The following is a 1,153,433-nucleotide window of genomic DNA, read 5'->3' as shown; positions in this document are numbered from 1 at the left end:
TTACTTCAGAATAACGGTGAGTGTTGTTAGCTTCACCATTATTCTTCATGGAAAATCCAGCTCATTAAAATTAGGGCTGATTTATTTCTTCATAAATTTTGCAATACAATTGCCACTGCAGTTTTCAGATTGTCTGAATGCATTTGTTCCGTCCCAAACTTTTGAGTTTTCTTTTTCTTTTATTCTATATTAAATTGAACAAAGAATGAGGTGTAGTTTAGTAAACAGCCAGGCTTCTTAAAGTAGGAGTGCGCTCAGTGTTTATTCATAAACAAAGACCTAATCCCACCTGAGGTGATACAATGCGACAGTAAACATAAATGAAGTGTGCTTTTACTTAGTGGGGAAACCAGTCATTAGCCTTTAGGGACTTTAACCAATAGCAGCAGATGTGAGTTCTTTGATAGCAGATCAGTATATTGATAACAAGAGGTGAGTTTACAGGGGCAAGCTTGTATTGTTATGAAATTCCTCAGGCTCATAGATAAACTAGCAAGATTTTTGTTTTGACAAGGCAAATGCAGAACAATCTTACTTTGGAAAGAGGAGGCACACTAGAGACCCAGGAAAGAAAGAAAGAAATAATTTTCCATTTATATAGCACCTTTCCCAACCCCTAGATTTTCCAATCCAGTTTACAGTCAATTAACTACTATTGAAGTGTTGTCACTGTTACATTATTGGAGACTATCAGCTGTGGCTTAGTTGGTTGCATTTTTGCTTCTGAGTCAGAGGTTGTGGGTTCTCTTCCAGAGTCTAGAGCACAGAATCCAGGCTAATGCTGTAATGAAAGAGTCCAGTACTGTCAACGATGTCATCTTTCAGACAAGATGTTAAATCGAGGCCACGTATGCTCTTTTGGGTGAGTGTAAAAGATGCGATTCAGAGAGGGCAAGGAGGTATTCTGCAGTATCCTGACCAATATGTCTCCCTTAATCAATGTCACTAAAATAAACAGATTATCTGGACTGACCCACATCCTGTTAGCTCAACTCTATTCGCAATAAACTGCTGATCACCTAACTTCCCTTTGCGGCTCCCATGTCAGCTGATAATGTTCTCTCTCCTCAATACTGGCCCTCTCCTTCAAATCTGCTACCTTCACCCTGTCCTTATAAAAACAACCCCTCGATTCTTGCAAATGACCATCCTGTCTCCAACCTCCCTTTCCTCTCCAAAGCCCTTGAACATGTTGTTGTCTCCCAAATCCATTCCCATCTTTCCTGGAATTCCATTTTTGAATTCCTCTAATCAGGTTCTGTCCCTGCCACAATACTGAAACGGCTCTTACCAAAGTCACAAATAACATCTTATTCGTCCATGATCATGGTAAACTATTCCTTCTTGTTATTCTTGATATGTTTTCAGCCTTTGACATGATTAGCCACACCATCCTCCAATGCCTCTCCACCATCAACTGTTGGGTGGGACTGCACTTACCTGGTTCCATTCTTACCTGGCCAATCGTAGCACGAAAATCATTTGTAAGGGTTTCTCTTCCTACTCCTGCAGCGTTACCTCAGCGTTACCACCCAAGGATCTATCCTATTTCTCATCTACAAGTTCCCTGCCCCTCAGTGACATCACCTGAAAAACATAGCATCAGTTTCCACATGTATGCTAACAACACCCAGTTCTACATCACTACCACTACCTCTTTTGAGCCCTCCATTGTCTCTAAATTGTCAGACAGCCTGTCTGATATCCAGTACTGGATGATCAGAAATTTATTCCAATTAAATATTGGGAAGCTTGAAGCCATTGTCTTTGATCCCTGCCACAAACTCCATTCAGGCAAAGTTCTCCCACACGTGCTCAGTAAAGCCCAAGAAATGCAATATGGGTCACCGCTCCTCACTCCTCTCCTGAGCACTCCAGGAACTATTTCTTAGAGGAGGTGATGCTTGCCTGCGCCAGCTGGAGGTTGTGTAATCATGTACAATTGATGATTTCTGTGTGCTAAGCTGGTACTGTGGCTAATCCCCAAAGCCTGGGAGGAAAGGGGTGAGTGTCCACAGCAGTCCTAGATGCAGCTCAAAGATGCAAAGATAGGTCATATTTTTAATTTTTTACATTTCACTCTAATCTGGAAGATACTCTGACTGATTTAGAATCTATGAACCAATGGAGGTCATAAACAGAAGAATCTAGTCACTGCTGGAAGTGATTACAGAGAGAGGAAGGGGTGAGGCCATGGAGAGAATTGAAAACAAAGATGAGAATTTTAAAACTGAGACTTTTTAAAATCTTTCATGGGATGTGGGCGTCACCGGCAAGGCCAGTATTTGTTGCCCATCCCTAATTGCCCTTAAACTGAGTGGCTTGCTAGGCTATTTCAGAGGGCAGTTAAGAGTCAACCACATTGCTGTGGGTCTGCAGTCACTTGTAGGCAGATTTCCTTCCCTAAAGGACCTCAATGAACCACATGTTTTTTTTTATGACAATTGATGACACTTTCATGACACCATTACTGAGACTCACTTTCAATTTCAGATTTTTATTAATTAATTAAAATTGTATTAATTAATTGAATTTAAACACCACCAACTGCCATGGTGGGATTTAAGCCCATGCTCCATAAGCCAGGTCATTGAATTACTAGGCCAGTGACATTACCACTATGCCACCATCTTTTCACTTGGAGCCAATGTATGTCTGCGAGCACAGAACTGATGAGTGAATGGGGCTTGATGTAAGTAAGAACACGGACAGCAGAGTTTTGGATGGCCTCAAGTTTACAGAGGGTGGAAAGTAGATCTGGCCAGGAGTGCATTTGAATAGTCACATCTAGAAGTAACAAAGGCATATAACAATAGTAAGGTTTTTCATTGGCAGCAAGGCTGTGCAAAAAAATTACCCTTTGTTGTTATGTTTTTCTTTTCCTCCCACTAATTTTGAACAGCTTGTGTGTGATTTTGACCCATGACCCTCATTGTGTGGCGCCTTCAGTCAAAACGTTTGAGCACAAGACTGAGAGTTCAATGATTGCCGCTGGTAATAGGAATCACCAGACTTCATATAAAAATAGATAAAAGAATTTCAACAGTGCAGTGCGCTTAGCGGCTATGACAGGTTCCAGCTCTTCAAAGTGAGTTTGAAACCAGTCTGCATTCTGCTTCTCACGTTTGCCAAAGGTGGTCATTGCTGAGTCATAGATGGCATCTCTGATGTGGGCCCATTTGGTCTCGGAATCCCCTGCAGGAGTGTTTTGAAGGGCTTTTTCAAGTGAATTTAGAAACTTATATAACAGCTGTGGATAAGAAATTCTGTCAGTGTTGATGCGCGGGCGGCCCTTCTGCTTGGAGTGATGTCGCTTCTTTGGTTTGAGTCTAACTTTGCTGCACACCAGGGAGTGGTTGGTGTCGCAGTCCGCACTGTGGAAGCTGCATGTAATTTGGACACTGTTTATAGAGGCTCGCCTTGTGACGATGAGGTCCAGCTGGTGCCAACGAGGTGATCTTGGGTGCCTCCAGGAAACCTGGTGACAGGATTTAGTATGAAAGAACGAGTTGGTGATGCAGAGGTTATGATAGGTACACAACTCAACCAGTCTCTGTCCATTCTCATTCATCCTTCCAACACCATAGCACCCAAGGCAGGAGGGCCATGAGTCATGGTCAGCCCCAACCCTGGCGTTAAAGTCCCCCAGCAGGAACAGGTGTTCGGTATTAGGAATGCTACTAATGATATTATGGAGTTCCTCGTAGAACTGGTCTTTAACTTCAGGTGGGGAGCAGAGTGTTGGAGCATAGATGCTGAGTAGGTGTACTGGACCAGAGGCAGTGAGCAGTTGGATGGACAGTATGCGTTTCGAGCCATTTGAAGGTGGCTCTATCATGCTGAGCAAAGAGTTTCTGATGGCGAAGCCCACTCCATGCTGTCTGGTTTCTGCAGGATCCCTACCCTGCCAATAGAAGGTGTAGTCTTGCTCTCTTAGAGATCCGCTCGCAGGGAGACGTGTCTCCTGAAGTGCTGCAACGTCCACATTGAGTCTACTGAGCTCGTTGGTAATGATGGCGGTCTTCCGAGAGTCGATGATTTGTGTAAGGTATTCCGACAGGCCAGGACACATAGTTCTGACGTTCCAGTTTGCAAAACGAAGGGCTGGTACCTTCTTTCCTTTTGTTGTCGTGCTGTTTGGTGCAGTGTTACAGTCCACTTGTCGGGCAATGACCCTGAGCTCCAAGCACCCATTGAAGCAGGTGGACTGTGGCGGGACAAAACCTTTCTGACTGAGGACTGCCTGGTTTGAGGGGGGCAGTAGCTGTCCAGTGAGATGCGATGACCTCTCCCACCGACAAAGGCAACTCATGGAGCCCAATCTCTACGCCAATTGAGCTGGACTTATAACCCATAACTGCTGCCTTCTATGCTGTTTTGGTCGCTGTGAGGTGACTATGGAGTGACCTCTCCATGGCACATGCCTGGGTGGAATGTATGGAGGTTGTGAGTTGACCCTCTCGTGGAGTCCAAAGGAGTGCAGAGCACGACATTTGGCACGGGTATGGCTGCAGGAACTGCCAAAACCATGCCAAAGGAGACACACTGTTGAAATTCAAGAAAACCTCCAGCTAGCTAACATCTGTAGCACTTAAAGTAGCCAGAAGCACTGCACAAAGAACAGCCAGGCGCTGTGCAAATGACTACTGGCAACATCTATGCAGTCATATTCAGCTGGCCTCCGACACCAGCAACATCAGAGGAACGTATGATGGCATTAAGAGAGCTTTTGGGCCAACCATCAAGAAGATCGCCCCCATCAAGTCTAAATCAGGGGAAACGATCACTGACCAACACAAGCAAATGGACCGCTGGGTGGAGCACTACCCAGAACTGTACTCCAGGGAAAATGTTGTCACTGATACCGCCCTCAATGCAGCCCAGTCTCTGCCAGTCATGGATGAGCTGGACGAACAGCCAACAAAATCAAAACTCAGTGATGCCATTGATTCTCTAGCCAGTGGAAAAGCCCCTGGAAAGGACAGCGTTACCCCTGCAATAATCAAGACTGCCAAGCCTGCTATACTCTTCAGCACTCCATGAACTGCTTTGTCTGTGCTGGGATGAGGGAGCAGTACGACAGGACATGCACGATACCAATATCATCACCCTCTATAAGAACATGGGTGACCGCGGTGACTGCAAAAAGTACAGTGGAATCTCCATGCTCAGCATAGTGGGGAAAGTCTTCCCTCTAGTAGTTTTAAACAGACTCCAGAAGCTGACTGACCGTGTCTACCCTGAGGCACAGTGCGGCTTTCGAGCAGAGAGATCCGCCATTGACATGCTGTTCTCCCTTTGCCAGCTACAGGAGAAATGCCGCGTATGACAGATGCCCCTCTACGTTGCTTTGATAGATCTCACCAAAGCCTTTGATCTCGTCAGCAGATGTGGTCTCTTTAGACTACTAGAAAAGATCGGCTGTCCACCAAAGCTACTACGCATCATCACCTCATTCCATGACAATATGAAAGGCACAATTCAGCATAGCGGTGCCTCATCAGACCCCTTTCCTATCCTGAGTGGTGTGAAACAGGGCTGTGTTCTCGCACCTACACTGTTTGGGATCTTCTTCTCTCTGCTACTCTCACATGCGTTCAAATCTTCAGAAGAAGGAATTTTCCTCCATGCAAGATCAGATGGCAGGTTGTTCAACCTTGCCCATCTTAGAGCGAAGACCAAAGTATGGAAAGTCCTCAACAGGGAACTCCGCTTTGCTGACGATGCTGCATTAACATCCCACACAGAAGAGTGTCTGCAGAGACTCATCGACAGGATTGCGGCTACCTGCAATGAATTTGGCCTAACCATCAGCCTCAAGAAAACGAACATCATGGGACAGGACGTCAGAAATGCTCCATCCAACAATTTTGGTGACCACGCTCTGGAAGTGGTTCAAGAGTTCACCTACCTAGGCTCAACTATCACCAGTAACCTGTCTCTCAATTCAGAAATCAACAAGTGCATGGGAAATGCGTCCGCTGCTATGTCCAGACTGGCCAAGAGGGTGTGGGAAAATGGCACACTGACACGGAACACAAAAGTCCGAGTGTTTCAAGCCTGTGTTCTCAGTACCTTGCTATACGGCAGCGAGACCTGGACAACGTATGTCAGCCAAGAGCGACGTCTCAACTCATTCCATCTTTGCTGCCTCCGGAGAATCCTTGGCATCAGGTGGCAGGACCATATCTCCAATGCAGAAGTCCTCGAGGTGGCCAACATCCCCAGTATATACAACCTACTGAGCCAGTGGTGCTTGAGATGACTTGTCCATGTGAGCCGCATGTAAGATGGCAGGATCCCCAAGGACACATTGTACAGCGAGGTGGTCACTGGTATCAGACCCACTGGCCGTCCATGTCTCCGCTTGAAAGACGTCTGCAAACGCGACCTGAAGTCCTGTGACATTGACCACAAGTCGTGGGAGTCAGTTGCCAGTGATCGCCAGAGCTGGCAGACAGCCATAAAGGCGGGGCTAAAAAGTGACGAGTTGAAGAGTCTTGGCAGTTGGCAGTTGGCAGGAAAAAAGACAGAAGTGCAAGGGGAGAGCCAACTGTGTCACAGCCCCGACAACCAATTTTATCTGCAGCACCTGTGGAAGAGTCTGTCACTCTAGAATTGGCCTTTATAGCCACTCCAGGCACTGCTCCACAAACCACTGACCACCTCTCGGCGCATACCCATTGTCTCTCGAGACAAGGAGGCCAAAGAAAGAAAGATAAAAGAATAACCACATTTGTGCCTCCAAAATCACTTATTGTTTAATGATTCACCCATTTGACAGTCAACACTTTGAATTAAAAGATGTTCTCCTGGTGTAAGGAAATTTGAGTGTTTATAGGGCAGAAAGCATGCCAATTCTGCAAGTTGGCATGGGTCAGGTTAAACAAACGCTGTGCTAACTCAGCCGTATTTGAACCAAATCAACATTGATTCCTTGATTGCAGTGCTTCATGCTTCAAGTCCTCCCAGACCCGCATGAAGGCACTTTGTTGTAAAACTTTCGTGAGATCAGAGACAAAAGAAAAAGAGTGACAATCCTTGCACTTGCAAATTATTCAATAACGTTACCTCCTGTGTCTAAGGCAGGGGAGGAGGGCAGAAGGGAACAGGCATGTGTCACGCTTGTCACAGTGGCGTCACATGCCAGCGACGTGATGACAGTTTTGCATGCAATGACGTGCTTTAATGTGAACTTTGTCATGGTGTTACAGATGCTAGGCAAAATAAGGCTTGCAAACATGTTTTTCAAAGAAAGCACTACACCTTTGAGAAGTGTCCATCAAGTTCTCGGGATGTAGGCGTGGCTGGAAAGGTGGCCTTTGTTTGTCGATGGTGGGCCTTTCTCTTTGTGGTGTTTTGATACAACTGACTAACCTGCTTAATGCAGAGGGTAATTAAGAGTCAGCCACCCTGAAGTGGGACTGCATATAGGTCAGACCAGGTAAAGACAGCAGGATTCCTTCCCTAAAGAACATTAGTGAACAAATTGGTATTTTCCAACAATCCAACAGCTTCATTGTCACTTTTACTGATACCAGTGTTTTTCCCTATTTACAGATTTAAAAAAAACTGACATCAAATTTTCAATCTGCCAATAACGCATTTCCAAATTATATTAGCTGGATTATTTACCCGACCTCAGAATGGGTTAGAGGTCTGGTTAATATTGTAACCAGAAGAATCAAAAAATGAAACAGTATAGAAGGAAGCCATTTGGCCCATCACAGTTCATGTAGAGTAAGTTTGGGACCTCGATAAAGAGGGCATTTGAAAAGTCAGGCCTAGAGGTACCAAGGCATGAACGTGGGCTTTGAAGTGGATGGGTGCGAGATTGGGTTGGAGGAATGTGATGCTCCAGATGGGGGTAATAGTTGGTCCTGGTAACAGATTGAATGTGGGTGTTGGAAGGTCACTTGTGTCGAGGTTGTGAGACCCAAATTAAGCAAGCAGCCCAAGAGGCGAGGATGAATTAAAAGTCGAGGATAGGGAGCTACTGATGAGCACTTCGGTCTTGCTGATATTTCATTAAAGGAAATTTAACTTATTCAGACTGGATTGTGGACAGGCAACCCAACAGCACAATGAGTGCAGAGATCATGGTGGGTACACTCAGTATATCAATAGATCCTGACCCCATGTGTAGAAATACTGTCACTGAGGGGCCATAGGCATGCAAGGAAATGCTCTTTTAATGAGCACCACAATGAGCAGTGCAGTTACCCACAGAATCGCTGCCTCCGGAGAATACTTGGCATCAGGTGGCAGGACCGTATCTCCAACACAGAAGTCCTCGAGGCGGCCAACATCCCCAGCTTGTACACACTACTGCTTGAGATGGCTTGGCCATGTGAGCCGCATGGAAGATGGCAGGATCCCCAAAGACACATTGTGCAGCGAGCTCGCCACTGGTATCAGACCCACCGGCCGTCCATGTCTCCGCTATAAAGACGTCTGCAAACGCGACATGAAATCCTGTGACATTGATCACAAGTCGTGGGAATCAGTTGCCAGCGTTCGCCAGAGCTGGCGGGCAGCCATAAAGACAGGGCTAAAATGTGGCGAGTCGAAGAGACTTAGTAGTTGGCAGGAAAAAAGACAGAGGCGCAAGGGGAGAGCCAACTGTGCAACAGCCCCGACAAACAAATTTCTCTGCAGCACCTGTGGAAAAGCCTGTCACTCTAGAATTGGCCTTTATAGCCACTCCAGGCGCTGCTTCACAAACCACTGACCACCTCCAGGTGCGTATCCATTGTCTCTCGAGATAAGGAGGCCCAAAAGAAAAGTAAGGGAACTACTGAAGCAATTGGTATTAAGCAGAAAGGAGAGATTTTCCAATACCTTCAGAGCTCAGACTTTCATCACACTGTTGGAACACAGTGAAAGGATCCACCTCACTCATTTTCTATGGTTAGCCCATTTGAATAATTAAGTGTAGTTTGATCTTGTTGCTTAGGCTAAAATGCATTTATGATGACAAACAGGAGGAACTCAAGCATTGGAAGTTGGCGAGGTTGGTGAGAAATGGGCAAAGGATAGCAATGGATGGCCAAGGAAAGGGTTACAGAGCAAATGGGGTCAGTTATGAGGATAGCCCAGAACAAATCTTTCAAAAAATGAGTCAAATTTTGACTGATGATGCTCCTCTGAAGCTCCTTGGGATGTGTTATTATGTTAACGGCACTATATAAATGCAATTTGTTATCGTAACGGTGTGGCAGGTGCTGAAGGATGCTTTGCTGACTTTAACGCTTCTGCACAAATCTATTGCTCCTAGACATGGGTGCAAGAGGAGGCATTCCCCTTGGAATACAGTGTCAGAATAAGTAGAGGCCATGCAGAGCAGGACAAGCTGCTGGAAGAGGAGGAGGAGCAGGGGTAGGCCTCCCAGTAGGAGGTCATATCTGCCCAGCGTGTTGGGGAGCAATTCTCCTACCTGAGTCCCAGCGAAGAACAACATATGGGACATCTGTGCTTCAGTAAGGATGTCGTCACTGAAATCTGCCACCTTCTGCTGGCAACCTCAGAGCAGAGCAAGAAAGGTATTTTCAGTGACTGTGAAGGTAACCATGGTGATGGACTTTTATGAATTTGGCTCCTTCCAGGCTGGAGCTGGAGATCGTTGCAACATCTCTGAGTTTGCCATTCACTGTCAGTGAGGCTCTTGTTACAACCCGGTGAGAAAGGGGTCTAGGGGGCCCTCTCAGCTTTCACCTGGTCTGACTGTAACAGGGTTTTATTTTTAAACACACTGTGTTTTTAGCTACCCCTTGGTGAATCTTTGTTCACTGCTTTTCAATTATAAGGCAAAGAAATCAGCACAAACAAGTTTTCTCAGGATTAAAGAAGAAAAGTTGGAAATTATTAAACTTGAACTTAAACTCTAACTCAGTTGACGCCTACGGATACACGAGGCACCCATGCTAGCATGCATACGTGATACACACATGCAAATAGAGTCAGAAAGGAGCAGAAGAAATAAAGTGGAAACGTTTGAGGCAACATCTGAAGTGTTTTGTTACGGTTCTTCAAGCTCACTGTAGAGTCCTTGATTGTAGCGTAGTTCTTGCTTTTCGTTGGGGCCCAGTATTCTTCTTAAACCTTGTTCGCTGTAGGAGACTTTTCTCTCTTGGGGTTCATGTGTCTTCAGAGGATTCAGAGGCTTGTGAGAAAGAGATGGAAGCAGACAGGAGAGAGATCTTCTCAGTCCAGGAGCAAACAGTCTTTTTTAGTTCAAACTCTCTGTGGTCAGTTCAAAAGAATACCTGGAACAGCCAGTTAATCATATGACCAGCTGGTCAACCAGTCCTGGCCTTAGTGGTTTGTATTCTCCTTAGCAGGCCCTGGAATGCGCTTCCTCACCTTCAATGTCTGTTAGTATGTAAATGTTTTTTTCCAGCCATAGCTGATCTGTTAAACAAGTCATTTCCTCACTCCAACAACAGTTAAAAATCAATGTTCATATGCGTCCTTCTTGGCAGGTGGGGGCCTAACACGACACCTCGACACTGCAAAACTGCGTTTTGGGAAAAGCGCATTTCATTAAAAGGGTCAAGAGAAAATATAAGATACAGAAAAAAACAAGCATTTCTCTCATTCATTCGTAATCCTAAAACTTATTCAAACTGCCATACCACCCCATTTTTTAGCATCCCAGTAAACATGCGGTTCTTTTTGGGGATGTTTCTCTTCCGTTTGCCCATTTCCATGGCTGCGTAGGGTAATTGTTCCTGCTGAGGTAATTTTTTTTTCCAGGACAGTTAGTAGTGGGTGGGTCTATCCTGAACTCTCTTTCAGTGCTTTGCTGAGTCATGCAAAGGCTTTCGACTTTGGGGGATGGGTGGTTCTCTTTGGTTCTGACTGTGGGGGAGGATTCTTTGCTAATCTGCTGTTTGTCCCAGACGACACTCCTGCCTGCATGTTTTTGTGCAGACTATACTGCATGCCCCTGTGGCACTTCGACTAGGTGAGGCATTACCCTCATGGTTTCTCTGCCCCCTAGAGGTCTTTCTTTGTCTCTTCAGGTTCCTATAAATGCTGTTAGCGACTCTGATGGGGTGCCTCTAGTGTCTGCATTTACAGAGAAGGATTTGGGGTCTAACTTTTCACATTTTTCGGGGTTGGCTGAATGGACAGTAAGGGTTTTCATCTGGGATTCCTCCCAGGCTTCCTTTAACCTGCCCTCTTAGTCACTTTTTCCCCTTCTAGTTCTAAACTTTTGCCAGCCTTGTGTCTTCCTGTCCCTTGTTGTTCTTGGTGGGGGTCCCTTACAGTTCACCAGCCCTCTAGTCGAGGGCCCTCCGAACACCAGTACAGGACTTAGGGGTGCAGATTGGGATTTCCCCTCAACCTGGCACATGTGGCAACTACTGCAGTACTCCACCACATCTTTGTGAAGTTTTGGCTAGTCAAACTGCTGTCTTATCTGGGCTTTGGTCTTTCATATACCGGCATGTACAGCTACTGTAGTCTCGTGGGCCCTTCTTAATATTTCTCTCCGGTACCTCTGTGGCATCACTAACTGGTGAATTACTGTCCACTCCTTGCTCTCTGGTCTGTGAGGAGAACTCCATTTCCTCATCAGTACCTCATTCTTTAAATAGTAGCCATCAGGGACTCCCTCTGCTTCACTTTCAGACTGGGCAGCCTGTGCTGACTCTGGGAACACTGGGTTGGCTCACTGAGCCTCAGCAAGGGAAAATTTATTTAATTCACTTCCTGGATCTTCCAAATTCCCAAAGAAAGTCTCAGAGAGACAGACGTCATGGTCATTTTCCTGCAGTGCCAATGCAGTCTCCTCTGGGGGAGCTGGTTTGATCATGACCTCACTCATTACACATTAAGGGAAACTGCAGGGGACTGTCTCCTGCCGCTGCCCTGTCTCTCTGACCTCCTGCGGTCTTTCTTTTACTACTGGGGGGGGGGCTACCACCTTCACCGCTGCCAGATCATTATCTATGAGCAGGTCAACCCCGTCCAAAGGCAAACTCGGGACAATCCCTACAGTCACCGGTCCCGAAACTAGGTCATACTCCAAGTGCACCCAGTATATAGGTACAGGCATACACTGCCCTCCAATACCATTCACCACCATTCTGGTATTCACTGCACTCTCTGGGGGAAAGGTTAGGCCTTTTCCCAGTAAAAGGGATCTAGTGGCCCCTGTGTCCCTGAGAGTTACTGTGGGCTTGCTTGCCCCACTTGAGGGGTATGAGGTTACTCTCCCTTCAGACACAAAGCCCAGATAACCTTCAGGAATCCTAGTAGCTTTTCCTGCACTTGCAGCCTTAAGCTTCCTGGGTCTCACTCTTAATGCAGTTAAAGCCACAACTTGTTCTGCTGTGCTTTCCATCAGGTTCCTGTCTTCACTGAGTGGGTGGGCCCTGATTAACCGACAGGATATCTCTTTACTTTCCAGCATTCAGCTTTTAAATGCCCTGCTTTATTACAATGGTAGTACACAGGTCTCCAGGTATCACTCTCGCTCACAGCACCTTCCCTTTTGGCGAGAGGAGGGCACCCTGTGCCTCCTGTTTTCCCTTCTCTCCCAGGACTTCTTGGGCTCCTATCACCTTCCTACTCTTTGTCCCTTTCTGGTTTGTGGGGGTGACTAGGAAAGATTCTCCCCTGGGAAGCCGACTTATAAATTAAAGAAAACTCATCAGCTAGAACAGACGTTTGCCAGGTTCTCTGAACCCACTGCTCCTCTAAATGGGTCTTTAAGGAGAGTGGGAGGGAGTGTTTAAATTCCTCTAACAGAATTATTTCTCTGAGATTCTCAAAGCTGAGCTATACTTTAAGAGCCCTCAGCCACTGGTCAAAAGCCAGCTGCTTACTTCTTTCAAACTCCAGATAAGTTTGATTAGATTGCTTCTTGAGGGCTCTAAACTTTTGGCGATAGGCTTCGGGTACTAATTCATATGCCCCGAGGATAGCACTTTTTGTCAGTTAATAAATTGATGAACTGTCATCTGCCAACAGGGAATAAACCTTATGGGCTTTTCCAGTGAGCTTGCTTCGCAGCAAAAGAGGCCAAGTCTTAGCTGGCCATTTTAGCTGCCTTGCCAGTTTCTCAAAGGACACAAAAGATTCTTCTACATCCTCCTCATTGAATTTTGGAATTAGTTGAGCTAATTTTAACAATTCTGCACCCAGCTCTGAATTATGCTCCTCCATATTGGCCATGCTTTCATTGGGTTTACTCTGTCGCCCCCTAGTTAACTCAAGCCACCTTAGCTCCCTTTCGCCGCATTCTTTCTGGAAGGTTCTTTACCCTCTCACTCTCCCCTCTCTCTCGTTCCTTCTCCTGTCTTTCTTTTTCTTCACATTCCTTCTGGAAGGCTCTCTCTTTCTCCCTCCCCTGTCTGTCTCTTTCCCTTTCTCTTTCCCTGTCTTCTAATTCAAATATCTTTCGTTCCAACTGTATCTAGGTGGACCTGGGAGGAGGCTGATCTGGAGCGAGACCTGAAAAAGAGAGCGCGGGGCTTGAGGCTGTCACTTACGTGGAGATCGGAGAGGCGGCAGTCGGCAGGCTCTCTTTCTCTCTGTGCTGGCGCGCGCTGAGCTTCGAAAGATGGGAAAAAAACTTACAGTGACATCACGGGAAATCTGCAAGGTGATTGGTTGGGTCAATAACAGCTGTTAGTGCATTTAAATAGCTTAAAAAAGGGGAAGTTTTTTTTTGAAAAAAAAACCTGAAAACCTACCATATAAGTGACAAGGTGAGTACTATTAAAGTGTGTTTTTTTTTAAATTAGTGTAATTTATTAAGAACTTTAGATTGTAGTGGGTAGTGTTTGGAGTAGAACAAGGCCCCGAGAGTAATTAGTATTTTTTGTAGGGAGTAACTAATTAATCTAAAGGTAAGTCATGGCAGGAGAGCTCGCACCTGTGATATGCTCCTCCTGAGCTATGTGGGAAATCAGGGACGCTTCCAGTGTCCCTGATGACCATGTGTGCAGGAAGTATATCCATCTGCAGCTATTGGCTACCCGCATTACGGAGCTGGAGCTGCGGGTGGATTCGCTGTGGAGCATCCGCGATTTTGAGGACATCATGGATAGCACGTTTAGTGAGGTGGTCACACCGCACGTAATGGCTGCACAAGCGGAAAAGGGATGGGTGACCACCAGGCGGAGTAGTAGGCGCAGGCAGGTAGTGCAGGATTCCCCTGTGGCCATCCCCCTCTCAAACAGATATTCTGCTTTGGATATTGTTGGGGGGGGGATGGCCTCCCAGGGCAAAGCAGCAACAGACAAGTTTGTGGCACTACGGATTGCTCTGCTGCACAGCGGGGGGGGGGGGGGGGTGGAGGTGGGGGAAGACTGGGAGAGCCATAGTGATAGGAGATTCAATTGTAAGGGGAACAGACAGGCGTTTCTGTGGCCGCAAATGACACTCCAAGATAGTATGTTGCCTCCCTGGTGCTCAGGCCAAGGATGTCTCGGAGCGGCTGCAGGACATGCTGAAGGTGGAGGGCGAACAGCCAAATGGTACCAACGACATAAGTAGAAAAAGCGATGAGCCCCTGCAAGATGAATTTAAGGAGTTAGGAGCTAAATTAAAAAGCAGGATCTCAAAGGTAGTAATCTCAGGATTACTTCCTGTGCCACATGTTAGTGAGTATAGCAACAGGAGAATAGACTAGATGAATGCGTAGCTGGAGAAATGGTGTAGGAGGGAGGGATTTAGATTCCTGGGACATCGGGACCGGTTCTGGGGAAGGTGGGACCTGTACAAGCGGGACGGATTACACCCAGGCAGGACCGAAACCGGTCCTCACAGGGGGTCTGCTAGTGCTGTTGCGGAGGATTTAAACTAGAATGGCAGGGGGATGGGAACCTGAGCGGGGAGACTGAGGAGGGGGAAACAAGGATAGAAACGAAAGACAGGAAACAAAATGCAAAAGTGGAAGGCATAGAAATCAAGGGCAAGAAACAAATAGGGCCATAGTGCGATATAATGCTAAGATGACTAAAAAAGTTAAAAAGACAAACCTAAAGGAGTTGTGTCTCAATAAGGTAGGTGAATTAACCGCACAAATAGATGTAAATGGATACGATACAGATGCGATTATGGAGATATGGCTACAGGGTGACCAAGGATGGGAACTGAATATTCAGGAAGGATAGGCAAAAACGGAAAGGAGGTGGAATAGCGTTGTTAGTAAAAGAGGAACTCAGTACAATAGAGAGGAAGGATATTATCTCAGAGAATCCTGATGTGGAATCTGTATGGGTGGAGCTAAGAAACAACAAGGGGCAGAAAACGTTGGTGGGGGTTGTATATAGACCCCCAAATGGCAGTGGTAATGAAGAGGATGGCATTAAACAGGAAATTAGAGACGCATGCATTAAGGGTGTAACTGTAATTATGGGTGATTTTAATAGAGGAGCAAACCAAATTAGCAATAATAATGTAGAGGAGGAATTCCTGGAGTGCGCACGTGATGGTTTTTTGGACCAATTCGTTGAGGAACCAACTAGAGAACAGATCATCCTAGACTGGGTATTGTGCAATGAGAAAGGATTAGTTAATAATCTTGTTGTGCGGGGTCCCTTGGGGAAAAGTGACCATAACATGATAGAATTCTTCATTAAGATGGATCGTGAGAGAGTTGATTCCGAGACTAGGGTCCTGATTCTAAATAAAGGAAACTATGAAGGTATGAGGCGCGAGTTGGCTATGATAGATTGGGGAACGTTACTTAAAGGGTTGACAGTGAATAGGCAATGGCTAGCAGTTAAAGAGTGCATGGATGAATTACAACAATTGTTCATTCCTGTCTGACGCAAAAATAAAACAGGAAGGGTGGCTCAACCGTGGCTGACAAAAGAAATTATGGATAGTATTAGATCCAAAGAGGAGAAATATAAAATGGCCAGAACAAGCAGCAAACCTGAGGATTGGGAGCAGTTTAGAATTCAGCAAAGGAGGACAAAGGGATTGATTAATAAGGAGAAAATAGAGTATGAGAGTAAGCTTGCAGAGAACATAAAAACTGACTGTAAAAGCTTCTATAGATATGTGAAGAGAAAAAGATTAGTGAAGACAAATGTGGGTCCCTTACAGTCAGAAAAGGGTGAATTTATAATGGGGAACAAAGAAATGGCAGACCAATTAAATACATACTTTGGTTCTGTCTTCACAAAGGAGGACACAAATTACCTCCCAGAAATGTTGGGGAACATAGGGTCCACTGAGAAGGAGGAACTGTATGAAATCAGAATTAGTAGGGAAATGATGTTAGGGAAATTGATGGGATTGAAGGCCGATAAATCCCCCCGGGCCTGATAACCTATATCCCAGAGTACTTAAGGAAGTGGCCCACGAAATAGTAGATGCATTGCTGGTCATTTTTCAAAATTCTATAGACTCTGGAACAGTTCCAACGGATTGGAGGGTAGCTAATGTAACCCACCATGGACCGGTTAGCCTGACATCAGTAGCGGGGAAATTGCTAGAGTCCATTATAAAAGATGTAAAAGCAGAGCACTTGGAAAACAATGACAGGATCGGACAAAGTCAACGTGGATTTACAAAAGGGAAATCATGCTTGACAAATCTACTGGAATTTTTTGAGGAAGTGACCAGTTGAATAGATAAGGGAGAACCAGTGGATGTAGTGTATTTGGACTTTCAGAAGGCTTTCGATGAGGTCCCACATCAGAGATTAGCGTGCAAAATTAAAGCACATGGGATTCGGGGTAAGGTACTGACATGGATAGAGAACTGGTTGGCAGACAGGAAACAAAGAGCAGGAATAACCGGGTCTTTTTCCAAGTGGCAGGCAGCGACTCGTGGGGTACCTTAGGAAGCAGTGCTAGGAACCCAGCTATTCACAATATATGTTAATGTTATAGATGAGGGAATTAAATCTAATATGTCTAGGTTTGCAGATGACACAAAGCTGGGTGGGAGTGTGAGCTGTGAGGAGGATGCAGAGAAGCTCCAGTGTGATTTGGACAGGTTGAGTGGGTGGGCAAATACATGGCAGATGCAGTATAATGTGGATAAATGTGAGGTTATCCACTTTGGTGGCAAAAACAGAAAGGCAGATTATTATCTGAACAGCGATAGATTGGGAAAGGGGAAGGTGCAGCGAGACCTGGGTGTCTTTGTGCACCAGTCGCTGAAAGTAAGCATGCAGATGCAGCAGGCAGTTAAGAAAGCAAATGGTATTTTGGCCTTCATAGCGAGAGGATTCGAGTACAGGAGCAAGGATGTCTTGCTGCAATTATAAAAGGCCTTGATGAGACCACATCTGGAGTATTGTGTGCAGTTTTGGTCTCCTTATCTGAGGAAGAATGTTCTTGCTATGGAGGGAGTGCAATGAAGGTTCACCAGACTGATTCCTGGGATGGCAGGACTGACGTATGAAGAGCGATTGAGTCGATTCAGCCTGTATTCACTGGAGTTTAGAAGAATAAGAGGGGATCTCATAGAAACTTACAAAATTTTAACAGGACCAGACAGACTAGGTGCAGGAAGGATGTTCCCAATGGTGGGGGAGTCCAGGACCAGGGGTCACAGTCTAAGGATAAGGGGTAAGCCATTTAGGAATGAGATGAGGAGGGATTTCTTCACCCAGAGAGTAGTGAACCTGTGGAATTCTCTACCACAGAAAGCAGTTGAGGCCAAATCATTAAATATATTTAAGAAAGAGTTCGATATAGTTCTTAGGGCTTAAGGGATCAAGGGATACAGAGAGAAAGTGGGAACAGGGTACTGAGTTTGGATGATCGGACATGATCATATTGAATGGTGGTGCAAGCTCGACGGGCCGAATGGCCTACTCCTGCTCCTATTTTTATATGTTTCTATATGTTTCTATGTTTTCTAACAATACCCTGTTGGAGTCTGATTCTAACCCTGCTTGTGCTTCTTCAGATTCAAGGGCAAAATGGTTAGCATTAGTCTTTGGAGTTTAGACTTTCTAGCCTTGCCACGTACAGTGATCCCAGCCATTTTCCTCAACTCCTCCATAGACAGTGCTTTTAACTTATCCCAAGTTACTTCACCCTGCCTTGGGGAGTTACTAGCTTCAGTTACAGACATGTTAGTATTCAAGCACACACAACCCCAAGAAAACCTGTATTGAAATCTTGCACTTTTTTTTGATTGGTAACAATTTTGCTTTCCACTTCCAATTTCTGTCATTTGTCTATGGGTCAATTCCGGATGCTAGCACCTGAATTTCTGTTATGACCTGGTGAGAAAGGGGTCTAGGGATCCTTCTCAGCTTTCACCTGGGCTTACTGTAACAGGGTTTAATTTTTAAACAAACTGTGTTTTTCGCTCCCCCTTGGTGAATCCTTGTTCACTGCTTTCCAATTATATGGCAAAGAAACCAACACAAACAGGTTTTCTTAGGTTTAAAGAAGAAAAGTTAAAATTTATTAAACTTGAATTTAAACTCTAATTCAGTTGACGCCTACGGATACACAATGTGCCCATGCTAGCATGCATACGCGATACACACATGCAAATAGATACAGAAAAGAGCAGAAGAAAAATAAAGTGGAAAAGTTTGAGGCAGTATCTGAAGAGTTTTTGTTACAGTGCTTCGAGTTCACAGTAGAGTCCTTGATTGTCGGTAGTTCTTGCTTTTCGTTGGGGCCCAGTATTCTTCTTAAACCTTGTTTGCTTTCTTTTCTCTCTTGGGGTTCATGTGTCTTCAGTGGATTCAGAGGCATGTGAGAAAGAGATCAGAGCAGACAGGAGAGATCTTGTCAGTCCAGGAGCAAACAGTCTTTTTTAGTTCAAACTCTCTGTGGCCAGTTCAAAAGAAAATCCTGGAACAACCAGTTAGTCATGTGACCAGCTGGTCCAACCAGTCCTGGCCCTTGTGAATTGTACCCTCCTTCGCAGGCCCTGAAATGCACTTCCTCACCTTTGATGTCTGTTAGTATGTAAATGTTTTTTTCTAGCCACGGCTGATCTGTTTAACAAGTCATTTCCTTGCTCCAACAACAGTTAGAAATCAATGTTCATGACAAAATTGATGTGCCTCATTCTTGGCAGGTGGGGGCCTAGCATGACACTCTCTATTTAAAATTAGCTGAATACATTCCATTCTCTCTTGGCAGAGAGAAGCAGACAGAGTGGGCATAGAGTGCAAAGTGCTGACTATACACACATCGCTTTGCAGGCGCCGCATATCAACTCTGCCCTATAGCAGAACCAAAAGGGATTCCATTTCATTAGTGTCCAGCTAGCATGTGATCATAGGCAGTACATCGTACAGGTCAATGCCTGGTATCCTGGCAGCTGTCACAATGTCTTCATTCTGCAGCATCCGCTGTGCCAGGTGCATGTGAGTCATCAAGGTTAACCAAACAGTAGCAACTGGACAACAATGACTATCCACTGATGATATTCAAATCAATAAAATGAATACATTTAAATAGACTTACCTGCGATCTTGAGGGCCCGCTGCGATCTTTGGCGTGGCGGCTGACACTCACACGCCTTCAGATCCCCATCTGGGGAAACGCGGTGCCACACTGGTGAGAGGCAGGAGGAGGTATGTTTGTCAGTGTGGGAGTTGGGGAGAAGGGGTCAAATACATGTAATGGGTGTAGGGGATGGTGGGAAGAGTTGAACTTTAAACTTTGTGTGGTTTTGGAGAAGGAGGGAAGGTCAGATGTAAAATATAATTTCTTTTTGGGGGGAAGGGCAAATAGTTAATGTAATTGTTATAGAGGGTGGGAAAGGGGTGTTATAAATGTATTTATTTAATTTTAGGTGGGTAACTTCTTTAAAAATTTAAATGCGCCGGCAGGGCTGGCTGCCCTTTAAAAATGGCGCCAGTGCACAGACAGCTGACGTCATTGCCGGGGATGCACTGCCCGCCCCCTCCATGTGATTGGGGTGGGCGGGCCGGCCAGCCAGCCATTTAAATGAGCCACCACACTGAAGAATGCGGCGGCTCTTCCATTTTTTGAAAATCCAGCCAGTGATACTCCTTTGTGTGCTGTTTGAGTGGAGGGAATTACCCATCTATTTTATACAGATTAACAACTTTATTAAAAAAGCAGCCGTAGGAAGCTCATACAAATGTATTAAGCATTCGTCCAACATTATCTCCAACAACAATTTACTTAGAGATACAGCACTGAAACAGGCCCTTCGGCCCACCGAGTCTGTGCTGACCATCAACCACCCATTTATACTAACCCTACACTAATCCCATATTCCTACCACATCCCCACCTGTTCCTATATTCCCCTACCACCTACCTATACTAGGGGCAATTTATAATGGCCAATTTACCTATCAACCTGCAAGTCTTTGGCATGTGGGAGGAAACCGGAGCACCCGGAGGAAACCCACGCGGTCACAGGGAGAACTTGCAAACTCCACACAGGCAGTGCCCAGAATTGAACCCGGGTCGCTGGAGCTGTGAGGCTGCGGTGCTAACCACTGCGCCACTGTGCCGCCCTAATTGTTCTGTATGTTATTAGTTCTTGGGATGTGGGCATCGCTGGCAAGACCAGCATTTGTTATCCTTCCTTAATTGCTCTCAAGCAGGTTGTGGTGAGCTGCCTTCTTGAACCGTTGCAGTCCATGTGGTGTAGTTACACCTACAGTGCTGTTCGGGAGGGAGTTCCAGGATTTTAACCCAGCAACAGCGAAGAGACGGTGATATAGTTCCAAGTCAAGATGGTGTGTGAGTTGGAGGAGAACCTGCAGTCGTGGTTCACCCATCTGCATGCAATCCTTGTTCTTCTAGGTGGTAGAGGTCATGGATTTGGAAGATGCTGCGAAGAAACCTTGGTTAGTTGCTGCACTGCATCTTGTCGTAGGTACTCACTGTTGCCACTGTGCACCGATGGTGGAGGGAGTGAATGTTTAAGTTGCTGGATAGGGTGCCGATCAAGAGGGCTGCTTTGCTGGATGGTGTTGAGCTTCTTGAGTATTAGAGCTACACCTAGCTAGGAAAGTGGAGAGTATTGCATCACTTGTGACTTGTAGATGGTGGACGGGCTTTGGGGAGTCAGGTGATGAGCTACTCACTGCAGAATTCTTAGCATCTGACCTGCTCTTGAAGCCATGGTTTTTATATGGCTGGTCCAGTTAAGTTTCTGGTTAATGATGACTCCAAGATATTGGTGGGGGTGGGTGGGGTTAGGGAGGTGGGGGGGTGGTGGGTGAGTGGAATTTAATGTTGGTAATGCCATTGAATGTCAAGGGGAGATGGTTAGATCCTCTCTTGTTGGAGATGGTCATTGCCTGGCACTTGTCTTTGCAATTTCTGTTTTTATTTGGTATTTCAAACCTCATGTTTAAAGGTATTAAAAATAGAAAGTCCCATAAATTTGGGTATGCCCATTTCCGGATTGCAGGGGTGGGGTGGGGGGCCCAGGGTTAGTTCCCTGTGCCTGAATGGTGAGGCCCAGGGCTCCCCGATATTGGAACTCAGGTCTTATATTAACAGAACCGGAGAGCGAAACGTGCCTGCCGGTGATGAGGAGTGTAAGATTACAGCAGTTGCTCGCATCGCAGCAGCCCTCAGGTAAGTAGGTCAGGGGATCAGGGCCAGGCATCAAGGTCCATGCCAGGCATCACAGGGGCTGGAGGTTAAGGGGGCAGGGGGAAAGAGATCGGCTCCACATTCAGGTAAGTTACTTAGTTGGACCTAGCTGTGATCCCCATATCTGACTTCCCTTCGTAAAGCTAGGACTAGTAGCCCAGTTCTTTATCAGAACAATGCTCTTAAGGTATTGTCACAATGATATTGACGCACCCTTATCCATATGCAACTACTTTAAAAGTATATATATATACATTTATTTAAAGTAAACGCAGCTTGTTGTTATTCTAGGTAGCTCCTCACCTATCTTCCTTTAGCCAGAGGGCCCTGGGACAGAGACAGGTGCAATACTAAGCTAGTCCTGTCTCGTGAAGATAGAATGCACAGCTGGTTGAGATTACAGTAGGTATGTACTGTAAAGCTTGTTAGTTTGCAGGTTAAAATGATGCATCCAGGGTTAGATTCCTGATGACAGAGCTGGACCCTGTACAATTGTATTGAACTCTTACAACAACTCATTTTTATAATTTTTAAAAATCTGCTTGCCTTCCAAGGGATTTTTTTTTAGTTTGAAAGGTAGAATTACAGCACTGGTGGAAAAGGCACCAAATAAAGTGATAAAAATTGAACTTTTAGCAACAGAAGAACAGAAGTAGGCCATTCAGTCCCTTGAGCCAGTTCTATCATTCAATTAGTTCATTCAGTCCGACTGATCTGTATCTTAACTCGATCTCTCTGCCTTGGTTTTGTAACTCTTAGTACACTTACCACACAAAATCTACCAATCTCAATTTTGAAATTTTGTAGATCTGTGCTAAAAAAAGTTTCATGTCTTCCGCTGTCACATTGACCTTCAGTAATTTCTAAATCCACCACCTATGAACTACTGAACTTCAATGGGCCAGCAGCACTCTCCTGCATCCTAGGAATGCTACCGCACTGCAGGGCCTGAATACATGCACAGTCTGGGATAAAAACCTTATTGCCCCTCATCAGTTGCCCTGAGAAGGTAAAGGTAGTCCTTATTCTTGAATGGTTTCATGTAGAGTGATATTAGAACATGAAATGCTTTACAATGTGGCTATTTAAGGTTGTTTTATCACTTAAAAGGCTGAGAATTTGAAAAGTAAGAATACAGAAGGACATAACAGAAGTGGGATCAGAATGGTTAGCTCCTGTTGAAAAGCTAGTCCTGGTGTAAGTGTGATGGGTTGAATGACCTCCTTTTGTGCTGTAAATTATATAATTTAAATTATTCAGAATTTATAGGCATGTAATGGAATGACTTCCTCCAGCCATGTGTGATATCTAGAACAAGGTGCCAGGTGGTTATTTATGACAAAGTGTGGAAGTATTTGCAGTGAAGGGAACACTCTGGACAACAATAGCCCATCACTGAGAGTCTTTGGGATGAAAATCAACCAAAGTCCTCGCAAAATGACCCAGGTCGTGCCGTTAATGATGAATACGATTGAATGGACTTTGATATCTGGAACATGAAGGTGGTTGGTGCGTGGCAAGCCAACCTGTGAAGGTCCTTCCACTATTCTGATGATAGATGTTGTTACGACCAGGTGAGAAAGGGATCTAGAGGTTCCCTCTCAGCCTTTGCCTGGTTTGACCGTAACAGGGTTTAATTTTTAAAACACTGTTTTTAGCTCCTCCTCAGTGAATCCTTGTTCACTGCTCTCCAATTGTAATGGCAAAGAAATCAACCACACAGGTTTTCTTAGATTTAAACAAGAAAGGTGTAAGTTTATTAACCTTAAAACTCTAATTCGGTTAAAACTACTATGAATACGCAACCATGACCACGCGAGCATGCAGACGCGATAAACACACACGCAGATAGAGACAGAAAAGGAGCAAGAATAAAGGGAAAATGTTTGAAGCAACAGCTGGAACTCATTTACTGTCCTTTGAGTTCAATGTAGAGTCTTTGATTGCAGTTAAATCTTACCATTTTGTTGGGGACCAGTGCACGCTTTCAATCTTGTTTCAATGTAGGAGTCTTCTCTCTTGAGGTTTAAGTGGCTTCAGTGGATCTGGAAATTCATGAGAGAGACAGCCAGTCAGGAGAGAGGCTCTTTCTTCAAGTTCAGTTGCAATCTGACCCAAACTGTTCTATGAGCAGTTCAAAACCAAACCTGGGCCAGCAGGTTAGTCATGTGACTAGATTTTTTTTTAACAAGCTCTCCTGCATTTTTGTGGATTCCTTTCATATTAGCAGACACCCACAGTAGGTGTGGGGGAGGGGTGGGGTGGGAATGGAAGTCTGGCTTGTTCCACGTTCAGTATCTGGTGATCAAAAAACATTTGGGTTATTTGGATCAGGGAGCAGTTCCATTGTCTTTTCCTGGGGAACTGTCTCTTAGAGTGCAAATGTTTCCAGCCACTGCTGATCTCTTCAGTCCAGCAACAGTTTAAAATTACTGTTTCATATGATGAAATTAATATGCCTCATTTGTGGCAGGTGGGGTCTTCATGACACCGCCACACCCAGTGGAATGAAATGTGATTGTTAAAAAAGCATTTCATTAAAAGGGATTAGAAAGGAGAGTAGGTACTGGAAAACACACATGCATCTCTTTCATTCATTCTCATCTATTCAGATATCAAAAAAATTGTTACAGCCTGTCTTTTCTTGTCAGCAGTGCTGCTTTAAAGTGCCCTTTTTGGCATCCCAATAAACATGTGATTTTTGGGGAAGTTTTTCAGTTTGCACATTTCCAGGCCTGCCTAGGGTGTCTTTCTTCCTGTTGCGGTCTGTAGGTCTCTAATTAGCCCTAAGTTGGAGTTCTGCTCATGGGCTTCGGCAGCGGGTGGATCCATGCTGATCTCTCTCTCAGTGCTTTGATGAGTCATGCAAGGGCCTTTCATGTTCGGGGATGGTTGGTTCCCTTTTCACATGACTGTGGGGGTGGATTCTATGCTAATCTTCTGTTTGTCCTCTGGGACACTCCTGCTTGCTGGTATTTGTCCAGATTCTACTGCACTGCCCTGCAGCACTTCGACTATGTGAGGCATCACCCTCATGGGTTTTCTTCCCTCTTGAGGACTTTCTTTGTCTCTGCGGGTTTCTGTAAATGCTATTAGCAACTCTGGCGGGGTGCTGCCAGTGTCTGCATTTACATAGGAGGATGTGGGGTCTACCTTTTCAAACATTTCAGGTTGGCTGCCTGGACAGTCGGGGTTTCCATTTGGAATTCCTCCCGGACTTCCTTTAACCTGCCCTTTTTGTCCCCTTTTCCCCTTTCCTCTCTAAACCTTTGTCAACCTTGTGCCTGCCTGTCCACTTTTGTTATCAGCAGAGCTCCTTTACTGCTCAAGAGCCCACTGCTGAAGGGTTCTCCAAACACCAGTACAGGATGTGGGGGGCAGATTTCACCGTCGGTTGGGGTTTCCCCTCAACCTGGCACATGTGGCAACTCCTACAGTACTCTACCACATCTTTGTGGAATTTTGGCCAGTCAAACAGCTGTCTTATGTGGACTTTGGTTCTTCGTATACCGAAATGTACAGCCACTGTAATCCCATGGGCCACTCTTAATATTTCTCTCCAGTACCTCTGCAGCACCACTAACTGGTGAACTACTGTCCACTCCTTGCTCTCAGGCCTGTGAAGAGAACTCCACTTCCTCACCTGTACCTCTTTCTTTGAATAGTAACAATCAGGGACTCCCTCTGCTTCAATTTCAAACTGGGCAGCCTGTGCTAACTCTCTCAATACTGGGTCAGCTCGCTGGGCCACAGCTAGGGAAAATTCATTTAATTAATTCCCTGGGTCTTCTAACTTTCCAAAGAAAGTCTCAGACAGACAGACCTGGTCATCCGCCAGCAGTGCCAATTCATTCTCCTCTGGGGGAGCTGGTTTGATCATGGCCTGATTCACTACACATGCAGGGAAACTACAGGGGACTGTCTCCTGCCACTGCCCTGTCTCTCTGACCTCCTGCAGTCTCTCTTTCACTACTGGGGAAGCGACCACTTTCGCCCATGCCAGATCATTACCTAGGAGCAGGTCAACCCTGTCCACAGACAAACTAGGGACAATCCCTATGGTCACAGTTCCCGAAATTAGGTCGCACTCCAAGTACACCCGGTGTAAAGGTACAGGCATACATTGCCCTCTAATACCATGCACCACCATTCTGGTTTTTACTGCGCTCTCTGGGTGAAAGGTCAGGCCTTTTCCCAGTAAAAGGGATCTGGTGGCCCCTGTGTCCCTGAGGATTATTATGGGCTTGCTTGCCCCATTCAAGGGGTATGGGGTTACCCTCCCTTCAGACACAAAACCCTGATAACCTTCAGGGATCCGATTATATTTTCCTGAACTTGCAGCAGTAAGCTTCCTGAGTCTTACTATTACTGCAGTTAAAGCCACAGATTGTCAGTTATGCTTTCTATCAGGTTCCTTTCTTCTTCACCGAGCGGGTGTGCCCTGATTAACCTTACAGGTTTTCCCTTTAGTTTCCAGCGGCCAGCTCTTAGATGCCCTGCTTTATTACATTGGAAGTACACAGGTCTCTGGGTCTTACTCCTACATACAGCAATATCCTTTTTGGCTGGAGGAGGACCCCTGTGTCTCCTGCTTTTCCTTCTCTCCCAGGACTGCTTGGGCTTCTATCACCTTCCCACCCTTTGTCCTTTTCGGATTTCTTGGGGTGACTAGGAAAGATTTTCCACTGGGGAACAGACTTATAAATGAGAGCAAACTCATCAGCCAGCACTGCGGCTTACCGGGCTCTATGAACTTTCTATTCCTCCACATGTGTCTTTATGGAGAGTGGGAGAGAGTTTTTAAATTCCTTGAGCAAAATTATCTCTCTGAGATTTTCATAGCTGGGCTGCACTTAAGAGCCCTCAGCCACTGGTCAAAAGCCAATTGCTTATTTCTCTCAAAGTCCAGGTAAGTTTGATCAGTTTGCTTCTTGAGGGTTCTTAACTTCTGGCAATAGACTTCCAGTACTAACTTATGTGCCCTGAGGATAGCATTTTTTGTCAGTTAATAACTGGATGAACTCTCATCTGGCAACAGGGAATAAACCTCATGGGCTATTCTGGTTAGCTTGCTTTGTAGCAGGAGAGTCCAAGCCTCAGTCGGCCACTTTCACTGCCTTGCAAGTTTTTCAAAAGATACAAGAAAGGCTTCCACATCTCCCTTATTGAATTTTGGAATCAGTTGACTAAATTCTAACAATTCAGTACCCAGCCCTGAATTACAATTCTCCATATTGGCCATGCTTTCACTGTGGTCACTCTACCGCCTTCTGGTTAACTCAAGCCACCTCAGCTCTCTCTCTTTGCATTCCTCTGGAAGGCTCTCTCTTTCTCTCTCTCCTCTCTCTTTTTCTTCACGTTCCTTCTGAAAGGTTCTTTCTTTCTCCTGTCTTTCTCTTTCCTCACTTTCCTTCTGGAAGGCTCTTCTTTCTCTTTCTCCTGTGTCTCTCTTTCTTCAAATTCAAGTTTCCTCTGTTCCAATTGTATCTTTGCTCGCAATATCCTTTTGGAGTCTGATTCTAACCCTGTTTCTGCTTCTTCAGATTCAAGGGAAAAATGATTGGCCACTAGTCTTAGGAGTTCAGATTTCCTAGCCATGTACAGTGATCCCACACTGCTCAGCCATTTTTCTCAACTCTTCCACAGACAGTGCTTTTAACTTATCCCAAGTTACTTCACCCTGGCTTGGGGAGCCATTAGCTTCAATCGCAGACATGATAGTAATCTAGCACACACAATCACAAGAAAACCTGGATTGAAATCTTGCTCTTTTTGATTGGGATCAATTTGGCTTCCCACTTCCAATTTCTCGTTTGGCTGTGGGTTGAATCCCAGACGAGCCCCCAGATTTCTGTTATGACCAGGTGAGATAGGGGTCTAGGGGTTCCCTCTCAGCCTTTGGATTGACCGTAACAGTGTTTAATTTTTAAAACACCGTGTTTTTAGCTCCCCCTCAGTGACTCCTTGTTCACTACTCTCCAATTGTAAGGCAAAGAAATCAACCAGACCGGTTTTCTTAGATTTAAACAAGAAAGGTATAAGTTTATTGACCTTAAAACTCTAATTCAGTTAAAACAGTGGTTAGCACCACAGCCTCACAGCTCCAGCGACCCGGGTTCAATTCTGGGTACTGCCTGTGTGGAGTTTGCAAGTTCTCTCTGTGTCTGCGTGGGTTTTCGCCGGGTACTCCGGTTTCCTCCCACCACCAAAAGACTTGCAGGTTGGTAGGTAAATTGGCCATTATAAATTGCCCCTAGTATAGGTAGGTGATAGGGGAATATAGGGATTGGTGGGGGTGTGGTAGGAATATGGGATTAGTGTAGGATTAGTATAAATGGGTGGTTGATGGTCGGCACAGACTCGGTGGGCCGAAGGGCCTGTTTCAGTGCTGTATCTCTAAATAAATAAATAAATGAATATGCGAAGCGACCACGCTGGCATGCATACGCGATAAACACACATGCAGATAGAGGCAGAAAAGGAGCAAAAATAAAGCAGAAAAGTTTGAAGCAATAGTCCTTTGAGTTCAATGTAGAGTCTTTGATTGCAGTTAAATCTTGCTGTTTCGTTGTGGCCTAGTGCATGCTTTCAAACTTGTTTCAATGTACAAGTCTTCTCTCTTGAGGTTTAAGTGACTTCAGTGGATCTGGAAATTCATGAGAGAGAGAGAGAGAGCCATGGAGAGAGGCTCTTTCTTCAAGTTCAATTGCAGTCTGACCCAAACTATTCTGTGAGCAGTTCAAAACCAAACCTGGGCCAATAGGTTCATCATGTGACTAGTTGTTTTTTAACAAACTCTCCTGCATTTTTGTGGATTCCTTTCATCTTAGCAGACACCTGCAATGGGGCAGGGAAATGGAATGCTGGCTTGTTCCACATTCAGTGTCTCGTGATCAAAAGCCATTTGGGTTAATTGGATCAGGGAGCAGTTCCATTGTCTTTTCCTGGGCAACTGTCTCTTAGAATGCAAATTTTTCCAGCCACTGCTGATCTCTTCAGTCCAGCAAAAGTTTAAAGTTACTGTTTCATATGACAAAATGAATATGCCTCATTCGTGGCAGGTGGGGTCTTCATGACAATGTCTGTCACATAGCTGATGAGCAAACTCTGAATTTTGTGATGTCAGCTACTGGAAGGCACACTTATGTATAATAGGCTCAGTATTTACCATGATTGGGGTTGCTAAAAGTGATTAAGAAATCCCACCCCCATAGCATTGTGTATGACTTCTAGGCTGATGCTCCCACTTCATGGAATGCTGCATTGCCGGAGGTTTTGTCTTTCAGATGCAACATTAAACCTAGTTGTCTTCTGCTCTCTCAGGTGGGAAAAAAAGATTCCATGGCACAATTTTGAAGAAAAGCAGAGTAATTCTCTGTGGTGTCTTGATCGATATTTATCCCTCAACCAATAGAAGACAGAAAATCCCGTCATTAGCATATTACTGTTCGTGGGATCTTGCTGTGCACAAATTCGCTGCCTTGATTCCTGCATTACATCAGTGACTATGCTTCAAAAGCTACTTACTTGAATGCAAAGCACTTCGGGATGTCCTGAGGTCATAAAATGTACAGTATAAATGCAAGCTCTTTATTTCAGACCACTTACACTGAGACCTACTGCTGGCTGTGCCACTCGTGAGGAGCACTTGATATCTGAGGTTGGACAATTAAAGCTACTGGATTGCTGTTAAAAAAAAATATTTCACTCATGTCCCGAGTAACTGATATCACTCCTATCTGGTCTGGCTTACACATGACTCCAGTTCACACTATTTGTTTAAGAATTAATACCCTCACTAGTCATTTTTCATTGCACTATAGCTGCTGTATGCAGAAGGCCCACAACCATCATCTAGGGATGAACAATAATTGTCAGCCTTGCCAATGATGCCCATGTCCTGATAATAAATTAAAAATAAATAAGTAATTAAATAAAGTAAAAACAAGTCTCTGCAACAGGCTACTTCTGTGTGATCTATTATACTAAAAGAGTTAATATCTTTTGGGGCGAGGAAATGGGGTAATGTAAGGATATTGTTTTTGCACAAAGATTGCTCTAGGCTTTAACTGATTTTGTGTTAAAGGACTCCACATCTTACTGTAGTAACTGTAAAAGTACTATTTTTCCATCAATCATATCAGACTACAGAAGATTTCAAACTTCAATATTCATATTTACTGTCATGGATATATTTCATATGCAAAGGGAAGATCTTATCACAGACTGTCTGGTTAATCAGTTAAAAGTTAAATACAACCACTTACTGTCACCAAACCTCATCTTCAGGAGGCAATTAAGAAATATGTTGGCAACATGACCTGAAGGGCATACTGCAGAAAAGAGCTCAGAGGAACCTGCAATAAAATCACTCTCATGGGGCCCATCTTCAAAAGAAAAGAAAGATTTGCATTTCTGTAGTGCCTTTCAAGACATCAGGACATCCAAAGTGCTTTACAGCCAATGAAGTACTTTTTGAAGTGTACTCATTGTTATAATCTAGGAAATGCAGCAATCAATGTGCACTCAGCAAGGTACCACAAACAGCAACATGATAATGACAGGATAATCTGCTTTTAGTAGTATTGGTAAAGGGATAACAACTGGAAAGGAGAGGGGGCAGAACTCCCCTGCTCTTCCTCAAAACAGTCCTGTGGAATCTTTTACCTCCTTCTGACAAGGGACACTGGGTTTCAGTTTAACATTTTATCCAAAAAAAACAGCACTTTTGACAGTGCAGCTCTCTCTCAGTACTGCATTGGAATGTCAATATTGTCAAGCATTTACTCACACAGCACCAGCCACAGACCCACACCAGATATGAAGGGAGAGAGCAACGGAGTTTCCTCCCGAATCACAAGATGACTCTCTCTGTTTTAGGACCCTGCTCTTTTATTTTTGCCATTTGTGAAATGTGACCATTGCTAGTAACGCCAGCATTTATTGTCCATCCCTACCTAATTGCCCTTGAGAAGGTTGTGGTGAGCTGCCTTCTTGAACCGCTGCAGTCCATGTGGTGTAGGTAAACCCAGAGTGCTGTGAGGGAGGGAGTTCCAGGATTTTGATCCAGTGACAGTGAAGGAACGGCCATATAGTTCCAAGTCAGGATAGTATGTAGCTTGGAGGGGAACTTGCAGGTGATGGAGTTCGCAGCTGCCCTAGTCCTTCTAGGTGGTAGGGATTGTGGGTCTGGAAGGTGCTGTCAAAGGAGAGTTAGTGAGTTGCTGCAGTGCATCTTGTATATGGTACACACTACTGCAACTGTGCACCAATGGTGGATGTTTAAGGTGGTGGATGGGGTTCCAATCAAGCGGGCTGCTTTGTCCTGGATGGTGTTGAGCTTCCTGAGTGTTGTTGGAGATGCACCCATCCAGGCAAGTGGAGAGTATTCCATCACACTCCTGACTTGTGCCTTGTAGAGGGTGGGCAGGCTTTTGGGAGCCAGGTGATGAGCTACTCACTACAGAATTCCTAGTCACTGACCTGTTCTTGTAGCTATAGTATTTATATGGCTGGTCCTGTTACGTTTCTGGTTAATGGTGACCCGCGGGATATTGGTGGTGGGGGTATTCAGTGATGGTAATGCCATTGAATACCAAGGGGAGATGGTTAAATTCTCTCTTGTTGGATATGGTCTTTGCCTGGCATTTGTGTGGTGCACATATTACTTGCTACTTAGGCCGAGTCTGAACATTGTCCAGGTTTTGCTGCATCTGGTCACGAGCTGCTTCAGTATCTGAGGAGTGACCAGATGCAGCAAAGCCTGGACAACGTTCAGACTCGGGTTAAGTGTGAATGGTACTGAATATTGTGCAATCTTCAGTGAACATCCTCACTTCTGACCTCATGTTGGAGGGAAGGTTATTGATGAAGCAGTTGAAGATGGTTGGGCCTAGGACACTACCCTGAGGAACTCTTGCTGTGATGTCCTGGGACTGAGATGATTGGTCTCCAATAACCATAACCATCTTCCTTTGTGTCAGTTATGACTCCAACCAAGAAGAGTTTTCCTCTGATTCCCATTGACTTCAATTTTGCTAGGGCTCCTTGACGCCACACTCAGTCAAATGCTGCCTTGATGTCGAGGGCAGTCACTCTCACCTCACACCTGGAATTTAGCTCTTTTGTCCACATTTGGACAAGGTCTGTAATGAGGACTGGGGCCAAGTGGCCCTGGTGGAACCCAAACTGAACATTGGTGAACAGGTTATTGCTGTGTCTCTCTTTTCTTAGGTAGTCCCTTGGGAATGAGGATGACTTTCTTCCACTCCAGGGGTCCTTAGGTGACTGAATAGTCCAATTCTGGATCTGCACACTCTGTCACAGGTGGGGCAGATGGTGTTTGATGAGGCCAATGAATGGCATGCTTGAATTTCCGAACGCTCCTTCCACTGTTTGCACGGTTGCTGCCTGAGCATGTCGATGTTGTTCGAACTGGCTGGCACCTTCGCGGATGCTTCTTGTCCATTTTGGGCAATCTCGGGCAAGAGATTCCCACAAATTAGTGGAGAATTCAAGTTTTTTCAGGTCAGGGAGGCTTTAAGGACATCCTCATTGCGTTTCCTCTGCCCTCCTGGTAGCCTCTTGCTGTGACAGAGCTCAGAGTAGAAAGCTTGTTTTGGGAGACTTGTGCCAGGCATACGGACTATGTGGCCCGCCCAGCGTAACTGACTAGCCATGATCAGTGTCTCGATACTGGGGATGTTGGCCTGAGAGAGGACACTGATATTGGAGCGCCTGTCCTGCCTCTGTATTTGCAGGATCTTGCGGAGGCACCGCTAGTGATATCTCTCCAGGGCTTTGAGATGTCTGCTGTACAGTGTCCATGTGTCCCACGCATACAGGAGGGCAGGTAAGACTGCGGCCCTATAGACCATGAGCTTGGTGCCAAGTTTGAGATCTTTGTCATCAAACACTGTTTTCCTCAGATGACCAAAGGCTGCGCTGGCACGCTGGAGGCAATGCTGAGTTTCATCATCGATGTCTGCCCTTGCTGAGAGGAGGCTCCCAAGGTATGGGAAGTGATCCACATTGTCCAGTGGTTTGCCATGGATCTTGATAATCGGGGGGGGGGTGGGGTGGGGGGGGGTGGCAGTGTTGCGCTGTGGGAGCTGGCTGGTAGAGAACCTTTGTCTTCCGGAGATTTAGCTTAAGGCCCATTCTTTCATAAGCCTACGTGAATGCATCGACGAGAGTTTGAAGCTCGGCCTCTGAATGTGCGTATACACAAGCGTCATCAGCATACTGCAGCTCGATGACAGAGGTTGGAGTGGCCTTGGTTCTGGACTGGAGGCAAAATAGTTTAAATAGTTTCTCGCTCATCCTGCAGAGTAGATCTACTCCGGCAGGGAACTTCAAGGAGATGAGGTGGAGTGTTGTGGCGAGTAATATGGAAAAGAGCGTTGGTGCGATGGCACAGCCTTGCTTGACCCCAGTTTACTCTTGGATTGGGTCAGTGGCAGATCCATTGGCAAGGATTACAGCTTGCATGTCGTCATACAACAGATGAATGATGGTGACAAATTTCTCTGGACAGCCAAATTTGAGGAGGATGTTCCATAATCCCTCCCGGTTGACTGTGTCAAAGGCCTTTGTGAGGTCAAAGAAGGCCATGTATAAAGGTTTCTGCTGCTCCCTACATTTTTCTTGAAGTTGTCTTGCTGTGAAATCATGTCCACTGTGCCTCTTGATGGACGGAATCCACATTATGATTCCAGTAGGAGCTCTTCAGCCGTGGGGAGGAGGCGGTTGAGAAGGACTCTTGTGATGACCTTCCCTGTGGCTGACAGCAAGGATACCCCTCTGTAGTTACCGCAGTCAGTCTTGTCACCTTTATGAAGACGGCCACCATTACGGCAACTTGGAGATCCCCTGGTATGCATTCGTCCTTCCAGATGAGGGAGATGAGACCATGTATTTGTGTCAAGGGTGCCTCTGCACCATATTGTAAAATTTCAGCGGGAATTCCGTCTACACCGGTGGCCTTATTGTTTTTTAGCTGTCGGATGGCCCTTTCGATCTCTGTCGGGCTGGGGTTGTGCTGAGGTTGTAGTGGGTAGCATACTATGGAATGTGGTCAAGGGCATTTGCATCAAGGATTGAGTCGCGATTGAGGAGATCTTCGAAGTGCTCCTTCCAACGAGCGCTGACTGCCTCTCTTTCCTTGAACAGCGCCACTCCATTCTTTTCTCTCAGCGGGGTAGGCCCTTGGGTACTTGGGCTGTAAATGGTCTGGACTGCGCTGAAAAATCCATGCATGTCATGGCTGTCAGCAAGTTGCGGTACTTCCTGCGCTCTTTCAGCCCACCAGCTGTTCTTTAGGCCACAGGTTTTTTGTTGAACCTCGGCCTTCAATTGTCTGTATACCTGCTTTTTTTCCCCTCCAATTTTGGTGATGCTTCCAGTTCAGGAACGCCTCGCGTTTGTGATTTAGTAGCTCCTGGATCTCCTGGTTGTTCTTGTCAAACCAGTCTTGATGGTTCCTGGTCAAGAAACCAAGAGTATCTTCGCAAGTGCTGATTATGGTAGCTTTGAGGGCAGACCAGGCATTGTAGACATTCTGTGGTTCCTGTTTGTTGAGCGTTGCCAAGTTGCTTGTAAGACACTGCCTGAGTAGGTCTTTCTTTGCAGAGTCCTTTATACCATCGACATTGATTTTCCTGCGGCAATGCTTCTGCTGCCGCTGCTGTTTTTGGACTGGGTTTATGGAGATAGTAGCTTGAATTAGGCGATGGTCAGTTCAGCAGTCATCAGCTCCTATCTTGGCACAGGTGATGCGAACATCCTTGTGGTCCCTCGTTCGGACAATGATATAGACAAGCAAATGCCAATGTCTCGAGTGAGAGTGCCAAGAGGTCTTGTATTTGTCTCTCTGATGGAATAGGGTTTTCGTTATGATCAGGCCATGTTCAAGGCATTTCGTCAGAAGGAGGACTCCGTTGGTGTTAGCTCTTCCAAAACCTTACTTGACAATCACACCGTTCCAAAGGTTTGTATCCCTCCCAACTCTGGCATTGAAGTCTCTGGGGAGGATCAGCTTGTCTTCCTTGGGAACACAGGACAGCAAGTGATCAAGGCTGGAGTTGAATTCCTCTTAGGCCTCATCTGTTGCTTCTAGGGTTGGGAGGTACACGCTGACAACTGTGGCATGTTGTTTCTGGGTTAGGGTGAGCCGAAGGTTCATGAGACAATCGTTTAATCCACAAGGGGGCTCGCTGAGGCGGTCGGCTAGTTCTTTTTTTATGGCAAAGCCAACCCCGTGGAGTCGGCGCTTTTCTCCTGGTTTACCTTTCCAGGAGAAGGTGTATCCACCACCTTGTTCCTTCAGCTTGCCTTCTCCTGCCCGCCGTGTCTCACTCAGGGCAATGATATCAATGGAATTCTTGGTCTATGATAGTGGTGTGACGCTACTGCGGTTGTCCATTAAGAGTCCTGAAATTCCAGGTCCCGAAGTTCATTTTGAAGGGGAGTGGAAGATGCCTGTGTGTGGGTTCTTTTAGCGTGTACACCAACTACCACATGGTCCAAATGAAGCAAGGTCTTTGTCCGATGGCAGGGATGGTCAAGACGATTGGAGACCAGGCTCTTCTACATGGACGGGAACTAATACACACATATGGCCAGGATGTCCAGCTGACGAGTCCAGTAGCAGGCCGTGTGAACCTGCGTCAGGGTGTTCTTGAAGGGGTTACTCAAAGCCTGCTCCAAGGGGTCCTGTGATAAGGGCTCCCAGGACCCCTCATGGAGCTGGCAGGAATAAGCTGAAGTAGAAAAACCAGTATAACCAATGGCCAAATACAGGGTCAGGAGGAGGCTGAAATCTCTCAATCACAGCAGTGGTGGGGGAGGACAAGATGCATTGCTGTGTAAGTGCTACTTGATAGCACTGTCGACGACACCTTCCATCATTTTGCTGATGATTAAGAGTAGACGGGTGGTAATTGGCCAGAATGAATTTATCTTGCTTTTCGTGGACAGGAGATGCCTGGGCAATTTTCCACATTGTCGGGTAGATGCCAGTTTTAACGCTATACTGGAACAGCTTGGCTAGGGGCATGGCTAGTTCTGGAGCACAAGTCTACAGTAATACTGCTGGGATGCTGTCAGGACCCATAGCCTTTGCAGTATCCAGTGCTTTCAGCCCTTTCTTGATATCACGTGGAGTGAATCGAATTGGCTGAAGATTGTCACCTGATATGATAAGACCCTCAGGAACAGGCCAAGATGGATCATCCACTCGGCACTTCTGGCTAAAATTGGTTACAAATTTTTCAACATTCTCTTTTGCGCTGATGTGCAGGGGTCTCCCAGCATTGTGGATGGGGATGTTTGCGGAGCCTCCTCCTCCCATTAGTTGTTTAATTGTCCACCACCATTCACGACTGTTTGTGGGATTGCTTAGCCCTGCCTGTAGCATGCTGCTTCCACTGTTTAGCAGGCAGGTAGTCCTGTGTTGTAGCTTCACCAGGTGGACACCTCATTTTTAGGTATGCCAGGTGCTGCTCTTGACATCCTCTCCAACACTCCTCATTGAACTAGGGTTGATTCCCCCAGCTTGATGGTAAAGGTAGAGTGAGGGATATGCTGGGCCATGAGGTTACAGATTGTGGTTAAATACAATTCTGCTGATACTGATGGCCTACAACACCCAGTTTTGAGCTGTTAGATTTATTCTGAATCTATTCCATTTATTGGTATCTCTTGCAGGCAAGGATGATTGTCTTCCATGAGTCCAAAGATGAGTGATGAGGCTAATTCGGGATCTACAGACTTTATGGCACGTAGGGCATTTGTTGTCATGTGGGATGTCTGGTTGTGTACTTTTAGTTTGGATCATAGCTTGTTCTTTTCGCCGCTCTTGCATTTCCTCTTCATTTTGTCGTCATTGGTTCTCACAATGCTGGGATCGTTCTCACAGACTCTGCCTCCATCTGGTTCAGTCCAGGACAATGGTCTCCCAGGAGTTGATATCAATGTTGCATTTCTTCATGTTGGCTTTCAGCACATCCTTGAAGTGTTTTTTTTTTACCTCCTCTGATGCATCTGCCCTGACTGATCTGAGAGAAGAAGACCTGCTTTGGGAGCCTGATGTCTGATGTCTGAACTATATGACCAACCCAACAAAGCCGATGGCGGATCATCACAGCCTTGATGCTTGTGGTGCCTGAATATGAGAGGACACTGATGTTGTTGTGCCTGTCCTCCCACTTGATATGTAGGATCCTCCACAGGCAATATTGATGAAATGACTCCAGTGCTTTGAGGTGCCTCCGGAACATTGTCCATGTTTCAGTCCCATACTGTAAGGTAGGGATCATGACCGCATGGTCGACCATGAGCTTGGTTCAGTTTTGATGTTGTGATCTTCAAACACTCACTTCCTCAGGTGGCCAAAGGCTGCACCAGTAGATTACAGATGCTGGATTTCTTTGTCAATATCAGCCTTCTGTGAAAGATAACTTCCAAGGTACTGGAAATGTACCACATTTTCCAGGCACTCATCATGAATCATAATTAATGGAGCTCGGGCATGTACATTTGGAACTTGCTGATGGAGGACTTTCGTCTTCCGAATATTGAGTGTAAGTCCCATCTTCTCATATGCCTCAGTAAATACAATAAAAGATTCTCTGAAGATCTGTTTCTGACACAGCACTTACTGCAGTACGATCAGCATATTGGAGCTCAATGACTGAAGTCGGGTGGTCTTTGTTTTTGATTGGAGTCATTTGAGATTAATTAGTTTACAATCCATTCAATAAATAAGCTGCACTCCAGCAGGGATCTTGTCTCCAGTCAGACAGAGTATGGCAGCTAGGAAGACCGAAAAAAGGGTGGGGCACCCGTTTGACTCCTGTCTTAACCTCAAAGGGGTCTGTAATGAATCTGTTGCTAAGGATCACTGCTTGCATGTCATCATGAAGCAGGGGAAGGATGGTGACAAATTTTGGAGGATATCCATACTTCAACAGAATCGACCAGAGTGCTTCAAGATTTAATAAATAAATAAAATAAATAATAAATAAAGCCCTTTGTCAACTTCTCAACATAGCTATCCCATTTAATAGTGTTAATGCCACACAACATGATGGAGTGCGTCCTCAGTGTGGAGATGGAACTTTGTCTCCACAAGGATTGTGTGATGGTCATACTTACGAATACTGTCATGGACAGATACATCTGCGATAGGTACATTGGTGAAGATGAGGTTAAGAAGACTTTTCCTTCTCATTGGTTCTCTCACCACCTGCCAAAGGCCCAGTCTGGCAGATATGTCTTTCAGGACTCAGCCCGCTTGGTCAGTCGTGGTGCTACCGAGCTGTTCTTGGTGATGGACATTGAAGTTCCCCCACCCTGAGTCCATTCTGTGTCCTTGCTACCCTCAGTGCTTCCTCCAGGTGGTGTTCAATACTGATTCACCAGCTGAGGGAGGGCGGTCGTTGGTAATCAGTAGGAGTTTCCTTGCCCATGTTTGACCTCATGCCATGAGACTTTATGGGGTCCAGAGTCAATGTTGAGGATTCCCAGGGCCTCTCCCTTCCGACTGTTTACCATTGTGCCGCCACCTCTGGTGGGTCTGTCCTGCTGGTGGGACATGACATACCCAAGGAAGGTGACTCGTCATCTGGTTTTTGATACCTGTGACCCAGCTTCTTGCACTTGTCTATTTAGATAGTGAAGAGAAACTGGCTATTGTACTGCAAGAGGCTTTCTGATCCTGTCCTCACCCACACACTTTCGAGCAGTGGTCGTCAGATAGTGATCGAATCAGATATTTGCCTCTTGGTCAAGAAACTCTCCCATAAAAAAGCCTCCAGTGCCTACAATTCAAATATAACCTAACATGCACAATATTTACCAATGTAGTGTTGTTTTAGGTCAAATAGTGGAACATGATACGTAATTTTTTCATTGGAAAATGTTGGAAGTCAGCTTGTGTTCTTCTAGTCTCTGGATATCAGAAGAAAGATGGTGTGCATAGGCTGCAATCTGCGAATTAGGTTTATTTGAAAAGTCAAATTTAATAACCAAAGATCAACACAGCCAATTCCAGTTCATCAAGTGGAAATGTAAATCTCCTTACTTCAGAAGATAATAAGTCATAAAACTTCACTAGCTTTCCTAATAACACAGAATTTGCATCAGATTCAATGTGAACTTGTATCCCTCACTGTGTGTTCCCATGTTTAATTTACACAAACTATAGGAGAACAAAAGAGGTGATGACCAGAATATAATTGTCTCTCCCATTGAACTCAGAAGAGGGAGAGATGAATGGTGGATAGATATCAACAATAAAACACTGCTATCCAATTAAAATAATTGTTTCTAGGCCTCAACAGAGGATAGACATAAATCAATCCACACTTCGTTCGAAATTTGACAATTTGACAGCAGACAGCAAACAATCTGCCTCAAAAGGACTACTAAAGAGCTTCTCAGTAAAATTCTTGGAATCCCAAAACATATAACAGATCAAAAATGTTTTGTTCCTTCAAATATTTATGATGACTACATTCCAACCAGGTGTAAGTGTATATTTGCTTTGCAGGAAACACATCAAAATAATTCAAGCACACTATTCATCTCTCAGGCGTAGATATGAAATATATAGTTCTATAACAAGAGTGCAGAGCTCTAATATGTCACAGCTCACTTTAATTTAATCTCTTACATTTGAGTCATGGGTTCAAGCCCCATTCTAGAAACTTGAGCACAAAATCGAGGAGAATGTTCTGTTGCAGCACTGAGAGTGTGCTGCATTGTCATTGATGCCATGCTTCAAGTAAGATGTTAAATTGAGGCTTTGTCTTCCCTCTCATGTGAATGTAAAAGACCCATGGCACTATTTGATGAAGAACAGGTGAGTGCTCCCTGGTGTCCTGACCAATATTTATCCCTCAATCAACATCATTAAAAGCAAATTACCTGGTTATTATCACATTGCTACTTGTGGTTGCTGTTTTTCCTTCAGTGAAGTGACTTCACTTCAAATGTAGTTAATTGTCTGTAAAGTGCTTTGGGACACGTAAGTCCTGCATAATTCCAAGTTCTTTCTAACAGAACAGCACCTGTGTTTCAGAAAAACACTGGGATTTGAATGTCACATCACTCAGAATTAGAAAAGAATTGCCAGCCATATACAAACTAAACCGAGCAATCTCTCTCTAGGCTGTATTGTATAAAACAGGCAACATTGCATCAGAATAAACCTGGTACAGAAATGTGAATTGCAGTTGTTATGTTTTATAAGCTTTCTTGTATACTGTGATCAAATTTAACCAAATAGCCACAAACTAAAACCTGACAAAAACCACTTCATTTTTGTCCCATTCACATAAAATGCTCTTCATTACAACCAGGGAAGATAAGTTATTTAAGTAAGATTGTCATAAAAATAATGTAAAAGTGAAACATTTTGCAGTTATAAGGCAAGGCTTCATTTTTTGTCAGTCCCTAGTTGACCTTGAGAAAGTGGTGATGGGGCTTGTCCTTGAACTGTTGCAGTCCTTCTGCTGATGGTAGTCCCACAATGTTGGACTGGGAGCTCTATGATTCTAACCCAGTGATGATGAAGGAACAGCGTTATATGTCCAAGTCAGATCGTGGGAACTTAGAAGTGGAATTAGTGGTGTTCCTACAAAATTGCTCTTTTTGTTAGTGACAGAGGTTGAAGGAAGGAATAGGGCTGTTAATAGGGCTGAATATGCTGTAGCATACCCAATAGATTGTACACACTTCAGCCATGGTGCGTCAGTGATAGAGGGGTGAATATTGATTCCAGTGGCAAGGGCACCACACAAGTGAAAACTGTTCTACCTCTGGATGATGCCAAGCTTCTTGAGTGTTGTAGCTGCACCCATCCTGTTACATACTGAATATTCCTCACATGCTTGCAAGTGTTGGAGAGGCTTTGGGTGATCATAAGGGCGGCACAGTGGCACAGTGGTTAGCACTGCAGCCTCACAGCTCCAGGGACCCGGGTTCGATTCTGGGTACTGCCTGTGTGGAGTTTGCAAGTTCTCCCTGTGTCTGCGTGGGTTTTCTCCGGGTGCTCCGGTTTCCTCCCACAAGCCAAAAGACTTGCAGGTTGATAGGTAAATTGGCCATTATAAATTGTCACTAGTATAGGTAGGTGGTCGGGAAATATAGGGACAGGTGAGGATGTTTGGTAGGAATATGGTAGTGTGGGATTAGTATAAATGGGTGGTTGATGTTCGGCACAGACTCGGTGGGCCGAAGGGCCTGTTTCAGTGCTGTATCTCTAATCTAATCTAATCTAAGATGAGCCATTTGTTGACGTGTGCCCACTCTCTGCCACATAAAAGGCTTTATATATATGTAGCTATAACGCTGGGTGGGGAACAGAATATGTGTAATGGAGTTGTACATATAGATTCCATGTCAGTCTGTTCCACTCTTTGTGGTTCATCCATTTCATGTTTTATTATCCAATCAGTCAGCTGGGTGATTGGGCACAAGCAGAGATCAGAGAGTAGGGATGATCTTGACTTTGTGTGATACTGTAATAGAGATGGTAGTGAGTTGACAGCCTATTTTGCATCTCTCCTGATGTTTTAAGTAAATTGAAATGGAAACGGGGAGAGGTGTAAAATGGGCTTGTGACTCACCATCATATGTTTTACGCTATCGCACAAAATCCAGATCTACTCCAGTGTGCGAGCTGAAGCATGCGCCTGAGGAGAGTGGTGCAGTAAGAGCAGTTACAACCTATTAGAGGTGCTTTGAAGAGAAGCATATGATGTAAATTTTGATGTGGTTTGGTTGATTTTTGTAAGCTTTTGATTTAATGCATTTTTTGCCAATCTATGGCATTTGAAACATTGCTGCCTATTTTTGGAATAAATAGTAGGTGAACCATTCCCAGGGTATGTAGCATTGTTTAAAAGAAGAAAAAATGCCTTTATGTATTGTTTAAAATGAGCAGTTCCTGTTCAGAGAAGCATGCTTTATTCTGTCTGCCTCTGAACTCCATTTTGTGCCTTTTCACAAGATATCCACAAGGTGTAACATTCATTACTGTTCATTAGAACATCTACAGTGCCCAGTTGGAGACAGTGCCTGTGAAGGATTGCTACTGATTAGCGACCAATCTTTCAGGTGGCAATAAAAGTGAAGCTGACATTTTTCAAGGTTTGCACTATCTTCCCAATTGTGAGAAGTGAGGGTCTTAACACTCAGTAAGTCACCTTCACCAGGGGATGGATACTTCCAAGAAAATCGAAGCAATACATTATAGTGGACTGAGGGTATTTACACGGGTTGCAGTGATAACTGACTAACTAGTTTGGCAATGACAAAATAATTATTCTTTCAAGCTTTGTATTAGTCTTTGGGCTAGACGCCAACTTCCTTATTAAGCAGAGTCGCATTGAACAGAGTTTTCCTTCCCTTTGAACTTCATTTGAACTCATTGCACTGAAACAGTCATGTCTTTCAGCTTCTATAACAACGCTGAAAAAATATTTCTCAATGATGTCATCCAATACCAGCTAGTTGGCTGTTGGATTATTCAAACACAAACTGCCAAGAACTCCAACAAACTGAAACTGCAGGATTGAGGCAATCTTATCTGCTGTTGCATTGTATTCACTTAATTGACCTTGTCAAAGCCAGGATAAGCTTTCCTTAAGAGTTGAGCTTGCTGCCCATTTCACTTGGATATTAATACTGCTGTACTCTGAAGCAGGGGCCATGAAATTGGGCTACTGCCAGTGCTATGGAAGCACCAAAGTCAGCAAATGGAGTGTGCAGTGCTTTCGGCTACTTCTGACGTGGCCCGCTCATGGCGAGAAGGGAGCTAGTGTGGGTGATCCATCAGGAGTGCTCAGATTCATCAGCTGTTTTGGTTGAGTTTGCATGTGGTTTTGAAACTTGGACCATGCAGGTACACTGAGCGCCTGTGCCAATCACTCACAGCTGATCATGATTCAGATGCACAAGGGACACCACACCCCACCCTCTACTCATGTTATTTAAAGGGCCAACTTACTTCAGCTACAGCAAAGTTTTTGGAAATACCATGGACTGTTTTTGGAGGTGTTGTGGTGAGTTGGTGCAGATGCACAGGGAGGGAAGAGGATTTGGTCAACTGTCCACACCAGTTCTGCAAGAGGCTGTAATTGCAGTGCCTCTTGGTCTACAACATGACAGAAAAATGGAACTGAGGCTGCAGAGAGGGGAAGCTCTGTGCAGAGGGAGGAGGAGTTTTCAGGGAGCACTTCTCTTACCTCGGCCTTACCCAGGAGCAATGCCTGAGGTGCCTCAGGTTCAACATGAAGATGGTCAGAGAACTGCATCTCCTCATTTAAGAGGACCTGTGGCCTCAGACCAAGGCGAGGATGGCTTTGCCAGTGGAGTCAAGGTCAAAGTTGCTTTAAACTTTTATTCAACTGGATCATTACAGGAAGGATTAGACAATATAGCAAATATCTCCCATTACGCTGTCCATCATTATATCCAGAGGTGACAGAGGGCCTGTATGTGAGGACAGGCAATTTAATTATGTTGTCTCTAGTAGGGAGGAGCAGGTGAGATGGCATGTTGCTTTGCCAGGATAGCAGGATGCCTGATGGTGCAGGGAGCCATCAACTGCAGGGGCCCCATGCCAAGAGGGAGAGGTACAGGAACTGCATTAACTCCACCAATGTACAGTTGGTGTGTAACCATGCACAGACTATCATGCCAGTGATTGCCCGCTATTCTGAGAGCAGCCATAATACCTTCATCCTCAGGCAGTCTGCTGTTCCTCCTGCCACCAAGAAGAATCCAAGGGTGGCTGCTCAGAGACAAGGCATCCCCCTCTACACATGGCTGATGATCTCCCTCCGCCACCCGACCATGTGAGGACAACGGTGTTTAATGAAAGACATGGAGCCACCAAGAAGACTGTGGGACAGCCCATCGGCGTGCTTAACCAATGGTTCTGGTACCTGGACTGCTCAAGGGAGTCTCCAATACTCTCTGGAGTGTGCATCAAAATTTGTGCTGGTCTTCTGTATTCCCCACAATATCACTATAATGAAGACACAGCCGTTTCCACCTGGCATCCGGAGGCTATGTCAAAAGGAAGAGGAAAAGGAAGGGGAGGAGGCAGGAAGGAGGCATCACTCTGGATGGCTGTTCAAGACTGCCGACTCAGACTCTACTTTATAGGAGATCATCCATTCACCACCATGACTCCACTATTCCCACATTGCTATCCATCTAGGATGCCCCATCACAGCATCTTCTGGGCCACGATGTTGTAATTAAAGACACCAGCAAGACCCTTTCCATAACGTCATTATCCAACAACACATCCAATTAAAGAATCAGAAATGAACTATTCACCCTTGTGCATTCCTTTAGTTCCTGTCTTGCGGGTGCCTTTGCATGGCCGAGTGCTCCTATACAGTGCTACCTCAGAGGCTGCAGCATGGCTGGTGGAAGGCAGCTGACCTTCACTGGCAGAGAATGCAGGTGGCCTCAGAGGATGCTCTTGAGCAGCTCTGAGACTCAGGGGCCTGGTTTAGGACTGCACCACCTCAGCATGGGCAGCAACAGTCTGGGATGGCTGCCTGAGAAGCAACAACAATGTCACTGGTTGAGTGTCCATGAATGCTGCCATCCTGAGGATGTGGTGGCATAGTAGCAATGTCACTGGACTAGTAATCCAGAAGCCTAGGCTAATGCTCTGGGGACAGTCCTAGCAGATTGGAAAACAGCAGATGTGACGCCACTGTTTAAAAAGGGAGGTAGACAAAAGATGGGGAATTATAGACCGGTTAGCTTAACCTCTGTCGCGGGGAAGACGCTTGAGTCTATTATCAAGGAAGAAATAGCAGGGCATCTCGATAGAAATTGTCCCGTTGGGCAGACGCAGCACGGGTTCATGAAGGGCAGATCATGCTTGACAAATCTTTTGGAATTTTATGATGACATTACAAGCAAGGTGGACAATGGGGACCCAGTGGATGTGGTGTACCTAGATTTCCAAAAGGCCTTCAACAAGGTGCCGCACAAGAGGCTGCTGCATAAGATAAGGATGCATGGCGTTAGGGGTAAAGTATTAGCATGGATAGAGGATTGGTTGACTAACAGGAAGCAGAGAGTGGGGATAAATGAGTGCTATTCTGGTTGGCAATCAGTCACTAGTGGTGTGCCTCAGGGATCGGTGTTGGGACTGCAATTATTTACAATTTATATAGATGATTTGGAGTTGGGGACCATGTGGAGGGTGTCAAAGTTTGCAGATGACACTAAGATGAGTGGCAGAGCAAAGTGTGCAGATGACTGTGAAACTTTGCAGAGGAACATAGATACATTGAGTGAATGGGCAAAGGTCTGGCAGATGGAATACAATGTTAATAAATGTGAAGTCATTCATTTCGGTAGGAGTAACAGTAAAAAGGATTATTACTTGAATGGTAAAAAGTTGCAGCATGCTGCTATGCAGAGGGACCTGGGTGTCCTTGTGCATGAATCGCAGAAGGTTGGTCTGCAGGTACAGCAAGTAATTAGGAAGGCAAATGGAATTTTGTCCTTCATTGCTAAAGGGATTGAGTTTAAAAGCAGAGAGGTTATGTTGCAGCTGTATAAGGTACTGGTGAGGCCGCACCTGGAGTACTGTGTGCAGTTTTAGTCTCCTTACTTGAGAAAGGATGTACTGGCACTGGAGGGGGTGCAGAGGAGGTTCACTAGGTTGATTCTGGAGTTGAGGGGGTTGGCTTATGAGGAGAGACTGAGTAGATTGGGATTATATTCATTGGAATTCAGAAGAATGAGGAGGGATCTTATAGAAACATATAAAATTATGAAGGGAATAGATAAGATACAAGTCGAGAGGATGTTTCCACTGGCAGGTGAAGCTAGGACAAGAGGGCATAGCCTCAAGATTAGAGGGAGCAGATTTAGGACTGAATTGAGAAGGAACTTCTTCACCCAGAGGGTTGTTAATCTATGGAATTCCTTGTCCAGTGAAGTAGTTGACGCTTCTTCAGTAAACGTTTTTAAAGCTAAGGTAGATATCTTTTTGAACAATAAAGGAATTAAGGAATACGGTGAGAGCGCAGGTAAGTGGATCTGAGTACACGAAAAGATCAGCCATGATCTTATTGAATGGCGGAGCAGGCTCGAGGAGCCGGACGGCCTACTTCTGCTCCTAGTTCTTATGATCTTATGACAGGGTTTGAATCACACCACAGCAGCTGGTGAAATTCAAAATCAATTAATAAATCTGGAATTAAAAGCTAGTCTAATGGTAACCATTGTCAATTGTTGTAAAAACCCATCTGGTTCCTTGGTCTGGCCTACATGTGACCCCAGACCCACAGCAATGTGGTTGACTGTTAAATGGCCTAGCAAGCCACTCAGTTGTATCAAAGTGTAAGAAAAAGAATCAAACTGGACAGACCAACACAAGAAATAGGAGTAGACCATATGGCCCATCAAGCCTGCTCCACCATTCAAAGCGATCATGGCTGATCTTAGCTTTCAACTCCACTTTCCCACCTGTTCGCCAAACCCCTTGATTCCCTGAGAGACCAAAAATCTGTCTATCCCAACCTTAAATGTATTTAGTGTTGGAGCATCCATGACTCTCTGGGTTAGAGAATTCCAAAGATTCACAACCCTTTGAGTGAAGTAATTTCTCCTTATCTCAGTCCTAAATGATCAGCCCCTTATCATGAGACTGCGCTCCCGTGTTTTAGATTCCCCAACCACTGGAAATAATCTTTCAGTGTCTACCCTACCCAGCCCCTCAGAGTCTTATATGTTTCAATGAGATCACCTCTCATTCTTCTAAACTCCACAGGACACAGGCCCAATTTACTTAGTCTCTCATCACAGGACAACCCCCTCATCTCAGGGACCAATCTAGTGAAACTTCACTGCACTGCTTCCAATGCAAGTATATCCTTTCTTAAATGTGGAGACGACCTGGCATCAACCTAGGCACTGGAAACGACAACGGCAAACCCAACCCTGTTGATCTTACAAAGTCCTCCCTACTCACATCTGGGGGCTTGTGCCAAAATTGGGAGAACTGTCCCACAGACTAGTCAAGCAACAGCCTGACATAGTCATACTCACAGAATCATACCTTACTCTGTCCCTAAAACCACCATCACCATCCCTGGTTAGGTCGTGTCCCACCGGCAGGATAGACCCACCAGAAGTCGTGACACAGTTGGGAAGAACTGGGACTCCTCAACATTGACTCTGGACCCATTGAAGTCTCGTGGCATCAGGTCAAACATGGGCAAAGAAACCTCCTGCTGATTACCACCCACTTTTGGCTAATCAATCAGTGTATCTCCATGTTCAACACCAATTGGAAGAAGCACTGACTGTAGCAAGTGCACAGAATGTACACTGGGTGGGGGAACATCAATGTCCATCACCAAGAGTGGCTCGGTAGCACCGCTACTGGCCGAGTTCTAAAGTACATTGCTGCCAGACTGCGTCTGCGGTAGGTGGTGAGAGAACCAACAAGAGGGAAAAACCTACTTGACCTCATCCTCACCGATCTACCTGTCGCAGATGCATCTGTCCATGACAGTATTGGTAGGAGTGACCACTGCACAGTCCTTGTGCAGACAAAGCCCCATCTTCACATTGAGTATACCCACTATGGTGTTGTGTGACACTACCACCGTGGTAAATGGGATAGATTTCAAACAGATCTAGCAACTCAAAACTGGGCATCCATGAGGCACTATGGGCTGTCAGGAACAGCAGAATTGTATTCAACTGCAATCTGTAACCTCATGGCTCGGCATATCCCCCACTCTATCATTACCATCAAGCCAGGAGACCAACCCTGGTACAATGAAAAGTGCAGGAAGGCATGTCAGGAGCAGCACCAGGCATACCTAAAAATGAGGTGTCAGCCTGGTGAAGCTACAACACAGGACTACATGCATGCCAAACAGTAGAAGCAGCATGCGATAGTCAGGGCTAGGCGATCCCACAGATCAAAGCACTGCAGTCCTGCCACAGCCAGTCATGGTTGTTGGTGGACCATTAAACAACTAAGAGAAGAAGAAGGCTGCACAAATATCCCCATCCTCAAAGACGGGTGAGACCAGCACATAGATTCAAAAGACATGTCTTAAGCATTTGCATCCATCTTCAGCCAGAAGTGCTGACTGGATGATCCATCTCTGCCTCCTCCTGAGGTCCTCAGGATTACAGATGCCAGTCTTCAGCCAATCTGATTCACTTCACGTGATATCAAGAAATGACTGAAGGCACTGGCTACTGCAAAGGCTATGGGCCCTGACAACAGTCCAGCAATAGTACTGAAGACTTGTGCTCCAGAACTAGCCGTGCTCCTAGCCAAGCTGTTCTAGTACAGCTACAACACTGGCATCTACCCAGCAATGTGGAAAATTGCCTGTGTGCAAAAAGCAGGACAAATCCAACCCAGCCTATTGCTGCCCTATCAGTCTACTCTCGATCATGAGCAAAGTGATGGAAGGGGTCATTGACAATGCTATCAAGCAGCACGTGCTTAGCAATGACCTGCACAATGATGCTCAGTTTGGGTTCCACCAGGGCCACTCAGCTCATGACCTCATTACAGCTTTTATCCAAACATGGACAAAAGAGCTGAATTCAAGAGGTGAGGTGAGAGTGACTGCCTTTGACATCAAGGCAGCATTTGACTGTGTATGGCATCAAGGAGCCCTAGCAAAACAGGAGTCAATGGGAATCGGAGAAAACTCTCCACTGATTGGAATCAAACCAAGAACAAAGGAAAATGGTTGTGGTTGTTGGAGGTCAATCATCTCAGTCCTAGGACATCACTGCAGGAGTTCCTCAGGGTAGTGTCCCAGGCCCAATCATATTTAGCTGCTTCATCAATGGCCTTTCCTCTGGTCAGAAGTGGGACTGTTCGCTGATGATTGCACAATGTTCAGCACCATTCACGACTCCTCAGATACTGAAACAGTCCATGTAGAAATGCAGAAACACCTGGATGACATCCAGGCTTGGGCTGATAAGTGGCAAGTAACATTCGCACCACACAAATGCCAGGCAATGACCATCTCCAACATGAGAGAATCTAACCATCTCCCCTTGATGTTCAATGGCACTACCATCGCTGAATCCCCCACTATCAGCATTCTGGGGGCGACCATTAACCAGAGACTGACCTGAACCAGCCATATAAATACCGTGGCTACAAGAGCTGGTCAGAGGCTGGGAATTTTGCGGCGAGTAACTCACCTCCTGACTCTCCAAAGCCTGTCCACCATCTATAAGGCACAAGTCATGAGTGTGATGGAATGCTCTCCACTTGCCTGGATGGGTGCAGCTCCAAAGACACTCAAGAATCTCGCCACCATCCAGGACCAAGCAGTCCACTTGATTGGCACCCCATCTACCACCTTCAACATTCACTCCCTCCACCACTTATGCACAGTGGCAGCAGTGTGTACCATCTACAAGATGCACTGCAGCAACTTACCAAGACTCCTTCGACAGCACCTTCCAAACCCTCTTCCACCTAGAAGGACAAGGGCAGCAGATGCATGGGAACACCCGCCACCTGCAAGTTCCCCTCCAAGCCACACACCATCCTGACTTGGAACTATATCGTCATTCCTTCACTGTCGCTGGGCAAAAATCCTGGAACTCCCTTCCTAACAGCATTGTGGACGTACCTACACCACAAGGACTACCCTAACCCTTAGAAATCCGAAGAACCTGCTGGAGCACAGATAGCTGTACTGCTGTGTGAGCCTGAATGCCCCTTTGAGACTGGTATCCGTAGCCATGATGGCAGCAGTCTGAGCCTGCATGACAGTAAGCATGGATCTATGACCTCCTTCTGAGCTTCCACCGTACTGTAATGGAAACTGAAACAACATCCACCAGATGCTGCATCACGTTGGGTCCACAATTGCTTTCATGGAGTTGGCTACCATTTCCACACTGGAAAAGATAGGCTCCCACTTCTGGGCAATGCCCTCTGTCACATTGGAGCCAGACTCCTCCATGCTCCTTGACAGTAACAACAGACTTACTAGCAGGTCAGCCAATGCACCAACAATCACAGTGTGCATGCTCATCAGCATTCTCCTGTAGGCCGCTTTATCAATGTCCTCATCTGAGTGCTCTCTAGCAGAACCCATGTGCGACCTCTCCCTCCAGCGAGCTGGCACAGCCACTGTCCTTTCCCTCTTACCTGGCTGCAGCCCACTTGTGTCCGGTGACTCACTACATGCGGATCCTGACTCTACACTATCCTCTAAAGTTCACACAGTGCCAATATCTGATCTGCTGGCTACGATCATCAGATCAGGTGACAGATATTCTTTATCAGGGTGTGGTGTTGCTCCCACCCTTTCTCCTGAGGCTGCTATGGTTGGGCAGGCTGCAGTTCTTGAGTGTCTGAAAGCAGACTAACAGAAAGGGAGGGTTGGGGTGAGGGAAAGGGGTTAGAGTGGAAAGCAAGAGGTCCTTGGTCACACCATCTGCAGCTTGCACTCCACTCCAGATAGCAGGGTGAAGGTGAGGTGAGAGTTGAGAAGGCCATAAGGCAAGAACACACTGTCATCCTCAACCTTCTTAGCGACGCTGGTTGCAACAGACTCTGTTGCGGCCGAGCCCATGATTTGGTGCATCATCTGCTCTATAGGCCTCTATAGGGCTCAGGAGGTTTAGATGACCTTGTCCCCTACCATTTCTGCTCTGTTCCCTCCAGTTATGGGTCACCTTGTTATATAAGAGAGAGGGTTCATGATTGTGTTGCACTGTGTTTGAGTGATGAAGCTGTGAGCGGTTGATGCGAGGCTGGCATCGTTGGATGATGTGTGAGGGTGAGGTGCAGCATCTGAATGTTAGGCATGAGTCCTGATTGCTGATAAGTGCGTGATAGACCTGTGTTACATTAAGCAGTGTGAGAGGTTGGTTGTGCAGTGGGTAGGAGATGTTCTTTGAAGATGTATTCACTGAGGTTGACTACCTGCATAAGGCCATTGAACTTCTTGTGGCACTGGTACCAGGTTCTCAGGGCAGCATTCTGGGAATTGACCTCCCTTGCCACCTTCTGCCATTCCTTTGAAGGCTGTCCCTTGAGGGCCTGCTGGCCCCCTGCAGAAACATGGCCTTTTCCCACCGTGAACCTGGAAGACCTTTCTCTTCCCTCGTGCTCCATTTTATTTGCTTCCATTTGCAACCAATCCACTTCATGCAGTCAGCAGCAACTTCCTTGTAATGAGTGTAGCTCCCCTCTAAGTGGAATAGGCTATCTTTAAGAGCTGGAGGTTAGCTGCGACATGTGCTAGCCTCACACGCTGTCCAGTCCCTGCTGAGCATTCTGGCAGCCAGCAGCACCCGTGGGGCTTGGCTGAACACTACAATCAGGCAAATGAGGATGCAGCATGAAGCTTGCGGCTGCCCGCCTCAATGTGGCTGGGCGTGGGAAGATCATGAATCACAATTCCTGTGCCCAAAAATGGGAACAGTCGAATTTTTAGCCAAACCTGTGTCCCCTGTCCACCCCTCATCACCTGCACAGAGCTCCAGCAATCTGGCCTTCAAAGCCATGACAACCCAATCCTATTTGCATTTTTATCTCTTATTGGCTGGTTTGCTATTTTGAGTTTTGTGGGCATTGCGGCCGAGATGGAAAGAGTTGCTTTTTGCACTTATTGGGAGATTTTCAGCTTGCTGCCCGGTGTAAAACAATCAATGTGGATTGACTGCCCATTATAGAAACCACCCAATACTCTTCTCTAAATGGAATAATCCTTAATGTCAGTTTTATGTCCAGGTGCCATGATCAAAGTCTACCCCATTATCTCATTGGTGAATAAATCCAAAACAGGACAACCAGATTTGTTTGTATCAGCAGCTTGAGAGTTATGGGAATTAAAGTGAGTATCAATTGCAAATTTTATATACTTGGCCCTGATGATTCATGTTACATGCCTGTGTGGCCTACAAAACAAAAAGCCTGGAGACCACTGCTCTGATTCAGAAGTTGATGCTGCATTGTACCTTTTCTCAACCCTAAGCTTGCAGTATGATTTCATAAAACTGGACAGCCTTTTGTCACTAAACCTGAGCCAGAAATCTGCCTCGATAGTATTCCTAAACTGCTGACCACCTGACTTCCCTTCCTGGCTCCCACCTTAGCTAATATTGTTAACGGTTCTCTCGCCTCAGGTACAGCTCCCCCCTCCTAAAATTCTGCCGACATCATTCCTCTCCAGGATTTCCTCTAATTTCTTTTGGAGTGCACAGATGATTTATTAAAGCGTGCAGTCCCGTTATGGTTTTTTTGAACGGCCATGAAAGCGAGGTAATTTAAAGAGGCCGACTTGTGCATGGCCTACGCGGGACTTTTGTGTTGTTGCACGGACATGCAGCCTACAGGGAACGTTGCCTTTCTACTCAAAAATATTAAGCATCCGCTCCTGCATAGTACCAAAAGGCTGCTACCAAAGTCACAAATGACATCCTGTGTGACTGTACCAAAGGTAAACTATCCCTCCTCATCCTTTCTGAACTTTGACTGCACTATCCTCCTCCAACGCCTCTCCATGTTGTCCAGCTTGCTGTGACTGCAATCGCCTGGTTCAATTCTAACCTATTCAGTTATATCCACAGAATCACCTGCAATGGCTTCACTTTCTATACTGTTACCTCTGGTGTTCCCAAGGGTCTATCCTTGGCCCCCTCCTATTTGCTACCCTTTGGTGACATTGTCTGAAAACAGTGTCAGTTTCCACATATTTGCTGTCAATACCCAGCTCTACCTCACCGCCACCTCTCTCAACCCCTCCACTGAATTGTAAGACTGCCTGTATGACATCCAGTACTGGATAAACAGAAATTTCCTCCAACTAAATATTGGGAAGACCAAAGTCATTTTCTTCCGTCCCTGTCACAAACTCTGTTCTCTAGCCACTGGCTCCATCTCTTTCCCTGGCAACTGTCTGAGGCTGAACCAGAATTTTCACAACCTTGGTGTCACATTTGACCCTGAATGAGGTTGTGACCACCTATTGCGCTATGACTAAGACCACCTATTTCCACCTCCCCAACATTGCCGACTACACCCCTGCCTCACATCATCTGCTGTGAAAATCCTCATCCATGCTTTTGTTACCTCTGGACTTGACTGTTTCAATGCTGTTCCGGCTGGCTTCCCATCTTCCGGCATTCATAAACTTCAGCTCATCCAAACTTAGCTGCTCATGTCCTAACTCGCACCAAGTTCTGTTCACCTATCACCTCTGTGTTCACTGACCTATGTTGGTTCCTGGTTAAGCTGCGACTCAATTTTAAAATTCTCATCCTTGTTTTCAAGTCGCTTCACATCTCCTTGTCTCTGTAACCTCTTCCAGCCCGACAATGCTTTGAGATATCTGTACTCAAATTCTGACCTCTTGAGCATCCTCGATTTTTATCGCTCTACAATTGGCAGGTGCTTTCAGCTGCCTGGGCCCTAAGCTCTGGAATACCTTCCCTAAACCTCTCAGACTTTCTCTCCCTTTAAGGTGCTCTTATAACCTGCCTTTCTGACCAAACTTTTGGTCTTCAGCCCCAACATCTCCTTATGTGGCTTGGTGTCAATTTTTGTTAGATAACACTCCTGTCAATTGCCTTGAAGTTACTATATAAATAAAAGTTCCTGTTGTTTTGCTTTAAAAGAGTCATTAACATTATTGTTTTAATCAGATATGTTGTTAGATAAAGGTTTGCAGCAATTTTACATTAAATGCACTTCTTGGAATTCCTTGATTCTTCATTGAATCGTAGGATGGTTACAGCACAGAAGGAAGCCATTTGGCTGTCCTCTCCATGTTAGCTCTCTGCAACAGCAACTCAGCTAGTCACACTCCCCTGTTCTTTCCCTGTATCCCGGCATTTTTTTCTCTCTTCAGATAATTATCCATTCCCTTTTGAAAGCTTTGATTGTATCTGCCTCCACCACATTCTTAGGCAGTGCATTCCAGATCCTAAGCAGTCGCTGCATAAAAAAGTTTTTCCTCATGTCGCCATTAGTTCTTTTGCCATTCACCTTAAATCTATGCCCTTTGGTTCTCGGCCCTTCCACCACTGGAAACAATTTATCTCCATCTCCACATGTGGAGTACTGTGTGCAATGTTGGTCTCTTTATTTAAGGAAGGATGTAAATGCATTGGAAGCAGTTCAGAGAAGGTTTACTAGACTAACACCTTGAATGAGCCGGTTGTTATGAGGAAAGGTTGGACAGGCTAGGCTTGTATCTGCTGGAGTTGAGAAGAGTAAGAGGCGACTTGATTGAACATATAAGGTCATGGGGGGTCTTGACAGGGTGAATGTGGAAAGGATGTTTCCTCTCATTGGGAGGATCTAGAACTAGGGATCACTATTTAAAAATAAGGGGTTGCCCATTTAAGACAGAGATGAGGAGAATTTTTTTTTCTCTCGGAGGGTCCTGAGTCTTTGGAACTCTCTTCTTCAAAAGGTGGTGGAAGCAGAGTCTTTGAATCTTTTTAAGGCAGAGGTAGATAGATTCTTGATAAGCGAGGGGGTGAAAGGTTATTGTGGGTAGGTGGAAATGTGGAGTTGAGGTTACAATCAGATCGGTCATAATCTTGTTGAATGGCAGAGCAGGCTCGAGAGGCCAAGTGGCCTATTCCTGCTCCTAATTCGTATGTTCGTATGTATACGTTTCTACTCTGTCCAGACACCTCATTATTTTGAACATCTCTGTCAAATCACCTCTCAACCTTCTCTTCTGTAAGGAGAACAACACCAGCTTCTCCAATCTATCCACATGACTAAAGTTCCTCACCCTTGGAACCATTCTCGTAAATCTTTTCTGCAACCTCTCTAAAGTTTTCACATCCTTCCTAAAGTATGGTGCCCAGAATTGGACACAATACTCCTGTTGAGGCCAAACCAGATTTTTAAAAAGGTTCATCATAACTTCCTTGCTTTTGGACTTTATGCATGAATTTATAAAGCCCAGGATTTCGTTTGCCTTTTTCAGCACTTTCTCAACCTGCCCTGCCACTTTCAACAATTTGTGCACATATACCCCCAGGTCTCTCTGTTCCTGCACCCACTTTAGAATTGTATCCTTTATTTTATATTGTCTTTCCTCATTCTTCCTACCAAAATGTATCACTTCACACTTCTCTGCATTAAATTTCAGCAGCCTTGTGTCTGCCCATTCTACCAGCCTATGTCCTCCTGATGTTTATTACCATCCTCCTCACAGTGCACAATACTTCTAAGTGTTGCATCGTCTGCAAATTTTGAAATTGTGCACTGCGCACCCAAGTCTATATATGCACACATGTTAGAGGGTAAACTCATTACACAGTGCAGCATTGAGTCATAGAGATCAAAGGTTAAATTCTCAGGCATTGCCGAGGTCATGAACAGAGGCAGATTGAGCCCGAAAATTACAAGGCTGGCCAGCGTGCCCATTTCCCGAACCCATTCCCGATGTCAGCCATTTTGGCCGACACAGGTGTGGGGCCTGGGAAAGCCGCAGGCCCCCACAAGGCGGGCAGACAATTAGGTTCATTAAGAGCCTTCTTAACCAGGGATTTAAAAAGCTGACTGGGATTTTCCACTCGGTCTCCAGTTTCCTGACGTGACGGGCACCACGTTAACTACCTGGAGGTGGCAACCCAGTGGTAGGCTGGGGTGCCAGTGCTCCAGACAGGTCTGCAGGCCATTCCTGCCTGGCTGAGTTGGTATGCAGCCAAAGGCTGTAAAGGGGCTCCCCCTCTCCTACCCCATCACCACCCAGTGGTGGCCTGGCTGATTTTTGTAATGTTTAATTAAAGTTTTTAATATGTGACTGAGAGGGCACCTTCTTATTGAAGCACCCTCCTAGTTACTTACCTTTTACTGCATCTGGGAGCTTCCCTGAAGCTTGAAGGCCTCTGATTGGCCCCCCAGCTTCAAGAGTCTACTCTCCACCCTTAATTTGACAGGCAACATTTTTTTAAAATTCATTTATGGGATCTGGGCTTCGCTGGCGAGGACAGCATTTATTGCCCATCCCTAATTGCCCTTGGGAAGGTGGTGATGAACCTGGCTCCATACCAATAAAGGGGGCACCCCAGTCAAAATTCCAGGTCAGTGACCTTGGAAACACTCCCAGCTCCTGTTTCTCACCTCCAAGGTGAAAACTCATCCACAGAATAGCATTGGATTCAATCACAGAGCTGTTTTGGGTTCACTGATCTCAGCTGGCCCACAATAGCAGTTAGTTTAAGTGGCCTCACTCCACATGAGGGGAAGAGATAAACAGGTGGTTTCCTCCTGATTGCTATCCAGTAACCTCTGTTGGAAGTCCAAGTATGGATGTTTGGTGGATGAGGACAGAGGTACTCCACAGTCAAATGGCACTCACAATGCAGGATCTCTCTTGAAGAATGGCCACTCGAATGATATACTTGAGGGCAGAGGAGGTAAAGGAAACATTGACTTTGCTCTTAAGAAAAATTAATTTGCAAACCTATATTTGTTTTTATTTGGAAGGGGCAAGAACTATATATCACCAGTCAGTAAATGTATCTCAAGCAATAGTTGACTTCAGTCTTATTTTTATTACTCCACTAACCATTTGGATAAACACAAATAATGCATTGCCAGACATGCTTTCACAAAGATAGTATCTGTTTAATTTTTTTCAAGTTTGAATATAAAAAAAAGTATAGAACAGTTCTCTCAGTCTAGTGTTTCGCCTGATCAAGTCTGAAATTGAAGTTATGTTATGCAAGTAATGAGAAAATTCTCTACCTTGGGTCCACGGTGACAATCTGTCCCTGAGCAGAGCTCGATACATGCGTAGGGAAAGTAGCTACCACCTTTGGCTGACTTGCGAAACACGCATGGGATAACACCAAGCTGACCCTTAGGACCAAGCTGATGGTTTATAAGGCCTGTGTACTCAGCACCTTGCTGTAGTGTGAAACATGGGCAACTTACAGCTGCCAGGAAAAGAAGCTCAATAAATTCCATCTTCACTGTCTGCAGCACATTATGGGTATGTCCTGGCAGGACAAAATCACAAATGAAGCAGCCCTGTCAAAGGCAGAGCTCCCAAGTGTGTTGGCACTAATCAAACAGAGACGATTTCAGTGGATCGGACATGTCCGCAGGATGGAAGATGGTCACATACTCAAGTACCTTCTGTATGGTGAGGTAGCTGGGGACAGACGATCAATGGTGCCCCCAAAAGAGGCAGCAGCAACGTGGATATGAAATTGGTTATGTGACAGGAAACAGAGAGTAGTGATTAATGGCTGTTTTTTGTGCTCGAGGAAGGCTTGTAGTCGAGTTCCCCAAGGGTCAGTGTTAGGATCCTTGCTCTTCCTGATATCTATTCATGATCTGTACATTGGTGTACAGGGCTCAATTTCAAAATTTTCAGATGATACGAAACTTGGAAGCATTGTGAACTGTATGGAGGATAGTATAGAACTCCAAAAGAACATCGACAGGTTGGTGGAATTGGCAGACAAGTGGCTGATAACATTCAATGTGGAGAAATGTCAAGTGATTCATTTTGGTAAGAAGAACATTGAATGACAATATAAAATAAAGGGGACAACTCTAAAGGGGGTGCAGGAGAAGAGGGACCAGAGTGTATCTGAATATGTATATGTATATTGAAGGTGGCAGGACAGGTTGAGAGAATGGTTAATACAGCATCCAGTATCCTGGGCTTTTTTAATAGGGGCATAGAGTACAAGAGCAAGGAGGTTATGTTGAACTTGTATAAAACACTAGTTCAGTCTCAGCTGGAGTATTGCATCCAGTTCTGGGCGCTGCACTTTAGGAAAGATGTGAAAGCATTGGAGAGAGTACAGAAAAGATTCACAAAAATGGTTCCAGAGATGAGGAACTTCAGTTATGAAGATAAATTGGAGAAGTTAGGACTGTTTTCCTTGGAGAGGAGAAAGCTGAGAGGTGATTTGATATAGGTATTCAAAATCATGAGGGGTCTGGACAAAGTAGATAGAGAGAAACTGTTCCCACTCGTGAAAGGATTAAGAACAAGAGGGCACAGATTTAAAGTGGTTGGCAAAGAAGCATGAGGAAAAGTGACATGAGGAAAAACTTTTTCACGCTGTGAGTGGTTAAAGTCTGAAATGCACTGCCTGAGAGTCTGGTGGAGGCAGGTTCAGTCGAGGCATTCAAAAGGGAACTAGACTGTTCTCTGAAAAGAAAGAATGTGCAGAGTTATGGGGAAAAGGCTGAGGGAATGGCACTAGGTGAATTGCTCATTTGGAGAACCGGTGCAGATACAATGGGCCAAATGGCCTGCTTCTGTGCAGTAACAGTTCTGATTGATTAAAGGCCCGATATAAATACATGTTTCTGCTGATGCTCAAATGCTGCAGCTTGCTGGGCCATCTCTTAAGAGAGCTTCATCCTAGCAATATCCTACTGTGGCCATTGGTTTTACTCACTGCTTCCTTATAAATTCAAGTGATCTCCTGAATGACCAGGAGAAAGTGAGGTTTTTCTGGCGAAGAATTTGGCATGAAATTATATTCTAGATGCCTCACTCCATGTGCTAGTGAGAGCACCAAGACTACTCCTGAAATATAATAGTATCATGAGATGGAATCGCACTGAGGAGCACATCACGCAGGTAGAGAAATTCAGTTAACTAGTGGGGCAGGGGATGGGCTATCTGTGGGCTGAAGGAAGGAAGTACAAAGGGAAGGGAGCCTATGTGAAGGGTGATGAGTTGATGTAGCTTTTAAAGATGTAATGGCCTGCCCAGTCTATTCAATATGGATGCCACTTGTCTTTCCGCTAATATCTTTGTTCGAAAATCTATCTATTGTGAAGTTTATAAATAAAATGTACCATTTTTAATTATAAACTGTTCTGGAGCATTAATTGCCTGAACCCCTTGTTTGTAGCATGGGGGCAGGTTTTTGGAATAAACTGTGTATAGTTTTGATTTGCTGCCTTTGACTTTGCCTCCATTTTAGAACGAAATGCAAGTTCCACTGTTCCTGAATCAATGGGGAAACAAATCAAATTCTCATCACTAATCTGTGTACAGGTTATGGTTTTATATTTTCATTTCTTTTCCTCTTCTCGATCTTCCTGTTCCGCATCAGGCGACCTGTTCCTCAACTACTGTCAAGTTGTGACCAATTACAACATGATGCACAAGAGTGACCAATATGACTTGCCATTGATTTCACTTTCCCTGTCTGGGAGCTTCTGTCCTCTCCATATTGTCTCCTTTTGGCAGAACAACTTCACTGGGAGCTTGTTGAGCAAGGAATAGTGGAATTGAACTGACAACCTAGCACTCTATGATGCAACATGTCAATGGGAGAGGAGAAACTAGACAAATGCATGAGGGAAAAAGGAATAGAAGGATATGTTGATAGGGTTAAATGAAGTAAGGTGGGAGGATGTTGGGGGGAACTGCTTCTGTGCTGTAAATTCTATGTAATTCTATCTTCCCTATATATTACATTGTGCGACAACCACCTACACCATTAGGAGCAAATTCCTTCATGATTAAAAAAATAATTTCAATTTGCATCCTTCCTTCAAGATGTGGTGAAACCTACCCTGCAATATCCTCTGCACTTCTTGGACTACATTTTGACAGTACCTGGGTCAATTAATTCATGACCAATGGAAAATTGCAGGTGAAAGTTGAGGGCAATTCAAAGGAGTGGAAAAGACAGGACGAAGAATGATTAGGATATAAGATTTGTTGCGTTAACCATGTTATCACTTAGAAACCAGCTTCTCGGATTATTTATGCAAAAATGTGGTTCTCGGGCAAACTAATCATGATTTATGCAGTAATTGTCGATATTCCATGTATTGAATTCCCAGTCAGTCCGAGTCTGTTCTAAAAAGCATACAACGCTGGTTACTTGCTCAATTGAAAAGTCTAATGGAATGTTGGCCTTTCTCTCAAGGGACTAAGAATATAAAGAGCTGAATTTTTTCTCCCGGGGCAGGCGAAATAAATGACAACCACGCCCACGGGCCGCAAGCCACTGTGATCTTGAGCCTAGCGGGTCATTAAAATATGCAGGGTGGCTGCCCCCCAAAATCACATGGCGGGGGGTGGCCTTGATGACACCGTGAATGGCGCCATTTTTAGAGGACTGCCAGTCCTACTGACAGAATACAGAGTTGCCCCCCACCAAAGTACACTGAAAATAAATGTTTGCCCCGTTCCCCCTCCACTACACTGAAATTGCAGAGCTGACCCCTTCTCACCCCAACTGCACAAAGACCAGACTTCACCCTTTCCCCCCAACACTACAAATGCAGAGTTGATCCCATGCCCCCCTCACTACACGACAAATCCTAAATTCCCCCCTTCCCCAACTTGGTGGCGCCAGCTTTCCCTGGATGGGAAAGTAAAGACTCGTGAGTACCGCCCGTCGCACTGAAGATCCAGAACTGAAGGTAAGATCGTTCTGGATTATGTTTTAATGCATGCAAACACCTCATTTGAATATTTAAAGTCGGGTCCCGTCACCGAGCGACGAGGGGCCGCCATGTAGCCTCGCTGCCGCCGGGAAGATTGGGCCCAGCAATCACGACGTCAGGCTCCGTGGCGAGCTGCTGCCACTCCAATCTTCCGGTTCCCCCCATTCCCGCCCCCTGCCACGGAGCCTGACGCCGTGACAGAACAAAATTCAGCTCAAAGAGATAGACATTTTGTTCTAGCTGTACAAAGCTCTGATTAAACCCCATCCCGAGTACTGTGTTCAGAATTGGGCACCACACTTCAGGAAGGACATATTGGCCTTGGAGACAGTGCAGCACAGATACACCAGAGGGATATCAGGCTAGAAGCATTAGATTATGAGGCCATGTTTCATACACTGGGCTTATAGTTCCTTAAATATATAATGGGTAATCTAATAGAGGTGATTAAGATGATTAAAGGATTTGGTGTTGTATATAGACAGTGACTATTTCCTCTGGTGATGGAGACTATAATAAGGGTGAATAACTTTAAGATTAGAGCTCTGTCATTCAGGAGTGATATCGGAATCTAGTTTTTAGATTTAGAGATACAGCACTGAAACAGGCCCTTCGTCCCACCGAGTCTGTGCCGACCATTAACCACCCATTTATACTAATCCTACACTAATCCCATATTTCTACCATATCCTCACCTGTCCCTATATTCCCCTACCACCTACCTATACTAGTGGCAATTTATAATGGCCAATTCACCTATCAACCTGCAAGTCTTTTGGCTTCAACAGTAACACCAACTTGCTTTCATAGAGCACTTTTAATGCAGTAAAACACCCCAAAGCACTTCATAGGAGCATTATAAAAAAATGTTTGCCACCAAGCTGCATAAGAAGATATAGTATAGGTGGAGTGATTAAAATCAGGGATATGTGAGAGGGCAGAAATTGGAGGAACACATCGATCTCAGAGGGTTGTGGGGCTTGAGGAGGTTACAGAGATATGGCGGGGTGAGGTCTTAAAGGTATTTGAATTCAAGGATGATCATTTTAAAATCAAGACGTTACTGGACTGGGAGCCGAAGTAAGTCGGCGAGGACAGGTTTGATGGGTGAAAGAGACTTGGAGTTAGTTAAGATACAGAAAATAGAGTTTTAGATGAGTTTAAGTTTTGGAGGGTGGAAGATGGAAGGCCTGCCAGGAAAGCATTGGAATAGTAAAGTCTGAAGGCAATGAAGACATGGATAAGGGTTTCAGTGACAGAGGAGCTGAGACAGGGGCAGTGATAGATGATGTGGAAGTAGGCAATCTTGGTGATGAGACCATTAGGTGATCAGAAGCTCACTCAGGGTCAAATAGGACACCAATATTGTAAACAGTCTGGTTCAGTCTCAGACAGTGACCAGGGAGAGGGATGGAATCAACAGCTAGGGAACAGACTTCTTGGCAAAGACCAAAAACAATGCCACAGGACATAATGGCAACCTGAAACTGTCTCCCCCAGAAAGCTGTTGAAACTAGGTTCATTGAAAATTTCAAGATTGAGTTCAGTAGATTTTTGTTAGGCAAATGTTTCAAGGGATAGGGAACCAAAGTGGGTAAATGAAGTTGTGGTACAGATCAACCATGATCTAACTGAATAGCAGAACAGGCTTGAAGGGCTGAATGGCCTAGTCCTGTTCCTACATTCCTTTCAAAGTCAATTTTAGCTGTGACCTACAGCTCGTAAACTATCTCTGGCTAAGAGTTCAGATGTTCTTGTTGCTCCAAAGCAAAGCTATTTGGAATCCTCCCTTGGTGCAACATTTCTTTGTTGAGTAGGTGCCAACGATTCTACAGATTTTCAAGAAACATCAGTGTAATCCCAACGAGAGCCCTTGGCAGTGCCCTGCCCTATCCTCTCCATAGACAGTAAAGTGCCTGACTACATATGAGGAAAACAGTTGTAGACATCTGTTGTCTACATCCAGGATGTAGACATCAATAAAAGGCAACAAATTTAACAGCCAACTTGAGAATGGTACAGATCACAGTAAATGACTAGCTTGGTATTAAAAGAAGCAATCTACATATTGGGAGCAAACTGCCTGCCTGCCCTCTTAACTGGGGAATAGCACCTGGCACAAGGAACCCTAAAGGGCAAGATGTTAAAACTGGACATAGCAAGTCAGTTAAAAAAAGGATTACCTGAGATTATGCCTCACTTTGTTTGTGTTTGTGTTCATCCTGGGCTGTCTAATTGAATCAAATAGCCAAGTATCAAATCTTCAAATCATTCAACAGTGGCTGATCAAATTAAATTTTTTGGCATGTCTAAAACCAGTGAACTCATCACCACATTTGAGTCCCTAAACTAAGCGATTGAGAGGTTAACACAGCTAGAGTTTCTGAATTCCTGATCCACAATACACATCCTCTTTTCCCTGTAGAGAGCAACATCCCATCGACCTAAGCCCAAAGATCTTAAGTAAAGGTTAGGCTAAGGGACCCCAAAGTTTAAACTAGGATACTTTTGGTGTTTAACCAGCGAAAGCTAAAGGGAGCCGGGAAAAATTCCCTGCTTCTCTACCTAGGACTACCTTGCCCATTGGGGCATTGGTTTAAAGGAGCCAAGTGGGAAGAATCCCATCAATGATCCTGGCTGGCGTGTCAATCATCAACAATATCACAGATGACTGTGCACCTGCTTGACTTAGCTATTTGATTCTCTAATCAGCCACAAAAGGTTGGCTCAGTTCCAGTCTCACATTATGGAGCCCCCTCTGTCCAATCTGTCATCTTAGAGCCACCTCAACGCCATAGAGACTCTGCCTAACCCTTTCCCTATCCCCCTGATGTCTTTTATATATGTATACATATCTTGAAGATTGAATATCCTTTTCCAGGAAGGAGATTCCCACCTCTCAAGTATAAGAATACTCACCAATAGTTGTTTTTATTCCATTTGAGAGTTTGTAAAGACTGCTGGGAAGAACCAGGCTGGTGTGATGGAATCAGGAGTCATGAAATTTGAAACACTAACTTCAAAAAGAAAATCATCTTTGGTATCTTGTTAATAATTTATAGAGAGGATAAAAATCTGAACCAGATCAAAGCAATTGGAGAGGATAGAGTCACTGGTTAAGGAGTCGATGCCCCATATGGTGTGGTGCTGACCCATACAGACCAGGAAGCTTTAGGCTTAAGTTCCAGTCTGAATGAGGTGATCTCAGAAGGACAGTATGAGATGGCGCTACAACTGCATTTTGCATTGCCAGGTTGAGCCTTGGTTCTTGGCTGTGGCCCAGTGAATCCAAATGGAATGTATGCATATGGGGGAATCAAAGGAGGACAGAATCAGACTCAACTGTGATATTCCCCCCATGACCAAATAGCCTGATGACACACACTCCAGGGTCACGACAAAAAATAGCCAGTTGGCTGATGTTCTGGAAACCTGGTGGAACCGTACTTCAGTAAGAATGAATACCTTCATGACAGGAGGGAATAGAAAAATGTCTGTTTGATCCATGGAGCTTTGAAGATATCTCCAAGACGTCTATTGTACTGATTCATCTGTAAGCTTATTTCATTAAAAATTTAGAATCAGTGCTTTAAAATCTATAACTGCTGAATGATTATGCAAATTCAAAGTATTTGCTTTCATATGGATTTGTAGTACAGTCAGTGATGAGCAAGGAAACAAAAAAGCACTTTCAGATAGTGCAGAGAAAGAAATTTTTTTTAAAGATCTTTTTTAAATGTCCTCTGCCGAGCATCTGCCTGGCTGCTCCAGGCTGTGGAAAGTGACCTGAAATTGGCAAAGTGTTTATTCAGAAGTGGGTGTGTTGGAGTAATTATTTCTTTTAAAGAAAGGTACTTTTGTTTTCCTGCTCCGAGTGGTAACTGTATAAAAGCCTATTTGCATTTATTTGACTGTAAATTATCGTTTCAGTAGCTCAGCAGAGATAAGGTTTTGTTTAACATCAATACCATGTGACACCTTAATTATAGTGAAAACCAACCATACAATCGTTGTCGCACAAGACATGTTGCCTGCATCACAGAAGTTGGTTTCTGAAGTTCTCTAACTTCTTTATGAGAGAGGAATTTCACCACGCTGCACCTTTCAATACAAAGATTTTACTTTCCTTTTATTTCCCAATATTCCCACTGGCCACTGGCAGGGCATCAGTGAAAGATTTATCCTATGAGTTATAATGGATCCGCATCATTTCATTATGTTACTACTTTCTGCAGCCACAACCCGCTCACCCCCACCTCTACGCCCCAGTCCATCAGGAGCTAACTTGTACTGGGGTACAGTCCCAGATGTTGTTAGCCTATCTTTCTGTACCTCACCCAAATGGCAGCTCTTCATATGTATTTGGGCTTAGGCAATAAGCCATTCATTGAGATTGAGTGGCTTGCTAGGCCACTTCAAAGGATGGTTAAGAGTGTTCGACTGGAGTCATATATATAGGTCAGAACAGGTAAGGACAACAGCTTTCTTTCCCTGAAGGACCAGTTATGTTACTTAATGACATCTTCATGGTCACAGCGTCACAGCTGTTCCTTTCTTTACCCAATGTTCCTGTGCACAAACTTTCCAGCAGCGCCATGAACAGGAGCTGTTAGCAGCACTGGGCATTTACTGTTTCCAGATGAAATCAGTTAAACTTGGCTCTGGCCAAGATTCAAAGGTGAGCAGCTTAACAAAGATCTTTATGATTAGCAATATTTGTGTCAGCCATGTCTCAGTTAGTAGCACTTTCACATCTGATGCAGAAGGTTGGGGGTTCAAGTCCTCTTCTCGAGACTTGAGAACATAATCCAGGCTCACGCAGCATGCAGTACTGAGGAAGGTGGCCAAAGATGCTGACTTTTGGATGAGATGCTAAACCGAGACCCGTCTGCTCACTCAGATGGACATAAAAGATCCCATGGCACTATGACGTAGAGCGGGGGAATTTTCCCCAATGTCCTGGCCAATATTTATCCCTCAACCAACATCATTAAACAGACGATCTGGCCATTTTGTCACTGCTGTTTGCAGAACCTTGCTGTGCATAAATTGGTTGCCGCAATTCCCACATTACAACAGTAACTAGATAAATTACATTATTGGTTGTGAAGCACTTTGGGATGGCCTGAGGTTGTGAAAGACACTTTAAATTGAATTTATTTATTTATTTCCTCCCTCCCTTCCTTCCTTCCTTCCCTCCCTCCCTCCCTCCCTTCCTTCCTTCCCTTCCCTTCCTCCCTCCCTCCCTCCCTCCCTTCCTTCCTCCCTCCCTTCTACCTCCCTCCCTCCCTTCCTCCCTTCCTTTCTTTCTTTCTTCCTTTTTTTTTCTTCCTTCCTTCCTTCCTTCCTTCCTTCCTTCCTTCTTTCCTTTCTTTCCTTTCTTTCCTTTCTTTTCTTTCTTTCCTTTCTCTCTCTTATCAGGTTTGGAGACCCAAAGCCTAACCTGTGCTCATTATAATGAACACATGGAATTGAGGACCAGAAGCACTTATTGCACTAGGAGCCTGAGCACCGACTGTGTAAAAGGCTTTTTAAAGACCCAAGTTTCATTGACATTAGGGGATGTCTTGCTAACGCAGCTGCAGCACCTGAGAACAATCGAGATACCTTAGGCTGGAATAAAAAAAAATAGTTACGTTTAACTCCTTTGTGGCCCTCTCCTTGTCAAAGAGCTACTTTTCCTTCATCCTGGAATTTTTTAATCATAGGGTTACCTTTCCTTTCTTCTGGCTGGTCTTCCCCTTCTTAAGTGGCTCCCCTGCCTTTCTCCTGGTGTCTTCTCTTTCTTAAAAAGGCTATTGTTCTTTTTCCTGGCTGACCATCTCCTCGTCAGAGGACTACCCTTCCTTTCTTCTGGCCGATAGTCTCCTTGCCATAGGGACATCTTTATGTAATTTGGCTTTTACATAGCTTCAAAGGCCAATTTGTGAAGGTGTCTTGGTAGTCGAACATAGAGAGTGTCACAACACATTTCCACCCAAAATAAGGGATTGTCACTCATAATTAGTCTGTGGGGCTAAAGGGGTGTCACCTTCTGTGATAGTATGGGTGATGATATCTTCTTAGGCAGCCCTTCAGGAATGAGAATGACTTTCTTCCACTCCAGGTTGTGGTTCCTTACGTGACTGAATAGTCCAAACCTGATACTCCAGGTCCCGAATTTCCTTTTGAGAGGGTGGAAGATGCCTGTGCATGGGTTCTTTTAATGTGGGGTGGCTGGTGCACACCGACTACAACACGGTGAAAGCGAAGCAAGGTCTTTGTCCAATGATAGGGATGGCCGAGAGGATTGGAGACCAGGCGGGCACTAATACACACACATAGCCAGCATGTCCAGCAAGCAAGCCCGGATGCAGGCCGTGTTGATCTGCGTCAGGGTGTTCTTGAAGGGGTAGCTGAAAGCCTGCTCCAAGGGTTCCTGCTCCAAGGGGATGATATACAGTGTTGTTGAAACAGCAGACCAGTAAATAGGTAGATCAGTAGATAGGTGTTTGAAAGAAAGAAGACTCAAGGGATCCGGAAACAGGGCAGGCACATGGGATTAGGAACTTGAACCAACAGTTTACTAACTCAGAGGCAAGAGTGCCACCCATTAAGCCATAGTTGGCAACTGGTAGGTGTGCCATCAATCCACGATGTAAAGGAAGCCACTTAGGACTGAGATGAGGGTTGTGAATCTTTGGATTTCTCTATCCCAGAGGGCTGTGGAAGTTCAGTCAATGAGTACGTTTAAAGCAGAGATTGACAGATTTCATAAAGGGTGGCACAGTGGCGCAGTGGTTAGCACCTCAGCCTCACAGCTCCAGGGACCTGGGTTCGATTCTGGGTACTGCCTGTGCGGAGTTTGCAAGTTGTCCCTGTGACCGCGTGGGTTTTCGCCGAGTGCTCCGGTTTCCTCCCACAGCCAAAGACTTGCAGGTTGATAGGTAAATTGGTCATTGTAAATTGCCCCTAGTGTAGGTAGGTGGTAGGGGATATGGGATTACTGTAGGGTTAGTATAAATGGATGGTTGTTGGTAGGCACAGACTCGGTGGGCCGAAGGGCCTGTTTCAGTGCTGTATCTAAAAATAAATAAATACAAATGATATAAAGGGAAGTGGGGATAGTGTGGGAAAAAGGCATTGAAGTGGATGATCAGCCATGATCGTATTGAATGGCGGAGCAGGCTAGATGGGCTGAATAGCCGACTCCTGTTCCTAACTAAAGCAGGCCTGGGGATTCACGCTGGAAATTCTGCCTGTGATGTGAGCGAGCAGTTAATCAACACCACCATGGGCTGAAATAAAAACAGAAAAGGCTGGTAATACTCAGCAGGTTTGGCACCATCTATATAGAGAAACAGTTAGGCTGAATTTTCTTGCAGACTTTGGGACCCTGATGTGGGGACCAAGTGACGTCCTAAGGTTATACTTGCTGCCAGCGGGACCGGCTTGGTGATTGTCCAGGAGGCGTCCTCCTAACTGCCCGCCTCTGGGCCTGCCATCCAATTGAGGAAGGCCGGCAGGTTCTTGATGCTCTCCAAACAGAGGGCCGGCAGCTCTAAAGCATCAGCAATCCCAGCGGGAGAGGAGGCTGATGCTGAGGCAGGTCAGAGATTGAGACATGCATCCACATCAAGGCATCTTTGGACAGGTAATGATAGTTCAAAATTCAGGATGGCAGAGGGCAGCAGACTCCACTGATTGGAGGGGAAAGCCCTCCAGTGGGATCGTTGGGTTCATGGGTGCGGACTTTCCTGCCCGCAGCCCCTCTGTTGGGAATGGCCCTGTTGGGCTGCTGCAGGAATAGGTGGTGGCTTTGTGGTAATGTCACTGGACGAATAATCCAAAGCCCTGGCTGATGCTCTGAGGAGATGAGTTCAAATCCCAGCATAGCAGATGGTGAAATTTGAATTCAATTAATAAATCGGGAATTAAAAAGCTAGTCTAATGGTGACCATGAAACCATTGTTGATTGTTGTAAAAACCCATCTGGTTCACTAATGTGCTTTAGGGAAGGAAATCTGCCATCCTTAACTGGTCTGGCCTACATGTGACTCCAGCCCCACAGCCCCACACTATTAAATGTCCTCTGAAATGGCATACATGTCACATAACTCAGTTCAAGGACAATTAGGGATGGGCAATAAATGCTGGCCTTGCCAGTGATGCTCACATCCCACGAACAAATATATATTAAAAAAATAAAGTTGGTGGCCTCCCCACACGGCAGTGGAGGCGGGGAGCTACTCAACCGGTGGCAAAATGCCAGCAGCTTTCCTTCATGGCCCCTGACTGGTTCTTTAATTATGCAAATCAACTGCCCGTCTCCTTTCCCAGCAGTGGGACTGAATTGGCGAGTCCTGACACGGCTCGCTGCTATTTCACTGCCCACTCCCCTCCCATTCCCACCACCTGTAAGCCAGTAAATTTCAGGCCAACATTTCAGGTCCATGAACTGGTTGGGCCAAATAGCCTGCTTCCAGGCTGTAATTTCTATGTTACTGCACCTCATTTTTTTTTCTCTCTGAGGAGTCCGGGATGTTTTGACAGTCATGCACCTCATTGCTGCATTACAAATTTTTCATGTCAGTCAGATGTTTTCTCCAACCATTTTTCATGATAATTTGAACTTATGTTAATTGTCAGGTGACGTCCAATGAATGTTCTGGGATCAGCATTCCCTGCCTGGATATTAGATCACATTCTATGTGAGTTGCTTATAAAAAACAGCGAGCACAGGTTAAAACCATTCATACAGGAAGTGTAGGAAAGCAGTGAATCTGCTTCCAACTCCATTATGTGCATCCTTTCTATATTTGTTTTGAGTATAAAGGACACATACAGAGATGTCATATTTGGCAATTTCAGCTGGCTAATGAGAATATGCCTCTTGCCGCAAGCATGCAGTTCTGGTATTTTAACACTTTTCCAAATAATTTGCATGCATTTACCTTTTCTCGCTCTTCCTCTTTATCTTTATCTTTCTCTTTCTCTCCCTTTCTCTCCTTCTTCTCTCTGTCTTTCTCTTCCCCTCTCATGAAAGATAACGGAGTAACGAGGCTAGATTCATTAACAAACATCAAGTGAATCACTTCCATTTCATAAAATTTATGATTTTGCACAATTTTCAGCCGAGATATGATTAGGATTGTCAGTGCAAGAAATATGAAACACGACATGTCAGTATTTTGGCAGCAAGTCAATGGAGGTAATTGATTGCCAAACGAACAAGCTTTTTAATAGCTTCAAGGTGGGAAAACTAAGATCTTATCACCAGCTGTAGGTTGTTAAATTCAAGTTGATTCAACGACTTCATACTAATAGAGCAGAGGCAAGCCTCGATTTTAACTCAGAGCATGAATCAGATAGTGGGGTGGGACGAGTGGTCAACCCCATGATATTTTTGGCACGAGGCAAGGGCTTAACAGGCTTCCCCATGATCACGTGGCCAATCAGATGGCTCACCCACATCACAGGCACAATTTCCAGTGTGAATCCCCAGGCCTGTTTAGATAAATTTTTCCTTTACATTCCTGATTGATAGTGCAGCCACTAGTTGCTCGTTGTGGCTTAGTAGGTAGCACTCTTGTCTCTGAGTTAGAAAGTTGTGGGATTAAATTCCACTTCATGACAGTTGAGCCTATAATTTAGGCCAACACTTCAGAGCACTGTCTTATGAATGAGTCATTGAACTGACTCATTGGCTGAAATTTTAACTAGTCCAATCGGGCATCCAAGGAGGCGGCCGAAGTGAAAAATGGTGGGCGATGATGTCAGGTCAGGTCCTCGACGTCATTAGGCCGAATCCCCATTTATGCTCATCGGAGGGCGGGTGAGACGGAAACGCCGCTTGCCATCCGATTAAAGGCCAACTGAAGTCATTAAATAGGCAATTGACAGCCATTTTATGTCGACTGTTCGATTTTACGTTGTGTGAACGGGTCAAATGGGGGCTCACAAACCCAGCAGCTTTAAAAAGCAGCAACTGCTATATCAGTGAAAGAGTTGGAGGTACTTGATATTTAATTTCTCTCTGTTTTATTTCTGAGTTAATTGCAAGGTCAGGGCTGATATTGCTGGCTCACCATGGCTGACCGGAGTGAGTGAAACTCCTGGTAGGCCTACAGCATCTGTGATTTATCCTGGGTAGGGGAGGTTGCTAGTGCAGTAGCAGGCAGCAAATTGCTGTCCCCAGTACATATTTGGGACGCTGCAGCCATGGGCATTGTCAACTCTGGAGGAGGGTCTGCCAGCGAGGAAGCGAACGCGACAAGGAGGGACGGGGGACAAGTGGCCAGGGAAATCAGAGACCAGCTGGCCAACTGCAGCCTGGTGATGGGGGAGGGGCAGAAGGCCACAGAGTGCACTGGGAGCAAACACCTGTGAAGAGGCGAGTTTACCCAGTAGGCAGGGTGTACCGGCAGTGGCTGAGCTTTCTGCAGATGTCAGAGTGCCAGTGCTATTGAAGACTGTCACATCTCTGTGTGAGATGATGGCAGCAGAGATCAGCTCCAACTGCGTGGATGGCCATCCAATGCCAGTGGCTCTAAAGGTCACAGGAGCTCTGAACTTCTATGCATCAGGCTCATTCCAGGCTTCCACAGGAGACATGTGTGGCATTTCACAATCATCAGCGCAACACTGCATTAAGGCGGTAACTGATGCCATATTTAAGTGTGCCAACGAGTTCATAAAGTTCCAGAAAGACGCTGCCAGTCAGGCTGAGAGAGCCAGAGGCTTCAGTGCCATCGCTGGGTTCCCCATTGTCCAAGGCATGATTGACTGTACACATGTGGCCATTCGAGCACCTGCAGGTCCGTCAGGGGCCTCATTAATCGAAAGAGGTTTCACTCGATGAATGTGCAACTTGTCTGTGACCACTGTAAGGGTATGTTGCAGGTATGTGCTCATTATCCAGGAAGCAGTGACGATGCATTCATTCTCCGGAACTCCCAGGTGTCAGCACTATTCAGCCGCCCCGAGTGCCTGGAAGTATGGAAACTTGGCGACAGGGGTTATTCGCTGAAGACATGGCTGATGACTCCGGTGAGAAACCCACAGAATGAGGCAGAGGAACATAGAAACATAGAAAATAGGAGCAGGAGTAGGCCATTCGGCCCTTCGGGCCTGCTCCGCTATTCAAAAAAGATCATGGCTGATCGTCTAATCCCCTGTGGCCACTTTCTCCCCATATCCCTGGATCCCTTTGGCATTAAGAAATATTTCTATTGCATTCTTAAATATATTTAATAGCTTGGCCTCCACTGCCTTCTGCGGTGGAGAATTTCACAGGTTCACCACCCTCTGAGCGAGAAATTTCTCCTCATCTTGATTCTAAATGGCATACCCCGTATCCTGAGACTGTGACCCCTGGTTCTGGACTCCTTAGCCATCAGGAACATCCTTCCTGCATCTAGCCTGTCAAATCCTGCCGGAATTTTATAGGTTTCTATAACGTCCCGTCTCATTCTTCTAAACTCGAGTGAATATAGGCCTAGTCGGCCCAATCTCTCCTCATACGTCAATCCTGCCATCCTAGGAATCAGCCTAGTCAATCTTCTTTGCACTCCCTCCATCCTTCCTCAGATAAGGAGACCAAAACTGCACACAATACTCCAGATGTGGTCGCACCAAGGCCTTGTATAACTGCAATAAGACACCCTTGCTCCTGTATTCAAATCCTCTTGCAATGAAAGCCAACATACTATTCGCCTTCCTAACTGCTTGCTGCACCTGAATGCTTGCTTTCAGTGACTGGTGTACAATGACACCCAGGTCTAGTTGAACCTCCCCCTTTCCCAATCTATTGCCTTTCTGTTTTTACAACCAAAGTGGATAAGCTCACATTTATCCATGTTATACTGCATCTGCCATGCATTTGCCCACTCACCCAACTTGTCCAAATCACATTGGAGCCTCTTTGCATCCTCCTCACAGCTCACATTCACCCCCACCCCCCCAAGATTTGTGTCATCTGCAAACTCGGAAATGTTACATTTAATTCCCTCACCCAAGTCATTAAGATATATTGTGAATAGCTGGGGCCCAAGCACTGATCCCTGCGTTACCCCACTAGTCACTGCCTGCCACCCGGAAAAAGACCCATTTATTCCTACTCTCTGTTTCTTGTCTGTCAACCAGTTCCCAATCCATGCCAGTATATTACCCCCAATCCCTTGTGCTTTAATTTTGCACACTAACCTCTTATGTGGGACCTTATCAAAAGCCTTCTGAAAATCCAAATACATGACATCCACTGGTTCTCCCTTATCTATTCTACTAGTTATAGCCTCACAATCTCCAGTAGATTTGTTAAGCATGATTTCCCTTTTGTAAACCCATGCTGTCTTTGCCGTATCCCGTTTATGCTTTCCAGTTGTTCTGCTATCACATCCTTTATAATAGACTCTAGCATTTTCCCCACTACTGATGTAAGGCTAACTGGTCTGTAATTCCCTGTTTTTTCTCCTCCTTTTAAATAGTGGGGTTGCATTTGCCACCCTCCAATTTGTGGGAACTGCTCCAGAGTCTGTAGAATTTTGGAAGATGACCACAAATGCATCTACTATTTCCAGGGCCACTCCCTTTAATACTCTGGGATGTAGATTATCAGGTCTTGAGGATTTGTCAGCCTTTAGCCCCATCAATTTCCCTAGTACTTTTTTTTTACTAATACTGATTTCCTTCAGTTTCTCCCTCTCATTAGACCCTTGGTTCCCTAACATTTCTGGGAGGTTATTTGAGTCCTCCTTTGTGAAGACAGAACCAAAGTATGTGTTTAATTGTTCTGCCATTTCTTTGTTCCCCATTATAATTTCCCCCGTTTCTGACGGTAAGGAACCTACGTTTGTCTTCATTAATCTTTTTCTCTTCATATATTTATAGAAGCTTAGGACCATTACAATGTGAGTCATGTGACCACCAGAGTCACGATAGAACAACCCATTGGTCTTCTACAAATGAGATTTAAGTGCCTGGATCACTCAGGTGGTGCCCTTCAGTACTCTCCAGTAAGGGTACTCGCATTGTTGTCATCTGCTGCACCTTACATAACCTGGTGCTGCAGAGGGGGGAGGCCCTGGATGCTGAGGACATTGTTCAGCATAAGGCATCCTCAGATGAGAAGCGTGAAGGGGTTGAGGAAGAGGAGGAGGAGTGGGGGGCAACTATCTGAATGGGGATAGCAGTTGGAGGTTTGCAGGAGTTGAGTGTAAGGGAGGCTCGGGAGGCTCTAATACTCTGGCAAATCTCCTGACCGAAAGTTCATGAGCCATGTAGTCTGCCAGCAACTAACATGTCAATCTGAATTCAGGCATTCACATCAGCTAGAAGCGCAAAAGCATTCACGTGAGGTGCTAATCTCAGCTACAAAGGTCCATCTTTCCATCTCACACACCATGGCCCAATGAGGCACCTCCCACAGGTCTCCATCTCATGCAGAAGAGAAAGATCACCTCATACATTATCATTGACTTGAGACATATAATTAAGTCGTGAGAAATTTAATACATTTTGCAGACAATAGCACATAAATTAACATAATTCTAAATTGCACCAGTGAACCCTAAGTGCAGTTAATGTGATTTCTTAAAATGTTTGCGAGTGCTCACATGTGTCGATGATCCCTTGCTGCCAGCCATGGCAGAGGCAGGTGGCTCTTCATGACGCCCCATTGGTACGTGTCCTTTGATTGCCCGAGGCCATGCGGACCACAGTATGTTGAGGTGACCCTGAGCAGTCTCAGGACCACCCTCTATCATCCTGGGATTCTGAGGTGCTGATATCACTGGCAGAGGGGAAAAGGAGCCGCTGTACACATCAGGAGCACCCTGAGAGGAGTCCCCAGATGCCCGCAGCTGTTGCTCCTGTGCCCTCACGAGGCTCAACTGGGCCTCCCTGCTGACCTCAGAGGGTAAGCACCTGGAGGATACCCCCAGGAGCCTCCTCGACAGCTCATTGAGGCATTGCTGCATAGAGCTCACTGACTCTGTGAGGGTTTTCAGGTCTCTGCGTATCTCCGGCAGGCTTTGGATGTCCTGCTGGATCAGGCCCTCCACTGCGGCCACCAATCTGTCAATGGAGGAAGCCAGTTGCACAGATGACAGAGACTGTGCAGAACTCATGGCCTGGAAGGAAACCTCCAATGTCCAAGCCAGAGCCCACATCGTCTCTGTAACACTGCCAGATCTCCACGCACCTCGCACTGCACCTGCAGCATCTCCCGCCTAAGGTATGTCCTCAGAGGCTCATCATCAGCATGGAGCTCAGCTCTGGCCTGGCCTCCCACAGTCCTCTGAGAGTCAGATGCATCAGCCAATACTGCTTCTGGCAGCTGCTGCAGTGCTGGCACCAGGTTGTGACCATGAATCCGAAGACGCAACCAGCCCAACTGAGGTGACCGTATCTGAACTGGCGCATGGTGCGGGCAAAGGATGTGACACTGCACCCTCTGAGGTCCCCTCCTCCTCCTCAGAGGTGGACGGATGTGCCCTAGAGACGTCAACTGGCCACTACTGTGTTTCACCTGCCGGGGAAAACAGAATGATCAGATGTGAGCAACACTCTGGACTGAAGAACATGTCATAGACTGCAGTGTGGCCACATGTCTGTGAGTTTGAACTCATGAGCAATCTTCATTGCTTGAGACAGCCCCACCCCACCCCGCCCACACTCTGGGGAACTCACCCTCCTGGCCAGGTGCTCCAGTGGCAACTGAGCATTCTCTGTCCTCCCCAGCAAGTAGCAATGCCTCCTCCTCCATACTGGTGAGAAATGCTAGATTGACAACGCTGCCACCAATCCGTGCCCTCTCTCAGGCATTCTGGGCCCTCTTATCCTATGGGGACACATGGCAATCAGTTCAGTTACTTGACTTGAAGGAGCACCCGCTCATCCCTTGTGCTGCCTCTGGAACCATTGTCATTCAAGTGTACGGTTGGTACACTTCTGGTCCACTGTGCAGCTCAGGTACGCCCAGCATATGCCCCACAACAGGGCTGCAGTCATTCACTCCAGATGGATGGGTTCCACTTTGCAGCAACAAAACCTGGTAATCCACCCGTTTAAGTACAAAAAAACAATGACTGAGACATGCCCCTTTCACTAGCAGAGCGGAGAAGGTCGTTGACCTGCTTGCGGCACTGGATCCATGTCCTCCTGACTACTCCCCAGCTGCTAACCTGCTCCGCTACTTCCATCCAGGCCCTTTTTGGTGACTTGGGGAGGCCTCCTCCTTCTGTCTGTTGGGAAGAGGACCTCCTGCCTTGCCTCAGTCACCTGGAAGAGGAATGCAGGGAGTCATCTGTGAACCTTGGGGCCATGCGGTTGGCTTTCTCTGTCATTGCTGCAAGCTGGTTCTGGTCTTCCAAGGTCTCAGCTAGCTTGATTGAAATGACGGTGGGTCGCCCCTTTAAGTGAAAGGACAGCTCCTGTTCCCCTCAGCCTGGTATCTGTCTGATCTTGTATTCTTGCTCCTCCCACCATCCTCTGTGAAGCAAGCAGCCTTCTCAGAGACACTGAGGGTGCTGACAGCCCTTTTAAATGGCTTTCAGCACCTTCTTCTGGCTCTTGTCCTGCCCCTGCTAATGCTAACCTTCCTGCCTACCCGTGTGTGCCTTATCTGATCAACAATCTGCCGCCGAGACACTAATTGGTCAGTTAACGTTCAATCGGGGTGGCAGTTGAGAGTGGAGCAGGAATGCTTTCGGCACCCATTTCAACCTCTCAGACCGCAGCCCCGCCGGTACACGGAAAATTCCGGCCATTGAATACAAAGGGGAAGAAATGATGCTTCAGCTGCATACGGCTGCGGTCAAATCCCATCTACGGCATTCAGTTCCAGGCACCGTGTCTCAAGAAGGATATACTTGCCTCAGAGTGGGTGCCCACATATTTACCAGAATGATACCTGTGATTAAAGGGTCAAATTATGAGGCCAACTTACATAAAACTTGTCTTATATTCCCGTGCGTATAGAAGATTGAAAGATAATCTGATTGAGGGATTTAAAATGTTAAAAAGGTAGTTACAGAAAAACCATTTCCTCTGGTTGGGGAATCAAAAACAACCAGACATAATCTTAAAATTAGAGCTGGGGCATTTAGGAGGGAAATGAGGAAGAAAAGGGTAGTTGGTATTAGGAATTCTCTTCCCCAAAAGTTGTAGCTGCTGGATCAACTGGAGCTTTTAAGACTGAGATTGTGTTTTTGTTAGGCAAGGACATCATGGTACAAAGGCAGGAAAATAGATTTGAGATACAGATCAGCCATGATCTCATTGAATGATGGAGCAGGTTCGAGAGACTAAATGGCCTATTCCTATTCCTAATGTACATATGCTCCGATGCTCAATCTCTCCGACAATTCATCCTTTAAAGTCCTTGTTCCCAATACAATCTTTACGCTGTCTCACCTGGGTCAATTCCCTTGGTGCAATCCCCATCTTCACTCCTTCAAACCCAAAAGGCACAGCCTTGATTGTATCTGACATACAACTAGTTTAGCCACTCATCATCAGACCTGGTGTCCTCTGCCAAAACTGCTCACTTCTCATTGTAAGTGGTTTCCTCTCCTCAGGTAATGTCTCCCTACTTTTCAACATTGCCCAAAAAGCTCACTCTTGACCCCTCTGTTCTTGTAAACTACCAACCCATCTCCACCCTCCCTTTCCTCTTCAAAGTTTGTGTTGTCGTCTTCAAAATTTGTTCCCATCTTTCTTGCAACACCATGTTTGAACCTTTACAATGTCCTTGCTACAGTGTTGAAATGATACTAATCAAAGTCACAAATTACATCCTCTGCTACTGTGACCATAGTCTCAGTGACAACTCTTTGGCCTCCTTGACCTCTCTGCAGCCTTTGACACACTATCATCCTTCAACAACTCTCCTCCATTGTCCAGCTGATTGGGACTGCCCTCATTTAATTCTTCCACCACTTTTAACATCTCTACTGCCTCTATGTTGTCAGCCTGCTTGTCCAGCATCCAGCCATGATGGATTGCAATTTCCTCCAGTTAAATATTGGGAAGACTAAAGCCCCTGCCACAAACTCTGTATCTTCACCATCGATTCTATCCCCCTCCCTGGCTGCTGTCTCAGATTGAACCTGATTGTTTGTAACGCTTCTGACCATCCTTTCTGAGCTAAACAAAACTTTTGACCTATGTCCTCTCCAACACCTTGCCCCAATCCAACAAATCTACTGCTGAAAACCTTGCCGATTTCTCCATCAGCTCCTATTTCAATGTCCTTCTTGCCTGCCTCCCATCCTCCAAGACTTTGCTGCCCAGTCCCGATGTTGCACCAAGTGCTGCTCACCCATCTCTCCTCACTGACCTATATTGGATTCCAGACATCCAATAACCAATTTAAAATTTTCACTTCTTGTATAAGTCCCTCATTGGCCCGATCTCTGTAATGTCCTGTAATCCTAAAACAACTCGCTGAAGTCTATCTTCTCCTTTAAGACCCTCCTTAAAACCCACCTATTTGACCAAATTTGGAGGAAACACCTCCCCACACCCCCATCATCTCTTTCTCTGGCTTGGCATCCATTTTTGTCTGATTTATAAAGAAAGATTCACATTTATATCACACTTTTCATGACCTCAGAATGTCCCAAAGCTTTGTATAGTCTATTAAGTACATTTGAAGGGTAGTCATTATTGTAATGTAACCAGATAATGTGTTTTGGGGATGTTGGTTGAGAGATAAATATTAGCCAGGACACCAAGGGAATCTCTGCTGCTTTTGATTGAAATAGTGCCATGGAATCTTTTACACTCACTTGACAGAGCAGACACAGCCTTCGTCTAAGATCTCATCAAAAGACCTCTTATAGTGTAATACTCACTCTATACAGTACTAGTGCTTCAACCTGGATAATGTGCTCAAGTCTCTGGAATGGTGCTTGCATCCATGATTTTTCCTATCTTAAAGGTGAGAATGCTACCACTGAGCCAAGACCAACATTGTGCTGCTCTGATAAAGTTTCTATATAAATGAAATTTGTTGTTGTAGAAAACCAATTGGTAACATTGCAGTAACCTATTCTGTGATCAGATTTCAGTTTCAATAGATTGTAGGAAGTAGTTTAGTTGAAGCAGACATCCGTAAAGTGGAAGTTCCCAAGACGTATTCTTTTACATTTCTGTATCTTTTAATTCACAAAAAAACAAACGGTCAAACAAAAAGAAAGGTTGCTTTTCGTCATCATTCTTCGACAGCTGGGATTCATTGTAAATAAGGACTTTTGCTTTGGGCTTGGCCTCAACATACCTGGTATGTGGAAATATAAACAGACAAGAGAAAGTAAAAAAATAATTAGGAGAGCGAAGAGGGGACATGAAAAAACACTGGAGGGCAAGATAAAGGAAAATCCCAAGGCATTTTGTAAGTATATTAAGGGCAAGAGGATAACCAGGGAAAGAGTAGTGCCTATTAGGGACCAAAGTGGCAATCTGTGTGCGCAGCTGGAGAACATAGGTGAGCTTTTAAATTATTACTTTTCTTCTGTGTTCACTATGAAGAAGGACGATTTAGATGTAGAGATCAGGGAGGGGGATTGTGATATACTTGCACAAATTAGCATTGAAAGGGAGGAGGTAATAGCAGTTTTAGCAGGCTTAAAAGTGGATAAATCCCCGGGCCCAGACCAGATATATCCCAGGCTGCTATGTGAGGCAAGGGAGGAGATAGCAGGGGCTCTTACACAAATTTTCAAATCCTCTCTGGCCACAGGAGAAGTGCCAGAGGACTGGAGGACAGTAAATGTGGTATTATTATTCAAGAAGGATAGCAGGGATAAACCAGGTAATTACAGGCCAGTGAGTCTAACATCAGTGGTAAGGAGACTATTGGTAAAAATTCTGAGGGACAGGATTAATCTCCACTTGGAGAGGCAAGGATTAATCAAGGATAGTCAGTATGGCTTTGTCAGGGGGAGATCATGTCTAACAAATTTGATTAAATTTTTCAAGGAGGTAACTAGATGTATAGATGAGGGTAAAGCAGTTGATGTAGTCTACATGGACTTTAGTAAGGCTTTTGATAAGGTCTCACATGGGAGATTGCTTAAGAAGGTAACAGCCCATGGGATCCAGGGCAATTTGGCAAATTGGATCCAAAATTGGCTTAGTGGCAGGAGGCAGAGGGAAATGGTCGAGGGCTGTTTTTGTGAGTGGAAGCCTATGACCAGTGGTGTACTGCAGGGATCAGTGCTGGGACCCTTGCTGTTTGTAGTGTACATTAATAATTTATAGACATGAGTATAGGAGGTATGATCAGTAAGTTCGCAGATGACACGAAAATTGGTGGAGTCGTAAATAGTGAGGAGGAAAGCCATAGATTACAGGACAGTATAGATAGGCTGGTTGAATGGTCCGAGCAGTGGCAAATGCGATTTAATTCTGAGAAGTGTGAGGTGATGCATTTTGGGAGGACTAACAAGGCAAGGGAATATACAATGGATGATAGAACTCTAGGAAGAACAGAGTGTCAGAGGCACCTTGGTGTACTTGTCCATAGATCACTGAAGACAGCAGCATAGGTAGATAAGGTGGTTACAAAGGCATATGGGATACTTGCTTTCATTAGCCAAGGCAAGGAATATAAGAGCAGGGAAGTCATGATGGAGCTGTATAAAAATGCTAGTTAAGCCATAGCTGGAGTACTGTGTACAGTTCTGATCGGCACACTATAGGAAAGATGTGATTGCACTGGAGAGGGTGCAGAGGAAATTCACCAGGATGTTGCCTGGGCTGGAGCATTTCAGCTATGAAGAGAGACTGTATGGGCTAGGGTTGTTTTCCTAAGAGCAGAGAAGGCTGAAGAGGGACCTGATTGAGGCATACAAAATTATGAGAGGCATTGATAGGATAGATAGGAAGAATCTTTTTCCCTTAGCGGAGGTATCAATAACCAGGGGATGTAAATTTAAGGTGAGGGGCGGGAGGTTAGAGGGGATTTGAGGGAAAATGTTTTCACCCAGAGGGTGGTTGGAATCTGGAACACACTGCCTGAAGGGGTGGTAGAGGCAGGAACCCTCACAACATTTAAGAAGTATTTAGATGAACACTTGAAATGCCATAGCATACAAGGCTATGGGCCAAGTGCTGGAAAATGGGATTAGAATAGATAGGCTTGATGGCCAGTGCGGACACCGTGGGCTGAAGAGCCTGTTTCTGTGCTGTATAACTCTATGACTTTAAGTACTCTTAACAAATGAGCACGATTTTCCTGAGACAGTCACTTCCCCCTGTTATGTTTTTGCTAGATATTTTAGCTCAAACCAATGCAGATATGACACTAATTCAAAACAACAACAGGTTTCTTTACACTACTTTAAAATATCTCAGCACTTACAAGATTTCAGTACAATGTCTTTCTCAGAACACAGTTTCTGTTTTTACTGGAACTTTCCAGCCCTGTCTTTTAGTTGCAGTTTCAACAATTCTAAGCTTAAGTAATCAAGTACAGTGAAAACTGATCAGTGAACAGACTAATACAATCAAATCCAGATCAATCAAACCATTGAACATTACACCCCCCTCATACCCCCTCCTCACTCCCACACCTCAGTCAATTTGCTTCTTGCTTGGCAAAGTGATTACACCTGGAGACAGGATTAGTGATAGTACTTCAGCCAACTGGAAACTGCTTGGTGATGGTTGGGGGGTGATGATGAACAAGAAACCCTGTACGCATAGTTTACGATGAAGCATTCGCGCAGTGGTCATAGCTCCAGTGACCCGGGTTCAGTTCTGGGTACTGCCTGCGTGGAGTTTGCAAGTTCTCCCTGTGACTGCGTGGGTTTGCTCCGGGTACTCTGGTTTCCTCCCACATGCCAAAGTCTTGTAGGTTGATAGGTAAATTAGCTATGTTTTAAAAAAAAGTTGCCCCTAGTGTAGGTAGGTGATAGGAGAATTGAGGGAAGGTGGGGATGTGAGAGGGAAAATGGGATTAATGTAGGATTAGTATAAATGGGTGGTTGATGGTCAGTGTGGACTCGGTGGGCCGAAGGGCCTGTTTCGGTGCTGTATCTCTCTATGACTCTAAATGGTCTTATCACTCCTTCTGTGCTCTTTGTTTGTTCATTCTGTGACGGATTGATCATGCTCTATGGTTCTTACATGATGCACAAACTACACGATTTCCCTAATGTTCATTTGAAGTGTGAGCTGGCAACCTCTAGTTCCCAGAAAGAGTGGATGCAGTTTTTCTGGGTGCTAGGGGGGTTAGTTGGTGAACTCTAGTGAGAAATACAATGGATAGATCTTTCACTGTTACAGGGGATTAATGGAGATTACTTTCAAACACATGAATGCTTTTGTTATTTCCAGAATTGACTATTCCAGAGGTCGCCTGACTGGCTGCCATATTCCATCATCCAACTTGAGCTATTCCAGAACTCTGTCGCCTGTATCCAAACTCTCAGCAAGTCCTGTTCATCCATCACCCCTGTGTTGACCTCCAGTGGCTCCCGATCTGGCAATGCCTCAAATTTAAAATTCTCATCCTTGCATTCAAATCCTTCTATAACTTCACCCCTCCCTATCTCTGCAACCTGCCTTCAGCCTTACAACACTTCAAGAACTCTGTGTTCCTCCAACTATAGCTTATTGTGCATCTCCCACTCCTTTTTCCCCATCATTGGCGGTCGTGCCTTTAGTCATCTAGGCTTTAAGCTCTGGAATTACCTCCCAAACTCTCTCCTTCTTTAAGATACTCCTTAAAGCCTATCTCTTTGACCAAGTTCTTGGTCACCTGTCCTAATGTATCCTTTGACGCTGTGTCACTTTTCGTCTGATTATGCAATGACGCACTTTTGGACATTTATTAGGTCAAAGTTGCTACGTAAATCCAAAATGCTAATGCTATCGTACTTTATAAAATTAATGGCAATGGTAATGGTACTTTTCCATTGCCTTTCTCCAGTCATTGCCCCCAGTGAGAATAATGCTGGTATCATTTCGAGAGCTCATCATAAAAGTGATGTAGTCTGGTGGTTATGAAAACTAGCTACTAGGCTGAGGATTATGAGATCAAATCTTACCAAGGTAAGCTGTGAAATTTAAACCAATAGCTTTTGAAACTTGGACAGAGATCATGCAGTACACTTGAAGCTTTCTGTGGTTAATGCTGGTTGCAGATTGCATCATTGATGCTGGCAATCAGGTTTTAACTCAGCACAACAGATGCAAATTTATTCTGTTGTGGCAAATCATATTACTGGTTCCCTCCTCTCAAATAGGTGTTTGTAATATATTTTTGGCTGTGGGTACTCGACCCTTTCAAAGTAGTCCGAACTCAAATGCTGATCACATTGGGTTCTTTGGGTTTTGGACCGACTGGCCTTCTGTGAGAACAAGAACAAACGCGACAACAGTGTAGATTGTTCTTTGATAGAGCGAAGTATTATTGATGTGAGAACCTAGTGGTTTGAAGCAGTGAGCCAGAAGTCATGAGTTCAGATTCCACCATGAGGAGTTGAAGCCAATAAAATTAACAATGACCACAAAAGCTGATTCTTTTAAAAAAAAACAATTGGATTCACTGTCATCACAGAGACAGAGCGGGGGAGGGGATTGTCATCACAGAGACAGAGCGGGGGAGGGGACTGTCATCATAGAGACAGAGCGGGGGGTCCTTCCAGGAAGGGAACCTACCTAGTCTGGTTTATGTGCGAGTCAGTCCCATACAATATAGTTGACTTTTTGGAATCATAGGAGCATGAGTAGGCCATTCAGTCCCTCAAGCCTGTTCCTCCATTCAATTAGATCACAGCTGATCTGTATCTTAAATCCATCAACACACTTTGGTTCTGAAACCAGCGGCTGGATTGTAAGTTGCCGAGGCACTGGGACTGGAGGATCTGGTAGCAGAAGTAAGTGCAACGTGCCTGTTAGTGTCTTTTTAAACCAGCCACTCGAATAACATATTATTTCTGGGTTTCCCACTCAATTAGCTTGAGCAATTGTCATTACAACCCACATGAGTAGATTTCAACTCCACTATTTAAAGGGATATTGCAAACATGAAATTTGATACATTCTGGAGTTGGGAGCAGAACGCAATGAAGCAGTGATAGGCACAAACATGTTGCACCACGACATTTAAAAAAAAATATTCACTCAGCCATGGACATGGGGCAGATTCATCTGTATATGAGGTATATATCCAATCTAATGCCATCGAAACACAGTCCAATTTAAAACGCATTTCTCCCTATAAATAAAGTAGCCAATACAAATATCATTGGCGAGCAGCACAACTGTATTAGCTAGCTAGCAAGCAAAATAATATACAATGCCAATACGAATTACTTTTGCAATTACTTTTGAAGCTAGGTTATTTTAAAACACAAGGTTAAAGGCTTGAAGCAGCGGTGCCCAACATTTTCGTATCGGGTCCACATTACAGTTTTTGTCTTATGTCGGGGGCCAGTGAGACAATTTCGGAAAGATAAAGGTATTAAAAATGTATCTAACTATTAAACAAAACAACAACAAAGGTGCATTTTTGTGAAGTAGCTTTAAATGAGAAGAATATTTTATTGACTTACTTTCTGATCACTATGTTGGACACTGTTTTAGTGAGACACCTGGCATTTTTTTTACTTGCACTAGCAGTCAATGTTTTTCCTGCACACTTGTTGTAGCCATGCAGAATATTCGGCATAGATGTCCATTGTCAGGAGTGATCATGATCGCTCTCTCTCACTCTGTCTGTCTCTCTCTTTCTCTCTCTCTGTTACTCTTTCTCGCTCCCTCTCTGTGTCTCCTTCTCTGTTGTTCCTCTCTCTCACCATCATTCCCCTCCTTACTCTTTGCCCCCTTTCTCTCTTTCTGCCCCCTCTCTCTCTCTCCCCCCCTCTCTCTCTCTCCTCTCGCCCCTCTCTTTCTCACCTCTGGTGAGCACAATGGAACATTCAATTACATGTGTGCATCGTCCCAACACCCTCACTATGCTTTCCCAAGCCTACTCCTGCACATCACTCCTCAAACCAACTTGCCTTGCAGGTGCACCCATCAATCTTTGTCTATGCACTTGCTCACATCCCCAGCTGTCCATCTATCACTGGCACTCACCCTCATCTTCATGCAATTTCATGCCTCTCCCTCATAGTGACCCTCAACAAATGCTTTCCACCCATCCATTCAACACATGCCATTACTCTTACTCTTCTTTCCCTCTGTGCAGGAGAAGTGAGGATAGGACACGAGGGAGAGGCAGAGATTGGAGGTGGCCCTCCAGCTATCTCACAACTGGCAGCTGCAGAGGAGGATCTGCTGGACATCAGCGGAGTCTTGGTAACAGAATTAAATATGATCATCTGCATAATAATCACTTAAAACATTCTTAACTTGACAGTTCTAATTCATGTCTTTAATCTGCCACAGGGCCTTCAGGTGTCCCACAGGAGATGTTGCAGGAGAACGACTCCTCAGAGGTGGTCACTTACTCTGAGGGTGCACTGTCACAGGACTCATCCAGATGATGCACCACCTCAGACACTCACACTTCAGTGGGATCAGTATGGCAAATGGTTTGGTTTTCACCTGAAGACATCACAGGTGATCAGGAGCAAATGTTGGAGACAGCAGTGGAGAGTTGGAGTTGGAGAGTGCAGGACACTCCAAGCTCTGCTCAGCTGGAAGCAGACGCTGAACTTCAGGGGTCATCGACCAAGTGGATACTTCCAGAGCAGCAACAAAGAATGTGCAATATACTGGCAGGCTTTCCAGGTGCACTATGTACGCTTAAGAGAGACTAGAGGAGTCCATCTCAAGCATGTTTGGTGTGATGTCACAGGCCTTTCTGGTGATGTCTTCATCCATAGAAAGAGTGGCCACCTGCATGAAGCATCAAGCACAACAATCAAACAAGTGCATCAAGCCCTTCACCAATGGCTTGCATCTATGAATGACACCTTAAGTAGGATGAATGATTCCCTAGCCTTGGCTGTTTATCACCTCGCTGATCTACAGCAAAGTGTTCTCCAGCTCATTGTTAGCAGGGAAGTGTGGGTGGGCAATGAGAGGGATGATGGTGAAAGAGGACATGGAAGTGGGGACTCAGCTCAAAGCGCTTCTGCATCTCACCCGCTGCCTTCCCCGCAACCCCCCACATCACATTTCTCCTCCTCTGAAAAGGCTCTGTGCTCTGTGTCATGTTCCTCCTGTCGGTCCAATGCAATGTTATGCAGAGCGCAGTACAACACAACCATTCTGGAGACCCTGACTGGTGCATATTTAAGGGTGCCTCCAGATCTAACCAGGCACCTGAAGTGTATCTTCAGCATACTGATAGTTTGTTCCATAACACGTCCAGTTGTGATATGGCTTTCACTGTACCAATCCCAGGCCTCATCGCTTGGGTTCCTCATGGGTGTCATCAGCCAGAAGGTATTGCTTGTCTCTCAGCATTCAGCCCGCAACTCTGTTTGCTGTACAAAAGGATCAGGGAGGCCTAACTTGTGCAGGAAAAAAGTATCATGGCAGCTGTCTGGGAATCTTGTGCACACCTGCATAAACACCTTATTGTGGTTGCACACCAGCTGCATATTGATAGAGTGGAAGCCCTTACAGTTGATGAATAGTCCTGGGTGATCTATTGGTGTCTTAATTGCCACACGCTTGCAGTCAATAACCCTTTACCTGTGGGAAGCCAGACATCCTGACTGGCAACAACAGTGGTGAAGTTGCCATAATTGCCCATCCTGGCAAACAAGCCATTGGTCACCTATCTGAGGCATTTGTGGGCTACTGACAGTGAGATCTGCAAATCTCGACAGTAGAGCCCTGGAGGAGCCAGAGGCAAAGGAGTTGAGGGTGGAGGTGACTTTGACAGCCACTGGTAAAATGTGGCCATATGGCAGCAGGCTGCAAATGTCTGCCACCACCTGAGGCAAGACCCTGAGCATCCTGAGATATTGGTATTCCGAGATGTTGAGGGAGCTTACCCTCTGCCTGTCAGCTCTGTAAGTACCTCTCTGCTTATCCTTTCTCCCCTGTGGAGTGGCAGGTCTTGAGGAGCAAGTTGCTGCTCCTGCTGCAGCTGCTGCTGGTCATCTTGGTCCTCCCCTGAAGTCCAAAGTAAAACAACATAAGGGGCACCCACGCTGATCTGATAGATCTGATAGATCACAGCTCCAAAATGGAGATCAAATGTACAAACCTCCAAAGTTGTTTTAGTCACCTTCAAAGGTGTGAAAGAAGCCTCTCTGAACAAAGCCTTTTACACTATCAGGCGAGAAAACCACTGTGAAGTTTCAGTGCTTATTGGCATATTTCCCTGCCTTTAGCCCCCTCAATTGTTGCTGTGTTCTCACCTTGCTTTCAATGATGAGTTCCAGGAAGCCTGGGAAACCCATGCACTCACAGTTACATTCCCAGAGCCATGTTACTATCACTCTAACTGAGTGAATAATATTGAAATTAACAATAAATAAGAACAGAAAATGCTGGAAATACTCGGCAAGTCTGGCAGCATCTGTGGAGCGAGAAACAGACTCAACCCCTGAAGGGTCAGTGACCTGAAATGTTAACTCTGTTTTCCTCTCCACAGATGATGCCTGACCTGCCGATTATTTCCAGCATTTTCTGTTTTTATTTCAGATTTCCAGTATCCGCAGTATTTTGCTTTCCTGTTGAAATTGAGAGCACGCCTCACCCAAGGAGGTTGCTCACACATGGCCTAACGCAGTTAAATGCAGAAGTTGACAGGTTGGAGACGGCTTCCTGAAGAGTTGTCAATTTGTGACCTTTCAACCCTCTCAAATCACACACTCTTTGGATAAGCTAAAATTCACCCTTGCATTTCTGTTAATTTATCTAGCTTGCTTGCCTTAAATCAAATATTCAAGTTTAAAAAAACAGAGGGTATTTTCTCTGCACCAGCCCATGCTCATTCTCTGCACAAGACATTTTTTTTGTGTTTCTAGATGTGTCCTCAGGTCCCAGAGATGAAACCCACTGTGCTACCTAATCCCCAATTAACCTTTAACTCATGTTAAGTCTAAAACTAACCATTAATTTAACTCTAAGCCTGAACCTTGCACAGTTCTAAAGTTGTAACAATAAATTTGACCATGGCCAATGCAGGGAAACCATGATTAGCTTTATTTCTTTAAGTAGGTGTTTCAGTGATAGTTGAGGAATGAATATTAAACAGGACATTAGGGGAATCCGTTGCTTTTCTTCAAATAATACCATGGAACCATTAACATCCACTAGGACTAACATGGCTTTGGTTCAACATCTTATTGGAATGACAATGCCTCCAATAGCACAGCATTCCCTCAGTACAGCAATAAAGTGTCAAATTATGTGCTGATTTCTGGAGTTTGGCTTGAACTCACAACCTTATGACTGAGAGGTAAGAAGAAACTCAGGGAAGACCAAGAAAGTCAAGTGAAACTTTTTTTTAATCATAATGAGCAATTAGAGTTGTGGAATAAATTACTATAGAAGGATATGGAACCAGCCATATTACTGGAGTCAAGAGGAGTCATACCTAGCACAAAAGAAAATGGTTGTGGTTGTTGGAGGTCAATCATCTCAGCCCCAGGACATTGCTGCAGGAGTTCCTCAGGGTAGTGTCTTAGACCCAACCATCTTGAACAGCTTCATCAATGACCTTCCCTCCATCATCAGGTCAGAAGTGGGGATGCTCACTGACGATTGCAGTGTACAGTACCATTTGCAACTCCTCAGATACTGAAGTAGTCTGTGTCCACATGCAGCAAGACCTGCACAACATTCAGGCTTGGGCTGCCAAGTGGCAAATTACCTGCATGCCATGCAAGTGTCAAGCAATGACTATCTCCAACAACAGAATCTACCCATCTTCCCTCAACATTCAACAGCATGACCTTTGCTGAATCCCCCACCATCAACATTCTGGGGGTCACCATTGACCAGAAACTTAACTGGATCAGCCATATAAATACTGTGGCTACAAGAGCAGGTCAGTGACTAGGAACTCTGCAGCGAGTAACTCACTTCCTGACTCCCCAAAACCTGTCCACCGTCTACAAGGCACAAGTCAGGAGTGTGATGGAATGCTGTCCACTTGCCTGGATGGGTACAGCTCCAACAACACTCAAGAAGCTTGACACCATCCAAGACAAAGCAGCCCTCTTGATTGGCATCCCATCCACTACCTTAAACATTCACTCTCTCCACCATCGGAGCACAGTGGCAGCAGTGTGTACCACCTACAAGATGCACTGCAGCAACTCACCAAACCTTCTTCGACAACATCTTCCAAACTCGCAACCTCTACCATCTAGAAGGACAAGGGAAGCAGATGCCTGGAAACATCACCACCTGTCAGTTTCCCTCCTAGTCACACACCCTCCTGATTTGGAACTATATCACCGTTCCTTCACTGTTGCTGGGTCAAACTCCTGGAACTCCCTCCCGAACAGCACTGTGGGTGTACCTACACCACATGGCCTGCAGTGGTTCTAGAAGGCAGCTCACTGCCTTCTCAAGGGAAATTAGGGATGGGCAATAAATGTTGGCCTTGCTAGTGATACACACATCTCATGAACAAATAAAAAAAAGTAATTTGATGTGTTTCTGCAGAGCGAAAGGATTGATATGATGGTAGGTAGGTGGGGTCAAAAGTGACAGGCTTGTTAGACCTAAATAGTGTTTCCTGTTCTTTAAGTTCTGTGCTGTCAACAAATCTAGTAAGTTTTATTTTATTTGTTCATAGTGTGTGACTTGGATGGGAACTTGCAGGTGGTGGCGTTCTCATGCGCCTGCTGCCCTTGTCATTCCAGAAAGTTGAGGATGTGGGTTTGGAAGGTGCTGTCAAAGGAGTTTTAGCAAGTTGCTGCAGTGCATCTTGTAGATGGTACACACTGTTGCCACTGTGCACCATTGGTGGAGAGAATAGATGTTTAAGGTGCCGATCAAGTGGGCTACTTTGTCCTGGATGGTGTCGACCTTCTTGAATGTTGTTGTAGCGGTATTCATCCAGGCAAGTGGAGGGTTTTCCATCACAAGCCTGTGCCTTGTAGATGGTGAAAAATCTTTTGGCCATTGGGAGATGGGTTAATGGCTCTGACCTGCTCTTGTATCCATAGTATTTATATGGCTGGTCAAGTTCAGTTTCTGGTCAATGGCGACCCTCAGGATATTGATGGTGGAGGATTTAACCATTGAAATGCTATTGAAATTCAAAGGGAGGTGATTAGATTCTCCCTTGTTGAAGATCATTGCTGTTTGCCACTTGTGTGGCATGAATGTTATTTGCCACTTATCAGCCCAAGCTTGAATGTTGTCCAAGTCTTGCTGCATGCAGACACAGCCTGTTTCAGTACCTGAGGTGTTGTGAAAGGTGCTGAACATTGTGCAATCAACAGTGAACATCCCCACTTCTGACTTCTTGATGGAGGGAAGGTCATTGAGAAGGTAGCTGAAGATGGTTGAGCCTAGGATACTGGAACTCCATCAGCAGTGCCTTGGATCTGGGATGACTGGCCTCCAACAACCATCTTCCTTTGCTCTAGTTATAATTCTAGCCAGTGAAGAAATTTTCCTCCTGATCCACATTGACTTCAATTTTACTGGGGCTCCTTGATGCCACACAGTCAAATGCTGCCTCGATGTAAAGGGTAGTCACTCTCACCTCACCTCTGGATTTGAGCTCTTTTGTTCATATTTGAACCATGGCTGTGATGAGGTCTGGAGCTACGTGGTAAAGCCTGGCTCAGGTATAAAATTAAAACCTAACCTGAGCCCGTCCTGATCACAGCCAACCCAAACCCGACCCGAGCCCAAGCCCTTTAACTTTTTTATTCACTCCCGACCCGAAATAAATCTCCTTCATCTGTTCTGGCAGCAGGCTATTCCTGCAGCTGGAGTTGTGGGGAATCATGGGTAAGCCTGATCCTGTGACTTCCTGGAAGCAGTGTCCGGTCCAACCCGACCCAAGCTCAAATGCTGGACTCAGAATTTCGACCCGACCCGAACCGAACCTCGCACATGTAGTCGGGTCTAGTCGGGTTCGGGTCGGGTAGCCAGAACTTTACTGCATGGTTCTGACAGAATCCAAACTAAGCATCAGTGAGCTGGTTATTGCTGTGTTGATGACCTTTTCTATCACCTTGCTTATGATTGAATCTGATCTGAATGAGCAGGAGATTGGACTCATTGAAGAAGACACTAGTTACAGAGATACAGAAAAGATAGGATCATAGGGCCTCTCTCCCTGTTCAACTCTCCCAGTGAAAAGCAACGATCATAGGGAAAATTGAATGAGAGATTGTGGGCTCACACGCCTTGATTTTTCTGTGCATTCAAAACAATGCACAGGAAAATCAGGCATTGCCAAATGAGTCCTGTTCATTGAGACATATCCTGTGACTGCCGTTGGATTAATTTACCACTGTATTGTGGTAGCAACAGACAATCTAAACTAATTAATTGGAGTATGTGTTTGGACCGTACAGACACAACTAAGTTTTGTTTATGGAGCCCAACTCTAATTAAAAAACGATTAGTTGATGTGATTCTATTTATTAATATAAGTACTGGGAACATCAGTACATTTTCCAAAATTTACAAAATTCAGCTATTACAATCCCACAAGATGTAAATCAGAAAAAAAATCATAAAATAATATATTTGGATGTAGTCTGTTTGTAATTTTGATATGGCATTTGATGTGTATTGCTTGCTTGGGAATCAGATGTAGGCCAGAATGGAGGTCATTAATAAACTAGTTCGGTTTTTAGCACAGACTGACAGTTTTCATGGTTTTTTTGGTGCAAACCCACAGATTAGTAAATTTATTGGTACAGATTTTGCAGCCAGCAGCAAATGAAGGAGGCTTGTTGTTCATTACACTTACACGGGGCGGCACAGTGGCGCAGTGGTTAGCACCGCAGCCTCACAGCTCCAGGGACCCGGGTTCAATTCTGGGCACTGCCTGTGTGGAGTTTGCAAGTTTTCCCTGTGTCTGTGTGGGTTTCCTCCGGGTGCTCCGGTTTCCTCCCAACTGCCAAAGACTTGCAGGTTGATAGGTTAATTGGCCATTATAAATTGCCCCTAGTATAGGTAGGTGGCAGGGAAATATATAGGTGGGGATGTGGTAGGAATATGGGATTAGTGTAGGATTAGTATAAATGGGTGGTTGATGGTCGGCACAGACTCGGTGGGCCGAAGGGCCTGTTTCAGTGCTGTATCTCTAAAACTAAAACTAAAAACTAAAAACTTGCCAACAGAATTTCTGTGGGCTTTTGCACTGGAAAATGCAGTTTTTAAAAATTCAAAACAGCACAGCACTCCCAACAAGACATCTGGGACCTGTGTGAACAGGTTCCTTCTTAACCAATCAGATTGAAGAATCCTTAATGAAACACACACGGTGGGATTTTATGAGTCCCGCGGCATTCCCGACGGAAGTCAAAAGTTGGCGTAACCTCCGCTTCCACCATTTTTCCCACTTCACATGCGATTTTATATGTAACTGAACGGTGTGGTGATGGGCATGGGAGACACATGCTATCATGCGGCGGGGATGGCCTTTAATTAATGAAACCCACCGTCATTGGGCTAAGCACCATGATCACCACAGCTACAAAGCATTCTGTGCTTGCAGCCCCAAGGATCAGCAGCCTTCCTGTCATCTACGTCTCAGCATAGGAACCTAAAGTAAAGCTTGTACTTAATTCAAAATGCTTTTGCCTCCCTTAATTTTTGTAATCTAGCACCAACTTCACATCAGTTTTTTTCTCTTCCTCAACAGCAAAGAAAATATCAGCCAGCAGGTAGCATCCCGCCTCACGGTTCAGTGATGCCTCCCTGTAGGTTCTCCTCCAGGCCATCAGAAAAAGGCGGGAGGTCCTCTTCCCTGCAGATGGAGTCCGAAGACCCTTCTGCCTGACCAAGGCGGCCTGGATAGGGGTGCAGAGGAGACCTCAAACCGCGTGGTGACATGCAGAACCTGTGTGCAGTGTTGCAAACGTATCAATGACTTGCTCAGATCGACGAGGGTAAGTGGCTTTGGTGAGGCTGTTCCATTGTTTTTCTCCCTGGCTCTGTCTCTTTAAGACAGAGGGCAGACAAGGCATGCAGTGGAATGCGTGAGCAGCCTTGGTGCCATACAAGTACTGAATGTGTGCAAAGGTGACGATTGACATTGTTGATGTGCTTGGATGTGTCATGCAAAAGCCAGTCCTGAATGATTGATGTCAATATATGTTTGCAATTGGTCTGATTCATCTTTGACATGTCATTAAATCTGCACTGTCTCCTGCAGGATAAACGCACCCACAACCAGCGCGGTCGTGCAAAGACAAGTGGAGGTGTCCCAGACATCAGAGTACTGACACTGGCTGAGGAGGAGGCTGCAGAAGTTGCAAGAGAGGACGGAGACAGGACAATCTCAGATGGTAAGGCAGGATGCTGAAGGTGTAAGGATGAAATGTCATCTTCAGTCTTGCAGCCATAAGTGCACACCATGGGAAAGTGTGTGAACTCATGTTCAGCTGATTTTTAATGAGCCTCTGTTTGTGCCTCCATTGTAGGCATCGGCACTTGAGCAACGGAACATCGCAAGGCCCAAGACTCCCCCTCTGGGGAGGAAGATGAAGCCAATGCCCCAGAGGTTGCATCGTCACCTGCCTCTTCTTCCACCTCCTCCAGTGCAGATACATCCACACGGTCCACGAGGGGTTCAAGGTTAGAATCTGGGTCACAAGCTGGTGGTCATGACACAGAGACATCCCAGCAGCTGAGGGAGCATGTGCCAGCCAGGTCCTCTGACAATCGGAGGATTGCTGAGGACCAGGCCTCTGCTCAGCCCCATGCTCATGATGATCCTCTGTTTGTTGCTATGAGAAGTCATGTGTGGCTTTGCACATGCCATGGAGGAGTCAATGCAAGCCATGACGTCTGCCATGTCCCAGGCATATGAGCATATGGCTTCTTCAGTCAGGAGTCTGGCAAGCTCCGTGGCAAGTCGGGTTGACCACTCAACCCATATAAGCTCTGACCTGCACTCCATCACTGTTGCCACGAGCTCCATACAGTACAGTCTAAGTGAGAGGAGGACGAGGAAGCTGGAGCGCCCTCTGGGTGCTTCTTCCCCTCAGGGAGACAGGCAGAAGCCATCATGCACCCCGACGGAGAATGAGCACATGCCAGCTGCCCCGGGGCCTTCTTCTCAGGACACCCCCAGGGGAAGCGGTGTCTCGTCCTCCCCCCCGACATTGACCCCCTTACCTCCAGCAGGCGAGCACATGGGGGAATACTCAAGCACCAGTGCTGCGGACCCTAGTAGGATGGAGCCATCAAGGCCTCCAGAGGAGGCCTGGCATGGTCATCCACAGCAATGGGGCACCACACTGAGCAGACTGCCTCCACCTCATCAGGATAGCACCTAGACGTAGTGGTAGAAAACATAAAAAGTAACAGTTTTGAGCACGAAGGTGGCACGGTGCTGTAAATATTGTGCACATATTGCAGAAGTTTAAATATATCTTTATTTACTTTAATAGTTGATGCTCTCTCGTAAATCATTTACTTTGTTTCAGATGAAAAGGAAAATGTTCATTGGAGGCCCATAACAGGAATACATTCATGCTTGCAAAGCATTTCAAAAAGTGTCCAGTGTCCATTTGTCATTTGATGATTTTTCATTTATTTCACTACCAACATGCCTTACATTTGTAGTTCTGTGGTCACCACTTTACTTTCCTTGCATTGGTGTGTTTTCAGTTCCATCGTAGCCCTGAGAAGATTTGATCTGCCGGTCACATCAAAGTGCAGCAATGTTGTAGCTTCCTGTGTGTGTGGGTTAATGCCTTGATGCAGGACAATTTTTCCAATGGAGACACAGGACTCTTGAATGAACTTGATAGCATACAGGCTGTCACACACATCTCCACTGCAGATTCATGTGCTGTTGTCAGAAGAGCCCTTCTTTTTCATTACAGCAGTGAATAAGACCTCAGGCGTATGTGAACATATTTGGAGAATTTTTTTTTGTCTCCTACCAATGTTTCTTGATGAAGTGGCTTATTGTTGGCTGAAATGTGCAAATATGAGTTTCTCCCTTGTATGTCTCTCAATGACCTTCACATCTATAACAGCATCGTTGTCATTTGTTCTCCTCCTCCTCACCCTCTTCATAGTCATCCTAATCTGAGGAGGACTGGTGTTCCTCCTGTTTCTCCGCCTGCAGAATGTTGCCGCGTCTAATTGCAAGGTTGTGCAATGCACAGCAGACAACGATTATTTGTGAGACCCTCTGTGGCGCGTACTGACGAGCCCCTCCAGAGCGGTCAAGGCAGGAGAAGCACATTTTCAACATGCCAGTGGTGTGTTCGATGATGGCTCTGGTGGATGCGTGAGCAGCATCCTATCTCTCTTCAGCTGCACTTTCGGGATGCCGCACTGGTGTCATCAACCATGTACAAAGGGTCACCCTTTGTCATCCTTGTCACCCGGGATCCAGCTGTCTACTTCAGATGAATCCTCAAAAAATCTAGAAGCTGTGAGTGCCTCAAAGAGTATGAGTGGTGACAGCTCCCTGGAAAACATACACAAAAATGCACTATTCTTCTCCTGTGGTCACAAACCAGTTGTACGTTTAAAGAGTGAAAGCCTTTGCAATTAGCAAATGCAGCAGGCTGGTCCCAGGGAGCTCTAATGGCGATAGGAGTACAGTCCATCACCCCTAACATTCTAGGGAACCCAGCGATGGAGCCGAAGGCTGCAGAACTTGCTGTCTTGCTGTCCTCATCTACAGATAAGTCGTTGAAACCATTGGCATGTTGAAAAAGGGCATTGGTCACCTCCTTGATGCACCTATGGGTCGCAGACTGCAAGTTGCCTCAAATGTCACACGTTGACCCCTGGAAGTCCCCACGAGTAAAAATATTGAGTGCAGCAGTCACCTTGAGGGCAACTGGCATGGGATTCCCACCGAAGCCGAGCAGCTGCAGGTGTTGCGCAGGATCCTACAAATTTCTGTGACCATTTCATGTGACATCCTTAGGTGTCTCTGGCATTGCCTCTCTGATATTTGAAGGTAATTTGTCCTTGTCCTGAGGATGCGATGATGTGCCAGTGCCCGTCTTTGATAAGGCCGTTCCTCAATGTTATCATTCGGAGCTTCCTCACCTTCCAGTTCTGCCTGTTTGTGGGGCTCAGGCATCGTGAGTTGAGGGAAAAGAGCCCTCCTTAGTCTCTCTCTTTGTTCTTCTTCCTGTGGTACTAGACAAATTAGGTGTATGAGACCAATGTTGCTGAAGTTTAAATAATCAGGGTGTTGCAATTCAGCCCTATGTTGCCAGTCAGCTGAATGATCGAGACAGTGAGTAGTTCACTTTTATGTGCCTTAGAATTGCAGCCAGGTGAAAGACATACCCACTATCATTTGTCTCCTCTCACTCTCCTTGTGATCCTTGAGTGGCCACGTGCTTTGCATTATCATTGGAGAAAATGCTGTGTGTACAATTTGGGCAAGTCTCCCCACCTTCCAACCTCCTCCTGCAACCTTCTAACCTGAACCCATTACCCTTGACCCACCCAACGTAATCATAAATAAAAACTGGAAATACTCAGCAGGTCTAGCAGCATCTGTGGAGAGAGAATTACTGAACTCATTGTTCAGTCCGGCAGGCTGTAGTGTGCCTAATCGGTAAATGAGATGCTATTCCTCGAGCTTGCGTTGATGTTCACTGGAACACTGCAGCAATCCCAGGACAGAGATGTGAGCATGAGAGCAGGGGCGGGTGTTGAAATGGCAAGCGACCAGAAGCTTGGGGTCATGCTTTCGGACTGAGCGGAGGTGTTCCGCAAAGCAGTCACCCAGTCTGCGTTTGGTCTCCCCAGTGTAGAGGAGACCACATTGTGAGCAGAGAATACAGTATACTACATTGAAAGAAGTACAAGTAAATCGCTGCTCTCATGCTCACATCTCTGTCCTGGGATTACTGCACTGAACATTTAGTTCAATAATTTCAGAGCATGATGGGCCCCCGATTTTGCTTTTATTTTTAGTTATTTTTTCTTTTTTTTTGTGTTTATTTTATTTTATTTTATCTTAGTTTGTTCAGTTTGCCTACCCACGGGCTTTTTTTCATGCTTGTACTTGTGGCTGTTCAGTTCTATCCCTACAACAGTTCAACAAGTCCAGAGATTTCTCGGAATGGTAAATAAGCTAGCAAAGTTTTTACCTCACTTAGCACAAATAACTGATCCACAGAGACAACTTCCTCAAAAACAGCTAACATGGTGTTGGGATGCCCACCAGGAACAAACATTCCAGAATATTAAAGCGATGCTAATTCCTCTGGACGTGTTGCCACACTACAATCCTACACTGCCTACGACAATAGCATCAGACACCTCTTCAGACAGCTTGGGCACTGTTCTTTTTCAGGAGCAACATGCTGGTTCCCATAGGCCCATATTCTATGCATCAAGAGCACTGTCAGATACAGAGACATGTTACGCAGTAATCAAAAAAGAAGCCCCAGCTGCCACATTGGCATGTGAAAATTTTTCAGACTACATCATTGGAATCCGTGTGGTAATCAAGACAGACCGAAAGCCACTGGTTTCCTTATTAGAAGAAAAAGAAATCACAAAAATGCCTCCGTGTATACAAAGGTTTCGTCTCAGATTAATGAGGTACACATATGAAACTGTATACATCCAAGGGAAGTTCCAATCATCAGCCAATGCATTATCGAGGGCAACTGTATATCATCCATCACAGGAAGATGCAAATTTCATATGTGGCATAGAGTCATACTCACAACACACAGCACAAAGTTGGCCAGCAAGAACACAGAAGTTACGGGAAATATGACAAGCACAGAAGAATGACGAGGAGTAAATTCAAAACAGACAATGTTATACACATGGGTGACCACAAGAAAGTCAAGGAGAGAGAACAATGAAGATGTTCCATGAGCATAGAATTTTTTTACCATTTTATTGCCAACTTATTAGTTTACAACGACAGAACTGTTATTCCTACTTCAATGAGATCCATTATCTTAGATCGATTAAGCTAAGGCCATTTGGGTATAACCAAGTGTAGAGCGAGGGCATAATATTCGGTATGGTGGCCTGGGATATCTAAGGATATGGAGACCATGATCAACAACTGTCAGACATGCATGATACAGAGGCTACAACAGTGCGAACTGCTGTTGACTACCCAATGTCCAACTAGACCTTGGCAAAGGCTAGGCATGGACTTATTCATGTTTGGTGGGAAGTCATATATCATCATTATGGACTATTTTTCCAGCTGGATTCTAAGACCACCAACATAGTTATCAGAATCCTTACGAACATCTTCACGACACATGGAATTCCGGTTGAAATATCATCAGACAATGGACCACAGTTTGTGAACCAGTGTTTTACCCAGTTTGCCATGAAGATGGGCTTCCAGCATCTTATGAGCTCACTGAGATATCCACAGTCCAATGGCGAGGCAGAACGAAGTGTGAGAACCATAAAATCTTTACTCAAGACAAATGAAGATCTTCCTATCTCATGCCTGGTTTATCATTCAACGCCACTGCTGTGCAGATTATCACCAGCAGAATTACTAATGGGAAGGAAGTTAAGAACACAGTTTCCAGTATTGCCTCAACAATTAATGCCTGGACTGAAGACTCAAGCCTACAAGAAAGTGCGAGAATGAGAAAACTCCGACAGAAGGAAGCAAACCAGGAATTACAATAGGAGATTTCGAGTGAGAAGCTTACCCAAATTAAACAATGTCAAAAAGTTTGGATACGTAACCTGGAACGAGAAGGTACAGTAATCCATAAATATGAGAACAATCAACAATCGTATGTTATATGAATCAATGAAGGTCACGTATGAAGGAATTGGAGGAATATCATTCCTATTCTGCAAAAGTACATCCAATAATCCATCTACAAGATCCAGATGAAGATGAACAAACCCAAACTGAATGGAATACTACAATCCATAGAAACGAAAAACCAAGTCAGCAACCCAGATTCTTACGAAGACTACTGATCGTCCCACACAGATTACAACCAGGTCGGGGAATTTTCAAACCTCCTATGAGACTGAATCTGTAACGTCAGAGACTTGGGGGGAGAGAGAGTAGTATAGAAGTCATAAATGTATATATGTTTGGAAAAATGTTGGACAAAGACTTGGGAGAGATGTAGTATAAGGAATAAAGGGTTATTACTGAAGACAGTGAAAGAGACCCCTCCCACTGTATGAGTGATGATGCAACAGTCACATGAGATAGACTTGAGAAGAAGAAGGTATAGCAGCATGAAAGATATTAGCTTAGGTGGCTTGCTGAGCTGTAAATAATAATGAGTTATTAGTTCATCTTTACCAGAGTCTAATACTTTCTCTAGAATGCCCTACAATGCTACTATTACAAACCCAACAACGCAACACTCTGTCCCCTGCTCCTCCATGTACACACCCCCATGCCTTCGCCGCCATTCCCTGAGAAGAATCACCCTTGCTGCTACCGAGCCTGGAGGCAAACATCCATTCCACTGCTAGCAGTCATTTTCCAATGGGTGCAAGAAAGAAAAGCACTGACCTCAGACTCAACTTCACAAAGCCAACTGTTGCACGCCACGTAGAAACAAACATGAACCGGGTGGCATAGGAATAGCGCTCGCCGTTCACTTAATCTGGCAGGTAGGACTTAATTATAACTAACTGTACAGCAATGAGTATTCATGGAATGTAATCCACCACCATGTGGGGGGAACCCTGGAACACCGCAAACATGCCGTCGACTTAATTTCATTAAAAAAAAACCATTGGGAATCAAAAAAAATACCTTCCACATAATTAAATCACCCTGCACACCACCAAATCCACTCTTGCAGGCCACAAAATTCCACCCACACAGTCTGAAACGCGAGGTATAAGTTGAAATGGTTAATTCAATGCAATATCATTTATTGAAAATTAAATAAAGAGAGGGAAAGAAAGATGGAATTAAGAGACAGCAGACAGAAAGAAAAACTAAGAAAAAAGTTATTTATTTTTACATTTTTTTTATCTCTGCAACAATAAGTAAAATCTGAAGGAATGGCATTTTGCACAAGTAAAAGTAAATTTTCAGTGCCAGAGAGGTTGTTTGACAGCGTTTAAGACTTACCCAGCTGATAAAAATTCACTTACACTGGAATGGACATGTCCTAACTTTTTCTGGCATGTTTAGTGGATAACAATGGATTCTTGGTTGACAAGGGAGCTAAAGGTTATAGGGGATAGACAGAAAAGTAGGGCTGAGGCCACAATTAGATGAGCCATGATCTTATCAAATGGTGGAGCAGGCTTGAGGGGCCAAATGGCCTACTCCTGCTCCTAATTTGTATGTTCAAATGAATGTTCATACAAGCTGCGTGTAGACCCTAATGTGCCCCCCGTCACTGGTGCCGAATACCAATTCATGTCAGGAAGCAGCCAGAGAAGGAACTTCTACGCCTACTTGACCTTGACATTATTGAGCAAGTTGGGGATGAGCCTACACCTTGGGTCTCACCCGTACAAGTCATCAAGAAATCCAAGAGCGAGAACCAGATTAGAATTTGCATTGATATGCGATCACCAAACCAAGCTATGCAATGAGAAAGACACTTAACACCAACAACCGATGATATCATAGAGAAACTGAATGGTGCTAAAGCACTTCCTGTGTGGAGTTTGCAAGTTCTCCCTGTGTCTGCGTGGGTTTCCTCCAGGTGCTCCGGTTTCCTCCCACATGCCAAAGACTTGCTGGTTGATAGGTTAATTGGCCATTATAAATTGCCCCTAGTATAGGTAGGTGGTAGGGAAATATAGGGAAGGTGGGGATGTGGTAGGAATATGGAATTAGTGTAGGATTAGTATAAATGGGTGGTTGATGGTTGGCACAGACTCGGTGGGCCGAAGGGCCTGTTTCAGTGCTGTATCTCTAAACTTCGCTAAACTTGACCTCAATGCAGCCTGCCATCAAATTGAGCTTGCAGAAGAATCGAGATATCTTACTGTATTCTCTACTCACATCGGTCTTTTCGATACAAGAGGCTCAACTATGCAGTCAGCTCAGCAGCTGAGGTATTTTAGCACTTGATTAAGTCCGCACTTCAAGGATCTGAAGGCTCACTGAATATCACAGATGACATTCTCATCTACCGTCACATTGAAAGTGAACTCAAGACATACCTACATGCCTGCTTACAACATCTCAGAAAATGTAACCTCACCTCGAGCAAAGACAAGTCATTGCTCAATGAAAGCAGAATTGAATTCTTTGGTCATCTGTTCAGTGGTGAAGGAGTATTCACCAGATCCATGGAAAGTCGAAGCCATTTCCAACGCTGCGGATCTTACAAACGTGCAGGCAGTCCGGAGTCTACTAGGAGTCATCACATACTGTAGTGGCTTCATTCCTGACATCGCTATGCTATCTGCCTCTCTATGCATTCTGACAAGAGACCATCAAGAGGCAATGGACTAAATCACACAAACAGGCAGTACACCAGATCATACAATGGTTGTCAGCAAGTTGCACAAATGCCTATTAAGACCCTGAGAAAACCATCCAACTAGTCGTGGATGCAAGCCTGGTTGGCTTATGTGCAGTTCTCATACAGAAAGACAAGATAGGTAACCCATCAATCATTGTGATGGAAAGCAGATTGCTAATGCCTGTAGAGCAATGGTATTTGCAAACAGACAGAGAAGCGCTCTCAATCACATGGGCTATCTTACACTTTCATCTCTACTCATATGGAAGTGAGTTTGAAGTAATAACTGATCATAGACCACTAGTAACCTTGTTCAACAATCCACATAGCAAACACAGGAACACAAGAAATAGGAACAGGAGTAGACCATATGGCCCATTGAGCATGCTCCGCCATTCAATTCCGATCATGGCTGATCTTAGGCTTCAACTCCACTTTCCCGCCCACTTGCCATATCCCTTGATTCCCTGACAGACCAAATATCTGTCTTTCCTAGCCTTAAATATAGTCAATGATGGAGCATCCACAATCCTCTGAAAATTCCAAAGATTCACAACCCCTTGAGTGAAGTAATTTCTCCTCATTTCAGTCCTAAATGATCCTTATCCTGAGACTGAGCCCTTATGTTTTAGATTTCCCAACCAGCAGAAACAATCTCTCAGTGTCTACCCGATACAGCCCCTTCAGAATCGTATATGTTTCAATGAGATCACCTCTCATTCTTCTAAACTCCAGAGAATATAAGACCAATTGACTCAGCCTCTCATCATAGGACAACCCCATCCCAGGAATCAATTTCGTGAAAATTCACTGTACTATCTCATATATCCTTTCTTAAACGTGGAGACCAAAACTGCACACAGTACTCCAGATGTTGTCTCACTAAAACCCTGTACAATTGTAGCAAGCCTTCTTTATTCCTGTACTTCAATCCCCTTGCAATAAAAGCCAACATGCCATTTGCCTTCTTAATTGCTTGCTATACTTGCATGTTAACTTTCTGCACTCCTTGTACAAGCACACCCAAGTTTATTTGAATATCAACACTTGCAAGTTTCACACCTTTTAAAAATATTCTGCTTTTCTCTTCTTATGACCAAAGGAAATAACTTCAAACATCCCTAAATTATACTCCATCTGCCATCTTGTTGCCCACTCACTCAATTATACCTCTTTGCAGCCTCTCTGTGTCCTCCTCAGAGCTTACCTTTCCACCAACCTTTGTATCATCAGCAAACTTAAGATAGATTACTGACTGTCTCTTTAACTAAGTTATGAATATAGATTGTAAATAGCTGAGGCCCCAGCATTGACCTGCGGCACTCTACAACTCGCTGCCTGCTAACTTGAAAATGCCCCGTTTATGCCCACTCTTTGCTTCCTGTCTCTTAACCAATCCTCTCGTCATGCTAATATAGTACCCGCAACTCCATGAGCCCTTATCTTGCCGATTATCCTTTTGTGTGACACCTTATGCCTTTTGGAAATCCAGGTATACTGGATATGACTTATCCACTCGAATAGAACGTTGGATATTCAAACTACAAGAGTATGAGTTCATTTTGAGTATCTGCCAGGCAAGCTTAACCCAACGGATTATCTTTCATGACACCCGTTGCTGACAGTCAGTCCTACTAGTCATGAGGAAAAGATTGCCGAACAACATATTAACTATGTAAGCCTAAAAGTGGTGCCAAGCTCACTAAAACCAGCTGACATCAAAGTAGCAACATAACAAGATGAGGCATTGCAATTATATGAATCAAGAAACTGGATTAAGAGAGTGTCTTCAAACATAGATAGATGCATAGATAGAGTGGATAGTCAGAGACTTTTTCCCAGGGTGGAAAGGGCTATCACCAGGGGGCTTAATTTTAAGGTGATTGGAGGAAGGTTTCGGGGAGATGTCAGAGGTAGGTTCTTTACACAGAGAGTGGTGGGTGCGTGGAATGCGCTGCCAGCGGTGGTAGTAGAAGCAGATACATTAGGGGCATTTAAGCGACTCTTGGATAGGTACATGGATGATAGTAGAATGAAGGGTAGGTAGTTCGTTTGATCTTAGAGTAGGTTAAAGGTTCGGCACAACATCGTGGGCCGAAGGGCCTGTACTGTGCTGTACTGTTCTATGTTCTAAAATTGCTCACACATTACAAGGTCTTTTTGATGTTTGAAATTGGCTCACTGTTACAACCACATCTGATCTTGTGTTACGCAACTGTATTTTCATTCTACACTCATTGAGGGAATGTGTTATCAACAGAGCACATGAAGGTCACCAGGGAATTGTCAAAACCAAACAACTCCTTCGGGAAAATGTATGGTTCCCAGGAATTGACCGCATGGTAGAGCACAAAATCAACCAGTGTTTGATATGTCAAGCAGCCAACACAAAAAGGATCAATGATCACTTCTAAGTCTGTTTCGCAAATCATCACATGAAACAGGTTACTCTTCAAAGCACTGAAAACACCATTCGCAAGCATTGAATCCGATTCCGACTTTGACATCTCATGAGTTAAATGAAACTACATTTGATGTCAAATGATATCCTACTCATGAGAGAAAATATCCACCATACATAAGTGGCTACGTTACGAAGTGAACTATTATCAGTTGGTGAAAAAATCTTTCATCTCATTATATACGACTGAGTGCATTGTTAAATTAATACAAAAGTTAGAATATGTAATAGTGCTACTGGTAAAGTTGAATGTTCAAGTTATGCTTAACTTTATTGTTTACACTTTTGGAACCAAACCATTGAAACATGGTATGTCTCATTTACTAAGAAGGGAAGGGATGTAGTGTTTTAAAAACTGCTTTGTGTATTTTGCCCACTTAAGGCTATCATGTACATGTATACGAACAGAGGGTGTCTGTAAGGGAATAAAGGAATCCATGCTTTTGACAGCATGCAGCAATTCTGTGTTTTACTAAGTCTGACTGAATAATACTGTTCAGTACCAAGAACATCACACCGATAGAATTATTTGCCTTTCTTTGAAACCATCCATTCAACTGCTTCTCCTTGCCCACAAAGTCAAATTCCCTACCAAGCCCTCCCCTGCCTGAGCCCTGAACCCATGTCTCTCTCTCTCATTAGTTCCTCCCCCATCTTCTCTCATGCCCTCTCTGAGCTCATCTCATCCGTAAAACCCACCTACTGCTCCTTTGATCAAATTTTCACTAAATTGCTGACTATCCTAATTCTTTTTCTGTCCCCCATGGTAGCTTCCCTCCTCTCAAATATTGTTCCCCCTCCCTTTCTGCAACCATGAGCCTCTTCTCTCACAAAAGAAACCCTCCCTGAACACCTTGCTGCCTCACAAATTAAGTAGTCACCAATGATATTATGTATTGCTGTGACCATGATTCATTATCCCTCCTCCTTCTCCATGACACATTTGACCACACCATCTTTCTACAATGACTCTCCGTTTCCTGCTGAAGGGCAAGCCCCTTGTTTGGATCCACTCTTATCTATCTGTTCATAGCCAAAGGATCTTCAGGATTGGCTTCTCTTCCCATCCCCTGAGTCTTTGATAAGTTTCAACAGTAACTAGTTTATTACTTATTAAAAAACTATATACAGCTCTACAGAAGCATGTCCAACTCCACTGATGCCATGCTGCTTCTTCTTCTTCTAGTGATCTCTTACCTCATCATAGTGGGACGTGTTACTCACACTGTCCCAAACATTAACCCTTTCAAACCCTTATACTACACCTTGCATTTGGTTTCAGGCATAAGCACCTACAACGCCCTCAAGGGAAGAACTTTGTTTGCATGCCATGTTGAGTGCATCTCTCTCTCTCTCTCTCTTTGTCTGTCTCTATTTTTTCCATTTCATTCTCTCTCTCTCTTTCAGTTTTTGTTTGTCTTTCTCTGGCTCAATCCATCAGTCCAGGCCTTGTTGTTGGTAGGCCTCAGTGTCCTGGACCAAGGAAATCGGCCATGGCCTTAAGACGCTCCAAAGTGCTTTAAAGTAAATTAACTGCTTCTGAAATGTAGTCACTGTTGTAATGGAGGAAATGCGGCAGCAATTTGAAAACAGAAATGTGACAATGGTCAGATACACCATGGATAACTTTCATGATCTTCTTTGGAATAGTGACATGGGACCTTTTACTTTCACCCGAGAGGGCAGATTGGACCTTGGTTTAACATCTCATCTGAAAGATAGCACCTCCGACAGTGCAATGTTCCTTCAGTACTGCAGTGGAATTAACACCTTAGATTATGTGCTCATGTATCTGAAATGTGACATGATCTCACGGCCTTCTGACTCAGTGCAAGAGTGCTACCAGCTGACACTGAAATACTTACCTTCCATTTTTTGGGGGGGGGGGGCGGTGGGTGGGTGAGGAAGGGTGGCAACCTCTAATTAAATAATATGCTGTGGCATTGAAATGATAATTTTATTTATTTCAAAGGAAAGTTTAGCCACAGCTAATGTTCTTTAACCTCCTTCAGCGTGTTAATGTGCTCTATGTGTAATTTTGAGAGCCACAGGGAGAACAGAACTCTCATTAAAGCTAGCAGGTATTGTCTAGCATTTCACCCCGTGGCACATGTTTGCTGTAAATAGACAAAGCATGCCAGCCTGATGTACCCAGATTAACTCTTCACATTGCAGCAATCTTTCTGGTCTCTTATCTCAGTCTTGGGAGGTTCTGTTTTTTTTTCTTATGAAGATGGCGTAACAGCTATGGAAGTTACATGAAACATGAGACTGACTTAGGATTTAGTAAGACTTTTTTCTCACAATATCTTCACAACAGCCAAAAAACTACAAAATTTAGAAGGGCTTTTGTTGCCACTATGACCCACATGACTCTTGTTGAATGAGGCAGGTTCAATAAGCCCTATCCCATAAGGGGAGAAGGTAGGTTTGGGGGGGGTGGGGGATGTGGGGGGGAGGTGGAGACAGGAGAATGTAGTTCAAACAGGTTAAGGAAGGGATGTATTTATTTTGTGCTAAACATTCAAAAGCTAAATTTAAATAGGACGAACAGTGAAGATTTTTATCAAATTATATATCACACACAGGTATCCCCAAAACACCAGATACAGAACATTCTGCAAATCAAACCTATTAATCATAAATAGTCATTCTGCTGAGTGATTTCCAGGCCCCATGTTCCTGCACATGGGCCTAAACAGAAAAGCTAATGTTCGTATTCAATATCTCAGGAAGAAATTGAGATGAGGTCTCCTCTTGTCCATTAAATTCCAAGTTTGAAAGGTTTGCCTCCACCAATGCTCAACTACAGACCTACCTTCAATATATCTTCACAATCACGTGACTGAACAAAATCTCATTTGCATATTTCCTCTGTGTCATGTTATTCTGGAAGTCTTAGCTAAGTCTGAGAACTTGCCCGACTCAGTAACTTCCATAGCCCTTGCATTGCCTTGTGTTGTATGTCTGGTTAGTCAAGCGAGGAAAGAACACTGAGTCTTTGATAAGTTTCAACAGTAACTAGTTTATTACTTATTAAAAAACTATATACAGCTCTACAGAAGCATGTCCAACTCCACTGATGCCATGCTGCTTCTTCTTCTTCTAGTGATCTCTTACCTCATCATAGTGGGACGTGTTACTCACATTGTCCCAGACATTAACCCTTTCAAACCCTTATATTACACCCTGCTTTTGGTTTCAGGCATAAGCACCTACAACGCCCTCAAGGGAAGAACTTTGTTTGCATGCCATGTTGAGTGCATCTCTCTCTCTCTCTCTCTTTGTCTGTCTCTATTTTTTCCATTTCATTCTCTCTCTCTCTTTCAGTTTTTGTTTCTTTGTTTCACTGTTTGTCTTTCTCTCTTTGCTCCATCTCCATTTCCTTCTTGCCCTGTATGTCTGAATCTCTGTGTGTCTCTCTCTTTGTCCCTGTCTGTATCTCTCATCTCTGTCTTACTTTCTGTTTTCCTCTCTGTCTCTGTCTGTCTCCCTCTTTTGCCTTACTTTCTGTTTCTCCCATGCTCTATGTGCCTGTGTCTCTCTGTGCCTTTTCTTTGCCTATGTCTGTATCTCTTTTTTGTCTTGCTGCTTTTCTCTCTTCCTGTGTCTGTCTTGTTTGTCTGCTCCTCTCTCTTTTCTCTACCTGTTTCTTTCTTTCCCTATGTGTCTGTGTCTCTCTGGTGCATATAACAACACCACAAGTCCCAGCCTGAAGCCATCTCCCTGCCTGACTCTGCCTTCCTGTCCACTCCCAAAGGACCCTGTACTCCTCACCTCTGGCATTATAGCAGTTACTACACATCAAAAAGCACTTGATCAGCTGTTAAGCCCTTTAAGACATCCTGATGCCCCGAAAAGCACTATATAAATGTAAAAATTTTATTTCTTAAAGTCTATTAAAAAAGATCAAATCAATGCCCTTTAGAGAGTTATTGCTTTCACCACATCATAATCTACATATTCCAAGCTATCATATATCCACATTTACTGAAAAATATAGTATCTGGAGCAATAATCAAATGTTACACTTCACTAAAGGTTCTGTCTGATTTAATTTCCTCCCAGATTTGAAGAGCATGGAGTTCTCCTGATTGCCTGGCCAGCACTCTTCCCTTAGCCAAAACCCATCAAAAGCAGGGCAGAGGTTGGCTACTCTGTGGCAAAGGACTCATCTCTCAACCCTGAAATCTTCTCAATCATTTACAAGGCTCAAGTCAGGAGTGTGATGGAATACTCACCAGTCACCTGAATGAATACAGCCTCAACAACGCACAGCAATTGGAGCAGTTCACTTGAGTGCTGTGCCTGTCACTGGTCTTAATATCCACTCCCTCCACTACTGGCGTGCCATGGCTACAGTATACATTAGAGTAACACACAGAATTTGCAGCACAGAATCAGGCCATGTGGCCCAACTGGTCTATGACAGTGTTTAGGTTCAGTATGAGCTTCTTTCCACTGTACTTAATCTGAACCGATCAGCATATCTTTCAGTTCCTTTCTCCCATATTTATTTAGCTTCCCCTTAAATGGATCTTTGCTGTTTGCTTCAACTACTCCATGGGGAGTTTGACATTCTAACCACTCTCTGGGTAAAGAATTTTCTCCTGAATTTCTTATTGGAATTATTAATAACGCACTTATATTTATGGATCCTAATTCTAGTCTCACCTGCAAATGGAAACATCTTCTTTACATCTACCCTATCAAACACTTTCATAATCTTCAAGACCTCTATCAGGTCATCCCCTCATCTTATGTTTTCTAGAGAAAAGAGCTCCAGCCTGTCCAGTGTTTGCTGATAGTTGTACCCTTTCAGTTCTGCTATTATCCTTGTAAATCCTTTTTTGCATCTTACAGTGCCTCCATATCATTTTTGTAGTATGAAGACCAGAAATGTGCACAGCATTCTAAATGTGGTTGTTATGACCAGGTGAGAAGGGATCTAAGGGTTCCCTCTCAGCCTTTGCCTGGTTTAACCGTAACAGGGCTTAATTTTTAAACACTGTATTTTTAGCTCGTCCTCAGTGAATCCTTGCTCCAATTGTAAGGCAAAGAAATCAGACAAGTTTCCTGAGATTTAAACAAGAAGGGTAGAAGTTTATTAATCTTAAACTCTAGTTCTGTTAACGACTACGAATATGCGACACGACCACACTCACATACATACGCAATATTCACACAGATAGAGACAGAAAAAGTAGAAAAAAATAAAGGGTAAAAGTTTGAGGCAATATTGGGATTATAATTACAGTCCTTTAAGTTCAATGTGGAGTGTTTGGTTGCCAGTAAATCCTGCTGTTTGTTAGGGCTCAGTTCATGCCTCAATTTGTTTCGATGTTGGATTCTTTTCTCTCTTGAGGTTTACGTGACTTCTGTGGGTCTGGTGGCTTGGGAGAAAGTGAGAGAGAGAGAGACAGCCAGGAGAGAGGCTTCCTAGTTTCACTTCAGTTGCAAAACTGCCTCTGTTCCTTTCTGTGTGGCACAATTCAACTCCAAGTTGGCCAGTAGGTCAGTCAGGCTTAACCACTCCTGCTTTTGTGGATTGTATCATGTTAGCAGTCCCTGGAATGCGCTTCCTTACACCTTCAATGGCTGGTGATCAAAATCCATTTGGGTTAATTGGATCAGGGAGTAGTGCTTTGTCTCGACAAGCACCTTCTCTTAGTATACAAATGTCCTCAGTCAAAGGTCTGGTGATCTCTTTAACAAGTCATTTCATCACTACAGCAACAGTTTAAAATCAATGTTCATATGACAAAATTAATATACCTCATTCTTGGCAGGTGCATGACAGTGGTGAACTCACAAGGTTACTTTGACAGCACCTCCCTTCCCTGTGATATCTAACATCAAGAAGAACAAGAGCAGCAAAGTTGGGGGAACGTTCACACCTCCCTCCAAGTCATGCAGCATCCTGACTTGGACTCATATTGCAGCTTTTTCAATGTCGCTGGGTCAAAATCCCGAACTTTCCATCTAATGCTATCATCACAAAGATTGGTTCATGAGGAAGGTCCACCACCATCACCGCCTCAGGGCAACAAGAGATTAGGCTGTGATGCCTTCCATGGTTGGATATCCTAGTAGCATCCACTGCTTTGGCTCACACAGAAAAGATGGGCACTGAGGGCTGCTGATGGCTATGAAGTAAAGATTCTGATGCATCCATTCCTGGCATGCTCAAAGAATCTTTACTTCCATGGAACTAAAAACCTTGGGAATGAAAGGAGGAACCTTGGAGAGAAACAAGAATTAGAACAGGTCATTCAGCCCATCATATCTATTCTCTCTGATACTCCTCCCAACCCATTCAATCTACAGAAGAAGACAGCCGAGCCACGAACAAAGCTTAAAGCAAATCAAACTGTATAAAATTCCTTCTTGACTGTGAATGTTAATACTGTAATGTGACAGCAGGACAGCAATCCAAGTGCATAACGCACATTATCCAATAATGACCAGATGCAGTTGTACTAATTACATTTCCAGCAGCACAGGAGCCATCAAGTACTGAGCCAATGTGTGAATCATCAACATAACTTAAACATTACTACATTGCTGTTTGTGTGTCCTTAGAGTCATAGAGAGATACAGCACCAAAATAGGCCCTTTGGCCCACCGAGTCCATGCCAACCATCAACCTCCCCTTTATACTAATCTGACATTAATCCAATTTTTCCTCTCACATCCCTACAATTCTCCTACCACCAACCTACACTTTGGGCAATTTTTTTTTTTTTACAATGGACAATTTACTTATCAACCCACAAGTTTTTGGCATTTGGGAGGAAACTGGAACACCTGGAGGACACCCACACAGTCACTGGAAGAACTTGCAAACTCCATACAGGCAATGCTCAGAACTGAACCCAGGACACTGGAGCTGTGAGGCTACAGTGCTAACCACTGCACTGCCCCTTGCTCTGCTGAAATTGGTTGTCATGTTTCCCTGCAGTACAAGAGTGACTGCACTTCAAAAGTACTTCAGTGACTGTAAAGTGCCTGAGGTGTGAAAATCACAAGTTGTTTTATTCTCTTTTTGTCTTCTTGTCCTTACAACTTTCAGTCTCACTTTTACACACAGGCTTACCGAGAATCTTATTCCAATAGCAATTATTCAATGCTTTGGCTGGAGATCTATTCCATATATTTATTATGTTGTCCAATATCTACTTTCAGTTGTAGCTTTTTGACTTTGTCCTCTGGCTCCGTTATCGCAGTTCAAGGACACTTCAATACCCTCATGTTTATAAAAGAGTGAAGCAATCCGTTTCAGAAGGGACTTTTTCTTAAACCAAGTGAATTTGAATTTCAAAAGGTAAGGTCAGGATTGTTTTTTTAAAGTTTTACATGAACAGTTTGATTTTTTTTTAAATACGGTGCTAGGAGTGGAAAATCATCAATCATATTGTCAGCACACGAAGGTCACTTTGCGTTCTTGATTATGGATTGCTCGACCCTCCCACTATCTCCTGTGCAAGGGTGATGACAAATACAGATAACATGCCAGGTGCTTTAATTTTTTTTGTTTCTAAACTATTTGGCAATGATACTTAATGGAGGCATTGTTATAATATAGGTGAGATGGGTGCTTGCTTGGTCAGGGACTGTTGGCATTGTGGAATTGGTTAGCCATGGGCAGGCTGCACTCTTGTGAGTGAATAGGAAGGGGGGATGGGAGAGAAAAGGAGCAAGGGAGGAGAAGAGAGGAAGGAGAGAGAGATACAGGGTAGCAGAGAGAAACTGACGAAACTTGATGGGGAGAAGGAGAAGAGGATGAGAACTGGGTTGGAAAATACTCTCATTGGCTGGGAGAATTTGATTCAGACTCTTGCACTGGGGAAGAATTTATCTTAGTTAAACAGAAGGAAGGTGTTCTTTGTCTTCTTGCCATTTCTCTTCTGTAACCTTCCCTCCTCCACCCAGATGTTCTCAGGTTTCTCTACTGTAACCCCCAGATTTTTTCACTTTTATCCTTACGTCCTTTTGAAAACACCTGGTGTTAATGTTTCTTCAATAAATCCAGCTTTTGTTTTATATTACAAGATGGTTGAGCCTTGTTTCTGAGGTTATAGTACATGGAGGTCTTCAGCTATCTTTGGTATTAATAGTTATAGCTCCAGAAAGAGTTGGGGGAGGGACGCACCCCAGAAATTCAGCTCAACGGGAGGTGGGGGATTGTCGAGTCCAAGTACACCATCTCCATTGTGGGGAGAGAGTTTCTTGCGAGGGGTGTTGGTCTAACCCATTGGACATACTTCATGGGGAATTTTTCAGGGTGGATCAATTGGCAGGGATTACCAGCTGTGAGGGCATGGTGAAGGAGCAGGGTAAAGGCATCAAGGCCACAGGGAAACTTTGATGGATCAAGTGATCAAAATAGAGAGCAATGAACTACCCAAGCAATGGCCATGTCTTTTTCTCAAAAGAACGTTCAATAAGGTGGCAGAGAAACCATGTTTCTGAATCTCCATTCAGCGCTTTTGTTACTCACAGGGTCACACTGGGCTGAATTTGATGGGCCTCCTAAGAACAGGAATGGAGTCGGGGGTGGGCCCACAAAATTAAATGGATAGATGTAGGGGTGAAGTGCCCATCGACTTCACGATGCCTTCCAATTTAGTCCAGGACAGGGAAGGCCAAGATCGGCCTTTCTGTCCGAGGCCAATTGAGGCCCTTAAATGGCCAACTAATGGCCCCTTAATGGTCTCCACCTCAATTTAATAGAAGGCAGAGGGACCTGCTACCACAGGGAGACACCACCAGATAAAATCTGGTGGCCTCCTAGCAAAGTCAGGGGAGGTCCCTCCTTTGGGAGCAATCCAAGGCCCCCGGAGACCCCTGTCGACAATGGTCACCCCATTCCCACCGGTAAGACACACTACCCTCACTAACACCCACCCCAATCCTATCGCCAGGGCCTGACTGAATGGCCCCAGGACCCAGACCCCACTCACCTGTCCCGGGGTCTTTACCACTCTTCTCCCCTGCAGGGCCTCCTACAGTATTGGCAGTGGTTACTGCTCCCTGTGGCACTGCCGGTACTGCAGAGTTGCCGGCTCTTCGATTGGCTGGCAGCTCTTGGAGGTGGAACTTCGTCCCTTTAGTGCCCCTGACTGCGTTGCCTGCCCACTATTAAATAGGAGCAGGGGGTCCAATGGAGGGCCAAGGCGGGGTCTCCCCTGCCTTCCGGCCCACCATTGGTACCCCTATCACTGGAATAAAATCTGGCCTGTTACATCTGCTTTATCAGGTATGTTGCTTGAACTGATGTTGCAGGAACTCCGGTACAGCCCTGTCAAAGCACCACCTACAGGAATAATTGGTGCTGCATCCATTCAAACAGGATTTTCCTATAGCCAGAGCTATAAGTTTTCAATGAATTTCAAAAGAATTTTAATTGGATTACTACAGCACAGTTACAAACTATTTAGCTGAACTTGTCTATGCCAGTGTTTATACTTCGCATGAGCCTACTCTCGCTCTTCCCATCCTTTCCCCTGTATCCTTCCATTCCCTTCTCCCTCAAGCCTCCCCTTAAATGTATCAATGCTATCTGCTACAGCCAATTCATGTGGCAGCAAGTTCCATGTTTATGCCACTCTCTGTGTAAATAAATTCCTCCTAAATTCTTAAAAAAAAGACTTGCATCTATATCGTGCTTTTAATGGCCACCAGACATCTCAAAGCACCTTTATAGCCAATAAAGTACTTTTGAAGTGTAATCACTGTTGTAATGTAGGAAACTAATTCTTTTAGTATATAATAAATTAATTAGGATTGTCAAGCACTTAAAGAAATACATTTCAATTAATCTCACAATTAAACATTTTAAGCTCAGGTAATTTTGGTTTTAATTCATATCATTTAATATCATTACTGCAGCCTTTGCATTCCAGTTTGCTTTATGACTAATACCCAGTATAATCCTTTGCACAAGTTGGGGTATGTTGCTGGAGAGACTGGAGAAACTGGGATTATTATCCTTCGAACAGAGGTGTTCAGGGGAGATTTTATCGAGATATTGAAAATTAACTCGGGTTTTGGTAGCATAAATAAGGAGAGACTGTTTACACTGGCAGAAGGGTCAGTAACCAAAGAACCCAGATTAAGATCATTGGCAAAAATAAATTCAGGAGAGGGAAATGAACCCACACTCTTTTGATTTAAAGGCAAGAGTATAACCACTGAAGCACAAATGACACCACTCAGCACACTATCAGCGAAAATTAAAAGTACTCTGTGACTGAGTCTGAGGAACATTATTTTGACAGAGTAGAGGGAGGGAGCTTCAGTACTGCAGCTTAATTGTGCTTTTACCATAGCTGGATGTGCTGATATGCAATAATGATATGGGAAATGTTCCTTTCTCCAGCGCTAACAACCTTCACCTCGACAAGTACAAACATTAATTCAAAAATAATAACAACAGTATGACAGAGATAAACTAACCCCAGCTAAACTAACATATAATTAACAAACAATTGGCAGCTGGCTCTGTTTGATTATTCAAGTCTATGAAAGTGGAGCATTAATTAGCTGAAGAGCAGGAATGTGTCACATATGGATTTTTGACCAATTTTTGAGAGAAAAAATTTGGAAAAGAAATACATTAGAAAGTGTTTTTAAAGTAATGTGTATTCCCACAATAAAAACAAAAAAAGTGCTGGAAATACCCAGCAGGTCTGGCAGCATTTGTGGAGAGAGAAGCAGAGTTCACTCTTCAGGTCAGTAACGTTTCATCCCGGTGGCGCTGCCTATATTGCTGTGCTGCTGGCCTTGTGATCGGCAGTTCTTAGGGATGGGATCCCCATCCAGATTAAGTCTTTAAAGGGACAGGGATCCCGCCTCCTTAAAATTTGACCACAAAGGACGAGAGGATTGCTCCAGGAGTATAAAAAAATGCAGAGGTGGGGTGCCCCCATTTTTTATGGCCCAGCGCCAGGAGCCCCACCTCCTCACAAAATCCAGCCCTATATGTTGAAAACATGGCATCTGTGCACATATCCTATGTGTAAAACTAAATTCCTGTAACTGTTCTATCTGTCACAGTCACATTTTACCTGTCACACCATGTCTGTCATGCTTTTCTGTCAGATTTTCCTATTGTTTTTACTGACCCCTGGTTGAATCTGACATTTCTTGGTCTCTAAGGCAGGTGGCGCTATTGTGTAGTTCCTTTTCAGGACTCCTTTTCTCACTGCTGACTGGTGATGCCATGACAAAAAACTTCAGGCCACATCAGCCTCCTGACATTTTTTTAAATTGGTAAAATACTGTTAATAATGTGTATCTTTCACATAGTCCCTGCGTTGTCTCACCAGCAACAGTTCCAACTTTTCCTTTGGCCTTACCACCCTTGCTGTTTGCAGAACCCCTGACTTGGCCATTTCCTGCCTGTTAGTGGGCCTCCCTCTCTTGCACCAGTTGTTAATTTACCCCACCCCATTTCCTGGAGATTGAGTTTGGGTCACCGAATATGCTGTAATGCACGACAGACACTCTTCAATGCAAGATGCCCGTTTACCTCACAGATTGGGGAATCATTCAATTTTTAAAGTACTCAAAAACAGGCAACAAAATAGAGTTACCAACCTTTCAGGATTGTCCTGGAGTCTCCTAGGATTAATCTCCAGAACATTCCTGCAAGCAGCAAGGGAGAAAAATCACAGGGGTTTTTTTTTAAAAAGTGTTTTATAATTTTCTTTGAACACTTTCATTTATTAGTTATAAAAATATTGGAGATGGGAATAAAAGGCAGTTTGACAAACAGTCAAGACTAATCCAATTGGTTAAAAAAGAGTCTGTTTGCTTTCTAATTGGCATTGGAAATGCAGTGCCTGGTGGAGGGACGAATGGAGGAATGGTGGAAGTGTGGAAGTGGGGTGGCTCAAAGGCAGGAGGTCATGTGACAGAATCGCTAGGCTTATTGCCAAGGTTTAGTATCGTGCAAGCACAATTGAGGAAACCCAGCATATCACAAGGGCTTGAATCAGTGGGATTTATAACAGCAAGTATGGTAAGCAAGAGGAGTTAGAGATAAGTGGGGGTTCAAGATCCAGTTGGGCTGGAGCAGAGTGCAGTAGCCAGTTGCAGCTCTTGCTTGGCCTATAGCCTTGGCTGGGTCCATCACCCGACTGGCACTCAAAATCTGTTGTTGAAAAACATGGCCTTCTGCCCTTGGAAGTTCACTTCTCCATTACTCAACTCATCATCTCCCACATGAAAGGCATGAACAAAAGAATTGAGAGAAAGAACACAAAGACAAGAGAGAGAAGAGGGAAGCCATATGCTCCAACTCACCATAAACAAGGCCACTTTAGATCGATTAGTCATTTCTTTTCAACAAGGGTGAACTGCTCCTGATGGTCTAATGGATAAAGGTACTTCCGAGAATATCAATGAGCCAGAAAGTACCAGGTTTGCTTCACAGTCTGTGCTAAATTCGAAGACCTGAGTTAGAATGTTAAATTGGAGGTGTTGGTAGATCAGGAGTTAAAGTAGATCAGCAAACACAGGGGTGATAGAAGAGCTGGACTTGGTGGAATATAAGCTATGGCAGCGGAGTTTAGATAAATTGAAGATTATGAAGGATGGGCAGCCAAGCATTGGATTAGTTTTGGATTTGTCACAAAAGACCTTGCATTTATATAGCACTTTTCATGATCTCAGGATTTTTGAAAGCACTTTACAGCCAATGAAGAACTTGAAGTATCATCGGTGTTGTAATGTAAGAAATGTGGCAACCAATTTGCCCACAACAAAGTCCCATGAACAGCAATGTGATAATGACTACTTTTAATCTGTTTTTGTGATGATGATTGAGAGATAAATATTGGCCAGGATACACAGAACTCCCCTGATCTTCGAATAATGCCATGTGATCTATTGCATCCATCTGAAAGGGAAGTAGGGGCCTTAGTTTAACGTCTTATCCAAAAAATGGCACCTCTGGACTGTGAAACACTCCCTCAGAACTGCGCTGGAGTTTAGCCCAGATTATGTGGCCAAGGGGGGAGAAATACGTTTGTGTAGACAAGACATGGAGGGGTAGAGCAGGGTGTCATCAACATAAATGTGGAAGTTGGCCCGGTCTCTGTGAGTGATGTTACCAAAGTTAGCATGCGGATCAGAGCTGCCCAACAGAAATCACAGACTAGCCACAGGTGTTGCCATGCCAACACCGTTTTAGTCACATGCACTAAATTTAGTTGAAAACGCCTTGCATACATTCACACAAAACAGCTAAATCCATTTGATATCTGTATATTTACTTTACAAATATCTACCACCATTCTGTTACCAAGAAAGCGCTCACAGTGATAAAAAGACGCTCTGCTTTTCATGTTACTATTTTACCAACAAACACACATAAAGATTAAAGTTCACATTCTCACACAATTTGAATATGAGTATTGAGATCACAGGCCCAACAATGGGTGTATATTATTCATTTTTTATTTTCTAAAAATCTGGATTCCCAATTAGTCACACGTGGCTAGTGGTTAAAGAATTGGATTTCACTGACCCAGATGAGGAAGAGGAGTAAAGTAAAGACAGATGGACATCATGGTACTGGAGTGGGAATGAGAAACCCTTGCTGGATATGTTTTGGTTAAGATCGGATAAATAAGTGGAACCAATTGAGATCATTCTCACCAAGTTGAAGGCAAGGTGTTGGAGGAGGATGGTGTGGTTGACTGTAAGAAGGGCTGCAGAAAGGACAAGGTGGTATAATGTGTGTTTAATGGAATAAGTTGTGGTAAATACTACATGGTGCAGAAGTGCCTGTTGTAGTGTTGTAGTATTTTGAAATTGCAATTGCATTGCGCATTGTGTACACTTGGGACTGCTTAGAACACGCATGCTAGCAAAGGGAAAGTGAAAGTAAAACAGAATAAAGAAGACGCCATTATGTTTAACAGCTTGCTGCTTCTGGCTCAATCTCTGTCTCACATATCCTGGCTGAACTTCACGCTAGGCCTGAGAGACATCACAATGTCAATGAAGTAAAAAGAAAAGGATGGTGAAAAATTGAAAACATTTTGGAAGATTTTTATCTACTTTTACATTTTAAGTTGGAAACTGTGTTAGACTGACAGATAGGAAGCTTGTACAGTGTATACTCACACACGGATCTCTCCAAAATAACCATCCATGCAAAACAAAGTATTTAATCTCGGATCACTGCGCAAAATTTTTCTCTGAAAGGAAGGTGATCCTGGATCCTTTATCACTATATTGCTGATCAGTATTGTCTGTGCCTAATCTACCACCTTTTAATGTGTATTCAGAGCCATCATCCATATTCCAACATTGGCAAACGTGGCTGTGATATCTTGAAGGAGCGATGACAGATTTTGCAATCACAGATGACACAAGGAGAAAGGTCTTACTTCCCCACTATGGAGATGAAGAATTAGAAGATATCTTTCAGACACTTACACCTGAGCAAAATGACTATGACCCAACAATAAATGCACCAACGACCTACCTCACACCTAAGATAAGCACCATCAATTAAACTATTGTATTCTGACGCACTAAGTAAAGAGCAAACAAGACAATTGACCAATATTGCACGCGATTGAGGCCACTAGCAACCAAATGTGACTTTGGTGATGTTGAGCATGTCAAATGGGAAATCAAAACACAAATAGTCAAAGGCTGTCTCTCCAGTCAACTATGCTGAAAAGCACTAAAGAAAAACAGAAATGTGCCAGAGCTGCTGGAGTTAGCAAGATCACTATCGTTCTTGCCTCCAGAGCTACTGAAGTTGAAGCTGCTAATAGTAGCTACCACACTCAAAGTTCAACTTCTGTGAATAGTATTCATCACTCACATGCTGGGAAACCACCTGCAAAGCAACAACAGCTGTCTCACAAACAGAGTTGTGACTTATCCAAAGAATGTTTCCATTGTGGCAGTGCTTACCCACACCAGACAGAGTGTCCTGCTACTGGTAAGCAGGATAAAGCCTATGGAAAACCCAACTACTTTGCTCGTGTTTGTCACTCATCAACAAAATCAACTATTAAGACAAATACCAACAGTAGGGTGTCCTGTGCGAATACCATAGCAAAAAGGTGAGAGAATGTAGCTAATGCAGAGGCAGAGGACACTGAACCTACTTAGTTCTCAGTCTCAGACACAACAAACAGCCAAGTGTGACAGTGACCATTGGCTGCTCAGATGCAGATGCTCTCATAGACACAGGAGTATCTGTCAATGTCATGGGGGAAGAAACATTCAATAAATTTCAGTATTGCCCCATTCTCTGAAAACCAGAGAATATGAAAATTTTCCCTTACAACAGTGAAAAACTGCAAAATTCTTGGAACTTTTGAAATGCCAGTCTCATTCAAAGACACTAGAGCGAAAACTGTATACTACGTCATATCTGGAGAATGTGACATGCTTATCAGTTTGCACACAGCAACAGATCTGCACTCGATTGCAGTCACATACACGATTTCTTCGCATAACAAAAACATTCTTGAACTGTATGCTGATTGCTTCACTGTTATTGGCAACATGAAAGGTGTGACACACAAGCTGTATGTAGACCCTAATGTGCCATCAGTTGCATATCAACAGCGATGAATACCAATTCATGTCAGGAAACAGACAGAGAAGGAACTTCAACACCTACTTGACTTTGACATTATCGAGAAAGTTGGGATGACCCTATCCCTCGGGTCTCACCCATACAAGGCATCAAGAAACATAAGAGCAAGAACCAGATTAGAATCTGCATTGATATGCAATCACCAAACCAAGCCATACAACGTGAAAGACACTTGATACTGACAATCGACGATATCATAGAGAAAGTGAATGGTGCGAAAGCACTTCGCTAAACTGGACCTCAATGCAGGCTGCCATCAAATTGAACTTGCAGAAGAATTGAGATATCTTACTGTATTCTCTACTCAAATCCGTCTTTTCTGATACAAGAGGCTCAACTTTGGAGTCAGTTCAGCAGCTGAGGTATTTCAGCACTTGATTCAATCTGCATTTCAAGGACTTGAAGGCACGCTGAACAATAGTGATGACATTCTCATCTACAATCGAACCGAACATGAACTTGAGACACTCCTACATACATGCCTACAATGTCTCGGAGAATACAACCTCATCTTGTACAAAGACAAGTGATAGTTTAATGAAAGCAGAATTTAATTCTTCCATTATGTGTTCAGTGGTGAAGAAGTATCACCAGATCCATGGACAGTTGAATCCATTGCAAACGCTATAGATCCTACAAGCGTACAAGAAGTCTGGAGTCTACTAGTTGCTTCATTCCTGACCTCGCTACGCTATCTGACCTCCTACAGGATCTGACAAAAGAGCCCACCAAGTGGGAATGGTCTAAATCACACAAACAGGCGATACACCAGATCAGACAACGGTTGTCAACAGTTGCACAAATGCCTATTTCAACCCTATGAAAACCACCCAGCTAGTTCTGGATACGTGCCTTGTTGGCTTAGATGCAGTTCTCGTACAGAAAGACAAGACAGGTAACCCATCAATCATTGCAATGGTAAGCAGATCATTAATGCCCATAGAGCAACATTATTCGCAGAGAGAAGCACTCTCAATCACAAGGGGTATTTTATGCTTTCATCTCTACTTATATGTAAGTGAGTTTAAAGTAATAACTGATCATATACCACTAGTGAGCTTGTTCAACAAAACACATAGCAAACCACCCACTCGAATAGAACAAAATAAAAGCAAAATACTGCGGATGCTGGAAATCTGAAATAAAAACAAGAAATGCTGGAAATGCTCAGCAGGTCTGGCAGCATCTGTGGAGAGAGAAGCAGAGTTAACGTTTCAGGTCAGTGACCCTTCTTCGTTGGATACTCAAACTACAAGAGTACGAGTTCCAGATTGAGTATCAGCCAGGCAAGCTCAACCCAGTGGATTACCTTTCACGACATCAGTTGCTGACAGTCGCTCCTACTAGTCATGAGGAAAAGGTTGCTGAACAACATCTTAACTACATAAGCATAAACGCAGTGCCAAAGTCGCTAAAACTAGCTTACATCAAAGAAGCAACAAAACAAGATGGACTTTGCAATTATGTATGAAAGCTATGGAATCACAAAGCTGGAAAGACGTGATCAAGAAATAGTCAACAAACAAAATTGCTCACACACTACAAGGTCTTCACAATGTTTGAAATGAGCTCACTGTTACAACCACATCTGATCTCATATCACACAGCAACTGTAATGTCATTCTACACTCATTGAGTTGTGTTGTCGATATAGCACATGAAGGACACCAGGGAATAGTCAAGGCAAAACAACTCCTTAGGGAAAAAGTATGTTTCCCAGGAATTGACCGCACGGTAGAGCACAAAATCAATCAGTGTTTGCCATGTCAGGCAACTACAATGTCAGATCTTCATGATCCTCTCAAGGTGTCCAAACTACCTCCAGGACCATGGATTGAAGTCAGCGTTGACTTCACAGGTTTGCCCACAGGTGAACACCTACTTGTTGTGACTGACGACTATAGCAGATTCCAATCATGGAATTAGTTATGTCAACTTCAATGAAAGCAGTCATCCCTAAGCTTGACCAGATCTTTGATTTGTTTGGAATCCCTCAAATGGTAAGAAGTGACAATGGACCCCCAGTCAAGAGTGATGAGTTCAGCAAATTTGTAAACTACCTAGGGTTCACTCATAGGAAAATCACACCCCGTTGGCTCAGAGCTAATTGTGAAGTCGAGAGATTTATGTGAACCTTGAAAAAAGTGATACGGACACCTACAGCTGAAAACAAATCATGGAAGCAAGGACTCTTTCACTTTCTTCATAATTACAGTGCAACATCTCACTCGACTACTGGAAAACCTCTAGCTACACTCATCTTTCCTCATTCTATATGTACCTACTAACCTGAGCTACCCTGTGGAGCTACTGATCAATATGTATGTAAATGCGATCAGGAACTGAAGGATTGAATGAAAGAAAATGCAGAGTGAAACCTGAAATTTAGAGCTACACCGCTAAAGTCAGGAGATAAAGTACCTGTGAAACGTGATGGTCATGTTGGAAAATGAACAACTCCTTATGCCATACAACGATTTGTTGTGATCAACACAAAAGGATCAATGATCACTGCTAAGCACAGTTAACGAATGATCACAAGAAACACATCATTTTTCAAAACACTGAAAACACCACTCACCAACATTGAATCCGATGTGACATCACATCTCAGATGAAAAACGTGAGTCAAATGAGACTAAATCTGATGTTAGACGATATCCTACACGTAGGTGAACGCGCCCACCAATACATGATAGAATTCTTCATTAAAGATGGAGAGTGAGAGAGTTGATTCCGAGACTAGGATCCTGAATCTAAATAAAGGAAACTACGAAGGTATGAGGCGCGAGTTGGCGATGATAGATTGGGGAACATTACTTAAAGATTGACAATGGATAGGCAATGGTGAGCATTTAAAGAGCACATGGATGAATTACAACAATTGTTCATTCCTGTCTGACGCAAAAATAAAACAGGAAGGGTAGCTCAACCATGGCTTACATAAGAAATTAGGGATAGTATTAGGTCCAAGGAGGAGAAATATAAAATGGCCAGAACAAGCAGCAAACCTGAGGATTAGGAGCAGATAAGAATTCAGCAAAGGAGGACAAAGGGATTGATTAAGAAGGGGAAAATCGAGTATGAGAGTAAGCTTGCAGAGAATATAAAAACTGACCGTAAAAGCTTCTATAGATATGTAAAGCGAAAAAGATTAGTGAAGACTAATCTGGTTCCCTTACAGTCAGAAACGGGGGAATTTATAATGGGGAACAAAAAAATGGCAGACCAATTAAATACATACTTTGGTTCTGTCTTCACAAAGGAGGACACAAATTACTTCCCAGAAATGTTGGGGAACATAGGGTCTAGTGAGAATGAGGAACTGTATGAAATCAGTATTAGTAGGGAAATTGTGTTAGGGAAATTGATGGGATTGAAGGCTGATAACTCCCCAGGGCCTGATAATCTACATCCCAGAGTATTGAAGGAAGTGGCCCTAGAAATAGTAGATGCATTGCTGGTCATTTTTCAAAATTCTATGGACTCTGGAACAGTTCCAACGGATTGGAGGTTAGCTAATGTAACCCCACTATTTAGTTTAGTTTAGTTTAGAGATACAGCACTGAAACAGGCCCTTCGGCCCACCGAGTCTGTGCCGACCATCAACCACCCATCTATACTAATCCTACACTAATTCCATATTCCTACCACATCCACACCTGTCCCTATAATCCCCTACCACCTACCTATACTAGGGGCAATGTATAATGGCCAATTTACCTATTAACCTGCAAGTCTTTGGCATGTGGGAGGAAACCGGAGCACCCGGAGGAAACCCACGCAGACACAGGGAGAACTTGCAAACTCCACACAGGCAGTACCCAGGATTGAACCCGGGTCGCTGGAGCTGTGAGGCTGCGGTGCTACCACTTAATTTAAAAAAGGAGGTAGAGAGGAAACAGGGAAATATAGACCGGTTAGTCTGACATCAGTAGTGGGGAAAATGCTATAGTCCATTATAAAAGATGTAAAAGCAGAGCACTTGAAAAACAATGACATGATCATCAAAGTCAACATGGATTTACGAAAGGGAAATCATGCTTGACAAATCTACTGGAATTTTTTGAGGATGTAACTAGTAGAATAGATAAGGGAGGACCAGTGGAGGTGGTGTATTTGGACTTTCAGAAGGCTTTCGATAAGGTCCCACATAAGAGATTAGCGTGCAAAATTAAAGCACTTGGGATTGGGGATAAGGTACTGACATGGATAGAGAACTGGTTAGCAAACAGGAAACAAAGAGTCGGAATAAAAGGGTCTTTTTCCGAGTGGCAGGCAGTGACTAGTGGGGTACTGCAGGGATCAGTTCTAGGACCCCAGTTATTCACAATATATATTAATGATATAGATGAGGGAATTAAATGTAATATATCCAAGTTTTCATACGACACAAATTTGGGTTGGAGTGTGAGCTGTGAGGAAGATGCAGAGAAGCTCCAGTGTGATTTGGACAGGTTGAGTGAGTGGGCAAATACATGGCAGATGCACGATAATGTGGATAAATGTGAGGTTATCCACTTTGGTGGCAAAAACAGAAAGGCAGGTTATTATCTGAACAGCGATAGATTGGGAAAGGGGGAGGTGCAGCGAAACCTGGGCGTCCTTGTGCACCAGTCGCTGAAAGTGAGCATGCAGGTGCATGCAGGCAGTTAAGAAGGCAAATGGTATGTTGGCCTTCATAGCGAGAGGATTCGAGTACAGGAACAAGGATGTCTCGCTGCAATTATACAGGGCTTTGGTGAGACCACATCTGGAGTATTGTGTGCAGTTTTGGTCTCCTTATCTGAGGAGGGAGTGCAGCGAAGGTTCACCAGACTGATTCCTGGGATGGCAGGACTGACGTATGAAGAGAGATTGGGTCAATTAGACCTGTATTCGCTAGGGTTTAGAAGAATGAGAGAGGATCTCATAGAAACCTACAAAATTCTAACAGGACTGGACAGACTAGATGCAGGAAGGATGTTCGTGATGGTGGTTGAGCTCAGGACCAAAGGTCACAATCTAAGGATAAAGGGGTAAGCCATTTAGGACTGAGATGAGGAGAGATTTCTTCACCCAGAGAGTGGTGAACCTGTGGAATTCTCTACCACAGAAAGCAGTTAAGGCCAAATCATTAAATATATTCAAGAAAGAGTTAGATATAGTTCTTAGGGCTAATGGGATCAAGGGATACAGGGAGAAAGTGGGAACAGGTTACTGAGTTTGGATGATTGTATTGAATGGCAGAGCAGGCTCAAAGGGCCAAATGGCCTACTCCTGCTCCTATTTTTCTATGTTTCTACTTAAGTGACTATGTTATGAAATGAACTATTTAAGTTTAAATTTATTGTTTACATTTTTGGAAACAAGCCATTGATACACACAATGTCTCTCATTTACTATGAAGGGGAGGGATGTAGTGTAGTATTTTGAAATTGCAGTTGCATTCTGCATTGTGTACACTTGGGGCTGCTGTTGAACACGCATGCTAGCAAAGGGAAAGTGAAAGTACAACAGAATAAAGAAGACTCCATTATGTTCAACAGCCTGCTGATTCTGTTTCATCCTCTGTCTCACATACCTTAAAGCAAACCCGGCTAAACCTCACTCCAGTCCGAGGACATCACACCTATGTTACATGCTCTTTTGAAAGCAACAGATTATGACAGTACAAATTAAAGCCCAAAACACAGGCGTAAGTTAGATTCTTGGTACACTGCAAATTACTCAATCAGATGCTGTTTGAAAACACTGCAACTATTTTGGCATCAGACCCTCGCAAATTCCCTGAGTGACCAAACACAAATCAGATCTGCTGAATGAGTCAAGGAATGAGCAGAGGGAGGAAGCAATCTTTCTACCTTAGTCATTGATTCCATCCACCTCGCTGGCCATTGTCGCAGTTCAAACCAGACTGTTTCCAAACTTGGCGTCTTATTTGACCCTGACTAAAGCTTCTGATGCCATATTTTTGGCTTGCTAGGCCATTTCAGAGGGCAGTTAAGAGTCAACCGCATTGCTGTGGATCTGGAGGCACATGTAGGCCAGACCAGGTAAGGACTGCAGATTTTCTTCCTTAAAGGACATTAGTGAACCAGATGGGTTTTTATGACAAACAATGATAGTTTTGTGGCACTATTACTGAGACTAGCTTTCAAGTCCAGATTTTTATTAATTAATTGAATTTAAATTCTACCAGCTGCCGTGGTGGGATTTTAACCCATGTCCCCAGGGCATTAGCCTGGGCTTCTTGATTACCAGTTCCATGACATTACCACTATTACCACTATGTCACTACCTCCCCCTAATATCCAATTCCCTTTGAGAATTACTGTTGAATCCTCTGCAATACATTTTCAGGCAGTGATGTTGGGCAGTACTGCACGAAGTGTCTGCTCAGATTATGTGCTTAAGTCATCTGGTTTGTGACTTGAACCCACAACTTCCTGACTCAGAGATGAGAGTGCTTCGACTGAGCTGCAGATGACACATCATTAAATTCAGTGTCGTTATCAGGCAATTTTAAATATCAGAGAAACTCTCCCAGTGGCATATTGGGTAAAAGAACTGTTGAGTGCAGCAGGAAGTTCCAGGTTCTATTCCCATATATGGCAGTATTTGCGGTGTTACAACAACTTCCATTTATATAGCACTTTTAAGCTAGTGAAATGTTCCAAGGCACTTTGGTGTAGCATTATCAGGCACAATCTGTCACCAAGCCACATAAGAAGATAATAGGACAGACAGTCAATAGTTTGGTCAAAGTGGTAGGTTTTAAGGAGTGGCTTAAAGGAGCGAGAGAGAGAGAGAGAGAGAGGAGGGAGGTTTAGGGAAGAAATTCCAGAGCTTAGGGCCTAAGCAGCTGGAGATGGCTGGATCAGGGAACTAGGGTGAGCTGGGAGTCAACGTTGGCCAATGAGCACAGAGGTGATGGGTTAACAGGACTTGATAAATTATCAGGAGGGAAAAGGTGGTGGGGGAAAATAAATGGTCTGTGAATAGATGGAGGAAGGGATATGATTAAAAGACAGAAGCGATGATGGCATAAGATAAAAGAAAGCAACATCGAGAGAAATTAGTGAAATAAAAGGTGTAACTGAGTCCCAGAGGCTGTGCGGATGGATTCAGCAGAATAGCAGATGGGGAAGGAAGTGAGGGAAATCCAGCAAAGCAGAGAAGGTTCCAGTATCCTGGAAGTGTGATGGAAGGAAAAGGTAGATCGATCCCAGAGGCACAAGACATTTGACATCCCAGTTTCTCATAGAACTGACTATATGAGGCATATCAGTGGCTAGATTCAATCACCTCTCCCCCCAATCCCTCACCTCCCAATACATCCTTCACTTGCCATCATATTCCTCACATCTCCCCAAATCCTACACCTACCACCACATCCTTCACTTTCCATCACATCCTTCATCTCCCCCCAAATCCCTCACTTCTCCCGAAATCCCACACCTCCCCAAATTCCTCACTTCTCCTGAAATCTCTCACTTCCACCCAAATCCAACACCTCCCAAATCCTACACTTCCACCCAAATCCCACACCTCTACCCATATCCAACACCTTTACACAAATTCCATACTACCTCCAAATCCCTCGCACCCTAAATTTCTCACCTACACCCAAATCCCTCACCTCCCACCACATCCTCACCGACACTCAAATCCCACACTTCCCCCAAATCCTTAACTTCTCCCAAAATCCCTCACCTCCACCCAAGTCCCACACCTCCCCCAAATCCCTCACTTCTCCTGAAATCCCTCACCTTCACCTAAATCCAACACCTACCCTTCCAATCCACAATTGTAAAGGAAACTAACATCATGGGGGGAAAAAATCACAAAAAATGCAAATACATTGGCTAACTTATCACATTTGTTTTGAGGCGGCTGAAACAGAAACACAGTTGCAAGCACAGTATGTTCCCAGTCAATTAACACAGACAGGGAGGTTCTGCGGAAGAAGTTATTAGCCGCAGAGCTTGGGAGATTGCACTATATGAAGTTTCTTGGGTGAGTGTTAGCTTTCAAAATAAATATGTGGTAATGACAGTTATACAATTACTTTGGATGCCCTTTCTTTTGGCTCTAAACCAACTGAATGTTCCCGAGATTTTATCAATGCTGATGTAGAACGCTTGAAGCGAACTGGCAGTTATTCACATTACCCTGTTCATTGCCTCAAGTACCTTCCAACGGCTGGTTGTTAAGGTTTTAAATGCACACATTTTGGATATATGACACCATAGGATCATTAAAGGATGGAGGTATCCAGTCACCTTCTTTCTAACGTAATCCATCTTTTTTTTAAATCAATACGACTGTGTTCATTTCTCTTCTGAAATTTCTTTCTCGTTCTTCTTCATAAACTCTGGAAGTCTCTTCTTAAACCTCTCCACCTCACTACCTTTTTTCCTTCTTTAAGGCACTCCTTAAAATTTACTTCTTTCTGATAACATTCCTGTGAAGTGCCTTGGGATGTTTTACTACATTAATGGTGCTACATAAATGCAAATTATTTTTGCTATTAATCTCCAAATACGGAGTTCTACATACTCTTCCTCCTTCCTGCCTCAACATTGTGTTTAACTTCAATCCATGGACTTGCCCTGCCCAGTTTCTGTAACCTCTTCTAGCTTTACAAAGCCCCTCCATCAACCTCTCTGTTCCTGTGCCTCCAGGCCTCTTGCGCATCCCCCTCCTTCACCATTGCCATTTGGTAATCTTGTCTTCAGCTGCCTATGGTCCACTGCCTGAAATTCCCTCCCTAAACCCGTCCTTCTCTCCATCTCCCCATGCTTAGTATGATAAGCTGATAAAAGACATTCATCATGGATTTGTGAAGAGTAGCTCTTGCTGACTTTAGGTAGGGGTATCGAGTGATTTAGAGAAGAGGCGGGTAAAGGAGTTGAGGTACAGATTAGCTGTGATCGAATAGAATGACAAGATAGGATCGAGGAGCTGAATAGCCTATTCTTGTCTTTCTGACCTCCTTCAAAACCCTGCTTAAAGCTTCTTTTAATATCTCCTCCTTTCTCCTTTGGCTCCAGTTTCCTCACACCTAGAGTCATTTATTTACATTTACAGCAGACAAAGAGGCCATTCAGCCACTGAGTCCATGCCAACTCTCCAGCCAGTCCCACTCCCCCACTTGATCCCAGTAGCCCTGCAAGTTTATTTCTTTCAAGTACCTATCCAATTTCCTTTTGAAATCATTGATTGTCTCTGCTGTGAAGTGCTTTCGTATGTTTTGTATATGATGAACTTAACTCCTCACATCCTCATTTGGATCCTCAAAAATGCGATGACATAGTGATTTGCACTTGGGTGGAAGTGACCTTGTGAGTTCTCAATATTGACTCTGGACCCATAGCTTCAGGTCAAACAATTGCCACTTACCACCTTCCCTCTCCCTTTAGCTGAAGGATCAGTACTGTTTCATGAACACTTGGAGGAAACTCTGAAGGAAAGAAGATTACAGAACACACCCTCATTTGGGCACTTCAATGTCCACCACCAAGAGTCACTTTGCAGTACCACTACTGCCCTAGCTGGCTGAGCCCTGAAGGAAATGGTTGCCAGACTAGGCCTACGTCAGGTGGCGAGAGATCCAAAAGTAACATACCCAATATTGTCCTCACCAACAAGCCTGTTCCATGCATGCATGTTCAAAATAGCTTTGGCAGAAGTGATGAAGTCTCATCTCCTCCATTATGCAGTGTGGCATTACCGCTATGCTAATTGGGACAGGCTAAGGACAGATCTAGCAGTCAAAAACTGGGCACCATGAGGTGCTGTGGCCCATCAGCAGCAGCAGCATTAGAATTGTACACCACCACAGCCTGTAAACATATGGCCCCATGCATCAATCACTTTTCCATCACCATTGAGACCAACCTTGGTTCAATGCAGAGTGTAGAAGGGTGTACCAGGAGCAACAACAGGCATACTTAGAATAAGGCAACCATTGGTAAAGCTACAACACCAGGCATGCTAAACACCGAGGCCTAAGTGGTCCCACAACCAACGGATCTGAGCAAAGCTATGTTGCTCTACCACATTTAAGCAAGAAATGTGGTGGGTAAACAAGCAACTAACACCAAGAAGAGACTCTATGGACATTTCCATCCTCAACTATGACACAGTCCAGAACATGGGTACAAGAGGCAAGTGTTTTCAAGCATCTTCAGCCAAAAGTACCAAGTGGATGATTTTAATCATCCTACTTCCAAAGACTCCACCATCATAGATACTAGTATCCAGTAAATCCAGTTCACTCCACATGACATTAAGAAGCAACTTAGTACCCTAGACATTGTACTATTCTGCTTACTGTTAGACTAGTACAGACTATCTGAAGAGTCAGATGGGTTAAAAGGAATAGGAGCTTTATAAAACATGTCTTACTACTATGGTTTACATCTTCCAAGCTTGTACATGAGGGTTCCACACATGTGGTGTAACATCACTTCTTGTGATAAGGTATATAGTCTGATTAGCATATGTTACCCAGTAACAACCCAATGTCCAGTATACCATATTATACTACATCTCCCCCTAAGTCTCTGACTTCCATTTTTTACCATAGACAATTGCTGTGACGTTTTTGCATGCCTACCATAACGAGTCCTCTTTTCCTTTGAAGGGGATTGAAGTTTCGAGTCCTCTAAATGTGGTCTGTATGACTCTAGTTCTTCATTCTGGTTGTCCTCTGGATTGGTTGATGAATGCAGCATCTCTGATAACTGATTTTCCTGGCTAGAAGGTTGCTTCTGTATGGTTCGCAATGCACATCTGTTTCGTCTCACCATGCTCTGTCTGGACGAGGTAGGACCATGAATGTGGTGTCTGCTGTACCTTGGTATCTTGGTGAGCTAGTGGTATGAACGAATCCATATGATACTGCGAACTCTTTGAAGTAGTCGTTGGCAAACTGCAGTCCATTGTCTGAAAATACAAAGTCTGGGATTCCATGTGTTGTGAATATCTCCTTCAACACTGTAATCACTGCTTCAGAAGTATGACCCTGCAGTTGCTTGATTTCTATCCATCTTGAGTAATAGTCTACTACAATCAAGAATGTTTGTCCTCTACATTCAAAATGATCCATCCTAAGGCATTCTTGATAGAAAGGAAGATTACATCAATGGTTCTCTTGTATCCTGATGATGAATAAATAGCACAAGTAATACTTCTTGATATCATCTCTTCTAGTGATTTTGAAAAACCTGGCCACCAGAGAGAATTTCTTCCTCTGGCTCGACATTTTGTGATGCCCAAATGTTCCTGGTGCAATCTTCATCGAATATCTGAACTCTTGGAATGACCAATCTCTCGTCATAGATGAGTAAATCATCAACTACACTGAGATGTCCTCTCTGTTCACAGTACTGTCTGAGAATAGGATTGTGTGGCATGTATGCTGTCCATCCTTTGATGCAGTACTCTCTAATTTAAGCACATTCTTCAAGATTTCTGATTTCATTCAGTCTCTGAGATGTCGCTGATAGAGTTATGGTTGTTGTTGATGCAAAGATTTATAGCTCTTCAATAAGGGATACATCACCTTGTTCCAGTCTTGTGAAAGGGATGTGACACAAAGGATCCGCTGTGATTTGCTGCTTTCCTGGAACATACTATTTTTGCATCAAACCTCATCATCCTCAGTCTGAATCTTTGTACAAATGGAAGCATCTTTGCTGACTCCTTTGCACTTAAGAGAGTTACCAATGGTTTGGGGTCTGTCTCTATCTTGAAGTGAAGACCAATAACACAATCTGCAAACTTTTCACAAGCCCATGTAGTCGCTAAAGCTTCTTTCTCTATCACTGCATATGTCTCTGTTAGTGAATGGAATGTGTAGTAAACTGGCCTGTGCTTTCCATCTGTCTGTATCTGAAAGAATACAGCTCTCAGTCTTGTAGAAGATGCATCTGCAGCAATGATAGTGGGTAGCTCCGGGTCATAGTGAGCTAACGCATCAAGTGATATCAGCATTTCATTGATTTTGTCAAAAGCTCTCTGTTGTGCTTCCTCCCAACACCATCTATTGTCTTGTCTTAACATTTAACGTAGTAGCTCATTGACTATAGCTAGGTTGGGCAGAAACTTTCCAACGTGATTTACTATTCTCATATATCTCTGCAACTCAGTCATGTTCCTAGGAGCTGGAAATTCCTTGATTGCTCTTGTCTTCTGTGGATCAACTCTTACATCAGATCCATCTACAATATGTCCAGAAAATTTGACAGTTGGCTGTTGAACTCACATTTATTATTGAGTAAAAGTCCTGCTTTCTCTATGTGTTGCAACACTGCTCTCACTCGAGTGTCATGTCCTGTATGAGTGAATCCACCGATCATCCATCTGACATACGACTCCATTTAATCCTTCTGGGATGCTTGACGTTGTCTGCTGGAACATATCAGGCACTGATGTAATACCAAAGGATATCTGTTGAAACAAAACCTTCCAAATGGGGTGATGAAGGTTGTGAGCAATTTCGACTCTTCATTGAGGGGTTATTGCCAAAAAACACTATTTACATCCAGCTTCGTGAAGACTGAGCTCTTCCCTGATTTAGCCAAGCTCTCAACTACAGACAACATCAGATGGACTTCACGTTCCACTGCTTTGTTGAGCTGTATAAGATCAACACAGCTTCTAATAGATCCATTTGGTTTTTGTACTGGGACCATATCTGAACACCAGCTGGTAGGCTCTGTCACAAGTGAAATAACTCTTTACTTCACCATAGAAACGATTTCTCTCTTTACCTTTGGCAAGAGTGGGTGAGGAACTTTCCTGGGTGTGAACAGGCACACTGCCTTCACTTCTAGCCGTAGGGTTATCTGGTGCGGTCTTCAGCTTCCCTAATCCCGTGAACAGCTTTGGGAATTCAGCTTTAAAACTTCTGGGCTGATCTTCTCTGATTTCCAGTTCCCCCACTCTGCAGATTAAATACAAGTCGGTGCAAGCTTTCCTGCTCAAAAGTGAACAAATGTAATTTTGAATCACATAATATTTCTGTGATTTATTTTGCTTTACATTGGAGAGTTGCTATCAGTCCTCCTACGGCTTTAAGTTCTATGCCCTCTGACCCATATAATTTCTTGCCTGATGCTTGAAGAGCATTCTTCTCTAACTACAGTTCGGCATCAGAAAGGACCAAAACTGCTGCCCCAGTATCCAATTTAAAATTGTCTTGTTTCCCTCTACTAGAATGTCTGCACTCCAGCAACTCATACTTGGCTTCTGGATCTCTCCCAAAAAAGGAATCTTAGCATCATGGATGTCCTCTACTTCTTGGATTAGAGCCATAGAGTCATAGAGTTATAGAGTACAGAAACAGGCCCCTCGGCCCATCGTGTCCGTACCGGCGATCAAGCGCTTATCTATTCTAATCCCATTTTCCAGCACTTGGCTCATAGCCTTGTATGCTATAGCATTTCAAGTGCTCATCTAAATACTTCTAACATGTTGTGAAGGTTCCTGTTTCTACCGCCCCTTTGGGTAGTGTGTTCCAGATTCCAATCACCCTCTGGGTGAAAACATTTTTCCACAAATCCCCTCTAAACTTCCTGCCCCTTACTTTAAATCTATTCCCCCTGGTTATTGACACCTCCGCTAAGGCGAAAAGTTTCTTCCGATCCATCCTATCAATGCCCCTCATAATTTTGTATACCTCAATCGGTCCCCCCTCAGCCTTCTCTGCGCTAAGGAAAACAACCCTAACCAATCCAGTCTCTCTTCATAGCTGAAATGCTCCAGCCCAGGCAACATCCTGGTGAATCTCCTCTGCACCCTCTCCAGTACAATCACATCCTTCCTATAGTGTGGTACCCAGAACTGTACACAGTACTCCAGCTGTGGCCTAACTAGCATTTTATACAGCTCCATCATAACCTCCCTGTTCCGATATTTTATGCCTCGGCTGATAAAGGCAAGTATCCCATATGCCTTCCTAATCACCTTAACTACCTGCGCTGCTTCCTTCAGTGATCTATGGACAAGTACATCAAGGTCCCTTTGACCCTCTGTACGTCCTAGGGTCCTGCCATCCATTGTATATTCCCTTGCCTTGTTAGTCCTCCCAAAATGCATTACCTCACACTTCTCAGGATTAAATTTAATTTGCTACTGCTCTGCCCATCTTACCAGCCCATCTATATCATCCTGTAATCTAAGCTTTCCTCCTCACTATTTATGACACCACCAATTTTTGTGTCATCTGCAAACTTACTGATCATATCTCCTATATTCACGTCTATTTGCTGCCCTTGTCCTTCTAGTTGGTAGAGCTCGTGGGTTTGGAAGGTGCTGTCTAAGGAGCCTTGGTGCATTGCTGCAGTGCATCTTGTAGATGGTACACGCTGCTGCCACTGTGCATCGGTGGTAGAGGGAGTGAATGTTTGTGGATGGGATGCCAATCAAGCCGGCTGCTTTGTCCTGGATGGCGTCGAGCTTCTTGAGTGTTGTTGGATCTGCACCCATCCAGGCAAGTGGAGAGTATTCCATCACACTCCTGACTTGTGCCTTGTAGATGGTGGACAGGCTTTGGGAAGTCAGGAGGTGAGTTACTCACTACAGGATTCCTATACTCTGACCTGCTCTTATAGCCACGGTATTTATATGGCTACTCCAGTTCAGTTTCTGGTCAATGGTAGCCCCTAGGATGTTGATAGTGGGGGATGCAGCGATGGTAATGTCATTGAATGTCAAGGGGAGATGGTTAGATTCTCTTTTGTTGGAGATGGTCATTGCCTGCACTTGTGTGGTGTGAATGTTACATGCCACTTATCAGCCCAAGACTGGATATTGTCCAGGTCTTGCTGCATTTCTACACGGACTGCTTCAGTATCTGAGGAGTCACGAATGGTGCTGAACATTGTGCAATCATCAGCGAACATCCCCACTTCTGACCTTATGATTGAAGGAAGGGCATTGATGAAGCAGCTGGCGATGGTTGGGCCTAGAACACTACCCTGAGGAACTCCTGCAGTGATATCCTGGAGCTCAGATGATTGACCTCCAACAACCACAACCATATGGCCTCATTTGAGGAAACTTCTAAGATATTATCCCTCCTTACTGCAGTAATTGACTCCTTGATCAACAGTGCAATGCCACCTCCTCTTTTATCCCCTCTCCTGTAGATTCTATATCCTGGAATATTAAGCGGCCAGTCCTGCCCCTTCCCTCAAACATGTCCCTGTGATAGCAATAATATCATATTCCCATGTGTTAATCAACACCCTCAATTCAGCTGCCTTACTTCTAAGACTCCTTGTGTTAAAGTAGATGAATCCAGTCTTGCATTATTCGCTTGTGTCTTAACAGGCCTATAATTACTCTGCCTTCCAGACTGACTTAATTTCTCTTCTACATTTGGCTGTGCATCACTCCCTACTGTACCTCCACTTGGTATCCCAGCCCCCTGCCAAATTAGTTTAAACACCCCCCCAACAGCACTAACAAAGCTCCCAGCAAGGATGTTGGTCCCGTTCTGGTTCAGGTGCAAACCGCCCAACTTGTACAAGTTCCACCTTTGCCAGAAACAGACCCAGTGATCCAGGAAACTAAAGCCCTCCCTCCTGCACCATGTCTTCAGCCACACATTCATTTGCACTATCCTCCTATTCCTATACTCACTAGCACATGGCACCGGGAATAATGCAGAGATTACAACCTTTGAGGTCTTGCTTTTTAATCTGCTACCTAGCTCCATAAATTCTAGTTGCAGGATCTCATCCCTCTTTCTACCTATGTCATTGGTACCAATGTGAACCATGACCTCTGCCTGTTCACCATTCCCCTTCAGAATTTCCTGCAGCCGCTCTGTGACATCCTTGACCCCTGCACCGGGGGTGGCAACATACCATCCTGGAGTCACGTTCGTGGCCACAGAAATACCTATCTGTACCCCTTATGATAGAATCCCCGATCTCTATAGCTCTCCCACTCTTTTACCTCCCCTGCTGTGCAGCTGAGCCACCCGTGGTGTCATAGACTTGTCTCTTGCTTCATTCCCCGAGAAGCTATCTCCCTCAACAGTATCCAAAGTGGAATATCTGTTAGAGAGGGAGATGGACCCAGTGGACTCCTGCATTACCTGTCTAGTTCTTCTACTTTGCCTGGCGGTCACCCGTTCCCTTTTTGCCTGAGCAATCTTTACCTGCGGTGTGACCACCTCCCTGTACGTGCTATCCACGATAATCTCAGCCCTGCAGATGCTCCACAGTGTCCCCAGCCACTGCTCCAGATTTGAAATGCGGATTTCGAGTAACTGTAGCTGGAGTCACTTCCTGCACATGTGTTCGCCCTGGATCTTCCCACTTTTCAAAGGTTTCCCTTTTTGCTGCAGCACATCACCCGGAAGTGGCCCTTTTTCCTGCACGAATGGCATTCGACCTCTTTAGCGGGACAGTTTTCCCGCCTGTGTCTCACTCGGCCACACCTACTGCAGTTAACCTGAACTCACCTACTGTAGGTAACCTGGGCTGTTGCTGGATGCTCCTTCTGTCTCTCTTGCTTTTTGCATCCACCTTTCCCCTTCTCATGCCTAACAAACTCAACTGAATCGGCTGCCCTTGCGACGGGACTCTCCCTGTCACCTCGGACTATGGATCGGTTTTGTTTCCTGACCTTCCTTGTCCGCTCAGTTGGATTGCCTTTGCTAAAGTTAGACCATAACTCGACTGCAAGTGGTCAGACAAGGCATTATCAAACACTCCAACAACAATCCTATCCCTGATCAGCTCATCCTTCAAGGCACCATACCCACAGTCTTCTACATGTTGTCAAATACATTCACACTTTCCCCTTGATGCTGTGTGCATTTGTTAAATCTGGCACGATCCATGATAATATTCTTTCTCAGATTGAATTATGCATTGAGTGCTTTGATAATTTCATTGTATGTGGCTTTCTTCTCGTCAATACTTTGCATTACGAGACTATTATCCGCACAGTCACCCATTGCAAACAATAACGTCTTAACCTATTCACTGCACGGTTTCATAGCTAGACCTGACGCGGTGTGATACCTGGCAAATCTTCGATACCACTTTGGCCATGCCTCAGGTTGTTTTAAGCTTGCGACTTTTTCGAAGCTTTCAGGTAAAGGTAGGGACTTTTCCATCATTCTAGTTTACCATTGTCATCATATAATATTCTGCTTACTGTTAGACTAATACAGAATATCTGAACAGTCAGATAGGATAACAGAAACTGGATTTTTAATAAACGCATCTTACTGCTTTGGTTTCCATCTTCCAAGCCTGTACATGAGGCATCCACAGAAGGGGTGTTACATCACTTCCTGTGATGAGGTATACAGCCTGATTAGCATATTTTACCTGGGAACAACCTAATGTCCAGTATACTACATTATACTACAGACACCACAAAGTCTATGGGCTGTGGCAACATTCTGCCCAACCCAAGAAAAGCAGAACACATCTAATCTGTACAATTTACTGCCTTATCAGCTTTCTCACACTCATCAGCAAAGTGATGAAAGGAGTCATCAAATGATATCTATTCACCAATAACCTGCTGGATGATACTCAGCTCCATATCTCATCATGGCCTTGATCCAGATCTTGATGGAAGAGCTGAATGCTGGAGGACAGGCGGGAGGAGCTTCCTTTAGCATCTGAGTATGACACCAAGGTCCCTGGCAAAACTGAGGAGTGTGGGGAGTTATGGAGAAAACCCTTCAGAGGCTGGAATCATACATGGCACATACGTGGTTTTCAGTGACCAGTTATTACTGCTTCAAAGCATTGCTGCAATAGTTTCTGAGGGCAGCGTTCTAGGCCCAATCATCTTCATCTGTATCAACAGTGACCTTCCCTCCATCATAAGGGCAAGAGTGTTTTCCTCACAATTTTACGTTGTCCTCATCCATGTACAACCTCAACAGTAATGGAACTGCCCCTGGCAACCGATAGTAGATCCTGACCTGTATGCCATCAGGGCTTGGACTGACAAGTTGCAAATAACATTAGGACTACAGACCAGACAATAACCATAATTAACAAGAAAATGGCAAAACACCTCTCCCTGACCTTCAATGGCATCAACATTGCTGAGTCTTGAGTATTGTGTTCAGTTCTGGGAACCGTACCTCGGGAAGGATGTATTGCTCTTGGAGGGGGTACATCACAGATTTATCACAATTATAGCAGGGCTAAAAGGGTTATGTTATGCGGGCAGGTTGCATAGACTAGGATTATTTTCGGCCCCTGCTGCAAAACCTGTTCTCTAACTACCATCTCCTTCCATCTCCCTTGTACAGTTTGAGATTAAAGCAGACTTTTCCCAACTTTGGCATCATATTTGACACTAAGATGAACTTCCGACTTCATATTTGTGCCATTACTAAAGCCCCCTATTTCCACCTTTGCAACATTGCCCAAATTTGTCCCTGTCTCAGCTCATCTGCTGCTGAAACTTTCATGCATGCTTTCGTTACCTCTAAACTTGACTATTCCATCACACTCCTAGCTGGTTTCCCACATTCTACCCTCCGTAAACTTGAGGTCATCCAAAACTTTGCTGCCTGTGTCCTAACTCACAGAAAGTTCTGCTCACCTATCAATCCTGTGCTTTCTGACCTACGTTGGCATTGGTCAAGTCTTCATTTTAATACTGTCATCCTTGTTTTCAAATCCCTCCCTGGTCTCATCCACTCCCTATCTCTTTAATTTCCTCCAGCCCCACAACCCTCCGAGATATCTGCGCTTATCTAAATCTGGCCTCTTGAGCATTTCCAATTTTGATAGCTCCAACATTGGTGGCAATGCCTTCAGGTACCCAGACCCGAAGCTCTGGAATTCTCTCACTGCAGCTCTCTGCCTCTCTACTTTGCTTTCCTCCTTTAAGACACTCCTTAAAACCTACCTCTTTGACCAAGCCCTAATATCTCCTTATGTGGCTCAGTGTCATATTTTGTTTTATAATGCTCCTGTGAACCATCTTGGGATGTTGTCTTACATTAAAGGTGCTATATAGTGTCATGCAGACCCCCACCCACGAAGAATGAGACATTAATTTTGCCACATGAGCATTGATTTTTTTAAACTGTTACTGGAGTAAAGAAAGAACTTGTTTAAAAAAATAAACTCTGGAAAGACATTTACATAGTAACAGTACTTGGAAAGGACAAAGGGGTACTTCCTGACACATTCAATCCACAATGGACTTTTGATTATCAGACATTGAGGGTGGAGGGGCTCGTGTTCCAGGTTAACTGCTAAGATGACCGAATACACAAACAGATGTGGTCAGACCAGTTTAGTCACATAACTAACTGGCTGTTGGAGTCTTTTGAATTTGAACTTGCCACAGAGTGTTTGAAACTCAGAAAGCTGTTTGCTCCTGGACTGAAAAGACTTCTCTCCTGTCTGCTCCCATCTCTTTCTCATGGAACTGAGGACCTATTGAAGACACCTGAACCCCAAGAGAGAAAAGTCTCCAACAGTGAACAAGGTTTAAGATTACTGGGCCCCAACGAAAAGCAAGACTACCTACAAAAGGACTATAGTGAGTTCAAAGCACAGTAACAAGTAGCTCTTCTGATATTGCCTCAAACCTCTCTACTTTATTTGTTCTTCTCTTTTCTGTCTCTATTTGCACGTGCGTATCGCTTATGCATGCTAACGTAGGGTGCGACATGTATCCGTAGGTGTTAGCCGAATTAGAGTTTAAGTTTTTATAAATTTCACTTTTCTTCTTTAAATCTATGAAGGCCTGTTTGTGCTCATTTCTTTTCCTTATAATTGGAAAGCCGTGAACAGGGATTCATCAAGGGAGAGCTCAAAATACAGTTTGTTTAAAAACATAAACCCTGTTACAGTAAGGCCAGGTGAAGGCTGAAAGAGACCCCGAGACACCTTTCTCACCTGGTGGCAAAAATAGATATAAGTGGTAGTAGTTGTTTTCCCTTGAGTAGAAAGGACCAAGGTATGATTGGGGAGACATTGGCGTAGTCGTAAAGTCACTGGACTAGTAATCCAGAGGTCCAGGGTAATCTCACCATGGCAGCTGGTGGAATTTAAATTCAATTAGTTAATAAATTCAATTAATGAAAAAACAAAACCTGGAATTGAAAGCTAGTCTCTAGTGCCATGAAACTATCATTGAGTGCGATCAAAACCCATCTGGTTCACTGATGTCCTTTAGGGAAGGAAATCTGCTGTCCTTACCTGGTCTGGCGTACATGTGGCTCCAGGCACACAGCAATGTGGTTGACTCTTAACTGCCCTCTGAAATGGCCTGCCAAGCCACTCAGTTCAAGGGCATTTAGGGATGGGCAACAAATGCTGGCCTTCCAGTGATGCCCACATCCCATGAAGAAATAAAAATAAATGATGCAGTGGTTTAACAGGGTAGACCCTGGTATAAATAAGAAGTAATTGAAGAAGTTACATTTATATAGCAGCTTTCATGATCTCGGGATGCCTTAAAATTCTTCACAGCTAATGAATTGCAGTCAAGGTTACAATATAAGAAACATGGTAGCCAATTGCACAAACAGCAATGAGATAATGACCAGATCATCTGTTTTTTAATGATGCTGGCTCAGGGATAAATATTGTCCAGGGTACTGGAGAGAACTGCCTTGCTCTTCATTGAAATAGTGCTGCAGGATCTTTTACGTCCATCTGAGAGGGCAGGTGGAATCTTGGTTCAACAGTTCATCTGAAAGACCGCACGTTCGACAGTGTAGCACTCTTTCAGTTCTCGACTGAAATGTCAGCCTAAATTATGCACTTAAGTTTCGGGAGTGGGCCTTGAATTTTCTGACTCAGGGCCCTGAGTGCTACCAACTGAACCAAAGCTGATACATACATAGATATTACACGGTTCTATATTACACAGTTCTTTCATAGGAATACTGTCCTGGGCTGCCTAATTCTGATGAAGTGTTGGAATTTGACTTGAAGGATTTAACATGATTCAACATGAATGAGACACACGTGCATTATTTATTTGTCGATAAACGTCCTTTCAGCATATTATTTACTCTTCCGAGGGGCAAAGAGGAATGGGCAATAAGCCATGAACCAGGATTCCATGAACGAATAAAAAATAATCACTGTGAGCTAGGTTGGCGTTGGCTTTATAAAATAGAATTGGTTGATGATTTCAATGAAGCCAAAACAGTTGAGAAATACTGAACTGAAGGGAGCAATGGGAAAGAGCAATAGTATTCAACAGTCAGAAACACATTTAAAGCATTTTTAAATGTTTAAGAGGAATGGGGCAAGGTGCACAGGATAGAGGTGAACACAAATAAATGATAGTTGGAATTAATTCTCTTGACAAATCAAAATGTTTTTACATTAATCTTAGGAACATAGGACCAGGAATATGCCATTCAGCCCCTTAAGACTTTTCTCTTGATACCTTAACAAAAATCTGTTCATCTCAATATCCATCATTCATATTAACCCCCAGCATCCGCAGCCTCCAAGGGGAAGCAAGTTCCCGATCTCCACTATTGAATGCTATAAAAATTTTACAAACTTAGATGAGATCTTCCCTCAACCCTTTCCACTACCCTTTGTGTGAAAAAGGGAATTCAGATTTCTCTCCTAAATGTCCAACTTTAATTTTAAGATTATGCCCCCTAGTTTTGCATTTCCTCCACCAGAACACTTTGGCCATGAACTTGAGTACTGAAGACATAAAATGGTGCTAGCCATGCTGCTGGCAATTTGCAGCATTCCTGCACAGTGCCCTGTGTTGGGCAGGGCTTTAATGCAGGCGTGCCACGCATTCGTTGGTAGCATGAGGAGCGGCCTGATAGTAATGTCAATCAGCTATTCCAACTGGTTTGATGCACATCTTTCAAACTTGGTCTGCGCAGGTCCACTGAACAGCTGTGTTAATCACTCTCAGGTGAGCATGTGTTCAGCTGCACAAGGGACCCCACCAGCGTTATGTAAAGGGACAGCCATCACACTTGCACGGGAGGTGCTTTTGACTTATCTCTGCTGTGCAGGTTGTGGAAGTACTGTGGCTTGTTTTAGGAGGTCTGTTGGTAAGCTGGTGCATCCAATCAGGGAGGGCAGGAGATTTGTCCATCCAAGTCTGCAAGAGGTAAGGGGACTGTAGCTGCAGTGCCTCTGGGTCAGCAGCACGACTGAGAAATGGAGGAGAGGCTGCAGAGAAGGGAAGATCTGCGAAGAGGGAGGAGGAGTCTCCACAGAAGGCCCTACCCAACACAAGTTTTCAGACAGCACTTCGCCTACCTCCACCTCATCGAAGAGCAATGAGGCAACTCAGATTCACCAAGGATTAGTATAAATGGGTGGTTGTTGGTCGGCACAGACTCGGTGGGCCGAAGGGCCTGTTTCAGTGCTGTATCTCTAAATAAATAAATGAATAAAAGGAGCTGGACACTGAACAGTGCCACCTCCTTCAACATGACCTGGAGCCTCACACCAGGGTGAGGACAGTGCTGCCAGTGCCCATAAAAATCACAGTTACATTAAACTTCCAAGAAATGGGATCATTTCAGGTGGGAGCAGAGTGACATATCCAACATCTCCAAGTACACCATCCATCACTGAATCCAGCTGGTGATGGAGGCCATGCATGTGAAGAAAAGCGATGACATCATTTTCACTCTAAGCAGGGAGGAGCAGGATAAGAGGGCACGTGGCTTTGCCAGGATAGTAGGATTCCTGATGGTGCAGACAGTGGCTCGGCAGGCCCCCATGTCAATGGGAAGAGGTACAGGAACTGCATTAACTCTATCAATGTGCAATTGGTGTAAGACCATGTATGGACCATAATATCAGTGAATGGTTGCTATCCTGACAGCAGCCATGATACCTTCATCATGAGGCAATCTGGTGTCCCACCGTCTTCAGGATTCCAGAAGAAGCTGAGGGTGCCCGCTTGGAGACAAGGGAAACCCATGCTATGCCTGGCTGATAAGCCCCCTCCACTACCCAATCACGTGAGGACAACAGACGTATAATGAAAGCCATGGAGCCACCAGGAACACTGCAGAGCTTACCATCGGCATGCTTAAACATTGGTTCCGATGCCTGGACCACTCGGGAGATCCCTCCAGTACTCACCAAACTGTGTCTCCGAGTTTGTGGTGGTCTGCTGTGTCCTCCACAACATCACCATCATGAGGGAACAGCCAATGTCAATCGGCATGCAGAGGCCACCTCGGGAGAAGGAAGAGGAAGAGGAGGAGGAGGACTTGGAGGAAGAGAAGGAGGCAGAGAGGATGCATCCTGGACCCCTTCGCTCCAGATGGGCTGTCCAAGAATGCATGCTCAGACTCCGATTTCTGTAAGGGAACTTTCCTTCAACACCATGGCTCCATCATTCCCCTTACCATCTGCATGGGATTCCCCATCACACCGCCCCCTTGGCCACGATCCTTACATAAACACAACCAATAATATACTTGTGCATTCACTTAGTGCCTGTCATGTGGGTGCCTTTGCCTGTCCTAGTGCTCCTATGCAGTGCTATCCCAGTGGCTGGTGGAGGCTACTGACTTTCATTAACGGGCAGATGGCAGACAGCCTTGCAGGATGTCCTCGAGCAGCTCTGAGCCTGGAGGGTTCGTCTTCAGACCGCACCACCCCGACATTGATGCCAGCAGTCTGGTCTGAATGGCTGACAGGCAACAGCAAGTGCAGTGGTGGAGTGGAAGTCGGCAGCACAAATGCTGCCATCCTTAGCCTTGTGCTCTACGGAGTCACTGTCACTTCACTAGCATTTCTAATAATATGCAGGAGCAGAGATTGCTAGATTGCCATGAGAGCCTGCATGCGTCTTTGAGCACTGCTATCAGCAGCCATGATGGCAGTAGTCTGAGCCTGCATGGATGCCGCTTACGGGTCTCGATTGACCTGGGGCGGGCGGGCCGTTTTCACCCCCGCCACCCTGCGTAAGGTGGCGGCTGAGGCGGGAGCGGGTCGGGAAGGGCTCCCGGAGCCTCCCGTTCCATTTTAAGTCACCCCCACCTCCCATCACCATTCTGCTCTTTCGGGTGGCGTAAAATTCAGCCCAAAGAGTTGTCAATTCTGTGATTCTCCAAATCTGGCCTCTTTGGCATTCCTGATTGCCTTTGTACCATCTTTGGCATCCATGCCTTAAGCCATCTATGCCCAAGACTCTGGAATAGTCTCCCTAAACCTCTCTGCCTCTCCACCTCTTATAAGGTGCATATTAAAACCCACCTGTCACTTGACCTAATGTCTCTTTCTTTGTCTTGGTGTCAAGCTTATCTGATGGTGCTCCGAGCAAGCACTTTGGGATGTTTTACTGTGTTAAAGGTGCTTTATAAAAGAGTTACTGCTATAGATGTGAATGAGGACAAGTTCTGGAAAAGAATGATCAAAAGACAAGAATAAATAGTCAAGGACCCAAGTAAGGAACAAGGGGAGAGAGAGAGAGATTCAAAAGGATGATAAATAGAGACTGGCAGGACATCCTAACGTGAGAAGCGATTGAAACAAGAAGATAGGCTGGAAAAGATACAAGAAGATCAGAAGAGCAAGTGTGTTGGTAAAGGGAAATATATTAGGATTGGAGCAGTATAACTGAGATGAATGTGACTGCTTTCCAAACTCTACTGTGCCAACACCAGTCACTTCTACCCACCCCTGTCCTCTAGGAAAGTGTCAAACTTAAAAGTGCCCACCCCGCCATCCCCCACCCAATGAAAGAGCTTGTGTGGGAGTCAGGAAAAGTTCAGGTGACACTGCCTGCGACATACTTCGAAACCAACACTGATCCATCCCTTCTCTAAATGTATAATCTTTAAGGTCTGTTACTTGGTACTAGCCTTAGCTTGTACTTGACCTGGCATCATTCTTCTTTGCATAACAGAACTGATTTAGTTACCTATTGACAGCAGCAGCTGGCAACATTCATTTAATCCTTTTTTGCATACTGTTAGGTTGCTAACTATCTGTTTCTGGTGCTATGCCACAGGCTGCCAACAATTAATCTTCTTTTGCATGAAGACAGTGGGATTGCTTCAGGCCCGGCTTTGGTTTCCAATCTCTCCAAGTACTGAAAACTGTCCAGCACGCAGTGTTTTGGAATCTCCCTCCTTTAATTAGTCATCTGAAATAGCTTTATCTCATAAAACTTAGCTCAAAGGCAATCGAACAAGCTCAACAGTATTAATCTAACATTATAATTTGCATCACTTAACCCAGTGAATTATACGCCAGAAATGATGTGGAGTGCAAGGTGAAGAAAAATGATTGCTACTTAGGAGGAAGCTGCATGCAAAGCAACGATTTCACTCCATGTGACCAGTCCCTCCGTGTGCGTTCTTAGGGGATGTCACTCAAACGCCAGCAAATGGCATTCCTCTCACTACCATTTTTAACTTACTTTTTCAAACTGATCAACATCTAGAAACACAGGAGCAGGAGCAGGCTATTCAGCCGCAACAAAGTGAAGCATGGGTTAGCGCCAGATGTTCCTTCATGGCTTCACTCCTGCCTATCTTATCTGTGCAACCCAGGGTTGTCCAACATATGGCCTGCCAAAGGTTTCCATCCAACCCGTAGGTGTATTTCAGAGCTGAGAAATTTCCCATTGTCTTCTTCTTTCAGATTGGCTTTTTATGACATCACAAGGCAGTTTCACAGCTGACAGTTGCTGCATGGGAGCAGTGACAGTACTTCCATCTATAAACAGATTTGGGGTTTTCTGACTTTTTTAAAAGACTGCTGGAAACCCCCGCATCTGTCCAATGTTGGGAAACTGCTGGTCCCAATGTCAGCAGCTGTCAGCTGTGAAACACAGTGCAATTTTCTTTTTAAAAAACTTACCAACCACAAAGTTGCTATGCTGAGTGCTGCCGTACTCTGCAACAGTCAGAGAAAGAGGTAGCGGGGGGGGGGGGATGGACAGAGAGAGACAGGAGGCGGGAGAGAGCAGAGAGTGAGAGAGAGACAGAGAGTGAGAGAGAGGCAGAGAGTGAGAGAGAGAGGGAGAGAGAGATGGAGGGAGGGAGAGAGAGGGGGGGTGAGGGGGGATAGAGAAGGGAGAGAGACAGAGAGGGGACAGAGAAAGAGAGACGGGGACAGAGAGCGAGGAAGAGAGAGAGAAGGGAAGAGAGGGGGAGAGAGAAAGGGTTAGAGATGGAGGGAGGGAGGGGAGGAGAGAGAGAGAGGGGGAACAGAGAGAGAAAGATGGGGGCCGGGTTGGGGGGAACAGAGAAAGAGAGAGGGCGACAAAGAGAGAGGAGGACAGAGAAAGGGAAAGAGAGAAGGGGAGAGAGAGAGGGGCAGCAAGAGTGAGGGAGAGAGAGGGGGCAGAGGCAGAGAGAGGGGGCAGAGAGGGAGGAACAGAGAGAGAGTGGGACAAAGCAAGAGAGAGAGGGGAGGCAGAGAGAAAGAGGGGACAGAGAGAGAGGGAGAGAGAGAATGGGAGAGAGGGGGGAGAGAAAGAGGGGGATAGAAAGAGAAGGAGACAGAGAGAGAAAGATGGGGACAGAGGGGGAGACAGAGAGAGGGGGGACAGAGAGAGAGAGGGGGACATATGGCCTGCCAAAGGTTTCCATCCAACCCGTAGGTGTATTTCAGAGCTGAGAAATTTCCCATTGTCTTCTTCTTTCAGATTGGCTTTTTATAACATCACAAGGCAGTTTCATAGCTGACAGCTGCTGCATGGGAGCAGAGAGGGGGACAGAGAGAGAGAGAGGGGGAACAGAGAGAGGGGACAGAGTGAGGGGGACAGAGAGAGGGGACAGAGTGAAGGGGACAGAGAGAGGGGGATTGAGAGAAGGGGACAGAGAGAGAAAGGGGCATCAGAGAGAGAAAGGGGGGCCACAGAGCCAGGATGACACGGGGCAGGGGGGAGGAATAACACATAGAGGTGGAACACAGAGAGACAGAGAGGGAGAGGAAGTGATAAAGCTCCTGACAGATGGACATCTATCTGGAATATTCTGCAGCATACAAGTGACTACCTGTGTAAGCAAAAAAATGCCAGATATCTCACTAAATCAGTGTCCAACATAGTGATGAGAAAGTAAGTCAATAAATTAATCTTCCCATTAAAAGCATCTTCACAAAAATGCACATTTGTTGTTGTTTTAATTAATAGTAAGATAAATTTTTAATGCCTTTATCTTTCCGAAATTGTCTCTCCAGCCCCCTGTGTCAGACAAAAATTGTAACGTTGCCTCCCACGGGAAAAGGTTGGACAACCCTGTTGTAAACTCTTCCAGCCCTACAACCCTCTAAGATGTCTGTGTTCCTCAATTCTGGCCCTTTGAGCATTTTGATTTCCTTCTCTCCACCTTTGATGGCCATGCCTTCAGTTGTCTAGAGCCTAAGCTCTAGATTTTCTTCCCTAAATCTCTCCTACTTCCTTAAAACCTACATCTTGGTCACCTTGTCCTAATGTCTCCTTATGATGGCTCAGTGTCAGATTTTGCCTGATAACACTGCTGTGAAGCACATTGAGAAGTTTTACTGTGCTAACGGTGCTATATAAATGTGGCTGCAGGACCCACAGATTTGTACCTAATGAAGCCACACATTAAAGAACAGGTGGACATCTTGCACTGCTTTGGCAATCTTCAGTGCTCTCTACATTGCACAACATCTGGACAGGCAAGAGGCTAGCAGGAAGTCCATTAGGAAGCATGTGGCAGCATCATCAGCATGACAATAGGTGGGGCTGGTTCCTGAGAGCAGAGGACTAAAGCACAGACATGGTTTTACCAGCCAATGCTCTGTCTGCTGCTCTGGAGATCTGGGCCTTCAATTAAGACTTCAAGAGGCTCAGGATCATTGAGAGAAGTCCAATGGAATGCTTCATTGGTCTAAATGGTGGCTAATGGTTTGACCCCACCCCTCCATTCCCATTCAATCAACTACATGAGGTGGCCAGCAGCTGGGTGCATGGCAGGAGGGTGCACATCATGTGGCAGTTTGTGGACTGGAGTGGTAGGTAATGGGAGGATGGGGTGTTAGGGAGCCAGAAGCAACCAACCAGTACAGGCACTGAAGTTTTGATAATAACTGCAGTGCTGTCTCATGAAAGAGGTGCAGTGCCACAGGCATTTCTAGAAGCCCCCATGATAGAGGAGCAGGCTGCCATTGTACTTACTGCTCTCAATGAGGGAGCGCTTAAAAGTAAATAGAATTGTATTGAAATTACAACACCAAAACAGGCCATTCAGTCCAAACAGGCCATGGTGTTGATCCTCCATTAAAGCAGAGGTCTTGATCCCAGTTGCCCGCCTTGTCCCCACATCCCTTCACTCTCCATTCTCCAAGCACTTCTCTGATCTTAGATATTGACCTGATCTCTCCTTCAATTACTTACAGGAAGAGGCCAAAAATCACATGGAGTTTCTTGTGAGGCTCATTTAAAGTAAAATTGCAGAAATTAGTCTTGTTTTAATAAGGTAAGGGCATGCTCTTTACAAGGCCCCCAGAAAAGCTGAGCACCTTGGGATGGAGTCTTTAAGACCCGGTGGAATCAGGCACTCACTACAATTTGTCCAATTCTCCGGGGTAAGTGGAACATATGGGTGCTTTCACTGAACGCACCATCATGAGCTCAGGGGTTTACAATAAATCCTGAATCTCTGGTTGTTTCATGGGTTGATTCTGATACTCTATACGCCGTCTGTGTAATTATTAGGTTGCAATTTGCAACCATACTATAGGTTATCTTGCAGATCAGTCGCTGCTACGCTATGAATACAGGCATGCAGACCTTTTCCAGACACTCTTTGCCATCTACTAGCAGTTCACATGCACAGACAGGATCACGGTTCAGGCCTGCCAAATAGCTCTTTTCAGAAAGGAGATTTGCAAACCAAAGACAGAACGCTGCCTGACAATCAAAACACAGCAGTCACTTCGAAACTAGTCCAGCGGCAGATGCCAGAGGAAGGATAAAGTCAGAGTTAATGTTTTGTCTTCTAAAAACAGTCCACTGTTACTAGCTACGGAACTAATAGCTGCTGCAACAGAATATTGGAGAACTGCAAGAAAGCAGCGAGGAACAAGAGAGAGAGGACAAGAAGGGGCAGGAGAGAGAGAAAGGGAGGGTGGGGGAGGAGAGAGAATGAGAGAAATAGAAGGTGGGGGAGAAGAGAGAGAGACGGAAGAGCTAGACAGGACACGAGTGAGAGAAAAAGCGAAAGGACAAAAGGGGGAGAAGGACAAGATGGGGTAAGACAGATAGAGAGAGGAGAAGACACTACCTGAGCTGCTGAGTATTTCAAGCATTTTGTTTTTATATTGCAACATTAACTTGTGCCTTGAATTCCTTTAATGCTCCCAATGTCCCAATGCCAGGATTGTTGAGCTGCCAATAGGACAGGGAATGAAATGGAAGCTTTGCTGTGAGCTGAGAAATAATAAGAGCCAATGTAACAAGAATCACTGGAAAGCTGCATATACTGTAAACAGCAAATGGGCTGTCTGAACCTGCAGCCCATTGATGTGTTTATACTGCTTGAGCAAATGTAATTAAAATCACTTTTATTTGTATTGAATTTGCTGTTGCAAGTGAGTCATCCTTTACGGCTTTCAAAGCAATTAGGGAGCAACTCGTGCTGCGGAGATAGAGAACGCAGAAGCCTTGTGAAAGGGGGATATCAAAGGACGAATTGAAGGAAACTTAGTTAACCATGAATTAGAGTTTTTAAAAAATTAATCCTTGGGTTATGAGTGTTGCTGACAAGGCCGGCATGTATTGCCCACCCGGACTCGCACTTGACAAGGTGGTGGTGGGCTGCCTTCCTGAAACACTCCAGTCTGTGTGAGGAAGGTGCTCCCACAATGATGTTAGGTGGGGAGTTCCAGGATTTTAACCCAGTGCAATGAAGGAATGGTGATATATATTTCAATGTCAGAATGGTGAATGAGTTGGAGGGGAAACATGGAGATGATAGTGTTCCCATGCATCTTCTACCCTTGCCCTTCTAAGTGGTGAAGGTCACAAGTTTGGGCAGTGTTACTGAAGGAGTTGTGTTGGGTAGAAACACATGTGGGACTTCAATGGAACTGAGCTACATTAGATAGTTAAGGACTAGATCGCCATACTGGGACGTTATAACACACTTGAACTCTGATCTTTAAATGCACTCTGCCTTCCTACCTCCTATCTGTAACAATTAACAAACTCCTTATTAAATTCTTGTTGGCAGGAGTCTGAGGCACACATGAATGGGTTCTCTCTGTTCATGGGTCTCTCCGTTCTTGGGTCTCTCTGTTCTTCGGTCTCTTTCTGTTGTCAGGGTCTCTCTGTTTATTGGTGTTTCTCACTTGTTGTTGGGGTCTCTCTCTGTTCTTGGGGTTTCTCTCTGTTGTCAGGGTCTCTCTGTTTATTGGTGTTTCTCACTTGTTGTTGGGGTCTCTCTCTGCTGTTGGGTCTCGCTCTGTTCTTGGGGTTTCTCTCTGTTCATGGGTCTCTCCGTTCTTGGGTCTCTCTGTTCTTCGGTCTCTTTCTGTTGTCAGGGTCTCTCTGTTTATTGGTGTTTCTCACTTGTTGTTGGGGTCTCTCTCTGTTGTTGGGTCTCGCTCTGTTCTTGGGGTTTCTCTCTGTTCTTGGGTCTCGCTCTGTTCTTGGGGTCTCTTTCTGTTGTCAGGGTCTCTCTGTTTATTGGTGTTTCTCACTTGTTGTTGGGGTCTCTCTCTGTTCTTGGGGTCTCTCTCTGTTCTTGGGTCTCGCTCTGTTCTTGGGGTTTCTCTCTGTTGTCAGGGTCTCTCTGTTGTGGTGTCTTTCTCTCTGTTGTTGGGGTCTCTCTCTGCTGTCAGCGTCTCTCTTTGTTATCAGGGTCTCTCTCTGTTGTTAGGGTCTCTTTCTGTTGTTGGGGTCTCTCTCTGTTGGGATCTCTGTCTGGCCTCAGGCCTCTAATTCCATCCCGCTGGCCATGGAGTCAGTCGTCTCTCCTAATTCTATCTGCTTTTCAGTGTCTATTTCTCTCTATGAAGTAGCTTGTAACATTTTCCGCACTGTAAATTCCTAATCTATTCTTATTGATGTTGTGATAATGCAGCACAAATTTGTCCATGTGCTTAAAAATCTGAATCTAGATCTTCTCTCAAACTTGGCTTCAAATTGCTGGGTTTCTCTGAATATAAGCACATAGGAAATAGGAGCAGGAGTAGGCCATTCAGCCCTTCGAGCCCACTCTGCCATTCAATGAGATCTTGGTTGATCTACTTCAACACCATTTTCCTGCACTATCCCCATAACCCTGATTTTTTTTATATGTAGAAATCTATCGCTCTCAGTCTTGAACATACTCAAGGATTGAGCCTCCACACCCCTCTGGGGCAGAGAATTCCAAAGATTCGCCACCCTCTGAGTGAAAAAGTTCCTCCTCATCTCAGTCCTAAATGGCTTGCCCGTTATTCTAAGACTGTGTCCCCTCATTCTGGACTCCACAGCCAGCGGAAAGAACTTTCCTGCATCAACCCCGTTGAGCCCTGTTGAGCAACCATGCTTCTGCTCTGGCCTACACTGGCTATACTGTAAGGGCCAGCTTCTGTCTCTGATCTGCTGCTCTCCTGCAATATTTTAAAGTAACTTTGACCAGTTTGCAGCCCTTTCCCACCACTGCTGTGACTGAGAGACTTCAATCTCCTGCTGAGCCTGTGATTGGCCACTGGTTATTCTGTTTTTTTCAGCTTCAGTCTGTTCCTGGCCAGAAACTCACTTGTCTGTTGCTTCTGGATTTTATGGTGTCCTCCCACTTTGCCATCATCTTTCTAATCCTGTAGCTGACTCTGTATGCCTCCTGGATCTTCATTCCCACAAAAATACTACCATTAATACGTCCTCTGATGCTCTACCCTCAAATTGCTTCTGGACTTCACTCACTGTGCCTATCTCTGAACTCGAACAACAGTTTGTCAATGCTCCATGCTGACTGCACTCTACCTACATCAACGTTATCCCACAGGACTTCCGACTTTAACTCTGGGCTCCCTCCTATTATTTCCTATCTGTTTCCGATTTCCCATTTACTATCATGGCAAAAACTCTTCCTCAATTCACCTACAGCTGCACTTTCAAAATCTAAACTAAGGAGCATTTGGCCCTCTGTTTGCCACAACATTTCTGCAGCTACTGATTTGTTCAGCTGCATCCTCACCTCCACCTTTAATAGCCTAGCCCCCAATAAAATCATGACTCTCTCTGGCTGTTCATCTTCACTCCCTTAAGTCCAAGGGACACAGACTTGAAAGGACACTAAAGCTAGTAAAGCACTCACGTGTCATCTCTTGTCTGCTAGAACTGCTCACTATTCCAGGATCAACCCCTGGCTTCTTTTCTCACTGCAAGCCTTTATCTTAAATGCCTCTCCCCTGCCCCCTCTATCCTCACCTCTAACAATAAGTGCGAAGAGCTCATGAAATTCTTTGTCACCAAGATCGAGACCATCCGATCTGCTGTTTCCCTCTTTTCCGCTTGCCCATAGGGTAGCTCTAAAATTTCCCACTGCCCTAGCCCTGAACATGTATATTCCTCCAGTTGCTTTCCTATATCCCCTCACCCTTTCCGAGCTCATAGTATCCATGAGACCCATCGCCTGCTCCCTCAAATCTATTTCCACCAAACTGCTGATCACCAACTTCCCCTCCTGGTCCCCATGTTAGCTGGTATTGTTAATGGTTCTATCTCTTCAGTGTTGGAATCCATCCAGTCAGGCTTCTTCCCCTGCCACAGTACCAAAACGTCTCTTAACACAGTCACAAATGACATCCTATGTGACTGTGACAAAGGTAAACTATCTGTCCTCGTCCTTCTCGACCTGTCTGCAGTCTTTGACATGGTTGATGACACCATCCTCCTTCAAGGCCTCTCTACTGTCATCAGCTGGGTGGGACTGCACTTGCCTGGTTCTATTCTTATCTACCTAATCATACCCAGAGTATCACTTGCAATGGCTTCTCCTCCCATTCCTACACAGATACCTCGGGTGTCGCCAAGGATCTGTTTTTGGCTCCCTCCTATTTCCCATGCTGCCCCTAGATGATGTCATTCAAAAGCACACTATTAGTTTTCATGTGTACACTGATGGCACCCAGCTTTACCTCACCACCACTTCTCTCAACTCTTCCACTGTTGCTAAGTTATCGGACTGCTTACCCAACATCCAGAACTGAAGCCATTGCTTTCACTCCAAATTCTGTTCCCTAGCTATCAACTCCATCCCTCTCCTTGGAAGCTGTCTGCGACTGAACCAGAGAGTTTGCAACCTTGGTTTCATATTTGACCCCGAAATGAGCTTCCAACCACATATCTGCTCCATCACTAAGACTGCCTATTTCCACATCCGTAACATCACCTGACTTTGCCCCTGCCTCAGCTCATCTGCTGCTGAAACCCTCATTCCTACCTTTGTAACCTCTGGACTATTGCAACACAATCCTGGCTGGCATCTCACAATCTGCCTCCATAAACTTGAGCTCATCCAAAACTCTGCTGCCTGTGTCCTTACTCTCAGCAAGTTTTATTCACCTATCACCCCTCTGCTTGCCCACCTACATGCTCCAGGTAAAGCAATGACTCGATTTTAAATTTCTCATCCTTGATTTTAAATCTGTCCATAGCCTCACCCATCCTATCTCTATAATCTTCTTCAGCCCCACAACCCACCAAGATATCTACATTCATCTAATTATGGTCTCTTGAATTTCTCTGATTTTAATTTCGCTGTGTCTTCAGCTGCCAAGCCCCTAAACTCTGGAATTTCCTTGCTAAACCTCTCCAACTCTCCACCTCACTTTCCTCCTTTAAGACACTCCTTAAAATTACCTCTTTAACCAAGCTTCTGGTCATCTGCACTAATATCGTCTTATATCACAGTGTCTAATTTTGCTTTATAATGCTCCGGTGAAGTGCCTTGAGGTGTTTTATTATATTAAAGGTGCTATATAGATATAAGTTGTTGTTGTTGTTATCGAGCTCTCTCTAATAGAGGTTTGGCTGTGCTTTGGGCAATCACTTTGTTGACATGTTGTGACACTCCTCATTGTTAAGACCGAGACGGGAGGAGTGCACTGTTTATTCCAGTCCCACATCTCCACTGGTCACAACAAATATTTAAATTTTCCCACTTAACCAACACGGTCAATCACACTAACCAGGTTTCTTTAATAAACAGCAAAATTACCAGTTTATTATAAAACAAGTCTTAACCAGTAATGAAATAAAGCATAAAGACACAGATTGAAATTTTAAAGTTCCCTTTTTACTTAGCCCCTCACAGTAACATACGCATTCCAGTTAACCGGAAAAACAAAAGGGATTTTTGTTCAGAGCCCTGTTACAGATTTTAAAAAACCACTTGGGTTGAATACTTGTTCATTCCTGAAGAAAACAGCGGATAAGATATGTTGTCTTCCAGGACTAGCATACAGTATGGCCTCCGAGTACACGTAGATGGGTTACTGGGATCTTTTAGAACAGTTCTTCTTAGGCAGCGTTAAGTATTAATTTAGCAGGCTTTTCTTAAAAGACCGGATATGAGATGAGTTGACACAGTGGACTTCTCAGCGCCTTTTAGAGAGGTGCTGGAAAGCTGAGCTGGGTTGTGGTCTTCTCTCCTTCCTTGGGAATTCTCTTTTCCTTCTGCAGACTTGACTCTTTAAACACTCAGCAAGAATCTGGTCTCTTCCTCCGTGACACTTCTTCAGCAGCAGGAGCTAACTTTATCTCATTCCAGAAGGTAAACACACTGACACTAAAACCAAAAGCTTGTGAGTTTTCTACTCTCTCACTGTGCACTGCTGCTCCTGGGCTTGTCCTAGTTTCTGTTCTATTTTTTAACTTGAGTCATGTGACAATCAATAAACGTTGTTGCCAAACCAATTCTTTCAGTGCCCTCTTGATGATCCTCTTGAAAGAAAAACTGGTCCAGCTTTTCTTCATTTTGACTATGAATTCCTCAAAAAATATTTTATCAAAAACAGAATCACTTTTATAACACCTATACCCGTGGCAAAATGAAACACCATTTTTTAATGATGAAAAATTTTAAAATACATTTTCATACCCATACTCATTCAGTCTTTTCTTGTAATTAATCCAGTTCTGCTCTGTACCCTCTTTTCATTCAGATAACTCAAACAACATTAGATTCCCAATAAGGCACCTTCAATTATATTATTTTTCCCATAATGTGGATAATCTTTAAAGATAAGGTTGTAATAGTAAACTCCATCGGAATAGTCTGGCATTCTGGTTTTTAAATTTTTCCATAAATTTTATCACCAAATCAGCTGACTGCAACCTTCCAAACAGAGTCCCCCCCCCCCCCCCCCCCGTTGTTACAAGTGAGGAATTGAGTATGTGTTTGTCTTTGTTACTGCATTAACTTTTCTACAGTCTATGCAAGGTCTATTTGAACTGCCAGGTTTAGGCACTAATACAATTGGTGAACTCCAGCTGCTTTGACAGAGTTCTATTAGGTCCTCCAGCATGTATTGGATTTCTGCTTTTATCTCGGCCTGTTTCTCTGGACTTCAGTGGTAAGGATGCTATTTTATAGGAAAGGATTCCCCTACACTCATGTCATGTGTGGCTAAGGTTGTACATCCTTGTTACAAAAGATTTTATTTTTGTACTCAGAACTTAGAATTCTCTGTGTGTTTTAAAAACTGATAAAAGGATTTTTGCTCAGTGGAAGACACTTGGAATTCCTGAAATGTTTTGAAAGGAAGTTCATAACAAAAGTTGTACTTTATGGGTGCTTTGAAAGGAAGTTGAACTTGTACAAGGACAGGAAAGCCAGCAACTTCAAGGAAACCACAGGGGTTTGGCCTTCCTCAGAGCAATTTTTTTGAATGACAAGAGACACTGTGAGTGGACATGTGACTCTGTTCAAGAAGGTTTTTTTTCACTTTGGACCCTTTAAAAAGCCGGTGAGTTGGATAAAGGGCAGGCATTTGAAATCTTTGATTTAACCTGCCTGGAGCAAGAGAGGAAGACCCAGTGAAAAAGGCCTCTCTCTGTAAAGGAATCCTACATCTCTTGAGAAGAATCCCTGCATCCAGTGTGGCTTCTGCTGCCTCCTGTGTTTTGGGAGACCCTGAAATCTGAAGAATTATTCTACTGCTAAACTGCTGCTTCAAAACCCAAGCAGACCTGTTGCTACACCCCTGATGGAAGACCTATGTGATGCCTGCTGCAGTTAAATTGCTATGAATACCTACCCATCACAGACTGGTCATCAACCTCGCCTGGAGAGACTTTGAGTGGCATCCGCCTATTCTACTCTGGGACAGCTCACTGTACCGAAAACATCCTACCAGAACATGATAAACTCAATTATTTTTATGATTCCTTCTCATCCTAAGAAACAGCTGTAAACCAAAAATCCTTTTTCCCTGGTTAACTTTTTTTCATGTCTGTGTGTATGCATGCGGATTAAGGAATTGAGGAGTTTCTCATATATATATAGATAGATTTATCTCATTAGTAGTTAAGGCTATTATTTCTTTTCTAATAAATAGTTCATGTTGTTGTTGTTTAAAGAAACCTGGCTTGATGTGCTTTATTCTGGGGGACAAATAGAGTGTCTAATTTGGTTATTCTTTGGTAGGTGAAAAACTTTCTTGATATGGTGCGACCTGTGGAGTAGTGGGACTGAATTAACAGTGCATTACTCCCGCCTTGATTGTAACAATCCTAGTTTATCCCTACAAACACCTTTAAATGCTGTGAGTAGCCTTGTTAGATCTTCTTGTTGTTCTGCGTCTAAATATGAAAGCATAGTATCCAATCTCCCTAGCAATTCAGTATTAGCTAACCAGATAGTAGGAGGTTCAATCTGAGAATTGTCTAGGTCTCCTTCTGCCTCATCCTCAATATCCCTTTCATCCTTCACTGTCCCTACGACCTGACATACCTGTACTTGCTTAACCTCCTCCCAGTGATAATATTGTTTTAACATATTGATATGACACAGGCAATGATTTTTTCGGTGATCTGGGGTGTCAATCAAATTATTTACTTCACCAATTCTCTTAACCACTTTATATGGACCACTGAATCGTACTTTCCACGTTTCTCCCTGTAAAGGCATTAATACTAACACTTCATCCCCTGGTTGAAATGTTTGGGTTTTAGCATGCTTGTCTGACCATTTCTTCATGGTTGTTTGGGAAATTTTAAGGTGCTCCTGAGCGACTTTGCAAGCTCTCGTGAGCCGTTCCCAGAACACAGATACATAACCTAGCATAGAAGATTCATCCCTCTGTTCTAAAAACCTTTCTTTAATTAGTTTTAGAGGACCTCTTATCTCATGTCCATAAACTAATTCAAAAGGACTAAAACCAGTAGATTCATTAGGTGAATCCCTAGTGGCAAACAAAAGAAATTCTAGCCCTTTATCCCAATCATGGGGATATTCATTATAGCATGTTCTGATCATCGTTTTGAGGTTCTGATGGTACCTCTCTAAAGCTCCTTGGCCGGGATTTTACCCTTGGCGGATAGGAGCCATCCAGTGACTGAAAAGTCAATGGTGAACCCGCTTCTGCCTGGCCTGGGGATCTGACCCATATTTTGCGGGTCCCTGAGCTTTAATTTGTCTGAGGCGGGACATCCACCCACTTGAGGTAGGAAGTCCCACCTAATAGAGCTGCCGGACAATCAGCGGGCTGGCAGCTCTCTGTCTCAGGAGCGCCACCGGGAATAGTGGTGACTGCTGGGACTACAGTCCAGCTTTGTGAGGAAGATATCGGGGATCCCTGGAACATAGGTAATTTTTTGTTACCTTGCTGGGGGTGATCGGTCGGGCCCCGCCGAGGCAAGAGTGGTCAATTGGAGGGATGGGGGGCGTGTTAGGTGTGGGGGGTGGTTGGTGCAGCAGGGGCGGCCCTCCATCGGGTACAGGGTGCCCAATCATGAGGGCCGCCCCCTCCAGGACATCAGAGAGCCACTGCTTTTAACAGGTGGCTTTTCTCGGCTCTAGCCACCCGACCAGCCATGTGTAAAATCCCTGTGGAGGTGAGCGGAGGCCCTTAAGTGACCGTTAAGTGGCCACTTAAGGGCCTTGATTGGCCTGGGACGGGCGGGCCGTTTTTAGCCGCTGCCGCCTGCGTAAAGTGGCGGCGGGGCGGGAGCGTGTCGGGAAGGACCCTCTGAGCCTCAAGCTACATCTTACACCAGCGCCCCTCCCCCCGCCACCTTTCTGCGCTTTGGAGGAGGCGTAAAATTCCGGCCTTTGTGTCTGTGGTGGTGTGCTGAAGACTTTAACTATGTTATACTCAAGTTATCCATTACTACCTGAAAAATCTTAGACATTAAATAGGAACCTTGATCCGACTGAATCTCAATAGGTAATCCATATCTAGTGAAGAACTGGATTAACTTCTCTACCATTACGCTAGCAGAAATTGTTCTCAAGGGAATGGCCTCAGGGAACCGAGTAGCCATATGCATGATAATGAGCAGATATTGGTGTTCCGCTTTTGTTTTTGGTAAAGTCTACCAACACCCTTCTAAATGGTTCCCCAATAACTGGTCTGGGAATTAGAGGTGCCAGTTTTATGGCAGGTTGTGGTTTTTCCACAATCTGGCACGTATGGTACATTTTACAAAACTGCACCACGTCCTTGGAAAGAACTGGCCAGTAAAAATGTAGATTTACACCTGATTTGGTCTTCTGGATCCCCACATGTCCTGCTATAGGAATTACATGCGCCATTCTTAATAGTTCCTGGCGATACTTTGTCGGTACAACTATCTGATCAACTACTGTCCATTCTTCATCTGCAGGTCTGTGAGGAGGTCTTCACTTCCTCATCAGAATCCTATTTTTAATATAATAGCCTTCTGGAACTCCTTTTGTCTCAGCTTCTGTTAGAGCTGATTGTGTCACTTTATTTAACTCTAGATCAGCTTGCTGAGTCGTGATCAGAAAATACTTATTAAACATTTCCTTTGGATTATTCAAATCCCCCAAAAAAGTTTCAGATATTCAGCTTTCTGATGGTGGCGCTTGTTTTACCTCTGACAATAGAACTTGTTTAGCCATTGCTCGGGTGACTTCACATGAAGGAAACATTCCTGGAACCTTTTCCTGCAACCGTTCTGTCTTTTTAACTTCATTTGGTTTTTCCGTGACCACTGGAGAAGCTACTACTTTTACTCCAGCCAAATCATTCCCCAAACATAGGTCATCTCCATCTACTGGCAATCTATGGACAATTCCTATGGTTACTGTTCCAGGCATTACGTCACATTCTAGGTGCATCTGATACAAAGGTTATGCCGTTCCCCCACAAAATAGTTTGGGTGGCTCTTGGATCCCTAAGTATAACTATAGGTTTACCTGCCTCACTTGCGGGATAAGGAGTTATTTTCCTTTTGACAAGAATTCCCTATAACTCTCAAGTATCTTATTCACAACCCCTGCACTCACAGTGGTTTTTGTATTTAGTCTTAAAGCTGCAGTCAGAGCTACAGCCTGATCTGCTGTACTCTCAGTCAGGGTCTCTTTCTCAGCATTGCCTTTGTATACCCCAATAAGTTCCATTGGTTTACCCACAACTTCTGGAATTCTGCACAAAGATGTCCCACCTTGTGCTGATGGTAACACTTCACCTTGTGGACCTCACTTTCACCCTCAGCACTTTCCTTTCTGGCCTGAGGAGCAGATCCTGGGGCATTTCTAGCTGTTCCTTCTTGTCTCTGGCTACTTGCCTTCCTTTCACTCTCCCACCTTCTATCCTTCACGGGTTTGTGGGGATGATGGACAAAGTGTTTGAGTGTATACACAAGATCATAGTCATCAGCAATTTCTGCTGCCTGTCTGGTTGTTGAAACCTTCTGGTTGTCTACATGGATTCTTACTAACAGAGGAAGTGACTTTTTAAATTCTTCAAGGAGAATTAGTTCCCTAAGGTTCTCATATGTGGCTTCAATCTTTAGTGTCCGTATCCAATGATCAAAATTAATTTGCTTTACCCTCTCAAATTCTATATACGTCTCCCCAGACAGCCGCTGGAGGTTCTGAAGGTTGTGTCAGTAAGCTTCAGGAACTAACTCATATGCAGCAAGAATAGGCTTTTTTGCCATCTCAGAATCTGCAGAAGCCTCTTCAGAAAGCATGGCATAAACTTCATGAGCTCTGTCCATCAACCTGCTTTGCACAAGCAGTGTCCAGCTTTCCTTTGGCCACTTCATCTGTTTGGCTATCTTGTCAAAAGAAATGAAAAATGCCTCTACGTTCCTTTTCTCAAATCTTGGGAGGGCTTGCACTAATTTAAACTGCTTTCTACTGGGTCCTGGGCTGGAGCCAGATCTTTCCTCACCAGAACTTTCACTGGAGTCAAGACCACTCTTTTGTCTTAATTCCATCTTTTTAATTCGAATTCCTTTTCTTCTCTTTCTCTTTCCCTTTCCTTTTCCTCAAGTTCATGTTTTTTAATTGTCAATTCTTTTTCAAGCTCAAGATTTTTCAATTATATTTCCTGCTCAAGCTCAAGCTGCTTCATCTGTAACTGAATTTTAGCTAATTCAACTGCACTACACTCTGGTTTACTTTCTTCTTCTTCCAACTATAGATGCTGTGCAATTACTTCAATTATGTCTGCTTTCTTAGCTCCTGGTTTTAACTCTAACACTGACATTTCTGCCAAATCCTTTAGTTTAACCTTGGTTAAGTTCCTCAAATCACTCAGGGATACATCCTCCTTCCCCATAAATGTCGCATCAACTGTTAAAGACATTCCGGTCGAGTAAACAATATTCTATTGCACAAGAAACCTGTTTTTTTTTTCTTTTTCAATTATTATTACCCCACTTACAATTGTACATCATCAGTGTTGGGTTTATACCAGCAAGAGAGCTCCACAATTAGATGTTACAACTGAGGTGGGAGGAGTGCACTGTTTATTCTAGTTCCACTTCTCCACAGGTCACAACATATGTTTAAATTTTCCCACTTATCGATACAGTCAATCATATAGTCTATTTTCCCACAAAAAAACACACTAACCAGGTTTCTTTAATAAACAACAAAATTACCAGATTATTATAAAACAAGTCTTAACCAGAAATGAAGTAAAGCATAAACACATAGATTGAAATTTTAAACTTTTACCTTAGCCCCTCACATTAACACATACACACACATACCAGTTAACTGGAAAAATAAAAGAGATTTTTGTTCAGACTGCAGTTACAGAATTAAAAAAAATACTTGGGCTGAATACCTGCTCATTCCTGAAGAAAACTGCAGATGAGATATGTTTGTGTTCCAAGACTGGCATACAGTATGGCCTCCGACTACAAGTAGACAAGTTACTGGGATCTTTTAGAACAATTCTTCTCAGGCGGTGTTGAGAATTAATTTAGCAGGCTTTTCTTAAAAGACCAGAGATGAGATGAGTTGATACAATGGACTTCTCAGGGTCTTTTATAGAGGTGCTGGAAAGCTAAGCTGGATTGTGGTCTTCTCTGTTTCCTTGGGAATTCTCTTTTCCTTCTGCAGGCTTGACTCTTTAAACATTCAGCAAGAAGCTGGTCTCTTCCTCTGTGACACTTCTTCAGCAGCAGGAGCTAACTTTATCTCATTCCAGACGGTAAACACACTGACACTACAACCAAAAGCTTGTGAGTTTTCTACTCTCTCAGGTGTGCGTTGCTGCTCTTGGGCTTGTCCTATCAAGACGTATGACTGTCAAATCTCTGCCTATGTCTTCCCTAGTTACCAGGATTTCTGTTCTATTTTTAACTTGAGTCCTGTGACAACCAATAAACTTCGATGCCAAACCAATTCTTTCAGTATGCTCTTGATGACCCTCTTGAAAAGAAAACTGGTCCAATATTTCTTCACTTTGACTATGAATTCCTCAAAAAATATTTTAACAAAAACAGAATCACTTTCATAACATCATATTTTGCACTATTTTTCTCCAGTGTGCATGATACAGAGTACAGAATGATGAACACTGCATCTTATGACTGGCAAACAGCTGAGTTAAGAGAGGCTCCATCTGTGATGTTCCTTCTTCCTGCTACATCTGCCTGATGCAGAGATGTCAAAGTCTATTGAACTTTTTTTGTACTTTGTTTTGCTTAATTCCTTAGGGAGGTGGGTTGGCAAGTTAACGGTCTGGGTTGGCATATGTCCCTTTGGGTTGGCAACAATCACACTGGGTGATTGCACGTCCCTCAGGATTACTGCACAGCCCGTTTGATTTGTATGTATTCCTCCACATTGGCACCCATTCCTTTGGTTTTCACTTATCCTACTTGCTTGGTAATTGCTCTTGAAATAGTTTCACATCTCTTTGGGCTGGTGAATGTTTCCCTGGGATGGTAGTTGACCGTTCATGGTGGCACGTCCTTTTGGATAGGTTTGGACTTGGCTCCTCAACCGACATTTCATTGAAAAAAGCCTCACTTATTCATGTACTAGACTGCAATTCATACTGTTACGACCACAGTGGGAGCAACACACTGTTAATTCAGTCCTGTAACTCCACAGGTCGCAGCATATTTATTAATTCACTCTGCTAATAATTTAAAGCATTTTTATACCATCGCCATCGATATGAGTGAACATAGTTAAATTTGTGACAAAGCGTCAGCTTCCCCAAAATATGTACAATCTTTAGAAGATAAGGCTGTAACAACAAACTCCATCTAAAGGTTCTAGCATTTCGGTTTTTAAACTTTTCTACAAAGGTTAATGGTTTATGGTCAGTGTACATTTGTATTTCTTTATAGTCCTGGTAGACATTTACCTCAAAATGCTTGAGAGCCAACAAAAGTCCCAATGTTTCTTTTTCTACAGTAGAATACTATTTTTGATGGCAATTTAGTTTTCTTGAAAAATACTCTGCTGCTTCTGCCTCATTCTCACTATCCTTTTCCTTCTCAACCTCCCCGTTTACCTGGCATACCTGTACTGGCTTATCCTCCTCGCTGCAATAATATTGCTTTAACATATTGATGTGACACAGCTGGTTCTTCTTCCAGTGATCAGGGGTGTCAATCAAGTAACCTGCCTTACCCACTTTTTTTCTCGCTCTATATGGGCTACTGAACCGTGCTTTTAATGGTTCTCCCTGTTACGGTAACAACACCAATACTTCATCCTCAGGTTGAAAATCACGGGCTTTTACATTCTTGTCTGCCCATCTTTTCATATTGGTTTGGGATGCTTTAAAGTGTTCCTGAGCCACACCACAAGTTTTTGTGAGCCTTTCCCGGAACACAGATACATGGTCTGGTATCGAAGGATCGTCCTTCTGTTCCAACAATCTATCTTTGATGAGTTTTAGAGGGCCTCTTACTTCATGTCCGTAAAACAATTTGAAAGGACTGAAGCCTGCAGACTCATTTAGCGAGTCTCTGGTGGCAAATAAAAGAAAGTCTAGTCCTTTATCCCAGTCATGCAGATATTCGTGATGGTATGTTCCAATCATTTTTTTGAGAGTTTGGTAGAATCTCCTTAAAGCTCCCTGTGACTGTGGGTGATAGGCTGAAGATTTCAACTGTCTAATCCGCTAATTGCCCATGACTTCTGCAAATATCATAGACATGAAATTAGAACCTTGATCCGATTGAACTTCAAGTGGTAACCCATATCTCGTAAAGAATTGGGTTTACTTTTCTGCTACTATTCTAGCAGTAATTGTCCTCAAAGGAATGGCCTCTGGAAATCGAGTAGCCATATCCATGATAGTAAATATGTATTGATGTCCTGCTTTTGTTTTTGGCAAGGGTCCTACACAGTCTACTAATACCCTGCTAATTGGTTCCTCAATTACTGGTATGGAAACTAGTGGTGCCGGTTTTATGGTAGGTTGCAGTTTTCCCACCATTTGTCATGTATGGCATGTCCTACAAAATTTTTTCACATCCTTTGTAAGACCTGGACAGTTTATGTGTGATTTGGCTTTCTGAATTCCCCTATGTCCTGAAAAAGGAATGTCATGTGCTACCCTTAATAATTCCTGGCGATATTCAGATGGTACCACTATCTGTTCAATAACTGTTCAACCTTCGTTTGCAGGTCTATGAAGCGGTCTCCATTTCCTCCTCAAATCCCTGTCTGTCATATAATAGCTTTCTGGAACTCTTTTTGCCTCAGCTTCTGTCATAGTTGTCTGTGCTATTCGGTATATCTCCGGATCAGCTTGCTGTGCTGCAATGTTAGAAGATCTGTTAAACATCTCATTTGGATTATCTAAATGCAGAAATAAGGTTTCAGATACTTGTCTATCTGTTTGTGGTGCCACTTTTACCTCTGACACCATTGCTCGGGTGAATATACAAGCAGGAAATATTCCCGGTACTTGTTCCTGTAATTGCTCCATTTCCTTAGTTTCACTTGGTTCCTCTGAAATTATAGGAGAAATTGATACTTTTGATCCAAACAAATCATTTCCTAGGAGTAGATCAATTCCCTCTGCTGGCAAACTGTGGACAACTCCTACACTTACCAGATATTAGGTCACTCTCTAGGCATACTTTATATAAAGGTATGGATATATGCTCCCTGCCAATTCCATGAATTAAAACTTTAGCATTCAAGGCACTTTCTGGTGGAAACATTATATCTTTCCTCAGCAAGAGTGTTTGGGTTGCTCCTGTATCCCTGAGCATAATGATAGGTTTTTCTGCCTCACTTACAGGATATGGAGTTACTTTACCCTTTGACAAAAAAAATCATTGTAACTTTCGGGTATCTTATTCTTAAACTCTCTTTAGTCTTTGTATCTGGTGTTACAGCTACCACTAAAGATATAGCCTGGTCTGCTATACTCTCAGTCAGAGTCTTTTCCTCTGCATTAGCTTTGCGTACCCCAACAAGCCCTATGGGTTTACTGAGCAATTTCTAGCATTCTGACCAAAGATGAGCTGTTTTGTGGCAATGATAATACTTCAGCTTGTATAACACTTCTACCCTCAGCACCTTCCTTTCTGGCCTGAGGAAGTGATCCTGGTGCATTCCCAGCTTTTCCTTCTTGTCCCCAGCTACTTGCCTTCCTTTCACTCTCCCACTTTCTATCTTTCTCGGATTTACGGGGGTGACGGACAAAAGGTTTCGGTTTATTCACAAGCTCAAAATCATCAGCAATTTCTGCTGCTTACCTAGCTTTTGAATATTTCAGGCTATCTACATGAATTCCCACTACTGAAGGAATGGAGTTTTTAAATTCTTCCAAGAGAATCAATTCTCAAAGGTCTGATATGTTTCCATCTTTAATGCCCGTATCCAATGTTCAAAATTAATTTGCTTCACCCTCTCAAATTCTACATTTCCGTTAAGTTCCGAAACTTCTGACAGTTTCAGGGACTGACTCATATGCAGCGAGAATAGCCTTTTTGCCATCTCAGAATGTGCAGAAGCCTCTTCAGGAAGCATGGCATAAATGTCATGAGCTCTGCCTACCAACCTGCTTTGCATAAGCAGTGTCCAGCTTTCCTTTGGCCATTTCATCTGTTTGGCTATTTTTTCAAAAGATATGAAAAATGCCTCTACATCCCTCTCCTCAAACTTAGGAAGAGCTGCATAAATTTTCCTTGGAGTCAAGACCACCCCTTTGTCTTAGTTCCATCTCTTTTAACCTAAATTCTCTCTCTTCTCTTTTACTTTCTCTCTGAAATGCTCTCTTTTTTTGCCTTTCCTCTTTTCCAATTCAAGTTTTTTTTATTGCTATTGCTTTTTCTTTTTCCTATTGAAGCTCCAGTTTTTCATTTCTAACTGAATTCTAGCCAATACCACTGCATTACTGTCTGACTTACTACCTTCTTGGTTCTCGTCTTCTTCTTCTTCTAATTCCAGATGTTGGGCTATTAGGTCAATTATCACTGCTTTTTTGGCACCTGATTTCAATTCTAACCCCAATTTTGCCACCAATTTTTTTTAGTTCATTCTTAGTTCAAGTTATCAAGTCACTGAGGGAAACATTCACCTTACCCAGAAACTCTGCTGTAACTACTAATGCCATTACTATGGTATAGCCTGCACCTTATTATGCAAGAAACTGGTTCCTTTTATTTTTTGTAATTGGCGTTAGATCTGTATCCCAACAATTGAGTTTCTAATTAATATGATGCCAGACGCAAAACATCAATTTATACATTATCCCAGAGATGAGTAATAAATATGATTCCAAACACAAGCCCCCCAATTAGTCTGATTCTGATCCCAGATGCTGCCGACTAATTAAATATGATCCTGATCATGGATGAGAGCCCCCAGTTAAAAATATGTTCCAATATGGCGGGAGCAACGCACTGTTAATTCAGTCCCGTAACTCCACAGGTCGCAGCATATTTATTAATTTTTACTAAAATCAGAAAAACAGCCTAATTAAACACTCTAGTATCCCTAGAATGAAAGAGACCAAACCAGGTATCTTTAGACAACAACAAATTAACTATTTATTCTAAACAACTAAATCTTAAATGCTATTAAGATAAACCTATATCTAAAGATCTTATAACTGCTTAATTTAATCTACCGCCCGCATGCACATACCTACATTCAAAAACAATAATGGTGCAGTTTTAAAGGTAGAGGTTTTTAAATTAGCTGTCTCTTGAAAAATAAAATAAATCAGTAAGTTTTTGCGTTTTACGTTCCCGGTGACTGAGGTCTTCTGATGTGAAGATAATCACAGTTCACTTGAATTCTTCACTTGGATTTGATGAAACAGTCTGTGTTTGATAGGCATTCAACAGTTCGGTCAGTAGTATTAAATGGTTCTTTCAATGATGAACATAACAATACTAATAATTTGTTAAGAAATCAAAGCTTTTTTTATTTACTTAGGGAATTAATTTGGTTTGTAGCCATGTAGAATTTTCTTGAGAGAGAATAGAACAGCTCCTTTCTTCAGATTGCCTCGGCTGGTAAGCTGTCAGCACCAGCTGCTTCAAACTGGTTTCTGATAGCTCTACACACAGTCAAAATGGACAAATCATCCCATGTGACCTCTCTCTCTGCTGCTCTTGCTCGGTAACCAAATTGCAGCTGTGGTACACTGTGTCTCCAGATTTCTAGAATCTTCTCCCGCTTAAAGGTGCACCGCTTTTACCAGAGTCTTAATGGCATACACACTTTTTTTTAATCCGAGAAGAAAAAATAATTCAAGTCCCTGACAATGCGAACTCCACATGATGCTGAAAGAAAATTGTAAGAAACACGTTTATATCTTAATGCACATTATGGGCTGGATTTTAAGAGCCCGCCACTGATCTCAGCGGCAAGCTCATAAAATTGTGGCCCAAGTCATGTGGAGGGGGCGGGCTGTTCATCCCCGCAATGGCGTCAGCTGCCTCTGTGCAGGTGCTGCCACCATTTTTGAAGGGTAGCTAGCTCTGCTGGTCAATTTGGATTTTTAAAGCAGTATCCCCCCAATATTTACACAATAAATTTCTAACACGCCTTTGCCACCCCCCCCCCCCATAGTCAATTACATTAACTATTTGCCAATTCTCCTCCAAAAACACTTACCTTTTAAATCTGCCCTTTTCCCCCAGACTGCACAAAGTTTAAAGTTCACCCCTTCCCACCATCCCCTACGCCCATTGTGTTTATTTGACCCTGTCTCCCCCACAGAAAATATTAACTCCTCCCCCCTCCCCACCAGTATCACGCCAGCTTTCCACGGACGGGTATTTGAAGGCGTGGGAGTGCCGGCTGCCACGTCGAGGATCGCGACAGACCTGGAAGATTTAAGGTATGTTGATTGAGATTTATGCATGTCTGCAGTTTAAATATTTTAATCCTGTTCCCGTTGCCCGGCAGCAGAATTTCGTGGCAGGCCTCTGCCGGAACAATCTTCCACGCACCCCCCCCAACACCACCACGCCATGGAGTCTGACATCGTGGGCTTGGTAAAATCCAGCCCGATGTGAGAGGCAGCTTGTCGAGTTAAATGTTGATTTATTAGATGGGTTACATAGATATTTAAATTCCATGGAAATATGATAGGAACCTGCAGGTAGCTGTCAACAAGCCATCAGCGCAACGGAAAACCTACTCAACTGGCTCTGCTGTATTATTGATTCAACATTATCAGTACACAAGGGTCAGGAGGCACATCGCTGCAACAATAGGAACCTATACAATGAAAATGAAACACAACAAGAATTAAATACAATTTCTTCTCTCATCTTTAATGTTTCAATCCCATCTTACAATTACATATATAATCAACATAAATAAGCATAAAAATAAATCACAAACACACAGTTAACCACAAATATACACACGGATCCACTACAGAAATGTACACACATTCACCATAAAAACGCATATACATTCACCACAAATATACACACACATTCACCACAAATATACACAGATTCATCACAAATATACACACACATTCACCACAAATATACACAGATTCATCACAAATATACACACACATTCACCACAAATATACACACACATTCACCACAAATATACACAGACATTCACCACAAATATACACACATTCACCACAAATATACACACACATTCACCACAAATATACACAGATTCATCACAAATATACACACACATTCACCACAAATATACACAGATTCATCACAAATATACACACGCATTCACCACAAATACACACACACTCACCACAAATACACACACACACTCAACACAAATACACACACACATTCACCACAAATATACACACACATTCATCACAAATATACACAGATTCATCACAAATATACACAGATTCATCACAAATATACACACACATTCACCACAAATATACACACACATTCATCACAAATATACACACATATTCACCACAAATATACACACGCATTCACCACAAATACACACACACTCACCACAAATACACACACACATTCACCACAAGTACACACACACTCACCACAAATACACACACACATTCACCACAAATACACACACACATTCACCAACAACTGTAAGGCACAAGTCAAGAGTGCGACGGAATACGTTTCACTTGCCTGAATGAGTATAGTTCCAATAACACTGAAGACGTTCGACACCATCCAGGACAAAGCAGCTCACTTGATCGGCACCCATCCACCACCTTAAACATTCACTCCCTGCATCACTGCTGCACAGTGGCAGGAGTGTGTACCATTTACAAGATGCACTGCATCAACTTGCCAAGGCTCCTTCGACAGCACCTTCCAAACCCGTGATGTCTGCCACCTGGAAGAACAAGGGCAGCAGATGCATGGGAACACCACCACCTGCAAGATCCCCTCCAAGTCACACACCATTCCGACGGGGAACTATATCGCCGTTCCTTCACTGTTGCTGGGTCAAAATCCTGGAACTCCCTTCCTTACAGCACTGTTGGTATATCTACACCCCAAAGACTGCAGCGGTTCAAGAAGGCAGCTCACCACCACCTTCTCAAGGGCAATTAGGGATATGCAATAAAAACTGGCCTTGCCAGCGACCCTTGCTTGCATCCCATGAACAAATGAAAAAACACACAAGTACAAATATACATTCCTCACAAATACACATTCACATCCACCACAAGTATGCACACTCACTCCCTACAAATCCACGTACACATTGGCCAGGCTTTTATCTGGACGACGGGGGTCTTGACCTGTGGCAAAAGTGCCGCAGGGAACCCGCAACTCGCTCTGAGGCTCCATTTCTAAAGGCAGATGTGCAGCGTTCAGGCAGGCTGCAGACACCATCAAGGTGTTGGAAAGGGATCTACAGCAACGGAGGCAGTGCAGAAAAGACTTTAACACAGGGAAGGGTTTCTCCACGATTCAGCAACACCTCCCTGGAGGCGCTCCTGCTGGCAGTCAGAGAAAGGAGACAAGTCCTGCTTTCAGCAGGCAGAAAGAGGAGGAGGCCAGCGAGCCTCACCAAGAAGGCCTAGTTGGAGGTGGCAGACATCGTAATCAGCCGTGGGGTAGTTGCAAGAACTTGAATCCAGTGCAGGAAGAGATTTAATGACCTGCTGTGGTCTGGAAAGGTGAGTGGCATTTAGAATTGCAAACTGGAAGCCCAGCATGAATTTAAATGTGCCCATGAAATGTGTGACCAGGTGATTGACCCACGCATGGGGCAACACCAGGCACCAAAGTCCCCATTGAGGTGCCCAGTTCACATGCACCCGAGCCCCATGGTCAGTGATTGGTGAAGACTGCATTTAGATGGCTGGATGTCTGCCTCACAATGTCATTCCAGTGACACAGTGCTGCACATTTACAGAGTGCCTCAGAGTGACCAACACAGATGGGCAATGAGACAGGAGTGACACTTCATGTGTCTATACTTACAGGAGAAGCATGCTCAGAATACCAGTGAGTGTCAACGAATGGGAGGTGGAGTGCATTTCATCACCATGGTGACACAATGGAGCAGGAGGCCATAGAGTTCAGATAAGGCACAGCAGGGCAGCCTGTCACTGAGGGAAAGGCAGGTGTGGAAGCTATGGAGAGTGAATAGAGCGATGGTCCAACATTCCCTAGATTATGTGAGGCCTGTGGCACCTCCGTAGGCCTTGAACACCAGTGGTACCTCCTGACCAAGGTGGGGCACCAGGGATTGGTTGAAGGAACAGCTGTTTCACTTAAATCCTGTCTCTCCACTATGTACAGCAGCTGATGAGGAATAGACCAGGATTCCTGCTACACTGGAAAGCTCAGAGGTTGCAATTCCATCTCAACACACTGCGTCACTTTATTCCAGTGCACCCCCCCAACTGTGGAGATGCACTCCCATCAGTGGGCTTTGTTGCGCTTGGCACAACCTGGTGATCACTGCGCTGTCGAGGAGGTGGAGGCAACGGAGGCAGTGACAGCTGTGGCCATTTCTCCTCGGAAGAGTGAGGAGAGGCCCAGCACTGCTCAGCTCCATGCAGTTGGTGAGCCTCGGGTGTCATCAGCAAAGTAGCAGATGCATCAGCAGTAGCGTGAACATCAGGAGTTTCTAGTGGCAGTGAAACCCCATGCACAAACGATGGAGGAGTCCATCCATGCCTAGAGTTCCGCTACTTCACTGGTATGACAGCATGTGGCATCCTCCATTGAGAGAGTGGCACCAAATAGTGCAGGGGGTGCACACAGACCTCTATAGAATGGCCTCATCTATAAGGTCCATGGAGAGATGAGCGGGCAAGATGGGCCAGCCACGCATCTCCCCATTGCCAGGAGCTGAACCACTCCAAGCAACCATGGGAGTGCATGTAGGGCCTGTAAAGGCAGAAGAGGGGCAGGCTGAAGACAATGGGGGCTCCTCTCAAAGTGCTTCGATAGCTGAAGGCAGATCTTCATCCCCTTTGAAGGTGACACCAAACCTGCATGCTGGTCCGCTGACTGAGGCGGCCCCTGCACAGATATAGGTGGCCCCGAATATAGGACCCAGGCACCCAGAGGACGCAGGCCACAGTTATCTAATGTACCAGAGCAAGAAAGGCAGGAGCATCCCCGCACATCAACTCCAGGTGCAGGGAGAGCACCCCATAGAAGTGACAGTGACTGTATGCAAGCATGTAAATGCATGGACCAGCACTTGGGTAATAATAATTTGTTAACAGCAGAAGTCTTTATTGTCTTACGAGAGATAAAGGTGTTGACATTCAATGTATAATGACTTGTATATTCATTTTTGTGCACCAGTTGACAGTGACCAGATGTGGAATCAAATATGCTCTGGAAAGGCGAGTGCCTCATGAGAGCTTGTGTTGACAGAAGGCCTTGGCATCTAGTGCTGACGAGTACAGAAAGCTGGTGAGGGCCTCTTAAAAAAAGGTCGGCAAGGCCGCCTCTGGGAAAGAAATTCATGGCTCGGTGGCCCCTTGCACGTGTTCTCATGAGAAGCGACTGCTGATCGAAGAGTCGGGAATCTCCCTGCCACACACGTCACTGTGCTGTGAACTGGGCCCCACAGCGCCATCTTCGCAAGCTAGCAATTATTGAGTTGCCTCATGTTGATCCTCCTCCTCTGAGAATTCAGCTTGCTCAGTGTCTTCCTCTAACTCCAGCGTACTCCTCTCTGGAATGCCAGGTTGTGTAAGCAGTCGACATTGATGCAGGATACCCTAGAAGATGCGCATGAAGGGCTCCCCCAGATCTATCGAGGCATCTAAACGTCATCTTATAGTCATATGGCTGTATGTGTCCTCTGCCTGTGTGTTGCGGTTGTGTACAAGGATCAGAAGCCATGTCTTCAGTGATACCCCTTGTCCCCCAATATCCAGCCAAAAAGGCATTCGGCTGGCTTGAAGAGTTGAGGCAGTTGGGACTGTCTAAGGATGTAGGAGTTATGACAGCTTCCTAGAAACCTCATGCATGGAGATCCCATGGCCGCTACACAGGTGCTCCTTGCAGCTGCATCCCTATCTCTGTGCCACTCTCCTCCTCACTGAAGGAGTCAAAGTCTGAAATCATTGACCTCATAGTCAGACGAAACCTCCACTGAGTCTCTCAAGAACCTTGTCCAGCCTCCAAAGGCTGCTGTGGACCTGGGAGACACCTTTCCACAAGCAGCACTTCATCTGCAGTGCCTCCAAACTTGATACTGCCACTTCTTCAAGACACAGCGTGCAGATATTTACAGTATGACTGCCAGTTCTCTCCAAAACTCAACTGCAGCTCAGATCTCGCCTCCTTTGAGTAGGCGAAACTCTGAGCCTCCATCCATCCTATGCCTTGTTGTTAAAATCATAAAAAGGTAGGAAATTACCTCATAATTGTCTTATTTTCCTGCCTGCCGCAAATGTGTCTGTCACTGATCCATCCCACCACCCGCCTCTTGTAAAATTGCTCAGCGTTGGGACAATGTTGGGGAGACAGCCCGACGCGGGCCTAGGCCATTTTACCGGCCTACCTGCTCCAGGATCAGCTGAAGCCTTAATCAACAACTTGCCTCTCACCCCCTGCCACGTGATTGGGAGGACCTGCACCTCCCCTGTGCAAAATGGGCACCCGCCGCATAATTGCAATAGGGTGGGTGCCCACGTGACGGATGGGAACAGCATCCTTTACCAGACCCACTGCCGGGATCAGCGACGGGCTCAATAGATTCAGCCTGCAGCTTCACTACAGAGATGCACACAAAAGGCTAAATTTTGTCACTTTGTCATTGGTTCTGGCAGTGGACCTGAAAGCAGGTGCCGTCGCCGCATGTCGTGTGTGCAGCCAGCTGACCGTGATCATGCGACAGGCGGCCACTTACCATAAAGGAGGCGCGGATCCCATCCAATTGCTTGACGGTGGGGGGCTCCGAGGTGCTGATTGCGGCATCAGATGACTCCAACGCAGGTGCTAACACCATATTTAAAGCCCTGCCAGCCCTGCTGTTATTGCTGCCTCCAGGCTGCAAGGGAAAGGTGGGAGGTCCTCTTTCCAAGTAATAGCAGGAAGAGATCCTCCCACCTGACCAAGCAAGCCTGGGTGGAGATCGCAAAGGAGGTCAGCAGCTGTGGGGATCACCCACAGAACTGGATCCAGTGCCAAAAAAGAGTCAATGAGCTCCCTCACTCCACCAAGGTGGGTGCTGCATACCTCTCTCCTCTTTGGGGTATGCATGTGCCATGCGGGAGGGAGCTCAACATTGCGGGGAGACATCACAAAGGCGTTGGCAAGGGGGCTAGGCATCACCACATCCTGGGAGATGCATGGCTGAATCTTGATGACATGCCACCTTCTTTCAGAGCTCATCCCCATTACATTCCCTGAGAGCAGACGTGGGGAGGGGCCATTTAAGAAACACCAGCAGGGGACAAGAGGCTGCCATTAGCACAACTATTCTCTTGCTCTACCTGCAAAGGCTTACTATGTCCCTCTTCCTACTTGCAGGACAAACAGACCCATAACATGAGGGAGATCTCGAGGACTGACAAAAGCATCTCAGATCTTCGGCCTCTATCGTTGACTGAGGAGGGGGCACTGGAGTTAGCAGGGGCCCAGTGTGGCCATTCAATGAGACAGGAGTCTCTGCGCAATGGAGTGAGGAGACATTGTGTTCATGTGTCCATCACATTTCTGGAGATCCACATTGCGTATAGTTGGCATGAGGAGATTTGCACAACATAACATACACATGTTTGTGTTCTCTCATGCAGGTCGTCATCCGCAGGAGGCTAGTGCTGATGCTACGACAGGGGGACAGACGTCGTGTTCTGTGGAGGAGGAGCAGTCAGAGGTTGCACCATCACATCATTCTCCTGCACTTTCCACCAGCACAGATAATTTTACCTCAGTGGGTTTGTGTTCAAGATTAGATTCAAGGCACAAGCTGGTGAGAATGCAGCACAAAAGCAAAATAATGCAGATACTGGAAATCTGAAATAAAAACAGAAAATGCTGGAAATACTCAGCAGGTCTGGTAGCATCTGTGGAGAGAGAAGCAGAGTTAACGTTTCAGATCGATGACCATTCACCAGAACTGGCAAAAGTTGGAAATATAATAGGTTTTCAGCAAGTGAACGGGGTGGTGGCGCAGGGAGTGGGGTGGGGGGAAGAAAAATGAAAGGGATGGTCTCTGATAGGATGGAGGGCAGGAGACATTAAATGAAAAAAGGTTTCATGGTACAAAGCCAAGTAAGGAAACAAAAGATGTGTCTGGATGACGTGTAGATGGTAGAGAGCACTACACAAATGTCCAAGCAGTTGACTGGCGCTGTGATATCTGAGGCTACTGACAGTGGGAGGACTGTGGATGGCCAGGTCCATGCTGAGCCCCAGGCTGATGATGAGTCTCTGCTGTCAATAATAGAGGGCATGCTGGAGCTGCAGAGAGAGGTTCGGCAACATCTGGCAGAGCCGCCAGAGGCCATGCATGACTGTGAATGACAATTGAGAAGTCCATCCAAGCCACGACTGCTGTCCTGTCTCAGGCGACCCTCATGGAGAGCGTGCAGACCTGGACATCAACGCCTCGGCTGTGACTCAACGCAGCAGTGGCAAGGTGTGCGAAGGATGAGGTGCCTGGAGTCTTCTCCAGGCCATTAACCTTCTCTGGTCAGCAGCGAGGTTCAAGTGAGCTTTGAAAAGGAGGAGGAGAGGCTGACCTTCACAGCTGGGAGCTCCGCTCAGGGCACTCTGAGTGTGGACAGTGGCTCCTCAACCCTTCCGCCAGTGAGCCCAGCTCCAGAAGCCGCAACAACTGAGGAGAACCCTGCACCCATGCAGCAACCGCTCAGGCAGCCAGAGGATGGCCACCAAAGTCATTGCAGGCCAAGGGGCAGCCTGATCAGCAGCCTGTCTCCAGCCCAGCTGCTGGCACAGGGTCACACATCATAGAAGCACTCGCAAACATATAAAGAAGAATACCTAGACGCACTTGGGGATTCACGGGAGTAAACTTGCCCTCTATATTGCTCTTTGCACTTTTATCATAAATAGAGTTGACATTCATTATTGTGAAATGCTCACTCTTCCATGTCTGAATTGGGAGATACTGCCATCAACATTGATCCCTCATTGGGCTGTCAATGTAGGCACAGGCCGTGTTTAGTAAGCACATCAATTGTGGCAGAGCACGTGGTGCAGCTGGGCTCTAGGCACGGAATCGAGATAGAAAGGAGGCAACAGGTGGAATACAATGAGCTGTGTCTTTATTGAGTTCACTTTGAAAGGCCATCATGGTGGCCGGAAGCAGGTATGTATGAAATTGTACCTTGTCTCCCTTGTGCTTCTGTCATTGGCCCTGGTTTCCGGTGCAAGGGAAGCAGGATCCAATGCTGTCTGTTCATTCACCTCCTCCATGTCCCCCTTGTCAGTTAAGGACTGGCGATCAATCACATCCTCTTAATGCAAGGCCACTCGCTCTCTGCAGTGCTTGATTGTGCAGGGCACAGCAGACCACCACAATACGCAAGACCCTCGCTGGGGCACACTGCAGGACTCCAACAGATCAACTGAGGCAATGGAATCTCATCTTCAGCAGCCAAATGGACCACTCAATGGTGGCTCGGGTGGAGCTGTGGCAGGTGTTGTACTCTTCTGCTTCAGTGCGAGGATTCCTCACAGGCATGAGTAGTTATGTCTTCAATGGGTAGCCCTTGTCCCCGAGAATCCATCCCTGAAGGCAAGCGGGGGTGGGGCCTGAAAAACACTGGCACCTGGGACTGCCAGAGTATGTACGTGTCGTGTCTGCTTCCTGGGAAGTGGGAACACACATGCAGGAAATGTTTTCAGTGGTCACAGACCAGTTGAACATTGATTGAATGGAAGCCCTTCCTGTTGATGAAGGCGACTGGCTGGTCTGTCAAATCCTTGATGACCACATGCGTACACCCGGTGAAATCCAGTAACGGCTCCGAAGCCGATGACCCTCTCCACCTGACTGTCAGGGCCAGTCCGTTAGTGCACATAGTTGTTGGCCCTCTTGAATAGAGCATTGGTCACCTCCTTGATGCTGTGGTGGCTGCTGCCTTAGAGACCCCATACATGACCCCAGTGGATTTGTAGAAACAACCAGAGGCATAGAAGTTTAGTGCCATGGGCATTGGGTGTCCAGAGAAGCCCATGGATCGTAACTCGTCCTGCAGCATGATATAGTCATTGACAGTCTGCCTGGAGAGCTGCAGTCTTTACTGACACTGCCGCTGGGACATTTGGAGGTAGCTGAGGCGAGTCCGGTACACTCTCTGGCAGGGGTATGCCCTTCTTGGTGCGTCCTCCTGCTGCCACTCTCCTCTTTGAGCTTCATGGGAGGACACAGTTACATTCTGACCCTCCCTCCCTCTGAGCTGCTGCTGTGTGGCACGGGGGTCAACAAGGATAGGGTGTATGAGACCCATGGCAGCTGATCAGTAGCCCTCCAGAGCATTGTCCTTACAGAGACAAACTTTTCGTGGCACTGTTCACTTTGCTGCTCCCTTCAGAATACGCGCCAGCCTCCTGAGTGCCAACCCTTGCAGATAGCCCAGCATCTGAAATATTGGAAGACCGTGCAGAGAGCCCGATGCTATGCCCATCAGACCCTTGCATCCAATATATATCCCAACCAGGCAGAGAGCTCAGCAATGCAGGCTGATAATGGTCTCTGCTCTGCCCCAGCTTCCCTTATCCACTGCTCCCCATGGCTGCCTTCCCACAGCGTCACTGAGGCCTCGCCTTGGTGCCACCAGCTTTAAACAGCCAGCACTCAGAAGGCATTTGATCCCCATTCGCCGTTGACAAAATTTAAACCCCCCCCCCCCATAAAATCACGATTACGTCCATGCAAATGTTTTATAACTCGCTGTTCAGCAATTTAAATGGCAGTCCCGCTGTGTCAGTGCGGCAATGCTGCCTCCGAGCTTTCCCGCTGTTGACAAAACACGGAACCCGTCGGGTTTCTGGGCGAGCATATCTGTCCTGATTTTTCAGCCTCCGCCCCCACCCCCGTCCCCACGTCTCCACTCCCACTCATTCTGGCTGCACAAAATTCAGTCCAGATTTACCAGAAATAAGCAGACATTCATCACAAATACACACACACATTCACCACAAACAGACACAGAAGGCTGAATTTTGTCCACCCAGTGCAGCACGGGAAGAGGGTACCGTTACCGCACGTCACGTGTGTGGCCACGCAACCGCGATCTGCATCAGCCAATTTCTATAACTGAGGAGCTGGGCCCAGCCTATTGCAGGATGTGGGGGGGCGGGGGAGGAGGGGGGTGGGGGCGAGCTACGAGGCATTGATGGCAGTATCAGCTGACGAAAACACAGATGCTGCCCCCATCTTTAAAGTTCTGCCAGCCCTGCTTGTACTGCTGCCTTTCACTCATACAATGACTCCCCTCTACTGTTGCTTTTACTGGACCCTCCTGTGCCCCTGCACCAGGACTGAGAACCCAACAGACGGACAGGGAGCCAACTGGGATCATGTCTGAGATAAGACATCGAGTGGCTGCACAGTTTAGCGATGCCTCCCTGGAGATTCTCCTCCAGGCTACAAGGGAAAGGTGGGAGGTCCTCTTCAGAATTAATTGCAAGAAGAGACCCAAGCAAGCCTGGAGGAAATGGAAGAGGAGGTTAGCAGCTGTGGGGTCACCCCCTGCCCCAGACCTGGGTTCAATGCCACAAAAGGGTCAATAACCTCTTTTGTTCCACCAAGGTGAGTCCTGCATACCCATCTCCCCTTTGGTACTTGCATGTGGCTATGTAGGAGGGAGCATGACATATGAACATAAGAAATAGGAGCAGGAATAGACCATACGGCCCATCAAGCCTGCTCTGCCATTCAATAAAATCATAGCTGATCTTCAGCTTCAACTCCACTTTCCTGCCCGCTCCCCATATCCTGAGAGACTAAATCTGTCTATCGCAACCTTAAGTCGCAACCAACAATGGAGCATCCGCACCCTTTGGGGTAGAGAATTCCAAAGATTCACAACCTTCTGAGTGTAGAAATTACTCCTCATCTCAGCCCTAAAAGATTGCCCCCTAATACTGAGACTGTGCCCCTGTGTTCTAGTTTTTCTAGCCAGGAAAAACAACCTTTCAGTGTCAACCCTGTCAACTCCCTTCAGAATCTTGTAGTTTCAAGGAAATCACCTCATTCTTCTAAACGCCAGAGAAATTAGACCCAATTTAGTCAGCCTCTCATCGTAGGACAACCCTCTCATCCCAGAGACTAATCTAGTGAACCTTCGCTGTGCTGCCTCCAAGGTAAGTATATCCTTCCCTAAATATGGAGACCAAAACTGTGCAGGGTCCAGATTTGTTCTCACCAAAGCCCTGTACAATTGTAGCAAGACTTCTTTATCCTTGTACTCCAATTCCCTTGCAATGAAGACCAACATGCCATTTGCCTTCCTAATTGCTTGTTGTAAACTGTATGCTAACTCTTTGTCTTCCTTTTACGAGCATACCTATGTCTCTCTGAACATCAACATTCACAAGTTTCACACCTTTCAAAAAATATTCTGCTTTTCTATTCTTACGACCAAAGTGAACAACTTCACACTTCCCCACAGTGTACTCCATCTGCCATCTTGTTGCCCGCTTACTTAACCTGCCTATATCTCTTTTCAACCTCTTTCTGTTCTGCTCACAGCTTACCTTTCCACCTAGCTTTGTATCGTCAGCAAATTTAGATAGATTACTGTCTGTCTCTTCTTCTAAGTCATTTATATAGATTGTAAATAGCAGATACCTCAGCATTGATCCTTGTGGCACTTCAGTAATCACAGCCTGCCAACTTGAAAATGCCCCTTTTATCCTATTCTTTGCTTCCTGTCCATTAACTAATCCTCTATCCATGCTAATATATTACCTCCAACTCCGTGAGCCCTTATATTGCATATTAACCTTTGCGCGGAACCTTATCAAATGCCTTTTGGAAATCCAGACATACTACATCTACTGCATCCCCTTTATCTACCCTACTAGTTACATCCTCAAAAAACTCTAATAAATTTGTCAAACACGATTTCCCTTTTGTAAAATCATGTTGACTTTGTCTGATCATAAAGTGCATTGTTAAAACTTCCTTCACAATTGATTCCAGCACTTTCCCAGGGAAGGACTAGCCTAGGTGGCAAAGGGGGTGTGGCATCAGCACTTCCTTTCAGATGTATGGCTGCATCTTGGCGACAGGTCGTCTTCTTTCACACCTCACCTACACTATGTCCCCTGAGAGCAAACATAAGGAGGAACCATTTGGAAGACCCCGGGTGGAATCGTATGGCCCTGCAAGAGCAGTTTTGGTGGCTTGCAGTGTGTTTTAATTAGGCGTGAGTTGTTTTTTTGGATTTCCGACGGCAGGATTGTTTTCCAAATTTCAGTCAGCTGCATGGTTGCGGTGGTCCGGGGTTCACCCCACATAGTAGCGGATTGCAGTTTTGCATTTATTTCCATAGCATGAATATTCTTTACCCTACACCTAGGTCAAATTAAGTACTACCTGCCAGTTCACCCAGTTCACGTTCATTTAAACGTGGCATAACCAGTTAGCTTTGTGTAGTTGTGTCTGAGGTCCGTGGTTTACTTTCTTGAACTCATCAGCACAAGGATGGTTAACGTTGGAATGGATGTTTGGCTCCAGGCTCGGCACCAGCAAGGGTGATTCTTCTCAGGGGATGGCAGCGAAGGCATGGAGGGGCCAGGGAGGATTCTCGAGGAGGACAGGGTGAGGTTACCGGGTACATGGAGGAGCAGGGGAGGAAGGTGAGGAGGACATGGTAGGGTGATCAAGTGCATGGAGGAGCAAGGGAGGATTCCTGGGGAGGACAGGGTGTGGTTACCAGGTGTATGGAGGAGCAGGGGAGGGAGGGGTGAAGCGTCCAGGGTGTGTAGTTGTTGTATTGTTGCTGAAGCTGGATGTTGGCAGCTGTGGGGGTGGTGGGTTGATTTGAGTTTTACAGTCAACAGATGGTCAGGAAGGGCCTAAAGGGAGGAATGAGTGCTGTCCATGTCGGGGACCTGTGGGGTGAATTCAGAATATTGGCTGACAGAGGGAACGGTCACAGTCAATAGAGGCAAATGGATTCTGTCGGGGTGAAGGTCGAGACTTACGGCATTATAGGGAGGGGAACGGGACTTGGCAACAATATTAAGGTGCATTTCAGGAGGACCAAGGGTCAGACTCGGCATGTCGATGGTGCAGTGAGTAGGAATGGGGGGAGGAATGGCATGAATAAATTGATTGTGACACTGTCCAAGGTAATAGGGGGAGGTTCAATGGTAACAGAGGGAAGGGTTAAGGTTACATTGAGTGGGTCAAGGGTGATGGGTGCAGGCTGGAAGGTTGCATGAGGAGGTTGGAAGGTGGGGACAGTTGTCCTGAATTGTACTCGCACCATTTTCCCCAATGATAATGCAAGCCACGTGGCCACTCAGGGATTGTAAGGCAAGTGGGAGGAGACAAATGATATCGAGTGGGATTTCCACCTGACTGAAATTTGAAGGCACATAAAAATGAACTGCTCATTGTCTTGATGGTTCAGCTGACTGGCAACAGAGGGCTGAAATGGAACGCTCTGCTTATTTCATTATTTGAAAAGCTGCAGCAACATGGGTCTCATACACCCAATTTGTCCATCACCAAGGGAAGAAGAGGAGAGGGAGAGACGGAGGAGGGCTCTTTTCCCTCAACGCATGATGTTTAAATGTCAGCAACAGGCAGAAGAAGAAGGTGAGGATGCTCCGAATGATACCATTCAGGGACGGCCTTATCGAAGACCGGTACTGGCATGTCATTGCATTCTCAGGACAAAGACAAATTAACGTCAAATGTCAGAGAGGCAATGCCAGAGATGCCTAAGGATGTCACATGAAGTGGTCACAGAAATTTGTAGAATCCTTCAGCATGACCTGCAGCCGCTCGGCTTCAGTGGGAATCCCATGCCAGTTGCCCTCAAGGTGACTGTTGCTTTCAATTCTTTTACCACCAGTGCCTTCCAGGGATCAATGGGCAACATATGAGTCATATCACAGTCTGTGACTCACAGGTACATGAAAGAGGTGATCAATGCCATTTTTTGACATGCCAATGATTACATCTACCTACCTATAGACGAGGAGGGCCAGGCAGCAAGGTCTGGGCCTTCAGCACCATCGCTCCTTTCCCTAGAGTGTAAGGGGTGATTGACTGTACTCATGTGGCCAGTAGAGATCTCTGGCACCGGCCTGCTGCATTGTGAATCCCAAAGGTTTCCACTCTTTGAACATACAACTGGCTTGTGACCACAGGAGATAAATAATGCAGGTTTGTGCATGTTTCCCAGGGAGCTGTCATGACTTTTGCATTTTGAAGAACTCACAGCTGCCAGGAATTTTTGATGAACTTGCAGAAGTGGACAGTTGTATCCTGGGTGACAAAGGTTATACCCTTTGTACAGGGTTGGTGACACCAGTGCAGAATACAGAAAGTGCAGCTGAAGAGAGAAAGAATGCTGCTCACGCATCCACCAGAGCCATCACCGAATACACTATAGGCATGTTAAAAACGTGTTTCCGCTGCCTTGACTGGTCTGGAGGGGCTCTTCAGTACACGCCACAGAGGGTCTCACAAATAACCATCTGCTGTGCATTGGACAACCTTGCAATTAGACGTGGCAACATTCTGCAGGCGGAGGAACAGGAGGAACACCAGTCCTCCTCAGATGAGGATGACTATGAAGAGGGTGAGGAGGAGAACAATGCCAACAATGCTGTTATAGATATGAGGGCCATTGAGAGACATGAAAGGGACATCAGGCAAAACCTCATTTTTGCACATTTCAGCCAACAATAAGCCACTTCATAAAGGAACATTGGGAGGAGAAAAAAACATTTTCCAAATATGTTCACAAATGCTGAGGTCTTATTCATTGCTGTAATTGAAAAGAAGGGCTCTTCTGACAACAGCACATGAATCTGCAATGGAGATGTGCCTTACAGTCTGTATGCTTTAAAGCTCATTTAAAGCAACCTGCATTTTCATTGGAAACATTTTCCTGCATCAAAGCATTAACCTGCATACACAGGAAACTACAACTTTGCAGCACTTTGATGTGACCAGCAGATCAAATCTTCTCAGGGCTACGATGGAACCAAAAAAAGACCAATGCAAGGAAAGTAAGGTTTAGACTGCAGAACGACAAATGTAAGGCATGTTGGTCGTGAGAAAAGTGAAAAATCTGCAAACGACAAACAGCCATCATTGAAGCGTGAAGGCTCAACAAACAATGATAAATGGACAATGAACACTTTCTGAAATGCTTTGCAAGTATCAATGCATTTCTGCCATTGGTCTTAAATAAACAGTTTCCTTTTCATCTGAAACAAAGCAAATGATTTACAAGTGCATCAAATATTAAAGTAAATAAAGATGGATTTAAAATATGTGCACAATATTTACAGCACCTGCACCACCTTCATGTGCAAAACTGTTCCTGTTCCTTTATACGCTTTCGACCACCATGTCTAAGTGCTACCCTGGCATTAGCAGCTGAGATGGAGGCAGGCTGTTCAGTGTGCTGCCCCGTTGCTGTGGATGACTGTAGCAGGCATCCTCTGGAAGAGCGGGGGTCTGCAGCAATTGTGCATGAGTACCCCTGTCTGCTCGCCTGCTGGAGGTATGGGGTCAATGTCGGGGGAAGGACGAGACGCCTTACCCTGGGGATGTCCTGAGAGGAAGCCCCAGGGCAGCTGGCACATGCTGTTCCTCCATCTGGGTGCATGATGGCACCTGTCTGTTTCCCTGAGGGGAAGGAGCAACCGGAGGGAGGTCCAACTTCCTCGTCCCCTCTCGCTTAGACTCTGCTAAATGGAGCAGTTGGCAACAGTGATGGAGTGCAGGTCAGAGGGATATGGCTCAAGTGCTCAACTAGACACGCCATGGAGTTAGACAAACTCTCGATTGAAGAAGCCATATGCTCAGATGCCTGGGACATGGCAGACGTTATGGCTTGCATGGACTTCTCCATGACACGCGCAAAGCCACGCATGACCTCAGGCATCTCCGACATATTTTCCACATGGCTTTGCTGCACATCCAACAGACTTCTTGTAGCAACAAACAGAGGATCATCATGACTGTGGGGCTGAGCAGTGAACTGGTCGCCAGCAATCCTCTGATTGTCGGGGGACCCGGTTGGCACATGCTCACTCAGCTGCTGGGACATATCTGTGTCGTGACCACCAGCTTGTGACCCAGATTCTAATCTTAAACCCCCTGCGGACCATGTGGATGTATCTGTGCTGTGGAGGTGGAAGAAGAGGCAGGTGACGGTGCACCCTCTGGGGCATTGGCTACAGCTTCCTCCCCAGAGGAGGAGTCTTGTGCTTTGCAGCGTTCTGTGACTCGAGTACGGGCACCTGCAGTGGGACATGAACAGAGGCTCATTAAGCATCAGCTGAACATGAGTTCACACACTTTCCCTTGGTGTCCACATATGGCTGCAAGACTGAGGATGACACTTTATCCTTACACCTGGAGGATCCCGCCTTGCCATCTGCAATTGACCCGCCTCCCTCCTCTCTTACTATTTCTGCAGACTCCTCAGCCAGCGTCAGGACCCTGGGGTCTGAGACACTTCCATCTGTCTTTGCCCGCTCACACTGGTTGTGCGTGCATTTATATGGCAGGAGACAGTGCTGATATAATGGTGTGTCAAAAGATGCATTGCAACCATGCATTGACATCACTCACTCAGGACTGGTTTTTGCACAACACATCCAAGCACAACAACAATGTAATTCGCCAACTTTGCACACAATCATTTAATGTGTGACCCCGAAGCCATTCCACTGCATGCCTTGTCTGCCCTCTATCTTAACGACATGGAGCCAGGGAGAAAAACAATGGAGCAGATTTGCCAAGACCACTTACCCTCGCTGATCTGAGCAAGACATTGATATCTTTGTGACACGAAACCCACAGTTCAAGACCTTCTCTGCCAGCTCTATTCAGGCCGACTTGGTCAGGCAGAAAGGTCTTCGCACTCCATCTGCAGGGAAGAGGATCTCGCGCCTTTCCCTGACGGCCTGGAGGACAACCTGCAGGGAGTCCTCACTGAACGGTGGGGCCGGGGCGCTGCCTGCTGGCTGATATTAACTTTGCTCTTGATGCAGTGAAAAAAAAATGACGGGGAGTTTGTGCTGGATTTGAAAAATTAAGGAAGGAAAGAGCAGTTGCAAATAAGCTAAAGATTCAACTTTGGTAACACTGAAGCTCCTTGAGGCTTGAAACACAGAATGATTTATAGCCGTGGAGCACATGCTGCTTGAGCGAGTGAAGGCAGGTTCCACCAATGAAAGGCCATCCCCGCATATAATTGCATGTGTCTCCCATGCCCATCATTGCACCGTTCATTTACGTATAGAATTGCCTGGGATACCGGAAAAATGGCGGAAGCAGAAGTTACACCAACTTCCGGCCCCACCGCGTGGACACCATGGGACTCAGAGAATACTGACCCCCATCCAGGGACGAAGGGCTGCCACTAGGATAAGTGTCTAGTTATTCTGCATACGAGGTCTAACTGTGTCCCTCCTTCTGCTTGCAGGAGAAACGGGCCCGCAACACCAAAGACAGCGAAGACTTGCAGTCAGATCCCTGAAGTGCATCATCTGACGTCAGCAGAGGAGGAGGCTCTGGAGCTAGCGCGGGTCCAGAGCAGCCGGAAAATCACGGACAGTGAGACTGGAGTGTCTGCACAAGGGAGTGAGGAGACATTGTGTTCATGTGTCCCCCACTACACTTCTGGAGAACCACATGGTTGGCATGACGAGACCTGAACAACCTAACCCACAAATGTTTGTATTCTATCATGCAGGTCATGGCGCCTCAGAGGCAAGCGCAGCCTCTGGGACGGGGGCCTGCTGTTGACCTCTAAGGAGGAGGAGGAACAGTCAGAGGATGCACCATTACATCATTTCCCTGCACCCTCCACCAGTGCAGATACTCTCACTTCAGTGGGTATGCACTCGGGCTTAGATTCAGGGTCACAAGCTGGTGAGAGAATCACACACGCATCTGAGCAACTGGTAAAGGCAAGGCCACTGACATTCGGTGGAATGTGGGAGGCCAGACCCAGGCTGCTGATCAGCCTCTGGTGTCAGCAGCACAGAACATGCTGGAGTTGCAGAGGGGTAAGAGAACATGCGGCAGAGCCGCCAGAGGATATGCATGGCTATGAGCGGATGATGGAGGAGTCCGTCCACTGCTGTCATGTCTCAGGTGTGTGAGCACATGGCTAACTCCATCAAGAGGTTGGTGACCCTGATTAAGAGCCAGGTTCTGCAGAGCCGCACAGACCTGCCAACCGGTGGCTTGGCAATGCAGCAGTGGCCAGACAAGAAAAGGATGCAGTGCCTGGAGTCTCTGCTGGGTCCTCGTCCTTCTCAAGTGACCAGGGAGGTTCAATTGAGCCTTGAAAGGAAGAGGAGAAGCTGCCCTCCACATCTGCAGTCTCCCCTCAGGGTGCTACAAGTGTGGGCAGCGGCTCCTCAGCCCTGCTGCCAGTGATATCGGAACCAGCAGCCGCAATGACTGAGGAGGGTCCAGAACCTGCGCAGGAACCCCACAGGCAGCTGAGGCCTTCCAGGCCTCAGGCAGCCAGGGGATGTCAGACAAAACCATCCCTGGCCAAGGGACGGCAGGTTCAGCAGCCTGCCTACATCTCAGCTGCCTGCACAAGGTTCGCACCACATAGAAGCACACAAAAGCATGAGCACACAGACGCACTTGGGGTTTCACTGTGCATTAACTTTAGCCTTGTTATCGGTTGCTCAAATTATGGACAAAACCATTGTTGCACATGTACATGTTTTCATTGCTGCCTTGTCAGATGCCACCTTCACCCCTGCTCCCTCAATGGGCTGCCAGCGTAGGCACAGACCGCATTTGGTCAGCTTCTCAGATGTGTCAGAGTGCATGGTGAACCTGGGTGCCAGGCACTGGAGTGGGATAGGAAGGAGGTGACAGGTGGAATACAGTGAGGTGAGTCTTTATTGACTTCACTTTGAAAAGCCATCACGGTGGCAGGAAACAGGTATGTATGAGATTGTTCCAAGCCTTCCTTGTGTGTCTCTCAATGGCCCTGGCCTCCGATGCAAGGGAATCAATATCCAGTGGTGCCTGCTTATTAGCCTCCTCCACGTCCTCCTCTTTGGATGAGGACTGGTGATCAATCATGTCCTCTTCATGTAAGGCCTCCTCCTGCAGCAGTGATAGATTGTGCAGAGCATCATAATACATGAGACCCTCGCTGGGGAAACTGCAGGGCACCACTGGATCAATCTCATCTTCAGCAACCCAATGGCCTGCTCGATTGTCGCTCGGATGGAGCCATGGCAAGTGTTGTACCTCTCCTCTGCAGCATTGTGAGGGTTCCTCACAGGCGTCAGTAGCCATGTCTTCAATGGGTAGGCCTTGTTCCGGAGAATCAATCCCTGAAGGTGAGTGGGGGCCTGAAAAGCTGTGGCATCTGGGACTGTCGAAGTATGTAGACGTAGTGGCTGCTTCCCAGGAAGCGGGCACACACCTACAGGATGCGCTTTTGGTGGTCACGGACCAGTTGAACGTTGATGGAATGGAAGTCCTTCCAGTTGATGAAGGTGGCTGGCTGGTCCATTGGAACCTTGATGGCCACATGCGTGCAGTCGATGACACATTGCACCTGGAGAAATTCAGCAATGGCCCCGAAGGTGATGGCCCTCTACATCTGAGTTGTTCCAGCATTTCTTGTTTTTATTTCAGATTTCCAGCATCCGCAGTATTTTGCTTTTATTATACCCCAATTTAGCACCTTCACCCGAGGACTACTCTTATCCTTATCCACAAGTACCTTAAAACTTATGGAATTATGGTCACTGTTCCCGAAATGCTCCCCTACTGAAACTTCGACCACCTGGCCGGGCTCATTCCCCAATACCAGGTCCAGTATGGCCCCATCCCTAGTTGGACTATCTACATATTGTTTCAAGAAGCCCTCCTGGATGCTTCTTACAAGTTCTGCCCCATCAAAGCCCCTAACACTTAGTGAGTCCCAGTCAATATAGGGGAAGTTAAAATCACCCACCACTACAACCCTGTTACCTTTACATCTTTCCAAAATCTGTCGACATATTTGCTCCTCTACCTCCTGCTGGCTGTTGGGAGGCCTGTAGAAAACTCCCAACATCGTGACTGCACCCTTCCTATTCCTGAGCTCCACCCATATTGCCTCGCTGCACGCCCCCTCCGAGGTATCCTCTCGCAGTACAGCTGTGATATTCTCCTTAACAAGTAATGCAACTCCCCCACCCCTTTTACATCCCCCTCTATCCTGCCTGAAGCTTCTAAATCCTGGAACATTTAGCTGCCAATCCTGTCCTTCCCTCAACCAAGTCTCTGTAATAGCAACAACATCATAGTTCCAAGTACTAATCCAAGCTCTAAGTTCATCTGCCTTACCTGTTATACGTCTCGCATTGAAACAAATGCACTTCAGACCACCAGTCCCGCTGTGCTCCGCAACATCTCCCTGCCTGCTCTTCCTCTTAGTCTTACTGGCCTTATTTACTAGTTCCCTCTCATTTATTTCACTTGCTGTCCTACTGCTCTGGTTCCAACCCCCCTGCCACACTAGTTTAAACCCTCCCGAGTGACGCTAGCAAACCTTGCAGCCAGGATATCTGTGCCCCTCCAGTTTAGATGCAACCCATCTTCTTTTTTACATTTTTTACAATCTTTTTTTTGCAATTATTTCATTTCATCTTAGTTTGTTCAGTTTGCTTACCCACTGTTTTTTTCAGGTTTGCACTTGCTGCTGTTCAATATTCTGTCCGTTAATACCTAATCTGTACGAATGCTTTGTCTTTCAACACACCACTAACATATTGTTTGCCTTTGCTCCATGACTTTTTGGTCAGCTATGCGGCCTTGTCCAATCTACACATTTTCCTTTGTTATCTCTTGCCCCACCCCCCACCTCACTTGCTTATAACCTGTGACTTTTCTAATATTTGTCAGTTCCGAAGAAGGGTCACTGACCCGAAACGTTAACTCTGCTTCTCTTTCCACAGATGCTGCCAGACCTGCTGAGTGGTTCCAGCATTTCTTATTTTTAGTGCTAAATTGGGGGAAGGCTAATTATAACAATATTAGGCAGGAACTGAAGAATTTAGATTGGGGGTGGCTGTTTGAGGGTAAATCAAGATCTGACATATGGGAGTCTTTCAAATGTCAGTTGATTAGAATCCAGGACCAGCATGTTCCTGTGAGGAAGAAGGATAAGTTTGGCAAGTTTCGGGAACCTTGGATAACGCGGGATATTGTGAGCCTAGTCAAAAAGAAAAAGGAAGCATTCATAAGGGCTGGAAGGCTAGGAACAGACAAATCCTTTGAGGAATATAAAGACAGTAGAAAGGAACTTAAGCAAGGAGTCAGGAGGGCTAAAAGGGGTCATGAAAAATCATTGGCAAACAGGATTAAGGATAATCCCAAGGTTTTTTATACGGATATAAAGAGCAAGAGGGTAACTAGGGCAAGGGTTGGCCCACTCAAGGACAGAGAAGGGAATATATGTGTGGAGCCAGAGGAAATGGGCGAGGTACTAAATGAGTACTTTGCATCAGTATTCACCAAAGAGAAGGACTTGGTGGATGATGAGCCTAGGGAAGGGAGTGTAGATAGTCTCAGTCATCTCATTATCAAAAAGGAGGAGGTGTTGGGTGTCTTGCAAAGCATTAAGGTAGATAAGTCCCCAGGGCCTGATGGGATCTACCCCAGAATACTGAGGGAGGCAAGGGAAGAAATTGCTGGTGCCTTGATAGAAATCTTTGCATCCTCATTGGCTACAGGTGAGGTCCCAGAGGACTGGAGAATAGCCAATGTTGTTCCTTTGTTTAAGAAGGGTAGCAAGGATAATCCAGGAAATTATAGGCTGGTGAGCCTTACGTCAGTGGTAGGGAAATTATTAGAGAGGATTCTTCGAGACAGGATTTACTCCCATTTGGAAACAAATGAACTTATTAGTGAGAGGCAGCATGGTTTTGTAAAGGGGAGGTCATGTCTCACTAATTTGATTGAGTTTTTTGAGGAAGTGACAAAGATGATTGATGAAGGAAGGGCAGTGGATGTTATCTATATGGACTTCAGTAAAGCCTTTGACAAGGTCCTTCATGGCAGACTGGTACAAAAGTTGAAGTCACACGGGATCAGAGGTGAGCTGACAAGATGGATACAGAACTGGCTCAGTCATAGAAGACAGAGGGTAGCAGTGGAAGGGTGCTTTTCTGAATGGAGGGATGTGACTAGTGGTGTTGCGCAGGGATCAGTGCTGGGACCTTTGCTCTTTGTAGTATATATAAATGATTTGGAGGAAAATGTAGCTGGTCTGATTAGTAAGTTTGCGGACGACACAAAGGTTGGTGGAGTTGCGGATAGTGATGAGGATTGTCAGAGGATACAGCAGGATATAGATCGGTTGGAGACTTGGGCAGAGAAATGGCAGATGGAGTTTAATCCGGACAAATGTGAGGTAATGCATTTTGGAAGATCTAATGCTGGTGGGAAGTATACAGTAAATGGCAGAACCCTTAGGAGTATTGACAGGCAGAGAGATCTGGGCGTACAGGTCCACAGGTCACTGAAAGTGGCAACGCAGGTGGATAAGGTAGTCAAGAAGGCATACGGCATGCTTGCCTTCATCGGTCGGGGCATAGAGTATAAAAATTGGCAAGTCATGCTGCAGCTGTACAGAACTTTAGTTAGGCCACACTTAAAATATTGCGTGCAATTCTGGTCGCCACACTACCAGAAGGACGTGGAGTCTTTGGAGAGGGTACAGAAGAGGTTTACCAGGATGCTGCCTGGTCTGGAGAGCATTAGCTATGAGGAGAGGTTGGATAAACTCGGATTGTTTTCACTGGAACGACAGAGGTGGAGGGGTGACATGATAGAGGTTTACAAAGTTATGAGCGGCATGGACAGAGTGGATAGTCAGAAGCTTTTTCCCAGGGTGGAAGAGTCAGTTACTAGGGGACATAGGTTTAAGGTGAGAGGGGCAAAGTTTAGAGGGGATGTGCGAGGCAAGTTCTTTACACAGAGGGTGGTGAGTGCCTGGAACTTGCTGCCGGGGGAGGTGGTGGAAGCAGGTACGATAGCGACGTTTAAGAGACATCTTGACAAATACATGAATAGGATGGGAATAGAGGGATACGGTCCCCGGAGGTGCAGAAGGTTTTAGTTTAGGCAGGCATCAAGATCGACGCAGGCTTGGAGGGCCGAATGGCCTGTTCCTGTGCTGTACTGTTCTTTGTTCTTTGTTCTAAACGGCCAGGGATCTGCCGACACAAGATCCCTGTGCGCCGTTGCCAAGATTTAATCCGCCCCATAAAATCAGCATCAATTCAATGCAAATGCTTTCTAACTAATTGTTCATCAATTCAAATTGCAGTGCACACACACACACAGATTCACCACAAATACACCACACACACACATTCACCACACGTACAGACAAATTCATCACAAATGCAGACACATTCAGCACAAATACAGACACATTCATCACAAATACAGACACATTCACCACAAACACAGCCACATTCACCACAAATGCAGACACATTCACCACAAATGCAGACAAATTCATCACAAACACAGACACATTCACCACAAACACAGACACAGTCATCACAAATGCAGACACATTCACCACAAACACAGACACATTCACCACAAATAGACAAATTCACCACAAAAACAGACACATTCACCACAAATGTAGACACATTTACCACAAATACAGACACATTCACCACAAATACAGACACATTCACCACAAATACAGACACATTCATCACAAACACAGACACATTCAGCACAAACGCAGACACATTCAGCACAAATACAGACACATTCACCACAAATGCAGACACATTCACCACAAACACAGACACATTCACCACAAATGCAGACACATTCAGCACAAATACAGACACATTCATCACAAACACAGACACATTCAGCACAAATGCAGACACATTCAGCACAAATACAGACACATTCATCACAAATACAGACACATTCACCACAAACACAGACACATTCATCACAAACACAGACACATTCACCACAAATGCGGACACATTCACCACAAATAGACAAATTCACCACAAAAACAGACACATTCACCACAAATGCAGACACATTCACCACAAATGCAGACACATTCACCACAAATAGACAAATTCACCACAAAAACAGACACATTCACCACAAATGCAGACACATTCACCACAAATGCAGACACATTCATCACAAATGCAGACACATTCATCACAAATACAGACACATTCACCACAAATGCAGACACATTCACCACAAATAGACAAATTCACCACAAATGCAGACACATTCACCACAAATGCAGACACATTCACCACAAATAGACAAATTCACCACAAATACAGACACATTCACCACAAATGCAGACACATTCACCACAAATACAGACACATTCATCACAAACACAGACACATTCAGCACAAACGCAGACACATTCAGCACAAATACAGACACATTCACCACAAATGCAGACACATTCACCACAAATACAGACACATTCACCACAAATACAGACTCATTCACCACAAATGCAGACACATTCACCACAAATACAGACACATTTACCACAAATGCAGACACATTCACCACAAATACAGACACATTCACCACAAATGCAGACACATTCACCACAAATAGACAAATTCACCACAAAAACAGACACATTCACCACAAATGCAGACACATTCACCACAAATGCAGACACATTCAGCACAAATGCAGACACATTCACCACAAATGCAGACACATTCACCACAAATAGACAAATTCACCACAAAAACAGACACATTCACCACAAATGCAGACACATTCACCACAAATGCAGACACATTCACCACAAATGCAGACACATTCATCACAAATACAGACACATTCACCACAAATGCAGACACATTCACCACAAATGCAGACACATTCATCACAAATACAGACACATTCATCAAAAACACAGACACATTCAGCACAAATGCAGACACATTCACCACAAATAGACAAATTCACCACAAATAGACAAATTCACCACAAATGCAGACACATTCACCACAAATGCAGACACATTCACCACAAATAGACAAATTCACCACAAATAGACAAATTCACCACAAATGCAGACACATTCACCACAAATGCAGACACATTCATCACAAATGCAGACACATTCACCACAAATACAGACACATTCACCACAAATGCAGACACATTCACCACAAATACAGACACATTCATCACAAACACAGACACATTCAGCACAAACGCAGACACATTCAGCACAAATACAGACACATTCACCACAAATGCAGACACATTCACCACAAATACAGACACATTCACCACAAATACAGACACATTCACCACAAATGCAGACACATTCACCACAAATACAGACACATTTACCACAAATGCAGACACATTCACCACAAATACAGACACATTCACCACAAATGCAGACACATTCACCACAAATAGACAAATTCACCACAAAAACAGACACATTCACCACAAATGCAGACACATTCACCACAAATGCAGACACATTCAGCACAAATGCAGACACATTCACCACAAATGCAGACACATTCACCACAAATAGACAAATTCACCACAAAAACAGACACATTCACCACAAATGCAGACACATTCACCACAAATGCAGACACATTCACCACAAATGCAGACACATTCATCACAAATACAGACACATTCACCACAAATGCAGACACATTCACCACAAATGCAGACACATTCATCACAAATACAGACACATTCATCACAAACACAGACACATTCAGCACAAATGCAGACACATTCACCACAAATAGACAAATTCACCACAAATAGACAAATTCACCACAAATGCAGACACATTCACCACAAATGCAGACACATTCACCACAAATAGACAAATTCACCACAAATAGACAAATTCACCACAAATGCAGACACATTCACCACAAATGCAGACACATTCATCACAAATGCAGACACATTCACCACAAATACAGACACATTCACCACAAATGCAGACACATTCACCACAAATACAGACACATTCATCACAAACACAGACACATTCAGCACAAACGCAGACACATTCAGCACAAATACAGACACATTCACCACAAATGCAGACACATTCACCACAAATACAGACACATTCACCACAAATACAGACACATTCACCACAAATGCAGACACATTCACCACAAATACAGACACATTTACCACAAATGCAGACACATTCACCACAAATACAGACACATTCACCACAAATGCAGACACATTCACCACAAATACAGACACATTCACCACAAACACAGACACATTCAGCACAAATACAGACACATTCACCACAAACACAGACACATTCACCACAAATGCAGACACATTCAGCACAAATACAGACACATTCATCACAAACACAGACACATTCAGCACAAATGCAGACACATTCAGCACAAATACAGACACATTCATCACAAATACAGACACATTCACCACAAACACAGACACATTCATCACAAACACAGACACATTCACCACAAATGCAGACACATTCACCACAAATAGACAAATTCACCACAAAAACAGACACATTCACCACAAATGCAGACACATTCACCACAAATGCAGACACATTCACCACAAATAGACAAATTCACCACAAAAACAGACACATTCACCACAAATGCAGACACATTCACCACAAATGCAGACACATTCATCACAAATGCAGACACATTCATCACAAATACAGACACATTCACCACAAATGCAGACACATTCACCACAAATAGACAAATTCACCACAAATGCAGACACATTCACCACAAATGCAGACACATTCACCACAAATAGACAAATTCACCACAAAAACAGACACATTCACCACAAATGCAGACACATTCACCACAAATGCAGACACATTCATCACAAATGCAGACACATTCATCACAAATACAGACACATTCACCACAAATGCAGACACATTCATCACAAATGCAGACACATTCATCACAAATACAGACACATTCAACACAAATGCAGACACATTCACCACAAATGCAGACACATTCACCACAAATAGACAAATTCACCACAAAAACAGACACATTCACCACAAATGCAGACACATTCACCACAAATGCAGACACATTCAGCACAAATGCAGACACATTCACCACAAATAGACAAATTCACCACAAAAACAGACACATTCACCACAAATGCAGACACATTCACCACAAATGCAGACACATTCAGCACAAATGCAGACACATTCACCACAAATAGACAAATTCACCACAAAAACAGACACATTCACCACAAATGCAGACACATTCACCACAAATGCAGACACATTCATCACAAATGCAGACACATTCATCACAAATACAGACACATTCACCACAAATGCAGACACATTCAGCACAAATGCAGACACATTCACCACAAATGCAGACACATTCACCACAAATAGACAAATTCACCACAAAAACAGACACATTCACCACAAATGCAGACACATTCACCACAAATGCAGACACATTCACCACAAATAGACAAATTCACCACAAATGCAGACACATTCACCACAAATGCAGACACATTCACCACAAATAGACAAATTCACCACAAAAACAGACACATTCACCACAAATGCAGACACATTCACCACAAATGCAGACACATTCAGCACAAATGCAGACACATTCACCACAAATGCAGACACATTCACCACAAATAGACAAATTCACCACAAAAACAGACACATTCACCACAAATGCAGACACATTCACCACAAATGCAGACACATTCACCACAAATGCAGACACATTCATCACAAATACAGACACATTCACCACAAATGCAGACACATTCACCACAAATGCAGACACATTCATCACAAATACAGACACATTCATCACAAACACAGACACATTCAGCACAAATAGACAAATTCACCACAAATAGACAAATTCACCACAAATGCAGACACATTCACCACAAATGCAGACACATTCACCACAAATAGACAAATTCACCACAAATAGACAAATTCACCACAAATGCAGACACATTCACCACAAATGCAGACACATTCATCACAAATGCAGACACATTCACCACAAATACAGACACATTCACCACAAATGCAGACACATTCACCACAAATGCAGACACATTCACCACAAATAGACAAATTCACCACAAAAACAGACACATTCACCACAAATGCAGACACATTCACCACAAATAGACAAATTCATCACAAATACAGACACATTCACCACAAATGCAGACACATTCACCACAAATAGACAAATTCACCACAAAAACAGACACATTCACCACAAATACAGACACATTCAGCACAAATACAGACACATTCAGCACAAATACAGACACATTCACCACAAATACAGACACATTCAGCACAAATACAGACACATTCACCACAAATGCAGACACATTCACCACAAATAGACAAATTCACCACAAATACAGACACATTCACCACAAATACAGACACATTCACCACAAATACAGACACATTCACCACAAATGCAGACACATTCACCACAAATAGACAAATTCACCACAAATACAGACACATTCACCACAAATAGACAAATTCACCACAAATACAGACACATTCACCACAAATGCAGACACATTCACCACAAATACAGACACATTCACCACAAATGCAGACACATTCACCACAAATAGACAAATTCACCACAAATACAGACACATTCACCACAAATAGACAAATTCACCACAAATACAGACACATTCACCACAAATAGACAAATTCACCACAAATACAGACACATTCACCACAAATACAGACACATTCACCACAAATACAGACACATTCACCACAAATGCAGACACATTCACCACAAATAGACAAATTCACCACAAATACAGACACATTCACCACAAACACAGACACATTCAGCACAAATACAGACACATTCACCACAAATACAGACACATTCAGCACAAATACAGACACATTCACCACAAATAGACAAATTCACCACAAAAACAGACACATTCATCACAAATACACACGCATTTTCCACAAATACACACACACAAATTCACTACAAATACATGCACACATTCACCACTAAAGAAGCAAATATTCATCACAAATACACATACACACTTTCACTGCAAATACACACACACATTCACCACAAATACACTGATATTCACCACAAATACCCACACACATTATTCACAAATACATACACACACAACCACAAATACACACACACATTCATCACAAATGCACACACATTCACCACAAATACACAGATATTCATCACAAATACCCACACACATTGATCACAAGTACACAAACACATTCATCACAAATACACGCATATTCATCACAAATACACACATATTCACCACAAATACATACACACATTCATCACAAATACACACACACATTCACCACAAATACACACACACACTTTCACCACGTATACACACACACATTCGCTGCAGAAGCACGCACACATTCACCAGAAATACACACACACAGTCACCAATATCCACAAGGCACAAGTCAGGATTGTGATGGAACACTCTCCACTTGCCTGGATGGATGCAGCTCCAACAACACACAAGAAATTTGACATCACCCAGGACAAAGCAGTCTGCTTGATTTGCACCCCATCCACCACCTTCAACATTGACTCCATCCACGACCGGCGCACATTGGCAGTGGCCTCTACCACCCAGATGCACAAGGGTAGCAGACCCATGGGAACACCATCAAGTCACACACCATCCAGACTTGGAACTATATCACCGTTCCTTCACTGTCGCTGAGTCAAAATCCTGGAACTCCCTTCCTAACAGCACTGTTGGTGTACCAACACCCCAAGGACTGTGGTGGTTCAAGAAGGTAGCTCACCACCACCTTTTCAAGGGCAATTAGGGATGGCCAATAAATTCTGGCTTTGCCAACAGTGCTCACAATCCATGAATGATTTTAAAAAATACAATTTCACATGCACATTCATCACAAGTACACACACACATTCACTACAAATAGACACACACACACATTCACTACAGAAACACACATATTCACCACAAATACACACAGCCTAGGGCTCAGCTTGGGCCTGGCCACCCACAGTCCTCCAATTGTCAGTGGCCTCAGCTGTCACAGTCTCTGTCAATTGCTCGGATGTGTGTGCGTTGCTCTCACCAGCTTGTGACCCTGAATCTAAGCCCGGGCGCATACCCACCAAAGTGATAGTATCTGTGCTGGTGGAGGGTGCAGGTGCATCCTCTGACTGTTCCTCCTCCTCCTCAGAGGTTGACAGCAGGCCCCCTGTCCCAGAGGCTGTGCTTGCCTCCGATGTGCCACAACCTGCATGAGAGAACAGAAACATTTGTGGGTTTGGTTGTTCAGATCTCCTCATGCCAACTATGCGTGATGTGGATCTCCAGAAGTGTGATGAGGGACAAATGAACACAATGTCTCCTCACTCTCTTGTGCGGACACTCCAGTCTCATGGTCCGCAATTGCATGGCTGCCCTGGGCTCCCATGAGCTTCAGAGCCGCCTCATCTGCTGACATCAGAGGACACACATCAGGGATCACACTGCCAGTCCTCAGTGTCTCCCTGGTGTTATGGGCCCATTTCTCCTGCAAATAGAAAGAGGGACACAGTTAGACCTTGTACGAAGAACAACAGGACACTCATCACCTTATCCCCTGATGGGGTCTTCTAAATGGCTCCTCACCACATCCGCTCTCAGGGGATGGAACGGGGCGAGCTCTTAAAGAAGGCGACCTGTCACTGAGATGCAGCCATGCATCTGCTAGGATGTGGTGATGCCTCACCCCCTTGCCGCCACCTTTGTGATGGCTCCCTCCCGTGTAGCCACATGCAAGTCCCAGAGGTATGGAAGACTCATCTCAGCAAAGCGAAGGAGGTCATGGACCCTCTTGCGATGCTGGACCCAGTTCTGGTGGTGGGGGGGGGGGGTGACCCCATGGCTGCTGACCTCCTCTCCATCCAGCCTTGCTTGGTCAGGCAGGAGGACCTCTTCGTGCCATCCCTTGGAAGTAGGACCTGCCGTTTTCCCTTGCAATGTGGAGGAGAATCTCCAGGAAGGCATGGCTACACTGTAGGGCCACCCAGTGTCTTGCCTCGGACATTGTCCCAATTGGCTCTCGCTCCATCGTTTGTCCACAGTGCTGGTACAGGGGCACAGGGAGGTGCAGGAGTCACAACAGCAGCAATAGTCGAGGGTGTTCAGCAGCACAAGTAGCAGAGGGGGCTCCAGCAGCAACAACAACAGCAGTAGAGAGAGGTCCAATATCAACAACAGCAGTAGAGGAAGGTCCAACAGGAACAGCAGGAGAAGAGCGGGCTCCAGAGTGGGCTCCTGCAGCAGCAACAGCAGCAATTGGTGGGGTCAGGGAGGGCAGTCCAGCAGCATTCCAGACTCACTGTATCAGTGAAAGGCAGCAGTACAAGCCAGTCTGGCAGTGCTTTCAAAATGGCACCAGCACCTATGTTCTCGTCAGCTGACGCTGCCATCAATGCCTCACAGCCCGTCCCCATCCTGCAATAGGACCTGGCCCATGCCTCGGTTATGTTAATTGGCTGGCCACCACGTGATCATGTGGTGACTGCACCCACTTCCAGGGCTGCTAACGGGAACTGCGCCAGGCTGTCAAAATTCAAGCCACACATTCAATCCAATTACACACCCACCTTTACCACAAATACACACACACAATTACCACAGAAACACAGATGTTCACCACAAATAAGCACGCATTCATCAACAATACAAGTACATTGATCACAAATACGCAAATATACGAACAAATGTATGAAATTCAGCAAAATTATGCACAAATGTTCAAAATCACTCACATTCACCACAAATACACACAACTTCATTACACATGCATTAGGATCACTGGGCTTTTCAACGATTGAGGCTTTAGCTTAATGGAAGTGAGTACACAAGTTTCATAAATTTGGCGGCTTCACTTGGGCTGGTGTTCCCTCAGTTGATGTACCTGGATTGGGCTAACTCCTGGATCAGTGGGTAACTGCACTGGCCAAGAAATCCCAATTTGAATCCTTGATCTGTGTTGTGTTGTTTTTTTTTACTGCAACGGTGTTGGGTTGCTATAGCTAGTAACTAGGCACGCTTGGGATATGTAGGAGAGAAAAAAGAACAGCTGGGACTCCCAAATCTAACCGTGTGCAGTGAGAACTGTCTATGGAGAATGGCAAAGGACAGAATCAGTGATGGCAGTGATGTCACCTCTTTGGGGAATCAGCCTGCCAACTCTGAAGCCCCAATTTTAACCCTGCCTGACCAGCTGGGAAGGAGCAGAGTTAAAATGGCAGCCAGTTGGTACCCACTATGTTCCGAACCCTGCAATTTTAGCCTGTCAGTTTTGCAGAAAAGGAAGAAAGGCTATTATTCCTATATCCCTTTTCATGACCTCAGGATGTCCCAAAGCACTTTACAGTCAGCAAAGTACTTTTTTGAAGTGCAGTCACTGTTATAATGCAAGTAAACTCAGCAATCAATTTGCTCACAGCAAGGTCCCACAAACAGTAATGCAATAATGACCAGATAATCTGCTTTTTGTGATGTTGGCTGAAAGATAAATATTGCCCAAGACACAAGGAGAACTCCCCTGATCGTCTTAGAATAGTGCCATGGCATCTTTGACATCAACCTGAAAGGGCAGGTGGGGCCTCTCATCTGAATGATGGCTCGGAAGGCGAGGGTGGGACTTGTATCGTGGAGCTGCGAGTGGGTTTAGCTGCGCGTGGGGCAATTAACGTGAACAAGAATGTGTTTACATCCGGAAGCCGGCTCCAAAAACCCAACTTCCGAGTTTAACTCAGGCATATTCAGCAGGTTGCACGTAACCCCCTCCAGAGAGGCAGATTACCAATTTAAACAAGTTAATCGCTGCATCGTTCGAATTTTTCCCCCACATTTGAATTTGACAGCACATCCATGGGCCTCACAGGCTTCCTGAAATAGGCTGTTGAAACCAAGGTGAGAATACAGCAGCAATTCATGGGGCTCATTAGACATAAGACAGATACTGCACGAAATACTCAGTGCTCACGGCTGCTTCCTTCCCCACCAGTGAAGACGATTGTTCAGAGTACTTGTGGTGAGTGGTTAGTTGATACACTGCGGAGGTTTTCTGACTCAGATCGGGATTGGCAGCAACTTGGCTCTGTTAGAGTGAACGTTTGACAATTCCAGGAGGAGGGAGAGGAAGATTGTGTCCCCGAAGCAGCTGAACACAGATGCTGTACCCTAGGGCCATTGATAAAAAGGATAATCATTGACAGACAGCAGAAAAGCTGTGCTGAACTGGCAGGCCTTCAATGCACACGATCCTCTCCTGGCCAGTCTACCATCTTCCATCTGCCATAAACTTAAGCTCATCCAAAACTTGGCAGCCTGTTTCCTCACTCACACCAGTGGAGGCAGTGGCATAGTAGTAATGCCACTGGACTTGTAATCTAGAGCCCAGGCTAATGCTCTGGGGACATGGATTCAAATCCCACCATGGCAGATAGTGAAATTTGAATTTAAACAATAAATCTGGAATTAAAAGCCAGTCTATTGATGGCCATGAAACCATTGTCGATTGTTGTAAAAACCCATCTGGTTCACTAATGTCCTTTAGGGAAGGAAATCTGCTGTCCTTACCTGGTCTGACCTACATGTGACTCCAGGCCCACAGTAATGTGGTTGATTCTTAAAATGGCCTATTAAGCCACTCATTAGGGATGGGCAATAAATGCTGGACTGTGAACAAATAATTTTAAAAAGTCCCATCTTGGCCTATCTTGGCACTTGGTTAAACCACACCTCAATTTTAAAATTCTCATCATTGTTTACAAATTCCTCCATGGCTTTGTCCCTCTATATCTCCATATCCACCTCCAGCCCTACACTCCTCTGAGCTATCTGCACTCCTCCAATTATGGCCTCAGACACATTCCCGATTTTGATTATTCCACCCTCAGTGGCTGTTCCTTGAGCTGCCAAGGTCCTTTGCAATTCCTTTTTGAAATTTCTCTTTCCATGTTTAAGATGCTCCTTAAAACCTACCTCTTTCACCAAGCTTTTGAACATCCGTTCTAATATCATCGTATGTGGTTGACAGGGCCCTCAATCGTGACCTTCCCATTTCCTGCACCTATATTCTTACCCCTTTCCCTCCATTCTAGAACCACGATAGTGTTCTGTAATATACTGTCTTAAACTGGCTGATTATATTGTAATAACTATACTGCCTCTCTGTTGGGAGGTGTAAGTAAAAGCTTCAACATGGTTGCACGCCCACACCCCCCACCCCGCCCCTCTTGCCACCTCCTGTAAAGACCTCATGTAGTTTCACTCCATGAATACACAACAGAAATATAATGACGAATGGATGGGATTGATTTGTTTTTACATTTAATTCAGGAGATTACAGTCTGAAGAACATTCCGACACACTTTTTGGACCTCCCAAAGTCTATTTTGAGGAAGTTTGAGCAATTTGAAAGATTGCTTTGTGTGTCTGCAATTAGTGTTCAGCTGCAACTCAGTGAGTAGGTAATTTAAAAAAAATAGCACTGAAGACATAGTTTGGGACAATGGGGGAATTTAAACCTAACAAAGAGGATTGATGTAATTATGAACAAAGGCTACATATTTGACATAAAGCTAACAAAATCGTAGATCAGGATAAAGTGAATTTTCCCTCACTATGTTGGGACCAGATGCATTTGAGGTGGTGTTTAACCAATGTTGCGAGACCCCAGTCTATTCTGAAATAAATGAGATTCTGGACTCATATTATGTCTTGACTAAGAACAAAATCATGCTCCGAGTTACATTTCGTGAAAGGAAGCAGTTGCTAAATTAGTCATAGGGTATACAGTCATAGAGTCATTTATGGCACAGAAGGAGGCCATTCAGCCCATTGACTCCATGCCAGCTCTCCACTGAGCTACGCAGTCAGTCCCACTCCCCAGCTCGATCCCCGTAGCCCTGAAAGTCTATTGCAGATTATATTCTTGAATTAAAGAAACTCTCTCACCAGCTTTGTCTATGGTGCCAACTTAGAAGTAAACCTTAGAGGCACATTAGTTTGAGATCTAAAGAACAGTAAAATCCAGGCTAAGCTTTTGTGTAAAGGCAATAAGCCAATGCGGAAGGAGACCTGTAACGAAGCCACAGCCATAGAAATGGCAGGAAGAGATAGCTGCAGATTGCAAGGAAGTTCTTTTCTGAGCTGGCAGGGGATTTGAGCAGGAACCAGAGCACGGCAGCCAATTTCACAGAATGAGAGTCAGAAATTTTGATGCTATTGTTGCCATGGTAGCCACTAACCATCCAAATGCTCCCATTTACAGTCAAAATGCTATGCCTGTGGGAAAGCCAGTCGTATCCACTCAGCATGCAGGAGTAGAGGAAACAGTAATGCTCCAGGTTGCAGCAATGCACCAGGTTGAGATCATCGTAGACCAGGCTAGATCAGGCTCCTGGAAGTTCTCAATGCATGTATGGTGGATATAGAAACAGAAGTTGTTGTTATCGAGCAGGAAGATCAAGAGTTGTACTCAATCAGAAAGCAAGAAAAACAGCACATGGAAATTCAGAGAAAAGGGCTGAAGATATAATTCCAGCACCCAGGGTAAGTTGAAGAGTCACAACTTACCTTCATGATTGATACCACTGCAGCAGTGTCTGTTATCTCAGAAGGAAAGTACAAAAAGTGCCGAAGTCACATTCTCTTACGAAAGACTGGTGTGAAGCTGACTAGATATTCCAATAACAGTATTCCAGTGTTAGGTGAAGTGAATATTAAGGTGGAATAAAATGCAGTGTTACTTGCCATTGGTAGTAGTAGGATGGAACAAAGTCTCCCTGATGGGAAGAAATTGGTTTAAGAAAATATGTTTAAACTGGGCCGAGATATTTACAGTAGTGATCAGTAAGAGTACGTCTGGCATTGAGGAAGTGCTAAGAGAGCACAAAGTGATCTTTGAGCAAGGAGGACCAAATGATCCAACCAAGGTTCCTTTTATTCTATGGTCAAACAGAAGAAAACCATGGGAACAAGTGGAAGGTAAAGAGTATTTTGTTTTGCTGAATAGCCAGAGCAAGTGAATAAATGTTGCGTTTATGCCCAATGCTACAAGTGCCAAAACTGATAATGTTTTGAGAAGTTGGATTGCAATTTATGGGCTGCCAGAAGTTTTGTGTCACCCATCTAGACCCATTTGTGTTGCGATGCTTTTTGGAAATGCTTGCAGATGCTCCTACGTGGTGCCACATCTGCGCTAGCAGCTTGACTGCAGGAAGGCTGCTGATGTGATGGCCCTTTGGCTGTGGATGACTTTGGAAGTTGTACCCTGTGTGCACGAGGCCCCGGCTGGCTGGGAGAGTGATCGTTCATCCCCTTCTGGCCTTGGACCCTTTGACGCTGGATAGCCCACGGCTACTCACCTCCTCTGCCATCTCCAGCCAGGGTTCCTTGGTCAGGTGAGAGGGCCTTTTCTTACCATCGCTGGTGAAAACTACCTCCCGCCTTACCCGCACAGCCTAGAGGATAGTGACCAGGGAGGCTTCGCTGAACTGTGGGACCACCCTAGAGTACCCCTCTACCATGCTCGACTTTTGGCGTGGTCCTTTAAGTGCAAAGGTGACTTCACCGTGTAACTGCTCTAACTTCTGGCTGCAAGGTTTGTCTTGCACATGTTTGATAACCAATGCAGGACTAGTAAGGAAATCTGTGCTGTTGTCATGGTTTTTCAACGATTACACATCAACACATGTTCACAAACACTTTGCTTCTGCAGCAGCTGACCATAGTTATTGGTGTAATGTTTCTAGTTGGCAATGCAGCAAGAATGTGTTTTTTTACAAAGATCATTTAATTGCATAGTTACATGTGTTTTCACATAACAGTTAGCAGAGGAATTAATACAGATTCCAAATGCATATTAGCCTGTGGCTTTTCACAGTCAGATGATTAGAAGCCCATATTCTTAAATATTCTTTTTATTTCTGTTGTGCATTTGCCTTTTATGGTACGTTTAAGTCTCATGTCCTGGAATGTGCAAAATTAAGATTTTTCACCCAGATGCCTACAAGAAGCAATGTAACACTTGAGTGGGAGAAGAGAATTGCAACTTCACAGGACACTGAGATGCAGCAGGATAGATATGTGGTAGCAAAGCAGAAAGTGCTGGGGCAAGTCAGCAGGTCAGGCAGCATCTGTGGAGAGAGAAGCAAGGTTAACTTTCAGGTCTGTGAACTTGGTCACTAGGGAACTACAGTTGCTTTGACTGGGTTCAATTAGGTGGTTTTCCAACATGTATTGGATTTCTGCTTTCACCTGGGCCTGTTTCTCTGGACTTAAGTGATGAAGGTGCTGTTTTATAGGAGAGGATTCTCCTTCATCCACCTCATGTATGGCTAAGGTTGGACATCCTGGTTTGTCCCTACACACTCCTTTCAATGTTGTGAATAGCCTTGCTAGGTCTCCCCGTTGTTTTGCATCTATATATGAAAGCAGAGTGTCTAATATCACTAACAATTCAGTATTAGCTAACCAGATAGTAGAAGGCTCAATTTGAGAATTGTCTAAGCCTCATTCTTCCTCATCCTAACTATCCCTTTCATCCTTCACTGTCCCAACTACCTGACATACCCAGTCTTGCTTATCCACCTCCTGACGATGATATTGTTTCAACATATTGATATAACACAGCCAATATTTTGTCCGACGATCTAGGGTGTCAGTCAAATAATTTATTTTACCAATCCTTTCGACTACTCTAGATGGTCCACTGAAACGTGCTTTCAGCAGTTCACCCTGTAAAGTCAGTAATACTAACACGTCATCCCCTGGTTGAAATTTAGTTTTAGTTTTAGAGATACAGCACTGAAACAGGCCCTTCGGCCCACTGAGTCTGTGCCGACCATCAACCACCCATTTATACTAATCCTACACTAATTACATATTCCTACCACATCCCCACCTGTCCATATATTTCCCTACCACCTACCTATACTAGGGGCAATTGCTAATGGCCAATTTACCCTTCAACCTGCAAGTCTTTGGCATGTGGGAGGAAACCGGAGCACCCGGAGGAAACCCACGCAGACACAGGGAGAACTTGCAAACTCCACACAGGCAGTACCCAGAATTGAACCCGGGTCGCTGGAGCTGTGAGGCTGCGGTGCTAACCACTGCGCCACTGTCCCACTGTTCAGGTCTTGGCATGCCATTTCTTCATGGATGTTTGGGAAGCTTTTAGATGTTCCTGAGCCACTTTACAAGCTCTCATGAGCCACTCCCGGAACACGGATATATAATCTAGCACAAAAGATTTGTCCCTCTATTCTACAAACCTTTCTTTGATTAGTTTCAGAGGACCTCTAACCCCATAAACTAATTCAAAAGGACTAAAACTGGTAAACTCATTAGGTGAATCCCTGGTGGAAAACAAAAGAAGTTCAAGCCCTTTGTCTCAATCATGGGAATATTCATGACAATATTCCCTGATCATTGTTTTGAGAGCCTGAAGGTACCGTTCTAAAGCCCCTTGTGTCTGTGGGTGGTATACTGAGGATGTTAACTGTGTTATAACCAGATTACTCATAACTACCTGAAAATTTTTAGACATAAAATTGGAACCTTGATCCAACTGGATCTCAATCAGTAATCCATATCTAGTGAAGAACTGGGCTATCTACTCGATCACTATCGTAGCAGAAATTGTTCTCAAGGAATGGCCTCTGGGAACCGAGTAGCCAGATCCATAATAGTGAGTATATATTGATGTCCCGCTTTTGTTTTCAGTAAAGGTCCCTCACAGTCTACCAACGCCCTACTAAACGGTTCCCCGAAAACTGGTATAGGAATTAAAGGTGCCGGTTTTATGGCAGGTTGCGGTTTTCCCACAATCTGGCACATAAGGCATATTTTACAGAATTGCACCATGTCCTTGTAAAGATCTGGCCAGTAAAAATGTCGACTTATATGTGTTTGGGTCTTCCAGATCCCCACATGTCCTGCCATAAGAATTCATGGACTATCCTTCATATTTCCCAGCGATACTTGGGCGGCACCATTATCTGGTGAACAACCGTCCATTCTTCATCCGCAGATCTGTTAGGAGGGCTTCACTTCCTCATCAGAATCCCATTTTTAACATAATAGCCTTGCAAACTGCCTTTGATTCAGCTTCAGTTAGAGCCGATTGTGCCACTTTACTTAACTCTGGATTGGCTTGCTGAGCCTTGATCAGAGAAGACTTACTGAATATTTCCTTCAGATTATCCAAATCCCCCATAGGTATTCGGCTATCTGACTGTGGTGCCAATTTGACGTCTGACAATGGAACTTGTTTAGCCATTGCTCAAGTTGCTACATATGAAGGAAAAAGTCCTGGAACCTTTTTTTGCAACTGCTCTGTCACTTTGACTTCATTTGGTCATTCTGTGACTTTTTTTTATTCATTCATGAGATGTGGGCGTCGCTGGCCAGGCCAGCATTTATTGCCCATCCCTAATTGCCCTTGAGAAGGTGGTGGTGAGCTGCCTTCTTGAACCGCTGCAGTCCATGTGAGGTAGGTACACCCACAGTGCTGTTAGGAAGGGAGTTCCAGGATTTTCACTCAATGACAGTGAAAGAATGGCAATATAGTTCCAAATCAGGATGGTGTGTGACTTGGAGGGGAACTTGCAGGTGGTGGTGTTCCCATGCATTTGCTTCCCTTGTCCTTCTAGTTGGTAGAGGTCGTGGGTTTGGAAGGTGCTGTCCAAGGAGCCGAGGTGCGTTGCTGCAGTGCATCTTGTAGATGGTACACACAGCTGCCACTGTGCGTCGCTGGTGGAGGGAATGAATGTTTGTGGATAGGATACCAATCAAGCAGGCTGCTTTGTCCTGGATGGTGTTGAGCTTCTTGAGTGTTTTTTAAGCTGCACCCATCCAGGCAAGTGGAGAGTATTCCATCACACTCCTGACTTATGCCTTCTGGATGGTGGACAGGTTTGGGAAGTCAGGAGGTGAGTTACTCACTACAGGATTCCCCGCCTCTGACGTACTTTTGTAGCCACGGTATTTATATGGCTACTCCAGTTCAGTTTCTGGTCAATGGTAACCCCTAGGATTCAGCGATCATAATGCCATTGAATGTCATGGGGAGACGGTTTTATTCTCACTTGTTGGAGATGGTCATTGCCTGGCACTTGTGTGGGGCAGATGTTACTTGCCACTTATCAGCCCAAGCCTGGATATTGTCCAGGTCTTGCTGTATTTCTACACGGACTGCGAATGGTGCTGAACATTGTGCAATCATCAGTGAACATCCCCACTTCTGACCTTATGATTGAAGGAAGGTTACTGATGAAGCAGCTGAAGATGATTGGGCCTAGGACACTACCCTGAGGAACTCCTGCAGTGATGACCTGGAGCTGGGATGATTGATCTCCAACAACCACAACCATCTCCCTTTGCACTAGGTATGACTCCAACCAGCGGAGAGTTCCCCCCACCCCCCAATTCCCATTGACTCTAGTTTTCCTAGGGCTCCTCGATGCCATTCTCGGTCAAATGCTGCCTTGATGTCGAGAGCAGTCACTTTTACCTCACCTCTTGAGTTCAGTTCTTTTGTCCATGTTTGAACCAAGGCTGTAATGAGGTCAGCAGTTGAGACGCCCTGGCGGAACCCAAACTGAGCGTCACTGAGCAGGTTATTGCTAAGCAAGTGCTGCTTGATAGTACTGTTGATGACACTTTCCATCACTTTACTGAAGGTGACTGCCGGAGAAGATGCTACCTTCGCTTCGGCCAAATCATTCCACAGTAGTAGGTCAACTCCATCTGTAGGCAAACTATGGACAACTCCCACGGTTATAGTTCCAGACATTTGGTCACGCTCCAGGTGCACCCAATACAGAGGTATGGGTATATACTCCCCGCCAATACCGTTCACTAAAACCTTGGCATTCAATGCACTCTCTGGTGGAAAAGTTATGCCTTTTCCGAGCAAAAGAGTGTGGGTAGCTCCTGTATCCCAAAGTATAACTATAGGTGTACCTGCCCCACTTTTCCTTTTGACAAGAATTCCCGATAATTCTTATGTATTTTGTTCACGTCCCCCGCACTCACAGCAGTTTTTGTACTTGGCCTTACAGCTGCAGTCAAAGCTACAGCCTGATCTGTCGTACTCTTAGTCATTGCCACATTCTCTGCATTAGCCTTGTGTACCCCAATAAGTCCCGTGGGTTTACCCCGCAACTTCTGGCAGTCTGCACAAAGGTGGCCCACCTTGTAGCAATGGAAACACATAGGCTTTCGGACCTTAGTTCCACCCTCAGCACCTTCCTTTCTGACCTGTGGAGGAGATCCTGGGGCATTCCCAGATGTCCTTTCTTGTCCCCGACTACTTGCCTACTTTTCACCCTCCCACCTTCTATCCTTCTCGGGTTTGTAGGGGTGACAGAAAAAGAGCTTGGGCTTGTAAACAAGCTTGTATCCATCAGCAATCTCAGCTGTCTGTCTGGCTGTTAAAGCCTTCTGGTTCTCTATATGGGTTCTAACTAACGAAGGGAGTGTATTTTTAAATTCCTCCAGGAGAATTATTTCCCCAAGGGTCTCATACGTGCCCTTTACCTTTTGTGCCCACATCCAACGATCAAAGTTAATTTACTTTACTCTCTCAAATTCTATATAAGTCTGTTACCGGAGGTTCTGAAATTTCTGCCTGTACGCTTCAGGTACTAACTCATAGCAGCAATAATAGCCTTTTTTGCTACCTCATAATCTGTAGAAGCCTCCTCAGAAAGCATAGCATAAATTTCATGAGCTCTGCCCATCAACTTGCTTTGCATGAGCTGTGTCCAGCTTTCCTTCGACCGCTTCATCTATCTAGCTATCTATTCAAAAGAAATGAAAAATGCCTGTACATCCTTTTCCTCAAACTTTAGGATGGCTTGCACAAATTTAAACAGCTCTCCACTGGGTCCTGGGTTGGAGTCAGGTCTTTCTTCACCAGAATTTTAATTGGGGTCAAGGCCACCCTTTTTTAATTCTAGCTTTTTTAAATTGGAATAACCTTTCTTGCTCCCTTTCTTTTTCTCTGACCTGTTACTCTGCTTGCTCCATTCAAAATTCTTGTTCAAGTTTTTTCATTTCTTTTTCTCTTTCAAGTTCAAGCTGCTTCATCTGCAACTGAATTCTAGCTAGTTCAATGGAACTGTCATCTGGATTTCCTTTTTCTTCTTCCAATTTCAAATGCTGTGCTTTTACTTCAATTCTGTCTATTTTCTTAGCCCCTGGTTTTAATTATAACTCAAACCTTTCTGTCAATGCTTTAGCCTAGCCTTGGTTAAGATTTGTTAATCACTCAGGGGTAAATCCTCCCTTTCCAGAAAGGTTGTAGCAACTGACAAAGCCATTTCAGTAGTGTAAACTTTACACTAATGCACAAGAAACCTAGTGTTTTCCTTTTCCCCTTTTCAATTATTATTACCCCACTTACAATTGTGTGTCATTGGCTTTCGGTTATCCCACACAGAGCCCCAGTTATATGTTAGAACTGAGGCTGGAGGAGTGCGCTGTCTTTTTCTAGTTCCACTTCTCCATGGATCACAAGATATATTTTAATCCAGTTTAACCAGTTAACGATACAACCAATTATATACGATATTTTTATTTCAGTATAAAATCCACCAACCAGGCTTCTTTAATAAACAACAAAATTATTAATTTATTATAAAACAAGACTTATTCAATAAAGATGCAAAGCTGAGAATCAAACAGGTTGAAATATGAAAGTTCTCTTTTAAATTAACACAACATACACCCGCGCACACACCGGTTAAATAAGAAATAAAGAAGTTTTCTCTGCTGAGATCTCTTTACAAAAAAGACAAAAAAAAAACTTTGGCCAAATACTTGCTAATTCTTGAAGAAAGAAAGGGTAAGATATGGACTGATCTCAGCTGTCCCTTTTAGTCTGGCATCCTGATACATGTGGACAGCTGGCACCGGGATCTTTTTGGAGCAGTTCTCTTCAGACGACATCGAGGATTAGTCTGGCAGTCTTTCCAGGAGAAATACTGCATCAGGGGTTTCAGCTATCACACTGGGTTCTCAGGTTTCTCAAAGAGGTGGAAAAAAGCTGAGCTGGTGGTGGCTTCTGTCTTAGTAGGCTTACCCCCAACTAAACCAAAGCAATATCCAAAACGAAACCAACTCTTGACCACCATAAATCTTGACATGTCACTTCTCTGTAAACAACTCCCCTAGTCACCAAGGCTCCTGCTGTTTACTTAACTAAAGTCATGTGACTTCCAGTAAGAGTGTTTATAAGTGAGTCCTTCCAGTGACCATTTAAAAAACAACAAAGTCCAGCATCTATGGAATCTCTTCAATCTTTCAAATGAATCAATTTCTACAATTTTTAAACACAAGTCCTCAAAACATATTTAAAACATGGATGCACTTTCATAACAATATTGTATTCTGGGAAATTATGTACACGAACCATTTTACATTTAATGTAAATAAAATTAAGTAAGGAGGGAATGTATGATATTATGTTAAACTGGCTGATTGTGTTGTAATAGTTATACTGCTATACTGCCTCTCTGCTCCCCACTCTGTTGGGAGAAGTAAATAAAAGCTTCAACATGGCTGCCCCAGTAAAGATGTTTTACTCACCCTCCACCCCACCAACCTCATTTGCAAAATCATCCTCCCCCATTTCCATCACATCCACTGTGATGCCACCACCAAGCACATCTTTCCCTCCCCTTCCCTTTCAGAATATTGAAGCAACCATTCCCTCTGAAACCCTGGTCCACGCTTCAATCACCACCCCGCACCCTGTAGCCCCTCCCTTTCCCATGGCACTTTCCCATGCATGTGCAGGAAATGCAAAATCTGCCCTTTTATCTCTGCCCTTTTCACCATCCAGGGCCCCAAACACTCGTTCCAGGTGAAACAGTGATTTACTTGTACTTCTTTCAATTTAGTATATTATAATCACTGCTCACAATGCGGTCTTCTCTACTCTGGGGAGACCAAAGGCAGATTGGTTGATCGCTCTGCATAACATCTCCAGTCAGTCCACAGGCATGAACCTAAGCTTCTAGTCAGCTGACCTGATTAGGTTGTTAAAGCGCTTCCTGCACTAGATCAAGGAGTGTGCCACAATGTTTCTGCACCTGATCTCTTGGGCCACCTCAATCCATGCTTTAGTTTCAGCAGCAGTAGATTTCTTCCTAACATTACTGGGGAAGAGTGTCTCTCGTCATCTCCTCATAGCCCAAACCAATACATCAAGGGTAGCGTCATTAAAGTGGGACTTTGAGAATCCTAAGTCCATATTCTGTAATTCGTGTGTCTGTGCCAAACCTTCCAACTCCTCCAAGTCACATCTTTGGATGGTCCTTATAAATACTCAAGTGATGTCATGTGATCTGTACCATGCCCACTGCCACAAATTCAGCACCAAACGCAAAAGTAAAATTGTCATGAGATGCCTGAATCAAAACACTGGAGATTGATGTGCTCGTATTCCTTCTGGGTTTCCCACGTGATATCGACCACCAACCCCCCCCACCCCCCCCCCCCACCCCCTACCACTCCTCAACGTACCTCAAATCTAATATTGGGGCTGGCACCTCCAACAGTGCATCACTCCCTCAGTACTGCACTGGAGCATTTGTTCCTTGAGTGGGTCTCGAACCCTGACTGTCTGACTCAGGTGCATCAGAAGGAAGCCTGCAGCAGGCAAACATGACTGATAAATTTTGGAATGTCAGGGTCCAATGATATCATTCAGACCCTGATGTTCTGTGTAGCCTCCAAGCTGACAGTGGAAGCAGGACTGGTCCAGGTTAAGTAATGATTTTTTACATTAATGTACAGTTTAATGTTGGTCCATGAAGACCAGGAATGCTTGGGCCTCTTCTGACCCTGAGTTATTCCCTGCACCCACCACCCACCCCCCCACCGACTTCCATTGGCTGTGATCTGTCCCTCTCCTCCCCACTCATCCCCACCCCACCAACATATCTTCCCAGGCCATGGACCACTTCCCGCCCAAATTCCCATTCCTGCCCAGCCAGCCATTACTTCACTCATGACATTTTCTGGCTGGAGACCGACCTGAACTATTTAAACAGGAGTTAGAATGTCCTGCATTTCACTCCGAGGAGTGCATGGGCCTTTACTTCGCAGTCATCAGACATCATCAGACTCAATCTGCATATTTAAAACAGAACCCTGCTTCCTTCCTGCAGTGTCCTGCTTGCTCAAAACAGCAGCTTAACATGGGGACACGACAGGAAGGAACAATTGGCAGTAAGTGACTCCCTTTATTTCATCATTCCCCCAAACCAGTTTCTTCCAGTTGGGATCAGTTAAATTTGGACCCAGGTTATCTGCCTGCTCTTAAATCAGTTGGTGAGTTAAAGTACGATAAAGAGTGGAAAGTTTATTTTTACTTGCCAGAAATTCCTATCTTCCCTTGAGGGTCAGTAGGCAGTACATCAAAATTAAAGAGTTCCCTAATTAATCTTTTCGTGTTTTTGTGAGGTTTCTCACAACAAAAGAACAGGTGTGTGGTGACTATACAGATATATATACAGCAGGTGTCCACTAACCAGTTTGACTGGGTTGACAGCCTTGTCACACACTCCATTTACAGGAAGCTGAATAACCTAGGAAATAAAAAGACTCCTTTGAGAATCCCACCCATTTGGAAAGTGTGAATGTGACTAATGTGGTTTGTTTCTTTGTCGTTATAAGCAGGGTTACCAACCCTCCAGGATTGCCCTGGAGTTTCCAGGAATGAGATTCATTTCCTGGACATTGCTGCGAGCAACCCAGGAGAAAACCCATAGGGGCCATTCAAAACAAAATCTAAAACACTTTGACTATGAATAATAAAAGTATCTGAGATGGAATAAAAGGCTGTTTAACTCTCAGTCAAAAATCAGCCAATCAGTTAACGAAGAGACGATTCACTTTCTGATAGGCTATGGGGAAGTGTGCTGCCCGAGGACGGATGTGTTGGGCAAACAACGGTGGAAGTGTGGGAGGTGGAGTGATTGGAGGCAGGAGGTCATGTGATGACACCTCAAAGAATACATCCAACCATAATCATAAACACAGTTGAAGGGTGGTCAACCGTCTGATTGGTCAAACTTTAAATAACTTGTTGCAGTTATTGGAATAACTGCCCATCCTCCGTGTTCCCACTTTCAATGTCACCCATCACAGAGCACTCTCAGGTCAGTGTGGGTGATAACAGGAAACAATTATTAAAGGGTTGGGGTGAGTCAGAGGTCTTTGGGTTCAGAGGCTGATGACGACCATGAAATTTGCCTCCTGCTGCCTTCACTTTTGGAATCACCAATGTTCAAAGTCCTTCATGTTCCAGTGATGCTCTAATATTTTTCTGGGCTTCGACACAAAGACTATACTTTTGGAATCCTGATCCTGTCCAGTGGTGGGAGGAGGTGGCGAGGGGAGAGAAACGGGGGTATGAGGTGAGTCAGGAAGATCTAACCTGAATTTTGCTTGCATAACTTTGCGGAAAGCTAATAAAATGGACATTGTTGTTATGTTGCTGTAAAAGATGTTAAAGCCCTGTTACTCAACAACAACAACTTGCATTTATGTAATCCTTTAATGGAATAAAACGTCCCAAGGCATTCCACAGGTATGTAGCCAGAAAAAAACTGATACCGAGCCAAAGAAGGAGACATTAGGGCAGGTAACCAAAAGCTTGATCAAAGAGGTAGGTTTTCAGTTGGTTCTTAAAGGAGGAGGAGGAGAGAGAGAAATGGAGAAGCAGAGAGGTTTAGGGAGGGAATTCCGTAGCTTAGGGCTGAGACAGCAGAAGGCAGGAATGTAAATGAGGTTAGAGTTGTAGGAAGGCAGAGTTCTCAGAAGATTCAAGGGGTGGAGGAAGTTACAGAGATTGGGAGGATTGAGGTCATGGATGGACTTGAACAAGAGTTTGAGGGCTGTATTTTCACTGGGGGCCTAGAAACAGGAGCCAGAACTGTTTCCGGGTTCCAAACCACCCCCGGGGGCATGAAGTCACTGCTTGGACTTTTGACTGGGTTCTCCCTTAATTAAAATGAAGAAAGATTCCCTGTCCAATTAAGAGTGGAGGACAGGCTCTCGAAGCTATAGGGCCAATCAGAGGCCTGCTAGCTTCAGAGGAGCACCTGGCTGCAGTACAAGGTAAGTAACTGAGAGGGCTCTTCAAAAAGAAGATACGCTCTCAGCCACCTTTTAAAAAAATGTAATTAAAAAAATACAAGAAGCAGCCATGTCACCACTGTTGCTGGGGAGATGGCCCTCTGTAGGGTAGCCTTTGGCTGGAACGCCATGCAGGCAAGCAGAGAGGGTCTGTAAGCCAGCCTGGAGCACTGGCACGTGGGCCTCTGGGTGTCTGCCTCCAGGCAGTTAAACTGCCCCCATCACATTGGGAAACTGCAGGCTGACTGTCCCGAAGGCCGTGATCGGTCTGTGCACCTTGATAGCAGCGGAAGTGAGCTCTGAATGCAATAATGGGCATCTGATGTTGGTGGATCCCAAGGTCAATGTGGCCCTGAATGAATCTCTACACCCCAGGCTCATTCCAGAGGTGCACTGGAGACATGTGTGGCATCCCCCAAGCAGCCACACATCACTGCATCAAGGTAGTGGCAGATACCCTCTTCAGGTTCAGAACCGATTTGAAGACCGACAGAGGCAGAAACTTTGGTGCCGTAGCTGGATTCTCCCAGGTGCAAGGTCTCATAGACTGCACGCATGTAGCCATCAAGATTCCCACAGGCCAGCCAGGGACCTTCATCAATTGGAAGGTATTTCACTCCCTCAATGTCCAACTCATCTGTGACCACTGCCACCAGATCCTGCAGGCATGTCCTCATTTCCCTAGGAGCAGTCACAACACTTACATTCTCTGACACTCCCAAGTGCCACAGCTTTTCATACCCCCACGAACACACCTGCAAGAATTGATACTTGTCGACAAGGATTACCCACCGAAGAGATGTCTGATGACACCAGTAAGGAACCCAAGGGCTGAGGCAGAGGAACGCTGTAATGCAAGCTACACTATGACCAGAGTGACCATCGAGCAGACCATCAGTCTGCCTAAGATACCATTGAGGTGCTTGAACCGATCAGGTTCAACGTGCCCCAGCAAAGGTCTCCCTGATAGTGGTGGTTTGCTGCGTTTTGCACAGCCTAGCACTGCAGTGGGCAAGGCCCTGGCTGCTCGAGACACAGTGGAGTGTGAGGCATCTACAGATCAGGAGGACAGGAATGAGGGGCTGCTTGGAAGGAGCCAAGATCTTGGCACAAGTAAGGCTCGGGAGGCAGTTATCCTCACTCGTTTCTCCTAACACTGAATATTGAAGGGTACATGGCATTTAGGAAGGACAGGAAGCTAGGAAAATGTGGAGGGGTAACACTGTTAATTAATGATGGTATTAGAGCAATAGAGAGGGATGACCTACATTCAGGAAGCCAGGATGTAGAAGCAGTTTTGGTAGAGCTGAGAAATCATAAAGACAAGAAGTCACTTCTGGGAGTGGTATACAGGCCACCTAACATTAACTACACTGCAGGATGGGGTACAAAGGAAGAAATAATGGCAACTTGTCAGAAAGGTACTGCGATAATTATGGAGGATTTTAACCTACACTTAGACTGGAAAAATCTAATGGGCAGAGGTAGCCTAGATGAAGAGTACGTAGAATGTTTTCGGGATGATTTCTTGGAACAGTGCATTCTGGAGCCAACCAGAGAGCAGGCTATACTAGACCTGGCATTGTGCGATGAGATAGGATTAATTAATGACCTCCTAGCCCCTAGGTAGCAGCAATCATAATATGATTGAATTTTACATTCAGTTTCAGGGAGAGAAGAGTGGATCCAAGACTAGTATTTGAAACTTAAATAAGGGCAATAATGAGGGCATGAAAGCAGAGCTAGTTAAAGTGAACTGGCAAATTAGGTTAAGGGATCGGTCAATAGAGATGCAGTGGCAGACATTTAAGGGGATATTTCAGAATACAGAGAATAGATACATTTCAACGAGAAAGAAATATTCCAAGGGTGGACCCACCATCCGTGGTTAACTAAAACAGTTAAAGATAATATCAAACTTAAATAAAAGCCTATAATTGCACAAAGTTGGAAGGCAGGTCAGAAGATTGGACAGAATATAAAAAACAGCAAAGAATGACTAAAAGATTGATAAGGAAGGTAAAATTAGAGTATGAGAGAAAGCTACCTAGAAATATAAAGACAGATAGTAAGAGTTTCCATAGATATTTAAAAAGGAAACAAGTTAACAAAGTGAGCGTTGGTCCTATAGAAAGTGAGTCTGGGAAATTAATAATGATAATAAGGAGATGGCAGATGAATAGACCAGATATTTTTCATCAGTCTTCACTATTGAGGATACAGGTAACATCCCAGTATTAGCCGTAAGTCAGGAAATGGAAGGGAGGGAGGTCCTCAAGAAAATTACAATCACCATGGAAGTGGTACTGAAACAAATTGTTGCAGCTGTGGGCTGACAAGTCCCCTGGTCCTGATGGGCTTCATCCTAGGGTCTAAAAAGAAGTGGCTAGTGAAATAGTTGATGTGTTGTTTTAATTTTCCAAAATTCCCTAGATTCAGGGAAGGTTCCTTTAGATTGGAAAATATTCAAAAAGGGAGGGAGACAGAAAGCAGGAAACTGCGGGCCAGTTAGCTTAACATCTGTCTTAGGGAACATGTTAGAAGTTATTATTAAAGACGTTATAGCAGGGCACTTGGAAAAATTCAAGGTAATCAGGCAGAGTCAATATGGTTCTGTGAAAGGGAAATCATGTTTAACCAATTTATTGGAGTTCTTTGAGGGAGTTACATGTGCTGTGGATAATGGGGAACCAGTGGATTTATTGTACTTAGATTTCCAGAAGGCATTTGATAAGATGCCACATCAAAGATTATTGCAGAAATTAAAAGCTCATGGTGTAGGGGGTAACATATTGGCATTGATAGAAGATTGGCTAGCTAACAGGAAACAGAGATTAGACATAAACAGGTAATTTTCTGGTTGGCAAGATATAACCAGTGATGTGCCACAGGGATCTGTGCTGGGGCCTCAACTTCTGGCAATTTATATAAAAGATATGGTTGCTAAATTTTGCTGATGACACAAAGATAGGTAGGAAAGTAACTTGTGATGAGGACACAAGGGGGCTACGAAGGGATATAGATAGGTTACGTGAGTGGGCAAAGTCCTGGCAAATGAAGTATAATGTGGGAAAGTGTGAAATTGACCACTTTGGCAGGAAGAATAAAAAACAAGCATTTTATCTAAATGGTGAGAGATTGCAGAGCTCTGAGATGCAGAGGGATCTGGGTGTCCTAGTGCATGAATTGCAAAAGGTTAGTATTCAGGTACAGCACGTAATTAGGAAAGCGAACAGAATGCTACCATTTATCACAAGGGGAATTGAATACAAAAGTAGGGAGGTTATGCTTCAGCGATACAGGGCATTGGTGAGACCACATCTGGATACTGTGTACAGTACTGGTCTCCTTATTTAAGGAAGGATGTAAATGCGTTGGAGGCAGTACAGAGAAGGTTTACTCGACTAGTACCTGGAATGAGCGGGTTATCTTATGAGGAAAGATTGGACAGGCCAGGCTTGTATCCGCTAGAATTTAGATGTGTAAGAGGCAACTTGATTGAAACATATAAGATCCTGAGGGGTCTTGACAGGGTGGATGTGGAAAGGATGTTTCCCCTTGTGGGAAAATCTAGAACTAGTGGTCACTGTTTAAAAATAAGGGATCACCCATTTAAGACAGAGATGAGGAGAAATGTTTTCTCTCAGAGGGTCGTGAGTTTTTGGAATTCTCTTCCTCAAAAGGCAGGAGAAGCAGAGCCTTTGAATATTTTTAAGGCAGAGGTAGTTAGATTCTTGATAAGCAAGGGGGTGGAAGTTATCGGGGATAGGTGGAAATGTGGAGTGATCAGTCAGCCATGAACTTATTGAATGGCGGAGCAGGCTCGAAGGGCCAAGTGGCCTACTCCTGCTCCTAATTCATATGTTTGTATGTTCATATGGCCCCTTACCACTTCAGCTAACCAAACAAGATCCACACTCCAAGCACACAAAAGCCACTCACATCTGCTGCAAGCCCAGACCCCATCGTCCACTAGCACCTGTTAGCTCTGCCATGTTCACATGATGAGCACACACCATGATACACCAGTCAGCCTCTGGGTCTACACTTCCCACCCTTGTACTTCTGGATGGCCGCCATCACTGCTTTGAGGCAGTCAAAAGCAACATTTAACATTTATTATATTGGCACTTGAACATTAGTGATTTATCATTACTTTAAGTACTAACTGTGAAGCCCAAGTGCATCTAAATGTTTTCTTAAATCTCTTATGCGTGCTCCTATGTGCTGCTCCCGCTTTGCTGCCAGCTGCAGTGGAGGCAGGCTGCTGGCCTTGTTGTGCTGTGGCTTGGGATGACCTTGGTGGCCATCCTCTGTCTGCATAAGGCCGGGTGTCACTGGCGGGAACCTCCTCTGTTGTCGCAACTACCTGCGGTGCTGATGTTACTGGCAGATGAAGGATGGCGGCAGACAGATGAGGGTTGTTCTTCATTGACTGATTAGGGTTTCATGCAGATGAGGGCTTCTTTGACATGCCAGACTTCCTCCTTGAGCCATCTGCATATAGACATTGGGTGCTGGCGACCCTTTAAATATGCTGCCAGCACCTTCTTCCGGGTCACGGAATGACGCAGCTACCGCTTTACCTCCCATACGTGGTTGTGGATTCGTTGGCAACTCTGCTTGCTAGCCACTAATTGGCTGGCCAGCACACGATGGTCACGGGAGTGGAGATTGGAGCAGGAGAGCCTTTGCCACCTGTTTTCACTTCCACCTCTGCAACCGCGCTGCTAAAGGTAAAATTCCAGCCATGGTGTAACTGATAGGGTATACAAAGGGGAATCAGTGAATATAGTATATTTAGATATTCAGAAGCATTTAATAAGCTGCCACACAAGAGGTTGTTACACAAGATTAGGGTTCATGGGATTGGGGGTAATGTATTAGCATGGATAGAGGATTGGTTAATGGACATAAAACAGAGAGTAGGAATAAACGTGTCATTTTTGGGTTGGCAGGTCATACCTAGTGAGATGCTGCAAGGATCAGTGCTGGGCCTCAGCTACTTACAATCAATAGTGATGACCTAGATGTAGGGATTGAGTTTAATGTATCCAAATTGCTGACAATACAAAGCTAGGTGAGAAAGTAAGCTGTGAGGAGGATGCAAGAGGCTGCAATGTGATTTAAATAGGTTGAGTGAGTGGGCAAAAACATGGCAGATGGAATATAGTGTGGAAAGACGTGAGGTTAACCACTTTGATAAGAGGAATAGAAAAGCAGAATATTTGATAAAAGTGAGGGACAAGTAAATGTTGGTATTCAGAGGGATTTGAGGGCCCTTGTACACAAGTCACAGTAACTTAACATGAAGATGCAGCAAGCAATTATGAAGGCAAATGGTATTTTATCAGTCATTGCAAGGGGGTTGAAGTATAAAATCTGGCTGCCGTTATACAGGGTTTTGATAAGACCCCACCTCGAGTACTATGTACAATCTTGGTCTCCCTACCTAAGGAAGGATATACTTGCCTTGGAGGTGGTACAAAAAAGGTTCACTAGATCAGTTCCTAGGATGAGAGGGTTGTCCTCTGAGGAGAGTTTCAGTAGAATGGGCCTATACTCTCTGGAGATTAGAAGAATGAGAGGAAATCTCATGTAAATGTATAAATTTCTTAGAAGGCATGACAGGGTAGATTGTGAGAGTCTGTTTTTCCCTGGCTAGAAAGTTTAGAATTAGAAGTCCTGGTCTCAGAACAACATTTCAGGCATTTGGGACAGAGATGAGGACACATTTCTTCACTCAAAGGGCATTGTGAATCTTTGGAATTTTCTAACCCAGTGATCTGTCGATGCTCAGTAGTTGAGTCATTTGCCACTTATCAGCCCAAGCCTCAATGTTGTCCAGGTCTTGCTGCATGCGAGCATGGACTGATTCATTATCTGAGGAGTTGCAAATGGTATTGAACACTATGCAATCATCAGTGAACATCCCCACTTATGACCTTATGTTGGTGGGAAGATCATTGATGAAGCAGCTGTAGATGATTGGACATAGAACACTACCCTAAGGAACTCCTCCTGCAGTGATGTCCTGGGTTGAGATGATTGGCCTCCAACAACCACAACCATCTTCATTTGTGTTAGGTATGACTCCAACCAGTGGAGAGTTTTCCTCCTGATTCCCATTGACTTCAGTTTTGCTCAGATTCCTTTACCATACTCAGTCAAATGGTGCCTTGATGTTGAGGAAATCACTCTCACCTGACCTCTGGAGTTCAGCTCTTTTGTCCATGTCTAGATCAAAGCTGTAATGAGGTTTGGAACTGAGTAGTCCTGGAAGAACCAAGCTGCGAATTGGTGCGCAGGTTGTTGCTGAGTAAGTGCCACTTGATAGTTTTGTCGGCGACACCTGCCATCACTTTGCTGATGATCGAGAGTAAACAGATGGGACAGTAATTGGCCAGATAGGATTTGTCTTGCTTTTTATGGACAGGATATTCCTGGGCAATCTCCACATTGTTGGGCAGATGCCAGTGCTGTAGCTGGAAAATGTTTCCTTCATCAGCATAATTTCTCACATCACAGATGCATATGGCTGAATTTTCTTCTTGAGGGCGGGTCCCAAACCCACCCCCGTGGGGAAACTGTTACTGACCTGGAATTTTGATTGGAGAGTCCCATTAATTGGCATAGAGAGAGGTTCCCTGTCCGATTAAGGGTGGCGTGCAGGCTCTCGAAGCTGGAGGTCCAATTAGAGGCCTTCCAGCTTCAGAGGCGATACAGTTGCAGTGAAAGTTAAATAACTGAGAGGGCATTTCAACAGGAAGATGCCCTCTCAGCCAGGCTACCACTGTGGTGGGAAGCCCCTCTACAAGGTACTTCATTGCTGCCCCCCCATCCAGGCAGGCAGGCAGGGCCTGTAGGCCTGCTTGTAGCACTGGCACCACAGCTTGCGACTATGTGCCCACTTCCAGGCAGTTTACCTGCCCCCCATTGTATTGGGAAACTGGAGGCCGACTGGAAAGTCCCAGTTGGCCTCCTTAATCCCTGGCTAACAAGGTTCTTAATGAGCCTAATTGGCTGCCCGCCTTATGGGCTGAGTGACCTTCCTGGGGTGCGAACCCATGTGGGCCAAAGTGGCCGATGTCAGGAACAGAGTCGGGAAACTGGACACACCAGCTGTCCTCATAATTTTTGGGTCCCGGCCCGTCACCATTCCCGATCTCAGCGGGGTCCGAAAATTCCGCCTATAGACTCTTACAGCCCAGAAGCAAGCTATTCGTCCCATCGTGCCTATATCAGCTCTTTGAAAGAGCTATCCAATTAATCCCACTCTCCTGTTCTTTCCTCATAGCCCTGCAAATCTTTTCTTTTCAAGCATTTATCCAATTCCCTTTTGAAAGTTACTATTGAATCTGCTTTCCAACACCCTTTCAGGAGCACATTCCAGATCCCAACTTGCTGTGCAAAAAAATTTCTCCTTGTTTTTCCCTCTGGTTCTTTTGCCAATTATTTTCAATCTGTGTCCCCCGGTTACTGACCGTCCTTCCAGTGGAAACAGTTTCTCCTTATTTACTCTATCAAAACCCTTCATATTTTTGAATACCACTATTCAATCTCCCCTTAACCTTCTCTTCAGGGGAATAACCCCAGCTTGCCTAGTCTCCCCTCATAACTGAAGTCACTCACTTTGATGAACAATAAAAGCAACTGATGAAGAATTAGTGGTACGAAAAGCAATTCATGGTGAGAAAGATAAGGGCAGCCCAGATGACTTTTAACACTGGCGATAACTAAAGGTGATTGATGTGACATTGACAGCCCACACTCCGAGGAGATAACTCCTTGTTATCTTATCAAACAACCTTTGGATTTTAGAAATGAGATTCTTATTCTGTCCCGTGCAGCTGCGACCGGTTTTCACCTGGTTGCAGCAGCCTCCGGAGAGTTAAATGAAAACATTGTTCGTGTGTTGGGTTTGCTGTCGGAGGCTGGTTCAGGCAGATGCATTCCACCTGCTCACTCCAAGCTCACTGCTGGCACTGGGCAGCAACTTCCTTTCCTGCACCCAAAACAAACAACACCAAGAGTCCTATTAATTACAGCAGGAGTGCCTGATGGCAAATATACACAGGGGAAAGCCTGAACAAAATATTGCCACATGCTTTCCAAGAGACACTGATCTATTTGTGCTTTCTGCATGTGCAGCAGTATTTAATGACTATTTTGTCCTTGTAATGGTTTCAACAACATGCAGGCAGAACAATTTGACTTTTTTTCAAACACTCCATTTTCATTGGGATTCGGTTTGAATTGGTCTACTGTTTTCATGGTCACTGCTCGTAAACCCATCCCAAAGCGCTTCACAATAGCATAATCGGATAAAATAAATTGACACCAAGCCAAAGAAAAAAGATATTAGGACAGGTGAAGAAAAGCTTGGTCAAAGAGGTAGATTTTAATGCTTTAAAATAGAAGTGGAGAGGTAAAGAGATCCAGGGAGGTTTTTCCACAGCTTAGGATCTAGATGGCTGGAGGCATGGTAGTCAATGGTGGGGTAAAGTAAGTGGAGGATGCACAAGAGGTCAGTGTTTGAGGAATGCAGAGTTCTCAGAGGGTTGTCGGGCTGGAGGAAGTTACAGAGATAAGGACGGGTGAGGCCATAAAGGGATTTGAACATGAGGATACAAAGTTTAAAATCAGGACGTTAGTGAACCGGAGCCAACGTAGGTCAATGAGCACAGGGCTGATGGGTGAACAAAACTTTGTTCGTTAAGATGACTGAGGTTTTCAGGATGGCCAGTTAGTGGAGAGCACAAACTCATAGTATGAGTGTTTCACAGAAGGTAGCCAGAACTAGTGTAGCAGAGAGGCAGGCTGAACTGTTTCTTATCCAGCAGTTGGACATTATATTGGAGATGGGACAGGTTGATGCTTTGAACACTACCATTTGACAGATCTGGTTCTGACCATCTGAATCTGAGTCTAAGATTTTCATAGAGTAGGCAGGGAGAAACTAATTCCGTTGCAGTGAGGGTCAGTAATCAGGGGACACAGATTTAAGGTGAGACAAGGAGTTTTCTGGTTTTGAGCAGCAGACTGTTACAATCTGAAATGCACTGCCTGAAAGGATTATGGAAGTAGATTTAACAGTAACTTTCAAAAGGAAATTGGATACATATTTGAAAAAAAAATGTAGGGTTATCGGGTAAGAGCAGGGGCAAGTGGGACTAATTGGATAGCTCTTTCAAAGAGCCGACTCCAGCACAATGGGCCAAATCGCTTCCTCTATGGTGTGCTCTTGGACAGCATTTCCATTTTTACTTCAGGATTTCAACATTTGCAGTTTGTAGTTTTTTGTATCAATCCCTGGGTTGTTTACTTCAAACAAAAAAAACTTTGCTGCAATGATTTATGGAAACACTGAATTGGGGTTTACTTTCACCCTGGTGGGGGGGGGGGTGGATTTCATGCTCTCCCCACAGCGAGTTTGGAGGCAGGGACAGCATTTAATCAGGCGGGATGATTAGGTGACAAGGGTGACCCCGCCACCTTCGCGCCTTCATCCCAATTAAGTCTGTGGTGGGAAGGCCCATGGATGGCCTTCACACCCCGACACCAATTGAGGCCCTTACTTGGGAAATTAAGGGCCTCATCCTGCCGCCGCCAGTATTAGCCCAGCGGTGGATAGGCCAGTCGCCATGTGTGGTGCATGCCAATCAAACCTGTGCAGGTAGCTTGCCAGCTCCGGTTGGGGGTGGTTTTCGTTAAAAGGCACTAAGTGCCTGAACAAGGGTCCCGGCATTGAGAAGGGGGGAGCCTGCTGGGAGCCATCCCCCTGTCCTTGCTGCCGACCCCCTACAAACCTCTCCCCCATGACCCTCACTCTATGAAACCCCTCCCCTCATGATTCCGCTGTGGCCTGGACCCCTTGACACTCCTCCACCTCGGGTGGGTGAATTACCAGAGGCAGCCACTGCCTCCATGGTGGCACTGCTCAGTAAAAGAGTTGCTGGCCTCTGATTGGCCGGCAGCTCTCAGGAGGTGAGACCTCTGTCGCCGGGGTCCTTAATACCGGGGAAGGCCCATCGCTGTCTACATAAGTGCCTAATTGACACATAACGCGGCTTCCCCAGAGCAGGCGATGCAGGGCTGTCACTGACTCTTCATCCAGTGGCTGAGACCCTCATCGCCTACATAAAATGCCCCCCTTAGGGTTTAATATTACGGAAGTGGGGTCGATAGTGTAGTGGCTATGTTACTGAACCAGTAACCAGATAACATGAGTTCCAAATCCCGTCATGGCAGCTCAAGAATTTGAAAATTAAAAGCTGGAGATAAAAAACTGTAACTGGTTAAAATGATCTTGCAGCTGTCAGATTGTCATAAAAGCCCAGTTGGTTCATTAATGCCCTTAAGGAAGTTGACCAGACTGGTCTATACATGACTCCAAACCCACATCAACATATTTGCCTCTAACTCCCCACCATTGTATGAAACTCAGAACAACTAGGACGTGGGCGGTAAACAGTCAGTGATGACCACATTCCAAGAACTGTGGAACACATGCCAGGAACTGTGCCAGAAAAGTGGCACAGGGCAAAACTGGGCAGAGAGGTGTTGGAAGGGAATGCAATAATCAACCATGTAGAATGACTTAGAGGAGTTCAGGGATGGAGGGATAATGCCCCACAATCATGGTCACAGAATTAGGAAGGGCTGTATTGGTGCTGTGAAGTGGGCATGAACTGGACTGGATGGGTTCAACCAGGATGCTCTGGGAAAGATGGGCACAGAAATAGGTACTGACAATATGGTCAGGGCTCTGGGTCTTACCAACAGGCCAAAGTGCAGCTCAGTAGCAGTTTCTTACGGCAGAAGTATGCACAGGTATGATAGAATCATTTGATAGCCCCAGGAGACAACAGAGCCATCTGACATCTATACATGTCACTCTAAAAATCCAGTCAAGCAGCATTTTGTAAACCTACCTAATGTGGGTGTACCTAATGAATGAAATAAATTACCTAACTGTACACATTGCTTGAAGAAATAGAAGGAACTAGTGAGTTGGGGGATTTTTTTATTCATTCATGTGATATGGGTGTCGCTGGCTAGGCCTGCATTTGTTGCCCATCCCTAATTGCCCTTGAGAAGGTGGTGGTGAGCTGCCTTCTTGAAACGCTGCAGACCATGTGAGGTAGGTACACCCACAGTGCTGTCAGGAAGGGAGTTCCAGGATTTTGACCCAGTGACAGTGAAGAAACGGTGATATAGTTCCAAGTCTGGATGGTGTGTGACTTGGAGGGGAACTTGCAGGTGGTGCTGTTCCCAACCATTTGCTGCCCTTTTCCTTCTAGGTGGTAGAGGTCGCGGGTTTGGAAGGTGCTGTCTAAGGAACCTTGGCGAGTTGCTGCAGTACATCTTGTAGATGGTACACACTGCTGCCACTGTGCATCGGTGGTGGAGGGAGTGAATGTTTGTAGATGGGGTGACAATCAAGTGGACTGCTTTGTCCTGGATGGTGTCGAGCTTCTTGAGTGTTGATGGAGCTGCACCCATTCAAGCAAGTGGATAGTATTCCATCACACTCCTGACTTGTGCTTTGTAGATGGTGGACAGGCTTTGGGGAGTCAGATGGTGAGTTACTCGCCACAGGATTCCTGCTCTTGTAGCCATGGTATTTATATGGCTCGTCCAGTTCAGTTTCTAGTCAGTGGTAACCCCTAGGGTGTTGACACTGGGGGATTCAGCGATGGTAATGCCATTGAATGTCAAAGGGAGATGGTTAGACTCTCTCTTGTTGGAGATGATCATTGCCTGCACTTGTGTGGCGTAAATGTTACTTGCCACTTATCAGCCCAAGCCTGGATATTGTCCAAGTCTTGCTGCATTTCTACATGGACTGCTTCAGTATCTGAGGATTCACGAATGATGCTGAACATTGTGCAATCATCAGCGAACATCCCCACCTTATGACCTTATGATTGAAGGAAGGTCATTGATGCAGCAGCTGAAGATGGTTGGGCCGAGAACACTACCCTGAGGAACTCCTGCAGTGATGTCCTGGAGCTGAGACAATTGGCCTCTAACAACCACAACCATCTTCCTTTGCACTAGGCATGACTCCAACCAGCGGAGGGTTTTCCCCCTGATTCCCATTGACTCCAGTTTTGCTCAGGCTCCTTGATGCCATCCTGAGTCAAATACGGCCTTGATGTCAAGGGCAGTCACTTTCAACTCACCTCATCTCTTGAGTTCAGCTCTTTTGTCCATGTTTGAACCAAGGCTGTAATGAGGTCAGGAGCTGAGTGGCCCTGGAGGAACCAAAACGACACCTTCCATCAATTTACTGATGATTGAGAGTAGACTGATGGGGCAGTAATAGGTTGGACTTGTCCTGTTTTTTGCGTACAGGACATACCTGGGCAATTTTCCACATTGCAGGGTAGATGCCAGTGTTGTAGCTGTACTGGAACAGCTTGTCTAGGGGTTTGGCAAGTTCTGGAGCACAGGTCTTCAGTGCTATTGCCGGAATATTGTCAGGGCCCATAGCCTTTGCAGTATCCAGTGCCTTCAGTCGTTTCTTGATATCACGCGGAGTGAATCAAATTGGCTGAAGTCTGGCATCTGTGATGCTGGGGACTTCAGGAGGAGGCCGAGATGGATCAACTCGACACTTCTGGCTGAAGATTGTTGCAAATGCTTCTGCCTTATCTTTTGCACTGATGTGATGGCCTCCCCCATCATTGAGGATGGGGACATTTGTGGAGCCACCTCCTCCAGTTAGTTGTTTAATTGTCCACCACCATTCACGACTGGATGTGGCAGGACTGCAGAGCTTAGATCTGATCCGTTGGTTATGGGATCGCTTAGCTCTGTCTATCGCATGCTGCTTATTCTGTTTGGCACGCAAGTAGTCCTGGGTTGTAACTTCACCAGGTTGACACTTCATTTTGAGGTATGCCTGGTGCTGCTCCTGGCATGCCCTCCTGTACTCTTCATTGAACCAGCATTGGTTGCCCGGCTTAATGGTAACGGTAGAGTGGGGAATATGCCGGTCCATGAGGTTACAGATAGTAGTTGAGTACAATTCTACTTCTTCTGATGGCCCTCAGTGCCTCATGGATGCCCAGTTTTGCATTGCTAGATCTGTTCGAAATCTATCCCATTTAGCATGGTGGTAGCGCCACACAACACGATGGAGGGTATCCTCAATGTGAAGGCAGGACTTCATCTCCACAGGGATTGTGCGGTGGTCACTCCTACCAATACTGTCATGGACAGATGCATCCGCGGCAGGCAGATTGGTGAGAACGAGGTCAAGTATATTTTTCCCTCTTGTTGGTTCCCTCACCACCTGACCCAGCCTAGCAGCTATGTCCTTTGGGACTCGGCCAGCTCAGTCCGCCGTGGTGTTACCGGGCCACTCTTGGTGATGGACATTGAAGTCCCCCACCCAGAGTACATTTTGAGTACATTGCGAGTGTTATGGGGCTTTGTGTGAGATTTAAATTATCTTTAGATCAATTTTCTTTACATACTTAGAGGGTGATTTCAGCTAAATAAGGTGAAGGGCTCTGGTGTTGCAGAGTGGCAAATAATTACACATTTATCACTGAGCATCAACATCAAGTCCTCCCAGATCAGGTACAAAGAGCAAATTTCCCTTTACACTGTGCCATCTGTCAGGTACAGCACAGATTGGATACAGAGTAAAGGTTCCTTTGCACTGTCCCCATCAAACACTCCCAGGACAGGTACAGCACGGGGATTGGCTCCTCTGTGATTGGGAATACTGAGTGCTGAGTGCATCAACGAGGTGCAGCTGACAGTGCTGCAGTCAGTTGCTGGAGAAGGAGTGCTGAGGAGGGAACTGCAAAAACTTTTCAACAACTTTTGCTGCAGAGGAGGAAAGACTTTGAAAAAGGCTGTATTTCGAGGTGGGTGTTGAGCACCAAGCTTTCATTTCATTTGGACTGTTGTGGGAGGTGATGGAGGCCAGAAGAACAAGGGGTGGGGGCTATACAATTCTGTAGGGAGCTGTGCAGTTGCATTAAAGTTGCAGGGAAGCTCCCTCCCCACCCCAATTGCCCAGCCTGAGTCAGCTGAAGCTGCCTGGCTAATAGAGACATCAGGATCGAACGAGAGCCTGGGCAGCTTTCGGCTGACCCAGGTGAAGACCCCTCCCACAACCAGAAGACCGGAAGACCAGAAGTGTTTACAGTGCTCTGAGTACCACCCTTTAAGGGGAAAAAAAAGCAAAGTCATCGCTTGCAGCCTGTCTTTCCCATTTCCTGTGTACCCTCAGCCTCTCCCCAAACCTCCTAGTTGGTTTCTTTGTTTGTTTCTTTGCTTACCTGCAATTTGGGGGTGGGTTTGGCTCTTGAGCCATGGCAAGTCCATCATCACCGGTGGCGGGGCCTTCTCATACCTACGCAGCTGCAGCTTCTGTGGCTGCCCACGTGGCCCCGTCACCCTTTAAATTATTGACATGCAGCCATGGGGTGAAGAGCTATCCCCACCCCAACATGTCTATTGAGGCCTGCGTTAAGGCAATGGCCGTGGTTGTCGGCCCCTCGGCCATTGTTGCGGCCTCAAAGATGTATGGGAAGGCTGTGTTCTTTTTGAAGACCGAGCGGGCGGTGTCCCTGGCCCTGAGTAAAGGGCTCACTGTGGGGGGGACCTTCCTGCCAGTGGACCCTCTGGGGGCCACTGCGCATCGGATAATGTTGTCCAACGTCCCACCCTTCATTCCCAGTGAGCTCCTCCTCCCCCATCTGCACCATCTGGGGGAGGTGAGGTCGGGGATCACCCCAGTCCGGCTTGGTCTTCGGGAGCACAGCCTCCAACATGTCTACTCCTTCCGCCGCCAGTTATTTATGCAGCTGGCGCGGGAGGAGGACACGGAGGGCCAATTTTATGTGGAGTTCCAGGGGACGGCCTACCGCGTCTTCTGGACCTCGGATGGGGCGCGGTGCCACGTCTGCAAGGGGGTGGGGCATGTTCGTAAGAACTGCCCCAACCTCCCGGCCGCCAGCTCCACCTCGGCGGCCCAGAGTGGTTCCACAGCACCTCCTCCCACTCCCCCCGCAGATCCAACAGACACCGCTCAGTCGGTTCCGGAGGCTGTGGTTTTCACAGCCTCTGGCGGGGAGGGGAGCGTCCGTCCGAGCGGAAGGAAGACGCGAGGAAAAAAGAAACATCGTGAGGCGCGTCCCCTGGACACTTTGACTCAACCCGAGCCTGAGCTCAGCCCAAAGCCCATTCCCATGGAATCCACCTGTCCCAGGGCTGGGCTCAGGCCCAGGGTGACTAAAAAAGGAAAAAAGGGTGCGGAGGCGGAGGCCTCTGATGACATGGAGGTCTCTGAGTCTCCGCGCCCAAGTGCGAAAAAGAGGAGAAGGCACCCCTCCACAGAAATAACACAGGGCCCTGAGGTGCAGGGCCCATCTGTTGGAGGGGAGCTGCCTCCTGTTTCTGGTCCTCAGGTTCCCCCTACCGCCACCACCAAGGCTGCAAAGTCCGGGCAGGAGCACTCTATTCCTCAGGATGGAGGGGAGGGGATGGCCCCGGTACGTGAGGCCCCTCCTAAAGGAGTAAGTGGGGCCCTGCTTGTGGTGGGGGAGCCTGGGGAAACCGCCCATTCCGCCACTGCTACTGGGTCGGGTGCCCTGAATGAAGGGGAGGGCGAGGCCCCAGAGGGTCGGGCCTCCCAGCCGGAGTCCACCACCAACCTGGAGACACCCGACCCAGTTATAACTGAGAATGCTGCCCCATCTGCTGGGCCTGTGGGTGCTGGCGGAGTGGGAGATGGCCTCCTCTCGCCGCCTCCAGTCTCGGCTCCGGCTGGTTTCCCGGAGTCCGGAACTTCTGTCTCCCCTGGACCACTCATTGGCCTGGGGATGGAGGTGGAGGGGGGTCCTGAACCGCTGGTGCCTACAGGCTCCAGTTTCACAATAGAACCCAGAGAAGACTCCTCCGCCATCGATCCTGGGGGTGGGATCGTGACGGAGGCTGGACCAGCTGGCGCGGCCGAGACGTCCGCCCCACAGAGTGTGGTGGATGTGTCGGCCGCTGGCGGTGACGACCCGGAGGAGGATGGGGATTCGGTGCGGGGCACGGAGGATGATCTTGATTCCATCGCCAGTGAGGTGGTGGAGTCCCTCGTGCCTCCCACCGAATCTCCTCTCATCCCCACGGCGGAACTCCGGGATTTCCTCGCGGCTTGCAGAGGTTGCCGCAATAAAGTTCAGCTGGCCCTCCTCGACCGTTGGTCGAATCTGGCGCTGATCATCCAGTCCGTCCGTGCCGCCCTTAAGATAGCGGGCAAGCGCTCGGACGTGAAACTGGTTGAGAGGCGCCGTTTTAATGTGTTCCTCAATGGGTTGCTGGGGGAGTGGAGGGCCAGGTGCACTTCCACTCCCTCCTCACAGTGAGGTGTTGGTGACGGGTTTTAAGTACCTTTGACATGAAGATAACCATAGCCAGCCTCAACATCAACGGCAGCAGAGGGGCTCACCGCAGATTTCACAATCTCTCAGTCCTTAGGGAAGGGAGATACGCGGTGAGCTTTCTGCAGGAAACCCACACCGTTCCGGGAGACGAAGCCACCTGGCTCCTGGAGTGGCAGGGTGGGGTCTACATGAGTCACCTCACCCCTATTTCTAGTGGGGTGGCTATCTTGTTGGCCCCGACTTTTCAGCCGGAGATCTTGGGGGTCAAGGAGCTAGTGCCGGGCCGCTTGCTCCACCTCGCCGTTCGCCTGGGTAGCGTGCCGCTCCACTTTGTGAATGTGTACGCGCCCAGGCCCGGCGCTTTGCAAGCGCGCTTCTTTGAAGAAGTGTCCGCTCTCTTGAGCTCCATCGATAGCGGCGAGTGCATCATCCTCGGGGGGGATTTTAACTGCACCCTCGAGGTGGGGGATCGCTCCGGTCCCCAGCGCGGCCAAGCGTCGGTGGAGAAGTTGAGGGGACTGATCAGCTCCCTTAACTTGGTGGACGTCTGGCGGAATCTCAATCCCGACTCCAGCGCCTTCACGTGGAGGTCTGGAGGAGGGGGGTCGCGAATCGACCGCCTCTACATTTCGCAGGCGTACGTCTCCCGCGTTTCGGCGGCCTCCATGCGGCTGGTGCCGTGCTCGGACCACCGCCTGGTGTGGGCGGAGTTCACTCCGCTCCGCACGCGGGCGGGGTCCGCGTACTGGCACTTTAACAACCGGCTGCTGGAGGACGTGCGATTTCGGGACTCGTTCTGTCGATTCTGGGCCGACTGGAGAAGGAAGCAGGGGGGCTTCCCCTCCTTGAGGCTATGGTGGGATGTGGGCAAGACTCACATCCGCGTCTTCTGTCAGGAGTACGCGAAGGGGTCGACCAAGAGGCGGGAAGCCGAGATCGGGCGCCTTGAGAGGGAGGTGCTCGACTTGGAATCCCGCCTCGGTCATGCCGTCGCGGACCCGGCCCTGTGGCAGGCGTACAAAGAGAAGAAGGGCGCGCTGAGGAACCTGCAGCTCATAGGGTCCCGAGGCGCGTACGTGAGGTCGCGGGTCCAGATCCTGGAAGATTTGGACCGCGCCTCACCCTTCTTCTACTCGCTGGAAAAATGGCGGGGGGTCCGTAAGCAGCTCGTCGAGCTGCTGACCGACGACGGATCCTCCATCACGGATCCGGAGTGAATGGGCCTCCTGGTCCGGACGTATTACAGTGCGTTGTTCTCTCCGGATCCGTCCAGCGAGGATGCGCGCAGAGTTTTGTGGGAGGACCTGCCGCAGGTCAGCCCGGAGGGCACCGAAGGATTGGAGGCTCCGCTCACGTTGGCGGAGCTGACTGGCGCCCTCCACCAGCTCTCGAGGGGCAAATCCCCAGGGCTGGATGGGTTGACCGTGGAGTTCCTCAGGGCGTTCTGGGACGTCCTGGGGGACGATTACGCGCGGGTCCTGGGGGAAAGCCTGGCGACCGGGGAGATGCCCCTCTCGTGGCGCAGGGCGGTCATCGTCCTGCTGCCGAAGAGGGGCGATCTCCGCCTGCTTAAAAACTGGCGTCCGGTCTCCCTCCTCAGCACGGATTATAAGATCTTTGCCCGGGCTATGTCTACCCGCCTGGGCTCCGTGCTGGCCCACATGATCCACCCCGACCAGTCCTACACGGTCCCGGGCCGGTCCATCCAGGACAACATCCACCTGGTCTGGGACCTGATCCATCTTTCCCAGAGGACTGGTCAGTCGGTCGCCTTTCTCTCCCTCGATCAGGAGAAGGCGTTCGACAGGGTGGATCACGATTACCTTTTCGGGACTCTGCGCGCTTTCGGACTCGGGCCGCATTTCGTGGCCCGGGTCCGACTTTTATACGCCGCCGCAGAGTGTCTAGTCAAAGTTAACGGGTCCTTGACGGCGCCCCTTCGATTTGGGAGAGGAGTGCGTCAGGGGTGCCCCATGTCCGGCCAATTGTATACCATCTGTGTGGAGCCCTTCCTGTGCCTGCTTCGCAGGAGGTTGACGGGATTGGCTCTGCGCGAGCCGGCCATGCGGGTCGTCCTCTCGGCTTACGCCGACGACGTGCTCCTCGCAATCACAGATCCCGTTGACTTGCGGAGGATGCGCGACTGCCAGCAGACCTTTTCTGCCGCGTCCTCCGCGAGGATCAATTGGGAGAAATGTTCCGGACTCCTGGTTGGTCAGTGGCGGGTGGACTCCCTGCCGGAGGAGATGACACCTTTTGCGTGGAGCACCACGCACCTCCTCTATCTGGGAGTCCACCTTAGCCCCGCTGAGGAAGCCTGGCCGGCAAACTGGCAGGAGTTGGAGGCGAAAGTCACCGCTCGGCTGGGGCGCTGGACAGGACTGCTCCGAGTGCTTTCCTACAGGGGCCGAGCATTGGTCATAAACCAACTGGTGGCCTCCATGCTGTGGTACCGGTTGGTCACTTTGGCCCCGCCCCCTGTATTTGCCACCAAGATCCAGAAGAAACTCGTCGATTTCTTCTGGGGCAAGAGGAAACACTGGGTCTCTGCCGCGGTCCTGAGTCTCCCGATCGAGGAGGGCGGTCAGTCGCTGGTGTGCGTCCGCACCCAGGCTGCGACTCTCCGCCTTCGGACCCTGCAGAGATACCTGTACGTCGAGCGTCCTCCCAGATGGTGTGCGCTGGCGACGTATTTTTTCCGCCAGTGTCACTGCCTTCAAGACGACACGCAGCTCCCGGTGGAGTCCGTTAGCCGCGCCTCTCTGAGGGAGTTGCCTGTCTTTTACCGGGATCTTTTCCGAGTCTGGAACATGGTCGCCTCCAGTCAGGGCGCTCCCCCGTCGGCGGAGGAGAGCGCCTCGGCTGTCCGGGCGGCCGACTCCGGGGACGGTCCGGCGGGCGGAGGAGTAGCCGAAACCCCCGGGACGCCCCTCACTGCGGGTGGCGAGGGGGCTCGGGAGTGCGGAGCGATCCCGGCCGAGCTGACCCCCGCTGGGCCGGAACTGCTCATCGGACCCAGGCCCCGAAACCCTCCTCGGGAGCCGGTCCCGCACAACCCGAGCCGCCTCTCGGAAATGCCCTCCGTGCCATTCCAATCGGCGCGGAGGGGTTTCCTGTACGGGCTGCTCCTGCACACTTTCCACTTCCTCGCCCTCGTCAGCCGGCCGGACACGCCCTGGCGGTCCGCGTTGCCATCTGGCGGCGAGGGGAAACCCCGATGGAGGTCTCTCTACGCGGGAGTCTTCCCCCTTTACATCGGGGACCTGGGGTGGAGGGTGCTGCACAGAGCAGTCCCGTGCAATAGGCTTTTAAGTAGGTTCACGGACTCCCAGGCCAGCTGTACTTTCTGCGGCCTGGACGAGTCCGTGTTCCACATTTATATGGAGTGTGCGAGGTTGCAGCCCCTATTTGAGTATCTGAGGGGGGCTGCTCCTCAAATTCTGGCTGCACTTCAGTCCCACGCTCCTGATCTTTGGGCACCCGGTGCGGAGGGGCTTGGGCCGGGAGGAGGATCTCCTCGTCGGTCTGCTCCTGGGCCTGGCCAAGGTGGCAATTCACAGGTCCAGGTTGCGGGCCGTCGGGGGGTCCGTCCTCCCTGATTGCCTGCCCCTCTTCCGCGGTTACGTTCGCGCCCGGGTGTCCCTGGAAAAGGAGCATGCGGTGTCCGCCGGTACGCTTGAGGCCTTCCGCGACCGGTGGGCACCGCAGGGACTGGAGTGCATCGTCGACGCCGAGAATGGCATTTTAATTTGAGTTTTTTTTGTTTATTTATCTGGTTTTAATAAAGTTATTTTAAAAATATAAGTGTGTATATAAAGGGGGCCTGAGGAATAAAGGCCCCCTCGACATAAAAAATATATAAAGGGGGCCTGAGGAATAAAGGCCCCCTCGACATAAAAAATATATAAAGGGGGCCTGAGGAATAAAGGCCCCCTCGACATAAAATATATAAAAGGGGCCTGGGGTATAAAGGCCACCTTATAAAAAAAAACAGAAAAAAAAAATGGGGGTTAGATACAGAGTAAAGCTCCCTCTACATTAAAAAAAAAAACGGGGTTAGATACAGAGTGAAGCTCCCTCTGCACTGTCCCAAAAAAAAAAAAAAAAATGGGTTAGATGAAGAGTAAAGCTCCCTCTACTGTCCTATCAAGCACTCCCAGGTCAGGTACAACACAGGTTAGATGTAGAGTAAAGCTTCTTCTATACTGTTCCATCAATTATTTCCAGGTCAGGAACAGCACAACAACTTTCATTTATATAGCACTTTTAACATCGAGGGCAAAAAATTGGTTACGTCCCTTTTTTCTGACATGGGGATTGCGGGGTTGTCATTGAGGCAGGCAGCACGCAAACTTGGTGCCTGCCTGATTGTAGCATTGGTCTGAGCAGGTCCGGCTACTGGCTGCCTGAGTGTTCAGCAGGGGACCGAGCAGCATGCACTAACATCCCATGGTGCAGCCAGACAGCTCCTCTTAAAGGTCTCTGTCACTCTTAAAAGGGAACTGCACTCAGTGGAAGGGAGCTGCTGCTGGCTGCCTGTATCTGTTGCATTTTGTGTAGTAACACGAACACACCAATCATGCAGACAAGATCGGTGAATACAAAAGGTAGTTTCTTTTATTGAAGATACTAATTTGCACACTGCAATACTGGGAAGGTGCTTTACATCATTGTTGCTGCTTGCAGCAAGTGCTTGAAGGTCAAAAGGGTCCGTGCATCACAGTCTGCCTGGTGATAGACAGCCATTTCAGATACGCCTGTTAAAGCAATGCTGTAGCACTTAAAGGAATACCACAGTACTGGCACTGGCTGAATGCAGGAGCTGCACAAATGCAAAGGAAGAGAGAGGGCTCCTAGATTCATGGATGTAATTTTGGAAGCCTAAGTCATGGAGGTGGGGAGGAGGAGGTAGAATCATAGAATCATAAAATTGTTACAGCACAGAAGAAGACCATTCAACTCATCGTGTCCGTGCTGGTTCTCCGAAGGCGCAATTCACATAATGCCCCACCCCGCCCTCCCTCACATCCCTGCACATTCTGCTTTTCCAGATGTTTAGAATATTTAGAATATGTTGAAAAATTTATGGCACAGAAGGAGGCCTCTCTGTCTATTGTGTTTGTTCCTACTGGAAAATGAACTACCCAGCTTTGCACTTGGTCCAGATCACTGGAGGTTATGGGACTTCAAGTGCATGTCCAGGCACCTTTTTAATGAGTTGAGGGTTTCTGCTTTTACTACTCTTTAAGGCAGCGAGCTCCAGACCCCCACCATCCTCTAGGTGAAAAAATCTTTCCTCAACTCCCCCCTAATCTTACTACTTTAAATCTATGCCGCCTAGTCGCTGACCCCTCTGCTAAGGGAAATAGGTCCTTCCCATGTACTCTATTCAGGCCCCTCACAACCTTGTATACCTCAATCAGATCTCCACTCAGCCTCCTCTGTTTCAAGGAAACCAATCCCAGCCTATGCAACCTTTCCTCATAGCTGCATTTGTCCAGTTCCAGCAACATCCTCGTAAATCTCCGCTGTACCCTCTCTAGTGCAATTACATCCTTTCTGTAATGAGGTGACCAGAACTGCTCGCAGTACTCAAGTTGTGGCCTAACTAGTGTTTTATCATGCTTCTGCGATGGGTCAGGCCGTGCTCAAGGACCACCCTCCAAAGAGAATGGGAGCAGGTGGCCAGGAAGGTCAATTCACAGAGACCGGCCTCAAGGACTTGGCAACAGTGCCACGAAAATTTAATATCCTCACATGGGTAGTTAAGGTTCGTGAATGCATCTTCACATGACACCTCCTCCTCCACCAGCCTCTCACACTGCTCAATGCACCACACCCTCATCATTCACCTAGCGGCAGTCTCTGGCACTCAAGCCTATAACCAACTTCTGCTGCTTACGCATACCTCCAGCTATACAGCTGTGGCAGGCACAACACCCAAGCACAGTGCAGCACAATCACTGAAATTCTGTCCCCTCTCTCACAGGACAAGGTGGTCCATAACAGGAAGGAGCAGAGCAGAACCGGTGAGGGACAAGGACACCTACATCTGCTGAGACCTATGTAGGAGATGGTTCTCCGCATCATTGGTCTGGCTGCGACAGAGCCAGTGGCATCCAGCGTCACCGAGAATGTTGTGGATGACAGTTTGCTATTGCTTTATGCTCATTCTTAATTCCCAGCTCACTGTCATCCTGCTATCTAGCATGATGTGCAAGCTGCAGATGGTGTGACCATGCACCTTTGTTTTCCACCCCAACCCCTTCCCTCACCAAGTTTCTCCTTTCTGATTTTCTGCTTTCAGCTACCAAGAATTTCCACCTATCCAGCCACAACACATCCAAGAGGAAGAGAGGAAGCAACACCACAGCACTGATGAAGAGGCTCCATCACTCGCAGCCACCATCTCAGATACTGGCATTGCTTCGAGGCTAGTACAGAGTTAGGATCTTCACGTGATGAGGCACTGGGCATGAGTGGGCTGCAGTAAGAGCAGGGGAAAGGAAAGGGTAAGTTGGCAGATGAGTTCTGCTACAAGGGACTCAGATTAGCATTTTGACGGGGCAGCATGCAGGAGATCGCTGATGATGCACACCGAGATGCTGGGTGCATTGGCTGCCTACCAGACAGCCTCCTGTCACTGTCTTGCCCACCTCACTCAGAGGGCCTCCACATCCATAACGCCACCTCCAGTGATGCTTGGGATTCGAACTTCACACCCAGAAAATAGTCCCAAGTCGCTTAACAGAAATGCAATCGCATGAAAGTGGATCCGCTCCAAAGTAATAGGGATGAATTGAAGGTTTGTCAGGTAGTTGGGTGTCAATGAGGCTCTTAAAGGAGAAGACAGAGGTGGAGAGGATTTATGGAGGGATTTCCAAAGGGTGAGACCTTGGCATCAAAGTTATGGCTGCCAATGGTAAGCAAAGGAAGAGGGAATGTACTGTAGGTTAGTGTTAAAGGAATGGAGAAGGGTCAAGCTGCAAGAGAGTAAAGAGATAGGGAGCTGTGAGGGCTTTGAACATAAAGATAACAATTTTGAAATGGAGATATTTGGCACCTATATAGGTCAGCAAGGAGCAGGGTGATGAGTGAGCTGGACTTTGTGCTAAATCGGATACGGGAAGCAGAGCTTTGGATGACTTGAAGTTACTGGAAGGTGGGGAATGGAACGCTGGTCAGGAAAGCATTGGAATAATTGAGTCTGGAGGTGACAAAGGCAACAACGAGAGTGTTAGCAGCAGATGGGATGAGACAAGGCAATGTTAAAGTGGTGGAAATAGGTGTTTTTTGTGATGAAGAGAAATGGAGGAGGGAGCTCAATTATTAAAGGACACCTAGATTGCAAACAATGTCTGAGCCAATGGCTGGGAAGGGGAATAGAATCAGTGTTAACGTAGTGGCAGGAGTCGAAGACAATGGCTTTGGTCTTCCCAATGTTTAGTGGAGCCAATGGCTGCTCATTCAGGACTGTACATCAGGTAAACAGCCTGGCAGAACAGAGTCAGTGGAAGGGTTGAGAGAGGTAATGGGGAGGTGGAGCTGGAGGTCAATAATGTAAATGTGGAAAATAACTCCATATTTGTAGTTGATGTTGGAAAGAAATTATGAGGAAGAGGACCAAGTCAAGAATAGATCGTTTGGGACTGCTGAGGTAGCAGAGCAGTGCAGTGCAGTACAGAGCTGGGAAAGGAAACCATTCCTGGATAGGAATGAGTGGAGCTAACTAGGGAGAGCCCAATTGAGCTGGAAAGGAGAGGCCTTGGAGGCGGATGTTGTGGTCCAGTGTATCAAACCCTGAAGAGACGTCAAGAAGGATGAGGAGGGATGGAGCATCACAGTCACTCTCTAAGCAGATGTCATTTCGGACTTTGATTAGGACTGTGGCAAGGATTGATGAGATTGAAATATGAAGTTGCTGGAAAGATGGCCACAAATTCGGGAAGTGACCACACGTTCAAGAAAGGAAAGGGAGGCTGGAATTGTAACGGCAATTATAGGTGGGTCTTTTGAGGATAGGGTTGATGATGACAATTTCAAAAGGGAAGGGGAATCAATACCTGATGAGAGGGAACCAGTTACAATGTCAGGTAGCATGAGAATCAGGAAAGGAAGCAGGTGATTAACAGATCGTGAGTGCAGGAGCTGGGACTTCGGACAAGAGAAACACAGAGAGGGCAGGAAGGGAAATAGGACAGAAACTGGAGAAAGGACAAATTTGAGGCAGAGCAAAGCTCCCTCTACTGTCCTGCAATGGAGTAAGAATTTCTCTGGTTTGTGAGACCTGAATTTTACTGCATGGTGGGTGATGTATCATTGACCCTGGTGGTGTATTAGATGCAACCTTATTTGAATTTTTATGGTGGGCTCCCAGTGGCATTTCTTCCCATAATGGAGAGCCCACCACAGTGGACTGAATGAAATCCCTACAGCAGGACCAATTTACCTGGAGCCAGGAGGTTGGATCAATAGGCCCGTGACCGATTGCACTAAGGTGGGCCATGTAAAAATGTTAAATGCCTCTACTAGGCCTTGTACAATTAAATGCCTGCAAAATGCTATTGTCTGGTGTTGCTGAGGCCGTAATCAAAGAAAATGTGATATATAACATCACTCCCTCATTACAGCCTCATTTGAGTAGGCTTGACTATATTTGGGTTGGTGCTTCTGATGCCATGATGACTGAAAATAGAGACAGGAGCAGAAAAAGTCAGGAAATGACAAGAAAAACTTCCCTCTGAGGTGGCCTAGTAAACCACTCAGTTATATCAAAACCCTAGAAAAAAAAACAGGAATAAATCAGATGGATCATTTGGCTGAGACCTAGCCAATGAATTAGCACTTCAGCAAATTAGTATTTCAGTAAATCCTGTAAAGATCAGCTCACTCACATCTAGGGACTGCTGTCAGTGTTGGCAGTGCACTTACCTGAGCTCCGGGGTACCAACGCTGGGCCTGGATCCAAGGCATCTGCAGTACCGGCTCCCAGTGGCGCTGCCGATACTGCTGAATTGCCGGCCCTCTTATTGGCCAGCAGCCCTTGGAGGCAGGATCCCTGTTTTAAAGCAAAATGATGGAGGATCGCTCCAGGAGGGCACGAAAAGGCTGAGATGGGTCTTCCCCCGCCTTTTCGGCTCAGCACCAGGAGCCTCATCCCCGCCCAGCGTTAGTACCCCGGAGCTCAGGTAAGTGAGGCGGGGTCACTGGGGCCAGTCCGGAAGGCCCCAGCAAGTGGGTGTGTGGTGTGAGCGTGAAGACCAGGGAGATGGAGTTCTGATGAAAGGTCAGAGGTCTGAAGCGTTAACACTGCTTCTCTCTCCACAGATGCTGCCTGAACTGCTGAGTACTTCCAGTACTTTCTATTTTTATTTCAGATTTCCAGCATCTGCAATGTTTTGCTTTTATTATGGAGCTTTGCTGGCAGGGTCCTCCGTGGGCTACAAATTGCCCACGAAGGAGGGACCCTGCCCCCCACCCCTCCACCCACCAAGCCCGCAGAGAGGGCTCCTCGTTTTACAAGGTGACAGAGGCGTCCTCCATTGCTGGTTAGATCCCAGATCAATTGGCTTCTGGGTGGGAAGGCCGTCATCAGCCTATTCCGCCTCCAGTAAAATCACTTGACAACGGGGTGGCGACAGGGTGGCGATGGGCCCTCTGCCCCTGCCGCCCATCGTGATTTTATGGGCCCCCCCACCTCCAACCTTGCATCAGGGGAGTCCATAAAACCCTGCTCCAAGAGTGGATCAGTAGCACCACCAGTACCAAAACTAGTTAAATCCTGAAGGACATTGTTGCCAGAGGGGGCTTGCAGAAGGTGCTGAGAGAACAAACCCGTAGATTACATAGAATATGTCGCACAGAAACGGGCCATTCAGCCCAATTAGTCTGTGCTGCTGTTTCTATTCCTCCCATTCCATCGATCTCATCTCAATCTTTCAGCATATCTTTCTATTTCTTTTTCTCTCATGCACTCATCTAGTTTCCTTCTGAAAGCTTCTCAGCTATTTGCCTCCACTACGCCCCATAATAGTGAGTTCCACATTCAAACCACTCTCTGAGTAAACAAACTTTTCCTCATTTTCCTATTGGATTTATTAGTAGCTATCTTGTATTCATAACCCCTAATTTTGGATTCTACCATGAGTAGAATATTCTCTCACGTCTACCCTGTCTAAGATGTTCATAATTTTAAAGACCTCAATGAGTTCACCTTTAGATCTCTTTCCTAAAGAAAGAAGCCCCACCCTGTTCAATCCTTCCTGATAGCTGTAATCAGCCTTGATGGAATAACCTTCTTAACCTTGTCCTCACCAATCTATCAATTACAAATGCAAATGTCCATGACAGTATTGGTAGGATTGACCACTACACAGTCCAAGTGGTGACTAAGTCACATCTTGACACTAAGGACCCTCTCTATCATGTTGTATGGCACTACCATCTTGCTAAGTGGGATAAAAAGCAGATCTATCTGTTTAAAACTGGACATCTGTGAGGCAGGTTTGGTCATCATCAGCAGCAGAATTGCAATAGACCACAATCTATAACCTCATGGTCTGGCATATCCCTCACTCCCCAATTTTCATGCCAGATTAACTCGAGCTCAATGAGAAGAGCAGCACCATGGTACATAAAATGAGGTACCAATCTGATGAAGCTACAACACAACTACATTCATGATAAATAGCGAAAGTAGCATTCTATAGTGTCATGAAGGTGAGGACTTGTGTTTAAAAGTCTATGGCAAATACCTGAGAAGATGCCTGGACATTTTTTACAGGGTTACTGGGAGGCCACTTGGGACTTTGCTTAAAAAAAAATTTACTGGAAGTCACGTGTCTTAAGCTAAGTTAACAGGCCATATGGACTATGGAACTGTTTGGACTTAGATAAATCGCATCTCTGGGTTTATAGCTGGCAGAGGTTTTAGTTTCGTTTTTAGATATTGTTTGGAGTTCAGTTGGTGTGTATCCTGCTAAGAGAGAACCCACCCAACTCATCCTTTCCCACCTGTTTTGAAAAAGCTTCTGAGAATCCAGTGTGCTAGCTGAAACAGGGATGCAGTAATTCTCCCGAAAAGCCTGCAAGACTACTCCTCAAAGACTCCTAAACTGAACTGCTCCAGAAAGATCCCAGTGACAGCTATCCAAGTGTACCTGGACGCCAAATCAAAGGGCCATCTGGAACATTCCATATCTGATCCTTTTTCTTCAAGAATTGATGATAACTTGGCCAAAGTATTTTTTTTAAAGTTGATCCCTGCAGTTAGAAATTTTTGTTTATTTTTTCTTTAACCAGTGTGTGTGTGCGTGTGTATTAGGATATTTTAAAAGAGTAGATATTTATACTTTCAGTTTCAAACTATGCATTAATAAACTTGGAATCTTTAATGAATGAATCTTGGTTTATAATAAATCAACAATTTTGTTGTTTATTAAATAAATCTGGTTGGCGGATTTTTATTCTGAAACGAATAAACTAAAAGAAAGAATGGGGTTCGGGGCCCTTCACCTACCTGACGTCCAGGGCAGCAGCAGGCTCTCTGACTGTTTCTGCGCGCCCTCTGTTTGGATTAAGTGGAAAAAAAACAAATAGTGACAGCACTGTAATTCTGTGCGCTGATTGGTCGGTGGGCAGCAGATGTTATTGCCTGGGGATAGCTGAGATAGATTGGTGTAAAAAAAAGGTTCCTTTTTTTCCCTGGCTGGGGGCGGTGGAAGGTGTTCTTTGGTCTTTTTCTTTCTCAGCCTCAAAGGTACAGGGGATAAAGCTGATTGTAAATAGCTGGTAAGTTATTACACTAGCAAGTTTTCATTGTAAAGTTAAGTAATGGCAGGGCAGCTCGGCCAAGTGGAATGAGCCTTTTGTGCAATGTGGGAAGTCGTGGACGTGCCATGTGACCTTGGTGAACATGTCTGTAGTAAGTGTCTCCAGTTGCAGAAGCTTGAGCTTTGGGTTTCGGAGCTCAAGTGGCGGCTGGAGTCACTGTGGCACATCCGCGAAGGTGGAGGTCTACGTGGATGGCACATTGCAGGAGGTAGTCAAGCCTAGGCAAGCACAGTTGGGGGGCAGGGGTGGGGGTGACTGAGTGGCTGCCAGATGGACAGAGAAGTCAGGGCAGGTAGTGGAGGAGTTCCCAGAGGACGTTCCACTTTCTAATCGGTTTTCAGTTCTGAGTACCGATGGGAAAGAGGGTTCCTCTGGAAAGTGCACCGAGAGTCATAACCGGAACATCATGGGTGACTCAGCTGTGCTGGGATGGAGAAAAAGGGACAAGAGGGAAATAGTGGTAGGGGATTCCATGGTTAGAGGAACAGATAGGCATTTCTGTAGTCGCAGACGTGATTCCAGGATGGTAAGTTGCCTCCCTGGTGCAAGGGTCATGGATATCACAGAGCGGTTACAGAGTATTCTGGAGAGTGAGGGTGCACAGCCGGAGGTCGTGGTCCACATTGGGACCAATGACATAGGTAGAAAGAGGGATGAGGTCCTGCAAAAATAATTTAGGGAGCTGGGTAACAGATTGTAACCTCTGGGTTTCTTCTGGTGCCACAGGCTAGTGAGTATAGGGATAGGAGGTTAGAGCAGATGACTGCGTGGCTGAAAGATGGTGCAGGAGGGAGGGCTTCAGTTTCCTGGATCACTGGGCCTGTTTCTAGCGAAGGTGGGTCTGTATAAATTGGATGGGTTGCATATGAACTTGAACGGGACAAACATCCTTGCTGGGAGGTTTGCTAGTGCTGTTTGTGGGGGGGTGGGTATTAAACTAATTTGGCAGGGGGATGGCATACAGAGTAGAAGCACAGTAGGGGGCGATGTAGAATCAAATATAGAAGAGAAGCTAAGTCAGTCTGAAGGTCTATTAAGTTCTGAGAAAATAATGCAAGGCTGGATTGTATCTATTTTAATGCAAGGAGTCTTACTAGTAGGCAGATGAATTGAGGGTGTTGATTAACACATGGCAATATGATATTATTGCTGTTACTGAAACACGGTTGAGGGAAGGGCAGGACTGACAGCTTAATATCCCAGGATATAGAATCTTCAGACGTGATAGGGGAGGGGTAAAAGAGGAGGTGGCATTGCACTGTTGATTAAGGAGTTAATTACTGCAGTAAGGAGGGGTGATATCTTAGAAGGTTCCTCAAATGAGGCCATATGGGTAGAACTTAAAAACAAAAAAGGGGAAATCTCTTGGCTGGGAGTGTACTACAGGCCGCCAAACAGTCACGGAGAGATAGAGGAACAGATAAGTAGGCAAATCTCAGAGAGGTGTAAAATTAATAAGGTAATATTAGTAGGGGATTTCAAGTTCTCCTATTTTAGAAGGGATAGTATTAGTGCAAAAAGCTTAAAGGGGGCGGAATACTTCAAGTGCATTCAGGAGAGCTTTTTGAGCCAGCACGTAGAAAGTCCTGCAAGAAGAGTAGCGGTACTGGACTTAATCTTAGGGAATGAAGCCGGACAAGTGGTAGAAGTGGCAGTGGGGGACCATGTCGGGGATAGTGACCATAACTCTGTAAGATTTAAGGTAGTTATGGAAAAGGACATAGAGGGACCAGAAATAAAAGTACTGAATTGGGGGAAGGGCAATTTCAATATGATAAAACAGGATCATGCCAAAGTGGACTGGGAGCAGCTTCTTGTAGGAATGTCTACATCAGACCAGTGTGAGTCATTCAGAAAGGAAATAATGAGGGTTCAGGTCCAACATATTCCCGTAAAGGTGCAAAGTAGGACCAACAAGTCCAGGGAACCCTGGATGTCAAGGGATGTAAAGGATTGGATAGGGAAAAAAAAGGAGGCTCATGGCAGTTTCAGAGTGCTGAAAACAGCGGAGGCCCTAGCGGAGTATAGAAAATGTAGGGGGATACTTAAAAAAGTCTTAGGAGAGCAAAGAGGGGGCATGAAAAATCACTGGCAGACAAGATAAAGGAAAATCCCAAGGTGTTTTATAAGTATGTTAAGGGCAAGAGGATAACCAGGGAAAAAGTGGGGCCCATTAGGGATCAAATAGGCAATCTGTGTGTGGAGCTGGAGGACATAGGTGAGGTTTTGAATGATTACTTTTCGCCTGTGTGCACTATGGAGAGGGACGATGTAGGTGTAGAAATCAGGGAAGGGGATTGTGATATACTTGATCAAATGAACATTGAAAAGGAGGAAGTATTAGCTGTTTTAGTGGGCTTAAAGGTGGATAAATCCCCAGGCCCAGATTAGATGTATCCCAGGCTGCTATGGGAGGCAGGGGCGCTGACACAAATTTTCAAATCCTCTCTGGCCACAGGAGAGGTACCAGAGGACTGGAGGACAGCGAATGTGGTACCATTATTTATGAAGGGTAGCAAGGATAAACCAGGCAATTATAGGCCTGTGAGTCTAACATCAGTGGTCGGGAAATTATTGGAAAAAATTCTGAGAGACAGGATTAATCTCCACTTAGAGAGGTAGGGATTAATCAGGGATAGTCAGCATGGTTTTGTCAGGGGGAGCTCATGTCTAACAAATTTGAATTTTTCAAGGAGGTGACTAGATGTGTAGATGAGGGTAAAGCAGTTGATGTAGTCTACATGGACTCCAGTAAGGCTTTTGATAAGGTCCCGCATGAGAGATTGGTTAAGAAGGTAAGAGCCCATGGGATACAGGGTAATTTGGCAAATTGAATCCAAAATTGGCTTAGTGGCAGGAGGCAGATGGTGATGGTTGAGGATTGTTTTTGCGAATGGAGGCCTTTAACCAGTGGTGTACCACAGGGATTGGTGCTGGGACCCTTACTGTTTGTAGTGTACGTTAATGATTTAGACATGAACATAGGAGATATGATCAGTAAGCTTGCAGACGACACGAATATTAGTGGTGTCGTAAATAGTGAGGAGGAAAGCCTTGGATTACAGGATGATATAGTTGGGCTGGTAAGATGGGCGGAGCAGTGGCAGATGGAATTTAATCCTGAGAAGTGTGAGGTGATGCACTTTGGGAGGACTAACAAGGCAAGGGAATATACAATGGGTGGCAGGACCCGAGGGAGTCAGAGGGACCTTGGAGTGCTTGTCCATAGGTCACTGAAGACAGCAGTACAGATATGTGAGGTGGTTAGGAAGGCATATGGGATACTTGCATTTATTAGCCGAGGCATAGAATATAAGAGCAGGGAGGTTATGATGGATCTGTATAAAATGCTAGTTAGGCCACAGCCGGAGTACTGTGTACAGTTCAGGTAACCACACTATAGGAAGGATGTGATTGCACAGGAGAGGGTGCAGAGGAAATTCACCAGGATGTTGCCTGGGCTGGAGCATTTCAGTTATGAAGAGAGACTAGATAGGCTGGGATTGTTTTCCTTGAAGCGGAGAAAGCTGAGGGCGGACCTGATTGAGGTATACAAAAGTATGAGGGGCATTGATAGGATAGATAGGAAGAAACTTTTTCCCTTAGTGGAGGAGGGGTCAATAACTAGGGGGCATAGATTTAAGGTAAGGGGCAGGAAGTTTAGAGGGGAGTTGAGGAAAAATGTTTTCACCCAGAGGGTGGTTGGAATCTGGAACAAACTTCCTGAAGGGGTGGTAGAGGCAGGAACCCTCACAACATGTAAGAAGAATTAAATGAGCACTTGAAATGCCATAGCGTACAAGGTTACGGGCCAAGTGCGGGAAAATAAGGATTAGATTGGATGGGTGCTTGATGGTCGTTGCAGGCACATTGGGCCAAAGGGCCTGGTTCGGTGCTCTATAACTCTATGACTCTAATATAGACAAAGTATATAATTGGCTGTATTGGTAACTGGGTAAAACATTGAAATATATGTTGTGACCAGTGGAGTAGTGGAACTAAAGAAAGACAGTGCATTCCTCCAACCTCGTTGTAACAATTGACAGAACTAAGCGATTCCACAACCAATGGATCAGGTCAGTGCTCTGCATCCCTGCCACATATTCAATTGTAAATTTCCTCATTTCTCATCTACACGTTACCCCTTGGTGACATCATTTGAAAACAGCGTCAGTTTCTACATGTATGTTGACGACACCCAGCTCTGCCTCATCACCACCTTTCCTGATGGTTCCACTGTCTCTCGGTTCTCAGACTGCTTGTCCAGCATCCAGTGCTGGAGAAGCAAAAACTTCCCCCAATTAAATATTGGGAAGCAGTAAAACATCCCACGGTGCTTCACAGGAGTGTTATCAAAAAAATTTGACACCAAGCCACATTAGAAGATATTAGGGCAGATGACCAAAATCTTGGTGAAAGAGGCAGGTTTTCAGGACAGTCAAATCAGGGAAGAGAATTGAAGAGACAGATAGATTTAGGCAGGGAACCCCAGAGCTTAGGGCCTTAGCAGCTGAAGACATGGTGGAGTGAACATGAAACCTTAGCTCTGTTTCTTTCTCCACAGATGCTGCCAGACAGGCTGACTTTTTCCAGCACTTTCTGTTTTTATTTCAGATTTTCAGCATCTGCAGCATTTTGCTTTTATTCAAGGGATATGGGGAACAGGCAGGAAAGTGGAGTTGAGGCAGAAGATCAGCCATGACCGTACTGAATGGCAGTGCAGACTTGAGGGGCTGAATAGTCTATTCCTGCTCCTATTTCTCATGCTCTTACATTTTCAGTTAACAGCAGGCAGCAGCAAAGAACTGGAAGAGGATAAGTGTGCCTGCATCCTTTCACCCCCATGGAGGAGACAGTACTGGCCATCATGGGAAGGGGCATTGTTGAGGTCATGTCCCCTGCTCCAGATAAAGTGATCAATGATGAGGATATATGCATACTTAACCCTCCTTCTCACTTTCCAATTCTCCCTCATCTCCCAATCTCTTCTAACTTACGACGGGCATTTGATGCAAACATCCACTTCTTATTTTCTCTCTTCCTTCACCACACCCCAAACCGCGTCCCCTTTTCTTTACAGATACTCAAGAACTGAAGCCTTCCCAGACAGTGGAGGAAGAGGAGAAGACTGTGAAGATGAAGAGACACTGTTACACAATCTTACACTGACACCCACCAGCTCAGACACTGATACTGTGCATATTTTAGAGGGTAAAATAGAGATGACAGCTGCGCCTGGTGAGAAAGTGCTCAGAGGAAGCATCGTTGAGGGCATGATTGGGCCAAGCTAAAGGAAAAGACTGATAGGTTTACATAACCAAATGCTTGGTGCACTGGGAAGCCTGTATCCAATGTCAAAGAGCATGAAGGAATCCTAAACCAATTTGGTATCGGGCTTTACACAGAGCTTTCCAAGATGGAACGGCTGCTCATCTCCATCAGCACGTGTGGAAACCGTAACGATGCAGCGTCTCAACGCTGATGCTACAATTTCCATTTCAGCCCATCAATTTCAATCAACGGCCTGAGTGCTGTAGTGGAACTCAGATTTCTACCTTACAGGCTCAGACTGCTGCCATCATGGCTATCAATACCAGTATTCAAAGGGGTTTCCAGGGCATCACAGGAGTCCATCAATCTGTCCTCCAACAGATTACTAGGGTTGCCTTGACACTGTTCTGGGGGGGGGTCTGGCAATGCTTCCACAGAGCATGAACCTGCTTTCCTCTCTCAGGAGGACAGCATTACTGCTCCTATCCCTACCACTCTGCTAGTATTCTTGCTGTCCCCTCTCAGCCAGCCAGCCCACACTGCTAGTCCAGGTCGATAAGGTGCAGTCTGAAACTAGGACCTCTAGGCCCAGAGCTCCTCGATGTCGCCCTCCAAAGCCATCTGTGTAGTCCTCAAATGAAGGTCATCAGTCTTCCAGCACACATATAGCAGCCATTGGGGAGCACCTTTTAGAAGCAGAGGAGGCAAAGGTGTATGGAAGAGATGCTAAGAAAATGCACAAGGGTGGTTAGTTTATTTTTGTATGTATGTAAAGAGGAGCTTCTAATTTGGAATTATAAATTGGACGAACTTCAATGGGATGAGAGGGCATCCAGTCAGGATAAAATGGAACCAAAGACTGACAGGAAAAACTAATGGGGCAATGGGAGATCTTTAAGGAGGAAATATTTCAGGTACAGGCTCGGTTCATTCCAATAAGGACAAACAGTAGAGGAACCAAAGCCAGGGCTCCTTGGATGATGAGGGAGACAGAGAATATGATGAAACAAAAAAAAAGAGGGTGTATGATGCACGTGAGGTGAATTCTTCAAGCGAGAGCCAGACCAAATACAACTAGTTGAGAGGGGGAACTAAAGAGTAAAATAAGACTGGCAAAGAGAGAATATGAGAATAGAATAGCAGTCAACATAAAAGGGAACATAAAGATCTTCCATCAGCATGTAAATAGTAAGCGGATAGTAAGAGGTGGAGTGAGGCCTTTAAGGAACACAAAGGGTGATATATGCTTAGGGGAGCAGGACAAGGCAGGAATACTTAATGAGTACTTTGTATCAGTGTGCTGATTCTGACAAATTATCAGTAGAAGTGAAGATGGTAGAAGTAATGGATGGGGTGAAAATTGGGAGGAAGGATGTACTAAGAAGGCTGACTATGCTTGGAGTGGATAGGACTGGATGGCTCACATCCCAGGTTACTCAAGGAAGTGGAGGTGGAGACAGCAGAAGGGCTTCCCTGGATACAGGGGAGATGCCAGAAGGATTGGAGAGTGGAAGATATGACACCCTTGTTCAAAAAAGGGTGTAAGGACATTCCTAGTAACTACAGGCCGATCAGTTTAACATCAGTATGGATAAGGTTTTAGAAACAGTAATCAGGGAAACAAATTAACAGGCACTTGGGGAGGTTTGTATTAATTAAGGAAAGCCAGCACGGATTTGTGAAAGGTAGATCATGTTTGACTAATCTAATTGAATTTTTTGATGAAATAACAGAGAAGGTTAATGAGGGGAATGCAGTTTATTTATTCAATATGGATTTTAATAAAATGTTTGACAAAGTACCTCATAAAAGGCTCAATAACAAAATTGAGGCTTATGGAATAGGAGGGTGAGTGTCCAAATGAATAAAAAATTGGCTTAAAGACAGAAAAAAAGTGAGTCATGGTAAATGGTTATTTTTTAGACTGGAGGATGGTAGGCAGTGATATTCTCCAAAGGTCAGTGCTAGGACCTCTGTTTTTTTTATATACATATATAAATGACTTGGATACTGGAATACAGAGTAAAATTTAAAAATTTGCCTATGATAACAAATTTGGAAGTGTGACAAACAGTGAGGATGATACCAATCAACTGCAACAGGACTTAGTGGGCTAGCAGAAAGGGAAGACATGTGGCAGATGGAATTTAATACGGAGAAGTGGGAGGTAATGCATTTATTACAATTGAAGCAGGAGGAGTGCACTGTTTATTCTAATCCCACTGCTCCACAGGTCACAACACATATTTAAATTGTTCCACTTACCGATACGGTAAATCATTTACTCTATATTTCCCAGAATAAAACACACCAAACAGGTTTCTTTAATAAACAACAAAATTATCAGTTTATTATAAAACAAGTCTTAACCAATAATGAAATAAAACATATACACACAACTTGAAATATTAAAGCCCCTTATTTATCTTAGCCCCTCATAGACATACACACACATATACATACACCAATTAACTGGGAAAAATAAAAAGGATTTTGTTAATAGCGCTGTTACAAAGGAAAAAAAACCCACTTAGGTGGAATACTTGTCCTTCATTTTTGTTTGGTGTCCCAAATGTGTACAGACGTCTGTCACTGGGATCTTCCTAGAACAATTCTTTCCGGACAATGTTGAAGATCAGTTTGGGCAGGCATTCCAAGAAAAGCAGCTACAGAGGTTTCAGATAGGTCTGACAGCAGAAATGTGGCAACAGGGTTTCAGTTCCCACACATTCACAGGGTTTGTTCAAATACAGTTGGAAATCGGAAACTAACACACTGTATGCAGTATTTCTTTTCAGGAGAGAGAGAGCTGGGTCTTCTTTTTTGGCAGGCAGAAAACAATTGTCTTTTGTAACAGTTCAAAATGAAACTAAAAACAGTCCAGAAGTGAATTGTCTGACCTCTATACATCTTGACCTGTCACTTCTTTGTAAACATCTCCCCAAATCAAAAACAACCTCTTCTGGGTGATTATCCACAGACTGATGCCTTCCAGTAAGAATTGTTCCCAAGCCAAATCCAGGAACCTTCTGGTGACTTCTTTAAAAAAAAACAAAGTTCAGAATCTCTTCAAGATTCCAGATGAATCAATGTCCATAATTCAACTATAAGTCCTTAAAACATATTTTACAAAAAAAAAGTACTTTCTTAACATATTTTGCAGAAGGAACAGGGAGAAGCAATATAAAGTTAATGGACCTGCCGAGTGATTCCAGCATTTCTTGTTTTTGTTTCAGATTTCCAGCATCCGCAGTATTTTGCTTTTATAAACTTAATGGAACAGTTCGAAAGAGTGTGCAGGGAGAGAGGGACCTGGGGGTTCATGTGCATAGATCTTTGAAGGTAGTAGGACATATTGAAAGAGAAGTTAACAAAGCATACAGGATCATGTGCTTCATAAATGGATACATCGAGTACAAAAGCAGAGAAGCTGTGCTGAACCTTTAAAAGCTCTGGTTAGGCCATAACTAGAATATTGCATCTAGTTGTGGTCACCACACTTTAGGAAGGATATGAGGTTCCTTGAGAGATTGCAGAGAAGATTTACCAGAATGGTTCCAGGGCTGAGAGATTTTAACTACAAGGTTAGGTGAGCAAAGCTGGGGTTGTTTCTCTGGAGCAAAGTAGATTGAGAGGAGATTTAATAGAGATGCACAAGATTATGACAGGTTTAATTAAGGTAGACAAAGAAAAGCTGTTCCCATTAGTTGATGGTACAAGGACTCGAGGATGATTTATGATTTTGGGCAAAAGATACGCGGGGGTGTTGGGGAGAACTTTTTTACACAGCGGGTGGTAATAACCTGGAACTAATTGCCCACGAGCGTCGTGGAAGCAGAGACAATCAATGATTTCAAAAGGAAATTGAATGAGCACCTGAGGGAAAAAACTTGCAAGGCAATGGGGATAGAACAGAGGAGTGGGACTGACCAGATTGTACTACAGAGAGATGGGCTGGATGGCCTCCTTCCATGCTGTAATGACTCTATTACACTCTTCAGGCTTCATATGTTTTAGACACACAATTCATTCCTCACTCCCCTCACACACAGTCTTCAGTCCTCACTCATCTCACACAGTTTTGAGTCCTCACTCCACTTACACACTCTTCATTCCTCACTCCCCTCACACACTCTTCATTCCTCACTCCCCTCACACAGACTCATCAGTCCTCACTCCCCTTACTCATACACTCTTCAGTCCTCACTCCCCTCACACACTCTTCATTCCTCACTCCCCTCACCCACACTCTTCAGTCCGCACTCCCCTTACACATACACTCTTCAGTCCTCACTCCCCTCACACACTCTTCATTCCTCACTCCCCTCACACACACTCTTCAGTCCTCACTCCCCTTACACACACACTCTTCAGTCCTCACTCCCCTCACACATTCTTCATTCCTCACTCCCTTCACACAATCTTCAGTGTTCACTCCCCTCACACACTCTTCAGTCCTCACTCCTCTCACACACTCTTCAGTCTTCACTCCCTCCACATACTCTTCAGTCCTCACTCCCTCCTCATACTCTTCAGTCCTCACTCCCTCTTCATACTCTTCAGTCTTCACTCCCTCCACATATTCTTCAGTTCTCACTCCCTCCACACACTCTTCAATTCTCACTCCCTCCTCATACTCTTCAAACCTCACTCCCTCTTCATACTCTTCAATCCTCGCTCCCTCCACATACTCTTCAATCCTCACTCCCTCCACATACTCTTCAATCCTCACTCCCTCCTCATACTTTTCAATCCTCACTCCCTCCTCATTCTCTTCAGTTCTCACTCCCTCCACTCACTCTTCAATCCTCACTCCCTCCACATACTCTTCAATCCTCACTCCCTCCTCATTCTCTTCAGTTCTCACTCCCTCCACTCACTCTTCAATCCTCACTCCCTCCACATACTCTTCAATCCTCACTCCCTCCTCATACTATTCAATCTTCACTCCCTCCTCATACTCTTCAATCCTCACTCCCTCCTCATTCTCTTCAGTTCTCACTCCCTCCACTCACTCTTCAATCCTCACTCCCTCCACATACTCTTCAATCCTCACTCCCTCCTCATACTATTCAATCTTCACTCCCTCCTCATACTCTTCAATCCTCACTCCCTCCACACACTTTTCAGTTCTCTTTCGCCTATAAACACTGTATTCTTTGTACCTTCAGTTTGCCATTGCTAAATAAATTCATCAGCCTCGGCCTACACTCTGGGGCTCTCTCCTTAAACTAAACTGAAGTCAGCAGGAATGAGAATCAGGAGTAAAATGGACGTCTGATCTGCTGAAGCTTGTTTTTCTACTCCTTGGTAAAAGTGAAAGTTTAGTTTGCGATCGTCAGATAAACAACCAAAACAAAATAAACAATTTTGCATAATTTATACAATCATACAGTCTTATAGCACAGAAGGAGGCCATTTGGCCCATTGTGCCTCTGCCAACTCTTTGTCAGATCTATCCAATTAGTCCCACTCCTCCCTGCTCTTTTCCTATAATCTGGCAAATTTTTCATTTTCAAATATCTATCCAATTCCGTTTTGAAAGTTACTATTGAATCTGCTTCCACAATCTGGTCAGGCAGCGTATTCCTGATCATAACAACTCAGTGAGCAAAACAAATCCTTCATCATCGCCCCTCTGGTACTTTTATCTTAAATGTGTTTCCTCTCCTTACTGCCAGTTGAAATAATTTTAGATATTTACCTTTCACCTGTGGGGCTAATAAAAACAAAATACTGCAGCTTTTGGAAATCTGAAACAGAAATAGAAGTTGCAGGTAACAGTCATCAAGTCGGATGCAGTGTCTATAGACAGAAGCCACTAGCTAACCTAACAGACATTGTCTTCCATCAGAACTGGAACCGATTACAGATGAACAGATTATTATCAGCATTACTAAACAAGTAAGATTATCTAGTCATCATCACGGTTTGTGGGAGCTTGCTGTGCAAAAATTAGTTGTGTGATTGCCTTTAATCTATTCTTGTAAAGTTCATAATCTCTATCCATGTGTAAATAATTTTGATGTTATCGAATGTTATGTTTTTTACTATTGGCGTATGAGATATATCTTTGAAAAGAAGGGGGATGTTGTGTGATTACCTTTAGGAGTAATGTACCTTTAAGATCTTAGTATGTTAATGAGCTAAGTGCCAGGATGTAGTCACGTGATTACATGCCAGTCTGACTCTGAAACTGTAACACCAAGAGGCAAGAGCTGCAAATAGATAGCTCTGTACTATATATAGTTGTTAGCTGTTTAATAAACCTGTTTGAGATCTTCAACTTCCTGAGCTCCACGCATCTCATTAATGTTGCATCAGACAACATAAAAAGGTTCTTTTTGCAAAATTCACTGCTATGTTTGTCACATGACAACAGTGATTATACTTCAAAAAGTACTGCGTTGGCTGGAAAGCAATTTGGGGTATCATGAGGTCATGAAAGGCGCAAAAGAAATGCAAGTTTTTTCCTTTATGAAAAAACAGTAAGAGGGAAAGGGAGGAAGAAAGTAAAAGATAAAGGAAGATACAGAAGAGATCAAGTGGAGAATAGGAGAGGATGCTTCCTCATTTTCGCAATAGTTGGCATTTAAAGGAAGATTTTCTGCTCGTGGACAACGTTAACTCCCAGCTCGTGATTTTCTGTTCGTGAACATAAAATCCTTGACTGGAGTGCGGATTATCCAATTGTGTGCTGCTGCCATCCTCTGGAGTAGTGTTAATATAGAAAATCTCCCCTCTAATAAGCAATTCCACCCAGGGAGGCCAGGGTTGGGCTGGTGCAGGAAATGGAAAAGAATCCCATTGGTCCATTAGAGGGCGCTGAGTCAGACAGGAATTTCAACCTGGTGGTTTACATGGGTTTGGGTGCAGGTGGGGGAGTTAAAAATGAAAACTGTGAGCACGTCGGCAATCTGGCTCCAACAAGTGGACTTCAACATTTTACTGGAGTGCATTAAACTGCTCACATGCAACAACGTAGTAGCATATGTTAATCACTCCATTGGAGCGATATTTCAACACACTTTTGAATATAACATTGGGTCCATGGGTTTCCAGGGTCTTCTGAAAGGCGCCAGTCAAAGCAAAGAGAGTGCACAGCAGCAACTGAGATGCCTGATTAAAGATCATGGAAATATTCCAATGCTCAGTACACACAGCAGCTTCCTCACCCATGAGTAGGAACGGGTTTGTTCACAGTACTGTCTACATGTTGGAAGTTTTCTGATTCACATCAGGATGGGTGGTGCCTTGACTGCCTTAGATTGGACCTCGGATGAAGAGTATTACGAACAGTGCCACCAGTAGCTTACTGTTGAAAGTCCCACAGTTGGACAGCAGAGAGAAGAGCAGCAGAGAGGGGAGCAGAAGAGAGGAGAGAAACAGAGTAGGTGCAGCAGTGAGGGCAGCAGAGAGAGGGGATCGGCAGAGAGGGTGCAGCAGAGAGGGTGCAGCAGAGAGTGGAGCAGCAGAGAGGAGAGAAGCAGAGAGGGTGCAGCAGAGAGAGGGGAGCAGCAGAGAGGGTGCAGCAGAGAGGGGAGCAGTAGAGAGGGCGCAGCAGAGAGGTGAGCAGCAGAGAGGGGAGCAGCAGAGAGGGGAGCAGTAGAGAGGGTGCAGCAGAGAGAGGGGAGCAGCAGAGAGGGTGCAGCAGAGAGGGTGCAGCAGAAGAGAGGGGAGCAGCAGAGAGGGGAGCAGCAGAGAGGGTGCAGCAGAGAGAGGGAAGCAGCAGAGAGGGGAGCAGCAGAGAGGTAAGCAGCAGAGAGGGATGCGGCAGAGAGGGGAGTAGCAGAGGGCGCAACAGATGGGGAACGGTAGAGAGGAGATCAGCAGAGAGGGAGCAGCAGAGAGGGTGCAGTAGAAGAGAGGGGAGCAGCAGAGAGGGTGCAGCAGAGAGGGTGCAGCAGAGAGGTGAGCAGCAGAGAGGGAGCAGCAGAGAGGGGAGCAGCAGAGAGGGAGCAGCAGAGAGGTAAGCAGCAGAGAGGGTGCAGCAGAGAGAGGGGAGCAGCAGAGAGGGGAGCAGCAGAGAGGTAAGCAGCAGAGAGGGTGCGGCAGAGAGAGGGGAGCAGCAGAGAGGGGAGCAGCAGAGTGGTAAGCAGCAGAGAGGGTGCAGCAGAGAGAGGGGAGCAGAAGAGAGGGGAGCAGCAGAGAGGGTGCTGCAGAGAGGGGAGTAGCAGAGAGGGAGCAGCTAAGAGGGTGCAGCAGAGAGAGGGGAGCGGTAGAGAGGAAAGCAGCAGAGAGGGAGCAGCTGAGAGGGTGCAGCAGAGAGAGGGGAGCGGTAGAGAGGAGAGCAGCAGAGAGGGGAGCAGCAGAGAGGTAAGCAGCAGTGAGGTAAGCAGCAGAGAGGGTGCAGCAGAGAGGGGAGCAGCAGAGAGGTAAGCAGCAGAGAGGGTGCAGCAGAGAGAGGGGAGCAGCAGAGAGGGGAGCAGCAGAGAGGTAAGCAGCAGAGAGGGTGCGGCAGAGAGAGGGGAGCAGCAGAGAGGGGAGCAGCAGAGAGGTAAGCAGCAGAGAGGGTGCAGCAGAGAGAGGGGAGCAGAAGAGAGGGGAGCAGCAGAGAGGTAAGCAGCAGAGAGGGTGCAGCAGAGCGGGGAGCAGCAGAGAGGGATGCGGCAGAGAAGGGAGTAGCAGAGAGGGAGCAGCTAAGAGGGTGCAGCAGAGAGAGGGGAGCGGTAGAGAGGAAAGCAACAGAGAGGGAGCAGCTGAGAGGGTGCAGCAGAGAGAGGGGAGCGGTAGAGAGGAGAGCAGCAGAGAGGGGCGCAGCAGAGAGGGGAGCAGCAGAGAGGTAAGCAGCAGTGAGGTACGCAGCAGAGAGGGTGCAGCAGAGAGGGGAGCAGCAGAGAGGTAAGCAGCAGAGAGGTAAGCAGCAGAGAGGGGAGCAGCAGAGAGGTAAGCAGCAGAGAGGGTGCATCAGAGAGGTAAGCAGCAGAGAGGGGAGCAGCAGAGGGGAGCAGCAGAAAGGGGAGTGGCAGAGAGAGGAGCAGCAGAGAGGTTAGCAGCAGAGTGGTAAGCAGCAGAGAGGTAAGCAGCTGAGAGGGTGCAGCAGAGAGGTAAGCAGCAGAGAGGTAAGCAGTAGAGAGGTAAGCAGAAGAGAGGGGAGCAGCAGAGTGGGAGCAGCAGAGAGGGGAGAGAAGAGAGAGGAGATCAGCAGAGAGGGGAGCAGCAGAGAGGGGAGAAGCAGAGTGCGACAGAGAGGGGAGTAGCAGAGAGGGGAGCAGCAGAGAGGGTGCAACAGAGAGGGGAGCAGCAGAGAGGGTGCAACAGAGAGGGGAGCAGCAGAGAGGGTGCAACAGAGAGGGGAGCAGCAGAGAGGGTGCAACAGAGAGGAGAGCAGCAGAGAGGGTGCAACAGAGAGGGGAGCAGCAGAGAGGGGAGCAGCAGAGAGGGGAGCAGCAGAGAGGGTGCAACAGAGAGGGGAGCAGCAGAGAGGGGAGCAGCAGAGAGGGTGCAACAGAGAGGGGAGAAGCAGAGAGGGTGCAACAGAGAGGGGAGCAGCAGAGAGGGGAGCAGCAGAGAGGGGAGCAGCAGAGAGGATGCAACAGAGAGGGGAGCAGCAGAGAGGGGAGCAGCAGAGAGGGGAGCAGCAGAAAGGGGAGTGGCAGAGAGGAGCAGCAGAGAGGTTAGCAGCAGAGTGGTAAGCAGCAGAGAGGTAAGCAGCTGAGAGGGTGCAGCAGAGAGGTAAGCAGAAGAGAGGGGAGCAGCAGAGTGGGGGCAGCAGAGAGGGGAGAGAAGAGAGAGGAGATCAGCAGAGAGGGGAGCAGCAGAGAGGAGAGAAGCAGAGTGCAACAGAGAGGGGAGCAGCAGAGAGGGGAGCAGCAGAGAGGGTGCAACAGAGAGGGGAGCAGCAGAGAGGGGAGCAGCAGAGAGGGGAGAAGCAGAGAGGGTGCAACAGAGAGGGGAGCAGCAGAGAGGGGAGCAGCAGAGAGGGTGCAACAGAGAGGGGAGCAACAGAGAGGGTGCAACAGAGAGGGGAGCAGCAGAGAGGGGAGCAGCAGAGAGGGTGCAACAGAGAGGGGAGCAGCAGAGAGGGTGCAACAGAGAGGGGAGCAGCAGAGAGGGGAGCAGCAGAGAGGGTGCAACAGAGAGGGGAGCAACAGAGAGGGTGCAACAGAGAGGGGAGCAGCAGAGAGGGGAGCAGCAGAGAGGGTGCAACAGAGAGGGGAGCAGCAGAGAGGGTGCAACAGAGAGGGAAGCATCAGAGAGGGGAGCAGCAGAGAGGGTGCAACAGAGAGGGGAGCAGCAGAGAGGGGAGCAGCAGAGAGATTAGCATCAGAGAGGGTAGCAGCACAGAGGGAGCAGCAGAGAGGGAGCAGCAGAGAGAGGAGCGAAGAAGAGAGAGGAGATCAGCAGAGAGAGGGGGCAGCAGAGAGGGGAGCAGCAGAGAGGGGAGAAGCAGAGAGGATGCAGCAGAGAGGGGAGCAGCAGAGAGGGGAGAAGCAGAGTGGATGCAGCAAAGAAGGGAGCAGCAGAGAGGGGAGAAGCAGAGTGGATGCAGCAGAGAGGGGAGCAGCAGAGAGGGGAGCAGCAGAGAGGGGAGAAGCAGAGAGGGGAGAAGCAGAGAGGATGCAGCAGAGAGGGGAGCAGCAGAGTGGGTGCAACAGAGAGGGTGCAACAGAGAGGGGAGCAACAGAGAGGGGAGCAGCAGAGAGGGGAGCAGCAGAGGGAGTGTATTGCTCACAGGAGGTACTCCTCTCGTTACAAGGTTTACTGGCAGATGCTGAGTTTCCTGGACATACCTGAAAAGCAATGTCTCAGGAAGCTCCGGCTGTCACATCAGGTGGTGGCAGACAACTGCAGCCTGCTAGAAGTTGTTCTACCCCCTGCTGAACTACTGACCATGCCTTACCAGAGGTTGTCATCATGACCACTGGCATCAAATTGAGGACAATGAAGCCCTGGAAGGAGGCAGCTCATTGGGGGAGGAGTAGGAGATAAGAGAGGAGCAGGAAAACAAGGCGGAGGGGGATAACTCTGAGCAAGGAGACGCGACTGCTGCATGACGAGGTGGCCTCCTCCTGCCTCCCTCCATTAAGACGGCCTCCCTCTCTCCTTCACAGCCTCCAGAATTAGATCCAGGTGGGCATCGATGAAGTGAGAGTCTGCCCTGTCCCCAGTGCCAAGCCTTCAGTTCCCCTGTGACATCTCACTTCCCGCTGGTGCAGTAGTGTTGGCACAAAATGCAAATCTGTCCCTCAGGGTAAACAGCAAAGTGAAACTAAGACAGAATAAAGGAGAAGCCAAACCATAATCAAGTCCTGAGGACAACACAGTGTGGGAGCAGGAAGAGAAGCCATTGCAGGAGATTCTCTGGCTGCAACTGGATAGATAAGAATAGAACCAGGCAAGGACCGTTATGCTCAGATGGACAATGGAGAGGAGAGTGTGGTAAACCATATCAAAGGCCATCCTGCATAATTTATAAAACACTATTAAACCCTCTCTCGCCTTATCTTTTCTGATGAAAATAGTCCTAGCATGTCAAGGATTTCCACATAACTGCAGTTTACCATCCCTGGCATCATCCTGGTGAATCAACATGATACTTTCTCTTTAGCTTTAATGTCCTTTCTATAAGGAGGCCTTCAAAACTGAGCATCATACTCTCACTGCAGCCAAACTATTGTCTTTTACTAACATTAAGCTGACAGCCAATTGTGACTGAACAAGCTGTTGCTGAGGATATTGAGCGCCTTAAAGGTATATCACCTTTTACTGTTCACTTACTGCTGGAGCTTTGAAGAAGACTTTTGAAACACATTCGGTATATTTCTGGGACACTTTGTCAAGACTTCACCAAAACTCTAATATAATTTAATCCAGAAATTCTATGAGGACTTCACCAAAAGAAAGTAAGTTCTGTGCTACTCTCCCTCATTGGACACCTTATAGGAGTTACTTAGAGAAAGGGAGTGCTTGGTCATGGGCATCTGTGATGTTCTCGGGACTGGAGTGAGCTTTAGCCAAGTTTAGCATAAGATATGTGAGGCAAAGATTGAAACAGAAGCAGCAATAGTACTGAAGACCTGCGCTCCAGAACTTGCCGCACCCCTAGCCAAGCAGTTCCAGTACAGCTACAACACCGGTATCTACCCTGCAATGTGGAAAATTGCCCAGGTATGTCCTGTACACAAAAAGCAGGACAAGTCCAACTCAGCCAATTACCGCCCCATCAGTCTCCTCTCAATCATCAGTAAAGTGATGGAAGGCGTCATCTACAATGTCATCAAGTTGCACTTGCTTAGCAATAACCTGCTCAGTGATGCTCAGTTTGTGTTCCGCCGGGGCAACTCCGCTCCGGACCTCATTACAGCCTTGGTTCAAACATGGACAAAAGAGCAGAACACAAGAGGTGAGTGTGACTGCCCTTGACATCAAGGCAGCATTTGACCAACTATGGCATCAAGGAGCCCGAGCAAAACTGAAGTCAACAGGGGATTGGGGAAAACTCTCCGCTGGTTGGAGTCATACCTAGCACAAAGGTTGTGCTTGCTGGAGGTCAATCATCTGGGCTCCAGGACATCACTTCAGGAGTTCCTCAGAGCAGTGTCTTAGGCCCAACCATCTTCAGCTGCTTCATCAATGACCTTCCTTCAATCATAAGGTCAGAAATGGGGATGTTCGCAGATGATTGCACAATGTTAAGCACCATTCGTGAATCCTCAGATACCGAAGCAGTCCGTATAGAAATGCAGCAAGACCTGGACAATATCCAGGCTTGGGCTGATAAGTGGCAAGTAACATTCGCACCACACAAGTGCCAGGTAATGACCATCTCCAATAAGAGAGAATCTAACCATCTTCCCTTGACATTTAATGGCATTACCATCACTGAATCCCCCACTATCAAAATCCTAAGGGTTGACCATTGACCAGAAACTGAACTGGAGTAGTTATATAAATACTGTGGCTACAAGAGCAGGTCAGAGGCCAGGAATCCTGCAACAAGTAACTCACCTCCTGACTCCCCAATGCCTGTCCACCATCTACAAGGCACAAGTCAGGAGTGTGATGGAATACTCTCCACTTGCCTGGATGGGTGCAGCTCCAACAACACTCAAGAAGCTCGACACCATCCAGAACAAAGCAGCCAGCTTGATTGGCACCCCATCTACAAACATTCACTCCCCTCCACCACCGACACACAGTGGCAGCAGTGTGTACAATCTATGAGATGCACTGCGGCAACACACCAAGGCTCCTTAGACAGTACCTTCCAAACCCGTGACCTCTACGAACTAGAAGGACAAGGCCAGCAAATGCATGGGAACACCACCACCTGCAAGTTCCCCCTTGAAGTCAAACGCCTTCCTGATGTAGAATTATATCGCCGTTCCTTCACTGTCGCTGGGTCAAAATCCTGGAACTCCCTTCCTAACAGCACTGTGAGTGTTCCTCACATGGACTGCAGTAATTCAAGAAGGCAGCTCACCACCACCTTCTCAAGGGCAATTAGGGATGGGCAATAAATGCTGGCCTAGCCAGCGACACCCACATCTCATGAATGAATAAAAAAAAACTGTTGAACACAAAGGCTTCTTGTTTATTCTGTTTTACTTTCACTTTCCTTTTGCTAGCATGTGTGTTCTACAGCAGCCCCAAGTATACACAGTGCAATTGCAATTTCAAAACTCTACAACCCTCCATCCCTCCCCTTCTTGTTAAATGAGAGACATAGCATGTTTCAATGGTTTGCTTCCAAAAATCTAAACATTAAGCTCAAGCATAAATAGTTCATTTTGTAACATAGTCGCTTAAGTATGGTGGGCATTTTCTCTCACGAGTTGAATATCGCCTAACATCAGATGTAGTCTCATTTGACTCATGTTCTTCATCTGAAATGTTGATATTGGAATCGTATTCAATGCTTCGAAATGGTGTTTTCAGTGCTTAGAAGAATGACGCAATTCTTGTGATGATTTGTGAATCACGCTTAGTAGTTGTAGTATAATGTACATAAGCTGTTGCTGGGTAGATTATGTTTATAGACTTTAAGCATCATCACAGTGTATGATGTCATGAATCTGTACCTCGTGTTGCTCGGTGTTCATGTAGATACCTTAGTGAGAAAACCCCTGTAAATAAACTGTTACTTAGACCCAAAGTCTACTATCCTCATTCTATACTAATAGCACTGACAATATAGTATATGATGTCAACAGTAAAAACAACTTTTACGTCATAAGAAAACAGAAGAGATTGGAAATATCAAGGAGACATGGAAAAGTCGATACCATTACCAGAGAGCTTCGAGCGAGTGGTGGGGCCCAACCAGGCTGAAGCGTGGCCGATAATGGATTCAAAGAATTGGCAGGTACCATTCCCCATCAGGTTTAACAGCACAACCGGACAAAGAACAGGTCAGTGTTTTGCTTTATGCTATGGGAGACAGTGCGGACGACATTCTGACTACCCTGGGGATCGATGATAAAGAAATCCCATATGGCGAAGTGGTTAAAGCATTGGAGGGATACTTTCAGATTAGGAAAAATATAATCGTGGAAAGGGCTAAGTTCAACAAGTGCACCCAAAAAGGTGGTGTACAATTCGATTCATTTATTAATGATCTGTATAAAGTAGCTGAGGATTGCGACTATGGGAGTCTGTGAGATGAACTGATTCAGGACAGAATAATAGTTGGGGTTATAGACGAAGCACTGCCAGATCAGCTTCAGTTGAAAGAGGAATTGATTTTGGGAAAAAAACATTTTTTATTGAGCAGGCAGACAGGAGTACGAAAGAGAAATCGACTACTGGTTCGGGGGAGTCCAGCCTCAACAATTCTGGAATCAGTCGGGTCCATTCAGAAAACAGAGAGCAATGGCGCCAGAAAGCTTGAGAGGCGGGAAAGACACCTACAGGCAGCAACACTGAATTGCAGTAGGTGTGGCCGGGAGTGGCACCGGCAGGAAAATTGCCCAGCCCGAGAAGCTGAATGTTTCTGGTGCAAGAAAAGGGGACACTTTCAGCATGTCTGTCACAGAAGAAAATGAATGCTGCAAATGGCTAAAAATTTAGAGAAAATAAAGGAGGGTCAAACAATTAATACTCCCTTCCTAGGAGAAGTGCAAGGAAAAAATAAAGATTGCTGAGAAGCAGAAATTTTAGTGGAAGAAAATAAAACTAATTTCAATTTAGATACAGGAGCAACGGTTTCTATCTTGTCTGACCAAACACCTTGACTGAGAAAGGAAACATTTAGGAAAACCAGCAAGAAAGGATACAGCCCAGTAAGAATTCAGCTGAAGGTTGTGGGAGAAATACAAGCAACCTTAACACATAGAAACAACACCATTCGGGAAACCCTGTATGTTATTAGGAACCAAGCCTGTTTGCTACTCAGTAAGAAAGTTTGTCCAGCCATATAGAAGTCACGCAGGGTAGAAGCAGATTGCCCTGGAAGACTCTTCATTGGTGGTCTGAACAATGAAACAAATGAAAAGGCACTTGAAGCAGTGTTTGGCAAATATGGAAGAATAGTAGAAGTCCTGCTGATAAAAAATGTGGAAACAAATAAGTCGAGAGGGTTTTGCTTTTGTTACCTTTGAAAGTCCAGGAGCTGTGAGGGATGCAGCCAGGGATATGAATGGAAAGAATTTAGATGGAAAACTGTTATGTTTACCCCAGGTTGCTGGATATATATCAGGTTAATCTCAGAGCAATGCAGATATCACACTTGTATGAAGTCACCAACTGGATATTTACAGCACTTTAAAATATCTTAGCTCTACAAGATCTCAGTGCAATGTCTTCTTCAGAACAGTCTCTGTTTAGCAGAACATTTTATCTCTGGCTCTTTTTAGTTTCAGTTTCAACTCTTCAGCTCCATCCATAGGCTTAAGCAATCAAACACAGTGAACACAGATAAGTGGACTGACTAATACAATCAAACCCAGATCAATCCAATACTACATTTCCCCTCTTTTGACTAAAGACATTATTTTTGAATTAAAGTATTCCAAACAACAAACATATATACATAAAGTTATTTCTTAGTGTTCAACTTGTCTGTTTTCTCTAAGTACAGAAATAGTCTTTGAGATAGGAAGGTCTCTTAGGTCTGCAATTAGATTTATGAATTTGACATTGTGGATCTGTTTGATCAGCTTGATGTGGTGGATGATCAATATCACTCATAGGAGAAGGAAATGTATTCTCTTAATCACTATCCTCAAAATATCCTGGTCTGCTCCTTATCCAATGTCTCGCATTCCCCTTGGTGTTTTCATGCAGCAGATAAGCATAGGTACCTAACAAACATTTAATTTGCTTTGGACCTGATACTGACGAGGCAAGATTGTGGTCTCGATTTGGCCACTTGATTCAAACCCAATTTCCAACCTTAAATTGTGGTTCCCTTGCGCCTGTATGTTTGTCAAAGTATGCTTTTGCTTTATTTTGTTGCTTTGCAATTTCATTTCACAAGTAGAATATCGTCTGACCTCGTTGCTTTGCGATTTCATCTGCTGTTGTTCTGACATTTTTGTTAACTGGTAGCAATGGCTTAAGAATGGTCAGTGGCATGCGAAAGTTACGGTCTTTACTCCAGCTGCTGTCACTCTGTAACCTAGAAAGTTAATCTCGGGTGCCACAAATATGCATTTCTCCTTGTTTTGTAAAAAGTTGTGTTTTGCAAGGCAAGTGAGCACTGCTGATAATCGTTGATCATGTTCAGCTTTGTCCCTTCTGTGGACAATGGTGTCATCAAGTAGGTTGAGCGATCCTTAGCATCTGAAAAGACTGAAGAAACGATCTTCTGGAATGCAATGCTGAACTTACTCCATTTGGCATTCTGCGATACTGAAACACACCTTCATGGGTAAGAAAAGCTGTAAGATATCGGCTTTGTTCTGCCACGGGTATCTGATGATAACTCCATCGCATATCAAGCTTTGTGAAGACTGGGGAGTCATGAAATGATGCTTACAGTTCTTGAATTGTAGGAAATGGACACTTATCTGATATGATAACTTTGTTGACTGCCTTTAGGTCAATGTATAGTCTAAATTCACCATTTTTTCATCGTGTGTTGACTAGATTTTATATGCATGGCGATGAGTCGATTCGTTCAATGATACCGTCTAATCGTTTCAGTTCCTATGATACTTCAGCGTGGATTGTAAATGACAACCGTCTCAAATTTTCTGAAACTGGTTGAATTGATCTGTCAACACGAGGAGCATGATTGTACACCTTGATCTCCTGAAATCCAGTAAATAAGGAAGGACACTGGTGTGTATAATCTTCATTATAAATCCCCTTACTGTGTGCTCTGGTGAGGTCTTCAAGTTTGAATCCAAGCCTATTGAAAAGGTTTACCCCATATGGCTTCGGCCTTTAGCTACATAGAGAGTGAACCTATCTCAGGTGACGTTTTTGTAGTGTAATGGAACTGTGATCGTCCCCGAAACTGGAACGATAGTGTCGTCATAAGCTTGAAGAGTGTCTGTCGCAGGAGTGAGAGAGAATTGTGAAAAATACCGATGGCAGAGTTTATCACTCAAACCTTCGTGCCAACATTTATTTATTTATTTTTTTTATTTAGAGATACAGCACTGAAACAGTCCCTTCAGCCCACCGAGTCTGTGCCGACCAACAACCACCCATTTATACTAACCCTACAGTAATCCCTTATTCCCTATCACCTACCTACACTCGGGGCAATTTACAATGGCCAACTTACCTATCACCTGCAAGTCTTTGGCTGTGGGAGGAAACTGGAGCACCCGGGGAAAACCCACGCAGACACAGGGAGAACTTGCAAACTCCACACAGGCAGTACCCAGAATCGAACCCGGGTCCCTGGAGCTGTGAGGCTGTGGTGCTAACCACTGCGCCACTGTGCCGCCCCTCAATAAGAAGTTACACTGAAATGCCTGCAATCTCGACTGAGCACTCCTTAAAGTGACCTGGTGCTTTAGACACTGTACTAGTATCAAATAACCATTCTATCAAAAACAAATCTTGGATCATTGCAGAGACGTTTCCTCTGAAAGGAATATGATTACAGATGCCTGATCACGCTTTATCACTGCATTGCTGATCAATATGGCATTATCTATGCCCAATCCACCATCTTTTGATGTGCATTTAGAGCCATAATCTGTGTCCCCACAATGGTAAAAGTAGCTGCAATGTTTCAAAGGTACAATGGCAGGTTTTGCAATCTCAGGCAACACAAGAAAACAGGCCTTGCTTCAACACAATGGAGGTGAAGAATTAGAAGATGTCTTTGTGACACCTATGCCTGAGCAAAATAACTATGACTCAGCAAAACATGCACTGATGACCTATTTCACGCCCAAGAGAAACAACATATTTGAATTCATTGTCTTCTGATGCACTAAGCAAGAAGAAAATAAGACAATTGACCAATGTTACACGTGATTGAGGCAACTAGCAACCAAATGTGACTCGGGTGATGTTGAACATGTCGAATGGGAAAACAAAACACAAATAGTTGAAGGCTGCCTCTCCAGTCAACTACACCAAAAAACATATGAGAAAGACAGAAAGCTGTCAGAGCTGTTGGAGTTAGCATGATCACTATTGCTCTCAGAGTCAGAACTATTGAAGCTGAGGCTGCTAACAGTAACTAACACATTCCAAGTTCAACTCTTGTGAACACTATTCATCACTCTTGTGATAAGAAACGACCTGCAAAGCAACAACAGCCATCTCACAAACAGCTGTGACTTTTCCAAAGAATGCTTCCACTGTGGCAGTGCTTACGCACACCAGAGTGTCCTGCTACTGGTAAACAGTGTAAAGCATGTGGAAAACCCAACCACTTTGCTAGCATGTATGTTCTACAGAAGCCTTGAGAGTACATAATGCATAATGCAATTGCAATCTCAAAATACTACAGCATCTTGCCAGAAGTCCCCCTTGGTCTGGAGGAGGAATGGGAGGAGGAGATAAGGCCAGGCAGAGCAGCACCAGCTGCTAAAGAAGAGGAAGGACAAGAGGGTGAGGAGAGCTACTGATTTGTGGTGACTTTCTGTATGCTCCACAATCTGGTGATCATGAAAGACCAGCCATTACCACCCACAATTGTGCCAGAGGGTCAAGTTCAGGAGCCACAAGAGTAGGAGTAGGAGGAAGAGGGGACTGGGGAGGAGAGAGCACAGGAAGATGAGGTGCGCTCCTTACCCCCTGCAGGTACAAGATATGGCTCCTCCTCTGAACTTCCTCCACCAGAACCCCCAGTACCACATCCGAGAACCTGTGTGCTCTCTTGCTCAGTCCCTGAACCATCCTGAAATATGCCAATGTGTGTCAGTCCCACACATTTCACAACGCGGCCGGGATTTTACTTGTAGAGGGCAAATGTGACCTTGACTGAAACAGGCTATGTGAGCATTTATTTGGTTGGTGCTTTTAAGTCCTTGCTGTGCACACACATTGGTTGCTGCATTTATCTACATAACAACAGTGACTACACTTCAGAAGTAATCCATTGTTTATAAAGTTTTTACATCACAACCAGTGATATGCTAAGTACAATATAGGTGAGTTTTTTCTTATATTCTTGCAGTTTACTAAACATTTCTGTTTAATTCAATCATTGCTTGATCCTATGCATTCTAATTTCTAACCCATTACCATCTTGGATTTGCTCTTTCCAGTGAGGGACAGACCATTTGTACTGACTGAACATTTTTAAAACTTACTCAGTTTTCCAGTGTTTTATATAAACATGCATTAGTAAACATTAATTTGGATGTAATGTAGAGTAAAGGACATTGCAAGGTGAGGTGATTCAATTGTATAGCCAAGAGCATTCAAAGCAGATGGAATCTAGTTCACCAGTCTGACTAATACATTTCCCGTCATATTGCTCAATAGATTACAGTTTCTAATGTTTACTGGAGTCTTGCTACAAGTTAAATATGACAGCATATTTCCCAGTTGCTGCAATACAGCAAGTTTACTGAATAAATCTATCAAATGATTGACACAGGTAAAAATATTATGCACTTAACTGTTGCTAAAATGCTTGGGGATAAAATATTTCTGATGCTATTTACCTATCACTGAAACCAACCAATTAATGATGCATGGAATCTTATTTGTTCTTCATTCCCCAAACCTTTCATTATCACTTATTAAAACCCTCCTTTCTGTCTCTGTTATTTACATAATTATTAAAGGAAATTTTTTCTTCCCCTTTCTCTCCCATGATGGGTTTGCAATTCTTGCTGAAGATGTCACTTGTGATACTGCACGTCAAGAATCTTTCTTCTGCAGGCAAGTGTCCAACAAGCAGCAGCCAATAAAGGTCATCATTTACATAGGCATAAAAGAAAAGCTATAGGATGTTTGAATTTTACCGTGCAAACAGAGGCTGTTTAGTCCATTGTGCCTGGGACAGTTCTCTAAAAAAAAGTTATGCATTTAGCTCCAGTTTGTTTTTATATTTTATTTTATTTAAAGGTATAGCACTGAAACAGACCCGTTGGCCCAACAAGTCTGTGCTGACCAACAACCACCCATTTATACTAATCCTACATTAATCCCATATTCCCCATCGTTCTCCTACCACCTACCTACACTAGGGGCAATTTACCTACTAACCTGCAAGTCTTTGGCTGTGGGAGGAAACCAGAGCACACGACAGAAGCCCACACTGTCACAGGGAGAACTTACAAACTCTGCATAGGCAGTACCCAGAACTGAACCCAGGTTGCTGGAGCTGTGGTGCTAATCGCTGCACCACTGTGCCATAGTTTTCCTGTGCCCAGTTAAATCTTTCCCTTTTCAAATATTTATCTTCCTCCCCCCTCCCCTCCCTCCCCCCTTTAAAATGTATCTTGCATTCTGTTTTCACTACTGTTTCTGATTGGGCATTCTGTGCTCTAACAACTTTCTGTGTAAAAAACAAACCCCAAACTTCTCTCTTCATTCTTTTGTTATTGAGTTTAAATTTATGCCGATTCACTATAACAGCAACTAATATTTATAGAGCAGCTTTAACATCATAAAATGTCCCAAGGTGCATCTCAGGAGCATTATAATGCATTATCTGACACTGAGCCGCATAAGGCATTGTTCGGGCAGATAGCCAAAAGCTTGGTCAAAGAGGTAGGTTTTAAGGAGCATTTTAAATGACGAAAGAGAGGTAGAGAGTCAGAGAGGTTTAGAGAGGGAATTCCAGGGCCTAGGCAGCTGAAGCCAAGGCTCCCAATAGTGGAGCAATAAAAATTGAGAGTGCTCAAAAAGCCAGAATTAGCTGAGCGATGATATCTCAGCGGGTTGTGGGGCTGGAGAAGATTACATCAATCGAGATGGGCGAGGCCACTCAGGGATTTGAAAACAAGGTTGAGACCAGGAGCCGATGTAGGCCAGTGAGCAGAGGGGTGATAGGTGAACAGGACTCAGTGCGAGTAAGGAGAGGGACAGCAGAGATTTGGATGACCTCAAGTTTACAGCAGGTAGAATGTGAGAGACCTGCCAGGAGTGCGTTGGAATAGTTTTGAGGTCACAAGGCAGGATTGAGGGTTTCAGCAATAGATGAGCTAAGGCAGGGGTGAATCAGGCCATGTTACTGAGGTGGAAATAGGCATTCTGAGTGATGGTGCGTATATGTGGTCAAAGCTTATCTTGGAATATGACACCAAGGTTGCAAACAATCTGGTTAAGTCTCAGACAATTGCTAGGGAGAGGGATGGAGTCAGTAGCTTGGGAAAGCAGTTTGGAACAGGGGCCGAAGACAGTGGCTTCAGTCTTCCCAATATTTAATTGGAGGAAATTTCTGCTCATCCAGTACTGAATGTCAGATAAGCAATCTGACAATTTAGCGAAGGTGCAGGAGTTGAGAGAGGTGGTGGTGAGGTAAAGCTGGTTGTCAGCAGCAAACATGTGAAAACTAACACTGTGCTTTTGGATGGTATCGCCGAAGGGCAGCAAGTAGATGAGAAATAGGAGGTGACCCAAGGATAGATCCATGGGTAACACCAGAGGTAATGGAGCGGGAGCAGCAAGAGAAGCCATTGCAATTGATACTCTGGCTACGATGAGATAGAAAAGAATGGAAAGAATGGAACCAGGTGAGAGCAGTCCCACCCAGTTGGACCACAGTGGAGAGACATTGGAGGAGGATATTATGCTCAACTGTATTAATGGCTGCAGACAGGTCAAGAAGGATGAGGAGGGATAATTTATCTCTGTTGTTTTGGTACTGTGGCAGGGGCGGATAGCTAATTGGAGGCATTTAAACATGGAGTTCTGGAAAAATGGACATGGATTTGGGAGGCGACAGCACATTCAAGGATTTTGAAGATGAAAAGGAGGTTGGAGATGTTGTGTTAGTTTGCAAGGATGTTGGGGACAAGGGCTGTTTTTTGAGGAGAGGGCTGATGATGGCAGATTTAAAAAAGAAAGGGACAGCACCTGAAAAGAGAGAACCGTTAACTATATCAGCTAACGTGGGGACCAGGAGGGGAAGTTGGGTGGTCAGTTTGTAAAGGGGAGATAGGAGAGAAACTAGAGAAAGATGCAAGTTCAGGGAAAAGGTAGGGGAAGCTTTCGAGGAATTTAGAACCATTGGTTTAGTGGATAGGAGGGATATGGAAGAGACTGCTGACTGGATGGTCTTGATCTTATTGTTGGAGTTAAAGGTGGAGGATTCATAATGGATCACATGTGCTTCAAGGACTCCTCCATTGCCTTCCCCTAGCTCCACAATGCCTCAGGATCTCCAACATTCGGGAACTCATCTGCCTCAGATGTTCCAGAAAAAACGTCCTTGTTTGTGAGACCAGGGGCCCGGCTTCTTTGCCCAGCAGAGCATGTCTGTGTCTGCCCTCTGTCCTCTGAGGGGGGCTACCCACAGCTGAATCTGTCTCATTCTCCTCCTCCTCCTGCTCACTCTTGATGTATGACTCACCCAGTGCTCCCCATTCTAATCTTGATTGAGGCCCAACCAAAGTGAGTGTGTCTGTGCTGGTGGAAGATACAGAGGAATGATGTGATGGTGCAGGCTCTGGAACATCCCCCTCCTGCCTAGAAGGCCAGTGATAACTGGACTGAAACACTCTGCTCCCCCTCCGCAACTGACCCTGTGGGAAACACAAGGTGGTGATGAGAACGCGGGCTGCTCAGCAGGTGCCTCAGCACAACTGACCCCATAGATGAAAGCAGTTGTATAGCCATAGTGTGCATTGGGCAGGAGTTTCCTCCATGCCCTTCACCTGAAGATACAGCTATCAAATGACCCTGCTCTTCACAGCTTTCATCATTGCCCATGGCCTGGCACAATGGCACCTTCACAATCTTCAGCGCTTTCTCGTCCATTGGGGTGAGAGTATGGAGCTGCAGCACACCACCACCTGTCCAAGTCATCTCCCTCGAATCATGCACTCTCTTCTCCTACAAGATGAAGAGAGAAAGATTCATGAGCATGCTGCCCTCCCTCACCTATTCCAGCAGGACATCCACATTAGATGTTGTGCTCTTCAGTGATGCCCCTGTTCAACTGCAGTCCAGATGTTAGGGTCACTGGTGCCTCAATGATCTGACAAAATTAAGGAGGACTATGGGCACTCAGTCTACTCAGCTCATGTGCATGCTGGTGTTTACAGAGTTAGAGACCTGTCACATGGGTGCTACTGGCCACTCATTTTTTCAGACTTTATCAGGTCATGGAATCGCTTTCTGCACTGTGCCATGTCCTTCTGATGACTCCCCGGCTGCTAACCTTCGGCCCCACCTCCATCCACACCCTCTTTGTTTCTCCAGCTGGATTTCTTCTTCCGGTTTCTGGGAACGAAACATCTCACCTGTCGGAGACTGAATCTGTTAAAGTCTCAAGGCATGCATTCAGAAAGCCATGGTGCTGCCCGGGGATGTCTGCCCATGCCAGAGCAGGCCCTCTAAGGTTCCTACTACTCCACTGTGTCAGGGAACGGTAAGCCCAGTCATGGCTGCCATTTGCCTTTCCAAAGGGCCCTCGGTTACTGGGTCTCACCTCCAGGCCACACCCAACACCACTATTTAGCTGCTGAATTTGCTCCCGGGACATTTAGGCCCTTTGCATTTCAAAAGCACAGGGATCGGAACCTGGAAATGATCCAGGCGCCAAGTTTCCAACACCAGATTGAAAATCCAGCCCTTCATGTTTCCTGTTTTCCGCCTATCACAGTCCTTCCCTTTTACTCTTTTTCCACCCTTCCCCTTTAATTTGCTTAAACCCTATTACATCTCTAACTTTTCCCAATACCGATCAAAGGTCATCAACCTGAAACATTGGTCAGAATCCTACCTTCAGAAAGGGGCAATCCTCAGAGGCAGGGGGAATGTAAAATGGCGGGTCATGTCGTTGGAACAGGCCCCCGACAGCATGATGCCAGAACACCATTTTTCGCGTATCGGACAGCAAGCAAAATGGGAACTCTACTCACCATCTGACTAAAGTCCTATTAAAGTGATTAAAGAAGCAATTAACTTCAATTTTACGTGGCCCATGCCATTTAACAGGATGCACACAGGCCACATGGTGGGTGGAACCTCAGCAGGTTTAAATAAGCAGCAATGGTTCTGAAGATGAAGGGGTTTGAGGTACTGGGGCTTGTAAGCTTGAGGCTTTCAGGTAAAGAGGAGTTAAAGCTCAGGGCTTAAATTGCTGGCTCCCCAGTGCCATAGCTGAACAGATTTCTAAGAGGGGTTTGGGATTACCTATCCTTTCAACAATCACTAGAAAACTCTCCACATTAGACATTTTGGCGCACTTCTTCCATGGGCATCGTCCATTCTGGAGGACGCTCCACCAGCGAGGAGGAGATCCAGAGAAGGAGGGACGGGGTGCAGGCAGCCAAGGACTACTGCAACATGCTGGCCACCTGCAGGTGCAGCCTCGTGATGGGGGAGGGGCAGAAGGCCACAGAGCGCACCGGGCGCAAAGACCTCTGAGGAAACGAGGCTACTCAGTAGTCAGGGTGCACTGGCAACAGTTGTCCTTCCTCCAGATGTCAGAGTGCCAGTGTCTTTGAAGATTGCTCCTGTCCTGAGAGACTGTGACAGCTCTGTGTGACATGATGGCAGCGGAGCCCAACTCTAATTGCGTGGGTGCCCATCAGATGCCGGTGGCTCTAAAGATCACAGTCGCCCATAACTTCTATGCCACAGGTTCATTCCAAGGTGTCACTGGAGACATGTGTGGCATCTTCTAATCAGATACACATCATTGCAGCAAGGTTATGTCTGAAACCCTTTTCAGGAGGGCCAAGCAATACATCAAATTTACAACCAACGTGGACAGTTAGGCCAACAGAACCAAAGACTTCAGCACCAGTGCTGGATTCCCCATTGTCCAAGGAATTATTGACTGCATGTATGTGGTGATCAGGGTTCCTACAGGCCAGCCAGGAGTCCTTCCGTATCCACCAGCAAGGGTATCTCGGATTATGGCTGTCTTCTGCACCTTGCATAACTTGGTGCTGTAGAGGGGCCCTGCTGCTGAAATCATGGTGGAGCGCCAGGCATCTTCAGACAAGGAGGGTGAGGAGGTTGCCGAAGAGGAGGCACAGTTACCTGGCCAGCCTGAGGAACCGCTTAAAGGGTCTTAAGAGTGGTATGTCAGGGAGCTCGGGAAGCTCTAACACTCAGGCGTTTCTCCTGAACTGCAGTACGTCAACGATCTTGTCTACCAACAATATACATTTCAATCCAACATCAGGCAATCGCATTTGTGTTACAGACAGGTGGGAGATGATAGGGATGGTTTCCCTTTTTCACCTCTCAATTGACCAAAGACAACACTTTTTTAAAAAGTGTTTTTAACCCTGAGCATTTTAATGGTCAACAAACAAATAACAAGTTTTCTCATGAGTTTAAAAAGAAAGATAAATGTTCATTGTACAACACCTGAAAGTATTCACAACTTCATCCACTCTCACACGCATACAGATACACATGAAAAGATAGCGATTAAAAGATAACATCCATTTAGGTCTGATGGTTTTAAAAAGCACTAAAAGCACCATAAAACATGCTTTCTCCCTGAGGTGAAGACTTGAAATGATGCAGGCCCGTTTTTCCTTTTTTATGGTTCACTGAAGAAAAAGTTTAAAAGGTTCAGGAGGACGGAGGCATTGTTGCAGACTTCTTTGGTTATCTCTCAGTCACAGTTCAATGGCGGAATCCCTAGTATGCTTTCTCAGGCTACTCCCAGTCTTTGCCTTCATGTAGCTTAAAGCTGGTAACCTGAGGCAGGGTCCTTTCTCTTTTATGGCATAGATGGAATCTCCTTTATCTGCCCAGAATGTCTTTTACTAAAATGCCTTATCAGAAACCTGTTTTCTGTCATGTGACCAGACTTTCTCTCATTTTTCTACTAAATGGTGTCTGATGGTGACAGTGGAGTCTGGGGTGTCACCCATTATCATTCCATCTTGATAAAGTAGTTTTCACATCCATTCTCTTGAGTTTGGATTTGGAGTCACCAAATCTGCAATGCTATAGTTGACCCAATTTGTTGGAGAGAAGTACCCATGATCACAGAATTGGTTATTTGCATTTTCCATGTGTATTGCCAGTACAGGATAAAGTCACCTGACCTCTCAACTCCATTTTGTTTTGTAGCAAAAGTGTACATTTCAGGTTTGTTTCATAATTTCATTATATAGTTGTGATGAAAACATACTTTATGTCAAATGATTTTTAATCCACCGGCTGGAAACCCAAACCAAATTTTAAAAAAGGTGACTGGATGCTTGCAGCTACAGATGGCCACCCCAACTTTCATCACTGCACCTTCCACATTCTAATCCATTGAGATGGAGACACCATGTCTGCAAAAAACCATCAAGGATAATGACCTGGGGAATCTAAGTGAACCACATATGTTCTCCCCATAAGCAAGGCATCAAGGCAATCACCTGAGGTATTCAACTGGTGGAGATGAACCAATAAACCTAATCATTTAAACAATGGAACCGTTAGCTATGAGAAGGGGATTCCCAGGCATGAACTAATTAAGTTGCAAGGGGGAATACACTAGTAACAACAATGTTTGAATCACTGGTGATGGTCATGTGACAGGCCCACCCTTCATGTGCTTAAGATCCTGTTTTCTCTGCAGTAAAGAGACAAGCAGCGAGGCCTTTCTCTCTCTCCAACCCACCTTGCAAGCTTTGAACCCTGTTTGCTGACCGTGAACACCCAGGGATGCCCCTGCTACAGACAGAGACTCCTTGAAGGAAATCGACCCCGCATGACTGTCGCCAGGCGAACAGCCAAATCGGCCGTTTACATCTTCAAATCAAAAGCATCAGGATCATCAAAGGAAAGTTGCATGACCACTGAATTTAGCCTGAAGCCAGCCAAGTCACCAATCTCCATAGAATGCATACCCCTTTTATTTCTCTGGACTCTAATTTGACCAATATATCCTTCCCCGCTCACTCTATAATCTATTTGTGTGCATGTGTGAACTTGGAGTGTGTGTGTGTGTCTGTATGTGTGAAAGTCAGAGCGTATTTTATTATTGTACTTAGGAAGGTTTAAGTATAATAAAGCTAACCTCTCTCTTTGTTAAGCTCAAGAAGACCTGTCCGATTGGTTCTTTTTATGATCACAGCATGTAAAAGGTTAAACACTCATTGAATTGGCAAGCATTTCCTTTTCAAAAAATAAGTAAACCTGTTGCGGTCAAACAGGTAGAGGGAAAAGAGGGGAAGCATTCAACCCCTCCTCACCTGATTGTAACAGAGTTCATAATTTCTCCTTGTGTGAGCGTGACATCTGCTGGAACCCCATCACCACTCACCCATCAGCATAGCACTTTGGTGATGGTCCATTTGATTAGCTCACACACAATGGTCCATTACTACAACCCCCTGAGTCACCACCTCACACACAATCATAATTGCAGTGCACAGCATCACTGAATTGAGACATTCATAAGCAAAAAGAGACATTTAATAAAGGCTCAGCACACTAATCAGAAATCCACACAAATCAAATTCATATCCATGAAACCCAAGTGCTGATACAGTTATTTCTTAAATCTTTTTGAGTGCTCCAACGTGTCACTCTCCCTTGGCCAGTAGCTGCGGTGGAGGCAGACTGCTGACCAAGTTGCCCCTTAGCTTTTGATGACCTTGGCAGTTGTCCTCTGGCTGCCTGAGACTGTGAGGGCCCCAGCGTAATGATGTACTCCTGAGGAGTACCAGGAGTACTGTCTGTCCTCTTGGAAAACTGAGGCGCTGGTGTCACTGACAGAGGGGCTAAGGAACTACAGTCTGCATCTGGAGTGCCCTGAAAGGAGCCCCCAGATGTAGACTGCTGTTGCTCCTCCACCATCACAAGGCACAACTGGACCTCCCTGCTGCCCTGAGAAAGATGGGAACCTGGCTTCTCGTTCCTTTCTCACATTGCCACTGATGCATAGACTCACGGATGCTGCGATGGTGTGCAGATCTGTGCGCATTTCCAGCAGCCATTGGCTGGTCCGCTGCATTGGAATCTCCATGAGAGTCACCAATCTGTCAATGGAGCAAGTCAGGTTCACAGATGAGTTGGAAATCACAGCACTCCTGGCCTGGATAGATTCCTCCACTGTCCGAGCCAGAGCACATATACCCTCTGGTATCTCTGCCAGATCGTCACACACCTCACACTGCACCGCCAGCATTGCTGCCTCATGGAAGACTCCAGATGCTTGTCATCAGCCTGGGGCTCAGCATAGACGTGGTCTCCCACAGTCTTCCGAGTATCGGACACCTCGGCTGAAATTGCCTCCGACAGCTGGTCCGGCACTTGTGCGGTGCTAGAACCAGGTTGTGACCACGAATCTCTATGTACACTTTGCCCTACTGAGGTGACTATATCTCAGCTGGCGATAGGTGCGGAGACAGAATGTGTCACTGTACCCTTTGAGGTCCCTTCCTCCTCCACAGAGCTGGTCTGATGTCCCTGGGTTATGTCACCTGGCTATTGTTGTGATTCATAGTTGGGTTCCACCAGGGCTACTTGGTTCCTGACCTCATTACATCCTTGGTCCAAATGAAAGAGCTGAACTCAAGAGGTGAGGTGAGAGTGACTGCCCTTGACATCAAGGTAGCACCTGACCAAGTATGGCATCGAGGAACCCTAGCAAAACTGAAGTCAATGGAAATCAGGGGGAAAACCCACCACTGGTTGGAGTCATACCTGGCACAAAGGAAGATGGTTGTGATTGTTGGAGGTCAATCATCTGAGCGCCAGGACATCACTGCAGGAGTTCCTCAGGGTAGTGTCCTAGGCCCAACCATCTTCAGCTGCTTCATCAATGACCTTCCTTCAATCATAAGGTCAGAAGTGGGGATGTTCGCTGATGATTGCATAATGTTCAGCACCATTCACGACTCCTCAGATACGGAAGCAGTCCGTGTAGAAATGTAGCAAGACTTGGACAATATCCAGGCTTGGCTGATAAGTGGCAAGTAACATTCATGCCACACAAGTGCAAGGCAATGACCACCTCCAACAAAAGAGAATCTAACCATCTCCCCTTGACATTCAATGGCATTACTATCACTGAATCCCCCACTATCAATATCCTGGATGCTACCATTGACCAGAAACTGAACTGGAGTAGTCATATTAATACCGTGACTACAAGAGCAGATCAGAGGCTAGGAATCCTGAGGCGAGTAACTGACTTCCTGGCTCCCCAAAGCCTGTTCACCATCTACAAGGCACAAGTCAGGAGTGTGATAGAACACTTGCCTGGATGGGTGCAGCTCCAACAACACTCAGGAAGCTCGACACCATCCAGGACAAAGCAGCCCGCTTGATTGGCACCCCATCCACAAATATTCACTCCCTCCACCACCAACGCACAGTGGCAGCAGTTTGTTCCATCTACAAGATGCACTGCAGCAACGCACCAAGGCTGCTCAGACAGCACCTTCCAAACCCGCGACCTCTACCAACTAGAAGGACAAGGGCAGCAAATGCATGGGAACACCACCAACTGCAAGTTCCCCTCCAAGTCACGCATCATCCACTGTCGCTGGGTCAAAATCCTGGAACTTCCTTCCTAACAGCACTGTGGGTGTACCTACCTCCCATGGACTGCAGTGGTTCAAGAAGGCAGCTCACCACCACCTTCTCAAGGGCAATTAGGGATGGGCAATAAAAGCTGGCCTGGCCAGCGATGCTCAGACCCCATGACTGAATTTTAAAAAAAAATTCACTCCCTCCATCACCAGTCAAGTACTTTTACTTTTGAGTATTCTCTGCCCCTTTTCAATTTTTAGATTGAACTCACTTATGCTTAGGGTACCAGTTCCTAAATGTTCCCCTACCCATCCATGACCTACTTGGCCCACTTCTTTTCTGAGAACTAGACCCAACTCTGCCTCTTTCCTCATGAGACAGAAAATCCAGAAAGCAGACCTGCATTGTAGAAGCTCTTCCCTTTCTTTGTATTTACATTACTTTAACCCCAAACTATTTTTGAATAATGAAAGCGCTGCCGTTGGAGTATTGTTCGCTGAAGGGCCTCTTACTGTGTGTTTATCCTATGTAATCCCAAGTAATCCCTTAAAAGTGGCTGTGGAATTTAGGTTCAGTAACTGTCATACAGGAATTGTAGACTCAGTACCTCAGCAGTCGGGATGTAGCCCCTTCCTAAGCTCCAACATTTTCATAAGTAGATTTGCATAGATTCTTTAAGGTTGATTAAACACCCTGAATGCAAGGAGAAAATAGCTACATCAGAAAGCTAAAGAATAACCTTTAAAATAGGGCACCAACATTTGTTGCACTATCTAATTTTCAAGTATCTTTAGATTGCAACTGCACTTAAGAGTACTGTGTCCTGCTTTCTCCATATTACAGAAAGGATATAGAGGCACTACAGAAGATAAAAAAAAGATTTACAAAATATTCGATCAGAACTGAGAAGATATAACTATCAGGAAAGACAGAGCAAGCTAGGGTTCTTTTCTCTAGAAAAGCAGAGACTGGAGGGAACTAGATAGCAGTCTTTAAAATTATGATGGAATTTGATTGGGTAGAACTAGGGAAGATGTTTCTGCTATGAATATAAGATAATAACTTACTAAATCCAATAAGGAATTCAGGAGAAACTTCTTTATCCAGCAAATGGTTAGAAAGTGGAACGCACTATCATAGGGAGTAGTTAAGGGGAAAGCTAGACAAGTACATGAGGGAGAAAGGAATAGAAGGATATGCCGATAGGGTGAGGTGGGTGGTGGCTTGCATGAAGCATAAATGCTGAGACAGACTAGATGGGCTGAATGGCTTGCTTCTGTGCTGTAAATTCGCCGTAATTCCAAGTAAAGTTGGTGCTTGTAATAGTAACTTCCCCTTGTAGATTGCATAAACTTGCATTGATACAGCGCCTTTCACATCCTTTAACAGCTACATTTAAAGCTAATGAAGTGCTTTTTGAAGCGTGATCACTATTTTCTTTTAGGAAACGTGGCAGCCAATTTGTACACAGCAGATTCCCACAAACAGTAGAGATAATGACCAGATAATCTGTTTTTAGAAATGTTGATTTGAGGGATATATATTGGCCAGGGCATCTCAGAAAACTCCCCTGCTCTAGTTACATAGTGCCGTGGGTTTATGTCAACCTGAGAGGGTAGACTGGGCCTTGGTTTAATGAGTCTTTCAAAAGGTGGTGCCTCTGACGGTGCAGCACTCCCTCAGTACTGCATTGAAGTGTAAGACTAGATTTTGTGCTTGGGTCTCTGAAGTTGGCTTAAACTCACAACCCTTCTGATTCAGGGGTGAGAGTGATGCCGCCAAGGCTGACATCCAGATACACTATAGTCAATAGCCATTACCATAAACATAGGTAATGCACACAGATGCAAGAGCATTAAGTATGAGCAGATAGAGGCTAGATTAGATGTGATGTAGAGACAGAAAGACATCTATCAGCACTAGTGAGCATAATTAACCATGTCAGCCTGGAGTATGCGCTCAAGTCTTTAGATTGTCACTTCAACTTAGTCATCTAACTTAGTCAACTTAGTCAACAAGTGCAACCCACTGAACTAATGCTGGCACTGCCAGCTGCCAATGAGCCAATGTGGGGCACATATGCACAAGCAGATTGTGGGGCATTTCAGGAAAGGAATTTGAGTAGACCTAGTGGCCAACTTGTCCAACCAATCCGAAGCAACAATCAGCAAAGCCAATAGGATATTGAGTTACCAAAATAGTAGAATGCAAGACAGAGGAAGTTATGATTAAACTGTACAGTGCCCTGATCAACCCACACCTTGAGCAATGGCCACTGAGAAACAATTCATACATTCAAATGCTGGAGGCTGTGCTGAAAATGGTGCAAGACAAATCCCCGGTGTCAGGAGTCTGAGTTGTGAGGAAAGACTGGAGATACTTGGGCTTTTCGACCTGACAAGAGGGCATCGGAGATGTGATCCCATAGAGGTATATTCAAGAGTAAATGATATGGAAAGGTTTAATCTAGAATGCTGCTTTAAATTTAAACAGTGCAAGTAGGACAAGAGGACATGGGTTCAAACTAGTAAAAGGTGACGTTAGGAATGATGTCACTCAAAGAGTGATCATCATATGGAATGGACACCAAGCTGAGTGCTGGATGCAGAAACTCTGGAATAAATTTGAAAATGAGAGGTACCAATGGGGTAGTACAGGGTTGTTCTGGATGAATGGATTAAGATGGGCCAAATGGATTCCCTTTTCTGTGATTATCTGATGAGGAGCAGGAAATGCTGTTTTTTGATCAAAAATAGAAGTATGTTTTAAATGCTTCTTGGACCTGTATACATACACCTGACAGACATAGAAAAATGGAAGGTGGAAAGCATTTGAAGAAATTATTTGGACAACGTGGCCAGTTTTATGATACTTGCTAGGTGATGAATGTAAATTTAGGGAAAAATCTGAGAAAATTGATTTCTGCTGGTAATTCATTCCTACTGGATTCTTCACTGTGACTTCTTAAGTCAATTGGATGTTTGATTTGCAAATCACCAAATAAGTGCTTATTTCAGGCAATAGTTCAGGATTAGCCTTGATTCAGTGGGAGCACTCTAGGCTCTGAGTCAGAGAGTCACTCCAAGATTAAGAATATAATCTAGGTTGATCCTTCAGTATGGTACTGAGGGAGTGTTGTACTGTCGGAAGTGTCGTCTTCTGCATGAAACATTGAACAAAAGGCTTTTCTGCTCTCTCAGGTGGGTGTACGATCCCATGGTAAATTAATGAAGAGGTGTAGGGAGTTTTCCCTGTTATCCTGGCCAATATTTATCTCTCAACCAACATTAAAAATAGATAATCTGGTCATTAATGTCATTGTTTATGGGACCTTTCTGGGAGCAATTGGGCAGCTGCATTTCCCTACATTACAACAGTGACTACACTGCAAACCTACTTCATTGGCTGTGAATTGCTTTGTGACGTTCTGAGGTCATGGAAGGAGCTATATAAATGCCAATCCTTTCTTTTCCTTATTCTATGGATGTAGGTTGTGTGGGAGTGTGACAGCTCTGTGGTGTGACATCTGAAGCCAGGGCGTCGGGTTTGGCACCTCCAAAAGGTGCGAACGACAGCTGCACATTGGGCATGACCTTTTATTTATGCTGATTGACAATGTAGAATTAATCTTTACACAGCAACACAAACAAGAAGCTCCTAGTTTCAGTCTGTGGTCTGTGTTGGGTTTGCCAATCTCAATTGGGGGACCAGTGGTGGCACTCAGGGGGTGATTTTCTCTGACTACTTTAAGCACGAAAGAGCCTCCAAAGTGGCCAAAATGGGGTCTTATGCTGGTTTCACTCACATTTAGTGCAGGACATCATTAGGTAATGGCAATGAAGTTTGCGATAAAAAGCACTTAAATTGCCTGCAAGCACTCATTAATGAGGCTGCATTGTATTTTGGTGTCTAACACATAATCAATTGCCCTAGCCTAACAGTGACAGGTGATTGGGAATAAACTAGTCATTGCAGAGGATTTTGATTGCTACTTTGGACAGTACCTCTTGCCAATTGTGCCAATTTAGCCAGCACATGCGCAAGCTCCGATGTTATCTGAGTGTGTCGGCAAATTTGCCACCTTGCCAGGATGAATGCGCACAAGCGCACGTTGAGGTCAGTACTCGCGCTATGTCCAGACGGGAGCAAGGGAGCGACCGACTCCAATGTGCACCGAGCAGCATTTGCCAATGCAGAGTTTATTGCTTTTCTGCAGAAGATTGAACAGCGCCATCTTTATTACAGGCAGCTGTCTGAGACATCGGTGACATTTCAGTCAATGATACTGCATTTGCACAGGTGCGGGTAGTGTGCCATCTAGTGGTTGCGTTGTCAACAAAATGTCCTGTCACCTTTTGCTGTTCACTTGCTGCTGGAGGTTTGAAGAGGACTTTTGAAACACCTTGGGAGACTTCCTGGGACACTTTGTCATGTCTCACCAATACTCTATCAACATTTATTATGGAAATTCTTTGGGGACTTCACCTAAAAATAGTGACTGCTGTGCCACCCTCCCTTTTTGGACACTTTATAGGAGTCACTACGAGAAAGGGAGTGCTTGGTTATCAGAGTATCTTGCTAGGAGTCCCCATTGGTCTGCAGGAGAAATGGGAGGAGGAAATGAGACCTGGCAAAGCAGTATCAGCTGCTGCAGAAGAGGGGAACAGAGGGACAGGAGGGTGAGATGGACTCCTTCCCTTCTGCATGTTTAAGATATCGCTCCTCCTCTGGACCTCCTCCACCATGACCTCCAGCGCCATGTCGGAGAACCTGTGTGCTCTCTCATTTAGCCCCTGAGCCATCCTGAAACATGCCATTGTGTGTCACACAGTGCACTCAACATCTTCAGTGGGGCTGGATTTTATGCTGGAGGTGTGGCTCCTGGAGTTGGGCCGCAAAGGCAGAGCGATCCTCTGGTCTTTTTAAATCCAGGTTTCAGGAGCCGGGATCCCATCCCTTTAGAGATAGGGAGCCTGCATCCAAGAGCTGCCAGCCAATCAGAGGGCTGGCTGCTCAACAGCATTGGCAGTGCCACCGGGAGCAGTGGCCACTCTTGGTACTGCAGAGGCCTTGGATCCAGGTCCAGCACTGGATCCTCAGACCAGATGTAGGTGAGGTGGAGTCACTGGGGCCTTCTGAACTGGCCTCCAGTGAGGTCAGTTGGGGGTGTGGTCGTTCAGCCCAGGGGGAGGGGATTCCCAGGGGTAAAGTTGTTCCCAATGGCTCCACAAATTGTCGGCGGAGGAGGGACCTCCCCCGCACCCCCAAGCCTGCAGGGAGGGCGCCCCATCTTGTAAGGCTTCCTCCCCGCGTGGCGGAGGCACCTCCTGCCGCTGGTAAGATCCCAGCAGTGGTGGAAAGAGGCCCTTAATTAGCCATTCAAATGTCACTTAAGGGCCTCAATTGGCCTCTGGGCAAGAAGGCCGTTGTCGGCCTATCCTGCCCCAGGGAAGCTGGCTTGACAACGGGGAGGCAATGAGCCCTCCACCCCACCGCCCACCACCCCAACCCATACTCTATGCCTCCCCCCACCCCGACCCTGCCTCAGGGGACACACAAAATCCCAGCCATGATGTTCCATGGAAATTGCATCCAAACAGCACTTGAGTGTAATTCTGCAGGTGCCTGAGCACTCCAGGCAAGTTCAAATTATGGTAATCAGCAATTAGCAATTGTATGTTAAAACCAGACTTTCAAACAGGTGTGTCTTATAAGGGGTAAGCCATTTAGGACTGAGATGAGGAGGGATTTCTTCACCCAGTGAGTGGTGAACCTGTTGAATTCTCTACCACAGAAAACAGTTGAGGCCAAATCATTAAATATATTTAAGAAAGAGTTAGATATAGTTCTTAGGGCTAAAGGGATCAAGGGATACAGAGAGAAAGTGGGAACAGGGTACTGAGTTTGGATGATCAGCCATGATCGTATTGAATAGCAGTGCAGGCTCGAAGGGCCGTGGCCTACCCTTGTTCCTATTTTCTATGTTTCTATAATATGATAAAATTTGAGTCTACTCCTCTCATTTCAGGTCTCACCAATGGAAGGTTCTCTAGGCTGGCGGCATTTCCCCATAGCAACAGGAGAAATGGTTATGTAGAAGACCTGTTAATGCATGCCCATGTTGCACAAGTCCTGAACAGAACAGAACCGATATCAATCTGTTAAAAGGGTGATCACACTACAGGATTTTGTTTTTGACCGTATCTCAGCAGAAAGATTTACATATAAGATGCTGTTATTGAAGCAAAGAGCATCCACACACGTTCAATAAAAAATTCTCATAAAAATAAAAAGTGCTTGAAATACTAAACAGCAGCCTTAAACATATAGTAAAAAATAAAATAAACTTATGAGAATCAAAAGTGCTCAAAAAGTTCTATTCCAAAGGTCAAAAGGTCTTTGAGTCTGCTTTCTTTGTTGTGGTAGCAAACATACCGTGCATTATTTTCCAATTCAAAGGCAGACATGTTCCCAACATTACATCAGCTGTTTCCTGGGTGCAGCCTGTTTACTAAACTTTGCAGCTGTGTTGACCGTTAAGTCAGCCCCTTGTGATTGCTTAACTCTACCATTCTCACTGGGATTTTGCACTGCTATCCTTCATAAGGAGGCAGTCATCACAGTGGTGAAAAGTCCCAAATCCTGTAAATATCAGCTGATTCTACTTTCCATTCGGATCATCGTGACATTCTGCAGGCTCCTGACAAAGGCAAGGTCATTTTGTTTCCATTCCTTCCTGTGGCTGAATTGCAAATTTACCTCCCGACCTTCATCAATACCACTCTCACCCTACTGCACAGCAGTGGACAACCCTGGCTAAACAACTCTCCCACCCCTCAGGAGCAGCCCAGGCCCCACCAGCCTCACTCCCCACCCCACCCCCCTCCCCAGCGCTGAATGGTTCTGTACAGTGCTAGACCTTAAGTTGGAGGCTTGAATGTGAAGACTGAATTTAACTTGCTTAATCGGGAGCAGAACGAACAAAGTCTTGGACTGATGCATAAGAATTTTGGACCCGACATCTTAGACCGACACTACCTACTTCCACTTTGCACGATTGCTTGATTCCAGCTCTACCTCACCTCTCACTACTGTCAAAACCCTTATCATGGCATTTGCCATCTCCACACACAAATTCTCCAATATCTCCTTTATGATCTCATAATCTCCACCCTCCATAAACTACAATTTGTACAAAACTCATCTTTCAACATCCTGTCCTACACTGTCCTGCTCACCCCTCCCCTGTTCTACGCTGACCTATCCTTTTTATATTGGCTCCGTGTCTCCTTGTTCTTGTCTTCAAATCCATCCATGGACTTGCTCTAGCCTAGTTCTGCAACCTTCTCCAGCCTTACGCTCCATCCTCTGGCAATCAGTTCCATGGATGCTGACCTCAGTATAGACACTTTCTGGGGTGCACTTCCATGGGTGCTGACCTCTCCATCTAGACTCTTGCTGGGGTACACTTCCATGGGGGTGCTGACCTTTCAATGCAGAGTCTTACTGGAGTACACTTCTTTGGGCGCTGACCTCTCTGTCTAGACTCTTGCTGGAGTACAGTTCAACAGGTGCTGACCTCAGTACAGACTCTTGCTGGTGTACAGTTCCATGGGTGCTGACCTCTCCGTCTAGACTCTTGCTGGGGTAAAGTTCCATGGGTGTTGACTGTAAAATTTAGGTTACAGAGTCACAGATACCCAAAGAAGGGAGGCACAGCTCTTAATGTGATTTTATAGTAGCTTATTAAGAAGCAACAGTTTAAATATAAAACACAAGCTAAATAAGCAACAAAGACATACAACACTAACAAGTGAGAACGATTTACCGATCCTGGATCGGATTAAGGGATGGGAGAAGGAGGCAAATGCTGATCTCTGTAGCTGGCAGTGGCAATCTTGGCGAGGCGGTGGAGTAGTGGTATTATCACTGGACTAGTAACCCAGAGACCCAAGGTATTGATCTGGAGACATGGGTTTGAATCCCACCACAGCAGAAAGTGGAATTTGAATTTAATTAATAAATCTGGAATTAAAAGCTAGTCTAATGATGGCCATGAAACCATTGTCGATTGTTGTAAAAACCCATCTGGTTCACTAATGTCCTTTAGGGAAGGAAATCTGCTGTCCTTACCTTGTCTGGCCTACATGTGACTCCAGACCCACAGTAATGTGGTTAATTCTTACATGCCCTCTGAAATGGCCTAGCAAGCCACTCAGTTGACCTAACCGCTATGAAGTCAATAAAAAGTAATGAAACCGGACGGATCACCTGGCATCGACCTAGGCACCGGAAACGACAATGGCAAACCCAGCCCTGTCGACTCTGCAAAGTTCTGCTTACTAACATCTGGGAGCTTGTGCCAAAGTTGGGAGAGCTGTCCCACAGACTAGTCAAGCAATAGCTTGACATAGTCATACTCACGGAATCATACCTTACAGACAATGTCCCAGACACTGCCATCACCATCCCTGGGTATGTCCTGTCCCACCAGCAGGACAGACCTAGCAGAGGTGGCAGGACAGTGGTCTACAGTAGGGAGGGAGTTGCCCTGGGAGTCCTCAACATCGACTCCGAACTCCATGAAGTCTCATGGCATCAGATCAAACATGGGCAAGGTAGCCTCCTACTGATTACCACCTACCGCCCTCCCTCAGCTGATGATTCAGTACTCCTCCATGTTGAACACCACTTGCAGGAAGCACTGAGGGCACAAAATGTACTCTGGGTGGGGACTTCAATGTCCATCACCAAGAGTGGCTCGGTAGCACCACTACTGACCGAGTACGAAAGGACATAGCTGCTAGACTGGGTCTGCGGCAGGTGGTGGGGGAACCAACACGAGCGAAAAACAAACTTGACCTTGTCCTCACCAATCTGCCTGCTGCAGATGCTTCTGTCTATGAATGTATTGGTATGAGTGACCACCGCACAGTCATTGTGGAGATGAAGTCCCGTCTTCACATTGAGGATACTGTCCATCGTGTTGTGTGGCACTATCACCGTGCTAAATGGGATAGATTTTGAACAGATCTAGCAATGCAAAACTGAGCCTCCAAGAGGCGCTGTAGCAGCAGAATTGCACTCAACCACAATCTGTAACCTCATGGCCTGGCATATTCCCCACTCTACCATTACCATCAAGCCAGGAGAGCAACCCTGGTGCAATGAAGAGTGCAGGAGGGCATGCCAGGAGCAGCACCAGGCTTACCTCAAAATGAGGTGTCAACCTGGTGAAGCTACAACCCAGGACTACTTGCATGCCAAACTGCATAAGCAGCATGCAATGGACAGAGCTAAGCGATCCCATAACCAACGGATCAGATCTAAGCTCTGCAGTCCTGCCACATCCAGTGGTGAATGGGTGGACAATTGAACAACTAGCTGGAGGAGGTGGCTCCACAAATATCCCCATCCTCAATGATGGGGGAGCCCAGCACATCAGTGCAAAAGATAAGGCTGAAGCATTTGCAACAATCTTCAGCCAGAAGTGCCGAGTTGATGATCCATCTCGGCCTCCTCCTGAAGTCCCCCGCATTACAGATGCCAGACTTCAGCCAATTCGATTCACTCCGCATGATATCAAGAAATGACTAAATGCACTGGATACTGCAAAGACTATGGGCCCTGACAATATTCCGGCAATAGTACTGAAGACCTGTGCTCCAGAACTTGCCGCACCCCTCGCCAAACTGTTCCAGTACAGCTACAACACTGGCATCTACCCGGCAATGTGGAACATTGCCCAGGTATGTCCTGTACACAAAAAGCAGGACAAGTGCAACCCGGCCAATTACCGCCCCATCCGTCTACCCTCAATCAGCAGTAAAATGATGGAAGGTGTCATCAACAGTGCCATCAAGCAGCACTTGCTTCGCAATAACCTGCTCAGTGATGCTCAGTTGGGTTCTGCCAGGGCCACTCAGCTCCTGACCTCATTACAGCCTTGGTTCAAACATGGACAAAAGAGCTGAACTCAAGAGGTGAGGTGAGAGTGACTGCCCTTGACATCAAGGCAGCATTTGACCGAGTATGGCATCAAGGAGGCCTAGCAAAACTGGAGTCAATGGGAATCATGGGGAGAACTCTCTGCTAGTTAGGGTCATACCTAGCACAAAGGAAGGTGGCTGTGGTTGTTGGAGGTCAATCATCTGAGCTCCAGGACATCACTGCAGGAGTTCCTCAGGGTAGTGTCCTAGGCCCAACCATCTTCAGCTGCTTCATCAATGACCTTCCTTCAATCATAAGGTCAGAAGTGGGGATGTTCACTGATGATTGCACAATGTTCAGCACCATTCATGACTCCTCGGATGCTGAAGCAGTCCGTGTAGAAATACAGCAAGACTTGGACAATATCCAGGCTTGGGTGATAAGTGGCAAGTAACATTCGCGCCACACAAGTGCCAGGCAATTACCTCCTCCAACAAAAGAGAATCTAACCATCTCCCCATGACAATCAATGGCATTACCATCGCTGAATCCCCCATTATCAGCATTCTAGGGGCTACCATTGACCAGAAGCTGAACTGGAGTAGCCATACAAAGACTGTGGCTACAAGAGCAGGTCAGAGGCCAGGAATCCTGCGGCGAGTAACTCACATCCTGACTCCCCAAAGCCTGTCCACCATCTACAAGACACAAGTCAGGAGTGTGATGGAATACTCTCCACTTGCCTGGATGGGTGCAGCTCCAACAACACTCAAGAAGCTCGACACCATCCAGAACAAAGCAGCCCACTTGATTGGCACCCCATCTACAAACATTCACTCCCTCCACCACCGACGCACAGTGGCAGTAGTGTGTACCATCTACAAGATGCACTGCAGCAACGCACCAAGGCTGCTTAGACAGCACCTTCCAAACCCGCGACCTCTACCACCTCGAAGGACAAGAGCAGCAAATGCATGGGAACATCACCACCTGCAAGTTCCTGTCCAAGTCACACACCATCCTGACTTGGAACTATATTGCCGTTCCTTCACTGTCGCTGGGTCAAAATCCTGGAATTCCCTCCCAACAGCATTGTGGGTGTATCTCCCTCACATGGACTACAGCGGTTCAAGTAGGCAGCTCACCACCACCTTCTCAAGGGTAATTAGGGATGGGCAATAAATGCTGGCATAGCCAGTGACGCCCACATTCCATGAATGAATAACAAAAAAATCTCTTCTGCTCTCAGTCTTCTTGAGCTAGGCAGAGTGTTAGGCTGGAGCCAGTATTGATCCACCTTGACAAGCTTTTTTCTGTACAAAGTCATTTTTACCTCTTGGGCATCTGTGTATGTATGTTATTTCTAGGGGACTGCTGGTAGATCCCTCCCATTTCTGTTCAAAATCCATAAAGTCTTCTCATGGCTTATCTCTTGCTAAGACATTCTGTTTAACCTTTACTCATGAGGTCCCATCTTATCAGGCTTAGGAACGGCTTGTACCAGAACCTGTGCTAGAATCATGTCCTTGACAGAGATAACAGAGATAACCTTGTCCTGACTGCCTGCTATAGAATCTTTTTTAAGAGAGTGAGAGAGAAAATAAGCCTCCTTCCAGACAATACTATTCCTACTAATTCTCTAACAAATCAATAATATTCTTAAAAGATGTCATATCTTACAACTCCCCATTTTGAGAAGGAAATATCCTTATTGACTTCTCACACTCGGCCCGTTACTAACCTAGCTCTTTCTCTAAGTTATTATCTTGTTTTCCTAACTTCATCATCAGGCAACATGAGTACCAAAATTATCAGAATTAGCAACATAAACCCTTGAGCTGCCACCAAGAATAAATGTAAAAACCTTTTTCATTAAAATGTAATCACTATTGATTCACATTGGCACTTCCCACCAGCAATCATCTTACTCAATTTTAAATTATGGGTCAAACAAAAGATCATGCATTGACTTAAAAGATTCTCCAGTTCTCTGTTCGCTTGTATCCACCTTGTGGATAGTTCTTGCTAAATATTAGACCTAGCCTTCAATTTCCTTAATCCTTCTTTGCATTCTATCCTGATTATTTATGAGCTCTGGAGGAACTTTACTGTGCAATACAATATTCTCATAATATCTTTACATTCCCCAGTGATCTCAGTTACTAACACATTTGTTTGTTTGTTCTTTATTTTAGATGACCTTTTATGCTTCAATAATTTTGAAATTTTCCAAATTCAAACAGCAGTGTTGTTGGGCTGACAGGTTTTGTCAATGTTCAATTTGTTTCTCCCCCCCCCTCAAAAAAAAACTTCTTTTGATACTCAGAAACCACCTACACTGCTTTTCCATCAGTTTTATTTGTTGAATGAAAATTTGATTATCCCCTTAAATTTCAAGTAATTTTCCCTTTTAGTGCTTGAATTAGCTCTTATCAATTTATTTTAATTGAGTTAAGTATCAGAAATAGTTATGGCCAAGCGTGATGGTTAAACATTTTGAAGAGGCTTCAATATTTCCCCTTCTCAAACACTTTGTCTTGGAAGATGACAAACGGCTTGAATGGGTTAAACCCAATTCTTTGAAAGGCAAAGCCTTTAGTCCAAATCACCACCATGCTCTGACATTTGATGTCTGCAGATAAGTTCTTAAATTCTTTAAAGAAACTGCTCGATCTCTTGTTGATTTATCAGTACTCAGGTGGCCCTGGAACCCATTGTCACCTGTTAAAGAAAACACAAAGAATCTATTGTGGCGCTGCTTAAGAACCCAATGGGTTAATATCTCCAATCATATCTGTCAATTTAGAAACTTAAAATTTAATAATGCCCAATATATAAATTTACACTCAGCAATATAAACATAAACTAAATGAAAATAAAAACTGTCATCAGAAAAGGTTAACTGCTCTACTCGTTTTCATTGGGGGATCCAAACATTCTCAGATGCACGCAATTGTGTCACTTCACGTAACTTTTTTTCAATCGAAGATGAAGCAAACACTATTTTAAAATGTTTTCCCAAGTTTTTAAACTAGCATGAGTTTTATTTTTATTCTTCGGAATTGAAAACAACAAAAATCAGCAGTAACATTATCAACTTCAAAGGAATACATTCTCATCAGGGAAGACAGCATTTTAGATTAAATTCCAATTGTTTCTAAAATTATTAGCTTCTTCTTCAAACCAATTTTCCAATTTCTGATGTTTGCTAACAGCACACTGTTTTTACAATGACATGGCAGTGACTCGAATATACGATATACTCTCAGCTGCTTAAGAGTACTGCCTCATTGGAGCATATCTGCTAATATCTTCACGTTTGGTTATGTTTCCACAATCATGTTTATGAGTTGTGAATACACGACCTCTGGTATCAACAGTGCAGACCACCGGTCTCCCACTACCATTGTGTTGGAGAAGGGAAACCATCTCTCTGTGGGAGGCCTGCTGGAGTCACAGGTGGTCTGTAGTTAATTGCCCGAGTACCTGATGTACCGCAGCAACTGGCCAAGCTCTGTTACTAATTCGCATGACCTCTATTGCTGCCTCCATCCTCTCCAGCTGCTGCTCGACAGGGTTGGGACACCGCTGTACAGGAAGAGAGGGAAGGCAGAGCTCACTGTTACCGTCAGCCTCCACATCATGCCTATTATGGCAGTCACAGTCATAGTGGCCCAGACTGTTGCAATTAAAACAGTGCATCGGGGCAACCCTTCTCGGCACCAAGTTCCTGGATGGTTCAGATTTATGGTTAGGCAATGGGTCCTCAACAGCCGCTACCTTAGCCTTCATGGGTGCTAGGGGGATGCTACTACAGATCTGTTCCCAGATCGTATGGGAATGGGGGAGCAACTCGCCCCAGGGTGTTGTCTTGCTGTTATAAATGTCCAATGTGCTATTGACTAATGGATGGAGACCATTCAAAAAGAGGCTTTTGAAGCTTGGGGAATCCCTCGTGCGCAGATGACAGTCATGCAATCAATCTGTGAGGTTCTCAACTATATTGTCCCAACAAGGGCCGGGGTTACTTGCTCTGGTTTTGGAGACAGCAGCCACCACAGCCTGCTGTTGGCCGATTTGTGCCCGGAGTTGGCAGATTTTAGCTGTTCAGGGGAGGTTTAGTTTAGTTTAGAGATACAGCACTGAAACAGGCCCTTCGGCCCACCGAGTCTGTGCCAACCATCAACCACCCATTTATACTAATCCTACACTCATCCCATATTCCTACCACATCCCCACCTGTATCTATATTTCCCTACCACCTACCTATAGTAGGGGCAATTTGTAATGGCCAATTTACCTACAAACCACTGACCACCTCCAGGCGCGTATCCATTGTCTCTCGAGATAAGGAGGCCCAAAAGAGAAAGAGAATTTACCTACCAACCTGCAAGTCTTTGGGCTTGTGGGAGGAAACCGGAGCACCCGGAGAAAACCCACACAGACACAGGGAGAACTTGCAAACTCCACACAGACAGTACCCAGAATTGAACCCGGGCCGCTAGAGCTCTGAGGCTGTGGTGCTAACCACTGCGCCACTGTGCCGCCAGTTTGACAGTTTGTTGCTGAACTAACTCCCTCAAAGCCTCCCTTGCATCTTCCAACTCCTCACTTAGTCTGGTATATTCTGCCTGCAATTCAATATTTTGTTCCAGTATTTACTGTAGCTTTTTCCTGTGTAATGCGCTTTTGTTATGTGCTTCCTGTTCCCAGAGTAACTGTTTGTGCAGGATAGCAATGCTCTCTTGCCAAACTTTACTTTCTCTTTGTAACTTACTCACTTGCTCTCTTAGTTTTTGTTTTTTGTTACTTAACTATGAGACACATAAATGTGCCCCATAGGCCAATTTTTCCGGCCCTTTTTTAACTTAGGTTTGTATTTCTGAACCTCCTACCGAGAATGCACTTGTAATCGCCATCTCACTCCTCTATGATCCCCAGTATATCTTTTGCTCCCGATGTCCCAGTTTCCTCCATCAAGCTCTCTATCAGTTGCTCTCTAGCATATGCCAATGGCATTGTAACTCCTAGTTTCGCTTAAGGACTACAAATTAAGACTGTTGTTTCTCAAGTTTCAAGCCTATGATATCTTGACCAATTTGAATCCCACTTCTGACAGCACTGTAAGATTTAGGTTCGAGAGTCACAGATACCCAAAGAAGGGGGTCGAGTTCATAATGTGATTTTAAAGTAGTTCATTAAGAAGCAATAGTTTAAATATAATACACAAGCTAAATAGGCAGCAAAGACATACGACCCGTAACAGGTGAGAGCGATTTACTTGTCTTGGATTGGACGAATAGATGGGGGAAGCAGGCAGATGCTGATCTCCATAACTGGTGGTGGCAGTCTCTTCTCTTCTGCTCTCGATCTTCTTGAGCTAGCCATGGTGTTAGTCCGGAGGTAGTATGGATCCACCTTGAGAAGCACCTTTTCATCCGGTGATTTTTACCTCTTGAGAGCCTGTTTATAAACCTTATTCAAAGGGGGTTGCTGTTTGTCTTATGCCAATCACAATCAATTGTCCATTTAGCGAGGGACATATACTCGAGGTAGATCCTTCCCAATTCTGTCTGAAATTCATGAAGTCTTCTCATGGCTAGCTAGGACATTCTGTTTAACCTTTAATCATGAGATCCCACTTTCTCAGGCTTAGGAATGGCTTGTACCAGAACCTGTGCTGAAATCATGTCCTTGACAGAGATAATCGGCCTACACTGTCCTAGCTGCCTGCTATAGAATCTTTCTTAAGAGAAAAAAGAACAGCTTCCTTCCAAGCAATCACAATATTATACCTACTGTCATGCTAGGCCCCCACCTGCCAAGAAGGACATTAATTTTGTCATGGACATTGATTTTAAACTGTTACTGGAGTGAGGAAATGACTTGTTAACCAGATCAGCCATGGCTGGAAAAGACATTTGCATATTAACAGACGGTGCTTGTGTAGACAAAGGACCATTCCCTGATACATTCAACCCACAATGGATGTTGAGCACTGGACAGTGAAGGGGTGGGGAAGCACATTCCAGGGCCTGCTGGGGTGATGCAATCCACACGGGCCAGGACTGGTTGGACCAGCTGGTCACATGACTGGGTGTTCCAGGGGTCTTTTGAACTAGCCACAGAGAGTTTGAACTCAGAAAGCTGTTTGCCCCTTGACTGAGAAGATCTCTGCTGTCTGCTCCCATCTCTTTCTCACAAGCCTCTGAATCCACTGAAGACACATGAACCCCAAGACAGAAAAGTCTCCTACAGTGAACAAGGTTCAAGAAGAATACTGGGCCCCAACGAAAGGCAAGATATACCTACTCAAGGACTCTACAGTGAGCTCGAAGAACCGTAACTAAAACTCTTCAGATATTGCCTCAAACTTTTCCACTTTATTTTTTTCCTTCTGCTCTTTTCTGTTTCTATTTGCATATGTGTATCACATATACGTATCAGTCTGGGCGTGTCGTGTATCCGTAGGTGTCAACTGAATTAGAATTTAAGTTCAAGTTTAATAAGTTTCAACTACTCTTCTTTAAATCTAAGAAAACCTGTTTGTGCTGGTTTCTTTGCCTTATAATTGGAAAGCGGTGAACAAAGATTCACCCAAAAAAGAGCGAAAAACACGGTGACCGGAACATTACCGTTGAAACACGGGCGTCTTACGAGGCGTCCGAGACGTAAAATGGCAGTCGATGATGTTGGGTTGGGTTCCCGACATCATGACACACGAATGCCATTTTACGATGGCCAGACGGCAGGCGAGATCGAGGCACCGCTCGCCGTCTGCATACAAGCAATTAAATGGCAATTGAGGTATTTAAAACACCAATTGACAGCAATTTTACTGTGGCTGTCAGATTTTGCGGCCATTAACAAGTCAAGGGGTGTCTCGAGAATCCAGCAGGTTTAAAAGCGTGGCATACAGTGAATTGGTGTGGGAGTTAGAGGTACTCTTATGTTGGCTGGTTCTTCAATTTTTTTTTAAGTTTGTGTGACTTTACAGTTTGTGGTACTTTCAGCTTGTTCATCAGGGTTCATCTGAGTGTTACTCCTGATCGGGCCCCAGCAGTATTGATTTCTTGGTTGAGAGGGAGGGGGTTGTGTGTGCCTTTCCTCGCAGCAGGCTATAAGACCTGAAGTAATAGCAACTGTGGAACACAGCAGCAATGGGAATTATACACTCTGAAGGCAGCTCATCTAATGAGGATGACTATGCCCCAAGGAGGGACAGGAGGACAACTGGCCAGGGGAACACGCAACGTGCTGGCCCAGTGCGGCCTCGTAATGGAGGAGGGGGAGAAGGTGGCAGAGTGGCCCGGGTGCAGCCACCTGTCAGGAAATGAGCCTACCCAGCAGGCAGGGTCTACCGCCCGCTTTTGAGCTTCCTGCAACTGTCAGAACGCCAGTGCCGAAGAAGACTGTACCTGTCACGGGAGACTGTCACATCTCTGTGTGAGATGCTGACAGCGGAGATTGCTTCAAACTGCATGGGTGGCCATCCAATGCAGGTTGCACTGAAGATAACAGTAGCGCTGAATTTCTATGCATCAGGCTCTTTCCAGGCTTCATCGGCAGGCATGTCTCCCACTGCATAAAGGTTGTTACTGAAGCCATTTTAAGGGATGCCAACCATTTTATCAACTTCAAGACGGACACTGCCAGTCAGGCCAAGAGAGCCAGAGGCTTCAGCGCCATTGCTGGGTTCCCAATGGTCCAGGGCATAATAGACTGTACGCATGTGGCCATTAGAGCACCTGCAGGCCAATCGGGGGCCTTCATTAATCGCAAGGGGTTCCACTCAATGAATGGTCAGCTCGTCTATGACCATCATAAGGGAATCACGCTGGTGTGTGCATGTTACCTGGGAGCAGCCATGATGCCTTCATTCTCCGTAACTCCCAGGTGCCAGCATTATTCAGCCCACCTGCATGCCTGCAAGGATGGATACTTGGCGACAGCGGTTATCCTCTGAAGACATGGCTGATGACACCAGTGAGGAATCCAAGGAATGATGCAGAGGAACGTTACAATGCAAGTCAGTCGACCACCAGAGTGACAATAGAGCAGACTATAGGTCTTCTCAAAATGAGATTTAGGTGTCTCGATCACTCAGGTGGAGCCCTGCAGTACTAGCCAGCAAGGGTCTCCAGAATTATTGTCATGTGCTGCGCCTTACATAACCTGGCGTTGGAGAGGGGAGAGGCCCTGGAGGATGATGAAGGTCAGCGCGAGGCTTTCTCAGACTAGAATTGTGATACGGATGAGGAAGAGGAACTGCAGCTACCTGAACAGCGGGGAGATGGAGCTGAAGGTCAGGTGAAGTTGAGTGCAAGGGAGATCCGGGAGGATCTAATACTCAGGCGTTTCTCCTGCACAGAGCCCCATCAACTATAAACCGACGTGGCAGTCTGAGAGGAGTCAATGACAGGAGCTGGAAGGGCAGAGGCACTCACCTTCAGGGGGAAATCTGATCTGAACCGGGACACCATTCCATCAAAGACCACCCAGCCCAAATATGTCACATCTCAAATAACCCTTCTCATGCAGTGCAACCATATCACCGACAACAGCAGCAATGACATTTGACATGTAAAAATACCAAGTGAAAAGTTTAATTACTTGTAGTGCGTTGATACATGAAATAAAAATGTGCACATTGCACCATTAACCCCGGAGTACTGTTAACTGTGATTTTCTGAAACGTTTGTGAGTGCTCACGCATGTGGACAACCCTCGCCACCAGCCGCACCAGAGGCAGGTGGCAGAACAGGCTGCCGCATTGGTCTGGATGACTTTGGTGGGTGTCCTCTGCCTGCCTGAGACAGTGCGGGCTGCAGCATCTCAGGGTGACCATGAGAAGCCTCAGGAAAACCCTCTGACAACCTGGGAGTATGTGGTGCTGATGTCACTGGCAGAGGGGACAAGGAGCTGCAGGAGACAACAGCAACAACATGAGAAGAACCCCCATCTGAAATCTGCTGCAGCCCCTGTGCCCTCCTGAGGCTCGATTGGTCCTCAGTGCTAACCTCAGTGGGATGAGCAGTCTCAAACTGTCGCCTGTGCATCAGATTCCGTTCTCTGATGCACTGGTCCATGGAGGCCACTCTCGTTGTGAGGTGATGCATTCCATCCAGGATCGGCCCCTCCACTACAGTCACCAATCTGTCAATGGAGGAGACCAGATGGTCAGATGACAGAGAATGTGTGGCACTCTAAAATGGACCGGGTCCGGAGGGACACGATGTTCAAATCTCTGGACATGGGCGGGAAAAATGTACCCAACGTGGCCCTCATCCTGATGACCACCTTCGTGTGCAGCTGCATCAAGCTATGTGTAGATCCCCAGTACGCAAACTCCAACTGTCACTACGTGCTGAGGTTCTATCTGTCCCCGGTGTTGCGAAGGATGGGCCTGGTCACATTGCCGCGGAACGCTCCGTGCAGTTGGGACGTGCCGTACCACCTATCCTTCGTGGAGCAGTTTCTGCGGAAAAACACATTTGACCACCGGTCCATCAGGCAGTGGTCTGCACGGAATGTCCTCAAGGCCCTACGGGAAAAGGAAACGGTGGATCCTGTCGGATGGTTCCCCGAGCAGACCGTCAAAGTCATTTGGCGGAATGCCTCATCACCAGAACTTTCAAACAAGCACCAAGACGTAGCTTGGCTGGTGGTGAGAAGGGCCCTCCCCGTCAGATCCTTCATGCACACCCGAAGTCTCGCCCCCTCCGCACAGTGCCCCCGCGTTGGCTGTGGTGGGGAAGAGACGGTCGCCCACCTCCTCCTGGAATGTGCCTTTGCAAAGCAGGTGTGGAAAGAGATGCAGTGGTTTTTGTCAAGGTTCATCCCAAGCAGCTCTGTAACACAGGAGTCTGTGCTCTACGGGCTGTTCCCAGGGACGCACACCGAGACAAACATCAACTGCTGCTGGAGGACTATCAATTCGGTGAAAGACGCCCTTTGGTCTGCCCGAAACTTGCTGGTCTTCCAGCGCAAAGAGTTGTCCACCACCGAATGTTGCAGACTGGCACATTCCAAGGTCCAGGACTACGTGCTGAGGGACGCACTAAAGCTTGGGGCAGCCGCAGCAAAGGCTCAATGGGGAAAGACCACAGTGTAAGGTTCCCCCACCAAGCTAGACTGAGGGGCTGGATCCATGGGAAACCCCTCGAACTGTATCGTTAATATTCTGAATTGCTGTAAATGTAAAACTGTAATTGACATGACAATTGAGAAACGGAAGGGTTGGGAAGAAACTCATGACAGTATTGAAGGAAACTGATCTCCCTTGCAATGTTTGTATTTTTTGGTGCTGTTTGGAAACTGTTTGGCAATGTAATTTTTACAGATTTTTATGAATAAAGTATATTTTGGAAATAAAAAAAAAAAGAATGTGTGGCACTCAGGCCCTGGATGGACATTTCCAGTGTCTGAGTCATAGCACGCAGTCTCTGGTAACTCCGCCAGATCTCCACGCACTGCATGCTGCACTTGCAGCATCTTCCACTAAATGGATGTCATCAGAGGCTCATCATCAGCTTGTGGCTCTGCACTGGCCTGGCCTCCCACAGTCCTTCGATTGTCAGAGACATGGCCGGTACTGCCTCTGGCAGCTGGCCTGGCAATTGCTGCAGCCCCTGAGGTCCCCTCCTTATCCTCAGAAGTGGACGGATGAGCCCTGGAGACGCTTCCTGGCTGCTGCTGTGTTTCACCTGCAGGGAAAATCAGAATGATCAGTAGTGATCAGCACTCCTGACTGGAGAACATATTATAGACTGCATTGTGGGCACAGCTGTGTGGTTTCATGTTTGGGAGCACCCTTCAGTGCCTGAGACAATTGCCACGCCACATGCCCCCACCCCTCAACTGCAAACTGGGGAACCCACTCTCCTGGCCAGGAGCACCAACCTCACCATCGCTGTAGAGCATCCTCCGTCCTCCCCTGCCAGCATTAATGCATCCTCCTCTGGTCTGCTCAGATATCTCAGGTTGGCCACACCACCACCGGTCCGGCACCTCTCTCGGGCATTATAGAGTTATACAGCACAGAAACAGGCCCTTCGGCCCATCGTGTCCGTGCCGGCCATAAAGCACCTATCTATTCTAATCCCATTTTCCAGCACTTGGCACTTAGCCTTGGCGCTTTAAGTGCTCATACAGATACTTCTTAAATGTTGTGAGGGTTCCTGCCTTTACCACCTCTTCAGGCAGTGTGTTCCAGATTCCAACCACCCTCTGGGTGAAAAAAAATTTCCTCAAATCCCCTCTAAACCTCCTTACCTTACCTTAAATCTATGCCCCCTGGTTATTGATACCTCCGCTAAGGGAAAAAGTTTCTTCCTATCGACCCTATCTATGCCCCTCATAATTTTGTATACCTTAATCACGTCTCCCCTCAACCCTCTCTGCTCTAAGGAAAGCAACCTTAGCCTATCCAGTCTCTCTTCATAGCTGAAATGCTCCAGCCCAGGCAACATCCTGGTGAATCTCCTCTGCACCCTCTCCAGTGAAATCACATTCTTCCTCTCGTGTAGTGACCAGAACTGTACACAGTACTCCATCTGTGGCCTAACTAGCATTTTATACAGCTCCATCATAACCTCCCTGATCTTATCTTCTATGCCTCAGCTAATAAAGGCAAGTATCCCATATGCCTTCCGAACCACCTTATCTACCTGTGCTGCTGCTTTCAGTGATCTATGGACAAGTACACCAAGGTCCCTCTGTAATTCCTAGGGTCCTACCACCCATGGTATATTCCATTGCCTTGTTAGTCCTCCCAAAATACATCACCTCACATTTCTCAGGATTAAGCTCCATCTGCCACTGCTCTGCCCATCTTACCAGCCCATTTATATCGTCCTGTAATCTAAGGCTTTCCTCCTCACTATTTACAACACCATCAATTTTCATGCCATCTCCGAACCTACTGATCATACCTCCTAAATTCACATCTAAATCATTAATGTACACTACGAACAGCAAGGATCCCAGCACTGATCACTATGGTACGCCACTGGTCACAGTCTTCCAATCGCAAACACAACCCCTCGACCATCACCCTCTGCCTCCTGCCACGAAGCCAATTTTGGATCCAATTTGCCAAAATAACCCTGGATCCCATTGGCTCTTCTTAAGCAATCTCCCATGCGGGACCTTATCAAAAGCCTTACTGAAGTCCATGTAGACTATATCAACTGCTTGACCCTCATCTACACATCTAGTCACCTCCTCCAAAAATTCAATAAAGTCTGTTAGACATGAGCTTCCCCTGACAAAGCCATGCTGACTATCATTGATTAATCCCTGCCTCACCAAGTGAAGAGTAATCCTGTCCCTCAGAAATGTTTCCAATAGTTTACCTATCACCGATGTTAGATTCACTGGCTTGTAATTACCTGGTTTATCCCTGCTACCCTTCTTGAATTATGGTACCACATTCGCTGTCCTCCAGTCCTCTGGCACCTCTCCTGTGGCCAGAGAGGATTTGAAAATTTGGGTCAGAGCCCCTGCTATCTCCTCCTTTGCCTCACATAACAGTCGGGGATGCACCTCATCTGGGCCTGGGGATTTATCCACTTTTAAGTCCGCTAAAACCGCTAATACCTCCTCGCTTTCAATGCTTATTTGAGTATTTCACAATCCCCCTCACTGATCTCTACACCGACATCATCCTTCTCCAGAGTGAACACAGATGAAAAGTATTCATTTGAAGCCTCACCTACATCCTCCAGTTCCACACACAGATTGCCACTTTGGTCCCGAATGAGCCCTACTCTTTCCCTGGTTATCCTTTTGCCTTTCAGATACTTATAAAACTTGGGATTTTCCTTTATCTTGCCCGCCACTGTTTTATCATGCCCCCTCTTCGCTCTCCTAATTAATTTTTTAAGTATCCCCCTACACTTTCTATACTCCACTAGGGCCTCTGCTGTTTTCAGCTCTCAGAATCTGCCATAAGCCTCCTTTTTTGTCCTTATCCAATCCTCCATTTCCCTTGACATCCAGGGTTCCCAGGACTTGTTGGTCCTACCCTTCATCTTTACGGGAACATGTTGGCCCTGAACTCTCACTATTTCCTTTTTGAATGACTCCCACTGGTCTGGTGTAGACTTTCCTACAAGTAGTTGCTCCCAGTCCACTTTAGCCAGATCCTGTTTTATCATATTGAAATCGGCCTTCCCCCAATTCAGTACCTTTATCTCTGGTCCATCTTGCTCCTTTTCCATAACTACCTTAAATCTTACAGAGTTATGTTCACTATCCCTGAAATGCTCCCCCACTGACACTTCTACCACTTGTCCAGCTTCATTCCCTAGGATTAGGTCTAGTACCACTCCTTCTCTTGTAGGGCTTTCTACCTGCTGGCTCAAAAAGCTCTCTGTATGCACTTTAAGAATTCAGCCCCCTTTCAGCCTTTGCACTTAGAATATCCCAGTTAACTTTGGGGAAGGTGAAATCCCATACTATTATTACATGATTATTTTTGCACCTCTCTGAGATTTGCCTACATAACTGCTCCTCTATCTCTCCCTGACTATTTGGAGGCCTGTGTTACACTCCCAACCAAGTGATTGCCTCCTTTTTGTTTAAAGTTCTACCCATATGACCTAATTTGAGGAACCTTCTAAGATATCATCCCTCCTTACTGCAGTAATTGACTCCTTGATCAACAGTGCAATGCCACCACCTCTTTTACAACCCCCGCCCCGGTCACGCCTGAAGATTCTATATCCTGGAATATTGAGCTGCCAGTCCTGCCCTTCCCTCAACCATGTATCTGTGATAACAATAATATCATATTCCCATGTGTTAATCAACGCCCTCAATTCATCTGCCTTACTTGTAAGACTCCTTGTGTTAAAATAGATGCAATCCAGCTTTACATTATTCGCTTGTACCTTAACAGGTCTATATTTGCTCTGCCTTCCAGACTGACTTAGTGTCTCTTCTATATTTGGCTGTGCATCACCCCCTACTGTACCTCCACTCTGTATCCCATCCCACTGCCAAATTAGTTTAAACCCCCCCACCCCCCCGACAGCAATAGCAAACCTCCCAGCAAGGGTGTTGGTCGCGTTCCGGTTCAGGTGCAACCTGCCCAACTTGTACAGGTCCCACCTTCACCAGAAACATACCCAGTGATCCAGGAAACTAAAGCCCTTCCTCCTGCACCATGTCTTCAGCCATGCATTCATTTGCTCTATCCTCCTATACTCACTAGCACGTGGCACCGGGAGTAATCCAGAGATTACAACCTTTGAGGCCCTGCTTTTTATTCTGCTACCTAGCTCCCTAAATTCTTGTTGCAGGACCTCATCCCTCTTTCTACCTATGTTGTTGGTACCAATGAGAACTACGACCTCTGAAAGCTCACCCTCTCCCTTCAGAATTGCCTGTAGCCGCTCCATGACATCCTTGACCCGAGCACCAGGGAGGCAACATACCATCCTGGATACATATTTGCAGCCATAGAAACACCTATCTGTAGCCCTCATGATAGAATCCCCTATCACTATAGCTCTCCCACTCCTTTTCCTCCCTTCCTGTGCAGCTGAGCCACCCGTGGTGCCACAGACTTGCCTCTTGCTGCATTCCCCTGAGAAGCTATCTCCCCCAACAGCATTCAAAGCGGAATATCTATTACAGGGGGAGATGGACCCAGCGGATTCCTGCACTACCTGCCTAGTTCTTCTACTCTGCCTGGCGGTCACCCATTCCCTTTCTGCCTGAACAGTCTTTACCTGCGGTGTGACCACCTCCCTGTACGTGCTATCCACGATGATTTCAGCCTCGCGGATGCTCCACATTGCCCCAGCCGCCGTTCCAATTCCAAAATGTGGATTTTGAGCAGCTGCAGCTGGAGTGTCCTAGGCCCAACCATCTTCAGCTGCTTCATCAATGACCTACCTTCAATCCTAAGGTCAGAAGTGGGGATGTTCGTTGATGATTGCACAATGTTCAGCACCATTCGTGACTCCTCAGATACTGAAGCAGTCCATGTAGAAATGCAGCAAGACCTGGACAATATCCAGGCTTGGGCTGATAAGTGGCAAGTAACATTCGCGCCACACAAGTGCCAGGCAATGACCATCTCCAACAAGAGAGAATCTAACCATCTCCCCTTGACATTCAATGGCATTACCATTGCTGAATCCCCCACTATCAACATCCTAGGGGCTACCATTGACCAGAAACTGAACTGGAGTAGCCATATAAATACCGTGGCTACAAGTGCAGGTCAGAGGCTAGGAATCCTGCGGTGAGTAACTCACCTCCTGACTCCCCAAAGCCTGTCCACCATCTACAAGGCACAAGTCAGGAGTGTGATGGAATACTCTCCACTTGCCTGGATGGGTGCAGCTCCAACAACACTCAAGAAGCTCGACACCACCCAGGACAAAGCAACCCGCTTGATTGACACCCCATCTACAACATTCACTCCCTTCACCACCGACGCACAGTGGCAGCAGTGTGTACCATCTACAAGATGCACTGCAGCAATGCATCAAGGCTCCTTAGACAGCACCTTCCAAACCCGCGACCTCTACCAACTAGAAGGATAAGGGCAGCAAATGCATGGGAACACCACCACCTGAAAGTTCCCCTCCAAGTCACACACCATCCTGACTTGGAACTGTATCGCTGTTCCTTCACTGTCGCTGGGTCAAAATCCTGGAACTCCCTTCCTAACAGCACTGTGTGTATACCTACCCCAAATGGACTGCAGCGGTTCAAGAAGGCAGCTCACCACCACCTTCTCAAGGGCAATTAGGGATGGGCAATAAATGCTGGCCTAGCCAGTGGCGCCCACATCCCTGAATGAATAAAAAAAAAGACACTTCCTACACACGTGTTCGCCCTGGACACTGGAAGTGGCCCTGACTTCCTACATTGCACAGGAAGAGCACTCCACGTTGCTGAGCTGCCCTGCCATGACTTACCCTTAATTTACTCAAAAGAATTGAGATTATTTGCACTAGGGCCCTTGATTCCCTAAAAACTGCTACTTACTATAGAAAGAGATTACTAGAAATTATGAATAAATGGCACTAATTAAAAACAAAAAGCACAGTTTCGTAGCATTAAACTTATCACTTATAAAGTAGGTTTTGAGGTTTTTAAATAAAGAACTTTTCCCTGATTTTTTTAAGCTACTTACTGGCACTAACAGCTGTTACTTACCCAACCAATCAGCTTACAGATTATGTGCCCTCTTCTCCTGTGAATACACAAAGGATTTAGTTACGACATATCACATGGATGATCACGCACTCACCCCACGGGCTAAGCACTGTATCTCAAACTCATGCCAGTGAAGTGCACGGATGGAACACATCTGGACCACTGAGCATCACAGATGTGGCCATTATGCGGCCAGGCCATGGCTTCCACATTGCAGCTTCAGCATTCATTGACCCTCCCATGTCACATAAAAGATGAGATGAGTGCGGAATGCCCCTTACGCAGGCAGAGCACATAAGGTTATTAACCTGCTTTCGGCACTGGAGCCATGTCCTCCTAACAACTCCGTGGCTGCTGACCTCCTCTGCTACCTCCAGCCACGCCTTCTTTGTGACTTGGGAAGGCCTCCTTCTTCCATCGGATGGGAAGAGGACCTCCCGCCTTGCCTCAGCCGCCTGGAGGAGGATCTGTAAGGATTCCTCTGAGAAGCGAGGGACCATTCGTCTACATCTACCTTATATTCCTGCAATTTGTTTCAGGTGGGATTCTGCTTTTTCTGAAGTGTTGCCTTGATGAGCAGTTTCATATTTCCGACAAGTCTTGGAACCTTGTTTTTCCCTCGCGTGTGTTCAGTATCTCCTATGAATTATTTCCTTCTTGCTTCAGCTAAGCCTTTATGAGTCACAGAGATTGAGGAAAACTTTTGAAATGGCTTTCAGCAGGCTCATCCAACTCTCGCCCCATCGGAAGTACGCCGTAGGGCCGCTAATTGGCTGCCCTGCACGTGATAAGGGCGGCAATGAGTTGTGGAGCAGGTGTGGATTATTCACCCGCTACTGCCTCATCAGACACTGTGCTGCTATCAACGGGAAAAGTCCAGCCAGTGTGTTTAAAATTAAACCCTCTTACAGTAAGACCAAGTGAAGGCTGAGATGGAACCCTAGACAACTTTCACAACTGTTCATAACAATATTAATTTTATAACAATTCTATAATATTCTTAAAGGGTGTAATTTATTACCTCACTTCTCAATACAGCCTCCTTCTGGAGAACAATTCCATTGGTGCTGACCTCGATACAGACTCTTTCTGGGGCACAATTCCATGGGTGATGACCTCAAGACAGACTCCTGCAGGAGTATAATTGCTTGGCTGCTGACGTCAATACAGACTCTTGCTGGAGTGCAATTCCATGGGTGCCAACCTCTATGCAGACTCTTGCTGGAGTATAATTTCATGGGTGTGACCTCAATACAGACTCTTGCTGGAGCACAATTCCATGGGTGCTGACCTCCATACAGACTCTTGCTGGGGTACAATTCCATGGGTCCTGCATCAATGCAGATTCTTGTTGGGGTAGCGTTCCATGGGTGCCAACCTCTATGCAGACTCTTGCTGGAGTATAATTTCATGGGTGTTGAGTTTAATACAGACTGTTGCTGGAGTACAATTGCATGGGTGCTGACCTAAATACAGACTCTTGATGGAGTTCAATTCCATTGATGTTGACCTCAATACATACTCTTGCTGGAGTATAATTCCAAGGGTGATGACCTCAATACAGACTCTTGTTGGGTTACAATTCCATGGGTGCTGACCTCAATACTGATTCTTGTTGGGGTAGAGCTCCGTGGGTGCTGACGTCAATGCAGACTCTCGCTGGTATGTAATTCCATGGGTGCTGACCTCAATACAGACACCTGCTGGGTATCCATTCCATTGATGTTGACCTCAATACATACTCTTGCTGGAGAATAATTCCATGGGTGATGACCTCAATACAGACTCTTGTTGGGTTACAATTCCATGGGTGCTGACCTCAATACAGATTCTTGTTGGGGTAGAGCTCTGTGGGTGCTGACCTCAGTACAGACTCTTGCTGGAATGTAATTCCATGGGTGCTGACCTCAATACAGACTCTTTTTTGGTTACAGTTCCATTGTCGCTGACCTCAATACAGACTCTTGTTGGGGTACCATTCCATGGGTGCTGACCTGAATACAAACTCATGCTGGAGTATAATTCTATGGGAACTGACCTCAATGCAGATTCTTGTTGGAGTAGAGTTCCATGGGTGCTGACCTCAATTAAGAATCATGCTGGTGTACATTTACATGGATGCTGACCTCAATAGAGCCTCTTTCTGGAGTACAATTCCACGGGTGCAGACCACATTATAGACTCTTGCCGGTGTACAATACCATGGGTGCTGACCTCAATACAGATTCATGCTGGTGTACATTTACATGGATGCTGACCTCAATAGAGCCTCTTTCTGGAGTACAATTCCTTGGGTGCAGACCACATTATAGACTCTTGCCGGTGTACAATACCATGGGTGCTGACCTCAATACAGATTCATGCTGGAGTACAATTCCACGGAAGCTGACCTCAATACAGACTTTTGTTTTGATGCAGATCCTTGGGTGCTGACTCAATACTGTCTCTTGCTGGAGTATAATTCCATGGGTGCTGACCTCAACACAGAGTGTAGCTGGAGTTCAATTCCACAATTCCATGGGTGCTGTCTTCACTAGAGAATGCTGCTGGGTTACAATTCAATGGGTGATGACCTCAATGCAGACTGCTGCTGGAGTACAATTCCATGGGTGCTGACGGCAATACAGACTCTTGCTGGCTTATAATTCCATGGGTGTTGACCTCAATAGAGACTCTTGCTAGAGTTAAATTCCAAGGGTGCTGACCGCAATACAGAATCTTGCTCGGGTACAATTCCATGGGTGCTGAACTCAGTACAGATTCTTGTTGGGGTACAATTCCATGGGCTCTGACGTCAATAAAGATTCTTGTTGGGGTATAATTCCATGAGTGCTGACCTCAATACAGACTCTTGCTATGGTATAAATCCATGGGTGCTGACGTCAATTCAAACTCTTTCTGGGGTTCAATACCAGGGGTGTTGACCTCAATGGAGAGTTTTGCTTGAGTAAAATTCCATGGTGATGGCCGCGATACAGACTCTTGCTGGGATACAACTACGTGGGTGCTGACCTCAATGCAGATTCCTGTAGGGGTAGAGTTCCATGGGTGCTGACCTCTATGCAACGTTTTGCTTGTGTATAATTCCATGGGTGCTGACGGCAGTACACACTCTTGCTGAAGTACAATTCAATGGGTGCCTACCGAAATACAGACTCTCGCTGTGGTATAATTCCATGGGTGCTGACCTCCATACAGACACATGTTTGAGTCTTGGTCCACGGGTGCGTACCTCAATGCATACTCTTGCTGGAGTGCAATTCTATGTCTGCTGGACTCAATACAGACTCTTTCTGGAGAACAACTCCATGGGTGCTGACAGCAGTACACACTCTTGCTGGAGTACAATTCCATGGGTGTTGAACTCAATACAGATTCTTGTTGGGGACAGTTCCATGTGTGCTGACCTCAATACAGAGACATGTTGGGATACAGATCCATTTGTGTTGACATCAATACAGATTCTTGCTGGAGTACAATTCCATGTGTGCAGAAGTCAATACAGATTCTTGTTGGGGTACAATTCCATGCGTGTTGCACTCTGTACAGACTTGTGCTGGAGTTCAATTCCATGGGTGCTGACCTCAATACAGACTCTAGCTGTAGTATAATTCCATGGGTGCTGACCTCAATGCAGACTCGATGGAGTTCAATTTCATGGGTGCTGACATCAATACATAAACATGCCTGAGTGCAATTCCATGGCTGCTGACCTCAATACAGACTCTTGTTGGGGACAGTTCCATGGGAGCTGACCTCAATGCAGATTCATGCTGGAGTACAATTCCATGGGTGCTGACGTCAATAAAAACACTTGCTGGAATAGATTTCCATGGGTGCAGACTGCAATACAGTGTCTTGCTGGGGTAAAATTCCATGGGTGCTCGCCTCAATACAGAATCTTGCTGGAGTACAATTCCTAGGGTGCAGACTGCAATACAGTGTCTTGCTGGGATAAAATTCCATGGGTGCTGAACTCAATACAGACTCTAGTTGAGACATTTCCATGGGTGCTGACCTCAATACAGATTCATGCTAGAGTACAATTCCACGGATGCTGACCTCAATTCAGACTCTTGTTGGGATGCAGATCTGTGGGTGCTAACCTCAATACAGACTGCTGCTGGAATACAATTCCATGGGTGATGACCTCAATACAGACAATGGCTGGAGGGTGGCACAGTGGCGCAGTGGTTAGCACCGCAGCCTCACAGCTCCAGGGACCCGGGTTCGGTTCCTGGTACTGCCTGTGTGGAGTTTGCAAGTTCTCCCTGTGTCTGCGTGGGTTTTCTCCGGGTGCTCCGGTTTCCTCCCACAAGCCAAAAGACTTGCAGGTTGATAGGTAAATTGGCCATTATAAATTGTCACTAGTATAGGTAGGTGGTAGGGAAATATGGGAACAGGTGGGGATGTTTGGTAGGAATATGGGATTAGTGTAGGATTAGTATAAATGGGTGGCTGATGTTCGGCACAGACTCGGTGGGCCGAAGGGCCTGTTTCAGTGCTGTATCTCTAATCTAATCTAATCTACAATTCCATGGATGCTGGCGGCAATACAGAATCTTGCTGGAGTACAATTCCATTGGTGCTGACCGTAATACAGAATCCTGCTGGGGCACAATTCCTTGTGTGCTGACTGCAATACAGACTCTTGCTGGGGCATGATTCCATAGGTACTGTCCTGAATACAAACTCTTGCTGGTGTATAATTCCATGGGTGCTAGCCTCAAAACAGACTCTTGGTGAAGTACAATTCAATGGGTGCAGAGCACACTACGAAATCATGCTGAGGTACAATTCCATGGGTCCTGACCTCAATGCAGATTCTTGTTGAGGTAGAGTTCCATGGGAACTGACCTCAATGGAGAGTCTTGTTGGAGTATAATTCCAGGGGTACTGAAGGTAATACAGACCCTTGCTAGCGTAAAATTCCATGGGTGCTGACCTCAATACAGAATTTTGCTGGAGTAGAGTTCCATGGATGCTGACAGCAATACCGACCGTTGCTGGAGGACAGTTCCATGGGTGTTGACCACAATGGAGAGTCTTGCTGGAATAAAATTCCATGGGCGCTGGCCGCAATACAGACTCTTGCTAGGGTATAATTTCATGGGTGCAGACCCCTATGCAGTCTCTTGCTGGAGTATAATTCCATGGGTGCTGACGGCAGTACACACTCCTGCTGGAGTACAATGCCATGGGTGTTGAAATCAATACAGACTCTTGATGGAGTTCAAATTCATGGTTGCTGACCTCAATACACACTCTTCCTTTGGTAGAATTCCATGGGCGCAGATCTCAATACAGACTCTTCCTGGGGTTCAATTCCGTGCACACCGACCTCAATACAGACTCTTGCTGGAGTACAATTCCATGGGTGCTGACCTTAATACAGAATCTTGCTGGATTACAATTCCATTGGTGCTGACCGCAATACAGACACATGCTGGGGTACAATTCCATGGGTGCTGACATAAATACAGACTTTTGTTGGTGAACAGTTCCATGGGTGCTGACCTCAATACAAACTCTTGCTGGAGTCCAATTCCATTGGAGCTGACCTCAATACACACTCTTGTTGGCAACAGTTCCATGGCTATTGACGCCAATACAGATTCATGCTTGAATAATATGCCACGGATGCTGACCTCAATTCAGACTCTTGTTGGGATGCAGATCCATGGGTGCTGAGCTCAATACAAGCACTTGCTGGAGCACCATTCCCTGGGTGCTGACCTCAATACAGACTCTTGGTGGAGTACAATTCCATTGGTGCTGACCTCAAGACAGACTGTTCCTGAAGTACAGTTCCACAATACCCTGGGTGCTGACCGCAATACAGACTGCTGTTGGAGTACAATTCCATGGGTGATGACCTCAATGCAGACTCTTGCTGGAGTACAATTCCATGGGTGCTGTCCTGAAAACAGATTCTTGTTGGGGTACAGTGCCATTTGTACAGACCTCGTTGCAGACTCTTGATGGAGTACAATTCTTGAGTGCTGACCTAAATCTTAGTTTAGTTTAGTTTAGAGATACAGCACTGAAACAGGCCCTTCGGCCCACCGAGTCTGTGCCGACCATCAACCACCCACTTATACTAATCCTACCCTAATTCCATATTCCTACCACATCCCCACCTGTTCCTATATTTCCCTACCACCTAACTATACTAGGGGCAATTTATAATGGCCAATTAACCTATCACCCTGCAAGTCTTTGGCATGTGGGAGGAAACCGGAGCACCCGGAGGAAACCCACGCAGACAAAGGGAGAACTTGCAAACTCCACACAGGCAGTACCCAGATTTGAACCCGGGTCGCTGGAGCTGTGAGGCTGCGGTGCTAACCACTGCGCCACTGTGCCACCCTTGTTGGGGTACAGATCCATGGTCGTTGTCCTTAACACATACTCTTGCAGGGGTATGATTCAATCGGAGCTGACCTGAATACAAACTCTTGCTAGTGTATATTTCCATGGCTGCGAGCTTCAATACAGACTCTTGGTGGAGTACAATTGCATGGGTGCTGACCTCGATACAGAATCTTGCTGGATTGCAATTCCATGGGTGCTGACCTCAATACAGACTCTTGCTGGAGTACAGTTCCATGGGTGCTGACATGAATACAGACACTTGCTGGAGTACAATTCCATGTGTGCTGACCTCAATACAGACTCTTGCTGGAGGGCAATTCCATGTGTGCTGACCTCAATACAGACTCTTGCTGGAGTACAGTTCCATGGGTGCTGACCTCAATACAGACTCTTGCTGGAGTATAATTCAATGGGTGCTGACCTCAATACAGACTCTTGCTGGAGTACAGTTCCATGGGTGCTGACCTCAATACAGACTCTTGCTGGAGTATAATTCAATGGGTGCTGACCTCAACGCAGAATCTTGCTGGATGATAATTCCATTGCTGCTGACCTCAACACAGACTGTTGCTGGAGTACAATTCCATGGATGCACACCACAATACCCACCATTGCTGGAGTTCAATTCCATGGGTGCTGACCTCAATACAGACTCTTGTTGGGGATAGTTCCATGGATGCTGACTTCAATGAAGATTCTTGTTGGTGTAGAGTTCCATGGGTGCTGACGCTTGCTGGAGTATAATTCCATGGGAGCTAATGGCAGTACATACTCTTGCTGGAGTACAATTCCATGGGTGCTGACCTCAATACAGACACTTGCTGCAGTGCAATTCCATGGGTGCTGACCTCAATAAAGACTCTTGCTGGAGTGCAATTCCATGTGTGCTGACCTCAATACAGACTCTTGCTGGAGGGCAATTCCATGTGTGCTGACCTCAATACAGACTCTTGCTGGAGTACAGTTCCATGGGTGCTGACCTCAATACAGACTCTTGCTGGAGTACAATTCCATGTGTGCTGACCTAAATACAGACTCTTGCTGGAGTACAGTTCCATGGGTGCTGACCTCAATACAGACTCTTGCTGGAGTGCAATTCCATGTGTGCTGACCTCAATACAGACTCTTGCTGGAGTACAGTTCCATGGGTGCTGACCTCAATATAGACACTTGCTGGAGTGGAATTCCATGTGTGCTGACCTCAATACAGACTCTTGCTGGAGTGCAATTCCATGTGTGCTGACCTCAATACAGACTCTTGCTGGAGTACAGTTCCATGGGTGCTGACCTCAATACAGACTCTTGCTGGAGTGCAATTCCATGTGTGCTGACCTCAATACAGACTCTTGCTGGACTGCAATTCCATGTGTGCTGACCTCAATGCAGACTCTTGCTGGAGTACAGTTCCATGGGTGCTGACCTCAATGAAGATTCTTGTTGGTGTCGAGTTCCATGGGTGCTGACACTTGCTGGAGTACAATTCCATGTGTGCTGACCTCAATACAGACTCTTGCTGGAGTACAGTTCCATGGGTGCTGACCTCAATACAGACTCTTGCTGGAGTGCAATTCCATGTGTGCTGACCTCAATACAGACTCTTGCTGGAGTACAGTTCCATGGGTGCTGACCTCAATACAGACTCTTGCTGGAGTACAGTTCCATGGGTGCTGACCTCAATACAGACTCTTGCTGGAGTGCAATTCCATGTGTGCTGACCTCAATACAGACTCTTGCTGGACTGCAATTCCATGTGTGCTGACCTCAATGCAGACTCTTGCTGGAGTACAGTTCCATGGGCACTTACCTCAATACAGACTCTTGCTGGAGGACAGTTCCATGGGTGCTGACCTCAATACCAACACTTATGGTGCTATAATTCCATGGGTGCTGACCTCAATACAAACGCTTGCTGGAGAACAGTTCCATGGATGCTGGTCTCAATGCAGATTCTTCTTGGGGGAAAGTTCCATGGGTGCTGACCTCAATACAGATTCATGCTGGAGTACAATTCCACGGACGCTGACCTCAATACGGGCTCTTACTGGAGTACCATTCCTTGTGTGTAGACCTCAATACAGACACTTGCAGGAGTGCAATTCCATGGGTGCTGACCTCAATACGGGCTCTTACTGGAGTACCATTCCTTGTGTGTCGACCTCAATACAGACACTTGCTGGAGTGCAACTCCATGGGTGTTGACATCAATACAGACTCTTGCTGGAGAACAATTCCATGGATGTTGACCTCAATGCAGATTTATGTTGGGGTAGAGTTCCATGGGTGCTGACCTCAATACAGATTCTTGCTGGTGTAAAACTCCATCGGTGCTGAACTAAATACAGACTCTTGCTGGAGTGCAATTCCATGGGTGTTGACCTCAAAATAGACTCTTGCTGGAGTTCAATTCTATGGGTGCTGACCTCAACATATTCTCTTGCTGGCGTATAATTCTATGGGTGCTGACCTCAATGCAGAATCTTGCTGGATGATAATTCCATTGCTGCTGACCTCAACACAGACTGTTGCTGGAGTACAATTCCATGGATGCACACCACAATACCCACCATTGCTGGAGTTCAATTCCATGGGTGCTGACCTCAATGAAGATTCTTGTTGGTGTAGAGTTCCATGGGTGCTGACGCTTGCTGGAGTATAATTCCATGGGAGCTAATGGCAGTACATACTCTTGCTGCAGTGCAATTCCATGGGTGCTGACCTCAATAAAGACTCTTGCTGGAGTACAATTCCATGCGTGCTGACCTCAATACAGACACTTGCTGGAGTACAGTTCCATGTGTGCTGACCTCAATACAGACTCTTGCTGGAGTACAATTCCATGTGTGCTGACCTCAATACAGACTCTTGCTGGAGTACAGTTCCATGTGTGCTGACCTCAATACAGACACTTGCTGGAGTACAATTCCATGTGTGCTGACCTCAATACAGACTCTTGCTGGAGTACAGTTCCATGTGTGCTGACCTCAATACAGACTCTTGCTGGAGTACAGTTCCATGGGTGCTGACCTCAATACAGACTCTTGCTGGAGTACAGTTCCATGGGTGCTGACCTCAATGCAGACTCTTGCTGGACTGCAATTCCATGTGTGCTGACCTCAATGCAGACTCTTACTGGAGTACAGTTCCATGGGTGCTTACCTCAATACAGACTCTTGCTGGAGTACAGTTCCATGGGTGCTGACCTCAATACCAACTCTTATGGTGCTATAATTCCATGGGTGCTGACCTCAATACAAACGCTTGCTGGAGAACAGTTCCATGGATGCTGGTCTCAATGCAGATTCTTCTTGGGGGAAGGTTCCATGGGTGCTGACCTCAATACAGATTCATGCTGGAGTACAATTCCACGGACGCTGACCTCAATACGGGCTCTAACTGGAGTAGCATTCCTTGTGTGTAGACCTCAATACAGACACTTGCTGGAGTGCAATTCCATTGCTGCTGACCTCAACACAGACTGTTGCTGGAGTACAATTCCATGGATGCACACCACAATACCCACCATTGCTGGAGTTCAATTCCATGGGTGCTGACCTCAATACAGACTCTTGTTGGGGATAGTTCCATGGATGCTGACCTCAATGAAGATTCTTGTTGGTGTCGAATTCCATGGGTGCTGACGCTTGCTGGAGTATAATTCCATGGGAGCTAATGGCAGTACATACTCTTGCTGGAGTCCAATTCCATGGGTGCTGACCTCAATACAGACACTTGCTGCAGTGCAATTCCATGGGTGCTGACCTCAATAAAGACTCTTGCTGGAGTGCAATTCCATGTGTGCTGACCTCAATAAAGACTCTTGCTGGAGTGCAATTCCATGTGTGCTGACCTCAATAAAGACTCTTGCTGGAGTGCAATTCCATGTGTGCTGACCTCAATACAGACACTTGCTGGAGTACAATTCCATGTGTGCTGACCTCAATACAGACTCTTGCTGGAGTACAGTTCCATGGGTGCTGACCTCAATACAGACTCTTGCTGGAGTATCGTTCCATGGGTGCTGACCTCAATGCAGACTCTTGCTGGACTGCAATTCCATGTGTGCTGACCTCAATACAGACTCTTGCTGGAGTACAGTTCCATGGGTGCTGACCTCAATACAGACTCTTGCTGGAGTACAGTTCCATGGGTGCTGACCTCAATACAGACTCTTGCTGGAGTACAGTTCCATGGGTGCTGACCTCAATACAGACTCTTGCTGGAGTACAGTTCCATGGGTGCTGACCTCAATACAGACTCTTGCTGGAGTACAGTTCCATTGCTGCTGACCTCAACACAGACTGTTGCTGGAGTACAATTCCATGGATGCACACCACAATACCCACCATTGCTGGAGTTCAATTCTATGGGTGCTGACCTCAATACAGACTCTTGTTGGGGATAGTTCCATGGATGCTGACCTCAATGAAGATTCTTGTTGGTGTCGAATTCCATGGGTGCTGACGCTTGCTGGAGTATAATTCCATGGGAGCTAATGGCAGTACATACTCTTGCTGGAGTCCAATTCCATGGGTGCTGACCTCAATACAGACACTTGCTGCAGTGCAATTCCATGGGTGCTGACCTCAATAAAGACTCTTGCTGGAGTGCAATTCCATGGGTGCTGACCTCAATAAAGACTCTTGCTGGAGTGCAATTCCATGTGTGCTGACCTCAATAAAGACTCTTGCTGGAGTGCAATTCCATGTGTGCTGACCTCAATACAGACACTTGCTGGAGTACAATTCCATGTGGGCTGACCTCAATGCAGACTCTTGCTGGAGTACAGTTCCATGGGTGCTGACCTCAATACAGACTCTTGCTGGAGTATCGTTCCATGGGTGCTGACCTCAATGCAGACTCTTGCTGGACTGCAATTCCATGTGTGCTGACCTCAATACAGACTCTTGCTGGAGTACAGTTCCATGGGTGCTGACCTCAATACAGACTCTTGCTGGAGTACAGTTCCATGGGTGCTGACCTCAATACAGACTCTTGCTGGAGTACAGTTCCATGGGTGCTGACCTCAATACAGACTCTTGCTGGAGTACAGTTCCATGTGTGCTGACCTCAATACAGACTCTTGCTGGAGTACAGTTCCATGGGTGCTGACCTCAATGCAGACTCTTGCTGGACTGCAATTCCATGTGTGCTGACCTCAATACAGACTCTTGCTGGAGTACAGTTCCATGGGTGCTGACCTCAATACAGACTCTTGCTGGAGTACAGTTCCATGGGTGCTGACCTCAATACAGACTCTTGCTGGAGTACAGTTCCATGGGTGCTGACCTCAATACAGACTCTTGCTGGAGTACAGTTCCATGGGTGCTGACCTCAATACAGACTCTTGCTGGAGTACAGTTCCATGGGTGCTGACCTCAATACCAACTCTTATGGTGCTATAATTCCATGGGTGCTGACCTCAATACAAACTCTTGCTGGAGAACAGTTCCATGGATGCTGGTCTCAATGCAGATTCTTCTTGGGGGAAAGTTCCATGGGTGCTGACCTCAATACAGATTCATGCTGTAGTACAATTCCACGGACGCTGACCTCAATACGGGCTCTAACTGGAGTAGCATTCCTTGTGTGTAGACCTCAATACAGACACTTGCTGGAGTGCAATTCCATTGCTGCTGACCTCAACACAGACTGTTGCTGGAGTACAATTCCATGGATGCACACCACAATACCCACCATTGCTGGAGTTCAATTCTATGGGTGCTGACCTCAATAAAGACTCTTGTTGGGGATAGTTCCATGGATGCTGACCTCAATGAAGATTCTTGTTGGTGTCGAATTCCATGGGTGCTGACGCTTGCTGGAGTATAATTCCATGGGAGCTAATGGCAGTACATACTCTTGCTGGAGTACAATTCCATGGGTGCTGACCTCAATACAGACACTTGCTGCAGTGCAATTCCATGGGTGCTGACCTCAATAAAGACTCTTGCTGGAGTGCAATTCCATGTGTGCTGACCTCAATACAGACACTTGCTGGAGTACAATTCCATGTGTGCTGACCTCAATACAGACTCTTGCTGGAGTACAGTTCCATGGGTGCTGACCTCAATACAGACTCTTGCTGGAGTACAGTTCCATGGGTGCTGACCTCAATGCAGACTCTTGCTGGACTGCAATTCCATGTGTGCTGACCTCAATACAGACTCTTGCTGGAGTACAGTTCCATGGGTGCTGACCTCAATACAGACTCTTGCTGGAGTACAGTTCCATGGGTGCTGACCTCAATACAGACTCTTGCTGGAGTACAGTTCCATGGGTGCTGACCTCAATGCAGACTCTTGCTGGACTGCAATTCCATGTGTGCTGACCTCAATACAGACTCTTGCTGGAGTACAGTTCCATGGGTGCTGACCTCAATACAGACACTTGCTGGACTGCAATTCCATGTGTGCTGACCTCAATACAGACTCTTGCTGGAGTACAGTTCCATGGGTGCTGACCTCAATACAGACTCTTGCTGGAGTACAGTTCCATGGGTGCTGACCTCAATGCAGACTCTTGCTGGACTGCAATTCCATGTGTGCTGACCTCAATACAGACTCTTGCTGGAGTACAGTTCCATGGGTGCTGACCTCAATACAGACACTTGCTGGACTGCAATTCCATGTGTGCTGACCTCAATGCAGACTCTTGCTGGAGTACAGTTCCATGGGTGCTTACCTCAATACAGACTCTTGCTGGAGTACAGTTCCATGGGTGCTGACCTCAATACCAACTCTTATGGTGCTATAATTCCATGGGTGCTGACCTCAATACAAACGCTTGCTGGAGAACAGTTCCATGGATGCTGGTCTCAATGCAGATTCTTCTTGGGGGAAAGTTCCATGGGTGCTGACCTCAATACAGATTCATGCTGGAGTACAATTCCACGGACGCTGACCTCAATACGGGCTCTAACTGGAGTAGCATTCCTTGTGTGTAGACCTCAATACAGACACTTGCTGGAGTGCAATTCCATTGCTGCTGACCTCAACACAGACTGTTGCTGGAGTACAATTCCATGGATGCACACCACAATACCCACCATTGCTGGAGTTCAATTCTATGGGTGCTGACCTCAATACAGACTCTTGCTGGAGTACAATTCCATGTGTGCTGACCTCAATACAGACTCTTGCTGGAGTACAGTTCCATGGGTGCTGACCTCAATACAGACTCTTGCTGGACTGCAATTCCATGTGTGCTGACCTCAATACAGACTCTTGCTGGAGTACAGTTCCATGGGTGCTGACCTCAATACAGACTCTTGCTGGAGTACAGTTCCATGGGTGCTGACCTCAATACAGACTCTTGCTGGAGTACAGTTCCATGGGTGCTGACCTCAATGCAGACTCTTGCTGGACTGCAATTCCATGTGTGCTGACCTCAATACAGACTCTTGCTGGAGTACAGTTCCATGGGTGCTGACCTCAATACAGACTCTTGCTGGTGTCCAGTTCCATGGGTGCTGACCTCAATACAGACTCTTGCTGGTGTACAGTTCCATGGGTGCTGACCTCAATGCAGACTCTTGCTGGACTGCAATTCCATGTGTGCTGACCTCAATACAGACTCTTGCTGGAGTACAGTTCCATGGGTGCTGACCTCAATACAGACTCTTGCTGGAGTACAGTTCCATGGGTGCTGACCTCAATACAGACTCTTGCTGGAGTACAGTTCCATGGGTGCTGACCTCAATGCAGACTCTTGCTGGACTGCAATTCCATGTGTGCTGACCTCAATACAGACTCTTGCTGGAGTACAGTTCCATGGGTGCTGACCTCACCACAGACTGTTGCTGGTGTGCAGTTCCATGGGTGATGACCACAAAACAGATTCTTGTTGGGGTACAGATCCATGGTCGTTGACCTAAATACTGACCAGGGCGGCACAGTGGCGCAGTGGTTAGCACCGCAGCCTCACAGCTCCAGCGACCCGGGTTCAATTCTGGGTACTGCCTGTGTGGAGTTTCCAAGTTCTCCCTGTGTCTGCGTGGGTTTCCTCCGGGTGCTCCGGTTTCCTCCCACATGCCAAAGACTTGCAGGTTGATAGGTAAATTGGCCATTATAAATTGCCCCTAGTATAGGTAAGTGGTAGGGAAATATAGGGACAGGTGGGGATGTGGTTGGAATATGGAATTAGTGTAGGATTAGTATAAAAATGTGTGGTTGATGGTCGGCACAGACTCGGTGGGCCGAAGGGCCTGTTTCAGTGCTGTATCTCTAAAAAAAAATACCGACTATTGTTGGAGATAGATCCATGTGCGCTGACATCAATACAGATTCATGCTGGAGTACAATTCCACGGATGATGACCTCAATACAGACTCTTGTTGGAATGCAATTCTGTAGGAGCTGACATCAAGACAGACTCTTGCTGTAGTCCAATTCCATGGGCGCTGGCCGCAATGCAGACTCTTGTTGGGGTAGGGTTCCATGGCTGAGGACTTCGATGCAGACGCAAGCTGGAGTATAATTCCATGGGTGCTGACGGCAGTACTCACTCTTGCTGGAGTACAGTTCTATGGGTGTTGACCTCAATACAGACTCTTGATGGAGTTCAATTCCATTGGTGCTGTCCTCAATACAGACTCTTGATGGAGTTCAATTCCATGGGAGCTGACCTCAGTAAAGTCAGTTGCTGGTGTTCAATTCTATGGGGGTTGACGTTAGTACAGAATCTTGTTTCAGTATAGGTCCATGGGTGGTAACCTCAATACAGACTTTTGATGGAGGTCAATTCCATTGGTGCTGACCTCAATACAGACTCTCGATGGAGTTCAATTGCATGGGAGCTGACCTCAATAAAGTCAGTTGCTGGTATTCAATTCCATGTGTGTTGACGTTAGTACAGACTCTTGTTTCAGTATAGGTCCATGGGTGGTAGTCTCAATACAGACACTTGCTGGAGCACAATTCCATGGGTGCTGACCTCAATATAGACGCTTGCTGGAGTTCAATTCCAAGGGCGCTGACCACAATACAGACTCTTGCTGAAGTACAATTCCATGGGTGCTGACCTCAATACAGACACTTGCAGGAGCACAATTCCATGGGTGCTGACCACAATACAGATTCAGGCTGGAGTACAATTACTTGGGTGCTGTCCACAGTACAGAATCTTGATGGAGTACAATTCCATGGATGCCGACGAAAATCCAGAATCTAGCTGGAGTACATTTCCATGGGTGTTGACCTCAATACGGACTGTTTTTTCTTATTCATTCATGGCCAGGCCAGCATTAATTGCCCATCCCTAATTGCCCTTGAGAAGGTGGTGGTGAGCTGCCTTCTTGAGCCGCTGCAGTCCATGTCGGGTAGGTACACCCACAGTGCTGTTAGACAGGGAGTTCCAGGATTTTGACCCAGCGTCACTGAAGGAACGGCGATATAGTTCCAAGTCAGGTTGGTGTGTGACTTGGACAGGGACTTGCAGGTGGTGGTGTTCCCATGCATTTGCTGCCCTTGTCCTTCTAGTTGGTAGAAGGTGCTGTCTAAGGAGCCTTGGTGCGTTGCTGCAGTGCATCTTGTAGATGGTACACACTGCTGCCACTGTGCATCGGTGGTGGAGGGAGTGAATGTTTGTAGATGGGGTGCCAATCAAGTGGGCTGCTTTGTCCTGGATGGTGCCGAGCTTCTTGAATGTTGTTGGAGCTGCACCCATCCAGGCAAGTGGAGAGTATTCCATCACACACCTGACTTGTGTCTTGGCGATGATAGACAGGCTTTGGGGAGTCAGGAGGTGAGTTACTCACCACGGGATTCCGAGCCTCTGACCTGCTCTTGTAGCCACAGTATTTATACGGCTACTCCAGTTCAGTTTCTGGTCAATGGTAGCCCCTAGGATGTTGATCGTGGGGGATTCAATGATGGTAATGTTATTGAAGGTCAAGGGAGATGGTTAGATTCTCTCTTGTTGCAGATGGTCATTGCCTGGCACTTGTGTGGCGCGAATGTTACTTGCCACTTATCAGCCCAAGCCTGGATATTGTCCAAGTCTTGCTGCATTTCTACACGGACTGCTTCCGTATCTGAGGAGTCACGAATGGTGCTGAACATTGTGCAATCATCAGCGAACATCCCCACTTCTGACCTTATGATTGAAGGAAGGTCATTGATGAAGCAGCTGAAGATGGTTGGGCCTAGGACACTACCCTGCGGAACTCCTGCAGTCATGACCTGGAGCTCAGATGATTGACCTCCAACAACCACAACCATCTTCCTTTGCGCTATGTATGACTCCAATCAGCGGAGGGTTTTCTTCCTGATTCCCATTGACGTCTGTTTTGCTAGGGCTCCTTGATACCATACTCCGTCAAATGCTTCCTTGATGTCAAGGGCAGTCACTCTCACCTCACCTCTTGAGTTCAGCTCTTTTGTCCATGTTTGAACCAAGGCTGTAATGAGGTCAGGAACTGAGTGGCTCTGGCGGAACCCAAACTGAGCGTCACTGAGCAGGTTATTGCTAAGCAGGTGCTGCTTGATGGCACCATTGATGACACCTTCCATCACTTTACTGAAGATTCAGAGTAGGCTGATGGGGCGGTAATTGGCGGGGTTGGACTTGTCCTGCTTTTTGTGTACAGGACATACCTGGGCAATTTTCCACATTGCCAGGTAGATGCCAGTGTTGTCGCTGTACTGGAATAGCTTGGCTGGGGTGCGGCAAGTTCTGGAGCACAGGTCTTCAGTAATATTGCTGGAATATTGTCAGGGCCTATAGCCTTTGCAGTATCCAGTGCCTTCGGTCGTTTCTTGATATCACGGGGAGTGAATCGAATTGGCTGAAGTCTGGCATCTGTAATGCTGGGGACTTCAGGAGGAGGCCGAGATGGATCATCAACACGGCACTTCTGGCTGAAGATTGTTGCAAATGCTTCAGCCTTATCTTTCGCACTGATGTGCTGGGCTCCCCCATCATTGAGGATGGGGATATTTGTGGAGCCACCTCCTCCAGTTAGTTGTTTAATTGTCCACCACCATTGACGGCTGGATGTGGCAGGACTGCAGAGCTTAGATCTGATCCGTTGGTTATGGGATCGCTTAGCTCTGACTATCGCATGCTGCTTATGCAGTTTGGCACGCAGACAGTCCTGTGTTGTTACTTCACCAGGTTGACACCTCATTTTGAGGTATGCCTGGTGCTGCTCCTGGCATACCTCTTGCACTCTTCATTGAACCAGGTTTGGTCTCCTGGCTTGATGGTGATGGTAGAGTGGGGGATATGCCGGGTTATGAGGTTACAGATCGTGGCTCAGTACAATTCTGCTGCTGCTGATGGTCCACTGCGCCTCATGGATGCCCAGTTTTGCATTGCTAGATCTGTTTGAAATCTATCCCATTTAGCATGTTGGTAGTGCCACACAACACAGTAAAGGGTATCCTCCATGTGAAGGCGGGACTTCGTCTCCACAAGGACTGTGCGGTGGTCACTCCTACCAATACTGTCATGGACAGATGCATCTGCGGCAGGCAGATTGGTGAGGACGAGGTCAAGTATGTTTTCCCCTCTTGTTGGTTCCCTCACCACATGCCGCATACCCAGTCTAGCAGATATGTCCTTTAGGATTTGGCCAGCTCGGTCAGTGGTGGTGCTACCGAGCCACTCTTGGTGAAGTCCCCCACCCAGAGTACATTCTGTGCCCTCGCCACCCTCAGTGCTTCCTCCAAGTGGTGTTCAACATGGAGGAGTACTGACTCATCAGCTGAGGGTGGGCGGTAGGTGGTAATCAGCAGGACGTTTCCTTGTCCATGTTTGATCTGATGCCATGAGACTTCATGGGGTCCAGAGTCGATGTTGAGGACTCCCAGGCAACTCATTCCCTACCGTATGCTACTGTGCCGCCACCACTGGTGGGTCTGTCCTGCTGGTGGGACAGGACATACCCAGGGATGGTGATGGCAGTGTCTGAGACATTGTCTGCCAGGTATGATTCTGTGAGTATGACTATGTCAGGCTGTTGCTTGACTAGTCTGTGGGACAGCTCTCCCAACTTTGGCACAAGCCCCCAGATGTTAGTAAGGAGGACTTTGCAGGGTCGACGGGGCTGGGTTTGTCATTGTCGTTTCCGGTGCCTTGGTCGATGCCGGGTGGTCCGTCCAGATTCATTCCTTTTTATTGACTTTGTAGCAGTTAGATACAACTGAGTGACTTGCCAGGCCATTTCAGAGGGCGTGTAAGAGTCAACCACATCGCTGTGGGTCTGGAGTCACACGTAGGCCAGACCAGGTGAGGAAGATTTACTTCCCGAAAGGACATTCGTGAACGAGATGGGTTTTTACAATAATCAACAATGCTTTCATGGCCATCATTAGACGAGCTTTTTTTTAAATTCCAGATTTATTAGTTGAATTCAAATTCCACCTTCTGCTGTGGTGCGATTTGATCCCATGTCCTCAGAGCAATACCCTGGGTCTCTGGGTTACAGTCCAGTGACAATACCACTATGCCACTGCCGCCCCTGTTGCTGCAGTACAATTCCACGGGATCTGTCAGCAATACAGACTCCTGCTGAAGTACATTTCGCTGGGTGCTGACCTTAATACAGACTCTTGCTGGGGTGCAATTCCATGCGTGCGGACGTCAATACTGACCGTAGCTGGAGTACAATTCCATGGGTGTTGATCCCACTAAAGACTCTTCCTGGAGTACAATTCCATGGGTGCTGACCTCAATACAGACACTTGCTGGGTTACAATTCCAAGCGTGCTGGCATCAATACTGACTCTTGCTGGATCACAATACCATGTGAGAAGACCGCAATACAGACTCTTGCTGGGTGCATTTCCATGGGAGCTGACCTCAATACAGACCCTTGCTGCAGTCCAATTCCATGGGAGCTGACCACAATACAGATTCTTGCTGTGTTACAATTCCATGCATGCTGACCTCAATACAGACTCTTGCTGGAGTATTATTCAATGGGTGCTGACCGCAATACAGACTCTTGCTGGAGTACAATTCCATCGGTGCTGACTTCAATACAGAATCTTGCTGGAGTACAATTCCACAGGTGCGTACTGCACTACTGACACATGCTGGAGTACAATTCGATGGTTGCTGACCTCAATACAAACTCTTGCTGGAGTACAATTCGATGGTTGCTGACCTCAATGCAAACTCTTGCCCGAGTACAATTCCATGGGAGCTGACCTCAGTATAGAATCTTGTTGGGGTACAGTTCCTTGGGTGCTGGCCGCAATACAGACTCTTGCTGGAGTACAATTCCATGGGTGCTGACCTCAATACAGACTCCAGCTGGAGTGCAATTCTGTGGGTGCTGACCGCAATACAGACGCCTGCTGGAGTACAATTCCATGGGTGCTGACCACAATACAGACTCTTGCTGGAGTTAAATTCCATGGAATCTGACCACAATACAGAAACCTGCTGGAATACATTTCACTGGGTGCTGACCGCAATACAGACTCTTGCTGGATTACAGTTCCTTGGGCGTTGACTTCAATACAGAAGCTTGCTGGGATACAATTCCGTGCGTGCTGACCTCAAGGGAGTCTCTTGATGGAGTACAGCTCCTTGGGTGCTGACTTCAATACAGACTTTTCCTGGAGTATAATTCCATGGGTGCTGACAGCAATACAGACTCTTGCTGGAGCACAATTGGATGGATGCTGACCTCAGTATAAACTCTTGTTGGGGTACAATTCCATGGGGGATGAACTATATACAGACTTTTGGTGGGGTACAATTCCATGAGTGCTGACCTCAATACAGACACTTGCAGGGATAAAATTCCATGGGTGCTGACCTGATTATAGACTCATGTTGAGTACAATTCTATAGGTGCTGACCGCAATAGAGACTCTATCTGGAGTACAATTCCGTGGGTGCTGATCTCAATACAGACTCTAGCTGGAGTACAATTCCAAGGGATCTGTCCGCAATACAGACTCCTGCTGGAGTACATTTCGTTGAGTGCTGACTTCAAAGCAGACTCTTGCTGGAGTATAATTCTATGGGTACGGATCTCAATACAGGCTCTTGTTGGAGTACAATTGCTTGGGTGCTGTCCTCAATACAGACTCTTGCTGGAGTATGTTTCCTTGGGTGCTGACCGCAATACAGACTCATGCTGAAGTAAAATTCCATGGGTGCTGTCCACAATACAGAATCTTGCTGGAGTACAATTCCATGGGTGCTGATGGTAACACAGACTCTTGCTGGAGTATAATTCTGTGGGTGCTAACCTCAATACAGACTCTTGCTGGAGTACTTTTCCATTGGTGTTGTCCTCAATACCGTTTCTTGCTGGAGGACATTTCCATGGGTACTGACCTCAATACAGACTCCTGCTTGAGTACATTTACATGGGTGATGAACTCACACAGATTCTAGTTGAAGTACAATTCCATGTGTGCTGACCTCAACACGGATTCTTGCTGGAGTAAATTTCCATGGGTGATAACGGTAATACAGACATTTCCTGTACTTCTGCCCTCAACCCTTCCCCTCCCTCCCAGAACCGTGACAGGGTTCTCCTTGTCCTCACTTTCCACCCCATCAGCCTCCATATCCAAAGGATCATCCTCTGCCATTTCTGCCACCTCCAGCGTGATGCCACTACCAAACGCATCTTCCCCTCCCTTCCCCTGTCAGCATTCCGAAGGGATTGTTCCCTCTGTGACACCCTGGTCCACTCCTTCATTACCCCACCACCTCATCCCTGTCCCATGGCACCTTCCCCTGCAATCGCAGGAGGTGTAATACCTGCCCATTTACCTCCTCTCTCCTCACTATCCCAGGCCCCAAACACTCCTTTCAGGTGAAGCAGCGATTTACTTGTACTTCTTTCAATGTAGTATACTGTATTCGCTGCTCACAATATGGTCTCCTCTACATTGGGGAGACCAAGCGCAGACTGGGCGACCGCTTTGCAGAACACCTCTGCTCAGTCCGCAAGCAGGACCCTGAGCTTCCGGTTGCTTGCCATTTCAACACTCCCCCCTGCTCTCATGCTCACATCTCTGTCCTGGGATTGCTGCAGTGTTCCAGTGAACATCAACGCAAGCTCGAGGAACAGCATCTCATCTACCGATTAGGCACACTACAGCCTGCCGGACTGAACATTGAGTTCAATCATTTCAGAGCATGACAGCCCCCCATTTTACTTTCATTTTTAGTTTTTTTTTCTTTTTTCTTTTTTACAACCTTTTTTTGCATTTATTTCATTTCATCTTAGTTTGTTCAGTTTGCTTACCCATTGTTTTTTTTTCATGTTTGCACTTGCTGCTGTTCAATATTCAGTCCGTTAACACCTTTTCTGTACTAATGCTTTGTCTTTCAACACATCATTAACATATTGTTTGCCTTTGCTCCATGACCTTTTGGTCAGCTATGTGGCCTTATCTAATCTACACCTTCTCCTTTGTTATCCCTTGCCCCACCCCACCTCACTTGCTTATAACCTGTGACATTTTTAATATTTGTCAGTTCTGAAGAAGGGTCACTGACCCGAAATGTTAACTCTGCTTCTCTTTCCACAGATGCTGCCAGACCTGCTGAGTGGTTCCAGCATTTCTTGTTTTTATTTCAGATTTCCAGCATCCACAGTATTTTGCTTTTACAATTCCATGGGATCTGACCGCAATGCAGACTGCAGTTGGACTACATTTTGCTGGGTGCTGACTTCAATACAGATTCTTGCTGGAGGACAATTCCATGGAAGCTGACCGCAATACAGACTCTTGATGGAGTACAATTCAATGGGTGCCTACCGCATTACCGACACTTGCTGGAGTACAATTCTATGCGTGCTGAGCGCAATACAGACTCTTGCTGGAGTACAGTACCATTCCATGGGTGCTGACCTCACAAAACACTCTTGCTGGAGAACAATTCCAGGGGTGCTGACCGAAATACAGACTTTATCTCGGGTAGCATTCCATGGGTGCTGACTGCAATACAGACTCTTGCTGGAGTACAATTCCATTGGTGCTGGCCACAATACATACCACTGCTGGGGTACAGTTCCATGGGTGCTGACCTCAATACAGACTCTTGCTGGATGACAATACCATGGGTTCTGAGTGCAATACAGAATCTCACTGGAGTACAATTCCATGGTTGCTGACCTCAATACAGGCTCTTGCTTGTTCACAATAGCATGGGAACAGACCGCAATACAAACTCTTGCTGGGAAGCAATTCCATGTGCCCTGCACTATATACAGACTCTTGCTGGGGTGCAGTTCCATGGGTGCTGAACTCAATACAGACTCATGCTGGAGTAAAATTCCATGTTTGCTGTGCTCAATACAGACAATTGCTGCAGTACAATTCCATGGGTGCAGACCGCAATACAGACTCCTGCTGGAGTACAATTGCATGGGTAATGACATCAGTACAGACTTCAACTGGTGTACAATTCCATGGCTGCTAGCCACAATACAGACTTGCTGGGGTACAATTCCATTGGTGCTGTCCACAATACAGACACTTGCTGGGTTACCGTTCCATGGGTGCTGACCTCAATACAGACTTTTGCTGGAGTACAATTCCATGGGTGCTGAATGCAATACAGAATCTTGCTGGAGTACAGTTCCATGGGTGCTGACCTCAATACAGACTCTTGCTGGATCACAATACCATAGGAGCAGACAACAATGCAGACTCTTGCTGGGGAGCATTTACATGGGTCCTGAACCATATACAGACTCTTGTTGGAGTAAAATTCCTTGGGTGCTGCCTCAATACAAATTCTTGCTGAAGTACAATTCCATGGGAGCTGACCTCAATACAGACTCTTGCTGGAGTATATTTCATGGGTGTAGTTCATAAAACGGACTGTTGCTGGAGTACAATTCCATGGATCAGTCCGTAATACTGACTCCTGCTGGAGTACATTTCGCTGAGTGCGGACGTCAATACAGACTCCTGCTGGAGTACAATTCCATGGATACTGACCTCACTACAGGTTCTTGTTGGAGTACAATTTCTTGGGAGATGACTGCAATACTGAATCTTGCTGGATTACAATTCCATTGGGTCTGACCGCAATACAGACTCCAGCTGGAGTACAATTCCATGGAAGCTGACTGCAATACAGACTCTTGCTGGAGTACAATTCAATGGGTGCTGACCGCAATGTGCCCTGAACTATATACAGATTCTTGCTGGGGACAATTCCAAGGGTGCTGACCTCAATACAGACTCTTGCTGGACCACAATACCATGGGAGAAGATTGCAATACAGACTCTTGCTGGGGAGCATTTCCATGGGTGCTGAACTTAGTAGAGACTCTTGCAGGAGTAAAATTCCATGCATGCTGCTCTCAATACAGACACTTGCTGGAGAAAAATTCCATGGGTGCTGACAACAATACAGACTCTTGCTGGAGTACAATTCCATAGGTGCTGACAACAATACAGACTTCATCTGGTGTACAATTCAATGGGAGCTGACCACAATACAGACTTCATCTGGTGTACAATTCCATGGGAGCTGACCACAATACAGACTCTCGCTGGAGTACAATTCCATCAGTGCTGACTTCAATACAGAATCTTGCAGGAGTACCATTCCATGGGTGCTGACTGCAATACAGACGGCTGCTGGAGTACAATTTCATGCATGCTGACCGCAGTACAGACTCTTGCTGGAGTACAATACCATGGGCGCTGATCTCACTAAAGACTCCAACTGCAGTACTATTCCATGCGCGCTGGCCTCAATACTGACCCAAGCTCCAGTACAATACCATGTTTTATGAATTCAATACAAACTCTTGCTGGAGTACAATTCCATGCATGCTGACCTCAATACAGACTCTTGATGGATTATAATTCCATGGGTGTTGACCTCAACACAGACTCCAGTTGGAGCACAATTTCATGGGTTCTGACAGCAATACAGACTCTTGCTGGAGTACTATTCCATGTGTGCTGACCTCAATGCAGACTCCTGATGGAGTAGAGTTCTATGGGTGCTGATTTCAATACAGACTCTTGCTGGAGTACAATTCCATGGGATCTACCCTTAATACGACTGCTGCTGGAGTACTAGTCCATGTTTGCTGACAGTAATACAGACACTTGCTGGAGTCCATTTCCATGGATGTTGACCACAATACAGACTCTTGATGGAGTACAAGTCCATGGGTGCTGACCTCAATGCAGACTCTTGCTGGAGTAGATTTCCATGGGTGCTGACGGTAATACAGACTCTTGCTGGAGTCCATTTCCATGGATGTTGACCACAATACACAGTCTTGCTGGAGTATATTTCCATGCATGCTGACCTCAATAAAGACTCCTGCTGGAGTACAATTCCATGGGTGCCGGCCTCAATAAAGACTCTTATTGGAGTATATTTCCATGCATGCTGACCTCAATAAAGACTCCTGCTGGAGTATAATTCCATGGGTGCCGGCCTCAATAAAGACTCTTATTGGAGTATATTTCCATGCATGCTGACCTCAATAAAGACTCCTGCTGGAGTACAATTCCATGGTTGCTGACCTCAATACAGACTCTTGTTGGAATACAAGTTCATGTTTGTTGACGGTAATACAGACACTTGCTGGAGTACATTTCCATGGATGTTGACCACAATACAGACTCTTGCTGGAATACAATTCCATGGTTGTTGACCGCAATACAGACTCTTGTTGGAGTACAAGGCCATGTTTGCTGACGGTAATACAGACACATGCTGGAGTACAGTTCCATGGGTGCTGACCGCAAAACAGACTCTTGTTGGAGTACAAGTTCATGTTTGCTGACGGTAATACAGACACTTGCTGGAGTACATTTCCATGGATGTTGACCACAATACTGACTCTTGTTGGAGTACATTTCCATAGGTGCTGTCCTCAATACAGACTCTTGCTGGAATACAATTCCATGGTTGTTGACCACAATACACACTCTTGCTGTATAACAATTCCATGGTTGTTGACGGCAATACAGACCCTTAGTGGAGTATAATTCCATAGGTGCTGACCTCAATACAGGCTCTTGCTGGAATACAAGGCCATGTTTGCTGACGGTAATACAGACACATGCTGGAGTACAGTTCCATGGGTGCTGACCGCAAAACAGACTCCGGCTGTAATAAAATTCCATGGGTGCTGACCTCAACACAGACACTAGTTGGAGTAGTATTCCATGCCTGCTGACCTCAATAAAGACTCCTGCTGGAGTACAATTCCATGGATACTGATCTCAGCACAGACTCTTTTTGGAGTACATTTCCATGCGTGCTGACCTCAATAAAGACTCCTGCTGGAGTACAATTCCCTGGGTGTTGACCTCAACACAGACTCTAGTTGGAGCACACTTCCATGGGTTCTGACAGCAATACAGATTCTTGCTGGTGTACTATTCAATGGGTGCTGACCTCAATGCCGACTCTTGCTGGAGTAGATTTCCATGGGTGCTGCTGGTAATACAGTCTCTTGCTAGAGTACATTTCCATGGGTGTTGACCGCAAAACAGACTGTTGCTGGAGTACATTTTGCTGACTGCTGATCTTAATACAGACTCTTCCTTGGTTACATGGGTGGTGACTTCAATGCAGATGCTTGCTGGGGTACAATTCCATGGATGCTGACTGCAATGCTGACTCGTGATGGAGTACAGTGCCATGGGTGCTGACCTCAAAACAGACTCCTGCTGGAGTACAAGTCCATGTTTGCTGACAGTAATACAGACACTTGCTGGAGTACAGTTCCATGTGTGATAAACACAATACAGACTCTTGCTGGAGTACAATTCCAAGCCTGCTGACCTAAATAAAGACTCCGGCTGAAGTATAATTCCATGGGTGCTGACCTCAACACAGACTCTTGCTGGAGTACAATTACATGCGTGCTGACTTCACTAAAGACTCCGACTGGAGTAGAATTCCATGGGTGCTGATCTCAATAAAGACTCCGGCTGGAGTATAATTCCATGGGTGGTGACCTCAATACAGACCCTTGCTGGTGTACTATTCAATGGCTGTTGACCTCAACACAGACGCTAGTTGGAGTACAATACCATGGATTCTGACAGCAATACAGACTCTTGCTGGTGTACTATTCAATGGGTGCTGACCTCAACACAGACTCTTGCTGGAGTCCAATTCCATGGTTGTTGACCTCAACACAGACGCTAGTTGGAGTAAAATACCATGGGTTCTGACAGCAATACAGACTCTTGCTGGTGTACTATTCAAAGGGTGCTGACCTCAACACAGTCCCTTGCTGGAGCACAATTCCATGGGTGCTGACCGCAATACAGACTCCTGCTGGAGTACTGTTTATTGTGTGCTGACCTCAATGCCGACTCTTGCTGGAGTAGATTTCCATGGGTGCTGACGGTAATACAGAATCTTGCTAGAGTACATTTCCATGGGTGTTGACCGCAAAACAGACTGTTGCTGGAGTACATTTCGCTGACTGCTGATCTTAATGCAGACTCTTCGTTGGTTACATGGGTGCTGACTTCAATGCAGACGCTTGCTGGGGTACATTTCCATGGGTGCTGACTGCAATGCTGACTCGTGATGGAGTACAATGACATGGGTGCTGACCTCAATACAGACTCTTCCTTTAGTACATTTCCATGGGTGATAAACACAATACAGACTCTTGCTGGAGTACATTTCCATGGGTGCTGTCCTCAATACAGACTCTTGGAGTACAAGTCCATGTTTGCTGACGGCAATACAGACACTTGCTGGAATACATTTCCATGAATGTTGACCACAATACTGACTCTTGATGGAGTACAATTCCATGGGTGCTGACCTCAATACAGACTCTTGCTGGAGTACAATTCCATGTTTGCTGACAGTAATGCAGACACTTGCTGGAGTACATTTCCATGGATGTTGACCACAATACAGTTTCTTGCTGGAGTACAATTCCATGGGTGTTGACCTCAATACAAACCCTTGTTGGAGTATAATTCCGTGGGTGCTGACCTCAACACAGACTATATTTGGAGCGCAATTCCATGGGTTCTTACAGCTATACAGACTCTTGCTTGTGTACTATTCAATGGGTGCTGACCTCAATACAGACTCTTGCTGGAGTAGAGTTCCATGGGTGCTGACCTCAATACAGACTCTTGCTGGAGTAAAATTCCATGGGTTCTGACATCAATGCAGAATTCCATGGGTGAGGAACACAATACAGACTCTTGTTGGAGTACAATTCCATGGGTGATAAACACAATCCAGACTCTAACTGGAGTTCATGTCCATGGGTGCCTACCTCAATACACACTCTTGCTGGAGTATAATTCCATGGGTGGTGAACACAGTACAGACTCTAGATGGAGTACAATTCCATCGTTGTTGACCGCAATACAGTTTCTTGCTGGAGTAAAATTCCATGGGTGAGGAACTCAATACAGATTCTTGCAGGAGTACAAGTCCATGTTTGCTGACGGCAATACAGACTCCTGCTGGAGTACAATTCCATGGGTGATGTCGTCAATACAGACTCTTGAAGGAGTACAATTCCATGCGTGTTGACCTCAATACAGATTCTTGCTGGAGTACAATTGCATGGGTCCTGACCGCAATACAGACTTTTGCTGCAGTACAATTCCATGGGAGCTGAGCGCATTACAGAATCTTGCTGGTGTACAATTGCATCGATGCTGACATCAATACACACTCTTGTTGGTGTACAATTCCATGAGGATACACTATATACAGACTCTTGACGGGGTACAATTCAATGGGTGCTGAACAGATTATAGACTCATGTTCAGTACAATTCCATGCGTGCTGACCTCAGTACAGACTCTTGTTGGATTACAATTCCATGGGTGTTGACCTCAATAAAGACTCTTGCTAGTGTACTATTCAATGGGTGCTGACCTCAATACAGACTCTTGCTGCATTACAATTCCAAGGGTGTGGACTGCAATAAAGGTTCTTGCTGGAATAGAATTACATGGGTGCTGATGTTGCTACAGACGCTTGCTGGAGTACAATTCTATGGGTGCTGACCTCAATGCAGATTCCTGCTGGAGTACAGTTCCATGGATGTTGACTTCAATACAGTTTCTTGCTGGAGTACAATTCCATGCGTGCTGACCTCAACACAGACTCCTGTTGGATTACAATTCCATGCATGCTGACCTCAATATAGACTCTTGTTGGATTACAGTTCCATGGGTGTTGACCTCAATAAAGACTCTTGTTGGAGTACAATTCCATGGGTGTTGACCTCAATAAAGACTCTTGCTGATGTACTATTCAATGGGTGCTGACCTCAATGCAGACTCTTGCTGGAGTGCAATTGCATAGGCGATAAACACAATGCAGACTCCTGCTGTAGTACAGTTCCATGGATCCTGACCTCAATCCAGACTCTTGATGGAGTACAATTCCGTGGGTGATATATTCAATACAGACTCTTGCTGGAGTACAGTTCCATGGGTGAGGAACTCAATACAGACTCTTGCTGGAGTACAATTCCACGGGTGCTGATCTCAACACAGACTCTTGCTGGAGTACAATTCCATGGGTGATGAACTCAGTACAGACATTTGTTGGTGTATAATTCCATGGGTGCTGACTGCCATACAGATTCCTGCTGGTGTACATTTTGCTGGGTGCTGACCTCAATACTGACTCTTGCCGGAGTAAAATTCCATGGTTGCTGATCTCAAGACAGACTCTTGCTGGGGTACAATTCCTAGCTGGAGTACATTTCCATGGGTGTTGACCTCAACAAAGCCTCTTGCTTGGGTACAATTTCACAGGTGCTGACATCAATACAGACTCTTGCAGGAGTACAATTCCTTGGGTGCAACCTTCGACACAGACTCTTGCTGGAATACAATGGCATGGGTGCTAATGTCAATACACACTCTTGTTGATGTACAGTTTCAAGGGTCCTGGCCTCAATACAAACTCTTGCTGCAGTACAGTTCCAGGGCTGCTGACTTCAATACAGTCTTTTGCTACAGTAATATTCCATGGTAGCTGACAGCAAAACCAACTCTTGCTGGGGTACATTTCCATCGGTGCTGACCTCAATACAGATACTTGTTGAGGTACAATTCCAAGGTAGCTGACCGCAATAGGGACTCTTGCTGGAGTACAATTCCATTGGTGCTGATTGCTGTCCTGCTGGAGTACATTTCCCTAGGTGCGGACCTCAACACAGCCTCTGACTGTATTTCCATGGTTGCTGACCTCAATACAGACTCTTGTTGGAATACAATTCATTGGGAGCTGACCTTAATACAGACTCTTGCTGGGCTACAATTCCATGTTATCTGACCACAATACAGATTCCTGCTGGAGGACATTTCGCTGGGTACTGAACTCAATAAAGACTCTTGCTGGAGTACAATTCATTGGGAGCTAACTTCAATACAGACTCTTGCTGGACTACAATTCCATATGATCTGACCGCAATACAGACTCCTGCTGGAGGACATTTCGCTGGGTGCTGTCCTCAATACAGACTCTTGTTGATGTACAATTTCAAGGGTCCTGGCCTCAATACAAACTTGCTACAGTACAGTTCCATGGCTGCTGACCTCAATACAGTAATTTGCTGGAGCACAATTCCGTGGTAGCTGATGGTAACACAGACTCTTGCTGGAGTACAATTCCATGGGAGCTGACCTCAATACAGACTCTTGCTGGAGTACAATTCATTGGGAGCTGACCTCAATACAGCCCCTTGCTGGACTACAATTCCATGTGATCTGACCGCAATACAGACTCCTGCTGGAGGACTTTTCGCTGGGTGCTTACCTCAATACAGACTCTTGCTGGAGTAAAATTACATTGATGATGAACTATGTACAGACTCTTACTGAGGTACAATCCCATGCGTGCTGACCACAATACAGACTCTTGCTGGAGTACAATTGCATGGGTGCTGACGTCAATACACACTCTTGTTGAGGTACAATTTCAAGGGTCCTGGCCTCAATACAAACCTGCTGCAGTACAGTTCCATGGCTGTTGACCTCAATACAGTCATTTTCTGGAGCACAATTCCATGGTAGCTGACGGTAAAACAGACTCTTGCTGGAGTAAAATTCCATTGATGATGAACTATGGACAGACTTTTACTGGGGTACAATTCCATGGGTGCTGACCGCACAACAGAATTCTGCCAGAATTCTCCAGAAGCTGGCCGAGCGCGTCTACCCTGAGGCACAGTGTGGCTTTCGTGCAGAGAGATCGACCATTGACATGCTGTTCTCCCTTCGTCAGATACAGGAGAAATGCCGTGAACAACAGATGCCCCTCTACATTGCTTTCATTGATCTCACCAAAGCCTTTGACCTCGTCAGCAGACGTGGTCTCTTCAGACTACTAGAAAAGATCGGATGTCCACCAAAGCTACTAAGTATCATCACCTCATTCCATGACAATATGAAAGGCACAATTCAACATGGTGGCTCCTCATCAGAGCCCTTTCCTATCCTGAGTGGTGTGAAACAGGGCTGTGTTCTCGCACCCACACTTTTTGGGATTTTCTTTTGGGCGGCACAGTGGCGCAGTGGTTAGCACCGCAGCCTCACAGCTCCAGGGACCCGGGTTCGATTCCGGGTACTGCCTGTGTGGAGTTTGCAAGTTCTCCCTGTGTCTGCGTGGGTTTTCTCCGGGTGCTCCGGTTTCCTCCCACAAGCCAAAAGACTTGCAGGTTGGTAGGTAAATTGGCCATTATAAATTGTCACTAGTATAGGTAGGTGGTAGGGAAATATAGGGACAGGTGGGGATGTTTGGTAGGAATATGGGATTAGTGTAGGATTAGTATAAATGGGTGGTTGATGTTCGGCACAGACTCGGTGGGCCGAAGGGCCTGTTTCAGTGCTGTATCTCTAATCTAATCTAATCTGCTGCTTTCACATGCGTTCAAATCCTCTGAAGAAGGAATTTTCCTCCACACAAGATCAGGGGGCAGGTTGTTCAACCTTGCCCGTCTAAGAACGAAGTCCAAAGTACGAAAAGTCCTCATCAGAGAACTCCTCTTTGCTGACGATGCTGCTTTAACATCTCACACTGAAGAGTGCCTGCAGAGTCTCATCGACAGGTTTGCGGCTGCCTGCAATGAATTTGGCCTAACCATCAGCCTCAAGAAAACGAACATCATGGGGCAGGACGTCAGAAATGCTCCATCCATCAATATTGGCGACCACGCTCTGGAAGTGGTTCAAGACTTCACCTACCTAGGCTCAACTATCACCAGTAACCTGTCTCGAGATGCAGAAATCAACAAGCGCATGGGTAAGGCTTCCACTGCTATGTCCAGACTGGCCAAGAGAGTGTGGGAAAATGGCGCACTGACACGGAACACAAAAGTCCGAGTGTATCAGGCCTGTGTCCTCAGTACCTTGCTCTACGGCAGCGAGGCCTGGACAACGTATGCCAGCCAAGAGCGACGTCTCAATTCATTCCATTTTCGCTGCCTTCGGAGAATATTTGGCATCAGGTGGCAGGACTATATCTCCAACACAGAAGTCCTTGAAGCGGCCAACACCCCCAGCTTATACACACTACTGAGTCAGCGGCGCTTGAGATGGCTGGGCCATGTGAGCCGCATGGAAGATGGCAGGATCCCCAAAGACACATTGTACAGCGAGCTCGCCACTGGTATCAGACCCACCGGCCGTCCATGTCTCCGCTATAAAGACGTCTGCAAACGCGACATGAAATTGTGTGACATTGATCACAAGTCGTGGGAGTCAGTTGCCAGCATTCGCCAGAGCTGGCGGGCAGCCATAAAGACAGGGCTAAATTGTGGCGTGTCGAAGAGACTTAGTAGTTGGCAGGAAAAAAGACAGAGGCGCAAGGGGAGAGCCAACTGTGCAACAGCCCCGACAAACAAATTTCTCTGCAGCACCTGTGGAAGAGCCTGTCACTCCAGAATTGGCCTTTATAGCCACTCCAGGCGCTGCTTCACAAACCACTGACCACCTCCAGGCGCGTATCCATTGTCTCTCGAGATAAGGAGGCCCAAAAGAAAGAACATTCCCATGCGTGCTGACCTCAATACAGACTCTTGCTGGTGTACAATTCCATGCCTGCTGACTTCAGTACAGATCCTATCTGGAGTACAATTCCATGGGTGCTGACCGCACAACAGAATTCTGCTGGAGTACATTCCCATGTGTGCTGACCTTACTACAGTCACTTGCTGGGGTACAAATCCATGGGTGCTGACCGCAATACAAAGTCCTTCTGTTGTACATTTCCCTGGGTCCTGACCTCAATACAGACTCTGACTGTATTTCCATGGGAGCTGACCTCAATACAGACTCTTGCCGGAGCACAATTCCATCGTGCTGACATCAGTACAAATTCTTGCTGGGGTACTATTCCATGTGTGCTGAATTCAATGCAGGCTCTTGCTAGGGTACAAATCCATTGAAGCTGACCTCAATACAGACCCTTGCTGGAGTATATTTCCATGTTTGTTGACCTCACTACAGACACTTGCTGGGGGACAATTCCATGGGTGCTGACCTCAATGCAGACACTTATTGAAGTACAGTTCCAATGATGCTGACCTCAATACAGATGCTTTCCAGACTACAATTCCATGGGTGCTGACCTCAATGCAGTCTCTTGCTGGACTTCAGTTCCAATGGGTGCTTACCAAAATACAGACTCTTGCTGGAGCACAACTTCATGGTTACTGATCTCAATACAGACTCTTGCTGGGGTACAATTCTGCTGCCGTTCAACTATGTACCAACTATGGCTGCGGTTCAATTCCATGTGTGCTAACCTCAATACAGACACTTGCTGGAGTACAGTTCCATGGCAGCTGACCTCAACACAGACTCTTGCTAACTGGTGTACTATTCCATGGGTGCTGACCTCAATACAAACTTTTGCTGGAGTACAATTCCAATGGTGCTGACCTCAAGACAGACTCTTGCTGGAGTAAAATTTCATGGGAGCTGACCTCAATGCAGACTCTTGCATGAGTACAGTTCCATGGGTGCTGGCGTTCAAGGCAGATTCTTGCTGGGGTGCAATTCCATGCCTGCTGACTGCAATTCAGATCGTATCTGGAGTACAATACCATGTGTGCTGGCCTCAATACAGACTTTTGATGGGATAAAATTCCATGGACGCTGAACTATATGCAGACTCTTGCTGGGGTAGAATTTCATTGGTGTTGACCTCAATACAGATACTTGCCGAGGTATAATTCGATGGGAGCGACTGCAATAGAGACTCTTGCTGGGATACAATTCCATTGGTGCTGAACTTCATACAAACTCTAACTGCTGTACTATTCCATGGGGGCTGACCTCAATACAAACTTTTGCTGGAGTACAATTCCAAGGGAGCTGACCACAATACAGACCCTTACTGGAGTAAAATTGCATGGGTGCTGACCCCAATTCAGACTCTTGCTGGAGTACAATTCCAGGGGTGCTGAACGATGTACAGACACTTGATGGGGTGCAATTACATGGGCGCTGACCTCAATACAGACCCTTACTGGAGTAAAATTGCATGGGTACTGACCGCAATTCAGATTCTTGCTGGAGTACAATCCCATGCGTTCTGCCCTCAATGCAGCCTCTTGCTGGAGTACTGTGCCTTGGGTGCTGACATCAGTACAGACTCTTGTTGATATACAGTTCCATGGGCCCTGGCCTCAATATAGACTCTTGATGGGCTATATTTGCATGGGTGCTGACCTCAATACAGACTCTTACTGTAGTAAACTGTCATGGGTGCTGGACTATATACAGACTCTTGCTGGGGTACCATCCCATGGTATCTCACTGCAATAAAGACGCTTGCTGGGGTACAATTACAGGGGTGGTGACCTCAATACAGAGTCTTGTTGGAGTACTATTCCCTGGGAGCTCACCACAATACAGATTCTTGCTGGGCTTCTATTCCATAGGTGCTGACCTCAATGCAGACTCTTGCATGAGTACAGTTCCATGGTTGCTGGCCTCAAGACAGATTCTTGCTGGGGTGCAATTCCATGCCTACTGACTTCAATACAGATCCTATCTGGAGTACAATACCATGTGTGCTGACCTCAATGCAGACTCTTGCATGAGTACAATTCCATGGTTGCTGGCCTCAGGACAGATTCTTGCTGGGGTGCAATTCCATGCCTACTGACTTCAATACAGATCCTATCTGGAGTACAATACCATGTGTGCTGACCTCAATGCAAACTCTTGCTGGGCTACAATTCCATCGGTGCTGACCTCAACACAGATACTTACCGAGGTACAATTCGATGGGAGCTGACCACAATAGAGACTCTTGCTGGGATACAATTCCATTGGTGCTGACCTTATTACAAACTCTGACTGGTGTACTATTCCATGGGTGCTGACCTCGATGCAGATTCATGCTAGAGTACAATAGAATGGGTGCTGACCTCAATCCAGACTCTTGCTGGAGTACTCTTCTGGATCTGTATGTATAAAAAACGTACCTCGGGGATTCGCGGCCTGCATCCAGGGAGAAGACGCGGAGGGCGGAGTTCCAGACCTGTAAGTATAAAAAAACTTACCTTGGGGATTCGCGGCCTGCATACAGGGAGCAGACTCGGAGGGCGGTTCCGGACCTGTAAGTATAAAAAACTTACCTCTGGTAAAAAAAAACGAAAAAAAAAGCTGAAAAAGTGACATCACAAGAAAACTGTGACCTGATTGGCTGGTAGGGAATCTGTACTGAATTTGAAAATAAAATATTGATAAAAATTGATTAAAACCCTAATTAACTAATTAATTAATAAGTAGAGTAACAAAACCGCAGGGCGGAGATTGCTGTATTTAGTTAGCATTCAATATTTATAGTAGAAATCTAGCACGAGGGACCATATAGTTAATTGTAACATAATTTAGTAAGGATTTAATAAGTATTTATTTATTCCAAATTAATTTATTAATTAGTGCCAGAAATGTCAGTTAGAGGGGTGAAGTGCTTCACCTGTGAGATGTGGGAGGTCCGTGACGCTTCCAGCGTTCGGACGACTACATCTGCAGGAAATGTACCCAGTTGCAGCTCCTCACAGACCACATGGATCAGTTGGAGCAGCAACTGGATGCACTTAGGAGCAGGCAGGTGGCAGAAAGCATGATAGACAGGATTTTTAGAGAAGTGGTTACACCCAAGGTGCAGGCAGATAGATGGGTGACCGCTAGAAGGGGCAGGCAGTCAGTGCAGGAATCCCCTGTGTCTATCCCCCTCTCTAACAAGTGTACCGTTTGGGATACTGTTGGGTGGGGATGGCCTATCAGGGGAAAACAACAGCAGCAGCCAGAGCAGTGGCACCACGGCTGGCTCTGTTGTTCAGCAGGGAGGGACAAAGCGCAGAAGATTTATTGTTATAGGGGACTATATAGTAAGGGGCACAGATAGGCGCTACTGTGGACGTGAAAGAGACTCCAGGATGGTATGTTTCCTCCCTGGTGCCAGGGTTAAGGATGTCTCTGAACGGACAGGGGGCATTCTGAAGGGGGAGGGTGAACAGCCAGACGTTGTGGTGCACATCGGTACCAACGACATAGGCAGGAAGAGTGACGAGGTCCTGCAGTGGGAGTTTAGGGAGTTAGGTAGAAAGTTAAAAGACAGCACCTCTAGGGTTGTAATCTCAGAATTACTCCCTTTGCCACATGCCAGTGAGGCTAGAAATAGGAAGATCGTACAGCTAAACATGTGGCTGAACAGCTGGTGTAGAAGGGATGATTTCAGATATCTGGTTCATTGGGATCTCTTCAGGGACAGGTGGGACCTGTACAAGAAGCAAATGTTGCATCTAAACTGGAGGGGCACAAATATCCTGGCTGCGAGGTTTGCTAGCGTCACATGGGAGGGATTAAACTAGTGTGGCAGGGGGGTGCAAACCAGAGCAGTAGGACAGCAGGTGAAATAAATGAGGGGGAACTAGTAAATAAGGCCAGTAAGACTAAGAGGAAGAGCAGGCAGGGAGATGTTGCTGAGCACAGTGGGACTGGTGATCTGAAGTGCTTGTTTCAATGTGAGAAGTATAACAGGTAAGGCAGATGAATTTAGAGCTTGGATTAGTACTTGGAACTATGACGTTGTTGATATTACAGAGACTTGGTTGAGGGAAGAATAGGATTTGCAGCTAAATGTTCTGGGAGTTAGAAGCTTCAGGCGGGATAGAGGGGGATGTAAAAGGGGTGGGGGAGTTGCATTTCTGGTTAAGAAGAATATCACAGCTGTACTGCGGGAGGACACCTCAGAGGGTCATGCAGCGAGGCAGTATGGGTGGAGCTCAGGAATAGAAAGGGTGCAATCATGATGTTGGGGGTTTACTACAGGTCTCCCAACAGCCAGCGGGAGGCAGAGGAGCAGATATGTAGACAGATTTTGGAAAGATGTAAAGGTAACAGGGTTGTAGTGGTGGGTGATTTTAACTTCCCCTATATTGACTGGGACTCACTTAGTGCTAGGGGCTTAGATGGGGCAGAATTTGTAAGAAGCATCCAGGAGGGCTTCTTGAAACAATATGTATATAGTCCAACTAGGGATGGGGCAGTACTGGACCTGGTATTGGGGAATGAGCCCAGCCAGGTGGTAGAAGTTTCAGTAGGGGGGCATTTCGGGAACAGTGACCATAATTCTGTAAGTTTTAAGGTATTTGTGGATAAGGATAAGAGTAGTCCTCGGGTGAAGGTGCTAAATTGGGGGAAGGCTAATTATAACAATATTAGGCAGGAACTGAAGAATTTAGATTGGGGGCGGCTGTTTGAGGGTAAATCAACATCTGACATATAGGAGTTTTTCAAACGTCAGTTGATTAGAATCCAGGACCAGCATGTTCCTGTGAGGAAGAAGGATAAGTTTGGCAAGTTTTGGGAACCTTGGATAATGAGGGATATTGTGAGCCGAGTCAAAAAGAAAAAGGAAGCATTCGTAAGGACGAGAAGGCTGGGAGCAGACAAAGCCCTTCAGGAATATAAAGACGGTAGGAAGTAACTTAAGCAAGGAGTCAGGAGGGCTAAAAGGAAAAGTCATTGGCAAACAGGATTAAGGAGAATCCCAAGGCTTTTTATACGTATATAAACAGCAAGAGGGTAGCCAGGGAAAGGGTTGGCCCACTCAAGGACAGAGGAGGGAATCTATGTGTGGAGCCAGAGGAAATGGGCGAGGTACTAAATGAGTACTTTGCATCAGTATTCACCAAAGAGAAGGACTTGGTGGATGATGAGTCCAGGGAAGGGAGTGTAGATAGTCTGGGTCATGTCAAAATCAAAAAGGAGGAGGGGTTGGGCATCTTGCAAAGCATTAAGGTAGATAAGTCCCCAGGGCCTGATGGGATCTACCCCAGAATACTGAGGGAGGCAAGGGAAGAAATTGCTGGGGCCTTGACAGAAATCTTTGTATCATCATTGGATACAGGTGAGGTCCCAGAGGACTGTAGAATAGCCAATGTTGTTCCTTTGTTTAAGAAGGGTAGCAAGGATAATCCAGGAAATTATAGGCCAGAGAGCCTGTAGGGAAATTATTAGAGAGGATTCTTCGGGACAGGATTTACTCCCATTTGGGAACAAATGAACTTATTAGCGAGAGGCAGCATGGTTTTGTGAAGGGGAGGTCGTGTCTCACTAACTTGATTGAGTTTTTTGAGGAAGTGACGAAGATGATTGAGGAAGGAAGGGCAGTGGATGTTGTCTATATGGACTTCAGTAAAGCCTTTGACAAGGTCCCTCATGGCAGGCAGGTACAAAAGGTGAAGTCACACGGAATCAGAGGTGAGCTGGCAAGATGGATACAGAACTGGCTCGGTCATAGAAAACAGAGGGTAGCAATGGAAGGATGCTTTTCTGAATGGAGGGCTGTGACTAGTGGTGTTCCACAAGGATCGGTGCTGGGACCTTTGCTGTTTGTAGTAATTATCAATGATTTGGAGGAAAATGTAGCTGTTCTGATTAGTAAGTTTGCGGACGACACAAAGGTTGGTGGAGTTGCGGATAGTGATGAGGATTGTCAGAGGATACAGCAGGATATAGATCGGTTGGAGACTTGGGTGGAGAAATGGCAGATGGAGTTTAATCCGGACAAATGTGAGGTAATGCATTTTGGAAGATCTAATACAGGTGGGAAATATACAGTAAATGGCAGAACCCTTAGGAGTATTGACAGGCAGAGTGATCTGGGCCTACAGGTCCACAGGTCACTGAAAGTGGCAACGCAGGTCGAAAAGGTAGTCAAGAAGGCATACGGCATGCCTTCATCGGTCGGGGCATAGAGTATGAAAATTGGCAAGTCATGCTGTAGCTGTACAGAACTTTAGTTACGCCACACTTAGAATATTGCGTGCAATTCTGGTCACCACATTACCAGAAGGACGTGGAGGCTTTGAAGTGGGTACAGAAGAGGTTTACCAGGATGTTGCCTGGTCTGGAGGGCATTAGCTATGAGGAGAGGTTGGATTAACTCAGATTGTTTTCACTGGAACGACAGAGGTGGAGGGGTGACATGATAGAGGTTTACAAAGTTATGAGTGGCATGGACAGAGTGGATAGTCAGAAACTTATTCCTAGGGTGAAAGAGTCAGTTACTAGGGGACATAGGTTTAAGGTGGGAGGGGCAAAGTTTAGAGGGGATGTGCGAGGCAAGTTCTTTACACAGAGGGTGGTGAGTGCCTGGAACTTGCTGCCGGGGAAGGTGGTGGAAGCAGGTACGAAAGCGACGTTTAAGAGGCATCTTGACAAATACATGAATAGGATGGGAATAGAGGGATACGGTCCCCGGAAGTGCAGAAGGTTTTAGTTTAGACAGGCATCAAGATCGGCTCAGGCTTGGAGGGCCGAATGGCCTATTCCTGTGCTGTACTGTTCGTTGTTCTTTGTTCTTTGTTCTCCAATTATATGGGTGCTGACCTCAGTACAGACTCCTGCAGTCTCTTGCTGAAATACAATTCCATTGATACTGAACTGAATACAGACTCTTGATGGGGTACAATTTAATGGCTGCTGACCTTAATACAGACACTTGCTGTAGTAAACTTCCATGGGTGCGGAACTATATACAGACTCTTGCTGGGGTACCATTCCATGGTAGCTCACCGCAATAAAGACTCTTGCTGGGGTACAACTACAAGGGTGGTGACCTCAATACAGAGTCTTCTTGGACTACTATTCCCTAGGAGCTCACCACAGTACAGACTCTTTATGGAGTACAATTCCATGTGTGCTGATCTCAAGACAGATTCTTGCTGGGGTTCTATTCCATGGGTGCTGACCTATATGCAGACTCTTGCTTGGGTACAATTCCACTGGAGCTGCCCTCAATACAGACTCTTGCTGGAGTACAATTGCATGAGTGCTGATGGCAATACAGACACTTGCTGGAGTATAGTTCCTTGGGTGCTGCCTCAAAACAGACGCTTGCTGGAGTACAATTGCATGGGAGCTGACATCAATACAGACTCTTGTTGAGGTACAGTTCCATGGGTCCTGGCCTCATTACTGACTCTTGCTGGGGTATATTTGCATGGGTGCTGACCTCAGTACAAACTTTTGCTGGAATACAATTCCATTGGAGCTGACCGCAATGCAGACTTTTGCTGGAGTACAATTCCATCGGTCCCGACCTCAATACACACTCTTGCAGTGGTATAATTCCACGGGAGCTGATCGCAACAGAGACTCTTGCTGGGATACGATTCCATTGGTGCTGAACTTTAGACAAACTCTGACTGGGGTACAATTCCATGGGAGCTGACCGCAATACAGAGTCCTGCTGGAGTACAATTCCATGGGTGCAGACGTCAATACAGACTCTGACTGTATTTCCATGGGAGCTGACCGCAATACAGACTATTGCTGGAGTACAACTCCATCGGTCCTGACATCAATACAGATTCTTGCTGGGGTTCTATTCTATGGGTGCTGATCTCAATTCAGATTCTTGCTGGAGTACAGATCCATGGGTGCTGACCTCAGTACAGACTCTTGCAGGAGTACAATTCCATGGAAGCTCACCGCAATATAGACTCTTGCTGGGGTACAATTCCATGTGTTTTTTTTTATTCATTCAGGGATATGGGCATCGCTAGCTAGGCCAGCATTTATTGCCCATCCCTAATTGCCCTTGAGAAGGTGGTGGTGAGTTGCTGTCTTGAACCACGGCAGTCCATGTGGGGTAGGTACACCCACAGTGCTGTTAGGAAGGGAGTTCCAGGATTTTGACCCAGCGACAGTGAAGGAACGGCGATATAGTTCCAAGTCAGGATGGTGTGTGACTTGGAGGGGAACTTGCAGGTGGTGGCATTCCCATGCATTTGCTGCCCTTGTCCTTCTAGTTGGTAGAGGTCGCGTGTTTGAAAGGTGCTGTAAGGTATGATTCCGTGAGTATGATTATGTCAGGATGTTGCTTGACTAGTCTGTGGGACAGCTCTCCCTACTTTGGCATGTGCCCCCAGATGTTAGTCAGGAGGACTTTGCAGGGTCGACAGGGCTGGGTTTGCCGTTTTCGTTTCCGGTGCCGAGGCCGATGCCGGGTGGTCCGTCCGGTTTCATTCCTTTTTATTGACTTCGTAGCAGTTAGGTACAACTGAGTGGCTTGCGAGGCCATTTCAGAGGGCATGTAAGAGTTAGCCACATTGCTGTGTGTCTGGAGTCACATGTAGGCCTGACCAGGTAAGGACAGCAGATTTCCTTCCCTAAAGGACATTAGTGAACCAGATGGGTTTTTACAACAAACGACAATGGTTTCATGGCCATCATTAGACTAGCTTTTAATTCCAGATTTATTAATTAAATTCAAATTCCATCTTCTGCTGTGGTGGGAATCGAACCCATGTCCCCAGAGAAATACCCTGGGTCTATAGGTTACTAGTCCAGTGATAATACCACTACTCCACTGCCTACCCTTGTACAATACAGACTCTCAATACAGACCTCATAACAGACTCTTGCTGGAGTAAAATTGCGTGGGTTCTGGAGAACCCACTGGAGAACAATTCTATAGGTACTCACCGCAATAAGGTCTCTTGCTGGATTACAATCCCTTGGGCGCTGACCTCAAGACAGATTCTTGCTGGAGTAAAATTGTGTGGGTTCTGACTGCAATACAGACTCTTGCTGGACTACAGTTCCTTTGGCGCTGAGTTCAATACAGAATCTTAGTTTTAGTTTTAGTTTAGTTTAGTTTAGTTTAGAGATACAGCACTGAAACAGGCCCTTCGGCCCACCGAGTCTGTGCCGACCATCAACCACTCATTTATACTAATCCTACACTAATCCCATATTCCTACCACATCCCCACCTGTCCCTATACTCCCCTACCACCTACCTATACTAGGGGCAATTTATAATGGCCAATTAACCTTTCAACCTGCAAGTCTTTGGCATGTGGGAGGAAACCGGAGCACCCGGAAGAAACCCACGCAGACACAGGGAGAACTTGCAAACTCCACACAGGCAGTACCCAGAATTGAACCCGGGTCGCTGGAGCTGTGAGGCTGCGGTGCTAACCACTGCGCCACTGTGCCGCCCACAATCTTGATCAAGTACAATTCCATGGGTGCTCACCTCAATACAGACTCTTGCCGGAGTACAATTACATGGGTGCTGATATCAATACACACTCTTGTTGGGGTACAGTTCCATGGTACTGACCTCAATACAGACTCCGACTGTATTTCCATGCAAGCTGACCGTTAAACAGACTCTTGCTGGAGTACAATTCCATCAGTGCTGACCTCAATACAGACTCTTGATGAAGCAGACTTCCATGGAAGCTGATCACAATGCAGACTTTTGCCAGAGTACAATTTCATGCCTGCTGACCACAATACAGACTCCTGTTGGGTACAATCCATGAGTGCGGACCTTAATGCAGACTCTGTCTGGTGTACATTTCCATGGTAATTGACCTCAATACAGACTCTTGCTGATGTACAATTCCATTGGCGTTGAACTATATACCAACTCTGGCTGGGGTACAGTTCCATGGGCTCTGACCTCAATACAGACTCTTGCTGGATTACAGTTCCATGGGTGCTGATCTCAATACAGACTCTTGCTGGAGTAGAATTCCGTGGGACCTGGTCACAATAAAGTCTCTTGCTGGAGTACAATTCCTTGGGTGCTGAACTATATACAGACTCTTGCTGGGGTACAATTCCCTGTGTGCTGACCTCAATGCAGATGCTTGTTAGGGTACATTTCCTTGGGTGCTCACCTCAATACAGTCTCTTGCTGGAATACAATTCCATTGATGCTAACCTGAAAACAGACACTTGCTGGGGAACTATTCCATGTGTGTTGACCTCAATACAGACTCTTGTTAGAGTACAATTCCATAGGTGCTGACCTCAATACAGACTCTTGCTGGAGCACAATTCCATTGGGACTGAACTATATACAACCTCTGGCTGGTTTTCAATTCCATGGGTGCTGACCTCAATACAGACTCTTGCTGCAGTACAATTCCATGGGTGCTGACCTCAATGCACACTGTTGTTCAAGTATAGTTCCATGGGTGCTGACCACTATACACAGTCTTACTGGGGTACAAATACATCGGTGCAGACCTTAATAAAGACTCATGCTGGAGTACAGTTCCATGGGTGCGAACCTCAAAATGGACTCTTTCGGTGGTACAGTTCCATGGCAGTTGACCTCAATACAGAATCTTGTTGGGGTGCAGTTCCATGGGTGCTGACCCCTATACAGACACTTGATACTCTGCATAATTTCACCATTACTCACTGTGCATCTGTACCAGGTCAATTGTTTGTTCATGTGTGAGCTTAAAGCATCAAGATTGACATGGTCTTTCGTCCATTGAGGATTTTATAGCCAAGCCCTAACCTGGCCTCACGCAAAATCTACTTTCCCTTTTTGCTCAGTGGGGTTGACTAAATAGCGAATAAGTGCTCTTTGTACGTTACAGTTTTAAGGCCACTCTGGTCAGTTGAAGCTTCCCCATCGTGACCATAGTTGTGATCAGTGACATCAACACACCAGAGATTGATTAGTCTTGGGATTGTATACAACACTCGGCAATGCATTTTACAGCAGAGCCATTATCATTAAATGGCTAATCGCGGTAATTTTAACCTTTAGGTTGCATTCTGAACAAAGTCAGTGGAGAGGTGAAAAATAAAGTATTTCTGTTTTTTAGATGATGTTTACCAGTGAAGATTCACAATGTCATGATTCCTCTCCACATTTGCACAGCGTTAACAAATTCTGTCAATCAGACTCTGGGATGTTCCACTATTTTATAATCACAGATGTGAGCTAGTTATGGAAAAAAAAGTCAGGCACTGAAAACTGACATTTATTTAATTTGAGGGCCTTACATAATGCAAGAAAATACAGGGAAAAGTGTATTTTGGAATAAAATATTATCATTGTCAACAGTCATGGCTATGTATCTGCTTTTCGAGATATTCCAGATAGTAATGGTCACTGTTACTGGAGGAGCTGAACAATATCAACAGGCAACAAGCAATGTTTCCCAACTATGCACCATAGTTAGCTGCTAAAATGTGAAATTGTTTGTGCTCATTCTGTATGCTCACAAACATGCCTGGGCTGTAGACCAGCTGAGAGCCAAGCTGGAAATGCCAGTGGATCAAGGCACCTTGCCTGTGTTGTCCTATTTTTGATGGAAATCCATGGCAAACATCTTTACTTTTAAAACAAGGTGGGTAGAAAAAACTGATAGATGGAAATGTTTAGTTAACTGCATGGCTAAGGTCACGCTTGTGAGTTTAGAAGAGAGAAGGTGAACAGTTTACATATAACTACAGATATACAGAGGGTGATGAATGTATGAAACAGATTGATTGAGATGGCTTTAACCTTCTACCATCTCAGAGCGTCCAAAAGAGCTTTACAGCCAATGAAGTACTTTTGAAATTTAGTCATTGTTGCCATGTAGGAAACACAGAAAGTTCCCCAAACAGCAATGTCATAATGACTAGGTAATCTGTTTTAGAGATGATGGTTGCAGGAAAAATGTTGCCCAAGAGACTGAGGATAAGTCCCTTGCTCTTTTTTGAAATAGTATCATTGGATCTTTTGTGTTGAACTGAGAAGACAAATAGGGAGTTGTTTTAATGCTTCATCCAAAGGACAGCACCTCTGACAATGCAGCACTCCATCAGAACTGCATTGAGGTGATAACCTAGATTATGTGCTCAAGTCCTTGCAGTCGGACTTGAAAGAACAACCAACTGCCTCAGAAGTTAGAGTGAAAAGAAAAAAAAAGAAAGTTGTATTTCTATAGCAACTTTGATAACCTCAGAATGTCCCAAAGTGGTTGACAGCCAATGATGTACTTTCAAAGTGCAGTCACTGTTATACTGTAATGCTAACCACTGAGCCACAACATTGTCAACAAATTGAAGAGGGATATATATTTGTAAGGGAAAGTGATTGGGGGAATATGACAAATAGCACTGCATGGGATTTTTCAAAATTTGGAACCCAGATACAGACCCTATTGTCTCTTTTGGCTGTCCACATGCCCATGTCCTTATGCCTTATTGCTTGTATTCGTGATACTGCTTGAAATTCAAGGCTAACGAAGCATTTGACCATGATCTTATATTCATGCTCGAACTAACCCTGGCACAGTTAGAACAAGAACAAAGAACAAAGAACAGTACAGCACAGGAATAGGCCATTCGGCCCTCCAAGCCTGCACCGATCTTGATGCCTGTCTAAACTAAAACCTTCTGCACTTCCGGGGACCGTATCCCTCTATTCCCATCCTATTCGTGTATTTGTCAAGATGCCTCTTAAACGTCGCTATCATACCTGCTTCCACCACCTCCCCCGGCAGCAAGTTCCAGGCACTCACCACCCTCTGTGTAAAGAACTTGCCTTGCACATCCCCTCTAAACTTTGCCCCTCGCACCTTAAACCTATGTCCCCTAGTAACTGACTCTTCCACCCTGGGAAAAAGTATCTGACTATCCACTCTGTCCATGCCACTCATAACTTTGTAAACCTCCATCATGTCGCCCCTCCACCTCCGTCGTTCCAGTGAAAACAATCCGAGTTTATCCAACCTCTCCTCATAGCTAATGCCCTCCAGACCAGGCAACATGCTGGTAAACCTCTTCTGTACCCTCTCCAAAGCCTCCACGTCCTTCTGGTAGTGTGGTGACCAGAATTGCACGCAATATTCTCAGTGTGGTCTAACTAAGGTTCTGTACAGCTGCAGCATGACTTGCCAATTTTTATACTCTATGCCCCGGCCGATGAAGGCAAGCATGCCGTATGCCTTCTTGATTACCTTATCCATCTGCGTTGTCACTTTCAGTGACTTGTGGACCTGTACGCCCAGATCACTCTGCCTCTCAATACACCGAAGGGTTCTGCCATTTACTGTATACTTCCCACCTGCATTAGATCTTCCAAAATGCATTACCTCACATTTGTCCGGATTAAACTCCATCTGCCATTTCTCCGCCCAAGTCTCCAACCAATCTATATCCTGCTGTATCCTCTGACAATCCTCATCACTATCCGCAACTCCACCAACCTTTGTGCCGTCAGCAAACTTACCAAGCAGACCAGCTACATTTTCCTCCAAATCATTTATATATAATGCAAACAGCAAAGGTCGCAGCACTGATCCCTGCGGAACATCACTAGTCACAGCCCTCCATTCAGAAAAGCACCCTTCCACTGCTACCCTCTGTCTTCTATGACCGAGCCAGTTCTGTTAATCTTGCAAGCTCACCTCTGATCCCGTGTGACTTCACCTTTTGTACCAGTCTGCCATGAGGGACATTGTCAAAGGCTTTACTGAAGTCCATATAGACAACATCCACTGCCCTTCCTTCATCAATCATCTTCGTCACTTCCTCAAAAAACTCAATCAAGTTAGTGAGACACGACCTCCCCTTCACAAAACCATGCTGCCTCTTGCTAATAAGTTCATTTGTTTCCAAATGGGAGTAAATCCTGTCCCGAAGAATCCTCTCTAATAATTTCCCTACCACTGACGTAAGGCTCACTGGCCTATAATTTCCTGGATTATCCTTGCTACCCTTCTTAAACAAAGGAACAACATTGGCTATTCTCCAGTCCTCTGGGACCTCACCTGTAGCCAAAGAGGATACAAAGATTTCTGTCAAGGCCCCAGCAATTTCTTCCCTTGCCTCCCTCAGTATTCTGGGGTAGATCCCATCAGACCCTGGGGACTTATCTACCTTAATGCTTTGCAAGACGCCCAACACCTCCTCCTTTTTGATAACGACATGACCCACACTATATGCACTCCCTTCCCTAGACTCATCATCCACCAAGTCCTTCTCTTTGGTGAATACTGATGCAAAGTACTCATTTAGTACCTCGCCCATTTCCTCTGGCTCCACTCATAGATTCCCTCCTCTGTCCTTGAGTGGGCCAACCCTTTCTCTGGTTACCCTCTTGCTCTTCATATACGTATAAAAAGCCTTGGGATTCTATTTATTTTGGGATACAGCACTGAAACAGGCCCTTCAAGTCTGTGCCAACCATCAACCACCCATTTATACTAATCTTACATTCATCCCATTATCCTCTCATGTCCTCCACCTTCCTCTACCTATACTAGGGGCAATTTATAATGGCCAATTTACCAATCAACCTGCAAGCCTTTGGCCGTGGGAGGAAACCGGAGCACCCGGCGAAAGCCCACGCAATCACAGGGAGAACTTGCAAACTCCACACAGGCAGTACCCAGAATTGAACCCGGGTCGCTGGAGCTGTGAGGCTGCGGTGCTTACCACTGCGCCACTGTGCCACCCAAATTTGCCTTAATCCTGTTTGCCAATGACTTTTCATGACCCCTTGTAGCCCTTCTGACTCCTTGCTTAAGTTTCTTCCTACTTTCTTTATATTCCTTAAGGGCTTCGTCTGTTCCCAGCCTTCTAGCCCTTACGAATGCTTCCTTTTTCTTTTTGACTAGGTTACTTGGACTTCGAGCAGTAGAATTGCAACTGGTAAAAGGATAAAAGTCCAGGTTTGGTATGAAGGAGGAGCTGGTCAGTTGGATGCAGAAGGAAGCAAGAGATGCCAAATAGTGACATTTAGCAAAAAGCCAACAGAGAAATATAACATCTGAAGACTGCGGATGGGGAGGAAAACACTGAGGTACTTTGTAGACTGGTTACTCTAATTTTGGTGACGCTTTTCTCCTTTTTCATCGTTTCTTCTCTGTAATGGATGGATGATCTGTTTCATTAGGTTACATCCCTCCCAAGTGGTGAAGGTGTAAATCTTCCCTCCAAGACACATCGCACTATTTCTTACCCTACCTATTGAGAGTAATTTTGATTCTGTGCGATAGCTTCAACAGCCAATATCAGATCACCCACCATTTCTCCATTTCTGTTGAAGACAATGGAAATGAAACAAGGAGAGATATAAAATGAGCTACCAGTTCACTATTACCCATTTTACACTATCGCACAAAATCAAAATAACACACATTCATTCCTAAAACTTCAAAAGAGTTAATCTCTTTTGCCTTCCTCATGCAATTGACCTGTTTATTAAATACAACTTTGACATCATCAAATTACCATTTCTTGATTTATCTCGTCTGTCATGCTAATCCCACCCGAAACCTTCTTAGTGAGTTTTCTCAATTAAAAAAGAAGTGAAAGCCTGCACATTTCTGTCAAAAATGTTACATCTCATCTAGGATGGAATTTCTAACAATGTAAATTAACTCAAAATATTAGATGAACTGTCTTTACAGAAATAGTACAAATTGACTAGTAATTATATAGAATTACCATGGGCTGTGTTGATCAAAGATATTATTACGGCACTAGAAAGAGTTGGTGAACTTGAGGGTTCAAAGACTGATTGTATTTAAGTAGAATTAAGGAACTATTATGCTGATGAGTGTATGTTATAGGCCACCAAATAGTTGGAAATAGGTAGAGAAGCAAAATTGCAGGCAAATTGCAGAACGATGCAAGAACAATAGTGTAGGGATAATGGGGAGCCTCAATTATCCTAAAAGACTGTGTAAATAAATACGTGCAACAGGCAAAGAGGGGAGGAATTCTTGCAATGTATATGAACTTTCTTGATAAGTATATTTTTACCCCAAAGAGAAAGAAATCAATGCTGTATCTAGTTCTGGGGAATGAAGTTGGCTGAGTGGAGCACTTTTCAGGGGGGGAGTATTTGAAAAATAGTGATCACAATATCATTAGCTTTAGAGAAGTTACGGGGGAGGAAAGATCAATGATGAAAATATTCAGCTGGAGTTCAAGTAAATTCAATGAGTTGAAAAGGGCTCTGGTTCAGATAGATTGGGATCACAGAGTAGCAGATTGAACTAAATGAGCAATGGGAGACCTTCAAAGTGAGGACAGTTGGGGTACAGAGTAGACACATTCCCATAAGGTAGAGTATCCAAAATCAGAGCTCCTTGGATGACTAAAGATTTAGAGATTAAAACAAAACAGTAGAAAGAAGCTTATGATAAATGTTGGGTTCATAATTTAGTAGAGAACCAAGCTGAATACTAAAGTACAGGGGAGAACCATAAAAGGAAGTAAGAGCGGCAAAGAGAGCTTACAGGAATTGATTAAGGGGTAACATAAAGGGGAACACAAGATTCTTTTATAAACATGTAAATGGTAAAGGAGCAGTCAAAGGAAGGGTCGGACCAATTTAGGACCAAAAAGGTCCTTGTGGACACAAAGGGCATGGCAGAGGTACACAATGAATACTTGCACCTGCCTTCACTAGAGAAAGGGCAGTGGCTGCATGGATGCAAAATTGGCTAAGGGACATAAAGCAGAGAGCAGTGGTGAATGAAATAAAAACAGAAAATGCTGGAAGTACTCAGCAGGTCAGGCAGCATCTGTGGAGAGAGAAAGAGAGTTAATGTTTCAGTTTGGTGATCTTCATCTTTTCTGACAGGTGATATAAACAAAATAGTACAGTTTTAAAAGGGGTGCAAGAACAGAGAGGCCTGGGGGTATATATACATAAGTCGTTGAAGGTGGCAGGTGCAGCCAATCCTGCAGCAAGAATGCATTCAACTTAAAATAATTGGACATTAAGAATTAAGCGCCTGAGCTGCCAAGGCAGTTTGTAAATTGATAATCGCCAGAAAAGGGCCAAGTTTTATATTCCTGGAACCAACAGGATTTTTAACTGAACTTTTAAAACAAGTTGGGAATTGAAATGAAACAATACACAATCGCGCAAGGGCTTAGTGAAATTTGGAGCAGCCAACACTGGTTCATTAGTCAAAATGGCTTTCAAATTCTCAAAAGATGCTTGGCACTCCCCTAACCCATGCCTTGATTTTCTTTTTCTGGAACAAATCTGTTAGTGGAGCAACTATAGTGCTAACATTTGGTACAAATTTTCAGTAGAAACCACACATCCCCAAAAACCTCCTGATTTCTCACTTAGTCTTATGGGTAGGAAACTCCACCAATGCATGTAATTTTGTGGTTCTTGGCAATATCTGTCCTTGCCCTACTATATGCTTGAGGTAGGTCACTTTCGCTTTTGCAAATTCATTTTTGGTTTGTTACTAAAGCAGACAATTGTAATTTTTTAAACAGAGCTTCTAATTGCTTCAAGTGGTCCTTCCATGTGTCACTGTGTACCAGAACATAATCAAGCAAACTACACAGTGAGGAAAACTGGCTACCACTTGGTTCATTAGTCTCCGAAAGGTTGCTGGGGCATTTTTTAGCCTGAATGGCATCACTCAGCACTGGCAAAGACCGTTCGGTGTGACAAGCCGGTAATTCTTTACCTTGGGGTGTTATTTTTGTAGACATGGCACTGTCAATCTGTCAATTCAATCTTCCAAGCGAGGAACTGGGTAAGGGTCTGCCTAATTACTGCATTAACTTTTCTGTAGTCGATGCAAAGTCTAGTTGAACCATCAGGTTTAGGCGCGAATACCACTGGCGAACTCCAGCTGCTTTGCCTGGGTTCAAATTGCTGGTTTTACAGCATGTATTGGATTTCTGCTTTTACCAGGGCCTGTTGGTCTGGAGTTAAGCGGTAAGGATGCAGTTTTGTAGGAAAAGATTCCCCTACATCCACATCATGCATGGCTAAGGTTGTATATCCTGGCTTATCCCTACAGACTCTTTTAAATGTTGTGAGTAACCTTGTTTGGTCTTCTCGTTCTGCATCTAAATATGAATGCATAGTGTCTAATCTCCCTAGCAATTCAGTATTCGCTAACTGGATAGTAGGAAGTTCATTTTGAGAATTGTCTAGGCCTCCTTCTACCTCATCCTGACATATCTGTGCTTGCTTATCCTCCTCCCGGTGATAATATATTGTTTTAACATATTGATATCACACAGCCAATTTCTTTTCCAGCGATCTGGGATGGCAACCAAATAATTTATCTAATTAATTCTTTTGGCCACTTTATATGGACCACTGAACCGTGCTTTCAACAGTCGATCCAGTAAAGATAGTAATACCAACACTTCATCCCTTGGTTGAAATGTTTGGATCTTTGCATGCTTGTCTGTCCATTTTTTCATAGTTGTTTGGAAAGATTTAAGATGTTCCTGAGGCACTTTGCAAGCTCTCGTAAGCCGTTCCCGGAACACAGATACATAATCTATTACAGGAGATTCGTCCCTCTATTCTAAAACTCTTTCCTTAATTAGAAACATAGAAACAAAGAAACATAGAAAATAGGAGCAGGAATAGGCCATTCAATGCTTCAGGCCTGCTCCACCATTCAAAAAAGATCATGGTTGATTGTCTAATGCAGCACCCTGTTCCCGCTTTCTCCCTATATCCCTTGATCCCTTTGGCATCAAGAAATATATCTTACCTTCTGGGAACAGACCTGTGGGGAGAACGCCGAGAGCGGAGCCTATAAATCCAACCCAAGGATCGAGGCCCAGTCTCTTACCTTCCAGGAGTGGAGCGGAGCGGAACGGAGTGGAGCGGTGGGGAGAACGCCAAGAGCGGAGCCTATAAATCGACCCCGAGGATCGAACCCAGTCTCTTACCTTCCAGGTGCGGAGAGGAGAGGAGCTCTTCCAGCGCATCAGAGTTTTGAAAAAAAAAGCCAACAGTGACGTCAGAAGAGAGCTGCAAGGTGATTGGTTGGTGAGTCACTGCTGTTAGTGTATTTAAATATCATAAAAAAATATGGGGAAAGTTTTTTTTTGTTGAAATAAAAACCTCTGGTGATAAGGTGAGTACTACTAAAGTCTTTTTTTTTGAAGGACTTTAGATTGAAGCGGGTAGAACAAGGCCCCTAGTGTAATTAGTATTTTTTAATTCAGGGAGTAACTAATTAATCTAAGGGTAAGTCATAGCAGGAGAGCTCAGCCCCGTGATGTGCTCCTCCTACGCTATGTGGGGAATCAGGGACTCTTCCAGTGTCCCTGACGAGTATGTGTACTGGACGATTATCCATCTGCAGCTACTGGCTACCCGCATTATGGAGCTGGAGCTGCAGGTGGATTCACTGTGGAGCGTCTGCGATACTGAGGACGTCATGGCTAGCACGTTTAGTGAGGTGGTCATACCACAGGTAATGGCTGCACAGGCAGAAAAGGGATGGGTGACCATCAGATGGAGTAGTAGGCGTAGGCAGGTAGTGCAGGAGTCCCCTGTGGCCATCCCCATATCAAACAGATATACTGCTTTGGATACTGTTGGGGGGGATGACCTCCCAGTGGAAAGCAGCAAAAGCAAAGTTCGTGGCACCATGGAGGGCTCTGCTGCACAGCAGGGAAGGAAAAGGGGTGGCAGAGCTATAGTGATAGGGGATTCTTTCGTAAGGGTGCAGATAGGTGTTGCTGTGACCACAAACTAGAGTCACAAAAAAATGGGTGGCACAGTGGTTAGCACCGCAGCCTCACAGCTCCAGCGACCCAGGTTTGGCTCTGGGTACTGCCTGCGTGGAGTTTGCAAGTTCTCCCTGTGACCGCGTGGGTTTCCTCCGGGTGCTCCGGTTTCCTCTCACATGCCAAAGACTTGCGTGGTGATAGGTAAATTGGCCATTGTAAATTGCCCCTAGTGTAGGTAGGTGGTATGAAAATTGAGGGAAGGTGGTGTTGTGAGAGGGAAATGGGGTTAGTGTAGGATTAGTATAAATGGGTGGTTGATGGGTCGGCATGAACTTGTTGGGCCAAAGGGCCTGTTTTGGTACTGTATCACTCTATGACTCTATATCTATCTCCTTCTTGAATATATTTAATGACTTGGCCTCCACTGCCTTCTGCGGTAGGGATTTCCACATATTCACCACCCTCTGAGTGAAGAAATTTCTCCTCATCTCGGTTCTAAATGGCATACCCCGTGTCCTGAGACTGTGATCCCTGGTTCTGGACTCCCCAGCCATCGGGAACGTCTAGTCCTGTTAGAATTTTATAGGTTTCTATGAGATCCCCTCTCATTCTTCTAAAGTCTGGTGAATATAGGCCTAGTCGACCCAATCTCTCCTCATACGACGATCCTGCCATCCCATGAATCAACCTAGTAAATCTTCTTTGCACTCCCTCCATGGCAAGAACATCCTTCCTCAGATAAGGAGACCAAAACTGCACACAATACTCCAGATGTAGTCTCACCAAGGCTCTCTATAACATGCAGTAAGATATCTTTGCTCCTGTACACAAATCCCCTTGCAATGAAGGCCAACATACCATTCGCCTTCCTAATTGCTTGCTGCACCTGAATGCTTGCTTTCAGCGACTGGTGTAAAAGGACACCCAGGTCTCGTTTCACCTCCCCGTTTCCTAATCTATTACCATTCAGATAATAATCTGCCTTTCTGTATTTACAACCAAAGTGGATAACCTCACATTTATCCACGTTATATTGCATCTGCCATGCAGTTGCCCACTCACCCAACTTGTCCAAATCACATTGGAGCCTCTTTGTATCTTCCTCACAGCTCACATTCCCCCCAGCTGTGTCGTCTGCAAACTTAGAAATGTTACATTTAGTTCCCTCACCCAAGTCATCAATGTATATTGTGAATAGCTGGGGCCCAAGCACTGATCCCTGCGTTACCCCACTAGTCAATGCCTGCCACCCAGAAAAAGACCCATTTATTCCTACTCTCTGTTTCCTGTCTGTCAGCCAATTCTCAATCCATACCAGTATATTACCCCCATTCCCATCTGCATTAATTTTGCATACTAACCTCTTATGTGGGGCCTTATCAAAAGCTTTCTGAAAATCCAAATACACCACATCCACTGGTTCTCACTTATCTATTCTACTAGTTACATCCTGAAAAATTTCCAGTAGATTTGTCAAGCACGATTTCCTTTTCATAAACCCATGCTGACTTTGCCCAATCCTATTTATGCTTTCCAGGTGTTCTGCTATCACATCCTTTATAATTGACTCTAGCATTTTCCCCACTACTGATGTAAGATTAACTGGTCTGCAGTTCCCTGTTTTTTCTCTCCCTCCTTTTTTAAATAGTGGGGTTACATTTGCCACCCTCCAATCTGTAGGAACTGCTCCAGAGTCTATAGAATTTTGGAAGATGACCACCAATGCATCCACTATTTCCAGGGCCACTGACTTTAGTACTCGGGGATGTAGATTATCAGGCCCTGGGGATTTGTCAGCCTTTAACCCCATTAATTTCCCAGCACTTTTTTTTTACTAATACTGATTTCCTTCAGTTCCTCCCTCTCATTTGATCCTTGGTTCCCGAACAATGCTGGGAGGTTATTTGTGTCCTCGTTTGTGAAGACAGATCTAAAGTATGTGTTTAATTGTTCTGCCATTTCTTTGTTCCCCATTATAAGTTCCCCCGCTTTTGACTGTAAGGGACCTACATTTGTCTTCACTAATCTTTTTCTCTTCACATATTTATAGAAGCTTTTACAGTCAGTTTTTATGTTCCCCGCATACTCCATTTTCTCTCATACTGTATTTTCCTCCGCTTAATCAAACTCTTTGTCCTCCTTTGCTGAATTCTAAACTGCTCCCAATCCTCAGACTTGCTGCTTTTTGTGTCAATATTATATGCCTCCTCTTTGGATCTAATACTATCCCGAATTTCTTTTGTAAGCTACGGTTGAGCCACCTTTCTGGTTTTATTTTTGCGACAGACAGGAATGAATAATTGTTGTAATTCATGCACACGTTCTTTAAATATTATCCATTGCCTTTCCACCATCAACCCTTTTAGTAAAGTTCCCCAATCTACCATAGCCAATTCGCGCCTCATACCTTCGTAATTTCCTTTACTTAGATTCAGGACCCTGGTTTCAGATTCAACTACTTCACTCTCCATCTTAATGAAGAGTTCTATCATGTTATGGTCACTCATCCCAAAGGTATCCCACACAATGAGATTGTTAATTAATCCTTTCTCATTGCACAATACCCAGTCTAGGATAGCCTGTTCTCTAGTTGGTTCCTCAACGTATTGATCTAAAATCTGTCAGGTACACACTCCAGGAAATTCTCCTCCACAGTATTATTGCTAATTTAGTTTGACCAATCTATATGTAGATTAAACTCACCCATGATTACAGTTGTACCCTTATTGCATGCATCTCTAATTTCCTGTTTAACTTTACCCCTTACATCTCCACACCTGTTTGGGGGCCTATGGACAACCCCCACCAATTTTTCTGCCCCTTGATATTTCTTAGCTCCACCCATACAGATTCCACGTCATGATTTTCCGAGCCAATATCCTTCCTCACTATTGCATTGATTTCTTCCTTTACTAACAACACTACCCCACCTCCTTTCACTTTTTGCCTGCCCTTCCTAAATATTGAATACTCCTGAATGTTCAGTTACCATCCTTGGTCACCTTACAGCTATGTCCCCATAATCGCTATTGTATCATAACCGTTTATATCTATTTGCCATGTTAATTCATCTACTTTATTGCGAATGCTCTGCGCATTAAGACACAATGCCTTTAGACTTGTCTTTTTAAAATTGTTAGTCATCTTAGCTTTATTTTGCACTATGGCCCCATTTGTTTCTCGCCCTTGTTTTCTCTACCTTCCACTTTTGATTCTTACCTTTCTGTCTTTCATTTCTATCCTTATTTCCCTCTCCTCTGTCTCCCTGGTTAGATTCCCATCCCCCTGCCATTCTAGTTTAAACCCTCCCCTACAGCACTAGCAAACACCTCCCCCAACCCCTGAGGAAATTGGTCCGGTCCTGCCCAGATGCAACCTGTCCAGCTTGTTCTGGTCCCACCTTCCCCAGAACCGGTCCCAATGTCCTAGGAATCTGAATCCCTCTCCCCTACACCATTTCTCCAGCCACATATTCATCGATATATCTTGCTATTTCTGCTCTCGCTAGCATGTGGCAGTGGTAGTAATCCTGAGATTACTACGTTTGAGGTCCTACTTTTTAATCTACATCCTAACTCCTTATATTCAGTTTGTAGGACCTCATCCTCTTTTTGCCTATGTCGTCGGTACCGATATGTACCATGACAACTGGCTGCTCGCCCTCCCCCCTCAGAATGCCCTGCAGCCGCTCAGAGTTTTAGTTTTAGAGGACTTCTTATCTCATGTCTGTAAACTAATTCAAAAAGATGAAAACCGGTAGACTAATTAGGTGAATCCCTAGTGGCAAAGAAAAGAAATTCGAGCCCTTTATCCAAATTATGGGGATACTTATTACAGTATGCCCTGATCATCATTTTGAAGTTCTGATGGTACCTTTCTAAAGCTCCCTGTGTTTGTGGGTGGTAGGCTGAAGACTTTAACTGTGTTATACCCAAATTACTGATAACTTTCTGAAAATTTTTGGACATAAAATTGAACCTTGATGCAACTTAATCTAAATCGGAAATCCATATCAATTGAAGAACTGGATGAACTTCTCTGTCACTACCCGAAATACATTTTTCTCAAGGGAATGGCCTCTGGGAACTGAGTAGCCATATCCATGATAGTGAGCATATGTTGGTGTCGCGCTTTTATTTTTTTGTAAACATACAAACATACAAATTAGGAGCAGGAGTTGGTCACTGCACCATTCAATTAGTTCATGGCTGAACTGATTACTCCACATTTCCACCTACCCCTGATAACCTTCCACCCCCTTGCTTATCAAGAATCTATCTACCTCTGCCTTAAAAATATTCAAAGACTCTGCTTCCACTGCCTTTTGAGGAAGAGAATTCCAAAGGCTCACAACCCTCCGAGAGAAAAAAAATTCTTCTCATCTGTCTTAAATCGGCGACCTCTTATTTTTAAACAGTGACTCCCTGGTTCTAGATTCTCCCACAAGGGGAAACATCCTTTCCACATCCACCCTGTCAAGACCCCTCAGGAGCTTATACGTTTCAATCAAGTCGCCTCTTACTCTTCTAAATTCCAGCAGATACAAGCCTAGCCTGTCCAATCTTTCCTTATAAAACAGCCTGCCCATTCCAGGTATCAGTCCAGTAAACCTTCTCTGCACTGACTCCAACGCATTTACATCCTTCCTTAAATAAGGCGACCAGTACTGTACACAGTACTCCAGATCTGGACTCACCAATGCCCCGTCTAGCTGAAGCACAACCTCCCTACTTTTGTATTCAATTCCCCTCACAATAAATGTTAACATTCTATTAGCTTTCCTAATTACATGCTGTACCTGCATACTAACCTTTTGCGATTCATGCACTAGGACACCTAGATCCCTCTGCATCTCAGAGCTGCGCAGTATCTCACCATTTAGATAATATTCTTCCTTTTTATTCTTCACACTTTCCCACATTATACTCTATTTGCCAGGTCTTTGCCCACTCACTTAACCTATCTATATCCCTTTGTAGCCACCTTATGTCGTCTTCACAAGTTACTTTCCGACCTATCTTTGTGTCATCAGCAAATTTAGCAACCATACCTTTGGTCCCTTCATCTAAATCATTTACAGAAATGGCCCCAGCACAACTCCCTGTGGCACACCACTCGTTGCATCTTGCCAGAAAATGACCCATTTATGCCTACTTTCTGTTTCCTGTTTGATAACCAATCTTCTATCCATGCCAATATGTTACCCACTACACCATGAGCTTTTATTTTCTGCAGTAACCTTTGATGGGACACCTGATAAATGTTTTCTGGAAATCTAAGTACAATACATTCACCGGTTCCCCTTTATCCACAACAAATGTAACTCCCTCAAAGAACTCCAATAATTTGGTTAAACATAATTTCCCTTTCACAAAACCATGTTGACTCTGCCTAATTACCTTGAATTTTTCTAAATGCCCTTCTATAACATCTTTAAGACTAGCTTCTAACATTTTCCCTAAGCTAGCTGGCTTGTAGTTTCCTGCTTTCTGTCTCCCTACCATTTTGAATAAAGGAGTTTCATTTGCTATTTTCGAATCTAAAGGAACCTTCCCCGAATCTAGGGAATTTTGGAAAAATGAAACTAACGCATCAACTATCTCACTAGCCACTTCTTTTCAGACCCTAGGATGAAGTTCATCAGAATCCAGGGACTTGTCAGCCCACAGCTCCAACAATTTGTTGAGCACCACTGCCCTGCTGACTGTAATTTTCTTGAGTTCCTCCCTCTCTTCCGTTTCCTGACTTACAGCTAACACTGGGATGTTACTTGTATCCTCTATAGTGAAGACCGATGCAAAATATCTGTTCAATTCATCTGCCATCTCCTTATTATTCATTATTAATTCCCCAGACTCACTTTTTATAGGAGCAATGCTCACTTTGTTAACTCTTTTCCTTTTTAAGTATCCATAGAAACTCTTACTATCTGTGTTTCTATTTCTAGCTAGCTTTCTCTCATACTCTAATTTTACCTTCCTTATCAATCTTTGCTTTTGTTTTATATTCTGTCCAATCTTCTGACCTGTCTCCCATCTTTGCACAATTATAGGCTTTTTCTTTAAGTATGATACTATCTTTAACTGTTTTAGTCGACTACGGATGGCGGGTCCAACCCTTGGAATTTTTCTTTCTCGTTGAAATTATCAATTCTGTTTACTCTGAAATATCCCCTTAAATGTCTGCCACTGTATCTCTATTGACCTATCCCTTAACCTGATTTGCCAGTTCACATTAGCTAGCTCTGCTTTCATGCCCTCATAATTACCCTTATTTAAGTTTAAAATACTAATCTTGGACCTACTCTTCTCTCCCTCAAACTGAATGTAAAATTCAATCACATTATGATCGCTGCTACCTCGGGGTGCCCTATGAGGTCATTAATTATTCCTATCTCTTTACACAATACCAGGTCTCATATAGCCTGCTCTCTGGTTAGCTCCAGATGTATTGTTCCAAGAAATTATCCTGAAAACATTCTATGTACTCCTCATCTAGGCTCCTCTACCCATCTGATTTTTCCAGTCTATATGTAGGTTAAAATCCCCCATAACTATCACTGTACCTTTATGACAAGCTGCCATTATGTCTTCCTTTCTACCCTGTCCCACAGTGTGCCTAATGTTAGGTGGCCTGTACACCACTCCCACAAGTAACTTCTTGCCTTTGTGATTTCTCATCTCTACCCAAACTGCTTCTACATTCTGGTCTCCTGAACTTAGGTCATCCTTCTCTATTGCGCTAATACCATCATTAATTAACGGAGCTACCCCTCCACATTTTCCTAGCTTCTTGTCCTTCCTAAATGCCATGTATCCTTCATTATTCAGGTCCCAATCCATATCATCCTGCAGCCATGTCTCTGTAATGGCTATCAGATTGTACTTATTTATTTCTATTTGTGCTCTCAATTCATCTGTTTTGTTTCGAATGCTAATGCATTCAGATACAACACCTTTAGCTGTGTCCTTTTATTATTTTTGTAACCTCCAGCCTTATCTGTTGATTTACTCTTAGATTTGTATGCTCTGTCCCTTCCTGTCACAGTCTGTTTATCATTTCCCATATTAATACCTTTCTCGCTTGCCTTGTCTCTACTCCTTGATTTACCTTATCTTCCCAAATTTGATCCCTTGCCCCCACTACTCAGTTTAAAACCCTCTCTACTTCCCTAGTTGTGCAGCTCACTAGAAAACCGGTCCCAGCACGGCTCAGATGTAGACAGTCCCAAACGTACAGCCAGCACTTTCCCCAGTACTGGTGCCAGTGCCCCACAAACTGGAACCCACTTCTACCACACCAATCTTTGATTCACGCATTCATTTCTCTAATCTTATTTGCCCTATGCAAATTTGCACACGGGTCAGGTAATAATCCAGAGATTATTACCTTTGAGGTTCTGATTCTTAATTTGCCGCTTAGTTCCTTATTCCCTGAGCAGATGTCCCGAACCCTGGCACCAGGCAGGCAACACAGATGTCTGGACTCTCACTTTTTGCTACAGAGAACAGTGTCAAGCCCCCTAACTATACCGTCCTCTACTACCACTACATTCCTTTTTTCTCCCTCCACTTGAATGGCTTCCTGTGCTATGGTGCCATGGTCAGGTTGCTCATCCACCCTGCAGCCCCCACTCTCATCCAAACAAGCTAAAAGAACCTCAAACCTGTTGGACAATCGCAAAGGCTGAGTCTCCTACACTCCTGCCCTCTGGGTCCCCTTACCTGCCTCAGCTGCAGCCACACTCTCCTGTACCTGACCACGGACCAAATCAGAAGACCCTATCCTAAGGGGTGTGACTGCCTCCTGGTACAAAATGTCCAGGTAACTTTCCCCCTCCCTGATGTGTCGCAGTGTCTACAGCTCAGACTCCAGCTCAATGACTCTGAACTGAAGCTCTTCGAGCCACAAACACTTACTGCGGATATGTTTACCCTGGATCACACTGGCATCTAGGAGCTCCCACATGCTGCAGCTGTGACACATCACCTGTCCTGCCATCCTTAATGTGTTTTAATTAACTACTGAATTATTTTATTCAATTATTTATTTTATTTTCCCTTTTTTTTATTATATTTCATTAAGCTTACCACTAGTTCCTTTACTATTTTAAACGTTAGGATTAGAATGGACCTTAATCACTTACCAGATGCTCACCAAACAGGTGGCTTCTTCCCTGCTCTCTCTGTTGATTGTGACGTCACTCTGGTGTCACTTTTCGATTTTTCCCCTGCTCCACTCCCACTCTGTCTGGCTCCGGTCTCCGACTCTGTGATTTGGCGCGCTTTTTAAACCTCCACTCCTCGGGCTGTGCTCCTATCTCTGTCTGTCTCAGGTCCTACACAGTGTACCAACACCCTACTAAATGGTTCCCCAATAACTGGTATGGGAATTAGAGGAGTCAGTTTTATAGCAGGTTGTGGCTTTCCCACAATCTGGCACGTATGGCATGTTTTACAAAACTGCAACAGGTACTTAGAAAGCCCTAGCCAGTAAAAATGTCTACTTACACATGATTTGGTCTTCTGGATCTCATGTCCCACTATAGGAATTTCATACACCATCCTTAATAGTTCCCGGTGATACTTTGGCAGTACCACTATCTGATGACCTACCGTCCATCCTTTATCAGCAGGTGTGTGAGGAGGTCTCCACTTTCTCATCAGAATCCCATTTTTAATATAATATCCTTCTGGAACTCCTTTTGCCTCAGCTTCTGTTTGAGCTGATTGTGTCACTTTATTTAACTCTGGATCAGCCTGCTGAGTCATGATCAGAGAAGACTTATTAAATATTTCCTTTGGATTATCCAAATCCCCAAAGAAACTTTCAGATATTCAGCTCTCTGTCTGTCTTGCCAATTTTACCTCCAACAATGGAACTTGTTTAGCCATCGCTCAGGTTATTACACATGAAGGAAACATTCCTGGAACCTTTTGCTGCAACTGTTCTGTCTCTTTAACTTCACTTGGTTTTTCTATGACTACTGGAGAAGCTACTACTTTCGCTCCAGCTAAATCATTCCGAAGGAGTAGGTCAACTCTGTCTACTGGCAAACTATGAACAACTCCTGCAGTTACCATTCCAGACATCAGGTCACACTCTAGGTGCACCCGATACAAAGGTACGGGTATATACTCTCCACCAATACCATTTACTAAAACATTAGCATTCAATGCACTCTCTGGTGGAAATGTTGTGCCTTTCCCCAGCAAAAGAGGTGGCTCCTATATCCCCAAGTATAACTATAGGTTTGCCTGCCTCACTTGAGGAATAAGGAGTTACTTTTCCTTTTGTCAGGAATTCCCTATAACTCTCAAGTATCTTATTCACAATCCCTGCACTCACATTGGGTTTTGGGCTTTACAGCTGCAGTCAGCCTGATCTGCTGTACTCTCGGTCAGGGCCCCTTTCTTTGCATTTGCTTTGTGTACCCCAATAAGTCCCATGGGTTTACTCCGCAACTTCCAGCATTCTGCATGAAGATGTCCCACCTTGTGACTTAGGTTTTTGGACCTCACTTCCACCCTCAGCATCTTCCTTTCTGTCCTGAGGAGGAGATCCTTGGGCATTCCCAGCTGTCTCTTCTTATCCCCGGCTATTTGTCTTCCTTTCAACCTCCCACCTTCTATCCTTCTCAGATTTGTGGGGATGACAGACAAAGGGTTTGGGCGTATACACAACTGCATAATCATCAGCAATTTCCGCTGTCTGTCTGACCATTGGAACCTTCTGGTTCTCTACATGGGTTCTTACTAATGGAGGGAGTGAATTTTTAAATTCTTCCAGGAGAATTAGTTCCCTAAGGTTCTCGTACATGGCTTCCATCTGTAGTGCCCGTATCCAACGATCAAAATTAATTTGCTTTACCCTCTCAAAATCTATCTCAGTCTGCCCAGACAATCCCAGGAGGTTCCGAAAATTTCTGTCAGTAAACTTCAGTGACTCATACGCAGTGAGAATAGCCCTTTATGCCATCTCATAATCTGCAGAAGTCTTCTCAGAAAGCATGGCATAAACGTCATGAGCTCTGCCTAACAATTTGCTTTGCATAAGCAATGTCCAGCTTTCCTTTGACCACTTCATTTGTTTGGCTATCTTTTCAAAAGAAATAAAAAAAATGCCTCTACATCCCTTTCCTCAAATTTCAGGAGGCCTTGTATAAATTTAAACAACTCTCCGCTGGGTCCTGGGCTGGAGTCAGAACTTTCCTCACCAGTCAAGTCCATCCTTTTTAACTTCAACTTCCCTTTCTTCTCTTTCTCTTTCAAATTCTTGTTTAAGTTTCTTTTTATTGTTAATTCTTTTTCCTGCTCAAGCTCAAGCTGCTTCAGCTGTAACTGAATTTTAGCTAATTCAACTGCATTACACTCGGGTTTGCATTCTTCTTCTTCCAATTGCAAATGTTGTGCTTTTTCTTCAATTATGTCTGCTTTCTTAGCTCCTGGTTTTAACTCTAACCCCAATTTTACTGCTAATGCTACTGGCTTAACCTTGATTAAGTTCCGCAAACCATTCAGGAATACATCCTCTGTCCCCAGAGAAGTCACAGCAACTGTTAAAGACATTCCAGTGGTGTAGACTTTATACTATTATACAAGAAACCTTGTTCCTTTTATTTTTTCTTTTTCAATTATTATTACCCCACTTATAAATGAATGCCGTCGGCATTGGTTTTATCCTGGATGAGCCCCCAATTATATGTTATGACTGAGGCAGGAGGAGTGTACTGTTCATTCTAGTCCCACTTCTCCACAGGTCACAACGTGAGCTGAATTTTACAAGCCGCTCGCATCAGGGGCCGTGGTGGGGAGTGCCTGTAAAATGCTTGCAGGAGCATCCCGCCACGACCCCTGACGCCAAAAAGGCCCCGTCGCATGTTACCGGCGGTGATGAGACCTTGGTGCGGGTCCCCCCCAGTGGGGCCTTCATTGAATTATTAAAACTAGATTAATAAGCATGCAGATGAACCTACCTGCTCCTGGTGGCCATCCCACGCTGATATTACAGGCTCCGACCTCAACTCGCGCACCTTTGGAACTCCGTTTGGAGTTCTGAGCGAAACACTGGTGGGGAGGTGGGAGGACTGAAATTAACAGGGGTGGGGGGGAGTGGGACTAACACATCTTATTGGCTGTGGGGATGGTGGGAAGGGGTTGAAGGGCAAATGTTAAGAGGTTTGAGGGGGGCAAGTGTGGGTTGCTAGTAAAAGGAACTTTTATGATAATACTCTGTAAACAAACATTGGGAGGGGGGTGGGAAAGGGTCTCCATTATTTATTTAATTTTTAATTTCACCATATTTCATTAAATATTAATTTCTCCTAAGGGCTTGCAGCTCTTTAAAAATGGCGACGACACCTGTGCCGCGGCACCGGACGCCATTGCTGGGGATGGAGCAGCTGCCCCCGCTACATCATCGGTAGGGTGGGGGGGGTGGGGGCGCTCCGCCGCTCCATGAAAAATATCGTGTGAAATATCGCGTGGGCTCAGCGACAGCATTTCTATGTCGGAAGGCCACCGAGTTCAAAGCGCGCCTTTGCGATGTGCGGCGTGGTCACAAAATTCAGCCCCATATATTTCAATTTTCCCACTTACCAATATGGTCAATCAAATACTCTATCTTTCCCAGAATAAAACACACCAACCAAGTTTCCTCAATAAACAGCAAAATTATCAGTTTATTATCAAACAAGTCTCAGCCAGTAATGAAATAAAACATACACAAATAGATTGAAATATTAAAGCTCCTTTTTTGCACACACACACACACACTAACCAGAAAAATAAAAGGGATTTTTGTTTATAGTGCTATTATAAAGAAAACTGGAAAAAAAAAACACTTAGGCTGAATACTTGCTCATACTTGAAGAAAAAAAAAGAAGGTATGGAAAGATGTTTTTTTGCTTTAGTTTGGCATCCCAAGTGCTGTCACTTGGATCTTCCTTGAACAGTTCTTTCTGGGTGATGTTGAAGATCAGTTTGGGTAGGCATTCCAAGAAATGCCACAGAGGCTTCAGATAGGTCTTACAACAGAATGCAGAAACAAGGTTTTCAGTTCCCACACAATCTAAACGTACGGTTTCTTGAAATACAGTTGGACATAGGAAACTGACACACTGGAAATGCAAAGTTTCTTTCCAGGAGAAAAAAAGATGAGGTGGGTCTACTTGGGCAGGCAAAAACAGCTGTCTGTTGTAGCAACTCAGATTTTTTTTTTATTCATTCATGGGATGTGGGCGTCGCTGGCCAGGCCAGCATTTATTGCCCATCCCTAATTTCCCTTGAGAAGGTGGTGGTGAGCTGCCTTCTTGAACCGCTGCAGTCCATGTGGGGTAGATGCACCTACAGTGCTGTTGGGAAGGGAGTTCCAGAATTTTGACCCAGCGACAGTGAAGGAACGGCGATATAGTTCCAAGTCAGGATGGTGTGTGACTTGAACGAGAACTTGCAGGTGGTGGTGTTCCCCTGCATATGCTGCCCTTGTCCTTCTAGTTGGTAGAGGTCGCGGGTTTGGAAGGTGCTGTCTAGCGAGCCTTGGTGCATTGCTGCAGTACATCTTGTAGATGGTACACACTGCTGCCACTGTGCTTCAGTGGTGGAGGGAGTGAATGTTTGTAGATGGGGTGCCAATCAAGCAGGCTGCTTTGTCCTGGATGGTGTCGAGCTTCTTGAGTGTTGTCGGAGCTGCACCCATCCAGGCAAGTGGAGAGAATTCCATCACACTCCTGGCTTGTGCCTTTTCGATGGTGGACAGGCTTTGGGGAGTCAGGAGGTGAGTGACTTGCCGCAGGATTCCTTGCCTCTGACCTGCTCTTGTCGCCAAGGTATTTATATGGTTCAGTTGATAGTGGGGGATTCAGCAATGGAAATGCCATTGAATGTCAAGGGGAGATGGTTAGATTCTCTTGTTGGAGATGGTCATTGCCTGGCACTTGTGTGGTGCACATGTTATTTGCCACTTATCGGCCCAAGCCTGGATATTGTCCAAGTCTTGCTGCATTTCTACACGGACTGTTTCAGTATCTGAGGAGTCACGAATGGTGCTGAACACTGTGTAACCATCAGCGCACATCCCCACTTCTGACCTTATGATTGAAGGAAGGTCATTGATGAATGCAGCTGAAGACTGTTGGGCCCAGGACACTACACTGAGGAACTCCTGCAGTGATGTCCTGGAGCTCAGATGATTGACCTCCAACAACCACAACCATCTTCCTTTGCGCTCGGTATGACTCCAACCAGCAGAGAGTTTTCCCCCTGATTGCTCGGGCTCCTTGATGCCATATTTGGTCAAATGTTGCCTTGATGTCAAGGGCAGTTACTTTCACCTCACCTCATGAGTTCAGCTCTTTTGTCCATGTTTGAACCAAGGCTGTAATGAGGTCAGAAGCTGAGTGGCCCTGGCGGAACCCAAACTGAGCGTCACTGAGCAGGTTATTGCTCAGGAAGTGCCACTTGATGGCACTGTTGATGACACTTTCCATCACTTTACTGATGGCTGAGAGTAGGCTGATGGGCTGGTAATTGGCCGAGTTGGACTTGTCCTGCTTTTTGTGTACAAGGCATACCTGGGCAATTTTCCACATTGCCGGGTAGATGCCAGTGTTGTAGCTATACTGGAACAGCTTGGCTGGGGGCGCGGCAAGTTCTGGAGCACAGGTCTTCAGTACTATTGCCGGAATATTGTCAGGGCCCACATCCTTTGCAGTATCCAGTGCCTTCAGTCGTTTCTTGATATCACGGGGAGTGAATGGAATTGGCTGAAGTCTGGCATCTGTGATGCCGGTAACTTCAGGAGGAGGCCGAGATGGATCATCAACTCAGCACTTCTGGCTGAAGATTGTTGAAAATGCTTCTGCCTTATCTTTCACACTGATGTACTGGGCTCCCCCATCATTGAGGATGGGGATATTTGTGGAGCCACCTCCTCCAGTTAGTTGTTTAATTGTCCACCACCATTCACGGCTGGATGTGGCAGGACTGCAGAGCTTAGATCTGATCTGTTGGTTATGGGATCGCTTGGCTCTGTCTGTCGCATGCTGCTTACACAGTTTGGCACGCAGATAGTCCTGTGTTGTAGCTTCACCAGCTTGACACCTCATTTTGAGGTATGCCTGGTGCTGCTCCTGGCAACCCCTCCTGCACTCTTCATTGAACCAGGGTTGGTCTCCTGGCTTGATGGTAATGGTAGAGTGGGGGATATGCCAGGCCATGATGTTACAGACTGTGGTTGTGTACAATTCTGCTGCTGCTGATGGCTCACAGCGCCTCATGGATGCCCAGTTTTTCATTGCTAGATCTGTTCGAAATCTATCCCATTTAGCACGGTGGTAGTGCCACACAACACGAAGGAGGGTATACTCAATGTGAAGGCGGGACTTCATCTCCACAATGACTGTGCGGTGGTCACTCCTACCAATACTGTCATGGACAGATGCATCTGCGGCAGACAGATTGGTGAGGATGAGGTCAAGTATGTTTTCCCCTCTTGTTGGTTCCCTCACCATCTGCCGCATACCCAGTCTAGCAGATATGTCCTTTAGGATTCGGCCAGCTTGGTCAGTAGTGGTGCTACCGAGCCACTCTTGGTGATGGACACGAAGTCCCCCACCCAGAGTACATTCTGTGCCCTTGTCACCCTCAGTCCTTCCTGCAAGTCGTGTTCAACATGGCGGAATACTGACTGATCAGCTGAGGGAGGGCGGTAGGTTGTAATCAGCAGGAGGTTTCCTTGTCCATGTTTGACCTGATGCCATGAGACTTCAAGGGGTCCAGAAACGATGTCGAGGACTCCCAGGGCAACTCCCTCCCAACTGTATACCCCTGTGCCGCCACCTCTGCTGGGTCTGTCCTGCCAGTTGGACAGGACATACCCGGGGATGGTGATGGCAGTGTCTGGGACATTGTCGTCAGGTATAATTCCGTGAGTATGACTATGTCAGGCTGTTGCTTGACTAATCTGTGGGACAGCTTTCCCAACTTTGATGTTAGTAAGGAGGACTTTGCAGGGTCGACAGGGCTGGGTTTGCCGTTGTCGTTTCCGGTGCCTAGGTCGATGCTGGGTGGTCCGTCCGGTTTCATTCCTTTTTGTTGACTTTTTAGCAGTCAGATACAACTGAGTGACTTGCTAGGCCATTTCAGAGGGCATGTAAGAGTCAACCACTTTGCTGTGGGTCTGGCGTCACATGTATGCCAGACCAGGTAAGGACAGCAGATTTCCTTCCCTAAAGGACATTAGGGAATTAAACTAAACCATTGAAACTAAAACAATTCCAGAAGTCAAGCCTCCTGACCTCCATCAATCTTGACCTGTCACTTATTTATAAATATCACCCCAAGTCAAAAACAACCCCTGCTGGGTGATTATCCACAGACAGGTGCCTTCCAATAAGACTTGTTTACAAGCCAAGTCCAGGAACCTGCTGGTAAATTATTTTTAAAAACACACAAAGTTCAGCATCTCTTCAAAATTCCAGATGAATCACTGTCCATAATTCAACTATAAGTCTGATAAATATATTTCACCAAAAAAAATAGAAGCGCTCACATAACAGATGTTACAATCAAAAGTAGGAGAGATTTGTGTCAATCATTGCCTCAATGTAATTATGTGACTTTGTACGATAAGAAATATGTGTTCAGGGGCAAGAGCAACGACTTGTAAAGTAACGGTGGCTGCAATTAATCATTCACACTGATGGGAGCGTACTCCTCTGACTGATCAAGAGGGTGCCTGCAGTTTGGAAGTTATGGGACTATGTTTGTGAGTATTGATTTAATATGGAGGGAGCAGGATAATGATGTTTGTGTTGATTTAACTTGAAGGGAGTAGGGTACAGATGTTTGCAAGTCAGCGGTGGTACAGTAAAATACCAAGTGGAATGAGTTGTGAGCCTTGATCATTTTCTCCTCCCAGACAGGTTCAGGTCAGACTTTAGAGTTACGAATAAAAGAGGGGAAGTGCGGGTTCACCTACCTACAGATTTAGTGGTGCCCATCGTGAGGCCTGATAAGGGAAAATGGAAGACAGAGTAGAGCATTATTTGGATAACAACTTACCTTTGAAAGGGGAATGGGTACAAGTCATCAGGGCTAAGTCCAACACTCTAAAAGAAGCCGATGAATGAGAGGAAACTCCCATGGCCAAGAGGAAGGCCAATTGGGTACACCGTGTGAGATTGTTGGCATATAGGCGTAAAACACAACAGTTCGCACAGGAGCATCAGCAATATGAAGAAAGATTGCAGGAGAAGGATGAAAAGCTGTAGGAAAAGGATGCAGTAATAGTGAGATTGATGAAAGAATAGTCAGAAGCTGGACAAGGGAGAGTAAAGGAAAAAAAATAGGGACAAAGTGCAGTTACTTTGAAGTACAAGCAGTTGATTGGCAACACCAGTACGGACAATTGCAGGAAGAAGGGGGCAGTGAACTGAAGAGTGTCTCAGGAGTGTGGTGATTTAAAGCCGGCATTCCGGGTGCTGCGAGATTAGCACAAGGAGCTCGAGAATTATGCTGATCATTCAACCAGCGAGGAAGAAATCGAATGGCTCCAACAGAAACAGAAACAGAGAAATATTATCTGTGCTATGGCAGGGGCTGTGGAGGAAGAGAATGTGTTAGATAAGTGGAGGGAGGAGGTCGTGGAAGGTGAAGAGAAAGGTTGTGGTAATATAGGGTGAGGTGTAATGTGCCTGGTACAGCAAACAAAAACAACACTGGTAGCTGCAGGACCCTGTATTGTTGTATTCTGATGAAGCTTATACTTCCTCACAATTAAGAGAATCAGCAAGGAATTTAGGAGTCCTCAGACGGGGAGGAGATATAGAAGGGAATTTTATATGTTTAGAGAGGATGGCTGCGATGCAAAGTTTCGAAGAGTCTGAGAGATAGAGATGTTTGCTTTTTAGTCTGGATGGGGCGATCCTGGCTGGGCTACCCCAAGACAAAACACACCAAGTATACTCGACTGACAGTAACTTGGGACAATATTATGCGACACGTTAGAGCATCGTGTGGGTACAGAAGGCGTGATCCATTTACAATCATGGCACAAACTATACAGGGAGAGGAGGAACACTCAGAAGCATTTGTGAGCAGATTGTGGCCTGTTTATAATGAAACACGAGGAGAAGGGTTGGATCAGAATCAACTGGAAGGAGACGATCTCCATCGATGATTAAGAGCTCTTCAAGCTCACACAGAACCCATTACTAATACAGCCATGTCAGGGTTAGATTGGGAGACGCAGATATGACAGAAGCATGGGTGCTGAGGAAGTTGATTATGTCTTTGGAGGATAAACAGGAAAAGCAGGATGGGAATAAGGTGGAAAGTGGGCAGAAAAGAAACGTACAGGAAATGAAACCCAAGGTAACTTCAGCCCTTATCCCTAAACAGAGCCGGGGAGACAGCAAAGAAATGAAAGAGCAACACCTGTGGAAAAAGTGAATGTAGGTGGCCAGCAGGTAGAGAAAGCAGGGAATGCTATAAATGCTGGAAATTCTGTCTAGCATGGAAGTGTAATGCTTCAAGGAACAGGGAAAGACTGAGAATGAATACTGAGGGTGGGGGATGTCAGGATGCATTTGTGCGTCTGGCTCATGCCTTGGAGAAGGTAGTAAGCCAGGCTGGAGATAAATATAATTCCACCAAGGGAGGAGATGGAGGGGAACCTAAGCTGGAACCCTCTGCACCCTATGAGCAATGCAGGACTGTAAAGGCCAGCTATCACACCTGTGACCACTCAACTCTGACAAGATGGAAGTAGAAGGAAAGAAAAAGGAATACTTGCTAGATACAGAAGAATCACATACTGTGGTCCATGCAAAGGATCAATGGAGGTCCAATTGGTCTAGCAAATCCTATATTTTGAGAGCATGTACGGGAAATATGCTGGCTAGCACATTATCAAAACCTCATTGCATACAGGTGTGGCCACTCGAACCAAAGTGGGTATTCATATTATTGAATTGGGGTGAGGAAAGAAGAGTATTGAGATCAAAATGTATGCAAGCAAATGTGTTAGTGATAGATCTAGTTAATCACTGTTTATGGAAGGGGAATGAAGGACAGTGTATTCTGCTGGATGGGCAATGAAAGGTGTGTGTGGTATCAGGGAAGTGATTATACAACTGGGAGACATTAGTGAAAAGAAGCCCAGAGTGGAGTAAAGCCATCAGAGAGCAGGAGACGGGAGAGTTTGCCCAATGCAAACATGATTGCGATAGAATACCAGGAGTAGAGGTAGTTGTGGAAGGAGAACCTATGAAAACACCGCAGAGGCAATATAATTTCCCCAAAGAAGCAGACAGGGACATAGAGGTAGCAGTAAAGATCCTCGTGGATTAAGGGGTCTTAAGACCTCTGGCTCGCCACTGGTATCAGACCCACCGGCCGTCCATGTCTCCGCTATAAAGACGTCTGCAAACGTGACATGAAATCGTGTGACATTGATCACAAGTCGTGGGAGTCAGTTGCCAGCATTCGCCAGAGCTGGCGAGCAGCCATAAAGACAGGGCTAAATTGTGGCGAGTCGAAGAGACTTAGTAGTTGGCAGGAAAAAAGACAGAGGCGCAAGGGGAGAGCCAACTGTGCAACAGCCCCGACAAACAAATTTCTCTGCAGCACCTGTGGAAGAGCCTGTCACTCCAGAATTGGCCTTTATAGCCACTCCAGGCGCTGCTTCACAAACCACTGACCACCTCCAGGCGCGTATCCATTGTCTCTCGAGATAAGGAGGCCCAAAAGAAAGACCTCTGGCAACACATGTACCTTCACTGATTTGGCCTGATAAGAAACCAGATGGATTATGGAGGATGACAATGGATCATAGGATATTAAATAAGAACATTCCAGCAAATGCCCCAGAAGTCACTGCTGTTAGAGATTTAATTGACAGTATACCAAGTTCCATGAAAGTATGCACTGTACTGGATATTTCTAATGGGTTTTCTGATGAGGGAAGATCAGCAGTATAAATTTGCCTTCACCATTAAGGGGCAAAAGTATACGTGGACACGTCTGCCACAGGGGTTTCATAATAATCCATCAATATTCCATCAGTAAATAGTTAAGTGTTTGGAACGGGTCTCTGGCAGGGAGAGGCTGATCCAGTATGTGGATGATTTGTTACTATTCACACAGACTCTTGAGGAACATATGGTGCTGCTGAAGGAGTGAGTACAGCCCCGAACGCAGTACAGGTTGAAGGTAAACCCTAAAAAGGCCCATAAATGGCAACAGGAGGTACAGGTTTTGGGGCTTACCGGGAGACAGTGGCATAGATGAGGCAAAAAGGAAAGTGGTACAAGAGTTATTGATACCAGAGGATGTTTTGACTTTAAGATCATTTTTAGGACTGGTGGAATATTGTGATGAGTTTATAGAAAATTATGCAGGTATAGCTAGACCATTATACTCATTAACATGGAAGTCAGCCAAATGGGAGTGGGCAGAGAAATGTGAGAGGGCTTTTCACACACTTTAGGAAACGTTGCAAACAGTCCCAGCTTTGGGAACAATAGACTCTTCACAGATTTTCTGGCCAGTGTGCACAGCCACGGAAGCTAGTTTAAGTGCAGTGCTTTTACAAATATCTCGTCGGAAACATAGACCCAGTGGTGTACGCCTCTCGGACATTAACTCTGGTATAAATGGAATACTCATCCTGTGAGAGACAACATTTTTACCTATTGGACAGTTAAGCACTTTGCTATATTTATAGAAACTGCCACAATAACCCTGACAACGGGACATACTCCATTGAGATTATTGGTAGACGGGAGAATTAAAGAAGGGATGGTATCCACCCCTACTATTAGTAGATGGACTGTGTTATTGGGGTCATATGATCTGAAGGTGGAACCACTGAACCACCCAACCTGTGCAGTAAATATAAGGTACATGGAGACATGTCTTTGTAGATGGATCCAGTTATATAAAAAGGGAGAAAGGCAGAAGGGATGTGGAATTTGGGATATGAGTAATGAGATAGCTGTGTCCCTGAAATTACGGAATTATCTGCGTGCACAGCAAGTAGAGTTATCTACTGTAGTATATGTAGTTACCCAGCCAGCCGCATTCCCACCACCATATACTGTCTGTTTGGATTCTATGTTTGTTTGTAATTTACTGATGGAGCTTCTGGCTGTTTGAGAAAAGCGAGCCCGAAGGTATCTGGGGCACAGCTACACAAGAAGGTAAAATAGTTCTACATCAACCAAATGAAAGTGTACATACCCCAAAAGAAACAACAGAGAGCGGAAGGGACTGTTATGCTTGAGATAAAATGGTGGGCCATGGAAGATGAGCGTGTACCTATAGTGATGCAGCCACAGGAACAGCCACAAGAGCCACCAATATCAGTCCAAGCCCCTTGGAAAATGACAACAGGAGATGCAAACAAGGAGGGAGAGAGCCCAGAGAATGCTAGCCCCAGAGGTCCAAAATATAACTTGAGAAGTCATAAATTCTAAGGGCATGCATGTAAATTCTGCTATTTAACTAATTGGATCTGTGCAGCCTGGATAATAGGGGCCAATGCAATGCAAAACTTTGTTTATTTTTATTTTTCAGAAAGAGAAAGGAAAAGGAGAAAATTATTCTCTTGGGAATCGTGTGGCATGAAATTGTGACCTCCGAATAGACTGGTGTGCATTCTAAGGAACTGTATTTTACATGTCCTTTTGACAGTAATAACGGCTCTGAAAAAGGGGCAACAGGATGCAACAATAATTTAGCTTTGGTAAAGGAGATAGAAGTAAAGGAAGGGAGATTAATTTGTGCAAAATGTAGCTTTGAGTCACTCAGAGATGGTGACAAGTGCATTATACCCAAATTACATAATATCACAGACATTATACTGCTCACACTTGCATCGGAAAATCGAGGGTACAAGGGTTAAATGTAACACCGGCTGTATCTGTAAGATTGTATGAGAACAATCACTCTGTAAGGGATAGTATGGTCTCATTCTGGCCAGACTGAAATAAGCAATCTGAAGACATATTATTGTGAGCATCATGCATTTGACAATAATGTTGCAGGAAAGGGTGCAAGTTAACCATCAAACAATAATAATGTATCAGTTAAAAACAGCAGCAAAGAAAAATCCTGAATTAAAACGAAGACAAAGTGAGGTGAGGAAAGATATACGAAACATTAAAATTATCACATGCTGAGAACAATTATGGAATTGGAGAACTATGGTTGAGATAAATCCTGAGATAAGAATTTGTCTCATGTGTTGGTCATAATCCAATTGATCATTGTGATCTATTTACTATGTCTGGCAATGGGAGAGAAAAGACGGCAGAAGAAGAGACAGCAAAAGTTAATGCGTGAGGTGCTGGCTCAGCAAGAACAGAAGAATTATTTTAAATTGACTGATCTTCTGAGGAGTCAGGACATCAGTCACTTCATGGTGGAGTCCTGTAGCCAGTCCTGCAGCAAGAACACATTTAACTTAATGTAACCGGACATTAAAGGATTAAGCGGCGGCAGTTTATAAATTGACAATCGCCATAAATGGGCCAAGTTTCATATTCCTGGAACCAATAGGACATTTAACTGAACTTTTAAAACAAGCTGGGAATTGAAATAAAACGACACACAATCGAGCGACTTCATGAATATACGAGTCAAGAGATAGTTGAAGCAATCAGACCACACAATGGTATGCGTCTATCCAGGTTTAAATCACTTACCGCAATTTGAACTTGTGTATCCAGACTGTAAATAGCACTTACAAGCTAATGAGCTTTGAGCGGGCACTCACGTCCCTTGCTAATCCCAAAAACTTTCATTAGAGCGAAACGCATTCTCTAATCTGATGATGCTGATAAACTAGAATCTTGCCCATCGAAACACCTTCATATGTTAATGAGCTATTCATGAAGACAACAGGTAGAATTGTAGCAAGATTTAAGAAGTTACAGTCAAAAGTGGGAGGGATTTGCATCAATCATTGTCATCACTGCGGGCGGGATTGATCACAGATGGGAACGTACTCCTTTGAGTGATCGAGAGGGTGCGTGCAGTTTGGAAATTATGGTGTAGTGTTTGTGAGTATTGATTTAACTTAAAGGGATCAGGGTACAATGTTTGTATGTTAGCGGTGGTACAATAAACTGTTAAAAGAATACTGAGTGTACTGAGTCATGAGCCTTGACCATTCATTTTCTCCTGCCGGACAGGTTCAGGTCAGACTTTTAAGAGTTAACCATAAAAGAGGGGAGGTGTGGGTTCATCTACCTACAGATTTAGTGGCACCGAATGTGGGGCCTGATAGGAGAAAATGGAAAAGAGGGTAGAGCAGTATTTGGCTAACAAGTTACCTTTGAAAGGGGAATGGGTACAAGTCATCGAGGCTGAGTCTGACTCTCTAAAAAAGCAGAGGATTGAGAGGAAACTCCCAATGGCCTACAGGAAGGCAAAATGGGTACACCGTATGTGGTTGTTGGCATATAGGCAAAAACCACAACAGTTAGCGCAGGAACATCAGCAAGGTGAAGAAAGGTTGCAGGAGAAGAATGAAAAGCTGCAGGAGAAGTATGCAGTAATAGTGAGATTGGTAAATGAATAGCCAGAAGCTGGACAAGGGAGAGAAAAATAAAGGAAAAAGATGGATGCAAAGTGCAACTACCTAAAAGTACAAGCAGTTGATTTGCACACCAGTGCGGACAATTGCAGGAAGAAGTGGATAGTGAACGGGAAGAAAATAGTCGAGTGTCTCAGGAGTATAGTGACTTAAAGGCGGTGTTCTGAGTCCTGTGAGAGCAGCACAAGGAGCTCGAGAACTGTGCTGATCATTCAGCGTGCGAGGAAGGAACTGAATGGCTCCAACAGAAGCAGAGACAGATGTATTGTCTGTGCAATGGCAGGGGCTGTGGAAGAAGGGAATGTGTTAGATAAGTTGAAGGAGGAGATAGGAAAGGAAGTTGTGGAAGGGGAAAAGAAAAGTGGTGGTAAGATAGGGCGAGGTGTAATGTGCCTGGTACAGCGACAAAGAACACCGGTAGCTGGGGTAAACCCGGTAGTGTTGTATTATGGTGAAGCTATGCTTGCTTGTAGTTTACTGGTGGAGCTTCTAGCTATTTGGGAAAAAGCGAGCCCAATGGTATATACCGTACAACTACTCAAGAAGGTAAAATAGTTCCACATCAATTACATGAAAGTATGAAAACCCCATCAGAAACAACAGAGAGTGGAAGGGACTGTTATAAATGAGATAAAATGGTGGGCCATGAAAGATGCGCAAGTACTTATGTGATGCAGCCATGGAGCCAATCACAAGGGCCACCAGTATCATTCCCAGCCCCTCGGAAAATGTCAACAGGAGGTGCCAACAAGAAGGGAGAGAGCCCAGAGAGCGCTAGCCACAGAGGCACAAAATATAACCTGACAAGTCATAAATGCCATGGGCATGCATGTAAATTCTGCAAATTAATAAGTTGCTATTTAACCAATTGGATCTGTGCAGCCTGGATAATGTAATAGGAGCCAATGCAGAGCAAACCTTTATTTATTTTTATATTTCAGAAAGAGAAATGAAACGGAGGAAACGATGAAGAGTATGTTAGCGCTTCTCTTGGGAATCGTGTGGCATGAAATTGTGACCTCCAAATACACTGGTGTGCATTCTAAGGAACTGTATTTTACATGTACTTTTGACAGTAATAACAGCTCCGAAAAAGGGACAACAGGATGCAACAATAATTTAGCTTTGGTAAAGAAGATAGAAGTAAAAGAAGGGAGATTAATTTGTGCAAAATGTAGCTTTGAGTCACCCAGGGATGGTGACAAGTGCATAATACCTAAATTACATAATATCACAGACGTTACACTGCTCACATTTACACCAGAAAATCCTAGAGTGGAAGGGTTAAATGTCGCACCGGCTATATCTGTAAGATTACATGAGAACATTCACTCTGTAAGGGATGGTATGGTCGATTTCTGGCCAAATTGGGATAAGTCAGATATTATTGTGTGCATCGTGCATTTGAGAATAATGTTGCAGGAAAGGGTGCGAGTGAACCATCAAAATATAATAATGTATCAGTTAAAAACAGTACCAAAGAAAACACCTGAATTAAAGCAAAGACAAAGTGAGGTGCAGAAGGATATACAAAAATTAAAATTATGCCATAGTTGGATCAATTATGGAATTGGGGAACTATGGTTGAGATAAATCCTTAGATAAGAATCGTGTCTCATGTGTTGATCATAATCCAACTGATCATTGTGATCTATTTACTTTGTCTGGTGATGGGACAGAAAAGACGGCAGAAGAAGAGACAGCAAAATTAATGCGTGAGGTGTTGGTTCAGCAAGAACAGAAGTTGATTTAAAAATGCCTGATCCTCTGAGAAGTCAGGACATCAGTCACTTTGTGGTGGAGTCCTGTAGCCAGTCCTGCAGCAAGAACACATTTAACTTAATGTAACTGGACATTAAAGGATTAAGCGGCGGCAGTTTATAAATTGACAATCGCCATAAATGGGTCAAGTTTCATATTCCTGGAAGCGACAGGACATTTAACTGAATTTTTAAAACAAGCTGGGAATTGAAATAAAACGACACACAATCGAGCGACTTCATGAATATACTAGTCAAGAGATAGTTGAAGCAATCAGACCACACAATGGTATGCTTCTATCCAGGTTTAAATGACTTACCTCAATTTGAACTTGTGTAGCCAGACTGTAAATAGCAATTACAAGCTAATGAGCTTTGAGTGGGCACTCACATCCTTTCCTAATCCCAAAAACTTTCATTAGAGCGAAACTCGTTCACTAATCTGATGATGCTGATAAACTAGGATCTTGCCCACCAAAACACCCTCATATGTTAATCGGCTATTTGTGAAGACAAGAGGTAGAATTCTTTCAAGATTTAAGAAGTTACAAAACAAATGTAGGAGTGATTTGTGTCAATCATTGTCATGAGCTTGACTTTTGAACTATAAGAAACCTGTTCAGAGACAAGAGCAGCGACTTGCAAGGTAACTGCGGGCTGGATTGATCATTCACACAGATGGGAACGTACTCCTCTGCGTGATTGAAATGGTGCGTGCAGTTTGGAAATTATGGGACAGCCTTTGTGAGTATTGATCTAACTTGAAGGGAGCAAGGTTTTGATGTTTGTAAGTTCGCAGTGGTACAATAAACTGTTCAAAGAATACTGGGTGTACTGAGTTGTGAGCCTTGACCATTTTTCCCACCTGGACAGCTTCAGGTCAGTCTTTAGAGGTAAGAATAAAAGAGGGGAAGTGCAGGTTCATCTACCTACAGATTTAGTGGCGCCCAACATGGGACCTGGTAAGGGAAAATGGAAGAGAGAGTAGAGCAGTATTTGGCTAACAAGTTACCTTTGAAAGGGGAATGGGTACAAGTCATCGCGGCTGAGTCTGACCCTCCGACCCTTGAGGGCGGCACAGTGGCGCAGTGGTTAGCACTGCAGCCTCACAGCTCCGGGGACCCGGGTTCGATTCTGGGTACTGCCTGTGTGGAGTTTGCAAGTTCTCTCTGTGTCTGCGTGGGTTTTCTCCGGGTGCTCCGGCTTCCTCCCACAAGCCAAAAGACTTGCAGGTTGGTAGGTAAATTGGCCATTATAAATTGTCACTAGTATAAGTAGGTGGTAGGGAAATATAGGGACAGGTGGGGATGTTTGGTAGGAATATGGGATTAGTGTAGGATTAGTATAAATGGGTGGTTGATGGTCGGCACAGACTCGGTGGGCCGAAGGGCCTGTTTCAGTGCTGTATCTCTAATCTAATCTAAAAGCAGAGGAATGAGAGGAAGCTCCCAATGGCCTAGAGGAAGGCAAAACGAGTACACCGTGTGTGGTTGATGGCATATAGGCAAAAAACAAAACAGTTCACACAGGAGCATCAGCAATATGAAGAAAGATTGCAGGAGAAGGATGAAAAGCTGCGGGAAAAGGATGCAGTAATAGTGAGATTGATGAAAGAATTGTCAGAAGCTGAAAAAGAGAGAAAAAAGGAATGGAAAAAGATGGAGGCAAAATGCAGCTACTTAGAAGTATAGGCAGTTGATTTGCAGCACCAATGCAGACAATTGCAGGATGAAGTGGATAGTGAATGGGAAGAAAATAGTTGAGTGTCTCAGGAGTGTCGTGAACTAAAGGCAGCATTCCGAGTGCTGCAAGACCAGCACAAGGAGCTTGAGAACTGTGCTGATCATTCAGCATGTGAGGAACAAATTGAATGGCTCCAACAGAAGCAGAGACAGAGGTATTGTCAGAGCTATGGCGGGGGCTGTGGAGGAAGGGAATGTGTTAGATAAGTAGTGGGAGGAAGTAGGAAAGGAAGTTGTGGATAGTGAAGTGAAAGGTGGTGGTAATATAGGGCGAGGTGTAATGTGCCTGGTACGGTGAACCAAAATAACACCGGTGGCTGGGATAAACCCGGTAGTGTTGAATTATGGTGAAGCTTATATTCCCAACACAATTGAGGGAAACAGCAAGGAATTTAGGAATCCTCAGACAGGGAGGAGATGTAGAAGGGCACTTTTTGCATTTAGAGACAATGGCTGCAATGCAATATTTCTATTAATCTAAAAAAAAGAACTGTTTGCTTTTTACTCTGGATCGGGCAGTCCTAGCTGGGCTACCCCAAGACACCAAGTACGCTCGACTGATAGTAACTTGGGACAATACTAAGCGACATGTTAGAGAAGCTTGTGGGTACAGAAGGGGTGATCGATTTAGCACCAGAACACAAAATACACAGAGAGAGGAGTAACATTGAGAAGTGTTTGTTAGCAGATTGTGGCCTGTTTATAATGAAACACAAGGAGAAAGTTTAGATTGAAATCAATTAGAAGGAGGCAATCTCCATCGATGATTAAGAGCCCTTCAAGCTCACACAGAAGCCATTACTCATACAGTCATGTCAGGGTTTGATTTGGGAGACGCAGACATGACAGAAGTGTGGGTGCTGAGGAAGTTAACTAAGTTTTGGGAGGATAAACAGGAGAAGCAGGATAGGCAAAAGATAGAAACGGGGACGAAAGGAAAAGTACAGGAGATGAAACGCCAGGTAACTCCAAACCTGACCCCAAAACAAAGCTGGGGAGACAATTAAGAAATGAAGGAGCAAAACCTGTGGGAAAAGCAAATGTAAGTTACTAGCGAGGTAGAGAAAGTAAGGAATGCAATAACTGCTGGAAATTCAGTCATCAAGCGTGGAAGTGTAATGCGTCGAGGAACAAGGAAGGACCTGGAAGGAATACTGAGGGTGGGGGATGCATTGGTGCATCTGGCTCATGCCTTGGAAAAGGTAATAAGCCAGGCTAAAGGTAAATGTAATTCCGTCAAGGTGGGAGATGGAGGGGAACCTATATTGGAACCCTCTGCACCCTCTGAACAATGAAGGGACCGCAACAGCTAGCTATCGCACCTGTGACCAGTCAGCCATGAGAGTAGTCAAGACTGACCATAAATATAATAGTAGAAGGAAGGAAAAAGGAATACCTGCTAGATACAGGGGAACTAAAAACTGTGATCCATGCAAAGAATCCACAGAGGTCCAATTGGTCTAGCAAAACCTATATTTTGGAAGGATTTACAGGAAATATTCTGGCTAGCGCGCTATCAAAACCTCTTCACACACAAGTGGGGCCTCTTGAAACAAAATTGGTATGCAGGGTAATGAACTGGGGTGAGGAGAGAGGAGTATTGAGTTCAGAATGTATGCAAGCAAATGCGTTACTGATAGATCTAGTTAATCACTGTTTATGGAAGGGGAATGAAGGACAGTGTATTCTGCTGGATGGGCAATGAAAGATGTATGTGGTTTCAGGAAAGGGAGTATATGATTGGGAGGCATTAGTGAAAAGAAATCCAGAGTGGAGTAAAGCCATTATAGGGCAGGAAAAGGGAGTGTTTTCCCAACACAAACACGACTGGAGGAGAATACCAAGAGTAGAGGTAGTAGTGAAAGGAGAACCTATGAAAACACCACAGAGGCAATATAATTTCCCCAAAGAAGCAGAGATGGATATAGAGGTAGCAGTAAATTTTGACACAACCAGGTGAGAAAGGGGTCTAGAGCTCCCTTTCTTAATAGTTCTCTCCGGTACGTCTGCAGCACCACTAACTGTCGAACTACTGTCCACTCCTTGCTCTCACGTCTGTGAGAACTCCATTTCTTCACTAGTACCTCATTCTTTAAATAGTAGCAATCAGGGACTCCATCTGCTTCACTTTCAGACTGGGCAGCCTGTGCTAACTTTCGCAATACTGGGTCAGCTTGCTGAGCCTCAGCTAGAGAAATGCCATTTAATTCATTCCCTGGGTCTTCTAACTTTTAAAGAAAGTCTGAGACAGGCAGACCTTCTGGTCATCTGCCTGCAGTATCAATACAGTCTCCTCTGGGGGAGCTGGTTTTATCATGGCCTGATTCATTATACATTCAGGGAAACTGCAGGAGACCATCTCCTGTCACTGCCCTGTCTCTCTGACATCCGGCGGTCTTTCTTTCACCGCTGTGGGGGCTACCACTTCACCCCCGCCAGATCATTACCTTGGAGCAGGTCAACCCCGTCCACAGGCAAACTAGGGACAATCCCCATGGTCACCAGTCCTGAAACTAGGTCACACTCCAGGTGCACCTGGTGTACAGGTACAGACATACACTGCCCTCCAATACTATTCATCACCAATCTGGTGTTCACTGCACTCTCTGGGAGAACAGTCAGGCATTTTCCCAGTAAAAGGGATCTAGTGGCCCCTGTGTCCCTGAGAATTACTATGGGCTTGCTGGCCTCACTCGAGGGGTATGGGGTTACTTTCCCTTCAGTCACAAAACCCTGATAAAGTTCAGGAATCCTATTAACTTTTTCTGTACCTGTAGCAGTAAGCCTCCTGGGTCTCACTCTTACTGCAGTTAAAGTCACAGCTTGTTCTGCTGAGCTTTCCATTAGGGTCACATCTTCACTGAGCAAGTGTGCTCTGATTAACTCTACAGGTTTTCCCTTTAGTTTCTAGCAGTCAGCTTTTAGATGACCGCCTTATTACAACTGAAGCACACAGGTCTCCGGGTCTCACTCCTGCTCACAGCACCTTCCTTTTTGGCTAGAGGAGGACCCCCTGTGTCTCCTGCTTTTCTTTCTCTCCCAGGACTGCTTGGGCTCCTATCATCTTCCCTTTTCGGATTTGTGGGGGTGATTAGGAAACATTTTCCCTTTGGAAACCGACTCATCAGCCTGAACGGCTGCTTGCCGGGGTTGCTGAACCCGCTGCTCCTCTACATGGGTCTTGATGGAGAGTGGGAGAGAGCTGTTAAATTCCTCTAACAGAATTACTTCTCTGAGATTCTCATAGCTAAGCTGTACTTTAAGAGCCCTCAGCCACTGGTCAAAATTCAGCTGCTTACTTCTTTCAATCTGCAGATAAGTTTGATCAACTTGCTTCTTGAGGGTTCTAAACTTTTAGCGCTAGGCTTTGAGTACTAATTCATATGCCCCGAGGATACATTTTTTGTCAGCTCATAATTTGGTGAACTCTCATCTGGCAACAGGGAATGAACCTCTTGGGCTTTTCTGGCTATCTTGCTTTGTAATAAAAGAGGCCAGGTATCAGCTGGCCATTTTAGCTACCTTGCCAGTTTCTCAAAGGACATAAAAATGCTTCTACATTCCCCTCATTGAATTTTGGGATTATTTGAGATAGTTTTAAAAATCCTGTACCCAGCCCTGAATTATGCTCCTCCATAGGGGGCATGTTTTCTCTGGGGTTACTCTGCCGCCCCCTAGTTAACTCAAGATACCTCAGCTCTCTTTCTTCACATTCCTTCTGGAATGCTCTTTCTCTCGCCCTCTCCTGCCTTTCACTTTCTTCACGTTCCTTCTGAAAGGCTCTTTCTTTCTCCCTCTCCTGTCTTTCTCTTTCTTTATCCTCTAATTCAAGTTTCCTTTGTTCCAATTGTATCTTTGCAACAATACCCTGTCTGGGTCTACTTCTAACCCTGTTTCTGCTTCTTCAGATTCAAGGGAAAAATGATTGGCCACTAGACTTAGGAGTTCAGACTTCCTCGCCTTGCCACGTACAGTGATCCCACACTGCTCTGCCATTTTTCTCAGCTCCTCCACAGACAGTGCTTTTAACTTATCCTAAGTTACTTCACCCTGGCTTGGAGAGCTATTAGCTTCAGTTGCAGACATGTTAGTATTTAAGCACACACAACCACAAGAAAACCTGTATTGAAATCTTGCTCTTTTTTGATTGGTAACAATTTGGCTTCCCACTTCCAATTTCCGTCATTTGTCTGTGGGTAAGATCCAGGATGGTAGCCCCCAAATTTCTGTTATGACCAGGGGAGAAAGGGGTCTAGGGTTCCCTCTCAGCTTTCACCTGGTCTTACCATAACAGGCTTTAATTTTAAACACTAAATTAAAAGCAAAATACTGCGGATGCTGGAAATCTGAAATAAAAACAAGAAATGCTGGAAATACAGTTCTGAAGAAGGGTCACTGACCTGAAACGTTAACTCTGCTTCTCTCTCCACAGATGCTGCCAGACCTGCTGAGTATTTCCAGCATTTCTTGTTTTTATTTAATTTTAAACACATCATTTTTTTAGCTCCCCCTTAGTGAATTCTTGTTCACTAACTTCCAATTATAAGGCAAAGAAACAAGCTAAACAGATTTTCTTAGGTTTAAAGAAAAAAGGTTGAACGTTATTAAACTTAAAAACTCTAATTCAGTTAACACTTACATATATGAGACACGCCCACGCTAGCATGCATGCACGATACACACACGCAGATAGAGACAGAAAGAAGCAGAAGAAATAAAGTGGAAAAGTTTGAGGCCATATCTGAAGATGGTTTTAGTTACTGTTCTTTGAGCTCACTGTAAAGTCATTGATTGTAGGTAGGTCTTGCTTTTTGTTGGGACCCAGTATTCTTCTTAAACCTTGTTTGATGTAAGGGACTTTTCTCTCTTGAAGTTCATGTGTCCTCAGTGGGTCCAAAGGCTTGTGAGAAAAAGATGGGAGCAGACAGGAGAGGTCTTCTCACTCCAGCAGCAAACAGTCTTTCTTCTGAGTTCAAACTCTGTGGCTTGTTCAAAAACCCTGGACCAGCCAGTTAGTCATGTGACCAGCTGGTTTAACCAGTCCTGGCTTCTATGGATTGTCTCACTTTAGCAATCTTTGGAATGCTCTTCCTTACATCTTCAGTGTCTGGTGATCAAAATCCATTGTGGGTTAAATGTGTCAGGGAATGGTGTTTTGTCTCCACAAGCACTGTCTGTTAGTGTTTTTCAAATAAGTGTCTGGCAACCCTTGTAACAGTTCTTCGCTTCTTCCCAGCATCAGTTTAAAATCAATGTTCATATGACAAAATTAATATACCAACATACGAACATACGAATTAGGAGCAGGAGTAGGCTGCTCGGCCCCTCGAGCCTGCTCCGCCATTCCATAAGTTCATGGCTGAACGGATTTCTCCACATTACCACCTACCCCCAATAACCTTTCACCCCCTTGCTTATCAAGAATCTGTCTACCTTTGGCTTAAACATATTCAAAGACTCTGCTTCCACCACCTTTTGAGGAAGAGAGTTCCAAAGACTCACGACCCCCTGAGAGAAGAAATTTCTCCTGATCTCTGTCTTAAATGGGTGACCCCTTATTTTTAAACAGTGACCCTGGTTCTAGATTCTCCCACAAGGAGAAACATCCTTTTCACATCTGCCCTGTCAAGACCCCTCAGGATCTTATATGTTTCAAGCAAGTCACCTCTTACTCTTCCAAATTCCAGCGGATGCAAGACTAGCCTGTCCAATCTTTCCTCATAAGATAGCCTGCCCATTCCTGGTATCAGTCTAGCAAACCTTCTTTGAACTGCTGTAATGCATTTACATTCTTCCTTAAATAAGGAGACCAATACTCTACACAATACTCCAGATGCAGTCTCACCAATGCCCTGTATAGCTGAAGCTTAACCTCCCTACATTTGTATTCAATTCCCCTCACAATAAATGATAACATTCTATTAGCTTTCCTAATTACATGCTGTACCTGCATACTAACCTTTTGCGATTCATGCACTAGGACACCCAGATCCCTCTGCATCTCAGAGCACTGCAATCTCTCACCATTTATAATAATATGCTTCTTTGTTATTCTTCCTGCCAAAATGGACAACTTTGCATTTTCCAACATTATGCTCCATTTGCCAGATTTTTGCCCACTCACTTAACCTATCTATATCGCTTTGCAGCCTCTTTATGTCTTCTTCACAACTTACTTTCCTACCTATCTTTGTGTCATCAGTAAATTTAGTAACCATACCTTCGGTCCCTTCATCCAAGTCATTTATATAAATTGTAAAAAGTTGAGGTCCCATTAAAGATCCTTGTGGCACATCACTCATTACATCCTGTCAGCCAGAAAATGACCCATTTATGCCTACTCTCTGTTTCTTGTTAGCTAGCCAATCTTCTATCCATGTCAATATGTTACCCTGTACACCATGAGCTTCTATTCTTTGCAATAACCTTTGATGTAGCACCTTATCAAATGCCTTCTGGAAATCTAAGTACAATACGTCCACCGGTTCCCCTTCATTCACAGCACTGTAACTCCCTCAAAGAACTCCAATAAATTGGTTAAACATGATTTCCCTTTAAGAAAGGCATGTTGACCCGGCCTGATTTCTTTCAATTTTTCTTAGTGCCCTGCGATAATATCTTTAATAATAGCTTCTAACATTTTCCCTAAGACAGATGTAAGCTAACTGGCCTGTAGTTTCCTGCTTTCTGTCTCCTTCCCTTTTTGAATAAAGGAGTTACATTCGCTATTTTCCAGTCTAGCAGAACTTTCCCTGAATCTAGGGAATTTTGGAAAATTAAAACTAACACATCAACTATCTCACTAGCCACTTCTTTTCAGACCCTAGGATGAAGTCCATCAGGGCCCGGGGACTTGTCAGCCCGCAGCTCCAACAATTTGTTAAGTACCACTTCCCTGGTGATTGTAGTTTTCTTGAGTTCCTCCCTTCCTTCCATTTCCTGACTTACAGCTAATTCTGGGATGTTACTTGTATCCTCTATAGTGAGGAGAGATGCAAAATACCTGTTCAATTAATCTGCCATCTCCACTTTTCTCTCCCTCATATTGAATGTAAAATTCAACCATATTATGATCGCTGCTACCTAGGGGCACCTTTACTATGAGGTCATTAATTAATCCTATCTCATTGCACAATATCAGGCCCAGTATAGCCTGCTCTCTGGTTGGCTCCAGAATGTACTGTTCCAAGAAATTATCCCGAAAACATCCTATGTGCTCCTCATCTAAGCTACCTCTGCCCGTCTGATTTACGCCTCATTGTTGTCAGGTGGGGGCCTGCATGACAAGTTCCTCATGGATTAAGGAATCTTAACACCTCTGGCAGCACACATACATTCACCAACTTCGCCTTTTAAGAAAACAGATGGATCATAGAGGATGGCGATAGATTACAGGATATTAAATAAGAACATTCCAGCAAGTGCCACAATGGTCGCTGCTGTTGCAGATTTGATTGGCAGTATACCAAGTTCCATGAAAGTATGCACTGTAGTTGATATTTATAATGGGTTTTGGTCTAATCTGATGAGAAAAGAAGATCAGTACAAATTTGCTTTCACCTCTGAGGAGCAACAGTACACATGGAAATGTCTGCCACAAGGGTTTCATAATAACCCATCAATATTCCATCAGCAAATGGCTAAGTGTTTAGAAGGGATCTCTAGCAGGGAGAAGCTGATCCAGTATGTGGATTATTTGATACTGTTCACACAGATTCTTGAAGTACATATAGTGTTGCTCAAGTAGTTGTGGAAGCTCCGAATGCGATACGGGTGAAGGTAAATGCTAAAAATGCCTAGTCAGGGCAACAGGAGGTATAATTTTTGGGGCATACACTGAGACTGGGAGAGAGAGGCATAAATGAGGCAAAAAGGAAAGTGGTACAAGAGTTTCCGATAGCAGAGGATGTTTCAGCTTTAAGATCATTTTTAGGACTGGCAGGATATTGTCATAAGTTCATAGAAAATCATGCAGGTGAAGCTAGACCATGATACACAGTAACATGGAAGTCAGCCAAATGGGAGTGGACAAAGAAATGTGAGAGGGCTTTTCACACACTTTAGGAAAAGCAGTAAACAGACCCAGCTTTGGAAACAATAGACCCTTTGCAGAATTTCTGGCCAGTGTGCACAGCCATGGAAGCTAGTTGAAGTGCAGCACTTTGACAAACAGCTCATGTGAAACTTAGAAAAGTAGTGTACGCTTTTCGGACATTAATTTTGATATAAATGAGATATTCATCATGTGAGATACATCTTTTATACCTATCGGACAGTTAAGCACTTTGCTGTATTTATGGGAACTGCCACAATAACCCTGACAATGGGACATACTGCAACGAGATTATTGGTAGACTGAAGAACTAAAGAAGGGATGGTGTCCAGCCCTCCTATTAGTAGATGGACTGTGTTATTGGGGTCATATGATCTGAAGGTGGAACCACTGAACCACCCAACCTGTGCAGTAAATATAAGGTACATGGAGACATGTCTTTGTAGATGGATCCAGCTTTATAAAAAAGGGAGAAAGGCAGACGGGATGTGGAATTTGGGATATGAGTAATGAGACAGCTGCGTCACTGAAATTACCGAATCATCTGCATGCACAGCAAGTAGAGTTGGCTGCTGTAGTATATGTAGTTACCCACCCAGCTGCGTTCCCACCACCATATACTGTCTATGTTTGTTTGTAGTTTACTGATGGAGCTTCTAGCTATTTGGGAAAAAGTGTGCCCAATGGTACAACTACTCAAGAAGGTAAAATGGTTCCACATCAATCAAATGAAAGTGTACAAACCCCAAAAGAAACAACAGAGAGCGGAAAGGACTGTTATGAGTGGGATAAAATGGTGGGCCATGAAAGATGAGCAAGTGTCTATGGTAACGCAGCCACAGGGACAGCCACAAAGGCCAGCAGTCTCAGTCCCAGCCCCTCGTAAAATGCCAACAGGAGGTTCCAACAAGGAGGCAGAGAGCCCAGAGAGCGCTAGCCACAGAGGCCCAAATTATAACCTGACAAGACATAAATGCCATGGGCATGCATGTAAATTCTGTAAATTAATAAGTTGCTATTTAACCAATTGGATCTGTGCAGCCTGGATAATGTAATAGGAGCCAATGCAGAGCAAACCTTTATTTATTTTTATATTTCAGAAAGAGAAATGAAACGGAGGAAACGATGAAGAGTATGTTAGCGCTTCTCTTGGGAATCGTGTGGCATGAAATTGTGACCTCCAAATACACTGGTGTGCATTCTAAGGAACTGTATTTTACATGCACTTTTGACAGTAATAACAGCTCTGAAAAAGTGGCAACGGGATGCAACAATAATTTAGCTTTGGTAAAGGAGATAGAAGTAAAAGAAGGGAGATTAATTTGTGCAAAATGTAGCGTTGAGTCACCCAGGGATGGTGACAAGTGCATAATACCTAAACTACATAATTACATAATTACACAGACATTATACTGCTCACATTTACACCAGAAAATCTTAAGGGTGCAAAGGTTAAATGTAGCACCAGCTATATCTGTAAGATTGCATGAGACCAATAATTCTGTAAGGGATGGTATCGTCGATTGCTGGCCAAATTGGAATAAGCAATATGAAGGTATATTATTGTGAGCATCGTGCATTTGAGAATAATGTTGCAGGAAAGGGTGGGAGTAAACCATCAAATGATAATAATGTATCAGTTAAAAACAGCAGCAAAGAAAGCACCTGAATTAAAACAAAGGCAAAGTGTTGTGCAGAAAGATATACGAAACATTAAAATGATCCCATGCTGGGAACGATTATGGAATTGGGGAACTATAGTTAAGGTAAATCCTTGGATAAGAATCGTGTCTCATGTGTTGGTCATTGTGATCTATTTGCAATATGTGTCGATGGGAGAGAAAAGATGGCAGAAGAAGAGACAGCAAAAGTTAATGCGTGAGGTGCTGGTTCAGCAAGAAGAGAAGTTAGTTTAAAAGCAACTGATCCTCTGAGGAGTCAGGACATCAGTCACTTCGTGGTGGGGTCTTGTAGCCAGTCCTGCAGCAAGAACACATTTAACTTAAAATAACAGGACATTAAAGGATTAAGCGGCTGTACTGCCAAGGCAGTTTGTAAATGATAATCGCCAGAAGTGGGCGAAGTTTCATATTCCTGAAAGAAACAGGACTTTTAACTGAACTTTTAAAACAAGCAGGGAATTGAAATGCAACGATGCAGAATCGAGCGACTTCATGAATACATTAATCAGGACGTAGCTGAAGCAATCAGACCACATAATGGTATGTGTCCATCCAGGTTTAAGTGACTTACTTCAACTTGAATTTGTGTAGCCAGACTGTGAATAACACTTACAACCTAATGGGCTTTGAGTTCCAGTACGTCTAGATGGACACTCATATCCCTTGGTAATCCCAAAAACTTTCATTCGGGTGAAACTCAATCTGATGGTGCTGATAAACCAGATTCCTCTCCACCGAAACACCTTCATATGTTAATGGTTATTCATAAAGGCAAGACATGGAATTGTTGCAAAATTTATGAGGTTACGATCAAAAGTGGGAGGGATTTGCACCAATCATTGTCATGGGAGCGATTTTTGTACCATAAGAAACATGTATTTAGCGACAAGAGCAGAATCTTGCAAGGTAACCGTGGGTGGAATTGATCGTCTGCACAGATAGGCATGTACTCTTCAGAGTGATCAGGAGAGTGAGTGCAATTTGGAAATTATGGGACAGTGTTTGTGAGTATCGATTTAACTTGAAGGGAGCTGGGTACTGATGTTTGTAAGTTATTGTTGGTACAATAAACTGTTAAAAGAATGCTGAGTGTACTGAGTCATGAGCCTTGACTACTTTCCCCACCTGGACGAGTTCAGGTCGAACTTTAGAGTTTAAGAATATAAGAGGGGAGTTGTGGGTTCAACTACCTACACAGGGCAAGTTGAGAAGACTGTGAAAAAGGCAGATGGAATCCTTGACTTTATAAATAGAGATACAGAGTACAGAAGCAAGGTAGCTATTCAAAAGCTTTAGAAAACACTGGTTCGCTCCCAGTTGGAGTACTTTGGACAATTCTGGGCACCACACTTTAGGTAGGATGTCAAGGAGTTATGGAGGAGATTTACGAGAATGGTATCAGGATGTAAAGCTTCAGTTAAGTGCAGAGACTAATGAAACTGCGATTATGCTCCTTAGAGCAGGGAAGATTAACAGGAGATTTGATAGAGATGTTCAAAATTATGAAGTGTTTTGTTAGAGTAAATAAGCAGAAACTATTTCCTGTGACAGGAGGGTTGGGAACCAGATGATCCAGATTTAAGCTAATTGCCAAAAGAACCAATGGTGACATGAGGAAAAATAAATATATGGAGCAAGTTGTTGTGATCTTGCATGCACTATCTGAAAAGTTGGTGGTATCAGATTTCATAGTAACTTTCAAAAGGAACTTGGATAAGTACTCGAGCCTGGAGTTTCTGCTATGTTGTACTGTTTTTTTCAGCGCATTTCACCCGAAATTGCCCAAAGCAGTGCAAAAGATGAAGGAATTTCAAGCACAAATTACATCCAGTGCAGATTGAGTTTCCACAATCTTCCACAGTTAAAAAATATCGCACTAGAAGCAGGCCCCACCCACAAAACTGGCCATGTCCCCTGGTAGAATTATTCACTATTGGGAGTATCCACTAATTACACTTGTTTGCAGGTCTTCCAGGAGGATCTAAAAATTAAGATTTTTTGTAGGCACAAACTTTTGGCCTTGAAGTGGAAATATCTGAGGGGCAATGGGGACACAGCAGGGGAGTGGGATTAATTTTGTTGGCATACCTTAAATCTTTTTAAATATTTATAGCGATACTGGCTACATACATCAATATAACTAACAAATAGCTCTGTGTAGTGTTTAAAATTTATTTTGAGTTATTTAAAGCCAGATGGTGGACCAGGCTGTATCTCTAAACTAAACTAAACTAAACAGGCACTCTGATTAAAATTCTTGTTTTTTATGATAAACCCATTTTCAGCTTTATTTAAAAAACAGTGCATCAGGTTACCTCTCCTAAATATATCAAGCAATACGTTTTAACACAATTTTAAAGTTCTAAATCACATTTTAAGATGCTGCCCAATTGCGCTGGTTCATTTGGTGAAACACAAGTGAATTTGAACAGAAAACTTGAGCAAATAATGCACTTCTCAAAAGTAATGCAATTTTCGGTGCAATTTGAGCCCAGATCGTCAATTGCACTCAAAGTGGAAACCTTTGGACTTGAAGTGGAAAGATTTGCGGAGCAATGGGAACAGAGCAGGGGAGTAGGACTAATTTCAAAGAACCATCGCACACCTACTGTGCTGTACCATTCTGTGATTCTCTGATACATAGAATGTACAGGACAGAAACAGACCATTTGGTTCAACAGGTTCATGACAGTGTTTTGGCCCAACTACTTTAACTGACTGTTAATTTTATTTACTATACAGGACAAAAAGGAGCTTCCTAATGGCTGCATTGCTAGAAGAAGGATCTAGCTGTAGGCATAGGAGTCAGAAGATCCCAGATTTTATCACTGCTCTGAACTATCACTCAGCCATGATGGCAGCTGAGGGACTAGAATCAGCTTCTGTACTCCGGGGTTCCCGTTTCACATTGCCATCAGGTATTTCCTGCTGGAAAGTGCATGGAATAATTGTTGGGATGAGGGAAAGAGCAGGCAAACCTGTGGTGCACCACTGACTCAAATAGCCCACGCTTGCATTTGTTAAGCAGCAGGTATGCCATAACATGTAGTCCTGTTATACAGTAGGGATCAAAGTTCTCAGGAGAACAAGAGAGAAGCTGTCTCTCATATTACCATAACCTTGTACAAATTGAAAAAAATATAGCTGTACCTACAAATAGTAATGGCTAGAGGCAACTTTCTGGTTTCATAGCTGGGAAAATCCCTTTAACCAGGGAGGTGAAATTGGAAAGTTTACTCCTTTTGTCTTTGCATGTGGTTCTTCTGAATGCAAATATTTTGAGAATTCAAGTTTCCTGGGTCCTTGTTTTGTAATAATTTTTGGCTCTGTGTTCGAAGTCAGTGAAACCATGAAACATCTAAACTTACAGCAGAAAGTTTGCAGGTGAGACAATAGCTGACCCCAAAGCCTTTCAAGGAACACTGGGGTATTTTGGGAAGTGATGCGTTGTGTGCCATGTTTGGCAAACTGTGCCCAACCCAAGTTGTGGAGTGAGTCAGTTGTCTGATGTTTGAAGTAATAACATATCTCTTGTTTGCTGTCCCTTAATGTACCACAGAGACCCAAAAGAAAAACAGACAAGATATTATTTTCCTCGAAGTGCTGGGGTTATGTTTTGAATTCACATAACTCTCTCAGGATTACCAATGCTTGTGAAGTCTAGTGTCAGCAATGAAATAGGTTCAAACCTTGAGGTATGACCTTTGTTTGACTGCTCCTGAAAATTCCTAGAGAACTTTAAGAAGTAACTCCTCATTATCATAAGAAGCAGAAAAATTGGAAAAAAGGCTCTTGTTTTTAGACTATTAGCATATGAAATACTTTACTGCAAGTGACTGTTGAAGCCCAAACCAAGGGGAACTAGAATATTTTTGAAGAGATATATTAGAGAGTTTAGGGAAAAAACGGGAAACAAGGCTTTGAGGAGATATCACAACCATAATGAGCTGGGTTGCCTCCTCCTCTGTGTTGAATTTTCTATGCCAAAGAGAAAGGAAAGAAACTGCATTCATATAGCGTCTTTCACAATGTCAGGATGTTCCAAAACACTTTACAACCAATGAAGTACTTTTGAAGTGTAGTAACTGTTGTAATATAGGATGTCATTTACAAGAGGATTTAATTGCCTCTAGCAACACTCTTTTGTAGAATTATTTGATGTGATATACTGAAGACCAGAGCCCATTTCTGTTTATTTAGCTCAATATATAGAATATTCATACAGGCTTCTTACTGGCTGCTTAGCAGTACTTGTCCCTATTTAGCACCTAGATAGATTGGCCCCCATTTCAGATAAGTTACCTTGCTGATAGAGATTACTCACATACAGACTTTCTATTGAGCAAAGGAATCTGAAACAGGTGCTCTATCCTTGAAAACCCAAGGCTGAAACACCAGCTCCACATGCCCTCAAGAGTGATATGGTGGGTGGGTTTCAAGGTAGTTGGCAGTTCCCCACATGGTGCAATTATGAATTTACTCAGAAGACAGAAACACACCAAATAGAGGGCCTTCCTGTCTGGTAACTGTTTCAGTCAATATCTCCAATGATGTCAGTACACCCCTAATGATGTGATTATTGAAGTCAAAGGTAAGAAAATAAAAGATATTAAAGTTAATGCAGTCTTTATCATAGTGCAATTTTAAAAGAGTTACTTGTTGAAGCTATACCAAACTGTAGTTAAAGTGCCAGACAAGTAAACATATTAATCATTCTGAGGATTTCATCATTGAGAAGCTAAGGTGAAGGACCAACACTTGAATAGAGTAGGAGAGAAGATGAGGTCCATCAAGAAGTTATCTGATGCCAAGCTTTAATTTTGAAAGCTTGTGGATCAAAGGGAAGATCAAGCGAGGTGAGAAGTTCCACAGTTTTGAGATCCTGAGTCGGAATGAGTTCCAGAAGAAAACAGTAAGATTAGCTTTGACAACAATACAGCAAGTGCTAGTGCTACCTAATAATTATTTAGAATACAATCTGAGGAATAACACCGCGAGGCATGTGCAATCGCCCAACTCACCACATCTTGGTTATCAAGTCAACAAAGTATAGATTTAACCAGTAATCATGTTGTAGGCAATTAATAAGCGATAGACATGAGGTGACTAGAACTTTTGTACAATATTGGTGGCTGTAAATAATTCTGTGGAAGCTCATTTTTTGCAATTGAAAGGTCTGTGGTCAATATCTGAGATCAAAACTCTTAAACAGAATAATTGGAGATTGGCTTCCTTCGATGGCTCATTTAGTAAAACAATCAGTGCTGGTGTAAACTGGAAGGTCCGAGGTTTGCTCTAAAACTTGTGCTGGGCCAGCTAATACTACCCATGATGGCAGTGGAGAGATGGGGGATACAACTAGCTTGCAGCTGCTCTCTATCTAACAACAATAATAACTTAAATTTATATAGCACCTTTAACATAGTAAAACATTCCAAGGCATTTCACAGGACCAGTATCAAACAAAATTTGGCATTGAGCCACTTAAGGAGATGTTAGGGCAGGTGACCAAATGCTTGGTTAAAGAGGTAAGTTTTAAGGATCACATTAAAGGAGAGAGCAATGTAGAGAAGAGAGGTTTAGGGAGGGAATACCAAAGCTTAGGATCTAGACAGCTATTAGCATGGCCGCCAATGGTGGAGTACTGAGAAGCAGGGTTTTGCAACAGATCAGAATTGGAGGAATGCAGAGATAGCAGAGGCTTGTAGGACTGGAGGAGGTTACAGAAATAAAGAGGGATGTGGCCGAGAAGGGGTTTGAAAACAAGGATGAGAATTTTAAAATCGAGATGTTGCTGGACTGGGAGCTAATGTAGATCTGCAAGCATAGGGGTGTTGAGGAGCCCTGACAGGATGTATGTGTGAATGTGTAAGGGGGATGAATGTATGATTGGGCTCAGCTACGATGTCCCTCACAATTTTTGATGGTCTTTGCCAAGGCGGTATTTGGGTAAGCTATCCAACACCAGTGAAACTGTAATTCAGTACAAATTACTGTCTTCATGAGGGGAAAGGTGCACAGAGGATGCCGCAATGAAGGAGAGAAAGTAAATAGCATTTAGATTGGAAAATGGACTGGTAAATTGAAGTGAGCTGATTTGTTTTTCAAGGGCAAACACTTTGTCTGCTGTTTACTTTTGTTTTCTGAGAGGCTGATGTGTTGAGAGAAATGGGCAGTAAACATTAGGGTATGTTATTATTCTAAACACTGGGCAGCTAGCATTCTCCACCAGTTTCAAGCTACTTAAAGACTTTTGTCTTCTTTTTTTTTACCCCTGTACAGTATGGTCTTGTTTAGTTCTAAATACAGTCAGACTGCAGAGACACGGTTTCCAATGAGTGGGCAAGGGTTAAGTGAGTGGACAAAACTGTGGCAGATGGAGTTTAATGTGGGGAAGTGTGAGGTCATCCATTTTGGACCTAAGAAAATAGATCAGAGCATTTTCTAAATGGCTGAGAAGCTAGTAACTGTAGAGGAGCAAAGAGATTTAGGGGTCAATTGACAGAAATCATTCAAAGCTAGTGGACAAGTACAAAAACAAAATTTTAAAGGCTAGTAGAATAGGAACATTGGAACATCACATAATAAAGTAAGAACTCAAGGAGTAGGTCATTTGACCCTTCAAGCCTACTCTGCCATTCAGCAAGATCATGGCTGATCAACTGCATCAACTGTACCTTCCTGCACTCCCCATATCCCTTAGGTCCCAAAAGTCTATCAATCTCCGTCTTGAATATACTCAACGACTGAGTATCCACTGCTCTCTGAGATCGAGAATTCCAAAGATTCACAAGCCTTTGAGTGAAAAAAGCTTCTGCTCAACTCAGTCCTAAATGGTCAACCCTTCAATCAGCTCCTTGAGCCTGTTCCACCACTCAAGTAAATCATAGCTGATCTGTATCTTAGCTCCATCTACTCGTTTTGGGTCTGCAACTCCTAGCACCTTAACCTAACAAAAGTCCATCAGTCTCAATTATTAAATTTTCAATTGTCCCTGAGCCTCAAATGCATTTTGAGGGAAAGAGTTCCCCAAATTCCACTGCCCTTTGTGTGAAGAAATGCTGCCTGGCATCACTTCTGAACAGCCTAGCTCTAATTTCAAGGTAATGACTCCTTGTTCTGGACTCTACCAAAGGGAATAGTTTTTCTCTATCTACCCTAATACTTTATCTCAAAGGACTGGAATACAAAGGGGTAGAAGTTATATTGCAGTTACATAAAGCTCTGGTTAGACCCCATCTGAATTTCTGTGTCCAGTTCTCAGCACCATGCCTCAGGAACAACGTATTGGCATTGGAGTGGGTAGAGCACAGATTCAGCAAAATGACACTCAAGCTAAAAGGATTAAATTATGAGGACATAGAATTGAATTTCTTTGACTTTATTTGCAAACCCTTAGATGTTCTTATCCTTGACTTGATTGTTTAAGGGCACAGCACAGAAAAATAAATAGAACAGTGGGCACTGAAAGAGAGATGAAGAAGAAACAACATACTGGCAAGAAGATAGTAATGAAATTAACATTTTACTGTTGAGTTAACCTTGTGACTATCCTGGACAATCCTGCCCCTTCCTCTGATCAGTTAGTTTTGTATCACATCCTTTATATGTCACTCCATGTCCCATTGGAAGAGGCAGTGATGTTACATCGTGAGGTCCTGCACAGAATTACCAGGAAAGCATCTCCTTCAAACCTCAGGGCTCATACATGTCTCTGTTTTTTGTGCGTATAACTTCTGTGTTATGTTTCCCAAAAGGTCTGTGGTATCTGGTGGTGTAAAATATTATTTTATCCGACTACATGATCATGTATTCCCAGAAATAGATTTCAATTTGCTTTTATATCATTATTTCCAGCTATCTTTTCCCAAATTTCTACTCTCCTCTCCTGAAAGTATTAATATTTAACATAGAATTGACAGTATAATAACAAGTCATTCTGCCCAAGTGTTTATTCCCTTCAAGAGCTTCCTCCCACCCTACTTCATGTAACACTATTGGCATATGGGTGTAGCATTATTAGTTAAGGAATCAATAACAGCTTTGAGGAGGAATGATATGCTAAATGAATCATCAAATGAGGCCATATGAGTGGAGCTCAGAAATAAAAAAGAGGCAATCACACTACTAGGAGTGTACTATAGACCCCCGAATAGTGAGAGGGAGATAGAAGAACAAATATGTAGGCACATTTCTGAGTGTAAAAACCATAGGGTGATAATATTTAGGGATTTCAAATATCCCATTATCAACTAGGATGCAAACAGTGTGAAGGGCACAGAGGGGACAAAATTCTTGAACTGCATTCAAGAGAACTTTTTTAACCAGCACGTAACAAGCCCAACGAGAGTGGGTGCAATTCTAGATTTAGTCTTCCGTAATGAAGCTGGGCAAGTGGAGGAAGTAACAGTGGGTGACCATTTTGGAGATAGTGACCATAATACAGTAAGTTTTAGCATAATCATGGAAAAGGACAAAGATAAAACGGGAGTAAAAGTTCTAAATTGGGGGAAGGCAAATTATAAGAAACTGAGAGGTGATCTGGCGAAAGTGGACTGGATACAGTTACTTGAGGGAAAATCAGTAGCAAACCAGTGGGAGGCATTCAAAAGCAAGATACTACAAGCACAGTGTAGGCATGTCCTCACTGAGATAAAGGGTGGTACTGCCAAATCTAGAGACCCCTGGTTATCTAGAAGCTTACAGGGTAAGTTAAAGCAGAAAAACAAAGTTTATGACGATCACAAAAATCTTAATACTTTAGAAAGCCTAGAGGAGTATAGAAATTCCAGGGGTGAAGTCAAAAAAAAGAAATTAGAAAAGCAAAGAGAGGACATGAAAAATTATTGGCGAGTAGAATCAACAAAAACCCAAAGATGTTTTATCAGTACATTAAGAGCTAGAGGATAACTAAGGAAAGGGTAGAGCTGATTAGAGATGTACAAGGGAACTTATGCATGGATGCAGAAGATGTGGGCAGGGTTCTTAATGAGTTTTTTGTCTCTGTCTTCACAAAGGAGAGGGTTGATGTAGACATTGTAGTTAAAGAGGAAGCGTATGAAATATTAGATACAATAAGCATAATGAGAGCGGAAGTACTAGAGGGTCTGACATCCTTGAAAGTGGATATATCACCAGGGCCGGATGGATTGCATCCCAAATTGTGAAAGGAAGCCAGGGAGGAAATAACGGATGCGCTGAGGATCATCTTCAAATCCTCACTAGATACAGGAGAGATACCAGACGACTGGAGGTTTGCGAATGTTGTACCATTGTTTAAAAAGGGTGCGAAGGATAGGCCAAATAGTTATAGACCGGTCAGTCTGACCTCGGTGGTGGGTAAATTGTTAGAATCTATTCTGAGGGACAGGATAAACTGCCACTTAGAAAGGCATGGATTAATCAGGGATAGTCAGTATGGATTTGTTAAGGGAAGGTCATGTCTTACTAACTTAATTGAATTTTTTGAGGAAGTAACAAGAAGGATTGATGAGGGTAATGCAGTGGATGTGGTCTACATGGACTTTAGTAAGGCATTTGACGAGGTCCCACATGGCAGACTGGTCAGTAAAATGAAAGCCCATGGGATACAGGTCAATGTGGCAGATTGGATCCAGAATTGGCTCAGGGACAGGAAACAAAGGGTAGCAGTCGACAGATATTTTTGTAATTGGAAAGCTGTTTCCAGTAGAGTTCCACAGTGTTGGGTCTCTTGCTGTTTGTGGTATATATTAATGATTTGGACATAAATGTGGGAGGCATGATTGGGAAATTTGCAGATGACTCAAAAATTAGTCGTGTAGTTGATGGTGAAGAGAATAGCTGTAGACTTCATAATGATATCAATGGTTTGGTTGAGTGGGCGGAAAAGTGGCAAATGGAATTCAATCCAGATAAGTGTAAGGTAATGCATTTGGGGAGGGCAAATAAGGCGAGGGAATAATGGGAGGATATTGAGAGGGGTAGAAGAACGGAGAGACTTTGGAGTGTATGCCCACAGATCCCTGAAGATGGCAGGACAGGTAGATAGAGTGGTGAAGAAGGCATATGGAATGCTTCCCTTTATTGGCCGAGGTATAGAATTCAAAAGCAGGGATGTAATGCTGGAACTGTACAAAAAGCTGGTTAGGCCACAGTTGGAGTATTGCGTACAGTTCTGGTCACCACATTACAGGAAGGACATCATTGTTCTGGAGAGAGTACAGAGGAGATTTACAAGAATGTTGCCAGGGTTTGAAAGTTGCAGCGATGAAGAAAGATTGGAGAGGCTAGGGTTGTTTTCCTTAGAACAGAGAAGGCTGATGGGTGACTTAATTGAGGTGTACAAAATTATGAGGGGTCTAGATAGAGTAGACAGGAAGGACCTGTTTCCCCTAGCAGTGATGTCAATTACCAGGGGGCACAGATTTAAGGTGATTGGTAGAAGGATTAGAGGGGACAAGAGGAAAAACTTTTTCACCCAGAGAGTGGTAGGTGTCTGGAAGTCACTGCCCAGATTGGTGGTGGAGGCAGAAACCCTCAACTAATTTAAAAGGTACCAGGATATGCACCTGAAATGCTGCAAGCTGCAAGGCTATGGACCAGGTGGCAGAAGGTGGGATTAGATTGGGCGGCTAGTTTCTATTTTTTCTTCTTGGCTGGCACAGACACAACGGGCTGAATGGCCTCCTTCTGTGCCGTAATTATTCTATGGTTCTATATCCTTCTAAAATTTATACTCGTACTTTGACTTGACTCTATGCTTTACCCAGTTTCTCACGCAGACTGAACTGAATGACGTGCACCTTTAGTGTCCTGTTCATCTCTGAGCTGTGGTCCAAGTCCCACCCTCGAAAGATCGTTATCTCACTACCCTTTCCTCACTCCCAGTGTTGAGTCAACTTCTGTAATTTCCTCCTCACTGGCCTCCTATCCATACCCTACATAAACTCCAATTCATTCAAAACTCTGTTGCCTATATCCTGTTTTACACTAAGTCCAGCTGGCCTGCCAGCCCCAGTCCTTGCTGGCCTCCACTGGCTCCCCAACACCTTGAATTGAAAACATCTCTCCTTATTTTCAAATCCCCCAATGGCTTTGCCTGAGCCAAGATTTGCAACTTCTTCCAGTCCTGAATCCCAGCCCGTGCTCCCTGGTCATCTAACTCTGAGATCCTATGTGTACCCCACTCTCTCCATTGGCCCATCTATGGTGTCAGCTGTGGCTCAGTGGTAGCACTCCTGCTTCCAAGCCAAAAAGCTGTGGATTCAAGTCCCACAAAATGCAGACTGACACTCCAGTGCAGTCTAGAAGGAGTGCCGCACTGTTGCAGGTGCTGTCTTTTAATGATATGTTAAACTGAGGTCCCGTCTGCCCTCTCGGGGATGTAAAAGATCCCGCAGCACTATTTTGAAGAAGAGCCGGGGATTTGTCCCAGGGGTCCTTGCCAATGTTTATTCCTCTACCAACATCATGAAAGCAGATTATCTGGTCCTTATCACATTGTTTGAGGGGCCTTGCTGTGTGCAAATTGCCTGCTGCATTTCCTACATTATAACAGTGACTGCAGTTTAAAAGTACTTTACTGGGGGTAAAGCACATTGGAGCATGCCGAGGCTATGAAAGGCACTCTGTTTATTTTCAATTGCATAACCATCTTGGCCCTGTGCTTCCAGGACTCTCTCCCTGAACCCCTCTGCTTTGCTGCCTCTCTTCCTAGCTTGAAAGGCCTCTTGTAGGCCAATGTTTACAATCACATCTGTGGCCATCTCTTTAATTCTTCTATTGCTACTCGATATCTATTTCTCCTCCGGGAAGCTGCTTGGAACAGTTACTGTGTTAAAGGTGCTATATAAATGCACATTGTTGTTATATGGATTTCACACATTCTTGAAGTGCCCCCCACCCCCCCGATACCTCATCAAAGTGACGATTCTTTAAGCATGTACCTAGCCAGTGAGTGTCAGCAGGCCAGTCATCCATGAAAGGCCCAATAACCCAGTTCGATTCTGCATTTATACACTGTAGACCAATCTCTAATTATTTGCACAAGAAAATGCGTGAAAGCATTTATTCTGCCAGTACGTTACACCATGCAGTGAAAGTTAACATCATTTCTGATTGCAAGCTTCTTTCTTAACTCAGCAAAAGCACGAAACCCAGACCTTAAAGGGATTTACTGATTGTGAGTTAAACCCAATCTGTGCTCAGCCTTAACTGGATACAACTTTACACTGCAATGCTAAAAATCCTAATGTGCATTAAAGGTCTTTTGCAGCAAAGACAGCTGGGTGACCTCGGTGATCCTATACTGTTCTTTCACCTCTGGGACCTTAATTTAAATACAGCTACATTGGTGAAATAAGAATGTTCTCTCGATCCTTCTCTTGTTCTCTGCCGGCTGTAAGGAACCTCCTGAAATATTATGTGAACAGTCTCAACTCACTTGTAACTAATTGGAAATCTCACTTACAGGGGCTGTAAAGGAGGATAGTGTAAAACGTGCCAATAGAGAATGCTGTTTCAAAGTACATTAAATGACAGTGCTTTATATACATATATTCATTCTCAGGATGTAGACATCAATGGCAAGACTCAGTCCTAGTTGCCCTGTTTGACACAACTGAGTGGCTTGCTAGGCCACATCCGAGAGCAGCAGGTACGGGACTGGAGTCACACATAGTCCAGATTGGGTAAGGCAGCAGGTTTCCTTCCCTAAAGGACATTCGTGAACCAGTTGGGTTTTTATGGCAATCCAACAGCTTCACAGTCACTTGTACTGGCAGCAGGTTTTTATTCTGAATTTATAATGAATTCAAATTCTCAAGTTGCTTCAGCAAGATTGGAACTCACATTCTCTGGATTACTATTGCATAACCATTAGACCACACTACCCACTAATCAAAGCTTGATGCTGTATTTAATCTATAGTGTAACTGCCCCGGGACTACATATTGCTGATGTTTAGCTTTGAAGAGTGCTCTATTTCCTCAAGGTCAGCTGTCTTTATTTTAATGAGGGCAGAAAGTTCACAAAACAAACGAAAAAAAAAGCCTTGAAATGATTGGTGGGTAACGGCACGGCTGGAAGATGCAGTGGGTCAGGACTTTCATGATCTGCCTGTGGAAGTTCTAACTCCATCCGCAATCCCAGCAATGTGCAGTTCCTTGCTTCCACCAAAATGTCATCCTGGCAAGCAAAGTACACCAGCATCATGCAGTCACATCTGCCTGGGGCAGTGGTGCAGGGGGAGGAACGGAGGTGGTACTGGCCAGATTTCGGACAGGTGATAGCGATCTGCCCGTCTCACCTCCTCTTCTGATGTGAGCACAGGGGAGTGGGAGATGCAAGAGCATAAGAACATAGGAACAGGAGTAGGTCATTTAACCCCTCGTGCCTGTTCGCCATTCAGTGAGATCTTGGCTGATCTGTGACCTAACTCCATGTGCCCACCTTTGTCGCATATCCCTTAATACATTTGGATAACAAATATCGATCAAACTCAGTTCTAAAATCAACAATTGTTCTTACATCACTTGCCCCTCGCTGCCATTGGAATTTCATTGAATGGGGCAGAATTCATATGTGAAAGGATCCCACCTCAAGTTGCTCCCCTGCCTGTCCAGATAACAGCAATGCTACAACCCTGGATTCTAAACCATTGGCCCAGCATTTCCTGGGCTCCTCCGTCATTGTATTGACCTTTCTACAAAGTAGGGATCCTTGAATGCTGCAAAAGAGAAAGGAAATTATGGAGCAAGCCATTTATACCATTCCTTAGTCTGCACTATAATTCCCTAGGACCTCTGCACTGCTGTGCCATTTCCCACACTGTTAGAAGGTAATTATCACAGCTTTGCTCCCGTTTAAATAAAGGCTAATCACTATTTTCCTGGATTAATGCCAGTTTTCACACTACTGCCATTTATCCTCACTGTGATTTATTGACTTTCAACTCATTCTCTGAATGCACTTAAGCTAGGTGCTAATGTGTTTCCTGTTTGGGACTTGTTGAAAGACAGGTTCATGAACTACTGGACTCTCATGTCCATAAAAATATATTATTAATGATTTTTTTCTATCTTAAATGTGTTTTAACTATGCTTCTTTTTAAGCATGGATTGTTGCTATAAAGAGGATAATTGTTTTGAAATAGTGGCAGAAACACTTGAACAAATAAACTGGGCCAGAAGGTGCAGCAAAAGCTGTTACAAGAATATTGGTCCTTAAAGTCAAGAAGTTGAAGGACTCTGATGATGATGCTGGCTCCAACTCTTCCCTTCTTTAAATAAGGAAAGAACTTTGATTTGTATAGCACCTTTCATGACCTCTGAATATCCCAAATCACTTTGCAGCCAATGAAGTACTTTTGCAGTGCAGTCACTGTTGCAACGTAGAAAACATGGCCTCCAATGTGCGCACAACAAGATCCCACAAACACTATCCGTAAAACTGTTGCAATTTATTATTAAGAAAACCAATTTTTGAGAAAGATTTTAAGCCTCAGTTGATCCTTACTTCTTGGTGCCCTCAAGCAGTAAAGAGAGAGATAAAAAGAGCTGGTACAAACCTTGAGCAGATTGTCTGGTTGGATTGTATCTTCCAGTAGGCTGAATGTGTGATTGACCTCTGCACCAAACTATACTTAAAGTCTTGACTTCTCTGGTGTTTAGAACTTGAGTGCAACCTTGTGTTTATCCAACACTTCAGCAATGGTCAGTCGTTATCAGACATTGCCCAATTACGGATTCATTGGAATACAGTTTACAACACAGGAAACAGAGGCACGAGATTGTAGCTGGTCGCGGTGAAGTACAAGGGGTAATTCAATACATTAGTTCTGAATGACCCATAAACTGCATGAACAAATGGTTTTGGAATGGCAACAAAACCCTGAGGTTGGTGATTCCCTATTAAGCTTTTAAATTTCAACCTTACGCTGTGGCTCACCTGGCAGTCAGCCTGCCCAGTGTATAACTGGGCCAATCAGACCAAGAGGCTCAAAGATTGGTCTGTACTGCACGTTAGCTGGCCTCAGCCTGCCATTGGTCTCAGTAGCCCTGGGCTAATGAGGGGTGGGGGGTGTTGGGGGGATATCAGCTGGGGATTTCCTGCAGTGACCTCTGCTGGAGTGTGAGTGCATGCATAGCTTAGGTGATCAGAATTGGCTGCGATGCTTTCCTCAAGAGAATTGCTGTTGACTCTTGGCTGCTAGGTTTGTACGTGACTATAGGGCAGCTGGTAGCCTTGATAGAATTCTATACCAGATTGAGCCACAGCCATTAAGGCAGCAGGAGTGGGATAAGCATTCAGATTTCTTTTGCTTTTACATCATATTGTGATAAAGGTACACAGATAATAGATAACCATAACAACCGGATGGTATATGGTTTGCAAATACAACACTCTTTTCCAGTTGCATGTTCCCAACCTTTTGTTGTCAACCCTCCAGGGTTGCTGTGGAGTCTCTGGCAATTGAAGATTAATCTCCAGGAAATTGGCAGGGATATTAAAAAAAAATTGTGAACATTTTTGTTCATTAGTTTGAAAAATGTTGGTGATGGGAACAAAAAGTCTGTTTGCTTTTTGCTTGGCACAGTAAGGCATTAAGCCATGAAAATGGACAGAGTGGGTGACCAATAGGGGGAGGGGCAGTTGGAGGGAGGAGGTTATGTGCTGTAACCTCCAGGAATACATTCATCCAGAGTTGGCAACCCTATCCAGCCAGCAACCACGTCCACCAGGAGCGCCTATCGATATATAGCTGGCATACAGCACAAGATTTTTGATTCGCTACACACGTGGTTTACAAATATATTCTCCCAATGCGCAGTGCGTCATACCAGGGGCACCCATGTGGAAAATGTACCCTTCGAACATTCTGAAGGGTTTTTAAAAATTTGTGACAGCACATTACAGAGAAATAAAACTAATCTTGTTGATGGTCACTGCTACAATGCTTCGTGCCTCGTTGGTGGAACGGTTGCTCTCTTTCTCCATTCATAAATTCTTTCCACATTTCCATTCTAACAGGTCAAGCAACAAGGTTACTAGCACGGGTATTCCTGAATGGAGAGAATTTGACATGAACTCGCAAAACAAACTACGAATTCAAAAATAGGCAAAGTGTGCATGGAATGGGAATGGGTGAGGGAGAAGTAGAGCGAGGGTCAAATGCAGCAAAGAGGTTGAGGATGAATGGCTATTTCTTTTTTAAGCGTGGATCATTTTCTGTCGGATTGGTCCAGCTGGCCATTGTTGACTATTCTATCAATGCTACACCACAGGAATAATACACCTGGCAGGATATCCTGGAATTCTAAAGAAGGGTTTTGATAAGAGTAAATGAGGAGAAACTGGCAGAAGAGTGGATAACTAGAAGACAAAGATTCGAGAAAACTGATCAAAGAGCCAGAGGTGAGATAAAAAGTATGTTTTCCACAGCAAGTGATGATCTAGAATGCACCATCTGCAAGGGCTGAATAACAACTTGCAAAAGGGAATTGGATAAATACTTGAAAGGGTAAAAATTGCAAGGTTATGGGAATAAAGCAGAGGAATGGGATTAATTAGCTAGCTCTTTCAAAGAGCCAGCACAGGCACGATGGGCCAAATGGCTTCCATCTGTGCTGTAAGATCCAATGATTTTACTAATTGAAGGGGATAACATAGAATTCCTGTTAGATAAACTGTGAAACCACCAAAGCACCGTAACAAGTGATCCATATTGTGACCTTGTTTGATGTAAATATACACGCCTCACTTCAGCCAGCTAGTCGACCACACAACTTGCCTTTAAAAAGGCTACGCAATCTCAGCTTCTCCATTCAGAAAGACAGGAAGGGGAAGGAATTGCTCACTTAGTGTGAAGGATGACACAGGCGGCTTTAGTGGCTGACATTTGATCACAGTCTTTTTCCCCATATGTGAAACAAACAAACTAAGTGCAGTTACTCTTACAGCCTGACTGAAGATAACTTCCTTCCTTCAATATTACCAACTCAATCCAAGCATTTCAGATCACTGATGTAATGAGGTAGTGTTGGGAAAGATTTTTGCCTTCGTGATGAGCAGGTATTAATGCTCCACATGTGCATCACTTGGAGTTCTAACCCCCCAGTTACATGCACTTCTCCCTCAACCATCTAGTGTCCATACACTAGGAGCCAATGTATAAATATCACTGTTTTCATGTTCTGTTAACTATCTCAGATGAAGCTCTTTACACCCGATTGTTTCAATCTCACACTGACCGCGCAGTCATGCACATGCATCCTTTGGGAGAGTCTCTGGTTGCTCAAGAGAGAGGCTCAAAAATACTTCAGTATTTTTTTTTAATCTAGTTGACTAGTAGTGACAAAAAGCTACACCAATCCTGTGGTGGAAAAAAAAATTGAAGATTTAAGAAAAAATAGTGCAAATGATAGGGGCATGCACCATAGCTATCAGTCAACCTGCTGAGCAGGATAACATGTATAATATTGCCAAATCAAGACCAGACATCTCCTAAAAAACCCACTTCTCCTGTGAAGTCCCTTAGCCTAAAACTATAAAAGCCTCCGTATGATTCCTCCATTTGTATTTTAGCAGAGACATTAACTGCCAACAGAACAGTGTTAAACAAACACAATTAGATTCATAATAATATCGAGGTCACATCGCTCACTATTTTAACTTGACCTATTGCTTATATTTTTCGGGTATTCATGTCTGTGTTTGTTCTCCCTTCCCTCTCCACCCCCTGTCTCTTCCCTTTCCTTCCATTCCCTTCCCCCACACATTAGTCTTTTGGGGTCTCTTCCTCCCCTAGCCTCAGCCCATATTTTATTGTCTATGCATTTTACCATCTCTGGGACTTTTCTCCTTCTGTTCCCCCTCTTTGTGTCTAATTTCTACGTACATTACTCTCCCGGGGTTTTGTTTCTTTTCTGTCATACACGCTCTTCTCCCTCCTCCACCCACCACTTCCCACCCCCTATTTCCTTTTTTTGCTCCCTTTGTTTTCTGTGTCTATTGGCTGACTTGTAGGATAAGTTGTGTGTGCCTAACTTCTAAAAAGCTTGACTCGGCAGTACTAAAGTTCGGTTTCAAGTGTCAGATTGTCCCATTACCAGCCAAGTGCAATATGGTTGGGTAAGTTGATTGTCATGGTATCAGAGGATGTAGTACAATTCATTTGAGAACTTGTCCACTTGGCTAGTGACCATTTGGTGAAAAAAGTAGTGAAGGGAATAAAAAGCTCAAGGGAATTAATGATGCCGTTTAGGGAAGAATGTGAAGAGAAGGGAAGCATTTTAACAGCCGCAAGTACTAGGTGCAGTGGATTGTAAGAAAAATAAAGCTGTGGCTCAGTGGTAGCTCTCATCGCTGAGTCAGTAGGTTGTGGGGGTTCAAGTGCTACTCCAAGAGCAAATAATCTATGCTGCCGCTCCACTACAGTATCGAGAAAGTGCTGCACTGTCAGAGGTGCTGCCTTTCAAGCTGCTAAACCGAGGCCCCTTCTGCCCTTTCACGTGGATGTAACAGATCTCATGGCACTATTTGAATAAGAGCAGGATAGTTATGCCCTGTGTCCTGGTTAATATTTATCCCTCAACAGCAAACAACAACTTGTATTTATATAGCATCTTTATTGTAGTCAAAATGTCTCAAGGCCCTTCACAGGAGCATTATCAAAAAACTTTGATACCAAGTGATATAAGGAGATATTAGGGCTGATGACCAAAGGTTGGTCAAACAGGTAGATTTTAAGGAGCATCTTAAAGGAAGAAAGTGGGGTAGAGAGGTGGAGAGGTGTAGAGAGGGAAATCCAGAGGTTATGGCCTAGGCAGCTGAAAGTACGGCCACTATTGGCGGAGAAATAAAAATCAGGAATATTCAAGAGGCCGGAATTAGAGGAGCACAGACATCTCAGAGGATTGTGGGGCTGGAGGAGATTACAGAGATAGGGGGGTGTGAGCCCATGGAGGGATTTGAAAACAAGGATGAGAATTTTAAAATCAGGATGTTGCTTGATCAGGAGCCAATCTAGGTCAGCAAGCACACGGATGATGGGTGAACAAGACTTGGTGCAAGTTTGAACATGGGCAGCAAGGTTATGGATGACCTCAAGTTTACACAGGCCGGCCAGAAGTGCTTTGCGATCGTTAAGCCTCGAGGTAACAAAGGCATGAATGAACGTTTCAGCAGCAGGTGAGCAGAGGCAAGGCCAGGACGATGTTCAGCAGATGTAAATAGGCGGCACAGTGGCGCAGTAGTTAGCACCGCAGCCTCACAGTTCCAGCGACCCGGGTTCGATTCCGGGTACTGCCTGTGTGGAGTTTGCAAGTTCTCCCTGTGTCTGCGTGGGTTTTCTCCGGGTGCTCCGGTTTCCTCCCACAAGCCAAAAGACTTGCAGGTTGATAGGTAAATTGGCCATTATAAATTGTCACTAATATAGGTAGGTGGTAGGGAAATATAGGGACAGGTGGGGATGTTTGGTAGGAATATGGGATTAGTGTAGGATTAGTATAAATGGGTGGTTGATGTTCGGCACAGACTCGGTGGGCCGAAGGGCCTGTTTCAGTGCTGTATCTCTAATCTAATCTAATCTAAACTTAGATACAGATATGTGATTGGAAGTTCATCTCAGGACCAAATGTGTCAACATGGTTGTGAATAGTCTGGTTCAGTCTCAGACAGTTGCCAGGGAGAGGGTTGGAGTTGGTAGATAGAAAATGGAGCTGTGGTGGGGACCAAAGACAATGGCTTCAGTCTTCCCAATATTTAGCTGGGGGAAATTTCTGCTCATCAAATATTGAATGCCAGACAAACAGTCTAACAATTTAGAGACAGTGGAAGTGTAAGAGAGGTGGTAGTGAGGTGATGGAAAATGATGATGTGTTTTTGATAATGCTGCCAAGGGGCAGCATGTAGATGAGAAATAAGAGGGGGCCAAGCATAGGTGCTTGGGAGGCACCAGAGGTAAAGGTGCAGGAGTATGGCGATAAGTCATTCTTGGTGATTCCATGGCTATCACTAGATAGTTAAGAATGGAAGGAGGTGAGTCCCACCCAGCTGGATAACAGTGGAGAAGCAATGAGGGAGGAAGGTGTGGTCAACAGTGTCAAAGGCTGTAAACAGGTTGAGAATGATGAGGAGATATAGTTTACTTTTGTCGCAGTCATATAGGGTGTCATTTGTGACTTTGATAAGAACTGTTTTGGTACTGTGGCAGGCTGGGAAATGTAATTGGAGGAATTCATAATTGATACAATAGCGGTAGTTAGACCACGTGAGATGGCAAAGTCAAAGGAGTGGCATGAATATGGCTTGGGGCTTTTACAGGGAAGGAGTGATTTATAGAGGATAAGAGAGCAGTGAACACAGAGGAGAGAGAACATGAGATGACGTTAAAATCATCGAGGATGCACCGGTGCAAAGGCTGAGAGACAAAAGCAGTGAAGTTATCTAAGTGAGAAAATATTTATGGTACTTGGGTGGCTGATAGAGAATGAGGACTTCAAAGGGTGGAACAATGTGAGATGCTCAAAGGAGCAGAAAGTGCTAGAGGAGTAGGGGGTCAGACCAAGGAGTGATTTGGTGATAAAAGCCACACCATCATCATGTACGTCTGGGAGGGGCAAGTGGTGGAAAAAATAGCCAGGTGGGGAGTCATCAATTAGGGGAAAGGTGTCAACACCTCTGCCAGGTTTGAATCAAGACCATTATGTCAGTGTAATCATCCACAATAAGCTCAAGGACCCAGATGAATGGACATTTTTGAGAGAAATGAGGAGAGGGGCAGTGATAGCTGATCCGCTGGAAAGGTCAGCAGTGGGAGAGGTGAGTTGGACGGGAAGGAGATTAGCAACATTAGCCCCCAGTGGGCCATTGGGTGGGATGGTCGGCGAGAGAGGAGGATGGGGCAGTTGGGGCTGCTGCTCAACCAACATCAATAAAACAGTTCATCTCATCATTATGCTGTTTACAGTAGTTTGCTGTGTGTAAATTGGCTGTGTGTATTTCCAACATTACAATAGTGATTACACTTTAAAAGTACTTCATTGGCTGTGAAGTGCTTTGAGAAGTCCTAAACTCATGAAAAACCCTAGATAAAACCAAGCTATTTTCGTTATATTCCACTAACTGCTTCCAATTGGCCAACTTGCAAGGTGTAGATGATACTACATGTTGGCAGTGCCGTAGTTGGATTTCCCTGCATTGACTGCAATCCCGTATACAACAGCCCAGGTTTCAGGAACCAACAGCAACACAGATCCACCATATTATGTATGTCTATGATTCTGCCAAATGGCTAAGGGAGTCAGTCTTATTCCCATGGACTTTCTTCCTGTGGGTGTCCATTAAAAGTGGTATCACCAGAATAAAACCAGTACTTAGAGGGTTAAAATTATGAGAACAGGTTGCATAAACTCGGCTTGTATTCTGTTGAAAATAGAAGATGGAAGGGTGATCTAATTGAAGTATTTGATATGTTAAAAGCATTCGATAACATAGATACAGAGATATTTCCTCTGTTGGGGACAAGAACAAGGGAACTTACATTTAGAGCTAGGCCATTAGGAGGGAAATCGAGAAGCACTTTTTCTCACAAAGGCTAGTGGAAATCTAAACTCTTTTCCCTAAAGGTTGTGGATGCTGGAGGTCATTTGCAGCTTGAAGATTGAGATTGATCAGATTTTTGTTAGGTAAGGATACTTAGAGATATGGAGCAAGGGTGGACAAATGGGGTTGAGGTATAGATCACCCATCATCTAATTGAATGGTGGAGCAGGCCTAAGGGCCTGATCCTGTCCCTATGTGCCAGCATTATTAAGGTGATCAGATGCCTGGTCTGACCATTAAGTATATATGGTTTTCCAAAATTGGATGCAGTGTCAAGCGCAAGTTTTAAAAAGTCTCATCTGTCTCCCAAAGCACGGCGGACAACCTCAAGTAAAACCTCCGAGAGATAGAGATTACAAAAATGTCATTTTACCCTCGATCTGATAGAATCATTTTAATCAGTGCATAGCAACAAATGAACATTAGCAATTTTTGGACTCAGTTTAGAAATGAAGGTTCTGAAACTTCACTGAGTCTTGACATTGGCTTCACCCTTCAAAGTCCAGAACCTGGAGAAATTCATTCCTTGCAATGGAGAGGTTCTTGTTGCCGTGTTGCTGCAGCAACCCTCACTGCCTTTGGAGGATGAATGCTGTTTGAGAGGTAAAATTATGCCAGAACCATTCATAATGATTTATTCTTCAAAATTTCAGTAGATCAGGGCCAACGCTACTGAAAGTGAGGGCTTTTATAAACAAAAATGGATTCCGTGAGTCACAATGATTGTGTACCGGCAAGGTTTCAAAATGGTTTCTGTTTGCAAGGCTGTGATCAAGATGGACCTCCGATTGCATCTTCAGGCCCCGGATCTCTCTGCACCGATGAGCGTCCATTCAAATTCACAAAGGTGAGCTTATTCTCAGATTACTTGCTGTCTTCTGTGCCTTTTGAAGTCAGCTGGATGGGAGGGGGATATAGAAAAAATGTCTGTCAGATTTCTGATGTGAAGATTAAGATAAAGTAAGGAACACAACAGTTCTGATTCTAGATGTTGTGATTTAGAAACATAGAAACATAGAAAATAGGAGCAGGAGTAGGCCATTCGGCCCTTTGAGCCTGCTCTGCCATTCACTATGATCATGGCTGATCATCCAACTCAGTAACCTGTTCCCGCTTTCCCCCCATACCCTTTGATCCCTTTAGACCCAAGAGCAAATCTAACTCCTTCTTGAAAACATATAATGTTTTGTTCTCAACTGCTTTTTGTGGTAACGAATTCCACAGGCTCACCACTCTCTAGGTGAAGAAATTTCTCCTCATCTCAGTCCTGAAAGGTTTACCCCGTATCCTTAGACTATGACACCTGGTTCTGGACTCCCCCACCATCCTTCCTGCATCTACCCTGTCAAGTCCCGTTAGAATTTTATAGGTTTCTATGAGATCCTCCCTCACTCTTCTGAACTCCAGCGGATATAATCCTAACTGACTCAATCTCTCCTCATACATCAGTTCTGCCGTCCCAGGAATCAGTCTGGTAAACCTTCGCTGCACTCCCTCTATAGCAAGAACATTCTTCCTCAGATAAGGAGACCAAAACTGCACACAATATTCCAGGTGTGGCCTCACCAAGGCCCTGTATAATTGCAGCAAGACATCCCTGCTCCTGTACTCGAATCCTCTCACTTTGAAGGCCAGCATACCATTTGCCTTTTTACCGCGTATTGCACCTGCATGCTTACCTTCAGCGACTAGTGTATGACAGCACCCAGGTCTCGTTGCATATTCCCCTCTCTCAGTTTATAGCCGTTCAGATAATAATCTGCCTTCCTGTTTTTGCTGCCAAAGTGGATAACCTCACATTTATCCACATTATACTGCATCTGCCATGCATTTGCCCACTCACTCAACTTTCCAAATCACCCTGAAGCCTCTCTGCATCCTCCTCACAACTCATCCTCCCACCCAGTTTTGTGTCAACTGCAAATTTTGAGATATTACATTTAGCTCCCTCATCTATATCATTAATATATATTGTGAATAGCTGAGGTCCTGGCACCGATCCCTGCGGTACCCCACTCGTCACTGCCTGCCATTCAGAAAAAGACCCGTTTATTCCTACTCTTTGTTTCCTGTCTTCCAACCAATTTTCTATCCATCGCAATACACTACCCCCAATCCCATGTGCTTTAATTTTACATGCTAATCTCTTACGTGGGACTTTGTCGAAAGCTTCTGAAAGTCCAAATAAATCACATCCTCTGGCTCCCCCTCATCAACTTTACTAGTTACATCCTCGAAGAATTCTAGTAGATTTGTCAAGCATGATTTCCCTTTCGTTTGGTAGAAGCAAACATGCTCTATAAAGAGCATTATAACTCCCCTGCCTTAGGCTTCCCGCCTCCTCCACCAATGCCTTGCAGATACCACTTCTAGCTACTTACCTGGATGCCAGGGGTTTGGTTTCTCCCAGCCCCCAGAAGTGGCAGTGTCCTGTAACCCAAAATCCGTACCACTTGCACTATGCTCAGGCAGGAGTCTGACCCGGGCCATGCAGGAGTGGCCTTGGAAATTAAGATGTTTGAAGCATTGACGTATTTAAGGAGCAGTTTGATGGATACGTGAGGGGGAGGAGAACTGAGCGATACTGGGTGGATGGAGCAGGGTGGGCAGAAATAATCAGATTGGGAGGACACTAATGTGGAGTATAAACCTGTTGGGCTGAATGGCCTGTTTCTGTGTCATAGATTCTATGTAATTCCGAGATTTAAAGCCTTGGCTCTTCCTTTTAGTTTCTAATGTTATTGAGGAGATGGTATAAATCCGGTTCAGGTGCAACCCGTCCAACTTGTACAGGTCCGACCTTCACCAGAAACAGACCCAGCGATCCAGGAAACTAAAGCCCTCCCTCCTGCACCACGTCTTCAGCCACGCATTCATCTGCTTTATCCTCCTATTCCAATTCTCACTAGCACGTGGCACAAGCAGTAATCCAGAGATTACTACAGTTGGGGACCTGCTTTTTAATCTGCTTCCTAGCTCCCTAAATTCTTGTTGCAGGATCTCATCCCGCTTTCTACATATGTTGTTGGTACCAATGTGAACCACAATCTCTGACTGTTCGCCCTTCCCCTTCACAATGGTCTGTAGCCGCTCTGTGGCATCCTTGACCTGAGCACCAGGGCGGCAACATACCATCCTGGAGCCCATGGGATCCAAGTCAATTTGGCAAATTGGATCCAAAATTGGCTTAGTGGCAGGAGGCAGAGGGTGATGGTCGAGGGTTGTTTTTGCAATTGGAAGCCTGTGACCAGTGGTGTACTGCAGGGATCAATGTTGGGACCCTTGCTGTTTGTAGTGTACATTAATGATTTAGAATTAGAATTAGAACATTACAGCGCAGTACAGGCCCTTCGGCCCTCGATGTTGCGCCGACCTGTGAAACCATCTGACCTACACTATTCCATTTTCATCCATATGTCTATCCAATGATCACTTAAATGCCCTTAAAGTTGGCAAGTCTACTACTGTTGCAGGCAGGGCGTTCCACGCCCCTACTACTCTCTGAGTAAAGAAACTACCTCTAACATCTGTCCTATATCTATCACCCCTCAACTTAAAGCTATGTCCCCTCGTGTTTGCCATCACCATCTGAGGAAAAAGACTCTCACTATCCACCCTATCTAACCCACTGATTATCTTATATGTCTCTATTAAGTCACCTCTCCTCCTCCTTCTCTCCAACGAAAACAACCTCAAGTCCCTCAGCCTTTCCTCGTAAGACCTTCCCTCCATACCAGGCAACATCCTAGTAAATCTCCTCTGCACCCTTTCCAAAGCTTCCACATCCTTCCCATAATGCGGTGACCAGAACTGCATGCAATACTCCAGGTGCGGTCTCACCAGAGTTTTGTACAGCTGCAGCATGACCTCGTGGCTCCGAAACTCGATCCCCCTACTAATAAAAGCTAACATACCATATGCCTTCTTAACAGCCCTATTAACCTGGGTAGCAACTTTCAGGGATTTATGTACCTGGACACCAAGATCTCTCTGTTCATCTACACTACCAAGAATCTTCCCATTAGCCCAGTACTCTGCATTCCTGTTACTCCTTCCAAAGTGAATCACCTCACACTTTTCCGCATTAAACTCCATTTGCCATCTCTCAGCCCAGCTCTGCAGCCTGTCTATGTCCCTCTGTACCCGACAACATCCTTCGGCACTATCCACAACTCCACCGACCTTAGTGTCATCCGCAAATTTACTAACCCACCCTTCTACACCCTCTTCCAGGTCATTTATAAAAATGACAAACAGCAGTGGCCCCAAAACAGATCCTTGCGGTACACCACTAGTAACTAAACTCCAGGATGAACATTTGCCATCAACCACCACCCTCTGTCTTCTTTCAGCTAGCCAATTTCTGATCCAAAGCTCTAAATCACCTTCAACCCCATACTTCCGTATTTTCTGCAATAGCCTACCGTGGGGAACCTTATCAAACGCCTTACTGAAATCCATATACACCACATCCAATGCTTTACCCTCATCCACCTGTTTGGTCACCTTCTCGAAAAACTCAATAAGGTTTGTGAGGCACGACCTACCCTTCACAAAACCGTGCTGACTATCGCTAATGAACTTATTCTTTTCAAGATGATTATAAATCCTATCTCTTATAACCTTTTCCAACAGTTTACCCACAACCGAAGTAAGGCTCACAGGTCTATAATTACCAGGGCTGTCTCTACTCCCCTTCTTGAACAAGGGGACAACATTTGCTATCCTCCAGTCTTCCGGCACTATTCCTGTCGACAATGACGACATAAAGATCAAGGACAAAGGCTCTGCAATCTCCTCCCTGGCTTCCCAGAGAATCCTAGGATAAATCCCATCTGGCCCAGGGGACTTAACTATTTTTACACTTTCCAAAATTGCTAACACCTCCTCCTTGTGAACCTCAATCCCATCTAGCCTAGTAGTCTGAATCTCAGTATTCTCCTCGACAACATTTTCTTTCTCTACTGTAAATACTGACAAAAAATATTCATTTAACGCTTCCCCTATCTCCTCTGATTCCACACACAACTTCCCACTACTATCCTTGATTGGCCCTAATCTAACTCTAGTCATTCTTTTATTCCTGATATACCTATAGAAAGCCTTAGGGTTTTCCCTGATCCTATCCGCCAATGACTTCTCGTGTCCTCTCCTTGCTGTTCTTTAGATGTGACTATAAGAAGTATGATCAGTAAGTTCGCAGATGACACGAAAATTGGTGGTGTCGTAAATAGTGAGGAGGAGAGCCTTAGATTACAGGACGATATAGCTGGGCTGGTAAAATGGGCGGAGCAGTGGCAAATGGAATTTTATCTTGAGAAGTGTGAGGTGATGTATTTTGGGAGGACTAACAAGGCAAGAGAATATACAATGGGTGGTAGGACCCTAGGAAGTACAGAGGGTCAAAGGGACTTTGGTGTACTTGTCCATAGATCACTGAAGGCAGTAGCACAAGTAGATATGGTGGTTAGGAAAGCATATGGGATACTTGCCTTTATTAGCTGAGGCATAGAATATAACAGCAGGGAGGTTATGATGGATCTGTATAAAACGCTAGTTAGGCCACAGCTGGGATACTGTGCACAGTTCTGGTCGCCACACTATAGGAAGGATGTGATTGCACTGGAGAGGGTGCAGAGGAGATTCACCAGGATGTTGCCCGGGCTGGTGCATTTCAGCTATGAAGAGAGACTGGATAGGCTAGGCTTGTTTTCCTTCAGAGCTGATAGAGGTATACAAAGTTATGAGAGGCATTGATAAGGTAGATAGGAAGAAACTTTTTCCCTTAGCAGAGGCATAGATTTATGGTAAGGGGAGCAGGTTTAGAGGGTATTTGAGGAAAAATCTTTTCACCCAGAGGGTGGTTGGAATCTGGAACGCACTGCCTGAAGGGGTGGTAGAGGCAGGAACCCTCACAACATTTAAAAAGTATCTAGGTGAGCACTTGAAACGCCACAGCATACTAGGCTAAGTGCTGGAAAATTGGATTAGACTAGATAGGCTTGATGGCCAGCATGGACACAGTGGGCCGAAGGGCCTGTTTCTGTGCTGTATAACGCTATGACTTTAACATTTAAGAAGTATTTAGATGAGCATTTGAAACGCCATAGCACACAATGCTACGGACCAAGTGCTGGAAAATGGGATTAGAATAGACAGGCTTGATGGCTGGCGCAGACACGGTGGGCTGAAGGGCCTGTTTCTGTGCTGTATAACTCTATGACTCTATGATTCCATAGAATCCCTCCTGTTAAAACTAGAATCAGCTAACAGAGTACATAAGAACATAGAACATAAGTAATAGGAGCAGGAGTAGGCCATTCAGCTCTTCGAGCCCACTGTGCCAATCAGTGTGATCATGGTTGATCTTCTGCTTCAACACCATTTTCCTGCACTATCCCCTATCACTCGATGTTTTAAATATGTAGAAATCTATTGATCTCAGTCTTGAACATACTCAATGACTGAGCTTCCCTAGCCCTCTGGGGCAGAGAATTCCAAAGATTCACCACCCTCTGAGTGAAGAATTTCCTCATCTCAGTCCTACCCCTCATTCTGTGACTGTGTCCCCTGGTTCTAGGCTCCCTAGCCAGGGGAAACATCCTTCCTGCATCTAACCTGTCGAGTCCTGTAAGAATTTTTAAAGTTTGAATTAGATCACCTTTCATTCTTCTAAACTCGAGAGAAGAAAGGCCCAGTCTATTTAATATTTCTTCATAGGACAATCCCTCCAGCCCAGGAATTAGTTTGGTGAACCTTCGTTGCATTCCCTCTATGGCAAGTATGTCTTTCCTTCGGTAATGAGACCAAAATTGCACACAGTACTCCAGGTGCTGTCTCACCAAAGCTCTATATAATTGCAGCAAGACATCTTTACTCCTATACTCAAATCCCCTTGTAATAAAGGCCATTTGCCTTCATAATTGCTTTCTATACCTGCAGGTTAGCTTTCAGTGGCTCATGAATTGGGACACTGAAGTCGCTCAACACTTCCCAGCCTCTCACCATTTGAGAAATACTCTGTATTTCTGTTTTTCCTACCAAAGTGAATAACTTCACATTTCTGCACATTGTATTCTATCTGCCAAATTTTTGCCTACTCGCTTAGCCTCTCTAAATCCCCTTGAAGCATATTTGCATCCTCCTCACAACTCATATTTCCACCTGGTTTTGTGTCATCTGCAAACTTGGAAATATTACATTTAATCCCAGCATCCAAATCATTGATCTACATTGTGAATAGCTGAGGCCCAAGCACTGATCCTTGCAGTACCCCAGTAGTCACAGCCTGCCAACCTGAAAATGTATTCCTACTCCCTGTTTTCTGTCCGTTAACCAGTTCTCAATCCATGCATGTATATTCCCCCCATTCCCATGTGCTCTAATTTTGTTTACTAACCTCTTGTATGGGATCTTATCAAAAGCTTTCTGAAAATCAAAATATACCACATCCACCGGTTCCCTCTTACCTATTCTGTAGTTACATCCTCAAAAAATTCCAACTGGTTTGTTAAATATAATTTCCCTTTCATAAATCTATGTTGACTCTGCCCAATCGTACCATTATTTTCTAAGTGTCCTTTTATCATATCCTTTATTATAGATTCTAGCATTTTCCCAACGACAGCTGGTAGACTAATAGGTCTGTACTTGTCCGTTTTCTTTCTCCCTCCTTTCTTAAATACAATTGCCACCTTACAAACTGCAGGAACCATTCCAGAGTCTATAGAATTTTGAAAGGTGATCACCAATGCATCTACTAGCTCGATCGCCACCTCTTTCAACACACTGGGATGTAGATCATCAGGTCCAGGGGATTTATCAACTTAATTTCTGTAGTACAGACTAGGGGTTTTCAAATTTGGGCACCATAGCTCAGGAAGGATACATTTACCTTGGAGGGGGTACAGTGCAGATTCACCAGAATGGGGCGGCACAGTGGCGCAGTGGTTAGCACCGCCGCCTCACAGCTCCAGGGACCCGGGTTCGATTCCGGGTACTGCCTGTGTGGAGTTTGCAAGTTCTCCCTGTGTCTGTGTGGGTTTTCTCCGGGTGCTCCGGTTTCCTCCCACAAGCCAAAAGACTTGCAGGTTGATAGGTAAATTGGCCATTATAAATTGTCACTAGTATAGGTAGGTGGTAGGGAAATATAGGGATAGGTGGGGATGTTTGTTGGGAATATGGGATTAGTGTAGGATTAGTATAAAATGGGTGGTTGATGTTCGGCACAGACTCGGTGGGCCGAAGGGCCTGTTTCAGTGCTGTATCTCTAATCTAATCTAATGATACCTGGACATAGAAAATAATCAAGGGTTGGGACCATTTCTGGGTTTTGGCATTGCTAGTGTCTGATGTCTGCACGGCATCATGATCTGAAGGGAGGTGGTCAATTAACAAGCTGTCTCCGCATTCACAGAGGATGGTGGGCAGAACAGAGACACAGCGGCCCAATGAGAGGGCCCGCAGGACTGGCAGGCTAGCAGCCCTACTGGGAGAGGGGGCAGTGCTGAGACAGAAGGTGAGAGCGAGAGTAACTCAAAATGGAGGCCCTCTCGAAAGGCTTCAGTAGCTTCCATAACAAAGAAGGCCCAGAGCTGTGAGGGCCATCAGTGTGGAGGAGGAACCTATACACAAGAATGATTTTGGCCATTGCAGCCTTGTGGCTCTGTCATAGGGGCATCGATAGCAGGCTGTGACGGCCCTCAGGCCTTCCAATGGGAGCCCACCTCCAAATCGTTGCCAGGCTCCGGAGTCAGCAGTGGGCCTGTCTGCTGCCAGAAAAGTTCCATCAATGTGGGAAAATGGCCTTTTATTGGGGCCTTAACCTGTAGAATAGGTTGCCAATTCCCATGGCAGCCCGCCCCTGGGACAATCACCCTGAGGAGGCACAGCATCAGGGCGCTATTCTGATGAGGTTTTCTGCTATTTTCCTCGCACCCTTCCCCCCCACCCCCACCTCCAGAGCCACCTCCAAGGGGCCAAGAACATTTTGGCCAAAGAGTTAAATTATAAGGCTAGGTTGCATAAACTTGGCTTGTATTTCCTTGAGTTTAGAAGACTGATGAGTGATGGGAGTTATGGAGAAACCATTTCCTCTGTTCAGGAAATCCTCGTTAAGTAGGCACAATCTTAAAATTAGAGCTAAGCCATTTTGCAGTGTCACCAGGAATCACTCTATCACACAAAGGGTCATGGAAATCTGAAACTCTCTTCCCCAAATGGCTGTGGATGCTGGGGAACAATTGAAATTGAAATCTACTGAGATAAACAAATTTTTGTTGGGTAAAGCTATCAAAGGCCAAGTAAATTGAGTTGTGGTACAGATCAGTCATAATCTAAATGAATGGTGGAACAGGCTGAATGGCCTACTCCTGTTCCAATATAAACTGGCATCTTCCTGGCTGCCATGACTCATTATCACAGCATATAATATCATTTAGCCATTAGAGAGACTCCTCCCACCCTATTAATGGAGCTTGTCCCTGCTTAGCTTTGAGATTCGGTGCAATAGCAATTAGCTATTACCAGCCTAAATCCTCAATCGTATGTCACTTGTAAAATATTGAGCATTCCATGAGTTCAGTCCAAAATAACAAAGACTCACCCGGTTCTTAAAGAATGATGGTTTTTTACTTTTGGGGGTGCTCTTTTTCTCTCCTTCATTCTCATCGGGGGAGAGACCAAACATCGGCTGGCTCATCCTTTTCATTGCATTCTGGTCAAGGGTTTGTTCTTCACTTCCGTTTGCCACAGCAAATATCAGAGCTGGAAAGGATTTGAAAAATATTGAAGACTTCAGTCCTGGTAAAGGGAAAGTATTTGAAGAAATGTCCTTGGTTCTAAGTAAATTGACAATTTCGAGGCTACTTAAAAACCAGACAGTTTACCACAGTGATATTGGCTACTTGGCATTTGGCACTATGCTCTAACACTGCTGTATGCCAGTTTACAGCTGGTGTTAGTTGCACTCTCACCTCGGAGTTAGAATATGGGTTCAAATTCCACTCCAGGGACTTGAGCCTAAAATCCAGGCTGACACTCCAGACCAGTATTGACGGACTGCTATGCTGCTAGAGGTGATGTCTTTTGGGTGAGATGTTAAACCTAGGCCCTGTCTGCCCTCTCATGTTGATGTAAAGGATCCCATGGCACTGTTTTGACAAAGAGCAGGGGTGGTCTCTTCAGTGACCTGGCCAATATTTATCCCTTAACTTAAGTATTAAAACAGTAGATTGTTTGACCGCATATAAATCTGATAAAAATTGGTTGAAGCTGATAAATAACTCAGACAACTCGCTGCTTAAAATGTAATTGTCCTAGATTAGCTAGTGGAACTAATTGGGATACAGGCGTCATGCAGACCCCCAACTGCCAAACTTGAGGCATATTAATTTTGCCACATGGATATTAAATTTCAAACTGTTGTTGAAGTAAAGAAAGGACTTGCTTTAAAAAAATTGCCAGATCATGGCTGGAAAGACATTTGCGTATTAACAGACAGTATTTGGAAGGACAAAGCAGCCATTCCCTAATATATTCAACCCACAATGGACCGTTGGCTGGAAAGACATTTGCCTGTTAACAAACAGTGCTTGGAAAGGACAAAGGACCATTCCCTGACACATTCAACCCACAATGGACTTTTGATCACCAGACGTTGGAGGTGGGGAGCTCACATTCCAGGTTGACTGCTAAGATGGCCGAATACACACATGGACATGGTCAAACCTGCTGGGCAACCTGAGTTTTTTGAATTTGTACAAACAGTTTGGGCAGAAAACAGATTTCTCCTGGACTGAGAAGATCTCTCCTGGCTGGCTCGCCACAGCCTTTCCTGTCTGCCTGCTCCCATCTCTTTCTCACAAGCCTCTGAATCCACTGAGGACACATGAACCCCAAGAGAGAAAAGTCTTTTACAGCGAACAAGGTTTAAGAAGAATACTGGGCCCCAACAAAAAGCAAGATCCTCCTACAATCAAGGACTCTACAGAGCTCGAAGAACTGTAACAAAAACTCTTCAGATATTGCCTCAAACCTTTCCACTTTATTTTTCTTCTGCTCTTTTCTGTCTCTATTTGCATGTGTGTATCAATTACGCATGCTAGCATGGGCACGTCGTGTATCCGTAGGCATTAACCAAATTAGAATTTAAGTTTAATAAATTTCAACTTTTCTTCTTTAAACCTAAGAAAGCCTGTTTGTGCTGGTTTCTTTGCCTTATAATTGGAAAGCGGTGAACACGGATTCACCAAGGGGAGCTAAAAACACGGTGTGTTTAATATTAAACCCTATTATGGTAAGACCAGGTGAAGGCTGAGATGGAACCCTAGACACTTTTCTCACATGGTCATAACACAGTATATGAGTAATTTGAGACATGACATGTAAGTGCAGCATGCTTAGGAGGAAGGTAGTTCCCAAAGCTCTACCCCACTGGGGATTTGCTTGCCTTATGACTGGATCTGTTGTAAACTAATTGATGGAGTTTGATTGCTATGATTAATCATTATCATTGTATCATATTGACTAATAGGATCGGCAAAGGTGAGCTAAATGGTTTTCTTTTATCCAGAGATTCTTATATTCCTAACTGGAGAGAATGTCATTGAGGATCTGAGTTTTTTTACAGTAACCTTGTGTAGATGTCACAGTTTCTCTGCACGGTACCTGGAATTGTCGGCACGGACCTGCTGGCAAAGCTCATCTGCTTTAGCACTGAAGCTGGGCGCTTCTCAGCTTGGTCCGACAGATTGGTGTCACTCCTGAACTCCTGCTTCCTTGACAGCTGAAAATGACAAAAAAACTCGTGAGCTAGCATAGGATCACAAAATTGCAGGAATTATATGATCATCAAGGTAAAAGAATTGGTTGTGGTGAATGAAACTCTTTCTGTTTCGACAATCATTGCCAATATTAAATGCTCCCAAATCGGGAATAGTGGAGTTAGATACAAAGTGAAGCACTCTCAACACTGTCCCATCAAATACTCCCAAAGCAGGTATAGCATGGGCTAGATGGAATAAAACTCCTCTTACACTCTCCTAATCATCACCTGTAGGGCAGGTACAGCATGGGCTAGATAGTGAGTCAAGCTACCTCCACACTGTCCCATCAAACACTCACAGGTCAGGTACAGCACCAATTTGATACAGGGTAAAGCTCTCTCCACTCTGTCCCTTAAAACATCCCTAGGGCATGTACAACATGGCTTGGATACAGAGTAAAGCTCCCTCTACATTGCACTAAAGTGTCCCAGCCCCAACCTCAGAAAAGTGTCCCCTGTCGCAACAATGTGAAATTTCTCCATTTCCCACACGACCAAACTGTGGCATTGGAGTGAGATTTTCCAGTAATGTTGAACCGGGAAACGACTTTTTGAGCTGTGGCCCAACCAATTCCAGTAGGAACTCGTTGAGTCTGCCCCAAACTCAAGTGAGTTTTTAAGCATTGCTAATACTTTTCCTTTGATTTAGATTTGTGTGCACACATCATCGAAAGAGAAACTTGAAGATATCAAAGAAAATATGAGGCTGGAGAATTAAGCTCGCACTGAGCTGTCACTGGGCTTTAGTTGTGCCACTGATAATCTGTAAATTAAATCTTCACTATTCAATTCCATTAGTGATTAAATATAACACAAATCTCTTCAAGCCAATACTTTAAAAGCACCTGGGGGGAGAGAACTCATCACTGAAACGTTAATTCATAAATTAAATGAGAAGTTGGATCTCAGGTGCCACATTTTCATACTGGCAGTTGAGAAGTGAAGGTTTAATGATATGGTTGATGTCGACCCCTTCACGGTACTCTATTATAGTGTAACAGCATCAGATTTTGACTTGTTGATATGTGGGATGTGTTGGGTTTAGTTGTTTTTGTATTACCATTGTAGGGTGTTCTAGAGGAAGTCTTAGACTCCGGTAAGAGTTAACTAACAACACTTTATTATATACAGATACTATATATACTCTTCGCAAGCCACCTAAGCTAGCATCCTTCATGCTGCTATACCTTCTTCTTCTCACGCCTATCTCATGTGACTGTTCCATCATCACTCATACAGTGGGAGGGGTCTCTCACTGTCTTCGGCATTAACCCTTTACATCCTTATTCGAGAGGATGTACTTGGAATGGGAGTGAAAGCGCTACTGATGCAGTGTGCTGATCGAGCAGCGAATGCATGGATATGGGCCTATACGGTGGGGGGTGGGGGAGGGGGTTTGGGGGAGTAGTAGGGGGTAGAGAGAATCAGCGACCATCCTGTGTTGTCCACCTGAATTTGGAATGTACGGTCAGTGTGGCACATTCAAGGATGCCAAATGGGCACCATCTTTGAAAAATGGAGCTCATTTTGTCTATTTCTGTATCTCATAAAAGTGCGGAGGTGTTAATTGTCAAGGATTTCAATAAATCCTACTCATTGCCTCTGAGAAATGAGTTTAAATTATTACTAAGAGAGAGAGTAGAGGTTCAGAGAAATGTCTTTCCATGGAGAGTTGTGGGAGCAGGGAATGCTTGAAGCAGAGACCATTGCACCTTTCACAGAAAAAGTGGATAAACATTTGAAGCGGAGGAAGATACAAGGCTGCAGGGGGAATGTAGGACAGTGGGATTAGCCTTGGATTGTTGTAGCAAAGAATCACCACAAGACATCAATGTGCCGAACAGTTGCTTTTCTGCCGTAGACTTCAATTATGTCAGGGTCCAGCTTAGAACCTGGATGAACTGCTGTTTATGGGCGAGCTACTGTTTGCTGCACTGTGCTTAACCTTACTGCTTACCCGTTTAGAGTCTGAAGGCTCTGTCTTGTGGTCTGCAAACACCACGCTGCTTCGTTTCTGTCTCTTTCTCTCCCTCCTTAACCTGACCTCCCCTTCCTCCTTGATGGCCCGATCTGCTGCCTTTTCTTCCAACCTGGGAACTGGTGTCCTCGGCCTGGGGCTGTCAGGAATCACACTGTTGAAAGCAACATAAGGAACACTCATGTGTGGTCAGCATGAACTTATGCATCTGATCTTAAAAGCTGTAAAATAATTTAATCAACATCCTAGTGAATCAACTGGATTAAGTGTTCACTATTAGAACATGCCTGGACTATATCTTTGCCAGCCCAAGGTGAGGGGAACTTAAACTGGTGAAAGGGATGTTGAAGACACGTCATGGAAGAACTTTTTCACAGCAGGAGCAATCGAGACCGGGAACAATTTTCTAAGAAGGGTAGTGGAGTCACAAATCTTAGATCCACTTACAGGGTATTTAAGCGATGTGATGGGGAAAAATCTAAACCTTTTGTTCAAAATATGTGGGCCAAGAAGCCTCCCTAATCCGGATGTACCTTGGAAACAATGGATGGGCCTGTAGCTCTACAACAAACCTAACTTTGGTTATTTCAAAATGCTTTGATGTTCATTATTTGCCAGATTTCTGTTGCAGCACTCCACTGAGAATATGGTGAGGGCAGTCCTGGTAAAAATGGATTCCCTCAGTTTCTTTTCTCTTCAAATACTTTGTGCCCAATCTTCCTTTGTGAGGCTAGATGATGAATATGTGCAGGCTATTTAACTTTGAGAAGCATCACCACTGACCTTAGTCCAGCTTTAACCCAATAAATCCAACAGAGGAAGATACAATGCTATGGAGAGTGCAGGGCAGAGGGAGTAGTCTTGGATTGCCCTGTGTACACACACACACACCACAAACACAGACACATACACAGGCTGAGATGAATTAACTCACAACACAGATTAAACCTGGGACCTTCTTGGTGTGTATGGCTCATCGACTGACCACCAGACAAACTCAGAGTTACTGAAAAGTAGCAACGGGGATATAGTTCCAAATCACACACCATCCTGACTTGGAACTATATCGCCGTTCCTTCACTGTCGCTGGGTCAAAATCCTGGAACTCCCTTCCTAACAGCACTGTGGGTGTACCTACCCCACATGGACTGCAGCGGTTCAAGAAGGCAGCTCACCACCACCTTGTCAAGGGCAATTAGGGATGGGCAATAAATTCTGGCCTGGCCAGTGACGCCCACATCCCATGAATGAATAAAAAAAAACTGTCTTTCCGACTGTCCATATAATGCCGACTCCAATATTCTGATTCAATTAATTACAGTTCAGCAGTTAGGCTATGCATTCAATCCACATGATAGAACTGCAGCACTGATAAAATAGATCTGTGAATGTTCTTCAAACACAAAGAAGCTCAATGTTTAAGCAGTTAGCCTCTTGGGGTCAGGAGTCAGGGCAGAGCTTTCTTCATCAAAAGAGGAAATCAAAGTAGATGACATCAATGGGTTTAAGGAGTAATTAAATGCATTTCTAGTGAAGGAGAAGAACAAAAATAGGGTGAGAAAGTAGGAATGAGGGTTACAGTAGGCAGGAGTGAGCAATAGGCTGGGTGAGTGGGTGTGAGAGATGGGCTGGGTGGGTTGAGGGAGATACTGGGTGGGTGGGAGAGAGAGGCTGGGTGGGTGTGAGGGAGATACTGGGTGAGTGGGAGAGAGAGGCTGGGTGAGTGGGAGGGAGATACTGGGTGGGTGGGAGAGAGAGGCTGGATGGGTGGGAGGGAGAGGCTGGGTGGGTGGGAGGGAGAGGCTGGGTGGGTGGGAGAGAGAGGCTGGGTGGGTGTGAGGGAGATACTGGATGGGTGTGAGGGAGAGGGTGGATGGGTGGGACGGAGAGGCTGGATGGGTGTGAGGGAGAGGTGGATGGGTGGGAGGGAGATACTGGGTGGGTGGGAGAGAGAGGCTGGGTGGGTGTGAGGGAGAGGCTGGGTGGGTGGGAGGGAGATACTGGGTGGGTGTGAGGGAGAGGCTGTGTGGGTGGGAGGGAGATGCTGGGTGGGTGGGAGAGAGAGGCTGGGTGGGTGGGAGAGAGAGGATGGGTGGGTGGGTGGGACTAAGCGAAGGGTAGGGTAAGCAGGTATATAGATGGTGTTAATTACAAATGAGATGGTTTTGTTGGGTCACTGTCTTTTGTGTAAATTCAGGGAAGGAAAACTGCAGTCCTTACCTGGTCTGGCCTACATGTGACTCCGTACCCACAGAAATGTGGTTGACTCTTAAATACCCTCTGAAATGGCCTAGCAAGCCACTCAGTTGTATCTAACCGCTAAAAGGTCAATAAGAAATGAAATCAGACAGACCACCCGGCATTGACCGAGGCACCGGAAACGACAAGGGCAAACCCAGCCCTGTCAACCCTGCAACTTTATATCAAAGTTGGAAGAGCTGTCCCACAGACTAGTCAAGCAACAGCCTGACATAGTCATACTCACCAAATCATACCTTATAGACAATGTCCAAGACACTGCCATCACCATCCCCGGGTAAGTTCTGTCCCACCGGCAGGACAGACCCACCAAAGGTAAGCGGCACAGTGGTATACAGTCATGAGGGAGTTGCCCTGGGAATGCTCAACATTGACTCCGGACCTCATGAAGTCTCATGGCATCAGGTCAAACATGGACAAGGAAATCTCCTACTGATTACCACCTACCGCCCTCCCTCAGCTGATGAATCAGTACTCCTCCATGTTGAACATCACTTGGAGGAAGCACGGAGGGTGGGTAGGGTGCAGATGTACTCTGGGTGGGGGACTTCAATGTCTATCACCAAGAATGGCTCAGTAGCACCACTACTGACCGAGCTGGCCAAATCCTAAAGGACATAGCTGCTAGGTGGTGAGAGAACCAACAAGAGGGATAAACATACTTGACCTCATCCTCACCAATCTGCCTGCCGCAGATGCATCTGTCCATGACAGTATTGGTAGGAGTGACCACCGCACAGTCCTTGTGGAGACCAAGTCCCGTCTTCACATTGAGGATACCCTCCATTGTGTTGTGTGGCACTACCACTGTGCTAAATGGGATAGATTTCGAACAGATCTAGCAATGCAAAACTGGGCATCCATGAGGTGTTGTGGACCATCAGCAGCAGCAGAATTGTACTCAACCACAATCTGGAACCTCATGGCCCGGCAAATGCCTCACTCTACCATTACCATCAAGCCAGGTGACCAATCCTGGTTCAAAGAAGAGTGCAGGAGGGCATGCCAGGAGCAGCACCAGGCATACCTCAAAATGAGGTGTCAACCAGGTGAAGCTACAATACAGGACCATCTGCATGCCAAACAGTGTAAGCAGCATGCGATAGACAGAACTCAGTGATCCCATAACCAACAGATCAGAACTAAGCTCTGCAGTCCTGCCACATCCAGTCATGAATGGTGGTGGACAATTAAACAACTAACTGGAGGAGGTGGTTCCACAAATATCCCCATCCTCAATGATGGGGGAGCCCAGCATATCAGTGCGAAAGATAAGGCTGAAGCATTTGTAATAACCATCAGCCAGAAGAGTCGAGTGGATGATCCATCTCAGCCTCCTCCTGAGGTCCCCAGCATCACGGATGCCAGTCTTCAGCCAATTCAATTCACTCCGCATGATCTCAAGAAACGACTGAAGGCACTGGATACTGCAAAGGATATCGGCCCTGATAACATTCCAGCAATAGTACTGAAGACCTGTGCTCCAGAACTTGCCGCACCCCTGCCCAAGCTGTTCCAGTACAGCTACAACACTGGCATCTACCCTGCAATGTGGAAAATTGCCCAGGTATGTCCTGTACACAAAAAGCAGGACAAATCCAAACTGGCCAATTACTGCCCCATCAGTCTACTCTCGATCATCAATAAAGTGATCAATGGTGTCATCAACAGTGCGATCAATCGACACTTGCTTAGCAATAACCTGCTCAGTGACGTTCAGTTTGGGTTCTGCCAGGGCCAATCAGCTTCTGACCTCATTACAACCTTGGTTCAAACATGGGAAAAACAGATGAACTCAAGAGGTGAGGTGAGAGTGACTGCCCTTGACATCAAGGCAGCATTTGACCGAGTATGGCATCAAGGAGCCCGAGCAAAACTGGAGTCAATAGGAATCGGGGGGAAACTCTCTGCTGGTTGGAGTCATACCTAGCGCAAAGGAAGATGGTTGTGGTTGTTGGAGGTCAATCATTTTAGCTCCAGGACATCACTGCAAGAGTTCCTCAGGGTAGTGTCCTCGGCCCAACTATCTTCAGCTGATTCATCAATGACCTTCTTTCAATCATAAGGTCAGAAGTGGGATGTTTACTGATGATTGCACAATGTTCAGCACCATTCACGACTCCTCAGCTACTGAAGCAGTCCGGGTAGAAATGTGACAAGACCTGGACAATATCCAGGCTTGGGCTGATAAGTGGCAAATAACATTCACTCCACACAAGTGCCAGGCAATGACCATCTCCAACAAGAGAGAATCTAACCATCTCCCCTTGACATTCAATGGGATTATGATCACTGAATCCCCCACTATCAACATCCTGGGGGTTACCATTGACCAGAAACTTTACTGGAGTAGCTATACAAATACTGTGGCTACAGGAATAGGTCAGAGGCCAGGAACCCTGCAGCGAGTAACTCACCTTCTGACTCCCCAAAGCCTGTCCACCATCTGCAAGGCACAAGTCATGAGTGTGATGGAATACTCTCCACTTGCCTGGATGGGTGCAGCTCCAACAACACTCAAGAAGCTCGACACCATCCAGGACAAAGCAGCCCACTTGATTGGAACCCCATCAACAAACATTCACTCCCTCCACCACCGACGCACAGTGGCAGCAGTGTGTACCATCTACAAGATGCACTGCAGCAACACACCAAGGCTCCTTAGACAGCACCTTCCAAACCTGCGACCTCTACCAACTAGAAGGACAAGAGCAGAAAATGCATGGGAACACCACCAGCTGCAAGTTCCTCTCCAAGCCACACACTCTCCTGACTTGGAACTATATCGCCATCCCTTCATTGTCGCTGGGTCAAAATCCTGGAACTTCCTTCCTAACAGCACTGTGGGTGTACCCTACCTCACATGGATTGCAGTGGTTCAAGAAGGCAGCTCACCACCACCTTCTCAAGGGCAATTAGGGATGGGCAATAAATGCTGGCCCGGCCAGTGACGCCCAAATCCCATGAATGAAAAAAACCATTATGTTCCTATTTCTCGGATCCAGTCAATATTTACATCCACGTTAAACCCTCATTCTCAAAGTTCGAGCACTTTTACCAGTTCAGGCCCATTCAGTTACGGCAATCCCAATACATTTGGTTCCCAGAACATAGATTCCACACATGGTACAAACGTAATCTTTTCAGTTTGAGGTTAAATGGTAAAGGAGTTTGTTACCCGTGAATGCCGATCACTAACTGTATATTCAACTGTCAGCAGTGAAGTCAATGTTTGTGCCTTACCTTTCGACAGTCACTTTGGTTGGCGTGTTGCACTCAGCATTGATGGAGGAAAGGGAGATCATAGACACTTGTCGGTAGGATCTCAGCATGGACCTTGGTCGGCTTGTTCGTCTGTCCTCAAATTCCAGCTGCAAGACAAATTCAGGAAAGAATGTAGGAGTGAGAAGTCAAAGGATGCATTGTTCATCAGCCTTCGCTCAATGACAGTACTGTTGCAATCGAGTCAGATGTTTGTGGGTTAAAGTCCTACTCCAGGCTGACACTCCAGGTGCAGTATTGAGGGAGCGCTACACTCTCGCAGTTGCCATCTTTCCAATGAGACTTTAAACTGAAGACCCATCTGCCTTCTCAGATGGATGCAAAGATCCCAGTCCACTATTAGAAGAAGAACAGGGAGTTCTCCCAATGTCCTGGCCAATATTGATTCCTCAAGCAACTCCACTATAAAACAGATCATTTAGTCATTTATCTCCTTGCTGTTTGTGGAACCTTGTTGTGCACAAAATTGGCTGCTGCATTTCCCACATTATAACAGTGACTACACTTCCAAAAAACTTTGCCTATAAAGTGCTTTGTAACATCCTGAAATCATGAAAGAAGCTATACTAATGCAGGTTCTTTCTTTTTATAGAAGCAACAACTCATGTCCGGAGTGTCTGCAGGGTGGAAGATTATTGGGTTACTAAAAAGTACCTAACCAGGATACTAATTGTTAAAATCCAGCTATTATAAATTAACAACTAACATTATCATAAACTAACGTTTAGCTATATTAGAGCCCTTCTTTGTAGTATGGTGAGTGGGAAAACTTAGGAAATAGACAAGATGTAAAGACAAGATGTCAAGGTAGCGGGATTCTGGGAGATTATGTCAAGTTTTAAAGTGCTTACTTGCAGTAAAAGGGTGAGACCTTGAGAGCAAACTGTTAAAACACCTTCTGTGAGAACAAAATGTAGATGTGTATTGTAATGAGGTAAGGGATCAAGAAATGTAAAAGCATTGCGATAAAGTAGTTAACACAAAGGGGTATTACCTACATAAATCCAAAACATTAGCAACAGCGAAAAAAATTATCTTTGATTGGTTAAGAAAGGTGTCCTTTAATACAAGACAAATCACTGATTGGGAAAAGAGAGGGTGAGGGTTAATTGATAGCAGCGAGGATAAAAGATGTCTTGTCTGTGCCTCTGTACAGCAGAGACTTTTTAAACAATGAAAGACAAGGCAGAGAGACCAACCAAAAACCTGAAGACCAGAAGCTGCAAGAGAAAGAGTTGTGTGCTCTGCCATCCAGTGTCTAATACGGGTAGCAATTTGTGTTAGACCGTTAATCACTGCCTGAGTTTGTGACTTTGGTTTATCTGAAAACTTAATAAACTTGTCCTTACCTTTATCTGAATAAAATTGATTCACAATAAGCTTTGTGCTGCCAAATCTGTTCCCACCTTAGAGGGGGGAATGAACCACCATTGTCTTATCAAATCTTAAAATGGAGTGAACTCCCCAAAATTTGGTCATTTTCAATTGACTAGATCTTTGCAAACTTTGGAGTGTTACCATCAGCATTGGAGGATATCCTTTTGATGCCACCATTATGTATTTGTATGGCTTTGCTTCACATGACACTTATTGTTAACTGCTGGAAAGACGGGGTTTTTACTGAGAAACACAATCCTCAATCTTCTCAGTGCAGACTTTCCAAAGAGACGTAAAACAAGGCCCTTTTCAAGTGGATGTTCAAGATCCCACGGCACTATTCAATGAAGAACAGGAAGTTACAGTCTCCTGACCAACATCCATCCCTCAACTGACACCACCCAAGAAAAAAATAACTTTTCATTCATCCTCTGCTAATTTGTGCTATCTTGGTTGCATTTATAAGCAATTCCTTTCCCTTCTATTCGCGATATAAAATCTTTACACATTTCAAGCCTGCTGAGTGATGAATGGGTCAAGGCTTTTGTTAAAAGAGTGGGCAAAGAAATTTTATACAAATATTTTGACCCACTCATTACTAATATCAAGAAAGCTCTACTTACATTGACAAAAGTAGCAAAACTGAACAAGGTGGTGCCAGGCTTGAGGCCTATCAACTTGTTGATCCGGCTCCCCATTTCAGCAATCATTAAAAAAGTATTCAAAGCTTGTTACTATTAAGCTGCAGCTCAGTAATGGATCACCGTTTTCAGAGGAGGGAGTTTGAAAACTTCCAGGGTCAAAGAAGGGGTACAGTTGCACCGATATTACTCTCTCTCCTGCCTCCATGCAAGGTGTGTGTGAAGAAACACAAAATTCAGCAAAGAGGACAGGCTATGGGGTTGCTCATTCCCTCGCCTTCAGCAAAAGGGAACCAAAGTACCTTGATTCCAGTCCACTTACCAGCTCCCTTGTCCCATATTCCTTCTCTACTTTAATTTTTAACTGTTTGAAACATTCTTCCATCCGGTCATGGAAAGGCCGAAGATCATCCAACACTCTTTTCCCATGAAGTTTTATTCCTTTTTCAAGCAATGGGACCTTGTGCAGAGAAAGAGGAGAAAATTCTTGGCACATTGGTACTCAGAATGCAGCAGAAGAAACATTTCCAGTCTGGCCCTTCCCACTCCCATCCCATTTACTTATGTCAGGCGGTGGGATTTTGAAGGAGCTGGCTGTCTCCTCTCTGAAATGTGAGTGAAAGGCCAAGTGAGGCAGATCTATTTAATCCTATATTTCATCTTGGGATAGAGTTGACACGGCAAAGGCCACATTTATTGACCATCCCTAGCTTCCCTGAGGCAGTGACTTCCATTGTAGCGATAGCTTGACCATCCTTAGTTGCACTGAGATGATGGCCTTCATCGCAGTGTTGGCAAATGTTGCTAATTGATGTTCCACTGTTATTCACCATTTACATGAACAATTTGGACCAGGGAATCAAAAGTACAGTTTCAAAATTTGTGGACGATGCCAAATTAGGAATGTCATTAAAACAGAGGAAAATAGCATCAAAATACAGAAAGATATTAATAAACTTGCAGAATGGCCATGTAATTGGCCAATAACTTCCAGAATAGATAAGTGTGAGGTCATACATTTTGGTGAAGTGCATAGATGCATTTAAAGGGAAAACACATGCGGGAGAAAGGAACAGAAGGATATGGGGTCAGGTGACGAAGGATGGGAGGTGGCTCGTGTGGAGCATAAACACCAGCATGGGTCTGGTGGGATGACTGGCCTGTTTCAGTGTTGTACATTCTGTGTAATACTTTGTCGCGATCTCTTTTACAATTGGTTGGCTTTCAAGGCCACTTCAGCATTAATGAGTTAATCATGTAGTGAGCAATTGGAATCAAGCGTAGGTCAGACCAGGTAGGACATTTGTTAACATTTTTGATGGACATTTTATTTTCTATGGTCACAAGGCACTTGTCTCAGTGGGAGTGGAATTCAGCACCTCAATGGGGTCAGCCCAGCATCATAACCACTGGACTAATGCATAGCACAGAAAAGCTTGGTAACAGTTCTCAGTGCCACACCTGAAATCTGGGGGCTCACCACTTTGGGAATGATGGGAGCGGGGTGACGTCCTATTATTCCATAACGTGGAATGTTGCCTCAGCACTGTAGCCTTCAAGCAAGACATTAGTTAGGATTGTGACTGAATGGTACAGAGTAACTTCAAACCAACCGACAAATATGCAAGAGCTGCTTTTTATTCTGAAGAATATAGTGGCAAACTACAGTCACCGACTGCCACCTGGTGGAAAGTGGTTGCTACTGCAGTATATTGGATGGCTGGGGTTGAGCAGGGAGAATGGCAGAGTGACAGGCAAAACTCACTTGCCAATGATGATGTTCAAAAAACAGGCCTAAAATAACAAATTTGCAAATCTGAGAGGTGCATTCACTGCACAATTCGACGTGGGCAAGGCAGACAAATCTGTATATACATGGAGAAAAAATATTTTTCACTGATGTGATTAAACTCTAAAAGAAACATTCACCAAGGCTCTGAGAGACAGGGCTACCCCACCGTATCTCCAATTGTCGGACCTGTGCTCCCATCTGAGAAGCCTTATTTATAGTGAATCCTGACTGAAGGATTAAGGTAGTCGAATCTGCAGGATTGTGCTGGAGTCTCCAGCAATTGGTGATTAATATCCTGCATACTGCTGCGAGCAACAAGAGACAGATCATAGGGACTTTAAAACAAAAACATGCTTATTACACTTGTTCTTTGAACAGTTTTGTTTATTAATTATAAAGATATTGAAGATGAGGGAAAAAGACTGTTTGATGGGTGGCACTGTTGGAAGCAGGAGGCCATTTGATGTAACTTCCAAGAATACATCCAGCCAGAGCTGGCAACCCTGTTGCCCACTCAGGCATTGTTGATATTCAGTTCTTCATAATTTGTTTGCTATGGAGATACACAGCGATTTTGAACGTAATCTATACAGAGATTGTGAATGGGTTTGGGAGTTCTGATTCGATATGGAGTGTGTTAATGGGTTTGGGAGTTTAGATTCTATACGGAGTGTGTTAATGGGTTTGGGAGTTTAGATTCTATATGGAGTGTGTTAATGGGTTTGGGAGTTTAGATTCTATACGGAGTGTGTTAATGGGTTTGGGAGTTTAGATTCTATACGGAGTGTGTTAATGGGTTTGGGGGGTTTAGATTCCATATGGAGTGTGTAAATGGGTTGGGAGTTTAGATTCTATATGGAGAGTGTAAATGGGTTTGGGAGTCCAGCATCTGCATGGAGAGTGTAAATGGGTTTGGGACTATAGATTCTATATGGAATGTGTCAATGGGTTTGGGAGTCGAGATTCCATATGGAGTGTGTAAATGGGTTTGGGAATTTAGATTCTATATGGAGAGTGTTAATGGGTTTGAGAGTTTAGATTCTATATGAAGCGTATAAAAGGGTTTGAGAGGTAAGATTCCATGTGGAGTGTGTTAGTGGGTTTGGGAGTTTAGATTCTAAATGGTACATGAAAATGGGTTTGGGACTTTAGATTCTATATGGAGTGTGTTAATGGGTTTGAGAGTTTACATTCTATATGAAGGGTGTGAATGGGTTTGAGAGTTTACATTCTATATGGAACATGTTGATGGGTACGGGAGTTTAGATTCTATATGGAGTGTGTTAATGGGTTTGAGCGTTTACATTCTATATGAAGGGTGTGAATGGGTTTGAGAGTTTACATTCTATATGGAACATGTTGATGGGTACGGGAGTTTAGATTCTATATGGAGTGTGTAAATGGGTTTGGGAGTTTAAATTCTATATGGAGAGTGCAAATGGGTTTGGGAGTTTAGTTTATGTTTAGTTTAGTTTAGAGATACAGCACTGAAACAGGCCCTTCGGCCCACCGAGTCTGTGCCGACCATCAGCCACCCATTTATACTAACCCTACACTAATTCCATATTCCTACCACATTCCCACCTGTCCCGATATTTCCCTACCACCTACCTATACTAGGGGCAATTTATAATGGCCAATTTACCTATCAACCTGCAAGTCTTTGGCATGTGGGAGGAAACCGGAGCACCCGGAGGAAACCCACGCAGACACAGGGAGAACTTGCAAACTCCACACAGGCAGTACCCAGAATTGAACCTGGGTTGCTGAAGCTGTGAGGCTGCGGTGCTAACCACTGCGCCACTGTGCCGCCCCTTTGGGTTTGGGAGTTTGGGAGTTTAGTTCTATATGGAGTGTGTAAATGGGTTTGGGAGTTTAGATTCTATATGGAGTGTGTTAATGGGTTTGGGAATCTCGATTCTGTATGAAGGGTGTAAATGGGTTTGGGAATTTAGATTCTATTTGGAGTGTGTTAATGGGTTTGAGAGTTTAGATTCTATATGGAAAGTAGAAATGCGTTTGGGAGTTTAGATTCCATATGAAGGGTGCTAATGGGTTTGAGACTTACATTCTATGTGGAACATGTTGATAGGTGCGGGAGTTTAGATTCTATATGGAGTGTGTTAATGGGTTTGGGAGTCTAGCTTCTGTATGGAGAGTGTAAATGGGTTTGGGACTAAAGATTCTATATGGAAGGTGTCAATGGGTTTGGGAGTCTAGATTCTATATGGAGAGTGTAAATGGGTTTGGGAGTTTAGATTCTGTATGAAGGGTGTGAATGGGTTTGGGAGTCTAGATTCTATATGGGGTTTGTAAATGGGTTTGAGAGTTTACATTCTATATGGAACATATTGATAGGTGCGGGAGTTTAGATTCTATATGGAGTGTGTTAATGGGTTTGGGAGTCTAGCTTCTGTATGGAGAGTGTAAATGGGTTTGGGACTAAAGATTCTATATAGAATGTGTCAATGGGTTTGGGTGTTTAGATTCTATATGGGGTTTTTAAATGGGTTTAGGAGTTTAAATTCTATATGGAGTGTGTAAATGGGTTTGGGAGTTTAGATTCTATATGGAGTGTGTAAATGGGTTTGGGAATCTAGATTCTATATGAAGGGTGTAAATGGGTTTGAGAGTTACATTCTATATGGAACATGATGATGGGTTTGGGAGTTTAGATTCTATATGGAGTGTGTTAATGGGTTTGGAAATCTAGATTCGATATGAAGGGTGTAAATGGGTTTGGGAGTTTAAATTCTATATGGAGTGTGTAAATGTGTTTGGGAATCTAGATTCTATATGAAGGGTGTAAATGGGTTTGGGAATTTAGATTCTATATGGAGTGTGTAAATGTGTTTGGGAATCTAGATTCTATATGAAGGGTGTAAATGGGTTTGGGAGTTCACATTCTATATGGAGAGTGTTAATGGGTTTGAGAGTTTAGATTCTATATGAAGCATATAAATGGGTTTGAGAGTTTATATTCCATGTGGAGTGTGTTAATGGGTTTGGGAGTTTAGATTCTATATGGAACATGAAAATGGGTTTGGGAGTTTAGATTCTATAAGGAGTGTGTAAATGGGTTTGGGAGTCTAGATTCTGTATGAAGGGTGTAAATGGGTTTGAGAGTTACATTCTATATGGAACATGTTGATGGGTTTGGGAGTTTAGATTCTATATGGAGTGTGTAAATGGGTTTGAGAGTTTAGATTCTATATGGAGTGTGTTAATGGGTTTGGGAATCTAGATTCTATATGAAGGGTGTAAATGGGTTTGGGAGTTTAAATTCTATATGGAGAGTGTAAATGGGTTTGAGAGTTTAGATTCTATATGGAGTGTGTTAATGGGTTTGGGAATCTAGATTCTATATGAAGGGTGTAAATGGGCTTGGGAGTTTAAATTCTATATGGAGATTGTAAATGGGTTTGGGAGTTTAGATTCTATATGGAGTGTGTTAATGGGTTTGGGAATCTAGATTCTATATGAAGGGTGTAAATGGGTTTGGGAGTTTAAATTCTATATGGAGACCGTAAATGGGTTTGAGAGTTTAGATTCTATATGAAGCGTATAAATGGGTTTGAGAGTTTAGATTCCATGTGGAGTGTGTTAATGGGTTTGGGAGTTTAGATTCTATATGGAACATGAAAATGGGTTTGGGAGTTTAGATTCTATATGGAGTGTGTTAATGGGTTTGGGAGTTTAGATTCTATATGGAGTGTGTAAATGGGTTTGGGAGTTTAGATTCTATATGAAGGGTGTGAATGGGTTTGAGAGTTACATTCTATATGGAACATGTTGATGGGTGTGGGAGTTTAGATTCTAAATGGAGTGTGTAAATTGGTTTGGGAGTTTAGATTCTATATGAAGGGTGTAAATGGGTTTGGGAGTTTAAATTCTACATGGAGTGTGTTAATGGGCTTGGGAATCTAGATTCTATATGAAGGGTGTAAATGGGTTTGGGAATTTGGATTCTATGGAGAGTGTTAATGGGTTTGAGAGTTTAGATTCTATATGAAGTGTGTAAATGGGTTTGAGAGCTTAGAGTTTGTATGGACTGTGTAAATGGCTTTGGGAGTTTAGATTCTCTATGGAGTGTGTAAATGGGTTTGGGAGTTTAGATTCTGTATGGTGTGTGTTAATAGGTATGGGAGTTTAGATTCTATATGGTGTGTATGAATGGGTTTGGGAGTTTACATTATATATGCAGTACGTGAATGGGTTTGCCAGTTTTGACATTATATGGAGAGGGTGAATGGATCTGGGAGTTTAGATTCTGTATGACGGGCGTAAATGGGTTTGGGAGTTTAGATTCTATATGGAGTGTGTAAATGGATTTGGGAGTCTAGATTCTAAATGGAGTGTGTAAATGGGTTTGAGACTCTAGATTCTATATGGTGTGTGTTAATGTGTTTGGGAGTCTAGATTCTATATGGACTGTGTAAATTGGTTTGGGAGTCTAAATTCTGCATGGAGTGTGTAAATGGATTTGGAATCTAGATTCTTTCTGGAGTGTGTAAATGGGTTTTGGAGTTTAGATTATATATGGAGTGTGTTAATGGGTTTGAGAGTTTAGATTCTATATGGAGTGCATTAATGGGCTTGAGCGTTTAGATTCTATATGGTATGTGTTAATGGGTTTGGTTGTCTATATTCTATATGGAGTGTATTAATGGGTTTTGGAGTTGACATTCTATATGGAGTATGTGAATGGGTTTGGGAGTTTTGACACTATATGGAGAGTGTGAATGGGTTTGGGATTTTGGATTCTATATGGAGAGTGTTGTCACTGTCCTGTGTTTTTTTTGTCTCTCCTCGGAAATATTGTGGTGCACATATAAGACTGTAAAAAGAACAATGTACCTTTAAGAATTCTCCAGAAGCTCAGTGAGCCAAGGTGCATTCTGATTGCCATGCAACAGCCAGAGAGAGAGAGGACGAGATTCAATGTTGCAGTTTGACTTTTGAAAACTAGCTGGAAAAAAACTGGTTTTAAGCAGAGTTCTGAGGTGATTTTAAACTGAAGGAGCCGTATTTGCTCTCTCAATATTCTACCGAGCAACAAGCCAAATTAATTCCCTAAGAAAGTATTTTCTTTTCTAACAAAGTATCGGCATTGCTGTGTTTATCACGGAAGGGACAGGTAATCTTACAACAGCTGAACTGAACTGCTGAATTCCTATCTTGGAAAGACCCTTTTTCTCATCAGACCTTGAAAGACTGTCAGTGAACTTTGACTGTGTTGTATTGGAACCCCTTTGTCAGGATCATAACTTACAAAGACTTGTTTATTTGCTTTAGTTCTGAGAAAAAGCAATTAAATAAAAATCTACATTCTTTAAAACCTGAACCACTGTTAATTTGAGTATATGTATGCAAATGCAGGAGATAGATTTTAAATAAGAAGTTATAAGGTCTTTAGATATTGGTTTATCTTGTAATGTAACATTTTTAGTTTTTTTAATAAATAGTTAATTTGTTGATATCTAAAGATACCTGGTTTGGTTCACTTAATTTGGGGGTTACTAGATCTTCAATTTAGCTGCTTTCTTTTTTCTGGTTTGGAAATCTTAAAGAAATATGCTGTGACCAGTGGAGCGACGGGACTGAATTGACAGTGCGTTACTCCCACCATGATTAGAATCAGATATTTTGATTGGGGGCTTTGTTTTGAGTAGTCGTAACAGTTTATACGGAGAGAGTGGATGGGTTTGGGATTTTGGATTCTATATGGAGAGTGTGAATCATTTTGGTGTTTTGGATTCTATACGGAGAGTGTGAATGGGTTTGAGATTTTAGATTCTAAATGGCGTGTGTGAATGGGTTTGAGATTTTGGATTCTATACGGAGAATGTGAGCAGGTTTGAGATTTTGGATTCTATACAGAGAGTGTGAATGGGTTTGAGATTTTGCAATCTATATGGATTGTGTGAATGGGTTTGAGATTTGGGATTTTATACAGAGAGTGTGAATGGGTTTGGGATTTTGGATTTTATACAGAGTGTGGGAATGGGTTTGGGAATTTGGATTTTATACAGAGAGTGTGAATGGGTTTGGGATTTTGGATTCTATAGAGTGTGGGAATGGGTTTGAGATTTTGGGTTCTATACAGAGTGTATGGTGGATGTGGTTCATTGAGATCAATGTTTTGTTCTTACCTGCCAAGCTATGAGATCCTTGAGATGAGCCAGTTTCTCCCAATCCTTTGGATGTTCTTGTGAATAAGCCTCTGTAAAGAAAGCCTGAAAAGGTGCAACAATTAAAAATGGAGTCAAAACCAGACATTGCCTCCACTTAAATAATAGCCAACACTCCCTAATTGACAGCCAGCACCAAAGAGTTTGTGTGTGTTTTTTATGTCAGATACAGAGTTATAAACAGCTAATTTGTCACTATGCAGTTTAATTTAGAAAAAGTAAATTGAATCTTTGTTTCTCACAGTGACTGACAGAATTTTAAAAAAAAATATTAAGAGGGCAGATTATTTCTCTAAATAGCAAGTGGAAGTTAGTTTTCAATTAAATTCAGTAAATGTTCCTTAAAATTAAAAAGAATGTTGGTGTGTGATTATACATCTGCAGTGTCTCAGTGTGTGATTATACACCTTTATATACACAGTATAGGTGTATAATCTCCCACTGACACAGTACAGGTATAATAATATCACACTAATACACTACAGGTATATAATCACACACTGATACAGTACAGGTGCCTGACACAGTACAGGTATATAATCACACTCTGACACAGTACAAGTACCTGGCACAGTACAGGTATATAATCACACACTGATACACTACAGGTGTATAATCACACAGTGACGCAGCACAGGTGTAAAATCACACACTGATACAGTACAGGTACCTGACTGTGAGATTATTACACAGGTATATAATCACACACTGATACACTACAGGTGCCTGACACAGTACAGGTATATAATCACACTCTGACACAGTACAAGTACCTGGCACAGTACAGGTATATAATCACACACTGATACAATACAGGTGTATAATCACACAGTGACACAGCACAGGTGTAAAATCACACACTGATACAGTACAGGTACCCAACACAGTACAGGTGTACAATCACACACTGATACAGTACAGGTACCTGACACAGTACAGGTGTACAATCATACTCTGACACAGTACAGGTACCTGACACAGTACAGGTATATAATCACACATTGACACAGTACAGGTGTATAATCACACACTGACACAGTACAGGTGCATAATCACACAATGACACAGTACAGGTAGCTGACACAGTACAGATGTATAATCACACACTGACACAGTACAGGTGTATAATCACACAATGACACAGTACAGGTAGCTGACACAGTACAGATGTATAATCACACACTGACACAATACAGGTACCTGACACAGTACAGGTATATATTCACACATTGACACAGTACAGATGCATAATCACACACTGACACAGTACAGGTGTATAATCACACTCTGACACAGTACAGGTACCTGACAAAGTACAGGTATATAATCACACACTGACACAGTACAGGTGCATAATCACACAGTGACACAGTACAGGTGTATAATCACACACTGATACAGTGTGTGTAATATCATACTGATATAATGTAAGTGTGATAATCTGACAGTGACACAGTAGGGATGTAGAATCTCACACTGATACAGTACAGTGTATAATCACACACTGACAAAGTACAGGTGTATAATTACAAACTTATCCAGTGCAGGTGTATAATCTCACACTGTTATAATGGAGGTATATAAGTTCACACTAACGCAGTGCAGGTATATAATCTCATACTGACAAAGTACAGGTGTAATCACCTCACACTGATGCAGTACAGGTGTAATAATCTCACACGATACAGTACAGTTGTTTAATCACATTACTGATGTATAATCACACACGGACACAGTGTAGGAGTATAATCTCTAAATGATACAGTACAAGTGTACATTCTCACACTGATCCAATACAGGTGCAATAATATCACACTGATAAATTACAGGTATACATTCTCACACTGATACAGTACAGCTGTAATAATCTCATACATATACAATACAGGTTGTTATGCTAGGCCCCCACCTGCCAAGAATGAGGAACATCAATTTTGTCATGAACATTGATTTTTAACTGTTATTGGAGTGAGGAAATGACTTGTTAAACAGATTAGCCGTGGCTGGAAAAAAAACATTTACATACTAACAGACATTGAAGGTGAGGAGCGCATTCCAGGGCCTGCTAAGGAGGATACAATCCGCAAGGGCCAGGATGGTTAGACCAGCTGGTCACATGACTAACTGGTTGTTCCGGGGTTTTCTTTTGAAGTAGCCACAGAGAGTTTCAACTGAGAGTGACTGTTTGCTTCTGGACTGAGAAGTTCACTCCTGTCTGCTCCCATCTCATTCTCACAAGCCTCTGAATCCACTGAAGACACATGAACCCCAAGTGAGCAAAGTCTCCTACAGTGAACAAGGTTTAAGAAGAATACTGGGCCCCAACAAAAACCAAGATCTACCTACAATCAAGGACTCTACAGTGAGCTTGAAGAACCATAGCAAAAACTCTTCAGATATTACCTCAAACCATTCCACTCTATTTTTCTTCTGCTCTTTTCTGTCTCTATTTGCATGTGTGTATCGCATATGCATGCTAGCGTGGGCGCGTCGTGTATCCATAGGTGTTAAATGAATTAGAGTTTAAGTTTAATAAATTTCAACTTTTCTTCTTTAAACCTAAGAAAGCCTGTTTGTGCTGGTTTCTTTGGCTTTTAATTGGAAAGCAGTGAACAAGGATTCATAAGGGGGAGATAAAAACAGATGTATAATCTCACATTATAATCTATAGGTATAATTATCTCACAGTGCTACAGTACAAATGTATAGGGCTGCATTTTACCAGCTCGCCACCAATCTCAGCAATGAGTTCAAAGATGGCAGAGCGCATGCACGGTTTACTCCGCAGAGCTGCCATGATATTAAACGCAGTGGCTCATTTACATGGCCGAGGCAGACTGCGCAGCTGCCGGCACAATTTCTAAAGGGCTTAGAGTGCTAAATGAGTTTATATTTTTAAAGAAACATTTCCAGCCCCTCTCCCACCCCCCAATAGCCTTACATATCATTCCTGCCCTCCCCCCACCAAAATATTTACCTTCAGTACCTGACCTTTCCCCCGCACCCCCAAAGTTCAGAAACTTTTACCTTTACCCCTTCCTATCATCACCTCGACCAATCAGGTCAGTTTGACCCCACTCCCCCTCTCCCAAACAGAAATACTTACTTACGTCCTCCCCCCTCCCACCAGTGTCCCGCATCGTATCTCTGGTTGGAGATCAGATGGTGTGGGAGTGCCGTAATATCGGAGCGAGATGGCTGGCGGGACAAGGTGAGTAACTATTCTTTCATTTACATCTCTTAACATATTTAAATGGATGTCCCATCACCGAGCAGTGGGAGGGGGTGGGTTCGCCACGAGGCCTCACTGCCGCTGGTAATATGGGGCTGTGCCTTCTCGGCATCAAGGCCCATGGCGGGTCTCTCCCGAAAGTATTTTCCGAGCCCTCTGCCATGCCCCCGATGTCGGTGGGTGAGGGGCCGGAAAATTCAGCCAATGATCTCATTCTGATAAAGTACGGGTGTATAATCTCACACTGATACATTGGGAGTGGAGATGTTTACATAAGATCTAGGAGCAGGAGTAGGCAATTCAGCCCCTCGAGCCTGCTCCACCATTCAATACGATCATGGCTTTTTTTTTATTCATTCATGGGATGTGGGCGTCACTGGCCAAGCCAGCGTTTATTGCCCATCCCTAATTGCCCTTGAGAAGGTGGTGGTGAGCTGCCTTCTTGAACCGCTGCAGTCCATGTGGGGAAGGTATACCCACAGTGCTGTTAGGAAGGGAGTTCCAGGATTTTGACCCAGCGACAGTGAAGGAACAGAGATATAATTCCAAGTCAGGATGGTGCGTGACTTGGAGGGGAACTTGCAGTTGGTGGTGTTCCCATGTATTTGTTGCCCTTGTCCTTCTAGTTGGTAGAGGTCGCGGGTTTGGAAGGTGCTGTCTAAGGAGCCTTGGTGCATTGCTGCAGTGCATCTTGTAGATGGTACACACTGCTGCCACTGTGCATCGATGGTGAGGGAGTGAATGTTTGTAGATGGGGTGCCAATCAAGCGTGCTGCTTTGTCCTGGATGGTGTCGAGCCTCTTGAGTGTTGTTGGAGCTGCACCCATCCAGGCAAGTGGAGAGTATTCCATCACACTCCTGACTTGTGCCTTGTAGATGGTGGACAGGCTTTGGGGTGTCAGGAGGCGAGTTACTCGCCTCAGGATTCCTAGCCTCTGACCTGCTCTTGTAGCCATGGTATTTATATGGCTACTCCAGTTCAGTTTCTGGTCAATGGTTGCCCTTAGGATGTTGATAGTGGGGGATTCAGTGATGGTAATGCCATTGAATGTCAAGGGGAGATGGTTAGATTCTCTCTTTTTGGAGATGGTCATTGCCTGGCACTTGTGTGCCGCGAATGTTACTTGCCACTTATCAGCCCAAGCTCATCTCGGCCTCAACTCCACTTTCCTGCCCGTTCTCCATAACCTTCACCCAATCCTAATTAAAAATCTGTCTATCTCCTCCTGAAATTTACTCAATGTCCCGGCATCCATCGCACTCTGGGATAGTGAATTCCAGACTCATGACCCTTTGAGAGATGTAATTTCTCCTCATCTCTGTTTAAATCTGCTACCCGTTATCTTAAAACTATGACCTCTCGTTCTAGATTGCCCCACCAGAGGAAACATCCTCTCTACGTCTACTTTGTCAATCCCCTTAATCATCTTATATATCTCAATTAGATCTCCTCTCATTCTTCTAAACTCCAGAGAGTAAAGGCCTAAACTGCTCAATCTCTTTTCATAAGACAAACCCCTCATCTCTGGAATCAATCTAGTGAACCTCCTCTGAACTGCCTCCAACGCAACTACATCCCTCCTCAAGTAAGGGGACCAAAATTGTACGCAATACTCCAGGTGCAGTCTCACTAATGCCATGTACAGTTGCAACAACACTTGCCTACTTTTATATTCTATTCCTTTAGCAATAAATGCCAAAATTCCATTTGCAGTCCTTATTACCTGCTGCACCTGCATACTAGTTTTCTGCAATTCATGCACGAGGATACCCAGATCCCTCTGCACTGAAACACTCTGAAGTTTCTCTCCATTTAGATAATAATTTGTGGATAAATAATTTGTGGATAAATAACTTTCCTTTCAGTGCAGCAGCTTTTTCGGGAGCAGCGTGTGAGCGAGTGAGCAGCTGGAAAAGTCAGTTTGAAAGTAAATTTAATTTCCTTTTGTTTTTCGGCGGAGGCCAGGGGGCTGCTGGGTAAGTAAAACACTATATATTTGGGCGGTTTCTGAACCCGAGACACCACACTTGTAGTGTCTCCCACCCGCCCTCCTCCTCTAACCAAAAAAAAGGACTCGGTGGGGTGTTTATAAGGTAAGGCTTTTTCGATTTCTCTGGTTTTATTGTGATTGGTAAAAACTTTTCGTTCCTTTTTCATTTAACTAAGTTTAAACTTAAGATTAAAAATGGCAGGAGATCTCAGACCCGTATCATGCTCCTCTTGCTCAATGTGGGAGCTCAGGGACATGGCTGATGACCCTGGCTCCTTCACGTGCAGGAAGTGTGTCCAGCTGCAGCTCTTGTTAGACCGCATGACGGCTCTCGAGCTGCGGATGGACTCACTTTGGAGCATGCGCGATGCTGAGGAGGTAGTGGATAGCACGTTTAGTGAATTGGTCACACCGCAGATTAGGATTGCTGAGGGAGAAAGGGAATGGGTGACGAAAAGGCAGAGAAAGAGCAGGAAGGCAGCGCAGGAGTCCCCTGCGGTCATCTCCCTCCAAAACAAGTATACCGTTTTGGATACTGTTGAGGGAGATGGCTCACCAGGGGAAGGCAGCAGTAGCCAGGTCCATGGCACCGTGGCTGGCTCTGCTGTTCCGAAGGGCGGGAAAAAGAGTGGAAGGGCTATAGTCGTAGGGGATTCGATTGTAAGGGGAGTAGATAGGCGGTTCTGTGGTCGAAAACGAGGCTCCCGAATGGTATGTTGCCTCCCAGGTGCACGGGTCAGGGACATCTCAGATCGGCTGCAGAACATTCTAAAGGGGGAGGGTGAACAGCCAGTTGTCATTGTGCACATAGGCACTAATGATATAGGTAAAAAATGGGATGCGGTCCTACAAGCAGAGTTTAGGGAGTTAGGAGCCAAGTTAAAAAGTAGGACCTCAAAGGTAGTAATCTCAGGATTACTACCAGTGCCACGTGATAGTCAGAGTAAAAATGAAAGAATAGTCAGGATGAATGCGTGGCTTGAGAGATGGTGCAGGAAGGAGGGGTTCAGATTTTTGGGACATTGGGACCGGTTCTGGGGGAGGTGGGACTATTACAAATTGGACGGTCTACACCTGGGCCGGACTGGAACCAATGTCCTTGGAGGTGCTTTTGCTAACGCTGTTGGGGAGGGTTTAAACTAATGTGGCAGGGGGATGGGAACCAATTGAGGTCAGTTGACAGTAAGGAGGTAGTAACAAAAGCCTGTAAGGAACTAGATAATGAAGTCAGTGTGACTAAGGGGAAGAGCAGGCAGGGAGCAGATGATGAATATAAAGGGACTGGTGGTCTGAGGTGCATTTGTTTTAATGCAAGAAGTGTAGTTGGTAAGGCAGATGAACTTAGGGCTTGGATTGGTACCTGGGAGTATGATGTTATTGCTATTACTGAGACTTGGTTGAGGGAAGGGCATGATTGGCAACTAAATATCCCAGGATATCGATGCTTCAGGCGGGATAGAGAGGGAGGTAAAAGGGGTGGAGGAGTTGCATTACTGGTCAAAGAGGATATCACAGCTGTGCTGAAGGAGGGCACTATGGAGGACTCGAGCAGTGAGGCAATATGGACAGAACTCAGAAATAGGAAGGGTGCGGTAACAATGTTGGGGCTGTACTACAGGCCTCCCAACAGCGAGCGTGAGATAGAGGTACAAATATGTAAACAGATTATGGAAAGATGTAGGAGCAACAGGGTGGTGGTGATAGGAGATTTTAATTTTCCCAACATTGACTGGGATTCGCTTAGTGTTAGAGGTCCAGATGGAGCAGAATTTGTAAGGAGCATCCAGGAGGGTTTTCTAGAGCAGTATGTAAATAGTCCAACTCGGGAAGGGGCCATACTGGACCTGGTGTTGGGGAATGAGCCCGGCCAGGTTGTTGAAGTTTCAGTAGGGGACTACTTTGGGAATAGTGATCACAATTCCGTAAGCTTTAAAATACTCATGGACAAAGACGAGAGTGGTCCTAAAGGAAGAGTGCTAAATTGGGGGAAGGCCAACTATACCAAAATTCGGCAGGAGCTGGGAAATGTAGATTGGGAGCAGCTGTTTGAAGGTAAATCCACATGTGATATGTGGGAGGCTTTTAAAGAGAGGTTGATTAGCGTGCAGGAGAGACATGTTCCTGTGAAAATGAGGGATAGAAATGGCAAGATTAGGGAACCATGGATGACAGGTGAAATTGTGAGACTAGCTAAGAGGAAAAAGGAAGCATACATAAGGTCTAGGCGGCTGATGAAAGACGAAGCTTTGAAAGAATATCGGGAATGTAGGACCAATCTGAAACGAGGAATTAAGAGGGCTAAAAGGGGTCATGAAATATCTTTAGCAAACAGGGTTAAGGAAAATCCAAAGCCTTTTATTCATATATAAGGAGAAAGAGGGTAACTAGAGAAAGGATTGGCCCACTAAAGGACAAAGGAGGAATGTTATGCTTGGACTCAGAGAAAATGGGTGAGATTCTAAACGAGTACTTTGCATCGGTATTCACCGAGGAGAGGGACATGACGGATGTTGAGGTTAGGAACAGATGTTTGATTACTCTAGGTCAAGTCGGCATAAGGAGGGAGGAAGTGTTGGGTATTCTAAAGGGCATTAAGGTGGACAAGTCCCCAGGTCCGGATGGGATCTATCCCAGGTTACTGAGGGAAGCGAGAGAGGAAATAGCTGGGGCCTTAACAGATATCTTTGCAGCATCCTTAAACACGGGTGAGGTCCCGGAGGACTGGAGAATTGCTAATGTTGTCCCCTTGTTTAAGAAGGGTAGCAGGGATAATCCAGGTAATTATAGACCGGTGAGCCTGACGTCAGTGGTAGGGAAGCTGCTGGAGAAGATACTGAGGGATAGGATCTATTCCCATTTGGAAGAAAATGGGCTCATCAGTGATAGGCAACATGGTTTTGTGCAGGGAAGGTCATGTCTTACCAACTTAATAGAATTCTTTGAGGAAGTGACAAAGTTGATTGATGAGGGAAGGGCTGTCGATGTCATATACATGGACTTCAGTAAGGCGTTTGATAAGGTTCCCCATGGCAGGCTGATGGAGAAAGTGAAGGCGCTTGGGGTCCAAGGTGTACTAGCTCGATGGATAAAGAACTGGCTGGGCAACAGGAGACAGAGTAGCAGTGGAAGGGAGTTTCTCAAAATGGAGACGTGTGACCAGTGGTGTTCCACAGGGATCCGTGCTGGGACCACTGTTGTTTGTGATATACATTAATGATTTGGAGGAAAGTATAGGTGGACTGATTAGCAAATTTGCAGACGACACTAAGATTGGTGGAGTAGCAGATAGTGAAGGGGACTGTCAGAGAATACAGCAGAATATAGATAGATTGGAGAGTTGGGCAGAGAAATGGCAGATGGAGTTCAATCAGGGCAAATGCGAGGTGATGCATTTTGGAAGATCCAATTCAAGAGTGAACTATACAGTAAATGGAAAAGTCCTGGGGAAAATTGATGTACAGAGAGATTTGGGTGTTCAGGTCCACTGTTCCCTGAAGGTGGCAACGCAGGTAAATAGAGTGGTCAAGAAGGCATACGGCATGCTTTCCTTCATCGGACGGGGCATTGAGTACAAGAGTTGGCAGGTCATGTTACAGTTGTATAGGACTTTGGTTCGGCCACATTTGGAATACTGCGTACAGTTCTGGTCGCCACATTATCAAAAGGATGTGGATGCTTTGGAGAGGGTGCAGAGGAGGTTCACAAGGATGTTGCCTGGTATGGAGGGCGCTAGCTATGAAGAGAGGTTGAGCAGATTAGGATTATTTTCATTAGAAAGACGGAGGTTGAGGGGGGACCTGATTGAGGTGTACAAAATCATGAGAGGTATAGACAGGGTGGATAGCAAGAGGCTTTTTCCCAGAGTGGGGGTTTCAATTACTAGAGGACACGAGTTCAAAGTGAAAGGGGAAAAGTTTAGGGGGGATATGCGTGGAAAGTTCTTTACGCAGAGGGTGGTGGGCACCTGGAACGCATTGCCAGCGGAGGTGGTAGATGCGGGCACGATGGATTCTTTTAAGATGTATCTAGACAGATACATGAATGGGCAGGAAGAAAAGAGATACAGAACCTTAGAAAATAGGCGACATGTTTAGAGAGAGGATCTGGATCGGCGCAGGCTTGGAGGGCCGAAGGGCCTGTTCCTGTGCTGTAATTATCTTTGTTCTTTTGTTCTTTGTTTATTCTTCTGACCAAAATGGATAACCTCACACTTATCCATGTTAAACTCTATCCTTCCCATTCACCTAACCTATCCATATCTATTTGTACATTTCTTATTTCTTTATTGCAACTTACTATCCCACCTATTTTAGTGTCATCTGCAAATTTGGCTATAGTACCTTCTATCCCTGCATCCAAGTCATTAATATGGATTGCAAATAGTTAGGGCCTGAGGACCGAACCCTGTGGCACCCCACTAGGTACATCTTGCCAACCAGAAAAGGACCCATTTATCCCGACTCTCTGTTTTCTGTTGGTTAGCCAATCCTCTATCCAAGCTAATAAATTGCCCCAACCCCATGTGACCTTACCTTGTGTATTAACCTTTTGTGCGGCACCTTATCAAATGCCTTCTGGAAGTCCAGAGATACTACATCTACAGGATCCCCATTATCCACTTTACTTGTTACATCTTCGAAGAACTCTAGCAAATTAGTCAAACACAATTTACCCTCCATAAAATCATGCTGACTCTGATGGATTGCGTTTTGACTTTCTAAATGTCCTGTCATTACTTCCTTAATAATGGATTCTAACAATTTCCCAACGACAGATGTTAAACTAACTGGTCTATAGTTTCCTACTTTCTGCCTCCCTCATTTTTTGAATAAGGGCATTATATTAGCATTTTTCCAATCCACTGGAACCATTCCTGAATCCAGGAAATTTTGGAATATTATAACCAATGGATCCATTATCTCTGCTGCCACTTCCTTTAAGACCCTAGGATGAAGATCATCAGGCCATGGGGACTTGTCTGCCTTCAATCCCAATCGTTTGCTCAGTACTTTTTCCCTAGTGATGATAATTTTTCTAAGTTCCTCCCTTTCTATAACCTCTGCATTACTTGTTATTATTGGGATGGTACTAGTGACCTCCACCGTGAAAACTGAGGAAAAATACTGATTTAGTGTCTCCGCCATTTCTGTGTTCCCTACAATTAACTCCCCAGTCTCATCCTCCAAGGGACCAACATTCACTTTAGCTACTCTCTTCCCTTTTATGTACTTACAGAAGCTTTTGCTATCCGTTTTTATACTTTACGCTAGTTTTCTTTCATAATTTACCTTTGCTCTTTTTATTACTTTTTTAGTAACACTTTGTTGGTCTTTAAAAGTTTCCCAATCTTCCAGCCTGCCACTGGCCTTTGCAATATGGTATGCCTTAGTTTTTGTCTTTATGTTATCCTTAACTTCCTTGCTTAGCCATGGATGTTTTTCCCCCCTCTTAGAATCTTTCTTCCTCTCTGGAATATACTTTAGTTGGTAGGAATTGAATATCTCCTTAAATATCTGCCACCGCTCATCAACTGTCCTGCCTTTTAGTCTTCCTGCCCAGTCCACTCGGGCCAAATCTGTCCTCATGCCTATGTAATTACCTTTGTTTAACTCCAGAACACTAGTGTGGGACTCCAGTTTCTCACTCTCAAACTGAATTTGAAATTCTAGCATGCTTTGATCACTCTTCCCCAGAGGATCATTAACTATGAGATCATTAATTAATCTCACCTCATTACACAATACCAAATCTAGAATAGCCTGCTCCCTGGTTGGTTCCACAACATATTGCTCCAAAAAACAATCTCTAATACATTCAATGAACTCTCCCTCGAGGCTACCCTTGCCAATTTGATTAATCCAGTCTATATGCATATTAAAATCACCCATGATTATTGCCATACCTTTCTTACAAGCCCCCAGTATTTCTTGGTTTATACTGTGCCCCACTGCGGAACGACTGTTTGGGGACCTATAGCTTACTCCCACCAGGGTCTTCTTTCCCTTGCTATTTCTTATTTCTACCCAGACAGATTCTACGTCTTAATCTCCAGTGCCTATATCATTTCTCACTACAGCACTGATCTCTTCCTTTACTAACAAAGCTACACCACCTCCTTTTCCTTCCTGCCTATCCTTCTGAAATACTGAGTACCCTTGGATATTCAATTCCTAAACCTGGTTTTCCTGCAACCACGTCTCAGTAATAGATCATACCCATTCGTCTCTATTTGCGCTGTTAACTCATTAATTTTATTCCGAATACTTCGTGCATTCAGATACAAAGCCTTTAAGTTTGTTCTATTATCAAATTTCCCTACTCTTGTACGATTCCTTGGTGCAATATGATGTTTACACGTTCTGTCCCTTCCTTTTATTTTCTGGTAACACAATCAACCTCATCACTAACCTGCACTCCTACCTTCTCCTTTAACTTTGACTTCCTGATTTTCCATGCAACTGAACCCTGCACCCCCCCCCCCCCCCACTATTTAGTTTCACGCTCTATCTCCGGCCCTAGTTATGCAATTCCGCCAGGACTCTGGTCCCAGCATGATTCAGATGGAGCCCTTCCCATCAGATCAACACCCTCCTTCCCCAGTACTGGTGCCAATGTCCCATAAATTCGAACCCATTCCTCCCACACCAGTCTTTGAGCCACGTATTTACCTCTTTAATCTTATTGACCCTGTGCTCATGGCTCAGGTAGTAATCTGGAGACTATTACCTTTTTGGTTCTGCTTTTTAATTTAGCCCCTAGCTGCTCATATTGCCTCAGCAGAACCTCTATCCTTGTTCTACCTATATTGTTGGTACCTACATGGACCACGACAACTGGATCTTTCCCCTCCCACTCCAAGTTTCTCTGCAACCCAGATGAGATATCCTAAACCCTGGCACCAGGTAAGCAACAGAGCCTTCAGGACTCTCGACCCTAGCCACAGAGAACAGTGTCTATGCCCCTAACTATAATATCCCCGATTACGACTACATTTCTCTTTTCTCCCCCCACTTGAATGGCTCCCTGTACCACAGTGCTGTGGTCAGTTTGCTCATCCTCCCTACAGTCCCTGCTCTTGTCCACACAGGGAGAAAGAATCTTGAACCTGTTGGACAAGGACAAGGGCTGAGACTCCTGCAACACTATCTCCTGGATCCCTCTACCTGCTTCACTCATAGTCACACCCTCCTGTCCCTGACCACTGGGTGAATTCACGGTAGTTAATCTAAGGGGTGTGACTGCCTCCTGAAACACAGCGTCCAGGTAACTCTCCCCCTCCCTGATGTGTTGCAACGTCCAAAGCTCAGACTCCAGCTCATCAACTCTGAGCCGGAGTTCCTCGAGCAGCCAACACTTGCTACAGATGTGGTCACTCAGAACCACAATGGGGTCCACCAGCTCCCACATCATGCAGGTACAACACATCGCCTGACCCTGCACCTCTAATTTTATTTAATTAGATTTTAATTTGTTTTTTTAATTTTCCGAGTGGTCTTTAGTTTTTAATCTATAAAATAGTTTTCCTATTCACCTTTAATCTGAAATCAACTTAGAATATATAATTAAAATTAGCAGTTACTTACCAACCAATGAATTTATGGTTTTCCTATGATGTCACTCTTTGTTTTTTTTTCACTCTGTTTTTACTCCCTTAAATTACCCAAAAATTTGATTATGAACACTAGGAACCTTGATTCCCTAAAAAAAAAACTACCTAATATGTTGAAAAAGCACTGTAGACCTTTCTCTTTAATTACTTACTGAGCTGTTTAGAGTTATTCCCTAACAGCTGTTACTCAGCAACCAATCACCTTGCAGCTTTCCTGTGATGTCACTGTTGACTTTTTTTTCAAAACTCTGGAGCGCCTGGATTGCTCCCGGAAGGTAAGTTTAATTACACACGGATACATTACTGATGTATAATCTCACACTGACAAGTACAGGTGTGGAGTTTTGCTAGATGTGAGTTCAGGCCGCAGACTAGACCTTATTGTCTTCTTGCCCTGCCTTGATTTCTACTCCTCTGCAGTGAGGCTCCTTATCTGGAGTGGATCATGCCAGAATTACGCCTGTGCTGGTTTTGTCTCTTAGCTGTTAGGCATGAATAAATAAATCAATGTCCTCTTTACCTTTTCATATTTAGCAAATCCACCCATGACTGCTGGATCCACAATACCATTCAGCAACATAGAGAGAGGATTGATGGGAAGGTGGTCGTCCCCGTGGTATTGGCTGATCAAGGTGAGGATCTTCTCGTTGGTTTTCTGCATTGTCTCAATTGCATTTTCCAGGGGGCTGATGGTGTTCTGTAATAACAAAAAGAAATAGTTGATGGGGTTTTACTTTTTACATTCTGGAACGTAGGATGCGAACTTGGAGTCTCGGGGAATAAAGGGATATGTCGATTGGGTGAGAAGGTGGAGTTGAGGTCAAAGATGAGTCATGATCTTATTGAATGGTGGAGCTGGTGTGAAGGGCTAATATGGCTTACTCCTGCTCCTACTTCTTATGTTCTTATGAATCATTCAAGAAGGGACGATCTAGAAACTCTGAATTCAAGATTAGCTTACGCCAATCATTTTTGTACCTTTTAATTCTGGAAAACTGTGCTGTAGTCTGTGCTATGATACTCCCTGATGCTTCACTGAATAAATGCACTGTACAGAGTAGAGGTCAGTCGTAGATATCAGGAAGGACTCCCTGTTTAAAGCTGAATTAACTGATCTCGGTCATGTGGCATTGTGTGCTGCAATTAGGTTTGCAAGAACAAATCTTTCAATAATACATCATCAATCAGCAGATTGCCCCAGCCTCACATATCCACCATATCATAAACACCAAGTGAAAGGTCATCCATGTCTATGTTGGTGTTTTGGGAATCATAGAATCTTACTGCACAGAAGGAGGCCATTCAGCCCATTATGCCTGTGCTGGCTCTTTGAAAGTGCAGTTGTACCGTGTCCCACATCCCTGTTTCTGTCCTTAACCCTATAAGTTCCTCATCCTCAAGTACCTGTCTAACTCCCTTTTAAAATTATTAATGGAATCAGTTTCCACCACCTTTTCAGGTATAGTAATAAATCTGGGCGATAAATGTTCCCTTCATTGTCCCTCTAGATCATTTGTCAATGATTTAAAATCTATGGCTTCAGGTTGTTGACCCACTCGCTAGAGGGAATAGTTTATTTTTCTATCTACTCTATCAAAACCCCTTATCATCCTGAAAACCTCTATTGGGTCACCTATTAAACCTCTCTGCTCCAAGGAGAACAGCCCTAACTTTTCTGACCTCTCCTCATAACTGAAGTCCCTCATCCCCAGAGTTATCCTGGTAAAACTCCTCTGTACTCTTTCTGAGGCTTTTGCATATTTACTGAGGTGCGGTGACCAGAATTGTTCACTTTGCTCCAGCTGAGGCCTAACCAATGATTTACAAAGAGCTAGCAAGATCTCTTTTCTTTTATATTCTATGCATCAATTTATAAAGCCAAGTAATCCATATGCTTTTTACCAACCTTATCAACTTGCCTTGCAACTTTTAAGGATGTGTGTATATGGAGACCAAGGTGCCTCTGCTCATCTACACTTTTCAAAATTGTGCCATTTATCTACCGCCTTCCCATATCAGTCCTTCCAAAGTGCATCACTTCACACTTTCATACATTGAACTCTAACTGCTATGCTTCTGCCCATTTAACCATCCTGTCTATGTCATTGAGAAAGCTACAACTTTCCTCACCACAAACTACTACGTTGCCAAGTTTTGTACCATCTGCATGTTATCATGTTGCTTCCTACATGTGAGTGTAGGTTGATTATACAAATTGAAAACAGTAATGGACCCAAAACTGACCCTTGGAGAACACCACTGGAAACCTCATAGTCCGAAAATCATAATTCCACCACCATCACCCTTTGCTTCCGTTCACTGAGAAATACTGTATCCATAACACCGCTTTCCCCTTAATTTCATTGGATTCCATATGAAGCATCATAACAATGGTATTTGCACATCGATACTGTGCTGTTTTATAGTATTCTCACACTGATATGGTACTGATGTGCATTAGAACACAAGAAACATAAGAAATAGGAGCAGGAGTAGGCCATGCGGTCCCTCAAACCTGCTCCACTATTCAATAAGATTATGGCTGATCTTCTACCTCAACTTTACTTTCCTGCTCTATCCCCATTTCACTTGATTTCCTTAGTGTCCAAAACTCTATCGACCACCATCTTGAATATACTCAATGACGGAGCATTCACAGCTCTCTGAGGCGGAGCATTCCAAAGATTTTCAGTACTCTTGAGTGAAGAAATTTCTCTTCATCTCAGTCTTAAATGGCTGGCCCCTTTTTCTGAGACATGACCCCTAGTTCTAGACTCTCCGGCCAGGGGAAACAGCTTCTCAGCATGTACCTTTCAGAATTTTATATGTTTCAATGAGATCATCTCTCGTCTTTCTAAACTCCAATGAACATAGTCCCATTCTACTCAATCTCTCCTCGTAGGACAGCCCTCTCATCCCAGGAATCAATCTAGTGAATAAAAGCAAAATACTGCGGATGCTGGAAATCTGAAATAAAAACAAGAAATGCTGGAAATACTCAGCAGGTCTGGCAGCATCTGCGGAAAGAGAAGCAGAGTTAACGTTTCGGGTCAGTGACCCTTCTTCGGAACCTAGTGTACCTTTGTTGCATCCCTTTTAAGGCAAATATATCCTTCCTTCGGTAAAGAGACCAAAACTGTACACAATATTCCAGGTGTGGTGTCACCAAAGCCCTAGATAATTGCAGCAAGGCTTCCTTACTCTTATACTTCAATCCTCTTGCAATAAAGGCAAACATACCATTTGCTTTCCTAATTGCTTGCTGTGCCTGCTCACACTGATACAGTACTGCGTGTATATTCACATTATTACAGTAATAGTGCATGCGCTCTCACAAGTATGGTGACAGTGGATATGTGTCCAGAGCCGATTTCTGCATGGTTTTGCAGGCTCAGTTACCAATTGAGCGTGGAGCTTCCTATCAAGGGTTCCTATGAAGGGTTGAATCCCAGCAGCACACATTAGGAACAAGTTAATACACTCGTGTCGCTCAAAAGGATACTGTACTCACAGTGGAATAGGAACTGACTTCAAACCAACACAGAATGCCAGGTAATTTATAAGCTGTGATAAAGGTAGTCCTCTCAATCCACATTGACTGTAAGACATAAATAAATGGATTTAATAAGATAAATGAATGCTGTGTTCTATGAACTTTGTCTCGACAGAATGATGCACACACTGTTTGTACTAGCAACGGTCCAACAAGGGAGGACAGAAAGGGGATAGAGCAGCCATATCAAGGCAACCAGTGATTTAATGGGGAAGGGTCATGGAGCACTTAGGAGAGAGGCAGCTTTACTCCCAATACATTATATAAAAATTTTGCCTTCTTTTTTCGTGTCACCCCTATTTTTTTGTATTCTTTCATGTGATGTGGGCATTGCTGGCAAGGCCAGCAATTGTTGCCCATCCCTAATTGCCCTTGATGGTAGTGGTGAGCTGCCTTCTTGAACCACTGCAGTGCATGTGATGCAGGTACACCCACAGTGCTGTTAGGGAGGGAGTTCCAGGATTTTGATCCATCGACAGTGAAGGAACGGCAATATATTTCCAAGTCAGGATGATGTGTGGCTTGGAGGGGAACGTGCAGGTGGTGGTGTTCCCATGCAGTTGCTGCCCCTTGTCCTTCTAGGTGGAAGAGGTTGTGTGTTTGGAAAGTGCTGTCGAAGAAGGTGTGGTGAGTTACTGCAGTGCATCTTGTAGATGGTGCACACTGCTGTCACTGTGCGTCAGTGGTGGAGGGACAGAAGGTTGCAGGTAGTGGATGGGCTGCTAATCAAACGGGCTGCTTTGGCCTGAATGATGTTGAGCTTCTTGAGTGTTGTTGGAGCCGCACTCATCCAGGCAAGTGAAGAGTATTCCATCACACTTCTGACTTGTGCCTTGTAGATGATTGGACAGGATTTGCAGAGTCAGGAAGGGGTTTACTCACCACAGAATCCCCAGTCTCTGACATACTCTTGTAGCCACAGTATTTATGTGGCTGCTTCAGTTTAGTTTCTGGTCAATGGTAACCCCCAAGATGTTGATAGTGGGGTTTCCGCGATGGTAATGTCTTTGAATGCCAAGGGAAGATGGTTAGATTCTCTCTTATTGGAGATTGTCATTGCCTGACACTTGTGTGGCATGAATGTTATTTGCCATTTATCAGCCCAAGCCTGAATGCTGTCCAGTTCTTGCTGCATGGACAGGGATGGTATCGGAGGAGTTCCGAATGGTACTGAACATTGTACAATCATCAGTGAACATCTCCACTTCTGATCTTATGATTGAAGGAAGGTCATTGATGAAGCAGCTGAAGATGGTGGGGCTTGGGACATTACCCTGAGAAACTCTTGCAGCAATGTCTTGGGGCTGAGATGATTGGCCTCCAACAACCACAACCATCTTCCTTTGTGCTAGGAATGACTCCCGCCAGTGGAGGGTTTTCCCCCTGATTCCCATTGACCTCAGTTTTGCTAGGGCTCCTTGATGCCATACTCGGTCAAATGCTGCTTTGACATCCAGGGCAATCACTCTCACCTCACTTCTTGAGTTTAGCTCTTTTATCCATGTTTGGGCCAAGGCTGTAATGAGCTCAAGAGCCAAGTGGCCCTGGCAGAACCCAAGTTGAGCATTGGCAGCAGGTTATTGCCGTTTAAGTGGCACTTGATAGCACTGTTGATGACACCTTCCATCACTTTGCTGGTGATCAAGAGGAGACTGACAGGGCGGTAACTGGCTGGATGGATTTCTCCTCCTTTTTGTGGAGAAGACATACCTGAGCAATTTTCCACATTGTCAGGTAGATGCCAGTATTGTAGCTGTACTGGAACAACTTGGTGCAGCTAGTTCTGCAGCACTAGTCTTCAGTACTACAGCCAGGATGTTGTCAGGACCCATAGCTTTTGCAGTGCCCAATGTCTTCAGTTGTTCCTTGGCACAAGATGGAGTGCATCAAATTGGCTGAAGACTGACAGCTGTGATACTGCGGACCTCAGGAGGAGCCCAAGATGGATCATCCACTCGGCACTTCTGGTTGAAGATAGTTGTGAATATTTCACCCTTTTCTTTTGCACTGATGTGCTGAGCTCCCCCATCATTGAGAAGGGGGATATTTGTGGAGCCTCCTCATCCTGTTAGTTGTTTAATTGTCCACCACCATTCAGAACTGGATGTGGCAGGACTGCAAAGCTTTTATCTGATCTGTTTGTTGTGGGATTGCTTAGCTCTGTCTATTGCATGATGCTTCTGCTATTTGGCAGGCGAGTAGTCCTGTGCTGTACCTTCACCAGATTGACACCTCATTTTTAGGTATGCCTGGTGCTGCTCCTGGCATGCTCTCCTGCACGCCTCATTGAGACAGGGTTGATCCCCTGGCTTCATTGTAATGGGAGAGTGAGGGACACGCTGGGCCATGACATTACAGATTGTGTTTGAATATAATTTTGATGCTGATGATGGTCCTCAACACCTCATGGATGCCCAGTTTTGAGTTGCCAGATCTGTTCTGAATCTATCCCATTTATCACGGTAGTAGTGCCACACGACACGATGTAGGGTATCCTCAGTGTGAAGACGGGGCTTCATCTCCACAAGGATTATACGGCAGTTATTCCTACCGATACTGTCATAGACAGATGCATATGCAATAGGTAGATTGCTGAGGACAATGTCGAGTAGGTTTTTCCCTCTTGCAGGTTCCCTTTCCATCTGCTGCAGATCCAGTCTGGCAGATATGTCCTTCAGGACTTGGCCATCTCGGTCAGTAGTGGTACTACTTTGCCACTCTTGGTGTTAGACATTGATGACCCCAACCAGAGTACATTTTGTGCCCTTACCACCCTCAGTGCTTCTTCCAAGTAGTGTTCAACATGATTCATCGGCTGAGGGAGGGCGATAGGTGGTAATTAGCAGGAAGTTTCCTTGCCCATGTTTGACCCGATGCCATGAGACTTCATGGGGTCCCCAGTCAATGTTGAAGACTCCCAGGGAAACTCCCTCACAACTGTGTTGCCACCACTGGTAGGTCTATCCTGCAGGTGCGGCAAGACATACCAAGGAACGGTAATGGTGGTATCATGGAGATTGGATAAAAGGAATGTTTCTGTGAGTATGACTATGTCAGGCTGTTTCTTGACTAGTCTGTGTGACAGCTCTTCCAATTTTGGCACAAGTCCCCAGATGTTAGTCAGGAGGACTTTGGAGAGTCGACAGGGTTGGATTTGCCATTGTTGTTTCTGGTGCCTTGGTCGATGCTGGGTGTTCAGCTCAATTTTATTCCTTTTCAACTTTTGTGCAATGGTTTTGTACAACTGAATGACTTACCAGGTCATTTCAGAGAACAGGTAAGAGTTAACCACATTACTGTGTGTCTAGAGTCACATGTAGGCCAGACCAGGTAAGAATGGCAGATTTTGTTCCCTTAAAGGACATTACTGAACCAGATGAGTTTTCATGACAATTGATGGCAGTTTTGTAGTCAACATTGCTAACTAGCTTTCAATGTCAAATTTTTATTAATTAATTAAATTTATTGATTATAGCTAAAGTCCACCAGCTGCCATGGTGGGATTTGAATCCATGTCCCCAGAGTATTAGCCTGGGTCTCTGAATTACTAGTCCAGTGACATTATCACTTGGCCACCGTCTCCCCCAGCATTATACATGACAGTATAATAGTCACAAAAGTGCTTTGGAAAAGTTATAAATACTTGTACTGCTGCCCCCAATAGCCCAGAGGAGAGAATTATTCCCTCTGCCTGAAGAGGTGGTAGAGGCAGGAACCATCACAACATTTAAGAAGCATTTAAATGAGCACTTGAAACACCATAGCATACAAGGCTACGAGCCAAATGCTGGAAAATGGGATCAGAATAGGTAGGTGCTTGATGGCCGGCACAGACACGATGGGCCGAAGGGCCTGTTTCTGTGCTGTATGACGCCATTTCCATTTGCAATGCTTTGTGCTCAATGTCTAATCTTTCCACTTGTACTGCAAAGAAAGGCCTCTCTTCAGTCTCAATAATTACTACAATATTTCTTTCCTTGCTGTTCTGTTCATTCTAGGTTAATAAAATAAATATATATCTTACAGCAAATTCATTTTCTGGATCCACCGTTCCCTTCCGTACCGGTCGTGAGTACTGAAACTTCTGCACGTAATTTGCCTTGTAGAAGCTGGGAAAATCAAAGACACAAAATGACTTGCACAATGACGCACAACTAAGCTTGTAATCCCCTCTCTCTTAATTAGGTCGCCTAGCTTTATTAATAGATGGGTTACCAGATCAATTTAACTATAGGTGGACCACTAATTTAGTGAATGTTGGGTATTCACCTCATTGGCCCTTAGTGTAGGAGTAAGTACAGTGAATGGGGGTATTTGCTCATTACTCCTTTAGTATACGTGTAAATATAATGACTGTTGGGCATTCAGCGATCAATCATTTGGAGAGCATTGGGCATTTTTGTAGTGGACCGAAGGACATGATTGGTGGGGATGGATGAATATTGTGGCATTCTGCCAGGGGCAGAGTATTCATAAAGAACTTTAACTGAGGACATTAAATGGGAAGGGTAGAGTTAACAGCAGGGTTGCATTTAAATGGGCTAAGTCAGGACTGGGCTTCCAGATGGAGTCACTTTCTCTTGTTCCTAGCTGTCTTATCTTTTGAGCCACAGGTCTGAGTGTAAGGAGAGTTGCAGTGCAGTAGAGGAAGTGCCTTTGAATTTTATCAACATTGTCTTGCCCTTTTTTCAACTTACCAATTCCAAAGCCAGAAACCATGTCAAAATGTGATGATATAGACAAATCATGATGTTAGTAGGTTCAAGCTTTAATTTTCTCTTCAAATCTAATCACTATTTTGATATGCTCCTCCAATTCTGTTATTCAAACTCCAGCTGTAGAGTTACTGTTCCCGATTCACGTGGTATGTTAATGCTTATTAACATTGCTCAGCTGCATCCAAGCTAGCTCCTTACAGTAATAAATACAGGGATAAAACAATACAGCAAGTACATCACGTATCTATCTGGAATCACAGAGCTGAGCCTTGGAAGCAGTGGAGCTGGTTAACCATAATCTGAGTCTGTCGAATATTAGTGGTGTCAAAACCCCTGAGGTGCTTTTGTGGGTGGAAGCTGCTTCATGAACCTTCACTGATTTATTACGAGGGAAAGCGAGCTCACACCAATAACTGAGTTCTCTGCAGCACTGGTCATGTGAACAAAAAAATTGTGAGTGGTTTACAGGGAGGATGGGGGGACACAGTGCAGTGGGCTAGTAAGGGGTGGGGATGAGAAAGTGGCAATTGTAAAGAAAAGGGAGCAGCTGTTTTCAGGAAGTTTATCAAAACAGGAGGATCTGGGAAGGTGGAAGGATTTTGAAAAGGGTGCTCCAGAGGGAAGGGTTGCAATGGGTAAAGAAGAACAAAGAACAAAGAACAAAGAAAATTACAGCACAGGAACTGGCCCTTCGGCCCTCCAAGCCTGCGCTGATCCAGATCCTCTATCTAAATCTGTCGCCTATTTTCTAAGGTTCTGTATCTCTTTGCTTCCTGCCCATTCATGTATCTGTCTAGATACATCTTAAAAGACGCTATCGTGCCCGCGTCTACCACCTCCGCTGGCAACGCGTTCCAGGCACCCACCACCCTCTGCGTAAAGAACTTTCCACGCATATCCCCCCTAAACTTTTCCCCTCTCACTTTGAACTCGTGACCCCTAGTAATTGAATCCCCCACTCTGCGAAAAAGCTTCTTGCTATCCACCCTGTCTATACCTCTCATGATTTTGTACACCTCAATCAAGTCCCCCCTCAAGCTCCGTCTTTCTAATGAAAATAATCCTAATCTACTCAACCTCTCTTCATAGCTAGCGCCCTCCATACCAGGCAACATCCTGGTGAACCTCCTCTGCACCCTCTCCAAATCATCTACATCCTTTTGGTAATGTGGCGACCAGAACTGCACGCAGTATTCCAAATGTGGCCGAACCAAAGTCTTATACAACTGTAACATGACCTGCCAACTCTTGTACTCAATACCCCGTCCAATGAAGGAAAGCATGTCGTATGCCTTCTTGACCACTCTATTGACCTGCGTTGCCACCTTCAGGGAACAGTGGACCTGAACACCCAAATCTCTCTGTACATCAATTTTCCCCAGGACTTTTCCATTTATTGTATAGTTCACTCTTGAATTGGATCTTCCAAAATGCATCACCTCGCATTTGCCCGGATTGAACTCCATCTGCCATTTCTCTGCCCAACTCTCCAATCTATCTATATTCTGCTGTATTCTCTGACAGTCCCCTTCACTATCTGCTACTCCACCAATCTTAGTGTCGTCTGCAAACTTGCTAATCAGACCACCTATACTTTCCTCCAAATCATTTATGTATATCACAAACAACAGTGGTCCCAGCACGGATCCCTGTGGAACACCACTGGTCACACGTCTCCATTTTGAGAAATTCCCTTCCACTGCTACTCTCTGTCTCCTGTTGCCCAGCCAGTTCTTTATCCATCTAGCTAGTACACCCTGGACCCCATGCAACTTCACTTTCTCCATCAACCTACCATGGGGAACCTTATCAATGCCTTACTGAAGTCCATGTATATGACATCTACAGCCCTTCCCTCATCAATCAACTTTGTCACTTCCTCAAAGAATTCTATTAAGTTGGTAAGACATGACCTTCCCTGCACAAAACCATGTTGCCTATCACTGATAAGCCCATTTTCTTCCAAATGGAAATAGATCCTATCCCTCAGTATCTTCTCCAGCAGCTTCCCTACCACTGACGTCAGGCTCACCGGTCTATAATTACCTGGATTATCCCTGCTACCCTTCTTAAACAAGGGGACAACATTAGCAATTCTCCAGTCCTCCGGGACCTCACCCGTGTTTAAGGATGCTGCAAAGATATCTGTTAAGGCCCCAGCTATTTCCTCTCTCGCTCCCCTCAGTAACCTGGGATAGATCCCATCCGGACCTGGGGACCTGTTCACCTTAATGCCTTTTAGAATACCCAACACTCCCTCCCTACTTATGCCGACTTGACCTAGAGTAATCAAACATCTATCCCTAACCTCAACATCCGTCATGTCCCTCTCCTCGGTGAATACCGATGCAAAGTACTCGTTTAGAATCTCACCCATTTTCTCTGACTCCACGCATAATTTTCCTCCTTTGTCCTTGAGTGGGCCAATCCTTTCTCTAGTTACCCTCTTGCTCCTTATATGTGAAGAAAAGGCTTTGGGATTTTCCTTAACCCTGTTTGCTAAAGATATTTCATGACCCCTTTTAGCCCTCTTAATTCCTCATTTCAGATTGGTCCTACATTCCCGATATTCTTCCAAAGCTTCGTCTTTCTTCAGCCGCCTAGACCTAGAAGGGTGTTATTTTCTAGATAGCCAGTTAGTGAACGATAGTACAAGAACCATCCTTTACCCAGACTTACAATTATTGACTGAGTTAAACATTACAAGCATTCACCTCCTTAACTCTACCACCCCACAGTTTCAGTAAGTGTCTCTTTATATGCTTAAGTGAAACCCCAGTTAATGCCCACACAATTAATATACAATTAACAGATTCCCTTCTTTCTCTTTAAATAAAAATCAGATTTTATATGTCCAACCAAAATTTTAAAAGAAATCAAACCAAAAACCTCCATATTCTGTACAAAGCATTACTTTGCGAAACACTGCTCCTCTAAGACCATTAACGATTTCTTTGTATAAATGTTTCTTTTTATAAAACAGACATTTGATGACTTGCATACACCCATTTAATTTTAGAGATTTCCTTTCTCACCAGCGTTTGATTCAAGCCAGCAAGGTCAATCCGTAAACTTTACTCACTCACACTTTTCATCGAGTGTACATTTTCCCATAGTGAACGATTATCTACATGACATTCAATGGGTATCTTCAGCACACCCATTGTACAGAATCTCATCTAAAATATTTGACAAATAGAATCCTATATCCACTGCCTCCACATGAGTCAGTATTTCAGCAGCTAAAGTACATTTAATAACCATTTTTATTTTCTTAGCTTCCCAAGCTAAAGGACAACATTTCCTGTTCTCACCCATCAGAAATATTATGAAATCAGCTGCACTAGAATACCCATCAGGAAGATCAGCTTGTGAAGCATCAATAAAAATGACTAGTTTCATGTTCTTTGGGTCACCTAAGGATGGGAACTTAAGTATACATTTCTCCAGATTCAATTTTTAATGTTTTATTTGCCTTAAAACGTTCTCAACTTTACAGTGCTTTTTAGATATAACATCATTTTTCCGTGATGACCTGGCATGATTAACCGGGATGGAAGTAACATTCTCTAAATAGGATTGCTGGTTTAAAGTTATTCCAGACCTGCTCTGCTAATATCTAAACCAATATATTTTAAAACCCAACAAGCCCGACTTCTAATTTTAAATTCTATTCTAATCTTATTAGTAACACATTTCTCAAATTCTACAGTACCACCCCTAAGAAATCATCAACATACATCATGAAGGTGCCTGAAAGTTTCCCTTTATGATGCTAATAAAACATTGCGGGATCTGCTTTTAGTTCAAAACAACTTATTTTCAGTAAAACAGATTTCACTGAAAAATACCACACCACAGAAGCATCACTCAGGCCAGAGACATATTTGTTTCATTTCCATTGTTTTCCTTCTGCATCTGCAGCTTCTTTGGGCAGTTTCAGAAACACTTCTCTCTGAAAAGTATCGCCCTGCCAAAATGCAACTTTTATGTCAATTGATCTACATGCCCATGAAAATGTGGCTAAAAGAACTAAAACAATTTTCAAGATTACCTTTCCAGCTGTGGGAGAGATCATGCCAGCATCTTTATCACCCAGTCACTCTTCAAAATCCCCAGTAACTAGGCTCACTTTAGCCTTATAAGTCCCATCTGCAAGGACCTTTGCAGTACAAATCGAACTATGTGGCAAAGCTGGTTGCCCCCTATCTAGTAGCTCAGAATAAATTCCAAACTCTCTCCAACTATCTAATTTCATTTGTTTTGTCTATCTTATTAGTTTAGCCTCAAGTTTATTGACAGCCACCAAAACTGTGTGACCACGGGGACTTCTACTTCTAGTTATGTTCCAAGACTGTTCTGTGGCCTTCATTTCATTGTGTAATCTATTCAAGCTACGGCCTCTACTTGCACTTTTACATCTGTGAAGGCTGCTATTGTCAGATTTCCTTCTCGCACAATCGGAGAGTTTTTCTCCAGTCAATGATCATTTTCTGATGGAAGAATCCCACGTCCACTGTCAGTACTATCAGTACTTGCACTGCACTTTCTTGTTCTCCTTTCTTTCATCTGATTCTGCCAGTCTATGGACCTTTCTTCTTGGCCATCTTCCTGAACATTGAACCAGTTCTGATGAAGGGTCACAGGCCAGAAACGTTAACTTTGTTTCTCTCTACACAGATGCTGCCAAACCTGCTGAGTATTTCTGGCACTTTCTGTTGTCATTTGAACTTGCCAGTAGCTTTTCCTGCATGTCCCACAATTGTCCCATCCCTCCATTCACTAAACCCCTCTGGAATATGTGTTAACTGAGGACCCATTCTGGGCAATTTGATTCTGAATATGATAGCTTCATCCAGTGTGTCATGATCACCCACATTACCATTATCCGGCCCTTTATCGACTGTATTCTGTTCCTCAGGACATACATCACAAAACACACGAGCATTTGAGGTACAAGGTGCCTTGTTTCCTTCTATCAACTGCTCAGAGTCTGAGATTTTGTAATTAATCCTGATAATCATGAGGAATGAAGCTTAGCAACTTGACTGCCATGTTTGATAATTACTGTCCTATCATCACGACCTATTACCTCACCAGGGCCTTTCCATTCCCTATGACCCTATCTTTGATAATACACCAAATCTCCTGAATACATCTGTCTTGGATGGTCTTACATGATGTCTCAGAGCTCTCTGAATTTTCTTTGAGACCTCAGACTTGATGAAAGCCCGTCTCCCTGCATGTAAAGCATTCAAATATGCAGAACAAAATTGCACTAATTGTAGCATCTTTGAGAGTAGGAGCACTACTGCACAGCACAGACGGCAATTTGGGATTCCACCCATTGACCAACTGATAGGGATTATACCCTCCAACCATTTGGTGTGAATTCTTTGCATGAAACACTCATGTAGGGTCAGTTGTCAACTTGCAGTCTGGTTGATCAGCTAAGATTTTAGGCAGCATTTCATTGATCACCGCAGTTCACAGTGCCCATTGCTGAAAGAAATTTCTCATGACCATAATGTTCATGTTTTTACACATGTCTCTGAACTTGTAATTGGCAAATTCCCCTCCATTATCAGTCAGAAACTTTGCTGGTGCCTCACGTCTGGTCCCTATCAATTTCTCCATGATTTTGTCCATAATAGCCCTTTTGTCCTTGCTAAATCTGGTCGCTAGGTCTAAAAAATGAAGAATGAAAATATTTCTCTTTGTCCAATACCTTTAAAGCCACAGCAACTACCTCATTAAAGTCATGTGCCAATGGAAGGCTTACAATGGGATGTGGTGGCATCCTCCAATACTTTTCACAAATTTCACATTTCTCACTGACCTCTTCCATTAGCCTCATATACTCTTCATTAACCACACCCGCATATTTAAGCTGTATTTTTAACCTGGACAAGTAGGGTGAGCAAATTGTCAATGTAACTTTAGGTCAATTTGCTTTTTTTTCTCTCTGATTCTTATCACCTGATGCCATTAGTACTTGTCTAACACACTGATGAGAAACATCAGGTCTGGTTAATGTCCTGATTGAGTAAACTGCAGAGCCACTGGCTTTCCAAAAATAATTGCCTTATCATGCTCCATATCAGGTTTTATTTGTACCTTTTTCATGGGTTTACTTAACAGCTTAGGTATCTCACTAAAGACTAAACAGTACTGATAAAATGGCTTATTCCAGCTTATTTATTTGGAAATAAGACTCTCTTTAATGACACCAATGTATTGCCATCACCAAACCTAAAGCAAGTTGTATTTAATACTCCTTAACCTTGCATCTACCTTCACTACTTAGTGAATCTAAATAACATTTAACCAATTTGTTCCACATACTGTCGAAGTACATGTACTATCTAGCATGGCACAGTTAAGCGAGTTTGCGACTAACACATTCATCACAGGACCAAAATTCCATGTGACCAGTACAATTCATTCAGGTACATCATTATCTTCATCTTCTGCCTCAGAATTCTCTGCATCATGTGTCATTTTGAGGGTCTTGTTTCTTCGCTTCGGGTAGTTCACCACATAAGGATACTTCGAGTCACACCTGAAGCACCAATTGACTGTTCCTTGGGCATTTTTGGGATTCATTCACCTATTATTGCTGTTCCAATTATGTCGTCTGCTGTAATAGACAGATCTGTTAAAGGTGCTTTCATCCTCATTTTGCCTGTCAGTAACCCTTCCATTGTATTGACACCTGCATCCAGTATCTGACCATTTCAAAATCCCGCAATCATTGAGTCCTCTGTTCTTTGTGTTATTGCTGAATGCCCCATTTGTTCCACCAAGGCTGTAGGAAATGACTGTTACCACAGGAATTTTTTTCAAGGCAGCAGACATCTGATCCAACAGGGAGTCTCTCTCTGGGAATTAAATACCAGTTAGAACCAGTAGCCGGGCAATATGAGATACCCCAGCATAGTCAACAATGTAAATGCTAGCACTGAAGCAGGGATCTTTAAATTGAATTTATTCGATCTTTTATACAATCTATTAAAGCCCATGATATACTCTTCCATAGAATGACCATTTGTTTTCCGAAATCTATAAAAGTCTGACCATGTCTCGTTGGCATTTAATAGATCATCTTTCTTGTAAATTTCATCCAAGAACTCTTATAGAAGATCCAAACCTTCATCAGTATTCAACTGATGAGCATCTAGTTCACAAAATACTTTACTTCTGATTTCACTTCTGGTCGGAAGCAACAACACCAAGGCCACACCTTCCTCTTCATTAGGGACATAAGATATAACCCGCGTCCACATATGCACTTCATTCTTCCACTGGTCATATGGCTCAGACTCTGAGAACATCAAAGGGTAATCATACCCTTACAATTTACATTTGCTTTCTGCCATTTCTCACAATGGTGACTAGCATTGTAGTTTTTACCTGGTTTTTTTTCTTGCTTCACCTTTAGGCATACTGTAAAGGTAATGGGTCCTAACGACATTCCAGCTGTAGTAGTGAAGACTTGTGCTGCAGTATTAGCTGCACCCCTAGCCAAGCTGTTCCAGTACAGCGACAACACTGGCATCTACCCGACAATGTGGAAAATTGCCAAGGTCTGTTCTGTCCACAAAAAGCAGGACAAATCCAATCCAACCAATTACTGCCCCATCAGTCTACTCTTGATCATCAGCAAAGTGATGGAAAGTGTCATTGACAGTGCTATCAAGCACCATTTAAATAACAACAAGCTGCTCGCTGATGTTCAGTTTGGGTTCCACCAGGGCTAGTTGACCTCGTTACAGCCTTGGTCCAAACATGGACAAAAGAACTGAACTCCAGAGGTGAGATGAGAGTGATTGCCCTTGGCATCAAGGCAGCATTTGACCAAGTGTGGCATCAAGGAGCCCAAGCAAAATTGAAGTCAATGGGAATCAGGGGGAAAAATCTCCAGTGGTTGGAGTAGCACAAAGGAAGATGGCTATGCTTGTTGGTGGCCAATCATCTCAGCCCCAGGACATTTCTGCAGGAGTTCCTCAGGGTAGTGTCCTAGGCCAAACCATCTTCAGCAACTTCATCAATGACCTTCCCTCCTATCATAAGGTCATAAGAGAGGATGTTCGCTGATGATTGTATTATGTTCAGTACCATTCACAACTCTTCCAATACTGAAGCAGACCATCTCCATATGCAGCAAGACCTGGACAACATTCAGGCTTGGGCTGATAAGCGGCAAGTAACATTCGCGCCAGACAAGTGCCAGGGAATGATGATCTCCAAAAAGAGAGAATCTAACCATCTCCCCTTGATATTCAACAGCATTACCATCACTGACTACCCACTATCAACATCCTGGGGGTTACCATTGACCAGAAACTGAACTGGAGCAGCCATATAAGTACTGTGGCTACAAGAGCAGGTCAGAGGCTGGGAATTCTGTGTCTCCCCAAATCCTGTCCAACATCAACAAGGCACAAGTCAGAAGTATGGTGGAATACTCTCCATTTGCCTGGAAGAGTGCGGCTCCGACAACGCTCAGGTAGCTGATACCATCCAGGACAAAACAGCCCGCTTGATTGGCACCCCATCCACTACCTTAAGCATTCACTCCCTCCACCACTGACGCACAGTGTGTACCATTTACAAGACTCACTGCAGCAACTCACCAAGCCTCCTTTGACAGCATATTCCAAACCCTGTTCCATCTCGAATGACAAGGGCCCCAGATGCATGAGAACACAACCATCTACATGTTCCCTTCCAAGCCTCACAACATCCTGACTTGGAAATATACTTCCTCACTGTTGCTGCGTCAAAATCCCGGAATAAAAACAAAAATCCTTATCCACCAGGTTATTGTCTAGATAGCCAGTTAGTGGAGAACAGTACTGGAACCAATATTTACTCAGTCTTACATTTATTTAGAGTTAAACAATGCAAACATACACCTCTTAACTCCGCCACCCCAACCGCTCACACACACAGGGCTGGATTTTAAAGAGCCCTCGACAATGGGATCTGTAGTGGGGTGGGGGGGGGGGGGGGGGTGGTCCTGAAGATGGCCCTGGATGAGGCCCGCCACAGACCTCAACCCGGCCCGATATTACCAGTGGCAGCGAGGCCTCGTGGCGGCCCTCCCGCTACTCGGTGACGGTACCCCAATTTAAATAAATTAAAATAAGTGAATTATTTATCTCAGGTCGTCTCCTGATATCCTGCCGCGATCTTCAGCCTGGTGGCTGGCACTGCTGCGCCTTCAGATCCCTGTCTGGGGAAACGAGGCAGAACACTTGTGGGGAGGAGGGAGACGTACGGTTATCAGTGCAAGGGGGGTGGGGAATGGGGTCAAATTAGCGTCATGGGTGGAGGGGATATTGGGAAGGGTTGTAGTTGAAAGTTTGTGCAGTTTGGGGGGGGGAAGATCAGACGGTAAAGGTAGGTTTTTTGCGGGTGGAAAGGGCAAATAATTAATGTAATTGTTATTGGCGGGTGGGAGAGGGGCAAAAGAGATGTATTTATTTATTTTAATTCCATTTCCCTTTAAATATTTAAAGTTCCCAGTAGGGATAACAGCCCTTTAAAAATGGCATGGCGCTGCGCCTGCGCACAGGAAGCTGATGCTATTGCCGGGGACGAACAACCCACCCCCTCCATGTGATCGGCGGGGCGGCCCGCCCCAGCTATTTAAATGAGCTGCCGCGCTTGGAAATGCAGCGGCTCTTTGGCGTGCAGCCCACACGGGCGGGCTGCATTTTTTTTTGCCCACCGCCAATTTCCTGACGAAATTCAGCCCACAGTTTCAGTCAGTGTCACTTCTTACGTGCTCAAATGGAACCCCAGTTAAGGCCCACCAGCTACATACAATTAGACACAATTAATATACAATTAACAAAGAGGGAAAATGCTTGATATTTGGGCATTTCTTCTCTCACAACTGCTCTAATAGTGCCCTAAAAGGAAGGGGCTGTGTATGGTCTAGAGTCACTTAGTTGGTTTTAAAATGGCTACATATGCTTCTGCACAATCCCAAGGGCACATACTGCTCGTAAAATGTGCAATGTGGCCAGCATGTAGTGTGCTTACCCCAGGATGGGCTAGCTCAGTGTGAGAACAAGGAACTTGAAATGGTAGGTTTCGGTTAGGGCAGGAAAACTGATACTGAACTAGCCTCTTTAAACAGGACTAATGATAATGGTTTGTTTACACAGGGAGGTGATAACACAGCCCCATTACATGGGGAAGTGGTAACACAGCACATTTTGACACGGATAGTGTTATCGCCATTACCTATCTTAAACTGTAGAATGCAGCACTTGTCCAAGTCTACTGTCACGGTTGTATTTGGACCACAAAGCTCTTTGCAGCCTTTTAACATGACAGCAGCGACTTCTGCCATTAAATGAAGTTCGACACAGCAACCTGCTGGAAAGAGATTGTAGCATCTCAAACTGGGGGCCCCATAACCTGTGCAATATGGACATAAGACTTGCCTTTTCCTGTGATTTTTCCTGAAGTCAAATAGCTACAGTTCCGAAAAATATTCCATAGAGCAGGCACCAGGTGGCAATGCAGGTTTAGAAGTTCAAACTATTGCTGGTGAAAGAGTGTATGAACACTGTGATCAAACATTTTGCACAAAATGTTGAGCTGGCCTATTTTGGCAGGGCCCATGAGAAATAGCCTGCCTACATCGGGCTTCTGGCACAGAAGCCTTGTGCAGAGAGTTGGAGTTGTATGCAAACGCATGGATTGACCCCGAAGCATAATTCCTCAGCAAAGGCCTCAGCTTCATCCCATGATTACCAACTCATTGGATATATTCTAGAAGACTCATGACATGACCTTCTGCCTCCTACTGCACGCCCCCCTCCCCCCCACACCGCCATTCTCGTGCTGCCCAGCTTTCTCACATAAATTGGAAAGCAAGCAGAATCGTCCTTAACTAATTGACTGGTTCTAGACTGTCTTTAAAAAAAACAGCCTTTTTTCCCCAGCTTCAGTATTTTTTTTAAACTGATAAACAAATGATCACTGTAAATGAAAAAAAAAATCACTTAAAAATAAATTCCCTCGATTCTTCTCCTGGATTCCTTACAGCAGTGACCTGGAGATTAATCTTTAATTCCTGGAGACTCCAGGAAAATCCTGGAGGGCTGGCAATCTTACCATATCTCTTTAAGCACCATCCCCGCCCCCCAATCTCCCAGCTTGCCATGAATCCTAGCTCTTCTGCCACGGAGGCATCCCCCCCCAGCACCCCCACCCAACCGCATCTCATGTCTTCAGAATTCACATCCAGTTTGGACCCTTCCTTTTGTCCTCCTGCCCCCTCTCAATTTTGATTGATGGAGTAGTTATCTCAATTTCCTCTCAGTTCTGATGAAAGGTCCTTAACCTGAAAAGTTAATGCTCTTTTTCTTTCCACAGATGCTGTTGGATAGTTACTGTTTCTATTCCTCCTTCTGCCTCAAGCACAGTGCAATTGGTTTATGTTGGCTCAAAAACTCAGGTCTTCACAACATTGGGAAGCCGAGATTTCGACCGGTGTCTGAGGATCGCATTCTCTGATTTTGGGGAAACAAAAAGCCACCAGCACAAAGATTGTACAATTCAATCCATCAAGTACTTAATTCAACCCATTTAATCTACTGAGGTAAAGTTCTGCAAAAAATACTCCAAAGGTCATCAAAACATTCATCCAGTCTTGAGATGCAACTCTGACCTGCTGCACTCAACAGGTCGTTTTCCAGGGATCAGGAGAGCACCACCGTGATGTGGATAGTATTAGATTATCTCAGTGTGTGTTGTGCTGGTGTCTCTGATGGGAAGTTAAACCATTTGGGCAAAGATAAAATATAAACTAGTTCTCTTAGTGCTTGTTGATGTGAGTCAACCCATTCGGAGGTTTGACCTACTAACATAATAGCTTTAAGCTCGCTTTAAGCTTTAAACAAATAGATTTGACACCTTGCTTAGTTACACCAGTAATCCAGCTTTAACAAGAGTCATGAGAGGATCAAATAAATTTGATTACCTAACCTAAAGGGCATCACTTCAAACAGTCGATGAAGAATTTAAGGAAGTTTGATAAAGTATCACATAAAAGACTTGTTAACAAAATTGAGGCTCATGGAATAGGAGGGTCAGTGTCAGCTTGGATAAAAAAAATTGGCTTAAGGACAAAAAACAGTGAGTTGTGGGAAAAAGTTATTTTTCAGACCGGAGGATGGTTGATAACAGTGTTCCCCAAGGTTCAGTGCAAGAACCACTACTTGTTGACAGATATAAATGACTTGGATATTGGAATAGAGAGTAACATTTCAAAATTTGCCACTGATACCAAACGTGGAGGAGTGGCATTCAGTGAGGATGATACAAATCGACTACAACAGGACATAGATAGCTAGCAGAATGGGTAGAAAAGTGGCAAATGGAATTTAATAGAGAGAAGTGTGAGGTGATGCATTTTGGCAGAAGAGATGGGGAGAGGCCATATAGACTCAATGGCAAAGTTCTAATGAGTGTGCAGGGGCAGAGGGACCTGGGGATTTATGTGCATAGATCTTTGAAGGTTGCAGTACATATTGAGAGAGTGGTCAGCAAAGCATATGGGATCTTGGACATCATAAATATAAGCATTGAGTACAAAAGCAGGGAAGTAATGCTGAACCCTTATAAAGCTCTGGTTAGGCCACAACCAGAATATTGTGTCCAGTTTTAGTCACCACACTTTAGGAAGAATGTGAGGGTCCTTGAGAGGGTGCAGAGGAGATTTACCAGAATGGTTCCAGGAATAGGGGATTTTAGCTACAAGGTTAGATTGGAGAAGCTGGGGTTGTTCTCCTTGGTGCAAAGCAGATTGAGGGGAGATTTGATAGAGGTGTACAAGATTTTGACAGGTTTAGATAAGTTAGAGAAAGAAAAACTGTCCCCATTAGCTGATGATACAGGACTACGGGACAAAGATTTAAGGTTTTGGTTAAGAAATGCAGGAGGGATGTGAGGACGAACTTTTTTACGCAGCATGTGGTAATGACCTGGAACTCGGTGCCAACGAGGGTAGTGGAAGCAGGGACAATCAATGATTTCAAAAGGAAATTAGATGGGCACTTGTAGGAAATAAACTTGCAGGGCTATGGGGATCAAGCAATGGATTGGAATTGACTGGATTGCTTTACTGAGAGCCGGCATGGACTTGATGGGCCGAATGGCCTTCTTCTGTGCCAGAAATGACTCTATGACACTAAGCTAGGTTTGTGAGTCCCTAAAGCATTACTGCTTTTGATCAATTTTCAAGGTGATTGCAGATTGTCGAGTTAAGATGTCATTGAAAGTAAGGAAGATATTCATACAGAACCCTTTCATGATCTCTGAATGCCTCAAAGTGCTTTACAGCCAATTAAATACTTTTGAAGTCACTGTAGTAATGTAGGAAACAAAGTAGCCAATTTGCGCAAAGCAAGCTCTCACAAATAGCACTGAAATAAATAACTAAATCATGTGTTTTCAGTGCTGGTTGAGGGATAAACGTTGGCCAGGACACCGAGCGGAACTCCCTGCTCTTCTTCCAAATATTTTATGCCCATCTGAGAGGGCAAAGCAGATCTTGATTTACAGTCTCATTTGAAAGGCAGCACTTCCAACAATGCAGCACCCACTCAGTCCTGTACTGGCGTGTCAGCCTAGATTATGGACCAAATAAATGACTTCAATAGTGCTGTTATTCTTCATGCCTGAGTGCCTGCAGGAATGGTGTAATAGCCAGATCACAAACCAGAGCTAGTTTATAAATTTTGAGCTTTTTCACTCACAAAGGCAAGGGATGAATGTTGGAGAATGGAACATTTCAGGAAACCCATTCATTAGCAATTGGCCCAAATCAGGGAAAGCACGGCTATGTGCAGAATAGTTTCCTCTACATTGCAACAACAATTCACCTCAACCCCAACACAACAGCTTCCTCTATTTAGTGAATGGGGCCCCTCTGTCTTTGCCTACTGCTGGTATATAAACACTGCCTTCTAATAACATGCCCTTGTTGCTTCTCAGCAGACAGTAAGTGAAGAGGGAGAATCCCAACTCTGGTGTCATCCCACAATTAGATTAGATTAGATTAGAGATACAGCACTGAAACAGGCCCTTCGGCCCACCGAGTCTGTGCCGACCATCAGCCACCCATTTATACTAATCCCATATTCCTACCAAACATCCCCACCTGTCCCTATATTTCCCTACCACCTACCTATACTAGTGACAATTTATAATGGCCAATTTACCTACCAACCTGCAAGTCTTTTGGCTTGTGGGAGGAAACCGGAGCACCCGGAGAAAACCCACGCAGACACAGGGAGAACTTGCAAACTCCACACAGGCAGTACCCAGAATCGAACCCGGGTCCCTGGAGCTGTGAGGCTGTAGTGCTAACCACTACGCCACTGTGCCGCCCAATTAGAAAGGATATAAATGGAGCTTCAGAGAAATGAGAACCAGCGAGTCTGTCAAGACAGTGTTATCAGCATTGGACCAATGGTCAGGACAAGAAGCATGATCAAAAAGAATGAGTCAGGTCACAAACCATTTAAATATGTAGACCCCCTGAGGACGAGCATAAACCGAAATGAGTGCTTCTCAATCCAAATGAATGGCGGCTAAGAGGGCTGGCCACAGGTAAGGCGGAGATAGGCCACAAGTTTCCCTGCACCATATTAAGAGCACCATTGAATTGATGTTATACATACTTCATGACTTGGTCCGGCACTGGCTTGTTCTTGAAGCGGGATGGTTCCTCTAGGACTGGCTGGACAGTGAAACACTGAATGACTGTATGAGAGTCAGGTTAAGGATGTAGTAAGTAATATGTAAACTGCCGTAGTTAGTGTGCCTCATCATTCCTGTTCAGGAGGTTGGGGAAAAGCATTAGTGGACAAGTTATTATGTGTATGTGATCTAGCGGGACTCCAGCTTATGGTTAAGGGTTGTAGTAGTGAGAGAGACCTAATTTCAGGGCCTGATTCCAGGTAATGAATTTGATGTTTAAAAAATCCTATCAGATCAGGTTTTTGTAACTAGAAGTTACTGTGTGCAATATTACTTCTCCCAGTATATGAGGACATATATACCTTCTCTACAAAATGACCTAGAAACCAAATGGCCAGCTGCTGACTCTTCTCGGGAGGTAAACTGGGTGCCTTTGTGGTCAAGTTGGCTGGCAATAAAAAAAATGGAACTGAGTCAACCCACAGTGGGCAAATATGATAGTAGGCATGTGGGTAGTTCTCCAGGGCACCATTGGTAATTGGGCAACCAGGCTGGCTCACTCGTGGAATCTGGCGGGGTAATGTTGTCACTGGGGGCTGGGACCTTCACACTCACTACTGCAACAGGTAACACTATAAGCCAATGCTGAAGGAGTAAAATGTCCTAGTTAGACAAGCAGTGAGATGCTTTTTAGTGCAATATGCTGGTAATCTGCACTGTTTAGGTGGGTTAAACTCAGGCAGGATCCCTGTGTTCACTTTGAGGGGAAGGAGTTCCTTCATTTCAACTCTGCTAAACTGTGTCTGGCATCATTGGACTTTAGAAAATGAGATGGATCCATTTGGTGGTTGTGTACTTTAAATTCTGCAGTCATTTTGTTCTCTGTGGATTTCTCTGTAGTTTGGGTTGGAGACACTTAAATGTTGTAGAGTTGATCTTATAGAGGTAAATAAGCCTCTTCCATTCCAGGTTGAAAAGCCTATTTGTCTGTAGCCTTGTAACTCAGACCTCTGATACTGCGGATCAGCCTTGTGGCTTTTATCTGCACTGCCTCCAATACTCGAACATCTCACTTCTTGATCAGAACTAGATGCAGTGCCCTGACTAGACCTCTATAAAGTTGGATTATTACCTCCTCTGATATATATTCTACTGTTTTGACTATGTAGTTCAATATTCTATTGGCTTTATTGATTGCTGCTCTTCATTGGTTGGACATGTTTAGTATTGAGTTCAATAAGACTCCTCAGTCTCTCTTTCAGCTTCACCCTCAATTATTTAAACGTGATATATAGAGCGTGAAGCTGCCCTTTTTCCTTCCTATGTGCAATACTTTACATTTGTTTGTATTAAATTTTATCTTCCATTGTTTTGCCTGATAAATTATTCTTCTCCAACTCATTCTGAAATTTCGGACCTGCCTTTTCCCATTTTATTGCTCCTCCTTGTTTGGTATAATTTTCAAATCTGTACATGTTGTATTGAGTTCTGAATTCAGGTCACTGATGTAAATTAGAAACAGTAATGGTTCCAAAACCAAGGCCTGAGGTATCCTACTCAATGCTTCCCCACCCCACTCGAACAGAACTCCTCTAATAAGTAGTCATGCTCTACTCTTCAACCAGTTTCTTGTCTATGCCCAGGCTTTATCCTGAATCTCCATAGCTTCAAATTTAATTGTAGCTTTTCATGTGGAACTTTTAGGAAGTTGAAATATTTTGTAAGGCTTACCACAGTGCACTTGGGTTTCACTTCCTCAAAGAAATCAAGGAGGTTAATGAGGCAGGATTTTCCACTTCTGAATCTATGTTGACTGCTGCTAACTGGGTTATTGTTGTGCAGGTTTACTTATGATAAACAGTTATTTACATGTACTGTCATCTATTTTTAAACATAGACACTGCGTTAACCTCTTTCCAATCATGTGGTACCTCTTCAGTGTCCAATGACTCCCTAATAATGATTGCCAATGGTTTACAACTCTCCTCCCTTGTATTTCTTAGCAGTCTGAGATAAACACCATCTATCCTTAGTGCTTTGTTTATTTTGAGGCCATTTAGGACGTCCAAAACTTGCATTTCACTGATGACGACATCATTGGTTGTACTTGAGATACCTATATCTGGTGAGGGAATCTGCTCATGTGTTTGCTCAAGTAATAGTGTGTTTCAATCTCACAAGAGCACCCTCCAACTGCAGAAGTATGACATTTCTATTTCCTACTCCAGCCGACCCCATGGCTGTTATGAATATGACTCCCAAATGTACATGGTGGGATGATGACATTTGGAATTACTATGGATGGGGTAGCCTGCTTTGGACCTCTGACACTGTGCTCTTTGGTCAATCATTAGTAAACAAAGCACTGGGGTTCCTTTTGAGATAGAATTGAAAAACAGAGAATTTATGTTAAGACTTGGAGTATTGTCCACAGTTCTGGTCACCTTATTATGAAAAGAAGATAGAGACGCGGAAGAAGGTGCAAAAAAGATTTGCAAAGATGATACCAGAACTGAGAAGAGAAAAGAAAAAGCTGCGGGGTGACCTGGTAGAAGTCTTTAAGATTATGAAAGAGATTGATAGGGTAGACATAGGGAAAATGTTTCCATTTCTGAAGAAAATAAAAATAGTGGAAGGGCCATAAATATACGATAGTCACTAATAAAACAAATAGAGAAGTCAGGTGAAACATCTTCTTCCAGAGAGTAGTTATAATGTCAGAAAAAGTAGTAGAGATGAATAGCATAGATGCACTTAAGGGGAAGCTAGACAAACACATGAGGTAGAAAGGAATAGATTATGCTGATAGATTTAGATGAAGTGGGATGGGAAGAGAGCATAAGCACCAGCATGGACCAGTTGCATCAAATATTATGATACTATTATGAACATTCTATGTATTTAGGAGGGACAAACCACTTGAAGGTCACCACTGTCTAATTTTTCCATCTTAATGTCTCCTCTCACTCCCTCAAGCAAACAGAGGGGGAACTACAGCCTTTGCTTGATGTCATGCTATTAGCTAAACTGGGAAGCTGAGCCAAATAGCAACCCGGACCGGCCTCTTCAAACTGCACAGTTAGTGCCAGCAAACCACTCACCAGTCATTATTATTGCAGAATTCCCAAAACAGCAGAGCTCTTCCAAGTCATTAAGCAGCCTGGTTACTACTCAGCTAGTTACAACTAACTGGAATTTAACAGGCATTAAATGGAAACCTTTGACAAACCCCACCCCCCACACACTACCACCCCTTACATGTAGATAGCACTGCAACAAGTCATTGGATAAATTATAAAGGCTCAGATCAATTTCCTTTGGTCCAATTTGTTACAGTTTCTCTCTGATTCTACCACCATGCTGACCTGTTTCTCTTTTAGTCTGCTGTCATTGGTATTTTTGTTAGGGCCACAATCTCAACCAATGTCTTGGCTGATGGCTGCTCTCTGAAATACTGCACAGAGTGAATGACACACAGCTCTGTACCTGCAGTTCCCTTCAAGGTTGAAGGGCTGATTTCAAACACCCCCACTGTGAGGATTGCCCAGTGGAAAGGCAGGCACCTCCCCACTGCAAGTGAAAATACGCATTAAGACCAAGAGGTCCCTCTTAATAGGCTCTGGGTTTTTTCATTTACTGTACGGAAGATGGAATATTCCTGTATCCTAATAACACTCCCTTGCTACAACCTTTCTCAAGTGGAAGGATGCTGAATCCCGGTTTGGTCAATATCTCAAAACCTGCAGGTGACAAGGCTGCCAAGGGTGATAACTAATGGGGAAGGAGGCTGAAAAAGGGCCTCAGTACTATTGATTTGGTCAGTCTTGCAGTCTTTACTATTTCCTCTTCACATGGAAGGGGCAAGAGTCTTTGACATTATGCTGGTACAGCTCACTGCAGTGGAATGGCACAATGAATGTTACACAGAATCTGGAGCACAGAAACAGGCCATTCTGTACAACTGGCCCATGGCGGTGTTTATACTTCTTATGACTCTCCTACTTAATTCCCTCTACCTACCTTGCAAACACCCGCACCACCATATCACTTTCCTGCCTTTTCCCTCATGTATGCATCAAGCCTCCCCTTAAATACCTTAATGTTATCTGTTAGAACCACTCCATGTGGCAGTGAGTTTCAAATTCTCTGTGTAAAATTTTTTTTTGCTTTGTTAGCGGCTATCTTATATTTACAGCCCCTTGTCTGGACTGACTCACAAGTGCAAACAGTTTCTCCATATCCATGGCAAGCTGCTGTTTACTGTAATGCCAGCGCTGGCCCTCCTATTAATGCCCTAGCTGCGACAGGTTGAGTCAATAATACCCCAGGGACTGAACTTGGGACCTTCCTAATCTGTGTGCAGCGGTCACCCTACATGGCAATGCATATACATGCTGAACCCTCACAGCAGCTCTCCTGAGTTCATTTGCCTAAAGAAGGCAGAGTCAACTTTGCAAGGTTGCACTCCAGCATGGAGTCCAACTAACAGGAGCAGAATCACATGAAGAAGGTGGCGTATTTAAGTCGCAGAGCTTCAGATTTTCTGTTAGTTAAGAGGGAATCACTGGAAAACTGGCAGTGTCGTGGATCCAGCCGGCTGACCTCCTCACCAGATCAGGTGCTCCCATTGGGGGAGGTCCTTTCACCGGGTACTTCGGTTCACAAAATCTATCACAACATAGTTGAGCAATTACCTCAATAGTGTTGACCAAAACAGACATGTGAACATCTCTCCCCAAAAATAGTTAATCTCAGGCGAAGGAACAGATTGTAATCCACCTACTGATGCCACTTATATCACCGCCAATACCAAAGGATACACTGTCCAGGGGAGTTTTTGATGCTGCTTGAAGGAGGTGACGTCGTGTTCATTCTCTCTGCATTTGGAAACTCAGTCATCAACTGTCCTTGAAAATCTTCTCTCCGCTCATACTCCTTCCCCCGGTAGATGAACACCTTGTTCTGTTATTAAAGACAAAAAGAGACATTTCTTTAGCCTGTCTTTTTGTTGCTTAGTCATGAGAAATGGGTTTGGTCAGTCTCAATGCAGTTCCTAGTGGATGTGAGGTACACAGCAGAGACTCTTAATGTGCAGTTAACAAGCGTTACATCGACAATCTCACAAACAGGATCTTCAGTAATAAAAACAAGAAATGCTGGAAATACTCAACAGGTCTGGCAGCATCTGTGCAGAGAGAAATAAAGTTAACGTTACAGGTCAGCGACCCTTCTTCAGAACTGATAAATATTAGAAATGTAAAAGGTTTTAAGCAAGTAAAGCAGGAGTGGGGCAAGAGATAACAAAGGTGAAGGTGTTCATAGGACAGGGTCACAGAGAATAACTGACCAGAAGGTCATGGAACAAAGGCAAATGGTATGTTAATGGTGTGCTGAAAGACAAAGCGTTAGAACAGAGAGGGTGTGAATGACTGAAAAGCACGAGCACTCCAAGCACAACATAAAAAAACACATTTTTAAAAAAGTAAGCACAGTGGAAACAAACTAAACAAACTGAAAACCTAAAACAAAATAACCAAATAAAAAAGGAAAAAGAAAAAAAGAAAAATTAACTAAGTATAAAATGGGGGGCCCGTCATGCTCTGAAATTACTGAACTCAATGTTCAGTCCGGCAGGCTGTAGTGTGCCTAATCGGTAAACGAGATGCTGCTCCTCGAGCTTGCATTGATGTTTGTTAGAACACTGCAGCAATCCCAGGACATGAGAGCAGGGGGGTGTGTTGAAATGGCCAGCAACCGGAAGCTCGGGGTCATGCTTACGGACTGAGCGGAGGTGTTCCGCAAAGCAGTCACCCAATCTGTGTTTGGTCTCCCCAATATAAAGGAGACCACATTATGAGCAGGGAATACAGTATACTAAAATTGAAAGAAGTACAAGTAAATCGCTGTTTCACCTGAAAGGAGTGTTTGGGGCTTTGAATAGTGAGGAGAGAGGAGGTAAATGGGCAGGCATTACACCTCCTGTGTCTGCAGGGGAGGTGCCATGGGAAGGGGACGAGGTGGTGGGGGAAATGGAGGAGTGGACGAGGGTGTCGCGAAGGGAATGATCCCTTCGGAATGCTGACGGGGGAGGGGAAGATGCGTTTGGTAGTGGCATCACACTGCATGTGGCGGAAGTGGCAGAGGATGATCCTTTGGATCTGGAGTCTGGTGGGGTGGAAAGTGAGGACAAGGGGAACCCTGTCGTGGTTCTGGGATGGAGGGGGAGGGGTGAGGGTAGAGGTGCGGGAAATGGGCCGGACAAGGTTGAGGGCCCTGTCAACCACAGTGGGAGGGAATCCTCGGTTGAGGAAAAAGGAAGACATATCGGAAGCACTGTCATGGAAGGTAGCATCATCAGAGCAGATGCGTCAGAGATGGAGAAACTGGGGGAATGGAATGGAGTCCTTACAGGAGGCAGGGTGTGAGGAAGTGTAGTCGAGGTAGCTGTGGGAGTCGGTGGGCTTATAATGAATATTCGTAGACAGCCTATCTCCAGAAATGGAGACAGAGAAGTCGAGGAAGGGAAGGGAAGTGTCGGAGATGGACCATGTGAAGGTGAGAGAAGGGTGGCAATTAGAAGCAAAGTTAATAACGTTTTCTAGTTCCGGGTGGGAGCAGGAAACGGCACTGATACAGTCATCAATGTAGAGGATCTACAGGATGGCTAAGGTGGGAATGTAGAAAAATGTCTCATTTGCACAGTAAAAGAGTTTACATTTATATAACACCTTTCATAACCTCAGGATGTTCCCAAAATGCTTCACAGCCAATGAAATGTAGCTGCTACTGGATATAGGCAAATACAGCATTCAATTGGCACACAGCAAGATCCCACAAATAGCAATAAATGACCAATTAAACTTTTTAAACAATGTTTTTAATATTGATAAGGACAGCGAAAGTCTATTTCCTGTGATTGAGAAATCTTCTACTAAATCTCCACTTAGCATTTTCTGCAGCAATGGAAATTGTTCTAGCATCTTGAGTGTGCTCAGAATTGTACTGATCCCTTGCTGGCACCATCCTACTAAATGTACACTCTATGCTCTCTATGGCTTCAATGGCCTTTCTATAATGGGATACTAAAAACTATGCACTTATTTGAATTGCAGATTAAACATTGTCTTGTACAAGTGCATTATTTCTTTGCTCTTGTACTGCATGGAGAAAACAAAAATAATTGGAGGAAATCAACAGTAAACTGATCCAATTTGCATTAACTAAGTATCTGCAATACACAAATTATGTCAGTAATTAATTACCAAGTAATATCAAATCAAATCAAACTTATCTGTCAGCTAGTTAATACTAGACCTCAAGTGATTCAATTGATTCTAAATATAAATTACTGATAATTAATAAATAAATGAAGGTTGGAGGTGCAGTTTGTGTGTGTGTATGTGGGAGTTTGTGGATAGTGAGCTGTTTGGATTGCTATATCTGCAGTAAATGTCTCTGGCTTGTGATATTCTGGCTCAGAATCTTTGAGCTGGTGTGTGAAATAGAGACACTCTGACTCATAAGGCAGGGGGAATGAGTTTTTTGGATAGTTTTCTCCAGAAAACAGTCACACCTCCGAGGAAAACACAAGTGCAGGAAGTGGAGAGTGTGACTGTTTGTCAGCACAGAAAGGGCAACCAAGGGGAGATAGAGAAGGCACTGATCCTGTTCAATAGGTACAATGAACTTGCTGCCTGTGAGGATAAAGATGCAGGCTGCGGGGTAGACAGCCAGGATACTAACCATGTCACCATGGAGCAGGAGGAAGTCCAAGTGGGGAAAGAGCAGAATAGAAAGATTGTAATCTAGGGGATTCAATAATTTGGAGAATAGATTATGTCCTCTTCTGTCACAACCGAGAGTCCAGAGGATATGTTGCTTACCTGGAGCAAATGTAAATGATATCTCAGAGCATCCAGACAGGAATTTGGAAAGGGAGGGGGGAGGTCCATGTTGAAACCAATGGCATAAGGAAGAAAAGAGAACAGGTCCCACGAAACGAATAGGAACCAAATTAAAGCAACAGGACTGCACGGGTGGTAATTGGCATTGTTAATTTGCAAAGGGTTAGGCTGATCAGAGAGGAAAATGTGTAGTTGAAAGATTGGTATAGTAAGGAGAGGTTCCCTTTCATGGGTCAAAGGCACCAACACTGGGGCAGAAAGGAGCTATACCACTGGGACAGACTCCACCGAAACCCAAGTGGGAGCAGTGTCCTGGCAGAAAGGATGTATAGGGCTGTGAATAGAACTTTAAACTAGTAAAATGTGAAGAGGGATCTGTTGAAAATAATGTAAGTCAAAAAACAAAAGAAATAGGAGATGAGAGTGAAGGTCAGATCAAGGTAAGGAACAAAGTAACATAAAAGATCAATTTACAAATATAGTTATGAAACAGGAGTATAAAAGGACTGTTGAAGCTAAAGTGAATGGAACAATGCACACAGCAATGCAGACAGCATCCAAAATAAAACAAGGGAACAGCAGGCAATAATCTGTGAAGAACCAGATGTAGTCGGAATCACTGAAAGGTAGCTGCATAAAGAACAGGATTAGCAACTAAATATTGTAGGTTACAGACAATCAGATAGGGTAGGCAAGAAAAGAGACGGGGAAGTGGTGAGCTCTTTGTATTAATTATGGATAACACAAAGGCAGTAGAAAAAAGGGATATAACTAACAAGATTAGAAACAGCATCTATGTGAATTGAAATATAAAACAAGGGATTAATCATGCTACTAGGCATATACTACAGACCACCTAATAGTGAAAAGGAGGTAGAGGAAGAAATGTGTGAACAAATAAGTGAAATGAGTAATGAGTAAAGGCAATAAAATAATAATCATGGGAGATCTTAACTACCTCCAATAAAATAGTTCTGGAGGACTGGCAGACAGCTAATGTGATTCCGCTATATAAAAATGGAAATTGAACAAGAACAGGGAACTATAAGCTAACTAGCTTAACGCTGGCCATAGGAAAGATAATTAGATCCTTACTCAAAGATGCAATAGAAAACCATCTAGAACCTGAAGATATAATAGAGTAGTCAGCACAGATTCCAGAAAGGAAAGTTATGCCTGACCAACCTTATTGAATTCTTTGAAGAAGTAACAGAAAGAGTAGATAAGAATGTTGTGATAGACATAATATACTTGGATTTCCATAAAGCTTTGATAAGGTACCGCATTGTAGTCTAATGACTAAGGTCAGAATATGTGGAGTCAGGGGACAAGTAGCAGAATAGATAGCAAGCTGACTATGAAACAGAAAAGAGAGAGTAGGATTTAAAGTTACTCAGATTGGCAAATGGTGGGAACTGGTGTTCCACAAGGATCGGTGCAGGACCACTGCCGTTCAACATTTTCATAAACAATTTGGACTCAGGAATCAGAAGCACAATTTCAAAATTTGCAGAGGACACCAAACTGGGGGTGTGTAGTCAATGCAGAAGAAGATTATAATAAAATACATGAAAGTATTAATAAACTTCAAAATGGATGTGCATTTGGCAAATGAATTTCAATAATAAGTGGAAGGGAATAAATTTTTTGTAGACAGAATAAGAAGGCGACATACATCCTGGAAAATAAATATCTAATTGGAATAGAGGAACAGAGGGACCTGGGGGTAGAGATACTCAGATTATAATAAATAGAGGCAAAGGTTAATAAGGGTACAAATTAAACAAACAAAGCACTGGTGTTCATTTCTAGATGGAAAAAATTGAAAAACAGAAAAGTTGTGCTAAATTTGTATAGAACCCTGGTTAGACTACACTTGGAGTACTGTGATCTGTTCTGGTCTCCATATTTAAAAAACAATATAGAGACACTGGGGAAGATGCAAAAAAGATTTACTAGAATGATACAAGTACTGAGAGGTAACACCTACTAAGAAAGAGTGAACAGGCTGGAGATCTTTTCCCAAGAAAATAAGTGACGGGGTGATCTGATAAAGATCTTCAAGATTATGGAAGGTTTTGAGAGGGTAGATGTAGAGAACATGTTTCTATTTGCAGGTGACACCAGAACTAGGGGGCCATAAATATAAGATACTTGCTAATAGGAAATTCAAGGGAAACCCCTTTACCCAGAGAGTGGTTAGAATGTGGGACTTGCTACCACAGGGAGTAGATGAAATGAATAGCACAGATGTATTTAAGGAGATACTAGATAAGTCCATGAGGGAGAAAAGAAGGATATGTTTACGGGGTTAGATGAAGAGTGGTGGAAAGACCCTTGTGTGCAGCACGAATTGGCACGAGCCTGTTGGGCCGAATGACCTGTTTTTGTGCTGAAGGTACTTATAACTATTTGATAATACTTTGGATGCCCCTGATAAAATCTAAAGTGCTGCTGTGAGTCATTCATCTCAAATTGGCTGCACAATTTACCTATATAGCAGTAACTGCACTTCAAAAGTCATTTGAAATGTCACTAAGAGAGTGAGGAGAGAGATTAAGAAAAATGTCTTTACAAATGAGTTGGTATATGGAACATTTTACAATAGGAATGATTGAGACACGGCAATGCCTGCTTTGCATTGAAGTGGCAGCCCTGATTGTGTTCAAGGCTATGTAATCTTTCTTGTTTCCAAAGTCTTCTAACACAAAGGCAATAGAACCAAGCTAACAGCTACTTGGAGGACTGTGCATAGTTCTGTTCTCCATATTACAAAAAGGATAAAGAGGCACTGAAGAAGGTGCAAAAAAAGATTTGCAAGGAAGATACCAGAAATGAGGAGGTTATACCTATCAGGAAAGACTAAACAGGATTAAACCGCAAGCAATAGCTGAGGTGAATAGCATAGATTTATTTAAGGGGAAGGTAGATATACACATGAAGGAGAAAGGAATAAAATAGGGTTAGATGAAGAAGGGTTGGAGGAGGCTCACGTGGAGCATAAACACCGGCATGAACCAAATGACCTGTTTCTATGGTGTACATTCTATGTAATTCCATGTCAAATTGACCTTGACAGTCACTTCAACCTGCCAGTTGCCTGGCCTTCCACCACTCTGGCCTATCAATGTGCCTGGCCCATCACCAACCTGCCTATTACCACTCCATTTGAGGTTGACCAACTTGACACGGAACAGCAGTCAATGTTGTGCTCCTTCTGCTCTGTATGACTCAATTCTACACAAGGCAGTGCAATACTAAATGAACCATTTGGGATCCCCATGACTTGGGCTATTGAGAGAGTCGTTGTAAAAATAAATTGTACCTGACATACAGAACGATGTGCAGTCTCATTATAAATAAAGACCACATCACCACAACCCATTGTTGTATTGAACTGCCTCTAATTTTTGAAAATATTGCAATTATACAAATACTTTTCCAGTTGAGGCTTGAGCAACATTTACACTTACAATTTGATTTGGAGGCCGAAGTTAATTCAGTTGAAGTTTCTACACAGGAAAAGCCATTTAGAATTAGAATTAGAACATTACAGCGCAGTACAGGCCCTTCGGCCCTCGATGTTGCGCCGACCTGTGAAACCATCTGACCTACACTATTCCATTTTCATCCATATGTCTATCCAATGACCACTTAAATGCCCTTAAAGTTGGCGAATCTACTACTGCTGCAGGCAGGGCGTTCCACGCCCTTACTACTCTCTGAGTAAAGAAACTACCTCTCACATCTGTCCTATATCTATCACCCCTCAACTTGAAGCTATGTCCCCTCGTGTTTGCCATCACCATCCGAGGAAAAAGACGCTCACTATCCACCCTATCTAACCCTCTGATTATCTTATATGTCTCTATTAAGTCACCTCTCCTCCTCCTTCTCTCCAACGAAAACAACCTCAAGTCCCTCAGCCTTTCCTCGTAAGACCTTCCCTCCATACCAGGCAACATCCTAGTAAATCTCCTCTGCACCCTTTCCATAGTTTCCACATCCTTCCTATAATGCGGTGACCAGAACTGCACGCAATACTCCAGGTGCGGTCTCACCAGAGTTTTGTACAGCTGCAGCATGACCTCGTGGCTCCGAAACTCGACCCCCCTACTAATAAAAGCTAACACACCATATGCCTTCTTAACAGCCCTATTAACCTGGTTAGCAACCTTCAGGGATTTATGCACCTGGACACCAAGATCTCTCTGTTCATCTACACTACCAAGAATCTTCCCATTAGCCCAGTACTCTGCATTCCTGTTACTCCTTCCAAAGTGAATCACCTCACACTTTTCCGCATTAAACTCCATTTGCCATCTCTCAGCCCAGCTCTGCAGCCTACCTATGTCCCTCTGTACCCTACAACGTCCTTCGGCACTATCCACAACAATTTAGCATCATCAAAAAATGGGATGTGTGTTAGAACCTGGTTTTATTGCATCTCTTCTGCATTACCAAATGTCAACTCTGTTGTGGATCCTGGCTGACATAGAAAAGTGAAAGATTCACCTCCAGTAGGTATACTTTGAATCCAGCTAGGATTGACAAGTCTCTCAGACAGTCACCATGACAACAATGATGCTTTATTAGTGCTGTTATTTTGGAGGAGTGTCGCTGAGTACAAGCACCCGGTTCTACCAGCCTTCTGCCCAGCCTCTTGGAAACTGATGTTGACACAAAGCCAAAATGATGTCTTCTGCAGTTGAGTTAATCTTCTCTTGTTCTGGACTTCCCAGTGGACTGAGCTTGTTTGGTATGTTAACATGATCGGATAATAATGTGAATGCCATGTACTTATTGTCAGCCAAGGCTCAGTGGGCAGCACACTTGATTCTGAGTCAGAAGTTGTGGGTTCAAACCCACTTCAGAAACTTAAACGCATAAACTTGACACCTCAGTGCAGTACTGAGGGAGTGCTACACTGTCCAGGAGGCTGTCTTTCGGATGAGACATTAAACCAAGGTTCCAGTTGCTCTCATGTGAATGTTAAAGATCCCATGGCACTATTTTGAAGAAGGAGATGGAAGTTATCCCTGCTGTCCTGGCTGCTATTATCCCTCAACCAACATCACTGAAACAGATTATCTGGTCAGCATTATATTGCTATTTGTCGGAGCTTGCTGAGTACAAATTGGCTGCCATGTTCCCGATACTACAAAAGTTTTAAAAAGTATTTCATTGGCAATAAAGCACTTTGTGATGCCCTGAGATCATGAAATGTGCTATAGAAATACAACTCTTTTTCTTTCATATGGTAAGAGTCTTCTTCTTCTTTGGCCTCCTTGTCTCGTGAGACAATGGGTAAGCGCCTGGAGGTGGTCAGTGGTTTGTGAAGCAGCGCCTGGAGTGGCTAAAAGGCCAATTCTAGAGTGACAGACTCTTCCACAGGCGCTGCAAATAAAATTGGTTGCCGGGGCTGTTACACAGTTGGCTCTCTCCTTGCACTTCTGTCTTTTTTCCTGCCAACTGCTAACTCTCTTTATCTCGCCACTCTTTAGCCCCGCCTTTATGGCGGTCTGCCAGCTCTGGAGATCACTGGCAACTGACTCCCACGACTTGTGGTCAATGTCACAGGACTTCATGTCACGTTTGCAGAAGTCTTTACAGCAGAGACATGGATACCAGTGACGAGCTCGCTATACAATACATCCTTGAGGATCCTGCCATCTTCCATGCAACTCATATGGCCAAGCCATCTCAAGCGCCACTGGCTCAGTAGGGTGTATATGCTGGGGATGTTGGACGCCTCGAGGACTTCTGTGTTGGAGATATGGTCCTGCCACCTGATGCCAAGGATTCTCCAAAGGCAGCGAAGATGGAATGAGTTGAGACGTCGCTCTTGGCTCATATACGTTGTCCAGGCCTTGCTGCCGTAGAGCAAGGTACTGAGGACACAGGCTTGAAACACTCGGACTTTTGTGTTCCGTGTCAGTGCTCCATTTTCCCACACCCTCTTGGCTAGTCTGGACATAGCAGCGGACGCCTTTCCCATGCGCTTGTTGAATTCTGCATCGAAAGACAGTTTACTGGTGATAGTTGAGCCTTGGTAGGTGAACTCTTGAACCACTTCCAGAGCATGGTCGCCGATATTGATGGATGGAGCATTTCTGACGTCCTGGGCCATGATGTTCGTTTTCTTGAGGCTGATGGTTAGGCCAAATTCGTTGCAGGCAGCTGCAATCCTCTCGATGAGTCTCTGCAGACACTCTTCAGTGTGGGATGTTAATGCAGCATCGTCAGCAAAGAGGAGTTCCCTGATGAGGACCTTCCATACTTTGGTCTTTGCTCTTAGACGGGCAAGGTTGAACAACCTGCCATCTGATCTTGTGTGGAGGAAAATTCCTTCTTCTGAAGATTTGAACGCATGTGAGAACAGCAGTGAGAAGAAGATCCCAAACAGTGTGGGTGCGAGAACACAGCCCTTTTTTACGCAACTCAAGATAAGAAAGGGGTCTGATCAGGCACCGCAATGCTGAATTGTGCCTTTCATATTGTCATGGAATGAGGTGATGATACTTAGTAGCTTTGGTGGACATCCGATCTTTTCTAGTAGTCTGAAGAGACCATGTCTGCTGACGAGGTCAAAGGCTTTGGTGAGATCTATGAAAGCAACGTAGAGGGGCATCTGTTATTCGCGGCATTTCTCCTGTAGCTGGCGAAGGGAGAACAGCATGTCAATGGTGGATTTTTATTTTTTATTTTTTTTTAATTTAGAGATACAGCACTGAAACAGGCCCTTCGGCCCACCGAGTCTGTGCCGACCATCAACCACCCATTTATACTAATCCTACACTAATCCCATATTCCTACCACATCCCCAACTGTCCCTATATTCCCCTACCACCTACCTATACACGGGGCAATTTATAATGGCCAATTTACCTATCAACCTCTTATCTCTCTGCTCGAAAGCCGCACTGTGCCTCAGGCTAGACTCGCTCAGCCAACTTCTCGAGTCTGTTTAAAACGACTAGAGCGAAGATGTTTCCCACTATGCTGAGCAGGGAGATTCCACGGTAGTTGTTTCAGTCACCATGGTCACCCTTGTTCTTATAGAGGGTGATGATATTGCCATCACGCATGTCCTGTGGTACTGCTCCCTCATCCCAGCACAGGCAAAGCAGTTCAGGGAATGCTGAGAGTATAGCAGGCTTGGCACTCTTGATTATTTCAGGGGTAATGCCATCCTTCCTAGGAGTTTTTCCACTGGCTAGAGAATCGATGGCATTACTGAGTTCCGATTTTGTTGGCTCTTCGTCCAGCTCATCCATGACTGGCAGAGACTGGCTGCCTTGAGGGCGGTATCAGTGATAACATTTTCCCTGGAGTACAGTTCTACGTAGTGCTCCACCCAGGGGTCCATTTGCTTGCGTTGGTCAGTGATCATTTCCCCCGATTTAGACTTGAGGGGGGGTGATCTTCTTGATGGTTGGCCCAAAAGCTCTCTTAATGCCATCATACATTCCTCTGATGTTTTCGGTGTCGGAGGCCAGCTGAATACGACTGCATAGGTGTTGCCATAAGAGTACCAACACGTTAACAAGATGTGTAGAATTTTATGGAACAAAAGCAGGCCACTCCACCCATCAAGTCTGTGCCTGTGTTCTTCTCCACAAGAAGGCTGGTATTGACCAACTGGGCACCTTGTGAGGTGTCATGCATGAAATACTAGTCCAGAAATCATGGGTCCTCAGGCTCTGATATTCCATAAATCCATTTAAATAAAGAAGCAATGTACATTTATATCATGACTTTCACAACATCTCAAAGAGCTTCAGAATTTGAAGCTTTGGAAGTACAGTCACTGTGGTAATGTAGGCAAAATTGCAGTCAAAATTGCACAAAGCAAGATCCCACAAGCAGCAGTAGGATGCAACTGACCAGATAATCTGATTTTGCTGATGCTGCTTGAGGGATAAATGCTGGCTATGAAATTGGGAGAATTCTGTTCTTCTCCAAATGGTGCCATGGGATCTTTTATGTCCATTGAGAGTGCAGATAGATCTCAGTTCAATATCTCATGCAAAAGACAACACATGTGACAGTTCAGTACTCCCTCAGTACTACGTGAAGTGTCGGCCTAGATTATGCACTCAAGTCTCTTGCCTGGGTGCTTGAACCCATGGCCTTCTGACTTATGGAAGAGGGCTACCAACTGAGCCAAGGCTATAACCTAGGTCAATGTAAAATCTGGGGGTGAGGAACAGGAGTTTCCAATGAGTGCTCCTTGCAAGTGCCACTCCTTGCCAGGAAATCCCGGTTGGTGAATCAGCCCAGAGATGTCACCTTCTTGCCTCAGCCAAGTTCTTCAATCCTGTCGATGAAACTCTGGCTCAACAGGTCCTTTCCATGGTATGTCTGGAGATTGGATGATAAGTCTGATTGGAGGAATGAAGACGCCGCTAAAAAATAATCGAGATTGGCACTTGAGTACAGTACTGAGGCATCATCTTCAGATGAGGTATTAAACTGAGGCTCAGTCTGCCTGTTCAACTAATGTGGCACACATTGAAAAGTGATGTGTCCTAGTCAACATTCCAGCCTCAACCAACATGACACAAAAATAGATATTCACTTCATTTTCTATTTGTGGGACCTTGTTGTGTCCTGATTGGCTTTATCTTTGCTTACAAAGCCACAGTGACTGCACTTCAGACTTAATCCACTGGCTATGAAGTTTTGAAACATTCTAACGATGTGGTAAGACGCTACAGAAATGTAAATTATTCCTTTTCTTGCCACTGTCATTCATGAGAGGTGTATGATCGGGCCAGACTTTGTTGTAAAAATAACGGTGAGGCTAACAACACTCACGATTATTTATTCTGAAGTTAGACAGGCGATTGCAGATGTGCAGTTAAACCCAAAAATCCAAAAGTTGCTGTCTGTGATGTGCCACTCTGCCACAAAGTGAGCTACTGCCTGTTCCAGCCCCTGCCTCTTGATGCTCTTAGCTGAGTTTCCTGGGGGTCCATGGGTGGGACTAGCTGAGTTGCTTTTGCAGAGACCCAGCACGGACACAATGGGCCAAATGGCCTCCTTCTGCTTCGTAACCATTCTATGATTCCATGACGTTCTGTAAAAGTGGCATCTCATCATCTGGCTCCCCATTCAAATGTACATAAATGACCTGAAAATCCTGTACTGATGACACACATATGGAGTAAACTCGCCACAGAAAATTAGGGTTTGTCCGTTTCGGTTTACTTTTTAATGGTGTGTTAAGTCTTAATTACTGCCAAAGAACCTTTCTCAGCTGATGAATCAGCACTCCTCCATATTGAACACCACTTGGAAGAAGCACTGAGGGCAGCAAGGAAATAGAATGTTCTCTGACTGGGGGACTTCAACGACTGAGCCAGCCGAGTCCTGTAAGAAATAGCAGCATCTCTGTCTAAATACAAAGTACCACCTGACCTGTCTTGAAATTTCTAACATAATAGAATGAACCAGCTTACTGTAAAATTATTTAAATTAAAATTAGGTCTTTAAAAATTATGAAGCGTCTTGATCACAGAGAAAATCTTTTCACTTGTGGGGGAAATCAATAGGGAATTTTGGAGAAACATCTTTAACCAAAAGAGTGGTAAGAATGTGGAAATCTCTACCACAAGGAGTTGTTGAGATGAATAATATAGATGCATTTAAGAAGAATCTAGATATTCACGTAAGGAAGGAAGGAATAGAAGGGATGGTGACAGAGTGAGATGAAGAGGGGTAGGAGGAGGCTCATGTGGAGCATAAGCACTGGCATAGACCAGTTGGGTCAAATAGCCTGTTTTTGTGCTGTAGATTATATGCCATTCTCTGTACTATCACTCGAAAATTCTTGAAGCATATTTCAGGTCTTTCTCTGCCTCTTGAGCAAATTTACTTCGTAAAACAAAGCTCCTGATTGGTCAAGTTTTTCTTTCGTTTCCACAAACTATACACAACGAACAGCTGGGAGGACTGTCAGATGATAAGCTCCCAATCTTCTGCCCAGTACTACACTTCTCTGCAGAAAGGAAGTAAGGACTCCATGGTGAATTTACAAAAGTAATGATTGTAAGGCAAGAAAGACATTACAAGCCTCTATAAATTATGCTTCCTGGCACTATGCAGCTCAGTTAAAATCAAACTTGCCAAACAAGAGTCCAAGGGCTAATAGTTGTGTTTTTTAGAAGATGATGTAAATTATAACTGAGAGAAGCATTCACACTGCCACTGATTGGGGCAGGAATTGGCTCTTAACAGGCTATCAGACCAGTATTTTGTTCACAGGAGATTGACTCAAAAGAAATGCACAGTCACTGTTCTTTGCCTCATTCCTTCTATATATATAGGGCCCTACCAAATTCACGGTCAAATTTTTACAAATTTCAGGGTCACGACATTTTAAGAATCATGAATTTCACAATTTCATGAATTTAAATCGTAAATTTCATGGTGTCTCAACAAACCATGAAAATGATCTAATTAAAACAAAAAAAAAGACAAGGGAGGTTTCTGGTTTCAAATGCATACTCAAAAACTATTGTAAAAAGCTGAGTATAAACACGTTACATTCTTTATTCACTGACGTCAGTATATCACCATCAGCCTGCAGAATTTGGCTTCCAAATTCTTTCACTCTATTTGCTGCAGTAATGGATGTGGCCGTTTTTGATTTGCTCATTCTGGCATTCTCACTTGTCCGTTAATACTTGAGACTGCTTCCCTCAAAACTGCACCGAACACCCTCCCTCATCTACCAACCAGCGAGGTGAGCCTTGTGTCAATCGATAAAACGCAACATTGACGTTCGCAACATGCCCAGCAATCAGTGAGGTGAGATTTGTGTCAATGAATGAAATGCACAAAGTTCGCAAAATAGCCAATTTCACAGAGGATCTGAGATTTCACGGTCTGTGACATATTTTTCATGGCTGTGAATTTGGTAGGGCCCTACTTATATGAGTGTCACCCTGACTGTCATCTCTGAGACCGAAGGTTGTAGATTCAACCCCCACCTACAGACATCAACCTCACAATGCAGGTGGACCATTCAGCGTAGCCCTGAGGGAGTGCTACACTATCAGAGATACGATTTCGTGGAACAGAAGTTTGCCTTCTTAGGGAGACATAAAATATCCCACAGCACTTTTCAAAGAAAAGCAGGGAATTCTCCCAGTATACTGGCCAATACTTATCCCTCAACCAACATCCCTAAAGAAATAGATCATCTGGTCATTATCACATTGCTGTTTGTGGGAACAAGCTGGGCTGAATCTTCTGTGTCTGCGGGCGAAAGAAACGGCAGCCCGCCTGTGTGGGCCACATGTCGCGAATCCACTGCAATCTTCCGTGTGGCAGCTCATTTAAATAGCGGGCGGGCGGGCCCCCCCACCCCCACCCCCCCACCCCCACCCCCCCACCCCCACCCCCCCAATCACATGGAGAGGGCAGGCTGTCCGTCCCCAGCAATGGCATCAGCTGCCTATGCGCAGACGCTGATGTCATTTTGAAAAGGCTGTCAGCCATACTATGAAGTTGAAATATTTAAAGGTACAGTAAATTTTAAAAATGAAGACATTTCTTCTGCCCCTCTCCGACCCCTCACAACAGCCATAAAATTAATTATTTGCCCCTTCCTCCCTGCAAAATGCTTACCTTGTCAATCTGACCTTCCCCCCCACCCCCCAAAACTGCACAAACTTTAACATACAACCCTTCCCACCATCCCCTACACCCATGCCGTTAATTTGACCCCATTCTCTTCATTATCTCCTCCCCCCTCCCACCAGTGTGGCGCCTCGTTTCCCCAAACAAGGATCCGAAGGCGCGGGAGTGCCGGCCACTGGGCCGAAGGTCACAGTGGAACATCAGGTGGCGACGTATCATCAATTCATGCATTTAAATTTATTTAAATATTCAAATGGGGGTCCCGTCGCCGAGTGGCGGGGGGACCGCCACGAGGTCTCATCGCCGCTGGTAATATCGGGCCGGACCTTCCCAGCATCAGGGTGTGTGGCAGCCCTCTTCCGAAGGCATCTTCAGGCCCCCGCACCCCCGTCACGGACTCCAAAGCCTGGAGGAGAACAAAATCCAACCCGCTGTTGCAAATTGGCTGCTGGATATATTGCATTACAAGTGACTGCACTTCAATAGTACTTTGTTGGCTGCAAAGCACTTTGGGACATCCTAAGGTCTTGAAAGGCACTATAGAAATGCAGGTGATGAACAGAAAGAAAGCTTTGATTCATGACATTAGAAGCCGCTGTTACATTTTCTCTCTTTGCAACTAGCTTGACAATCCAAGCTGGAACTGATAAAAGCTGTTGCACAAGGGAAAGAGCATTGCAACCTTTGGATTAAGTACAATGAAGCAAATCCGCAATCAACACAGGGATCAGTTTAGAAAAACAGCAAGGAATTAAACTTTGCAACCTTTCATAGCACAAACAAAAAAGTTCCTATTAGAGGCAAGAGGTGAAAAGTACAGTTAACAAAGGATTAAGACTCGGGATAAATGAAATGTGACTGAGAACTGTTCAGAATGCATCTGTTTGAATAATGCATTTCTACCAGAATTCCCAATTCCTACTTACAGCCATGTAAAATTATAATTTTCTTCCCCCCTCCAGTTATCTCTCCTTCTCTGTTCTCTGTGCTCTGAGGATAAGTGATGCTTGTGATGGTGAATGAAACAGCTTTCTGCACCTTTTTATATTCATTAGTCACCACAAGTACACCCAGGTTGGGTGCAGCACGGCATAGATTTTAGGTACTGAACTCTCTCAGTAAATACTGTGTTACTGAAGGAAAATCCTCTCCATTTCTCACACCAGCCTCTTTAACTGTGTCAAAGTTATAGACTCTTATAGCATAGCAGGAGGCCATTCGGCTCATCATGGCTGTGCCAGCTCATTGAAAGAACTAATCAATTAGTCCCACACCCTGCTCTTTCCCCAGAGCCCTGCAATTTTTCCTTTTCAAGTATACATGCAAAGAGCGAGGCCATGTTCTTTGGGAACTGGGCTGACTGATCCTTTGTCCCCTTCACTGTCAGGTCAGACTACCTGAAGGTGCTGGTGATATGGTTTGGAAGGGCCAGGGCATGCGTCAAAAACTGGAAGGAGTGTGTAGCCATGGTAAAACAGAAACTGGGCATGTGGGAGCAGCATTCTCTCTCCATTGCGGATAAGAACCTGGTCATCAGGTGCAAGGCGCTCTCGTTGTTACAGGCCCATACCCCACCTCTGTGCCATGGTGGTCACCCAAGCCATTTCCCGCTTTATCTGAAGATCAAAAATGGACCATGTCTGCAAAGATACGATGTTCAAACCTCTGGATAAAGGGGGAAAAAACGTACCCAACGTCTCTCGCATCCTGATGGCCACCTTTGCGTGCGGCTGCATCAAACTGTGCGTAGAACCCCAGTACGCAAACACCAAGTGTCACTACGTGCAGAGGTTCTATCTATCCCCGGTGTTGCGAAGGATTCTGGCCACATTGCTGTGGAACGCTCCATTCAGTTGGAACGTGCCCTACCACCTATCCTTCTTGGAAAAGTTTGTGCAGAAAATACCTTTGACCACAAGACCATCAGGCAGTGGTCAGCACGGAATGTCCTTAAGGCCCTGCAGGAAAAGGAAATGGTGGATCCTGTCGGATGGCTCCCCGAGCAGACTGTCAAAGTTATTTGGCAGAAGGCTTCATTGCCAGAACTTTCAAATAAGCACCAAGATATAGCTTGGCTAGTGGTGAGAAGGGCCCTCCCCATCATATTCTTCCTGCACTCCAGAAATCTCTCCGCCTCCGCACGCTGCCCTCGAGGTGGCTGTGGTGGGAAAGAGACCATCGTCTACCTCCTTCTAGAATGTGCCTTTGCAAAGCAGGTGTGGAAAGAGATGCAGTGTTTTTTGTCGAGTTGCATCCCGAGCAGCTCTGCAACACAGGACTCTGTGCTCTACAGTCTGTTCCCAGAGACGCACACCGAGATAAACATCAATTGCTGCTGGAGGAACATCAACTTGGTGAAAGACGCTCTTTGGTCTGCCCAAACCTTGCTGGTCTTCCAGTGCAAAGAGTTGTCCACGATCGAGTGTCGCAGACTGGCACATTCCAAGGTCCAGGACCAGGTGCTGAGGGACGCACTAAAGCTTTGGGCAACCGCTGCAAAGGCTCGATGAAGAAAGGCTACTGCGTAAGGCCCTCCTGCCATAGTTTACCGAAGGGCTGGAACCTGAGTAAAAACCCCTCAGGCTGTATGCACCAAAAATATTTTTGCTGGGTAATGCAAATGTACATTGCATATAAAATGGAATGGCAAGAGTACATTTCAGATCACAACTCAATGCATAAAAAAATTCTCCTCTCTGGCTTTTTTGCCAATTATCTTAAATCTGTGTTCACTGGTTACCAACCCTCCTACAAATTGAAACAATTTCTTCCTATCTACTCTATCAAATCCCTTTAAAATTTTAAATACCTCTATTCAATATTCTTTTAACCTTCCCTTCAATCCCAGCTTCTCTGGGCTCTCTGCACAACTGAAGTCTCTCAACCCTGATACCATTCCAGCAAAGCTCCTCTGCACCCTCTCCAAGGATTGAACTGTGGACAGTTTTGTGTTGTGAATCTACATCCACTTGGGATGAAATTAAAATAGCGACACACACACTCTGGCCTGGATAATAAGAGAGATGAATTGTGTACACTGGGGGAAGGGTGGGCATGGACTTTCGGACAGGATGGGGGTGGGGGGGGAGTCTCGATCCTGGGGTTCTTTGTATGGGATTGGGGGCTGGGGGAAGCATTCCTGTGTCTCCTGGTCCACAAGCAATGCTGTAAAGGCATTACCTTCTTCCCTAAACTGTCCTTTAGCTGTTGTGTCTTCCAAGGCAGGGAAACCCAGCCAGCCACTGTTAAACTTACAAAGCAGCTTAAATCAGAGGCTTTCAGTCTAATTTAAATATTTAAATTGCAAAACTGCCTTCTCAGAGCAGGTTGGCTGCCAACCCCTTGTGCAGCCTCCGTAAAACCTAGAATTTGCAGGCTGCGGTTGGGTTTCAGATTTTAAAATTTTAACATCTGACTCGACCCCAATCCATCTGTTTTTGGTGCTTAAAATTCACCCCTCATGCCTTAACTGAAGATGAGGTTAAAAGAGATCCATCAGCATGCTGAAGTACAGGCTAGAAATTACACTACTGCATAAATACATAACACATACTACATTTGTCTCTCCACTATTTCAATGGAGATGCTAACCTTGTGGAAATAAATTATATTCTCTGGCCTGCAAGATATGCCATTGACTGTCGATAAAAATGGATTCAGGTTTGAAGTGGTGATGGAGAATTAGCTAAATTGCTGACAATGAATGAAAACCTTTCCTCCTAGCCCTGTCCATTTGATTACTGATTCATGAATAGCTGGAATTTTCGTGACAGGAACCTGACACCTGGAACATTTCCGAGTCCTGACCCCATGCTGTGTCAGCATGCTATTTTGAAATTCCATCTCGTTAATTGGTCTGGGTGTGAGTCCAGCACCCAATTTGAGGCACCAGAGGTGTCTTGGTGGTGGGGCCTCGTCACTGAGGGCAATTTTAAAAGGCAAGCCAAGACTGGGCTTGCTATTGCTTTCAGCGATGTAGCACCGGGGTGATTGGATGGCCTCTGTGAGCATGGGACTGCGTCCCTGGGTGGGCAGCACAACATTTCTCTGCTGCTTCTGTGAAGGCACTCAGTCATGCAGTGTTACAGAGGAGAGAGCTGTTCTTCCCAGCTTCAGGAAGGAGAAGTTTTTTTTTATTCGTTCATGGGATGTAGGCTTCGCTGGCTACCCAGCATTTATTGCCCATCCCTAATTGCCCTTGTGAAGCTGCCTTGTTGAAATGCTGCAGTCCATGTGGGGTAGATACACCCACAGTGTTGTTAGGAAGGGAGTTCCAGGATTTTAACCCAGTGACAGTGAAGGAATGGCAATTTAGTTCCAGGTCAGGATGGTGTGTGGCTTGGAGGGGAACTTGCAAGTGGTGGTGTTCCCATGCATCTGCTGCCCTTGTCCTTCTAGTTGGTAGAGGTCGCGGGTTTGGAAGGTGCTGTCGAAGGAGCCTTGGTGAGTTGCTGCAGTGCATCTTGAAGATGGTACACACTGCTGCCACTGTGCATCTGTGGTGAAGGGAGTGAATGTTGAATGTTTGTAGATGGGGTGTCAATCAAGCGGACTGCTTTGTCCTGGATGGTGCTGAGCTTCTTGAGTGCTGTTGGAGCTGCACCCATCCAGGCAAGTGGCGAGCATTCCATCACACTCTTGACTTGTGCCTTGTAGATAGTGGACAGGCTTTGGGGAGTCAGGAGGTGAGTTACTCGCCACAGAATTCCCAGCCTCTGACCTGCTCTTATAACCACAGCCTTTATGTCACTGCTCCAGTTCAGTTTTTGGTCAATGGCAACCCCCAGGATGATGATAGTGGGGAATTCAGTGATAGTAATGCCATTGAGCATCAAGGGAAGATGTGTAGATTCTCTCTTGTTTGGGATGGTCAGTGCCTGCCACTTGTTTGGCATGAACGTTACTTGCCACTTATCAGTCCAAGCCAAGATATTGTCCAGGTCTTGCTGCATCTGGACGCGGGCTGCTTCAGTACCTGAGGAGTCATGAATGGTGCTGAACATTGTGCAAACATCAGCAAACATACTGCATTGTCATTGATGAAGCAGCTGAAAATGATTGGGCCTAGGACACTACCCTAAGGAATTCCTGCAGTGATGTCCTGGGACTAAGATGATTGACCTCCAACAACCACAACCATCTTCTTTTGTGCCAGGTATGGCTCCAACCAGCGGAGAGTTTTCCCTCTGATTTTCACTGACTCCAGTTTTTCTAGGGCTCCTTGATGCCATACTCGGTCAAATGCTGCCTTGATGTCAAGGGCAGTCACTCTCACCTCACCTCTTGAGTTCAGCTCTTTTGTTCACATGTGAGGTCAGGAGCTGAGTGGCCCTGGCGGAATCAAAAATGAGCGTCACTGAGCAGGGAGACCAAGAGGGCATGACTGATAGTGAACACAGAGCTCAGCAGCTGAGGATCCACCAGGAAGACCTGGGTCCAGTGTAGAAAAGGTTCAATGACCTCTTGTGGTCTTGTTAAGGTGAGTGGGAAATGGCACCCACTTCATTGGGCACCAACTCTCTTAGCACCAGAATGTATGCTAAGTGATCTCACAGAATGTCCATAGTTCTCTCTCACATTTTCAGATTAGGTCAATGGTCGCTACACTGAGAAGCAGCCACCCTCACATATGGGTGACATTCAGATGGGAACATCACTGAGGGGAACATCAGCCCATGTGTTTGTCTTGCTGGAAAGATGAAGGAGGACAGCTTACTCATGAATCTTTCTCCTTTCATCCTGCAGGAGAAGACAGTCCATAATATGCAGGAGATGGCCAGCAGTGGAGGAGGTGCCGTTGGAAGATCGCCAGGGTACCATTGAGGCATTCGGTGGCAGATGGCGAGATGGGAACCATGAGCAACAGAGTCATTGGAGGCTGTTTCTTGAGGTGAAGGGCATGGAGGAGACTCCTACCCAACGCGTGCTATGGATCTTAGATCATTGTCATCTGAGGGGTTGGTTGTGCTGTGGCACTTGCTGTGTACCATTTCCTTGTGTCTCCCGCACGGCCAGTTACAAAGGGGAAGCTAAGTGAACTTGCCATATCGGCGTCAACATCCTCCCTGGGTCGGAGGGGGGGTGGTTGGGGGGATCTCCACGGAACCTGCACCGTTACATTATGCCTCCGCACCTTCCACCATGCAGACACAAGCATCTCAGTTGAGCCACAGATTAGTGTAGAAAGGGGAGCACTGGGTGAACCACACATCATTTATGAGCAGGAGGAGGGTGAGGCAGAATCAGCTGAAGTCAGTCCCCCTTGGTGGAGGAACAAAGGACACAGCGATGCAACGCTGGGTGAAGATGCTGTGCCTTAGGTGTCACAGGGAATGAGGGCCTTCCTCGAGAACCAGAAACAGCTAAGTTCCTGTCTGTCAGAGTTCACTGAGGCCTTGCGGAGCCATGGGTAGTCAATGAAGGAGTCCATACAGCACATGTGCTCTGTCATGAACCAGGGATTTGATTGCATGAGCTCCTCCATTAAGAGATCGGGCAACTTCTTGCACAAACAAATGCAGCACCACTCTGAGTGTGTGCAGAAGCAGTGCGCTGATATTCACAAAATGAGTAAAACTCTCTGTACCACTGAGCATTCAGTATTGCTGATGTTGCAACAGTGCTCAGAGTGGATGCCAGCTGCCTCACAGTTGGTGTTGCTTCCAGCATTCACGGGCGCCAAGAAAGGGCTGAGATGGTCATTGTGGCAGATGACAGGGCCAGCCCTCGGGGGCATCAGTGCCACCCTTCAGTTCCTCCACCCCTCTGACTCAGAAGCCATCTGTGTGCCAGGGCCCTGTGACAGAGGCAGCTCCTGCCATGATGCAGGCATGGCAGCCTATGGAGGAGTCCCCACGGGCACCTCCAAGACAAGGATGGAAGCCACGGGCTTCTCAGCCGATGGCAGAGAGTAGGGAGCAGGCTGCCTCAGCTTCATCCTCTGCCACAGGGGGAGAATCCCGTTAAGTGTTAGAGAGAAGAAGTTGGATTGCTTAATGGGTCACCTAGGTGCTATTGTCTACATCTGTCTGTTATTCTGTTTGCCTCACAGTAGAACTTATTTATTTTACCACTCTGACAGGTGTGTTTTTGATGTCTCATCTCTAAAGGGGAACATCGCATTGTGGGGTAGGTGGCAGGGATATGGGGTCCTGAGAATGTTATGTGCCCATGCCTTGTGATGTTGAACAATGCTGGATGGAGGAACCCTCCATCTACATGTTTGTAGCTTCCAATGGGACCTCACAGGTAAGGGTCATAGTAATGAAATAGCTCTGTATACTGGAAGGTGAGTTTTGGGGTCTTCAGCTGCAAGGGCGGTGGGGAGGGTTGAGATTAGTTGAAGCGTTGTTGAATCAATGTAGCCATTTCTGCCATGCCATCTGTAGAGTTCACCATGAGGTCTGGGACTGCATTGACAGAAATCCTCTGCTGTTTGGGCTTCTGCCGTCTCTGGAGCGATCCCTTCCTGTTCCTCTTCCGCCTCCGTTCTCCTACGAGGTGGAGTGGAGTTCCAGCTCCTCCTCCTCCAGGCCCTTTTACAGTGACATGTTGTGCAGGATGCAACAGTCGACCACAAAACGGGACACTCTAACTTGCTCGTACTGGAGGGCACCACCTGATCGGTCAAGGCAACAGAAGCGTATCTTCAAGAGGCCAATGGTCTGTTCAATGCAAGTTCGAATTAAGAGATGGCTCTGGTTGTAGCGCCTATCCCCATCCATATCTAGGTTTCCATTGGGCGTCAGGAGCCAGTTCCTTAGGAGATAACCCTTATCCCCCAGTAGCTACCCACGGAGTCTGGATGTGGCCTTGAAGAGGTATGGCACGTGGGACTCTCACAAGATGAAGGAGTCATGACAGCTGCCCGGGAACTGGGCACAGACCTGTAAGATTTGCTTCCTGTAGTCACAGGCCAGCTGGACATTCAATGAATGTTAGCCCTTCCTGTTGAGGTATCTGACTGACTGGTCTGTTGGTGCCTTGATGGGTATGTGAGTGCAAATGAAGACTCCCTGGACCTGAGGAAATCCAGCAATGGTGACAAAGCCCAAAGTCCACTGTGCCCGCGCAGGCCTATCTGTGTCAAAGTGGATGTGTTCCCCTGCCCTCCGGAATATGGCATCCATCACCTGCCTCGTGACCCCCGCCACCTATGACCTGCGAGATGCCACATAGGTCCACAGCTAATCCCTGGAACGACCCAATGGCATGAGGCAACTAGAAGACGTCATGGATCAGATTTAGTGCAATGGTGACCTAGACGGCAACAGGTAAGGGATTGCCATGGGGGCCACAAGACCTCAGGTCATTGCGGATCAGAGCGCAAATATCTGAGGCTATCTGCCTAAATAGGCATAGCCTCCTATGGCACTGGCGCTCTGTTATTTGCAGGTAGCTGACTCTTGGGCTGTGCGTCCAAGGTCTTGGGTAGTGCCTTCTTCTACTTGCAGCTGCCGACTGTGCTCCTCTGGCCTCCTGTTGTCCAGGAGGTTGCATCTGCTGAAGCTTATTGTGGCTGCTATGTCCAATGTCAGAATAGCCTGTTCCCATCTGAACTTCCTCAACTGGGCTTTGTGCATTCACCAGGCCTTCCCCTGCCAACCCAAGCTGCCCCAGTGATGGCAGCAGGCTCACGTCCATATCCGGATTCCTACCACTCACCACTGAGAAAAGTAAGTGTTACAACTCCACCAATGACCATTCTGTGGCACTTTTGGAGCAGCTGAGCTTTATTTTGTTCCTCAGCATCATTTTAATCAGCCCTTCCCATAGCCCTCATGGACCCCGCATTGTACATTCGGCCATGTTCCAGACATGGCGGTTTCCCGTGCCCTTCCTTAGAAGATTGTAAACTGCTGCTGACAAACCTATTAATGTGCTCCACAATGAACTCCACAGGTACTTAATTGGAGGTGTATGGGGTTGTCATTCCCTACCTCCCGCTACCCTTTTTAAAATGGCTTTGCGTTCCGGAGACAGTGGGACCTAGTGTTGACCTCCAAGAACGCGATCTTCAAATCACGTGCGCACATGCTCCCACCCCCAGCGGCCTTTAAGAATCTGATCCATGACGTCTTCTAGTTGCCTCATGGTATTGGTTTTACTTTTCTTATTTTTCCTGTTCCCTTTCAGGGAAGAATCTAAATTTGGACAAGGTAATAATTCAACAGTGAGATCTTCTGTGCCTTCATTTTCACTCATGGAGTAACATGGTTAATAAAGAGTTGGCATCAGAATGATCAATATGGGAAACATGCTTCACAGTAACATAGTGGAAATAAAAAAAAATCAGTCATCAAAATCAAGTTGGATGCTATGGTGCATGACTGTGGATTTTTTTTCCTCAGGTGGATGAATTGACTTCCTTGTCTGTATTTATCTTGTGAAGCTGCCCTAGACTCATTTCAATTTGAGCTCTTACTGCCAGCAGAAAGAGGAGACTCATCCCATCAGTCTGAGCTGGATTCAAACCCAAATTGAAGTGGTGAAAGTCCAGTGGCTCAATCCACCACAGGAATCAGACTTTATTTCATTTTTTTTTTCTGGTTTTCATGTTGCGCTCAACATCTTGAAACTCATTCGGGCCCATTTCCAAGATGGTTGGAGCTGCTCTTGGCTGAGGTAGAGACCATCTGCCCAACCTTGATGTTCATCAGCCATGGAGTTAGATCTTGTTAGCACTTTGGAGTAAATGTGATGAGCTGCTGCCACTGGCACAGTGATGGGCATGTGCATCAAGAATTCACTCTTGTCACTTAAAAGCTCGGCGCTAAATCTCAAAATTTAGCCCATTTTATTGACTATTAATGACAATATAATTGACATGAATAGTAGGATGGTACCAGAGATGAGGAACTTCAGTTGTGTGGAGCGACTAGAGAAGCTGGGGTTGTTCTCCTTCGAGCAGAGAAAGTTAAAAGGAGATTTAATAGAGATGTTTAAAATCATGAATGATTTTGATAAAGTAAATAAGAAGAAACTATTTCCAGTGGCAGAAGGGTGGGTAACCAGAGGATAAACATTTAAGATGTTTGGAAAAGGAACCAGAGGCAATATGATGAAACACAGTTTTACACTATGCACTTGGGTCTAAAGGGATCAAAGGGTATGGAGCGAAAGCAGGAACAGGTTACTGAGTTGGATGATCAGCCATGATCATAATGAATGGCGGAGTAGGCTCGAAGGACCAAATGACCTACTTCTGCTCCTAATTTCCATGTTTCTATATTTTTTATGTTTCTATTTTGACCCAGTGACAGTGAAGAAACAGCAATATAGTTACAAGTCAGGATGGTGTGTGGCTTGGAGGGGAACGAGGTGTTCTTGTGCATCTGCTGGACTTGTCCTTCTAGGTGGTAGAGGTCACGGGTTTGGAAGGTGCTGTCGAAGGAGCCTTGGTGAGTTGCTGCAGTGTTTTTTGTAGATGGTACACACTGCTGCTGCTCTGTGCTGGTGTGAATGTTTAGTGCTGTAACCCTTAATACTCTTGTCTAACAGAACAATCAATCTCAGTTTTTAAATTTTCAATTGATCCTGAGTTCAACTATTTTTTTGGAGGAGAGAGTTAAAAATTACCACTTATGTGAAGAGGTGCTTCCTGACATCACCCCTGCACAGCCCAGCTCTTATTTTAATGTTATGCCCCCTTGTTCTGGATTCTCCCACCAGAGAAATAGTTTCTCTCTATCTACCCTATCACAACCTTTAATCATCTTATACACCTCAATTAATTCACCCTTTAATCTTCTGTACTCAAGGGAATACAGCCTAGTCTATGCGACCTGTCCTCATAATTTAATTCTTTTAGCCCTGGTATCATTCTGGTGAATCTCTGCCACACCCCTCCATGGCCAATATATCCTTCCCGAGAGGTGGTGCCTCAACTGTAGAGTAAAAACAACTCAATAGTACAGCACCTCTTGAATCGGTATATAAATGGGTATGGGATGAGAAGGATATTCGGCCCCAAATTTTCCCAGTTGAACTCAACTCCTGCAGCCAGATGTATCAGCTAATTTTCTTTTTATTTATTCATTATTGGGATGTGGGAAAGGCTAGCATTTATTGACCATTCCTTGTTGTCCTTGAGAAGGTGCTGGTGGTGGGCCTTCTTCTTGAACCACTGCAGCCCCCTGTGGTGAAGTTGTTTCCACAATGCTGTTAGGTAAAGAAAAGCTGGCAAACACCTGGAATGGACTTCTGGATAAAGTCAGAGATGAAAACCCTGGAATTATTTAAGAAGCGACGTGATGATTGTGATGGATAGACAACCGGACGGTCTTGCTGGATGGTTGAGCAAAAATGAGTTGAATGGCCCTCTTCATCTGTACCCAGGTAATCTTATGAGATGCAATGATTCATTATTCAATACAGAATTGATCCAGTAAGTGAAGGAGAATGAATATTCATGAGGCATAAAGCACTGTTTGCGTGGGTTCCACTCACTGGTCTGTCAAAATTCCCTATTCAAGATCTTCCCACTAAATAATCTGTTTACGATTCAAAGCAATGTCATATCACCTTTTGTTTTTATTATTAAGCTAATTATGTTGTACATTGGACTATTATAAATTCAGAAGGTGGTTTAAAATCTTCTACAACATTTTGTTGCCAATTTTCTCCCCAATTATTTGGAAAGTGATGAGTCTTGTTGAATGGTAACAGATCATGGACAGGGGATGGGGGTGGGATGGGGAAGAGAATCATGGCTGAGTCTGGTCCTAGTCTCACTCAAATTCCATGCACACTAAACACTTTTCAACACTGGACAGCAAGCAGGAACAGGAGCCATAAGCGATCATCCCTTTCTTTGAGATCAATTGTGGCACCCCAACTATTGCCTGAGCTGAGATCAGCGAGCAAATGGCAGAACAGGGGGTCAACCCTGGGACAATCTGATCTGCATTGCTTAGCAATGAACTGCGAGAAGTGTTTCCTTCATCATGCCATGGGGAAAAGAGGGAAAATTGATACCTTCTGAATTATTAAGGTAGGTGACTATCGTCTTAAGTGGAAGATTTTGTCTGCCATTTTGAAAGCTTTATTGGAGGAGATTCAATATTGAAAAAGTTGCAAGGCATCACAGTATCATCAGAGACAGAGGGACTGAGAATTTGAACATGTGTGAACTGAGGGAGTCAACATGGATTTGTAAGGTAAGTCATGTCCATTAAATCTAGTTGAATTTTTTGAGGCAGCCACTAACATGGTGGATAAGGATGTGCCTGTGGATGTTGTCTATATGGACTTCCAGAATTCATTTGATAAGGCTCTGCACATAATTATTAGAACAAATGAGTGGTGTTCCCAGGGATCTGTACTGAGGACAGCTTTTCACCATGTATAGTAATCAGTCACGATCTTATTAAATGGCAGAGCAGGCTCGAGGGGCCAAATCGCCTACTCCTGCTCTTATTTCTTATTTTCTTACCTGGATGAACATACGAACATACAAACATACGAATTAGAAGCAGGAGTAGGCCATTAAGCCCTTCGAGCCTGTTCTGCCATTCAATAAGTTTATGGCTGAACTGATTACTCCACATTTCCAGCCACCCCCGACAGCCTTCCACCCCCTTGTTTATCAAGAATTTATCTACCTCTGCCTTAAAAATATTCAAAGACTCTGCTTCCACCACCTTTTGAGGAAGAGAATTCCAAAGACTCACCACCCCCGGAGAGAGAAAAAAATTCTCCTCATCTCTGTCTTAAATGGAGGAAGAGAGAGTTTCAGATCCACATTTTCAGATGACTCCAACATCGGAGGCACAGTAAGTTGTGCAGATGGGAGCAGGCGGTTACAAAGGGGCTTAAACAAATTAAGTGAGTAGGCAAAATTATGGCAGATGGAGTTAAATGTGAAAAAGTGTGAGGTCATTCACTTTGGATCCAAGAAAAACAAATCAGAATATTTTCTTAATGGCGAGAAACTGGAGAAACAAAGGAATTTGGATGTTCAAGTGCACAAATCACTAAAAGCTGGTACACAGGTACTATAAGGAAGCAGGGTGGATGGTAGAACTTCATCTTAGAAAGCAGATTGGAGCGAACAAAGGATTCATAAATTTTGTATGATACAATATTACATTAGAATAATTTCCAGGGGGAAAACTCTCCACTGGTTGGAGTTATATGTAGCACAAAGGTTGTTGTTGGAGGCCAATCATCTCAGCCCTAGGACATCGCTGCAAGAGTTCCTCAGGGTAGTGTCCTAGGCCCAACCATCTTCAGCTGCTTCATCAATGAACTTCCTTCAATCATAAGGTCAGAAGTAGGAATGTTCACTGATGACTGCACAGTGTTCAGCACCTCCTCAGATACCGAAGCAGCCCATGCCTGCGTGCAGCAAGACCCGGACAATATTCAGGATTGGGCTGATATGTGGCAAGTAACATTCACCCCACAAGTAGTAGGCAATGACCATCTCCAACAAGAAAAAATCTAACCATCTCCCCTTGATGTTCAATCTCATTACCATTGCTGAATCTCCCACCATCAACATTCTGGGGGGTACCATTGACCAGAAACTTAACTGGATCAACCATATAAATAATGTGGCTATGAGAGCAGGTCAGAGGCTGGGAATTCTGTGGTAAGTAACTCGCCTCCTGACTCCTCAATGCCTGTCCACCATCTACAAGGCAGAAGATAGGAGTTTGATGTAATGCTTCCAACAGAGTAAGTAGCATGGAGTCCACTTCAACACAGTACACATCGACAGAGTACTTAACTTGGGAATTTGGTGAGGGAGTGAGGGAATTCAAAATGTTTTAATGGTTAATCTCCTTCTAAAATCTAGTCGAGTTTTACATTTAGCATTTAACTTAATTTTAACCCGAACTTGTCTCTTTCCCAGCGTTAGTCATTGGTAAACAAGCTGCCTGCTAGTGGTAGCTACACTGTTAGTTAATTAGGTGGCTAGTTAGAGCTGGTTACCTGGTCAACCAGGGGTTCACTCAAGTCTTTGGAATTCTTACCAGTGTAAATACAGGAAGCTGTTGCTAACGCATGAAAAAAATAACACGGAGTTTACTTTGATGGAATATGTGACTACAGAGCACTTAACTCAGGAATTTGGCGAGTGAGGGAATTTGGTACAGTGGAGGGAAGAGGTGCTGTTCTGGTCTTTTAAAAAAAGGCTGCGTTTGCTGACAATGCAACCACTAGGTGGCACATGTGCAAATGTAGCCTCATCGACTGAAACGTCACTGTCTGTGACGTTTCAGGCAGCTGCCAGTAATAAAGATGGTGCTGCTCAATTTGACACAAAAAGACGAATTAAAACCAAACCTTCTCAATGGCTGTGATCGCCACCTCCAACCCATCACCAAGAGTACCCTGCTCCCTTCTGCCATCTCCGCTTCTCTTCGCCGCTCCCTCTGGCAACCGTCTGCTCACTCCCTGCCTCCTCCCCTCAGCTGGTCGCTCCGCACCTCACCGCCCGGAGAAGCCGTGGGGCTGGGAGGTGAGCAGCCAAGGGGGGGAAGCGGGGAGGCAGGAAAAGCAGCGAGGCCAGGTGTGAGCGTCCAAGGGGGGAAGCGGTGATTGAGGCGAGGATGGCAAGAGGGAGCGGGATACTGTTAGGGGGAATGGAGGCGGCAATCGCGGTTATTGAGGGGTGAGGACATCATTGCTTGGTGACATCAATACGCGCAGGCGCGCATTCATGCTGGCAAGCTGGCAAATGTTCGCAAACACGGATGACGTCCGCAATCGCTCTGCACATACTCTGCATTGTCAGGAGTCACTCCATTTAAAAAACAAGGAGTGGTCCAAGAGAGGGAGCCAGATCATAGATCTAGAGCCATTATTTCGATGAGCGGGTAGGTGTTTGGTTGGTGAGTTTTATGTTTTGTTTTGTTCTCTAAACTAGGGCAGTAGTTTAAACTAAGACTGGGGAGATGTAAGTACTGTATAAAATTTATAGCTTAACTAGTTAAGCTACTTAATATAGCTATAATCATTAACAGATATTTCAAAACTTGGAACCCAAATTAGTTAAATAAAATACAGTGGGCATGGGAGGGCAGGTGATGCGTTACAGCTGAATCATGTGGGAGCTGGTGGACACCAGTGTGATCCACAGCAACTATATTTGCAGGAAGGGTCAGCAGGTCGAGGAACTTCGGCTCCAAGTTGATAAGCTACAATCTGAGCTTCAGACACTGTGATGCATCAAGGAGGGAGGAAGTTATCTGGATGCTTTGTTCCAGGAGACAGTCACATCCCTTAGGTTAAGTACTTCAGGTTTGTTTTATGGTCAGGGACAGGAGGGTGTAACTTTGAGTGAGGCCGGTATGGGGATCCAGAAGGTAGCACTGGAGGAGCCTCAGCCCTTGCACTTGTCCAACAGGTATGAGGTTCTTGCAGCCTGTGTGGATGAGAGCAGGGACTGCAGAAAGGATAAGCAAACTGACCGCTGCACTGTGGTGCAGGGAGCCATTCGAGTGGGGGGAGTAAAAAGAAATGTAGCAGTAGTAGGAAATGATATAGTTAGGCGGGCAGATACTGTTCTCTGCAGCCGAGAGCATGAATCCTGGTGTCAGGGTTAAGGACATCTCCTCGGGGCTGGGAGGAACTTAGAGTGGGAGGGGAAGGATCCAGTTGCCATGGTCCATATAGGTACCAATGATATAGGTAGGACTAAGAGTGAGGTTCTACTAAGGGAGTACGAACAGCTCAGGGATAAATTAAAAAGCAGAACCGCAAAGGCAATAATCTCTGGATGCAGCATTTTTAACAAGATAGGTGAATTGATGGCACAAATAGAAATAAATGGGTATGAGATGATAGACATTACAGAGACTTGGTTGCAAGGTGACCAAGGCTGGGAACAGAATATTCAAGGGTATTTGACATTTCAAAAGGATAGGAAATAAAGGAAAAGGAGGTGGGTAGCTCTTAATAAAGGATAAGATCAGTACAGTAGTGAGAAATGATCTTGCCTCAGAAGATCAAGATGTAGAATCAGTTAGCGTGTAGATAGGAAAAAGCAAGAGAAAGTCACTGATGGGAGTAGTTATAAGCCCTCGAACAGTAGCTATGCTGTAGGACAGAGGATAAATGAAGATGTAATAGGGACTTGTAAGCAAGGTACTGTAATAATCGTGGGCAATTTTAATTTTCATAAAGATTGAACAAATCAAATTGGCAAAGGTAGCTTTGAGGACAAGTATTTGGGACAGTTTCTTTGAATATTACATTGTGGAGCCAAATGGGAAACAGGATATTTTAGACTTGGTAATGTGTAATTAGACAGGATTATTTAATGAACTCATAGTAAGGGATCCTCTTGGGAAGAGTGATCATAATATGACAGAATTTCACATTCAGTTTGAAGGTGAGAAACTTGGGTCTGAAACTAATATCTTAAACTTTATTAAAGGCAATTACAAAGGTATGAAGACAGTTGGTTAATGTGGACTGGGAAAATAGGTTAAAAGGTAAGACAATAGATAAGCAGTGGCAGACATTGAAGGAGATATTTCATAACTCTCAACAAAGATACATTCAATTGACAAAGAAACACTCTATGAGACGGAGTAACCATCTGTGGGTAACTAAGGAAGTTAAGGATGGTATCAAATAGAAAGCAAAGGCACACAATTCTGCCATAATTGGTAGTAGGCCAGAACATTGGGACTAAATGCTGACAAGTTCCCCGAATGTGTTGACCTGCATCCTAGGATCGTAAAAGAATTAGCTGCAGAGTTATGGAAGTATTGGTTGTAATCTTCCAAAATTCCTTAGATTCTGCAAAGGTCCCTGCGAATTGGAAAACTGTGAATGCAATGCCCCTATTCAAGAAAGGACGGAGACAGAAATCAGGAAATTATAGGCCAGTTAGCCTAACATCTGTCATTGGGGAAAATGCTGGAATCCATTATTCATTTTAGAAAATAATAAAACCATGTTGACTCTGCTTAATTGTATTATGAAAGAGAAATCGTGTTTGACAAATATATTAGCGTTCTTTGAGAATGTAACAAGCATGGTGGATTAAGGGGAACCAGTAGCTATAGTGTATTTGGATTTCCAAAAGGTATTTGATAAGATGCCACATAAAAGGTACTACACAAGATAAGAGCTCATGGTGTTGGGGGTGATATATTAGCATGGACAAAGGATTGGCTAACTAGCAGGAAACAGAGAGTCAAGATAAATGGGTCATTTTCAGATGGGCAAACTATATATAGTGGAGTGCCACAGGGATCAGTGCTGGGGCCTCAACTATTTACAATCTATATTGATGACTTGGATGAAGGGACAGAGTGTATTTTAGTAAAAATTGCTGATGATATAAAGATAGGTGGAAAAGCAAGTTGGAGGAGGACACAGAGTCTGCAAAGGGATATAGATAGGTTAAGTGAATGAGTGTAATGTGGGGAAATGTGAAATTATCCACTTTGGTAGGAAGAATAGAAAAACAGAATCTTATTTAATTGGAGAGGGACTACAGAATGCTGCAGTACAGAGGGATCGGGGTGAACTCGTACATGACTCACCTAGAGTACGGCGTCAGTTTTGGCCTCCTTATTTAAGGAGGAATATACTTGCATTGGAGGCAGTTCTGAGGAGGTTCACTGGGTTGATTTCTGGGATGAAGGGGTTGTGTTGCCAGGAAAGGTTGAGCAGGTTGGGCCTACACTCATTGGAGTTTAGAAGAATGAGAGGTGATATTGAAACATATAAGATTCTGAGGGGGCTTGACAGGGTAGATGCTGAGAGGATGTTTCCTCTTGTGGGGCAATCTAGAACTAGGGGGCACAGTTTCAGAATAAGGGGTCTCCCATTTAATACAGAGATGAGGAGGAATTTCTTCCCTGAGGGTCATTAATCTTTGGAATTCTCTTCCCCAGAGAGCAGTGAAGGCTGGGTCACTGAATATATTCAAGGCTGAGTTAGACAGATTTTTGATCTACAAGGGAGACAAGGGCTATGGGGGGCAGACAGGAAAGAGGCCATGATAATGGAATGTTGGCCTTTATCTCAATTGAGATTATGAAGGGGAGGAAGTAAGTTTCAGTTTTACAGAGACTTAGCCAGACCCCATCTGGAGCATTGCATTCAGTTCTAGGCATACCACTTCAGGAAGGATATATTTGTCTTGAAGGGGATACAGTGCAGATTCACCAGAAGAAAACCAGAGTGGAAAGAGTTAAGTTATAAGGGCAGGTTACATAATTTGGCTTGCATTGCCTTGAGGATTAGAAGGTTGAGAGGGTGATCTAATTGAGGTTTTTAAAAGGATAAAAGGATTCGATAGAGTAGAAACAGAAAAGCACTTTCTTCTGGCAAGGAAACTTAGAACCAGGGGACACAATCTGAAAGTTAGAGCTAAGCCATTCAAGGCTTGATATCAGGAAACACTTTTTCACACAATTTATTCCTTCACAAGGGCAATTACGGATGGGCTGTAACTGCCAATGGTCCCTACATCCAATGAACAAATAAAAAAAAACATAAAGAGTAGTAGAATTTGAAACTCTCTTCCTTGACTTAACTATTCCAATGCATTCCATTCCAGCCTCCCACATTCTACCTTCTGTAAACTTGAAGTCATCCAAAATCCTGCTGCCTGTATCCGAACTTGCACCAAGTCCTGTTCACTCATCACTATGCTTGCTGACCTGCACTGGCTCCCAGTTAAGCAACACCCTTTTCAAATGCTCACCTTGTTTTCAAGTCCTTCCACGACCTCACCCCTCCCAGTCTCTATAAACTCCTCCAGCCCCACAAACCTTTGAGATATCTGTGCTCCTCTAATTCTGGCCTTTTGAGCACCCTGATTTTAACTGCTCTACCATTTGTGTCTGGCCTTCAGCTTTCCAGGCCCTAAGTTCTGGAATTCCCTCCCTAAATCTCTCTGGCTCTTTAACTCTCTTTCCTCCTTTAAGACACTCCTTAAAACCTACCTCTTTGACCAAGCTATTGGCAATCTGTCCTAATATCTCTTTAGGTATCTCGTTATCAAATTTTGCTTTATAACACTTTTGTGAAGCACCTTGGAATGTTTGATTATGTTAAAGGTGCTATATAAATACCAGTTATTGTTTTTCTTTAAAAAGTTGTGGATGCTGGGGTCAATTGGAGCTTCAAAACTGAGATCGATAGATTTTTGTTGGGCAGGGATAGCAAGGGATATGGAGCTAGGATAGCTAAATGGGGTTGAGGTACAGATCAGCAATAACCTAACTGAATGATTGAACAGGCGCAAGGGACTGAAAATCACCTCCTCCTGTCCCTCTGTTCCTATTCATTCTCGTATATTTTGATAAGTTGTCATGGAGATAGTTTAAATTAGTTGTTTTTTGACTTTTTGCCTCTCTCCCTATTAAAAAGATATAAATATATTTCCTCATCAGCATCATTGCCCTGACACCAACAGCCAACTCATTCTGTGATTCAGTTCACACCCTGCACTTTAATTTAAAAATATCTGTATTTGCACTGTTAAAATGTGGAAGAAATATACATTTAAACTAGGCCTGAAGACAAATTATTATAGAAAATATTTTTTTGGAAAATGCACTGTGGGATGCATAGAATTAGGAATTAACCGCTTTCTCAGTGCAAACACAAAATCACATCTATTGAACCATACCCAAAGAACAACCAGTGGGGATTGGATCGTCCTCGAGCACAGGCATGGAGATTGTGATGGGTGAGTAACCCACAACTTTTCAATATATTGCAGGCAGCACGCCAACTTCTGCTTATCTGAATGTTTGCTGCTTTCAGCCAGCACTAACTGAGCTGTTCCTTGACTGAACAAATCAACCGGGAGCCCAAAATTATAACTTACTAGCACCAATGAAAGCTACTTAAAGCTAGCATGCACCTCTTACAGGGAAGGGGGATTTTGGCTGGATGCTGGCAGTCTTGTAGGAAGTGAATCTGACCTGGGAATCTGTAAAAAATTGCAGAACAGGGGAGATGGCAGGCTCCAAGGCTGTTGGACATGCACTGGAGGCATTGGTGGAGGAGATGGAAAGGAGGAGATACTCTGTATCCACAGGGTCCAGAGGCCTCAAAATCATGGTGAGAAGGCAGCAGGAGCAGACAACCATGGACATCAATACTAGGAGTTTAACCCGAAAGACCCAGATGCAACGCTGCAAGAAGTTAAATGACCTCACATGACCTCAAGGTCAGTGAATGCATCTTCAAAGGCCATATCCTACCAATTGCACCATGAACCTCAGATACTGCTCAATTCACCATACCCCAAATCACTCATTTATTAATAACTTCTATCAATCAGGACTCATTTAACATTCATAGCTTCACCTCACCCTCACCCCCTTAGCACCACTTCAAGCTTCACACTCACATCTCACAGCTTGCACATACTACCAGTTATTCAACCATGACAGCCACATCAGCCAAACAGATTGCATGATCCTCAGTGACACGATTCCTTCCTTTCAGGAGAAGGTGGTGCACAACCAGAGGCAGCAGGAGCTATTCAAAAGGAGATAGGTGTGACTGTATGTTCTAATTCCCATGCAGGAGACAGTACTGGCCATTACTAAGATACCCAATACTGAGCCTGTAGCCGGCAGTAGGGCTAAAACTATTGAAGCTGACAAAATCCTCATGAACAGTCCTCCTGCTCACATCCCTTCTCGTCCTCATCTCACACTCTCTTTTAATTTACAACCTGCAGATGGTGTGGACATATATGTCTTGCTTTCCCCTGCTCCCTGTACCACAAGCCTAGCTTTGTGCCTTTTTCATTTCAGATACCCAAGAGGTGCAACCTGGCCAGGCAGTGGAGGAACACCAAGAAGAGTGATGATGAAGACATAGCACCATCACTTGATTTTGCATGTGCAGTCACCACCTCAGATACTGACATTGTGTGTATCTTAGAGGATAGACTTAAGAAGGGATTGGCACGTGGTAAGACACTGGGCGGGAGTGGGCTGCAGCCAGGGCAGAAGATAAGAACAGCACAGGTGTCAGTTCGCCAGAGTATGAGGTGGCACAGGGGTTCTGGTGCAGAGAACTCAGATGAGCATTCTGATGGAGCGGCCTACGGCAGAAGGTTGATGCGGGTGTAGAGTGAAATGCTTGGTGCACGGGAAGGCTTGAAGAAAGCCTCCGTGCAACGTCAAGGAACATGGAGGAAACTGGCAGCTACTTGGCATGGGGCTTTTTGCAGAGTTTGGGGCCTATCCTTTCGAGCATGGAAGTGATGGCTAAGTCCATTCGCATACTTGTGGACCCAACTATGATGCAGCATCCAGTGGTTGGTGTCACAGCTTGCATGGCAGCACAAGCAGCAGCTTTGTCTGTGTGCAGCCATCCAAACTCAGACTGTTGTCATCATGGCTCTCGATTACAGTGTACAATGGGGCTTGCATGGTGTCACTGTAGTCCAGTATTCTGCCCTCTAAATTACGAGGATTGCTCCCACATGAGTATCAGTGGCTCCATGGACAACAAACCTGCTGCCCTCTCTCAGGAAGACAGCATTTGTCCTCCTACTACAGACACTCCGTCAGTGCCCTTGCTGTTGCCTGTCAACCAGCTAGCACAGACTGCTGCTGCTCATGCTGAGATGGTTACATCTGCAGCCAGGCCTTCTAGGCTCAGAGCTGTTCGAGGTCATTCTGCAGTCTCCTCCACTGAAAGTCAGTATCCTTCCACCAGCCATGCTGGGGTAGCACTGTGTAAGAGCACTAGGACAAGCAAAGGCACACAGAAGAAAGGCAGTAAGGGAATGCACAAGGGAGATTAGTTGATTTTTGTATACAATATGGCACTATCGCATTTATAAATTTAGTCTGGAATGTTTATTTTGTGGTGGCTTTTATTTTTGCGTTGTGGCCAAGCACATGCTGTGGTGGTCAATAACAGAGGGAAGGTAAGGCGTGGGATGGTCAATGAATGGGGAGCTGGGTGGTGATGACTGGTATTGCACTAGGATGTGTTCTGCACTTACAGTCTAGGCAGAAATGTGTTGGCTAGATTGCTTCCTTTCCTTTATCTCCTCAGGCTCCTGCTCCTGAGTTGCATGCCATATAGCTGAGCAGCAAATCAGATGGGCAAAGGTAGCCTAGATGAGAAGTTCATGGAATGATTTCGGGATAGTTTCTTAGAACAGCACGTTCTGGAGCCAACCAGAGAGCAGGCTCTACTAGACCTGGTATTGTGCAACGAGACAGGATTAATTAATGACCCCACAGTGAAAGTGGTGCTAGGTTGCAGCAATCATAATATGATTGAATTTTACATTCAGTTTGAGGGAGAGAAGAGTGGATCAAAGACTTGAATTTTAAACTTAAATGAGTGCAATAATGAGGGCATGACAGCAGAGCTAGCCAAAGTGAACTGGCAAGTTAGGTTAAGGGATAAGTCAATAGAGATGCGGTGGCAGACATTTGAGAGGATATTTCAGAATACACAGAATAGATACATTTCAACTAGAAAGAAAAATTCCAAGTGGAGAACCCACCACCCGTGGTTAACGAAAAAAGTTAAAGAATAGTGGCTGGGATTTAACCTGGGTTGACGAGAGCTGGCCACTGACTGAAGAGTCGGCGGCGAACCCTCATCCGCCTCGCCTAGGGATCCAAACCGTATTTTGTGGGTCATTGGACTTTAAATGGTGTGAGGCGGGACTTCCACCCGTTTGGGGTAGGAAGTCCCGCCTAATAGAGCTGCCAGCCAATCAGCGGGCTGGCAGTTCTCTGCCCAGCAGTGCCACTGGGTGCAGTGGCCACTGCTGGGACTACAGCCCAGCTTGAAGAAGATAATGCCGGGGAGCCCGAAACAAAGGTAAATTTTGGTTGCCTCGCCGGGGTGATCAGGTGGGTCCAGATGAGGCAAGGGTGGTCGACTGGGGGGGAAGGGGGGCGTGTTGGGGGTGGCCCTCCATCGGGTGCAGGGTGCCCGATCATGAGGGCTCCCCCCGGGCTGTCAAAGAGCCACCTGCTTTTGTCAGGTGGCTTCTCTCGAGCCTCGGGGTAAAAGCCACTTAAAGACTTTGATTGGCATGGGGCAGGTGGGCCATTTTTCACAGCGTCACTCTGCGTAAAGTGGCGCTGGAGGTGGGAGTGGGTCATGAAGGGCTCCCAGAGCCTCCCACTCCATTTTATGCCACCCTCTCAACCCTGCCACCATCCCGCTCTTTGGGGGCGGGGAGCATAAAATTCAGCCCAGTATCAAATTTTTTTTTTAAACGCAAAGATGGGTGGCAGGTCAGCAGATTGGACAGAATATGAAAAACTGCGGAGAATGGCTAAAAGATTGACAAGGATAGAAAGATTAGAGTACAAGAGCAAGCTCGGTAGAAATATAAAAATGGATAGCAAGACTGTCTATAGATATTTTAAAAAGAAGAGTTAAAAAAGTGAGCATCGGTGTAGAAAGTGAGTCTGCGGAATTAATAATGGGAAATAAGGAGATGGCAGATGAATTGAACAGATATTTTGCATCGATCTTCACTACTGAGGATACAAGTAACATCCCAGAAATATCTGTAAATCAGGAAATGGAAGGGAGGGAGGAACTGAAGAAAATTACAATCACCAGGGAAGTGGTACTGAACAAATTGTTGGAGCTGTGGGCCGACAAATCCCCGGGTCCTGATGAACTTCATCCTAGTGTCTTAAAAGAAGTGGCTAGTGAAATATTTAATGCATTAGTTTTAATTTTCCAAAATTCCCTAGATTCAGGGAAGGTTCCATTAGATTGGAAAATAGCAGATGTAACTCCTTTATTCAAAAAGTGAGGGGGGCAGAAAGCAGGAAACTATAGGCCAGTTAGCTTAACATCTATCATAGGGAAAATGTTAGAAGTTATTATTAAAGACTTTATAGCAGGGCGCTTAGAAAAATTCAAGGTAATCAGGCAGAGTCAACATGGTTTTGCGAAAGGGAAATCATGTTTAACCAATTTATTGGAGTTCTTTGAAGAAGTAACATGTGCTGTGGATAAAGGGGTACGGTTGGATGTACTGTACTTAAATTTCCAGAAGGCAGTTGATAAGGTGCCACATCAAAACTTACTGCAGAATGTAAAAGCTCATGGTGTAGGGGTAACATATTGGCATGGATAGAAGATGGACAAGCTAACAGGAAACAGAGAGTCGGCACTAATGGGGCATTTTCTGGTTGGCAAGATGTAATGAGTAGTGTGCCACAGGGTTCAGTGCTGGGGCCTCAACTTTTTACAATTTATATAAATTACTTAAATGAAGGGGCCGAAGGTATGATTGCTAAATTTTGCTGATGACACAAAGATAAGTAGGAAAGTAACTTGTGAAGAGGACATGAGGAGGCTATAAAGGGATATAAACAGATTAAGTGGGTGGGCAAAGATCTGGCAAATGGAATATAATGTGGGAAGATGTAAAATTGTCCATTTTGGCAGGAAGAACAAAAAAGAAGCATATTATCTAAATGGTGAGAGATTACAGAGCTCTGAGGTGCAGGGGGATCTGGGTGTCCTAGTGCATGAATCGCAAAAGGTTAGTATGCAGGTAATTAGGAAAGCTAATAGAATGTTATTGTTTATTGTGAGGTGAATTGAATACAAAAGTAGGGAGGTTATGCTTCAGCTATATTGGTGAGACCACATCTGGAGTACTGTGTACAGTATTGGTCGCCTTATTTAAGGAATGATGTAAATGCATTGGAAACAGTTCAGAGAAGGTTTACTAGACCAATACCTGGAATGGGTGGGTTGTCTAACGAGGAAAGATTAAACAGGCTAGGCTTGTATCCGCTATAGTGTTGAAGAGGAAGAGGTGACTTGATTGAAACATATAAGATTCTGAGGGGTCTTGACACGGTAGGTGTAGAAAGGATGTTTCCTCGTGTGGGAGAATCTAGAACTAGGGGTCACTGTTTAAAAACAAGGGGTCGCCTATTTAAGACAGAGATGAGGAGAAATTTTTCTCACAGAGGGTCGTGAGTCTTTGGAATTCTCTTCCTCAAAAAGCGGTGGAAGCAGAGTCTTTGAATATTTTTAAGGCAGAAGTAGAATAGATTCTTGATAAGCAAGGGGGTGAAAGGTTATCGGGGGGTAGGCGGGAATGTGGAGTTGAGGTTACAATCAGATCAGCCATGATCTTGTAAAATGGTGGAGCAGGCTTGAGGGGCCGAGTGGCCTACTCGAGTGGCCTATTCCTGCTCCTAATTCATATGTTCGTAAGAGCTGCCCTCATATGATGGCGAGGCTATACAGCATGCTGCAAATCACCACAAATCTTGACACACGCTCTGCAGAGTCCTGCAGAGTTCCTACAGAGCGGTCCAGGCAGCATTGTTTCAGCATTCCAATGGTCTGCTCCATCACATTTTGTGTGACAGCATGACTTTTATTTTATGCATGCAGTGCGCATGAGGATCAGCCATGACATCAACAGACAGCCCTTGTCAACCAGTAGCCATCCTTCGCTTTGCCGTTATGGATCAAAAGCAGTTGGCACAGCAGACTGCCACAGAATGAAGACAATATGCCTGCTGCCAGGATACTGGCACTGATCTGCACGATCGCTGCCTATGGTCACACACCAGCTGGGCTTTGACTGAGTTAAATCCCTTTCAGTTTTGGTATTGGGCAGAGTTGACATGCAGGTTGCACAGACAAGGCTTTCTTCCCTTGAGTATAGAAGATTGTGATCTAATTGAGGTGTTTAAGATGATTTAAATGTTTAATAGGGTAGATGGAGAGAAACTATTTCCTCCAGTGGAGGAGTTCAGAATAAGAGAGCATAACATTAAAATTAGAGGTAGGCCATTCAGGGTGATGTCAGGAAGCAGTTCTTCATGCAAAGGATAGTGGAAATCTAGAACTCATGCCCCCAAAAAACTGCTGAGGCTGGGGGTCAATTGAAATAAAATCAAGACTTAGACTGAGATTTTTTTTTAGATAAGGGTTTTAAGGGTAACGGAACAAAAGCAAGTAAACAGAGTTAATATGCAGATCACTCATGAGGAACATAGGAATATAGAAACCGGAGTAGGTCATTCAGCCCATCAAGCCTGCTCTGCCATTCAATTAGATCATGGCTGATCACCTACTTCAAAGCCACATTCCCGTGCTATCCCCATATTCCTTGATGTTGTTAGTATCTAGATAGCTATCAATTTCTGCCTTTAACATGCTCAATGACTGAGCTTCCACAGCCCTCTAGGGTAGAGAATTCCAAAGATTCACAACCCTCTGAGTGAAGAAATTCCTCCTCATCTCAGTCTTAAATGGCCTACCTCTTATTCTGAGACTATGTCTCCTGGTTCTAGAGCCCCAGCCAGGGAAAACATCCAATCCACATCTATCCTGTCACGCCTTGTAAGAATTTTGTAAGTTTCAATGAGATCACCTCTCATTCTTCAAAACTCTAGAGAATACAGGCCCAGTTTCCTCAATCTCTTCTCATAAGACAATCCTGCCATCCCAGGGATTAGTCTGGTGAACCTCAGTTGCACTCCCTCTATGGCAAGTATATCCTTCCTTAGATGACAAAACCATTACTGTACACAATATGCCAGGTGCAGTCTCACCAAGGCTCTATACAATTGCAGCAAGAATTCTTTATTCCTGTACTCAAAACCCCTTGTGATGAGGCAAACATACCATTTGCCTCCTAATCGTCTGCTGCACCTGCACACGAGCTTTTTGTAACTCATGAACAAAGGCACCCAGGTCCCTTTGGACATCAACACTTTCCAACCTCTCACCATTTAAAACATACTCTGCATTTCTGTTTTTTCTACCAAAGTGGATAATTTCACACTTATTCAAATTATATTCCATCTGCCATTTCTTGCCCATTCACTTAACCTGTCCAAGTCCCCTTGAAGCCTTTTTACATCCTCCTCACAACTTACATTCCCACCTAGTTTTGCATCATCAGCAAATTTGGAAATATTACATTTGGTCCCCAGATCCAAATCATTTATATAGATTGTGAACCGCTATGGCCCCAGCACTGATCCTTGCGGTATCCCACTAGTAACAGCCTGCCATTCTGAGAATGACCCATTTATTCCTACTCTCTGCTTTTTATCTGTTCTCAATCCATACCAGTATATTATCCCAATCCCATGTGCTCTAATTTTATACTAACCTGTTGTCTGGGACCTTATCAAAAGGCTCTGTAAATCTAAATATACCACATCTACTGGTTCTCCTTTATCTATGCTACAAGTAACATCCTGAAAACTCCAACAGGTTTGTCAAACATGATTTCCCTTTCATAAATCCATGTGGACTTTACTTAGTCATATTATTTTCTAAGTGTCTAGTTATTACATCCTTTATAATAAATTCTAACATTTTCCCTACTAGTGACGTCAAACAGGTCCAGTTCTCTGTTTTCTCTCTCCCTCCTTTCTTAAATAGTGGGGTTACATTTGCTACTTTTCAGTCTACTGGAACCTTTCCAGAATCTATAGAATTTTGAAAAATAACCACCAATGCATCCACTATCTCTATAGCCACCTTCTTCAACACTCTGGGATGTAGCTCATCTGGTCCAGGGGATCTAGCAACCTGCAATCCTGTTAATTTTTCAAGTACTACCTCTTTATTAATACTAATTTCTTTCAGTTCCTCATTTTCACAAATCCCTAGTAATTCTGGGAGATTTTTTGTATCTTCCTCTGTGAAGACAGACACAAAGTAATTGTTTAGTTTCTCCTCCATTTTCCCTATTCTTCATTATAAATTCTCCTGTCTCCACCTGTAATGGACTCCCATTTGTCTTTGCTAATCTTTTCCTTTTCACATACCTAAAGAAGCTTTTACAGTCTACCTTTATGTTTCTCACTAGCTTGCATTCATATTCTCTTTACCCTTTCTTTATCAATTTCTTGGTCATCCTTTGCTGGATTCTAAATTGCTCCCAATCCTCAGGCTTATTACTTTTTCTGGCAACCTTATAAGCTACTTTCTTTTGACCTTCCTTTGAACTTCTTTTGTTAGCCACAGTTGATTCATCTTTCCTGTTGCGTTTTTGTATCTTAGAAGAATATATATTTGTTGCAGACCATGTGCTACTTTTTTAAATACTAGCCATTGTCTGTCTACTGTCAAATCTTTTAGTGCATTTTCCCAATCCACCAAAACCAACTTGCCCCTTATACCTTCATAGTTTCCTTTGTTCAGATTTAAGACCCTAGTTTTAGAATGACCAATATCACTTTCAAACTTAATGCAAAATTCTATCATATTATGGACACTATTTCCTAAAAGCTCCTTTACAGCAAGGTTATTAATTAGCCTTTTCTCATCACATAATACTAAATCTAAAACAGCCCAATCCTTAGTTGGTTCTTCAACATACTGCTCCAGAAACCCATCTTGTACACACTCCAGGAATTCATCCTCCACAGCATTCGTGCTGATTAGATTTACCCAGTCTATATGTAAATTGAACTCGCCCATTATTATTACATTGCCCATGTTACATACACCTCTAATTTCCTGATTTTTACGGTGCCCAACATTACCACTGCTGTTTGGTGGCCTATAAACAACTCTCACCAACATTTGCTGCCACTTGCTGTTTATTAACTACACCCAAATTGATTCTACATCTTGATCCTTCGATCTAAGATCCTCTCTTACTAATGCACTGATCTTGTGCCTCATTAAGAGCTCTACCCCACTTCTTTTTCATTTTTGCCTCTCCTTCCTAAATGACAAATATCTTTGAATATTCAGTTCCCAGCCTTGGTCAGCCTGTAACCATGTCTCTGTAATGGCAATTAAGTCATATCCATTTACCTCTATTTGTGCTTTCAAAGCATCTATCTTGTGAGTGCTGTGAGCATTTAGCTAGAGTGCCCTTAACTTTGTCTTTTTAACATTATTTCGCATTCTGATCCTATTTGATGCTTGCCTTCACTTTGTCTGTCTTCCAATTCTGCTTACTACATTTCTACTTTGCTACCAGTTTTGTTTCCCTCTGATCTGAGCTCCCTGTCAGGTTCCCATTCCCCTGCCAATCTAGTTCAAATCCTCCTGAACAGCACTAGCAAATCTCCCTGCAAGAATGTTAGCCCTGGTCCTGCTAAGTTGCAACCATCCATCATTTATAGGTTCCACCTGCCCCAGAACCAGTCCCAATGCCTCAGAAATCTGATGCCCTCCCTCCAACATCAATTCTCTATCCATGTGTTCAATCACTCAATCCTCCTATTCCTATGCTCACTACCACGTGACACTGGGAGTAAATTGAGATTACTGCTTCGGAGGTCCTGCTTTTTAATCTCTTTCTTAGCTCCCTAAAATCTGCTTTCACGACCTCAACCCTTTTCCTACCTATGTTGTGGACCACGACCTCTGGCTGTTCACCCTCCCCCAAAATGACTGTCCTGCAGCTGCTTTATGACATCCTTGAACCAGGCACCAGAGAGGCAACATACCATCCTGGAGCTGCAGAAATGCCTGCCTGTTCCCCTAACTAATGAATCCCTTATCACTATTGCTCTTCCACTTTTCTTCCTATGCAGCTGAACCAGCTATGGTGCCACAGACTTGGGTCTGGCTGCACACCTCTGAGGAATGATCACTCTCACCAGTATCCAAAATAGAAAACCGGTTAACAAGCAAGATCGTCTCAGGGAACTCCTGTACCACCTGCCTGGTTCTCTTAGATTACCTGGCAGTCACTCATTCCCTCTCTGCCTGCATGCTCCTAACCTGTGGTGTGACCAGCTCAATAAACGTGCTATCCACATAGTTCTCTGCCTCGCTGGTGCACCACAGTGACTCCAGCTGCCGCATGAGTTCCGAAACCTGGAGCTCAAGCTTCTGCAGGTGGTGAAACTTCCTGCAGATGTGTCTGTCTAGGACACATGGTGCATCCATAACTTCCCACATGCCACAGGATTCCACTCAGCAGAGCTGCCCTGCCATACCTTAACTTTATAAACTATTTATTATAAGTAGAATACTTAACAGTTACTCACCAATCAGTTTCTTCCCCATACCTGCAGCTACAGAAACCAGATTAAATTAGCTACCTAATTAACTAATTACAGCTGGTATCCAGCTTTTTTTTTTCTTTGGGCCTCCTTATCTCGAGAGACAATGGATATGCGCCTGGAGGTGGTCAGTGGTTTGTGAAGCAGCGCCTGGAGTGGCTATAAAGGCCAATTCTGGAGTGACAGGCTCTTCCACAGGTGCTGCAGAGAAATTTGTTTGTCGGGGCTGTTGCACAGTTGGCTCTCCCCTTGCGCCTCTGTCTTTTTTCCTGCCAACTACTAAGTCTCTTTGACTCGCCACAATTTAGCCCTGTCTTTATGGCTGCCCGCCAGCTCTGGCGAATGCTGGCAACTGACTCCCACGACTTGTGATCAATGTCACACGATTTCATGTCGCGTTTGCAGACGTCTTTATAGTGGAGACATGGACGGCCGGTGGGTCTGATACCAGTGGCGAGCTCGCTGTACAATGTGTCTTTGGGGATCCTGCCATCTTCCATGCGGCTCACATGGCCAAGCCATCTCAAGCGCCGCTGACTCAGTAGTGTGTATAAGCTGGGGGTGTTGGCCGCTTCAAGGACTTCTGTGTTGGAGATATAGTCCTGCCACCTGATGCCAAGTATTCTCCGAAGGCAGCGAAGATGGAATGAATTGAGACGTTGCTCTTGGCTGGCATACGTTGTCCAGGCCTCGCTGCCGTAGAGCAAGGTACTGAGGACACAGGCCTGATACACTCGGACTTTTGTGTTCCGTGTCAGTGCGCCATTTTCCCACACTCTCTTGGCCAGTCTGGACATAGCAGTGGAAGCCTTACCCATGCGCTTGTTGATTTCTGCATCTAGAGACAGGTTACTGGTGATAGTTGAGCCTAGGTAGGCTTTAGGCAGGGATAAACTTAAACCTTACTGAAACAGTAAATTTCAGTTAAATGCTAAATGCAGACAAGACTAGATTTTTCGAAAGAGATTGACCCTTAAGATTCTCTCACTCACCAAACTTCCAAAGCTGCAATGCGCACCAGCTAATCAACTCACCGCTTTCCTGTGATGTCACGGTTTGATTTTTTTTTGAAACTCAAGTGCAAAGGGGTAGTAGGTTCCTTGCAGGTCTGCTGCCACCACTCCCAAATCTCTGCAGGTAAGTGGAAGGCCCTGAGCCTGGGTCTCTCTTTTATCTGCTCCCAGTAGTAGGTTCCATGCAGGTCTGCTGCCGCTACTCCTGACTCTCTCCAGATAAGTGGAAGGCCCCAAGCCCGGGTCTCTCTTTTATCGGCTCACAGTAGTAGGTTGAAGCAGGTCTGCTGCCACCACTGCTCCCGACTCTCTCCAGAAAGAGTATTTCATTGAATAGCAGAACAGGCACATGACTTAGTGGCCACTCCTGTTCCTACATTCCTATGTCCCTCGGCTAGGTAGAGTAATAAACTCCTGCTTCTGATCACTATCCAGTCAATGAGCATGTGTGGACATGGAGTCGAGACAGGATCAGGCTCAAACATGTGTCACCCATGATCAAATAGGCTGTTGACACTCAGGCCCCGATTTTGGGCAGGTGGGTTGGAAACTCCACCATTGAGCAGAAGCAAGGCCCAGACTATTTTAACTCCAGGGTCACATTTAAATTCAGCCACAGTGGCTTCCTCGCTCAAGTTTGATTTATGATTAAAGGTGAGTCCAGATGACATCACTCGGATGCAGGTCCTGGAGCAGGTTAAATTCACAGGCGGTGTTATCTTGGCAGAGTTCTGGTGAGTAAGTAACCCAGGCAACGTTAAATGCCCACTAACCTGGTATCAACCAGTCGGGTAGGATTAAAATCATCCTCACTGTCTCGGCTAACCCATGAAAAATGGCCTTTGAGCAATATATCAATGCCAATGGAACTGTACCCCAGCCTGAGTCAGAGCTTTAGGATTGACATAGCAAAGTGTTTTGGTACATGGGGCCTTGGTTTAGCATTTCATCTGAAAGTCAGATCTCTGGTGGTGCAACATTTCCTCAGTGCTGCACTGCAGTGTCAGCCTATATTTTGGGCTCATGTCTCTGGAATGGAGACTTGAAACCACAGCCATCTGAATCAGGGTGTGAATGCTACCCACTAAACCATGTCTGACACTTAAGAAGGGTACAAAATGTGGAAAAAAATATAAAATTTAAAAATAGCATTAGAGAGTGGGTATAACTATTGACAGCAGAAGAGGTGATGATATAACTCGAGTGTGCTAGAACTTTTTTGCACTTTACTGGTCCCTTTACGGTATTGGAGCTGATCCTTGATATTTAATTGTCTTTCACAAGCTTCAAACCCTTTCATAATGTGCACTCAGAACTGTGCTTTGTATTGTCGACATGGAGTGTTTATATAAATAATGCAGTATTCTGTGGTCTCTTTCTGTCTGAAGTGAAGCTGCTCAGGGCTAATGTACTACAGTGTATTTACTTAGTAACATTGTCAGGCTTGATCGCGATCTGTCCTGTACTACAAGCCTCAAACATGCCAGTGATTCAGATGGACAAGCAGGCAGCATCTGAAATGTATTTCAGAAATCATTTCAAATAAAAGTTAGGAGACCCTCACAAAAAACTCTTGATTAAAATGTAATTATAATTAATGTTAATGTCCTTTTAGTAATCTTAATTTTTAAATGTGTATTTAATTATGGTACTGCAGATGATGTCGTCTGGAATCTTATGGGATACTGATCTTGATGGTGATATCCTTCCTTCCTTCCTCCCTCCTTCACTCTCTCCTTGCCTCTCTCCTTCCTTCCCTCCCTCTCTCCTTCCCTCTCCCTCTCCTTCCTTCCCTCTCTCACCACTCTCCTTCCTTCCCTCTTTCCTTCCTATAAGGCCAGCAATATATCCATCAATACTCCAGCTGAGATCAGCTCACTTGGTGCAGTCCAGAACCTGGACCTTTGAGCTTTGTGTTGCTCAGTACACCAGCAGAAGTTGCATCAATCCATTAAACCACCAGCAGAAAGGAGGGAGAAAATGGGTTGTGGAGAAAGGGAGGGAAGAAGTATCATACATAGCACAGCCATTGACTCTTTAAGATCAACTATCCATTATGCACTGGTAGTGCACCTGTGAAGCTGCTCACCTTGAGTCAAAATAGTGTTTTATACCAATAGAGTTATTGTCAACAAAAAGTGGACAAGACATAGGTATTATTCTTACAATTGGTGCGTGATCCAAAGCTTGGATTTTTCTCCTCCAATCAGAAGTAGATTTGGGCAGGACTTCTGTCCATCTACCCAACCCTGCGGTCACCTGTTTTCTGGATCAATGCCCATCACATAAGTAGCTTCAGTATCGCAGCTCTTCAGAGGATGTGCAGCACCAGAAATGAGCAAGGTTGATGATGAAGAGAGCAGCACTCCCCTAGATAATGCTAAATGAAGTGTGGAAGGGACTTTGAACACAAGCTCAGCATCAATGCTTTAGCTCAATGAATGGTATGGGAAACAAAGAGGTGGCCATTTCTTGCCTGTCAGTAAGTCTTCCAGTCGCCACTTTTCCTTGCCCCAACACCCACCTCCCCCACCCCACCGGCATTGCCCAAAATGCTTCTTTACTTCTGTTCTTGTGGTCAGCAGCGGGGAAACGGGAAGAAAGGAAAATCAGCTCAAGGTTCCAAGTCCCATTCCACCTCCCACCTCCAACCCCTCACTGCTACAGGCAGGTAATGACAATGGGAGCAGGGAGAATAAGTTCAGACGTCAGATTTAGTGGCAGAAATTTAGTGGTAGGCCCACCCACCCTAGTTACCTTGGAATATCACTTAAGGATCATCCCAAAATGAGAGCAAACTCTAGGACTCAATATGTTACAGACAATGAATAAAGCCATGCCTAATTTGCATCCTTTTTATTCCAGATAAAACATTTCTAAATGCTGCTCTTTTTTGCAGAAACAAGAACAACAATAACGGAGAAAGAAAGACAGTCATTGATCTGGATCCTAAAATTTATACACAGCTAACAAATGCATACTGAATGGCCTCAAGAGTTTAGAACCACTTATGATAAACTGTATTTGCCAATTTAGATCAGTTGCTCCAAGGAGTACTAAAGTGCTGACCTTTCAGAAAGAGGCCCGGTTAGCAGTTAAACATAGAAACCACACTCCTAATTACCCACAAGCAACACCATTGGAGATTGCACAATGCTCGGAAACTGCTTGAAATCTATTGAGACCAGTTGCCAGGCTTGCTTATTCTGTGTTAGAGAGGGCAGGGAGGAAGTTTGCTGTTTCCCAGGCTGTTGGTGAATGCTTAGACCATGCCGAAGGCAGAAGGTGAACTGGAAACAATGACCACTGATGCCAGTTTTACAGGAGAACGTTTAAGCTGCGAGAATAATTGATAGCTAACCCAATGTAAAGTAAAGCCTGGCTCGGGTATAAAAGTAAAACCCGACCTGGGCCCGACCCGACAACAGCCAACCCGAATCTGACCCGGTCCCGAGTCCTTTAATTTTTTTAAATGCCCAACCCGTCCCAAAAATAAGAAGCATATTATTGAAACCGAAAAAAATCGTAGATTTAAACGAAAACAATACAAAACAGAACAGTACAGTCCAGCCCGACCCGAACCTGAATGCTGGACATAGAATACAGACCCGACCCGATCCGAACATGTAATAAGGTTTGGTCGGGTTCAGTTCGGGTAGCCAGCTTTAATGTAAAGCCTTGGCAATTGGCGTTCTCGGCAGTCAGTTGATTTGTTAAATATTTTGTCGCACAGGTTGCCTCTGCTGCTAAACTGTGCAGCAGATCATCTGAGGGAATGGATGAGTCCAAGGGTATTGCATTAAAGCATATCTACCTCATAATACCACAGCAAGCATAACTACTCTGGCAATCTGTTTGTGGGACTATTTTAAAATTTTCATCCTTGTTGTCACATCCCTCCAAGACCTGGCCCCTCCTCATCTGTGAAGCCTCCTCTTCCAACAGCTCTGCACTCCTCTAATTCTGGTCTCTAGTGCATCCCTGATTTCCTTCGCTCCACGATCGGTGGCTGTGCCTTCAGCTGCTGAGGCCCAAAGCTGTGGAATTCCCTGCATAAACCTCTTTGATTCTCTATCTCTCTCTCCTTCTTTAAGATTACATAAAATTACATTGGACATGCAGCAATTTCAACAGGCCATTCCCCATTCTGCCCAACCAGTCCATGCCGATCCTCCTCCCATCTTGCCTCATCTAAATCTATCATCGTAACCCTTTATTCCCTTGTCCCACTTCCCTTAAATGCATCTATACTATTCGCTGCAACCACTCACTGTGGTAGTGAGTTCCACATTCTCATCACTCTTTGGGTAAAGAAGTTTCTTCAGATTTCCCTATAAGATTTCTTGGTGACTATCTTATACTGATGGCCTCTAGCTATGCTCTTCCCCACAAGTGAAAACATTCTCTCTGTATTCACTCCATCAAAACATTTCAGGATTTTAAAGACCTCTATTAGGTCACCCTTCAGCCTTCTTTTTCCAAGAGAAAAGAGACCCAGCCTGTTCACCCTTTCCTGATATTTATACCTACACAATTCTTATATGGAAACTAGATCTGTACACAGTACATTGTGGTCTAACCAATACAGGTTTAACTTAGCTTCCTTACTTTTAAATTCTATCCCTCTAGAAATAGAAATAGTGCTTGTTTTGCTTTTTCTATGGCCTTGCTAACCTGTGGGGCAACTTTTAGTGATTAGTGTATTTGTACTCCGAGATCCCTTTGTTTCTCTACCCCACCTAGACTTACACTTTCCAAGTAATGTGACCTCCCTATTCTTTCCATCAAAATGTACTATCTCACATTTATCTGTGTTGAACTTCATTTGCCAAGATGCTCCTTAAAACCTATCTCTTTGACCAAGCTTTTGGCCACCTGTCCTAATATCTCCATATGTGGCCCAGTGACAAATAATGTTAGATGATGTTAGATGAAGCACTTTGGAGCATTTTACTACATTAAAGGCTCTACATAAATCAAGTGGGTTGAAAGCGCTTTCTTTCCTGGGACAAACTGATGGTGCTGCCAGCATAGTAAGAAACATACATTCTCCATCAAGGTTCTCTTCGCCTACTTCCTCCCAGGCAAACTAATTTGCAGTTAACATGGAGGTTCAACAGCCTGTCTTCTTACACCAGGATTATTGCTTGACTGGTCAGTTCAGTCCAGTTTTGTGGGTTGACCCGCTAGATGTTTCGAACATGTAAGATGGATGCCAACAATTAGATCTTGCCCAGTAAACGAGCTGACATTGGCCATGACTGATTGGAGTTTAGCTACACTGGATCTCCATCCATTTAGCACCCCACTTGACTTTCCAGTCATATAGAAGGAAAAAAGAACTTGCATTTATACAGCAGCTTTCACAACCTCAGGACAGAGATGAGGAGAAATGTCTTTACTCAGAGGGTTGTGAATCTTTGGAATTCTCTACCCCAGAGGGCTGTGGAAGCTCAGTCATTGTTTAAAGCAGAGATTGACAGATTTTTAAATACAAATGACATAATGGGATATGAGGATAGTGTGGGAAAAAGCCATTGAAGTGGATGATCAGCCATGATCATATTGAATGACGGAGCAGGCTAGATGGGCTGAATGGCCTACCCCTGCTTCTATGTTCCTATGTCCCAAAGTACTTTTGAAGTGTAGTCACTGTTGTAATGTAGGAAATGTGATGGCCAATTTCACAGCAAGCTCCCACAAATAGCAATTGATAATGACCAGATATTCCGTTTTATTCATGTTGTTTGAGGGATAAATACTGGCCAAGACACCAGGGCGAATTCCCCTGCTCGGTTTAACATGTCATCAGAAAGAGGGCACTGCCAACAGTGCAGCACTCCCTTAGTACTGCGCTGAATTGTGCATCTGTTAGATTAGATTATGGTAATTTAATCTGCAGGCTAAAATCCTTTGAATAACTTCCTTATAACGTGTCCATTTTATATTTCTAGGACAATTTTTGACTTTGCTGATTCACCAGGGGAAATAATCTTTCAGTATTTAGCCTCTTAAAACTTTCCATACTTTTGCAACCTTCAACTTCTCAACTCCAAAAAAATACAGTCCCAATTTTCAAGTTGGATTATGTAGCACAAATTCTAATATGCTTAACTGGCCTTAGGTCAAGAAATGTCTGATTAAATGTTTTAAATGAAGTAGATTTTATGTAGGTGATAATAAAGGAGACTCTGTACTGCTGATGCATTTCTAGGCATCCTCCTCTGCAAACATTTGCACTTTTACACTTTTGGTTAAATGTAATCATTTTGATGCTTCAGAACTGGAAGCTCTTCAATCTTAAACAGAACTATTTAGGTTTTCAATAGGCCAGCCAAACCCAGGTTCCCTGTTCTTGCTCCCAGTTTTCTTAACCCTGAATTGGGAAATGGACAGATTCTTTGTTATCTGACTGGATGATTCCTGATTCTTAGCCAAACAGCCTTTTTTCCCATCTCAAATATTTTTATAACTAATCAATGAATGTGTTCAAAGGAAGAAAATACAATTGCTATTTAATGCTTCAATGATTTTTCTCCTGAGTTTCTCGCACCAACGTCCTGGAGATTAATCCAACATTCCTGGAGATTCTTGGTTAATCCTGAAGGTTGGCAACCCTTCCTCCCACCCAGCCTCCCTATTTTCTGCTTCTCTCATTCAGTACAGATTCCAGCTTCTCCTCCTTCACATTTCCCTCTTTTTCCACAGTTACTGGCAAGATTAGACAACACACTTCATTCTTCTTGTATCATATGACTAGAAGGATGGTAGAAGGTGGCCTAGAAGGACCTTGGCCTTTATTAGTCCAGCAATTTCTATATTCGTAAGAACTTTCCTGGTCTTCTTTGAATAGTGCTACAGGATCTTTTATGTCTAACTGTAAAGGGAAGCAAGGGCTCAGTTTAATGTTTCATACGAAAGCTGCATGAGACCATTAAACTGACATTTTTAAGAGTTGGATGCTGTGGTGGGAGGACTGTAGGTGCTCATGGATGAGCCGAATGGCCTTCCACATTCATATGGCATATAGTTCAGCTCTGGGAACCCACATCACATATGGTTGGAATGACAAGATCTATTCATCCTAAACCACACGTTTCTGTTCTCTCTTGCAGGTCAGTCACTGCAGGAGAATTCAGTGGAAGCGGAACAAAATTCCACCTCTGTGGCAGATCAGCAGTCAGAGGATCCACTGTCCCATGACTCTCCTGCACCTTCCACCAGCGCAGATACTTTCACCTCAGTGGGTTTCCACTCGGCTGTAGAAACAGGCTCACAGGTTGACGAGAGCACCACATACACGCCCGAGCAGCTGGCTGAGGCTGAGGCCACTGACAGTTGGAGGACTGTGGTGGGTGGGGTCGTGCTGAACCCCAGGCTGATGACGAGCTCAGGCGTTGACAGCACAGAACATGTTGGAGTCGCAGAGAGACATAAAGCAACATCTGGCAGAGATGCCAGAGGCAATGCGCAGCCACGTGTGGACGATGGAGGAGTCCATCTATGCTATGTGTGCTGCCATGTGTCAGGCATGTGAGCGCATGGCCTCCTCTATCGAGAGGGTTGGTGACCCTCATGGAGAGCCAGATCCCACAAATGCATGCAGATCTGCCCACCATGGCCTTGGCCATGAGCTCGACACAGCAGTGGCAAAGTGGGGAGAATCACGGGTGTCTGACACCTAACATGTAATGATTTAGATAAAGTTCTTTTGTTCAATTAATCACTGTGTAAAAGTCATTATTCCATAATGCCCTCATTGTGAGGTGCTAACTACCCCCTTCCCCCTTAGTGGAATGCCAGTATTGCCACAGTCCTCATTTACATATCATTTCCCATGGGCACTCGTGCATTTTGCAACTGGGCACAAGTCAGGGAACACAAATGGAAAGGAGGCAGCAGACTACATGCATTGAGGTCAGTCTTTATTGGTTTCTCTGTGAGTGGGCATCAGGGTCGCTGGAAGAGGGTGATTGTGAATTTGTCTCTTGCCTTCTTGGTGCACTGCTCGATCAGACTGGCCTCCAGTGCAAGGGCTTCAACATCCAGTGGCACTTTCTCCTTTCCCTCCTCTGTGTCCTCCTTGTCGATAGAGGAGGGATGCTCATTCATCTCATTGTCATGTCAGGTCTCGTCCCTCTGCAATGCTAGATTGTGCAATGTACAGCAGACAACCACTGAACAAGAAACCCTCACTGGGGAAATCTGCAGGGCTCCACCAGATCCATCCAGGCAGCGGAATCTCATCTTCAGCAGCCCAATGGCTTGCTTGATGGTCGCTCGGGTGGAGCCATGGCAATTGTTGTTCCTCTCTTCCGCTGCATTGCAAGGGTTCGTAACAGGCGTGAGCAGCCATACCTTCAACGGTTAGCCCTTGTCCCCGAGAATTCATCCTTCAAGGTGAGTGGGGGGCCTGAAAAGCTGTGACACCGGGGACTGTTGAAGTATGTAGGCGTTGTGTCTGCTTCCCAGGAAGTGGGAATTCACCTCCAGGAAATGCTTTCAGTGGTCACAGACCAACTGATTGTTGATGGATCGGAAGCCCTTCCTATTGATGAAGGCGGCTGTCCGGTCTATGGGAGCCTTGATGGCCACATGCATGTAGTTGATGACACCTTGCACCTGGGGAAATCCAGCAATGGCCCCGAATCCAATGTCAGGGTTGGTCTAGTCGTCCAGATAGTCGCGGCTCTCTTGAACAGGACATTAGTCACCTCCTTGATGCAGTGGTGGGCTGCTGCCTGGGAGATCTCACACATGTCCCCAGTGAATCCTTGAAATGATCTAGATGTGTAAAAGTTCAGTGCCACTGTGAATTTTAGGGCCACTGGCATAGGGTGACCCCGCAACTCATCCTGAAGTAGGGCGCATACGTCAGTGACTGCCTCCCTGGAGAGGCATAGTGTTCACTGGCAATGGCGCTCAGACATTTGGAGGTAGCTTATTTGAGTCCGGTACACTCTCTGGCGCAGGTGGGTCTTTCTTGGCATGGCCGGCTGCAGCTGTTCTCATTGTGGAGCTTCATGGGCAGGCACAGCTGCCTCCTGGCCCTCCCTCCATTGGAGATGTCCCATTACATCACGGGAGTCCAAAACGACAGGGTGTACGAGACCCGTGCCAGGTGATCAGTGGGTCTACAGAGCACTCCCAATGCAGAGATGACCCTGCCTTGGCAACTGCGCTTTGGACACTTTTCCCTGCGGAATTACTGATGGCACTCACTGCTCACCCTTGCTGAGAGCTGACCCTCTCAACCAGTAGTCTGGGCAACGAAAGATCTCACACAGCAGTTTGGTCACTCAATATCCAACCAAACCCAAGCACCCCACCTTGCTGAGCCCCTGAGAACACAACACCCATATCATAGACCCCAACACCACAACCTCCCTTGCAGAACGCACAGCAACACAGTCCGACAATGGCTTGCACCCCCCCCCCCCCGCCCCCCCCCTCATCCCCTCTGCAGCACTGTTCATGGCTGCCTCCCCATCACAGCACTGAAGTCACGCCTCGGTGCTGCCAATTTTTAATGGCCGTGAACCCAAAGGCCAACTGTCCCCTAAGTAACAATCTCACAATTAAATTGAGGTGGATTAGATGCAAATGTATTACAAGTATTTGCTCAGCAATTTAAAACAGCTTTCTGTCGTGTCGTGGTGGCACTGCTGCCTTGGTGCTATTCCGCCACTCACAAAACCCATAAATGGTGTCACGATGCCAGATTTCTGGGCAGACGGTTACAACATGATTCTCTGACCCCCCCACTCCACCATTCCCTCTTTAAATGGCCAAATAAAATTCTGCCCCCTCAGTGCTGCATTGGACTTGAAACCACAAGCTTTTAACTAAGAGATGAGAGAGCCATCACTGAGTCACAGCTGACACTTTATTAAAGGGACAGGGAAAAAGATTATGACTGAGTGACTAAGTAGTCAAGATTTAAATGCAGTATTCCATGGGAATCCACATCCTCTGGTTGGCAAAACAGATAATGGAATTTAATATCATATATTAAAGGACAGATATTGGAATTTAGGCAATTTCATTAGGTGCGGAAGTCATTGTTAGATTCCTCTCTGCAACCTCGATTGAGTCTCAATGTTGGACCTGTGTGGTATTTACTGTGTTCCAATTATCTTCTTTTTGCTTCAGAAGGTGCTGTCTCGTGCTAAGCCTCAGTCAATGAGATCACCAACCCAGAGCCAATTAGTGATGTCAATGCAAGCTATGATTTTATGTCTTTGCTTCTAGTCCCTATACTACATGCATGTATCGCTCAAAAATGTGCTTCCAGGCTAGTTAGCAAAAGAAGAAAGAAAATACAAGCCATCATGAGCCTACTTGGATAGGCTTGGGTCGCTTGGCCAGAAACATAGTTGCCTGGGGTAAAGTCTATGGGGTTTTAGAAACTGAGGTGGAAGTCACAACTTTGGCAGTTTGGTGAGTCTGCAATTCCACCCTGTTCAAGGATCATTTTTTTTCTTTGTCAACATGTACCGTCTAATGACCCAGAATGAAGGGATAAAGCAGACCACAGTTCATTACATAGTAAATAATCCCTGATAAATAGACACAGGAGGGTAGGCTGATGGTTTTAATGATACCATCCATCATGTGGGATGTTTACATTGAAACAAAATTGGTAATCTCCAGAACATGCTACCGATTGCAAACAATTAGAACAGTAAGTGGCCTACAGGAACAAAGGGTAAAGGCATGGCCTAGTGTAACACATGATTTCCCTTTGCTGCAACTTGTGTGTTTGTACATCAGATGAAGATAGGATTGGACTTGGCCTGTTATACCCCATGCAGTCAAATAGCCAGCCACTGTTGACTGCCTAGGCTAAGATTAGCAGTAGGAGGCTGTGGGGATCTGTGCCTCTCCAGCTCAGCAAGGCACCAGGATGGAATGGAGAAAATTAAAGGAACATTTGATTGATTTTTCATTCCACAACAGATTCCTCTTTTACATCCAACAGGAGCCATCATTGTAACTTTGACTACATACAGGCTCTTTGAGTTTGTATTTATTCACATTGTCAGTCAGAGGGTTTGTAAGAACTGGAGCACACTGCCAAGTAAGTAACATCAGCGTCATTAACCTATCACCATTGGGTGACTCTGGGAGCACTGGGAAAGTGATTAACAGTTCTGAGGTGAGTTCTCAGCATCTGACAGTACTTTGCGGAGGAGGGGAAAAGGGGAGGGGGGATTAGGATCTGCAACAGCCACAGAAATCAATAGGCCAGTTCATAAGCAGATGCCATAGCAAGAGCAACAAATGTGACTTCTCAGAAGCTGAGCTATCAGACCAAATAATGGAGTTGGTGATTGCATCAACACCCATTGAAGCATTTCAGAAGGACCTCTTGGGGAAAAAGAAAGGTCACAGCATTGATGCATTGGTGGAAGATGGCAGAAAATACAAAGCCATTGTAACTGGACGACAGCACCTGCAAGCACTTGGTGCTGCCAGCCAAAAGTATCGGCAAGATAACCAGGTCAAAAAGAGCAAGTAAGCTGTGTGGTAAGTGTAGTTGGTCCCACTCACTGCAACATTGCCCTGCATTTTGGGACCTGTGCAAGGTGTGCATTGTAAAAGGACACTGTGCCCACCTATGCAGGAATTCTGTCTCCAAAGATACAGCCAGAAGTCACAGTAGGACACAAGCCAACAGAAGACAGGTGCAGCAGCACCGTAGCAAAGAAAGCGCCAGAGACATACATAATTTCAAGCCGATACATGAGGTCCACAGAAAAACAGACCTGAGACAAGACTCAGAGAGAAGTTAGTCTCAATCAGAAGACAAGCAAGCATTCCACATTGGTGAACCTGGCACATCATGTTGCTGAAGTCAAGCAACTGGAAGCTTTCATCACTATCAACATCAAGTGCCCAAAGAATGCTGGCAAAGATACACTCAAGGTCAAGATTGACACCGACACTAGTGAAAATATCCTACCAGTCCGAATCCTCAAAGATATGTACCGGAGTCAATGGAAGTCTAAGACACAACCGACAATGGCCAAGTTATCTGCATACAACAGGTCACCCATCCTGTGCAGTGGCACATTAACAATGCAATACAGCTATGGCAAGTCATCATGGAAACCACAAATGTTCTATCGAGTAGACACGAGTGGACCAGCAGTGGCAGGACTACCAGTGTGTAAGGATCTCAACATCATCACCATTAACAACAGCATTGCCAAGAGGAAATCTCCAAGGACTGGAACCCGCTCGCAGACTCTGAACAGCATCAAACGGTGCATTTGAAAACCCAGCAACAGCACAAATATGCCACGCCTTCACTTCTGCTCACTAGAGAACTGCCAGCACGACAACAAGCCAGAACGGGCAGGTATCTCCATGAGACCAAGTAGTCTGCCCCCAACAAGTCCTCAACCTTGAGCCCCAAGCCTTCAGACATAGAAGATGAAGAGAGGCAACGGACACACAATGCCCTAAAGAGGCAGAGGAGGAATAAGCTGAAGCATTGTCTGGTAGCTCTTCGAGATGAGGTGGTGGAACTTTCCAAGAATGACAAGGCCTCAAAGGAGAAAAGCAACAGAGTATATTAGCAGGCTGAAGGCAGAGCAACAGAAACTGAATGCAGAGAGGGAGAAACTTCAGAAAGAACAGCAACAGATGAGACGCAAAGTCCCCGATCAAGAGTTAACAAACTACCGAGATGCCCTATGGATTTATGAGCCTCTATACTTGTAAAGTTCATAATCTCTATACATGTGTAAATAATTTTGATGTTTTCTAATATATATTTTCACCATCTGCATACAAGACTTACCTTTGCAAAGAAGGGGGACATTGTGTGATTGCCTTTAAGAGTAATGTACCTTTAAGATCTTAGTATGCTAATGAGCTGAGTGCCAGTATGTAATCATGTGGCTACATGTCAGTCTCACTCTGTAATTGTAATACCGAGAGGCAAGGTCTTGTAAATAGTTAGTTCTGTGCTGTATATCATTGTTAGCTGTTAATAAACCTGTTTTGAGATCTTTAATCAACCTGAACTCCATGCATCTCATTTATGTTGCATCAGACAACATAAACAACCTCCCCATTGCAAATACTAAGGAAGGAAACACTATTGAGAAGGGTTCTGAGAAAATTGTGACAGGTCCTGGAGTCAATAGGTCCTGTGATTTAGGGACATAGGAACATAAAAAATATGAGCAGAAGTAGGCCATTTGGCCCTTTGAGCCTGCTCCACCATTCAACTAGATAATGGCTGATCTTCTACCTCAATGCCATTTTCCCACACTATACCCATATCCTTTGATATATTTAATATATAGAAATCTATTGATCTCAGTCTTGAATATACTCAATAACTGAGCCTCCATAGACTTCTGCGTTAGAGAATTCCAATGATTCACCACCCTCTGAGTGAGGAAATTCCTCCTCATCTCAGTCCTAAATAGCCTACCTCTTATTCTGAGACTGTGACCCCTGGTTCTAGACCCCCAGCCAGGGGAAACATCCTTCCTGCATCCATCCTGTCGAGTCCAGTAAGGATTTTATATGCTTCAATGAGATCACCTCTCATTCTTCTAAACTCCAGAGAATATAGACCCAGTTTCCTCAATCTCTCCTGATAGGACAATCCCCCCAACCCAGGAATCAGTCTGGTGAACCTTTGTTGCACTTCTTCTATGGCAAGTATATCCTTCCTTAGATAAGGAGACCAAAATTGTACACAATACTCCAGGTGCAGTCTCACCAAGGCTCAATACAATTGCAGCAAGACTTCTTTACTCCTGTACTCACATCCTGTTGCAATAAAGACCAATATTCCATCTGCCTTCCCAATTTCTTGCTGCACATGCATGCTAACTTTCAGTGACTTGTGAACAAGGACACCTAGGTCAATGTGAACAGCAACACTTCCCAATCTCTCACCATTTAAGAAATATTTTGGATTTCTGTTTTATCTACCAAAGTAGATAACCTCATTTTCCACATTATATTCCATCTTCCATGTTCTTGCCCATTCACTTAGCCTATCTAAATCTCCTTGAAGCCTCTTTGTATCCTCCTCACAAATCTCATTCCCATCTAGTTTTGTGTCATCAGCAAACTTGGAAATATTACATTTGGTCCCCACTCCCAAATCATTGATATAGACTGTGAATAGTAGGGGCCCAAGTACTGATCTTTGTGGTACTCCACCAGTCACAGCCTGCCAACTTGAGAATGGCCCACTTATTCCTAATCTTTGATTTCTGTCCGTTAACCACTGCCTGCCAACTTGAAAATGCCCCATTTATGTTCACTCTCTGCTTCCTGTCTGTTAACCAATCCTCTATCCACGCTAATATATTACCCCCAACACCATGAGCCCTTATCTTGCCTATTAATCTTTTATGTGGCACCTTATCAAATGCCTTTTGAAAATCCAGTTATACTACATCTACTAGATCCCCTTTATCCAACCTACTAGTTACATCCTCAAAAAACTCTAATAAATTTGTCAAACAGATCTCCCTTTAGTAAAACCATGCTGACTTGTTCTAATCATACTTTGCTTTTCCAAGTGAATGATAAGACTACTTTAATAATTGTTTCCAGCATCTTTCCAATGACTGATGTTAGGCTAACTGGCCTGTAGTTCCCTGTTTTCTCTCTACCTCCTTTCTTGAAAAGCGACATAACATTTGCCAACTTCTAATCTGACAGGACTATTCCAGAAATGTCAGAAATGCCCCATCCATAAATATCGGTGACCACACTCTGTAAGTGGTTCAAGAGTTCACCTACCTTGGCTCAACTATCACCAGTAGCCTGTCTCTCGATGCAGAATTCAACAAGCGCATGGGGAAGGCTTCCTCTGCTATGTCCAGACTGGCCAAGAGAGTGTGGGAAAATGGCGCACTGACACAGAACACAAAAGTCCAAGTGTATCAAGCCTGTGTCCTCAGTACCTTGCTCTACGGCAGTGAGGCCTGGACAATGTATGTCAGCCAAGAGCGACGTCTCAATTCATTCCATCTTCGCTGCCTCCGGAGAATCCTTGGCATCAGGTGGCAGGACCGTATCTCCAACACAGAAGTCCTCGAGGCGGCCAACATCTCCAGCATATACACCCTACTAAGCCAGCGGCACCTGAGATGGCTTGGCCATGTGAGTCACATGGAAGATGGCAGGATCCCCAAGGACACATTGTACAGCGAGCTCGTCACTGGTATCAGACCCACCGGCCGCCCTTGTCTCCGCTTTAAAGACGTCTGCAAACGCGACATGAAGTCCTGTGACATTGATCACAAGTCGTGGGAGTCAGTTGCCAGCATCTGCCAGAGCTGGCAGACAGCCATAAAGGCGGGGCTAAAGCATGGCGAGTCGTAGAGACTTAGCAGATGGCAGGAAAAAAGACAGAAGTGCAAGGGGAGAGCCAACTGTGTAACAGCCCCGACAACCAATTTTATCTGCAGCACCTGTGGAAGAGTCTGTCACTCTAGAATTGGCCTTGATAGCCACTCCAGGCACTGCTTCACAAACCACTGACCACCTCCAAGTGCTTAGCCATTGTCTCTCGAGACAAGGAGGCCAATGAAGAAGAAGATTCCAGAATATAAGGAATTCTGGAAATTCATAGCCAATGCATCCACTATCTCTGCAGCTATCTCTTTTAGAACCCTCGGATGTAGGCCATCTGGTCCCGAGGACTTGTCAGATTTTAGTCCCTCAAGTTTCTCCAATACTTTTTCTCAACTGACATCAATTTCCTCAGTCTTTTTAGCCCCTAGGTTATTGCCTATTTCTGGTATGGAACTTGTGTCTTCTACTGTGAAGACAGACACAAAATATTTGTTCATTGCCTCTGCCATTTGCTCATTCCCCATGATGATTTCTCCTGTCTCTGCCTTTAAGGGACCAATGTCTACTTTAGCTACTCTCTTCCTTTTTATGTATTTATAAAAGCTTCCTTTTTATCTACTTATAACAAGTGTCCTTGCTGTTTCCTGTCAGCCAGCCAGCCCAGATTGTTGCTGCCCATGCCGAGATGGTGCAGTCCGAAGCTGGAGAAGCTCAAGGTCAACCTCTAAGGCTGTCTGCGGTCTCCTTCACTGAAAGTCAGTAACCTTCCACCAGCCATGCTGCAACCACTGGGGTAGCATTGTGTAGGAGCACTAGCACAGGGAGAAGTACATGAAAGACAGGCACTAATGGAATGCACAAGGGTAATCAGTTTGGCCCCAATGCAAAAATAAAAGCTAGGTGATGTGATGGTCAGTGACAGCAGGAAGAAAAGGAGTTTGGGTCTGTTGGTGAATGGGGAATTACATTGACAGTTATTGATATTTCACTCAAATCAGTTCTTCATGTACTGCCAGGACAGAAAGGGGCTGTCTAGGTTGCAGCTTCCCTTTCTCTTCTTCATCTTCCACCTCCTCCTATTCCTTCTTTTAGCTGCTTGTTCTAGTTTTCCCAGCCTCTGCTCATTCTCCCAGTAATGCTTGATTCCAAGAAGGCCTACTACTGCACCTACGTCTGGTCTCAACTGGTTTGGGCAGAAACATTGAAGTCAGTAAAAAATACTTCAGTACCTGCCACACCATTCCTTGTAGATTTTGAAATTGGAAATAACCATGGAAAGCACCAAAAACATGATTGACTTCACTACTTGCCTGCTCTGCATGCTTCTGGTGGACATTAAGTATGTGCATGCTGACCCCATTACCAACATGGTATCCAGTGAGCTTTGCATGAGGAGTGTGCATGCACACCTTAAAGTACTCATGGTGCTCAAAAACGACACTACCCGAGCCCAATTTCACCCTCAACCACTGTGTTTAGGCATGTTGATATTATCATACTATTGTGCACTTGCCGAAGAGACTCATGTAGTTGGGGAGCAAAGCAACGTAAGTGACCAAGGAAGCTAATTTTTTTTAAGTGATTTACAAACGTAATTATGCTAACACCTAATTTCCTCAATCTTTTATGCCTGCCGGCTCTGTTCCAGGTTACATAGAAAATAGGAGCAGGAGTAGGCCATTCAGCCCTTCGAACCTGCTCCGTCTTTCATTATGATCATGGCTGATCATCCAACTCTGTAACCTGTTCCCGCTTTCGCCCCATACCCTTTGATCCCTTTAGACCCAAGAGCGATATCTAACTCCTTCTTGAAAACATACAATGTTTTGGCCTCAACTGCTTTCTGTGGTAGGTTAAAGACACATGCACATGAATATCCTGAGTGTAAAGTTGTGCCCAGATTTTAAAGTGCAGCTTAGGAACAAAGGAACAGCAGTTGGGCACACAGCCCCTTAAGCCTCTTCCACCAGTCAATGAGATCATAACTAATCTGTATGCTAATTCCATCCACCTGCCTTGGCTCCATATCTCTCAATGCCCTGAACAAAAATCTATCCATGCCCTGATTTAAAATTTCTAAGTGAGCTGGTATATAATGCTTTAAGTGGGAGAGAGTTCCACAATTTGACCACCCTTTGTGTGAAGAAGTGTTTCCTAACTTCTCTACTGAATGGCCTGGCTCTGATTTTAAAATAATTCACCCTTGTCCTAGACTTTCCCACCAGCGGGAAAACGTTCTCTATATCAATTCCTTCCAAAGTTCTGAAAACCTTAATCAATTCACTCCTTAACCTTCCATGTTCTGGGGAATATAAGTCTTGTGAATCAGCACTGCACTCCTTGCAGGGCCAATATATCTTTTCTAAGGTGCAGTGTCCAGAAAGTACACAGTACTGCAGATGCGGTCTAATCAGGGCTTTGTATATTCTAGCCTTCTAGATAAGGTTAACGTTCTATTAGACTTTTTGATTTTTTTTGTACTTGGCCACTACATTTTAATGATCTGTGTCCGTAGATCCCTAAATCTCTTTTAAACTACACTGTATCTAGCTTTTCATCATTTATAAAATGTTTGGATCTATCCTTTTTTTGATCCAAAAGAGTTGGCCTCACACTTGCCTACGCTGAAATCTATCTGCTACAATTTGGCTCATTCACTTAATCTAGCAATATCTCTTTTTAATTTTATGATCCCATTTACACTATTTACTCTGCCACCTGTCTTTGTGTCATTGACAGATTTGGATATATGGCTCTCTTTTATGTTATCTAAGTCATTCCTAATTATAGTGAATAATTGAGGCCCCAGCACTGATCCTTGTAAGATGCCACTAGTAACTTCTTTCCAATTTGAGTACATTCCTACTAAATACACAATAAAAGCAAAATACAGCGGATGCTAGAAATCTGAAATAAAATCAGAAAGTGCTGAAAATACTCAGTAGGTCTGGCAGCAGCTGTGGAGAGAGAAACAGTTAACATTTCTGGTCTGTGATCTTTCATCAGAACATCATCTGATGAAAAGTCACAGACCTGAAACGTGAACTCTGTTTCTCTCTCCACAGATGCTGCCAGACCCATTAAACCTATTCTTTTTGTTTTCTACCACCTAACAAATCTCATAACCAGGTCAATAATTTGTCTTCAATTCCATGAGCTTTAATTTTAGGTAACAGTCTCTTATGTGGAACCTTATTAAGTGCCTTCTGGAAGTCTGTGGGCCTAATTTTACCGACCCTCCGACGTCGGGGGTTGCGGTGAGGGGGGGTTCTGGGGGTCTGGAAAATGCCTCCAGGAGAGGCCTGTCACAGGCCTTCACACCTGGAAGGCCCGGCCCCATATTGCCAGTGGCAACGAGGGCTCGTGGCAGCCGTCACCACCACCCCCCCTCCCCCGCTGCTTGGCAATGGCAACAGAACTTAAATATGTTAATTAATTCAAAGTCAGGAATTAATGACTTACCTGCTCTCCCCGGCCAGTTGCTGGGACTCCCGTGCCTTTAGATCTCCGTCCGGAGATCCAATGCAGGACACTGGTGGGGAGGGGGAAGGAGGTAAGTATTTCATTGTTGAGGGGGGGAGTGGGATCAAACCAATATGATTGGTGTAGGAGATGGTGGGAAGGGATAAAGATAAAAGTTTGTGAACTTTGTGGAGGGGAAAGGTCAGTTAAACAAGGTAAGTATTTTGGTGGGGTGGAAAGGATAAGGAATGAGCTGTCTGGTTATTGGGGGGGAGGGAGTTGGGAAAGGGACTAGAAATGTTTCCTTGTGTTTCTTTTTTTTTTATTCATTCATTCATGGGAAGTGGGTGTCACTGGCTATGCCAGCAGTTATTGCCCATCTCTAATTGCCCTTGAGAAGGTGGTGGTGAGCTGCCTTCTTGAACCAGTGCAGTCCATGTGAGGTAGGTACACCCACAGTGCTGTTAGGAAGGGAGTTCCAGGATTTTGCCCCAGTGACAGTGAAGGAACGGCAATATAGTTCCAAGTCAGGATGGTGTGTAACTTGGAGGGGAACTTGCAGGTGGTGTTGTTCCCATGCATCTGCTGCTCTTGTCCTTCGAGGTAGTAGAGGTCGCGGGTTTGGAAGGTGCTGTCTAAGGAGCCTTGGTGCGTTGCTGCAGTGCATCTTGTAGATGGTACACACTGCTGCCACTGTGCGTCGGTGGTGGAGGGAGTGAATGTTTGTGGATGGGGTGCCAATCAAGTGGGCTGCTTTGTCTTGGATTGTGTCGAGCTTCTTGAGTGTTGTTGGAGCTGCATCCATCCAGACAAGTGGAGAGTATTCCATCACACTCCTGACTTGTGCCTTGTAGATGGTGAACAGGCTTTGTGGAGTCAGGAGGTGAGTTACTCGCTGCAAGATTCCTAGCCTCTGACCTGCTCTTGTAGCCACGGTATTTATATGACTATTCCAGTTCAGTTTCTGGTCAATGGTAGCATCTAGGATGTTGATAGTGGGGGATTCAGCAATGATAATGCCAAGGGGAGATGAATGTCAAGGGAAGATGGTTAGATTCTCTCTTGTTGGAGATGGTCATTGCCTGGCACTTGTGTGGTGCAAATGTTACTTGCCACTTATAAGCCCAAGCCTGAATATTGTCCAGGTCTTGCTGCATTAAATTTAAAATGCATCTAACCTTAAAAAGTTAAATTAAATGTAAGGGCTGGAAGCCCATTAAAAGTGAGGTCGGCGCCTGCGCAGTGGCATGGATGCTGTTGCCGGGGACGGACCGCCCGCCCCCCACAAGTCATCGGGGAGGGGGGCGGTCCGCCCGGGCCATGTAAATGAGCTGCTGCGTTTAATATCACGGTGGCTCCGCGGAGTAAAGCCTGCGCATGCGGGCTGCCATTTTATATGGGCACCGTCGATTACAGCGGCGGCAACATAAAATCCAGGCCCATATAACTACATCCATAGACATTGCCCTGTTACTATTTTAGTTACTTGCTCAAAAAATTTGATTAGGTTTATTAGCTGTGACCTATCCTTTATAAATCTATGTTGGCTCTTTCTAATCAGCTCAAATTTCTCTAAGTGCTCAGTCACTCTTTCCTTAATTATAGATTCCAGCAACTTCTCCACAACAGCTGTTAGATTAACAGGTCTATAATTTCCTGGTTTCTCTCTCTCAACTTTTTAATTAATGGAGTTACATTTTCAATTTTTCAATCTAAAGGGACAATTGCTGAATACAGGGAACTTGGGAAGATTATGTCTAAAGCGCCTGCAATTACTTCACCTTTAAAACCCTCAGGTGGAAACCATCAGGGCCTCCAAATTTGTTCGTCTTGAGTGTCATTTTTTTTTCAAATATTGTTTTCTTATTTATGCTAATTTTAGTGCGTTCCAGTCCTTGATTCTTTATTGGTTTCCCTGAAATATCAGGTATATTATATTCTTCCTCCACTGTGACAACTGACACAAAGTAATTATTCAACAAGTCTTCCATTTCCTTCATTTTATTTGCAGTGTTACCCTTTTTCTTCTAATATAATTGTAAAATCTTTTTATGTTAATCTTGATATCCCTCGAATATTCATCACATTTCCTCTTTGCAGTTTTTACTGTCTTTTTTTGTTTTCCTTTGCTGTTCTTTATATCTTTTCCCAGTCACCTGAATCTGCACTATTCTTTGCACTTCTCTATGCTCTTTTCTTTAGTTTTGCGTTAACTCTCACCTCTTTTGGCTATTTTATTTGTTAAATAGAGCTCTTTCCCCATACAGGTATATACCGGCCCTGTATTAAGATTTTTGAACACCTCCCACTGTTCATCTGCAGTTTTACCTGATAACGGTTTTGACTAGTTTGTTGTTGTCAGTCTCTGTCTCATTCCATTAAAGTTAACAAAATCTAGAATCCTAGTCACTGTTAAGTTGCTTCTTTCTCAGCCAATATTGAAACCAATAATTTTATTACCACTGTTTGCTAAATGTTCACTTACTGTTAGCTTATTAACTAAATCTAGCCGTCCTATTGGTTCTAGAATGTATTGCTGCAGAAAGCTATTTTGATTGGACTCACACTACTTTTCTGACTTGAGCGACTCTGCTCTTCCTAATTTATATGAAAATTAAAATCTTCCATTAAAACAGCTCTGCTTTTGCTAAAAGCAATTCTAATCGCTGAATTAATACAGTCTGTCGCTTCTGCCACTTCATTGTTGCTATCAAGAGTACTATAGACAACTCCTATTACAGTTTTAAGCCCTCTCTTATTCTTTAATTCTAACCGTAGAGTCTCTACTGATTGCTTTCCCTTTCCGATATTCTCTGTTACTAATGTGTTAACAGTATCTTTAATCGCTAAAGCTAATCCTCTTCCAGTTTCCCTATCCTCTTTAAAGACCCTATAACCTGGGATATTTAACTCCCAATCAGGAAGCAAAGTCATTTTATTGCAATGATTTTAAGCAATTTTAAATTAAAAATTCTCACTGAGACTTGCTCTTTATTTTCTGTCTCTTAATACATTTTTATGGCATTAGAATGACTCATATTAAAAATTGAAAAGCTTCCCCAGTTGCAGGTTCTTAAACGTGAATGATGGTTAGATGGCTTGAAACTTTAATTTTCACACCTAAATAAGGAAGGTATGGTGAGAGTGTGCTGCTTTCCTCAGGTCCCAAATGTTTGCTCTGATTTTTACTTTCTATGCTAATGAGATTGGCAAGGAAGTTAGGCTGCAAATTGACATTGGCAAAACGGGCATAGTTTTGAGCATAACTTTGTGATACCTGCCCAACACCCCCGCCCGCGCCCCCCCCACCCCCCACCCCACCCCAACAGGAAATTCCTCTGTGGGAACTTATAGTTGCCGGTACTTTATTAAAAAGACTGCTCCTACATATCTGTTGCCCCATCCACAGCCCTCTGGGGTAGAGAATTCCAGAGATTCACCACTCTCTGAGTGAAGAAATTTCTCATCTCAGTTCTAAATAGCCTGCCCCTTGTTCTGAGATTGTGTCTCCTGGTTCTCGGCTCCCCAGCCGGGGGAAACATCCTTCCTGCATCTACCCTGTCAAGCCCTGTAAGAATTTTGTATGTTTGAATGAGATCAGCTGTCATTTTTCTAATCTCCAGAGAACAAAGACACAGTTTATTTAATCTTTCCTCATAGAACAATCCAACCATCCCAGGAATTAGCTTGGTGAACGTTCATTGCACTCCCTCTATGGAAAGTATATCTTTCCTTAGGTAAGGAGACCAAAATTGCACACAATACTCCAGGTGTGGTCTCACCAAGGCTTTTTATAATTGCAGCAAGCCATCTTTACTCCTATACTCAAATCCCCTTGTAATAAAGGCCAACATACCATTTGCCTTCATAATTGCTTTCTGTACCTGCATGTTAGCTTTCAGTGACTCATGAGCAAGAACACCCAAGTCCCTTTGAAGTTCAACATTTCCCAGCCACTCACCATTTAAGAAATCTTCTGTATTCCTGTTTTTCCTACCAAAGTGGATAACCTCACATTTCTCCACATTGTATTCCATATGCTAAATTTTTGCCCACTTGCTTTGCCTCTCCAAATCCCCTTGAAGCGTCTTTGCATCCTCCTCACAACTCACACTTCCAACTAGTTTTGTGTCATCTGCAAACTTGGAAATATTACATTTAATCCCCACATCCAAATCATTGGGATAGATTGTGAATAGTTGGGGCCGAAGCTCTGATCCTTGCAGAACTCCACTAGTCACAGCTTGCCAACCTGAAGATGCCCCATTTATTCCTACTCTGTTTTCTGTCCGTTAACCAGTTTTCAATCCATGCCAGTGTATTCCCCCCCCCTCAATCCCATGTGCTCTAATTTTGTTTACTAACCTCTTGTGTAGGACCTTTCAAAGCTTTCTGAAAATCTAAATATACCTCATCCAACGGGTCCCCCTTATCTATTCTGCTAGTTATATCCTCAAAAAGCTCCAACAGGTTTGTTCAACATGATTTCCCTTTCATAAATCCATGTTAACTCTGTCCAATCCTACCATATTTTGTAAATGTTCTGTTATCACATCCTTTATTATAGATTCTAGAATATCCCTACGACTGACATTTGACTAACAAGTCTGCGGTTCCCCATTTTCTCTCTGCCTCCTTTCTTAAATAGCGAGACTACATTTGCTACCTTCCAATCTACAGGAATCATTCCAGAGTCTATAGAATTTTGAAAGATGACCACCAATGCATCTACTATCTCTACAGCCGCCTCTTTCACCACTTTGGGATGTAGATCATCAGGTCCAGGGGATTTATCTACTTTAAGCCCCATTCATTTCTCTAGTACTTTGTTTTCACAAATATTAATATCTTGCAGTTCCTCGTTTACACCAGTCCCGTGATTCTCCATTATTTCTGAGAGGTTTTTAGTATTTTCCTCCGTGAAGACAGAAATGAACTATTTGTTTAGTTTCTCTGCCATTTCCTTATTCCCAATTATAAATTCTCCTGATTCCACTTGTAATGGACCCAGATTAGTTTTTGCTCATCTTTTCCTTTTCACATACCGATAAAAGCTTTTATAGTCCATTTTTATGTTTCTCGCTGGATTACTCTCGTAGTTTATTTTCCCTTTCTTAATCTTTTTCTTGGTCTTCCTTCGTAGAATTCTAAAATGCTCCCAGTCCTCAGGCTTACCATTTTTGTTCGGCAACTTTATACACCTCGTCCTTTGATCTAATACAATTCTTGATTTCTATCGTTAGCCACGGTTGGAACACTTTCCTTGCTGGGCTTTTGTGCATGAAAGGAATGTATTTTTGTTATAAACTATGTATTAGTTCTTTAAATGTTAGTCATTGCCTGTCGACCATCATACCTTTTAATGTAGAGGTGACTGGTTTAATTGTATAGGGCGAGGGGTGCAGAGGTATTTAGCAAAGTACCCCCATGAACAGACCACAAGGTGTGTTTTTAATCTCCTTAACCTTTGTTCATTTACTCAACTCCTGTTGGTCTCCCACAGGCATTAGGTCCCCAATGGGTATATTTTTGGAGCTGCCATCACATAACTTCCTGCTTCTGGTGACCCCTCCCTCACACTCCTACTATTGGTCATTCAACAGATCAATACTTGCGGCACACTGCCATCCTATGTCAGTTGGAAAGCTAACAGGCTCTTTATTACCCCATTGACTGACAGTAAAAAGTCATCCAAACGGCCCATTCCCCTCGCCCCCCCAGTCAAATATTTTTTATAACAAATAAACAGAAGTGTTCAAATAATTTTTTAAAAACCGTTTTTAATGCCTTTGTGATTATTCTCCTGGGGCTGCTTGCAGTAGTGCCCCGGACAATAGTCTTCAATTTCTGACAGAGTAGATAGAGAGAAACTGTTCCCACTCATGAAAGGATTGAGAACAAGAGGGCACAGATTTTAAGTATTTGGTAAGAGAAGCAAAAGTGAAACGAGGAAAAACTTTTTCATACAGCGAGTGGTTAAGATCTGGAATGCGCTGCCTGAGAACGTGGTGGAGGCAGGTTCAATTGAAGCATTCAAAAGAGAATTAAGCTGATGTATGATAGGTATGACAGATATTCGCGAGAGGAGAGCAGTCCCAGAGCTTCAAAACAGCGTGAGAGGACAGCGGTCTGAGAGCTGGGGCTGGGGCTCAGTTTGTGAGCGCATCACAATCGGAGAAAAAAATAAAAAGTTGCGTCACAGGGAAACAGGTAAGTGAGTATTTTGTTATTTTTCTCATTCATCTTTCAAAACTCAGGTAATTTATCAGTAATTGTAAGGTTTTATTAGTATTAATAAAGTTTGCTGGTGGTAATTAAGCTTATTAGATTGTAGTGTACAGTGTTTGGAGTAGAACAAGGCCCCTAGCGTAATTAGCATTTTTTAATCAAAGGGAGTATCTAAGCAATCTAAAGGTAAGTCGTGGCAGGAGAGCTTGCACTCGTGATATGCTCCTCCTGCACTATGTGGGAAATCAGGGACGCTTCCAGTGTCCCTGACCACCATGTGTGCAGGAAGTGTATCCATGTGCAGCTACTGACTACCCGCATTACGGAGCTGGAGATGCGGGTGGTTTCACTGTGGAGCATCCACGATGCTGAGGTTGTTGTGGGTAGCACGTTTAGCAAGGTGGTCACACCGCAGGCAAACGCTGCAAAGGCAGGAAGGGAATGGGTGACCACCAGGCAGAGTAGAGGAAGACAGGTAGTGCAGGAGTTCCCTGTGGCCATTCCCCTCTCTAACAGATATACCGCTTTGGATATTGTTGGGGGAGACGGCTCAGGGCAAAGCAGTAAAGAGCCAAGTTCATGGCACCATGGGTGGCTCAGCTGCACAGGAGGAGAGGAAGAGTGGCAGGACTATAGTGATAGGGGATTCTATCGTAAGGGGTACAGATAGGCATTTCTGTGGCCACAAACAAGATTCCAGGATGGAATGTTGCCTCCCTAGTGCTAGGGTCAAGGATGTCACAGAGCGGTTGCTGGACGTTCTGAAGGGGGAAGGTGAACAGTCAGAGGTCGTGATTCACATTGCTATCAACGACATAGGTAGAAAGAAGAATGAGGTCCTGAAAAAAGAATTTAGGGAGCTAGGTAGCAGATTAAAAAACAGGACCTCAGAGGTTGTAATCTCTGGATTACTCCCGGTGCCACATGCTAACAAGTATAGGAATAGGAGGATAGAGCAGATGAATACGTGGCTGAAGAGATGGTGCAGGAAGGAGGCCTTTAGTTTCCTGGATCACTGGGTCTGTTTCTGGTGAATGTGGGACCTGTACAAGTTGGACGGGTTACACCTGAATCGGAACGAGACTGACATTCTTGCTGGGAGGTTTGCTAGTGCTGTTGGTGGGGGGGGGTGCGTTTGAAACTAATTTGGCAGGGGGATGGGATACAGAGTGGAGGTACAGTAAGGGGTGATGCATAGCCAAATATAGAAGAGAAACTGAGTCAGTCTGGAAGGCAGAGTAAATATAGACCTGTTAAGGCACAAGCAAACAATGCAAGGCTGGATTGCATCTATTTTAAGGCATGGAGTCTTACTAGTAAGACAGATGAATTGAGGGCATTGATTAACACGTGGAAATATGATAATATTGCTATCACAGAGACATGGTTGAGGGAAGGGCAGGACTGGCAGCTCAATGTTCCAGAGTAAAGAATCATCAAGCGTGACAGAGGAGGGGGGAAAAGAGGAGGTGGCATTGCACTGTTGATCAAGGAGTCAATTATTGCAGTATAGAGGGTTGAGGCCATGTGGGTAGAACTTAAAAACAAAAAGGGGGCAATCACTTGGCTGGGAGTGTACTACAGGCTTCCAAACAGTCAGGGAGAGATAGAGGAGCAGATATGTAGGCAAATCTCAGAGAGGTGTAAAAATAATAGGGTAATAATAATAGTCGGAGATTTCAACTTCCCCAATATCAGCTGGGATAATTTTAGTGCAAAAGACTTAAAGGGGACAGAATTCTTAAAGTGCACACAGGAGAGCTTTTTCAGCCAGCACGTAGAAAGTCCTACAAGAGAAGGGGCAGTATTGGACCCAATTCTAGGGCATGAAGCCAGACAAGTGATAGAAGTGTCAGTGAGGGAGCATTTCGGGGATAGTGACCATAACTCTGTAAGATTTAAGGTAGTTATGGAAAAGGACAAAGAGGGACTGGAAATAAAAGTACTGAATTGGGGGAAGGCAGATTTCAATATGATAAAACAGGATCTGGCCAAAGTGGACTGGGAGCAGCTACTTGTAGGAAAGTCTACATCAGACCAGTGGGAGTCATTCAAAAAAGAAATAGTGAGAGTTCAGGGCCAATATGTTCCCATAAAGGTGACGTGTAGGACCAACAAGTCCAGGGAACTCTGGATGTCAAGGGATATAGGGGATTGGATAAGGAAAAAAAAGGAGGCTTATGGCAGATTCAAAGTGCTGAAAACAGCGGAGTCCTAGAGGAGAATAAGAAGTGTAGGGGGTACTTTAAAAAGTAATTAGGAGAGCGAAGAGGGGACATGAAAAAACACTGGCAGGCAAGATAAAGGAAAATCCCAAGGCGTTTTATAAATATATTAAGGGCAAGAGGATAACCAGGGAAAGGGAAGGGCCCATTAGGGACCAAGGTGGCAATCTGTGTGTGAAGCCAGAGACTTAGGTGAGGTTTTAAATGATTACTGTTCATCTGTTTTCACTATGGAGAGGGATGATATAGGTGCAGAGATCAGAGAGGGGAGTGTGATATACTAGAACAAATTAGCATTGAAAGGGAGGAGGTATTAGCTGTTTTAGTGGGCTTCAAAGTGGATAAATCCCCAGATCCAGATGAGATGTATCCCAGACTGTTATGTGAGGCAAGGGAGGAGAAAGCAGGGGCAAATTTTCAAATCCTGTCTGGCCACAGCAGAGGTACCAGTGGACTGGAGGACAGCGAATGTGATACCATTATTCAAGAAGGGTAACAGGGGTAAACCAGGTAATAACAGGCCAGTGAGTCTAACATCAGTGGGAGGGAAACTATTGGAAATAATTCTGAGGACAGGATTAATCTCCACTTGGAGAGGCAGGGATTAAATAGGGATTGTCGGCATGGCTTTGTCAGGGGGAGATCGTATCTAACAAACTTGATTGAATTTTTCGAGAAGGTGACTAGATGTGAGATGAGGGTAAAGCAGTTGATGTCATTTACATGGTCTTCAGTAAGGCTTTTGATAAGGTCCCACATGAGAGATTGGTTAAGAAGGTAAGAGCCCATGGGGTCCAGGGCAATTTGGCAAATTGGATCCAAAATTGGCTTCGTGGCAGGAGGCAGAGGGTGATGGTCGAGGGTTGTTTTTGCGAGTGGAAGCCTGTGACCAGTGGTGTTCCGCAGGGATCAGTGCTGGAGCCCTTGCTGTTTGTAGTGCACAGTAATGATTTAGACGTGAATATAGGAGGTATGATCAGTAAGTCTGCAGATGACACAAAAATTGGTGGTGTCGTAAATCGTGAGGAGGAAAGCCTTAGATTACAGGACGATATAGATGGGCTGGTAAAATGGGCAGAGCAGTGGCAAATGGAATTTAATCCTGAGAAGTGTGAGGTGATGTATTTTGGGAGGACTAACAGGGCAAGGGAATATACGTTGGTACGACCCTCGAAATTACAGAGGGTCAGAGGGGCCTTGGTGTACTTGCCCATAGATCACTGAAGGCAGATACACAGGTAAATAAGGTGGTTAGGAAGGCATATGCGATACTTGCCTTTATTAGCCGAGGCACAGAATATAAGAGCAGGGAGGTTGTGATGGATCTGTATAAAGTGCTAGTTAGGCCACAGCTGCAGTACTGTGTACAGTTCTGGTTACTGCACTATAGGAAGGATCTGATTGCACTGGAGAGGGTGCAGAGGAGATTCACCAGGATGTTGCCTGGGCTGGAGCATTTCAGCTATGAAGAGATACTGAATAGGCGAGGGTTGTTTTCCTTAGAGCAGAGAACAAAGAACAAAGAACAGTACAGCACAGGAACAGGCCATTCGGCCCTCCAAGCCTACGCTAATCTTGATGCCTGCCTAAACTAAAACCTTCTGCACTTCCGGGGTCCATATCCCTCTATTCCCATCCTATTCATGTATTTGTCAAGATGCCTCTTAAACGTCTCTATGGTACCTGCTTCCACCACCTCCCCCGGCAACAAGTTCCAGGCACTCACCACCCTCTGTGTAAAGGACTTGCCTCGCACATCCCCTCTAAACTTTGCCCCGCTCACCTTCAACCTATTTCCCCTAGTAACTGACTCTTCCACCCTGGGAAAAAGCTTCTGACTATCCACTCTGTCCGTTCCACTTATAACTTTGTAAACCTCTATCATGTCGCCCCTCCACCTCCGTCGTTCCAGTGAAAACAATCCGAGTTTATCCAACCTCTCCTCATAGCTAATGCCCTCCAGACCAGGCAACATCCTGGTAAACCTCTTCTGTACCCTCTCCAAAGCCTCCACGTCCTTCTGGTAGTGTGGCGACCAGAATTGCACGCAATATTCTAAGTGTGGCCGAACTAAAGTTCTGTACAGCTGCAGCATGACTTGCCAATTTTTATACTCTATGCCCCGACCGATGAAGGCAAGCATGCCGTATGCCTTCTTGACTACCTTATCCACTGCGTTGCCACTTTCAGTGACCTGTGGACCTGTCCGCCCAGATCTCTCTGCCTGTCAATACTCCTCAGGGTTCTGCCATTTACTGTATACCTCCCACCTGCATTAGACCTTCCAAAATGCATTACCTCACATTTGTCCGGATTAAACTCCATCTGCCATTTCTCCGCCCAAGTCTCCAACCGATCTATATCCTGCTGTATCCTCTGACAATCCTCATCACTGTCTGCAACTCCACCAACCTTTGTGTCGTCCGCAAACTTACTAATCAGACCAGCTACATTTTCCTCCAAATCATTTATATATACTACAAACAGCAAAGGTCCCAGCACTGATCCCTGCGGAACACCACTAGAAGGTTGAGGGGGCGGGGGGGGGAACCTGATTGAGGTATACAAAATTATGAGGGGCATTGATAGGATAGATAGGAAGAATCTTTTTCCCTTAGCGGAGGGATCAATCACCAGGGGGCATAGATTTAAGGTAAGGGGAAGGAGGTTTAGAGGGGATTTGAGGAAAACCTTTTTCACCCAGAGGGTGGTTGGAATCTGGAACACACTACCTGAAGGGGTGGTAGAGGCAGGAACCCTCACTATATTTAAGAAGTATTTAGATAAGCGCTTGAAAGGCCAAAGCATACAAGGCTACGGGCCAAGTGCTGGAAAATGGGATTAGAATAGTTAGGTGCTTGATGGCCGGTACAGACACGATGGGCAGAAGGGCCAGTTTCTGTGCTGTATAACTTTATGACTCTAATGTGTCAGGTCATGGGGAGAAGGCAGGGGAATGGAACTGAGGGAATTGCTCTTTCAGAGAGCCTGTGTGGACACGATGGGCTGACTGACCTCCTTCAGCACTGTAACGATTCTGTGATTCCAGGACAATCCTGGAGGATTGGTCCAACCCTACCAAAGGAGTTGATTTTTGAGTATGGCCTTAGGCAGTGAATCTGTTCAAGAGGCATCGCAACCAAACCCAGCGCCTGTGCATGTGCATTTTCAGGCAGTGGTTAATGGGAGGTGATCAAGAACAGAAGTGCTTTTGTGTGTTTCCTCCTTAGTACAATGTGTTGAAGGCATTTAAAACTTTCCTTGCACCCACTCCAGTGAAAAAATTTCTTAAGTGAAAAATGAATTTCACCCCAGATGGGACTCCAGTGAAGCTCAGCTAAATCAGTGCAGGCCAGGAATTGTCAGAGTACTTAACAGGCTTGAATCAACTAAACAGCTGATTTTAACATGCCCCTCCTCCACTCCATCTGCTGGAAAACATGACACGAATGGGAGTCTGAGGCAGTTAAAATGGAGCAGGGATTTACAAACTCATTTCCTGCCCAACGTGACCGACTGCACTTTTAGATTGCTCGAGCTGGTGGAGTCGTCTTTAAATATGCAAATTAGGTTTCAGTTATAGCAACGGGGCCCTGTCTGGACCAGGAACTCAGGCCAGAGGATGGCCCAGTAAAGTGAGTTTTAAAATGTTCTTTTTTGGCAGGTTTCATTGTGGCCCAAGAGGAGCAGGCGTAGGGATGTGGTTTGCAACCAAGACCGGGATATTAAAATTGGCTGCTTCTCCCCATTACCTCTCCTGGATGGACCTGCCTCTTGCTAGTCCGCATTCATGGCCGGGAGTCCAAATCGCACCAAAGAAGAATTGAATAATGTAAATGGACCCATCCTCACAATGTTGAAATCATGTCTCATTGCACTGTGTCCTCTGCTAACTCATCGTTTCTCTGTCACCTTCCCTTAGTTTTTTTCTTCCTTCTACTGTCTGCCAGAATTTGAAGCTCACAGTTTGACATCACCTAATCACAGCTTCCCAGTTGACCTTATCTCTTCCTCGGGCAAGCTCACCAATCTCAAGCTCCCATCAGCAAGTCACTGTCAAAGGGAGCATTGTTGAGGGTTGCGGGAGGTGGGGGAGGTGGCAGTGAAGGTGGGGCTACCACACGACAGCCCCAATTTTCTGACCTGCACTCTCTTTGGGTGAAGCTCTCCACTGGAAGTGTGGGAATTAAGCTTTTACCCTTTTTCTTTTCAATCTTGGCGCTTTCTCAAACCTTCGCCCTAGGTCTCTGGTGTGCAAAGCAAGTGTGCAATCCTGGTAGCCATTTTGTAATTTGCCACGTGATGAAGGGAGCAGCTTTATGTACATGCTTTTCTGTGTTTTTTTTTTTAATTTGCTTGTCTGGCAGAACACTCTCCCCTACCAATCTTTTAAAAGTTGTCATCACCTTGGGGATTGTTGTAGTAAAATGGACAGCAACTCAAAACAGAGACAATGAAACAGCAGTAGACCATTCAGTTTCTTGAGCCCGCTCCTCAATTCAATTCAATCATGATTGATCTGCAACTCAACTTCATTTCCCCAAACTTTGCTCCCTATTCCTTGATGCCCTTACCCAACAAAATGTCTTGAAAGCTCCAATTGTCACCCAGCAGCCAGGATCTTTTGGGTGGAAAGTTCAGATTACTACTACTTGTTCGAAAAAATTGCTTCCTGATTTCCCTCCTAAATGGTCTACCTCTAATTTTAAGATTTTGTCCCCTTCTACTGGATTCCCCACAACAAAGGAAATAATTTATTTTCCATTACAAAACATCTTTTTAAACCTCTCCTACCTCCTAGGTGCTCACTTCCCAACAACGTGCAAAGGATCTCATGGAGTTCTTTGTTATTATAACTGAGATCATCCCTTAATTAGCCTCTGCGGTTTCTCTCAGTTCTCCTAGCCAACTGGGCTAAACTTCCCCAAGGTTCTTTGAACCTCCATTTTTCTCTACTTTCTTTCCCCTCATGCCCTTTCCGAGTTCATCTTATCCAGGAGATTCACCTTCTGCTCCCTTGACCCTTTTCCCACCAAAATACTGACCACTCAACTTCTCTTCCTGGCCCCCATGATAGCTAATATTGTTAACAGTTCTCTCTCCTCAGAGCCTGTCCCTCTCTCTTTCAAGTCTGCCATCATCAGCTGTCTCCTCCAAAAAATACCCTTGACCCCTCTGTCCATCAAACTGCCAGCCCATCTCCAACATCCCTTTCCTCTCTAAATCTCCTTGAATGTGTTGTCGCCTCCCAAATCCCTGCCTTTATTTCCGGAACTTCATGTTTCAATCCCTCTAATCAGGTTTCCACAGGACTGAAACAATTCTTATCAATGTCACAAATGACATTTGTCGTGAGTGTGACCATGGTAAACAATTTCTCCTCATCCTACTTGACCTTTCTGCAACCTTTGACACAGTTGACCTCCTCCAATGCCTCTCCACCACAGTCCAGCTGGGTGGAACTGCACTTGCCTGGTTCTATTCTTATCTATCTCATCGTAGTCAGAGAATCACCTGTAGCAGCTTCTCTTCCCACTCCTGCACCATTAACTCTGGAATCCCCCATGGATCTATTCTTGGCCCTCTCCTATTTCTCATCTACATCCTGCCCCTTAGCGTTATCCTCTGAAAACATGTCAGGGTCCACAGGTATGCTGACAACATCCAGCTCTACCTCACTACCACCTCTCTCGACTCCCTCATTGTCTCTAAATTGTCAGACTGCTTCTCTGGCATCGAGTACTGGATGAGCAGAAATTCCCTCAGGCTAAGTGTTAGGAGGACTGTAGCCATTTACTTTGGTCCTTGTCACAAACTCCCTTTCTTATCCATTGACTTCATCCCTCTCCCTGGCAACTGTCTGAGACTGAACCAGATTGTTTGAAAACTTCTTGTCATTTTGACCCCAGGATGAGAGCTTCCGACAACGTATCTGCACCCTCACCAAGACCACTTACTTACACCTCCGCGACATCACCTGACTCCACCCCCGCTACAGATCATCTGCTGCTGAAATCCTCATCTATGCCCTTTTTTTATCTCTACATGACTATTCCAACACACTCCTGGCTGCCTCCCACATTCTACCCTCCATAAACCTGAGGTCATCCAAAACTCTGTTGCCGTGTCCTAACTTGCACCGTCCTGGTCTCCTATCACCCCTGTGCTAGATGACCTACATTGGCTGCCAGCTGAGCAATGCCACCATTTTAAAATTCTCATTATGTTTTCAGATCCCTCAATGGCCTCTCCCCTCCCAATCTCCGTAACCTCCTGCAGCCCTACAACCCTCCAACATCTCTCGGATCCTCCAATTCTGGTCTCCTGCACATCTTCAATTTTAATTGCTCCACCATTGGCACCCATGCCTTCACTTTCCTAGGCCCTAAGCTCTGGAATTCGCTGCCTAAACTTGAAGGTCTCTTCTTCTTTCTCCTCCTTTAAGACACTCCTTAAAAGACACTCCTTAAAAACCTACCTTTTTGGCTGTTTTTGGCCATCTGTCCTAACATCTCCTTATGTGGCTGAGTATCAAGTGAGCTTTTGTGAAGCACCTTGGGATATTATTACATTAAAGGTGCCATATAAATGCAAGTTGTTGTTTATACCCTATCATGATTCTTAATCATTTTAAACACCTTGATCATATTGCCCCTCAATCTCCTAACCTCCAGGGGTTGCAAGCTGAGTTTACAATCTGCTGTTGTAATTTAGCCCTCTCGTCCTGGTACCATTCTAGTCAATCTGCACCGCACCCGCTCTGAGGCTAAAGATTCAGATGTCAAAGACTCACCCTGAGAAATAGTGGAAAACCACGGCCATAAAAACCAACAGCGAAATAATCTGGAGTCGGCCGCAGGATTTTCATGATATTCTCATAGAAGGTGGCTTGCTGTTTCTGCAAGTAGACGAATAAGGCCGTCAGTTATTTACAAACTCATCACACCATAAGCGGAAAAAAATGCTACAAAAGTGCAATTAACTTTCTCAAATGTTATTAGAATGCTTTAAGATGATTTAATGTCGCAATGCGTGAAGATGATTCACGAGTCACACGATTCCAGAACCCTTTCACTTAGGTTTGCATTATTATGCATTAATATGGGAGGAAGAGCCCACAGAATCTTGTCTCTGTTCCATCACAGCAAATACCACAGTAAGAGATAGGTTATGCACCTACTGCGCTATAAACAAAGCTTGTAGCACAGAGACAAAAGTTGAATAGATTATAAATTGTGTAAACACCTTACAATGCAGAATCTGCACTTTTCCAAGTTATGGGCAGATAGAGCTTACGTTAGCACAATTGTATAAGAATGGAACATATTCCTTCGATTCGTCCCATTAACATCTCATGGGCAGACAGAGACCCACAACCACACTGACAGCCGAGAGAGGGAGTACTTCAGGTCCAGAAAACCAGGTTGTAATTTTTGCATGTCATCTTATGATTTAATATAACAATGTAGAACAGTTATATAAAGTCTAATGCTGTTATTAGTCAATGTAACAAACCATGTTATTAGAAAAACCACTCATGTGTAGAATCATAAGCAGAGTTATTGTCATCGAATTAACAAACCTTTGTTGCAAAGGGAACTATAAAGTCTGCTAACATATGTTTACAGTATTCAATGTGAAAACATGCAGGCCTGGAGTTTACTCCTTGGGCACAACCCGGTCCATGCACCTGAATTACGCCATTTTGCCGATGTTAATTTACATCCAAGGATCATCCAAATCTTATTAGAGCATGTCCAAACTCCAAATGTGCATGAATTAGCAAAAATCAGCAGAAACAATTGGTGCTCGATAAACACTGAACCTACCGTCTAGAAGTACAAGGAAGCTGGTGTATGAGAACACTATCACCTCCAAGTTCCCCTACAAGTCACACAAAATCCTGAGTTGGGTATATATCACTCTTCCTTCATCATTATTGGGTCAAAGTCCTGGAATTCCCTACCAGCTGTTTTGTGGGAGCACCTTCACCACATGGATTGCAGAGTTTCAAGCAGAATGTCCACCTTCTCAAGGGCAACTAGGGATGGGCAATAAATGCCAGCGACACCCATATCTCCAGAATGATTTTTTTTTTATAAAGGACTCTATTTCTTTTTTGAGTCTCAACATTTCATGGTTCAACTCATTGAATTATCACTCATGCACATCAGGCGCAGCACGTTTAAGAACTTGCAATCGGAGAAGCTCTTCAATTCATGTACAGCCTCCTCAAGGGCAGAGGAACAAAGTCGTGGTCACCTGGTGGGGAACTGTAACCATTTACACCAGAAATGACCCTACTTTCCATCCCCAGTCTCTGCTGAGTTGGTGGATCTCAACGCTACTGGGGGAGTGAGGGTGGGAGGGAGGGCAGCTGGGTCAACAGTAGTTGATTCTGAGCGGGCGGGAAGTGGTGAAAAACAGGTCAGCCGAGATTCTTGTTCGCTGTCCTGTCGGAAAGTGTGTTTTCAGAATTAAAAAAAAAACTTAAGAGACTACAGTAGAGGGTTTGACAGAGTAGATGTTGAGAGGCTATTTCCCCTCGCTGGAGAGCCTAGAACTAGGGGTCATAGTCTCAGGTTAAGAAGTTGGCTATTTGGGACTGAGATGAGGAGAAATTTCTTCACTAGGAGGGTTGTGAATCCTTGGAATTCTCTATCCCTGCGGGCTGTGGATGCTTAATCAACGAGTATACTCAAGGTTGAGATTGATACATGTTAGACACTAAGGGAATCATGGAACATAGGGATAGGATGGGAAAGTGGAGTTGGTATAGAAATTCGGCCATGATCTTATTGAATGGCAAGCAGGCTTGAGGGGCCATAGGACTGACTCCTGCTGCTGTTTCTTATGTTCTTATGTCAATGTGCATGGTGGCTGAGGATAGTGGGACATGACTGAAAGGTTCCCCCATTTACCAGTAGCCTGTTTGTGTTTGTTGTACAGGCTGACACAGGAGCAATGGCACTAGGATGAGGTAGAAGAGGAACCTTACTCCTAACAAGAGATGGACACTGAGAAGAGAGCAGGAACATTCAGAGCTTTTTGCCCAAACTATTTTGAAAACTAACTGATCTGCGGAATGATAGATGAATCTGACTCTTCACCTGGTGAGCCACTGTTGCGTCCAGTCTCCGTCATCAGCGTGCTACCCTAGGAGTTCTGCCTCAGTAAATGCAAGTGGGCCCGTGTCTATCTTCAGCACAGGGGTACTGTTCAAATCATAACTGTGATGTGAGAGGAGTGGTGGGTGGGCGTTTTTAGCCCCCTGCCTCATTTTTGTGAGGGCTTGATCATTGAGATCCCTGGCTTAGAGTGGGCCTTATTTTTAAAAACATTATTCTCAGGAAGTTGACATCACTGGAAAGACCAGCATTAATAGCCCTTGAGAAGGCGCTAGTGAGCCTTAATCTTGAACCACTGCAGTCCCTGTGGTTAATGTATTCCCACAGTCCCATTTAGTAATGAGTTTCAGGATTGTGACCCAGCGTTGATTAAGGAAACACAGTAATATGTCCGAGTAAGGATAGTGTGTGCAACTTGAGGAGAAATTGGAGCTGATGGTGATTCCATGTATCTGCTGCCCTCGTCCCCCTGGATGGTGGAGGTCATGTGTTTGGAGGGTAGGCAGGGCTGCGATAGAAGCCTTGGAAAGTTGCTACACCTCAGTCTCTTGAGATTCCTTCGAGGAATGGTCAACCACTAGAGCATCAGCCAGTATTTAAGGAACCAGCGAAGGTTAGCAAAGAAAGTTAGAAAAATATACATTACCTGGTGCCTGGCCGCGAGACCTCTGCTAACTGGGGATGAAGACAGAACAGGACGAGTTTTTAATTTTATTTATAACCCCTCCTCCAACCCCGGGTCAAGCTGAAGTTCGGGGGAGGACTCCATCCGGTGGCTGCACTTGGGTCAGGTAGACAACGGGCACCAAAGGAGAAACATCAAACCTTGGATCTTTTAAAGTTGTTTTCCGAATGGACCGCTTGACCATTGGCCCTTTGGAACATGTTGTCATGGCAGGCTGCCTGTGGGCACTTACCAAGTTCTGGCTCAGAAGCTCGTAGTCAAAGATTTCCATTTCAAACTGTTCTGCTAGCTCTTTGCAGAGCTTCAGGGCTTCCTCCCACATCTAAAAGAGAAACAGCATCCATCAACAAGTAGCCACTGGTTTGTGCCAACAGTAAGAATTTGCAGGTATGGGAAGGGGGAGGTGATGATCTTAGCAATAGTGAATCTTTCTGTGTTCTCTTCCTGTGTGTGCTCAGACAATCAATCCCTTCACCACTGACAATTGGGTTTGTATCCAGTTCAGACTGCCGAGAGAGAATTCCCCCCATTCTCTCATTAAGGGCTGTTGTCAGGAGTTGTATTTTCCCCTGAAGCTTATGACACCACAATGCTTTGCATTTGGCATGCATCATCCAGCTCTTCACTTTGGGGAAGCTGGTTGCAATTTCATCAGGAACAGTCCCTGGCAATCAGTGGCAGGTGGGGTGATGGTGCTCCATGACACAATTGGGAAGTGTGGGGGTGGTGGTGAAGGCTGAGAGATCGAGGCCATGATCAGGTGGAGTGGTGGGGAGTGTGAGAGTTCGGGGGAGGGTGGGAGTTTGGAAGGAAGCAAGATCCCCCCACCCCCGATGTCTCACAAGGCAAGCTTCAGCCCCAAAATCTCAGGCTCCCCAACCACCCCCAACTCGCTTCCCCAATCTCTCAGACTTGAGCACATAACCCAAGCTAGCACTCCAGTGCAGTGCTAAGGGAGTGCTACACTGTCAGAAGTACCATCTTTCAGATGAGACATTAAACCAAGGCTCCATTTGCTGCCTTCAGGTGGATATAAAAGATTCCACAGCACTATTCGAAGAAGATCAGGCAAGTTCACCCCAGTGGCCGGCCCAATATCACTAAAAAACAGGTTATCTCGTCATTATCGTATTGTAGTTTTTGAGACCTTGCTGTGTGCAATTCCTACATTCTAACAGTGACTGCACTTCAAAAGTACTTCATTGACTCTAAGATTCTTTGGGATGCTGTGAGATTGTGAAAGGTGCTTTGCAAATACAAGTTCTTTATTTACTGCTTTCTGTTCTTAATAAAACCTAATTTTTGTAGTTTGTAGCTTATGATATTTGACCTGTTATTTGTCTGTTCAGTACTGTGTAAGGCATTCCTTGTGTTTTTCAGTTGGTTTATCACCTGTAAGAAAGGGTTTATTGCTCACCTGAGTGTGTTATATTATCATATGCTTTCCACACAGGGTTATGCTTGCTAGGGACAGAAGTCCTCTGCATTTAGCACAAGAAGAAATATCTGTTGAGAGCACTAATGGGAAGACCCATGCTGGCTGGCACATGTTCAGTCCAAAATTACATTACCCTTGCTGGTTGGCACACGTTGGGTCCAAAATTATATTACCCTTGCTGATTGGCACATGTTGCATCCAAAATTATATCACCCTTGCTGATTGGCACATGTGGTGTGTCCAAAATTATATCACCCCTGCTAGAGATTCAATCTCATCCGTTTTGCACTTACCTTTCCCTGGTCAAAGTAATTAATGATGGTTTTGTACAGGTTTTCTTTCAGCTGCCGTTGTGTTTGGGTATTGTGAAAGTCTCTTGGCATAACATGGGACATACATTGCTCATCCGACCACTAAAGTAGAGGATAAAAACTGAGTCAGTCCACACATGAATAATCGTTTCTTGCCTGTAAGAGATTTCTTTTGAGGATGACATTCCTTTTATTTTCTCTCCTTTTTTCAATGTTCTTGGTTTCCCTACAGCAACACCAGCAGGTGCAAGAGAGATCCATGAATACTCTTCCCATTTAGTTTTTTCCCCCTCCCTGTTGGGCAGTGTATAGTTCTGTGCTACATCCCCCCACTGTTACCACATCTAAAGATTAGCGAACCTGCTTCTAGATGATTGGAGTATTAAGCAAGTGGCAACAGGAGCCCACTTTCCCCTCACAGGTAGCTTTTTGGGAAGAATTAGTTATTACTGTGTCTTTTGCGCCTCTATTCAAACCCTGCCTAGCTGTAGGTTTTGACTGAGCTGGGATTCTTGGATGCACTCTCTTCTGTTCTTGGGAATGCTCTTAGGAAACACTTTCCACACATTGAGTGAAAGGACCCTGCTATTTAACCCAACAATTGGGCCTGTCAGGAGGTGGGGGAAGGGTTGTCTTCCTGTGGGGTGGTGCCTGTCCTCCACTTAGCAACTGCATCAGAGTCATGATTGAAATTGGGAAGTTGCAATGTAGAAAATCACAGGCACCAACCACAACTCTTCAGACACTCCGTGGTAGAGCTGCTCTGCAGAACTGACCCTGAATGAAACATTATAGTTGGTGATACATGAGATAGCTCAGTTAAGTGCGGAGGTTGAATCTTGATAAGGTTCATTGATCTAATGGGTTTCCAGGAAGGCTAGTTGAGACCAGTATACTGTCCCATTTAAGAATTAGGTCAATGCTATGATGGAAAGACAGCAGGATTGGTATTCTGGGAGAAAGAAGTCATTCGGACTTCCTCCCTTATCTGGCCCTATTTTACGTGAGCTACTAAATCAATGGCAGTATCTTGAAGGACATCACTTAATGATATTCACTAATCTCTGATTCCTAGAACAGCCAGGAACAAGATAATCCAGAGACAAATAAAATTCCCACAGAACATTTGGTCCTTCCTCATTCCTGGCATTATCTCACTCCGCTTTCTCATGTAATTTATGTTTGATTCAAACTACCAGGTCTTCTGTTCCTACAGACTTTGCCATCATAACAATTTAAGGCTGCTGAAAATGGGACAAATTTCCAAACAAACAGTAAAATGAAACAAGGAGAATAATTGACAGGGGTGAAGATGGGGTGAAACTTTCACATAGAATTCCTCAGTTTAGGAACATACAAACATATGAATTTGGAGCAGGAATAGGCCACTTGGCCAATCGTGCCTGCTCCACCATTCAATAAGATCATGGTTGATATGATCGTAACCTCTACTCCACATTCCCGCCTACACCTGATAGCCTTTCACCCCCTTGCTTATTAAGACTACTGTTTATTTTATTTTATAAATTTGTTCTTGAGAGGTGAGCAATGCAGGCCAGGCCATACTTGTCGCCCACCCCTAGTTGTCTTGAAAAGGGGTATTGTGCTGCCTCCTTGAGGGTCAGACTAGGTAAGAACAGCAGGTTCCTTTCCCTGAAGGGCATGAGTGAACTACTAGACAATCTGGCAGTTCTCCATAGTCATAATGTTACTGTGCCTAGGTAAAAAAAGGAAACAATTTCATACAGGTGAATATGTGCACTTAATATTACCTATACTACAAACTGTGTTTCCAACTGTTACGACCAGATGAATAAAGGTGTCGAGGGGTCCCTCTCAGCCTTTATCTGGTCTTACTGTAACAGGGTTTAATTTTAAACACACCATGTTTTTAGCTCACCCTTGGTGAATCCTTGTTCGTTGCTTTCCAATTATAAGGCAAAGAATCCAGCACAAACAGGTTTTCTTATGTTTAAAGAAGAAAGATTGAAATTTCTTAAACTTAAACTCTACTTCGGTTAATCCCACGCTAGCATGCATAGGTGATCCACATATGCAGATAGAGACAGAGCAGAGCAGAAGAAATAAAGTGGAAAAGTTTGAGGCAATCTCTGAAGAGGGTTTTTGTTATGGATCTTCAAGCTCACTGTAGAGTCCTTGATTATAGGTAGATCTTGCTTTTCATTGGAGCCCAGTATTCCTCTTAAATCCTATTAGCTGTAGGAGATTTTTCCCTCTTGGGGTTCATGTGTCTTCAGTGGATTTGGAGTTCTGTGAGAAAAAGATGCGAGCAGACAGGAGAGACTGTGGTGAGCCAGCCAGGAAAGATCTTTTCAGTCCAGGAGCAAACAGACACTCTGAGTTCAAAAAATCTGTGGCTAGTTCAAAAATTCTGTGGCAAGTTCAAAAAACCCTGAACCAGCCAGTTAGTCATATGACCAGCTGGTTTAACCAGTTTATGGATTGTATCACCTTAGCAGTCTCTGAAATGCTCCTCTTAGACACAATACCTGGTGATAAAAGTCCATTTTAGGATAACTGGATAAGGGAAATAACCTCTCTTGTCCCTATTGGTATGCAAACGTCCTCCATCCAAGTCTGGCAGCCCTTGGAACAGGCCTTCTCTTCTTCCCAGCAACAATTTGAAGTTTAATGTCCATATGACAAAATTAATATGCCTTATTCTTGGCATGTGGGCACCCAACATTTTTTGATACATGGAACTTAATTTTACCTCCAGCACCTATGTAGATTCATCATATAGCTTGTGAACTCCATTTTTCCAAATTTCTTAATGTCCCGACAGAGTTGAACTTTATCCAGAGGGTGGTTAGAATGTGGAACTCACTATCAGGCTGAATGGTCAGTTCTGTGATGTATAATTCTACGTAATGCTATGAAGTGAGTATTGAAATATAAGGAACAATGAGACACAGATCTTTAAAGGCGAGTTTAAGGGAGCAAAGAATTATTTTCTTCGGGAAAATTCAGGGTTTCTCTGGTGTCCGTATCATAAAAAGGATATAGAGGGACTGGAGAAGAGGCAAAAAGAAATTTAGAATGGCACCAGAACTGAGACGTTACGTCTATCTGGTAAGATTAAATAGGCTGGGGCTTTTCTCTTCATAAAAGAGAAGACTGAGCAGTAACCTGATAGAAATCTTTAAGATTTTGAAAGGATTGGATAGGATTGACATGGAGAAGATGTTTCTTCTTGTGAGGGAGACCAGAACTAGGAGCCATAAATAATAGATAGGCACTAATAAACTGAACAGAAAATTCAGGAGAAACATCTTTATCCAGAGAGGTTAGAATGGGGAACTCTCTACCACAAGGAGTAGTTGAGGTAAATAGCATAGATGCAGTTAAGGGGAAGCTGGATAAGCAAATGAGGGAGAAAGGAGTAGAAGGATATGTTGATAAGGTTAAATGGAGAGGAGTGGGAGGGGGCTCATGTGGAGCACTATCACCAGCAAGGACCCATTGGACCAAATGGCCTATTTCTGTGTTGTAAATACTTTGTAATACTTTGTAAAGTGGGATCTTGTGAATGATTAGGATTAAATTGGGATTCAAGGTAGGATTCCCACTACATTTTAGAAAGAGTCACCTCAACCAGCAGGAGATTGAGAAGAGTGGGTGATTAGAATGCTGGCCAGCTTTATACCACTTATATTGAAACTACTTTGGATTAAACTGTGACAGCTTTGGCAAAAACGTCACTGTTGAAAGACAAATTCAAAACCGATATTGGGAAGTTCTGCACAAAAAGAGTGACAGAGATGTGGAATGAACTTCTGAGTTTTCTTAAAATTAGAGTAAGCCCATTAAGTAGTGAAATGAGGAAGGTCAAGGTGACAGAAATATGGAAATCAACTGTGAATGCTGGAGCTTTCAGCACTGAGAATAATAGAATTTTGTTAGGCAAGGTTATCAAGGGATATGGAACAAAGCCAGGAAATAAATGGAGTTGAGGTGCTGTTCAGCCATGATCTAATTGAATGGAAGAGCAGGCTTGAAGTGCTGAATGTCCTACTCTGTTCCTAATGTACCAAAATATTTTTATGAGGCATACAGTGGCACAGTGGTTAGCACCGCAGCCTCACAGCTCCAGCGACCCGGGTTCGATTCTGGGTACTGCCTGTGTGGAGTTTGCAAGTTCTCCCTGTGTCTGCGTGGGTTTCCTCCGGGTGCTCCGGTTTCCTCCCACATGCCAAAGACTTGCAGGTTGATAGGTTAATTGGCCATTATAAATTGCCCCTAGTATAGGTAGGTGGTAGGGATATAGGGACAGGTGAGGATGTGGTAGGAATATGGGATTAGTGTAGGATTAGTATAAATGGGTGGTTAATGGGCGGCACAGACTCGGTGGGCCGAAGGGCCTGTTTCAGTGCTGTATCTCTAAATCTAAATCTAAACTAAACTATATCCTGGAATCATTTAGGAAACAGTTGGGTTCTGTTATGAGGAGTGACAGTGGGAATAGGCAGGATTTTCTTGCTGGGTGATCTAAGATGCACCATATGGCTCTGCTCACCAAAATAGTCCAAATTGCTTTTTTCAAGATTAGCTATCATTTGATCATCTCCATGAGATGTTTTTTAAATTTCATGCAGATACCATGACTGAGGACAGAGCACTGTGGGGTCGGGTTGGCTGATGGTCGACAGTAACGTCACCACATTTACTGTGAATTTCCACATCAGTGTAGTTACAATTTCAATTCACACTTAAAACTCTGATGGTCTGGTTAAAAGGCTTCAACACTCTGCTGATCCAGGCTCAGTCATAAGTCAACTATACTTCAGCCAACCCCTTTTCCTTGCATACACATGGTTAAATCACCTAAGGGACGTCGAGGGCTGGATTTTATAAGCTCGCCGCTTCAAAGATGGTGGTCCGCCCTTGCGGACCGCACATCGCGGAGCTGCCATGATTTTCAGTGCAGCGGCTCATTTAAATGGCCAGGTCAGACTGCCCACCTCAGTGAAGTGGAGGGGGTGGGCAGTCCGTCCCCAGCAATGGCATCAGGTGCCCATGCCATTTATGAAGGGCTTCAAGCTCTACATCTCAATTTACATATTTAAAGGACTAGTGAATTAAAATAGATTTGGAAAAATTAAATAAATGTTTCTAGCCCCTTTCCCACCCCCCAATAACCATATAATTCATTCCTTGCCCTCTTCTCCCCTCGAAATACTTACCTTGTGCACCTGAACTTCCCCCCACAAAGTTCATACACAATGCACTTTACCCCTTCCCACCATCCCCTAAACCAATCAAAGAGTTTGATCCCACTCCCCTCCCTCCCGCACTGAAATACTTACCTGCTCCCCCTCCCCGCCAGTGTCCTGTATTGGATCCCCAGATGGATATCCGATGGTGCGGGAGTGCTGGCCAGTGGCAGCAATATTGCTCCTGAACGGATGGCGGGAGCAGGTAAGTAATTTATTCTGTCATTAACATTATTTTGCATATTTAAATTTGCCTTCCATCGGCGAGCAGTGGGGAGACCGCCACGAGGCCTCACCACTGCCTGCAATATCGGGCCAGGCCTTCCCAGCGTCGAGGCCTGTGCAGGACTTGCCAAAGGCATTTCTCAGGCCACCCCATCTGGAACCCCGATGTCGGGGCGGCTGTAAAATCCAGCCCCGACAGTCAGTTTTGCTGGGCTGAGCTAGAAACTGAAGGGCTATCAGCATTGGACGCCTTTCCTTAGATGCTTCCCCACCTAAGCGCTTCCCCTGTTAGCTAACTCCCCACAACCAGCATACCAAACGTTAGGACAATGAACATGGTAAATTATATACCAGTAGGCTTCCTGGCCCATTTTTGGCCTCCATCCAAGTCTGGCAGCCCTTGTAACAGGCCTTGTCTTCTTCCCAGCAACAATTTGAAATTTAATGTCCATATGACAAAATTAATATGCTTCATTCTTGGCATGTGGGCGCCCAGCATGACATAACTCATTAAAGTCATTTTTTGATACATGAAACTTAATTTTACCTCCAGCACCTATGTAGAATCATCATACAGCTTGTGAACTCTAGTTTGCCAAATTTCTTAATGTCCCTACAGAGTTGAACTTTATCCAGAGGGTGGTTAGAATGTGGAACTCACTTTCGGGCTGAATGGCCAGTTCAGTGCTGCATAATTCTATGTAATGCTATGAAGTGAGTATTGAAATGTAAGGAACAATGAGACACAGATCATTAAAGGCAAGTTTAAGGGAGCAAAGAATTTATTTCTTCGGAAAAATTCAGGGTTTCTCTGGTGTCCATATCATAAAAAGGATAGAGAGGGACTGGAGAAGGGGTAAAAAAAAATTTAGAATGACACCAGAACTGAGACGTTACATCTATCTGGTAAGATTAAATAGGCTGGGGCTTTTCTCTTCATAAAAGAGAAGACTGAGCAGTAACCTGATAGAAATCTTTAAGATTTTGAAAGGATTGGATAGGATTGACATGGAGAAGATGTTTCTTCTTGTGAGGGAGACCAGAACTAGGAGCCATAAATAATAGATAGGCACTAATAAACTGAACAGAAAATTCAGGAGAAACATCTATACCCAGAGAGGTTAGAATGGGGAACTCTCTACCACAAGGAGTAGTTGAAGTAAATAGCATAGATGCAGTTAAGGGAAAGCTGGATAAGCAAATGAGAGAGAAAGGAGTAGAAGGATATGTTGATAAGGTTAAATGGAGAGGAGTGGGAGGGGGCTCATGTGGAGCACTATCACCAGCAAGGACCCATTGGACCAAATGGCCTATTTCTGTGTTGTAAATACTTTGTAATACTTTGTAAAGTGGGATCTTGTGAATGATTAGGATTAAATTGGGGTTCAAGGTAGGATTCCCGCTACATTTTTTTTAGAATTAGAACATTACAGCGCAGTACAGGCCCTTCAGCCCTCGATGTTGCGCCGACCTATGAAACCATCTGACCTACACTATTCCATTTTCATCCATATGTCTATCCAATGACCACTTAAATGCCCTTAAAGTTGGCGAGTCCACTACTGTTGCAGGCAGGGCATTCCACGCCCCTACTACTCTCTGAGTAAAGAAACTACCTCTGACATCTGTCCTATATCTATCACCCCTCAACTTAAAGCTATGTCCCCTCGTGTTTGCCATCACCATCCGAGGAAAAAGACTCTCACTATCCACCCTATCTAACCCTCTGATTATCTTATATGTCTCTATTAAGTCACCTCTCCTCCTCCTTCTCTCCAACGAAAACAACCTCAAGTCCCTCAGCCTTTCCTCGTAAGACCTTCCCTCCATACCAGGCAACATCCTAGTAAATCTCCTCTGCACCCTTTCCATAGCTTCCACATCCTTCCTATAATGCGGTGACCAGAACTGCACGCAATACTCCAGGTGTGGTCTCACCAGAGTTTTGTACAGCTGCAGCATGACCTCGTGGCTCCGAAACTCGATCCCCCTACTAATAAAAGCTAACACACCATATGCCTTCTTAACAGCCCTATTAACCTGGGTAGCAACCTTCAGGGATTTATGCACCTGGACACCAAGATCTCTCTGCTCATCTACACTACCAAGAATCTTCCCATTAGCCCAGTACTCTGCATTCCTGTTACTCCTTCCAAAGTGAATCACCTCACACTTTTCCGCATTAAACTCCATTTGCCATCTCTCAGCCCAGCTCTGCAGCCTATCTATGTCCCTCTGTACCCTACAACATCCTTCGGCACTATCCACAACTCCACCGACCTTAGTGTCATCCGCAAATTTACTAACCCACCCTTCTACACCCTCTTCCAGGTCATTTATAAAAATGACAAACAGCAGTGGCCCCAAAACAGATCCTTGCAGTACACCACTAGTAACTAAACTCCAGGATGAACATTTGCCATCAACCACCACCCTCTGTCTTCTTTCAGCTAGCCAATTTCTGATCCAAAGTTCTAAATCACCTTCAACCCCATACTTCCGTATTTTCTGCAATAGCCTACCGTGGGGAACCTTATCAAATGCCTTACTGAAATCCATATACACCACATCCACTGCTTTACCCTCATCCACCTGTTTGGTCACCTTCTCGAAAAACTCAATAAGGTTTGTGAGGCACGACCTACCCGTCACAATACCGTGCTGACTATCGCTAATGAACTTATTCTTTTCAAGATGATTATAAATCCTGTCTCTTATAACCTTTTCCAACATTTTACCCACAACTGAAGAAAGGCTCACAGGTCTATAATTACCAGGGCTGTCTCTACTCCCCTTCTTGAACAAGGGGACAACATTTGCTATCCTCCAGTCTTCCGGCACTATTCCTGTCGACAATGATGACATAAAGATCAAGGACAAAGGCTCTGCAATCTCCTCCCTAGCTTCCCAGAGAATCCTAGGATAAATTCCATCTGGCCCAGGGGACTTATCTATTTTCACACTTTCCAAAATTGATAACACCTCCTCCTTGTGAACCTCAATCCCATCTAGCCTAGTAGCCTGAATCTCAGTATTCTCCTCGACAACATTTTCTTTCTCTACTGTAAATACTGACGCAAAATATTCATTTAACACTTCCCCTACCTCCTCTGATTCCACACACAACTTCCCACTACTATCCTTGATTGGCCCTAGTCTAACTCTAGTCATTCTTTTATTCCTGATATACCTATAGAAAGCCTTAGGGTTTTCCCTGATCCTATCCGCCAATGACTTCTCGTGTCCTCTCCTTGCTCTTCTTAGCTCTCCCTTTAGATCCTTCCTGGCTAGCTTGTAATTCTCAAGCGCCCTAACTGAGCCTTCACGTCTCATCCTAACATAAGCCGCCTTCTTCCTCTTGACAAGCGCTTCAACTTCTTTAGTAAACCACGGCTCCCTCGCTCGACAACTTCCTCCATGCCTCAAAGGTACATACTTATCAAGGACACGCAGTAGCTGCTCCTTGAATAAGCTCCACATTTCGATTGTTCCCATCCCCTGCAGTTTCCTCCCCCATCCTACGCATCCTAAATCTTGCCTAATCGCATCATAATTTCCTTTCCCCCAGCTATAATTCTTGCCCTGCGGTATATACCTGTCCCTGCCCATCGCTAAGGTAAACCTAACCGAATTGTGATCACTATCACCAAAGTGCTCACCTACATCTAAATCTAACACCTGGCCGGGTTCATTACCCAGTACCAAATCCAATGTGGCATCGCCCCTGGTTAGCCTGTCTACATACGGTGTCAGAAAACCCTCCTGCACACACTGGACAAAAACTGACCCATCTAAAGTACTCGAACTATAGTATTTCCAGTCTATATTTGGAAAGTTAAAGTCCCCCATAACAACTACCCTGTTACTCTCGCCCCTGTCGAGAATCATCTTCGCTATCCTTTCCTCTACATCTCTGGAACTATTTGGAGGTCTATAAAAGACTCCCAACAGGGTGACCTCACCTCTCCTGTTTCTAACCTCGGCCCATACTACCTCCGTAGACGAGTCCTCAAACGTCCTTTCTGTCGCTGTAATACTCTCCTTGATTAACAATGCCACACCCCCCCCTCTTTTACCATCTTCTCTGTTCTTACTGAAACATCTAAATCCCGGAACCTGCAACATCCATTCCTGCCCCTGCTCTACCCATGTCTCCGAAATGGCCACAACATTGAGATCCCAGGTACCAACCCATGCTGCAAGCTCACCCACCTTATTCCGGATGCTCCTGGCGTTGAAGTAGACACACTTTAAACCAGGTTCTTGCTTGCCAGTGCCCTCTTGCGTCCTTGTAACCTTATCACTGACCTCACTGCTCTCAACATCCTGTACACTGGCACTACATTTTAGGTTCCCATTCCCCTGCTGAATTAGATTAAACAGAAAGAGTCACCTCAACCAGCAGGAGATTGAGAAGAGTGGGTGATTAGAATGCTGGCCAGCTTTATACCACTTATATTGAAACTACTTTGGCCAATAAAAGCTATAAAGTATTGGCAATAACTACCCAATAATCAACACTATCCATGCCCTTGTGCAATGCTATCTCAGTTGTCTGTAAACCTCTCTATTGAATCAGAGAGCTTTATATACCCGAAAAAGAACTCTGTCTTACTTTAAATAATAATAAATATTAGAAGCTTCTCCTGGTTAATGTTGTGGGTAGATGAACAGAACAGACTAGGATGGTTCTGATGCAAGCTCACAGACCTGAAACATTAGCTGGAAGTTTATGGCCCCTCCTTAACGAGCAGGCTGGTGGTGGGGGGGGGAGCACAAATTTGAGTGGGAGGTAGAGAGAGGGCTGTTCCCGATGCCTCCCCGCCTCCGCTGCAATTTTAAGTGGCACGGCGGTGGCGAGAAATGGTCCAACCGCCCCAGACCAATCAAGGCCGTTAAGTAGCCACTTAAAGGCCTCTGCCCGCCACCACTGGTATTTTACCCTCAGCTGCTGGACAGAAAAGGCCCCAAGAACCCCACTTGGTAAAACCAGGTGGCCTTCTTGCAGGATGGGTGGGGGACCTTCCTGATTGGGCACCCTGTGCCCCACGGAGGGCCACCCCCGAAGCCCACCCCCGAAGCCGCAACTGCTCCCAGCGCACAACACTAACCCCCCCACACGCCCAACCGACCCCCTTTGCATCGCCGGGGAAAGCCTCTTGTCCCCGGTGAGGCCTCAAAACTTACCTGAGTTCCGGGGCTGTCCTTCATCTTGCTTTCGATGGCTGGGTGTCGCCCCAGCAGTGGCCACCACTCCTGGTAACACTGCTGGGACTACGAGCTGCTGGCCCACTGATTAGACGGCAGCTCCATTAGGCAGGACTTCCTGCCTCAAGGAGGTGGAGGTCCCGCCCAAGACCAATTAAGGGCCTGGGGAGTGAAAAATTCCGGCATGGCTTCCCAGGGCAGGCAGAGGCGGGCTCACCACCAACTTTATGGCCAGTGGGCAGGGCCTCCCGCCCAACTTAAAATTGCAGTCACTAACTCTGTTTTTCTCTCCATAGATGGTGCCTGACCTGTTGAGTATTTCCAGCTTTTACTGTTTCTGTTTTAGACGAGGATGGTGCCCGGTTCAATGCCTTCTTTATGTTGAGTCAGCTGATCTCCATCAGGACAGAAATGGGGTTCCATAATTGGCTTTGTGCCCTTGTGTTGGGGACTGTAAAACCTTCTACCCAGCGACTCCTGCTCGAAACTGCGTATGCACGGAGTCTGGCCAAGGACAGGAATTGGGTTTGATCTTCCTCTCCGTTTATGGCCACATGCCTTCCAGCACTCACTGTCTTATAATTCATTCTTGAGATGTGGGCATCGTTTACATGGCAGGCATTTATTGCCCATCGATAGTGGCTCTTGAGCTTGTAGCTTGAACTGTCGCAGTCCAAGTGGTTAAGGTGCTCCCACAGTGTTGTTGGATGGAGAGATACAAGAGGTTGATCCAGCAAAGATGAAGGAATGGCAATATATGTCCAAGTTCTGCTAGTGTGTGTCTCGTAGGGGAACTTGGATGTGATGCTGTCCCCATCCACATGCTGCCCTTGTCTAGGTGATGGAGGTCATGGGTTTGGGAGATAGGGTGCTACTGAAGAAGCCTTGGTGAGTTGCTGCGGTATATCCTGTCTCGACCTCCTGGAGGAATGGCCAACCACTGGAGCACTAGTCAGTATTTGAGAAACCAGTAAGATTTGACAGAGGAAGCGAGAAAAATATACGTAACCAGAATTGGAGGTGGTTGATCTATACAGGAAGACTTGTAAGAACAGAAGTAAGCCATTCAGCACCACAACCTGTTCTGCCATTCAATTAGATCATAGCTGCTCTGCATTTTAATTCCGTCTGCCTGCCTTGGTCGCGTGACCCTTAATAGATTTGCCAAATACAAATCTTACCAATCGCAGATTTGAAACTTTCAATTGGCCCCCAAGCCTCAACATCCTTTTGGGGCAGAGAATACCCTTGTGTGAAAAGGTGCTTTCTGATATCACCCCTGAAGGACCGAGCTCTAATTTTAAGGTTATTCCCCCTTTTGCTTAGGACTCCCCTAACAAATAAAATGGTATCTCTCTACTTACCCTATCAACTGCTTTGATCATCTTAAACAGCTGAATTAGATCACCTCTACTCCAATATATTCCAGGAAATACAAACCTGAGACTATGCACTCTGTCCTCCTAAGTTAACCCTTTTAACCCTGATATCATTCTGATGAATCTGCTTGGCACCCATTCCCAGGCTAAAATATCCCTCGTGAGGTACAGTGTCCAGAACTGAACACAGCTAAACCAGATGGTGTCTAACCAGAGCTCTGTACTGCTCAAACATAACTTCCACCCCATTTTATTCCATCCCTCTTGACATAAAGCATTCCTGTCCAGTAGCTTTTAGCAGTTTTATCTTTGGACCCCTCTCTCTGCTCCTCCACAGTTCCTAACTTCTCACCATTTAGAAAATACTCTTATCTATATTTCTTAGGTCCAAAGTGGATGACTTCCGCTATTGAACTCCATCTGCCACAGTTTTGCACGATGATTCATCAAATGGAGCATTTGGATGTGAATAGTTAAACACTGGCTCCTTTCCCACCTCTACACTCAGTGCTGCGTGTTTTTAAATTAAAAGGAAAAGTTCCTAACCTTGAGCAGCTTGGCATGCAGGAGGAGTGTGTAGGCAGCTTCAGTATAGTTTTCACAGTCCAGGTGCAGATCTCGAAGCTTATAAAGATATCTGCAGAGCACAAACAAAACAGTGAGAAACGCTGAAGATTACTGTTATTGTCCTGTAATTACGAAGCTGTAATTAACTCTGGAAAAAAATTATTAAATTATATGATTTTGGATAGTTGCAGTGATGGGTATTGTCAAAATAACATTCATTAGTGCACATAATTGTTCCCAAAGGATGCAATACTCGGATAATGTTTAGTAACAAGGCTTTGTAGAATAACCAGCTAAATACTGGAAATTACTGTCAGTGATGCTATTGTGTGAAGGCATTACATGCTCACATGAAGTTCCCCTCTCCATTTATTTTAAATGGGCTATTGCCTCCATTAAAATGGCAGAGAGAGAGGAATTTAATCTGAATGCACTCAGCATTTCTCTGATAACATCACTCAGTGTAATTTTGAGTAAATGTCTTTGCTTATTCTGGCACCCTGGAGTGCTCGGTGACACTGCATAGCATATAATTCTGCAGCAAGTTCCTTTCACCTTGTACAAAAGCAAAATATCGCAGGTACTGGAAATCTGAAACAAAAAACAGAAAATGCTGGAAATACTCAGCAGGCCAGGCAGTATCTGTGGAGAGAGAAACAGAGTTAACATTTCAGGTCGATGACAGAACTTCTGCGGCCTCAGCTTTTCACCATACATATCAATGATTTGGACGAAGGAATAGTGATATGTATATCCAAGTTTGCAGATAACACTAAGTAAGGTGGCACAGCAAGTTTATCTCCCCTCACCTATCTCCCCTTCTCTTTTATGTTCCCTTTAACTTCCCTCCTTTCCATTCCCCTCTCCCTCCTCCACTTCTTTTATATCCTCAACTCCTATATATCCTCTCTTCTTGCTCCCCTCCTTTGTGTCCCCTCTCTTAGCTCCCCTTCTTTTCTTACCTATGCCAGTTCCCCAACCACCTCAATTTTCCTAGCTCCACTTCTCCTTACTTGTCTCCGCACATCCATCCCCTTGTTCCCCTTACCTTTATAGTCCCTTGTTTAGCTCTCCTCTTTTGTGTACCCCTTCTCCTAACTCCATGTACCCACATCCATATCCCTCAATATCCTTATTAACAAAAATCCATCAAGCTCAGTTTTGAAAGCACCAATCATACTAGCATCCTTTGGGGCCAGAGAATTACAGATCTCCACTATCTTTTGTGTGAGGAGGTGCTCCCTGATTTCACTCCTAAATGGCCTGATTGTGCCACCTTGTACTGGATTTGTCACCAGAGGAAAAAGTTTCTTCTGTATCTACCCTGCCATTTTAAAGTCATCAATTAGATCACCCTTCAACCTTCAAAACTCAGGGAAACGCAAGCCACGTTTAGACAACCTGTTGTCAGAATTTAACACTTTAAACCCTGGAAACATGCTGGTGAAACTGCAATGCAGCCCTTTCCAAAGCCAATATCTCTTTTCTGAGTTTCAGTGGCCAAAATAATTATTTGATTAATGCTCTGTAAATATAAAAACAAAGAATAAGCTTCAAAAGTTGGGAATAGAAAATTCTGGAAATATATAGGTCAGTCAGCAACTGTAAAGAGAAAGAAAGATCAGCTTCTTCTCTTTCAAAAACTTGGAGACCAGCGTATATCAGCATTTTCTGATTATTAGTCAAACTTTTGACTCTTCTACTTTATTCCCAATGACTTCTCATCAATTATGTGAAGATTTTAAGGATTCTGGTCAAAAATCAATTCTACATGATGTTTAATTGCATGCAGTATTAAACTCCTTCCATGGAGGTCTCCACCCAAATTTGATATATATTCTCAGAAACATCGCCACTAGGTTACTTGACTGTAGCAAATGTGACCCAATAAACACAACAACAACTTGTATTTATATAGCACCTTTACTGTAGTAAACATCCCAAGGCATTTCACAAGATTTGAGACCAAGCCACAGTAGGAAGTCTTTGGTCAGGTGACAAACAGGTACGTTTTAAGGATTGTCTTAAATGAGGAGAGAGAAGTAAAGAGGTTTGGATGATGGAATTCCAGAAATTATGGCCTAGGCAGCTGAAGGCATGGCCGTCAATGGCAGAACCATTGAATTCAGGGATGCTCAAGAGGCCAGAATTGGAGGAACACAGAAATCTCAGAGGGTGGTAGTACTGGAAAAGATTATGGAGATAGAGAGGAGCGAGGTCATGAAGGGATTTGAAAACAAGGATGAGAATTTTAAAATCACAGTGTTGCTTGAACAGGAATCAATGTCGGTCAGTTCAAAGTCATAGCAGTTCAATGAGACACAATCTCAATTCTGCTCTAAGAAAAAAACAATAAGGCTTATAGAGTTGTCTGCGCATATTGATTTTCCATCAGAGTCACTAGATGATGGTCAGGAGCAGGAACCCAGGCTGTTATTTTTTTAAATTTCTCTTGTGTTGTGGGTGGGTGAGAGATGCAGGAATTGCTCAAAGTAAGATGTTTCCCTTGGTTGGAGAGTCTAAACCACAGAGTTATAGTTTCAGGATAAGAAGTCACCCATTTAGGACTGAGATAAGGAGAAATTTCTTCACTCAGAGGGTTGTGAATCTTTGGAATTCTCTACCCCGGAGGGCTGTGAATGCTCAGTTGATGAGTATATTCAACACTGAGATCAATAGAATTTTGGGCACAAAGGGAATTAAGAGATATGGTGATAGCATGGGAAAGTGGAGTTTATGTCAAAGTTCAGCCATGGTCTTACTGACTGTCAGAGAAGGCACAAGGGGCTGTATGGCCTATATTTGCTTTTATGTCTGATATTTCTATGAACTGCTGCTCTACCTGATATCAGTGAACTCAGTTAAAGCCCTGTTCCTTGATGCCAGCAAAAAGCTGTGCTTAAAGGGCATGCAGGTCCGAGATATGATAACCACACTGCCTGATTGTCGAACCTACCCTCCCTGTGAACATAACACCAAGAGGATTGTTGGATTGCAGAATTAACCATCAGGAATCGTACCTTGGGACTGACAAATACTAAGATTGGAGAGGTATTTCTATAAAACATACTGTACCTTACTTTGAATCTGACAAAAGGGGTTTAAAAATAAACATTTTAAAATCGAGATATTGTTGAGCTGGTCGCAACTTAGGATACAGGTGTTTTGTAGCCTGTGCTTTTGAACAAACCACTCTGGAATCTGTTAATCATTGTGATATAAAGCAAAACCTGTATTTCTATCGCATTTTTCAAAACCAGAGCACTTTACAGCCAATGAAAAAGAGTCACTGTTGCAATGTAAGATATGCCATACTGCACAGCAAGCTCCCACAAATAACAATGTGATAATGACTGGAAACTCTATTTTTGTGATTTTGGTTGATAGTGCCCAGGAGAACTCTCCTATTTTTCTTCAAATAGTGTTATGGGATCTTGAGAGGGCAGACTGGGCTTTGATTTAGCATCTCAACTGAAAGGTGGCACCTCTGACAATGCAATACTCCTTCAATATTGCGCTGGAGCGTTGGCTGAGATTATGTGCTCAAGTCTCCGGAGTTGGACTAGAGCTCACAAGCTTCTAACTTATAGGCACAGCGTGCCATAGCTGCTATCCCAGAAGCCTCTGATAGACACCATTTTCATTGGCAGCTGAGAGTTTATTATGCAGAGTTAACTGTATAACTGGAACCCTTCACACAGCTCAGTTGAAGCTCAGCATGGTCCTCAGTCTTACTACACATTGTGGTGCCAAATAACAATGGAGGGCAAGGAAGATGGATGGCAGGACTGCCATAATTAATGTGCATCTTTTTTAATGTTTTTCTCACAGTTCCTTTAGTGAAGTTACAGACTCTTACTGTGGTGCAGAGTCTGCTGCCCTTTGGCACATCACCCAGTTAGCCTTCTTTGTGTATATACCTAGACAAGACTGTTCAACTGTAGTGCATCACAGTGCTGCAGGATCCTACACTGGTCTGCCATGTCCCAGAAGAGATTGTTGCGATCAAGACCAGAAATCCCCTGGCTGTTTTTCCACTTCTGCAGTGCAGAGGCCACAACTTACACCCTGGTTGAGACAGATGCAGGCTGATGGGAGGGGAAGACATGGGGGGTAGAACCTGTGGCCACCCCTGATCTGCAAGGCTCTGGACTACCGCAGGTGCTGCACTGACTCACGAGTTGTCGGGGTTACTGCAAGAGTTTCATGAAACACGAGAGCAAAACAAATGGAAGGAAACACATCCAATAAAGCACAGGAGACAATGGAAGGAGATGACGAATTAGTGAGAGATTTCACTTGTTTATATTTAATACCTAGGAGTGATTACAAGGCAGTAATCTAATTGAGAAGCTCCGATTACATTAGAAAGCGTGGCAGCGGAACTCCAATATGTTCCACTCGGGCGCTGGGATTAGATTATTGTCTTCACACAGCAAACTTATTGTTGTATAATATACGTGCTTTCAGTTTTACGTGGGAGTTTAATTTTGGTTTGAGCTGGAGAAGACTGTGACTGTCAGCTCACCTGCCTGTGTCACTAACATACAAGTGAGGTTTGCAAGAGAACTTAGCAATGGGGGAACCAACACTGAAGAGCTGATCGAGAAATCATTTACATATGAACACCGACGAACAGGAGAAGACCCTCTAGTCCATCCAGCCTGTCCCACACAATTGTGATACCTTGGCTTTTGTTATGACCAGGTGAGAACGGTGTCTAGGGTTCCCTCTCAGCCTTCACCTGGTCTTACTGTAACAGGGTTTAATTTTAAACACACCATGTTTTTAGCTCCCCCTTGGTGAATCCTTGTTCACCGCTTTCCAATTATAAGGCAAAGAAACCAGCACAAGCAGGTTTTCTTTGGTTTAAAGGAGAAAAGTTGAAATTTATTAAACTTAAATTTAAACTCTAATTTAGTTGGCATCTACGGATACATGACACACCCACCCATATAGAGACAGAAAAATGCTGAAGAAAAATAAAGTGAAAAGTTTGAGGCAATATCTGAAGAATTTTGTTACGGTTCTTCGAGATCACTGTAGAGTCCTTGATTGTAGATCAATCTTCCTTTTCGTTGGGGTTCATTATTCTTCTTAAACCTTGTTCGCTATAGGAGACTTTTCTCTCTTGGGTTCATGTGTCTTCAGTGGATTCAGAGGCTTGTGAGAAAGAGATGGGAGCAGACAGGAGAGTTCTTCTCAGTCCAGGAGAAAACAGTCTTTCTCCTCAAACTCTCTGTGGCTAGTTCAAAAACACCTGGAACAGCCAGTTATTCATGTGACCAGCTGGTCCAACCAGTCCTGGCCCCTGTGGATTGCATCATCCCAACAGGTCCTGGAATGTGCTTCCCCACCCCCTCACTGTCTGGTGATCAGCATCCATTGTGGAGAATGTGTCAGGGAATGGTCGTGTGTCTACACAAGCACCGTCTGTTACTATGCAAATTTTTTTTCCAGCCACAGCTGATCTGTTCAACAAGTTATTTCCTCGCTCCAGCAACAGTTAAAAATCAATGCTCATATGACACACCTCATTCTTGGCAGATGGGGGCCTTCATGACACCTCCATACCCAGCGGAATGAAATGTGATTTGAGAAAAGCGCATTTCATTAAAAGGGTCGAGACAAAATATAAGATACAGGAAGAAAAACATGCATTTCTCTTAGTCATTGATAAATCCTAAAACATATTACAACCTATCTTTTCTTGGTGCCACTGCTGCTTTAATTGCCTACTTTTTGGCATCCCATTAAACATGTGGCTCTTTGAGGAAGTTTTTCTTCAGTTTGCCCATTTCCGTGGCTGCTTTGGGTCTTTGAGATGGTTAGGATTACTTTGCCCTGAGGTTGGAATTTGTTTTTCAGGACAGTCAGTAGCGGGCAGGTCTATCCTGAGCTCTCTTTCAGTGCTTTGCTGAGTCATGCAAAGGCTTTTGACTTCAGGCAATGGGTGGTTCACTTTTTTCCTGACTGTGGGGATGATTCTTTGCTAATTTCCCCTTTGTCCTTTGGGACACTCCTGCCTGCAGGCATTTGTGCAGACTCTACTGCACTCCCTTGTGGAACTTCGGCTAGGTGAGGCATCACCCTCATGGTTTCTCTGCCCCCTAGAGGTCTTTCTTTGTCTCTGCATGTTCCTGCAAATGCTGTTAGCAACTCTGGTGGGGTGTCTCTAGTGTTTTCATTTACATAGGAGGATGTGGGGTCTAACGTTTCACATTTGACCAGAGAGTAGGGGTTTTCATCCGGGATTCTTCCCGGATTCCCTTTAACCTGCCTTCTTGGTTGCTTTTTCCCCTTCCCTTTCTAACCTTTTGCCCCACTTGTGCCTGCCTGTCCCCTTTTGTTCTCAGTGGGGTCCCTTACAGTTCACCAGCCCTCTGCTGGAGGGTCTTAGGGGTGCAGGTTTCACTGTAGGTTGGGGTTTCTCTTCAACCTGGCACATGTGGCAACTCCTGCAGTACTCCACCACATCTTTATGGAGTTTTGGCCAGTCAAACAGCTGTCTTATGCGGGCTTTCGTCTTTCATATACTGGCATGTACAGCCACTGTAGTCTTGTGGGCCCTTCTTAATATTTCTCGCCAGTACCTCTGCAGCACCACTAACTGGTGAACCACTGTCCAATCCTATCTGTGAGGAGAACTCCAGTTCCTCATCAGTACCTCATTCTTTAAATAGTAGTCATCAGGGACTCCCTCTGCTTCACTTTCAGACTGGGCAGTCTGTGCTAACTCTTGCAATACTGGGTCGGCTCGCTGAGCCTCACCTCGGGAAATGCCATTTAATTCATTCCCTGGATCTCCAAACTTTCCAAAGTAAGTCTCAGACAGACAGAGCTGATCATCTGCCTGCAGTGCCAATTCAGTCTCCTCTGGGGGAGCTGGTTTGATCATGGTCTGATCCACTGCACATTCAGGGAAACTGCAGGGGTCCGTCTCCTGCCACTGCCCTGTCTCTCTGACCTCCTGCAGTCTTTCTTTCACTACTGGGGGCGCTACCACCTTCACCCCCACCAGATCATTACCTAGGAGCAGGTCAACCCCGTCCACAGGCAAACTAGGGACAATTCCTACAGTCACCGGTCCTGAAACTAGGTCGCACTCCAGATGCACCCGGTGTACAGGTACAGGCATACACTGCCCTCCAATACCATTCACCACCATTCTGGTGTTCACTGCACTCTCTGGGAGAAAGGTCAGGCCTTTTCCCAGTAAAAGGGATCTAGTGGCCCCTGAGTTCCTGAAAATTATTATGGGCTTGCTTGCTCCACTCGAGGGGCAAGGGGTTACTTTCCCTTCAAACACAAAATGTTGATAGCCTTAAGGAATCCTACTAACTTTTCCTGCACTTGCAGTAGTAAGCTTCCTGGATCTCACTCTTACTGCAGTTAAAGCCACAGCTTGTTCTGCTGTGCTTTCCATCAGGGTCCCGTTTTCATTGAGCGGGTATGCCCTGATTAACCCTATAGGTTTTCTCTTTAGTTCCCAGCAGTCAGCTTTTAAATACCCTGCCTTATTACAATGAAAGCACACAGGTTTCCGGGTCTCACTCTTGCTCACGGCACCTTCCTTTTTGGCTAGAGGAGGCCCCCCAGTGTCTCCTGCTTTTCTTTCTCTCCCAAGACTGCTTGGGCTCCTATCACCTTCCCACCCTTTGACCTTTTCGGATTTGTGGGGGTGACTAGAATAGGTTCTCCCCTTTGAAATTGATTTATAAATTAAAGCAAACTCATTGGTTAGAATGGCTGCTTGCTGGGCTCTCTGAACCCGCTGCTCCTCTACATGGGTCTTTATGGAGAGAGGGAGAGAGTGTTTAAATTCCTCTAACAGAATTACTTCTCTGAGATTCTCATAGCTGAGCTGTACTTTAAGAGCCCTCAGCCACTGGTCAAAAGCCAGCTGCTTACTTCTTTCAAACTCCAGATAATTTTGATTAGCTTGCTTTTTGTTAGGGCCCAGTATTCTTCTTAAATCTTGTTCGCTGTAGGGGAATTTTCTCTCTTGGGTTCATGTGTCTTCAGTGGATTCAGAGGCAGTGAGAAAGGTGTCCAGGGGTCCCTCTCAGCCTTCACCTGGTCTTACCGTAACAGGATTTAATTTTATACACACCGTGTTTTTAGCTCCCGCTTGGTGAATCCTTGTTCACCACTTTCCAATTATAAGGCAAAGAAACCAGCAAATACAGGTTTTCTTAGCTTTAAAGAAGAAAAGTTTAAATTTATTAAACTTGAACTTAAACTCTACTTTGGTTGATGCCTACGGATACATGACACGCCCATGCTAGCATGCATACACGATACACACAGGAAACAGCAGAAGAAAAATAAAGTGGAAAAGTTTGAGGCAGTACCTGAAGAGTTTGTGTTATGGTTCTTCGAGCTCACTGTAGACTCCTTGATTGTAGGTCGATCTTGCTTTTCATTTGGGCCCAGTATTCTTCTTAAACCTTGTTTGCTGTAGGAGACTTTTCTGTCTTAGGGTTTATGTGTCTTCAGTGGATTCAGAGGCTTGTGAGAAAGAGATGGGAGCAGACAGGAGAGAGATCTTCTCAGTCCAGGGGCAAATAGTCTTTCTCTTCAAACTGTCCGTGGCTAGTTCAAACTGGAACAGCCAGTTAGTCATGTGACCAGCTGGTCCAACCAGTCCTGGCCCCTGTGGATTGCATCACCCCAGCAGGCCCTGGAATGCGCTTCCCCACCCCTTCACTGTCCGGTGATCAACATCCATTGTGGGTTGAATGTGTCAGGGAATGGTCCTTTGTCAACACAAGCACTGTCTGTTAGTATGCAAATGTTTTTTCCAGCCCCGGCTGATCTGTTCAACAAGTCATTTCCTCGCTCCAGCAACAGCTAAAAATCAATGTTCATATGACAAAACCAATCTGCCTCATTCTTCACAGCTCTGTCTGCATGACACCCTCAAAAAGTATACACCTTTTTTGTCACTCTGAGTCCCTACATAGACCCTGTCTGCTCTCTCAGGTGGACAGAAAAGTTCCCACAGCATATTTGAAGAAAAATGGGAAGTTCTCCCAGTATCTTGGCCAATATTTATCCTTGTTCCAATAGAGTTGTGAAAAGCACTATAGAAACACAACTTTTTTTTTCTTGCATGTTTACAGTTTTGCGCACAGTGGCATGTCTCTTAAATACATCTAAGCAGCCATTATCCACATGTGACTCTGGTGAGTGAATGGCGATGGGCTGTTCCACCATCGGGAGGGCATTCATGGCCCAGCATGTGACATACATATGTGTAAAGCAAGGGTCATTTCGGTACAGAAATGGTCAATTTAAAAAATAAACATATATCGTGCTGATTCGGGTGATTGAAACTTTTCTTGTTTTCTCAGGTAACACAGCAAGATGCTAGTAAAGCTCCCTCAACTCTGCAGCAGCAAAGTGCCTCAACCCTCGCCCCCAACCAAAAACCTCCCAGTATTCTGTACTGCATCAGTGGGAATTTCCACCCCCCCCCCACCGCCACCACCTCCTGGCCCCATTTCTCACACCAGCCTTCCCGTGTGAAAGTGAAAGTGGTGCTGAATGAGGGACAGTTTTGTGCTCAAGGCCTAAGACCCACTAGGAACAGGATCAAGACTGGCCAACCCACTTCACACAGGATCATTCCAGCCAGCAGAGAAAGGACTCTTCCCTCCTATCAGCTGAATTTCAACTCAGGCCCCAGAGATGAAAGAGCAGTGTCAAAGGCAATATTCCCCTCCTCCATCCCCAGAAAGAAGTTGAGAACAAATCTTGATTCTTTGGTCTATAAACTAAATATTAGACCAGACAGTGTCTTTACCTATAAGACTCTATTCAGTCTTGGAAGGACTAGTTACATTGCAGTTATTTGTGTCAGAGCAACAATTTTCAACACAGATTGAGGTTTAACTGGGGAGAGAACTAACCAACTAACTAGTGCATCGAACTGGTACTAGTGCCAAAACCCTTCAGAGATGGCTGTAGGATAACTGTGACATGAGAAGAACTTTATTGATTTCTGCTGTCACTGGTAAGACCAGCACTTATTGTCTGTCCCTCCCTAGTTGCCCTGAGATGGTGCTGGACCATCTTTCTGAACTGCTGTAGGCTTTGTGGAATTTTCATCGCAGTGTGATACATCCGAGTGGCTTGCTAGGTTCAGAGGGCAGATAAGAGTCAACAACATTGGTGTGGGACTGGAGTCACATAGAAGACCAGACCAGGTAAGGATGGCAGGTTATTTTCCTTAAAGGACATCTGTAAACCAGTTGGCTTTTTACGACAATCAACAGCTTCATGGTTTCTTCTACTGATCCCAGCATTGTATTTCCAGCTTTTTCTTTGTCAAATTTAAATTCTCAAACTGCAGTGGGATTTGAATTCATGTTCTCTTGATTATTAGTTCAGACCTCTGAATTACTAGTCGAGTACCATAACCGATATACAACTGTATCCATATTAGCATGAACTGCTGAGAATGTTTGTTTGTCATTGTCTTCCTTTTTATATTGTGCTTACCTGACCGCAGCATGCATCTCCCATATATGTCACATGCCCTCAACAATCCATACATCAAACTAACAATCTTCTGATTAATTGTGAGAAGGATTCTATGATGAGCTGGAATTGCATGCACTTTCTCACAATGGATTCTGAGCTCGATCTTTATTTACATTGCTGCTCGATTAATATTGATTGTAGGGCTCAGTGACGAAGACGAGTGATAATTTGTATTTTTTAATGGTCCACTGAGTGACCTGAATCCCATGTTCAAACTGACCAATATGAACAGATAGCATTCTGACCCTATGAGCTTTCAGATGCTGAGCAAAGCTGCCTTTCGGTCCTGAGTCTCGGCAGCTCAAGGAAGGGCTAGAGATGGGATGTTTCAGATGAGGGTAGATTTTCGAGGATGAGATGCAAAGGCACACTAATGAACTTATCTGTGATCATTTGCGATTTATCTTTGTTTTGGCTCCTATTTGTTCCCTCTTTGCCCAATTATTTGCTGCATTCCCAATTTGAATTTTAAAACAACATGCAGACTCCATATTGTTGCTTCTCAGCAAACATAAACTCTCTCCTTTTCACTTCAGAAAACACAGATGAAGAGATTAGAGAAGTCAAGTGTCATCTGTTGTGAATGTACATCTTTAAGAGGTGTGGCTACAAGATCATGTTAGTCATGTAAGAGCTATGATGTAACACACCATGTGATTGAGTGTTTAGCAGTCTTGAGGAAACATCTGTACAGTGAACACCTCTCAGTTCTCAATAAAGAATGTCCAATATTGTGTTACTGATCCCATCTGAGTGGTCAGTCTTTGTGTACAGTCTATAAAAACAGAGGTTCAAGTGAGATTTTTGAACAACGAAAGATGTTTTTTCAAGGAACTAATCTGAAGAGAATACACTTTTTTCCTCTTGGAAGATCATAACACGTCAGCAACGATCTGGATCTCCAACACCCCGGCACTTTCAGCTTTCTTACCTTCGGTGCGGTGCAGTCTGCAGCAGCTGGGGAAACTTCTTTTCACATTGGGTTGTGAAGTCAGGTGGCTACAAACTCCTGTTGACACAATTGACAGCAGGATTCTGAGAACAGTTTCTCATTGGGAGCAACTTGAAGAAGTCTGGGTGAGTGAATGCTGTATAGAGGTAACAGACCCTGGGACATTTGAGAAATGTGTTGGATGGTTCAGCGCCACAGCAGTGGGCTACTAAGTTGAGCACAAAATCGGCATATTTTCAGTATGGGGAGTGCAGCGATCCATCGATGAGCAGCAAAATGGGTGACAGTCAAGACACAGAGCGGAGGAGAGGTTTTCGTTGTGGTTTCAGAAGGATGCATCACTATTGCTGATTTTTGAGGGAAAATCGCCATTACAGTTTTGGGCCTTCGATTCTTCTTCATGCCAAATCCACCCTTCATAGGCAGGACTAATCCAAAAAGCATGCTAATTCAGCAACAGCGCCACAACCTCCAAGTCTGTCCTTTAGTGGTATTGCAACAAGTCGCCACAGCAAGAGACAGCGCCACAACTTCCAAAACAGTTCACCAGTGGAACCGCAACTCTTTTTTCATTGCAGATGACAGCACCACACTATCCAAGTCTGTTCAGAAGTGAAAAGACTGCAAGTCTTTCCATTATTTGCTTTCGTAGCTTCTCTTTTCTTCTGTAGGTGCAACGACACAGAGGTATTGCAATCATGGCAACATTTTTTCCAACTATTAATTGGCAAGCACCTGACCTGCTTTCAGAGTTTCTTCTTGTCAAGCAGAGAGTCAAGCTTTGTTTCGACGACCTAGCCATTGATGATCCACAGGAGCAAGCAGTAAAGGTACTCATAGTCATTGGCAATGAAGGACTTTTAACACTTCTGACGAAGAACAGAAGGATCCTGTAAAGATTTGGCCCACTCGAGAAGACCAATTATGTCTCAAGCTCAATTTTTGAGTATACCGACTCGAACTCATGTCTTTCAGACAACAGCCTAGCAAATCCATAGACTGGTTTGTCATTCGTGTCATGCCAAAGGCTGAGAATGTGATTTTACCGACTCGGAACTGGCAGATCACATGATCGAAGTTATGATTGCATCCACACCAATGAAACTCTACCTAAAAGATCATTTGGACAAACCCAAACAGTACACAGTTGGCGTATTACTGAAGGATGGCTGCAAATTTGAGCCCATCATCGCAGATCAATAAAGCCTTCAATCTTTATATGTAACAAATACCATAGGTGCATAAAATAGCGATGCCAAATTCAACACACCATGTACAAGGTGCAGACTTTTGTATTCGCCTAAAGCCTGTCCAGCACTTAGATCCATTTGCAAAGCATGCGGTGTCAGAGGTCATTGGAAACGACAATGTCGCAAAGCCAAGACAGACACTGCGGCAAGAATCCTAAACACAAACAGTTGAACCACAGGACAGCTTTGCACCCTGACAAGCTTCGCAATTCTTCATCACGACACAACCAACTCATCCACGAAGTTTTGAGTGACACTAACACCACTGACCCTGAAGATCAGCGTAGAAGCACGATTGAGCGAGCTGAACAGACATTCCATACCATCAATGTTTCCAAACACAATGATTCGATTAATCCGCTAGAAGCTCCTGCATCCATTCATATTTCCTGGCCAGGAAAAGAGGTGATTTGCTCTGGACAAAAGTGGATATGGGTGCCAGTACAAAAATTTTACTCCTACACATCTTAAAATGCATGTATCTGGGTAAATAGCATTCCAAGATAACTAGGACCAACGCTCAGCTAACTGATTACAATGGGTCCCCGATCCCATGTCTCGGATCCATTATGATTAAATGCTGTTACAATGATTCGAATTGGATACCCCAACTTTTCTACCTTGTTCAAACAAATGGACCTGCTATCACTGGATTGCAAACATGCAGTGATCTAACCTGGATAACCATCCACTGCATCGGGTACTGCCAAGCACTATCTCCCTCCAGTCCTCAGACGGTGACCAGAAGGAGCCTTGCAATGAAGAAGTGCAATGTGAGCCATGGTGCCTGTTGTTTTCCAATTCTGCCCATACTGTGGTCAGAAGATAGAAGCTCTTTTCAACTTTTGCGCATTTTTGTGGTTCAAGATTCCAAGGACGAGAATGAGGTTGAGGCACAGCCTGTTACATTCAACATACTCGCCTCCAAGTGCGAACTGTATCCACTGCATGAAGTTAGAGATTTTCTTCTAGAACAAGGCAGGAAAATGAAAGAAATGCATGGCAATCACGCTGGGAGTGAACTTCCCAAATTAACTATTGGTCAGCAAGTTACCACCAAAAATCCTGTCACTGGAACATGGAATTCTGCAACAGTATCCAAAGTTTGACCTGAACCATGTTCTTATGAAGTAACTACATCTACTGGCGCTACATTGGATCATAGCCGAGGTCAAATCAGAACTGTTCATAATTCAAGTCCATGGAAGACTCCATTGCAACTCGTACAAGAGTAAAGACTATATCTGAAGCAGAGTCTACATTCTTCTTCTATGACATCCAATACACAAACAGCTGCTCCAGCGTCTGAGGACTGCTACTCTGTTACAAAATCTGGCAGAGTTATCAAACCAGCCTTATGTTTTTGCATTTGATGTTCTTGCATATTCCTTTGTAGTATATCATAATACTTTTCTGTATCTGTAGATAATTAACTTTTACTTACCTAAAAAAGATGTTCAAATTTGTAAAATGCTTTTTTTCTTTGGGAAAACAGGGGATGTTGTGTGTGTACACCTCTAAGAAGTGTGGCTACAAGATCATGTTAGTCATGTAAGAGCTAAGATGCAACACACTTGTGATTCTGAATGTTTAGCAATCTTGAGGAAACCTCTGTACAGTGAACATTTGAATGTATTAGCTGCTCTCTCAGTTCTCAATAAAGAACCCACAATATGATCCCATCTGAGTGGTCGGTCTTTGTGTACAGTCTCTACCAATACAGAGATGCAAGGAACATGCAACATAATCATACTACATCAAGTGAAATGTGAGTCTGCAATGCTGAGCTTATAAAGAAGACAGATCACATGGTCATGACTGAACGTTATTATTTACATACCTTATGTACATCTCTTCCCGATTAATATCCTTGTAGAAATTCTGTGGGCAGAAACAATAGCGTCTGGTTATTTAAACAACACACACAACTTGAAATAGCTTCAAGATCCTGCAGCAGGGTTCAGTCTCAAGGCCAAAGCAGACTAAGACAGCCCGTACCGGAAGTAGGTCTGTAAAGAGGGAAGAAAGGTTAATGTTTTGGGTATGGTCCTTCCCTCAGAAGCTAGAGCTGAGCAGACAATCACTTCTGTTTTTCTGGTTGCTGTTCACACATGGGGAGAGGTGTCTCAGCACTTTACTTAGACGTGGGGGAGGGGAATAGAACAACCTGAGAATTGAGGGCTGACGGAAAAACGGAAAGGTTTGGCGGGAGCGTGAGAGGCATGGGTAAGAAAAAAGGCTTTTAAGGAAAATTGTGGAGCAAGAAGGCTGGTGTCAATGCCAGGGATTTAATGGAAGAATTCCTAAGCATATGGGATATAGTTGCTGAAAGAAGTCATTGATGGTGGAACTAGGAGTAGCCAGAGAGGATATGGAGCTCTGGGCCTGGTTTAGGTCACTATGGTAGGGTGAGGTGAGTCACGGGGACATCTGAAAACAAAGTCCAGGATTTTGAAGTCTATTTGACGAGCTGCCGGAGCTTGGAAAGGACGGGGCTAGTGGAGAATGTGTGACTTAGTGTAGTGAAGGCATGAGACTTGACATTCTGGCCGAGTTGTAATTTGTGGAACCAAGAGAACATTGGAGTAGCCAAGGGTCAAGGTGACTAAAGTATGAATTAGGATCTTGGCAGTAGTGGAGACGAGAGACAGAGGTACAAGAGTGAACCAAATGAAGGGAAAGGAACACCAACAGGGAAAAGTCAGGAGTCAACTATGTTGGGTCCATCACAAAGCGGCAGCTAATGAGTTTAATGTTCAATAACCTGCAGCTGGATATTTTAACAAATTGGAAAGAAGTGAGAAAGTGCTGGAATGAGATCAAAATTCATCTCTCAATTTTTTGCTTTACTTAGACCATTATGAGTTTAGAAATGTTCTCTTTTTTGTGCTACTTGCACATGGTAGCAGAGATTGTCTGGGAATCATGGAACTACACTTCAAACTCTCTCAGGTGATGTACAGATCCTATTTCATGATTTGAAGAAGAGCAGGGGAGTTCTCCCCTATGTCGTGGCCAAAATTTATCCTTCATCCAACATCACTAAAAAACAAATTAGCTGGTCATTATCTCACTGCTGTTCATGGGAGCTTGCTGTGTGCGAATTAGCTGCCAAATTACAATGCATTATAATTTCACATGTTAATTTTGCTAAGAATCAAATCAAAGCAATAAAAAGTAATTGAAGTGCAGTGGAGCAGCAAGATATTTCTCCGTAGGCTATCTGTGTGCATTGGAACTATATCCATGGCAGATGTGTTCAAACACAATCCACTTAAGATTATTCCTTCCGTTGGAATAAGGGGCTCCAAATTAATTTTGATGAATTGAAGTGGTGAGGGCAATAGTGTAGGACATGGATAAGGGTTAGAAAGAGGAGACAAGAAATTATGTGGGATGTCAAGGCTGAGTGGTGTCAAGCTAGGGTTTAAAAATTGACAATTCCAAGAAGAAAGTTTGAATTAAACAATGAATGAGAACAGGAAGCTCAGAAGTGAAATGGATTCAAGCTGTCAAGTGTCCACTTGTGATTTAAAATAATTCAAGGAGAGAGATTTCACTAACTTTTTGGTGTCAGCGGGAGATAAAGGCAATTTTTAAGCTTCTGATATATTGATGTCATTTTGAATTAGCGTGTTAAGAATACACCTTTAATCCCAACAATGGTGGTTTTTCATCATGATTTAGTGGGCAGTCATGAGGGCAGTAAGAGCAAAAGTATCCACACAAGGCAAGAAGTCAACTTCTCTTGTGCTCCTCCTAGTGGCTAGTGTCAGAGCAGCTTTGAAAGAGGCCAGTTCCAGGAACATCTTGGGGCTTCCACTGAACAACCGAAATGGTGGAGTGAAGGAACCCACGAGAAACTTTATCCCCCTAGAGTAGGACACACATCTGCCATATTTAGCTAGGGGTAGTGAGAAAAAGAACTTGCATGGATACAGTGTCATTCACAATTTCATGATGTCTCAAAGCTCTTTGCAGCCAATTAAGTACTTTTTTAAGTGTAGTTACTGCTGTAACATAGAACATAAGAACTAGGAGCAGGAGTAGGCAATTCAGCCCCTCGAGCCTGCTGTGCCATTCAATACAATCATGGCTGATCTCATCTCGGCCTCAACTCCACTTTCCTGCCTGTTCTCCATAACCCTTCAACCCATTTCTAATTAAAACTCTGTCTATCTCCTCCTTAAAGTTTCTCAATGTCCCGGCATCCACCACACTCTGGGGTAGTGAATTCCACAGACTCACAACCCTTTGAGGGAAGTAATTTCTCCTCATTTCTGTTTTAAATCTGCTACCCCTTATACAAAAACTATGAACTCTCACTCTAGATTGCCCCACAAGAGGAAACATCCTCTCTATGTCTACTTCGTCAATCCCCTTAATCATCTTATATACCTCAATTAGATCTCCTCTCATTCTTCTAAACTCTAGAGAGTAAAGGCCTAAACTGCTCAATCTCTCTTGAAAAGACAAACCCCTCATCTCTGGCATCAATCTGGTGAACCTCCTCTGAACTGCCTCCCATGCACTACATCCCTCCTCAATTAAGGGGACCAAAACTGTATGCAATACTTCAGGTGCAGTCTCATTAATGCCTTGTACAGTTGCAGCATTACTTCCCTAGTTTTATACTCTATTCCTTTAGCAATAAATGCCAAAATTCCATTTGCCTTCTTTATTACCTGCTGCACCTGCATACTAGTTTTCTGCAATTCATGCACGAGAACACCCAGATCCCTCTGCACCGAAACACTCTGAAGTTTCTCTCCATTTGGATAATAATTTGCCTTTCTATTCTTCCGAGCAAAATGGATAACCTCACACTTAGCCACGTTAAACTCCATCTGCCAAATTTTGGCCCATTCACCTAACCTATCCATATCCATTTATAAATGTCTTATTTCTTTATTGCAACTTACTATCCCACCAATTTTAGTGCCATCTGCAAATTTGGCTACCATACCTTCTATCCCTACATCCAAGTCATTAATATAGATTGTAAATAGTTGGGGCCCGAAGACCGAACCCTGTGGCACCTCACTGGTTACATCTTGCCAACCAGAAAAAGACCAATATCTCCCGACTCTCTTTTTTCTGTTGGTTAGCCAATCCTCTATCCAAGCTAATAAATTGCCCCTAACCCCATGTGATCTTACCTTGTGTATTAACTTTTTATATGGCACCTTATCAAATGCCTTCTGGAAGTCCAGATATACTACATCTACAGGATCCCCATTATCCACTTTGCTTGTTACATCTTCGAAGAACTCTAGCAAATTAGTCAAACACGATTTACCCTTCATAAAATCATGCTGACTCTGATGGATTGCGTTTTGACTTTCCAAATGTCCTGTCATTACTTCCTTAATAATGGATTCTAACAATTTCCCAACGACAGATGTTAAACTAACTGGTCTATAGTTTTCTACTTTCTGCCTCCTTCCCTTTTCGAATAAAGGCGTTATATTAACTTTTTTCCAATCCACTGGAACCTTTCCCGCATCCAGGGAATATTGGAATATTATAACCAATGGATCCACTATCTCCGCTGCCACTTCCTTTAAGACCCTAGGATGTAGGCCATCAGACCCTGGGGACTTGTCTGCCTTCAACCCCAATAGTTTGCTCAGTACTTTTTCCTAGTGATGATGATTGTTCTAAGTTCCTCCCTTTCGAAAACCTCTGCATTACCTGTTACTATTAGTGTCCTCCACCGTGAAAACTGAGGCAAAATACTTTTAGTGTCTCCACCATATCTGTGTTACCCTCTATTAACTCCCTAGTCACATCCTCCAAGGGACCAACATTCACTTTAGCTGCTCTCTTCCCTTTTATACGCTTATAGAAGCTTTTGCTATCCGTTTTTATATTTTGCACTAGTTTTCTTTCATAATTTACCTTTGCACTTTTTATTACTTTTTGAGTAACCCTTTGTTGATCTTTAAAAGTTTCCCAATCTTCCAGCCTGCCAGTGGCCTTTGCAATATGGTATGCCTTAGTTTTTGTCTTTGCGTTATCCTTAACTTCCTTGCTGACCCATGGATGTTTTTTCCCCCTCTTACAATCTTTCTTCCTCTCTGGAATATATTTTAATTGGGAGGAATTGAATATCTCCTTAAACACTGCTCATCAACTGTCCTACCTTTTAGTCTTCCTGCCCAATCCACTCGGGCCGAATCTGTCCTCATGCCTATGTAATTACCTTTGTTTAACTCCAGAACACGAGTGTGGGACTCCAGTTTCTCGCCCTCAAACTGAATTTGAAATTCTAGCATGCTATGATCACTCTTCCCTCGAGGATCCTTAACTATGAGATCACTAATTAATCCCACCTCATCACACAATACCAAATCTAGAATAGCCTGCTCCCTGGTTGGTTCCACAACATATTGCTCCAAAAACAATGCTACCCTTGCCAATTTGATTAATCCAGTCTATATGCATATTAAAATCACCCATGATTATTGCCGCACCTTTCTTCCAAGCCCCCAGTATTTCCTGGTTTATACTGTGTCCCACTGCAGAACTACTGTTTGGGGACCTATAGATTACTCCCACCAGCGACTTCTTTCCCTTGCTATTTCTTATTTCTACCCAAACTACGTCTTAATCTCCAGTGCCTATATCATTTCTCACTACAGCACTGATCTCTTCCTTTACTAACAGAGCTACACCACCTCCTTTTCCTTCCTGTCTATCCTTCCGAAATAATGAGTACCTTTGGATATTCAATTCCCAAACCTGGTTTCCTGCAACCACATCTCAGTAATCACCACTAAATCATACCCATTCATCTCTATTTGTGTTGTTAACTCATTTATTTTATTCTGAATGCTTCATGCATTCAGATACAAAGCCTTTAAGTTTGTTCTATTATCAAATTTCCCTACTCTTGTACGATTCCTTGGTGCAATATGACGTTCACACATTCTGTCCCTTCCTTTTATTTTCTGGCAACAACCAGCCTCATCACTAACCTGCACTCCTACCTTCTCCTTTAATTTTGACTTCCTGATTTTCCATGCAACTGAACCCTCCCCCCGCCCCCCCCCCCCCCCCAACTATTTAGTTTAAAGCCCTATCTACAGCCCTAGTTATGTGATTTGCCAGGACTCTGGTCCCAGCATGATTCAGGTGGAGCCCATCCCATTGGAACAGCTCCCTCCTTCCCCAGTACTGGTGCCAATGTCCCATGAATTTGAACTCATTTCTCCCACACCAATCTTTGAGCCACGCATTTACCTCTTTAATCTTATTGACCCTGTGCCAATTAGCTCATGGCTCAGCTAGTAATCCGGAGATTACTATCTTTTTGGTTCTGCTTTTTAATTTAGCCCCTAGCTACTCATATTCCCTCAGCAGAACCTCTATCCTCATTCTACCTATATCGTTGGTACCTATGTGGACCACGACAACTGGATCTTTCCCCTTGCACTCCAGGTTCCTCTGCAGTCCAGATGAGATATCCTGAACCCTGGCACCAGGTAGGCAACACAGCCTTCGGAACTCTCAATACTGGCCAGAGAGAACAGTGTCTATGCCCTTAACTATACTATCCCTGATTACGACTACGTTTCTCTTTTCTCCCCCCACTTGAATGGCTCCCTGTACCACGGTGCTATGGTCAGTTTGCCCATCCTCCATACAGTCCCTGCTCTCATCCACACAGGGAGCAAGAATCTCAAACCTGTTGGACAAGGACAAGGGCTGAAGCTCCAGCAACACTACCTCCTGGATCCCTTTACCTGCCTCACTCATAGTCACACCCTCCTGTCCCTGACGACTGGCCGAATTCAAGGTAGTTAATCTAAGGGTTGTGACTGTCTATTGAAACACAGCATCCAGGCAACTCTCCCCCTCCCTGATGTGTCGCAATGTCCGCAGCTCAGACTCCAGATCATCAACTCTGCGCCAGAGTTCCTCGAGCAACCAACAATTGCTACAGATGTGGTCACTAGGAACCAAATGGGGTCCACCAGCTCCCACATCATGCAGGTACAACACATTGCCTGGCCCTGCATCTCTATTTTATTTAATTAGATTTTAATTTGCTTTTTAAATTTCCGACTGGTCTTTTGTTTTTAATCGCTTTAGTTTTTATTTTATATACTAATAAATCGATCAAGTCTTACTCTATATTTGATTTCAGTTAAATTAAAAGCTTACCCGAATACTGACCCCAGTTGCTTTCTGTTTCCCTGCTCTCACTGTTGAATGTGACGTCACTCTGATGTCACTTTTCGATTTTTTTTTCCCCCTGGCTCTGCTCCCGCTATGTTTTTTCTCTCTCTCTTTCGCAAGTGCCAATTTGCACAAAGCAAAGCAAGATTCCACAAACAGCAATAAGCTAACGACCAGATAATCAACTTTGATGAACAATGGCATGGGATCTTTTACGTCCACCTGAGACGGCAGACCATTTAGTGTCTCATCCGAAAGATGACACCTCCGACAGTGCAGCACTCCCTCAGTACTGCACTGAAGTGCCAGCAATTATGTGTTCAAGTCTCTGAATGGGGCTTGAACCCATGACATTCTGCTTCATGCAAGAGTGCTACTAACAGATCCCAGCCTAAGGAGACACAAAAAAGGGGAAACAGAGAGAGGAAAAAAATTCCCTTTATTTGAAAAATCTTGTAATGATATACGCTTCTTAAGCATTGGAACAGTGAGCTGGCTAAACTGGTTCAGCCATTTACAGCCCAGGGAAGTCAAAGATTTGACCCAAGTTTTGGCTGAGCTAACTGATCTCACCCAAGGTATCAGTAGGGGATAACAGTTAGCCCTCAGCACTGCTGGGTTAGGCAAGAGCAGGGGCTCTGCTCCTAATTGCCAGTGTGTTTTGTTGTAATATCCCAACAGTTAATAGCCACACGCTTGGGCAACATACCGGAGGGTGACCAGTGCATGCAGAACTGGACGCTGGCTACAGTGAACAGCATCAGGAGAAAATACAAGAGCAGGAGAAAATTGACAAGCAAATCTGTTTTTAAAATATGCAACATAAGCAAGCTGTCAGGGTTGGTTTAACCTCGCTAAATAATGCAATCTCAGTGTTCATTCACCTCAGTCTCTCAATGTCAGCCTAGATTACATCATCAAGTCTCTGTAGTGGGATCTGGAGTGGTCTCTCAGAACTGGTTTTTGATCACCTTATGTGCTCAGAGAGGAATTTTCCAGACTTTTGTTCTCCCGGAATTGGCCTTGGGTCTTTTTTTAGATCTGTTTTTTCCTACCTCTCCCAAGGTTTACCTGGCTATGGGGCGGCACAGTGGCGCAGTGGTTAGCACCGCAGCCTCACAGCTCCAGAAACCCGGGTTCAATTCTGGGTACTGTCTGTGCGGAGTTTGCAAGTTCTCCCTGTGACCGTGTGGGTTCCAGTTTTCTCCCACCGCCAAAGACTTGCAGGTGATAGATAAATTGGCCATTGTAAATTTCCCCTAGTGTAGGTAGGTGGTAAGGAATATGGGATTACTGTAGGGTTAGTATAAATGGATGGTTCTTGGTCAGCACAGACTCGGTGGGCCGAAGGGCCTGTTTCAGTGCTGTATCTCTAAATAAAATAAAAAATGATTGGGAAGGTACACTTGGCTGTCTCAAGGCCTCGTTGCTTTGGGACTGCAACTGGCTTGATGGATCAAGTGGCCTTTTCGTGTCCGTCTTTTAAAGAGCAACCTCCTGGCTCAGAGGCGACTATGCTGCTACTGGTGCAAAGCTGACACCTTGGTTAAATCTCCATTCTTCATTTTGTGAGCCAGCATTGGTGGGTTATTTAACTTTTCAGCAGGAATCCATGGATAGCAAAAGGGGACAAGAAACAGGACTGATGTTTTCCTTCCCTGCCCTCTTTGTAGGCCAGTTGTAGCTCGTCTTTAGAAGCATATCAAGACCGCAGAGAGGGTAGAGAAGAGATTTACCAGAACAGCACCAGGGATAAAAGGTGTGGAGAGACTAAAAAAGCTGAGATTGTTCTCCTTGGAGCAGAGAAGGTTATGTGAAGGTTTAATAGAGGTGGTCAAAATTGTGAAAGGATTTGATAAAATAAATAAGGAGAAACTGTGTCCACTGGCAGGACAGTCGATAACAAGTGGACACAGATATAACTGCCAAAAGAATCAGAGGAAAGATGAGGAAAAGTTGATGTATGCCACTCATTGTTCTGGTCTGGAATGTGCTGCCTGAAAGGATAGTGGAAATAGATTCAAAAGTAACTTTCAAAAAGGAATTGGATATTTACTTGAAAAAGGGAAAAAAAATCTTAGTGCTATGGAAAAGGTGAAGGGGAGTGCAACTAATTGGATAGGTCTTTCACAATGGGCCGAAAGACCACTTTCTGCACTGTAGTGTTCTATAATTCAGTGGCACCAGATCAGACTGATGATTGAACCTTGCTGCTCAGTGTGACTCAGTTCTACACAAAGTATCAGCTTTACCATTCAGCTATGGAAGCAGCACCGACTGCATATGTTTGTTTAAACTTATTGTTTAAAAGGCCCCGAAAACACGCACGGGGATTGCGATGCAAAATTAACCCCCGCCCATTTCTTCTGTTGCTGGCAGCAAGCAAACGTCGTACTGCCTGCTCATGTACATGCTTGCTGTGTGCAGCCAGCACTAACCGCACTGTCAAGTGCCTGCACTCCTCAGCAGGGGGCCCACGTTCATGCAAGGCGAGCACGACTTAAAGCCAGCCTGCACCTCTGAAAGGGGAGGTGCACTCTGGCTAATGCAGGTGCTGGAACTGTTTGTGGAAGGGAGTCTGAGCCGGAAGAGTGAATTATTCAGCAACAGGGGAAGAGAGCATGCTGCAAGGTTCTCTGGCACTGCACTGCAGGTGATGGAGAGGATGAATGATGTGGGCCGAGATTTAACCCTGGGCGGGAGTTGGAAATTCGGTAGCGAACCCGCTTCCGCCTCGCCTGGGGATCCGACCCGTATTTTGCAGGTTGCCAGGATTTAATTGGTGTGAGGCAGGCCTTCCACCCGCTTGAAGTAGGAAATCCCACCTAATAGAGCTGCTGGCCAATCAGAGAGCCGGCAGCTAACTGTCCCAGCAGCGCCACTGGGAGCGTGGCCACTGCTGGGACTACAGCCCAGCTTGAAGAGGAAGATATCGGGGAGCCCGGAACAAAGGTAAGTTTTCGTTGCCCCGCCGAGGTGATTGGTTTGGCCCCGGCGAGGGAAGGGTAGTCGACTTGGGATGCCGTGTGGCATGTTGGCAGAGGTTGGGGCAGCGGGGGTGGCCATGCATCAGGCACAGGGTGTGAGATCATGAGGGCCCCCCCCCCACCCCCCGGGCCGTCAGAGAGCCGTCTGCTTTTGTCAGGCGGCTTCTCTTGCCCCTCGGCTGCCCGACCTGCCATGGGTAAAATCCCCATGGAAGTGGGCGAAGGCCGTTAAGTGGCCATTTAAGGACCTTGATGGCCTGTGGCAGGGGGGCCCTGTGTAAAGTGATGGTCGGGAAGGGCTCCTGGAGCCACCAACCCCCCGCACCCTCCCCCCCCCCCCACCCCGCCATCATCCCGTGTGCTGATTAATAGAGATTGTTGGTAAGTGAGTGATGGAGGTGTTGTGCATTAAGCAGTATCTGATGCTGGTGATGCACTTGGTGGGATATGGCACTTGAGGATGCATTCACTGACTTTGACCACTCGTGTGAGGTAATTGAACTTTTTGCGGCACTACATCCAGGTCCTCCTGGTTTAACTTCTGGTTTTGACTGATTTTAAGATTCCCATCCTTATTTTCAAATCCCTCCAAGGCTTTTCCCCTCCCTATCTCTGTAATCTCCTCCAGCCCCACAACCGTCCAAGATACATGCGCTCCTCTAATTCTGGCCTCTTGTGCATCCCTGATTTTAATTGTTGCACCATTGGTGGCCGTGCCTTCTGTTGCCTAGGCCCGAAGCTCTGGAATAACCGCCCCATCCCCCCACCCTCCATACCTCTCCAACTCCTTTAAGACACTCCTTAAAACTTACCTCTTGACCAAGCTTTTGGTCATCTGACCTAATATCTCCTTTGTGGCTCAGTGTCATACTTTATTTTATAATGCTCCTGTGAAGCACTTTGGGATGTTTTATTACATTAAAGGTGCTATATTAGTTGTTGACAGTGAAAATGAATCTGGGAAATTAATAAGGGAAAATAAGGATGTGGAAGATAAATTGAACAGGTATTTTGCATCAGTCTTCACTATAGAGGATACAAGTAATATATCAGAAATATCTGTAGTTCAGGAAATGGAAGGGAGGGAGGAACTCAAGAAAATTACAATCACCAGGGAAGTGGTACTGAGCAAATTGTTGAAGCTGTGGGCTGACAAGTTCTCGGGTCCTGATGGACTTCATCCTAGGGTTCTAAAAGAAGTGGCTGGTGAGATAATTGATGCGTTGTTTTAATTTTCCAAAATTTCCAAGATTCAGGGAAGGTTCCATTAGATTGGAAAATAGCGAATGTAACTCCTTTATTCAAAAAGGGAGAGAGACAGAAAGCAGGAAACTACAGGCCAGTTAGCTTAACATCTGTCTTAGGGAAAATGTTAGAAGCTATTATGAAAGACGTTATAGCAGGGCACTTCGAAAAATTCAAGGTAATCAGGCAGAGTCAACATGGTTTTGTGAAAGGGAAATCATGTTTAACCAATTTATTGGAGTTCTTTGAAGAAGTAACATGTGCTGTGGATGAAGGCATTGGGGTAGCACTGCATAGAAGCACTAGGACAGGCAAAGATACATAGAAAACAAGTAATAAGAAAATGCACAGGGGTGATCAGGTGATGTCTGCATGCATTATAGCATGGTCTGATTGATAAATTTGGTTTGGAATATTTATTTTGTGTGTTTTTTATTTCAGCATTGTTGTGAAGTGAATGCCTTGATGGTCAGTAACAAAGGAAGGAAAGGTGTGGGACTGTTGGTAAATGAGGAATTGGGTTCACTGATATTGCAGTCGGATGAGTCGATCATGAACAGCACAGCCAGAATGGGGCTACTTGAGTTGTCCCTTCCTTCTCCTCCTTTTCAGCTGCCTAGGTCCTAAGCTCTGGAATTCCCTCCATAGAACTCGCTGCCTCTCTACCTCTCTTTCCTCCTTTAAGACGCTCCTTAAAGCCAACCTCTTTTAACAAGCTCTTGGTTATCTGCCCTGATAGGAAATAGGAGCAGGAGTAGGCTATTCGGCCCCTAGAGCCTGCTCTGCGATTCAACTAGATCATGGCTGATCTTCTACCTCAAAGCCATTTTGCTGCGCTATCCCCATATCCCTTGCTATCTTTAATATCTAGAAATCTATCGATCTCTGTCTTGACTATGCTCAAATATTGCCCTTATTGGCTCGATATCAAATTTTGCTTTGTAGAGTCCTTGTGAAGTGCCTTAGGATGTTTTATTACATTAAAGGTGCTATATAAGGGCAACTTGTTGTTGTTGAATTCAAATTCTTAAACTGGGTCAGTTGGGCCTTCAGCCTGATGAGTAGTAAGGGTCATGGAGAGAATTGGATGCAGGGAGAGAATTTTTAGCATTCCAATTTTTTTTTTAAGTACCACTTTTCACCTCAGAGCACAATGTTCCCTCTCTCCTCTGCCTGCTTCTTTCAGCAATTAAAGGCAGAGCAGAGGTGAAGGTAGAAAACATTACACTGTGACACATTTGAATATATTACCTCCCGAGCTATTCCAAACTGTCTGTCTATGATTTATTCAGCTTGTTGCCTCTTGAGATTAAATTAAGCAAAGCAGCTCCCTGATGTCAGGGAGTTATGTACAAACTCTCCAACATGAATCATTATTAAAACACGCAGCTAGCTAATTAAGATCAGGTACTTCACTGTGCTAATTCACGGATTGCCAGTTGGAATTTCAGCAACCTAATGAGATGCTAAGTTATGCAGATACTGGAATAAATACACTGTTCAATTTTGGCTTGGTAAAGCTCCTGGAACATTCTGTAAATTCACGTGAAGTTTCATCTGAGATTATTTGTCACGAGTTAAATGCTGGTGAGGTCTGTCATCCTCTGATTGGCCACAACTCCTGGGAGCTGTATTTTGTTTTCTCTCCCTACATTACTGACCCTTGCTCGGGTCAACTTCCACAGAGACCAGCCAGTTTCAAATTCCTCCGCCAAGTTACCCTTGAGCCTGGCACCATGTCACCAGCCCGTGCAACTGCGGAGAGGCATTGCCTGTGTTCTGGGCACTCGTACTTTGCACTGAGATCATCAGGAGTTGGCTAGTGATTATTCCCTCCCTAACAGCACCTCAATACAGACTAAGAATTGGAACAGGGATCTTCCTTGTCTGTGTAGCTCAGCCAAACTCACATTCTGATGGTGTCTGCTGCTCAAAACCCTGATCACCACAAGTCTAACGCTGGGTCAGACTATTAATGAGAGGCCACTGCAGAACCCTGTTGATTTGCCCACAAAAGGCCTGTGGCCTTGTCCCAAAATGGAGGCCTTGAGATAATGCTGTGAGTTCCAAGTGGGCAACCGCTGAACATCTTAGTATCGAATTTTCTCCCTGCTGCATTAGAGGAAACAATAACCCCTTTATTTTAAATCCATCAATGCTTTGGCTGAAATCACAGAAAGAGGGGAAATTCAGAGCACCAAGTTACGGCATGCATATAGAAACATAGAAACAGAGAAAATAGGAGCAGGAGTAGGCCATTTGGCCCTTCGAACCTGCACCGCCATTCAATACGATCATGGCTGATTGTCCAAACTCAGTACCTTGTTCCCTCTTTATCCCTGTATCCCTTGATTCCTTAGCCCTAAGAACTATATCTAACTCTTTCTTGAATATATTTAATGATTTGGCCTCAACTGCTTTCTGTGTTAGAGAATTCCACAGGTTCACCACTCTCTGGGTGAAGAAATCCCTCCTCATCTCAGTTCTAAATGGCTTACCCCTTATCCTTAGATTGTGATATACGGTGGTTAGGGTTGCCAACTCTACTTGGACATATTCCTGGAGGTTTTATTATATGACCTCCTGCCTCCAACCACCCCACCCCAACACTCCTTGCCATTGGTCATCCAACATGGACAGCCTTGCAATGCACCACCTTGCCACCTCAATTAAAATGTGAATAAACTTATCACCTAATTGGATGATTCTTCACTGTTAATTAACAGTCTTTTTCCCTACGTCTGATATTTTTTTAAATTAATAAACAGAAGTGCTCAAGGAAAATTTTTTGAAAACTAAATTCCTTATTATTTTTCTCCCGGGTTACTCACAGCGGTATCCTGGTGATTAATCTTTAATTCTGGTAGACTCCAGGGTAATTCTGGAGGGTTGGCAACCCTAATAGTTGTTCCCTTATGTTACTGTGTGCTTCTTATCAGCATTAGTACTTTGTGCCCTTATGTGCCCTTATCACAATGTGCAAGTAATTTTCCATTAATTTGCAAGTTGCTGATATTAATAGATCTTGGTGTGACTGATTCAGAGTTTATTCAGTGAATAGTCAAATACAGCTACTTCCAAATCTCTAAGTCTGCCAAATTTAAAACATTCAGACCAGCAAGTGCAGACAAGACAGAGATGCCTGGGCCTTGTGGGCCCAGGTCTTGAGGCCTGGTTGTGGACAACAGATTGTAGTTGGAACAGAAACTTTGCACTCTGTTCTCTTAGATACAACCCCTAACATTGTCATCAAACCTGCTGACAAGTGTGGTGCTGTTGTTGATTGGCGTATTGACCTTGACTGAGTGAAAGCTGAACACCAACTCTCTGACACTTCCTCCTACCTCCCCTGGACTATGATCACACAACAAACATCAAGTGATTGTTTCCAGCACTGTCACTGACTTCACCTCCTCTGGGGATCTTCCCTCCACAGGTTCCAACCTCATAGTCTTCCAACCCCAAAAAGCCCATTTCGACATCCTTTCCAAGATCCACAAACAGGACTGCCCTGGTAGATCCATTGTTTCAGCCTGTTCTTTCCCCACTGAACTGACTTCTTCCAATTTCTTCTATTTTACATCCCCTTGTCCAGTCTCTTCCCAGCTATATCTATAATTCTTCCGATGCCCTCTTCCACTTTAACAGTTTCCAGTTTCCTGGCCTTAAATGTTTCCTGTTCACCATGGACGTCGAATCTCTCTACACCTTCATCTCTCACTTGGATTGCCTGAGGGCTCTCTGCTTCTTCCTTGAACGGAGGTCCAACCAGTCTCCATTCACCACCACCCTTCTCTTGCCTTCACCGCCACCTTCTCAAGAGCAAACTGGGATGGACAATAAATGCTGGCTTTGCCAGAAATGCTCACATCCTTAGAATGAATAAATAAAAATAAGTTCCATGTTCAACTCTTCCCTTCTCTTCCTTGACTTCTCTGTTTCCATTTCTGGGGGGTGGGCTTTCAATATCTTCTATAAGTCCACTAACTCCCAAATCTATGTTGACTACACTTGCTCACACCCTGCTTCCTGTAAGGATTCTATTCCATTCTCACAGTTTCCCTGTTTCCATCGCATCTGTTCTGACGATGCAACCTTCCATACCAGCACTTCCGATTTGTCTTCCTTTTTCTTCAACTGATGAATCCTGCCCACAATGTTGACAGGGCCCTTGCTCATGTCTGTCTGTTTCACACACTTCAGCTCTCACCCCCTCCCTCCCAGAACCATGATAGGGTTCCCTCTGTCCTCACCTTCCACCCCGCCACCCTCTGTATTCAATGGATCATCCTTTGCCAATTCCTGTACCTCCAGCAGGATGCCACCACAAAACACATCTTCCCCTCCTCCCCTCTTTCAGCCTTCTGAAGTGACCATTCCCTCCGCGACATCCTCACCCCTTCCCATGGCACCTTTCCATGAAAGCACAAGAGATGCAACACCTGCCCTTTTACCCTCTCCCTTCATCACCATGTAAGGCCCCAAACGCTGCTTCCAGGTCAAACAGTGATTTACTTGTACTTCTTTTAATTCATTATACTGTATTCGCTGCTCACAATGCAGCCTCTTCTACATGGGGGGACCAAATGTAGATTGGGTGATTGCTTTGTGGAACACCTCCGTTCAGTCTGCAAACACGACCCAAAACATCCAGTCGCCTGTCCTTTTAATTCTCCATCTTGCTCCCACTCTGACCTCTCTGTCCTTGGCCTGCTGCAGTGTTCCAAAGAAGTTCAAGGTAAGCTTGAGGAACAGTACCTCATCTTTTGACTGGGCACTTTACAGCCCTCTGGACTCAACACTGTGTTCAACAATTTTAGATCTTAATTTCTGCCCCTATTTTCTTTTCTTTTTCTTTGCTGCTTTGTTTTTTGTTTCTCACTTGTTATTCTCTTGCTTTACATTTTTTTTTGCTTTTGGACAGCAGCTGTGCATGGTTCTGCCATTCACAGCTCCTCCAGACACATCTTTTGTTTCTTTAATTGTCCTATTACCACTCCCTTTAGCCTTCACCATGAACCATTTTGTCATGTAATCATTCTTGTCTTCCAACCTATCACAGATCTTCCCTTTTGATTTTTTCCCCACCCTCCCCCCTTTCACTTGCTTAAAACCTATTAGATTTCTAACTTTTCCCAGTTCTGATGAAAGGTCACTGACCTGAAACATTAGCTCTCTCTCTCTCTCTCTCTCTCTCTCCCCCTCTCTCTCCCTCCCCACAGATGCTGCCTGACCTGTTGTTTATTTCCAGCATTTTCTGTTTCTATTTCAGATTTCCAGCATCTGCAGAATTTGCTTTTTGTGTTGTTGTTCTAGTTTGGACATCCCTGAATTAGAGACAGTCCTTTCCACAATCAGTGCCTGACAATGCTTCAGCTTGATCAAACTTGATCAGTCTGCAAGTTGGAATTTATAAGCTGCCCTTGAGTTGTTTTGTACCTTGGTCAACCTTTAACCTAACCAAAAACAAGAAATGCTGGAGTCACTCAGCAGGTCTGGCAGCATCTGTGGAAAGAGAAGCAGAGTTAACGTTTCGGGTCAGTGACCCTTCTTCGAAACGTTCCGAAGAAGGGTCACTGACCCGAAACGTTAACTCTGCTCTTTCCACAGATGCTGCCAGACCTGATGAGTGACTCCAGCATTTCTTGTTTTTGTTTCAGATTTCCAGCATCCGCAGTATTTTGCTTTTACTTTAACCTAATCATTCAGTCTTGGACTTTAATGAATCCAAAGATTAGCTCAACACAAGAACTAAACAGTGGATGAAGTATTTTTTTTTCTCTGTTGGGGTGTTATTAACACTGGACCTTGTAACATGATTATGTCTTAAAAATTGCGATTTTTAAAAGTTCAAGTTCAAATCCAGAGGTCAGCTGGCCTCACCTCCACTCTGCGAAAGATTACCAGGACAACAGAGAATACAGATCAAAGACTGTCTTCTGGAAAACAGAGACTACAGCACTAACACCTCCCAGACTTTCTCGTCATAAAACAAGGAGTCGGTTAATCAGAACATGCAAATGCACCAGGCAGATGTTAGGATCTGCGGCAATGGGAAGGCCCGAGTGGCTTTGTGAACCCAGACATATGGGACTGGATTTTGAAAGCTCGCCACCGATTTTGGTGGCGAGCACCAAAAAAGGCATGGCGCATGTGCAGCTTGTGTGTCGCTGAGCCACCTAACGAGCAATTTGAATATTTAAACCAACATGGAGGGAATATTTAAAGTTATAATTTTAATAATAGGTCAAAGCCTCTCTCCCACCCTGACAATGACCATTTAATGTCTTTTCCACACAGAAAAAACTTTTCTTCCAGTTACCAAATTTGCTCTCCCAACTTCATTACCTTTGCCCTTCAATCCTTTCCCACCATCCCCTCAGCCAATGGAAGAAGCTTTCCCCACTCCTCTCCACCCTGGAAATTTCACTATTTTCCCCCCCCACACCCCCCCCCCCCCAAATCAGTGTTACGCCTCGGCTCTCCGCGCGAGAGAGAGAGAGAGAAACTGCTTTCTGAAGATAGACAGCAAACGCCTGTGAAGACTAAAACCGGTTTTGAGAGTTCAAACCTGCAGAGGAGTAAAGGACCCATGGGATCACTGGAAATTACATTATTCACGGATGTCCAGGTCGGAAGTGCTTGGAGGAGTGAGCGAAGAGCATATTGATTTTTGAAAAGTCTGGGAGATCCAATCCATTGTAACTGTGAGGAGTTTGGGAGTTTTAACCACAAAGAATTTTGTCATCAAAAAGAACTGCATGACGTGCAAGCATGGTGTGAGGTTTTCAACTGTTTGAATAAGTAGTAGAAAATTCTGTTATTTGCAATTTGGGGCATCAGATACTTACAAAGTACTATTTAGTTAATGGGAGAGTTCTTTTAGTTTAGTTGTTATAATAAGTCTTTAGAATGTGGAATCTTGTCATGTAGTTCATTATATTGGTCTGAGGGGTTCATATCTTGTATTTTTCATGCTAATGATCTCTCTCTCAGCTCGTAACATGGGGATTGTAATCAATCATCCCCTGGTCCCTTTACAGTGCCAAGTTTTTGTAAAAATGTTTGGCAAAGTTTCATTTTTAAACCAGGCACTGCCAAATAAATCCAAAAAGCAATGAATCCTTACCCAGTGCTGACATTTGCTGGGGATATTGCGGGGGACATTTCCCTCTTTTGGAGATCTGCGCAAAGTGAGCATGCTCCCTTCCAGCAAGCCCAGACTCTGCCAATTCTCCCACTCCCTACCCAAACAGGACCTCAGAAAGTCATCAAATCGTTCCCAAATTCTATCCAGTAGGCAGCTTTCTCTTTCCTTTTCCCCTGCACATCACGTTGTTTCTCATGTGCTCTGAACCCACCTCAGCCTAACAAAGACCAATACTCATCCTTGTATAATGCTACCTAATGGAACTGGATATCCTCTGTAGCTGTGAGTGATGTATGACTCATGTACTTTGACTCACCCTCTAGAGTGTTTCACACTTTGATGTTCCAGAATGGAACAAGCATTACACCTTGGCCATTTGCTCCAATCTGAAGCAGAACACAGACTCGCATTTATATGGTGTCTTTCATGTAAAATGCCCAAGGTGTTTCACAGGAGTGTGATTAGAAAAAATTGACACCAAGCCAAAGGAGAAGATATTGGGATACGTGACCAAAAACGTGGTCGGAAAGGTAGGTTTCAAGGAGCATTTTAAAGGAGGAGGGAGAGGGGAAAGAGGCAGGGTGGTTTGGGGAGAGAATTCCCGATGTTAGGGCCTACACAGCTGATAGCATAGCCGACAATGATGGGGCGAGGAGAGCCGGTATTGAGGGAGATTGACAAGAGTTAAGACCTTAAGTGCAGTAGCTGAAGGAAAACTCGTTATACGTACCAGCAGGTTAACTGTGCAGCTCATACGGTTCCTCTTGCTTTCGTCACTCATCACCGACCTGTAATCCAGGAGTTTTTCTAGGAGACCCTTGACCAGGTTGACGAAATGTTGCACTAACTTCGCAATGTTCGGGTGTTTCGAAGCACATTCCAGGAGGCTGAAGGAAAGAGTTGCAAGATATTCTATGTAAAATAAAAGCAGAACAGCTTCCCTGTTGACCCAGCAGGTAATTTGAAACATGTCCCTCTCTATTATTTTGTTTTTATTATTCATTTTCAGGATTTGGGCATCACTGGCAAGGCATTGATGGGATTAATTCAAACTCATTCCAGATCATCAAATACCTTTACACATGTTCCCTGTGTGGCCTAAGCTGGGAATGTGATGAAATGGGGAGGGTGGGGTGGGGTGGTGGTGGAAACTACAAGACGCCTGCACCCTTTAAAGGTCTGTGGTCACTTAAAGGGAAATGCATTGATGTATGAAGCCCTTGGAAGATGTTTACAATTTTGCTCACTTTGGATAAAGCGCCAAATGGAAAATTTGCTCTGGCAGCTCCCCCTCTTTCACCATATCCCCTTGCACCTAGCCTAATTATGTTAACTACTCTGGCCCCAGAAAATTAGGCAGGGTCAGGATGCAGGCTAGGGACTGCTCTGAGCCCCATCCTACCAAAGAGCCACAACCACTATAAGGAAGAGGGGAAAATCCAGCCCAGAGGTATAATGCGTACAGACATCGGTTGAGAGCCATGGACTGTGGAGGCCAAGAGTACGACCAACCACCATCTGAAGGAGAAAGACCAAGTTAATGGTTCAAGCGGGACTCCTCATCAGAACTGATAGGGTTATAAAATGCTGAGATTCTCTTTACAGATGCTGCTGTGCACGTCCAACATTTTCCGCCTTTAAGTACGGATTTCCAATGGTCAATGTTTTTCCTCCTATCAGTTCTCTACACTTGAACATGTGAAAGAGCTTGCAGGAGGGGCAAATAATACCAAAATAACACAATAAAATCCCGAGCAAATGATTGGTTCTTGCCATTACCCACAACGCTACACTTATATCGAGGGCCAGTGCTGTAACCTGGCATCAGTTAGGTAAATTTTGTGGTGAAATGGAGCTTCGCACTGTGGGAATGTACATCAGGGGATCCAGACCCACAGAATCAGGCAGATTGTGAAACGGGTGCAAAGGTCGATTCTCGAAATATACAAAGCTCAGCACTGGGAGCCCCGAATCAGTAAAATTTCAGCCAGTGCGGGCTCAGATCATCTTGGTACTTTGAGGTTGGAGAACCATACACATTTCAGGTGATTAGGATTGCTAACCCTCCAGGATTGTCCTGGAGTCTCCAGGAACTGAAGATTAATCTCCTGGACACTGCCTTGAGCAACTACAGGAGTCAAACCAGGGAGCATTAAAAAAAGTTTTTTTTCCATTTTCTTTGAACGCATTTGTATATTAGTTATCGAACGGTGACTGGAGTCACTGTGGCATATCCGTGAGGTGGAGGACTACGTGGATGGCATGTTTCAGGAGATGGTCAACCCGGTGCCTAGGCAAGCACAGTTGGAGGGGGACTGGGTGGCTGCCAGATGGACAAAGAAGTCAGGGTAGGTAGTTCAAGAGTTCCCAGAGGGCATCCCACTTTCTAACCGGTATTCAGTTCTAAGTACCAATGGGAAAGAGGTTTCCTCTGGAGAGTGCACTGAGAGTCATAACCGGAGCATCATGGGTGACTCAGCTGTGCTGGGATGGAGAAAAAGGGACAAGAGGGCAATAGTGGTGGGGGATGCTGTGGTTAGAGGAACAGATAGGCATTTTTGTGGTCGCTGACGTGATTCCAGGATGGTTCAAGGGTCATGGATATCACTGAGCGGCTACCGAGTATTCTGGAGGGTGACGATGCACAGCCGGAAGTCGTGGTCCACATTGGTACCAATGACATAGATAGAAAGAGAGATAAGGTCCTGCAAAAAGAATTTAGGGAGCTAGGTAGCAGATTAAAGAGTAGGACCTCTAAGGTTGTAATCTCTGGGTCTTTCCCGGTGCTACGGGCTAGTGAGTATATGAATAGGAGGATAGAGCAGATGAATGTGTGGCTTAAAAGATGGTGCAGGAGGGAGGGCTTTAGTTTCCTGGATCACTGGGCCTGTTTCTGGTAAAGGTGGGATCTGTATAAGTTGGACAGGTTGCACCTGAACTGGAACGGGACCAACAACCTTGCTGAGAGGTTTGCTAGTGCTGTTGGGGGGAAGTTTAAACCAATTTGGCAGGGGGATGGGATACAGAGTGGAGGTACAGCAGGGGGTGATGTACAATCAAATATCGAAGAAAAACTGAGTCAGTCTGGAGGGCAGAGTAAATATAGACCTGTTAAGACTCAAGCAAATAATACAAGGCTGGATTGTATCTATTTTAACGCAAGGAGTCTTACCAGTAAGGCAGATGAATTGAGGGCGCTGATTTATACATGGGAATATGATATTATTGCTATCACTGAGACATGGTTGAGCGAAGAGCAGGACAGGCAGCTCAATATTCCAGGATATAGAATCTTCAGGCGTGTCAGAGGGGAGTGTAAGAGAGGAGGTGGCATTGTACTGTTGATTAAGGAGTCAATTACTGCAGTAAGGAGGGATGATATCTGAGAAGGTTCCTCTAATGAGGCCATATGGGTAGAACTTAAAAACAAAAAGGGGGAAATAACCTGGCTGGGAGTGTACAACAGGCCTCCAAATAGTCAGGGAGAGATAGAGGAGCAGATATGTAGGCAAATCTCAGAGAGGTGCAAAAATAATAGGGTAATAATAGTAGGGGATTTCAACTTCCCCCAGATTAGAGGAGATAATATTAGTGCAAAAGGCTTAAAGGGAGCGCAATTCTTAAAGTGCATTCAGGAGAGCTTTTTGAGCCAGTATGTACAGAGTCCTACAAGAGGAGGGGTAGCACTGGACTTAATCCTAAGGAATAAAGCCAGACAAGTGGCAGAAGTGGCAGTGGGGGAGCATTTTGGGGATAGTGACCATACCTCTGTAAGATTTAAGGTAGTTATGGAAAAGGACATAGAGGGACCGGAAATAAAAGTACTGAATTGGAGGAAGGCATATTTCAATATGATAAAACAGGATCTGGTTAAAGTGGACTGGCAGCAGCTTCTCGTATGAAAGTCTACATCAGACCAGTGGGAGTCATTCAGAAAGGAAATAGTGAGGGTTCAGGTCCAACATGTTCCCGTAAAGGTGAAAAGTAGGACCAACAAATGCAGGGAACCCTGGATGTCAAGGGATATAGAGGATTGGATAAGGAATAAAAAGACTTATGGCAGATTCAGAGCGGTGAAAACAGCAGAGGCCCTAGAGGAGTATAGAAAGTGCAGGTGGGGAATTAAAATAGTAATTAGGAGAGCGAAGAGGGGGCATGAAAAAACACTGGCACACAAGATAATGGAAAATCCCAAGGGGTTTTATAAGTATATTAAGGGCAACAGGATAACCAGGGAAAGAGTGGGGCCCATTAGGGACCAAAGTGGCAATCTGTGTGTGGAGATGGAGGGCGTAGGTGAGGTTTTGAATGATTACTTTTCATCTGTGTTCACTATGGAGAAGGATGATGTAGGTGTTCAGATCAGGGAGGGGGATTGTGATATACTTGAACAAATTAGCATTGAAAAGGAGGTAGTATTAACTGTTTTAACGGGCTTAAAGTTGGATAAATCCCCAGGCCCAGATGGGATGTATCCCAGGCTGCTATGTGAGGCAAGGGAGGAGATAGCAGGGGCTCTGACACAAATTTTCAAATCCTCTCAGGCCACAGGAGAGGTACCAGAGGACTGGAGGATAGCGAATGTGGTACCATTATTCAAGAAGGGTAGCAGGGATAAACCAGGTAATTACAGGCCAGTGAGTCTAACGTCAGTAGTCGGGAAACTGTTGGAAAAAATTCTTAGAGATAAGATTAATCTCCACTTGGAGAGGCAGGGATGAATCAAGGATAGTCAGCATGGCTTTGTCAGGGGGAGATCGTGTCTAACAATATGATTGAATTTTTCGAGGAAATGACTAGATGTGTAGATGAGGGTAAGGCAGTTGATGTGGTCTACACGGATTTCAGTAAGGCTTCCGCATGGGAGATTGATTAAGAAGGTAAGAGCCCATCGGATCCAGGATAATTTGGAAAATTCGATCCAAAATTGGCTTAGTGAAAGGAGGCAGAGGGTGATGGTCGAGGGTTGTTTTAGCGAGTGGAGGCCTGTGACCAGTGGTGTTCCTCAGGGATCGATGCTGGGACCTTACTGTTTTTAGTGTACATTAATGATTTTGATGTGAATATAGGAGGTATGATCAGTAAGTTCACAGCTGACATGAAAATTGGGGGTGTCGTAAATAGTGAGGAGGAAAGCCTTAGATTACAGGATGATGTAGTTGGACTGGTAAGATGGGCAGAGCAGTGGCAGATGGAATTTAATCCTGAGAAGTGTGAGGTGATGCATTTTGGGAGGACTAACAAGGCAAGGGAATATACAATGGATGGTAGGACCCTAGGGAGTCAGAGGGCCCTTGGGGTACTTGTCCATAGATCACTGAAGGCAGCAGCACAGGTAGGTAAGGTGGTTAGGAATGCATACGGGATAGTTGCCTTTATTAGCTGAGGCATAGAATATAAGAGCAGGGAGGTTATGTTAGAGCTGTATAAAATGCTGGTTAGGCCACAGCTGGAGTACTGTGTACAGTTCTGGTCACCACATTAAAGCAAGGATGTGATTGCATTGGAGAGGGTGCAGAGGAGATTCACCAGGATGTTGCCTGGGCTGGAGCATTTCAGCTATGAAGAGAGACTGGATAGGTTGAGGTTGTTTTCCTTGGAGCGGAGAAGGCTGAGGGGGGACCTGATTGAGGTGTACAAAATTATATGGGGCATTGATAGGGTAGATAGGAAGAAACCTTTTCCCTTACGAAGGGGTCAATAACCAGGGGGCATAGATTTAAGGTAAGGTGCAAGAGGTTTAGAGGGGAGTTGAGGAAAAATATTTTCATCCAGAGGGTGGCTGGAATCTGGAATACACTGCCTGAAGAGGTGGTGGAGGCAGGAACACTCACGACATTTAAGAAGTATTTAGATGAGCACTTGAAACTCCATAGCATACAAGACTATGGGCCAAGTGCGGGAAAATTGGATTATAATGGATAGTTGCTTGTTGGTCGGCGCAGACCCGTTGGGCCGAAGGGCCTGTTTCTGTGCTGTATAACTCTAAGACTCGAAAATATTTGAGATACAAAAAGAGGTTCTTCAACTGACGCTCATGAATCATCCAAAAGGTAACAATGAGTTTTGCATCACAGTGATTGTGTTGCCCCAGGTAAGTGTGTCCAGGGGTCAGGAAACAGGAGGCGAGGAGTGGGCATTGGAGACCAGGGTGGGTTGGAGGATTGAAGGCCAAGGGTTGGAAGGTGGACGCCAGGACAGATGTAAGAGGCTTGGCGGGGGGGGGGGGGGGGGGGGTGGTGGTGGTGGGGGGAGGGGGGGCGGGGGTGTGGTTGGGAGGGTGGGGAAGAGGGGGATCGAGAGCCAAGGATCAGGAGATAAGATGTGTTCAAGCCACAAATGGATTTGTTCCAGTTTGTTCTTATGGTCTTTAGTTCTGAATCCAAAATCCTTGTCATCTTCTGCAAATCCTTCCAGGCCTCTTTAACCTCTTCCATTAGACCAACTTAAGGCCCGCCTCTTCTTTCCACTCCACTTACAGTTCAGTCTAAATCTTTGGTACCTTTCTCCACCCCATTTAAAGGCCTTCCCAAAACTGAGCTTGTTGCCTAACACTTTGGTTCCTCTCCCTCTATCTCTTCTGCTAGATTGCTACCTATTGAAGCATTTTTTATAACAAGGATCTAAAGAAATGCAGGTTGTTGAGCTCTGTTCTATTTTGTTCTGGAATTTCTCAGTTCTCTGTCATTCAGGTGACCTGTGCTTCTGATTCTCTCTATATTTATCTTCTCGCTGTGATTTTTCTATATCTGTGTGCTAGTGTGCACACGCGCGCGTTGGTTGAAATTTGTAAACGCGAGGGACCTTACATTATCTGTAAGAGCTGCATGTACTGCTCGTCACCACATCCTCCCTCCACTGCGTGATCCAATCTCAGGATTATTTCATCTTCAAACTGTTAAAAAGATCATTAGTTACTCAAGACATCCAAAAGCACACTGAATAAAGCAGAGGACGAACAATATTTGTGAAACCATTATTAGAAAGATGGAAAGCACTCCGAATAGTGAGAGACATTTAGATGGTGGAAATGATATTTGTTATCAACCAGTAAGCTGTTCAGTTGTTATACTTCCCAATACCTCCTCTTTATTTCACAGCTGCTCCTTTTGGATTGGTTCCCATTGTTTTTACTTTCATGGCGCTTATTGTTATTTCTACAGAGCCTTTATCAAGATGTCCTTCAGCAGCCAGCATCTTAATTGGCAGAATACGCTTGCCCACAGAAAATGTAGGACGGACTAGAAAGGCTATTTCGTCAATCCTCGCTCATCCAATAAGCACAAACCTATAGCTTTCCTGGTCCCTTTCCTGCCCTCATCACAGGTTCCAGCTGTTTTCCAACCGATTCCAGTATTCCCCCACCACATCACACCACGCCACCCCCAACACCCCACAGCCTCACCAGCCTATCCAGATAACCCCTTAAGGTGCGGATCACTCTTAGTGTGAAGAAGAACTTTGTGACATCAATCCTACCTTTATTTGTCATTGATTTGAACCTGTGCACCCTTATCTCACTGTTTGGGTTTAATCTAACAGAGTCATAGAAATTGAAGGAGGCCATTCAGCCCATGGTGCCTGTGCTAGCACTCACCAACTGAAGCTCAAATGGCATTTTTTCTGCTCATTATACTTTTTTTCAAATATTTATTACTTATGCAAATATAGTTTCTGCTTCAATTGCTGCTTATGGTAAAGCATTCCCTGTTGTAATAACCCACTGACAGCATAAATTTTCTTCCAAGTTCCCCTTCTGTTCTTTTAATGTCATGTCCATGCTCCCTTGTCCCTGATTCAAGAATATATTTATTAGATCCCCTTAAGCTTCTGCCTTCCAGAGTTTTTTTTTTAAATTTGTTCATGGGATGTGGGCATCACTGGCTAGGTGCTCAGACAACATTTATTGCCCATCCCTAACTGTCCTCGAGAAGGTGGTGGTGAGCTGCCTTCTTGAACTGCTGCAGTCCATGTGGGGTAGGTACACCCACAGTGCTGTTAGGATGGGAGTTCCAGGATTTAGATCCAGCAACGGTGAAGGAACAGCAATATATTTCGATGTCAGAATGATGGTGTGGCTTGGAGGGGAACTTGGAGGTGGTGGTGTTCCCATGCATCTGCTGTCCTTGTCCTTCTAGGTGGTAGAGTCATGGGTTTGGAAGGTGCTGTCTAAGGAACCTAGGTGCATTGCTGCAGTGCATCTTGTAGATGGTACACACTGCTGACACTGTGCGTTGGTGGGGAGGGAGTGAATGTTTGTGGATGGGGTGCCAATCAAGCGGGCTGCTTTGTCCTGGATGGTGTCGAGCTACTTGCGTGTTGTCGGAACTGTATCCATCAAGGCAAGTGGAGAGTATTCCATCACTCTCCTGACTTGTGCCTTGTAGATGGTGACAGGCTTTGGGGAGTCAGGAGGTGTGTTACTCGCTGCAGGATTCCTAGCCTCTGACTTGCTCTTGTAACCATGGTATTTATATGGCTACTCCAGTTCCGTTTCTGGTCAATGGTAACCCCCCCAGTATGTTGATAGTGGGGGTTCAGCGATTGTAATGCCACTGAAAGACAAGGAGAGATAGTTACATTCTCTCTTGTTGGAGATGGTCATTGCCTGGCACTTGTGTGATGTGAATGTTACTTGCAACTTATCAGCCCAAGCCTGGATATTGTCCAGGTCTTGCTGCATTTCTACACGGACTGCTTTAGTATCTGAGGAGTCACTAATGGTGCTGAATATTGTGCAATCATCAGCAAACATCCCCACTTCTGACCTTATGATTGAAGGAAGGTCATTGATGAAGCAGCTGAAGATGGTTGGGCCTAGGACACTACCCTGAGGAACTCCTGCAGCGATGTCCTGGAACTGAGAAGATTGACCTCCACCAACCACAAAATCTTCCTTTGCACTAGGTATGACATCACCCAGCGGAGAGTTTTCCTCCTGATTCCCATTGACTTCAGTTTTGCTAGGGCTCCTTGATGCCATACTAGGTCAAATGCTGCCTTGATGTCAAGGACAGTCACTTTCACCTCACCACTTGAGTTCAATTCTTTTGTCCATGTTTGAACCAAGGCTGTAATGAGATCAGGAGCTGAGCGGCCCTCGCGGAACCCAAACTGAGTGTCACTGAGCGTGTTTTTTGCTAAGCAAGTGCTGCTTGATAGCACTGCCGATGACACGTTCTATCACTTTACTGATGATTGAGAGTAGACTGATGGGGCGGTAATTGGCCAGGTTGGACTTGTCCTGCTTTTTGTGTACTGGTCATACCTGGGCAATTTTCCACATTGCCGGGTAGATGCCAGTGTTGTAGTTGTACTGGTATAATAAAGCATTGCCTGATTTACCTTTCTCGATACAGCTAACTGTTTTTATACCTCCATCAGATTTCCTCTCAGTCAACTCCTTCAAGTTTCTCTAATCTTTCGGCCTAACCCAGTCTTTTGATGCTCAGAATTAGGGTATGGCCAAGGTCCATAACCAGACAAGATGAAATTTTAAAATGGCATCCTGTCATGTTGTCTGGAGGGAAGAACTCCCAAACAGAGGACAGGAATTTTAATCCCAGCCTTGGCTGGCCACTTGCTTGTCTGTCATCACTGAGCCATTTTTGACCACCCTGGGATGGAGTGCTGGATTTTTGCTTGCTCATGAAAGTGCCCTTTGAGATTATGATTCACTTAGCAGCAGTGAAGTATGTTTGCTTCTGTTCAAAGAATTAGTTGGAGCAGTGTTCCGCCCATGCAAGCCATGCAAGTGTACAGGTCAGACAGGGTGGATAGTCTCGAAACCAAACCTTTTCATTTGGGCTCTCACATGGCAAATACATGCACACCCCGTCCCCAGTTCAAGGTTGCCTCCATCATCCTTGAAGATGCTGATTTGTACAGGGTCAGCAACTCACTCGAGCCACATCAAGGACCATACATACTTCGTTCACACTACGTAATTCGTGTCTGTCTATATACTGCTGTTTGTTATGTTCAGCTGCAGAAACCTTAGGCTCGATTTTGCATTGAGATGCAATTGAAAACGTGGCCATTCACAGTAAGTTACTTTGACCCTCAATTTCTGAACCAGATGGCTGGTCAAGATTGACAGTGGAGAAATAGATGCACACAGTTCTGGGGTGTGGGGTGTTAGGGAGGGTGGGAGGTCAAGAGTGGTTATATCAGGAGGTATTCTACTGCTTGGTACAACTTAGTGCACAGTGGCCTCAAACATTAGGAAGATACCAAAAGCTAGATTTTCACGACCAGACTGATCATTGCTTGTGTTTGAGGAATTTGTTGGTAGATACTGCCCTTGTCATGTGGATTAGCAGAGGAACTTACTCAGGTACTCTGACTAGTGGACCCTAATTAAATGAAACAGAGTGCCTCTGATGTGCAATTTATTTAATGAACCATCTAGGTTTACTGATGCTTCATGTTGGATTGGAAATCATGGGCGGTTTTTTATGCTCTCCCCCGTGTCAAGTTTGGAGGCATACAAAACATTTAATCAGGCAGGATGATGGCAAGTGAGGACCCTGCCACCTTCCTGCCTCCACCCCGATTAATCCTGTGGTGGGAAGGCCTGTGGATGCCCTTCGTCCCCTTCTGCCAATTGAGGCCCTTAAGTGGGCAATTAATGTCCAGTTAAGGGCCTCTTCCTGCCATCGCTGGTATTAACCTGTGCAAATTGCTTATAGTCTCCCAGGAGGGGGGTCCCCCATTCAAAGGCACTCAGTGCCTGATCAAGGGAGCCAGCATCGGGAAGGGGGAGCCCGCTAAAAGCTTTCCCCCCTCCCCAGCCCTTGCTGCCAACCCCCAACACCCCCGTCTACCGTGACCCCCACCCTGTAAAACCCCCCATGCCATCACTTACCTCTGGCCTGGGCCACTCTGCGATTCTGGGCCTCCGGCGGGAAGGCACTGCCTCCCTGGTCGTGCTGCTAAGCAAAAGAGCTGCCAGCTTCTGATTGGCCTGCAGCACCCGGTGGATGGGACTTCCAACCCCAGGGTCCTAATCCCATGAAAAGCCTGCTGGTGGCCTGTTCATTGCCTGACTGGCTTGTAATACAGTGGGCCTTCCCCAAGAGGATGCAGCTCGGGTTTCTCGCCGGCTCTCCAGCTGGCGGCCAAGACACCAAGCGCCTCCATAAAATTTCCCCCATATGTTAGGTTCACTCATTGATTCTTATTGCATTTGTGAGCAATTTAAGCCCTTCCACACATGTGCTTGTGGCTTTGTTTTTGAATATCCGACTGCTCTCTGCTTTTGCATCTGGTCGAGGGTGGGTGGTTTTGGTTTATTCCTGGAATCAGCGACAATTTAAAAATTCTTCCAATCATTTTTTTAACAGGAAGGGGCAGGACCTTTCTCTCTGGAATAGATTGCTTGAAAGGGTGGCAGCAGATGATTCAGTAGTAAATTTTAAAGGATAGTGAGATATATACTTGAAAAGGAAAAAATTATAAGACTATGGGGAAAGGGGAAGTGGGACAAATTAGATTGCTCTTTCAAAGAGGAGGTCGAGGCATGATGGACCCAAAGGCCTTTTTCTGTGCCGTAACATTCAATGTTTCTACGCTTTTCTGTGTTCCAACAAAACTCATGTGGTGTGTGTTCAGTCAGGTACAGTATCGTCCATCACTAAGAACTCACACAAGCACAGCTATTTCAAGCAAGAGATCTTGCTAATCAGCTGAAATTGTTGATACCATCCTTACTATTACAGTGGGCGGACATTTACATGGCCATTCCCTCCACCCCCCCAGCCTCCTTTGGTTTCTGTTTACCAAACATTCTCGAGAACCATGCCGCTTTAACTATCTTGTGACCTTTAATTATCTCCCACCATACTGCTTCATGTAGAATAGGAGATGGTCATTTGCCTTCATTCATACCTTCCTGAACTTATTGAACATGGTGTACTCGCACAGCATCATATCAAAGAAGATTGGAATCGTGGCTTTGCGGAGTTCAGTCTCAGGGATCAGAGTGATTTCTAGGATTGGGCCAACCATCTCTGGGATGAAGTGTATCTTGTTTTGTGCTGCCATTCAATAAGATAAATAAAATCTGATTAGAAAGCAGGATGCCTGGAAATATTCCTCACAACAAACTTGACCTTAATTAGTAACGTGGGCTTTACTATTTGTTCGAACTAACTTGCATTATCTATGCTGTGTTTTTGTTTCTGATTTTCTTCCCTCCTCTTCTGAAGCCACTGGCTCAGTCCCCTGGGTATTGGTTACCATCCAGTAATCAACCTGAGTGTCTGTTCTCCATGTATGATCTTAGATAGAGGGTCATGATTAGAGTGGGGCATTACAGCAGACCCATATCCTGTTGCCCTGTCACCCGCTCGAGCTCACCCACTGAAGGATGAACAGTGAGTGACTGAAGTGGAAAGCTTGTCCCCACTGGCTGGCAATCAGGGATGAGATGCTTGGTCCCACTGGGTTGTGACCAGGGCTGGGAACTCTGGCTGATTTTTTTACCCCTCCATAGCCCAAAGGCAGTCAAGCCATTTATAATATTGCCATCACTGCTCTAGCTGAGAAGAATGCGAGCTTGACAGAGACTGGGGATCTGGTTGGGGCTTTGTAGCTCAATACCACATCGGGTGAAGCATGCACCCATTGAGCCAGTGGGGTCCTATACTCAATGAATGTGCATTGAAAAGCTACTTCATTCAAAATGATCATGAACTAATATTTCACACACCAAGCTTGTACCACATGTCACGAGTATTGAATCCGATTAGGCGCCTCATATCCCCGTACCTGAAAAAAGAAGTATTTTAATTTAATATGTAGTACAACGACTAAAAGTTGTAAATAAAAATATTTTTGCCACTTTAACTCATTATTACTACAGCTCCCTCTCCATGTTTTCCACCTTCCTTTAGGATGGCAGTGTATCCTGTGGTACTGATTTATTCACTGATAACTAGTTCATTCCTTCTCAGTCTCAGGATAAGGGGTCAGTCATCTAGGACTGAGATGAGAAGAAATTTTTCCACTCAGGACATTGTGAATCTTTGGAATTCTCTACCCTAGAGGCCTGTGGATGCTCTTCCATACATACCAAACTGAGAACAATAGATTTTTGGACACTAAGGGAATCAAGGGATAGGAGGATAGGGCGAGCAAGTAGAGTTGATGTAAAAGTTCAGCCATAATCTTATTGAATTGCAGAGGAAGTTCTAGTGGCCATATGACTCCTGCTCCTATTCTTCTGTTCTCAGTGCCATGCTTACCTCTCCTCAACCACAGGAGCTGCTCTCCCCAGCAGCCTAGTCAAAAAGCAGCAAAGGTAAGACAGTAGAGACCATCTATATCAGGGTGACTACAGAGATTTAGTCTCAGCCACTCACCCTAGGGGTCTGCAGTTTTAAGTCTGGATCTATGAGGAGACATGATCCAGTTCATTAAAATGCTGAGGCAGATTTAAACAGGACTATTAATATGAAACCGGAACTGGTGTCAGTCTTTGCTATACCTGCCAGCCTTGGTTGTGACAGCACAGCACTCTCGCCTCAGAATCAGAACGTTATGGGTTCAAGTCACACTCCAGAGATTTGAGCCCCCAATCTGCTGCACTCACATAGGTGCTATCTTTCAGATGAGATGTTAAACAGAGGCTCTGTCTGCTCTCTCAGGTGGTGGTAAAAGGTCCGATGGCACTATTTCAAAGCAGACTTCTCTGCAATATTTATCCCTCAACCAACATCACTAAAACAGGTTATCTGGTCATTATCACATGGTTGATTGTGGGACCTTGCTGTTCACAAATTGGCTGCTGCATTTCCTACATTATAATAGTGACCACACTACAAAGAAATTGACTGTAAATTACTTTGGGACACCCTCACCTTGTGAAAAGTGTGATATAATATAAGCCTTTCCCTTTCTTTGGTTCACTCATGAATAAGCCAGGAGGTAGATTGTGGATTCTAGCAGTCCACTTGATTTTCTGTCCATATAATAAATGGAAGGAAACTCATACAGAGCAGTCTGACCTCTGTACCCCTGTTCGATGTATACACTCCTAACATGTAAAACCCTGAGCTAGGAGTGTTAACTATATGCAACAAGGAGATTGAACAGTTTAAACTGTTCCCTTTCTGGGCCAGAAAAGTTGATTGGCATTGCATTGACAACTATCATGTTGTTAAAAAGATACTTATGCTGTTAAATCCCAGCCCTGACTTTCTGCAGTGATTTTAATGGACAATTAATGTGAAAATCCAGCAAGCTGTTTAAGCTACTGATTATATGAAACAGGTGGCAGCAGAAAAACGTAAACTGACCAGCAAGTTCTGCAGATTCACAACTCAAAGTTTATCTCTTAATCGTTAAGTTTGCTGGTAGTTAACATACTGTTACTTTTCCAGCAAGATGCAGCCTATGGTATTGATTTACTGATTAAATTATCAGCTGGTTAATTATCAGCAGGATTGAGGACCATGACAACAATTCAACTGAAATTATATATACTCCATGGACAAGCTAGTTCATGCACTGCCAAGGTTGAGGGGAGCACCCTGCCAGGATAGAATAGTGTTGATGTGAACATGGATGGATGTTCTGGAGTTTGGTTTGATTATCTCTTCAGGGAATATATGTGCAAAACTATTCCAGTGGAGAATAAATGGATGGGATAGAGTCCATCACTGAGTAGAGTAGGATGTCTAAGTTTTTTGTTTATCAGCATAATAGCATGGTGCTTCATCTGCCTTGTACAAAGTTTAAATCTGTGCCCCATTAATTTGCCAATTTAGCATGGAGCTTCACCAACATGAAAATTTCATTCATTTGCAACTAACAGAGCTTGGCGTTCTGATTTAGGATTTAACAACTACAGCTGTCATTTATATAATGCAACAAAAAAGGCCCAACTATGTCGCAGAATCAGATAAAACAATCCTATGCCGATCCAAATAAGGATTGGTAAAGATTAGGAGGACGTAACCAAAAGCTTGGTCAAAGCACTGGGTCTTAAGGAGGGTCTTTCAAGAAGAAGCAGGAGGTGAAGAAATAGAGGGTTTTAGAGAGGGAATCCTATCGTGTGTGGCCTAGCTGGCCTTTGTCACCAATGGTGAGGTGAAGGGCATGAGGAATGCACCTGAGGCTGGAGTAAGAAGAATAGAGGGTTTCTCAGGGATGCTATAGGGTTGGAGGCATTGGGGAGGGATGAGGCCATGAAAGCATTTAAACACATGCATGAAACTATTAAATCTGAGATGTTGAAGGACCGGGAACCAATATAGGTCAGCAATACAGGAGTGTTGCGTGAACAGGAGATAGGATATGGACAGCAGAGTTTTGGAGAAGGATGAGTTTATAGAGGGTGGATGATGCGAGGTCAATCATGACAATATTAGAGTATTTCATTTCAGAGATGACAAATGTAATTAATCCATCATTGAATCAACATGACTAAGAACAGCCATTTCAAACATCCAGACTCACAATATTAAAGACAAACCAGCAAGTAAAAAAATGAGTGCTGATAGGATTGAGTTCCTAAGACTTTGAGGGCTGGATTGTCCTGGCCCTCTTGTAACCCATATGGGGCTTTCTGGACACACCATGGGTAGACTGTGCATGGTCTGTAGCAAGAGCTGGGACCGAATGGCTTTTTCTTGTTTCATGGTCTCTTCTCTTTGGACCATCCAGCATTAAATCACAAAACGTTAGTGAAAAACACTTACTTGTTCAAGATTTTGGTGCATTTTGCCTGAGAAAACTGTTCCAGCTGCAGTGAATTTTGGGTAATGAAGCATACAGCCAGATGGAAGTAAGTATTCCACAGCTACAGATAAAAACATAAAAAATTACACAGAAACATAATTAAATTTTACTACATATCAAAACCATCGCTATTTAAATAGCATCTCAATGTTATGTCTTAGCCTAATATTTTAAATTATTCAGAGAAAGTTTACATTTTAAAACAATATAATGAAACATGTTTAATATTTCCAAACTCCTATCAACCTAATTGTCCCAATAATATTTGTTATAGAAGATGTTTGTGGAGGTGGGATCGGGGCCAGCAGGGCCACCTGCCCGCATGTGGTGAGTAGCCAATCAGGCTCATTAAGAGCCTAACAAAGACCAATTAAAGGAGGTGGAATGGCATTTTCCAGCTGGTCTTCAGGTTCCTGCACCATTGGGGACCAGTTTAAGTGTCTGGAGACAGGCGGAAGGCAGGGTGGGAACTGTGCTCCGGTCAGGCCGAGAGGCACTCCAGCTACACACCACCCTGCAGAGGGGTTCCCCGCACCAACAGTGGTGGCTAGGCAGCTGAATCTTTTTTTCCTTGGTTAAAAATTTGAAAACATTGGAGAGAGGGTGGCTCCATATTGAAGAGCCCTCTCTCTTACTTATCTTCCATTACAGCCTGCTGCACCTCTCAAGCTGAAAGGTCTCTGATTGGCCCTCAAGCTTTGAGATCCCGCCCACCATCCTTAATTGGACAAAGAACCTGTCTCCATGCCAATTAAAGGATGAGCCGTGACTGTTTTCCCCTGGGGGTGGGTTCAGAATCCAGAAACAGTATCAACCTCAACTTCCACCTCCCTGCACACCCCTCACCCCTGCCTCCCCCACCCCCACCAACACAGAGGGAATATCCAGCCTAGAAAGAATTTGCAGTCTATTAACTTGGAATTCTTACTGTTTTTGATGTCAAGGTCTCTCTCAAGCAATCTCCTCACTATTTGCTGTAATCCAATTATACACTACAACACACATAAATATTTAGAGTGGCTGAATTAAAAGATGTTGGGAGTTCCGTAAAGAAAATCCTCAATGACTGCTGCTCATGCTGCACTAAACCTGGCAGAAGCTTTGCTCCTCTTAGTGCCTCACAATGGTTGTAACACTCAGCTGCATTTTGTTGAGCAGCACAGGGAACTGGAAAGGCCGAACACCTCTTGGTCCCCTCTGCCTCATAAACAGAATGATAATGGTAGTTTGCAACAGGAGGTCAGAGGTTAGGAGATTAATTATACTTTTAAAGCATTGTTATATTTCTGAATACATTATCTTTGTAATCCAATATATCTGTTTTCCAAAATACAGCTCTTTGTAGGTCCTATTTTAAGTAAAGTGCTGTAAGTAGGGGATTCAGGCATAGGTACAAGTGTCAGCCATGGCTTAGTGGTAGTGTGCAGCCAGAAGGTTGTGGATTCAAGTTCTGCTCCTGATACTTGAGCACATAATCTAGGTAGATAGTTCAGTTCAGCACTGAGAAAGGATTGCAATGTCAGAGCTGCCATCTTTCCGATGAGACGTTAAATCAAGGTACCGTCTGCCCTCTCAGGCGGGTGTTAAAGATCGCCTTGCACTATTCAAAAATGAGCAGGGGAGTTCATCTGAGGTTCTTGACAATAATTATCCCTCAACCAAAATCACAAAAACTGGATTATCTGGTCATTATCTCATTGCTGTTTGTGAGCTCTGTTCAAATTGGCTGCTGTGTTTCCTACATTACAACAACGACTACACTTCAAAAAGTAAATCATTGGTTCTGAAGCATGTTGGGATGTCCTGAGGTTGGGAATGGTGTGCTATAGAAATGAAACTTCTTTCTTTAAATGTGAACACATGGAACATTTTCACTTTGGGCCTTGCTTTGTTCTCATCACATCATTGAGAAATGCAATGGCTCTGCATTGAATTGAAGATAATTCAATAAATCATAGAATCTTACAGCACAGAAGAAGGTCATTTGGACCATTGTGCCCATGCCAGCTCTTTGTAAGAGCTATCTGAATAGTCACACTCCAATGCTCTTTCCCCACAATCCTGGTTTTTTTTTTCTTTTCAAGTATTTATCCATTTTCTTTTGAAAAGCAACTATTGAATTCCATCACCCTTTCAGACAGTAACACGCCAGATCATAACAAACTGCTGCATTTAAAGTAAAATCGCATCATCTCCTCTCTATGTCTTTTGCCAATTATCTTAAATCTGTGACCTCAGGTTATCGATCCTCCTGTGAATGAAATCAGTTTCTCCTTATTAATTGTATCAAAACCCCTCATAATTTTTAACACTTTTATTAGATTTCCCTTAGCCTCTCTGCTCGAAGGACAAAAATCCCAGCTTCTCTAGGCTCGCCACATTAATAAGGAATTTATCTATCAACATTTGCTTAAAGACGAATGAACTTTATCTCATATCCTACACCACTCTTAAAAGCCATCTCTTTGACTAAGCTAATGGACATCCCAACTAATCTCCTCCTTTACCTCATTCTCCAATTTCCTCAAGCTTCTGTGAAGCATCTTGGGCATTTTTTTCCACAGTTATGTCACCATATAAATGCACATTGTTATCTGATCATCTTATGCTCATTGGGTCATCTTCAAATAAGGTATGGGGTCCTGAATACTCTGGATGCTTGAGGCAGTAAGGCCCCGTTCAGACTGGAAACCACAGTTACCATTTAGCTACACCAGAATGAGCATGTAACTGATGTATCTAATGTTGACTAGTGCACTCTCCTACCTGTTGCTCGAAGTTCATATTCTCCAGGAATTTTTGGTTCATGGTTTCTGCAAACTTGTTAATGGCTCGTAGAAAAACTCTGTAAAAATCAAAACAATCAATTCATTTTAATTTATTAAAATGCAAGTTTTCTAAGGGTGAGTGAGGAGATACAATGGAGCATGGCTGGGATCAAATTTAGCCCAGACAGGTCGAATAACTGTCTTCTTTCTCTGCAGACTGCTAAAGATCTAGGTTAATGAAGTCGGTGGGGGGGTGGGGGGGGGCGGTTCTCAATCTAATGGGAATGGGAGCTTTCAATTTTGTGTCATGCTTGGCACCTCCACCTGCCAGGAATGAGGCACATTAATTTTGGCATGAACATTGATTTTAAACTGTTACTGGAATAAAGAAAGTACTTGTTAAACAGATCAGCCGTGGCTGGAAAAGACATTTGCATATTAACAGACGGTGCTTGGACGGACAAAGAAGCATTCCCTGACACATTCAACCCACAATGGACCTTGATCACCAGGTATTGTGTGTCAGAGGAGCATTCCAGAGACTGCTAAGGTGATACAATCCAAGACGTGATCAGACCAGTTAGTCACATGACTAACCTGCTTGGCAAACTGAGTTTTTCTGAATTGTACAAACAGTTTGAACTCAGAGTCTCTGTTTGCTCCTGGACTGAGAAGATCTCTGCTGTCTGCTCCCATCTCTTTCTCACAAGCTTCTGAATCCACTGAAGACACATGAACCCCAAGAGAGAAAAGTCTCCTAAAACAAACAAGGTTTAAGAAGAATACTGGGCCCCAACAAAAAGCAAGATCTATCGACAATCAAGGACTCTGCTGTGAGCTCGAAGAACTGTAACAAAAACTCTTCAGATATTGCCTCAAATTTTTCCACTTTATTTTTCTTCTGCTCTTTTCTGTCTCTATTTGTATGTGTGTATCGCATATGCATGCGAGGGTGGGTGCGTCGTGTATCCATAGGGGTTAACCGAATTAGAGTTTAAGTTTAAGTTTAATAAATTTCAACTTTTCTTCTTTAAACCTAAGAAAACCTGTTTGTGCTGGTTTCTTTGCCTTATAATTGAAAAGCGGTGAACAAGGATTCACCAAGGGGGAGCTAAAAACATGGTGTGTTTAAAATTAAACCCTGTTATGGTAAACATAGAAACATAGAAAATAGGAGCAGGAGTAGGCCATTCGGCCCTTCGAGCCTGCACCGCCATTCAATATGATCATGGCTGATCATCCAAACTCAGGACCCTGTTCCCGCTTTCTCCCCATATCCCTTGATTCTTTAGCCCTAAGAACTATATCTAACTCTTTGTTGAATATATTTAATGATTTGGCCTCAACTGCTTTCTGTGGTGGAGAATTCCACAGGTTCACCACTCTCTTTGTGAAGAAATCCCTCCATAATCTCAGTCCTAAATGGCTTACCCCTTATCCTTATATTGTGACCCTTGGTCCTTGACTCCCCCGCCATCAGGAACATCCTTCCTGCATCTAGTCTGTCCAGTCCTATTAGAATTTTATAGGTTTCTATGAGATCCCCTCTCATTCTTCAAAACTCGAGCGAATACAAGCCTAATCGACCCAATCTCTCTCCATACGTCAGTCCTGCCATCCCAGGAATCAGTCTGGTGAACCTTCACTGCACTCCCTCCATAGCAAGAACATACTTCCTCAGATAAGGAGACCTAACCTGCACACAATACTCCAGATAAGGTCTCAGCAAGGCCTTGTATAATTGCAGCAAGACATCCTTGCTCCTGTACTTGAATTCTCTCGCTATGAAGGCCAACATACCATTTGCCTTCTTAACTGCCTGCTGCACCTGCATGTTTACTTTCAGCGACTGGTGCACAAGGACACCCAGGTCTCGCTGCACCTCCCCCTTTCCCAATCTGTCGCCATTCAGATAATAATCTGCCTTTCTATTTTTGCCACCAAAGTGGATAACCTCACATTTATCCACATTATACTGCATCTGCCATGTAATTGACCACTCACCCAACCTGTCCAAATCACACTGGAGCTTCTCTGTATCCTCCTCAGAGCTCATATTCCCACCCGGCTTTGTGTCGTCTGAAAACTTGGATATATTATATTTAATTCCCTCATCTATATCATTAATATATATTGTGAATATCTGGGGTCCTAACACTGATCCCTGAGGTACCCCACTAGTCACTGTCTGACACTCAGAAAAAGACCCATTTATTCCCACTCGTTGTTTCCTGTCTGCCAACCAGTTCTCTATCCATGTCAGTACCTGACCCCCAAACCCATGTGCTTAAATTTGCATGCTAATCTCTTATGTGGGACCTTAACAAAGACCAGGTGAAGGCTGAGAGGGACCCCAGACACCCTTCTCACCTGGTCATAACAGGATTTGGGTGCTAGCGTCTGGAATTGACCCACAGGCAAACAAGAGAAATTAGAAGTGGAAAGCCAAATTGTTTCCAATCAACAAATGGCAAGATTCCAATACAGGTTTTCTTGTGGTTGTGTGTGCTTCAATACTAACATGTCTGCAACTGAAGCTAGTAGCTCCCCAAGCCAGGGTGAAGTAACTTGGGATGTTAAAATCACTGTCTATGGAGGAGTTGAGGAAAATGGCTGAGCAGTGTGGGATCACTATACGTGGCAAGGCTAGGAAGTCTGAACTCCTAAGACTCGTGGTCAACCATTTTTCCATTGAATCTGAAGAAACAGAAATTAGGTTAGAAGCAGAATCCGACAGGGTATTGTTAGCAAAGATACAATTGGAACAGAGGAAAATAATTTAGAAGACAGGGAAAGAGAAATGGAAAGAGGGAGACAGGAGAGAGAGAGAGGGAGAGAGCCTTCCAGAAGGAACACAAAGAGAAAGAAAAAGAGGAGAGAGAGAGAAAGACAGGAGAAGGAATGAAAGAGAGAAGGGAGAGAGAGAGAGAAATGATAATCCATAAGGAATGCGAAGTAAGAGAGCTGAAGCGGCTTGAGTTAACTAGGGAGTGACAGAGTAACCCCAGTGAAAGCATGGCCAGTATGGAGCAGCGTTATTCAGGGCTGGGTACAGAATTGTTAAAACTAGCTCAACTAATTCAAAAATTCAATGAGGAAGATGCAGAAGCCTTTGCTCTGTCCTTTGAGTAACTGGCAAGGCAGCTAAAATGGCCAGCTGAGATCTGGCCTCTTTTACTACAAAGCAAGCTAACTGGAAAAGCCCAAGAGGTTTATTCCCTGTTGCCAGATGAGAGTTCATCAAATTATGAACTGACAAAAAATGCTGTCCTCAGGGCATATGAATTAGTACCCGAAGCCTATCACCAAAAGTTTAGAGCTCTCAAAGAGCAAGCTAATCAAACCTCTCAGTAGTAATTCTGTTAGAGGAATTTAAACACTCTCTCCCACTCTCAATAAAAACCCGTGTAGAGGAGCAGTGGGTTCAGAGAGCCCGGCAAGTGGCCGTTCTGGCCGATCAGTTTGTTTTAATTTATAAGTCGGTTTCCCAGAGGAGAACCTTTCCTAGTCACCCCCACATATCCGAAAGGGACAAAGGGTTGGAAGGTGAGAGGAGCCCAAACAGTCCGGGAGAGTAAGGAAAGCAGGAGACACAGGCGACCCTCCTCTAGCCAAAAAGAAAGGTGCTGTAAGCAAGAGTGAGACCCGGGGACCTATGTGCTTCCATTGTAATAAGGCAGGGCATTTAAAAGCTGACTGCTGAAAACAAAAGAGAAAACCTGTAGGGTTAATCAGGGCACACCCGCTCAGCAAAGATGGGACCCTGATGGAAAGCACAGCTGAAAAAGCTATGGCTTTAACTGCAGTAAGAGTGAGACTCAGGAAGCTTACAGCAGCAAGTGCAGGAAACGTTAGTTGGATTGCTGGAGGTTATCAGGGTTTTGTGTCTGAAGGGAAAGTAACCCATACCCCTCAAGTGAAGCAAGCAAGCCCACAGTAATTCTCAGGGATACAGGGGCCACTAGATCCCTTTTACTGGGAAAATGCCTGACCTTTCTCCTAGAGAGTGTAGTGAATACCAGAATGGTGGTGAATGGTATTGGAGGGCAGTGTATGTCTGTACCTGTACACAGGGTGCACCTGGAGTCTGACCTAGTTTCAGGACCGGTGACCGTAGGGATTGACCCTAGTTTGCCTGTGGACAGGACTGACCTGTTCCTGGGTAATGATCTGGCAGGGGTGAAGGTGGTAGCCCCCCCAGTAGTGAAAGAAAGACCGCCGGAGGTCAGAGAGACAGGGCAGTGGCAGGAGACAGACTCCTGCAGTTTCTCTGACTGTGTAGTGTATCAGGCCATGATCAAACCAGCTCCCCCAGAGGAGACTGCATTGGCACTGCAGGCAGATGACCAGGTCTGTCTGTCTGAGACTTTCTTTAGAAAGTTAGGAGACCCAGGGAATGAATTGAATAAGGTTTCCCTATCTGAGGTTCAGCGAGCCAACCCAGTGTTGCGAGAGTTAGCACAGGCTGTCCAGTCTGAAAGTGAAGCAGAGGGAGTCCCTGATTGCTATTATTTAAAGAATAAGGTACTGATGAAGAAATGGAGTTCTCCTCACAGATCTGAAAGCAAGGAATGGACAGTAATTCACCAGTTAGTGGTGCCACAGAGGTACCGGAGAGAAATATTAAGAAGGGCCCACGAGACTACAGTGGCTGTACCTGCCGGTATATGAAAGACCAAAGCCCGCATAAGACAGCAGTTTGACTGGCCAAAACACCACAAAGATGTGGTGCAGTACTGTAGGAGTTACCACATGAGCCAGGTTGAGGGGAAACCCCAGCCTACAGTTAAATCTGCACCCCTACGTCCTGTACCGGTGTTAGGACGACCCTTCAGCAGAGGGCTGGTGAACTGTAAGGGACACCCGCCGAGAACAAAGGGGACCGCTAGGCACAGGGCTGGCAAAAGGTTAGAAAGGGAAGAGGAAAAAGGGATCAAGAGGGCAGGATAAAGGAAGTCCGGGGGGAATCCCGGATGAAAGCCCCGATTGTCCGGTCAGCCAAACCTGATAAATTTGAAAAGTTAGACCCCACATCCTCCTGTGTAAATGCAGACACTAGAAGCACCCCACCATAGTTGCTAACAGCAGTTACGGGAACCTGCATAGACAAAGAAAGACCTCTGGGGTGCAGAGAAACCGTGATGATGATGCCTCACCTAGTCAAGGTGCCACAGGGGAGCGCAGTAGAGTCTGCACAAATACCTGCAGGCAGAAGTGTCCCAGAGGACAAAGAAGAGATTAGGACAGAATCCTCCCCCGCAGTTAGAAAAAAGAAAACCGCTGATTCCCCCAAAGTCAAAAGCCTTTGCATGACTCATCAAAGCAATGAAAGAGAGTTCAGGATAAATCCACCCACTATTGACTTTACTGAAAAAAAAATTCCTCAGCAGGAACAAAGATCCAAGGCAGCCATGGAAATGGGCAAGCGGAAGAGAAACTTCCCCAAAAAAGAACCACATGTTTATTGGGAAGCCAAAAAAGGGGCGATTTTAATAAGTTTTAGGATTCGTGAATGAATGAGACAAATGCATGAGTTTTTTCTGTATCTTGTATTTTCTCTCAACCCTTTTAATGAAATATGCTCAAATCATGTTTAATTCCACTGGGTGTGGATTTGTCATGCTTGGCCCCTCCACCTGCCAAGAATAAGGCACATTAATTTTGTCATGAACATTGATTTTAAACTGTTACTGGAGTGAAGAAAGGACTTGTTAAACAGATCAGCCATGGCTGGAAAGGATATTTGCATATATACAGACGGTGCTTGGAAGGACAAAGGACCATTCCCTGACATATTCAACCCATAATGGACCTTGATCACAAGGTATTGTGTGTAAGAGGAGCATTCCAGAGACTGCTTAGGTGATACAATCCAAGATGTGGTCAGACTAGTTAGTCACATGACTAACCTGCTTGGCAGCCTGTGTTTTTCTGAATTGTACAAACAGTTTGAACTCAGAGTGTCTGTTTGCTCCCTGGACTGAGAAGCTCTCTGCTCTCATCTCTTTCTCACAAGTTTTGGAATCCACTGAAGACACATGAACCCCAAGAGAGAAAAGTCTCCTACAGCGAACAAGGTTTAAGAATACTGGGCCCCAACGGAAAGCAAGAGCTACCTACAATCAAGGCCTCTACAGTGAGCTCAAAGAACCATAACAAAAACTCTTCCGGTATTGTCTCAAACTTTTCCACTTTATTTTTCTTCCGCTGTTTTCTGTCTCTTTTTGCATGTGTGTATCACGTATGCATACTAGAATGGGCGCATCATGTATCCATAGGCGTTAACCAAATTACAGTTTAAGTTTAAGTATGATAAATTTCAACTTTTCTTCTCTAAAGCTAAGAAAACCTGTTTGTGCTAGTTTCTTTGCCTTATAATTAGAAAGCAGTGAACAAGGATTCACCAAGTGGGAGCTAAAAACAGTGTTTAAAATTAAACCCTGTTACGGTAAGACCAGGTGTATGCTGAGAGGGACCCCTAGACACCTTTCTCACCTGGTCGTAACATTTGGCATTCCCAATGCACATCAGCAATGTATATCTGTATGCATGTACATATATAAATATTCAACCAGCATCGCTAAAACATCATCTGGTCATTCGCACATTGCTGTTTGTGGGACCTAGCTGTGTATAAATTGGCTGCTGCATTTCTCATTACAGCAGTGACTACGCTTCAAAGATATGTTCATGACTGTGAGGTACTAGGGGATAGTCTGAGGATGTGAAAGGCTATATATAAATGCAGGTTTGTTTACACCTCTCCTGTATCATTTGCAATTTTATCAACTGTTCTTGCATTAGCGCTGTTACATGTGACTAGTTAAGATGGCCATCAACTGGGTTGGACCAATTATAAATCACTACCTCAGCACTGAGTAAATGAAGGAAAAGAAACTGGTGCAAGAATCGTTGTAGGATGACCTTAAGAGTGGACTACCTTAAGAAGCTGTAAGTGAAGGTCACCAGAGGAATTGATGTCATGTTACACATGAAAGAGGGAGATGTGTTTAGATGTGGCTCATGCAGTAACTGTTTGTGTATATATATGTTCTAGTTTAAAGTATAATAAAAACGCATGTTTTCTTTGGATACTACGTTGAGTCCTATGAGTCTTACAATAGTTCACATATCAAAGGAACAAGTAATATTTTATGGTGGCAACATTTGGGATGTATTTTTTCTGAAGACCACCAAGTATTGCATAGTGCTTTTTTTCTGAAGAACACACTAAGAGAGAACTAAGAACAGCTGATTGCCTACTTGGAGTGGATGAAGAACCTGGACAGTAGCTGTAGGAGACCATACAGCAGTGCAGCAAGCTAGCACCACAGATAGGACCCTGGGAGGTGTTGAAATTCTGTGAGTATAGCAGGCAATTTTCCAGAGGATCAGAGCTTTCAACTGGTCTGGCAGTGGGTCAAAAAATGTGAAAAGCAGTAGCTGAAGCCATATCTGTTTCAGTTTTCCTTTTTTTTGCTTCATGGGTGGGGCATAAGCTGAAAAGAGAGGGAAGAACTCAACAATGCCACTGCAGGTCCACAGCACAGTGAGAAAGCCTGGTTGTGGCAACTGCCAGCACTGCAAGATTCAGCTGCCTGCAGAACAAAGAATATTCAGTATAAAAAGGTCACAGTTCATTAAAAAACCTATGTAAGCAATGTTGTCTCACAGTTTAAAAAAACAAGCTGTATAAATAGAAAGCAACTGTGATGTCTCACTCTTAAAGGGGCAGGCCTGCAGAAAACTAATCTGTGAAAACAAGAAGAACAGAAGTGTGCCTGTGAAAAAGAAAACCTGTAAAAAGTCTATATTGATAAAAATGCAGGATCATTAAGACAATGGCTCTCTGATAGCCAGTTATAGATTTGAAGGTGTCGATCATAGCATCTGAATTTAAACTGTTTTGACAGTGAATGGAACTGTGTTCCCTGGATAAAGAAGTGAATGAACCAGTGAAACAAGTTTTCAAAATCAATATCACACTGGGCAATGAGGGCTTGCAACGGATCAATACGTCAGGATTGTCACTGAGGATCAGAAGGACACTAGCAAGGTATGGACATTCTTGGAGCAGCAACTCAAGGTGAAGGTATATTTCTGAGTACATAGGCTTGAGCTTATGACCTACTGGCAAAGGCAAGATGAGTCCATTGACCAGTTTGTTGCAAGGTGCTGAGCCAAAGCTCAGCAACCCGTCTTTCGAGATATTGAATTGTCAAAATGGGTTATAGAGTTAGAAAACACATCTACCCCATTTAAAGGCCTTTCAAAAAGACCTGCTAGAAAAGGAGAAAGGGCATACCATAGATGCACTACTCAATGATGGAAGGAAATTTGAAACCGTCATGGCTGTGCAGCAACTGTTACAAGCATTGGGGGTAGCTACAACAATTGGTATGGTAACCAAGACTGAGAGGTCTGCTAAGTCCTGTGACAAATGTGGCCTGACTCACCCAATTTGCAGTTGTTTGGCATACCAGGACCAGTGCAATGTGAGGACATTGGGCAAGGCAGTGCAGAAGGCCAAGCTCAGATACTGCACACAGGAATGGTGGCAGATCACATGCAGAGAGAATATCTGCAAGGCAGGATGGCAAATGCAACAAAAGGTATGCCAACACATAACAAAAACCCAAGCAGGTACATCAGGTCAGCAGAGAGACAGATTGCCAGGAAGACCTATAATGGTGGCTAGGGCTGTTCAACATTTTGGCCTTATACATCCCCAATTTTACTGAGTGAACAGTGCCACTTAGGGAATTGCTGCATAAAGATACCCCTTAATTGTGGCAGGAAGACCACAAGCAGGAGTTTGAGTCCTTAATGTCATCTCTGCCAAGTCAAGACAGCGTGCTATAGTATTACGACCTGACCAAAGAGACCATGCTTGAGGTTGATGTATCCCAGAGGGATGAGGCACCTGTATCAAACAAGAAGGGAAGGCAATCGCCTTCGCATCGAAGAGTTTGTCTCAAAATCAATCCAATTATTCTAACATCGAACGTGATACCGTAGCTCTGGTTTATGGTAGTTTTGGGTTTCATACCTACTTGTTCAGAAAACATATTACCATGGAGACTGACCACAAGCCACTTGAAACCACATGGCAAAAGCCACTTATGAGTGCTCCTCCGTGGTTGCAGCGACTTTTGTTGAAGGTCCAGGGCTACGATTGTGACATTCGATAAAAACCGGGCAGCAAAATGGTCACATCAGACACCCTGAGCAGGTTGCATAGCCTGTACAAAGATGCAGATGTGTCGCTAGATATGCATGTCCACAGTGTGGATACCAAGATTGAGGATGTTCTGAAGATCAACCTCAGGAGTTTTGAATCCCACAAATGCAAGCAACTAAGAGATGAGACAGCACATGATCCTGCCTTATCATTGTTGTGGAAGGTGATTGTAGAAGGATGGCCTGACACTATACAGGAAGTAACCAAACATCTATTCTGTTTCTGAATTGAGATGAGCTCGGTAAATCACAAGGGGTGATTTTCAAAGGGAAACAACTCCTGATAGGCAAAGCTCTGAATTCTGATAGTCTAATCTAACAGCATCAAGGGCATTTAGGAATAGAGCGTACCAGACTCCTTGCCAGAGAGATGGTCTATGATCCAGGAATCAACAGTGATGTTGAGATGGTGGTGAAATCCTTTGAGTCATGTCAAAGTTGTCAGCCAAATAAATAGAAGGAACCCTTGATCCCACATGAAACACCTTCACGTCCATGGGCAAAGATTAGCACAGATTTATTTCATGTTCAAGGTGATGATTTCCTCCTTGTTATGGATTACTTCACCAAGTTTCCAATCATCAGGCAGCTGCAAGATACGTCAAGTGCAGTGGTTGCTGATACAGTCAGTGCTCTATTCAGCCTATTTGGCGTGCTGGAAAAAATAATCTCTGATAATGGGCCGCAATATGCAGGAAGACCATTACAAGGCATGTGTGCCAGGTGAGGAGTCGGTCACGTGACATCGTCGCCATATTGTCCAAAGTCCAACGGCATGGCTGAACACATGGTGCGCACCATCAAATTGCCAATTTAGTGTAGGCAGACGGAACAAGATCTCAAGGTCGTAATGCTGTTCCATCGGACATGGGCTTACCATTGCCTGCAGAGTTGATGTTTTGAAGGCAGTTAAAAACTACATTGCCCAGTCATTACCTCTCTAAGTTTTCCACAGTAAAGGATATACTTCTTTCTAAACAAGGGAAGAGCTAATGACAGGCAAGCAGGACAGAAGGTCAGAGTCCTCAATCATGCATTGGGAACTTGGTATCCTACAGACGTTGCTAGGATATGTGACTGGCCCAGATCGTACGAGGTCCAGACACCCAATGATGCAATTCCCAGATGGAACCAAAGGCAACTCAGAGAGCTATATGACAACATTACATATGGCAACTCTGTGGCATCACGGGCATGTTCAAAGACAAAGTCTGAAGATAAATGTACAGAGGCTACGAGCACAAAGGAAGAACATGCTAACCAGAGTTCTGAGTCACCAGCGTCTCAGAGGAGTTGTCAAGACGCGCTCAGCTCTGGGTATAGGTTTACGATAACAAGATCAGGATGAATAAGCAAACCTCCTCCACATTTTAGAGAGTGTTAAATTTACTCACTTGTAAATAAGGTTTTGCTATAATCATGTGTAGCTTGTCCGACCACAACATCATTGTATATTGTACATATGTTTTTATCTTTGGAAAAAAAGGGGGAATCTTGTGGGACAACCTTAACAGGACCGCCTTAAGAAGCTGTAAGTGAAAGTCACTGAAGGAAATGATGTTACATTACACATGACCAGGAAGTTGTGGGTATAGCCCGACAGAGTGAGAACTGTTTAGATGTGGCTCATGCAGTAACTGTTTTTATATATATATATATATTCTCGTTTAAAGTAGGACAAAAACCATATTATCTTCGGATATTATTTGGAGTCCTGTGAGTCTTACAATAGTCCACATATCAAAGGAACAAGTAATATTACAGGAAGCACCTTCTCAGAGTGATCAGTCATGTTTCGTACTGAACCTCCTGCTCTCCACATTCTTATAAATTTATAACAAAGCTTTGTACTGATTGTCTCACTTTATCAGCATTTATGAGAAATGCCAAGGAGAGAATAGGAGACAAAGTTAAGCAGGTCTTATTAGTGATTTAAGATTTATGGGAGTCTAGCTTCAGGCACTGAGAACACATACGTGTAATTTGAGCTGGTCAAACAGATTCTTCATCCAGTAAAATGAATGTGGAGGCCCAAAGTCTGTAGTATTGCAACATAGCAGATTTCTAGTGCCATCTGCTACTGACTTATGGATCTTTAGCAGCTCTCAGCAAAACCTAACTTTCCTTCATGTATTCACTAAGGACAGAGGCCAGGAAGATCTAATATAAGTTGTGACCACTGAGACACACAATTTGGTGAACCAGTGGCACTGGTGAAGCATGAAAGCAGTACAAGAGCAGCATTAGCCTGCAAAAACACATTTGGAGATGGACAACCAAGCCCTTCCCTTCATTGGGTATAGCCCACAACATCAACAGCGGCAGTTCTGTGGAGAAAACTGCATCAAGGACTCAAGGAACTTTGGGTCTTATAATGTGATGGAATAAAGGTATAAGTTAATAAATCGTCTCATGTAGCATTCTGTATACAACTACAAAGAAGCACCTCTCTGTGTCTCTAAGTGGAGCGATACGTATTGAAAAGAGTTCCCAGACCCTTAACATCTGGGATATTTATGACTTAGCCATAATTATTAAAATAGGCCATCTGAAAGATGGTAATATTCTCTGTTGCTTTTCTTTCTTTGAGGGAACGCTAGTGCAATTCTTTGGACCCAAGTAAGTGTCTATGAGAATTTGTCTGGTTTGAACTTAATTAAAGGAGATTCATAGGGAAGTACTCCTGATTTGGTTTAGTCCCTATAAGGGATTAAAGTCATAAATCACTTCAATAAGAGGAAATATGAATGGCAAATGTCTGATTTTCACACAGATATTCAGCTTTTCCCACCCTCCCCTGCACCCCAGAAAGGAGTTGCTCCCATGGTGCAAAGTTTCAATGAGTTTGCAGAAAATAATGAGCCTGAGTGTATTATAGATTGTATTATAAGGTGACTTTAAGGAGGCTTGGATCAGCTCTTTTTTAATAGCCAATGCAAGCAGCCTGTCTAGAGGCTCAAAACACAGTATACTAGTGATTATGGTGTTGGCCCAGCAGTTCAGAGATTGTATGTTTAAATCCCACCAAGGTAAGTTGGGAAAATAGAATTGATTAAAACCTGGTGATCTGTGGTTTGGTGCTAAATAAAGTAACATTGAAAGGATTGTTGTAAATACCCAACTGCTTCACTCATGCCCTTCAAACAAAGAAACCAGTCACCCTCAAGATGGGCAAAAAAATCCCGTCCTTACCAGTAATATCCACAAACCAAGATGTGTAAAAAAAAAGATTCTGACTCATGCACTAAAGTTGAATTATAGATCACTTTGTTTTGAGAACTGGCGTACATTGCCCCAAATTTATTTCTAGTGGGATGGTTGCAGCCTATGGAGAGGGAAGATTTTAAGCCATAAAACAAAGGGGAAAGGCCAGACAGCTAATTGACATCAACCAGACAGTGGACTCCAGAATCTAACAGTGACAAAACTTCTGAAAATATGTTTTTGGAACTGAGCCTTCCAATCCATCTGCTCTGGACCCTGTAGTTCATGTAACGACTAAAATCAGTTACCCTTTCAAGAAAATTTACATAAACTTATTCATATAACAAAATGCTGCAGCAAGCAGAATTATGCTAATATGTCCCACATACACAATTTGATCTTCCCACGATTGTAATAGGGGGATGGAAGCTTAAATTTGGTAATTACGCTGAAAATAAGAGGCAGTGCCAGTCAAATTGATAGCTCATTGAACACGGGTAGCTGGGTTTACACTTAATTGAGAAAAATCAGGCCATCAGGTAGTCTTTTACTGAGGCCTACACACCGTGCCCAAGGCAAAAGGTACACAATCTCACCCTGAGCTAATACTTCCATCAAGTCAATGAGCTGGAGAATTCACATCACAGCTCTACTGCCAATTTAAAATTTATACAGTGTTTTGTTTATCAAAGTGAAGCTTTTTTTAAAAAGGAGAAATAGGCATAAAGCAAAATGACTATAAGCCAATTAGTTTAGCGTCAGTCATGGCAAAAATTGCTGGAATCCATCACTGTGGGCAGAGCAAGCGAGCACTTAGGGAAGTATAAACTGATTCACGAAAGTCAGCAGGGTTTGCCGAAAGGTAGATCACAGCTAACTAACCTAATAGAGCTTTTTTTGATGAAGTCACTGAATTGTCCTTTTAGGAGGATTGATGGATGTCATATATGGATTTTGCTCAGGTATTTGATGAAGTTTTGCATGATGAACATAGAGCCAACCTTGTGGCATGAAAAGGAAACAGGGAAAAACGCAACATTTTCAGATTGGTGGTCGTGGATAAGTGATGTCTGTCAGACATTGGTGCTGGGATCCCAGCTTTTCACTTGATATAAATGACTTGGTTTTGGGAGTTGGCGAAAATATCTCTTTGTTTGCAGATGGCACTAAGCCAGGAGGTATAGTGAAATGTGAAAAAAGACTGCTGTAAATTGCAAATGGACAGACTGTGGGTGAGCAGAACAATAGCAGACATTGTTCAACATAAAATATGAGGTTGTGCACTTTAGATGTTGGAGTGGTAAATGGGAGTGTAATCTAAAAGAGAAAACACTGGGCGACAGGTGAGTAAAAAGATTAAGGACTCCGTGATTTAAATCATTGAAAATTAACTTACAGATGGAACACATTAATGGGATGCTGGAGGTCATCACAAGAGGCATAGAAAATAAAAGCAGGGAAGTGCCACTGTGATTTTGCAGTGCATTGGTCAGATCCCATTTGATGTACAATGTTCAATTTTGGCTCCCCCACCATTAGAAGTATCCATTGGCTTTAAAGTAAAGCAAGCCACAATTCATCAAGATTTTACCTAGGGTGAAGAAACTGTTCTATGATAAGAAACTGGTAGAAATTGGGCCATAGTCTCTGAAGATGAGAGCAAAATACTGCGGATGCTGGAAATCTGAAACAAAAACAAGAAATGCTGGAATCACTCAGCAGTTTGTCAGTTCCGAAACGTTAACTCTGCTTCTCTTTCCACAGATGCTGCCAGACCTGCTGAGTGATTCCAGCATTTCTTGTTTTTGTCTCTGAAGATGAGGTTGGGAGTGATCTGACTGAGGAGCTCAAAACAATTTAGGGATTCAATTGCCTAGATAAAGAACAATTCTTTTCTCTAAAAGTTGAATCTGGAACAAGCAGGCAGTGTTGTGTGATTGCCTTTAAGAGTGATGTCCCTTTCAGGTCTTAGTATGCTAACGAGCTACATGCCAGGATACAGTCATGTGACTACTTGCCAGATTCTCTCTGTAACTGTAACACCTAGAGGCAAGTCATGTAACTAGTTAGCTCTCCACTCTATAAACTTGTTAGAGCTGTTAATAAACCTGTTGGAGATCTTCAATCAACTGAACTCCACACATCTCATTTATGTTTCATCAGACAACAAAAAAAGCTTCTCGTTACAGGCAGCATAGCTAATTTTAAGATGAAAGGTTTCTCCTGATAGCTGCACATGTCAGGAAGTTATGAGCTTGCTGCCTATAATTTGCAGTCCATTATAGGTGGCTGGTGGTCTAGGGTCTTCTTGGCAATGTGCATTTGGCCCTGTAATTCTAACAAATCTGCTTAAAAGTTAGTCTAAGGAAAACCTTATTGACTCATGTGAAACCTATTTCCTCAGAATACCGTGTATGAAAGAATACATCCAGGGTTTTTAAAAGGGAAAGAGAGACTTCAGAAGTAAGGATATTCAGGGATATGGGGACACAGCAAGGAACTGGAATTAGAAATAAAAGAACTGCTATGGGATAACAAAATGGTGGAGCAGACTCAATGGTCTCTTCCTGGTTCAAGTCATGGAAGAAGTCAGTGCTGAGAAAAGGAACTTCCTTTTTTACTTTGGATACCTAGCGGCAGCATCAATCACTCCCACGTCAGGCCAATCATAGCCAGATGCAGCGTATAGTTTGTTCCTTCTGCTTCAACAACGTTCCTCAGTTTCAATCTCATAAAAATACTCCCTACTGCACTAGTGTGATGTTTCTCCATTTCCTATATCAATCATTCTGAGCTACATTGCGAATACGTTGAGATTTTTTTCAGTAGTTTTGTATTATGGTTGGATCCACCAGGAACAGGACTCATTCTGCACAATATCATTTCACATTTTACTTCTACAATAAGCAATCTTGGTCAGATGTGAACCCAGAACCCAGTGATGAAAGAACAGTTGACAATTTATCTTGGACTTTGCATCCTTATATATCCAAACGGTCACCTGTTGTGAGGTAACATATAAGCTGCAAGAGGAAAATGAGGTCAGAAGTCATAATTCAGGACAAGTTAAATCTTCATTAGCAACTTTTATAGATTTTACAGAATGTGATTATACAGTATTTGCACTTACAGATGTACCCTTACTTCAGCAACTGTCACTGTTTCATACATTTGAGCGTGTAATTTAGTGATGCACCCTTAATGGTCAGTATCTAGCAATGTTGCAGGTAGGCAACTGGTTGGATCCAAACTAGAAGATCCAGCTAGAAGTCTCCCCTGACTTTTATAGAGACAGCTATGGGGGCTTTTGTCAAAACTGTAAGGTCACAAATGTTGCAGAAAGAGTTGGAAGACACTTTGTTTTTGTCATTAAGATAACCCACTGATGTGGGGAAGCATGACACATTCTTTATTTTGTATCATTATGTGCAGCAAAGTTGTACTAATTGAATTGAGTCAGATCATCACTGCTTGTCTGTATGTTCACCTTAATGTAAAATGAAGCAGCTTGTCAATGCGTACCAGGCCTCAGCTCTCCAAATCTTTGCTCAGTCTGCATTTGGAGAGATTGAAAAAGCACTCATGTGGAAGACACAAATATCCAGTCCAAATCACAGTGCAAGACTAGTATCACATCCCTTCATTATGCAATCATGCAAGTAGACAGCATCAGTCAACTCCCATAAAATAAAGACACTCAGATCGCTAATGGGATTGAATGATGCCACTAAAACTAAGAAGGTATCTACAACAGATCCAATGCAACATCTTCACTGTGGGCTATAACTATCTCTAAGGTTTCAATTAAAAAAGCATGTTAGAGGGATGGCCTCATACCAGTTCTGCAATAAGATGTGTTAATTGGGAACTTACTCCAATGGTAGTGTTATTCTTCCAAGGTCAGATGGCCCATCAGCCACTCAACCAGATCTGCTCTGGAAGGGACTGGTGCTCAAAATGTTGTCTTCCATAAAACAGATAACACTTAAAGCAAATTATTATATATAGTTGTGTGTATACTTTTTAACAGTGAACTGGGGAGGAAAGTATTTTTCTTCATCTAACTTTTCTTCGCCCTTTTTTTGTTTAGACTATTAGTGACAGAAGTTGGTGAAGGACCAAGGCACACAGTGTAGATCAACAGGAGTAGCAGTTAGGATGAGGTAAATCAAGGCCCACAGTGAGACGGACACCAGTGAGATTGGAAGACATAGGAGATAAATCAAGGAGGTCAGAGAAGATTTTTTCCAGAATTCTTTTTCCCAAATTGGCCTGCAATTTTATTTGTTTTAGTGCCTCCCTCAGGAGCTCACAGGGTTTCAGATGGGGTGGAGACCATCTATATTGTGATGCAAACGGCATCACAGCTGTGCAAAACAGGCTGGATAGAGCAGCGGGTCTTTTCTGGTCCGTCAATGGTCGTATGTAGATGTGTATGAAAAAGGGAAGGCTGGGGGAGGTGAGATGTTCTGCAGTCATAAGGTCATGGAAAGAGTACATGAAGAGTAGGATAATGTGTGACATGTTTTGATTGCAGCTTGATGAGAGTGCAGGGAGGAGGACAAGTATTTAAAAAAAGAAATTGAATCAAGGCTGATGAAAAACTGCATATCTAATACTAAGATGTATGGTGTTGTCTAGATTATTAGACTTGTGACTGTTCTTCAGACACTTCTTCAATAACACTAAGCACTCTAGGCCAGCAATAATGATTAAGAGAATGTAAACACCCTAAATATCTGACAGGCATGCATATTATTAAGACTTTAATCGTCGTGTACAATACCAGAAAGAGATAACTCTCCCTCTAGGCTGTGTCTTGGAATAAGTAAAAACAGCTTCACCATGCACCTCCATATCAGTGTAATCCAGAATAAATTAAACCTTTCTTGTGGGTTTTGTATGTTAAACGGCTCTTAGGTGATATTGCGCTATGTGTTACATATGAGAACATGGGTAACTGCCTTGTGGCGAAGCCTTTAGGGAGTTACCATATTTTAATACTGAGAGATCACTGAACCCAGGTCAATAAAGTCGTGTCATCACAAACATTTTCATTATCGCTATGGAAATTTCACAAAAAGAAGCGATATGAAGTCATTCCCGTAGTTGAATCATTTATTCCAGAGTATGCTGCAGAGACGGGCTAATTAAATCACAGCAACTGGATGAGATTTTGACAGATTCCTTGTCAGGCTTTACTATTGTTAAAAGGACATCATCATCTTATGTTTCCCATGTTTCATTTGCAAAGCCGCACTGGCCATTTCATTTGAGCTAGACCTGCATTGTGGGCACAAATGGTGAGATTCAGCCAGATTTAAATAATAGTTCCATGCGATGAAACTTGTGATTGTGTCATTTTCACCCTGTCATCAGCTGCCACAAGACCCAGAATGCTACGAATCGGGCCCGATTTTCCACCTTGTGCCGGTTGGCAGCACAAGCACATAAGTCAGATCTGTGGACTCCTAATAGTAGACTTTTTAAAAAATTATTTCCGAACAAAAGTATTCTTGGTGATGTATGGTGTCAGCCCTGGCTCAGCGAATAGCACTCCTGCCTCAATCGGAAGGTCATGGGTTTACATCCCACTCCAGAGACTTAAGCACATAATTCAGGCCGACACTTCAGTCTTTCAGATCGGACATTCATCCAAGGCCTCATCTTCCCTCTTAGGTAGACATAAACAATTCCACAGCAATACTTTGAAGAAGAGCGGGGGAGTTCTCCTCGACATCCAGAGCAGTATTTATTCCTCAAAACAGCATCACCAAAACAAATTATCTATTCATTATCAGACTGCTGTTTATGGGACCTTGCTGCACGCAAATTCTTTACATTACAACAGTGACTACACTTCAAAAGTACTTAATTGGTTGTAAAGCGATTTAGGAGGTTCTGAGGTTGTGAAAGATGTTATAGAAATGCAAGTCTTTCTTTTTCTTTGAATTACTCTTTATTTTCACGCTTGCCCTCTGATGGAAGAATTATATCCTCAGATGCCCCTTTCCTTTGATGTGAGATGCTGCTTGCTTTAATTGATATTGTTCAATCCGAAACTTGGTGAAGCAGCTGGATGCAAGAGATTAATCAGATGCTGTTTATGCCCTGTGGCAGTGTAATGATTGCCTTGATAGGTACATTCTCCATCCTTCCAGCTGAGTACTGATTGAATTAGACTTCAGTGATCAAATCATCCATAAATTCAAATCATTGTATTGTGACGTTAAAACAATCACTTCTAAATCAGGAGACAGCCCTAGTTCATCTCATCCATCTGGCATACTAACCCTACGGTCATCTCATTATAGCATCAGGCTCTTTCTTAAGTGAATCCAGTGTCCTTGACCTTAACCCCTGTCCTGTGACCTACCCCTCTGTAAAGGAAGATTTCCTGTCCTAAGCTCTCCCTTCAAAATCAACAACAGGAACTACAGCTTATATTTATGTCGCACCTTTGGAGGAGTAAAACATCCCAAATTGATTACTAGAATGGTTCCAGGGATCAGGTATTTTAGCTACAAGGTTAGGTTGGAGAAGCTGGGGTTGTTCTCCTTGGAGCAAAGGAGGCTGTGGAGAAATTTGATAGAGGTGTACAAGATTATGACAGGTTTGGATAGAGTGGACAAAGAAAATCTGTTCCCATTAGCTGATGTACAAGGACTAGGGGACACAGATTTAAGGTTTTGGGCAGAAGATGCAGGGGGGATGTGAGGAAGAACTTTTTTTACGCAGCAAGTGGTAATGGCCTGGAACTTGCTGCCCACTAGGGTGGTGGATGTGGGGACAATGAAGAATTACAAAAGGAAATTCAATGGGCACTTGAGGGAAATAAACTTGCAGGACTACTGGGATGGAGCTGGGGAATGGGACTGATTGGATTGCTCTACAGAGAGCTGGCATAGACCCGGTGGGCCGAAGGGCCTCCTTCTGCACTGTTGATACTCTATGACTCCATGATTCACAGGGGCATTATTAAACAAAAGTTGACACTGAGCCATATAAGAAGATATTAGGACAGGTGACAAAAATCTTGGTCAAAATATTTAAGGAGCTAGAGAGGCAGAGTGGTTTCAGGAGGGAATTCCAGAGTTTAGGGCCTTGACAGCTGAATGCCAGTGGTAGAGTAATTAAAATCGGTATGTGGGGATCCTCCACCATTGTCCTCAGATCCTGCTGAGCAAGTGTATTTCAATATATTGTTAGGTACAGCGATGAACTTCAGTAACTCTGCAAGGGATCACAATAATATTGACAATAGAGAAGACTGACCAAAATCCTACCGTAGGGGTTTAGTAGAACATCTGGTCTCTATTGTTCATGAATAATTGAGTAAAGGCAGCCGAGGTGGGTTCTGGCCTGTGACTTTGTGTTCTCATCACATGACTGATCTGATATATCCTGGCCTAGCGGCCTAGATGAGTGCTCCTTTTTCATGTGTTTTGATGCCAAGTCATGCTCGTTTCAACGTAATTTTGTGCATTTCAATCAGAGTGCAGCTCTTTTGTTGGTTTTAACAACTTTGGGTTGGTAATTTCAACTGTCACCCCTATTTGGGAGTTGCTAAAATGCCCTATTTATTGTTCTGGTTTGCAAGGCCCCAAAGCTAAATATCCTGGTCTTCACCATTTTGTGGGCCATTTTGGTAAGGTTCTGGAGTGGGGGGGGGGGGGGGGGGGGCAGGGGAGCTGGTGCCCATGGAACAGGACCAGACAAACGGCATATCTTGAATTGTGCGTTAGTGGACAATGGGTGATAGTGAGTCAGCAACCTGTTTTACATCTCTTCCCATTTTAATTTCCACTGAAGTCAACGGGGAAACAGGCTTCAACTCACAACCACCTATTTTACACGATCGTATAAAGTGTCTAGATCAACCTCTCCCAGGAAATAACAGCTTCAGGAGTGGGAGAAGTTTGGAGGGGAAAAAACCCAATACGATGTTGGAAGTGAAATATAGGAGTAAGCCACCACCAAACAAATGTTAATAAAGCTGGGATCATACCAAACACTGAACAAACAGTGGTACTCTGGCTGAGTAGCATATTGGTCGTCTCTGTCACTCTCCATATGCTTAGCATCAAATCACCTGCTAATGGGTCGAGAGAGGTAGGAAAAGTCTACAAGCTGAAAGCTCATGCTACTGCTTACAGTCACAGAGACTTGAACCCAGGCTGCCTAAGCAAAACTCGAGATTTGGAAACAGTCGGGAATATTATTTTTACATGGGACAACAAGAAGTATTATTTAGCTAAACTTTTTCAAAACTATATACTAAACTAGGCTACTAATTAAAAAACTGTGTTAAAAGGACCAGGATGTTCTTCACTTACATATTCAGATCCATTAGATGGAATTCTCTGCTCTTTCCTGCTTTGCAATTCCAAGTGCTACTTGCTAAGGGCATTCTCTACTCAGTGCAAACCATGGATCCACACATAGCAATGAAATGGACACATAAATACCAAATTGATCGTGATACCTCTCTGAGAGATGTTGCTCATTAGTGCTAAGTTAGTAACATGTTTGTGTTCTGTAACTAGGCCCAGCAGGAATCTTGGCCTTCCAAAATTTCAGCCAGAAGAGGTGAGGCTTCCATCCCATCAGTCTGAGCTTGACTTGCACCAGGGATCTAGAGATGAACAGCGCTCAACACAATCTCAGCCTATAAAATAAAATATAACTTTGCTCTCATGGCATTATTCAGCTGGTACAAGGTCAAAATAGTTAGCTGCTAACCTGGCTTGTGCCTTAAAAACACCATTTATGCATTCCTCATCGGGATCCAGTTACCTCTAAATTGTTGAAGTCAGTAAATTATTTGTAAATTTCAGGCTGTAGTTGAAAAAATTCAGGATGAAATGGTTGTTTTTCTTCCACTTTAAGGTCATTTTGCATATATAAGAAAGTAGTGTGATCTCGGGAGTGTAATGGAAATCACTTCGACATGAGAGTTTTTGAAATACACAAGTGATCTCCCTAAATCAGAATATTTACTGTTTTATAAGGCCCATTCCATACTACATAATGCAGCACTTGTTATTCTCATTTATGGCCACAACATCTAATTACTATGACATAAGCTTTGTGCTATATCAATCTGCATACTGCAAAAGAATGAGAGGCAACACATGGAAGATTTCTAAGCTTCAATTCTCTGGGAAACCTTGGGGACTTTTGCAGGCAATCTTTCTTGACAATCATATTTTACCAATGAATTCAAGGCAGAACGACATGATCAAAATTAGTCAATTTGGCTCTGACTGCCTATGCTCATTAGGAACTTTGCAGAGATGCCCAAACTCAGCTCACATAGGATCCTCCCAGACTGCAAACCAGGGAATGGTTTCACCCTATCAGTCCGGGCTGGATCTGAATCTGGCTTTCAAAGGTGAAAGATCAGTGACTAAGCCAACAGTGAAGCGAAGGGTAATTAAGACATTGGACAGATGCTCCAATGCAGTCGAGTTATTCTCTGAGGTAGACAACTGGTTTATTTATAGATGCTCAAATCCTTTCGTTCTGAGTGTTCGAGTGTCACCAAGTTCCTCAGACGGTGTAATTAGAAGTTGGCGCAGGTGGTCTGAGATCGGGCATGGCAGAACAAGAGAAGACGCAATTTGGCAGAGCAGAACATCCTGTTGCCAGTAGGATTAGGTACACACTGCTATCTTACATTGAAAGTAAAAGGGCTGCCTCGGGATTGATCTTAATCTGAAATCCTCCCAACACAAATCATAAAAATTCGACTGTGATGGAGAGAGAAGCACTACTCACAATCTCAACATACAAAGCAAAGCATGGTAAGGGGAAAAAGAAAGATTTTTTTTTTAAACCACATTGTCTCTTGCTCAAAAGAATGCTGCTATGGTTACTGCAACAGTTGTTATTCGTAGTTCAGAGACAGAAGGTGAACCTTTAACCCCCAAGCACAGAGGGGTTGAGAAATGATATTTTTAAAAATCTCAAACCCAAACCTAACTCATCCATTTCCGGTTTTAATGGAAGTGGGATGACCAATCTGCTCTTAGGAGGCAGGTCGAGGGGGGCGTGGGGTGGCAAAATCTTTGAACGATGCTGTGTGCCGACATTTTTGTAGGCTTTCTTTTTACCCATTTCGGCCAAGTTTCCCAGGCCTTGGGAAAGCCAGCAAGTAAAAAGGGCCAGATCTATAAGGTCAGTGCATTTACAGCACTGCTATAGCTGGACTGTCTTCTCCAGGCCCAGATTACCTCTAAAACCCTGCAATTGGCCAGACTACCCCCCGACACTCACATTAACGATCATTAACCCCGAACTCCCCTGCCTGCATGCACTCCCCCAACCATGATCTCTCCTCACCGACAACAATCTCCCCAACTGATCACAATCTGCCCCCGACCACAATCTTCCATCTCCCAAGACCAGAGTCTCCCTCCCACAACCACAATCCCCTCCCCCCATGACTGCAACATTCACCACCCCATGACCAGAATCTCCTTTCCCATGACCACAATCTCCCCACCTGACCACAATCTCCCCAACACCACCACCTCCCCCACCCTCCTTCCTGGCTGTGGTCTTGTGCTGCAGGCCTTTCTGCCCAGAGGGCAGGTTGTCTGTTAGCCAGGCTGGCTGTGGGGTGAGAAACCTGGTGAAAACATTTAAAATATATCCCGCTGTTAATTTCACTTCCAGTTTCCGGTCCAGAACTCCTCCCCTTCGTTCTCTCCTGTCAATGTAGAGGCTAAAGTCTTTCCAATAAATCCTCCTTTTTAAAAAAAGAATCAAGGTGCTGTGAAAAGTGAGTAGTTATGATCTGAAATGCACTGAGAGGGTAGTGGATTTAACAGTAATGTTCAAATGGGAATAGAAAAGAAGAAACTTGCATTTCTATAGTACTTTATACAATCACCAGACTTTTGAAGTGTAGTCACTGTTGTAATGTTGGAAATACAGCAAGCTCCCAAAAACAGCAATGTGATAATGACCTGTTTTTGTGATGTTGATTGAGGGATAAATATTGGCCAGGATACCAGGGATAAATCCCCTGCTCTTTTTTGAAAGAGTCCATGGGATCTTTTACATCCACCCAAACAGGCAGATGGAGTCTCCGTTTAAAGTCTCATCTGAAAGACAGCACCTCCAACAGTGCAGCACTCCCTCAGTACTGCACTGGAGTGTCAGCCTTGAATTGGAAATATACTTGAAAAGGAAATTTAGGTGGGCAATGGAGGAAATGCAAGGGAGTGGGACTGACTGAATAGCTCTTTCAGAGAGTCAGCTCAAGCACAATGGGCCAAATGGCTGCCTTCCGTGCTACATAAATCTGTGAATTAAATTGTTCTGGGGACTGATACATTTGAAGAGCTCGCAGGCTCTGACCTCACCATTGCAATGGACTTTGGGTAGGTCTGTAGTTATTTTGTCCTTAGCAATTTATGTTGGCAACTTCCGAGGCAATCCTCCTGGAGGAGGGAGGAAACAGTATAATTTGGTTGGGTTTTATAATATAATTTTTCCTCTCACCTATTTTCATTTATACACTCTCTCTTTGCCTCTCTTTCCTTCCAATTATTGTAGAAAGTGAGAACCTGTGGCTTAAAACAATATCAACCACCTGTATATCTTCATAACTGTCTCAGCTAAATGCAGTTTCCATGGGAAGGTAGTACACGTGTGGAGAAAATGAAAGTAATAATTTGATTCCAATTGCTTAACTGTGTACAGATACCGAAGTCTTCACAGAGATCTGACAAGTGCTGTTGAGGTAATCACAGTGATGCACAGGATCATATGTGGCTAGGGCTGTAACCAGGACAGGTGACTGCTGTCCACACCCTAATCATAACAGTGAATGGGCAGGGTCAGCCTTGCAGAGTGGAGATTCAGTCGACTGCCCTTGCTCTTACATTTAGCAGTATGGAAAACCTGCATTGTGGATGAGAGCTGTTCTTCGAGGCAGGAACAAATAAGCTAGGGCCACAATCTCTCACAGGAAGTGACCCACTTACCTGAGCATTTATTCTTCAAAGACAAAGGGTGAGGGGGGGGGGGGGCGGGTTGGTACTTAGGATGGGCAAGAAGAGACATCCTTGAATAAAATTGAATACTGATTGATTAAACAAACTAAATGGTCTTTACTTGTTTTCATGCTTTCTTATAGTCTCATCTTGTGGAAGGAGCATGTGGCAAATATGTAGGTTAAAAATAAACTCTAATACATTGCAGCAGATGCTTTAACTGCATCATAATAAAATCAGTATGTGCAGCAGAATAACTATTGAAACCCTTATAAAAAGGGAAGATAAACATTTGAATTGGTTTGACTGGGTTATCTTGGTAGAATGAAGACTGACTTGAATGAGAAAAAGATTTTTGCTCATCAGTATTGCTACCCATCTACCCCATAAACCACTTAAATCAGTATTAATTTGAAGTAACATTAGCTATTAGCTTTTCATTTCTGGAACCATGCTTCAAATCCAGACCAGATCAAATGGGTAAAGTTTTCACTGCTTGTTGATGGCAAGGCTTCTATACGGTATAAGTTTAGGCCAGACAGAACCCAGTCCTAAATGGAAATGGGCCCACAATGTTATTCCTTAATTGGTAATCTCACTGATAGGACAAGGCTGGTGTGGAAAATGGAAAATGCCTGGTGTCGTGGGACTGGGAGTGGGGAAGTTCCATTGTGAAGTTGATTCTTGTATGTGTAACTTTGGTACAGCTGTTGCACTCTCTCCTATCAGTTGGAGGTCGGTGGGCTCAAATCCCTCATAATCTGGTCTGACACTTTGGAGCAGTACTGGGGGATTTTCAGAAGTGTCCTCTTTTAACTGAGGCACGTAGACATTAAAGTATCATCTGAAGAATGGCAGAGGAGTTCCCTGAAGCCCTGACCAACATTTATCCCTCAACCAACACCACCAAAACAGATTAACTCTTGTTATCATATTATTGCTTATAAGACCTTGCTGTGCACAAATTGATTGCCGACAAAACAGTGAATGTACTTGGAAAAAAAAATATTTGCTCGTGAAGCACTTGGGGAACGTCCTGAGGTGTGATATAATTGCAAGATTTTTCTTTTGAGGCACGTTTCTGGGACAGTATTGGCAATGCTTTCCTCTGCATCAAACATTATAGCCCAGATTATGCTGGAGCAGGTTATCTCACCCCATGGCCCATTAGTTCAACTTCTTCCCTCACCCATCAGCTCAGACTGGGTCTGCGGCAGGTGGTGGGGGAACCAACACGAGGGAAAAACATACTTGACCTTGTCCTCACCAATCTGCCTGCTGCAGATGCTTCTGTCCATGACAGTATTGGTAGGAGTGATCACTGCACAGTCCTTGTGGAGACAAAGTACCGCCTTCACATTGAGGATACCGTCCACCGTGTTGTGTGGCACTATCACCATGCTAATACGGATAGATTTTGAACAAATCTAGCAATGTAAAACTGGGCATCCATGAGGCGCTGTGGGCCATCAGCAACAGCAGAATTGTACTCAAGCACAATCTGTAAACTCATGGCCCAGCATATCCCCCACTTTACCATCACCATCTGGCCAGGAGACCAACCCTGGTTCAATGTCGAGTGCAGGAGGACATGCCAGGAGCAGCACCAGGCAAACCTCAAAATCAGGTGTCAACCTGGTGAAGCTACAACACAGGACTATTTGCATGCCAAACTGCATAAGCAGCATGCGATAGACAGAGCTAAGCGATCCCATAACTAACGGATCAGATCTAAGCTCTGCAGTCCTGCCACATCCAGCCGTGAATGGTGGGGGACAATTAAACAACTAACTGGTGGAGGTGGCTCCACAAATATCCCCATCCTCAATGATGGGGGAGCCCAGCACATCAGTGCGAAAGATAAGGCTGAAGCATTTGCAACAATCTTCAGCCAGAAGTGCCGAGTTGATGATCCATCTCGGCCCCCTCCTGAAGTCCCGAGCATTACAGATGCCAGACCTCAGCCAATTCAATTCACTCTGCGTGATATCAAGAAACGACTGAAGGCACTGGATACTGCAAAGGCTATGGGTCCTGACAATATATCGGCAATAGTACTGTAGACCTGTGCTCCAGAACATGCTGCACCCCTAGCCAAGCTGTTCCAGTATAGTTACAACACTGGCATCTACCCTGCAATGTGGAAAATTGCCCAGGTATGTCAGAAAAAGCAGGACAAGTCTAACCCGGCCAATTACCGCCCCATCAGTCTACTCTCAATCATCAGTAAAGAGATGGAAGGTGTCATCAACAGCACCATCGGAGCAGCACTTGCTTAGCAATAACCTGATCATTTGGGTTCCGCCAGAGCCACTCAGAGCTGACCTCAAGAGGTGAGGTGAGAGTGACGGCCCTTGACACCAAGGCAGCATTTGACTGAGTATGGCATCAAGGAGCCCTAGCAAAACTGGAGTCAATGGGAATCAGGGGGAAAACTCTCTGCTGGTTGGAGTCATACCTAGCACAAAGGAAGATGGTTGTGGTTGTTGGAGGTCAATCATCTGAGCTCCATGACATCACTGCAGGAGTTCCTCAGGGTGGTGTCCTTGGCCCAGCCATCTTCAGCTGCTTCATCAATGACCTTCCTTCATTCATTAGGTCAGAAATGGGATGTTCACTGATGATTGCACAATGTTCAGCACCATTTGCAACTCCTCAAATACTGAAGCAGTCTGTGTAGAAATGCAGCAAGACGTGGACAATGTCCAGGCTTGGGCTGATAAGTTGCAAGTAACATTTGGAACACACAAGTGCCAGGCAATGACCATCTTCAACAAGAGAGAATCTAACCATCACCCCTAGACATTCAATGGCATTACCATTGCTGAATCTCCCATTATCAACATCCTAGGGCTACCATTGACCAGAAACTGAACTGGAGTAGTCATATAAATACAGGTCAGAGGCTAGGAATCCTGAGGTGATTAACTCACTCCCTGACTCCCCGAAGCCTGTCCACCATCTACAAGGCATAAGTCAGGAGTGTGATGGAATACTCCCACTTGCCTGGATGGGTGCAGCTCCAACAACACTCAAGAAGCTCGACACCATCCAGAACAAAGTAGCCCGCTTGATTGGCACACCATCCACAAACATTCACTCCCTCCACCACTGATGCACAGTGGCAGCAGCGTGTACCATCTACAAGATGCACTGCAGCAACGCACCAAGGCTCCTTAGACAGCACCTTCCAAATCCGCGACCTCTACCACCTCGAAGGACAAGAGCAGCAGATGCATGGGAACATCACCACCTGCATGTTGCCGTCCAAGTCACACACCATCCTGACTTGGAACTATATCGCTGTTCCTTCACTGTCGCTGTGTCAAAATCCTGGAACTCCCTTCCTAACAGCACTGTGGGTGTACCGACCCCACATGGACTGCAGCGGTTCAAGAAGGCAGCTCACCACCACCTTCTCAAGGGCAATCAGGGATGGGCAATAAATGCTGGCATAGCTAGTGACACCCACATCCCATGAATGAATAAAAGTATATATATTTTTGTGCTGCAAATTAATGGAAACACGAGCTGGTAACAATGCAGTGAGGTCAATGGGCATCTGGGACATTGGTGAATAAAGGGACCAACAGTCTTTCTCTGTAACCAATGAGATTTAAGAATTCGGAAATAAACAGAAGAATGATAGAAAAGGAAATAGTCTGAATTAGAGTAAAACTACGCATTGAAGAGAAAGAAAGGCTGGGATTTTCAGTTGCTGGTGGGGTTGGGAAGGGATGTGGGCGTGAATTGAAACTTGCGTTCCCAGAGGGCGGCACTGGATCCCGCTTTCTCCAGAATATGACAATTTTCAAAGGGAGGGCGGGAGGAACGTGTAAACAGGGAATCCACTCCACCTCCAATTAAGAGCCCACTAAGCTCCGTTGGAGCTTGTTAACGAGCTGGGGAGGCTGAGAAGGCAGCTTTCAAAGTTGAAATCGCGAATACCAATAGTCTGGTATAAGTTATTGCACAGCTGCTTGGTTCAAAGCTGGCGGTAGGTAAATATTTTTTGGAAGCTGAAAAATTTCTGGAGCTGGGGTATTTTGTGTCGGATAGTGTGCTTTACCTTCCATTTGGCTGTTTGTCCATTTTTGTGTTTGTTGAGGATGCTGGCCCTCCGAGGTGATTTCTGCTCTCTTCTGCAAGGCAGCGACAGTCCCCATCATGGTTGCCCTCTGCCTTTGTCACTCACGTTCCGCAGGCAACTCTTGCCTCCTGATAACGCTCGGCTCCACTAATTGGGCACCAAGCTCGCATCCAGCCCTCAGCCATGTAGTTACGGCATGGGATGGGGACCCAGAAATTATCTGAGCATCAGATTCCTTACACCGATTTGAAAATCCAACCCAAAGACAGGCAGGAGGATAGATGATTGATTGATAAGTGAGAGGGACTAAGACTACTTCTTCCCATGGTGAAAGTGGCTCCTAACCCGATTTACTTGTTTGTCTTTGTGTATTGGACTTCAAGATGCTAAAGTTTGACAACTTGCAGATAATACAATCACAACATCTGATCACTAGTGTAACCTGCCAAATAAGGGAGAAGAAAACCGTCAGTGACTAGATGTTTGCAGAAGTAAGTTTCTAGTTCTTCAGCTCCTTTGGCCTCCCTAAGTCATGGACTTTCCTGTGTCCATGCTGCTGACTCTTCAGCTGTCCGGAAGAGCTCAACTTCCATCTTTATTTCTTTATCTCTTTCTTGATAGAGGGCTGGCTCGATGTACAAATCAGGAGAAATTGGTAATTGGATTAAGTGAACCAAAAATGATTTTGTATGCATTTTATTCAACCAAATTTTTTTTAAAATGTGTTCATTTGAGGCACTATGTTTTGTCTGATGTCTAATAATTGTAAACAACAGTTTACAGCCCTATTAATCTGTGACATTTGTGCCAATATGTGGTTTCTTGCTGCCATCAGCTGTTAAATAGGACAGGTGCTGTACATGGAAGATTCTCTCCATGGTTTACCAAATGCATTTCAAAGGATATATCAACACCCTTTAGGAGTATATTTATCTTTCAGTGATGGTGTAGATTTCTTTTTTGAATGAACAAAATGTCAGGCTTGTGCAATATTGTATGTGAATACATATTAACCCCATTCTGCCCGAAAGGAGCCTTGGAAAATCATTTAATTAAAATACTGCATCTGACCAGGATGGGTGTTGACTTTGATCCTCAGTCTGTGTGTTCACTCATCTCAGCTGGTGGGGTGCAGTCGAATTGGCCTCAAGGCTGGCGAAGGTCCACACCTAATGCTCTCTATCTGGCTGCCAAGTGAACATGTTTGGAGTTTGGGGTGAGGTTAGGATCAGACTCAGCTTTGAAGCTTCTCCATATTTTGATTGGCTTGCTGGGACTGTCCAGGCTTGCACTTGGAGAATGGGCACTTGGGTGAGGTGCTACAGGTCACCTGACATCCATGTAAATTTAGAAAAAGATGCAATTTCAGCACATTGCCCAGGGGAATAAAAGAACTGTATCAGACTGATGAAGGAGTTAGTTTTGCAATTATACAATTTAAAAAGTATTGATTTTAAAGTGAAGCGTGTTGAATTTCACTAATTAAATGCTACTTTATCCTGCAATGACTGAGATGGATTGGGTATCATTTATTTGGCGATTACTTGATATTGGAAAATTATTGCTTTGCCTCCACCACCCCCTCCCCGATTTGCATTATTAACGATCGATTGTTAGTTTAGCTGTGCAATCTTAATCGTTTCAATGGGGGCTGTTGCCATCTGTCTTGATCGAGGGCTGGCTCAATGATCAACTCAAAAGGAATTGATAATTGGATTAATTGACATAAAAATGAATCAATTTGTCCTTTATTCAACCAAACTGTGATTGAAGTGTGCTCATTGAGACACTCTGTTTTGTCTGACATTCAATAATTGTACACTCTCAGTTTACAGCCCTGCTACACTGTGGTATCCATGCCAAGGTGATGTGATTTTCATGTGCAATTACAGTATAACTAAGCAATGGCATTCCCAAATTGATGGCACAGCACATTTTGGCAATGGTTTGGAACTCATACTTCAGTCCTAACTTTGTCAGGTTTAATTTCCCCAGATGATATGTTGGTTATCACGTTTATATAGAATTCCTTTAGTGCATTATTGTAATGCAGTCAGTCTGTTTATTTTGGTTTAATGTCTGTGTTAAAGTAATGCACCTAGGAATTAGACAAAAACAAATTAATCAATGTACTACCAGACGAGATTAGTCTCTGACTTTGCTGAGCACCTCTGCTCCATCCTCAAGTGTGATCTTGAGCTTCTGCTATTTTAATTATCCATCTTATTCTGAATTTTGCCTCCTGCACTTTTCAAATGAAGCTCAATGCAAGCTTAAGGAGAAGCACAAAAACTGTCTACTGGGCAGGACTGCTCCAGCCTCAACACTGACTTTAACAATTTCACATCTTAGCCACATCTCCCGTTTTCTCTTGGACAGCAGGTAGGATGGGTGCACATCGGAGTGATATATGGCTGATAGAGTGGTTTACAGCCCGGATATCATCTGCCTTCTTCTTCCATCACAGTGCCAGACTATTATGGCCTTGTCCACTTTACCAAATTTTCTATATTTCCTTCTCCCTCTTCTATTCTGCTGGCACCATTCACACATCCTCTGGGTCTGGGTTACACCATTAATTTCCCTCATTATTGCCTCCTTTTTCTGACACTATCATCACTACTTTAATCATCTGTCCTCCACCCAATTACAAGCCACTCCTTTCTTTCTTTCCCTGCCCACTTGCCTCCAGTTCTGCTGCTGCTCAGAGATATTCATCTGTAGCTTTTCCAAATCTAGACATAAGGTCATCAACTTGAAACGTCAACCTTATCCTCTTCTCTCCATGGATGCTGCCTCACCACTGGGTGTTTCAGGCATTTTCTGTTTTTATTTGAGATTAAACCACTCGGTGTTGGTGAAGATTTGACTGTTCTTCAAACTCTTCATTCACAATCAACATTTAAGTGGCATTTGGATACCAGTGAGCACAGCTTGGGATTTTGTTTAAATGTACAAACACCCAGCTCTGCTTGCTGGACCAGAGTATCATGTAGAAACAACACTGCAGCTCAACTTTGCTGTTTTCACTTTGCTGCCACAGAGCCTAATGCCAAACTCCTTCATCATACAATGAATCATTTTATGTACAAGGCAAGACTGATTATCAATAATGAATGAAACACTATTTGTTGATGCATAACACATAGCAAGATTGTTCTTCGGTTATGGTTTTAAGGAAGCATTGAACTAAAGTTAGCACCTTGTCATGAACACATGCTATGCCGAATGATTTTTTTAATCCACCAGTTGGAAACCAGATCTTTTTAAAAAAAAGAAACAGATAAAAGATGACTGCTATCAGTTAAAATGGCTACCACAATTTGCATCAATATACCCTAAATTCTAATGCATTGAATTGTCTGGCCAGTCCCCTCCAGAACAATGACTTGGGGAATTTTGAGTGAATTACCTGTCCTGCTCCCATTAACACATTAAGGCATCACTTGGGACATAAATTGGCGAAGACGAACCACTCAAACTTAATCACTTGAGCAATGGGACCCTGGTTGACAGCAGGGAATTCCTAGACATGAACTAATTAAGTTGCACGATGAAATACACACTGAGCCAACATGTTGAATCACTGCGTGACAGTCATGTGACAGGCCTGCCATCTGTGTGTTTAAGCTCGTGTTTTCTCTGCAGCAACAGAGACAAGCAACTAGACACCGACAAGACCAAGTGGGGGTCCCTCCTCCCTCTTTCTCTCTCTTCAGTCCACCTTACAAGCTTAGAATAAAAGCAAAATAATGCACATGCTGGAAATCTGAAAATACTCAGCAGGTCTGGCAGCATCTGTGGAGAGAGAAGCAGAGTTAATGTTTCAGGTTTGTGACCTTTCATTAGAACTGGCAAAGGTTAGAAATGTAATAGGTTTTAAGCAAGTAAAGTGGGGTTGGGGGGTGGGGGGGGCCAAAGAGAACAAAAGGGACAGTGTGTGATAGGACAGCGGGCCAGAGAGATTAACTGACAAGGGGATCATGGGGCAAAGGCAAAGAGAGTGTGTTAACGGTGTGGTGAAAGAGAAAGTATTAGTGCAGAGAGAGTGTTAATGACAGGATAATGAACAGTCCTAGCCAAAAGCACACACATAAAAAACCCAGTTTAAGGCTGGGACATAGTAAAAAAATGATAAAACAAAATAATAATAAAGAAGGGGCCATTGAACTCAATGTTCAGTCCAGAAGGCTATAGAGTGCTTGATCAGAAAATGAGGTGCTGTTCCTCGAGCTTGCATTGATATTCACTGGAACACTGCAGCAGGTCAAGGACATGTGGGCAATCCACAAGAATGACCCTGAGCTTCCGATTGCTTGCCATTTCAACACACCCCCCTGCTCTCATATCCACATATCTCTGTCCTTGGCCTGCTGCGATGTTCCAGTGAACATCAATGCAAGCTCGAGGAACAGCACCTCATTTTCTGATTAGGCACGCTACAGCCTTCCGGACTGAACATTGAGTTCAATAATTTCAGAGCATGACTGGCCCCTTCTTTATTATTATTTTGTTTTATCATTTTTCTACCATGTGCCTGCCTTAAACTGGGTTTTTTATGTTTGTGCTTTTGGCTAGGATTGTTCATTATTCTGTCATTAACACTCTCTTTGCACTAATGCTTTGTCTTTCACCACACTATTAATACACTCTCTTTGCCTTTGCCCCATGATCTCCTTGTCAGATAATATCTCCGGCCCTCTGTCTTATCACACACTGTTCCTGTTGTTCTCTTCCCCACAGCCTTCCACCCTCCCCCCCCCCCCCCCCCCCCACCCCACCCCCGCACTGCCACCTCTGCTTTACTGGCTTAAAACCTATTACATTTTTAACCTTTGCCAGTTCTAATGAAAGGTCGCAAACCTGACACGTTAACTCTGCTTCTCGCTCCACAGATGCTGCCAGACCTGCTGAGTATTTCCAGCACTTTCTATTTCTATTACAAGCTCAAACCCTGCCTGCTGGCCGTAACCACCCAGGCCTATCGCTGCTGCAGAGACCCCATTAAAGAAATCATCTGCCTTGCTGTTCTCCAGTAGAACCACCAAACCATCTGGCCACATGTGCAAGTTGGAAGCCTCAGGACCGAGTTCAACTGGAAGCCAGATGAATCTCCAAACTCCATAGACCGTATGCCCTTTTTATTGCTCTGGACTCTCATCCAACCAATCTATCCTTCCTCACTCTGTAACCTATTTATGTGTGTGTATGAACTTTTGTGTGTGTGTGAGAGAGAGAGCAAGTTGGAGTTTAGTTTATTATTTTTTATTTAGATGAGTTTAGGTATAACAAAGCTAACCACTTTCTTTGCTAAACTCAAGAAAACATGTTCCATTGTTTATTTTATGATCATAGCACCTAAATCGTTAAATACTCATTGAATTAACAAGTACATCCATTTAAAAAAAGAAATACACTCTGTTGCGCTCTCACAAGGAGAGAGACAAGAGGGGAGACCTTTGGCCCACCTCTCTGATCGTAGCAACCTTACTGAACAGTATTAGTCATAAATAGATATAAGCAATATGTGGGTCTGGGTCTTTCCATGACTAAACCAAGTTCAAAACTCACCATGAAGATTCCCCCATAGGGTCAATTAATACATGTACTGCCCATTATTAAACTGAAGCAATGCGCCTGGCTGACATTCTTCCCTCAAGCCATGTGCCCAACAACAGTTTTTTTTTCAGCCACTCATTCATTTGCTGTTTGTAGGGCCTCAGTGTGAAAACTGGTGGCTGGGTTTGCCTACATAAAGATGGGGAGTGAACTTCAAAATAATCCATAGGTTGTAAAGGAATTTGGAACATCATAAGGACATGATAAGGCACTATTTAAATGCAAATTATTTATTTCTGCTATGGAGAGGCTCAGAAGGTCCCAGGTTTGATCTATGCTGACTTGAGGAACTATAAGTTGGTAGTTGCTATTTACAGGATTGCCTCTGTGATTGATGGGCACCTTTTCAATCTTTAATTTCCACCACTTGTACTGTTTTGATTTAATTTAGTTGCTTCATTTTACTTAAAAATAAGTTTGGGTGGGCTCTCTCAAACTTCTTGGGGGGAGTAATATGATATCTCCTGGTGGGTTTGGTCTGAGGCCAATCCCATTGCTTATCTTGAAATAGAGAGTCTGCGTGCATAAGGGAGTTGTTGAGAACTTATCAGGATTTGAGCCTAATGCGCTCCACATTCAAATAGCTGGCCAACAGTCACGCTTTAGGATCACAAAGGAAGAATGGCTACTTGGCCAAGGTTCCAGAGGGTGACCAGTACCCAATATTAGTCAAGGACTAGGGGGGAAATTAATTATTTTTAATAAAGGAAAACAATGTTATAGATCTTGTAATTTTATGAAAATATATCTAACATGGAGATAGTAAAGATAAAAAGCCTTTGTTGGAATTTTTATACAAGTCTTAGAATTGTACAAACTATATTATTTACACTGAGGAAAAAGTATAGGGCTTTACTCAGAGCTCACCACTTACCAGCGACCAGTTAAAGGTCAATATTGAGGGGGGGTCATTCTGCTGTATCTTTCATGATGATACAGGAGCATTTGCCAAACCTGAATGAGACTAGCAGCTTCATCTCTACCACTAATGATATGGGTATTTTACTTGTCCCATGTGTTCAGACCACATGTGCTCCCTATCATTATTTGATCAATTTTAGCTTTTCCCCACTTTTTCCATCAGCCTTTTCAAGTTTGCTATAATCATGGTTCCATGTTTCTGATGGCATTTATGTTCTGCTTCAGGAGCAGAGGTGAGTTTTGTTTGTTCTGGGGCTTGATGAACTTTCTCACAGTTTTGGGCAAACAGTTTTGTTTTTAGCCAGATGTTTAACACTCACCTGGTCCTCTGAGTTTCCACTGTGAGAACCCACATATGCACCAGAAAACAAGGCCTTCAATATAGTTATAGGCCATGTCTTATATACCCTCGTTCTCCCCTTCCCCTTCATCAGAGGTGGGAGGAGTCATAATTCCACCTTCCCACAGCCCAGTCCTTCAGGATTGTTAGACCAATCTGCACTTTCCAGCAGGAATCATTTTGATAGTTGTTATCTGAAGGAGGAAGCCTAAGTGAATTTTTATTTAACCTTCCTTATTCAAGGAAACGAACATTAATTATAAACACCATTTTGGTGCTTGAGCTCAGATCAACGAATGCAGACCATGGATCAAACCAGGGTCTTTGATTTTTCTCTTGTGATAGCGTTAGTAACACTATGACTTATAGTGATATTGATTTGTAGCTCCTACCTGTTTTGCACCATGCTCATAGCCATCCAGTCAGCAGGGTAAACATTCTTCGTTACCAGATCCATGAACATGAGGAAGGTTTCAATTAAGAAATCCTGAGGGAAAATGCATCGGTTAGGAAAAAGTGAGAAATTGATTTGCAAGCGACAGAAAATTGAATATCACATTCAGTATTTTACGATCAAGCAATTTTGGTTCTTAAATCAACTTTTCATGGTTGAAAACCACTAAATGATTATCACTTCTCACCAAATAAAGGGACTTTATGAATTGTACTCTGTCTTTAAACCTTGGCTTCAAAGTTTTAACGTTAAAAGCACAGTTATAATCTCATGTTAGAATATGAATTTTGACATCTTGCATTCCTTCTAACTGACATAATGGGCAACAAGTCCTAGTATGAATCAAGAGTGTTATTCAGCCCATTTTTGACCATCTTTCTAAAACTAACTCGGGTGCCAGCCTTGACTCAGTGGTAGCACCTCCTCCTTTCTATTTGCAGGGCCACTCAAGCGACCATTGTTCCTTTTGCCTCGTGTGTCGATGAATGAAAGCACCAACATTTGAAACGGAAATCATTGGGGGGAATTTTATGCCCTCACCTGCAATGAAATTGGATGAGAGGAGAACATATAATCAGGCAGGATGCTGGCAAGGGGGGTGACCCTGCCATCTTCCCGCCTCCACCCAAACTGTCCAGGGCAGCAAGTCCTGTAATGGCCTTCCTGCCCCACTGCCAATTGAGGCCCTTAAGTGGACAATTAATGCCCACTTAAGGGCCTCATCCAACCTCTGCTGGTATTTCCCGGTGGCAGACAGGCCTTTCACCGCAAGGGGAGCACGGCAAGAAAACCTGGTCGGGTTTGTGGGGGGGGGGGGGGGGGGTCCCTCCATTGAAAGGCGCTTTGTGCCTGAATGAGGGACCTGGCATCAGGAAGGTGGGGGGGGGGGGGGGTGGGGAAAGCCGCTGAGAGCCATCCCCGCCCTTGCGACCCACACTTTGTGAAACCCCTACCACCCTGACTTATGGCCTGGTTCCGGTGCCTCTGATGAGTCCAGTACCAGCAGCAGCCTTTGCCTTCGTGGTGGCGCTGTTGCCAGGATCTTTAATCCTAGGGAAGGCCCGCCACTGTCCACTTAAGTGCCTAGTTGGCCTTGATTCAGCAAACCTTCCCCAAAGAAGGCGATGTTGGGCTCTCGCCGTAAAGACCTGCTCAGATCACAAAAAAAAAACCCGACCCGAACCGTTAGAACCACTTTGGACCCGATCCCAACCCAGCCAGAGTCCCTCCATTCTTTCCCGCACCCGACCCAACCCAACCCAAGCCCGACCCGACCCAACCCAAGCCCGAGCCCGAGCCCGAGCCCGACCCGACCCAACCCAAGCCTGACTCGACCACCGGAATGTTCATTTTACTTACCTTGCGACTCCCAATCTGCAGGAAGCTGCAGCATGAGCATGATGACATCATAGAGATGCTCACTCGCTCACTGCGCAAACTCAGAGCTTCCCTCCTTGACGTCCCGGACTCCCAGCTCAGGTAGGTTTTACCAGCAGAGCAAAATGCAATTCTTGATGTGTGTGGCCGACCTGGACCCGGCCCGACCCGACCCAAGCCCGAAAGCTGGACCTGGAAGAGCGACCCGACCCGACCCCGACACATGTTGTTGGGTCCCGTCGGGTAGCAGGCCTTCATCTCATCGGCACTTTAGCCGGTGGCCGAGACCCCTGTTGCCAAGATGAAATCCCGGCCATCATCTTTAAACTGCAGTGTACGCTACATTTTATAATGCCACTTTCCTCCAGGATCACGTTCAAATACAGCAGCTCCCACACAAAAAACAACTGACTTGTTTCTCAAAGTTCAGGAAACACCTACCACCTCAGCTACACTATTAGGACATCGCGCAGGAAAATGATGCCAACATATAAAAATGACAAACCTGCTGGCCCATCCAGTTTGTCCCACACAGATATGATGCTTTATGTATCATGATACCTACCTGGTCCCTGTGATCTCCTGGAAGAGGTGAAACATCAGATTAAAAAATAACAGGGCCAATTAGGGAGAAAAATTCTGGAACCTTCCTCTCGGACTCTGATGGGCCATTGAAACAAGTCTGGGGGACCACCCTGGTTCTGATTTATAGGATATCAAACTTTTACGCGAGGTGATCTCTGCCCCAGCCAGAAACGGATCCAGCTCTCGCTTGACGGGCTGAGGCAGCATTCCCTCGAATTTCTTTTTGCACTGAGTGGATGAATTGCTGAAGTGCGTGGCCCCTCTAAATTTTTTTGGACGACTGTGCATGAACTGTAATTTGAAGTGGCTGACTTGTGCGCGGCTTGTGCAGAGGCTTTTGGATTGCTGTGTGGCCACGCAACTTGGAGGAAACATTGGCTAGGAGTATGTGGTTTATGTAATTATATTATGTCGATTATGTAATCGATTATGTAATCTGGCTTGCAACCGGAGCACTGGAACAGCAAATTTCCCCCCCCCCACCCCCACATTAACAACCATTCTATTCGACTGTGGATGGCATCACAGCTGATTCTGTTCCTCTCATCCTCAACATCCACTCATGCAGGAATTTAAAACAGGAATTACTGGATCACAATGTGCAATGGAAATCCGTTTGACCTTTCTTCTACTTGCCCTGAATGCACCTCAAACCCCAAGCCTAATTATATCATCCATACTTTCAGTCCATCGTATTCCATCATAGGTTGGATACTGCACTCCTCAAGTATGTAAAGCAGATTCAATTAGCATATCACAGCCCTGCTGAAACCTGTTCCTTTTATCTGCTTGTTGTATTCCTTCCAAATACTACAAGTGTTCTCAAGCCACAGAGACAATGAGGCAAGGAACCAATAAACATGGGTTTTAGAAATTAAGGGGTCAGTCACGATTAGGACCATAGAACCATAGAGAAATTAAAGCACAGAAGGAGGCCATGCAGCCCGTTGTGTCCGTGCTGGCCAAAAAACTAGCTGCCCTGTCTAATTCCACCTTCCAGCACCTGGTCCATAGCCTTGCAGGTTACAACACTTCAGGTGCAGGTCCAGGTACGTTTTAAAAGAATTGAGGGTCTCTGCCTCCACCACCATTCCTGGCAGTGAATTCCAGACACCCACCACCCTCTGGGTGAAAAAGTGTTTCCTCATGTTCCCTCTAATCCTTCTACCAATCACCTTAAATCTGTGCCCCCTGGTAATTGTCCTCTCTGCTAGGGGAAACAGGTCCTTCCTGTCTACTCTGTCTAGGCCCCTCATAATTTTGTACACCTCAATTAAGTCACCCCTCAGCCTCCTCTGTTCTAAGGAAAACAACCCTAGCCTATCCAATCTTTCCTCATAGCTGCAACTTTCAAGCCCTGGCAGCATTCTTGTAAATCTCCTCTACTCTCTCCAGAACAATGATGTCCTTCCTGTAAGGTGGCGACCAGAACTGTATGCAATACTCCAACTGTGGCCGAGCCAGCGTTTTGCACAGTTCCAGCATTACATCCTGCTTTTGAATTCTATACCTCAATCAATAAAGGAAAACATTTCATATGCCTTCTTCACCACTCTATCTACCTGTCCTGCCACCTTCAGGAACCTGTGGACATGCACTCCAAGGTATCTCACTTCTTCTATCCCTCTCAATATCCTCCCATTTATTGGATATTCCCTCGCTTTATTTGCCCTCCTCAAGTGCATTACTTCACACTTCTACGGATTGAATTCCATTTGCCAATTTTCTGCCCGGTCACTCAACTAAACCATTGATATCATTCTGAAATCTACAGCTATCCTCTTCACTATCAACTACACAACCAATTTTTGTGTCATCAGCAAATTACCCAATCATGCCTCCCACATTTAAGTCCAAATCATTAATATATGCCAGAAACAGCAAGGGACCCAACACTGAGCCCTGTGGAACGCCACTGGAAACAGCTTTCCATTCACAAAAATATCCGTCGACTACTACCCTTTGCTTCCTATCACCCAGCCAATTTTGGATCCAACCTGCCACATTCCCTTGTATCCCATGGGCTTTCATTTTACTGACCAGTCTGCGATGCAGGACCTTATCAAACGCCTTACTAAAATCCATGTAGATCACATCCACTGCACTACCCTCATCAATCCTCCTTGTTACTTCCTCAAAGAATTCAATTAAGTTAGTAAGACATGAACTTCTCTTAACAAATCCATGCCATGTGTCTATCTGTGCCTTCAGCTCATTGGCTTTATTTACTATACTCCTTGCATTTAGATAAATACCCTTTCACACTGCCAAATTCCTGTGCTACACACTTTTTAACCTTTGCATCTTCTGTTTTTCCGAGTCACTCACTAATTTGCTGCATTCCGTTCCCTGGCCTGAAATTGATTAGGACTGCTCTCACTAACCAGAACATAGGAGGCTGGTTGACCATAGATTCATCAATTAAACTCTGGGGAAATCACAACTTTTGTTTGTATAGCACCTTATCTATCTCTTTTGACTAAGCTTTTGGTCATCTTTCTTAAGATCTCCTTATGTGGCTCAGTTTCAAATTTTGTCTGATGACGCTCCTTGGGATGTTTTACTATGTTAAAGGCACCAAATAAATGTAGTTTGCTGTTGTATCTGCTATTCCTGTTTCTTTTGAATCCCAATCTCCTGCTTTTTCTTCAGAGGGTAAATTCAGTGCTCCCACATTCCCAGTAGGGAGCCTTGCTCAAAGGAATTGCAGTCAGTCACAGGGCTACAAAACTGTAAACCTGATTCTCTCTTCAAACTCAGATTCCTGCTGGGGGCATTAATGCCTGCATTTAAGTGTCTATCTCCTCTTTTAAACCCTTCAATTGACTTTGTGTCTGTGATTTTGTCGAGGTTTAATATGCTGATGGTTTTGCCTTGCTCTTGTGTTTTATTTGTTCAAGTAACCTTTCAAGCATCAAAGAACTTTTAAAGAAATTAATCCTTTTTTATTACATATTCAGGGAAATATAGAAATATTGATGTTTACAAGCTGTAACAGTAAAACATTTCCCCCAGGACTTCAAATGGGATTGAAGTGCCAGAAGTCGAAACTCAATGGAGTTATTACACATTCAACATCTCTTTGTAAACAGGCAGAATAGAAAGAAAGAAAGAATGTGCATTTATATAGAGCTTTCCTCATCTTTAGGATGTCTCACAACCAGTCAAGTGATTTTGAAGTGTAGTCACTTCCATAAATATGGAAGCCATATTGTGCATAGGTGGTGTTGGTTGAGGGATAAATGTTGGCCAGGACACCAGGATAGCTTCCGTCACTTCTCTGAATAATAACACAGGATCTTTACATCCACTTGATTAGACAAGCAGGGACTCACATTTGACACTGCATCTGAAAGATGGCACCTCTGGCAGTGCAGTACTCCCTCAGTACTGCACTGAAGTGTCAGCTTAGTCCATGCATTGTCAGGCCTTATTGAGTTCAAGTACAAACAACTGAGCCAAGCTGATATATAAAGCATGCATGTTAACACTAGCACATAAACATTCACACATGATGGATTGCACATGCTCCCCTCATTAATAGACAATCAATATGAAGTACTCTCTTACACATGATGCTCACATTAGACTTCTCATGTGCTTCAAAACACTGTATTACCTCGCTGCTGTGTTTTCTTTCGTGTCCTCCAGTTCCAAAGGTTTCCTTGGTTGGATACAATTCAAAGGGATCTAGGCACACTCTGAAACTCAGTTAAGTGGCAGTCCTTCAAGTGAAAGAAATTGTACATCCCAAGGCACTTCATAGGAGCATCATCAAACAAAATTGAAACTGTGCCAGATAAGGAGATATTAAGATAGATGACCAAAAGCTGAGTCAAAAGAGATAGCCAAGGTGCTGTACAAATAAGAGTGTTGAGCTGAGCCTGATCCTGCCCTCACACAACTAACACACGGAAAATGAAAGAGACCTGATAACCCTCCTGATTTGACAAATTGAGTCTATCGCAGCAACGCTCAGTGGCAGTGAGCAATGCAAATCAGATATTGGAATTTATTAAATGGTCAATATTGAGCTGAAATAGTGAAGTAGTCCTGCCACTTTATAAATCATTGGTGTGACACACTTAGAATACTGTGTATAGTTCTGGTTGTGTCAGTACACAATAGATATTGCAGTTATTGAACGAATACTGTGGATTGCAACCAGAACGATTGAGAGGATGGAGGGATTGGATTGTAAAGTGTGATTATGTAAATTGGGCATCTCTCAATGGAAAAGTTGAGAAGTGGCATGATAATGAAGACCATGGCAAGCTATTTCAACTTGTTCAGAACAGTAGAACCAGAGGACATGGCCTGCATTTGAAGGGGGCAAATTCAAAACTAATTTTCAGAAGCAATGGGCTGAATTTTACCAGTCCCGGGTGATGAGATTTGAGGCAGTGGGGCCGGAACAATGGTGGGAGAACTCGTTGGAAAGCCGTGTTCCCTCCGCCAGCCAACTTTTCCCAGAGGTGGTCAGGCAGTGGGGTCAGCAGCGCACGTACTCGCAATGGGCAGGCAATTAAGCCTGTTAAGTAGCCAATTAGCTGCTTTTTAAATTTTACCAGGGGTGCAAGGGATCAATGAAGCTTCGGCGGCTCTACAGCTATAAGGAGTTAACAGCTTTAACAACAGCTGAGTGGTGCCTGGAGGTGGAGCAGCAGTGTTTCTCAACAGGAAGGGTGAGAGGCAATAAAGCATAGGAGGGAGAAGCTGCCAAGTGGGTGAACTCATCGGAGGCAGAATATTGGAAGGGTCGCTCTGAACTGGAACTCATGTATGCGGAGTTAGGGGATTGAGAGGCTTTCAGACCTGAGAGCAGCACTTAGCAATGGGTCTTACATACTCAGGTTTTGACTGGTCCAGTGAGGAAGAGAATTTTTTTTATTATTCGTTCGGGGGATGTGGGTGTCACAATGCCAGCATTTATTGCCCATCCCTAATTGCCCTTGAGAAGGTGGTGGTGAGCTGCCTTCTTGAACCGCTGCAGTCCTTGGGGTGTAGATACACCAACAGTGCTGTTAGGAAGGGTATTCCAGGATTTTGACTCAGCGACAGTGACGCAACGGCGATATAGTTCCAAGTCAGGATGGTGTGTGACTTGGAGGGGAACTTGCAGGTGGTGGTGTTCCCATCCATCTACTGCCTTTGTCCTTCTAGGTGGTAGAGGTCGTGGGTTTGGAAGGTAATGTCGAAGGAGCCTTGGTGCATTGCTGCAGTGCATCTTGTAGATGGTACAGACTACTGCCACAGTACATCAGTGGTGAAGGGAGTGAATGTTGATGGAGGTGGATGGGGTGAAAATCAAGTGGGCTGCTTTGTCCTGGATGATGTCGAACTTCTTGAGTGTTGCTGGAGCTGCACCCATCCAGGCAAGTGGAGAGTATTCCATCACATGCCTGACGTGTGCCTTGTAGATGTGGACAGGCTTTGGGGATTCAGGAGGTGAGTTATTCGCCTCAGGATTCCTAGCCTCTGACTTGCTCTAGTAGCCATGGTATTTATAAGGCTACTCTAGTTCAGTTTCGGGTCAATGGTAACCCCCCAGTATGTTGATAGTGGGGGATTCAGCAATGGTAATGCTGTTGAATGTCAAGGGGAGATGGTTAGATTCTCTCTTGTTGTAGATGGTCATTGCCCGGCACTTGTGTGGCGTGAATGTTACTTGCCACTTATCAGCCCAAGCAGGATATTGTCCAGGTCTTGCTGCATATGGACACAGGCTGCTTCAATATCTGAGAATGTGGGAGAGAGACAGAGAATGTGTGTGTGTGTGTGGGAGAGAGAGTGTGAGAGAGAGCGAGAGTGACAGCATGTGTTTGAGGAGAGAGAGAGCATGTGTGTGAGAGAGAATGTGTGTGTGAGAGAGAATGTGTGTGTGTGAGAGTGAGAGACGGAGGCAGAGGGATCAGGGCTGCAACATCCAGGAACAACAGGCTCATGAGAGTGATAAGGAATGCAGATGAGGAGGGCAGAGATGGCCACAATGGAGGGTCATGGTCACAGAAGGCACTACCCTGCTGAAAGGGTTTAATGGCAAAGACTTAGCTACATGCAGATGTCGGAGCATCAGTGTCTATGAAGACAGCGGCTGTCCAGGCAGGTGGTGTCAGAGCTTTGTGCAATACAGGAGGAGGATTTGAGGCCACTGGAATGTGGTGATCACCCACTGCGTGCGGCAGTGAGTCACCATGGCCCTCAACTTTTACACCTCAGGATCATTCCAGGGTTCCTTTGGAGACATCTGGGATATCCCAGTCAGCAGCCAATCGCTGCATCAAGCTGGTCACAGATGCCAATATATATGGTTTCGCACAGATTAGGCCAGTTAGACAAAAAGCGTGGTTGGATTTGGGGCCATCGCTGGATTCCCCCAAGTGCAGGTGTAATCGACTGCACGCATGTAGCCATCAAGGCTCCCACAGAGTAGCCAGGAGCTTTTGTCAACAGGAAAGGATTCTACTCAATGAATGTACCGCAAGTATTCAACAGATCTTGCAGATGTGTGTAAGGTTCCTGGGAAGCTGTCACAACCCTGACATCCTAAGACTGTCCCAGGTGCCTCAGCTTTTCAAGCCACCCGAACGACACTGTAGATGGATGCTGGGTGACAATGCAGACTGACCAGGGGCCCCTACTGTGAAGCGACGATGCATCTTGCTGTGAACACTGGTGCCAGATCATGCCTGATGCCTGGGTCTTCATACTCCTCTCACATTGCATTGGCACCTTTTGTGACATCCAGGAATGTGAGCTTGGTATAAAGAGGATCTTGGTATAAAGAGGTTCACTCACCTTGCCAGATCTCAGCAGGTCATTGAATGGCTTGTAGCGCTGCAACCAAGTTCATACGACCACCCTGCGACTGCTGACCTTACCTGTGATCTGAGGCTATGCCTCCTTGGTGGTACTTGCAGACCTTTTCCTCCCATCGAGTGGGAAAAGCACCTCCCACCCTGTCCTTGACACCTGGAGGAGGACCTCCAGGGAGGCATCACCAAACCTGGGCATCACTCTGCATCCAGCTGCAGCCATTGTTTGCATTCAACCCTTGCTTCCTCTTCCGTCCAGGTGCCTCTTTTGGTGATGCCTTTAACCCGAGTGCAGCCATCCTTTTAAATATGGTGGCAGCAGATCAGCAGCCAGAGTTTTTTTCGTTATTGGCCGGCTCCCATGAGCAGCAAAATCTAATTTCCGTGTCCTGCCTCCCACCCGAGCCGCCAAACAACCCGATTTGGGCCCCAAAGTTGGTAAATCCTCCCTTTAGGTAAAATTCAACCGACTATTTCAGTGAGTGAGTACCTAGTCTTTGAAACAGGATCCTTAGGGAGATGGTAGAAACAGTTAGCATTGAGTCATTCAAAGGCAAATTAAACAGAGTTCTTTCACACATGACATCACATGTGTAGTACTGTTGGGAGGAACAGACGACATTGGACCCATGCTATCCAAAACTGATAGTTTTCCTTGTCGCAAGTCTGGGTCTGATGGTGACTAATTGATAGCGATCGATTCCAATGATTAGCTAACAACTCTGTATCAATACCTCATGCAACTACCAGGATGATAGAAGGTAAACTAGGCAAATTTTTGTCTTTTTGCATCTTGCAATTCCTATGTTCCTATGACACTTTCATCCCATTATTGAAAGAGGGCTGCAATGTCAGAGGTTCTGACATTCAGCTGAGATGTTATATTGATTCCTGAAGAATAGGGACTTTTCCCAGTGACCTGGCCAAAATTCCTCTTTCGACTAAACACCCCTGAAAACAGATTGATTACTCATATGTGCAGATAGCTGATCTATTTGCCTACATAACGAAAATCACTGCACTTCAAGAAATAAGTCATTAAGCAAATCACTTTGAGACCCTTTGACAAAGTGCTATGTAAACACAAGTGTTATGATAGATTGCCAATAGAGCAAGCCAGCTCTTATTAAATAACATTCCTGATCCAAGTAAACTAAGATTGCACCATTTTCTGCAGATATAAACCTATTAAATGAAGTTTGTTGAGCTTGTTGTCGAGATTATTTTGGCATTACATCTTTTAAGGCTTTCTACTGTAGGAATGACTCGCCAGAGGGTGAAAATCTATTTTCCTGGCAGCTTGGATATGAAGTCAATAAATTTTGGCCCAAAAATATTGATCAGTGTTTCTTTTTTAACTGCAATTTCTACCATTTATCTCAGCATCAGGTTAGATTTCCCAGCGTCTCTACTTGCAGGAACCTTTCCCTTAGGTAATGGCAGTGACCTTCTGAAATGATGGTTCTGTACCATAGAGTTTGGGTGAGCTGGTAGGTGCAAGTTGGGAGAGACTAGGAGTGTTATTACTGAAAGAAAAGAGCAGCAATAGGCAAAGGGAGTGTCGTGAGTGGGAATTTGTTGGGGTTCAGTTCTCTACTCGGCTCTCCTGAAGGTGCTGACTCTCCCTGAGGTGCAGTTCTAAGAGAAGCTGCTGTCTTATTGGATGCTACCCATGCATCATGGGTGAACCTCGATGATGAGAGTTAGAAGCCCTTTTAAATATTTCCTTTTAAATAGATTTTTGTTTTGCCTTTTCTTTCTGAAAAATGGTTTGTAATTAATTATTTCATTTATTTTATATTTTATTTTAGTTCCTCTCTGCATCTCTTGTGTCTGTATATTTTTCTGTTTCTCCCTCTGCGTTTCTTCTTCTCCCTCCTCATTTCTGTGTCATTCTTTCCCATTATGTCTATCTCTTTTTCACAATTCTGTGTATGTGTCTCTGTCCTGCTCGCTCTCTCTCATGCTTTCTCTAAACTCTTTCTCTTCTGTCTCTCCTTTTCCATATTTCTCTCACCATTTCTCCTACTCATCCTCTCTCTCCTCTCTGCTGCTTCTGACTTTGTGTGTGTCTCACTCTCTTCCTGAGTTCTTTTGGAAGAGGAAACTGAGATCAATCCACTCCACTTTGTATCCCAGCCATGCTTTACCTGAGATTGGAGGTTAGTCGCATGTTGACATTGTGGGATCACTTGCACAAAGAAATCTAATAACCTGCCTTATCCCATGGACAAAATATTAGTCTATTAATCCATCACCCCCACCTCCACCCCCACCCCTGGGCTGGATTTTGTTCTCCCCCAGGTGACGGGGTCCGTGGCAGGGGCGGGGGTCCTGAAGGTAACTCCGGGAGAGGGCCACCATGCACCCCAACACCGGGAAGGCCTGGCCCAATATTACGGCGATGGCGAGGCCTCGTGGCGGCCCTGCCGCCACTTGGCGACGCGACCCCCGTTTGAATATTAAAATTAATGAATTAGTGATATTTACATTGCTGCCTGATCTCCCGCTGAGATCCTTGTCCTGGTGACTGGCACTCCCATGTCTTCGGATTCCCGTTCGGGGAAATGAGGCATCACACTGGTGGGGAGGGGGGAGGAGGTAAGTTTCTCAGTGCAGGTGGGGGAGAATGGGGTCAAATTAACATCATGGGTGTAGGGGATGGTGGGAAGGGTTGGATGTTAAAGCTTGTGCAGTTTGGGGGGGGGAAGGTCAAATGGACTCAGTAAGTGTTTTGGGGGAAGGAAAGGGCAAATAATTAATTTCATTGTGATGGGGGGGGGGGGGTGGGAGAGGGGCAGAAGAAATGTCTTCATTTTTAAAAAATTTGCTGTACCTTTAAATATTTTAACTTCCTGGTAGAGCTGACAGCCCTTTCAAGATGGCATCAATGCCTGAGCACAGGCAGCTGTCGTCATTGCTGGGGTCGGACAGCCAGCCCTCACCCTGTGATTGGTGGGGGGGCGGTGCGGGGTGGGGTGGCCCACTTCGGCTATTTAAATGAGCCGCCGCAAGGAAGATTGTGGCGGCTCTGCGACATGCGGCCCTCACGGGTGGGCTGCCGTTTTATTCGCCCCAATGGCGGGTACAGAAGATTCAGTCCATTCTTCCTATTACACATCCCTCACACCTACAACCATCTCACTTGCTCTCTTACAGCTTGGTATCAGATGACATCACCTGCTCCTTCTGTGACCTGTCTAACTACTTACCAGCAATGGTCCTTTGCATCCAACACTTTCTATTTTTGTGGAAGTTTCACTATCTCTTAGATAGCAGATGAGAAAGCTGTGTGAGAACCTGTTCCTCCTGCCTAGAAAATTGCTTGAATCAGTTCAATCTCTTGTGCCAACCACCATGAGGTCCAGGTACACTGCACTGCGCACTGTCTCACCAGACATAGAGGATGTGCTTCTCTCTCTCTTCCACTCTGAGCAGCCCCTCCTCAATCGCCCGAAACAGAGATGGCAACTACCCTTCATTTTGGTTTACATACATTGGGCTCAATTTTATGAGCGTGTCGCAAATCGCGACGGCACGCTCTGATCTCAGCAGTCTTCCCGCACGGATGCATCGTCGCTGAGCCCCCGCAATATTTCGCGCGGGGCTCATTTAAATGGAAGGGGTAGAGCAGCCGCCTGTGATGACATAGAGGGGGCGGCCGCTCCGTCCCCGGCAATGACGTCCGGCGCACAGGCACCGGAACCATTTTTAAAGGGCTGTAAACCCTTACTGGCAATTTTAATGTTTAAAGTAACCGTTACCTTTCATTTACATAAAAAGATTAAAGCACAGATCAAAGCCCCTCTTCCACCCCCCCAATCATAACCCAATAAATTTATTTCCCTCTCCCCCTCGAAAAAGCATTTTTGCTGGTGCCGCCCTTTTAACCCCAAACTTTGCACTTTTTGCCCTTCAACCCCTTCCCACCATTTCCTCAGCCAATTGAATCAGTTTTATACTGCTCCACCCCCTGCCCTAAGAACGTCACTGCTCCCCCACTCCCCACCAGTGTCATGCCTTGGATGTCCGTGTGAGCATCTGAAGGCGTGGGAGCTCCAGCCGGCAGCTGGAATATCGGCGTGGGACGGCCGTCCTTACCCGTTAGGTAATTATTCTTTAATTGTAATATCATTTGCATATTAGAATGAAGGCCCCGCCGCCGAGCGGTGAGGGGGCCGCACTGAGGCCTTGCCGCGGCTGGTAAAATGCTACGGGGCCTTCCCGGCGTCGAGGGTAGTTGCGGGCCTCTCCGGGAAGAATTTTCCAGGCCCCCTCCCACCACAACCCCCAACATCGGAGGGCTAGTAAAATTCAACCCATTGAGTGCAATGGAACTGAATTTCTGGTGCTGCTGATAATGGGTGTCCAATCCGATATCACCTGTTTTGCACCACCACCTGAGACAAATTTCCACCCTCTGAAATTTGGTGACTCACCTTTCGTAGTCTCACAACTATACCTTTTCATCTTTTTTTAAACCCTTGCTACAGAATATCTATTTGAGAGTAAAGATGCCCAACACTGCAAACAATACTGTACATTTTAACCTTACCAATTCAACTGGATTAAAGTTTCTGCCTCGAATCAAATGTTCCAGTTGAATAGCAGAACACCTGGAGATACGTAGATGCTGTAGTTACAAGCCCATGGCCAAACCACTCTGAAATATTGTCTGATCGTGGAAGCGAAACAAAACTGTGCCTGGCAAGTCTTTAGATAGGAGGTTGCCTGCAGCTACAAGCTACCAGGAAAACAGTGCCGATTAATTCTGTACACATTTCGAAATTTCTGCTCAAACATGCATTCTCTTATTTTCCACTTTACTAACCATCTGTTGTTCTTTTTGTCTTGCAATCCAGAAATTCTTAATAAAACATTGTGAAGTTGCTAAGGAAACAAATACACGTACAATCTCATGGGTGAGGGATATTTTGTACTGAAAAATGGAATGGAACTATTCCCATTTCAGGCCCCCAGAGTTGCCAACCTTTCTGGAATTAAAAATTAATCACCTGGTCACTGATATAAGCAACCCCGCAGACAAATCCTTGAGGCATTAAAACATATTGGAAATAAGAGAAAAGGCTTCTCATCCAATCGGGCAAGGAAGAGTCTGTTCACTTTCTAATTGACACGGGAAGGTGTTAAGCCAAGGTGATGGACGTGTGCTGACCAATTGGGGGCATGGGGTAACTGGAGGCAGGAGGTCATCTGATGAAACTTTCTGGAAAATGCTCAGCTAGAATTGGCTACCCCAGTGCCAGCAACAAGCACCCCCAGGCCAGATACAGCACAACCAATCAATAAGCAAGCAGGCCTCTGTTTCTGCTGTGTTGTCTTCCCTCGCAGAAACATCTGGACTCCATCACTGATCTTGTTCCCCTTTTCCCCCACTTCCCACACCAGTCATAATTGGCAACATTTCTAAGCAATTGGTGGCACTTATACGCTGCAGGCCCACATCCTTCCCCTCGGCCACCCCGAAAAGAAGCTAAGTTGGGACAAGTTCAAATGCATTTCACATAAGTCCCTTACACCTACCAGAGGGAGGCGACAGTCACGGGAACATAGGAATAGGCCATTCAGCCCCTTCAGCCTGTTCCACCATTCAATTAGATCATGGTGATTTGTACCTTAACTCCATCTACCTACTTGGGTCCATAATCCTTAATACTCTTGGTTAACAAAAATCTACCAATCTCAGTTTTGAAGTTTTCAATTGAACTTTTTAAGGGAGAGAGTTCCAGATCTCCAATGCCCTTTATGTGAAATGTTTCCAGACAACACTTCTGAATGGCCTAGTTCAAATTCTAAGGTTCTGCCCCCACCACCTTGTTCCAGACCCCCCTACCAGAGGAAATAGTTTCTCCCTATCTACTCTATCAAATCCTTTAATCATCCTAAACATCTCAGTTCTATCAGCCTTTTCTCATTATTTAACCCTTTTAGCCCAGGTATCATTCAGGTGAATCTGCAATGCACCCCTTCCAAGGCCAAAATATCCTTCATGAGGTGCGGTGCCCAGAACTGAATGGAATACTCCAGATGAGGTCTAACCAGAGCTTTATCTAAGTGTAGCATACATTTTACTCATTTATGTACATAAGTATTGTAGGACCATACTCTTCCCCTGCCCATCTCTTAAAGGTACTGACTTGGGACTGTCCAAACTTGTTTCACATAGGAATCTTGCAACTATCAGAGGGAGGAGACTTTCGTGCAAGACTTTAAAAACATTATGTACTTGCTGAGAAAGCAAATGCAATTACAAACTCATGGGTGAGGGAGTTCCCTCCCTAAATGTCTCTACCTCGCTTTCCTTCTTTAGGACACTCCTTAAAACCTACCTGTTTGACCAAGTTTTTTTGGTCACCTGTCCCAATAGCTCCTTATGTGACTCAGTATCAAATTTTATTTCAGGAAGTGCCTTGGGATATTTTACTACATTAAAGGTGCAATACAAATACAAGTTGTTGTTGTATTCCAGCTCCTTGAGATAAAAGCTAACATTGTTTTCTTTTGTTGCTTTTTGTACCCATCCACTGGCTTTTAGTGATTTCTGTACCTGGACCTCTAAATCCTTCTGCTCTTCCACAGTTCCATTCAGAAAATATTCTGATCTATTTTCCTTCGGTCCAAAGTGGTTGGCCTCATACTTCCCCACACTGAACCTCATCTGACGCAACCTGAAGTGTGAGGCCAACCACTTGTCTGTTATGTTTTGTGTTATAATGTGGACACATCAATCAAACACACAAAATCAGTGAATACAAAAGGTAGGTTCTTTTATGGAAGATACTAATTTATACACAGCAATACTGGGAAGGTGCTTTACATTGTTGTTCTTGTGGCTGCTTGCAGCAAGTCCTCGGAGATCACAAGAGTCTGTGCATCACATCCTGTCTGGTGATGGACAGCTGTTTCAAATATGCCCCTTAAAGCAATACTGCAGCACTTAAAGCAATACCACAACATTCCCCTTTTTCCTAAATTAAAAATGCATGATGAAATAATCGGAACTATATACCATACAGCAAGTGAAAAAGGTGTTAAATGTTTAAATATACATTAATGAAGTTACAAGTCTCTAAAGTCGGAGGCCAGACTGTATGCAAGTTTTGGAACACAACATATCTCATCCAGTTCTGAAGAAGGGCCACTGACCTGAAACATTCACTCTGCTTCTCTCTCCACAGATGCTGCCAGACCTGCTAAGTATTTCCAGCATTTCTTGTTTTTATTTCAGATTTCCAGCATCTGCAGTATTTTGCTTTTATATCTCATCAGCTGTTTCTTCAAGAATGAGCAAGTATTCAGCACAAGTGTTTTTTTTGTCTGTAATAGAGCTCTAAAACAAAAAATCCCTTCGTTTTTCTAGTTAACTGGTGTATGTGTGTGTGAGCGTGAGGGGCTAAGGTAAAAGGGTAACTTGAAAATTTCAATCTGTGTGTTTATGCTTTACTTCATTACTGGTTAAAACTTGTTTTATAATAAACTGATAATTTTGTTGTTTATTAAAGACACCTGGTTGGTGTGTTTTATTCTGGGATAAAAATAGAGTCGATAATTAACTGTATCAGTAAGTGGGAAAACATTTAAATATATGTCGTGTCCCGTGGAGAAGTGGAACTAGAATAAACAGTGCATTCCTCCCGCCTCAGTTGTAACACTGTAAAGTCCAGCACTGGTTAACATGCCTGGATTTTCAAAGGATTCATCTTTTAAGCCCTTGGTTGTATTAAAATTGCATGGATGTTGCACACAGCTCAATTAAAGACCACACAAAGTGTATACTTCACTAAACACTCTGGAATGAACTCAATGATCCCTTAGCAGCAATTCTGTCATGCAATGACTTTTTGAAAATTTTTAGACAACAAATCCGAGCAGCTCCTGACAACAGAGGGCCTTGAAAAGCCATATTCATTGACGTGGTGGCAGTGATCACAATGGAGCGAATGCTGGATCCATTCTACTTTTTCTGCTTTCAACTCAGGGTCACATAACTACACGAGTGAATATGAAGTCCAATAAAAGTCCCCTCTCCTCTCTTCCCCCTAAGTAAACCAGTACTTCAAAAATATTTCAAAGTGAAGATGAGTTTCCTTAATTTAAAGAAATGATTTGAGCAGCAATGTGTTAATGCAAAAATGAACATGCAACAGTTTAAGTGCCCACTCATCAGTAATAGAAAAGTCTTACTCACCACCAAGTCTTGGTTTGTATGGAAGGATTCTAGGTAATCAGAGTAATGCTGGTTATCCATCTGTTTGAGTATTGCAGTCATGCAGGCCACAAAGTTACTCTGCAATGGAGAAATACCAAGAGAATTAACCATGAAAGTTGTTATATAAATACAAGTTCTCTTTCTATCTCTCTTTATTTATACAAAAGCACAGGCAGTTCCCGAGGGCCTTTAAAAGCCAAATCCTTTGATGTAGCAACAATGATCACAACTAATGCTGACTCCATCGTACTTTTTCTGTCTCCAAAGCAGAGTGGCATAACTCCATGTGAAAAAATGAAGGATCGGATAAGAACTGCCCTCATGAAAAGAGGGTCACGAGATCATGACCAAGATCAGGATATCAGTAATTTTGTTTTTTAATTCCTGGGGAGTGTTTCCCTCTATTTTTACCAGCTGCTTTTGGACAGTCCCAGTGCAAAGGATTAAGGAAAATAGGAAGAGGAAATATCCGGCTATAAAATTGGCCGTCTCTATTTTCTCTGCTCATTGCCCATCCTGCTGCATGTTTAAAGGAGGTGGGGCTTTCTCCACTATCTGATCTACCTTGGTTTTCTCCCCAGCTCTCCCTTATATTAATCGTACCAGAGCAGTGAGACAGGCCATTCTAAGGGCCTTTGTACAGGACACGCAAGATGGTCAGTAGTACAAGGCCACAGTTGACCCAATCCATTCCCAGAACCCAAAGATCCACAGCACTGAAAGTGGTGCTGTCACCAGGTACCTTGAGGCTGCTGTTCATGTTAAAGATGCCAGTGACCAATCGCTTAAGCTGCTGTAGCAACTCATCATCGCCCTCCTCCAAAGTGGTAGATTGGATGCCATTTAGTACTGTGGGACCGTACCCATTAAATGAAAGGAGATTATCAAACTCTTTGTTCAAGAGTCAGACCCTTTTGCCCCACTCTAGAGACTAGAGCACATATTCTAGGCTGACACTCCAGTGCAGAGGTGCCATCTTTCAGATAAGATGTTCAACCCGAGGCCCTGCCTGCCCTCTCAGGTGGGCATAAAAGATTCGAAGGCAGGGGAGTCCCACTGATGCCCTGGCCCATTTTTAGCCATCATCCAGCATCACTCCAATAGATCATCTGGAAACTTATCTTATGGGAATGAAAAATCAGGCAGTTTCTACAAAGGACAGCCAATCCACAATGCCAATTTTACAGCTAGGGCAAATTGCAAATCTAGCTTTGTCCCCTTCCCCACTGACCACCCATCTCCAACACAGAGATGCTGAGGCCAACTGGAGCTCCCCACCCAATGTCCAAGCTGAGATCAGCTGAATCAAAGCAGGCTGGTACCGTTTCATACCACACCAAGCAGGGCATTTGCCCATCAAATTCATCTGCGAAGCTGAAAATTAATCATTATCACGAATAGAGATTAATGTGAAAGTCAATCAGCACCCATGTAAGTCACACTTTAAATTTAGAAATATTTGGAAACACTGCATAAAAATCATCAAGCTTTATACAACTGGTGCTGAAATATTCTCAACGTGCCTGAAACTTGCATCCCAATCTTACAAAGTTGGAGAATGCAGTTCCTCAATCATGAGTGGCTTTTAAGTTTTAGCGTGTTGAAAGTTGCAGCTAGCATTGCAATCTGTTGCACAATCACCCAGCCCCAATTCACAAATACCAAGCGATTTCTATGAGGTGACTGAGAGAACATGCTGTCATATCTAGCTAGAAGCAGAGAGGAGCATCTTGAGGTCTATGGTGTACAGTTTAATCGAAAGGTACAGGACAAGCTGAAGGGCAACATTTCACAGCAGTTCAAAGCAGGCTGTGAGACAAGGAAAAAGATTGCATTCAGAAACGAATTTGGGACAACAGAACAGAAATTCAAGGCATCAAAACAAAGATTAAGGATGTCACCTGGAATAACAAGCAGTTTCTTTTCATAGAAATAAATAACAATCAATCATTCAGAGCAGGCGGGCATTCCAAATTGGAGACTATGTTAACTTAGAGGTGCCTTGGGAGAGTGGAAGCTGTGGAGCAACTGTCAATAAAGCTTCAAAGCCAAGAGCAAGCCAACTCAGCTGACGAATATGGCCAGTGTTCTAACTGGCAGCTGTCATTACTGCACACGTTGTACTCTTGAGAGTCCAACATCTGCCTTAAGGTACAGATGGGCCCAGTCCCGGTGAGCACTACTTACTGGTCGCCCCTTCACCAAACGTTCCTTCTTTAAGACTGTGTAACTTTTAGGAATTTTTGCTCTCAATAGCTGTTAGCGTTGGGGAATGGAACAGCCTCCATTTCAGGGCAACTGGTACCAGCACCAAGCTCTCACGGTTAAGTGCAGAGCCAAACCTCATCTATGCTGCCCCAGTATTGTGCCACAGCCCCAACCTCAATAAAGTGCCTCCTTCAGTACCAACTTGTCTTAGTTCTGGCCATGGGGACAGGCCAAACTTTCAGACTGCCCATACAGTCCAGCAATAGAGATGCTGCATCATTACCTTGCATGGATATTTCCCTGATATCGGGGAAGACGTGGGACCAGTTTATTGCTGATGTGTTATAGTCTGTTTGTGTGCCTCATGCTGTAACTAACTAAAGTACAGAAATTATGATGCTGAAAAAGGTCCTAGGATCTGCTCTGGATTCTCCTGTGTCAACCAGAGTGGGAACACTATAATTTCTGGTCTCGATATCCACAGGCTGGAGGTTAACCCAGGCTTCTACTTCTGATTTGCTGTCCAGCGCGCTGTGCTGGAAAGTATAGGGGAGTGGACAGACATCACATGAGCAGAGGATTGTGCTTGGCTGTGCTGCTTGCACAGTTGAATAGACTGCTGCTATTCACTATCTAGGGTCGTATATGAAGAATGGGCACTTGGGGGTAAATACCAGAGGATTGTTTGACCCCTGCCAGGAACTGCAGCCACTAAGAATCAGCATTTTCTGGAGAGAAGCAGATAAGACTAAGGAGGTTGGAGAAATGTGGAAACCAATTGAATTTTTTTTTATATTCATTCTCGGGATGTTGGCATTGCTGGCAAGGCTGGCAATTATTGCCCATCTCTAGATGCCCTTGAGAAGTCATTGGTGAGCCTTCTTGAACCACTGCAGTCCATGTGGTTAGCGTGCTCCCACAATGCTTTTAGATAGAGAATTCCGGGATTTTGACTCAGTGACGATGATGGAATGGTTATATATCTCTAAGTCAGGATGGTGTGTGACTTGGAGGGGAATTTGGCGGCGATGGTGTTCCCATGCATTTGCTGCCTTTGTTCTTCTAGGGTTTGGAAATGACAGGCTTGGGAGGTGCTGCCTGCCGAAGAGGCCTTAGTGAGTTGCTGCAGTGCATTCTGCAGATAGTACACACCAATAGCCAATAGCGTTCATTCATAAAACTGGACCAACTACATCTTCATTAAATAGAACTGAAATTATCGAGAATAAAATATATTTTTATCCTTCCTGTAGCTCTATCTTCTCAGAGACACCGGCAGTGTTAGTTTTGTGACTTACTTGAAGGGCGTCCAACATAAAAACTGAAAATGTGCATTGATACGTCTGATATTAACTCTTCTGATAATCTCACAAGTTACGAAGCAGAGACAATGAGGCTCTGAGTCAGCCTCGGCATGGAGCAGAGAGCAGAATGAGAAAATAATTTTATGTTCTGAAGCTGCCTTTGTACTGAAGACACAGCAGGGGAAATGAAGTGAGAAGCAGCAGGGAAGCTGAGGCTAAATAAGGACATGGCTTGGGCCTGCAGTAAGAAAACAAAAGCAAGACTTTACTAATGAACCACAGCAGGTGAAGACATAATGGATTGGCATGCAGCAACTGGTGAAGTGACATCCAAGGGGAGAAGATTGATGTGCGGTGATCTATCCAGTCAAAGGGCACTTCAATATTAATGGTGTACTCTCCACAGAAGAGGTACTGTCATTACAGTTGGGACAGTAGTATAAAGGAAACAAGCCACCAACATGGCTTTTCATGAGATTTGAGAGCAACAATCAGGGGTGGGGAGACCTCAGACCTGCTGCTCTTTGCCCTCCAACATGGGCCCTGGAAGCAAACAAATGGAGGTCACAGGTCACAACCTGAGCAGCGAGTGTGTACAAATCACCAGTGAGCTGATATCAGCATCTGGGTTCCATGCCCAGGGCCGGGAAGAATGATTATAGTGTTTGGAAGTGTGCAATACACAACCATTTACATTCACTGGCACAGTTAAAGCTACCTGCAGACAAGGTCTGAGTGCTGGTTCTTGGATGATCCATCAGCAATGCCTGTTGTATAAGGAAAAAGAGCAGATATTGCAAAGAGATACTGCCCAATGCAAAGGACCACCAACAATCGTTAGTTTAATATAGAGACATGAGCATGCAATTAGGCCAACACTCCTGTGTTGTGCAGTGCTGAGGGAGTGCTGCACTGTCAGAGGCACTATATTTCCGCTGTTGAGATATTAAACTGAGGCCCTGTTAACCTTCATGGATGAGCATAAAAGATCCCATGGCACTATTTTGAAAAAAAGGTGAGTTCTCCCTTGTGTCTTCATCAATATTTCTCCCTCAATCAAGCATCAATATAGATGATCTGGTCATTATCTTGTTGCTGTTAGTAGGATCTTGATGTGGGAAAATTGGTTGCTATGTTTCCTACATTAGACAATGAAATTTAGGCATTGCTGACCTTCTCCTGATATCCAGGAAGGTCCTGACCAGACTGGCAATGTTGTTTTGAACTGACTGTGCACACACTTGCTTCACACACAAGTAGTACAGCTAAAGTTGGTTTCGTAACACACATGGCCACTATTAAGTGCCAGGGCCAAGAATGGTGCCAAAGCCAAAATGGCATTGTGATTAAAGGCTCTTGGGCCTGAACTGCTTCTAACCACAGAAGAGGAGATGAAGATGGGACTTAGAGATCACAGGTGATGTGGATAAAAGTCAAACATCAAACTGAAACTGTGACTGCACTCAGGGGCAAGTACAAAATTGTCAAAGCTCCAGAAGATGAAAGATTGAAAGAAATTGTTTGTCATGGAGTTGTAAAGTAATAGAATATTCCAGCAGAAAACCAGGCCATTCAACCCATCAAATCTGTGCATGTGTTTTTCTCCACGAGCCCCTAGTCTAATCCCATTGTCCTATTTGCTGCCCATACTCTTCGATATTTCTCTTTTTCAAGCCATTATTTAACTCATTTTTACAAGAGTAGCAGAGAACTCCACCCTCTAACTATGTTCTGTGTAAAGGAATATTTTCCTGCAAACCTTTTAATTCCTTTTGTGATGATCTTAAATTTGTGCTATCCTTACCATCTCCCTGACCAGTGGAAATAATCTATTACTATTCACCTTCTCATAAGGCTTTATAATGTTGAAGACCACTATCAGTTGACCCTAAAGGTTGACTCTTCCCAGCTCTAGTGACAGAATTCTTAACTCTTTATGTATCGCTTCAGAACTGTAATCCCTATTTTCTTGCTTACGTCTTAGAGAATGTACACTGTATTGTTACCATTGCTTTTATACTTTTAGTTCAACTTGATATATAGAGTCATATACAGCACACAAGGAGGCCATTCAGCCCATCAAGTTTATGCCAGCTCTCCATGAAGCCATAAAAAGCAATCAATAATATGCCTATTAGCTACTTTTGTATCGCAAATCAATATCTTATTATGAAAGATATTAAATGAGGAAACTAACCAACCTGATATGATAGAAATGAGGTCCATCTAATTGCCTTCTACCACCCTGATAGTAACACAATAGAATGACAAAGTTGTTGACTAGCCATAGCAATCAATATTAGTTAATTAGTCTACAACAGACCCAGCCATGGCGTGAGGAAAACCCACTGATGGAGAGCTTTAGGACCCATATTTCTAAAGTCACCTGTTTCTTCCAAGCACATTACACTTACTACATCCTGTGCTTCAAATGACTCATTTACTGAAAGCAAAAATGCTATCTTCTGGAAGAAATTTATCTCATTTCCATTTGAATTAATCAATACTAACTGCTTCCACCATCTCCCTAGGGAGCCTGTTCCACAGATTGACCGCTCACTCCCTGAAATATTGTTTCCGTAGATTAGTTGTGAATTCACCCCAATTTTCCACCTCTCGTTTCCTTTACTCAGCTTCCATTACTTATGAGGAATTTACAATAGTTCATGCATAGAAGGCACTGCATCTCGAAACAGGTATCCCAAGAGTTTATTTTATTTAAATGACTGAATATCTTTTCTACATGTTTGTCAAAGTAGCGAGTATCATAGCCCAAAGCTGTCTTATTTTTACTGTTTGATAATATTCTCCACTTCCAATAGCTGGGTCCCCTGGGACTGTCCTGTTCAGAGGCACAATAACAGTCTGTATTCAATTAACTGGGATTCTCGCAATTTTAAACAGTGTTTCTGTCAGGCTCTGATCCATCCTCTCCCTCTCCCACCCCCCTCCGCCCTGTCAACTTGACTCCTTTTACTCATTATTTTCCCTGAACTATCAGCTGAGTGGGTGGAGAGGGTAATTCTCAAGCTCCATCAAATCTCTCTTATCTTTTTTAACAAGTATAATTGCACTAACACTTAGTGTGTGTTCCCTTAATTACTGCTCCATGTTGTGGGTGGAAAGGGCCTATATGTGATGCAGGAAACTGGAATTCAATTCAGAGATAGTTGCCTTGGTCAGCTGGCTCAATGGATAAATGCATTACTTGTAAGTATGAAGAAGGTTCCAGCTTCAATTATTGCTCTGTCTTCAGCTGTCTAGTCCCTAAGCTCTGGAATTCCCTCCCTAAACCTTTCTACCTCTCTACCTCTTTCTCCTCCTTTAAAATGTTCCTTCAAACCTGCCACTTTAACCAAGCTTTTTGGTCATTTATCCTAATGTCTCCTTCTTTGGCTCAGTGTTAATTTTCATCTGATAACACACATGTGAAGCATCTTAGGACATTGTACTGTGATAAAGATGATATGTAAATGCAATTATATTGTTGCTGTGTTGCGGATCTGTGCTGACTTGGTTATTCTCAAAGGGATCAGTGTAATTTGCCCAATGCAGCTTGTGGGGTTGGGAGAGGAAAAATCAGCCAGAGTTCATTCAATGATCCCTACTGGGAAGTATGCACACACGGGTGAAGGCAGAATCAGATGGCCTAGCTCATTAAACAACAAACTGACAGAGATATTGGAGGGTTGCTGGCCCCAAGGCAAGAGTCAACAAGCACCTTCTGGGTATTGGGATTGAGAAAGTGAAAAAGCACCAAATATATATTTTAAAAAGAACACAGTTTGGAGAAAATCCCAAGAAGGGCATCTCCTTGGCACAAACACCTGCACTCTTGATCCTATTATAAATTGTACTGAAAATTGACTTCATTTCCTTTCTGAGATGCCATTATGAGGGGCATGGTCAAGTGAGGACTTCACAGGATTATACAAAAGTACAAAGTCACCATAAGGACTCGCTGTTCATTCGAAAGGGTCAAAGTAAGCTTCAGGATTTCTGCTTTAAATCAGTGGCTCAATGTCAGTGCAACTCTGTTGAGGATCAACTGTTTGAATGGAAACAGCCATTTTAATGTTACCTATCTGAGGGGAATGAGTTGAACACTCATCAACGTCAATGGAGCATATAAATTAGAAGCTGGAGTGTTAAATGAGCTTCCGACCCAAACCTGCTCCATTCCCAACAAGCGGGTTAAGTTAAAATTGGGGCTTCAGTGATCCAGAGTCCAATGCACTCCATAATGTCACCATGCCCTGGCATGCATTGAATCCACTCTATGTTTACATGGCAGAACAAGTCACAATTCTCAAGTTGGCAAGTTAACTTAATACAGGGGAAAAATAGTCACCTTTTCCGTTCAGGGCATTGGTGAATCTCTCATCTCGCTCTGATCAAGACGGTCACTTTCAAGACCTGTACGCCGAGTATTTCAGAGTGAATGTTGCAGGCGGTCCCAATGCGGTAATGGAGATACATTGGAAGCTCATCTGATATTGGTGTGCGTCAGCTAGTCTTGGCTCATTATATTCTCATCTCGAGGTCATGAGTTTGTGGTTGTAAGCTCACGATATAGACTGACAATACTGAGGGAGCGCTGCACTGTCGGAGATGCCGTCATTCAGTTGCGATGTTAAACCAACATCAGTTCCATTGACTCAATTGAACAGTGAAGATCTCTCCTGGTATCCTGGCCAACATTTCCCCCGCTCAACCATCAAAAAAATCCAAGTGGTCATTTATCTTCTGACTATTGGCTGGGTATGCTGTGTGTGAAACGATGGTCATTCCGATCTAGTTATTGCACTTCAGAAGTGACTTACTTTATATAAAGTACTTTGAGATGTTTTAATGAGATAAGATGCTATATAAATAAGTTTCTTAATTATTATTCCCCAATAATAACAAAGATTTATGCCTTTCATCTGTGAGCTGAAAATTTTCATTATTGAAGTTAAATGTCTTTTCATCATATTTCCAGATTTTAAAATTAGATTAGATTAGAGATTTCTTTTTTTTTCTTTGGGCCTCCTTATCTCGAGAGACAATGGATACGCGCCTGGAGGTGGTCAGTGGTTTGTGAAGCAGCGCCTGGAGTGGCTATAAAGGATTAGATTAGAGATACAGCACTGAAACAGGCCCTTCGGCCCACCGAGTCTGTGCCGAACATCAACCACCCATTTATACTAATCCTACACTAATCCCATATTCCTACCAAACATCCCCACCTGTCCCTACATTTCCCTACCACCTACCTATACTAGTGACAATTTATAATGGCCAATTTACCTATCAACCTGCAAGTCTTTTGGCTTGTGGGAGGAAACCGGAGCACCCGGAGAAAACCCACGCAGACACAGGGAGAACTTGCAAACTCCACACAGGCAGTACCCGGAATCGAACCCGGGTCCCTGGAGCTGTGATCTATATCCTTACTTCATGTTTCATCTTCTGTTCCTTTTTTAAAATAAAATTCTACACGTTTGTTTGAACAGATTTTTTCTCTTGACTATGCCTTCTGAAGCTTGGATGTTGGGTTCCACGGTTACTGGGCCTCACTGTGATTTGTGATGTTTTGTGATGTTTCTTTTGTGGTTTGGGGGAAAGGGGACGGGGCCAGGGGAGGAATTCCTAAGACAAGCTTGGCAACTGGGTGGAGCAAAAAGATGCAGAGAAGCCTTGTGGTATTGGGCAGTTATGAAGCAGTTTCAAAAGAAGCCAGAAAAGGTTAGCACATATTCCTTCATTACATTGTGGAGAATTATACATGCTGGGTTACAAATCACCTATGCTTCAAATGCATGATGTGCCTTAGGCAGTTGGGGCTCTGTTGAGTTTGTAATGATTCTAGTCATGAATTTCTATTCTGGACAATAGGTGCTAATTATTGCAATGGTGTGTTACAAAAGATGATCACTCTTGGAGAACACAAACAGTTCACTTACAAGTCTGCTGTAGGGATTGTTGTTGCTCACAACCTCATATTTACATGTTCCCATTACCTTTTGAAGCATTCTAATATATAAAAAAAACACACTAAACAGGGGGCTAATGTAACACTAACATCCTGCTTATTCCAACCGCCTGGAGAGACCAAAGATTTGTTTTTGAGAGAATAGCTGTTGTAGGCAATATATCTTTTAAAATTATGATTCTTTATTTGCCATTTCCTACTGCTCCTCCCAATGCAAGCTACATTTGTCCCACTGTGCAGCATCTATTTATCCAGATCTGAGGTGCATGGTTTGAACACAAGTCATTGCCATTATTTCCTTTATAGTGCTCTGCTTCCAGTCCAAGTCATCACAACCTGCAGATGAGAAGGCCATTCAGCCCATCCACTAAAAAGAACTTATAGCCCCCCCCCTTGCAGTCCCCTGCCCCACAACTGTCCAGCACCCCACCACACCCCTACCTTCACTCTTTGCCTCACAACATACAACTCTTTCTTAAACGATTCCAGGGTTTTCACCTCCACTATCCTACCCTAACGTAAATCAAATGTTAAAATCATAGAATCTTAAAGGATAGAAGGAGGCCATTTGGCCCATCGTGCCAGTGCTGGCTCTTTGAAATAGCTATCCAGTAGGTCCCACTTCCCTGTTCTTTACCCAAGGCCCTGAAAAATAATCCTTTTCAAGCATTTATCCAACTACTTTTTGAATGTTACTCTTGAATCTGCTTCCACCACCTTTTCAGGCAACGCATTGCAGGTCAGAAAAACTCACTGCAATGAAACCTCTCGTCTTCCCTCTGTTTCCTTTGCCAATTATCTTGAATCTATGTTATCTGACAACCAACCCTTCTGCCAGTGGTAACAGTTTCTTCCTATTTGTCTAAACCCCTCATAATTTTGAACACCTCTACTGAACCCCACTTAGCTTTCTCGAAGGAGAACAATCCCTGGAGATTCCAGAGTTTAGGACCTAAATAGCTGAAGGCATAGCCAAAGAAAATCGATAATGTGCAAGAGGCAAGTATTAGAGGAGCACAAAGATCTTGAAGGGCTGTTGGGCTGAAGGAAGTTACAGAGATGGAGAGGGGAGGGGAAGGGACATGGATAAATTTGAAAACCAACATGAGGACTTTAAAGGACTGTAAGTTCGAGGCAATGTTGGTGATGGGTGAATGGGACTAATAAACCTAATGTGGAGATTCAGTGCCACCTTTGACACGATGGGAAGAGAAGCAGCTTGTGTTTTTTTTTCATATATGCTGTTGCATTGGCATCTCCATTGTGAATTAAAGAAACCTCTTGCCCAATTCAACATAAAGAAGTAATTAAAAGGTAAGAACTATAATAAGAAAAGCCCCTGAACTGTTTTCTCGCTGTCCAACCTTCAGATTCCTTTTTCCACCTCATTAATCTTGCTATTTAAGTGAAGCACCAACATTACTTATGGAGCACTAGTGTCTCCGTGTACCTGGAGATTTTTGGGTCAATAATTAATATTCTAAGTTACTTTTTTTTTGCAAGTTTACTCCTTCACCTCCCCACCCACTTTGCCTCCTCTCTCGATTAGGTATGGCTCCACAAGTAATGAGTGTCTCCTTGCTAGGCAGCCCTGCAATTCCTGACCATGTTGGCCACTTTTTCTGTGTAAGCCCCAATGACAAATGTCACAAACTATTTGACCATGGAGTGATTCATTATAAAGTCTGTTGCCAAGCCTCACCCAGCATCTACTCATATACTTTCCAGCAGGACAGACAGCTGGATCTTGAGCAAGGGGCAAAAATCCCAAGTCTCTCTTTTCCCCTCTTTAGGAGGAGGCCAGCTGTAGCGTTCAACAGCTCATCTGGCTGGGATCAGCTAATGGACTGATCCTTTACCAGCTGAGTCCCAGCAAGCCAAGTTAACTCCCATTGGTCCACGATAAACAAATTACATTTGGTGCATGAAAGGCTTTTAAGTTTCTCTTTTCATGTAAAGTTGAGGCATTTTCCCCCCATCACATCTGCCTTTGGTATCAGCCATGGCTCAATGGGAGCATCCCCCATCTCTGAGTCAGAAGGTTGCAAATTCAGTCCCACTCCAGAAACCTGAGCACAAAAGTCCAGGCTGACACTGCAGTGCTGAGAGAGTGAGTGCTGCACCATTGGAGGTGCTGATAGGTGGTTACTCAATGAGATATTAAACCGAGTCCTGTCTGCCCTCTCAGGTGGATGTAAAAGATGCCCAAGACAAGATTTTTCTTGGTGTCCTGGCCAATATTTATCCCTCAACATACAACACTAAACAAGTTTATCTGGTCATTAACACATTGATGTTTGTGGACTTTGCTGTGTGCAAATCAGCTATCGCATTTCTTATGTTACAACCATGACTACACTTAAAAATAACTTCATTGTGTATAAAACACTTTGGGACATTCAGAAATGCACTACAGAAATGCAGTTACTTGTTTTCTTTTTGCCTTTAATGGTTATTAGGCTCAATTATAACATTGCATAGGTATTCTTTCAGATTGTCCTGATGAGTGCACGACGAAAATCTTCAACAGCATGTCTCTATTTTCAGCAATACTCAAGTTCTGTACTACCAAACAACTATAGTATACATAATTGCACTGCACATGAATTCCATTCGCCTTAAATAGCATTGTTCACAGTTGAATTAAAATCTTTGCTATCATACAGTAGTACTGCACCAAAGGCCATTCGGTGCATCAAGTCTGTGCTGGGTCTTTCAAAGAGCAATCCAGTTAGTCCCACTCCGAGGTTCTTTCCCATATCCCTGCAATATTTTTTCTCTTTCAAGTATTCATCCAATTGCCTTTTGAAAACTACCATTCAATTTGTTTTCACCAGCCTGTCGGGCAGTGTATTCCAAATTCTAACTGTTTGTGATATAAATAAGTTTTTCCTCTTTTTGCCTCTGGTTCTTTTGCCAATCACCTTAAATTTGTGCCCTCCAGTTATCAACCCTTAAGCCATTAGGAACAGTTTCACTTTATTTACTCCATCTAAACCCTTCATGATTTTAAATATCTCTATCAAATCTGCTCCTATCCTTCCTTGCCGAAAGGAAAACAACCCCAAGCCCTCCAGTGTGCAAATAACTGTAACGTCTCATTCCTGGAACCATTCTAGTAAATCTCTTCTGTACCCTGTTCAAAGCCTTCACATCCTTCCTAAAGTATTGTGCCCAGAATTAGACACAGTACTCCAGATGAGGCTGAACTAGTGTTTTATATAGATGGTAGCCAGAAAATCATCCTCACTGGCTTCTTATCCTGCTGGCACACCATTACCTCTGGTGTTCCCCTAGGATCTATACTTGGCTCCCTCCTATTTCTCATCTACTTGCCGCTCCTTGACGGAATCATCTGAAAGCATAGCATCAGCTTCCACATGTATGCTGAAGACATCCAGCTCTTACTCACTACCACCTGTCTCAACTCCTCCACTGTCCCTAAACTGTCAGACTGCTTGTCTGACAACCAGCACTAGAAATTTCCTTCGTACTGAATACTGGGAAGATCAAACCCATTCCTTTGGCCCCATCATAAAATTGTTCCCTAGCTACCAACTCCATCCCTCACACTGGCAACTCGATCACTAGCCCTGGGTATGCCCTGTCCAACCAGCAGGACATTTTCACCAGAAGTGGCGGCAGTAGTACGTAAACAGGAGGGAGTGACCCTGAGAGTCCTCAACATTAACTCCAGACCCCATGAAGACTCATCACATCAGGTCAAACATAGGCAAAGAAACCTCCTGCTGATTACCACATATCACCCTTCCTCAGCTGATGAATCAGTACTTCTCCATGCTGAACATCACTTGAGAGAAGCACTGAGTATAGCAAGGGCACGGAATGAAGACTCCTACCCAGAGTACAATGTCCATCAATGAGAGTGGCTCAGTAGCACCACTACTAACAAAGCTGGCCACGCCCTGAAGGACATATCTGCCAGTCTGGGCCTGTGGCAGATAGTGAAAGAAACAACAAAAGGGAAAAACCTACTTGACCTCATCCTCACCAGTCTACTTGCCACAGATACATTTCTCCATGACAGTATTGATAGAAATAACCACCGCACAGACCTTTTGGAAATAAAGTGCTGTCTTCACACTTGAGAACATGCTCCATCGTGTTGTGTGGCACTACCACTGTGTTAATTGGGATAGATTCAGAACAGATCTAGCAGCTCAAAACTGGGCATCCACGAGGTGCTGTGGGACATCAGCCAAAGCAGAATTGTATTCAACCACAATCTATAACCTCACGGCCCAGCATATCACCCACTATACCATTACCATCAAGCCGGGAGACTAACTCCCCATTTCTGTAATCTCCTTATGTTGCACAACCTTCCATAGAAACAGAGAAAATAGGAGCAGGAGTAGGCCATTTGGCCCTTCAGGCCTGCTCTGCCATTCAAATAAGATCATGGCTGATCATCTAATTCAGTACCCTGTTCCCGCTTTTTCACCATATCCCTTGATCCCTTTGGCATTAAGGCCAGGAAAGCATTCCTAGATCTCTGCCTTCCTCCAATTCTGACTTCTTGAGCATCCCTGATTTTAATCATTCCACCATTGGTAGGGTCTAGCTGCCTAGACCTCAAGCTCTGGAATTCCCTCCCTAAACCTTTCTACCTCTCTTCCCTCCTTTAAGATATTGTCAAGAAAACCTGCTATGCCAAATGAAGATTTTTAAATGCAGCAGTTAGAAACCTACATTAAGCTTTCAAAAAGGAAAGCTGGGACCCTACAGTTAACTTTAAAAAGCTTGCAGCCAAGATGGCCAGCACAATTTGCAGCTGAACTACCTCACATTCTAGGACATCGAATTGGAGACAGATGTCCAACAAGAATCTCATCCAGGGAAATGCTTTGGCTAACTGAGTCGATTTGCCATATCACTCTCATTAACAGGACATTCAAAGCCATCTTGAGGCATTCATGAGTGGAGACGTCCCTTCCAGGGGATAAACACTGACAATACCACCTGAGAGAGGTTTGGGTTTTAGACTTTGGACCTCATTAAAAACAGAGGAGATTGAAAGAACCATGTGGCAGTCTCCCCAGGCTGTGTAAAACTGTGAGTTTTGTTACACAGCAGACAAGCTCCTAAGACTTTGAAGCAGCCAGGCTTCATGTGCTAACCAGGCAGAACCCCAGTGGGGCTGTGTCTCTTTCTCTCTCTCTTTCTCTCTCCGGTTAACATCGCAAATTTGAAAACCATCTGTGACTGTGGTCCATCCAAGTCTACAGATTGCTACAGACAGAGACCCCAGGGGAAAAAAGCCACCAATAGTTCTGTTTCCAGGAAAAGCTGAACCAGATGGGCCAGTCACAAAGTGCACTTCTACCTGCCCATAGCCTTCAAGAGCACAACTTCAGCCGGAAGACAACGGAATTACCTAACCCACACACACACTGTACATTATTTTTTTTACTTGTTCTGACTCTAATCCAAACTGAACTGTTTCTTATCACACTGTACTCTATTTGTGTGTATTAAACCCATGTGCATGTTTGAGTGAAAGTGTAGCGTAATTTTATTATTTTATCTAGATTGGGTTTAGATTTTTATTAAGTACAATAAACTGACCTCTTTCTTGTTTAAACTCAAGAAAACCAGTCCAACTGCTTATTTTATGATCACAACAAAGGAAAAAGATAAAAGACTCACTGAGGTGGTAAGAACAACCACTGTTTAAAAAGGAATATAACTGTTGCAGTCAAACAAGAGGAAGGGCAAGAAGGGAGCCAAGCGACCCCTCCTCACCTGATCATAACAATATCCTTAAAAACTACCTCTTTGACCAAGCTTTTTGGCCATCTGTGCCAGTATCTCCTTATGTGGCTCAGTGTCCAATTTTGTTTGATAATTACTCCTGTGAAGCACCTTGGGATATTTTATTCTATGAATGTCACTATAAAAATTATTGCTGTTGTTTAACATAACCTCGTGGCCTTTGTACTCTATGCCTCTATTTGTAAAGCCCAGGATCACATTAGTTTCATTAACTGCTTTGTTAACCTGCCTTCCCACCTTCAAAGATTTGTGCACAAACACTCCCAGGTCTCTCTGTTCTTGCACCCCTTTAAAATTGTGCCATTTAGCTTGTATTGTCTCTTCTCATTCTTCCTATTAAAATAGGTATTATGTCATACTTGCTGCATTGAATTTGATCTGCCTATGTATCCACCAATTCCACCAGCTTCTCTATGTCCTTTTGAAATCTATTACTTTTTTCCTCACTGTTTACTACACTTCTAAGTTTTGTGTCATCTGCAAATTTCAAAATTGTGCCCTGTATCCCCCCACGTCTAAGTTATTAAATTATCAAAAAGAGCAATGATCCTCGCACTGACCCTTGGGAAACACCATTGTATAGCTTCCTCCAGTCACTCACCACAACCCTCTACTTTCCACCCCTTAGCTAATTTTGTATCCAAGCTGCTACTACCCCTTTTATCCCATCGGCCTCAAATTTAATAACAAGCCTAATACATGGTACTTTATCAAATGTCTTTTGGACGTCCATGTATAAAACATCAACTGTCCTCATCCACCCGATCTGGTGCTTCATTGAAAAACTCCATCAAGTTAGTCAAACATGATTTGTCATTAATAAATCCATGCTGGCTCTCCTTTATTAGTCCATGCTTGTCCAAGTGACTGTTCATATTAAGTCAGCTCCTAATTTCTGAAAGCTGCCCCATTATTGATTTTAAGCTGACTGACCTGCAATTATCCTTCTCCCCTTTTTTGAACAAGGGTGTAGCATTTGCAATCCTTCAGTCCTCTGGCACTACCCTTGTATCAAGTAGGATTGGAAGTTTGTGGTAAGGACCTCCATAATTTCCACCTTTAGTTCCCTCAGCAACCTTGGATGCATCCCATCTGGACCAGGTGACTTATATACTTGAAGTATTTCCAGCCTTCCTAGTACTTCCTTGATCTATTTTTATTTCATCCAGTATCTTGACAACCTCCTTGATTGACATAGCTTTGGCAAAGTTTTCCTCCTTACTAAACATTGCTGTAAAGTACTCATTTAGACTTCAGCCATGCTTTCTGCCTCCACTAAAAGATTTACATTATGGTTCCTAATCAGTCTCACCACTCTTGTGGCAACCCTTTTACTGTTAATATGCCGATAGAAAATCTTTGGATTACATTTAATATTAGCTATCAATCTATTCTCCTCCTGTCTCTTGGCCCCTTTTACTTCCTTTTTTACTTCTCCTCCATACTTTTTATATTCAGCCTGATTATTCCTTCTACTATCAAAGTGACATCTGTGATACGTCCCCTTTTTTCTGCTTCATTCTGCTCTCTAACTCCATCATCCAGAGAGCTCTGACTTTGGTTATACTATTTCTCCCCCCTGTGGGAATGTACCTAGACTGTACCTGAACCTTCACCCCTTCAAAAGGTTACCCATTGCTCTGTTACATTTCAGCCTGCCAGTCATTAATGCCAATTTACCTGGGCTGCGCCTCCTCAATTCACTAAATTTAACCCTGTTCCTGTTAAGTATTTTTATTCTAGATTGCTCTTTGTCCTTCTCTATAACAAACCTAAACCATATGCTTCTATGAGCCCTATTCCCAAGATGCTCCCCTAATGTGACATTCTACACTGCACCCATTTCATTGCCTCGGACTATATCAAGCAATGCCTCCTTCCTCATTGGTCAGGAAACACACTGATCAAAAAAGTTCTCCTGAACACATTTCAGAATTCCCTCCCCCTCTCTGCCTTAACAGAATCATTGCTCTGTTCAATAGTTTAGTACTTAAAGTCTTGCAATATCATTTCTCTATAGTTCCTGCACATCACAGTAATTTGCCTGCAAGTCTGCTCCTCGCTCTACTTCCCACTATTTGGTGACCTATAAAATGCAACAAGTAGCTTAATAGCTCCTTCATTGTTCATAACTTCAACCAAATTGATTCTGGGCTGAATTTTGTGCTGGAGGCAGGGCTCCCAGCGCTGGGCCAAAAAGGTGGGGGAACCCCGCATCTGCCTTTTTGCACCCTCCCCCAGAATGATCCTCTGTTTTGTTTTAAGTCAAGGCTTCAGGTTGCAGGATCCCCGTCACTTTAAAGACGGGGATCCCGTCTTCATGAACTGCCGGCCAATCAAAGGGCTGGCAGCTCAGCAGTATCAGCAGTGCCACCGGGAGCAGTGGCCACTGCTGGTACTGCAGAAACCTCAGACCCAGGCCCAGCGCAGGAACCCCGGCCAAGAGTGAGGTGAGGCGGGGACGTCGGTGCCAGTCCGGAAAGCCGTGTCGAGGGGAGGCTGGGGAATGGTCTTGCAATCCAGGGGAAGGGGGTCCTGGGGGAGGTGGGGAGAGTGAATTGGTTCCCAATGGGAGTCCTCCATGGGCCACAAATTGCCCATGGAGGAGGGACCACCCCCCCGCCCCCCACTCCAGCCCGCCCCCCACTCCAGCCCGCAGGGAAGGCGCCTCGCATTACAAGGCCACCTGCCTGCATGGTGGAGGCCCTCCCCGCTGCTGGGAAGATCCCAGTGGCAGCAGGAAGAGGCCCTTAATGGCCATTAATGGGCCACTTACGGGCCTCAATTGGCTTCTAAGCGGGAAGGCCATCATTGGTCTATCCGGCCTCTGAGAAGATCGCTTAATGATGGGAAGGTGACGGGCCCTCTGCCCTGCCACGCCCCCTCACCCCGCCACCCGCCGCAATACTTCATGCTCCCCGCCTCCAATTCCTCCCATGGGGCCATGCAAAATCCAGCCCTGTGTCATTGACCCCTCAAGGATTCTTTCCAGCAATGTGATATTTTCCTTAATCCTTGTCCTTTTCTTCCTTCCCTATCTTTTCTGAATATTTTGTATCCAAGAATGTTATGCATCCAATCCTCTCCTTTTTGGAGCCAGGTCTCTCTTATCACCAGTGTGCCATATTTTCATGTGGCTATTTGCACCTACAGCTCATCAACTTTATTAACCACACTTTGTGCATTTACACACATGCACTCCAAACCTTATTTCGGCCAATTTGTACATTCTATGATCCTACCTATTTCTGTATTTTTCCAAACCTTAACTGTTTCTCCCAGTCCTCTGTGCACCTATTTCTACTTTTTTAATATTACATCTTGGCACCTGACTCCCTCTGCCGAATTAAACCCCCTGCTGTCCTATGCAATTTAATTCAATCCCAAACACTAACTCGACAGATTATTAGTCATTATAAATTGTTTAAGGTAAAGTTGATGTGCTCATTTCTCCTGACCTTTCTGTTCTCTTCTTCCTGCGCTTCTCTTGATTTGGTTGAAAGATGAATTGAAATACAAAGGTACATTGCTTCAAAATGTAATTAAGCAGACTCTGTGGTCACTGACTGTGATGACTACAATCTCCAGCACCCTCCACCCCATCTTCCAGGGATCAGTAAACAGAAAAACACAGACCATGGAACTAATTTTCACCTTCATCACTAGTCCATGGACTCAATTGGAATGAAAACCGGGCTTTAAATGGTGTGAAATCTGCTCAGACAGTTTACCGTCCAGGTTATCATTTACCCGCCAGGAATTTTGATCTCTATTACTTTTCACTCCTACATTCTGTCATAGAACTGCACAGAAATTGCAACATGGAAAAAGGCCATTCTGCACAACTAATCAATGTTGATGTTTACCCTCCACTCAACTAGTCGTCCCCATCCCATATGCCTGATCCCTTCATCGCCCTTCCTTTAACCACCTATCTAACCTATTCTTAAATGTCAGCATGGTCTCTGCTGTAATCACTAGCTCTGGTAGTACATTTTGCATCCCCATAACTAGGGTCCTACCAAATTCACGGCCGTGAAAAATGTGTCAATAACTAGGGTCCTACCAAATTCACGGCCGTGAAAAATGTGTCAAGGAAATCTCAGGTCCTCTGTGAAATTGGCCATTTTGCGAATTTCGCACGCTTTATTGATTGACACAAGGCTCACCTCGCTGGTTGGTAGATGAGGGAAAGATTCCGGTGCAGTTTTGAGATAAGCAGTCTCAAAGGTTAGCAGACAAGTGAGAATGCCAGAATGGGCAAATCAAAAATGGCCACAACCTTTACTGCAGCAAATTGAGTGAAAAAATTCGGAAACCAAATTCTGCATGCCGACGCTGGTATACTGTCTTCCGTGAATAAAGAATGAGACCTGTTTATAGTCAGCTTTTTACAATAGTTTTTGAGCATACAATAAATGCCATTTGAAACCAGAAACCTCCTTTGTCTATTTTTTGTTTTAAATAGATCATTTTCATGGTTTGTTGCGACACCGTGAAATTTACGATTTAAATACGTTAAACTGTGAAAGTCATGATTCTTAAAATGCTGTGACTGTGCAATTTGTAAAATGTGACCATGAATTTGGTAGGGCCCTACTCATAACCCTCATGAAATGTATGTCCTGTTTGCAGTCATAATTTTATTATATTTATCTTCTAAGTCTCTTTGTTCTAAACCCACCACCCAGCAACCACTGGTACAGCATATGGGCAGAAGAGCTTTCAACAAGTTGGTACTTTCGGCGGGTGAGGATGGCAGATTGGGAAGGAGAGCATTGGACTGCATTTAGATTTGCATAGTTTATCACATCCTCAAGCCATTCCAAGGAACCTCACAACCAACAAATGCTTTGAACTCTAGTTCCTGTTGTTTTGAACACAATTATAGGTGTCAATTTGCAAAGTTCCACAAACCAATCAGATGAACAGCTACTTAATTTGTTTTTAGTAATGTTAGCTGAGATATGAATGTTGGCCAGGGCACGAGGAGAACTCTCAAATAGAAACAGAAAATGCTGGAAATGTTCTGCAAGTCAGGCAGCCTCTGTAGACAATGAAACAGAATGAATGTTTCAGGTCGGTGACATTGCATCAGAACTCTCCTGCTGTTCTTCAGATGATGGCATGGGATGCTATATGTTCACCTGAACAGGCAAAGAGAGTCTTGGTTTAACGTCTCCTCCTAAATACAGCATATTCCAGAAATGCGACATTATAGCTATTAGGAAAAACTGAACAGGCTGGGACTGTAGAAAGAGAAGACTGAGAGATGATTTGATTGAGGTCTTTAAAATTATGAAGGGGTTTGTTAGGGTAGACGTAGAGAAGATATTTCTACTTAGTGGGGAGTCCAAAAACTAGGGGCCATAAATGTAAGCTAGTAACCAATAAATCCAATAAGGAATTCAGGAGAAACTCCTTCACCCAGAGAGTGGTCAGAATGTGGAACTTGCTACCACAAGGAGTGGATGTGGCAAATCGCTTCAGGGGTAAATTAGTACAATGAGAGAGAAAGCAGTAGAAGGTTATGCAGATAGGGTGAGATGAGATAAGGTGGGAGGAAGCTTGTGTGGAGCATAAATACCAGCATAGACCAGTTGGTTTGTATATTTGCTGTATATTTGATGCAATTCTATCGAATGACCTCATTTGCTCAGTGCCTGTCAATATCCCAGGCTCCCCACAGTTAGCTGACCAGGTTTCAGGCCAGGTGCAGCAGGTGAGCACCCAAGCCCACCCTATGCCTTCCCATTGATCCTTGCTGACGTGTACCAATAGGTACAATCCTGGATAACCACCTTGACTGGAATGTTGGGGCTGTGCCTTAATATTTTATTGTCACCTTAGGTTTCATTATGTAGGTTTATTTGAGATGATTGTTCATAGAATCCTTACTGACAGAAGAAAGCTACTAGGCCCATCTTACCTATTGTGCCTCTGTCAGTTCTTTGAAAGAGCTATCCAATGGCTCCCACACCTTCCCTCCTTCTCTGTAGCACTGAATTTTTAAATTTTTCATATGTATGTTTTTATGCTACCTCTCGCTCTTCCGTCCACCCTCTTCCCTCAGCTACTCCCCCTCTTCCACCTACTCTCCTCCCTCATCTACCCTTCCTCACCCTCTTCCATCAGCCACCCACCCTCTTCCCTCTCCCTCTTATGGTCCCCTTTCTGTGCTGAAGTTCTTTACTTCTGGTGCATTTTCCAGCAACACCTTCGCTGATAAGGTGACCAAACTCCACCCACTGCGCAAAATCCTTTCCAGTACAGAAAAGTTCCACAAAATAGCGAGGATCAGTGATAATAAATGAGATAGAAAATAGAATGACACTGAAAAAAAAGTGATAAAAATTCACCCCCTCAACCAGCCTTTGTTTAGACTCCAGCTGGGATATTGGAATTAATTTTCTAACTTGTGTAAAAACAATTGGATTTGTGGCAAGGTGCCTAGCTGAGGGTGGCGAAGGGAACTGTAAGAGTGTGTTTTTGTTCCAATGACAGCAGTCTGCTTGTAGTGTCCTGGTGAGATGCTGCATGATGGCACCAGTTGCAGGCTAGTTTAATGGAATTCACTGTCAGACTGACTCCGGCGAAAGACAGTCTAAACCAATATTATATCATGGAGGCAACTATGATCTTGTTCAGAGGACCACATGTAGGCTATGCACGTAGGGTATTAAAAATGTATTGGTACAATTCCAAGCAGAGGCAGGCTCTCCAGATATTTCAACCAACAGAGAAAGACTTGTAAGCTTTTATAGTACCTTTCACAAATTCAGGACATCCCAATGCACTTTACAACCAATGAAGTACTTTTGAAGTGCAGTCACTGTTGTAATGAGCAAATGCAGCAATGAATTTGTGCACAGCAAGCTTCCACAAACCTTACAGCTGACACAGAAGGCGTAGAGAATTTTTGAGGCAAGTAAACAAAGGAAAGTGATCAGGGTCTACAGAGATGAGCCTTGCTTTGGGATTGGCATGACCCTCATTTGTCAAATTCATTATGGCATACCCACAAGGAGAGGCAGTCAGTTCGCTGGTGAAAAGGTTGCTTCAATGTGCTACCAGCAACAAATGCAGAAGTTTGTACTTTCTAAATGAGCTGTCAACTTCATTCTCATCTGCAACCACGTCCTCACAATTCCCTACTCTATACAACAAAGAACAAAGAACAGTACAGCACAGGAACAGGCCATTCGGCCCTCCAAGCCTGCGCTGATCTTGATGCCTGCCTAAACTAAAACCTTCTGCACTTCCAGGGTCCATATCCCTCTATTCCCATCCTATTCATGTATTTGTCAAGATGCCTCTTAAACGTCGCTATCATACCTGCTTCCACCACCTCCCCCAGCAGCAAGTTCCAGGCACTCACCACCCTCTGTGTAAAGAACTTGCCTCGCACATCCCCTCTAAACTTTGCCCCTCTCACCTTAAACCTATGTTCCCCAGTAACTGATTCTTCCACCCTGGGAAAAAGCTTCTGACTATCCACTCTGTCCATGCGGCTCATAACTTTGTAAACCTCTATCATGTCGCCCCTCCACCTCTGTCGTTCCAGTGAAAACAATCTGAGTTTTTCCAACCTCTCCTCATAGCTAATGCCCTCCAGACCAGGCAACATCCTGGTAAACCTCTTCTGTACCCTCTCCAAAGCCTCCACGTCCTTCTGGTAGTGTGGCGACCAGAATTGCACGCAATATTCTAAGTGTAGCCTAACTAAAGTTCTGTACAGCTGCAGCATAACTTGCCAATTTTTATACTCTATGCCCCGACCGATGAAGGCAAGCATGCCGTATGCCTTTCTTGACTACCTTATCCACCTACGTTGCCACTTTCAGTGACCTGGGGACCTGTACGCCCAGATCTCTCTGCCTGTCAATACTCCTAAGGGTTCTGCCATTTACTGTATACTTCCCACCTGCATTAGACCTTCCAAAATGCATTACCTCACATTTGTCCTGATTAAACTCCATCTGCCATTTCTCCGCCCAAGTCTCCAACCGATCTATATCCTGCTGTATCCTCTGACAATCCTCATCACTATCCGCAACTCCACCAACCTTTGTGTCGTCCGCAAACTTACTAATCAGACCAGCTACATTTTCCTCCAAATCATTTATATATACTGCAAACAGCAAAGATCCCAGCACTGATCCCTGCGGAACAACAGTCCAATAAACAGGACAAGTTGTCCCATTACATTGTCTCGCAGGAGCAGGTATTATTTTTCTGTTACAAATTGTTTCATAAAGGTTAAGGAAGAAACAAGAGCTGAACAAAGATCAAACATCTAAGTATTGGGATTAAACAAACATATTAGGGAGGACATACTGGATTTCTCAAACTTAAAATAACTCCCAGTCTTGAAAGAGAATAAATATTTCCAGCATAAAACATATCTGTTGAACTAGATTAATTTTCCAGATCTCTCAAGTTGCTTCACCTAAAGGAGAGGCACTGCCAAATGACAGAGAAAGCCAGAACCTGGCATCTTAACTAAAGCTCTCACAGCACTGCTGTCAAGATATATTGAATGTAAGCTCACTGTATTCTGACACCCTTGGCTCCTACTCAGTTCGTCTTGTCATTTTTTTTTTAGACAGACAAGCGCAAATAGGTCCAATTTTCTCTTCCCTTAAAAATGTTTGTCAGTCGATGTGTTGACTGGGACGAGCTGGCCGAATGCATAGCGTTTCTATTTAGAGGACATCTGTCTACTGATTATTGTGCTGGCTTCAGCACATATGGCACTGCATAGTGAAGTGAGTTAAAAAGCAAACCTGACACAGTGATAAGGCGTGTATATATGTCCCTTAAATTCCAATAAGGTGAATACAAGTGTAACCTTGAGATGTTCATTGCATTATAGTATTTCTGCTCCGCTTTAAAACCTTCAACATATTTGGAACTGAAGAAAGTTAATTTTTTTTTTTGCTGATTTTGGCAGGTGGATAATGTAATCTTTCATGCCCAAAGCACTCCAGCACTCACCAATGAAAACTCATATTACTGATTTTTAAGGCGTAAGGCCTACCCAATTCAGGCTGCAACCTTTGACTGCAACGACACACAGGGCATATTAAAGCTTTGGAATTTATTCAAATTAGGGTGAAGCCCTCCCTGAAAAAATTGCCCCTATCACTCATCCCCCATCTCAAACTAGAGATTTATGAGAGGTTGTAGCAATGCTAGGATTTGTGAGTGAGTTATGGTTAAACAATTTGCTTTGAAAGAAAGCAAACTTGAACATGTTTGAAAAACCAATGGCTGCAGCCATTGAGACCTGGCCATGGAGAGGATTTAAGTTGAGTAATGCAACAGATATCATGGAAGTTTCCACAATGATCAGGAACATGAATCAATTCATTATCTCATCTCAGATGCACGAATAAATATCCACACCTCTTATTGTGGGCGTGTTTCTATTCATGCTTTCAGCGTGAGGCATCTACTGATAACATACTCTTGGGTAAAGGTATTATTGATTTAATTCACAAGATTGCCACTTGCTGTGAATACTGGGAGGGGAAAAAAAGAGACATAAGGGCAAGAGCATTAGCCAGCTAAGCCGGGGAAGAGACCTTTCCCTACCGAAGGGAGACTTGCTCATCTCAAACCAAAGGTAGTCAATATCAGAAAGCTAACGAACAAAAATACGTGAGCCCACAAATAGAAACATAGAAACATAGAAAAAATAAGAGGAGTAGGCCATGCGGCCCTTCGAGCCTGCACTGCCATTCAATACATTCAATACAATCATGGCTGATCATCCATACTCAGTACCCTGTTCCCGCTTTCTCCCCGTATTCCTTGATCCCTTTAGCCCGAAGAACTATATCTAACTCTTTCTTGAATATATTTAATGATTTGGCCTCAACTACTTTCTGTGGTAGAGAATTCCACAGGGTCACCACTCTCTGAGTGAAGAAATCCCTCCTCATCTCAGTCCTAAATGGCTTACCCCTTATCCTTAGATTGTGACCTCTGGTCCTGGACTACCCACCATTGGGAAATGCTTCCTGCATCTAATCTGTCCAGTCCTGTTAGAATTTTGTAGGTTTCTATGAACTTTTTTTTATTCATTCATGGGATGTGGGCATCGCTGGACAGGCCAGCATTCATTGCCCATCCCTAATTGCCCTTGCGAAGGTCGTGGTGAGCTGCCTTCTTGAACCGCTGCAGTCCATGTGGGGTAGGTATACCCACAGTGCTGTTAGGAAGGGAGTTCCAGGATTTTGACCCCATGACAGTGAAGGAACAGCGATATAGTTCCAAGTCAGGATGGTATGTGACTTGGAGGGGAACTTGCAGGTGGTGATGTTTCCATGCATTTGCTGCCATTGTCCTTCTAGTTGGTAGAGGTCGCGGTTTTGGAAGGTGCTGTCTAAGGAGTGTTGGTGCGTTGCTGCAATGCATCTTGTAGATGGTACACACTGCTGCCACTGTGCGTCGGTGGTGGAGGGAGTGAATGTTTGCAGATGGGGTGCCAATCAAGCGGGCTGCTTTGTCCTGGATGGTGTCAAGCTTCTTGAGTGTTGTTGGAGCTGCACCCATCCAGGCAAGTGGAGAGTATTCCATCACACTCCTGACTTGTGCCTTGTAGATGGTGGATAGGCTTTGGGGAGTCAGGAGGTGAGTTACTCGCCGCAGGATTCCTAGCCTCTGACCTGCTCTTGTAGCCATGGTATTTATATGACTACTCCAGTTCAGTTTCTGGCCAATGGTAGCCCCTAGGATGTTGATAGTGGGGGATTCAGCAATGGTAATACCATTGAATGTCAAGGGGAGATGGTAAGATTCTCTCTTGTTGGAGATGGTCATTGCCTGGCACTTGTGTGGCGCGAATGTTACTTGCCACTTATCAGCCCAAGCCTGTATATTGTCCAAGTCTTGCTGCATTTCTACACGGACTGCTTTAGTATCTGAGGAGTCACGAATGGTGCTGAACATTGTCCAACCATCAGCGAACATCCTTACTTCTGACCTTATGATTGAAGGAAGGTCATTGATGAAGCAGCTGAAGATGGTTGGGCCCAGGACACTACCCTGAGGAACTCCTGCAGTGATGTCCTGGAGCTCAGATGATTGACCTCCACCAACCACAACCGTCTTCCTTTGCGCTAGGTATGACTCCAACCAGTGGAGGGTTTCCCCCCGATTCCCATTGAGCTCAGTTTTGCTAGGGCTCCTTGATGCCATACTCAGTCAAATTCTGCCTTGATATCAAGGGCAGTCACTCTCACCTCACGTCTTGAGTTCAGCTCTTTTGTCCATTCTTGAACGAAGGCTGTAATGAGGTCAGGAGCTGAGTGGCCCTGGCGGAACCCAAACTGAGCATCACTGAGTAGCTTATTGCTAAGCAAGTGCCGGTTGATGGCACTGTCGATGACACCTTCCATCATTTTACTGATGATTGAAAGTAGGCTGATGGGGTGGTAATTGGCCTGGTTGGGCTTGTCCTGCTTTTTGTGTACAGGACATACCTGGGCAATTTTCCACATTACAGGGTAGATGCCAGTGTTGTAGCTGTACTGGAACAGCTTGGCTAGGGACGCGGTACTAGTTCTGGAGCACAGGTCTTCAGTACTATTGCCGGAATATTGTCAGGGCCCACAGTCTTCGCAGTATCCAGTGCCTTCAGTTGTTTCTTGATATCACGCGGAGTGAATCGAATTGGCTGAAGTCTGGCATCTGTAATGCTGGGGACTTCAGGAGGAGGCCGAGATGGATCATCAACTCAGCACTTCAGGCTGAAGATTGTTGCAAATGATTCAGCCTTATCTTTTGCACTGATGTGTTGGACTCCCCCATCATTGAGGATGGGGATATTTGTGGAGCCACCTCCTCCAGTTAGTTGTTTAATTGTCCACCACCATTCATGGCTGGATGTGGCAGGACTGCAGAGCTTAGATCTGATCCGTTGGTTATGGGATCGCCTCACATTCTTCTAAACTCTAGCAAATACAAGCCTAATCAACCCAATCTCTCCTCATACGTCAGTCCTGCCATCCCAGGAATCAATCTAGTGAACCTTTGCTGCACTCCCTCCATAGCAAGAACATACTTCTTCAGATAAGGAGACCAAAACAGCACATAATACTCCAGATGTGGTCTCACCAAGGCCTTGTATAATTGCAGCAAGACAGCCTTGCTCCTGTACTCGAATCCTCTCGCTATGAAGGCCAACATACCATGTGCCGTCTTCACTGCCTGCTGCACCTGCATGCTTACTTTCAGCAACTGGTGCACAAGGACACCCAGGTCTCCTGCACCTCCCCCTTTCTCAATCTATCGCCGTTCAGATAATAATCTGCCTTTCTGTTTTTGCCGCTAAAGTGGATAACCTCATATTTATACTGCATCAGCCATGTATTTTCCCATTCACTCAACCTGTCTAAATCACACTTGAGCTTCTCTGCATCCTCCTCACTGCTCACACTTCCACCCATATTACATTTAATTCCCTCATTTATATTATTAATATATATTGTGAATAGCTGGGGTCCAGCACTGATCCCTGCAGTACCCCACTGGTCACTGCCTACCATTCGGAAAAAGACCCATTTGTTCCTACTCTCTGTTTCCTGTCTACCAACCAGTTCTCTATCCATGTCAGTACCTTACTCCCAATTAAATGTGCTTTAATTTTGCATGCTAATCTCTTATGTAGGACCTTATCGAAAGCCTTCTGAAAGTCCAAATACACCACATCCACTGGTTCTCCCTTATCTATTCTACTCATTACATCGTCAAAAAATTCCAGTAGATATGTCAAGCATGATTGCCCTTTCGTAAATCCATATTGACTTTGTCCGATCTGTCATTGTTTTCCAAGTGCTCTGCTGTTGCATCTTTTATAATGGACTCTAGCATTTTCCCCACTACTGATGTCAGGCTAAAATTCACTGATTTCTCTCTACCTCCTTTTTTAAATAGTGGGGTTACATTAGCTAGCCTCCAACCCGTGGAACTGTTCCAGAGTCTATAGAATTTTGAAAAATTACCAGCAATGCATCTACTATTTCTAGGGCCACTTCCTTAATTACTCTGGGATGTAGATTATCAGGCCCTGGGGATTTATTGGCCTTCAATCCCATCAATTTCCCTAACACCATTTCCCTACTTATACTGATTTCATACAGTTCCTCCTTCTCACCAGACCTTATGTTCCCCCAACATTTCTGGGAGGTAATTTGTGTCCTCCTTTGTGAAGACAGAACCAAAGTATGTATTTAACTGGTCTGCCATTTCTTTGTTCCCCATTATAAATTCACCCGTTTCTGACAGTAAGGGACCCACATTTGTTTGCATTAATCTTTTTCTCTTCACATATCTATAGAAGCATACACTAAATAAGTGCAGTGTGGCATATTTATATTTTTCTTCTTGGAGGAGGGATATAAAGTTAGTCAAGTTAAGGTGAAATTTCATTCTAAGAATTACTCCTGACATTCACTTGTCTGTAAACAAAAGCAGCTTAAGAATTTGCATCAAGCCTTGTCTCACTAAAATGCTTTCAGTCCATTTTCAGAAAGTGTGGGCAGGAGAGAATATGTGAAAGAAACAATATCTAGTTCAGATCACAAAGAGGCGCCTCTTGTCACACATCTCCTGCTTACCTTGTTGTTTAATTAGATATTGGGAATTTCAGGCTACTTTCAAGAGCAACCAGCAGCATTGTACCTCAGGGGATATCTAAGGCAAAACTGAAACGTACAATGTGGCCTCTAAGTAAAAAGTAGCTCTGTCTCCTGGACCACTCTCTGCTCTGAATAGGACCATCATTCATTCATAGGCCCTTCCTGTTTCTTGGTCTCCCAAGGCTGGTGCATTCAAGAGACTATTTTGTTCCAGGGCATTTTTACCTTCCCAGTTCTGTTCTCTGATTCACCATCATGGGTCTCTCCAGCAAGCAGACTCTGTGTTCCCTATGACCAGGAGTTCACTACTTGACTACACAATATTCAGCTATTTGATGGCACGACTTGAGGACTTGCTGCAAAGAAACACCTTGTTATGTAAACTGAATACTGTAATCTCGCATGTGCTCCCATGTGCATTTCTATTTGCTAAAAGATGGACAGCCAATTATAAGTCTATAAGACGAGCTGACATATTTTTCACATAGTATATCAATGAATAGAGTTCTGATTACAGTGAAATTTAATCTATTTCATAAAATTCTTTCGACCATACAAGATAAAAAGCTTGCCACATGACCCCTGTTAGCATGCTAAGTGCCCCATTCAGACTTGCATTTTCCTTGAATGCAGTCAGCATTAGGCTTAAAGGAGAGCAGATTCTCTCTTGGGGTTTGGTTTCCTCACCAGCTGCCCGGTTTCACAAACTGGATGTTTCTTAGCTTGACAGGAAGGCAAAGGGTTGTCCACTGACCCATCCCTAACTTTTTTTGTGAAGATACTGGCTACCCGCAACTAGAAACCTCCCCACTTAATATGTTCGCATGTCCCATTGAGCAGAGGCCCTGCTATATTGAATGAAAAGAGAGCCTTTCTAAAATACTATTTATCAGTCAGTAATGTTGGCCTTACCATTGTCTCAAGCCGATGTGGAAAGCAGTTCAGATGGCTGGCCTACTATATTTCCAGAAAACTCACTAAGATCCATTTCAACAACAACTTGCATTTATATAGTGCCTTTACATAGTAAATCATCCCAAGGCAATTCATGAAGCTGCAATCAGACAAAAATTAACACCAGCCAACACGGGCATTAAGAAATGTGACCAAAAGCTTGGTCAATAAGTAGTTTTACAGAGGGTCTTAACGGAGGAGCAGTGAAGAGACAGAAGTTTAGGGAGGGAATTCCAGAGCATTGGGCCTAGGCCAATGGTGGGGTGAAGGAAGTGCAGATGGACAAGAGGCCAGAGTTAGATGAACGCAGAGATCTTGGAGGGTTGTAGGGCTGAAGGAGGTGACAAAGATAGGGAGGGGCGAGGCCATGGAGAGATTTGAACATGAGGATGAGAACGATAAAGTGGAGGCATTCGGGGACTGAAGCCAATGTCGGTCACTGAGCGTGAAGGTGAAAGGGATGGTGTGAGTTCACATACAGGCAATGTTTTGGAGGAGCTGCAGTTTATAGAGGATGGAAGATGGGAGGTTGGCCTCAAGAGCATTGGATTGATTGCGTCTGAATGTAGGAAAAGCATGGTTGAGGCCCTTTGTTCTTCCAGTTCGAGCCTTTTCCTACTGTCAAGTAAAAGAAAACCGTTGGACCTTTGAGAATAAGCCTGTAGAATCTGATTTTATATCAAAAGCATATTATAGTTTGAAATCAAAAATCTTTTCTGGACCAAATGCTCACAAGTCAACAATGACCATGGACAACCTTCCTTTTCTTCTCTAATTAGACAGTTTGTCTAATTATAATACCATTACATCAGTTAACCACAGCTTCGAGGAAAACAAATTATCCCACAGTTCAGCAGGAATGTTCCTGCAGATCCTTAGATCAATTGTCACACTGTATGTACTTGTCAAACACACTGCTATGTAATGAGTCGTGCTTAGCTCCAGCTAAAAGAACATCACAGGCTCAAGAAGAAGTGTGGCTCCAAACCTTGATATAAAAATGTTTGCTTCTGTGTACATTACGGTTGCGGACTCTGAGGGCACCACATACTGTATGAAAAGAAACTTCTCTATTTATTAACTGTAGCAGAGTGGTAAATACATCTTTCTTATAATATATGAAGGAGTTGTGTTTACCTCAGAACTTCACAGGAAAGCTTCACATCCATTGCATTACTTTGAAGGCAGTTATTATGTAGGCTAACGTGGCAGCCACTTGGTACATAGCTAGATCCAAAAAGCATGGATGGAGCTGGGTTTTAACATCTCATCCAACACATTTAGCCCATATTCTGCGCTCAAGTCTCTGGAGTGAGGCTTGAACCCACCACCATCTGACTCAGAGGTGCTCCCCACTGAGTCATCTTCATGCATAGAATTAAATTAATGACAGCCTTTAATAATTTAAGGAATTCACGTCTTGAATACATTTGATGATTCGTGAGTCCCTTACTACAATTAGTAATGACACTTGCAGCTGCATTTATTAATTGAACACTTTTTAACTATGTAATTATAAATCTGTCTATTTGGTTCATTCGCAACACCACTGAAGAGGAACTGATATAAACCAATGTAATTAGCCAAGATGCTCATTAGATTTTATTTTTTGCGACTTTAACATTTTTAAAAAAGTGTATTTTGCTTTGCAAACTGCATCTTAGTTTTCAGTAACAACTCAAATTATTTCTAGTGCAATCAATTACCTTTAAGTGCTATCACTATTGTTATGTAGGCAAATACAACAGCCAATCAGTGCACAACAAGATCTCAGACAGAAATGGGAGGGGATTGACTCATACATCAGTTTTAGCTGGTGTTGGTTGAACAAGGAAAGTTGCCCAGTACACTTGAGAGAACTTGCCCTTGCTTCCTCTGAATAGTGCAGCAGCAGTATTTACATCCAAGCGAGAGGCAAGCAGGGTCTTGGCTTAATGTTTCATTCAAGAGCCGGCCTCTCCCTCAGTACTGCACTGACGTCTCAGCCTGGATTATGTGCACAAGTCTCTAGAGTAGGGCTTGAACCCACAACCTTCTGACTGAGAAGCAAGAATGCTCCCAGTGAGCCACACCTGGCATCATGGACTTCCTGCCATCAGCGTTATCTTTGAGTGGTCAGGATTTCTTCCAGTTTTCTCCCTGTACCAATTGAAGTTTTCAGGTGAGACATCTCACCAAACCACGTTCACCCTTCCCTCATGAGTGAGTGAATAAATGCACTGCACTGTGTGGGAGTGAGCTAGACAGATTCAGAGATTCCAACTCTCAGATTGTGTGGAACTGCCTGATTTCAGTTGAAATATCTCCAAGGTTGAAGAGGGGGAAAATAAAATTCGCTGGGGTGCACAGGCTTGGGAAATAGAGGTGCAGCGGGTCTTCTGCTCCTGATCTTATTTCAGTGAGCCCTCCTGGAATCCCTGTGGGTTCGACTGTGATGCTCACTATGGGCAAATAGCCTGTCATCATTCACTTCCTGAGGTTGGGTACGAGTGAGGTACAAGAGGGTTGCTAGTGCCTCTGGAGCCATGGCCCTGTGAAAGTCAGAGCATTCAGGACAGAAGGAGGCAGAACAATTAGTAAATAAAAAGAGTGAATGAAGTGGGGTGGAATTAATCTGTCAGCCTGTCCTGCAACACTTATAAATCGTGAGCAGATAGATTTAGAGCTGTTTTAGTGTAAGAAAGGGAGATGCTGGTTAAGTTTAATTGAAGTGTTTGTGATAAAGCAGTGAAGATATTTAAAGAAGTTGAATAAATAGAGAATAATGGCTGCTTTCAAAAGATCACAAAGCAATCACTGAATCCAGACTTACAGAAGCGTGCACTTCAATAAAGCATGAAGAATGATCTGGAACCCAAGATTGCAGATCTACAGCTAGGAAATAACTGCATATCTGTTTGGATCTTAGTGTACCTTTCTGTTTCTATGTCTGTGTGGCTGTGCGTTTGTGTGTGTTTGTATCTGTGGGGGTCTGTGTTGCCTGTGTAGGTATACATCTGTGTGACTGTGAAGGTCTATGTGGGTCTATGTGTCTGCATCTGTGTAGGTCTGTGTGAGTGTGTGGATATGTATTTGTGTGATTGTGTGTTTCCCTGTGGGTCTGTGTGAATATGTGAGTGAATCTTTGTGTGTCTCTGTGGGTGTGTATCTTTGTGAGTCTGTGTGTGCCTGTGTGGGTGTATCTGTGTGAGCGTGTATCATTGTGTGTCTGTGTGAGTTTGTATCTGTGGCTGTGTAGGTGTGTATCTGTGTGTGTCTTTATGGATGTGTGTCTTTATGAATCTATGTGCACCTGGGAGATTGTGTGGGTATGTGTGTCTATGTATGTGTGAGAAGTGCATTGGTGGGGGGGGGGGGGGGGGGGGGGGGGGAGGGGTGTGTGGGTGGATTAAACCATTCCTGAGAATTTTATGTTCATTATGCTTGAGCCGAGAAATGGAACGCTTAATATAACCTGTGATCTCTTGAAGTGCATTAGATGCTGAGTAAAGCCTCAGATACCTCCTAATGCACCAGGGTGACATTTCCGTTTCCCTACCTTAGCAATTCTGTGGCCTATCTGAATGACATTGTCAATTTAATATCAATTAGTACTAAAGAGATTTAGAACAGAGGGCAGGAGAAACGTCTTCACACAGGCTGTGAAATTCACTCACTGGCATCTGTTTAATCTGGGTTCTTTTGGGAGACTACTGTCCGTGAGCTGAGTTACGCCATTCATGGAAAATAAAATGGATCCCGTATCACGATGCTGGTTTCCTGGTTTTCCAAACTAGAAAACAGTAGGAAAGTTACTCCGGAGACACTCAGCCGTACTTGGGTTTGATTCCCCAAGCACCGGCTACCTCAATCTGCCTCGCCCAATTAACCCATTCACCCTGTGTGGTCCAAAGCAGTGAGCATTGCTGAGATATTCAACTGTGGGGGGCATCAGAGCCCAGAGCTGTTCTGCTCGCAACCTCCAGCCGCTTTCAAGCTAGAGTCACTGGCTAACGATTGAGGGAGTTAAACCTGCCTTCTGTTTATTGCTCTGTAGCCAAGGTGCTGAGGTCAATTGGCTATTCTATTAGCACATTACATTACATTAAAATTTTACACCATATTCAAGGATCTTAGATAGTTTATTCCAGTTAGAACACACTCCCAGTATAGGTGACTGTGGATTGCCAGGGGTTTACACTCTGAGTGACTGAGCCATGCAGATGAAGTCAGGCCCCAGGTGTGTCAGTGCTGAGTTAACTGAGCTCAACTACAGCAGCAGTTGGGGCACCACGGTTGGCCTCAGTCTCATGGGGTAGGGAGAGAGAAACTGGTCCATTTTCCCTGCTCTTGATCACTAACAAACACCCCATACCTGAAGTATGGGCATTGGATAACAGTTGCATTGAACTTGGCTATTTTGTCTACAGGTTGGAAAGCTTGACAACATACACCCAGGATGAATCAGCTGAGTGAGAGATAGTGTCTATGAAATTCTACCCCAGTTACTTCATCCAGTAGCAAATTGACAAAAATAATAAGGAGGGAGTAGAGGTAAAGAGAAGGTCCCCCTGTTGTATTCCACCCTAGGGCAGATCTTTACTCAAGTTTTACACATGAGATTCTGCAGCCAAGGAGCCCCGCCTTCTATTCACAATGGCAAGTTGAGGGGCGGGAGTTGGGGTCAGTCACACCCATCAGACACACCCTCATTGGGTGCTAATCCAGTATTCGGAGTTAGTGCTCTGATCTCCACTCGCTGAGGGCTATCTGGAGAGGCACCAGAACTCAACCCCTCAGACTCAGAGATGGAAATACTACCACTGAGCCAGTGGTCACTCTGTCCGGACCTCAGTACCTCACTGGATGTCAACCCAGTATTTAAAGGTCATGTTCTGGTCTCCACTCACTGGGCTGTCTGGACCAGGGTTCAAACCCTTCACCTTCTAATGCAAGAGGCAGGAATGTGACCAATATGCCAAGGGCTCACTCCTAAAAGAAGGTACGGTTCATCATATTGCAACATGTTTGATGATATATTATCCTAGGTGATTCATTTGGGAAAATGATGATGACGGGACAGGCAAACCAGAATCTAATAAGTAGTAATTGAATTAAGAGAACCGAAAGCACAGCTCCATTGCCCTTTTAATGATGCACAGGAGAGAACAGATTGCACTGACAGGCAGACTATGGAACAGCTTGAGACTTGTGGATGGAGGAACAGCATTTGCCAAAGCCTGGGTAATTTAGAGCCTTAGCCAGACATGAGGAGTCTGAAGTGACTGACATGCTGATAATTATTTACCCAAATCCCACCTCTACTGCTAACCCAGAACACCTCCGATCTGAGTGTGGTGTAGGCAGTTCTCACGTGGAATGTGTAGGAGAGAGAGAGAGAGAGGGAGACACACAGCGACAGCACTGTGAGCTTTGCCTCTGCTTTATTTGCTAGCAGTGCTGCAGCTCAGTTTGTAAATATTCTAAAGCCGATGCCTGGTTCGTACGGTACAGTGTCACTGAATACAGCTCTGCCAAGATTTCTCTGCTTAGTGCTTCACCGGGACAAGGAGTTATGAACTGACTGGATTACTCCGTGCACAGATAAACAAGGGATGGAGGGGGGAGGAGGGGTGGCTGAGGGATTAGTTTCGTTAAAGCTTTTGCTGGTTTCATCGGGGTGTTAACTTCGGGGGTCTCCTCATGAGAAGAGTTGAAAATGAAATCCCGTGTTCGCTCTCAGTGTATGTCACGGATATCGCACAGCATAGGGGACCTGGCAGGTGAGCAGTCTTTCAGTAACAATATTAACCTGTAGAACTTGCACTTAATCATAAAGCATATGCAGCTTTTAATAGTGGGCAACTCATTAAATGCTTTTGAACAGACCTGTGATGTGCTTTAACCTCCATGTCTACACTGAATCAGCATTCTAAGTCAGTGTCAAACCTATGTCTTTAATGATCTATGAAGTGCAGGTACGTTCTCAGAAAGGGTCTGTGCGTTAATTACTTGATCTTCACATCTGTTTTCTGCTCCATATCTGCGTGTGTTTGATGTAATGTATCATATAAAAGGTGGCCCGCTCAAGGTTGTTCAATCCTATCTCTTCTGCCGAGTTCTCTCCCAGTCCCATCTCAGCTTCCCCAGCACCAATAGTGGGATTGAGGCAGCCTCAAATTACTGCCATCTCTCAGAAATCAATGTCCAGGGAGCTGGCAGAATGTGGTAGGAGAGAGGGGGTGGGGGGGGGGGGGGGTAGGGGGTGGGATGGGGAGGCAAAAAGAAAAACATTTTAGTCGGTGATACAGGCATAGGAGAATTGCTCGATGGTGATCTGCAGCCACTGGGCCGGGAGGGCTGGTGTGGGGAGTCTTCAAAGTGAACAAAAGATGAAATATTCCTCCCCCAACTTAACGTAATATCCAACTTTCACACTTTATCCTTTTATTTTTCCCTCTGAAAGTGTTTTGAAGCTAGGGAAAGGAAGTATTTGACTGGAGCGATATAACTTTGCGCCAAGATTTCATTCAACCCATTCTGCTTCACTATGAAGTATTACAGATTTTCAGAGGTGGGGGAAAATGCCCTCTATTTAGAAGTGAAGCAGGTTGAGATGGAAGCTTTACTTCTCTCTTTCAACTCTCAGTCTAGACAGAGTTAGATGGGTGGGGAGTGGGTGGCAGAGACTGTAACTCAAATCATAAACAAAGAGTGATCAGCACATGAAATTGACCACCCCACCCTGGGCAGAGTCATGAAGTTGAAAAGTCTGGAATCCTTTAAGAAGCAATTGGATGTCATGAGGAGGAATGGGGCGGTGAGGTGGAGAATGTAGGATGAATGGGTCGGATGAGCTGAATAGCCTTCCTTATCCCTGTTTATCTTGTAATCTTCCTTTCTTAGAGTTGACCCACTTCTAGCAGACCTCTGACTATGGATTTTATTGCCAGCTAAAAGCTGCTGGTAAAGGTTAAGGATATGTTGCACCATTCTACTTTAAACTGGCAATTTATAGAGCTTTCATTATCACGGAATACGTTGGTCTTATAAAGATGCTGATAGGCTTTGAATAGTTCCAAGCAAGATTCAATCTTGGAATTTCCTTTCTAACAGTGTTGTGCAAATTGAGGCTTTCTTATTCTTTTACCCCAATTCACTTCTCCTTTCCTCTTCTTGAGATGCTAACCTTTGCTGGGACAGGATTCCAGGAGACTAGGTGTCTTCACTCACTATCCTTTCTTCACTTCTCAGCCTAGACAACGAGCAGTAGCGACAGCTACTGTCTTTATGCCAACGCCCACACTCCAGCATGGGTGACTGGACAGTAATTAGGAGCAAGAGTCCAGGCTAATATTCCCTTCACCATCCCCCCCCAATCCAAGGACAGTAAGGCCAGTTGTCGGCAATTTCCCGATCTGAATGCTTGCTTAGTTAGCACTGATCAGGTACTGTACATACAATCTAGCTTTTAATTCACGTTTGTGTTGAAAAAATCCATTATCTTTTATATGTTAAATATATACTGTCATTGTCAATGAACCAGTGATGCACTGTGTAAATTCAGTACATTATCATCAGCATTCTCTATAAAAAGGGTAGAGTGTTTTATATACCTCTTTCCTTACAGCTGTTCCTTCTGCTATCCTAATTAGACAAAATGCTACAGCATCCTTTAAGTAAAAGCTAACAGTTCTCTGGTTAACAGCATGTTAACAGCTGTGTATCTTCTTCTGTAGACTGGGTCTGTTGCATGCTTGCTACATCAGAATAATTGAGAGCAGGTCCACAAGCTTAATGTTAGTATTGGGTCATTTGTCAGGAATCGCAGCCTTGGAAATGGTGTACAGCTCCAGTCCAAAACAGCGACACATGAGTAAATGCATGTATGGAACACACACTCGTGTTAATTATTACTTACTGTATTTCAGGGATGCCAACTCGAGTAGGATGTATCCCTGGAGGTTTTATCATATGGCCACCTGCTTCCCATACCCTACCCAGTCAAAAACCGAGTTATAACTAACAGATAGAAGTGTTCTAAGAAAAGGAAATAGAAATGCAATTGTATTTAACGGCCCTTTGATTTTTCTCCTGGTTGCCTGCTGGATTGTCCAGGAGAGTAATTTTCAGTTCCTGGAGACTCCAGGATAACCCTGGAGAGTTGGCCAGCTCTAGTGATCTGTGTAATACAGCACAGGGCTGCCTAGTTCTTACAGCTTAGAAAACAGGAAATAATTGCTCTACAATAAAACAGTGACTCAACAAAAATACTTCATTGACTGTGAAGCACTTTAGGACAGACATCCTGAGGTCATAAAAGGTTTTGTATTCATACAAGTTATTTTATACATCCCCAATTAAACTTACAGGGTAAATAAAAATAGGCGAAGGGTGGCGGTTCACTGTTAACTCTTCTCCATTTACTCTTATTTAGTTTTAAAATTGTGTTTATTGTTTTAAAGTTTTCCATTGTTATTTTCCTCTCCCCTCAGCTTGGAGGCCCTAGAGTAAAGTCTTGCTAGAGTACAATCACACCAGCACCATTCTTCCCTTCAGTGTTGCCTCCAATTTGTCTCTTTTCATGAACTGCCCGAGAAGAGAGAGTGTTGGGCAGCTATTGGACCTTGGGAAGCGTCACAGCTGAGCCCAATCCCATCCTCTTCCAGTGTCCACACAAACAGGCATGCACACATATGCATTTTCTTTTAGCAGGGGTCACTGGATAGTGACAAAAGATGAGAATACCTGGTCCACTGGTCCCTCTGAGAATCTCAGGCTGATGAGTATCTCAGCTGAGATTGACTAATTCAGCAAAGACCAGGAATAGAACCTAGAAGCTCATGGACAGTAAAACAAAGCCTTTAGCAATTGAGCCTTTAGAGGGTGCTGTGGACAAATATTTATATAATTACCAAGATTAACCCATTGTCATCAGTAAAATCTTAAAGGAATGGATTTAGGAGCACTGACTGACAGACTATACAGCCTAGGAACTCCCACCTTGGAAGGGGATAGGTCCATAGACAGTTTAGATTTAATGGATTTACACACAGGGTGTAGGAGGGACAGTCCAGAGAAGCAGTGGAATGCAGTGTGTGGGAACATTTTGGGCGAATACAATGGATATCCAAGGGATTGGACGATTGAGAGGGATTTATTTTTCCATGAAATTTGACAGATAACTTATTCATGCTCTCTTCCTGACTCCATTTTCATGTAAAATGAGACGTTGAAGCAGATCACAGACCTACCAGCATAGAAGGAGTTTTGGATTTAAAAATCACATCCTTATTTGCCTGAATTGAAATGTTCAGCCTGAGCAAAACATTAAATAATTTTCTTTTTATATTCCTTTTACCAGAAACAAATATGATTTTCCACAGCCAACAGTCCAATGTGTTCTCAAGTGTCCTGGTGATTTTTTCAGGCCTGCAACCAAATTTCAGAGTCACTGAAAATTGTATCTGCAACCTTCACCTGGCATGCAGCAGAAATCAATGGGATATATTCCAATAAACATCATTTAACAACCAGGTTTCGATTTAATCGAACGGCAGTGATCTTTCTTCCCCTGACTTGGAGCTGATTGGGTTTTGCTCGCTGAAGGAGAAAAGACTCTCCGTGATGGACGCTGCTCTCAGAGGAGCCAGCTCGAATGTATCATCACAAGAAAGGGGGTCGACCTGTGACAGTTGTCACATGAGCTGTTGTGGCTTCTCGCATTGTGCTGACCCAACTGTTCTCAGAAACCTGAGAAAGTCCCATTCTCATTTGCAATCGACCATACAGAACCCCTTTGGTTGCTACATTTTCCCTCTGTAGGTATGTGACGACATGCTGGTAGCTCTCTAAATAGCTTGTGTGACATTTTACAATGGGCGCTGCCAGGAATTGCAAAGCCACAAAGCACAGCTTGTACGATGTTAAATGACTCCCTGATGTTAAGGTCTTTACAACTGCTTTCTGATGTGTACTTTCAACTTCTGACAAAATGTTTTTTTCTCACCCCTTTTTCCATCGGTCGGTTTTCTCAACTTCACCGTGAGCAGAACTAATGGTATTGTCTGCGTTCTGCAGTTGTCTTTCCTTCAGTTTAATGAACATAATGGACAACCATAACAAGGTGACCAGAGGTTGCCCATTGACCTTGCAGTCTAGTTTAGTTTGAATTACATTGACTTTATCAGTTTTGGCAGAGGAAATATTTCCTCCTGCAATTCATCATTTTTTGCACCATGCTGGGTCACAACCTTTCCCCTTTCCGCTGAGCACTGCGATGGGTCGTAAGGAAAGCAATTATTTGGAGCCTTTGAGATGTAACCGTGCTCCACTGCAGAACCCAAAGGCACGTTCCCTTGTACTCAAGCGAGAAGGTCAAGATACTGCTGATTTTGTTAGGCAGGTCCACCAACACAAGAGCAAAGTTCAGCAGGTGCACTTCAAAGAGGAATGCATGTCCAATATGAGAGAAAGGACTGAAGGGAAAACCACACTTAAAGGGAAAGCACAAACCTCCAGGCCTCGAGGACTGGCCAACTGTTCACTAGTGATTACAAAGCCGCAAGGTGTCCTCAAAAGCATCGCTATTCAGACATCACCGAGTCTGAGAAAGCACCTTCCAAAGTTCAAGGGAAAACTGAAGAACACCACGAGATTGGGCAAAGGGTCAATGTCAATGGAATCAGTGAAAGCCACTGGGGTTAATCTCACAGGGAATGGTCTGGCTTCGGAAGTTACGGACACTGCAACACAATCTAAACAAACAGAGTCGGGCCAAACTCAAGAGAAAGGAACTAAAAGACCAACAAGGTCATCGCCCCAACCGAGCATCTACAGCTTAGTCAAGAGGAAACCTTTATTGCAAACATCTGATCCTAAACTACAAGACACACTGCAAGAGGTAGCAGCTTCACGCAATTGCCCAGATATGTCCACAGGTGCACACAACTCTGAGAAATCAATGGTCTCGGGCAACCCATCAGACACTGGCCATCCCCATTCCAAAGAAGGTGCCTCCCCGCCTGAAAATATCCAGTGCAGGACTCGTGCACACCCAAATTGTTCTAGTCTGCACAAACTTGATCCAGCATCCATACTGCAGTCTACTGCAGCTGAGACCAGAGGCTCATGTCACTGCAAGAAGGAAGTTTGGCTGGACTATTCAGAGCTTTCTCCTGACTGCACAGGGAACAGTGATCAAATGGGCACGGATGTTTCCAAATTACAGTTGTGCTCACTCAGTGATGTCAAGGCAGGCCTCTCGGGCACTGAAAGCTCTTCAAAAACCATTCGTAATCATACAGCTTCCTGTAACATGGAAATAAAATCTCAAACGAGCAAAAGGATTAAGGAAATTAATCAAATACATCTGACACAGAGGGACCTATGTGACCTACAAGGCAGAATGCAGTTCATAGAGGATACCTTACAGTCAAACGAACACAAGATTAAAGTCCTTTTGAATGTAATTCAGGACATGGAGAAAACCAAAGCACTCAATGAAGGGTACGGTAGTTTTTTATTACATTTTTACTGCTTTGTAGCATTAGCGCCACACTCTTCCAGGAATTCCAACATTTGGTGGATCAATAGAAACCAGATACAAATTAATTCCTCCACCGCAATCTGGTGAGATTTGGATCTCTGCCACATTGATGTGAGCAGGGGCTTGGTTGAGCCAGACCACCCTGTAAGAGAGAGGGGAACAAGGAGGAGGCCATTCACCCTCCTCTGCCATTCAGTCAGTACCCAAAGTCCAGTCACCTGCCTTTGCTCCATATTCCTCAGTACCCTTAGCTAACAAACCTACCTCACAAAAAAGTTCAAACTGATCCTGCATCCACAGCCTTTTGGGGTAAAAGTTCCAGATTTCTATTATCCTTTGTGTGAAAAAATGGTTCCTGATTTCCTTCCTTAATGCTCTGGCTCTAATTTTAAGATTATGTCCTTCTATTCTGATTTCCCCACCACAGCAAATAGTTTCACTGTATGAAACTTATTGAATCCTTTCAATATTTTAAATATCTTTATCAGATTTCCCCCTAATCTTCTATACTCAAGGGAACACAAGCCAAGTTTATGCGACCAGCCCTCATAATTTAACACTCTAAGTCCCAGATGAATCTATGCTGTAACCCCTCCACAGCCTTCCTGAGTTGTAGTGACCAGAACTGAACAATGTACTCCAGATGGGGTCTCACCAAGGCTCCATACAACTGAAGTATAACTTCCTTCTCTTTGTATTCAGCTCCTTTGTGATAAAGTGAATCACCAAGTGGCCTAGTAGGGTGATGTTGGTATTGGGCTTGAAATAGAGTGCCCACCCAGCCTATTGAACAAAGCCAGTTGGGACTAGCAAGGACTTAGAAGGGTATATACCCTTAAAACTTAAACAACATCAATTATATTATCTACTTTAAATGAAACAAAAAATGACCGATGTTTTTGAATTAGCTATATCAGGTATAACACAGAAAAAATAGAATTATACAGGATGTAGAGCACAGAAACAGACCATTCAGCTCAACTGATCTAAACCAGTGTTTATGATCCATTAGAGCCTTCTCCCACCATACTTCATCTTATCAACATATCCTTTTATTCCTTTCTCCCTCATGTACTTATCGAGCTTCCTGTTAAATGTCTCCACCCTATTCGGCTTAATTACTCCATGCGGTAGTGAAGTTTGCATTCGAACCACTCTGTTTAAAGATGTTTCACCTGAATTTCTTATTGGATTTATCATTCACAATCTGACATTTATTTGTTTTATTTTTGAGTTCCCCCAAAAGTGTCTTCTCTACATCTACCCTATCAAATCCCTTCAGAATTTTAAAGACCTCCATGAGGTTCTCCCTCAGCCTTCTCTTTTCTAGAGAAAATAGCTCCAGCCTGTTCAGTCTTTCTTGATAGTTGTAACCTCTCAGTTTTTATTTACACCTTTCCCAGTGTTTCTATATCGTTTTTCTAATATGGAGCGCAGATAGGTAAACAGAAGATGAGGCGACAAAAAAAATTCAAGAATGACTTTCGTTATGTGTAAGGTCCATGTGTAAGCCAGACACAGTGAAAAATACTTCCTCATTTGTGCCATCCAGGTATATTGACTGTGTCCAGTAACATTCCTGCACCCTCTAGAATTCTGAGCCTGATGCCGATGTCCAGGGAGTAATGCGTTACTCATGTAAAGGTGCAGTGTCACCTGGAGTTCTGGGGCAGCCAGACTATCTGCTGTTTTATGGCCAGTTCCACTCATTCCATTTACTTAGTGGCCAATCCCACTACCTTAGGAGTGTCAGGCTTGCAGTGGTAGGGAGGTACAGTAAGGAGGTTGTTGATGAATTCCCAGATTTGCTCATGCAGCCAGCAGCAGGAGTCCAGAGCTCCCCACTGGGTTAGAGAAGGAGAGTTCAGAACTGACAGACGAATCCCTCTTGTTTGCTCTCATGTGCATTATGGTGGCAGTTGATTGCAATGTATGATTGAGACCTGCTAGCAGTCAGGCCCCATTTGTTGAAAAGGAGATGTCGTTTAACATTGGGGAAACTCGGAACTCGGGTAGTTCTTGACTTAGTGTGATAGTGTAAGATTGGCAATAGTCAGTCAGCAGCCCATTCCGTGTCTCTTTAATTTCTACTGACTTCAAAAATCAGCAGAGATGTAAAATGAGTTGCCGACCTGCTATTGCCCATTTTACACCATTGTTAAAGTCCAGATCTACCCCATTGTCTATCGAAAAGCATTTGACAAAACCTGTTAATTTGCATAAAGACACAGCGTCAGAAATCATAGGGTGCAGTGTAATAATTGCATAGTAATTATTCAAATTAGACCTTTTTTCTGTCTACAAGACAATTCATTTCCCCACTAGGGCTGTGCCTGTTCTACCATTCCCACTTCTTTAAAAAATAATGTGTTCCAGGGATGTTTGCAACACTGGTAAGACTGAACCTTTTGCCCACCTCTATATATTAGTAATTCTTCTTGAACTGCTGCAGTCCTTGGGGTGAAGGTGCTCCCATGGTGCTGTTAGGTAGGGAGTTCCTGGATTTTGACCCAGTGACAATGAAGGAATGGTGATCTATGTCTGAGTCAGGATGCTGTGTGACCTGGAGGTGATGGTGTTCCCATAATATTGCTTCTCGTACTTCTCGCTGGTAGAGATTGATGGGGTTGGAAGGTGTAGTTGAAGATTACCTCACCCCATCTTACTCATGAGACTGCAGTAACTCATTCACCACATTCTTCAAGTCCAAGCCTTACATTAGTTGTTAGCAGGATGGTTTACTTTGGAGGAGGGAAAGTAACCATACCAGATCTTGCTCTCACTCAATGTACATTCTTGCAAATTTTCTGACAGGAGAATTGAGCAAAATTGCTGGCTGATCTTTTCTTTTTGCCCCTCTATAGAATAGTAGCACTGAAGCTAATTGTACAGCCTCCTGCCTCTGTCTCCACCAAGATCAAAGAATCTTCCAGCATAGAAGGAGGCTATTCAGCCCATTGTGCTTCTGCCGGCTCATTGAAAGCTCTATCCGATTAGTCCCACTCCACTACTCTTTCTCCATAGCCCTGCACATTTTTCAGCTAACTCAGCGCAGACTGGGACTTTCTAGATCTCTATATCTCAGTTCCATTCTGGATAATACACTGGTCAACTAAAATGTCTAGGTAACACACCCAGCATTCATTCTTAATCTCTCACTGTCACATGTTGAACATGGGAATGGAAAATATAGCACAACTGGTGTACTTTAAGCTGACGAATTATTCTATCGAGCCTGGCAGAGGTAACATCTAAGCTCGTAGTGCAAGGCATCACCAAAGTTGAGAAAAATAAAAGACAAGAACCAAACAGCACAGGAAACCATTTAGCCCATGATCTGAAGTCTTTGTCACACCTTAACGAAGCAATCCAAAACCAATGCCTGTTCTCTCCCCATAGCCCCTGGATCTTTGCTTGAAGTGTTTGTCCACTTTTCTCTTGTGCTCATGTTCAACTCATTTCTATCCATGGAAAACACAAGTGATCTTAGCACATGCAACTACTCGCATCCTGCTAATCTGAAAAACATCTAGTGATATTCTCCCCCACTGCAGTCAGCTTCATAACCTTAGCCATCCTTCTATTTGTGCAACTATAACAATAACAACTTGCATTTGTATAATGTCTTTAAGGTAGTAAAGAGCTTCACAGGAGCATTATCAAACAAGATTTGAAATGAGCCACATAAGGAAATATAACTAGACCAGGTCGCCAAAACTTTGGTTAAGGAGGTAAATTTTAAGTAGTGTTGTAAAGGAGGAGAGCGAGGTACAGATGCGAAGAGGTTTAGGGAGGAAATTTTGGCACTTTGGGCTTAGGCCCTGAAGTCACAGCTGCCAATGGGGGAGTGTGAAAATCGACAATACATAAGAGGCCAGAGTTGCTGGAGCGCAGATATCTCGGAGGGTTGTTAGGGCCGGAGGAAACTATAGAGATAGGGAGGGGCCACACCATGGAGGAATTTGGAAAACAATGTTAAGAATTTTGAATCTCAGTACATTTTAGTAATACAAGCACTGATTTTAACCTAACATATCTAGCAGGACCAGGACGGGTTCAAGTTAGATGTCCCATTTTGCACCCACCCAATCTACCACTCCACTGAAGTCAATGGGCCTCCAACCCGAAGATACGGCATACCTGCCAAGTGGGTGATGTTAAAACCAGGGGTGGTGTGGTGTGGTTACATGTGGTTCTGTTCTTTCCTGGCATTTATCAAATACCTTATGGAAAATTCATGTACATAACACTTAACACGGTCCCTTTATCTATGCATGCTACGATATTCTCAAAAAACTCATAGAAATTAGTTAAGCATGACTGGCTCTTTGTAATTCTGTGTTCACTGCCCTCCCCTGGCCCTCATTTGCCAATAGCATTCACTAACATCATCCTATATTATACTCTCTGGTAAGTAGATTTTCAACTTTCCACCCGGGCGTAAAACTTGCATTGTGGATTGTCCGCTTGTTATAAAAAACACCCAATTTTCATCCCCATTGATTCAAAATCAAGCAGAGTCTGATTCCAGTGGCTGATCCACAACAACTGGTTGGAAATATTCTGCTAGAAGTTTACCCACAACTGAGATAAGAGAAACAGAGGCCTATATGTTCCTCACAGTTTAATTTCCCCTTTTTCTTGTTTAGGTGTGTAATACTTGTGGCTGCCATTACCCCCCACCCCCGCACTCCCCTCTTCACTCCCACCTTATTATCATTATTACATTATCACAATTATGTAAGTGCCTCTTTAATTGCTTCTGGGACGAATACTATCCAAACCTATTTTTACATCCATTAACCTTTTTTAGTACAGTGTCCTTTTAAATCTTTGGTTCCAGTAATAGCTCCCTCACATCCATCTCAGAGATTCCTACAGCTCCACTCTCATCTGCCTATGTCAAAACTAATTTTAAGCACTTATTAACCAGGTTCCTCACTCAAGTACAATATGGCCCCATTAAAGTTTAACATTGCTTTCCTTGATTATTCTTTTCATTTCCTATGGCTATTTTTGCAATTTTCCTTCACATTGATCACTAGACATCTTTCATACTCTGTTTTGGCCTTCCTAATTTTTACTTTTGTTTTCTTTCTATATCTTTCTTAATTCCCATAATTTTCTTCTGTATTTAAGATAAGCCTCTTCTTTTTACCAACTGCTTTTTTGTGTTTCTTCTTTCTATCCATGGACTCCTTTGTTTTTTTTTTGCATTTTTATGCTTTCAAGTGTGACACCTGATGCATAATTTATCTGCACTGGACGCAAGACACGGCAGCTCTCCTGTAGTATTGCTCATGGCAAATAGGAAAGATTTGACACGGAGAGAACTACAGGAAGTAAATACAGCCATTACAGATAGTTCATGCTACATACACAAGACTTTAAACATATTACCAGTGGATCTCCAATGGTACTGGTTACAGCTAGTCACAGGATATAATGTTATATAACAAAATGGCCACTATCAACAAAGTGTGACAGGGAAAGTGTTACAGGAAGTAAATGTGATAAATACAGGAGGTGTGTATAATATGTAGATTTCCTGTGGCATGTAACATAGAAGGATTATTATCAAAGGCACTGCATACATGAACTGAATAATTCAAGTTTTTTTTTATTATATGCTAATCTGGTATTTTCACTTGTTTTGGGGACCAAATGCTCTGATTATGTCCTTTTTTGCTCCAAAACTGTAAATTTATCCTGGATTATTACACGTTTCCTCCAGAGTTTTTATTTCCCAGCTTTTTTAAGACCCAAAAGGAATACAATAATATTAAGTAAATATTTGCCTGCTTTAATAAACATTGCATATATGAATCCACTTATGTTCAGTCCATTGTGTGTAGCATTGTCCATTATAAATTCCTGTGTCCATATTTCAATGGGAACTGCCTGTACAAAACCATAACATTGCAATTTGAACACACTAGCCAATGGAGCAGTGCCACCCCTGACCAGAAGGTGTAATTACAGTGTGGCAAGTTTACATAGGCAGTTTCCATTATAAATTTGGACACAGGAATTTAAGATGGTGACATCAAAATAAGGACAGAAGGTGTGTATTTAAACCAGGGACTGAATTGCGTCTGTGTGGCCTCATCCAATTATCCCCTGCCCTCTACCCCACTTTACTTGAAGATGTGATTCCCTATGTGCAGATGTAAGATTTTTGAGGAAATGAAATGTAATAACGATGGGAACAAATACTGCATTTCTTCGAAGGAACAGATGGTTTAGGATGGAGTTTACAATCTGTACTGCTGTGAGGTACAGTTGAGCACCATCAGATACTTTTAACTGTGTCATCAGTTACATGCTTGAAAATTTACTGAGACAGTTTCACATTACAGACCATTATGCCCAATAGTGCAAATAAGAAACCATTACCAAATCCTTTTTAAAAATTCCAGTTCCTACTGTGAATTGAATATACACTGATGAATTTAGTATGGCACCGTACACAATGCTAAGATCCTGGTTGCCAGCTAATATCAATAAGCTCACTGAACTTGAAGGTCAGACGTACACACAAACCTAATCAGAACTCAGAGCTACACAGTCACCCCTAGGCTACTTTACAAAATGATGTGGCACTGCTATACAAGGAGGGGGTGGGTAAAAAAAAGTCAGAACTTGCATTTCTATAGCATCTTTCAGTATCTCAGGATGTCTCAAAGCTCTTCACAGCCAGGGAAGTACTTTTGAGGTGTGGTTACTGTTGTAATGCAGGAAAGACAGTGATCAATTTGCAAACAGCAAGTTCCCATAAACAGCAATGTGATAATGGCCAGATGTTCTTTTTTTTGGCGTCGGATGAGGGATAAATATTGGTCAGGAAAATCTCCCCTGCTCTTCTTCATATGGTGCCATGAGGGCACACAGGGGAAGAAGAGGGAAATGAAATTCTAAGAAGTGAGGTTTCACAGGGCTTCTTCGCCTTTGCCTGCCATAACTTTGCTCATGCTGTTATTCCAGAGTTCTTGTGGCTCTACCACCATAGTCATAGCACACGGGCAGACGAACCATTCTTTACCAATGGAAAAGCTTGTAGATTGTAGATGGAAAGAAGGGATGATTGAAGGGCATGAGGAGTTGGAGTTTTTAAAATGTTCATTCTTGGGGATGTAGGCATCGGTGCCAAGGCAAGCATTTAATGCCCTCCCTGCAAGGACCTTGTTCTTAAGCTGGGCCTCTATTATCTTCAAAAGGGAAGGCTGAGGGATGACCTGATTGCGTCTTGACGATTATGAAAGGGTTCACCATGGTAGAGTAGAGAAGATGTTTCCACTTGTGAGGAGTTCAAAACTACAGGCTGTAAATATAAGATTGTCATCAATAAATCCAATATGGAATTCAGGAAAAACTTATTTATTCAGAGAGTGGTTAGAATACGAAACTTGCTACCACGGGGAATGACATGAGGGGGAAATGAATAGAAGGAAATGCTGATAGAGTTAAATGATAAAGGGTGGGAGGAAACCCATAAACACAGGCATAGACCAGTTTTTCTTTTATTTTGTGCCAATTGACCTGTTTCTGAGCTGTACATTCAATGTAATTCTTGAACTGCTGCAGCCTGTGAAGGTGTTCCCACAGTGCTGTCAGGTCGGAAATTCCGGGATCTGGACCCAGAGATAATGAAAGGGGTCCTGGGAAAGAAAAAGTCAGAGCTGGAGATGTGTAAACACAGATTGAGTGCAAGCCGCCACTGATATCAGATCGAATCGATTGTGAAAGTTTCATCCGATGAAGGTTTGGTCAGTGCCGTATGACTCATGGGTCTGCTTGAAGACTGATATTATTGTCTCAGTCTAGTTAATCTTGCATATACAAGATAGTCACTCATTAATGGCCAGTTCATTAAATGAAGTGGGTAGGGGGTTGGTGGTCAAACATTATGCATTCAGCAAGTGCTGGATTGCTGTGACATTGCGATGCAAATGAGCTACAGCTCTGACCTCCAATAACCCGAGTATGCAGAATAGAGTCTGCAGTGATGTCTGACCAACTATTCAGGTACTAGTGTGAAATGGGCCTTGAAAGTCATGTCAATCAGGTTGGCAAGGACCTCTGGACTGGAGAGGAAATTAAAGATGTTGATTCGCTAATGTAATATTATAAACACAATAAGAATTTTACAACTCTTCCCCCCCCCTCCCTACCCCACCCCCTCCCCTCTCTCAATTATTTTCCTTCTTTTGCATAACGTTTCTGCAGGAAGAGCTTCAATAATTCACTGACTCACATCAAAGTAACTGGGTCAGAACGCAGTCGCATTTCTTGAATGTGAAACAGCCTCAGCTCCCATTACTTTCTGTTAGATCATTGACTCCATCGTTCTGCCTTAATACCATCTCTGCATGTGTCATGAAAAATACTGTTTTATTGGCAGACTAAAAGCACTGGTACAAAAAACGATCTTCATCCAAACTGATCGTGACACAAGCTGTAAGTTCAGGACGATTCATTGGCTCAACTCCGTTTCACACTAACACCACAAAATAGATGGTTGAAATGACACTTTCTGAACTACCCATGTTACCATCTACCACCTGTCCAAATAGCAGACACAAAATGGGTTAAATATTCTTCACTGATATCATCAGCAGTCACTCCCAGGCTCAGGAGTTGTAGATGTGAAGCTGTCACACCAGCCCTTGGGAAAAGATTCCGCAAAGAGCAGATCTCTTTTCTAAAAACTGAGCTTTCCTTTTATATTTTACTCCAGTTAACTGGCAATGCAGTGCTGTGATTCCATGATTAGAGGAGTAAATTATGAGGACAGGTTGCATAAACGTGGCTTGCATTCCGTTCAGTTATAGAAATTTAAGGGGTGATTTGATCGAGATGTTAAAAGAATTTGACAAGATACAGAAAACTATTTTCTCTGGTTTTGGGGGGGTGCGGTGCGGGATCAAGCGCAAGGGAACGTAATCTTAAAATTAGAGCTGGACAGTTCAGGAGTGAGACCAGGGAGCAGCATTTCACAAAAAGGAAAGTGGAAATCTGCAGCTCTCTCCCCCAAAATGCTGGACATTAACTGGAGCTTTCAAGACTGAGATTGATAGATTTTTGTTAAGTAAGGGTGTCGAGGGATATGAAGCAAAAGTGGGAAATGGAGTTGAAGTGCAGATCAGCCATGATCTAAATGATTGGTGGAGCAGGCTCGAGGGGCTGAACAGCCTACTCCTGTTCCTATAGTCCTACCAGCTGTATTATCGAAGGTTTTTTATTCAATTGATAGCATCATTTTACCTGGATGACAAACAATGTGCCTCTAACATCCTTCAGTTTTATTTTCCTTCACTGGTTCATTTCTTTTAATCTCCTTAAATATTTCTCTGTAGGTCGTGTACAGTGAAGGCATCAAGCAGGAGCCTGGCTTGTAGCAGTGTGAGGTGGTTGAATTAATGGAGAAAGAGATGCAATCATTAACCAAGAATCCCTTCAGCGAGTTAGTCAGTTCAGCGCTGCATGTTAATTAATTTTCAGACACAGCAGCTCCTCAAAGTTGCTTCAACCAGTGATTTTTCAGTAGCTATCGTTGTCAGAAAAAAAAAGAACTTGCATTTATATAGTGTCTTTCATAATGTCCCTAAGCGCTTTACAATGACATAATTTTGAAGCGTAATCACTGCTGTAATGTAGGAAATACAGTAACCAATATGTGCACAGCAAGCTCCCACTAACAGCAATGTGAAATTGACCAGATAATCTGCTTTCAGGATGAATGTTGGTCAGAACATCGGAGCAAACTCCCCTGGTCTTTGAATTATGCCATGGGGAGGAAGCTTCCTCAAGTGGCTCAGTTGGCAAATTCAGCAAGTAACTGACCCATGTGTCCACCAGGGCCCCAGATTGTGTTGAGTTAGACAGACAAGAGTGGCAGGAGAAGGAGCATGATTTACCGCAGAACCTCTGTTAATCACAGAATCCTACACCATGGAAGGAGGGAATTTGTGCCATTGTGCCTGTGCCAGCTCTTTGATAGAGCTATCTAAATAGTCCCACTCTCCTGCGTTTTCCCTCAAAACTTGTAAATGTTTTCCTTGTGAGGTGTACAATCTTCTGAAATTTACTATTCAATCTGTTTCCACCACCCTTTCAGGCAGTGCATTCAAAATCATAATAACTCACTACATAAGAAAAAAGTCCTCACCTCCCCTCTGGTTCTTTTGCCACTGATCTTAAATCTATGTCCTCTGCTTACTGAACCTCCTGCCAGTGGAAACAATTTCTCCTTATTTACTCTATCAAAACCCATAGTAATTTACAGCACCTGTACTGAACCTCTTAATTTTTTCTATTCTAAGGAAAACAATCCCAGTTCCCCTAGTTTCTCCACATAACTCAAGCCCCTCATGCCCCTGGTATCTTTCTGGCAAATCCTCTCTACACCAACACCTTCACAGCCTGTTAAAGTGGGCTAAATATTGGAGGGGTGAGCCAGCTTTTTCTCTGATCACTCTGCAGTGACTACTGCTGCAAGATGTGTGTATGTGTGTTTGTGTGTGTGTGTGTGTGAGTGAACATCAATGGACCTTGGCTGTGGTGTTCACAATCAAGTAGGCTGCAGGCACAGAGAACTGAGGATCGCATGTGAGCAGTGACTTCTTGCGTGAAGTGCTCACTACCTGTGGGACTCTATCACTTTAATGCTGCGATCTTCAGCACAGAAAAGACCAGAAAGTAGGCCAACACATTATCTCAATTTACAGAATAGTCAGAAAAAAAGCACAAGATAAAAATAACCCAAGAATGTTAATGGATGTGATGGAGCTGAATTAATACACAGTTACAATGTCAGGATCATTGAATGCCATCTGGGTAATTACTGTATCTACTGCTGTCAGTTCAGGTGCTTTCCACACCATGTTACTGATAAAGCTTTACCTAATACCTTGCTCTCTCAGAGTCAGTTGTGGCCCAGGTAGTGCTCTTACCTCTGTATCAGAAGGTTGTGAATTCAAGCTGCACTCCAGAGACATCCACACATAATCTAAATGGACACTCCAGAGTGTGTCAATATTATCAAGTGTTCCAGGAATGTGTCAGTATTTACAGGTAATCTCCAGGATGTGTCAGCATTTACAAAGGGTCCCTGAGATGTGTCAGTATTTACAGGAAATCTCTGAGATGTGTCAGCAATTACAGGGAATCTCTGGGATGTGTCAGTATTTACAGGGAGTCTCTGGGATGTTTCAGTATTTATAGGTGGGGGGGGGCCCAGGATGTGTCAGTATTTACAGGGAATCTCTGGGATATGTCAGTGTTTACAGATACTCCCCAGATGTTCCACTATTTGCAGAGGGTTTCCAAGATGTGCCACCATCTTGAGAGAGCCAGGCTGAATATAGAAAATTCAGAAGGGAAGTGAAAAAAGAAATGAGAAACAAAGAGAGAGGATGAGAAGAGACTGGAAGCTAACATAAAAGGGAACCTAAAATTCTTCTACAGTAATATAAATAGTAGAAAGGTGGTAAAAGGAGGAGTAGGGCTGATTAGAGACCAAAAGGGGGCTTTACGCATAGAGGCAGAGGGCACAGTTGAGGTACCAAATGAGTACTTCACGTGTCTTTACTAAGGAAGATGATGATGCCTAAGTCAGAGTGAAAGAGGAGATAATTGAGACACTGAGTGGGCTAAAAATTGATAAAGAAGAGGTATTAAGAAGGCTGGCTGTACTTAAGATTGATAAGTGACCAGGACTGGATCAACTGCATCTGAGGATAATGAAGGAAGTAAGGGTGGAAATTGCAGAGGTACTAGCCATAATTTTCCAATCCTCCTTAGATACAGGGGTGGTGCCAGAGGACTGGAGAATTGCAAATGTTACACCTTTGTTAATAAAAGCATGTAAGGAGAAGTCCAGCAACCAAAGTCAGTAATTTAACCTTGGTGGTGGGAATGCTTTTAGAAACAATAATCCGGAACAAAATTAACAATTACTTGAACAAATGTGGATTAGTTAAGAAAAGCCCACACAAATTTGTTAAGGGCAGATTGTGTTTAGCCAACTTGATTGAGTTCTTTGATGTAACAAAGAGGGTTGATGAGGGTATTGCAGTTGAATGGTGTACATGGACTTCCAAAAAGTATTTGATAAATTGCAACATAACAGGTGTGCCAGCAAAGTTAAAGCCCATGGAATAAAAGGGATAGTGGTAGCATGGATATGAAGTTAGCTGAGTGACAGGAAACAGAAAGTAGTGGCGAATGGTTTTCTTTCCGAATGTAGGAAGGTATATAGTGGGGGGTTCCACAGGGTTCAGTATTTGGACTACTGCTTTTCTTGATCTACATTAATGATCTAATATTAAAATTATAATAATATTAAAATTTGCTAATGACACAAAACTTGGAAATATTGTGAACTGTGAGAAGGATAGACTTCAAGAAGACATAGACTGATGGAATGGGCGGACAATGGCAGATGAAATTTAATGCAGAGAAGTGTGTAGTGATACTTTTTGGTAGGAAGAACAAGGAGAGGCAATACAAATAAAGGGTACAATTCTAAAGAGGATGCAGGAGCAGAGGAACCTGGGGGTATATGTGCACAAATCATTGAAAGTGGTAGGGCAGGTTGATAAAATAGTTAATAAGGCACATGGGATACTGGGCTTTATAAATACAGGCATAGGGTACAAGCAAGAAAATTATGGTGAACCTTTGGCCTCAACTAGAGTATTGTGTTCAGTTTTGGGTACAGACCCTTCACGATTTTGAACACCTCTATCAGATCTCCTCTCAACCTTTTCTAAGGAGAACAGTTTTGGGTACTGCTCTTTAGGAAGGATGTGAAAGCAATAGTGAGGGTGCAGAAAAGATTTACGAGAGTAGTTCCAGTGATAAGGGAATTCAGTTACATGGATAGATTGGAGAAACTGGGGCTGTTCTCCTTAGAAAAGGTTGAGAGGAGATCTGATAGAGGTGTTCAAAATCGTGAGGGTCTGGACAGAGTAGATAGAGAGAAACTGTTCCCATTGGCAGAAGGATCAAGAACAAAAGGACACCGATTTAAGGTGAATGACAAGAGAACCAAAGGCCATATGAGGAAAAGCTTTTTTTATGCAGCAGGTGGTTAGAATCTGGAATGCACTACCTGTGAGTGTGGAGGTTTTCAAAAGGGAATTGGATAATTATCTGAAGATAAAATATTTGCAGGGCTATGGGGAAAAGACTGGGGAGTGGGACTAGCTGAGTTGCCCTTGCAGAGAGCCGGCATGGACCTGATAGGCCGATTGGCCTCTTTCTGTGCTCTAACCATTCTGTCTGCAGAGAGTCTCTAGGAGTGTGTCAATACTTGCTAAATATCCACTGTGGAGAAAACTTTGGAAACTACTGCTGAAAGATATACAGAGATCTCAATCTGTCTGCCCTGGCATTGAAGTCAAGTGTATTTGTGCAAGTGTATAATTGTGTGTTCATGGCTGCTTAAAGTGATAATTGCCAGTTGTGAACATATGTACATAACCTTGTATATGTGTCAACCATGGCTCAATGGTAGCACTCTCATCTCAGAGTCAGATGATAGTGGGTTTAAATCTGACTCCAGAAACTTGAGCACATATGCAAGCTGACACCTCACTGCTGAGGGAGCGCTGCACCGTCAGAAGTGTCATTTTCAGTTGAGGTGTTCAGCTGAGGCTGTGTTTGCTTCTGGGCATTTTAACCAACAATACAGAGAAAAAGCTGTAACTTACAACAAAACCATAAGGATTAAGAGGGAGATGATTAGAAGCAAGGGGACATACCAAAGCAAAATCTGTAGGCTTGTTGAGTATCATTCCTTGTGATTTAATAATTCAACACAGTACACAGAGATCCCTTTGTTTAAATGGAATGCAAACCTGTCTTTTCCTTCTGATCAGAAGGCTTACCCTAAACTTTTTCAGTTATTGACTGTTTTGGTCCTTCATAGTTCTCAAATGTTAACTGGAAACCAGAAAAGGAGTGTAAATAAAAGACACTTTTTACATTCTCAGAAAGGGACCCAGAGAGTGCCATTAAACAGACACTCACAATCCTTCCCCTCAGTTTATGACTGCTGTAGTCTCACTTAATTCCCACCATGCCCCCTGTAACCCATAATTACCTTGGTGTCCATTCGCATGCACATATTGGCCATTTATAAACAATTCACAACTTAGTCTTTCCCACTACTTTCCTAATGCCTTCTCCTCCTTAAAGCATCCATTCTGTACCATCACTCTCATCCCTATCTTAAAATCCTTATTGTCTACTGTTCCTCCCCTACCCCTAACCTGAGTTTCTCAGAGATATCCTCCCTATTTTCCTCCCTCAGTCTGTGTTCTCAGGGAGTCCTCATCCTTGGTGATTTCAATCTCCACCTCAGCTTCCCTTGCTCTCTTCCCTGTGTATTCATTACCCTCCTGTCTTCCCTAAACCTCTCCTTCCATAACAAATAGTCCTACCCATATTCAAGGCCACACCACCGGCCTTGCTATCTCATGTAGTTCCTCTCCTTCCATATTTTATAAAACAAATCCATCCCTGGCTAATTCCATGTAATCTTCGTTACTCACATCCCACTTATCTCCCTCAACCCTACTGCCTTCTGTTTCCAACCCTGAAAAAAAACACTCTCCCATAGGTTTCAGTGTCAGTCATTAGTCCTCCATTCACCATGCTAACTCTGCAGTTGTTGATTTCCTTAAACATTCCCTCACTACCACCCTAATGCCTTCATCCTGAGAAATACTGTTACTCTCCGCCATCCTGACCATTGCTCCAATTCTACCTGCCCACAGCAACTTCTGACACCACCCACAATGCTAGGATCATTCTAAAGTGCAAAGTTAACCTCTTGCTCCTCTACTGTACCACCAACTGCCTCATTTACCTATCAGTCCTCCTCCTTCCACCCTCAGCTCCAACAAGAAGTGAGCGGGTCATCACCGAGGTAAAATCCATCCATTTAACTGCTTATGCTGCTTCCCTGCTTCCCCTTGCCCATTAAGCTAGATCTTCCCCCAGTCATGCTCCCACACTGGCCTTGAAATCTAATCTCTCTCAACTTTCTCCTCCATCTCCCCACCCTCCCCAAACTCACCTCCTCAGTGATACATAACCTCATTTCCACGAAGCTACTGATAACACTGGAAATGGTTCCCTCTCCTCAGGACTCTCATCTTCCTATTCAAAACTATCATCATTCTCCTTATTAAAAAAAACCCCTCAAAACACTAATTACCATTCCACATCCAGTCTCCCTTTCTTCTTGATGGTCCTTGAATGTGTTATCACCTCCTAGATACATGCCCTTCTCTGCTGTAACTCCTTTTTTGAATCTCTCCAACCTCCCACAATAGCAAGGCAGTCCTAACCTAGTCTCTTGTGCCATTTTTGGACCTGTGTTCATCATACAATATCACTGATTGTCCTTCTTAACCTCATCGCAACGTTTGACACAATCACCAGTGCCTATTGACTCCATTTTGTCAGCTAATGAGTTGAAGGCAGAGAGGGACGATAGAAAACAGTCCATTTACTCAGCAGAGTTTACTTGAACAGAGTCTCTCTGAACCATAGTAAACAAAACTCATAACCAAAACTACAGCAGTGTCTCCCAGTAACAGCGGGGTGATTTCTCCAATGAAATGCAGTGAGTGGAGGATAATTACATAATACAGATCATGTATGTACAATGAATTCCAGTCATTTCCACCAGGCATAATTGATGGGAGAATTACCGAATTATCTCCATTCTGACAGAGAATAATGGTGTCACTATATGTCGTCATCAATCACACCATCCTTTTCTAGCGCTTCCTCCTGCTCCTCCTCTGCTAGGGAAGGTTGTGGCACTCTTCTCAAATACTGCCATATTCTGTTTCCCAAGAAACACACATACACAGACAGCATGAAAGTCAGGTTCATCCCTCTTTTAAGCTGCCTTTTAAGCCTACTGTCAAACTGCATCTACTCAAGTCACTCCCTAATTCTTTAGATCATATTGAGTCTATGTAGTTTAAATAAAATGCAAGATGAATGGAAAGCTACAAAATATTAAATATTCCTGAGATGAGACAATAACTGTTTCAAAAAGATGTTTCTGAGCGGTATGCATTGACTGAGGAACACACACCTGTTGCCACATTAACATTACTGTCCAATGCCAATACAGTTATTTACTGTTAAATTCTACCTTGTTTTTAATATGCAGTGTTAATTTTTACATTGCAGGAGGAACTTCTATCGAACTGGCCAGGATCTCAGTAACTGCAGCATGTGTCAGAACACCGCCTGTATCATCTACAGGTACAGCAGTTTAGTCATTTATTACTGTCTTTTCTTGTTTATTTACAACAGATTGCATTTATATTGCACCGTTAACATCCCAATGCGCTTCACTGAAGCATCATCAACATTTGAGCCAAGCCACATAAGGAGGTGTTAGGACAGGTGACCAAATGCTTGGTCAAACTGGTAAGCTTTAAGGAATATCTCAAAGGAGAGGAGAGAGATGGAGAGGCAGAGAGCATTAGAAAGGGAATTCTAGAATCTAAACAGCTGAAGGCTGCACGTTTACACATTTACTCAGCTCATAATACAATGCAGGATGCATTACAGAATGCACATTACATGGTCAATGCATACCACAAAATGTGTCTTATTTAGTCTGTCCATTTGTATTATATTTGGAAGCTTGTAGGTTTCAAGTCCCACACCAGAGGCTTGAAAACATAACCTAGATTGACTTTCCAGTGCAGTACTGAGCGAGTGTTGCCCTATCGGAGGTGCCACCTTTCGGATGAGATGTTAAACTGAGGTCCCATCTCAGTCTGACATAAAAGATCCCATAGCACTATTCAAAGAAGAGCAGGGTAGTTCTCTTGGTGTGTGTCCTATACTTATCTATCAACCAGCATCACAAATAAGAGATTATCTGGTCATTATCACGTTACTATTTGTGGACCTTGCTGTGTGCAAATTGGCTGCTGTGTTTGCTATATTACAACAGTGACTGCACTTCAATAGTACTTCATTGGCTGTAAACCATTTTGGGATGTCCTGAGGTTATGAAATGTGCTATAAAGATGCAAGTTCTTTCTTTACTTCACATGTGTCAATGAGTAACAAAGTGTTAAAATGGAAACTGGAAGGACTTGCCACTATAAGAAGTATCAGACAGATCTCCACAGCCAAACCATGATTGAGAGAGACACAGAATGTTGAGGATGGAAACTTACATCATTCAGAACACCTTACTCTGAATGGCTGCTCCTAATAGTTTTAGATTCAGAAATCGAGATGTCAAGAATTTACAGCATAACCTATCTGATTCTGAACTAAGACTGTATTAACAGTCTTTATATTAAAGGCATGTTGAAAATTCAGGAGTATTACTCTTCACCCCAGTTTTCTTTCTTTAGCATTCCTCTACTGAAGGCCAGTGACTATCTCTGGGATTCTCCAGCATCCAGCAGCCTATTACTGGTTCGCACAATTTTTTTAATATTCATTCATGGGATGTGGGCATTGCTGGCAAGCCCATCCCTTATTGCCCTTGAGAAGTTGGTGGTGAGCCTCCTTCTTGAGCTGCTGCAGTCCATATACAGGGCTGTTAGGGAGGGAGTTCCAAGTGATTACTCTTCACTAGGCTGGTACTTCAGTGCAGTATTGTGGAATGCTGAACTGTTGAAAGTGCTGTCTTTCGGATGAGATGCTAGATCGAGGTTCCATCTTCCCTTTTCGGTGGATGCAATAGATCCATACCCTATTCGAAGAAGAGCAGGGGAATTCTCCGTGGTGTCCAGGCCAACATTTATGCCACAATATCATGAAAGCAGATTAGCTGGACATTATCATATTGCTGATAGTGGGATCTTGCTCTGTGTAACACGGGCTGTTTCCCTTCTCTATCACTATTCAGTAACCCTGTCATGAAATTTTTCCATTTGTTTGTATTTGTGTGAGCTCAAGTTGTTGGGCTGAGCTTTAATACCCTCCCACCCCCTCGACTGAATTGTCTGCTGACCTTCACAGTGTTGGGTTGCACGTGAAGAGTTGCCAGTTGACTGACCTGACTGCGTTCCAACCAAACCAACTGACCCGACAGAAAAGGAGGCAAGGGAAATCACCATAAAAAAATTAAACTATTTGGCCCAGAATACTCAAATAACTCATGTTGCTTTTGTTGGAAGAACTATGGGTTAAATTGTAGTCTGCTTAAATAGGAGGAGCTCGGTTTTCCTCCCGACAGCTATGAGAGACCCGACATAAAATGAGTTCAAACCATCACAGTCCAGTTCTCACTGGGCCATGTACCGCAGCACATAAATGGCCCTCAACTTCAATACTTACCTGATGTGAACTAATTCAATATCTTTTGCCACTTAAGAGGTGCAAATAAGAGAGTGAGGGAAATGGTAATGTCAGGCTGGAGTTTCAGATTCAGCTACAAAAAGTGCCTCTTTTGACCTATAACAGGACAAAAAAGTCTTTAACAGAAAATAAAAATTCTTCTATTGCTCTGAACACATCTCTTGCTATAACTAAAAATAGCTGGTGATGAGGTTACAATGCCAAGGGTAGTTTTGACAAGATAGATGGACCTGAATGATTGACTAGATCTTGTGTTTGATTTTCTGGTTTTCTTTGGCAGGAAATCGGGTAAACAGAGCAATAAAGGTCTTAGTGCTTCAACTTATGATAGCTGAATATGGTACATTCTGTACCCCTAGATTAGTATTTCTGAAATCGTCTACAGAATTTTGCAGCTGATTTTTTTTCTTCCCTGTTTTTGTCTCTTTCTTCAATGTAGTATTATTCAGTATACTATTCTGACCTTTGCCCTGTGGTTCGATTATGATTAAGTGGGGAAATTTTCAGTTCAGGTTTATGTGACACACAGAGATTCCTCACTTTGAGCACTTGAAATGTCTTTGAAAAGTACTTCAAAGGGCACAAGATGCCCAAGAGGGTTAATGTTGTCCTGTACCTCTGTTCCTTGTGTTTCAATCCAGCCCAGTCTAATGGAATGAGAGTTTTTTCCATCTGCTTTTGCAATGGTTTTGGGCCAGTTCCCAAGCCAGTTCCAAGTGGTTACGAGGCCTAATTGAGGACTAATTGACACTAAGTTAGCAATCTCACTCAGCGCAGTAGAGTGGGAAAATGGAACCATGTTGCACTGTTCTGAGGTTAGTGCTGAGGCATGTTTTTGGGGCAGAGTTGAGATTTTTCTCTGAGTTTTCCTGTTGTTTGCAAGGTAATGGAGAAGTAGGACTTCCAGCACCACTTTGACCCCACTGTAACTCCCAACATATTTTCCTGATCCTAGACTCAATAATACAGAGGCAAAGAAGATATTAAAGGGGGTAAAGGATCCCTGAAGCGTTTGGTTACATTGGTACTGCAAACTTCTGACTGGACTGAGGCTTTCAGCAGGTAATATTCTGGGCCCATTATTAGGGGAGTGGAGGTCACGAATAAACCATTCTCACTCTACCCAGCAATCCAGAGGATTTGCCCCTCGTACTTCAAGATCCACACCATCCCTTTTTTTGGGAGGAGGAGGGTCCCTGGGAGATGCCAGTGGCAACAACTGAACTGAGGCAGAAGCCTAAACCCTAGCATCACCCATCCCCTCACTCCAGCATCCACATGCAGTGGGCAACCTTCTCAGATGAGGCATGTGAAGGAAAATTAAGCTGAACTGGGGATGCGGTGGGTGGCCTCAATGCCTATTTTTGCCCCGTTCTTCAGCTATCAGGCCCAATTTGGGGCGGGATTGCAGCGCAAACTCCGGCCCTTTTACTCTTAAGGCACCTGCGAGATCTGGAGGCTAGCACCAGAGTGAAAATTGTCTCATTTACCAGGGTTAACATTCCTTGCCTTGGATCAGTACAAAATTCAGCAAAGAAAACAGTATGTGAAACCTGTAAACTAGCTGTGCACTATTAGGCTGCCAACCCTTTGAGACTTTTTTCAAGTGTCACCTTAAGTTAAACATCAAGACTTCACACATTCTAACCAAAGTCTCCGAGGAACAGGAAGTTTTAGCAACAGAATAATCTCATTTTGCCCAACATGTCTTCTGGCGAATCTCATGATATCTCTATTTCCTCTTTCTCATATCTCGTGGCCTCTTCACCCAATTCTATCATTTGGTCATTCATTCCACATCTCTCTACCCGTGCGTGGAACAGTTATACCTGAATCCCTTATGTACTTGGAACGAGGTCAAGAGAGGCATTCTTTGTAGCTGAACCTTGTTCAAGGTCAGATCAACCCACTTCATTCACCGAGTGGTCAACATTTTCAGTCAACAAACTCTGAATAAACAGAACAAGAGACATTGAGTGCCTGTCAGCAGACTAGTTGTTTGTCTGAGTGCAACTGCAACATAACTCCACGTTTATATGTCTCTCTCTCTTTCTCTAATGTCTTCTAAATTATTTGATCACTTACCCGGTTTAAGACGGCACTATTTTGTACTCTAAATACAGTTGGCCCAAAACTCCTCGAGGTTCTACCTGTTCTCTGTCATCCACTCCTTAAAAAGTTAATGGTCAAAGAGATGGAGCCAGAAACAAGTCTTCATATGCCAGAATTTCCAGCTGCAAGCCAAGTCCTGACTCAAATGCAAGAGTGTTGTCAAATGGGTCCATTGGGAATTCTTAGGCATACCTCAGGATTCAGGGAGAAATTTTATAGAGTTTCTCCTTCTTTAGAGCATTTATATGCATAGAGTACAAAGACAAGGAAGTCATGCACAACCTTTATAAATCAATGGTTAGGCTGCAGCTAGAGAACAGTGTCAAATTCTGGGCACCACACCTTAGAAAGTGTACAGAGGTGATTCACCAGAATAATACAAGAGATGAGGGACTTCAGTTATGTGGAGAGACTATAGAAGCTAGGGTTGCTGTCCTAGGAGCAGAGAAAATTAAGGGGAGATTTGATAGAGCTGTTCAAAATTACAAAAGGTTTTGATAGTTTTTCCCGATCTGCTTTATTTCCATTGGCACATGAGCAGGTTTCAAGAGGCCATAGATTTCAGATAACTGGCAAATGAACCAGATGAGTAGAGTTTTTTTTTCAATACAGCGAGCTGTTAATGATCTGAAATGCACGACATGAATGGGTGGTGAAAGCAGATTTAACAGTACCTTTCAAAAGAGAATCAGATAAATACTCGAAAAGGAAAACATTTGCAGTGCTACGTGGAGTGGGAAAGTGGGACTAATTGAATAGCTCTTTCTAATTGAATGGCCTCCTTCTGTGCTGCATCATTCTACCACTAGTCCCAGAAAGGAGTCAACCCCTATCACAGGTACTGCTCTCGCTTTCATTCCTGTTTACAAAGCAACTGGCCCATTTCCAGTGATTCAGAACTGTAAACACTAACAACTGACTTGACTGTGACCTAATTAGTTGCTGCCGTGAACAGACTGTTCACAGTAGAAGTTGGGATGAGATGTTAAACTGAGGTCCCATCTCAGTCTGACATAAAAGATCCCATAGCACTATTCAAAGAAGAGCAGGGTAGTTCTCTTGGTGTGTGTCCTATACTTATCTATCAACCAGCATCACAAATAAGAGATTATCTGGTCATTATCACGTTACTATTTGTGGACCTTGCTGTGTGCAAATTGGCTGCTGTGTTTGCTATATTACAACAGTGACTGCACTTCAATAGTACTTCATTGGCTGTAAACCATTTTGGGATGTCCTGAGGTTATGAAATGTGCTATAAAGATGCAAGTTCTTTCTTTACTTCACATGTGTCAATGAGTAACAAAGTGTTAAAATGGAAACTGGAAGGACTTGCCACTATAAGAAGTATCAGACAGATCTCCACAGCCAAACCATGATTGAGAGAGACACAGAATGTTGAGGATGGAAACTTACATCATTCAGAACACCTTACTCTGAATGGCTGCTCCTAATAGTTTTAGATTCAGAAATCGAGATGTCAAGAATTTACAGCATAACCTATCTGATTCTGAACTAAGACTGTATTAACAGTCTTTATATTAAAGGCATGTTGAAAATTCAGGAGTATTACTCTTCACCCCAGTTTTCTTTCTTTAGCATTCCTCTACTGAAGGCCAGTGACTATCTCTGGGATTCTCCAGCATCCAGCAGCCTATTACTGGTTCGCACAATTTTTTTAATATTCATTCATGGGATGTGGGCATTGCTGGCAAGCCCATCCCTTATTGCCCTTGAGAAGTTGGTGGTGAGCCTCCTTCTTGAGCTGCTGCAGTCCATATACAGGGCTGTTAGGGAGGGAGTTCCAAGTGATTACTCTTCACTAGGCTGGTACTTCAGTGCAGTATTGTGGAATGCTGAACTGTTGAAAGTGCTGTCTTTCGGATGAGATGCTAGATCGAGGTTCCATCTTCCCTTTTCGGTGGATGCAATAGATCCATACCCTATTCGAAGAAGAGCAGGGGAATTCTCCGTGGTGTCCAGGCCAACATTTATGCCACAATATCATGAAAGCAGATTAGCTGGACATTATCATATTGCTGATAGTGGGATCTTGCTCTGTGTAACACGGGCTGTTTCCCTTCTCTATCACTATTCAGTAACCCTGTCATGAAATTTTTCCATTTGTTTGTATTTGTGTGAGCTCAAGTTGTTGGGCTGAGCTTTAATACCCTCCCACCCCCTCGACTGAATTGTCTGCTGACCTTCACAGTGTTGGGTTGCACGTGAAGAGTTGCCAGTTGACTGACCTGACTGCGTTCCAACCAAACCAACTGACCCGACAGAAAAGGAGGCAAGGGAAATCACCATAAAAAAATTAAACTATTTGGCCCAGAATACTCAAATAACTCATGTTGCTTTTGTTGGAAGAACTATGGGTTAAATTGTAGTCTGCTTAAATAGGAGGAGCTCGGTTTTCCTCCCGACAGCTATGAGAGACCCGACATAAAATGAGTTCAAACCATCACAGTCCAGTTCTCACTGGGCCATGTACCGCAGCACATAAATGGCCCTCAACTTCAATACTTACCTGATGTGAACTAATTCAATATCTTTTGCCACTTAAGAGGTGCAAATAAGAGAGTGAGGGAAATGGTAATGTCAGGCTGGAGTTTCAGATTCAGCTACAAAAAGTGCCTCTTTTGACCTATAACAGGACAAAAAAGTCTTTAACAGAAAATAAAAATTCTTCTATTGCTCTGAACACATCTCTTGCTATAACTAAAAATAGCTGGTGATGAGGTTACAATGCCAAGGGTAGTTTTGACAAGATAGATGGACCTGAATGATTGACTAGATCTTGTGTTTGATTTTCTGGTTTTCTTTGGCAGGAAATCGGGTAAACAGAGCAATAAAGGTCTTAGTGCTTCAACTTATGATAGCTGAATATGGTACATTCTGTACCCCTAGATTAGTATTTCTGAAATCGTCTACAGAATTTTGCAGCTGATTTTTTTTCTTCCCTGTTTTTGTCTCTTTCTTCAATGTAGTATTATTCAGTATACTATTCTGACCTTTGCCCTGTGGTTCGATTATGATTAAGTGGGGAAATTTTCAGTTCAGGTTTATGTGACACACAGAGATTCCTCACTTTGAGCACTTGAAATGTCTTTGAAAAGTACTTCAAAGGGCACAAGATGCCCAAGAGGGTTAATGTTGTCCTGTACCTCTGTTCCTTGTGTTTCAATCCAGCCCAGTCTAATGGAATGAGAGTTTTTTCCATCTGCTTTTGCAATGGTTTTGGGCCAGTTCCCAAGCCAGTTCCAAGTGGTTACGAGGCCTAATTGAGGACTAATTGACACTAAGTTAGCAATCTCACTCAGCGCAGTAGAGTGGGAAAATGGAACCATGTTGCACTGTTCTGAGGTTAGTGCTGAGGCATGTTTTTGGGGCAGAGTTGAGATTTTTCTCTGAGTTTTCCTGTTGTTTGCAAGGTAATGGAGAAGTAGGACTTCCAGCACCACTTTGACCCCACTGTAACTCCCAACATATTTTCCTGATCCTAGACTCAATAATACAGAGGCAAAGAAGATATTAAAGGGGGTAAAGGATCCCTGAAGCGTTTGGTTACATTGGTACTGCAAACTTCTGACTGGACTGAGGCTTTCAGCAGGTAATATTCTGGGCCCATTATTAGGGGAGTGGAGGTCACGAATAAACCATTCTCACTCTACCCAGCAATCCAGAGGATTTGCCCCTCGTACTTCAAGATCCACACCATCCCTTTTTTTGGGAGGAGGAGGGTCCCTGGGAGATGCCAGTGGCAACAACTGAACTGAGGCAGAAGCCTAAACCCTAGCATCACCCATCCCCTCACTCCAGCATCCACATGCAGTGGGCAACCTTCTCAGATGAGGCATGTGAAGGAAAATTAAGCTGAACTGGGGATGCGGTGGGTGGCCTCAATGCCTATTTTTGCCCCGTTCTTCAGCTATCAGGCCCAATTTGGGGCGGGATTGCAGCGCAAACTCCGGCCCTTTTACTCTTAAGGCACCTGCGAGATCTGGAGGCTAGCACCAGAGTGAAAATTGTCTCATTTACCAGGGTTAACATTCCTTGCCTTGGATCAGTACAAAATTCAGCAAAGAAAACAGTATGTGAAACCTGTAAACTAGCTGTGCACTATTAGGCTGCCAACCCTTTGAGACTTTTTTCAAGTGTCACCTTAAGTTAAACATCAAGACTTCACACATTCTAACCAAAGTCTCCGAGGAACAGGAAGTTTTAGCAACAGAATAATCTCATTTTGCCCAACATGTCTTCTGGCGAATCTCATGATATCTCTATTTCCTCTTTCTCATATCTCGTGGCCTCTTCACCCAATTCTATCATTTGGTCATTCATTCCACATCTCTCTACCCGTGCGTGGAACAGTTATACCTGAATCCCTTATGTACTTGGAACGAGGTCAAGAGAGGCATTCTTTGTAGCTGAACCTTGTTCAAGGTCAGATCAACCCACTTCATTCACCGAGTGGTCAACATTTTCAGTCAACAAACTCTGAATAAACAGAACAAGAGACATTGAGTGCCTGTCAGCAGACTAGTTGTTTGTCTGAGTGCAACTGCAACATAACTCCACGTTTATATGTCTCTCTCTCTTTCTCTAATGTCTTCTAAATTATTTGATCACTTACCCGGTTTAAGACGGCACTATTTTGTACTCTAAATACAGTTGGCCCAAAACTCCTCGAGGTTCTACCTGTTCTCTGTCATCCACTCCTTAAAAAGTTAATGGTCAAAGAGATGGAGCCAGAAACAAGTCTTCATATGCCAGAATTTCCAGCTGCAAGCCAAGTCCTGACTCAAATGCAAGAGTGTTGTCAAATGGGTCCATTGGGAATTCTTAGGCATACCTCAGGATTCAGGGAGAAATTTTATAGAGTTTCTCCTTCTTTAGAGCATTTATATGCATAGAGTACAAAGACAAGGAAGTCATGCACAACCTTTATAAATCAATGGTTAGGCTGCAGCTAGAGAACAGTGTCAAATTCTGGGCACCACACCTTAGAAAGTGTACAGAGGTGATTCACCAGAATAATACAAGAGATGAGGGACTTCAGTTATGTGGAGAGACTATAGAAGCTAGGGTTGCTGTCCTAGGAGCAGAGAAAATTAAGGGGAGATTTGATAGAGCTGTTCAAAATTACAAAAGGTTTTGATAGTTTTTCCCGATCTGCTTTATTTCCATTGGCACATGAGCAGGTTTCAAGAGGCCATAGATTTCAGATAACTGGCAAATGAACCAGATGAGTAGAGTTTTTTTTTCAATACAGCGAGCTGTTAATGATCTGAAATGCACGACATGAATGGGTGGTGAAAGCAGATTTAACAGTACCTTTCAAAAGAGAATCAGATAAATACTCGAAAAGGAAAACATTTGCAGTGCTACGTGGAGTGGGAAAGTGGGACTAATTGAATAGCTCTTTCTAATTGAATGGCCTCCTTCTGTGCTGCATCATTCTACCACTAGTCCCAGAAAGGAGTCAACCCCTATCACAGGTACTGCTCTCGCTTTCATTCCTGTTTACAAAGCAACTGGCCCATTTCCAGTGATTCAGAACTGTAAACACTAACAACTGACTTGACTGTGACCTAATTAGTTGCTGCCGTGAACAGACTGTTCACAGTAGAAGTTGGGATGGTTTTGAGAAAGAACAGATGGCTTGCTTGCGCATTATTGCACACCGCTGGTAAACCAAATGTACTCACCACTGGAATGGTTTCCAAACTGATCTTGTGTGCAATTCATGCCAATAGTAGTACTTGTTGCAGATAGGAGGAATTGTGCCAATGGTTAGTCTTGGAGAAATGGCTGTGATAGTGAGAGAGCTGCGAAAGAAAGAGCTTGCCTTTCCATAGCACCTTTCCCTTCTGCAGGATGTCCCAAAATGCTACAAGGCCAATGAGTTACTTTTAAAAGATAGTTAATGTTGTTTTTAGGTAGTTTACACACAGCAAGGTCCCATCAACATCAGTGAGATAAATAACAAGTTTATTTTATTTTTTATTTAGAGATACAGCACTGAAACAGGCCCTTCGGCCCACCGAGTCTATGCCGACCATCAACCACCCATTTTATACTAATCCTACATTAATCCCATTACCCTCTCACATCCCCTCAATTCCCCTACCACCTACCTATACTAGGGGCCAATTTACCTATTAACCTGCAAGTCTTTGGCTGTGGGAGGAAACCGGAGCACCCGACGAAAACCCACGCGGTCACAGGGAGAACTTGCAAACTCCGCACAGGCAGTACCCAGAATCGAACCCGGGTCGCTGGAGCTGTGAGGCTGCGGTGCTAACCACTGCGCAACTGTGCCGCCCAAGTTATTGATATTAAGGAAAATTGCACTGCACCATGTGATCATTTGTAACCACCTGAGAGAGTAAACTCACCTGAAAGGTACTTGGCACTGCACTAGACTGCCAGTGTACATCTTATACTTAAATCTTTGTAGTGGAATTTGAACCTATGACCTTCTGCCTCAAAAGCAAGAATGCTACCAACTGACCCACAGAATGTTGGCACTTGTTCAGTCTAGTTCCACTACTGTTAGCCACATGCCTGTACCTCACTTAAATGGTCATTTTTCATTCCCTGCTGAGACTAGGTATGTCAGCCTTCCCACGGATTGCTGGGGTATCTCGAGAAATTGGGCGTGGATTTCCCGAGTATTGCTGCTCACAGCCCTTGAGATCCTCACTATTGCAATTTCCTGCCTCCAGCCTGGTGACGCCACGTCCATTAGGGTGCAGACTGACTGGTGTGTCAGGAGTAATTGAGGAAGAAAAGAGAGGGAGTGGAATGGGTTGGATGTGGGGTTCGATACTTTCTGCAGAGCTGAGAACAGCAACAGCATGGTGAGTGGGTGTGGAGAGAAAGCAGCATTCACTAAAGGGATGAGTGAAGCCTGGGAACATTACTGTGGATAAATAGAGATGGAGACTGAGGATTCACACTGGAAGAACCAAGTGGGAAGAGAGAAGGAAGTTTCTTAGACTTAGGGCTTTTAGACCATGGGAAGCTTCACCACAGTGATTATGGAGGTAGACTAGACAGTCATTCCAAAGAGAATAGAATAAATGTTCACAGGGAATGCCTTTGCAATGTCTCAGATTAATTCAGGTCGGTCTGCAATTTCCTACTTAAACCTGTCTGTCATTCCAGTTCTAACTCCTCCTTTAAGACGCTCTTTAAAAACCTATCTCTTTGACCAAGCTTTTGACCAAGTATCTCCTTATGTGGCTTGGTGTCAAATTTTCTTCAATAACAGTCCTGTGATGTGCCGTGCTATGTTGTACTCTGTTCAATGGTGCTATATAAATGTAAGTGGTTGTTGTTGTACTGCCCGGTTTTGCCATCTGAAGTCCGAGTCTATAACTGAGCTTCCCAGTTCAGCGGTCACCTTCATACAGAACTCAAGTCCAAACCAGAGTCCAAGGAGATAGGGAGAGAGATGAGGCCCTTTGAAAGTGACATCAACTGAAGAGCCTGACCACGTCTTGTGCAATGCAGGGCTGTTGCGGCTGTAGTTTCAGGGTAAGTATCAGTGGGTTATAGGATTACTACTAGTTACAGGTAGATAGGATATAGGGGAATTATAACTATTGCTACCATTTGCATACAGATCATTAGTTAGTTTATGTCTTACTGTTAGTTATGAGTGAAAACTGAATGTTATCAGTCTCTATTATTTATTGGTGAAAATTTCATATAGAAATTCAATCCTTTAAGCAGTCATTAAACTAAGAGTAGAGCCTAATTTTACTAATGAAGCCTTGGAGGATTTAGGCAAGCTCCCAAAATCCTAAAGCTATAAACCCAGTAGCTTAGTCCTCTAATCTCAGGGATCAGTCACAGAGTCTTCTCTGAATTGCGTCTAGACCTCAATGATTGTCTTGTGCTCCAATGACCAAAAATGGCACATAGAGACATAGAAACATAGAAAATAGGAGCAGGAGTAGGCCATTCAGCCCTTCGAGCCTGCTCCGCCACTCATTATGATCATGGCTGATCATCCAACTAAGTAACCTGTTCCAGCTTTCGCCCCATTCCCTTTGATCCCTTTAGACCCAAGAGCTATATCTAACTCCTTCTTGAAAACATATAATGTTTTGGTTTCAACTTTCTGTGGTAGCGAATTCCACAGGCTCACCACTCTCTGGGTGAAGAAATTTCTCCTCATCTCAGTCCTGAAAGGTTTACCCCGTATCCTTAGACTATGACCCCTGGTTCTGGACTCCCCCACCATCGGGAACATCCTTCCTGCATCTGCCCTGTCAAGTCCTGTTAGAATTTTATAGGTTTCTATGAGATCCCCCCTCACTCTTCTGAACTCCAGCGAATATAATCCTAACCGACTCAATCTCTGCTCATACGTCAGTCCCGCCATCCCAGGAATCAGTCTGGTGAACCTTCTCTGCACTCCCTCTATAGCAAGAACATTCTTCCTCAGATAAGGAGACCAAAACTGCACACAATATTCCAGGTGTGGCCTCATGAAGGCCCTGTATAATTGCAGCAAGACATCCCTGCTTCTGTACTCGAATCCTCTTGCTATGAAGGCCAACACACCATTTGCCTTTTTTACCACCTGTTGGACCTGCATGCTTACCTTCAGCGACTGGTGTACGAGAGCACCCAGGTCTCGCTTCATATTCCCTTCTCTTAGTTTATAGCCGTTCAGATAATAATCTGCCTTCCTGTTTTTGCTACCAAAGTGGATAACCTCACATTTATCCACATTATACTGCATCTGCCATGCATTAGCCCACTCACACTTGTCCAAATCACCCTGAAGCCTCTCTGCACTCTCCCCACAACTCACCCTCCCCCCACAGTTTTGTGTCATCTGCAAATTTGGAGATATTACATTTAGTTCCCTCATCTAAATCATTAATGTATATTGTGAATAGCTGGGGTCCTAGCACCAATCCCTGCGGTACCCCACTAGTCACTGCACAGTATTCAAAAGCTGTGTACACTTTAGGCATGATTGTATTCTACCTGGCTCAGTCATTTATCTACTTTACTGGTTGTTGTTTTGTGATGATTGTACACATTGAGCACACTGATCACCTCCAGGCGCTTACCCATTGTCTCTCGAGATAAGGAGGCCAAAGATGAGGAAGAAGAAGATGACACATTGAGTGCTGAGTCCACTGCAACTTCCAGATGGAAGATTACTACATCTTTGGCCTGACAATACTGAGAGACAAACTTTGATGTTCACAGCTTTGCACAAGCATACATCTTGGGCTGCACTACAACTATTCAAAGATAATGCCTTTTTTATTTTACATGTACTGTGTGATAAAATAAGTTTGGCAAGGTGGTTAGTTAGACTTACTAAAGAGCTCAGTGCTGCAGTAAAACACATCGTGTTGTAGTGGACAGCCAGACAGCCACAGAGTTCACCATGACTGCATCAACCCAAAGGAGATTAGAACAAGTCAGAAATCTGTTCTCTGTTAAAACTTGCTACCTTGTTAAAAAAAATAGTCACTACGAAGAAGGATTTGTAGAATTGTGCCTGTGCCAGCTTTCTCAAAGAGTTATCCAATAGACCCACTCCCCCGCAGTTTCCCCACAGTCCGACAATATTTCCTTTTGATGTATTTGTCCTTTTGAAAGTTATTATTGGCCTGCTTCTGCCAGCATTTCAGGCAGCGCATTTCAGATCATAACAACTTGCTCCACAAACAAACATCACAGGCTGGATTTTAAAGTCCCTCTGCCGTCGGGAATGTTAGCGGGGGGGGCCATGAAGATCGGTGCGGCAGAGGCCCGCCACCGACCCCGACGGTGACAGATCCCGTGCCGATCTCGCCGGCGGCGGCGAGGCCTCATGGCGGCCGACCCGCCACTCTGCGACGGGACCCCCATTTCAATATGTAAACTAATTTACATACCTGATTTAATGAGGGTCCCGTTGCCTCCTTGATCACCGCACCGATCGTCATTTGGGCAGCTGACGATGCCGCGCTTTCGAATCCCCATTTGGCATGGCATGACACCTGTGGGGAGGGGGGGAAGAGGATATTTTCTCTGTATGGGGGTGGGGGGGGAGTGGGGCTACTAGGATGTAGATTGGTCGGGGGGGGGGTGGTGATGGGAAGGGATAAAGGATAAAGTTGGCGAACTTTGCGGGGGGGTGGGGTTGGGGGGAGAAGGTCAAATTGTCAATATTCTATTTCCTGGGGTGGGGGGGGCGGGAGGGCATGACTGTCTTGAAATGTCATTGTGGGAGGGGGGAGGGGAATGCATTCAAAGGTCATTGAAATTGTTTTGTGGAAATTCTACTTACCTGTCCTCTTAATTTTTAAATGTCCAGTGAGGGCTGTAAGCCCTTTAAAAATGGTGCCAGCGCATTGGTGCCGGGTGCCATTGCCTGCGGCGGCTTGTCCGCTCCCTCCACGTTATTGAGGGGAGCAGGCCTGCCACCATGCAAATGAGCCACCGCGTTTGAAATCGCTACGGCTCCATGATTTGGTGGCCATGCGGGCGGGCTACCTTTATCTAAGGTCCACCGCCTACTTCGGCGGCAGACTCTTAAAACGCAGCCCCACATCTTCCCTCTGATTCTTTTGCCAATATCCTAAATCTGTATCCTCTAACTACCAAACCTCCTGTCAGTGTAAACAGTTTCTCCATAAGTACTCTATCAAAACTCATCATAATTTTAAGCACCTCTATTAAATCTCCATTTAACCTTTCTGCTCTAAGGTTCACATCGCGAGCTACTCTAGTCTCTCCACATAACTGAAACATCCCTGGTACCGTTCTGATAACATGTAGTACATTGTCTCTGAAACTTTTCTCAGATGCCATCAGTTATTCTGATCAAAAGTTCATTCAAAGGAATATTCCAGAAATTTTCAAAATCATAGTGGAGTCTATCAATTCTCACGCCAACCTCCCTCCCAGCCCACCTTCTTGGGTTTACTTTTATGTTGGGTTGTAAAATGGTGCCATAAAATGGTAAAATAAGCAATGGTTGTTTGAAAGTTCTCTGAAGACTTTTGCCCCTTCTCTCCTGTGGCCAGTGCCCTTGACTGGTACATTACTTGAGGTTCCAGCCATACCTCTCATCCCCTGGCCAAGTGTTCCTTCTTCATGCGTGAGCCTAGGAACTTAGGCTTTTGCTTTAGTGCTGTTGGTGCATCTGTGTGTGTATAACAAGGAAGTCAACATCCACCCATGGAATATCATGGACCGGGCGTGAGAAATGTTTCCATATGTACTCGGCAGCACGTACCTGATAACTGAAGTAGAAATTCCCTCTCTGAGTGTTAGTGGGTTTCTCCATTATGAGGGTTGAGAGGTGGAGGGGAAAATGCAGGCATCACATATGAGCCCAATTCTTTCCCTGTCTGAGACTGGAAACAGAGCGAGAGAGAAAGCGAGAGAAGTGGGAGCGGAGGTTTAAAAAGGGCGTCAAAAGCCCAGAGTCGGAGACCAGAGACAGAGACAGAGCGAGAGAGAAAGCAACACAGTGGGAGCAGAGAGAGAGAGGAGCACGGTGGGAGTGGAGCGAGAGAGAGGAGCACGGTGGGAGTGGCGAGAGAGAGAGGAGTACAGCAGGGACAAACAGGTTTGAGGTTCTTTCAGCTTGTTTGGATGACAGTGGGGGCTGCAGGGTGGATGAACAACCTCATCATGGTACAGGAAGCCATTCAAGTGGAGGGAGAAAAGAAAAGGTAGTGGTAGTGGAGGACAGTATAGTTAGGGAGATTGACACTGTTCTCAGCAGAAAAGTGCGAGAGTCCAAACGGCTGTGTTGCCTGCCTGGTGCCAGGGTTCAGGGGACCTTCTCAGGGCTGGAGAGGAACTTACCATGGGAGGGGGGGAATCCAGTCTTCGTGGTCCATGTAGGTACCAAAGACATAGGCAGGTCAAGGAAAGAGGTTCTGCATCATCAGTATGAGGAACTAGGCACCAAATTACGAAGCAGAACCTCAAAGGTAATAATTCCTGGATTATTACCTGAGCCACGTGCAAATTGGCATAGGGTAAATAAGATTAGAGAGATTAAAGTGTGGAAGAAAGACTGGTGTAATAGAAGTGGGTTCTGGTTCGTGGGGCACTGACACCGGTACTAGGGAAAGTGGTGGCTATACCGTTGGGACGGTCTACACCTGAACTGTGCTGGGGCCGGTGTTCGAGTGAGCGACATAACTGGGGAAGTAGAGAGGGTTTTAAACTGAATAGTGGGGGCAAGGGATCAAATTTGAGAAGATATGGTAAATCAAAGAGTAGAGACAAGGCAAGAGAGAAAGGTATTAATATGGGAAATGATAAACACTCTGTGACAGGAAGGGACAGAGCGTACAAATCTAAGAGTAAATTAACAGATAAGTCTAGAGGTTACAAACATAAAAAAAGGACAAAACTAAAGGCATTTGAAACAAAACAGATGAACTGAGAGCGCAAATAGAAATAAATAAGTACGATCTGATAGCCATTACAGAGGCATGGCTGCAGGACGACATAGATTTGGACCTGAATATTGAAGGGTATGTGGCATTTCGGAAGGGCAGGAAGCTAGGAAAATGTGGAGGGGTAGCTCTGTTAATTAGTGATGGTATTAGCGCAATAGAGAGGGATGACCTAAGTTCAGGAGACCAGGATGTAGAAGCAGTTTGGGTAGAGATGAGAAATCATAAAGGCAAGAAGTCACTTGTGGGAGTGGTGTACAGGCCACCTAACACTAGTCACACTGTAGGACAGGATATAAAGGAAGAAATAATGGCAGCTTGTCAGAAAGGTACAGTGATAATTATGGGGGATTTTAACCTACATATAGACTGGAAAAATCAGATGGGCAGAGGTAGCCTAGATAAGGAGTATATCGAATGTTTTCGGGATAATTTCTTGCAACACTACGTTCTGGAGCCAACCAGAGAGCAGGCTATACCAGACCTGGTATTGTGCAACGAGATAGAATTAATTAATGACCTCATAATTAAGGCACCCCTAGGTAGCAGCAATCATAATATGATTGAACTTTACATTCAGTTTGAGGGAGAGAAGAGTGAGTCCAAGACTAGTATTTTAAACATAAATAAGGGCAATTATGAGGGCATGAAAGCAGAGCTAGCTAAAGTAAACTGGCAAATCAGGTTAAAGGATAGGTCAATAGAGATACAGTGGCAGACATTTAAGAGAATATTTCAGAATACACAGAATACATATATTTCAATGAGAAAGAAAAATTCCAAGGTTCTGTGGTTAACTAAAACAGTTAACGATAGTTTTTAAAAATTTATTTAGAGATACAGCACTGAAACAGGCCCTTCGGCCCACTGGGTCTGTGCTGACCAACAACCACCCATTTATACTAACCCTACAGTAATCCCATATTCCCCATCACCTACCTACACTAGGGGCAATTTACAATGGCCAATTTAACTATCACCTGCAAGTCTTTGGCTGTGGGAGGAAACCGGAGCACCCGACGAAAACCCACGCGGTCACAGGGAGAACTTGCAAACTCCGCACAGGCAGTACCCAGAACCGAACCCAGGTCCCTGCAGCTGTGAGGCTGCAGTGCTAACCACTGCGCCACTGTGCTGCCCCTTGCGCCACTGTGCTGCCCCTGTATCAAACTTAGAGAAAAAGCCTATAATTGTGCAGATTGGAGGCAGGTCAGAAGATTGGACAGAATATAAATAACAGCAAAGAATGGCTAAAAGATTGATAAGGAAGGTAAAATTAGAGTATGAGAGAAAGCTAGCTAGAAATATAAAGACAGATAGTAAGAGTTTCTACAGACATTTAAAAAAGAAAAGTTAACAAAGTGAGCATTGGTCCTATAGAAAGTGAGTCTGGGGAATTAATAATGGATAACGACATGGCAGATGAATTGAACAGATACTTTGCATCAGTCTTCACTATTGAGGACACAATTAACATCCCAGTGTTAGCTGTAAGTCAGGAAATGGAAGGGAGGGAAGAACGCAAGAAAATTACAGTCACCAGGGAAGTGGTACTGAACAAATTGTTGGAGATGCGGCCAGACAAGTCCCCGGCCCTGATGGAGTTCATCCTAGGGTCTTGACAGAAGTGGATACTGAAATAGATGATGTGCTCGTTTTAAATTTCCAAAATTCTCTAGATTTGGGGAAAGTTCCTTTAGATTGGAAAATAGCGAATGTAGCTCCTTTATTCAAAAAGGCAGGGAGACAGAAAGCAGGAAACTACAGGCCAGTTAGCTTAACATCTGTCTTAAGGAAAATGTTGTAGCTATTATGAAAGACGTCATAGCAGGGCATTTAGAAAAATTCAAGGTAATCAGGCAGAGTCAACGTGGTTTTGTGAAAGGGAAATCATGTTTTACCAATTTATTGGAGTTCTTTGAGGGAATTACATGTGCTGTGGATAAAGGGGAACCGGTGGATGTATTGTACTCAGATTTCCGGAAGGAATTTGATAAGGTGCCACATTATAGGTTATTGCAGAAAATAAAAGCTCATGGTGTAGGGAGTAACATATTGGCATGGATAGAAGATTGGTTAGCTAACAGGAAACAGAGAGTCGGCATAAATGGATCATTTTCTGGTTGGCAAGAAGTCACGAGTGGTGTGTCACAGGGATATGTGATGGGGCCTCAACTTTTTACAATTTATATAAATTGCTCAGATGAAGGGACCAAATGGATGGTTGCTAAATTTGCTGATGGCACAAACATAGGTCAGAACGTAACTTGTGAAGAGGACAAAGGGATATAAAAAAGTTAAGTGAGTGGGAAAGGACCTGGCAAATGGAGTATAATGTGGGATACTGTGAAATTGTCCACTTTGGCAGGAAGAATAAAAAATAAGCGAATTATCTAAATGGTGAGAGATTGCAGAGCTCTGAGATGCAGAGGGATCTGGGTGTCCTAGTGCAGGAATCACAAAAGGTTAGTATGCAGGTACAGCATGTAATTAGGAAAGCTAATAGAATGTTATCGTTTATCACAAGGGGAATTGAATACAAAAGTAGGGAGGTTATGCTTCAGCTATACAGGGAAATGGTGAGACCACATCTGGAGTACTGTGTACAGTACTGGTCTCCTTATTTAAGGAAGGATGTAAATGCATTGGAGACAGTACAGAAAAGATTTACTAGAATACTACCTGGAATGGGTGGGCTGTCTTACAAGGAAAGATTGGACGGGCTAGGCTTGTGTCTGCTGGAATTTAGAAGAGTAAGAGGCGACTTGATTGAAATATATACATCCTGAGGGGTCTTAACAGGGTGGATGTGGAAAGGATGTTTCCCCCAGTGGAAGAATATAGAACTAGGGGTCACTGTTTAAAAATAAGGGGTCGCCGATTTCAGGATGTTATCAACAACCAACATCCTGTCAGTTGAATAATTAGCACTGAGGCCTATTTCCACTGGTCCAAGGAGGTAAAGATGATAATTCAACAGAGTTTTTTTTTATTTGAAAGGCTTTGATTGAGTGAGTATGGAAAGACTGGTTGGGGAGTAGGTGATGAGAAGACCATAGGATGGCCAAATCTTCACAGTGAATGAAATTCTTTGAAGTACTTTATGAGCTGTTGTCATATGGGGAACCACAGCAGCCAATTTACACACAGGAAGATCCCACAAACAGCAATGTGATAATGACCAGATAACGTGGTTTTATTTGGTTGGCTGAGGAATAAATATTGACCAGGACATCGGGTAGAACTCGCCTCTTCTTTGAATAGTGGCAATGGAGCTTTTACATCCACCTGAGAAGGACAGATGGGACTCAGTTTAATGTCTCATCCAAAAGATGGTACTTCTGACAGTGCAGCACTCCTTCAGTACTGCACTGGAGTGTCAGCCTGAATTTTATGCTCATGTCTGTCAAGTGGAACTTGAACCCATGGTCATTTGCATCAGGTATGAGAGTGCTACTGCTGAGCCAAGGCTGACACTTAAAACTGTCATTAAGACAGTGAAGAAAGAGAATTGAGAAAATAAAACTTTATACAGCATGTTGTTAGAGTATGGAATGGTTTGTCATAGGGAATGATTGAGGCTGAGATCAGTGCAACTTTCAAGGAAAAAGTATTTAAAGCAAGGGGAGAAAGTGTGGCGGTGAGATTAGACATGGATTACTCTAGCAAAGAGCCAACATAGATATAATGAGCTGAATGACTACCTTCTGTATAAACGTATATCTTGTTAAAAAATATGAAACATATGAAAAGTACAATCCAGTGGAATACAATATTATCTGGGTCAGAAAGTATCAGGTCCAATCCTTAGTCCTTATGCTACAGGTCTCAGCACTCCTGGATTTACATCACATTGTGTCGCCCGATGACACCCTCAGTAGTCAAATAGCTGACTCACCCTCACTGCCTCACCACACACTTGCACATCCAAGCTACCAAAATGCAACTGAAGCCCAGCTTCAGAAGAACAAAAAAGGGGAGAAAACGAGTAACAAAAAAAATCAAACTATCCTTGACTACAAACAAAAATGAATTCTAGTGTTGCTTAGTTTAACAGAACAACACTGATACATGTCAGGTAATTAACTGTCAAGTAAGACTCTAAATACTGCCCTGGTATCCTGTTGTCTTTGATTATACAGTACGGTAGATTCTGAACTTGCCTCCCCGATGTAAATTTGTCATTAGAGATAGGCTGGTCATTATAGAAACACCTGATTTTCATTATTATTGATTTAAATTGTAATGAAAATCGAGTGTTCTCCTTAACGGTCGACTAATTCATCTTGACAGATTTATACCTGGTTGACAAGTTCAGAAAATATCCTTGTGGCATTTTTACTAAAAATTGAGAGTTGTCGCTCATTGATGATCTGATGCCTGGCATGTGTTAACCATTTAAAAACTATCCCTGTCACATAGTATACAAGAGATCAAAGTTCTTATTTACACAGTACTGGAAGATCTCCAATGTAAGGTGGTGTGTCTGTGTCAAATTAACCAATTCAAGAACAGCAGCCAGAAGGCTGGAAGACCCAAATATCATTGGGATGGTGGAGGAAGGGGGAATTGCTGAATGAGTGCCTAAATATATATTGCCTTGTGTCCCCTTGATACTGTGGGCTTCCCCTTGAGATCACCACAGATACCGCTCATCTGTGAATGGACTCCACTGCAAGGCCCACTCCAGGTTTTTTGGGACTCCTTTTCTGGTGGGATGCATCATAGCCATAGAACAAAGAACAAAGAACAGTACAGCACAGGACAGGCCATTTGGCCCTCCAAGCCTGCACCGATCATGATGCCTGTCTAAACTAAAACCTTCTGCACTCCAGGGTCCGTATCCCTCTATTCCCATGCTATTCATGTATTTGTCAAGATGCCTCTTAAACGTCGCTATCGTACCTGCTTCCACCACCTCCCTCGGCAGCAAGTTCCAGGCACTCACCACCCTCTGTGTAAAAAACTTGTCTCGCACATCCCCTCTAAACTTTGCCCCTCGCACCTTAAACCTATGTCCCCTAGTAACTGACTCTTCCAACCTGGGAAAAAGCTTCTGACTATCCACTTTGTCCATGCCACTCATAACTTCGTAAACCTCTATCAGGTCGCCCCTCCACCTCTGTCGTTCCAGTGAAAACAATCCGAGTTTATCCAACCTCTCCTTATAGCTAATACCCTCCAAACCAGGCAAAATCCTGGTGAACCTCTTCTGAACCCTCTCCAAAGCCTCCACATCCTTCTGGTAGTGTAGCGACCAAAACTGTACGCAATATTCCAAGTGTGGCCTAACTAAGGTTCTGTACAGCTGTAGCATGACTTGCCAATTCTTATACTCAGTGCCCCGACCGATGAAGGCAAGCATGCCGTATGCTTTCTTGACTACCTTATCCACCTGCGTTGCCACTTTCAGTGATCTGTGGACCTGTACGCCCAGATCTCTCTGCCTGTCAATACTCCTAAGGGTTCTGCCATTTACTGTATACTTCCCACCTGTATTAGACCTTCCAAAATGCATTACCTCACCTTTGTCCGGATTAAACTCCATCTGCCATTTCTCCGCCCAAGTCTCCAACCGATCTATATCCTGCTGTATCCTCTGACAATCCTCATCACTATCCGCAACTCCACCAACCTTTGTGCCGTCAGCAAACTTACTAATCAGACCAGCTACATTTGCCTCCAACTCATTTATATATACTACAAACAGCAAAGGTCCCAGCACTGATCCATGCGGAACACTACTAGTCACAACCCTTCATTCAGAAAAGCACCCTTCCACTGCTACCCTCTGGCTTCTATGACCGAGCCAGTTCTGTATCCATCTTGCCAGCTCACCTCTGCTCCCGTGTGACTTCACCTTTTATACTAGTCTGCCATGAGGGACCTTGTCAAAGGCTTTACTGAAGTCCATGTAGACAACACCCACTGCCCTTCCTTCATCAATCATCTCCGTCACTTCCTCAAAAAACTCAATCAAGTTAGTGAAACACGACCTCCCCTTCACAAAATCATGCTGCCTCTCGCTAATATGTCCATTTGTTTCGAAATGGGAGTAAATCCTGTCCCGAAGAATCCTCTCCAATAATTTCCCTACCATTGATGTAAGGCTCACCGGCCTGTAATTTCCTGGATTATCCTGGCTACACTTCTTAAACAAAGGAACAACATTGGCTATTCTCCAATCATCTGGGACCTCACCTGTAGCCAATGAGGAAACAAAGATTTCTGTCAAGACCCCAGCAATTTCCTCCCTTGCCTCTCTCAGTATTCTGGGATAGATCCCATCAGGCCCTGGGGACTTATCTACCTTAATGTTTTTCATGACGCCCAATACCTCCTCCTTTTTGATAATGAGATGATTGAGACTATCTACACATCATCCACCAAGTCCTTCTCTTGGGTGAATACTGATGCAAAGTACTTATTTAGTACCTCGCCCATTTCCTCTGACTCCACGCATAGATGCCCTCCTCTGTCCTTGAGTGGGCCGACCCTTTCCCTGGCTACCCTCTTGCTCTTTATATACATATAAAAAGCCTTGGGATTCGCCTTAATCCTGTTTGCCAATTACTTTTCATGACCTCTTTTAGACCTCCGGACTCCTTGCTTAAGTTCCTTCCTACTTTCTTTATATTCCTCAAGGGCTTCGTCTGTTCCCAGCCTTCTAGCCCTTGCGAATGCTTCCTTTTCCTTTTTGACTAGGCTGACAATATCCCTCGTTATCCAAGGTTCCCAAAACTTGCCAAACTTATCCTTCATCCTCACAGGAACATGCCGGTCCTGGATTCTAATCAACTGACGTTTGAAAGACTCCCACATGTCAGATGTTGATTTACCCTCAAACAGCCGCCCCCAATCTAAATTCTTCAGTTCCTGCCTAATATTGTTATAATTCGCCTTCCCCCAATTTAGCACCTTCACCCGAGGACTACTCTTATCCTTATCCACAAGTACCTTAAAACTTACAGAATTCTGGTCACTGTTCCCGAAATGCTCCCCACCTGGCCAGGCTCATTCCCCAATACCAGGTCCAGTACGGCTCCTCCCCTAGTTGGACTATCTACATCTTGTTTCAAGAAGCCCTCCTGGATGCTCCTTGCAAATTCTGCCCCATCCAAGCCCCTAGCACTAAGTGAGTCCCAGTCAATATCGGGGAAGTTAAAATCACCCACCACAACAACCATGTTGCTTTTACATCTTTCCAAAATCTGTCTACATATCTGCTCCTCTGTCTCCCGCTGGCTGTTGGGAGGCCTGTAGTAAACCCCCAACATTGTGACTGCACCCTTCCTATTCCTGAGCTCTACCCATATTGCCCCGCTGCATGAGCCCTCCGAGGTGTCCTCCCGTGGTACAGCTGTGATATTCTCCTTAACCAGTAATGCGACTCCCCCCACCCCTTTTACACCCCGCTATCCCGCCCGAAGCATCTAAATCCTGTCCTTCCGTCAACCAAGTCTCTGTATCAGCAACAACATCATAGTTCCAAGTACTAATCCAAGCTCTAAGATCATCTGCCTTATCTGTTATACTTCTCGCATTGAAACAAATGCACTTCAGACCACCAGTCCCGCTGTGCTCAGCAACATCTCCCTGCCTGCTCTTCCTCTCAGTCTTACTGGCCTTATTCACTAGTTCCCGCTCAGTTATTTCACCTGCTGACCTACTGCTCTGGTTCCCACCCCCCTGCCACACTAGTTTAAACCCTCCCATGTGACGCTAGCAAACCTCACAGCCAGGATATCTGTGCCCCTCCAGTTCAGATGCAACCCGTCCTTCTTGTACAGGACCCACCTGTCCCGGAAGAGATCCCAATGATCCAGTTATCTGAAACCCTCCCTCCTACATCAGCTGTTTAGCCACGTGTTTAGCTGCACCATCCTCCTATTTCTAGCCTCACTGGCACGTGGCACAAGGAGTAATCCCGAGATTACAACCCTAGAGGTCCTGTTTTTTAACTTACTACCTAACTCTCTGAACATACATTGGGGAAATGAGATGGGAGGCTGAGAATGTCCCCTCCAGCCTCATTATACTAGACCCTGCACCAGCTCCAGGCACAGACCCCGTTATGATAAATCAGGGAAAGCCCAGTATTCCTAGGTGAAGCGCAGGATGGTGCAGACCTGAAATAACGGACGTTTGACCCCTTTTTCTCTTCACTGCGCCTGGGAGTGGAACATTCCCCATATGTAACAAGGAAGAAAACCGACAAAGTTATGTCATTGGCACTTTTCCATATGTTGTGTTTAACAATGATTTAGCAGTATGCTCCTATCATTTGCCATCAAAGCACTGATCATAAAATCTTTGTTCTATAATGATGACAATCAGTCACAAATCAATTGACTGAGGTTTGAATTTCAGAAAGGTAGTTGAAGCACAGCATTGCCACGAATTAATACCCTTCTCATAACAAGACCCAACTATGCAATACAGTTTCAACCTTTCTTCTTCCTGCTTTATTGATATCAGTAGGTTCCAAACTTTTCTTCCTTATTCATCCAAACTATATTCTGCTCCTGATCGTTCTTCCTCCTCATAAGAATCCTCTTCTACACCAACTCATTCTTTCCATGACTTAAAAAGTGATGCAACTTACCTACCTCAATCAAACCTCCTTATCCAACCAATGCTTTTTTAAAAAAACAAGCTTTGGAGTCATTGAACCAATCTGGAACTCTCGCCCTCAAAAGTTGTTGGAACAATGAAACTTTCAAGACTGAGACGGATAGACTTTTGTTAGATTTGAGTATTAAGGGATATGGAGCTAAGCTGGGTAAATGGAGTTGAGGTACAAATCATCCATAATCTAATTGAATGACAGAGAAGTGGCTGAATGGCCTATTCCTGTTCCTATTTCCCAAGTTACCTTCTCAAAATGGCTGACAACTTCCATGGTGGCCCATGATCCTTCAATTTCTCAATACAAATAAAATGATGGAAAATACTCCCAAGAGAGGCTACTTTTCTACAAAGTGTCCAGCTGGATCCTGTGACAGCCCATTGATTAAGAGATACTGGCCCAGCTACTAATCAGCGCTGGACCTCAATGGTGAGTCACAGGGGAGATCTCAAGCCTATTTCTGACTGTTCATGAAAACGTCGAGACATTGACTTGGTGTATCACTCTGATCACAATGATAGCCCTTCTTGATTAATGACCAATGTTATATTTTCAAGGAGAATGATTTAATGCTGTTCCACACTGTCACATAGCGACAGTACAGCTGTAACAGCAGATATAATCAGTTACTGAATGCAGAAACCAAATGTCCCATTTTGAAGGTGACAGCCTCATTTCTGAATACTCACAAGCATCTCATGGCAGGAAATAACAGGTACTTTCATTTATGTAGTGCCTTTATCAGAGAAAAAATGTCCCAAGGGACTTCGCAGAAGCATTATCAAACCAAAACTGAAGCTGAGTCAATGAAGGAGATACTAGGAAGGTTGAACAAAATATGTATCAAAGAGGTTGGATTTTAATGAGTGCCTCATCGGAAGAGAGGGAGGAAGAGAAGCAGAAGAGATTAGGACTGGAATTCCAGAGCACAGAGTAACTCACTCTGGATCCATAGAGTCCCATAGGGTAACTCACTCGGTACTCATTGAGTCCCATAGAGTAACTCACTTTATATCCATTGAGTAGCTCACTCTATATTTATTGAGTCTAATGGAGTACCTCCATATCATATGAGTGTCATCGAGTATGTCACTCTGTACTCATTACATCGTATGCAGGAACTGGCACTTTACCCATCAATTCCCATTGAGCATTGTCATGCTCATGAAAGGAACAGTTATGAACTAAAGTGAACTAGAGCAATTACAAACTGGAAAAAATGAACTGGTGAATGAAACTCCAAAAAATGTAAACATTTTACTGCAGACAAGATGGAGTAAGTGGTCAGGTGACCCCTCTTATACTGCAAATACATATCATGACTGTTGAAGACCAAACTCATCATCATGTCTGGACTAGTTCTGGGGAGAACACATTGAAATGTTAAACAGGGTATTAAATGCTAAATGACTCCTATTTTCAAGAATTGAGCTGACAAAGACCTTCACAGACGGAGTAACTCCAGATGTAAAAGCCAAGATAATAGGTAGGATATAACACCACTTTATCAAGATAAGCCATGTTCTAACCCCATTGTGTAACAATGGCTCCACGTTCAAACACATTGAATGGACACACCAGGGGAGAGCATCTATAGTCACCTGACCGAAACCCAGCCTGTCAAGGGATTTTCTTAAAAAAGAGATTTCTCTGAGAGAGAAAGAGAAAGCCAGCCAACAAGGAAGCTGAGGCATCCATTCCAGCCAAGAATAAAACCCTGCCTGTACATCTTTCAACCACTGAGGCAGAGACTGCAAAGGTGACTTTGAAAACTCCCCATCTGAGGAATTTGAACAAGATTGCCCATTGACTTTGACTGAGTCTTAAACAAAGGAACCTGCAATACTTCAGTGAACCAAGAAAAGGAACATGATGCCTGCAACACTGCTAAAAGTTCCTCCCAGAAAACCAACAAGGTTTCAAAGTGAACTCTTTTTACAGCAATTGAACTTAAATGCATGCTATCCTCTAATTTCTATCTTTTCTTGTGTGTCATGTGTGTGTCTGTATGAGTGGACAAGGTTGCGAACATTTTCAGGTGTTGTTTAATAAATAGTTATCTTTCATTAACCTGCAAGAAAACCTGTTATTTGTCTGTTTATTGGACCCTTTAAATACTTAGGGACTAAAACACTGACTGGATTTTTTCGTTGGGCGGGGGGCCCCCTCCACTGGTTGGAAAGGGGAGCCAGACCTGGATTTTTCACTTCCCAGGCCTTTAATTGGTCTTAGGTGAGACTTCCACCTCCTTGAGGTAGGTGACCACTGACTACACCGGCCATCACAAGCAAGATGAAGGACGGCCCCGGAACTAAGGTAAGTTTTTATGGCCTCAACGGGGACAATTGGTTGGGCCCCGGTGAGGCAAGGGGGGGGTCGATTAGGGGGGGCAGGAGGCGTGTTGTGCATTGGGGGTTGTTGAGGCTTCAGGGATGGCCCTCTGTGGGGCACAGGTTGCCCGATCAGGAAGGCGCCAGGTGGGCTTTTTGAGCCTTGTGCCATCTGGCCGCCAAGAGTAAAATACCCATGGCGGCGGGCGGAGACCCTTAAGTGCCAGTTAATTGGCCACTTAAGGGCCTTGATTGGCTTGGGGCAGGCGGGCCGTTTCTCGCAGCCGCCCCATGTAAAATTGCAACGGGGGCGGGGGGGGGGGGGGGGGGTCGGGAACGGCCCCAGCCACCAGCCCGCTTATTTGGGGGGGCGTAAAATTTCGGCCACTATTTTTTAAAAAAACTATCTGCAGTCAGTTGAGAGGTGAAAAGTGGAACTCACCCACACCATTTCTCTCCTGTCCGTAACAGCATCTAGTATATACTCATTGTGTCCCATAGGGTACATCACTCTAAATCCATGAAGTCCCATTCAGTGAATCATTCGCCACCCACAGAACCCAGGGGCTACCTCATTTTGTACGTAGTAACACCCGCAGAACACCTCACTTAGTGCCTATCGCTATAACCAGCAATTTAAATCCCAACTAGGGTTTCTGCGATAACTCCTGAAATGGCTAAGGTTCTGAGCTCAAAGGGGAGGTGGGAACCAAAGGTGTGACAAGTGCCAACTAGGGGACTGCTTGTTCCATGCTAATGAGTTGCCCTCTCACTGCCCCTGCAAATTCAGGCAGCATCAGCGCTGGAGGGCATTGGCTTGCAAAATTGCAGCCCATGAAATTTTATGGGGCCTCTATTTTAATAAAAGGAGTTCATTCTCTAACCATGGATCTACTTTTGATATTTTGAACTTTGTGACTTTTCTGGCACGTTTAACATTCCAAAAACACAGAGAAACTGCACTGATTTTCCTGTGACTCCCGGCACAGTTGCGCAGTGGTTGGGCAGCGCAGTGGTTAACACCGCAGCCTCACAGCTCCAGCGACCCGGGTTCAATTCTGGGTACTGCCTGTGTGGGGTTTGCAAGTTCTCCCTGTGGCTGCATGGGTTTCCTCCGGGTGCTCCGGTTTCCTCCTACAGCCAAAAGACTTGCAGATTGATAGGTGAATTGGCCATTATAAATTGTCACTAGTATAGGTAGGTGGTAGGGAAATATAGGGACAGGTGGGGATGTGGTAGCAATATGGGATTAGTGTAGGATTAGTATAAATGGGTGGTTAATGGGCGGCACAGACTCGGTGGGCCGAAGGGCCTGTTTCAGTGCTGTATCTCTAAATCTAAATCTAAATCTAAATCTAAATCTAAAATCTCTATTACAACAGGGTAGGCGGTGGCGTAGTGGTATTATCACTGGACTAGTAACCCAGAGACCCAGGTATTCATTGCCCTGGGAGTCCTCAACATCGACTCCGGACTCCATGAAGTCTCATGGCATCAGGTCAAACATGGGCAAGGTAACGTCCTACTGATTACCACCTACCGCCCTCCCTCAGCTGATGACTCAGTACTCCTCCATGTTGAACACCACTTGGAGGAAGCACTGTGGGTGGCAAGGGCACAAAATGTACTTTGGGTGGGGGACTTCAATGTCCATCACCAAGAATGGCTCGGTAGCACCACCACTGACCGAGCTGGCCAAATCCTAAAGGATATAGCAGCTAGACTGAGTCTGCGGCAGGTGGTGGGGGAACCAACACGAGGGAAAAACATACTTGACCTCGTCCTCACCAATCTGCCTGCTGCAGATGCTTCTGTCTATGACTGTATTGGTAGGAGTGATCACCGCACAGTCCTTGTGGAGACGAAGTCCCGCCTTCACATTGAGGATGCTGTCCGGTGTGTTGTGTGGCACTATCACCATGCTAAATGGGATAGATTTCGAACAGATCTAGCAATGCAAAACTGGACATCCATGAGGCACTGTGGGCCATCAGCAGCAGCAGAATTGTACTTAACCACAATCTGTAACCTCATGGCCTGGCATATCCCCCACTCTACCATTACCATCAAGCCAGGAGACCAACCCTGGTTCAATGAAGAGTGCAGGAGGGCATGCCAGGAGCAGCACCAGGCATACCTCAAAATGAGGTGTCAACCTGGTGAAGCTACAACACAGGACTATCTGCGTGCCAAACGGCGTAAGCAGCATGCGATAGACAGAGCTAAGCGATCTCATAACCAACGGATCAGATCGAAGCTCTGCAGTCCTGCCACATCCAGCCAATGGTGGTGGACAATTAAACAACTAACTGGAGGAGGTGGCTACACAAATATCCCCATCCTCAATGATGGGGGAGCCCAGCACATCAGTGCGAAAGATAAGGCTGAAGCATTTGCAACAATCTTCAGCCAGAAGTGCCGAGTTGATGATCCAGCTCGGCCTTCTCCTTAAGTCCCCAGCATCACAGATGCCAGACTTCAGCCAATTCGATTCACTCCACGTGATATCAAGAAACAACTGAAGGCACTGGATACTGCAAAAGCGATGGGCCCTGACAATATTCCGGCAATAGTACTGAAGACCTGTGCTCCAGAACTTGCCACGCCCCTAGCCAAGCAGTTCCAGTACAGCTATAACACTGGCAGCTACCATCTATTTTACCCTGCAATGTGGAAAATTGCCCAGGTATGTCGTGTAAACAAAAATCAGGACAAGTCCAACCCAGCCAATTACCGCCCCAACAACCTACTCACAATCATCAGTAAAGTGATAGAAGGTGTCATCAACAGTGCCATCAAGCGGCACTTGCTTAGCAATAACCTGCTCAGTGACGCTCAGTTTGGGTTCAGCCAGGGCCACTCAGCTCCTGACCTCATTACAGCCTTGGTTCAAACATGGACAAAAGAGCTGAACTCAAGAGGTGAGGTGAGAGTGACTACCTTTGACATCAAGGCAGCATTTGACTGAGTATGGCATCAAGGAGCCCTAACAAAACTGAGGTCAATGGGAATCATTGGCTGGAGTGGCTGGAGTCATACCTGGTGCAAAGGAAGATGGTTGTGGTTGGTGGAGGTCAATCATCTGAGCTCCAGGACATCACTGCAGGAGTTCCTCAGGGTAGTGTCCTAGGCCCAACCATCTTCAGCTGCTTCATCAATGACCTTCCTTCAGTCATATGGTCAGAAATGGGGATGTTTGCTGATGATTGCACAATGTTCAGCACCATTCGCAACTCCTCAAATACTGAAGCCATCTGTGTAGAAATGCAGCAAGACCTAGACAATATCCAGGCTTCGGCTGATAAGTGGCAAGTAACATTCGCAATACACAAGTGCCAGGCAATGACCATCTCCAACAAGAGAGAATCTAACCATCTCCCCTTGACATTCAACAGCATTACCATTGCTGAATCCTCCACTATCAACATCCTCGGGGCTACCATTGACCAGAAACTGAACTGGAGTAGTGGGCGGCACAGTGGCGCAGTGGTTAGCACCGCAGCCTCACAGCTCCAGGGACCTGGGTTCAATTCCGGGTACTGCCTGTGTGGAGTTTGCAAGTTCTCCCTGTGTCTGCGTGGGTTTTCTCCGGGTGCTCCGGTTTCCTCCCACAAGCCAAAAGACTTGCAGGTTGATAGGTAAATTGGCCATTATAAATTGTCACTAGTGTAGGTGGTAGGGAAATATAGGGACAGGTGGGGATGTTTGGTAGGAATATGGGATTAGTGTAGGATTAGTATAAATGGGTGGTTGATGTTCGGCACAGACTCGGTGGGCCGAAGGGCCTGTTTCAGTGCTGTATCTCTAATCTAATCTAATCTAAATACCGTGACTACAAGAGCAGGTCAGAGGCTAGGAATCCTGAGGCGAGTAACTCACCTCCTGACTCCCCAAAGCCTGTCCACCATCTACAAGGCACAAGTCAGGAGTGTGATGGAATACTCTCCACTTGCCTGGATGGGTGCAGCTCCAACAACACTCAAGAAGCTCGACACCATCCAGGACAAAGCAGCCCGCTTGATTGGCACCCCATCCACAAACATTCACTCCTTTCACCACCAACGCACAGTGGCAGCAGTGTGTACCATCTACAAGATGCACTGCAGCAATGCACCAAGGCTCCTTCGACAGCACCTTCCAAACCCGCGACCTCTACCAACTAGAAGGACAAGGGCAGCAAATACATGGGAACACCACCACCTGCAAGTTCCCCTCCAAGTCACACACCATCCTGACTTGGAACTAAATCGCCGTTCCTTCACTGTTGCTGGGTCAAAACTCTGGAACTCCCTTCCTAACAGCACTGTGGGTCTACCTACCCCAAATGGACTGCAGCGGTTCAAGAAGGCAGCTCACCACGACCTTCTCAAGGGCAATTAGGGATGTGGCCAGCGTCGCCCACATCCCATGAATGAATTTAAAAAAACTTTCTGATTTTATTACCAAGAATATGTTTCCTCACAGCACTTTAATGAGGTAAATGAGTGCAGTATAGCAAAGCAATCCCAGCCCTCACATTCAAATGAGAGACTGTTGAACCTCAGTCATATTCAATGGTCTGGAATCAGTGATGCATTGCATAAGTCGATAGAATTGTGTATATTTTATAAGGTTAGCTAGGAGGAATATTTCACTTAAATCAGAACACTGGAAATCATTTTAACTATGACAGATATTAATGGGGCAAAGTTACATAATCCAACCGCATTCACCTACTTTTTTTAAGTTTCTTGTCATCAGGCTGAGGGCTTTAAGTACTGCAGAAAGGAAGGTTTACCTTTGAATCTCAGCTTCGAGCAATGCAAGCTCATCGATGGCCGAGCTAAGTGAATGTACCTCCCAACAACCGGACTCACACCCAACATCAGAAATGCACTCCTGATTGCACCAGACTGGCATTTTTCCCGTCACCTCCCCATCCCCCCAAAAAATGTTTTCACCCCAAAATTATATAGAAGGCTATTCGGCCCTTCAAATCTGTGCTGGATCTTTGGGAAAGAACTAACAATTCATCCCATTCCCCTACTTTCACTCCATAGCCCTACAAATTTTTCCTTTTCAAGTACGTATCTAATTCCCTTTTGAGAGTTATTATTGAATTGACTTCCACCACTATTTCAGGCTGTGCATTGCAAATCATAACAATTTCCTGTGCAAACAAAAGTCTCCTCAACTCCCCCGAGGTTCTTGTCTTAATTATCATATCAATTATCTTAATAGCCAATTATCTTGTGTCCTCTGGTTATCAACCCTCCTGCCAATGAAAATAGTTTCTCTTCATTTACTCAATCCAAACCCTTCATAATTTTGAATACCTTTATTAAAGCTAATCAGACTTAAGTGTTGGAACTATTATTTCATCTAATCATTGCGCCAAGAGACAAAATTCTTCTGACAAATAAGGAAAATTTCTTACTTCTCTATAATAACCCTACTCTGACAAAACAAACTTTGCCATTCAGATATTGTGTCATAAATTACAGAGAATGACAGGCCTCTAAACTGTTATTTTGTTAACTTCAGCCTCTTTGCCTGCCCTGAAATTTGGATTCAAATGTTTCATTGGTTCATGTCCTCAGCTAAATCCGATTAAGTCGCCTCTTTCTCTGATTGCATTGATTGAAAACAACCCCAGTAAAACAGTTGCCTCCAGTTTGACACCGCTAAATGCCATCAGTTTATGAGCAAAAGATATCGGCAAGGGGAATTTATTTTGCGTGACTTAATTGTATAGTAAGTTTTCTGGATCATAAAATAAATAATAATGAGTTGTGTGTGGACTGTCTCCTGTTTTAAAGATTATTCATGCTTCCCCTCACCCCATGAATGGCGTGGGTTAGATACAGAGTAAAACTCCCTCTACACTGTCCCCATCAGACATTCCCAGGGCAGGTATGCAATTGGGGCTATGCAGTGGAACCTATCTCTAATCTGTGCTGTACCTCAACTCACAACCAAAACTATAGAAGAAAAGGTGTTCAAATCAAGAAAAAATCAAATCGTAAAATAAAACAAAAGGGTTAGTTACAGAGTAAAGCTCCCTCTACATTGTCCCCATCAAACACTCTGGGGAGGGCTGAATTTACTGGCATTGGCAAGGCTCCCAGTTCCGGGTGGAAAGGCAGGGCAAATCCCCTCGTTCATTTGGAGCCGCCCCCCCCCCCCCCCCCCCCCCACTCCCCTCAATGCAATTTAATGGCACCGGGCCAATTAACAGCCCGCACCATGATCCCTATCCCTTTAAGGTCAGGGATCTCGCATCCAAGAGCTGCCAGCTAATCACAGGGCCAGAATCTCAGTAGTATAAGCAATGCCACCAGGAACGATGACCACTGCTGGTATTGCACCAGGCCTTGGACCCAGGCCCAGTGCTGAAGACTCGGACCAGAGGTAAGTGAGGCGAGGTCACCGAGCCCAGTCTGGCAGGTCCGAGTGATGGGCAGGACGGTGACCATTGAGTACAGAGGGCAGGGGTCCAGGGAGGTGGGTTATTTGCCCACTGATTGCCCACTGAGTCGGGCCCCCCCAAAGCCCAAAGGGAGGTCACCTCATTTAACTGGGTGACCTTTCACGTGGGGGAGGCACCCCGCCCCGCTGCTGTCTGTTTATAGGCCTCTTAAGGGCCTCAATTGGCCTCTGGGCGGGAAGGTCGTTGTCGGCCGATCCCACCCACGGATAAATTGTGGTGCGACAGGAAGGTGAAAGGCCCTTCGCACCCGCCCCCTGCTCCCCACCTCCTTTTGCAATTCTGTGGGTTCCCCTGCCTCATACCCCTTCTCTGAGGGCGGCCCATAAAATTCAGCCCAGACAGGGCAAAAAAAAACGAAAAAAAAAAAAACAGGTTAAATACAGAGTAAAGCTCCCTCGACAATGTCCCATCAAACACTCCCAGGGCAGGTATAGCACAGGTTAGATACTAAGTAAATGTCCCATCATCAATCCAAGGGCAGGTACAGCAGGAGTTTTTTTTTTAATTCATTCATGGGATGTGGGTGCCATTGGCAATTCCAGGAATTATTGCCCATCCCTAAATGCTCTTGAGAAGGTGGTGGTGAGCCACATTCTTGAACCGTTGCAGTCTTTGTCATGCCAATAGTTCCACAGTGCTGTTCGATAGAGAGTTCCAGGATTTTGACCCGACGATGATGAAGAAACAACAATATATTTCCAAGTCAGGATGGTGTGTGACTTGGAGAAGAACTTGGAAGTGGTGGTGTTCCCATGGACCGTCTAGGCTTGGGTTCAGGAGGTCCTATGAAGAAGGCTTGGCGAGTTGTGGCAGTGCACCTTGTAGATGTTACACACTACAGGCACAATGTGCCGGTGGTGGAGAGAGAGAACGTTTAAGGTGGTGTATGGGGTGTCAACAAAGCAGGCTTATTTGTCCTGGTTGGTGTTGAGTTTCTTGATTGTTGTTGTGGCCGCACTCATCCAGGGAAGTGGAGAGTATTACATCACACTCCTGACTTGTGACATGTAGATGCTGGACAGGCTTTGGGGAGTCAGGAGCTAAGTTAACTGGCCGCAGAAATCCCAGCCTCTGACCTGCTTTTATAGCCACAGTATTTATATGGCTGGCCCAGTTCAGTTTCTGATCAATGGTGACCCCCCAGAATACTGACAGTGCAGGATTCAGTGATGGTAAAGCCAATGAATGTTAAGGGGAGGTGGTTAGATTATCTATTAGATTATTGGAGATGGTCATTGCCTGGCATGCCACGTATGAACTCAAGCCTGAATATTGCCAGGTCTTGCTGCATATGGGCAGTAACTGCTTCATTATCTCTGGAGTTGTGAATGGTACTGAACATTGTGCAATCATCAGTGAAAATCTCCACTTCTGACCTGATGATGAAGGGAAGTCATTAATGAAAGAGTGGAAAATGTTTGAGCCAATACCATGAGGAACTTTTGAAGCGATATCCTGGGGCTGTCATGATTGGTCGACAACAACCATTACCATCTTCCTTTGTGCTAAGTGTGACTCCAACCAGTGGAGAGCTTCCCCCCAATTCCCATTGACTTCAGTCTTACTAGGTAAGTACACTCAGTCAAATGCTGACTCGATATCAAGGCAAGGTACTCTCACCTCACCTTTGGAATTCAGCTGTTTTGTCCATGTTTCGATCGAGGTTGTAATGAGATCTGGAGCCGAGTGGCCCTGGCAGAACCCAAACTGAGCATCGGTGAGCAGGTTATTGGTGAGTAAATGCCCCTTGATAGCATTATTGAGAACACCTTCCATCACTTTGCTTACGATTGAGAGAAGACTGATGGGGCAAAGGGTTATGAATCTTTGGCATTCTCTACCCCAGAGGGTTGTCGATGCTCCATCGTTGAATATACTTAAGGCTGAGATAGACAGATTTTTGGACTTTCAGGGAATTAAGAGATATGGGGAGTGAGCGGGAAAGTAAAGTTGAAGTCGAAGATCAACCAGGATTATATTGAATGATGGAGCAGGCTCAAGGGGCCATATGGTCTACTCCTGCTCCTATTTTTTATGTTCTAATGTACAGATCTGTTTACAGTATGCTGGGAGAAAGGGACAGTGCCTCAGGATCTTTGAGATGCAGTGATTGTCCCCTTATACAAAACCAAGGGAGAGAAGTCTGATTGTTCAAACTACAGAAGCATCATCCTACTTTTAATTACGGGAAAATCTGGGCCATAGTGCTTCTAAATAGACTTGTTCCGACAATAGCTGAAGATACCATCCTCGAAAGTCAGTGTAGATTCCGACGCAATAGGGGAACTACAGGCATGATTTTTGTATTTAGACAGATCCAGGAGACGTGTAGAGAACGAAACATGGGTCTGTAAGCTACTTTTGTAGCTCTCACCAAGATGTTCGATACAATTAGCTGGGATGGACTTGAAAAGATACTATCTAGATTGGAGTGCCCTCCAAAGTTCCTCATCATTCTCCGTTAATTGCACGAAGGCCAGAAAGGTCAGGTCAAGCAGAATGGAGCCCTCTCAGACAGCTTCCCTATCTCCAATGATGTTAAGTAAGGGTGTGTTTTGGCACCATCCCTTTTCTCGATTTTCTTCACTTTGATGATTCAAGAGGCAAAGACAGGCTTGACAGAGAACATAGACATCTGCTTCCGAACAGACAGCAGTCTCTTTAACCTCCGACAACTACTGACATATACCCAAACCACAGAAGAGCTTATCATGGAGCTTCTGTTTGCTGACGATTGTGCCCTCTGGCACACACAGAGGAGGCAATGCAGCTCATTGTAATCTGTTTTTCTGAGGCAGCAAATGCCTTTGGCCTTACTATTAGCCTAAAGGAAACAGAAGTGCTGGACCAACTGTGGCCCTGGGGAAATTACAATACACTGCAGATCAGCATTGGCAGCAGTAACCTAAATGCAGTAGAACAGTTTACCTATGTAAGTAGCATTATCTCAAATGGTGCCATTGTCAACAAGGATATAGACAATTGACAGTCCAAGGTCAGCAACTCCTTTGGCCACCTCTCAAAGCGTGTCTGGCAAAACCATTCACTACGCATCGCTACCAAAATTCAAGTATACAGAGCATGTCATCACTACCTTCTTGTATGGGTTTGAATCATGGGTTCTGTACAGAAAATAAATGTGACTGCTGAAGAGCTTCTATCAACGCTATCTTCAATCCATCATGAACATTAGATGGCAGGACTACATCATAAGCAATGAAGTCCTTAACAGTGCCAATCTGCCCAACATTGAATCCATTCTCTTATGAAGCCAATTGCACTGGGCAGGACATGTGTCACACATGGAGGATTCCATAATGCCAGAAGCAGTGCTTTATGGTGAACTATGCTCTGATAAGTGAGATCGAGGTGCAACTTGCAAATGCTTCAAAGACCAGCTGAAAAGACACTGGCTGTCATTGATCAACTGGAGTGGGAGCAGGAGGCCACTGACAGTGACAGCTGACACACAACAACCAGGAAAGCAGCCAACAACTTCAAAACAAACAGACATGAGGCTGCTGCAGAAAGGCGTAGACAGTGGAAGGAATCTATTTATACCAAAGCCCCTCCAAACAAGAAGCTCTTGTGCCTCAACTACTCAAGAGCCTGCAGATCAAGAATTGGCCTCGTCAGTCGCCAACGATCATGCCAACTATCACAGAGACCAGCTTTCCCACGAAGAATTTTCCATCATCATCAGTGCCACACCATATAATGGATGGTGTCCTCATTGTGAATATGGGATTTCGTCTCCACAAGGACTATGCGGTGGTCAGTTCTAACAATACTGTCATGGACAGATGCATCTGCGACAGGTAGACTGCTGAGGATGAGGTCAAGTAGGTTGTTCCCTCATGTTGGTTCTCTCACCACCTGCTGCAGGCCCAGTCTAGCAATTATGTCCTTCATGACTCGGCCAGCTCAGTCACTAGTGGAGCTCTTCAGCCACATTTAGGTCCCCCATGCAGAGTGCATTCTGTGCCGTGGCTACCCTCAGTGCTTCTTCCAGATGGTGTTCAGCATGGAGGAGCACTGATTCATCAGCTGCGTGAGGGAAGTAGGTGTAATAAGCAGGGGCTTTCCTTGATCATCTTTGACCGGTTGCCATGGGACTTCATTGGGTCCAGAGTCAATGTTGATGAATCCCAGGGCTGCTCCCTCCTGACTGTATACCACTGTGTCACCACCTCTGGTGGATCTGTCCTGCCGGTGGGACAGGACATACCCAGGAATGTTGCTGGAGGAGTCTGGGATATTGTCTGCAAGCTATGATTTGGTGAATATGATTATGTCAGGCTGTTGACTCATCTGTAGGACAGCTCTCTCAAATTAGGTACAAGCACCCAATATGTTCGTAAGCAGGATTGACTAAGCAGGGTGTCCCTTTGCCTTGTCTGATGGATGTTGGAAGGTCATTAAGTTTTGTTCCGACTTAACCACATTGCTGTGGTCTCAAGTGATGTCTAGGCCAGACCAGGTAAGAACAGCAGATTTCCTTCCCTAAAAGACATTAGTGAACCAGATGGGTTTTTACAACAATCCAACAATCACGCTCACTATTACTGAGACTTACTTTTTATTCCAGATTTACTTAATTAACTGAACTTAAATTCTGCAGCTGCTATGTTGGGATTAAATCCAGAAAACTGGGCTCACCCAAAATTACTCCCAGATTATAGCACTTTTATATTGGGAGGGTATCTGGGGCCACAACAGCTTGGGAGAAGCAGCAAAACAAATTTAAAAGCCAGGAACCAATTTAGGAAAAATTGGTATTATTTTTTTCTGACTCTCTAAAGTATTTGAACAAAGTACCAGGAGATCACAATAACCACAATAAGGGGCGGCACAGTGGCGCAGTGGTTAGCACCGCAGCCTCACAGCTCCAGGGACCCGGGTTCGATTCCGAGTACTGCCTGTGTGGAGTTTGCAAGTTCTCCCTGTGTCTGCGTGGGTTTTCTCCGGGTGCTCCGGTTTCCTCCCACAGGCCAAAAGACTTGCAGGTTGATAGGTAAATTGGCCATTATAAATTGTCACTAGTATAGGTAGGTGGTAGGGAAATATAGGGACAGGTGGGGATGTTTGGTAGGAATATGGGATTAGTGTAGGATTAGTATAAATGGGTGGTTGATGTTCGGCACAGATTCGGTGGGCCGAAGGGCCTGTTTCAGTGCTGTATCTCTAATCTAATCTAACCGATATCCTAATTCCCTAACCTATTATTGACCTGCCAGAACTGAACGCACTTTGTGTTTCAATGCTGTGGTGAGCAATCTGATTCATGAGTAAATTTAATTCCATGAACAAATATCGAAGGAAGGTTTTTCTAACTTCCTTTAAAATATATTCGTACAAACATTTAAAAAAGCAGTACAATTTTTTTTAATGAGAGTTCTTTTGAAGCTATGCTAGTTTTACACATCACTCTAAGATGATTCTTAGGCATTGTAATCAAAGTACTTCAATTATTCATGCTTGAATTTTTTTTAAAAATTTATTCATGGGATGTGGGCGTCACTGGCTCGGCCAGCATTTATTGCCCATCCCTAATTGCCCTTGAGAAGGTGGTGGTGAGCTGCCTTCTTGAACCGCTGCAGTCCATGTGGGTGTAGGTACACCCACAGTGCTGTCAGAAGGGGAGTTCCAGGATTTTGACTCAGCGACAGTGAAGAAACAGCGATATAGTTCCAAGTCAGCATGCTATGTGGCATGGAGGGGAACTTGTAGGTGGTGGTGTTCCCATGCATCTGCTGCCCTTGTCCTTATAGGTGGTAGAGATCATGGGTTTGAAAGGTTCTGTCGAAGGAGCCTTGGCAAGTTGCTGCAGTGCATCTTGTAGATGGAACACACTGCTGCAACTGTGTGTCGGTGATGGAGGGAGTGAATGTTGAAGGTGGTGGATGGGTGCCAATCAAGCCAGCTGCTTTGTCTTGGATGGTGTCGAGCTTCTTGAGTGTTGTTGGTGCTGCACCTATCCAGGCAAGTGGAGAGTACTCTATCATACTCCTGACATGCCTTGAAGATGTCGGACAGGCACTGGGAAGTCAGGAGGTGAGTTACTTGCCACAGAATTCCCAGCCTGTGATCTGCTCTTGCATCTGCAGTATTTATGTGGCTGCTCCAGTTCAGTTTCTGGTCAATGGTAACCTCCAGATGTTGATAGTGGGGGATTCAGCAATGGTAATGCCATTGAATATGAAGGGGGGGTGGTTAGATTCTCAATTATCAAGGACAACAGTCATAAAATATTAATAGTCCATTTGCCAAGTGCAACAAGTATGGAATCCTCATATAAGTTCACACCAAATAATTGTTTCTTTGCTGCTGCTGTATCAGTGGTTGAGCTTTTGAGAATAAAGTTGGGCCTAGGAGTTAAGGCTGTGTATAAATAACAGAAGAGTGTCATTGTTTTAGAAATGAAGGGTTATTTACCTGTGGCCTCTTTATTGGACCATATGGTGTGGTACTGCATCATGAAAGAAGGTTCCAGGTTGAAATCATGCCAGTCTTTACCAGGGCAGTGGAAGCTGCACTGCAATAAGTACTTGTGAATCTTCCACAGTCAGAAGTACCTTGTGCAAGTTGGGCAAACTGTGTGCATGTCACAATCATACCAGCATTCCCTTAGTACTGCCCTGCAATGTCAGCCTAACACTAAATCTCAGGAGTGTGGCTTGAATCCATAAAGACAGTACTGCCAACTGAGCTTCTGTGCATCCCTGACTAATTGCAGTGCCCCTCCCACTGCCCTGGAAAGGGCCGATATGGAGCAAGAGTTCAACCTGGAACCTTCTTTCTTGACTCAGTAACACACTGCATGGTCCACTGAAGAGGCCACCAGTAAATAACCCTCCATTGTAGAACTATGAGACTTGTCTGTTAATTATGCCCAGAGTTAACTCCTCGGCCCAACTTTATTCTCAAAAGCTCAACCACTGATACAGCAGCAGCAAAGGAAAAATTGTTTTATGTGAACTTACCTGAGGATTCCATACTTGTTGCACTTAGCAAATGGACCATTAATATTTGATGACTGTTGTCCTTGATAATTGAAAATATTTCAATTATGAATAATTGAAGTACTTTGATTACGATGACTAAGAATCAGTTTTGTATGATGTGTAAAATTAGCATAGCTTCAAAAGAACTCTCATTAAAAAAAACTTGGACTGCTTTGTCTTACAACACAGCATTTGTGTGAATTTAATTTTAGGGAGTTATAAGAACCGTCTTTCTGTATTTGTTCAGGGAATTAAATTTACTTGCTTTTTTGTGCCATGAACCCCTTAAGTATTTGATGGATAATTTTGTAACCATAAAGAAATTAATTATTGAAAAAATGAAAGTTGGATGCAATTCCATCAGTGTCCTCATTTAGCCTTGCACTAAAAGACTTAACCGTGGCGCTTAATTTTTAATTAAAATGAATTTCATTCAAATTAATATGCATGAGCAGACCTAAGAAGTAGTTATGCACAATCAGATAACTAGATTGATATATAAGTAGTTTGAGTCATGAAAAGGCTCAGTGCTGTTACCAATGCCATCTACATGCTGTGTCTCCAAAACTGGATTATAAATAAGCGGCTAGTTTAAATATAAGTTTCTCTGAGGTAAAATAACATCTGGAAGGGCTGCAGAGTACAGCTCAATGTGGCGGAATCTTTCCCAGAATGCACTGCAAGAAAACGCCAAAATGGAGTCCAGTCTAAAGCCTGGACTACCCGACCCGAACCCGACTAGACCCGACTACATGCGCCGGGTTCGGTGCGGGTCAGGTCAAAATTCCGAGTCCAGCATTCGAGCTTGGATCGGGCCAGGCTGGATACTGCTTCTGGGAAATCACGGGATCAGGCTTATCCATGATTCCCCACAACTCCAGCTGCAGGAATTGCCTGCTGCCAGAACAGATGAAGGAGGTTCGTGTCGGGTCGGGTCAGGCTCGAAAAAAAATTAAAGGGCTCGGGCTCAGGTTGGGTTGGCTGTGGTCGGGCCCGGGTCGGATTTTAATTTTATACACGAGCCAGGCTTTAATGGGCACAGTGCAATGTTCCAAATTGGGTTTCACTGAGGTGTGCTACACCCCAATTAATGTACTACAGAAACTGCTCTTCAAGTCTCATCAAACACATTTTGCGAAAAGCAAATCTAATAAATTAATTTACTCATGTTCTGCCCCTCGCCGCTCTTATTCTCTCCTTTTTCCTGTACTTCTCTTCCACTGAAAGTTGTGGCCCATGTTGGGCTATGGTTCCACAGAGATGGAACCCACCATGAAGCTGCAGTTTCCTCAGTCGACGATTCGGCTGTTTGAAAGATTCAGCTCATGGTTTAGTGACTAATGGATAGTCTAGTGTGGTACTAGGAAATACAGCCCTCCAAGGTCCCAAGTTTGAGCACTGGTGTGTGTACTCAGTTATCTGATTTCTCTGCGGAGAAGCCACAGATAAGCTAAAAGTTCTGAAGCTGGATTAGGGGGAAATCATCCCTTCTGGAAGGTACATGTATGACTACTGAGTGGCGAAAGGATTGGGTTGAGATGTGATGCCCCCCACATTTAAATATACACATCACTGAAAGCTAGTGCACAGGTACAAAACGTGATCAAAAAGGTGAATGGAATGTTGGCTCTTATCAATAAAAATACAAAGGGGAGGAAGTTGAGCTTCCATTATACCAATGCTTGGTCAGACCCAATCTGGAGTACTGCATTCAGTTCTGGGCACCTTACCTCAAGAAGGATATGTTAGCACTGGTGGAGTGCAGCACAGATTCTCCAGAATGATGCAGTCACTAAGTGGACAGCCTGGAAAATACAGCCCTCCAAGATCACAGGCTCGAGCACTGGTGTGTGTATTCAGTTACCTGATTTCTCATTAGCTGATGTACAAGGACTAGGGGACACAGATTTAAGGATTTGGGCAAGCGATGCAGAGGGGATGTGAGGAAGAACTTTTTAAGCAGTGAGTGGTAATGACCTGGAACGCACTACCTATGAAGGTGGTGGAAGTGGAGATAACGAATGATTTCAAAAGGAAATTGGATGGGCACTTGCGGGAAATGAACTTGTAGGGCTATGGGGATAGAGCCAGTGAATGGGACTGATTGGATTGTTCTACAGAGAGCTGGTGTGGATCTAATGGGCTGAAAGGCCTCCTTCTGTCCTGTTATGACTCGATACTGGAGATTCGAGGGTTAAATATGAGGACAGGTCACATAAACTTGGCTTGTATTGCTTTGAGTATAGAAGACTGAGGGGTGATCTAATTGAGGTGTTTAAAATGATAAAGGGATTCAGTAGGATAGATACAGGGAAGTTACCTCCTCTGGTGGGGGAGTCCAGAACAAGGGGGCATGATCTTAAAATTAGAGCAAGGCCTATTGAAGTTAACAAAAATAAAAATTGGGAGATATCTTTAAATGGGCAACCGAGCTGATAGCACACTTTTTACCAAACGTCTAAATGATCCACAATGTATTTTTCTAGTAATTAATCACAAAAGAATTGAGTTCAATGTTTACAGTGATCTTTTGGAAACTTATAAGCAGTACTGTCAGTCTTGGGACCCTCAACTCCCATTCCTCCATCCTCTCCCCATCAATTCTTGCCCTATTTCCCCTCACTCACTACTGACAGACCCCAGGAACCCATTAATCAGCATTGTTAATGCTCAGAGCCTGACTGGCAAAACTTTCCTCAGTAGTAATCTATGTACCAGGCCAAGTCTGCCCTAAGCAAGTCATTGAGATTGCTCAAAGCTGCTCCTCCAATTTAACACAGCTCTAAAATTTAAACAAAACTAGTAATTAGCTGACAAAAGCATGACAAACTTTCACCACAGAAAATCTACCTGATGAAATTTGCCTGGTGAAATGATTTAATTGACAAGTCTAATTTATAATCCAGAGACACACTTGACTGCAATCATTCGGTGAAAATAATCATGATTTAAAGGCATAAAGAGAAGAAATAAAGATTGGAGGCGTAAGGAAAATGAAACCCATCCATAATTTAATCCCCAGCCTTATTGAACATTAGTTCTGCTGCTCTTGGCCTGCAAGCTTTTGTCATGTAAATGGGTGATAAGGACATCACTTCACTGTTCCTGATAACACTTTTTCTTGGTACACTAAAACATTCTCCACCACAGCATAATGAAGCTTATCCAGAATCCAAGAGAGCTATTAAACTGAATCAGGCTACTAATTACCAAAATCAAACAGCAAGTTTGATCCCTTAAGGGCAAGTAAGACACCACATGGTTGAATCATTGGATGAGTCCCTCATGTTAGTTTTACAAGACAGCGGAGAAGAGCGTGATGCCAGATTCTGCAAATATGCTGATTGAGGCATCAGTGTAGATTTTTATGATTGTGGACAGCAGAAAAAAACTTGATAAAATGTAATGCTGGGTCCTGATAGCACTGATGGGTTGAACTTTGATACAAGTTGCACTTCCTCCTAAACCGGGATCCCAAAAACTGGAAGGCTTCCAATTTCCTGCTGGTTTTCAAGAAAGAATAGGGATGAGACAGTGAGAATTCAAGGACTGGAAACCTGGCATCACCTATTAGGAATGGTAAATGATCATCTGTCAGAACAGAAAGCTATCCAGCAATGATTTTAAGTATTATAGCTCATAACCTTCCTGAGCTTTCCAAAAATGTTAACTGAAGTTCTCATAATGGTAGCTATCTATGGGGATTCTAAGGGGGTAGAGTTTCTGCTTTGGGCACAATTGACGATCCAGGCGCAAATTGTACCTGTTTTCAAAAGTGTTTATTTCTTTGGAGTTTCTGCACAAACTCAGTTGCCTATTGCAAAATCTGTCATGAAACAGTGGAATCTGCCAGCATTTTAGAACATATTTTTTTTTAAATGCTACTTTGAAAAATATTCTGATATACTTAAGTTTGGTAACTTGATGCAGTTTGATTAATACAGCTGAAAAATGAATTTATCACAAAAAATAAGCATTTTGTCAATCCACACCTGTGAGTAAACAGATTTTAGATGACTGAAAATGACTTTAAAAAATACAGAGTTCTAGTATTAGTGGGGTACAGTAGTCAGTTTCTTCGTAAATTACAAAAAACACATTCAAAAGCTTTTAAATGGTGCCTATTAGTGTTCTTGCACCCAAAGGAACCAGCTGAATTTTTAAAGCCTCCTCAAAGGCCTGCACATGAACACAAGTAGTGGAAACTTCCAATGGTAATTAACTCTTTCCCAGGAATGTGGCCAGTTTTGCGGACGGCTCCTGCTTCTAACACAATGATTTTTAAACGAGCGCAATGAAGTGCCAAAACTCAGGTTGTGCTGAATATAATTTGCACTTAAAATTCCGCAATCATTTGTGCTGATGACACGATTTAAGGCAAATGGCGCCAAAAAAAAACAGCACAACTGAATGGAATCTCGACCCCGGTATTAACATTTGACACAGCCATTTTTAATGAATGAGAATTCATGGAGTAGAAAGTTAAGCAGCTAATTGGTTTAGTAAATGGATAGATATAACAATAGATGGAGATAAATGTACAGCGGCCATGGTGGAGAGAAATGTAACGTGAAATGTAGGGAGATCTGAACTTGTACCTTTAGCATTCATTATCTTCTAATGAGACTGGGGGGGTGGGGGGGGGGGGGTGGTGGAACAAATGGGATCAATTCTAATCCTATCTCAGATGGGTCGTAATCTGGCGAAGTGGACCGTGCACCTGTTGTAGAACCCACCCAATTTTCATTCTGTGGAATAATAATCAGGCAGATTCTGTAGTAAAAGGGTATCAAAGGGTTAATCTTGAGAGAATGTAAAGATTACCATCAACAATGATGAGGTAAGAGATCATGTGGGAGAGACTTGAGAACAGTTATAGCATGGCTTTTGAAAGAGATACCACAGGCTAGTGTGGAGTGTATATAGTTACTATACAATGAAGACTAACGTTTAAACAATACAGTCTAAGAACCTCTCTGGCTAGACTCTATATCGTGGCAGCATAAAGAACCAAATATATAACAGGCTCTATAATAGACAGGCATTCCACTCTGCCAGATTACCACCTGTATTGTCAGTAGATTAACTGATGACAGTCAACTATATAAAGAGGCAGCACGTAACTAGGACTGCTAGTATTCAAAACGATACTAGGAGGCCAAGGATTTGAGTCAAAGGCTGATAAATTAAACTTAATGCAAACAAACCTTACATAATTCACCTAATTGTCAAATATATTAATAATAACAATACTGGGAACAATCATAGGTTTCGGAGGTGTTTACTGAGAGGTCTGTGAAGATATCAAAGTAATAAAATGGCTGACAGTACAGGATTAATTATTAGATACATTAGGGCAGATGTTCTGAGGCCCCATGACATAAGCAAGGCTTCACAGCCTGCAGGCCGGTTGCAAATTCACGTGCCTGACCTCAGATGTCCCACTTTGAAGAGCATCCGATTTCACAAAATAAAGCAGTACCATAGACATGCAAGGCTGATTCCACTATTTAAATCTTGTGGCTGTTCTGAACCAGACAACTTTTGTAAAACCCTGACCAGAGTAAATAGAAACACACATCCAGGGCTGTTTGAGAGCTATTCTACTGCAGTAGCCTCTTAAAGGAGTAATGGCTTTAAATTGCTTTGTCAATTTTATTTTGCATTTTTATGTACCCTGAGCTGAATTTTGCTCTATGCATTGATTTGTTTTCCTGCACAAGTCCCCACTTTTTAAAAGGTTTTTGGAGTTTTGTGTGATTCATTATTTTTGGTTGCTGCTCTCAATTTACAAAGAGGAAAGGATAAGTATTCCACTTGGAGTCCTGATGCAAAGAGGAAAAGATGGTCATTTCTTTGGGAGTTTTGATACAAAGGAGAAAGAATGTGTATTCTATTGGGGGTCCCAAACAAGTTCCATGACTGAAGTGAGGAGGTGAGGCTGTGAAGGACCAATGACCCCTCACGCATTCTGTCTACACACATCACCACCCTTCATTCCTGAACATGGACATATCAGAGGAGTCTTGTCTTCACTCCCTTCACTTCAATGGACAGGCTGTCTCAGAGCTGAGCCATCTCCAGGGCAACAATCTGAACACGACATCTGGAGCAGCAATAGAAGTGAAGGTCACCACAGCACAAGGCTTCCACACTACCTCATCCTTCCAAGTCACCAAAGGAAACACCTAGCTCATCAGATTGTTTACAGTGCACTCTTGGCGGCCAAGTAACACCTACTGTGCTTGCAAAGTTAACAGCTTCATTGGCTTCCCAGTGAAAGGTAGCATCAGTTAGTCACACAGGTTTCTGTTCCCAAGTGCAAAGACTTGGTACTGGTGCCCATATGGGCAATAAGACTCTTTAGATCAACTGCATTGCTTTCGTGAGGAAAAAGGCTTAATCTCAGTGAAGGTTGCAGCAGTAAATGTTATCATACACCTCAGATGCCACTGTGCAGAATACTGCCATGAGGTGGTCATTGTGGAGTAGTCCGCGATGCCTGTATTAATTGAAGGCAGAACTGAGGCTTAATTGAGCAGGTGATCTCATGAGGACTCCAGTGTGATCAGTTTTAACAAGCAAGATTTATGCAATGGGTGGAGCATAGCTCAAAATCCTGAAATTCGGTAGGGGATCAGACATTACTAATTTACATATGCAATGAAGGCCTATGAATGCCAGTAGTGTGGTGTTGTTCAACAACCCCTTAATTGTGCCTCATAAAGTAGATGTGAGGCCTCACAAAATTTACCCTCAAGGGTGATGAAATTACAACCAGGTTAATCTAAGGTGTCTTGAAGGCATCTGATTAACAACTAAAAAAGATCATTTTAATCTGTACAATTCATCGATAAGACCACATTTAACATATATGTCTGCCATTACAGGCACAGTATCATCCAAATGGTTATGTATTAGAGTGAGTTCAGAGATTAGTGACAAGATTTAATTCAAGCCCTAAATCCTTGTTCAAGACAGCCAATTTGAATGCAACCAGGTTATCGTAATACTAAAGATTGTGGAATTTTTTATGCCTGCAGATTAATTGATATTTGAAGGGACATGCACCAAAATTAGTTGATGCTGTGTTGCCTAACTCTTCAGCTTGGATTTTATGCTTGCAACAGGCGTCTCGACATCTGGAAAAAGCGATGCCGAGAACCCTGCATCACCTCTTCTCTGGAAGGTCTGCTGAATCAAATGCCAATCAGGCACTTAAGTGGACAGTGGCATGCCTTCCACAGGATCAAGGACCCTGTTGGCACAAGTCCTGCCCTGGGAGCGCTGCTGGCCAATCAGAGGCCGGTACCTCTTCCACTGAGCAGCGCCACCTCGGAGGCAGTGGCTGCTGCCAGAGGAGCACCTACCAGATGCCCAGGAACAGCGCGGGACCCAGGTAAGTCAGGGTGGGAGGGGTCTCACATGGTGGGGGACGCGGAGGAGGGGAGTGTAAGGGAATCGCTAGCAAGGGCAGACGGGTGGCTCTCAACAGGCCCCCACTTCCCGATGCTGGGTCCCTCATTAAGTGCCTTTTTAATGAGACCACCGCCCATCCCCCCACCCATCGCCCCGCCCATCCCCAGAGCTGAGATGCAGCCCACACGGTATTCCTGCCATGCTTCCCATGCCATGACAGGGCTGCCAGCCACACGGCTAATTGTGGCAATGGTGGGATGAGGCCCTTAATTGGGGATTAATTGCCCAGATAAGAGCCCCTGTTGGCAGCGGGGCAGGAAGGCCGTTCACAAGCCTTCCTGCCTCGGACTTAATTTTGGCGGAGGGGTTGCTGTGGCGGGAAACCCCAACCCCCTGCCCGTCAGGATCCCACCTGATTTTATACTCTCCCCGCCTCCAAATTCAATGCCAGTAAGAGCATAAAATTCCCCTCTTCATTTAGAAAAAGGGTATTGGCTGATTATCTGTTTAAGAGCTAAACACAAGCTTATATGTTGAGTGGCAATTAGGTCATAGCTGATCTATAATGGCAGCTCCCCTTATCCCTCCCCTCCACTGTTCCATATCTCATTACCCTGACCTAGCAAAATTCGATAGATCTCAGCCTTGAAATGTTCAATTTTCTGAGTCCCAACAGCTTTTTAAGGGAAACAGTTCCAGATTTCCACCACCCTTCACATGAAAAGTGCTTCCTGACATCACCCTTGATAGTTTCTCTTTACCCATCCTATCAAATCACTTAATCGTCTTAAACACCACAATTAGATTACCCTTAATCTTCTTCACTCAAGAGAATACAAACCTAGTCTGAGCAACCTGTCCCAATGATTTAAGTTTTTTAGCTCCAGTATCATTCTGGTGATTCTGCTCTGAAGCCCCTCCAAGGTTATTACATCCTTTCAGAGGGGTAGTGCACAGAACTGAATGCAGTACTCCAGATGTGGTCTAACCAGAGCTCTATACAATTATAGTACATCTTTCTCTCCTTTGAAATCCAGCTCCCTTGAGATAAAGGCTAACATTCCATTTGCCTTTTATTTACTTTTTTCTACTGGTTGACTACATTTTAGTGTTTGCTGTACTTAGATCCCAAAGTCTCTGTTTCTCCATTATCGGGAGTTCAGATAAATGCTTTTATGATTGTTTTGCCACAGATTTTAGCTTACTCCATGAATATTGTTTTATTATTATCATAGGAACGGACTTGGCTAGAGTAATTGCTTCCCCACCCTTAGTACTGGGGATGCAATCAATCTGGCAATAGTTATTTCCACTTGATGGGATGCAAAATTCAAATCTGGTCTGAATTTTATCCCCCAAACCACCTGTTTGAATTTTGTTCTCAATCGTCATTTTGTTAAAGGACAGTCTTTTGCTTTTAGCATATTTTTAACCCCTTGCAATATCAATTAATTGCATAGCCCAGAAGAAGGCCATTCAGCCCATCATGCCTGTGCCAGCTCTTTGAAAGAGCTATCCAATTAGTACCACTCTCCAGTTCTTTCCACATAGCACTGTAAATTATTCCTTTTTAAGTGTGTATCCAATTCCTTTTAGAAGGGTATAACTGGCTGGTCCTAAATTTCTGTATCATTTTGTATTATTTGAGATGACCAAACCTAATTTGAATTTTGGGCCCCATTTGACCAGATCAAGATCAATAAATATAGATCAAATACTTTTGGTTAATGTGAGAAAATGTCAGAAATCCATCAGAATTCTGCTGGAGCTAGCAGATTAAAAACACTCAAAAACCTTTTATTCATTCCTAATGCTTCAATGTGCTGACAAAAAAAAAGTAACAAGGATAATTCAAATTATTTTGCAGTTGAATTCTCACAATGTACTATTACAGTTTGCTGATTAATGCATGGGTGTTAAATTCCTGTTTAAGATTATTTAAAGGTAGTCATTAACTCCTTTATTTAAAGTTAATGATTCTGTTAAAATAGTGTCTTCAGGGCTTTAATCCAAATATGGTAACCACTAAACTAAAAATAGTGCACAGAAGGAATGAAACTCCTTTATTATTAAGATAGCCTGTTGGAGCTTAACTTATGCATGTTAGAAAGGAGATTGCATGCTAAGACGATTTAAATCTTTAAAACAATGAAGGAAACTGATGACATCAAATTCAAGCCCTACAAACTGGTCAAGGACTAAAATCGCTTTGGGTATTGACTAAGATCATGTGGTCAAATTTGAAGGTAAAGGGATATTATCCAAGATCAGGTCTGAGATACACAATGGGTTACAGAATAGAACAATGTTTTCAGGTATATGAAGAGAACAGGACAAGAGGGCACAGGTTCATGACTGCAAAGGGCCAGTGTACAGCAGACATCAAAAAGCATTTCTTTACATAGAACATGCTCAACGTCTGGAAGTGGATGCCAAGAAGGGTGGTTGAGATAAGCATTGGAGACATTTAAGAAAGAGTTCCATTCATTGGGGAAATGAGCAGAAATCTTTTTACACAACAAGTTGTTCTGCTCTGGAATGTTTTACCTGGAAAGGTGATGGAAGCAGATTCAATAATAACTTTCAATAGGGGAACTAGATATATTCTTGAAAAGGAGAAATTTGCAGGGCAATGGGCAAAGTGAAAGGGAATTAGATAGCTCTTTCAAAGAGCCAGCTCAGACAAGATGGGCCGAGTGGCCTCCTTTGTGCTATATCATTATATCATTATATTAGGGTGGCACAGCGGCGCAGTGGTTAGCACCGCAGCCTCACAGCTCCAGGGACCCGGGTTCAATTCTGGGGACTGCCTGTGTGGAGTTTGCAAGTTCCCCCTGTGACCGCGTGGGTTTTCTCCGGGTGCTCCGGTTTCCTCCCACAGCCAAAGACTTGCAGGTGATAGGTAAATTGGCCATTGTAAATTGCCCCGAGTGTAGGTAGGTGATAGGGAATATGGGATTACTGTAGGGTTAGTATGGGTGGTTCTTGGTCGGCACAGACTCGGTGGGCCGAAGGGCCTGTTTCAGTGCTGTATCTCTAAATAAAAAAAAAATAAAAATCATTCGATGATTTTGTAATGGTAATCTGGAAAAATGAAGTGAGACGAAATGAGCAAAGGCCTTTCTTCCTCAGAATCTATCTTGCAAGACAGTATTTATTGTTTAGGAGGCCATCAACTGATTTCTGGTGAAAGGTAATTGAGGTTTAGCTTTAGACTTTGGTCACTAACACAATCATAGTCATTTCCAAATTCCATTGGTCAGTATTTCAAATGTACAACAACAACTTATATTTCTAAAGTGCCGTTAACATAATAAAATGTCTCAAGGCGTTTCACAGAAGCGTTATAAAAAAAGTATGACACTGAGGCACATAATGAGATATTAGCTCAGCTGACTTAAAGCTTACTCAAAGAGGTAGGTTTTAAGGAGTGTCTTAAAGGAGTACAGCGAGGTAGAGAGGCGGAGAGGTGTAGGGAGGGAATTTCAAGCTCAGGGCCCAGGCAACCGAAGGCATGGCCACCAATGGTGGAGAGTTTAAAATCAGGGATGCTCAATAAGCCAGAATTAGATGAGAGCAGATATCTCGGAGGGTTGTGGGACTGGGGGAGATTACAGAGATAGGGAGGGGTGAGGCCATGGAGGAATTTGAAAAACAGGATGAGAAACTTAAAATAAAGATGTTGCTTGACTGGGAGCCAATGTAGCTCAGCGAACGCAGAGGTGACGGGGAACGGGACTTGGTGTGAGTTAAGACATAGCCAACGGAGCTTTGGATAACCCCAAATTTTCAAAGGGTAGAATGTGGGAGACCAGCCAGGAGTGTTGGGAATAGTCAAGTCTAGCAGTAGCAAAAGCATCAATGAGGGTTTCAGCAGCAGATGAGCTAGGTCAGGACTGAAGTCGGGCGATGTTATAGAGGTGGAAGTATGTGGTGTTAGTAATGGCGCAACTATTTGTATATCATTGCATCGATTGTAGAAAGTCTAACATTAATGTCATAGAGTCATAGAGTTATACAGCACAGAAACAGGCTGTTCGGCCCATCTTGCCTGTGCCAGCCATCAAGCACCTAATTATTTTAATCCCATTTTCCAGCAGTTGGCCTGTAGCCTTGTATGCTATGGTGTTTCAAGTGCTCATCTAAATACTTTTTAAATGTTGTGAGGGTACCTCCCTCTACCACCTCTTCAGACAGTACGTTCCAGAGTCCAACCACCCTCTGAGTGAAATTTTTTTTCCTCAAATCCCCTCTAAACCTTCTGCCCCTTATCTTAAATCTATGCCCCCTGATTATTGACCTCTCCACTAAGGGAAAAAGTTTATTTATTTATTTATACAGCACTGAAACAGGCCCTCCGGCCCCACCGAGTCTGTGCCGACCATCAACCATCCTACCCTTCACCTTAACAGGTACATGTTGGCTCTGAACTCTCATTATTTCCTCTTTGAATGACTCCCACTGGTCTGATGTAGACTTTCCTACATGAAGCTGCTCCCTGTCCACTTTGACCATCAGTTCAATGAAAGACGCTCTTTGGTCTGCCTGAAACTTGCTGGTCTTCCAGCGCAAAAAGTTGTCCACGACCGAGTGTTGCAGACTGGCACATTCCAAGGTCCAGGGCTACGTGCTGAAGGATGCACTAAAGCTTGGGGCAGCTACTACAAAGGCTCAATGGGGAAGACCACGTGTACGGTCCTTCCACCAAAGTGAACCGAGGGGCTGGACCCATGGGAAACCACTCGGGCTGTATACACCAAATATGGTTTTGCTGTAAAATGTACATGGCAGGTAAAATGGAATGGAAGGGTTCTGAGGCAACTCATTCTTGTATTGAAGAAAACTGATTTCCTTTACACTTTTTGGAATGTCAACTTGGTGCTGTTTGAACTCTTTTGTAATGTATTTTTTTTTATGAATAAAGTATATTTTGGGGAAAAAAAAGCTCCCAGTCCACTTTGGCCAGATCCTGTTTAATCATATTGAAATCGGCCTTCCCCCAATTCAGTACTTTTATTTCTGGTCCATCTTTGTCCTTTTCTATAACTACCTGATGGTCATTATCCCCGAAATGCTCCCCCACTGACACTTCTACCACTTGTCCAGCTTCATTTCCTAGGATTAGTTCCAGTACTGTCCCTTCTCTTGTAGGACTTTCTACATACTGGCTCAAAAAGCTCTCCTGCATACGTTTTAAGAATTCCGCCCCCTTTAAGCCTTTTGCACTAAGACTATCCCAGTTGTAGCAAAGTCTATATAAAAAATAGTAATAGGGATTTATTGCATTAAGCTTAAGAAGATACTTAGGATAGACAGCTAGCTAACATTCTGGGCATCGGCCTATTCACAATATCAATGGACAAATAATTGCTTAGAGATACAACCGCTCTACCAATGTTACTTCACCAAAATTGCAGTGGAAAGACCATTTACATTCGTAATGAAGGCGGTAAGAGATCAGTTCAAGGAATTTCTTGGCTAATGTATCCTATTCAGGAAGAAAGAGTTTGAATTTTTGTACGCCAAGAATAATATTGTTTTGGAGCTTTTGACTTCCAAGATCACCCTGACAGAAACAAATGTTATTCATATTATATTACGGGCAAGTAAATTTTATCCTCCTGGAGGCAAGCTACAAAAACACTTTCGAGCCTTCAGTGGCAGCATCAATTTCTTTCAGGCCAAGTATAGCATTGTTAGATGCACAACCCCAATCTCAGAAGATCACCCTTACTGCAGCGGAGTTTTGAATGACCTCAAATTTACGGATGGTCTTTGCATCTTTCGTTCTCCGCAGCCCTGTCGGCATGTATTCTCTACAAGATTGCCAATTAGTGGAGCATGGCACTGTTTTATTTGTATATTGAATATGTGTCCTCTGCAAGCTGGAATGAGACAGTCCAAAGCTCTTAAACAGAGAAGCTTTTCACCCTATTCGTCTGGGAATAGGGCAAAAACCCAGTGTCTCACTCAGTGCACTAATAATAGTGGGAAAAAAATGACAGGAAGCATCACATACTGCTAATGTTAACTTATGGTACTGACACAGTTATATTTTTAACTGGCAGTGGTTTTATTTGATCTATCTGTATTTTTCCCCAGTGTAGAATATGACTTTAGACAACAGGAAGGCAGATTCCATCAAGTTCTACGAGCCCTGGAAAGCGAAGATGAAAGTTCACACCAGCCGCATCTACCCAGAGGGAATGCAGATATTCAGACTAGTCAGAAACAAGAGCTGAAGGGTAAAGCACGCAAGCCTAAGAAAGCCTGCTTTTGGTGTTTGTGAGCACTTGCTGTCAAAATTACTGCCAAGAAATGAGGGTTTTTTTTTGTCCCTTGCAACTTCCGGAAGTTAAAGAGCATTTAGGGGAACCTACTGCGTTTTGGGCGAGCTGTGACCAGTTGCACCAAGTGAGTCAAGTAATGCAGTTGCCATGGTTATGTGCAAGGAAAGAGGCAAAATACGAAGAGCAGAGAGGTGAAAAAAATTTGCAGAGAGACCAGTTCTACTGATGTGATGTCATAAAATTGCACAGTGAAGTGACACCTGATTAGTGTAGGTGACCCATATCATCCAACTAATTAAAGCCAATCGGTACAAGCTGATGGATCACTTTAGAACTACGTTTGGTTAATTCAGCGCTTTGTCTAATAATTATTTTTGATTAATTAACAGAATAAAACGCAGCAATAATGAATGTCGTGGAGCATTTAAGCTTCCAAGTCAGCTGGTGAAATCAGTTCAGTCTAATAATAAGGACTGCAGCCTCATTCATTATTGACATTTGCGCAGAGGGCAACATTCAGTTTTTAAATGGTCATTCTCTTTATGCCTTTTAATAGCATATTTAACATTGCAGTTTTGTGTCACTCTCAGTGCATAAGTGGTGCCCCTTTTGTACATAAACAAAACCTGAGATTGTGAGATGAAACCCGAGACTGCTGCAAAACCACAGAATTACTGGTTTATGTTCCACGTAATTCTGCTTGATCCCAACCAAAACCTTAACCCTTCTTTTGTCACAGGTGTCATTTTCTCCAGCATGTTCTACTTTAACATAGAATTTACAGCAAAGAAAAAGCCCATTTGGCCCAACAGGTCCATGTTGGTGTTTATGCTCCACAACAGCCTCTTCCCGTCTTACTTCGTCTCAACCTATCCTGCTATTCTTTTCTCCCTTGTGTTGTTGCCTTTAAATACACCTATGTTATTCACCTCAACCACTGCAATTGGTAGTGAGTTGCACATTTTATCAGTCGTGTTGTTCATAAGTCAAATACTGAATTTGATGTGACATAAATGTGCATGAAGATGTGATGAATGCAAGGAAATATCAGAGCTGGCTGATATGTCATAGCCTAGAAATGATACCTGGTGATAACAGTGAACATGTTTGTATGACAATCCGCAAAACTGAGGCACCAATCCATCTCTAATAAATGGGTTAACAGCTGCATTAATTTGGACAGAGAAAGATGTCTTTTGAACACATTAAATGTTTGTCCCCTATTATGATCAACAAGAATTCAAGGGCTAAAGAGTTGTCTCACATAACTGCCAAGCTCACATCGGTTTGGCTGCAGTTTCGTAACATTACACAGTGCGCACTAAAAATGCCCTAAGATTGATTAACAAAGGAGAAACAGACCAAAATGCTGCACGAGTCTCTCCACATAACTGAAGTCCCTCATACCTGGTATTATTCTTTTTTAATCTCCTCTGCACTCTCTCCAAGACCTTGATATTTTTTCCAACGGCAGTGCCCAGATTTGGACGCAAAACTGCAGTTCTGGCTTAACCATTGATTTCTAAACGTGTAAATTGTAATAAACAATTTTCAACTTAATATTACTGCAGGACAAACTCTTAAATTGCATTTATTAAAAAAAGTGGAACTCTGCCATTAATTTTATATTCTTCATGACAAGCAGTATCAGCAGGGTAAAAAATTCCAGAAATCCATGGGCTTGGCCATTTAAACATTAACCTATTCATTCTAATTCAGATGCTGGAAGATTGACTGTTCTTGTTTTGGTTTCCCAGCATTTTCAGTTTTTTCTTTTATCTCTTCTTGTTTCAGCACAAGTTTCCAGGAAATTCCAGCCATGTATAATAGTTATAAAAGCTATTTCTGATACCAGTCACATTTTGTGTAATATTAGTGTTCGGTTCAGCATCATACTATGGGAATTTAAAATATTAGAAGGTAAAACGGGTTAATCCAGGAAGGCTGAGATTTATTTCAACGTACTGTTCCCTACAACTACCATTGGGAACCACAGGTGAACAACTCGGGGGCATAGTGCAAGACAATACCAAGGCTCAAGAAAGCGAGGAAGAAGGTGGGGTAAATCAGAACTGGTATGAAAGTGATAACACTTTGCATTTTAGAAGCCGAAATATCATAAGAGGAAGGGGAGACTGAAGGAGGTAAGGTCTCTGTGATTTCAACCCAGTGAGAGTGCAAGAAGGAGAAAGAGCCTATAAGCCATTGCATTTGGAGCTTAGGGAGAACAAGAGGAACACTGGCCATAATATTTATTATAATAGAATCAATCAAGAAAGATTGAGACAGAGATAGGGACGATTTATGCGAACAAGCTTTTGGAGTGTGAGAAGGGGTTTAGAAGAGGCACCCCAGATAGGGAGGGGTCCTGACATCCTGGACGGACTTGGGCTTTGTAAAGAGTCAAGAGTTGCCTAGGTAAAAATGTTAATTTCACATAGCTTCTTGACAAATCAATGGGGAGAAAGAAAATCACAACCAGATGCTTCTCAAAATATGGGATATGGACTCATGCACCAGAGAAGCTTTCACATTGATGCAGTTTATATGCCGTAAAATATGTGCAGGTAGAAGGGCGCAACTTAGGCATAAGAGGGGCTTGAATGTTGCATTTTACAAGACCAGAAACATGATGGCTCGGTTGATAAAGACAGCATGCAATTCAAAAGTTTCCTGTTTGATCCTCACTGAGTGTTCAGTTAGCTGATATCCACCATGGTGGTTGTAAATTAACTACGATTGACCTTAGAGCCCCATGGGATAGGGAAGGACCAAATCAGATTGGGTGCCGTTCCTGAGAACTTGCTCATCACTCCTGCTGGGACCTGCAATGTTGGTGGGCGTCAGAGGACAGCAGCGTCGAGCTGGACTGTGATATCTGCTCTCCCTACCCAACACCCACAGTTCAACAACATGCTGAGACACGCTGTTGAGAATCACAGATGAAGACAGGATAATTGGCTGAGGTACCAGAGAATTAACAGCAGCCTTTCAGCAGAGAAGACGACACAATTGCCAAAGAAAGAAAAAAATCTATCAGATTTGTTAGAAAGAGGTAAAAATATGAAAATTTATCTTGAAAAGTGCGAACGGAAGTAAAATAGCAAATAGATTTGTGTTACATGTGATCATGTATATGGGTGTGTCTTACCTCAGTAAAAAGGGGTAACACTTGTCTAATAGGCATATGGGGTACAGGTGAATTTGTATACTGTCTGTACAGGAATAAGACTTTCCTTTGTATGTTACTGAATATAATTGTAAAATACATTCAAGCAATGATATTTTTTGAACATGTGTCACTTTGATGGCTTTTCATTGCACACAAATCAGTCAGCTACTCCTGCTGATCAACATATAAAAATAAAGAAATACTTGTATTTATATAAATGTTTCATCACGTCAACAACTAAAACTTTTCACCATGAATTTCTCTGGGGAGTGCAGTGCTTTTTGGTGTGTAAGTAAACAGAGTAGTTAAAGCAGTACATTCTGGAATCAACCAAAAATCAGGCTATTTTAGACCCAGTAATGTATAATGAGACAGGATTAATGGATCTCATAGCAAAGGCTCTAGGCAAGAGTGATCATAACATGATAGAATTTCACATTCAGTTTGAGGGTGAGAAACATAGGTCTGAAATTAGTGTCTTAAACATAAATAAAGGCAATTAGAAAGGTATGAAAACAGAGTTGACTAATGTGGACTGGGAAAATAAGTTAAAAGGTAAGAAGGTATATAAGCAATGGCAGACATTTAAGGAAATATTTCATAACTCTCAACAAAGATATATACCATTGAGAAAGAAAGACACTATGAGAAGGATGCACCATCTGTGGCTAACTAAGCAAGTTAAGAAGGTTATCAGATTGAAAGAAAAGGCGTACAATGCTGCGAAGGTTAATGGTAGGCCAGAAGGTTGGGAAAATTTTAGAAACCAGCAAAAGGATGATTAAAAAAATAAAGAGGGAGAAAATAGAATATCAGAGTAAGTTAGCAAGAAATATATAAAAACAAAGAGAATAGCTAGAGTAAGCATTGGTTCCTTAGAGGGTGAGACTGAGGAATTAATAATGGGAAACAAGGACACGGCAGAGATTTTAAATAAGTATTTTGTATCTGCATTCACAGTAGAAGACACAAAAAGTATCACAAGAATAGTCGAAAATCAAGAAGCAAAAGGGAGGGAGGCGCTTAAAACAATCACTATCAGTGGAGAAAAAATATTAGAAAAACTAATGGACTAAAGGCTGACAAGTCCCCTGGACCAGATGACCTGCATCCTAGGGCCTTAAAAGAAGTGGCTGCAGAGATAGTGGGTGCATTGGTTGTCATCTTCCAAAATTCCATAGATTCTAGAAAGGTCCCAGCAGATAGCAAAACTGCAAATATAACACCTCTATTCAAGAAAGCAGGGAGGCAGAAAGCAGGAAACTATAGGCCAATTAACCCAACATCTGTCATTGGAAAAATGCTGGAATCCATTATTAAGGAAGTAGTAACAGGACATTTGGAAAATCATGATATAATCAGGAAGAGTCAACACGGTTTTATGAAAGGGAAATCATGCTTGACAAATTTATTAGAGTTCTTTGAGGATGTAACAAGCAAGGTAGATAAAGAGTAACCAGTAGATGTGTATTTAGATTTCCAAAGGGCATTTGATAAGGTGCCATGTAAAAGGTTACTGCACAAGATAAGAGTTCATTGTGCTGAGGGGTAATATGGATATAGGATAGAGAATTAGCTATTGTACTGGCATCTTTCCATCTGTGAGAGATGATGAGGAATGCAGCTTCAGAACTTTGGTGAGGTCAGATGAGATCATCTGTTACAGTCTTTTGATGGCTGAACAAGCTGATTGTTTTTTTTTTATATTTGTTTCATGGGATGTGGGCATCACTGGCAAGGCCAGCATATGTTGCCCATTCCTGGCTGATGTTGTAAAGGTGGTGGTGAGCTGCCTTCTTGAACCACTGCAGTCCATTGGTGTGAGTACATTAGGGAGGGAGTTCCAGGATTTTGATCCAACGACAGTGAAGGAACAGCAATATATTTCCAAGTTAGGATTTTGTGTGGCTTGGAGGAGAACTTGCAGATGGTGGTGTTCCACGTATGTGCTGCCCTTGTCCTTCTAGGTGGAAGAGGTCAGGGGTGTGGAAGGTGCTGTCGAAGGAGGTATAGTGAGTTGCTGCATTGCATCTTGTAGATGGTACACACTGCTGCCACTATGCGTCAGTGATAGAGGGAGTGAATGTTTAAGGTGGTGGAGTGTCGATCAAGCGGGTTGCTTTGTCCTGGATGGTGTCGAGCTTCCTGAGCATTGTCGAAGCCGCACTCATCCAGGCAAGTGGAAAGTATTCCATCACACTGCTGCCTTGTGCCTTGTAGATGGTGGATAGGCTTTGGGGTGTCAGGAGGTGGGTTACTCGCCACAGAATTCCCGGCCTCTGACCTGCTCTTGTAGCGACAGTAATTATGTGGCTGGTCCAGTTCAGTTTCTGGTCAATGGTAAACCCCAGAATGTTGATAGTGCCTTGAGGCCTTTAATGTCCTCCTGTATAGGTTTAATATCTCTTTGAAACATAGGAACATAGAAAACTTACAGCACAGATAGAAGCTATTCAGTCCATTACATCTGTGCTGTTCAAAAAAAAGCTGTCTAGCCTAATCCTACTTTTCAGCTCTTGGTTCATAGCCTCATAGGTTATGGCACTTCAAATGTAGATCCAAGCATCTTTTAAATGTGATGAGGTTTTCTGCCTTTACCATACTTTCAGGCAGTGAGTTCCAGACTCCCACCACCCTCTGGACAATGAAATTCCTCCTCCTCTCTAATCCTTCTACCAATTACTTTAAAATTATGCCCTTGGTTATTGACATCTCTGCTAAGGGAAAGAGGTCCTTCCTATCTACTTTATCTAGGCCCCTCATAATTTTATGCAACCACAACTAAATCTCCCTTCAGCTTCATCTGTTACAAAGAAAACAGCCACAGCCTATCTAATCTTGCCTCATCTCCATTCCTGGCAACATTCTCATAAATCTCCTTTGTATCCTCTCTAGTGCGATCACATTCCTCCTGTAAAGCAGTGACCAGAAATGTACGTCGTATTTTAGCTGCGGTCTAGTGTTTTATACAGTTCTAGCTCCATACTCATATTCTATACCTCAGCTAATAAAGGAAAGTTATCCTGTATGCCTTCTTAAACACCTTATCTACCTGTCTTATAGCTTTAGGGATTTGTGGACATGCACTCCAAGTCCCTCTGTTCCTCCACACTTCTCAATATCCTATCATTTATTGTGTATTTCCTTGCCTTGTTTACCTCCCCAAATGCATTACCTCATACTTCTCTGTATTAAATTCCATTTGTCATTTTTCTGCACACCTGACCAATCGATTGATATCTTCCTGCAATCTACAGCTTTCTTCCTCATTTTCAACCACTTGGCTATTTTTTGCATTCATCTGCAAACCTTTTAACCATTCCCCTACACTTAATCTAAATCATTGATATATACCATGAAAAGCAAGGGACTTAGTATTGAGCCCTGTGGAACGCCACTGGAAACAAACTTCCAGTCACAAAACACTTTACCCTTTGCTTCCTGTCACTGAGCCAATTTTGGATCCAACTTGTCACTTTCCTTTGGATTTCATGGGATTTTGCTTTGCTGACCAGTCTGTCATGTGGGACCTTGTCGAAAGCCTTGAAAAATCCATGTAGACGACATCAAACTTTCTACCCCCATCGACCCTCATTATTAAAATTCAATCAAGTTAGTCAGACACGCCCCCCCCTTACCAAATCCATGACTTTCTAAATAACGATTTAGACTGTCTCTCAGAATTTTTTTCCTAAGTTGCCTATCACCGATGTTAGGCTGACTGGCTTGTAATTACCCAGCCTATCTCATCTGAAAATCAGCAACTCCTAACAAAACAGCACTTCCTCACAAATCCATTGGAGTTTTAGTCTGAATTACATGTTCAGGTCCTGGTGTAGGACTTAAACCCATGACCTGTTGATGCAGGGGTGACTGACTGAGGTGCTGTAGTAGCTTGGTTTTATGTCTCCCAGTTCCTCAGCCTGTATGACTAAGAAACTTCCATGCTCCAACCAACTCTACTTCTTTGATATCCGAATTGACATACATTTGGTGATTTAACTAGAAATAAAAATACCCAGTGAGTGAAGGGACTTCACAGCGTTGCCTGGCCCAGTTCTTACTGCTAGCTGCACTTTATAATACAGCTCATTTAACAGTGATTAAGAGCTGGAAACTGCACCCTCTACTCGCCACCCTTATGGACTTTACCCACTAATCCTTCAGGGGAATCCAAGCCAGAACAGTTTAAAGAGTTGGTGTTAATTTGTGGGTTACATAAATTACAAGAGAGAAAGAGAGAGAGAAAGAGAGAGAGAGAGAGAGCTGAACTCCCCAAAAAGGGGAAAGTAAAATGAGAGGGAGGGTCATGGCTGAGCTATTTGTGTGTAACCAGCGACGAGATGTCTGAAGATTTGGCAGAAGACTGGCAGCTGCGTGCCTTGTTCCACTGGGCTATGGGCTGCAGGGACTGTGTGTTCAGCACTTGAAGAAACAGTGACAAATTTCCTCCTTCTGCAAAAAGATAATTTGTGGCAAATGTAGCAATTCCATGCTTCCTGATCTCCACTCCATCTGGAATATAGATCTTAACAGATGGGACCCATTCTAAATTTGGCCTGACTCAGATTTGTTTGACTTCAAGTGTTTCTGCAGCTAGCCTGGCTTTTTATAAATAAAACAGAAGCACCAATCCATGGAGGCACAACATTCATTTGGCTACCATACCAAAGGTCACTCACCAATAATGTAAAAGATGATATCAATAACCATCCTTCAAAAAGGTAGGTGATTTATCTTTTAATTGCTTGTAATGTTACTTGCATCTTATCCTGTGAAATGGGATGAGACTTCATTGTGTTTTCATGTTGTAAAGGTTTTATCCACTATTTTGAAATCACTTTCACCAACTCCTGTTGTCTTGAGTTAGCCACACACCTATCTTGATGTACATACTAATTTCACAGTTGGCACCCTTTTGGCTTGGAGCATGCTATCTCTTGATTGAACACAGTGGTTAATGCTACATAACACAGATCATAAAATTGTGAGGCTTATTTGATTTACTGACCTATTGAATCATCTAACTCCACATGGGAAAGTGAGAACTTGCGACTTTCCTGCTCTGTGTGGTTCAGTCCCGTGCCATGGAGTACATTGATTCATAAGGTGATTCATTCCCCTTATGCCCAAATTGAACTCTAAAGACACAATTTTGCCCCTCTGCCTCCACCCCAACCCCTGACGAGAATACTGCATGCAGAGCAGGTTGTGATGGGGATTAAAATACGACATGACAGAGCCTTATTGAGGTTCAAAGGTCAAGGTCTGGTAACACTATTCAGACCTCGACTATATTTTAACTCCAGCCACGATCAGCATCCATTGTTGGCCTCGCCAGGAGCACAGGGTGTGAAGGAGCAGCAAGCCATGAAGAGGGCCCAAAAGTTAAGTTAATTCATGTTAGAAATAAAAAAAGAAAATGCTGGAAATGCTCAGCAGGTCTGGCAGCATCTCTGGAGAGAGAAATAGAGTTAACATTTCAGGTCGATGACCTTTCATCTGTTCCTGGCCATTTCATCATGTCAAGCTGACAAAGGAGCTCAGAATTCATAGAATTGAAATATTTGTTAAAATTAATATAAAATTGTGGAGGTGCTAGTTTCATTCAAGTTGCCGACTGGATTAAAGAATATCTCATGACTAGATGCTTTCTTCCTCCAATACCAAGCATGCACCTTTAGTTCTGTTGTACATAATGCATATAGCACAAGGGGGCATGTCAACAGGGAAGTATAAACTGAAATCTTTCTTCTTGTTTGAAGATGAGCAGAAAATCATATTTTGACGTATTACAGCCAAATAATGCACTTTATTATATCCTTGAGTCACGTGTTTCAACATATGACATAAAAAGCAAGCTTGCAAAGCACTTTCCACAAAGTTTTTTTCTGAAATCAAGATTCAGTGTGAGTTCTTGAGATGTGGAAGTCACTGGCATGGCCACCATTTACCCTTGAAAAGATGGTGGTGGGCCTTATTCTTGAACCACTGTAGTCCTGTGTGGTAAAGGTGCTCCTGCAATGTTGTTAGGTAGGGAGCTCCAGGATTTTGGCCCAGCAAACGTCACCGTGCATGATGCACATTTTGTTAGCTTTATCGTATCCATTCACTCATCCAGAAAATGCACACTCCTTTGGGCTGCGTACATATTCTTGTTAAGGGGAAAATCAGTGCTCCTGCTGAAAGTGTTAAGCATTCCCATATGAGCCTTGATACAGCTGAGATGAAATTTAGTTTCCCTCATGCATAATTACATGACTTTTGTAATGAGAAGCTTTTTATATTGTCTGATGCAACGTGGAGTCCAGTTGATTGAAGATCTCAAAACAGGTTTATTAAATAGCTAACTTATTATGGACAGTGCAGAGCTAACTATTTACAGTGTTACAGTTACAGAGTGACTCTGGCTCCAAGACACATGACTGCATCCTGATACTCTGCTCATTAGCATACCAAGATCTTAAAGGGACAACACTCTTAGAAGCAATCACACAACATCTCCCTTCTTTCCAAAGATAAGTCTCAGATGCTAAAAGTAAAAATACATACAATTAGATAACATCAAAATTATTTACACATGGATAGAGATTATGAACTTTACAAGTATAAAGGCTCAAAAGTCCGTATATCGTCTCAGTGGTTTGACAACTCTTGCTCAGGGAATTTGTGTCTCATTTGTTGCTGTTCTTTCTGATGTTTTTCCCTCTCTGCATTCAGTTTCTGATGCTCTGCCTTCAGCCTGCTAACATACTCTCTTGCTTTTCTCATAATGTCTGCTTTTGGAGCCTTGTCATTCTTGGAAAGTTCTGGCACCTCATCTCAAAGAGCCAACAGGCAATGCTTCAACTCATTCCTCCTCTGCCTCTTCAGGACATTGCATGTCCTTCACCTCTCCTCATCCTCCATGTCAGAAGGCTTGAGGCTCAAGGCTGAGGGCTTGTTAGGGGAAGAGTACTTGGTCTCATGGAGATACCTATCCATTCTGGCTCACTGTGGTGCTGGCGGTTCTCCAGAGAGCAGAAATGAAGGAACAGCATAGTTATGCTGTTGCTGGGTTTCCAAATTGATGCTGGTCAAAGTCTGCGAGTGGGTTCTGATCCTTGGAGATTTCCTCTTGACAATGCTTTCGTGGATAGTTATGATGTCGAAGGTCCTTACACACTGGTAGTCCTATCACTACTGGTCCGCTTGTGTCTACGAGGTAGAACATTTGTGGTTTCCATGCTGACTTGCCATATCTGCATTGCATTGTTAATGTGCCACTGCAAGGGATGGGTGACCCATTGTATGCAGATAACTTGTCAGTTGTCGATTGTATCATAAACTTCCAATGACTCCAGTACATATCTTTGAGGATTTGGACTGGTAGGATATTTGCACAGTCTTGACCTTTAGTGTATGTATGCCAGCTTTCTTTGGGCACGTGATGTTGATAATGGGGAAAGATTCCAGTTGTTGGATTTATCAACATGATGTGTCTGGTTAACAATGGTGAATGCCTGTTTGTCTTCTGTCTGAGAACTATTTTTCCCTGAGTCTTGTCTCAGGTCTGTTTCACCAGTGACTTCGTGTATCATATTGTGTTTATACAGGTCTCTGGCACTTTCCTTGCTGCTGTTGCCCTGTTGTCTGTTCATTGGCAAATGACTGTGATTTCTGACTGTGTCTTTGGAGCCAGAATTCCTGCATAGGCAGGCCCAGTGTCCTTTTGCACCACACGTTTTGCACAGGTCACAAAATGCAGGACAACTTCAGCGTGAGTAGGACAAACCACACTTACCTCACAGCTTGCTTGCCCTTTTTGACTTGGTTTGGTGCCAATATAGTTGGCTGCACCTAGTGCCTGCAGGTGCTGTTGACCAGCTACAATGGCTTCGTATTTCCTGCCATCTTCCAGCATTGTGTCAATGCTGTGACTTTTCTTTGTCCCCAAGTGGCCTTTCTGAAACATTTCAATGGGTGTTGATACAATCACCAGCTCCATTATTCGGTCTGACAGCTCAGCTTCTGAAAAATCACATTCGTTGCCTGCAGGACATCAATTCCAGGTGGTGAATTCTAAAATTCACTCTCAATCGGAGCTGATCCTCCAGCACTTTCCATATCGTTGCAAGATCTTACTGGACCTCCAGATAAGCCAGAGGTATTGATTCTGAGCAATCCCTCATTTCCAATTGCTATCATTATTTTTACAGCCTGTTTTTCTGGTTCTACAATTACTTGGTCTGTAAAGCATAACTGTATTCTTTGTTGGAACAATTTGAACTTGGATAGGCTATCCAAGGCTTCCAGTTCATGCTGGGAAAATTGGTATCCAAGTTCATGCTGTTCTTTTGCTTTGAAAGTTGCTTTAAGACCTGGTTCTGTTACTCTGTACTGCTTTCCCTTTAAAAACCTGCTCTTTAGATTGACTGCTTTGATTGACAGAAGCAAGTGTTCTGCAATGCTAGTCTTTTTATTCAGCTTCCAACCTCTCGTCTGTTTGTTTACTCAGTTGTGTAATAGGAATTTCAAGTGTATTTTTCTGCTAGAACTTGTTTATACAGCCATTCAACAGGCAATTCTTCACGCTTGAGTGGTTCTGAGCTTTTTTTAAACTCTGGCTGAGTGAATGAAAGCTTTTCACACTGGAGTGATTTAATTGTTTCTTTGTATAGCTTTAGCTGCTAGTTGCGTGAAAGGAGGATTCCCCTGCTTTTTGCTGTTGGACGCATCCAGTAATGGCATTAATCTGATCAGCCTGGGGGATTGGGTTTTCCTGTTTTTTTTTACTGAGCCTTTAAAAAAAATCAACTTTGCAAGTACCTCAAAGCTTTTTTTCAATGAGGATTTCACTACCGAAAGTAGACTGACTCACCCAATCACAGTGATTGATTTGCAGCCTGTCATTCAGAGCTCTGTCTTCTACAGCTGAGGTAAGAGTTTTCTTCATTATTTGAGCCAGTATTTCTTTTAACTTTCTTTCAGCTATAGTTAGTTTTTAAAGCTGTTTTCCTGTGGTCTTCAATCTTGGATCTTGTCTTCTCACCACAGCTGCCCCCATGTAATGAGAAGCTTTTTATGTTGTCTGATGCAACATAAATGAGATGCATGGAGTCCAGTTGATTAAAGAGTTCAAGCAGGTTTATGAAACAATTAACTTATTGGGCTGAATTTTACCGATCCCCTGACTTCAGGGGCCGTGATGGTGGGGTGGGGGGGGGGGGGTCGGGGTGAGGGGCGCAGAAAATGCCTCCGGGAGAGGCCCGCTATAGACCTCTATGCCAGGAAGGCCCGGCCCCATATTGCCTTCGGCGGTGAGGTGGAACACTGGTGGGGAGTGGGAATGTTTTCCAGTGCAGGGGGAGGGGGGAGTGGGGTCAAACTCATCTGATTGGTGTCGGGGATGGTGGGAAGGGATAAAGTTTAACATTTATGAACTTTGGGGAGGGAAAGGGCAGGTAATTAATTCTATGGTTATGGGGTGGGGAGTGGGTCAGGATCAATTTATTTTATTTTTTAACATCACTTTCTTCTTAAATATTTATATTGAGTTGTAGGGCTTGAAGCCCTTTAAAAATGCGCAAAAGCAGCTGACGCCATTGCTGGGAACAGACCGTCCAACCCCTCCACATAATTGGGGTGGGTGGTCCGCACTGGCCATTTTAAATAAGCCGCCGCGCTGAATATCATAGTGGTTCCGCAACGTGCGGTCTGCTCAGGTAGACTGCCATAGTTTACGTCCGCCACCAATTACGGCAGCGGCACCGTAAATTACAATCCATTATATACAATGCAGAGCTAACTATTCACAGAAGCTCTTGGTGTTACAGCTGCAGAGTGACTCTGGCTCTGGCTCTGAGTCACATGCCTGTGTCCTGATAATTGGCTTATTAACATACATCTTAACATAACATCTTAAAGGGACAACACTCTTAAAGGCAATCACACAACAACATTTGGCTTCAACTCCAACCTCAGAAAACCACGCATTTCGATATGTCTCAACAACCTCTAACCTTTGATTCTACTTGACCAAGGACCACAATTAGGGGCAGCTTTATCCTGTAGAGTCTTAGACAACTGTTAAAATGGCTTCAATTTAGTTAGAGGAGAGAGATTGGTCCAGCATTTCAATACAATTTGCTTTATCAATGTAACATCACCCCATCTCAGGATACATTGTGGAAACTTGTTTCTTTGCTAAATTGCCAGGCAATTTCCTGTTAACATTACGCATTTGCAAATCTTGGCAGAAAAATCTATGAAATGAACATAAAACAATCAGAGCACTAATTTTGAAAGAAGCTGACTGTCGGTGACAGATGGTGATTGAAATGATGGGGAAGAAATTCAACTCATGGCTCCTTGTTTTTCCAGCATAAGATCGCAGTCATGCCTCCAAATTTTGCATCAAGTTCCGTCATGTACAATCAGCACAGCAAGTGCTGGGCACCATATTAACTCAGGTAACTTTTAGTCACCCAGGGTGCTCAGCCACGGTGTTAAGGCTCCTTAAATGCGTTGGTTGCAAAACTCAGGAACAAATGGGCAGTGTGTACTATGCAAACACTGCTTGCTTGTCCCAAGCATTGAGCAACCTAACCAGCAGTCCTTAGTCCTTAAAGGGACAATTAGAGGATGTTCAAGCAGAAAAAAACAGGCAGTTGTATTTTCTTTTTGTTTTTATAGACCCACAAGAAGCGTGAGCACTCCTCCTGAGCCCACAAAAAGACACCGGCCTGCTGCCAGCCACATTTGAGGCTCTCCTTAGGATAACCTCCCCCTCGGACCCAACCCACCAGCTGACTCAGCAGAATAGCCGGACGATTTCACGCCCTTCATGACCAGTGAACCACAAGTTTAGCACCCGAAACTCAACAGCAAACTTTAAATATTTGCGTCACCAAGTCTAATTTCTCCCCCAATACATTAATTGGAGCGTGATATTTCAAGATGTTCCCTTAGCACCAATGCAATGCATCAGTCTTGCAGGCCTATTCGGTCCTCTGCTTTAACCTCAGGCCTGAGGCTGGCGTACAAGCCGACTGAGCCTGAGGTTAACACAGGGACTGAGGAAACTGCCATGTTTCTGAGCAGTGGCCTTAAGGAGACAGGCCATGTTAAACACAGCTCCACCTTAACAACTAGACATCACAGCCATGCTCCAGACCTGTGCCTACTCATGAGCCACAACCGATCATCATCAGGTCATGTTTGTGTGTGGAGATACATAGATATAAATAATTATGTTGCCTTCAAGGCCCCAAAAGACCATGAATAGTACATGAAGGCTGAAATACTGGTGAGTCACACAAAGCCCTGCAGCAAATTCTTGCATCACGCTGTCAATTACTGTGATTTCTTGTTTTTACAAAACCCCAGTATCTTCCTGAAAACAAGACCAGATAAGGCAGAGCAGTTGTAGCACTACCCGCCCCCAGACTGAAGCTTAAGGTAGAGCAAGAACTAAGGAACATTTTTATGCTTGCTGTTTCTATGGAAACTGGTCCTGTCTGCAACTAGAATGCTACCATTTTGTTTATTTACCATTTATTGAGAAGTTGACCACTTAGATCATTGTCTTTTCAGTATCACGGGTTCCCCCAGCTGGAGGAGAAGAAGAAGGAAATATTGGGGCCAAAGTTCCAAGGGGGTTCATGGGTCTCACACTGTAGCTGTGCCACAGACGCTCACTAAATAATCAGCAATAGTGCTTTAATATTGATATTGGAACATTGGACAAGCACATTACTCCCATCATCAACTGTCTCTGACAGCTTCTAGTAGAGAGCTACTATCTAAAACAGTGGGAAATGTGGTACTTGCCCGTACGACTGGGGACTACCACCAGCAAAAAGGGAGAGTGACCCTTGTAGTTCATGGGTCCCCAGTTGAGCACCACTGTCCCTGTGCTTCAGTGACAACCTCTAGGCCCTTTGAACGGATAACATGATCAAGTTACCAAGTGAAGAAGAGTTTACCCATGTGTTTGATAGATTCTTGTTAGGCAAGGGAATTAAAAGTTATTTGGGGTAGATGGGAGTACGGAATTCAAGACACAAACAGATCAGCCATAATCTTATTGAATGGCGGAGCAGGCTAGAGGGGCCGAATGGCCTACTTCTGCTCCCAGTTCCTATGTTCGTATGTTTGCACAAATTAAACAGGGGTTCCCTCCGCACAATTACTTACAACCAGGCTGTGGTCTCTTCCCATCTTAATAACCCTCTGGTTCACAGTTCGTAGCAAATTCGTTATGATCCCCTGAAGATGGTCGTGGGTTGAACCCTAGGGAAAAGAAAAGTACAATGCTGAGGCAGCTATTTTGTGCTAGGTTCATGACAGCCATTTTGAGTCAGGTGTGGGGCAATAAGCACCAGGTAACACAGTCTTTAACTTCTGGATAAAACTCTAAACATAGTCATATATCTAGTACCGGGGCATTTAATAGTAACAGTGATAAATGTCAACAACTGCAATAACAGTTTGTCTTTATCCTTTCCCTCTGTCCCTCCTTCTCCACAGAACATTTATTATTTTACCTTGTATATTCAATTTCTCCCTTCCCTTCCCTGGGGTGGAAGGATCCATAAATCTATGCACATGGCTTTGGTTCAGAGATAGCATTCTTGCCTCAGAGATAGAAGATCAAGTGGGTTCAAGCCCCCACTCCAGAGACCGGAGCACTAGGCCAACATTGTAATGCAGTATTGAGGGAGTGCTGCATTGTCCAAAGTGCTGTCTTTCGGATGGGACATTAAACCGAGGACCTTTCTGCCCTCTCTGGTGGCTGTAAAGGGTCCCACACCATTATTTAAAGAAAAGTAAGTGAGTTATCCCTTGTTTCCTGGCCAATATTTATCACTCAACTTTTATTTTTTTTATTCTTTCATGGGACGTGGGCGTCGCTGGCAAGGCCATCATTTGTTGCCCTTCCCTAAATTGCCCTTGACAACTGAGTGGCTTGCTAAGAGTCAACCACATTGCTGTGCCTCTGGAGTCACTTGTAGGCCAGACCAGGTAAGGACGGCAAATTTCCTTCCTTAAAGGACATTAGTGAACCAGATGGGTTTTTATGACAATCAATGATAGTTCCATGGCACCTTCACTGAGATTAGCTTTCAATTCCAGATTTTTATTAATTATTTGGATTTATCAGTTAACTGAATTTAAATTCCATCAGCTGACATCACTAAAACAGATTATCTGCTCATTTATCTCATTACTGTTTGTGGGAGCTTGCTGTGCACAAATGGCTGTCATGTTTCCTAAATTACAACAGTGACTACACCTCAAAAGTACATCATTGGCTGTGAAGCACTTTGGGATGTCCTGAGATTGTGAAAGACACTATATAAATGCAAGTTCTCTCTTTTACCCAGTGCCCAGTCCCTCAGAATTGTGCCAGTCTTCATATATGAAATTTTCAGCCTCCTTATTCATGTTGCCTCGATTATTGACACACATTAAACTGCAAATAAAGTCGATCTGCTTAACTCTGGAATTAAGTCAAACTCTTCTTAACAGAATTATCGGCCCCAATATTAACGTGGAGGTGGGGAGAAAGCTGTGTGGGAGGGGGAAGGAGATGAGTGGGTGGGGGGAGTATGTGCTGTTTTGTGGTTAGGAAACCCAGCAGGAACAATATTTTGTCTCCATTTCCTGGCTGCAGGGCAGGAAGGCTTGCGGCACCAGGCCGCAACCAGGGTGAAATTTAAAATGCAGATTATAAATCGAGACTGCCACCCTCATTATATTATTTCAATGGCCAACCCACCTCCTGGGAGCAGGTTGGTTGCCTGCACCGTCCCAATTGCAGTTTCAATGAAAGTGGGATGGAGGCAGGTTGGGAATGAGTTGAGATTTTCTTTTACATTTTTACATCTCCCCAACCCAAACTGCCAGTTTCTGAGGATTAAAATTCCCACAATAGTGTAAAATGGTTCAGAGATGAAACAAACGCTAAAAATTGGAACAACAGCTTCCATTCTACAAGTGGCCTTAACATTGGGGATGGGACTAACACCTCATAGCCATCCAGGACCCCACCTGGTGACTGTGCAATGGCTGATTTCCCATCGCTTCGCCCTGCCACCTCAAACACAGTTGAAAAGTCTGCTGACAATCAATCGTGCATGAAGGCTGGCCATCCTGCTGAGATATAGAGGAGGAGGCTGGAGAAGACTAGTGTCTCCAGGCCTTTACCCCAGCAGAGTCAGTGCCCATTGAGAGAGGAGGGGCTGACTGAAAATAGACTCCACATATAGAGGTAAACACTGAGATGCTCACTGACTCCTGCTGGAGGCTGCATGCCTGTGGATGCGAGAGGAGAGTGGGTTTAAACTCATCTTCCAAACCCTCTGCAGTCAAACAACCTAGCCGATGCTCAGTGAGGTGGCAGGAGCGTGGAAGCAGCTTTGGAAGCGCAGCCCAGCTGGAGTCAAGGATTTCAGTGGCAGAAGTGGAGGGGAACATGCAGAAGAGGAAATTCAAGCAAATGAACCAGTTCTTTGTGTTGTGCTACTTTTTTCAGTCAGTCAGCTGACTGCAGAATATAAATTTAACATTATCGAGAACAGGAGCAATCCAGGGCTTGCATCTACAGCTGTGCGCATTCAATGGGTAAAAGTTGGTAATTAGAAAAAGGATGGTACATTAATCAGATTGCAACGTATTCTCTCTGTACCTAAGTTTTATCCCTGCTACCTTGACATTTAAGTAGTTCATGCATCACTGACCCTACTTCATCACTTCCTAAACACTGATGGTTTGTAGCAGGTGGCCCATGTAAAGCTGTGCACAGAGGCTAATTCTGTTTGTCCTTTTCAGACCCGCTGTGGGCTGCAAACAGCATCTAAGACAGAGATGCAAATACATCCTCTGATGAGGTTCATTGGACTGACTCAGTGACAGTGGAGATGATTTTAAACAGGCGCAACAGACGGGGAAATGGGTGAGTTCGGGCATGCTCCCTGATTTGCACGCCATCACCCCCTCCACATTCCCCTCCCAACTTTACTCTCTGATTAAGTCAATGGACAAAAAAATCGGTCTTGGTGTACAAAACTCCAATCTGAACCTACCCATTTCTCAATCAATGGGCTAAGTTAGAATTACTCTCTGTGAGACTGTGGGCAAGATTTTATCCATGTCACGCCATTTCTGACAGCGGAATCAGAAGTTGGCGGCACTTCCGCTCCCTCCCTTTTTGACGGTTCCCACATGATTATAATTGAAAAATCAGAGGACTGACAGTGGGCACGGGAGACATGTGTGATCATTCAGCGGGATCACTATTCAGCAAAGTATGATGTACAGCAGGGCTATAAATAATCCTTCATTACAATCATGGAGGATCATCAGTGTGGCTAGTTGTCTTCAAGGAGAATAGTCTATGTTTATTCCCCTTAACGTAGTAAATTTTACCACCCTCTCCCACCTTTACACCTCTCCAACACCATCACCACCCCCCACTTTGTAATTGTTTGGTTCATTTCATCACCAGCACCACCATGTCTGCTTGTAGGCAGAGACTCGTCTCACGGTTCAGTGATGCCTCCCTGCAGGTGTTCCTCCAGGCTGTCAGGGAAATGCTGGAGGTCCTCTTGCCTGCAGATGGATTCAGAAGACCCACCTGCCTGACCAAGGCAGCCTGGACGGAGGGGCAGAGGAGGTGTCGAACCGTGGGGTTCAATGAAGTGTAGGAAATGGGTCAGTGATCTGCTCAGATCGATGAGAGTAAGTGATGCAGCCATATCTTAACAAATGGTATTTTGTGGGATCTTCAAAACTTTATGTCTGTCAGTGGGCATCCATGCCAGGTGGGTGAATGCGTGATCAGCCTTGGTGCCACATAGCGATTGTGGTCAGAGAATGTGAAAGTCTGGAGTCTGGTTGAGCTTGGATCAGCGTGCGACTGACAGGCCAGTATGTGTGATGTGGATGTATTCAGACAAGGGAGGTTAGGTATCAGTTGACATGTCATTAACTCAGTACTTTCTCGTGCAGGACAAACAGACCCACAATCAGAGGGAGCGCATCAAGACAAGGGGTGAAGTTCCAGATCTTAAACTCCTGACCCCAGCAGAGGAGGAGGAGGTCCAGATAGCAGGAGAGGAGGGAGGACGGTGAGGCTGGATCTTCTAGGTGCAAAGATGAAGAGCCAAATTTACTGTTGCTGCCATATGTGCACAGAGGAGGACAGCGTGAAAAAGTAATGCACTCATGCTGTGATGATGTTTAATGCACTTCTGTTTGTTCTCCATTGCAGGTGCCCACAATCATACAACAAGGATAATGACAAGCCAGCAAACTATTGACTCCACTTCTGGGGAAGATGAAGACAATACCCCAGAGGGTGACTATCACCTGACTCTTCTGCAACCTCCGCCGGCGCAGTCACATCCACATGGTCCGCGGGGGGTTGCACGTAGAATTAGAGTCACAATCTGGTGGGCACGTCACAGACACGTCCCAGCAGCTGAAGAAGAATGTTACAGCCGGGTCCCCTGACATTCGGAGGTCTGCTGGGGCCCAGGCCCCTGCTGAGCCCCAAGCTGATGATAGTCCTCTGGTTGAGGCTACATCTGGAAATGTAGCAAACTTTTGGAGAACATATGTCCTGCACAGGTTTGCGCAGGCAATGGAGGAGTCTATGCAAGCCATAACATCTGCCATGCCACAGGGATGTGAGTGTATGGCTTCCTCCAAGGAGAGGCTGGTGACTGCCATGGAGGGCTAGGTTGAACACACAACTTATATGCGCTCTAACCTGTATTCTATTGCTGTAGCCATGGATTCAATGCAGTAGTGGCTAAGTAAGAGGGTAATGAGGAAATTGGACTTCTCAACAGATGCTCCTTCCCCTTAGGCAGACAGGCAGGTGCCACCATGCACAGAGAATGGAGCAGGAGCACGTGCCAGCTGCCCCAGAACCTTCCTCTCAGAACACCCCAAGGGGTGAGCAGCATCTCCTCATTTCCCCTGACATTCAGCCCCTTTACCTTCAGCAGGCAAGGGCAAGGGGGAAGTTCCTGCACTAGTGCAGGAGAACCCACCCCCCAAGTAGGTCGGAGCCTTCAAGGCCCCATACCTCCAGAGGATGCCCACCATGGTCATCCATGGCAGTGGGGCAGTACAATGAGCAGACTGCCTCTACCTCAGCTGCTAATGTCAGGGTTGCAATAAGATGTAGTGGAAGGAAGTGTAAACCAATGGAATTAAGAGCATGAAGGTGGCATGGGTGTTCAAATCATCAAGATTACACATATAATTAGTTCATAATATATTTTTTCTGCTTTATTACTTTGTACATTTTCATCATTTCTTGAGACTTGCCTAGTTAGAGAGCTAGGTGTAATGGCATGCATCACAGCAGGCACACTTTGATGCTTACAGAGAAGTAATGGACATGGGCCAGAATTTTACCTTGGGCAGGAGGCTCTGCACACCAGCCAAAAAGTCAGGGACGAGCCTGGCTCTGCCGGGCCTGCGGAGCCACGCTGGGATTTTACACTTCCCAGGCCCTTAATTGGCCTTGGGCAGGACTTCCACCTCTGCTGGCCAATCAAGGGCCCGGCAGCTCTCAGTCCCAGCAGCATCACCAGGAGCGGTGGCCACTGCTGGAACTGCACCCAGCCAACTGCAGCAAGAGCGATGATGGCCCCGGAAGACAGGTAAGTTTTTGGGGCCTTGCCGGGGACAATTAGCCGGGCCCCAGCAAGGCAAAGGGAGGTTGATTGAGGGAGGGGAAACTTTCTTTCAAAGAGGGCTTTGGGGGCAGCCCTCCATGGGGCACAGAGTGCCAGATCAGGAGGGCCCTCGTCCAGCTTGCAAACCTGGTGGTATTCTGGGGGCCTAAGCTATCTGCCCACTGCTGGTAATAAAGCAGCAGTGGGAGGAGGCTCTTCAGTGGCAGTTAATTGGCCACTTCAGGGCCTTGATTGGCCTGGGGTGGGCGGGCCATTTCTTGCTGCCGCCACCCCTCGTAAAATTGCAGCAGAGGTGGGAAGGCATCAGGAATGGCATCTCCCGCCTCCCACTCAATTTTATGCCCCCACCCCCCCCCACCCCCACTGCCAGCCTCCAGCCCATTCCTGTGGGGGGTGCCGTAAAATTCCAGTTTTTATTGTGGAAAATATTTTGTTTTTGCATTCATTCCTCACTGATTGTTAGTTTGAGTAGACAGTTTTGTACTCATTATTCTATGGGACATGGCTTCATATGGAGGCTCAGCTGGCCTTCCCTTCTATTCTTCGCAAAGGAGTATCTCTGAGTCTATTCACAACTCGGAGATGTAAAATGATGTAGGTGCACACAAAGTAATGTTATGAAGGTGCTGGTTCTGACTGAGTGGTCATGGTTGGATCCAAGTGTGGCACAAATTTCTTTCTTTCACTAACGAGTGCGTTTGTCAAAGCTCCCTCCCTGTGCAATTGTAAATGGCAGAAGATGCTTGTTTTGAGTTTGGACCACTAGGGAGACTGGCAGGGGTAGGTCAACATCCTAGGAAAGAGTTCTGGCATTGGAACAATAATCATGTAGGTGCCTCACTCTTGGCCAAAATGTGCGAATATAAGGTTGTTCCTGGCATCCTGTGCATATCTCTCCATGGCCCTGGAATCCATTCATTCACGTTCATGACCTCCTCCTCAGGCTCATCCAAATCATCCTCATCTGAGGAGAAGTGATGCTCCTCCTGTTCCTCCTGCTGTAAAATAAGTCCGCATTGCACTGCTAGGTTGTGCAGTGCACAACAAACTACGATTATATGTGAGACCCTCTGTGGTGCATACTGCAGAGCTCCTCCAGACCAGTCAAGGCAGTGGAAGAGCATTTTCAACAAGCCTATGGTGTGTTCGATGATGGCTCTGGTGGAGGCATGAGCCGCATTGTATCACTTTCCTGCTGCGCTCTGGGGATGTCTCACTGGTGTCATTAACCATGTCAGAAGAGGGTAACTCTTTTCACCCAGGATCCAGTCGTCAGCCTGGGCTGGTGCCTCAAAATTTCTGGGAGTTGTCAGTTTCACAAAATGTATGCATCGTGACAGCTACCTGGGAAACGAGCACAGACCTGCATGATTTTTCACCTATGGTCTTTCAAAAAATAAAAGCCTTTGCAATTCACAAATGCAGCTGACTGGTCCCAGGGAGCTCTGATAGCCACATGAGTGCAGTCGATAGGAACATTGGAAATAGGAGCAGGAGTAGGCCATCCAGCCCCTCGAGCCTTCCCTGCCATTCCAATAGATCATTGCTGACCTTCTACTTCAATGCCATTTTTTCACACTATCCCCATATCCTTTGATATCTTTAATGTATAGAAATCTATCGATCTCTGTCTTGAACATACTCAATGACTGAGCCTCCACAGCCCTCTGGGGTGGAGAATTCTAAAGATTCACCACCCTCTGAGTGAAGAAATTCCTCCTTATCTCAGTCCTAAATGGACTACCTTTTATTCTGAGTCTGTCCTCTGGTTCTGAAACCCACAGCCAGGGGAAACAGCCTTCCTGCATCCATCCTGTTGAGCCATGTAAGAATTTTGTATGACTCAATGAGACCACCTCTCACTCTTCTAAACTGTAGAGACTATAGGCCCAGTCTCCTCAATCTCTCTTCATAGGACAATCCCACCATCCCAGGAATTAATCTGGTGAACCTTTGTTGCACTCCCTCTATAGCAAGTATATACTTCCTTAGGTAAGGAGACCAAAACTGTACACAATACTCCAGGTGTAGTCTCTCACCAAGGTTCCACAGAAATGCAGCAAGATTTCTTTACTCCTGTACTCAAATCCTCTTGCAATAAAGGTCAACGTACTATTTGTCTTCCCACTTGCTTGCTGCACCTGCATGTTTCAGTGAATTTTGAACAAGGACACTCAGATCCCACGGACTTCAAAACTTCCCAATCTCCCATCATTTTAGAAACACTCTGCATTTCTGTTTTCCTACCAAAGTGGATAACCTCATATTTTTCCACATTATATTCCATCCATCATGTTTTTGCCCACTCACTTAGTTTGTCTAAATCCCCATGAAGCCTCTTTGCATCCTTCTCACAACTCACATTCCCACCTAGTTTTGTGTCATCTGCAAACTTGGAAATATTACATTTGGTTCCCACATCCAAATCATTGATATAGATTGTGAATAGCTGGGACCCAAGCACTGATCCTTGCGGTACCCCACTAGTCACAGCCTGCCAACTTGAGAATGACACGTTTATTCCAACTCGCTGTTTTCTGTCTGTTAACCATTTCTCAAACCATGCCAGTATATACCCCAATTCCATGTGGTCTACTTTTGCTTACTAATCTCTTGTGTGGGGCCTTATTGAAAGCCTTCTGAAAATCCAAATACACCCCATCCATTGGTTCCCCCTTATCTATTCTGCTAGTTACATCCTCAAAAATCTCCAACAGGTTTCTCAAACAGTACTTACCTTTCATAAATCCATTTTGACTCTGCCCAATCCTACCATTATTTTCTAACTGTCCAGTTATCGAATCCTTTATAATAGCTTCCAGCAATTTCCCTGCTACTGATGTCAGGCTAACAGGTTTGTAGTTCCTCGTTTTCTCTCTCCCTCCTTTCTTAAATAATGGGGTTACATTTGCTACCTTCCAATCTTCAGGAAGTGCTCCAGAATCTATAGAATTTTGGATGATCACCAATGCATCCACTATCTCTACAGCCACCTCTTTCAACACACAGGATGTAGAACGCCAGGGGATATATCAACTTTCAGTCCCATTAATTTCTCCAATACTACTTTTTTACTAACTCCTTAGTTCCTCATTCTTGATAGTCCCTTAGTTCATTAGTAATTCTGGGAGGTTTTTGTATCTTCCTCCATGAAGACAGACAGTGGGCCCATTACAAGCAGAGATAAGGGAATTTATAACGGGGAATAAGGAAACAGCAGAGAAATTAAACATGCTTTGTGTCTGTCTTCACGGAGAAAGATACAATAAATTCTCCCAGAAATACTAAAGAACCAAGGGACTAGCAAGAATGAGAAACGGAAAAAAATTATTAGTAAAAAGTAATATTGGAGAAATTAATGGGACTGAAAGTCGATAAATCTCCTGGACCTGATGAACAACATCCCAGATTGTTGAAAGAGGTGGCTGTAGCAATAGTGGATCCGTTCGTGATCTTCTTTAAAATCTGTAGATTCTGGAGCAGTTCCTGAAGATTGGACAGGAGCAAATGTAACCCCACTATTTAAGAAAGGAGGGAGAGAAAAAATGAGGAAGTACAGAACTGTTAGCCTGACATAGTAGCAGGGAAAATGTTAGAATCTATGCTAATCTTTTCCTTTTTACATACCTATAGAAGATTTTACAGTCTGTTTTTATGTTTCTTGCTCATTTACTTTCATATTCTATTTTTTCTTTCTTTATCAGTTTCTTGGTCCTCTTTTGCTGTATTCTAAAACCCTCCCAATCATCAGGCGTACTATTTTTTTGGCAACTTTATAAGACTCTTCCGTTGATTAAATACAATCATTAACTTCTCTTGTTAGCCATGGTTGGATTACTTTTCCTGCTGGGATTTTGTGTCTCAAAGGAATGTAAATTTGTTGTAAACCATACATTAATTCTGTAAATACTAGCCATTGCCTGTCTACCACCATACCTTTTAATTTTGTTTCCCAATCTACCACAGCTAACTTGCCCCTCATACCTTAGTAGTTTCCTTTGTTTAGATTTAAGACCCTAGATTCTGATTGAACTACATTAATTTCAAACTTAAAGTAAACTTCTATCATAATATGGTCACTCTTCACTATGGGCTTCTTTACAATTAATTAGCCCTTTCTCATTGCACAATACCAGATTTAAAATACTGTTCTAGAAAACCATTTCGTATACATTCCAGAAATTCGACCTCCACAGCATTAGAGCTAATTAGGTTGACCCAGTCTATATGTAGATTGAAGTCCACCATGATTATTGTATGACCTTTGTTACATGCACCTCTAATTTCCTGATTTACACTGTGCCCTGCATTACCACAACTGTTTGGTGGCCTATAAACAACTCTTACCAATATTTGCTGTCCCTTGCTGTTTCATAGCTCTACCCAAACTGATTCTACATCTTGACCTTTTGATCTAAGATCCTCCATCACTTATGGCCCCTTTGCACTATAGGGAAAATGAGCGATGGTGCCGAAGGTCGATGACGTTGCTGCCTGGCAATCCTCATCTACTGGGAAATAGAGGAAATCATTGCCATGATGGAATAGGGAATTGGTCACATTCTTTATGCACCTGTGTATGGCAGCCTGTGAGATGCCACATATGTCACTCGTTGAGCCACGTAAAGCATTGCTGGCAAAAAAACCTGAGCGCTGCAATCACCTTGAAGGAAACTGGCATGGGGTCCCCAACAAAATCACGTGTTGCAGTCTTGTTGAACAATCCTACAAATCTCAGTGACCATATCACATGACATCCTCAGATGTCTTTGGCATTGCGTCTCCGACATCTGAAGATAGTCAGTCATTGCCCTGAGGATGCATTGACGTCTTCCCGGGATGGCATAATTCTGAGCAGCAAACCCCTCTTGTGCAGCCTGCTACTGGCGTTGTGGTCTCAGCTGCTTGGCGACAAGAGCCATCCTCTGTTGCATCCTCTCTTCTGGCTCCCGAGGTTGTAAACATATATGAAACCCATGTCATTGCAACTTTATAACTGCTTGAATGAGACAGGCATTGAAATGAAAACTTATTTGAACATGATTGTCAACCATTGAACTCATGAACAGAGAGGTTATGTGCACCTCCCATTGTGCACAATAGCAACTCCACCGACCTAACTCTGGCCTCCTTCGACTTCGACCTACAGTCCTTGCATGCCCTCGTGTGTTATCGTCTCCTTTTGCAAAATGGTACATGTCTGGTTTGAGGCAAGATCCTCCAGCTTCCACCCTCCTCCTGCGACCTTCCAGCTTGCCCTGTCACCCCTGACCCACCCAATATTACCTTACATCTTCCCTCTGTGACATGAACCTCCCCCATAATTACACTGTTGCCATCTACATGCCATCTCTTTCCTCTGTGCCTACACCCGTCCCCATCGAAATGCCCACTTTCACCCTAGGTCCTCCTAAATGTCATCAACTTAAATGTAGTCGTCCAATCCAGTGCACCACCCTTCGAGGCCTTCCATTACCCAACCTTGACTCAGGACCTGCCCCCCCACCTACCTAATTACACTGCCCCCTGTGACTGTGACAATTCCCTCTGCCAGCCAGCACCCTGAGTTCGCCTCACAGAACCCCAACGTTGACAACACTGACCCCTCCCTTTAGGTCCATCATGCACCTCACCTTCGTTATCTGCTCCAACCCTCCCATCACCACCACCGCCAACACCACACTCAGAATGCGAGGCCCTTCCCTCCTCCACACCTCCAGGCACCCGAACCCACCCTCTCAACTGCTCCACCCCCACCAAAATTCGTCCTTGCTGGTCCCGAGCCTGGAGCCAAACATCCGTTCCAATGTTGCTCTCCCTTGTGCCGAGGAGTTCAAGGATGAAAGTCTCCGACCTCAGGCACAACTGCACAAAGCCAACTGGTGCACGCCACCTTTAAATGAATGTGAACCGGGTGCCATGAGATATCCATGCGTCGCTGACTGGATCTGGCAGGTAGGACTTCATTTCATTTAATTATAAGGTAATGAGTATTCATGGTATGAAAATCTATTAAAAGCTGGAACCCGCCATAGGATGGCGTGAGGCCTGACCCACCACAAACAAGGCGCTGGCTTAATATCTACAATTAAATAAATCGAAATATCGCCTCCTGCCTAATAAAGTCACCCCGCCCATCACGAATTCTGCTCTAGCAGGCCCCATAAAATTCCCCTCAATATTTCTGAGACCTATTCTGTTGCCAGTGAATTTAATTCATCTTCACACTTCATTTATTAATATTAAAATGTATGTTTGTCGTCAAGGCATCCTTTCCTGGATACTGCACATCAAGTTCTTGGACAGTGCTTCAGAGATCCATAATTTGTTGCAGCAACATATCTAATGGTGTCTGCTGTTAGTTACACTTGCCCTTGCATGTGTAGCTTGTTAACCTTCTGCAGGCAAGTTGCTGAAAGTGCAATCTGATCATGGTGCAGCAAGGGAAAGTGAGCATCTGGGACCTGAATGAACACAGCATGCAACTATGTCTCTCCCTCACCAATCCGATTGAAGGATTGTGAAATTAACAGTGCAAGGACTGAGAAGGAAGTGTAAATTAGAGTGGATGAATTCAATGTCAAATCAGGTATAGAAAGATAAATAAAGAGAAGGAAAGAAAGATTGGATTAAGAGAGAGAGAAGAAGAGACAGAAAGGAAAAATAAAATGAAGTTTAACATTTTTTAAATCTCCAAGAATTAATAGCTGAAGAGATGAGACTTGAAACTTGCAATAAACTTGCACTGAAACTTTCAGTGCCAGAGAGGTTGATTGGCAGTACACTGATCACACCATTACAAAGATATATAGACATGAAAAGACAAGACTTAACTTTCTGTGGCGAGTTTAGTTCATATCTATTGTGTAAGTACTGTAACTTCACACCATTCAATGCATTTCAATGGTGAAGCAGACAGTGAGATGCGGAGAGGTCAATTACCAGAAGGATTAGAGGGAACAAGAGGAAAAACTTTTTCACCCAGAAAGTGATGGGTGTCTATAATTCCTGCCAGGAATGGTGGTGAAGGCAGAAACCCTCAATTCTTTTGAAAGGTACCTGGACATGCACCTGAAGTGCTGTAACCAGCAAGGCTATGGACCAGGTACTGGAAGGTGGGATTAGATTGGGCGGCTAGTTTTTTCAGCTGGCATGGACATAATGGGCCGATTGGCCTATTTCTGTGCCATAATTTTTCTAAGGTTTAATGGTTCTATGGTTCAAATGCCAGAGTGGCACAACTTAGACACCTACTTTTGGATATCAGAGTTTAAAAGCGCATCTGCCCCTTGCCTGAAGTTTCTGTAGCACTTAGGCATAAATAATGAAGAGCACCATTAGCCTCACTGTTATTTTAACAGCAAATTCTGGCTCAAAAGCAAAATCCTATCCAGGCATATCCTGTATCGTCTTGCCAGCTCTTGACTTCCAAATGAACCTTCCTACTCCTTTCTCTTTCTGAACACTGCATTTGGCAGGTTTGCCAGCAATAATGTGAGTTCAGCTGAATGAAAAAATGATTCACAATATATAATTCATGTTGATTAAAGACTACAACCTTAAGCAGCTTCTCACCATAGGATTTGCCCTGCTGAGAATCCTCCAACCCAATGCACTGTGGAATCATGGGATATGCTACATCACAAGTTCTGAATTTCAGTAGTCCTACCTCAGGCAATTGCTAAGCAGCAACATTTCACAGAAGGTAGGGCAGAGTATCAGGCCATTTGGCTTAACTGGTCCATACTGTTGTTTATGTTCCACAGTACCTCCTTTCATCCCTCTTCATCTAACCCTATCAGCACAACCTTCTATTCCTTTCTCCCTCATGTGCTTATCCAGCTTCCCCTTAACGGCATCTATAGTATTCACCTAAACTACTCCCTGTGAGAACAAATTCACTTTCTTACCACTTTCTGGGTAAAGAGATTTCTCCTCCAGAAGAATTTTCCTCCACACAAGATCAGGTGGCAGGTTGTTCAACCTTGCTTGTCTAAGAGCAAAGACCAAAGTACGGAAAGTCCTCATCAGAGAACTTCTCTTTGCTGACGATGCTGCATTAACATCTCACACTGAAGAGTGTCTGCAGAGACTCATCGACAGGATTGTGGCTGCCTGCAACAAATTTGGCCTAAACATCAGCCTCAAGAAAACGAACATCATGGGACAGGACGTCAGAAATGCTCCATCCATCAATTTCGGCGACCACGCTCTGGAAGTGGTTCAAGAGCACCTACCTAGGCTCAACTATCACCAATAACCTGTCTCTCGATGCAGAAATCAACAAGCACATGGGAAAGGCTTCCACTGCTATGTCCAGACTGGCCAAGAGAGTGTGGGAAAATGGCGCACTGACACGGAACACAAAAGTCCGAGTGTATCAAGCCTGTGTCCTCAGTACCTTGCTCTACGGCAGCGAGGCCTGGGCAACGTATGTCAGCCATGAGCGGCGTCTCAATTCATTCCATCTTCGCTGCCTCCAGAGAATCCTTGGCATCAGGTGGCAGGACCGTATCTCCAACACAGAAGTCCTCGAGGTGGCCAACATCCCCAGCATATACACCCAACTGAGCCAGCGGCGCCTGAGATGGCTTGGCCATGTGAGCCGCATGGAAGATGGCAGGATCCCCAAGGACACATTGTACAGCGAGCTCGTCTCTGGTATCAGACCCACCGGCCGTCCATGTCTCCGCTTTAAAGACGTCTGCAAACGCGACATGAAGTCCTGTGACATTGATCACAAGTCGTGGGAGTCAGTTGCCAGCGATCGCCAGAGCTAGCGGGCAGCCATAAAGGCGGGGCTAAAGTGTGGCGAGTCGAAGAGACTTAGCAGTTGGCAGGAAAACAGACAGAAGCACAAGGGGAGAGCCAACTGTGTAACAGCCCCAACAACCAATCTTATCTGTAGCACCTGTGGAAGAGTCTGTCACTCTCGAATTGGCCTTTATAGCCACTCCAGGCGCAGCTTCACAAACCACTGACCACCTCCAGGCACTTACCCATTGTTTCCTGAGTCAAGGAGGCCAAAGAAGAAGATCTCATATATTTATGGCCTTTAGTTTTGGACTCCCCCAACAAGTAGAAACATATTCTCTCTGTCTACCCTATCATACCCTTTCATAACCTTAAAGACTGCTATCAGGCCACCCCTCAGTCTTCTCTAGAGAAAAGAGACCTAGCCTGTTCAATCCCTCCTGATAGGTATAACCTCTCAGTTCTGATTTCATCCTTCTAAATCTTTTTGCTACCTTCTCTCGTACCTCTATATCATCTTATAATATAGAGACCAGAACTATCCACGGTACTCCAAGTGTCATCTAACCAAGATTATATACAAGTTTAACACAACTTCTCTGCTTTTGAATCCTGTTCCTCTAGAAATGAACCACAGTGCTTTTTTTCTGGCCTTATTAACCCATCGCATTACTTTTTGTGATTTGTGTAATCCAATAAAAAAAAGAAAACATTTCCACAAAGAGATGGGCAAATAAATTAGAGGACCAATTAGTTCTACTAAAGCTACAAAGGACAGCAGCACAGTGGCGCAGTGGTTAGCACCGCAGCCTCACAGCTCCAGTGACCCGGGTTCAATTCTGGGTACTGCCTGTGTGGAGTTTGCAAGTTCACCCTGTGTCTGCATGGGTTTCCTCCGGGTGCTCCGGTTTCCTCCCACATGCCAAAGACTTGCAGGTTGATAGGTAAATTGGCCATTAGCAATTGCCCCTAGTATAGGTAGGTGGTAGGAAAATATAGGGACAGGTGGGGATGTGGTAGGAATATGGAATTAGTGTAGGATTAGTATAAATGGGTGGTTGATGGTCGGCACAGACTCGGTGGGCCGAAGGGCCTGTTTCAGTGCTGTATCTCTAAACTAAACTAAACATGGAGAGAGACAATAGGTAAATTTGCCAATACTCCATGGTGGAAGTCCAGAAATGTGGTGCAGCTAGCTACCATGCCCTGGAAGCACAAGCAAACCTCCAGACAGAAATGCTCAATCAGTGAGGGTGGGAGGTTTGCTTGGAACATGGTTGTCAAAGTTTATGGATACAGGATGCAATGCAGTGACTTGCCAAGGATTCTTTGACAGCACCTTCCAATCTGCAACTTTTATCATCGAGAAGAACAAGGGGAGCAGGAGCATGGGAATGCCATTACCTCCAAACCACACACAATTCCGACTTGGACATATATCGCTGTTCCTTCATTGTTGCTAGGTCAAAAACCTGGAACCCCCTTCTTAACAGCATTGTGGGAGCACCTTCACCACATGGACTGCAATGCTACAACCAGAAGGCGCACCATCACCTTCTCAATAACTACCAACCTTGTTAGTGACACCCATATCACAAGAAGGATTTTTTTTAAAAGGTGTGCCACAAATTGTTTCAAGCTGCATTATGAATGTCACTGGTCCAGAGATTCCCAGATGATTCCCAGGTATGTCGAAACAATCTATGTAAATGAGACTTTAAAAAAAAAATTCATTCTCTGTATGTGAACATTAACGTCATAGCCAGCATTTATTGACCATCCCTAGTTGCCCTGAGAACGTGGTGGTGGGCCTTCTACTCTGTCTGATGGTAGCAGTTTTGATACAACTTTGTGGGTTGCTAGGCCACTTCAGATAGCAGTTCAGGGATCCGAGCTGAGACATTTCTAGTCTGCGTGGCTCAGTATGACACCTCACAATGCAGTAACCAACTAAGCCACCACGCTTCCCTCCAGTCATATTTATTTTTCAATAGCATCTCATGCCATTGACAGTTACTAGTTGTCAGCCCAGTTTCACACAGGGGATTAGATCTCCAAGGTGTTAATGAAGATCTTGTTACCGACATCAAGAATTTAGAGGCATTTTTTTCACATTCCGTTGCATATCTGCTCCATCCAGACAGTACAATCGAGCTTTAACTCATTTATTATCTACCTGACAACCTAAAGTGAAGGGGGACACAATACTCTTAGACCAATTAGCACCTGAAAGGACTTGCTATCTCCACTGTTCAAGCGCTGCACTTCATTAATGAGCATTCTCATTCTTGTTTGTGATTACACAGTCAAGTTATTATTAAACAATCCCCTGATAGCCCAGTAGGAAAATCCTGGTGTAATACTGAGGCATACTGGCCCAATTCGTCTTTAAGTCTTAGACTTGGATGGGAATATATTAGCCAGGACTGCTGCTTCTAGATGCTTCACTGTGTGGAAGTTTGGTGGGGATAGGATCAGCCTTGACTGTAATAGCTCCCCCATGACCATGGCCATTCATTGTCTGAGTTCATCCATGAAATTCTGCCATTTGGTCGAAGTAGGATAAGGGGTCCCAGAGCTTGCAGAGTAGCTCAGACTCTTGCTTATGGTATGTTTGAAAACAAGGGCGTAATGACTCCCTCAAAAGCATTCTTCAGGATTCTCATGGATAACTGGAGGAGGGTGCTGATAATTGTGCTATGGAACCATTCAAAGGATTACTTAGGAAACCTCCCGATTTCTGACATGGCCACTCAGCCTCTGTATGGAATGGCTATCAGGTTCCCTTTAGTATACTCATTTTTGAATTAAACATTCCCTTTTGTTGTTGCTTTACTGAAGAGTGAACAGCTGCATTCTCCAGTGTAAGGAGCAGTTCTTCATCAATGCAAACAAGCCAATGCTCTTCTAAAACTGTCAGATCAGCAAATCTTGAGCTAACTATAGCCTGGGCAGCACAGTATGAATGTCAGACCTAGTGAAGCGAGTATGCTGTCGATCAGAATCCTTGGTATTTTATTATGATTACTGTAACCTTCGCCTGGTTCTCCCATAGATATGTTTCACATTGCCCTCCCAGCCAGACATACTTTCATTTTACATTGAAAAGTTAAATTCAGCAATTCTGCATTCCTTGGGGAAATTCCCTCACCAAGAGCTCAGGTTGGAAAACTAGGTTACAGTGTTGCACGTCATTGGGAACGCTTAATTTATCTTAGAAATACTCCTAGGAGGGGATTACAAGAAAGTAAATGATGACGTGCGTTTATATAGCACCTTCCACAGCCTCCGGACCTCCCAAAGGACTTTATAGCCAATGATATACTTTTGAAGTGTATTCACTGTTGTAATGTAGGAAACATGACAGCCAATTTGTGCACAGCAAGATCCCACAAACAGCAATGCGATGATGACCAGATAATCTGTTTTTAAGTGTTAATTGAGGGATAAATATTGACCAAGACACCAGAGAGAACTCCCTTGTTCTTCTTTGAAAAATTGCCATGTGATCTTTTTCTTTTTATTCTCTCATGAGATGTGGGCATCTCGAGCAAGGCCGGCATTTGTTGCCGATCCCTAATTGCACTTGAAAAGACGGTGGTGCGCCGCCTTCTTGAACCACTGTGGTCCATCTAGCGTAGGTGCACCCACAGTGTTGCTCGGAAGGGAATTCCAGGTTTTTGACCCAGTGGTAGTGAAGGAGCAGTGAGATAGTTCTAAGTCAGGATGGTTTGTAGCTTGGAGGGAAACTTGCAAGTGATGGTGCTCTTATGCATCTGCTGCCCTTGTCCTTCAAGGAGGTAGAGGTTAGGGTTTGGAAGGTGCTGTCGAAACAGCCTTGGCAAGTTGCTGTATTGCATCTTGTACATGGTACACATTGCTGCCACTGTGCGCCGGTGGTGGACGGAGTAAATGTTTAATGTGGGGGATGGGCCTGCAATCAAGCGGGCTTCTTTGTCCTGGATGGTATTGAGCTTCTTGAATGTTGTTGGAGCTGCACCCATCCAGGCAAGTGGAGAGTATTTCATCACACTCCTGACTTGTGCCTTGTAGATGGTGGACAGGCTTTGGGGAGTCAAGAAGTGAGTTACTCGCCGCTGAATTTCTAGCGTTTGACCTGCTCTTGTAGCCATGGTATTTATATGGCTGGTCCAATTAAGTTTCTGGTCTATGGTAACCCCCAGGATGTTGATAGTGGAGGATTCAGCGATGGTAATGTGATTCAATGCCAAGGGGAGATGGTTAGATTCTCTCTTGTTGGCGATAGTCATTGCCTGGCACTTCTATTGCACAAATGCTACTTGCCACTTATTATCCCAAGCCTGAATATTGTCCAAGTCTTGCTTCATGTGGGCACGGACTGCTTCAGTATCTAAGGAGTCGTGAATGGTGCAATCATTAGTGAGCATCCCCACTTCTAACCTTATGATGGAGGGAAAGTCCATCTGGGATGGCAGACGGGGTCTCCGTTTAACGTATCAGCCAAAAGACACCTCCGACAGTGCCGCACCCCCTCAATACTGCACTGGGCTTTTAGCCTGGATTATGTGCTCAAGTCTCAGGAGTGGGACTTGAATGCACACACTTCTGACTCAGAGGTGAGAGTATTTGCCTGGAGGGGATTATTTTTGTGCTGCTTGTGTGTCTGGTGCCTGCATGGAGCAACTTGCACAAAATGGGCAGTGTCTAATTGAATACCCATTATTCACCCTCCTTGATTTTTCTTTATCGACTTCAATCTGTAGAGTCCATAAGGGGTGGCAAATTTGCTACCACCTGCTTTATACCTCCGCTGATGGTGAATTTCACCTGCCACTGACTTCATATTGATTCCTAGGCACACAAAACCAAAAGACTTTCCCCTCCTCAACCTAGTAGCACTGAGGTCAATCATAGCAAGCCATTAAGATAAATCTCCACAGATGCTGCCAGACCTGCTGAGTATTTCCAGCATTTCTTGTTTTTATTTCATAGCAAGCCATTGTTGCACCAGCTGAGCTCAGTTAACCAGCGATCGAATCTGGATGCATCCTGTTCTCTACCCTTCAGTTACTCCCTACATAAACTCATTCAACCATCAGGACCACACATCCGTCAGTGCAATAACTCTGCAACCCATTGGAGTTCACTCGTATGTATACTTCACAAATGTAAATTCACCTAAATAAATATGAATGGCAGCAGCTGACTCAGATTCAATGTGCTTGTATTTTTCTATTCATTGTGGTTTGATGCATCACTTTCTTCTTTCAAAATTTGTGTAAGGTTTAGCCAGATGAGAGAAGATTAAAGCGTGATTGTACTTGGACTGTGACGGGCATCTGTTAAGGTATAAAAACTGGTGTACTTTTTTGTGATCAGCCTGGATTGCAAAGATATCACTGTATTTTGTAGCCTGACTTTCAGAACCACAGTCTACCAATTGCAGTAAATATCCCTTCACCGTACCTAGCTCACAGTCCAAACGGAAGAATCGAACAAGCATATTCAATTTAATGACTAACTCTCTCCCAAAATGAGCAGGAGTCAGTGCTGATTAAAAGCAATTGGGAAGACCAAATGATAATGAATAAAGCAGTATCAAGCCCTGACTCAGTAAGGTTTTGATAATACCAGTGAAGGATATAAGGTCAGTACACAGATGCACTGCACCTAAAATAGTTTATATCTAATGGCCCTGTTATATTGCAGTTTTCACATCACAACACTGCAGTGAAACTACGCAGTGAAGTTGCTGACTATATCGAATTTTGGCAGGGACACCGCAGAGATGTGCAATAAAAAGCTTGTAGAATTTATAGTACAGAAAGAGGCTATCCAGCCAATCATACCTGTGCTAGAGATATCCAAACTCATCTCCCATCCCTGCCCCCTCCCCAAATCCTTCTACATTACATAAAAATCCTTCTAGCTTTCCCTTCTTGTGCTAATCCAGAGTCTATGGGCTATATTGTCATTGTGGAGATGGAAAACAGGAACCAGATCTGGTTTTGGATCAGAAACCTGTCTCCTGTGGGAAGCTGATTCAGTTTGCAATTTTCAAAGCCCTGAATTCATATGGAGATAGGTTTCCTGTCTCTTAAAGCCAGTGGGATTGAAAATGCCAGTGGGCCAGATCAAATGTGCAGCTCATGTACACTTCCACGGCAGACATCACTGAGGCTGCTTGTTGTTCTGAGGGAGAGATCTGCCTTCCACAGCACCAGAGGGAAATGAGATGTCACAGGGGAGCTGGAGGTCTAGCATTAGGGGCAGACCGTCGCTTCATTGATGCCAACCTGGATCTAATGTTGGAGGCCATGAGAGAGAGGGGAGAGGTCCTCTTCCCAGAATGTGGCAGGAAGAGGCCACCTCATCATACAGCAACGTTACCTTTCTGTTCAGTGTTCCCCTTGCTCCTCCTCTCTCACCTCCTGCTCCTTTCCTGAGGAGCTGTCTCCTTCCAGGTCCTCACTGTCTTCAGGGTCTGGAGGGCCATGTTATGGAGAGTGCAGCAGACCACCACAATAACAGAGACCATTGCAGGAGGGTATTGGAGGATGCCACCCAACTGATCCAGGCACCAAAATCGCATCTTCAGAAACCCCCCCCCACCCCTTCCCCCAGCTCAATGGTTGGCCTGCTGAGCAGGTGGCATTGGTTGGCTTGCCTCTGTGCCTCTGTAGAGAGTAAGTGGCCATCTCTTCAAGGGATTTCCTTTGTTCCCTTGATCCATCCATGCACACAGAACCAAGACCTGGACAGGCACAAGCTCCTACGGCACTGGCTACCATTTGCTGGTAGCTGATTCTCAGGCTGTGCACCCAATGGGTAGTGCCTTCATCCGCCTGTAGCCCCAACTGTGCTCCTCCAGTTTCCTGCTGTCCAGAAAGTTACATCTGCCACAGCTCATCCTGGCTGCTCTGTCCAATGTCAGAGTAGCCTTTTCGCATTCGAATGCTCTCAGCTGGACTTTGTGAATTCTTCCCGTCAACTCCAACTGTCTGTGATGCCAGTGGCCTCACGTCCCTCTTCAGCTTCCTGCCACTAATCATTGAGAAAAGCAAGACTTCCAGCTCCAGCAATGGCTCCTCAGTGGCACTTTTGAAGACGTTGAGCTTTATATTTGGGCCTCTGCAGTCTTTTAATCAGCCTTTCCCATAGATCTCATGGCCCCCCACTGTGTTCACACCTTGAACATTCTGTCGTGTTTCCCCCATGGAATCCTCCACATTCCCAGCCTTTAAAAATTAAAAACTGTTTCTGACAAGCCTGATAATGATCTCTTCAATGAGCTCAACAGGCAATTAATTGGAAGCATGCGCCCCACCTGTTCCTTCGCTGACAGCATCCCTTTAAAAATGGCATTGTGTTCCGGAGGTGACGGGTCCCAGTGCCAACCTCTGCGAACATGATATTCAAAGCACGCTTGCCTCCGTGACCGCACTTTGCGGCTTTGAAAATCCGGCCCTATGTCCCTTTGTTACTGACACACTAATCAAAGGAAACATCTTTCACTATTCACTCCGTCACCTTAAAGCCATCTAATAGACGCCCCAATAGCCTTCTTTGCTGCACTGAAGGTCATTTTTAAGTCTATCATCAAATTATACCCAGTATGTTTCTTGTGAATCTTAGTTGTATCATCTCAGTGATTCTAATATCAGTGAAAATAGAGACATGTTGTTGAAGATTTTCGTCTTGCACTCATCAGGACAATCGCAAGAATAACCAATGTAAGGGAAACAACTTACACTGCATGAGAAAAGAGTGCTGATTGGTTGGCAAGTGAACTCTGATTGGTAGAGGCGTTGCCATGGCGAATGCACCAGTTTACGGTGACTGATAGCTAACTGCCAAGCTTTGTTTAAAATTTAAACCAGTCAGCTTGAATCTGATTTGGTCAAGGCAATGCCCTGAGAAATGAGCCAGCAAATGACTGTCACTTATTTTGTTCAGCTGAAATACTCAAGTTCAGATTCTAATATCCTTCCTATAATGGGGTTCTAATTGCACACAGTACTCCAACTAAACAAGATTCCCATTTATATTAGTGTGGCCTTTTCCATCTCTAAAGGTGTGCACCCATAGACCCCTCTTTTCCTTCACTCCATTAAGACTCTTATCACATAGAGTATATTTCCTATCACCTTTAGTTAACCAGATCTCATTACTTAATATTGCTATGCATTGAACTGCATCTGCCACTTATCTGCCCACTTGGCGGCCCAGTCTATGTCATGCAGAATGAACAGGTAGGTGATCTCATAACCCTTGGTTTCGCACTGACTGCAAATTTTATAGGAACATTAGAAACAGAAGTAGGCCATTCAGCCCCTCGATGCTATTCCACCATTCTATTAGATCATGGCTTATCTGTATCTCAACTCCATTTATCTGCCTTTGTCGCATGTCTTTTAATCCCTATACCTAACAAAAATCTATCAATCACAGATTTTAATTGAACTAGCCTCAACAACTTTTTGGGGGAAATTGTTCCAGATTTCCATGACACTTTATGAGATAAAGTGCTTCCTCACATCATCCCTGAACAGATTAGCTCTAATTATAAGATCATGCCTCTTTGTTCTGGACTGCTTCACCTGAGGGAATAGTTTCTCTATATCTACCCTATCACAACCTTTAATCATCTTAAAAACCACAGTTATATCACCCCTTAATCTTCTGTATTCAAGGAAATATAAGCCTAGTCAATGCACCCCAACATCATACTTTAACTCTTTTATTAGCCCCAGTATTATTCTGGCGAAAATGCTGGAAATATTCTGCAAGTGTGGCAGCATCTGAGCTGAGGGAAACATATTGAACATTTCAGGTGATGACCTTTCATCTGGAGAATCTGTGTTCCACCCCCTCCAAGGCCAATATATCCCTTACTGAGATGAACTCAATGCAGTACTCCAGGTGCAGTCTAACCAGAGAGCCCAGTACAGCTGCAACATAATTGCTGCCCCTTTATATTCCAACCCCATTGAGATAAAAGCCAACATTCAATTAGCCTTTCTAATTGTTTTTTGAACCTGTCCACTATGTTTTAGTGATATCTGTACATGGAGCCCCTAAATCTCTCTATTCCTGCACAGCTCCTAGCTTCCGATCATCTTTCTTAAGTCCAAAATAGATGACCTTGTACTTCCTCACATTGAATTTCATCTGCCATAGGTCTGCCTACTGACTTAATCTATCAGTGTCTCTTCGCACCATTCTGCTCTCATTTTAGAAATCAGCCCTGGTTCAGGTGGTAGCATTTATGCCTCTAAGTCAAAAGGTTGTGGGTTCAAGTCCCACCCTGCAAATGGAGCACAGAAATCAAAGCTGATGCTCCAGTGCAGTACAGAGGGACTACTGCACTGTCGGAGGTGCCATCTCTTGAATGACATGTTAAACTGAGGCCTTGTCGGTCCTCTCATGGCAGTATTATGGCAAATAGGAGCAGGGGGGTTATCCGCAGTGTCCTGGTCAACATTTATCTTTCAATCAACATCACAAAAACAGATTATCTAGTCATTATCATATTGCTGTTTGTGGGAGCTTGCCACATTTCCTGCATTACAACAGTGACTGCACTTCAAAAGCACTTCATTGACTATGAAGTGCTTTGAGATGTCCAGTAGTCCTGAAAGGAGCTATAAAAATGTAAGTCTTCCTTTATCTACACTACTTACTGAGCTATCTAACTTAGTGTCATCAACAAACATGGATATATGGCTCTCCATTTAAGTAATTGATAAATATAGTGAAACACCAAGGCCCAAATATTGGGGGATACGACTAGTTACATCCTATCAATTTGAGTACATACCCATCGTCCCCACTCTCTGAGCAGAATCTTATCCTCTTTAAAAATGTTCATGTGTTTGGACTACATGGGTCAGAGGTACAAGGATAGGTGGAGTCTTCTGGGAGGCAGCAAATTAAGAGGCAGGACAGGAGAGCACAGGACATCAAGGCCTACTGCAATAGAGACCACCAGTCCCCCACTGTGAGTCCAGTGGGAGCACTGCTGAGGACTGGACTGATGGAGCAGCAGGGAGGCACTGCAGCTGCCATTGGCATCTGTGGAGCAGATTCAAGATTCACTGAATATGGCCATTGGAGATACCTGTTTCCACGATCTCCACTCAATGGCAAGGCTGCAACAGGGGCAGACAGCAGCCTTGCTATTTGCTGCTGGGGGGCCTAAGCACCACTCGCAAGATTCTAGCTGAATCCAGCTAAGGTCTAATTGCCTTTTCAAGTGCCTTGATTGGAAGCCCGTCACTTACTGGGAGGCAACCACTGCCACAGGGTGCCCTCCTCTGGGAAGAACTCCTGGAAGCGGAGAACATGTTGAGGAGGCGACCCGACGTGCAGCATTCCAAATTTCCACGCACCCACCTCCCTCCCCCATCACCACCATTGCCCCCCTCCCTAGCTCTCCCCCGACCCTCCTGGCTCTAAAGCTGCCTCCTTGGTGCCGGTACAATTTCGCCCTCCATCTCCGACCTTCTAACCAATTCCCTAATTATTTGCAATCATTTTTAGGATGTGAATGTCGCTGTATGGGTCAGCACCTATTGTCCATCTCTAGTTGCCCTGGATACAACAGAGGATCTTACTAGGCCATTTTAAAGGGCAGTTAAGGGTTAACTGCATAGGTATGCGACTGGAGTCATATAATGGCCAGACCAGGCAAGAACCAGAGGTTTCCTTCCTGAAAGAACATTGGTGAACAATTTGGATGTTTAATAATCCAACAACTTCATGGTCACTTTTACCAATAGTAAGCTTTTTATTTCCAAATTTAAAAAAAAATAATTCAGAGTTCTCAAACTACCATGGTGGGAATTGAACTCACGTTGTCCAGATTTTTATTCCGGACCTCTGGATTATGAGCCTAGCAATATGTCTGCAAACAGACTGTCTGAGAACTTTATAAAGAGCAAAGAGCTCCATTAACTTTTGCTAACAGTTAAAATTTGACCAATGTTTTGACACTTGTGAGCAAATTTCTGCTGTTTCATATTAGCATACATGCTCAGATCCCCATTTTACAGAATCAAAGAGTGATGAAAAGGCATTTGGTGAGGTACGACTGCTTACAATACTCACTAGCCTCAAACTGATGCTTGCAACATAACAGGGCCATCGGAATGGAAAAAGAACTGGCGTTTATTTAGCACTTTTCATAATTTCACAATGTACCAGAGCCAATGATACACTTTTAAAGTATAGTCATTGTTGTAAAGAAGTAAACACGGCAGCCAATTTGTTCACAGAAAGGTCCCACAAATAGCGATGTGGTAAATGACCAGATAACTTGTTATTAGATGTTGGTTGAGGGATAAATATTCACCAGAACTTCAGGGAGAACTTCCCTGCTCTTCTCCGAATAGTGCCATGGGATCTCTTACGTCCACCAGAGAAGCAGACAGGGCCTCAGTTTAACTTTTAAACCAAAAGACAGCACTTCTGACAATGCACTGCTCCCATAACACTGCACTGAAGGGTCAGCCTGGATTAAGTGTTCAAATCTCTGGAGTGGGACTTGAACTGATAATCTTCTGACTCCCAGAGTTACCAAATGAGACAAGGACATGACAACCTCCCAATATTGGAAGGAGTAATATGCTGATCACTTTAATTCTCGGATAAATGTGGTAGAAGATGATAAATGTCGTCCTGATTTGTCTCCACCCTATGATTTCATCACAGGCTAACTACCTTTTACATTTTATTAAAATTGTCTCCAAGACAATAGCATCGTAATTCATTTTGGGCAGAGCCAATTAGTCCATCCAGCCTGCCCATCCAATCTCCCTTTTCAGACATGTCAGAAATCTCATCCCATTTTAAAAATGCAGAAACTATCAATCCTTTCAGATGGCTGGACCTTTCCTATGCCCTCATTAAAATCGTCATGATTTCCCCTTTCACCTGCACTGGTGGTTTATCCCACATGGTGGGTCATCTTTTTGCTGAGGAAATTCTCTCTGAATTGTTTACTGCCCTTATCTCGAAATCAAAGTCTGTGGTACATTTTCATTGTCCAATAAATGTCTCACCCAGGTCCAGCTGTGGTTTATATTTGGCCATTTTTAAGCCATTGTAGTGTTTATAACAGATATTAGGTTTTTAAGGGGTGTTAATGACCCGCATCAGTAATTACATTCTGAATGGAGGTAGGCTCGATGCTGTGTCAAGGCAAAGGAATTTGGGGTTCCAGTCCAGTTGACAGAACATTAAAGGTTGATAAGGTTGTAAAAAGTGAATAGGATTCTATATTTTATCACAAGAGATGTAGAATATAAAAGGCAAGAGGCAATGATGAGTCCATATAAAATCTGAATAAGATCTCATTTAGAATAGCGTGTGCAGTATTGGGTACCATACTGGAATATATATACACATATTGGAAGGACAGATTTTGAGAGGGTATGACACAGATTCACTAGGGTTCTGGCTGGTATGAGGAAATACAAATATGAGAAAGATTTGAAAAATCGTGAATTCTATCACTCAAACAACACAGATTACAGGTCAATATGATCGAAGTGTTTAAAATTATGAAACGATGGGACAGGGTAAATTGAAACATATTGTTTCTAGTAGTTGATGGGTCTAGACACAAGATTAAATGCTTTAGAACAGAGGGCAGGCGGTCTTCTTCACACAAGAGCAGTGAGGCTGTGGGATTCAGTTCACGGAGAAACAATGGTGTGTGTGTCTATGGGCAGGATTTTGAATCATCTGAGCGGGTGAGCTCAAGGACAGGCAGTCACTTAAACCCTGTGCCCATGGGTCAGCATGGCAGTTTCCCCATGCGAGACCAGCACGCTCAGATTTTGAAGGGCGCCAACAGAAGCCAAAAGAGGCAAGCCAGCCGCACTGCTTAGATGGCAACTTAAGGTCATTAGCGAGTTGTCAGCTCATTTAAGGGACAAACTTGGATTTTAGTTTTAAGGGTCAGGTTCTACGCACCATCAGAACCACGACATGGAGGAGGCAGTGTTATAGCAGGGAGTGATCTGCAATGGAAGTACAAAGGCAAAAAGCAGCATTGAAGAGAGAAGGCTGAGAAATGGCTCTTGTTCACAGGCAGGAAGTTGTGTTCAGTGATAAGAAATATCCTTTGCAACTTTACACCCTTGACGTAGGCTTTTTCGAAGGGTGTGGGGGGGGCCAGGGTTGCGGTTGAGGGTGGGGGGGAATGGTGTTTCAGGCAGACTCTGAAGTCCAACGCCAATGAAGGAAGGGTATTAGAGGAAATGGGATCAAGCTTCTCCGAGCTTGGTCCGATCAGTGGTGAGGAGCAGCATCCACTGCAGCAGAGGCAGACCCCACAGCGCAGGGGTGAAGATAGAGTGGAAAGAGGGCTCTTGACTCTCCACCTCACACCATCTTCACCAGCACACTTCATCACTCACCCAACCCTCACTTCCCATTCTCCTGTGTCTTGCCAACATGAAATGGAAGCACACAAGTCAGCCTTAATGCAGCAACTTTCCCAGTGTTTAATTGCTTAACAGTTCACTATTATTTACAATAGAAACATACAAGTGACCCACAAAGTGACATTACCAATGCAGTGCCCTCCATGGAAAGCCAGTCCTACAAGGTGCTCCCCTTGTGGCTGAGGATGAGGTGGAGGCAGACTGCTCTCTCATGCCTGACTGGGCCGGAGATGCCTATAGCGACTGTCTTCGTCATGGAGGTGCCGGTGGGGTACCTCCAAAAGCTGCTGCATTGGCATTGCTATAGGGGTTGCCTCAGTAACAGGGCGTAACTCTACAAATGCTTCATCCATTGAAGGGGCCATTTGGTGGATGATGATGACAGAACTCCCTGAGGAGTGGTCCCTTCGTCACTATCTGTTACATTCTCAGCCCTTTCATGGAACCCTTGATCACTGAAGGGCACCATCAGCTGGGGTGCAGCTGGCATCCACTCCATGCCTTTCTGCGTCATTTGTGCTACTAACTGGTCAATGCTGCTGAGTCTAATATACATCCTGTGCAGGTCAGTGCGCTGCTCCTGAGTGATGCTGCATTTGGGTCTCCAAGAGGTTGGCAACTCTCACAAGGAAACAGTTCACGCACTCAACGCACTGAGTCATTGTGGAGCACACAATGAATGGACTCCTCCATTCTCAGCCCATTACACCACAAAGCCTCAGGTAACTCTGACATGTGAGCACACATCTCACACTGGGTCTCCAGGTAGAGATGTCTGTTTCATGACTCCCGAGGCTCTGCATCTCCACCCTGCTGAGCAGGCCTGCTCCTGTCCTCCATCCTCCAAGGGGGGGCAGGCCACAGCCGACTCTGCCTCCCCCATCTTCTCCTGCTCTGGTTCGCGTCACCCTGTGCCATCTTCTTTAATGGCACGCGAGGACCCACTGAAGTGCGAGTGTCAGCGTTGGTGTAGGGGGCACCCATTTTCCAGGTGTGCCTGCTCCTTTTCCTGAGCATTCAGCTCCCTTTTGGCCTGCCAGAGAAAGAACAATGCAGATATGACAATACCTCCCTCCCTCTCCACTTATAGCCTCTCATTCACAGAGGATATTACAGTCTGCACTGCAGCTCCATGTCCAGCGGCTCTACAGTTCTGACCTATGCTTATGGGTCAGCAAGGTACCAGGGCACACGCCTCTTCCGTGGTGAGGTGACCTCTTTGCACCCTCAGGATGCCCCTCTCCTTTGCACTGTGGTGACTACTGACCCGGAGGCATACCATCTGGGTCTCTCTCTCCACTCACCTTGTCAGACCAAAGAAGGTATTTGAAGCATTTCCTATACTACATCCAGGTCCTTCTCACCACTCCTCTGCTGCTGACCTCGGCTACCACCTCCAGCCATGCACTCCTAGTGAGTCTTCTGTTGCTGCTTGCGGGGAAGAGAATGTTCCTGCACACAGTCACTGCCTCCAGCAGGATCTCCAGCGAAATGTCAGAAAAATAGGAGGGGGTGGGGGGTTGTTGCCCTGGCATGGGGGCCCTCCCTGCCCACTGCTCTCTGCTCATATTACGCTTCCATTTTCCAGGCAAAGGGCAGCCTCAGCAATGGCTTCCCCCGCCCTTTAAATCAAGCCCACTTGTTGGCTTAGTCCCGCCTCCTTCCTGCATCCGTCGCTGCTAATTGGGTGGCGAACGTGACTCTTAGCCAATTAAGTGCATTGCATATCAAAATAGCGGCGCGTGTGCCTTTCCACATCGGTGCGGGATCAGGACACGGAAGTCATTGCGGTGCCGGGGTTCTGACCCAGGGATTGAAATAACAGCGATATACGTCAAAAGCCCGGATAGCGTGTGACTTGCATGGGCACTTGGAATGATCCCATGCACTGACTGCCCTTGTCCTTTCCAGATAGACGAGGTTGCTGCCAAAGAAGCCTTGGCTATTTGCTGAAGTATAAGACAATTATTTTGACAATGCTGGAGGGGAGGTTGTACCACAAAGCTGCCCAGGCTAGTCCAGATGCAGAAGATATTGCTTCAAGATACCAATTGTATATTTGATAATTCTGGCTGTAGCCTGTGCTTCATGACTGATGTACGGTTATCATAAATCATGACTGAATAGTCCCTTGACTTCAATCGGGTGTATCCTACCCTAACACACCACATTCTCACTGGCAGGTTAGGTTAAAGCCAGGTCCTCACGATCTAGACATGACTTGAGAAGATGGGAGTGGGCCTCCTTTGATACAATTGAGTGGTTTGCTAGGCCAATGGAGGGTACTGTGCTACTGGAAGGCCCTTGGTAGCGAGAGTCAGCACCTTCAAGATAGGTGGGGAAGGGAAGAAATCAACAAGGTTCTTTGCTTCAGCAAGGAGAAAAATGCCCAACTTAGTGACAATTCATCATACCAATGGAGATGAAGCAGAAATTGCTTCCTTGTTCTCTTGCATTTTTAATCCCCTCAATTTCTCTGTTCCCCCCTGACGTTCTGCAATAGCTCACTATTCTCAGCCTGGTAACAGATACCTGTATTCTCAACTTAAGTAATCAGGAAAAGACTGCTCTGTGGTCTTAAACAAACAACATAGTCAGAAACCTCAGGGGAAATTAGTGAATGGAACTGGGCTGGAAGCTGAGTGAATAAACCTGTTTTAAAATAAAATAGATTGACAGAGATTATTTGAAAATCAGGTAGGCAATGGATTCATTTGTAAGTAAAATCCATGGGACTTTAGGGGCACTAAATCATTCCTACACATTTGTTCATGATTCAGCAAAACAACAACTTGTGCTGACTGATACGAGTCGACAGTCTAATGGTTTTTAACCTATAATTTCAACAGTAGTTTTATTTAAATAGTGAATAAAAACTGTCTGAGTTTTAAAGAAAAAGATTTGTATTTGAACAGTGTTTTTTACAACTTCAGGATGTCCCAAAGCACATCATAGCCAATGAAGTATTTTTGAGGTGTAGTCACGAGTGTAGGGAAATGCAGCAGCCAATGATGTTGGTTGAGGGATAAATGTTGGACCGGGCACCAGGGAGAATTCCTCTGCTCTTCTTTTAATAGCATCATGCGATCTTTTACATTGACCTGAAAGGGCAGTCAGGGCCTCGCTTTCGCATCTAAAAGTGGATAAATCCCCAGGCCCAGATGAGATGTATCCCAGGCTGTTATGTGGGGCAAGGGAGGAGATAGCAGGGACTCTGACACTAATTGTCAAATCCTCTCTGGTCACAGGAGAGGTGCCAGAGGACTGGAGGACAGCGAATGTGGTATCATTATTCAAGAAGGGTAGCAGGGATAAACCAGGTAATTACAGGCCAGTGAATTTAACATCAGTGGTAAGGAAACTATTGGAAAAAATTCTGAGGGACAGGTTTAATCTCCACTTGGAGAGACAGGGATTAATCAGGGATAGTCAGCATGGCTTTGTCGGGGGGAGAACGTGTCTAACAAACTTGATTGTTTTTTTGAGGAGGTGACTAGGTGTGTAGATGAGGATAAGGCAGTTGATGTAGACTACGTAAGGCTTACTATATAAGGCTTTTCATAAGTCCCACATGGGAGATTGGTTAAGAAGGTAAGAGCCCATGTGATCCAGGACATTTTGGCAAATTGGATCCAAAATTGGCTTAGTGGCAGGAGGCAGAGGGTGTTGGTTGAGGGTTGTTTTTGTGAGTAAAGCCTGTGACCAGTGATGGACCACAGGGATCAGTGCTAGGACCCTTGCTGTTTGTAGTGTACATTAATGATTTAGACGTGAATATAGGAGGTATAATCAGTAAGTTCGCAGATGACATGAAAATTGGTGGTGTTGTAAATAGTGAGGAGGAAAGCCTTAGATTACAGGATGATGTAGATGGGCTGGTAAGATGGGCAGGGCAGGGAAGTGGCAAATGGAAGTGTGAGGTGATGCATTTTGGGAGGACTAACAAGGCAAGGGAATATACAATGAATGGTAGGACCCTAGAAAGTACAGAGGGTCAGAGAGATTTTGGTGTACTCGTCCATAGATCACTGAAGGCAGCAGCACAGGTAGATAAGGTGGTTAGGAAGGCACATGGGATACTTGTCTTTATTAGCCGAGGCATAGAATCTAAGAGGAGGGAGGTTATGATGGAGCTGTATAAAACGTTAGTTAGTTAATTTTACTGCCTCCCACCATGATATTCCACAATGAAAAATTAACTCTATCAAAAGAATATTAATTTTTTAAATAAAGACAGATATTATTGAAAAAAATCCAAAACAGCTGGAGTACTGTGTACCGTTCTGGGTACCATACTATAGGAAGGATGTGATTGCACTGGAGAGGGTGCAGAGGAGATTCACCAGGATGTTGCCTGGGCTGGAGCATTTCAGCTATGAAGAGAGACTGTAGAGGCTAAGGTTGTTTTCCTTAGAGCAGAATATGGCTGAGGGGGGACCTGATTGAAGTACACAAAATTATGAGGGACATTGAAAGGATAGATAGGAAGAAACTTTTTCCCTTAGCGGAGGGATCAATAACCAGGGGGCATAAATTTAAGGTAAGGGGAAGGAGGTTAGAGGGGATTTGAGGAATTTTTTTTTCACGCAGAGGGTGATTGGAATATGGAGCACACTTCCTGAAGGGGTGGTAGAGGCAGGAACCCTCACAACATTTAAGAAGTATTTAGATGAGAACTTGAAATGCCACAGCATACAAGGCTACGGGCCAAGTGATGGAAAATGAGATTAGAATAGATTGGTGCTTGATGGCCAACACAGGCCAAAAGGCCTGTTTCTGTGCTGTATAACTCTATGACTAACTGAAAGATGGCACCTCTGACAGTGCAGCACTTCCTCAGTACTGGAGTGTCAGCCTTGATTATATGATCAAGTTTCTGGAATGGGACTTGAACCCACAACCTTCTGACTCACAGATAAGAGGACCACCAATGACCCACAGCTGAGATCTATATTTCACCCCTATACATGCTGGGGCGCAGTTGTGAGAATGATGGCAAGTCTGAGTGGTTGGTAATCATGCAGGAATCAAAACAGCAGGGATATTAGATCATGGGACATTTCAGAACTAAGCATGACTCCACTCTTAGCCAACATCCAGCAGGAGAATGATTTGAAGCAAGAAAACCCTTGGCTGATTTCCCCCCTCCCTGAGACCAAATGTAGTACCCCTACCATGAGAGCAGCATGGGTTAGTGATGGAACCCCTCTACCTTCTGGTCTGTTTAGGGAAGTCACACATTGGCTTGACTCACTCAGCCATTTAAGGCAGGGGTGGGGGAGAGTGCCTATCTTGTTTAAACAGGTTGAATGGACATAAAATACTTTTTGAAATCTATCAGTGACACCCATGTGGGGTTTTAAAAATGAACACAGCGTTTCTGGGACTCTGAACGCCGCTATTCTTGATTTGGCATGTGAATAAGGCACAATCCAAAGTCTGGGATAAACCCTGATGCATGCCGGCCTTTGGGTTGACATAGTGAAATTTATATTTTAATTGATGCACCACTAAGTTAATTTTATACTTTGTTAAAATCGTAGATTATACAAGCATATACACACATCCATATTACTGATGCCAAACTAATGAATTTCAACATATTTAATTTTGAAGAAATCTGCTTTTTAGTCACGAAACCTTTCGAGTGTCAGGACCTGCAGCAAGTCCCCATATCTCTCTTCTTCCCTATTCACTTTCCATATTATTTTGTTTGAATTATTGCCTTTTTTTATATTCAGTTCCGAGTTAATGTGCTTCACACTACCAATTCTGACACTCGTGTTTTATTAATAGTTAAAAGCTTTCATCAGCCCCCATTCTTTGGCCTCGCTGTTTCAGCCCCGTCCATTGTCTAGATGAGAGCAGCATTTTCCCTTTTGCTTTGCTAGCTTTGCTGTTGACTGACATGGCTGCACACAATAGATTGCTCAACAGCGCCCAAGGAGTTAAAACAGGTGCATCCACCTGAAGCAAACAGAGGAAAGATCAGTTAAAAATGGAAGAGCTCGCACTTAGTGACCTTTCACCTCCGGAACCCGGAAGCTAATCTAGCCCAGACCAATGGGATGAAAGGTGTTTGTTTCCTCTTCCAATATTTCACATTAATTCACATTAAAATTCTTCACCTGTTCACTTAGTCTATCCAGATCCTTTTTTAGCTTTATTATTCTGGCTTATGACCAAACTTGAAACCACCAGCAATTTATTATTGTACAATAGTCCCTGCTGCTAAGTGATTTATTGCTGATATGAGATCTGGGTGTTATGTATTATGCTCATACATTGGGAACTGATGACTGGAGGGGACCTGATGGAAGCATCCTGTAGGAATCACACTCCAAAATCTCCTCACAGTTTGCCTCTTAGATCCAGAGAGAATGGATTTTACTCACTAGGCAGGTAACCCACAGGAAGAGGTGCACCGCAGGCTTTACACCCTGTCCAAGATCACTGTCCATTGATGTCACTGGAAAGTATAATCAGGTGAGGTGTAAAGCCAGTCTTTCACCCAATCCCATCAGAGAGTCTTAAATAAAAGCTATGACGATACCAACTTAAGTCTTTCTGAAAGATAATACTGGGGAAAGACCATTAATGAGCGAAAGATGAAATGGAGAAAACAAGTCCTTCCTGCTCAGAAAATATACTTAAATTGATTTTAGTCACGGTTGTGCTAACATTTTTGTATTTAACTCTGAATCCACCTGATATTCAAGATCATTAACAGAAAGCAAATTCCCAATTCAGCAAAATCTACAGAAAACCACAGTTCCACCTCAAGTTTTGACCTGAATTGCACCCTTTTGACACATTGCGGGTTATGAGGTTTTGACCATCCCCAGACGCAATTCCTGCCCCAAGTTAAAATGGTCCCCTATGTAATGTAGTACTGTGGAAGGAGAAGACCCACCTATGTTTAAATGACTAGTGCTTCACCCAGAATCATTATATTTGTATAAAACTCATATTATTCAACATTTCAGAGACCTGGCTTCGCCTTTAACACAGTTCTCGCACTGTCAATTATTAAATGTCGGGAAAGAATGAAATAGCTGCAACCGCTGTCAGTATCACCTACCACGTTAGGTTCACTGAGGACCTCCAGAATGTTATTGAGCAACTCGATGCAGAACTTTAACTCCTGACTTTGCTGTTGTTCATCTTTCTGCTCCAACTGGGCCTTCAGCTCATTGGTCATCATGGGAAGCAGTATGTCACGACATTCTGTAAAAGAGGTGAGGAGACTACATGGTGAGAAATGTCAAGTGCATGAACAACCATTGAGAATTAGAATACACCTCTAGAAATAAATATTTGGAACCAGTTGAAGTGACCATGAAGCTGTTGGATTGTTGTAAATAATCTAACTAATGTCTTTTAAGGATGAAACCTGCAGTCATTACCCAGTCTGGCCTATACTGACTCCAGTCTCCAGTCTCACACCAACATGGTTATCTCTTACCTGCTCTCTGATGTGGTAACTGAGTGGTATCAAACCGCTACAGCGGTTCAAGAAGTAGGCCAACTATCACCTTCTCAGGATAGCTCGGGATAGGCAATAAATGCCAGACCTTGTAGTCATGCTCATGTCCTGAGAATGAATAATTTTATTCTAAAAGTAAGAGTGATATCCTGTTGAACTGAAATGTGGTGGGATAAAAAAACCCAGATAGCCTACCTCTGCTCAGGTTCCAAGGTTAGACTGACGGTTGAAAGTCTCCTCTCTACCCATTATTCTAAATGGAATCAGTCTGGATTTTCAGAATGCCATACTCATTGTGCACAACTCCTTAGGATAAAAAGTGCCCACTTTCGGCCATCATACTGTGCCTGGTGCAGGAATTGAAATGTGTAATAGGGAAAATTGTTTTGAGATTCGGGTTATGGGTTTATGAGGGGACAGAGTAAAGGGCAGATTTATGCTAAGCCCATGGCCTGGTTCAGGACTGCCCTGGAGTCTGCAAGAATTGAAGATTAATTTCCATGACATTGCTGCAAGCAACCAGGGAGAAAACATTTTAGGGACATTAAACAAACTTGTGTTTTTTTTTGCATTTTCTTTGAACACTTTCATTTATTTGATGTTATCATATCGGGGAAAAAAGGCTGTTTCCCTTGTAGTCAGGATTAATCTCATTGGGCAACAGAGTCCAATTAGCAGTGGGAAGGCAGTGCTTGAAGAATAGGTGAATGGCAGTAAAGTGGCAGTGCTGTGTTTCGAGAGGGAAGGTCATGTGATGAAACATCCAGGAATGTACCTGACCAGAGTTGTCAGTCCTATTGTACTGGCATCACACGAAAAGGCACACAGCCATCAAATGTGTCAAAAATGTGGTGAATGTTCATCACATTCTAAATGTGATGATGTGAAATATTCTTACAACTGAGCGACATGGGAAAACTGGGAGAGAAGGCTTTTTTGCAGCTCTTCCTAAAGGTAGATAAGAACTGAAATCCGCAGCACATTTGCACTGCAATTTCGTTGACATATCCAGAAGAGAAAATGTTTAGTTGGTACTTAAAAGACTTGCAGTTGTTCCCAACTGGGCATCGTTAAAATGATTTAAAGCTTCATCATTGGACTGGCAGCTTCCTTCTCCTGATTGCTGTCCATGCAAATACAGTAAGTGCTTATGTTACAGGACGTGTAATCAAGTGAAGACAATTTCAAATCCCACCATGGCATTTTGAGGATTTGAATTCAGTTCAAAAAAAAATCTATAACAAACAAGCTGGTGCCAGTAAAATGGTGTCTCATTCTCCCGAAGATTTAAGCAGGTTAGAGTAGTGAGTGGCTAAGCCGTATAGACCCACATTCGATTTCTGGTCTTGGCTGAGTCAGCCGATCTCAGTTAGGGTAATAGTTAGCTGGGCTCAAGAATTGGCTTCAGCACCATTTGATGAGGGAGGGAAAGTCAAACATGGTTCCCGTTGCCAGCCACAATCCAGAACCCACAATCAGAAACGTGAATGAGAAGGATATCAGGTGAGAGAGGACCATCCCTGCCTATGCTGTTGAGTGATGAAACTGTAGAATTGTTTTAAAAACCCAAATGATTTATTAACACATTTTAGGGCAGGAAACCTGGTGTCCTTATGTGGTCTGGCCTGTATGTGGCTCCCAGTCTCACAGGTTGACCCTTAACTACCCACGGAAGTGGTCTAGCAAGCCACTCACTTGTATTAAACTGCTTTCTGCAGCAGTTCAAAAAGAAGGCCCATTACCAACTTCTCAGGGGCAATGAGGGATGGGCAATAAACATCAGTCTTGCCCGTGATGCACACATCACAGGAATGAATAATAAAACAATACATTTTAGTGGCAGGAACAGGTTCAACCTGGTACACCCCATGACTGCACAGACTGGCAACTGGACACATGCACAAGTCATGGTCATTTAACTATGATGCCGTAAGGCTCCCGTGGAACCATACACCGGAAAGAGTCATTATGTCAGAAGTGGGCTGGGAAAAAAATGGTCTTAAAAACCTGCCAACTCTGAGGAGTGATTTTTTCAACCTTGTGAAGAGACTTGAGATAAATCATTCAATAACTCATTTATATTTCATATTGCAAAGATTTTACATTTACAACCAGGTACCTTGGGAACTTGCCTTGGAGGTCAACTTCACGAAGGTTTTAAACCGTAAAAACCGCTGTTAAATCTAGACAATAATTAGTGCCACACTCTGCGTTATAACACAGTCTCTCAATCCACCGAAGATTTAAGCAAGTTAAAGTAGTGAGTGGCTAAGTCATACCAACTAGGTTCCATTTCAGGTCTTGACTCAGTCAGCTGATCTCAGTTTGGGTATCAGTTAGCTGGACTCAAGAAGTAATTTCAGCACCATTTGATGATGGAGGGAAAGTCAGCCATGGTTCCTGTTCCTGGCCACAATCCAGAACCCACAATTGGAAATATGAATGTAAATTATTTCCGGTGAGAGAGGACCAACCCTGCCTATGGTGTTGCATCACCTGATGCCATTTATTGTCCAAGGTCAAGAATGGTCACTTGAGTTGTATACCAGAGGGTGCCTGGTGCCTGTCTGTGCAATCATCCTCCACCAAGCGGCCAATATTTAAAGCGGAAGGAGAGTCAATAACTTCAGAGAGAGTGGTCAGCAGCATCAGGAGAGACTGGTCAACAGCTTCAGGAGAGACTGGTCAACACCTTCAGAAGAGTGTGGTCAACACTTTCAGGGGATAGTGGTCAACACCTTCAGGACTGGGTGGTCAACACCTTCAGGAGAGACTGGTCAAACCTTCAGAAGAGTTTGGTCAACATTTTCAGCAGATAGTGGTCAACACTTTCAGGAGTGGGTGGTTAACACCTTCAGGAGAGAGTGGTCAACACTTTCAGGGGATAGTGGTCAACACCTTCAGGAGAGACTGGTCAAACCTTCAGAAGAGTGTGGTCAACATTTTCAGGGGATAGTGGTCAACACCTTCAGGAGTGGGTGGTCAACACCTTCAGGGAGAGTGGTCAACAGCTTCATGACTGGGTGGTCAACACCTTCAGGACTGAGTGGTCAACAGCTTCATGAGTGGGTGGTAAACCTCTTCAGGAGTCGGTGGTCACCACCTTCAGGGTGGGTGGTAAAACCTTAAGAGGAGGTGGAACAGAGGAAATGGATGCAACACAAAGTTGGAAAACAAATAGAAAGGTTCACTACTGTTACTGATAAGTTGCTAGCCTTGGAATAGTGCTGTATTATCAACTTCACACTGCGGCAAACTAATCAAGAAAGTAATGAGCTCTTCAAAGATAATTAATGTGGACTGTGTAATACAGCAGAAATAACAAACAAATCATATACAAGCAGCCCTATCACAAAATTCAATAAATTAGCGTATCTGCCCAGATCCAGCTGCAGTGGGAGTCAGCAGCCTGGCACATGTTGTCCCTTTTTCATGTGTAATCTGAGGCAGTGAGAGTTGGCAGGCCATTCAACCAATAAGGGACATCTCAGCCAAGATTAGTTGTATTCCTGCCATGCATCTACACATTTATTTGTTCAGCAGGAGTTCTTGCGCACTGAGTGTGAACTCTTGTTTTTTTTCCCTCCCGATTCCAGTAGCACTGGTGACAATTCCGTTACCCAGTTACTGGACCGGTTAACTTACCACAGGCCAAGGAAAAGCCTGGGGCCTCCTGGTTTGTGTGGCTCATTACAGCACTCAGTGCATTTATTAACTGAGCAACCTACAAACCCCAGATCTGTGTTCTTTCAACATCTTGACTGCAGGTTGAAAACTCAACAATGCTAAATGTGGTAAGTAGGTACTGTGAAAGCTTTGTCCAGTTTGCAAACAGAAGTAGAATAGGCCACACTATTCCGATTTTACATGGGCAGAGAGCGGAACAAATTGCTCTGTGTTTTAACCAGCTGGTTGCTATATTACCAGGCCATTTAATGTCTCTGTGGCTGCCTGTGCATCAGCATTGGGGTACTGAATGGCTTCCAGGGTTTGAGTATACACAAAAAATACTGGGGTAGAAATGGCCTTGTGGCCATTTTTTGGTCGCAAGTGGGTACAGCACGTACCACTTTAGCAGTGGCTAATTGTTAAATCCTCCCCCGCAGCAACTCAGCTACCTCAGGTCTGATAGCATTTCAGTTTTTGGCAGACTATGGCATTAGTTTGAGGTTTCTTGTTTTTCTATGTGACAACTGTCTATGGTCCTATGCAACACAAAGACATATAGAATGGTAGAATCTGGCTTACTGTTGTTCCGAACATAATGCAGACAACTGCTCTCACAACAGGAAGATAAAATCAGACCCCATTGGGTTACTCTAATACAATCCTTCATGTCAGCCTACTTGTCTATCCTTCTAACCAGTGAATGCAGGTAGGATAGAATAAGGCTAAACTGTAATGGCCCCTGAGTGGATTAAATAAACTACAAGCAATCACCATCCAAGCTAGCATATGAAGACTGGTCTGTTGCAGGGAGATCTGGAACAGAGCTCGAACTATACCATAACAAAATTAATCATCTTAAGGAATGGAGAAGTAGTAGAAATTTTATTTTGCAAAACGTCATGGTGAGGCAGAAGATTAAAAAATGTATGGGCGGCACAGCAGCGCAGTGGTTAGCACCACAGCCTCACAGCTCATAGGTAGGTGGTAGGGGAATTGAGGGAAGGTGGGGATGTGGTAGGAATATGGGATTAATGTAGGATTAGTATAAATGGTGATTGATGGTCAGCACAGACTCGGTGGGCCAAAGGGCCTGTTTCAGAGCTGTATCTCTAAATAAAATAAATAAATAAAAATAATTATTCATATTTAACAAATAGTCCCAGAGTGATGTGCAATCTGGACACAAACAGGTTATGTTGCTCAAAAGATTGCAGAATTCAGCACTCAAGTGAGTTATGCGCAAAATCTCAAAATGTTCCCAAGTATCCTTCATCTCATAAGAGCGCCCAATTAGCCCGCTTCTGAACGAGTTTCTGCCCACAAACTGGCTCTCAAATTCGAGTATCTTCCAAATGTGCTTGTTCAGAGAGTGGGGGGGGGGGTGGTGGGGGGGTCGAAGGGGGGATGGTGGGCAGTGTCTCAAAAATTGCATCTGGAGTTTCAGGCACAGCAGGAAACAATCATTTTCCTGGTCTTTTAATCACAATTCTTTCATTGTTTTTAAAAGTTATATCCTCACTGAGACCCGTTCTGTTTTCCTATTTATTTTAATGCTTTTTTATGGCATTAGCATAAGTCACATTAAAAATTGAAATGCTTCCCAGATTGCAAGTTCTTAAACATGGTGTACCTGATGTGCAGAAATAATGGTTCAGTGAAATTGAATGGTGTGAGTTTAGCATTTCCTCATGCCTCGATTGTTTGCACTGATTTGTGGTGTCCACGTATACAAATCATTAAACATAGCACAATAAATTGATAAAGTGGTGAAAAAAGCATATGAGATACTTGGGTTTATAAATAGAGGATTAGAATGTCAAACCAAAGAGATCATGCTGGAATTTCAGAAATCACTGGTTAGGCCTCCATTGGAACAGTTGAGCAATTCTGTGCATCACACTTCAGAAAAGATGTAAAGGCCTTAGAAAAGGTGCAAAGGAGGTTTACTAGGATGTTACCAGAGATGAGGGACTTCAGTTGTGATGAGAGGTTAGAAAAGATAGGGCTGTTCTCCTTGGAACAGAGAGGGTTAACAGATGACCTAATAGAGGTTTTCAAGATGATGAGGGATTTTAATAGATTAGATGGAGAAAAACTATTCCCTCTGGCAAATGGGTCAATAACCAGAAGACATAAATTTAAAATCATTGGCAAGAGATCTGGAGAGGAGCTGAGGAGAGTTTTTTTACTCAGAGAGTTGTGGGAATTTGGAACGCTCAACCTGAAAAGGTGGAGGAAGCTGATTCCATAAATAATTCTAAAAGAGAGTTGGACAGGTTCTTGAGGATGAGGAACTTGCAGGGTTACGGACAAAAAGCGGGGATGTGGGGACTAAGCACGACTGCTCTTTCAAAGAGCCAGCACAGGCACAACAGGATGAATGGCCTCCTTCTGTGCCGTAAGTTTCTACGATCTATAATTTAAGTGCCTTTGGCTATTTCACAACATGAGAGGCGCTATATAAATGCAAGTCATTGCTGTTAGTGTTGAATGGCAAGTGAATAGATTTCATAAAGTTTAGACTTATATTCAGCAACTCTTGTATCTTACTGATTCCATCTTGTAGAGTGTCCCTCTTGAATGCCTGCTTTTTTCCCCAACCCTGCAAGTTTCTCATTCTCAAGTACCTAACCAGTTATGTAATTGCAGCATTGACTCTCCACTTATTATCATTAAAGAAATTACTTAATATTTAGATAAAGACTTATCACATCCTAATAATGTCGCTAAGTGCTTTACTGTCAATGAATTACTTTTGAAATGATATAAGTCTGGTTAGGTAGCCATTTTATGCACAACAGGATCCTACAAACAACAATGAGATGAATGACCTGTTCATTGATTTTTGATGGTCCCGCATTTTACAGGTTCCCGGGCTTTAATTGTCCCGAAGCGGGAGTTCCACCCACCTGAGAGAGGAGTTCCCGCCTCAATGAGGCCGGGAGCGGTGGCCACTGCTGGGACTGCAGCCCAGCCGACGCCATGGAGCCTAGAGATGAGGTAAGTTGGGCTTGCCTCACCAGGGGGATCGGTCCTTCTCTGGTGAGGCTGGAGTGGTTGTTTGGGAGGAGGGGGGCAATTGGGTCCCGGGGGCGTGTTGGGAGGCAGCAGCGGCCCTCAATCAGGCACCCTGTGCCCGACTGCCATGGCCCCCTGCACCCCACCCCCCCACACCTCCCACCAGCGCGTGGAAAGGGCGGCAGCTATCGCTGTGTGGCATTTCACGTCCCCAGCACACCCGTTTGCCACGGGTAAAATACCTGTGGAGGCGGGTGGGCCATTCCCCCCCCTTCCCTCCGACTGACCACCGTAAAGCCAACCAGAGGCAGGAGCGGGGTGGGTAGGCCTCCCGGAGCCTCCCGCTCAATTTTACATCACCTCCACGCCACCAACTGACCCATTGGGGCAGCATAAAATTCAGCCCAACGTTTCAGATCTGATGAAAGGTCACAGACCTGAAATGTTAACTCTGCTTTTCTCTCCTCTTCCTTGTAAACTCTCTCTGCATCCGTTAACTTGTTCAATTCACTCCTTTACTTTACATAATCTGCCTGGTGATTAACTGAATCTTGCTCCTGACATTTGTCATAAACCTCCCTTTTCGGTTTTATTTTAACCTTTATTTCCTTCACAGTAGAAAACACAAAAAAAATTCTGGAAAAAATGGGGAACCAAGGGTCTAGTGAGAATGAAGAACTTCAAGACATCAGTATAAGGAATGAAGCGATACTGGAGACATCAATGGAACTAAGTGGCAACAAATCCTCTGAACCTGATAACCTGCATTCTATGGATTTAAAAGAGGCAGCTGCAGGGATAGTGGATGCATTGTTTTTGACCTTCCAGAATCCTTTGATTCTAGAACAGTTCCCAAGAATTAGAAGGTAGCAAATATAATCCCACTATTTAAGAAAGGAGGAAGAGAGAGAACGGGGAACTATAGGCCAGTTAGATAGAATTTATTAACAGGCACATGTTAAAAGAGCACTTAGAAAATTATAATATGATTAATCAAAGACAACATGGATTTCTGAAAAGGAAATCATATTTGACAAATCTGCTAGAGTTTTTTGACAATGTAACCAATAGGATGGATAAGGGGGAGCCAGTGGATGTAGTGTATTTTGATTTTCAAAAGTATTCAGTAAGGTGCCACATAAGAGGTTATTACACAAAATTCAGACTCATAGATTGGGTAAATATATTTGCACAGATTGAGGATTGGTTAATAGACAGAAAGCAGCGAGTAGGAATAAACAGACATTGTCAAGCTGGCAGGCCGTAATTAGTTGGGTACGACAAGAATCAGTACTTCAGCTATTTGCAATCTATATTAATGACTTAGATGAGGGGACTAATTGTAACATATCCAAGTTTGCTGATGATACAAAGTTGGTGGGAAAATAAGTGGTAAGGAGGATGCAAAAAAGCTGGCGAGCAGGGTTGTCCAACCTTTTTGGGTGATGGGTTGCATTATGAATTGTGATCAGCCTTGGGGGCCGGTGAGCAAATTTCAAAAGCTAAAGGCATTAGAAATTGATCTTATGAATAAAAACAACAACAAATGTACATTTTTGTGAAGAACCTTTAAATGAGATGACTAATTTATTGACTTACTTTCTCGTCACTATATTGAAAATTGATTTAGTGACATACCTGGCATTGTTTTTGCTTGCACAAGTAGTCAATCTCTGCCCACAATCTCTGTCCACCTTTCAGGAGAGACCTTGATCTCTCTCACCGCTCTCCCCGTGCTGTGTGCTTGTGTCTCGTTCTCTCTTCCCCGCACCCCTCCTCCCATCTAGGGCGAGGGGACACAGATTGAACGTTTTTTGCAAAAGATGCAGGAGGAATATGAGGAAGCAGTTTTGTTTGCAGCGGGTGGTAATGACTTGGAACTCGCTGCCCACGATGGTGGTGGAAAGTGGAGACGAACAATGACTTCAAGAGGAAGTTGGATGGCCACCTGAGAGAAATATATTTGCAGGGCTATGGGAATCAAGCCAGGGGGTGGGGCTGACTCATGCATAGCTCCATGGAGAGCCGGAATGGGCTCGATGGACAGAGTGACCTCCTTCTGTGCCATAAGCAACTGATTCTTTGACTCTCTCTCCCCCCTGCCCTCTCTGTCTGTTGGTCTCTCTGTCTCCCTCTCCCTTCTCTCTCTGTCTCCCTCTCCTCCGTCTCTCTGTCTCCTTATCCCCCTTTCTCTGTCTCCTTCTCCCTCTCTCTCTGTCGCTCTCCACCCATCCTCTGTCTGTATCTCTCCCCCCCTCTCTCCACTCCCATGTCTCCAATGTTCCCCACTCCCCGCTCAGTGTTCCCCACTCTCTGTCCCCCTCTCTCTCTGTTCCCGTTTCTCTCTGTCTCTCCCCCTTTTGCTCTCTCCCTGTCCCCCTTTTTCTGTCTCTCTCTCTCTGTTCCCCCCTCTCCCCCTCTCTGTTCCCCCCTCTCCCTCTCTCTCTCCCCTCTCTCTCGCACAGTTGCAAAGAGTGGAATGCTCAGCAGATGGTTTTAAAAACTGCCCGCTGTCAGTTTCACATCAGGAACAGCAGTTTCCCAACAGACTCGGGGTTTTCCAACAGGCTTTTTAAAAAAAAAGTCAGAACCCACCAGAAAACCCTGGGGTATTTGCCTGGTGTCCTGACCAACATTCCTCCCTCAATGAACACTATCCAAAATCAGGTTTAACTGGTTATTCAGTGGAATCTTTCTGCGTGCAAATTGACTGCCTTGTATGCTGAGGTAACTTATTACATTTCAAAGTGTAACATTTCTGAGCAAAGTGATAAGGTACGATGTAAATACAAGTCTTTCTTTTGAAATGGATCCTGATGCTGAGAACCTCGTTTTATGTCTGAAAGAACAAATAAGGAACTTGGCATTTGTATAGTGTCTTTCATGACCTTGGGACATCTCAAAGTGCTTTCATACAATGAAGTACTTTTGAGGTGTAGTCACTGTCGTAATGCAGAAAATGCAGAAGCCAATTTCTACACAGCAAGATTCCACAAACAGCAATGTGATACATGAGGAGATAATCTGTTTTATGGTTATGTTGGTAGACGGATAAATATTGGCCAGGAAATCAAGGTGAACTCCCCTTTAACCAGCATTTAACAATGCCTCTCAACAGCTTTTTTATTATTGGAACTGATTTGTGTATGGACCAGGCTATTTCTCCTAATGTTCAGTAAGCCATTTCTTAAAAAAAATGACTTTCTATATTAGGTGAAGTCCTCACCCAGTGTTGCCCAGGCCCATAGAAAAGCTTTCAAATTCTATTCCAATTCTATGCTGAGTTAATTAATCTGTGTTAAGGCAGAAATTGGGGCCTACAATTAGTCTCATTTCCCTTTCACTTAGGGGGAAAGATCAGCAAAGATTTGCATTGTTGATCATTAACTGCTGAAGTGATTTTTACTTCATCTGAGCTCACTGCTTTTATTTAACTAATCATTCTAGGTGGATCAATCCCTTTGGAAAATCTTGTCTTTCACTTTCTCTGTGCCTTTTAAATGTATGATCTTGTTTGTTTTCAGGTGGGATGAGGTTCTCCTCATCCCACAAGTTGGCCCACCTGAAATAGGGAACTTGCCCAGGTGAAAATGTGTTGGACATCAAATAAGGATTGACTTAGTTATGAGATCCTCACTGATAAAGTCACTTGTTAATATTTGTTGTCAGTATCGTACATGGCTCAAATGGTAACTAGAATGAGATACCGGAAAGCATTGTCTCCCAGTAGACCTTCAGGAGAGAACAAGTTCAAGAGAAAAACACTTTCCAAACACAACACTGTAATTGTTATAGCATTTCCTCCCATAAACCACTGACTTGTCATGTAGCGCCGTGAATCGGACTGCTTCGAGCAAATTGGCTATACGGTACTGAGCTAACAGATGCTGAGTTTTTGTTCAAGCTCTCCAGTATTTCCCTGGGGCATCAGTGCAAGTTAGACACAATAAGTTAATCTGTGTGTTCTACCGGTTTTATATCTTTCTACTTGTTCCGTGTCAGTGTGTTTTAGTGAGGTATTTAAATGGGAGACTTGTAACTGTAACCACTCTTGACATTTGTATTCAGATGGCTTGAGGCTCCATTGTTGGCAATGGATGGTTTCCACTTGCCTTTCTGATCCTTATCAAATCACAGCTCATTTGTAAATGAGACTGTTAGTACATGCTTTCTTGTCTATTATATATTTAATCAGAGACACCCATGTGAAGGGCCATGGTACATAGTGGGACATCCTCTGTGGGTGTGAAAAGGAGGCTAGAGGAGAAGTTGTTGAATGATTCTAAGCTTTGGATTTAAATGCCAGTACATTTTAGGAGAGCTACGGAAGTAATGAGTTTCACAGTTTCAAGTAGTGCCAAAGATGAACCTATCGAAACTTTAACTCCCGTTCAGCACAATTACATAAAATGATTCCTGGCCCAGTTCCTAGTAAAGGAAGCAACTGGAGGATAAGCAGTTTGGAGGCATGTGGAGGGGAGATGCTGTAACAGGGCTGATAAACTTCACTGTTTAGTTCATTAGTGTCCCAAACAAACAGTAAGGTTTCCTCGAGCTTGATGACTCCTGCTTCAAGACCTAAATGATTCCTAATCCTTTGCTCTGGGCTACCCTTGGAGCAGTTGTTTCTGAGTCAAGACTCTGAGTTTAAACAAAGAATATAATGATGAAGTTTGGGGGGGGGGGGGGGGGTGAGGAAGTGCAAGGTGGAATCTATAGATGCCTCCAAGAAGTAGGATAAAAATACAAGACAGTAGCTGACATTTCCAGCTCTTTAACACTCAAAACTGGATTGCATTGGGAATTTTAAGCACTAATATGAGTGGAAATTATCATTCACAAGAAGTTCCTGACAGAAACACACAGGAGTTTAACTTCAATAGTCGAATGAGTGAGAGATGATATCACATAGCCGTTCCATTATTGACACCAGTTATGTGCTCAGTCATCAATATGGTCACGTAAGACAGATCTCCAGGTTTAATAGGAAGCTGTTTGAGTTATAAATATAAATATAAATATAATAAATATATATTATAATAATTTATAAATATATTATAAATATAGAGGAGGCAGTGGAGTAGTGGTATTGTCACTGGGCTAGTAACCCAGAGACCCAGGGTATTGCTCTGGAGACATGGTTTTAATCCCACCACAGCAGAAGGTAGAATTTGAATTCAATTAATAAATCTGGAATTAAAAGCTAGTCTCATGATGACCATGAAACCATTGTCGATTGTTGTAAAAACCCACCTGGTTCACTAATGTCCTTTAGGGAAGGAAATCTGCTGTCCTTACCTGGTCTGGCCTACATGTGACTCCAGACCCACAGCATTGTGGTTGACTCTTAATGCCCTCTGAGATGGCCACTCAGTTGTATCTAACCGCTACAAAGTCAATAAGGAATGAAACTGGATGGACCACCCAGCATCGACCAGGCACCGGAAATGACAACTGCAAACCCAGCCCTGTCGACCCTGCAAACTCCTCCTCACTAACATCTGGGAGCTTGTGCCAAAGTTGGGAGAGCTGTCCCACAGACAAGTCAAGCAGCAGCCTGGCATAGTCATATTCACGGAATTATATGTTACAGACAATGTTCCAGACACCGTCATCACCATTCCCGGGTATGTTCTGTTCCACCAGCAGGACAGACCCAGCAGAGGTGGTGGAACAGTGATATACAGTCAAGAGGGAGTCCTCAACTTCAACTCCGGACCCCATGAAGTGTCCTGGCATCAGGTTAAACATGGGCAAGGAAACCTCCTGCTGATTACCACCAACCAGAATTTAGCTTTGGAGGAGACTCAGCCAGTTCCCTTATCCAATAGGTTCTTGCTCCCAGTGTGGACGAGGGCACAGACTGCAGGGAGGATGAGCGAACTGACCACAGCACCATGGTTCAGAGCACCATTCAAGTGGGGGGGGGGAGAAAAAAGAAATGTAGTTGTAATCGGGGATAGCATAGTTCGGGGAATAGATACTGTTCTCTGCAGCAAAGATAGAGAGTCCCGAAGGCTGTGTTGCCTACCTGGTGCCAAGGTTAAGGACATCTCTTCTGGGCTGGAGAGGAACTTGGAGTGGGAGGGAAACAATCCAGTTGTTGTGGTCCACGTAGGTACCAACGACATAGGTAGGACTAGGAAAGAGGTTCTGCTGACTGACTATGAGCAGCTCGGGGCTAAATTAAAAAGCAGAACCACAAAGATAATAATCTCCGGATTATTACCTGAGCCACGTGCAAATTGGTATCGGGTAAATAAAATTAGAGGTAAATGCATGGCTCAAAGATTGGTGTGGGAAATGGGTTCCAATTCATGGGACACTGGCACCAGTACTGGAGAAAGAGAGAGCTGTTCTGTTGGGATGGGCTGCACTTGAACCATGCTGGGACCAGTGTCCCGGTGAATTGTATAACGAGAGTTGTCGATAAGGGTTTAAACTAAATAGTGGGGGGGGAGGGTTCAGTTGAAAGGAAGTTTAAAAAGTCGATAAATAATGAGAGAGCAGAGGTGCAGGGTAGTGAAGGGGCATACATCAATCAGGGTTTGAAAGGAAGGGACGCAGAATACAAGCAAAAGAGTACAGCAGAAATTAGAACCAGAGTAGGTAAAAATGGTAAAAAATCAAAGCTTAAGTCTCTTTATCTGAATGCACGTAGCATTTGTAACAAGATAGATGAGCTGACGGCACAGATAGAAACAAATGAATATGATATGATAGCTATCACAGAGACGTGGTTACAGGATGACCAGGACTAGAAACTCAATGTTCAAGGATATTCAACGTTCCAGAAGAATAGGCAGAAAGGAAAAGGAGGTGGGGTAGCTTTGTTATTAAAGGAAGGGATCAGTGCAGTTGTGAGTAATGATATAGGTGTAATAGATTGGGATGTAGAATCAGTTTGGGTGGAAATAAGGAATAGCAAAGGAAAGAAATCACGGGTGGGAGTGGTCTATAGGCCCCCAAGGAGTTGCGTCTCTGTAGGACAAAATATTAATCAGGAAATAATGGAGGCATGTAAGAAGGGCACTGCAATTATCATGGGTGATTTTAATCTGTATATAGACTGGACAAATTAAATTGGCAAGGGTAGCATGGAAGACGAATTTGTAGAGAGCCTCAGAGATTATTTCTTAGAACAATACGTTGCAGAACCAATCTAGGAACAGGCTATTTTAGATTTGGTAATGTGTAATGAGGTAGGATTAATAAGAGATCTCGTAGTTAAAGATTCTCTAGGGGGAGGCGATCATAACATGGTAGAATTTTAAATTCAGTTTGAGGGTGAGCAACTTGGGTTCAAACCAGTGTCTTCAACTTAAACAAGGGCAATTACAGAGGTATGAAGAAAGAGTTGTCTAAAGCGGGCTGGGAAAATAGACTACAGGGAATGTCAGTAGAGGAGCAGTGGCAGACTTTTAAGCAGATATTTCATAACACTCAGCAAACATTTATTCAGGTCAGAAGGAAGGACTCGATGAGAACGATGAACCACCCGTGGATAACAAAGGAAGTTAAGGAGAGTATCAAATCAAAAACAAAGGTGTACAAATCGGCAAAAGCTAGTGATAGACCAGAGGATTGGGAATTTTTTAGAAACCAGCAGCAGATGACTAAAAAACTAATTAAGAGGAAGAAAATTGATTTTGAGAGTAAATTGGCAAGAAATATAAAAACAAACAGTAAGAGCTTCTACGGGTACACAGAAAGGAAGAGAGTAGCTAAAGTAAGTGTGGGACCCTTAGAGGATGAGACTGGGGAATTAATAATAGGGAACAGGGAAATGGCAGATAATTTAAACCAATATTTTGCATCGGTCTTCACGCTGGAGGACACTTTAAACATCCCAACAATGATAGATGAGCAAGGTGTAAATGGGAGGGAGAAACTTGTAACAATCTCTATTATGAGGAAAAAGATGCTGGATAAACTGATGGGACTAAAGGCAGACAAGTCGCCAGGACCTGATGGCCTGCATCCAAGGGTTTTAAAAGAAGTGGCTGCAGAGATAGTGGAGGCATTGGTCATAATATACCAAAACTCACTGGATTCCAGTAGGGTACCAGCGGATTGGAAAACTGCTAATGTGACCGCCCCTATTCAAGAAAGGAGGGATACAGAAAGCAGGAAACTATAGACCAGTTAGCTTCACATCTGTCATTGGGAAAATGCTAGAGTCCCTTATTGACGAAATAGCAGGACATTTAGAAAAATATAATGCAATAAAACAGAGTCAACATGGTTTTATGAAAGGGAAATCATGTTTGACAAATTTGTTAGAGTTCTACCACTGTGCTAAATGGGATAGACTTCGAACAGATCTAGCAACTCAAAACTGGGCATCTATGAGGTGCTGTGGGCCATCAACAGCAGCAGAATTGTATTCAAACACAATCTGTAACCTCATGGCCTGGGATAGCCCCCCCCTCTACCATTACCATCAAACCTGGAGACCAACCCTGGTTCAATGAAGAGTGCAGGAGGGCATGCCAGTAACAGCACCAGGCAAACCTCAAAATGAGGTGTCAACCTGGTGAAGCTACAACCCAGGACTACTTGCGTGCCAAACAGCATAAGCAGCATGCGCTAAACAGAGTTAAGCGATCCCATAACCAATGGATCAGATCTAAGCTCTGCAGTTCTGCCTGATCCATTGGTTATGGGATCGCTTAACTCTGTTTAGCGCATGCAGCTTACCCAAATACTTGAGCCTTGTCTTTTGCACTGGTGTGCTGGGGTTCCCCATCATTGAGGATGGGGATATTTGTGGAACCCCAGCACACCAGTGCAAAGACAAGGCTGAAGTATTTGCAACAATCTTCAGTCAGAAGTGCCGAGTTGATGATCCATCTCGGCCTCCTCCTGAGGTCCCCAGCATCACAGATGCCAGACTTCAGCCAATTCGATTCACTCTACGTGATATCAAGAAACGATAGAAGGTTACTGCAAAGGCTAAGGGCCCTGACAACATTCCAGCAATTGTACTGAAGACCTGTGCTCCAGAACTTACCATGACCCTAGCCAAGTTGTTCCAGTACAGCTAAGACACTGGCATCTACCCGGCAATGTGAAAAATTGCCCAGGTATGTCTTGTACACAAAAAGCAGGACAAATCCAAACCGGCCAATTACTGCCCTTACTGTCAACTCTCAATCATCAGAAAAGTGATGGAAGGTGTCATCAACAGTGCTATCAATCGGCACTTGCTTAGCAATAACCTGCTCAGTGATGCTCAGTTTGGGTTCTGCCAGGGCCACTCTGCTCCCGATCTCATTACAGCCTTGGCTCAAACATGGACAGAAGAACTGAACTCAAGAGGTGAGGTGAAAGTGACTGCCCGTGTCATCAAGGCAGCATTTGACCAAGTATGGTATCAAGGAACCCTAGCAAAACTGGAGTCAATGGGAATCGGGGGAATATTCTCAGCTGATTGGAGTCATACCTAGTGCAAAGGAAGATGGTTGTGGTTGTTGTAGGTCAATCATCTCAGGACATCACTGCAGGAGGTCCTCAGGGTAGTGTCCAAGTCCCAACCATCTTTAGCTGCTTCATCAAAGACCGTCCCACCATCATAAGGTCAGAAGCATGGATGTTGACTGATGATTGCACAATGTTCAGCACCAATGTGACTCCTCAGCTACTGAAGCAGTCCATGTAGAAATGCAGCAAGACCTGGGCAATATACACTCTTGGGCTGAGTGGGAGAGATCGTGGGTTTAGAAGTGCTGTCAAATGAGTCTTGGTGAGTTACTGCAGTGCACCTTGTATATAGTACACAATGCTGCCACTGTGCCTCAGTGGTGGAAGGAGTGAATGTTGATGGGGTGCCAGTCAAGTTGGCTGCTTTGTCCTGGATGGTGTCGAGCTTCTTGAGTGTTGTTGGAGCTGCACCCATCCAGACAGGTGGAGAGTATTCCATCACAATCCTGACTCGTGCCTTGTAGATAGTGGACAGGCTCTGGGGAGACAGGAGGTGAGTTACTTGCTGCAGAATTACCAGCTTCTGACTTGCTCTTGTAGCCACAATATTTATGTAGCTGGTCCAGTTCAGTTTCTGGTCAATTGTGACCCCCAGGATGTTGATAGTGAGGGATTCAGTGATGGTAAGACATTGAATGTCAAGGGGAGATGGTTAGAGTCTCTCTTGTTAAGAATGGTCATTGCCTGGCGCAAATGGTATTTGCCATTTATCAGCCCAAGCCTGGATGTTGTCCAGCTTTTCTGCATATGGATATGGGCTGCTTCAGTATCTCAGGATTTGCAAAAGGTGAACATCGTGCAATCATTAGCGAAAATCCCCACTTCTGACCTTATGATGGAAGGAAAGTCATTGATGAAGCAGCTGAAGATGGTTGGGCTGAGGACACTATCCTGAGGAACTCCTGCAGTGATGTCCTGGGACAGAGATGACTCACCTCCAACAGCCACAACCATCTTTCTTTGTGCTAGGTATGACTCGAACCAGCAGAGAGTTTTCCCCCTGATTCCCATTGACTCCAGTTTTGCTAGGGCTCCTTGATGCCATACTCAGTCAAATGCTGCCTTGATGTCAAGGACAGTCACTCTCACCTCACCTCTGGGGTTCAGCTCTTTTTTCCATGCTTGGATCAAGGCTGTAATAAGGTCAGGAGCTGAATGTCCCTGGCAAAACTCAAATTAAGCGTCAGAGCAGGTTATTGCTGAACATCAACCTGAAAAGACAGACAAAGCTTTGGTTTAATGTCTCATCTCAAAGATGGTATTTCACAATGCCATTAAGCTTAAGCTTGCATTATGTGTTCAAATCCTGGAGCGATGATCAGCTTGAGCTTTGCTCTTAAACCATGTGATAAAACAGAAACCCTCAGCAAAATACCTCTGAGGTGAGCTTTAATTTGATTACTCAGTTTAGGTGGACTAATCCCTTTGTAAATCTCATGCAGTGCCTTTTTCTCTTTCTCTTTACACTTTTTAAAGGGAGGCACTTGTTTGTATCCAAGTGGGATTCAGTTCTCCTCACCCCATAAATCAGACGATTTATTCCCAACAACCTTACTTATTGTTCCCTCTGCTCACTGCTTCTCTGAATTGTCCATTCTTCTTCATCCTGAACTTCTATCTAGATTCAGTTTTATATCCTCATTGTGTTGCAATCCATACTCACTGCACCATCTCATATTCTGTGTCCTTCTTCCCCATCCTTTCCTCTCTACTATGGGCTTTTAAAACCAAAACTTGTCATTAGTGGAACACTAATTTGCCTCATTTTCTTTCTGTTTCTTCTTCAAAACTAACAGTATCCTGCACTATAGATATTGTCCCTCTTCCTATTTTGGTGATGCCTTGTATTCTCTGGATAAAAGTTTAGAAAAAACACTTGGATACCAGTATAACGCTCACATCTTTTCAAGCTTAAAGATGGTTTAAATGAATGAAAGAATTTTTCTCCCCATAATGAAACTAAAATCCCCTCCGATTTGGTTACAACACCAGAAAATTCAATCCCTGGCTCAAATAAATGGGGTGCAGTCGCCCAATTCAGTTAACCTGAAGACTTGAATAATAAAGAAAGTAGTCTGTCTTGCAATACATTCCATTTCTTGCCCTTTCTGGGTTTTGGATGATTGGTGATATTAAGGTTATGGTTCTTTGGTGCTGTTCATATTTAAAACACCTCTCAGGGTGATTTATGAAAGTAATTAAAAGTTTTTTTGCATGGCTCGAAAAATTGAAGATGAGCGGATTCCAATCACTGTGCACGAGGTTGTGATAGTCGATATGGGGAGGCTTGATGGACCAGTTGGTGATTTCCTATCTTTCATTTTTGTATCTTCATCAGCTTGCACAATAGCATGCTGTATCACTATTACTCTGCATCTGGACATTACAATGCACATTTCTGCACCGTGTTCAATATGTCAATCGCACACTTATCATACTGTGGGTGAAAACTAGGATATTGAGGAATGAGCAGCAGTGCACTCGAATTAATATGCCCTTGATGTCTATCATAGACCCTCTGACTGTGTATTGTGATCGAAAAAAAGTATCTAGTGAATGATCCACCACAGCTGCAGTAATTTACTGTAATTATCCATCGACCTGACTGTTGTGGGTGCTGTGTCCTAACTTCATCCTGAGGCACTGTCATCTGTGTTAGAATCATCACCATCTTAAAAATGATAATGATTCCACAGTGGATGAGTTGGAACTATCTGTGGAGACACAAGATCACCTTCATAGCATGGGATTTACTAGCCTATTCACAGGCTACAACACTATTGTAGATGATTGAGAGCCGGCACTTAATGATTTGGCATATGGTTGTTATACTCATATAATGTTCAATGATTGAAATACAGAAATCAAACTGAAGAGTTATTAAAATGGACTTTTCTTTTTTAAGAGTGGACAATGTGCTTCAAAAATGGCCACCAAAGGTCGAACTGCATAGTCAAACTGTTTTACTGTCTGGTAAGGACAAAAGGATAAATTCTAAACTAAGAGGTGTCAATTACACCCACCCTTAACCCATCAAGAGACATTTTTGAATTGAATGTGCTCTTCTGAAACTTAAGTCTTCTTAAGTCACCACATCCTGGGCCATTGTCAGTCACCACAGGGAGGAAGATCTATGTTTCCCAACAGAGGCAAGATGTGAGAGACTTTTAGTTTAAAAAGTAGCTCTCTGAAGAGAGAAAGAGACCCAAGACAGCCATCACAAAAGCCTATCCAGCAGAGAACTGGAAGTGATCCCTTGTCTTCAGACTGCGTTTCAACCAACAGAGAAGTATACAAACAACCAAGGCCTGCAACTTTAACACAAAATTGATCTCTGAGAAGATTCAACAAGTTTACCGGGAACCCCAAAACCCTACCTCACTTCAAAGCACTTAACCCCTTTTCCTCTCTATCTCTCTGTTCTTGTAGGTGTGTGTGCGAGTGAATGCATGAGTAGGTGCAGTTGTGACAATTTCAGGTTAATGTATATTGCTCAATAAATAATTAATCTTCTGTTTTAAACCTTCAAGAAAACCTGCTACCAGTGTCTGTTTATTTGATAAATAAAAGGGGTTAAAACCCTAGTAAGAAAAATACTTGCTGCGGTCATTTGGGAGTTAAACAGTGAGGACCAACCACAGCCCTCACCATGTGGCCGTAACATAGTACATAATGAAGGATATCATTAGATAAGGTTTTATTACTATCAATGGGATAAATATTGGAAGACTTTGCGGGGATTGTATTGCATGGTTTCTATCAGAATGCAGAGGATAGTAAATACCTTGATAGCAGACTCCAGCAGTTCATACTGTTCCTTGTTCCTTGGCTCAAATTAATGCATACTCATTTTATTAGGTCAATGCAGTATTTCGTTGGCTTTTCCTGCTCATTAACTTAGCAATTTCAATGTTGTAGCCCTTCTCATGTCATCTTTCTTGGTAGTTTGCTACAATGTTTAAATTTTCAATCTTGATATTTATTTACTCGGTCTCATGCAGACTTCATTGCCTGCCAATCATTCCTGCTTTTGATCTTCCTTATTGCAAATGTTAAAACTTCCACTATTTCATAAGTACGGCTTTCAGTCTTTAATCTCAGCTCTCGTTTTCTGCTCTTTGCTGTAATAAGTTATGTTATTAGGACAGGCCAGGCCTGGTGTCCATTCTTCTAGGTTAGTGTGCTAAATTTGAGTAATTCTGATTATAATCTGATTAAATGTTTTTATTTGTGGGATATGGGTATCACTGGTTTGGCCAGCATTTATTGCCCATCCCTAATTGCTCTTGAACTGACTGGCTTGCTAGGTCATTTCAGAGGGCAGTTTAAGGGTCAACCACATTGCTGTGGGTCTGGAGTAACATGTGGGCCAGACCAGGTGAGGATGGCAGATTTCCTTCCCGAAAGGACATTAATGAACCAGATGGGTTTTTACAACAATTAACAGTGGGCAGGCGGCACAGTTGTGCAGTGGTTAACACCGCAGCCTCGCAGCTCCAGCATCCCGGGTTCAGTTCAGGGTACTGCCTGTGTGGAGTTTGCAAGTTCTCCCTGTGGCTGCATGGGTTTCTGCCGGGTGCTCCGGTTTCCTCCCATGGCCAAAGACTTGCAGGTTGATAGGTAAATTGCCATTGTAAATTGCCCCTTGTGTAGGCAGGTGGTAGGAGAATTGTGGGGATGTGGTGGGGAATATGGGATTAATGTAGGATTAGTATATATGTGTGGTTGATGATCAGCACAGACTCAGTGGGCCGAAGGGCCTGTTTCAGTGCTGTATCCCTCTATGACTCTATGACAATGGTTTCATGGTTATCATTAGACTAGCTTTTTAATTCCAGGTTTATTAATTGAATTCAAATTTCACCATCTGCCATGGTGGGATTCAAAGCCATGTCCCCTGATCATTAGCCTGGGCTCTGGCATACTAGTCCAGTGACAGTACCACTATGCCACTGCCTCCCCGAAATGTCAACCTATCGATTGCCAAGCCATCTAAAAAATTGGTATAGTTATGAGTAACAAACAAGCTATGTATCCACCAATCTAAAAGTAACTCCATTGGTGTTCAAACTTGACTGAACAGTTTCTGCATACTTTTTCCAATATATAAAAAAAAGAACCAGAACTATGCAATGCCATAGCAGCCATTTTGGACTTCAACAAGCAAGGCTATCCCAGCATGCAATTAGCATGTTGCCATAGTAAGAGACATACTTCTGGAAGTAATACAAAATGGACATTATTGTTGGGAAATGTTGATAGTCACCCGCTCAGTCATCAGTACAGTTTAAAAAGGCATTCAAAAAGAGAAGTTAAGTTTCACTTCTGATACTAAGCTCATTTTATTTCATTTTGATAATGTTACTGAACTGTAAAATTTTGCTTGTATAAGGAAAGCACCTTGGCAACAGAACCCGACTGCCTCATCATACCCCTCTGCCACATGGTGCACTTTAGAACTCCTCAGTTTCAACAAGGAGACAGGAAGTCAGGCTGTTAAAGAATTTCCTCTAAAAATGAGCCTGCTCTCACGATGGTCTTGAACAGCTGCATCAAAATCCTACTGGGGCCAATTCACAAACAACTCCATGCCAAATTCATACTCTTTTTATTTATCATGTTTAAATTTTTGTCCTTGGTGAGCTACAGGACTCTTATGGGAAATCATGATTCCTGTACTGTTTAGTGTAATCTCTGTTATTTCCTTGTGAACTTAACCACTGGTGCTGATCATTCACAGAAAAGCCAAGTGCGTCCTTGTTGGAAGTTACCACCTGATTTCATATTTGAACAGCAGTCAAATTAATTACAACAGGAGGTTTCTTTTGTTGATGGAGTGAGGAGCTGCACTGTTAGCCTCAGTACCAGTCTTTCAGATCTGGGATCTGGGAATTCAACTCCAGTCCAGGACAGGAGAAGGAAATTGCTATTTGTGTGGGAAGATTTGGAATGGGAAGAAAAGGCCTTATCAATATGATTCACTAATGAAGTGAATTCTGCCAGCCTAATGAAAACGTTCCAATGAACCTGCACTCACACTTAAATATCTATGTTCCACATAAAATGGATTACTGAAATTAGGCAACTGTTCTGTGGGAAAATGCAGCAGCCAGTATGGAATTTCAACTTGGTGCAGTGCAGTGAGATTGACTGAGCTGCATCACAGCTGCAGAAGACTAATTTATAGAGGTAATCTGGAAATTAATCACAAATAGGTAAAGAAATTCATGTTAGTATTTCTCTTTCCTTATATATTCTTTGGTGTGGAGGTAATATTGGCACAGCTGCATTTATTGATCATTCCTTGAATCACTGAATTCCACGTGGTGATGGTGCTCCTACAATGAGATCAATAGGAAATTCCAGGATATTAACACGGCAACAATGAAGTAAGGCGATATATGTCCAAGTGGGGAGGGTTGTGTAATATAGAGTCATTGGTTCTCCCACAACTTTGTTCTTGGTGTCGATATCAGTTTTGTCCTCTTTACTATTAGGTCTGTGTTGATCCCTGCTAAAGAAGGTACAACTATGCACATTGGGTAAGGTCAGCAGTGGTGTCCATTTTTAATAGATCATTGTATTAGGCTCATCCATGAAGAACTGCCACATGAACAAGGTACTGGACAGCAGTTAGTATCTTGTGTATTTAGTCCGCAACAGGATTCAGTGCCTGCAGTCACTGGAGAAGAATAAAAATTGGAGGATAAGGGAAATCCAAATCTAGTTAATCTGGATCTTGTATGTGTCAGTTTGGCTCAGTGGTGGCATTCTTACCTCTGAGTCAGGTGATAATTGGTTCAGGCCCCAGTCTAGGACTTGACCTCAATATTGAGGTTGGCCCATCAAAGTAATATTGAGGGAGGGTTGAGCATTAAATCAAGGCAGTTGCACACATAATACTATTCATATGGAGTTCTCTTGGCTCTATAGCCAACACTCATCTTTCAATCAACACCACTAAAAATGATCTCATTTTCTTTTTGTGGGGCCTCACAGTGTGCGAACTGGCTGCCATGTTTGCCTACATAATAACAGTGACTACACTTCAAAAACAGAATTCATTAGGCATGAAGCCAGACAATGATTATCTCCAACAAGAGAGAGTCTAACCACCTCCCCATGACACTGTACAGCATTACCATCACTGAATCCCCCACCATCAACATCCTGGGGGTGGTCACCATTGACCAGAAACTCAACTGAATCAGACACATAAATACTGTGGCTACAAGAGCAAGTCAGAGGCTGGGAATTCTGCAGTGAGTAACACATCTCCTGACTCCCCAAAGTGTTCCCACTATCTATGAAGCATAAGTCAGGTGTTTGATGGAATACTTTTCACTTGCTTGGATGAGCACAGCTTCGACAATACTCAAGAAGCTCGACACGATCCAGGAAAAAGAAATCCACCAGATCAGCAGCCCATCCACCACCTTAAACATTCATTCCCTCCACCATCATCACACAGTGCAGTAGTGTGTACCATCTACAAGATGCATTGCAACAACTTGCCAAGGCTCCTATGATACCATATTCCAAACCCAGGCATAGAAGGACAAAGGCAGTACCTACATCACAGACTGTAGCAGCTCAGGAAGGCAGCTCACCACCACCTTCTCTCGGGAAAATTTGGGATGAGCAATAAATGCTGCCCTTGCCAGTGACGCCCACATTCTATGAATGATTTTTTTTTAATTATGTGCTTCGGGACATCCTGAGGATGTGAAAGATGTAAGATAAATCCAAGCCCTTTGTTCTTTTTCCAAATTAATCTATTTTTGCATAGCTTTGGCACTGGTGCATACTCAGTATAGAGACAGCTAAGATGTGACAGCCCTGATCAAGCATTTGCCTGTGCTAAATATTGACTACTCACCGAAATGTCTAGCTGCATTTTTACTATGGCAGTGGCTCCATAATGTCAGGCCATTTTGTGCAGTTAACCTTACGGCCAATAGAAACCTGTTCCTCCATCACAGCAGCAGTTGTATTAAATACTTTCAACTGGAAGAGAGCAACACTCAACAGCAGGTCAAACCAATCTTGAGACTGAGTGCACTCAAAATGTTCAAGAGTTCATTACAAAGCACAATGTGTTTCTGATGCATGGCTCTTTTTCTTGACAGTCAACATCCTATTAAAGATTAATGATAAGCACAGGATGAAAGCCTATAGCAGTGAAATTGAATACTTTTCATGGTGGTTTATACATCCAATCTTCTGTGCTGAGACAACAGCAGTTCCCTTAGTAGATGTTCTATCAAAAAAAGAGAAAATCTGACGCTGACCAACTTGTGTGCACTGACCCCTGTGCCTCCTTCTCCAATCCACTTGAGAAAATTGATCCTCGTAACTGACAGCCTGATCCGTCAGGACAGAGTGCCCAAGGGGGAGGAGTAAAACTTATAAATTAAGAAGAAGAAAGATGTTTTGCTATTTAAATGGAATTTCACTTTATTGAAACCATTGATTACATAAAATTACATAGAAGAAACAGCACAGAAACAGGCCATGTGGTCCAACTAGTCTCTGCTGGTGTTTATACTCCACACCAGTCCCCCCCATTCCATCTAACTAATTTCAGCCTTTCAGCAGATCTTTCTATTCACTTTTCCCTCATGTGTGTCTGCTGTGGCTCAATTGGTAGCACTCTGAACTCTTCAGTCAGATGGTTGTAGATTCAGAGTCCCACTCCATAGAATCGAGCAGAAAAATCTAAGCTGAGACTCCTGTGCAGTACTGAGGAAGTGCTGCATGATTTGGAGGTGTCATCTTTCAGATGAGACATTTAATCAAGGCCACATCGACCCTCTCAGATGAGCATAAAAGATCCAATGGCAATATTTTGAAGAGCATGTGACTTATCCCCAGTACCCTGGCCATTATGTATCACTCAACCAACATCACAAAAACAGATTTTCTGGTCCGTATCACATTGCTGTTTGTGGGAGCTTGCTGCGCATAAACTAGCTGACACATTTCTTACATTACAACAGTGACTACACTTCCAAAGTACTTCATTGGCTGTAAAGTGCTTTGGGAAGTCCAGAGGTTTTGAAAGACACTATATAAATGCAAGTCTTTTTTTCTTTTATGAACTCGTCTAGTTTCCTTTTGAAAGCTTCTAAGGTATTTGTCTCAACCACTTCCACTAGTCATGAGTTCCATATTCAAATCAGTTTCTCAGAAAAGAAATGTATCCTTATTTCCCTAATGGATTTATGAGCAGTTATCTCGTATTTATGGCCCCAGTTTTGGATTCTCCCAATAGTAGAAACATTCTCTCCAGGTCTACCCTTTCCAACACATACATAATTTTAAAGATCATTATTAGGTCTCCTCTAAATCTTCTCTTTTCTAAAGATTAAAGCCCCAACCTGCTCAATCTTTCCCAAAAGCTAGAATCTTTCGGTTCTGATACCATCCTTGTAAGTCTTTTTTGCACTTGCTTCAGCGTTTCTATGTCCTTTTCATCGAATGAAGACCAGAATTGTGCCCAGTATTCTAAATCCGGCCTGATCAGCGTCCAATACAAGTTTGACATAAGGTCACCACTTTTGAAGTCTGTACTACTAGAAATAAATCCCAGTGCTTTGTAAGTATGTTTAATTACTTTGCTGACCTGCAATGCTTCTCTTAATGATTTGTTCACCTGTAACCCTAGAACCCTTTGTTCTTCTATCCCATTCAGTTTTTTTATTTTCTAAGGTATAAGTGATGATCAAGATCAATGGTGAGACCCCGGAAAATGTGGATCATTTTACATATCTTGGGAGCCTTCTCTCGGCAGAGGCAGACATAGACAACGAGGTTCATCATCGCCTCTAATGTGACAACTCAGCCTTTGGCTGACTGAGGAAGAGAGTATTTGAGGATCAGGATCTCGAACCCAAGTCTAAGATCATGGTTTACCGGCAGCAGTGATCCCTGTGCTCCTACATGCTTCGGAGACTTGGACAACTTACAGCAGGCACCTTAAAGCACTGGAGAAGTATCACCAGAGGTGCCTCCACATATCCTCCAAATCCAGAGGCAGGAAAGGCAGTCAAACGCCCAAGCCAACCTGCAAGCATCGAGGCGCTAATTACCCAAAGCCAGTACCGCTGGGCGGCTCATGTCATTCGCATGCCTAACACCAGACTCCCGTCGCAGCTCTTCTACTCAGAACTTGGTCGCCCCACGAGAACAGCAGAAATGCTTTAGAGATGTCCTCAAAGCATCATTGAAGAGATCAAACATCCTCTTTGACTTGTAGGAGTCCCTGGCTTGTGACTGTCCTAGATGGAGACAGCTCATTCGGGAAGGCATCAACACCTCGAGGAACTTCGTCGGGAACATGTGGAGGCAAAGTCGAGGCATCAGAAGGAGCACACAAACCTCCAAACTATTCATCTACCTGACCCTTCAAGCACCACCTGCCCGTCACATAACAGAGTCTGCAGATCACGCATTGGACTTACCAGCCATCTCAGAACCCATTGAACCGGAGTGGAAGCAAGTCATCCTCAATCCTGAGGGACTGCTTAAGAAGAAGGATGTTTCTGTTTTTCCTACCAAAGTGCATCAGCCTACATTTATCTATGTAAAAGTTCATTTGCCACTTAACTGTCCCGTTTTCAAATGTCTTCTTGTATTATGTTTTCATCAATGTTAGCTATACACCCCAGACTGGTATCATCTGCAATTTTGATATCGAGTTACTTATTCCTAAAGCATTAATGTAAATTAAGAATAGCAGTGGTCCTGGCGCTGATTCTTGTGGAATACCGCTTTCTACCTTCCTCCGATCTGAATAATTACCATTTACCCCTCCCTCTGATTTCTATTTTTTAGCCAATTTTCTATCCATTCAGCTATTTGTCCCCTGACTCCACTAGCTCTAACCTTTGCCAGGTGCCGACTGTATGGTACCCAATCAATGGCCTTTTGAAAATCCCAGTTTATGACATCTACTTTTTTTAGTTTTAGTTTAGAGATACAGCACTGAAACAGGCCCTTTGGCCCACCGAGTCTGTGCCAACCATCAACCACCCATTTATACTAATCCTACACTAATCCCATATTCCTACCACACCCCCACCTGTCCCTATATTTCCCTACCACCTACCTATTTTAGGGGCAATTTATAATGGCCAATTTACCTACCAACCTGCAAGTCTTTTGGCTTGTGGGAGGAAACCGGAGCACCCGGAGAAAACCCACGCAGACACAGGGAGAACTTGCAAACTCCACACAGGCAGTACCCAGAATTGAACCCGGGTCGCTGGAGCTGTGAGGCTGCGGTGCTAACCACTGCGCCACTGTGCCGCCCTTGTCTACTCACCCTTGTCTACTCTTTCCATTATCTCTTCAAAGAATTCTATCAAGTTAGTTAAGCCTGACTTATCCCTCCATGTTGTTCATTTTTAATTATATTTTCTTTCTCTAGATGCTTTTTATCACTTCTTTCAGTATAGATTCCAGTATCTTTCCTAATACTGTCATAAGCTGACTGGTCTATAGTTGTCACGTTTTGTTTTATTTCCCTTTTTATATATAGGAGCAACATCAGCTATCTGCCAATCCTCTGGCACTACCATGGCTTTTATGGAACATTTGTATAGAAAAATTCATGCCTCTGCTGCCTCCTCCCTAGTTTCCTTGAATATACGTTGGTGCGTACCATCTGGACCTGGGTTTTATACTCTTTTAGTTTTGTGCATTTGTCAATTATTTTCTTCCTTCCTACCCCAACTGTATTAACATTCTTTTTAAGCTCATCCTCTATTGAAATGTCTATTTAATAATCATCTTTAGCAAAAACTGAACTGAAGTAGTCATTTAATACTTCTGAAATTTCACTGTCATTACGCATCTTTATGTTGCCCTGTTCCTACTTCAATTTTCCTTTTGTTATTTAAGTGGGTGCAGAATATTTTATTATTTATTTTTATGTTTTGTAATTTGTTATGCCAATATGTTTTGTTAAATGATAGTTTCCTTTGGTCCACTGGCTGAAGATCTGAATTTTTTAAAGACATTTTTAAAAGACAAGATGCCAGCTAATTCATCCTTTCAGCTTAAGATGATCACCTAATTTGCAACACTGTATCCTGCACTGCAATGCTTGTGAGGAGAGAGACGAAATGTCTGCTAATATCCCAGCAGGAACCAAGACCCAGGAAGTTTAAAGGAACTACCTGTTCTCTCGGCAAGAAGAAGAAATACTACTAACTGCTATGTTTGAATCACTGAGTGACTGTCATATGACAAGTCCCTCCCCATCTGTGATTTTAAGCTGGTGCTTTTTCTGTAGCAGAGGAGAAGCAATTGGACTCTGACATGAGCAGACCCGAAGTGGGGGTCCCTCTCTCTCTCCATTCCAGCTTGAAAGCTTTCAAATCCTGTTTGTTGACTGACCATATTTGCATACTCCAGTTACAATCAGAAACCCCGTTGGAGGAAATCATCCGCATCACTATCTCCAAGAGACTCACCGAGCCAGTCATCTACCTCTTCAAACTAAAAGCCTCACGACCACTGAATTCAGCTGGAAGCCAGCCAAATCACCAATCTCCACAGACTGTGTACCTTTTTTATGGACTCTAACCCAACCAATCTAGCTTCCCCACTCATAAACCTATTTGTGTGTGTGTAAACCTCTAGTGTGTGTGTGAGAGTGAAAGTTGGCACATTCGTTATTATTTTATTAGTTTGGTTAAGGTACAATAAAGTTAACCTCTTTCTTTGTTAACTCATGAATACCTGTCCGATTGGTTCTTGTTATAATCATAGCAAGTAAATAGTCAAACACCAACTGAATTGACTAGTACATCCACTTTAAGAAAGAATTAAACCTGTTGTGATCTAACAAGGAGAGGGAAAAGAGGGAAGACCTTCAACCCTTCCTCACTTGACCCCACCAAATTTCTCTTTGCCTCCCTGATGTTTGTTTTAATTTCTCTTCTAAGTTCTTTGTGTTCCCTTTTGTCCTCTCCTTTAGGTCTTTAAATACAATTTTTAACTTTAGTTCGTTATTCACCCATGATGCCCCATAAATAGTTTGCTTGATTTTGGCTTTTAGTGGAATAAACTTCTCTTGAACTTTTTAAAGATTTCCATTTGAAGAATTCCTAATGTCTTTCTGTCTATTTGCTTTTCAAGATTTTCTCTCAGTTTACCTTCTTTAGTTCCACTCTGATTTCCTCATAATTTGCTCTTTTCCAATCAATGACCTTAGTCTTTGTCCTTATGTCACTCTGGATCCTGATCTTGAACCTTCTTATGTTGCGATCACTACTACTAAGATGTTCTCATACTCTGATTTTTCCAATCTGTTCTGGTCAATTGCCCATAACAAGATCCAGCATTGATTCTTTTCTTGTTGTATTTCTTACATACTGAGTGAGAAAGAAGCCCAGTATATGCTGTACAAACTCAATTTCCTTTTCTCCTTTTGCTACTTCCCCCTTAACTTTGTTTTATTGCATACAGAGCATAGCAGTGCAGTCACTATGGATTTGTAATCCAGAGGGCGGGACTAATAATCCAGAGAATGTGAGTTCCAACCTTACGATGACAGGTTGTGAGTTTGAATGCAGTTCAAAAATGCTGGTGTTGGTAAAAGTGACCATGAATTTGTTGGATTGTCATAAAAACCCAAATTTCTCACCACGTCCTTTTGCAAAGGAAACCTCCTGCTCTTACCCAATCTGTCCTATATGTGACTCCAGTCTCACATCAATATGATTGACTCTTAACCGCTCTCTGAAGTGGCCGAGCAACTCACTCTGGTGTATCAAGCCATGACAAAAATTGTAGCAGTTCAAGAAGATAGTCCACCACCACCTTTTCAGGGCAATGAGAGAGGGACAATACATGCTAGCCTTCACAGAATCACAGGATTGTTACAGTGCAAAAGGAGGCCATTCAGCCCATCGTGTCCACACTGGCTCTCCGAAAGAGCAATCCTTTCAGCTCCATTCTACAGACTTCTCCCCATAACCCTGCACATTCTTCCTTTTCATATAACTGCCTTATTCCATTTTGAATGCTTCAATTGAACCTGCCTCCACCACACTCTCGGCAGTGCATTCCAGACCTTAACCACTCTCTGTGTGAAAAAGTTTTTCCTCGTGTCAATTTTGCTTTTCTCACCAAATACTTTAAATCTGTACCCTCTCCTTCTCTATCCTTTCATGAGTGGGAGCAGTTTCTCTCTATCTACTCTGTCTGGACCCCTCATGATTTTGAATACCTCTATCAAATCACCTCTCAGCCTTCTCTTCTCCAAGGAAAACAGTCCTAACTTCTCCAATCTTCTCCATAACTGAAGTTCTTCATCCCTGAACCATTCTCGTGAATCTTTCTGTACTCTTTCCATTGCCCTCACATCTTTCCTAAAGTGTGGCGCCCAGAACTAGACACAATACTCCAGCTGAGGCCGAACTAGTGTCTTATACAAGTTCAACGTAACATCCTTGCTCTTGTACTCTTGTCGCCTGATAATAAAGCCCAGGGTACTGTACACTTTATTAACCACTCTCTCAACCTGTCCTGTCACCTTCAATGATTTATGCACATATACACCCAGGTCCCTCTGCTCCTGCACCCCTTTAGAATTGTACCCTTTATTTTATATTGTGTCTCCATGCTCTTCCTACCAAAATTAATCATTTCACATTTCTCCGCATTAAATTTCATCTGCCACCTGTCTGCCTATTCTACCAACTTGTCTATGTCCTTTTGGAGTTCTACACTATCTTCCTCACCATCCTCGTATCATCTGCAAACTTTGAAATTGTGCCCTGTACACCAAGGTCTAGGTCATTAATATATATCAGGAAAAGCAAGGGTTCCAACACTGGCCCCTGGGGAACTCCACTACAAGCCTTCCTCCAGAACAAAAAATATCTATTAACCACTACTCTTGTCACTCAGCCAATTCCATATCCATGTTGCTACCGTCCCTTTTATTTCATGAGCTAAAAGTTTGCTCATAAATTTGTTCTGTGGCACTGTATCAAACACCTTTTGAAAGTCCATGTGCACCACATCAAAAGCATTGCCCTCATCAATTCTCTCTGTTACCACCTCAAAAAACTCCAGCAAGTTAGTTAAGCCTTTCCAATGATGCCTACATCTTGTCAATGAATTTTAAATAAAAAGATTGTTGAGCAAAAGTCCTTTTATAAATGTCCCTGTAGAAAAAGAACACATTTAGATATTGCTCCATTTGATATTGGAATGCATCAATACAATACTGTGTTAGAATCTGCACAGAACACAGCAAAGGTGCTGGATAAACAGAGTGAGAGCTTGTGTAGAATCCCTCTTATATGGAACAGTAAACGGCTGGAAATTTGTACGAAGACTGCCCTGAGACAGATGGTGTCATAAACCAGCAAAGCTTGAACTATTTACCAAATGTTTAAGAACTTTGAGATGAAATGTTACAGATTAACTTCGACCCATTATAAACAAAGAACAAAGAACAAAGATAATTACAGCACAGGAACAGGCCCATCGGCCCTCCAAGCCTGCGCCGATCCAGATCCTCTCTCTAAACATGTCGCCTATTTTCTAAGGTTCTGTATCTCTTTTCTTCCTGCCCATTCATGTATCTGTCTAGATACATCTTAAAAGACTCCATCGTGCCCGCATCTACCACCTCCGCTGGCAATGCGTTCCAGGTGCCCACCACCCTCTGCGTAAAGAACTTTCCACGCATATCCCCCCTAAACTTTTCCCCTTTCACTTTGAACTCGTGTCCTCTAGTAATTGAAACCCCCACTCTGGGAAAAAGCCTCTTGCTATCCACCCTGTCTATACCTCTCATGATTTTGTACACCTCAATCAGGTCCCCCCTCAACCTCCGTCTTTCTAATGAAAATAATCCTAATCTGCTCAACCTCTCTTCATAGCTAGCGCCCTCCATACCAGGCAACATCCTGGTGAACCTCCTCTGCACCCTCTCCAAAGCATCCACATCCTTTTGATAATGTGGCGACCAGAACTGTACGCAGTATTCCAAATGTGGCCGAACCAAAGTCCTATACAACTGTAACATGACCTGCCAACTCTTGTACTCAATGCCCCGTCCGATGAAGGAAAGCATGCCGTATGCCTTCTTGACCACTCTATTTACCTGCGTTGCCACCTTCAGGGAACAGTGGACCTGAACACCCAAATCTCTCTGGACATCAATTTTCCCCAGGACTTTTCCATTTACTGTATAGTTCACTCTTGAATTGGATCTTCCAAAATGCATCACCTCGCATTTGCCCTGATTGAACTCCATCTGCCATTTCTCTGCCCAACTCTCCAATCTATCTATATTCTGCTGTATTCTCTGACAGTCCCCTTCACTATCTGCTACTCCACCAATCTTAGTGTCGTCTGCAAATTTGCTAATCAGACCACCTATACTTTCCTCCAAATCATTAATGTATATCACAAACAACAGTGGTCCCAGCACGGATCCCTGTGGAACACCACTGGTCACACGTCTCCATTTTGAGAAACTCCCTTCTACTGCTACTCTCTGTCTCCTGTTGCCCAGCCAGTTCTTTATCCATCTAGCTAGTACACCTTGGACCCCAAGCGCCTTCACTTTCTCCATCAGCCTGCCATGGGGAACCTTATCAAACGCCTTACTGAAGTCCATGTATATGACATCGACAGCCCTTCCCTCATCAATCAACTTTGTCACTTCCTCAAAGAATTCTATTAAGTTGGTAAGACATGACCTTCCCTGCACAAAACCATGTTGCCTATCACTGATGAGCCCATTTTCTTCCAAATGGGAATAGATCCTATCCCTCAGTATCTTCTCCAGCAGCTTCCCTACCACTGACGTCAGGCTCACCGGTCTATAATTACCTGGATTATCCCTGCTACCCTTCTTAAACAAGGGGACAACATTAGCAATTCTCCAGTCCTCCGGGACCTCACCCGTGTTTAAGGATGCTGCAAAGATATCTGTTAAGGCCCCAGCTATTTCCTCTCTCGCTTCCCTCAGTAACCTGGGATAGATCCCATCCGGACCTGGGGACTTGTCCACCTTAATGCCCTTTAGAATACCCAACACTTCCTCCCTCCTTATGCCGACTTGACCTAGAGTAATCAAACATCTGTTCCTAACCTCAACATCCGTCATGTCCCTCTCCTCGGTGAATACCGATGCAAAGTACTCGTTTAGAATCTCACCCATTTTCTCTGAGTCCAAGCATAACATTCCTCCTTTGTCCTTTAGTGGGCCAATCCTTTCTCTAGTTACCCTCTTTCTCCTTATATATGAATAAAAGGCTTTGGGATTTTCCTTAACCCTGTTTGCTAAAGATATTTCATGACCCCTTTTAGCCCTCTTAATTCCTCGTTTCAGATTGGTCCTACATTCCCGATATTCTTTCAAAGCTTCGTCTTTCATCAGCCGCCTAGACCTTATGTATGCTTCCTTTTTCCTCTTAGCTAGTCTCACAATTTCACCTGTCATCCATGGTTCCCTAATCTTGCCATTTCTATCCCTCATTTTCACAGGAACATGTCTCTCCTGTTTTATAATCTGCCTTTCAGGTCAGTAAAAATGGAACAATGATGCAGTAATTAACTCCTTTAAGAAGTCTGTAATAACTTGGGTAACTATCTGGTTAGAAATGGGACTGACTGTGAGAAAGAAAGAATGTGCATTTATAAAGCACCTTTCATGACATCATCATGTCCCAAAGCACTTTACAGCCAATAAAATACTTTTGAAGTGTAGTCACTGTCACAATGTAGGAAGCACGGCAGATAACTTGTGCACAACAAGCTCCGACAAGCAACATCAGCTAATGAGCAGATCACCTGTTTTATTGATGTTGATTGGGTGATAAATATTGTTCAATACACTGGGGACAACACCTTTGCTGAACTTGAAAGTAGTGCCAAAGGATCATTTATGTCCACCTCAAGAAGGCAGATGGGAGCTTGGTTTAATGTCTCATCTGAAAGACAGCACCTCCGACACTGCAGAACTCCCTCGGTACTGCACTGAAGTGCCATCCTAGGTTACACGCTAAAGGCTTGGAGTGGGACTTGAACAAATGATTTTCTGACTCATAATGACAAATATAGGCAGAAGTGATCAAAACTGCTGTATAATGGTGTTGCTGGGACCATGGTAATACCTGTGTAAAGCAATTACTACGGAAACTACAGGGTATGCCAAAAAGCCCCAGACTTTCAATATTCCAATCTGTGTACAGCTTCTCAGTCCATGGGAGGTGCAGATCAAAGATTAGTTCAATTGGACAGTGATTATAATCAATGGCCAGAAAAATAAGAATGTCATGAATCTGGTGCACTGACCTTTGCACCCAATTTCACAATCTATGTTCCCGTCGAGTGCAACTCTGTGCTGTGAGCAGAGTCTGACAATTCTAGAGTTTGTCAGGCAAGGCCCCCACCTGCCAAGACGGAGGCACACATTATTTCGCCACATGAACATTAAAACTTAAAATTGCAAGCCCCTGACTGGAAATACATTTGCATAGTAACAGACAGTGTTGGAACAAGGGGACCCAGTTGTTGCTTCCCCAATACACAGAAGAAGTGGTCATACCAGTTTAAGTCACATGACTGACTGTTCGTTGGAGTTTTTTTGAATTTGAACTTCCAAGCGGAAAATAAATCAGAGAGCACTTTTCTCCTGGACTGAGAAGATGTCTCTCCTGTCTGCTCTCACCTCGCTCTCACCAGCTTCGGAAGCCATTGAAGACATATGAACCCCAAGAGAGAAAAGTGTCCAACAGTGAACAAGGTTTAAGAAGAATACTGGGCCCCAATGAAAAGTAAGAGCTGTCTACAATCAAGGACTCTACGGCGAGCTGGAAACATAGAAACAGTAACAAGAAACCCCCTTTAGAGACTGCCTCAAACCTCTACATTTTATTTTACTTCTGTTCTTTTCTGTCCCTATTTACATGTGTGTATCACGTATGCATGCTAGCATGGGCGTGTCATATATCCGTAGGCATGAACCGTATTCGAGTTTAAGTTTAAGGTTTAATAAATTTCACTTTCTTTCTTTAAACCTAAGGAAGCCTGTTTATGCTAATTTCTTTGCCTTATAATTGGAAAGCTGTGAACAAGGATTCACAAAGGGGAGCTCAAAACACAATGTGTTTAAAATCAAACCCTGTTCCAATAAGACCAGGTGAAGACAGTAACAGACCCCTAGACACATTGCTCACCTGGTCATAACAAATTATATTCCATGTTTAAATCAATTACCTTTGGGGAATGTTGGAACATTTTCTCTGTGACGTTAAAGTAAATAGGGTGGAGTAGGACCTATGATTGGGTAGGACCTATGGAAGCAGCAGACTTGATGAGAAGAATGGTCTGCTTATACTATGCTTATTTTGTTTCTGTTAACTCTCGGGATGTGGGTGTCACTGGCAAGGCCCATCCTTAGTTACTCTTGAGAAAGTGGCAGTGGGACTTCTTCTTGAACTACATGGGAGTTTGATACAGCTAATTGGCTTGCTAGGCCGCTTCAGAGGATAGTTGAGAGTCATCCATGTTGGCATGGGACTAGAGTCACATATAGGCCAGACAGGGTAAGGACAACAGGTTTCCTTTCCTAAAGGATATTAATGAACCAGTTGTGTTCTTAAGCATAATGATTCCAATGGTAGTGTTGGAAAGATGTTGGTTTTGCACCCTGGGTTCACACTGACCACTGTTAGGTATAACGGGAGTTAAGTACTGTGCAACTTCGCTGGTGCTTGAATCAGAAAATAAACAATGAACATTATGTTCCCATTTGCATCTGATGCATTGCTCCTCCATCTACACTGCTGTTCAAAATAGATAAATTGGTGGCAATTAGCTCTGAATTATGGGTAGTGGTGTGGTGGACTCCTGCCCAAAGGAAACTGAGTTGTTCCAAATTCGTTACATTTTGAACCAGTATTGGACTGGATTCAAACCAAAGAATGCAAAGACAGTGTGATAACGTATGCCACCCTTTACTCTCCATAATACCCTGTGCTCTCTGCAAGTGGTGGTTTTACTGAGAAGAAGCGTAATTGAAATCAATAATGGACTCACAACAAAATGTCTTTAGGACTTATCTGTGGTGCTTGCATTCAAGGTCGAAACATTGTGCAGTAATAGAAGAAAATCAATGATTGTATATGATTATGTGATTATTGCACTGCTAATGAAGGTATATCATAATATGCTCACTGCTGTCACATTGATCAGTCTGTGCAGATGGCTAAAAGCTAGCAGCTAAGTCAAATTTATGTATGAACAAAGGCCGGGATTCTACTGAGCTTCCAATGTCGGGCTCCATGGTGGGGGTTTGGGGAGGGAAGGGGGAGGGGGGATGCGGAAAGAACGTTCCGGCAGTGGCCCGCCATGGAGCACAACGCCGGGAGTACCGGGCCCGATTTTCCTGTCAGTGGCGAGGCTCCATGGCGGTCCCCCCCCGCCGCTGGACAATGGGACCCGGATTAACATATTTAAATTAATTAAATGAATACATTTAAATAAAATCACCTTCGGGCCGCGATCTTCCGAACAGTGGTCGGCACTCAGGCACCTTCATTTTCCCGTCCAGGGAAAGCAGGCACCACCATGGTGGGGAAGGGGGGAACATGATGTTTAGTGCAGTGGCGGGGAGGCGGAGGGGGAGGCGTGGGGGGGGCGGGGAAACGGGGTCTAATGCAAATTACTACTGTAGGGGAGGGTGGGAAGGGGAGTCCTCTGCACTTTGATCAGTTTGTGGGGGGAGACGACAAATGTTGAATTTAATTGTTATTGGGGGGGGGAAGGGTGATAGATCTATTGGCAGTACACTGTGTGGCGGGGGGGTAGCTCTTCAAAAATTTAAATGACCCAGCAGGGTTGGCTGCCCTTTAAAAATGATGCCAGCGCTTGCACACAGCCCATCCCTCCACATGATTTTGGGGGATGGAAGATCGCGGCGATATGGTGGTGTGTGATGCAGGCCACCATTTTATTCGCCCGCCGCCGCTCCCAGCAACGGGAGAAGAAAATCCAACCCAAAATGTGGGAACTGCAGCTATCAACTGTGGGTAAACATGAATCGCAATTATATAAAGGTATTGCACTGAATCATCACATAAACCTGAAATGTTATAAAGATCTTGTCCTGTACACTTGCTGGTATCACTCGGAGTTGTCACTGGGCTTCAGTATTGCTGTTGGGGCAGCCATTTTGTAGAGAACTTCTGTTGTGTGAAATTCAACTCCAGAGATTTCTTGAATGTGAACAAAGGATTGTGGGAAGCAATCATCCACAATGTCAAATTGCAAAATGTCTGCTTGCAGGTTGTTTTTTAACAGCTCAAAGCAAAGATAACCTAAAGAGCCTGGTATTGTGCAATTATCTCCCCATCGTTTGTAGCAGGTGCATTAGTGTTAACGCAATTGTTCCACTATATGCAGTAGACAGTAGAACCAAAAGAACAAAATAACCAACATAGAATTAAAAACATATCTTCGCTTATCCCCTGCCTCTCCTGTTTGTTTGAAGTTACATCCAGAATTTCATCACTAAACACTTTAATGAGTGGGAACAGCTGATTGAATGCATATAGACTTTGGTTGAAACCAGAGGTCCTTTTAAAATCAGTAACTACAGGGTTAGTACATACTGAACTGTCCGACATAGCTAGCCTATTGAGTACGTTATAAGCAACACCGTTGTAATGGATGCCTATGGTAATGGCAAATATCAGTGCAATTTACCCAATATAAGCAGCTGCCTATGATATGTAAGGATGGTGTGAGTAGTGCAGGCTATGTGCCCTTTTTATAACATTGATGGAAAAATTAAATCGAATACATTTCCCCTTTACGAGTACAAATTCTCTTCTCCTCCTCCCACCGACAAATATATGCTAATTCGTAGTCATTCTGACTGACTTACCCTTTTTCTTGAAGAGTTCACTGTGCACAATCTCTGTCATGGACTGGATCTTCTGTTTCTGGAGCTTATTGGGAGGAATGCTGGTGTAAAACTCCAACAGGAGCTGGCTACAGAGGAAGGAGAAAGGACTCTTTAGCAGCATCAGATATTATAAAGCCCCTCCAATGTTTCAAGACTTTTGTCCATTTGGCCTTGGGAGAAGGATGTTCAGTTAATTTAAATCATGATGCGATCAAGTTAAGTTTGGTACACAAGAGGTAAAATCACAGAAAGACACAAGTTGTTTAGGATGTTGAATAGGACCTAGTTGAAGTACAAGATTAAGTAGCCATCAGGATTGTATATTAGTTTGAAACAACGGAGAGGAGTTACTATTGGCATATTCAATAGGTTCATACCTGTAATGTTGGATTGGTTTCCATTCTGAGGTGGCAGCAGGGGACATAGCTAAACAGGCAGTGCAGATGCCATGGCTCTCATTATTTGCTGTGATTGCTGACACAGCGCCTGGGGGCTGAGCCTAAGCAGAATCCCAGCCCTCCCAACTGGTGCCAAGCATGCATACCCATTGTTGCTGTTATGCATGCGGCTAGCTGGTGTCTGTGACCTGAAACAGATTTTGCAATCCTGCATAAATCAGAAGCGAGACATGAGATCAGAGTGGGGAGAGGATGGGTGATGGGTGGGAGAAGAGATCAGAAGCGGGGGACGGGAGATCAGGGGAGGAGAAGAGGAGATCAGAGTGGGGACAGGACTAGAGATCGGGGAGGAGAACAGGAGATCAGATGGGGGAAAGGAGATCAGAGTGGGGGAGAGGACAAGGAGATCAGAAGGGGGCAGAGGACAGGAGATTGGGGGGGGGGGGGGAAGGACAGAGGATTGTGGGGGAAGGACAGCAGATCAGAGTGGGGAGAGGACATTAATCCCTCCATTTCACATCCATTACCCTGGAACCCTCTGCCCTGGTGTTCCATTTTCCAAATTTTAAATTGCAGCAATGTTATTCAATGCAGCTTCCATTTAAGAGGGACAGACTGCCTTTAAGAATAGAAGTCTGGTTGCAACATATGCTCCCAAGGCAATATGTTTCGATCCCCTGCTGAGCAGTAAGGCAGCTGACAGCATGAAGAGGCAGCCATCAACGAGGACAATGCTTGGCCCAATGCTACTCTCATGGTAGTGAAGTGCGAGCACCAAATTTTCATGCTGCCACCTCCAACGGAACCAGCACAGGCAGGTCACCATTTGCAAATCCTGCACCCAAAAATTGGGGCAACCCAATTTTGAGCCCAGAGCATCCAGTACACACACTGTTTTGCCCTTTGGGTTATGCCATCATATGTCAAGATACTGGTCAATACAAGTATACAAATTGGGTGGTCAGCACTTTAGTATGAGTTCAAGGGAGCAGCATGTGGGTCTTATAAACAAAATGAGCTTGGAGAGTACACAAGGGAAAAAGGGGGATTGAAACTAGAGATAAAGGCACAGGTTCGAGGATAGGGCAGGGAGAGCATGAGGGAAGGTTTGGCTTGGTGGACAAAGGTAAGTGTGAGAAGGAACAAAGATGACTGTTGCCAGAACAGTGAGTGTGATTATTACTAGTGTATAGAGGGATTCTAACCAAGCATGTAGTTTGAATCTGTATGGTTGATCTTGGCTCAGTCGATAGCACTCTCACATTTGAGTCAGGAGATTGCATGTTCAAGTCTAGACTCCAGGACTTGATCACATAATCTAGACTATAACTGCAGTGCTCTGCTTAAGGAGTGCTGCACAGGCATGGGAGGATAGGGGGAGCTATTCAGCTAGGCCCCATTGGCCATTCCAGCTGGATGTAAAAGATCCTGTGCTATCATGTGAAGAGAGCAGGAGAGTTCTCCAAGCATTCTGGCCAAAATTCATCCTTTAAATCAATACCACCATAAACAGATTAAACCATCATTCATCTTATTTGCTGTCCGGGAAAACTTGCTGTCTGCTAATTTGCTGCTGCATTTACCTGCATTTAGAGCAATGATGATACTTCAAATGTAATTCTTTACCTGCAAAGCACTTTAGGGCATCCTCAGGACATATAAAGATGCCCTGCAAATATTTCTGTTTATTCCGATACGTCAGTTTTTGACTAGACTAATAACGGAAAGAATGATTATCTGTGTAGACTCCTGCCTGATTCAATAAACACTGCTGGTACTACCGATGATCTCATCAACCTACAAGAGGTGAAGAGGATCATCTCATCCTGACTTGTGTAAGATATCATTCTCTACTAAGGTCATGCTATGAACAACTGGTCTGTTACACATTGGATATGCTGGTCAGGTTAAACTGCAGCATAAAATCAAAAAGCACAGCAAGCATCTATCTGTTTATTAACTCTCCCCACAAGCAAGGCACAGGGATCCATCAATTCAGCCAGTCAAGGTCATCAAAGCATACCCTGTTTCTCTTGAGAGAACATTTCTAAGGCATGAATCTGTTTGCAGTGTTTACTCTGGAGCTCATTCTCCATCATCCGATTCAACATTTCAATGTGCATTTTTAGCATATTGTCAATAATATGAATGTTATTAAAGTCATAGAATCATAAAATGATACAGCACAAAAGTATTTATCCAATTCCCTTTGAACATTATTATTGAATCTACTTCCGCCATGCTTTCAGGCAGTGCATTCCAGATCAGAACAACTCGCTGTGTAAAACTTCTTTTGAGATTGTCTTCACTGGGCCTTCATCGCTGGGAGCTCGGTTCACATTTGGCCCTGAGTGATGAAATGAAACTTTCCTCTGTCTGTCAGCTGAAAAGATACTATGTGAAATGAATTTGTGTGAGCAAGGACCGTGCAGCAAAAAAGCTGCCCCTAATTTGGCATCAGTTGACAACCTCACTGAAAGCAGATGTGGGAAATGGAAATATCACAGTGGGCTAGGAGTTGGTGCTTCCAATATTAGTATTAGGTTATCTTGTTTGGGGAAGAGGAGAGGGAGATTTACTCAACCACGTGAACTTCATCTCAGAGTGACTGAAATGTATCCTATTGCGTGCACTGACATCTCTCATCTCGATGAGTCCAAACTTCATACGGAAATAGTGTTAGAAAAGGAATGCTTGGCATTATTAGCGAGGCTCAGTTACCAGTGGAATTGGCAGCAACCTGCTTTGATAACTCAGTTCTAGGTCCACCATGGGGGAAGGCCCAATGGGGAAAGTTTAGACCTCGGCAGGTGATCAGCGACATGATGGTATTACTCCTCTTGTTTCTAAACTAAATGATCGGCGCAACATCGAGGGCCGAAGGGCCTGTACTGCGCTGTAATGTTCTAATATCTAAACTAAATCTTGCAAATTATTCGTAGCATTTTTTTCCTTGAATTGGAAATGCCTCTTCTAAAGAGGAAACTTTGGTTTTTGCCAATCCTTTTATTTAGGTGATGGGCATGTGACACATGATGTAAATCAAGTTTAAAATCTTTGCATCACCTATGGGTGATGTTACCAATGTCTTATATCTCTTCTAGTTTATCTGTCTTTGCCTGCACTCCAAATAAGAAATGTAATCTATAGTGATAAGGACTTTGAGATACAGTCATAGAGAGATACAGCACTGAAACAGGCCCTTCGGCCCACCAAGTCTGTGCTGACCAACAACCACCCATTTATACTAATCCTACATTAATCCCATATTCCCCACCATTCTCCTACCACCTGCCTACACTAGGGGCAATTTACAATGGCCAACTTACCTATCAACCTGCAAGTCTTTGGCTGGGGGAGGAAACCAGAGCACCCTGCAGAAACCCACGTGATCACAGGGAGAACTTGCAAACTCCGCACAGGCAGTACCCAGAACCAAACCCAGGTCCCTGGAGCTGTGAGGCTGCGGTGTTAACCACTGCGCCACTGTGCTGCCCAAATGATGTAATCAGGAGCTACATGAGTGAAAATCATCCTTTCCCTTCCTATTTTCCATGCAACAATAAAAGATGATGTGGAAAGAATTCTTCAGCAGGGTGTATCTTACCTTAGTAACTTGACATCAAAGACTGTCACCACATCATGCAAGACTGATGGCAGGTATTTCAAAGAAGCAACCTGGGATCAGGAAAATAAAGTAGAATTAGTGAAGTTGCAGAAACCTGCAGTCCACATACATCAACCATCTTCACAGCCTGATTATTGATGCATTTGTATTTGTATTGTATTTTGTAGCCATCACTGTTTGGGTTGATTCTCAAGCATTCTTTAAAGGTATGCACACTTGTTCCATTCTGCGTGAAAGGTTACGACCCATCCCTTCTACATTTCAAATATGGTCACTATTTTAATGGCAGGACTGAGCAGCTCAAATAGAATTGCTGCTTTGACTCCACTTGGACATCAGTTTACAGTAAATCAATTTTACTTCAGAAGAAATGTTTGAGGATGAGAATGTAGTATACTGTATTAAACTGGCTTATTTTATTGCAATATCTTTTGTACACTGCCTCTCTGCTGCCCTCTCTGTTGGGAAGTGTAAATAAAAAGTTTCCAACATGGCTGCTCCCAGTTAAGACCTCATGTTAGTTTTAGTCTGAATATATAACAGAATCATGGCGACGAAAGGATGTGTTTGATTTGTTTTACATTTAATTCTAGCGATTACAGTCTGACTTTTGGACCTCCCAATGTCGATTTTGAGGAAGCTTGAGCGATTTGAAAGAATTCTTTGTGTGTTTGTAATTCGTGTTCAGCTACAACACAGTGAGTAGGTAATTTTAAAAAAATATGGCATTGAAGACTTATTTTGGGACAATGAGGGAATACAACTCCAACAAGGAGGACAAGAACAAAGGCTACACATTTGGCTTAAAGCTAACAAAATCAGAGCTCAGGATAAAATGAATGTTTTCCTCACCATGATGGGGCTGGATGCATTTGAGGTGGTGTTTAACCAATGTTGCGAGACCCCAGTACTTTGGACTATTCTGAAGTAAATGAGATTCTGGACTGATATGATGGCTCGACTAAGAACTGAGTTGCATTCCGTGGAAGGAAGCCATTGTCAAATGAGCCTATTGCAGATTATATTCTTGAATTAAAGAAACTGTCTCATCACTGTGGTTATGGTGCCAACTTAGATGTCAACCTTAGAGACACATTATTCGGAGGTCTAAAGAACAGTAAAATCCAGGCCATGCTTTTGTGTAAAGGCAATAAGCTGCCATGGAAGGAGGCCTGTGTTGAGGCCACAACCAGGGAAATGACAGGAAGAGATAGTGGCAGATTGCAAGGAAGTTCTTTTCCTGAACTGGCAGGGAAGGTCCACCAGATTTCAGCAGGAACCAGGCAGCCAGGTTCACAGACTCAGAGTCAGAAATTTAGATGCTATTGTTGCCAGGGTAGCTACTAACCATATAAATGCTCCCATTTTCAGTCAAAGTGCTATGCCTGTGGGAACGTTAGTCAAATCCAGACAGGCTGCAGGAGTAGAGGAAACAATAATGCTCCAGGTCTTGCAAAAGCTCCAGATCGCAGCAATGCACCAGGTCAAGGTCATGGCAAACCTAAAGCTGGTTGAGGCTCCTGGAAGTCTTCGAATGTGCACATGGTAGATTTGGAAACAGAAGTAGATGCTATCGAGCAGGAAGATCAAGAGTTGTACTCAGACACAGAACAAGAAAAGCAGAACATGGATGTTGAGAGAAAAAGGGCTAAAAATTTGGAAGATGAAATTTGGAGATTCACAACTTACTTTCGTAGTCAATACAGCTGCAGTGGTGAGTGTTATCTTGGAAGGACAGTAAAGAAGTCCCTATCTCACATTCCCTTATGAAAAATTGGTGTGAAAATTACTAGTTATTCCAATAACAGTATTCCAGTATTAGGTGAAGGAAGTGTTAAGGTGGAATACAATGATGCATCCTATTACTTGCCATCGGTAGCAGTAGGAGGGAATAAAGTCTCCCTGATGGGAAGAAATTTAAGAAACCCAGTTTAAACTGGGTCAAGTTATTTACAGTCAGGATTAGTAAAAGTACATTTGGCATTGAGGAACTGAAGACTGATTCAATTTTAGCAAATGAGTTACCTGTGAATGACTTTGCATATATAAATGACATGCCAGTGTCTGCCAGAGAAATTTCTGAAGATACTAGCAAGGATGTGGTGCTCAGTAAAGTACTTAATTATATCATGAAAGGCTGGTCTAAAGAGTGCGATGATGAGAAATTGCAGGAGTATTTTACACGTAGAAATGAATTAAGTGTAGATCAAGGCTGTCTCCTATGGGGTTTAAGAATCATTGTTCCACCAAGGTTTAAAGAGAGATTGTTAGAGGAACTTCATCAAGAACACGCAGGGATAGTCTGCATGAAAGCAGTAGCAAGAAGCTATTTTTGGTATCCAAAGGTAGATAGAGATATTGAAGAGTTGGTGAAAAGTTGTGAAGTGTGTCTCAGAATGAGAAATGATCCAACCAAGGTTCCTTTTATTCCATGGTCAAACACAAGAACACTGTGGGAACGGGTACATGTCAATTTCTTTGACGTGGAAGGTAAAGAGTATTTTGTTTTGGTCGATATCTATAGCAAGTGGATAAATGTTGAATTTATGCTCAATACCACAAGTGCCCCCCCCCCCCCAAAACTATTGAGGTTTTGAGAAGTTGGTTTGCAATTTATGGATTGCCAGAAGTGTTGGTGTCAGATAATGGTCCGCGTTTGCACCAGAAGAGTTTGAAATATTTCTGAGTAAGCATGGAGTCAAAAACATTCTAATACCACCATATCATCCAGGATCAAATGGTGCTGCAGAAAGAAGTATATAAATTGTGAAGAGGTCTTTGCAGAAGTATTTGCTGGGTGACAAGCTAGGCAGTAATTTCTGTATTTCTCTTCAACACAGGCTGGACAATTTTCTGTTCTCTTACAAAATAACCCCACAGTCTACAACGGATTGGTCACCTTACGAGTTAGTGTTTAAACACGCTTCTAGGACAAGATTTAGTTTGCTTAAGCCTGACGTCAATAGCAAAGTAAGAGAAAAGCAAGACAGAGTGAAGATGAGTCATGATGCTCGAGGCATGAAACTTAGAGAGCTCAGTGCTGGTCAGAAGGTCATGGTGAAAAGGCTTCCGAAGAGACAAGGAGAAGTATGTGTTTGGAGTTGTTGCAAAAAGGCTAGGTTAATTCACATATCTCGTGAAAATTGGAGAAAGACTCCGTCAGTGTCATGTTGATCATTTGCTTGAAAGAGGAAATCTGACGAAAGGGAGAACATGAAAACCCTCTTATAGTCCAAGTTCCTACAGTTGCAAGCGAAAGTCAGAAAGAAAGTGCAAGTCACAAAGAAACTGAAAGTTTGCCGGTATCACCGAATCCACCGGTAGAGCTCAGTGAGTCAGGCTCTTTGATTAAGACTAATCAATCAATTTCACAGTCCAAATCATTAAGTGGAGTGGGTAGTCAAAGTCAAAGTTCAGGGTTGTCACAGCCTGAGATGTTGGGAGAGCAGAGTCAAGCTAATGGAAATGGAAGAAGATACCCAGACAGAAAGAGAAAGAAGCCAGATAGGTTAATTGAAAGTATGTATAAAAGAAGAAGAAATAAGTTGTTCTTTTCATTATGTTTTGTCAATGATGATATTTTTGTTATGACAGACTAGTGTTAAGAAAAAAAAACATGTAAATTAAGCTGGAAATATTGGTTATATGTGATTTCATTGTGATTACAGTAATAACAGGCATGCAACCCTGCTATTGTATTCTGGGAAATTATGTACAAATACCATTTTACATGTAATTTATTTTTTAAATGGGGAGGGAGTGCAGTATACTGTATTAAACTGGCTTACTGTATTGTAATATCTTTTGTACGCTGCCCCTCTGCTGCCCTCTCTGTTGTGAGGTGTAAATAAAACATTTCCAACATGGCTACTTCCAGTTAAGACCTCGTAGTTTTACTCTGAATACACATCAGAGAGCTTGATGGAGCCTCATGTCCATCGACCTATCACAAACTGAAAACTCTGTTCCGACTTTGCATTCACTGCATCTCTTGATTTGCTCTTTCTCAGCTCTGATTAGAAAGCCTTTGCAATCTTTTAAATGTAAAACTTCGATACTTGGGCACCAAATGATTGTGTCTGGGATGTCTAGAGTTTAAAGGAATATTTCTGTGCACTGCATTACTTGCTCTAGTGTTATATTCCAGAAAGCCAGTTGGTGAAGGATAGTACTGAAGCCATCTTTACTCAGTCTAACATTTATTTATAGAGTGAAACATTACAAGCATACACCTCCTAACTCAACCACACCACAGTGTCAGTAAGTCTCTTTATTTGTGCTCAAGTGAAACCCCTATTAATGCCCTTCACCTGCATGTAATTAAACACAATTTATATACAATTAACACCTAGTTAATCAGTAACATAAATGAATGTAATGTTTTGGGTGAAGTTCTTTGAAATGTGATGCAGAGCTGAAAACATGCAAATTATTTCCTTCCATTTTTGTTTCCTCCTTTAAACCTCCCATCTCTTCCTTCTTTATTTCCTTCCCTGCCTATCTACCATTGACGGATAAGGGTTTTTAATTGAATGTGTTGAAGGACAGGGGAATAGAGTTAATCAGCAAAAATTGAGATGGTGGGTGAGTGGGACTCAGTGCAGGGTAGGATATGGGTAGCTGCATTTTGGAAAAGCTGGAATTCATTGAGGGTGGACATGGGATGGTCAGTAAAGAGAGCATTGGAATAACCAAATCTGGAGGTGGTAAAGGCTCATCAGTGCAACCCTTCTTTTTTTTTTCCTTCCCTCACTCCATATAATCAAATTGCTGACCATTACTCACTCAGGGTCATGTATCAACATATGGACAAGGTCCTTGAGGATTGCCAATGTCCATGGAGATCTCCTAATGTGCCACTGCTGTAGATAAGAAGGAGGAATGGAAAAATGGGACTGAAATTTGAAATCAATTCTTCAGACAAGGGTCCTTGAAAGGGGGCAGAGTAGATTTACCAAAATGGTTCCAGGGTTGGAGAATTTTAGTTACAAGGTTAGGTTGGAAAAGCTGGGTTTGTTCTCCTCAGAACAAAGGAGATTGAGGGGAGATTTAATAGAATGTACAGAATTATGACAGGCTTAGATAACTCAGACAAAGAAAAACTGTTTCCATTAACAAATGGTACAAGGATTAGGGGACACAGATTGAAAGCTTAGGTCAAAAGATGCAGGGGGAATATAAAGCATTTTTTAATGCAGCGGGTGGTAATGACCTGGAACTCGCTGCCCAAAAGGAAGTTGGATGGCCACCTGAGAGAAATAGACATGCAGGGCTACAGGAATCGAACCGGGGAGTGGGACTGACTGCATAGCTCAGTGGAGAGCGACATGGACTCGATGGGCTGAATGGCCTCCTGTGCTGTATATGACTTCATGTAGAAAATCATAGAATGCTACAGCACTGAAGGTGGCCATTCAACCCATAATATTTGTGCCAACTCTTTGAAAAAGCTATTAAATGAATCCACCTCCCCTCCTCTCTCCCCATAGCCTAACAATTTTTTTATCGTTATGTATTTATTCAATTGTTTTTTGAAAGTTACTATTGAATCTACTTCCACCATCCCTTCAGTCAGTGCTTTCCAGATCATAACAACTCACTGCATATACTCACAACTCTTCCCACCTTTGCTTCTTTTTGCCAATTACATTTTAACATCTAAACAGTATGATTAGATTCTGAATAGGAAATAGATTTATATTTAAAAGCAGATTTAATAGAGGTGTTCAAAATTCTGTGGGGTTTTAATAAAGTAAATAAGGAGAAATTGTTTCCATTGGCAGGTAGGTTGGTAACCAGAAGGCACAGATTTAAGATAATTTGCAAAAGTATGATCAAGAGAGTTTGATCAAGAGAATTCTTTTTATTCGCGGTATGTTGTTATGATCTGGAGCACGCTGCCTGAAAGGGGGGGTGGAAGCAGATTCAATGGTAATGTCCGGGGGGGGGAATGGGATATATATTTTAAAAGGAAAAATCTACAGTGTTATGAGCTACAATCAAGCAATTGAGACTAATTGGATAGCTCGTTCAAAGAGCCTGGAAAGGCACAACGGGCTGCATAGCCTCCTTCTGTGCTGTTTCTGTAATTCCTTGGATAATTTGAAGGGACATGTGTATCTTTTTCCCTATCCTAATCATGAAACAAATATATCCTACTGTTCAGCAATCTCTCCCATCATCTTCTTGCACAATCCCTACATAGGTAGCCCCGTTCCAATTTCATTTGTACATTGGCCAACTGACCTGTAGCAGAATTGTGGTCACTTGCTGACTTTTCATCAGGTTGTTGATAGATTCAAACAGTTTTTTCAGTGACAGTTCAAACTCGGCCTGTTCCTTCTCCTCATACAGCCTAGGTCAAAGAGAAAGATTTTTGTAGTTAGGGGGGCAAACATGCGTCTTTAAAGCATCCACTGTGTTGGTGTTTAATAACATATAATCTTCAGTAACACGTGAATTTGGGAATGTTTGTAGAAAAATAGAGCATTTCTAAGAAAGGAGGTGCAAGGCCTGTGTAGGTTTAGTCTACATTAACACAGACAAGTATTTTTGCATTAATTGTTAGCTGTTCACTCACTCATCACTTTTCCTGGACTCTGGCTAAAGGATCTGTTAGGCAGTGAGGTTACCTCCCTTTGCCAAAACCATTCTGACCCTAGTCAGTTGAAAAGTTGACATGGCTGGAATACCTGGGCACTTTTCTCCCTTTACTTGCCTCTCTTTCAAGTCTGAAGACCCAACTCATTGACAACTCAATGTCGAAGAATGGTCCAAATGTAAATTCCAACTGAGGCTGGTGTCCTTAGGACTGTCTTCTTTTAATTTAATATACTATATTTGCTGCTCACAGTGCAGTCTGCTCTACATTAGAGACAGCAAACACAGATTGGGTGACCACTTTGTGAAACACCTCCATTCAGTCCGCAAGCATAACCCTGAGCTTCTGACTGCCTGTCACTTTAATTCCCCACCTTGCTCTCATGCTGACCTCTCTGTCCTCAGCCTCTAGCAATGTTCCAAAGAAGCTTAAAGTAAGCTCGAGGAACAGCACCTCATTGTTTAATTAGGCATTTTACAGCTTTCCGGACTCATCACTGAGTTCAAAAATTGCCTGATGTGTTTCCTTTTTCTTTGCAGGTTTTGGTTTTGATCTCGTTTCTTTCTCTTGTTTTTCCTTTCAGATGGCAACTGTTCATGATTCTGCCATTCAGACATCCTCTAGGCACATCTTTTGTTTTTTTACTTGTCCCATTACCACTCCCTTTGGACTTGCACCACCAACTCTTTTGTCATTTAATCTGTCCTGTCTTCCACTCAGACCTTCTCCCTTTCAATTGCTTAAAACCTATTACATTTCTAACTTTTCCCAGAAAGGTCATTGACCTGAATCATCAACTATGTTTCTTTTTCCACAAATGCTGCTAGACCTGCTTCATATTCGCAACATTTTCTGTTTTTATTCCGAGGATTGTGTGTTTTTACAAGTTGGAAATCAAAGTGAGAGACTAAGGCCCTTAGAGCAGGTTGTCAAAAGTTTGAAAAGAGGAGAGAAGGTTCAGATCAAACTGAAGGAGCAGTAAAGTGATCCAATGACTTGGGTTTTGAACCTTGAAAACAGAGCAGTTAGTTATTTTAAACTTAAATAAGGGCAATTATGAGGGCATGAAAGCAGAGCCAGCTAAAGTGAACTGGCAAATCAGGTTAAGGGATAGGTCAATAGAGATGCATTTCAAGGCAGACATTTAAGAGGATATTTCAGAATACACATAATTGATAATTTCAATGAGAAAGAAAAATCCGTGGTCAACTAAAACAGTTAAAGATAGTATCAAACTTAAAGAAAAAGCCTATAATTGTGCAAAGTGGGAGGCAGGTCGGAAGGTTGGACGGAATATAAAAAACAGCAAAGAATGACTAAAATATTGATAAGGAAGGTAAAATTAGAGTACGAGAGAAAGCTAGCTAGAAATATGAACACATAGTAAGAGTTTCTATAGATATTTTAAAAAGAAAAGTCAACAAAGTGAGCGTTGGTCCTTTAGATAGTGAGTCTGGGGAATTAATAATGGATAATAAGGAGATGGCAGATGAATTGAACAGATATATTGCGTCGGTCTTCACTATTGAGGATACAAGTAACATCCCAGTATTAGCTATAAGTCAGGAAATGGAAGGGAGGAAGGAACTTAAAATTACAATCACCAGGGAAGTGGTACTGAACAAATTGTTGGAGTTGCGGCCTGACAAGTCCCCGGGTCCTGATGGACTTCATCCTAGTGTGTTAAAAGAAGTGGCTAGTGAGATAGTTAATGCATTAGTTTTAATTTTCCAAAATTCCCTAGATTCGGGGAAGGTTCCGTTAGATTGGAAAATAGCGAATGTAACTCCTTTATTCAAAAAGGGAGGGAGACTGAAAGTAGGAAACTACAGGCCTAACAGCTTAACATCTGTCTTAGGGAAAATGTTAGAAGCTATTAGTAAAGACATTTTAACAGAGCATTTAGAAAAATTCAAGGTAATCAGGCAGAGTCAACATGGTTTTATGGAAGGGAAATCATATTTAACTAATTTATTGGAGTTCTTTGAGGGAGTTACATGTGCTGTGGATAAAGGGGAACAGGTGGATGTATTGTACTTAGATTTCCAGAAGGCATTTGATAAGGTACCACATCAAAGGTTATTGCAGAAAATAAAAGCTCATGGTGTAGGGGGTAACATATTGGCATGCATAGAAGATTGGCTAGCTAACAGGAAACAGGGAGTAGGCACAAATAGGTCATTTTCTGGTTTGCAAGATGTCACAAGTGGTGTGCCACAGGGATCAGTGCTGGGGCCTCCACTTTTTACAATTTATATAAATGACTTGGATGAAGGGACCGAAGGTATGGTTGCTAAATTTGCTGATGACACAAAGATAGGTAGGAAAGTAACTTGTGAAGAGGACATAAGGGGGTTACAAAGGGATATAGATATGTTAAGTGAGTGGGCAAAGGCCTGGCAAATGGTGTATAATGTGGGAAAGTCTGAAATTGTCCACTTTGGCAGGAAGAATTAAAAAGAAGCATATTATCTAAATGGTGAGAGATTACAGAGCTCTGAGGTGCAGGGGGACCTGGGTGTCCTAGTGCATGAATCGCAAAAGATTAGTATGCAGATACAGCATGTAATTAGGAAAGCTAATAGAATGCTATCGTTTATCGCGAGGGGAATTGAATACAAAAGTAGGGAGGTTATACTTCAGCTATACAGGGCATTGGTGAGACCACATCTGGAGTACTGTGTACAGAACTGGTCTCCTTATTTAGGAAGGATGTAAATGCGTTGGAGGCGGTACAGAGAAGGTTTACTAGACTAATACCTGGAATAAGCGGGCTGCCTTATAACGAAAGATTGGACAGGCTAGGCTTGTAGCCGCTGGAATTTAGAAGATTAAGAGGCATCTTGATTGAAACATATAAGATCCTGAGGGGTCTTGACAGGGTGGATGCGGAAAGGATCTTTCCCCTTGTGAGAGAATTTAGAACTAGAGGTTACTGTTTAAAAATAAGGGGTCACCCATTTAAAACAGATGAGGAGAAACATTTTCTCTCAGAGGGTTGTGAGTCTTTGGAATTCTTTTCCTCAAAAGGCAGTGGAAGCAGAGTCTTTGAATATCTTTAAGGCAGAGGTAGATAGATTCTTGATAAGCAAGGGGGTGGAAGGTTATCAGGGGTAGGTGGTAATGTGGAGTAATCAGTTCGGTCATAAAATTATTGAATGGCAGAACAGGCTCGAAGGGCTGAGTGGCCTACTCCTGCTCCTAATTGGTATGTTCCACAGATTTAAGATCTGGGTAGCAAAACTGAACTTGAGTAGGAGATGGTACAATTAGTACTGAATTCATACAGTGAGGATTCAAAGAGGAAGAGGAATTCTTGAATTAATATGTTGAGTTACAAAGAAATAGAAGAGGAAAATTCAGAGGTGTAATCGCTTTGTAGCAGATATTAAAAACAAAGAAATGTTGTGATGGGAGAAAGAGAAACGTGCTTGAATATAGAGTTGTGGAATGTAGTGCCTGTGCTAGTTCTCTGAAAGTGCTCTCTGCTTCGTCCCATTTCCCTGTTATCTTGTCATGCCTTTTAAAATGTTCATTTTCATATATTTACTCACTTTCCTTTTAAAAGCCATGATGGATTCGACTTTGATGAGGCAACATATGTCCTATGTCACTTTCTGCCTAAAATATTATCTTATCCTCTTTCTTACTTCCTTTCCCTCCTTTCTCTCTATTTTTCTCTCCTCAAAAAAAAATAATGCTATATTTATGACAAAGCCTCCAATACAGCACTTTATCAAAGACATTTAAAAGTCTATATACACACCATCCACTGCATTCCCTTTATCACTACACTTTGTTATTTCCTCAAAAGAACTCCCTGATGACTGTCCTTAATTAACCATGCTTCAGCTTAGTATTAACCTTAACCTGTATCATAACCTCTAGAAACAAACCCACTAGTGATATTAGTCTGACTGGTGTGCAATTATCTGGCTTCTTGCTGTTCCTTTTGTTGAACAAATACATTGCATTGGCCACCCTCTGACATTTGAACAAAGTACCAGGAGATCACAATAACCACAATAAGGGGCGGCACAGTGGCGCAGTGGTTAGCACCGCAGCCTCACATCTCCAGGGACCCGGGTTCGATTCCGGGTACTGCCTGTGTGGAGTTTGCAAGTTCTCCCTGTGTCTGCGTGGGTTTTCTCCGGGTGTTCCGGTTTCCTCCCACAAGCCAAAGGACTTGCAGGTTGATAGGTAAATTGGCCATTATAAATTGTCACTAGTATAGGTAGGTGGTAGGGAAATATAGGGACAGGTGGGGATGTTTGGTAGGAATATGGGATTAGTGTAGGATTAGTATAAATGGGTGGTTGATGTTCGGCACAGACTCGGTGGGCCGAAGGGCCTGTTTCAGTGCTGTATCTCTAATCGAATAATCGAACTTTTATATCCAAGAAGAGCTTTAATAAAAGGAACAAATTGTACTTATATAGCAAGTCTCATGACCTTACAACACCCCAAATTGCTTTACAGTTAATGAAGTACTTTTGAAATATAGTCACTGTTGTAATGTAGGGAAACATGGCTGCCAATTTAAGCACATCATTTATTTATTTATTTAGAGATACAGCACTGAAACAGGCCCTTCAGCCCACCGAGTCTGTGCCGACCATCAACCACCCATTTATACTAATCCTACACTAATCCCATATTCCTACCGCATCCCCACCTGTCCCTATATTTCCCTACCACCTACCTATACACGGGGCAATTTATAATGGCCAATTTACCTACCAACCTGCAAGTCTTGGTGGGCGGCGCAGTGGTTAGCACCGCAGCCTCACAGCTCTAGTGACCCGGGTTCAATTCTGGGTACTGCCTGTGTGGAGTTTGCAAGTTCTCCCTGTGTCTGTGTGGGTTTCCTCCGGGTGCTCCGGTTTCCCCCCACAGCCAAAAGACTTGCAGGTTGATAGGTAAATTGGCCATTATAAATTGCCCCTGGCATAGGTAGGTGGTAGGGGAATATAGGGACAGGTGAGGATGTGGTAGGAATATGGGATTAGTGTAGGATTAGTATAAATGGGTGGTTAATGGTCAGCACAGACTCGGTGGGCTGAAGGGCCTGTTTCAGTGCTGTATATCAAAATCAAAAAAAAAATCTTTTGGCTGTGGGAGGAAACTGGAGCACCCGGAGAAAACTCACCCTGAATTGAACCCGGGTCGCTGGAGCTGTGAGGCTGCAGTGCTAACCACTGCGCCACTGTGCCACCCATCATGGTCCCAAAATCATCAGCAAAAATATTAACTGATAATCTGACTTTGTGATGTCAGTCAGTATTGGCAAGTTCACCGGGGAAACTTTCCTGCCCTTCTTCAAAACAGTATCATGCAATCTTTCACATCCACCTGAGAGGACAGATGGGACCTCAGTGTAACCTCTCATCAGAAAAACAGCATCTGCGACAATGCAGCACTCCCTGGAGGGGGACTTGAAACTATAACTTTCTGACTGCTGGGAGAGAGTGCTACCAACTGATAGAAAAACAAGGGATTTGACAGAAGTAAATCAGCCACGATCAAAAAAGAAGTATTCTTGGAAGGTTTTTTGAAGACAGCAAAGCAAGCAACAAGGCATAAAAACAGAAAGTGCTAGAAATACTCAGCAGGTCAGGCAGCATCTGTGGAGATAGAAGCCGAGTTACCGTTTCAGGTCTGTGACCTATCATCAGAACTGGCAAAGGGTTTTCCAGTACTTCCAGCAGTTTCTGTTTTTATTTCAGATTTCCATCATCTGCAGTATTTTGCTTTTATTTTAGCAAGTAATAAGGCATATTGGTTGCGGAAGAGAGTTCCAGAAGCAGAAAACACTGAAATCAATCTCTCGAGATTGTAATAGTTAGTTGGGTCATCTCTTAATGAAGATTTGTATTTTCAATTCTCAGCCTTAATCCAAGGCAATTTCTATTAGTGCATTATTCAAAACACATTTGTTTTCTATCCTTCAGAAGAGATGCTAAACCATAGTTCTGACTGCATGTTGCAATGGATCAGGTTGATATTATTCAAGTAAGAGCAGGGACATCTGTCAGTGTCTTAGCCAACATTCTGTCCTTAACCAATAATGCCAAAGCACAGTAATTGGTCATTCATCCCATTTACTGTTTTGTGGGATCTCGCTGCATTTCCCCTCATAACAAGAGACAGTAGTTCCAAAACAAATGCTTTCTGATGTCATCGGAAATGAAAGAAGGTGCAATGTCAAGACAAATTATTTTTATAGAAGTAGCTTTTGAAATAATAAAACAACTTGCATTTTTTAACATAGTAAAGCACCTGAAGGCACTTAACAAGAGTGTTATCAATGAATATTTTAGACATCGAGCCACAGGAGATGTCAGGGCAGATGACTAGAAGTTTTATCAAAGGGTTAAGTTTTAAGGGGAATCTTAAAGGAGGAGAGAGAGTTAAAGAGGTTTAGGGAGGGAATTCCAGAGCCCGAGGTCAAGACAGTTAAAAGTACGGCTGCCAATCAGAGAGGCACAGGATGCCAGAATTGGAGAAGTCATAGAGTCATTTATGGCACAGAAGGAGGCCATTTGGCCCATCAACTCCATGTCAGCTCTCCACGGAGCAATCCAGTCAGCCCCACTCCCCCGCTTGATCCCCGTAGCCCTGCAAATTTATTTCCTTCAAGCAGCTGTCCAATTTCCTTTTGAAATCATTGATTGTCTCCGTTTCCACCACACGTGATCTCAAAAGCTTCTAGGGCTGAAGGAAGTTCTAGAGATAGGGAGGGGCGAGGCCATGGAGAGATTTGAAAACAAGGATGAAGATTTTAAAATTGAACTCTTGTTGGACTGGGAGCAAGTCAACAAGCACAGGGGTGATGGGTGAATGAAATTTGGAATGAGTTAAGATAAAGGCAGCAGAGTTTTGGATGCGCAAAAGTCTATGTAGGGTGGAAGATGGGAGGCCAGCCAGAAGAGCATTGCAATAGTCAAGTACAGAGGTGACAAAGCCATGGATAAAGGTTTCCACAGCTAATGAGCCGTGACAGAGGCAGAGGCAGGCAATGGTACAGAGGTGGTGATTGAGCGGATAGCTGGTTGAAACTTCATCTCAGGTTCAAACACAACACCACAATTGTGAATAGTCTTGCTCAGCTTCAGACAATTGCCAGGAAGTGGAGTGTAAATAGTGGTCAGGGAATGAAATTTGTGGCAGAACTAAAGCCACTGGCTTCAGTCTTGCCAATATTTATGCTTATCCAAGACTGCATGTCAGACAAGCAGTGTGACTAATCAGAGATAGTGGAGGGGTCAAAAGAGGTGGTGGAGAGATAGATCTGAGTATAGTCAGTGTAGATGTAGAAACTGATGTGTTTTCAGATGATGTCGCCAAGGAGAAACATGCAAATGAGAAATAGAAGGGGCTAAGAATAGATCCTTGCGCAACTCCAAATCTAATGTTGAGAGTTGGAAGAGAAGGCATTGCAGGTGATTATCTAACTATGATTCGATAGAAACAAATGGAAGCAGGCAAGGAAGGTCCCACCAAGCTGCACAACAGAGGAACATAGAAAAATAGGGATAAAAACAAAAAGTGCTGGAAAATAGTCAGCAGATCTGGCAGCATCTGTGGAGAGAGAAACAAAGTTAACGTTTCAGGTCAGTGATCTTTCATCAGAACTGGCAATGGTTAGAAATGTAATAGGGTTTAAGCAAATAGAGTGGGGGTGGGGCAAAAGAGAACAAAGGGGAGGTATTAGAACAAAGAAAATTACAGCACAGGAACAGGCCCTTCGGCCCTCCAAGCCTGCACCGATCCAGATCCTCTATCTAAACATGTCGCCTATTTTCTAAGGGTCTGTATCTCTTTGCTTCCTGCCCATTCATGTATCTGTCTAGATACATCTTAAAAGACGCTATCGTGCCCGCGTCTACCACCTCCGCTGGCAACGCGTTCCAGGCACCCACCACCCTCCGTGTAAAGAACTTTCCACGCATATCCCCCCTAAACTTTTCCCCTCTCACTTTGAACTCGTGACCCCTAGTAATTGAATCCCCCACTCTGGGAAAAAGCTTCTTGCTATTGATAGGACATAGGGTCACAGAGAATAACTGGCAAGGAGGTCATGGAGCAAAGGCAAAGAGTGTGTAAATAGTGTGGTGAAAGACAAAGCGTTAGTGCAGAGAGGGTGTTAAAAGACAGAATAATGAAAGCCCTAGCCAAAAGCACAAACATGAAAAAATAAGCGGGCAGGCACATGGTAAAAAAAATTGAATGATGAAACAAATTAAAATAAAATGAAATAAAAAAAAGTAAAACTAAAAATAAAAGGGTGTGGTGGGGGGGGTGCAATCATGCTCTGAAATTATTGAACTCAATGTTCAGTCCGGCAGGCTGTAGTGTGCCTAATCAGTAAATGAGATGCTGTTCCTCGAGCTTGTGTTGATGTTCACTGGAGCCGGGCTGCCCTCCTTAATTGGATTTGTTTTTCCCCAAAATATAATTGATGGCAGCTCTGGTGACAGCCTGTCAATTGGCCACTGTTGGTAATGCCATCCCAGGTCCCGCCACCTATCGAAGCAGGGTCACCTCTAACTTTCGGCCCCGGAGGCAGGACTTGCAGGACATGGCAAAGTTCAGCCCAAGGACATTCAACATGATAACTTGATGATAGTTACCATGTTTCATTATCTGTTTTAATATTCTAATCTAACTTATTTTATTTTTTATCATCCGCATTAATGAATGATTTGTATTCATATAGGATCTTATATTGTCTCTCAGGAACATCTCAACACTGTTCGCGTTTAACGAATTGTTTTAGAGTATAATCTCTTTAAATGGCCAATAGAATCACCACCTAAAGGACAACAATTCTGGCAGCACAGTACTCCATCAGTACTGTATTGTCATTCCTAGATAACATGCTTAAGGCCTAGAGTGGGGCTTGAACCCATCACCTTCTGACTCAGTAGTAAAAGATTAACCACATGAGCTAATCTACTTCATTAGAAGTTTGTGGGTATTCAAATGGCTCCTGTCGAGGACTGTCACTGGTGGCTTATTACCTCTCTAATCTTTATGGATGAGTATATAAATAAGCTAGGAGAAGCTATAACAGTATAAAGGCAATTAGTTAAATATTCTTTTCTGTACCATTTATAATCAATTGCTTAAGATTTTTCATCATAATATATCAGTTCTACTTCAAGTAGAAATGGCAAGAGAAGTACTCTCAACTAGACGATGATCTATTATTTAAATCAGCTTTATTATTCATTATTGAGGACAGGGCGACACCTCCTTCTAACTGGTGTTGGTTTTGGCAGCTGCTTTGCATCCATTTATACTGGGATTCACTACAGCCTTCCGTACAAATGTCAGAAACACCTGTCCAAATTCTTAAATCCAATGGTGATCAAGTAATATTTTTAGAAGATTGATAACCAAAGTGCTTACTATGTTAAATTCTGGCAGCTTATGGACCGCCTTCAGAACCCCACTTTTGTTTTTACAATTAAACCAGAAATACTTTAAAAATATCTATTCTTTTAAACAAGCGGTCTGATTAAGATAATGGAATGTTAAAATGATCAATTAATAAGAGAAGTAAATCAATGTCTGGAACTTACTGTGCAAATAACGATCGAGACCTCACGATGAACTTAAAGATGTACTCCAGTGCTTTCAATGTTCGTAAGATTGGTTCACACTGCTTGCCTGCGCAACATAAATCCAGGTAGTTTTTCAACACAGTCATCAGTTTTCTAGAGTAAAATTCACAGAACAAAATGAAGAGGAATGACAAATGTATATAATTGTACAAAAGCAAAATGCTGCAGATGCTGGAAATCTGAAACAAAAATATAAACAGAAAATGCTGGAAATACTCAGCAATTCAGGCAGCATCTGTGGAAAGAAAAGCAGAGTTAATGTTTCAGGTCGATGACCTTTCATTGACCTGAAACTTTGGCTGAAATTTTACGGTAGGTGTGGGAGGGGGCCGAAAAGTTGGTGGCGAACCTGCCTCCGCCAGGCCTGGGGATCCAGACCGATTTTACTCTCCCCAGGCCCTTAATTGGTCTTGGGCAGGACTTCATCTCATTGAGGTAGGAAGTCCCGCCTAATGGAGCTGCTGGCCAATCAGCGGGCCAGCAGCTCTTAGTCCCAGCAGTACCACCGCTCCTGGAGGCACTGCTGGGACTACAACCAGCTGCAGGAGGAAGATGAAGGACGTCCCCGGAAAAAAGGTAAGTGTCCCGGCGATGCGCTAAAAAATCGGTCAGGCCCCAGCAAGCCAAGGGGGGTCAGTTGGGGGTGGCGGGGGTGCCCGATGAGGAGGGACACCCCCCAGAATGCAAGAAGGCTGCCTAGTTTCATTAGGAGGGCTTTCTGAGGCCTCAGCCGCCCGTTTGCCAAGCATAAAATACCCATGGCGGCAGGCGGAGGCCCTTAAGTGGCAGTTAATTGGCCACTTAAGGGCCTTGATTGGCCTGGGGCAGGCAGGCTATTTCTCGCCACCGCTGTCCCCGTGTAAATTGTCAACAGAGGTGGGAGTGGATCGGGAAGGGCCCCCCCCACCTCCCACTCCATTTTACAGTCCCCCCACCACCAGCCCGCTCTTTTGGTGGGCATAAAATTCCAGCCTTTAACTCTGTTTTTCTCTTCACACATGCTGCCTGACCTGCTGAGTATTTCCAGCATTTTCTGTGTTTGTTAAAAAAAAAATTGTGCGCCTGTCGATAATTGATTTATTTACACTGGTGATTTTGATCTTCTTTCAACTGTAATATTTGATATTGAAATAACTATCAATGTAATTGAAGAGATTTAAGGGAATTTGAAGACTCAACATTAAACATGTCCAACAACTGAAAAAGGAACACTGGAACAAATAAAATGCTGCATTATATACAGAAAGACTTGTATTTATATAGCGCCTTTTACAACCATCCAGACATCCCAAAGCGCTTTACAGCCAATTAAATGCTTCTGAATTATTGTCACTACTTTAATGTAGGAAGCCAATTTGTACACAGGAAACTCCCACAAATAGCATTATAATAACAACCAGATCATCTGTTTTTGGTGCTGATTGAGAGATAAATAATGCTCAGAACACTGGGAAGAATTCCCCTATTCTTCTTTGAAACAGTGTCGCGCGATCTTTTTTGTCCATCCAACAGGGTATCGGTTTAACATCTCATCCAGAAGTCAAAAACTCCAACAGTGCAGCAAAGTCCCTCAGTACTACACTGAAGTGTCAGCCTGGATTATGTGCTCAAGTCTCTAGAATGACACTTTATGACACATAGGATGGAGTGCTAACACTGAGCCATGGCTGACACCAAAACAGTAGGCTGCAAGTTGTGAGGAAATCTTGCTGCAACTGTAGCGAGCTTTAAAAAAAAGATTTGGCATCCAGATGAGAGGTGATTTCTCCCAGGAATGAACAATAAGCAACTTGCCAGCTAGTCTGGGTAATCAGAAAGATTCCTCTCAATGTGATGTTGGAAAACCCTTTCATCCCTGTTTATCTATAAAAGAGGCTTGTGAGGTATTGGAAAGCAGATGCCAAAAGGACTTCTGAAACAGAGAGAACAGTCAGGCAGTGAAGTGCTCAGAACTTTAAAAGCAGATGAAAGACTGCAGGGAAAGAAGTTCTTAACTACGTTACAGGGCAGGATGCAGAAAAAGAATACTCTGTAAATTAAGTAACAAGTCCCACTGATGTGGGGTAGCATGGTAAGTTACTTATTTTATATAATTATCTGATTTTATATAATTATAATTTTATATAATTGTAAGTTATACTGATTGAACTAAGTGAATCATCCTGTTGCTCTGCACATCTGCCTTTCTCTGTAGTAAAGTAGTTTTTAATTCAAATCAAACTTCTCACCTAGTGTTAACTTAGTCTGCCTACAGAGAGACTGAAGAACAACATGAAAGACCAGGTGATTTGGTCCAGATCACAATTGAGATTCATTATTACGCACGTAGGCCCCATTACCATACTGTGGGAATGCAGAACCATATAAAGTAATTCACTCAGACCTCTTACAGAATTGACTGATTCAAGTGAATATCTGTGGCAGACCTGAATTTACAACAGGGTATCAGAGGACAAACTCGAAAATTCTGCCATAATCCAATATTCCAAGATCAGTAAAGTGATAATTAACTAGCCACTTGATCTTAATTGCACAAAGAAACAAGCTCCAGATAAAGGAGCTGTATGCGATTGAGCTATGCTAAAGACAGGAGCAGAATTGGAAGCTTTTCCACTGAGGTTCGGCACAGATGTTTTTCAGGCAGATGGCTTCTCAATTAATACAGAATGTTGACATACGTGCCAACCTAAAACAACCAGCAAAAGTAGACCAACAATTTCAGAAAGAGCCTCAACAAGCTGGCAATTTAAAAATAGCCAAAACATGTGAGAGCAAACACACCACCTTAAGTGGCAGAATATCCTTCATTTGTACTGAAGGAATAAAAAGTAAGTGAAAGATTGAAGGGAAGAACCAATCATTTGCTGGCCTTTCACAGAGACCCCCTTTTCTCTTTTAACATTCCTGGTTCACACGCTGGCACTCAACTCAACCTGGCATTCTGCTCCTATGTCTCCGTGACTCAGTGGTACTCACTCTGCCCACTGTCAATTAATGCTGCCAATCCACTCCCCAAAACACCACTCCCCAATCCATACCCCAATTCCTCTTCCTCTTCAATATCATCCAATTCCCTTTCCCTCCTTTATTCATTGCTATTTCCTATCTTTCACTACCATTCATTCCCATTGTTTTAACTGGCATTTATTCCCCATTAGTCATTTCATGTCACTTCTAGCAAAATCCGGCTTCCATTGCATTGGACTTGGTCTCACCTTCACTCAACACTGCTCTTCATGCTAATGTGTGCCATAGATAGGTGGATGTCAAGCTTGCGGGAAAGAGGTCCTAATCTGTGCTGACAGTCTGTGTGAAATGCTGACAGTCAACAGTGAGGGTCAGCTGCAGTAACTCTTGTGTTCCTGGTATAAACATTTGGATTTGTTCCCAGTGACAGTCTTGACACTGCTCTTCTTACCATCTGAAATGCTCTACCTTTTTGTTTTTTGCTCATATTTCCAATTTTCTCTCCTCCTCCCTCAAATATGGTAACTCCTGTTGGATATCACTCCATGAATGCCAACCATTCTTAGTATCTTGCCAAAGTGGCTTTTCTCCATGAACCCAGATGGTTGGGATTGGCAGACATGTGTGAAGTATGATTATTGGGAAAGATATGAGAGTGTTGCCCCTGTATATAGAGATATACCCCCAAATTTAGTTACTGCCTTCAGCAGAGGAGTCATAGAGTCATACAGCACAGAAACAGGCCCTTAGGCCCAACCCGTCTGCGCCGACCATCAAGCACCCATCTGCTTATTACAAGAGAGGATCTTATTTTTCAGGGTAAACCATGTTGACTATGTAGAATGACATAGAATATACAACACAGACACAGGTCATTTGACCCAATTGGTCATTATTGGTATTTAAATTCCACATGAGCCTCCTCCTACCCTAATACGTCTAGCCCTATCAGCATACCGTTCTATCCCTTTCTCCCTCATGTATTTATCTAGCTTCCCCTTAAATGCATCCCATTAAATGTTGATGCAACTACTTGATATCGTAGTAATATACACTTTCTAATCACTCTCTGGGTAAAGATGTTCCTCCTGAATTCCTTTTTGGATTTATTAATGACTATCATATTTATGGCCCCTTGTCCTGGATTCCCCATGAGTGGAAACATTTCCGCTACATCTACAATAGATGAAGAGGAAGAGATGTACTTGTTCTATCAGCTTTCTTAATAGTCGTCATAAATATCCACTCCATTTATTAACAGTGCTCACCTAACTGGAGGGAAATGCTCAACCCTATTTTTAACATCTTGTTGGTCTAACATCTTGCTGCAACTTGTCACATTTTATTCCCACAACAGTGAAGGATGACCCAATTAAAAGCAAGGCTACTGCACTGGCAGGTACAGCAACGGAACTTACTTATAAGCCAAGGTGGCACTGAAGTGCTGTTTGATGTAGGCTTCAAGGACAGCATTAAAGTGCTGGAATTTCCTGTCTGCGATCAGCCCTATAATGTATATCTGTAAAATAAAAACGTTTATGTTACAATCACTATGGGAAAGGACAGGTTCAGCACATGAAATTATTCTTTTTAATATAATTTCTCTCAAAAAGGGTCTGCATTGTCTCCTTTGACCAGCATCTTTCACTAACTCTTTATTGAAGATTCAGTGCACCGAGGGAATGCTGCCCTGTCAGAGGTTCCGTCTTTCAGATGAGACTTCAAATCAAGACTCCATTTGCCCTCTCAGGTGGACATAAAGGATCTTATGGAACCACCTGAAGAAAAGCAGAAGAGTTCTGCCTGATGTCCTGGCCACCATTTATCCCTGAGCAATGTCACTGAAAAAACACATGTCTGGTCATTTGTCTCATTGCTATTGTGGGACCTTGCTATGCACAAATTGGCTGCTGCGTTTCCTATATTACAACAATACTTTATTGTGAAGCATTTTGAGACATCCTGAAGTTGTGAAAGAAGTTAAATAAATGCAAGTGCTTTCTTTTTGAGAGATACTGAAAACAAACAGTGGAGAGGGGAGGGCTCGTATATCAGAGGAGCTTCTCATGGAGCTGCTCCTGAGCCACTCACGAGCCTAGGATGTGTGGGGGCCATGGGCAGGATCACTGGCTACCTGCCTCTCTTCCTTGGACTGGGTGGCACTGGAAAGGGCCATACAGTGCCTACCGGTACCTTTGAGGTCTTTCACAATCTGCAGGCGCCACAAGATATGATCTGTCTAATTGATCATGACGAGATCCTAGTTTAGTTTTACTTCATGCTCATTTTTGTTTGATTGGACCATGTGATGAGACTATGTTTTATTATTGGGGCGCCCTTCTCAGTTCAAGGGGGTACTTGTCATGCTGATTTATGGGGTACCCAGTGACACCAGTTTTGATCCAATTAAAATAATACTGACATATGAATTTCCTGTTCTTCCTGGGATTTTTTTGGTTCTGTTGTTGTTTAGCCTTCAGGATCGCTTCGGGTTTGTTTCCTGAATTTGGTCTAATCGTGTGAAATATACTGCAAGTAATTTGGTTCTTTATTGTACAAAAGATAATTGGGGAATGTTCGTTAACATAAAACTTTAACTAGCAAAGTAATTTTGTATGGTTGAAATAAATGACTTCAATAAATGTTTTAACTGTCTTCACAAAGTAGAACACCAAAAGGAGCTGGAAGTTTTCATTCATGGTCTCTTCATTGTTCCTCCCCTTGGATTTATGTTCAACCATCTTTTTTTTATATACGTTCTTGGGATGTAGATAGTGCTGGCAAGGCCACATTTTTTGACCATCACTGGGAAGATGCTGTTGGTTCTCCTCCTTGAACTGCTGCAGCTCTTATGGTCTCTGATAGGAAATTCCAGAATTTGGACCCAGTGACGCTGAAGGAACAGCAGCAGATTCCCAGGTAAGGATGAAGGGGAACTTGGAGCTCGGTTATTGTATTTCTATGTTTCTTTATGTGTTATTCATCATTGGAATGTGTGCGCCATTTGCCACACTGACATTTATTGTCCATTCTTAGTTACCCTGAGAAAGTTTGGTACAACTGAGTGGCTTGCTAGGCCAGTTAAAAGTCAGCCATACTGGTAAGACTATAGTGACATATAGGCCCGACTAAGTAAGGATTTCAGATTTCATGTCCGAATGGATATTCGTGAACCAGTGGGAATTTTGACAATCTAACAGCTTCATTCAAATTCTCAAACTGCCATGTTGGAGTTCCTCAGGGTAGTGTTCTAGGCCCAACCATGTTCAGCTGCTTCATCATCTGACCTTTCCACCATCATAAGGTCAGAAGTGTGGACTTTCACTGAAGATTGCACAGTGTTCAGTTCCATTCGCACCTCCTTAGATACTGAAGCAGTCTGTGCTGCATGCAGCAAGACCTGGAGAACATTCAGACTTGGGGTGCTAAGTGACAAGTAACATTCATGCCACACAAGTGCTAGGCAATGACCATCTCCAACAAGAGAGAATCTAATCATTTCAGTCAGCCTTTGTTAATTGTCCTTAATTGGCCATTAACTTACCTCAATTGGCTATCTGCTACTTGTGGTTGGGTCCTTCCAACCCCGATCCCACCTCTGGGAAAATGGCCCGGGTGAGTGATGGTGCTAGCAAACAGGCACTGAAGTTTTGTGCCCGCCTACCTCTGTACCCGCCCCCCTATGGGGACGGAAATCCTGCCCTAAAGCTCCCTCTACACTGTCCTGTTAAATGCTCCCAGGCCAGGTACAGGATGGGTTAGCTATGGAGTAAAGCTCCCTCTACCCATCAAACACTTCCAGTGCAGCTACAGCACAGGTTAGCCACACAGTAAAACCCACATTGTCTAATCAAACATTCCCAGGCCAGGTACAATGAAATACCATGAGGTAGACTTCTATCTCGGGTGCATTCGTCAGTCTGGATCCCAATTGTGCTGGTTTTCCAAAGTGAAATTTCGGTTCAAATTTCTGCACAAACTAATTTTTAAGAGTGGTAACCTGGTTTGTTTTAATCAATACATCTGAAAATGGGGTTATCACAAAAAATAAGCATTTTTAATAAATATCTAGCCACACGTGCGGAAACTGACATTATATCATTGTAAACGACTTTAACAAACTATACGGAACCATTTACTAATGTCATTGGTGTATGCTAATAAGTTTCTCAGCAAATTCATTTTTTTTAAATAACTTTTAAAATGGACCCACTACAGTCTTGGTGCCTAAAAGAGCAAGCTTAATTTGAAGCAGCTCCTCGAACAGTCACAAACAGGTGCAATCCATGGAAACCTGAAATCCTTATTATTTTGATCGAGGTACGTAGCCACTTATGTGGGCAGGGCTGGCTTCCAGCATGATATATTTTAAACCAGCAAGATAGATTGCGGAAGCTCGATGTAGCTGCACTTAAAAAGCCTCAGTCTTTAATGCTGGTTTGGCTGATCACAAACTAATGTAAACTCTATGCCTTTATGATTCAAGCAGGGGACTGCACTCTCAGGGAGCACTGATCAGAGAATCGGAGCTACTATTCTGTAGTCCTACCACCTGTTCATTCTCCCTTCAAGGACAGACTAGCCCCACAGAGTAAAGCTCTGCAATGCTGCATCAATGTTCTTTAACATCCATGTCATAAAGAGTAAAACTACTGTGCCAGTGAGATTTTCATTTTCCTGAAAGTGGTAAATTTTGTACCGTAGACTTATGCTTTTAATATGTTCCATATTCTAATTCAACATACAAGTATCACGGAATCACATTGGTCAATTTTCTCCTCTTTCCTCCCATTAAGGCATCATCTTTCTGTGGCTTACAGACCCTAGAGTCCCAGACCACCTCGAGAGGGAATTCTTCCGTGCCAGCCTTGAAGCAGAGTGTCAACAAGTTTGTGTGACTTTGTACAAATCATACAGGGAGGACATCATGACTGAGTCGACACCTGATATTCACATGCACAAGTTGGTACATAGAGATCACAACCAGGCTCCCTGGTTAGCATTAATTCAGGGGCACAGTGTACCCTTTACACCATCACACTGACAGAGATCAAGTGATGTCACTGTCATATTATAGATCACTCCTCCAATGAAATGATTTGAAAAAGAGCTGTACAGGCTGGATGGGTTGCACCTGAACAGAGCCAGGACTGAGTTCCTTGTGGGACATTTTGTGAATGCGGTTGCGGAGGGTTTAAACTAGTTTGGCAGGGGAATAGGTACCTGAGGATAGACTCAGTTGGAACAAAATCAGAAATGAAAATGGAAGGCAGAGGAACCAAAGATTGGAAAATAAAAAAAAGAGTTTGGCAGTGCTCAAGGGTATTCAGTTCAATGCCACGAGTATAGCAAATAAAGCAGATGAGCTGAGGGCTCAGATAGACACGTGGCAGGATGATATCATAGATTTTACAGAAAGATGGCTTAAAGAGGGACAGGAATGGCAGCTCAATGTTCCTGGTTACAGGCGAGATAGATTCTACAGAAACATGGCTGAAAGAGGGACAGGAATAGCAGCTCAACGTTCCTGGTTACAGATGAGATGGGGGAAGGGGAATAAAAAGGGATGGGAGTGGCAATTTTGGTTAGAGAAGAAATTACAGCTGTGAGGAGGGATGATATGTTGTAAGGATCATCAATTGAGGCCATATGGATTGAGCTTAGGAACAAAATTGGGGTAGTCGCACTACTGGGACAGTCAAATGGAGATAGAAGAGCAAATATGTAGGCAAATCTCTGAGAAGTGCAAAACAATAGAGCAGTAATAGTAGGGGATTTTAACTACCCCAATATTCAGTGGGACAGTTTTAGTGTGAAAAAAATGGAAGGAACAGAATTCTTAAGGTGCTTTCAGATGAACTATTTTGGCCAGTATGTAGCAACTCAACAAGAGAGGGCACAGTTCTGGACTTGGTTTTAGGTCATGAAGCTGGGCAGGAGGGAGGAGTGGAAGGGGGAGAGCATTTTGGTAGTAGTGATCATAATTCAGTTAGTTTTAACATAATTATGAAAAAGTAAAGAGCTAGAATAGGAGTTAAAGTTCTAAATTGGGGTAGGGCCAATCTTATTAAGCTGAGAAGTTATTTAGCAAAAGTGGACTGGAAACAGTTACTTGAAGGTAAATCAGTGTCAGAGCAGTGGGAGACATTCAAAGGAGAGATTCAGGGGGTTCAGAGTAAACAGGTTCCCACAAAGAAAACAGGTGGGACAGCCAAATCTAGATCCCCATGGATGCCAAGGAGCTTACAGGGTAAGATAAGGCAGAAAAGGAAAGGTTATTTCAGACAGCAAGATCTCAATACTACAGAAAGCCAAGAGGAGTATAGAAAGTTGAGGGGTGAAATCAAAAAGGAAATTAGGAAAGCAAAGAGAGGGCATGAAAGAATATTGGCAAGCAAAATCAAGGTGACCCCAAAGATGTTTTATCAATGCATTAAGAGCAGAGGAGAAAGGTAAAAAGGAAAAAGTAAGGCCCATAAAAGACCAAAAAGGTAACGTATGTGTAGGGACGGAAGATGTTGGTATGGTTCTGAATGAATACTTTGCGTCTATCTTCACAAAAGAGGGGGATGATGCAAATACTGTAGTTAAGGAAGAGGGGTGTGAAGTATTAGATGTGATAAACATAGGGAGAGAGGAAGTATTAATGGGATTAGCATCCTTGGAAGTGGATAAATCACCAGAGCCGGATGAAATGTATTCCAGGTTGTTGAAAGAAGCCAGGGAGGAAACAGCGGAGGGTCTGACCATCATTTTCCAGTCCTCACTGGATACAGGTATGGTGCCAGAGGATTGGAGGACTGCTAATGTTGTACCTTTGTTTAAAAAGGAAGCAAGGGATAAACCAAATAATTACAGTCCAGTCAGTCTGACCTCAGTAGTGGGCAAATTATTGGATCAATTCCGAAAGACAGGATAAACTGTCACTTAGGAGAGCATGGATTAATCAAGGGTAGTCAGCATGGATTTGTTAAGGGTAGGTGTTGTCTGAATAACTTGATTGAATTTTTTGAAGAAGTAACAAGAAGAATTGATGAGGGTAGTGCAGTTGATGTGGTCTACGTGGATTTTAGCAAGGCTTTTGACGAGGTTCTACATGGCAGACTGGTGAAAAAAATAAAAGCCCTTGGATCCAGGGAAATGTAACAAGTTGGATACAAAATTGGCTCAGTGGCAGGAAACAAAGGGTCATTGTTGACGTATTTTTGCGATTGGAAGGCTGTTTCCAGTGGGGTTCCGCAGGGCTCAGTACTAGGTCCCCTGCTTTTTGTGGTATATATTAACGATTTGGATGTAAATGTAGGGGGCATGATCAAGATGTTTGCAGACAACACAAAAATTGGCCATTTGGTAGATAGTGAGGAGGATAGCTGTAGACTGCAGGAAGATATCGATGGACTGGTCAGATGGGCTGAAAAGTGGCAACTGGAATTCAACCTGGAGAAGTGTGAGGTAACGCATTTGGAGAGGTGAAACAGGGGATAGGAATACACAATTAATGGGAGAATACTGAGAGGTGTAGAGGAAATGAGGGACATTGAAGTGAATGTCTACAGATCCCTGAAGGTGGTAGGACAGGTCAATAAGGTGATTAAGAAGGCATATGAAATCCTTTCCTTTCTTAGCCGAGGTATAGAATATAAGAGCAGAGAGGTTATACTGGAACTGTATAAATCATTAGTTAGGCCACAACTTGAGTACTGTGTGCAGTTCTGGTTATCTCATTACAGAAAGGATGTAATGGCACTAGAGAAGGTAGAAGAGATTTAAAAGGATGTTGCCGGGACTGGAAAAATGCAGCTGTGAGGAAAGATTAGATAGGCTGGGGTTGTTCTCCTTGGAACAGAGAAAGCTGAGGGGAGATTTGATTGAAATTCACAAAATTATGAGGGGCCTGGATAGAGTGGATGTGAAGGGCCTATTTACCTTAGCAGAGAGGTCAGTGACTTTGAGACATGGGTTTGAAGTGATTGGTAAAAAGATTAAAGGGGAGATGAGGAAAGATTTTTTCACCCAGAGGGTGGTGGGGATCTGGAACGCACTGCCCGAAAGCGTAGTTGAGGCAGGAACCCTCAACTCATTTCAAAGGTGTCTGGATATGAACCTCAAGTACTGTAACCTGCAGGGCTACGGACCAAATGCTGGAAGGTGGGATTAGGCTGGGTGGCTTGTTTTTCGACCAGCGCAGACACAATGGGCCAAGTGGCCTTTTTTCTGTGCCGTAAACTTTCTATGATTCTAAAAGATGCTTAAAGTGTCAGTGAACCAGGCTTTAAAATTGTTTTCCAAAAAGGACCAAAAATAATAATCAAATTCATTAGTCTGACTTGGTCATCAGTAAACACCTCATGCTATCATCTTGGAAGTACCAGCTCCCAGATGCTTGCCTGAGTGCAAATAGAGGGAGATAACAAATAGAGATAAAACGCACACTGGTTCAATGAAGAGTACAGGAGGGCATGCCAGGAGCAGCACCAGGCATACCTCAAAATGAGGTATCAGCCTGGTGAAGCCACAACACAGGACTACTTGCATACCAAACAGTGGAACCAGCATGTGATAGACAGGGCTAAGTGATCCCATAACCAACGGATCAGATCTAAGCTCTGCAGTCCTGCCACATCCAATAGTGAATAACGGTGGACAATTTAGCAACTAACAGGAGGAGGAGGCTCCACAAATATCACCATCCTCAATGGTGGGGGAGCCCAGCACATCAGTGCAAAAGATAAGGCTGAAGCATTTGCAACAATCTTCAGCCGGAAGTGTTGAGTGGATGATCCATCTCCTCCTGATCCCAGCATCACAGATGCCAGTCTTCAGCCAATCTGATTCACTCCACATGATATCAAGAAATGACTGAAGGCACTGGATACTGCAAAGGCTACGGACCCTGACAATATTCTGGCAATAGTACTGAAGACATGTGCTCCAGAACTAGCTGTGCCCCTACCAAGCTGTTCAGTATAGCTACAACACTGGAATCTACCTGACACTGTGGAAAATTGCCCAAGTAGGTTCAGTACACTAAAAGCAGGACAAATCCAACACGGCCAATTACCGCCCTATCAGTCTACTCTCGATCATCAGTAAAGTGATGGAAGGGGTCAGCGACAGTGCTATCAAGAAGCACTTGCTCAGCAATAACCTGCTCACTGACGCTCAGTTTGGGTTTTGCCAGGGACATTCAGCTCCTGACCTCATCACAGCCTTTGTCCAAACATGGACAAAACAGCTGAACTCCAGAGGTGAGGTGAGAGTGACTGCCCTTGACATCAAGGCAGCATTTGACTGAGTATGGCATCAAGGAGCCCTACAGAAACTGGAGTCAATAGGAATTAGGGGATAAACTCTCTGTTGGTTGGAGTCATACCTAGCACAAAGGAAGATGGTTGTAGTTGTTGTAGATCAATCATTACCGTTCCAGAACATCACTGCAGGAGTTCCTCAGAGTAGTGTCCTAGGCCCAACCATCTTCAGCTGCTTCATCTATGACCCACCCTCCATCATAAGGTCAGAAGCGGGGATGTTCCCTGATGATTGCACAATGTTCAGCACCATTCGTGACTCCTCAGATACTGAAGTAGCCCATGTCCAGATACAAGACCTGGACAACATCAAGGCTTGGGCTGATAAGTGGCAAGTAATATTCGTGCCAGAAAAGTGTCAGGCAATGACCATCTCCAACAAGAAAGAATCTAACCATCTCCCCTTAACGTTCAATGGCATTACCATCGCTGAATCCCCCACTATCAACATCCTGGGGGCTACCATTGACCAGAAACTGAACTGGACCAGCCACATAAATACTGCGGCTACAAGAGCAGGTCAGAGGCTGGGAATTTTGTGGCGACTAACTTACCTCCTGTCTCCCCAATGCCTGTCCACCATATACAAGGTAAAAATCAGGAGTGTGATGGAATACTCTCCACTTGCCTGGATGGGTGTAACTCCAACAACACTCACGAAGCTTGACACCATCCAGGACAAAGCAGCCCGCTTAATTGGCACTCCATCCACTACCTTCAACATTCACTCCCTCCAACACCGATGCACAGTGGCAGCAGTGTGTATCAGCTACAAGATGGACACCAACGTTCCTTAGACAACACTTTCCAAACCCACGATCTCTGCCACCTAGGAGAATAAGAGCAGCAGATGCATGGGAACTCCAGCACCTGCAAGTTCCCCTCCAAGCCATACACCATCCTGACTTGGAACTACATCGCCGTTCCTTCACTGTCACTGGGTCAAAATCCTGGAACTCCCTTCCTAACAGCACTGTGGGTGTACCTGCATCCCAAGGACTGCAGCAGTTCACGAAGGCAGCTCACCACCACCTTCTCAAGGGCAATTAGGGATGGGCAATAAATGCTGGCCTAGCCAGTGATGCCACATCCCATGAACAAAATAAAAAAAAGTCACGCTGAACAAATGGTGCAGGACGATTAGAAAACAGGAGACCAATTATAAGTATTGCGTGTAAGTTAGCAAGCCTAACCACTCATGTGGGGAAGTATAATGATTTCATTATCTAGTATGACTACACAAAGACAAGTTGATACCCCTCCCTATCTCTGTATCCTCCTTCGGTGCTACAACCTTCCAAGATCTCTGCTCTCCTTCAATTTTGGCCTCACACGCATCCACGATTTTAATCGCTCTGCCATTGGTGGCTATGCCTTCAACTGCCTCGGCTCTAAGTTCTGGAATTCCCTCCTTGGGCTGAATTTTATGGACCCCCCTGAGATGGGTTCGGACGTGGGAGGGCCCATAGAATTGCGAAAGGAAGCAGAGATGGTTGGCCCGTCGCCTTCCCGCAGCATCAGAATTTAGTCTGGGGCAGGATCGGCTGACAACGGCCAATTGAGGACCTGGAGTGGTCCATTACCAGCCACTTTAAGGGCCTCTTCCTGCCGCTACTGGGATTTAACTAGCGTTGGTGGGGCCCCTGCCACATGGGGAGGTCGCCGAGTAAAACAAGGTGACCGCCCTGCAGCCTTAAGGGGATCCCCTCCTCCATGGGCAATCTGTGGCCCATGGAGGGGCCCCGTTGGGAAAAACTCCACATAAGTTAACCACCCCCCTCCTCCTGCACTAAACACCCCCCCTCCCCCACCCCTCATCAGGGCCTGCCATTCTTGCCCCAGCAACCCCGCCTCACTTACCTTGGGTCCAGGCTCCAGCGCTGGGCCTAGGTCCAAGATGTCTTGCAGTACTGGCAGTGGTTACTGCTCCTGGCCGACAGCTCTTGGAGGCGCTATCCCCATCTTTAAAGGGATAGGGATCCTGGCACCGGGCTGTTGATTGGTCTGGCACTGTTAGATGGCACAGGAGGGCTCCAAATGGCCAAGGCAGATTTCCACCCCCTCCCAAACCCCGGCCTTTTTGGCTTGGCTCCGGGAACCCCACCGTTGGCACAAAATTCAGCCTCATTCAGCCTTAAAACCTACCAAGCCTGTGGTTATCTGCCCTAACATCACATTATATGGCTCAGTGGCAAATTTTGTTTGCTATTATGATCTGCCTTGGGACATTTTACCACTTTCAAGACTCTACATAAAAGCTATTTGTTGTTTTAAATCTAGGACTGGCATTCCAGTAGTGACGGAGTGCTGAATTGTTGAAGGTGCCGTCCTTTGGATAAGACATTAAACTGAGGTCCCGTCTGCCCTCTCAGGTGGATGTAAAAGATTCCATGCCACTATTTCAAAGAAGGGCAGGGGAGTTATCCCGGTATCCCGGCCAATATTTATCCTTCAATCAACGCACAAAAACGTGATCTCATTGCTGTTTGTGGACGCTTACTGTGGGCAAATTGGCTGACATATTTCTACATTACAATAGTGATAACACTTCAAAAATACTTCATTGGCTGTAAAGTTCTTTGGGACATCCTGTGGATGTGAAAGGCACTTTATAAATTCAAGTTTTTCTTTCTTTCTTATTATACTGATTGAATGAAATGAGTCTGATTGTACTGTTGCTCTTTATATGACATAAAGCAATTTAATCATTCGTATCTGGCCTCATTTCCATCTCATCTTACGAGGTGCATCTTCAGTCCAATTTTTGCAAAGATTGGAGCTGCACATAAGACAACACATGCGAAAGGCACAATATCCAGCTTGTATGCCAAAAGGGGCACATTGTTACAGTCCCTGGGTTACGCTATTATAGAGATTGATATTGGACAGTGTGAGTGAACTCTGGCCCAAAAGGGACGTGGTATCAGTTTATGTCATCGACTGACACTGCTGAACCCAAAACAGTGTCTATGGTAGATCTGAATGTATAATACACACAGATTAGAGATACAATCTGGGTTCTTCCTCCTTTGGTGTATCTTCATACCACACCAGGAGTTGCATTTACCCAATGAGTAATGTGCAAAGCTTTTATAATTATAGTTGATTGCAATTGAAAACCCATCATTATAACAATTAATTGAACTATATAGCTATTAGGCCGAGTACCATTACATTTAAGGATTTCTTTTTATATGAGTATAATTATCTTTATTTTCCAGGAAGTTGGTCCTCCACTGAATCTAAAAGTCATTCATTTCACTGATAAATGATCAAAGCTTTATGTAGCAGAGTAAAGGCAGCCACAGGGATACTTGAGTTGTGCACTGTCAACTGTGCAGTTCGTTCTTATATTTTTAACTGCATTCCCTTTCCCCCAAGACTTGTTATGGAAAAGTCCTGCAACAACTAAATACCTGGGCCAATTAAAAATGTAACTAGAACTTGTTAAAGAGTGAGTACTTTCCATTTAAAGTGCTTATCTGTACAGTTCTTACTTAGAACATTCACTGACTCGATCACTAACAGTTTCGGTCAATCCAATTTGCACAGACATGTCCATTTATCAGCAGTGTAACTACTGTGTAGTAAATGGGCATTTTCTATACATTTTCTCTTGGTAATCTATCGATGTGCAACCATTAGCTTCGAAATTCTCCTCCGCCTGCCTGTTACTTGAGATGAATTTGGGCAGTCTTAATGCAGTCTCTATGGGGCACAAATATGCAATGTAAAATTTCCAGATACAGCACCAATTGAATGAAAGAAAGAAAGGACTTGCTTGTTATAATTGCCTATCCTCTCCTTGGGATACCAAGGCAGAAAGTGAACCACCAGCTTATTAATGATGCCGGGTAGCTGAAATAGCCTGAGCCTGATTTCTGCAGCAGCGGGTGAATTTCCAGCTCACCTTGCCATTCATTCACATGAAGCTAAAGTTGGGACCTGGGCATTTGAAATATAAAGAGTTCCATTGTCCAGGACTAACATCTCTCACCTTGAGCAAAAATTCAGTGAAAAAAGTTGAAGTTTCAGTCTGACTACAAATTGACAGGTTGTACTTTGGTGAATTTAAATAAGAAAAATGGGTTTGGGAGAGATTATGGACCAATGTTTGAATGAATGGGGCAAGATTGTAAATGGGCATTTTCTGTGTGTGGCTGAGATTGTATCCACTCTGATATCCAAAAGGACACTAATGCATTAGTGCAAGCAGGGAAGATGATTCCTGCACTGAGATGAGTGGATCAAATGAAACGTAATGTTTTTAAAATGGCAAGGACACCCCATATGAAGCTATTAGATTAATTGACCTTAATTAGGTATCTATTGAAGAGGCTAGATCTCAAGATTAGTTTAAATAATATATTAGTTAATAAGGGTCTAGAAGACATTTCCTCTCATTTGCAGTTGTTAAGTTGTAGCAGTCTCTCTGTTCGCCTGCAATTATTGCTCATTCTATCAGCTCTGTAAAAGGAGCCTGATGTATACTGTTGTTTGAAGCTGTTGAGGTGCAGTGACATGGAGCCACTGGCTTTCGAACTGCCATTGCTAGGTTAACCAAGTCCTAGGATTCTGCCCGTCAATCACAATTTCTTGAGTTTTTTTTGTGCTTGCTAATATACTGGTGTGTTATTTCTGTCACAGCAAAATAATTTTTTTCAAATTAGTTTTCTGCAATGACAGCAATATCTTTTTTCGGCAATTGATAGTGGTTTTTCCAAAGTTCAGTTCCGACATCCCTGGAGGCTGCCAAATATTGGCGGTGTCATTGGGAGTGTATCAGTATTTGTAGGGTCGCTTGAAGTGTGTCATTATTTGCAAGGATTCCCAGGAGTGTGTCTTTATTTGCAGGGAGTCCCCACAAGTATGTCATTATTTGCAGAGTCTCCAGGAATGTGTTATTCTTTGCGGGAGTACACAAGGGTGTGTCCGTATTTGCAGGGGTACCCAGTAAAGTGTCAGTATTTTTAGGTGAGAGGTCCCTGAGAATGGGTATTCTTTTAACTGAGTGGCTAGCTAGGCTACTTCAGAGGCACTTAAAGACCAGCCATATTTCAAGCTCTCCTGGATGTAAATGCAAATTTTCTAATTCTTTCTTTGCATGCAGACAACAGAAAACTTTGCAGGATGTCACAGGATGAGAAATCACTTTGCTTCATTTTTAGCGCATAGCATCTGGAGCTAATATTTAATTAAGGCTATCTCCAGTATTGCTACATCAACATCATTAATAGAACAATAACCTTGTCCCAATGTGCAGATTGTACTGTTTGGAAAACATGAGAGAACCATATTTCTGAGCTGTTTCACAAACTAATTTATCTTAAAAGCAAAACCAGATTTTATTTATTAACATTCTCTTCCTTTAAGAGTTAACTAAAGTCAAGGCTTGTGAGAGAATTTTCTGGCTGTCCTCTCCAGACTGGCAGTTTTACCCACTGCTGGTGCATTATAGGAATTTGGGCATGGGTTGAGCATGATTTTCTAAATGCTTAAATGACTGGTGGGAAAATGGACTAAACTGTGCTCTGCTTAAGGGTGAAGCTCCTGCCATAGTCGAAACATGATTCCTTCAGTGTTGGTTATTGTAATGTTGGTGATAGCCTTTGGCATAGTGGTCGTATTCACACCTCAATGCTGGAAGGTGCAGGGGTTGAATGCTACTCCGTACAGTCCTGGAAACTGGAGACCAGAACTCCGAGTTTAAGTTCTGGGTTAACATCCAGTGGGATACTCCCAATCAGTTTATCTGGATGCTACCTCTCACCATATTGGGTACAGGATCTGATAAAGCCCTCCTGCTGTATAAGACCAACCACCCTGTCTGCTGTTATAAAGATGGGCATTGCAATGGAACTCTGACTGCTAATCAACCTCCAAATCCTTCTAACACTTCATTCTCACAAGGGAAGAGTGGAAAGTTATAAAGAGATAACAATAGTCGCATTATTAAGGTTAAAAGTAAAAATGCCTTACCAAAGCATCAAAAACGAGGATGTCGTACTTCTCTGTGTGGGAATGTTCCATCATGATGTTGAAGAGTGCATCTAGGGTGTCCTGGAGGAACTGTAATTGTGCACAGTGATAGATGAGATGTTGATTTATTTTGACATTGAATGTTCTTTACCCTTTGCGGCCTCTAAGAGATGTGCCATCACATGCTAAACATTTCCAAAGATGGGTACCATGTCACTTGGAAATAATAAACTGAACTCACAAGCTCTTCCCCACAATATATGAACACTCTGTGCAGGTAGTGTCCATCTTCCAGAATACTGAAGCGCATTACTTGTAGATTTCAATGAGATGTTCCCACTTATCTACCCTACTAGTTAAAGGGCGTAGATACATTAGGCATCGGAATAAGCCATTCAGCCCTTCAGGCCTACTCTGCCATTCAATCAGATCATGACTGATCTGTACCTCAACTCTATTTACCTGCGTTAGCTTCATATACTTTGATTCCCTTACCTAACAAAAATCTTTGGATCTCAGTTTTGAAAGCTCAAATTGCCCCAGCTTTCACAGCCGTTTTAGTGAATTCCAGATTTCCACTAGTTTTTGTGCAAAAAAATGCTTCCTGATTTTATTCCTAAATGGCCCAGCTCTCATTTTAAGATTATGTCCCCTTGTTCTCAATTCCCCTATATGCTTCCAGTTTGGAGAAACCATTGAGTAAACTCATTGTGGGCTCGGCAGCATTAACTGCATTGTTGAACAAATCTCATTGCAGTAAATTCTGTGGTTAATTTGAAGACTTAATATTCCATGCATAGGAGTTCTTGCTGTGGGAACACAACTAAGGAATTTGGGCATAAGGGTCATTCATTTAGACTGAAAATCATGCGGGCTCTGAAACATTACTATCGGGACTCTATCTGGTGTTGAAAATATGGTTCATCTGCAGCTGACAGTTTAGTATTCATAGAATCATACAACACAGAAAGAGGCCATTTGGCCCATCGTATCTGTGCCAGGTCTTTGAAAGAGCTATCCAATTATTCCCACTTTCCACTGTTTTTCCCCATAGCCCTGAAAATGTTTCCCTTTTCAAGTATATATCTAAATTTGTTTTGAAAGTTACCATTGAATCTACTTCCACCACGCTTTCAGGCAGTGGATTCCAGATCATAACAACTCACTGCCTGAGAGAATCATTTCTGTTCATTTTTCCTTGGATATTTTGCCGATGGATCAATTCCCTGACTGCTCCATTGACTCTTACTGTGGTACAGCTCTCAATGCTTTCACCATTTCAGGAGTGGTGTTATCCCAGTTGACGACAATGGGTCCTAGTGCAGGATGACACCAAGGCTCAAAAGATCATAATAAGATCATAAGATCATAAGAAGTAGGAGCAGGAGTAGGCCATCCGGCCCCTCGAGCCTGCTCCGCCATTCAATAAGATCACGGCTGATCTTTTTGTGGACTCAGATCCACTTACCCGCGCTCTCACCATATCCCTTAATTCCTTTATTGTTCAAAAAGATATCTACCTTAGCTTTAAAAATGTTTACAGAAGAAGCGTCAACTACTTCACTGGGCAAGGAATTCCATAGATTAACAACCCTTTGGGTGAAGAAGTTCCTTCTTAATTCAGTCCTAAATCTGCTCCCTCTAATCTTGAGGCTATGCCCTCTTGTCCTAGCTTCACCTGCCAGTGGAAACATACTCTCCACTTGTATCTTATCTATTCCCTTCATGATTTTATATGTTTCTATAAGATCCCCCCTCATTCTTCTGAATTCCAATGAATATAATCCCAATCTACTCAGTCTCTCCTCATAAGCCAACCCCCTCAACTCCGGAATCAACCTAGTGAACCTCCTCTGCACCCTCTCCAGTGCCAGTACATCCTTTCTCAAGTAAGGAGACCAAAACTGCACACAGTACTCCAGGTGCGGCCTCACCAGTACCTTATACAGATGCAACATAACCTCTCTGCTTTTAAACTCAATCCCTTTCGCAATGAAGGACAAAATTCCATTTGCCTTCCTAGTTACTTGCTGTACCTGCAGACCAACCTTCTGCGATTCATGCACAAGGACACCCAGGTCTCTCTGCATAGCAGCATGCTGCAACTTTTTACCATTCAAGTAATAATCCTTTTTACTGTTACTCCTACCGAAATGAATGACTTCACATTTATTAACATTGTGTTCCATCTGCCAGTCCTTTGCCCACTCACTCAATGTATCTATGTTCCTCTGCAAAGTTTCACAGTCATCTGCACACTTTGCTCTGCCACTCATCTTAGTGTCATCTGCAAACTTTGACACCCTACACATGGTCCCCAACTCCAAATCATCTATATAAATTGTAAATAATTGCGGTCCCAAGACCGATCCCTGAGGCACACCACTAGTGACTGATTGCCACCCAGAATAGCACTCATTTATCCCCACTCTCTGCTTCCTGTCAGTCAACCAATCCTATATCCATGCTAATACTTTACCCCTAACGCCATGCATCCTTATTTTATACAGCAGCCTCTTGTGCGGCACCTTGTCGAAGGCCTTTTGGAAATCTAGGTACACCACATCCACTGGGTCCCCATTGTCCACCTTGCTCGTAATGTCATCATAGAATTCCAAAAGATTTGTCAAGCATGATCTGCCCTTCATGAACCCATGCTGCGTCTGCCCAACGGGACAATTTCTATCGAGATGCCCTGCTATTTCTTCCTTGATAATAGACTCAAGCATCTTCCCCACTACAGAGGTTAAGCTAACTGGTCTATAATTCCCCATCTTTTGTCGACCTCCCTTTTTAAACAGTGGCATCGCATCTGCTGTTTTCCAATCTGCTGGGACTACCCCAGAGTCCAGTGAATTTTGGAAAATTATCGCCAGTGCACCTGCTATCTCTCCCGCCATCTCTTTTAGTACCCTAGGATGCATTCCATCAGGGCCAGGAGACTTATCAATCCTTAGCTCCATTAGCTTGCCCAACACTACCTCTTCCGTAATAATGATTGTTTCCAGGTCCTCACCTATGTTCGTCTCTTTGTCAATTACTGGCATGTTATTAATGTCCTCCACTGTGAAGACCGATACAAAATACCTGTTCAATGCCTCGGCCATTTCATCATATCCCATAACTAAATTCCCCTTCTCATCCTCTAAAGGACCAACGTTTACTTTAGCCACTCTTTTTCGTTTTATATATTTATAGAAACTTTTGCTATCTGTCTTTATATTCTGTGCTAGTTTTTTCTCATGTTCTATCTTACTTTTCTTTATAGCCCTTTTTGTGGCTCTCTGTTGACCTTTAAAGTTTTCCCAATCTTCTAGTTTCATGCTGCTTTTGGCCACTTTGTATGCCTTCTCTTTCAATTTGATAGCCTCCCTTATTTCCTTAGACACCCATGGCAGATTACCCCTTTTCTTCCAGTCCTTCCTTTTCACTGGAATATACTTTTGCTGAGCACTTTGAAAAATTGCTTTGAAAGTCCTCCACTGCTCGTCAACTGTCCCACCATAAAATCTTTGTTTCCAGTCTACTCTAGCCAAGTCCTCCCTCATTCTATTGTAGTCCCCCTTGTTCAAGCGCAGGACCCTGGTATTGGATTTTATCTTCACACTCTCCATCTGTATTCTAAATTCAACCATACTGTGATCACTCCTTCCAAGAGGATCCCTAACTATGAAGTCATTAATTATTCCTGTCTCATTACACAGGACTAGATCTAGGATAGCTCGCTCCCTCGTCAGTTCCATTACATACTGTTCAAGAAAACTATCACGGATACACTCAACGAACTCCTCCTCAAGGCTACCCTGACTGAGCTGGTTCGACCAATCTACATGCAGATTAAAATCCCCCATGATAATTGCCGTACCATTTTTACAGGCATTAGTTATTTCTTTGTTTATTGCCCGCCCCAATGTGATGTTATTATTTGGTGGCCTATAGACTACGCCTATCAATGACTTTTTCTTCTTAGAGTTACTAATTTCCACCCAAATGGATTCAACCTCATTCTCCATAGAACCTATATCATCTCTCAGCACCGCCCTGATGTTGTCCTTGAATATCAGAGCTACACCACCTCCCTTACCTTCCTGTCTGTCCTTCCGACTAGTCTGGTACCGCTGGATATTTAACTCCCAGTCGTGACCAACCTGTAACCATGACTCCGTAATGGCTACCAAATCATATTCATTCGTGATGATTTGTGCCGTTAACTCATCAAACTTATTACGAATGCTACGAGCATTCAGGTAAAGTGCCTTTTTGCTAGCTTTCTTACCCTCATGATTTCCAACATCTCTAATAATAACTCCTGAGTTATCCTTCCTTTCTGCTTCTTTCATAAGAATGGGAGAGTTGAAAAAGATGAATCAAGAAACCAAGCTGGGGTTTTAAAAAGCCTGTAGATTCAATGAAGAACTACAAAGTTCCGCAGTTTTAAGAGAGATTCAGAATAATTGAAGTCGGTCTCCTTTCTGAAAACTGATCAATCGAAGTAATATGATATTACCTAACAAATGTGAGGTTCCAAAAATCTGTAGCAAAGAGAATGATTTCTTAATAAGTGTGTCTGAGGAAGCAAATAGAAAATATTCTTGAGCATGATGTGTTTATTACTGCAAATATTTAAAATAGTGTACATTTTCACCCTTGAGTTTTTTTTTGTCTTTGCTTCATTTAAATTTGGACATCATAGATAGTCTGACCTCAAATTTGGAGCTTATGTGTTGACAATTTGTAAACATGTCATGTAACATTACAGTACACTTTTGATGCAAAGTTATTTAATTCACATTATCTGGTCATTGATCTTAGCACTGAAATCCTACTTGTCACTTGCATTGCTTAATTTTAATTATTACATATTTCAAATATTTTGGTGCAAAAAATATCATTTCAATTTATAAGTATTCTGTGGAGGCATCGGGACCTCGGAACATGAGTCGACTATTCATCCCCTTGGGGACAAATAGGTGATGGTTGAATCATGGATAAAATCCACTCAGCTCACTGTACGGACTTGGAATTCAGTCCTGCTGTTTGGAAGGAATACTCGATGGGAAGTTGCAACTTGCCCAGGAAGGGGGCCAATAAGGATGCAAATCCTTGCCACTCAGGCACCTTCCCACAGGACAGACTTAACTACGATAATTGACTCCAAACCAGCTCTCAGATACGATCTTGGTGGATTTTGACTGAAGATGAACTGGTGTTAAGAACCATGTGGCAAACAAATAGGAGAGAAGCAGAAAGCTATTGAGAAGTTCTGAGACAGAGATGTCTCTGATTGATTGCTACAACTGACCATACCTTAACTACCTCTTCTCCATCCACTATCTTCAGTTTCTCCAAATTTTCTTGCAAGAGCTCAGGTTTGGTTCTCCACTTCAGAAGGCCCAGTAAGCCCACTGTAGAAAAGAAAGCACCAATGATTATCTGTGCCTTTCAATGTGGTTCAACTTAAGTCCAAAGCAAAATGCTGCAGATGCTGAAAAATCTGAATTAAAAACAGATCATGCTGGTAAACACTCAGCAGGTCAGGGAGCATCAAGTGAGAGAGAAACAGAGTTAATGTTTCAGATCGATGTTCTAATGTTCCAACATTTTCTAATTTAACTTAAGCTGTGTTGCACAGAATATTTTTTCACACAGTTGATAAATGCGGGGACAAAAGAGTTTTTGTACCATGCGTACTGACTCTGCAAAAAATAAAGTCAATTTATATGGCACTTGGACCCCGGAAGTGCAGAAGGTTTTAGTTTAGACAGGCATCAAGATCGGCGCAGGCTTGGAGGGCTGAATGGCCTGTTCCTGTGCTGTACTGTTCTTTGTTCTTTATCATATCATCTCAAAGTGTTTCATATCAAGGATTATTTTTGAATGTGATGACTTCTGATGCGGTTAATTGCAGCAACCATTCTATCGTAAACAACATCCATTTTTTGCTGTAGTTAATTTGAAGGAGGCCCAAATAGATGGCTGGGACACTAGGAGAACTCTCTTCTCTTCTTCAGATGTTGCCCTGGGATCCTTTACACCCACCTGAACAGGTAGACGAGGCCTCAGTGTAACATCTCCCCTGAAGCATGGGCTTCCCTGATAGTACCGCACTTCTTCAGTATCGCACCGAAGAGTCAAGAAAGATCATGTGCTCAAGTGCTGGAGTCAAGCTTGAACTCATGACCTTTTGGCCCAAAAGACAAGAGTGATGCCTACGAGAGTTTTGCTAAAGGCATTTTATTTCCCACTGCAGCATTTCTTTTTTGTGATGTTTCAGTATTACATAAAGAATCAGTAGAAATAGTAATGCAAATATTATTGGCATTGTATGTGTGTTAAAATGCCATATGCCTGTGACACGTACACCAACACACAAACTTATGACCATGGGATCTCCCATTCATCCTTGTGCTTAGTCTCAAAACTGAGAATGATTATGAGCAACAGCTTCAGACTGACATTCGAAAAAAAAATTGGAGTGCTACATCTCACTCTTCACTGTGGTATCAAGAAAAACGCTTTGTGTGTCTGAAAATCTAATTAAAAAACATTATTGATATGATTCATGTATTGTGCTAAAGGAATGCATGTCAAGTGGCTTCTGCATTATTGAAAACTAACTGCTTATGCTACCAGCCAGTCATGCTGTGCTGCCCCTCAGTATGTTGCAGGGCCAAAAGCTGGTCAATTATCTTCCTCTGTTAGATGCTTTAATTCAAAATAAAAAGATGTTGTCCAAGCTTTTTGTCTCCGTGGACTACATAGGAGTGTATTATGAGGGGAGGGTGGGGAGTCATGTAACAGTAAATGAATGTTCCCATTAGTTCCCTACTGTCTCAAATTGCTGGTCTTAACAGATTTCGGGGATCTGATTTAGGACCGATCCAGCAATGAGGCAACAGCACCAAGAATAGCCCTTTGCCAAACCTCCTGACAAACAAAAGTAAATCAGGATAAACCAGTTACAAAGAAATGTAACAGTAACTAGGGTTGTGTTTGAATTTGTAGAATTACAACAGCGACCAAACTTCAGAAAGGACTTGACTGCATTACTCTTTGGCACATCCTGAGGACCTAAAAGGCATATTAAAAATGCAAGTCCTTTCTTTTCCGGATTGCTTATATAATTCTATGGATATCTGAGCAATGTAGTGACTGTAGTGAACTGGCCAGCCCTTGTGACCACTATTTTTGCATGGATCTCTTAAACTACATCACAACTGCCCTCTCACATCTGACTCCCCGACAGCGGCCACTGTACGGTTTGACTTGAGAAGAAACTCTGATATCTGTGTACCGTTCTGTGTGAGTTTTGTGGAGCACACGAGGGTTGCAATGACAAAGGTGTCTCTGGAACTGCTGGAAAGGCCTCCACCTAGAGTAGTGTTGCTGCGGCTGAGTGTAGAGCCTTTGTAATCGGAGGCCTGGCGGGTGGACGGCAGCTTTGAGTATATATTAGCTTCTTCCATCTTCTTGCTATCGCCCTGCAAGCCAGTGATAAAAAGAGAAATAAATTAGATGCATGTCTTTTAAAATAGATGGACTGAACCAGTATATGCACCACTTGGTGTTGTATTGAGCCAGTACAGACCATTATAGAAGTTTCCAGTTTCGATCCTTGTTCTACACTGGATTAACTGATCTTAACAAGGGAGACTGGTTCGGCGGACACTACAGCAAAAGTGGATAAATCATTCAGAGGGCTTCTGTGGAACCATCCCCCAACCTAAGTTACCACTTTCACAAGAGGAGGAAAATTGCTCTCTTTTCAAATTTAAAGGACCAATCAAAGATCTAAATAAAATGCAGACAAGCCACCAATTAAATGATGCCCTCAAACCCCCAAGAGATGTTTTCCTCAATCACAGTCAAGAAACAGTTCAACACATGTTGCATATAAAAGCAATATACTGCAGCTGCTGGAAATCTGAAATAAAAACAGAAAATACTGGAAATACTCAGCAGGTCAGGCAGCACCTGTGCAAAGAGAAATAGAGTTAATTCTGTTTCACTCTCCACAGATGCTGCCCCGCCTGCTGAGTATTTCCAGCATTTTCTGTTTTCATTTCATATAATTGAGTCCAGTATGATAAATCTAATCAGATCCACTTCAACTGAATTTGTATGCACAAATGGTCATTTAAAGATAACACTTTATAATCACACAGAGATATGGAAGCAATAAAGTGTACCTAGAAATACACAGAAACAGGCCATTTCACTCACCCAGTCGATGGCAGCAATTAACCTCCACTTCAGATAATTGTTCTAACCACATTTACTGACCCAGCTCCCATATCCTTCCACTCCCTTTCCCTTCATCCACCGAACGTTGACATAGTTTCTGCATCAACCACTGACCCTGGAAGTGAATTTCACAGCCCCTCAACTCTCTCTGTGAAGAAGTTTCTCCTGCTCTCTGTTCGAAATGGCATACATTTAATCCTATATTCATGGTCCCTTGCTCTTGACCCCTTAACTACTCAAAAGTCTGCTATTATCTAGTCTGTTCCAAACTTTCATAATTTTAAACACTTCTATCACATCGCCCTGTAATATATATAAAAGCAAAATACTGCGGATGCTGGAAATCTGAAATAAAAACAAGAAATGCTGGAACCACTCAGCAGGTCTGGCAGCATCTGTGGAAAGAGAAGCAGAGTTAACGTTTCGGGTCAGTGACATATGTAATATATGTTGTTCTCATTTAAAAAAAAGCCCCAATTTTTCAAGACTTTCTTCGTCATTGTGTCTCCTCCTACTAGGCAGCATCCTAATGAGACTGTGTTGTACTCTAAAGCCCCTTTCTATAGTGAAGTGCTCAATACCACACAGTATGCTAACTGAGATCTTACTTAGGTTTTGTATAGGCTCAACATTGCTTCTTGGCTTTGAGATTGCAGGCTGAATTATTGTAAATACAACAGACAAAATCGGTACATCTTGCCAAATTATAAACTTCCTTTTACCAGTGAAAAGGGGAAACTGTACCTTGGTTGAGGAAGAGAAGAAAATGCAGCAGTTCGAGCCCATGCAGTTATTAAACTAATAAAAAGCAATCAGCCACTGCCTGTTGCCTTGTTAAAGTTGGACAGGGTATTTGTAAAGGTTTAAATCTACTTCCAAGGAATTGTTCTTCAGATGGCTCCTGATCATTTTCAACCCTGCTGAGGGAGCTCATTCAACATGCACTTTACCTACAAAACACAATCTTTATTAATGAACTATCTTCTTTGGCCTCCTTGTCTCGAGAGACAATGGGTAAGCGCCTGGAGGTGGTCAGTGGTTTGTGAAGCAGCGCCTGGAGTGGCTAAAAAGGCCAATTCTAGAGTGACAGACTCTTCCACAGGTGCTGCAGATAAATTTGTTTGTTGGGGCTGTTACACAGTTGGCTCTCCCCTTGCGCTTCTGTCTTTTTTCCTGCCAACTACTAAGTCTCTTCGACTCGCCACGCTTTAGCCCCGCCTTTATGGTTGCCCGCCAGCTCTGGCGATCGCTGGCAACTGACTCCCACAACTTGTGATCAATGTCACAGGACTTCATGTCGCATTTGCAGACGTCTTTAAAGCGGAGACAAGGAAGGCCGGTGGGTCTGATACCAGTGATGAGCTCACTGTACAATGTGTCCTTGGGGATCCTGCCATCTTCCATGCGTCTCACATGGCCAAGCCAACTCAGGCACCGCTGGCTTAGTAGGGTGTATATACTGGGGATGTTAGCCGCCTCGAGGACTTGTGTGTTGGAGATACGGTCCTGCCACCTGATGCCAAGGATTCTCCGGAGGCAGCGAAGATGGAATGAATTGAGACGTCGCTCTTGGCTGACGTACGTTGTCCAGACCACGCTGCCGTAGAGCAAGGTACTGAGGACACAGGCTTGATACACTTGGACTTTTGTGTTACGTGTCAGTGCGCCATTTTCCCACACTCTCTTGGCCAGTCTGAACATAGCAGAGGAAGCCTTTCCCATGCGCTTGTTGAATTCTGCATCGAGAGACAGGTTACTGGTGATAGTTGAGCCTAGGTAGGTGAACTCTTGAACCACTTCCAGAGCGTGGTCGCTGATATTTATGGATGGGGCATTTCTGACTTCCTGTCCCATGATGTTCATTTTCTTGAGGCTGATGGTTAGGCCAAATTCGGTGCAGGCAGCCGCAGTCCTGTCGATGAGTCTCTGCAGACACTCTTCAGTGTGAGATGTTAATACAGCATCATCAGCAAAGAGGAGTTCCCTGATGAGGACTTTCCGTACTTTGGTCTTTGCTCTTAGACGGGCAAGGTTGAACAACCTGCCACCTGATCTTGTGTGGAGGAAAATTCCTTCTTCTGAAGACTTGAACGCATGTGAGAGCAGCAGGGAGAAGAAAATCCCAAACAGTGTAGGTGCGAGAACACAGCCCTGTTTCACGCCACTCAGGATAGGAAAGGGGTTTGATGAGGCGCCGCTATGCTGAATTGTGCCTTTCATATTGTCATGGAATGAGGTGATGATACTTAGTAGCATTGGTGGACATCCGATCTTTCCTAGTAGTCTGAAGAGACCACGTCTGCTGACGAGGTCAAAGGCTTTGGTGTGATTAATGAAAGCAATGTAGAGAAGTATCTGTTGTTCATGGCATTTCTCCTGTAGCTGACGAAGGGAGAACAGCATGTCTCTCTGCTCGAAAGCCACACTGTGCCTCAGGGTAGACACGCTCAGCCAGCTTCTAATGAACTATATTGTCAGTCAGATTAGTGAACTCATGAATATTTGAAACTCTTCTGTAGCATGTACTGAAAGAGCTTTGTTGTACTTTGATGACACTCTTGCTTATGCCCAAGACTCTGTCAATGTAGTTACAGTGCGTTGAATTTTACCAGCCCCTCGACACCACGGGTCATGACACGGGGGCCGGTAAAATGCTACGGGGAGAGGCCCACGACGTCGAGAAGGGCCCACCGCATATTACCGGCGGCGGCGGGACCTCAGTGCGGCCCCCCCCCCACTGCATGGCAGCGGCACCACAATTTGCATATGGTAAAGAGTATTTAGCTTTGCTAATTATGCAGTCTACCGCCTCTCCAGTGATACTTCCGGATTTTTCACTGAACAGGCGGCTATCACGTGCCGTTCCGTTCACGATTTGAAAAGCCAGCGGGTCCTTCAGAGGCAGAAGTTGGTGCCAGTGAAGTTACGTTCGGTTATCCAGGGGTTTCACTCTGCATTCCTAAAGGGAGGAGGGAGGGGGGATATTCAGGGGTCGAACTCTGCATTCTGGAAGAGAGGAGAGACCAGGCTTACTGGAAGGAAAGCTCTGCTGGCATCAGGTACTGTGTACCATCACTCTGTGAACAGTGTATGCTCTGTGTTTGTGAGGGGGCAATGGCACACTAGGAACCCTGTGTGCGGGGAGGGTGCCAGAAAGGGCAGGAGTATTAAGATTATATGGATGGTGGGGGCAATCGATTCAGCTGGTAGGATCTTGATGTGGTCATGCTGTACCACTCAGAGTGTTGGCCAAGATGGGCAATGCCATGGCACGCCACATAGTTGATCCAGGAAAGCAGCTGATGTACCTGTCAACATCAATCCCTGCCCTGTTAGGAACCTTTGAATACAGGCAGGGTTCAACTTTCTTTATCACATGAAAATAGGTATGGCTCATCCTACATTGTGTGATCCTCTGCACGTGAGGATCCGCATGCATCAGAGGCAATACTAACAGGCAGGCGCGATCCACGTAGAGGCCCCCAGTCAAGAGCAGCAGCCCCCAAGGAGAGCCTGCCATTATGTTTGCCGTGCAACTACAGGCCCCACATGACATACCATCGGATATCAGAGCAACAGTGTCAGAGGAGATTGCGCATATAGAGAGGGTGGTGACACGTCTCTGTGCCCTGCTCGAGGATGACCTGCAGCCCTTGGGCTCCGGTGGACATCCCATGCCTTTGTTCCTCATAGTGGCAGCGGTTCTCAAGCCTACTGACTCTGCAGCCATTTAGGGGCCCACCAGAGACCTTTCTGGGGTCACACAGTCAGCAGTGCACCACTGCATCAGGGAGGTCACCAATGCCCTGCACCGCAGGGCCAGTGAGGATGTCTGTTTCAAAACGGACTCTCACAGCCAAGCCCAGAGGGCCATAGGTTCTGGCACCATTGCTGGAGAACCATAGGTTGTAATGTTCATAGACTGCACTCGTGGACAGCAGGCCTCCCGCCAGTCTACCACCAGCAGACGTCACATTAAAGGAGCCCTCTCAATCTAGGTGAAGCTGGTATGTGAACACCGCAGATGCTTGCAGTGAATGTCTGACTGCTTCTCAGGCAGCTGCCATGACACCTGGGTCTTGCGCCAGTCCCGGCTGCCACCACTGTTTACTGAACTGGCTGAGATGGAGGGGTGGCTTCTTGGAGATAAGGGCTATCCTTTGCAGACATGGCTCCCGACACCAGTGAGAGATTCCACCACTGCTGCAGAGGAGAGATACAACGCCAGCCACTGAGCTACATGAGCCACCATTGAGCAGGAGATCGACATGCTGAAAGAGCACCTCCAATGCCTGGATGGATAGGGTGATGCCCTGTACTACGGGCCGAAAAGGCCAGCTCCTTTCTTTGCTGCTCTGCACAACTACTCACCCAATAGGGGCCAGGCCTGGCATGATGAGGAGAGACGTCAACAGGATTCCTCCTCGGACTATGAGGACGCTGAGGACCTGCAACATGAAAGATGCATGGGAGGGCAGATGGCACCCAGGCTCTGCACGCAGGGCTAGCAGTGAGCTAGGGATGTACGTAAGTGGCTTATCAGACAAAGGCTGTCTGCACCATAGGAACCGACATGATCTCTGCAAGCCACACATCACCCTCACTCACCTGCTGTGCACCAGTCCACATCTGCAGCATCCCTGTATAAACTATTAGAGGCATCAGCTGACTGAGTCAATGTCCATGTCACTGCATCCATGGAGACGTTCATGTGTAATGGTGGCATGGCAATGATGTTATTGTATACGTTGGCTCGCCTGAAGGGCCAATGGTGCAAAGGGATGTGACATTGGCGTTACATGCTGGCACACATCATTCACAGAGAGAAAAGAACACACATGTTTGTGAGGAACATTTAGTGAAAGACGTATTTACATTGCTGTGACACCCATGCATTCCCATTTGTGTCAGTGTGTTCTCTGTAATACCTTTTATGGTGTATTTAAATCTCACGTCCAGGAATGTGCAAAATTAAGATTATTCAGCCAGGTGTGGCACGCCTACAAAAAAGAATGTTACACTTGAGTGGGAGAAGAGGATCGCAACTTCACAGGATATTGGGACACAGCAGGATAAGTATATGGCAGTAAAGTGGAAAGTGCTGGGGTAACTCAGCAGGTCAGGCAGCATTTGTGGAGAGAGAAGCAGAGTTAACTTTCAGGCCTGTGAACTTGGACAAGTTAACTCTGCTTCTCTCTCCACAGATGCTGCCTGACCTGCTGGATTTCTGCAGCACTTTCTGCTTTTCTGCCAGATTGACAGCAGCCCCACTCTTCAGTAGTCAGGTAAGTATTCTTTGACAGCTGTCAGGAAGCAGGTGGTGGGGCGCTTAAAATAGGGTCCCTGCATCTGCTACACAACTGTCAAAAACTCTGTCACTACGCTGAATGTCTCGCCTGTCCCCATGTAACATGGGGAGGGCGGCTCGGCGCCGTGATTCTAATGAGCTCCCGCGCGTAATATCACGGGGGCTCTGCGGCGGCCGCCAAATGCGGGTGCCGTACTGAGTTGAAAGGGTGCCGCTGTGCAGCATGCGCCCGGATAAAATTCAGCCCAGGGGCTCCAAGAATAACCTGAAAAATTCTATCAAACTGAACCTGGTGTCCCATATATATTGCAGAAACACCTCTTCTTGGGTCTCTATGCTCCTACTTGTGACTACGATCAAGTACTCCTTAAATCCTTAATCATAGGCTTAGTGTCAAAATCTGCAGTCAGGCTTAGAATTTTGCAAGACAGGGTTCAAAGGGTGTGTAACATTAGTAAGAATAACTCTTGAAACTCTGACTTCAATCACTGCTTAAATGCAATTAATAAGAAAATGTTCAACAGTCTGAAGGTTGTGGAAGGTCAGTGTAATCGTGAATGATGAAGGAGAACATCCAACCTTCTAGTTGCAGTTGTCAGAAGAAGAACCACAAAGTACTTGAGCCTGTCAGTGTAGCAGAGAGGAGATTGTGATGGAAAGAGAATTTGTTAATGAGACCTGTGTTCAGAGGAACTTTGACACAGCTTGTTCGTGAGGCAGGAAATGGTATGACAGGATTTTTTAAAATCTTTACACAAAATGATGGATTATTCATTTATTGCATTATTCAAATTATTGCATTTTAAGTGCAATAATTGAATTACCTACAATGTTTTACAATCACTTTATTGCAAAAAAAAGACTGTCAACTTCTTCCACAAGGCACTGGGACAGAATTTTCCGGCAAAATACCGGGCAGTTTAACATGCATGGCGTTATTAGTTACCCAATCATTTGTAGTGAGGTAGGGATATGCTGTTAGCTGCGAACCACCGCTAGCTGCTGGACAGTTTCTTCACTGTTAGCCTCGTGAAAGCTGCAGTTCACCCTCAACCTCACCATGAGTTTTAAGAAATTGCTGCAGATGTGCATTGATTGCCAATTAAACTTTCCACAGATAGTTAGGGCTAGAACTTAACAGTTTAGGTACCATTTTAATGACAAGATTTACATTCTTTTAATGCCACTCGACCTCTCAGGTCCAGAAAGGGAACAACTGAAACTGTGGAGTCTCAGTCTCGCAGGTAATAAATAGTCTTAGAGATTCTTAAAATTTAAAAAATAACCTTATTCTGATCACAGAATCACAGACAGATAGTTTGGATGTTCCCCGTCAGTGGCAACTAAACCTGCAAGGTGCACCAAGAGGGCATGGCTGGAGGTGGCTAGCGAGGTCAGCAGCAGAGGAGTGGTGAGGAGGAACTGGGTGCAGTGCTGGAAACATTTCAATGACCTTCCCATGTCTGGAAAGTCCAAAGACCCAGCTGGCATGCTTTCCGGTCAGCAGTCACCAGAGTGCAAAAGCGAGGGGCATCCTGAAGGAGCATAGAGTTCCCCTGACCATGGGAGAGATGTGTGCACAACAGCCTTGATGACCCATAAGCATAGGTCAGAACTCTTGTGCTGCTGAACAGGAGGCTGGAATTCAGACAGAAACGTCTTATGTGATTGAAAAGCTGTGAGTGGTGAGGGAGAGAGGCATTTTCCTAACTGCATCTTTATTCACCTTGCAGGCCAAATGGGACTTGAACGCCAAGGAGAACGAGAGGGTGCCACGGACAGCATCGCTGACACACTTTGAGGAGCTGGCCAGCGTGTCAAGCCACGGGGATGGAGAAATGGGGATCCACCCTAGACAGGGTGAAAACATCTCAACATCTCCATGTTCAGGGGATGCATGGCAATGCTCCCCATGCAACAAGCTGTCAATACTTAAGCTGTCATTTCATTGTTTTTAACAGTGTAAGCATCTGTTGACTGCCCTAATCTCTTATAATCATCTGCTCTTATGTCTCCCACAGGGACAGTCGCAAAGGGGCAGGAGGCCAGACAAATTTCCTAAGGAGTTAGAGGGTGACCACACTTCAGAGCCTGCACCATCACATCTTGCTTGCGCCCCCTCCACCAGCGTGAAACTCGCACCTCGGTGGATCCTTGCATGTTATTAGATATAATGGCACAGGGTGAAGCACACCACACATCAGAGCTGGAGAACTTAGAGGAGGCAGATTCAGCTATTGACAGGATGGAGGGCAGGAGCAGCCCTGCTCAGCAGGCTGGAGATGCAGAGCCTTGTCATGAAACAGGCAGCTCTACCTGGAGAACTAGTGTGAAATGTGTGTGCGCATGTCGGAGGTACCTGAGGCTCTGCGGAGTCATGGGCTGACAATGGAGGAGTCCATTCATCTCATGTACTCCACAATGTCTCAGTGCTTTGAATGGATGAATTCCTCCATTGAGACAGTGGCCAACCTCATGGAGAGCCATATGCAGGATCAGTCAGAGTCGATGCTGGAACAGTGCACTGACATGCACAGAATGCATGCCTGAGTCTGTAGCATTGACCAGTCAGTGGTGCAAATGGTGCAAGTGGATGCCAACTGCGCTCTAGCTGGTGGTCCCATCCAATGATCAAGGGCGCCATGAAAGAGAAGAGAAGGTGACAGATGGTGATGAGGGGGCCACCCCACATGGGGCTCCATTATCAGTATCATCCACCTCCATGGCCCTTCCGATGAGCAAAGCATCTGTGAAGTCATGGTATGTGACAGGAGCTGCTCCCGCAGAGCTTTCAGTGCAGCAGCCTTTGGAGGTGCTCCCTGGCAATAGCAAGCATTCAGCTCCAACCTCATCCTGAGCCACAATGGGAGCACCTCGTAGTAGTGGCCGTCAGCGGAGGTCATGTCACTTTGTGGGTCACATGTATGTTTCTACTCTAAGTAATAGGGAAATGTTAAGCAATAAAACACTCGGAAAGTTGTTGTACTGAGGCTGCTTTGTGTGTTTCAATTTCATGTTATCGAAACGCAGAAGAATGGGAGGTAGAGGTTGGCAGAGTGATGGAGTGTGCTGGTGAAGATTCTGTGAGGTGTACAGTCTGGAACCTTCCTGCCACTCTTTCCTCACCCCCGTGTCTGCCTCTGCTCCAAAAGATGTTGCTCTTTATCACTGGTCAGAACAAGCTTGGAGAAGCTTGATCCCATTTCCTCTAATGCCCTTCCTTTGTTGGCAATGGAATGTGGTCTTCCTGAACTACCCCACCACATGACACACCCTGTCATGAGCCTCTGAGACCTATTAGCAGAAGGACCCAACCCCCAACCCCCCACCACCAATCTCAACCCCCGAAAATGCCCTTGTCAAGAGTGCAGAATGTGAAAGGTAATCCTTCCCACTGAGCACAACTAGTTGCCTATGAATGAAGGCCTTCTCTGGGCCTTCCTATTTAAATGCTGCCTCTTGCTTCTGTCCCGCCATTCAGGCTCACTGCCTGTCGTGGTTCTGATGGTGCATTGAACCTGCACCTGAGAAAGAAAATACAAAATTGGCCCTTTAATGAGTTAACAACAAGCTCAGTAAAGAGCTTAAATGTCCATCTGCATTGACCCAACTCTACCTTTAAACTCAGAGCGTGCCGGTTTCGCATCAGGAAACCAGCATGCCGAATTGAGGGGCGGGCTTAAGCGACCGCCCGCCCCCTTTCTCGCCCTCATGAACTAATAAAAATCCTGTCCCAGAGTTCAGCTAATGGAGGGAGATGGTTTCCTTTTGCAAACTGAACTCATATAAGCTGTTGGAGGAGTTGGCAGACAAGCTGTAACTCAGGCATAAGACATTCCCCTCAGCTCCCCTCTGATTTTAACCCATTTGTTTTAAACAGGCAAATGCTGCCACTAAAATAGCAGACCAGGGAATGTTCTATTGAACAGATTAAGGATTTGCCTGCGAACGTTGCAACCTCTCACTTTGAGACAGTAGCATAGGAGCATCTTTTTAGTAAGCAGCAAGGTTTAGAGGAGCATCCCTAGATTCTGAATGCAGTCAGACTGAGCACTTAATGAAAGGGGAGAATATCAGTGGAACTATCTATAGGTAATGGACTGTGTTGGAAGGAAGGTGACCGAGGGAGGAAACTTGAAAATAAAAATTAAATGTGGTTTAATGATTACGGTATTCATTTTTTATTTCAAAACGTACCATAAGAATTGAAGCCCAAGATCAGCCATGGTCATATTGAATGGAGGAGCAGGCTTGATGAGCCATATGGTCTACTTCTGCTCCTATTTTTTGTGTTCTTGTATGACAAGTTGAAAACCTTATTTTTATTTAAAAACGAGTAATTCATGGGCTAATATAATAAAAAGGAAGTTATATCAGCTACTGTATTGTCATGCAAACCAAATTGGTTCAATAATGTCCTTCAAAGAAAGGATCCTGACACCCCTCTGCAGCCCAGCATACCCGCGACTCCAGTTCCATATTCTGTGTTTGAGTGTTAACACCCTCAGAGCAACTAGGCACAGCCAGTGAATACTGCCTTGTCATCAGAAAAACCAATAAAAAGAACTCCTGTCAACTCCTTTTCTCTGTTTCTACTTACATTGTTATCCCATTACCCTACTAATGCCCATCTAACTACTGGCCTCAATCTTCGGCTCAGTAAGTGGAAGTGTGATAGGGTGTTTAAGCACTTTGTGAAGGAAACCACACCTGCCAGATGGAAATATATTAATTTCATCATATGGAACATAATTTGAATGCTTACTGCACATTGAAAATAACTTGTTTTAAAAAACAACACAGAATAGTGGCTGAAAACATGGCTACTCATTTTCATTCTAAAAGACAGCTGTATGGGGAGACAATGGGAGTACTCCCAGATTCAATTAGCCAGATGGGTTTTGTCAATAGTGATGATCAAGATACATTGAGTCATAGAGTCAAAGAGTCATAGAGCACAGAAACAGGCCCTTCAGCCCATCGTGTCTGTGCTGGCCATAAAGCACCTACCTATTCTAATCCCATTTTCCAGCACTTGGCCGGTAGCCTTGTATGCTATGGCATTTCAAGTGCTCATCTAAATACTTCTTAAATGATATGATGGTTCCTGCCTCTACCACCTCTTGAGAGTCATTGAATGTATAAGAGCCACCACTGCCATCCCCCCCACCCCACTGACAGTGTCTGGTAAGCTCTGAGGAATCCATAAACCTCGCAAGCAAGGCTGTTTTAAAAAAGGAGCTAGTCACATGACTAACCTGCTGGCCAACCTGGCGTTAATTGAATTGTGTTCAGAGAACACGTTTTGGAGGAAACTGTAATTGAACTTCAAGGAAGAAGGTCTCCTCTCTCTCGCATGCAAAGTTCCAGGGACCCACAGAAGTAACTTAAGTCGCAAGACAGAAGACCAGCGAAACAAGTTTGAAAGTGTGCACTGGGCCCAAACGAGAACTGCAAGACTTAACTTCCATCAAAGACTTTACAATAGTAACTGAACTCCATCTATTACTTCAAACCTTTCCCCTTTAATTCTTTCTCCTCCTCTGTCTCTATTTGTGTGTGCGTTTATCGCGTATGCATGGTCACATCACGTGATTTTTAGTAGTTTTAACTGAATTAGAGTTTTAAGGTTAATAAACTTACACCTTTCTTGTTTAAATCTGAGAAAACCTGTCTGGTTGATTCCTTTGCAATTACAATTAGACAGTAGTGAGCAAGGACTCACTGAAGGGAAAATAAAAACACTGTTTTAAAAGTTAAACCCTGTTACGACCAAACCAGGAAAAGGCTGGGAGAGGAGCCCTAGACCCCTTCCTCACCTGGTCATAGCAACTTAGACCAGGGAAATAATTTGCTTATTGATGCCCACATTCCAACAGCAACATTAAAAATCAGCTTAAAGCCTAAGCACTACTCCAAGGTAAGCCATGACAGTAGGTGAAAGGAACATAGACCCAAAGTACTTTTTTTATTCATTCATGGGATGTGGGCATCGCTGGCAAGGCCAGCATTTATTGCTCATCCCTAATTGCCCTTGAGAAGGTGGTGGTGAGCTGCCTTCTTGAACCGCTGCAGTCCTTGAGGTGTAGGTACACCCACAGTGCTGTTAGGAAGGGAGTTCCAGGATTTTGACCCAGCGACAGTGAAGGAATAGCCATATAGTTCCAAGTCAGGATGGTGTGTGACTTGGAGGGGAACTTGCAGGTAGTGGTGTTCCCATGCATTTGCTGCTCTTGTCCTTCTAGTTGGTAGAGGTCACGGGTTTGGAAGGTGCTGTCAAAGGAGCCTTGGTGCATTGCTGCAGTGCATCTTGTAGATGGTACACACTGCTGCCACTGTGCGTCGATGGTGGAGAGAGTGAATATAGGACTGAGGTTAGAGGAAATCCTTTGAAAAAGGAATGACTCGCATATCAGGGTAGAAACTGAAGGTGAAAACTGTCATTTAAGATGCTTTTGGATGTTGTGATGCGTTTGATTTGGACATGTATCACCATTCCATCATCACTGCTGGGTCAATACCTTAGAATCCCCTACTTAATACCATCAAGGCAGTATGTCACTGTAAGACCTGCACATTTCAAGTAGAAAGCCTACCATTTCGTTCTCAGGGCAACTGATGAGAACTAACTCAAAAATGTATCTCAATCCTATTCCTCGTGGTCATATTCCTAATTTGGTACTAAAATTGGTGGTTTAGTTAAGAAAGATGACAGCTGGTTCTTGTGGGGAGTGGTAAAATGTCGCAACATGGGAAGTTCTTCCAAGGTTGGGGCTGAGCTGTATTTTTGGAACGAAGTAGAGGGAGCTTTACAATGCATTGATTTATACTATGCCTAACCTGGTGCTTGATGCTGACACTGGGTGCTAGAAATGAATAGTGTTTCATTAACAGCATCAACATCCTTTACTTTGTTGAGCAGAAATATTCACCAAAGCAATACAACCTAACAATTATATAGCTAAATGCTGTAGGTAGTAATCCAAAATCTGCTCTGTGAAACTAATAGACAATAAGCTACTGTCAGGAGATCAATCTGTGACCAGCCATTGTGAAAACAGGACCACATACCTTGTACACTAGCAGTTCATGAACACCATCTTGCAGTGTTGTGCCATCGTCTTTCATTAGTCTTATAAAGGCCATTGCAAAATTCTTTTCACTTTTGTCTTTCGCTGCAAATGAAGTAAAGCCAATTAAATCTGGGGGCCTATGGAAAAGTGTGGGTATGGGGAAAGGGCAAAGAGTGCATGAGGACTAAAGTGAACGAGTGTGTGCGGAATGCGGGGAAAGATTGAGTGAGGATTGAGGGAGTGATGATCATTACTCTTTTGCCCGATTACGCCTCTTTGAAGTGTTTTGGGATGTACTTCTAGATGAAAAATGCAACTTGTACTTACACTCTTGCGATGATCTGTGTCTAAACATAAACCTCAGGTGTATTCTTTGCATTTCTTCCATTGGAATGGCCACCTAGTAACAGACAGACATGTGAACAAATCAGTCAGCCCTTATATATCATAAATTTACCATGATAATTAAAGCACAATGTTGAACTTATGTTGTTACATTTTTCAAATGACTCCCTTTCACTTATTGTTCTCAATATATGCTGATTCAAGCCTGTGTTAAATATAAGAATATACGAATTAGGAGCAGAAGTAGGCCATTCAGCCCCTCAAGCCTGCTCCACCATTCAATAAGATCCATCTGTTTGTGTTTCGAATTCCACACTCCCATCTACCCCGATTCCCTTGCCTAACAAGAATCTATCTACCTATGCCTTAAAAATATTCAATAACCCCGCCTCCACCACCTTCTGAGGCAGAGTGTTCCAAAGTCGCACAATGCTCTGAGAGAAAAATTTCTCCTCATCTCTCTCCTAAAAGGGCAACCCCTAATTTTAAAAAAAAGTGCCCCCTAGGTCTGGACTCACCCACAAGAGGAAACATCCTTTCCATATCCACCTTGTCAAGACCATTCAGGATCTTATATACTTCAATCAAGTCTCCCCTCACTCTTCTAAACTCCAGTGAAAACAAGCTCAATCTGTCCAACCTTTCCTCATAAGACAACCTGCTCATTAGGTATCAATCTAGTAAACCTCCTTTGAACTGCCTCCAATGCATTCTTCCTTAAATATGGAGAACAAAACTGCACGCAGTATTCGAGATGTGGGCTCACCAATGCCCTGTATAACTGAAGCATAACATCCTTACTTTTATTTTCAATTCCTCTCATAATAAAGTATAGCATTCCATTAGCCTTCTTTATTACTTTCTGAACCTGCATTCTAACTCTTTGTGACTCATGCACTAGAACACCTTGATCCCTCTGAACCTCGGAAGTGTGCAGTCGTTCTCCGTTTAAGTAATACTCTGTTTTTTTATTCTTCCTGCCAAAGTGAACAAACTCACATGTTCCCACATTATACTCCATCTGCCAGATTTTTGCCCACTCACTCAACCTATCTATATCGGTCTGCAAACTTCTTATATCCTCTTCACAACATACTTTTCTACCTATTTTTGTGTCATCTGCAAATTTAACTACCATGCCATCGCTCCCCTCATTTAAGTCATTGATATAAATTGTAACATGTTGAGGCCCCAACACAGACCCCTGCAGAGCTCCACTCGTCACATCCTGCCAATCAGAAAAGGACACATTTATGCATACTCGCTGTTTTTTGCCAGCCAGCCAATCTTCTATCCATGTATTGTGAGGAAATCTCTTCCTGTCAAGGATTATGGGTTAAGCATTGTAATGAAAAACCCTTGTATGAAGCTCACTCATTGGTCCTGAATTTCCTTGGATCTGCACATGATCCATCACTGAAAATGCAGCAGACACACAATTACTTGTGTAAGCAGCAATTCTGCCAGACATCTAGTGAAATTACGTGGCAGAGTAGGATGCAGCTGTAAAAATTATGTTTTCAGTTTGATTTTTTGCCTGCATACCAGTTACTGCACTTCAGAAGTAATGCATTGTGTATGAATTCAAATATTATGCATGTGATTAATTAAGTGGGCAAAACTGTGGCAGATACTGTTCAATGTGGGAAAGTATGAGGTAATCCACTTCAAAGCTAAGAAAGATAAATCAGATTACTTTCTAAATGGTGAGAAACTAGGGATCATAGACGAACAGAAAAATCCAAGGATTCAAGTAAGGAAATCACAACAAAGGCTCAACCAGCCAAGGTGACCATGCAAAGTCCTCCTCACTAACATCTGGGGACTTGTGCCAAAATTGTGACAGCTGTCTCACAAATTAGTAAAGCAACAGCTGACATAGTCATATTCACAGAATCATGTCTATCAGCTAATATTCCAGACTCCTCCATAGACAGGACAGACCTACCAGAAGTGGCAGCATAGTGCTGTTACAGTCAAGAGGGAGTGGCCATAGAGTCCTCAACATTGATTCCAGACCCCTTGAAGTTTCATGGCATCAGATCAAACAGAGGAAAGGAAACCTCCTGCTGATTATCATCCACTACTCTCCTTCCAGCTGATGAATCAATACTCCTTCATGTTGAAAACCACCTGGAAGAAGCACTGAGGGTAGCAAGGTCACAGAATCTACTCAGGGTGGAGGACTTCAATGTCCATCACCAAGAGCTGCTTAGTAGCACCATTAGTAATTGAGCTAACTCAGTCTCGAAGCAGGTGGTGAGAGAAGAAACACAAGGGAAAAACCTACTTAACCTTGTCATCACCAATCTACCTGTTGTAGATGCATGTGTCCATGACAGCATTGGTAAGACTGACTATAGCACAATCCTTGTGGTCTCGCACTAAGAACACCCTCCATCGTGTTGTGTGGCAGCACCACCATGCTAAATGGGATCGATTCAGAACAGGTCTAGCAACTCAAAACTGGGCATCCATGTTAACTGGATCACAGCCACATAGTGAAAAATGTAGCGAGACACAGATCAGTCTCTTGATAGTAGGTTTATTCACAGAATGCAGCATTACATATCTCTGTCTCCTGTTTACCCCAGTGTCCCAACAGGCTCACTTTATATCCACTCTGAGTCCTTAAATAAACAATACCCTTCACCTGTGTATCTTTACTGACATAATTAACCTACCATTAACAATCCATGAGGCGCTGTGGACCATCAGCAGCAGCAGAATTGTATCCACGACAATCTGTAACCTCATGGCTCAGCATATTACTCAGTCCACCATTACCATTAAGACAGGGGACCAACCCTGATTCAATGAGAAGTGTAGGTTTGCCAGGAGCAGCATCAGACATATCTAAAAGTGAGGTCTAACCCAGTGAAGCTACAACTATGCATGTTAAACAGCAGAGGCAACATTCTGTAGACAGAGCACCACACAAGTGCCACGCAATGACCATCTTCAACAGGAGAGAATCTAACCAACTCCCCTTGACATTCAATGACATTACCATTGCTGAATCCCCCACTATCAACATCCTGGGGGTTACCATTGACCAGAGACTGAACTGGACCAGCCACGCAAGTACTGTGGCTGCGGCGAGTAACCTACCTCCTGAATCCCCAAAGCCTGTCCACCATCTACAAGGCATAAGTCAGGAGTGTGGTGAAATACTCTCTACTTGCCTGGGTGCGTGCGGCCCCTACAACACTTAGGAAGTTCGACACCATCCAGAACAAAGTAGCCTGATGGATCGGCATCCCATTTGACACCTTAAACATTCTCTTCCTCCACCACCAGAGCACAGTGGCAGCAGTGTGTACCATATACAAGATGCACAGTGGCGCAGTGGTTAGCACCGCAGCCTCACAGCTCCAGCAACCCGGGTTCAGTTCTGGGTACTGGCTGTGTGCAGTTTGCAAGTTCTCCCTATGACCGTGTGAGTTTCCGCCGGGTGCTCCGGTTTCCTCCCACTGCCAAAGACTTGCAGGTTGATAGGTAAATTGGCCATTGTAAATTGCCCCTAGTGTAGGTAGGTGCTAGGGAATATGGGATTAATGTAGGAGGGGATGTGGTAGGGAATATGGGATTAATGCAGGATTAGTATATATGGGTGGTTGATGGTCGGCACACACTCGGTGGAAGTTCCATGAGAATCCTCATCCTCAATGATGGGGGAGCCAGCATGTGAGGGAAAAAGACAAGGCTGAAGAATTTGCAACCATCTTCAGCCAGGATTGCCAAGCTGATGATCCACCTCTTCTCCTGGTGTCCCCAGCATCATAGATGCCAGTCTACAGACTATTTGATTCACTTCATGTGATATCAATAAACACTTGAGAGTACAAATGCTATGGACCCTGACAACATCCCAGTGGTAGTACTGAAGGCTTGTGCTCTAGAACTAGTCATACCTCTACCAAGCTATTCCAGTACAGCTACAACACTGGCATCTACCCGACAATGTGGAAAATTGCCCAGGTATGTCCTGTCAAAAAAGGAACAAATCCAATCTGACAATTCCACTCAATGTATCTACTCTCAGTCATCAGTAAAGTGATGAACGGCATTGTGGACAATGCTACAAGTGACACTTACTCAGCAATAACCTGCTCACCGATGCTCAATTTGGGTTCTGACAGGACTACTCTGCTCCAGATCTCATTACAGCCTTGGCCCAAATATGGACAAAAGAGCTGAATACCAGAGGTGAGGTGAGAGTGACTGCCCTTGAGATCAGGGCAGCATTTGACCAAGTGTAGCATCAAGGAGCCCTAATAAAATTGAGGTCACTGGTTGGAGTCATACCTAGCTCAAAGGAGGATGGGTGTGGTTGTTGGAGGACAATCATCTCAGCCCTCGGACATCATTGCAGGAGTTCCTCGGCAGTGTCTGAGGCGCAACCACCTTCAGCTGCTTCACTAGTAACATTCCCTCCACCATAAGGTCAGAAATGGGGATGCTTGATGCTTGCTGATGATTGCACAGTGTTCAGTTCCATTTGCAACTCCTGAGATAAGGAAACAGTCCACGCATGCATGCAGCAAGATTTGGACAACATTCAGGTTTGGGCTGATAAGTAGCAAGTGTTATGGCCAAGTGGTGAGGGGTTTGGGTGGTTCCCACTGTTCAACTCCCACCTGACCGCAGCAAGTGTTTTCTGTTATTAGGGTTTAACTGCTTTGTGCTTTATTTGTCAAATAAACAGACAGCGCCAAGTGCTCTTGTAGGTTGAAAACAGAAGATTAATTCTTTAATTGAGCACAATATGCCTTATCCCAAAATTATTACAACCTCATACACTCATTCATTCGCACATACACATACATAAACACACACACACACACACACACACGCTAGAGGAAACAGATAACGAGGAAAGGGGTAAGTGGTTTACATGTGAGGTAGGGTTTTGGGGTTCATGGTAAACGTTGAATTCTCTCAAAAGTCAAGTTCTCGTTGGTTGCTGGCCTGAGATGTTTCAGGTTTCTCCCTTGGTTGAAAGTTCAGTTTGAAGACGGAGGATCCCTTTCAATTCACTGCTGTATAAGTTGGAAATGTAGAATTCACAGCAGGGGCCTCCCTGCTGGCTTGCTGGATTTTCTCCCAGCTCTTGGCTGGACAATCTTCTTGTTGATGCTTCGTTTCTGCCTGTCCCTCTCCCTTGAGGGTTGCCTTTTTCAGGTAAAAGTTTGTCACATCATATTCCAGTAGAAGACGTTTTGGTCTCTTCCCCAATGGTGATCACCAGGATGAGAATAACCTAGTTATGATGTTTCCATTTCATACCTTCTTTGTTTCAGTAGAATGCATTCAATTCAGGAATGTTACTGGATGGGTGTAATTGACACCTCTCAACCTAGTTAGGCATCCTTTGTTCACAACGAACAGTGTGGCAATGTTCGAATACTCATGCGACCATCTTTTTCAGCATTGTCCATTTTTAGAAAAAGGTAAAGTTAGTTTTTATAATTCTTCAGTTTGAGTTTGGATTTTTTCATTGTTGCACTTCTTGTAAGTGTGACACATGTAACATTTGCACCACACAACTGCCAGGCAATGACCATCTCCAACAAGAGATAGTCTAACCTCCTTCCTTTGACATTCAATGGCATTATCATTGCCGAATCCCTCACTATCAACATTCTAGGTGTCACCATTGACCGGAAACATAACTGGACTAGCCATGGGCAGCACAGTGGCGCAGTGGTTAGCACTGCAGCCTCACAGCTCCAGCGACCTGGGTTCAATTCTGGGTACTGCCTGTGTGGAGCTTGCAAGTTCTCCCTCTGTGTCTGCGTGGGTTTCCTCCGGGTGCTCCGGTTTCCTCCCACATGCCAAAGACTTGCAGGTTGATAGGTAAATTGGCCATTATAAATTGCCCCTAGTATAGGTAGGTGGTAGGGGAATATAGGGACAGGTGGGGATATGGTAGGAATATGGAATTAGTGTAGGATTAGTATAAAAATGGGTGGTTGATGGTCAGCACAGACTCGGTGGGCTGAAGGGCCTGTTTCAGTGCTGTATCTCTAAATAAAAAATAAATAAAAAATATAAATACTGTGGCTACAAAAGCAGGTCAGAGACTTGAAATTCAGCAGCGAGTAACTTGCCTCATGACTCCCCAAAGCCTGTCTGCACAAGTCAGGATTGTAATTTACCTGCCCATATGAGTACAGCTCAGAAGCTCAACACCATCGTGGACAAAGCAGTCCACATGATTGGCAGTCAAATCACCACCTTAAACATTTACTCCCTCCACCAGCGATGCACCGTGGCTGCAATGTGTACCATCTACAAGATACACTGTAGGAACTTGCCAAGGCTCCTTCGACAGCACCTTCCAAACCCGCAACCTCTACCAGCTGGAAAGGCAAGAGCAGCAGATGCATTGTAACACCACCACCTCCATGTCACACAGCATCCTGGCTTGGAAATAAATCATCCTTCCTTCATGGTCACTGGATAAAAATCCTGGAACTCCCTCCTTTGCAGCACTGTGGGTATACCTTCATCACATGGACTGCAGCGGTTCAAGAAGATGGCTCACCACCATCTTCTCAAGTGCAATTGTGGATGAGCAATGAATGCTGGCCTTGTCAGTGATGCCTGCATCCTGTGAATGAATTAATAAAAAAACCAAAAAACTGGTGGACTAGTGGATTGCTTGATATTGACACTGGATTTTGAACAACACAAAAAATAATTTAAAAATTTGTGAATTGCTGGCTTTCTTTTCAAAAGGGCTAGATTACAATGGGGTGGAAGTACAGAGCTGTTTAGACATCTGGTTAGATACCATTCAGAGAACTGCATTCAGCACTGGGCAATGCACCTCAGGAAGGATATATTAGCTTTGGAGAGGGTGCAGTGCAGATCCACCAGAAAATATATTAAGGTTAAAAGGGTTACATTTTAAGGATGTTGCATAGACTAGCCTTGTATGCCCTCGAATTTAGAAGATTAAGGGGTGATCTAATTGAGGTGCTTACGATGATTAAAAAATTTGATAGGGTAGATAAAGAGAACAAGGGGGCATAACTTTCAAATTAGAGCGAGGCCATTCAGGGATGATCAAAAACACTTCTTCATACAAAGGATAGCGGAAACTGGAACTCTCTCTCCCAAAAAGCTGTTAATGCTGGGGGTTAATAGAAAATTGCAAAACAAAGATTGATAGATTTTTTGTTAGGTAAGGGTATTTAAAGGATGTGGAACTAAGGTGGTCTCATTCTATGGCAGAACAGCCCTGAGCAGCTGAATGGCCTACTCTGTTCCTATGTACGTATGTGAATCTTTATTTTGCTCTGAGGGGTTTGTGCTGGGAATAGATTTTTTTTATTTTGACACCCGGTGCCAACATCAACATACCAAGCATAGAATGGCTAGATCTAGAGTAAAGGTCCCTCTACTCTGTCCCAACAATATGTCTCAGCCCAATCTCATGGCACCAATGTGACAAATATCCATTTCCCACACCAGCTGCCCTGTGGCTTTTCCTGTGTGAAATTGCTGATTGTTGGTTTAGGTCTTCTTTACCTAGGAATTGTGCAAGCTTGCATGACCATTGGCCACCTAGAGTATTTAGTAAAATGACCATTGTCATGGTAACTCAAGTGCTCTAGATTGCTGAGCAATGTTCTAAAAATACACTCAAAATAAAATAAGGAGGAAAGAGCAATGGAAGGAAAGGCTGACTATTGAAGTGTCGTTGTCATTTAATGATTTAATCATTAATCACTAGGAGGCTGAGTAACGACCTTCACATTAACAGCTTTGAATCTGATGCAGAACAGACAGAGGTTAGTGTCCTCTATGAATTTAGTGCCAATGTTAATTTTGCTACTGGGTATAATTATTATGAGCCAAAGCCGTGTGTAAGGCCCATCAAACCCATAAGACCTTGCTGTTTTGAAGCAGTGACTGGTTCCCACACTTGTTCTATACCAGCACTGAAAATATAATCAAACACTTGACACGCATTTGCTCTCTTTGCAATTTTTATGATTAATTATTGATTTTTCCCTAGGTACACATTTTGTAATGGTAATTTTGCTCTTACAGAACTGCAGTCAGCATGAGAGTCAGAGTTATATTAATACCTGAAGAGTTTTACAGCCTAACAGCAATTAGTAGCATAGAAATAAACCATGGATTGTCAGTCTTTGTTTACCTTTCTGACAACTTTTGAAAGGTGAATTGCACCCCTCCCCATCATGAACCTGATTGCTCTTCCTGGGCTACGAATCCACAAATTAACAGGGAGCCCTCTGATGTTCCATCCAAATAACTATTCTTCAAAATGTGGTACTAAGCAGTATTTGTCAGCTATTTAAATATGGTCAGGTTTGATCAGCCAAAGTCCTCAGATATGGAATTATGGAATCTTACAGCACAGGAGGTCATTTGACCCATCATACCTGTGTTGGCCCTGCAATTTTCTCCCCTTCAAATATTTATACAATTCCCTTTTGAAAGTTACTATTGAATCTGCTTCTACCATCCTTTCAGGCTGTGCATTCCAGATCACAAAAACTTGCTGCATAAACAAGTCACCTCATTTCACTTCTGGCTCTTTTGTCCAATTACCTTAAGTCTGTGTGCTCTGGTTACCAACCTTTCTGCCAAAATGCAGTTTCTCCTTATTTACTCTATCAAAAAACTTCATGATCTTGGGCACCTTGATTAAACCTCCCCTTAACATTCTCTTCTTTAAGGAAAACAATCCCACCTGTTCCAGTATTTCCATATAACTGGTACCATGTAGTACCCTCTCCGAGGCTTTGGCAAGTTTCCTAAATTGTGGTGCCCAGTACTGGGCACAATACTCTATCTGAGGCATCTTGACAAACACATGAATAGGATGGGAATAGAGGGATACGGACCCCGGAAGTGCAGAAGGTTTTAGTTTAGGCAGGCATCAAGATCGGCGCAGGCTTGGAGGGCCAAATGGCCTGCTCCTGTGCTGTACTGTTCTTTGTTCCTTGTTCTTTGTTTTAACCAGTCATCTATAAATGCTTAGTATAACTTCCTTGTTTTATACTCTATGAGCTGAATTTTATCAGTCTTTTGGGGATGACTGGGAGCTGGGAAAGCTGGCAAAACAGTGTGGAAAGGCAAAGGGTGGGTGCCCGATGTCTTCCCGCTGCCATGCCATTTTTCCAGCAGTGGGAAAGCACATCGCTGCCCACCAGGAGGCCAATTGAGCCACTTAAGTGGACAACTAAGGGCACTTCCCACCTATACAGGCATCTTGCCCTCTTTGAGAGGGCCCACCATTGCATGGGGAGACTGCCCAGTGAAACCTGGCAGCCTCCCAGCGGACTCTGGGTGGGGCCTCATTTTTGGGCACTCCATACCAAGGGGCCCCCGATGGCAATGATCACCCCTATGGCAATGTGCCGCCTGCCCTCAGTGACCAACCCCGCTTCCACCGATTGCTGGTTCCTGCCTGCCAGGCTCCGGTTACCTCCAATCTCACTTCAAGGGTGCCCAGCCATTGAGGCACTCCCATCCTGCAGCTGCAACCTCAGCAATGGTGCTGCTGACCTGCCGGCCCTCTGATTGGGCAGGCAGCTCTTGGGAGCAGGCCACCTTTCTTAGTAGGGTGGCAGCCCCAGTGCCAGTCGTTTAATTGGCTGCCATCAGCAAAATGCCCAGGATCCCACCGCCCGCCGAAGCGGGGTCACCTCCACCTTTTGACCCCAGTGGCGGGTCATTTGCCACCTCCGAAAAAATCTGGCCTACGTCTCCATTTATACAACCAAGGATCCAAAGAGAATTTTTCTTAAAAACAGCCTTATCAATTTGTCCTGCCACTTTCTAAGATTTGTGTCTATATCGCTCTGTTCCTTTAAAATTATATAGTTAGTTAATATTGCCTCTCCCCATTCTTCCTTCGAAAGTGATTAACTTCACACTTTTGGTGCACAACACTGATAATATGACTGAGATCTAGGGTGCAACAAACTCTCAAACTCTGGCACCCCAGATCAAGCTGGAAAGGAAAGTTCAACAGAGAATATAGTCTTAACCATTTTATGCAGAGGATGGTGAAAATGTAAAGAAAAAATTTAAATATTTGAGGGAGTAGGCAATTGAGAGACATTAATTTCAGAAATGGATCAGATCAGCTACAATCCTTTTCAGTACCATAGATTCCTACGTGGGATGGGCAAGAACACAATGTAAGATTTAAAAAATCATAATATTCTGATAAACAATAAGATCAATTCTAGCACTACTAACAGCTAAGAGCAGCTAACTCAGCATAACCTGCAGATCCCTAATGATGAGTATGCAGAGTTAATCCCATCGTCATACCAACCCAATTGGGTTTTTACAAACATTTGGTCTTTTTTTTTCTGGTGCTAGCCTATAAATTATCAGCTTTATTAAATTCAGTTGCCTAACTTCTAGTGGATTTTGAACTCAAGGTGGCTAGGCTAGTACCGAGACCACGACAATACTATATCCTTCTTTCAATTAGTACTGTGAGGCAACCAGGCTGTAACTGGTGAAGTTTAAAATCAGGTTTTGCAACATTTTCAAACATTAAAATTTAACCATAACCATTGTCTTCATAGAAAAGCAGTTGAGAAACCTTTGTATCACTGAAGACAAATTCACGTAATCTGAAGACTAATGGACCTCCCAGAGCATTGCTTAAGACAGCAGCGTTATACTATATAACTCACAAATCATTATTCTACTGCAACTGTGCAATTATGCTTTCAAACATGCCCTGTTGCTATAAGGTGGTAATGTGTAATTGCCATGACTCAGCACAACCCGTGTCCAATGAGCAACATATAATTTATGAAAAACTCCAATCTTCTACCTTAACTTAAGCTCATCCAAAACATCTTAACTTAGTAAGTCCCATTTCTCCAACACTCCTCTACTCATTGATCTGCATTGACTCTGGGTCCAACAACACCTCACATTTAAAATTTGCATCCTGATGTTCAAATCCTCACCCCTTTCTACCACTGTAATCACCTTCAACCCTACAAACCTCTGAGAAGTGTGTGTTCCTCCAATTCTGGTCTCTTTTCCATCCTCTCTTCCTTCATCCCACCTTAGGTGTTCATGCCTTCAGTTGTCTAGGACTTAGGTTCTGGAATTTCCTCCCTAAGACTATCGGTCTCTCCACCTCTCTCCACCTTTAAGGCACTCCTCAAAACTTACCTCTTTGGCCAGCTTTTTGGTCACCTGCCCTAATGTCTCCTTCTTTAACTCATTCAATCTATGTCTCCTGTGAAGCACTTTGGGATGTTTTCCTATGTTAAAGGCACCACATAGATAAGTTGTAGTTGTAAAGTGTGAACAACAGTTTGCATGTGTTACACAAGCCCTGGTGACAGAACATTGTTATAGATATCATCACATTGTACCTTATGCTCTCGGGAACTGAGACTCAATGAAATTTGCTAACTTTGCTAGTGTCAGTCATGGAGCATCTCAATACACAGTGTTCTGCCAAAATGTAAGACTATGAAGCTTTTATGTTTAACTTTCCTGGCAGCAGTGAAAGGGCCTCTTTGGTTGATCCACATCTCTCAATTTTCATGTTCGAAAGTCAGATAGTGATGTGACTATACTCTGATGTCATCAAAATGAAAACTGAACCTTAAACTGAGGCAATTGTTCATTGTAACCAAATATATTGACCAATTTGAAAATGTATTTTCCTCATGTTTGAAATCGTCAAAATAATAGCCAGAGTCATTGCTTTAGCATTGATGAACTCATGTGCGACATCATCAAAATGTGACCAGGTTTTCCAAATTGAAAATGAGCCACTATTGGTCCATTTATTTCATTGCTACTTGTGTGCAAATTGGTTGCTTCATTTCTCTACATTACAACAATGATTTCACTCCAAACATACTTCACTGGCTGTGAAGCACTTTGGGATGTCTTGAGTTCCTAAAAGGCACTATATAAATGTAATTTGTTTCTTACAATTCCAGGTTTAAAAAAGACACTGTAATATATCACTGCTTTCACTAACCTTGATTGTCTCTATCCAACGGGGCTGCTTGACCTGATAGTAGATGACGGATCGATATTCACTGACTGGCTTGTCTCCCGCACCCAAGCAAATGGCATTCTGCATCAAAACAATTCAGACTAGTAAATATCAATGAAATAGGATCTTTGCATACACACATAATATCAGAGCTTCGCACAACAGAACACACTGAATATTGACAATCATCACAGTGTGTATCATGAACTCATTAAGAGCTCTTGTATGTTCTGCAACTCATCCAATTCTGTTTCCCCCTCACCCTCTCACCCTCACCAGTATATCCTTCTCCTCCCCTGAAGGCCTGAGTGCTAGACTATGATGCCTATTTCGGCAATGCTCCAGTATCTCACCCAGTGGTCGTCCTTTTCTAGACTCAGCATCCTGAAGTAGCCTTGCAAGTGACGGACTCCAAGGTTGAGCTCATCCTATTCTCACCTGCCTTCCACCCACTTCAATTTTCCAGGAGGTGACACTGGATAATAAATCAGGAGTGGGACTTCTGGCCGGCTTGCACCCTCCCATATGTCCCAGCTTTCACAGCCTTTTGAGAAGAGAATTCTGCAACCTTTTGTGTGGAATAAATGCTTCCTGACTTTGTTCCTAATAGCATAGCTCTCATTTTAGTGCCGCTTCATTCTTGATACCCTGACCAGAGGAAATAATTTCACCGTATCGACCTTATAGAATCCTTTGAACATTTTAAACACATCAATTAGATCACCCTTCAATCTTCTATACTGAAGAGAAACTAGAGAGAATGAAAAAAAAGAAAACTGCACTTTAGTAGCCAGGTCATAAAGAAAAGTCTGACCAGGCAGTTCTGAGACCATAACTTTTCAATGAGCTGAGCACGTCTTGTCAAATCTTTGTGATTTCTCAAAATTTAGCCCTCAAAATGCCAAAAAGACCTTGAAGTCAAAGAAACTAAACTGTTATCTAACTTGTTTTTATAATAACTGTACTGGGGAAAGTGATAATGGTAAACAGTGAAGTTAAATGTGAATATTCCATAGAAAAAGGGAGTCTATATACAACAAGACCAATGAAAACCCTGTCTCAATTAATCTTTGGTATGTGTTGGAGACATTCTCTACCGAACCCATCAAATGAGGTTTGTTGAGGCAAGTGATTATCTGATTGCCTGCAAGTCCTTAAATCAATTACCTATTCCTCATAATGAAGTAGAGTTGTCAATCCTCCAGGATTCCCCTAGAATTTACTGCAAATAAAGATTAATCTCCTAGATTAATCTCCTGCTGCCTGACCTGCTGAGTATTTCCAGTACTATCTGTTTTTATTTCAGATTTCCAGCATCTGCAGTATTTTGCTTTTATTTATTATTATCTCCCAGAAACTGCTGCCTGGGAGAAAATGCACAGGGGCATAAAAAATGGTGTGTTTTCATTTCTTTCAACATTTTTTAAAATAAAAATATTGGAGATGAGAAAAAAAAGGTCTCTGACTGACAACAATATAGAATCCTCCAATCAGGTAACAAAGAGTCTGTTCACTTTCCAATTGGTGAAGGAAGGCGATGTGCCGTGAGGATGGGTGTGTCAGGTGACCAATGGCGGGAGTGGGAGGGGAGTGCTGGACCATTGGAGGCCATGTGATGAAACCTCCTGAAATATGTCCAACCATAGTTGGCAAACCTACCGTGAAGTGAGTGACATAGAATTTACAGCACAGAAACAGACCATTCAGCCCAACAGATCTAGGCCGGTGTTTATGCTCCACATGAGATTCCTCCAAATCTATCTACTTTATTTCACCCTAACAATATATCCTTCTACGCTTTTCTCCCTTAGGTATGTAGCTAGATTCCCCTTAAATGTATCTATGCTATTGCCTCAATTACTTCTTATCGTTACATGTTCGATGTTCTCACCATAAGAAGCTTCTCCTGAATACCTTACTGGATTTATTAGGGGCTACCTCATATTTATGGCCCCTAGTTTTGGGCACCTCCATGCAGAAACTCTACTAAATCTCTCGTGTCTTCTCTTTTCAAGAGAAAATAATCCATTTACTGCTGCACCACCCCCCCCTCCCCGGATTCCCCCATTTACTGCTGCCCTCTCCCATTCCTCCACTCATTGGTGCCCTCTCACAATCATCCCATTTATTGGTAGCATTCCAAAGTACCCGATACACTGATGTCCTTTACTGCTTGCCATTTACTGGTGCCCTCCTTAATTCCTGCAATACTGCTGCCCTCTCACCAATATTTTTAATATCTTCCCCCCAAAATATTTTCACTGTTTTATGTATAAAATTAGATAGGGTTCATGCTTTTGCTCTCGATCCATTGTCACCTTCTGGAAAGTGTTTAAATGTTTCAGTGTACTGAGGGCAAGATTAGCTTCGGATATGATTCCCTGGATCAAGTCATCTACTAATGCCTACTGTCTACGCTTACACCCAATCCACTTGAATGAAGCCACAGAGGATCAGCCTTCAAACTATTCCTCAGCATGGTTTCAAGAGAGCAGTGAACTTTGAATGTAGCAGAGCCCTCTCTGCCAGCTGCCGTTAATCGCCCATGTTTATTCCTGAGAAAAATTATTACCGGAATGATTTTACCATCTTCGCTGCAGACACACATTATGACTTCCACATTCTTCTGTGTGGTCTTGTTGTACTTGTCAAAGTCTCCATACTGGATGGTGATGTAAATGTCATTCCTAACATCACCTGCAGAGGAATGAAACAGAGGAATGCCCTGAGATGAGCAGTTTTGCAATATTTTGGGATGTGAGAACAGACATGTGGTGCTGAGAGTAACAAAAGGCTATTGAGTTCCTCCAACATACCTCACCTTCCAGCTCTTCATTCGAGGCAGTGGACAGATGTTACAAACTAGCTCTCCCAGTGCAGCTTTGCCTGACAGGAGCCAATTAGCACCAACTAAAGCACCAAGACCAGCATGGCCCACAGGCTATTTATTCATAAACCTTGTTTCCATTTCTGTCCAGTCCACTTTTCTCCGAATCCATTCCATTTGAAGTGTGCCATTATTCTTTAATTTGTTTAATGTTCAAAATCTCCTTAACTAATCATCCTCTCTGCTCAAGATCTAACAGAAAATCCTTTCCTAATCCACTCCACCTGTTTCCTTTGTGTCACGAATACATCCCATCCCCTCATTTATAATGTTGTCATAAAGTTCACTCATTGTGTAAAAACTGTTTTGATGAGGAAGAATCCTCATGAAAAGGATCAGGAGCTGCAACAGGCAACTAGAAAAGATGTTAATTATTGACCGCTGTTTCAAGTGGGTCTGAATAGGTCAGGGTTAACAAAGAACACCACCACCTGAATGTACACCACAAATGTAGCAATGCTTGACATCCTAATCTAGTCCCCCTGCGGATGAGAACAAATCCCCTTGTCAGATTTAGAAAGAGCACGTGGACATAGAGCTGGCTTGAGAAACCAGCCAAATGACGTCAAATTAACAGCTGCTCAAAACAATTTCACAACAGGCAGGGCTGTGGCCACCTGTAGTCCTATCCAAATCAAGCTAAAAACTGCATCTTCTGAAAGATGCAGGCTTTGGCATGCAGAGCTTCTAAACTGCATAAAATAGACAGCTTTTCTCAACTGTATTCTGACGCTGTTTTTCAAATTTTTGGTTTGAAAGCTACCGTAATTTGGAGACTTATCACTGAAGGCCATTGAAAGCACTAGCTTATTTTAGTGTATCCCTGTATATATGCATAATATATACTAATTGCTCTCCCATTGTGTTACATACAGGGAAATAAAACTAAGTGTAGTGTTCAGTGAAGCAGGTTTGGGGATGGATGATAACAACCCCATTCAGTTGCCATTTTAAAGTCACATTTAGTTTTCTTTAGTACCTTGATTTTACATTATTACTTAGAGTTAAATAGAAAAAATGCAGGTATTCTGGGAAGCAGAGACTAATTTGGAGCATTGGAGCTTTCAACCTTGGCTCAGTGGAGTATTACCTGAGTTATAGTTCCATGGGTTCTAACACATGATCACATAATCGAGGCTGGCACTTCAGTGAAGTACTGAGGTAGCACTGCACTGTCAGAGGTGCATTCCTTTGGACAAGAGGTTAAACTGAGGTTCTGTCTGCCTCTTGGTTGGTTGTGAAAGTTCCCATGGTACTATTCAAAGAAGAGTGGGGTGGGGGGGTGGGTGGTGGTGTTCTCCTTGTATATTTAAATCCCTGTAATATTTATCCCTTAATCAACATTACAAAAAACAGTTTATCTGGTCATTATCACATTGCTGTTTGTGGGATCTCGCTGTGCACAATTTGGCTGCCATGTTCCTACATTACAACGGTGACTGTACTTCAAAAGTACTTCAACTAGTTGTAAAGAAGTCATGAAAAGTGCTATTTAAATGTAAGTCAGTTCTTTCTGTCTTTCTTTCTTTTTTTCTTTCTTTACATATGTCCTTTCTTCCTTCTTACAGGCTAAGGAGCTGGCAGATGTTAAACTGAGGCCAAAAGAGGCAACCTCTGGAAAAAGGGGGAAATTACAGTGCGACAAGTTTAGAAAGGAAAGACTTTTGAAGTGTAGTCATGATTACTATATAAACAAATATTACAGACAATTTGTGCAGGGCAAGGCTCCACTAACTGGCAATGACCAAAATGAGCAGATAGCCTGTTCCGATGGTATTAGTTGAGGAATAACTGTTAAGTTGTCAACGGAATTATAAGGAAGTCACAGGCCATTCAAAAGAAACAATCTATTTACCCTTGTGAACTATTTACCCGCCCTAGTTCACCCGAAATATTAATCTCTTTATTCTTCACAGATGCTGACTGACCTGCTGTGTATTTCCAACATTTTCTTTGCTTTTCATTTGAGAATTACAGCAACTTCCATTTTTTTCTTTTAATTTTAATTTTAACCTATTATGTAATTCCTAAAACAATCTGCTCTTTTGCCAGGAACTGTGTGACAGAGGTAATAATGGACATTTTTTTTCTGTGTGTTAACCATGGGTAAACATTCTCCATGAAGCCCAAGAGGATGTTAATTGTTGTCTTTCAGGGAGGAATCTTACTGACTTCATTTTTAAACTCAGGCCAATCCATTTCCGGGTCACAGCCCCAATTACTGCCTGCCTCAGGGAGCCCCATCCAATTGAAGACGATGGGAGGTCTGTGCAAGCAGGAGGGCCAATGGGAGCGCCTGAGGCTCTGAGTGATTGGCAGCCCCATCGGGAGAGGTGGGCGCTGACACCGTAGGTGGCAAACCATGAGAAACCACCGTAGGTGGAAAAAATGGAGGCATTTCCTGAAGACTTTAAAAGCTTAAAATTAAACTGTGGCCACAGCTGCCAGGACATCATTGTCGAGGGGCAGCTGTGGCCCCATGGCACCTGCGGCTCTGGGAAGGGGGAAAATTAAAGAAGGCTTTTCTGCACCCCCAATCCATACTCCACCACCCACCCACCAACCCACCCCCCCGCACTGCCCCCCACCACCCCCCACTCCCCCCGCCTGTGGTGTCACCAATTTGCTGAAGGCACTTAATTGCTGATTATTAGCTACCCACTGCTGCTGGTTCACTCGGAGGCTGGAACACGTCGGGTAGAAGACCCAATACACACATTTTAAAATTTCGCTGCCCTCCCTCTTCTACGTGGCTGATAAGATTCCATCCTCAATGTCTCTACATCATGTTTGCCATTAATGACTGCTATTAGAGTTGCTTTTTTAGAAATCTATTGGGTCTCAAATCTATGCTTGAGTCGATGGCTTTGATTTTATCCATTGTCAACGCGCAGGACATGATCAAAAAGAGGATTAAAATATTGGGTTTGAGCGGCACAGTGGCGCAGTGGTTAGCACCGCAGCCTCACAGCTCCAGGGACCCGGGTTCGATTCCGGGTACTGCCTGTGTGGAGTTTGCAAGTTCTCCCTGTGTCTGCGTGGGTTTTCTCCGGGTGCTCCGGTTTCCTCCCACAAGCCAAAAGACTTGCAGGTTGATAGGTAAATTGGCCATTATAAATTGTCACTAGTATAGGTAGGTGGTAGGGAAATATAGGGACAGGTGGGGATGTTTGGGAATATGGGATTAGTGTAGGATTAGTATAAAATGGGTGGTTGATGTTCGGCACAGACTCGGTGGGCCGAAGGGCCTGTTTCAGTGCTGTATCTCTAATCTAAACCTGACATTCACCACATTCCTGGCTATTTAAATTTTTAAAAATCCAAATCAGGCCATCGATGAGGCTCAAGAACACAAGAATTAGGAGCAGGAGTAGACCATATGGCCCATCGAGCTGCTTTACCATTCAATATGATCACGGCTGATCTTAGGTTTCAACTTCACTTTCCTGCCCGCTCACCTTATACCTTGATTCCCTAAGAGACCAAAAATCTATCTATCCCAACCTTAAATGTATTTAATGATGGAGCATCCACAACCTTCTGGGGTAGAGAATTCCAAAGATTCACAACCCTTTAAGTGAAGTAATTTCTCCTCATCTCAGTCTCAAATGATCAGCCCCTTATCCTGAGACTGTGCCCCTATGTTTTAGATTCCCCAACCAGTAGAAATAATCTCACAGTGTCTACCCTATCCAGCCCCTTTAGAATCTTATATGTTTCAATGAGATCACCTCTCATTCTTGTAAACTCCAGAGAAGACAGGCACAATTTACATAGCCTCTCATGATAGGACAATCCCCTCATTCCAGAGACCAATCTAGTGAACCTTCACTGTACACACTCATATTCTATACACACATACACATATATACATGCATACATGTATGCAAACACACTGTGCAATGGAAAGTATTACATTATATAGCAGATTATCCTTTCTTAAATGTGGAGACCAAAACTGCACACAGTACTCCAGATGTGGTCTCACCAAAACCCTGTACAATTGTCGCAATACATCCTTATTCCTGTACTCCAATCCCCTTACAATAAAGGCCAACACGCCATTTGCCTTCCTAATTGCTTGCTGCACCTGCATGTTAACTTTCTGCATTCCTTGTACAAGCACAACCAAATCTCTTTGAACATCAACACTTACCAGTTCACACCTTTTAAAAAATATTCTGCTTTTCTATTCTTATGGCCAAAGTGCATAACTTCACACATTCCTTCATTATACTCCATCTGCCATCTTCTTGTTGCCCACTCACTTAACCTGTCTATATCTCTTTGCAGCCTCTCTGTGTCCTCCCCACAGCTTACCTTTCCACCTGCCTTTGTATCATCAGCAAACTTAGATACATTACTCTCTGTCTCTTCATCCAAGTCATTAATATAGAGTGTAAATAGCTGAGGCCCACCACTTATTATTGCAGCACTCCACTATTCACTGCCTGCCAACTTGAAAATGCCCCATTTATGCCCTCTCATTGCTTCCTGTCAGTTAACCAATCAACTATCCATGTTAATATATTACCCCCAACTCCATGAGCTCTTATCTTGTCAATTAACCTTTTGTGTGGCACCTTATTGAATGCCTTTTAGAAATCCAGGTATACGACATCTACTGTTTCCCCTTTATCTACCCTACTAGTTTCATCCTCAGAAAACTCTAATAAATTTGTCAAACAGGATTTCCCTTTAGTAAAACCATGTTGACTTGTTCTAATCATAGTGTGCTTTTCTAAGTGCATTGTTAAGACTTCATTCATAATAGATTCCAGCATTTTCCCAATGACTGATGTTAGGCCAACTGGCCTGTAGTTCCCTGTTTGCTCTCTCCCTCCTTTCTTGAAAAGTCATGTAGCATTTGCCAACTTCTAATCTGATGGGATCATACCTGAATCTAAGGAATTTTGGAAAATCATAGCTAGTGCATCCACTATATCTGCAGCGATCTCTTTTAAATCCCTAGGGTGTAGGCCATCAGGTCCTGGAGATTTGTCAGATTTTAGTCCCTTAAGTTACTCCAATACTTTTTCTCTGCTGATATGAATTTCCTTAATTTCCTCACTCATTTCAGCCCCTAGGTTACTGTCTATTTCTGGAACTTGTGTCTTTTGCTGTGAAGACAAATACAAAATATTTGTTCAATGCCTTTGCCATTTCCTCTTTCCCCATGATAATTTATCTTGTCTCTGTTTCTAAGGGACCAATGTTTACTTTAGCTACTCTCTTCCTTTTGATATACCTATAAAAACTCTTACAATCTGTTTTTATATTACTGGTTAGTGTACTCTCATATTCAATTTTCTTTCCTTTTTTATCAACTTTTTGGTGGCCCTTTGCTGGTTTCTAAAACACTCCCAATCCTCAGACTTGCTACTCTTTTTTGCAACATTGTAAGCCTCTTCTTTTAATCTAATCCTTATCTTCTTGAGTGAGCCATGTGGGGGGGTCTTGCTGAGTTTTTAATTTTCAAAGGAATGTATTTTTGTTGCACATTTTGAATTGTTCTTTAAAGGTTTCCCACTGTTCATTTCCCAGCATATCTTTTAGTTTATTTACCCAATTTACCACAGCCAATTCTCCCCTCATGCCTACGTAATTGACTTTGTTTAAGTTTAAGATTCTTGTTTGTGATTGGCGCATGTCACTTTCAAACTTAACATGGAGTTCAGTGGTATTATGATCATTGTTTCTGAGTGGATCTTTTACTATGACATTGCTTATTAACCCTGCTTCATTACACAATACTAGATCTAAGATAGCTTTACCCTAGTTGGTTCCATAACGTATTGGTCCAAGAAACTGTCCCGAAAACAGCAGATGTCCAGAACCCTGGCACCGGCAGGCAACATAGCCTTCTGGACTCTCGCTCTTGGTTGCAGAGAATTATGTCTATCCCCCTAACTATACTGTCCCCTAACTACCACTACATTCCTATTTACACCCCTTGCATTAATCGCTTCCTGTACCACGACACCATGGTCAGTTTGCTCATCCACTCTGCGGTCCGCGCTCTCATCCATACAAGCTGAAAGAACCTCAAACCTGTTGGACAATTGCCAGGGCTGAGGCTACCCCACCTCTGCCTTCTGGATCCCCTTACCCTGCCTCACTCACAGTCACACCCATCTGTCCCTGACCACTGACCAAGTCAGAAGACCCTATCCTCTGGAGTGCGACCGCCTTCTGGAACAAATTGTCCAGGTAACTTTCCCCCTCCCTGGTGCATTGCCATGTTTGTAGCTCAGCCTCCAGCTCACTGATGCAGAGCCGAAGCTCCTCAAGCTGCAGACACTGCAGGCATGTTTGCCCAGCATCACACTGGTGTCCACGAGCTCCCACAAACTGCTCCCACAGACCTGCTCTGCCATCCTGATTGTGTTGTAAATAACTCATTAATTATTGAATTAATTCATAGGAAATATTCACCAAGCAATCTATTAAGCTTTACTACTATTCGTAAATAAAACCTCCTGCTCCTGCAAAAGCCATGAGTAACATTCAAAAGTCACAGCCCTGTGACATCATTGGCACCTTGACTTAGACTTAACTGCATATTATGGGAACTCGACGGTCTAAGGAATGTTCAAGATCTGCTCTCCAAAGCCTCACACGAAGCTTTCAGCCTCCCCATCCCTGACTGCAGAATATAAATGATCTTTCCTTGGGGCAGGAGAGCCGATCTGTGTAAACATACCTGGCATAATGATCTCTGGGAATCCCAGCTTCCTGGCCACCACTGTGGTCCTGTCCACTAGATGTGGATAATCCTTTCTGATCTGGGACACATCCCCGACTAACATTTTCATTGTAACCCATAGACCTGTGAAAGGAAATATGGAACAGTATTTAGTGTTTTTTTTATATGTACCTGCAGAAGACTGTGCAGGTCCAGGTTTGTACCTGAAGGAGCCCGTGCGGGTCACTGTTTGTAATACGTGGGGAGACAGTGCTGTTCCAAATGTTTCTACTTGGAGGACACCATACAATTCCAGGTGTTTGTACTGGGGGAGACCATGCAGGCTCTGATGCAGTTAGACATTCAGTAGCTAATTGAAGTCACAAGTTTGTCTAGTTAATGTAATGTTCTTTACATTGGTAATGCTGCTTTAAAAGTATTCTGAGATTGCACAGCTTGGATGCTAAAGTTCATTCATTGCTTAAGTACATAACTAGAGAGGATAGGTTAAAACTACTTGTACAGCAAGTGCAAAGCAGCAGAAAGGAGCTAACTTCTAAAACTGGTAATAAAATCAGAAAATGATGGGAATACTCATCAGGTCAGATGAAAGGTCTTTGACTACACGAGGTAAGAGTACATAGTGTAGGGGGTAACATATTAGCATGGGTAAAGGACTGGCTAGCTAACAAGAAGAGAGTAGGGATAAATGGATCTTTTTTGGGTTGGCAAGTTCTAACCAGTGCAGTGCTACGGGGATCAGTGCTGGGGCCTCAACTATTTACAATTTATATCAATGACTTTGATGAAGGGACCAAATGCATGGTAGCTAAATTTGCCAATGACACCAAGATAGGAAGGAAAGTAAATTGTCAAGAGGGGGCAAAGAGTCTACAAAAGTATATAGATAGGTTAAGTGAGTGGGCAAAAATTTGGCAGACGGAGTATAATGTGGGAAAATGTGAACTTGTCCACTTTGACAGGAAGAATAGCAAAGCTATATACTATTTAAATAGAGAGAGATTGCAGAACTCAGTGGTACAGAGGGATCTGGGTGTCCTGGTACATGAATCACAAAGGGTTAGTATGCAGGTACAGCAAGTTGATTAGGAAGACAAATGGAATGTTGGCATTCATTGCAAGGGAAATCAAGTATAAAAGTAGGGAAGTTTTACTGCAGCTGGACAGGACCTTGGTGAGACCACATCCGAAGTACTCTGTACAGTTTTGGTTTCCTTATTTGAAAAAGAATATAATTGCATTGGAAACAGTTCAGAGAAGGTTCACTTGACTAATTCCGGGGATGCAGGGCTTATCTTATGAAGAAAGTTGAAAAGGTTGGGCCTATAGCCATTGGACTTTAGAAGAATGAGAGGTGAGCTTATTGAAACATGTAAGATCCTGAGGGGACTTAATAGAGTAGATACGAGGAAGATGTTTTCCTTTGTGGGGGAGACTAGAACTAGGGGACACAGATTAAAGTGGAGATGAGGAGAAATGTTGTTTCTCAAAGGATCATTAGTCTGTGGAATTCTTTTCCCCAGAGAGCAGTAGAGGCTGGGTCATTGAATTTATTCAAGGCTGACTTGGATCGATTTTTGATGACAAGGAAGTCAAGGGATTATGGGGGAGAGACAGGAAAATGAAGTTGAAATCACAACCAGGTTAGCCATTATCTTGTTGAATGGCAGAGCAGGCTCGAAGGGCCTGTTATGGTCAAGTGAGGTTGAAGGGCTTCCCTCTTTTCCCTCTCCTTGTTAGACCACAACACATTTAATTCTTTCTTTAAGTGGATGTACTGGCCAATTTAGTAGGTGTTTGATTACTTACTTGCTATGATCATAACAAGAACCAATTGGACACGTCTTCTTGAGTTAACAAAGAAAGAGGTTAACTTTATTGTACTTAAACCGAACTAATAAAATAATAAGCAACACACCAACTTTCACTGTCACACATACACGAGAGGTTTATGCACACACAAATAGGTTACAGAGTGGGGAAAGGTAGATTGGTTGAGTTAGAGTCCATAAAAAAAGGTACACAGTCTGTGGATTTTGATGATTCGACTGGCTTCTAGCTGAATTCAGTCGTCCTGAGGCTTTTAGTTTGAAGAGGTAGGTGATTGGTTCGGTGAGTCTTTTGGAGATAGCGATGAGGATAACTTCCTCCAAGTTTCTGATTGTAGCCGCAGTATGCAAAGATGGTCAGTTAACAGGCAAGATTTGAAAGCTTTCAAGCTGGAATGGAGAGAGAGACAGAGAGAGAGAGAGGGACCTCCACTTAGGGTCTTCTCATATCAGAGTCCAGCTGCATCTCCTCTGTTGCAGAGAAAACACCAGCTTAAAACCATAAATGGGGAGGGGCTTGTCACATGACAGTCACTCAGTGATTCAAAACATAGCAGTTAGTAGTATTTCTTTCTTGCAAAAAAGAACAAGCAGTTCCTTTAAACTTCCTGTGTCTTTGTTCTTGCTGAGGAATTAGCAGATATTTCATCTCCCTCCTCACAAGCATTGCAGTGTTGTAAATTAGGTAGCCAACCTAAGCTAGCAGCAAAATCATCCTTTCAACTGGTCTTTTAAAATGTCTTTTTCAAAAAAAAATATATTCAGATCTTCAATCAGTGGATTAAAGAAAATTATCATTCAACTAGGGACATTGGCGTAACAGGCTCCTGCTTCTCAGTCCTATGTTTCTATGTTCCTATGACCTGCAATGATTACTCGGTTTCTAATTCCACAGACGCTCCTGACCTGCTGACTATTTTCAGCACTTTCTGTTTTTATTTCAGGTTTTCAGCACCCACAGTATTTTGCTCGTTCTAAAACTTGTCACTTCTGTGTAATTTATCAATATATCTCCATAAACGATATAATAAACATACAGATACTACCTTAGTGTTGACAGATTGTGTAAATATGGCATTGTAACGTAATTCCCTATGCTGTCCTAATTATGCAATGAATAAGTAATTTAAGCTGAAAATTGCTTTCATAATGAAACATTTGAAAAAAAACTGAACACAGAGCGGCTTGACTGCAGCTCAAGAAGTGATCATTTTGATGTGAGCATTTTATTTTATATATATTTGCCCATATTCCGGTTCATTTAACCATTTCATTGCTGCCTTTGTCTTTTTCTAACCATTTCAGATATGTTAGCATGGAGCATCAGACAGCTGTAATTCGATCCTGAGTAACATTGTGCATCTCAAGATTATTCAACATAGTCCAAGCCGTGAAAATACACTGGTTCAAAGGTCATCCTATAATATATAATATTTAATAATATATGTTCACAGTTTTTAGTTACTGACTTGGTTTGTTCAATATCATTAAGTGAGTCAGTTTTTCTATCTAATGTCTGATTTTAGAATTTTTGACAAGTTATCCAGTGCCTTCACCCTACCATTGGTGACCGGTGCCTTCAAACGTCTCGGCTAAGGGTGTCCAAACTTTTTGCATGGGTGTGGGGGAGGGGAGGGTGCATATTACAATTTTTGTCCTACATAGGAAGCCGGTGAGACAATTTCGGAAATATAAAGGCATTAAAAATGTATCTTATTATTACTCAAAACAACAACAAATGTGCATTTTTGTGAATAAGCTTTAAATGAGAAGACTAATTTAGTGACTTACATTTTCATCACTATGTTAGACACTGATTTAGTGAGATAACAGGCATTTTTTGGATTGCATAAGCAGTCAATGTTTGCCCGCAAATTATATATTATAGGATGACCTTTGAACCAGTGTATTTTCACAGCTTGGACTATGTTGTAGTGATGCAGAGTATTCCAGATAGTTGTCCATGTGTCAGGAGTGATCTTGATCGCTCTCTCTCCCTCCTCTTTCTCTGTCTCTATCACTCTCTGTTTCTCTCTGTCTCTCTTCCTGTGTACCCCCTCTCCATGTTCCCCCCTCTGTGTTCCCCCTCTTTCTGCCCCCCCATCTTCCCCCCTCTCTGTCCCCCCTCTCTCCATCCCACCCTCTCTCTCTGTCTCCTCCTCTCTCTCTCTGTCTCCTCCTCTTTCCGTCCCCTCTCTGTCTTCCCATGCCTTCACCACCCTCTCTTTTGCCCTATCTTTCCCCCCCCCCCTCTCTGCTCCCCCTTCTCTCTGTCTTCCCTCTCGGTTTTCCCCTCTCTCTGACCCCTCCTCTCTGTCTTTTCCTCTCTGTGTTCCCCCTCTCTTTCTGCCCCTCTTGCTGCCCTCACTCTCTCTCTCTGTCCCCCTCCCTCTCTCTCCCTCCTCTCTCTCCCCCCCATCTTCCTCCCATCACCCCCTCTCTCTGTTCCCCCTTCTCTCTGTTCCCCTCTTTCTTCCCTCTCTCTCTGTCTTCCCCTCTCTCTGTTCCCCCACCTACTCTATCTTCCTCTGTCTCTTTCTCTCTCTGACAGTGGCAGAGAGTGGGAATGCTCAACACTGCAGCTTTGTGGTTGATCAGTTTTGTTTTAAATCGCAATGTCAGTTTCAGAGCTGACAGATACTGGTGGTTTCTGAACTTCAGGCAGATTCAGGTGTTTTCAACAGGTTTTTTAAAATAAAAGTCGGAACCCGTTGGAAAACTCCGAATCTGCCTGAAGTTCGGAAACCACCAGTACCTGTCAGCTCTGAAACTGACATTGTGATTTTTGTATGAGCCGGTCTGAAATTACAGACCTCAAAATTGTTTACTACAGACACTAGTGTCCCTGTTCGGACACATTGCTGCTCTACTGATGAGGATGAGGAACGGCTTTGCACAATTTACATCCGCAGGCCGGATGGAAACCTTTCGCGGGCCGGATCCTGGCCTGTGCACAGTATATTGGACAACCCTGATCTCGGCACTAAGCTCTGAAGTTTCTTCCTCAAATCTCTTTGCCTCTCTCTCCTTAGGAGTCTGCTTCGTAACCTTTCTCTTTCAGCAAGCTTTTGGTCACCTGATTTAATATTTCCTTCGTTGGCTCACTGTAAATTTATGCGTCATTACGCCCCTGTGAAGCACCTTGGGACAGTTTCCTACACTAAAGGTGCTACATAAATGCAAGTTGCTGTTGTTGTCAGCAGGCTTAATCTGATTTAGTGTCCACTCAGTTCACTAAAGGAGGTGGAAATTCTAGGTTTCCTCCTCTCCTTTCTTCCTCTCTACCTGCTCCCCCACCTCCAAATCCCAGCAGAGGGGAACTGAGGCCAACTGCCTCACTACCTTCTTGGTAGGGGTCTCAGTGCAGAGTGGAGATGGTACCATTCTACTGGATTTGGCTGGGGTGTGCACGATGTGGTACCATTACTTACTGAGCCAGCCAGAGGACTTCTAGAAAGAGTAGCAGCCAACTGCAAGCAGAGTGCTGTCATAACGAGAAAAAATTTGTTTGATAGATCATGGAAAGCCGACCAGAAAGGATGTGCTTGAATGTCTCCGACGGCAGAGGGGACACTAGACATGAAAACTCCCAGAAAAGAGTTCATTTAAATGACAGATAGCTTTCTATGGGATGGCACAGGCACTGAAGCAGACAGAATCATACTGTCAGCTCACATCAGAAAATCCAGACAGTTGTTTTGACACATCAATTGTGATATTGATGCATGCAGTTGTACCTGGACATTTTGTACCAGGAGGCAGTCACACCCCTTAGGATAGGGTCTTCTGATTTGCTCAGTGGTCAGGCACAGGAGAGTGTAGCTGCAGCTAAGGCATGTAAGTGGACCCAGAGGGCAGGAGTGCAGGAGCCTTAGCCTTTATGACTGTCCAACAGGTTTGAGGTTCTTTCAGCTTGTTTGGATGAGAGTGGGGGCTGCAGGGTGGATGAGCAACCTGACCATGGCACCATGCTACAGGAAGCCATTCAAATGGAGGGAGAAAAAAGGAATGTAGTGGTAGTAGGGGAGAGTATAGTGAGGGGGAGTGACACTGTTCTCTGCAGCAAAGAGCGAGACTCCAGAAGGCTGTGCTGCCTGCTCAATGCCAGGGTTCAGGACATCTGCTCAGGGCTGGGGAGAAACTTACAGTGGGAGGGGAAGGATCCAGTCGTTGTGGTCCATGGAGGCACCGTAAACAGAGCAATGAAGGAGGTTCTGTACAGTCAGCATGAGGAGTTAGGCACCATATTAAGAAGCAGAACCTCAAAGGTAATAATCTCTGGATTATTACCTAAACCATGTGCAAATTGGCATAGCCAAATAGGATTACAGAAATAAATCCGTGGCTCAAAGACTGGTGTGGTAGAAGCGAGTTCTGGTTCGTGGGGCACTGGTACCAGTAATGGGGAAAGTGGGGTCTGTAGCACTGGGACGGTCTACACCTGAACCATGCTGAGGCTGGTGTTCTAGCAGGCTGCATAATAGGGAAGAGAGGGTTATAAACTAACTACTAGGGCAAGGGATCAAATTTGGGAAGATATGGTAAATCAAAGAGTAGAGACAAGGCAAGAGAGAAAGGTATTAATATGGTAAATGATAAACAGACCGTGATAGGAAGAGTACAAATCTAAGAGTAAATCAGCAGTCAAGGCTAGATGTTACAAAAATAGTAAAAGGACAAAACTAAAGGCTCTGTATCTGAATGCACGTCGCATCCGAAACAAAAAAGATGAACTGATAGCGCATATAGAAATAAATAAGTACGATCTGATAGCCATTACAGAGACATGGCTACATGATGACATAGATTCAGACCTGAATATTGAAGGGTACATGACATTTAGGGAGGACAGGAAGCTAGGAAAAGATTGAGGGGGTGGCTGTGTTAATTAATGATGGTATTAGCACATTAGAGAGGGATGACCTAAATTCAGGAAACCAGGATGTAGAAGTGGTTTGGGTAGAGATGAGAAATCATAAAGTCAAGAAATCACTTGTGGGAGTGGACTACAGGCCCCCCTAATAACCCCATAGTAGGACAGAGTACAAAGGAAGAAATAATGGAGCTTGTCAGAAAGGTAAGGCGATAAACATGGGGGGTTTTAATCTAAATATACACTGGAAGAATCAGATGGGCAAAGGTAGCCTCGAAGAGGGGTTCATAGAATGTTTTCGGGATAGTTTCTTGGAAAAGCACATTCTGGTGCCAACCAGAGAGCAGGCTATACTAGACCTGGTATTGTGCAAAGAGATAGGATTAATTGATGAGCTTATAGTGAAGACACCGCCTAGGTAGGAGCGATCACAATATGATTGAATTTTACATTCAGTTCAAGGGATAGAATGGGTCCAAGACTAGTATTTTAAACTTAAGTAAGGACAATTATCAGGGCATGAAAGCAGAGCTAACTAACTGGCAAATTAAGTTAAGGACTAGGTCAATAGAGATACAGTGGCAGATGTTTAAGGGGATATTTCAGAATACACAGAATAGATACATGCCAACAAGAAAGAAACATTCCTAGGGGAGGAACCACCATCCGTGATTAACTAAAAAAGTTAAAGATAGTATCAAACTTAAAAAGCTTATAATTGCCAAAGATGGGTAGCAGGTCAAAAGATTGGACAGAATATTAAAAAAACAGCAAAGAATGACTAAAAGATTAATAAGGAGGGAAAAATTAGATTACGAGAGAAAGCTGGCTAGAAATATAAAAACTGTTTCTATAGCAATAAAAAAAGGAAGAGTTAATAAAGTGAGTGTCGGTCCTATAAAAAGTGAGTCTGGGGAATTAACAATGGAAAATAAGGAGATGGCAGATGAATTGAGCAGGTTAATTGCATTGGTCTTCACTATGGAAGATACAAATAACATCCCAGAAATGGGTGTAAGTCAGGAAACGGAGGCGAGGGAGGAACTCGAGAAAATGACAATCAACAGGGAGGTGGCACTGAGCAGATTGTTGGAGCTGCAGGCTGACAAGTCCCCGGATCCTGATGGACTTCATCTTATGGGCTTAAAAGAAGTTGCTAGTGAGATAACTGATGCGTTGGTTTTAATTTTCCAAAATTCCCTAGATTTAGGAAAGGTTCCATTGGATTGGAAAATAGCAAATGCAACTCCTTTATTTAAAAAGTGAGGGAGACAGAAAGCAAGAAACCACAGGCCAGTTAGCTTAACATCTGTCTTAGTGAAAATGTTAGAAGCTATTATTAAAGATGTTATAGCACGACATTTAGAAAAAATCAAGGTAATCAGGCAGAGATAACATGGTTTTGTGAAAGGGAAATCATGTTTTACCAATTTATTGGAGTTCTTTGAAAAAGTAACATATGCTGTGGATAAAAGGGGAACTGGTGTATGTACTGTACTTAGATTGCCATAAGGCATTTGATAAGGTACCACATCAAAGGTTATTGTTGAAAATAAAAGCTCATGGTGGAGGGGAGGCTGGGTAACTTATTGGCATGGATAGAAGATTGGCTAGCTAACAGGAAACTGAAAGTAGGCATAAATGGGTCATTTTCTGGTTGGCAAGATGTAATGAGTGAGGTGCTGCAGGGATCAGTGCTGGGGCTTCAACTTTTTAAAATTTATCTAAACAACTTGGACGAAGGGACCGAAGGTATGATTGCTAAATTTGCTGATGGCACAAAGAGAGGTAGGAAAGTAAATTGTGAAGAGGACATAAGGAGGCTATAAAGGGATATCGTAAGGTTAAGTGAGTGGGCAAAGATCTGGCAAATGGAGTATAATGTGGGAAAATGTGAAATTGTCCATTTTGGCAAGAAGAATAAAAAAGAAGCATATTATCTAAATGGTGAGACATTGCAGAGCTCTGAGGTTAGTATCAGTTCAGCAAGTAATTAGGAAAGCTAATAGAAATTGTTTATTGTGAGGGGAACTGAATACAAAAGTAGGAAGGTTATGCTTCAGCTATACAGGGCATTGGTGAGACCACATTTGGAGTACTGTGTACAGTATTGATCTCCTTATTTAAGAAAGGATGGAAATGCATTGGAAGTAGTTCAGAGAAGGTTTACTAGACTAATACCTGGAATGTGTGGGTTTTCTTATGAGGAAAGGTTGGGCAGGCTAGGCTTGTATCTGCTGGAGTTTAGAAGAGTAAGAGGCAACTTTGATTGAAACATATAAGATCCTGAAGGGTCTTGACAAGGTGGATGTGGAATGGATGTTTCCTCTAGTGGGAGAATTTAGAACTAGGGGGTCACTGTTAATAAGGGGACGTCCATTAAGACAGAGATGAGAAGACATTTTTTCTCTAAGAGAGTCCTGAGTCTTTGGAACTCCCTTCCTCAAAAGGCAGTGGAAGCAGAGTCTTTAATTATTTTTAAGGCAGAGGTAGATAGCTTCTTGATAAGCAAGGGGGTGAAAGGTTATCGGGGGTAGGCAGGAATGTGGAGTTGAGGTTACAATCACATCAGCCATGATCTTGTTGAATGGCAGAGCAGGCTCAAAGATCCGAGTGGCCTACTCCTGCTCCTAATTCATATGTTTGCATGTTCATATAGGTTAAGCAAAGAAACTGCAGGAAAATTAGAAAGTGTCCCAGTGCGTGCCTGCCTGCATTTTGCTAACTGATCTGGTGGATCATTGTTTTTTCCTGTTTTTTCTCTCTTTCCACACATAGTCTGTTTTCGTTCCTTTTTTCCTTCACATGAATCACCTCCAGGCAAGGCTTGTTAGATGAGTATGATGGTTCAGAGTTTCATTTCAAAGAGTTACGTATAATTCAGAAAGGATAGAGTTGGGATATCACTGTGTCTGTAATCATTTCAGGTAACAGTACATTGAGTAAAGGATTGTCTGGGAAGCTTGTCTCTATGCGGGTAATAGTCTTCAGTCATTTCAAACAATAAACAAATAGATAATGAAGTTTATAGTGTTACAACCACAGCGGGAGAAACGCACTGTCAATTCAGTCCCGTCACTCCATAGGTTGCACATATTATTTAAAGCTTTCATACGAATTGGAAACTAGTCAAATTAAACACAGAATAAAATAAACAAAACCAGGTATCTTTAGACAACAACAAATTAACTATTTATTAAAATTATATCTTAAACACTATTAAGATAAACCTATGTCTAAAGACCTTATAATTTCTTATTTTAATCCAACTCCCCCATTCACACAAATACATTCAAAAATAACAGTAATTAACCGGTTTTGAAAAGTGGTGGTTTTAAAAATTAGCTGTTCTTAAGAATAAATAAATAGATAAGTCTTTGTAGGTTATGTTCCTGATGGATGAGGTATTCTAATGTGGAAATAGTCAAAGGTCACTCAAAGTCTTCACATGGATTTGATGCAGTAGTCTATTCTTAATAGGCATTCAACTCTTTGACTGCAGTAGGCATCAACAGTTTCTTCAGCAATACAATGGTTGTTTGAAAAAAGGTGTTTCTTCTTTAGACAATTAACTCAGCCCATAGCACCTTGTAGAATTTCTGCTGAGAGAGAATAAAATAGCTCCCTTCTCTTCAGTAGGCTTTGCTGGTGAGTCTGGTTTCAGCTCGTTTTTGCCAGTTTTACACACAATTACGTGGAAACATTGAACCATGTGACCTCGCTCTCTCCTGCTGTCGCCTAGGTAACAAAAATGCAGCTGCTGGCACATTGTGCCTTAGAAATTCCAGAACTTTCTCTCCCTTAAAGGTGCACTGTTTTAACAAAGTCTTAGAGGCACACACTGTTTTAATACGAGTGGAAAAAAACAAGTCCGTGACAACAGCCAATGTTAAATAACGGCCCTAGGCAAAGATCGTCGGTAATTCCCCCATTGCCCACAATACCCTGCTATAGGACATGGGGCGTTGTAGAAATTGGGGCATCATGGGAAGATTTGGGCCATTTCAAATTAGGAATTACCAAATACTAGACTGGGGTAATCACTGCATGGATCTAGGAGATAGATAGAGTTTGAGTTGTCAACTTTCCAAGCTATCATCTGTGGACCAGTAACGTCCATTGCCTCCTCGAAGATGAAGTAATAGGAGGGATTTGAGAAACTGCGAGCTACACCTTTGAGACACAGACAGACCTGGGGGTCAATGAAGGACTGAGTCAGAGAAATATTGAGAGAATGAAAGATGAAGCAATCAGCATATTTACATTGAAGAATGGAGTATTAAATTTAATTACAGTGAGCTTAATAATTCCTCATTATGGGAGCAGTGGAGTCTGTTAAAAGAAAACAAAAAAATTGAAGAGAAGATTTATCATCATGCCTATATAATAGAATGGGCAACTCTCTAACTGGCAAATTAAGTCTGAGACTGACTCACCTCAGCAAGTTCGGCAACACTCACTTGTATTTATAAAGGCCCCAATATTAACAGGAAGGCAGGAGGGAACAGGGGGAGGGGTTGGGTGTCTGGGGAGCAATTTTGCACTCAGAAAACACAGAAAAGCGGCTTTTCCTCTGCTCCTGCTGTTAAATTTGGCAGGACCTGATGGCCATTTTGGACTCCGTTTCTTGGCCGTGTTATGTGAGTGTTTCTATTTTTCTTTGCAAAAAGTGCTTTAAGAGCTGATATTTGAATTGTGGACTGAGTGAAGTGTGCACAGACTGCAAGGCTCCTGTTACCAAGCAGCTCAACAGGGAAATGACAGGAAGATTTATGACTTACACATGACTTGATTTTGGGTTTTAGTTTCACTTTGCATGGTGAAAGAAGTGTGGGCTGAACCAGCAGCATGCAATGAGCTGGCTGGGACCTGCTTTGCAGCCCAGAGAAAAGACCTACTCTCTGTGAAAGAAGACTTGTATCTCTTTGAAAAATAAATCCTACATTTGAGGTGTGGCTGCGCTCTGCCTGGAGAGAGGAAAAGACTCCTGGAAAGGAAAAGACCCAGGAAAAGAGGAATTGCTGCTCATTGTGGAGAAGTGTGCTCTCTTTGCAGAGAGGAAGCCCTGCATTTGAAAGGCAGCAGTTTCCTATTGCCTCCAGTCTCTCACGAATCCCTGCCACAAGAGTGATTCCTGTTGCCTCATGTGTTTTAGCGGATCTTGAAATCTCCAGAAAGCTTCTATTGCTAGACTGCTACTTCAAACCCAAGCAGACCTGTTGATAGTCCCTTTGCTGAAAGACCCATGTCATACCTGCTGCAGACAAATTGCCTTGAAATCCTACCCATCACAGACTGTTCAACAACCTCGCCTGGAGAAATTTGAGTGGCATCTGACTATTCGACTCTGGGACACCTCACCTTACTGGAAACATCCTACCAGAACGTGAAACGCAATCATTTTATTTTTTCCTTTTTATTCTTAAGAAACTGCTGTAAACCAGAACATCTTTTTCCCCCAGTTAACTGGTTTCTTTGAATGTATGAGTGTGTGTGTGAAGGTTAGGAAGAATAAGAACTTTTAAAAGAATCTTTTTCACATATGGAGTTATCTCATTATTGTTTAAGACTTAGTTTATTCATAAATAGTTAATTTTGCTGTTGTTTAAAGAAACCTGGTTTGGTGTGCTGGTATTCTGGGGGACAAATAGAGTGTTTAATTTGGCTACTTTAAAGTAGGTGGGAAACTTTACTAATATGCTATGACCTGTGGAGTAGTAGCACTAAATTAGTGATGCATTACTCCCGCCTTGGTTGTAACAGCTGCAACCGTCAAATTGAGAGGCTGCCTGGCTGTTGAGTGAATAGGCATTCAACACCAGCTCATAGCTGGAAAGTGAAGAGGAGGGAGGGAGAGATCAGGGGTCAGTAGTGCCATCAATGAGAGAGCCAGAGAGATCAGAGGTCGAGGAGGAGGAACATTGATGGGGTAGGGCAGAGCAATCGGAGTGAGGGGGCAGTGGCATTGATGGAGCAGGTGGAGAGATCGGGGAGTAAAAAGATCATGGAAGAGGCTAAAGAGATCAAGGGATGAGGGAAGCAAATGAGGGAAGTAGATGGTGGGGGGCCCATGGACAACATGAGGATGGGGGCTGTGGAGGAAATCAGGAAAGCGTTGGAGGAATTGGGTTCGGGGCTCCAATCACAAAAATCAGCCTCACTAAACCATTTAAATGAGTGATCTGCCTCCTACGACTGGGTTGGTTGTCCATCGGCCCCATTCTGCCTCTGTTAAAATATGCCTTTTTATGAGATCTATGGAACATTCTTTGTTCCAGTCTGACTCAGCTCACCTCTTTCTGGTGCATTAATCATTGTATCGGTGCCATTTCCTGCCCTGGCCCCAAATTGGAAAGTTTCAGCAACTTTGATTCCAATTTCCACCCTTCTCTCACCTTCACATGGTCCAGCTCCGACTCTTCCCTTCCTTTCTCTATCTCCTTTTCTGGGGTTAGGCTATCAATTAATAGCTACTGTAAGCCCATCGACTCCCATGCATACTCTGACTCCATTTCCTCCCATCCCACTTCCTGTAAGGACTCTATTCCATTCTCCCAGTTTCTCCGTTGCATCTATTCTAACAATGAAACCTTCCATACAAGCACTTCTGATATGTCTTCTTTTTTCCTCAACTGAGGATTTCCCTCCATCGTGGTTGATGGAGCCCTGCTCTCATCTCTTCCCGTCTCTCCCAGGATCATGAAAGGGTTCCACTTGTCCTCACCTAGCACCCCACCAACCTCCACAGTCACAGATCATCCCTCACCATTTCTGCCACCTCCTGTGTGATGCAACCATCAAACACATCTTCCCCTCTCTTTACCGCATTCCAAAATGACCATACCCTCCACAACACCTTGGGTCACTCTTCAATCACCTCCTCCCCTTCCCACACCACCTTCCTGTGCAAACGCAGAAGATGCAACACCTCCCCTTTTACCTCCTCCATTCCTACTGTCCAGGGACCAAAACACACCTTCTAGGTGAAAAACCGACTTACATGTACTTCTTTCAACTTAATATACTGTATTCACTGCTCATGATTTGGTTCCTCTACACTGGAGTGATCAAATGCAGACTGGGTGATTACTTTACAGAACACCTCTGTGCAGTCTGCAAGTGAGATGCCGAGCTTCCCCTTGCTTGTCATTTTAATTCTCTGCCTCACTCCCACTCTGACCTATTCCCACTCGGACGTCTCCATCCTTGGCCTCCTACACTGTTATAATGAGGCTTAATGGAAGCTCGATTTCTACTTTACAGCCTTCTGGACTCAACACTGAGTTCAACAATTTCAGATCATAACCACTGCTTCCAATTTTTCAGATAGCAGGCTCTGTTAATGATTCTGCTATTTACACCTCCCATTATCATCCCCTTTTGTCTTGCACCATTGCCCCTTTTGTCATTTAATCTTTCCTGCCTTCTATCCTATCACAGACCTCTGCTTTTGTTCTTACCACCCCTCCCCCTTCCTCTGTGCTTGCTTAAATCCTATTATTTTCCAGGTCTGATGAAAGATCGTTGACCTGAAATGTTAACTTTGTTTCTGTCTCTGCACATGCTGTCTGACCTGCTGAGTATTTCTAGCATTTTCTGTTTCTATCTTAGATTTCCAGCATTCACAGTATCTTGCTTTGTAAAAAGATAATTAGATGACCAACAGCTTGGTCAAAGAGGTAGGTTTTAAGGAGTATCTTAAAGGACGAGGGAGAGGAAGAGAGGTAGAGAGGCTTGAGGACGAAATTCTTGAGCTTCGGGCTTCGACAGCTGAAGGCATGGCCACCAATGGTGGGATAAAGGAAAGTGGGGATGCACAAGAAGCTATAATTGGTGGAACATGGAGCTTGCAGAGGAGTGTAGGGCTGGAGAAGGTATAGAGATAGGGAGGAGCAAGGCCATGGAGGAATTTGAACAAAAGGATAAGAATTTAAAATTTGAGGCATTGGTGGGCCAGGTGCCAATGTAGACCACCTGGCACAGGGGTGATGGAGAATGGGACTTGGTGCGAATTTGGATATGAACAGCAGAGTTTTGGATGGGCTAAGGTTTATGCATAGTGGAAGATGGGAGGCCAGCCAGGAGATCATTGGAATGCTCGAATCTGGAGGTAACAAAAGCATGGATGAGGGTTTAGGCAGTGGAGATGTGGCAGGGGCAAAGACGAGCAATATTATCAAAATGGATTTGGGCAGTTTTGGTGATGGAGAAGACATGGGGAGGCTCAGCTCAAGGTCAAATAGAATGCTGAGGTTACAAGAGTCTGGTTCATCTTCAGACAGTGACCATGGGAAGTGATGGAATGATTTTCTGGGAAAGGCATGGAGCCAAAGACAATGGTTTTGGTCTTCCAAATTTTTAATTGGAATTCTTCAATGAATCATGGCCAGGATTCTGCGAGCAGACCAACCTTTCATGGGGCTTAACTGATCCTATAGATTTCCTGCATTTATAATATGAAACCATTAACAGCTTAGACTCCAGTGCAGAACAACAGTAGGGCCCCTTCAGTCCAATGCAATATCCTCAGTATGGTTTAACAAATAATGAGACTTGGTATACTTTAAGGTGGTCATTTCATCAGACTTAGCTGCTGGCACAATCTCACTAGATAGAAAATCAGATCAGAGATAGGATGAGACCCAATGTTCCGACACTGCTTGGCTCAGTTTCACTTTGTCATCAGAAAGTTATGGGTTCAAGTTCCATTCCAGGACATGAACATATAATTCAGGCTGGCACCCAAGTACAGGACTAAGGAACAGCTGCAAAGTTGTATATTCCAACCTTTGGATGAGACAATAAACTGAGGTCCCATCCGTCAGCTCTGGTGGATATTAATGATCCCCTGGCACTAGTCGGGGAAGAACAGAAAGTTCTTCTGGTGTCCTGGCTCACATTTCTCTCTCAACCAATGCTACCATAAGCAGACTAACTGGTCAGTGATCTTGTGGGCTTTTGCTGTGTAAAACCTGTTGTGATTGTCTACCCAACAGCAGTCTCTGCATTTCACACTAATTCATATAAAACACTCTGAAATTTCTGAAAAATACAATGAAGTGCTGTACAATATTTTAAAATTAAAATTAATAGGTTACTTTAATAATACATTAACTGATTTTAATATGACGGGCAAATAAGACAGGAAGAGAGGCCCACGTATTATAATTAAAAGGATTACCTTGACCCTTTTCATCTCCTGTTTTGGTAGAAATGACTCTATTAAGTAGAGAGTGCAGAAAATCATTCTCTGCTACAAATCTGCAACAATTAATATAATTAAAATTAGAGAAATGTAAAGGATTGGATGTGAAGATGTCTAGAGACTTCATCATGACATTCATCTACAATTGTAAACAGTGTATGTATAACAAAATGTACAAAAGATGGTTAAGTGAGAGTAAGAGAGAGTAAAGTATAACTGTGCTAATTAGTCATTACTGAGGACATTTGAGAGTGTCTGGTCTGAATTGTTACATTTTGTTTGTGCTGAGACTTGAATTGCCAAATCAAATTGGACCATATTTTGGAAGGGTTCATTACATGACCTCCCACCTCCAATTGGCTCGTCCCACCTTCCCACAGTTGATCATCCAGCACGTCTCATCCTCGTAGCAATGGGTCAATAATGGTGGCTACAGTACCCACAATCCTCTGCATTGCTGTAACAGCTCTATACATTGTTTTCTTTAACCAGTTAGAGGGCACGTTGAGGCTCTGCTGCTTGTTAATAATACCGCCTGAGCAAAATGGGAGAACAAAATGCCCTTACGATTATTCTCCCATATCATTCAGGAGATTACTCTTTAATTCCAGGACAGCGACAATCTCAGAGTGTTGGTAACCCAAGTGGGGACCCTCTGTTCGAATACCATGCTAGCAGGTGGTCTGCACCCTTCATGTTGACCTGCTCCTTTATTCTCCATTCCCTGGACCTCTAGACCCTATGTTGTGAACTTTCCCTGTGGCTTATAAATGTCTATAATTTCTGTCATTCTGCCTCCAACTGTCTCAGTTGAGTATCAACTATTTAATCTTCATCTTTTTTTCACTTAAACACTTTACACATCATTCTACTCCTTTTGAGTTACATTGAAGCAGAGTTTTGTTGTCACTGTCCAGGCAGTAATTAGGTAGAGCCAATAAGCTGCCCATTGTGGAAACCATCTGATTTCCATTCCATTGATTTCAGATTACCATCCAGCTGATGAAGTCAAAAACCTACCCAACTGTGTATACTAAGGGTTTGGGTAATTGGTTGAACTTCTGTTCTACAACCTGAATTTCTGTCCTTGCAAAGAACAACTCCAAGCTTGAAGGATGAATTAGTCTAATGTTCATCCTTTAATGAAATATAATGAGGGCTTATGTATATGTTTACATGTATATGAGGTTTATATAATGTATATTTTCATTATAAAGGTAAATATTTGAAGTTTTTTTGTCCTTCCTCCCTCCAGTTTTCTTCCCTCTTGCTGTGGAGCTGCTGACTCCTGATGAACTACAGTTCCACAGGTAGCAGAAGATCCTAGCTCACCATGCGAGTATTTGAACATTGAGTGTTGACAGGCTAATGGTCCAATGGAAGCCCAAATCTATCCCTACCTGGTGCACAAGTATACCTTTTACTGGTAGTGATTGGATGGTGATAAAATTAGAATTAAATTTGGTTCAATTTTCTTTCACTTTCTAGTGCACGGTTTCTGAAGCTAAGTATAAACCACCCTTCCCCACCCCCCCCACCCCCCCAAACTCACACCTTGCAACAGGCTAAGCTGAGACCAGCTAACCCAGCACAGATCAAACTGGGATTTTCTTCAACTGACAGATTGGAATTAAACTGGGTGGTCCACTTAATGGGGGGATTTTTATGCTCTCCCCCGATGGTGACGTTGGAGAGCAGGTGAGAGCATATAATCAAGCAGGATGGTGGTGAGGGAGCCCTGCCACCTTCTTGCCTCCACCCAAATTAAGCCCGGGACGGGAAGGCCTGTGAACGGCCTTCCCACCCCAGCAACAATTGAGGCCTTTAAGTGGGCAATTAATACCCAATTAAGGGCCTCATTCCACTGCCACTGGAATTAGCCCAGTGCTGGGTGGTTGTTACGACAAGGTGCGAAAGATGTCTAGGGGTCTTTTACTGTCTTCGCCTGGTCTTATTGTCACAGGATTTAATTTTTAAACACACTGTGTTTTGAGCCCTCCCCCCTTGGTGAATCCTTGTTCACCACTTTCCAATTATAAGGCAAAGAAATGAGCATAAACAGGCTTTCTTAGATTTAAAGAAGAAAAGTGAAATTTATTAAACCTTAAACTTAAACTCTAATACAGTCAACGCCTACGGATATACGACACGCCCACGCTAGCATGCACACACGATACACACATAGGGACAGAAAAGAGAGGAAAAACAAAATGGAGAGGTTTGAGGCAATCTCTGAAGAGGGTTTTTTTTTACTGTGCTTCCAGCTTGCTGCAGAGTCCTTGATTGTAGGTTGTCTTGCTTTTCATTGGGACCAGTATTCTTCTTAAGCCTTGTTATTTGCAGGAGACTTTTCTCTCTTGGGGTTCATTTGTCTTCAATGGTTTCCGAAGCTGGTGAGGGTGAGATGACAACAGACAGGAGAGAGGTGTTCTCAGTCCAGGAGAAAAATAGCTTCTTGATTTCAAATTCCTTGTTGGAAATCCAAATTCAAAAGACTTCAACAGTCATTTAGTCATGTAACCCAAACCGGTCCGACCACATCTGTTTATGTATTCGGCCATCTTAGCAGTTAACCTGGAATGTTAACCTTTCCACCTTCGATGTCTGGTAATCAAAAGTCCATTGTGGATTAAATTGGAGCAGGGAATAGCCCCCTTGTTCTGTGATATGCTAATACCTCCCTCCAGCCAAAGTCTCCAATTGTTTTTTAAAGTAAGTTCTTTCTTCACCAATAAAAGTACAAAATCAATGTTCATGTGGCAAAATTAATTTTCCTCATTCTTGGCAGGTGGGTAGGCTTGCCTGGCAGTAGTCCTTTCACCGCAAGGGGAGCACGTCAAGCAAACTCATGCGGATTGCTTGCCGGCTCTGTGGTGGGGATGGTGGGGTGGGGAGGCAGGTCCCTCAGGAAGAGGGACTGGGTGGCCCTCTGCCCTTGCTCCCGACCCCCGACAACCCCCTCCCCCGCGACCTCCATCTTGCGAAATTCTCCTACCTGACTAACCTGAGGTTTGGGTCCACTGCCTCGAGTGAGTCCAGTACTGTCAGCAGCCACCGTCTCTGCTGTGGCGCTGCTCAGTTAAAGAGCTGCCAGCTTCTGATTGGCCAACAGCTCTCAGAGGGCGGGACTTCCATTGCCAGGCTCCTTGATCCCAGGGAAGGCTAACCACTGTCCAATTAAGTGCCTATTTGGCACTTGATCTGGCGGGCCTTCCTCAGAGGACGCAACATCGGGCTCTTGCTAGCGCTTTAGCTGGTGGTTGAAACCCCTGTCGCCCAGATAAAATCTCAGCCAATAACTGAGCCATCATAGCAGCAAGAGGTTTAATGTTAAATATTGCAAAAGCATCATAATAGTAAATCTCACCATGCCTGTTTGACTTGGTTTGTAGAACTCCCAACTTCGAGTCATAAGGTTGCTCGTTCAAAGTTCACTCCAGGACTTGAGTACGTCATTGAGGCTGACACTTTACTGCAATGCTGAGAGAGTGCTGCACTATCTTTTGGAGATATTTTTCCTGTTTAGATAGATGTGGAGGATCCCATGGTATTATGGGAAGAACAGGGAGCTTTCTTTGTGTTCTGGAGACCATTCCTCTCTCAAACAATGTCACCAAAAACTAATGAACAGATCCTTTGTATCATTTGCTTTTCTTGGCATATTGCTATGTGCAAATTGACTGCTGCATTTCCCTACATAACAAAGTCACTTTGAAAGTAATTGATTGAGCATTGTACTTTGGAATGTAACAAAAAATAATATGTTATAAATAAAGTGTTATATAAATGCAAATTCTTTCTTGATTTCTTTTCCCAATACGAGTGGAGAGATGCTTGACTGCTCTTTCTACAGTGAAAAATGAGTTATTTCAGCAATGGGCTTTACTTAGCTAATTGGGGATATTGTAAAATATAATTTCGAATTAGAATTGAATAACTCATTGTTTCACGATTATCTGTCAGGAACAACATGTCAATATGAGGGAAATTCAAAAACATTTCCAAAAAGCTGTTTTGAATTTTTTGATGTCAACAAAATTTCAGTAGGAATTCAATTATATCTAGTTTTTGGTTAGTCACTTTAAGAGTCCAGAGAAGATTTTCTTTAGTTGCAATTACCTCATTAGCATAGCAGGAAAACTTCTTCTTCTTGCTATTTCTAGACAAATCATAAAATCGTTCAGACTGATTTCAATAGAATAAGGAGCCAAGGGGAATCATCTCAAGATTGTAGCAGTGTTGTTAATAAATATCAGCCAAAAGGAAACTTTATATTTGATTTTTTGCTCAAAGGGCCATAATTATCAAAAGCTGTTTAATAAATCCTGATCAACCCATCCAAACCTACAGGAAACTGCCCCCTCGCATCCTATGCAATGTGCTATGTAAAACAATTTGACTTACGGGTGGAAAGGAATAAAATGCTGCTTCTCTTCATCACTTTCTGCTTTGCACTTTACGATATCGGTGATGTCCATAACTAGAGAGAGAAGGGGAAAATATTATTTTTTTAAATACATCCCAAAGTAGCAGAAACAAAGCATTTTACGATCTTTAATGGCTCCTTGAGATCAACAGAAATTTGCAAAACAGATCAATTTATCACCGTATCACATAAGAACATAAGAAATAGAAACAGGAAGAGGCCATTCAGCCCCTCAAGCCTGCCCCACCATTCAATTGGATCATGGCTGATCTGTCCCAGGACTAAACCCCTCTTTCGGGCCTCCTCCGCATTCCCCTCGACTTCCCGAGATTTCAAAAATCTATCTACCTCCTCCTTAAATACATTTAGTAACCTAGCCTCCACAGCTCTCTGAGGTAGAGAATTCCAAAGATTCACCACTCTCTGAGAGAAGAAATTCCTTCGCATCTCAGTTTTAAATGTGTGCCCCTTTATTCTGTAACTATGTCCCCTAGTTCGAGATTCCCCTAGAAGTGGAAACATATTCTCAACGTCTACCCTGTCAAGCCCCCTTAAAATCTTATATGTTTCAATAAGATCACCTCTCATTCTTCTAAACTCCAATGAATAAAGGCCTAACCTGTTTAGTCATTCTTTTGATAAGACAATCCCTTCATCGCAGGAATCAGCCTAGTGAACATTTTCTGAATTGCCTCCAATGCTAGTATATCCTTCCTTAAATACGGGGACCAAAACTGTACTCCAGGTGTGGCCTCACCAACACCCTATACAGTTGTAACAAGACTTCCCTATTTTTAAACTCTAACCCCCTAGCAATAAAGGCCAAAATTCCATTTGCCTTCTTTCTGTGTTTTATGTACTAGAACACCCAGATCCCTCTGTACTGCTGTATTTTGTAGTCTTTCTCCATCTAAATAATAATCTGCCTTTTTATTCTTCCGACCAAAGTGCATGACCTCACACTTTCCCACATTGAACACCAACTGCCAAGTTTTTGCCCACTCACTTAACCTATCTATATCCCTTTGCAGATTCTTTGTGTCCTCATCACAACATGCCTTCCCACCTATTTTTGTATCATCAGAAAATTTGGATACGCTACACTCTGTCCCTTCCTCCAAGTCATTGATATAGATAATAAATAGTTGAGGCCCTAGGACCGATCCTTATAGCACCCCACTAGTTACGGCTTTCCAACCTGAAAAAGACCCACTGATCCCGACCCTCTGCCTTCTGTGTGTTAGCCAATCTTCAATACATGCCAACACATTACCCCCAATACCCTGAGCTCTTATTTTGTGCAATAACCTTTTATGTGGCACCTTATCGAACGTCTTCTGAAAATCCAAATACACTACATCTACCAGTTCCCCTTTATCCACTCTGCTTGTTATATCCTCAAAGAACTCTAACAAATTTGTCAAACATGATTTCCCTTTCTGAAAAACATGTTGACTCTGTTTGATTGCATTATGGTTTTCCAAATATCTTGCTCTTTCATTCTTAATAATGGACTCTAGCATTTTCCCAATGACAGATGTTAAGCTAACTGGTCTATAGTTTCCTGCTTTCTGTCTCCCTCCTTTCTTGAATAGGGGCGTCACATTAGTGGTTTTCCAATCTGCTGGTACCCTACCGGAATCCGGAGAATTTTGGTATATTATGACCAATGCCTCCACTATCTCTGCAGCCACTTATTTTAAAACCCTAGGATGCAGGCCGTCAGGTCCTGGTGACCTGTCTGCCAAGGCTGCAATTATTGCACTCCAGTGTTGTTCCAGCAGAATTGGTCCAGTACAGAGAGAGGCCATTCGGCCCAATGTTCTCCGAATGAGCAATTCATTGAGTGCCATTCCTCCGCCTTCTCCCCGTAACTCTGCGCATTCTTCCTTTTCAGATAACTGTCTATTTCCCTTTTGAATGCCTCAATTGAACCTGCCTCCACCCACTCTCTAGCAGTGCATTCCAGATCCTAATGACTCGCTGCATGAAAAAGCTTTTCCTCATTTCACCATTGCTTCTTTTGCCAATTACGTTAAATCTGTGCCCTCTCGTTCTTCATCCGTTGACAAGTGGGAACCGTTTTTCTCTATCTACTCTGTCCAAACTCCTCATAATTTTGAATATCTGTATCAAATCTCTTCTCAGCCTTCTTTTCTCCAAGGAAAACGTCCCAACTTCTCCAATCTACCTTCGTAAATGAAGTTCCTCATCCCGGGAACCATTCTCATGAAACCTTTTTTGTATTCTCTCCAATGCCCTCATGTTTTTCATAAAGTGCAGCACCCAAAACTGAACACAATACTTCAGCTGAGTCTGAAGCAGTGTCTTATACAGGTTTAACATAACCTCCTTGCTTTTTTTACTCTATGCCCCTATTAATAAAGCCTTGGCTACTGTATGCTTTATTAACTGCTCTCTCAATCTTTCCTGCAACCTGCAATGACTTATCCACAAATACACACAGGTCCCTCCGCTCCTGTACCCCCTTTAGAATTGTACCCCTTTATTTTATATTGTCTCTCCATGTTCTTCCTACCAAAATGAATCACTTCACACTTCTCCGCATTAAACTTCATCTGCCACTTGTCTGCCCATTTCACCAACTTGTCTACGACCTTTTGAAGTTCTACACTGTCCTCCGCACAGTTCACAATGCGTCCAAGTTTCATATCATCTGCAAACTTTGAAATTGAGCCCTGTACACCAAGGTCTAAATCATTAATATATATCGGGAAAAGCAAGAGTCCCAGCACTGACCCCTGGGGAACTCCACTACAAACCTTCCTCCAGTCTGAAAAACATCCATTAACCAGTACTCTCTCCTGTCACTCAGCCAATTTTGCATCCATGTTGCTACTGTCCCTTTTATTTCATGAGCTATAACTTTGCTCACAAGTCTGTTGTGTGGCACTGTATCAAATGCCTTCTGGAAGTCATGTACACCACATCAACAGCATTTCCCTCATCAACCCCTCTCTGTTACCTCTTCAAAAAACTCCAGCAAGTTAGTTAAACATGATTTTCCCTTAACAACTCCATGCTGGCTTTCCTTAATTAACCTGCATTTGTCCAAGTGACTATTAATTTTGTTCTGAATTATTGTTTCTAGAGGTTTCCCCACCACTGAAGTTAAACTGACTGGCCTATAGTTGCTGGGCTTATCTTTACACCCTTTTTTGAACAAGGGTGTAACATTTGCAATTCTCCAGTCCTTTGTCACCACCCCTGAGTCTAAGGAAGACTGAAAAATTATGGCCAGTGCAGCCACAATTTCCACGCTCACTTTCCTCAGTATCCTTGGATGCATCTCATCCAGTTCTGGTGCCTTATCAACTTTAAGTACAGACAACTCATCCAATGTCTCCTCCTTCTCAGTTTTAAATCCTCTAGTTTATTAATTACCTCCTCTTTCACTGTGACCTGGGTAGCATCTTCTTCCTTGGTATAAGACAGATGCAAAGTTGTCATTTAATACCTCAGCTATGCCTCCTGTTTCCAAGCGTAAACCCCCCCCCCTTTTGTTCCGTAACCGGCCCCACTCTTCATTTTACCACCTTTTTACTATTTATATGCCTATAGAAGACTTTGGGATTCCTTATCATGTTAGCTGCCAGTCTCTTTTCATACTCTCTCCTTCCTTCTCTTATTTGCTTTCTCACTTCCCCTCTGAACCATTTATATTCAGCCTGGTTCTCCATTGTATTATACACCTGACATCTGTCATAACCACAGTTCTTCTTCTTTATCTTAATCTCTATCTCTTGTCATCCAGGGAGCTCTGTATTTGTTTGCCCCTCCCTTCCCCTTCATGGGAATATACCTTGACTGTGCCTGAACTATCTCTTCTTTAAAGGCAGCCCATCATTCAGGTACCATTTTTCCCGCCTATCTTTTATTCCAATATATCAGGCTCAGATCTATTCTTATCCCATTGAAGTTCACTTTCCCGCAGTTAATTATTCTTACTCTGGATTGTTCTTTGTTCTTTTCCATAGCCAACCTAAACCTTGTGATACAATGATCACTGTCCCTAAATGTTCTCCTACTGCTATTTGATCCACTTGGCCCATCTCATTCCCACAAACCAGGTCTAGCAGTGCCTCCTTTCTTGTTGACTGGAAACATACCGCTGTAGAAAAGTTTCCTGAACACACTCTAGGAACTCTTGCCCCTCTCTGCCCTTTACGCAACCACTATCCCAGTCATATTTGAATAATTGAAGTCCCCCGTTATAACTACTCTACAATTCTTGCACCTTTCCGTAATTTCCTTGCAAATTTGTTCCTCCACATCCTTCCCACTTGTTGGTGGCCTATAGACAACACCAAGCAATGTAATTGCACCTTTTTCATTCCTCAGCTCTATCCAAATAGATTCTGTCCTTGACCCCTCTGGGACATCCTCTCTCACCTGTAGTGCAATGCTCTCCTTAATCAATACTGCCACTCCTCCCCCTTTTCTTCCTTTCTTATCTTTCCTGAACACCTTGTATCCAGGAATATTTAATACTCAGTCCTACCCTTATTTGAGCCAGGTCTCTGTTGTAGCCACCTCATATTTTCACGTGGCAATCTGTGCCTATAACTCACCAATCTTATTTACCACACTCCACACATCCACTTACATGGACAGTAACCCTGATTCAGACTTTATTACTTTCTTCCTTACTCTAACCCCACCTTCTAACTTACTGTTCCCTACTCTAGTATTATCTATCTCCCCCAGTATTCTGTGCACCTTGGCATTGTTCTCTGATATTACCTCCTGGTCCCTACACCCCTGCCAAGTTAGTTTAAAACCTCCCCAATAGCATTAGCAAATTGCCCCACAAGGAACTCAATCCCTGCTCTGTATATATACAACCCATCCAGCCTGTACAGGCCCCATCTCCCCCATTGCTGGTCCCAAAGTCCCAGGAATCTAAAGCCCTCTCTCCTGCACCATCTTTCCAGCCAAGCATCACCTGCTTTATCCTCCTATTTTTATACTCACTTATACGTGGGTCTGGGAGTAATCTGAAGATTACTACTTTTGTGGTCCTGTTTACTAATTTCCAGCCTAGCTTCCTAAATTCTGACCTGGGAGGAATATGATTGGATACAATAGTCAACTGACCTTAACAATTGCAACAAGTGCAATACTGTCATAATCAAGAATTGTCAAAATAGAAATGATGGAAAGAAGGCATTATTTACAATTTGTGGAGTATTATACTAGATATACTCTTATCATCAGTCATCTTCATAAAAGGACTTTGCATTCCCTAGGGCCCAGAATGCACATTTTTATGTACAATATCTAAACAATAGCATGACCCCGAGAACCCTTAAAGTGTATACCCAGCTACCCAATGGTAAGGCACAACACTGAGAATTCTCTCTTGATATGGAAGCCAGACTGAATAACTAGAGTCTGATAGCTGACTGATTTTGATAGTGGACTATCAATCCCAAGGCATCGCAGGTCGCGAAACTAAATTCAATAAATCTAGTAGTTTGTGGACTATCACCATTAAAATTACCATGAAAGCTCCCGAATTTCATAAATTCCCAACTGAGTGATGTACTTCGGGAAGAGAACTTGCCACCCCTACCTGGTCTGACTTACACATGACTCCAGTCCCCGACTAAAATGTAGCCCCTATCATCTTCTCAGAACAACACTGGAGAGGCAATAATTGCAGTCTTGCCCACATTCTGATGACTAATCATTTAAAAAAAACACTTTTACCAAATGTTTCTCAAATAATGAACAAGTATTGCGTTTAACTGCAATAGAACTTATTTTTTCCTTCCCTCTGTATACGAAAATAATAAAACCATTGTCTCTTTAAACATGGGCCATATGACAGTAGAACAACAACTTGCATTTATATTATGCCTTTAACATACTAAAACTTCCCAATGTGATACACAGGAGCAGTCTCAGACAAAATTTGATACTGAGCCACATAAGGAGATATTAAGACAGGTGACCAAAAACTTGATCAAAGAGGTAGGTTTTGGAGCATATTAAAGAAGGAAAGTGAGATGGAGAGGTTTAGGGAAAGAACTCCAGAGCTTAGGGCTGAGGCAGCTGAAGACACAGTGCCAATGGTGGGATAATGCTCAAGAGGCCAGGGTTGGAGGAGCACAGAGATTTTGGAGGGTTGTAAGAGGTTACAGAGATAGAATAGGTGAGGCCATCGAGGGATTTGGACCAGGAGCTAATGAAGTATGTTAGCTTAATCCTTTGAGGCTAGGCTTGTTTAGGCTGTAAAGTACAGATAGCCTGGACTACTGGCTGTGAAATCCACAGACACTCTCTGCGACTCACCCTGCTTCTGTGTCAATAGTGCCATAATTTATGAGATAAAGTCTCTGCCTACCAAACTGCCAATCATAGTGACGACCCTGGACTGAGTGCCTACCTTTGACATGAGGAAACAATATACATCTCCTGATTTAATTAATCCAGAACAGCTACTCACCAATACTGAATAGAAGCAAACTCTAATGATTGTCAAAGGCACTTGTCAGTGAATGTAACCAACCTAGTTAACTGACCCCCGGAGATTTCTATTGTTTACAGCAATACTGGCAGGTCTAGGACTAAGCTGATATGGATCTTGCCACTTGAGAAGATTAATTAATTACCTCTTGAAATCACTATTGTGTGAGTCTAGAAAAATCACCTTGTGAAAAATTTGACAGACAAACCAACTGGTGGCTTACTTTTAAAAAGGATGAACTATTCGTCCTTGAGCTAACCCCTTATATGTTGACACCAGCAGCAGAAAAACAGAAGTTAGAAAATTCAACCTAGGCAAAAATTCATTTTATTGAGATGAACATTGTGGGTCCCATTGTAGGGCACCTTTGTTTATTGGTTCTAAATCAAGCATTAGATCCCTCATTTTCCTACATAACGGCTTAAAGCCTGTTTGAGGAAGTTGCCAAGAAGACCTGAAAAGTGGCCCGGCCCAACACTGGGTCAAACATTTTTCAAGTGTTCTGCATTTGGGATGTTGCTTCCTGAAATTGGCCTCTGTTGTCTCTGTTTTATGTCATAAGATGGGCACAATGAGGTCCAATTTCTACTTAGTGTCTCACCCTCTCAATGCTAAGTAGATATAGAATAATCCCTCTTCCTCCCTCCCCCATGCCCTTATCCTCCTCTCTCACACATTTCCTCACTCCCTTGCATCCCTAGCTTTCACATAAACTCTCTCCATCTTTATTTCTAGGACTCTGTCTTATTTAGAATATAAACAGAAGTTACACCCTGCAAAAATGACAAATATTAAGTATTATAAGCAAATCTATGAGAACCCTTTGTAGAGTTATGTGAAAGAATTGCCTCAAATATCTCTTTGTTGCACCTTCTCCAAACTACTCCAATAGCTCTGTGTTGCTAAGATTTTCTTCCCATAATCTATTTACTTTGGTTGCCATTTAGGAATCTGGGTCTATTTATTCCATGGAAAGAACCCAGATGTGAGCTGTCTTAAAATAATTAGCTGCTCCAGACAATCCCATGCTGAATTATCCATGAAGAATTTCCAAGCAATGGCCTCTTCATTAGCAATGTCTGGTCATTCAGGAGAATCGTGAGACTTTGTTTTCACAAATCTTGAAGGCAAGAAAATTGCAGGGCTATGGGGAAAAGAGTAGGGAAGTAGGACTAATTGGATAGCTTCATCAAAGAGCCAACATGGGCATGATAGGACAAATGGCCACCCTCAGTGCTGTAAGATTCTATCATTCTATAAAATCTCTTTGATCTTTGCTAGGCTTTGTGGAGATACTTTTAAGAACAAGCATAGCACCAGAAAGTCAGAGTAAAAAAACAACAGAAAGGCTGAGAGAGGGAAATAACCTCTGCACTATTGGCAGAACAGGCAGCAGAGTGAATATATTTCTGCAGAATAGAGTAATGGTTCTTACTGCACTAGTAATCTAGAGGCCTGGACTAATAATCCAGAGCATTTGAGTTGAAATCCTACTGTGGTAGTCTGAGAATTTGAATTCAGTTTAAATCATTACTAATTTCATCCTTATTAGAAACCTTTCTTCTCGCTTTGAGTGCTGAAATGAACTTGCCTCCAAGTAACATTTCCTTGGTTTCTCCAGCTAGAGGAGAAAGGGGACAGCACTGAATCCTGAGAAGGTCAGACACCTGTGGTGATAAGGCAGACAGAAATAACTCCAAAAAGGTAGGAACAGTGGTGGAGGTATGGGGATGAATGGGCAAATAGGAGATTGGGGGTGGGTCAGGAGGACAAATCCTTGCTTTGTATCAGCCCTGCCTTACCACTGGCCTTAATGGTGGTGGTTGGGCATGCTCCATTTTACGAGTCTGAAAATAGTAACATTATCATTGCTTCATCACTATTAAGAAATGTCGGGTGGTTGCATGTGGGAGAATCCAACCAGCACGATACCAGAGATCATCTGCTGCTCCGTTTAATGAAGTTAAGAGGGTATAAGGCTACAATATTAAATTGCTTCATAAAAGCAATCACTTCATAAATGTTTCCAACCTACTTCTCTGAACTGTATCCTCCCTTTCTGCAATGTAAGATAAACAAAACGGCAAAGGTTCGCACATAACATGTGACCGGAATAAAGCTCAGAAATGTAGGATGATGGCTCCTCCCTCAGGTGTCCTGTAGAGATCTTTGTGAAATTAGTTTGGGCAGTCTGAAATTATTTTCTTTGCAGAAAGGTAATCACAAATTAGCACCTGGTAGTATTTATTTGTCGATCACTGTCCAAGGCATTGAATGCAGAAATGGAAAACTCATGTTTGGTGCAGGGAAGGAGGCTTTACCTTAAGAGGTTGGTTCTTAAGTAAATTATTGGAGCTGAGTCCTGTTTCTGGATGGGATTGGGTTCAACTGTGATGTCCTTCGTGCAAAAATCTCCTGTTGACAATCACTTTCAAGGGTTGCACATGAGAAAATGACAGCTTCTGGCAGGTGCAGAACTCTACCCTGAGATGAGTTGGTGCTTTCAGGAGAAGTGGAGGAGGGAGAAGGGGTGCAACAGAACTGGGTGGGGAGAAATAAAAAAAAGACTGGCAAGGAACCCGAGCAATGGCAGTAAATGGAAAAACATTCCATTCCTCAGCACAGTCCTCTCTCACCTTGATCACAGAGTCGTACCTAACCAAAGCATAAAACTGTGTGGAACACCATCCTTTCACAGCAATGGGATTCTTGGAAATGATTTTAATGTTAAGGGCATTCTGTTAAAACTTCCATTTCACCAGCCTTCTATTTAATTTAAACTTCAATTTAATTTAAATTTAACTAACTTAAATTACCCTGACTCAGTGCTGATGGGATCTAGATGTGAAGAAGCTGTGTTGCAACAAGGAACACAGAATGCAGAAGGATGCGCCATCAGATTACACAATATTACACGTTCATCTCAATGTACCAACAGACAATTGACAATGCTCTAGTCAAAGGAAATCAATTCTCTGTCAATCTAATAGCTGTAAAGCAAAAAGCACCATCTTGTGGCAGATCATTAAGATAACATTTAAAAGCCTTCAATAGTGAGGCAAAATTGCACTTATTAAACAATAAACCTCCTTTCAGAGCCACTGTGATTCGATTAAATGAGATGCCGTGTAAAAAAAAGTTCCCAAACTAATGGGATGGAAGTTTCTCCTCTCTGCAAGCTGTAAACATCCTAGGTTAAATAAGTCTGGACAGTCTGAAAGCACTGGATACTGAAAAGATTATGGGTCCTGACAATATTCTGGCAGTAATACTGAACACTTGTGATCCAGAATGAGCCGTGCTCTGAGCCAAGCTGTTCCAGTACAGCTACAACACTGGGATCTACCCGACAATGTGAAAAATTGTCCAGGTATGTCCTGTCAACAAAAAATAGGACATATCAAATCCAGCCAGTTACTGGCCCATCAGTCTACTCTTGATCATCAGTAAAGTGATGGAAGATATCGTTGAAGTGCTATCAAGTGGCACTTACTCAGCAATAACCTGCTCACCAATGCTCAGTTTGGGTTCTGCCAGGCCAGCTCAGCTCTAGGCCTCATTGTAGCCTTGGTCCAAACATGGACAAAAGAGCTGAATGCCAGAGGTGATGTGAGAGTGACTACCTTTGACATCATGGCACCATTTGACCAAGTGTGACATCAAGCAGCCCTAACAAAATTGAAGTCAATGGGAATCAGGGGGAAAACTCTCCACTGGTTGGAGCCATATCTAGCACAAAGGAAGATGGTTGTGGTTTTTGGAGGTCAATCATCTCAACCACAGGACAGCACTGCAGGAGTGCATCAGGGCAATGTCTTAGCCCAAACCATCTGCAGCTGCTTCATCAATGACCTTCCCTCCATCATAAGGTCCAAAGTGGGGATGTTCACTGATGTTTGCACAGAGTTCAGTACCATTTGCAACTCCTCAGATACTGAAACAGTACATGCCTGCACACAGCAAGACCTGGAGAACATTGAGGCTTGGACTGATAAGTGGCAAGTAACATTTGTGCCACACAAGTGCCAGTCAATGACCGTCTACAACAAGTTAGACCTTTAACCATTCTTCCTTGACATTCAACGCATTACCGTTGCTGAATCCTCCATCGTCAACATCCTGGGTGTTACCATGTATCAGAATCTTAACTGGACCAGCCATATAAATACTGTGGCTACAAGAGCAGGTCAGATGCTGGGATTTCTGCAGCGAGTAACTCAACCTTTGACTAACCAAAGAATGTCCACAATCTACAAAGCAAAAATACTCTCCACTTGCCTGCATGAGTGTAGCTCCAACAACACTCAAGAACCTCAACACCATCTAGCACAAAGCAGCCTGCTTGATTGTCACCCCTCCAACTTAAATATTCACTCCCTCCACCACTGGCACACAGTGATTACCGTGAGTATCATCTACAAGATGCACTGCAGCAGCTCACCGAGCCTCCTTCGACAGCATCTTCCAAACTCGCGAGCCTCTACCACCTAGCAGGAGAAGGGCAGCAGAAGAATGGGAACACCACGACCTGCAAGCTCCCCTCCAAGTCACACAGTGCCCTAACTTGGAACTATGTATTCGTTCCTTCACTGTCACTGGGTCAAAATCTGGAACTCCCTCCCTAACAGCACTGTGGGTGTACCGACAACACATGGACTGCAGTGGTTCAAGAAGGCGGCTCACCACCACCTTCTCAAGCGCAATTAGGAATGGGCAATAAATGCTGGCCTTGCCGTTGATGTCCACATCCCATGAATTAATAAAAAAAGTCTCAACCCATTTCCCAGTGGGCATGGACCTAATGCACAATACAGCTCCTTTTGGTGATATTTGGTCCTCATTGGGCAATCTTACAGAGCAGGCATAAATTGGCCACTGTGGGAAATGGAAAAAGTGGTGCATTTGGGGGCAGTATTCTTCTATAGCTGGAGACGAGGAACATTTTTGTGTGTAAAATTAAGGGAGCTTTATTCTGAAACTGAGCTCGGAGAGCTCAATTCTGAAGCTGAAATGAACAGGATTCTTTGGTGCTAAACTCTTTCATTGATGTCAGCATAAATTTACTCTCCTAATTGGTGCAGCAATTTCTTACAATAATATAGATAATGAGATAGATATGTATGCTTTGATTTGCACAGAAAAAAATATTCATTTAGCATGGATACAGAAGAGCTTTACTAGAATGGTACTAGGGATTACAGTTATGTGGACAGGCTGGAGAAACTGAGTAGTTCTCCTAACAGCAGAGATAGCTAAGAGGAGATGTGAGAGATGAGAGTCGGAGACTGGAGATGAGCACGGTGGGATGGGGAGAGAGAGAGGAGCACGGTGGGAGCAGAGAGGGAGAGAGGAGCACGGTGGGAGCAGAGAGAGAGGAGCACGGTGGGAGCAGAGAGAGAGAGAGGAGCACAGTGGGAGCAGAGAGAGAGGAGCACAGTGGGAGCAGAGAGAGAGGAGCACGGTGGGAGCAGAGAGAGAGAGAGGAGCACCGTGGGAGCAGAGAGAGAGGAGCACAGTGGGAGCAGAGAGAGAGGAGCACGGTGGGAGCAGAGAGAGAGAGAGGAGCACAGTGGGAGCAGAGAGAGAGGAGCACGGTGGGAGCAGAGAGAGAGAGAGGAGCACAGTGGGAGCAGAGAGAGAGAGAGGAGCACAGTGGGAGCAGAGAGAGAAAGAGGAGCATGGTGGGAGCAGAGAGAGAGAGAGGAGCACAGTGGGAGCAGGGAGAGAGGAGCACAGTGGGAGCAGAGAGAGAGAGAGAGGAGCATGGTGGGAGCGCAGAGAGAGAGAGGAGCACGGTGGGAGCAGAGAGAGAGAGGAGCACGATGGGAGCAGAGAGAGAGAGAGGAGCACGGTGGGAGCAGAGAGAGAGAGGAGCACGGTGGGAGTGGAGAGAGAGAGAGGAGCATGGTGGGAGCAGAGAGAGAGAGGAGCATGGTGGGAGCGGAGAGAGAGAGAGGAGCACGGTGGGAGCGGAGAGAGAGAGGAGCATGGCGGGAGTGGAGAGAGAGAGAGGAACACGGTGGAGCTGTAAACCGTGGCGCGGAGTCAACTTCCCTTTGGCCCCTTTATTCCCTTCGCCCACTTGATCCTGGCCGTCACATGGGACTAAGTCCTCTTAATTCAGGCTCAGGCTGGGTGTTTGGGATATCGGGGTTACAGGAGAGCCACCCTCCACCTAATCCACCGGCTACAGTTAATGGCTTAGTACAAAGAGGAAGAAACGCAGTCCTTTCTTTAACTATCAATTTACTTTATTCACATTGTTGTACAATGTAAGAATAAGGCTTATACACTTGGTTAGGCAAAAGCATGCAACTCAAACTGGGTTATACAGTTAATAACAAAGCTAACTAGAATTGATAAGGACACCCACTAGGTTCCTCTGACCTTTCCCTGACTTAGTCACAGAAAACAAACGATAATACCCGAAAAAGGGGAGAGCTGACGCTGGCCAGGCGTTCCGTTCTCTCTCTCCTTTACGTCGTTGCCGCGTTGCTCACGCAGGGTCTTCCACTTCCGCGATGGTTGGTCTCCAGAGTTTCTCGCTGGCTTGATGCCCGAGATTCTCGATACATATTCTCTTTCTCATCTCTTCAAAACTATGCTGTCTCTTTCTGGTTAGTTTAAGCCTGCGCACCTCATTCGTATCTTCTCCTTATTGGCCCAGGCCCAAAGACCCCGGTATCGCACCGTGTCCAAATAAGGCTCTATTCCTGAGATATCTCCTTTGTCTCGTCACATAAATTAATTAGTTCAAACTGGTATTTACAGGCACAGGCCAGTGTCTGAGCTCAGGTTACTATAGTTCACAAACAATCCAGCAGTTTGTAACAGATTCTGTACTTCTTGCAGCCCCTGACCAACAGAGCGGAGAGAGAGAGGAGCACGGCGGGAGCAGTGAGAGAGAGAGGAGCACGGCGGGAGCGGAGATTTAAAAAGTGCACCAAAAGCCCAGACTCGGAGACAGAGACAGAGCGAGAGAGAGAAGAGCATGGCGGGACGGAGAGAGAGAGAGGAGCATGGCAGGAGCAGAGAGAAAGAGAGGAGCACGGCGGGAGTGGAGATTTAAAAAGTGCACCAAAAGCACAGAGTCAGAGACAGAGACAGAGTGAGAGAGAGAAGAGCATGGCGGGACGGAGAGAGAGAGAAGAGCACGGTGGGAGCAGAGAGAGAGAGAGGTGCACGGTGGGAGCAGAGAGAGAGAGGAGCACGGTGGGAGCAGAGAGAGAGGAGCACGGCGGCAGCGGAGAGAGAGAGGAGCAGGGTGGGAGCGGAGAGAGAGAGAGGAACACGGCGGGAGCAGAGGGAGAGAGTGGAGAACGGCGGGAGTGGAGAGAGAGAGAGGAGCACGGTGGGAGCAGAGAGAGAGAGGAGCACGGTGGGAGCAGAGAGAGAGAGGAGCACGGCGGCAGCGGAGAGAGAGAGGAGCAGGGTGGGAGCGGAGAGAGAGAGAGGAACACGGCGGGAGCAGAGGGAGAGAGTGGAGAACGGCGGGAGTGGAGAGAGAGAGAGGAGCACGGCGGGAGCGGAGGGAGAGAGGAGCACAGTGGGAGCGGAGAGAAAGAAAGGAACACGGTGGGAGCAGAGAGAGAGAGAGAGAGAGGAGCACGTTGGGAGCGGAGAGAGAGACAGGAGCATGGCGGGAGCAGAGAGAGAGAGGAGCATGGTGGGAGCGGAGAGAGTGGGAGGAGCATGGCGGGAGCAGAGAGAGAGAGAGGTGCATGGGGGGAGCGGAGAGAGAGAGGAGTATGGCGGGAGTGGAGAGAGAGAGGAGCACGGCGGGAGCGGAGAGAGAGAGAGGAGTACGCTGGGAGCGGAGAGAGAGAGGAGCATGGCGGGAGTGGAGAGAGAGAGAGAGGAGCACAGCGGGAGCGGGGAGACAGAGGAGCAGGGTGGGAGCGGAGAGAGAGAGAGAGGAGCACGGTGGGAGTCGAGAGAGAGAGGGCATTGCTGGAGCTGAGAGAGAGAGAGGAGCTCGGCACGAGCAGAGAGAGAGAGGAGCACGGTGGGAGCAGAGAGAGAGGAGCACGGTGGGAGTGGAGAGAGAGAGCACAGCTGGAGCTGAGAGAGAGAGAGGAGCACGGTGGGAGCGGAGAGAGAGGAGCACGGTGGAAGCGGAGAGAGAGAGAGGAGCACGATGGGACGGAGAGAGAGAGAAGAGCACGGCGGGAGCGAAGAGAGAGAGAGGAGCATGGTGGGAGCAGAGAGAGTGGAGCATGGTGGGAGCGGAGAGAGAGAGAGGAGCCCGTTGGGAGTGGAGAGAGAGAGAGCACAGCTGGAGCTGAGAGAGAGAGAAGAGCACGGTGGGAGTGGAGAGAGAGAGAGAGGAGCACGGTGGGAGCGGAGAGAGCGAGAGAGGAGCATGGTGGGACCGGAGAGGGAGAGAGGAGCCCGGTGGGAGTGGAGAGAGAGGAGCACGGCGGGAGTGGAAAGAGAGAGAGCACGGCTGGAGCTGAGAGAGAGAGGAGCACGGTGGGAGCGGAGAGAGAGAGAGAGAGAGAGAGGAGCATGGCAGAAGCAGACACAGAGAGAGAGGAGCATGGTGGGAGCAGAGAGAGAGAGAGGAGCATGGTGGGAGTGGAGAGACAGAGAGAGGAGCATGGCGGAAGTGGAAAGAGAGAGAGCACAGCTGGAGCTGCGAGAGAGTGGAGCACGGTGGGAGCAGAGAGCGAGAGAGAGAAAGAGAGGAGCATGGTAGAAGCAGACAGAGAGAGAGAGGAGCACGGTGGGAGCAGAGAGAGAGAGAGGAGCACGGTGGGAGCAGAGAGAGAGAGAGGAGTACGGTGGGAGCAGAGAGAGAGAGAGGAGCACGGTGGGAGTGGAGAGAGAGAGAGGAGCATGGCGGGAGTGGAGAGAGAGAGTGGAGCACGGTGGGAGTGGAGAGAGAGAGAGGAGCATGGCGGGAGTGGAGAGAGAGAGAAGAGCACGGCGGGAGTGGAGAGAGAGAGAGGATAGCATTTACAGAGGCATGGCTGCAGGACGACATAGATTGGGACCTGAATATTGAAGGGTACATGGCATTTAGGAAGGACAGGAAGCTAGGAAAATGTGGAGGGGTAGCTCTGTTAATTAATGATGGTATTAGTTCAATAGAGAGGGATGACCTATGTTTTGGAGACCAGGATGTAGAAGCAGTTTGGGTAGAGGTGAGAACTCATAAAGGCAAGAAGTCACTTGTGGGAGTGGTGTACAGGCCACCTAACATTAACCACACTGTAGGACGGGGTATAAAGGAAGAAATAATGACAGCTTGTCAGAAAGGTACAGCGATAATTATAAGGGAGTTTTACCTGCAGATAAACTGGAAAAATCAGATGGGCAGAGGTAGCCTAGATGTGGAGTAGATAGAATGTTTTTGGGATAATTACTTGGGATAATTACTTGGGATAACTATTCTGAAGCCAACCAGAGAGCAGGCTATACTGGTATTGTACAATGAAATAAAATGAATTTATGACCTCATAGTTAAGGCACCCTAGGTAGCAGCGATCATAATAAGATTGCATTTTACATTCAGTTTGAGGAGAGAAGAGTGGGTCCATGACTAGTATTTTAAACATAAATAAGGGCAATTATGAGGGCATGAAAGCAGAGCCAGCCAAAGTGAATTGGCAAATTAGGTTAAGGGATAGGTCAATAGAGATGTAGCGGCAGACTTTTAAGGAGATACTTCAGAATACACAGAATAGATACATTTCAACGAGAAAGAAAAATTCCAAAGGTGGGACCCACCATCCGTAGCTAACTAAAACAGTTAAAGATAGTATCAAACTTAAAGAAAAAGCCTATAACTGCACACAGATCGGTGGCAGATCAGAAGATTGGACAGAATATAAAAAACAGTAAAGAATGACTAAAAGATTGATAAGGAAGGTATTAGAGTACGAGAGAAAGCTAGCTAGAAAAATAAAGACAGATAGTAAGAGTTTCCATAGATGTTTAAAAAAGAAAAGAGTTAACAAAGTGAGCATTGGTCCTATAGAAAGTGAGTCTGGGGAATTAATAATGGATAATAAGGAGATGGCAGATGAATTGAACAGATATTTTGCATTGATCTTCACTATTGAGGATACAAGTAACATCCCAGTATCAGCTGTCAGTCAGGAAATGGAAGGGAAGGAGGTACTCCTTTACAGCGGCACAGTGGCGCATTGGTTAGCACCGCAGCCTCACAGCTCCAGTGACCCGGGTTCAATTCTGGGTACTGCCTGTGTGGAGTTTGCAAGTTCTCCCTGTGTTTGCGTGGGTTTCCTCCGGGTGCTCCGGTTTCCTCCCACATGCCAAAGACTTGCAGGTTGATAGGTAAATTGGCCATTAGCAATTGCTCCTACGTGGTAGGAATATGGGATTAGTGTAGGATTAGTATAAATGGGTATTTGATGGTCGGCACACACTCGGTGGGCTGAAGGGCCTGTTTCAGTGCTGTATCTCTAAACTAAACTAAACTAAACTACTCAAGGAAATTACAGTCACCAGGGAAGTGGTACTGAACAAATTGTTGGAGCTGCAGGCTGACAAGTCCCCAAGTCCTAATGAACTACATCCAAGTGTGTTAAAAGAAGTGGCTAGTGAGATAGTTGATGCATTAGTTTTAATTTTCCAAAATTCCCTAGATTCGGGGAAGCTTCCATTGGATTGGAAAATAGCAAATGTAACTCCTTTATTCAAAAAGTGAGGGAGACATACAACAGGAAACTACAAGCCAGTTAGCTTAACATCTGTCTTAGGGAAAATGTTGGAAGCTATTGTTAAAGATGTCACAGCAGGGCATTTAGAAAAAAATCAAGGTAATCAGGCAGAGTCAACATGGTTTTGTGAAAGGGAAATTTATTGGAGTTCTTTGAGGGAATTGCATGTGCTGTGGATAAAGGGGAACTGCTGGATGTACTGCATTTAGATTTCCAGAAGGCAGTTGATAAGGTGCCACATCAAAGGTTATTGCAGAAAATAAAAGCTCATGGTGTACAGGTAACATATTGGCATGGATAGAAGATTGGCTAGCTAACAGGAAACAGACAGCAGGCATAAATGTGTCATTTTCTGGTTGGCAAGATGTAACGAGTGGTGTGCCACAGGGATCAGTGCTGGGGCCTCAACTTTTTACAATTTACATAAATGACTTAGATGAAGAGACTGAAGTTATGGTTGCTAAATTTGCTAATGACACAAAGGTAGGTGGGAATGTAACTTGTGAAGAGGACATAATGAGGCTACAAAGGGATATAGATAGGTTAAGTGAGTGGGCAAAGACCTGGCAAATGGAGTATAATGTGGGAAAGTGGGAAATTGTCCACTTTGGTAGGAAGAATAAAAAAAGAAGCATATCATCTAAATGGTGAGAGATTGCAGAGCTCTGAGACGCAGAGGAATCTGGGTGTCCTAGTACATGAATCACAAAAGGTTAGTATGCAGGTACAGCACGTAATTAGGAAAGCTAATAGAATGTCATTGTTTATCGCGAGGGGAATTGAATACAAAAGTAGGCAGTTCTGAAGAAGGGTCTCTGACCTGAAACGTTAACTGTGCTTCTCTCTGCATAGATGCTGCCAGACCTGCTGAGTATTTCCAGCATTTCTTGTTTTTATTTCAGATTTCCAGCATCCGCAGTATTTTGCTTTTATTACAAAAGTAGGGAGGTTATGCTTCAGCCATACAGGGCATTGGTGAGACCACATCTGGAGTACTGTGTACAGTACTGGTCTCCTTATTTAAGGAAGGATGTAAATGCATTGGAGTCAGTACAGAGAAGGTTTACGAGACTAATACCTGGAATGAGCAGGCTGTCTTATGAGGAAAGATTGGACAGGCTAGGCTTGTGTCCACTGGAATTTAGAAGAGTAAGAGGGGACTTGATTGAAACATATAAGATCCTGAGGAGTCTTGACAGGGTGGGTATGGAAAGAATGTTTTCCCTTATGGGAGAATCTAGAACTTGGGGTCACTGTTTAAAAATAAGGGGTCGCCCATTTAAGACAGAGACGAGGAGAAATGTTTTCTCTCAGAGGGTCGTGAGTCTTTGGAATTCTCTTCCTCAAAAGGTGATGGAAGCAGAGTCTTTGAATATTTTTAAGGCAGAGGTAGATAGATTCTTGATAAGCAAGGGGGTGAAAGGTTATCGGAGGTAGGTGAAAATCTGGAGTAATCAGTTAAGCCATGAACTTACTGAATAGCCTACTCCTGCTCCTAATTCGTATGTTCGTATATTTATATGTTGATATAGATATTTAAAATCATGAGGAATTTAGATAGAGTGAATAAACAGAAACATACCAATAGCTGAAGGGCCGATAGATGAACTAGTGGCACAGATAGAGGCACATGGTTTAGATCTAATCGCCATTACAGAGACATGGTTACATGGTGATCAAGGTTACGTCATAAATATTCCAGGGTACACAATATTTCGGAAAGGCAGACAGAATAGCAAAGGAGGAGGGATAGCATTGATGGTCAAGGATGACATCAGGGCATTAGTGAGAAAAGACAGAAACATAGAGACATAGAAAGTAGGAGCAGGAGTAGGCCATTCGGCCCTTCGAGCCTGCTCCACCAATCATTCTGATCATGGCTGATCATCTAACTCAGTAACCTGACCCAAGAGCTATATCTAACTCCTTCTTGAAAACATACAATGTTTTGGCCTCAACTGCTTTCTGTGGTACTGAATTCCACAGGTTCACCACTTTCTGGGTGAAGAAAATTCTCCTCATCTCAGTCCTGAAAGGTTGACCAAGTATCCTTAGACTATAACCCCTGGTTCTGGAATCCGCCACCATCGGGAACATCCTTCCTGCATCTACCCTGTCAAGTCCTGTTAGGATTTTATAGGTTTCTATGAGATCCCCCCTCACTCTTCTGAACTCCAGCGAATATAATCCTAGCCGACTCAATCTCTCCTCATACGTCAGTCCCACCATCCCAGGAATCAGTCTGGTAAACCTTCGCTGCACTCCCTCTATAGCAAGGACATCTTTCCTCAGATAAGGAGACCGAAACTGTACACAATATTCCAGGTGTGGCCTCCCCAAGGCCCTGTATAATTGCAGCAAGACATCCATGCTCCTGTACTCGAATCCTTTCGCTATGAAGGCCAACATACCATTTGCCTTTTTTACCACCTGTTGGACCTGCATGGTTCAGTGACTGGTGTACAAGAACACCCAGATCTCATTGCATATTCCCCTCTCTCAGTTTATAGCCGTTCAAATAACAATCTGCCTTCCTGTTTTTGCTACCAAAGTGGATAACCTCACATTTATCCACATTATACTACATCTGCCATGCATTTGCCCACTCACACTTGTCCAAATCACCCTGAAGCCTCTCTGCATCCTCCTCACAACGCACCCTCCCACCCAGTTTAGTGTCATCTGCAAATTTGGAGATATTACATTTAGTTCCTTCATCTAAATCATTAATATATATTAGGAATAGTTGGGGTCCTAGCACCGATTCCTACGGTACCCCACTAGTCACTGCCTGCCATTCGGAAAATGACCCATTTATCCCTACTCTTTATTTCCTGTCTGCCAACCAATTTTCTATCCATCGCAATACACTACCCCCAATCCCATGCACTTTAATTTTACACGCCAATCTCTTATGTGTGACTTTATCGAAAGCCTTCTGAAAGTCCAAATAAACCACATCCACTGGCTCTCCCTCATCAACTCTACTAGTTACATCCTCGAAGCATTCTTGGAGATTTGTCAAGCATGATTTCTCTTTCGTAAATCCACGCTGACTCTGTCCGAATCTACCACTGTTCTCCAAGTGCTCTGCTATAAAATCTTTGATAATGGACTCTAGAATTTTCCCCACTACCGATGTCAGGCTAACTGGTCTATAATTCCCTGCTTTCTTTCTAACTCCCTTTTTAAATAGTGGGGTTACATTAGCTACCCCCCAATCTGTAGGAACTGTTCCAGAGTCTATAGAATCTTGGAAGATGACCACCAATGCATCCACTATTTCTAGAGCCACTTCCTTAAGTACTCTGGGATGCATACCATCAGGCCCTGGGGATTTATTGGCCTTCAATCCCATCAATTTCCCCAACACCATTTCTCTACTAATACTGATTTCCTTCAGTTCTTCTCTCTCACTAAACCCTGTGTTCCCCAACATTTCTGGTATGATGTTTATGTCCTCCTTTGTGAAGACAGAACCAATGTATGCATTTAGTTGATCAGCTATTTCTTTGTTCACCATAATAAATTCCCCTGTTTCTGACTGTAAGGGATCTATATTTGTCTTCACTAATCTTTTTCTCTTCACATACCTATAGAAACTTTTACAATTAGTTTTTATGTTCCCTGTAAGCTTGCTCTCGTATTCTATTTTCCCCTTCTTAATCAATCCCTTGGTCCTCCTTTGCTGAATTCTAAACTGCTCCCAATCCTCAGGTCTGTTGTTTTTTTCTGGGGAATTTATATGCTTCTTCCTTGGATCTAATGCTATCTCTAATTTCCCTTGTAAGCCATGGTTTGGCTACCTTTCCCATTTTACTTTTGCGCCAGACAGGAATAAACAATTGTTGAAGTTCATCCATGCGCTCTTTGAATGTTTTCCATTGCCTTTCCACCATCGTCTCTTTAAGTAACGTTCTCCAATCCATCATAGCCAACTCGCGCCTCATACCTTCGTAGTTTCCTTTACTAAGATTCAGGACCCTAGTCTCAGAATCAACTATGCCACTCTCCATCTTGATGAAGAATTCTATCATATTATGGTCGCTCATCCCCAAGGTGTCTCACACCACTAGATTGTCAATTATTCCTCTCTCATTACACAATACTCAGTCTAGGATGGCCTGTTCTCTAGTTGGTTTTTCAATATATTAGTCCAGAAAACCATCCCATATACACTCCAAGAATTCCTCCTCTATGGTATTGTGCCTAATTTTATTTGCCCAATCTATATGCAGATTAAATTCACCCATAATTACAGATGTTCCTTTATCTTATGCATCTACTAATTTCCTGTTTAATACCATTCCCAACATCACCACTACAATTTGGGGGTCTATATACAACCCCCACTAATGTTTTTTGCCCCTTAGTGTTTCTGACCTCAGAAGATCATGAAGTAGAATCAGTACAGGTGGAAATGAAGAATAGCAAGAATCAGAAAACACTGGTGGTAGTAGTTTATAGGCCCCCTAACAGTAGTTATACCATTGGACAGAGAATTAAACAAGAAATTATTGGAGCTTGTAACAAAATCAATGTAATAATTGTGGGGATTTTAATCTTCATATATACTGGGACAATGAAATTGGCAGGAGTGGTCCAGAAGATGAGTTTGTAGAATGTTTCCGGGACAGTTTCTTGGAGCGGTACATTGTGGTGTCAAATAAGGATATACCTATCTTAGATCTAGTATTGTGTAATGAGCCAGGGTTAATAAGCAATGTCATAGTAAAAGATCCACTGGGAAACAATGATTATTGAATTCCATGCTAAGTTTGAAAGTGACATGCTCCAATCACAAACATGAATCTTAAACTTAAAGTCAATTATAGAGACATTTTTTCAGTATATTCTCCATGGCAACACCTCTACCAATCAGAGTCTACTTGCAAACCAATCAGCACTCCCTTCTCATACAGTATAAATTTGTTGTTTCCCCTTACATTGGTATTCTTGTGACTTGTCCTGATGAGTGCAACACGAAAAGCTTCGACAAATGTCTGTTTTCAGCAACACTCAAGTTCTGTACTATCAAATGACTGTTTCAAGTAAATTATTTAGGCATGAGAGGAGAATTGGCTAAGGTGAATTGGGTAAATAGACTAAAAGGTATGGCAGTAAATGAACAGTGGGGAACCTATAATGAAACAATTCAAAATGTTCAACAAAAATACATTCCTTTGAAAAACAAAAACTTAGTCAGAAAGACCCTTCTGTGGCTCACTCAGGAAGATAAGGATAGTATTAGATTGAAAGAAAAGGCTTAAAATGTTGCAAAAAAGAGCAGCAAGTCTGAGGATTGAGAGTGTTTTAGAAACCAGCAAAGGGCCACCAAAAGGTTGATAAAAAAGGAATAAAATAGAATGAGAGTAAACTATCCAGTAACACAAAAACAGATTCTAAGAGCTTTTATAGGTATATCAAAATGAAAAGTCTATTTAAAGTAAACGTTGGTCCCTTGGAAAATGAGATAGGAAAAATTATCATGGGGAATGAGGAAATGGCAGAGGCATTAAACAAATATTTTGTATCTTTCTTCCCAGTAGAAGACACAAATTCCATACCAGAAATACACAGTAACCTAGGGGCTAAAAAGAGTGAGGAAATTAAGGAAATTCATATCAACACAGAAAAGGTATTGGAGAAACTTAAGGGACTAAAATCTGACAAATCTCCCTAGAGTTTTCAAGAGATAGCTGCAGGTATAGTGGATGTGCTAGCTATGATTTTCCAAAATTCCTTAGACTCGGGTACGGTCCGATCAGATTGGAAGTTGCCAAATGTTACACCGAAAGGAGGGAGAAAGAAAACAGGGAACTAAAGTCCAGTTAGCCTAACATCAGTCATTGGGAAAATGCTGGAATCTATTATTAAGGAAGTCTTAACAATGCACTTAGAAAAGAACAGTATGATTAGAACAAGTCAACATGGTTTTACTAAAGGGAAATCTGTTTGACAAATTTATTAGAGTTCATTGAGGACGTAACTAGTAGGGTAGATAAAGGAAACCAGTAGATGTCGTATACCTGGATTTCCAAGAGGCATTCGATACAAAAGATTAATCAGCAAGCTAAAGGTTCATGGAGTTGGGGGTAATATATTAGCACGGATATATGATTGGTTAACAGACAGGAAGCAACGAGTGGGCATAAATGGAGCATTTTCAAGTTGGCAGGCAGTAAATAGTGTAGTGCTGCAAGGATCAGTGCTGGGACCTCAGCTATTTACTCTCTATATTAATGACTTGGATGAAGAGACAGAGAGTAATGTATCTAAGTTTGCTGATGATATCAAGGTAGGTGGAAAGATAAGCTGTGGGGAGGACACACAGAGGCTGCAAAGAGATATAGACAGGTTAAGTGAGTGGGCAACAAGATGGCAGATGGAGTATAATGTAGGAAAGCATGAAATTATTCACTTTGGTCTTAAGAATAGAAAAGCAGAATATCTTTTAAAAGGAGTGACACCTGTAAGTGTCGATGTTTAAAGAGACTTGGGTGTGCTTGTATAAGAAACACAAAAGTTAACATGCAGATACAACAAGCAATTAGGAAAGTAAATGGCGTGTTGGCATTTATTGCAAGGGGATTGGAGTACAGGAATAAGGAAGTATTGCTACAATTGTACAGGGTTTTAGTGAATCCACATCTGGAATGCTGTGTGCAGTTTTGGATATACTTACATTGGAGGTGGTACAGTGAAGGCTCACTAGATTGGTCCCTGGAATGAGGGGGTTGTCCTATGATGAGAGACTAATGGGGTCTGTCTTCTCTGGAGTTTAAAAGAATGTGAGGTGATCTCATTGAAACATATCAGATTCTAAAGGGGCTGGATATGGTAGACATTGAGAGATTATTTCCTCTGGTCGGGGAATCCAAAACACGGGGGCACAGTCTCAGGATAAGGGGCTGATCATTTAGGACTGAGATGAGGAGAAATTACTTCACTCAAAGGGTTGTGAATCTTTAGAATTCTCTACCACAGAGGGTTGTAGATGCTCCATCATTGAATATATTTAAGGCTGGGATAGACAGATTTTTGGTCTCTCAGGGAATCAAAGGATATTGCGAGTATGGCGAGCGGGCACGAGTTGAATCCTAAAATCAGCCATGATCATTGTCAATGGCAGAGCAGGCTTGATTGCCCATATGGTCTACTCCTGCTCCTTGTAACCAGAGGGCACAGATTTAAGGGCAAAAGAACCAGAGGCAACATGGGAAAAATATTTTTTAAGCAACAAGTGGTTAAGATTTGGAATTCACTGCCTGATAGTGTGGCGGAAACAAATTCAACAGTATCCATCAAAATAGAATTGAATAAATACTTGAATGAAAAAAAAATGCAGAGATAAGGTGAAAGAACCGGGGAGCGGAACTAACTATATTGTTCTTTAAAGAGCTAGTGCAGACTCAATGGGGCAATTGGCCTCCTTCTGTGCTGCACTATACTTTATGATTCTGTGAACTTATGGTATTTGAAGGCAATTGGTGTCCATACAAATATATCCCAGCAAATCACTATGATGGGGTGTGCAGCAGGGATGGAGGACACAGTTACATTTTCAAGAAAATTCAGTTGTGAAACTGGGCAGAAAGATGAAATGGAATGTTGAAAGATGCAAGATTGCAAAAAAGGGGGGAATAAACAAACATTTAAGGTATTACAATTAGCACAGAGGCTTTGAAAGAGGAACAGTAAACTTCCAATGTCAAGACAATGGCAGAAGCTATTAAATAGAATGTTGGGATATTTTGCCACAATACAAGTCACCATACTGTTATGAAAGTGCTTCCTTTTTTTATATTTTTGGGGACCGATGGTTAAAAATGGTGGAAATGGATTCATTTGAAAGACTGAAGAGATTCCATCGATGCTAGACTTTGGCTTTTATTGAAAGATCACTGGAAGGACTTGGGACTTCATTTAAAAACAAACCCTTACTGGAAGTGAAATGTCTTAAGATCAGTAAACAGCGGGAACCTTGGTAACTAGGGAAGTTGTTTAAAGAGAAGTGACATGTCAAGATTTATGGTGGTCAAGAATTGGTTTCATTTTGGATATTGTTTTGAATCAGTTGGAGAGTAAGCCTGCTAAGACAGAAGTCACCAGCTCATCCTCTTTTCCACTGCTTTGAGAAACCCTGAGAATCCGGTGTGATAGCTAAAACCCCTGATGTAGTGATTCTCCTGGAAAGCCTGCCAGATTAATCCTTGACATCAAGTGAAAAGAACTGCTCTAAAAAGATCCCAGTGAAAGGCGTCTACATGTATTTGAATGTCAGAATAAAGGACCAGCTGGGACATCCCATATCTTATTGTTTTTCTCTTCAAGAATTAACTAGTATTTGGCCAAAGCATTTGGTGTCCTTTTTTTAAAGAGATCTCTGCAGAGAAAACTTCTTTATTTTTTTCTTTAAAGGATGTGTGTTGAGTTAATTTAGAAGGGAACTTTCATATTCCACCCTGTGTTTTAATAAGCTTTGCATCTGTATCAAATAACTCTTGTTTTATAATAAATTAATAATTTGGTTAATTATTTAAAAAATATGGTTGGTGGATTTTATTCTGAAACTAAAATAGCTGAAGTATATAATTGGCTGTATTGGTAACTGGGTAAAATATTTAAATATATGTTGTGACCCATGGAGTAATGGAACTAGAGAAAGACAGTACATTCCTCCATCCTTGGTCATACAATACCATCTCATTTAGAACATAGAACATAGAACAGTACAGCACAGTACAGGCCCTTTGGCCCACGATGTTGTGCCGAACCTTTAACCTACTCTAAGATCAAACTAACTACCTACCCTTCATTCTACTATCATCCATGTACTGATCCAAGAGTCGCTTAAATGTCCCTAATGTATCTGCTTCTACTACCACCGCTGGCAGCGTATTCCACGCACCCACCACTCTCTGTGTAAAGAACCTACCTCTGACATCTCCCCGAAACCTTCCTCCAATCACCTTAAAATTATGCCCCCTGGTAATAGCCCTTTCCACCCTGGGAAAAAGTCTCTGGCTATCCACTCTATCTATGCCTCTCATCATCTTGTACCCCTCTATTAGGTATTTAGGTATTTTGTATTGCAGAAATTATATCATATCAGGAATGTCACTGAAGATCATAGGAACCAATCCACAATTCATCAATGTCATGCTCATTTGAAATTAATTTACTTCACAAAATCACAAGATAGATACTGATGGGTAAGGCCATTTGGCTTTTGTTCATCTATCCAGAAGGAGCCTCCAGTCTCCTACGACCATATCCAACTGTCTCTTTAATGATTCTAGGGTTTTTACCTCCACCACCTTGTGCTAAAGTTGATTCAATGAGTTGATCACACTTTGTATGTAGAACTTACTGATACCAGTCTTAATCTTGCCTTTCACTAGTTCAGACTTGTTCTCCCTTTCTACCATTAGTTTAATTTGAAGTAGTTATGCTTCCCGTGAATTTAACATGTTACCACTGAATCTGTTGAAATATTGCTCATGGTAAATTGCAGGATACAATGCAAGTCCAGTTCATGTTATACACTGAAACAAATCAGAGATAGGAAGCACTTTGTAAGAGATCTGCTCAGAGACAATAAAGAAAATGATAGTGTTTTTGATTGAATGAGGCTTTTTGAAAACGTATCAGTTTTTGTGCTATGGGTACATTCAGGTGTAACACTTACAATGCAAAATTGAACAATATAAATAGGTGGTGAGGAGCCCAAGGATGTAATTGATATCACACTCATCCTGCTAGCTAAATATCATGAGAATTTTTCTTTCTGACTTATGAAATCAAAATATAGGAACAAAAATATAAGAAAGTATGGAATGAGAAAAGTAATTCAGACCAAGTTCATTCCTTCCATAAGCTAGGTACAACTTGTCCAATTAATACTCAACCCAACCAATTCAATCTCCTCAAGAAGGCATCAAGCACAGACAAACATTTCCAAAGATAATATTTTGCAAAATAACCCAAAGATAATCTATCAGTATAAATCCAATCTGAGACCAACTCTAACTAATTTCATTCTTCAGGTGGATCATCCATAGTCCCAGGAGCATCTAAGCTATCATATCCCATGGAGTATTCAATCATTTGTATCTATCTGTACCTCTAGAAACCGTATTCCAATTCTTATTGATACTTTCCATCCCAGACTCATGGGGTGGAGATCTTCTTCATATGTAAGGCTTTTATCGGAATTGAATTTAGGCAGTCTCCGCCCAGTTCTTAATAGGAATGTGCCCACAACATAAAACTGTCCGTATCTCAAAATTAATCACAGCTTGGCTCAAAGAAAGCCATTGGATGGTAGGTGTAGGAAATGGGAAAAATTTCACATGTAAGGGATGCACTTCAGAGGTTTGGTCTAAGAGACATTGTTGGGCAGTTAGAGGGTACTAACCTTAGCCCTGACCTGAGACAGCTTAATGCTGACCTTGGGTGCCTGAAATAGTAAAGTGTTGCAGTCCCTGAAATTAACATTCCTCGCCTTGAGCACAAAGTTCACCCAACAAAACAAAAAAAAAATCCTGACTATCCTTTTAAGAAGAGTTTATTAGACAGCATAAATTGCTTTTCCACTAGTCTGTCTGTCTTTGAATCTCCACGTTCTGTTTGAGACAGTGTTCATAATCCAAGTTAAATGACCTCTATATAGCCACATTAACTTACTCCTTAACCGATTCTTCCATGGACTTCAAAGCCTAAATCTTATCTCCTCTCACTCACCTTATCTCCAATCAGGACTGTTTCAGTCACTATAAATCACCCAGCAGCACTGGAACGCAATACATTGTGCAGCTGCTAATTACCTGCCACCCCAAAAGGTCGTCGTAAGCCTTGAGTGCATTTCTTCTGATTTGTGTCCTTCAGATCCATTCTTCCAACTCGGACTATTTGGCAAATTAGATAAATTTTATCCCGATTCAAATCCTTGTTTCCCAGATCCTGAGCAAAATCAAAATCAGAGTTTAGTCTTATCTTCCGAGTTTATTAATATGAAATCATTTGAAAATATGATTTGAAATCATATTTCCCATTCTGAAAGACTGGTACTAACAAGACTAAAGGTGCAAGGTTATTTCCAAAATAGTTAATAGTGGACAAATGCTTCAATTCTATTGCTTTGTACTGAAGTATTTATTGCTACTAGCTGGAGCAGAGCCCCTTTCTTTCTCCCACCCCACACAATATACATCATCAACCAACTCATTTAAAGTGTGAATCACTCTTTTGGGGTTTTTCTTCAAATTGAACTAAATTATTATATTGAACTTATAAAAAATAAACAGGGCTCCTGTGATGGAACAAGATCATCTGCAAGTCTAATCCTAACATGTGACCCCTCTTTATATAAAATGTTACCTCTGTCCTAAGGGACAAATTTAACATGGTTTTCTGTGGTTGCTTGTTGACAGCACATTTAGCAGTGCTGAAATGCACTTCCTAGCTTTTTGGGGAAATATGAAAATCTGTATTATATTTACAATATAATGCCAAATGACTGGGAGAACCCCCTATGGAAATTCACCCCCAACTAAGGCTAGTGGCCTGAGCTTTGTGACAAAATCAAATCTGTGGAGCTAGTAACCACGGTTTCCCTGGTAGAATATTCCAAGCTGCAGCATTGCCAGATATCTTTGTAAATAGATGCTGGATTGAAATATCACAGATTTTAATCCAAAGTCTTAAAATAAGAAAGGTCATTGGACCTATTAAGATCATTCTTCCTTTTAGGCCTGCTCTACCAGAGACCTAAACCTGTCACAGAAGGATGTGGAACATTTCATCATTGCATCAAAAGCCAAGACAACTAAATTCCAAGAAAATCTAACTGATCTTAAATTCTACAAGTTGTCTTCCTTGATCTGACATTTTCATGGTCCCAGCAGCTGTGGAACAATTATGTTACATTGCATTAGTTATCTTTCACTTGGAACCATGAGTAACCTCCACCACCTAGAAGGACAAGATTACAATATTACCTCTCGGTCACACACCACCTGGGCTTGGAGATATATCATCGTTCCTTCACCTTTGCTGGGTCAAAAATCTTGGAGGTCCCAACCTAACAGCACTGTGCAAGTACCTTCAACTCACAGACTGTAGCGATTCAAGAAGAATGCTCACCACCACCTTCTCAAGAGCAACTAGGGATGGGCAATAAATGCAAGCCTTGACAGAAATGCCCACATCCCCAGAATGAATGAATAAATAGAAAAAAGGTCTGCCTTTTTTGAGAAAATTTCATCAGGGAAAGTTTGATCCTAAGCCTTTTTTGTTGATGGTGTTGATAAATAAAATGTCTTTCTTTGAGCTGCAAATTATTTCCTGATATAAAGTGACCATCCTCTTCTATCCTGCAGCTTGATATATTAATCACCTGCTTGTTAATAGCCCTCTCACAAAAGTTATTAAAGTGATTTCATATCAAATGGATACATTGTTAAAGCTTCAGGGTTATCCTAATGCAGTTTTATAATGGGCTATTATTGCAATTTCCCCTCTTCTTTCCTGAAGATGCCAACTCTTGCTTGATACAGTTTCAAGGCTGATGGCAGCCCTCCAATGACTCACCGAGTGGGCACTCTTCCTATGTGAGCCAGATGGTAAATGTCACAAGAGAATTTGACTATTGAGTGCATAGCAGCTACGTGAGCCATCTTGTCCTGGCTTCCATGTGCAAACACTTCCTGGTAGGGGGCACTGGACCCCAATCAGAAGCAGTAATCCTGTCTGAATTATTCTGCTTCCTAGCCCAGGGTTACTGAGGGAAATTATGGTTCTCCAACTGTTATCTTGGTTGAGCTCAGCCCACTCACCATAGACTGGAGATTAAGTCTGGGACCTTCTGGTCTGGATGACTTTGTATCAAGCTTTGCAGTGCGGTTACTCAAAGCCATCAGGCAAAGCTCCTTGGAATGTTTCTAAATATATGTGAAATACTTGTATAGCTTCCTGCTTCATGCTTGTCAGCCTGGAGATAATTACACCTGTATACATTGAGCCTCCAATTTAAACGTGATCATATTGTACAAAATACGCTTTAATACTTACAGTGAATACCACTTTCAGGTTGTTCAACATGTCGATTTCTTTCGGGAGGCCTCCACTCCCCCATCGCACTAAATAATTCTCACTGGAAGAGAGAGAAGCGAAACATGGGCCACTTAGAAAGAGTTCTGTGGTGTACTCATAGTAACATAGCTGTTAGGGCCCCGATTCACATATCAAAGTGCCACCTGCCAGTTTCAGGTCAACAGGCTGCTCACCGATTTACAGACCCACTTAAAAATTGCATCAAGCAGGCCTCAGATGCCCAAAATGTTTCCCTCTACCAATTTCCAATTGCTAGACACATGCTTTTCAGGTAAGAAATTGGTGGTAGACAGTGAAAAATCTTCCCCTTTCACACTGAGCTTATTTAGGCTCCTATAGTGCAGACTTCCCTAACCCTTATCTCTCTCGTAGGCTTCATCCTAATGTTCAGGTCTTCTCCAATCATAATCATCCTTGTCATGCCCACAGACATTAAGCAGCTCTGTAATAGAGATGGCCCTCTAATACTATAGAGCTGATTCACTGAGTTACACTTGCACCTACTGTGCTGAAAGCAGAGCCTGACAACATTATTCCTCATCAATCTTTTACACTAGTCGACTTCTTTAATGGTACAAACTGAAGTAATTTTGTCCAGAAATTTACAGAAATTATGTAGTTTGTCCAGAAGATGCTTGACTATGAATAAGATGAGGTAATGACCCTCAAAGCACAGTTGCGCGCAGACTCACCTGATGATTGATTGCTTTTGTGGGTCGTACAATGCCATGAAAAGTTCAGAATCCTCGCCTATTCGACACACAAAATTTCGTACAAACACATACAGGCCATGTGTTGGGGATGACGCCATACGGGCGAAGGTGCAACTGTCAGTTTGGGTCTGCGACTGTGGAAACAAGGAGAGTAAATGTGTCTTTTTTCCCCATAACGGTACCTCCAGACAGATGTTAGAGTGAGCAAGCAAACTGCTTGGGGCCTATCACTGCCACTCCTCAATCAGTCACTCAAAGGTGTCGTAATTATAGCTGAGATCACTCTCTCTCCATTTTTCCCTTCCAATGTCACTCACTCTCCATTTTATCTTTCATAAGGCCACTCATCCTCCATTACCCCCTTCCTGAAGCATCATCTTTCCATTTTGTCATTCTTTCATATTGCGCTCTAAACTCCTCCATTTCAGCCTCCCTGTGGAGTCTCTCCCTCCATTTCCCCTACCTTCCTTGGGTAGCCATTCCTTCATTTTCTTCCCTCTCTCCTATTCCCCCACTCCTGTAAATTTTCTACAGCAAATGTCAGGCTTTAAGTATATAGGGACCTAGTTGTCAGGTCTTGGTGTCCTAGAAGCAATTACATGTGATTTCATTTATTTTTGGCACAGCGTGAAGTACATGCTCACTTTGAGAAGCTTAGAAGATGTCAACAAGGCTGATCACCATATATGGTGCTAGGCAGTGAGTGTTAACAGGTTCTCAACCCTGAAAGGCATCAGAACAGAGTCCAATCCTGTTCTCATTTGATGTTCTTCTTCTGTTTGAACTTGGATCTTCCTCAATTCTACATAGAGAATGGTGAGCAAGTGATGAACAGAATTGAGTGATAGAATAGTATATGGTTGTTTTTGAACTTTGTGAGCAGTTAGATGGACCTGAACGGTATCTTCCAGGCTTGCCCATACCTACATTCCAAACATATAGGATATAATGTAATAAAATAGCAGTATTTCCACATTGGACAAATGTCAGAAAATGAGGAAATGTTTTTTCTTCATGTCTAATTTGTCCAGTTTTACCTTTAGAATATTTGGCAGTAGAGGATGGAAAGAGATTTCACTCTGAATCCCCATTGTATTGAATGTTTCTCAGATTTACCTGATAATCAAAGAAGCCTACATCTCTTCAGTGAGAGGGAGAAGGGGGAGAAATGCATAGGAGTTACAAAGAAACAGGCCATTCAGTGAAACATATCAATGTTTACTTTCCATGTAAATACTTCATATTAACCATCTGTTCGTATATCCAATCGCCCCCTCTTTCTTCACCCAGTTATCTCATCTAGCCTTGAATGTTGACATCATTTTGGACTTAAATACTAAGACTGGAAGTGAATAATACAGCCTCCCCACTCACTGTTAAATAAGTTTCTCCTGCCTTCTGTTCTAAATCTCTAGAACACAAAAAATATATCCTCATTTCATCGCAAAAAGGATAATGTTCCTGTAGAAAATTGGAAACATTTGCAGAGGAGGTGGATTTCAGTTTGTGAGTTTATGCTTTCACTCTTGTTCTGGCAGGAACCCGGGGCAAAGTGAAAAGGCCAATATAATGCAAGTGTATGAACCATTTGTTACTCAGATCTTTACTGCAGAAGGTTTCATATCTAACATTAACACTTTACCCCTGGCTTTTGATAAAATTGAAATCAGAACCAGGAGCTGCAATGCCCTATAGAATGATACACAGACGTCATTCCTTTCAACATCATCTCTCCCCCACAGTCCCCACCCCCACTACCCCAAGAGGAAAGTTTCCTTACCTCTTTAATAACCACGATGTAAGCTTCTCAGTATCTTATTATCACATGCATTTGTTTGTTCTTATACTCTTGTAAGATAGCTTTGTTTAGTTGGTAGCACTCTTGTTTCTGAGGCAGAAGGTTGTGGGTTTCAGTCCCTTTTTGGGATTTAAATGTGTAATCTAGGATAATACTTGAATACAGTGCTGACAGCTGCCCCTCAAAACAATTCATTGTGATGTCCTGAGAGCTGTGGTAAGCCACAATATAAATGCAAGTGTTTTCTTTAGGCAACTCTAGGAAAATGACTGCCCCCCTTAAGATGACAATTATTTTGAAATGTTTATAGCTCCTACATCATGACAAATCGAAAACTCAGGTAATAGAACTACTCAAATACCAAACAGTCAAACACACTTAAAATACAATTTTAAATAGGTAAATTTTCAACTTTACATCAGCTCAACCCTTTTTATCCTTATCCCCTAATTTTACTTATTTCAACTGTTAGTCTTCTTCTAACTGGACCAGCCCAATCCAAACTAATGTAGAAAAAAGAAAGAAAAGCTTACATTCATATAGCACATTTCACAATGTCAGATATCCCACTGCACATTAAGTACTATTTAAAGACTAGTCTCTGTTGTAATGCAGGAAACAAAGCTGCCAATTTGCACACAGCAAGGTCCCACCAACATTAATGGGAAAAAGTTTATGTGACATTGATTGAGGGATAAATATTGGCAGGACACTGAGGAAAATTCCCCTGCTCTCAAATTAGTGCCAGTGGAGCTTTTGCATCCTCCTGAGAGGGCAGACAGGGCCTTGGTATAACCTCTCATCCAAAAGCAACACTTCAAACAGTGCAGCCTTCCCTCAGTACTGCATTGAAGTGTCAGGCTAAGTTTTGTGCTCATGTCTCTGGAATGGGGCAACCTTCAGAATTGGAGGCAAGAGAGTGTCCAACTGAGCCACAGCTGACACTTGGTGAGAAAGTCAAAGTCTAAACATGTGCAATTTGCTATTCTAGACTCCTGGCATGTACAGGAAATCAGAACAGAAAATCTCTCCTTCCCATCCTTTAACAAATTTGTTCAGGCTCCTATATCAGAGAGTTTTGTACAGCAGCTTGGAGGGACACAAATAGATGGTATTCCTGTTTTGCTCGCAATTTCCCTTTATATTCTTCCCCCAGTGGCTATTTGAAAGAAAACAAATCTACTTATAAGACTTCAGGGAGCAGTGTGAATCCTTGTCCTCATCCAATTCCAAGGGCATGTTCTGTCATGATGATCACTCGTTAGGTTCACCTGTTCACCTTCTAACCATCACGGCAGGTAGGTACTCTCTCTGGCTAGAACACCTGAAACTGGAGCTCTGCAGTCAATGTTAGCAAAAGTGCAACCTTGAAGCCAAGACCGACACTTCAGCAAGCCCACGTAGTGTGATGATGAAATTGCAGCAGCAGCAAGAAGTTAGTGTGCCAAACAGGAAGTTTTAGATGCAAAACTTCGAAAACTTTGACGATATTATGGATATATTAAAAACAAACTATACAATGACTAATTATTTCTACTTTGTTTGCTCTTGAATCAATTTACTTCCAGACACTGACAGACTTGATTCAACAGCCCATGTTGCAAGGTTCACTGAAAGACTTGTCCTTTCGGCAATATTCTGCTTTGCTCAGAGCTGCCACTCCTTCAGGCATTTAATACCAGTTTCAAATAGAAGAACTTGTCATGGCATGCAAATGAAGCAAATCTGGAGATTTTTGTATTGTGTGTTAATTTTTGCTTAACAAGAAAATGAAAAGTCATTAACACCGGGTTACTTGAATTTAAATGAATTATTCTCAGGTTTTAGGTATGTTACTGAAAGTGTATCAAATCACAGTGTAAAAGAACACTATTAATACACATGGGTGCTCTGATGCACAAAGTAAATTAACCGCCTTTTTATTGTTGCTTACTCTCTCTCCCTCTCTATCTCATTGCTCTCCATCCCCCAATGCACCACCATGTGACCATCCTCCTCTGAGAGTATGGAAGTTATGGCAACGAAGTGGGCCATTCGGCCCAACCAGTCCATGTTGGCATTTACTGTCCACATGTTACCATCTGTCCTATTCTCTGCTTCTATGTTCCTTCCTTGGACAATCCAGATGAGTGATTGCTCAGTAAGACCATTTTTATGGCTCAATGGAAATGGCGCCCCCACCGCCCTTTACCTCGAGATAGGCAAGTTATGATATTCTGCATATGGACTAACTCCTCAGTAAGTAGAGAAAAAAAATACCATTTCTTCTTTTATCCGCTCAGAGATTTGTTTCGCGGCCTCCTCGTGAGCATGGAATAAGCTAATGACACTGGTTTCATCTGGGTCCATAATGTTACCATTCTCATCTCTGACAACAAGGTCAAGTTCAAGAATCCTGCAGAGAAGTTAAATGGATATTAGGATCTTAGTAAGACCATAGAAAGTTAATTTTCTTTTGTTCCTTCTCTATTTTTCCTCTTAATTCTCTACTTCCTACTTCCAGATGCTACAGGTAATGATAGCTGCACTGGCACCTCACCCAACTGGCTGTTCTTCACAGGTAAGCAAGGCACTGGGTGGGGGGTTCACTTTCATCCTCACTGCTTGGGTGGCATTCTGGCAGAGATCGACCACCTGTTATAGATCAGACGTGATTCCCGTTTCCATTGGCTTTAAAGCAATTGAAAATTGGAAAATATGTATAATAGGCATATGATCTACTCCGCCAGTTTACCACTCAAGTGGTCAACTGAAAAGTACCACTTGAGTGCTGTCAAGCTGCTCAATTGGAAGGCGGGGGTGGAGGGAGTGAAGATGTGGTGGACTTGCTTAAGAGGGAGATGGGGACAAGGGTGGGTGCTCGATATGAATTAGAAGGAAGGAAGCTGGATAATTTTATTTTAATTTGGTACATATCAAGGTGAAGGACATTAGTGCTGGGAATTGGAAGTCTTCACATTAAGCATCCAGCCAGTGCCAGCATCAAACACTCCCAGGTATGTTGTAGCATAGTTAGGAGCAGTATGCCTGAGAAATATGCCTCAGCCCAACCCTCACAGAATTAATGTTCAACTCTTCTAATATTTCCCATTTCCCCAGCCATCCTGGGATCTCCATGAGCATGGTTGCTAATCTAGTGCTGGATTCGGGCCAGTTTTGTGCTGTGGGCCACACTCAGAAGGAACTGAATTGAGACTGTCCCAACTCTTTGCACATAAGACGTTGATAACCAGAGGAAACTTTCATCCAATCAGTCTGGGGTGAAGTTGAATCCAGATCCTAGAAGTGAAAGGTTAATGTTTAACTCACTGCATCACCCAGCACTTGACAGGTTTCAGTGATGAGCCCGATGCTTTCTCCTTATCTTAGCTCAGGGACACTGAGATCAATTATAATGTTCCTACCATTGTTGGCTGAGATTTGTTAACACAACATAAATGAAACCTGGAGCTTTCTGGATCTGTATGATGACCAGAAGTTGCATTTATTGACTGAGACATAAGAAGTTCTGGAATTTTCCTCAAACATGATTAAGTATTTTTTCTTTCTCAAATGAGTTTCTGAAAGAACTGAAACGGGAAGATGGGAAGGTTTTTATTGATTTGGGATATTTGATGACAATGTCAGACAGAAAATCACTCTTTGTCTCTGTCTTGTATAACCCATGGAAACTGACATTGAAATAAGAAAAGCAGCTCTCAAAATAATTGACAACAAATTTAACCATTGTTAGTTGGAAAAATGGTTTTTGTAAAAGAACTTTATCAGAGCCCAGCTTCATCATACTGAACAGCACCAAGGTTGATCATAGTAGAATGGAAAATCAAGTTCATCAAAAAGTGGTTAGGTGCCGCCAAGCTTGGGTTTTCAGATCTTATGTATAGTGACAGAATGTTGGTTTCAACACAGTGAGGCACAGTGAGTGGGAAAGGGTCAAAGATGGTGTATTTCCAGCTGAGGAGGAGCGTGAGCTACCATAAAAGTGGTAGCAACAAGTTAGACAGACAAGAAAAGGTGTTGGGGTGGGGGGGAGGGAGGGAGACTAAAGGCCAATGAGAATTATTCATCGAACAACAAGTTCCATCTGGAATTCTATAATTAAATATGAAAAAAGTAACTCTCCCTTGTAGTAACAGGCCACTTGTCCCATTTTACTCTGGGTTATAAATTGTGACTAAATCGAGGAGGCTTTTCAAACTAACATCTTTTTTTTTTGACCTCCAGAAAATAACGCTACAAATTTCTGGGGCAGATTTTCCTGTTCCTGCACCTGGGCACAATGAATACAGAAGAGGAAAGCTGGGGAGCAGCACAAGGTATTAATGGAGCCTGCCAATTGTTATGCATTTGTGGGTGGCACAGTGGCGCAGTGGTTAGCACCGCAGCCTCACAGCTCCAGCGACCCGGGTTCAATTCTGGGTACTGCCTGTGTGGAGTTTGTAAGTTCTCCCTGTGTCAGCGTGGGTTTCCTCCGGGTGCTCCGGTTTCCTCCCACATGCCAAAGACTTGCTGGTTGATAGGTTAATTGGCCTTTATAAATTGCCCCTAGTATAGGTAGGTGGTAGGGAAATATAGGGACAGGTGGGAATGTGGTAGTAATGTGGAATTAGTGTAGGATTAGTATAAAATGGGTGGTTGATGGTCGGCACAGACTCGGTGGGCCGAAGGGCCTGTTTCAGTGCTGTATCTCTAAAACTAAAACTAAAAAAAAACTATTTGTTGTGCCCATCTCCTTCAATACACCTAGGAGAGGATAAATCTGTCTGATACTGAAGGCTGGGGTGATGGTAAGAGGTGGGTGTAACAATGTACACATTAAGGACAGCACACAGCAACAGTGGATTCATCAGCCACATTGTCAGCAGGCTTTTTTCTACATACCTGTTCCCATAATCTATTCTGGAAGTGACTTTTTGCTTTAGTTCCTTCAGTTCATCCTTGGGCAGTGTTCCCGAAAGCAGCTGTGATCGCCATTCCATCAAATCGAACATCATGGAACGAACCTGATGAAACCTTTCCTTCTTACTAACCTGAGTTAGGGAAAAGCAATGGGTAAACTTGGCATCCTTCAAACACACGGCCTGGCAATGCATCATTCTTGCCCAACAAATTGCCTGTGTTCCAACCTCGAAACAGCAGCCCATATAATGCCAGTGTGGCTTTTCTCCACATTGCTCACACCAGCTTTCCTGTGACCTCTGTGAATGGAATTGCTGAATATGGGTCAGTTTACTGCTATAGATCCATGTCCACTAAGACCTGGGCTGAGATTGGTAGCAATTGTAGTGGATATGGTAATGTAGTAGTTAATTTACTGGAGCAGTAATCCAGAGGCTTGGCATAATAATTCTGCATCAGTTGTGCCCATCCCCAGGAGAATGCAAGCTTAAATCTCTCCAGGGCAGTTTGAGAATTTGAACTCTGTCTTTGGAAATAAGAAGCTGATCTCAGTAAATGAGTCAGACTATTGTTAAAACACACTGGTTCACTCATCTCCTTTAGGAAAGGAAACTCCATTCTTACCCAGTCTGTCCTACATGTGACTCCAGGCACACAGCAACTGCCCTTTGAAGTTGCTGAGAAAGCCACTTAGTTGCATCTCCACCTTCTCAAGGACAACTAGTGATGGGTAATAAATGTGGGCTTTATCAGCGATGCCCATGTCCTAAGAATGAATTTTTAAAAAATTGATCTGCTCAATTCCAAATACTTAATGTTTTATGTAGCCTATAAAATATAATAAGTGGCCTGCCATTGGGTGACTGGAACAGTCTGTATCTAGAGATCTGCACGATAATCAAATGGTGTCACTGCTGATCTCTTTCTCTGCAAATTTAGAACTTTTTAAATCAGTGAAGTTATTAAAAAAATGTATAAAAATCAAGCTGCCTGGAGGAGATTTATGGGAGATGAGGCTGGAAATTTCAATTCAATTCCTAGTGTACATGGAGCCACAATACAAACCTGACCCCAAATAGCACCAATTTTCCTCTTCGGAAAAAATATGAGGAATGGATCATTTTTCTTTGTCATTAACAGCCTGTGAATAAAATCATGGGAACAGACCATTTTGAAATGTAACAACGCAATGAATTAGTGATTACAAACTAATAGCCAATCAAAATGCACATGTGGCCTCTCAAGAAGCTGTGCAGTCACTTGATTGGTATAAGTATTCTGGGGTTTTGTCAATCTAGCTGTGGAATGGGCAATATTTGTGGCTCAAAGGAACAGGGCCTTTAACCCCTTGAGTCTCTTCCACTGTTCACTGAGATCATAGCTGATCTGCGACCTAACTCCATATACCTGTCTTTGCCCCATATCCCTAAATATCTTCGGATAACAAAAATATATTAATCTCAGATTTAAAATTTACAATTAATCGAGCATCAACTGCCATTTGCAGAAGAGAGTTCCAAACTTCTACCACCCTAGCTCCAAGACTGAGGATACACAGCTCTTGCTGATACACATCTGCCATGGTATGAGGGGCAATTCTAAGTATTCATAATTCCACATGTAAGCAACAGGTAAAAGCAATCCTGGGTGATATATTCCAGACACATACCTTGATATTTCCTGCATGCAGTTTTCTAGATTTGAGCAATTGTCAGTGTTATGGCAACACAAAATCAAAATTATTGTACTCTAAATTTCTATGGAGACCAAAAATGAAAAAAACAATATTTAACTTGATCCTTCTCATCCTTTTAGCTTTGTTTAAATAGTCTTTAATCTGATACGGGTCTTTTACGCAGATCACGTACCTCGCCATTATCAATTAATCAGACTTATTTGAGCTGCTCTCTCTGACACCCAGTGCATAGAATAGGCTTGGAGATTGATTTTAACCTACTCTGTCCAGCATTCTTCCTTACCTCACATTCCTGCTGGCCACCATTTAACTGCTGATTGCCAGTCGGTGGCTGAGGGGCCAGCGGGAAATAGGTGGGAGGTAGCTCATTAATTAATGTAAATCAGGTCCCATTATATCAGTGGCCCGTGATTAGGTTTTAACCTGTGCCGAAGCTGTTGTGGCATTCCCACCAGTGAAGTCAGGTCAGAAAGGATGAAGAGGCCCTCCATAGTAAGTGGAACACTTTCTGTTGGGGTGCCAGGAAGCCCAGGAGTGCTCCCTTGGGACCCACAGGGAAAGCCACAGTATCCACGGCTCTAGACTTCCCCCCACTTTCTGGGGTTACTTTTCCTCCCACTATAGGCCCTCCAGAAACCCTTGCTTTCCGATGGCCTCTGGCTGTTTCAACCTCTGCTCCCGCCAGCCAGCCAGCTACAGCTATCCAGCCATATTGGGTGAGCAGCTATTGGCAGCATGCTGATAAGGTCTGGAAGTTAAAATACTCCAAGCCTTTAACCTCATCCTGTGAGTGTGTTTGGGAATCACCCTGTCTGTCCAAATCCTGCTGCGGGCTATAGTGATCAGGATTTGTCAGTAATCCTTCAAGAGTGAATTTATCTGGGCCATTACTGGGGTTAAACGGAGCTCTGAATTGTCCTCGATACGAGTCACCCAATCAGCCCCTAATATTAATATTTTTCCCCAGTTCTAACAATTGTGATAATTCAGAGAAACCATGTATGTTCTGTGAGGTGAGCTGTTGCAACAGTGAACTCAGGCCAAGTGCTCACATTCTGTGATGTAATATATCAGCGCACTAATAGGAAGTGGTTCAAGAGTTCACCTACCTAGGGTCAACTATTACCAGTAACCTGTCTCTCGATGCAAAAATCAGCAAGCGCATGGGAAAGGTGTCTGCTGCTATGTCCAGACTGGACAAGAGGGTGTGGGAAAATGGCGCACTGACACGGAACACAAAATTCCGAGTGTTTCAAGCCTGTGTCCTCAGTACCTTGCTCTACGGCAGCGAGGCCTGTCAGTCAAGAGCGATGTCTCAACTCATTCCATCTTCGCTGCCTCCGAAGAATCCTTGGCATCAGGTGGCAGGACCGTATCTCCAACACAGAAGTCCTCGAGGCAGCCAACATCCCCAGCATATACACTCTACTGAGCCAGCGATGCTTGAGATGGCTTGGCCATGTGAGCCGCATGGAAGATGGCAGGATCCCCAAGGACACATTGTACAGCAAGCTCGTCACTGGTATCAGACCCACCAGAAGTCCATGTCTCCGCTTTAAAGACGTCTGCAAATGCGACATGAAGTCCCGCGACATTGACCACAAGTCGTGGGAGTCAGTTGCCAGTGATCGCCAGAGCTGGCAGACAGCCATAAAAGCGGGGCTAAAGAGTGGCGAGTGGAAGAGACTTAGCAGTTGGCAGGACAAAAGACAGAAGTGCAAGGAGAGAGCCAACTGTGTAACAGCCCCGACAACCAATTTTATCTGCAATGCCTGTGGAAGAGTCTGTCACTCTAGAATTGGCCTTTATAGCCACTTCAGGCGCTGCTCCACAAACCACTGACCACCTCCAGGCGCTTACCCATTGTCTCTCGAGACAAGGAGGCCAAGGAAGAGAAGAAGAGGGAGATGATCTTGGGCTGACCTCGGAGAATGAGGTTTGACCACACAATCTCAGAATTCTACAAAGAAGAATTGGTTTTGACAGCACCACCTCTAACCAGAAGCAAGCATGGTCAGTGACTGCTAATTAAAGAACCAAACAATAGATTGATCGAGGAAGTGACCAGAACGCTCTCTGCAAGGCAATCCTTGTTCTTTAGCACAGCGCCCAGTGGGAACAGTAGATAGAGGGGTTACTGCATTTCAATTTCCCTAGGAAAACGAATGTGACAAGCAAGCAAGGCCGACACTTTAGTGATGATTAAAGAGGAATAAGCTTCACAGACGAGAGATCTCTAGGCACAAAACCCAGAAGAACAAAATATAAGAAGAAAATCATTCAGCAGATTGAATGTGGGGTTGGTTGGAATGGAATTTAATCTGTCTTCATATTGCCAGCAATAGGTTTTATCCCTCCTCTTTTGAAGGAGCTGATTTGTGACACCACACAGCAACCATCCATTGCCGTCCTGCACATAGAATTACATAGAATGTACAGCATGGAAACAGACCATTCAGCCAAACTGGTCTATGCTGGTGTTTATGCTCCACATGAATCTCCTCCAACCCCTCTTCATCTAACCCTATTAACATATCCTTCTATTCCTTTCTTACTCATTTGTTTATTTAGCTTCCCTTAAATTCATCTGTGCTACTTGGCCTCAATTATTCCTAGTCGTAGCAAATTCCATATTCTAACTATTCTCTGGATAGTTTGTGCAAGATGTGTGAGCCTAAATAAAGATCACCAGCCAGCTGTTTGGTCATCGCCAGCACTCCAGCCATGGCTGATTCAGTTCTTCCTCGACATCCGTGTGCATGCACTGTCTGACGTGGATCACTGGATAGCGATCGGGATCGGAAACCTGTGCTGATTTTGTCCCCTTGCCCCAGGCCAGGACCACTGAGGCCTACTGCAGCTGCCCCACCTGGATCACACACTCAGTACTTGGGACTTTCCTGCTCTCTATGGCTCAGTAATGCAGCAGATGATGCACCTAAGTCAAAGATTTACACTTCAGGACATACAGAGAGGGGGAGCTGTGGGGGACCAACTAACAGTGTGATGCAGACACTGGGTTGTGAGTTAGGTTTTGCTGGAGAAAACTGACTAAAACTCCCTGACAAGACTCAAGTGGTAGGAAGACTGAAAAGATCTGGCACAATGATATCAATCAACTGCAACAGGACATAGATAGGCTAGCAGAATGGGCAGACAAGTAATACAGATGGAAGCAATACAGAGAAGTATGAAGTGATGTGTTTTGGCAGAACGGATAGGGTGAGGCAATATTGACTTAATGGCACAGTTCTAAAGAGCGTACAGGGACAGAGGCACCTGGGCGTACATGTCTTTGAAGTTGGCAGAACATATTGAGAGAGTAGTTAGCAAAGCATTTGGGATCTTGGGCTTCATAAATAGAAGTATTGAGTACAAAAGTAGGGAAGTTATGCAGAACTTTTATAAAGCTCAGGTTAGGCCCCAACGAGAGTTTTGCGTCCAGTTCTGGTCACCACACTTTAGGAAGGATGTGAGGGTCCTTGAGATGGTGCAGAGGAAACTTACCAGAAGGGTTCCAGGGATGAGGGACAAGGTTAAGTTAGAGAAGCTGGGGTTGTTCTCCTTGGAGCAAAGGAGATTGAGGGGAGATTTGATAGAAGTGTACAAGATTTTGACAGGTTTAGATAAGGTAGAGGAAGAAAAGCTGTTCCCATTAGCTGATGGTACAAGGACTAGGGGAAACAAATGTAAGGTTTTGAGCAAGAGATACAGTGGGGAATGTGAGGAAGAACTTTTTTATGCAGGGAGTGGTCATGGCCTGGAACTCATTGCCTACAAGGGTGATGGAAGTGGAATGATCAATGATTTCAAATGGAAATTGGATAGGCACTTGAGGGAAATAAATTTGCAGGACTACGGGGATATAGCAGGGGAATGGGACTGACTTGATTGCTGTTGTTAGGCCAATGTGCTTTGTTGAATGATAATTTTCTTTAATCCATTGACTGGAGATCTGAATTTATATATTTTTTTAAAGACATTTTTAAAAGGACCAGCTAAAAGGATGACTTTGAAGGCAGTTTAAGATGGCTACCTAATTTGTAAAACTGTATCCTACACTGCAATGCTTGTGAGGAGAGAAATGAAATGTCTGCTCATATCCTAGCAAGAACCAAGACTCAGTAAGTTTAAAGAAACTACCTGTTCTTTTTACTAAGAGAAAAATACAACTAACTGCTATGTTTGAATGACTGAGTGGCTGTCATGTGACAAGCCCCTCGCCATCTGTGGTTTTAAGCTTGTGTCTTTCTGCAGCAGAGAGAGGAGAAGCAACTGGACTCTGACAGTGTGATGCAGACACTGTATTGTGAGGGAGGTTTTGCTGGAGAAAACTTGACATGTAGACCCGAGTGAGGTTCTCTCTCCCACACTCTCTCTCCATTACAGCTTGAAAACTTTCAAATCCTGCCTGTTGACTGACCACCTTTGCATACTCCGACTACAATCAGAAACCCTGTTGGAGGAAATCATCCGCATCCTCGTCATCAAGAGATCCACCAAACCAGTCATCTTCCTCTTCAAACTAAAAGTCTCATGACCACCGAATTCAACTAGAAGTCAGCCGAATCACCAAACCCCACAAACTGTATAGCCTTTTTTTCTATGGACTCTAACTCAACCAATCTACCTTTCCCCACCCTGTAACCTATTTGTGTGTGTGTGTAAAACTCTAGTGTGAGCGTGTGAGTGAACGTTGGTGCGTAGTTTATTATGTCCATCAGTTCGATTTAGGTACAATAAAGTTAACCGCTTTCTTTGTTAAACTGAAGAAAACCTGTCGGATTGGTTCTTGTTATGATCATAACAAGTAAGTAACCAAACACCTACTGAATTGGCCATTACATCCACTTTAATAAAGAATTAAACCTGTTGTGGTCAAACAAGGAGAGGGACAAGAGGGAAGCCCTTTGACCCCTCCTCACTTGACCATAACACTGTACAGAGCCAGCATGGACTCATTGAGCCAAGTGGTCTCTTTCTTAGACTCTAATACCAACTTCAAACAGTGCAATAATCCCTGAAGAATCCATCCTTCTAAAATATCTGTTTAAAAGTCATGCAGTTCATTGAAAAAAAAACTGCTTGCGAAATTACGATCTTTTTGGCTTAATGTTGAAGTTAAGAATAATTTCTTTTTATCCACCCAGCCCCATTTGTGGTTGATATTTTTACTGTTTCAATTCCTTCCCTCCACACTGAATGTCAAGGCTTGCTGCGGGGATGGGAGCCAAGTTGCATGGACACCTGTGCCGATGCTAGCTTTTAAGGTGTGTAAGAAGGGTCCTGCTAACTTTTTCTTCACTTTTCCCCACTGCACTGCCAGGAAATCATGAACATGGGGGGCGGGGGTGGGGGGGGGGATTTTACCAGGCCCTTGGAGGCGGGTTTGAGGTGGGGGGAGGGGGGAGTGTGGGCAATGAAAATTAGAGAAAAATATGTTGGCCTCTTTTCCCATGGCAGGCTGATTCCGATGTTGGCTGCCTGTTCGGCAGCAGCAGGAAAGCAATTAAGGTGGATAATTAGGCAATTAACTGCAATCTTCCACCGACATTGCAATTTTTCCAGTGTTGCACAGGCCCCATGCTGTGTCAGCAACTCAGAGGAGGCGGCTGCACAGTGGGAGCACAGCAAAAAATGGCAAGGCCGAAGTCTTCTGCTGGCAGAGGCTTGCCATTGCATGAAGAGCTCTTGGAGACTGATGTCCTTGATAGTGCTGGGGGTGATAAAGCAGCAGCCGCTCCCATCACACTGATTGTGCCTTTATTGCATCCCTCCAGTTCCTGCTGCATTCCCCTCAGCAGCTCTCTAACTGCAGCCAGTGGAGATTGTCAGCCGTCCTTGCGATGGAGTGTTTTGAATCAACCTCCAGCCTCCTCAGGCCACCTGCTGCCCCTAATTGGACGACGATCCTGGAGGAGGGTTCTTAATTAACTATCTTCCGGAAGATTGAACCTGAAGGTGCCCTACTGCTGCAGACCCGAAAATGGTTCCAATGGCCAAAAAGTTTCTATGTTTGGAAATTTTTGCCCATGGTGTCAGAAGTACCTCAGAATGCCGCAAGTGGAAGGTGATGCACAGTAGCTCTGGTGGGAGGTGTCTTGCAGTGATGCGAGTGAGAGGTGCCTCGCGGTGAAGCCAACCATACCAGCATAGAGCAGAACTTAGTTAACATCAGACTTAGACAAACAAGTGACAGGTAGCACCACATATGTGCCAGATGATGACCGTCTTACACAAGAAAAAGTCTGACTACCTCCCACTGACCTTCAATTACATGATCATCATCGAGACCCACAATCAATATCTTGGGGCTCACTATTGTCCAGAAGCTCAACTGGACCAGTCATAGGAACACTGCAGCTACAAGAGCAGGGCAGTGACTGGGTATTCAATAGCGACAATAACAACTTGTATTTACATAGTGCCTTCAGCATAATAAAACATCTCAAGGCACTTTACAGGAGCTTTATCAAACAAAATTTGACATTGAGCACATAAGGAGATATTTGGGAAGGTGACCAAAAGCTTGGTCAAAGAGGTAGGTTTCATGGAGTCTGTTAAAGGAGGAGAGAGAGATAAAGAGGATGAGGTTTAAGGACAGAAATCCAGAGCTTAGGGCTTAGGGAGCTGAAGGGATGGCCGGCGGAGTGATTAAAATCAGGGCTACTAAAGAGGCCAGAATTAGAGGAGCACACAGATGTCAGAGGGTTGTCAGGCTGGAGGAGATAACAGACAGCAGGAAAGTTAAGGCCATGGATGGATTTGAAAAACAAGGATGCAAGTTTTAAAATCGAAGCATTACTTAACTGGGTGCCAATGTAGGTCAGTGAGCATGGGGGCAATGGGTGAGTGGGACTTGGTACAAGTTAGGACACAGGCAATAGAGTTTTGGATGACCTCAAGTTTATGGAGGATAGAATGTGGGAGACCAGCCAGGAGTGCATTGGAATAGTCAAGTCTTGAAAGTGACAAAGGCTTGGATGAGGTTTTAGTAGCAGATTAACTGAGACAGGGGCAGTATTAGGCGGTTACTCTGCAAAGAATGCCTCACCTCCTGACTCCTCAAAGCCTCTCCACCAACCATAAGATTCAAGTCAGGTGTGTGCTGGAAGACTCAACTTTCGCCTGAATGGGTGCAGCTAAAACACTCAAGAAGTATGATGTCATCTAACACATAACAGTTTGCTTGATCAGTGGTTAGCACTGCAGCCTCACATCTCCAGCGACCCAGGTTCAGTTCTGGGTACTGCCTGTGCGGAGTTTGCAAGTTCTCCCTGTGATCGTGTGGGTTTCCGCCCAGTCCTCCAGTTTCCTCCCACAGCCAAAGACTTGCAGGTTGATAGGTAAATTGGCCATTTTAAATTGCCCCTTGTGTAGGTAGATGGTGGGGATGTGGTAAGGAATATGGGATGAGGATAGGATTAGTATAAATGGGTGGTTGTTGGTCGGCACAGACTCAGTGAGCCAAAGAGCCTGTTTCAGTGCTGTTCTCTCTATGACTCTATGACTCTACCTCTACCACTGGATGTAATATCTACCTCCTGTGGCTGCACTGTGTACAGTCTACAGGATGCACTGCACAACTCACCAAGGCTACCGTCCTGTGATGTCTATCACAGAGGAGGACAAAAGCAGCAATGTTGTGAGTTCACCATCACCTCCAAATTCCCCTTCTAAGTCACCCACTATCCCAACATTTTTATTGCTTCTTCATTGTCACTGGGTCAATATTCTGGAATTCCCTGTCTCACTCCAAGAAATACAGTAGTTCAAGGAAAATACCCACCCCATCTTCTCAAAGCAACTAGGGATGGGTTAAAAAACACAACTTTTCCAGCATTGCCCACATCCCAAGAACAAATAAATTTTTAAAAACTCTGCATGTCTGTCCCAAGTCTTTCACTAGTTTTGAATTCATGCATTATCCTGTTGAATTTGAAGTTTTCTTCTGGATTTCAGTATCATTGAGTAATTTGTAAATCTCTTTAAGATCACTTTGTTGTTTCTTTCTTCTAAAAATGAACAAGTCAAGATTTTCCACTTTATCCAGACTGGTGCAATGGAACAAGTTTTTAAATGGAGCAACAGAAACTCCCAGATCAGCTAAGACATGGACCAGCTATGTAACTCAATCTTAATAGCAAAACATGCCCACTGATGGGTATATTGGCCTTTGGAGGGAGTGCAGAATAATACCGTGGATAAAGGGTAAAATTATGAGAACAGGTTGCACAAACTAGACTTGAGTATAGAAAATTCAAGAGTCAGCTAATTGAAGTGTTTAAGATGATTAAAGGAATTGAAACTATCTCCTACAGTGGAGAGGCCAGAACAAGGGGGCATAAGGTTAAAATTAGAGCTTAGTCATTCAGGGGTGATGTCAGGAAGCATTTCTTCACACAAAGGGCAGCAGCAATCTGGAATTCTCTCCACAAAAAGCTGTTGAGGCTCAGTTGTTGTAGTACACCATTAAGTGGGTGTGGTTACATTTTCAGTTCACCTTGCTAGAGAGGAAATGATGTAACATACCATGTGACTGAGTCTCATCCTCAGTCTGCTGCTGATCACCAATTAGACCAGACATGTACAGATGTTCTCTTGCAATGTAATGCTACCCTACTACCCTCAATAAAGGAACCCACTATTTAAGTGTTAACTGACCCCTGATGCATGGTTAATGCCTGGATGTCCAAGCACAAGGAAAAGAAAGGGGTCAATTGAAAGTTTCAAAACTAAGTTTGACAAATTTTTGTTCAGGACTGGTATTGACGGTTACAGAACCAAGGCAGATAGATAGAGTTGATTAGCCATAAACTAATTGAATGGCAGAACAGACTCATGGGGCTGAATGGCCTACTCCTGTTCCTATATTCTCATACCAACCATCATCAGACTCCATTCTGTGTGAGTTTCACCATGAATGGATGAGAATCTAGCCTTTGACCAAGTAGTGCCAATTTGTCAAGTCGCACTTATTAGGATCTGGGGTTTGAGCTATCCAGTCAGACCTTTAATCACCAGTGAGGAGAATTTCATCCCAGCAGTCCGGGCATCATCTAACTCCAATCCAGGGGTGAAAAGACCTTACATTTTCTTAAAACAGAAGACGACTAACGTCAAAATTCTAACAGTAACAATTTACACTGCACCTTTCAACATGATGAATCATCCCAAGGCACCTCACAGGAGCTTTATCAAACAAAATATGACACCGAACCACAAAAGGAGATATTAGGTCAGATGACCAAAAGCTTGGTCAAAAAGATAGGTTTCAAAGAGTGTCTTAAAGAACGAAAGCGAGGTAGAGAGGCGGAAGTGTAGGGAGGGAATTCCAGAACATAGGGCTTGAACAATTGAAGGCACGGCCACCAATGGTGAAGCGATTAAAATCAGGGATGCTCAAGAGGCCAGAATTAGATGAATGCAGATATCTCAGAGGGTTGTGGGGCTGAAGGCGATTACAGAGATAGGGAGGGTGAGTTCAAGGTGGGACTTGAAAACAAGGATGACAAGTTGAAAATCATGACATTGCTTGACCAGGGGCCAATGTAAGTCAGTGAGCACAGGGATGATAGGTGAACAGGACTTGGTATGAGTTAGGACACAGGCTGCAGAGTTTTGGACGACCTCAAGTTTATGGAGGGTAGAATGTGGGAGACCAGTCAGGATTGTATAGGAATAGTCAAGACTAGAGGTAATAAAGGCATGGATGAGGGGTTCAGCAGCAGATTAGCTGAGGCAGGGGCAAAGTTGGGCGATGTTCCAGGGGTGGAAGTGTGTGGTCTTTGTGATGATGCGAAAATATGGTCAGAAGCTCATCTTGTGGTCAAATATTACACCAAAATTGACAAAAGTCTGATTCATCCTCAGACAGCTGCCAGGGAGAGGGATGCAGTCGGTAACTAGGGATTGAGCTTGGAGTGGGGACTGAAAACAATGGCTTCAATCTTCCCAGTATTTAATTGGAGGAAATTTCTACTCATCCAGTACTGGATGTCGGATAAGCAGTCTGATAATTTAGCAACAGTGGCGGAGTCGAGAAAGGTGGTGGTGAGGTAGAGCTGGGTGTCATGTGAAAACTAACAGTAACTTATGGTAACTCCTTACCATATAAAGCTGCTTCCAGATGATGCCCCACTCTTTCAGTGTGGTGGTGACCTCCTGTACCAAAGGCATTTCAATAGGTAAAACATTCTCACTGTTTCTGAAAGAAAACACACCACCTGGTGAGTATACATAGACAGGTATCATGCGATTACATGCTGCAGTGTTAACCATCTGTTATTGTCAAATTTCATTTATCTAATCAATATACAAAATAAACTGAATTAATCAACCGGCTTGATCTCAGAGGATTCTGCATGCACTAATAACTTACACAGAATGTATGGAAATTGCAGCATAGAAACAGGTCATTCAGCCCAACTGGTCTACGTCACATGAAGCTCATCCCACCCCTCTTCATTTAACCCGAACAGCATACCCTTCTATTCCTTTCTCCCTAATGTGCTTCCACTTTTCCCTCTTTAAATGCATGTATTCTTAAAAATAATTTAGTGCTATAGTTTCAAAATTCATAGGAAACCTCATGCCAATTAGAAAGATTATCACTTAATTTTTAGGGGCCAAGTCAATGCAGAAATAGTTAAAATACATCAGATGCTTTTAATCCAAAACAAAACTTTCTGAGGGAGGGTCCATCCATCACATATCTTGTCTGTTCTTTCCACAAATACAATCTGATCTGCTCAGCATTTCCAGCATATTCTGTTTTTGTTTCAGCAAGAAACCAAATGTCTCATTTGTGTTCAATAAGATTGAAAACTGCTGATGGATAAAGAAGGTTATTTTACTTGAAAGCAATGTGAATTCTCAGCATCTTATCATTGCTTCTGTATCTTATCATTTTCTACTGTAACCTTTCAACTCTCTTCAATAAATCTAATAAATTACCCAATTAGTTTTACATTGCCAATATTAAAATATGGCACTGGATGCTGTTTTTAGAGTGATCTGGCATGAGAAAGATTTAGCACTCAATACAAAACCCTTGGTGAACTGCATAAGGTTCTCAAGTCTATGAAATGATTCTGCTCATTTGTTCTTCCTTCGACAGCCTTTGGCAAGGCCTGTCCTGATGCACTTCTGACAAGTTACCATCACATCGTCTCCTGCTAAACCTATCTTCAGCACCATTCACCTTCATCTCAAATCATTTTCTCTGTGCTGCAGTCAGGGGATTATCCTCCAACTCTATTACCAGTACTTCCACCCTGTTCCTTCTTCATATCCCCACACGTTACCCAACATAGCATGGTCTTGACCTTTCACCATACCAATATCCTGCCGTATGACCTTGGTTTCTCAACTTGGCAATATCCTGCAGCATTGCCTTTCATTTAGGTTTTGGTCTGAAATATGGTCTTGTTCTTTCATAAGGAACCTTGGGTGAGGTACAAGAGGGCTGTTGGTGGTTTTATCCCAGCAAGCCACAACACTAAAGGCTTAAACCCATAATCTTCTGACACAGAGGTGTGCTATCACTGAGCCGAGGCTGGCACTAAAAAGGTCAAGGTCGATGCCTCAGCTACCATTAGTTAACATGTCATCAAAAAAAAGTGCTAAACTAAGCACAAATTTATTGCTACAATCAGCATTCTCGTTGTCGGTGCTGAATCGTCTGATGTATTATGAACTGGATAGAGACTTCCAAAATACATTTCAAATTGGAACGTTTAGCAACTGGCAGACAGTGGAGACTTTCAGCTGCTTAGTCTCGGCTGTACCCACACCTGGATCCCACATTGTAATTGCCCATTGCACCTCCCAGAAATGACCTGGCACATTCTAATCGCTGAACTGACACGCATGTAAACCACCTCAATACATAAGCAGTACTTCAAATATAAGCAAATTCAAGAAAGTTTATATGATGCACTGTAATGTAAGCACTTTGCAATTGCAACAGGATTTACAGTGCACTGTCTTGACACAAACAACTAAAGAGACAGTTTAAAAAGAGCTTTGCTAAACAATAACATTAATAGGCTTCATTTTTAATTCATACCCTCTTTTCTCAATGACAACTTCTTTAACATGAACGAATGATGCTGGAAAAACACCCTGCAAAGCAAAGAGAATCTTGAGGAGTAACTGTCAACACTTATTTCAACACTGTTCATGATTGTTTTTATATATATTCATCTCACTGTGAGCATAATCAGCTGGACCCTTGGTAATATTTGAAGCCTGGGATGAAAAGCAATATAATCTGGCTACATATATGTGACTTCAAGTAGACTTATAAAAGTAACTACAGATAAAGGTGTTTGATTCTTCTTGTTGCCATTCGTTACTGACATCCTAAGCACAGCAAAAGGACTCCCTCCAATCACTAGTTTAACAAATTCTAAATGTGTTCTTTTACAACATTAATATATTTTGCTAGACATAGAATCAAACAGCATAGAAGAGTGACTATGGGGTGTTAGCTTAGTAGCAAAGGGCATGTGGTCTTGAATATGGCACAAGTGAGGGGTCAATAGGAATGAAGTGAAGATGACACTGTTATCTAGTCCCATGCAGCAGCTGCTCTGTTCTAGATGTCTGACACTATTAAGATAAGGGTGCCAGCATTAACATCGCTGCAGTGCTCATGGGAATTGCCAGAATAATAGAGTTGATTTAGTCAATATCTTTCACCCCAATTAGCTGTTACAGGGCTAGATTGTTGCTGTACATTTAAGGGTGCATTACCACATTACATTTTTTGGCGGCACAGTGGCGCAGTGGTTAGCACCACCGCCTCACAGCTCCAGCGACCCAGGTTCAATTCTGGGTACTGCCTGTGTGGAGTTTGCAAGTTTTCCCTGTGTTTGCGTGGGTTTCCTCCGGGTGCTCCGGTTTCCTCCCACATGTCAAAGACTTGCAGGTTGATAGGTAAATTGGCCATTATAAATTGCCCCTAGTATAGGTAGGTGGTAGGGAAATATAGGGACAGGTGGGGATGTGGTAGGAATATGGGATTAGTGTTGGATTAGTATAAATGGGTGGTTGATGGTCGGCACAGACTCGGTGGGCCGAAGGGCCTGTTTCAGTGCTGTATCTCTAAATCAAATCAATAACATTCACTGGGAAGGTCAGGAGATTGAATCAGTAGACTTCCAATTGCATCCGCCTTAACAGGGCAAGACCTTTCTGAAGATGTTTTGCAAGCTAATTTTGTTGGGCGGGGGGAGGTGGTGTGGAGAGCCAGAAGGTGAGTGTGTCATGTGTGATGCAGTTTATAATTATCCTATGTAAATGAATGTGAAAAGGTTAATATTTATTTTACTGAAGGTTCTGCTCCCTTAATTATTTCTCTGTGTCTTATGATCTCTACCAACCATTCTTCACCTGGGGAAAATGCAATTTCATATTCTAACATGCTGTGTCTAGTGTCTCAGTTGACAGCTAATGAAATATGACCATCTACAGGAAACAAGTGAAAAATACAGCCAGGACTGATGTTGAATTCAGGGGCCTCTGAATTGGGGTCTGGAATACCATTTCCTAAATTAGATTAAATATTGCACAATGAGGAAAGAGAACAATGCTGACCTATTATTAGACACTCTGGAGAATGTGTTAATGTTTCTGATTGAACTTTGACCCATTCATGACTTGAATGAAGAGGTCGATTGAGTATAGCTCTGGGTGGAGGGAATCGGGTGTAGGCAGCAGCAGTATTTACCCAATCTTGTTCACTGGGATACAGACCTGAGCAAACCAGATTCTCGGATTTACAAATAGTAAAACAACAAGTATGGCTGCAATTAAAATACTGGGGTTTAAGTCTCTCTGTGCCCTATTTTGGGCGCACTGGCTAATTTACATTTATGTAAAATTTCTCTGTATTTTAATGCAATCATTAACCTAGTTATTTTATAATCAGCTAAGTTAAAGCAAAGCAGATAGTACATTGAAATGAACTTGTCAACCACTGCACTAAAATAGGAATAAAACTCCACCGAGACAAATGAAGCAATGTATAGAGCCAAGTGTCCATAGCTAAAATTTACAATACACCTAACATTGACTTACCCATTGTGACTTGTTTTTCATCAAACACCCTCTGTACCAACCTGAGAAAAAGAGAAATATGGGTAAAACTGAGGGCAGTAGTCAGCTGAGATTGAATTTTACAGCACAGAAACAGGCCATTTGGCCCAACAGGTCAATGCTGCTGTTTACGCTCCACACTCGCCTCCTCCCATCCTACTTTGTCTAACCCCATCAGCATACCCTTCTATTTCTTTCTACCTCACATACTTATCTAGCTTCCCCTTAAAGATATTTGTACATTCCCATTAGCTCATTATCTTCCAATGCATAGCATAGTATGAGGCACAAAAGCTGTGTTATAAAGTTTATCTACTTCTTGGGGGGAAAAGAAAACATATTGTGGGGAGCTCTGGCAATGTGGCATTTATAAGACTGATTCCCGAGGGAGTCATTGCTCAGAATCATGGCTCCCATCCCAGCTTTTGAGAGTTGCCTGCTCGAACCCATTCCCAGCCTAAACCTCCAGCTGTTTGTATAAATAGGCCGGGAGGCAATATTTTGGTTGGCTTCTTGCCATCAATCACAATGGTTGTTAAGTGCAGCCGGATGCACAGTTGTCAAACTGGTATTTTAACCAGAAGCAATGAGTGGTTTTATGGCAGAAGTTTTCAAACTGGGGTTGCTGGACTCTCCAGGGCGTTTGTCAAGTCATCAGTCAAGAGGAACATAAGAATTGCTAGGAGGAAAATATATCAAGATCCATCTAGTTCACCTTCTACCATCCTGGTAGTTAAATGATACAATGATAATGGAGTTTGTTTTCTGTATTTTTCTCTGTTTGCATGTTTGCATGCCTTGTAATTGCCCTATACGAAAGAAAAAAATGTTTTTTTTTTGAAGTAAGCTTTATTTAGAATGAAGTGCCACTTAGTGCCATAAATGGGAAATCTATACCCTTGAACACAATAAACAGGTTAGGTTTAAAGCAGAATACCACAAATTATTTAATAAAGGTCACTCATCTAATCAATGGCATCCTCAAGAGGCAGTCTCACAGACCATTCTCTAAAGCAGTTTTGAACTAACTATGTTCAATGCCCTGATCCTAAAGTTGGGACCAATACCAAATGGTAGTACGCGTTGAATTATTTTACAAATTGGCAAATAGCTGAACAAATTATTTGTTTCCAAACTTTTCCATCTTTTTCTTTACCTTCCAGTGATGGAAAGACAGGGCTAGAAAACTATTGGAAAAATAACCTCAGTGGGAATATGATGGAGGAACATTGATCTGAGAACATTAATTCATCATACATTGGCTACTATATTACTTTCTCTCCAAAAAAATATTTATTTCTGATATTACTAATGAAAGGCTAACAAATCAGGCTCTTCCCCCTATATTTCTTCCAGTTATAATGACCCATATTTTTACATTTCTCTCTTTGCTGCTGACTTGAAGCAGCTTACCTTCACACTTCTCCAGGATTTGGACTGTGTCCCCAATGCATAGGGAGAGCTGAGGATCCTTTTGTGCCTCAAAATTAAAGATGGCTGGAAATAAAAAAATAAAGTCAGCTTACAGCACAGTAAACAAAATTGATCATTTTTTTTTTTGCTCAAGTTCCTGTGCTGAACCTATTCAATACAGTATTGATCACAGTTTTATTGCATAATTAAAATCAGTGAAACTTTACATACAGTAGAAGACCGCCCGTGGCATTGCTCATAGTAAGTTGGATGATTCACTGATTCATAAGTTTAAGACTATTACATTATGTCCGGCACAATATGTCATTCTGTAACGGTAGAGCAATATCCCTTTAATATTACAAGGTTTCATTTATAGTCTCAGATCAGTAAGAATTTATTTATTTGTTTTATCGGGGATTTGCAGATTGGAGTATGTTGGTTAATTCAAAACTGGAAGTGAGAAGCACAGGTCAGAGATACCCAAGATTTTAAGATTGCCATATATCACGAGGCATGCTATCTGGAATGTGTGGAATGCAATGTCTGCTCTCTAGTCTGTATTCTACTCTGCACTCCAGTCTATGTTCTATGCTGCGCTCTAGTCTGATATCTATGCTGTAGTCTGTGCTCTACTGTGTTAATACACTTGCATGCCTACATTTACAAACATGAGAGAAATAATCTTTTTTTTAAACCTATTTTAAAATTCTGACATGAAGGCAAAAAATGAAAGTGATATTTTAAAAGCTAATTTAAAAACAGGTGAAGACAGCACAACAATATTTTTTATTGAAAGTAGAAATGAAAATAGATTGGCTTGAAATGCCTGGTAATGGCTGCTGACTTGTGCTTTAGACGATGTGTATTGCCGTGATGGATGGGTCATTGCTTTAGGGATTTGATTACCAGTACCTTTGCTAAATAAACGTATGGGCAATAAAACAAAATGTATTACTGAGGAGCAGAATGACAGAGCAGCACTGCGTCAAGGTTGCCATGTTCTTTGCAAGCGGCCAAAGCGAGCAGATGGCAACTCCTGCCTCCTGCCCTCCTCCCATTCCATCTCATTTCCCAGACGCTGTGGGTTGCAACAGATCACACAGGGAGCTTGGTGCCATGCCTGCCACTTCAGCTAACGGATCCCCACTCTGAGGATCACTTTCCGAAGTGCCCTTGACGCAAAATGTAGTACCTTTTGAAGATAAAATCGGTGTCAGGAACCCACAAAATGTAAATTCATCAAAGGACGGGTAATTAAATCACATCATCAGTGGTGTTAATTAGCTTTCTGGCCCCCGTTATAAGAAAAGACCTATCGGATCACTGCCTACATGTCTAGTCCATGCAGCAAAGGAGTTGATCGTATATATTCCAAGAGCTTTAGTCGGTAATAATAACAGATTGTGCAACTGCAAAAGGTCATCTGGCCCATTGGACTATTATTTCCAACAGACTGAATGCAATTTGCACTATCCACAGGAATGCACCCAACTCCTTTCAGCTCCTTGTGGGGAGTCATTAACCACAGATGAAGCCTCCAAAAGGCTATTATTTTGTTGATGGGTAAGTCATCCAGTGACATGTGAAAGGAAGTATGTTACATTGGTGCAGCAAGGGTGCACTTGTGAAGCTGGATCACATAGTTGGGGCAGAAAGAAAGAAATAATCATTACCTAGGAGCAGGTTAACCCCGTCCACAGGCAAACTAGGGATAATCCCTACAGTCACCGGTCCTGAAACTAGGTCGCACTCCAAGTGCACCCTGTGTAAAGGTAGAGGCATACTGCCGTCCAATACCATTCACCACCAATCTGGAGTTTACTGCACTCTCTGGGGGAAAGGCCAGGCCTTTTCCCAGTAAAAGGGATCTAGTGGCCCCTGTGTCCCTGAGGATTACAATGGGATTACTTGCCCCACTCGAGGGGTATGGGGTTACTCTCCCTTCAGACACAAAACCCTGATAAACTTCAGGAATCCGAGTAAATTTTCCTGCACTTGCAGCCGTAAACTTTCTGGGTCTCACTCTTATTGCAGTTAAAGCCACAGCTTGTTCTGCTGTGCTTTCCATCAGGGTCCCTTCTTCACTGAGCGGGTATGCCCTGAATAACCCTACAGGTTTTCTCTTTAGTTTCCAGCAGTTAGCTCTTAAATGCCCTGCTTTGTTACAATAGAAGCACACAGGTCTCTGGGTCTCACTCCTACTCACAGCACCTTCCCTTTTGGCTGGAAGAGGGCCCCCTGTGTCTCCTGCTTTTCCGTTCCTCCCAGGACTGCTTCGGCTTCTATCACCTTCCCCCCTCTCTGTCCTTTTCAGATTTGTGGGAGTGATTAGGAAAGGTTTTCCCCGGGAAACCAGCTTTTAAATGAGAGCAAACAAGAACTGCGGCTTGCCAGGCTCAGTGAGCCTTCTGTTCCTCTACATGTGTCTTTATGGAGAGGGAGAGAGTTTTTAAATTCCTCTAGCAAAATTACTTCTCTGAGATTCTCATAGCTGAGCTGTACTTTAAGATCCCTCAGCCACTGGTCAAAAGCCAGCTGCTTTTCTCGCTCAAAGTCCAGGTAAGTTTGATCAGCTTGCTTCTTGAGGGTTCTAATTTTTTGGTGATAGACTTCCGGTACTGACTCATGCCCCGAGGATAGCAATTTTTGTCAGTTCATAATTTGATGAACTCTCATTTGGTAACATGGAATAAACCTCATGGGCTTTTCTGGTTAATTTACTCTGTAACAGCAGAGTCCAGGCCTCAGATGGCCACTTTAACTGCCTTGCTAGTTTCTCAACAGACACAAAAGAAGCTTCCACATATCCCTCATTGAATTTTGGGATCAGTTGAGCTAGTTTTAACAATTCTGTACCCAGCCCTGAATTATGCTCTTCCATATTGGCCATGCTTTCACTGGGGTTACTCTGTCACCCCCTAGTTAACTCAAGCTGCTTCAGCCCTCTCTCTTCGCATTCTTTCTGGAAGGCTCTTTCTCTCTCCTCTCTTGTCTTCTCTCTCTTTTTCTTCACATTCCTTCAGGAAGGCTCTTTCTTTCTCTCTCTCCTGTCACTCTCTTTCTTTTTCTCATTTCTCAAATTCAAATTTCCTTTTTCCACTTGTATCTTTGCTAGCAATACCCTGTCGGATTCTGATTCTAACCCTGTTTCTGCTTCTTCAAATTCAAGGGAAAAATGGTTGGCCACTAGCCTTAGGAGTTCAGACTTCCTAGCCTTGCCATGTACAGTGATCCACACTGCTCAGCCATTTTCCTCAACTCCTCCATAGACAGTGCTTTTAACTTATCCCAGGTTACTTCACCCTGGCTTGGAGAGCTACTAGCTTCAGTCGCAGACATGTTAGTTTTCAATCACACACAACCACAAGAAAACCTGTATTGAAATCTTTTTTCTTTTTTGATTGGGAACAATTTGGCTTCCCACTGCCAATTTCTCATTTGTCTGTGGGTCAAATCCAGGATGGTAGCCCCCAAATTTCTGTTACACCCAGGTGAGAGTGGTTCCCTCTCAGCCTTTGCCTGCTTTAACCGTGACAGGGTTTAATTTTTTAAAAACACTGTGTTTTCACTCCCCCTTAGTGAATCCTTGTTCACCGCTTTCCAATTGTAAGGCAAAGAAATCAATTTAGACAGGTTTTCTTATATTTTAAACAAGAAAGGTAGAAGTTTATTGATCTTAAACTCTAATCCGGTTACCAACTACGAATATGCGACACAACCACGCTTGCATGCATATGCGATAAACACACAAGCAGATAGAAACAGAAAAGTAGAAAAGAACAAAGGGGAAAAGTTTTAGGCAATAGATGGGTTTCTATTTTACTGTCCTTTGAGTTTGCTGTGAAGTCTTTGGTTGTCGGTCAGACTTGCAATTCGTTGGGGCCCAGTTCACACTTCAATTTGTTTCGAGGTCAGAGCCTTTTCTCTCTTGAGGTTTACATGTCTTCCATGGGTGCAGTGGCTCGGGAGAAAGCGAGAGAGAGAGAGAGAGAGAGAGGCTTCCGTGCTCCAGCTTCAGTTTCAACTGCCTCTGCCTTTCTCTGTGGCACAATTTTTTTAAAAAAGGTTGCCCAGCAGGTTATTCATGTGACTAGCTGGTTTGACCACTTCTGTTTGTGGATTCTGCCATCTTAGCAGTCATCCTGGAATGTGAGCTTCATCACCTTCAATATCTGGTAATCACAGCCCATTTTTGGTTAAGTGGAGCAGGGAACAGTCCTTTGTCTCTCCAAGCACTGCCTGTTAGTATACAAATGTTTTTTTTTCCAGCCAAGCATCTGATGATTTCTTAACAAGTCCTTTCTTCACTCCAGCAACAGTTTAAAATCAATGTTCATATGACAAAATTAATATGCCTCATTCTTGGCAGGTGGGGGTCTGCATGACATTTGCAATAAACAATAACATTCTATTAGCTTTCCTAATTACATGCTGTACCTGTACACTAACCTTTTGTGATTCATGCACAAGGACACCCAGATCCCTCTGTATCTCAGAGCTCTGTATCTCTCACCATTGAGATAATATACTTATTTTTTATTCTTCCTGCCAAAATGGACAATTTCACATTTTCCCACATTATATTCCATTATTCATTTGCCCACTCACTTAACCTATCTAAATCCCTTTGTAGCCTCCTTATGTCCTCTTCACAACTTAGTCTCCTACCTATCTTTGTGTCATCAGCAAATTTAGCAACCATACCTTTGGTGCCTTCATCCAAGTCATTTATATAAATTGTAAAATGTTGAGGCCCCAGCACTGATCCCTGTGGGACACCACTCGTTACATCTTGCCAACCAGAAAATGACCGATTTGTGCCGACTTTCTATTTACTGTTAGCTAACCAATCTTCTATCCATGCCAATATGTTACCCCCTAAACCATAAGCTTTTATTTTCTGTAATAAGCTTTGATGTGGCACCTTATCAAATACCTTCTGGAAATCTAAGTACAGTACTTCCACCAGTTCCCCTTTATCCACAGCACATGTTACTTCTTCAAAGAACTCCAATAAATTGGTTAAACATGATTTCCCTTCCACAAAACCATGTTGACTCTGCCTGCTTACCTTGAATTTTTCAAAGTGCCCTGCTATAATGTCTTTAATGATAGCTTCTAACATTTTCCCTAAGACAGATGTTAAGCTAACTGGCCTGTAGTTTCCTGCTTTCTGTTTCCCTCCCTTTTTGAATACAGGAGTTACATTCACTATTTTCCAATTTAATGGATCCTTCCTGGAATCTTGGGAATTTTAGAAATTTAAAACCAATGAATCAACTATCTCACTAGCCACTTCTTTTAAGACCCTAGGATGAAATCCATCAGGACCTGGGGACTTGTCAGCCCACAGCTCTAACAGTTTGCTCAGCACCACTTCTCTGGTGATTGTAATTTTCTTGACTTCCTCCCTCCCTTCCATTTCCTGATTTACAGCTAATTCTGGGATGTTATTTATATCCTGTATATGAAGACCGATGCAAAATACTTGTTCAGTTCATCTGCCATCTCCTTATTTTCCATTATTAATTCCCCAGACTCACTTTCTATAGGACCAATGCTCACTTTGTTAACGCTTTTCTTTTTTAAAATATCTATGGAAACTCTTACTTTCTTTTTATATTTCGAGCTAACTATCTCTCGTACTCTAATTTTTCCCTCCTTATTAATCTTTTAGTCATTCTTTGCTGTTTTTTATATTCTGTTCAATCTTCTGACCTGCCTCCCATCTTTGCACAATTATATGTTTTATCTTTAAGTTTGATACTATCTTTAACTTTTTTGGTTAACCACGGATGGTGGGTCCTTCCCTTGAAATTTTTCTTTCTCGATGGAATGTATCTATTCTATGTAGTCTGAAATATCCCCTTAAATGTCTGCCACTGCATCTGTATTAACCTATCCCTTAACCTAATTTGCCAGTTCACTTTAGTTAGCTCTGCTTTCATGTCCTCATAATTGCCCTTATTTAAGTTCAAAATACTAGTTTGATACGGTGGCTTCACCTAAAAAATTGTAAAAATGTGGAATCCACTGCCCCAGAGGGGCATAGATAAAGAATGGATTGAGGTGGTTACAATGGAGATAAATACTTCGGGATTTTAAGGGATACGGTGACAGAGCAGTGAATGGGTTAAAAAGGTAGAACTGCCCGGGGTTAATAAAATGGCAAAACTAGTTAGATGGACCCATGACCTACTTCTGTTCCTAAATTCCTGTGATGTCAAGGACAAAGGACTACGGCATCTGAAGAATACAACTTTAAACCAGGAAATTTGGCAAGAAGGTATTAATAAAGTATTAATTAATAATTCATTTCCACACCGTTGTGGTGTTTATTGTGTTGGCAAGCATGCTTTCAGCAGTCTAGGCAATAAATCTATAGCTCTCCTCCTTTAAGACATTCCTTAAAACCCACATTTTTGACCTGGCTTTTGATCATCAGTCCTCACATCTCCTTATATGGCTCAGTGTCAAATGTTGACTGATGACAGTCCTGTGGAGGTGCTTATGGACATTTTACTACATTATAGGCGCTACATAAATACAAGTCATTGCTGAATATTTGAGTTAGTGTTTGTGCCTAGATCAGAAAAAGACTGAGGCTAGTTTTGGAAAGTAAAATCAGGAAGTTCATAAACCAACGGCTGATCCGATCCAGTCATTTTTTTTTTCCCATCCAGCCTGGTGTTTGACTCTGGAAAAGCAAGAATCCTAAGGAAATCATTTTCCATGCATGCATCCATTGTATTATCATGTTGAAATTTGTCAAAATGCTTCACTCAGTGATTTTACCTTTGGAGGGCTGTGGTGACTTTGGAGGTAACTGGTGCAATCTTTCTGCCCTGGCGAAATTCCACACAGTAGTGGGATGCACTTTAACTGCTTTGGGGTGAAATTTTTGAAAGAGGAATGTGGACATGACAGCAGGAACTCCGCCTGCTGAATGTCCGTTTAGCTGGCTATGGAGCTAAGGTGGGTAAGTGAAGCTGAGATACAGATCAGCCCTAATCCAGCTGAGTGTCAAAAAAGGAACTCCTGTTCCTAAAATCCTCAAATAGTGCAATAGTATCTATAACATGAAATGGATTGGGTGGGGTCCATGTTAGTGGGAATGAGTGCTGTGAAGGAACAAGTTTGAAAGGCTGCTTGGCCTTTTCACATTCTGTGCTTTCCTTTAGATGTATATTTTAAGAGCATAGGATGTGGGATGGATGTTCACAAAAAAGCTGAAGAAGGTTCAAACCTTCCTGGACACAGACCAGAAAATGATGACGTTAAGTGCCCACGGTGCAAATGGACCTCCTTAACTTGTGCCAGCCTATGCCAGTTCAAGACAGAACAAAATACCCATAGTCCCAGACAACTGGCACAGTCGTATCGGTGATCAGTAGGGAATTCCCCTTTTGTAGTGGGCAGTTCCCTTATTGATTTATTAACCACTTGATTTGCACTGGTGGTTTAGTAGATGAAGTCAGCGTTTAACTGATCCAGGAAGTACCCAAGCTAGATTCCTGAGGGCCAGTTTACCCCTTCCATGTTCCTCAAATATCACTCGAAAAACAGGCACAACGAGGAAGAAAAATGGGTGCTAACCCATTCTGGTGTCTGCATCGGGCTGCGCCTGAAGAGGGCAGTGCAACGTAAAAGTAATGCAAATGAATGTCAAAAGGCTACTTTTCCCAAACAGCACAGGTGTAGTGATGGGGCAATCATCTCTCCAATAACGTGGGTGCTACTGATTCTGGAGGTGCTCCAGAGGTGCATTTATCTTCTGGAAGAAGAAACAGTTTTGTTGATGCTTTTCATACTTGCAGAATGTGGCTGTGCCTTTACACTTAGTGATAAGGCCCAGTTCAGTGGTATACAATTCCCTCCTCCAAATATGGTTTATTTGGAAGGGATCAAACATTTTCACAGCCAAAATTTGCATGGGCCGCTCCAGAGTCACAGACACTAGTTTCTCCCCCTTGGGGACCAGCTTGCTGCTATTAGGGCACAGAGGACTATGTCAGTGTTTACTGGGATGGTGTCAATGTTTATTGCGAGTCTGTCAGTATTTACTATGAGTGTGTCAATGTTTACTACAAGTCCAGCAGTGTTTGCTGGGAGTGTGTCAGTATTTACTGCAAGTGTGCCAGTGTTAATTGCAAGTGTGTTGGGGTTTGCTGGAAGTGTGTCAGTATTTACTGTGAGTGTGTCAATGTTTGCTGGGAGCATATCAGTGTTTACTCCGAGTGTGCTGGGGTTTGCTGGAAGTGTGTCAGTATTTTCTGGGAGTGTGTCAGTATTTACTGTGAGTGTGTCAGTGTTTGCTGGGATTGTGTCAGTGTTTACTACGAGTATGCCAGTGTTTGCTGGGATTGTGTCAGTGTTTATTGCGAGTGTGTTAATGTTTACTCCGAGTGTGTTGGGGTTTGCTGCAAGTTTGTCAATGTTTGCTGGGAGTGTGTCAGTGTGTACTACAAGTGTGTCAATGTTTGTGAGAGTGTGTCAGTGTGCACTGCGAGTGTGTCAATGTTTGCTGGGAGTGTGTCAGTATTTGCTGGGAGTGTGGCAGATTTTGCTGGGATTGTGTCAGTGTTTGCTGGGTTTGTGTCAGTATTTGCTGGGATTGTGTTAGTGTTTACTGCGAGTCTGTCAGTCTTTGTTGGGAATGTGTCAGTGTTTGCTGGGATTATGTCAGTATTTTTGGGGATTGTGTCAATGTTTGCTGTGAATGTGTCATTATTTGTTGCTCTATTGACTCTACAGAAATGTAATACACTTCATTATTTACAAACTCTCAATTCTGAATGATGTCAATTGTGTTTTAACATAAACTAATTGCACATTTTTGCTGGCTTTTTGTTTTGGTTATCTGTTTTTTAATCAATAAATATTTTGGACAGAAAATGCAAATAATTGTGCATGATCCATAAATAATTGGAGATTATCATTTGTAAATACAGTCACTTAATTGAGTAATACATCCTTAAATAACTTAAATAACTAAATGGGGCCGTAAATTATCCCAATGATCACAGATGTTATTTGATGATAAGCTGGTTGATTCCATTCAAATACATGGCAAACACTGCCATAAAAATGGAACATCACAGACAAACAAAAACTATTAGAAATAGTGCAATGGGAGATTTCTCATCCACATGAGACAGCAAACTGGGCATTAGTTTCACATCTAATAGATTGCACCTGCAATAGTATAGCCTCCCTCAGTATCGCACTGGTGTGTTAACCTAGATTATGTGCTCAAGTCTTGAGTTCTTCGCTAATGATTCTGGATCAGTGATAGCACTCTTGTCTCGCAGTCAAAAGGTTCTGGTTTTAAGTCCCACTGCAGATGATCAGAGTGTAATCTTGGTAATACTTCAATACTGTGGGTATGTTGCATTGTCAGGTGCAATATTTTGGCTGATTCATCAAACCAACTGTGAAACCGATCTGTTTGATCAGGTGGATGATTTCATAATACTTATTTGAAGAGGAGCAGTGAGTTCTCCCAATGTCCCAGCCACCATTCCTCCCTCAATCATCATCTAAAACCGATTAATTGGCCATTTATTTAGTTTGCTCTTTGTGGGATCTTGATGTGCACTCTGCTAACATTTTGCATGAGGTGACCAAAGACACCTGCAGGGAGAAAAGGGAAGGGACTCACTGACATAGAAATTAATACTTTCAGAAAAAAGTTAAAATAAACTAGAACTAAAAATTCACATCTTCATGTTCAAATCTGCTCATGGCCTTGTCCCTCCCAATCTCCATAACCTTGTCCAGCCCTATAACTCTCCAAGAACTCTGTGCTCCTTCAATTTGAGATGTTTGAGCAACCCCCACTCCATTTGCCTCAACATTGGCGGTTGTGTCCTCAGCCATCTAGGCCCTAAGCTCTCAAATTTTCTCCCTAAACCTCTCCACCACTCTACCTCTCTCCTCTGCTTTAAAACTCTCTCTAAAATGAAATTTTTGACCAAGCTTTGAGTCACCTGTTCAAATGCCTCCTCAGGCTCAATGTCCGTTTGCCTCTCTTATACTCCTGTGAAGTGTTTATAACATTTTCCAATGTCAGTGGAGTTATATAAATGCACGATGGTCTTGTTGCTGATGAACTTTTAGATCTTACTGCAGCTTAAATCTTGACATGTTCATGTCCTACTGCATTTCCATTATAACTTCTTTATACACCCCACACGTGAGGCAATTGAGTTTCTGTTTTCGCAGAAAAATGCAACTGAATTGCAAAACATGATCCCAACTAAAAATCCTACAATCCCGAGACTAAAAGGCAATTTAACTTGTTCAGACACCTCGACCTTGGTGGTAGGACTTCACTCTGGTAGATTTTCTTGGCGGTGTTGTGTCAGAATTTTTAAAGCCCTTGCCAAGCTTTGTAGGTTGTCATATATATGAATATTACATTAAAACATAGCAGTTTTCTATGAGTAGAAACCATAAAAAAGAGTTACTTTTCAGAAAGGACTTGCACCGATCGGGGCGGAGGAGGAGGTCGGGGAAAAAAAAGTCAGATGCTCATGTGAGGTAAAAAAATGCCTGGGTTTGATGGGTTGAATGTCCTGTTCCTGTGCTGGAACATTCTACAATTCTACGAATTTTAATGTTTCTGTTCAAATAGCATAGGAATTTAAACACAAATTTAGCACAAATGAGAATCAGATTATAAATAAGTTGAAGTAACAAATTATGATACCAAGATAGAATGGAGTTGCACACCAGCACAGGAAGGCTCCTCCCTGTTTGTTGGTCTTAAGCAATGGTAGAAATGCTTAACAGAAATAGACGAGTTACTATTACTTAAGAGACTGATCAGGATTTGATCAGTCCTAGGCTCTTAAATAGGCCAGCTACATATCATGAGCAGCGAGGTGATCCTTTGTGCCACTGTGATAGACAGGCTGGCAGAGGAAGTGGCTTTCAAGCTGATCGGTTTCTGGCTATGTTAATCTGTCCAAGGTTAAATGGAAATGGAAAGTCAGCCATTTTGGCATCTGTTCATTTAACCCCTGCCAGTTCAGTACTGAATGCATTCATTTTATATGTAGACAGGTAGACGTTTCACTGATGAGGTACTTCCACTCCGGCCCCTAACCCCGAAATAATAAACTGGAAGCAGCATTTACAATGGATATTATTCAAAAAGTAAATTCCATTCTTTTCTGTCTGAGAATGATATCACCCTTCCAGCAGGACTGGGTAGGGAAGTGACATTATAGCATCAATAAAAGCAGAATTGGTACACCGGGCAAAATGCTGTAATGTAGGCAAATGTGGCAGCCAATTCATGCACAACAAGCTCCCAAAAACAGCATTGAGTAAGTAAACAGATAATTTGTTTATGTGGTGTTTGTTGAGGGAAAAATGTTGGACACGGCACTGGGGAGAACTCCTCTGTGAGCTGGGTTCCTTTATATCCACCTGAGAGAGCAGATGGGACCTCAGTTTAATATTTCATCAGAAGGACAGCATCTCGGACAATGCAGCATTCCCTCAGTACTACACTGGACTGTCAGCCTAGACTTTGTGCTCAAATCCTAGAGTAGTTGCGAATCCATGACCTTCTGACTCAAGAGTGCGACCAGCAGAGCTAAAATGACACGGAGATCGAAACTTTCACCATCACTGTTTGCAAAGTCTTTCCAATCAGGAATATTGACATGACTTAAAAGTGTGTTTAAAATCACATTCGAAATTCTCACACCTGGGCGGAAATTTATATTCTCGCTGCCGAAATCAATGACAGGTGAAAACAGTGGCAGGCTGCATGTTGTGGAGCCGCCACAACCTTCAATGTGGCATCTCATTTAAATAGCTGGGGCAGACTGCCCCCCCTCCACCAATGACGTGGAGGGGGTGGGCTATACATCCCCAGCAATGGCGTCAGCTGCCTATGCGCAGGTGCTGATGCCATTTTTAAAGGACTTCGAGGCCTACAGTTCAATTTAAATATTTAAAGAAACAGACAATGAAAAAAAATTAAATACATTGATTTTGCCCCTCTCCCATCCCCCCAATACCTATAAAATTAATTACTTGCCCTCAACCCCGCAAAACACTTACCTTGTCCCCCTGACCTTCCCCCCCCACAAATTGCATAAACTTTAACCTAAAATCCTTCCCACCATCCCCTACACCAATTATGTCACTTTGACCCATTCCACACACCCCCGTACTGAGAAACATTACCTCCTCCCCCACTCCCAACCAGTGTTCTGCCTCATTTCCCCGGACAGGGATCCGAAGACGCGGCAGTGCCGGCCAGCAGCACGGAGATCGCATCGGGAAAGACAGCAGGGATATGAGTCTAATTAAGTAATTGATTTTAATTTATTTAAATATTTGAATGGCAGTCTCGTCTCCGAGCGGTGGGAGGGGCCGCCATGAGGCCTCACCACTGCCGGGCAATATTGGGCCGGGCCTTCCTGGCATCAGTGAGCGCATTGCCTCCCGGAGGCATTTTCCTCCCCCTGCCATGACCCCCAACTTCGAGGCAGCCTGTAAAGTCCAGCCCCTGGAATTTGTGCAGCATTGGCAACACATTAGGGGTTATTCTAACCTGCAAGAATGGGATGCGAAATTTAAAAAATTTCAATTCTACCCACTTCCCTTTTTAACAGAGGTGGGGGAGGGGGGTGGTGGGGAATGACCAATCCGATTCAGGAGGCAGTCAGTCAGCAATAGCTTTTAAGGAGGCTGCATGCCTCCATTTTAATTGTACCTCCAGTGACTGGCCAACTCCTGGCATCTCTTCCCCTACCTCCATCCCCCATCCCAATGATTTCTGCCCCGAAACCCCAATTTCTCCCTTGGCAATCTTAACCTCTCCCCCGCCCGCTCTCTGCTCCTCGATTGTGGCCTTGCGCCACAGGCATTCCTGCTTGACTATCAGTGAAACAAAATTAGGTCCTGCACTTATCTTCTGTACGACATCTGGGAAACCCATACTTCTGGATTTCCCATTCAGAAGTCCTACCCCCTTCCTCCATGGCTCCCTGTGAATATTGGGGCAATTTGTCTGGTGATGCTCTGGCATCAGTTCATGACACAGGATCTCACATTCATACTACGGTTTCCTTCACAGTTTGAGCTCTGAACACCACACAGACATTTCCATTCCACATACAGTTGGAACACAGCAAAGCTAAACCTCATGTTCTGCCTTGCAGCCTTTCTCTACTGATAGTGAGACGGTGTCTGATTCCTCCCCTCATCCTCACCTCCACCCTTCCTGAAGGCCATAATTCTTTGGCACTCACTGGGTTACACTGTCTGGTATGACAGTGTACTCTGGTATGTCACTCAAGTGACCATTTCTTATATTTGAGCAGTGTTTGGCAAACTACTCTACTCTACTGTGGATGATATTATAAGGGAGCCTGATCCCATTCTCATCTGCTATTCATTGAAATGCGCATTCCAGCAGGGATCACTGGATGAGCAATCAGGAGCGGGAGCACTGACTGAATAACTTCCTCTCACTAGCCCAAAGTAATTGAGGTCTGTCAATGGAGCAATACCACCTTTAGCTGTGAGATCAGCTAACACAAAATAGACGGAGAACTGAAGCTTACAATTTCTGATTTTTAATGTCTTGGCGCCATTGGCTTTACCCACTTGCCGATGGGCGAGGGGGGTGGTGGGGGCGTGCCAATTCGTGGATAGGTGAATGGAAACTTGAGTCACAATCCTCACATTGAGATACATTTGATTCATTTTGACTGATGTGGGAAGTGGGCAGAGATGGGATTAATCCCAATACGAAGTTTCCTTGAGTTGTTGAACGCACTGCACAGACCAGGCCAGTCTTGGTTTCAATGCTGACTCTGACTCTGAGGCAGCTGATCTCAGCCAGGGCAACCCCATGGATGCGGGAGTTGGTGTCCTATGATCTAAGGAGGGGAAAACCCAGCCAGAGCTCCTGCTCTGGATTGCTATCTAGTGAACCCCTCTGGGAAAGGCAGCAATCCAGATGTTGAGGCAGAATGCACAGCAGCAGGTTGGGGTTGTGCTGCTGCAAAAAGGTCAACTAGCCAGCTAGGGCCTACTATCCAGGCTCATATACAAAGAATAGTCACTCAGTGAGGTATTGGGAGGTATCTGATGCCATGGGAGAACCATTCTCCAGCACAACATACGTGTAGAACATTATCTGGGCCAGACTAGCTCCTGTAGCCTAAAGGGGTCAGAGAAAACTTTTCCAGATCTTCCTTTCCTATTGGCCAGGATTTTTATCCATTTCTTTGCCTCTCCCAGGAGATTACATGGCTTTTGGGTGGGGTGGGTGAATAGTGTGATGCACAAGGCATTGCAGTTGTACAAGACAGGCTGGTTAGACAAGTGCGTCTTTTCCTGTTCATCATGATCTGTATGAGACAAGGAGGAAAAAGTTGGAGGGAAAATTATTTTTTAAAAAGCCCATAAAGCAGCAGAGACATGCAGAAATCTCCTTAGCATTGAGTCACCACCTACAGGAGAGGAAGGGAGAAAATTGGGAAATAATATCCATGGTTGCTCTTAAAAAAATATTTGTTGAACAGTTAGTGACATCCCACAGGGTTCTGTTCTGGGACTGTTTCTGTTCACTGTTTATATCAATGATTGCGATATAGGACTAGAGGGAGTGCTGTCTGGATTTGCAGACATTTCTATAATTGGAGACAGAGGGGGAATTTTATGCTCTCCCCTGCAGCAGGTTAGGAGGTAGGGAGAGCATAAAATTGGGTGGGATGGCAGCCAGGGTTTCCTGCTACATCCCGCCTCTCCCAAAATTTAGTCCAGGGTGGGAAGGCCTGTGAACGGCCTTGTTAAAAGGCATCAAGAAGAGGGGGGGCCACTGAGAGCCACCCACCCACCCTCCCCTGCGACTCCCCACCCCATGACGCCCCTCCTGCCCTGACCTACCTGTGGCCCGGGTCTAGCGCTGCTACTGGGCGCCCAGCAGTTGTTCCTTCGGCAGCAGTGGCACTGTTCAGTGGAAGAGCTGCTAGCTTCTGATTGGCCAGCAGCTCCCCAAGGATGGGAGCTCTGGTGACGTGGTCCTTGATCCTGTGCAACCCCCGCCACTGTCCAATTAAGTGCCTGATTGTCACTAGATTCAGCTGGCCTTTCGGAGAAAAGGCAACGCGGGATTCTCGGCATCTCTTTTTCCAGACATTGAGACCCCCGTCGCCAGGATAAAATGCCGGTAGTGAATGATTCTGAAAGCAATCTGCAAGGGCATTTTGATAAAGTGGCAGATTAGGATTTGCGATTAGGCCAGCTGTTCAGCCTGGTCCTGTGTTACGAGCAATAATAGAACAGAGTCCTCACCAGCTGTGAGGTACCTTGCCTGCTGTCAGCTTGCAAGAAAGATCCGGCATCCATCTGAAATCAGTGGATGAGAAATCAAGGGCAACTCAATGCACATTTTTCAGATGGGAACATATGATGGACAAAGATATGCAACGCCTACACTAGTGTGTCATCAATCACCCAGTGCTCATGACAACCAACACATTCTGCCATTCCTTTCTTTACTAGTTTTCTTTCCTTATAACGAAAATTGCCACATTCAGCTGTTTTGAGATACAAGCCTCTCTTCACTGCAGCAGACACTGGGCTGGATTTTGTTCTCCTGCAGGCGTCGGGGTCGGTGGTGGTGGAGTGGGGAGGGCGGTTCTGAAGGTGCCTCCGGGAGAGGGCCGCCACGCACCCTGACGCTAGGAGGACCCGGCCTGATATTACCGGCGTCGGCAATGCCTCGTGGCCGCCCCCCAACTGCTTGGTGACGGGACCACCATTTGAATATTTATATAAATTATAATGAATGAATAAATGATACTTGCGCTGCTGCCTCATGTCCTGCTGCGATCTTCGGCCCAGTGGTCGGCACTCCCGTGCCATCGGATCCCCATCCGGGGAAACGAGGCGCCACACTTCTGGGGAGGTGGGAGGAGGTACGTTTATCAGTGTCGGGTGGGGAGGGGGACAGGGTCAAATTAACGTCACGGGTGTAGGGGATGGTGGGAAGAGTTGGAGATTAAAGTTTATGCAGTTCGGGGGTGGGGGGGTTAGGTCAGATGAACAAGGTAAGTGTTTTGGGGCGGAGAGGGAAGATAATTTAATTGTTTTGGGGGGGGCAGGGGAGAGAGGCAGAAGAAATGTTTTTATTTATTTTTATCTTCTTTATCTTTAAATATTTCAATTTCTGACAGCCCTTTAAAAATGGAGTCAGCGCCTGCACACAGGCAGCTGACCATATTGCCGGGGACAGTCAGCCCACCGCTCCATGTGATCGGTAGGGGGCAGACCGCCCTGGCTATTTAAATGAGCCGCCGCACGGAATATTGTGGCGGTTCTGCGACATGCGGCCCGCCGCCTGGCACAGACGATTCAGCGCACTGTCTATGATTATTTTTCTGACAGCATAGCCACCACTTCAAAAAAATAAAACCCAGTAGCTATGACAGTATCATGTCAGCAAATAATTTATAAGTACTTCAGTGGGACGGGGGGGGATGGTAAAGAAGTTTTTATTTTATTTGTTTTTTGAAATATGTTTTCTTTTTCCTCTTCCAATTATTTCCTGTCCTCTCCCATCTCTTGCTGGGGTCCAGTTTGTTGAACAGTTACCAGAGTTTTACAATGGTCTGGAGATAGAATATTAATCGGCACAAGAGATCGTGGCAGCTATGCACCGGCATTTGATTTTATAATTTCCAAATGAGAAGGCTCATCTAAAAAGGCATGATGAACTGAATCAAGTATGTGAATGAAACGATCACCTTTATGCTAAGGTCACCAAGTGCAATGCCAAAGTGTAGAGGGCGGATATCCAGTGTATCCTGCCCATGCTGTATCTGCACTGGGAGTGTTTGATGAAAACACTTTCTTGTATGATATGGGAAAGGGTTCCATACTTCAATACTAACACCTAAGATGATGATAAAACTGACAAAAAACAGCAAAAGACAACAATCATTGTCACACTGTCCAATATTCAGTAGCAGGCGCAGAGAGAAAAATACCTGCCTGAAACATGATTGAGGTAGCCATGTGTGAAATGGAAGGAGTGAGTTTTATGGCCTGAATGATTCTTGTTGCAAACTTCAATTTCCCCGCCTTTCGGTATCAGTAAGTGTGCTGATGAGAGATGGGCTGTCGACGCTGCGGATAATGATTCAGTTTGGCGACGGATGGAATGAGCTGGCTGTTGGCTGAGCACTGGCTTGTATTTAATTGAATAATTGCCTTGTTGAGAAGCACATGATGGGTTAGAGGACAGCAGGAAGAGGAACTGGGTGTGGATGTGGATATGTACTGCACTTTTCATTTCAGATTTTCAGTGTTCCCATGTCAGTTTGAAAAGTAACTGGAGAGAGAGAAGGGGGTTAAATTTCTGGTTTAAAACAAAATGCACTCATTCAAACTTGTTAGGGGGCAGGAGGTCCAGAAATGATGAGAGACGGAAGCTAGAGTGCCAGTTACTAACATGAACCTCAGCAGAGAGAACTATCGATTACTGCAGCAATTTACTGAGACAGGAAGAGAACTAAAAGGGGATGTTTAATTGATGCTTGGCAGTTTAAGAAAGAAAGCCAATTTATAATTAAAAAGAGGTTGTTTTTCATTTCCTTTTCACAGTTTCTTCTCCTCCCCATCTTTCCTGGATCCTGCCCTCCCGCCCCCCCCCCCCCCCCCACAACTGGGATTCTCCCTCTCCCCGGATTCTTCTCTCTTCCCCCACTCCTGCCTTCTCTCCTACTCTCCAGAAGGCAATGCTCACTCAAGCTCCACATGTGCACTTTCCAGTTGATCTCACTGCACAGCAGTCGGGATTGAGAATCGTGGCTGATTTAAATTTTAGTTTTTTGAGCCCTCTCATGGAGACTGTGCCACACTGCAATGCCCATTAATGCCATCTTTGCTGTGGTGGGTGAACTCAGCACAAATGAGGGACCATCCTGACAGCTTTCGAGGTGTGTGTGGGACTCAGTTCTTTAACCAACTGTGACAGAGTGCAGCTGGAAAAGGTTTTCTTTAATGTTGGTCATCTCTGCCTTGTCATTGAAAGAAGCATTGATAGAATATATATTTTTTTGTGTTTATTTTATTTTGTTTCATCTTAGTTTGTTCAGTTTGCTTACCCACTGTTTTTTTCATGTTTGTACTTGCGGCTGTTCAATTTTCAGTCCGCCCGCGCATCAACACTAGCAGAATTTCTTAGCCATTGCTGTTACATAAGTTTCTAAATTCACTTGAAGAAGCCCTTCAAAACAATCCGACAGGGGATGCAGAGACCAAGTGGGCCCACATCAGAGACGCCATCTATGACTCAGCAATGGCCACCTATGGCAAATATGTGAAGCAGAATGCAGACTGGTTTCAATCTCACTTTGAAGAGCTGGAACCTGTCATAGCCGCTAAGCGCATTGCACTGTTGAACTACAGGAAAGGCCCCAGTGAGTTAACATCTATAGCACTTAAAGCAGACAGAAGCGCTGCACAAAGAACAGCCAGGCGCTGCGCAAATGACTACTGGCAACACCTATGCAGTCATATTCAGCTGGCCTCTGACACCGGAAACATCAGAGGAATGTATGATGGCATTAAGAGAGCTTTTGGGCCAACTATCAAGAAGATCGCCCCCCCTGAAATCTAAATCAGGGCTCACAATCACTGACCAACGCAAGCAAATGGACCGCTGGGTGGAGCACTACCTAGAACTGTTCTCCAGGGAAAATGTTGTCACTGAGACCGCCCTCAATACAGCCCAGTCTCTGCCAGTCATGGATGAGCTGGACATACAGCTAACAAAATCGGAACTCAATGATGCCATTGATTCTCTAGCCAGCGGAAAAGCCCCTGGGAACGACGGCATTACCCCTGAACTCATCAAGAGTGCCAAGCCTGCTATAATTTCAGCACTCTACGAACTGCTTTGCCTGTGCTGGGACGAGGGAGCAGTACCACAGGACATGCGTGATGCCAATATCATCACCTCTATAAGAACAAGGGTGACCACGGTGACTGCAACAACTACCGTGGAATCTCCCTGCTCGGCATAGTGGGGAAAGTCTTCACTCAAGTCGCTTTAAATAGGCTCCAGAAGCTGGCTGAGCGGGTCTATCCTGAGGTACAGTGTGGATTTCGAGCAGAGAGATCCACCATTGACATGCTGTTCTCCCTTTGCCAGCTACAGGAGAAATGCCGTGAACAACAGATGCCCTTCTACCCTCATTCCATGACAATATGAAAGGCACAATTCAGCATAGCGGCACCTCATTAGACCACTTTCCTATCCTGAGTGGTGTGAAACAGGGCTGTGTTCTCGCACCTACACTGTTTGAGATCTTCTTCTCCCTGCTACTCTCACATGCGTTCAAGTGTTCAGAAGAAGGAATTTTTCTCCACACAAGATCAGGTGGCAGGTTGTTCAACCTTGCCCGTCTAAAAGCGAAGACCAAAGTACGGAAGGTACTCATCAGGGAACTCCTCTTTGCTGTTGATGCTGCATTAACATCTCACACTGAAGACTGTTTGCAAAGACTCATCGACAGGTTTGTGGCAGCCTGCAACGAATTTGGTCTAACCATCAGCCTCAAGAAAACGAACATCATGGGACAGGACGTCAGAAATGCTCCATCCATCAATATCGGCGACCACGCTCTGGAAGTGGTTCAAGAGTTCACCTACCTAGGCTCAACTATCACCAGTAATTTGTCTCTCAATGCAGAAATCAACAAGCGCATGTGAAAGGCTTCCACTGCTATGTCCAGACTGGCCAAGAGAGTGTGGGAAAATGGCGCACTGACACGGAACACAAATATCCGAGTGTATCAGGCCTGTGTCCTCAGTACCTTGCTCTACGGCAGCGAGGCCTGGACAACGTATGTCAGCCAAGAGCGACGTCTCAATTCATTCCATCTTCGCTGCCTCCGGAAAATCCTTGGCATCAGGTGGCAGGACCGCATCTCCAACACAGAAGTCCTCGAGGCGGCCAACATCCCCAGCATATACACCCTACTGAGCCAGCGGCGCTTGAGATGGCTTGGCCATGTGAGCCGCAAGGAAGATGACAGGATCCCCAAGGACACATTGTACAGCGAGCTTGTCACTGGTATCAGACCCACCGGCCGTCCATATCTCCACTTTAAAGACGTCTGCAAATGCGACATGAAGTCCTGTGACATTGATCGCAAGTCGTGGGAGTCAGTTGCCAGCAATCGCCAGAGCCGGCGGGCAGCCATAAAGGCGGGGCTAAAGTGTGGCAAGTCGAAGAGACTTAGCAGTTGGCAGGAAAAAAGACAGAAGCGCAAGGGGAGAGCCAACTGTGTAACAGCCCCAACAACCAATTTTATCTGCAGCACCTGTGGAAGAGTCTATCACTCTAGAATTGGCCTTTATAGCCACTCCAGGCGCTGCTTCACAAACCACTGACCACCTCCAGGCGCTTACCCATTGTTTCACGAGACAAGGAGGCCAAAGAAGTACTTGCGGCTGTTCATTTTTCTGTCCGTTAACACTCTTTCTGTACTAATGCTTTGTCTTTCAACACACCATTAACATATCTTTGCTCCATGACCTTCTGGTCAGCTATTCTGTGACCTTGTCCTATCTACACCTTCTCCTTTGTTATCTCTTGCCCCACCCCCACTTTACTTGCTTATAACCTTTTTACATTTCTAATATTTGCCAGTTCTGAAGAAGGGTCACTGACCTGAAACGTTAACTCTGCTTCTCTCTCCACAGATGCTGCCAGACCTGCTGAGTGGTTCCAGCATTTCTTGTTTTTATTTCAGATTTCCAGCATTCGCAGTATTTTGCTTTTAATTATTATTAATAGAATCAGGTTTGTCTAAATGCTGCATAACCGGTCAGAGTTGAGGGCTCCCAAGTTGTTCCCTTTTTAGGTTGCTGAGATGAAAATTCTGTGGTGTTTAGCATATTGATAATGTTGCTGTGTGACATCTATCAGATCAGTAATCAACTTACTTTGGATGTAATTCAGGCAGAACTCATTACAACCTGTCATAAAGACTGTACAGCAAACATACAATTTGTATTTGCACACTCTGTGGAGTTCCTTTATTTTTAATTTTTGAGATGCCTCTTCACACTTCAGACATTGTTTAAAACACCCTTAAATCACAACTTATTATTCTCAAATGAAAGGTTTTAAAATGATCTGTATAGAAAGCAAGCGAGTCATTTCCTGCTGGCATTTCTGAACTTGATATAGTCTAGCCTCTCTTCATCTGTCGAAAGTACCAGTTGCAACAATAATTAGCTTCTATTTGAGCTCAGTATCTGCCTACTTACACCACTTCTCCACAGGAAGTGCCTGGGCGGTGGTTCCAGAGACAGGCTAAATGTCATAAAGCAACTACCGATAAGCAACTCCACAGTAAATCTAGTCTCTGTAAAGGATGAACACATATATTAGAACTTATTGATACTATACTGACTTTAACTGAAAGAAAATAAATCAGAATGTTAAAAGTCATTTGGCCCATCCAGCTCATTCCAAATTATGAAAGATGTGACTTTGTACTATCCTGTATTCCACTGATTTACTCACATGAGAGGGGAGAATAATCTTCATTAAAACTTGCAAACTCTGAAATTGTTCCCTCACCTTCTCTTTCTCATATAGATTAAACTTGTACAATGTCACTCTAAACTTACTTCCTCCATTACTCAACCCTGACCTGTCACGCAGCAGCTCCTTCTGTGTGGGCTTCATTCTCAGCTTTGGAAAGAAAGAACATGCATTTATATATGGCCTTTCACAACTACAGAATGTCCCAAAGTGTATTACAGCCAATGAAGTACTTTTGAAATGCAGCCATTGTTGGAATGTAGGAAATGTGACAGTAAATTTGCACACAGCAAGGTCCCATTAAGAGCAATGAAACAAATGATCAGATCATTCTGGGGAAAAGTGATCATAACAGGATAGCATTTCATATTAAGTTTGAGTGTGGTTGAGTCGGAAACTAGTTTCTTAAATTTAAACAAAAACATTTCCTACATTTTGGTAGGAAAAATGAGGAGAGGCAATATAAACTAAAGGATTTTTTTTTTGTTATTCATTCATGGGATTTGGGCGTCGCTGGCCAGGCCAGCATTTATTGCCCATCCCTAATTGCCCTTGAGAATCCAATTCTAAAGTGGGTGCAGGAGCACAAGGGGCTGGGGGGATATGTGCATTAATCATTGAAGGTGGCAGGACAGGTTAAGAAAGTGATTAATAAGGCATACAGGAACCTGACCTTTATAATTAGGGAAATAGAATACAAAAGCAAGGAAGTTACGATGAACATTTATAAAACACTGGTTCGGCCACAACTGGAGTATTGTGTCAAATTCTGGGCACCACATTTTACGAAGGATGTGAAGGCATTAGAGAGGGTGCAGAAAAGATTTATAAGAATTGTTCCAGGGATAAGAGACTTCAGTTATGTGGATAGATTGGAGAATCTGGGGTTGTTCTCCTCTGAAAAGAAAAGGTTGAGAAGAGATTTGAGATGTTCAAAATCATGAGGGGTCTGGACGAGTAGATGGAGAGAAACTGTTCCCAATGGTGGAAGGGTTGAGAACCAGAGGACACTGATATAAGTGATTGCAAACAAACCAAAGGCGCCATGAGGAAAAACCTTTTTTATGCAGCAAGTGGTTAGGATCTGGAATACACTGTGCGAGAGTGCGGTGGATGCAGATTCATATGAACATACGAAGATACGAATTAAGAGCAGGAATAGGCCACTCGACCCCTCGAGCCTGCTACACCATTCAACAATATCATGGCTGATCTGATTGTAACCTCGACTCCACATTCCCACTTACCGTAATAACCTTTCACTCCCCCCTTGTTTATTAAGAATCTAACTACCTCCGCCTTAAAAGTATTTTAAAGACTCTGCTTCCAGCGTCTTTTGAGGAAGAGAGTTCCAAAGACTCACAACCCACTATGAGAGAAGAAATTTCTCCTCATCTCTGTCTTAAATGGGCGATGCCTTATTTTTAAACAGTGACTCCTAGTTCTAGATTCTCCCACAAGCGGAAACATCCTTTCCACACCCAAGACACCCCTTAAGATCTTGCATGTTTCAATCAAGTCACCGCTAACTCTCCTAAACTCTAGCGGATACAAGCCTAGCCAATCCAAGCTTTCATTATAAGACAACCTGCCCATTCTAGGTATTAGTCTGGTAAACCTTCTCTGAACAGCTTCCAATTGTGGCTTTCAAAGGGAATTGGGTAATTTTCTGAAAAGATTTGCAGGGCTACAGGTAAAAGGCGAGGGAGTGGGACCAGCTGAGTTGCTCTTGCTGTGAGCTGGCATGGACATGACGGCCAAATGGCCTTCTTTGCTGTAACCATTCTATGATTCTATGAATTACAGAGCTATCTGAGGTCAACTGACAAATTAGATTTAAAAATGTGATTGTAGATAAGCAATGGTAAACATTTAAAGAAATAATTCATAATACTAAACAAATATACATTCTCTTGAGGAATAAACACTCCACTGAAAAGTGGTACAACCATGGTTAACTAGTGAATTTATGGATATTATCAAATGAAAAGAAGAAGGTTGTGCTGTTGCCAAAAGTAATAGTAAACCTGAGAATCGGAAGCGTTTTAAAATCAACAGAAGATAATAAAGAAAGTGATAAAAAGGGTGGAAACAGAATACGAGCAAACTTGCAATATAAGAACTTTCTGTAAGAGCTTTTAAAAGTACATAAAAAAGAGATTAGAAAAAGTAAACATGGATCCCTTAGAGGCAAAAATTATGTAACGCAATGAGGAAATGGCAGAAATGTTAAACAAATATTTTGGGTGGAATTTTATGCTCTCCGCCGTGTTGTGTTTGGAGGCGGAGGGAGCATAAAATCAGGTGGGATGGTGGCAGGGACCTCTGCCGGAATTTAGTCCGGGGCGGGAAGGCCTGTGAATGCTAACTGAGGCCCTTAACTAAGTAATTAATCCCTAATTAAGGTCCTCATCCCGCCGCAGCCACGATCACCTGTGCAGTGGGCTGCCCTGTTACCGCACAGGAAGCATGGCACGAAAAGTTGTGCAGGCTACTTCCAGCTCCGGGGACCAATCCCTTGCTCAAAGGCACTTAGTGTCTGAATGAGGCACCCGTCACTGAGAGCTAGCCCCCTGCACTTGCTGTTGACTCTGCTCCCCCACCATGATGACCACCACCTCGCAAGACCCCTCCTGCCTTGACCTGCCTTAAGCCTGGTTCCAGTGCCGCTCCTTGGTGTCTTGTCATTGCAACTACAGCAGCAGCCACCGCCTCTGTGGTGGCACTGCAGCTGCCAGCCTCTGATTGGCCGGCAGCTCTGCAAGGCTGGGACATTCGGCGATGGGTCCTAAATCGTATGGAATGCTCACTGCTGTCCGGTTAAGTGCTTGACTGTCTTTAAATTCAGCAGGCCTTCCATACAATAGGTGAGCCGGGAATATCAGCGCCAGTTTCCCCCCAATGTCGAGACTCTCACCACCAGCACAAAATTCCCCCTTTTGTGTCTGTCTTCACAATAGAAGACACAAAGAATCTATTAGAAATTGTGGGGAACTAAGTGTCCAATGAGAATGACGGAATAGATTTAGTTATTGCAGTGGGGGTCCCACCGATGTGCCTGAAAGTTGGGGGAGGCTGTCCCTTTTAAGGATGGCCACCCACCCCTAGAGTGGTGGCCACTGCTGGGACTGCACCTGGAAGAAAAGGATGCAATGGATGGATGGTGCCCTCACAATCAGATAAGTGGGTTCTGGGGGCACAGGAGCCAGTCAAGCAGATCCCAGCAAGGGGTGGAGGGTGGTGGTGAGAGCAGGCGATGCCGTTGCAATGGGGGAGTAGCTGTTGTTGCTGGATGTGGCCAAAGAGTGCCTGAATAGGAGGACCTCCCCCCAACAAGCTGGCAAAGAGGCCACTAGGACTTACATGTTGGTCTCCCCACCATGCGGAGTGTCCCCCACCCCGGTAAAATGCCAGCAGTGATAGAAGAGGTGCTTAATTGGCCACTTAAAATGGCTCAATTAGCCTCTGGGCAGGAGAGCTCTCTGCCACCTTCCCTGCCATTGGCAAGGTGGCAAGAAGATGATGGGAGCACCACCCTCCCGCTTTCCATACTGTTTTATGGCCACCCTGCCCGCTTCCCAGACCCTGTTCAGAGGTTCAGAGGGCTGGTAAAATACAATCCGTGGAACATAAAGAAATTTGTTTTAGTAAAGAAATAGTACTGGAGCAATTGGTGGGACTGATGACCTACATCCTAGGGTTTTAAAATAGGTAGCTGCAGAGATAGTGGATGCATTAGTTTGAACTTCCAAAATTTCCTAGATTCTGAAATGGTCCTCATTGATTGGAAGATAGTAAATATAACCCCACTATTCAAGAAAGGAAGGAGAGAGAAAACAGGAATCTGTAACCCAGTTAGCATGACATCAGTTGTAGGGAAAGTACCAGAATCTATTATTAAAGACATGGTAACAGGTCACTTAGAAAATCACAATAAGATTCGGGAAATCGTGTTGGAGAAACCTGAGAGATTTTTGAGGGTGTAACTAGTAGGGTCAATAAGGGGAAACCAGTGGATGTAGGTTATTTGGATTTTCAGAAGGCATTCGATAAGGTGCCACAAAATAGGTGTTGCAAGATCAGGCTTGTGGGATTGGGTAATATATTAGCAAATATTGAGGATTGGTTAATGGACAGAAATCAGAGAGTAGGAATAAACAGGTCATTTTTAGGATGATAGGGTGTAATTAATGAAGTGCCTCAAGGATCATTGCTTGGGCCGCAGCTATTTACAATCTAAATCATTGACTTATGTAATGAAATAGCTGAATTGTATTGAACTGCTGAGATAATATATTGTGCTAGCTCAGCATTTATATACTGCTGTATTGCCTCTCTCCTGCCATCCCTGCTGGGGAGCTGTAAATAAATTTTCAATGTGGCTGCTCCCAATAAAAACCTCATGTAATTTACTCTGTGAATACACAACAGAAATACGGCGATGAGGTGCAATTGAATTTTTTTGAATATTCATTTGGGAGAGCAAAGTGTGAAGAACATTGTGACACACATTTTTGGAGCTCCAAAGTCGACTTTGAGGAAGTTTGGGCAATTTGAAAAATTGCTCTGGGTGTGTCTGCCATTCATGTTCAAGCACAACTCTGTGAGTCAGCATGGTATGTAATTGAAAAAGATGGCATTAAAGACATATTTTGGGACAATGGGGGAGTTCAACCCTAACAAAGAGAACTGGTGTAATTATGAACGAAGCTTACACATTTGGCTGCAAGTGAATAAAATAAGAAATGAGGATAAAGTGAATGTTTTCCTCACCATGATGGAGCCAGATGCTTTTGAGTTGTGCTTAACCAATGTTGCCCACAAGACTCAAGTGATTTGGACTATTCTCAAATTAATGAGATTCTGGACTCATCGCACGACTAAGAATGAAATTGCACTGAGAATAGCATTTCATGAAAGGAAGCAGTTGCCAAGTGACTCTATTGCAGATTATATTCTCGAATTAAAGAAATTCTCTCATCACTTTGGGTATGGCGCGAACTTAGAAGTTAACCTTAGAGACATGTTCATTGGAGGTGTAAATGACAGTAAAATCCAGGCCAAGCTTTTAGATTAAAGGCAATAAGCTAGTGTGGAAGGAGGCCTGCGATGAGGCCACAGCCATAGAAATGGCAGGAAGAGATAGCTGCAGATTACAAAGAAGTTATTTTCTTGATCCAGTAAGGGAGGTGCACCAGATTTCAGCAGGAACAAGGCCTCAGCAACCAAGTTCATTGAGTCAGAGTCAAAAATTCAGATCCTATCATTGCCAAGGTAGCTACCAGCCATCTAAGTGTCCCTATTTTCAGTCAAAGTGCTATGTTTGCGGGAAAGTCAGTCATATCCAGATGGCATGCATAATTACAGGAAACAGTAATGCTTTAGGTCGCGGTAAAGCTCCAGGTCACAGCAATGCACCAGGTCAAGGTCATGGTAAACCTAAAGCTAGTTCAGGCTCCTGGAAGTCCTCAAATGCATGATAGATATAGAAACAGAAGTTCATGTTATTGAGCAGGAAGATCAAGTGTTGTACTCAATCAGAGAGCAAGAAAAGCAGCTCATAGAAGTTGATAGTAAAAGTGCTGAAGATATAATTCCGGTGCCCACAGTAAAAATGAAATTCAGTGATTCACAACTTATTTTCATAGTTGATACAGCTGCAGCATTATTTGTTATCTCAGAAAGAGAACAGAAGGAGTCCCTAAGTTATATCCCCTTACGCAAAACTGGTGTGAAACTGACTAGTTATTCCAATAACAGTATTTCAGTGTTAGGTGAAGTTCGTGTTAGGGTGGAATACAATGATGCATCCTATTACTTGCCATTGGTAGTAGTAGGAGGGAACAAACTCTCCCTGATGGGAAGAAATTGTTTTTTGAGAAAATACAGTTAAACTGGGCTGAATTATTCACAGCAGAGATCAGTAAGCGTACGTCTGACATTGAGGAACTGAAGACTAATTGAAAGCAGTAACAAGAAGCTATTTTTGGTATCTAAATGTAGATAGAGATATTGAAGAGTTGGTGAAAAGTTGAAAAATGTGCCTCAGAATGGGAAATGATCCAACCAATGATCAACGGTCAAATACAAAGAAACTGTGGGAACAAGTAAATGTCAATTTCTTTGAAGTGGAAGGGAAAGAGTATTTTGTTTTGCTTGATAACTATAGCAAGTGGTTAAATGTTGAGTTCATACCCAATACCACAAGTGCCAAAATTATTGAAGTTTTGAGAAGTTGGTTTGCACTTTCTGGGTTTCCAGATGTATTGGCGCCAGATAATGATCCATAGTTTACATCAGAAGAGTTTGAAATATTTCTGAGTCAAAATGGAGTCAAGCATACTTTAATACCACCATATCACCCAGCATCGAATGATGCTGCAGAAAGAAGTGTACAAATTGTGACGATGTCTTCGCAGAAGTATTTGCTAGGTGACAAGCTAGGCAGTAATTTCCATGTTTCTCTGCGACACAGGCTAGACAATTTTCTGTTCTCTTACAGAATAACCCCACAGTCTACAACAGGTTGCTCACCTTACGAATTAGTGTTTAAACAAGGTTTTGTTTGCTTAAGCCTGGTGTCAATAGCAAAGTAAGAGAAAAGCAAGACACAGTGAAGATAAGTCATGTTAATTGGAGCATGAAACTTAGAGAGGTCAGTGCTGGTCAGAAGATCATTGTGAAAAGGTGATAAGGAGAAGTATGTGTTTGGAGTTGTTGTAAAAAGACTATGTACATTCATATATATAGTGAAGATTGGAGAGAGACTGTCAGTGTCATGTCGATCATTTACTTAAAAAAGGATATCTGACAAAGGGAGAGCATGAGAAACCTCTTATAGTCCAGGTTCCCACAGTCCCAAGAGAAAGTCAGAATTAAAGTGAAAATCTCAAAGAATCCACCAGTGGAGCAAAGTGAATCAGGGTTTTTGCTTAAGACTAATCAATCAATTTCACAGTCTCAACCATTAAGTGGAGCTGGTCGTCAGTCAAAGTTCACGGTTGACATATTCTGAGATGTTGGGAGAGCAGAGGGAAGCTAATGGAAATGGAAGAAGATACCCAGACAGAAAGAGAAAGAAGCCAGATAAGTTAATTGAAAGTATGTAGGAAGGAAGAAGAAATACATTGTTCTTTCATTTTGTCAAAGATGATAGTATCGTTAAAAACATACTGATGTTAAGGAAAAACTTTTTTTTTGCATGTAAATTACTCTGGAAGTATTGGTTATATATGTTTTAGTTATGATTACAGTAACAACAGGCATGCAACCAAACCTGTTAAATTTCAGGTATTGTTATTGTATTCTGGGAAATTATGTACAAGTACCATTTTACATTTTAATACAAGTTGGGTTTTTTTTAAGTGGGGACGCATTGTAGTCTATTGAAATAGCTGAATTGTATTGAACTGGCTCAGCTAGCATATTGTGATAGCTCAGCATTTGTATACTGCTATACTGCCTCTCTGCTGCCCTATTTGTTGGGGAGGTATAAATACAGTTTCAACATGGCTGCTCCCAGTGAAGACCTCATGTAGATTTACTCTGACTACACAACAACTTAGATGAGGCAACCGAGTGCAATATATCCAAGTTTGCTGATGATGCAAAGCTAGATGATGCAAAGCTAGATGAGAAAGTAAGCTATGAGGAGGATGCAAAAAGGCTCCAAAAGGATAGATAGGTTACGTGAGTGGGCAACAAGATGGCAGATGGAGTATAGTGTGGTGAAGTGTGAAATTATCCACTTTGGTAGGAAGAATGGAAAAGCAGATATGTTTTAAAAGGTGAAAGACTGGTAAATGTTGGGATTCAGAAGGATTTGAGTGTCCTTGTACACGAATCGCAGAAGGTTAACATGCATGTTAGGAAAGCAAATGGTATGTTAGCCTTTATTTGCAAGCGGGTTAGCGTAAAAAAGTAATGAAGTCATGTTGCAATTATATAGGCCCTTGGTGTGACTACACCTGGAGTACTGTACGCAGTTTTGGTTTCTTAATTGGCCGGGGGCGGAAACCTTGCTGCTATGGTTCCCGCTGACTGCCCATGCCAGCTTGGGACCTGCATGTTGTCCCTACTTCGGGACTCACTCCATGCTGGGAAATTCCTGGCCACTGTTTTTGAAAGCAATGAGCCCTAGGTGACTTCAAGCACAGGCTACTCCTGGTAGTGGCTCCCTCAGCAGTTATCAGAACGCCATCCACACCAAAACACCATTTGCAAAATAATGACCAATGGAGGAAAGTAAGGTCCTTTGTATTCTTCAGACAACCAATCTAGAGCGAAATGTGTTTGGATTTTTCCCTTCGCATCTTAGAGTTTGTATGTTGATGAAACAGAAGCACAGTGGAACCTCTATTATCCACCATCTTGATTACACATCAGAAGCTTCCCAAGAAAAAGACTTGCTCATTTTTGCCTTTTCATCGCCTTTTGTTGGTAAACAAAATGGATGAATAGGGAATTTTAACCCCCCACAATGGGCAGGAGATGGTTGGGAGGGGTTAAGTTGCAAAAATGGGGAGCTCAACCCCAACCTGCTGTGAACACACCTACTTCCAGTTTACTGCAGAAGATTTGAGGGTGTCTGAGTAACTCGCTGTGGGGAGGCATGCCTTTCATTGTAATATGTAAGTGTGTTTCTCAGACTTTGATACCTATATAACTTCAACGCTGGCCAACCAGGTTTCCCAGGGGTCAGGAAACCCAGCAGCTAAAGGGAAGAAAGAGTTCAGCAGGTAAGTGACTTTCCAGCACTGCTTGTGGGACAAGAGGAGCAGGAGTACTTTCCCCTGGACCCCAAACAAACCTGTTCCTCTGATCCCCCGAACATCCAATCCCACCCCAACCCCCGCCAACAATCTCTCACCCCCGCCCCTCCCTCTTTCCTGCTGCGCTCCAAGTCCAGCCTGCTACCGACCCCAATCTACTCAATTATCAGGGATGATCCTGGGCGGACCCCGGCTGTGGTCTTACCGCAGGATATCCCACCTGGCAGCACTCAGCCTCTCAATCTGGCCAGCTGCTGGGTGGGAAATGGTGTACAAAAAAAGTCTCAAGAGGTCTTGCCATTAAATTTAGCAGGACTTCCACCTTCATGGCATTCCTGGGATAACTGGCCACTGACAATCACCCCCTGTTTCTCCCCAACTCTCAGTAAATATTGGGGCCAATGTTTCTTGTGAAATTTGGATTGTACTTGTCTTCCATTTTTTGGCTGCAGTTTTACTGCACTATCTGCGTTAAAACCACAATGTGGGGCAATTTGATGATCCACTAACTCCCATTGTCCACTACTGGAGGTTTTGTTGTGCACAGTAAAGGTGAGTTCCTTGGTCCTAGTTTAACTTCCCTCTCAAACTGATTTGATTGGAAATTCTGCACAACTCTCCCCTCACGCTCCCCATTAATCTCACAAGAAACCTGAATCATCTATGTTACAAAAAAGATGTCCAATGACCTACTTGGATTATCTAGCACTGTATAGGATAATAAGCGAGGGTTTTACCCAGCCTCTTCCTCCTTTGTCCAACCAATTGAGTTTCAGGTAGAATCCATCATGACCTCATTCCCAATTCACTCTGTTATGTACAAAAACAGTTCAAGCTACTTAGATCAGTAGTATGTTTTATAATTCAGGATTTTCTATCTGGTGAAATAAGTCAAATAATGTGGTTTAGTTCCTCATCTCTGTTATTAATATAACAAAATAATTCCACTGAATTTCATTATGCCGTAGCTTACATTTTGCTTTGGTGGTTTCTCATCATTTCTCTGGAAACTTTTACAGAATTTGTTTTACGCCATTTGTCTCTTAGTGCAGTAATTAGAAATGGTTTCCTACTGAATTAAATCCAAGATTTTTCTCTCCTCTCCCCCTTCTCTTTCCTCCCCAAGGGAAAACCAGAGGTGAGGGGGGTGGTGGAGCAGAGTACAGGGGGAATTTCCACAGAGGAAACAAAGGTGAGAGGACCTTTGATTTCACCAATAACTAATAGTAACTCACTGAAACTATACTGATAACTTTTAGTAATTCTGGTAATAATCAGATTCCCCTCAGAAGCAACATTAATATAATAGCTCATTGCTACTCTATATGTAATATGTTTACCACCTTAAAAGACTACCTATAACTAGTAGTAATCCTCACTGATGTTCACCCTGGAACCATAGCCAGAATCCTGCTGCACTGTACAAGGTGTGGTCAGGCTGCCTAGTCAAAGTCGCTTTTAACAGGCCCATCTACCTGTCACCTTGGACTCTGTTTTGGACTCTGGTTCCATGTGAAGGTGACAACACTGAAGTAGGTTTGTCAGTCGGAATCGATCTGGACTTGGACTTCACATGTCAAAAGCAGCTGTTACAGACTGACAAGAGAGATTGCACAAAGGACAGCGAGATCTGTATCTGGGGACGTCTCATAGGCCACTTTGTCCCAAACTCAGCTCAGCACCAATATTTCTAAACCACTGCCTGAGTTAAGTCTCAATAAAGGTGAATTCACACAGAATGCTGGAAATTACAGCATTTAGCTCCACTTCTCTCAGATAATTCATATATCTCCTTTTCAAATATTTAGACCATTCCCTTTTAAATGATGTTTGATCTGTCCCTCAATAGCCACCTGAGGTGAAGCATCTCTTGGTCCAATAGCCCTGAGTTCAAGAACCTTCCTTCACACAGTGATAATCTTCGGTTTCTGCCACCTAGATCTCTATTCACTCACCAGTGGAAACAATCTTTTATTCGCACCTGATTCCCATTCCCCAGTCTCCCTCTCACCAAACCCCCATTCCCCAGTCTCCCTCTCACCTGATTCCCATTCCCCAGTCTCCCTCTCACCAAACCCCCATTCCCCAGTCTCCCTCTCACCTGATTCCCATTCCAAAGTCTCCCTCTCACCAAACCCCCATTCCCCAGTCTCCCTCTCACCTGATTCCCATTCCCCAGTCTCCCTCTCACTTGATTCCTGTTCCCAGTCTCCCTCTCACTAAACCCCCATTCCCCAGTCTCCCTCTCACCTGATTCCTGTTCCCCAGTCTCCCTCTCACCAAACCCCCATTCCCCAGTCTCCCTCTCACATGATTGCCATTCCCCAGACTCCCTCTCACCAAACCCCCATTCCCCAGTCTCCCTCTCACCTGATTCCTGTTCCACAGTCTCCCTCTCACCAAACCCCCATTCCCCAGTCTCCCTCTCACCTGATTCCCATTCCCCAGTCTCCCTCTCACCAAACCCCCATTCCCCAGTCTCCCTCTCACCTGATTCCCATTCCCCAGTCTCCCTCTCACCAAACCCCCATTCCCCAGTCTCCCTCTCACCTGATTCCCATTCCCCAGTCTCCCTCTCACCAAACCCCCATTCCCCAGTCTCCCTCTCACCTGATTCCCATTCCCCAGTCTCCCTCTCACCTGATTCCCATTCCCCAGTCTCCCTCTCATATGATTCCCATTCCCCAGTCTCCCTCTCACCTGATTCCCATTCCCCAGTCTCCCACTCACTTGATTCCTGTTCCCAGTCTCCCTTTCACCAAACCCCAATTCCCTAGTTTCCCTCTCACCAAACCCGCATTCCCCAGTCTCCCTCTCACCTGATTCCTGTTCCCAGTCTCCTTCTGACTTGATTCCTGTTCCCAAGTCTACCTCTCACAAAACCCCCATTCCTCTGTCTCCCTCTGACCAAATCCCCATTCCCCAGTCGCCCTCTCACCTGATTCCTGTTCCCCAGTCTCCCTCTCACCAAACCCCCATTCCCCAGTCTCCCTCTCACCAAACCCCCATTCCCCAGTCTCCTTCTCACCTGATTCCCATTCCCCAGTCTCCCTCTCGCCAAACCCCCATTCTCCAGTCTCCCTCTCACCTGATTCCCATTCCCCAGTCTCCCTCTCGCCAAACCCCCATTCCCCAGTCCCCCTCTCACCATGCCCCATTTCCCCAGTTTCCCTCTCACCTGATTCCCATTCCCCAGTCTCCCTCTCACCAAACCCCCATTCCCCAGTCTCCCTCTCATCTGATTCCCATTCCCCAGTCTCCCTCTCACCAAACTCCCATTCCCCAGTTTCCCTCTCACCTGATTCCCATTCCCCAGTCTTCCTTTCACCAAACCCCCATTCCCCAGTCTCCCTCTCACCTGATTCCCATTCCCCAGTCTCCCTCTCACCAAACCCCCATTCCCCAGTCTCCCTCTCACCTGATTCCCATTCCCCAGTCTCCCTCTCACTTGATTCCTGTTCCCAGTCTCCCTCTCACCAAACCCCCATTCCCCAGTCTCACTCTCACCTGATTCCTGTTCCCCAGTCTCCCTCTCACCAAACCCCCATTCCCCAGTCTCCCTCTCAACTGATTGCCATTCCCCAGACTCCCTCTCACCAAACTCCCATTCCCCAGTCTCCCTCTCACCTGATTCCTGTTCCACAGTCTCCCTCTCACCAAACCCCCATTCCCCAGTCTCCCTCTCACCAAACCCCCATTCCCCAGTCTCCCTCTCACCTGATTCCCATTCCCCAGTCTCCCTCTCACCAAACCCCCATTCCCCAGTCTCCCTCTCACCTGATTCCCATTCCCCAGTCTCCCTCTCACCAAACCCCCATTCCCCAGTCTCTCTCTCACCTGATTCCCATTCCCCAGTCTCCCTCTCACCTGATTCCCATTCCCCAGTGCCCCTCTCACCAAGCCCCATTTACCCAGTTTCCCTCTCACCTGATTCCCATTCCCCAGTCTCCCTCTCACCAAACCCCCATTCCCCAGTCTCCCTCTCACCTGATTCCCATTCCCCAGTCTCCCTCTCACCAAACCCCCATTCCCCAGTTTCCCTCTCACCTGATTCCCATTCCCCAGTCCCCCTCTCACCAAACCCCATTTCCCCAGTTTCCCTCTCACCTTATTCCCATTCCAAAGTCTCCCTCTCACCAAACCCCCATTCCCCAGTCTCCCTCTCACCTGATTCCCATTCCCCAGTCTCCCTCTCACCAAACCCCCATTCCCCAGTCTCCCTCTCACCTGATTGCCCTTCCCCAGACTCCCTCTCACCAAACTCCCATTCCCCAGTCTCCCTCTCACCTGATTCCTGTTCCACAGTCTCCCTCTCACCAAACCCCCATTCCCCAGTCTCCCTCTCACCTGATTCCCATTCCCCAGTCTCCCTCTCACCAAACCCCCATTCCCCAGTCTCCCACTCACTTGATTCCTGTTCCCAATCTCCCTTTCACCAAACCCCAATTCCCTAGTTTCCCTCTCACCAAACCCGCATTCCCCAGTCTCCCTCTCATCTGATTTCTGTTCCCAGTCTCCTTCTGACTTGATTCCTGTTCCCAAGTCTCCCTCTCACCAAACCCCCATTCTTCAGTCTCCCTCTGACCAAATCCCCATTCCCCAGTCGCCCTCTCACCTGATTCCTGTTCCCCAGTCTCCCTCTCACCAAACCCCCATTCCCCAGTCTCCCTCTCACCTGATTCCTGTTCCCAGTCTCCTTCTGACTTGATTCCTGTTCCCAAGTCTCCCTCTCACCAAACCCCCATTCCTCAGTCTCCCTCTGACCAAATCCCCATTCCCCAGTCGCCCTCTCACCTGATTCCTGTTCCCCAGTCTCCCTCTCACCAAACCCCCATTCCCCAGTCTCCCTCTCACCAAACCCCCATTCCCCAGTCTCCCTCTCACCTGATTCCCATTCCCCAGTCTCCCTCTCACCAAACTCCCATTCCCCAGTCTTCCTCTCACCTGATTCCCATTCCCCAGTCTCCCTCTCACCAAACCCCCATTCCCCAGTCTCCCTCTGACCAAACCCCCATTCCCCAGTCTCCCTCTCACCTGATTCCTGTTCCCAGTCTCCTTCTGACTTGATTCCTGTTCCCAAGTCTCCCTCTCACCAATCCCCCATTTCCCAGTCTCCCTCTGACCAAACCCCCATTCCCCAGTCTCCTTCTCACTTGATTCCTGTTCCCCAGTCTTCCTTTCACCAAACCCCCATTCCCCAGTCTCCCTTTCACTCAACTCACATTCCCCACTCTCTCTACCTGGATCCCCATTCTTCACTCCCCCTCATCTCACCTCCATTCCTCCAGCCGCACAGCGTGAGGGAAGTTGTTTTTCTTTGTGCTTTTTTCCTTCCCTCAGTGTCTGACAGTGATGTGTCCAAAATTAGATTTAAAATATTTGACAGCAATATGTACATTTGCTAAGTTTTTTGAATCACATATCAGCAATCATATTGTGAAAATAAGAAATAATTTGCTATTGATTCCTTGGGGGTGATTGTTTTCCCTCATGTCCTGGCCAATATTTATCTCTCAACCAACATCACTGAAACACCGATTATCTGGTCATAAGCTCATTGCTTTTTTGGGATCTTACTGTGTGCAAGTTGGCTGCTGAGTTTAGAATCAGCGAACTGAATTTAGTGCCAACAGCAGGGCTCCCTGCACCAGGATATCCCCACCTTGGTCATTCGGAGTCCCCTGTGTGATTCTATGGCACCAGGCCAATTAACAGCCCCGCACCAGGATTTCCATCTCTTTAAAGTCAGGGATCCTACGTCCAAGAGCTGCCAGCCAATCAGAGGGCTAACAGCTCAGTAGTATCGGCAGTGGCACTGGGAGTGGTGGTCACCGCCGGTGCTGCAGAGGCCTCGGACCCAGGCCCAGCCCTGGAGATCAGGATCCAAGGTGAGTGAGGTGGAGTCACTGGGGCCAGTATGGAAGGCCCTGGCGATGGGGTGGGGTGGGGTGGGGGGGGTGCTCATTTAGTGCAGAGGAATGGGGGTCCAGGGAGGTGGTTTTTGTGATGGCGGGGCCACAGATGGCCCATGAAGGATGCCCCCCCCTTCCCTCACCCAAGTCAGCAGGGAGGTCACCTCGTTTTACTGCCCAACCTCCCTGTGTGATGAAGGCCCCCCTGCCACTGGCTTAATGCCTGTTGCTGGGGGAAGAGGCCCTTAAGTGGCTGTTAATAGGCCTCTTATGGGCCTCAAGTGACACCTGGGCAGGAAGACGATCTTCGGCCTATCCTATCCCCAACAAAATTACGGTGCGACGGAAAGCTGACAGGCTCTTTGCGCTCCCGCCTCCCATCTCAATTCCATAGGCCACCCCGCCTCTGAACCCATCCCAGTCCATAAAGTTCAGGCCGTAGAGCCATTTATGTCCCAGAAGGAGGCCATTCAGTCCATTGAGTCCATGACGGCTCTCCGCAGATCAATCCAGTCAGTCCCACTCCCCCACTCAATCCCCATAGTCCTGCAAGTTTATTTCCTTCAAGTGGCCATCCAACTTCTTTTTAAAATCATTGATTGTCTCTGCTTCCACCACCCTCGTGGGCAGTGAGTTCCAGGTCATTATCACTCACTGCGTAAAAAAGTTCTTCCTCACATGCCCCCGCATCTCATGCCCAAAACCTTCAATCTGTGTCCCCTAGTCCTTGTACCATTAGTTAATGGAAACAGTCTTTCCTTGTTTTACTTATCTAATATTGTACAGCTCTGTTAAATCTCCCCTCAATCTCCTTTGCTCCAGGGAGAACAACCCCAGCTTTTCCAACCTAACCTTGTAACTAAAATCCCCCTCCCTGGAACCATTCTGGTAAATCTCCTCTACACCCTCTCAAGGACCCTCACATCCTTCCTAAAGTATGGTGACCAGAACTGGATGCAAAACCCTAATTGGGGCCTAACCAGAGCTTTATAAAGATTCAGAATAACTTCCCTGCTTTTGTACTCAAAACGTCTATTTATGAAGACCAAGATCCATATGTTTTGCGAAACACTCTCTCAATATGTCCTGCCACCTTCAAAGATCAATGCACATGCACCCCCACGTCCCTCTGTTCTTGCACACTCTTTAGAATTGTGCCATTAAGTCTATATTGCCTCACCCTATTTACTCTTCCAAAACACATAACCTCACATTTCTCTGCATTAAGTTCCACTTTGTCTGCCCATTCTGCTAGCCTATCTATGTTCTGCTGTCGACATTTCGCATCATCCTCACTATTTGCCACTCCTCCAAGTTTGGTATCATCAGCAAATTTTGAAATTCTACTCTGTATTCCAAGAGTTTCCCTACATTACAACACTTTAAAGCTACTGTAAAGCACTTTGGGATGTCTTAAAAGACTCTTTATAATTGCAGGTCTTTTTTACTTGTTTAAAGCATAGGTTGTGCAGGTTTAGCAGTACACGCCAGGATGGTGCCAGGTTAGATACCCAGACTGATGATTCCACTACTCACAGTGGGAATGGTACCTCAGTTCCTAAGGGCTAGGAAGCAAAGTATCAGTCAGGATTTTTGCTCCTCATCGTTATCTGTTGCTGGGTAGTGTGCGTGTACCAGAGTAATTGAGGGCAGGAATAAGCTCTGCTGTGATGTCTCCCAGGATCAAATAACACCACTGTATAAGCTCACATGTGCTTACCACAAGTTGGTGCTTTTTAGGAGCAGAATGGGCAAAGTGTGTAAGAGTGCCTAAACATTACATAGAAATGTACAGCACAGAAACAGGCTATTCGGGCCATCTGGTTCATGTTTATGCTCCACACGAGCCTTCTCCCACCCTTCATCATCTCACCTTATCTGTATAACCTTTCATTCCTTTCTCCCTCATGTGTTTATCTAACCTCCCCTTAAATACATCCATGCTGTTCACCACAACTACTCCATGTGGTAGTGAATTCCAGATACAAACCACTCTCGTATTGAAGAAAATTGTCCTGAATTCCTTCATACAAAAGCAAAATACTGCAGATTCTGGAAATCTGAAACAAAAACAGAAAACACTGCAAATACTCAGCAAGTCAGGCAGTATCTGTGGAGAGAAAAACAGAGTTACGTTTCAGGTCTGTGGCCTTTCAACATGAAAGACCTGAAACGTTAACTCTGTTTTTCTCTCCATCGGTGCTGCCTGACCTGCTGAGTATTTCCAGCATTTTCTGTTTTGGTCCTGAATTCCTTGTTGCATCTATGAGTGACTGTCATATATTTTTGGCCCTTAGTTTGTTTTAACATTGGTTTAACCTACATTACTAAACCGAACATATAAAACTATGCGATATCCTGAAGAGGGAAGTACAACATCTGATAAGAGGCACAACTCTCTACAACTGCAGAAAGCCCACAAAGATTCTCATTAACTGACTACAAATATGTCTTTTTCTTTGTGGGGAGAAATGTTGAGTTGTTTGGTTTCGGAAAGGGCCTGCTCTGTGGCTAACATGACAAGAGGATTTTGCAAAATGATGCTGGCTGTGTTTTGCCCTGAGAAGTTTTCCAGGAACATAGGAGCGAGAGTAAGCCATTCTGACCCTCAAACCTGTTCTGCCATTAAATTAGATCTTGCCTGGAATGTAGCTAAACTCCATTTATTCATCTTAGCTTCATGTCCCTTAATACTCTTACCGCACAAAAGTCCTTCCTGAGTTGCAATGGCCAGAATCGAATGCAGTACTCTAAATGAAGTCCAGCCTGAACTTTATATTTTCTGTTTGGCTGCCTGGTGTGACTCTCTAACAGCTGTCCCATGTCCTATCAACTCTTTCATAGCAGCTGATTGTTGTAATCGTTAACTCTTCAAGTAAATTAAGGTTAAAAATTAAATTGACCAAAAAAAATTGTTGCTTGAATCAAAGTGTGAGTTTCATTTTGCACAATGAGTGCTGGCTGTTCAGTCATGCTAAGGTCCTGATGTGCACAAACAAGCATTTTCTAATATGGTTCACGAGTTGACATTATCAATCCAAATCGTACTGGATGATTTCCACTCCCAAGCTCAGTGGCATTGACGCCAACAGCAGCACCTCAGCTGCGATCAGATAACTGTGCACAGCTGAGTAGTGAACTTCCTGGTCTGTGTGGCTCAGCTTAATGTCACATGTTGTATTTAATCATTTGGTCATCTAGGGACGTCCATGAGTTGGATCAGATGTCAGCTGTGGCTCAGTTGGTAGCACTCTTACCTTAAAATTAGAAGGTTATGGATTCAAGCCCCACTCCAGAGAGTTACACATAAAACCCATATCAACACATCAGTACAGTACTGAGGGACTGCTGCATTATCAGAGATGTCAGTTTTTGAATGAGACATTCGGGTATAGGTCAAAGACTCCTTAACATTATTTAAAGAGGAGTAGGAGGGTTTCCCCAATGTGTTAGTCAATATTTATCCCTCATCCAACATCATCGAAACAGATTAACTAGTCAGTTTCCTCATTGATGCTTATGGGATCTTGCGGTACCAACATTAATTAGTTGCTATGAAGCACTTTGGGACATTCTAACGGTCTTAAAGTTATTTATTTATTTAGAGATACAGCACTGAAACAGGCCCTTCGGCCCACCGAGTCTGTGCCGACCAACAACCTCCCATTTATACTAACCCTACAGTAATCCCATATTCCCTATCACCTACCTATACTAGGGGCAATTTACAATGGCCAATTTTACCTATCACCTGCAAGTCTTTTGGATGTGGGAGGAAACCGGAGCACCCGGCGAAAACCCACGCAGACACAGGGAGAACTTGCAAACTCCGCACAGGCAGTACCCAGAATCAAACCCGGGTCCCTGGAGCTGTGAGGCTGCGGTGCTAACCACTGCGCCACAGACTCTGTTTGAACTCCTAGTATAGATACCCCCAGTTTCTTCACAGAAAAGTGCCTTCTTAAACTCCTCTTCCCTGTCTCCATCACCCTCACCTCCAACAAGTGTGAGGAGCTTATGGACGTCTTTGTCACGAAGAATGAAATCATCCAATCAGCTGGCTCTGCCACTTCTTTTCCTTCCCCTAGCCCATTGGGCCAAACCTCCTCTAAAGTTCCCCTCTGTCCTAGCCCTGAACTCGCATCTTTCTCTAGTTTCTCTCCTTTCTCCCCTCTCTGAGCTCATCTTGTCTATGAGACCCACCTCCTACTCTGTCAACCCTGTTCCCACTAAACTGCGGACCAGCCAACTTCTCTTCCTGCTTCCCGTGATAGCTGATATTGATAACGGTTTTCTCTCCTCAGGTACTGACTCTCTCTTTCTCCTTCAAATCTGCTCTCTCCTCAAAAAGCCAATGCTTGACCCTTCCATCCTTGCAAACTACCGTTCCATCCCCAATCTCTCTTTCCTTTCCAAAATCCTTAAATGTGCTGTCACTTCCCAAAACTATGCCCTTCTTTCCTGGAACTCCATGTTTGAATCCCCCCAATCAGTTTTCTGTCCCTGCTACAGGACCGAACAGCTTTTATCAAAGACAAAGATGACATCCTCTGTGACTGTGACAGAGGTAAACTATCCCTTCTTGTCCTTCTCGACCTGTCTGCAGCCTTTGACACGGTTGACCATGCCATCCTCCTCCGATGCCTTTGGGTGGAATTGCACTCGCCTGGTTCCATTCTGATCTCTCCATTATAGCCAGAGAATCACCTGTAAAGGCTTCTCTTCCCACACCAACATCATTTCCTCTGGCATCCCTCAAGGATCTATCCTTGGCCCCCTCCTATTTCTCACCTACATGCTGCCCCTTGGCAACATCATCCTAAAGCATATGTACACTGACGGCACTCATCTCTATCTCAGACCTCCTCTCTTGACTTCCATTTCTAAATTGTTAGACTGCTTGTCCAACATCCAGGACTGGGTGAGCAGAAATTTCCTCCAGTTAAATACTGGGAAGACTGAAGCCATTTCCTTTGGTCCACATCACAAACTCCATTCCCTATCCACTTAATCCATACATCTCCCTGGCAACTGTCTGAGGCTGAACCAGATTGTTCATGAACTTGATGTCATATTTGACCCTGAGATGAGCTTCCACCCATATATCCGCTCCATCATTAAGACCACTTAACATTGCCTGACTCTGCCCTACCTCAGCTCATCTGCTGCTGAAACCCTCATCTATGCCTTTGATACCTCTAGACTTGGACTATTCCAACATATTCCTGGTCAGGCTCCCACATTCTACTTTCCATAAGCACAAGGTCATCCAAAACTCTGCTGCCCATGTCTAAACTCACACCAAGTCCTGTTCACCCATCACCCCTTTGCTTGCTGACCTACATTGGTTCCCTATTAAGCAAAGCCTCAATTGTAAAATCCTCGTCCTTGTTTTCAAATCTCTTCATGGCCTCTCCCCTTCCCATCTTTGTAATCTGCTCCAGCGTTAGAACCCTCTGAACTATCTGCATTCCTCCAATACTGGGCCTTTTCCCTGATTTTATCGCTGCACCATTGGTAGCAGTGCCTTCAGCTGCCTCAACCCTAAGCTCTGAAATTCCCTCCCTAAACATCACTGCCTCTCTTCCTGTCTTTCCTCCATGAAGACACTCCTTAAAACCTACCTCTTTGACCAAGTTTTCGGTCGCCTGTCTTATTATCTCCTTATGTGTCACAGTGTCAAATTTTGTTTGATAACACTCCTGTGAAGTGCCTTCAGATGTTTTACTAGATACATAATTGAATAGCTCTGTCAAAAAGTTGGCACAGGCATGATAATCCAAATGGCCTCCTTCTGTGCTTACCTGACTCTTCCTAAATGCAAGGTTATTGTTGTTTGGTTCATTGGAAGGAAGACACTGTAGTTCTCTTGTCCTTTGCATTCCCAGTGTTTACCAATTTTAGCTCATTTACTTCATTCCTCCCTCCTCTCTTGTAGGATTCCCTTCTGCTGGCGTAGTCCCATGGGATTCTGCCATCTTCAGGTAATCCTTGCCAGTGTAGACAGTGAGTGGGTAAGGGGAGTCACAATTGAGACCTGCACATACTCCGATGTCACTGGCTACCAATTAAGAAAGGAGTGGCTGAGTGTTTCACTCCCTAGTCCTGGTGTACCGAAGCTAACTGGAGTGCATCCTGTTGTGATAGTGCATTTGTTAGTGTGTTAAATATAATCATTTAAATATATGTTTATGCTAATCTGTATGTCATCACAGGAAGTGATACAATATCACATGATTCAGTTCTCTTGCACAGTCAGTTAGCACATGTAAGCTGAAGCAACAAGAAGTCGTGAAGTCTGCATTCAACCTTCATGACTGCCCTTTAGCTTGATTGTATTAATCTGGAAAGAGATAATAATACAATACAGCCACCAGCTGCCGAACACAGCATAGACCAGGGATTGAACCTGAGATGTTTGTCACCGTACTTGAGTTTATGTTCAGCTCCACTATTCCAGAGGAGAGTACACCAGTTCAGAATTATTCAACCAGTTGGGTGCACTGAAAGTTAATTTTTTGATCTAGCAAGTTTTATTTTGCCTGCTGTTTCTGACATACACCATGACACCATGTGGCGGTCCAGAGAAGAGCCATTTTAGTGAAAAAGACTTTAGCAAACCCTATTATTTGTGTTTACAAACACTGATGATATAAGCCTCTTGCCTCACAGATGCAAGGTTAATATGACCTATTGGCTTAGAAATTCAGCTGCCCATAAACAGCCTCTTAAGCCTCCAATATGGCAGGCAGGAAGTGCACGCTCATTACGAGCCAGATATGTGTCGTGCACCACATTGGCAAAGGCTAAAAAAAATCATTTTGCAGTGCCTAGATCTGAAACAGGTTTAATGCCCTCTGCATATGCAAATAGGGGTCCTACCACCCAACTGAGGCCCCAACTGCAAGAATAATTGTCCTGAGGCAACCAACGGCAGCAGCTCCCCAACCCAATAAAATAAAGTTTGCCAAACACTTTTTTGTGAAGGCAGGGCCCCTTTAAAAATAAAATTGAACTTGTGGTGTAGATTCTTTTTTAGCTCTCTTCTGATCCTTCTTGCACACAGTGACCTTTAGAAGAATGCGTTCACATTGCAGCCTTGCTCAAATGGCTGCTCTTTATGTGTGAGCCTAGTCATTGGCTTGGTATTTATTGGGGTTTCACTCTGGGAGTGTAAATGTGCCAGAGTGGGACCGCTACCCCTCCGCCTGCCCTCACCCAAAGGGACAGTCTCCAACCTAAATCCTCGGGACAGGATTGTTTGCAGGGCCAGCAGCACCTGCAGGAATCCATCAGTGAGCCTCCTTCAGCCAAATCGATCTGCCCTCCGAAGGCAGAATTGGGTCCTGCCCAGGTGCAAATGGGCAGAAAGAGAAAAATCTTTTACATAAAAATCTTCAGCTCACAGCTGGAACCACTCCAACTGGAGAAGAATTTCTGGGATTGATGACTTCATTTAGTAAAGGTCCAGTGTAATCTGAAGGTCTCAAAGTGACCCACAGCAGGTCGCAACTGGCAATGGTTCTGTTGTGGCATCTCAAGGGCTTTAACTGATGAACTGTCTGGGAATGCTTGGTTACTCGCCCAGCATCCCAGCCTGACCTACAGAGGGAGCAGGCAGAAGATCTTCCCATGCAGCCATGTCTGCCTTCCACCACCCCTCCCCCCCTCCCTCCCGCTCCCCCACAACTAAAATTTATAGGTTATGGTCTAAATGATGTTGAATCCTAGAGGTGATAAGTGGGACTCTTGCCCTCTTCAGCCCCAGGATTTTGAGGCCATCGAGCTCCAGTAAAGTGTATCGCTGTAAAAGTAACAGGAACAACTGTTTTTAGTGTGGAATGTCCAGTATGTCAACCCCCTCAATCACCATCTTACACTCAATTGTAAATTTAACTAAAATCAAAATGGAGTTCAGCTACATTAGCTTCAAAAAGAACCAGCAATCAACACCCTGCAAGTATGCATATAACTATCGACCTAACAAAAAGTGACTATTGTAGTATAAACTCCCTTTATTTATGATATAGGTGTGTTATACTGAAGGTGGGCCTAGGCCGCTTAAGTGAATGTTGAGGTCCTGACCTGACTAAAATAAGGCAGTACGTTGAGGGTTCAGGAAAATGAATATAAATGTGGTGAACAAGTGTAAATGTTCTCTCCGAATGGAACATTAGAAAGCTGGGGGTGGGGGAGCATGAGGATGATGGGCCAGGGGTTCACAACATTAAACAAAGGAACGGTTTAGGGAATAAAAACAAAAGGTGCTGGAAAATACTCAGCATGTCTGGCAGCATGTGTGGTGAGAGAAGCAAAGTTAATGTTTCAGGTCAGTGATCTTTCATCAGAACTGGCAAAGGTTAGAAATGTAATAGGTTTTAAGCAAATAAAGTGGGGGTGGGGCAAAAGAGAACAAAAGGGAAGGTGTTGATAGGACGTAGGGTCAATTATTCTCTGTGACCCTCTGTCCTATCAACACCTTCCCTTTTGTTCTCTTTTGCCCCACCCCCACTTTATTTGCTTAAAACCTATTACATTTCTAACCTTTGCCAGTTCTGATGAAAGGTCACTGACCTGAAACATTAACTTTGCTTCTCTCACCACTGATGCTGCCAGACCTGCTGAGTATTTTCCAGCACTTTTTGTTTTTATTTCAGATTTCCAGCATCTGCAGTATTTTGCTTTTATTATAAACGGTTTGGGGAATGTTGGTTCCTGAGGGTGCCGATGGGAAGCTGGAGTCTTCTTGCTCAATCAATAGCATGAGAACACATTTGATTGAGAAACTTCAAAGGGTGTGGGTTGTGAGGGGAGGACTCCATAGGGTTCCATGATCCTGTCAATCCTTGATACCTAGTGCAAATAAAATGTGTTAAACTCAGTAAGGCCCTTACTGTATGTATCTATAAGAACCATATAATATAATCTTTAATGTGCCAGAGCCTAAGAAAGTCTGTAAACTTTACTGACTGCAATAAAAATCTTAAAATAATTAGTTGTTAAAAATTAAGAGAAGTTAGATGATGGTTTATTGGGAAGTTCACTAGCCAAAGAGCAGCAGGCCAATGAAACTTCTTAATCTCAGTTCTTCTTCTGAAACCTTAGCAGACACAACATCAGCATAAATGTGTTTCAACATTTCACAATACACAACTCTGCTTTTAGTTGATATTTTGCATTTTTGGGTGGTGTTGGTTGAAGGAGGAATCTCAGCCAGGACACCAGGAGAATACCGTGGTCTTCAGATGGTGCTAGGCAGTGGTTTACATCTATCTGTAGTGGCAAATGTTCATTTAGCATCTCATCCCAGCTCAGTTCTGTCAAGACCTCACAAGGGTGTAATTGGCGGAATTGCCAGAACAACCTGGGAACTCTCCCAGACGCAATGCGGGGGAGAGGTGGACAGAGGACACCTCTGATCTTTTCCTGACATGAATATACTTGCAGAATGCAGGGGCAGAATGCCTGTAGTGTGTGCTATCTAAAGGATACAATGCAGTAAGTTGCCAAGGCTTCTCTGGTAGTTCCTCATAGATCCACAACCTTAAACAATGATAAGGACAAGGGCAGCGGGTGCATGAGAATAGAATCCCCTCCACCTTCCCCACTAAATCACACACCATGTTGACTTGAACATAGATAATCGATCTTTCATCAACACTGGGTCTGGAAACTCCCTACCTAGCTGTATTTTGGGAGCACCTTAACCACACAGACTGCAATGGTTCAAGAAGAAGGCTCACAACTGCCTTCTCAAGAGCAAGTAGGAAAGGCCAATAATTATCAGCCTTGTCAGTGACGCCCACATTCTGAGAGTATTAAACACAATTCCAGCAGAATCCAAACTCTGCCCTAATGCTCCCAATCCGCCACCCCTCCCTCCCTACCCACCCAGCCATTGGCAGATCCCGTATTCATTCTGCACCCTCTCCAGTTCCTATATTTTTACATGAATCACTCCTTGAACTGCAGGAGGATGGAACAGTCAGTAATAGTGAACAGCAGCAGATGATGTGGTGTCAATTCACCTACTTTATAGTCACCGCACTTTAAAAAATATTTCTTTTCAGCAGAAGTTCAACAGTTGTAGGTTCAAGTCACATGGCAGATTCTTGAACACATAGGGCTGAGTTTTCCATTGGCGACTGGCTGGGAGGCAGGAGGGCTCGCAATATGGCAGGAGAAGGTGTCAGGAGAGGAGCCCGATGTCTTTTCAGCACCATACCATATTGCCAGCGGCAGGAGACTTGGCGGCTCAACCACCCATCAGGCGGCCAATTGAGTCACTTGAGTGGTCAGTTAAGGGACACTCTCGTGGGTATCTTGCCCACGTCAGGAGGGCCCACCACCATGTTGAGAGAGCGCCAGGTAAACCCTGATGGCTTCCCAGCAGCTTCCTGGGAGGAGCCCTCTTGATTGGTTCTCCATGGCCCACGGAGGGCTCCCCACCACCGTAGCAATGGCTGCCTTCATGGAAACTGCGCCGCTGGTGCTCCATGACCCTGCTCCCCTGATTGCCCAGGGCCAGGCTTTCAGGTGCCGGCTTTCCCCAACCTTGCTGACTTGCCCTCGAGGGCGCCATGCCAATGAGGCGCCCTCTCACTGAGAGGGCCCCCAAGAGCTGCAGCTCCTCTCAGCAGCATCCCCCCACTGCTAGTGGTTGGGGGGCAGGGTGGGTGCTGCTGAGAGGACCTGCAGCTCTTGGGGACAGACTGCCATCAGACAGCCACCCCCGGGTCCCGCCGAAGCGGGGTCGGCACCCAGTTTCAGTCCCAGCGGCGGGACATGAAGATTATCAATAAAATTCACCCTATAATCCCAGCTTGACACTTTGGTACAGTACTAAAGGAGTGCTACACTGTTGGAGAAACCATCCTTCATATTATGCCAATGAACCCCTGTAGAAATTGTAAGGACAAGAATTTGGGCTTTGGGTTGGGAGCCTGACGTAAGGGTCAAATGGGGGTCCTGACCCTGCACTGTGTCGGGAGCAGTAACCCAGCAGTGAGTTTCCCTGAATTGGCCAATTAGTGGCCAGAGAGCGCTCTCGCCATCCAATTAAGATAGCAGGTAGGCTTTCAAAGCTGAAGGGCCAATAGGAGGTCCTCCAGCACTGAAGGAGCTGAAGTCTGCCATTGCCCTCTCAGCACCTTTTAACACTTTTGAATTAAAAATGGCCACAGCTGCCAGTGGAGGAAGCCACTGGCCTGTTCTCAACACAGCGGGGGGCTCACAGGTTGACTGGAAAATTCCAGTCGGCCTCTGATAATTGGCCTTAATTAGCCTGTTACCTACCTTAATTGGCTATCTGCCACTTACAGGTTTTCATATCCCTCCATAGCCTCACCCATCTCTATCTCTGTAATCTTCTCCACCCCCACAACCCTCCAAGATATCTGTGTTCCTCTAATTCTGGCCTCTTGTGCATTCCTGATTTTAATTGGTGGCTACACCTTCAGTTGCCTGGGCCCCAAGCTCTGGAATTTTTTTTTTTTATTTCCAAAATATACTTTATTCATAAAAATCTGTAAAAATTACATTGCCAAACAGTTTCCAAACAGCACCAAAAAATACAAACATTGCAAGGGAGATCAGTTTCCTTCAATACTGTCATGAGTTTCTTCCCAACCCTTCTGTTTCACAATTGTCATGTCAATTACAGTTTTACATTTACAGCAATTGAGAATATTAACGATACAGTTCGAGGGGTTTCCCATGTATCCAGCCCCTCAGTCCAGCTTGGTGGGGGAACCTTACACTGTGGTCTTTCCCCATTGAGATTTTGCTGCGGCTGCCCCAAGCTTTAGTGCGTCCCTCAGCACGTAGTCCTGGACCTTGGAATGTGCCAGTCTGCAACATTCGGTGGTGGACAACTCTTTGCGCTGGAAGACCAGCAAGTTTCGGGCAGACCAAAGGGCGTCTTTCACCGAATTGATAGTCCTCCAGCAGCAGTTGATGTTTGTCTCGGTGTGCGTCCCTGGGAACAGCCCGTAGAGCACAGACTCCTGTGTTACAGAGCTGCTTGGGATGAACCTTGACAAAAACCACTGCTTCTCTTTCCACACCTGCTTTGCAAAGGCACATTCCAGGAGGAGGTGGGTGACCGTCTCTTCCCCACCACAGCCAACGCGGGGGCACTGTGCGGAGGGGGCGAGACTTCAGGTGTGCATGAAGGATTTGACGGGGAGGGCCCTTCTCACCACCAGCCAAGCTACGTCTTGGTGCTTGTTTGAAAGTTCTGGAATACCCTTCCTACACCTCTCTTCCTCTCCACTTCACTTTCCTCCTTTAAGACAGCCCTTAAGGCCTACCTCTTTGACCAAGCTTTTGGTCATCTGACCTAATATCTACTTTTGTGGCTCGTTGTCATACTTTGTTTCATAATGCTCCTGTAAAGTGCCTTGGGGCATTTTATTACGTTAAAGGCACTTTATAAATGTATGTTGTTGTTGTTTGAAGCCTCTATATAAATGCAAGTTGTTGTTGTTGTTGTAGTGCTGCTACATGCCTCCCAAGTACTAAAACTGCCATGGCAGATCAGTCACAAATGAAAATCGGGCAGTATGTATAATTGCCGTCGAATCCACTATGTTAGTTTCCCGCCTGAGTGGCAACTTGAAAATCCACTCCGACATGTCAATTTACTGCACAACCCAGTACATACCAAACTTTAAGGAACCATTTTTTACTTTCTTAAGTTTAACTCACTTTGTTATGCAGTACAAGTCCAGCCATCTCAGTTATGCTTGACAAGTAAAAAGATTTAAGTGGCTTTCCCAGTGACTGTCTCCTGTACATCTTTGTATAGGAATCAAGTAGTTTCATGTCTTAGTTAAAACTGTGGCTCAACGAGCACAGAAATACTTTTGCAATCAAATATGAGCCTCGTAACTGAGACTTACACATAAAGAGACACCAACAAAAACAGAAGTTATATCAGTTTCTCCAATTCTGGCATTACTAACTGTGAAGTGGCAGATTGCTGTCTTTGCACACATTACTTCCTGTTCATCCACACTTTCTGCTATTTACACTTTTTTAAAACTTGTTTTTGTGCAAGACTTATTTTTGGATTTGACGGCAATTATACATTCTGCCCGATTTTCATTTGTGACTGATCTGCCATGGCAGTTTTAGTACTTGGGAGGCATGTGGCAGCACTACAACAACAACAACTTGCATTTATATAGAGGCTTCAAACAACAATTCCCGATCTCACTAATAAGCAATCCCAGACTGAGTACAGCTGAGCTGGATGCAGAATAAAGCTCCCTCTACTCCGCATGTTAAGTTTATATGTCGGAAGTTTCCATTATAAATGTGGACATAGGAATTTATAATGCAATAAGCTAATGGGAAGTGTTTGCAAATTCAACATATTTAATATAGATCTGATGTATGTGACATATTTTCCACATGCAACACAAAAATGCACAAGACCCAAGAATTGTTTTCCAGTTTACTCCCTTTCTCCACTGAAGGTGCAGATTTTGCTGGGGCATGGTTCTGTGAGCATCAAAAATCTTCCATTTTTCAGAGGTGACCCTATACTGTGAGTATTGGCAGCCTTCATGGCCATGGAGGACCCCAGTGGGAAAATACTGAGAGGTGAAGAGGAAGTGAGGGACCTTGGAGTGAATGTCCACAGATCCCTGAAGGTAGCAGGACAATTCGATAAGGTGGTTAAGAAGGCAAATGGAATCCTTTCCTTTATTAGCTGAGGCATAGAATATAAGAGCAGAGACCTTATGCTGGAACTGTATAACTCATTGGTTAGGGCACAACTTGAGTACTGTGTGCAGTTCTGGTCACCTCATTACAGAAAGGATGTAATTGCACGAGAGAGGGTACAGAGGAGATTTACAGGGATGTTGCTGGGACTGGAAAAATGCAGCTTTGAGGAAAGATTGGATAGGCTGGGGTTGTTCTCCTTGGAACAGAGAAGACTGAGGGGAGATCTGATTGAAGTGTACAAAATTTTGAGGGACCTGGATAGAGTGGAGGTGAAGGGTCTGTTTACCTTAGCAGAGGGGTCAGTGACGAGGGGGAATTGATTGAAACTGATTGGTAGAAAAAATAGAGGGGAGATGAGGAAAAACCTTTTCACCCAGAGAGTGGTGGGGGTCTGGAACACGCTGGCTGAAAGGGTAGTTGAGGAGAGAAACCCTCAACTCATTCAAAAGGAGTATGGATATGCACCTCAAGTGCTGTAATCTGCAGGGCTATGGACCAAATGCTGGAAGGTGGGATTAGAAGGAGTAGAACTATTTTCAGATGGCATAGACACGATGGGCCAAGTGGCCTCTTTCTGTGCCATTAACTTTCTCTGATTCTATGATTCAATCCTCATCTCACCAGGCATCCATACATGTGGCTATTAGGGCAGCAGGAAAGTATTTACAAATGAAATTTGAAAACTTATATCCCTGGAATCAGGGCAATTGTTACAACCCTATCTCTTATTTCAGTCAAGATGTCAGCCGTGGCTCAGTAGTTACACTTTCACTGCTGAGTCAGAGGCTGTGGGTTCAGGTCCCACTCCAGAGACCTGAACACATATGATCTATGCCGACACTACAGTGCAATACAGAGGGAGTGCTGCAGTGTCAAAGGTCCCATCTTTTGATTGAGATATTAAACTGAGGACCTGTCCGTATGATTCTAGATTTTTCTTTATTCTTTCATGGGATGTGGGCATTGCTGGCAGGCCAGCATTTGTTGCCCATCCCTAATTGCCCTTGATAACTGAGTAGCTTGCTGGGCCATTTCAGAGGACAGTTAAGAGTCAATCGCATTGCTGTGGGTGTGGAGTCACATGTAGGCCAGACCAGGTAAGGACGGCAGATTTCCTTCCCTAAAAGACATCAGTGAACCCAATGGGTTTTTACAAAAATCAATGATAGTTTCATAGCACCATTACTAAGACTACTTTTCAATTCCAAATTTTTATTAATTAATTGAATTTAAATTCTACTAGCTGCTGTGGTGCGCTTTGAACGTGTGCTCCCAGGATATTAGCCTGGGCCTCTAGATTACTAGTCCAGTAACATTACCACTACACCACTGTCTCCTCATAGTAATGTTACTGTCACCTGTCCATAAGGAGCATCACATCTAAACCAGGCCCTGTTCCCACTCAATATTCAGAATGTACTCTTTTCAGCAGTAATTAGGAATGAAGACATGGAGGATGCCATTCATATTTCAGAAACCAATGTACCATCCTTTCTGCTGCCCAAAATACAGACTGGTGCCTGTGGCTCAACACCACACTGGGCGGTACGTTTATAGAATCATAAAATCTTACGGCACAGAAGGAGACCATTCAGCCCATCATGCATGCATCAGCTCTTTAAAAGAGCGATCCAATTAGTACCACTCCCCTGCTCCTTGTCCATAGCCCTCCAATTCCAACAAGAACCAGTATTTACATAACACCTTTAAATGTAACGAAACATCCTAAGGAACTTTACAGAGGTAGTATCAAACAAAATGTAGCACAGACACATAAGGAGATATTAAGGCAGATGGCCAAAAGCTTGGTCAAAGAGGTAGGTTTGAAGGAGTGTCTTAAAGGAGGAAAGAGGCAGGAAGGTTGAAAGAGGGAATTCCAGAGCTTAGGGCCTAGGCAGTTGAAGGTGTGGCCACCAAAGGTGGATCGATGAAAATCAGGGATGCTCAAGAGGCCTGAATTAGATGAGCGCTCTTAGCTTGGAGGGCTGCAGGGCCGGAGGAGATTGCAGAGCTAGGAAGGGGCAAGGCCATGGAGGCATTTGAAAGCCAGGATGAGAATTTTAAAATCAAAGTGCTGCTTAACCAGGAGCCAGTGTTAGTCAGGGAGAGCAGGGGTAATGGGTGAATGACATTTGGTGTGAGCTAGAACGCGGGCAACAGAGTTTCGGATGACCTCTAGTTTACAGAGGGTAGAATGTGGGAGGCCGGCCAGGAGTGCATTAGAATAGTCAAAGTCACGAACGTTGCATCAGGCAATGTTATGGAGATGAAAATAGGCAGTCTTAGTAACGGTGCGCTTATGTAATTGCAAGCTCATCTCGAGGTCAAATATGCAACTGAGGTTGCAAACAATCTGGTTCAGCCTCAGACAGTTGCCGGGGAGTGGGATGGATTCGGGGGCTGGGGAACGGAGTTTGTGACAGGGCCAAAGACAATGTCATCAGTCTTTCCAATATTTAATTGGAGGAAACTTCTGTTCATCCAGTGCTGGATGTCGGACAAGCAGTCTGACAATTTAAAGACAATGGAGGTGTCGAGAGAGGTGGTGGTGAGGTAAATTTAAGTGCGTCAGCGTACATGTGGAAACTGATGTGTTTTCAGATGATGCCACCAAGGGCAACACGTAGATGAGAAATAGGACAGAGCCAAGGATAGAACCCTGGGGGAAACCAGAGGTAACAGTGTGGGAATGGGAAAAGAAGCCATTGATGGCAATTCTCTACACATGATTAAATAGATAATTCCCCTTTGAAAGTTATTATTGAATCTGCTTCCACCACCCTTTCAGGCAGTGCATTCCATGTCATAACAAATCACTAAGTAAAAACATTTCTCCTCATCACCCCCTGGTTCGTTTGCCAATTATCTTATATTCATGCCATCTGATACCAGCCTTGACATCCTTTCTATAGTCTGGTGTCCAGAATTAAACACAATACGCCAGCTGAGGTCGAACCAATAATCCATCAGAGCAGCGATCACTTGAGATTGTTTAACCCAGCTATAGTATGTTACATCGTGCTACCAAAAGCCAGCAAGTAGGTCACGACAAAAGGGAACGCCCATACTGTGAGATATTTATATCTTACGTACTTATATCGTGTTGGAAGTGTGGTAAACAGCTCATGTGCATAATGCTTAGGTGGTTTACGTGTTCGAGAGAATTATCTGCTGGATCTATATACATCTTAGCCCCCTTTGAGACGACACTGTTGGCATCCATTTCAGACTGTTGTTAGATTGGTATCCTTGTCATGGGATAAGGCACCATTGTTACCTTGGTGTTTACAGCAATTAAGCCCATGGGCAATACAGTCTTCAAGGAATTTGCTTTCATTTCAAAGGAGAAAGGTTCCTCTAATCCAGAGGAACACCTCTTTTTATCATGCTGTCACATTGGGATAGTGTGAATGCATCTCGCGTATGTATCACCAGACTATGGGGGGATAAGTTTCCGTGGAGGTTCTCCAGCTCACCCACCATAACTGCTCACACAGCTTTTCAGGGTTTATGTGGCATTTCAGTTGAAATGGTGGCTGATTGGGAGACCACCACTCCGGTCCGAGAGATTCACTCTCTCTGTCTTTCTAAGGTTTTCTCAACTGATGCTAAAAACACTCTAGGCTCTTTATTTTCACACAGTAGCCCAGTGTATGTGTAGTGCAAATTTGATTGTGCTTTAAAAAACCTAGTCTGTGATTTTTGCTTCCATATATTTGTAAAGACAGATATTTCTGACCGCAGCCACCCAGACAGCTGGACTCAGAAACACAGGGGTTTCCTACCCTGGGCTCTTTACGTGGCTTGGAAGCAGCATTGGCATAAGCTCTTCCCTTGCTATCACCAGCGGAAGGAGAAGTAAAGTATGCTGCAGTTGAAGGTACCTGAGGCTAGGCCTCGAAGAATTTTTTTTATTCGTTCGGGGGATGTGGGCGTCGTTGGCCAGGCCAGCATTTATTACCCATCCCAAATTGCCCTTGAGAAGGTGGTGGTGAGCCTCCTCTTGAACCGCCACCATCCTTGGAATGCAGGTACACCAACAGTGCTGTTAGGGAGGGAGTTCCAGGATTTTGACCCAGTGACAGTGAAGGAACGGCGATATAGTTCCAAGTCAGGATGGTGTGTGGCTAATTTCATAGAATCATATAATAGTACAGCCCTCCCAAATGGCCTAGCTTTAATTTTATGATCACAACCTCTTGTTCTTGATTCTACCACCAAAGGAAATAATTTCTCTAGACCGTATAAAATCCTTTTAAGATTTTAAATATCTCAATCTGACTAGCCCTCAATCTTTCATACCAATAGATCACAAATCTAGTTTAAGCAACATTCCTCATAATTTAACCCTCATTTTTATGACAATCTGGAAGTTTCGTGGTCACTTTTACAGGTAGAAATTTTTTATTTCTGAATTTTTTGGAAAGTGAATTCAGATTCACAAACTGTCGTGGTGGGATTTGAACACATGACCTTTGCTGTGTTAGGCCTTAGGATTATCAGTCCAATAATAATCACTAGGCTATTGAACATTCCAGTTATTCATGGAACAAAAAAGCTGTTGAGGAATAGAACCTAAACTGTAACTGAGGTCCTATTTGTTTTCAGAATGGGGATAGTCTGCACAGTACAATGAAAACCAAAGGGATAAAAAAAATGAAGACTTTTTGTTGCAATCGATAATTACTACAATTTTCACATGATCGACTCTAGCAGTGCTTTTTTAAGCTATAGTGCCTTCTAGGCAACTTAAAGTACCATTCCATTGTCGCTTACAGCCTGGGATGATCATCGTTGACTTTAAGTCTCTAATCATTCCCTCTTGAGACTTGAAAAAATTGATTGCCCCTTAGAGCTGCCTCTCTTCCTGCATCAGCATTAATTATCCTTAACAGCCAAATTTCTAACTGTCCTGATTCATATAATGTACTCCTGCCATTGTTTTTTTAATTAACCTAGATTTGATAAGCTTTCTTCAGACACATGTCTGTGCTAGAAGACATCAGACCTCACCCCTATCCTCTTCTCTGTCCTAGCATTCATGATTCCTCACAGTTGATTGGTGTTTTGCACAAAAGCATCTTCCCAGTCTCTTTTTCCGAACTAGTAACTATTATCAAATCATAGAATCTTACAGCACATAAGGATGTCATTCGGCCCATCGTGCCTGTGCAGGCTCTTTAATAGAGCTATCCGATAAGTCACACTCCCCTGCTCTTTCCCCATAGCCCTGCAACTTTTTGAAGTTTATATCCAATTCTCTCTTGAAAGTTGTTGCCATTGAATCTGCTTCCGCTACCCTTTCAGGCAGAGCATTCCAAATCAGAACAACTCACTACTTTAAATAATTCTCATCCTCCTCACATTCTTTTGCCAAGTACCAAATGTCCTCTGATTATTGACCCTCCTGCCAATGGAAACAGGTTCTCTCAAACTACTCTATCAAATTCCTTCATAATTTTGAACATCGCTATCAAATCTGCCCAGAACCTTCTCTGCTCGAAGGAGAACAAGCCCAACTTCTCTAGATTCTCCACACAATTGAAGTCCCTCATCCTTGGTACCACTCTAGTAAATCTCCTCTGCACCCTGTTGAAGGTTTTAACATCTTTCACATGGTGCAGTGCCTAGAGCTAGACATAATACTCCAGCTGTGGTCCTATTAATGATTTATAAATATTTATAATACTATTGGAACCATCTAAACCATGTTTCCTTTTGTGAAGAGTCCAAAACTAGAAGTCACAAATATAAGACAATAGGAAATTCAGGAGAAACTTATTTACCCATAGAGTGATGAGAATGTGTTACTAGCTACCACAAGGAGTAGTTGAGATTAATAGATGCATTTCAGAGGAAGCTAGAAAAGCACATAAGGGAGGAAAGAATAGAAGAATATGTTGATAGGCTTAAATAGAGAGGGGTGGGAGGAGACTTGTGTGGAGCATATAAAGCCAGCATAGACCAGTTCAGTCATATGGTCTGTTTCTATGCTGTAACTTCTGTATAATTGTGCATTTTATGAAGGTCCAAGGTTTGATTGTTTGTCTCAGTTAAGGAGGCGTTTGGGAGACTTCAATTGGGCTCAGAGGCCCTCAACTACGAATGGGCTAAAATCAGCCAGGGTTTCTGCACCCAGTCATTACCTCGTACCCCTCACTAGAAAGTGTGTGTGCATGGACATCTGATAAGGACAGAATTCGATTCAACTCGGAGTCTACCGAGTTTTAATGAGTTTGCCAATAATCATTACTGCAGCTCATGCATAAAGATTAACCAGCCTGGAGATGTATCAGAGGCTGACGGGCATCTGTGAAAATGTATCCTTTAGGAGAGGAGTGAAGACAATTGGAAAATGAGGCATCTGATGCTCCTAGTTCTAAACTTACACTCTCAAAAAATATATCTTGCCTAGCATTATTCATCATATGTGAGACTCCATCTTTTCTAAGCTAGGATCAGTAGTTTCCCTGTCTCCTCCTGCCCTACTTGATGATCCCATTTGATTTCCCTTCTAGCTTGACAGATTATTGTTTTACGCTGCTTGATGGTCCCCACTGGCTGCTTGACCCAATGGGGCTTTTCCAACTCCCATCTTACAGCAATAGTAATTTTCAATTTCCCGACAAATCTCTCCCCTGACCCAGTTGCCTTCAGAAACTTTTCTCCCCAACATACCACTTCCAGCCTCATGCAATAACCATCTAGTTCTTCCCCCAACTCCAGAGCTGTTCTTTACATGTCTGTCCATATCTTCTCTCATCCTCTCTCTCTTTCTTGTTTGCTCTTGTTCTCCTACTCCATCCCCTTTCACTCTGAGTCTCTCTCTCTCATTTCTAGGTCCAATTAGGAAGACTCAACCTAGTTGTAACCGTCCCCTAAAAACGCCTTTGCTGTCAACTGTAAAGATATATGCAGCATCTGCCTGTCGTTCTAGCTCATGTCTGAAGATGTCCAAGTGATGCTTAATGTAAATTACAGCCTACAATATGTACTGATAATTTTTGTAATACATTTGGAGTTGACTGTAAAGAAGTCACTCTACAATTGCCTCCCTTTCTTGGCCATTCCTGTTACCATACAAGTCTAATGATTTTTGGTCCACTTCACAAATGCTGCCTAGAGTTTCTACTCCAGAACTACTACCTAGGCCTTATGGGCCTATGCTGGCTTTATTCTTCCATCTCAAATCTGGGTTCTGCGTTTGTCCTTTAGAAAGAAATGTTGTTGGAATACAATACAAAGGCCCAAGCATTTGCAAAATGTTAAACTGTAAATTCCATGGGAATAAATTGCTGAGCAGTAAATAAAATTTATCAGCAATGACTAAATGCATAGCTAAAAAGCTGGGTGCTGAGAGGGCTATTAGAGGTGGGCAGGGAAGTAACAGAAAGGAGAGACTTGGTGGAAAGTTTCAAAGTAGGTGGGAGGTGCATTGTACAGGGTACTGGAATTGGAAGATTGAAGAGAATTGACTGAAATTGACACATGGATGAAATCTTAAAGTAGGGCAGTACAGGAGGTACGTGCTGGAGAAATGGTTGGTTTCAGTTCACAAGAAAAAGAGCCTGAAGTGTGATTTTGCTGTGAGGAAAGAGACCTTTGCATAAGGGACACTCTCAAGGTCATCCAAACAAGGACGATTAGTACAAGAAGCAACTAGTACATATTTAGGAAGAGACTGATAAGATTTTTCTTTAACCCAGTTTTTAGTTCCAACTCTCCAGAAGCCCCTTATTGTCTAAGGGAACGTTCCATTTTCAGTGCCAACATTTGTCATTTTGATTTGCACAAAATCCAGTCAAACAGCAAAAAAGAAACATTTGGGACATAATAGTTCCTGTGCCTTGAGGAAAGGAAAAAAGAAAAGGAAGAATGCATTTATGTAGCATCTTTTGTGATTCAAGATGTTCCAAAGTACTTTGCAGCCAATGAACTACTTTTGAAGTGTCATACTGTTGTAATGCAGGAAACACAGCAGCTAATTTGTGAATAGTAAGCTCCCACAAACAGCAATGAGAAAATTAATCCGTTTTTTGGTTGAGGGATAAATATTGGCCGGGATACCTGGAAGAACTCCCCTTCTTTTCTTCAAATAGCAGCATGGAATCTTTCATGTCCAGCTGAGAGGGCAGCCAATGCCTCAGTTTAGCATCTTATCAGAAAGTCGGCACCTTCGACAGTGTAGCATTGACTCAGTACTGCACTAGAGTGTTAGCCTAGATGTTTGTGCTCAAGTCTCTGACGTGGAACCTGAACGCACAACCTTTGGACTGAGAGCCAAGAGTGCGACCTCTGAGCCATGGCTGACAACTTATTAGCTAAATGGATGAAAGAAAAGGGTTTGAGGAAAATGGCAACAAGGTGGCTAAATTAATTAGAACCATTTACTTGAGTGAAAGGTAAATGCCAACATAAATTGGTTGGGCTGAATGGCCTCTTTCTGTGTTGTAACCTTTACCTTAGAAAAGCAAAGACAGGACATGAAAAACTATTGGCAGGGAAAATCAAGGAAAACCCAAAGATGTTTTATCAGTACATTAAGAGCAAGAGGATAACTAAGGAAAGGGTAGGGATTATCAGAGATGTACAAGGGAACTTACACGTGGATGCAGAAGATGTGGGAAGGGTTCTTAATGAGTTTTTTGTCTCTGTCTTCACGAAGGAGAGGGATGATGCAGACATTGTAGTAAAAGAGGAGGTGTGTGAAATATTAGATATGATTAGCATAATGAGAGAGCAAGTACTAGAGGGTCTGACATCCTTGAAAGTGGATAAATCGCCAGGGCTGGATGGATTGCATCCCAGGTTATTAAAGGAAGGCAGGCAGGAAACAGCAGATGGCTAAGGATCATCTTCAAATCCTCACTGGATACGGGTGAGGTGCCAGAGGATTGGAGGTCTGCAAACATTTACCATTCTTTAAAAAGGGTGTGAGGGATAGGCTAAATAATTATAGGCCAGTCAGTCTGACCTCGGTGGTGGGTAAATTATTAGAATCAATTCTGAGAGACAGGATAAACTGCCACTTAGAAAGGCACAGATTGATCAGGGATAGTCAGCATGGATTTGTTAAGGGAAGGTCATGTCTTACTCACTTAATTGAATTTTTTGAGGAAATAACAAGGAGGATTGATGAGGGTAGTGCAGTGGATGTGGTCTACATGGATTTTAGTAAGGCATTTGACAAGGTCTTGCATGGCGGACTGTTCAGTAAAATGAAAGCCCATGGGATACAGGGGAATGTGGCAGGTTGGATCCAAAATTGGCTCAGGAACAGAAAACAAAGGCTAGTAGTCAATGGATATTTTTGTGAATGGAAAACTGTTTCCACTGGCATTCCACAGGGTTCAGTGTTGGGTCCCTTGCTGTTTCTGGTATATATTAATGATTTGGACTTAAATGTGGGAGGCATGATTGGGAAATTTGCAGATGACACAAAAATTGGTCATGTAGTTGATAGTGACGAGGATAGCTGTAGACTGCAGAATGATATCAATGGTTTGGTTGAGTGGGCAGAAAAGTGGCAAATGAAATTCAATCCACAGAAGTGTGAGGTAATGCACTTGGGGAGGGCAAATAAAGCAAGGGAATGCACAATAAACGGGAGGATATTGAGAGTGGTAGAAAAAGTGAGAGACCTTGGAGTGCATGTACACAGGTCCCTAAAGGTGGTAGGACAGGTAGATAAAGTGGTGAAGAAGGCATATAGAATGCTTTCCTTTATCGGTCACGGTACAGAATACAAAAGCAGGGATGTAATGCTAGAACTATATAAAATGCTGGTTAGGCTACACATGGAGTATTGCATACAGTTCTGGTCGCCACATTACAGGAGGGACATAATTGCTCTGGAGAGAGTGCAGAGGAGATTTACAAGAATATAGCCAGGGCTTGAAAGTTGCAGCTATGAAGAAAGATTGGATATTTATTTATTTTATTTAGAGATACAGCACTGAAACAGGCCCTTCAGCCCACAGAGTCTGTACCGAACAACAACCACCCATTTATACTAATCCTACATTAATCCCATATTCCCTACCACATCCCCACCATTCTCCTACCACCTACCTACACCCAGGGGCAATTTACAATGGCCAATTTACCTATCAACCTGCAACTCTTTGGCTGTGGGAGGAAACCGGAGCACCCGGCGAAAACCCACACAGACACAGGGAGAACTTGCAAACTCTGCACAGGCAGTACCCAAAAGTAAACCCGGAGGCTGCTGTGCTAACCACTGTGCCACCCGATAGGTGAGAGTTTTTTTCCTTAGAACAGAGGAGTCTGAGGGGTGACTTAATTGAGGTGTACAAAATTATGAGGGGCCTCGATAGAGTAGACAGGAAAGACCTGTTTCCCCTCGCAGTGAGGTCAATTACCAGGGGGCATAGATTTCAGGTGATTGGTAGCAGGATTAGAGGGGACATGAGGAAAAACCTTTTTCACCAAGAGGGTGGTGGATGTCTGGAATTCACTGCCAAGAATGATGGTGGGGGCAGAAACCCTCAATTCTTTTAAGAGGTACCTGGGCCTGCACATGAAGTGCTGTAAACTGCAAGGCTATGGACCAGGTGCTGGAAGGTGGAATTAGATTGGGCGGCTAGTTTTTTCGGCTGGTACGGACACAACAGGCTGAATGGCCTCCTTCTGTGCTGTAATTTTTCTATTGGTCTACATGTTTCAATGTACGTATTTTACTGTGAGGTTGTTTTAATTAAAAATGAGCCCAAGCTTGGGCCAACCGAAAGTTCACACGAGGGAACTTTCCATTGGGGGTTCCCAGATAGTAATCTAGAGTGGGAATTCAGGCTACTTATATCACCCTGCTCCAGGAGTACTGAGGCCAGTAGGAGCTCCTATATTGCTGCTCCTACTGGGATCATCACAGACCTCGGGCCCTTCTGCTCCATCATATTGCTCATCAGAAGACTTACATAAAAATCCTTAATTGATCAATTAACAGTTAGGGGATGTTGCCACTGAAGAGGTAAGACAACTTCACTGTGTCGAATCTCTATCAGAATTTAAGGAGGGGACTCAGTGCAATTTAGCAGAGGTAAATACAATGACATTTTGGATACGTTCTTGAATATTTGGGCAACCCCTCCCACACTGTAAGACCACTGGGTGTGGGTACATCAGTTAATGGGGCCCTGTGTCAGTCCTCAAGTAGGTGTGACTCTAAGAGCCAAAGAGATGGAGATCTGAGCTACTAGGCCCAGCCACCAATATCCGGTAGACCATGAGTGCCTCAGGGCAGTGCCATAACCGCAGTCTTAATATCATCGCTCCTACGCGACGTCTTCTAGAGGGGGAATTTGAAAGACTGGCCTGCACTTTTCATCCTGGAGTAATTCTAGCGCTCAGTCTGTGCTCACTTCCCATTCAATAACGTATTTAAGGTAGTTGCAGAGCAGGCGTAAAGGACGCTTGTCAAGGGCGTACAATCAAACAGAGAAATGTTTTCACATTTTTGCCAATAAAATGGCTAACCACAATAAAACCACACACTGACACATCTGCCATATTTCCTTAAGTAACGACGAATCAGAAGAGTAACTGGGGACAAGTGATTAACACTATATGCATATGGTTTTAACACAGTATCACGACCACAAACTATTTCATAGATTCCCAAGTATCTCCTGTGCAATGCAGAAAGTTGTAATATTAGATTTGAGCATTAGGTTGGTGTAGGATTGAAGGGATGCTAAATCTGGATTTGCATGCGTTCTTGTGTGACGAACAAGTTCCTGAACAAAATTATGGAAACAGATGCCATCAATTAGCCACACATTTCACTTCCTTTATTGTGTATCTGTGTCTTGCCAAGTGCAACAAGTGTGTTGTTGGACAAAAAATGTCACAGCAAAAAACTTTAGACGGACTAGCCAGGTGAAATTGATCCCAGACACAGAAGTTTGTTTCAAAGTTATTTAACTGTGAACCGTAACAATGATTGGGCAGAAAAAAATAAAGTAACTTCCTTTTTATTGAATTTGTTGAATTTTACTTTGGATTTCTGCCATCCCATACTAACTTTTCTTTTAGTCTCTTGGAGTAGCACTACTTCTGAAACAGGCTACCCACATCCTGTTGACAGACTCGCAGAAATGTGGCAGATTTGTATGATTTTTAACTCATTTTGCAGTATGTTATTTTGATAAAATGAAAGCTGGTTTCTCTTACCCACTCCATATCGTTCCCTGACTGTCCTGCTCCAAGAAGGCATGGTTTAATTAACACTGTTGGTTGTTCCTCTCAACGCTGCTAATGGCCACCAGAGCTGAGGTCTTGCAGAGCTATGTCTGAAGTGCTTTCAACTTAATGTATCCGGAAACTTCCCTACGAGCTAGTACTGACGTCTCAACCACAAAGGCGGCAAGGTGCAACTTATCATTCTGCGGGGATGATTTAAATGGGGCCTGATTAAGGCATTTCACAAAAGCAAAGATGGAGGACAAAAAAGTCGACCTAAGCCAGTATATGTTGTGATCTGTTGATCTGCATTGATATATTTTAATGTAGTACTGCCCCTAAATGATTTCACATGACATGACTGGCACATTTGCAAAGTGGAAGTGAGTTGTTCCTCCTATAATAAAAACAGAAAGTGCTGGAAATACTCAGCAGGTCAGGTCAGAGAAGCAGAGTTAACGGTTCAGGTCTGTGACCTTTCATCAGAACTGGCAAAGGTTAGAAAAGAATTAGGTTTTAAGCAGGTGAAGTGGGTGGGAGGGGGGGGGGCGGTAGTGGGGAAGAGAACAAAAGGGAAGGTGTGCGATAGGGCAGAGGGCAGGACAGATTAAATAACAAAGCTGTCCTGGGGCAAAGGCAAAGAGTGTGTTAGTGCTTGTGGTGAAAGTCGTTCCTCCTATTGTTCTGTCCTGTTAAGACAAGTGCTTCAATTGATAACCTTATATGTAATGTGCTGTTATAAACCAGGTGGGTGTGTGCAATTAAAGAGACTATTCTACCTGCTTGAGAAATTTTGAGAAAGGCTGGGGAAGCAGCCCAGAAAGAAAGGGACACATTCATTCCTGTCTAGATGCAATCATTTAGCAGTAGAATCTCCCCAGCCATCTTGAGGAATGGAAGCAGGCCACATGGTCATCTTCAACCAATCATATATGAGTTTGTCCTCTTCACTCAAACCCTGGTGTGAGTGCGGGTGGTAGGAAGGTGCCTTTGAGTATGCCTGCATGCTCTTCCATTCAGTAAGCAAATTTGACCACATTGGTTAAAATGTAGGCAAACCAAAAGTTCCTTTGCTTCAACATTATATGTTGAGGCTGAACACTTACTTGTGCCCATTAATTCTGGTAGATTCTGTCTTTCTCTCTCCACATCATATCAAATAGGAACATAGGAGCAAGAGTAGGCCATTCAACCCATCAAGGCTGCTCCGCCATTCAATACGATCACGGTTGATCATCCACCTCAATGCCTTTTTCCAACATTACCCCATATCCCTTTTTGTCATTGGTATTTAGAAATCTTTTAAGCTCTACTTTAAACATACTCAATGACTGAGCTTCCACAGCCCTCTGGGGTAGAGAATTCCAAAGATTCACAACCCTCTGAGTAAAGAAATTTCTCCTCATCTCTGTCCTAGGCGGCTTCCCCCTTATTTTGAAATTGTGTCCCCTGTTCCCCAACCAGGGGAAACCTCTTACCTGCATCTACCCTGTTATCCCTTTAAGTATTTTGTAGGTTTCAATGAGATTACCTCTCATACGTCGAAACTCTAGAGAATACAGGCCCAGTTTCCCCAATCTCTGTTCATCAGACTTTCCCACCATCCTGGGAACAAGTCTGTTGAACCTTCGTTGCACTCCCTCTGTGGCAATAATATCCTTCCAAAGGTAAGGGGACTAAAACTGCACATAGCACTCCAGGTGTTGTCTAACCAAAATTCTATACACTTGAAGCAAGACTTCACCACTCCTGTACTCAAATCTTCTTGCAATAAAGGCTAACATACCATTAGCCTTCTTAATTGCTTGCTGAACCTGCATGTTAGCTTTATGTGACTTATTGAAGAGGACACCCAGGTCCCTTTGTACATCTACACTTTCTAATTTCTTACCATTTAAGAAATACTCTGCACATCTATTCCTCCTACCAAAATGGATAACCACACATTTTTCCACATTATATTCCATCTGCCACATTCTTGCCCACTCACTAAGTCTTTCCAAATCCCCTTAAAGCCACTTTGCATCTTCCTCACAACACACATTCCCACCTAGTTTTGTGTCATCTGCAAACTTGGAAATATTACATTTGGTCCCCACATCCAAATCATTGACATATACTGTGAACAGGTGAGGCCCAAGTACTGATCCTTGCGGTACCCCACTAGACACGGCCTGCCAATGCGAGAATGACCTGTTTATTCCTACTCTCTGCTTTCTGCCTGTTATCTTCTTCTTTTTTGGCCTCCTTGTCTCGGGAGACAATGGGTAAGGCCTGGAGGTGGTCAGTGGTTTGTGGAGCAGCGCCTGGAGTGGCTATAAAGGCCAATACTAGAGTGACAGACTCTTCCACAGGTGCTGCAGAAAAAATTGATTGTCGGGGCTGTTACACAGTTGGCTCTCCCCTTGTGCCTCTATCTTTTTTCCTGCCAACTGCTAAGTCTCTTCGACTCACTACACTTTAGCCCCGCCTTTATGGCTGCCCGCCAGCTCTGGCAATCGCTGGCAACTGACTCCCATGACTGGTGATCAATGTTACAGGACTTCATGTCATGTTTGCAGACATCTTTAAAGTGGAGACATGGACGTCCGGTGGGTCTGATACCAGTGACGAGCTCGCTGCCCCTTGCTGTTTCTTAGCTCCATCCAAATAGATTCCACATTTTGTTCTTCTGATCTGAAATCATCCCATACTAATGTACTGATCCCATCCCTTATTATCAGCGCAACACCACCTCCTTTTCCTTTTTCCTGTCCTTCCTAAATGTCAAATATCCTTGAATATTCCTTTCCCAGTCTTGGTCACCCTGTAGCCACGTTTCCGTAATGGCAATTAGATCATATCCATTTACCTCTATTTGTGCCTTTAAATCATCTGCCTTGTTGTAAATGCTACATGCATTCAGGTAGAGTGCACTTAACCTTGCCATCTTGACATTCTGCATTCTAAACCTAGTTGATGCTTGCCTTTGTTTTGCCTGCTTTCTAATGTCACTTGCTACTTTTCTACCTCCTGTTACCAGCTTTACTTCCTTCCAATTTGAGTTACCCCTCAACTTCCAATCCCTCTGACATGCTAGTTTAAACCCACCCCAACAGCACTAGCAAATCTCCCTAATCTACTCTCTGTCTGATCCTACTGAAGGCAGTAGTAGCTATGTGCCTAACCTTAGTGTTTATGGTTACAGCTACTGATTGTAATTTATTCAGCTGTTAACCTTGGCTCAGTGGTAGCACTCTCAGGTCAGAGTCAGAAGTTTGTGGGTTTAAGCCCCACTTCAGAAACTCAAGCGCGGTATTCAGTGAGTACAGTACTGGCAGAAATGCTGTTTTTCAGATAAGGGCGTTATTTTGGTGAAAATGGGTGCTGTGCTATTAAGACACAGCTGTTTGAAAGTGTGATTTCAGCACACGACTTTTGTCCTAATAGTTGATTACCATAATTTGAACTTGCCTGGAGGTGCTGAAACAGGCACTTGCAAGTTTGACACTCAACCACTGATTAGACACAATTCTCATGGAGCAGTGTATGTGGGCTCCACTCACCCACTTTCATTGAAGGTGTGGACTGGCCTGGCTTACACACAGTGGCTGGTTTCAGGATGGCTCAGAGTGCAAGTAAGATGGTGCACAGGGTCTCGGACATAGCAATGAAGGTCCTGGTGTAGAAGGTCCAGAGGAGGAGGAATGTCCTCTACATGCAGGGGGGAAAGAAGCACACCCTCCAGTCACTCTCTCCTGCGGCAGCATCATGCCCGCCTCCCACTCCGCCTGCAGACCAAGGGGACCAATAGCAAGATGCCAATAACCAAGTAGTCCGTTTCTCCTGGTGACTCCTTTAAAGTGTCCAATAAGGCAGGGTGGCACAGCACTCAAGCATTTTACATGAAGTCCTCAGAGAAGTTCCAGAATAAATGTTAATAGTGTATTGGTAAAATCTTGCCAAAGTGATCCAGAAAGTCTCTTGATGTGTTTTAAAGCCTTGTTCAAACCAACAGCAAAGGGTGAAAAACATTTAATTGGAGCTCAAAATCCTCAGCAACTACTTGTTTATTTCCAATCAGCTGGTCACTGTTTGGAGAGGGTGTTAGTTCAAGTGCTAGTCTTTGCAACTCCTTAATGACTGCAATCAGGCAATTCATGTGGCAATCAGGTGCTTAACGATCCTCTGGATCTGAACACAAGCTTCAACACCTTTACCAAAATGGTGTATTGCACCAAATGTGAGATTAAACCAGAGTTTCAGCTTAAGACACCAGCTTGACCACCTCGGAGGCTCTTTAGCGCTTAAAGTATCCGGCAAAAAACGCCTCCCAGTTGTTAAAGCACGGTCCATTTCTGCTTCATTGGGTGAATGCAAAAGAACCCATGGCACTTCTGAAGAAGAGATCATAAGATTATAAGAAGTAGGAGCAGGAGGAGGTCATTCGGCTCCTCAAGCCTGCTGCGCCATTCAATGATCGTGGCTGATCTGATTGTGGCCTGAACACTTTCCTGCTGGCCCCCCATAGCCCTCGATTCCCTTGTAGATCAAAAATCTGTCTCACTCAGCCTTGAATATATCCAATGATCCAGCTTCCATTGCTATCTGGGGAAGAGAATGTCAAAGATTAATGACCCTCTGAGAGAAGAAATTCTTCCTCATCTCTATCTTAAATGGAAAACCCTTTATTTTTAAACTGTGCCCCCTAGTTCTAGATTCCCCCATGAGGGGAAACATCCTCTCAGCACCCACCCTGTCAAGCCCCCGCAGAATCTTATATGTTTCAATAAGATCACCTCTCATTCTTTTAAACTGCAATGGGTATAGGCCCAACCTGCTCAACCTGTCCTCATAAGACAACCCCTTCATCCCAACCTAGTGACAGCCCCTTCATCCCAACTCTTAACTGCTTCCAATGCAAGTATAACCCTCTTTAAGGGGACCAAAACTGTACAAAATACTCTAGGTGTGGTCTCATCAATGCCCTGTACAGTTCTAGCAAGACTTCCCTGCTTTTATACTTCATTCCCCTAGCAATAAAGGCCAACATTCAATTTGCCTTCCGAATTACACTCTGTACCTGCATGCTAACTTTTTAGAATTCATGTACAAGGACCCCAAGATTCCTCTGTACCGTAGCATTCTGCAGTCTCTATTTAAGAAATATTCTGCTTTTCTGTTCTTCCCGCAAAAGTGGAAAACCTCACATTTTCCCACATTATACTCCACTCACTTAACCACCTATATCGCTTTGCAGACTCTTTTTGTGTCCTCCTCACAACTTGCTTTCCTGCCTATCTTTGCTTCATCAGCAAATTTGGCTACAATGCACTCCGTCCCTTCATCCATGTCATTTATATAGATTGTATGTAATTGAGGCCCCAGCACTGATCCCTGTGGGACCCCACTAGGGACAGTTTGCCAACCTGAAAATGCCCCATTTATCCTGACTCTGTTTCCTGTTAGTTAGCCAATCACCTATCCATGCTAATATATCACCCCCAACACCATGAGCTCTTATCTTTTTCAGCAACTTTTTATGTGGCACCTTATCAAAAGCATTTTGGAAATCCAAGTATACTACATCTACTGTTTCCCCTTTATCCACCCTGCTTGTTACTTTCTCAAAGAACTTTAATAAATTTGGCAAACGCGATTTCCCTTTCATAAAACCATGTTGACTCTGCCTGATTGGATTATGATTATTTAAATGTCCTGCTACTCCTTCCTTAAAAATGGATTCCAGCATTTTCCCAGTGACAAACGTTATGCTAACTGGCCTATAGTTTCCTGCTTTCTTTCTCCCTCTTTTCTTGAATAGAGGTATTACATTTGTAGTTTTCCAATCCACAGGGTCCTTTCCAGAATCTAGAGTATTTTGGAAGATTACAACCAAAGCATCTACTATCTCTGGGCCACTTCTTTTAAGACCCTAGAATGCAGGTCATCGGGTCCAGGGGACTTGTCAGCCTTTAGCCCCATTAGTTTTCCTAGTACTTTTTTTCTTGTGATAGTGATTATTTTAAGTTCCCCCCTCCATTTTTCCTCTAAATTTTCTACTCTTCTTGGGATGCTTTTTGTGTCTTCTACTGTGAAAACAGATACAAAATACTTCTTTAAAGTTTCTGCCATTTCTTTGTTTCCCATTATTAATTCTCCAGTCTCATCCTCTAAGGGAACAACACTTATCTTAGCTACACTTTTCCTTTTTATATTTTTGTACAAGCTCTTACTGTCTGTTGTTATATTTCTTTCTAGTTTACTCTTATGCTCTGATTTCTCCCTGTTTAGTTTCTTTGCTGCAGGGGAGTTGTCCTGATCAACATCACCAAAACAGATTGATTATTTCTCTCATTTCTGTTTGTGGGACCTTGCTGTGTGCAAATTGATAGCTGTGTCCCATACATTATAACAGTGGCTACACTTCAATTGGCTGTGAAGCACTTTGGGATCTCCTGAGGATGTGAAAGGTGCTGTATAAATCTTCCTATTGAAGTGTCTTGGTCATTGAGTGACGATATAATCCAAATCACACATCATGTGTCCAATCTCGGTTGCAGACTATAGCTGTGCATTTAATTTGTGGTTCAGTGGCTATATATCTCATCTGATATGATAACAGCTAATAGAGATATTTATCCGATCTGGCTTTTGTCATCTCGGATCTATTCATCTGAAGCATCTTTCTCTCTGGTCCGAATATCAGAATTCTCTCTACAGAAGTTTCCTACTACCTAATGCCTGGCAGGAATCATGGACATCTTGATGGGATATAGGCAAGAATGTATAACTTAGTAGGTTATCCCTCTCTTACCTCAAGACTGTCGCTTGTCTCTTTCTATCATTCACAGCCTAGCTTGTCTCTGTATTTTATCAATTCTGCTGTGGTAGAAACTTTCCTCGTTTGTTCCTCTGAAGCTCTAATTATCTCACCCTGCAGCTACCTCATCTTCCTGTATTCTCACTGTATTGAAATCCTGATTCATTGTACTCTAACTCATTATTTCTCAGGACATCAAAACTGAACTCCATAACTCCACACCCTTCACTGTACTGGCTTCTAAAGAATAAACTTAGCCCCAGCTGTATTGTGTGTTGGTCAAAAACAATATGGGGTTATTTTGCCCAAAAGGTGATAACCAATACTAAATGGGTGCAGTGCTAATAAGATATGCTTGTTTGAAAGTTCAGATTCAGCGTATAATTTTGGTCCTAATTACTGATTACCATAATTTGAATTTGCCTTGAGGTGCTCAACCACTTAAGTGCTGATTTGACACAATTCTCATGGAGCAGTATATGTGGGCTCCTCGCACCCACTTTCACTGAAGGTGTGGAGTGCTTTGGCTGGCACACTGTAGCATATTTCAGGATGGCTCAGGGACCGAAGGAGAGGGGTTCATAGGTTCTTTGTCATGGTGCTAGAAGTCATGGGGGAGGAGGTCCACAGGAGGAGGGATGCCCTGTACCTGCAGGAGTGGGAAAGGAAACCACTTAGTTCTCCTCGATCTCCTGTCACTCTCTCCTGCAGAAGCTGATGCTGTTCCTGGCCTCATTTCCTCCTCCTTTTTGTAGTCCAGACCTAGCAAGACACCCATGACCTAGCACTCCCTTTCTCCTGACGATTCCTATAATGTGCCCAGTTTGCCACTTAGTGTATATGGGCGCCGCTAGCTGATTGATGAGCAGGTTAAAGAGATGTCATAGAATAAAGCTAGAAAATTTAAGAGAGACTGGTGCACTGTGAAGATCACTTTCACAAGTTCTAGCTAGAGCCCTGTTATTTGACTAATATTTAACAGCTCCTTTCATTTCTTCTGTAGCCCCTGCTGTACTCTGGCACGTAATGTGGGGATGATGACAATTTGACAGTGAGGGGCTGAACGGCAGCATTGCCGAGAGCAGGCTAGGAGACCAGGAACAGGCTGTTTCAATGTGGTTGATGGAGGGGGAGCTGGGACTGCAGCCAGAGCAGATGGCTAATGGTGGGAGAGAGGGAGAGATAATCTCAGAGAGGGGGTGACTTAGGGTGAGATAGGTTTGAGGGTGAGAGAGTGGGTGATTGAGGTTTAGGGTAGGTATTCTGCTTGTGTACCTGTGTCTGTCTTGTGTATGTCTATGTGTCAGTTGTGTTAATGTTATGCAGCAGAGTCTGGCCTCCCATTGTCTCAGATCTCCTTACCACTGGATCAAGACCTCGCTTTGTCTAGACCATGTGGTAGCTGGTGTACAATAGCTACCCCATGTTAAAACAATCACACACACTGGCATCTTCCACTCCTGAAAATGAAGGTCGGGACCTGGAACATCAGGATCCTCATGAACAATCCCAACAGTAACAGAACTGAATATCGTACGTCTATCATAGCTCAGGAACTCTGGCACTATGACATCACTATCACTGCCCTGAGTGAGGCACGGTGGGCAAGAGAAGGTCAATGCAAGGGACAAGATAGCGGTTACACCTTTTTCTGGAACAGCCATCCAGAAGAGGAATGATGCCTTCATGGGGTAGGCTTCTCCAACGAGAATGAGTCTGTCTGCCATCTCAGTGATTCCCCGTGCGGGATGATCGAGCGCCTCATTACTCTCCAGCTTTCCCTAATAAGGACCCAGTACACCACTGTCATCAGCACTTATGCTCCTACCTTAAATGCAACAATCAAAGCCAAAAAGAGATTCTACTCCAATCTTGAGCAATCTCTAGCCCGAGTCCCGGCAAGGAACAAGCTGATTCTCCTTGGTGACTTCAGTGCCAGAGTCGGGAAGGACTCGAATCTCTGGAATGTTGTGCTTGGCAAGAAAGGTGTAGGGAAAGCAAACTGCAATGGAATCCTTCTCTTGACGAGATGCTTGGAACATGACCTTGACAAACACTGGCCCCTAAACTATTGTTTCTTCATTTGCCTTATCCTTGTGCCCAGACTTCCAAGCTTGGTCATATCTTGCACGATGAAACTTTAACTTTCATCTAGAATTCTTACTGTTAGTGTCTTCTCAAGGTTAAGAAAGCAAGACCCAGGCCTTTTGTTGCTATTTTTATAAAAGAAAGGAAGCAAAGAAGTTATATTTATACCCTTCCTTTCACAACCTTAAGGTGATCCAAAACACGTCACAGCCAATGAATTATTTTTGAAATTTAGTCACTGTTGTTTTGTAGCTAAACACAGCAACCCAATTTGACACAGCAAGATATCACAATTGACAATGAGATGAATCTGTTAATCAGTTTTTGGTGGTGTTGCTGAGAGATACATCAGGAAACCTGCCCCTTGTCTTTTCAAAAATTACTGTGCGATATTACAATGAAAGAAAGAGCTTGCACTCGTATAGCACCTTTTACAATCTCAGGACATCCCAAAGTGTTTTCTAGCCAATTAAATACTTTCCAAGTATAGTCAATATTGTAATGAGGGAAACGTGTCAGCCAATCTGTACATAAGCAGTAATGTTATACCTCGTTTGAAGTACCAAATAAATCAAACAAAGGAATTAGATAACTCTAAACAAGTCACACGGTAACAACAAAACACAAAAAAGGAAATTTAACAAAATGAAAATATCATTCCTGGTGGTGATGGTGTATTCCATTCCCACAGGTGCCCACCAGTCACGAAAGGAACAGTAATGTTATCATGATGAGATAACCTGTTTTAGTGATGTTGGATGAGGGATATCTATTGGTCAGGACACCAAGTAGATCTCCCTGCTATTATTCAAATAATTTCAGTACAGCACTTAGATTACAGAATCTTAGATTAAGTGCTCAAGTCACTAGAGTGGGACTATGAACTCACAATCTCTAATTCAGAGGTGAGATTGCTGCTGCTGAACCATTGTTAGCAACAAGTTAGCAAAAATCTAAAGCTGGTCTGTGAGATAGCACTTCTGAAAATGAAGCACTCTCTTGGCAATACTCTAAAGCTACAGCCTGCATTATGAGGTGGATTTTCAATTTGTCACTTGGATGACCCCTGAATATAATAACAGCGCGAAATGTGTTTTCACATTTCCACTGTTTTTTTCAAGCTGATTCCAGTTCCGAGATCAGGCAGGTGAATGATCTGTCCCCAAACATTCCCAGATCACACTTTCTATGCCACTATTACCCAGGGCCACGAGATGAATAACCAAGTCCATTTTTATTTCATGGGCTTCTTCAATTTCTCCCAATTATTGGTGATCCATCCATTTATAAATAGACTCCCTAGTTAGAAGTGACTAAATAAGTCAAGTTCTATTTTTGTCACATGGGATTGTCAGTATTTTGAGGATTGTTTTTCAGCTTCCATCCATTTTTCTGTAATCAAGTGCCTTTCTGATACGTTTTTCAACTGGTACTGCATTCATCACCATCTTTAAAAGATCTTTCTGTAACTGCCTCTCATTCACAGCTTGTGTTTTTATCTCATCGGATCCCTTTTGAAGGGGAAGTACATTCTTCTAAATAACCCCATATTTTAAGCATAATAAAAGGAGATAGCTGTAAATGAGTTATCATTTTTGTCATCCAAACTTACCATGTCATTCTTTCCACTGCTTTCAGTCTTTGTGGGTCCTATATTTTAGCCCTTGACTTTATGTCTGGATTGCTCAATCAAAAAATAAGTATCTGCACCTTCTTTCACTTTTCTTTTTGGTTTTCCAATTTCTGCTTAATCAGAGCCTAGAAGCAGAGGTTCTGTGGAGCAGCAGGAAGTGACTAAGTCAACCTCATTCAGGTCCTGAAGAGCAACTGAGTCGATGGGACCTCCCTTGGCAGTCAAATACAAACTGAAGTGATCTGGCACCAATGGGTTAGCCACTACTCTGAGTGAAATTAAAATACAAGCGTTAAGTATAAAAAAATGAGAAATACAAGCTGGAATAGACCATATGACCCCTTGACTTGCTCCGCCATTCAATATGATCATGGCTGATCTTCCACAACTCTACTTTCCTGCTCTATCATCATATGAATATGAAATGCTTGCCCTCACTGTTTAATAGTGGCACTAACCTGTCAAATAGACTAACTATAATGGAGAAAGAAATTTTATACAAATATGTTAAGTGTTCATATGTTAATATTCCACAGCACAATTTTATCCTAGCATCTGTTTTTGTTACTTTGAAAAATAATCTTTTCTTTGGAGGAATATGGTGGGTATATGATTCTTCTTTGAACTGTTGTTGGTTTGGATAAGTACGACAGTAAATGTTCCCAACGCATTCCTGGAGGCTTCAACACATGTCCTTCAATCATCCTGCTCAATCAAGCAGCCATCCCTATGATTTGTTTCCCTGGGTTTTTGCGGCAGTGCCCCAGACATTAACCTTCAATTCCTAGAGACTCCAAGAAATTCTTGGAGGATTAGTGACCCTACTGAGAATGAAGTGGTATTTTTAAGGATGTAATAGTACTTGCCTCGTCCCTAGTTTGTGGTTTTGTTGGGAGTGGGGCAGGGTTAGCACGACCAACCTGCCACCATAACAGTTTTTCATTAATCCCTTTGCAAACAGATCTTAAAACAAAACTTCCTCCTTGCACAAACTTGCAGCCATGACTTGTCAGTTACACCACAAACGCCTAGAGGAGGAAGTGTTTTTCACCTCTGCTCCACTAATATTCCCCTCCCTCTATTGAAAGCACTGAGTCTTGCTAAGCTTCAGTTCCACAGGTCTGCACCATACAAAGCAGCTGTTCTTCAAATGCCAACTTAGACCATGCCAAGGAAGGTGGGAAGCATAATTCCTGATCTTTATACTGCCCTGACAGCAGTCACTGATTAATGACCAGGCACTAATGAAGCACCAAGAAGACACTTTGGGTGCCTCTAACAGCTCAGTGAGTGGGATTAGAAATCTCATCCCATAGCAGGAATCAAACTTGGGAGCTTCCTGATATATACGGCTTAGCTAGTCACTTGGTTAAACACACCGAGCCATCAATGGGGTTAGAGAAAAAGGGCTCAATGCCATGTTTCTGCTGCCCTCATTCCTGTGCCACAGAATCACATCCACCAATTGTGATTGTGCATCATTAAAATGGAGTTTCCAATAGAAAGTCCTTGGAATTACTTTATCAGAAAGCTGGAGCATTCCACTGATGATTTTGATAGTTTGGATATCCAGTACAGAGCAAACAAGTCAAGAAAGATATTGTTCTCCATGGCCTCACAGGAGGCCCCATCAGATCATGTATTAGAGGCATACGAACGTATGAACTAGGAGCAGGAGGAAGTTATTCGTCCCCTCAAGCCTGCTCCTTGCCATTCTATAAGATAATCTGTTTGTGAACTGAGCTCCACTTTCCTGCCTACCCCCGATACTCTTTGACTCCCTTGTTCGTCAAAAATCTGTCTACTTCTGCCTTAAAGACATTCAATGACCCTGCCTCCACCGTTCTCCGGGGAACAAAGGCCAGGAGGCCTTCAAGGACAACACTCAGAGGGGAGTTGGAGCAGATGGCCAGGGAGGTCAATTCCCAGAGTCTGGATCTGAGAACATGACAGCAGTACAACAGGAGGTCATGTGGCCTCATGCAAGTGGTCAAGGTCAGTGAATGCATCTTCACATGACATTTCCTGCCACTGCTCCACAAACATCTCATGCCGCTTACTGCACCAACCCCCATCGAGTATACAAGTATATAAGATGAAATATTGGGTGCTTGTGATTAAGGGACGGCAGTAATCATGGGTGATTTTAATCTATATGTAAACTGGAAAAATCAGATTGGCAATAGGAGCTTGGATGAGGAGTTCATAGAATGCTTTTGAGATAGTTTCTTAAAGCAACACGTTCTAGAACCAGCCAAACAGCAGGTTATATTCGACTTGGTATTGTGTAATGTGACAGGATTAATTAATGACCTCAGAGTAAAGGGACCTCTAGGTAGCAGTGACCACAATATGATTGAATTTTACATCTAGTTTGAAAGAGAGGAGTGAGTCTAGGACTATATTTTAAACTTAAATAAGGGTAACTATGTGGGCATGAAAGTTGAGCTAGCTGAAATGAACTGGGTTACTAGGCTAGGAAATAGATCAATAGAGAAGCCGTGGCAGACATTCAAGGGGATATTTCAGAATACTTAGGATAAGTATATTAATACTATGAAGAAAAATTTTAAGGGGAGGACCCATCATCCGTGCTTAACTAAAGAAGTTAAGGAAAGCATCAAACTTAAGGAAAAGGCATATAATTGCACAAAGCTGAGTGGCAGGTCAGATGATTGGTCAAAATATAAAGAACAGCAGAGAATGACGAAAAGGTTAATCAGGAGGACTAAATTAGACTATGAGAGGAAGCTAACTAGAAATGTAAAAATAGATAGCAAGAGTTTCTACAGGTATTTAAAAAGGAAAAGAATAAAGTGAATATTGGTCCTCTAGAGAGTGAGAATGGGAGTTAATGGTAGATAATAAGGAAATGGCAGATGAAATAAACAAATATTTTGCATTTATTTTCACTATAGAGGATACAAAAAACATTCCAGTAATAGCTGTAAATCAGGAGGTGGAAGGAAGAGAGGAACCTGGTGAAATTACAATCACCAGGGAAGTGGTGCTGACCAAACTGATGGAGCTGCATGTGGACAAGCCCCCTGGTCCTGATGGACTTCATCCTAGGGTGCTACAAGAGGTGGCTAATGAGATAATAGAAGCGTTGGTGTTAATTTTTCAAAATTCGCTAGATTCTGGAAAGGTTCCATCAGACTAGCAAGTAGCAAATATAAGCCCCCTATTCAAGAAGTTGGGGGGAGGCAGAAAGCAGGTAACTCTAGGCCAGTTAGCTTGATGTTTGTCGTGGGGAAGGTGTTCACTTTGGTGTACTTGTCCATAGATCACTGAAGGCAGCAGCACAGGTAGATAAGGTGGTTCGGAAGGCATATGGGACACTTGCCTTTATTAGCCGAGGCATAGAATATAAGAGCAGGGAGATTATGATAGAGCTGTACAAAATGCTAGTTAGGCCACAGCTGGAGTACTGTGTACAGTTCTGGTCACCACACTATAGGAAAGATGTGATTGTACTGGACAGGGTGCAGAGGAGATTCATTAGGATGTTGCCTGGGCTGGAGCATTTCAGCTATGAAGAGAGACCGGATAGGCTAGGCTTGTTTTCCTTGGAGCAGAGAAGGCTGAGGGGGAACCTGATTGAGGTATACAAAATTAAGATGCTGGGTGCATTGGCAGGCCTGCCAGAAAGCCTCATGTCACTAACAAGGAGCATGGAAGAGTCTGGTTCCAATTTGGCAGAGGGCATCACGTAGAGCTTGCCCTCTCCACAGCCTCTGCTCCATCCCCCTGTCATATTGCAGACCCAGAGGCACTGCAACTGCAGTCCCCATACCTGTTGCAGCCTTTGTGTGGACAGGCCACCTGCTCCTCTGCCTTCCCTGTTAGGGTATAGCAACACACTCTCTGGCAAATGCAGGAACTCACCAAAAACACTCCAGAGTACTTTCAGCAACGTTACAATTGAAAAAGTTCCAAAAACTCAACTTAGCTGCAATCAGGGTGCCTGACCCTTTTAAATAACATTACTGCAGGGCCCAATTGCTGCTTCACACTTTTTTTATGAGCAGGCATTGCAGGAATTGCCTAACTTTGGGATCCTGTCGTCATATCAGCCAGTCGGGCTTTGAGACGTCGGGATAGCGCCAAATTAACATCGTTTGGCGAGCACAGGGGCTACTCCTACGGGTGCCCATATTCTCTCAGCTTCACTAAGGAGTTCCTCACTAAAATCTGCCACCCACTGCAGCCACAAATGAAGCTTCAAAGCACAGCGAGGATGGCATTCCCAGTGGCTGTGTAAGTGACCGCGGCCATGAACTTTCACGTGTCTGGCTTCTTCCAAGCTGGAACAGGAAATATTTGCAATATCTCCCAAGTCACCATCCACCACAGCCAAGGAAGAGGTCTTGGAATTGATAGGGACACAGGATGGCTGCGCCATATTGGTGGGAGAGACTGGAGTGTCGAGGCAAAAAAAATAGTGAGGATTTGCTTCCATCAACATGCTCATCACTTCTAGAGACCCACATCAAATATGGTTGGCATGACGAGATCTTCACAGCCAAATCCACACGTTTATGTTCTCTCATGCAGGTCGGTGTCTGCAGGAGAATCAACCAGAAGGGGGAGAGCTGTCAACCTCTGAGGAGGAGGAGCACTCAGAGGATGCATCATCCCATAACTCTCCCATACCTTCCACCAGCACTGATTGTTTCACCTTGGTGGGTGTCTGCTCAGCTGTAGAATTAGGGTCACAAGCTGGTGAAAGCACTGCACATATGCCCGAGCAGCTGGTGGAGGCTGAGACAGCAGAGGCCCCCAACAGTCAGAGGACTGTGGGTGGCCAGAACCATGCTGAGCCCCAGGCTCATGACGAGCGTCTGGTGTCAACGGCACAGGGCATGCTGGAGCTGCAGGGAGACGTAGGGCACCATTTGGCAGAGACGCAAGGGGCTATGCACAGCCATGGGTGGATGATGGAGGAGTCCAACCATGCCATGAGTGCTGCCATGCGTGAGCACATGGCTTCCTCCATCAAGAGGTTGGCGATCTTCATGAAGAGCCAGATCCCACAGATGCACACAGACCTGTACACTATCGCCTTGGCGATGAACTCAATGCAGCAGTGGCAAGGCAAGAGAAAGACAAGGCCCCCGGAGTCTTCTCCAGCTCTTCGTCTTTCTCTGGTCAGCAGGGAAGTTCAAGTAAGTCTTGGAAGGGAGGAAGAGAGGCTGGCCCCCACAACTGGGGGCTCCCCTCAGGGTGCTCTGAGTGTGGACACTGCCTTGTCAGCCCCTCCTTGTCAGCCCATCTCCAGCAGCTGCAATGCCTGAGGAGAGTCCTGCACCGGTGCAGAAAACCCTCAGACAGCTGGGGCCATCCAGGCCTCAGCCAACCAGAGGACAGCTGCCGAAGTCATCACAGGCCAAGGGGCAGCCTGATCAGCAACCTATGTCCAGCCCAGCTGCTAGTACAGGTATCACACCTCATAGAAGTACTTGTAAACATATAAAGAAAAGCATTTAGACACACTTGGGGGTTCAACGGTGTCTGACATCTGACATGTGATGCTTCATATAAAGTTCTTTTGTTCAAGCCATTAACATTCATTGTGTTAAAGTGATTATTCTGTCATGGCCTCATTGTGTTCTGCTGACTTTAGCCATCCCCCCTTAGTGGAATGCGAATGTAAGCACAGCACTCAATTAATATTCTCTTCCATGGGCACGAGCATGTGTTTCAACTGGTCACTAGGCATGGAATGCAAAGGAGGCAACAGTCTATGTGCATTGAGGTCAGTCTTTATTGGTTTCTCTGTGAGTGGGCATCAGGGTAGCTGGAAGCGGGTGATTATGAGGTTTCCTCTTTTATCGTTGGTCCATTACGTAATCTGCCTGGCCTCTGGTGCAAGGGCTTCAACATCCAGTGCTGCTTCCTTCTCTCCCTCCTCTGCGTCCTCTTCATCAGTGAAGGAGTGTCACTCAGGCATCTCATTGTCATGTAAGGCCTCCCCCTCTCTGAAGTGCTTGCTTGTGCAACGCACAGCAGACCATCACAATACACAAGACCCTTGCTTGGGCATATTGCAGGGCGCCACTCAATCAATCAATCCAGGCACCAGAATCTCCTCTTCAGCAGCCCAGTGGCCTGCACGATGGTCGCTCGGGTGGGACTGTGACAAGAATTGTATCTCTCGTCTGATGCATTGCGAGGGTTCCTCACAGGCGTGAGCAGCCAAGCCTTTAATGGGTAGTCCTTGTCCCCGAGAATCCATCCCTGAAGGTGAGTGGGGGGCCTGTAAAGCTGTAGCACCTGGGACTGCCAAAGTATGCAGGCATAGTGGCTGCTTCCCAGGAAGCAGCACACAGCTCCAGGAAACGCTTTCGATGGTCGCAGACCAGTTGAACATTGATTGAATGGAAGCCCTTCCTGTTAATGAAGGCGGCTAACTGGTCTGCTGAAGCCCTGATGGCCACATGCGTACAATCTATCACACCTTGCACCTGGGGAAATCCAGCAAATCCAGTGATAGCCCAGAATCCGATGGCCCACTCTGCCTGACTGTAAGGGTTGGTCCAATAGCGCACAAAGTTCCAACCCTCTTGAACAAGGCATTGGTTACCTCCTTGATGCAGCGGTGGGTTGTCGCCTGTGAAATGCCACACATGTCCCCAGTGGATCCTTGGAATGATCCAGACACGTAAAGGTTTAGTGCCACTGGTATAGGGTGACCCCCAAATCCCATAGGTCACAACTCATCCTGCAGCAGGGTGAATAAGTCGGTGATGACCTCCCTGGAGAGCCATAGTATTCGCTGACAATGCCACTCAGACACTTGGGGTAGCTGATCTGAGACCGGTACACTCTCTGGCACAGGCGGACCCTTCTTGGCATGGCCAGCTGCTGCTGTTCTAATCATGGAGCTTCACAGGCAGGCACAGCTGCTTTTTGGCCCTCGCTCCATCGGAGGCACCGCATCACGCCATGGGAGTCCAAAATGACAGGGTGTATGAGACCCATACCAGGTGACCAGGGGGCCTACAGAGCACTGTAAATGCAGAGGTGACCCGGCCCTGGCAAGTCAGGTTTTGCTACTTCTCCCAGCAGACTCCCTGTTGGCCCTCAGTGCCCACCCTTGCTGATAGCCGACCCTCTCATCCAGCAGTATTGGCAAACACACATCTCACCCAACAGTTGGTTTATCAAATACAACCAACGAAACCCAAGCACGCCCCTTGCAGAGCCCCTGAGACCCCACTTCCCCTTGCAGAGCCACAAGACTCTAACACTCTTTTGCAGAGCCCCTGAGGCCCCGAACCCCCTTGCAGAGCACACAGCACTGCAGTCTGAAAATGGCCTCCGCAACCCACTGTCCACTATGCAATGCTGGTCATGTCTGTCTCCTCTTTGCAGCACTGAAGCCCAACCTCAGTGCCGCCAGCTTTCAATGGTCGTGAACCTGAAGGCATGTGAGGGCCTCCCGCCATCCACTTAATCTCAAGCCCCCACATTAAATCTTGATGACTTTGCATGCTTTCTGCATTGGAAGCAACGGGCTTGGGTTAATTACGCATTGTGATACCCACGCCCGTTTTCAAGCCCTGTCCAATTTCGCAGCCAAAGTCTTTAGAAGGGAGATTGATTTACATTTCCACACCCTGGTCTAATTAGTCCCTGTCTGCTAACTCCACTTCACCTGACGTTGACACTGGATCTTGACTTCCAATGTGCACCATCACAGGAGATTATCTACTGATATACTGAAAGTCTCATGCACAGGATGCAATCCCTGGATTGGAAAGAATTATGCCATGCTATTCCTGTCATATCTAGCTGACACAGTAAATTAACACTTACATAGATACTTCCCTTTTGGACCTCTGAGATTCCAATGTATGTCTCCAAGGTAATACCCTTCACCTGACCTTTTGGCTTTGGCCATGTCCTTGCCAACTGTGGAGCTAAGGAGTGAACAGCATAGAGACAGAAAACTAAACCATTGCAGTCCATGAGGTGAATGTTCTACCACAGTGCTGCTAGGCCGGGAGTTCCAGGAGTTTGACAAAGGAACAGCGATGTATTTCCAGTTAGGATGGTGTGTGATTTGGAGGGAAGCTAGGAGCTGATGCTGTTCCCATACACCTGCTGCCCTTGCACTTCTCACAGGTAGTGGTTATTGTTTATGAGGTGCAGCCAAAGAAACCTTGGCAAGTGCTGCAGTTCTCCCTGTACATAGTACACACTGCATCCACCATATGCCAAGTGGAGAGTGGATGCTTAAGCCAGTGGATGGGATGCCGATCAGACGTATTGCTTTGTGCTGGATAGTGTTTAATGAGTGTTGTGGGAGCTGTACCCATCTAGGCAAGTGGAGAGTATTCCATCACGCTGCTGTGAATGTAACAACTATAAGACAGAAGGAGAGACAGACAGTCACTGGTGGAGAGAGGCACCCACGTGCAGATATTGAGCTAGAGAGAAGCACTGAAAAAGAGAGACAGACAGACAGAGGCAGAGACACAGAGATTCATACAATCGTGAGCCAATCGCAGAGCAATCAATTCAATATTTTCAGAGATTTTTAAGCTACATGCAAACCCCTGCTAGGGTGTTAACCCTCCAGGATTGTCCTGAAGCCTCCAAGAATTAAGGAATAGTCTCCCAGATACTGCTGCAAGCAAGCCAGGAGAAAGAAAATCATTGGGGCATTAAATTATTTTTTTCATTTTCTTTGAACACTTTTGTTTATTAGTTGTAAAAACATTGGAGATGGGAAAATGACTGTTTGATTGGGTGGGCATTTGGAGGTGGAAGGTCATGGGATGAAACCTCCAGAAATGTATTGAATCGGCGTTGTCAACCCTACGGTAGACAAGAGTGCCCTCCGCATGCTATCAGGCCCATGCCCAAACTCAACACTGACAGAATTCAGGAGCCAAGACTCACATTTCAGCCCCATTCCACAGTTCTGTGAGACGCTTGGTGCTCTTCCTCCATGTTTCCACACCACAGTGCCCCCTCACCAATGCTACCAAACTCCAGCACCCAGCAGAATTGTGCCAATACAAAATCATTTAATTTGTATTCAAATAATTTTTAAAACCACCCATCCTTTCACCAAGTATTCCAAGCATTGGGACCATCCCACAGTGTAAGAAAACATGCAGGACCATTCAGTGTAGCTGAAACAGCTTTCTTCCTTAATGTTGCTGAATAACAGGTTCTAACCTCCAACTGGTCCTTCTTGTGTACCACCTTGCAGTATTTCCTCAATTTTATAATTGGAAGCAGTGGTGGACCACTGTTCAGCTTAACTTTGGAAATCTGATTACATCACCACCTAGTGGCATGACAGGTAGATAAGGAAGTGTTTACATTGAAATTCTTACAGGAAATGTTTACATAGTTATTTTGTAATGAACCATGCAGCTCACATAGCAATTTTAATACATAGTAGATGTGTAAAAGTTCAAGACTGAACTTTGCATCCACACCTTCTAGTCAAGTCAAATCTATACAGCTCTGTGTTGCTATGGATAAGCAGGACAAAACCAATTTCGTGAATTGCCGCCCCGTCAGTGTATTCTTGATCATCAGCAAAGTGGTGGAAGGTGGCATTAACAGTGCTATCAAGTGCCACTTAAAAAGCAACAACCACACACTGATGCTCAATTTGGATTCTGCCAGGGCTACTTGGATCCTGACCTCATTATAGCCTTGGTCCAACCATGGAAAAAAGAGCTGACCTCAAGAGGTGAGGTGAAAGTGATTGCCTTGGACATCAAGGCAGCATTTGACCGAGTGTGGCATCAAGGATCCCTAGCAAAATTGAAGTCAATGGGAATCAGAGAGAAAACTCCCACTGGTTGGAGTCATACTTAGCACAAAGGAAGATGGTTGTGGTTGTTGGAGGCCAATCATCTCAGTCCCAGCACATTTTTTTTTTTTTTAGGTGTTCCTTAGGGTAGTGTTCTAGGCCCAGCCATCTTCAGCTGCTTCATCAATGACCTTCCCTCTATCATAAGGTCAGAAGTGGGGATTTTTGCTGATGATTGCACAATGTACAGTACTATTCGCAACTCCTCAGATACTGAAGCAGTCCGTGTTCATATGCAGCAAGACCTGGATAACATTCAGGCTTAGGCTGATAAGTGTCAAGTAACATTTGTGCCACACAAGTGCCAGGCAATGACCATCTCCAACAAGAGAGAATCTAACCATCTCCTCTTGACATTTAACAGCATTATCATTGCTGAATCTGCCACTATCAACATCCTGGGGATTACCATTGGCCAGAAACTGAACTGCAGCAGCCGCATAAATACAGGGGCTACAAGAGGCTGGGAATTCTGTGGTGAGTAACTCACCTCCTGACTTTCCAAAGCCTGTCCACCATCGACAAGGCACAAGTCAGGAGTGCGATCGAATATTCCCCACTTGCCTGGACGAGTGGGGCTTCAATGACAATCAGGAAACTCGACACCATCCAGGACAAAGCAGCCCGCTTGATTGGCACCCCATCCACAGCCTTCAACTTTCACTCCCTCTACCGCCGATGCATTGTGGCAGCAGTGTGTACCATCTACAAGATGCACTGCAGCAACTCACCACACCTCCTTCGACAGCACCTTTCAACCCTGTGACCTCTTCCACCTAGAAAGACAAGGGCAGCAGGCGCATGAGAACACCACCACCTGCAAGTTCCCCTCCAAGTCACACACCATCCTGACTTGGAACTATATCGCCATTCCTTCACTGTCGCTGGATCAAAATCCTGGAACTCCCTTCCTAACAGTACAGTGAGTGTACCTACACCACGTGGACTGCAGCAGTTCAAGAAGGCAGCTCAACATCACCTTCTCAAGGGCAATCAAGGATGGGCAACAAATGCTGGCTTAGCCAGTGACAAAAACATCCCACAAAATGAATTTAAAAATAAGAAATCAAGTGTGATCACAAACTACCGGGCAGCACAGTGGTGCAGCAGTTAGCACTATTTTTTAAACCTAAAACTAGCTCACATTGATGTGCTAACCTGCAACCATCTGATCTCTTCCTTAGAAAGGAAATATGAATATGCTATCTGATATAACAAAGTATTTGTAAATGTCTCAAAATGAATCATTTTTCAAGCACAGCTGAATGCAGACACATTTGGAGAATTTACGGGAAACCAAACACTGCCTGCAGCCCCAGACTGGTCTTGAGATAAGACAGAAACTATAAAAATGAGTAACCTTTTTATGTGAACAATGTTATACAAAAAATGTCCCATCAATATTAAAAAAGAACTTGCATTTATGCAGCGCCATTCACAACCACTGAAAGTCTCAAATCATTTATTACCAATGAAATGCTTTTGAAGTGTCGTCACTGTTGTAATGTAGGAAATGCAGCAGCCAATTTCTGTACAGCAAGCTCCTACAAACAGCAATGTGATAAATAAACCGATAATTGACTGATAATACAAATCAACAAGAAAGTGCCTTTGGCCAGTGCAAGACACAAGGAGTTACTGTGGTGACATTACCTGAAGAAACACAAGGGATATTTGCAGGGAAACCTTATAACTTCAAACCCTTTGGCATGATAGAAGAGCCTCAAGGGATTTCAGGCACTGAGGGTCATGCCTGGCACCCTTTTCCATCATTAAAAAATTGAATGGACAGAAAGTTATGCCAACTGCAAGTCATCGTGCTAATTTGAGCACCCAAATCTCTGCCACGAGTTCCTATTGCATGAAGATCTGTGCTGAGAGAACGGAAGTATATTGTTCACCCTTCCATATCTCTTTAAGGGTGTATTTACTGGTCAAGTAAACATTATTACAGTCCGTACCACACAAACTGACCATGTTTAAATTAAGTAAATAGCCCAAACTATCTGCCATTACCATTATAGTCAATCGCAAAATCACGACTAACAGCGTGTTAACACGTGTTCCATTAGTAGTCCGCACTCACTTACATTGTACATATTGTTAAGATCAGGTGTGTAGGGGTCGAAGGACACCCCTCTCATCCCTCTCCTTGTTTGACCACAAAGGTTTATTTCTTCTTGAAAAGGATATACTCGCCAATTCAATGAGTGTTCAATTGTTTAAAGGCCTTGATCATAAAAAGAACCAATTGGACAGGTTTTCTTCAGTTTAACAGAGAAAGAGGTTAGCTTTATTGTACTTAAACCAATCTAAGAAAATTAATAAAATACACTCCAACTTTCTCACACACACACACAAAGAAACGTTACAGAAGGATAGTTTAGTTGATATAGAATCCACAGAAATAAAAGGGTATATATTCTGTGGAGGTAGGTGACTCGGCTGGCTTCAGGCTGAATTTGGTGGTCGCATAACTTTCCTTTGGTGGTCCTGAGGTCTCCAGTTTGAAGATGTGGACCCTGATTTGGTGATTCGTCAGCTTCCAGTTTGAAAATGCGGATGCTGATTTGGTGGTTCTCTGAGAGGCAGCAATGCAGCTGATTTCCTTCGAAGTAGTCTCTGTCTGTTCTTTCTGGAATCTGCTCTACCTACTACCCTGAGGCTTAAGCAATTAAGCACAATGAGCATCGATCGGTGAACAGACTAACACAATCAAACATAGATCAATTAAACCACTGAACACTACAGAATGCAGCAGGGGATATGCTTCGGTGGTCACAGTCAGCAGACAGAGTTCAAAGCTTGCAAGGTTTGAGTGATTCGTTTCCACCAGTTTAATATTCAGGTTTCCAGCCAGTGGATTAAAAAAATCATCATTCGACCTAGCACGTTTTCGTGACAATATCAACGTGATGTCAGCTAATATGGAAAGTGTTTGAAGCAATAGTGAACCCAGTGATTGACAAATATGTGAGTAGGGGTAGCTTTCAAATCTCAGTTTGATTTCTTTAAGTAGTTACTAGTGGAGGGTTTCCCAGTGATACCAGAAAGCCACATTGCGTTCGGTACTTCCCGATATAAATAATTCTATGTCGAGGGTTTATCTATTAGCAGTCATTTGTAATTAAATCTAATCTTTCAGTTCCCTTAATTTATTCATCCAGAAAGCAACATGTCAAGTTTCACTTTGCAACAAGTGAATATTACGTAAGGCACCTTAGCTTGATGTCCAGTTTTATTAGGCAGCATTAGAAATAAAAATGAGAATATAATTTATTTGTCATACTGTAAATGATTAGAAACAAAAAACGTATCTTCATGTAAACCATCCAAAGTGTACAGTGGGCAAATTGCATTAATACCAATGTGCCTAGTGTAAGCAGTGAGGCCATTACTGGAGTGAATGGTGCTCCACATTGTCCGATTTATCTTTGGTGCCTGGGTTTGAATCCAGCTCAGACTGAGGAGTTTGAAAGTCCCCCCGCTCCCCATTATCCATAAAGATCCAATGTGAAAATGGTTTTGGGCAGTCTCGACAAAGTTCCCAGTGAGGGTGGATCCATCACACAAAACCACTAAACTGGCGCCTGAAGTAGGGATTGTAAGCCATGGGATGGCCAGTGTGGGGATTGGAGAAAGAACTTTTTCGGCCAGTCAATGTTTGTGTATCTTGTGAAATTCACTTCATTCGCTATTTCAAGGAAACTATGAACCAATAATCGGAATGCTTGTGGAGTCACATGGATTTACTGGCCTCCTTGCATGTGGGCAGATGAGGATAGGATTGGACCTGGAGCTGCGGTTATTTCAGTTTAACGTACTATGACAAAATAGCTGCCTTCAGAGTAGTGTTGGTCTTTTGACAAAGATACTAAGAGCAGCCTGTGCTTATAAGGCACAAAAGTCAATGTGGAGAAAAGCCTAGCAGACTGGGAATGTCCCAGATTTAGTCCCAGTCTGTGCCGGAACAGGATTAGCTTAATTGTGATGCTCCGTAGAAATACAAAATCTTCAGCATTCACTGTTGTTTTGTTTGATTTCTCAGTGATTGATTGCTCTGTGCTGTGTTTGTAAGACTGCTCACTATGCTCTCAGTCAGCCATGAGGGAGTATGGTTCCAAAAGTGAAACTGAGACAGATCCAGGCAGCCATCTGAATAAAGCCTACACACACACACACACACACATACACAGAGAAATTGTGAGTCTAGTTTCTTTGTGCTTTGTGTACAAAACATAACAACTGTCAACGCTCAGATGTGAAGAGTGGGCCCATGGGTGAGTTATAGATGGGGTGATGTCATCTACGGAACTGGAGCTGTGTCTCAGCTTGAGCTGACACCTTCAGGAGAGGAAAAGACAGCAGCAAATGGAAACACTTTAGTCAAGTCATAATCTTGTAGGAGAGGTACTGAATTCCTGGTAAACGTAGATATTTTGACCTAGGTGGCCCATTGCCTCACTAAATACTGTGTGTCACTACTACATTTGGGAATTTACTAATGAATTAGGACATTTCCCGTTGGGGCAAGGTTACCCAAAATGTGGTCCTCGGCCTTTTAAACACAAATAACCCAGCTCTAATGCAGCTTATATTTCTTACTGGTGGTTTGCCCCCTTTGAATTTTGTGGGCCTGGAGGTTTAGAAAGGGCTGTACCAGTCCTATTACTGCATTGGTGAATAAATCCTGAATCAGAACACCAAGTTCTGATACTATCAGTTATTTGAGATATCTGCCAATTACCAGAAACATGGAGTTAAATTATATGTAGAAGAAAAGGAAGAGCTTTTATATAGTGCCATTCACAACATCAAGTTATTGTTAAGTGCTTTACTGCCAATGTACATTTGAAGTGTAGCCACTGTTGTAATGTAGGAAACACAGAGGCCAATTTGCAGACAGCAAGCTCCCACAAACAGCAATGAATAAATGACCGGATAATCTGTTTTGCGTGATGTTGGGTGAGGAGATTGGACAGGACTCTGGGGAGAACTTCCTGCTGTTATTCAAAATAGTGTCCATTGGATCTTTTGCATCCATCTGAGAGGGCAGATGGGCCACAGTTTAATGCCTCATCCAAAAGACAGCACCTCCGATGATGCAGCACTCAGTCAGTAGAGCACTGGAGTGCCGGCCTACATTCTTGTCTCAGGAGTGGGACTTGAACTCACAACCTTCTGACTCTGAGATGAGAGTGCTACCAACTGAACCAAGACGAGACCATAAAGAAAAAAGCATTGATGCCCTGCTCTGGAGGCAAAGGAGCATTTATAAAGCAACACTTTGCAGTGTTGATCTCTGATTACACCAGACCCTGAATCATTGGGACTCACTTTATATTAACCAGGCCAGTGGACAACTGACATGATCACATCCGCTGACAGTTTTCACACAGCCGTGTGTTGATAGGACGAAACTTCGGGGAGGTGATTAAAACAGGTGGGCCAATCTGATCCCACTGAACCAATGAGGTCAAAGCATCCCCCATTGTGTTCCCGAGTGCATGATTCTGTTCCTCCACTAGGTGGGGCAAAAAGCATTTACATAGGTTTGTCTCACAGGTTACAAACATTTTAATATCTTTTTGAATTTTAGAGAAACGCTTAACTATATTTTAAGGGGAAAAAATTCGTTTCCGCAGCAAGTACTCCTCACAGTCCATGTCGATCCAAGACCCAGGCGTATTCGGCGACACTACTAAGCGACAAGCTTCTCATTCAGGGCCTGGGCCTGGATGAGGCTCAACTGATATGTGACCATAAACAAGTTGTTGATATTGAGCATTGCTTTTGAAATCCACGGTGGAACTCTTTGGGGCCTTGTTGGCAAGATGAATCTGGAATCACCTTCATTGTGCAGTCAGTTGTGACTTTCCCAGACGAGGCTTCCTCAGCCTGCTGTAGAACAGTGATCAACACATCCAATAAGAGGGCAGTAGAGGTCCCCATAGTAAAGTTACAGATCTGAATGGTTGTGGAAAGCATAGGAGTATGTGGAGAAAGCTTCCATTAGACCTTGTATAGTTTATTCACTGTTCGCCATTGAATCAGTCAAAACATTGGCTTGGACAGTTTGATGGTTCTCGAATTTCTTCGTTATCCTGCATTTCCCATGAATATTTCTCAAAGTGACAAAGAAGCGTAAGCAGCCAGCCCAGGAACTTGCTTTGTGTTTCTTTAAACTCCCTTTTCTACTCTCCTCTTGTGAAGGTGTCGGTCTTGCTCAGCTATAATTCCATGAGTATTGGGAAGAAAGAACAAAGAAATAACTTGCTGTTATATAGGCTGGAATTTTATGCCACCCACCTCCCCCCTCCCCACCCCCCTCACCCACTCCCTGGGCAGGCTGGTGGCGGGGTGGGGGGGTGTAAAATCAAATGGGAGGCGGGGTGTGCCTACCCACCCCGCTGCCATTTTACCAGTGGCAAAGGAGGTGGAAAATGGCCCGCCCACCCCAGGCCAAGTGAGGCCCTTAAGTGGCCAATTAAATTCAGCCAGTGGGCAGAGCCTCCACCACAATGTAAAATTCCAGCCATAATGTCTTTCATGACCTCATGACTTTACATTCAAAAGTGCTGTCGTCACTGCTGTAATGTAGGAAATGAGCCAATGTGGTGAATCTTGACTGAAGTTGTAGACAGGAGAAAGAATAAGGAGAATGGTATATTCAGAAAAACAAGAAGGAAGGAACCATACATGTCTACAACACAGAAGGAGACCACTTGGCCCATCATATATTGTGCCAGCTCTTTTTCAGAGTAAATCAAAACCAATCCCACTGTGCTACCATCTTCTTAAAATATTTATTCAGTTTTCCCTTAAAGAATACAATGGTCTCTGCATCAACCACTCCCTGTGGCAAGGCGTTCCATATATTACAACCCTCTGAGTGAAGAATTACTGTTCTCCATTTTTGTAACCTGTTCATCATTTCATATCTACGCCTTCTTCCCTCGTTGAACTGTGTAAAGTGGTGGAAGGATTCATAGGGTGATTAACAGTCTGGCAGGCTGCGAAGTGAGCACTCCTTTCATGGCCATAACCCTCATCATTCCAGCCAACCGGATGGTTAAGTCCTATACAGCAGGAGGGTTTTATGAGCTACTACAATCCATACAATGCAGGGGAGGGTAGGGAGACCATGGCCACACATCGCCCCACCAAACACAATTACCCCACTGGATGTCAACCCAGAAGACAGAGTCAGAGATTCAGTCTCCATTCATCAGGACTGTCTGGAGGGGGTTCGAACCCTGCACCTTCCAACCCAGAGGTGGGAGTGCTTCTGGTGAGCCAAAAGTTTGCTCTGTTTTACCCTATTAAACTGCCTCAAAGAGAACTGTCTGATCATCTAAACTAAAGGCACTTACTAAAGCTCCCTGTTGTCTCAGTTGGTAAAGGCAGACTGGAGATAGACCATCCAGTCCAGAAGGCCTCAGGTTTGCTTGCCAGCCTGTGTTGAGTGTGCTTCTATCTGCTGAGGCAACAACTGGGGAGCTACAGTTGGCCTCAGTACCGCTGAGCTATCAAAGAAGTTCCTGCTCCTGATTGCTATGGGCTGGTGGAAAGACCATGTGTGTGGCCACAAGGTGAAGGCAGGATTGGAAGGCCTCTGTGAATGAATAGCCTTCTGAACAGTGTCTGGATTTACAGATGAAGAATGGGTACTTGATTGAGGTATCAGAGGGTGCCTCCCCCACCCCGCAGCCCCCAAGGGTCAACAAAGGTCAGAAGAGCAAGGGAGAGAATAGAAAGACAAACCAACAAAGCAATTTATTTAGGTTCAGGGTGAAGGACAGGGTGCAGGAACGGGCAGAATACAATAATACAGCAATGAGTCTCAGAAAATCCCCTTGATGTTGTTTTCTATTGAATTCCCCATTAGCGAAAACAAAAAGCAGAGTGGTGCTCAGAGCACTGAATATAAAGGGCTGAATGTCACACAACCTAACAACGCAACCCAGTCTAATATCAAGCCTTGTCATTTTGTACCTCGCTTCACAACACTGTCAGAGATATTAAAGGCCTGTATGAAGAACTTTTCAATATTGTAATATTTTTAATCATGGTCTGTAGATGAGTAAGTTGGGCTAGATATCTTTCGCTATTTTGCTTTGGATACGAAGATTGAACATCTGGGTATTTCCAAAGCTGAGTTTGGTACTGATGTGTGAATGTCCCTACAAAGAAAGAGAGTACTGACACATTCCCCCCCTTCCACTGTATCATCAGGGCATGTAAGGTGTAGTCATCCATAATCTTCCAATGATCAGATGCAAACTTTGTCTCTTCAACACTCGCTCACTCCTCCTCTCATCCCACCATCCTGTGGAACCATAGAGGTTTACAACATAGAAGTAAGTCAATGACTAAAAGCAAGTTGAGAGCAATTAAGGATGAGCAATAAATTGTTGTCTGCAACGCCCACATCCCATGAAAGAATAAAAGAAAAATTGACCCATTCGTGTGCTGGATTGTCACAAGAGCAATCCATTATTAGTTGCACTGATCTGCCCTCCCGCTATAGCTCTGTATCTTCCTCTGCTTTTCCCTCAAAAGATTCAATAGCCTCTGCCTCAACCACTCCCTGTGGCAAAGTATTCCGTGCTCCACCAACACTCAACTTAAAGATTTTCTCCCAACCTCTCCAGCCTCACTCTCTTAGTGATCATTTTAAATAGTTAATGCTTTCATTATCAACAAAACAAAGAAGTCTTCCTCCATTCACTCTATCAAAATCCTCTGCAATATAAAGACAAAATCTATTAAATCTCCTCTTAGCCTTCACTGCTCCAATGGGAAGAGCTCCAATATTTCAAGTCTCTCCTCATAACTATGGTTTCTCATCACTGCTTTCACCTTGTGGAATGCCCACCTATATGGAGTAAGCTTAATACCAGAAAGGACAGTAATAGCACCCATCAAAATCACACAACCCTTTCATCCACTCAAATTCTGATGAGTTCCATCAGCAAGTGAGCACAGATACAAGATTCAAAAGAAATCCTTTTTCTCTAACAGCTATAGCTCAGTTGGTAGCACTCTTACTCCTGAGTTCAAGTCCCAATCCAGGGGCTGAATTTTATGGGGCCCCCTGAGATGGTTTTGAGAAGGTGGGGGTGGGGGCCATAGAATTGCGACAGGAGGTGGAGGCTGAGGACCCGTCGCAACGCAATTTTGTCAGGGGCAGGATAGGCCGACGACAGCCTTTGCGCCCAGAGGCCAACCGAGGCTTATTAATGCCCACTTAAGGACCTCTTGCTGCTGCCACTGGGATTTAACCGGTGGCCTGGGGTGGGTATGGAGGCCTTCCCCTGCCAAAACGAGGTGACCTCCCTTCAGGCTTGGTGGGGGAGCCTTCCTCTTTGGGCAATCTGTGGCCCAAGGAGGGCCCCTGCTGGGAAAACCTGCATCAACCTAAACCCCCTACCCCTGCACTAAATGCACACCCTCCCTCACTGGGGCCTGCCTCTCTTACCTTGTATCCAGGCTCCAACCACTGGTCCTGGGTCCAAGGCCTCTTGCAGTATTGGTAGTGGCCACCTCTGATTGACTAAAAGTCTCTTGGAGGCAGGATCCCCATCTTTAAAAGGGACAGGGATCCCAGTGCCAGGCTGTTAATTGTCCTGGTGCCAGAGAATCGCTCCGGTGGGGCTCCAGCTGGCCAAGGTAAGATTCCCCTCACCTTTTCAGCCCAGTGCCGGGAGCCCTGCCATCGGCACAAAGTTCAGCCCCAAGACTTGAACACAAAAATTAAGATTGACACTGCAGTGCAGTGGTGAGGAAGTGCTGCACCATTTGAAGATGCTGCCTTTCAGGTGAGATGTTAAACTGAAGTCCTGTTTCCCCTCTCTGGTGGACAAAAAAGATTTCATGGCACTATCTTGAAGAAGAGCAGGGGATACAAACAGAAAGTGCTGGAAATACTCAGCAGATCTGGCAACATCTGTGGAGAGAGAAACGGAGTTAATGTTTCAGGTCAGTGACCTTTCATCAGTGGTGTATTTCTGGCACTTTCTGTTTTTATTTAAGATTTCCAGCATCTGCAGTATTTTGCTTTTATTTTATAGAAGAGCACGTGAGTTATCCCTGGTGACTATTTATCCCTCAATCAACATCACAAAAAGATTATCTGGTCATTATCACATTACTGTTTGTGGGTGTTTGCTGTCTGCAAATTGGCTGCTGCTTTTCCTACATTACAACAGTGACTACACTTCAAAAATACTTCATTGCCTGTAAAGTGCTTTGAGATGTCCGCTAGTTAAGAAAAGCACTATATAAATGCAAGTCTTTATTTCTGTTCTCCTGAAAGTACTTATTTTTACTGAATTGCATTCCAATGAGTACTGGTGCCATCAGGTACCTTAACCAAATGACCATTGTAAACTGTGAGCCTAAACAGTAAGTGTTGAGATGCTATTCAACTGCGGAGGGTATCACACTAAACTCCTGATCCTGACTCTCACCTGAAACTCATATGCACACTTTGCTGCTTGTATGGATGAACAACAACCAGGAGTGGAAACTTTGGGTGGTTTACACTGTCTTTAGTTCAGAGATGCTGAGACCAATTGTTGTATCACCATTGCCAGACCAGCTGAGATCAGCTAACTCAGCACTGATTAACAAATCAAATAAAAAAAGAAAGATTTGCATTTATATAGCACCTATCACAGCCTTGGGATATCCAGAGCACTTTACAGCTAATTTAATACTGTTAAAGTGTAGTCAGTGTTGTAGGAAATGTGGCAGCTAATTTGTGACCTCCAAGATCCCACAAAGAGCTATGTAGATAATGACTGGATTTATTTTTTTAGTGATGTTTTTTGCATGATAAATATTGGCTGGGACACTGGGGAAAAATCCCATGCACTTCTTCAAAGCCGTGCCATGGGATCTTTATCGCTCACCTTAGAGGGCAGATGGGACCTCGGTTTAACATTTCACTCAAAGGACAGCACCTCCCTCAGGAATACACTCCATTGTACCAAGAAAGCCACTTTTAAAACAGTAACCTGATTTTTTAAAAACATGAAACATTATTGGCCACATGTTTGATAAGTGAGGAAGGAAACTGTAGACTGCGGGAAGATATCAATGCGCTGGTCAGGTGGGCATAAAAGTGGCAAAAGGAATTCAAAATGGAGAAGTGAGGTGATGCATTTGAGGAGGTCAAACAAGGCAAAGCAATACATAATAAATGGGAGGATACTGAGAGGTGTAGAGGAAGTGAGAGACCTTGGAGTGCATGTCCACAGATCCCTGAAGGTAGCAGGACAGGTCAATAAGAAGGTGCATAGAATCCTTTCCTTTTATGAGCAGAGGCATAGACTATAAGAGCAGGGAGATTATGTTGGAATAAAAGCAAAATACTGCGGATGCTGGAAATCTGAAACAAAAACAAGAAATGCTGGATTCACTCAGCAGGTCTGGCAGCATCTGTGGAAAGAGAAGCAGAGTTAACGTTTCGGGTCAGTGACCCTTCTTCGGAAGGGTCACTGACCCGAAACGTTAACTCTGCTACTCTTTCCACAGATGCTGCCAGACCTGCTGAGTGAATCCAGCATTTCTTGAGATTATGCTGGAGCTATATCAAACACTAGTTAGGCCACAACTTGAGTACTTTCTGCAGTTCTGGTCATCTCTTACAGAAAGGATGTAATTGCACTAAAGAGGGTACAGAGGAGATTTACGAGGATGTTGCCAGGACTGGAAAATTGCAACTATGAGGAAAGATTGGCTAGGCTTGGGTTGTTTTCCTCGGAACAGAGAAGGCTGAGGGGAGATTAGATTGGCGTGTACAGTTTGTGAGGGGCCTGGATAAGGTGGATGGAAAGGACCTATTTCCCTGAGCAGAGGGGACATAGATTTAAAGTGATTGGTTAGAGGAGATTTTTTTACCCAGAGGGTAGTGGGGGTCTGGAACTCACTTTCTGAAAGGGTAGTAGAGGCAACTCATTTAAAAGGTTTCTGGACATGCACCTGAAGTCCAGTAACCTCCAGGGATTCAGACCAAGTGCTGGAAAATGGGATTAGGCTGGGTGGTTCATTTTACGGTAGGCACAGACACGATGGACAGAGAGGCTTCCTTCTGTGCTGTAAATGTTTCTGCATTTTCTAAATATTCTAAATATCTGAAAAGGGGGAATATGCAGGGACGTGGGATGGGGTGAAGGAGTGACTACGTGAATTGCCCCTTAGGAGGACCAACACGGACACGATGGGTTAATTGGCCGCCTTCTGTGCTGTAACAATTCGATGATTCCAATCATTAAAAAGAAGGTAAAGCACAAGCTCTTCAATTTTTTTATGGTAAATTCCCTTAAAAAATGTAGGTTATTATATTCAAGGGCTTGTGTCCCTTTTGGGATTTTTTTTGCTATTTTGCCTGGGAAAGATTTCAAGTTAATTTATGTTTTTAAATTAAATTCAATTCAAATCACCAAGGATTTAATGCATTAAATCCAGATAAATCAGCTAGAGAAATGCTACTTCTCACACACCACTGCAGCCTGAGACAATGGTGCACACTAAGAGATTCGGGACATTTACACCTAATGTGCCAGAAGTGCTTCATTCATTTGAGAACAGTGTGGAATCTTAGCTGAACAAGCCTTGTAGATGCCCTGTCAGAATTCTCTGATTCAAGGTGGGAGGCTAGATTGACAGTTCATATCTACTCACTCCCTGACACAGGGAAAGGTCAAAGGTTAAGTCTGTGGCATCCTGTGCAGCCAAGAAAGAAAGACAGCCTGAAAAAGCTGGGTATTGTATGTTTGGCTAGTCTAGCTAGGAGAGATTACTGAGTCTTCAGTACGTTTTAACAATAACTAGTTTACTATATATTAGAGAACTATATACGGCTTGACAGAGGTATGTCTATCTCCACTGATGCCATGCTGCTTCTTCAAGTATCTCTCATGTGATCTCTTCATCATAGTGGGAGGTGTTACTTACACTGTCCCAAATATTAACCCTTTCAAACCCTAATACTAGTCTTTGTCCATATATTTTTTTGTGCACTCATTTTTACTTTACATACTACCCCATCTCCCCCAAGTCTCTGACATCACTGATTCAATCTTTCAGGAGGCTTCACAACTCTCCCTGATCATGTTGTTGCCAGACTCAGAAGATCGGTAGTCTTTCCTTGAATTCTTGCTTCTTGACTTGAATAGCCTTCATTGAGGTTTGCAGTATCTGGCACTTTCTGAATTTCAGGTATTTTCTCCAAGATGTCTGCCCGGATTGAGACCAGAATTGCCAGCCACTTATCATATACCAGCAAAATCATCCACAATAGTAAAGTGCTTTCTGTGTTCGAAGAAGATTTTCATCACCATACCACTGGGGCATGGCTGTGGCCAACCTTACTTGCAATATTGGCAGATATGGATGTATTCCTCAGCTTGCATCTGAACATGACAAATGCTTTTGAGCTTGTCGGCCACTGTGATGCAGTGAACTGAGAATGACTCAATCTCATTAATGAAGTTAACATCCTGTTGGGCAGGATGGTCAACAGTAGTTCTGTACAATGCATCTGCCATCTGCTGTCATTTGCAGCTTGCCCTGCACATATATCATTTAATATGTGAATCACATTAGCCTCAAACGGAATCTCTGGATTCTTGGAGGAATTCCAGCAAGTTCCTTTTCATTAATTAAAGAAACTAAGGGTTTGTGGTCTGTCTCCCTGATGGCCTATAAGCCGATGATATAATCTGAGAACGTTTCGCAAGCCCACGTGACTCCGAGAGTTTCTTTCTCTATGATGGCGTACCTCGTCTTAGTGTCAGATAATGCTCGAGATGCATAATAAACCGGTCTGCGTCATCCATCTGCATGTTCTTGAAAAAGGACTGCTCCTAACCCTGTAGATGAGGCGTCTGCTGCAATTGTAGTCGGTCGTGAGGGGTTATAATGCGCTAGGATATCCGGCGAAATCAACATTTCCTTGATCCTTTGAAATGCCTGCTCCTGATGTGCATCCCAACACCATGCTTGAGCTTTCCTTAATAGTTGTCTTAAGGGTTCAGTAACTTGGGCTAGATTGGGCAATTTTGCCAACTGATTAACTATCCCAAGGAATCGTTGAAGATCTTGGACAGAAGTAGGAATTGGGAATTCACTAATGGCTCTCTTCTTTTGCGGTCTGCAATTATGCCCTTGCTATTAACAATGGTGCCTTAGGAAATGAATAGATATTTTTGAGAATTCACACTTTTCATTAAGCGTCAGGCCTTCTTCTTGTAGACGATTCAAACTGCTCTAACCCTCAGGTTCTTCAACGGATTCCCCATGGACTAAGATGTTGTCCATTTGGAATATTACTCCTTCAAGGCCCTGTAGAATGTTCGACTTGGTTCTTTGGAATATATTCGGTGCTCATGTTCTACCGAATGGTAAACGAATAAAATCTTCCGAATGGAGTAATGAAGGTTGTCAATAACCTTGATTTTTCATCAACTGGACTTGCCAACAGCCACTATTCACATCAAGCTTTGTGAACATGGTACTTTTGGATAACTTTGCCAAGATTTCATCTACTGAGGACATCGGATGAACTTCTCCTGCCACAGCCTTAGTAAGTTGAGTTAAGCCTACACAAATGCAAAGAGTACTATTTGGTTTAAGAATTGGAACCATTCCCAAACACTACTCTGTTGGTTCAGTGACAGGAGAAATGACTCCCATCCTGAAGTTGGACTTTCTTCATTAGTGGGTGTAGTATCTTTCTAGGCGGGAAAAGACATATAGGTTTTGCATCTTTTCACAAAGTAATACTATATTCGGTATTAAGTCTTCCTAGAACAGTAAATAATTTCGGAAAGTATTTTTGGAAGTGGCTCCGAGATTCTTGCTGCTTAACTTCTTCCATTTTCCCGATAAGTAGAAGAGCTTGCATAAACCTTGATCTTAAGAGTGAAAATTCTTGATTCTGTAGAACATACAGTTTTTCCAATATTTGCTTTCCCTTGACTTTCAGTTCAATCCCTCCTGGACCATGTAACTGAGTTTCTGTTCGTCACAGGCAATGTGTTGATAACCACAGTTTGTTGTCTGATAAAACTGTTACACTTGCTCCAGTGTCTAGTTTAAAGTTGGTGATATATCTGTTGACATATATATCTGTAGTCCAGAATACATGATTAGAGTCATTGATCTCACCAAGGAAGTTTTCTGATTTCTCTTCTGACGGAGGTTGTTCTATGCTCTATGCATGAAGACTTTTCCTTTAGAATCTGTAAAAGTAGAGGATTTACTTAGGCACATCTTCTCAAAATGGCCAACTGTCTTGCAGTGAAAGCATTCTGCTTTGTTCAAGCCTATGGGTCTTTTTGGCACTATAGCGCTGGTAGGGTCTCATGGCGTCTTATACTTTCCCTTCCTAAGTCTACCTTCTCTTCTGGTGCTTCTTTTACAGTCCTGTGCTTAAAGGAACTGTATGGTCACTGGAGGTTTCCTGAACCAAGGTTTTTCTTCACCTCTCAGGATTGCTGTGTTCTGCTTACAGACCTCTGCTTGTCTCACCAGCTGTATTGCTTTGCCTAGGGTGAAGTCTTGCTTAGACTGCAATAAATCTGATTGGGATTCATCAGCAAACCTACTACAATGTGGTCTTGTATTAATTCTGCTTTTAGGTCTCCAGATTTGCATCCTTCAACTAGCTTGTAAAGGTCATGAATAAAACTGTTTCACCTGGTTTCTGGACCCTTTTGTTGAATTTGGCCCTTGCTAGAATCTTGTTGCTCCTCTGGTTGAAATAATTATCAAAGGCTTTTAAGACTTTTTCAAATTTATCTGATGTCTCGTTAATGCCTTGTCTTATAATAACATTGTCTGCTATTGCTCCTATAGAATAAAGTAATGTGTTGATTTGTTCTGCTTCAGACTTGCTGTCTAATTTTGAAGCAATTCTGTACATCAAAAATCTTTTTCTCCAAACTGACCAGTTTTGAGTTTGATTTGGTCCTTCCATGGCAGGGTAAATTTAAGATCCATGGCTTTTCTAAGCTTTCTCAGTAGTTTACCTCCAATACTGGAAGTTTTTCCGCACTGCTTAGTCTCGCACTGACTCCCGCTGCGGTCACTGTCTTTCCCTGGGAAATCTGTTTGCTAGACTAGGCATTTATTTCTTGAACACAGCTTTGCAGCATTATTTCAATAATTTCCTCCCTCCCTTCACCTGGAGTACTGAGTATTTGTAGACACTTCATTTTTTATTTTTCTCTGCCTCGCGGTCGCCATATGTAATAGTGCTGACCTCGGATCCGTCTTTGTTAAGGATTTGGTTTTCCCAGTGCTGTCTGCCTAGTGCGTTGTTAAGAACAATTTTCTACCTTTTTTAAGGATTGCCCACCAGATCCCAACTGTTGCTTGGTTCTCCAACTCGAAGCCCGTGATCGCTGGACCGGGATTTTTTTCACAGACCACCACATCTCTGTGGTGCAGCCTGAATGCCTCTCCTTGCCTCTACTTCATCCACGGAGCAGCTCTGGAGCTACTCACAGCCTCTTCTCGAGTTCTGCAGTTTTGGTGCCATTTTTTTCAGGTCTGACTTTCCAACTTTTTCAAACTTTTCTGTGTATTGTATGGAAAGAACCACCGCTGTTCACCACATTGTATGTTTGGTTAGTTTAGATAGGAGAGATTACTGAGTCGTCAGTAAGTTTTAACAATAACTAGTTTATTCCATATTAGAGAATTATGTACAGCTTTACACAAGTATGTCTAACTCCACTGATGCCATGCTGCTTCTTCAAGTCTCTCTGTCATGTGATCTCTTCATCATAGTGGGAGGTATTACTCATACTGTCCCAAACATTAAGCTTTTCAAACCCTTATACTACAGGTATGGAATCAGTCACAGAGGGAGGTAACCTCCGCTTTCTAATGTTAGAACAAGTCAGTTTAATAGACTTGTCAAAGTGAAACTAGGTCTGTGCCAGGAGCTATATTTGCACAATTGGTTATTTTTGATGTTACAAGGAAGAATATAAATTAGTTTAAATTTCACTTTAAGCTGTACTATTTTCATATTTTATATGTGAAATAACCAGCTCATTTGTAGTAGTAGCCCTGTCTCATTAGAATGTTAATCAGCATGCCATCCAGAAAATAATAGAAGTACATATAAAGTTTAATGCAGTGTCCAGTAAACTCAAGGAGGTATTTCATTGTTATGCCTGGTTCCATCCTGTTCATGCTATCATGTGACTAGACATTGTGCCATAAAGATAGCAGGGGACACAGGAGTTGCTTTGAGGAGAGACCAGTGTTGATGAACCAGAGACTATATTTGGTGTAGGACAAAAATTTGTGACAATACTGTGTAAGTTACTACATTCAATATGTTGTTTACAACCTATTTTAGGTGTGACTAATGAAAGTTTAGACAATGCTGAATTTCAAAGTGCAAGCTTGGGATTTTTCAATGTATTCTAAAGGCTTACAACAGTTGCTTCCTTTTATTTATGTTGATACTGAGAGCTCATTCTTCGTATGAATAGGTAACAGATTAGAGCAGCACCATTATTCAGAGTATGAGACACTGCTGTCAGCTGTGGCTCAGTTGGTAGTACTCTTACCTCTGAGGTATAGTTCTTAGTTCAAGTCCCACTTTAGACACTTGAGCACAAAAAAATAGTCTGACACTCCAGCACAATATGGGCGGCACAGTGGTGCAGTGGTTAGCACCGCAGCCTCACAGCTCCAGCGACCCGGGTTCAATTCTGGGTACTGCCTATGTGGAGTTTGCAAGTTCTCCCTGTGTCTATGTGGGTTTTCTCCGGGTGCTCTAGTTTCCTCCCACATGCCAAAAGACTTGCAGGTTGATAGGCAAATTGGCCATTATAAATTGCCCCTAGTATAGGTAGGTGGTAGGGAAATATAGGGACAGGTGTGGATGTGGTAGGAATATGGGATTAGTGTAGGATTAGTATAAATGGGTGGTTGATTGTTGGCACAGACTCGGTGGGCCGGAGGGCCTGTTTCAGTGCTGTATCTCTAAACTAAACTAAACTAATACTCAGGGAGTGCTGTTGGGTATTGGAGGGACTGTTGAAGTTGCCTTTTTTCAGATGAGAGATTAAACTAAGATGGTGGATACAAAAGATCGCATGATGACATTTTGAAGACGATCAGGGACGTTATCCATAATGTCCTGGCCAATATTTACCACTCAATCAAATCACTAGAACAGATTATCTGGTCATTTGTGGAAACTTGTTGCATACACATTGGCTGACATGTTTCCTACATCAAAACAGTGACTGCACCTCTAAAGTATGTCAATTGGCTGTCTCGTGACATCCTGAGGTTATGAGAGAGGCTATGATAAATACAAGTTTTTCTTTTTATTCAAGTTTCAGGAAGATTGTGAATAGGACATTTTCCAAAGAGTCCTACAAAAATACATTAAGCATCATTGCATAAAAAGTAAATTAAAATATATTGAACTGAGCTTTACATATTTTTATCCTTCATTTTAAGGCACCATATTCTAAACACTGGTAATGGTAAAATTTTGTTCTTTCTTATTACAGTTAGAGATTTATTTACTTACTAACATGTGTAATGTGAGGACAATAAATGTATTTAATTTTCTACTTGTAGTTAGTAAAGGAAAACTATTTATTTTACAGGAATTAATCAAAAACATCTACATCACTGTCTTTTGGTAGATGTCTTCCAAACCTCCTTCCAAATCCTTACGTCACTTTTCCCCTTTCATTGCATTCCTCTTGCCACTGATTCATCAAGGCAATGTCATGGAAGTTCTATTAATCACCCCGCAGCCTTCTCTTTTCTAGAGAAAAGAGCCCCAGTCACTTCAGTCTTTCCTGATTGATATAAGCTCTCAGTTCTGGTATCATTTTGCATCTTCTCTTGTGTCTCTGTACCCTTTTTATAATATAGTGACTGGAAATGTGCACAGTACTACAAGTGTGGTCCAACTAAGTTTAACATAACCTTTCTGCCTTTCAATTATTTTGCTATAGAAATTATTTGTTGGCATTTTATAGGACCTGATTAAACTATGTTTAATGAGTTGTGAATCTGTACCCATAGATCCCTTTACTCTTCTACTCCATTTAGACTCTGATCCCCAATGGAACACCACTTGTCACCTTCCAATAAATGTCCAAAAATCAGTGCAGAAATAAAGATTCTGCAGAGGTTCAAAATATCTGTGCTCTGCTCCTTAAACTGAATTCTGTCATGTCTCCTGTGTCTATCAACCCTGGAGATTCATTGTATTGGGTGCAGCTCCCACGGAGTGTAAATGAAGCGATAATAATTGCTGATGGAATGTATGATGTTGCTACAACATTACCATCTCATTTATATATTAAATATGCCCACCCATTTGAGGGGACAGTCGATCTATTTACCACTGACAAAGTGGCAAAGAATCCGGTGTAACAGATTTGAAAGTCTAAGCTTGCGAGAGAATGTTCCATGTGATGTGTTATTGAGCTATGCAGAGCAGAGAGCCTCAGGTTTGACCCCTGATCTCTGCTGATCTCAGGGAAGGCAGCAGCAGGGGTGCTACAATTGATCTCAGTGCCTCTGGATTAGCAAGAGGTAAAATCAGTCAGGGAAGTTCCAGCTCAGGAACAACAACCTGGAAAGTGCATATATTGAAGCTCTGGATTTCTGTATATCTCTGGGATCAATGCAAGTCTATAAGTAATTAGAACATACTGTTAATAACATCTACTTTTTATTGCGGCAGTTATTAATATCTCACCCTAGTAAACAATACTGCATGACATTCTGTCCAATCTAAATATAGATATGTATATGATCATCACAATTTAGATGTCACACTTGTGTAGCATCACAACTGACCAATCTTTTTAAAAATGGGAAAGAGACCCCTAACGATTAGTTAACCATTAATTGACTTCAAAATATACTAACAGTAACTAGACTGTAAGTGACCTCAGTATGTAGCTCCATAAAGTAAGTAGGACTTGTGTTCATAAAGGACAGAACAGCAGAATAATACAGTGTGGGTAGCATAATGTAATGTTATCTTCATAAAAAAGTGTTGGCTCCAACTTAGCTTGAGCAATGCCACAGAAGGTCCACTAGCTATTTATATAATGTTGTCTATTTGAGATTTTAATTTTAATTTTTTTTATTTAGAGATACAGCACTGAAACAGGCCCTTCGGCCCACCGAGTCTGTGCGGACCAACAACCACCCATTTATACTAACCCTACAGTAATCCCATATTCCCTACCACCTACCTACACTAGGGGCAATTTACAATGGCCAATTTACCTATCACCTGCAAGTCTTTGGCTGTGGGAGGAAACCGGAGCACCCGGCGAATACCCACGCGGCCACAGGGAGAACTTGCAAACTCCACACAGGCAGTACCCAGAATTGAACATTCGTAAACATTAAATTTCTTCCAGGCCCATTGAGAGAAAGAGAGATTAAGAAAGAGAAAAGCTTGCAGCTTTCATGACCTCACATAGGAAACGTAGCAGATACATTACGCACAGCAAAATCATTAACAATGACCAGATAATCTACAATTGCCCTCCAATGGACCTTGGGAGTCTACATGATACTACTAGCCCTTTAATCAATCCTGGGATTCTTAATGCAGCTATAATTGCCCTCTGATTGACCCCAAATGTCTACAAGCAGCTACAATTGGCCACCAGTTGACCTCAGGAATCTCCAAGCAGGTACAGCCACTAGGGTTTGCCTTCTTAAACCACTTCCCCACAGGGATTATTTGAGCAGTGGCCTTGTAAGGACAGGAAGGGCAAAATATAGCTGCATTTTAGCGGTTAAGGAAGATAGGATCATCAGGAGCAGCAGTAGGAACATCAGGATCAGTAGTAGGAACATCAGGATCAGCAGTAGGATCATGAGGATCAGCAGTAGGAACATCAGGATCAGCAGTAGGCCATTCAGCTCCTCAGGCTTCTCCACCATTCTATCAGATCATAGCTGATCTGCACCTCACCCTTATTTACTCGCCTTAGCTCCATCTCCCTTGATTCCCTTACCCAAGAGAAATCTATCAACTTCAGTCTTAAAAGGTCCAATTGTCCCAACATCCATAGCCTTTTGAAGGAGAGAATTCCAGATTTCTACTACCCTGTGTGTGAAAAAATTCTTCCTGACTTCACTCTTGAATGGCCTAGCTCCAATTTTTAGATTGTGCCATTGTGTTCTGCATCTATATAGCACATTTCGCAACCTCAGGATGTCTCAAAGTACTTTTCAGCCAATGAAGTCCTTTTGCAATGTATTAACTGCTGTAATGTAGGAAACATGGCAACATGGAAACCAGTTTGTGCACAGCAAGGTCCCACACACTACAATGCGATAAGGACCAAACAGTCTGATTTTGTGATGTTGATTGAAAGATAAATATTGGACTGAACTCCAGAGATAAAACATCTGCTTCGGCCCCAATTAAAGTATTGCATCCAGTTCTGGTCATCACACTTTAGGGAAGGCGTGAGGGTCCTTGAGAGGGTGCAGAGGAGGTTTACCAGAATGATTCCAGGAATGAGGAATTTTCATTACAAGGTTAGTTGGAGAAGCTGGGGTTGTTCTCCTTGGAGCAAAGGAGATTGAGGGGAGATTTGTTCGAGGTGTACAAGATTATGACAGGTTTAGATAGGTTAGACAAAGAAAAACTGTTCCTATTAACTCATGGTACAAGGACTAGGGGACAGAGTTTGAAGATTTTGAGCAATAGAGGCAGGGAAGTTGTGAGGAAAAACTTTTTTACACAAAGAGTGTTAATGACATGGAACTCGCTGCCTACGAGAGTGATGGAAATGGAGACAATCAATGATTTCAAAAGTAAATTGGCTGAGCACTTGGTGGAAATAAACTTGCAGGGTGACGTAGATTGAGTGGGGGAGTGGGTCTGATTGGATTGCTCCGTGGAGAGCTGGCATGGACCTGATGGGGTGAATTGCCTCCTTCTGTGCTGTAAATGACTCTGTGACTCCTCTGCTGTTCTTCAAGATAATGCCACAAGATCTTTTCCATCCCGCTGAGAGGACAGGCAGGGCCTCATTTTAACATCTCATCTGAAAATCTGCACTTCTGACAGTGTAACACTCCCTCAGTACTGCTGTGGACTGTCAGCCTAGATTTTTGTGCTGGAGTGGGTGTTAAACCCACAACCTTCTGAGTTAGAGCTAAGAGTGCTACCAGATAACCAATAGCTGACACTGCCAGTGGTAAAAGCCTCTCCATATCTATCCTACAAATCCTTTTAACATTTTAAACACCTCAATCAAGTCACCCTTCAATCTCCTACACTCAAGGCAATGCAATCCAAATTTATTCAGCATATCCTCCCTTTAAATCTAGTATCATTCTCGACTGATAAGTCATTACATAAGTGCAAGTTCCTCCTCTTGTGAAAACTGAGATTTGAAAAGATGTAAGAAGATACTTTTTACACAGGCAGTCTAGATACACAACTCATTACTGACCTAGGGAGTATTATGACACAGAGTATTCTGTGGTACTTACCCCACTCCATGAGTTTCTAATGGGAAGACACACTGTAGGCGTGGTGCTTCCCCAGCTGGGAGCAAGGGAATCAGGACATTGTCAAAGACCTCCTGACAGGCAAAGTAATAGCACCGTGTAAAAATAGTTCAAGGAAGAGGTCTCCTGCCCATATCAGAAAGGAAGAAGGAAAGGATTTATAGAATAAAGAAACAAATGCAGATTGTCATCTTTAGCTGCAGTTGGTTTCCTGTCCTCATCAAGAGATAAATCCAGATTTGGAGGTCCACTATTTCTTAAAAGCAGATTTCCACTCCTCCCCCAGTTACAATTTTGTTCCCTCCTTTCAAGAAGGAGCTTCATGCTGCGATAAGGTTCCACAAGCCCCTAGACCCTCCACTAAGTAACCATTCTGCATTAGTGAACCTGGACATTGAATGTCTACGAGACTGTGGATGTCAGAACTGAGACCTATCCTGTCCTCACATGCACTTTTCAAAATTGATTACCACATTGGTATTTGGATTGGGGTGTTGACTGAATTTCTGTCCTCAGCCCTTGACATTGTGGCAATTGTAGTCCTCCCCCAATTTTCGCTCTCCATTCCACCTCCCAGCCACTAGCCAATATCTAATGTCCAGGCTGAGAGCAGCTAACAACACAGAAAAGCTTCTTCCCAACCTACATGGAATGTTTCCACATGGTGTGATGCATTAACTTATTGAGCCATGAAGACATTTCATAAAAAGCATTTAAGTGTTGAAATCACTGTTGACAATGTGTCTCACTTGGTAATAAGAAAAAACAAGAATGTCAGTTTGTACAGCAGTGCCAAGACATAATGCAATGCGAACAAACTTGGTGCCTTTGGAGTTGATTATCTTATTGAACAAGATCTAGGGCAAGACTGCAGTGATGTCAACACAACCATTTGAACTGCGTCTCCATAACGTCTACCAAATTCCAAATTAGGCTTCCCAATCCTTCACAGCAAGTCTTCACTACAACCAATATGCTTCCAATATACTGTAGGATAAGCCTGTCATATCTCTAGAGAAGGACTCTGTGTCTCATTTTCCAAGCATCCAGCAAAGCAGTAGATTGTCAGTTGTTTTTGATGGAAAGAACCACTTCAGCGTTTTTGCCAAATGTTCTGAAAGTGCAGCTGGCAGAAAATCTAGGTGTTCAACAAGCATTAAGTTGAAATATTAACCCAACTGTTGGAAATGAGTCACTTGACATACATAAAATATATCTCCTGCTACACATTAATGGTAAACAAAGGAAAATGGTGTCCATATTCACAGAATCATGAAATGATACAGCACAGAAGGAGGCAATTCAGCCCATTGTACCTCTGGTCAGCTCTTATTAATCCTATTCCACATAGCCTTGCAATTTTTTCCAAATTTATCCAATTTCCCTTTACAAAGCTACTATTAAATCTGCTTCCACCAACCTTTCAGGTAGTGCATTCCAGATTATTAACACTTGTGTAAACACTTTTTTTCCTCAAGTCACCTCTTGTTCTTTTGCCAATTAACATCAAACAGTGTTCACTGGTTACTGACCCTTCTTCTACTGGAAACAGTTTCTCCTTATTTAGGCTATCAAAATCACACATGATTTTGAATACCTCTATAAAATCTCTCCTTAACTTTCTCTGCTTTAAGAAGAACAATCCCAGCTTCTCTGGCCTATTCTCATAATTGAAATCCCTGGTACTATTCCAGCCTTGACATTGTCCCTGAATTGTGATGCACAGAATTGGACACAATACTCCATCTGAGGCCTAACCAATGACTTATAAAGGTTTTGCATAACTTCCTTGCTTTTGTACCCTAGGCCTTTATCTTTAAAGCCAAGGAGCTATAATCATTTTTAAACAGTCTCCCCATTCCTGCACCTCCTTTAAAATTGCACCATTTAGTCTATTTTGTCTTCTTCCAAAATACATCACTTCACAATTCTCTCCATAAAATTTCATCTACCTTGTGTTTGCCCTTTTCACCAGTCTATCTATATCCTGAAGTTTGCTGCTATCCTCTTCACTGTTGACTACATTTCCGAGTTTTGTACCATCTGAAAGCTTTGAAATTATGCCATGTACACCAAAGTTCTGACATATATGCACAGACACAGATGCACATGTGCATAAACCTATGCATGCACGCACAGATATATATGCACAGTCACAAATTCAAACATGCACACATAGATACGTAGGCTCAAACACACACAAATTTACACACAACGAAGCTTACATGTACAGAAATACCATATACACAAAGGTGCAAGCATGTATATAAACATTATAGACACAAACACAAACTTACACACACATTGACATGCACTCTCATGGAGACAAACAGATACCACATGATTCTGGTCAAAAATGGATTTTCATTGAAACTTAGTGAGAGGTCATGACATAACTCATCGAAGAATGAGTCATTAAGAATCATATGAACTGAAACCACAATGCTGTAAAATTGTTTGATGAACCTACTAAAGTTCTCTATATGGAAGGAGAGAGAAAAAATTGTGTTTTGGCATTTATGCATTATTCAAATTCCAGACAATATATTCAGTATTGCTATTGACCCTTAGAAAGCTTTAGGAATTTAGATGCTCAGCCTCATATTGTCAATCTTCAACATATTGGAGAAATCAAGGTTTCTCAGACTGAAGAAGTGTCACATAATATAAAGAATTACACATACTGAAGGTTATTATGAGGCCATGATTGTTTTTGTTTATAATTTGACACACAAAAAAAATCATTTGTCTAGGTTTCATCTATTCAATTCTAATCTTGTCTTGTGTTCCCTTGAGTAGAGGGGATTGAGGGGTAATCTAATCAAGGGACTTAAAATGGACAAAAAGTTTCAATAGAGTAGGTACAGAGAAACTATTTCCTCTGGTGATGAAATCAAGAACAAGGGGACCTAATATCAAAATTAGAGCTAGGGCATTCAGGAGTGAAATCAGCTTGCACTTTTTCACACAAAGGAAACCTGGATTATCTCCTCAAAGGCTGCTACAATTGGAGCTTTCAAGGCTGAAATCAATAGATTTTTGTTCTGTAAGGATTATCAAGAGATATGGAGCAGGTAAATGGAGTTTATTTAATTGAATGATGGAGCAGTTTCAAGGGGCTGAATGGCTTCCTCCTGCTCCTATTCTTACTTGTTCCTGGTTACCCTCCATAACTTCATCCTAGGGCCTATTTCTTCAAGTGTAGGTCAAAAATGCCACAGACTATTTGGTTGAGGGAGTGACACACTGAACGCAATCTCTTTTGATCCCAAAGGCCAGGGAAGGGCACTTTTCAGCAGGGCTTACTGGGTAATAATCAAGAGTGGGGACTTTGGATGAATTTCTGCTGTCCCAAGTCTGAGGTGCTAAGGCCAATTTGAGTGTCCTCATTGCTGCTGATGTTGAGATTGGCATTGACTGGGGCTCAAACCTGGGGTCTTCTCTATCTATATGGCTCAATTCCATCCTTGTCCCTATATTTAACAGATCTAGTAGTGCAGCTCATTTTAACAATTTAGAACCATGATCAGAACTGTAAAGTGAGGTGAAAAGTCACAAATTCCAAATAAGGTCCTGACAGAGGTCATTTTTGCAAGGCTGCTCTCCTCGTATAGAACCTTGCCAGCTGGGAATGCAGGAGCTGTCTAGCAAGGATCCACACTAATTACTGAAAAGATATTACAGTCCTACTACCGATAGTGAGTGTGTTTGTGCTAAAGTGATTTCCATGTTAGACGCAGTAGATGGTAAATCGTCTGAATGAACCAAGACACTATAGGAGAGGTGGACCTAACCTCATGATAAAGGTATCAACTGACTGAAATTGCCTGAAGTCTCCACTTTCCGACTGAGACGATGATTGGATGCAGCCATCAAAAAACAAAAATCGGCTTTTAAAATATTGCTAAGTACTGAACCACATGAGATTTAACAGAATGGTTCGAGGAATGGAGGATTTTAGTTAGAATGTTAGGTTGGAAAAGCTGAGTTTGTTCTCCTTAGAACAAAGGAGATTGAGGAGAGATTTAATAGAAGTGTACAGGATTATGACAGGCTTAGAGAAAAATCTGTTCCCATTAATTAATGGTAAAAGGACTAGGGGACACAGTTTGAAGATTTTGGGTAAGAGATGTAGAGGGAATATGAGGAAGAACTTTTTTATGCAGTGGATGATAATGACCTGGAAATCGCTGCCAACAAGGGTGGTGGAAGTGGAGACAATCAATGACTTCAAGAGGAATTTGGATGGGATGGCCACTTGAAGGAAATAGACTTGCAGGGCTACGGGAATCGACTGGGGGAGAGGGTCTGCCTGCATAGCTCCATGGAGAGCTGGCATGGACTTGATGGGCCAAATGACTTCCTCTGTGCTGTAAGTGACTCTATGACTCTATGAAATAGTCATCCCACTTCACATGGTTTAAACGGCACCTTTGTAACTGATATTTATAATGATGCCAAATGGTTGGCTTTATTTGCCCAATATAGGCAGCTGTCTGTGATAAGCATGGATGGTGTAAGCGTTGGGGACTGTATTTCCCTTTAGTGGTTAAAGAGAGGATAATGAACCAAACTAATTTTAGGAATCAGAACTTTAAATTAAGAAAAAGGTTAAGATGGTTGGCCTTATTGCTTTTGGATGTTTTTGCTGCGCCTTAAAATACTTACAAATCTCACCTTCTTAAATCACTTCAGGGACACCGAAAGAGCAGCATTGTGGTGATGTCAGTGGACTAGGAGGCATCAGTTCAAAAAGTGCCAAAGCAGCTGGGGGAATTTAAACTCAATTAATTTTTTTAAAAATCTGGAATTAAATAGTTTCCAACAGTAATGGTGATCATGAAACTACTGGATTGTCATTTTTTAAAAAACCCATCTAGTTCTGTAATGTCCCTTTAGGGAAGGAAATCTGCTGTCCTTACTTGGTTTGACCTATATGTGACTCCAGACCCACAGTAATGTGGTTGACTCTTAAACTGCCCTTTGAAATGGCCTAGCAAGCTACGTAATTGTATCAAACTACTACAAAAAAATCAAATAAGAATAAAACCAGACGGACCACCTGACATAAATATAGATACCGGAAATGACAAAGGCACACCCTGCCAGTTGACTCTGCAAAGTCCTCCTCACTGACATCTAGGGACTTGTGCCAAAATTGGGAGAACTGTCTCACAGACTAGTCAAGCAATGGTCTGACATAATCATATGTTACAGCCAATGTCCAAAATTCCTCCATTAATATCCCTGGGAATGTTCTGTTCCACCGTCAGAAGTTGGCGGCACAGTGGTATACAGTTGGGAGGGAGTAGCCCTGAGAGTCCTCAGCATTGACTCTAGACCCCATGAAGTCTCAGGGCATCAGGTCAAGCATAGGGAAGGAAACCACCTTATGCCTTCCCTCAATGGATGAATCAGTTCTCCTTTATGTAAAACACCACCTGAACGAAGCACTAGGGGTAGCAAGGGCACAGAATGTATTCTGGGTGGGGAACTTCAATATCGAGTACCAAGAGTGGCTTGGTGGCACCGCTACTGACTGAGTGGACTGAGTTCTGAAGGACATATCTGCCAGACTGGGCCTGCAGCAGGTATTGAAAGAACCAACATGAGGGGAAAATCTACTTGACCTTGTCCTCACCCGTCTAACTGTTGCAGATGCATTTATCAGTGGTAATATTGGTGGGAGTGATCACTACAGAGTCCTTGCAGAGATGAACTGTCTTCATACTGAAGAAAGCCTCCATTGTGTTGTGTAGCACTATCACCGTGCTAAATGTGATAGATTCAGAACAGATCTAGCAACTCAAAACTGGGCATCAATCAGGTGCTGCGGACTGAATTAGTTCCAGAATTAGCCTACCCCTAGCCAAACCAGTATAGCTACAACTGGCATCTACCTGACAATAAGGAAATTGTCCAGGTATGTTCCATCCACAAAAAGCAGGACAAATCCAATCTAACCAATTACCACCCGTCAGCCTACTCTTAATTTTCAACAAAGTGTTGGAAGGTATCATTGACAGTGCTATCAAGGGACAATTGCTCACTAATAACCTATTCACCAATACTCAGTTTGGGTTCTGTCAGGACCACTCAGCTCCAGACCTTATTACAGCTTTGGTCCAAGGATGGACAAAAAAGGTGAACTCCAGAGACGTGGTGAGAATGACTGCCCTTGACATCAAGACAGCATTTGACTGAATATGGTATCAAAGAGCCCTGGTAAAATTGAAGTCAGTGGGAATTGGGGGAAAACTTTCCACTGGTTGGAATCATACCTAGTGGAAGAGAAGGTCCTTCTCATAGTTGGAGACCAATCATTCTAGCCCCAGGGCATCATCGCAGTACTTCCTCAGGGTAGTGTCCTCGGCCCAATCATTTTCAGCTACTTTATCAATGGCCTTCCCTGCAGCATAAGGTTACAAAAAGGGGATGTTCCCTGTTGAATGCACAGTCTTCAGTCCCAGTCACAACTCCTCAGATAATGGTTGGAATTTCATGATGAGGCAGTGGCTCCTCCCACCGGCTGACTAATTCGTGGCTTCTGCCCCTCTGAGGCAGGATGTCCCACCTCCAAGAGCTGCTGGCCAATCAGATGGCCGGCAACTCTTCAATCCCAGCAGCATCACCAGCAGCAGTGGCTACTACTGAGAGTGCACCAAGTAAGAAGGAGAACCATGGACACCAGCCTCGGAACCAGGTAAGTAGGGTCGGGGCTTACTGGGGCCAATCAGCCAGGCCCCGGCGAGGGTCCATGTGGATGATCAAGAGGGCGGGGGTGCGGGGTGCTCCAGCAGGTATGGCCCATGCAGCTGGGAGTGCCCTCCATGGGGCACAGGTTGTCCGATCAGGAGGGACACCCCAGCCCCCCACCACCCACAGCTTTCAAGGAGGCCGTCAGCTATTACTGGGTGGTCTCTCCAGGTGACCAAGTGCCAATCCGCCGCTGGTAACATACCAGAAGTGGCGGGAAGACAAAATTTGTTAGGCAAGAGTAGTAAGGTTTACAAAACCAAGGCAGGAAGGATCTAATTGAATAGGGAATAGGCTCAAGTGGCTGAATGGCCTACTCCTGCTAAAAGCAGCTGAAATCCTGGAACATGGCGAGATGAAAAGGCCTTGAGTCCAATATTAATCTCCTATCATCAAGGTAGAAAATATATCTTACTTAGACTTGGTAATTATTTAGTGATCTTTTTCCAACCCACAGATACTTAAATCTTAGAACTGGGCTGCTGGAGAAATAATCTGAAACAGATCCTTGGAATGAATAATGTTGTCTGTCTGCAGTAGTCTCCCCTCCTGCATACAGCTAAATTCTTGTGTTTTAAAAGCAATCAGTATAGTTTTCATGGTAAAATCAAAATGATTTTTAGGGGCAGAAATTTGAGGCCATAGTTACATGCTTTTTACTTTTGCATCGAAACCCCCTCTGCACACCTTAAACTTGTAACCCAGTATAATTCAGTTCTGGTCAAACCAGGGGAGTTAAATCGAGCCTATTTTTAAGGAAAGGCAAATAAG

At 44.0% G+C, this 1,153,433-nt stretch overlaps 2 protein-coding genes across 15 annotated transcripts; one reads left to right on the top strand and one right to left on the bottom strand.

Moving 5' to 3' along the window:
• Positions 1-412,844: 412,844 nt before the first annotated feature.
• On the bottom strand, positions 412,845-1,103,293 carry LOC137375787 (dedicator of cytokinesis protein 2-like). 3 transcript variants are annotated; one of them, XM_068043220.1, is made up of 52 exons: positions 1,102,980-1,103,293; positions 1,040,770-1,040,853; positions 1,039,339-1,039,379; positions 1,037,324-1,037,379; positions 1,035,364-1,035,460; positions 1,023,540-1,023,688; positions 1,020,918-1,021,053; positions 1,016,840-1,016,994; positions 1,016,106-1,016,187; positions 1,013,861-1,013,996; positions 985,829-985,904; positions 981,401-981,480; positions 965,515-965,640; positions 958,497-958,621; positions 955,907-956,005; positions 943,873-943,945; positions 943,544-943,647; positions 930,215-930,401; positions 928,228-928,325; positions 922,921-923,010; positions 909,052-909,152; positions 904,625-904,759; positions 894,683-894,791; positions 888,416-888,486; positions 884,390-884,496; positions 845,890-846,035; positions 811,103-811,198; positions 683,268-683,366; positions 666,220-666,314; positions 630,407-630,485; positions 627,601-627,701; positions 624,609-624,667; positions 623,786-623,934; positions 618,706-618,791; positions 612,627-612,783; positions 594,171-594,211; positions 579,560-579,650; positions 566,950-567,069; positions 565,451-565,540; positions 562,199-562,303; positions 482,458-482,599; positions 477,619-477,700; positions 462,217-462,301; positions 458,151-458,237; positions 455,160-455,336; positions 441,769-441,852; positions 434,147-434,284; positions 431,768-431,895; positions 426,245-426,419; positions 424,131-424,248; positions 422,068-422,228; positions 412,845-413,360 (listed from the first exon to the last, which is right to left on the bottom strand). In XM_068043220.1, exons 1-52 carry the CDS (start codon positions 1,103,020-1,103,022, stop codon positions 413,328-413,330), a joined length of 5,484 nt encoding a protein of 1,827 aa, XP_067899321.1. In that variant the 5' UTR covers positions 1,103,023-1,103,293; the 3' UTR covers positions 412,845-413,327. The 3 variants fall into 3 exon arrangements, with proteins under 3 accessions (XP_067899321.1, XP_067899319.1, XP_067899322.1); XM_068043218.1 differs by lacking the exon at positions 1,102,980-1,103,293 and adding an exon at positions 1,062,457-1,062,529; XM_068043221.1 differs by lacking the exons at positions 412,845-413,360; positions 422,068-422,228; positions 424,131-424,248; ... (21 more) ...; positions 683,268-683,366; positions 1,102,980-1,103,293 and adding exons at positions 731,016-732,018; positions 1,062,457-1,062,529.
• On the top strand, positions 718,424-854,496 carry LOC137375788 (protein INSYN2B-like). 12 transcript variants are annotated; one of them, XM_068043223.1, is made up of 6 exons: positions 718,424-718,932; positions 723,202-724,657; positions 740,916-740,990; positions 789,175-789,443; positions 795,571-795,708; positions 797,548-799,112. In XM_068043223.1, exons 2-6 carry the CDS (start codon positions 723,429-723,431, stop codon positions 797,685-797,687), a joined length of 1,851 nt encoding a protein of 616 aa, XP_067899324.1. In that variant the 5' UTR covers positions 718,424-718,932; positions 723,202-723,428; the 3' UTR covers positions 797,688-799,112. The 12 variants fall into 12 exon arrangements, with proteins under 12 accessions (XP_067899324.1, XP_067899323.1, XP_067899337.1 ...); XM_068043222.1 differs by having other exon boundaries at positions 722,514-724,657; XM_068043224.1 differs by lacking the exon at positions 718,424-718,932 and adding an exon at positions 720,553-720,597 and having other exon boundaries at positions 722,514-724,657.
• Positions 1,103,294-1,153,433: the final 50,140 nt, after the last annotated feature.

The sequence above is a fragment of the Heterodontus francisci genome, chromosome 12, assembly GCF_036365525.1.
Source record: "Heterodontus francisci isolate sHetFra1 chromosome 12, sHetFra1.hap1, whole genome shotgun sequence".
NCBI lineage: Eukaryota > Metazoa > Chordata > Chondrichthyes > Heterodontiformes > Heterodontidae > Heterodontus > Heterodontus francisci.
Note: the sequence above shows the minus strand (reverse complement) of the source record. Positions and strands in the feature narration are given on the sequence as shown.

Coding starts and splice junctions, on each gene's coding strand:
- LOC137375788 (XM_068043223.1), top strand. CDS start 723,429: ATGGGTCGTAAGGAAAGCAATTATTTGGAGCCTTTGAGATGTAACCGT. Junction 740,991..789,174: donor ACCGCCTGTATCATCTACAG/GTACAGCAGTTT, acceptor TGCTTGCAACAG/GCGTCTCGACATCTGGAAAA. Junction 789,444..795,570: donor AGGAACAGCGCGGGACCCAG/GTAAGTCAGGGT, acceptor TCCCCAGTGTAG/AATATGACTTTAGACAACAG.
- LOC137375787 (XM_068043218.1), bottom strand. CDS start 1,062,514: ATGAAGCCCACACAGAAGGAGCTGCTGCGTGACAGGTCAGGGTTGAGT. Junction 623,935..624,608: donor TGACATGTGGTACAAGCTTG/GTGTGTGAAATA, acceptor ATTGAATGGCAG/CACAAAACAAGATACACTTC. Junction 579,651..594,170: donor CGGGAAGAGATGTACATAAG/GTATGTAAATAA, acceptor TGTGCTCTGCAG/ATATCTTTATAAGCTTCGAG.